Genomic DNA, 962607 nt, shown 5'->3' with positions numbered 1-962607 from the left:
CTCATGAATATGCAAATAAGCTCATGAATATGCAAATAAAGTGGCGCCGCCCCCTCGTGAGCGAATAGGGGAGAGCGTGCTGCTGCCTATTAATCAGCTCCGGAACAGCTGATATGCGGGAAACCTGGGGCTAGAGGCAGAAGCCCCCGCCCCCGGGGATTCCCCTGTTCTCGCGGGGGACGGCCGGGGCTCTCCAGCTAGGGCGCGCGGCTGGCTGGCTGGCTGGGGAGGGAGCAGGTGGGGAGGAGGCGGGGGACGGCGGCAAGGGCGCCCGAGATTATTGGGGGGGCTGAGCCCCCCCAAAATTTTTTTTGAGGGGGCTCAAGCCCCCTCAAGCCCCATGGAGTCGGCGCCTATGGAATTGCCACTTTATAACTAATTTTGCACTTGGGGTTGCAGTATCAAAATACCACCTATCTTAAATCAAAACAGAACAACAGTCTGGAACAACAGGTTCTTCAAGATTCTCACCAACCAAATGCACGCTTGAGATATTGGGGTGAGAATAGTATCTTTCCGCAGATTTCGAGATACACTCTCTCCATGTAGGATGTTCAACAGACACTTAGAAACTATAGTAACATATAGATGGCCTTGATCCATCCTTGCTGCCTTTGGGCCATATCTATATGTACTTAATATAAGATGAATTGGGGGAGAATCAGAGCTAAGTTTTATGAAATGTAGATCTCAAATCTCTTATCAAAAACTATTGTATGCACAAGCTAATTTAAGCTTCACACCAAAGTGATTTTCATCCTTGTCAGATTGTGAAAAAACTTCTCTCTTAAGTTTGAGTAGTGGCAATCTGACAAGTTTTCTCCTAGACTTATTTTATCCAAATATTCATCACCTGAACTACCTAACGTCAGCTGGAGGGCACAGGCTCTGGCCTCCCCCAATCTTTTTTGTGTGTAGACATTATGAGAGCCATAGGGCAGGCCAGATACAGAGTTACTAATACACTAAAAAGCAGACCATAAACAAGTATTGTGCTAGAGAGGATCAAACTAAGTGAGGGAACAATATATATACACCCCCCCAACTTTGTGTAGGAAAGCAGCTGCAGGGGAGAAGCCAAATTTGAGCACTTCATGTGGATAAAGATTTTAGCACCCCCCAGCTCTGCTCAAAGCAGGTGCGCCCCCCTCAGTTGTATGAATGTTTCAAAGTTAAACAACAAAACCACCACAGCTATTTAGAAAAAAGGTGCTTTCCCCTTTTTCCATTTGATGCATTACCACTGCCCTTTCTGAAACATTACTTTTATCATTGTTCTTGAACAGGTTTTATTTTTACTCTTATAAAATCCACAACAGCCAAAGAACAGATGAGGTTTTATTACAAATGTTGTCTTATAAAAGAAACTGGAATGTATTCATTAAAATTCAATGTCATTATCAATAACTAATCCAACTATCAGTTGCTACCCATTGTCTTCAAAGTCCTCACTTTTTATTATTATCCAGCCATACAGTTTAATAGGCCCCGAAGAAATTTATAATACATCAGAGGCTGACATTCATTGGACATATCACCAAATTGGCTACAAATCTTTTGTTGAATTCTAAAACAATTATTTCAGTATAAAGCCCATACTTGTTTGTGCTTACAAAAGTGTAGATGCTTATGACAAACCTTGTATCACAGAAATGAAACAATCTTCTGTACACTCCGCTTTTTAGTAAGTAGATTTAGTAGGCAGCAGTCACTGCTTATTCACTATTTTCAAAAGAGTTTTAACCTCAGAATTTGCAGTACAATTTCAAAAGATTCGGTTCCAGCTTTCCAAACAACTAATATTCCCACAGCCACATTCTACATCTGTTTACTTAGAAGGAAGTTCCACTGGACTTAATCCTAGGCAAGTATGTCTAGGATTGCCACCTTACATGTAATCCTAAGTACTATGGTGACATGCAGTTGAGTTGAATTGATCTGGGATGCAGAGGATCAAACTATGTTGGATATATCAGCCCAGCAGCCTAAAACGGCACACAGCTCACTTTTGCCTTCATGGCTTTTGAATGTTAAGAGACATGTATGCCTTTGCTAAGCGTATAGCAGGGGTGGTAGGAAGAGACTGAGATTTTCTTCTTCTTATGAGTGGTATCTGACTAAGTTAGAATAGTACCATTAAAATCAATGGATTTGTAGTCATAACTAACTAGCCCCCTTGATTACAGTGGGTTTACTCTTTGTGTGACTTAGCCATTTACTACTGTATATTTTTTAAAGCCGTATTACTGTATATTTTTAAAGCCTTTCTATATTTCTAAATTTAAAATAAATTTCTAAAACTGAATTATAGCAATCTGTATGACATTTAATTATCATTTTCAAAAGTAGGATCACTTCACACATCACCATTCTGCCCTCCCAAAAATACATATACAAACAATATGCCATAAGCATACACGGAAAAATGCCACATATGAATGTAACAACATACTATATTTGTCAAAGTTGGTTGCAGCTCCATGTCAAGTTTAGGCTTGGTTGTATAGCTAAAGTTGCCTCTGCATAATATGTGAAGTAGCCTTTAGGACACTATTCAAAATGTTTGCCTAGGCAATGTTTTATAGTTACATTCACATGACAGAGCTGACAGCTAGGAGACACATTAATTTCAAGTATTATTTATACCAACAAAAGTCTAGAAAATGCTGATCTACTTTACATATGCTTTCAAATCAGGAGATCCAAACATTTCCAGGCTGTTAACAAAAAAAGTAAATTTAAAGAAATGTTTCATGCTCTACATAAAATATTAACTCACTATGTTCATACCAAACAAATACTGCAGGCCAACAGGGATAAGTATCATATGTTAACTGCAGGCAATAGTAATGAATCAGACAATTAATTACATCAGACATCAACAATATTCAAACATAGAACTATTATTAAAATCTTATCCCATCTGAGAAAATGGTCTGTAAGCACTGCATGTTAGAGGAAATTGCTGAATCATTTAAAAACAAAACATAAAACAACCAGTGGAAATGATTTCTATTTATAGTTTGTACACTTTTTTCTTGTGTATGTATAAATACATCAACACTATGTTCTTATTGGGGTCATTCACATTATTTTATAATATTCCATATAGCAAGACTGTCAGCATCCTGTGTATTACAACAGTTAAAACTATTTTATTCAAGGGACTGAATAACATTTAGAACATACTGGGAGCAGTTGCAAATCCTAATCAATTCAGGATGTGCATGCTGTCCAGTGGTTGGATCTTTGTCTCCAGCTCTAAGGGCTAGATTGGGTCCATGTGCACCCGTGTTTTAAGGGTGGTACTGAATCCATAACAAGATAGCCGCCAAAGCCAAGTGAACGAACTGGTACGTATATTGTATGAAGAGTTTTCTTTTTTGAAACTCAATTCTGATCTTTCCATTCTGAGAAATAATGCTCTATATGGGAAGGATTCTAATGCAGCAATATCTCTCTTGCACAATATACATAGCAGGACAAAAAAGGTCAACATTTGATTTTGACTTTGCTCCTCAAAAATCCAATCTGCAGCAAGAATAAATTGAAGTATGGAAGAACAGATCTTTTTCTGATATGCTGTCATTGATTTTTAGGTAAACTGTACCTGTCTGTAAGTGGTCTTTAGGCAACCCCTAAAGCTGGAAAACAATAGTTTATCTGGGACTGTCAAGATTACACAGGTGGATATCTCAACATTGCATCTAGGGTGCAATGTTGACATAAATCCTTTCTTTGCCAATAAAGACGTCGCAACCACATTTCTTTATTATTTTAGGCTACAATGGCCCAGATCACACATTTCTTCCTGCACTTGGCTGCACCCTTAGGGATGTTCCATGTGAAGGATTTTAGAACGTGTTAACTGGGCTGTCACTTCTTTAAGGAACCATTAACCCTCAGAGAAAAATTAAGTCTGCTATCATCCCCAGAGAAGACTGAAGAACCCTTCATATGCCACTTGGATTTCAGCTACTGATACCCTAATGAAAGCTGCTACCAACAAGACAGCAGATTAAAACCTAATCAAACATCTAAAAATGTAATAACCACTGCCCAGCTGAAGCATTACAAGATTCTGGGCAAACTACCAAACATGAAAGGCTTTACAGTTTAAAGTACTCTTGACGGTTACTTTGGGATGCTTGACCATTCAAGTCACTACCTTTAAGCTGTACAACAGCAACTAAGGATAGATTCTGAATCTAAGAACAATTTGAATTAAACTTCAATCCTCAATTCACCATAAATTGTTGAAAATAGTTCATTCTATCCTGTTCTTATCAAGTATATTAGCAGTGTATTGCGCAAACACCCTCCCCCATGTTTCTGAAGCATGGCCTCTCCAGAGATTAATGAGGCAACATTTGTGCTCTCGGTAATTCACTGGGCCACGTTTCATACCAACGCTGCATCAGAATTCCTGCATCAGTAAGATGTATACACAGGCAAAACAAATTATATTTCTTTTCCACATAATTGTACAGTGGCACCTCAGATTACATACACTTCAGGTTACACACTCCGCTAACCCAGAAATAGTGCTTCAGGTTAAGAACTTTGCTTCAGGATAAGAACAGAAATTGGGCTCCGCTGGCGCGGCAGCATCAGGAGGCCCCATTAGCTAAAGTGGTGCTTCAGGTTAAGAACAGTTTCAGGTTAAGAATGGACCTCTGGAACGAATTAAGTACTTAACCCGAGGTAGCACTGTACTGTGGTACATTCGCACTCCACTGCTACATGCATTTTGAATATGCCCTTCTTTTTATTTGAATAAGTTGCCCCTACCAGCACAAGTGCTCCGAGTATAAGAATGTAAATATTCAACAGGTTTTGAAACTGGGTCAAAAAGCTGAAAGCATAAATACAAACCTTTCAGTTCTCCAAATGAAAATTTCAAAACCAGCGTTGCTTTTTATTTTTTATTTGTAAAGAAATTTACTTCTGCCACTAGACTTCATGAAACATTTTGAGTATTTGTTGCTGGTGCTATAATTATTGGGTTATTGTTGTGATTTTTTAAATGACAGTATGACTGAATGCTTCTCTCCCTGGTGATTAGTAGCCATGTTGCCAATAAATGGTATGCAGTACGCATTCAAAGCCTGAGAAGAAACCTCAGACATCGCCTTTTTTTTTCAGTTGGTCCAGTTTCCTTTTTAAAAGACTATAGTTTTCCCTGGTCCCAGCTGCTGTGGGGTCAAGCTTCAGAGAGATTTCATAGTGTTTCTTGGCTAAGTCAAGATTTCCCCAGCGATGGTACAGCACAGCTGAAACAGCAAAGAGGAGTTTTTGTTAGCAACATCGTTGAAGGACAGACAATCTTGCCAATTACTTAGAAAACATTAAAACATTTGGTTGGCTGCCGGCATGGTGGCAGCCTGCTCTGTTGCCAGCTGGAGGGGACACGTTTGGGAGCTGAGCAGGCCAGGGAATGACAAGAGTGGATTGTGCTAGAGCCATAAATTGCTGTTTTTATCAGGAGAGCTCATGGCGGTTTGCAAGCATGGCACAAAAGAGCCAATTTGCCACCACTGACATGCAGCCACCTCTGGGCTGTAGTGTGCTGCCTGGTTGGTCTATTATACAATGCATTGAGCTTTGCATTTTTGGAACTCTTTTCTCTAGCTGGCAATTTGTTTAGCAAGTAGGCAGAATAGAAATCTCGGCAGCAGAATAATGCCTTAAAAACAGTAGTTTTTAAGACAATTAACATGAAAAGAAGTACAAGCAGTGTGTCTGATTTTTTAAAAGTTTGCACTAGGGGAGCTGTAAAATGTCTTACCCAAATTACCATGGTAACTGGCTGCAGTTGGATTGGCTTTAATTGCCTTGTGGAACAAAGCTTCAGATTCCTGAATAATTCAGAAAAAGAGATCAACAGGACAAGCTATTTCTGTAGTGCATACAATGTCAAGTACAACCAAACACTACCAATTACCTCATGCTCTGTGGTCTATTAATGTGATTATGTCACCATATTTTTTTCATGTGCATTCACACTTCTACTTCTCTCTAATGGATATACATACAATATAATTCACAGCCTGATCCAGCTGTTGTCTGGTAGTTGCTGTCAATTAAACAGTAATTACTTCTGTGCTAGTAAGAACACAAAAACACTTGCAGACTGCATTATAACCGGATGCTCACACAAATCACCACTTAAAACCTGCATATTTGTGTTAAAATGAAGTTAATCCCAATAAAATCAATGAGATGAATCTACTTTTATTACAGCCAACAATTTTTAAAGGCTTATCTGCTTTGTTTTGCAGACAATACTTCTAGAAAGAAAAAATGCTCCACAAAAGACTTTTCACTTGTTTTTCTAACTGACTTGCTTCAAAGATTCTGACCACTGAATATTTTCATTATTCATTTTCAGTTTTGCTAGGCTCACACATCCCTCTTGCATGACATCATTAAACTCTGAACAACGCATACAAAATATATACAATTACTCAAGAAAAACAATTATTTAAACAGATAAGAGATTAAAAATACTTTTAAAGATGTTCCTATGCAGCGGATGCAGACTTAATTACAGGGCTACTTAACACAGCTTTATGTCTGTTTATAATCCAAGGATAAGTGCTGATTCTAATTTAAATGGTTTTTTTTCAGGAAAAGCCTTGGCTTATTTCTATATTTATCAATTTGAATGATGATTTTTAGATGTGCTGCATGTAAGATTAAAAAATATTTTTATGTGGTTTCTGAACTGTTCTGCAAAACACGCTTGCTTGCCTCCCTAAATCAAACTCATGAACTTGTTCACAGTAAGGAATCTAGTGTTTTCTGTTTAGGTAGGAATGAGTAAAAGTCAGCTGAATAATACCCAGAGTGTGTGTTCCAATATCATGTGATTGTGGGGACCCCTGAGAACCTCAGCTAGGGATGTATCAAGTAAATTAGTTTAGCACCCAGGAGTTGATCAGACCAGGGCCCTAAAGGCTATCTTACTTCCTAGAACATATCCGAAAAAGGAAGATTTGGCCTATAAAAACCTCAGATTACTCGGGAATCCATGTTCAACTGAACTTTTCTATAGCTACTTTGCTTTGATGTTTTCCCTATTTCCCTCTGAATTATCAATGAAATTATTCTCCTATGTTCATGAAATCTAGGGCTGGTAACTCTGCAGGTTCAGAAAACCCAGCCACATGCCCAGCTCTTTGACAACATTACTGTGTCTCTATAGATCAAGGCAGCATATTTTATTCAACACAGGTGACCTTGAATAAAAGGTGGTAAACCCCATACACGAGTAGTTTGCCATGACAACATGTACATGCCACCACATTACGAATGTGCACATCTATTTTGCCACATGTACCTACAGAACAACACTTCAATTTGTCTCTAATGTGAGTTGTAATTTTTTTGAGAACCTATTCAGTCTATGAACAATGGAGAAACAATTAAAATAATTATTTCATTCAAAAGTTATGATTGGAAATATTTTACTACCTTATATTTCTGTGACTTCCCCAATACATTTGCCAGTGAAAACATAAGAGAATGGTCATTGGGTATTAGCTCCAAAGCCTCTCTTCCAACAGCTTCAGCTTGTGCTAAGTTACCTAGGAACGTAAGAAAAGAGAGGAAAGGGTGCTGAATAGCACAATAGTTTTTATTCCACAAAACCGTAAGCAGGGCAAAAACTGCATAAATGCATCACTTATTTAAACGTTGCTGGGTAATTCTTATACTGTACCTGTATTATCAAGCAATATAATCATGTTGTTCCAAGCCAAACTGTGTTGTGGTTTCAGAACAGTGGCATTCCTCCATGCATTCAATGCATCTATGTGGCGATTGAGGTCAGCATACTGAAACACGGACGACAATATGAAAGCAAATACAGTAACGGTAGCCCTGAATAAATTAGATCAATGCTCAAATTCCTCTCCTGTCTAGTCCCACTCCTGCTTATATTACTTTATGCAAAAAAACAACAACCATGTATATATTAAAAAAACAATAGCAAATAGTGCTGTATTTTGGGGACAAGCTCTTGAAAACAATTTATAATGGTCAAAGCCACGAAAGGCAATCTGCATGAAAGTTCTCACCCACTGATACTGTAGGAACAACACACAGGAACATAGGAAACTGCCTTATACTGAGTTGGTCCATCTTGCTCAGTATTGCATACACTGACCGGCAGAGGCTTTCAGGATTGCAAGCAGGAGTCTCTTCCACCCCGACTTGGGGATTGAACCTGGGACCTTTTGCATGCAAAGCAGATGGTCTGCTATGGGCTGGAGTGCAGGGCTGAGGATGTGCCCTTCACCTACTGCACTCTGAATATTATTAGGAAGCTGCATGAAACGTGCCAAAGTACTGCTGTTTAACCACACTGTTAATGAAGTATGCTTAAGTTTGCCACCGAGGCGACATTTCATCTTAGTCTCTTGCTGTCATTAGCACACATGTAATGCAATTCACTTACCAAACGTCCTAAATTATAGTAACAATCTGGGTATTTTTTTCGGTGTCTAATTGCAGTCCAATAGCTTTGCTCGGCTTCTCCATACCTTCTTAAGCTATTCTGCACTATTCCCAGATTCATCCATGCCGCTGCAAAATCAGGCCTAGGCAGAATTGTTGGATACGTTTAGTATATAGGACAGGACACAGCACTCCTTCTATATGCTCTGCAGCAACAACTGGAATTGTGTATTTAAAAACATACTGTATTTGTACAGCTAGTGACAGCAGCTCTTCAGCTTCATGGAGTTCATTCCTTTCTTTCAAGATATTTCCCAGGTTGTTCATAGCGTGCACATATTTAGGATTCAATCTGGGCATGTAAAAGGGGGGAAAATAATTACTCATTGGAAAAAGGCAGCTTGACTCATTTTCTTTCATTTACACTACAGTAAATGAAATCTGCTGGATTGATTGCTTCTGTCGACAGGTGTCTTTTGTACAGGTACTGTAACGAGCTGGGATTACAGGTAAGACCTCTCCCTTACAGCAGGTGCTTCTAATCTCAGCTTGTTACATACAGTGAAGATACTAGGTAGCTTGACATCTGGCTGGTTGATAGGGGATCAAATACTTATTTCACTCATTATAATGCACATCAATCTCTGACTTTTGTCTTCTGGGTTTCTGGGGCTTTTCCTGTTGTTATTCTGTCTCTCACAGCTACAATAAAACTACCATTAAAATTATGGACTGGTCATTTCTTTGTCAGAGGGCAAACATGCAAATTTAGCAGGCGATCAAATACTTTCCCCCCTCACTGTATAGAGCCACCAACTTGTGAGACTCCACCTATTATTTGAATCTCAACCTGACCAAACATAGGAAATTTACACCTTAATCATATATTAAATCACCATCACCAATCTTCTCTAGACTACAGTGATTTACAGTGGTACCTCAGGTTAAGTACTTAATTCATTCCGGAGGTCCGTTCTTAACCTGAAACTGTTCTTAACCTGAAGCACCACTTAAGCTAACGGGGCCTCCTGCTGCTGCCGCGCCGCCAGAGCACGATTTCTGTCCTCATCCTGAAGCAAAGTTTTTAACCCGAGGTAATATTTCTGGGTTAGCGGAGTCTGTAACCCGAAGCGTATGTAACCTGAAGCGTATGTAACCCAAGGTACCACTGTATTTAAAAGGAGAGACAGGAAATGGTGACCTCTCTAGAACGTGATGCAGAAAGAAACGACTTTATTGTAGCTTCGTTGCTAGGATGGCTTTGCTATCAGTGGTGCTTGCCTGCAGAACATGTTGAGCCCATGCAGAGGATAGTGCTTTTACCCAGGCAGCATTATCTTGCTTTAAATTTAAAAACAACAGGAACACAGGTCTCCTTTATTCATTTTTCTACGAACACATGTCATCCCTTTTATTGCCTTCATCCATGTGCCCATACTTAATTTTGTTAGGTTTGTACTACCTAATTTTCTTTTGGCTTGATAATTCTGGAATTTCACACAACTTCCAATACACAGTAGTCATACTTGCCACTATGATCGGATTGCACCCCTTAATCTATGTATTTAGGATACAAGATATATGAGTGTGTGTGTGCACACGCTAGTATCTATCTCCTAACAACAAAAATATTGGATTGAAATTTAATAATCTATTGTATTTTCTACTTTTTCAGCAACTACCCAAATCTGGATTGGGATGAGACCACCTCACAATTTTTCCCTGTGTTACATTGCCAACATTTTTACTCACACTGTGCACATTTTCCTAACCATAGTGTTCTAAGCTACTTTCATTCCCTGCCCCCCATGGAATAAATTCTCTTTTGAATGATTCTAATAAAATTAATTTATTTTAAACAGTGCATTGAGATGTCATGTCTTCCAGGCTCTTTTTTATAAGCCAATAAATGCAATATTCTGAATATTTTTTCCTGTTCCTCTTTTAAATCAGTTTTTATTAAAGATTTTCTTGTGTAACAAACAAATGAAAAAAAAGGTAAAGTGCATATACTGTCTCCACTTTCAGTTCATAGAGCCTTTTTCACAGTTTGTTTGCATTCATTGTGGGGCACTTCCCTGTTCCTCTTTTAAACAGTAACTGGCACATACCTGACAGCTTCCCTGTAATAGTTAATTGCAGCTGTTTGGTTGCCTTTATCAGCCAGGTTTTTGCCAACGTTATAATGAACCTGAAAGTAAAAGCCAGAAATGTATTAATTGTTCCAGACATTTATTACTGTTAGATACTAATAATGCAGCATTTATCTCTGCAACTGCAATTTTGAAAATAGATTTATGGTTTAACAAAGCATCTTAATTTTGTTTATAAATATATATACCACAGGTCAAGGTAAGTGCAACCTTCTTTGAATAATATGCATAATTTACAGTGATGTGTCAAGCTTCAAGAAGGGGATGGCTTGAAATAAAAACAACATTGTGCTTTGACCCCTTTTTCCAAAGCTGATGCTGAGTCAAGCCTCTGAAGTTCAGAGCCAGACTCGACATTGTTTGTATGGGCCCACAATGTTATCTCTTTCCTTAAACAGTGATAGTAAAGGTAAAGGTACCCCTGCCCATACGGGCCAGTCTTGACAGACTCTAGGGTTGTGCGCTCATCTCACTCTAGAGGCCGGGAGCCAGCGCTGTTCGTGGACACTTCCGGGTCATGTGGCCAGCGTGACAAAGCTGCTCCGGCGAACCGGCACCAGAGCAGCACACGGAAACGCCGTTTACCTTCCCGCTATAAAGCGGTACCTATTTATCTACTTGCACTTAAGGGTGCTTTCGAACTGCTAGGTGGGCAGGAGCTGGGACCAAACGACGGGAGCTCACCCCGCCGCACGGATTTGAACCGCCGACCATGCGATCGGCAAGTCCTAGGCGCTGAGGTTTTACCCACAGCGCCACCCGCGTCCCTCACAGTGATAGTATGAGGTAGGATATATAGCAGGGGCTTCATTAGGCTTTTAACACAGTCATGTTATGTTCAAATAGCATCAACAGCTGCCAGGAAAAATAAAAAATGTAGCTGAAGGGAATATGACACAAGAATTAGAGAGAAGAAAATAATATTCAGAGAACAAACATCCCAGTGAAAATGCAAGTCTTCAGCAACTTTGAAGTTCACCGAACATTCATCCAACTGAAAATTCATGCCTATTGGTTCTGATTCGTTTTGGTTGAATGTGTTTTCTAAATTTCCACACAAATATTTACAGAAATTTGTAGGTCAGCAAAGAACATTATTTGAACTACTCGATCTTCTGCTGACTCTCCAAATTTCAGCCCTGCAGGTTTCTGGAAGAACTCTTTTAGATTGGGGGGGGGGCATGCAATTGAGTCCACAGCAGGCCCCAAATGGACATAGAAACCTGCCTCTCCTATGGGCCTATGCCTACTTCAGCATCATAGGTTAATGGTATTAACCAGTGTTGGTGCCTATACCCTCGCTTAGCATGCTGACATTGGCCACAGAAGAGGGAAGGAGTATACACTGTTGGTTGTGGCAGCAGCATCCCAAGCCAACTAGTCCAGGCATCCCAACATGTTTGTATACCAGCTAAGGCCAGATCAATCTACAGTGGTGCCTCGCAAGACGAAATTAATTCGTTCCGCAAGTTTTTTCTTCTTGCGAGTTTTTCGTCTTGCGAAGCACGGTTTTCCATAGGAATGCATTGAAAATCAATTAATGCATTCCTATGGAAACCGCTTGCCAGGCTGGCGGTGCGGAGAAGGGCTTTTCTCCCCACCGCAAGCCTTCAGGACAGGTACGGGAACAGAGGGGAAGGCGCGCAGCGCTTTCCCTCTGTTCCCGGGGCTTGCGTGGGAGGAGGGTTTTTCCTCCCCACCGCCAACATTCAGAACAGCATTCTGAATGTTGGCGGTGGGAAGGAAAACCCTCCTCCCACCCCAAGTCTTCAGGAAAGCCATCCGAAGCTGGGCGGCAGGAGAAGGTGTCCCCCCCCCCCGCCCGGCATCGGAGCTTCGTTCCGATGCCGGGCGGCGGGAGGAGGCGTTCCCCCCCCCGACCGGCATCGGAGCTTCGTTCCGATGCCGGGCGGCGGGAGGAGGTCCGAGGACAGTGGGGAAGACGCGCTGCGCTTCCCCGCTGTCCCGGAGATTTCCCTATGGGCTGTCGTCTTGCGAAGCAAGCCCATAGGGAAATTCGTTTTGCGAAGCGCCTCCAAAACCCTTTCGTCTAGCGGGTTTTCCGTCTTGCGAGGCGTTCGTCTTGCGGGGTACCACTGTATTTTTACTTACCAGCAAATACCATTCCCACTGCCAAACAAGTGTAACAAAGCAATTGGTTACACGATGGCAACTAATGAATCACTTTTCCCTGCTAAGAGCACCTAGAAACACAATGTGAAAGAAGGGTATACTTTTATTTTATTTGTATACCGCCCTCCATCTGTTTATTTCAGAGCAATCACAACATAAAAATATAAAACAAAACAAAATGCATAATAAAAGAATCCTACGTGCTTGGCACCATACAGTATATCCAACTCCAAATAGACCTTATGTTTTCAGAATTAAAACAAAAGGAAACTGCCATATTCACAATTGAGGAAACAGAAGCCAGAGGCCTAGCTACATCTTTTACAAGCAATCTACAATAAGGAAGTGTGAAACACTGTGTACCACAGAGTGTGGAAGAGGTATAGCTGAATTTTGTTGTGTGACAAAAAGGAACGGTTCAACCATGGGGTGGAGCTGCAGCAGTGCTGTTCTGTCTGCATGGGCAGTGACAGAGCCAATACAGTGCTCCTGTCTGCATGCCCTTATTCCTCCTGAATAAGTGGGCTAAACAGCTCCTGTCCACTCCCAAACCAATCAGGGACAATGTGTTCCCTAGATCCACAAAGATTACCGCTCCTGAAAAACAAATGCTATACACAACAGGCATATATTGAACTATTATAGTTCCTCTGTTCTGTCTCCCTAAGGAACCCTAGGGAAATCAGTTTATAAGAGAGATGGAAATCTGTAACATGCAATCCCAATTCTTTGTAAGTGCCCTACAGGTTTTTCAAAATTGGCTGCAAATACTGGTGATACTGAACATTTTGTTTGCTTTGGGTCTTAAACTTCAGATTTTGTGTACTTTTTTTGGCTTACCAAACACAGTAAACTGCCTTTTGCTAACTTTCAGTAGGAAATGTGGGACATAAATTCAATGAATCATCACCACCACCTTTTAGAATAAAGCATAGGCTAGAAAATTTCTAGTTCAGGTGTTTTAACTTTTCTGCATAAGCTAAGCCCTGAGAAACAGATTCGGACTGAGAAAAGGATATGGATTGCCAAGCTCATTCATGAACCAATTCAACTTTGATGCTAGGCAGATGTGATACACTGTTGCTTACTATTTTATATCCCACAACTGCTTTTAATAATGCATAAAAGCAGGGATTGACCTGATTTCCAGAGCAGCATTATGCATGCAAAGAACAATACAGATCTTGAATTGTCTGTGATCCTCTTATGCTCATTCCCGCCATTAAACGCCACAGTAAAAGAAATCCTCTGCGCGGGATAACTTTTAAGGTTGCATCTTTACTGGAACTGATAGTTTGTTTGGGAGTTAAAAAAAGCAGTGTGATTTCTTCAATTGCCATTCCTATAAGCCCAGCTTGGAAACCTGGGCTGCAAACCAGCATATGACCACTTAAATTAAGACCAGGTAACCTGGCACTCAACAATGAATCAGGGATATGAATCAGCGGCGGAGGAAGCCGCTCAGGCACCTGGGGCGGCGCGCACAGAAGGGTGGGGCAAGGGCAGGGCACACTGCGGGGCCTCCAGAGTCTGCCTGCCTCCTCCCACCCAGCCGCCCTACAGATGGGGGGGGAGGCAGCGGGCGAAACATTTGGGCAGCACAGAGCCTGTGCACGCTCAAGCCACCGTGTCTTTCCCAGAAGAGACGCATGGCTCGGACATGCTGCAGGAACCGTGGTGAGTGCCACCTGGCATTTTGTCACCTCCCTCAGTGGTGACACCCGGGTCGGCCCACACCCACCGCACCCTCTTCCTCCGCCCCTGATCTGAATTAGTATTCGCCATGAATTAGTATTTTTGGACCCAAGACCAATCTTTAACTAAAGATTGTTTGGGGACCTGTTTCTCTTTCTTTCTTTCTTTCTTTCTTTCTTTCTTTCTTTCTTTCTGTTTGTATGGCGGTAGTGTTGCGGCTGCAACCTACCTTCCATCAGGCTGCAACCTGGTAGTAGCTCCCGACACACCAGTTGAAGACCAATGCTCTAAATGATGGGAAAGGCACACAGGAATGTACCACAGGGATGTAGCTGCATTTTAGGTCCAAATGACAGAGGAACAAAAAATAGTTTTTGAACTTACTTGGTGGTGTGGGGAATGACTTAAAAGAAAACACTTTCAGATTTTTAATGTCCTTTACATTTGTTCAAATTTCTACTTCAAAATAGGGATTTGCCTTTACAGAGTGCAATGCATATGGCTAATGCATATTACTCCAAAACTTACTTTTGCATTCAGTGGACACACAGACAAAGCACTCCTAAAAAGTTGTTCTTCAGATCTCCACTGGTTACTGCGGATAACACAACGCCACACATTTACCAACAAGAGGCCCAGCAGAGCAGCAACAAGAAATTTCTTGGAGAGAAGAAACACATGTTAGGAACCACAGTTTAAAGCTTTTTGTGTGTGTGTGTGTATATATATACCTGTTGTCAGTTATATGGATCCTTTTGTTAGTACCTTTTTTTTAGCTTGTCTGCTCAATAGACTGAATCCGTATGTAATCAGCATGCAATAGCCAATACTTGGGAGATAGGTAACTCTTTCTGCAACAACAAATCCAACTCGAAAGAACAGATTACTTGCAGGAAGGAAAGGGATGATGAGAAATCCCAAACCCAATGTCAGGATTCTGGAAAGCAGAAAGTAAGTTACAGGATGAACAACTCAATCATTACTTCCTATGATATTTTTATGCTACAACTTAGTATCTGCATGTAAAAAGCTGGGGTTTCAAAGAATCTGTTTGAATTCTGTCTTTTTAGCATGGAATCTTTAGAATCCATGCTGAATTCCATTCAGTGACATCAGAAATACGGTATCATATGGGGAAAATTCATGCCATGGCTCTTTTCTATACAAATATCTTCCTACTTCCCAGAAACGGTAATGCTGTTGCATGAAGGAACTGCTGCATGGGCTCCTCTGTGGGGAAACCTGGAGATTTCTGATGCTACTAAGCAGGGTGGGAAGGAACTACTCAGTGGAAGATCTCGTATCACTAAAGGTCATGTTGGAAAAGACTCCAAGCAATTCAGGAGTTGTGTTAATGATGTCCACGTGCTTGCCATGTAATAGTTTGGTGATCCAAAGTTTAACATAATGTACTCAATCTAAACATTCTAAATATGCATGGGAAGCCCTGGTTTTGAAGCGTTTACCTAAATGGGAAGGGGAGTATTTAGTAGGGGTGTATAGCAGCTCTTTGCTGGGGCTCAATAATGAGGTGAACTGAGGTAATTTCACCACTTCCTGAGCTGGGCCACAGGGTCGCCAAAGCACCCAGTCACTCCCCCCACAAGACCTCACGTTGCTCTGCTGCTCTATAGTTTTTGTACTCTACTTTGTGTAAACTATATTTCTATATTTCCCCCCCCATGCCCATATGTTTCCCTAGGTCTATGGGCTTTGCAAAAAGCAAGATGTTCAGAATGCTACCTGTGAAGCACTAAAGTGCTCTGGGTGATTTTGTTGTTGTTGGAAGCAGAGCAGCTGAAGATTTTTATGTTTTTAAGTAAGATGCTTCATTTATCTTTTTTTTAATTAAGGCCACTGTTTTACTTGGGCAGGGGGTGGGAATCTCTCGAGTGCTTCAGCGCTCCACAGGCACTATTCTGAACACTTGCACCTTGTAATGTCTGTCTATAGGAGGACACAAGCACAAGAAAGTTAAGCCAGCTGGTATGAAGCTGCTAATAAAAGTTATTTTAAGGTAATCAAGAGAGGCAACCCCCCACTCCCTCCTCAAAATTATGAAGCCAATATGGATTTGCTGGTTTTAGTCCATTTCTGGAAAAAAATGAAAGTGTTATTGACCTTTTCTTTGTTTAAAATGTCACATTTTAAAAAGTTGTCTTGCACAAGACCCCCTGGAACTGCCTGCCTGTGATTTGGTAGGTTTAATTCATTCTGAAGCTCCCATGCCTGTAGATTTAATGCCCACTTCTGTCATAAGGGCAACAAGTTACAACTGTTTTTTAGATTCTCCTGATATTTAGTATGTATAATGAGAAACACTAACATCAGGGTCTAGTTTTTAGCAAAATGTCTCTACAGTATAATTACTGTTTTACCACTGGTATCACTGGGCACAAGAGTTCTTCCTACAGTGGTGCCCCGCAAGACAAATGCCTTGCAAGACGGAAAACTCGCTAGACGAAAGAGTTTTCCGTTTTGGAGGTGCTTCGCAAAACAAATTTCCTTTGGGCTTGCTTCGCAAGACGACAATGTCCTGAGAGTTCCTGCTGTTTTTCCTCCCCCCCTTTTTCTAAGCCGCTAAGTCACTTATCAGCTGATCCGATCAGCAGATAAGCCGCTAAAAGCTGCTAATAGCGCTAATCCGTCAATGGGCTTGCTTCGCAAGACGAAAAAACCGCTAGACGAAGAGAATCACAGAACGGATTCTTTTCGTCTTGCGAGGCACCACTGTACTTTATGGTTTACCACAGATCATGTGTATCTGCTTTGCTTTCCCCCCACTATACACAAGCACAAATGATTAACTGCAAAAATCCATGTTTATGTCAGGTCTCCTTTCTGTGATTCCAGGATACGGTTGTGTTTGTGCGTTCTGGATATCATCCAGGAACACATGTATGGAAGAAAATATTTTGATAGCTTATCATCCAAATATTAGCATACAAACAAAAAGAAACTTTTAAGGATCTGCCAAGGAAAATGAGGGGGCAGGGGATCCAAGGTATCTTAAGTGAAAAATTCCTGAAGCAAAAATGCAAAATGTAATCGCATCTATGTGTTGTACGCAAACCAAAAAGATGGCAGCCGGCCCAGGGGTTAAGAGTGCAAGCTGTGACATTGCTGGTTCAAAGCTTACACCTTAGGCAAGCCACTATTTCGCAGGAATGAATACTACCTTGCAGGACTGTTGTAAAAGTATGGAAATAATGCACATGAACTGCTATTAGGACTCAAAAGCACTATTATGTCATTTGTTTTTATTTGTTTTTAAACGGAAAAGCTGGATCAAGATTAGCATGCATCCTTGTGGAGGAATAAAAGGCCAATTTGAACAAAGTGCAGTTTTGCCAATTAAAAGGATTAAATGTTTGGTTCAAGAACACCAGAAGAACACCTGTAATATCTTCTCAAAAAATATTGTTTCATCCTCTTAAAGCAACTTTCATTTCTGTAAGACGACAGGGGTTCCCCTAGCCCACCCCACATTATTTTCTCTCTGACTGTTTACTGATGAAGAGTAATCGCTCTGGGACAGCATTTTATTTTTTTAATCAACAGCCAGAACCATTTTTTTCTAAAAGTTTTTTTTCCTTAAGGGTTTTTATTATTATTATTATTAACAAAAGAAACATTGTGGAAAGAGGTGAAGGAAAACAACATACTTCAATTACACTTTATTCTGACCACAAATTACTTTTTACCCCCTACAGAGTTAAGGATCTGAAAATGCCATTTCAGAAAGAACATAAAGCAGCCATCCGTACCTCCCTTTTACAAGTTTGCCTCCCCATAGTCAGTGTAAAAAAATGATGGAGCCAAATTGGGAAGAGAATGCAAGTTGGAGCTATAAATATTTATTTGAACTGGGTTTGCCAAGGTATATTGATTCCACTGATTTGTTGTTATTTTTTAAAAAAGGAAGAGGAGGAAGATGAAGAGTGCTGGAAATAAGAAAACCCAATTAGAAATTTAAAATTCAATAATGTCGTTTACCTTCTCTTCTGGCTGTCTTCGGAGCACAAGGCTTGGCACATCAGAGCAATTAGGCAGAACCAAAGAACTGCTAGTGCAATTATTCTCCAGTCACTGACTGATTTAATAAGGGGCACGCAGCCCATTGACCAATCAAAACACAGCCACCAGGGACACAGCAGCAACCATGCATTCAACGAATAGTAGTAATTATAGTTTATAGCCTGTCAGTCAAAGGAAAAACAAACATTTACTTCATACTGAACTTTAAGAGGCTGTTAGGAAGGGGGGAAGGGGGTAAAATCACTACTACTTTTTCAGATCGCCTAGTTTTTATTTAAGCCTCCTCTTTAACAAAACTGTTTATCAGATAAAACACGTATTGGCTCCAAGACTCTAGCCTAATCAAATGTAGGTTAATTAACGTTATCTCGGTGTAATTGCATGTTCTGCTGTCCCCTGCTCCCCACTATACAAATTTGGCTGCCCAAAAGAATATTCTTTTCTAGGAAGGCTTGTATGGTTACAATCCAGTGTGTGCCACTGGCAATATCCCACTTCTGGCTTTTGCTCAAAGTTCTTTGGCTTCTGCACCTAACAGTGGGCTCTGCCTTACACAGCTCCAGAGGTCAAAGCATAGAGAACATATGTGACTGAAAAACTACGGCTACTCAGATCAAGACAGTTCCGTATCATTAATCTAACCAGAGTGTGGTAGATCCAGCAGAGCCATTAGACATTTCCAAAACAAAACAAATCCCCTGATCCATAGGTGAGCATTAATTATTATTTTTAAAAAAGGAGTGGGGAGACCTTGGTAATATGCCCCCCTTGTGGTGCCGGCTTAAGCTGGGCTTTGGGCAAGAGGCACGAGGCTCTGACAGGGTCCCACAGCCCTCCTACCTTCTTTTTGAAGCCCAGTAGACACTTGTCTGGCTTGGGAAGGAGGCTGGAGGATTCTAGGACCAGTGGCGTGCAGCCAGTGGCCTCAGGGGACTAGGCTAGTCCCTTAAATGTTCCCCTGGCACCTCTGGCCCCAGGAAGCTTCTGCCTGGCTTAGGCAGGAAGGAACGATGCTCACACGCACAACGTCGCAACATACCACACACAATCACCTTCACAAGCTGGTCCTCTGGTCCTAACTTTTCCCCTATGAAAAATTTCACCGCACATCACTATCTAGGACCCTGTCAGAGACCTCACACCTCCTTCCCAAAGCCAGGTTAGCACTCACTGGGCTTTGAGAAGGTGCCCTCCTTGGCTGTGTGCCCAGTGTGACCACACTACTTGAACTACCCAAAATCTGCCTCTGACCCTGGAGAGAGGGTGACACCCTCCTTGGGTGCTTTTGCCTTGCTGGAATGAGAGCACCTTGAACTGGGGTAATGCCTCATGAGCTTGGAAGGGAGATGGACGTGTGTGTGTGTGTAAACCTCTGCCTTTTGCATGGCTGGAATGTAACCCACTGTACAAAGGTCAAGAGTCATGTTCGTTCCTCCACCCCTTTCTGCCCCCAGCCCTGTCCACAACTGGTGTGTAGCTGTCAGAAGTTGCCCATATGAAATATGGACATTGGACACACCCGATTTAAAACATTCACATTCTAAAAGCATCATTCATTCAGCACCCTCAAGGAATGACGCTTTTACCACTTTGATGGTTCAACTCTTGTAAGATATGTAAGAACACACAAAGCTGCCTGATGACAAATCAGACTGCTGGTTCATCTAGTCCACTACTGTCTACTCTGACTGGCAGCAGTCCACAAAAGCCTTTTTGCAAGCCTACCCTTGGGAGTTGCCAGGAACTGAATGGGAGAACTTGCTACGTACAAAGCAGTTGTTCTGGAAATGACACATGGCTCCTCTGCTTTATTTTTTAGTCCTTAATTTGTTAGCTCACTGAAAAGCAATGCCTTTGCCACTTACCCTCACAAATATACTGTCTGCGAATGAAGCTGGGTTATCCACTTCAGTAAACGCCGGTGGTCCTGTGCCCATAATCCTCCAGCGCACATACAGCATGGTGGCTCCTCCAGATAACAGAAGAGTCATCCTGAACAGAAGTCCTTTTCTAAACACCACTAGGCTCTAGAGAGGAAGAGCAGAAGAAAAAGAAAAGCTCAGGTCATCACAACTTTTTCCTTTTAAAAACTGCAAATTCAGACAGAACTGCAAAATTCAGACAGTACTCATGCTTCTCTAACTTTGCCATCTACTGACCCAATTAATGATAATGATGATAGTAATAATAAGGGCTCCTGCGCTTGTAACAGACACATGGTAGAAAACGTTTGGTTGCTGTATTGTACCACGGTGATTTAATGGTGAGCGAAGCCATCATCATTAAAGACATCAGATCCCCGTACAGGTGAGGCAGAATACAGACAATACAACGCTGCCAACGAAGACTCTGCCAAGCATGGAGCGAATTGTACAAGCAGCCCTGCGCTGCATTTATATTCCATTTTCCACAGAAGTGCAGAAAAGCCACAGCAGTCAGTGTGGTGCAGTGGTTAAGAGTGTTGGACACAAGTTCAAAGACCTATGCTGCCCTGAAGCTCACGGGGTCACCACCTCAGACCAGTCTCTTAGCCTAACTTACCTCATAAAGTGGTTTTGGGGTGTGTGGAGAAAACCACACACAGCTCCTTGGAAGAAAGGTGGGATATACAGTACATGGACTTAGGTGCTGCCTGGTGGCGCTTAATGGGGTAGAAGCAGGAGGAGGCAAATTGATGCAGTAGCCTGGAGCTGGTGTAATAATCAAGCCCAATTCCGCCACCCCACCCCTCTATTCTCTTTTATGAGGCTCCTGCTAACGGGGATCCCACCAGTTACATTTCTACCTACTGGCACATTCAGTGAGTAGAACATGGGAACTTTTGTGCAACCAGAAACGGCACTGGTGTCACTTGGCATGCAGAGGCTAGAGGGCTGGGTGAAGAGGTACCTCCATCCAATCCACGACCCCATCCCATCTGGCTCAAAGGGTTTTAGTAAGTGTCCTGGCTTTTAAAGATAAAGTAAATCTTGAGTCCCTCTTGCTGCGAAAGAAGGGTAAAACGAATGTGGACAATCTCAGAAGCCAGCTTTCCCCTACTGCCGTTCTGCCACCCTTACCCAGTGGACTAAGATTTAAGACTTTGATGTGCCTATCCAGGATCGTGAGAAGACAGACAGTTTATGCCAGCAGTGGAAATAGATGAACCAAGAAGAAAAACAACATTCTGTGCCCAAGTCATCCAGGATTTCTGAAGAAAATGGATAGGTCTCAAAGCCTCTCCTCAGCTTCATATTTATTTTTTTCATGTTTGGAAAACTGCAGGAAGAAGCCTGCATATGAGAATCAATGGTGGTCCCATTTGAATCCTGGCCCAAATTAAGTTCAACAACTGTGAGCCACATGATAGCGACATAAAAGTTTGTGAGGCAACTGTCGTTATAGCAACACTGCCAGTTACTAGTATAGGGTACAGATATGAAATTCTTCAGCATATCCTCATATTATTAGTATCCTACCTTGCAGTATTACAGACACAACAGGGAACTGCAAGAACATGAAAGTCTAATAAATAAACTTGCTGTTTGCTCTGGTTCATCTACACCATAAAGATTTACAATAAAACATAGGCACCAATCTTTAGCATACTGACTTGGAAATATGCCCCACTGAAATCAATGGGGTTTGCTTCCAAGTAGGCACGTTTGGAGTTGGTTGCAAAGGGAAAGAAGATGCATAGTATTATCAAAGCTTTTGATCAGGCATGTGAAACAGCAAGTTTCTAAAAAGAATCTGTATATATTTTATTTGTTACATCAGGCACAAGAGTACTCTCACAGCTTTAACCACCCTGACTTTATAAAATTTAGAATTTATCATGGTGGCAATAGTTATTTAAAGGATGGAACAGCCACCATGACATAGCATTTCTTACTCAACAACCACATGTAACTGTATTTAGCATTTCACTGTATTTGACAGATGACATGCAACACTTTAAAGCATTCGACTAACAAATAAATAACCGACACCCTGTTTTATTTTGTACAGTGAATACGCAATGTAATATGAGATTTGGCAGCAGCTTACAGCAGTTGACAATTGCTAAACACCAAAAACAATCAAAGGAGACTGCTAACACTAGAGTTTCAAATTCTGCGGTAAAATGTCAAATGAACGCTTTAATTTTCAGCAAAGTTTTTTTTAATAAAAAAAAACATTTAGCTTAATGAGCTACATTGCAGGGGGTTGGACTAGATGATCCTTGGGGTCCCTTTTGGCTGGGGAAAGCTCTCACAGAAGCCATTAGAGAGAAAGAGCTACATTAGGAGGCTGAGGTTTGGAAATCTGAATAGTCATTTGGCTAAAAAACTGAGCCCCCCCCAAAAAAAAAGGAGGGAGAAAAAAAGGAGAGAAGGCAGGAGAGATGCTAACAAGAATGGGCACCAGGAAGAAAAATCTAAGGGACTTAAAGAGATGCATGTTGTAGCCTGGAAGAGGTTTAGGAAGAGAGAAGCAAGTGTTGGTCGGTCAACTTGTGGCCAGTCAAAAGCAGGATAAAATGGAATGAAAAGTATGGACTTACAAGAACAGAAGACAGTAAAGATATGAAGCTAAACAAAGGAGACCATAGGAGCCAACTCAGCTTCCCCAATAAAATATTTGAGGGGCATTGCCATTCAAATGGTGTGCGTGCACTGTTTCTTATGCGGGGCAGGGCTTACCTTAACACCCCCCCGGCCAATATTTTATTCAAGTTTGGACCCCTGAAAGTAAGCCTGGAACAAAGGTTCCCATAAGGCAGGCATAGGCAAACTCGACCCTCCAGATGTTTTGGGACTACAACTCCCATCATCCCTGACCACTGGTCCTGTTAGCTAGGGATGATGGGAGTTGTAGTCCCAAAACATCTGGAGGGTCGAGTTTGCCTATGTAAGGCCTGAACTACATAGGGTGGGGACTGAGGAAATTCTGTACGCTACTGCTACAGGAAGGAAGTGAGCAAGCCAGGGGACTTTAAAAGTTCAGGAAGGCGATTTTAAAAAATATATATATTTGCATTATATTTTTTTAAAAAAACCCCACACAAAACAGGGACACAAATCTACACATCACCTACTCATCTTAAGGTGGCACAAAGCACAATGTATATTCATTGTTAAAAAAAAATCCAAAACAAAAAACAGAATTGTGATCGGAAGACAAGAGTTGCTAGGTCTGCCCTATTGGAAAATGAGATTTTAAAGGATGTAATTTTGTTATTCTAAGAAGAGTTAATCTGATCCACATGATTAACTAGTTTTAGTAGCATTCCCTCTGATATTCAGAGCAGTGCTCCACAGAACAGTTGCAGTAAGTCATGTTAAAGGATCTGCAATATTGAGGCTTATTGGGGCTGAAATCATGAACACTCACATTTTGAAGGCAATGTTCTGTCACAGTGTTTGACCTCCAAATAATCTCACTTACTAGATCAAAGAACAGCTTGATCTTTCATGCTGCTGTAGATGTATTGACGCTAACACTTAAATGCTAACTGTATGAAGTTAAAGCGGCAGCTCTTTTAAATATATAAATGGAATCACCTCCAGCGACTTGTCCTTGCGCAGTATCTTCAAAAGAACTTCCAAAATATTGAGCTTGTTAATCATCACAGCATCAAAAAGAGCGTTCAAACCCTAAGAAGACAGGGATGAAAACAAAACAGGGAGAAGGTGAAAGAAGGTTAAGAAAGAGAAAGGAGAGATTTGTCTCGTTTAAATTTTGGTATGTATTTACACTATCTCCACTGCCTTGCGGGATATTGTCAAGAAGGGAAAAGCTAAGGATTAAACACTATACATATCCAGAGTGGAATCCCTAAGATGGTTGGATGGTGCCTTGTATGCCTCCTTCTGGCAACTCCTGCAGCCAAACTGGTGCCAAATGTATTGCTCTGCTTTCCTTTGGGCTGTATCAGTGAGCTCGAAAGGAGGGACGTCATCCGGGCAGACCAGGACCTCCATACATACTGCCCAGGATTGTGCCCTGCGAAGGTCACTTCCTAATGCAGCAGTTTCCCTTCACCACCATCTTGAGACAGATGGATACCAACAAGAGTTACACCATGCAGTTCAATAATTACTCTGGATCTGTGTAGGTCTCTTAAGCTTCAGTTCAATTACTTAAAACAAGCCTTTCCCAGCCTGTTTTGGACTACATGCTGGCTGGGGTTGACGGAAGTTGTAGTCCAAAATGTGTGGAGAGCACCAGATTGGAGAAGACTGGCCTAATCCACTTCATTTAACTATTTATTTGTTTAAACAGAATTTCTATAACTGACATGAAAGTTTTTTTGTTTTAAAAATCCGTACAGTGGTGCCCCGCAAGACGAATGCCTCGCAAAACGGAAAACTCACTAGACGAAAGAGTTTTCCGTTTTGGAGGTGCTTCGCAAAACAAATCTCCTATGGGCTTGCTTCGCAAGACGAAAAGGTCTTGTGAGTTCCTGCGGGTTTATTTTCCTTCCACCCCCCCTTTTTCTAAGTCGCTAAGCTGCTTATCAGCTGATCCGATAAGCCGATAAGCCGCTAAAAGCCGCTAATAGCGCTAATCCTCTAATCCGTCAATGGGCTTGCTTCGCAAGACAAAAAAACCACTACACGAAGAGAATCACAGAACGGTTTCTTTTCGTCTTGCGAGGCACCACTGTATATACATTTTATGAAATAAATATATACATTTTTTTGAAACAAATAAATAAAAACAGCTGCTTAATTTCTGAAAACCTCTAAGCGGTTTACCATAGGTCATCCTGAATGAACTGTGACAAGCCCGGTGTGCTTCTCCTCCACGTGCAAGAGAAGCAGGGAAAACACTTTGGAACAAAGCTCAGATCAATGTTAATATACAAAAACACCTGAGAAACAAACCAGGAAGTTAATCTAGAGTTTTGACATCTCGGTTTGTTTAAACTAACTTTGGTTAAAATAAGCCAGTGTCCCCAAATTTTTAATGTGGCCCCCAAGTGAAACTGTGGTTTGTTCTACAATGAAAGGGGAAGATTTATCTCTCCTTATTTTGTCTGAAAAGGAGGAGGGAGCAGTGCCTCAGCCTACAGTTCACTGCAACTCATTCATGAGGGCCTTCTCGGTAGTGGCACCCGCCCTGTGGAACGCCCTCCCATCAGATGTCAAGGAAATAAGCAACTATCTGACTTTTAGAAGACATCTGAAGGCAGCCCTGTTTAAGGAAGTTTTTAATGTTTGATGTTTCATTGTGTTTTTAATGTTCTGTTGGGAGCCGCCCAGAGTGGCTGGGGAAACCCAGCTAGATGGGGGGGGGGTAATAAATAATAAATTATTAATTATTATTATATGTTCATCCACACCATTCTTTAGGAGTTGATGGAACTGGACTAAAGCTTGAGTGACTTCCATGTAATCAATAACTTCCTACTGTCATTACATGAATGGTTGTATAACGTTGCTATGAAAAGTCTTCCACACTATGCCTTCCTTGCATGTGGTGAAGAGTTGGGTCTCACACCAAGAGTCCTAAATTATCAATCTCATAGAAAGAAATGGGAACAACGAGGCAATAAGACGCTCTTGCAAGTCTTAACCAAGTATAATGCAGACAGACTTGGGAGATTATTCATGGAACCATTGGTGTACATTCTTCAGTAACACCAACAATAACTCATGTAGTGAAATCAGCACTCAGCACACCTTCAGACTTAGCGAACACTAAATCTGAAAGCATTTGCAATAAAAATCAGAAAACAAAAACAGGAAAAGAGGAAAGATTGTTACGATTATCGTTGCTGAATTTACCACGTTTTCTGTAAGACAGCCTAAGCGATGCACAAACCATAAGGGACACATATTTTGCCATATGAAGAGAGTTTATTTAACAGTGAGCTGCTTTTGGCTGATAAGAAACGTCAATGTTTAACTGTTAAGAGAAGACTTACCAGTATTGTGATTCCTTGTTCTTTACACAGCATAGCTAGAGCTCCTAGGAGGACGCTAAGTAAGACCCAGGCAGTAGAAAATTGGGCTCCTTCTTTACCTATCAGTTTAAAAACAGGGCATAAAGAAAAGAAACTGACAACATATAGAAGCATTGACATTGGCCCTAGGTGGAAAGCTGTTTTGGAATAAGTTCTGTCATTCAAGGATATGCTCTTTGTTAATTACTTTAAAAAATTTTAAGATAAGAGAAAATGTGGTCTGCTTTTCATGGTTGAAATTTTCAGTAAGACAGATAGAATGTAGACACACATGTTCATTCCATTAACAAGTTACTGCCTGACATTAATATACAATAAATTCTGTTAGCAAATTTTAGGCTTCTGCTACAGATTAAGAGTACAGCACAAGCTTTTTAAAAAGCAATAATTTGCACATAGATCTACCAAGCAAGTCAAAAATATCCCTCTGAACAAAAATACTGTGATTAAAATTGGCTGCTTTCCCAATACCAAATGGGAATTTTCTGAAGCCTTTCCACAAAATGTTATTTCGCACACCCTTCCCCCCACAACAGTGACTTCAGAAAACCCTTCCATTTGCCAACTCCATAATGCTACTGATTTCAAAGTCACAAACAGAGGACCTGTTCTCACTTTGCATTCTGTGCTCCAATATGGATACCCACCTAAAGTGCAAAATAAATGTCTCTTGGTTCGTCGGAAAGGAACATTAATAATTAATTAATTAACGTTACTTATAATTCAACAGTCAGGGTCAAACGAGACAAAATAATGGAGATCAATGAGTGGGCCTCCTTTCTTTTTTCATTTATTTTCAAAGCAGTCTTGGAGTTCTGAACGGGATGAGGATCACTGCATTGGATGATGGGATTTAAACCTTCCCCCTGCACCATTCACGCAGTCTGAACACATACTCCCCACAATCTGCTAGTTGTCCTGTTTACCTGTATGTTTGCGTACCTGTATGTTTTCCTGAATAAGGAAAATAATGCTTACATTATAGGTGCTGGTTTTGACCTTTAAAGCCCTTCACGGCCTAGGACCCTCATACATACAGGACCGCCTCTCCCTGTATGGCCCACGGACAGCCTCAAGGTCCATAAATAGCAACACCCTAGTGGTCCTGGGCCCTAAGGAATTTAGATTAGCTTCAGCCAGAGCCAGAGCCTTTTCAACACTGGCTCTGACCTGGTGCAACGCTGTGCCTCATGAGACCAGGGCCCGGCAGGATCTGATTTCTTTCTGCAATGAGGCTACATTTTAATATGTATTTTAATTTTGTTTTTAAGTTGTATTCATTCAACTTATTTTTATTATTGCTTGTTAGCCGCCCTGAGCCCGGCCTTGGCTGGGGAGGGCGGGGTATAAATAAAAATTATTATTATTATTATTATTATTATTATTATTATTATTATTATGCTCCCAAACAAGATTTGTGGTAAGGCTCAATACATGTATGAGAGTCAAAGTTCTGGACTAGGACAACTCAACTTCCAATCCCCATTCAGCTATGAAACTCACTGGATGACCTTGGTCTAGTCACGCTGTCCCAGCCTAACCTACTTCCCAGGGATGTTGAGAGGATAAGATGGGGAAGGGGGTAGCTGTGTGTATGTGCCACACTGACCTTCTTGGAGGAAAAGTGAGATATAAATGTAATCATAAAATAAATAATAATAAATGCATGCAGATCCCTATACTACATATGGCAAAAGCAACATCTAGACCAGTTCACTATGGGAATCTTTTCAACTCATCCTAAACCTTTAGAAAGTGATGAGCAAAAAGTAAATGCATTTCATTTCTAAGATTCTTGGGCCAGCATCAATCTTCGCTCTGAATGGAAATACAGAACTATGCCAAAAAAGCACACTGATGTTCAAGGTTTGAAAATTCTATATATTTGTATATTCATTTGTGTGTGCGCGCACGCATTTTTGCATGCACAATCTTCATTCTCATCCCTAAAATGGGCATCATACAAACTTATTTTTAAAAAAAACTTATAAAAAACCCCCAGAATATAAAGTCCAACAGATCCAAATAGTCAATTTAAGTTTTGATTCTCCCTCAATAGCACCGAAAATGTAAAGCAATGAACAAGTGCCAGCTATTACTCTGGCTGCACACATGCCAAGTGTGCTAATCAGCTTAACGAAGCACACTCCCTACAACAATGCTGCTTTCTCCCACCACGATCTCCTTTCAGAGAATGGAACTCATTCCTGGTTGGCACCTGAACCGAGTTTAAACTGGTGCACCATATTGTGAGAAGGCACTCTGCCACCCTCACCAGATGGCCACAAGTGTAATCTGTGCCAAAGATTTGCGGAAAGCATTTGATTCCTGTTCCAGAAAGCTAAATGCCCACAAGTGTTTCTGTCATTTTATATAAGAGAATCTAGTTTACAGAAATAGATTAAATTCATACTGCGAGGCCATGCAACTTGTACATTCATTTTATGCTCCAATGAAGTCATTGTGGGACTGAGGTCTATTTGGGTCGAAGGCTTGGCTGAACATTTACATCTAAAGCCTGGGTTCTCCCTCTAGCAATTAATAGGCAGCTTTGATTCCAAAGGTTAATGTGTAAGAGCAGAGACGGCTCTGGATTTGTACCACAGCACTACCCAGTATCTGACACAAATCATACGAATTGATGAAGCAGTGGCCATACATAAACAAAAATGGGACTTGACATAGAATGTTGCAGTGTATCCCTGGGAGGGGAAACTGAGGGCCACATTGCCTTATAGGAAAACATCTGGGGGCCACATGCCAGTGGTAGTTGCGAACCACGGGAGAAAGAAGGCAGAGCAATGGACTTTGTTACAGTAGGTTACATTCCAGCAATACAAAAGTTAAGAGGATTCTGGATATACACCACACAAATATCACCATCCTTTATTCGGGCAGGAAGCATTATCACAGTTCAATGACACATTCCAGGCAAGCTAAAGCACACAGGGGAGTTGCCTGGAGCAGGGCTGGAGGGAGGTTTGGCCTGGGGAGAGATCCATGGGCCTGAGATTCTCCTCACCTCACAAGTATTCACTGAGGAGAGGCATGTAGAAAGGAAAAGGCTTCATGGTGTTAGAGAGCTCAGGTTTGAGACTGTCTCCTAGTCTTCAACCAGGAAATTTTACAGAGCAGGTTTTTCCTTTCCCCCCTCCTTATTAAACATCCCCATATAGCACAGGGAGAATTATTTTTAAACCTTTCCTATAAGCTGTTGGGAGCCTGAGCAAGCCAGGGTCTTCTCGCCCTCTAACCTCCATTTTTATTTTTCTCGTCTCAAGTGCCACCCTAACATTCCATATCTCAAATCCTCTCAACCACCATCTAAATTCATAGATTGAAATGAGCCTCCTTGGGGTGTTTTCTGGTCCCATGCTGCTGAAGACGGCAGCAAGCAGTGGGGCTACGTAAAAAGTGGGTAAGGTTAAAAAAAAAAAAGGAAAACGTAAATGACCCCTGGACGGTTAGGTCCAGTCAAAGGCGACTATGGGGTGCAGTGCACATCTCGCTTCAGGCTGAGAGAGCTGGCGTTTGTCCAGACAGCTTTCCGGGTCATGACTAAACTGCTTCTGGCACAATGGAACACCGTGACAGAACCCAGAGTGCACGGAAACACCATTTACCTTCCCACCATAGCGGTTCCTATTTAACTACTTGCACTGGTATGTTTTTGAATTGCTAGGTTAGCAGAAGCTGGGACAGAGCAATGGCAGCTCACCCCATTGCACTGACTCGAACCACTGACCTTCCGATCAGCAAGCCCAAGAGGCTCAGTGGTTTAGACCACAGCACTACCCACATCCCCTGCTATGCCAGGTAACACCACCCTCAAATGTTGCACGCTCCGATCCAGCTCTTTCTGCTCCCCACCCCAAGATCCACACATACACAAAGTGTTCTAAGGAATTTGTAATGCTGAGGGAGCTAATAGTATCTACAGGGGGCCTACAGTCTGCCCTCTTTCTGGCTCCCTTAGACTGTTTCCCCCACCTCCATGATTTTAGGGGAGCTATGATTTGTCAGCAGCGTACACCCCCCTTCTTTCAAAGCAGGGAGAAGCAATGGTGGGAGGTCCTTTCTTTGGAATTCAATGTGAATCCAGAAGTTTTCTCTCTCTAGACAATGAGATGCATTAGCATTTTTTTATCTCTCTGCCACTAACTGTAAAAACTCACACAACCAGAAAACCCTACATGAAGCTTAAGTATTGTTGAGAAGTGTAGAGGTCATTAAAATACAGCATAGCAGAGGTATACATAAAATATATACCACAGATCAGACAAGCGCAAAGACAAATCCAAATGATGGCAAATAAATATTTAAAGAATTAAGGAGGTTTCCCTTAAAAAGCAGAAGCTAGCCCAAGTGAGTTAATATTTAAAAACAATGTAACTGTATAATGAAGCAAAAGAATAATATTGATGAGTAAATTGGCAAAGTCATAATAAATCATTGTTCTGATTAATGGCACAAATGTTAAGATGAAAAAAGCATGAAATAAGCACAAGGAAGGTACTGCAAGGAAAGTGAAGATTTTATAGCCATTGGGCTGCTCTTCAATATGGTGGTGGGGTACCTGGATCTGAAACATTTTGTTTGAACAGTGCATCTGAAGAAGTGAGCGAAACAGAGGTAACAAAGGAGACACAGTAAGCCTGCAACTTAATGTGCATTTAACTTGTGCACATTAAGCTTTACAAGCATGGCAAAAAATAAAAATAGACTGGAAAGGGGACAGAATGGGATCCTGGGAAAAACTGACTTTGTTTTGACTATATATGATTTTGGCTTTAGGCACGATGCCTGGAACGCAACCAGTGTTTTTTTCTAAAATTAGGGTGCTGGTACTCACAATTAAGTTACATTAAGTGCCACACTTTTAACATTTTGGAGGGAGGTGCCAGTACTGCATACCCTTGAGTGCCCCCAGAGAAAAAGCATGGACCATAATCCTGACACAATCATCTTTCCATCCTGGTACCAGCCTATGAATTACTAGCCTCCATGTGGTTTTTCAGTCAACTGTGTATCACCTGGAAAGGTTTCTTCTCATTCATAATTCTTCTAACCATATATTGTATCTCTTTTAGGCCTGCTTCATATATGTAGAAGTACTTTATGTGAAACAGGACTTGCATTGTGAGCTATACACACATGTATCTTACTTATAAGCTGACCAATTCATGAAGTATAAGGGTAACAGTGACCATTAATCATTATGGCTGCACGCTTCCTCTAGGATCAGCAGCAACATGACTCTGATTATCAGCTGTTGGAAAACAAAAATAGGAGGCTTCCCCTGAGGCATCTGGTTCATCCCTGTAGGAAAGAGTCTGCTGGACTAAATGGGTCTTTGATCTCATCTAGCAGGGCTCTTTTTAGGATGCTGGCCATCATGCACTTAGGCCATCAAAAATATTCATTAAAATTCTGTCCTGTGTTTCAACCCACACAGAGGTCCCTAAGGAGGCTGGCAACAAATGCAATTAAAAACACATGTGTATAGTCCATAAATTTCACATATATGTGCACTATACCCTTTCCCCCTCCAATTCCAATGATTCTTCCAGTTACAGAAAAGGTCATGGGCAGATATACGTGCAAGCACTTAATTCATACACTACTTCCTACATGCAACATTAGAGAGATGGGGGACTGGTGACACAAACTGCGAGCACTTTGATCTCTCAGCACCATATTATTAATTAGGTACTAATTTTCGTTGTTTTGGTGGTGCTCTAACGGACTGATCTGCTCAGAAACCGATGGTGTGTGTTCAAGTACTTACTTTCTCTAAACGCCTTGCAGTAGCCAAGGAAAGACAATAAAAAGAACAGGGCGCACAGCAGGTCTGCTCTGCCAACAATCCCAGCGATCTTGAAAAAGAAAAGAAAAGGGATTTAATTACCAAAATAGAAGTTTCCCCTCAAGTGAAGTAGTGTGGAAGGCTAATTGCTTTTTTAAAAACCGTTGCATCAGCGCCACCAGGGATTTGTGAACAGTGGCCACAATACAGCCCAAGTGAAGCATGCTGAAGTCCCCTTGATCTCAATATGAGAGAATTAACCAAAGGCTTCATCAGCTCTTGTTGGAATCAATGAGCCTTTAAGAGCAGTTAACTTTAGCTGGGTTGAACCCATTCTCATTAAGTGGGAGCCCTTTCCCATGCTGGAGTTCCTGCACGTACAAAGAGCCCTTGGATAAGACGTTTACACACCACGCAAATTCTAGATATGAGAGTTTGAATGGGGGTATGTAAGATAGGAGACGGCACTTACAGAACCCCCCAGGGAGGTCAAAACAACTCATCCTTGTTCAAATGTGTTCAAAACTGGCTTCATCAATCAATGGCACAGGTTCCTTATCACGGTTACTGTTTTCATGCTAGTCCCTGCAGTTACTGCTGGTGGAACCAAGAAGTCAACTGGGCTGGCTGGCTGTGCTCAGTCTAAACAAGAGTCTACAAAACTCTCCTTTCAACAGTCACCTTTGGATAAAAGGATAGCTATCATCCTTTTATCTCCAGGGAGCAGGTAGAACGAAGTGAGCTCAAAGAAGAAGTGGATTCTCCTTTGGGCTGTACGGCATTCCCTCTCTGATCATTCCTCTCTACCCTGACATTGGTCACCTGAGCCTTCTCCTCTCTCCTAAGTGACCTTTGAGGACCACCAAGATCCATATCCCAACACTCACCATAGGGACAAAGAGAGGCTTGACAAAGAGGGGCAGGGCAGGAGACAAGGACAAGGATGGAGGGGAATGTGCAAAATACTGGAAAGAAGGGGTCCTTGTGGAATTTTTTGTGCCCTCCAAAGCAACAGCTTTTGCAAGAAAAATAAAACCTCACAAAAATGGTTTCTACAGCTTCAACCCATTGTTTAGTGAATGGGTATTTTGGAGCGATATCTCCTTAGCCCGAGCCAAATATATTACCTATTGAACCAAACCCAAGACTCGCTGGGAAGTGAAACCACTATGAAGAGCAAGCGTTTCTACAACCATTTTATATATGAAAAGTCTTAAGATTCCTTCCATTTATATCCACCAGCACAAAAGAAACTAGACTACTCCCCTGGAAACAGATTCTAATAATAATTTGTCAAAATATGTCATTTATGTGGAAAATCAATACAGTTGCTATTTCAAAAACATCTGGCTTTTCATCATCTCCAGATTTTGCATGTTTTTACACTCTATATTATTGTACCACGATAGCTGCCATTAAATGCATCAGGTGTTTAAAAAAAACCCCAACCTATCAGCTTCTGCAAAATTAAGAATTCTCAACAGAAATTCACTTTCATTTAGCAAAGACCTACAATGTGAAAAGTGAGGTGCATGAACTTATGAAGTAGCAGCAAAGTTAACTATTAAAGAGCAGATATCTAGTGAGTAGTCTGAACACCAGATTCGAAAATCCAGGGGGAGTCAATGTGATGCAATTGAGACGTTGTTGGACTCCAATTCATTTTCACTCCAGCCAACATGACCAATGGTCATAGATGTAGGAAGATGTAGTCCAGCAAAATCTGGAGGACATCACATTGGCAATCGCGGCTATAACCTTACTGAAACTAAAAGGTAAAAAGGTAAAAGTACCCCTGCCCGTACGGGCCAGTCGTGACCGACTCTGGGGTTGTGCGCCCATCTCGCTTAAGAGGCCGGGGGCCAGCGATGTCCGGAGACCCTTCCGGGTCACGTGACCAGCCTGACGAAGCTGCTCTGGCAAGCCTGCACCAGAGCAGCACACGGAAACGCCATTTACCTTCCCGCTATAAAGCGGTACCTATTTATCTACTTGCACTTAAGGGTGCTTTCGAACTGCTAGGTGGGCAGGAGCTGGGATCGAACGACGGGAGCTCACCCCGCCGCAGGGATTCGAACCGCTGACCATACGATCGGCAAGTCCTAGGCGCTGAGGTTTTACGCACAGTGCCACCCGCGTCCCTACTGAAACTAAGCAGGTGCTTAAATGGGGGGAGAGGGGAGACTATTGGGAACTCCATGTAAGAGCAGGAGATATATAAATATAAATCTAAACAACAAAACTAAAAACCAGACCCACAAAACATAAGAGAGTTGCCAGATTGAACTATCTCCCCTCTCATTCCCCCATGTGCTGCTATGAGGGTTCTCCCAGCTCTCTGGAGCAGATCTAGGGAGGGTGCTCAGGGACATGTAGGGGGGGGGAGTTCCACTGCATTAGCAGAAATCCTAGCACTGGCTTCTCCTAGTGCAAGTTAGGATTAGTCATGTGCAACAAACAAACCAACCCCAAAAGAACAAAAAAGCACGGTTGCATCAATACAAAGCACATGCAAATGTACACAATGTATACATTCACACCCACCCCACACCTATGGATTGCATAATACATGTATTTGAAAGGATAAGGAAGATTAAATATTGTCAATGGACTCTGGGTTTTTGAGCTTTTAATACTTAAATCGTGAAGTACTTACACATTCAGTGTGCACTGGATGTACAGCAAACAGCAAAGCCGCGAGCAGGGATGATTTGGGGACAAAGTTTAACCGTCTTCCTTTACTGGTGTACTGCAGCCCACCCAATAATATTGAGAAGACATCAACAATTAAGACAGAGATAGCACAATGGAGTATTATATTGACGACATGAAAGCCCAATGGGTAGAAGCCTCCAGCTAAAAGGTAGTTAATCCTACACAAGGGGGGGGAAACATCAATGTTAGAAATTACAACAAATGAATGGATTAAAATGCACAAATATTTTTTAAAAAATAAATTCTGAATAAATCTGGATGTTTTCATCAAGACGGCAGTGTCAAACTACTTACTATCGATGCACAGTGGAAACAAGTTATGAAGAGCGCAGGAGCAGCTCTTCCGTTGGGGTGGAGCCACAAGGGAAGGGAGTCATCGTTGCTTACCGGGAGAGAGGGGAGAGAAGGCAAAGGTCGGCACACCAGTGAGAGCATTTGATTGGTTCTGCTGGTGCCCCTGCATTCTGCTGACTTTCCTGTTGCCTTGTCCACCTCTCCCAGTAAGCAGCTGTGGAGCACCTGCTGGAAAGGTATCATTTGGCTCTGCTTCTGGAAGAGGGGGACACACGGGTAGGCACCTTAACATTGGGCCTAGCAACAAGAACATGTTGCTGAAGAGGATAGGAAGCCAACTCTCTCCCCCTCCTAAATGTGCTCTTCTCCATTCAGTCACTCCTTTTCAGTTCATTTTATTTCCCTCTTGTTCAACTCCTCCTTTTTTATGCACTCATTTTTCCCTTCTCTGCAATATCTCAAAAGGAGCGCTGGTTTTGAGCCAGAGCTTTCAAGGTCACAGGGTGGTATTCAACTATGTTTTACTCCAGAGCAGACCCACTGAAATTAATGATCAAGTTAGGTATGTTAATTTCAATAGGTCTACTCCCAAGTAAAACTTAGTTGAATACCACCTGCAGTTCCAGAGCTTCTTCCAGTGCTAGAGCAAAGTGTGAATAGTAGGAAGATGGCTTTGCTATAAGGCAGCTTTCAATGTTCCCAGCAACTAAGTACTCCTTGATAAGAAGACTGTGGGCGAGAGGAGGAAAATATTGAATGCACTAGTGCAAACAGGGACTCTCCTTTCAATGGCACACAGATTTTCCTGGCTAAGGTGCCCCTTAGAAAATATGTTTATAAATCCAGTTATCCCCTCTTCTCCATCAGCAACCCCAGATGCTCAGTGCTGTGTTTCATATGCAAGATTGAGTCAGAGAGGGATAAAGTAAGGTGTCTGCATGATGCTTTTTAATTTTTTTAGGAGGTGGGGAAGAGAAGGAGAATTGGAGACATCTTTGCAACACACCTGCTCCCTGTCAGAGACACATGCTTTGGGGTTGTTCTGTGCTGGTCTTCCATCTGTTGACACAGGAGACTGGAATAATAGATGGGCCTGTGCAAAAAGTGTATGCAGTTCTGCTGGCCACAATCTCTGCTTTTTCTCTCCCCACCTCCAGGGCATTCTGCCATTCGTTCATAAAGAACGTTATACGCTAAAGGAAAGAAGAGTAGAAAATGTGTGCCAAAGCAGTAAGGGTGTTGTGTTTTGAAAACCACTCACTTGAGTTTGCTTCTTCAGCACAACGTATCATTTATTTATATTACGTGTGATGGCAAGAACCTTTCCTCAATCCCCCACTCTCATCATACGACTTCCCATTTCACTTAAGTGGTTATACATTTTCAGAGGACCTACAAAGTTATGTCAATTAAAAAAACCACTTCATTAAAAATATTGAAGAATATGCATGGTCATGTGTGGGTGTGTCGAGATGTGTGATGTTTGGTTGTTAAGAACTAGCTTGATGCATCTCCATGGTCCTCTGTAACCAAGAAGTGACCTTTGATGTCTATGTGATACTCCTCCTGTCCCTACCAGGAAGAAAAAGAATGGCAGGATATTTTCTTTGCGAGAGATTTGGGACTGCTACATATGTTGTGATCCTAAATAGTTATAAGAGTTTGGTTACAGAAAGCTGGCTTCAGGGGTAGAGTAGCAGCACATAAGAGCACTAATGAAACTTTCCTCCATGTTAAAGGTAGCATCTCAGTAAATTCTACTTCCTTTTAATGCCCCCCCTGCCCCATTTAAATGTCTTAAGTGGAGCCCGACAGCATCTCACCTGAAAGTTAATACAGTAAGCGGTCGATAAGATTTATGGCTGGTATTGCTACTGAGTTTGCTCCCCCAAAAGTCATGATGCCACAGTTCACCAAGTGGGGTTTCTGCCCTGAGGTCCTGAAACAACACAAGTTTATAACATTGTCAAAATCTTAATCTTTAACAGAGGTAAACCAAGAACAGTTCTGCATTAAGTAAACCCAGAGATTTGTCTGCTACATTGGCATGCCACATTTCCCCTCAAGGAACTCAAAGCAACTTACAATGTTCCCCGCCTACCCATTCATTTTGCCCTCAAACCAACCCAAAGAGGTAGGTAAGGCTAAGAAATGGCGACTGCCACAAGACCATCTACTGAGATTCATTGCTGTAGGGGTGGGGGTTGAACCTGGATTTCCTAGAACCACTCTATCAAGCCAGAGATATTATTTTTAAAGAAGTTATTGCCCTTTTGAAGAATGTTTACAGTTTAAAGCAGCATTTCCCAAACTTTGGTCTTCCCACTGTTTTTGGACTACAACTCCCATCATCCCTAGCTAGCAAGGCCAGTGATTAGAGATGATGGGAATTGTAGTCTGAAAACAGCTGGAGGGCCAAGTATGGGAAACACTGTTCTAAAGCATAGAGATAAATGGAAATCGTTCCATTTTATTGTTCTAACCATCATTCTGACTAGTAAACCACAGTAGCATTTAAGCTCTTATGCTCCATGCTTACCATGGAGAAAATGGGTGGGAGGAGTTATTTATTTAAATTTTTTTATAGCACACCATTTGCATCTCAAAAAAGTGGCCAATGTTTTGTATTAAGTTTCTTATAACCCAGCCAACCTATTAAACGGAATTCATAACATTAAGCCAACTTTAATGAGCGGATAGCTGTCTTGAGCATTACAATACATCATATACTGGAAGTTAGCCTACAGTTCTTGATTCAGTGCCATTTTTACTTTGTGCTCTGTCTTGAATATCAGGGCCGTGTGCTGCACAGCTCCATATCCTCCATTCTCGTCACCAGCAAACCACGACAGAAAGCACAATGCAAACACTACAGATGGCAAGTAGTGATCAACTGCTATTTGAATACCCTGCTGAGATGCTTTCTTAATTTTCACACAACACTACTAAACTATCATTCTTCATTTTATTTCTGACACATCAAAACTTATAGGTCAGCCCAATTGTGGCACACTCCTGAATAAGAAAAATTGATGGGGCACAAGGGAAAAAATCATTATGCACCATCATGATGGAAGGGAGGGCATTTGTTGCCAAGACTGAGGATGAAAATTAGAAACGGAGATGGCTGTTGAGAATGTGCACAATGTTTTCAGGAGTGCATCTGTGCATGGCTCTTTCTGAGTTCAGATGTGCTAACTCAGCAGATCACAACCCCCCAGCCCACATGCTTGGGGATCTTCCACCTGCACTGATATCCTGGCCATCTGTAGACCAGATGCAGACAAGAGCCAGTGCTGTCTGCTGACTATGGTGTCAGGCATATAGATCTCAGTATCCCAGATATTGTTTTGGATATGAATTTCATTGGGTGGCCTTGGGTAAATGCACCCAGTCACCGCAGCAACACAGTGGCCACTGAAAAACCGCTCCTGTGGTACACATTATACAGAGCCCGTGTGACCACTTTGTTTTTTTCCATGATAGAATGGCCCCTGTAGACACTGGTGGGAGAAGCATTACAGGCAACCCCGGGCAATCCAAGATTTCATCCACTACTGTGGTCACGTGAAGTCAGACTGCGAGAACAGCAATGCTTGCAGTTCCCTCTGCAGTAACATAAAAACTAGATTTCTATTGAACCTTCGGTCACAGGCTTGTGAGAATACAATGCCACTCTGTGCTGCTTGGAGGAAGAGTTATAGGGCTAACAATAAATCAACGTTGGGATTTGCTTGGGCTGCCTGAAATTCCACCACCACACTGGGAGACTGCGCATGAGGAAGGAGGCATCATGAACTGGGCAGATGGAAGCACCTGAAACGGCATCACAATTTCAGCTAAGATGCTTTCAGGGTTGGTGGAGCTGGAAAGGCCAGCTGGTAGACAGAGTCCTGCCACCCCTCCAAATTGCTCTCACCTGCAGGACTTGGGAAATGAGAGCAAAGTCCGAGCCTTGGCTCAGGCACCATCAGAACTGCCCCTTGCTGAAGGCAAAGAAGCCCAGCACAGGATTTTGCAATTAGCAACAAAATATTTTGCTAGCTGCCTTTGGGTTTCCCCACAAGTCAACAGCTCACAGCTCATTCTAGAGAAAGCATGAGATCCTGCCTGTCATCTACCACGCAGCCTGTGCTTTACTAGTCAGTAGCTAGGTAAAGGTAAAGGGACCTCTGACCATTAGGTCCAGTCGTGGCCAACTCTGGGGTTGCGGCGCTCACCTCGCTTTAATGGCTGAGGGAGCCGGCGTACAGCTTCCGGGTCATGTGGCCAGCATGACTAAGCTGCTTCTGGAGAACCAGAGCAGCGCTCGGAAACACCGTTTACCTTCCCGCCAGAGCGGTACCTATTTATCTACTTGCACTTTGACATGCTTTCGAACTGCTAGGTTGGCAGGAGCAGGGACCAGGCAATGGGAGCTCACCCTGTCGCGGGGATTCGAACTGCCGACCTTCTGCTCAGCAATTCCTAGGCTCTGTGGTTTAACCCACAGCGCCACCCGCGTCCCTAGTCAGTAGCTACCATGGTGTAATTAGGTATCCATCATTTGTTGTGCCCGAGAGTCACCCTCACAGTAGGAAGTGGACACACAAAAATTCCCCACCACAAATCCATTGAAAATCTTATACCTTAGATCAGAGGTGGGGAACCTATGGCCCTCCAGATGTTGTTGAGCTACAGTTCACATCATCCTTGGCCAGTGGCCATGCTGCCTAGGGCTGATGGGAATTGGAGTCCAACCACATCCATCTGGAAGGTCACAAGTTCCCCATCCCTGACTTAAATATTACAAAGAAAAACAGTGAAATAAATTTATTGGGGGCCACACTTCCTATATTTCACAAAGCCTGGGACTGAGTAGTTATACAGCTTGATCCTATGCATATTTGCTCAAAAGAACGTCCCACTCTGTTCAACAGGGTTTCTTGAGAGGTAAATGTACACAGCATTGTAGATTTAAGGGTTCTTTCTTTCTTCCCACCAAATTCCTCTGCAAGAGTAGGAGTAAATCAATATATTTGTTCTCCCTAATAGAAATTTTAGCCATGATGGAAAACTGCAGGCAGCCTCATTACATTCACAAAACAGAATGCAAATAATAAAAAAAAATTCATACACGGTGCCTCAAGTATTATAACAGAGAAATAATTTGCACAGCTTAGATCCACAGCCTTAAAAAAAAAACTTCAGCAAATAAAAAATAAAGCAAAGCAAACAGAAGGTTCAAAAACACTTGGAAATTAAATTCTAGCCTCTTGGCAGCTAGCACTGCATCTTTTATTTGTTTAAATAACTCAGCAATTCTATGATTCTATGAAATGGAGGAAGGATTTGCCCTGGACAAATGAGCCAATGACCACCTAGGCTAATAACACTCCACTGAGCTGAACAGATGTCAATGGAGCTAAGTCAGCAAATGCAGTCCCCAAATCAGCCTATTTGAATCCACCCTCTTTACACAGTACCTAAATAAGAGCCAACTCTCCCGATGTCCTGTATTACCTTAAAAGACTGACAACATTCATTGTAGTGTAAGCATTCATGGGCTGAAGCCCACTCCTGACAGCACAATACTATGTGTGTTTATTCCAAAGTAAGTCCCACTGTATACAAGGAGGCTTACACCCTAATAAGTGTGTTTAGGATGCAGTCTGAGGGGACAAAGCCTGCTCTGGTGGTAAGAGGAGGCCCCAGGGCAGCACATCTCAGAAACAGGCATTCTTAGGTGCAAAGATGGATGCAGGAGATGGCCATGAAAATGGGGTGTACTTCTCTGCAGCCTGTGCATGACCACAACAGCTGTATTGGGAGGCTGGGAGAGACGCTTTGCCGCTTAGCCCAAGCACTAGCAGAAGGAAGAGGAGGTAGGAAAGCAGGTTTTAAAAGTAGAACATTCTGCAGCACACGTGACAGCCCAGACCATTGTTCACCCTTGCAAGCCAACCCCACGACATGGAACTATATGCTGCTTGCTTGTTTGGCACGGGATAAAAGTGGGTGGGAGGCTGTGGGAAAGATGTCTAGGGCTTGCCTACATCTCTTAGTTGCTGTGTCTGTAATACATTTGCTGAATCCTTCTTCTTATTGTTGCAGTGGAGTTGGATTTTACATTGGGGGGGGGGACCGAAGAAAACAAGCCCAGCCACCATTTGTGGACTGTAGCTGCCACTGTACTTGCTTCTGAGTGGCTATGCCCCAGATCAGATTATTAGAAGCCTTTGCAGTGATGTAGTAAATTGGCATATGGTCCACTGTGAACCACCAAGATGACAGCTTCATCACCTCCTCATTCAATCTGGGCTGACAATTTTTTATATATAATCGCAACAGTTGGAACATATGCCCTGGGAACAGTTGTGTGAATCAGCCCTAACTAAAAGCAAACAAGTCACAACGGCCTTCGCAGGAGGCTAGGAATATAAGGGAAGCTTCTTTTGAAAAACAGACTTTTATTATAGGCCTGTAGTAAGGAAAGGGGGAGGCGGGGAGAAAATATTGATTCCGCTTCCCTCTCAACTCTAAGCAGCATACATTGATTTGAAAAGTCAGGTGCATTCTCCTCTGGCAGCCCTGAAAACATTTGATTTTAAATAGCCCTCTTTGCTTCGCTGGGTGTCACATTTTATGCAAGAACCATTGTTCTAATGAATGCTTGTAACGGAGATGGATTCCGCCTCAAATGCTTTACTTGTTCAAATGTTTACCTTCCTATACACACAGAAGGCAGATTGCTGCAGTACACAGGTTTTCTTTCATTTCTTTTTTCTTTTTGCAAAGCACAGAGCTGCTTACAATGGCAAGAAAGCATCTGGAGAAGATTCTTGAACACCAGTAAAATCCAATAACAGACTGCTCCATGCCAGGGTAGGCATGGGGCCAACTGGAAGAGGACCTTTCATTGGAACCAGAAAGGGGAGGAAAGAGCACAGGAAGTTCACAAAAGGATCACAGTGTGGTATCCAGTGCTGGCTTAGCCGTAATCGATAGATCTACAAAATGGTTTTAGCTGTTGGAGCTCCCAGCGAAAGCGAATCAAATACGTTACGATGTTGAATAAAGTGAACATTTGTTCTACACCAGCTCCTTCCCTTACAAGCTGGCAGCCAACCAATCCTACATTTTCCGCAAAAGAAGTTGCTCTAATATGGGTGAGAGAAAGGCTGTTTAGTTTAAAGAGGAATGTGAACACCCAGAGTCTTCTTCCGTGTAGAGCCACTGAAATTAGTCATGTCCATTAATTTCTATGGATGTGCTCTGAGTAAGACTAGCATTCGCTGAAGCCCATCTCTCTCTATGTGATAAAAATGTAAGAATGTCATCATGCAGCCCCCACTGCAGAACTTCTAGTGCCACATCACAATCCTGGGTTTGCATGATAGCTGTATGCAACCTTCAGGTTTAGAGGCCACTTGTACAGGTTGCTAAGGAGCAAAAACATATTGCCTTCCTCTTCTGCTTATAGTCTTCCCAGAAACACGATGATGGGACAGATCCTTGGTCTGATCCAGCAGGGCTTTTCTTATGTCCCTTATAATAGTTTAGCTTTCAATTTATTAACCATCAAGGTGTTTTGGAGGTGGTAGTAGTTAAGCAAAAAATATTATGAAATACTAAAACGAGTATCCTGTGCTGCTATGGAATGTTATTCAAATGGACTACATTTAACATTGAGGAAGGGGTGTGGCTCAGTGTTAGATAATAAACTTTGCTTTCAAAATGTTCTAGGCTCAATCCTGCACATCTCCAAACTGCTTTGTACCAGGTCAGCTGGTCTGACCTGGTACAAAGCAGCTTTCTGTCACCCTTCCTTTTGAAAAGGCAATGGTCGCTTGTTCTTTCCCCCCTCAAAAGCATTCCGGGTAATTAGAAGTGCATTAAGAAGACTGTTAGCTGATTTTCCCTCTCAGTCCCACCCCCAGCTTCGAAAATATAATTGAGTTACTCAGGTAACTGCTAAAAGAAGATTAAGTGAAGTGTCTGAGATCACAGTGCATGTCAACCTCAAGACTGCTCTATATCCAAACTGCACATTTACCATTGCATGTACATGAAGCAGGATGTCTAGCCAATAAGGTACATCTATGAAATATCTTTCTGGTGAGCTGAAACTCTGCAAGCAGAGACTCAAACCTCTATAAATTTGTTGGGTTCAACTCCAGCTCAGGGTTATCACTTTTTCTTTCTTTTCCCTTCTTTAGATAAGAACGTGATGAACAAAATTATTTCTCTCATTTCAAAGAGTTTTCTCTTTGTTCAGAAAGTTTGGTTTTTCTTTTTTGTTAAAAATCCCCCCCAACCCCCCCCCCCATCAGATCGATATGCTTTCCTTGTTAGTGGTCTGATTTTACTCATAATGTATAAATTGGGACTAAATACAGAGTTATATTTTCAGGGCTTGGTACTCTGTTACCATCATGGCTAGTATTTCAAAAAGAATGCTAATTTTGGGAATGAATTTTGTGAATATTCTAACACCTTTTCCTTGCCCTTTAGAGCGACAGTGTTCAGTTAATTAATGAGTTAAATTAACTGAATAAAAATGTTTTGATCAACTAAAGAGGTGACCCAGCATTGGCTTATTTATTCGTTTAGGGAAATCATTTTAATAGTTAGAATGTGGAAAAAATTGTGTATAGCTGTGCCATATTTGAAGAGGCAGCCCACTTCACCCTCACACAGAAGGGAATGCCTATATACATAAGCTGAGAACTAACAGCCTGGATTGCACATCACATTAAACTACAGATTAAAATAAACTATTGTTTAATGTGATCAAGCAGAATGTTGGTGGATGATGCTCAAAAGTTCCCACAGCGCTTTTCCTCCTCGCCCTCCTGCTGCTGTTGCATTGTGGATGAAGCAAGTCAGATTCTGGTTTGTCATGCTGTTGAAACTCAAGTGTGCGGTTTGTTTCCCCCCAACAAACCACAAGCAGGGACCAAGGTTTGCTCTTGGCTTACCACCTGTCACTTGTTTTTGGGGAAAGAAACCGCACCAGCTCAGATTCATACAACATGACAAGCCAGACTCTGGCTTGTATTGTCTGTGGCTCAGTAGCAGCAAGGACTCAGGCAAGAGTGCCAAGAGAACTTCTGAACAGTGTGAAGCAACATGCTCCTCCTTCCTATTAAAATCTAGTTTGTTTTATAATACAGTTTAATGTCATGTGCAAACTGGGCTAATATATGCTGTTTTTCTTCAGAAGTACTGTTTTATTCATATGCCTTCTGTTCCAATTGTAGCAATTCATTAATCAAGTGACTGGTTAAAATCCACATGATTAGTTAAATGTGACTAAGAGGTCTTTAGTGCAGTGACTGCCCTATAGAAGACCACTGCTCACAGAATGTCCTTTCCTTGCAAATATAAGGTGGAGAACAGCAATTAATCTTTTTTTCCTTCTTTACTAAATTATAGCTAATCAATTAAAGCTTTAAAACAGTGTACAACTTCCTAAGTCCACAAGTCTTAGAAACACACAAAGAGTTGTATTAATTTACCTCACTATGGGTTTTGTAGGAAATACACAAGCACACAATTGTCACACTTAAAAAGGTAAAGGGACCCCTGACCATTAGGTCCAGTCGTGACCGACTCTGGGGTTGCGGCACTCATCTCGCTTTATTGGCCAAGGGAGCCGGCGTACAGCTTCCGAGTCATGTGGCCAGTATGACTAAGCCGCTTCTGACAAACCAGAGCAGTGCACGGAAACGCCGTTTACCTTCCCACCAGAGCGGGGGGTATTTATCTACTTGCACTTTGACGTGCTTTCGAACTGCTAGGTGGGCAGGAGCAGGGACCAAACAACGGGAGCTCACACTGTCGCGGGGATTCGAACCGCTGACCTTCTGATTGGCAAGCCCAAGGCTCTGTGGTTTAACCCACAGCGCCACCCACGTCCCACTTACCTGGGTGTTAAGTCTCGTTTAACTCAATGGGCCTTATTTCTGAGTAGGCATGCACAGGGTAAAGCTTTAACATGGGTTGCGGACACATGGGAGTCTGAAGTGGATTTGATGTATCCCATATGTGCATGATTTATATATCGTTCATGCGATGTTGTCCTCATCCAATTAAATTTGAATTTCCCCACTCGGCAGATAATGCAGATGTACTGAAGTGCAATGTGTGGGTGAGGTTTTTTCACATGCATGGTGAGGTTTTTCTGGGCGCATCTATCCTATTGCCATTGGGGGAACGTATCTCAGTGGGTTGCTGGTGGGTCGAGGTGTCACAGATGGGATTTTTTTGGTTTTGAACTTGCTGTTTTGTGCAAGTCTGATAATTCAAGTGTGTTTTTTTTAAAGGATAATATGTGCACAAATAAACAAATACCTGTGCACATGCCCAAAATGGACCTCAGATTTCTGGGACATGGGGAAGGCTGGGAAGTGCAAATTGAACGAAAGGCACAAACAACACCCAGGGCTATCGCTTCCCATTAAGCTCCAACCACCTGTGTGTATGGGAAACTCTGAGATACTGTTCAATTGAAAATGCTTGCGTGCAAAATCTACAAAAGTGGATGGGGAGGAAAAATCAGATCTGTGTGACCTATGTGTGCCTCAACACTCTGCTGTGTACACAATCACAATATATATTATTTGGTCCACAGAGATTACTGTTCCACAATGAGTTTTACTAACCTACCTCCCCATGTGTTTTGTGGCCAAAACAACAACAAACTTTCCTGTAATCCCTAGAAGTTAGGGCTGCCAAGCATTTTTTAAAAAGATGATTAACTAAATCAGTTTTAATTGACCAAAAAGCATACTTCTTGGCTTTTTTGGACGGTGCATGTATACATATCACAGCAGGGGAGACAGCTTTTTGAGGCTGGTGCTTGCCACCAGCAGGTAGCAACCCTAGTAAAACTTTCCCTACCTCTTTGCTGCAGGAGATTCTTACTCAAGACAGATTGTTAGGCGAATGGCTATTTACAAGCCCTGATCTTGTAAGGCCCACAACTGGGAAAACACCAACCTTATTATTGATTATAGCTTCGGAGTCATCAAAGACAAAGTCCCCATTGTAGCTGTTTGCAAAGCAGATGAAGGAAAGGAGTCCCACAACACTTTTGGCCCAGTGTGCTGGAAGGGGCAGTAGTGGTATGTCATGGTCCAGGTTACTGTCTGCCTGTGCCATTCTGTACGATACTTGTCCAAAATTTGGAGTGCCAACATTATGCTGGTTGCAAATCTGAAAGAAATAGGATGTATATATTTATAAACAGCTAGCGAAGCCTTTTTACAAATAAAACCTGCACCGTTTGTAGCCTGCCTACACCTAGGGGTGGGTGTTATTTATGGTGAACTAGTAGTCTGAGGAGGAGAAGTAGCGAACTTTCTTTCAGCATTCAAAAGCTACTCCCAAGATGGTGCCCTACAGATGTTTGGAACTTTCAGCCAGGATTGTCAATGCTCAGGGTTAAGGGGAACTGGGACTCTCAAGCCCCATCCCCAGGAGGAACCAGGTGGGGAAAGTCTGACCCCAAGGCTTCCCTGCTGGCTACAGATGTGTGGTTTTTATATCATTGCTTGGTAGGACCATGCCATTACATGCATTCTGTGGTTATGTTACCACTTGGCAAATGACTGTTCATATCCACTCAAGTTATGGAATATCTGGATCCAAAAGACATGCTGCAAATTAGTCTATTTATTCTAGAGTGGATTTGGAAGTATGGGTCTACCCACCCCTAATTAAGACGATGAGCAAAGCAAGACTAAATATGTTCAGAGCACTTCCACATGGTTCTCTGGCAGCATCTTCCAATAGCAGCATCCAGAAACTGTTACCCACAAGATACCTGTGCATATCATGTCCAGTCTCCTGCAATGTCAAGTTCATTGAGAAATGGGTTTGCCAAAGCCGTTGAGAGTGCAAGAAGCTATTGTTATGTCAGGATTTCTACATCTTATAGTTATAACAGATACGGTAACAAGCGGAAAATCACTTGGACTTGTGCTTTCTCAACACGGGACAAGTGGAAGACTGGAAGAGCCTTTAGCCTGACTGCAGAATATTTTCTAAAGTTCACCTTCCTTCCTGTATCTCCATTACCCTCTGGCCTAGCATCTCCAAAACCAACAAGGTTAACCAGATATATCCCCCTCACAACTTTGACATTTTAGGGTGCAGAATTTAGACCCTCTATCCTCACCTCCCTGTTTACATAAGTGGTTTGCTTTCCTCTTCTTTTTTATCTTTGAAGTCATTATGCACCATAATATGGTGTTGTTTTTTCTATTTTGTTTTCCAGCTTGGAATTTTTTTTTGTGTTGCTCACTACTGGATTTGCAAAAGATGCCCACTAAAAACAAAGTGCTTGCTGGAAAGACCAACTGGACCTACTTGTTGTGCACAGCTATTAATGCAGCCCAGAACTGAGCCCTTGTTACTATAGCAATGTCCCCTACAGAAGTACCTATAAAAAATACATGAAGTGGTATACAATAGCTAACAGCAACCTTCCTCCCAGTATGCTAATATTCCAATTCCCTGGGCTTTTAAACCAACCTATTGGCCCCAAAAATAAATAGCTAGATGTGTTGTGGGAAAAGGGAGGCTGTTAAAACAGAATTATAGTTCTTTTAAAGGAAGAAAGAAAGCAGTTTCCAACATTGCTATAATGGACCTGGTTGCAGAAGTTGTTTTTGTGTCCCGTCCCCCCCACCATTGGCACTAAATGAGTATAATCTCTTCTGAAAACAAGGAGGAGAAACCTGTTTATACATAAGTATATAATGCATCGTGCCCTCTTTCCTTGCTGAGTTCTGAAGGTCTCCAGAGTGGAACACACACACCATCAGTGTGGTAAATTTGTTGGAACAAATTATGACACTGTGCCCAACACAGGTGTGCAATCCTATGGCTGCTGTTTCCTCAGAAGCAAGTCCTACCAAATTCTATGTGACTTATTCCCAAATAAGCATGCACAGGGTTGCATGCTTCAGCCTGTCTGCTGGTTTCTGTTGTCTTTGTTCTGTAGCTCTTGCAGGGCATGGGGTAATGTGTGCCACTTTCTGGCATGTCATCAAAAACTCTAAAACGATCATGTAAATGTTCTTTCCTCCCCTTTCCACAATTTGGGAAGAATGATGGAAGACCCACAGTAAAGACTCTGCCAGTCAGCAGTTTCCACTTAAATGGCAGAGTTTCAAAATAATAATAATCCACAACTAGGCTGAACAGCAGACCTTAATAAACACAGGCCATTCTTTAAAATAAAAACCCATGGAACTTGTGCTTTCCCCAAGCAAGAATCCAAACTCGTGTGTTTAGAAAGAGCCAAGCACTGTGACTGCAGACAAAAGACGAGGTGAAGATCCCAGTTCCCCATCTGGATCTGTTATCGAAAGTGGTTCAAGCACAGTGCTGCGAAGAATCATTGTCTAATAGCAATCTTGTGGAAAGGAAACGTGCAGCTGATCCGATACGCGCCTACTCAGAAGCCAGTCCCGCTAAGTTTAATAGGGCTGCTTTTCCTCGAAAGATGTTTTAAGGACTGCATTTCCCCAACCAAAGGCAGGTAACGCGCTCCTCGGAACGGAGATGGGGCTGGAACGACCCCAGAAGATCGGGGTCGTGGGGGGGAGGGAAGAGGTGCTGAAGGGGAGGCGATCCTAACAACTCTAGCAGAGAGAAAGAAAAGAGCGAGGGAGTTGTGGCTGTTATGAGGAAGTGCCTGAAAAAGTGACCTTGGTGGAATCCGTCCCTCGCCAGAGAGCCACCTTTTGTTTGCGTCTCGTGTGCTTCCTTTTGTCTTGGGAGTACGCTCTCGAGGTGGGTGCGGAACCGGGCGCTTCCCCTGCCGCATAGAGCGCCCAGGGGCGCTTCCCACGCAGACGGACCCCTTCCCATCTGCCGCCAGCCCTTGCGCCCTCCTCGGGGCCCCTCCAGCCCCAGACACGCGCGCATGCTCCCCGCCCCGCCCTGGCTTTACCTGCAGCTAGAAGGAGCCCGAGCGGCATCTCCCACCCGAGCGCGCAACTCCGATCCTCGCTCTCCTGCTGAAGCCGCGGGGCCGCGGGATGGGCCGGGCCGGGGGAGGAGCCGCCGTGCCTCTCCGCTCCCGAAAGATCCCTCCGAGCCCATTGGCTCTCCGGACTTCCTCCTCCTCCCAGCCCCGCTGTAGTAGCAGCACTCGCTCATTGGCTAGGCGAGGTTGACGTCTGCAAGGCGGAGCGCAGCGAGCACCGGGGTGGGGCGCAGGGGAGGCGAAGCGAAGGGGAGCGGAGCCTGAGCGTGGGAATTTTGCTTGCCCGAGGTCTGAACTGGAGGTGTGAAGGCGGCGGGTGGAGATGTCCACGCAGGCACTGAACATGGAACTGTCCGTCCCGCGCGCTGTACAAATCTGTGGTGCGTTTTTGGAGTGCTGCGTACAGAGTTCTGGGCGCCTCGCGTCAAAATGGATATTGAAGAGTTGGGAAAGCGATCAAGGTGGATGGAACGACTCCCCGATGAAGAAAGGTTGCAGCATTTGGGTCTTTTTAGTTTGGGGGGGGGGAGGCGAGGAAGTTTATAAAATTATGCACTGCATGGGGTAAGCAGCTTAAGAAAAGTGTTTCTTCCTCTCTCATTTGTTGTTTAGTCGTCTAGTCGTGTCCGACTCTTCGTGACGCCATGGACCAGAGCACGCCAGGCACTCCTGTCTTCCACTGCCTCCCACAGTTTGGTCAAACTCATGTTCGTAGCTTCGAGAACACTATCCAACCATCTCGTCCTCTGTCGTCCCCTTCTCCTTGTGCCCTCCATCTTTCCCAACATCAGGGTCTTTTCCAGGGAGTCTTCTCTTCTCATGAGGTGGCCAAAGTATTGGAGCCTCAGCTTCAGGACCTGTCCTTCCAGTGAGCACTCAGGGGTGATTTCCTTCAGAATGGATAGGTTTGATCTTCTTGCAGTCCATGGGACTCTCAAGAGTCTCCTCCAGCACCACAATTCAAAAGCATCAATTCTTCGGCGATCAACCTTCTTTATGGTCCAGCTCTCACTTCCATACATCACTGCTGGGGAAACCATAGCACTACAGAAATCATGGGAAATCGGACGAAGCTGGATGTTGGAGGGTTTAGGACACATTTAATGTGCAGCACATAGTCAAAACTACGGGAACTTGCTCCCTCAGGAGGGGGTGATAGCAACAAGCTTGGATGGCTTTAGAGGACGATAGGACTAAATCATGGAGGAGAGAGCTGACAGGGTCTACTGGACATGACGACTGTGCTCTGCCTCCACAGCTGGAAGCAGCAATGCTTCTGAACAGCAGATGCTTGAACCATAGGAGGGGAGAGAGTGTTCTTGGTGCTCATGTTTTGTACCCTGGCTTAGCCCCAGGCATGCGGTTGACTCCTGCGAGAACATGATGCTGGACTAAGCAGGCCATTGACCTGATCCAGCAGACTACTCTTAGGTTCTTACCTTCTTAGAAAATATTTCTGGGTTGCAGAAAGGCACAGTCTTTGCAATCCGATTTACAAGGGGCAGGGGCACATGCATTTATTTAATAAAATTTATATAGCGCTTGATTGTAGAAGAAAACCTCACCGTGGTTTCCAAACAGATAAAACAACAGAGTAATCGCTTAAAAACAAAACCTACAGCCATAATTTGTGGCCCACGTAGATCTTTTTCTGTAGCTTCAGATTCCAGGATCAGTAGGATTTCTGGTAGTATTTCTATCTATTTTCTTCTGGCAAGGGGCCCTGTGAGCCCCCTGAGAGAGTGCTGGTGACTGTATGCCAAGCCTAAGTCATAATCAGAACTTACAAAGAGTCCTGTAGCACCCTGAAGGTCAACCCATTTATTAGGGTATAAACTTTAGTGGACAATACCTCATTTTATCCAGTAACGTGAACTGTTACCCTAAGTCCGCAGATATATATATGGGGAAGGTGTGAGATGTAAAACCATGAGATGAGAAGGAAAGGAAATGCAAATATATATTCATACATCTAAAATCAGAATTCTCTTCTGACTTAACATGGCATGCCAATGCTGGGAAAGAGCTGCAGACACAGCCATGAAAAAAAGGTGACGACTGTTCCTACTACCTCTAGGTAAAGGTAAAGGGACCCCTGACCGCAAGGTCCAGTCACGGGCGACTCTGGGGTTGCGGCGCTCATCTCACTTTACTGGTCGAGGGAGCCGGCATACAGCTTCCGGGTCATGTGGCCAGCATGACTAAGCCACTTCTGGCGAACCAGAGCTGCACACGGAAACGTCGTTTACCTTCCCGCTGGAGCGGTACCTATTTATCTACTTTCGAACTGCTAGGTTGGCAGGAGCAGGGACCGAGCAATGGGAGCTCATCTCATTGTGGGGATTTGAACCGCCAACCTTCTGATCAGCAAGCCCTAGGCTCAGTGGTTTAGACCACAGCTATGGTTTAGACCACACTACCTCTATGTTACCACAATTTAGAAGCTGTGCATTCCCCATCACTTTAAATGTTGGAGAGAAAAGGAAGATTATTGCTATTGCTATTCTTTAACCCAGCTTTGAGACAAGAAAGTGGTTAAAGAGTCATTCAAATCCAGCTGACCTTAAAGATGGGCTGAGGCGTGGAGAGCCCAAATCACTTTTTAAAAAAGTAATAATAATAATATGAAAGAGCTGTGGTTACTTTCTGTTATGCTTCACTGATTTTTTTCCTCCAGAGAGCAGCAGTTTCTTATTTCCAGTTCCTAGTTCAATACAAGGGTGCAAACACAATCTGAATAACAGACAAGTGTTTGAAGAGCTCTGCACCACAAAATATGCTTTGGTCACCACCCCATATTGGAGGTCCATACCGCAAGGAGACTACAGCCTGAAGCTTTATTTGGCACAGAGTGCTCTCAACCATTTGCTTCCTTGGGTAACTCACCTGTGAGTTATTTATTTAGTATGCACACACATTATTTTCAGAGTATGGCATAACTGCTCAAAAGCAACATTGAATGGATTTACTTTTAACAAATAAATGAATGTAAAATTCAAGATCTATTCATTCATTCTGGCAAACTGGAAGAAGTCATTAAATTTTAGACGGTATGATCCTCTATTATTACATCCTAATCTGCATGGCGCTTTCCCTATGCTCTTTTAATCACAGGTCAAATATGTAAGAAAACACCCGCTTTTAAAAACCTAACCCAAACAGATTAAAGTAACTAGGGAACCAACCCAAAGCAGTAATGCTTTCTTCTTCTTCTAGAATACAATTATCTTCCTAACTTTGCAACATAGGGATCAATAACTGTGTTCTGATTTCAGTTAAAATATCCTTTCAGTGGCCATTCATTTTGCATTGCAGTCTCCATACTGCTGTCATTAAGACCAATGATCCAGATATAGCAGGGTATTCACGACATATTAACCAGTAGCCTTCATAGCTGTGTTAAAAATGAAATACGGTAAAGTGACTACAGTGCGGTATAATATCTTTATTTGAAGTGGAACTATTGCTTTCCCTAACTCTTCTGCCATTAGCTCTCTGGTCTATAGAACAGCAACCCTGAGAAGTTTATGGGAAATAGAGATAATGGGTTTGTAGGCTGATATTCAACAAAGCTTTACTCTTAAGTAGCTGCCCAGAGTGGCTGGGGCAACCTAGTCAGATGGGTGGAGTACAAATAATAAATTATTATTATTACTCAGAGTAGACTCATTGAAATAAATGTAGCCCCAATTTAGGCATATTCATTAACTGCAATGGGTCTACTCTGAGTAAAACCTAATTGAGTACCACTTGTTGTGTTCGGTTAATCTCTAGTCCTGCAAACTAAACAGTCTGAACTCTTCCCTTCCCCACAGTTAACCTCAATGCTCTTTCCAGAAAGAAAATTTATTCATGTATAACAATGGATCATTGTTGTAAATCACATATTTAAGCATAAATTAACTTACCTGAACTTGAGTAGCTGTAACCATCTATGTTTGCCATCAAAAAAACCTTTCTTCTGTGGGATTGTATTCTATCAGACAAAACGGGGGGGGGGGGGGACACTGATCAGAAGATTTAGTGAAATATGGAACACTGGAATCATTTTTCAAAAATGTAGGTTTTCTTCCGAACTTCCATCCAACAATAAATAAGATATTTATCAAAGATAAGAACTGGGGAATGGATTCAACTTGCATTAGCTACAGCTACAAGTCTCCTACCGTCTTCAGTGGGGGCTGGAGAAAAGTCCCAAGATGCCCAGTGTATAAAATATATTCCACCACATTCTACATCTCTCAAACATTATTTTGGAAATGTTTCATATGAAGACTAAAAGCATATTTAAGGGTAATAAAACTGCCATAATATGTTACTTTTATTCAATTAGTCTCTCTGAAGATGTGGTTTTAAGACTACTATGTTTTAATACATTAGATAGATGGAAATGTGAGCTCAGAGGAGCAGAGCAAATGATATTCCACCAAGTGTTTAGTGCATATGGAGCAAGAGATAGCAAGTTGACCCCCTGCTCAGGAGGCCATGGCTGTTGGGTGGATAGTCTGTATATTTTATGAAGGGCAGGGAAAGCAGTCTAGAAGCAAGTAGGAGATACTACTACAAGTTATTTACCCTTGCTTGGTCCTATAGGCGGACCATGGCTTTTGAGGCCTAAGATCCATTGTGGCTCCTCCACACCTGGGATTAGGGACCAGGCCTTGCAACAATTCTGCCATTTTCTTGAAAAAGGGAGACAACTGTGTGACTTAAGAGAAGCAAGAGGAAAACAGGGCCCATATAAAAGGATTCTGTTTAGTGATGACAATTACCTGAGGAAACTGTCCTCCGTGGCTTCCACACACATTTATTTATTTGTTTGCTTGTTCCTTATTTACTGAATAATTAGGCTCCGTAGTTATCGCTGTCTGGGCATTGCACAAAGAAGAAGAAGAAGAGTCCAAACCACAGCCAACAACCAATATGGAAACTGCATTAGACTGAAGGAGGTGAGGACAGGTGACCCCACCTAGGCCCGAAGTCACCCCCCCCCCAGGCCTCAAAACTGTCCAAAATTCCTTTTCTCTCTTCTAAAAATCCACAGCTAAAGTTTTCCTCTGTTTTCTCACAAGATGCATAGGCAAACCGTTACTTTTATCAGTACGAGAAGGCTTCAAAAAGCTAATGAATAGACTCTGTCAGAGCAAGCCTGAGAACTGACTCTTATCTCACTCTAGTTGCAGCATCTTGAACACGCTGAACGCAAGGCTCCTCGCTCATCCCCCTTTCCTGGGAAGGGCGCCAAGAGTCCACAAGAGTCCCAAGACTGGAGCTTTCTGTTCATGCTCAGGAAACTCATCGTGGGGCAGGACTCTTGAGGAGGAGGAGAAAGGGGAGGGAACTGGAGGGGAATATATGCTCTGTGCAAATGGCTGTGAACTCGTGCTTGTTTTGTGAATCTATCACACTTGCTCCTTCTACCAGCCGGATGGTAGAATAAAGCTTTTTCTCTGAAACTATTCCTTGAGTGTCTGTTGACTCCCATTTCCCTCTCCCGGGCGCAAAGCTCTTCTCACCTGAGGCTAAAAAGGCTACAAGACCACTACAAAAGGGTACTAAAAAAATAAATAAATTTCAAATCACAATGCCAACCATTAAATAAAAAGAAAGTAGAAAGACATTGGGTGCTATGCAACTAAAGCTTTGTACACACTACACCTTTAAAGCCCATCCAAAGTGCATTTGTTCCCTCAAATAATCCTTCTTCACTGCCTGTAGGGGGCAGTTATATTTGTTTCCTTCAGACTGTCTGTCCTTCCTACTGTCTCGCCACCAATTTATCTTGACTAGACGTCTCAGCACCACACACATGGCCTTGTGCACAGTTCCCCCCTGGAGTAATTTCTCTCAGCAACTTCAGAGGCCTCTGTAAACACCACACACACACACACACAAACACAAGATTCACTGCCATAGGGAGGAATATCCAGGAACTGGGCAGCAGCAAATATTACTTTTCTTCTCAAAGATCAGCTCTACTCCCATCTCTCTTGTCAGAATCAATTGTCATCCCCAAAGGCACTAAAATAAATCTGGTGCTTGTACAGGCATTCGCCGGAGGGGAGGAAGGAACACAGTGCTGTTTCCCTTTCCACTTCAGGAGTGTTATCCCTGAACCTGCATTGGCAGATGTGTAGGGGAAGGCAAGGGTGGGGGGGGAGCAGCCCCCATACATACATGCTAGCTTGCTGTTCTCCACACCTAGTATTTTTTAAAGTGTCTTTCAGAAATCTAACATGTGGAACAAAGCTTTTCCCTGAAATGCATTCTTGCCTATTGTGTGCACATCCGTGTGTTTTTTCTCTTTTTCCTGTAACCTGACAATAGTAGCATGGACATATACATGAGGGAAGGGCAACAAAGCTTTGCTGTAGCAAGAGTAGCCTTCGCAGCAAGCGAAAAATGTGTTCGCTTTAACCGAAACAAACAACATCTCCAGGCAGGTGCTAGCATGTATGTGTCGATTGTCTCAAGTTACAGGCAGGGCTGAGAATTCTTTGTTATTGGCCCTACTTTTATTTATATATTGCGTTTCTATCCTGCCTTTTTCTCCAAGGACCTCAAGGTGGCATACATGGTTCTCCCCTTTCTCATTTAATCCCCACAACAACTCTGTGAGGTAGATTAGGTGGAGAGGCAGTGACTGACCCAAGGTCACACAGCGAGCTTCATGGCTGAGTGGTGGTTCGAACCCTTGTCCCCCAGGTCCTAGTCCAACCCTTTAACCAACTGGTTCTCACTAGTATTCACACATGTTTACATACACTGTGCACAAGTAGATGACTCCTATGAGCAAGCAATGCTGAGCTGGTGAGATCTGCACTGGTAGCTACTGGTCTACTTCAAAAGCATGGGGACATAAAATTGTTTTTACTTGTTGGCAAGTTCCACTGCCCAGACGTCCTGGGGAAGGGAACTCCAGAATCAGGAGAAAAAGCCTTTCACATGGGCCAAATCCCCAGAAGGGACAACAAGAAGAGTCCCCACCTCCTCTGGGTTAACCACAAGATCGGGGGCAAATTATATTTGACAAGGTGTGTTGCAGAGGTGCCATCTCTGAATGTTGAGGGGCCCTGGATCCCTCAGAAAAAAACATTGAGGGCTGGTGCGAAAGTGCCTTGGCCCATAGGAGCTGGTGTGTATGGTATGTTGATAAATACCTGAGTCTCAGGCTATGAAGGGGTTTAGATACAGTGGTGCCTCGCAAGACGAAAAGAATCCGTTCCGCGAGTCTCTTCGTCTTGCGGTTTTTTTGTCTTGCGAAGCAAGCCCATTAGCGCTATTAGCGGCTTAGTGGGTTTAGCGGATCAGCTGATTAGCGGCTTAGCGGATCAGCTGATAAGCGGCTTAGCGGATCAGCTGTTAAGCGGCTTAGCGGATCAGCTGATAAGCGGCTTAGCGGATCAGCGGCTTAGCGGCTTGGGAAAAAGGGGAAAAGGAAAAAAAACCCCGCAGGAACTCACAAGACATTTTCGTCTTGCGAAGCAAGCCCATAGGAAATTCGTTTTGCGAAACACCTCCAAAACGGAAAACCCTTTCGTCTAGCGAGTTTTCTGTCTTGTGAGGCATTCGTCTTGCGGGGCACCACTGTACCAATACTAAAACCTTAAAGTGGGGGCAGTAGCTTATAGGCAGCCAGGACTAGGGTGGCATCACCCCCTTTTGTATGTATATCCATGTATAGCCGTCTCACCTGTAAGTGCAGAAACCCTCAGTTGTAGACACAGTCTGCAGGAGGCAAGAAGGCACACAAAGAGATGCCGCCTTTTCCTTACTTGTGAAGAAGAGAATGGCAGTAATTAGATGATACAAATCCTACACCGCTAAGTCTACTCCTGTAAAAATATACATTGTGCTGTGTCAGGGGGAGAGACGCATTAATTAAAGCCTGCGAGTGAAACCACCGTGACTACCTGAAGAATTTTCAAGTCTGTCCGCATAATGTATTTTCGTCCTCAATTTCTTTTCCCGGCTCTTGATTTCCTGTGGTATGCCATAATATGCTTTTGTTGTTTCTGCACCAACAATGCAACACAGCAACATTTCTGGAATTGAATATATAGTGTATTTTTGTCCAAGATTGCAAACCTTCTGATTCCTCATTGTTCTGCTTCACTGATATATTCTTCAGTAATGATAGAACAGAAACATCCCTCAGTTTTCCCCATTTCACTGAGAAAAACAGGTGTTCTGTTTTCTAAGAAGTGAGCTAGGAACACATTAGGGAACGAGGCAAATAAGTGAGCTTCTATGGGATTTGGACACAGGCCCTTGCAAAGAACTTTGGCGTTAATTTCAAAACAATGAATTTCCATGCAAACAGAACATACCTTTTTGCATTCCAATGTCACACAATACCCAACACACAGTATGGTATTCCCATCCCCCACCCAGTTACTAATATTTCCAGGGCCACCCCAATACCTTTTTCTGTCTGAGGCAAAGGACAAGGCACACACACTCAATTCAACGTACAGAACTTGATTGGGCTGTCAGTTGAATCTTATTACAACACCAAAAACAAGATAGCAACCTCTGATGCACCTGAGGGAAGAAGACTGGTTTACTGGGTGCATGAGATGCACATACAGTCCTGATGTGGCACACACAGTTCTGTTTCCCAGCAGATGGGAATGGCCAAGGGGCTCAGGCGGAATCGCCTCACTTTGCCTAATGGTAGGGCCGTCCCTGTCTACTTCCGGCTCTTCCAGTTTTGTCTTTTTACTATGCACCCCTATTCTCTGCTCAAGTGCTTACTGTAAAGACTGCTTAAGTCACTGCAAATCCTTTGTTTGCATTTAGTAGGCTCTGTGTTGTTTTTCTGTACAAGGAGTCAAACCCAGGAAGAAAATATTTTGCTAATTTACCATTATGTTTTAAACAATCTCTCTCCCTCTCTTTTTTCCTGTGGGGAGCAGATAAAAGGCTACTTCCGTGAGTAATAAAAACAATTTCAAAATATCTCATAAGCCAGGTTGTTGTTTGCAGCTGCAGCCTGCATTGATACATTATGCATGATTTGCGACGCTCGGAGGCAGAGAGGAGGGGAGAAAACCACCCTCTACAGGGTCTTCCATCAGTGAATTCCAGTGCTAGGCGAAGTTCCATCATTTCCTATAATTATGGTAACACGGAGCTGTTTACATATTCAAAATGTGTGTTGTTAATAACGGCACAATGTTCTCGTAATATACACAATTCAAAATTAATTTTAACGCAGCAAGAGAGATTGTTTCCTCCCGCATCTGTTGACAAATAGGTTGCGTGTTATTAAGCAGTAAAGTCACAAGGCATAAATTGCAGGCTGTTCGGCGGCCACATTTCTCTAAATAATTTTACAACCTTCTCTCCCCTTTCCATAGGTGATATGAACACTGTGTTTTACTCAGCCTACATGCACTTTTTATGTACAATATGTTTTCACTCCAATAGGCAGCTCAGATTTTCATATCAAGCTTGCAGAAATGATGCAAGGATGTTGGGGTTATAATGTGACATGTCTACCATTCTGACCTTTCCCTTTTCCCCATTGCATGGTGTGGATCTGACCTTACTTGCAAGTTCTGTTGAAGTGACTGGGCTTTGCATCCCAATAAATGTGCTTTGGTCCAACCTACCAATATGCAATGGTAGCTTTCTTCGCATTATAAAAGAGCAGATGTGGTGGAGGGATTCCAACTGGGACCATAGATGGAGAAAGGGAAGAAGCTTCCTCCCTTGCATGAGACAATCTTGACCCAGCTTGCCCCCAACACACTATTTTGTTAAAGAAAAATCAACCACGCAAGGGCAAAGTAACAAACATCATGTCTAGTTTGGGCCTTTGTTGGCAAATCGTGGACGGCCACATGGTGCTCCTCAGAGGCTGGTGGTAAATCTCTGGCCCATGGGCTGATTGTGGCCCCCTAGGAGAGCCAGTGTGGTGTAGTGGTTAAGAGCGGTGGACTCGTAATCTGGGGAACCGGGTTCGCGTCTCCGCTCCTCCACATGCAGCTGCTGGGTGACCTTGGGATAGTCACACTTCTTTGAAGTCTCTCAGCCCCACTCACCTCACAGAGTGTTTGTTGTCGGGGAGGAAGGGAAAGGAGAATGTTAGCCGCTTTGAGACTCCTTCGGGTAGTGATAAAGCGGGATATCAAATCCAAACTCCTCCTCTTCTTCTACCCGGCCCTCAGGGCTGTCCTGAGACCACAGGTTCTCTCTGGCCCAGCTCTATGCAACACAACCTTGAATTGTGATTCAGAGGGTTGCACATGTGTGCGTGTGTCCATGGAAACTTTGGGCTTTTGTGTGGCTTGAATGCAACCTGTTGTACAAAGCTAAAAGTCACTTCCATTGCTCCTTTCAGCTTTTGTCTCTGATTCAGCACCCCATGAAGGCAAATGAGATGATGCCCTCAAGCAGCTCCCACTTGCCTGCCTTCTAAATGGCAACCAGTCCAGTGGGTGCCCGCGGCCGTCAAATTTCTCCTCCTTAAACTCAGCTTTGCTCTTGTAGAACACAGCAGGGAGGAAGATAGGGGCAAAACTAGAATGAATGGCCTCCCCCTGTCATTGGCTCTGGCCCCACCAGCCATTGGACCTCCTGCTTTCTCCCCTTCCAGTCCCAATGTGCAGGCGCCACCACAGCCCTGATTCCACCTGTTACTGGCATGTGGCTCCTTGAAGGTTTCCCATGAGGGAATGTGGCCCTTAGGTGAAAAAAATACAAACCTCTCTACACTGTGTCTATGGTAGGTTTATATTTCTGATTGCCAGTAGACTAGTGGCTTTTATGAAATACTGAACTGCATTGGGATTCTTCTTCCCCTCTTATTCCTGCAGCTCTCTCAATTTGTTTCTGTCCTTTCTTTGCTGTACAGTGGTATCTCGGGTTACATACACTTCAGGTTACATACGCTTCAGGTTACAGACTCCGCTAACCCAGAAATAGTACCTCAGGTTAAGAACTTTGCTTCAGGATGAGAACAGAAATCGTGCTCCGGCGGCGCGGCGGCAGCAGGAAGCCCCATTAGCTAAAGTGTGCTTCAGGTTAAGAACAGTTTCAGGTTAAGAACGGACCTCCTGAATGAATTAAGTACTTAACCCAAGGTATTGTGAATTGCAGTCCTAGAAATGTGTTCTATCTCCTTTTCCATTGTTTCTCCCTTTCCTCTGCTAAATTACCCATCAAAAAGAGCTTAATATCGCTTTTACAACTCATGTCACATACTTCGCTGGGCTCATATGTCCTGTAACTGTTTTGCAGTCTTGGAAGCTTTCCAGAAAAATGGACGGAGGTTTGGAGGAGGTCAGGCCAACACAATTTTTCATTTTACTTTTGCTACACTGACTAGATTTGCTGTGCCCTTTACCTTCTCCTGCTCGGCCTCATGTCTGGACCTCAAGCTGTTGTAGAGAGCTGAACTTTTCCAGAAGGTGAAGACAAGAGCGATCTGATGCTGTTATCACATTGAGGCCCAGGTATGCGCTGTCTCTGGCCTTGCACAGCAGATGCTTGTGATGAGACTGCCAAAAGGATACAATAATACATATGTTGTGTGCATGTGCCACCGGGCATCAGAGAATGAAAGAAAACCAATAGGTTGTCCGCTTCCTCACTTAACAAAGTGACATACAGCAAAGTGAAATATGGGAATGTGCGTCCCAGACCCATACAGGGAATGCAGATATGAAAGTGTCCTCTGAGATATATCACTATGACAGACTTGGCTGAGACGCATGTAAACGCCTCCACAACAAAAACGTTCTTAAGAAGCAACACCGTGCACTTTATTCAAAACACAAGTAGCCAGTCTTCTTGTCATGTACCATTCAATAGTGAATGGTTGTGACATCCTGAGTCATTACATATCCTCCAACATTTCTCCAATGAAAATACGGATGCCCTATTTAATAATACAGTAGTAGTAGTAGTAGTAATAATAATAATAATAATAATAATAATAATAATAATAATAATATACTATTTATACCCTACCCATCTGAATAGGTTGCCCCAGTCACTCTGGGTGGCTTCCAACATATATAAAAACATAATAAAACGCTAAACGAAAACCTTCCCTATGGCCTTCAGATGGTTTGGGGGTCTTTAGCCTCCAGCAGTTCTCCAGTGAAAATAGGGACATCCTGGTGGTTTCCAAAAGAGCTCAGGCAGAGGGGCTAGTAAGTACAAGTTCTGCTACTCGGTGTCTCCAAGCAGCGGCTATCACTCCTGGTCTTGTTCCCCTCCAGTAGACTTACACCTGACACCTGGCAAATCTATACCCGGCTGAAACCAGAAATGACTGTGGAAACATACTTTTGGACATGGAGCAAATGTCTCAGGAAAGCAATGCCGCCACACACAAAGCCCCTCTCTAAACGGCTGCCGGTTGGTTGGAAGAAGCACTCAGGCCAGATGCTTTGCAGAGCAGCAAGGGACACCCTGCTATGCGTCTTGGCTGCACTCACCAAAAGTTGATCTAAATTTAAAATGGCTTAAAATGGTTTAATCTTTGTGTGCTGCTGTAATGAGCAACCATTTCATTGGCAGAGACAACGGGGAGAGGAAAATTGCTTTAGTTTTCCACCATTACGTTTTTAGTACCGCAAACGCTTTGTGTTCACCTTTTGATGTGCAATGTAGCAAGAGGGATCGTTCCCTCCCCATTATCCTACGCACTGAGGGCTGGCGGCAACACCTATGCATCCCGTTGCAACTATCACTCGGATTGCTTCCTTGTGATCAAATTCGGCCATTAAAACCACTTGCTTTGGAAGTGCCTGCTAGATAAATGCCTTCCACTGGGTTAGTTGGCAGTACTTAGGATTTATTTTCTCTCAGTCGTTATTGATCTCCTGCCAGTATAATCGTATTCATCTTCTAATGTGCTGGAAACAGGACCAGACCACAAAGCCTTTGTAGAAAAGAAGCATTGATTCTCATGACACACAGATGCCATCTTTTACTGGGTAGAGTGAGTCAGATTCTGGCGACTGATTTCCATAAGGCAAACTCACACCATCAACTTGATGAGAAACCTCAATGAGTTGCCATTTCCTAATGGGAACTCACATTGAGGCTGTGGTTGATCATCAGGATTCTGTGTATTGCAAGTGAAAAACTTCGATTCTAAACTGAATTATGCAAGATCATAAATTATGCAAATCAAACCTACTTTGCTTAAATTATTCTACTTCAGATGGGGGCAGGAGAAGGAACTAGGACACAGAAACCACACCCCTTAAGTGCTAGAACCCAGCTGCCCCTTTGCCTTGTGGCATTGCATTCTGACTCTCGTATTTATCCTGGCAGCCTTAAGGACTAGAAACCTGCTGATTATATTCAAACAGAAGAAACTCTGCTGAGAACCTAGCTGCCTTTGGCTGTTCATTTTCATCACCTCTCACCTAGCAGCAGCTATTCCATCCAGGGCTGAACTTATCATTTGGCAGAGTGAGGTGAGTTCTCCATATTTCCACATCAGCTTGTATTTTCTTTTCTTTAAAAAGTCCTCATGAAAATTCATCATAATTTTAGCATGAATTTCTCCTGATATACACATTTCTGTATGCAAATTTACCTATTATACACATTTTTGCAAAGCAATTTCACCCAGTAGAACACAATATATATGCATATATTGTGGATATATGCATTTTAATGCATGCTTTCCCCATGCATATGCATGTTTGCAAATATCGTTTGGCTGGCAAAATGAATTTCTAAATTTGGAGAGGTTTGAAATTTTGAAGAATGGCTGTGTTTTCACTTCGAAAAGTGAAAGTTGGGTAAGTCCGCCTTAAAACTGAATCAAATTTCTCCGTCACCCTTAGATTTACATACACATACATATGCCCCATTCTCCTCATTAGGAAGCTTTTAAAAATATTTAATAAAAATCTTTTTTTAAAAAATATCTCAATTTTCAGCAATTTTAAAGGCTACACATTCAACAGCAACAAACAATAAATAAACATACATCACTTCATTCCAGAACTCAAAAGATGAGGTTCAATAATACAGGCAAAGATGAGAACCTTACCATTCTATTAATGAGATTAATTTAAACAGAGGATCCACTAAGGAAATTTAGCATGTGGGAGGGTTGTTGGGGTAGGTTTTTGGTTCTTATTTCTTTGGTTACCCAACTGATGTCTTGGCAGGGCTTTGTGGGTCAAAATAAGGCTATATCAGAGACCTACCAATTATGCTCCTGACAATGTAGCCTAGTATCTTCACTAATCTATTCTCATATAGAAAGGATGTAATTATTTCAGGCAGCAAAGGATAAACAATATTTGGGGGCATGACACATATTGAGGCCAGTAGGGCACCTCGCACATTGTTTTCAGACCAGTAAGCAAGTCAAAACAGAGACATCATGTTAGCATGATCCCCCAACCCCACCCTGGGAAATTAAATAGGCATGAAGTAGTCAAGTACTATACAACCTTCTTCCAATAATCATAAGGAAAGAAACAGAGGGAGGGTAGTAAACGGAGGCCAGTTTGATCTTCCTGTCTACCTATTTGACAATATTCCATTTAGTTAATGCTGGGTGCACGCAAATACACTGTCCAGATAGATTCTATTTTTTGCTGTTTTTATTTTGTGCATGGGGGGTGGGTGAACTTTTGTGCATTCTGCAAGTTCTGCCAGTGTGGTGTAGTGGTTAAGAGCGGTAGTCACGTAATCTGGGAAACCGGGTTCGTGTCTCCGCTCCTCCACATGCAGCTGCTGGGTGACCTTGGGCCAGTCACACTTCTGTGAAGTCTCTCAGCCCCACTCACCTCACAGAGTGTTTGTTGTGGGGGAGGAAGGGAAAGGAGAATGTTAGCCGCTTTGAGACTCCTGAAGGGGAGTGAAAGGCGGGATATCAAATCCAAACTCCTCCTCCTCCTCCTCCTCCTCTTCTTCTTCTTCTTCTTCTTCTTCTTCTTCTTCTTCTTCTTCTTCTGCCATTTTAAAATTGTTCTCCTTTTATTAGCATTCTGTGGTCCATTAAAATCGGGTTTGCTGAAATACAGGATGTTGGGTGTCGCACAGAATCGTGCCCTGCAAATGTGTACCAAATGGCATCACAATATTTCCAAGAATTACAGCAATTATACAGCGTTATCAGTAAACTTGCAAACAGGATGTGAAAGCAATAATATTTACTGTGTATTATGTACTGACTTTGCTCAGTCAATAAATATTAATAGATTTGGACCCAGTTTTCATGGACTCCGTGTGTGGCTTTTGTCCAGCCATTCTCATGTGAATTCATGTGATCTCTTGCCACCCCCCAAAAAGTAACCTGTTATACTAGTGCTACATGTATGCAGCCTTATGCACAAGGAGATTGGTATCTGAGAAAGATAATTCTAAGTTTTTATGCCCTGCCCTTTTCAGGTTAAGGGGACCTACAGAGAGTGCTGTGCCCATGCAGCCTCCGAATCAGCATTTCCAACCCCTTGTTGTGTGTTGTGATACTAGTGTATAATCTCTTGGGGCTGGTTTTTGGGCTGCAGTGACCTGATGATGGCCTCACTTGCTAAATCTTTGGAGCTGGATACGTCAGCTGCCTGACTTGGCAGTTGCTTCCAGTCTATTTGATTGTACAGCAACTTACCTGGCAAACTGAAGACTAGAGTCTGAGCTTGGCTGTCTTGAACTGGTTTCATCTTTCCTCTCCTTTTGGCCTCTATCCATTTGGGCTACAAGTTAGCAGCAGAAAAGGATGACCTTAATAGCTTGTGAGGTGGTAAATCCCGGAGTCCTCTACAATATTTTCAACGCATCAGCTCCTGCTAATCTAGAACTGGTCTCCTGAGATTCTGGAAGAAATGCAATGCAACTTAATTCAAGGGATGCAGAACTCATTGTGCTATAGAGATCCCTGTTTGCCACAAACAAATAATTGTAGTTTGCTTCCTTAGTAATTTGACTGCAATGCTGAAGAGTTTGTCTCAGCCTCAGACACCTGTTTGGGTCTTTTAATCTTTTTGTCTCCTTTAATATCAATGCAGTATTGCTAGGGAAGAATGATTAACAGGCGGCAATGCATACCATCTTGTTCTTCTATGGCTCATATTTATCTGGTGATCTACATAAAGAGGTTGTTAGTGCTGCTCAAGTTATTAAATTTTCACAGAACAAAGCGTACGGCTCCTTTCACAGTTCTTGGCATTTCTTAAAATATGTGAGATGCGTATGATTGATTTTCCCATTAGAACACATCACAGAACTCAAGCGCCGAAACAACTTCTCTGCACCATTTTACTAAAAAAAGTGAAGCACGGTTTCTATGCAGATTATTTCTTTCTGCCCAGGAGAGGCATATTTTCTGTGCCTTTTGCTTATGCCGCTCTGATCCATGTTTTTCTGGATGTGTCATACGAGAACAGATGGTGGATTAAGGTCTGAGGTAGAGATAAAAAGGAAACTCACAGAGAATCATTAAAATCTGGAATCAGGGTGGTAGTGAGTTTTGGTGGCATCAAAGGAAATGACTTAAGCAGCCTGGCCTGCCCTACATCATAATGTGGATGTAGTGTTTTAGCAAGACATTGAATAAAGGCAGGGCCAGTCCTACTATGAGAGAGACTGAAGTAGCTGTTTCAGGTGGCAAGCATGGGGGCACTGTTTAAAAAACAAAAACAAATTGGCTGCTGTTTATTTATTTATTTTTATTGTAGGAGCACGAGGTCTCATTCATCTGGATTTTTTAAAATTCATGCCAAATTTTTTTTTGGGGGGGGGGTGTGAGGAGGGAGGAGCATACTGAACCAATCATCAACATCCCCTTATATAGCAAATAAAAGACAAAGTAATATCCTCCAACAAAATCCAGTTTTAGTAATGAAACTTCAATGATTTCGGAGTCAGAAGACTTGCAAGCAGCTCAGGCCTCACAACACCCTGTACTAATTTGATGAATGAGGAAACAAGCTGCACAGACAGCACTGCAGTTTTGTGACTTGCCAGTGTGCCACGGGACACCTCCTACGACAGCAACAAAGGAGGAACCTTCATTCGGATGGATGAAATTGCAGTGGAAGGATGAGTATGTCCCGTTCCAAATATGTTCTTGCTGGCAGAGCAAGAATTTGGAAAGAAAGGGAGGGAGGGAGGGGAGCCCACTGTAAGCAGCTCATGGCAGCACTTTCCCTTCCCATCCTGCTCCTCCCAAGGTGACCCATTCAGGCTCTGATGTGGATTCCTGCCAGGGCTGACTTCCACATCTTGGCTCAGTCACTGTGCCTCTTGTGCCCTCTAGTGGCTTAGACTGTCATCACAGCATGACGAAAGACCAGTGCATATATTGTATAGCAAGAAATATGTCTTTTTAAAATCCAGGTTCTACCCACACCAGCCAGGATCTAAATCCCCTGAATGTGAGGCAGATGCATCTCTCAGGGTGAAGAGTTTGTAGCCTTCCACATGTTGCTGGAATCTAATTCCCATCAGTCCAGTCAGAATGGCAAATGGCCAGGCATAGTGGGAACTATAGTTTAGCAACATCTTGAGAGCTGCAGTTTCCTCACTCCTCATCTATATGCATATGAATGATCTCTAAGGCACTATCATTTTGCATGGGTCACGTGGTGAGGCTACTTTGGAACACCAGTGGACTGCTTGTCCTTTACCTGCCCACCCCAATAACCACCTATTATATAAATCTGTAGCTATTTTATAAATCTGCATAAGTATACATTATCTCTATGTCATTTATGGGATTAAAGATTCTACTGCATTTTCCTTAAGTTTAAGAAAAGGAAATGGTCAATTTACTTATACAACCTGCTTCATCCTATTGTGGATTAAATGAATGGACCTTGTTTTAAGAATGTCCCCGTTTTCATCTCTGTATTGTTGGAAGGTATGCATTTTAATAAGAATCATATGAATATTTTAATCTAATAATATCCCCTGGGGGCAGGGACCTGTTCTTTTGTACTATATAAAGTACCGTAGCTATAGAGGGCAGCTGTTAATTAATATATTTTAACATGACTAAAGAAATAATTAGAAGCAGTGCAACCTCACTGAAATAAGTGCTTTTATGTGCATGATACCATGATATCATTGTAGCAATTTGGAGAGGAGTAGCTGTGCAGAATATGCAACAAAAAATCTTGTGGCACTCATATTATTCCGTGAACTTTTTTTTATGTCCTGGGGAATTATTCAGACCATTGAATTATAATGCATATTTCTCAAAAAGGAATGTAAGCTTTTTTTATATGCAACAACAGCAGCAAGAATATTATTGGCCCAAAAATGGAAGCAAGAAGAATTACTGACGATCAAAGAATGGAGGATGAAGTTAATGGACTATGCAGAATTAGATAAATTAACAGGAAGGATTCGAAACCTGCGGGACCAGAAATTCACGGAAGACTGGAGTAAATTTACGGACTATTTGAAAAGTATTTGTGAAGAGCAGACGGCGTTTGTAGGTTTGCAAGAAGTTTTGTGAGGAGTATTATTGGAATTATTACAAAAATGGATAAAGGGGAGGTTGATTTGTTAAGAGATTTAAAGGTAATATAAAATTGAGAAATGCAGAAGAAGTGATTACAACGGTGAATTTTCAGAGGTGCTGATGGAAGTCTAAAAAGATTGTATAAGTGATAAAGTTGTGTGGTACATTTTATAATTTATATGTTAAAATCAGTAATAATTATATTAAAAAAAGAATTATAATGCATATTTCTCATTTTGCAGTGTTACCAGGAGAAAGAGAATAAGCAAAACTCACCCCTGTTTTGCCATGGACCCAAGCTCATGATGCTGACCTCTGGTAGACCTCTGATGCTGCACACCTGGTAGAAAGATGCAGTGTAAACTTCCCACATCTTGATTCTGTTTTGCATGCACCAACTCCTGCCCCTCACTCATCTCACTATAGGATCCAAACCTTGCATCTTGGGCACTCCTAGCAAGCATAAAATAGATGGCACTTCACTGTCTCTGCTTTTTCTAGGAGCTTGTCACAAACGATCATTCAGCCCCAATAAGTTAAATATCCTTTTCTGTTATGTATAGAAGAGGTTTCTCGGCTTGAGCCCTTGAGGAGCACTGAAGTGTAATATGGAAACCATGTTTTTGATAGTCTTGTTTTGTGTTAGCATTTGGCATGGTGACTCCAAAGACAAGCCTTTGAAATGTAGATGTGATTTGTGTAACTGTACCCAGGACAGTGCTGTGCTCTTTGCTCCAGGCTCTCTGCCACAAAAAACATGAATGACTCCACTGTCCTATACTCTGGGCAAGAGTATGATCATCTGTAAATTTCTTGACAATGGTGGAATGAACAGCCAGCTGCAGTGCAGCTGCAGTTCTCTCACTACTGAAAACTTGCCCCAAACTTGGATCTTGGCATCCAGGAATTGTCCTTTTATAACTATTCCACTGCCCCTCCTTGACATCTGTGTCAGGAGCTGGTCTGGATTGGAAGATTGGGGAATGCAATCGCAGGAAGATCAGTTCCTAACAGAAGAGGAGGGGGAATATTCACCCTCCCTGTTTCCAACGTTTCCAGAAGCAGGGTGACAGGCAGACACAGAAGCTGCACAGCTGAGAGAGGAGCTACCCAGCTCTAAGATAGTAGCTAAGCAACCAGAAGGGAGGGAGCAGCTGAGTGATATATCAATCGAGAGCGGGAGGGAACCCCCTCCTTCCCCTGAACTCAGAGGTCCGAGTGCATCAGAGAACAATGGAAATGCAGGGGGGGGACGACTTTCCACTGGCACCCTTCTTGCTGCGGAAATGTGGTAGACTCAGAGTAGGCAACTGATGTCCTTGCGGAAGGTTGCCTGTTCGTGCTTGTAAGAGAATGCTGTAATAAAAGGACTGTAAATCTACGAAATGCTCGTTAATTCTTATTGGTGAGCCACTGGAAGGGAGAGGGGAACTCCTGTACTTGACAGCATGTGAATAATAATATATAGCGCAATATTTATATAATATAAGAAATGCTGCACCTGCATTAGCATATTATATTATATTATATTATATTATATTATATTATATTATATTATATTATATTATATTATATTATTATATTATATTATATTATATTATATTATAATTACAACAACCCGCATAGTAGATCTGTATAATTATTCCCATTTTGCAGGTGGAATAGGTAAAGGCTGAGGCTAAGAGAGAATGGCTTGCTTAAGGAAATTCATATGGCAGAAACAAGACTGGATGGAACTGGGAATTGGGCCATCTAGAAAATATGAATGGCCCATAGCAGATACAGTGGTACCTCAGTTTACGAACTTAATCCATTCCGGAAGTCTGTTCTTACATCAAAACAGTTCTTAAGCCAAGGCGGGCTTTCCCTAATGAGGCCTCCCACTGCCGGTGCCCTTCCACCGTTCGTATTCCGTTCTTAGACCAAGGTAAAGTTCTCAAACCAAGACACTATTTCCGGTTTTGCAGAGTTTGTAAACCAAATCGTTCTTAAACCGGACTGTTCTTAAACCGAGGTACCACTGTAATAATATATGCTTTAAATACTCAGGTTCAAGTGCAAAGGACTCTCCAAATCATACATGATGGTGTGCTCTGCTAAAATTTTTACTTGCAGACGTATTTTCATGCTCATTAGTTGTCTATCTCAAACCATGCTATAGTAGCAGCAGCAGCAGCAGCAGCAGCAGCAGCAGCAGCAGCAAACAATGTAAAATTTAAAATCACAATTCGAGGGAGTATTTAACAGGTTCCTTAGCTGAATCCAAGAAATTAACAAAGGGAAACCAATGTTGCATATAGGTCACAGAAGAAAAGATATAAGGACTTGCATAATGATACTATAAAATTTTATAAGGTACTAAATATTTGCATGACAATACTTGGATAGAAGACCATTTTGATTTCTACTGCATGGCAATTTGGGACTTTGCTGCAAAGAGAACAATACTAATGAGGTCCCTGCGCAATTTGAAGACACTGAAGCGTTAAAAATGATTTAATAACAAATGGATCATGTGGTGCTACAGAACCTGTAATGTTGAAAAGTCTTGATCAAAAGCCCTGGATATTATGACAGGGCCCTTATTAGTGGGGGGGGGGGAGGGAGGGAAGACTACATTTTTTTCTAGCAAAGGTGTGAACAAAACTTTGTCATCTGCTTGAGCTTTAAAGTCATAACAGTGCCAAATGCTCAGTAACTTAAATGTTTGTTCATGTATCATACAGGTGCATTTTGCTAGGGAACTGTGAGTGGCTGCTATTATGTTCCCCACTGAGTGATTGGCTGTTATTTGGTTCCCTATTGAGTGTACAGCCATTGGCATAATCCACTGAGTGTGTATCCACTGGCAAAGTTCTACATGGCTACTTTGCATGTTTTTGGGCCCGCCAGGTAGCATCCCAGATAACAAGCGTTTACCTTCGAATGCAACAATCATCAACCAGGAGACGAAGTAATTACAGCGACTTCCATCTGTTCCTCTTGCTGATGTAGGGAAAACACTCATTCCTGATGGTGCCAGATGAAGGGTCTAGACAACAGGCCAGAAAGGGGCGGATGAGGATTTGTCCCCCTGCTTGATGTGCATTTTAAAAGTCCTCTTCATAAATCCATATCATTGTGGAACCTCAGGGTGAAGGGTACATAATAAATTAAAATATTCATTATCAGCATAATGAAATCATGGAAGGACCAAAGTCACACCTAATTCACCTTGTTCATCATCTGCATAAAGGCATGCAATTGTGTGGAAGACCTGTGCATGTACAGGTGGTGGCTCCCAGTGCACACCTTTCACCTGTCAAGGGGTACCAAGTTTGGGAAGTTGCACAGAGGTTAGGAGATGATGACAGAGCTGGCAGGGACAGCAGTTTGGGGAAGTGGGAGGGGAAGTGGGCTGATCCTTGTGAGGTATTTACAATGCAGTCAAACCAACGATGCATATTTGCTAGATAGGCACACTATAAGAGCTGAAGCTCATGGAGTTTTCTTGTAAGTTTGCTAGAGAGAACACTGAGAGCGACTCCCACTATCTATCTATCCTCACCTGCATGGGCACTTCCTCTCTGAGCTCCACTGTTCAGACACTGTATTAAGCTAGACTTAAGCATGTCTTTGCCATTTTAAGCCCGCCTGAACAAAGCGGCTGTATCTGTTACTCTTCAGCTAGTATTCTGAGTCAACAAATGTTACCTTTACCTTTTACAAGACTGTGTGATTATTATTTTAAGGGGGAGAAAAGTCTGCCTTAAAGCATCCTGGATTACTTAGAACTAAAAAGCTAAAACTAGCCTGTCTAAGCTCCCCTTTTAAGCTTCAAAGGGATGCACTCTGCTGAACATACAGAAGGATATCTAACAAATATATCCTCTCCTAGCATCTACTGTATTTTTCCGTGCATAAGACGCCCCCATGTATAAGATGCCCCCAATTTTGGGGGACTTCAAATTAAGAAAACACCTCTCAGCACTCTCAGTATAAGATGAGCCCCAATTTTAAACCATTTTTTTTGGGGGGGGGTTTAAAAAAACCTAGTCTTATAAACGGAAAAATAGGGTATTCACATCCCTACAATCCTGACTATAGATTCCAAGATTCACATGTATCAGGATTTTTTCCCTTTGTAAACCTTCACAAAATGAGGCTGTTTAGGATATACTTGGCAGCAGTTTGAAGGGGCAGCGTATATCTAGCCATCAGATCAAATTTGTTTGTGGCTGTCTGAAATCTGTTTGGGAAAATTACACATGCTCAGTTCAGAAAAGGCACATCTGCACAGGGAACAAGAATTGCTTTCTCCCTTCTCACACTCCTTTGTGAAGGAGAGCTGCAGTGTGCCAAACCACAACACTGTTGAGGAAGTGAATCAATAGCATTAGTATTCCTTTTCCTAATGAGAAGATGTGGAGAAGGTCATGACTCTCTCCAGTACAGCTATTAAAGCTGGAAGTGTTGATATGTGCGTCTGCTGTCTATCCACTACAAAGCGTGGCATTTCCTTACAAAATTTTGTGTACTTTATAAATGGGCTTGCCAGTAACCTCACGAGCTGAACCTCAAACATAAGGGCCTCTTTGATTATTAAGTACTCCTTTCTAACCCTCAGGCCAATTATAACATCCCATAAACAGCAGCAAATGTTGTTCGTCTCTGTTCAGTAGCTTTTTTGCTAGAATGCTTTGAACCTGATGTGTCTTAATAAAAGGTAATTTGGAGTGTGCTATGACTTATCGGCAATATATACAGTATTACTTGAGCAAACGTTGCTCATAAACCTTGAGAATCCAATTAAAGTTGTCCTACTAGGGATGCAAGAAGGCAGCATTTTCCGTTCCAAGGTGTATTTGCCATATGTTTCCGTTCTGCTGCAGTTCATCTTCCACCAAAAACTACATTATTCATCTTGCTGTCCACCATGGCAAAATTATGTTGCCATTATGTTATTTCATCCCATTCATGTCAATGCACAGGTAACACAAGGCAAGGTGGGGGGCGGCGGACATAATCAACTGCATATTGCTTGCTGACTGAAAGCAGTAACAGCAGCGAATCGCAACTGGAGGAGGAGGTAAGGACAGAGAGTGAAGAGCTGTGAGTGATGGTGGTGGGACCGTTTCCCCATCCTCCGGACCCCCTGGGAAACTCAACAGCTAGGTATGGAGGGTGCAGTTGAATGGGACACAGCTGTGGACAGAATGAGCAAGTACCATCTCCCATGGGCCCGCCCCAAATAACCAAGTCTAGAGTGAGAGACTAGGGTGATGTCTGCTGTTTCCAGGAACTCTTCTCATTGTGAGATTTTTGTGCATGAGCCGAGTTTGTTGGACCCTGGGTCAGAACTCAAGAGACTGAGAGGGAGGGTGTGTCAGAAGGAAAACAATTTGTTATTGCTTTATATATATTAGTAACCTTGTATTAATGGAACATTTTTATCTGTAACACTGTATTTTTGTAATATTTTGTTGTTGCTTCAGGTTTTTTTCTGTCCTGGGCATGAATAAGCAGAGGCGGGCAATTTCCTCTCCCGTTTTAATTTCTATCAATTCTTGGACTTCTCTATTCCAAACGCTCCCTTAGCACTCAGCTGTCTAGCCCTGAGGGATGAGAGCAGGTAAACCAAGTACAAGGCTTATGTCTCCTGTTTGCAACCCCTCTGGGATTTAGGAGGGGATCAGATCACTTAACGGATGACATTAAAACCCCATGGGTTGATAATTGACTAGTTATAGGTATGATAAAGGTTATAATTTGTTTTATTAGTGAATAATGTCGAATTGTACAAAGTTGCCTTATCCAACTGAAGCTGAAAGGAGGGAGAAAGGAAGCTGTATGCAAGATCCTTCTAACCCTTGGATCCTGCAACTGTTAAAAGTATAAACCAAGTGTCCTGTGTTGAGCTGATAGCCTGGGTGATGGGCCATTAAGGGAAACAAAGGAAAGGGACTCTGTGTGAGATGGCAAATGGGAGGGGTCCTCTATCCCAGCTTGTGGTTAGTTAGAAGGACAAAGCCAGAGTTTGGTATGGAAAGTTACAGTGATGTAGCCCAGAAGAAAAAGCAGCAACTCTAGAGAAAGTTTGAGCAATATTTCTGCTTGAATCCAAGGCTGCGACTATAGGAGAAAAAAAGACCCTTTTGGAGTGTTAATGCTGCGAACCCCTCCATCGTAGGCTCAGGTTGTATATACAGTAAATGCAAATAAACCATATATCCTAAAGACACCACAGTCTCCACTGTGCCTCATTCCAAAAGGAAACACAAACTCTGGGCAAGCAGCTGGAACCCCTGGAATCTTGCACGGCAGTATGTTGTTGCAGTATATTGTTGCACTCTCCTCCTAGAAGGGAATATTGAGTTGCAACTGATTATTTGAGGGCTGCTAACATGGAAGCACATTCTACAGAGTGGTCAAGTTCACTGTGATGAGAGCCAAGCTAAGCTGTGTGTTTGAGAAAATTGGATATTGATTTATGCACTGGACTGACATTTTTAATTTTTTTTTAGTGTTGTTATTATATTCAACCCAGTGGTGCTAATTCTAGGTTTCACACATTCTTGGAAGATTACAGCACTTACCACCACATTACTGAAGTTCAGAACACCAGATGTGTGATCCTTGGGATTCTATCCTTCGGATAATGGTGTGAAAACTGTGATTAAGCAAAGCAAAATGGTTTCCCCCCCAAACTGTATTTTGTTCTCATCCCCCACCATGTCATTCCCTATTCCACTGGACCGTCTTACCTACTTTATACTGCATTTCATAGTACCAAATTAGAATACTGTTTTATAAAATCATGTGTTAAATTGTTATTTATGTAAGTACTTTAAATGCAATTATTTCCTCCTCCCTAGGTAAAAAGGTAAAGGACCCCTGGATGGTTAAGTCCAGTCAAAGGCGACTATGGGGCTGCGGCGCTCATCTCGCTTTCAGGCTGAGGGAGCCGGCGTTTGTCCACAGACAGCTTTCCGGGTCATGTGGCCAGCATGACTAAACCACTTCTGGCACAATAGAACCAGAGCACATGGAAATGCCATTTACCTTCCCGCCGCAGAGGTACCTATTTATCTACTTGTACTGGTGTGCTTTCAAACTGCTAGGTTGGCAAGAGCTGGGGCAGAGCAACGGGAGCTCACTCCGTCACGGGGATTCGAACTGCCAACCTTCCAATCGGCAAGCCCAAGAGGCTCAGTAGTTTAGACCACAGCGCCACCCTTGTCCCATACTCCCCCCAATCAACATTTCAGAAAGTACAGGATAACCTTATGAGCAAAACAAGGAAATTTTGTTTCATACCACATCATCTGTTTCTTTTACATATGACTAAAAAGAAAACGCTTCCATAACAATTATTGGATCCCCACCCCCTTTTATTCAAATAAACAGTCAACATGGGCATCTATTTACAAAATATTTGCAAACAGCTACACATGATGTGACTTTGCAGGCAGCAAAAGCATTTATCAAATAAGGGAGAAGAAAAATATCTCTCAGGATATTGGTGTGCACTACCCCAATCTCTGACTGGGGTCCCAGGCACTTACCCAGGGTTCGTTTTTGGTTTATTTAAAACAGAAGCTCAGACAAATATGGTTCAATGGATAACTTATTAAAGCTACAATCCTTTACACATTTACATAGAAGAAAGCTCAATGGGACACAGTGGGACATACTTCTGAATTGATATGCATATTATTACACTGTAAATGAATGGTATTAAAATTAATACTTATATATGACTGCTTATAAAAAAACAAATGATTATGGCTATAAAATCAACCGTGAGCTAACACTATTTTTTATAAGGACATAACCATGCCTTACGTTAATTTCATGGATTGCAGCCATGGCAGGGGATTTAAAAAAACTTACTCCTAGATCCAGGGCTCTCCAATTTCCAAGGTGTATGAAGAAGGGAGATTTAACCCAAGCTTTCCCTGACACGTAAGACTGGACCCTGTTATTACTGAATTCCTGTTTTAATCTGTTTATCTAATACAGTTTTAATGGTTTTAACATTGTGTTTTCATTTTTGTGATTTATGTTGCATTATTATGTTGCATTTCTGTACACTTAAGAGATTTTTAAATATTAAGTGGTTTTGGAATGCATATAACACTGGTCATGAAAGACCTTCACTGGCTCCCAGTACATTTCTGAGCACAATTCAAAGTGTTGGTGCTGACCTTTAAAGCCCTAAACGGCCTCGGCCCAGTATACCTGAAGGAGCGTCTCCACCCCCATCATTCAGCCCGGACACTGAGGTCCAGCTCTGAGGGCCTTCTTGCGGTTCCCTCACTGCGAGAAGTAAGGTTGCAGGGAACCAGGCAGAGGGCCTTCTTGGTAGTGGCGCCCGCCCTGTGGAACGCCCTCCCATCAGATTTCAAGGAAATAAACAACTATCTGACTTTTAGAAGACACTTGAAGGCAACCCTGTTTAGGAAGTTTTTAATGTTTGATGTTTCATTGTGTTTTTAATATTGTGTTGGGAGCCACCCAGAGTGGCTGGGGAAACCCAGCCAGATGGGCGGGGTAGAAATATTATTATTATTATTATTATTATTATTATTATTATTATTATTATTATTATAACAAATAAATCCTTCCCTCCCCATCCATAATCCTGATAGAAATCATACCCCGGTGACTGGGGGAGAACAAAAATATCCCATTGGCATCAATGGAAGTCTCCCCATTGGTATGCCAAGTTCAGAGGAATGGGATCTGTCAGAATCAAAGCTGGGGAGGGTTGAGTTAAACCTTCCTTCCCTATGTGCTGCAGTCCTGATGGGAGTCCACACACACACACATACACAAAATAAACACTTTTTAAGAAAAACCCACTGGCATAACTACAAGCCATGCAATTTTAACACAATGTGCAGATTAGCTTTTCAGAAAGAAATGGGTGATGTAACCCAATAGTTTGAAAACATCAGAAAACACACACACACACACACACACACACACACACACACACACTGTTGCTGAAAGAGTTTGCTTTAACAAAACACACAATGTATAGTTAGTTTCAAAGCCTGGGTTGTAATGGGATGTTACAGGTATCTGCCATACCATCTCACCTGCAAGTGTGTTAATAAGTGTTCAAGGAGATTTAGCAGGTTAGGAGTCCTCATCAGTTGTTTGCTGGCGGCACGGTGGAGGCAGAACCTGTCCCAGAAACCAAGGTTCATACTGTAATTACCTTGATTTTAAGGCAAGAGTAGTCTAGCTTCTACCTCTGTAACGTGCCAGCATCCGTTTGGTGTCATTTATTGACTGAAAACAGATGTTCCTGCCTGCGGACTCTGATGGGTTTTCCTCTTTTGCTGCTGTCACAAAGAGTGTAATGAAATATTCTTGATCAGGCCTACAAAGGCCTACCATTTTATTTTCATGTAGAAGTAACTTTTTTTTTTGGCTTAGTTTTTCACAAGGGCCACAAATAAGTTTACTTATGTGTTCTGGGGCACGCTTCAGTTCTAAATTTCCAAATTCCACTAATTTTAGTGGGTTTACTGTAAGCATGATTAAATTTGAATCCAGTTAGAAGGGGGCTTGTAAGACCATTGCTGCTCTAGACAGGAAATTGACAACAGGTGGGGGTATCTCTAACCAAGGCATCATGACAAGCCGTGTGCTGTTCACTCATCTGACTCCCATCACTATTCTTGGGCTTCCAAACCTGCCACACCTCTTGACCAAAGGCAACAAGACAAAATAAACAAGCGTTTATGCTGCGGGCAATGATGGGTTTATCAGGCTGTTATTAAGAAGTACTGTGTATCTCAAAATTATGTGCATGTTTTGGAACAGGGATAACTACGTCAGGACAAAGTAGTAGTAAGACTTAAAGTAGTAAGACTGTTCTGTGTGCTACTCCTTGCCCTGAAATTCAGCATAAAGGAGTGGGGTGATCTGTTCATTCACCCTGAAAATGGACTGATGGTTTATGTCATACCGACTTGTTAAGTTACAATGAAATTAGCTGTCTTGAATACAAGCCCTGCTAAATGCTGCAGAGTGTGCTCTGTCTGAATCGTGGTGGTAATATTTTATCTTTTTTAAAAAATAAGGGAGCAATATTCAAGGTGATTGGTTTTTTTGGGTTGTGTTTTTTTTTTAAAGGAATGCACTATGTATAAACAAAACACCACAAGGCATACTGGAAATCTTTTTTGCATTGGCAAAATTTCAGCATCAAGCCTCCCGGTATAATTGATTGTCCAACATCTCTCGAACACATCATTCAGCAGCTACAGAGGCATAGCCATACAAGATGCCTGTTAATTAATTCCCTTGCTACCTAGCACGCTCTCTCTCTCTCTCCCTCTCCCTAGCACACACTCTGCCTGAAGGCAATTACTAAAAGAGAGCAAGGGAGAAAATGGGGGGGGGGGAATGCTGAGGCTCAGAAGAGGAAAAGGAAGGAAAAAAGAAGAATACTTTAAAGCAGTTTCACCAACCTGTTGTCTTCCAGATGTTTTGGACTACGTATAACTTTCATCAGCTCCAGTCACTTTAAATTGCACGTGGGGAAAATGTGTGCGAGCATGTTTAAAGCACTGGTGGCAAAAGCAAATGTATTTATAACAAGAAACACAAGGCATGTTTACTTCCACTCATGTATGCTTACACGGAGAAATCTGATCCAGATTGCATTAAAGGAGAATTTACCAAATCTGCACCGTTCGAAACAATCCATGAATCGAAACGTAGCTATTCTTCAAAATTCACACTTCTCCAAATTCTGGTAATACAGTTCTCCAGCCAAGTAATATGTATAAAAATGCATCTACTAGAGCAGTGTGCCGAAAGATGCATATACTGTATTAGAGAAAATAAGACGCAGAAATGCATTATATTGGGGGGATGGCTTTGCAAAAATGTGCATACTGGCAGGAATTTACCCACAAAAATGTGAATTTCAGGAGAAATTTGTACTAAAATGCTAATGAATCTTCATGAGGAATTTAAAAATGACAATAGCAAGCTGACGTGGAAATGTGGAGAACTGGTGATTGGAAGAACGAGAAACCGAAACTTTTTGCACTAGTGCAAGTATTAGTGTTAGCACAAGAGAACTTCCCCTTCTCCTCCCACTGCACTTTTCCCAAAACTGTCTCAGAGGCATAACAGATTTGAAAATAAGGGACCAACAGCCTCAAAAATAAGGGATCAGCAGCCAAAATAAGGGATTTTCCGGGCACAGGTATGTTTAGCTTCTGAGCCCCTCCGAGCCAAAGGCAGAAAGCCCAGCCAGCAGCCAAGCGAAGCCTCATCAATAAGGGACAGCAGCGGGATATGGTGCTGGGATAAGGGACTGTCCCACCGAATAAGGGACGCTTGACAGCTATGCTCAGAGGGTTGGTGAAACCCATAGAATAGATTTTAGGGGCATGTGGAGAGGAGAGGGGGAAGAATGTTCCTTTGCTCAAGGAGAACGTTCAGCTTAGCTGCACAATGAATACAACCCCTGTATATTGTTTTCAGACACACCATGTTTCTCATTTGACAGTCAGTCTTTGCTACATTTTGAACATTGTCTGCAACAGGTAACCAGGTTAAATGTGCTCAATTATATACAGACTTCTGCTTTGATAAGGTCAACTGATGTCTCTCTGCACATTGTTTATGCTGTGCGGTTTGTTAGGATAGATTCCAAGCTGATTCTGCAGGCAAAGAAGCTCAAAGAGTTGCTGACATACACCCATTATTATGTTTGAGAAATGTAAGTGGATATCTGCCAGAGGGCAGAGAGGCTATAATTGACATTGCCGGTGGACATTGGAGACTAAGACTAAGTTAATTTTGTCAATGGTTAAAATAAATATTTGCAAAGCCTTAATGCAAAAAGACTGTGCTATTCAGATCACGTACATACTACAAATTGCCACCCTGGTTGCTAAAAATGTAATCTGTTTATTACTTTGCCATTTCATATCCATTAAGCATGCTTCTTGAATACTGCTTCACATATAACGTTTAAACAAACTGTTACTATGGTGATTTATCTATTTACTTTATTTATTTAAAAAACACACCATAAAATATGCATGTTTCCATGGAGCGTACTTTGGTTAAATCCTGACAATTCTTTTTTAAAAACAACCCAAGCTTTTTTAAAAAATAAATATCGAAAACAATCATTTTTAAAAACATGAACACAGCCCAAAAAGCAGACCTGTCTATTTCACAGCTTATGGTTTCTGTTGGCAGAGGCAATCCCAGTCCACTGCTATACAGTGGTACCTGGGGTTATAGACGCTTCAGGTTACAGACTCCTCTAACCCAGTACCTTGGGTTAAGAACTTTGCTTCAGGATGAGAACAGAAATCACGCGGCAGCGGCAGGCCCCATTAGCTAAAGTGGCACCTCAGGTTAAGAACAGTTTCAGGCTCAGAACGGCCCTCCAGAATGAACAAAGTTCTTAACCCGAGGTACCACTGTACTTGTATGTAGCAGAAAGCAAAAGTGTTTACTTGGAAACACTCTGGAGATGGGTGTCCCAGTTTCAGGATAGTAGAGTTTGCCCTTCCACTCATAAAGTGTTTATATTAGGAGAAAGTCATACTACGCTGATGAGTTTTTATGAGTTTTTTTTTTAACTGGCAAACTGATGTGGAAATGTGGAGAACTGAACTTAAGAATTGAACTGATCAACCAGTTAGTTCACTTTTTGTTGTTCATTCTTGGCCTACTACATGATGTACGCATTTCTATGAAGCCTTATTGTTTCACATTGTTGTACACCACCTTGACACATTTTTTTTGAAAAGCAGCATAGAAAAATTTAGATAAAACAAAAACAAGTAAGAGTGGAAAAAAGAAACAAGAAACAGAAGCTGAAATGGACACAGTCACCCATTCCCTCATTGGACTCTGTTGGTTGCTTTGCATATAGAAAAATAGGTTAAAGACAGATATTCAAGCAAACAAAATAAATACCATATTGTCACTCTTTTACCTGTGTCTTTTTTTCTCCCGCCATGCTGATTCTATCAAATAATGGAAAGTTCTGCAAAATATGCTTCAGAATAAGGCATGTAATATTTGCATGCAGAATGTGACATTTCTTGGAACAAAGTCAAGAAAAGTAAGTAACAGTCCATGCCATTGCCATCTCTGGCAAATGGTTGCCAGATTTCCCCCCCTGCATGTAGGTTGTAAATATATACTGCGATCAGTGGAGCATACTGGACCATTACTTTTGAAAATCATTCGGAGATTAAAGTACTGTGAATAATATTGCCTGCAAGATGACACACAGCAGCTTGACAACTTTGTATTTATGAGGCAAATGGAAAGCTTGTTAGGAAATGTTAGAAGCAGCAGTGCAAACTTTCTGTTCTGCCTTGTGCACTCTGGACAGCTAACAAATCAGTTAACAAGCAAAGTGAATACGATAGTAACTTCCTCTCTGAATAGATTGGGCTCCATAATTATTGCAAGACATCAGTCATTTGTGTTGCTCCAGAGAACACATGCCGGGTGAATTGTTCCAGCAATTGTTAATTTCCTTTCCACTTCACAGATAAATATACCACTCGACACATTGTCCTTGGTGATGTATAATGGCAAATCTGCCTCTGACCCTAAAGCCTCACTTCGTTTTCTTGTTTGTTCCCGAACAGATACTGCAAGCGGTTCATTCTGCTTATTAACAAGGTGCCAGGGCAGTCTAGAAATCTTTTTGATAGTTAACTGTTTCTTCTTCCGGAGAGCCAGTGCTTTCAAACGGAGTAAGGAGTGGCAAACTGCATATTACACTAAAATGTAATGATGTTCTTTTAATTAATTAATTAATTAATTAATTAATTAATTAATTAAAGCCCTGGAAAGCTGAGAGAGGAAGGGGTGCTCAGTTTGCTCCATCCTAATAGTTTTTACATGCAATCACTACCCCCCCTTCTTTGCAGGATTTCAGATGCATACTTTGTAAATAATGCATTTGGAAATCTGCAAGGTGAGGGAGAAAGAAGCTGATTGCAATTTTGATCAGAAAAATGATCACTGGAAATAAAGCTAAAGCATCTCAGTTCCACACCCACCCACCCACCCACACGCTGCAGTCCTAAGATATCCTACTGCCTGAGTTGAAGGCTAACATGGCGCTGCAGCCCTACAGATAAAGCCAACTGAACTGGCTGTTTGAGCTTACTTTCGGGACAGCTTCTTCCACATGACCAGAGGTCCGCCAGTTTGTTTAGGACAAAGGAGAGGAATTTTTTTTCAACATGAGGACTGCATTTTATTGTGGGAAACCTTCAGTGGTGGTGGTGGTGTGGGACACACACATGCCAGTGGTGAGTAGGACCAAAGGCAAAAGTAGATGGAGCGATGATGATAAATGTTACTTTTGTACACACAGTGGTGCACAGGTGCTGGGTTCCGCCCAACTTTGGAGGGGCCCAACACACGCGTGTGCCATTACACACATGGGGTGCATGTCTGACATCACGCATCGGGAGGAGGCCATGAGGCCTGCTGCAGGCCGCAGATTATTGAGAAGGCCTGGCTGCCTTCTTGAAACTTTGGGGGCCCTTGGCCCCTCCTAAATGGCACCCCTGCAATGGGGTGTATACACACACTGAAGCAGGGTATGGCTGGGAAGAGTGTGTGGTCTGGAAAATGTCCCAATGGCCTGAGAGAGAGACCTGGATGGCCACATCAAGCCGCCCTGGGCCTGAGGTTCCCCATTCCTGGTTTAAGGGGCACAGAACTCTCTGTATGCCACACACAATTCTGTCTGTGCACTTATAATATTAATAGTAGCAATAATTTTATAATTTGTACCCCACCCATCTGCCTGGATTGCCCCAGCCACTCTGGGTGGTTTCCAGCATATACAGAAACATAATAAAACATCAGACCCCAACTGCTGTTTCCTGCCCCTTCATCATCTGCCTAATGGTAGGGCTAGTTCTGGCAAGTTTGCACACCTACCCCTCTGTTCAAAATTAAAAGCTCCCAAGTCTGCTTCACATTTTAAAATGCTAAGGCTGCATAATGTTCATATGACATTTTCCCTTTGAATAGCAGATCTTTCCAGAGGTCCATGAACATTCAAAACTCAGTTGTGAGTTCCCTCTCCCTCTCCCTGCCACATTTTGTTAAGCCTATTATGTTGTCCCTTAAGCATTCCTAGTAATGGCTGCTTCATATTTTTGAACTGAATGAGCAGATACTTGAATCAATGGGAGTGCAGGCAGCTGTGGGCAGCAAGCAAGCTGCTGGAAGGAGGTTTCATACACTTCCATCTTAAGGAGGGTTTTGACTACTGCCTGGAAGACACTCTGCATTTACATTAAGATAATGCCAAAGGAAGGACATTGAATGATCCACCTCACCTTAAGAAAGCTACTTTCCTATCCAATTCTAGCAGCAAAAACTACCTAACCTCAGAGAGGAACGCCACAATAAGACTTCACCGTGAAATTTCATACAGTGCTCTTTATTCAGATGGATATTAACTTCAGATACAGGCGTCAAATACAAGATCTGTAAAGCAGAAAGGTCAGCAAGAAAAGGAATCATCATTAACATTTCAGTAGGTGATGCAGTACACACCTTTCGACCTCATAACTATTGGTCCAGGTGGGATTCTCTGAGATAGGCATGGCCAAACTTGGCCCTTCAGCTGATTTGGGACTACAACTCCCATCATCCCTAGCTAACAGGACCAGTGGTCAGGGATGATGGGAGTTGTAGTCCCAAAACAGCTGGAGGGCCAAGTTTGGCCATGCCTGCATGAGACCAAAGTGCATAATGACAAAACAAAATAAAACTACTAGTCTTGTGCCAAACCAGACACGGGGGCGGGGGAGGTTATATGTGTCTGCCCTATTTACATATAAAATGTGGGATGGGGGCTGACAGGAGTCTACCATGAGGCAGAGTGAGGAGTCTGTGCTGATTTGGGGTGTCATTAAATGGGAGTAGATATTTATCATCTCATATTTTTACTGCTGGGGGTGAGGAGAGACATTTGTGGATTTTTTTTTTTGCCACATATACCAAAATACTATGGATGGCTTTAGGTACAACATGATGGGATGAAGCATGAAGAGCCGTTCATATTCTGTCTTGGATCAGTCTTGCTTACTTCACCTAGATGGACCAGTCCTGCTTACCTTCCTACTAAAAGGGGCATAGAACTCTCCTCCTCCTATATGTTACAATACAATATGTTACAATACAATACCTCGGGTTGAAGTAGCTTCGGGATAAGTATTTTCGGGTTGTGCACTGTGGTGACCTGGAAGTAACGGAACGCGTTACTTCCGGGTTTCGCTGCTCGCGCATGCGTAGACAGTCAAAATGATGTCACATGCATGCGCAGAAGCGGCGAATCGTGACGCGTGCGGACGCGCGGACGCAAGTTGCGTTCGCTTCTGGATGCGAACAGGGCTCCGGAATGGATCCTGTTCGCATCCAGAGATACCACTGTAATTTGGTCTGCCAGTCACTTTTCCACGTTCCTGCTTCTCATATTGGGGGAAATAAGGTATGGGGTGGGGAGGTTTTTGGGATCAGTGTGCTTTTTTATGCATCACCCCTGCCTGCAGGACAGATTCTACCCCAGCTTTCGAGATAGCCAAGAAGAGTACTTCCTTATGCAGCACATAGTTAAATTGTGGAATCTGCTACCATAAGAGGTATCATTATTATTATTTATTAAATTTGTATACCCGCCTTTCAGCCGTAGATCTCAGGGCCGTTCACAACATAAAATTGCAATATAAAAGACACAAAAAACAAGAACAGGAACAAACCAAAATCCCACCATGATTCAAAGGCAAAGGTAGGGATGACCACACTTGATTGGCTTTGAAAGAGGATTAGATAAATTCACAGAGGCTGAGACTATTATGGGTTACTAGTTCCTTCCCTGCCAGACTGTAGGGTGCAGTTAAATTGTTTGTAGGGGAACAGTTAGGGCTAGAGTCGCCAGCTTGCAAAGAGGATGGCGGGACGGGACGGTGCACACTTGACACCACGATTTCCCGACATTGCGTATGTGAGCTGGGCAGAAGCTTCCCGGGCTTTGGGAAAGAGTCACCAAGCCTCTGAAAGGATGCCGGAGCCCTCCTGCCTCCTTCCCAGAAGAAGAGTTTGGATTTGAGGAGTCTCAAAGCGGCTAGCATTTTCCTTTCCCTTCCTCCTCCACAACAAACACTCTGTGAGGTGAGTCGAGCTGAGAGACTTCAGAGAAATGTGACTAGCCCAAGGTCACCCAGCAGCTGCATGTGGAGGAGCGGAGACGCGAACCCGGTTCACCAGATTACGAGACTACTGCTCTGAACCACTACACCACACTGGCACACCAGGCGGGCTTTAGGAAGGTGGTGGGAGGACTCCTGGACCTTGTTGAGAGCATCGTGCCTCCCTCCCCAAGCTAGGCAGAAACTTCCCAGGCTTTGGGAAGGAAGCGCCAGGGGGACTTTTAGGGAACTGTATGCCACTATGGCCAGAGGACGGTATGCCTCTGAATACCAGTTGGTGGAAATTGCAGGTGGGAAAGAGTGGCATTGCACCCAGGTCCTGCTTGTGGACTTCCTATAGGCATCTGTTTGACCACTGAGGTCACACCCACACCAAATATTTAGAGGAACGTCTAAAGCACAAGTCTCCCCTGAATTAATATTGGGAACTGTAGTTTACCCCTCACAAAGCTATGATTCCCAGCACCTTGAACAAATGACCATTCTCAGGATTCTTTGGGGGATGCCATGTTCATTAAATGTATGGTGTGGATGTGACTTTTGAGAATAGGATGCTGGGTGAGATGTTGGCCTAATTCAGGAGGGCTCTTCTTAAGGCATGTTATGCTCTTCTATACAAACAGGGTGGATGTGCGAAAAGACATCGCCACCATGTCTACTGTCATCCTTAGTAGCAAAAAATGCTTTCACTTAGCTGGAACGCCCTTCCAGCAGATGTCAAAGCGACAAACAACTACCTGACATTCAGAAGACATCTTAAGGCAGCCCTGTTCAGGGAAGTTTTTAACGTGTGATATTTTACTGTATTTTTGTTTTTATGGAAGCCGCCCAGAGTGGCTGGGGAGGCCCAGCCAGATGGGCGGGGTATAAATAATAAATTATTATTATTATTATTATTATTATTATTATTATTATTATTACCCCCACTGCTCAGGAATATTTAGCCCTCTTGTTTTCATTCTTGTCCTGTAACATGGTAGCTTTTAAAAAATCTATTAATGCTTAATTTTCACCGTACAACCTGAAAGAAAACGTACCTTGGGAAATAGCGGGAACATCTGAACAGGTCTGCGCAGTACCTGCGTACTTTTTCTGGTTCTGGAACAACCGGGACGGGGCGCTGTGCTTCTGATGGGAAAGACCTGAAAGCTGAGACAAAGAGGAAAGGGCAGATCAAGACCTGACATGGGAATGACCCAGTTCTCCTCCCTGTCAAATATACCAGCTGCTTTGGGCAAGGCTGGGTTAACAAAGAAGCATTCTATGCCTTAGCATACCATGGAGTAGAGAAAGAAGAGATACTGTAATGCTAAACAGTGTATGTCGTACACATGAGCGAGTGAGAGGGATTGTTTTGTTTGTGCATCTGTGAAAGCTTTTCATGACAAAGGTGGGAATGAAAAGCGGCGAAATTAATTTTGCAATGAATGAAGAGACACAAGAGAGCTGGTGGGTTGTAGTGATTAGAGGGTTAGAGGCTAGGAGCCAGGAGAAGCTTCCAGATTGTCACTGTTTTGTGGGTGGGATACAATTATATACCGGTCATTTCCGGTTGCACAACTGAAGTGGATTTTGCACTCTTGCACCCACCCCCACAACACCAAACTTTGTTCAGGAAAGGCAAGTGATAGGAAAATATGTGCTAGAAAGTGTATGATACCAAATCGCTTGATGTAGTGCACAACTTTTGTGCAAACAAATCAGAATGAATACTCAGTAAACAGCAGACATTGTATAACCTCTGTACATGCACTGTGAAAATGAATCAGGATGAATACTCACTAGACAAGCCTCCTGGAAGAGTCGCAGTGTTCAAATCTCCACTCAGCCATGAAGCCCCCTTGGTAGCTTTGGACTAATCACTATTTCTCAATCTAACCTGTCTCAAAGGGTTGTTTGGAGGATAAAACCTGGGAGAATGTATGTATGCCTAACTGATCTAAATGTACTAAACAAGTCCACAAACTCTCTGATTTGAAAGAGAGTGTATGACCTTGACCAGGAGGCAGGGGTGGGGAAGATATTCAGTTCAGTTTGCATTTATAGGCAGGTTTGCACCTATAAAGGCAAACCTACCTAATTTGCATGTTCCAAAACACTATGCAAACACAGCTTATCATTGGAAATCTGCACGTCTCTGAATTTTGCATTGCACCCATCTAGCCAGGTGTGCAAAAATGCATATTCCAAGGTGAAGTATGCACAAAATGCACATTTTAGTGGAAATTACGAATCTACATTCTACTGGAGATAATGCGCTTTGCAGAAATGTGCATATTAGGAGAAATTAATACTAAACTGCTGTTGGATTTTCATAAGAAAATGTTCTTTTAAAAGAAAATTTTCAAAGCAATGTGGAAATGTGAATTAAAGATTGGAAAAAAGGACAGATTCGCTAGTCCCTACAAGGAAATAGATGTGTGATATCTATCTATCTATCTATCTATCTATCTATCTATCTATCTATTCATGAATGACAATGAGTGCTGTGCTTAACAGCAAGAAAGATGTACAGAAACGGTACAGATACAGTTTCCTCTACAGGTATGCATATTTTATTTCTTTTATTAGTGCAGACAGCAATAAGCCGCTGAATCCAGTAGCAATACAAGAAAATGAGGACATCTTACTATTGGATGATATTAGGATATTTACCTTGCCTCAGGAAGTCCACTTCTGACTTTTGTAGAGGACTGGAATCTAAGTGCTCCAAGATAGAATCTAGAGATACGTCATACTCAGTGTAAATAAAAAGGGCTGTTTACTTTACTCTCAGTTATATTCTCTGAAGACGAAGGGTGGCATTTGCCACCAACTTCTTCAATAACACAGATTACTATCTGCAGATAGAGCCTGAACTATATTGCTTTCATTTCTTTTTAAAATATCTGCCACACAGGTCAGTTGATCCCTTAAGGTGGCTCTCTCTCAAAAAATAACATTAAAATCAACAGCAGAAATATAAACAAAATGAAACAGAAGAGTATATAAACATGCACATACACAAAAATCAATGTGGTTAAGAAAAGAACAGAATGATAAAAGCCATCCCTAGGTTAAACACCCACTTACAACACCCCAGAACAACTGCCATCACTGAATGCCTCGCAGAATATGAACATCTTTATAATCATTCAATGTAGAGACTAGACAGGCATATCTGTGGTGTATGGAGTTTCAGAGTTTGGGTCTCACCACTGAAAATCTGGGGCTTGGAACAGATTCCTAGGCATCACAGCAGTAAAAAGTAATATTTCCTTGTGGGAAAGTCTAGAGCAGAAGCTTTCAGAATTACCCTCAGGAAACCTTTTCTGCATAGATTTTTCTGTCAAAAAACATCTGTTTGTTTGCAGCGGTTTACACAGAACATCAGCCAGGCTGGTCTGGCTTGCTATTGGCCAACTGAAATGAGAGGACCTCCTGCATTCCTAACACTTTCCCTACAAGTGGACATTGGTCAGGCTCCATCCTGAGAGAAGGTTCTCTCCTCCTGATAAGCTTTCAATGAATTTCATGGCTTCTTGGAAACACCATTTGACAAGCCACTGACATAGAGGGAGAAAAATGAACACCAGGGAGAGACAGACCACATGCCTGTCATGTTTTATTAAGTTGTTTATGAATGCAGGCCCAGATAACAGTGAAATTACTTGGAAGTAAGCAAGTCCTATTAAATTGAGTGGGACTTCCTAGGTAAATGTGCACAGAACTGTAAATTGAGCCTGCAATCCTATATACATTTTCCTGGGAGTAAATCCCCACTGAACTGAGTGAGGATTTACTTATTAATAGATAAGTATTCAACTAAGTTTCTCCTCCACCTAAGCAGAATAGTCTTACGAGCTGTGATAGAACTGGGATGGCAAATAAAGATGAAAGCATTCTGTTTATATACCTATAAACATGGTGGCTGCATTTCTTGTATGCATTTGTGGGCTTTGAGTATAGTCTTGCGCCTGGTCCAGAAAGTTCCGTAGTTTTCCTGGATGTTCCTTAACCTAGAAAATGAACACTTTGATAAACACACTGTAATGGCTGCAATAGGCAGGGTATATTTGCGAGTTAAGAATGGATCCTTTTGAAACAAAAGTGAAACTTGTAGAGTCACGGGGCTGGAGTGGCCAATACTGCTCCCCCTCCAGGATCCAGCCTATCACATGGACTGCTGTCCCTGCCTCTAGCATCCCTGGCCATCCAAGTGGGAATGGCACATTCAAGTACACCCTGTGCAAGTAAAATCCAATGCATGGAGGCCAGAATTATGGAATCAACTTCCTTTGGGGGGGGGATCCAGTAATGGCTATGTGATTGTTGGACGACATGCATCAGGTTTTCTTGTCTTGGGGGTATTTTAATGCAGAGTTCCCCAAACTCGGGTCCCCAGCTGTCGTTGGACTACAGCTCCCATCATCCCTAGCTAGCAGGACCAGTGGTCAGGGATGATGGGAGTTGTAGTCCAAAAACAGCCGGAGACCAAAGTTTGGGAAACTGTTCTAATGCACCATTTCCGCAGGATCGGCCAGGGATTATCAAAATACATATGGTAGGGGCATATACATTCCTTCAGTGTGCCTGAAGGAAGCCTGTTTCTCTGCCACACACACTTTCGCTGGTTCATTTGAAATCAACAGATATGAAGTCTACGGATAATATTGAAAAGATCCCAGTGTGCACAAAGGGCCTCACAAGGTGCTTGTAAATCATGCTCCAAGAGTCCTGGTTGTCATTTGCAGTCCATCCCAAGAAGACTTTGCACTCTTTTAAGCTGTCTCTACGACTCTGTAAAACAAGAGAGACAAGAAGCCTTCCCCAGAATTAGTGAAAAAAAGAGATTATTCGAAAAAAGTCGAATAAAGGCAAATAAATTATAGAAGGGCCATATGCAATTGCCTCAATCATCTTAAAAAAAATTGTGTGCAATCTGCTTCCTGTTAAGCCCTTTTGTGTAGTTTGCTGGATCTTTTAAGAATTGCTATTAGGATCAGAACTTTTATTTAGAGAAGGAAGTTTCTAGCTCTCTTGAGCGCAGAGCTAAATGAAATAATGACGAAAGCCACCGAACCCCAATGTATAAAAAAACCTTAATATATCATTATGGCTTTCAAAGCTCTCGATTTCTTCTAAACCAGTGTTTCCCAAACTTGGGTCTCCTGCTGTTTTCAGACTACAATTCCTACCATCCCTGACCACTGGTCCTGCTAGCTAGGGATGATGGGAGTTGTAGTCCAAAAGCAGCTGGAAACCCAAGTTTGGGAAACACTGCTCTTCTAAACCCATCAACAAGCCCAAGTTTTCACCCATCCCCAGTTTGGTTCTAACAATTCCAGAATGTTCTGCTCCTTTTTCTTTAATGAATTCATATCTGTTGATTTCATACTGTTGTTCTTGAAAAATCAGCATCCAATTAATTTAAGCGCAGTATACTGAAAAAGAAGAATGAGGTGTATATCAGCAGCTATTCTGTCTGTGCTTCCAGTTTGGTCCTTGGAGGTCTACCAGTTAATAATTTCCTCATAGGAATTCTTCACACCACCTATTTCCCAAGCTTTTAGGAATTGCTTCCTCGGGGACTGAGCTATGTCTTCAAAGCATGGTTCACTCAGTAGAGGCCCGGCCGTTAGTGTGAATGGACCACTGTAACACCAACCTCAATCTGCTTTCAGTCGCCACCTGCCTACCTTCTTTCTTAAAACCAGTTGGCTTGGGGTTAGCTTGGGCTCCAACTATAGTTGGTCTCCCTGCCTTCTACCCCACTAGTTGAAATGGGCACCAGCCACCACTGCTTACACTTGTAATATCGTGAGTCCTGGAAGGTTGGTCAACATTATCGTTATCGCATTATATTCCAGACAGGGAGTAGGGGCTGAAATTAGGAGACTGTAGTTTGCTTAAGCGGCCCAAGAATGTCATGGCTAAGGTGAGATTTGAACTCAGGACTGGCAACTCCACATTCTTGGAGCCACTATACTAATCCAGCCCTCAACTGGCCTGTTCTCAGCTGTATCCCCAGCTGTGTTGTGTCACTGCAACAAAATATGCAGGTGCTGCCTTGACTTCTGATCCAAAGTAATCATATTTTTAGCACTGCATTTATTCGGAGTTTGTTATTTTATTGGTCAGCCTCAAAAACTGAACTGTCGGTATTTGTATTTTAAAGTTGCACACTATTCTGGATACTTCAGTTATAAAAGTGGTGAGCAAGTGCAATAAATCATTAAAACAAATCCATGCAAAGATAAATAGGTGTGCTCTGGTGCAAAACAGAAGATTGCTCTTCTGCTGTTCAAGCAACTTTCTGTTTTTGGAACCATGAGCAGTACATCTTGCCAGTAGAGGCCCTTCAAGCCTTGGACTATAGAGCTGCACTGTTCGGCTGTGGCCATTGTCACAGGTGGAAGGGTGCCCTGAGAAGCCCCATTGGCCTCACCAGAACTGGTGCCACCATGTGGCATCTTTGGGCAGCTTCTAGAGTTCTGGCACTGTAGCAGGGCACACTGCTGATGTTTCCTAGGCCTGTGAGCTTCCATTTAAATTTCCCACAATGTCCCTCAGCCTAGAAATTTAACTGGTTATTTCCAGCTGCCCAGCACTGATTGAAAGGTCTGTTATGTATGCCTCTTGTAGTTGCCAGGACTGCCAGGTAAATGCACAACATCCCATCGGTGTAGGAAGAGGCCAACCAGAGAGAACTTGGTTGACGTCTCCCTCAGGCATAGCTGTCAAGTTACAGATTTGAAAATAAGGGACCAGCAGCCTCGAAAATAAGGGATCAGCAGCCAAAATAAGGGATTTTCCAAGCACAGGTATGTTCAACTTCTGAGCCCCTCCGAGACAAAGGCAGAAAGCCCAGCCAGCAGCCACAAGAAACCTCAAGTGGTGGTTCCCACAGCGCAGCAACCCGGCAAAGGGGATGCAGCAAGGAAAACCACCGTCATCTCTCTGCTGGGAAGCGCTGAGCAAAGGTGAGTCCCCAGGCAACGCGACCGATTTGATCGGCACAAGGCATGCAAGCTCCACCCCCTAGTCATTCTTAGGCTCCTTACTGGGTGAGCAACACAGCCAAGCAACACAGTTGGAGCCTCCCTCCTCCCTGGCTGGCAGGGAGGGAGGGAGGGAGAGGAGCTGCTTCCTTTGAAACATGGGAAATTTAAGGGACATCATCAATAAGGGACAGCAGTGGGACACAGCACTGGGATAAGGGACTTTCCCGCCAAATAAGGGACAGTTGACAGCTATGCCCTTAGGGCGTCCTTATCAAGGCTTTGCAAAAAGGCACAATATCATTTACCTTAGCCGCAGTCAGATGTGGATCTTGGAGGTTCAGTAGCAACGTGACAATACTGTTGAGAACCTGGTCCTGCAAAGCGGCTTTTTCTTTCACGTCCAGGTTCTTAATCATGTCTTGAAACAGCCTGTTTGCCGCACAGGTTATTTTGGGTCTCCCCTGGGAATGAAAGAGAAAGGAAAAAGTTTGACTTGATAACCTTCCTGAGACACTTTGAGGCTCTGTAGATAGATACTCCTGTTTACACTGCATCCAGGGCACTCTCACCACTGGTTTGGGAAGAGGTGTTTGCACAATGTTAGCCACAATCCCTATTATCTATCCTGTATCTATCCTGTTGTTTCTCGTGAAATATTGCCTTTTGATGCATTTCCCTCAAATCAGCTTCAATCCGAGCTGTGAGAAAGAACAACCTGGCTTACATTTTAAGCCTTAGATACCATGGCCTGATTCCATGCCTGGAGAATGGACTGCAGGTAATTTTCTAAGATCTGTGCATCCCCCCCCAAATAAATGCTCCACGACCCAAATATGTTTAAGACTGCAATCCTAAGCATAATTGTTCACTGCCAGCTCCAGGGTTTTTTGGTTTTTTGGAGGGGGCACTTGGGCAAGACATCCTCAATGGTTGCAGTCACTGCCACTTGAAAAGAGCATACAGGAGACATATCCAGGGCTTTTTTTCAGCCTGAATTCGTCAAAACTCAGTTCTGGCACTTCTCAGGTGGGCGCCATTGCCATTATAAGAGAACAAGGGAGGCGTTCATGGTGAGTTCTGGCTCCTCTTTTTCTCCCCTTCCACTTGGAAAAGCCCGCCTCACATAGATGAACAATTCTTCTGAAACTTACGTCGGCCAAGAAAGGCTGAAGCTGTTTGACGATCTTCACAAATATGTTCATGTTTATATTGTTTTTGTGGAGTGTTACGATCTTGTTTGTGACCTCCATAGCTGTCAAAATCACCTTCTCATCAGTGTCGTTAAAACTTGGAAGTATGCCCAGGAGCAGGTTGGAGAGCTCTTTCTTCTGAAAGGACACCGAAATCCTTTTACTGTTAGACTACAGTAGCAAATTCACATTATGTGACTGGGATCCTTAGTTTAGTCTTGCTGTTGTCCTCTGACCAGAGCTGTGCACACATGGTACTCCCACCAGTGGAAAGGAGTGGGGGAACACTTCCCATACTCTTCCTCCCTGGAGAACTTTGTGCCCTCCTAAAAATCTGCTCTGGAGGGTTGGGGGACCTACCAGAACAATATGAGAGGTGATTTAAGTGGGAAGGAGGGAATCAGCAGAAATAGCTTCCCTTCCATTCCACTAGTGGGATCCTCCACTGGATCTCAGTCTCATCCGTGAAGGAAAGGAACCCAAATGTTCAGAGTTGCACAAAACTGTATCTGCTCCTGGTCAGCAATATCACTAGCTGCAGATATGCCTCACTCCATTCCTAAGATGGAAGATGTGAGGCTTAAGCCTCACCTGGCAGCCATACCTACTAGCCTAGAAACTGTTCCTCCAATGCAGGGCTTTCATATGTAAAACCTGAACACATTCTCTGGTGCTTTAGGAGCAGAGGAGTAGCAGGGGAACCTAACAGAGCAGGGGGTGATAACATCCTTTGCCAGGGTGAGCTCAAGCTCTCTGGGTGAGGCCCTATGAGGTAGGCTAGACCCTGTGAGGTAAGCTAGGCTCAGATGATTGGTTGGCCCAAGTTCACACACTGAACGCCATGACTAGCCCCTCCACTACAGCATTTACCACCAGGAATCTCCAGTGTGACAAACCATTTTCAGACTCAGGAAACTGATGGCATTTATGTACCACAGTTGTTTCATTCATTGATGCTATTGAAACATATCATGGCTGCAGACACAAGCCCAATTAAGAAGTAATAATCTCAGTCCAGCAAAACCAGATTTATTGCACTGAGAACAAGTACCGTGTTCACAACCCCCTCTCCTCCCATTTCTCATTTACTGTAATGCAAAGCATTGTTTTGGTGGTCACATGCTGCCACATGACCAGGAAACGTATCGCCCCATGACACAGATTTGCATAAAATGCACATATGCTAATTTATAACTATAGATGCACATTTAGAAATTATTACTATACACTTCCACCATTGTAAGTCTGTGCCCAGTGACCAGGGTATCTGTTGGTTTGCTGTCCTAGGTTAACTTTAAGGCCCCTACTTTCCCTTCATATTGTTATGAATAGGAAGTGGAGGAAAGACTCTCCATCATCCTAAGTGGGGCACATAGATGGGACACATTTGTTGAATACTGCCCAATAGTTCTTGCCCCTGAGCACTCACTCAGTTGAAAATAGAATCTATTTATCCCGCTTCTGTCATAGTCTCGCCACGTTCACATCTAGCTGTGATTATTAAGTGGTGAGAAAAGGTACATGTCCTTATTATTCACATATTCCCATGCCTAGGTCCTGGCATCTGACACAGGTTCTGGATCTCTGCCCCTGGATCAGTTCCTTAAAGATACTCCCCCCAACTTCTTGTTTCAGTACAGCATGTTTTGCTTCAGTACAGAGCACCAGTTCAACACCTCCACCTTGTCCTTACCTAGAGTTTCCTTTAAGAAACAGCAACAACAAAAATGAAATCACTCACGTTTTGCAGGTGACGCGCCACATTGCCCATTCCATGGAGACTGAGCCAGCGGTAGGTTGGACACGAATCAGCCTGCCAGTTCTTCAACAGGCCCAGGATGTAATGTTTTTGTAGCACCGTGTAGGTGGATTCAGACGAGAGAAGCTGAACAACACAAAGCAGTAAATATGTGGCAGGAAATTCAGAGAACTTTGCCCATACGTTGCCAGCTATCGAAAGGTAATGATAGAATACTGGAGTCACTCTCGGCTGTTGCTGGTGTTTCAGTTAATGGATAAAGATTTCCCCTCAAGCCCAAATACTGTTATTTTTTTATATGAAAAAGATATTGGTAAAGTGGTAGGATTTGATTGGAATAGTATTGTTTTGCTTTTTGTGTTGCAGTCACGGTCTGTTTCAGACATCTCTAACTTTTCTGCTGGCTACAAATTCTGTTGGCAGGATGTGTTATCTGCACTTTTTGAGTTGTTTTTCACCGCATACCTATACTTATGCAATGCGCCAGAAATTATTTACATTATACTATAATAATATATAATAAAAATTTATTATTTATACCTCGCCCATCTGGCTGGGTTTCCCCAGCCACTCTGGGCGACTTCCAACAGAACACCTAAAATACAACAACCTATTAAACATTAAAAGCTTCCCTAAACCAGACTGCCTTCAGATGTCTTCTAAAAGTTTGGTAGTTATTTTTCTCTTTGACATCTGGTGGGAGGGCGTTCCACAGGGGGGGTGCCACTACCGAGAAGGCCCTCTGCCTGGTTCCCTGTAACTTGGCTTCTCGTAGCGAGGGAACCGCCAGAAGGCCCTCGGCGCTGGACCTCAGTGTCCAGGCAGAACGATGGAGGTGGAGACACTCCTTTAAGTATACTGGACCGAGGCCATTTAGGGCTTTAAAGGTCAGCACCAACACTTTGAATTGTGCTCGGAAACATACTGGGAGCCAGTGTAGGTCTTTCAGGACTGGTGTTATATGGTCATGTGGAATATGGAATGCTGTCATATGGAATATGGAATGTTATATGGAATGCTGCCGCATTCTGGATTAGTTGTAGTTTCCGGGTTACCTTCAAAGGTAGAGCGCATTGCAGTAGTCCAAGTGAGAGATAACCAGAACATGTACCACTCTGGCAAGACAGCCTGCGGGCAGGTAGGGTCTCAGCCTGCATACCAGATGGAGCTGATAAACAGCTGCCCTGGACACAGAATTGACCTGTGCCTCCATGGACAGCTGTGAGTCCAGAATGACTCCCAGGCTGCACACCTGGTCCTTCAGGGGCACAATTACCCCATTCAGGACCAGGGAGTCCTCCACACCCGCCTGCCTTCTGTCTTCCAAAAACAGTACTTCTGTCTTGTCAGGATTCAACCTCAATCTGTTAGCCACCATCCATCCCCCAACCGCCTCCAGACACTCACACAGTGGCAGAGAGAGAGAGAGAGAGGGGAGAAGAATGTGTACAGAAACCCTGCCATAAAGACAGGCTGGAACTGAGTGACTATACAAGGGCCCAACCTAATATTTGTTTTCCATTCCTAAGTGACTGGGGAAGGGTTTCTAGCTCAGTGACTAGAAAGCATCTGCTTTCCATGCAAAACACCCCAGATTCAATCCTGGCATCTCCAGACAAGGCTGTGAGAGATCTCCTCAAGCCGCTGCCACTCAGTGTACGCCAGGGAGCCTTTTTTGTCCTGAGGGTCTCTCCAACCTCCCAAGGGCTGCATGCCAACAGTGGCCTTAGTCATATTCCTCACAACTAGGGAGACGTTTAATCTCAGGGTCGTGGGTTCAAACCCCACGTTGGACAAAAGATTCCTGCGTTGCAGGGGGTTGGACTAGATGACCCTCGGTGGTCCCTTCGAACTCTACAATTCTATTATTCTAAGTAGCTCGTAAGCATTTATGCAAAGATAAACACATGCATATATGCAAATACATTCACATATACTCTCCACAGCTTTTTCTGCTTGGCCCGCCGAAAGCTTCCAAGCAACATTGACATAGGCTGTGCAATGGAGGGGTGAAAAAATGTAAGAGCTAGGAGGTTTGTCAGTAGTTACAAAGTACTGTATCTGTTGGTACAGCAATGGAATGTTTCCTCTTAACCATTGCCTGTTCCTCATGGTGTCTGAAGGCAAAAAGGGATGCAAACACAAACACATTTACAGTTTTGTGTTCTGCTAGGACCACACTTATACTCAGTGGCTATGTAATGTCATATTTCTCAAGATGCTACTCAGACAAGAAAATAGACATACTGCAGTGAAAAAGGCCATTGCCGTCAGCTTCTGTTGCTCATCCCCATGATGGAGAAGAGGAATCACCTTGGTGAATACCGCATAGTCAAGCCCATGATGATGTTTGACAAGGGCTCTGTAAGGATATAAACAATGTTTTATTTTTGTATATGCAGAAGGCACACTGAAGAACACAATAATCAGCCTCAAATTCAGGTCCTCCACTACTTGCCTGGCCAGAAGGAGAACTCCTTCGAGGTAGTTCTCTGGTGAAGCCAAAAGGTCCCAGCTTCCTGTTAGACTCGTAAAACACGCCTGAGGAGCCTTCTGCCTTTTCACCAAGGCCTTTAAAGCATCCATGGCGCAGCTGAATTCAGGGAAAGAAAAAGCATATGACAGGGACAATTACCTTACTTAGAGCCCTATGGCACACACACCCCTTCATGAGTTTTGTTAGATGGCATTATTAAATCCTTTATAAATGATTGTGGTTTGGTTTACTAGGAGCTTGCATCTTGAAGGTTATGAAACCTGAAACAATAAGGAATGAAGTGGTGTAGACAGCTCAGTTCATTAGAAGAAGCCAAGTTTGGAAAGGAACACAGCATGCATGTTGTTTATTATTAATTATTATTTATATGATGATGATGATAATGAAATTTCTTTTTGAAATTTCTTTTTTAAATATTTGTGTACATTTTGGGAAGGTATGGTCCAGGGCATCATAATCCCGTGAATGCTCATGGAATCTTGCTCAATGCTCCCTTTCTTTGATGAGGGCATGGAATAGTGAACTGGTCAGAGGCAGAGACAACGCAGGTGGAGCGGAAACAAAACTGGGCAAAGCAACTGACTCCTACCTCTGCATAGGAGGCAATATCCTAACCACATAAAAGCCCAGTGGGACTTTACTGATAAAGCAAAATAAATTTCCCAGTAAAGCCATTTTGGAATGGACAATCTTTTTCAAATTAGAAAGCCTTTTTTCTGCTAAGACATTTTAATGAGAATAGCTCCCCTGCTGCAGTGCAGGGAAGAGTAAGACCTCCAGAGCCTTTCCTTACAAGCCAAAGAAGAGAGAATTATGTTCTTATCAGACACTGATATTTACATGGTTAGTAGTACTCCATTAGCTGCCTGTTACCTTATGTAGTTTGATGTTCTGATTATGTCCTCCTGTCCAGGTTCGGAATCTGTACAGTTCATCAAGTAGTGCAGCTGAATAACCAGGAAGATGATCACAGATACGTAATAGCTGTTCATAGGGATTTTGCACTTTTTATCCCTAAATATTATGCATAGGGCCTTTGTTGCCTGAAACAGAATAAGAAAAACCCCAGACTTAATTCTAGGAAGTTTGATTGTTCTCCCACAAGCAGATATCACTCGTCATGTTTGTTCTCGGATCACTGCAGTCTTACCCTAAGACTGTGAGTTAGGGTTACTTTATGGCAGAGGTAGCACCCTCTAGATGTTGTTGGACTACAACTCCCATCATCTCACACCATTGGCCCCATTGGCTGGGGCTGATGGGAGCTGGAGTCTAACAACCTCTGAGGACTCATTGGCCACTCCTGTTGTATGGCTACAATGAGAGATTCTAGCAAAAACTGGAGACAAGCAACGTAGAATATTTTTCATGTCCTTTTTGTTCCCTTCCCGGTTTTGTCCCCTCTCCCCATAAAGTCCAACATCTTCTGTAACTGGTCCATTTACGAATTAGCTAAGCAATATTGCCAGATTGCATATCCAAGCATAGAGATGGTCCAGTACAGGGGCATCAGAATAAAGGTAAAGGGACCCCTGACCATTAGGTCCAGTTGTGACCGACTCTGGGGTTGCGGTGCTTATCTCGCTTTATTGGCCGAGGGAGCCGGTGTACAGCTTCCGAGTCATGTGGCCAGCATTACTAAGCCACTTCTGGCGAACCAGAGCAGCACACGGAAACACCGTTTACCTTCCCGCCAGAGCAGTACCTACTTATCTACTTGCACTTTGACGTGCTTTCGAACTGCTAGGTTGGCAGGAGCTGGGAATGAGTAACGGGAGCTCACACCGTCGCGGGGATTCAAACCCCCAACCTTCTGATCGGCAAGTCCTAGGCTCTGTGGTTTAACCCACAGTGTCACCTGCGTCCCTAGGGCATCAGAATACTATTAATTAATTAAATTTGTATATCGCCCTTCATCTGTAGATCGCAGGGCAGTTCACAACATCAAAATACAAGTTTAAGAAAACAAAATACATAATAAAAACAAGAACCAAAACACACACACAAACCAATAGCAGCCCTCCCTCAAACACATTTAAGATGTTATAGGGTGTTAATCAGCCTGGTTGAAGAGAAACGTTTTCGCGTGATGCCTAAAGGTGTATAATGAAGGCGCCAGCTGAACCTCCGTGGGGAGAGCGTTCCACAAATGGGGAGCCACTACAGAAAATGTGAAAGCTTGAGTCTGGTCATATCTTGGCCTAGTTCCACAGGTTCCAGAACATTCTATTGCTTGAAATGAATGATAAGATGGCAGCCTTCGACTGAACGTTACTTAAAGACTGGGAATGGGAGAGGATCCGCCACAGCACAGAAGGGCAGCAGGTTAGCGTGGGAGGTGAAACTGGGCAGGCCTTGTGACATACAGAGCTCTGCCCTCCAACACTTTGTTTGCTTTTGTGCTTAGCACCTGCTTGCTGCAGGGCATGAGCTGTGCAACTTATGCACATGTCCAACTCCTTCCAGAGTACATGGCCTGGGCTGGTTGTCTCTCTGCTTGCTTGCTTGCTTGCTCACTCAGTCAGGGCAGAGGCCTCTCCCAATGGCACTGTTGGTGATGTGCTGGGGGGACGGCAACCAGGCAAAACAGCTAGTCAGCCAGTCCATGCCAAGAACAAGAAAGCATCCTCACCACCAGAGTGCGGGCCCCAGGAGGACTAAAAAGAAGAGAGGTGGGCTCAGAAGGTATAGCCAGGAGGGTCTGCTCCACCTGCACCCCCAGAATCAGCTGCTGAGGCAACCACCTCACTCTGCTCAATAACAGGGCCTGCCATGTTTTGTGCACCCTATATTTCAGGGTTTCCCAAACTTGGGTCTTCAGGGGTTTTTTGGACTACAACTCCCATCATCCCTAGCTAGCAGGACCAGTGGTCACGGATGATGGGAACTGTTGTCCAAAAACAGTTCCCAAACTTTGGTAACCCCTGTTCTATTGGGTGGTGGCCTCCAAGTTGTTGTGCATCTTTCTAGATCCCAGTCTATGCTCTAGCACAGCACAGCTTGTTACAATTGGAGGTAAAGGAATAGCATATTTCTCTCACGGCTAGAGGTAGAAGGGAGGAGTTGTCTGTGAACTTCCCATCTGATCCCAGGCGTTCGCCGCTAAGGCAAGGTTTCCTTTTCAGCACTTCGAGAAGCTTGGCAAGAACCTGGAGTCTTACAGGCTGTTTAGCTTGGCCCAAGGCTTCCCAGATTTGAGTGATATGCCTAAAATTAAAACAAACAAATCTATATCAGTGTCTACACACCCACCCACCCACCCACCCACCCACCCTACTGCTGATCTCAATCTCTCTCACATTTCTAGTGTTGTTTAAAGTGAAGTTATATGTATATACAGTGGTACCTTGGGTTACAAACTTAATTTGTTCCCGAGGTCCGTTCTTAACCTGAAACTATTCTTAACCTGAGGCGCGCTTTCGCTAATGGGGCCTCCCACTGCCACCAGTGCACCATTTCCGTTCTCATCCTGGGGCAAAGTTCTCAAACCGAGGTACTACTTCTGGGTTAGTGGAGTTTGTAACCTGACGTGTTTGTAACCCGAGGTGCCACTGTACATGAATTAAGATGGATAAAGGAGCCCAACAGAACTGAAAGCCTGTTTGCTGCAAATAATTATTGTTTGTTTACTACTAGAGGGCTAAAAGCATTTTATAGGATTTGATATTTTCATCGGTCTAGCCAGTGTTATGAAAAAGGGGTGCCGGAACTCAACATGGACACCTCCTTCTTTTAGAATGGCAATGGAGGCCACGTGAAAGGTGCCAGAATTGAGTTCTGGTGAGCTCCAGCTAAAATAAAAAGATCTGAGTCTAGCAATGACCCCCAGAACAGACAATGTAAGAAGAGAGAGCCCTGCTGGCTATCAGGCCAATGGCCCATCTAGTCCTGAATCCTGTTCTCACAGTGACCCACCAGATGCTTATGGGAAACCAGCAAGCATCTTTTCCTCACATTTTAAACGTTGGTTGTTGTTTTTTTGTATGATTAGGGTTTTTTTTGGAAAAGCATGTGCAGGTATAAACAATAAACAAATTCAGAAATGCATTTTTCATGTGGTGTGGTAAAATTTCTAAATAAGAGCTATGGAGTCAGTTTTGAATGAAAAGGATGCTTAGTCCCTGTTACATGGAATTTCTTATCTTGTCCATGGATATGCAGAGAATAATTGATATGTTGTTTTTTTAGACACACTTGCCTAAAAACTGCAAAATGTCACCAGCTGGAACTGCTCTGTCCCAACGCACCACTGGAATACAGCTCCCAAGATGGCTGCTCATGAGACAAAGGTTCCTTGCCCCCGGGGTACACAATATTGAGCTAGTTGGATAAATATTCTGACTTGCTATAAGGCAGCATTTTATGATATTCCTTGGTTTACCCATAGATTTTATCTCATTGTTCACAGGAATAAAATGAAGTGAATGCTGTCACCTTGGAATAATTGGTGGCTATCGTCACACACTTTAGGTGCTGTATCAGGACAGCTGCACAGACCTTTGGCTAGCTCAGTGTAATTGAATCACCAAGAATATTTACATTGGTTATATAAGTGACAAAGGTCACCTACAATATTCTGGTATAAGTTCTGAATATTTGAGTAGGTAGAGCGAGTGATATCATTGCCAGTTTAGCCCACAGATTTTTCGATCAGAGGCAACCAGAGGAACACACACAGGTTAATCAATGTTATTTCCCTGTGTGGCATGGCGGTTGGAGCGCAGAACCTGCGAGACCTGGGCTCAAATTCCGACTCAGCCCTGAAACTCACCTGGTGGCCTTGGGCAAGTCAAAGCCTAACTTACCTCACAGGGAATCATGGATTCCTCACTCAGTTCCTCACCTGTCACAAAGCAATGAGAGTTTCAGAAGGCTTGAAACAGTTTCTTCTGTGTGTTTTTCAGCCAGGAGGCACACAGCCCCTATGGCAACTTCTCTTGCACTAGGTTCCTGGATAGCTCGCAGGTGGAAATAAATAATATCAATAATTTCTGGCACCTGGGATAAAACAAAACAAGGGTTTACACTGATGATTCTTTCACGGTTTCTGTTGCTTTTGCATTTTATTTTGCATTTTTGGTCTTCAGATATGAATGCTGTAGCACTTCTTAGTGTCTAGGTGAGAATGGCTTGCAGTGCGACAGAAAAGATAGCAGTTTGGGTAAATGGCCGTGCTCTTGTCATAAAGAGGTTAGAATGAACTCAACAAATTGCATCACTGCACTACAATGGTTATATATGCAGCTCCTCCAACCAGTAGACCCTTGCTGTTTAGATAGTGCTCTGACCTGAGAATAATTTGGATGTTTAGAACATGTCTAAACATGATTGCTTCTAGGCTGACTTGCAGTGACTGAATCAGCTGAGAGTTTTTGAAACAGGCATTACAGATAGTGATTGGGTTGAATTCAGAATTGGGGGAGTGCGTACAGTAATATGAACTCTCATAGCTTAGAAAGCTTCACCGATATATATCTATATATATGCATGCATATATAGCAGAGAGGACTTGCTAGACAGAGATAAGAGAGGCCCACTATCCTTTACTAGGGATGGGCAAAATGTTCTTAATGTTCATGTTCCTTGCATATGAGTAGACCGACATGTTCATTCCATTCTGTGCGGGTTTGGCAAAATCCTTTAAATATTCTGCACGCTTTAAAAATGCATTTATCACCAATAAAGAACTTTCAAGGTAGCCTGAGGGCTTCCCTGAACGTCTCCTCCTCCTCTCTCTCTCTTTTCACTTCTTAAAAACATTTCTAGTTGCTCAGAGCAGTTAGAAAATGCAGTGCTTGCCACAGCCATGGAAAACTTTTGATTAAAAAATGCATGGAAGCAGTATGGTGTTCCATCCTTGTCAGGTGATTTTGGGGAGAAAAAGATGGTTTTGCTCCGGCATCTCCTTATCTAGAAAAATATCACAGTGTACACACATTACTATATTTGTATTCAGTCATTTTGTGCAAGTGTCAACCAACTAGATACCTGCTAGCACTTCAGAGTTTGATTTAATTTGCTGGAATCTGACCTACATATGGATGTTCGTAACAAGCAGACTGATCAGATACAGCAGCGCAGTTGCTTTGCTTCTAGAGAACGACAGATAGTTCATCCTGTCTTTGTTTTGGTATAGGAACAAAGGAAGCTGACTTATACTGAATCATACCATTGGCTCAACAGCTCAATTTTACCTACACTGACCACTGATGGCCGTTCCAGTCTCTGCCCACTGGACAGGTATAGGCAGGGCTGAAAATAGTGTTATGAAAGGTTAATCCCTGTCATGCTCCTCAGTGTGGCAATGTCAGGATATAGCAAGCGCAATACCGATGTCATTCATCACTTAGCATGGTCACCTTGCAGCGTGAATAACCTTTAAATGACCTTTAAAGCCCTAAACGGCCTCCTTGTATACCTCAAGGAGCGTCTCCACCCCCATCGTTCAGCCCGGACACTGAGGTCCAGCGCCAAGGGCCTTCTGGCCATTCCCTCATTGCGAGAAGTGAGGTTACAGGGAACCAGATAGAGGGCCTTCTTGGTAGTGGCGCCCGCCCTGTGGAACACCCTCCCTTCAGGTGTGAAGGAAATAAGCAGTTGTCCTATCTTTAAAAGACATCTGAAGGCAGCCCTGTTTAGGGAAGTTTTTAATATTTAATGCTGTACTGTTTTTAACATCTGATTGGGAGCCGCCCAGAGTGGCTGGGGAGACTCAGCCAGATGGGCGGGGTATAAATAATAAATTATTATTATATTATTATTATTTTCAATTCCCTCTCTATACCATCGCTCAGTACAGTATTGCAGACAATCTCAGATTCAAACCTTGCCTTCTCCAGGGAGCTCCCTGGTCTGAAACCCATCTGCAAGCCCTGACGAGGCGAGGAAGGAGTTTACTGAGCAAAACCCAAAGGGATTAATCAATTAGTAATAGTTATCCGGACTAGTTCATGGATGTGAGCGAGGGCAATCTGCCTGTGACATCTGTCACCCCACTGATTGCTAGAGATGATCCGGCAGATCACTACCTGGATTTTCTCTGCCTCTCATACCCAGCTGAAGTTCCCCTTGCCTCTCGCGTTTGCGTGTACGTCCTTCTAATTTTGCCACCGGTAACATTTCGCTGCCTGAGGCAGGTGTGCAGTTCGCCTAATGGTTAAACCATCTCTGGAGGTACTGCTGCTCTTGTGGAGCCCCTAAAGTTCCTGGCTGTGATGCAGTTCTAAGGTCAGGAAATGGGGATGAAAAAGAGCCAATGAACATCCAAGAAAATGGAGCTGAGTGGGTGAAGCTGTGGCTCTTGTTTGTCTGGAAAGACTGTGTGCACGTGTGGAGCAGAAAAACACCTAAAGGGCAGGTAGCAAGGGGGAGAGAACTGAGGTGGCTGTCACAACATTGCTCTTGGGAAGAAACTACTTGACAGGCTAAACCTATACCTGGGCTAGCAGATCCCTTTCCTGGATCAGAAGAATGCAAGCAGGCAACCAAATAAGCCGGCATACAAACAACTAGTTGCTTCAGTACTTTTGTCTCTCTCTCGAATTCATTGCTAGAACCCACAAGGCACAACCACCTCAATTTTCTGAAACCCATAAGCACCTCTCTCTTTTTTTACCTTTCCCCTCAGTTTGTTCCTCTCTTTTTTCAAGATTGAATTCAGCATAGCTGAAGCTGCCTGGATGCTATTTTTTTCTGTGTCCCTCAGGCTAGCAATGGCTAAAAGTATCTGACCCGTCACGGTGGACTCTGCATCAGCTCCTTCAGGTATCTGAAATAAAACAGAGAAGAGTCAGTTGTGGGGGGGATACATCGGCAAAGGCATCTATTATCCAAAAGATGAACACCCATAATAGACAAGCTAAAAGTATTGCTGAACTGGAGAAGTTCGATTTAATGGTTGGAGTGCTTGAGTCAGACTAGGGAGACCCAGACCCAACTCCCCACTCTGCCATGAAGTTCACTGGGTTGAGCTTGGGCCAGTCACTATCTCTCAGCCTAACTCAGTGATCTTTCAGAGGTTTTGTGAGGATAAAAAGGGGCACCAGTACATATGCTGCCTTGAGCTCCTTGAAGGAGAGGCAAGAAAATGAACAAAATGAGCTGATTTCTAACATACACTCACATACACCCCAACATCACAATTACAGTATTCAAATGTAACGCAGGGACAAAAATACTCTGAAAAGTTTCCAAGATTATATGAGTTGTCCAGGCAGAAAGAAGACCTAGGTCAGGGGTAGGGAACCTCTGGCCTTCCAGATGTTGCTCCCACCATCCCTGCCCATTGGCTGCCCTGGCTGAGGCTGGTGGTACTTGGTGCCCAGTAACATGTGGCGGGCCACAGGCCATCTGTCACCCAGACCAGTGTTTCCCAAACTTGGGTCTCCAGCCGCTTTTGGACTACAACGCCCATCATCCCTAGCTAGCAGGACCAGTGGTCAGGGATTATGGGAATTGTAGTCTGAAAACAGCTGGAGTTTGGGAAACACTGGCCTAGACCATCAAGGCAAGCGTGTGGAAACAGAGGTCTTCTCCCATAACAAGAGGGAGATGTAAAGATATAACTTCTAAATTTGCAGATGAGCGAGCCTTTTCACAAAAGTGGTGCAAAGTGGCTCTGGTTTGTAATACAAATGTGTATAAAACTCACACTGGCACAATGCTCATTCACTTTATAGATGTCTGCATTAGAGGGTGTGTCATCAATATCGTGTGAGGAAAGCACCTGGGTGTTTTAATCTCATGTGTAAAAAAGTTTATGGCATGGAAAGAGCGAGAGTTTGGGGGCTGCAGGAGGAAGTGTAAAGAAGGAAGCATTTTCACCCATGAGGAGGATGCAAAAATGTGAACGTAGATGGGATGGTCTGACAGAGTTAGGTGCACTGGAGATAAAATATGCCATAAAGGCTACAAACCTATAACTGCTTACCTGAGAGTAAGTCTCACTGAACTCCATTGGACCTACATCAGAGTAAACAGACATAGACTTGTGCTTTAAGGGGGTCTGTGTTGTATTGTTGTGGCCAAAGATGTGTGAAGACTTGGTGCAAAAGGAGAAGATGATAACTTGGAAAGAGAAATCCACCAATTTGTACAGAGTGATTGTACCTGATTAAGGTTTTCGTTTTCTGGCGGGGGCGAGATAACATGATGACCTTTCTTCTCTTTTTCCTTCACGAGAAAGTCCCCAGGCTCTGACACTGGCTTGGCAGCAGAGACTTTCTCTTGAATTTGTGTTTCTGTTTTCAGCACACAGTATTTTTTCTTGCTCGGCACAAACATCTGGGCTGTATATGGATCTGTTGCCTTTTCCTGGGTCATACCATCTCTCGGGCTCTCAAAGTTGGTTTGTGTAGCCTTATGTTCACAGGTAAAGTCTGGTTCGTTGGCATATGCCGTGCTCATCCCAACATGTGGGCCGTAGGTCTTTTTAATCTTTTCTTTTACAACCATGGTTGATCTAGAAGAAAACACACACACACAAACTTTTGTCACAGTATAACTTTATACATATCTCAAATTCCCCCAAGGAAGTGTGTATGAGATTGCAGCCTTATTCTTTTTTTTATTAAAGCTTTTCAACCGAATATACCATAAAATCCAAACTAATAAAAAGAATAATAAAAAACAATATATCAAACAGAAAATATACCAAAGAGAAAAAGAAAGATACATTGATAATAATCCTCATATGATCCTCATAAAATAAAAAATTATAAATATATCTGTGTAGCCCTTGGCCACCATTTTACCTTAATCTTCACACATAGAGTTTAATCCTCCCACCTCCCACCTGGGAGAGCTTCCCTTTCCTTGTCTCCCACCCTGAGAAAAACCACTCTGACCTGCCTCTCATAGAGGCCCCTTCCTCTTCTCTCTGTCAGCTCCCTTTATGTATCTTGATTTATCACAAATATAATTCTTTAGCTGTTAAGACATACATCTATTTAATATTACCAGAGAGCATCCAAAAATCAAAGATCACGCAAGAAACCCAGACCAAAAGAAAAAGAAAAACTTGGTTTATGGGCTTGTTGCTGTTTTCAGTATCAGAGACACACGTTTGCTAGAGTGTCTGGAGTTGCATGCATGCCATACACCTGAAGAACCATTCCTCCCCCTCCAAGAATCTTGGGAACTGTAGTTTGCTAAGGGTGTTGGGAATTGTAGCGCTCTCTCTGTGTAGGGTAAACTACAGTTCCCACAATTTGTGGGGAGGGGGACATGCTTTAAATGTATGGTGTGTATGCAGCCCTCTCAATATGCGATATAGGAGTGATGATTAAATAGTTAAAATATAAAGCAGATTTCATTTCTTCCTGGGTTTTATTTCATAGTGCTTTTGAAATCTCAAATTGAGACAAGGTGAAGTTTATTCTAACTGCACCCATGTATGTTTTAAAGAATCATTTCCCACCAGGGCATAATTGAAGGGTCACTTCCAATTGACATGAATTTTCAGTTACCTACAGAATCCATTGGGATTTATCCTGCGTACAAAGAAACAAATCCCAACACACACAAAATACAAGCGCTCTTATTACTTAGCCATCAAACTAAACACAATGAAAACCCATGCTGAGATTCACAACGGCAAAAGCCAAGAAAGACTACTGGAATGTTTTGACAGCCAAAATCTCTGGAAGGACTGAAGACCATTCAGAACATTTTTTTTTTTAAAGTGCTGGTTGCAGAAGACAAATACCAGTAGCTATGTCTGGCACCAGCAAGTCTCTGGTGAGTTAATGGAGGCACAGAGAAGCAACAGACCACGTGGAGCCATCTACTTACAACTTGCATGGTTGGAACCAGTCATATATTTCCCGTTCTGCTGCAGCAGTTTCTGCCTCACTGGAATGTAGCAATGAAAGGATCAGTGCTCACCAGGGCCTGGGTCACAATGGATCTTATCGCGTCAGAGCTTTTGTGGCTACCACGGTAACAACATCACCAAGGGCGCCCAGTGTTCCAGTGGTTGCCAAGGGTATCGCCAGGGCTACCAACTCAGGCAGTTTTGTTTTGTTTTCCTTTTTCAGATGCAGGAACTCAAGAGTCCAAGTATTATTATTATTGCTTTTATATCCCGCCTTTTCTCCAAAGAGCTCAAAGTGGCGTATACAGTTCTCTCCCTCATTTAGCCCCACAACAACCCTGTGAGGTAGTTTAGGCTGAGAGACTAATCTAAGGACACCCAGCGAGGTTCATGGCTGACTGGGAATTTGACTCCTGGTCTCCTAGGTCCTAATCCAACACTCTTAACTATTATGCCACACTAGTAGGGCTAGAATTCTTGTTCTGAATTCCTTTTTTCATTGCAGAGAAGAAACTAGAATGGTATTGGCAATGGTTCACCCAGTGATGGCTGGGGTCAAAAACACACATGTGTGCACATAGAGAGACACAACACAGAAACAGCGACCTTTGGTGTGGCCCTGGCCATCGCAATGCTCTTCTTCTTTCGACACTTGATCAGATTGCCATCACATCCCCAAAAGCATCCCATCTCTGCACAGAGGCCACAGAGGAAGGATATGCATCTCCTCCTTTTGATCTGCAGGTGGTTTCCAGGGCTGCTAAATGGGAAGGAGCCAGCTGACACCTGAACTTTGTGGCACCCCTTCTTTGAATGTATCTGATTATCAGTGCATGAGACAAGGCTGCTAACCACAGTCTTGAATTCCTGTCAACTTCCATCAGCAAAACAAAATAAACGAAATTGCACATTTATGCCAACACCGATCAAAGAGCTTCTGAGCAGCACTTCCCTGTCATCCTTCATAAATACTGAAAAGGACATTCCTACTGATTTCCTAACAAGAGACGAGGCAGCAACAAATTATTAACATGTCAATTGTGATATAAGCCCTGGTATGATTTCTGCCTCTCTTACAAAGCTCTGTATTAGGTACGAAACATTATATTGTTTCATTATTTACTGTGTCCTATCTACTTATACTTGGTACTGCAGAATTGGGAATGAGAAGAAACACTATTAAAACAGGTTCATTCTGATGATTATTAGTTTTATGCGGTCCTTCACTAGAACTGGTTCTAGCTAGTTTGCACAACTGTTGATTGCATTCATTTTTTAATTGTTTAAATTCCTGGTTCTGATTGTGCATGCTTTTGTGCTACTGCTTTACTGGTGTGGATCACTGAAAGGTCACAAGTTGTTGCCACCTCCTATTCCAATATTCATTTATATAAACATATATTGGTATAGCTGTTTATTCTAAACATCTTTCAGTACTCTTCATACTCAGTGGTTGATGTGCATATCTACAAATGTAAAGTATAAATGTGATAAACACACACAGTGGTACCTCGGGTTACATACTGTCAGGGCTGCTACCCAGTCCCAGCTCACATAGGACCACGTTAGCCAACGTTCACGTTAAAAGAGTCTTTATTGGGTTACAGGTTCCATTTCCGAACTGCAATGTGCAGCCCTACGTCTTCTATGTCAGACCAGCGAAGACCCGTCTGAGTCTCCGCCTCTAGCACACCAGCTTAATACCCTAGCCTTGCTCCACCTCCTGCGCCTTTCCCTCCGTCTCTGGGTCCTTCTGCCCCCCGGGGTCTCTTCCTTCCTACTCTCTTCTGACGCGGACCCCCCTGACCCTTCCGCCTCCTTGCGGCGGGCTTTGGGACCTGGCTCACTCTCCGGGCTGCTTACTGCGCCAGCTTCCGCTGCATTTGAACTTGGCGCGCGCGCCCAACTCTCTACCTTCCTCTTGACCGTTTCGTCGCTCCCTGAGGTGGGCGTGACTACTCCTGACTCATGCCCTCCCTCCTGCTGAAAGCCTCCGGAACCCGATGTCTGGTCCCCTTTCTCCCCGCTGCTCCCAGCTGGGCACGTTGGTCCCGATCTCCAGCTGCTGCTCTCTGATCCCTCTCTGGACCCTTCTTCCTGGGGTGTCCCCCTGCTTTCCCCCCTTGCTCTGACCGCTGGCGCTCCCTTCTGGGAATCCTCGGACTCACTGGACAGGCTCGGTGATCTCGGGTCGTCATCCCCACTCATCCTTCCTTCGTATTCCTCCCCCTCGCTCTCTGTCTCCTCCCTTCTCTGCGTCTCTGCTCCTGAACCCCTGACACATACGCTTCAGGTTACATACGCTTCAGGTTACAGACTCCGCTAACCCAGAAATAGTGCTTCAGGTTAAGAACTTTGTTTCAGGATGAGAACAGAAATTGTGCTCCAGGAGGCCCCATTAGCTAAAGTGGTGCTTCAGGTTAAGAACAGTTTCAGTTTAAGAACAGACCCCCGGAACGAATTAAGTACTTACCCCGAGGTACCGCTGAATCTACAAATGTAAAGTTTAAATGTGATAAACACGAACACGTAGTTTGTACAAGAACACCATCAGGGAGCGGTGAGTCATTGAACTTTCTTGCTACGTGTAGGTTTAGGGGCAAACCTCACTTGACTCTGTATAAAACGGGCACAATGGCCCCGTCTCACAATCTGATGAAAGATCAGTTGTAGGGAATGAACTTTTCATTTGCCTGTACTTAGACAACAGCATTCAAGAGCAGCCTTGGCATTTGTGGAGGTCAAGCCAAAGGAGAGGGAGTCTTCCTGGAAAACATTTTGATCTACCACATCCCCTGTTATCTGTGCTGGGATGATGGTGGAACCATCTGAAGTTCCATGTTGCTAGGCAAGAGACATAGACCAAAACTGGGGTGGAAACTGGGCTGTTGGAATCCATAAGCATGAACAGCTCTGACAGATAGTCATTGAGGTGTTTGGAACTTCTGTATCTTTGCAAAATTGCTTGAAATAATTACCTGAGCTGGAGCAGGGGTACAGAGAACACACATGGCATGACTGTCCTTAGTTGATCTCTAGTTAATCACAACTGGATCCCTTGAAGAAGACCTTTGGAGAACACAGTCTTGTATGTTGCATCCTTTGTGAGGATATCTACCTATGACAGTATGGCGTTGATGGATGGGCCAGACAGATGATCCAACTGGAACTTAGAACAACATAGCTTGTAGTTTTCAGGGTGTGAGGCAAAATCCCCATTCCCTGAAATCCCCCCCGACTATTCATTAGATTTACACTGTTTCTTTATACAATATTGTGTCCTCAATATTTCTGTCACCTGCCATAACTCTGGATACCTCTGCAATAATTAGCTGTCTTACAAGGCAAGTAACAAGACAAATACATGATCATCAAGCACTTTATGTTTTCTCTAGAGAAATCCCTGCTGCCACCTATCAGCGTTAGAAGTTGCATGTCAGCTACACATCTATAGTTGATTTTTGAGGACGATCCTTTAAGGCAGCTGGAGAAAAAAGTTTAGAACACTCTTTTTTGCCATTCATTGATCTTTTATTTCTTCTTGTGCTTCTGGTTGTTCTGTCTTTCTTCTTTACTTATTCTAGGGGGATTGTTCTGAATATAAATGAGCTCGTATTCGGTGCACTTGAGAGGTAATTAATACTAACAGCAAACGCCCAATTTACACTGCATCTGATGTGTCCCAGTCTTGAGATTCCAAAAGGAGATCTGTTTACCACGCTGTGGGACCCCAGAAACAACATGTCATTTTACGGCATAGTTTTAGCTTTGCTTTGTTCATTTCTGAAACATTTGTGGAACACAGCTCTGCATATTCACTCCCAGCAAATCAGAACAGCTGGATCAGGCCAGTGGCCCACTTAGCCCCACATCCTGTTCTTACACTGGCCAATCAGATGTCCATGGGAAGCCTTCAAGCAGGACCTGAGCACAGGAGCATGCTCGCCCTACCCAGCGGTTTTCAGCAGCTGGCACACAGAGGCATACCATCTCCATTGGTGAAGGCAGAACAGTAGCATCCGGGTTTCTGATTTGATCCTGGAGTGTCTCGCTTTTCCTTCGGACATCCCTATTTGCATCAGACAAATGTTGGAGGGCATGGAGTATAGTTAAAGCTATGGTTTTCCCAGTAGTGATGTATGGAGGTGAAAGCTGGACCATAAAGAAGGCTGATCGCCGAAGAATTGATGCTTTTGAATTATGGTGCTGGAGGAGACTCCTGAGAGTCCCATGGACTGCAAGAAGATCAAACCTATCCATTCTTAAGGAAATCAGCCCTCAGTGCTCACTGGAAGGACAGATCGTGAAGCTGAGGCTCCAATACTTTGGCCACCTCATGAGAAGAGAAGACTCCCTGGAAAAGACCCTGATGTTGGGAAAGACGGAGGGCACAAGGAGAAGGGGACGACAGAGGACGAGATGGTTGGATAGTGTTCTCGAAGCTACCAGCATGAGTTTGACCAAACTGCGGGAGGCAGTGGAAGACAGAAGTGCCTGCCGTGCTCTGGTCCATGGGGTCACGAAGAGTCGGACATGACTAAACGACTAAACAACAACAACATGGAGTTAAGTGACCCCCCAAGCCAAGCAGATAGCCACCTTTAGAAGACATCTGAAGGCAGCCCTGTACACAGAAGCTTTTCAATGTTTAATGTTTTATTATGTTTTTTATATATGTTGGAAGCCGTCCAGAGTGACTGGGGCAACGCAGTCAGATGGACGGGATATTATTATTATTATTAAATAGGATGTCTCTATTTTCATTGGAGAAATGTTGACGGGTATGAGGTCCTCTCTTAATTATGGTAGTTTTCAGGTAGGTTCATGCTGAAGGAGATGATCCCTCAGATTTCCAAGTGTCTGTGAATGTTAATTCATAACAACAGAGCTTGCGTTTGTGTGAAAGAGGGAGTATAATATGAGTAATGTTCTTCCAATAATAAAAAAAGACACCAACAGTGGCTTGGCAGAAACAGCAGGTGGATCAGGTACAAAAAATACGCAAAACAGTATAAGGGAGGTTCCCCCCCCTCACCAGTAGAACAGCAGTTTCACATTTAAAAACCCAAACATCATTTGGCATAGTAATGCCAGTCTTATGGAATAGACTATCTCTTCCTGCACCTCCTCTTTTCCTTAATTTAATCACTCTGAAGTGCAAATCCAGGCAAACGTTAATATTATCTGGCATATTATAAACTTGCATGTGCCTGGTTCCTCACCACTGAAAAGTAAAATGAGAGAAAACCGCCCTTGGAAGCGAGTGAAGAGTCCAAGCTGGCTGTGACAAGCTGTTACTCCAAAGGAATTTGTTTTCCTTCTTTTGGTGGGGTTTTCCCTCTTCTCAAAACTAATGTAAAAACCCTTTTTTTGCAGGCGCTATAATTGTGTGCCTGATCTTTGCTGCAGCACTTCGTCCTGCAATATAAATTCAACCTGGAGCAGTTTCTGCTCATGTACGAGGAAACAAATGCATCTTCTGGCAGCCATTAACAGGAACCTCTTCCACCAGGCAGTGCTGGGCAGTATTTATTCCTGGACGCAGACGGGCTTAAGCTGCATCTCTCTTTACAGTCACCTATTAACTGGGCCATATACTATATCAATAAACCACAATTACACTTAGGAAATTTGAAAAGTGAAGCTCAATAAAACCACACAGGCATATTAGAACTGTGTGGAACACTGACATCCATCTGGTATTTTTCAGCGATTTCTAGTCAATTACTACATTTCATCATCTGTAATCTTCTTTTATCTTTGATTCCTGCTGCTACGGTAATTCTCACTCTGCTACATCTATGGCTTTACTGTGAATTTTTATCACCTATGAGTAAGTGGATTCACATTTTTGTTTGCTAGCATCTTTTTTAAAAAAAACTTGTAGAAGCTAAAAAATAAAAAAGCTTAATTGCAGAGGGAAATGAAACATCTTCAAAGATGTTACGGTAAATACATAAATCACATTGATACCATTAAGAGAAGCAATAGAACATTGAAACAGCAATAAAATTAAATATCCAGTAAATTAGTATTAGCTAGGGAGGCAATCCCACCTTTTCTTTTTAAATAAAAAAGTCCTGTTCCCTTTTATAAGCATGTATGGAGCCAATTTAAATTTAGAAGATGCATGATAAAACTTGCATTATATAATTTTTCTGGGACAAAAAAACAACAACACATTCTGGCAGCCATCTTATAAACACTTAACTGAGAGTAAGTTTCATTGAACTCGGTAGGGCTTACTCCTGAGTATAGGATCATGTTGTAAGAAATGTAGGCCAGGATCCAAAAAGCTACGCAACTAGTTCCATATTCCTAAGGGACTTTGGGTATGTCTTTCTCCAGCAAGACATACCCATTTTACTGATTTTTTAAATTGTTAATCACAGGATGTTTCATAGGAAACAATTGATAAATGAAATGAGGTGTATATTGTAGGTGAAAGGTCAGAAGGAATATCTGCAATTTTGAAAAAGTGCCATGGCTGGGGAAACCCTGCCAGATGGGCAGGGTATCATCATCATCATCATCATCACCAACAACAACAACAAGAACATGGTTGCCAATGGAGTGTGCCATGTCACAAAAATGGCTGCCACATCTAACAGAGAAGAAAGAAATAGGACCACAAAATAGTGCAGTTGTGCCTCTCTATTGATAGGGGGAAATGCAACTACATCAGCTCATTCTCTCTGCCATGCTCATTCACAGAGAGAAGCTGTTCAAAACAGAAGGAGGGGTGCCATGCTCAATTTGGGGAGGCTGAGCCAGTGCAAACAGAGAAGGAAGAGCAAGCGGAGAATTTTGTGGGCACCGTAGGAGGTACTGGTGGTCACAGTAGCACATGTGACCACTGCAATGGAATAAACCAGTGTTTCCCAACCACTGTTCCGCGGCACACTAGTGTGCCGCGAGATGTTGCCTGGTGTGCCGCGGGAAAAATTAAAAAATTCGAAAGATTTTTTTTTTAAAGTCAAATTTTTGATTGGGGCGCCGTCACTAGATGACCCCTGGGGTTCCCTCCCTCCCTCCCGCTCTGCGCCTCCCTCCTCCTCCTCCGGGGAGGCCCTTCCTGGCTCTCGGCCAAGGCTTGGCGGCTGCCACTCACTCACTCGCTCGCCCACCCGTCCCTCCATCCCTGCACCCGGCCTCTCCCCCTCCGTCCCCGGTGCGGGGGCTGCCAGGATCCGTAGTCCCCTCGCCCTTGGGCTCCGCGCCCGCGCGGGGTGCACGAACTACGTTTCCCAGCATGGCCTGGCGGGCCAGCCGTTTTGTTTGAAGCGCTCTTCTCCCGGCCATGGAATGAGTGCAGCGGCGGCGGCGGCCGGGCGGGCAGGGGCTCTTCCGCGCAGACCCCGCGCAGCCTGCCTGCGCCCCCGCAGAGATCGGGCGGCAGGATGGAGCCCGGGGATCCCCGTGGAGGCGGAGCGGCGGAGGCTGCCCCCCAGGTAGGGCTGCGTCGGGGGTTTTTTATTTTTGCAATGCTGCATCCGCCGAAGGGGACGCATCGGACCGCGGGGAAACCCCTTGGCGGGTGTGCAAGGCAATGCATGCGTGCAGGCGTTGCATGGAGCGCAGTGCAATGCAATTGCAACGCGGTGCGCTGCATGCATGCATGCAACTTCCACCGGCGCTCCGGACTTGGCAGGTGAGGGGGGTCCCCAGTGGGCGGCAGAGAGAGCCGGGAGGGCGAAGGGGAGCCGGGGGGGAGCAGCGCTGCTCCCCGAGCCGAGCCCGGGGGGAAACTTCGGCGTCGATGCGCCGGGTGTTGGAAGCGGAGGCTGGCGGGGGTCCCTCGCCTGCAAAACCTGGTCGTCTCTCATATATTTTGTGCATTGCATTCATCGCCCGCTTTCTCCTCCAAGGAGCTCCCGGGGGCGCGCGTGGTTCTCCCCGTGTTATCCTCGCAACAACAGCCCTGCGAGGTGGGTCAGGCGAGTGGCCCAAGGGAGCACCCAGGGATTGTCCTGGCCAGGTGGGGTGATTTGAACCCTGCTCTCTGCCCGGTCTTCGTCCTCATTTAGCCCCCACATGTGCATGACTGTGCATGACTGAGGTTTTTCCCCCTCGTCTTGGCTATGGTGTGAGTCTGTGCTGTTAATTAATGGGGTTCTGCCTTCGGAGTAGATGCGCCAGCCCTCAAGGAGGTGATTATGTAATTTGCCAGCAATTCATGTCCCTCCCGGCGTGACGCTGCGCGCTGACGTCACGGGGCTGTAATGGTGGTGTGCCTCGAGATTTTTTTCATGAAACAAGTGTGCCTTTGCCGAAAAAAGGTTGGGAAACACTGGAATAAACATACGCATCACCCAAACTGTACTCCAGACGTTATTTTGCATTTATTTAATATTACGTAATAAAATGGTGGGAAAGGGGGAGATAATGTGCTTAGAACGTCTTCCACTGTAGCGAATGAGCAAGCTCCGCAGAAACGCTGCAGGGGTGAATTCACGAACACATCTCACCCCATAAAAATGTAGTGTAGACAAACCCTTGCATCTTGTTCCAGAGGCTCTCCTGACCAAATTCTCTTGTAATGCCATGTTTTGGAACACTGCATTGGCATGAATGATGACATACACCACTGTAAGCACCCACATGCTGGTAAGTAAAGCAATACTTTGACTGGACTTAACCATCCAGGGGTCCTTTACCTTTTACCTTACCTTGGCCTGGAGGCATCATTTCTGTTGAAGCAGCTCACTCCAACTCATTTGCCCTTTCCTCCCCCTTTTCCATCCAAATACAGGACTATTATTAATAAGTCCATGTAGAGCTATCATCTGCAAGGAAAGAAAGCACAGCAAATAACTTTAATGCTTCCTTTGAATCATTCCAGGATAATAAAACAAGAAAGAGAGGCAGCACAGGGATTTCTTAATGGGGGAATTATTTTAAAGCAGCAAAATGTCTGTCATTATGATGGGCAAGGTATGCATGGAGGGAAGGTCTGTAGATGAACCTCTGAGTACATGCAGTGCGACTCCCTGCATTTCTTTGTTATGTTCCAAAAGAGATTATAGAAACACCGTTTAGAGAATGCAAGCATTATCTTCTTTCTGTTTGCATTGTCACAGTTACAACAAATTGTTTCTTAAGGCTGAGCCTGTGCATGTTGACTAGAATGCCCAAGACCACCCTCTATTACGCGTAATATTCTCAGTTTGGGTTTTCATCACAGCAAGGAGACTATAGTGATGCTGTTTGCTTAGCATGTTTTCGCCTCATTTGTGTACAGTTTTAAGGCATCAGTTCCAATGTCTGTCAAGAGAATGTACCGAGTGGAACAGGAACATCGGAAGCTGCCAGACCAATGGTCCCTCAAAACTGTCTACATTTGCAAGGCCTGAGAGTGTTATGTAGGTCCACCCCTGGTCAGCGTTCTTCTTTCAGCAGTCTCAGCTAGCTGGAGAAAAGTCGTTTTGTTTTTCCTGTTGTTAAACAATTGGATCAGAAACCCTCAACAATCTGTACCAAGAAAGCACGATCTATTTTCTGATCAGTGGCCATTGGTGAACTGGTCCTGGTGGGGCTGATAGGAAAGAGGTCACAGAGACAAGTTGTTATGGTTTTCTCCCCATTCTCCCCGCTCTCAAAGATACTGTGGACACTTAATCATCACACCTAACTAAACTGAAAAATGTATTAACTTTGGTTCAGAAGGGATCCCTGCGGTCACAGCTGCTTCTCTGCTGGAAGAAATGTTGTGTGGCCTCCACCTATTCTAGTTCTCTCCCTATCCTCCTCTTTTGCAAAGAAACAGCGGACACTTAAACATTTTTACAGGGTTGCCATATTTCAAAAAGTGTAGATATGGACACAAAATCGCAAAAAAACCCAAATAAATTGAAGTTTTGGAGCTATTTTTAAGGATACTTGCCAAAATCTACACTTTCCTGGAAATTAAAGTGATTTCCACCCAGACACTGCCAAATCCCGGCTATGTCGGGGGGCCCACTAGGGGCGCATTGGAAGATGGCCGACAATACCATCTCTCCGGCTCACATGAGGTAATTAAGAGGCTGATATGGGAGTATGCAGCCTCCCTTGTTACCCCAAGGGAATGGGGAACACTGCCTTGCCTGTGGTTGCCATAAATCACCCCCAGATTCGAAAGAAGGGGGTGAGGGCACTAGGCACATAGCCCTCGTGGGAGACGGCTCTCCCTGAAGCTGTCTCTGATCGCGCGTACTGGCAGCAGGAGCTCAAAATATACAATTAGAGAGAAGCAAATGCACATATTTCGAGTGAAGATCGGGATATAAGACTGCTAATTAAAGTGATCTCTGTGAAGTGGAGCGACGGGCTGGACTCAACAATAAATCAAGAAGAAGATTCATCAAAGGATCAGTATGTCAGAGCGGGACAGAAAAGGGGGGGGGCTTTTCTTATTTTATCTTATGCAAGTACCTAATAACCCTCCCCCCAAGAAAGAATCGTTGCAATTACTGATTACAAGCAGGATAATTAAGAACTGTGTGGAAATAAATTACTCATCAAAGACATGGCTTGTGGGAACATCGGGAAAGGAATGAAAGCTCTTTGTGACGCAGTTAAAAAGAGATTTGTTACGGCAGGCCTGGACACAGGATGATCGATGGGGAAGGAGGACCATGGTTTGTTATTATACTGGACGGTGAGTTTGACCTGGCAGGGCCCCCTGAGAAAATCGAGGAGAGACAGACAGGCCTGTGGAAATTAACGGACAGACTTTGGGAATGTTTTGTACGGAGGTGCGGAAATGGCGTCTGTCTATCTTGATATGGCTCTTGGAGGAGTGCAAAATCCACACAGGATACAACAACATCTGTTTTCAACCTGCTTGTGGAGACTACCAGAGATCACAAAGAAAGGAATATATGATAACAACTATTTTGACAGAACTGTGTACATTAAAGCAGCAGCAAGAGAGATGTTTGGATCCCTTTCTGAGCTCGAAGCATGGGTACCCCCAACAAAAATTTAAAAATTTGGCTGTGTAATTTGGAATTTATGTGATTTGGAATTAATGTGATTTGATTGGCCTGTTAATAAAAATTATTTGAAAAAAATAAAAAATAAAAATGAGCTTCTAATTACAAATCCTGGCTATGTCTGGGAAATTCCGACTGTATGGCAGCCCTAATATATTTAGTGCTATTTCTCCAGAAAAAGAAGTACTGGAACTCACCATGAACTCACCTTGTTCTTTTATAATTGCAATGACGCCCACCTGAGAGGTGCCAGAACTGAGTTCTGGTGAGTTCTGGCTGAAAAAAAGCCCTGGGAGTATTGACCCCATGTGTATTACCTGTTTTGTTGTCCCACATCTGCAACCATCCCAACAACGACTTTCTCAAATGTACCCAACACTGCACAGTGAATGTGGTTTATGTTTTCAAACCGAATGGAAGCCAGTTTGAGGGTAAACACACCAAACAGCAGTATTTCTCAATGAACTACAGGATACAGATGGATTTGGGCTAATGTCATGTGTATGTGGCTTCAAATACCTTGCTGCTGGGGGTGGGGTGGGGGCACTGAAGCCAGAGTGAATGGTAATGTCTACACTAAGTGCTCATCTATCAGCACCCTGTTTTCGAAAGTAGTTAAAGAGGTGCCTTTGGGAAGCCATAAACAGCCCTCCTCCCACTGAATGCCCAGAGTTTCTTATTCACAAGTATTCCCCTCTGAACGTTTAGGTTCATTGCTATTAATGATGACGACTTTCTCAACACTTGATGATGACTTTTACTATTTTATAATTTATTTATTGTTAATGTAAAACCACCTTTAATCCTGACAGATCCTAGAGTTGTGTCAGGAGCTTGTCCTACACTTGAGTAGGACCCTAGCAGAGACACATGCCCGACTGCCATGTTCTCTCCCTCCTGGTAGATCATTCAGGAGCTTCATTAAGTTTCTTCAGCCCGAACATCACAGCGACCGATGCCGACAGACACTGGCACACTTAGGGATCCACAGAGTCTTTGCAGCTTGCGTAACAGACCTCAGCAACTCAGCATTTTGGCTAATCTACTTTATTTACATATAAACAGACACGGAACACTGCAACATGGCTCTCTCTCTCTCTAGCATCAGACAGCAAAGAGATAGAACAAAGGACAACAGTCCCACTTCATGGAACACAGTCTCTGTAACTTCCCACTCTGGAGTCAAAACATATACAGTGGTGCCTCGCAAGACGAAATTAATCCGTTGCGCGAGTCTCTTCGTCTAGCGGTTTTTTCGTCTTGCGAAGCAACCCTATTAGCGGCTTAGCGGCTTAGCGCTATTAGCGGTTTAGCGGCTATTAAAGGCTTAGCAGCTATTAAAGGCTTAGCGGATTAGCGGCTAAAAGGCTATTAGCGGCTTAGCGGCTTAGAAAAAGGGGGGGAAGCAAAAAAAAATCGGAACACTCGCAAGACGTTTTCGTCTTGCAAAGCAAGCCCATAGGGAAAATCGTCTTGCGAAGCAGCTCAAAAACGGAAAACCCTTTCGTCTAGCGGGTTTTCCGTCTTGTGAGGCATTCGTCTTGCGGGGCACCACTGTACCGTCATGTGACAGACAACAATCTCATGACTGCAATCATGGAGCAGGAATTCTAACAGGTTGCAGGCAAAGGCCATGATCACTGAGTCATTCTAAAATAAAATGCAAAATGAATAAGTAGGTTCCTAATCAAATCCCAGAATAACTAAAACAATAGGAAAGGTGGCAGGCCAACAATTAAAGTGCTCAGAATGCAACTGGCACATAAATAGGTTTTAAGTTTGCACCAAAAAGACTGCAGTAGTGGTGGCACCAGTCATACATCATACCTGAGAGGAAAGGTATAATCATAATCTCATAATCATAATCAGTGCTTTTTTCTGGGGGGATGCAGGGGTATGCATACCCCTAAACATTATGTGAATCTATGTTTGGCCTCAATGAGAGGAAGTATTTTAATATGAGTAGGAAAATGAAGTACAGTGGTGCCTCACAAGACGAAATTAATTCGTTCCGCAATTCTCTTCGTCTTGCGGTTTTTTTGTCTTGCGATGCACGGTTTCCCATAGGAATGCATTGAAAATCAATTAATGCGTTCCTAGGGAAACCGCCTTCAGACCAGGTCCGGGGACAGTCCGTCCCCGGACCTCTTCTGAAGGCTGGGGGGGGGGACAAGGGCTTTTCTTCCCACCCCCAGCATTTTAAAAAACCCCGGGACAGCGGAGGACTTCTCCGCTGTCCGGGGCAATCTTGAAATGCTGGCGGGCGGCATTTTAAAATCGCCCAGGGACAGCGGAGGACTTCTCCGCTGTCCGGGGCGATTTAAAAGCCCCTGGGAAGGCAGGCAGGGGGGACAAAGACTTTTGCCCCCCGCCAGCCTTCCTCTTCTGAAGGCTGGTGGGGGCGAAAGTCTTTGCTCCCCCCCGCCTGCCTTCAAAAGCTGTCCGGCCAAGGCTTCGCGGACCTCTCCGCCAGCAGCGGCAGCGCTGCCGCTGCTGGCGGAGGGTTGCCGGCATGCCAAAGCCTGCGCGCGCTGACATCAGCGCTCCCAGGCTTCGCGGCGCTGATGTCAGCGCGCGCAGGCTTCGGCATGCCGGCAACCCTCCGCCAGCAGCGGCAGCGCTGCCGCTGCTGGCGGAGAGGTCCGCGAAGCCTGGGAGCGCTGATGTCAGCGCGCACAGGCTTCGGCATGCCGGCAACCCTGCAAAAGACGTCCAGGGGAAGCAGGGAAGAAGCGCTTCTTCCCCGCTTCCCCCGGACGTCTTTTGCAGCAAGGGGCTGCAGGGAGATCGCTATCTCCCCGCAGCCCCTTGCTTCAAAAGAGAAGACCCGCTGTCCCCGGGGCAAGCTTCGTTTTGCAAAGCAAGCCCATAGGGGAATTCATCTTGCGAGGCAAATCGCGGACGAAAAAACCTTTCGTCTAGCGAGTTTTTTGTCTTGCGAGGCATTCGTCTTGCGGGGCACTACTGTACCCCTAAATGTTTTTTAAAGAAAAAAGCATAATAATAGGAATAATAATAGGAATTAAGATAACATACCAGCTGCATCTCTTGAAGGCACAGATGTGTTGGTGTAGAGAGAGGTGTTCCTTTAGGTATTTGGATCTCGAGACATTTAGGGCTTTACAGGCAAGCACTAGCACATTTAATTTTAAGGCAATCATATCAAGGATCTGCTGCCCAGTTTGAAATGAATCACTAGTTTTTCTCTAAAATTTCTCAATCCAACAGCGCCTATCATTGGGACTGTTGAGAAAACAAAAATATTTCATTCCTTTTGTAACCAGATCCGTGTTCGGAGAACTTGCTGGAAAATTCCACCCCTGCTCCCTGATTCATTTCAACAGTGCCATTTATCATATCTGAAGTTTTAAAAAGAACATCTGTGGCATAAAATTAGCTTTCAGGCATAGTTCTTCTCGATTAAGCACTGGGTTTTCTGGGCATTCCTAGTGTTTAGGAGTTCAGATGTTCACACTGTGATATGTTCCCAACTCTAATCTTTACCCTAGCTCAATGTTCTTTTTGCTGTGCTCTTTTTTTATTTATGATGTACAACATGTATTTAAAATAAAGGCTTGTCACTGCTGAAATAGTCTAAAGCATACCCCCTGCATTCCAACTGATCTCCAGATTACTAGCAAAATTGCTGCCTTTGTATACTTATGGGCTGATGTGATAACTGAAAATAACTTCCATTAGCACTACAGAAGCTCCAGCTGATACCAAATGAATTTCATTTGATACCAGCAGAGAAAAATATTGGCTACTGAGATATTTTCCCTTCATGGTCATTTACAGTTAGCTGGGATCCATGTACCATTCAGGAAGTCTCCAGATGTTTTCTTTTCCTTAAGATCCTGTTACCGAAAGCTTCCCCACTCTCAGGTTGACTGGCAGTAATCACAATGAGAACATTCTTATCTTCTATTCTAGAGGCTCCTTGGAGGTGGACCGTGAGAAGTGCTTGCGGATTGTTTGGAATCCTTGCTAAATTTTCACCTTTTGGAATTGTCTCTGTTTTGGATAAAAAGGTAAAGGGACCCCTGACCATTAGGTGCAGTCATGACCGACTCTGGGGTTGCGGTGCTCATCTTGCTTTATTGGCAGAGGGAGCTTCTGGGTCATGTGGCCAGCATGACTAAGCCGCTTCTGGCGAACCACAGCAGCGCACAGAAACGCCGTTTACCTTCCTGCCAGAGCGGTACCTATTTATCTACTTGCACTTTGACGTGCTTTCGAACTGCTAGGTTGGCAGGAGCAGGGACCGAGCAACGGGAGCTCACCCCGTCGCGGGGATTCAAACTGCCGACCTTCTGATTGGCAAGTCCTAAGCTCTGTGGTTTAACCCACAGCGCCACCGGCCCGTTATCGTTTTCTTGGCTATTCTGGAAAGAGGTAATGGTGACGACAGCACCATTTTCCTCCCACTATATAAAAGTCAAACAGGGTATTTCTTTGTGCACTAAAGCAGTGTTACCATCGTCAGCCTTAGCCCTGTCAGGCAGAATATAATGGCACTCTGGCCCTACGCTTTGCCAAAATAAAGTCCCAGAGCAATTGATTTTCATTCTGCTTCTCAGCATGGAAGTACCATCATGGCTACTCTCCTCATCCTCCACAAGGAGGGCCCTGGTGGACCAGTCCATCTAAGTCCATCGTCTTGTTCTCACAGTGATAAACAAGATTCCTATGGGAAACCTGCAAGCAGGATTTGAGCACAGGGGCCTTCTCCCCTTCCGGTGGTTTCCAGCAACTGGTATTCAGAAGCGTTGCTGTCTCCAGTTTGTGGAGGCAGACCATAGCCATCATGCTTAGCAGCCACTGAAAGCTTTATCCTCCATGAATTTGCCCACTGAGCTAGTGGTTATCACTAGCAGCAAGCATTCCTTTATCATTATCATTTGTATATTTGCAATGGCCTACAGCTTTGAGCAGAAGGGACGCGGGTGGTGCTGTGGGTTAAACCACAGAGCCTAGGACTTGCCGATCAGAAGGTTGGTGGTTTGAATCCCCGTGACAGGGTGAGCTCCCATTGCTCGGTCCCTGCTCCTGCCAACCTAGCAGTTTGAAAGCACCTCAAAGTGCAAGTAGATAAATAGGTACCGCTCTGGCGGGAAGGTAAACAGTGTTTCCGTGCACTGCTCTGGTTCGCCAGAAGCGGCTCAGTCATGCTGGCCACATGACCTGGAAACTGTACGCCGGCTCCCTCGGCCAATAAAGCGAGATGAGCGCCGCAATCCCAGAGTTGGTCACGACTGGACCTAATGGTCAGGGGGCCCTTTACCTTTACCTTACAGCTTTGAGCAACAAATATCTGTTGCATTTCAGAGGCAACAGAGGCAACTTAGATGTTGTATAAAGAAATCATTTATGACTATATTGCCAATCAACTCCACTCTAGTTTGATGAGACAGAGAAGAGCTCCTATCCATTCATACCATTAATAATTGTGCAAAACCTCTGTCATGTCCCACCACAGTCACTTCACCCACCTGGGAAAAAACAATAACCAACGAACCCAAACCCTTTGTGTGCATAGCATGTATTCTACTGCTGAGCTATGGCTGCTCTCAAACACTTTCCCTGTATATTCCAAACCCATTTTGTTTGCCCTACAACACTAATAATAGTATTTTGCAACTCGCCTGAATCACGACATGAAAGATTGTTTTCCCTGTTACATGTTTTGAAGTGATGGATCTAAATCAAAAATTTGATCCTTTCTCAATATTTATTGATCTCTTGCACGTCAAATGTAGCAGCTGAGCAATTAACCCTCAAATTCATTTAATGGGGAAGTGTCACAGGTATGTGGTATGTTGCAATGACCCTGACAGAAATTCTTCTTTTACATGGGTTAAGCTGTGACCTCCCATGGCTTTGTTCTATAGATGTCCAAACTGCTTTGTTATCCTCTTAGTAATTTCTGGCAATACGAGCCCTTGTTAAGTTCAAAAAGCTATTTTATTATATTTTTAAATTGTCAGATTTTGAGGAAGCTAAATGCACCGGGATTAGCCCTTGTCCTCCTTAGTACAATTTTTGTAAAGTCAGAGGTTTTCGGCTTAGGATTTTGCAATATTACAGGGCAAATTAATTAATGCAGGCTGAAAAAGTACGTGACTTTTCAAATACTGAATACGACTAATTAGCAAATGTTGATGTCAGAAGCAAAAATGATAATAGGACAGCAGGACGGTCTTCTTCCACTGCATTTTCCTGCATGCTGGTTCCTCGGATATGCTTGTTCAAAAAATGAAAAAGAACTAAATGTGTAGCAGATCCATCATTTTCAAAATCTTGTGCATACAAAACACCATCTTTGGCAACTGCACATTTGTTGTGATTCAAATTTACATTAAAACTATGCTTGGTCAGGGTTGGCGCACTCAGCAAACTGTCTGCTAATTCGGGCAAGTAAACGACATCTCTCACTTCATTACAGTTTTTCTACTTGCAACACACTTGAGCGAAGCAACTCCTTTTCCTTGCACAGATATTTTGTTGCCATTTGCAACGCTAACTGTCTCTGATGAGTTTTCACTTAACTCTGATGTCATCCGATTCACTCCAAAGAAGAAGAAGAAGAAGAGTTTGGATTTGATATCCCGCTTTATCACTACCCAAAGGAGTCTCAAAGTGGCTAACATTCTCCTTTCCCTTCCTCCCCCACAACAAACACTCTGTGAGGTGAGTGGGGCTGAGAGACTTCAGAGAAGCATGACTAGCCCAAGGTCACCCAGCAGCTGCATGTGGAGGAGCAGGGAATCGAACCCGGTTCTCAAGATTACGAGTCTACCGCTCTTAGCCACTACACCACACTGGCTCTCTGCCAACGTCAGCACGAGTCCCACTGCGACATTTGGCGATTAAAACAACACGTTTCACAGCGCCCTACAAAATGATCACCTCGTCGCCCTAATCCGTGTTGTGAAGATTTAACCAAATAATACATCATCCGATTCACACGAAAGCGGATCCAAACTCCAGCACAAGCCTCCTCCAAGGTTTGTTCGTCAAAACTCCACATTTCACAGCGCCCCGCAAAATGTCCCCTCGGCGCCCTAACTCGTGGGGTCAAGATTTAGCCGAAAACTCGACATTGCCAGATTCACTTCAAAGAGGCTCCAAACGCTGGGGCAAGACCTTCTTTGATATTTGGCGTTAAAATCCCTACGTTTCACAGAGTCCCACAAAACGAGCCTTTGGTGTCCTAACCTGCGGGGTCAAGATTTCGCTGAAAGCCCAACGTCGTCTGTCGTGTGGGTCAGGGCACTGAGACCTCATTTTTTTGGCATACCTGAAAACAGGGTGTTTACACTGCCCAACGATGGAGGGGGACTATGTAGGTGTTTGGTACCGTATTCGAGTGAATCGGACATCAGAATCTTGGTGAAAACTGGGGCGTAGGCCTGGCAAGGGCAGTCTTCCTGTTATATAGTGTGGGCTTTACAAGGCATCTCACCCTCACCTGAGCCTACTCCAGCTGAGGCATCACACACCTGCTTCCCAAGCTACCAAGTCCCACCTGGGCTGTTTCACTATTCAGGTCTACTTTACAAGGTTTCATTTCCTTTCCTCTCACCAAACCCCTTTTTTGGCAGGTCTGCTATAATCCTGATTCCGGAGCAAAGCACACAACCCGCCCCACAACAGAATGCAAGTCTATGTACTGTGATAGGCAAACCAGGGATTTGCATATTTGGATGCTGAATAGTTGTTGCCTAATCTCTTGAAGGATTATTGCAATCAACCAAAACCCAAGCAATACATTACTGTGGCTTTTGAGTGACTATCCTTTGTCTAGCTGATTGCTTCCTAAGAGTCAAAGCTGCTTAGCTGATATTTTGTCAGTGGGAGTTAATGCTTAGGCAATTGCCCCCCCCTCCAAATGAGCAATTTATCTGTAGGTTGAGGTCTGAGATCAGTGCAATGCAAGAGTTGGCAGTTTGCATTTAGAAACCGCTGAATCATAGAATCCTAGAGACTCTGGCAGGCATGAGCATTAATAACAGAAACACCTGTTGTTGCTGTGTCTTAATTGTACTTGGAGTAGCTCAGCCAATCTCATGACTCAGCTAAAGAGCTGCAAATAAGTGTGTTGTAAAATCTTGTCTGGCTCTTGCAGGTCAGAACATATAACTCTGATCTTAGGCCTGTCCCATTAGCTTCCTACTTGCTTCCGAGCTTGTTTTGATGCTTCCATCCATTAAAGGTCTGAATGAGTTGTGACTGGGTCACTCTACATAGTCTCCAACTGTCCACAAAATGCTGGGACTGTCACAAAAACCCTTAAGCCACCATGGCTTCTCACTTTCTCCTGCGGAGTCATGAAGTCATACCTCGGGTTGTGAAAGCTGCGGGTTACGCGTTTTTGGGTTGCCGACTACGCCGAACCCAGAAGTACTGGAATGGGTTACTTCCGGGTTTCGGCGCTCACACATGCCCAGAAGTGCAAAATGATGTCACACGCATGCGCAGAAGCGCGTCACGCTGGTGCGCAGACGCAGTGCTGCAGGTTGCGAATGTGCCTCCCACATGGATCACGTTCGCAACCCGAGGTATGACTGTACTTGCTAGTTTTAATGTATGATGCCTTTAACTGCAGATGCTAAGTTGGTGAGTTTCACTTTTGAGTGTTGGTTGCATTTTGTTATTGCTTTTAGAAATCGTTTGTTGTCGTTTCAGTTATATTGTTTCTATTGTGTGATTTCAGGATTATGTTGTATGCTGGGTACTTTCAGTATTACTTCGGCTGTTGCTGTCATATTTCATATGGGTGATATTCAATTAAGTTTTACTTAGAGCAGACCCGGTGAAATTAATGAACTTGACCTATGTTAGGTTCCTAATTTGAATAGATCTTTTCTGAGTAAAGCTTAGTTGAATACCACCCAGTATATACAACTCTTAAGTATTAGAATTTATTTGCTAGTTCCATGCTGTCAGCACCACTAATGGAAACTGAATTTGGTGCAACTTGGAAGATGGAAGTTAAGAGAGCTGCTTCTTCTAAAACCTTCACTGGAAAAACCAAAGGTCACTCAGAAATAATTATTGTAAAAAGCTCTTGGTCAGTCAAACAAGCCTGCCCTTTTGTTGACTTTCTGAATTCTATCCCTGTTGTGATTAGCACAATGAGCAGTTAACCTCTATTTCACTTCTTTGTGCACTTCTTTGATATGACTACACAAAGGCCCTAGTTTAACAATGTATAAAGGACAGCTTACACTTTCTTGTGCAGTGGTATGGGCAGAGTCCCAGTTTATGCATGACACTGGCAGCAGGTATATCGTATTAATGGCATGGTTATCACAACAAGCAGTTAACCTTTTATTTCAGTTCTTTGATGAACCTATAAAAAGGTCTTAGTTAAACGGGGTATAAAATTCAGCTTATGCTTTCCTCTGCTGCTGCGTAGACTGAGGCCCAGTTTATACATGAGATGGACCACAGGTAATAGGCAAGACCTTACCTGTGCTCCCATCCTGCAATATTCAGACATACGACTTGCAGGCATCCATACACTTGTAGCATTAGCGTAGCTGCAGAGTGTCTGTCTGAGCTGCCAACTGCTCACCAGAGCTGACTGTTGCACTGCACATATATGAGATAGATAGATAGATAATACTTTATTCGGCTATAAGCCCACAAGGTAAAACAAATCAATAGATAAAAATCAATAGATAAAATCAATAGCATTTTACAATCTAAAATATCAACTAAAATATTTCAACGCATAATCTCTAGATGTACCGTGTTATGGCCTTGAAGATAAAGATGGTGCATAGAGTTTACTGAATTTTTAATAGTCATGCAGAGGTAAGTGGGTGTGGGAAGCATGACCTCTCGGGCCATACTTGCTGAACCCAAAGGCGCTTAGGTGATGTGTGAACTGGGGTCTGAGAAATGCACATCTGGACTATGTGCATGATACCCTGCATGGATGCTTTAGAAATGCCTGTTTCTCCTATTACAGAAACTCCTTTTTTGTGTGTCAGTGCAGGTAACATATGGTGCTGCTTCATCAGCTTTACCAAATTATGCGTGGAGCGAAAGACTAAACAAATTGTAGCGTACAGATTTTCCAGACCAGTCACTCACAGGAAAAGGCACATTGTTGAGCGAGATTCATGCCATGGCAGAGCACATTCAACATCTGCTATTTCTCCTACAACTGAGTATGTTCATAAAACTGCCAGGCTGTTTGCGTTTGGCATTTATGTGATACGGCACAAGGAATCCAAGCCTGGAGCTTAGCTTTTAACAGGAGATTATATATATATATATATATATATATATATATATATATATGCATATGTATATATGACAGAACCCTGCCACCCCAATACAGTAAACAAATAAAGAAGCTGGGTGATAGCTGTAATAACATCAGCAGCAACTTGTATATATTGAAAAATCATTACTATACATACTGATGCTGATTTGAGTCTTCCTATGCTTGAGCATATGTATCCAAAACTGCACCACCCACAGAGAGAGAGAGAGAGAGAGAGAGAGAGAGAGAGAGAGAGAATGGGGGGGGGGCATTGGCAGACTTGTGGTAACCCTTGTGGTTCTGCACAAATACAAAAAAATGGAGGAGAAAAAGCTAAATAGGAAAACACCTCAAAAGAGACTCATAGGTGTGAGGGTGGAAAATAGATCTGATTCACTTGTGGGTAATTAACAAAAGGGGACGCGGGTGGCACTGTGGGTTAAACCACAGAGCCTACGACTTGCCGATCAGAAGGTTGGGGGTTCGAATCCCCGTGACGGGGTGAGCTCCCGTTGCTCTGTTGAGTAAGAATGAAAATTATTTTGATAGCCTTTTCAATTCAAAGCTCCTTATTTCTATCCCAGAGGTTCTTCTGGGACAATTTTCTTGAGGGAAAGTCATGGAGGATTGGTATATTGACAGCCTTGGATGAGGTTCACAGATTGAACACTACAAGTGAGGAACAATGATATTTCAGTGGATTCAATTTACACAGCTTCATCAAAGCTCTGTGCAGATATTATAAAAGGGCAAGTGTGTGCGCATGTGTGTGTGTCAGATCCCATTCCCTCAGTATATCTGGCCTTCATAGTTCTGAGATCCTGTATTGTCATGGTATTGCTAGGTGGGGAATGTCCAGAGTATAGAATTAACTCTTTATTGTCAAAAGTACACTTACAAGTTAGGAAAAGGCATCTTCACCAGTCCGACATCTCTCAGCTACCTCAAGGTGTGCACCCTCGCAGCAACAGATAGTCCACGTCCCCCACCTCAGCTTATGTATCTTTCCCACGCAAGCAGTCTAAGACTCCATCTGTGTATGGCTCCATCAGCAATCCCTTCTTCCAAGTGATTCAGAACTCCTGACAGGGGCTCGCAAATGGGATATTGTTATTGCACTCATGTCCTGCTTGTGGGCTTGCCATAGATATCTGATGGGACACTGTGAGTACAGGATGCTGGACTAGAAGGAGCTTTGGTCTGATCCAGCCTCCGCTCCTCCACATGCAGCTGCTGGGTGACCTTGGGCCAGTCACACTTCCTTGAAGTCTCTCAGCCCCACTCACCTCACAGAGTGTTTGTTGTGGGGGAGGAAGGGAAAGGAGAATGTTAGCCGCTTTGAGACTCCTTAGGGTAGTGATAAAGCAGGATATCAAATCCAAACTCTTCTTCAGCCTCTGAGGTGAGCATTATTATTATTTTTTGTAGTGACTGTCATTCGTCCCCCAGTACACCATAGAACGTGTCAATGTCTATGTCCAAAGCATTCTGGGGAAATAAAATGGCAGCCTCCCAAATCAGCACTCCTGCTGCTTGTGCCACAAGATGCAGGGGGGAAAAAAGGAGGAAAAATGGGAAATGAATGTAACAAAACCAACATGAATTTAACAAATGAAGAAAGAAGCAAATGTGATTTTAGCAAATGAAGAGCAAAACACACGAGGTCTTAAATAGCAAAAATGAACACAATTATGAAATGACTTTTTTTTCCTTGCACATCCCTACTGCCAATTCCAGTTACATAAGATGCTGTTCTAGTCGCTCAGCAGTGAAGAAAGGAGACAGTGTGCACTTTGTTCAGAAACACTGTCTTTGTTGTTATGCCACATATTCCAGGTATCAGCCCTAGTTCAAATGACATAAGTAACAGACTGAGGTGGTAGAATCACTGGCTATGTAACTTTCACCAGCAGGCGCATTTGAATGAAATAGGAAAAATAAAATCTCCACCATGTTAAAAATAGCATGTATGTAGTAAACCAGGTCAGCAGTTCGAATCCCCGCGACGGGGTGAGCTCCTGTTGCTCGGTCTCTGCTCCTGTCAACCTAGCAGTTCGAAAGCACGTCAAAGTGCAAGTAGATAAATAGGTGCCACTCTGGCGGGAAGGTGAACGGCGTTTATGTGTGCTGCTCTGGTTCGCCAGAAGCGGCTTAGTCATGCTGGCCACATGACCCGGAAGCTGTACGCCGGCTCCCTTGGCCAATAAAGCGAGATGAGCGCCGCAACCCCAGAGTCAGTCATGACTGGACCTAATGGTCAGGGGTCACTTTACCTTTACCTTAGTAAACCAGGAAAGAAGAGTACACTAAGCTCTCGTGCCACTGTCAACTGCCTCATACCACATAATGTGCGCAATATCTCTATTCCTTGAATTACTCTCATGTGTACCTAAAAACAAAAGGTGGGGTCCAGCAAAAAGCGATTCACTTTTAAATGTCCTTGATCTCAGTTGGAGAAACGTAAGCACTCGCCTCTCACTGGAATCACCTGAGTTTCAAAAATTTTTCTGGATAATACTTTAAAAGTTTTCATTAATATATAACCCACACGATTTATAGGAAGATGATCTCATGTGTCATGTCTATCCAGAATAAATTCTGAGGAGGGAAAATCTCGAGCATCAAGAGTCTACTTGAGTGATTGATTCATTGACTGATGGTTATGTCCTGCTTTTCCTCTGGGGAGTTCAAGGTCGCATACATAAGCTTCTGCATCTAAGGGATGGAGGCCATAAATAATAAATTTAATAAATAATAATAATAAGGCCTGCTTCTGCAGGACTTCAGTCCATTTTTCTTCTTCACCTTTTCATTTCTTAGCCTCACTTTCCCACATTGCCTCTTAATTCAATTGGCTGCGAAGATTCCATAACATCATTTCAGATGTAGGATTCTGACATCTTTAGCAGAATTACATGAAGTGCTACAGCCATAAGGATCAAATGGCCACATAGGGAAAATGAATCTAATGGTTGCAATGGCAAAGAACAGCAAGAACATCGAAACCATGCATCTGCAGCAAACGTAAGCGAAAACTACAGAAAGTTAGAAGTGACAGACAGTTGCAAAAAGGGCACAGAATGAGGTAGTCCTAACTACCAGCAGTGAGGTGGGAAAAATACCTTCATGGCCATTGGAGCTTTCTTTCCCCAAAGATGCCTTATCTTCCCTTTTTTGCTTTTAAGCCAAATGGTAATCTCGCAAAGTATCAACTGCAGGTGGCTGTGTTGTGTTTGATGATAGAAAGCACATAAACTCCAAGCTTCTAATTGTGCCAGACAGAGTTCATGATGGTAGATTATCCCAAGCAATGTGAGAGAAAAATCCCAGGAGTAATGGGGAGAAATGAGGTTCCAATAGCAAATTCTACTCCAAAACAATTTGGTGGTGTTGGTGGTGGGGGAGGCACATTTTTGAAAATAGTATATTGTTTAAACAAACAAATTTTGTTATCTTGCGATCTCTTTTCTAGAGACAGCTTATTTTAGTTTTGTTCTCCCCCACCTTCATTGGCATTAGGCACCCACAAAGGTGAAAGTCTATTGATGAGTTACTAATGTTGTTTACAGAGGTATATTCCTATATTGCCAAGGAGACCAGACACCCTGTTAAGAAACATCTTAGCAACAGCAAAGCACTTTCATTTATGACATTCCTGCCTGAACATTTTCTGAAGGCATTCTCTGAAGCCATTTACAGGAAATGAGTCAATACTAGACATGGGTATTAGGCAGGAAAGTGGAATAAACTGCTATTTTGCTGTACCCTGACCTCAGAAATGATATCAGATTGACTATCGCACTGCAAATCATCCACAGTGCAAACATGAGTGATTTATTCTGGCACACGTGTCCATTGGGTTCCTACTGATAACTGTGGAATTATTGCTGTTTCATTACAGGAAAGTGTGTGTCTCCCTAACCTCAAAGAAATTGAGACCAGATGGGAGAGAGAAATAATTGAAAGAGGAAGGTAAAAGGGGCTGGGGTGTATGTATTATGATCTTCAGTGCAGAACAGCCTGTTCTAATCTTCTTAAAGGCACTGTTTATTGCTCTCCAGACAATGCCCGTGCCAGGATTTGAGAGGCACCCAAGTAAGCCTTACAGTGGAATCCTGTGCATATTTACTCAGAAGTAAATACACTATATAAAGAGGGGCTTACACCACCCCCTTCTGCCTGGCTATGTGTGTTGGACTCAGTGGAACCCTGATCCAGGCTCGATTACTAGGTCACTTCTGCTGCCATGAGTGGTTGGGTGGTATTGTACATGTGGCAGTCGCTCCCCAGCTCTGCCAGACTCAGTGGCAACAGCATGTTGTTCAGATTGCTCAGTTAGTGTGTTTAGGATTGCAGCTGTACGGTGCAATCCAGGGGTGGTCCAAGACATTTTGCAGCCTGAGGCCAAGACAAGATGGCACCATCCCAGTCCATATATAGAACTAAAATGGCAGCTGAATCTTACTTCCACATTGGCGACTGGCTAGCATCTTCCACTATTACTACAGGCTAGTTTAGGAGGCACAGGGCCCCTCACCATTCAGAGGTTGGGTCGTCACCTACCAGTGATGCAGTATAGTGGGCTTCCTAAGTGGATGCACATGATATTTGGGGTAGACCCTTAAGCTAGCTTGCCCTGTGGGTTTGAGGCTATTTGAGTCTAAGGTTTCTGAGCATCATTCATATGATGTTGTCCTCAACCAGAACCCATCCCATAGCTTTTTTTTGAGTGAATTCAGATTTTCCAGAACCTGGGAAAATGAGAAAAGCTGTGGGCTGCTGCTGTTTGCATTCATTTATGCAATCTGAGGGAAATAGTGCTGTGGAGAATCTAGAGTTAGTTTGTTTACAGAGTGGAAGGAAAAGGAGGACTTTTTCATGTTTCTTCATCTCTGGCCACTCACTGAAGACTAAAGAAATATATTACAGGGGGTGGGGGGGGGGAGCAAAACGACAGAGCTGAGTGCCATCCACATGTTGGTGACACCTCAAACCACATCCCAGGACCACCTTTTATGCAGATGTTAGAACAGCATGGAAGATCATTGGTTGTCCAAGAAAGAACAGAGTTGCTGTAACACGCAGGGCTTTTTTTCCATCTGGAACTCACCAGAACTCAGTTCCAGCACCTCTCAGGTGGGCACCATTGAGGGAGGTGTTCATGGTGAGTTCCGACACTTCTTTTTCTAGAAAAATAGCACTGGTAACATGGGTACCTTCAGCACCCAACTCAGACAGCTTATCCAGAAGGATATCGCAGTCCAGTGGTACCTCGGGTTACAGACGCTTCAGGTTATAGACTCCACTAACCCAGAAATAGTACCTCTGGTTAAGAACTTTGCTTCAGAATGAGAACAGAAATCGCACAGTGGCGGCGTGGCGCCAGCAGCAGGCCCCATTAGCTAAAGTGGTACCTCAGGTTAAGAACAGTTTCAGGTTAAGAACGGACCTCCAGAACGAATTAAGTTCTTAATCTGAGGTACCACTGTAAACGGTTTTGAAATTTGCTGAGAAGTACCTGACTACTGACAGGATCACACTTTCTTTATCCCTCTCTTGGGAAAGGTCCCACAGGGTGAACATGAAAGTTTCCATTACTAAACCAGAACTGAAGTGTAATTGAAGTGGATCTAGAAAAAGAGTTCAATCCAAAACCACTTGCTTGCAGGAGGGCACTGCTGCAGTGTTTGAAACTTCCATTGTTCTAGGCGCATTTTGTGACAGGGAATTTCATCAGCATGAGCAGTTTCTGAGCTCTGGGCCCAGTACTGCACCTAAGATTTCAGATTAAAACTGCAGTGTGGTAGCAAAGGAGGACCTTTTTCTGCCTCCCCAACTTCCAGCCAGTCTGGAGACTGGAGAAGAGACCCTCTTAAGAGTACTAGGGGGTGGGGCAGGGGAAGGACTAGATCATGTGAAAAATGAACATAATATTTTAGCTGCAGTTCATTCATTTTCAGCTTTGTATCCTAGTTATAAAAAAAGTGTGCCTAGACATTCTGTTGCTGCGCCCATAACCTAGGTTTAAGGTGCCATTTAGCTCCTAGCTTTCATATCTCAGTTTGTAACACTGGGCTGCTGACAACCAATCTATAGTTGTTTACATCTTTCAGATCCAGGTTAAGTTTCTTCATGAGTGGCCTAATAACCACCCCCTTTTCTAAGGAGGAATTTACAACCACCTGGACTTCCTCTTCTTGTTGGATGTGGAGGCAAAGGGTCAAGCAGACAGGTGGTTGACTATACATGGCCAGACACCTTGTTTATATCCTCAGGCCTCAGCAACTTAAAGTCACTCAGTAAAACTAGACCAGTCTGATTCTCTGGGTACCTCTACTGTGTTTAATGGGACTGACTTCCACATGAGTACAGTGGTACCTCGGGTTACATACGCTTCGGTTACAGATGCTTCAGGTTACAGACTCCGCTAACCCAGAAATAGTACCTCGGGTTAAGAACTTTGCTTCAGGATGAGAACAGAAATTGTGCTCCGGCGGCGCGGTGGCAGCGGGAGGCCCCATTAGCTAAAGTGGTGCTTCAGGTTAAGAACAGTTTCAGGCAGTGGCGTAGCGTGGGGGGTGCCAGGGGTGCCGGCCGCACCGGGCGCAACATCTGGGGGGCGCGCTCGCTGCCTTCAGAGTCGCCGAAGAGCCTCGGGCGCAGGCTGTAGCGGAGCCGCATGTCTCGCGGAACCGCCGAGCTGTGCGCGCGTCCGGGCTGAAGGCGCCCGGCAGGCAGCGGCTCTCAGCGCTCGCCGCGGAGGACGCACCAGGCAGCCCCTCCTCACAGCCCCACCTCCGCCGCTGCTGCTGCAGCTGCTGGGCAGTTGCATTTTCCTCACCTCTCTGCCCCCCTCCTCCTCCGGGCAAGCGGCGTCGTTTGCCTTGCCCCGGGTTAGGGGGCGCAAATTACTTGCGTTGCCCCGGGTGCTGAGAACTCACGCTACGCCGCTGGTTTCAGGTTAAGAACGGACCTCCGGAACGAATTAAGTACTTAACCTGAGGTACCACTGTATAGGACTGTAGCCTTAGCTACTTGGTTATTTTCAAGTTTCTCTCTTCTACATGACCTCAGTTATGAAATGCATTAAGGCAAAATGATCATGAAATCTAAGACTTCCTGGGACCTAAAGTTCTTTACTTTTGTTTTTACAACACAGTTGCTTCTTGGAATGTTCTTAATAGACAAGAAAACCAAAGCAGAATTAGGAGGGAAGGCAATTTGTATGAAACACGCTCCTTAATTTAATGGGACAGAAACCCTGTATCCTCAAAGATGCAATACATGCTTTCTAGTGAGCATTAACAGCTAATCTGAGCCCCTCAATGCTGTAACGATGCAATCAAACAGCAGGTATCTTGTTTTATATTTTAAGAAGCAGTTTAAAGACTATTTGCAAATTCTAATGTGTAGAGCCCCAAGCTACAACAACCACCTACAAAGTATGGAATCAATGATTCATAATTTGGAAATAGGGATTAGTTAGATAAGTGTTACTTCTGTTTTTTGCTGCAGTAACATTGTGGGACAAGAGTTGCTAGCTTGTTTCTCATCAATCTATGGAAGTGCAAGAAGACTGACAAATGAGATAGCAGGCACTGCCATCCTGCCATTAAAACAAGGAGAGCAACAGAGCAAATGCTATCCACTGACTTAAACAGTACATATTCACAAGTAGGCATGGTTAGGACTGCAATGGTAAGGTGCTTCCAGGTGGCAGCCTTTTCCCCAGTCACCACACATGTGGCAGTGCTGCTGGCCATTGGGACTAAGGGGGCACAGAACAGAGTGGTGGTAAGGGCGGGTGAAGTACCATGCTTGCAGAGGTAAGCCTGAGTGGATGCACACCTGTACCTGTCCCCACTGCAAACCTGGTGCTTCCCCTGCCCTCATCTCTGCTCTGCCCCCTCCTAGTCCCAGCGCCCCATACGGCCACCTCAGTCCAGAGGGCAGGGCAGTGGCTGTATTCCGCCTGCAAATAGGTTTTTCAGAAAACATTTTTGGGGAGTCCGTCTTCCTTTTTACAAGCTAATGTTTCCCTTCATAACTGGGGAGTGTCATGGGTATGCAGAAAACCCTTCTTTGTCTTGTTCTCCTGTTTTGACTACTCTGCTGTTTGGCAAGGGGCCACCAAGTTCGATATTATAATGGATGATGTTGTAATTACATGTGCTCATTTAGGACTGGCTCGTTTAGGATTTAGTCCATTTGGTTCACTTAATACATTTAGGGCTAATTCACATACAATTTTATAACCATTTGGCAAAAGACAGCTAAACTATGTGAGCTATTCCTGCCTAGATGTTAATTCTATGGCTCCCTTTCTCTTAAATCATTTTAGTTTGGTGAAGAGACAATTGGTTATCTTTATGTAGATCAGGGGTAGGGGACCTTTTAAAGCTTGAGGGCCACATCCTCTTCTGGGAAACTTTCCAGGGGCCATATGCCAGTGCTGGGTAGGTCAGAGGCAAAAGTGCACTTTTGTGTAGTAGGCTAGTTTTTACACACAGTCACACTCCTTTCTTTATCAGGATACATTCCAGTCAGGCAAAAACCCTCAAGGAGGGTCTATAGGTGCAGTCTGAGGTATACAGCTATGACAGAGGAGGGTTTGTGACCTGGAGAGAGTCCTAAGACTCTATAGAAGTGATTCTAAATACAGAGAGAGATGTTAGGATATTTCCGTTCCACCTTAAAAGGGAGCAGGCTTTGTGAGTCACAGAGTCTGCGTATTTCCTGTTGACAGGAAGTTTATGTTTTCTGTTGCTTTCGTTTCTCTCTCTCGGTGCCTGAAACACTGAAGCAGGCAGTCATGTTTTTCTCTGTTCTGACTAACGCAGAATAAACTCTTAAATAATGTTCTCCTGCGTGCATCTTTCGCTGCGCATTATCTGCTGATAACAGCGTGCATCAGCCCTGGAATGTGGCATGCTATTTCTGGAGCTCGTGTCACTAATTGCTGATAATGCGTGTCTACAGGAGATCGATGGACGTCCGGAGGCGACGTGGGGCCATGATGGACTTTGTCTCCCTGGCAGTATCCCAACAAGAGAACCTATAGGAAGACAGTTTAACACAAATAAACTGGGGCACTTGTATTGGGGAATCCATCAAAAAGCCACCTTGATCTCTTCAGGAATGGGAACGCTAAAAAGGGAACTCCCAGCCATCGCACAATACAGGTAATAATTAGCAATGTGAGCGAGACAGGCAAGTGTGTTAATGGCAATGCTCATTTGCCAATGGTTTGAGTATTATAACAAAACATATGATTGCATGTGTCTCATGTATATGAGTGATATGGAAAAAAAGGAATAGCAAAACTGTCAGCCAGATTTTTATTTTTTTGCTGTGAGTAAACAACTGTATATGTGTTTGCTCTGTGTGTTTGCTCTCTCTCGTGTGTGTGAAGTCTTCTGCTTTCATGCCCCAGGGATGACAGGCAAAGTAATTCTGAGTCTGTGCATAGAGCTGAAATTCACAACAGGTTTGTTTTGCTGATATCATAGATTCAGGGTGGCGAAGGGGAAAGAATTAGAATCAGATTTTCTAGTTTGCAGTTTCCTTTCTTATTCTTCAGTAAACAAATTACATAATTAGCAGTTGTGCTATCTGGAAACTGGGAATGGGCTTCTAATGGAAGAAAGCAAGTAGCAGTATTATTGTCTTTTAGCTGGTTATAGTTTTTGCTTTTGTTTTTTAACAATCTGCTGTGAATTTGCAGGTGTTCCATACTGTTCTCAAATCAGAACAGGAAAACCACTACGAAGAACTGAGATATCATCACAAAGATTGGGATGGTCAACTCTGGTCACTACAGCTTTTACCCTGCACCTACATTTGTTCAAAAATCTGCAAGGAGCCAGCCAGAGCAAAGAACAGCACTGCGGAAAATCCCAATGTAACATGAATGCTTGCCCATTTGGATGGCGTGCTGATATAGCTTTTTAAAGAAGAACTTTTTGGGAAGAACTGTAGCTCAATGGTAGAGTATCTGCCTTGCATGCAAAGGGTTTGAGTCTCAATCCTTGGCACCTCCAGGTGGGGCTGTGAAGAGACTCCTGAAACCTTGAAACCATGTCTGAAACCCTGGAGAGCCATTGCCATCAGTGTAGATAATACTGAGCTAGATGGACCAATAGTCTGATAAGGCCACTGGCTATGTTCCTCTAGGTTTGGAGTCAGTATAAGGAGTTTTCAATGTCTGTGTGAAGGATGCTGAAGGGCACCAGCTCCTCACCACTAGCATGTCCAGGGTCCACAACCATTTGTATATATAGTTTGCATGCATGCATGAGAATGGGCTCCACACATGCATAGTGTTCCACCACACAAGAAGGATCCTGGCTGTATTGCCAACACTTAGAAAGGTGGAAACTACTGAGCCTAGAATCTGATGTCTATGGAATTCAAATATACCACAAGATATTCAAAAGAAGAAATATTAAATATGGGAGGATAGCCAATTGAGACAATAAACAAACCCCAAACAAACGTATCAGCTGTGTTGGAATGACAGAATTGTGCAGTATTTCCCCCACAGATGATAGAAATTTCGTAATGCCCTTTCCGCATACGTTCTCCTAAAATGGGTAAGTGACATATGCTATTTATCCCTGCGACAAGCAATCTCGCTTTACCAGTGCAGATTATCTGCTGGGGGAAAAGGTCACAAGAGTTCTGTTTTTGTGGATCTGCAGTAATTTACTATAAATGGCTATTGTGCAAAGATATAAAATGAAGTGCTTATGATTATTTTCTTTAAATTACACATATCTGGTAGATACCGTTTTCTTAAAAGCTGCCCAGGGTTGTGTATGGATCAGTGGATAACTTCAAGTCCATTCTCCAAACAAGAAATAAACACCTATACAATGAGGTTCCTTTCAGGATATAAATAAGTACTCAACAAAGTTTTTAAAACTAAGTTTGAAATAATCAAGTTGCTTTCTGTGGAATTACAATGGTGTTAAGTGCCCCTTGCTCTGGCTTCTCTTCATACTAGAGCTAAACTCAAACCATTCACTGAGTTTGGGTTTTTTTGGAAGTGTATTCCCCATTTCAATGATTTTCAGAACTTTCTTCAAACATACTTGTGTTGTTCTTACTTTGATTTTTATTGCACTCTTTCCCTTCTTATTCTTTGCTCTATGTTACATTTGTACTTGGTGCATCAGGGTGTCCCAAAGTGGTTGATATTGACCCCTTGAGGTCAAGGAATTGACCCTTCAGATGCTCCTGAACCTCTTGGTGGCTTTCAATATCACTGATCATAGTATTGTTGTAAGATTGGGTGTTTGGACAGCAGAAAGTTAACGAAACCAGGAGGAGTGCATAAACCTGGACAACACTGCTGACTATATCTTACAATTTTCTTTTGTTAAGAAGATCACTGGCAAAACAGTCAGCGGATGCTTTCTGAATGGCTAGGAATTATCTGGAAGGTTGCAGAAAGGTTGTTATGTGTACTGTATACCTTTTCCACCTTCCAGCTAAAGAGGATGTGATCTAGATTTGTGTATCTGTGAAAGGCAACAAAGGAGACAGGCTGCAGATTTTAGGAGCATAGGATGCTCCTTTATACCAAGCCAGACCACTGGTCCATCTAGATTTTTCTAGGCAGCAGTTCTTCAAAGTTTCAAATGAGTCTTTCCCACTCCTACCTGGGGATGGTAGGGATTGAACCAAAGACTAGATTAAATTACAGCCCTGCTGGTTAGGCTATGGCCCTCCTTGTTTTTGAGAGGCAGGGAGAATGAGCAAGGTGAGTTTACAGGGCTCTGTCAGCTACCAGCATCAGGGATGCAGGGTGTTTTCTGTGGAGGTATGATGTGGGGCAGTGAATTTAGATGGCTGTTGGGGTGTTTAAGACGTGTCTTCGCCTGTGCTCAACTGAAGGTGTTTCTGGTAGCTGGGTGGGGAATGATATGTGTGTCACCTGAGGCAAAAATCCTTGCTGCCACCCCCTATGGTGGGTGGACAAACTCCCCACCACATTGCTAAGTGAAAGATCTCCCCCTCTTGTCTAGTGGCAAAGCTGGGTGGTGGTACTTAGCAGGAGGGAGGCGTTCCGCAGAGCTTTGCTGCTGGTCCATCTCTGCCCCTAGAGGCTGGGAGCAAAGCTAGGCCGTTGAATGGGGGTCCTCCTCTGTCTGTCTCTCTACTATTGCAAATAGGATGCTGGACTAGTTGTGCCCTTGGCCTGATCCCACTATGTTCTTATGTTGTTTGGCCTCTTCATCCACAATAAACCCTTATTTGGAGTTTTCCTTTATGCCTGCCTCCATTAGATATCCTACTCCAGTGTTTCCGTGTGGCTGAAACTATTTAAAGTGTTAAACACTGCCAAGAGAAAGCTTGTACTTCTCTCAAGCGTGTTCTTGATATTCATTCTGCGCTCTTGCGATAGCAAAAAATCCCAAGCTAATTCTATTGGCAGTTAAACGGTTCGCTGATTCATAAAAAGCTTGTTTAAGAAAATGTTTGCTTGTGGCAATAATGGGGAAAAAAGGGCAAGTGTTCCTGTGAAACACAGCCCTGGGCACAGAGAGGGATGTTCTGTCTAGGGATAGAGATTGCCACTGATAATTGCCCATCTGCTTGAGTAGCCCTGGGTACTCGAGTGCAGAGCAACACAGCTTATTGTAGTAACACATTCATGAACTGCTAGACTAGCATGGACCAGGTAATGATCCAAGATGCACTGAGCATAAGAGACAAATGAGGGAATAAGATATTAGAAGAGAGAACTAAAGGCTTCTCTGTGGGCAATCCATTCAGTTCTTGCTTGGGCACCCTTATTAGAAGCTGGTCAGGGTTGGGGAGTGTTTTCCTTTTCACTGGCCAAGAACACTGTCTCTTTTTTTTCTATTTAGAAAGCTGCTCAATTCTCGAGTATGGAATAATGAAGGAACAAGCCACTGGAGACCTGGTGCATTTAGAATTCGCAATGCAGGCAGGGCACGGTGCCATTTCCCCTCCACACTGGGATTCATTTGGAGAGCTGTTTCCCACAGAACTGTCAGCCTGACACGTTGCGTGGCACCTACTTGCCCGGGTGTTTGCATAGGAAAGGAGGTAGGAGGCATATGAATCAGTGCCATGGCCTGCCAAGAACAACGAAGTAGGTACACAGCACTGGGCGGTGGGGGGAAGAAAAATGCGGCAGGACATCTAATGACCGCAGCGAGACAGCATCGCTGGGATTGTTAGAAGTGGGCACCCCGTGGCCACAAGTGACATCACCTCTGTGCCACGGTCTGCTTCAACAGAGAAAAGCTGCTTCTCACAGCAAGAGGGGAAGAGTGCGTTAACGCCAATTTGGCAAATGAAGATGGACGTGTGGGTGAGAAGTTTGGAAGATTTGAAATGCAGGCATCCAAAGCCTTGTTTGCAGCAGATGCGCACTAAAGCTTCTTAAAGAACACTATCCAAGAGAAGGCACTGGGGAAATAATGGTTGAGAGAATGCAGCTTAAATTTCCAAGCCATGTGCTGAAATCCTCCATGGACTCACTGGGGGGTAGATTACTAGACTGTAGGCTAGTGAATGCCAGGAGTCCTTTATTTAAGAAGTGACGACTCCTATGCAGTAGATCAGTTTTGAGATTTAGCTGATCCGGTGTGGAGCCTTGGGGAGGTGCACTAGAGTCGTCTGAGGCCTGGAGCTCATCACCGTTGAAATTAAAGGTAAAGGGACACCTGACTGTTAGGTCCAGTCGTGGACGACTCTGGGGTTGTGGCGCTCATCTTGCTTTACTGGCCAACAGAGCCAGCGTACAGCTTCCAGGTCATGTGGCCAGCATGACTAAGCTGCTTCTGGTGAACCAGAGCAGCGCATGGAAACGCTGTTTACCTTCCCGTCAGAGCAGTACCTATTTATCTACTTGCACTTCGTGCTTTCGAACTGCTAGGTTGGCAAGAGCAGGGACCGAGCAATGGGAGCTCACCCCGTCACGGGGATTCGAACTGCTGACCTTCTGATCGGCAAGCCCTAGGCTCTGTGGTTTAACCCACAACACCACCCGCGTCTTTGAAATTAAAATGAGCAAGCAAATAAATCCAGAAGCAGCTTGCAGCACACCATGAGTGGTCACTATTCAGGACACAAGACAAATTATCTTGATGAGGTGCACAAAATGGTTTGCATATCTGGAATGAGACAATGGCTTCCACAACATGATGGCATGTGAACAGTATGAACTCGATAGGAACCTTTATTTTGGATTGCAACATTCTCTTTGGTTTTCATGCGTGTTCTGTTCCACACCATACCCTAATGGTCTTTCTGATTTACGAAGACTATTAGTGGCATATATCCAGGCAGGTGACTGAATTTCAACCATTTCAGTTCCAATAGTCATCATGACTCAGAGGATGTGCTTCAGCTGATTTTGGTCCTCCAATGGTCACCAGAGTGAATTACAGGATCCAGCCAAGAAAAGTGTGATCCGATGCACTCTGCAAAGTGTGCACCAAACCAGAGTGCACCAATATTTAAAGACTATGGTCCCACCCACCCAATTTGCAACATACAATTTGCCCCAGCAACCCGGTTATCCAATCACAATGCCAGGCAACAACTATTAACCTGCCTGGCAACAAGAGGCCTGGCCCGGTGGCCCACACCGCAACACGTGCTCTCATTTATTGGAGAACACACTGTATCTAAAAATGCCCAGTGAGGATGTAGTTTTGTGACATTATGCAAATGTTTAGGAGTCAGACAAATTTTCTGGTAGCCAGCTGGGAAGGTGGAATAGATGGTACCATGCAGGTTGCTAATTCAGGTTATTCTTTCTGGTCTTATCTGATCCTCTCAGTTTCTTCTAGGCAGGCTTATTTGCCAGGCCTCAAATCTACTTGAAAAATATGTCCTATGACCTTGGAGCTCTGTCTCCAATGAGTAACAGCTAGCAGCAATTAAGGAAGAAGGAAGTAGTAAGAGGCAATAGGAAGATCATACACCCTGCAGAAGACACGGGAGGATAAACCTGCAACTTTGGTAACTGTTATAAGGACCAATTTTTAGAAGTCAGCGGCACCTTGATTTTTTTTTTTTACCCCCGTCTCTCAATAGTGGAGAATATGTTGTTGATTTTATAGCTTGACTTAACAACCTTCCATTTAAAAACAAGTGCTCTAATCATCATTTTAGGAGGTAGCAGTCTGCCGGAAGCTAGTTCTAAGCAGTTTGTGTGCACTGCACTTGTACAGTCCAAATGGCACGTCTAGTAACGGCACTATAGTTTCTGGCACATGCTGGCAAATGCACCATGTATATTTAGGACTCACCCTATTTTGTGCTTGTAAGTTGTTTAAAATTGTTTTCAGTGTTGTATTAAAAACAGGGGGGAAGGTGTGTAATAGATAAAAACAAAGCAAAACAATGTGTTTGAAGGCAGAAATGTAGTCTTCCAATTCAACCTTCATCCTGTCACTTGCCACCCCTCTCTGATGTGTGATACTAATGGTCATATTATGGGGCTGGTGGACACCCCCTAAACAATCTTCATTAGCTGTTTGAATATCAATCTTCCTGTGAATCTTGGCTGATTTTTTTTCTGGATTTGTGTTATAACAGGAAAAAATACAAGGAGAAGAATATGGTGTAGTGATTAGATTATTTTAGGTGGCAAACCCATGTTCAAATCTCTGCTGGGTAATGATTAAGTTGGAGCAATCATAGTCTCACAACCTGACACATCTGAGGCACTTGTTAGGATCCTGAGAAGAAGTGGAGGGGAAATAGAAAAGAAAAGATGTGCCAATGGGGAAAAAAAGTTCCCCATTTCCTGTCTGCCCCCTTTAAGATAGCAAGTAGGGAAACAAGATGTCCTGAAATCCAATAATCATATGAATGACAGCTTGTATTTGGCACTACATAAAAAGATAGTTATTTTTTTATATCCCACACTGCAAAAAATAATTGAACTGACGTCATTACAAAAACAGAGTCCTAATAGCTACATGCCTTTAAAGTTAACGTATGGTTAATGGCTGGGCCATCTTATCTCCTTGTCCTATTTTGTAGGTAATCTTTTCCATCAGTAATTGGTTCGACTAGCTAAGATGAGGGTGGCATTTCCAAAATGCCATCCCATTTATAGTTCAGAGCAGCAATGAAAGCACCGAAAATGTAGAGCTCTTTTCCTCTTATATCTGTCCTGTGGATAGAAGAAAATAAAGGGCTAACAGAAGAGCCGATCATTACATTATTTGGTATGCTTTTTTTTAAAAAAAAGTTATGTACAATGTGTCTAGAAACACTTTTACTCATTTTACATGCATGGCACTCAATGAATTGCCCGGGGATTTGCATGAAAAATGAACTTGAGAGCCTGAAGTCAAGAGCACAGGTTTCAGTGTCGGCTCAGTGCCGCAACTTCTGATATGGTGACAGTTCTGGACGCCATTGCCAAGAGTTTCTTCTTGTCCCTGGTGCGATATCGCTTATATTAGACATATCATGCAAAACCAGCTGGAGGAATCAAGTTTTTCAGCTCCATGCTCTGATCTTGAGCCGCAGACTTTTTGTGGGAAATACAGCTGCCAATTGCAGATTTCAGTTGGCGCTGCATCAGTCTGCTCAGAACTATCCATATCCCCAACTAAGTAAAGGACTCAGGTGTTTTGTACACAGAACTGTATTTGCAAATTTGTATATCCCTTAAAAAAACTGATTGAAATTGGGGGTGTGGTAAGCACATTCCCATAGAAATAGAAACCATCGGTCTCTGGAAACTCAGAATGAACTTGCAGATATTCATGGCAGAAGTTCTTTGAGAGATATTGTTGGCACCTGTCTGTCTCGGGAGACAATGGAGTGTGCCTTTGGAGTCTCTGGGAGGACATGGCACAAAACGGATGCTTCAGATGTCCTGTGATATATGCTTCTAAAATATCCTAAGTTGCTTTTAGAAATTTTGATATGTGAAAAATGCAAAAATTCACAGAACGGTTATGTATCACTTTCAGTGCTGCATGCTTTACAGAGCTGAGACTAAAACCATTTGAACACTCTGGACCCATCCAAATTGTTAGGCCAATGTAACGAGGCAAGTGCTGCAAGTGGCAAAAACTGGAGTGTGCAAGTCCTAGTTCAACAGAAATGCAACGCTACAGAAATATGTTTTAACAAAAACCCTAGTGAAAAAAGTGAGCCAAAGTGCACAAGTGGAAATAATATATTTTGAAGATATTGATACTGTATTTATTGAAATAAACAGGAGATTTTCTGAAAACGATGAAATAATCATTGCAGTGGCATCTGTTGATGACTTGGATTTTGAGGAAACAAACCCACTTAGTTCCCCAGGAATCCTACTCCTGACAAAATATGAGTTTTCTCTGGCCAAAAATGTCTTATGAAAACAAATGTTTCAAAAAATCTACAAGCAAAGAGTGGCATTTGCAGATACATATCAACTTCTGGCTACTGAAATGCCTTTTGCCTGCAGCACGACCATCTGTGACTCACCATTTTCTTTAACCCAGACCAGCTGCAGAGACTTTTAGTGTTTAGCAAATAATAATAATAATAATAATAATAATAATAATAATAATAATAATAATATAATTTATTATTTATACCCCGCCCATCTGGCTGGGCTTCCCCAGCCACTCTGGGCGGCTTCCAACAAAATATTAAAATACAGTAATGCATCGAACATTCAAAGCTTCCCTACATACGGTTTTTCTTCCATTTGAAAAAGGACAGCTAAACTGTTATTTTGACAAACTTACATTAATGTGTCCCCCCCCCTTTTGAAAAAGTGTATTGTGAGCCTATTATCTAGAAAGGGTTCATTTGCATTTCTCAAGCATTTTTATGTTACCGTCAATATTTTACAAACTTAAAGACATTAATTTCATGGACTTCAAGAAAGTTATGTATATTGTTCTCACAACCTCTCCCTTAAAGCTCACCTTTGGTTGCATCCTTTAATGTGTTTTTATTCTGTTTCTTTACCTGTTGTTGTTTTGCACTGGTGTTGTGCATTTTACAAGATTAAGACTGAATTTCTGAGAAAGCAGATCCCACTGTTCTATCACTTCCTAGTTATGCCATAAGCTATTTTGTTTTATTACACCTTTTGATATTCCCGTTCAGTGTACTTAACACCCTTGTTTCTGATGAAGCATAAAGCATACATCTCATTTAATTCCTGATGTTCACAATGAATGTTCTGTTAACTCAGGTTTTATATAACCCATTATGTAAGTTAATTCTCACTTTGCACAGAGTAATATTCTTCTTTGACAGTCTGGAGACAGGGGATCTGCTGGCACCCTGCACCATAAAAAGAGACCTCTGCTGCTGGGAAACGCTGCTTCCCAGCATGGCCACAGGGCTGCTTTCACAGTGAACACCAGCACCTTGAACTGAGCCTGGAAACAAACTGGCAGCTAGTTCAAATTGGGTAAAATTGGTATGATGGAATCAAAGTGTCTGGCACCTGGCTGCAGGATTATTAATATACTAGTTATAATTTATGGAAGCTTTCAAGTACTGGGTCACCAAACTCAAAGCTTCCTACTAGTTCTATTCCACTGTCTACTCTCCTAGGTAAAATCTATGCAGTTTGCATTTTATGGGATTAAAAAATAATAAAGCAGTATACTTTGGGAAAGAAAAGGCTGTGATGGCCTGGGACTTGGGCTCGGACTCAGAACCAGAGGAGACTTAGTCTGCACCAGATCCTTTGCCTCAGGCATCATCTGAACCAAGTCTGGGTCCGGATTCTGAAGAGTCCCAGTCTGCACAGGTTCCCCTGCAACAAACACCAGCTGGGCCGAGTCAGGGGCCTGAGCCTGCCCTGGCTCCAGATGCGGGGATTACCTCGTTGCCTTCAGCTGGGGCATCACTTACAGCTGCTCCACTACCAGTTTGGTCAGGGGAGGCTGAGGCGGCCCCTTGGTCTAGTAACCCACCGATGTCTCCCGAGCTGCAGAGACTAAGATCTGAGAGAAGGAGAGACCTGAGTACTCGCAGGAGGAGTGCTTGCCTTCGGGCGAAACAGGAAGGTGAGTCATCGGGGGATCAGGACCGGCTGCTACACCGACAAAGATAAAAGGCTGTTGGACCCCGCCCCAGGTTGCAGGAGCAACAATGCTGTATGCTAGATCCTGCCTGACATCCTGTACCTGTCCTTGCCTGATTTCCTGCCTCGTGTCCTGCCTTGGCCCTTTTGGACTGACTCCTAGTGGAACCTTCGGATTCTGGACCAGTCCTGGACCGCGTTTCACGGGTTACCCCCGGGCCCAGCACAAAGGCTTTAAGTCTTTTGTATCTCGTATATGTGATGTCCAGGATCATTGGGATGGCTAAAAAGACATCTCTTTTAAAGAATGAAATCATGGCTCTGGTTCAGCAAGGCTAATCTTAGCTCTTATTGCTTGAGTACTTTCAAATCATATCCTCCAGTAGTTCATGGGTGAAAACAAGGATAATCTTGTGTACTTACAGCAGTGCCATTTTCACATCAAGGGCCAATTGCATATGCCTCCACTTCTCTCATTCTTAGGTGGAGAGCAGCTGCCCGCTATTTCTTTACTAAGGTCTGTACTTGTTTCTCATTCAGAAGATGTTCATTAACTGATTGTAACTTTTTATTTAATTTTTAATTTTTAAAGTATGATCCAATTTAATGTCATGACAGGCCTGGTTATAGCTGGTTTCAGCACCACAGCCAACCATATTATTTCTTAAAGATGACAATGATTCAATTTATGACAGAAACAGAGGCTTTGTTTATCAACCCTGCATAATAAGATACAGGACCACTCTCTCTGTAACTGTTAATATTATTATTATTACTTAACTTATCTTAATTTAATTTAATTATATCATATTCCATTCTTCATCCAGAAGGAGCTCAGGACAACAAACACAGGTAAAACAATTAAAACATCTAAAACCAATTTCAATGCAGATGCAAACTTGGGAATGTATCTACCTAAAAGCTTTGTTGGCAGACGAAGGTCTTTTCACTAGACACTAAAAAGTCCTGTTATCATAGCACTTCAAGAGAAAAGCAAATTTGGAGGTGGGGCACATGTGTGTGACAATGGACGCAGTGGCCCTTTTTAAAAAAAGGGACTTGGAAAGGGTATGGGGGTTAGTGGAGGGGGATTACTGGGTTATGGTTCTCATTTTTGTTCTGTTTCTTGCTGCTGTGCTGTGGGAGACTTATAGATGCTTTGCACCGCTCGGTTCAGAGATGCTATTCAAAAAAATTTCCCCTTGAATCGATTAATCCACAGGAGATATTAAATTGCTTACATTAAATGTGAGGAGTCTGAGGGATGTTATGATAGTGGAGGATCTCCAACTAGTTAAAGACTTGGAGGACCTCTTTCTTCAAAAAAACCCCAAGGTGTTAAACAAGATCCACAAGGCAGGTTTATTTTTGTTTCAGGCCAATGTGATTATAAACAGTTAACTCTGGCATCTATTTATGGTCCCAAATCAAACCAATATTACTTTATGGCAAAGACCTTGAAAAAAACTTAATTCTTTCACTAAAGGGGAGATTATTGCTGCAGGATATTTTAATATGGGCTATGATAATATGCTAGATAGTAGTTCAGCTTCTGCATCTAATAGTAGGTGAAAAGAAAATTCAGTAGCACTACCCAGGTAAGGAATGCAAATAATGTACTAAGTCCAATTTCTGGGAATGATGACAAGGAGGTGACCCGTGGATGCCAGAAGTGGCAAAGTCAGTCTGTGTATAACCAAGGAATTTAATGGAACCATCCCAGCAGAAGAAACTTGGATACGCTGCATAACAGAGATGAAGGAGAATGAGAACCAGAGAGCGGTTGTTGAGGACAAGATAAGCAAAAGCTTTTCTTAGCTACAGACAGAGACACAGTGGTAGCACATGGACCACAGCCATGCCAAATCTGTACTATCCATTGGTCTCCTGAAAAATGGCAACAGCAAACAAGACATAAACAAGAGTAACAAATACATGTGCCCTTGATTCAGTCTTAGAAATATTCTGCATAGTGTACTGCAACAATCAAAAGTACAAGATTGTTGACAGCACAAATGGGTTTAATTTGGACAACATAGCATTAGCCATAGTGAGGAAGGGTGTGTCTGCTCATATATGTAAAAGAGCAGGTGCTTTGTATCTGGCGAATATATTCCAAAATCAACCATTGCCAGGTGGTATTGTTAAAATCAGTTGTGAAATATTGGCTTGGTGCCACTATTTCTGCAAGGTTTTCCAAGTGTGAAAGAAAACAGCAAATGTTCAGAAGCTGATTGTCCAAAACCAGAAAACAGCAGAGTACAACGGAACAGTACTCCCTGTGCACCTACCAAGACCTGAAGTGAAAGACTAGTGATGTTACTGAAGTGACAAAGGAGAAACAGTTGCTGCAATCATACGAAAAAGTCTATGGGAAGCGCTCCATGATATTGCAAAGGAGAATGAACTAGAAGTACACCTGTGAGAGGAACCCATCTGTGTGTAGGCAAGAATCTGCTTCAGTGTATTGTGCAATTTGGGAAGATACCAGTCCAGGTTAATACTGGTGACATGACTGATATACTTAGAGGTGATTTTGGTTTCTTGGGGAGCCAATCAATCAGCATGAATGCCAGGGGAGACATCAACACCACAAGATGGCAGAATAGCTTTTCTTTTCATATACAGTGGTACCTCGGGTTACATACGCTTCAGGTTACAGACTCCGCTAACCCAGAAATAGTGCTTCAGGTTAAGACCTTTGCTTCAGGATGAGAACAGAAATGGTGCTCCAGCGGCGCGGCAGCAGCAGGAGGCCCCATTAGCTAAAGTGGTGCTTCAGGTTAAGAACAGTTTCAGGTTAAGTACGGACCTCCAGAACAAATTAAATACTTAACCTGTGGTACCACTGTATAGATATAGATATGTATCAAAATCGACGAAACAAATCTATGAAGTCCAATCTATGAAACAAAGAAGTTATGTAATTATTTGACTTGACTATATACAGTATGTGTGTGTGTGTGTGTGTGTGTGTGTGTGTGTTTCACAAGTTAACTTCAAATCAAACAATTACATAACTTGTTTCATAGATTTGACTTCCCACCCACACTGCCACAGTGTTTTTATTCAAACTCTTATATATCAAGTTCCCATTACAAAAATCCCTCTAATACTGTACAATTATTTTATCATTTTTCTTTCGCTGCTTGTATCTTGAATCCTGCCAGCAATTTCCTTTGGTTATAATACTTTTTCAAATAGTCCACAAAAGGCCTCCGCTCTTCTATTTTAAAAGTTCATCATTTTGGTTTCTTAATTTTGCTGTCAGCTTTGCCATTTCCACATAATCCATTACTTTTAAAAGCCATTCCTCCTTCATTGGAACCTCCTTTTCTTTCCGTTTCTGTGCCAATAGTATTCTAGCTGCTGTTGTCTCACACATTTAAAATAGGTAACTCTAAATCTTAAAAAAAAAGACTTATCAAAACAGTGAATTTTGTCAAGGCATGTTAAAGCGCAAAAGATTAGAATGAAATTGGGGAGCGAGGGATGGGGCAGACTTCTTTTGTGAAGAGATTTACTGCAATTGTGAAGACTATTAGTTCTCTTCAGAGATTGCTTGCCATGAGGGAAAGCAATCTGCTTAGGCCACTTTTAATGCAGTCTCAACATAAAGAAAAGGGCTGCTCTGTAAATGGGAAGGGTTTCGAAGAGATGTGGGGAAAGAGGAGCAATAAAGACGACTTGCAGAGCTTTTTCAACTCAGATGGCTTCACAGAAACAGTCTGTGGTGGCAGTTTCAGGCCTCCACACTTGCCATTTCTACCAAGGACAGCTCCTTCTGAGGTGATTTGTGTGCGCAAGTGTCGAGAAAAGGCGGCAAAGCAACAGGTGTTGATTTTACGGTGGAGCTGGTGCAAAGCTTGGGTCAGTCATAACGGAAGACTGCTGTCTGTTTTTGATAATTCTCAAAATATTCTTTTTAAAGAGTTAATACTTTTCTTTGTCGTATGGCAGCTAGATTAATAAAAGCAAAATTCTACACATAGCTAAGTCTGAGGGCATTCTTCACCCTCAGAACATTATGGACTATAGTTGTCAAAGATATAGAACCGACTTGTCATTGATTTAAAATCTGGTTGTCCCACACTTGTTTCTTTTGTTATTATAATTGTCTTGTTTGTTTTACATCTATATACATTACACCTTGATGTTAAAAACTTAAAAGAAAACAATGAGTTCCATGGGGAATCAAATAGCACACTGTTGGGAGCCGTAACGGCACATGGGAGAAATACAAAGATATAAGGAAGAATAAGTCATTATGCAATAAAAACAAACAAATAATTTGCCACCTACTGATTTACAGTGTATAGAAACATACAAGTTTGGCATTAAACTTCCTGTATCCTTATGAACCTGGAATACAGAGATATTTTGGCAACTGAGCCAAGAAGTATATTCAACAGATGTTCCCAGTTAAAGCATGCTATCTTCATGGAGACTCAATCAAAAAGTGTGTTATGATTTCCCCAATGTATTCTGTTTTCATTCACACACAACTTTAGTTGCTGAAAATACTTTTTAAAATAACTGACCTGTGTATATGGATATATGCATTCATATGTTTACATGGATTCTTGTATTCCTTATCAATTTTTAGAAGACTTTATTTCACTTGTAGTAAAACTTCATAAACATTAGCATCTATGTTTGCATTTGCCAGTTGAATCCAACATCTTTTTTATATTCATGAGAGGCCCAAACTCAAGAAAATAACCCTGTAACCCTGAGTTGCCTGGTCCAGAAACTGCTGGTACAAAATGGTTTGAGGGAGAAGAACTGGGTCCATAAATCTAATCTTCCCTAGCCATCTTTAAAAGGTTTCTGTTCCACGCCATGCCATGAACTGAGCAATCTAAGGTTGCTTTGTGTAACAGCCTACCTTGTATTGAGATATGCACAAGCAGTAGGAACAAATTCCCTTCTAATAACATATTTCCCAGTGGAGGCTATGAAAAAGATAATGATGGCAAAGATAGCAACCAAGTTGAGATACATGGAACATTATTACCACCATCGAGTTACTGCTTTTACAAACCAGTTTCCTGAGGCAGTATTGTGCTGTATGATATAAGGCTTATTTCTGGTATATTGCTTCTCCTCCCCCCACGACAGAACATTCTGTTATATCTCTTATATCTTATATCTCTTATATATCTTATGGCAGCCACAAACAGGATTACACTTACTTACTTTTACACAACCAGCAGTACTTCCAGAAGTATTTGTTCAATGTATTAAAGCATGGCTTCTTAGAAAAGTAAGAAAGCAAGCCACAACAGACATTCAGAATGTTACTTGCAAAACAGTCCTAATTAACCAGTCAATGTTACAATATCTCCAAAGCTTGTGATTGATTTTTCAGGGTTTTTTTTATGCTAGTGGCAAGAAAATGAATTCCTTCAGGAATCACGAGGACACAGTTATTTTAGTATAGAAATTGATATTTTGCCTTATCACCTCCATAGTGGAAGCGTCCAAAGCGCCTTTGTGATGGAATCAATGGGCTTTGGCCTGCACTGAGGGAGGAAAATGAGGTTAAGCAAACCAACTAAACCTACCCTTCCGTCACCAGTGCCATCAGGGAGATATTTTCCACACTCCAAAATCTGGTTGCTCCTACTGTTTCATGACCTCTCGTAACAACAATAAAATATCAAGTTCTGCTCCTTCACAGCCTCTCACAATCATTTGCTTTTCTTTACCCTTCTTTATGGTTTTGTCTCCAAGTTCAGTGAGGGCAACTAAAAAACTAAAATAGACTAGAAGATTCTTTCAGGTAACTCTTGTACTTCTTATGAGCTGCGATATACCAAAAGAAAAGCAAAAAGCTGTGAGAAATAATTGTGGGTTTTTTGTTTATTAAAGCCTTATACCTTTTTGCTGAAGGTACTGTATTTGGGAAGATATACAAAAAGTTCATGCTAAGGGCAAAGAGGTACCCCCAGCACGTAAAGAGTAAGGAGATTCTGCAAGGAAACCATTCACTCACGAACAGGCCAGAAGTGTGAAAATATTTTCCTTCAAGCTGAACATAAATCAATAATCAGGTATGGTATGCAGGTTGGAATACGAATGAACTAGCCCAGACAAAATATAGGACATGACTGTATCTTAATGTTTGGCATATCAATATTGTGCATGTAGATGGGTAGCTACAAAAGACAAATTTGACAGAATCAGGGGACCTTTTATGTTTTCTGTAAATATAGACTTTGCCGCCATTGCCACAGATTGCTTTACGGAGAGGATATATGCACATTTTGGCTCCTTCTTGACCTTTTGTAAAGGGCACACAAGTGATATAAGAATATGCATGACATGTTAGTATCTGTTGTAGCTCTCTTTATTGTATATGGATTCTCTCCCCCGCCCCGTACTCTAATGTTTCTTGTTTTGGTATAGCGTTCTACCCGTGTTTAAACTATTTCAATCAAACTATTTCAAAAATAAGAATGAACTAGCCCATTCACAATGCTGGGGTGCACATTGAACAAAAATGACTAGACAAAAAATATAATTAAACCCCACCAGCCTAAAGTGGGGGGGGGGCATGCATGATTGCTGTTGCGCAACTTCCTCCTTGGTTCGTTTTAGCTTTAAAAACCATCTCTCAGTTCACATAATGACTAGTAGCAGAGTTGCTTTCTAACTAACTAATTAAGCAAGCAAGCAAGCTTCCCTGAGGATTACAGTAAGTGCAGCAGAATTTCTATACAAAATACTAAGAAGCATGGAAAACGTAGTCCATTTGATCTAGGTCTTTTCTTTTTTTGGTCACATTATGTTCTTTGTCATGGAGCCTTTACTTCCTAAAGCCCTCTGAGCAGCTGGCAGAATCACCAAGATCATTGAGATCAATTTCTGGCAAAATATCTTACTGGTTATCATTAGGGCTGAATTTACCTCCTTCTACACACAAAACAAGATTAGGCTTACCTTTTTTTTTTTAGGTGGCATAAAGTAAACCTGTTTCCAGCAGCAGCAATCTACCTTCAGCCCTGCGTTGCCAATGCAAATAGTAAATTTCCTGAATCAAAAGATAGCTATTTGTACCGAAGTGCTGCCAATTTTTCAACCAGCCCCTGTAGCGCTACATCTAACGGGAGCTTAATCGGCAGGCATTTTGCAGGCACTGATATTTATGTCCACCCCATGGAAAATTCACCTGCTGATTTCTTCAAATCACACTATTGGCTAGTATATTCTGGTCAGTTGGCAACATTCAGAGAAACAGCTCCCTGTTGGAACTTCCAACTATACATGTTGCTTTAGGGTTTGGCCTTAATCAGCACTATTATTACAAGAAGAGCCAGCTTGAGTTTCAGGCATGTCAAGGCAAACAGGAAGCAGTATGGATGGTGCCAAGGGAATTGCAGGCTGGGGCTGATGGGAGATGTAGTCCAAAACAGAAGGACACCAGACTGGGGATGGCTGAGCAAGACCCATAGGCTCAAGTCAATGTCCTTCTAATGCTGCTTACATTCAATCCAGGCTGAAAACGTGCTTTTGGCCTGGGTCCACTCCTTGTGTGGCGTGTGTGAAGCAAAAGCCTTCTTTTTCATGCTGTGACTCAATCCACAGCTGGGAGGTTTTCCAAGCACATTTTGAAGCCAGTCTTCTGTTGCAAGCCTCTACTGTGCCTTTCAGGCCTGTGTACTGCGCAGAAGTTTAACAAACAAACATTTCCCAAACACGGGGATGAAATCAAACTTTCGCCATGTAATAATTGAGTGGAACGGAGATGGTTGGCAAGATCAACTTGCCACGCTATTTAAAATTCTCCCAAACAAAGCAAATGTTAAAAGGTACAAAGCCACACATTCTATTATGTTCTCCCTAATCAAGATGAATTCTGGGAAGTGGCCAATCTTATTTATGATAAGAATATATATGCTGTTTTGATTTAAAAAGCAGCAACCAGTAATAAGGAAACAATAGGAAAATGATATACGCCACAGCTTCTAGGGTCTCACATGCTTCAGCATTTATGGCAGAAGAGCCTGGACTTGTTCAGGAACGCAGGCTGCCCCTTCTCCTCTGTCCTGTCATCATATGGGAAGGAAATAACCCAGCCGAGCCACATGATATCCTTTCTCAAATGGCTGCCTCTTCCTCCTTTTAACAGTTGGCTGTGCTGTCTGGGGCTGATGGGAGTTGGCATCCAGGAGGGTGCCATGCTAGCAAAGTCAGTTTTAATGACTTCCTTTGAGACTTAGGAGCCTGCAGGAGGAGTTTAGTATCTTGCAGCCTTTCATCATCTCCACCTTTGTCTAAGTGAAGCCCATTCCAGGCTGATGATTAGTTGGGCTACTCATAAATAGGGATGTGGGGTGGAGAGGTGGAGAGCTGAATTTTGTTGTGGAGTTTTCCAACCAAAGTTTACAAAAAAAATATGAATATTTTAGAGGGAAATGTGCATGGAAAACAAACAGGTTCATAAAAATAACAAACTTGCATTGTATCAGGAGAAAAATTGCCTGCATACAAAAGTGTGTCCATAAGAAGAAATTCACATGAAAACACTGACCCATTTTCACGAGGACTCCTTTTAAAAAATATAAATCCGCGAATTGCTTCAGAGAACTGAATTTAAGATTTAAAAACTGTAAAACTGAGAGGACCGAAACTGACAGCTCCTTCCATCCCTACTCATGAGCAAGCAGCTATTTTGCACGCTGTAAAAATATTAACCAGAGACAGAAAAACAGCAGCCAGCTCAAAAGCTTAAAACAGTGTAGAAATAAAATCATACCCTGGGTTAGGAGAGAGATCAACCTGTCAGAACAAAATCAAATTGGGTGTTTGAGCTGCTCCTGACAACTGGCTTTCTTATACTCCTCTAGCCAAAATATCCTAGAATTCCTTTGCAAATTCTGAAAGAACAATTGCAAGGTTAATTACATGTCATAAATGTCACCTCAATTTTCCTGTAGGAGGGGAACTTGAAACAAAAGAAAATGGGGATCCTCAAAGACAACCAATCAGAGAGGAGAGAGAAAATTTTCAGTTTGTGGTGATGACAGGTAAGAAGAAAGGACGGTTGGGGGAAATGGATAAATATTGAAAATGCCTTAACCCGTGCCCCAGAGAAGGATTGTGTTACATAAACATGGTTGAAATCTCCAGGTAAGAATGACTACAAAACCCTGTATGCAGATCACATATATGAAGCTCTAATCTTATTAGAACAAAGCTTTAAAAATGTTTTGCTATCATGAAGATAAAAGTTTTCTGCCTGTGTTTCTGCTTGCAGGAGTCCATTGTAAGGTAATGCTGGCCCTCTAGTGTTCAAAGGATGGCAATTTCCCATAGCAAAATTTAATTTTCACAAATCCAGAGCCACTCATACAGTGGTGCCCCGCAAGACGAAAGGGTTTTCCGTTTTTCGATGTGCTTCGCAAGACGAATTTCCCTATGGGCTTGCTTCGCAAAATGAAAAAGTCTTGCGAGTCTTGCGATTTTTTTCGCTTTCCCCCCTTTTTCTAATCCGCTAAGCCGCTAATAGCCTTTTAGCTGCTAAGCCTTTAATAGCCGCTAAACCACTAATAGCGCTAATCCGCTAAGCCGCTAATAGGGTTGCTTCGCAAGACGAAAAAACTGCTAGACGAAGAGACTCGCGGAACGGATTAATTTCGTCTTGCGAGGCACCACTGTACATGTACATCCTTCAGTGAATGACTCACAGCTGAACATGCAAACCTATATTGATCTGGGTGGTGTTGTAGAGGGCCTTTTTGGTAGCGGTACCCTTCCTGTGGAATGCCCTCCTGTCAGATGCCAAAGAGATAAACAATTAATGTATACGATCTTCTGTAAATATCTGAAGGCAGCCCTGTATTGGGAAGCTTTTAATGTCTTATGTATGTGTGTTCTTTATATTCTGTTGGAAGCTGCCCAGAGTGGCCGAGGCAACGCAATCAGATGGGTGGGGAAGAAATAATAAATTATTATTATTATATAAATGTACTGGTTGTAGTATTTGGCCTGTTCAGTGACATGCACATTCAAGCAATCACTTGACAATGCAGTTATGAAGCAATGAATGCATGTGTGCTAACTCAACCACATATCAGCAGCAACTTGATCCTCAGCAGATCTACTCAGTAGAGATGCTACTGAACTCCCTGTGGTTATTTTTTGGCTCAGAATGCGAAGAATGGTGCCTTATAATGCTTGCTTAATACACAAGGCAAGCATTGCCAATCCCTGAGTACCTGAGATTTAAGGAAGCTCAGCTGAATTCTAGGAAAAGTTCCCCTTTGCTTTGCAAGACTTGAATAACGCAAGAGACAGCTTTACACATGGATATCTGCGGCATGGAATTACACTAGGAAAAGGGTTACCCAAATGGCTTATTATTAACTCTAAATCCTAGAGATACAGACAACATCTGGCTGAATGTAAATGACAGGTCAGCATGATTTTCTGACATAGGAGCTTGAAGGATGTTTGGAGAAGAATTAAAAGGCTTAGTGCGTCGCCAGGCTGCCGACTCAGGAGCCAGCCAGGTGGGGGCCTCCAGCGCTTTGAATAGATGCTCAGCAGATGGCAGGTGCAGCTTTGTCCACAGAGGTGCAATCTCCTGTTTCCCCACCTCCAAACCTGCTGTAGCTTACAATATTCCAGCTCTGCACTGTAGCAGATGGGGCCGGATGGTTGCTGTATAGAGATGGAGATGGGCTGCAGTTTCAGCTGATGGACACATGGGAGAAAGTCAGCTATAGGCCAAGGAGCAAAGCACAAACCCAAAGAGTTGCCTAAGATGAGTTTGCTGGATTTAGGAATGATGCTGCATTGTGTTACTGTCAGGATCATAATCTGGTACTCTTCCTTTGCGACCATGCCAGCTGGTAGGTGCTGAGGCAGAACAATTAGGAGTACCCTGGGAACTAAAGTGCAGTTTGATATTCTTGATTTATGTTCTTATGGGGCAGGGAGCAATGTGCCTAACTTCAAAATGTAGCAAATCTACCCATCTGCGTTTGGAGCCCCCTCTACACATTTTGCTTCGTGGGGTTCAGAACATATTTCATTCATTCATTCATTTATCTAAATGTTTATATATATCATAAATAACATTAAAGCAGTTTACAATATCTACACATAATAAAAACCATGTAAAAATTGAAAATCGGAGGTCATCAACTAACCATTACAGAAAGATGATTTTTTTTAAAAAAAATTACCTGCAATACTCTTGGTGGCATAGAAAGGTTTTCAGTAGGTGTTTAAAGGTTTAAAGAGGAGGTGTCTGATGAATCTCTGTTGGCCTAACATTCTGTAGGACTGGGTGACTCTGTTGACTGAAAAAGGAAATCCCAAACGACTGGCAAACTGCACTAGCAAAATAAAATTGTGAAATACTGCCTTGAACCTGTGAATAATATGTAGCAAATGAATCAAGAATGAAAATATGAAGGAAGGTGTTACTGGAAGCAACTGCCTTTTCTTGACACCGTATGGCAAAGGGCTAATGTTTGCCAGAGGTTGAAAAAGAACATTTGCCATAGAAACGACTCAGAAAGGTTCTGCAATTCAGCACGTTATTGAAAGTTCAAGAAAACATATTTTATAAACCCAACAACCCTCCTGCTGTCAGCTTAGGTTTTTATTTTTATTTTTTTTGTACAGACCTTAAGTTCAAATAGACAAAAAAGTAAAAGACAAAATGTTGTCCTCAAAAATGACCGGAGTGACATTTTCTGTAGATCTTTGCTGCAATCTAGTTTAAACAACAGAATGCACAGACTTAAGAAACAACATCACAGGGACTTCGACTTCTTCTTAATCTAAACAGTGAAATACACACACAGATGAGTACATCATAATGCGCTAAAGACCATAGCGTTTAAAATAACATGTGGCCAAAGGGTAGACTGAGAATGGAAATCCTTCTATTGATTCAAATACATTTTGCATTAAAAGCAAAAGCCAGGAGTAAAACCCAAAACAACTCTTATCATTCATTGTTGCTGGGTTTTTGTCCATAAAGCTACTAAAGAACATGGACAATTTCCAAGTTGTTAAAGTTCCTGTTTTATTCATGAAATCTTATGTTTCTGGTGCGTCTTAGAAGATCCAGGCCAGGCCATGGTAGTGCAACATAATTTCCATAGGAAATAATGGTAGTGGCAAAGGTCCCATCCCAAGGTAGCTTTGGTTGGGAAGCAGATATAAAATCCTAAAAGCACTGTTGTTTGTATGAAGGTGTCAGAACCCTGCCATTCCCCCTGCCTCTCACAATACATTTAATTGTATTGTAGAAGTAATAAGATGGCTATTATTCATCACTGTTTGGTCGTGCTACCTGTATGACATGCAGCTATACTGAAGAAGTTCAGTGATTACTTTTCAGTGAAATCCAATGCTTGTGTGCTTGGAAGTATGACTCACTATATTGGGTGGGGCTTCTAGATAAGTTAGCATACAATCACAGCCTCAGTAATGCCAGAAAATGGCATTTTCTTCTTCTTTTATGACATTACAAAAATATGCTAAACGAATTAAGAACATGACTGAAGTTTGAAATGTTAAAGCAACTCTTATATGCTGCACACTTGTGCTCAGTATTTCTTGAGTAACATAGAAAGTGGTAAACAAAACATACAAGGGAGTATTCCACTCGCTGGTAGTATTAGCAAATTGATTTGATGTTCGTTCCAAAACATCTCACAAACTTTTATCTTGGAGTACCTATTATACTTATCTCAGTGCAAACGCAAGTCAATCCATTTTGTATTTACAAAACAGGCTATTTTAATTTTATATATGCAGTTGTATGGAGATTATATATGCAATTGTATGGAGGTTGGGTGAGTTGCCTTTCAGAAGTAGCCAAAATAGGTTCTTCATAAACTTGTTTGCAAATTAATTTTGCAAATACAGAATCAGAGCCACAAAAATGATTGATTTGTCTTTTTCTTCCTTTCCCCTGGACAGGTCATTTTCCCCTGTTGGTGGTTGGATCCTCATTACTGGGATTGCTCATTTTCTATTTAGCTGTTATAGGAGATCAGTGGCCAGTTTCCCTCTGACTTATTTTAAAGGTTTTTGGTACCTTTAATTCTCCCCTGGAGCTACTGTATCCTATGCATCTCTGTGTGGTATCTTGATGCATACTGAAATGTTATCTGCAGAAATTGTTTTATTGTTTTTTTAATTTAAAGGGATGGTTTTATTGTTTTTAGTTTTTAGGTTGTACACCACTTCAGTTGCTTCATGCTATGAAGCAATTTATAAATTTGTTTATTAAGTATTATTATTATTATTATTATTATTATTATTATTATTATTATTATTATTATTTGCTCCCGCATGTTCTCTTTGCTGCCACTCCACACACAGGGTATCTTTAATTCAACAGACTTCACATTTATCCAAGTAAACTGAATTTTAAAAACTGCCAAGTGTCTTGCTTCTCTAACATGTCATCTGCATCCAACCCCTTATCAAACACAGTTTGTATCATAGTTATAAAAATTTAAAATGACACTTCTAGTGTACATAAGGACAAGGAAATTGGTAAATGGCATAATTTATATGTCAGCATTGCATAACTAAGATACTTTAAAAATATAATAGTGATGTCCTTTACACAGTGAATTATCTAAACCAGGGGTTCCCAACTGTGGTCTGTGGACCACCAGTGGCCCACAAGCTTTATTCCGGTGGTCCATGGCATGTCCACATTAACTTTTTATATTGATGCTTAATGGCATTTCAATTTCTTCTTTTATTTCTTATATTTTATTGTATTACAATAATAAAACAATATAAGAAACAAAAGAAGCAACAAGTGGTGCATGGGGGGGAGTTTAGGAATCACTGATCTAAACCATAAGGTTTTTTAGTTTATTTAATAAAACTTATTTACTTAATAAGCAAGAGTAATCAAGCACAAAAGCAGACTTTTGTGAGTAGGCTGCTTTTCTGGATGTGCTTCGAGTGATGTATGGGTGCTGCATCCTACATCAAAACACGTAGGACTGCACATAGGAGAATCCCAGCTTCTTCCTTAAACAGCCAGAGTCCTTAGTTCAGACAGCTACAAACACTTGTTTAGAAGGACCTACAGAGAGGTGACAATGAACCAAACCCAGGCTTTGACTGTCCTTGTCCCAACCTTAAGAAGTGATGGATGTTGATAGAGATTACAGTGCTCGAAACCTATTCAGCAGGTGTAAGGGCAGAACAGCTGTGCATTCATGTTCAGTTCTTCACGGTAACAATTAAAAATGATTATAAAACCCAATTAGTCATTTTCTGATATGCTAAAAGAAACTATCCTACATCTTGCATATTTTAAAAAAGCTAGCTATCTGCAAGTCAAAATCTGTATATTGTAAAAATGCTTTCATTTAGAATGAATTCCCTGCTGATCTCTACAGGCTGTTCATCAATATTAATACAGGTTAGGCAGAAGGCTAGAAAAAAAGATCAAAAACAATGACATCGTACCCTATGTGATGGTCATTTCCGTGCTAGGTTAAGTGTTGACTAGGGCAGAAGCAACACTTATACAAGTCCTCTGAATGCATACAGTGAAACTTCTCAAATATGAAACACTGGCTGCAATCAGGTCTATTTCCTTAGTTATGTAGGATTGCAGATGCCCTGTGAGGACTTGATTTCCCCCCAATAGCATCCTCCTTACAAACTATTTTGTTTATAGACAAAAGCAACACTCAGTTAACAAAGAAAAATAAATCAACCAATTGGCATCCATAAACAAAAGCACATAACTATGAATAAATTATGTTTGCCTGTCTGTCTAAAACAAAAGCTCTAAAGTACTGAAACAATAAGACTCACAACATTTCCATACGAATATTTTCTTTGGGGTATTTTTTGTGTTTCAGAGCAAATTTCTCCCATAAAGTCCTCACATCATTGCCTATATTTTTGAATTGTAAAGAACTGTGGCAGAACTGCATGCCCATTTTTTCGACAACAGCTATTGGTTTATAATCCCTCCCAATTTGGACCAAGCAACATCAATCCAGTTTTAAAGACCCACCAAATCTAAAAACCAGCTTGGGATGTGGCGTAGAGGGGCTGTTGAACGACCGAAAGCCCTGCTGAGATCCGGGAGCTAAACTAATGATTCTTGTGTCTGAGGGAAAAATGAAACAAAACTGTCTTTGCTTTTTATGAACACAACCTTTTTTTTTTCTGTTTTCTCTTACATTAATAATCACATAAGGATTAAAAAATAAGTAAGTCGTATATCTTGTCAAGTTGAAGGCTTCTCTTGATATAAATGGTCAGTCAATAGGAACTGCAATTTAAAAACCAAGAAAACGATTTAATTCCCAAGGAATGTTGCATAAGTGTGATTTGAAATGGCATCTTTTTCCAATCAGATATCAAGCAGGTCTTCACCGCTCTCATCACTCTCCACAGTGAGCTGTCTTGTCCACCATTTCTTGACTTCTGATCCACAAGAAGCCACATCTGACATGGGATTCATCTTGCACACAACAGACTTCATGGTTGTACGGCCACCAAACCGTAAGTTGACTGAAGACACCGAATGGCTTAATGGCTTTGGAGCTAGGGAATTAAACAGAAGACAACTTACTAGTGCAAATATGTATCTCACTTTGTTATCTGGAGTAGTGGGGATGGTTCCATGCAAATCAAGAGCTTTTCACATTAAAAATGCATTTGATATGCTCGAACACTACATTGTGCTGTAAATGCATTTACCTTGCATTCTACCTTGTTAATATACAGTAGTACAGAAGAGGAAAGAGAGCAATTTCTAAACCTTCGATTTATTTCAACTAGTTTAGGTTTCATGTACAAAAGCATTACAAATGTGAAAAAAGCATCAACTAATACAAAGTGCAGGAAAATGTCCTAAGACTGAACCGATCTACTTAAAACAGCCCAGAATTGCAGCTTTGGCACACTTAAAACTCTTTATGTGTTCAGCACAGCAATGAAGCTCATGCTTAGCTTAAGTTACTGTTGGTCTTAGAGGCAGTAGCTATGTATATGGTTAAGCCTATGCAGGTCCATATTGCTCTGATGTTTAAAAGACCAAAAATTGCACACACTTATTACTTTCCCTATGGACTTCCATTGTTAGGGACGCCATTGGAAGAGGTACTCCATAACTACTTTTCTTAAAATATATTTTGTTGAATGATTTAGTCTAGCATATTTTGACCTAGGAGCTTCAGTTGGCTCCAATTAAGTTGTGGATTTTTTTTAACAAATAAAAAACCCTCTGTATGTGTAAATATATTAAAAAATTGTCCAGTTGCACCTTAGAGACAAACAAAGTTTGTTCTGGGCATAAGCTTTCGTGTGCATGCACATTTCTTCAGATACACTGAAACAGTGTGCACGCACACTTCTTCAGGTACACCTAAACAGTGTATCTGAAGAAGTGTGCATGCACATGAAAGCTTATACCGAGAACAAATTTAGTTGGTCTCTAAGGTGCTACTGGACAATTTTTTAATTTATTTCAACTACATCAGACCAACACGGCTACTTACCTGAATCTAGAACCTTTGTATGTGTGTGTTTCCTCAATGGCATCAGGATCCTATGCAGCACAGAATTATACTAACAATAAAAATTTTCTGGAATAATAATGGTGGTTGGCTTTGGATCACATTTGTTGTCTTACTGATCACTGAATTTGGAGTTATAAAATAATTACATCCTTTTCTCTACTCCTAGCCCACTCCGGTCTTAAAGACCATGATGATTTTCCTTTCTTCTCCTGTAGCAGCATGTGATTTGGCTAGCTTGTCTGAGAAATCTGGAATGACTTCTCTTCTGTTTCTAGTGTAGCTGTAGTCAGTCTGAAATCTACTGCTGCAGAATTCTCCAGTGAGGATGCATGCCCTCTTATGGCACTTTTCTGAGTTCTATCAGTAACTAGAGCTCTAGGTTCCATTTAGAATTCTTTTTGGTGTCATACATGACAATCTTCACCTACCTGATGGCAAACGCCATTGTCCAAACTTCCGCTGAGGTTTACCACCATCAGTAGAGTCTTGCCGATATCCACCTCTGTCAGAGAGCGTTGGACTAAGGAGCTGTTGTTGACTACTCATCTGAATAGAACAAAAGAGAACAGTGTTTAAGTGCATAGTATCTGAAGCTTCAAAGAACACAAGCAAGGCCTTTTGGTTTCTGATCTTTATTTTGTTGTTTCTGATTCACTAGAAAGAATTATGCTCATGGTAGCTGGGAATATTTTAGGATACTTTATTCCGGAGCACAATGAGTATCCACCTCACTCACTATGACACTGTTTACGGTAGGCTAATGAAGTAAAGGATGGCTGGATCTGATCCCAGTCATTTCATATTGTGAAGACTGTAGAACTGGGAAAATGCAAAACTGAAACCACAGGTGAGGAGGAGGAGGTGAAGAAGAAGAAGAAGAAGAAGAACAACAACAACAACAACAACAACAACAACAACAACAACTATAGGCCTAGTTTCCTTAGCTCAGGATATCAAGACAATGTTCTTCACAAAGTGACTCTTCTTTAAGCTTGCGTCAACAACAACTATAGGCCTAGTTTCCTTAGCTCAGGATATCAAGACAATGTTCTTCACAAAGTGACTCTTCTTTAAGCTTGTGTCTGTATCCAGCCACCCTAAAAGCTCTAGAATATTCCAAAGATGCTCTGCACAGGCACAGATTTCCCCATATTTGTGCCTGCACAGAGAACATGAGGAATCGTGATTTATCTTAACCCACTGGTTTAGGCCAATGCATTGAGGACCTGAGAATAACTGTACCTCAGGCTGTGTACTGTTATCCTGGTTATTAGCATTCATGTCTTCACTTGGTTGTGTTGTCTCAATGCTTGGTGGATTTAGGAAACGGCTAAGCTCCTGTTGTTGACTCTCTCGGAGACTATGGATAATGCTGCATGACTGCTGCTGTTTCTATAAAAAGATAATAAGTATAATTATCACTGGATCTTTTCAAACAAGTATTCTTCAAAAATTGAGATTTGCTCTTGTCTGTTCTACATTCCCTTTATATTATTCACAGTTACAGTGGACTTTTCCTTTGTAGTCATTTTCATAAAGCTGCTTACACCGTTTAATTTTATTTCAATCTGCTTTATGAGACTATCGAAAGAGACATTTAAAATAAAATGATCAGGGAGAAGAACTAAGCTTTTATAGAACTCATCTGGAGGCTATTGAAGTTAACTGGTTTCAGTGATTTTTAAATTAGACACTAGATAAAATTAACAAAGTGATAATAGAAACTCCCTTAGATAACTACAAAGTGTGACTTTCGTGTTGTACCATTTTATGTATCAATGACAATGTGTGCAAAAAGAGAGAGAAGCAGAATGGATCTATCCATTATTGTGCTAACTGGAAAGATAAAGCTTTCTATGCTTGTTTGTGAGTTGTAGGAAGAATTGGAACAAAATCCGAGAATTTTTTAGGATGGCACGTATTCCCCTTTTCCTTTACCAACTTGAAAGTGGAGTGCTTTCAGCGTCAATGAATACAAATTTGGAAAACAACTCTAATCCCTGCCCCCCAATGAAGGTATGTCCTTTTCCAGACATGGGAGAGAACATATTTTTAATGGTCCTCCACCAAATTTCAAATAAGAGAAAGCATTCTTTTTACAAGTATTTATTTGGGATCAGTGTTTTCAGCTATCGTCATTGTCAACAACAACAAAATACAGGAATTAAAAAACTTCACTTTCCGGACTTTCCGGACAAGGCATGTCAAGACACTGTCACTGTAGTCAGAAACAATCACCAGTTTTCCTTGCCTGAGTTGCAACTTGGTAAAGGGGCAGGGGAGGTAGGGGATTCTAGGACAGACGGAGGGCTGCTACCAAGTCATTATAAAACAAGTCAAAACTTGGAGCAGTGTTTGGCTTGGTTCATAATAGTGTGCAGATTTTTAAACTGAGGGAGCCCCCCATTTCCAAAATATGCTGCCATCACTAATTGCTATGGTGATGTTGCAGTGGTCCCTGACATGGGCCTGGGTGCATGGAAGTCATTAGGGTCAGTCACTCAGTTGTCCAAACTTTCCTTAATATTTCCCCAAGCTACCTGCTGCCTCCATTCACTGATTTATAGAGAGCAAGAGGATTCTTCATTTATCTACTTGACTGTGTAATTTACAAGATGCATGTGGGGGGCAAAATCTGATAAACTACCATTACTCCAGACCAGAAAACATTTGTAATTTACTAATCTAACCTGGTATTCCTGACCCTCCAAGCTTTGCACCAATGTACCAATGCCCCTCTCTGATCATACAGTCCTCATTTTTCACCTCACTCCTTTTAACTCTGACTTTCTCAACCAACTCCTGCCACCCATCATTCAAATCTCCACGCAACATTCTACTACACTCTCCTGCTGTCACTAATGACCCTTCTGTTATAGTTATCTGCCTTTCCTTTCTCTTTCTCCTCTGTTGTCCACATCTTAATTCTCGGCTCCTTGTGTCTTTTTTGATTACCGTATTTTTCGCTCTATAAGACGCACCAGACCATAAGCCGCACCTAGTTTTTGGAGGAGGAAAACAAGAAAAAAAAAATTCTGAATCTCAGAAGCCAGAACAGCAAAAGGGATCGCTGTGCAATGAAAGCAGCAATCCCTCTTGCTGTTCTGGCTTCTGGGATAGCTGCGCAGCCTGCATTCGCTCCATAAGACGCACACACATTTCCCCTTACTTTTTAGGAGGGAAAAAGTGAGTCTTATAGAGCAAAAAATACAGTATGTAAAGTACCAGTGACACTGGTATATAAATAAATAAATAAATAGGATCCCCGTATTATAAGCACTGCCTGACTGAGAAGGCTAAGAAGCTTGAATAATGTTTTCCAAATAACTGACAGCTCTCTAGTATGAAAATAAAATGTAGCATGTTCTACACAACGAGGAAGGGTATGCTACAGGCTTTCTGTTTTTTCCTCGTTAAACTTACTGCTCTAATGCGCTTCAAGCACTTTTTCAACCACATGCGGATAGTCTGTTTGGCTACTTCTTCTTCTATGGTGTATTCCAGTTGTTCCCTAGCAAGCAGTTCTTCCAGCTGAAGACTTTTCCTGATGTCAACAGATCTGTAGGAGAGCATGCTGGAAAAAAATTATAATAAACAAGAATAATAATCAGGGTTTTTTTTAAAAAAATGTTATTTATAAAAGGAAAGTAATAGCAGGTGTATCATATACTTGATTTGAAAATAGGGTGTTTATTTTGCTCTTAAAGGGTCATCCGATGACCTAGGGATATATGGATTTATGATACAGTGAAAAGTGGCGAAGACATTAAACAGCCAACCCCATTACAGAGAAGTGCATGTGCAATGAAAACAGGTTTCTGCACACAAGTATGTTCAATTGTGCAAGCTGCCCAAATCCTGCACTGGAGATATGCATCAACATTCTCTGCTCTGACAGTACCGGCTGGCTTTTTTGCGACCTCCTAAACTGGTGTCAGCTCTCATCATGATGCAGATGTTCCCTGGATTGGGGTGTTTTTAACAGGGAAAGTTCTTTCTTCCATGGAAGTGGTCACTGTTATATGCTAAATTTGCCTTCCTTGATAATAAAACACTCTTTATCCAATCAAGTTCACACAGCCAAAAAAAGACAGCTGAAAGCTGCAGTTATTATATGATGAATTGGACTTTATATAATAAAATTGGACTTTTATTATAGTTTGAATTGGACTTCTAGATACACATTAGAAAAATCGGCATTGAGTAAAATCTGATATGCTTCTCAGTTAATATTTTCTATAAACCCTATAAACATGATTGTATTCAGGGCTTTTTTTCAGCTGGAACTCAGTTCCGGCATCTCTCAGGTGGGCACCATTGCCATTATAAGAGAACACGGGAGGCATTCATGGCAAGTTCCAGCACCTCTTTTTCTAAAAAATAGCACTGATATTGGTACTCTGTTTTATAGTTTACAGAAAATATCTGCAACTAAACTACAATTGATTTTGTGTGCCATCTGACATACCTCAGTACATCGTGGAATGTTACATCTCCCCCATTATGCAGCCTCTCCATTTCATAGCACATGTGCTTGAACAAGAGTTTATCCTTGTCCAGATCCACCTCCAACCTTCCACGCAGCAACCTCAGCAAAAACTTGACTCGGAAGGTAGGAATCACTCCCTGAAAAGAAGGCAGAACTTCTCCATTATTGGTACTGGTCAAACCCTTCATGAGCTGTCACCCAAATAGCTAATGCTGCATGCATGGAATGCTGCTTGTGCAACAGAACTTCCCTTTCCTCTCCCCATGTGTCCTTCAGATCTGTTTCCAGGGGGTTCTCCAACCCTCTGGAGCAGATTTTTGAGGGCGCACAGGGAGATGTACGCGTAAGTGGGTGTCTGCTGTGCTATCGGGACACTAGTGTTGGATATGACCCATGAAGGAGCTCAGCCAAACTGTTCATTTTTGTAGATAGTGATCTATAGGTCAAGGGTGTAAGCCAGGGGTAGACAACCTTTGGCCTCCCAGAAGCTGCTCAATTCCAAGGCCCATTTGCCTCAACCAGCATGCCCTGTGATCAGGAATAATGCGAATGTAGGCCAGCAATATTTTGAAGGCCACATGTACCCTGACTCTGAAGTAAATCTGTTAAGTTGTGGGTGAACATATCAGACGACACAGCGATTCTTCAGACAGCTCTTGTTTATTCACAGGCCAGAACAGAACAGAACTGAAGGGTTCAGCCAACTTGCTTATAGACAGCTCAACTACAAAGCAACAGTAACAATTTCTGTAACTATCCAATCACTGAACGTCACTTTCAATTCCTTATTTGCATATGCGGACCTGAGTGAAAACTATTTACAGTATTCCCCTGCTGGCCCAGGGTGAGAACTTCAGTACATAACAAAATCCATTCACAGTTCTGAAGCTCCACTGTGCTTGAGCACAAAGACTGAAAGGAACTGATGTTGGAAAGGACTCCTCGACTACCCCGTATAAAGTGAAATGGGAGCAGCTATCGCATTCCCTTTTGGAAAACTGCATTTACTTCTCCTTCCTAGCAATTAATTAATAAGAGCAGCAACTAAATAAGACTCGTGGAATTATAGTGAATTAGGTTATTACCTCTCTTTTGTCATCAACCATGTTCCATATAATTTGGAAATGTCTAAGATCATTGTAACTTAAGAGCTGGTCTTCCTCCGTAGAATAAAACAGCGAGAAATTTTCCACAATTATAGCTACAGAAAACAGAAACATCTTTAAAATGACATGGGCATTAAACAAGGATATAATCTATTAAGGAATTCATTTGTATTCATGATGTTGGCAAAAATGTACAAAGTGCTATATTTATATTAATAGGCTTGCCTTTATTTAGACAAGTCAATCTAACAGTATTAGTTAGAATCTAATATGCTTCAACCTTAAATATGGAAATGTTCTACTGGCTTCTGGGAACACTGAACAAACTCAATAAAGGCAAACTGAAAGCCTTCTGCAGTGTTATTTTCATATGCACATACAAGGTAGGAATAATTTGTCTTCCAATAGACATCTTTTTACAAGTCAGCGTTCTTACTAAAACATATGTGCTCCTATATTGCTAAACCAATAACTTTATACAAAAAGAAATGGCAGCTAGGTTTTTCAAATGTTAAACAAGACTTCATTGTTTTATTGAAAGATTTCAAAAATTGGGTGTGTTGATCTTCTAAGTATTGGCCTGAATATAAGCATCACTTTCCCCCCAAATCCCGACCGTGAAAAGTTAAAGTGCAGCTTATATTCGCGACCTTACGGTATGCAGCCAGGAGCGTGGGGCAAACAGCGCCAGGAACGCAGCAAAGCGGTGCCTGCCCTGTGCGTAGTCCCGCGTCCTCCCCCAAGGCCGGAAAGAGAGAGAGCAAAGAAGGGGAAAGGCTGCCGGCAACGCAGTGCATCCCCCCCCCCCCAGTATGCAGCCAGGAGCAGTGAGGAATGGAGTGGCTTACATTCAGTTTTTTTCTTCTTTTTTTCTCTCCCCCCCCCAATTTTAAAGGTGCAGCTTATATTCAGGTGCGGCTTATATTCGGGCAAATACAGTACCAATACTTAAAAAAGCATACTCCATATGCTGAGGTGAGGTCTTCCAGTGATGGCGCCTTCTTTATCGAATTTCATTTCCTAGAGAGGTCCACCAGGACAGTTGTTTAAAACAGATTCACATTCAGAAAGCTTCTGAAATGCCTGTCAGGTCTTTGTGGGTTGTTTCATTGGTTTTGTTTTACAGTCCCAAACTGATGCTACTTTTGTGTCTGGAGGCGGTTGGAGGATGGATGGCGGCAAACAGATTGAGATTGAATCCTGACAAGACAGAAGTACTGTTTCTGGGGGACAGGAGGCGGGCAGGTGTGGAGGATTCCCTGGTCCTGAATGGGGTAACCGTGCCCCTGAAGGACCAGGTGCGCAGCCTGGGAGTCATTTTGGACTCACAGCTGTCCATGGAGGCACAGGTTAAATCCGTGTCCAGGGCAGCTGTGTACCAGCTCCATCTGGTACGTAGGCTGAGTGAGACCCTATCTGCCTGCGGACTGCCTCGCCAGAGTGGTGCATGCTCTGGTTATCTCCCGCTTGGACTACTGCAATGCACTCTACGTGGCGCTACCTTTGAAGGTGACCCGGAAACTACAACTAATCCAGAATGCAGCAGCCAGACTGGTGACTGGGAACCGCCGAGACCATTGGCTCCCAGTACGTTTCCGAGCACAATTCAAAGTGTTGGTGCTGACCTTTAAAGCCCTAAACGGCCTCGGTCCTGTAGACCTGAAGGAGCGTCTCCACCTCCATCGTTCTACCCGGACACTGAGGTCCAGCACCGAGGGCCTTCTGGCAGTTCCCTCACTGCGAGAAGCCAAGTTGCAGGGAACCAGGCGGAGGGCCTTCTCGGTAGTGGCGCCCTCCCTGTGGAACGCCCTCCCACCAGATGTCAAAGAGAACAACAACTACCAGACTTTTAGAAGACATCTGAAGGCAGCCCTGTTTAGGGAAGCTTTTAATGTTTGATGTATCACAGTATTTTAATATTCTTTTGGAAGCCGCCCAGAGTGGCTGGGGAAACCCAGCCAGATGGGCGGGGTATAAATAATAAATTATTATTATTATTATTATTATTATTACTTTTTAATTTTTCAGTTAGCTGATTGTTGCAGTCATGTTGCTAATTCAATTATTTTATTTATAGTTTTGTCCCCTCAGGGGGACCAAAGGGCAAATTACCGTATATATATTTATTACATATAATAAGTATGTTTGAAACATATACAGTAATGGCTATTTGTGACTTACCCACAAGTAAATTTAGCATTATGTATGCAATGATGATATAAAATGAACAGAAATACATAAGAGCACCAGCATAGTTTCCACAATCTGTCTTCCAGTATGTTCTGTTATCCGGAGTACAAAAAGGAGGTTGAACCTTCAAAGGAAAATAATTAATTAATTCAAAGGGATATACGATTGCTTCTTCTCTTCTTTGCCTTTTCTTTTGCGACTAACCGACATATGCACAAGCATACACTTAAAACGTATGTATCACAATTAGGGAACAACGATGGCATTAACACGACAGCAAGAGCAGCAATAGTAACAACATTCTGAGGCGTATGTCAGGACAAGAGCGAGGGCCAAACTGGATGCAACCGCGGCACATCCGTGTGTTGTTTTTCTAATTTTAAAAAAAGATCTGCCCCTGTAATGTGGAAAGAGTGATGAAGGTCTCCATTTTTAACTGCAAAAGGGGTGCCTTGATGCAGGATACATAACCCTCCCTCCCCGCCCCCGTCCATTGCATGCCTCCCTATCAAACCATAACCTATTTTTCTCGCAACCAACAGTGAAGAACCTATTTCATTTGTCTGACCTAAACTTCCTGCTATATCGCAATCTTTTCTATCTATATATTCACAGCTTTACTAAATAAACTGCCTCTGCCCATATAAACCGTCCCGGACGCTGCGTTCATCATCTGAGGCCCTTTTTTGTGTGCCTCCTCCAAGTGAGGTTCGGAGGGTGACAAGAGAATGGGGCCTTTTCTGTGGTGGCTTCCCAACTGTGGAATGCTCTCCCTAGGAAAGTTCGCCTGGCGCCTTCATTATATATTCTTAGGCGGTGGGCTAATACATTCCTCTTCAACCTGACCTTTGGCTGATTAATATTCTACGGCCTTTTAAATGTGTCTGTGGTAAAGGGAAGTGGTTTATTGTTTTGCTGTTTCGTTTTACTTATTTACTTGTTTTTATCCTCTATTTTATTCTGTGAACTGCCCAGAGATCTTATGAAGGGTGGTATATGAATCTAATAAATAATAAAAATATCTACCGTACTGTGAATTAGCATTATTATTTAATATAATTCTTTCCGCAGTCTTATCTGCCCCTGCATCTCAGATGTCTGAGATGCAGGGGCTGATAAGACTGCGGAAAGAATTATATTAAATAATGTTTTGGCATTTATTCCAGGAGATCCAGTACTGAATGTAAAGGATAACAAATGTTTATCAGTTAGCAATATAGTCAACATATTCAGAAAGTCCCCCACTTGCTAGCAATTAATACAAAGATGGTGATATTTAGAATGGCAAAATATATGCATACTTGTTGACATTATCCACGGACTTAAATGGTTATGCATTTATTCCTATAACTTGTCAAATAAATACACGAATGTTTGTGTGAATGATAGCTTAAAAAAAAAAAGCACAGCACTGTTAAGTCACAAAGCTAGGCTGTTAGATATGCGGTGGTTCCAGTATTTATGTCTTGTTTTATAATTGTGTTCAATTTACCATGCAGTCATGCATTATCTTGTTCCAGTCTTCCCCAGTGACTATTCTGAAGAGTACAGTAATGGCCTTACCAGCTGATGAAAAGTTGGCATGCCTGTTTTTAAACAAACAATAAATTTTGTTCAGTGTGCGACAAGTGAAATTCAGCATTAAAAACATTAGATGTTGCGATCTTTTCCTTCTTTCCTTTACTAAGCATTTTCCATGGTGACTATTAATTATAGTGAGAGGCTATATTGTGCCTGCTATATAGCAATCTACTTGATCTTCTCATTTCCAGAAGCCCAGCCTGCAAATTACTCCTACTACAGGAAATAACATGGGAACTTATACACAGAATGGGAGTAGCATAGTACAGCTGCTCATGCGTTTTGTGTGCCCCAAACTAGACTGCACAAGCATGGATTCTGAGACCTGACCCAGAATCAAAACTTCCTGAGAATCTCAACAATTCAACGAGCATTCATGCTCAAACACAGCAATGCCACGATATCATTTACTTTCTGGTGGAGTAAAAAGTGCCATACCTGTTGATGTTCTCTCCATATTTTACAGTGCCAAATAAAACTACTCCTGCGAAAGCATAGCAAAGTAACAGCAGGAACATCCCTACTATGATGAAAAAGCTCTTGTACATGCTGACAACCACTGTCAGAAGCAGCATCTTCAGGGTCACCTAAAAGATAGAAGGAAAGCAATGGAAAATAACGTTTAATAATAGAAATGGGGCATAACAGTGACACAGCTGAGTAGTATTAGAAACCTGTAGCCAATGAATTGGTTGGTTAGTTCCACTCATATGTGACATCCAGCCCCTGCCCTGTTTCCTGGCCCTCATTGTATCCCTAGGATTGCCTGGTCACAATGCTCCAGCAACAATACAATTATATTTCTGCTTTCATGCAGTGTTCAAAGCACAGCAGCACCATTAGGGTCTGGAACTGACACACAGCAGCCCTTTGCTCTCTGACCCATGGTGTTGAGCCCTCCAAAGGTACCTTCCTGCTTACCCTTCCTTTCCTCAACCTCAACATCATTTGCTCCTTTCTGCAAGACTCCTCCTCCTCCTTGGCCCACTGACTACTCTGCGTTCTTCCTTCATGTTCTTTACTCTTGGCTCCCTGCCCCTAGGGGATGCGGGTGGCGCTGTGGGTTAAACCACAGAGCCTAGGACTTGCCGATCAGAAGGTCGGCGGTTCGAATCCCCGCAGCGGGGTGAGCTCCCGGTGCTCGGTCCCTGCTCCTGCCAACCTAGCAGTTCGAAAGCACGTCAAAGTGCAAGTAGATAAATAGGTACCACTCTGGCGGGAAGGTAAACGGCGTTTTCGTGCGCTGCTCTGGTTCGCCAGAAGCGGCTTAGTCATGCTGGCCACGTGACCCGGAAGCTGTACGTCGGCTCCCTCGGCCAATAAAGCGAGATGAGTGCCGCAACCCCAGAGTCGTCTGCGACTGGACTTAATAGTCAGGGGTCCCTTTATCTTTTACCCTGCTCCTAGCTTCAGGGACCTCTTTCCAGCCATCAGCCCTCCCAACAAAGCTATTCCTGTCTCTAGGGCATAGACTACCCTAACTGAACTGCAAATTTCTGAACTGCGCTATTTGCCAGGACTGGGATTGGGCAGTGACGGAACCCAGGGCGGGGGCAGGAGAAAGGGCAGTGGGCATGGGTGGTGTGTACATCTGTCATCTCATTGTTTCCTCACCCTCAGTACTATACTGCTTTAATTTGTTCATTGCAACAATATATAACATACTGAAAAGAATAAAGCAGCCAAACACGTAAGCCACTTTTACTCACATGTTTCCCACAGATCGAGAAGAACCTGAAGACAATTACGCATGCCCCCATCATGTATGTGTAGGCATTCTGGAATTCAAACACAGAAGTTGTTTCTGCTTGGTACTACTTCTTAAATGGCAGCTTAAAATACTAAGGACTATTGGCAGAACCTGTTGGTGTTTCGCAACTTTCTGACTAGTTGCAGGACCTTAGCCAGACCTAGCAGAGTAAACGCAGAGTTCACGAAAGCAATTGGCAACTTGGCTGCAGACAGGATGGACAAAGCAGGAACCAGGAACTTGTAGTTAGGTGTTTATTATATACAGTGAACTATTTACAGGAAGAGAACAGAACACGGATCTTTGACTAGCTCTCTCATACACGACTCACAACTGTTACACTCAAACTCGGACTAACACACATTCCAGTTAGTAGGCCATTAATCATTATTCCCGGGAGAGAGCTTGACCAATCATGGAGCTGCCTCCATGCCTCTGTATCACCAGGCAGACTTACTCCTTCACATTGCCTTGGCTGTTGGCCAAACCCTAATTGACTCTGTGTGTGCAGCTGCATGTATGCAGATTCCCAACAAGGACTATTACTGTTTACATCTGATTGCACCTGATCTTTGGGTTGGGGAAAAGGGAGTGTTGATCAGTTTGTATCCCCCCCCTTTTGAATAAATAGAAAATAATAATAATAATAATACCGAAGCAGCTTATTAATTACATTTCAGGTATACAAACTATAATATGTGATCAGTTTTGACAAAAAAGAAAAAGAAAAAAAATCAGTTTTCTGTAACTTACAGTTAGGGCAAAGTGGAGTATCACCCAAATGACTCCTAAAGATGTCACCAAGAGATCATAGCGATTTCTTCTGCTCTGCCAAAATCCAGCAGGTGACATAGCAATAATTTTCATGGTAACCTTTAAGAGAGGAATGTATATGTTATCACTTTTCTGTGAGGCATCATTCATTATGCCACCACACCCCCAAAAATTCTGCCCTACAGGTAACTCAAAACTTATGCATGTGTAACGTGTGCATTTAGCTTTACATGTTTGGCAGAAATGTATTACCCGCACCCCCGCCAAAGGAGGCAGAAAGGGGGGAATCCTACCCTATATGTGATTTTGGTTTATGTGCTATGCACAGAATGTTTCCCCCCGCGTAAGTTGAGAGTCACCTGTACCCAAACTGGGGGGTTATTGGCAAATCAGTATGAATCTGAACAGAATGAAAAGTAAAGCTGTTGCATGATGTCCAAAAGCAAAACTGATAAAAGATGCAATATTGTAGACTGGAGAAATTGTGAAATATATCACCTTACCTCAAGAACAAAAATGAAGGTGAAGACGACGGACATTGCTGCTAAAGGACCGGTAACGGGGTCTTGATCATCCCACTTATATAAAAGAAGAAACAGGGCTTTATAAAATATTTCTAAATTATTAAAAATTATTAAAAGAACACTAGTGCCTGCTGGGTCAGGCCAGAGGCCTATCTAGTTCAACATCCCATTCTCACAATGGGCCAACTGAATACCTATGGAAAATCTGCAAGCAGGAAGTGAGCACAACAGCACTCTCCCTTGCTGCAGTTTTCCACAAGAACAGTCGCCAGGGTTAGTAGACTTATCCTCTTTTAAAGCCATCCAAGTTGGTCATCACTGCCTCAGGTGGGAGCAAATCCCACAGTCTAGCTATGCACTGTGTGAAGAACCGATTTATTTTGTTTGACTCGGACATTCCAATGTTCAGCTTCACTGGATATTCCTAGTGTTATGTGAGAAGGAGAAAAACTTTGCCCACTTTCTCATCCCATGCATAATTTTATATACTTCTATCATGTTATGGTGCTGGAGGAGACTCTTGAGAGTCCCATGGACTGCAAGAAGATCACACCTATCCATTCTGAAGGAAATCAGCCCTGAGTGCTCACTGGAAGGACAGATCCTGAAGCTGAGACTCCAATACTTTGGCCACCTCATGAGAAGAGAAGACTCCCTAGAAAAGACCCTGATGTTGGGAAAGATGGAGGGCACAAGGAGAAGGGGACGACAGAGGACGAGATGGTTGAACAGTGATCCCTAAGCTACCAGCATGAGTTTGACCAAACTGCGGGAGGCAGTGGAAGACAGGAGTGCCTGGCGTGCTCTGGTTCATGGGGTCACGAAGAGTCGGACACCACTAAAGGACTAAACAACAACATCACATTGCCTCTAGCCTTTTCTCTAACTCAGCAGCCCCAAATATTGTATGCTTTCCTCATAGGGGAGTTGCTTTATCCTCTTGATCATTTTGCTTCGCCGTTTTCTGAACCTTTTCCAACTCTACAGTATATAATCTACTGCTTTGCAAGATGTAAGGAACAGAGCAAATACCTTAACAGATAACAACACAGACTGGGCCAAGACAAGCACAGCAATGGTCCTTTTGAAAAATGGATGTTGAGTTATATCATACATCTTGGCTCGAAATCCATCATTATCTGGGAAAAAACAATTAAAAGTACACAGTTTAATAAAGTATATAATTCTTCTGTGTCACTCTCTATTTTCCTGAACTTTGTCTAGTTTGCATATGCACAATAATAAATCTCTTAGACCTTTAAATTTTGAACACTTTTTGAATTCAAATTCTGAACATCTGAAGCACATTTTGGGCTGAAGTTAATGCCCTTTCGCAAAATTTATAGACATAGAATATTTTCACTTTAATACACACAAACTCATAGGGGCCTCATGATTACAATTATAATGTGAAACCTAAATTCCTGGGGAATTATGAATACCTGGGCGAGGTGGGAGGTGAAGGGGCTGTGCTATCTTCAGTCTGCTCTTGAGATCCTCCCATCGCCTCTGATCAACTGTCAGCAAAGCTGTCCCCTAAATGAACAAGAATAACAAAATAACTTGACGTATTTGTTTATCAAAAAGCTGGTGTGTGTGTGTAACTGTACACCAAGTTTACTATCCTATCTTTGGCCACCAAGAAATGGTTTGAACAAAAGCTTCTCATATTGCTTCCAAAAGATACACCTGCCCTGGTACATATTTAAAAGTTAATGGGGTCATAGTCCTAGCCCCACTCCTGAGCTTGGGTGGATCCCTGGCCCCACTTCTCAACATCCAGGCATTGAATATGGATGTTGAAGAAAGGGAAGCCTACATGAGAACTGGATACCCCATCGTACATTAGGACTTCTTAGGGAAGGGAATTCCAAAGCTTGGATGCAATAGCTGAGAACATTTCCCCTGAAAATCCACTTGCCTATCCACAGGAGCAGGCCCTCAGTTAATAACAGGGGGAAGGTTCATATAGGAGAAGATGAGCCAGAAGATAACAAAGTCTCAACCAGGCAGAGGGCCTTCTCAGTGGTGGTGCCCGCCCTCTGGAACACCCTCCCATATGATGTCAAGGAAATAAAAAACTATCTGACTTTTAGAAGACATCTGAAGGCATCCCTGTTTAGGGGAGTGTCAGGGAACTGCCATCGGCTCAGGGGCGAGAGGGGAAAAGAGAGCCCCCAAAGATCGTGGGAAGCAGCACCTCCTCAGCGGAGGAAGGAAGCCACGCCTCCAGTGGAGCGGAGCTGCAGGGCTCAGGGGAGGTGAGGCGGTGCCAGGACACCTTGCCTGAGCAAAGTGGGGAGGAGAGAGGTCCTCTGTTACCCACGCCCTCCTTGCACAGTAGGCTTCCACGCAGAGAGGGGAGGCGCAGACTGGGCGTCAAGAAACTACTCTGCTGGGGAAGGTTTAAGGACCGCCCACTCTCAGATTCTGCCAGTGAATGAGCGAGCCACAGAATAGTGGCACTCTGCATGGTGAAGGCTTTTTTGGCACCAATAACAAGGCTTTACAGCCGACCAGGGAGGCATTTGCCTGATTGCTCTCGAGCAACCCCCTGATAGCCTTACAGGGAGTTTTTAATGTTTGATGTTTTATCATATTTTTAATATTCTGTTGGGAGCCGCCCAGGGTGGCTGGGGAAACATAGCCAGATGGATGGGGTATAAATAAATAAATGATGATGATGGTATCTATGACTTTATAGGATAACACCAGCATTCTCAATTGGGCACGGAAGTGAACAGGGAGCTAAAGCGATAGATATATACACTGTGCCACTTTTTGTTGCAGCTGAAACTTGAGGATTCTACAGAGGTGTACCCAAGAATAGTCCATTATAGTAGTCTCACCCTAGTGAATTAGAATGCACTATCGTAGTCTAACCCTGGAAGCTACTAACTTCCAGGGCATATCAGTCTATTTCTATTGCATGTCAATTTCCCAAGTGTTCCCATTTCATTTTGCCTTGCTTTGTGATTTTATTTATTTATTAAAAAACACTATTTACATGTGTTTTTAAACAAATATGTATTTAAATGTGTAATTCATTTCAATGCATTTCTAAACATCTTTTATCCCAAAATATATACTGCATTTCTTTTGAGACAAGAACTGAACTGTAACATTCTGAGAAGTGTGAAAAACGATATTCCACTGTGTACTCAGGAGGTACAAATCAGGTCAGTTCTCTTTAAAACATGGACTGAACGAAATTCTCCTCCACCTTTAGCAAGTGATATGATGACTGTGGCCAGTTAAACCACCCCAGGAATGGGGGCAGTTGGCAGATGAGCCCAAGTTGGTATCGTTTTATACCTGCAATGTTATCTGAGAACTGCATGGCAGCACATGGGAGATGCAAAGACAATATAAAAAAATTATTTCATGAGAAATAGAATGCCTGCCTTTTTACCTTATTTTCATTGAAATTAGCAATGACGACTCCAACGAAAAGAGTTAGCCCAATCATACAGCCAAGGAATACAAAGACATGGATGTAGATGCCATGGATCTGCATAAATATATATATATATTTAAAATGTTACTTATCTGTATAAATTAAAGGAGGAATTAAAAGGTCTGACAAGTGCTGAGGTATATATACTCACGGGCCCCACACGATGAATGATAACATCTCTGACTTCAACCCATCCCTTTAAGGAAAGGACTTCAAATAATGCCAGCATTGCATTCCCAACATTGTCAAAGTTAAAGTTCCGAGGGTTGGCCCTGTTAAAATATCACAGGGAAGGGTAGCAAAAATACATGCAGTCAAGCTCCCTAACTGTACTGAAAGAACTGACAAATCTCTTAGTAACACTAGTGAGGAGTTTACAGCCAAACACACACACACACACACACACACACACACACACAGTCATGGAGACAATCATATACATTCCTGGGATATATATTTACATTTCTGATTCACTTATTTCCCTGGATTAAGTAGCTAACAGGGACGCGGGTGGCGCTGTGGGTTAAACCACAGAGCCTAGGACTTGCCAATCAGAAGGTCAGCAGTTTGAGTCCCTGCGATGGGGTGAGCTCCCATTGCTCGGTCCCTGCTCCTGCCAACCTAGCAGTTGGAAAGCATGTCAAAGTGCAAGTAGATAGATAGGTACTCCGGCGGGAAGGTAAACAGTGTTTCCGTACGCTGCTCTGGTTCGCCAGAAGCGGCTTAGTCCTGCTGGCCGCATGACCTAGAAGCTGTACGCCGGCTCCCTCGGCCAATAAAGCGAGATGAGCGCCGCAACCCCAGAGTCGGTCACAACTGGACCTAATGGTCAGGGGTCCCTTTACCTTAAGTAGCTAACAATCAAGGGGACAGTCAGGGATAAGAGTGCCATTTGACATCTGAACATCTGGATAAATAGACTAACAGTACAATTTATGTACATCTGCTCCGAGGTAGACATGGTCAACGTGTATAGGATCCCAGAAGATTTAAGGATGTGGATCTCCAGTGTCATATTTTAACCTCACAGCACACCACTACTAAGTGCATCAATATGTGGTCCATGACCCTGGAATAAAACTGGAGGCCACCAATGTATCAATGCAATAATATTATTTATTAATTGTTGAATGCAATTTAAGTCTATTGATTACAGTGCATCCACTTTGAGTATGACTTAGTTGAATATCAACCTCTGCACTCAAGTCTCCTGTCTGTGCACTTTTCCTCATGGTAAATACATTTTCTTACACTGACAAAATTGGTTCCTCACATTATTAGTGCTATTGCTTAAAGTCTTTAAATTGCTTACACTTAGAGACTTGGATTCTGAAAGTATATGATTCTGCAAATACCACAGCATCACCAGCTGCTCCCATCACAGGGCATCGTTTCAATAGAATAGCATAGCACTTTCCCCTATCCACATATACCGGTAGCTTCCCATGTTAAAATATTTGCAAAAATGAAACCTGCTTTAGAAACCCTGATTTCTAATATTAATGGAACAGAATGAAAGAAAATCTCCACATACTAGTACTGGATGCTTCCTTGCAAGTCCCCTCACCAGAATAAATTTTACAATAGCATTTTGGAAAAGAATAGCAAAATGGCTACCTATGCTTACATTTGTAAAATAAGGAACAATTTTAAAGTCAGCATAATGGATGCCCACACTATATTGCTTTCCAAGCCCCTTCAGACACAGACTCTACTATTAAGAAGAATCCCCCCTCTTATATCTTATGCCTTCAATTCACTGTGTGGGAATGGGGTCAACAGCGGGACAGAAATTCAAGCAGAAGGATCCAAGTATGATATAATCATCTATAAATTACTCTCTCCTTTCAAAATCAAAGGATCGGGTACCTTAACTTCCCTTGGCACATCTAACTCTTCTGACATTTAGGGATTTTGTCATAATATGGTTCTAAATCTATGTGGCTGCAGCTTAAAATCCTACTCCCTCATTGACAAGGCAGAACTAATATATCCGGCATCTCTATTGCCGTTTTTATAGCCCTTGAAAATTGCATTGTCTGCTTCAAATCTTTTTATATGTGCCTAGGCTACATATACTCAGTTTCATCATTTTCTAAGCGTAGATAAACTGCTTAAAAACTTTGCTGCTCTTAAACAACCGGTACCATTATTCCCATTGTTTTTGCCATAATATTACTAAAATTATGTCCACATGCTCTCCTGGTTGTGTGATTTACCACTAAAATCGAAATGTAGGAAGGAGTACTTGACTTGCACAAGTTAACTATCATGTAACTGATTCTTACAGTATCCACTGCATAGCTTAGATTACTAACTGAATCTTCAGAATAAATGCACAGGCCATAATATACTACTTACCAGACCCGAGGCACCCAAAATCCAGGCTTCTTTTCGCCGGGTCTTAATTTTAGATTTAGATTTTTGGAAACACTTACATTTATTCGGAATATGCCATGGCAGTCTTCCTATAATAAACATAAAATAATGCTCATAAAAAGCTGCAGACAAACCAAAAATTAATCCCGTATGACAAACACCAGGAAATTATGTCATAAAGTGAGCATAAGTATTGCTTTTGATTTAACTCAAGGAGTCAAATCCCTCATTAACCAACATCCCACGCTAGGCCAGCAAAGATGATACATTCATAAAAATGGTATTCCTTATGATGAGAGAGAAAGAAAGAGAAACCTGTACATTTAGCAGAGTTGTACTTCATTGACTGAACACACATGCACATTGGCAACATCTGTTCAACAATAGCAATTACTTTCTTGGTGAGGTAGAGGGAAGGAATCCACACTCCTGCTTTCCATCTCCACTCACTAACAGCTAATCATGGGGTCATCTCATGTTTTATTCAGTATGCATTTTAAGCTGACTCTATCAAATTGCACTTTCTGAAACAATTATGAGAAACTTCAAAGTTGCACTATTATCTGAATTTTTTTGATGCAGTTCTTCAACCAGTGTTTAAAAAAATGCATATATTAGGGGGAAATGTGCATTAAAATGAATATATTTGTGAAGAATGCATTATATCAGGAAATATACTTGCAAAAAGGTGTATATTTTTCAAAATGACATACAAAAATGTTTTATTAGAAGAAACCTGCACCTGAAAAAGTGTGTGTGTGTGTGTGTCACACACACACTGCTGCAGAAATGTGTACAACTGAATTCAAGATTGGAAAAATGAGAAACTGAGAGAACCATTCCTACTAACAGCCTTCTTGGCAAAGCTGAGTGTGTCCTCTGCTCACCAACCACAAATGTACACATTGCATACACTACTGCTGTGTGTGAGGGTTTCTAAAATGGGACCACAGAGCTGTTTCACAGTGACAATGCAGGTCTGCCATCTCTCACACATAATGTCTTATGTTGATCGCATGTGATGTATAGTCATGTTATCGGTAAAACCTCTGAGTGAACCATAAATTTCTGACGCAATATAAAACAGCTTCAGATATACTTTTCTTTTTTTGTGCATTTCCTGTCATCATTATATGTCTCATAAACTTCCCCCACCCTACTCTAGAATGGGACCGCAGAATTTAGTGGAATTTTGCCCATGTGCAAAGGTAGGAGATGCTCTGTAAATGCTGAAGCAAGCAAAACTTGTTCTTACCCTTGCAATAATATGTGGATCATTGCACTTAGCCAGTTTCCCAGCAAAAAGCTGAACTCCAAAGCTTGCAAAAACAAGCATCAATGTCAGCAAAAGAATGGAAACCTGTAGGAATAAATGAAAAGCAGTCCAACTTTATTGAAAACAGTCTTATATTCAATGCTCAAATCCTCTGTGGGTATCTTCTCTTAAGCCACCAGCCCTGACAACAGACTGGCACCAGTTGAACCCTGGACTGCGTCTCCTCTTTAAGTCACACAAGGATAGTTTAGAGCAGGGGTAGGCAACCTAAGAGCCGGGGGCCGGATGCGGCCCAATCACCTTCTCAATCTGGCCCACGGACGGTCCGAGAATCAGCGTGTTTTTACATGAGTAGAATGTGTCCTTTTATTTAAAATGCATCTCTCGGTTATTTGTGGGGCATAGGAATTCGTTCATCCCCCCTCCCATATAGTCTGGCCCACCACATGGTCTGAGGGACGGTAGACCGGCCCATGGCTGAAAAAGCTTGCTGACCCCTGCTTTAGAGAGACATTATTCTGCAGTATGGCATGGGGTTCCTGCAAGATCAATGTGCTGCCATCTTTTCCCATGCAGCTGTCATTACTATTTCTTCCATAATAATATCTATGATGCAAACCCTTCATAAAATTGCAGGAAGGGAGGTTCTTGCCTGCAATACTGATGTGTCCTGAGGAAGGTGGCAGCAAGCTACTTCCTCCTATTCCTCATTCTTTTCGTTCACATATGTATTTTCACATCCTTTAACCCCAGTGACATGCCTCTTATTGCATTTAAATGCATGCCTCACTCCATTCAGGTAAATTTCATGACCTACATTTCATGCATGCAGGTAAACCTCTTTGCAATCAGAAACACAATCGTAAGAAGAATCCTGCTTCACACATTGATCAGCTTACATGTCTTTGGGAAACTCACAAGGAGGACATTCTTTTAAGTACACTTAGGTCGTCACAGCATGATAGAATACATGGTTTTTTTGAAAGTGTTATGTACACTGCTTAGAAATGCCATGGATAAAGCGATATATAAATAGCTTAAATAAAATAAAAGGGCAATTTTGATGCATTCTCCCCAGCCTTTAACCAGAACTTTGGAAGGGCCTAATTATAGTATTTTTTATTCCCCCTATTCTACGGAAGAGCTTATAACTAAATAGGTTTGGAGAGAGTTACCCAGTCTAAGAACAGATGGGATTTTAACCTGTTCTTATTAGGATGTAGTGAAATGCATTGACCATAAATCTATTGAACAGATACTGGTGAATGTAATACATTTGACTTTTAACAAAATAAACAGTGCTCACTAGAAAGATTTCCTTGAAGCCGCTGAATAGTTCTCGGACAACCTTTCTCATCTGAGGCACCAACTTAAATATCCGAAGTGGCCGGAGACACCGTAGCACCATTAAGAGCTGAGCTCCTGACTTCGCAGGGACGTTTTGCGGCATCCAGCAGAGAAATATCAAGCTTACCTTTTGAAAGGTGGAAGAGGACATAGCCCAGGTGTTAAAAAAAACATTTCACGTACTCATTTGCTAGCTTGGGCAGCTGAGGTTGAAAGTTAGTCTTAAAACCTTTTAAATAAAGTAAAATATCTCACACAGAACACCAGAATAAAATGCGATCCTAAGTATGCCGTGAGTATACCAAGTCTATAGTCCCACTGTGCTGGGGGCTGCCAAACCAGTGTTTGCACCAGCATAACACAGCTGCAAAGCTGGAATCCTAAGATTAACACTACAAACAATAGTCGGCATAGTAATAATGACAGCAAGTCCCACAAAGGGAATGTCTTCTCCATAAGATCTAACCTAGCATCAATTTTAATGTGATTTCAGCACCAAGGAAATATCTCAGTATTTGCTAGGACATGTCAGCATTTAAGTAAGTTGCATGATTATAGTCTGTCTGTTCTACATTTCATGATTCTGTTCTATTCGTTTCTTTTTTCAGGTTCTTTTTTTGTTATAGTTTATTTCCATTATTTTATTGTAAGCCACCCATGGAAATTTTACTGAAGGGCAACCCAGAAAACTTCAGTTTTTAAAAAAATCCTTGAATAATCACAATGATGCTCACAATGATGACACCCTCACATTAGGTACCAATTAACAAAGGGACGCAGGTGGTGCTGTGGTCTAAACCATTGAGCCTCTTGGGCTTGCCAATCAGAAGGTTGGCGGTTTGAATCCCCGTGACGGGGTAAGCTCCCATTTCTCTGTCCGTGCTCCTGCCAACCTAGCAGTTCGAAAGTATGCCTGTGCAAGTAGATAAACAGGTACCACTGTGACGGAAAGGCAAACGGCGTTTCCATGCGCTCTGGCACTTGTCATGGTGTTCCGTTGCGCCAGAAGCAGTTTAGTCATCCTGGTCACATGACCTGGAAAGCTGTCTGTGGACAAACACCAGTTCCCTTGGCCTGAAAGGCAAGATGAGCGCTGCACTCTATAGTCACCTTTGACTGGACTTATCCATCCAGGGGTCCTTTACCTTACCTTTACCTACCAACTAACACGTGGCCATGATAGAAATGCCATGATGTTACACCAGCATGTGTTCAACATAACAGTGTGCCCTGATGGCAAAAGGCGATTGAGCGGTAATCCTATCACACTGGAGTAAAGGTGCAAGAAAGTCTAAATGCCTATTTGTGTACATTTCCTGACTGGTTGGCCATCTTGACTGCCAGCTTGGGCCTCAACCATACCCCAAAGAATGGTCAAAGCCTGCAAACAGAGAAGGGAAGGGGCATTATTCCTCTATTCTGCTGTAATTATTATCTGGATTGTTGACCTAGCTTTTGTGAGAAGCCTTTCTTGTGAGTAATAACATTTCATCAACACTTTCCATATTAAAATGATATTTTGAGGGGTTGGAAGACATGTAAAGGTAAAGGTAAAGGTAAAGACTGACCGTTAGGTCCAGTCACGGATGACTTTGGGGTTGCGGCGCTCATCTCACAGGGAGTTTCAAAAAGACTTTAATCTCGCTTTCTTGCAAGTGTGACCCATTGATGTGAACAGAATTTAGTTCCAAGATGTTCAAGAATTGGATATGTGTGTAGTTTTCTTAAAATTATTATTTCATTTGGGATACATTGCTGTTACTTTCTGCGCTCCCAAATAATGGTGCAATGCGGAACAATACAAGCTGAACTGAACTTTTCTAAATGTTAGAATTATTTAGAAATGGAGATTGAATGCAGTTTTTCTTCTTCTTCAAGAGGCAGAGAAGGATTTCTGAGAAAAGGCCTCATTTTCTGACTGCAGACACGCAAGACTTGAATACAAATTGATTGTGACAAATTATATTCATTATATCCGTGACACAGTCTAATATCTACAAGATTTAATCAAGCTCACAATGTTTTCACTTAGAAGTTTTGTTCAGATATAGTGCTATGTTTTTTTTTAAAAAACAGTCTTTTTTGATAATATGAACATTAAGTATTTATCTAATGCAATCTATACATAGTTCAATGTTAAATATTTCTTTTATAAAAGAAATTACCGTACTTTTCCATCTATAAGACACCCCCATGTATAAGACGCCCCCTATTTTGGGGGACTGAAATTTCAGAAAACGGGAGGAGATGACAAAAGGTTGTTGAGCTTTTTTGGGGGGGTTGTTGAGCTTTTTTAGGCAGAAATGGCGGAAATCGCTCACCCCCACGCATCGCAATATTTGCCTCCCATCTGTCCCCTCGCCTGCAGAAGCTGCCAATTGCCCGCCCAATTGACGCAGCATTGGCCACCCATTGACGCAGCATTGGCCACCCATTGACGCAGCAACCAATAATACGCACAATAGCCGCTGACAGCTGTGGCAGCAACCAATCAAACGTCCACCCTAGGCACTACCCAAGTATGAGACAACTTCCACTTTTTAGCATGAATTTTAAGGAAAATAACCTAGTCTTATACATGGAAAAGTACGGTACTAAGTGACAAGGACTATGATGCCATGAGGTAAGATAAGATTCGTATTCTAAAAGCTATCCCCAAATGAACATCTTCCCCCACATCATGTACTCATGTGCTGGGATCTGCTTTGGAGGCTCTTTTTCATAATGCCCCTGCCAGCTGAGAAATATGAATGGCAACAAGGGAGATGAATTTCTCTGAGGCGACGTCCTATTTATGGAACTCAGTCCTCTGGGAGGCTTGTCTGACACCTACATTATCCTTTCAGGCCAAATGCATAAAGCTGAATGCACACAAGTTAAATGTGCATAAGTTGTGAGTCTATCATACTAACAGTGCAACTGAATCTTACATTTGCATATGCATTTCTTATACATTTCCAGGTAAACAGGTATTTATGTACCTATGTACAACTGAAAGTACTTTGGAGTTTAGATGTAAATTGCAGACAAACAATATATACAAATTGTTTTTAATTTCTAGTGTGGATTCTCATTCTTATCAGATGAAATTATTTCCCCAAAGTTTGCTTGTTTTTTAGTTAATCATGACTAGCGCAGAATATTAGGCACATTGGTGAAAAATGCCCGAAGAGCAAATACTTACAAGATATATAAATATATCCATGACACCCCCAAAGTCTCTTATGACTGCCGTTGGAGTAAAAAACAAGCCATCAGCCATAATCTTCAAATTAAGTTCAATGCTCATGAATATTACAAAAACATATTCAGCGATCTGAGAAGCAAAGGGAAAACCAAATATTATTTACCCTTGAACTTGAAAACAATGGGTTCTTTTGTACGACAAATTGCTTCTATATAATTACCTGAAGTGTTGGTGCATGCATCACTCTTCGAAAAGGAGATTCGAACATCATTGAAATGCAAGAGCATATAGTGACAATGATCATTACCCAGTCCAGATATGTAACCAATCCCAGCAAATCACTGCAGAATAAAATGAAGCATTCAAAAGGAGTTTCCAATATTAATGGCAAATATCTATTCAACATACGGCATGGATGAGAAAGGTAAATGAAGAACATCTACTACAATTTTAACATTTGACAAATCCATAACAAAATCATTATAGTGACATATTAACAAACAGGTATTTTCTAGAAAAAAATAAGTTTAGAAATCATGCACACAGATATAGCAAATGTAACTGGACAAGTAGTAACATTTGTTTTTGTTTTTGCTATGCTTACTAAAGTTGATGATATTTGGTATTTTTCACTGCTCCCGTAACAGGGTCTGTTTTAGAGCTGTAACAGAGGAAAGATGTCTTCAGAATTTGCAGTTCAAGCTCTAAGAAGCCAAGTAATTATGACACACACACGTCAGAGAACAGATTCCTGGATTTGTGTTTGAATTTAAAGCTTACTTAAGGTCATTTTGCATCAAGTTACTACTTAAGTTATTTCATCTATGGCATGCCAGGACTAAGAAAAAGTTCTTAGAAATTCTTAATTCAATTACAGAAAGCTAACAGAAATCAGCATTAGTTTAAATCTTGGTTTAGTTTTGAGACAAGATGACAAAGGGATTGATGGATGTGATAGATGTTTAAAAAATTAAGAAATGAAGGGATTCCCCGCTCCCCTGTAACACGGTCATCACACAATGAAGCTGATTGATAGTAAGTCCTTGTCTGATAAAAAGGATTACCTCTTTAAAAATGGCTGCATTCACACATATTAGCCACAGCTTATTGTGGACGTGCCAGTCAAACCTGTTTTGTTTCCCCCTGTTAGAGCTGGGGATAAATAAACCATGATCCCTGGGCTTAGCATTTCATCTGAGCTAGGAATAGGAGCTTCAATCAAACAAGCTGCACAATAAGTCAAACATGGTTTGTTTCCTTCACGTGCTAACAAGGCAGCACAAAGCACCCCAGGCAGTACCATGGTGCCCCAACAGTACCTCGGTGAGCTTCCATGCCCACACCATAGGTTTGCACTAACCATGTGCTGTGGTACCACAGTAAGGGCCTCTGTTGCCATGAAATGGCAGTGGAAGAATTTGCAGTGGTATGCTGCTGTGCTGTGTGGTGACTGCTTGCAGGTGTTATAGTATGGTTTTAAAGGTGTCCCCACGAGGAAGTGGCGGGAATGAGGATAAACAAATAAAAAGTTACTCAGCCAAACCCTATTACTTGATGTATGAGCTTGTGAAGTAAAACACAGAGCCAAAGCAAAAACACAAAGCTGCCACAAAACACTCAGATACGTACGCGTTGAAGCGAGCTCGCACAACCACTCTGCAGAAATTTCTGAATCTGTGTTCACGGCCAACGATGAAGAGCGGCTTGTCAAAATAGGGGTGATTCTCTCGTAACTCTTCTTCCTGGACTTTCCTTTCAAGAATGCGGGGAAAAGGGACTTGTAAGATATTCAAACACAGGCAGGAAGGCATATAAAGCATATATTTTGTTAGCTTATAGCAACAAGACCATTGTGGTGCAGTAGAGAGAGGGTTGACTATGAGCCTTAGGAACCTTCTGCTCATCTGTGGCAACCACAGGATGGCTTTGGGCAAGCCCCTATCTCTCAGCCCCAACTGGCTGTGATCAGGAAAGTATATACTCTCTACAAGTGTGTATCAAAACCGCAGATGGCAAGAATCTTCTTAAAAAAGGACATTCGTCCTTTTTTCACACATTAGAGGAATACATCTAATGCCAGCTGTTACTGTTGGGTGCGTCATCTAAAACCATTCTTCTTGCTTTTGAAATACTGTTTTTGGCCCTAAGCAAATTTGTTATCAACTGGCAGAATAATCCAAATATCCGATCTGTCATGCAAAAGTCTGAATGGGGTGGATATGTCCTTCCGCCCATCCCTGTTCAGCTCTGCCAAAAGCCACCATTGTGGGGGTGGGGGAAGGCCCACCAATGAGCAGCAACCTAATGCACCTGATTAAAAGGTAGGGGGGCAGATGTTATGGCTGAAATGGATGCTTTTCCAAATCTGCTGCCGCTATGAGCAGGAAACGGGCCCAAAACTGGCTTCTTCGCCTCACCAGCCTGGGAGCTGATGTAATGAAGGGGCATTTCACTTCTCCTTCTGCCTTCTGGCCTCGCTGGTGCAAGTGCCCCTGGCTGTACCCCTCTATCAGGCCTCACCACTACCAGCCAGGAGTTAGGATTATGACCTCAACAACTCAGATTATTAATTTATGAAGAAACTGGGGTACGGTCCTAGTAAATATATTCAATTTAAGAAAGTGGTAGAAATTTAAATTCCCTAAGTACCTTTTCATTTCTGCCTGTTCCTTCTTTTCTTGGATCATTTTTATCTCGCTGTCTTCTCTCTGTGCATTTCTGTACCTCACTGTATTAGAATGCTAGAAGAAGAAGCATTTAAAAAAACAAAACAGTTCTGTATTTTACCACACAAGAACAAAGCAAGGCAATGCAGGTAACTGCATGTAGCTTATATTTTATTTTCAAAAACTACGGTACTATGAGAAGAGTTTCTTACTCAGTTTTTGAGAAAATTCACAACTTGATTAGTAATTATGTAGATACTCCACTATTATACATATTAACCAGAGCTTGTCCAGCCAAAATTAAGCATCTTTACATCCCATTGATTTCAATGGAAGTGGTAGGCATAAACTTCTACCATAAATATCAATGGGACTTGCAAGTGCTAGGCTTTATCAGTTCACAAATTAATGCACTAAAAAGGAACACTAATATTACAGTGTTACAAAATCGTTATTGTAGAATTTGTGATTTGTTATGACAATTGTTTTTCTCCAAGATATTTTAATTTCCGCTCCATTCTTAATTTTATTTTGACTTACATCTTGCGTTAGAGTTTCAAGCGATTTCCCTCTGCTGATTCGCTGACTGTTGGAGCCATGTCTTAGTGACCTGAAAAAATAACACTCTTTTGGGTGACAGATAACTGAGATCAAGTGTCGATCCTTACATGATTACTATTATAGTGCACCAAGACAGTGTCCCTTGCAATCAATTTTTCTTTGGTTGCATCAAAAGCTTGTAAATTTTCAGCCTAGCCTAATCTACTATCAGCTACTTTTTTCTCTTGATTTTTAAAATGGATGATCTGAATGTCACAGAAGCTAACTACATTTGAAATAAAAAGCATTTTCTCCCCTTTGTAGGTCACACTGATTTATCATTGTTATTGTCAAAGAAATATGGAGATTAGTTATTTATGGAGCTTGGTTTTCATTTTCATCTGTCTGATATAATCCACCATATTGTAAAATGCAACAACTGTCTTTACCTGCGTTCTTGACGTATATGATGCTGGACACTAAGAATTGATCTCTCTTTCGCAGGCTGCCCCTCAAAGGATCCACTCAACATGCGCTGGCGTGTACAGGCCCTAGGGAAATGAGCAGCACTATGGTAGGTAAAAATAAAATTGTACGGCAACTAAACAACTCAGTAGTTGTTTTTTTTTTTAAGGACATAATTCACAGCCCTATAGGAGGGGATTGGCCAAAAGCAAAAAACAAAACCCCCTCAAAACATTCCTCTCCCACGCCTTTCTCTTTCTCAGCCATACATGCACAAGCCATTACTCAGAACAAGTCGTATAAAATAGTTGTCATCTGCCCTTATCCTCCTCACGCCTAGAAGTTTGGCCTAAAAGCTCTTCCTGTTTCGGCCAGGGCTACAGGACCAGAGGGACAGGGACATGTGTATTAGACAGGAGAACACCAGCTTCCCAGTTTGATGAATGGCTTCATGGAGAGGGAAGAAAGAAGTTGCCAGGTAATTTGGTCTCAGTCCCCTCCCATGTGTGTATGTGTTTCATGTCCGGAATTTGTTTTTCTTCATTTTCAATATGGATAAATGAAATATTTCAGGGATACCTCATGTTGGAACTCTTTGTCTAATCAACTCCTAAACGGTGTGCTTTCATCAGAGTGTTTAATACAGAACAATTACATGACCTCTGGTTCTCTCCTTGCCTTTCCATCCATCTCTCCTTGTTTCAACTTGCTCACTCCCGGATTCCTCTGGTGCTATTGCTTGTTTTACTTCTGAACATGCATATTGTTACAAGTGTTAGCTTTTGTTAAAATACTTAATTTTCAAAGAATTCTTTTCTATTAAGGAAATACTTTTAACTGAAGTTTCCCCCCTCCTAAATATTTTTGAAAGCAGAAAGGGGTTTAGTAAGATTGTATTGTTAGAATCACTAGAAGACTAGTAATACAGTGTAGTTTAAGGCAGCAATCCTACCCCTCTGAACTCAATGGCTCCTATTTCTGAGTAGGTGTATCTCTGATAAGTTTAGCTATCTGTGTTTTATCCATGCTTGTTTTAATTTATGTGAGCTGCCACGAGTCCCAGTTGTGGGGAAAAGTGGTATTTAAATAAATTAAAGAATAAAATAATAATCATTTTGGCATCCATCTGTTTTCGGAGACAATGGAGAAATGGACCTTTGGGGATGAAGTCAAATTGTTGGAAGGTTACAGAGCCTTCTGTGGTTGTAGAGACAGATATGGGAGAAACATGTTTAGTAATAGCTGGAGCAGATGAAGGTGTCTGGTTGTGCTGCTGCAGATGTACTATGGTGTTCCTTCTCTCTGCGCTCCTCCCGGCGGTCATTCCTCCTCTGGTCACTTGTACAGATGCACAACCTAACTGCCAATCTCCCTGCACTGGATTCCCACACCGTGGGGTTGATGTTGCCAGCCTTCATGTCACTTTTGCAGACATCTTTGTAATGCAGAGTTGGTCTGCCAACAGGCCTGGTGCCTGAAGCCAGCTCCCCTTGGGGATCTTGCCATCTTCCATTCTGTGGACATCACCAAGCCAGCGAAGGTGTCACTGAGATAGGATTGTGAACATGCTGGGAATGTGAGAGCTTGGGGGAGCACAACTTTGTTTGAGACTCCGTTTTGTCATGTGAAGCCCCAAATCTTCATGACATGTGAAAGGTGTTGCCCATGACTCACTTCCATAAAGCAGTGTGTTCAATACACAAGCCTGGTAGACCTTCATCTTGGCACTGAACGTTAGCATCACATTCTCTCATACCCTTTCAGAGAGGTGAGCTAGTGCTGTAGCTGCCTTGCCAATACACTGGTCCAGCTCAGCGTCGAAGGAGAAGTTGCTGGTTATGGTGGAACCCAGGTAGACAAAGTCATCTACCACCTCAAGAGTGTGGTCACCAATGCTGATGTGTGGAGTGCTGATGATGTCCTGAGCCAGGATGTTTGCCAGGCTGGTGGTAAGGCTGAACTCTCCACAGGCTTGGGCAAAATGGTTGATGAGTCTCTGTAGAGCTTCCTCAAGGCTGCATCAACTGCAAACAACATCTCTCAGATAAGGACCTGCCACACTTTTGTCTTGGTGTGGAGATGTGCCTGTTTGAGCAGACCCCCATCGCTCCTTGAATGGAAGTACACACTGTCTTCAGCTGAAGGCATATGAGAGCAACAGGGAGAAGAACACGCCAACTATAGTTGGGGCAAGAACACAGCCCTGTTTCACACTGTTCTTTATAGAGAAGGTGTCCAAGGATGAACCATCATACTAGATGGTGCCGCACATGTTGTCAAGGAAGGACACAATCATCCTGTGAAGCTCAAGTGGGCATAGAAGCATTGTAGTACATTGTTTTTCATTGTAATGCACTTAACAATGCATTGGATTTCTGAATAACATTCTCTTATCTTTGACACAGTGAAACTATCTGGCTATAAGCTTGTCTGTTAAATATTTTCAAAGATACATTATCCCTTGGCTGTTAACATCCCGGCGAGCAGAAAAGGTCATTCAATTTCGAAGAATATTTATAGGACCAGCTGAGCAGCTGTTTCAAATACCAACAGACTGCCAAAACTGAATATATAATTCCAGCAAGGCAATAATGTTGTTTCCCAAACGTCATTGCAGACAGAACATAGGTGCTTCTAATTTTTTTTTAAAAGCAGGTAATAACTGAAAACAGAACTTGTGTGTAAGATGTGCAGTTCATGTTGAGCACAGTAAAAATGTTAAGAGGAGCATTGTCTAGAACATATTGTGGCTTCTATCTATAGTGACAAATAAATGAACGGGCACTTTATCTTTTACCTCTCTAATAGCTAGAAACTGTTACAGAATTATGATGATGTTGGTTTGCTTCTGAGCACTATATTTTTCAGCAGACTTTGAAATTTGTAAGGGAAGGTATTAAAAATCTGGATCATTATCCCAATTTTTGTTTCTGGGCAAGCATGCCCTTTCCCAGGGGGAGTGGAGAGGGACAGTCCCTAGATGGAGAGATGTCTAAGGTCTTGGGTTGTTGTGCTGTGATCTAGTGATTTGGGCATGCCTTCCTCAAGGTCTCTATGGGTTAGATTTGGAGGAGGGGAAAGGCAGAGCAGGCTCATGAAAGGCGGAAAGGTCGCATCATACTCCTAATGATTGCTGGATGTCCAGAGATTAAATTCATCCAACTGACTGATTCCAAATCAGATGCCTGGGAGGGGTTTTTAATTGCATCAAAGCTTTTGGGAAATACCACACTTTTACTTGTTACATGCAGAAAGTTAGGGAAAAAAAGAGAGAGAAAAGAATTAGACTGGGAAAACTATTCAAGATGATTCAAATAAATCTGCTACTTGCAAATCAAATTAAGGGAAGCATCAAATCATCATTACCTAAGAATTTTGTTGATTGCAGTCTCCTTTTCCAGAAGGTTTCTTGCTCTAATGCTGAAAACAGATTTGCGGAGCTGTGAAATGAAAGGAAAAGCAGCTTTACCAATTGTGTATCTTGTCATGGGCCAGAATACTGATCTATTGAGCAGTTCATTTTGTGATGCCAAATGTCCTGCTATGGTGAACAAGGTACCTTTACTTATTTGGAATTTGCACCTCCTATGGAGTCCTACCTTATAATTTTGGACCAACAGTTTTAGGGATACAGTTATGTGAAAAATAAAGGTATATTGTGAATATCTATCACTCCTCACAGATTACCCAGATCATTTTAGCTGGCTTAACTGTTTTACATTTCAACACTTGCCTTGCAAAAAAGACTCTATCAGCTTCGTATGCATTATCTGAAAACACAGCAGGCTTTTTAATTGAGACTTTGAATGGCAAAATGCACCCGGATACATACATGCAAATATTTCTTAAGACTTGCATAAGAAAGTTTCATTCTACCTTAGATCAGAAGTTGCAAGGTCTGTTTCTATTTGGTGATATTAGAGCTTTCCTATTTTAAAAAACTGCAATGCACTAAATCCAATTCTACGGCCACAGAATCTAACTACTATTACTAAAAAAAAAAAAAAAATGATAATGAAAGAAGATCTGCAAAAAATTACCAGGATCATAAAACTGCTTAAAGCAACACAGATGGTTTTTAGTAAAAAGGAAAGGCAAAAACACATCTGCCATGTGGATGGCAAGCCAACTCATTTGACAACAACCCAGATGTTGCAGATGACAAAGACGTTTTCAGAAAATCTCTGTCTGAAAACATCACAATTGAAAGCTAGAATATAAGGATGAAGAATACAAGCTTACTTTAAAACAATGTGAAAAATGCAAACGCATCTGGAGAACATAGTAGTCCATTCAAATATCACTCGACATATTATGGTTTCTGTCCAGACTTGTGGTGTGCAAAGTTGCACGCATGTAATTCTCCACCAGAAGAAGAGGGGTGGCAATATTTGCAGATCCTTCCTCTCTCTAAAGCTGCTCCAAAGGATTGGGAGAACAGCATAGGATTGGTTGTGGGGGACTAGAAAGGGAAGGGTGAGATGGTGCTGTGCCCCCCATTTCCCAGTGGGAGCCCTTTTATTTGTATAGTGGCATGTCTGCATCCAGCCACACGCTTATGTGTCATTTCCATCTACCATTGCAGAGAGACATTTAAAATATAAATGTCAACGCTATCAATACCAGTCCGTTGTTTAGTCATCCATGTCAATATGAGACTGTAGTTTGGTCTGCACAGAGCTGTGGCTGATCACCAGTACACACAACCCAAGGATACAGCTGCTTATGTTGCATCCGGGTTGTTATCTTCCTTACCTCAAGCTGGTAATTTAGACGGAATACCCCCAACGGGATTGTGCAGAAAACCCAAACTGGGGCAGTATGACTCTGCCCCGACGAGGATTTCTCCCAAGTAGCACAGGAATTCACAATGGTGGCTGGCGTAGTGTTAAACTCATGCTTAGAACATGGTTAGCAGTTTGTGTGTTCGTACAGAGTAGCACAAGGGATGTGGGTGGCGCTGTGGGTTAAACCACAGAGCCTAGGACTTGCCAATCAGAAGGTCGGCGGTTCGAATCCCCGCGACGGGGTGAGCTCCCGTTGCTCGGTCCCTGCTCCTGCCAACCTAGCAGTTCAAACGCATGTCAAAGTGCAAGTAGATAAATAGGTATTGCTCCAGCGGGAAGGTAAACGGCGTTTCCGTGCGCTGCTTTGGTCCGCCAGAAGCGGCTTAGTCATGCTGGCCACATGACCCGGAAGCTGTACGCCGGCTTCCTCGGCCAATAAAGTGAGATGAGCGCCGCAACCCCAGAGTCGGCCACGACTGGACCTAATGGTCAGGGGTCCCTTTACCTTTACTGAGTAGCACATCACTGTATACAATTGGATGACATAAAACAGCTCTCACTGGTGTCAGATGCCTTTGACACCAGGTTACTGGTGGATTTGTGAAAACCTTAGCGGGGGCTTCTGCTTTTGTGTGGCATGGATCATCTCACCTAATTGTATTCATTCATGTTAGACTGGTTCCACTCGCGAGTGTGACAATGCCAACTATACATTTTATCTGGCCAACAGCATCAATGCGCAAGAATGGCAGCCACAAATGGTGCACTGTGGTGTTTTTTCTTAATGGCAACTACTTTTCTCAGGCTGCCCCGAAGAATGGAAAAATGTAATGTCCAGCACGTTTTCGATAAAACCAATGGAAGCTGCTGCAACCATAGATAGCAGCTAAAGTAATGGTTAAGAAAACAAAATGGAAATAAATGGAAATAATGAAATTGATAGGAGAGGAATGAATGAATTACCGAGTGAATGCAATTTTAGTGAATGAATAACGAAACAAAAGTAAGGATCATGAATGAAATCAAATGGAGTAATCAGCTGATTTTCCCCTGGCATGTACCATACTTATTCAGACATTATGTTGTACAGTAAGTCTTATATACCTATGTATTCATTGCACTTATGCTTCTATTATCCATATAATATTAGTATTTTTAATGTAATCAGTCACAAAGTGAATGGCTGAGTGAATGTTAGCTCTGCTTAACTGCTTAAAGCTATTGATGGCTATCTTAAATAAACAGGAGGTGAGCTACCTTCCAGCGGTCTTCCAGAAAGGACAACAGCATCCTGATAAGGCTGGAGATCCCTGTAATCATGATGTCAGCTTGCCTGTCATGCAACTTTGGACAGAGTAAAGAGAGAAAGAGGCTCGGCGGACTGAACTAGAGGGAAGAAAACTATGAGAACTTTGGATAAAGAGAAACTTTTGGGCAAAAACGTCTGCAGCACCTCTGTGCATTCATTTTGGAGAAAATGAAAACTCGTGAGATGTTGGAATAAAGAAAGGGGGCACGATTCTCCAAAAGACCCTAGGGCCACCATAGTTAGAAACCTGCTTTTGCTCAACTCCTAAACAGCTCTTCTTTATTATTTTCTAGGTTCTCTGATTCGCTTTAGAGGAAATATAGATAGCATGCACAAAGGAAGCTACAGCTGTCAGCATAATTTTTCTGGTTGATTTCAGTGTTGTGTGTTTAATTAACATCTCCCATAGCTCATGCTTGTTTGTTCTACTGTGCACACAGTCAGGTTTTTTTTTAAGTTATTATTTCAAATCTGTGTTAGAGGGGAGAGATTTTGGAGAATGTTGGTGCATTTACAAGGGAGGTTGCTATGGTAATGGTAAGTATAGAAAGCCAGAATCAGTAGCAAAATGCAACCTAATGTTCTACCCACATGGGCAAATTTCTCACTGAGTATACAAAACCATCTTACACTGAGTCAGCCCACGCACTGCCCAACTTTGTCTGGCAACAGTTTTCAAAGGCATTCAGCAAAAATCTCTCCCACATCTATCTGACTAGAGGCTCAACTTATGCATGGGGAATCTGTGCTCCATGGCATGGTACTGCAATCACCTAGACAGCATTTGGACAGATGTGCTATTATTTTCCCCCTGTTCTTCAGGTCCTGCAGTCCTGTATGAAATCAATGTATGGAATATAACTATTTGTTTAAAAAATGTGTTGATGGGAGACTGCTGCATGGGTTGGTTTGTGCATAGCTGTCAACTTACAGATTTGAAAATAAGGGACCAGCAGCCTCAAAAATAAGGGACCAGCAGCCAAAATAAGGGATTTTCCAAACACAGGTATGTTCAACTTCTGAGCCCCTCCGAGCCAAAGACAGAAAGCCCAGCCAGCAGCCAAGCGAAGCCTCAAGCGGTGGTTCCCACAGCGCAGCAACCCGGCAAAGGGGATGCAGCAAGGGAAACCACCGTCACCTCTCCGCTGGGAAGCGCTGAGCAAAGGCGAGTCCCCAGGCAACACAGCCAATTTGATCAGCACAAGGCATGCAAGCTCCAACCCCCAGTCATTCTTAGACTCCTTATTGGGTGAGCAGCGCAGCCAAGCAACACTGCTGGAGCCTCCCTCCTCCCTGGCCGGCAGGGAGGGAGAGAGAGAGAGGAGCTGCTTCCTTTGAAACCCGGGAAATTTAAGGAACATCATCAATAAGGGACAGCAGCGGGACACAACACTGGGATAAGGGTCTTTCCTGGCAAATAAGGGACGGTTGACAGCTATTTGTTTGTGTGGATACAACACCAGCTACCCATCTCTTCCCTACACTGTGATGTCATCATGGAGTTCAGAATCGTAACAGAACTTTAAAAGGAAACCCCAAATTAGCATCAATCAAAAGTCTAGGTTCATAATTACGAAATCGGTCTGTTATGTTGGACAATCAAGGTTCTATGTGCTTGTACAACTTTAGTTTATGATAGATATGGATATGCTGTTTACCTTCTGGTCAATGTATTTGTTGTCTTCAATTGCCAACCTTTTAGAATGGTCACATGAGGAGGAGGAAGCTGATGGAAGCCTTCTCAGTAAACAAGTTGTGTCTTGCTGCTGTCGATCAATAAATTGCTTCATAAAGCTTTCCCTTAAGAGTAAAAAAAAGGCGAGAGAAGGCTTTGAGGCAAAGCTCCTGGTTCACTTTATTTATAATTTGATAATATCTGAAAAAATCCTGAATAGTCTATATGCTAGTACAAAAGATAAAATGAAAACGATACAAGGCATATTATACATAATGGACTTTGATTTGATCACTGAAGTAACATTAAATTTGTATGTAACTACACGACTGTCTAAAAAAACCTTATGTTCTTCTTTAACCGTGCTTTCCTTTAAAAATTTATCATTTGTTTTGCACTTTACCTCTCTGTCTGATTCTGCTATGTGCTAAATTCCAAGTTTCAAAACCTCTGAAATAATCCATAGAAAACATCCTTTCTCAAGAAAAAAAAAAAAGATATTTCAGCAGGAATTCAAAGAACACATTTATAAAAAAGGGTTTTGTTAGACCATACTTTGCATCAGCCAGATTCTGGTTTTCAATTTGCTTGTTCTAATGGGACAGAATCATAGCTAACGCCCCCATTTATTTATTTATTTCATAAAATTTATATGCCGCTTGATTGTGAAAAACAAATCCCAAAGCGGTTTACAAAATATATTTCAATTATGTCTTTCCTAACATTCTACTCATATAAAGCAGAATGTTTAAGCCTGCCACAAAGCCATAGATTAATTGAGGGTAAGTATTAATGCAACTTCTAAGCATGAAATTTCAGATAAATGTGTTTATATTGTGCAGGGATTGCTATAGTATTCGGCACTGATTCTAAAAGACAATAGATGTGCTGTTCTAGCTTTCTTGTAAATTGGAAGACTCTTCACTCCTTTGGAAGCAAAACAGATACTCTTTCTAGGTTGGTTCACGGTACAGATAATGCACTGGTAGTGGGCAAACAAGCAAAAATGGGAAGAAAATGAGTATAGGCAAAATATATGTGTATATGGTTAGAAGAGAGAAACAAAGAAACAAGATGCATCAGTATGGTTAAAGGGACCAAAATGTGATGTCTGTGATTCAAGTATTAAGTGTTTTGCAGCCATTTTATACTCATTTTTGGTGAAGGGGGGGTCCTGTTTGGGGAATTGCATTGGCCCCAGACCACCTTAATTTGGCCTTGTGGAACAGGATCAATTTCACGTTCTTTTTTTTAAATAAAAAAGACACACATTGGAGAAGAGAATCTAAAGAAAACTTCAAACCTATCTTAAAATACTTTTCACATTGCCAAGCACTTAAAGAGAGCTGAAAAGCGAATCTACCTTATTTTGGGGACTGTAAAATCCGAAGGGAGCTTGGAGATTTTTACCATTTGAGGTCTGTTAGGGAATTTTTCAAAGATCCGTAGGCGCAGTGGGAGCTTTTCCTTGGTATCTGCATTTGCCTCACTTTGCTTCAGCTAAATAAAAACACACACACACATAAACAAGATTAAATAAACCAGGAACAAAGTCTTGCTCCCCCCCGCCCAAAGAGCAGCAAATGCAATCAACTGAAGAAACACAAGGTGGCAGTAAAGAACTACAGTTGAGACTTCTGTTTTGACATTAATTTCTTAGCATTTCAGAACTACACGCAGTTAAAACTGCAAAAAGTCCTTTTCTTGAAAGATTTAAAAAAGCAAAGAGTGTTGCAGTAAATATTTGTATTTCCTTTGTGTAGTTTTTCACAGTTCTCTCACACTCTACAAGGAAAACATACTTCCCTCCCTCTTATTAGACCTGTCAGTTGTAGATAAGTGAAATGTTGTATATATCAGTGGTTCCCAATTCTTTTGGCATGGTGACCCACAAGTCCAAACTGACCCATCATTACACTGTCAGGTGGATTTTGGACATTAGGTCTTTACCAGCTGTCAGTTTCTTGCATTTTAACTGCAAGTTTGCCTATTTTATAACCATTACTTGAGACGCCCAAGCAAAAATTTGCTTAAAGCTTTATTAATGTGGAATTTGTTTAAATATTTGAAGTACTTACAAGGTTATTCATAGTTTTATATATGGGAATGTAAGAACAGCTACCATCTGATGGCAGGATATTGCTTCCCAAGTTATAAAAACATGGTTATGCAAGCAGTGTATAATGAACTATGAATATTTTTAGATTGCTTTATTCACAATAAAGTCCGTTCTGGCAAGTATCAGTAGAATGGCCAGGCTTGCATATTGCCAACAAAGTAGATCAATGCAGGGCTTGATGGTTATCTGACATAATCTCAGATCATTATTAATACACAGGGGTAAATATATTATTTCTTATTTCACCCAAGTAAACTTCAACTCACCTTTGGCTTAACTATTCACTAATCCTGGTGGCAGATTTGGCGATGGTTTGCCACAAGGTGTCTTTGGCCACATCAGGAGTGAGCTATAATAGTCTTTCAATTTCTTATACAAGCACCCTGTGGAAAACTGTCCACAGCCCACTTCTGACCCACAGGTTGAAAAACACTGGTATGTATCACATACTTAGCCAATGAGAAAAGATATTGTCTGACAGCACAATATAGATGCTTAGCAAACCATATTTTCTTCTTTGTATGCCTCCTCTGCAAGAGGTCTGAAGGGTGGCAACATAAGAACAGGTATTCTCTGTGGTGATTCCCTGCTTGTGGAATGCTATCCCCAGGGAAGCTTGCCTAGGCGTCTTTGTTACATATCTTTAGGCACCAGGAAAAAACACCCCTCTTCTCCAAGTCCTTTAGCTAATTAAACAATCAATTTTAATTTTAAATTTTAAAAAACCAGACTTTTAAACTGGAGGGTATTTTGTTTGTTTGTTTTTATGGTATGTCTTGTTGTGTTTTTATATTGTAAACTGCCCTGTGATCTTTGGGTGTAGGGCAGTTTAATAATAATAATAATAATAATAATAATAATAATAATAGGACTAGGTTTGTCTCCAAAGACAGTCCTCATGTAGAGAGAAGTCACTAAATTCTTAGCAGACAAAGCAATCTAGCGTTGGAATTCCTTGCTGATCCTTAGGGAAATGCCACTCACTGCTAATAAACTTGAAGGCAATATAGGTGGCTCAGAAGTTCAACTTCTGCCACTCAAGGACAAAGTAATTGCTATACCAGCTAATCCTGAAGTATATTTGGGGAAGAAAATGTGGTTGGAAGGAGGTAAAAGACAAAACAGCACATGCAGAAAAAGACTAAAAAAGAATAGTGGGTCCTTTGCTATTAGGTTAGGTAAAGGTAAAGGGACCCCTGACCATTAGGTCCAGTCGTGACCGACTCTGGGGTTGCGGCGCTCATCTCGCTTTATTGGTTGAGGGAGCCGGCGTACAGCTTCTGGGTCATGTGGCCAGCATGACTAAGCCACTTCTGGCAAAAGCAGCGCACGGAAATGCCGTTTACCTTCCCGCCGAGCGGTACCTATTTATCTACTTGCACTTTGTGCTTTCAAACTGCTAGGTTGGCAGGAGCAGGGACCGAGCAACAGGAGCTCACCCCGTCACAGTGATTCGAACTGCCAACCTTCTGATTGGCAAGCCCTAGGCTCTGTGGTTTAACTCACAGCGGTTAGTAAACCACTAAGCAGGTTCCCGGGACAATCCTACGGAAATGCCTCTAAACAGGTCCCTAGACAGTCGTGCTCAGCAACCTAAAGAAAGGGTAACCCACCCAGAGGGTCTATTCACATAACAAAAACGACCATAGAAATATCTTTTTTCTTTTCTTTTCAAAAGTAGGGGCTCTATAGCTTGACTTTTGAAAAACCAAGAGTCCGTAGTACTTAGTAAGTGGGAACCATTGCTCTATGGGCATTGATGGGAAAACTCCTTCCTTAAACAAGCGCTGATGGCTGGTGGCAACTAGCTAGAGACACACCCCATGTGTTTGGACATTGGTTGGAAAGAAATGGTTTGTTTAGGAGAATGTAGCTAATAAAGGAGAAGGAAGTCTTAGCACACCCCCAGGCCAAATGCAGAAGCTATCTTCTTCGGGGACGACAACTTGTTATTTAAAAACATAGCCCTTTATGGTAATGATTGCTCACTTCCCCACACTCACCATGCATATTTGTAAATAAAAACAGGTATCCCAGTGTTATAAGAATTTTAAGGTCTTATATATAGAAAATAGATGTTCATAAGTGTACCAAGCAAACACATACAAATATGTAAACCACATGTCTGAAACCCACAGAAAAGTCCTGAAACCATTTTCTCTCTCCCAAAATGACCTCAAATATTTCTCTGCAAGGTTGAAGGAAATGAGAAATCTCCCCATTGTCTCTTTCACAAATCCTGTTTTAAGGGCACATTTAAGATATGAATAGAGTGTGTCCCTGTGACCTGGCTTCAGGAATTGAGTAGTTATCATAACAAAGGAGTGGCCAGGATGCCCAGGTAATCTAATCAGGTAACCTGGCAGACAGGAAGAAATAACACACCCAGATTCCCGCCCCTTCTCTGATGTATTAAGGGGGTGGTCTCCCATGGACTGCAAGAAGATCAAACCTCTCCATTCTTAAGGAAATCAGCCCTGAGTGCTCACTGGAAGGACAGATCCTGAAGCTGAGACTCCAATACTTTGGCCACCTCATGAGAAGAGAAGACTCCCTGGAAAAGACCCTGATGTTGGGAAAGATGGAGGGCACAAGGAGAAGGGGACGACAGAGGACGAGATGGTTGGACAATGTTCTTGAAGCTACCAGCATGAGTTTGACCAAACTGTGGGAGGCAGTGGAGGACAGAAGTGCCTGGCGTGCTCTGGTCCATGGGGTCACGAAGAGTCAGACACGACTAAACAACTAAACAACAACACTTGGGTCACAGCCCTTCTGTGATGTATGTATGATGATTCTGGGTGTGGTCTTGGACCTCAGGGCAGGCAATTTAAAATAAGGGGTTGCACGCATGGCTCAGGGCCCCACCTTCTGTGTGTGCGCGGGGGGGGGGGGGGAGCATCCTGTTGCTACAGCTTTAATAGAGATCAGGCTTACTAGCTGCTTTGCTTCTCAATATTCTCTGGTTGGTCTCTGTTATTTTCTCCTACCAATAGAGAACCTACAAAAGGACTCTAGATGGGCTCTTGGGTACCCCATAAGGGAAAAGGAGCAGTTTTTTCCTCATAACACCAGAAATGCCCCAAGGTTCCAGCAACCCCACCTCAGAAGGAAACCTAACCTAGCCAAAGGCTGCCCCCTAAAACTTTCAATCACTCGGGAAAGTGGGACAGCCACCAAACTATATACTGTAATTAGATTTCAGCACAATCACTAGGACATCTGATGGAGAACATCTAATCACAGATAAGGGCTTGAGGGTGTCTGAAGGGCAGGCACTTGCTCCCGCTCTCAGCCTCCCATGTGGAAGGATAATGACCTCCGAATAGCTATCGCTGCTGCAAACAAAGGGCCCCATGCACCGAAAACACTTTGGAGTTTGAGTATAAACAAAGGGTGCAGATTAATGATAGTGTAGCGCGCTGAGGGAAAGGAGTCCTTTAAGGGCATTGCAAGGGCCACAATTATGTTCAACCTTATCTTTGCTAATGAATTCCGAGGGCGGAAGCAGCATAGTAATGAGAACGGCTTGATAATAGATCGGGGGATGCTGCAAACACCTGCGAGAATCAAAACCAGAGCAGTGGTTTGAAGATCACAAAGCAGCAGCGGCAAAAAGGTTCTTTTAACCAAAAAAAAAAAACCTGCACAGTAGTATTTGGGTGGTGGGGGAAGGGAAGACATCTGGCATGCACTGAAGAAAGGAACATGACTTGAAAGGAGATGGGAAAACCCGTACAGCAAGCAGTTGAGGTGGAAGCATTGGGCAGGGAGACAGGCTTGGCAAAAAAGTTTTACGAAAAGGCAAATACAAGGTAAGTTTGCACCGTTTAACATTCATATTGTAGTAGCAGCCCAACAGCTCTGGGGCTCTTGGCAATGCGGGAGGACATAGAAACAATTTGCAATGGCTGCAGGGAACCAAAATGGCCTGGAGCTCCACGTGCCCAAGGGAGCTTTGGGCATTTTTCTGTCTTGAATAGGAGTCCAGCACATTACACGGCAAGGCTGAGAAAAATGTGAAAAGCAGGTATCTGTAGTATGGCTGTTGAGGGCTGCTGCTCAGAGAGTCAAAGATCTTAGTGTGCATATAGCTGAAGGAGCTGTTTGGACTGGGCCATCGATTTCTGAATGCCACTTTAAGGCACAGAAACATGGGATTAAGTGTACTGGGGAGTTAGGACTGTAAATCATGGACATACAATGAGTGAGCCTAAGGGAAAAACAGAATATTGAATTGTGCATCATTAGGGTAGTGCAGAACTATGCAGACTGGATAAATAGTTGAAGAGGAGCTTTTGAATGCTAATATAAAGATAGCTTCTGAAAGAAGGTGAGAGTGAGAGATAGCTGCACGCTAAAATTTAATAAGTCATGGCTAAACCTAGAATGGGGACGCGGGTGGCGCTGTGGGTTAAACCACAGAGCCTAGGACTTGCCAATCTGAAGGTTGGCGGTTCGAATCCCCGCGACGGGGTGAGCTCCCGTTGCTCGGTCCCTGCTCCTGCCAACCTAGCAGTTCGAAAGCACGTTAAAGTGCAAGTAGATAAATAGGTACCACTCTAGTGGGAAGGTAAATGGCGTTTCTGTGCGCTGCTCTGGTTTGCCAGAAGTGGCTTAGTCATGCTGGCCACATGACCCAGAAGCTGTCCAATAAAGCTGGGCAATAAAGCGAGATGAGTGCTGCAACCCCAGAGTCAGCTACGACTGGACCTAATGGTCAGGGGTCCCTTTACCTTTACCTTTAAACCTAGAATGAATGGCTCATTTTGTGGGGCGTTCTTCCCACTACTTGATGATGATGAATCACACAGTCACTGTGGCAGCCTAAGAGATGGGGCAATCTTGTCCTTCATAGAAATGTGATACCACAAAGTGTCTGAATGAGAGCCACTGTTAAGAAGACATCCCAAACGACAGCATAATAGAAAGGTGTTGACAGATTTTCATATGAGCAAAAAAGAGAGGGAGAAATTAACATTTATTTTGGAGCCTTGTAGCTAAAGAGAGGAGCACAGGCAAGGGGTTACATAAAGACATCTTGTGGAAAAGAACATAGTGATTAATAACATGTTAAAAAATATTCTAAACTCAAAGCCATTCTGCAGTACATCTCAACTTCCGCCGTGCTGAGATAATGCTACCTACTGGGCAAAGCAAGGCATTTAACTTCACTTAGTGACTCCAAACACGTTTTGGGGTAATATTTCCTCTGCATGACACACACCTTCTTCAACCTTCGCATTGTTCCATTTATAGAAAATGCTCAAACTGTTCTAGCCTCCCAGCCCACAATGGCACCTGAAGTCAAAACTGACCCCAATTCTCTATCTATCTATCTATCTATCTATCTATCTATCTATCATCTATCACTTCCCACCACCAATAATTTCTTCTTTTGCACTCCATGTATACTATAAATGAGTTGACGTCTACTGTTTCAATGCCCTTATGTATGTGTGTAATTTGAGGGAGTTCAGTTTGAAAACAACCCTGTATCTCAGGGTGTGTTTAACAAGGAAAACATAGCAACAGGTGCCTCAGGAACTTTGGCTAGTGGGAGAGGGATGTGAATACCCTGGATCAGGGTGGTCAGCAACATTTGACACCCTCCCCCTTTAGCCCTTGTGCTACCTTCCCAAATCCAGGTATGTGAGGTGCTGGACTTCTGACAGATTCCTCCCTCCTCCTTCCCAAAGCCTAGTTAGTGCTTTCCCAGTTTTGGGAAGGAGATGGGAGGGTTCTAGGACCATGCCAGAGCCTTGTGCCTCCTTCCTAAAGCCCAGTGCCTCAGTTACCCAGCTTTGGGAAGGCAGAGTGAGGGCTGGGGGAGCTCTTAAATTTGGCGTCGCTTCCCCACACGCTGGGTTCCAGGTTCAAGCACTCTTGCGGCCCCCTTGGTCTGAGAGATAATGGCACCACAATTGTCAGGATGCTGACAATTTGGGATGTGTGCAGAGGAGGGTGACCAAGATGATCAAGGGTCTGGAAACTAAGCCTTATGAGGAACGATTGAAGGAGTTGGGTTTGTTTAGCCTAGAAAAGAGGAGACTGAGAGGAGTTATGATAGCCATCTTCAGATATCTTAAGGGCTGTCACATGGAGGAGGGAGCAGGCTTGTTTTCTCCTGCTCTGGAGGGTAGAACTTCAAGTTGTAAGAAAGGAGATTCCGACTAAACTTTCGGAAAAAGTTTCTGATAGTCAGAGGTGTTTGGCAGTGGAACAGACTCCCACGAGAGGTGGTGGACACTCCTTACTTAGAGGTTTCTAAGCAGAGGTTGGCTGGCCATCTGAGATTCATGGTTTGCAAGGGGTTGGACTAGATGACCCTCGGGTCCCTTCCAACTCTAAGTTTCTAAGATTTTATGATTCTAAGTAACCCTCGCCTTCTTTTCAGAATGTCCAAGTGGCTGCGAGAGGAAAGTGGTGATGGATTTTTTTCTTCACCTAACTGGTCTTAGGATCCAAATCTCTATGGAGGTTGAACAAGGAGAAATATATGACTTAAGAACCAAATAACGACTTTAGATTGACATAGCAATTTAAGTCTAACTATTCAGAACAAGGACTCGAAGGGGGACGTGCACAAGTTAGGCAGGAATTAATGCTGGAGGGGGTCATTAAGAACCCCAGTGCTTGAGGCAATACTTCCTAATATGATTTCATATTTTTTTCTACATTAAATTTGAGTCACTGGCAAATAAATATCTTTGTTAAATGATGCTTTTACTGGAATTAAGGCTCTTTCTGTGCTGAGGGAGAGAGGGGGCAGAGGAGGGCTGGATAGCTGCAAGCTGAATTGAGCCAGGGACCTGATTGTGATATAGAAATTTAATCAATTAATTATTGAATGAATGAATAAATAATGTCTGAGTTATGTTTGTTGCTATTTGAACAGAGCTATGGGGGACGCGGGTGGTGCTGTGGTCTAAAACACTGAGCCTCTTGGGCTTGCTGATCAGAAGGTCAGCAGTTCGAATCCCTGTGACGGGATGAGAGCCAGTGTGGTGTAGTGGTTAAGAGTGGTAGACTCGTAATCTGGGGAACCGGGTTTGCATCCCCACTCCTCCATGTGCAGCTGCTGGGTGACCTTGGGCTAGTCACACTTCTTTGAAGTCTCTCAGCCCCACTCACCTCACAGAGTGTTTGTTGTGGGGGAGGAAGGGAAAGGAGAATGTTAGCTGCTTTGAGACTCCTTTGGGTAGTGATAAAGCAGGATATATCATAGTATTTTAATATTCTTTTGGAAGCCGCCCAGAGTGGCTGGGGAAACCCAGCCAGATGGGCGGGGTATAAATAATAAATTATTATTATTATTATTATTATTATTATTATTATTATTATTATTATTATTTATCAAATCCAAACTCTTCTTCTTCTTCTTCTCCTGTTGCTCTGTCCCAGCTCCTGCCAACCTAGCAGTTCAAAACCACGCCAAAAGTGCAAGTAGATAAATAGGTACTGCTCTGGCGGGAAGGTAAATGGCGTTTCCGTGAGCTGTTCTGGTTTCACCGGAAGTGGCTTAGTCCAGCTGGCCACATGACCCGGAAAAAAACTGTCTGCGGACAAATGTTGGCTCCCTTGGCCAGTAAAATGAGATGACCCCGGGTCGTTCGCGACTGAACTTAAACAGTCAGGGGTCCTTTACCTTTACCTTTATGCACCTATGCATGAAATACTCACTGCAATCCTAGATACTCACTAGGGATTAAGAGATTGTTTCAGTAAAGTTTTGCAATCCTAAAAATTGCTACACACCTCACCGTCTATTTAACTAGCCTAAGGACCGTTACAATGGAGTGAATTTTGTAATCTTCATACTACATAACCTGTATGAGAGAGGATTTTATGAGATTACTGCATTGTGTGTAGCTATATTTGAATTCACGGTGGCTTCCTTTTGCTAACTCAACTAAGCCTGATACCTATCAGTCTTGCCAGTTGTTAAAACACACACACACACACACTATTTGCAAGGATCAAATATATAATGGAAAGCTGTCGTCCCCCCTCCTTTGACACTTTCTTTTTTGGGTATTTCCTATTTGAAACTGCTTGAAGTATAGTCCTCCAGATAGCCATGCTTGGTAGCAGCTATGTGATTATGTTTAAAAATACACCCACGGAACATACTCAGTGCTACAGAAGAAATATTATATAAAAAGATGGGGTTATCCCAAAGTCATTCACCTCAGGATACATTACAATGAATGAATTGCAACCGAGAATGAGATCCGTATGCAGCTCAACCTCTGGACACTTCCTGCAAATGTACCTTGAAACTTCTGTGAAATCTCCAAGGATAAATAAACTTATTATTACCTAGTTTCGGGCATTTTAATGCTATATGCTGGTGAAAGAGAGCAATAGGAGAGGGGGAAAAAGATGAAAAAGCAAACACACATTCCAAATTGCAGCACTGCAAAACCATTCTACTTTCTCAGTGCATAATCAACTAACACACCCACTTTTGCTGTATCCTGTATAATGTGGCAAATGGGAATTTGAGCATCTCACCGTAGGGGCGATGCACAAGGACCAGATGTGTATAGAGCAAACTCCTACCACTTTGGGAGATATGAATACATTATCCCTCCCTTCCCACATTTCACAACTTGTATGAAAAGAAGAAACAGGAGTCACTAGCGCCTGCTTTGTTTACGCTTGTTTGTAACACCAGAAACCACCCATATGTAGATACTGTGGGAGGAAGCCAATTGTGTTGTAGTAACCAGAAGAAATTTGACGCCCTAATGTTTCAGTTCGGCCTCTCCTCAGCAATTCAACATGATTGGTGGCAACAGATGAAAGTCTCCAGCTGATGTGTTAATAGATTAGCAAGTCAGATATACCAAAATGAGAATTAATTGAACAGATCTCTTGGCAAATTGGGAGGGGGGCGGTTATAAAGTGCTGGTGTGCTGCCTGTTGATGGCAGACCCTGAAAAGTGCCTCTACCATGAAACAAAAGGGCATAAATCATTTCATACAAATATGTAGCCTTCACAGAAGCTCATCTCAGTGTGAGCAGAAGGAAGTGAGAATGGTCAGTAGTAGAGGAATCCTGCATGCAAAGAAATGCATGCGGTAAGAGGTAGGAAAAAGTAGTCTGAACTTTTCCTTTTTTTAAAAATGTTTTGTAAGTCCAAAAGCATAGCCAATAAAAGTCTGATCTGATTTAAAGCAAGACAGTTGTTCTAAACTGTGGTGGGCATGCATTTCCTGAATTCTGAGGCATTGCCTTTGAGGGAAGACAAGATGTGTTGATAACACTTTTGTCTCCCGTTAGATTCTCTCTTGGTTCATATATTGTCTGACAGTTGCCACTTGTGTTTGGACAGGGCTTTAAGGCTTAAGTCATGTGTTTGGGTTAAATAGAGTAAGCCTGTGGAATTATCAGATACATTACAGTATGCACATTTCTGGAGTTTGTTGTTGTTGTTGTTTCACTATAAGCTAGTAAAGGACACATATAAAACACATTACGCCACGCATGTCTGCCCACATAGAATCATAGAATTGTAGAGTTGGCATGTGGTAGTTGTTTCTCAGGCTCCCATAATGCATGAAATAATCCACCTTGCTGTCCTCCTTCAAGCTCCCCTTCAGTTCTTCAAAAACCTGGCAGGATGTGAACTACAGCTAAGCTACAATTTCTCAGAAGATGTTGCTCTGATAAAATTTCCGAGATGTTTCTTTTTCGTCATCCTTTTGAAAAGAAGTGACTGGTTGCATAGGCAATGGGGTGCGGTGCTGGTGTTTGCCCCCAGACAGATTTCCGGGTCATGTGGCCAGCATAACTAAACTGCTTCTAGCACAATGGGACACCATGACGAAAACCAGAGTGCACAGAAACGCCGTTTACCTTCCTGCAACAGCGGTACCTGTTTATCTATTTGCACTTGCGTGCATTTGAACTGCTAGGTTGGGAGAAGGTGGGACAAAGCAACAGGAGCTCATCCCATTCTGCAGATTCGAACTGCTGACCTAATGATCTTCAAGCCCAAAAGGCTTGGTGGTTTAGACCACAGTACCACCTGCATCCCAAAGCTCTAATATGGACACTCAACTGGTTTGGGGTGCTAAGTCCATTTGCTTATTTAGCTAGCCATAATGCAATAATACCAACTGGAGATACTATAAATCGGGTCCTCCCTTAAAGAGGGCACGTATTGCGTTGAGACCTGGAAAACCGACACCCTGTGTTGTGGGTGGGTACGATTGGTCAGCAACAACACCCAATTGGTAGGTCCCTCGAAGCTGGGTAGAATCTGGCCAATGGGACGCAGTCCAAACGGTTCAAGGGACCTATTTATGCCCATGCACGTGACCCAGAGCTTCCTCTTTTGGCATGTGCGTTCGGAACACCCGCCCACCTCTCCCTACTTTTAGGGTTTTGCGCTTGACCTTGCTATGCTGTCGTGTGTCGTCTGTCGTGGAACAGGGGAACGGCAGGATTTTCCCCCACTTGGCTGATTGGCTGTTGCCATTTGGGTTTCGCCTGCCGCGTAGCAAATTGTCACAACTTGTAAGGTTGCGGATAGGCTCTGGTTCAGGTGATAGGGAAGGGAGAATATTCTCGCCATCCCTATGTGAAGGGTATTCCGTTAAAGGAATCCAGGGACTCGATGGTTTGGTCAACCCCTGAGAGGGGGTTGTGCCCATGCCAGAGTCTAGGGGGACATTTGGGTGGCAGAGTTAGCCCGTTCCCGGCTTTCTGCTTATCCAGATGTTCGCCTTTGGCTGACCTATGCTGGAACCCTGGGTCAGCGCTACCTGCATAGCAGGGAGCTAGTCAAACCAGAGCCTATGCAACCAGTCACTTTCTGTAATCAATAAAGTTGTGGCCTAAATTCTGCCAAAAACCAAAACCAAAATTTTGAGTCAAGTGTGAATTTATTTAGGGGGGAGGTTTCTGGGTCTGAACACGCAATGTCTAGTCTCTGTGGAAGCTAGGTATTATTCATGTGGCACTATCAGCATACACCACACTTTACTAAAAAAAATTAAGTAAGCAACAGGCCCTTCCCTCAAGGAGTTTGCAGTCTCACACATTATTTAAAGGATTTTTTTTAAAAAAAAAGGGAAATAGAATAGAAGTAAGTCTGGGCTTAAAACCAGACAAAATATCAACATAACATTTAAGAATTAATAAATGGAAAGCGTACAGCTGAAAAACATACAAGTCTAGTGGCTTGCAAAATGTCTCTGTTGCCCGTTCCCTTCTTATCAAATAACATCAGAATCAAGTTAGGAAGGAAAGGGGAAAAGTGAAGAGCTGCTTGTGACATTTTGATTGGTGGTGTTTTGCCCTGAAATACACTGCTTATGCTACTAGCCTAGAGGGTATCTCGTTCTGCCAGGACTCACATGTTATTTTTAGAGCAAAATAGAATGTAGCACATTTTAGGAATTTTAAACTACCTTCAAGGCACTGGTTGAACTTTCACAGACATCTTGTTTGTATTAGTGAAGAGAAACAAACTGTAAAATTACTTCCCTACGAAATACCGGTAGGTATGCATTGCATATTTTAATTAGAAACAGCTTTTAGGACAACAATTTCCTCTTCGCTAAAGAGTCCAATGATTTTTTTAAAGGATACGTGTACTATCAAATGCTGAAAGCTAGATATGAAATCGGAATTTGCTTTTGGCTTCTTAGCTGTTCTACCTGGAATAATGGAGAGGAGGAGGTCAGTGTGTGTGTTGGTGGGGACGGGATAATGGAAGATAAATACTCCACCCATATATAATTATGAATGTGTTTATCATGTAGTTATGTAAGGAAGTTTTCCATTTTTATAATACTCAGTATATTCATTTTAGTACACAGTACTAGGACTAGCAGCATCTTAAAAAGCAGAGACATCACCTTGCCAACAAAGGTCCGTATAGTTAAAGCTATGGTTTTCCCAGTAGTGATGTATGGAAGTGAGAGCTGGACCATAAAGAAGGCTGATTGCTGAAGAATTGATGCTTTTGAATTATGGTGCTGGAGGAGACTCTTGAGAGTCCCATGGACTGCAAGAAGAACAAACCTATCCATTCTTAAGGAAATCAGCCCTGAGTGCTCACTGGAAGGACAGATCCTGAAGCTGAGGCTCCAATACTTTGGCCACCTCATGAGAAGAGAAGACTCCCTGGAAAAGACCCTGATGTTGGGAAAGATGGAGGACACAAGGAGAAGGCAGCCCACTAACCATATTCCCACCCACCTATATGTTCATCAGGCAAAAGGTAGAGGTCAGTGATGGAGTGATACCTGCATCACTCTGGCTTGGTTGGAGGCCAACTGGCTTAGCTGGGATAGTTGGGTGGAGGAGCCCCTCTGCCTAATCAAGTGCCCCCCGCCCCCCACCAGCCTGGCATAAGGGTGCTTTGGATTTCTCAGCCCTTATTGAATTTTTACCTTTAAGTGTGATTTGTTTCCAGTGCAAAAGCATCCTGGTGAATAAATTAAAACCCAGAAAATTTAAATTTGTGGCATATAGGATAGGTTTAGCAAGAAAACGCTTAAAGAACAAGAAAATAGGAAGCTGTGATCTCACATAGTGTCTTCATTTACTCTGTATACAATCACATAAAAAATCCAGTAGCAGCAGCAGCAGCAGCAGCAGCAGCAGCAGCAGCAGCAGCAGCAGGAATGTCTAGCAGCATTTATAAAAATAGCATGTTCTTTCACTAGCATATATATATATATATATATATATATATATATATATATATATGTAGTGTAAAAGAACATTTTTTATCTAACGCTATTATGGCTTTTTGCACTGCCATCAGAAACCACATACAACAACAATTGAAAGAGCAACAGCAAATCTCTTATACTGATCTCTGCACGTATTTTAACACCTGGAGAGTGTTTTAATGAAATGACAAAGTGCCAGGGTTGAGGCCAGGAAGGGAAGAGAATATCATTATTATAAATGTCGAAATACTTAAGAGTTCATGTTCCATACTGTCAGCCTGACTTTTTTGGACACCTATAGTAGCAAAAATAGGATATTTGGTACTTCCCAAGTATGTCATGAAAAGAAATTATTCTTTTAAAAAACATGTTGCAGTTCTTTCCACCCTAATAAATCTGTAGGTTTTGCTTTAATTTTGCAGCTTCTATCCAGAAGAGCATTACTCGTGTGCACAAATTGATAGTTTATAGAGAAGTGCTCTTTCAACACTCATTTACATTTTGAGTTGGGCATAAAAGTTTTGTTTTGGAAGATTCGGCCATATATGCCCTAAACTCAGCATTTCTTGGGCAGCTTTGCTTCCCATAAATTATCATGCTCTTAGAACAATGGATGCAACCTTGTATTATATGCCTTCTTTAAAGGGAGCGCTATTCAATGTTTGCCCACATTGTAGAAAAGCATCCTGGAAGAGGCACAACTGTAGCATTGCAACTTATATTGTGAGAGGGAAGACTATAATGTTTCCAAAGCCATTCAGACTGTGTTGAATGCCTTCAGGCTGCTTTCAAGGTTGAGCAAAGAATTGTGAGGGGCTCCATGTCCTGAAAAGTGCTTAATTATCATGAATAATTATTAGCAAAAGCTTACACCCAGGGGTAGCCAAGAAGTGTGTAACTCTACCAATAAGATAAGAGGTAGGCTTGCCATGCATAAAATTATTTTCCATATCATTGAGTTCCAAAGCAACTCATTTGCTTCACTGACTTCATACACTGAGAATGTAATATTATACATGATTGAGCGTGAGTAATTCCCACTAAATTCAGTTTGGGCTTATTTCCTAGGTAGCAGGATACAGTGGTACCTTGGGTTAGGTACTGAATTCGTTCCGGAGGTCTGTTCTTAAACTGTTCTTAACCTGAAGCACCATTTTAGCTAATGAGGCCTCCTGCTGCTGCCGTGCCGCCGGAGCACGATTTGCGTTCTCATCCTGAAGCAAAGTTCTTAACCTGAGGTACTATTTCTGGGTTAGCGGAGTCTGTAACCTGAAGCACATGTAACCTGAAGCGTATGTAACCTGAGGTACCACTGTATAGGATTACAGCCTGAAGAGAAAATAGCACACTTCTAACTCTTTGGATGGGTTGTGATACGGATGGAAGTGAGCTTGTCTAATAGTTGCTTTTGTCTATATGTCTCTTCATCCTCTTTACCTTGATTCTCATGGAGGAGGAAAGAGGAACGGAGGAAAAGGGCATCAGAGGAAGAAGCACAGATATACAAGCGGGGCTCTTTTCTTTTTCAACCGGAACTCAGTTCCGGAACCTCTCAGGTGGGCGCCATTGCCATTATAAGAGAACCAGGGAGGCGTTCATGGTGAGTTTCGGCACCTCTTTTTCTAGAAAAATAGCACTGGATATAAGTGCCTCCCTATTTTTACCCTTCCTCCTCTTTATTCCTCTCTTTCACTCTCAGCCAATTTCCTTTGTCTGCCTGTCTGCCACCTGAAAGCAGTGGGGCCTGTTTATTAAAGATTTTTGTAGTTCTGCAAACTTCAGGTCACCTCTGAGCATGTTTATATATTCCTTGTTTTCCCTCCGTGGCCCCCATTGGGCTGCCTGGTTGTTGGCATTCACGAAATGAGTTTCCTATTTAGAGGGAGTGAAATACCGAATGGGCATAGTTGGAAGGCACATTATTATTGATGGCTGTGGTGCGCTTTCACCTGCTGTGACATTGCACTGGTGAACAGAGCCTCATGCTCAATCCTACACAATGCTGGAGCACAGAATAATTACAAGCCAATTTTCAACTTGGTACAATAATCAGGAAAGCAAAGAAAGCAATCATTAGACTTTAAAAGATAACAGCAGTAGTGGGGAAAGGCAGGTTTGTAGCATCTTATCTTTGTTTGAGGGTGAAAAAACCCCCAAATTTATTAGCCAAATGGGGCAAACTGTTCCCCGACGCACATGAACACAGAGAAAAATGACAGGTACACGAGTTGGTGACAGGCAGGGCTTTTCATTCATTTCAAACAATACATTTGCAGCAGATATTCAAGCCCTCTGAGGAAACGTATGGTCATAGGTAGCATAGCACATCAGTTGCAAAATTGTTTTCAGTAATGAACATCTGCAGTCGAGTCATAAATATGCAGTGGGAAGAGAGAGATTGGCAGATGTGTGAAGTTGTGAGAGGGAACTGATCTCTCCCAAGAGAATATTCCTTTGAAAGCATAAACTGAACAGAATGTGAGATGCAGGAATCATAAAGGAACAGAAGAGCTAGATTATGACTCAGGAGGTCTGGGGAACCCTTCCCAGTTTTATTAAGGGTTTTCTATAGGACACAGGAATGATTTCATGATTTTCACCCATGCATTCCAAATGCTTAGTCTGCTCAGAAAACCCCCACCCCACCCCAGCATCTACAGGTTAGGCTAGAATGTTTATGTATGATGAGAGGTTTGGGGAAGGGTCAGTGTTTGTGAATTCTTTAGAGTAAATTGAGTAGGACAAAATGGTGTCAGTAAGTGTCCCACTTATATTGCGATCACTTTATAACTAATAGTGCAATCCTACGTATGTCTGGACATTTCTCTAGTTTGACCATGTTATGAAGACAGGCAGGCAAACTTTCTATGTGTGGTAGGAGTAAGTAAGATTTGCCATATATTTTCCGTCCAGAACACCATGTCCAGGAGCGGCCAGCATAATGGAGGAAAGTCACAGACCCACCATTCCAACAGCGGTGTTGCTGCCATTTATGGGGCAGTGCAGGGGCGAGGTTGAGGCTGTATAAAAACAATGGCAGAGCCAACCTGGCGATCCCGCAAGAGCGTTGCCTTCTCGCTGCCACACCTCACAGAAGCTGGCTCTGTAGCAGCACCACACCATGCCCCCCCCAAATCCTGCAAACGTTTTGGCATACAGCAAGTGTATGTAGAAACCATGTCCACCAGAGGTCAGCCTGAATATGGTTGGGCAGCGTCCTATTCTGCCTGATGGAGCAGCCTCCAGTGAGGTCTACCACCTTTTAGTATCTGTGTTTCTTTACCCGACTATACAGAGTTTTCTCAATATCCCCCAATATGAATAAAATAATCAGTCAAAAGACACACACATGCCATTTGAAGGGCAATGCCCATCAACTTGGGGAGGTGGGCTATCACCTTCAAATATTTTATTGAGGGGATGAAGGGACCTCAGCCCCTAGGAGTTGACTCCTATGTCCCCCAACCCCTGTCAGTTCTGCCTTCTGCATTTCAGAGCTCTCTAGGACAAACCCCATCATCGCTTTAGCTGCTCTCTGACGAACATTGGGTACAAGATGCAGTATCTTTTCAGCCAGCTCTATGGCCCTTTAAGAATACAGAATCTCTGCAAATGTTGACACTCATTATCATGCAATGTTTCCATTCCATTCCTATTACAGTCCTCTTGAGGCTTTCAGCCAAAATAAGGCCAGCTATAATATTAGCAACAGGCGTGTTTTCTCTTTCAACTGACGGAGACTTCAGCTGAACTCTTTTAATTTTAATGAAATATTTTGTGTGCTTTTCTCTAAAAGGAAATGAGGTCCTAAAAAGTGAGTTAAAAAACAATAAGACGCCGACAACAAACTCCTCTCCTGGGGATATAAACTCCAAAGTGTGCAATTCTGTTCCTATTAAGTCAATAGGTATTTCTCCACTGATTTCAACAAAATAAAATAAAATAATCACCATGAAACATCATTATTTGCTTTCCTGTTTGTAACAGATATTCACAAAGCTTCTGCAATATAAATTTTTGTAAGTCGAATAATATGGAGGTATATAAATGCGATAAATAAATAAGTAAATGGGAAAAAAAATCTTCCCACAGAGAATGAGATCAGATATATTGCTAATTTTGTCAGTAAAGTGAAAGACTACAGTCATGATTTTTGAATGAATTTCTTACATTTTTCATATCAGATTCATAAATACCACTATGCAATTGAAATCAACTTCCCAAGATTGTGAAATCAGCATTTGTGAAAGAAAAGTCTTCACCATTTATGGAGGATAAATGTCAGAAAACACAGTATATACATACATATATATATATATATAGAGAGAGAGAGAGATTAGAAAATGGCTTACTTAAAAAAGCAAAGCAAAGCTGGATGCTGCAGAAATGGACTATGACCACAGCCACATCTTGGTTTTGTGTACTGCTTGTGCTAAGCTGAGGCTGAACTCCTCTACTTATGTGAGAGTAAGGTAAAGGTAAAGGGACCCCTGACCATTAGGTCCAGTCGTGACCTTCCCGCTGTAGCGGTACCTATTTATCTACTTGCACTTTGACGTGCTTTCGAACTGCTAGGTTGGCAGGAGCTGGGACCGAACAACGGGAGCTCACTCCGTTGCGGGGATTCAAACCGCCGACCTTCTGATCAGCAAGTCCTAGGCTCTGTGGTTTAACCCACAGCGCCACCCGCGCCCCTATGTGAAAGTAAGCGGAGTTAAAATCAGTCAGACTTTCCAAATAACAATAGCTGGGATTGGGCTACAGAAGGAAGGGGAGTTCCTTCTGTGGCAGTTCATAAATAAATGTGCTAAACAAAGAGATAGGTAGGCACAAATCAACAAGGAAAACCTGGATGACACACTTGAACTTAAACTGCAGAAACATTTCTGCCAAAATCAATGAAATTAAAGAAGGAGAGGGAGAGGGAGAATGCTTCATATAGCCAGTTGGAAGCAAATACCTTTAAAAACAGGGAATTGGTCACTGGAATGACAATAGCAACTCTAAGACAGTATTGGGGTTACCTTCCCTCCTATTTCCTCTTAAATCACAGTTTTCCTGCTTCTTCCACCCTATAGGAAGAGTCTGACAACCCAAGTTCCATTAGATAAAGTAGTCATTTATCCCAAACCAGAAAGCTCCTGTCAGCATCTCCCCTCCCCCAGTTCTCTGTTTAGTAGTAGGAGCAACACACGGTGCTTCTAACTTACTATCACAATATGTAGGCCCCAGAGAACAGAACATATATTCAGAAGGTGTGTGTGCCAAGTAATTGTTAACACTTAATCTGAAGTATCTAACACAAGTCCTCACTTCCTGCTCGCTGCTAAACATTGTACTTGACCCTGGGCCACCACTTCATATTTTTTCAGTGACTGCTAAGCGCCCACAACGTTACTCAAACAGCAAGGGCTTTCGAGTAGGACTGCCATTTTTGTATGTTTTTCATTAGTGGGTAGTTGAACTTGGCTAATTCTGTGGTACTTCAGAGAACAACCACAGCACTGTAGTGCAGGTCATCTCCCTGGAAACAATGAATAGCAAAAAATATATATTGCTAATTAGAATGTATTCCTTCCCAGCAGTCATTAATTCATATAATTGTAGAGTTGGAAGGGACATCTAGTCCAACCGCCACAATGCTTTCGCCTAAATCTTCGTGGCCACAGCAGATAGAAATGAAAACAGACAAACTGCATTCTGTAGAAGGTGGTGCAGCTTGAATTGGTATGCACAAGGCACTTCTGAAGAATCAGCACACAGCAAATTAGCCGGCTATCTCCTGGAGTTCCATTTAGCTTTTTAATTACAGATGGGGAATAGTATTTTCCCCTACAATGATACAAAAGCCATTTCCATTAAGAAAATGGGCATGGAGGGAAAAGCAACAATAACACCACACTGTTTCTCTTGTTCTTGTGGCCAACTTATAATGGAGAAGTCAAAAAGTCACCGAATTAAAAAACAAAACGAAACCACATCCCCTTCTTTCTGCTTTATCTACCATGATAAGAAAACCAATATTTCAGTAGAACAGTTCACAACTGCAATCAGCACAAAGCCAGGAATTCCATCATATTTACCTCAAGGGAAAACCTTTTCTCACTGTGTCACTTAATCGTCTGGACAATCTTCCATTTCAAAGGAGCAATTTCTTAACTTCTTTCCTTCTAAGCATGCCTTTTAATCGAAATTTCCAGATATGATGTTAATTACATTATGGGTGGAATGTAGAAAAAATCCAGATCTGCAATACAACTGCTCCATTGGACAGAGACTAATAACTAAAAGGTTTGCACCAACTTGGGTCTCCAGCTGCTTTTGGACTACAGCTCCCATCATCCCTAGCTAGCAGGACCAGTGGTCAGGGTTGGTGGGAATTGTAGTCCAAAAAATAGAGACCCAAGTTTGGGAAACAGTGGTTTACAGCAGGAGTACGACAAGGCTGTATATTGTCTCCCTGCTTATTTCACTTATATGCAGAATTCATCATGCAAAAGGCTGGGCTGGATGAATCCCTAGCCGGAATTAAGATTGCTGGAAGAAATATCAACAGCCTCAGATATGCAGATGACACAACATTTGATGGCAGAAAGTGAGGAGGAATTAAAGAACCTTTTAATGAGGGTGAAAGAGGAGAGCACAAAATATGGTCTGAAGCTCAACATCAAAAAACCCAAGATCATGGCCACTGGGCCCATCACCTCCTGGCAAATAGAAGGGGAAGAAATGGAGGCAGTGAGAGATTTTACTCTTTTGGGCTCCATGATCACTGCAGATGGTGACAGCAGTGACGAAATTAAAAAACGCCTGCTTCTTGAGAGAAAAGCAATGACAAACCTAGACAGCATCTTAAAAAGCAGAGACGTCACCTTGCCAGCAAAGGTCCGTATAGTTAAAGCTATGGTTTTCCCAGTAGTGATGTATGGAAGTGAGAGCTGGACAATAAAGAAGGCTGATCGCTGAAGAATTGATGCTTTTGAATTATGGTGCTGGAGGAGACTCTTGAGAGTCCCATGGACTGCAAGAAGATCAAACCTCTCCATTCTTAAGGAAATCAGCCCTGAGTGCTCACTGGATGGACAGCTCCTGAAGCTGAGGCTCCAATACTTTGGCCACCTCGTGAGAAGAGAAGACTCCCTGGAAAAGACCCTGATGTTGGGAAAGATGGAGGGCACAAGGAGAAGGGGACGACAGAGGACAAGATGATGGGAAAGTGTTCTCGAAGCTACCAGTATGAGTTTGACTAAACTGCAGGAGGAAGTGGAAGACAGGAGTGCCTGGCGTGCTCTGTTCCATGGGGTCACGAAGAGTCGGTCACGACTAAACGACTAAACAACTAAACAACTAAACAACTAAACAACAACAACCTAAAACTGCTAGTCAGCAGCAGCAGCAGCATGCACAGGGACCAGTTCCTGCAACAAACCTAGGTGTCTGCTCTTTCTCCATATCCACTCAGGCAAACCTATTGCAGTTACTAACAATGTGAGTTGCAACATCAAGGGCTCATTCACTTGTTCACCTTTTAATGTGTTTTAGGCTATCAACCGCTAGCAACAACCTTCTGTGTTGTACATAGGACCAATAGGGCAGACCCTATACAAAAGAATGAATGTACACAATTCTGATACCATAAATGGCAACAAACAGAAATAAGAAAACTTTCTAACCTACCAGGCCACTCTATCACTGGCATTAAGACTGTCATTCTTGAACTGCAGGACTTCAAAGAGAAACTCCCGCATGAAATTGCAGCTTATCAGGAAGTTCATTTCTATTCATTTGGGCCTCAGTAAAGACAATGGGTGACACCCAACTCAGTCAGAGTAGACCCACTGAAATCAATTCATTTCATTGCTTTCAATAGGTCTAATCTGGTTATGACTAACACTGGATATCAGCCGTTTTCCCTGTCTTACTTGATGTTTTAATTTACTCAGCAATGCTAAGATGATTGTGTTATCATCAAATACTGCCCTTGAGAATTTTTTTTAAAAAAACTGTCCAGTAGCACCACCAACACGGCTACCTACCTGAATCTGCCATTGAGAAGTCACTGTGCTTATTCTGCATACATTTTAATTGAATTCTTACAGGCTGTACAATTTCCATTCATTGCCATTTAACCTCAAACACAAACATGTATCAATATATCTATTTCCTTTACATGGTTGCTAAGGAGTATAGCATCAGATGCATTATTATTATTAAGATTTTTTTTTATATAAAGAAGATTGCAAACCGTATTTTTCGCTCTATAGGACGCACTTTTTCCCCTTCAAAAATGAAGGGGAAATGTGTGTGCGTCCTATGGAGCGAAGACTCCATAGCCCCGTGACCCTCTCCCGGCTGGAGAGGTGACGCGCGGCTATGGCAGGATCCTCTATAGCCGAGCGTCACCTCTCCAGCTGGGAGAGCGCGCGCAGGGCTAAAGATGCCCCCCGCGACCCTCTCCCAGCTGGAGAGGTGATGCGCGACTATGGCAGCGCCTTTCCGCTGCTCCCTGACCCGCTCTTTGGGGCTGGTGGTGGGCTTCCCCCCGCCAGCCCCAAAGAGCAGGTCGAAAGGAACCTGAAGCCTGGGGAGCGAGAGGGGTCAGTGCACACCGACCCCTCTCGCTCTCCAGGCTTCCAAGGTAGCCGCCTGAACGCACCCCAAATGGCACCTTGTTTTAGAGCAGGAAAACAAGAAGGGGAAAATTCTCCCCCTCTCTGCGCAGTGCCTCCTGCCACTTCGCTGAAGGGGCGCTGGGCAGAGAGGGGGAAATTTTTTTTTCTTGTTCTCCCCCCTCTAAAACAAGGAGCGTCCTTTTGTCCGGTGCGTCCTATGGTGCGAAAAATACGGTAATTCAAATTACCCCAATACTATCAAGGTACTTTCACCTCATAGAATGGCTTAAATACCCTCAGACTTATGGATTTCCGTGGGACACAGAATCAACAACAGAATAATATCATGTGTAAAGTTGCATAAAATGGATAACAAAACATATTGAAAGAAACTTATTTTATATAGAGAAAGAGAGGGACAATTTAAGCCACAGCACAAGACAGCATTGAATAGACACTTCTGAGCTATTTGCATAGTACTACTGAATTTGCAAGGAGGTTCACAATATGCTCTTTTACACACCTTTTACACACCACTGCAAACTAAGTGTAGTGCCATGACTGCTTTCATTGCTGGTATGGCAACAGAAGCATATTGGTAAAAATATTAATGGTACGCAGCTTTGCATGTGCAACTTTCTGCGTGGTGATGGTGTTGAGTAAAGAGTGCATCTGCTAAGTTCAGAAACAAGTTTCTAGATTTTACTTACAGATGGTTAATAAAAATAAGGCATGAAACAGCCATGTTTTGTATCCTCCACACACGTTCCAGCATGTATTGGGATGTACATGCATGTACATTGCCTCTCCCAAATGTCCTCTTTTGCATCAAAATGGAGTGCATCAGGACCTAGGACCGGACTCAGCAAACCCAACACAAGGATTCCAGCTAGCGCAACAGGCCTCCCCCCCCCACATGGCCCCCACAGCTCCCCTAAATCTGCTCTGGGGAGTCAGGAAAACTCCCAAAACACTACACAGGGGAGGGAAGGGGAGAGCATTCTGTCAGGCAAGCAGAAAGTAAACTATATAGGCATTTTAATTAGTTCACATTCTCGAAAAGGTGGTTGACATCTGCATTTTCCTAGAAAAATGAGGACACAATATTGCTTTGTTGCAATTAATATCCAACATGAAAAAGCTTACTTGCTTAAGTTTCTTTAGATCTTCATCAAGTTCCAAGTTGTCCAAAATAACAGCAACAAACAAACTCAGCAGAATCTACAAAAGGATTTCAAAAACAGAGCCCAATATTAGAAGCGGATAATGAAAGCCTCCCTCTACCAAATAGAAAAAATAACTTTGTCAGTGACAACACGTAAAAGGGGCTTCCTTTTCTCTTGGATCCTGGGTGTGTCAATCACAGAAGTAAGATTTATTTTATGTACATTACATTTTGCAGTGTTTGGTTTCACACTTTACCTCTAAGGTCTGTTTTGGGTTATGTTTTGTAAGGAAAGGCAACCAGTAAGTGGAAATATAATGATGATGATAATAATGATAATGGCCGATTCCTTACAAGGGCAAAGTACCTGTTTGGAGAGAGATCTGCATGGAGTTCAATATGTACGACATGGATGGTTTGCATGGACTTGCCAGTCCCCAAATGGCTCTGCTGTGATGCCTGCATGTGCTGAGGAGAAACGAGCTCTATGGAGATACGCCCAAGATGGAGATGGATTGTACTAATTAGTTGGCTTATTAACCAGCACCATTTTCTGGAGTTGGCTCTTTACAAGGGACTAGAACCACCAAGTCACCATGCATCCAATTCACAGGGTCTGCTCTAAAGGATATCATAAAGGTAAAGGGTAAAGGGACCCCTGACCACTAGGTCCAGTCGTGGCCGACTCTGGGGTTGCGGCACTCATCTCGCTTTATTGGCCGAGGGAGCCGGCGTACAGCTTCCGGGTCATGTGGCCAGCATGACTAAGCCGCGTCTGGTAAACCAGAGCAGTGCACAGAAACGCCGTTTACCTTCCCACCGGAGTGGTACCTATTTATCTACTTGAACTTTGAGGTGCTTTCGAACTGCTAGGTGGGCAGGAGCAGGGACTGAGCAATGGGAGCTCACCCCATCGCGGGGATTCGAACCACCGACCTTCTGATCGACAAGTCCTAGGCTCTGTGGTTTAACCCACAGCACCACCTGCGTCCCTAAAGGATATCATGGGCAACTAAAAAAAAAAAAGTATGCTAAAAGATGTGCATTTATGAAAAATTTGTTCTTCCTTGCCACCAAATGGTGCTCAAATTTAATAATAATAACTATTATTATTATTATTATTATTATTATTATTATTATTATTATACTTCACCCACCTGACTGGGTTTAATAATAATATAAATGCTATTAAATACAATAAAATAGCAATTATGGAACATTTTGGACTGCATTTTTTTTACAAAAATGTAAATATTTAGCTCAACTCTGTTTCAGACTGTGGCCCTAGCTAGAATGATATTGAAAAGCTGTGCCTGATATTATCAAGGAATTGTGCAGTAGCTGTGAAATACGCTGCAGTTTAATCTGTGGTTATTTCCAGTCTCTATAGCTGAGAATGATAGACACACAATGGAGATTTTTTTACCGAATGTCAAAAACAAATCTAGAACATTATCACAAAAGAACAGTTAAACCTCAGCTTGTTATTTGTTTAACTTCTTCCATTCCCTTCTGGATTTTAATAATAGACTTTACTCTGAACACAGTTTTTGTTTTTCAGACCTAAACTCCATTCCAGCTTCTGCTGTGAAAGCTATTCATTTCTCTCCAGCTCTCTACAGATCCAGCTCCAAGTGCATACAATTAGCACTTTTGAGCTTTAACCCGCCTTCTCATTCTCATTTACTGCAAAATTTTCCTGATCTTTTATCCACTTGTCATTGTGTCACCATATATTCTTAGGGCTTCACTTCCCTTCTTCCCCTCTTTTTTAAGCAGTGGAAATAAACTGAACCCCCCTTAGTAATGTGGTGGGGCTGGTTCTGTTCCTCAAACAGTGGTGGTGTGACCACTTTACAAATGTAATAGAGAAGTGGCAAATCTCACTGCAATTGCATCATCTTGCAGTGTGTGTGTGTGTGTGTGTGTGTGTGTGTGTGGTTTTAGGAGGGGGTGGGGAAGGTGGACTGTACTATGAAAACTCAATATGCATTCCAGATGTAGGGTCTGCCCTATCTGAACCAAAGAGGGAAAGGAACTATCACTCCATCATGCAGCTGTGGTGAGTTTCATAAAAGCTCCATCTCCTTCATTGTGAAGTGAATTGCAGAAGACAACCAACTTCTTTAAACCACTCTAGAGTTCTGTTGGAGTGGAACCAACCAGTTATTCTTAGGAACTTGGGATAGGGGGTGGGGTATAGGATTTATTTAGGGACTTTGAGATCCCTGAAAAACTGCTCTGCTGGGCCCACATGGAGCGCATTGCAATAAGGCTTGAGGTCACCAGTGACCATAATCTGTGAATCATGACAGCTAGAGGGAAAGTACAGTGATGATCGGTGTAGGTTTCTGCTTCACTGTAGTCCTCGATTTCATTGGGAATTGTGACAGGTACCCTGTCTTCTCTTGCAGAGCAATGGGTCTGTTAACAAGAAGGTTGGTGGTTCGAGTCCACCCAGTGACAGCTGTGGGCAGCATTCCTGCATTGCAGAGCGTTGGACTAGATGACACTTGGGATCCCTTCCCAACTCCACAATTCTATGATTTCATGATTGTAGGTAGCATCTGCAATATTATATTATGAAAAGGAGTATGGTTGTGGTTTACGAATAACTTCCTGTGCTAGTGCAAAGACTGGCCACCATAAGCTGCAGGACTGAACTTCAGGTTCCATCAAATAATTAAAACAGGGGAAATCTAGACACAAAGGGGCAAGCTTCCACCTGCGAAACCATGCTGAACACTCATTTGCCATTCTGTGTGCCTAGTTTACTGTGCTACCTGTGAGTGCTTCCATACCAAAACCAGTATGGAGAGCCAGTGTGGTGTAGTGGTTAAGAGTGACAGACTCGTAATCTGGGGAACCGGGTTCGCGTCCCCGCTCCTCCACATGCAGCTGCTGGGTGACCTTGGGCTAGTCACACTTCTCTGACGTCTCTCAGCCTCACTCACCTCACAGAGTGTTTGTTGTGGGGGAGGAAGGGAAAGGAGAATGTTAGCTGCTTTGAGACTCCTTCGGGTAGTGATAAAGCGGGATATCAAATCCAAACTCTTCTTCTTCAATATGCTACAGGGAGGCAATGCAGGGCAAAAGTAGATGCTATACTGGCTATTGCTTGCCCCATGCTAGTTGAGTTAAAGGGAATGCGGGAGTAGAGAGAGAATCACCTGCGGGAGACAATACTGAGCTCGATCAACCAGTAGTCTGACTCAATACAAGGCAGCTTCCTCAGACAGTTGTAAAATCTGATTTCTCCTGTGCCTCGTTTCATCCACATATGAGCACGAGCAACATTTCAGAAAAGTAAATACAGGAAACAGCAAGGCATACAACATACCAGGGTAGCAAAAAGATGATAAAGTATGAAGTAGATAGCGACAACAGGTGCCCACATATGCCCGACAGCATTAAGAGTTTGATCCATGACATCTACCCATCCTTCCTGTGTAAGGATCTGGAACATGGACATAAAAGCCTAGAAGAGAACATAATCAAACACAAAGCTCAGTTGGGCGCGCTTTATCGAAACAAGCGAATAATATCCTGAACCCAATATCCGTGTCTGCAATTGCATGCAGCAATCATAACCTTGCTAGCTAAAATGTGGGTGGAGTTTGGTTTCCTGCTTGTAAAAATGCAATGGGTCACTATAAGACTGTTTTCAGTGCCTCAGAGTTCTGCTTGCTAAGATTCCCAACTACCTTAGTCTACTCCTATATGTTGTTGTGATATCGCAGGCAGGCATTTTTACCCAGAGCATATGATGATCCTGTATGCATGCTGGTTTTTCCTCATCATCAGAAGCAAACATGTGGTTGAAAGGAAAGGTGGGCTCAATCTCTCCATAAAACCTAAGGAACAACACTGCACATGAGTAGCTGAGCTGTAAGCTCTTTTTAAATGCCACCTTTAAGCACCTATCCGCTTTCTGTCTATGCCACTGCATTAGGTCTTCACTAGGACTCAAGGTCTGTATAGTTAAAGCTATGGTTTTCCCAGTAGTGATTTATGGAAGTGAGAGCTGGACCATAAAGAAGGCTGATCGCCGAAGAATTGATGCTTTTGAATTATGGTGCTGGAGGAGACTCTTGAGAGTCCCATGGACTGCAAGAAGATCAAACGCATCCATTCTTAAGGAAATCAGCCCTGAGTGCTCACTGGAAGGACAGATCGTGAAGCTGAGGCTCCAATATTTCTCCACCTCATGAGAAGAGAAGACTCCCTGGAAAAGACCCTGATGTTGGGAAAGATGGAGGGCACAAGGAGAAGGGGACGACAGAGGACGAGATGGTTGGATAGTGTTCTCGAAGCTACCAGCATGAGTTTGACCAAACTGTGGGAGGGAGGGGAAGACAGGAGTGCCTGGCGTGCTCTGGTCCATGGGGTCACGAAGAGTCGGACACGACTAAAGGACTAAAGGACTAAACAAGAACAACAACAGGACTCAAGCCTTTAGCCCAGCAGACCCTGCATTCTAGAACTCCGTACAAGTAGCAGTTCTGCAGAAGCTGTATCTATTGCTTTTTTATCAGTTTATCATTATGCTTCTATTGACACTTTTACTGATCTTGTTGTATTCTGTATGTTCTATACTGCCTTGATATATCTTATGAAGGAAGAGTTTATATGAATTTTTCAATAAACGCTAAAAAATAAATACGTCCAATATGGTGAAGTTTCATCACTCATAGATTTCCTCAGATATGTCTCCTTCAGCTTTCTTATATCCATTCATTTGCATAGAGGCTACGTTCAAATAATCTCTTAACTATCAGTGGCCCTGATCCAGCTCTCATCATGAGGTATGAACATGCAACTAGTTGTGTGGGAATATGAATGGGGGATGTACTTTCAGATACACACTGGAATGTGTTTCTTATTCTAAGCAAAATATCACTTGTCGGCTGCATCCTCCCCCTGATGAAGAGTATCCTATCTATTTCCAATTTATACCCACAATTTCCAATCCAGAGTGATATTCAGACATAAGCCTGCTTAACTGGGTCAGGGTGACAGTGTACATATCTTGTTCATGGTTTATTTGATCTTTTCGGCATCTCTATATCATTTATATCTCAATAGCTTAGAAAGTGTAGCAAGTTTCACTTAAAATGAAACTTTCCTCTCTTCTTTCTTAATGCCAAATAAATTCATTTTCTACAGCATCACATTTTAGAAAGGACAAATGTGATGCTAAAACAAAAAAACCAGACAACCAAACCTTCCATTTAAAACATGCTTCATTCTAATGTTACTCCACGTAAATCTTTCCTATTATTAAAGTTCTCTGTATCGGAAAACACCAGTTTAAAGAAAATGCTAAGGCAGTATACAGTGATTTTAAGTTCAGCAAGTAGCAATCTTTCTTTCAGAGCAAGATATTTTTAGTTGAAAGGTACACTTTTCACCATTTATGTTAAAATGAATCTGAAACGCAGCTACCTAGCTGACAGAACCAACAGCTGTGAAAATGAGACCTGGAGATTTATGCAAATGGAGGGATTTTGAATTAATTCATGTTGTGTGGCTGTGTGGTGGAGGCTTCAAGTTCCTTTTGATCCCCCCCCCTTTCTGAAGATTAGTTAGAGATTCTGATACTGGTAATCAACTAGAAATTATTTCCAAAATACAATATAAACCGACCAATGCTAAAATGCATTAGAGACCACTATTTTTGGTTCATCCATCAATCAGTGTTAACATCGTCCAGTATTAAGGTCTGAAATGGTAGCATTATACAGAGTTCTCCCATTCTACAACATTCAGTGCAATCTGTCTCACGCAATACAATCTTGCCTGATGTCGTTACACGTATCCCCCCATTTAGGCATGTTCAAGTGTGGGGACACACTTGAAGAGCCTCAGCAAAGCCTCACTGTGCTTCTAGCTCATGAGGAAACCCTCCCCAGAGCCCAAAGAAGACATTTTCTGGGCTCTGGGGAGGGTCTCCACAAGAGCTGGAGGGGCAGCGGGCCTTGCCCCATAAGTGCAGGTCTTCCCTCAAAAAGCATTGTGCTCAACTGTTGAAACTCTAGTTTCTCATCTGTACCAGCCAAGCCCTATGAAATAAATACAATTTCTCATGAGAGAGGGCAGCCAATTTAATTGCAAAAATTCAAGGTAATAAAATGTTCCATATTTTCTTTAGTGTGGACATGACTTTGCAAGTGACAAATCCAAGAAATGGAAGGAAACACACTTGAAGAAGTCCATTTCAGAGGCTCACACTGACCTGAAAACAAATCTATCAGACCACATAAGAAGACAAAAATGGTCCAGAGAATGCTGTGTTCGGTAACCATAGTGACCATAAGCTTCTACTTATTTACTGTTTGTCAGGTAACCATGTGAAAGCATGCAATTTAGAGGCATTAGGAAATGAAGGTTGTCTGCCTTTTCTTCCCCTTTTTTTCAAAAAACCCACAATGTTCCTATAGCGCTTTTGCTTCCCCCCTTTTTTTTTAGTTCTAGGCTTTTGATTCAGCGACATTAATGGACATAGTAATCAATAGTTCCCATTTGGCTCAGCACACTTGCTTTTCAGCATCTAGGGAAATGGCAGAAAGAAAGGTACCATGACAGCAAGCAACTGCCATTTTTTACTTTTGCTCTTGCTTAGTGGCAAGCAATACAGGACAGCAAGAGGGTATGCCAACAATTGGCTTGTGGATATTGGGACACTTCACGTATTCACTTTGTATGACATCTTAGCGCTGCACAGTATCAATCTATCATCACATCACACCACACAATATGTGCAGAAGCTTCTATTAGCTGAGACAACTCTTAAGGAAGTTTCCAGCTTCGATTATATTGGCATGTCTGATTTCAAAATTCCCCCTTTTTTCTGTTAGAAAAAGAAACCTCCACTTGAACTTATTTTAGTCAGAGTATCCAGAATTATAAAATAACATATTTTGCCTCTCTCTTTCCATTCCACATTTTCTAGATGGGGAGCTAATGGGTTGTTTATCAGTGACATTTATTTGGTTGAAAGGCCCTGATCAGAACATTTCCTGACATTACCTGCACCTCATTCTCTGTTCATTCCAGTACATTTTAACACTTTGGCTGGAAAATCCCATGTCACCACATTCAGTGGTTTTAAAAGAACCCAAACTAAATAGCAGCTGATTTTGCCATCTTATTTAACCTCATGATCAGGCCAGCCCTTCTCACCGTAACTGTTATGCATCGTTCACTTTAGCTATAGACTGGAGCATTACGTTATGGCAGCTTGTGAAAACATGGCCTGGATGTCTTGCAAAGAGTCTAGTCTACAGGTTCTGACATTTTCAACCCCCAGAGCCTACTTGGAAGGACTGAAAATGATTGAGGCCTAAGAGGCACAAAATGGCTGTTCAGGGCCAAAGATGGCGGCAGAGTTTGTTCTAAACAGGTGGCAGTTACTAAGATTGCTTTCTATGGATGTCGTATTTCTTATTCTGATCCAAGGACACATTTCTCACCCTGAGTTACAGCTCTCCTCGTTTATTCTTCTGTGTTTACACAAAAAATGAAGGAAAGCAGTCTGGATCTTGCTACTGCTGTCCCTGTCTCTGAAGCTAAGTGCCTGGATGATCAGTGCCTGAGGGGATATCATTGGGGAACTACTCTGAAAAATCTGGAGAAAGGGGCAGGAAAAAGGGGGAAGAGATCTTACGTTGAAATGAATATGTAAGGTTTTTTTCCAACACTGGCATTGCACTAGTTGAACTGGTATCAGCTCACACTATGAGACTTCCCCTTCCTTTTATCCTGCTTGATGCCACCCTTCAAAATCTGCTCTTGAGCTTTGGAGGACCCTCTGAAGCAAATCTGGGGTGTGTGCAAGGGGCTGTAGAGGGATAAGGGAAGGAGAAGTTCTATTAAGGGTGTAAAGCCTGCTTGTGTAGCACTGGACACAACCCAATGACTCACAGAGCAGTACCTGTAAAGCTATTTTTAGAGTTGTTTTGGGGTCCAGAAGGCAGCACAGGATTTAAAAACTAAATGAAGTAAATAAACAAAAGGCATTACACAGCTTTCCACAGTACATTCCACAAAGCAATAGAAACGCGCAAACCCCACCCCCCAACCAACACACAGGAACAACATGATCTTTGCCCACACCTTCCAAACAGCTGGCGTTAACAAAGCTAGAATTAAAAGAAAAAGGCATTTGTAAGAAAGACGACAGAATCATAGCTGATTGCTTGATTGGTTGGTTGTTGTTTTACACTTACCCTTGGAAATGTTGTAAATCTGTCTAGCTCTTCCACAAAACAGAACATCTGCAAACTGATTGCTGACATTACAATTAATAAGCTGGCAGTAAATACAACTAAACTCCCAAGTTTTTTCCCGGGTCCAAAAATCTTATACACAAAGTCTTCCAGAGCAGGAGAAATCTTTATAAGTCGAACTACCCTGAGCACCTGCAAGAGGAAAGGAAATATGTTATTGATCTGACTGTAGGGTGTCAAATGGGTATAACACTGAAGGTTCTATTTCAAGTAGGCTCCTAGCATTAAGTACCATGTGTTGAATGGGAAAGTGACAAATGTCCTGGTCCATTGATTTCCTTCAGGTTTTCTATTGCTTCTTACAGCATATTGTTACAGCGCGTTAATTTAAAAAGGGTTAGTGAGGCTCAAAAAGAGCGAAGCATTGAAAGACAGGACCACAGATCAACTAACCATTGCTTTGATCTTGAAAAACCATATGTCAGTTCTTAAGTTCTATATATCAGTGTAGTGCAGGCATAGGCAAACTTGGCTCTCCAGGTGTTTTTGGACTACAACTCCCATCATCCCTAGCTAACAGGACCAGTGGTCAGGGATGATGGGAGTTGTAGTCCCAAAACATCTGGAGGGCTGAGTTTGCCTATGCCAAAGGGAGTGTGTACAAGGTTTCATGGGGTTTTAGGCTCATATAATATTATCCTAAATGTCCCACCTTCACCCCAAAACACAATACTGGTTAATCATGGCTAGTGCAGTTACTTAAAAATATAAATATAAAGCTTTTTTTAAAACACACACACACAAAAAAGATGTATTTGAAAAACACTGCACCTTAAAACAAACAGAAGCATTGATGTGGTCAAAATGATCAATATTAGTCATTCCTTAAACTTTAAACTAAAACAAAACGGACAGTAAGCAACTTGCACAAAAGAGAATGATTATGTTACTGCACTGCGAGCACATCAGTTTTCTTTTTCTTTTTGCAAATGTATCTTCAGTTTAAATGCAAGTATTTATTTACAAAAATCAGCCTCGCCTCCTCTGAGAAGCGGACGGTGCCTCAGGGTTTAAACATTTTGGCAATATTTCAGAAATAACTATTTCCAAGACATAGAACTATTGTGTCGAAGTTCTAGAGTGTCCTTGTGTGTTTAGTTATATAACGTCCCCCGCCCACCAGCAGTTGTTTGGCTTGGGACGGAAGTTTCCATCGGAGCAGCTCACTGAGACAGTAGCACAAAGGGTCAATGCCAAGGTCTGATCCATGACAACTATTTAGAGTAAAGTGGGGCGGGGGGGGGAGAGGAGAGGAGAGAGGTACAGCTATCTTGGGGTCCCTTCCTTGGGGTTTCTTCCAACTCTATAATTCTATGAACTTTCAGGAACACATGCTTAGTTTTCCCTTTAGCAGGCCTTCTTCCTTCTTTCATGCTTCCTCTCTCGGTCCAGGATATAAAATTACACGTACTGGTTGCATCTTGCATGTTTACAAAGTGTTCTGGAAAACTAAAGAATCCTCTTGTTGCTGTTTTTGGGGGCCAGCAGAACAGAAGGAACACCATTGGAGTATCGCCCTACAAAGTTGAGATTCTAGGACAAATATGCAGAGTTGAGATTCTAGGACAAATACATAGGAAGGTGCCTTGTTCGGCAGACAAATTAATGAGATGTTTAAGGATGATATGAAGAAAAATGGATTTGGAAATACCAAATCAAAATTTGAAATTGAAATATTGAATAGCAAATATAAAACATTGGCAAAAATGTATTAAATATTGCTGGAATGGCATCTGAAAGATGAAGAAGTAAAGTCAGTAATGATTCATTGGGCTAAAGATTTTGGTTACAAGATAAAGTTAGAAGATTGGGAAAAATTATGGAAAGAAGGAATAAAATTTACAGCGTATAATGCCTTAAGAGAAAATGTGATGAAAATGATGTATAGATGGTATATTACACCGGTGAAGTTAGCCAAACTCTATAGGGTAGATAATAAATGCTGGAAATGTAAGGAAAAGGAAGGTACCTTTTATCGTATGTGGTGGGAATGTAAGAAAGTGAAATGCTTCTGGGATATGATATATAATGAAATTAAGAAAATGTTGAAATATACATATATTAAAAAACCAGAAGCTTTTCTACTGGGAATTGTAGGTACAGACATTAACAGAAAAGATACTAAGCTTTTCCTATATGCAACAACCGCAGCAAGAATTTTATTAGCACAGAAGTGGAAACAAGAGGAATTACCGACAAAGGAAGAATGGCAATTGAAGTTAATGGAGTATGCGGAACTGGCCAAAATGACGGGAATAATCTGAGAACAGCAGGACCAGAAGTTCCTCAAGGACTGGACTAAATTTGTAAATTGCTTGAAAGACAATTGTAGTCAATCAAACACGTTGGTAGGATTGCAAGAAACTTTGTAAGGAAAGGTATAAAAAGCACTGCCGAGAATAAGAAAATATGATGCTTTGAAGTAGTGAAAATGCAGAAATTTGAAATGAAAGATAGAAAATCATAAGGAAGGTTTGAATGAAGTCATGGCCAAACAGTATAATATAAGAGGAGAGATTGTAATGGAAATCATTACTGTAAAATTACTAAAAATGATATGGCAAAAAAAAGGAAGGTGCCTTGTTTGGAGCAAGAACATTGGTTGGTCTTGTCAACAGTGACTGCCAGCAACTCTCCAGCATTTCATACAAGACATTTCCAGCCCTACCTTGAGATACCCAGGATTGAACCAGGAGCTTCTGCGTGAAAAGCATTTGCTCTACCTATGGCCCTTCCTGGGACATATAAAATAACCACACAACAATAATTGCTTACAAATATTAAATGGAATAGGTGGAACATGGAGTGAAACTGCTCTTGCAGATCCTCCTTAGGTGTTAAAAAAGTTTTGTTTTCGTTTTAGATTTTGAGCAGTTTTAGCTGTTCTGGTACAGGTGCCCCTGCCCCCTCTTAAATTGCCTTAATTGACATTTAAGTAGTACATTAATCTTTCCAGGAACTATTCTGCTAGTCCATTTGTTTTCATTAAGAGAGAAAAGGGCAGGGCAATCTTCAAAGTTCTTTACTTCCACCAGTACCTACATTTACTCATGTGCATATGGCCCTGAACATCCGATGGAGGCATTTTGAGTCCTGTGCAGTTCAGTGAAGCTTGCATCATTAAGGTAGTGTGAGGATCGACTTACACTTTTTTCTTTTCATTTTTAATTGCTGCATTGGCTGTTGTGGCTTTAAATCTTGAACATTTGTACCTTGTTGGGGGGAAATGTACAACAACACTATTCATGATGCTAAAGATCATCCATGGAATGATCGTTTCATTGCAGGATATGACTTTGTGATATTCACTGCAATTTTTAACTTCGTATTGTTTTGCCCTACCAATTCTCCAATGAACTCAGGACAGCACCTATTTTCCCCGTTCTCAAATACATCAGCCAATAAGTCTTCGTTTTCCATAAATACTTGAGAGCTATTTGTTCTGGACAGGATAGTCCATAGTAACTGACTTACAAAAGAATCTATTTGGAAATGAATGAGCTGGTTGGGTGGAATGTCCTTTTAGCGCAATCTGGATCTTACTGTTATCCATCCAGAGCAATACTACTGTATTTTTCGCTCCATAAGACGCACCTGACCATAAGACGAACATAGTTTTTAGAGGAGGAAAACAAAGAAAAATATTCTGAACAAAACAGTGGATGTATGATTTTTTGGGTGCAGGCTGTAGCCATAGACATGCTATGTGATCTGATGGTGAATTTGGGGTGAACCAATGCAAAAATCCTGAGGATCCATGTGGATCTGTGCTTTGTAACCACATTTTTGCACCATTGCAGCCCCAGGAAACAGTGAATGTGTGATTTTTTTGGTGCAGGCTGTAGCCATGGACATGCTATGTGATCTGATTGATGGTGAATTTGGGGTGACCCAATGTAAAAATCCTGAGGATCCATGGGCTTTTACCTCTCCCCTCCCAGGCAGCCTCCGCTAGCGTCCCTTATCTCTCTCCCAATCCCACCGATCAGCTGCTTCCTTTCAACACTCCCTTCCCTCTTGTTTGCCTTACTGTCTTTTCCTTAGCCCGAGCAGTTTTTTGCTCCTCCTTTTCTTCTAATTTCTCTCCTCATTGATTTAATCTTTCTGTTTCCCCCCTTTGCAAGTTTGCTGTCTTTACCTCCCCCCTTCCAGGCAGCCTCCTTTATTGCTAGCATCCCTTATCTCCCTCCCCGATCGCTTCCTGATTAGCGGCTACGTTTCCACACCCACTTCCCTCTTTTCTTTTCTTTTTTAAAAAAAGCATGATATGCTTTTTGCCCCTGGGCAATTCGGCTCCAGGGACCACGCATTCACTCCATGACGCACAGACATTTCCCCTCACTTTTTAGGAAGGAAAAAAGTGTGTCTTATGGAGCGAAAAATACGGTACTTCTGCATTTTCAGCCTGCAGGATTCCCCACCCCCATTTCTAGCAGTGTTCCCCTGACCCCCCAAAATGGCTGGGTCCAAATGCCACAGAATGCACAGCTAACCCAAACCTAACTTTCATTGCTGGGATGATTCAGCACTAGCCCATGCCAACTTCCAACTTCAGATCACATTAATGCAGGATGCAATTCAAGCAAAGTTAAGCACCTTTAAATCCTTTTATTTCAGTGGGGAGAACTAAGCACATTTTGGCTGCGTCATGCCATGCAGGAATACATAAAAAAACCCCAGTGTGGAGTAGGAATACTAGATTTCCCCCCTGCTTTTCCATTTTGAACACAAGAGCACACAAACTGTGTTGTAAAAAAATATTACCTCTTTGCAGTTTGCAAGGTGAATGGCAGACCTAGTTGTAAGCAAGAGTGACTGATGCATTGAAAATAAAGGAAAAGCTAATAAATATTGCAGTCTCTGGTGCGCAGCGTGGAAGCATAGGAAGGTGAAAAGTAGGTCTGGCAGATAAATCAGGGTGTGTTTAACATGGGAATTCCTTTCCCAACTACCTCTTTGCTGCTTGGCTGGGGATATTGTAGACCTGTCACCATAAATATTAGAATGTTGGAAGATTTGCCTAGCCACCGGAAGTATCTAGGTGAACATAATCTTTTGAGCCAGTTGATTTAGAGATGTGTTACATCACTCCCTAGGAATTTGATTGCTCATGGATACGGTGGATTTCTAACTGTCACACTGGCACAAATGGTAATGCATTTTGCAACCTCCCCTGTCATTTGCCGGTAGGAGACTTGGATTGCAGAAGGTGACCTAAATCTTTCAGTGTGGCAGATGCTACTGCTTGAGAAACATATGCATCTTTATCTTTACACAGTAAATTTAATGAAGAAGCTGGCTGTAAGAACAGTTTTGATAACAGGAGCATTCTTTATTTAATGGTGTGCCAGGATCTCTGCGATGCTGACTGAAGAATCATTCCTAAAGCACTTTCAGACAGGTGTCCTTTTTTCTTCTTCTTCCAAATATCAAATAAAAAGGTCACAGTTGTCTTGAAGGACTCGGAGCATGTCCGTGGTTAAAGGAAAAGCCAACAGTGCCTGGCTTAGAATTTACTACGAGGATTTGCCTAACCACTGGAGCATCTGGGGAGATTAGCCACGCAGTACTAACTCCCTGATCTTTACTCCAAAACCTTATCTATCTATCTCTAATCCACAATGAAGTCCAGGAAAGAAGTCTCCTTAAATGATCACTTGCATTCACCATAGGCAAAATGTAAGCAAATGACAATAACCTGGGCTGAAGAAATAAATGGCAAAGTGATGCTAAGAATCCATCTTCGTTTCCAAGTTAAATGCATTTATAATTAAGATGTAAATATATATACTTAATAAATGAGTCTGAAAGCTCACTGGGGCAACCTAAATATTTCACAGGCAAGCATATACCTATTTATTTTTAATTTTTATCCATAGCTCAGTCGGTAGAGCATGAGACTCTTAGTCTCAGGTTCATGGGTTGGAGCCCCACGTTGGGCAAAAGATTCCAACTCTACAATTCTATGATTCTATAACAGTTTCCAGTAAAGGAACATTTGGGACACAATGCAAGGGGAAGCTGGGTTGATGTTTTATTTGCTCAGGCCCCATTGAAACAGGAGCTCTGCAACAAAGATTTATTCAGGATTGTCATTCTTTGTTTTATGCTTGAGAAATCTAGCTTGCCACACAAGTAGTCTAGCCTGATGCTTCTGACGGCAGTCAGCTCCAGAATAATAATAATAATAATAATAATAATAATAATAATAAATTTTATTTATATCCCGCCCTCCCCAGCCGAAGCCGGGCTCAGGGCGGCTAACAACAATAAAACAGTACAAAGGTACAACATAAACAACATTCTAAAATCATTCATTATAAAAATTAATTAATTCCCATTTGTTGAAATAAAGAATCCTTATATGTTCCAAGGATGTTTTGATGCTAGCACATATTTTCTGGATGGATTTTGCAGATCATCACCAAGTGAATAGGGGAAAGCTGTTCAGATTTCCATAATTTCAGAATACTTGACTCTTTTCAGTTGACTGGACCCCGTTCACAGTTTTAAAAAGATTTATCTGCACTATTCATTATTTACCCTCTATGTATTATTAATCACTTGCCATTCATTTCAATTTGTTTATCAATAATGCATGAGGGTGCGTTGAGTTTTTTTCATTTGTAAAAAGGGAAATTCGCCGCCTCATTGGCTATGGTTGAAAACTGCAATTTTCTATCTCCAGAAATCATTGTTTTGGCTTAGCTCATTGAAACCATATTCTCTGAACGTTTTTTTCTCATGCCAAGTTCCTGTTGAACCTGCAAAAGGGTTGCAGCTGCCTTAGTTGGCAAATGAACAAGCAAAAACAAAAAAAAAGGTAGCAAGAGTTGATTGTGCAGTACTTGAGGACTGGAAGCTCCTCACCAAAGAATTGCCGTGTTAATTCAAATAAACGAAGGGCTCCCTCCCTTGCTTGCCCATTTTCTGCCAATAGTGCCCAGTTCATTCTGTTTCCAAGCGCCAACTCAACCACAAATCGTTTCCTCAGTTTTCTGCTTCTCAGGCCATTGCCTATCTCATCCCACATCCTTTGGTCACCTTTCTGCTGACTGGAATCCCTAGTCCATTTTTAATTTAAGTGCCGTTAAGTTTCTTCAGAACCGCTTCTTTGCTAGCTCTCTCTTGCCTCAGTTTCCTGCCTTCCCAGCTCTTTTCCTCAAGTCTCATTATCTGCCTATACTTCCTTCAGGTTCATTATTCTCAGCCATGCCCCAGTCCACTGCCTACTACTACATTTTCCTCCCTCAGTCTCCATGCTTTCTAGTTTAGCACATAGCTGTGACATGGGGCAAAATGTTAGGTTCCCCTCCTCTTCCATCCCCAATCCAAATTAGGATCACCAACACTTGGTTTACGTAGAGCAAAAATGAGTCTGGTCATGCAACTCCCATGTTATGTGCAATGCAGCTTAAAATTCTAAGCCATTGTACCAGCTCAGCTAATCAGTGTAAGAGATTTCACCTTCACAAGCACAATTCAATATAGATTCTCCCTTGCTCTGAGAATATATTCCAGGAACAATGTAGGGATCACACAGGCTCATAGGTTATGCTAAATAAGCTTTCCCATTGCCAAAAGAAGTCAAATGTAGGGGCTTTCTGTGTCACATGCTGGCCTACTTTCTGCACAAAACCTTCAGTCCAAACCTGAAGAATATACATATACAAAAGAGTTTCAGTTAGATTTTTTTATCTTCATGGCCTTCAAATAACAAAGTACTGGATCACAATGCAGCCAAAATAGGTTTTTTATATTAAAAAAAAGGCCACTGACTGGAGTAGAAAATATTTTAACGCATGCTTAATGCTCCCATTTTAATCATTGGGACTTTAAAGTGACTGACTTTGTAGTGTTATGTTCAATGCGCACCAACAATCTGAAGATGTATTTGATTTTCAGGCAGACAGGAGAGCTAGAACCTCTCCAAACTAGTTTGTGGGTGTATTCTGCAACATGTCATCAGTGCAGTAGTGGTGGATTTATATTGGACTGTACAAACATCATTCCACTTTATGAGTTGTTCTGTGATGCGGCCCCAATTGCCATTTTGAGTAGTACACTTGCATTATAGTGCAACAGAAGTGGGGTTCCTTCCCTCCTCCACTCGAACATGAAAAGTTACAAGATTTCAGCAGAAAGCTCCAAGTCATGGGTAGGCAAACTAAGGCCCGGGGGCCGGATCCGGCCCAATTGCTTTCTAAATCCAACCCATGGATGGTCCGGGAATCAGCGTGTTATTACATGAGTAGAATGTGTCCTTTTATTTAAAATGCATCTCTGGGTTATTTATGGAGCATAGGAATTCATTCATTTATTCCCCCCCCCAAATATAGTCTGCCCCCCCAAGGTCTGAGGGACAGTGGACTGGCCCCCTGCTGAAAAAGTTTGCTGACCCCTGCTCCAAGTCATGGATCTACTGTGAACAAAGCAGTATGTCCACTCCAAAACCTTTGCAGTACAAACAGTATTCAAAGTGGAAACACATATAATGGTTCCGATACCATCATGAGCACAAATAATTTTGAATGCACAATAAAAATGACAGTTGGAGGGGCCCTTGTTTACAGGGCTTAGAACTGTGACATTGATATTCACTGGAGCTTTGGAAAGCTCTTGTGGCACCCAATTAGATGTGAGCAATGTATGGCAGGGTTGCCGTATTTCATAAAGCGAAAATCCAGACACAAAAGTTGTTGAGCTTCTTTTGCAAAATCTCCAAAATAAATGAAGTTTTTAAGCTTTTTTTTTTTTTTACAAAACTTGCAAAAAAAACCCTCCACCCCTCAACACTTCCGATATGCCCAGGTTTTCCCGTACATTTTAACCAATTTTCAAAAGTTGCACCCATACGCTGTTTTTGATTGACAAATCCAGGGTACGTCCGAGAAATTCCGGACGTATGGCAGCCCTAATGTATTTGCTACTGCTGAAAGCAAACAGATTTATATTTCCTCCACTTCTATCCTTCATAACATCTGGCCAGCTAAACTATCTGAGATGACAACATAGTGCTGCTGTGAGTTTCCCCAACCTCAACCCCATTCCCATTCCATGTCAGCCATTTGCAGTCCAAGGAAACTCAAAAAGCACTCGCATCCTGCCATACATTTAAGATCACTAGCACAGAGGGGCAGAAAGAGAGAGGAGACTCTGCTATCAACAGCAGCCACACACTACACATCCAATCAAATTTTACCTTTATAAAGTAGGTAAACTGGCTATTTTCCAATGAACCTGAAACATTAATGGAACTTACTCCTACCTAATCATATGTATGATTTCAAATCACATCTTTCCCTTATAAACTGTACCTGAAAATATGTAAATTGTGAATGGTAGAGGTCTGGATAAATATGAAGAGTAGTTCCAATAACCAGCAGTAGCTCAAATTTGTGCAGAGATGAACTGATGTAGCCAGTAAATCCCAGGCACCAGATCTTCAGAAGAGCTTCCAGATCAAACAGGACCGTAAATGCAACCTGGGGGAACATATAAGAAGGGGGTGAAGTCTTCGGATCAGGCATCCAGAGATCTCCCAGAAATGCTTCTTCTATTTCCCTGGGGCAAGTTCAGAGCGATCAGATGGGTAAATCGTGTCCTCATCACTGAGGCCACGTGTTGCAGTGAGATCACTAAGATTGACCTCACTTGTTTGTGTGGGTGGGATTGTTTGGATAGCCACAACAACCCAATTGGGTCCCTCGGTTACTGGGGCAATTCTGGCTAATGGGGTTGATAGAATTTGCAGCTGGGGGACCATGTTGCGTTGAGCTTCCTCTTAACGCCTCGTGCATCGGATTCCCCACCCACCCTCCCTATATTTAGGGTCTTGCTATGACCTTGCTATGCCGTCGTGGGTCGTCGGCAGGGGCAGGGGCCGGTAGGAATTTTCCCATTTGGCTGATTAGCTGGTGCCACTTGGGCTTCGCCTGCCGCGTAGCAAATCGTCACAACTTTGTAAGGAGTGGTGGTTAGGCATTGGTTCAAGGTGTGCTGGAGGTGAGGTTGTCACACCTGCCCCTCCCAATGTGCGAAAGGGTATTCCGTTAAAGGAATCCAGGTGCTCACCATGCTTTTGTCCGATCCCCTTCTAGGGATTAGAGCCACAGCAGAGCGGCTGGGAGCATTTTGGGGTGAAGTTGCGTCTGTGGTAAGACCAATGCTCTCCCAGTCTGTTTACCCTTCCTGACTTCTGCCGGTGTCCAGTTGTCAGTGCTGGCCTGCCAGAGGTGCAGCTAGTCGGTGCAGCTAGTTGAACCAATGCCTAAGCAAACCAACTCACATTCTGTAATCAATAAAGTTGTGGCAAAAAATATGCCAATAACCTTAAACTAATATTGGTGTCAACTGTGTCTTTCTTTGGGGGGTCTTGGGGTCTTCACATGCAAAGCATTTTAAAGAAAATTTAGCTCCTTAGAGAGCTTTTGAAATATGTTTTTGCTTATTACAGCTACCGCTGTTGTGGGGTTTTGTTTTGTGTTTCATTTATATGGCTTTTGCTCTCATATCAAATTTTGTTATCTTGTCAATATTTAAAATAAACAAAGATGTTTTTTTTACACAGACCTTTATCTCAAGTAATTTGATTCATATTTCTGCCCAGTATCTGTCACGCTTCACGCAAAAATACAGGTATACATGGGTGATTTCACACATCAAGGTTTACACAAACTACTGAGACACATCACCAAGGGAACATCTAGGTGATTTCCTCCAACTAGATATGAGAGCCTGTTTACAATCACCACTTCATTTTTGTCATGGTTTTACTGATCTCTCTCCTCTACCTCTTCCCTCTTTGTCTTTTTAGTTTGTAAGCTGCTTTTGGGTACAATATTTGTATTTGAAAAGCAGGATAAAAATATGACAACCAAAACAATTTCTGCAAAGCAGTCACTTGACACATGAACGCTATGCATCAAAAATATATCCATGTAAAACAAAACCCAAAGAGACGTGGACATTTTTGTCAACCCCCTCCTCCCACATAAGCTCTCCAAATGTTACCTATCATGGTGAAAGTGTGTTCTAGAACGATGACACTTTCCCCTGTTCCATTATGAGAATATTAACAATTACAGAGTTAAACCTATTTTAATGTGTTCCAAAATTGTGTGGGCTGGATGATTTGCATTTTATATGCTTGTCAAAGGAGCTCAAAACCACTAAAGGTTTGCATAACATTTTGTTAAATTTAAAAACACCTGACTTTTTTTTTTAAAAAAAGACTAGAGATAGGAGTATCATTATTTACAAGAGAAGACTCTGAATCCAAGTTGGCACCCCTGGTGAGTGTTTCAGTAGTTCTTGTTAGCCATGTAATAAAGGAGACCTTGACACAGCAGAGAGTGGTGAAGTGGTAACTCGAACAATTGCAGTTCAGCATGCTGTCACCTCTTTTTGTGCCAGAATAGCTATGCCTCTCAGGAACTACAAAAGGTGGGGAGGGGATTGTGGAAGCGGAGTGTGTGGGATGTCACCCAGAAGCACATTTTCCACCCAGCCTACAAGAACGCTCTAGGAGACAATCACCCTATGCACTCCAAATTGTTCATGTTTGAGCAGGGTAGTGTTTGATGTGCCATTTTCTTTTTCTGTTTGAAAAATGGCAGTGCGTAAGACTCTGTACTGTAACATATATATTATTATCGCTACCACTCTTTTTAATGCTGTGTCCCACAAAGCAAACTGGGAGTACCTGAAACAAAGCAGCGGCCTCTTTACTCTCTGGGAGCTTGCTAGGAATGCAGTTATGCAAAGTGCACTGAAATGGGCAATTTAAAAAGCAAAACGAAACATGGTCTGACGAAGACGTATAGTCAGGACCTATGGAATACCAAGGATGTCAATAGGTGGGTTTGTGTGAATGTGAGGGAAGGGTGGCAGTAGAATTGGTCTGCTAGCAACTAGCAAATTATCATATTCTGCAAATAGGCATTTTAATCAGGGCAATGTGCAACGATGAGGATTTTTCTGGTGTGTTACTTGCTGACGTTCCCTCTTACAATGAAAGTACTGTGTGTACTGACTGCAAAGATGCTCCAAGAACAGAACCTATTTCCATCCTTGACACCAGAGTCCACATACATACATCCTCACTGTCGTAATGAAGGGCATTTGACTAGTAATTAAATAACTACAAGTGGTCCATCTTCTTCTGGGAGAAGGGGAAAATTCCACATATGCAGAAAGTACCTAGGCTGTGCATTTACGTCGTGAGAACATGAAAGATCTGTTAAATATTGCTACTGACTTAGGCGATATTGGTGCAGGGGAATTACATAGGCCACAATTAAGAAATAAGTGAAGTGAATTTTGAAGCAATAAATATTTTCCCACACAAAAGTTGTTTCCTGAAATTAACTTAACTTTGTTTATGGTGTGACATTATAATTTTTTTTCCTTTTAAGAAAAGAACCAAGCTATGATTTTACCCAACCCCTACGTTTACTACCCTCCTGTTATGAAAAAATAAAATAAAACAAGGGTATGGCCTGCTGATAGTACCCTCCTGTCTGAGCTCATTATTACTGTGATTTTGTGTAAGGAAATGTTCTTTCAGAAAAGTGCGGGGCAAACTTGTCAGTTGTTCAAAGAAAAAAAAAAAAGAACAAATCGGTAAAGGATTCTAACTGCGCTTTAAGAGTAATAATAATAATACAAAATGGCACACTTTCAAAATTGGTTGACATTCGCCTGGGCTCACTTACCTTTTTTTATTACTGAAGAAAATCTGTGGCAATTTCAAGGCACTCACCTCTGCAAGGTAGAATTCATCGTATTGGCTCTTAAAAGTCTCTCCCTTGTAATAATTGCTAGCTGCAACAATGACATCTACTGCCACCATGCTCAGGATAAACATATGGAAAACTGAGGACCTCATCATTCTCTGTAGAAAAAAAACCAAAAAAAACACCATGTGGATTCTCTCCTTTAGGAAAACAAAAACTTTTAAATCACATGCAAAAATTATGATTATCTACACTAACAGATGCAGCAACTAGGAATAAGGAACCTAGAAATCACCTCCAGGGAAGGGTGCCACAGGTGCAAGGCACATCACATGCTCTACATGCTGAATGTCCTAGGTCCAATCTCTGGCATCTCCAGAATGATCAAGGGGATAGAGCAACTCCCATATTAGATTTGATTCTTGCAATGCATTAAACGTAGGGCTTCTTCTGAAGGTGGTTTGGGAACTTCAGCTAGCGCAGAATTCAATGGCCAGGTTGCTCCCCGGGGCAAGGTGGTTTGAGCATCTCCCCATTGTTGGGAAACTGTGTACGTGCAGCTACTCACACAGAGTCAATTAAGGTTTGGCAGACAGCCAGAAGGCAATCTGAAGGAGTAAGTCTGCCTGGAGATAACAGAGACATGGAGACCTGCTCCCTTGGTCAAGCTCTCTCAAGGGAGTGATAATTAATGGCCTACTAACTGGTAGTTCAGAGTTCGTGAGTTCAGTAGTTCTGTGTCAGTGCAGGAGTTGTGAGTCGTGTCAGAGAGAGCTAGCAAAAGATCCGTGTTCTGTTCCTGTAAATAGTCCACTGTATATAATTAAACACCCAACTACAAGTTCCTGGTTCCTGCTTCGTCTATCCTGTCTGCAGCCAAGTTGCCAATTGCTTCCGTGGGTTCTGCGTGTACTCTGCTAGGTCTGGCTAAGGTCCTGCAATTAGTCAGAAAGCTGCGAAACACCAAATGGGTTTTGCCAATATGAACCTTCCCACACCCCGAGTTCATCCTCTGAGGCCCTTCTTCGAATGCCTCCTCCACGAGAGGTCCAGAGGGTAGCAACACAAGAACTGGCCTTTTCTGCAGTGGCTTCCGGGACTGTGGAATGGTCTCCCTGATGAGGTTTGCCTGGAGCCTTCATTATACACCTTTATGCGTCAGGCAAAAGCATTCCTCTTTAACCAGACCTTTGGATGACTGACATCTGATGCCCTTTTAAAATGTGTTGGGGAGGGGGTGGGGTTATTGTGTTGTTCTTGTTTTTATTTTTATTATGCATTTTGTATCTTTATATTGTAATTCACTCCAAATTACAGAACAGATATTTTTAGGAGTAGCCATAAATCTCAGTCAAATACATGTTGGGTACACACTTTGATTACAGTCTAGTCTAGCGCTGTAGCCAAATTGGACTGGCTACATCGCACTGATAATGTTTTGCTCACTACATCATCCCTGGCTGGAATCATGCTGTAAGGAAAATGAAAACAACCCTGGAGAAGCAGCGGACAGGAAAACCTAGCTGGCTGTGAACAGACATTAAAAACATTGGAGAAATACATTTTGTTTCCACCTCTCCCCCTACACCCTGCTTCGCCACGAACAATTCCCATGGGGGAAAAGAAATCAGCATATTTATTTGAATTCTGGCCCAGCCACATGCAGTATTCTAAGGCCTACATTTGTTCCATTTTGAACTTTTTATACTATACAATTTTTAAATGCATTCATCGGTTGGGGAAAAAAGTCACTCATTTCGAAACCCCTGAGCCAATTTTGCTCTCACATCAGTACTATGCCACCCAAGTGGAATGTGTGAACAGAGTTTGTTCTTTGGACAGAATGGAATCAAACAATATTTTGAACAGTTGTCTGATCAGCTGTGTGCCACTTGGATTTCAGAGCTTATCAGAGCACACACTGTGGGAAGCTATTGTAAAAACTTGAGAAAAGAGGTGTTTTGCCAGGTGTTGTTCATTCTGAAATTACTGTATTTTTCTAGTGCTTCAAAGAGCCTTTTAAACAATATGGGGAGGAGATGAAAGCAATGCTCTGGTGTAAGTGCCAGGAATCTATACGATAGGGGAAAAACTGTACAGTATCAATACTGAACCACAGATTACCTTCCCTGAGCCCTCATCCACGTAAATAAGGTTATAATTAGAGGCGCACATATTTGTATAGTGTCAGTGCAATGGACGGAGACTTACTCTGAAAGAACAGCACAAACCATGTCTACTCAGAGGTAAGTCCTGTTGAATTCAATGGGGAGTGCTCTGAGATAAGCAGAGTTAGAATTGTAGCCTGAAGTATCAAATAACAAGTTTTCTGATACTATGGCACGTTATTTATTAATGCGAAAAGCAGGGTGACATTGTTCCCTGTCTGGAGGACATGCGGCAGATGATTAAATGTGCAATATCCCCAAAAGTATATGTCAACCTGTAATAAGCCACTTTTAATAATCTGACTGCTTTGAGAAATAAATAAGGGCATCTACAATGTGACCAAACTAGAAATTCATAGAAGGGAAGACAGTCTGCCAAAGGTTTGTTTAATTGAGGCAGGGACTGCAACTGAAATGGTGCATGAATATTTGGAGACCCATGACCTCAATTTTAAGCACAGCTAGAAGGTGGTGAGGAAGTTGGATCAAAACCCTGTCCCCGAGTGCTCCATCTTCTATGCAGTAAATGAAAACCGCCCCAGGGAAATAAAGCTTGAATCGGCTTAAAACAGCTGGAGTAAAACAGATCCACTATAATCCAGAATGTCATGTAGATTCTGGGAATAATAGGTGGATTTTATTTTATTTTGAGCATTTGTATCCCACTCTTCAGCCAGAAAGGCTCTTAGAGCAGCTTTCATAGAACCAAAACAAGACAGTCCCTACCCACAAGTTGCCAATCTAAAAGAACCCAATGAATCTAAAATACAACACAACGTTCTGTGAGTGGGTGAGTCTTCTTACTAAAATTAATTAGAAATCCTGAGAATTGACCGTTACCACATTTTAAATATGCTTGGAGTAATATGGGTGAGAACCAAATCCAAGCACAATGCTTCTAATCATGGAGTTCCATGCGGTTCGTCATCTACTACCTTCTAAGTTGCTCAATCTTCTTCCAGCTTTTGGAAGGGGTAGGACAATATTTTCACCAGTTCCTTCCAGGTCTGTATTAACAAGGCTTTTACATCACTGCCTTAGTCTACCTTGAAGAATGGTACCATCTACGTAGGCTTCCAAAATCTGCGTCATCATTATGTCTCTCTCTCCCCCCCCCAATTTTGTCTTGAAACAAAGACCAGCTCATTACACCCTCTGTGTGTGTTTTTAATCTATGCTCAGGACATCAAATTGTGTCTAAAAGTCTATAAACTCTTTATGCCTTACCCTCTGTGTTCTATTTCTTATATTGCATCGCATGTTTTCTTTTGACATTTGTTTTCAAACAGATTTTGATACACATTGATATTTCAAATACATATAGCAGGTCTGGGTGAGCAATTATTAGAAAGATGAAGATGAAGATTTGTCTCTTATTTAGTGTTAACAAGTCATAGTTTAGCAATGTGAATTCTTGTTTTCCTGCCTTCCATGATTTGATTACATCCATCAATAATTTGTTCACGGATATATGAATTTCTATATCTTTCCCACAATGCCATCATCTGTGGGTGACATCCAATAATTTCCACCCAACTGTGCAACACATTTGCCCAACAGGACTTCCCTTTCCTCTCCTCCCATTTGAAGGCTCAAAAAATCTGCTCCAAAAAGTCTCTCAACCCTTTAGAGCAGATCTGGGGGCAGAATAGGGGTGAGGAGAGGAAGGGTAAGTCTCCTTGTGCAAATGGAAGTACATTCATATGCCCCTGAATATTACTCTATACTTATTTCCTTGCCACTTTATTTCTGTATTTATCTGCAAACTTCTAAATCAGCCAAAGGAATCACAAAGGCATCTGCAAAAGGAAATGCAAAATACGAGTGTCGGCAGTGAGGCTGAGCTTCCTAGGAACTAGTGTAGTTGACACAAGATAGAAGGAATATCAGAAAAAAACCATCATGTCAGCAAAATAAGAAGAATCACAAAGGCCTTCTTGTAAGAAAATGGAACAAAAACAGCTCAATATTGTGCTGCTATTTATCATGACTCTAGTGATTTTGATGTCTACACCAAAGCGGGGAGTATTTTTCTAAGGCTTGCCACTCTGGCTTTGAGTACAATGCACACGTGGTGCTTGCTTGGCTAGTGTACTACTGGTGCTTTTAGCAAGAAAAGTGGAACTTTATCGTGACATTTCCTTAAAAATGAAAACACATTTTTCTCCTTCACAAGTTGCAATTTAAAATTGTGCAGAAAGTGGTTGTTTTTGTTTGTGTGTGTTTTGGTACAAGAACTGACACCCAACTAAGTCTTACTCTAAGCAGACACACTGAAACCAATCAGCAAATCACTTAGGCCAGGGCTGTCCAACTCCCAAGAGACTGCGATCTACTCACAGTATAAAAAAAACTGGCAGTGATCTACCCATTGTCGTTGGAGCCAAAGTTGTTCTTTTTGCTGGGGGGGGGTACAAAGATTGATCAGGATCGACCAGGTACAACCAGTAGGTCGCGATCAACCTGTTGGGCAGGCCTGACTTAGGCCAACTGATTTCAATTGGCCTCCTCTATGTTTGACTGCTGGATATGACTCTATAGCAGATGCATTCAACATGGTACCCTCCAGATCTTGTTGGACTACAACTCTCATCATCCTTTGATGCCAGCATCATCTGGAAAGCACCACATTGGCTATTGCTGCCCTGGCTCTCACTACTTCTTCCTTTAAGTCAGAAAGAATTAATTCTTTAAAGCAGAAGGTCTTGATGCAAAATACCAACATTGACTGTGCCTGAGCTGCAAAAAGGTAAGAAAGTGCTCTTTCATTGTCAGCTGCAAAAAGAGAGCGAGAGCACTAGAAACTAATACCTTTTCTTGGTAGGTATTTAGAGGTAAATACTCAAAATTGCCCAGATACCAAGATCGCATTTTAAACCAAATGTCAGCTTGTAAACAAGCAAGAAGATCGACGTCACATCATTGTCTCTAGGACAATAAAGTTCCCAGCCTTTCAACAACCATAATTTGGTTCCACGAAATCTAGAGAGTGACAGGTATATGATAAAGGAAACCTAAAAATACAACAGAGAGTTCACAACAGCGACACATTTAGATGATTATCCATTCAAGCCTTAAGATTGCTGACCAATCGTCACCTTCAAAATACAAACTTTTCTGTACTTTGTCGAAATTACAAAGTAAAACTTGAGTAAGTTAAATTATTGATTGACTGCTTTCCTCTTTTGCTTAGCAACCACATTTAGCACCTCAGAACGAAAATTATTCCTGCACAAAAGGAGTACAAATAATGCAGGTTAAGTACTCTCCTGGTGTGAATGTATGAAAGGTAAGCTTGTTTTCTGGCTTTGTCCAATTCATGGTAGCCATTGTCCCCTATACGGTTTTATCAAGAATGCTTAAATGGCTATCATCAAATAGCATTTGAATACACTGTAATTCTAGTGCACAACTAGGTTTTATCAGGGTCGCTGCGCTGAACTGAGCACAGGATGATGAAGAGTCTGAAACATGGGCTATTCTCTACCAGAAGAATTAGACGCCATTAGATTCCCATTCTTCTCAACGTGAACAGCAGCTGAGGCTTTGGCAGAATTCCCCACGCTGATGCTCCTTTGATTCCTATATTGTCTGAACCTTGGCATTCACACAAGGCGTGAGCAGACAGGGTGTGTAATATGGAAAGATCTCTGGAAGAACCTCTTTTGCCTCTCTGGGAGGTTCAGGACAGAGGTGGTTTTAGGGTGGTGTGCCCACTTGGTGCCAGACTGCAGGTGGCACCAAAACAATGCTGAAGAATGGGGTGTGAGAGGCAGCAGGTGCAGAACTTTAGCATCTATAACTTTTTTGCCTTTGTGTCTCAGAAAGCACAGCATACAGAAAGAAGAGCCCCACTCAATTCAGCAGCCTTGCTGGGGACCAGATTGAGCCTCTGGTTTGACAGCTCCCAATCATGTTGCCATTTTTATAATTATATGTCTGTTTTGGATATCTTCCCTGCTTTATTTTTATTTTTTACTTATTTCATAAAATTTGTACACCGCTTGATTGTAGAAACCCTCAAAAGAGGTTTACAAAAATATTAAAACAGTAAGATTATTGGTAAAAACGACCACAAAATTAAAACCAGCAAAAAAGTAAAAACACATATTCTAAATATTTGTATATATATCTCTTCCATTGTGCCAGTGAGACCAGAATGTCGGACTTGCGTTCTGTTACTGAGCTGATAAAGCTCATCCGACGATGATTAACGACCTGAGCCTTTGATAAGGCTCCAAGCACATTCCCCCATTACGCAGAGTATACAGCAGCATGCGGAAGGATGAGACAGTATGAGCTACATGGCTAAAGAGTTTTATTCCTAATTACGCAGACAGAAAAGAAACATCCTCTCTTTGTGAGAGCCGAGAGCAACTGAAACACAAAGGAACAGGAAACCAGTAAACATCACATCCGTCTCCCGTGAAAAGTCTGGTATGCAAAACAGAGTCTTGTGACTCCAAGCACTGCATCGTGTCACAAACATAAACTAACACAGAATAAGTCCTTCAACCTGAAGGTGCCTAGTTAGCATCCAAGCTAGAGAACACTGTATAGTTACATTGCTTTTGTACTTTTGCAGAATTTTGTTTTCTTTTGTCCTGGAAATAATGCAAAGGATTTGCAAAACCTGTTTGCCAGAGGCGAAGGTAGAGTAAGTAGACAAACAATGAGAAGCGGCTGATCTGTTTTCTTTTTCTTCCCCAAAATGGCTACAGTGCTCTGACAAAGCTATCTTCCGTCTCAATGGCCTTGCTGGTGAATCTGGACAAAATGCACACTCTGTCTTGAGAAATATTTCTCAGCTGGTACTTTCCTCAAGCAACTAATATTCCCTAATTTAAATTCCTTCTTAATACTCACACCTGCTCCCATCTCAGTATCAGGTGAATCACAATGTTCATAATATAGGAAACACATAATTTATTCACTGCTCCCCTTATTTGTATGTTATCGTAGTAGTCACCCAAGTGAAAAATCTAAATGGTCCCTTACCATCACTACCACTTGGACTGGACCTCATTTATTAAGGGGCATAGCGGTCCCTATTTTTTGCTGAAGTGGTAAGGCTGTGCCTGGGCTGTGTGGCAAATAAGAGTCAGGGAGGACATAGGAGGGAAGACTTCCCCAAACCACAGTTTGGAGGATGGTCATGAAAGCAGCCATAGTATCTGTGACGGAATGTTAACTTTAGAATGCATAAAGCAGCCTATAAGTGTCACTCCTAACACTCCTGTGGCAATGCATTATGGGAATTCAGAGTATCGAAGACTGTATCCCTACCCTACACTCAGCTCTCACCTGTAGTGAGAGAAGCTGTCAGCATGTGAAAGCAGCCCTGGGAACAGATATGACAAGTTGGCTAAACCAGGTGAAGGTAGCTGATGGTTCTCAAACCCTTGGTGAGTGGGGTGGGCCAATTACCCACCCATGGTGTAGACAGTGCTGAGCTAGGTGGACCAGGCTAGCTTCCTATGTTCCTGACTGAACCATCCTGGTTTGGAGGGCTCACTGGGTGGTATTCAACTAAGTTTCACTCAAGAGTGGACCCATCAAAATTAGTAGACCTAGCTTAGTCATGTTCATTAATTTCAACGTCGCTCCCTCTGAGTAAAAATTAGTTGAAAACCACCCACTCAAGCCAGTTTGCTGTTCAGGCATTTTGGAAACAATGATCTGAAATGCTTGGGCTCATTGCTGAGTCCAACCCTCTAAACCATGGTTGGGGGAAACCGTAAGAACGCGGCCAGCATCTTCCCCCATAAAAATGAATCTTACATCATTTAGGCACAGGTGCCAACATATGTCAACAGTTGGGGACACAAACGTTTGGATAAGCTTTGGGGCCTATGTATAATTAGGTTTTATGGAAGGCCTCTAGGCGAATTCATTCATATAGCAGCGCTCCTGAATGTCTTGTACACAAATGTCCTGAAGGTTAGAACTTGTACACATTCCTATGGAGGAGAAAGTAACAAGTCAATGTTACCATAAATACAGGCATACCTGTTTAAATATGATCGCTGTGATTCATTCAGGTGAATCTAAAATGCGAATCCAGGTATGTGGAACTACCTATATTATACCATTAATAGATATAACCACCTATTGGATTGACTTTTTAAATAGACTATTAATGTTGACTAAAAGATATGTAATATTAATATCCACCAAATTATTGAACAACGTGGGAGTATTTTGATTGTTTGAAAATCAATTGCGTGTGTGGAGTGAAAAGAATATTAATGAAGTTACCAAAATTTTTGTTACTGTTATCAACTGCAAAGGATTTGAATCAGAAATCCCTCACCTTTTCTTGCTTTGCTTAATTGCTATGCGCCTTTTTTTTTTTTTTGCAAAGCTTAGGACAAAATTTGCATATAAAAGTAGAGGGTGCTTTGAGATAATCAAATGCTCCAGTAGGAAGAAAATGATCAGATGATTAATTTGTATTAATGAAGATTCGGGGGGGGGGGTTAGATTCACAGCCTAATCTCTAGCAGAACAGCTGCTGTGGAAATAAATAGGCTGAAGATGACAAATGCCTGAATCTCCATGCAACTGCTAGAATCTGGTATGAACAGCAGTGGATAGATCTCTCCATAAATGCAAGAAGAATCTTCTAAAATATACAGAACTAACCATTGTTATAATACTAGGGTGGGTGTTTAAAAACTGAACACAGGGGAAAGGGTAATCCACACACAGGCAAGACTACACTGAACAAAATCTCATCCACCACTGAGATAAGAAGTGACTCCTTATAAATAAAAATGATAGAGCACATTGCAAAATCGATTGTACTAGACGGTAAATTGTACAATCAATGCAAAATGTCAGGATCCAAATTCACAATATTGCAGTTCTACCTCTCTGTCTCTTTTTAAGAACGTTACATGATTTTAATTTTTTTATAGATGTAATTCTTCCCAGAGAGCAAACTTATTTTATTTTAAATATAATCATAAATTTTCCAGAAAATACCTTTAGGCTACAATCCTATAACTACGTTCCTGGAAGAAGGGTTAACACAACTTACTTCTAAGCAAACACACCTAGTAAATTGTGCTCTTAATTTGGTATTTTTTCTATCACAGTAGCAGACATCCCTTTGCGTAATGTTGTCTTGGCTTAGCAGGTTGGGCTATCAATCTGACCCAAAATAAGGGTTGTCATTTTAAAGAGATTATGGAGCCTAAATACACAGTCAATGGACGCTGTGGTTGCGATGGTCCTTCTCCTAAGACATTGCTCACCTATTCTCAGATTTTATGATGTCAGTATTGCCACATCATGGGGCCCTGCATGACCATATACAGCTTGTGATTTGTGTTAGCATCATATGATGTTCCCTAGGCCAGAAAGTTAGGATATGTGCAAAACTGGAATACAATTGGTTTCATCTACAAACTTCTAAGGAGTTGGTATTTCAGCTCTCAGCAACATTCTGGTAGGAAAAACTACATAAAGTAAATAAGGAAACATTGTCAAACTACAGTGGTGCCTCGCAAGACGAAATTAATTTGTTCCGCAATTCTCTTCGTCTTGCGGTTTTTTCGTCTTGCGATGCACGGTTTCCCATAGGAATGCATTGAAAATCAATTAATGCGTTCCTAGGGAAACCACCTTCAGACCAGGTCCGGGGACAGTCTGTCCCCGGACCTCTTCTGAAGGCTGGGGGGGGGGACAAGGGCTTTTCTTCCCACCCCCAGCATTTTAAAAAACCCTGGGACAGCGGAGGACTTCTCCTCTGTGCGGGGCTATCTTAAAATGCTGGCGGGCGGCATTTTAAAATCGCTCCGGACAGCGGAGGACTTCTCCGCTGTCCGGGGCGATTTAAAAGCCCCTGGGAAGGCAGGCGGGGGGGACAAAGACTTTCGCCCCCTGCCCGCCTTCAGAAGGTGTCCCCGCCCCCCCTCCCCACTTCGGAACAGCTTTCCGAAGTGGGGCGGCGAGGCCAGGTGTTCCCGACCCCCCTCCCCACTTCGGAAGAGCTTTCCGAAGTGGGGCGGCGGGGCCAGGTGTCCCCGCCCCCCCTCCCCACTTCGGAACAGCTTTCCGAAGTGGGGCGGCGGGGCCAGGTGTTCCCGACCCCCCTCCCCACTTCGGAACAGCTTTCCGAAGTGGGGCGGCGGGGCCAGGTGTCCCCGCCCCCCTCCCCAATTCGGAAGAGCTTTCCGAAGTGGGGCGGCAGGGCCAGGTGTTCCCGACCCCCCTCCCCACTTCGGAAGAGCTTTCCGAAGTGGGGCGGCGGGGCCAGGTGTTCCCGACCCCCCTCCCCACTTCGGAACAGCTTTCCGAAGTGGGGCGGCGGGGCCAGGTGTTCCCGACCCCCCCCCGCCCCACTTCGGAACAGCGTTTTAAAATGCTGGGGGTGGGGAGCGAAGCGCTGCCGACCCCCAGCATTTTAAAATCTTCCCAGGACACGGGGAGATTTTAAAATGCTGGGGGTCTGCAGCGCTTCGCTCCCGACCCCCAGCATTTTAAAATCTTCCCAGGACACGGGGAGATTTTAAAATGCTGGGGGTCGGCAGCGAACGCTTCGCTCCCGCCCGCCAGCATTTTAAGATCGCCCGGGGCAGGCGGGGGGGAGGCAGGCGGGGGGGAGCAAAGACTTTTGCCCCCCGCCGGCCTTCAGAAGAGGTCCTCTTCTGAAGGCCGGCTGTGGGCGAAAGTCTTTGCTCCTGACCGCCAGCATTTCCCTATGGGCTTTCGTCTTGCGATGCAAGCCCATAGGGAAATTCGTCTTGCGAAGCGCCTCCAAAACAGAAAACCCTTTCGTCTTGCGGGTTTTCCGTCTTGCGAGGCATTCGTCTTGCGGGGTACCACTGTATATCTCTCTATGTTGAGAGTAACGATTCACATACATGTAAATGCGGGCTGAAAATTAAGCTGGTTGTGTGATGGTGTAATCAAATGAGTGCTTAGCTGAAAGATTAGCAACCTCGATGTTCTGATCTGGATGTATCTTGGTTTATTAACCTGAGATGTGCATCATAATTCCACTTGCGAGCTCTGCCAATCTGTGGCCCACATGGGTATATTTACCAAAACAGGAGTGCCAGCTTGGCACCACGACAGTGGGTACCCTGGCCCGTGGGTGCCATGCAGCGTGCATGGCCCTGGTGCTGAAGTTTGTGGGTGCCTGGCCCCTTCATGGGGAATTTTGTGGGTGCTCAGGCACCAAGCGAGCCCGGGAGCCCAGCACCTATGTACTAAAGTTGCCTGTTACATATAAACCGAGAAGGATGTACACAAGCTTCAGAACAAACCAGGAAGAAGGAAATGGGCAGTATACTACAGCATAATATCTGGCTCCCAGGCAATACTTGCACTTTGCTGAGACTCAGTTGCCTATACTAGTGGCACAGGGAAGTAGAATGGGCAGAACCCTAAAATGGGTTTGGGGCTGTACTTTTCCATGTCATATGACTGGAGATAAGTACCTTGCACAACTGCCTGCCTCATTATTGGCCTATAATACACATGCCTCATTTATTTATTTGCAAATAAACTTACATGCATTAAAAATCTCAATCAAGTTTATAATATTAAATATTAGTTATCCACCACTCTGTGTATATGCATTTCCTTTCTCTGACATAGACATATTATTATATAAAGTTTAGTTTGTCTTGTTTGGTCTAATTCAAGACAAATTTTAGTCTCCCCTCCTTTTTTTTTTTTTTTTAGTTCCAGGACCTCCGGTACATGAAGATAAGCAAAGGCTATTCCATCCATTTCCTGTGCAATAACAGGAACTTTATATAAATGCTGGAGTGCAGGTATAATTCAGGACGGTGGCAAAATTATTCCCTCTAATAAGGTTTATTGGGCTAATTTTGATCTGTAACCCAGCTCCAAGAGCACTGTTTGAAAAAGATGATGCTAGGTGAAGCATTCTAATCAGATCATATTATTTGTTTGTTGTTGTTCAGTCATTTAGTTGTGTCTGACTCTTCGTGACCCCATGGACCAGAGCACGCCAGGCACTCCTGTCTTCCACTGCCTCCCGCAGTTTGGTCAAACTCATGCTGGTAGCTTCGAGAACACTATTCAACCATCTCGTCCTCTTTCGTCCCCTTTTCCTTGTGTCCTCAATCTTTCCCAACATCAGGGTCTTTTCCTGGGAGTCTTCTCTTCTCATGAGGTGGCCAAAGTAATGGAGCCTCAGCTTCAGGACCTGTCCTTCCAGTGAGCACTCAGGGCTGATCATATTATGCCAAATATGATTATTGATTAAAAGCTTTGAGGTTTGTGGGGGTGGGGTTTAAAATAAAGCCCCATGAAGCCTACAACATAAACACATATGGCTGGTGTAGAAACAACACTCTCAATCTCTTAATACTGCTTGAAACTAGATTAGGAGTGAGCCACGAGACCACTCTCTTTCCCACCAAAACAGACCCTACTTGCCTGCGCACTGACACTAATAAATCCTGGTTCAGAGAGAAACTGTTTATGATTCAATATTGTCAACACCGCTACTAATATAACTTAAGTCATAGTCACAGAAAGACAGGGAGGGGGTAATTTGCTTGCAATCAGTGATTGGAATGGGAGAAGAGAGCACATGAACTGCCTTGGGACTAAAGTTCAAAGGTGAGATTTAAGTATTTTAAGCTAAATGTTGTTGGACTATAACTCTTGCTATCCCTGACCATTGATCATGCTGGCTGGAGCTGACGGGAGTTGGAGTTCAACAACATCTGGAAGGCCACAGGTTCCCCATGTTTGCTTTTTTTTTTTAAAGAGGATTCTAAAACCTGATCCAGACCTCTTAGCTATGGTTAAATGAATATGCCATACCATTTGCCTGTAATTACATTTTAAAGTTTAATTTGAACATTTACTATACAGAGCATTGAATGACCAGAGAGAAAAGTCTTATAATGAAATTTTAATTATACTTATTTTAATAAAAATGTGAAATTAGCAAACATAATCCACAGCCTAGTTAATGTCAAAGTTCTTTGATTTCAGTCATTTTAGTTCCACTAAGGTCAACGAGACTAAAATCAGCTACTTTATCAAAATAATTAAAATCACTGCACTGGGATCATACTTAAGATTTTTTCTCTCCCTTCTGGTAAATGTTTCTATTGAAGCTAACTTCAAAGGATTTTTGGGGTAAAATAATAATAATAATATCAGCATCAAACATACTTTTCAGGCCACAAAGTAAAGCCCTTCAGACAGCTCTGTTCTACATTTGCGATGTGAAAATTATTAATTGCAAATTCCCGAAAGAATCAGAAAGATCTCTTGGGAGAATTTTGGGGCATACTGCATCATGATACAGTGATATGAAACAGACTCAGAGAGGTTTTTCTTTTTTTTTGGGGGGGGGGGAGCTGCTTGCTGCTGCTACAAAACCCTGTTCCATGAGGGCACAAGGAGAAGGGGACAACAGAGGACGAGATGGTTGGACAGTGTTCTCGAAGCTACCAGCATGAGTTTGACCAAACTGCGGGAGGCAGTGGAAGACAGGAATGCCTGGCGTGCTCAGGTCCATGGGGTCACGAAGACTTGGACACGACTAAACGACTAAACAACAAATTGGTGGCTGAGGTATGTGTCTTTACAGTGTGCTATGAGACACATGTAAAAAAAAAAAAAAAGATACATTTCTGCATCAATGGGAAATGAAACAGAGAAAGACCTGTAAAAAACAACAACAGAAAAAACTCCCTACTCCAGTGGAACATAAAATAGCAGATGAAAGTGGGAATGAATGTCGGAAGAGTGAGGCACTGTTGATATATCCGTAGATGGGAGCTGTAGTCAAACGATAGTTGAACAACAACAGGTTGGGGAAGACAGGGTTTATAAGGACGACATTTCCCTTTCCCTTTACAGGCATCACTCATCTGAAACTGAGTGAGTTCTGACACTAAGGAGGGACAGATGTGGGATAGATACCCAGTTTTTATGTGACAATATGTCTGCCATAAAAAATGTCAGCCCACATTCAGTCCCCCTGCCCCACTTAATACAATTTACTCTGGTAGAATGAGAGCGTGTGTGCATTTTTCAAAGCCTTGGATTGTCTTGGGGAAATGATCTGAATTTCCCCCGATTAAAAAACTCAGCCCATCACCCCACAACCACCACTTTAATGTCAAAACGCAATTCTGGAATGTAATCTGAGCCTTGTTGCTATGGTATCATTTCAAATACTCACATCTCTTTTCTATAGAAAATTCTTAGTATTGTACTGAAATAAAAACAAGCCCACATTTAAAAGAATGTCATTTCAAAGAAATCAAGGCAATTTTGCTACCTCCTCTACTGGGAAAAAAAAAATAAAGCAGAAAGAAGATATGTAGATGGGGAAGGGGGGGAATGCTGAAGGAGGATGCATAATGATTCCCCAAATCTGGTAGTTTTACTTTATAATGCTGAACACAGTTTATATACACAAAGTAATCAAACGCAGTTTTATACAGCTGCAGAAAATTGAAGGATTTCCTACTTTGCTGGGGCAGTGGTGGTGGAACAACTATACTCCCAATTCTCAAAAAGCTTTGAAGACATAAATTACACATCTATTAGGAGAACTGTGCATTAAAGAATTTCAGAATGTATGATTATGTCTACAATGTGCATCTTACACTTAAACCTCTATTCTTGATTGCTGTACATTTGATGGGTGGCCTCAGGTAGACTGGGGGAATAGGGTGGTGGTGATCCACAGTGGTAGAATGGACTTCACGGGGCTTCAGTCTGCAGGTAGGGGAAACATAGTATTTTGGACCACATCCCTGCATCATCGTTGCTGTTATGTTTAAAAAACCCTGCAAGCAGAAAAGTAGCACACAAAGGAGTGGACTAGCCTGGAACTTCCATCTCAGTTGCAGCCAGCACCCTCCCTACAGAGACATCAGTGCTGCTTATTGGGGTGGTGTGGGGGGTGGTGATATCAGAGCTGTGAAGCACTGGTGGAACTGATCTTCTGCTCTCATTGGTGCACCTGCACAATGAGGCTCTTGCAAACCACGTTCAGCCTGCCATGGTCCTCCCCTGGCCTGCCAACTTGTGCTGGGCCATTGGAGGAACTGCTTTGGTAGAAACTGATTTGGGAAGGGTTGAAGTTCAAAGGAACAGCACCTGTTTCATTCCCCCTGTGGTGCAGCTTCAACTTCTTAAACTGTTTTCCATAATTGTGAGGACTGGAAACATGGGGCGAGATTAGCCCAACAGACCCCATCAGCAGAAGCCCTGGGCAAGGACCTCCACTTACACAATGGTACTTCCACCCTCACCCTCCCCTCCCGAAATTGGCTCTGCGGGGTCTGGAGAACTCCCGGAACAGCCCAGAGGGATAACGGGAGATTGCTCCATCTGACAAACTGCAATGCTTATGCTAACTCAAAGTTCATAACAGCACAAAACTGAATTCCACTCGTGGTTGACATCTGTCTGACCAGAGAGACAATGGAGAAGTGTGCCTCTGTGGGTGAAGTCAAACTGTTGGAAGGTTACAGCACCTGCTGTGCTGTAGAGACTGATATGAGAGAGACATGCTTTGCAACAGCTGGGGCAGATGAAGGTGTCCGGTTGCGCTGCTGCAGATGCACCATGGCGTTTCTTCTCTGCTCTTCCTGGCGGTCTTTCCTCCTCTGCTCACTGCTATGAATGCACAATGTGACTGTCTCCAGGCAATGCACTGATCTTCATGTCACGTTTGCAGACATCTTTGCAATGCATAGTTGGTCTGCCAATGGTCCTGGTGCCTGAAGCCAGCTCCCCGTACTGCATGTCCTCAGGGACCCTTCCACCCTCCATTCTGTGGACATGACCAAGCCACCATAGATGCTGCTGAGACAGGAGAAAGAATATGGGCTTGGGAGAGCACACCTTTGTTTGAGATTCTGTCCTGCCATGTGATGCCTAAAATCTCCCTGATGCAGCACATTTGGGAGGCTTTGAGGCATTGCTCCTGACAGTTGTAAGTTATCCACGACTCACTTCCATAAAGCAGTGTGCTCAGCACGCAAGCCTGGTAGACCTTCATCTTGGCCTTGGTGGTTAGCATCACATTTTCCCATACTCTTTTGGAGAAGTGAGCCATTGCTGTAGCTGCCTTGCCCATATGCTTGTCCAGCTCAGTGTTGATGGAGAGATTGCAGGCTATGGCGGATCCCAGGTAGACAAAAGCATCTACCACCTCGAGAGGGTGGTCACCAATGCTGATGTGTGGAGTGCTGATGGTGTCCTAACCCAGGATGTTGGTCTTTGTCAGGCTGATGTTAAGACTGAATTCCCTGCAGGCTTGGGCAAAATGGTTGATGAGACTCTGTAGAGCTTCCTCGGAGTGCACTGTAAAGGCTGCATCACCTGCAAACAACATCTCTCAGATAAGGACCCACACTTTGTTATTGGTGCGGAGATGCCAGGTTGAACAGACCTCCCGTCTCTCCTTGAATTAAAGTACACACCATCTTCAGTAGAGCTCAAGGTCTAGGAGAGCAACAAGGAGAACAATATGCCAAAGAGAAAGAATACAGCTCTGTTTCATACCACTCTTTGATTCCATACTCTTTAGAAAACTGAGTTTCTCAGGAACCTGAACACTGAGCATGATTGCAGTTCTGTAGGAAACCAAGATGAGGTGTACCAATGAGGTGTACCAATCGGAATGTGCATTCTTAGTTTTAGAATTCTTTTCACTGGTGGATTAATTCACTGGTTCTGCTGGCAGTCATTTGCAAGCTATCTTTGCAGCTAAACTGATGTCATGGGCCATAGGAGTATTCAATAGAACTATTAAAATTAATGTATAATTTTAATTTCTTCTACAAAGCTTGATCTTTAGGGTTAACTAGGTCCAGTATTTCAAACCCCATCAAACAGGCATTTAAATTGCCATGTAGGTTTCTCTCTCTCTCTCTCTGTAGCACAATTATAGCAATCAAAGCACACTGCTGACTAAAATGATCGCCTCAGTGAGACACAACTGATGACAGATTGGGATGAAATGGAAAGCCGAGGAGGCACAGAGTAAAATTCCAACTGGAAGCCGCGTCTTGGTTTCCAAACGTTTCGGAAGTCGAACAGACTTCTGTTCCAAGTATGACTATAGTTGTTTATTTCCTTGACATTGGAAGGGAGGGCTTTCCACAGGGTGGGCACCCCTACCAAGAAGGCCCTCTGTCTGGTTCCCTGTAACCTCACTTCTCACAGTGAGAGAACTGCCAGAAGGCCCTCAGAGCTGGACCTCAGTGTCTGGGCTGAATGATGGGCGTGGAGACGCTCCTTCAAGTATACTGGGCCGAGGCCGTTTAGGGCTTTAAAGGTCAGCACCAACAGTTTGAATTGTGCTTGGAAACGTACTGGTAGCTAATGTATGGCTTTCAGGGCTAGTGTTATGTGGTCTCAGTGGCCACTCCCAGTCACCAGTCTAGCTATTCCAAAACCACTACCAAAGGCAATCCCATATATAATTCTAGAGCCCAGCTGTGCCCCTTTCTTTTCATGTATGAATTTACATCATATTTTGAACTGTTTGAACTGTGGAATAACAGGATCTCTGACAGGCCTGAAGGCTATTCTTTCCCAACTATGCATGCCCTGTTTGGGCATTCCCTCACTTACATGATAAAGAATCAAGGGAAGCAGATAGGTCAACCACCATTCACATGTAGCGGAGGCATTTTGCAGAGCTGAGCCTATAAGTGGGGAACCTGCATGTTCAGGATACCATGCACCTCTCTACAGAGGTCTCTTGGTGCTGGGTGAGAGATGTTGGAAGGAAGTGAGGTCAAACCCTAGCTCTCTGGTGTTCATGCTGCCCATGGGAGAGCTAGAGAGATCCCTAGAACGCAGTCTGAAAAGCAATTATAGATGTTAAGTTGTACAACTAGAGTATTTAAGATCTGATTGTACTCTAGTTCAGGAAACATGAGAAACTGAGAGTTGCTTCGTCTTTGTATGGAGAAAACTGACCTTCCTTTCACATGATAGGAATTTTGTAGCCGTTCTCCCCCCCCCCCCAATAAATCATGGAACACTATTCTGATGTGTAAGAAATGGCAAACATAGTTTGAGCCAAACACAATAAATAAGCACAGTACGGAGATAATGTTAGTTGGCTAGTTAGCATTCCCTCTTCTCTATCATTAGGAGAAAGCTGTTGTTTTCAAAGGACTGCACAGGTGATTTGAAAGAAACTCCCTGTTTATTATTTTTAGGTTTGTGGTATATACTACTTTCATTTTATTCTGCACAGATTCATAGAATAGTCTGCAATCTTCGGGTGGAATGGGGTCTGTTGAACTTCAGACAGTGTGTATTTTTTTTATTTATCCAGACCCTGGGTGAAATAATTTTATATTAGTGGGCAGAGATTGCCAGGGGAACTGTTAAGGTATACTGGAAGTTTCTGGAACACAATAAAAATGAAGCAAGTTGGCCCCATGTTACTTCTCTGGAAAAATTCCATAAAAAAAACCAATAAACAAGTTGGTAGAGTCTGTCTTACAGAGCCCGTTACTACTGAACATCAGCTTAATCTAACTATAGTGGCACAGACATAGCACAGGTGAAAAAGATTGGAATCAGAGCAAGCCCAATGAATTTCAGAACTGTTATTTGTTGTGAAAGGGGAAGAGTAATTTCAGTCTCCCCTCTACTTCTGCTATAATAGAATTCTGAAGAAAATAGAATGTTATCTGGTCCTTACGCTCTCTCCTCAAACTGAGGACTCACTTCTCACTCCTTCAGTCTATCTATCACAACGTAGCTGAATCTTTTCCAGGTGTGCTGAGCATGTTGTGATGCCCAGCTTCTGGAATCCTATGCTAGCATACTGCAACTTTTTACCTCAACACAGTATTCCTTGTCATATATGCAAAGTGTACACACTGTAATTCAGTCAGACAAAATCACAACATCTTCTCTACTGCTATGTCACTTTCATTATGAAAAGCATGAGGTGTTTTTTTAATGAGTACCCTGCCAATTTTTTGTTGTTGTCAAACGACAAGTTTTGGTGCAAAAAGTGAAACTCGTGGAAATTTAGGCTCTGCCCAAATTTCACCTTTACCCTAAAATACTTGAGCTATAAATGAACCAAGTCATTTCAAAATGATTTAAGCACTTAGGTGCCACCACATTTCACAAATCAACACACAAAGAGCTGAAAACGATGAACATAACTCTCCTACAAACCCTTTAAACCCACAATTCAGTTCAAGACTATTCATTCCCATTGTAATTCTTATGGCATTTCTGGAGATAAATGGCTGGGCAAGGAAGCCATGCAGACACTGGCACTAATCCAGGTGATAAGTAAAATTACTAGCTGTTACAAGACTGATACAAAACTCCCTGGAAAGGCTGCTCGATGCCTTTCTCCATGTCTTTATCACGCCATGCATATTCTGCACATGTTATAAAAAAAGAATGTATATTCAGCAAAAGAAACAAAAAAAAAGGGGGGGGGGGAGAGAGAAAACTAATAATGACCACCCCCCTGTTATTTTGGACTCTTAACAAGAGTAGAAACAATGAAACAGAAAGCATGCCTTTCACACAGGATTAAAAGAATGTGCTATTTCCTGCAGAGTTGGGAAAGAAATCCTCTGAAACCTGGCACTTAGGCTCACTGTTTCCATGAGACAGAGAACTGCACACAATGTAACAGCAGGAGCAATTTATGGTACGCAGGAAGCAACCAGAAGTTAAAATACGCTATACCAGTGGCAATAGCAAGAGCAAATAACTTATCCAGGCAAGTTCCCTAATAGGAAGAAAGCACATAATTAATAAGAATTAGCTTGCACACTCGCAAACCTCCTGGATGCCATAGGCAACAAGAACATACAGTGGTACCTCGGGTTACATACGCTTCAGGTTACAGACTACCCTAACCCAGAAATAGTACCTTGGGTTAAGAACTTTGTTTCAGGATGAGAACAGAAATTGTGCTCCGACGGCACAGCAGCAACAGGAGGCCCCATTAGCTAAAGTGGTGCTTCAGGTTAAGAACAGTTTCAGGTTAAGCACGGACCTCCAGAACAAATTAAGTACTTAACCCGAGGTACCACTGTAGTCTTAGGAATATAGTCAGATTCAGCGACAGCTAGCGACCCGCCCTGAAAATATTAATTACCTGCAATCACATTTTCCATGATGCATTCTAAGGAAAAACGTGAAATATATTTGTGCAGCTGACTGAAGTTTTCAGGGAAAACAAATGATCGTTTTAATTAACTAAATAAAGCTGCCTCGTTATGATGGATAGATGCATGTGGATAGAGGGCCTGAGTTGTGCAAGGGCCCCTGGAGGGTGAGACATAAGAAAGGGAGTCCCAGCTCCTATGTGCAGGGTAGGTTTAACTCAATTGTTCTTCAGAAGTCTGTGTCAACCACTCATGTATACAGAAGAGAGCCAAGGGATGTGGGTGGGGGCAAAGTCTGCTTCCAGCCTCTGATGGCTCTCGCGACTAGTGAGGGGCAGGTTTTACTCAGCCTCAAAGCGACTCACAAGCAGCTTTCTCAGACATGCTGGGGTTATGCTGGGGACTGTTTTAACAGAGACATGACTCTGAGGGACAGAAAGAAAGTGTCCACCCTCACGAGCACACAGGATGCCCCCCTCCCTGAAGATATTTCCTCTCAATAGTTGCATGTGCAAAATTCCCAGTCTGCTCCACAAACTCCTCTAGATTTAAAACAGTTTGGGGGTGGGGGAGAAATGTGAAGATTTGGCCCGCGAGAAAGTCAAAGTTCATGAAACCACCCATTAGTATATATAGGGTCCTACCTCCAACAGAGCAGAGACACAAAAATTGGAATTATCTGCTATTGCCCTTGTATTATGGAATGCCTAGCCCACTGTCAAATGTGAAGCAGCAACCATCAGTTGCTTCGGATGTCCTGGAAAGGATAACCTTTTGCACAGGCTTTTTCTGACCCATAAGATCGGACCCTGCTTTATTTATTTGAACCCCCCCTAAATTCCTGTTTTATTTGCTTTTATTTGTCTGGTGTTTTATTGGTTTCTGGTTGTATTTTTGTTGTAATGGTACGGTTTGCTTTGATATTGTACATTGCTTAGAGAGTTTAAAAATATTATGTGGCTTACTGATGCTTTTAAACAAACACATAAATAACTTATTGAAGAGCTCTCAGGCCAAATCTCCAAGCTGCTTTTTCACTTTCGTGCAATTTCATTCCCCCTTCTTGCCCACCCACCCCCTCCCCACCGGTACTGTATTACCTTGGCTACCACCTGTAGAACAAAAGCTGAACCAATGATTATCAAGGCTATTTCCAAGAAAACACGTAGCAGGTTATTAGAATACTGTAATCCTGCTGGGTTTGTGCTTTGAGCTGCCCCTGCTTCATCAGTGACCACTATTCCCTACCATGCAAATAAAAGCAGAACCCGCTTCGTCAGACTGTGAATGCATTCGCTTCTGTAAGCAAAGTTTCCTGCACGTACACACTGTTTATCTCTGATTTGTGTTTGTATATGGCTTGAGCAAAGAAATCATGCAAAAGCAAACACTAGAAAAACATTGTCAGCGTGCATTAGTTAAGACTTCGGCCTTTTCTCTGACAGTTTTCTAGCACACATCTGAGGCAATTTGAGGCCCTTATAATGTGCATCTAACCTGCAGGTGCTCTAGAGACACCCAGAAATCTCGTAACCACACAGTCCTTGATAGAAAGGAAATTGCAGCTGACACAGGTGCAATGTTCCTTCCTTTCCCTGCTCGCTGTAACGCACCGCACAGGCCTGGTATCACCATGTCTTATCCACTGGCAACTACTGGGTCTACAACACAACAGGAATGCCCACTGCTATGTTGATGGTACATTTTCAGCTACTGCTCTGATCTTATGGATGCAAGTGGTAGTGTTAAGCAGCCACCATTTTAATTTACCGTGATACCTACTGCACAGAATCATGCCCTTGGGGATCCATCATTTTAATTCTAGTGGGGTCTACCCTTTTAAGTTATCACCATTTCCCAGAATGATGCTATATTAAGGGCATTAGGGAAAAATTAAAAATATGGTTGGTTGGAATTTGAAGCATTGTAGGCAGGAACAATCTGAAGAGGAGGACATATCTTACCCAGGAGGCAAAGAAGCTCTCTAGAATTCTTAATCTCCATGCCACAGATGCTCTCATGCTGTTTCCTACCCCTGCTTTAAGAATAAGGTTTTATTGAGTACAGTATTTCCAAAACTGGGCGGTATTCAGATAGGTTTTACTGAGAGCAGACCAACTGAAATGGATAAAGATGAAGTTAGCTCCATTAATTTCAGTGGGTCTACACTGAGTAATTTTCCCCCCTATATGCTCAGTAATACATTTACAGCTGCATGCTGGAACAATTCACAAGAATTATCAGGTATTTTATTATCCTGTATCAAATTTGAAATGGTACCTTAAGAAATGTCCTCATCACCACAAATGTCCGGAACACCCCCCCCCCCAAGTTTTGCAGTTGTTTGTTATAGTTTTGGTTACGTCTTTATGAAAATAAAGCTATACTATTTGGCCCATTTTTTTATTTTCCCATTTTGAAATGGAGGTTTGGGGTGTTTCAGATATGTACCTGCATTGATTGCAATATGAATTTGTATTTGCTGACATCACTTTGGAAATTTGTGTTCCTAGCTGGAAAGGTTCCTGACTGGCCTACATTCAGGCTTGAACCCACCCACGAAGGAACAACAGCCAAGGATGTGTTTCTTAGGAGATTAGGCATCTTGATCATAAGCAGAGACATATTTCTTGGATGCTACGCTTATTGATTGAAGAATGAGCCCGCTGCACAGTGTGCACAATTCTGCCAAGATAAACATATAATCTGGGAGACTATGCATATTATCTGGAGAATATACAAAGATACACTCCTTTCCTAAGACCTGTTAGAAATTATGCAAAGTGCACAGAGTGCGCACAAAACCCTTTAAAACGTGAACATTCCACAAGCCTCTTTTGACAAAAGGTATTCCCTCTTCACAAATGGATTGTGTTAAGTTGTGGGTGAACATATCAGACAACACAGCAATTCTTCAAACAGCTCTTATTTATTCACAGGCCAGAACAGACCTGAACTGAAGGGTTCAGCCAGCCTGCTTATATAGAGCTTCAGTGCAACGTAACTGTAACAACTTTCTGTAACTATCCAATCACCGAACGTCACTTTCGATCCCTTATTTGCATATGTGGACCTGAACTATCTACAGTATCCCCCTGCTGGCCCAGGGTGAGAACATAACAGATTGCGTGCACATTCTGCTTAGGCAAGGTGAACGTATAATTCGACTAACTGTTGTGCACATGAGCCATTCATTTCACATTACACCTAACACGCACAGACATATGAAAGGTACAACAAATCTGGCAAGTAAATACTAAATTTAGAGCTGTGTCTGAGTTTCCGTTGTGGTCATTTTCCCACTTGCTGTCTATATTTGAAAAGAAACATTCCCACTTGGTTTGTTGCACTGGTATCTTTGTTTTTTAAAAAAGAATCACCAGCAATGCCCTACCTGCAAACATGCTGGAGCTCTGCCCTGAGGCTTATTCACATCAACATCTACTAGCTGCCATCCTCCAGTAGCATCTTCATGAAACATCTGGAGGGGGGGAAACACTTGTCAGAAAGCACTTGTCAGAAGCGATTTACGTGCTCATATATACAAACAAAACTAGCGATATGTTTGGGCTTTAACTCTATTGTGCCTAGTCTTGCATTTCAACTAGCACTCCTTTGAAAGAAAGCTATTCCTATTGCAGGGAATGCAACTGAGATTCCATTGCTTTCATACTGTAATTATAGAATTTCCTTCCCAGGAAGGCATTCCTGACTGGTTAAAACCTCTCCTCCTAGCTTCTGAATTTTTGGCTTATTTGGTTTGCTGTAGTGTTTTGAGATACTGACTGATATTGTAAAGTTGACATTTTTATTTTACCCCTTTTAATTTATTTATTTTTAAAAAAGTAAGAAATTGCAATAGCAACAATGAAAGGAAATAATTAATAAGAAATCAATAATTAAAAGTTCCCACCATTGTAGGAATAGAAACTAACATCAGGGAAACTAAGAGCAGCTGCTCAGGGTACAATTAAAAGTTTATTTGCCAAAAGTCCTCCTGCTACAACCAACAGGAAGCAATTCTATTACCAGGAGCTGCGAACAGGAAACTCTTAATTAACACTGGAAAAGGACCTTTATTGAATGAGACTTTCTTGCGAGTAAATGTTATGGAAGAATCTTCGCCAAAGTGAAGATCATTTTTAGATAACACTGCACTATGTTACGTGTTCTGCTGTGTGGAAACTCTATTTTAATTTTACTTCCAGATAATTACAAAAAAGCAATGCCTCAAGGGATTCAGGAAGGAAAGCAACAGGATTTTGTCTGCCACCGACATCTATCTCCGGAGAGCTTTGGATTGCCAAATTGTAAACGCTGTTTTAGTGAACTAACAGGGATTGGCTTATAGAAGAGCTTGGATTTGCTATCCCGCTTTATCACTACCCGAAGGAGTCTCAAAGCTGCTAACATTCTCCTTTCCCTTCCTCCCCCACAACAAACACTCTGTGAGGTGAGTGGAGCTGAGAGACTTCAAAGAAGTGTGACTTGCCCAAGGTCACCCAGCAGCTGCATGTGGAGGAGCAGGGAATCGAACCCGGTTCACCAGATTACGAGTCTACCGCTCTTAACCACCACACCACACTGCCTCTCTCATTACAGGCAATGAACTGCACAGGCTTTGAATTCAAATGCTTCATTTGCATCCTACACCTAAGTGTTTCAATACATTGGTAAGCACACAGTAGGACAAAGCAAGAATTCACACATCTCAAAGCGAATTTTAAAAATTAGCAACGTCTACCTGTGTCGTAGCTGTTGAAGTAGTACTGCTCCTGGATCCCCACATCTGTTGGAACTGCACTCGGATTTCAGCAAATGTCTCAATGATGACAGCAATAAATACATTCTACAAAAAGAATAATATATATATATATTTAAATACAGAAGTTTACAGTGAAGCGCAGAGGTGGAAGCAATGGGTGGGTGGGGGAGTCCCACTCAAACATGCTTTATATTCTGATCAGGTGTGTGTCTGATCAGGTCTACAGTACCTTAACAAGCCAAGCAAGGAAGAAAATTAAGGTGATGAAATAGAAGTAAGAGCGCCATCGGGGGAAGCTGTCGATTGCTCGGTACATCAGGAAGACCCAGCCTTCTTGAGAAGCAGCTTCGTAAACAGTAAAGATGCTTGTACCTGTAAATGGAAAATAAAATACATATGCAGTGCAAATTAAAAGGAGCATTTTCAAATACCAGCAGTCAACACTCCTTTCCTTCATTTTCCTTTCTTGCCATTAAACAAGCCTCTACACAAAAAAAGAGAGCCAACAAGAGTTTTCTATTATTTTTATGATTAGCTTTCAACCGTTGCAATATTACAAAGCAAAACATTTGATCCCTGAAGACATATGCATGTATGTGTGGGTGGGTGGGTGTGGGTGTAGGTATATTCAAAGCGCATAAATAGCCATGACCAGAATATGCCCTTCTTCCTAAGTCAGTGGTATCTGTGTGTGTGTGTGTGTGTGTGTGTGTGTGTGTGTGTTTGAGCATAATATGCAATTAATGTAAGAGCAATCATTACACTTTGTGGCACATATGCAGTTGCTTGCCACTACCCCAAAATGGCAGCACAAACTTTCTTTTACAACTGCTTGAATTTTCTAGTAAAACTAAGGCACATATAATGAATTAGATAATGTACATGCATTAATTTATTTATTTGCTTGTCTAATGGTCCAACCTTATCAGCTAAGTTGCCAGAAAAGTCCTTGTTAAGAACCAGTTACATCATTGATGGATCAGTTATGGATATGCTTGTGCTAATATCATTGCTGTGTCAAAACCCAATTCAGGGCATTTCACCAATGGAGAAATGTGGATTTTTTTGCAGTTTACCAAGAGAACAGCTACTAACCCACCCAGATGCAAGAGAGTTGCATGACGCAATATTGAGAGAGAAGAGACAGCGTGAAAGAGCCAAAGATAATCCTACAAATACTACAAAGTTTATCCCATCTTCACAGAAACATCACAAATCTATATGGCTTAGATTTGTTTAGCAAAATTATACTCCACTCATACTTTAAGTCCATCATACTTTTTGGCCACATGGACACATTTGCAACTGGAGAAACTGTTTAGGACTCTGTAGAGACCAACCCAGGCCCTGCTTCCTGACCTGTGGCAGAACTGGTAGAGGATCTGGGCTTCTTCTACTACAAAGGAGACAACTTGCAAGATGCCCTTGCCTCCGACTGGTGGGAGAGGCAATCCCAAAGGGTCTCAAACACTCTCCTTACTCTATCAGATAATAGAGTTTAGTATTATGTCAGAACACTAACCTTCCTTTTCCTCAACTGCATCAATTAGATATTTAATCTAATTGCATTAATTTAATTTAATTAATTTAATTTAATTTAATGTTGCATCTTTCCCTTTACATTTCAGAATCAAAAAGAAAACAAAATTTTAGGCCCTGATGCATTTCCCCTGTGTATCATTGATCCAAAAAAAGAGGCATCTATTCAGTTTCTTTGTTAAATAAAGAGCAACATCTCTACTGGCTTATATTGCAGTGGCTAAAACATGGTCTGTGGGCTCCCCTATCTGGCCCCAAGGCAATTACTGATGACTCCCCAAGGCCTCCAACAATTTGGCAGTGGCTGATTTACACACACACACACACACACACACACACACACACACACACACTGTTTTCTTATGTTTCTCTTCTTTCCTCTCTCTGTCACCACCATGGAAAGCTAAGCACCTCTTTGGCAGCACTGAATGAAGCGCCTCTTGTCTCTCTGCCGCCGCCACTGAGGACAGATCAAGAGTGCTCCAGAAACTGGAAGAAACACTCTGATCTGCTATGATGTTTCCGAAGCCATTTCCAGCACTAGGAAAAGGTTGAGAGGAGTCCTTCCTCTTTTGGAAGTTCTCCCATTCTGCTGTCAATGGCTGAACCGGGGAAAGGAAAGGCGCTTTGGTGTGGTGGCAGTTGTATCGTTTTTTCTCTCTGCTTTCAGCCCAGTGGAGGTTCCCCACCAGAAACAAAACGTCTGGCATGCATTGGGGCCAACAGCATGTACCACCAAGCACTGACCACCACTGAACAGAGACCATCTGCATGTCTCTGTACATCTGTATGTACGTGTGATCTACATACATGTGTGTGTATATATCTGTGTGTGTGTCCGGTATGTTTTTCTTACTGGATGTGTATGTACACAGGAGTCTGAGCGAAAGCGGACCACTTTGATCACCCCAACTTTTTCTTTGGCTACACCCATCATTCCCTGCGGTCCTTGTTAATGTTGGCCAACAGGGAATTCAGCCATCAGCCCAACAAAGGTAATTTTCAAATTACATCTGGATTTTAAAACCTATAAATCATATTCCCCCCATTCTCTTCTCCCATTTTTCTTTTTAAATCACATCATTTTCACTTACATTCCCCTCCCCGCCCCCTGCCACACCCCCCCATGCAATCTTAAAGTTAATCTTTCCTCTTGTGGCAACAGCCTCTTAATGTTTCTGTCAAGAGCAATTAAAATAAATGGTCCCAAATTGACATTTGTGATATGAAGTATTACTTCAGGATGGAGGATGTGATTTGGGACTGGTGGAGCGTTAAAAGCATGCCATAAAGTGGCTGAATAGTTGTGCGTCAGAATGCCAAATCAAAAACCCTCTGCAAGTATTCCGACATTCTGGAAAATATTTTCTTTAATGATGACATTTGAAAAACAGTGCCTGCCATTTTAGAACAGGAGTTATTATGTTTTCAATATCTCCTACTCAGGCCTTGCTTCTTTTCATTCTCATGATGTCCTTGCATCTACTTAAGGAAGCTGTCTGACTAAAGGGGGAAAAAATATGACAAACATCTATTGTGAAGGTGAAGCATCCTTGTAATGGTACCCATCTATTACAACCTGTCCATCAGTTCTACTTCTGTATCCTGGGGAAGGGATGGAAATCTCTCACCCCCAAACTCATCATATTGTTTGAGCATAATTAAATATGGGAGGTTTTATTTCTGGATATGTAGGCAGACTTTGAAGCTTCAAGGTTTTAATTACTCTTAATTATGGTGTCAAAGAAATCACTAGGGATTTTTACTGAGCCCTGCAATCCTCCTCCTTCTCCTCTCAGATGAAGTTCAACAGCTGTTATAGAGTTACAGAAAAACAAATGCAAAATTGGAAAGCCTGGACATTCAAACACACGAGAGAGAGAGAGAGAGTGAGCAAGGGAGAGAGAACTCGAGGCTTGGGCTTTCCCACATTTTAATTAAAGCAACATACGATGACAAACTGCATAGATTTTAAATATTGGAATGAAAGTTGTGTTCAGGTACATAACAGGTGCGAGAGGGCTCATCACTGCTACTGCTTCTATCGCCAGATCCCTTAGCACCTTCGGATATTACAAAAATATTACTGAGAAACTTGCGAAGGCCACCATTAAATCCCTCTCTCCCCAAATCAATCATAAACATATAACTATTTCCAGAGCACTTTCAGCAGGTTTGTGAACTTCTGTGCTGACCTCTTCCTGGTTCCCTTAACAGCAGAAACTATATAATAGAGAGTTCTGAAAACTTCTTGTTTCAGGTTACCTCTGTGACATGGACAACTTTGCTTGTAAATTTTTAAGTGTACTGGCTGGTGTCAAAGGAACAGTAACAACTAATAAAAAGGTTAGCAATGGTTGCCTGTAGAGCACTTTTATATTTTCTGCAGCTACTGTACATTCAAGAACACTTATATGCACACACATCTAAGAGTCTTGATTAGGCAAGACCTCCCAATGTGCGCCTGAGTGTTTTAGATGCATGTCTGTCATTCATACTTTGGCCCACAATGATAAACCATTGTTTAATATAAACTATGGTTTAATGGGCGTGATCATTCTTCTCCTCCCCAGCTATTGACTGTGCCATATAGCAGAGGAAATAAGCCTCTGGGAGGTCTGAAACAGCTGTGTAAAAATGCATCTGCTGCAAACCTGACTGCGACATAAATTAGGGATCTGTTCTCAGTGTGCCAAGTTAAACCTTCAAAGAAGCAAAACAAAACATATTGGCCAAGATATCAAAATAAGTACCTAGCAGCTAAAAGCCTGCTTGCTTTTGCTTTTCTAACTGCCCATATAAATAAACTGACCCACCCAAACTTCCCAGCCTGATAACCCCATAACTGTCCTGCGAAAACCAGGACATCCCATTTTTTGTGTGTGATCTCGCCCTGAGAAAAGCACTTTTTCTGAAGTGGCAAACTCGCTTTGTTCCCCAGACATATGTTTTTGGGTGCCATGCTCTCATGCAAGACCACGGCCTTGAAAAAAAGCTCATTTGGGGACCATGACCTTGTGCAGGTCACGTGACTCGGCCAGGAGTCCAGCCTGGAATACACACATCCCAGTTTCGGGACTGCCCTGGAGATGATGGCAATCATTGCATACATGTTGGCAATGAGGACATGTTGGCAATGAGGACATGTTGGCAATGATTTCTAGATTTGATGTGGCAGCACTGATATAGCCCTCCCACCTGTAAAGGAGGAGGAGGAGGAGGAGGAGGAGGAAGAAGAAGAAGAAGAAGAAGAAGAGGAGGAGGAGGAGGAGTTTGGACTTGATATCCCGCTTTATCACTACCCGAAGGAGTCTCAAAGTGGCTAACCTTCTCCTTTCTCTTCCTCCCCCACAACAAACACTCTGTGAGGTGAGTGGGGCTGAAAGACTTCAGAGAAGTGTGACTAGCCCAAGGTCACCCAGCAGCTGCATGTGGAGAAGCGGGGAAGCGAACCCGGTTCCCCAGATTACGAGTCTATCGCTCTTAACCACTACAGCATGCTGGCTCTTTTGAAAATCTGATAAAGCCATTCTAATTAGCAATAAAGGTGGCACATTAAGAAAGACTCCATGCTGACTCCTCAATGTGTGTGGAGAAGCACTGGGAAATGGCAGCAAGTAACACAGGGGGACATAGTCTTTTCAATGTACTTTCATTTCTCATATGGTTCTTATTCTATGGGAGAAACTATTCTAAAGCAACTGCAAATTTGTGCTCGGTTCTGAGGAAAACAAAGCTACAAAGCCATTTTAATGAAAAGGACATTCAATAACTGCCCGGGGTAAACTAGGGGGACCCGATTCCCTCAATAAAACCCACATTAGCCTCAAAGGATATGAAGAAGCAAATGATTTAACATGGTTTCCTCCTATAAGAAAAATGAATATAATAAAAGCAGAAAATTTCACTTGGTTTTTGCTAGCTGCGGGGGGAAAGAGGGTCAGATTATTTTCTCTGCATCCTGACATAGATCAAGGGCACCACAGAAAAGTATAAAATGAAAACCAAATGTGCACACATGCTAGATTTCTTTAGAATACAAATATTCATACCCTTTGGATGTGTTCTTTCACACCCACTATTAAAGCAAGATTGCTATTTAACTCAGGAAGCGATATGAGTAGAAAAATAGTGGATAGATGGTTAGGGGGGAACAGGACACAATGGAATTATTCACGGTTTGTAATGTGTTATACAAAATAATTGGTTTTGAAACATGTACATCTTCAGGAGTGTTCGGTTTAATAATTCCTCACTCACATCTTGTGCTTTTACAACTTTTTTCTACTCACTAGGGTCCATCAGCGTTGATGGAAAATAGTGATCAGACATTTACCACACACCAATCCGCACGACACATTTTCCACAACAAACATTTAAGCCGTGATTCTGTATTATGAAAAGGAGCTCTGAGTTTCATCCCCTCTCCTTCCCTGGCAAACAAAGATTAGAAATTTCCAGGACCAGTTTGTGCCTAAAGTTTGTTGTTTCATCTAGAAGAAGAGGAGGAGTTTGGACTTGATATCCCGCCTTTCACTCCCCTTAAGGTGTCTCAAAGCGGCTAACAATCTCCTTTCCCTTCCTCCCCCACAACAAACACTCTGTGAGGTGAGTGGGGCTGAGAGACTTCAAAGAAGTGTGACTGGCCCAAGGTCACCCAGCAGCTGCATGTGGAGGAGCTGAGACGCAAACCCGGTTCCCCAGATCACGAGACTACCGCTCTTAACCACTACACCACACCTTGGTTTGTGATCACTTATAAACCAGGATCACAAACCAAGCTCTGTAATCATGGTTTGTAGGGAACTACAAAACATATTTTGCCTATTTAGATAAATGGCGAACTGTGGCTTGCCACAAAAAGGCAACAAAAGTTTATAATCTCGGTATACAAGGGGAAGAGGGAGAGGGAGGGCAAGGGGAGAAAGAATGAGTACTGGGCTCACATGCCTTCTCAGAGACCAAATCATGGCTTGGTGTTATGTCAAAATCCAACATTACTAAAGGCAGTATCATCATCATCATCATCATCAGTAGTAGTATTAGCAATCAAAAACAAAAGAACAATACAAAACGGACACTTAAGAAACATACTTTTTCATCTAGCTTGAATGACGACACCAATGAACAGAATAATTCTAAATAAATGGGAAGATTCCTGTCTGAGAATACTGAACCACCACAGCTTTCCCTCCCTCTCTTCCTGCCATCCCCACTATTTTCTTTCCAGTAAATTGTTATCGCTTTTCTTGTGCTCTTTCCTTCCTAGCGCACAGGATAACCTTGGGGATAATAACTGCTTTGAGGTTATATCCTGGGGAAGGTGACAGAGTTACATTTAATTTCCTTCCAAAGTGAGAATGCTGAGACTTCCTCTCTTGACAGAAATTTTAGGCCTTCCCTGCGTTGCACATGACAAAATGGAGGTTGAAATTTCACAAATGTATTTTCCATCAAAGGGGGTAGAGGTGGGAACTATCTCTGAAGTAGGAAACTTAATTTCAGAAGAAGAAAAACAAACAAACCAATGACCAGGACTAAGAGTCTCAAGTATACTGGCATCGTCTTAGATTTAAGTTCCTAAAGGGGAGTAGTGGGATCTCTTATTTATAGGATTCCTTTTCGGAGGTAAAAAAGAAAAGACTGGACTTATATAGCTGCCCATTTTGGCAATTATTTGGGAAAGGAGAAACCCAGGAATGAATGTGGCTTAATTAATTAGGAATGATGAAAAGAGAAAGCCAGTCACCTAGGATGCTACCCCTGCTCAAGTTGCTAGATATTTTGTTTTTTAATGTTTGATGTTTTGTTGTGTTTTTATATAACCTTGTAAGCCGCCCAGGGTGGCTGGGGAAACTCAGCCAGATGGGTGGGATATAATTTTTTAAAAATAAATAAATTACAGATTATTACAACTGAAACTGCTAGACCCAAATGCATTATTTGCTCTCCCTTAATAATCTAATTGAAAAGTAAAGGGGCCAAGCATTATCTACTAACTAGACTTGACATTGTAGACCCAGGGTGATATTTTCACTCGCAGTACACCAACTGAACATGACTAAGTTAGGTCCTTTAATTCCAATAAAGGTAAAGGTAAAAGGACCCCTGAGAATTAGGTCCAGTCGTGGCCGACTGGAGTTGCGGTGCTCATCTCGCTTTATTGGCCAAGGGAGCCAGCGTACAGCTTCCGAGTCATGTGGCCAGCAAGACTAAGCCGCTTCTGGTGAAGCAGAGCAGCGCAGCGCACAGAAACGCTGTTTACCTTCCCGCTGGAGCGGTACCTATTTATCTACTTGCACTTTGATGTGCTTTCCAACTGCTCGGTTGGCAGGAGCAGGGACCGAGCAACGGGAGCTCACCGTGTCGTGGGGATTCGAACCGCCGACCTTATGATCGGCAAGTCCTACCTAGACTCTGTGGCTTAACCCACAGCGCCACCCGCATCCCTTTAATTCCAATAGGTCTACTCACCACTCCTACTTTGGGGAATGCTAATCTGCCATACAGCTGTGAAACAGGACTTAAAGTGGAGGAGAAATAGCTAATGAACCTATCCCCTCCTACCATTTCCCCCTCTGCAAGCCATCCCTGAAGCTGGATTTCGTCTGGCTAAGAGTGAGTCCAGACAGGAAAACAGAAGTAGATTTAGGGGAACGTGACTGGTTCTGCTGCACTGGGTGAGGGGCTTCAGGGACACCACAGGGGACGCTGCAACTATGAGGCAGAATGAAAGGCAAGGGGGAGGCCACCAAATTTTGGTGTTGCACAGGACACCAAAGTATTACCTCGCCCCCCCATTCCATCACACTTCATTAGTTTGAAACCCTAAGGTCCCGCCACTGAAGAGAAACATGCAGTAACATGCAGTGGCGTAGGGGGGTGCAGGGGGGCCCGGCCGCACCGGGCGCAACATCTGGGGGTTAGGGTTAGGGGGCACAAATCCACAGGTTAGGGGGCGCAAATCCACAGGTTAGGGGGCGCAAATTACTTGCCTTGCCCTGGGTGCTGACAACCCATGCTATGCCACTGGTAACATGCAGTCATGCAGTTACAGCAGCAAACGCATCAGAGGACCAGAAGCCTCCAGCATCCCATTTTTGCCTGTCAAATTATCCCTCACCTCCCTGCTTTATAACTCTGCAACCAGAATTGTGTTTTTCAAGGCACCTCTAGTTGGTACTTAAGTTCCAGCTGGTTCTTTCTGTATTTCTCTTACACTAATTTCACAGTGCTGGGTTGCAGTAACGAGGCTAGATACAAATCCCACGCTATTTGAAAGCTGAGAAAATGCTTAATGCTTGGGTTCCGCTCCTCTTGAAACAGATAATAGCACCAGCTGAGGGAATATCTGCAAACTCCACTTACTGCCTGGTTGTCTAGCAAATATCACCAAACGCTTACAAAAATGGAATTGTACGGCGGTGAATAGACCCAATTGTTATTAAAATACATGCAGCACATTCTGACGTGCAGTGTGGTTGACAGCCTCAATCTTATTCATCATTAGATCAAGGAGTCACAGCCCAACAGTAGTGCACGTGACTTGCATGCAAGAGGCTATGGGTTCGGTCCTTGGCATTTCCCCTTAAAAAAAATACTAGCTAGCAGGTATGGCAAAGAACGCCCTCCCCCCCTGCCCTAAGGCCTAGAGAGCCTCAGCCTATCAGAGCAGGTGGTTCTGTTGAGAAAGGTGGTCCAACCTTCTCACTCGTTAAAGGTGCCATCAGATCAGTATTACCTCGCTCCCCCCACTCCACCACACCTCATTAGTAGCCTGTGTAAATGTAAAAGTTTTAGATCAATATGTTCTATACCTAAAGGTAAAGGTAAAGGGACCCCTGACCATTAGGTCAAGTGGTGACCGACTCTGGGATTGCGGCGCTCAACTCGCTTTACTGGCCAAGGGAGCCAGCGTACAGCTTCCGGGTCATGTGGCCAGCATGACTAAGCCACTTCTGGTGAACCAGAGTAGCCCACGGAAACGCCATTTAGATCAATATGTTCTATACCTAAAGGTAAAGGGACCCCTGACCATTAGGTCAAGTGGTGACCGACTCTGGGATTGCGGCGCTCAACTCGCTTTACTGGCCAAGGGAGCCAGCGTACAGCTTCCGGGTCATGTGGCCAGCATGACTAAGCCACTTCTGGTGAACCAGAGTAGCCCACGGAAACGCCGTTTACCTTCCCGCCGGAGCGGTACCTATTTATCTACTTGCACTTTGATGTGCTTTCGAACTGCTAGGTTGGCAGGAGCAGGGACCAAGCAATGGGAGCTCAACCCGTCGCGGGGATTCAAACTGCTGAACTTCTGATTGGCAAGCCCTAGGCTCTGTGGTTTAACCCACAGCGCCACCCGTGTCCTATACCTAGGCCCCTTCTAAAGAAATACTTGAAAGTTGCATCAACATGTGCCTGGGCCCAGGTGTTGCACATGCCAGCATGCCCTGCCTCCCTGGATAGCTCAGTTGCTGTCAGGGACCGTGCTGATGAGGGTTGCACTGAGGAAGAATTAGGGAGCCACCTCCTTCTCCCGATCCTGAATCTTCCCAGGAGCAGGAGGACAGTATAGGTTTGGAACAGTGGTTTGCAGAGGGACATAGTTCAGAAGGCAGTAGCTGGGAAATACTGGATGGGGCAACTCGCAGAAGAAACTCTAGAAGAGAGTTAACAGATTAACAGTCTCTGGATAGTATCCACCCCACTTCCCCAAAGTCACAGAGAGCTCAGAAGTGTCAGAACAGAAAGCACAATCTCAGATTACAAGACATAGGAGTGATAACAGGGATGGAAGGGAGAGTGACCTTAATTGGGAGCACCACCATTCTGGTTAGATACTTTCTTTTGTTCTTTGCTGTGTTTATTAAAGAAACTAACTGGTAAGAATTCCCTTTCATTTGATCTGCTCATTTATGGCCACGGGGGCAGAAGCTGATTCCCCGAAGCCTGACAGTTGCTTAGAACGTGGTCTGATAATGCCAAGGTTGCAAGTTTGATCCCTGTATGGAACAAGTGCATTGCAGAGAGGTGGACTAGAGGATTCTCAGGGTTGCTTCAAACTCTACAATTTTATAATTCTATGGGTACAGCAGTACATGTGAAGGCTTCCATGCAATCTGGGATGACAAAGCTGCAGGCATGGACACCAGGGAGTGGGGCAAGCTGCCATGTGCAACGTCGAGGGCAGGGCGAGACAGCCTGGTGTTACTCCCAAGTCACACGACAATACAATGTCTGGCCCATTCTAAAAAAGGGCTATTGAATTTTGAAATGCTGGAGTGAATTGATATATGGGCAGCAGCATTTATTCAAATCCAGTACAAATTAACTGGTGTTGCTTTTTTTCTGCGGAATCTGCAAAGCTTATGACGGATGCATTTATATTCAGAGCTATTTTTCTAGAAAAAAAGGTTCCAGAACTCAGCATGACCACCATACTTATTCTGATATAATGGCAACGGCGCCCACCTGAGAGGGGCCAGAACTGAGTTCCAGAGAGTTTCAGTTAAAGAAAAGCCCTGTTTATTTTTTGTTGTACACCATCCTAATATTTTGTATGAGGGGCAGGCGCTCTCTCTCTCTCTCTGTCTCTAATATTAAGTATATTCTGCTGAGCTGAATGTTATCTTTAATTACAACAGAAAATTATAACATAATAAAATATATTCCATAAGGTTTAATCTTAAGCCAGCACAGGACAGCTCAAACACTGCTGTCAAAGGACATATGGCTCTCTGGAGAAATAAAATAAAATAAAATGCTGCTCTCCTCAAAACATAGCTTTTAAAACTTCTTGAGTGCCACTAGGTGGCGATCACGTTCTTTATGCACAAAACAGAATCCATGCCAATGTTTTAAGATAAATAGAATGGGGTTAACCATTATTCTTTTGGTGTTTGGGACTGATGCCCGATCTCTCCTTATGAACTACAAAATTATTTAGAAAAGTTTTCCTATTTTTTTAAAAAAAACCTCAATGTGGGTTTTGTTTTTTTTTTGGAAATATTGAACTGCCCACAGCATGCTGAACCATATTCTACCATGGGCGTGGTGGGCGGTAAAGCACCATTGTGTGAAATCTCTTACAATCACTAAACATTTTTGCATAACAAATAATAAACAGCATTGCCTTGAGAACAACCACCACGTTCTACTACTATATATGGTAAAAAGGTCTCCTTTTAGAGATAGGCTGGCAATACACACAGCCACCATAGTTCTAATAAGACATTTATGTTGCTTGGGTGCTAGCAAGAGAAGATACGAAAATTGTTCAGGATGAGCAAAGTTTCTGCCAGGCCTAATACTGAGAGTAATCATCACTGCCTAAGGAAACAGGGCTGAGGGATGCTTGCAGAAGCCAGTTCTGCTATTGGCAGGACTCTTGCTGGTTCCCAATGCATCCCTAATGCGTACTGTTGCTTTGTGGGGTTTGGGGCCAAAAAGTAGTATATAAATAAACTGTCTCATAGTATGCAGTGATTCCCTGCACTGTCTGGGATGAGGGAAGAGAAGAAAATAGAGGTTTCTTCTCTAGATCACTTTTCAGAAGAGCACATTTCGTTATCACCACTGGGCACATTTTGTTTTCTTAAGCTTTCCATAACTTTTTTATTCCTACAAATTTCTTCAGTTCTCCATAGCTTTTCCATTCTTATAAAGCCATATGTTACTTTACAAAATGAGACCCCACAGCTAAAACAGCTCCCCCGCCTTCTCATAACATCAGGATGTTTTTCTCCCAGATGCCCTGTGGATGTCATGCCAGACCACAGTAGGGGATTAGCAGTGGTCCAAGATTTTGATGGGTGTGGGCAGGGGCACAGCCCTCTTCACTCAAGGCCCATATGTCTGGACAACTGCTTTATCTTATATAGATCTGCCTAAGTGTTAAGATGCGCAGAGAAGGCCCTGCTGGCAGTTCTTCCACCACGAGAACCTTGCAGGTGGGAGTGCAAGAGAGGGCTTTCTGGTGGTGGCCCCAAAATCGTGGAATGCTCTCCAAGCCAAAGTACATCTGGCCCCTTGCTTTACAACAGCAGGTTTCAACACATGCTTTTTGCCCAAGACTTTTGGTTCTTCTAAAACAAATTTATTTATTTGGTTTTTCAAATTAAATTTTTACAGATATATCAAACATAATTCATAAAAACAAGATTCCAAGGAATCTCCTGGACTTCCAGTCTCCCCTTTGTGGGTCACAAAAAGACTTTTGGGAGTAGAGGATGAGATCTGAAGTTCCCTTGCCATACTGCTCTTGCTGGCAGTGGTTGTTATTTATAATTGGTTTTGATTGTTGGCTTTACGATGCTAAACTCAACAGTGTTTTATTCGTTTTCCCAAGCTGTGTGTAATGTACCCTGGCTGGGACACCTTGGTGAAAGGCAGGCTATACAGGCTATAATATGTATATTATTTATTTTCTATAATAGTAGCTCCAAAGTGGACAATTTGTGTTGGAGAATCAGCACAAACGGAAACAGTTAAATTCTCCCACATACTGTGGCAGCAGTTTAAATTAGCCTCCCCACCAACTACTTTTGAAAAATCAATGAATAGATAGAGCAGGAGATGACTTCACCCTACACAAAACTTTCCTCATTTGAACATCCTAGCGCAGGGGTCACCAACATTTTTGGACTAGTGGGCACAGGGATGGTGCTGGGTACCACACAAAAAATGGCTGCCGCATAAGAGGCATGCCATAACACAAAATGGCTGCTATGAAGGAGTATGGCATAGCACTACATTAGAGAAACAACCACCCTTATGTCCCGTTGGCCCTTATTATCTCTCTCTCTCTCTTGCATACACATGCACAGTTATGCTATTAACTGACTAATAACAATAGGAATCATTCCTCAGTACCAGAAAAATATATACACAACTGTCATTTCACAGAAATCTCTTATAAGGCATCTCCATATTTTGCTCCACAGCTTTCTTTCCAGGAGGACTAGAGACTTGCTTTTTTAAATAAAAGGAATGAAAGCTTGGAGACTGAGGCATCTACCTAGGGACACCACTGGAAGCCTCCATCGGCAGGTTGGAGGAGCTCTGTGCTATGGTCTCCTATTTCACCTCCGAAACTTTCCAACATACCAACACCCCTTTTCTGAACTGTGGGGCAAGCACAACTGGCAATGTCTGTGACCTGAAACAGTTTTCGTTCCGTTACCAAGAATTACTTGCAAATGTTTTCCATGCTTCAACCTCTGTGTCCGCTTATATTTTACAGCAGCACCATCTCCAGGGCTTTTTTATTCGCAGCGATATTTTTGGCCAGTAATCCCAAAGTAAAAAAGGACTGGAAAGTATCATGGCAGTTGATGGGGGGAGGTTCTTGTGTGGGTAAATAGTCAATACTCTCTCCCCCCCCCTTCCCTGGTGCTAATATCCCCTCATGCATCCACTGGCAGTTTAGAAAAGAAAAGGATTCAGTGAACTGAAGAATTGTTCACACCTTTCAAGCTGCACCATCTGGATCTTTCGCACAGAATAGCAAGGAATGCAAAATATGAGGGCATTTTCCCTCTAAATACTGTGCAGAGCGCATATGCTAGGTAGATGGAGAGAAAAGGCTTCAGTCCATAAATTGATTATTTCGTACCACCTGCTACTTGGGAGGAAGGATTAAAAAAGGGAGGGGGGGACAGAGCAGGATAAGACGATACGCCAAAGTGCTTGCAATAAAGGGTTCTGTCAAGTGGGAGAAGGAGGGAGGAGATGAAGGCGAGGAGATGAAACCCAGAAAAGAAAGCAAACCTACTGTTGGTCTGCCACATCAGAAGAACATGAGGAAGCTCATCAGCTTCTAGCCATTTTTTTTTGGCTATAAACACAGCTAAAGGGCTGCCGAGGGGACGAGGAGGGACTTGCAACAGTCCATGCAGGGCGAAATCTTCCTAGGACAGATTATTTAAATCAGCCTTTGGGGAATTGGTGCACCCCAGATGTTTTGGACTCCCATCTGATTTTCTACTTTCCTTGGGGAGAGTAAAATATGTTTGTTATTTGTTGGCTGGTTGTTGTTGTTTCTTAAAGGCAAGCCGTGTCTATCACAGCACTCCACCTCCAAAAGACATACTATGGAAGTTTGAGGTTTCGTAATTTTCCTCCACTTTGCACAAAGGACCCAGGATAATTTACAATGCTAATGCATTCACCATTTCAACAGCAAAGTTAATTAAGAGCTCGAATATAAAAAGTGAACTTGTTTCACATTTCCATGTCACCGATATTATGGTTCCTCATGATTTCTGGCCCTCCCCCAACCAAGCTAATTATGCCTAGAACAATACAATGCTGGCTCTTTTTCACACATCTAAGAAGAAGCAGAGGACTCTGCTAGAAACTTCCTTTTTTCCCTGACAAGTATCCTTGCTTAACAATTCTTCGTAATTGCTATTGGCGATAGCTATGATCTCATGAACCTAATTACCCAGGAGAATATATATATATATATATATATATATATATATATATATATATATATATGCAGGTTTTGGTGTCTTCGGGTGTCTTCCCGTGTAAGAGTCGGGGTGTCTGTGCGACGTTTCGACGAGGTCTCACTCGTCATCTTCAGGCTGGTGCTTTCGGCTTCTTGTTCCAGTAACAAGCTCTGTTCCAGACACCAAAACCTGCATTCCTGTACCCGTGAAAATCTACGAAAGCATATATATATATATATATATATATATATATATATATATATATGCTTTGGTAGATTTTCACGGGTACAGGAATGCAGGTTTTGGTGTCTTCGGGTGTCTTCTCGTGTAAGAGTCGGGGTGTCTGTGCGACGTTTCGACGAGGTCTCACTCGTCATCTTCAGGCTGGTGCTTTCGGCTTCTTGTTACTGGAACAGAGCAGAATCTGGTGTTTGAGTTCCTATAAATACTGTTGAGGGGTGTGGTGTTTATTTATAGGAACTCAAACACCAGATTCTGCTCTGTTCCAGTAACAAGAAGCCGAAAGCACCAGCCTGAAGATGACGAGTGAGACCTCGTCGAAACGTCGCACAGACACCCCGACTCTTACACGGGAAGACACCCGAAGACACCAAAACCTGCATTCCTGTACCCGTGAAAATCTACGAAAGCATATATATATATATATATATATTCTTTTCAATTACCATTTATTCAACAGGTTTGCTTTGATTAACCCCCTGGGCCCCTGATGACATAACAGATTGTATTTCACAAGATCTGATATCGAAGAGTACACCAGTTTTTTTAAAAAAATCTCTAGCTTTGTAATCATCATCATATTATATAGATTTACTGGTGACCCTTACGCCGTGGAAGAAATTTGTCTGGTGTGTGTGTACATATATGCCATGATTAATGTACTAATTATCTAATCGTATTTGAATGTCTGCATTAGATATTGCAGTTATATTACTCATTGTATTCAAAATTAAAATATTATAGCACACTATATCCAATTCAGAATTGATGACAATGGAAGCATTTCTTTTCTGGGGTTATTATTATTATTATTATTAATCAGTTAAAGACCTTGTGAGAGACTGACTTATTTATTTAAATATAAGACATGGGAACCAAGTGATTAATAGAATAAGCGAATGGGGGGATGGTCCAATCAAAAGTAATTTAAGTCACTTTCAGTAGACTCCTAGGTGTTTTTACTCAAAAGGGAAGTCTGCTGTGTTCAATGGGGTTCACTCCCAGAAAATTGTTTTTAGGATTGTAGTCAAAAGGAACTTCTACTCTGTAAATCATATTGAAAAATGAGTGGTGACATTCCTATTGCCCAGTCCAGGGGGTGGGTGTCAAGGTTGAGAATGTTTACCAAGATCCCAAGGAAAGCTGACCACTTCAACAGTGAAATCACTTTGACATTCCAAGGAGTACCAAAAAATGTCAAGAACAATGACTGATTTCTCTTTCCATGTTGTGCAACAGATTAAGGAGTTGCAAGAGCCCCTCTAATCTGAAACTGGCACTGCTCTTGCACAAATCCCATTCATTACAATGAGATTGTTCAAGATCCAGTTCTTGGTGGAATTGCTCAAGTAAAAATGTCCTGCATAGTTTCTCTGGAAAAAAACTCAGGTGTAAGCTAAATTATACATATACCCACTTATTTTTAATTGAGCACACTGACATGGAGCCCGCCTGCACTGTAGGTTTAACCACATTGTCCTCACTATGTAATAGCTAAATAAATCATAGGTGCATTTTAACAGGTTACTGAAATGCTGGGCAGGGTTTATGTACACTGTACAAGTGAATTCATTCTACAAAACCACGACTCTGTAGAATGTCCTAGGTATAACTATTCCTTTAGAGTAATCGATATATTCATGCAAGTCACATCATTTTAGCATCGCCTGGGGGGAAAATTACATTATTCAGGCTTATGATCTGGTGAAATAGACATGCACTCATATGTGCACATTTCATGAGTGATCTTCAGGAACTGAGCCTGAACACGTAAGGAAAATATATATACAACATAAGGAAAAGATACATACCACAACATGGCAGCCCTGCTCACTGGGTACATCTGCTTCACCCACAATCATTCTGTGTTGACAGGAAATTTCTGAAGGAAGCTTCTACATGCCTAGAGGCCTCATTCAGACCTTTGCACAAAGGAATGTGACTCTTGGGGCAGGGAGAAGAGGTTTGTTACTCCTGCATTAGGTCATATATTTCCCCCCAACATGGGACCATCAGACCCTCAGGTCAGCTCATGACAACACAAATAAGAAACTAGCACACTATATCTTTTTTAACACACACACATACACACAAACACCCTTACCCTTAAAACAGCAATAGATAGCTCTCCATCTCAGACTCCTAACACTTACTGAAATAAAAATGTGCTTGCCAGTTTCCAGAACTGGCTTGGAAAGCCTCTCTGGGGAAGAAAAACCAAATATGGAGTGTTCCCTATCCCTTGTCGCCACCGATTTGACCTCAGATGCTGAAAGGGTTCTGAGCAGAGCTTCCTTTGAGAATCTTTGTGTGCAGCAGTCTGATAACAGGGGAGACATTTACAGAGGTAACTACAGTCAAGGCCATTTAGGACTTTAAAGGTTACGGAAAAGCAACATGCGATTACTGGCAATCATATGCATGGGAATGGTACTCGGGAGGGATGGAAAGAAGTGCCCTTTCCGTGGTGAGATGGGCAGAGGGAGGCCTGAGTTGCCTAGGCAACTAGCTCTCCAAAAACAAGGTCACAGGCGATAAACTATATCTGAAGATTCATCAGAATCCCATTTGTTTACGCTAACCAAGTCTCAGGAGCGCGTATTTCTCATTCGATTAGTTGATGACTAGTTTTAACAGAAGGGTCTGTGATAAATACATTTGGATTATATCTTTTAGAAGGTAGAGTCAAGAATGGCGTTTCGACAGGGACGAGAAGACATCTTTTCACTTTGTACCAACGAAAAGCCCTGCTTAACATTTTGAAAGTGTTGACGCATTTTATATTAACAACACACATCCGCCCATTGCGATGCAGAAGATTCCACATGTTGCTGAAATGTATGAAAATGTCTATGTAGATATGCAACCATCCTCATGAATTGGCTGAATGTATCTTCTAATGAGGATGGAGACGCACTGCTAGATGTTGTGTGTAAGCAGAGCTAGAATGAAACCATTAGCCAGTCCTAATAAATGAATGACAGTTTAGAAACAAAACAACAACAATAACAAAAGCCAGTAGGAATTCATTTCTTTCAAAAGAAAAGAAGAAGAAACCAACAGTGTGTTGTTTTAAGCAAGCAAATGTGAGAGGTGTTTAATCTGGAGACATTTCTGCTCTTAAATTAGAGCAATACTAAAATATTGGAAAAATATGTTGAGCTTCAAATCAATGGGTGTAGTGATGGATGTCACTGTCAAACAGAAAACCTGAATACCTATACAGAGCTTTGGGAAAACTCACGTAATTCACTGGTTTTTTTTATATATCTGTCAGTCAAGAGATTCAGTGTCTACAGCCTAACTTTTTTACATGTCTGACAGAGCTAAGGTGATGTCACCTATTGTAAATAAAAAAGGGCATTTATGCTAGATATGCAGATAGTTTGCAAAAAAGAAAAGAAAAAGAAGTTAGCCAACATATACCATTTCTGTCAAACTCTCTGACTGCAAGATAGACACACATACATAAATAAAACAGTGACAGCCTTCACTACAAATGGAATGGAGGGACAAATAATTGAAACTTATGCAGATAAACTTTTTGAAGTAGTTCATAGTCTCATATAAAGTACGAGCATTTTGCTTAAGGGACGTCAGTTAAAAAAAATACACACTGAGGTCCTGTAGGAAGCAACAAATATATTCAAGCATCTTCTCCAATAATCTGTCAAGTTGCTGACAAACAACCAAAACACACGACATTAATGTGAAAGTTTTAAAGTGTGACTCATTAGGTCCATTACTATTTTTAAATAGCAGTCATTTGGTGCAAACTATGCATTTTTCCATTAATTGTCACTTTCCCAAGAGAATTCTTACTTCTCCAATTTTAGAGAGAGGAAACTTTGCCAAAAAACCCCAACCATTAATAATACCAATACTAATAATGATAATAATAATTTATTATTTATATGCCACTCATCTGTGTTTGCCCTTCAAACACAGTAAAACATCTAAAAACTTCTCTATACAGGTCTTTTCAAGGCTTATATATTTTAAATGTGGGGATCTTGGGTCTCTAGCGTTTGGCTAAAATGAGCAGATTTGCTTCTTGTGAAAATAACTTTTTAGAGCTTTAGCTGCTAAATCATAGAACATCAGTTTCTTCCCACTCTTGTAAGAATGTTTCTCATGCTCAGTTATATATAGGTTATCAAAACAATTTTGTAAAGACCAGAACTGATAGATTTACCAGTTGGCTGTTTCTTAAAAGAGAAAAGCCAATGCCTTTGGCAAGTGGTTTCTTTAAATCTGCCAGATAAAATGGGAAGAGCATTCCAAGTCCCAACATTCCTGATTTAAACCTCGCATTTAAGCTTGTCTCCTTTCAGTAGGAACACTTTTGATCTTTCAGAAATGCAAAATATTTCAGCACACCCAGGAGAGGAATTTTCCCATATCTACTCCAGTCAAATCTGAACTATGACTGTTCTTGGATGCAATTTCTACATTTGAAAAGTTAGCATCAACTTCTGACCTTTTATGTTTCTTCATCTATGCCTTTAAAGAAAATTTTCTTGGGTAAGGAATCAAACAGTTCAATATGTCAGCACGGCTTAAGAAAAAGCTGTTGCATATAAATTTATCTGAATTACATTTTTAGTCAGTATGGAAAACAAGTTTCCTCAAACTACCATTCAGAATGTCTCAAAATAAATCCGCTCACTTAAGGAAAGACTCTAATATTGATTACTTGGCTTTTTATCTACAGGAAGATATCTGCTTGTTGATAAAAAGGAGTGTGAAAATGTGTCTCAAAATCAATGGAGGCTCCCCTAAAAGATCACAGCCCTGGTTCTTGAGAAAAAGCTGATGACTCTTAAGAGCAAAAGTAGTTATAATAAAAATCAAAGTGAACTCCTGAAGGACTATCAATAAGCAACCTGCATGTATAGGAGACATCAAACTGTGTTCATGCTTTCTTTTGGTCTCTCTCTCTTTCTCTCTTTAAATTACAGCTAATAGCTTTATGCACTTGCCCAGCTGGAGCCTTAATAGACTGAAAAACTTCAATTAATCAAGGTAAACCCACAATTTCCACGAAGAGTCTCATTCACTAGTACTGAAAATAGGAATTTGGAAGATAAACATAGGGCAGAGACATCAGAGGGGCTTGCTGTAACAAAGGTTGAGAGTCTGAGGGCATCCCTGCCAGAGTTCTGGGGCTTCTAGGGCTTAGCTGGAACCACAGCTAACCCATTTCGAACAGCAGGAATCAACTGCAGAACATATGAAACAGAACACCGGTCTGCATTGTAGCTCATGTTCTAAAGGGTAGATGTCCAGCCCCCTCCACGGATGGGGAACCTCTGGACCTCCAGATGTTGTTGGACAACAACATCCATCATCCCTAATCCTGGGAGCTGGAATCTAACAATATATGAAGTCCCCCAATCCTGTTTTCCATGCTGCTATCTTAAAAAGCAGAGACATCACCTTGCCAACAAAGGTCCGTATAGTTAAAGCTATGGTTTCCCCAGTAGTGATGTATGGAAGTGAGATCTGGACAATAAAGAAGGCTGATCGCCGAAGAATTGATGCTTTTGAATTATGGTGCTGGAGGAGACTCTTGAGAGTCCCATGGACTGCAAGAAGATCAAACCTATCCATTCTTAAGGAAATCAGCCCTGAATGCTCACTGGAAGGACAGATCCTGAAGCTGAGACTCCAATATTTTGGCCACCTCATGAGAAGAGAAGACTCCCTGGAAAAGACCCTGATGTTGGGAAAGATGGAGGGCACAAGGAGAAGGGGACGACAGAGGACAAGATGGTTGGATAGTGTTCTCGAAGCTACGAACATGAGTTTGACCAAACTGTGGGAGGCAGTGGAAGACAGGAGTGCCTGGCATGCTCTGGTCCATGGGGTCACGAAGAGTGAACCACCGACCTTCTGATCGGCAAGTCCTAGGCTCTGTGGTTTAACCCACAGCACCACCCGCGTCCCTCTGGTATAGGATAGTTACTAACAAAAGACATCCAAGAGTCAGTGAATTTAGATAAAACAGATGTGTCACAACTCAGCTTGTGGCTTTAATAAATGAATAAAAAAGCTGACAAACTATAAGTCTTTCCTTTTCATTGCCTGCCTACGATAACTATACATGTAACTGAAAGCATGCACTTTCCTACTAATTCTTCTCTGAGAAAGGCATTATAAAAGTTTACCACCCTTCTTGTGGAAATGTTTTTTTGGCTTGAATTGACTTTCATCCTGCTGTTTTCTTGTTTTATTTAATTTTTATTTATGATTACTATATCATGTCCGGGCTCAGGGCTTTTCCCCCCAGCCAGAACACACACCTCAGGTGGGTGCCATTGCCACTCTAAGAGAACGAGGGAGGCCCTTATGCAATGTTTCTTGAATCAACAGTATTCTTAAGGTTCATTAATTTATCATTCAGAGTTCTAAATTCCACTAGCATATTCGGACCTCTGTGAGATTTTTAGTACTAATGATCGTAAAATCTGTTTTGTCCAACCCCGATCTGGAAAACAGGAAGAGGGGATGTATGGAAAATTAAAATGGCAGTCTTAACCACACGACCTGCACATTTAGTCATTCATATCCCAGGAAGCACCCCTTTGTTCCAGAACCTATAATCCAGTCAAGGCACAGCAAATGCAGTGCTCAAAAACACATAACTCTTAATTAATTTCCTGATTATGGGGCAATTTTGTTTGTTTTGTTTTTTGTCCAGAGCAGCACTTTCCAGGCATTCTCTCTCTTCATCTTCATTAAGGTTGATGGCTCTAATGAGCTTCCATTTCTTCTCGTTTGTGTGCCTGCTTGTATGTTTTCCCCCTGATTGTGGTAATTTACCCTCTTTAAAAAGTTGTCTGCTCTCCTGATGAGCTTTCTGCAATACCAGGAAGCAGATATGGTCACTGCCAAGCACTGCCACTTGTCTCACCTTTCCAAAGAAATTAGACAAAAACTAGTTGCTGCTCTAACTATGGACTTCCCAGGGGTACATCATAAAAGAGACCCAGATGGGCTGTGCCCAACACAGGAAAAACAACAGACATTACAGTGTCAAAGAGTTAAATGTAGTTGAGAAAAGAATGTGTTTCAGAAAGAAGTCCTAAACCTGAGACAGACAGGGTTGGGCAGGGGGAGGTTGTTTCTCATTTTTCCAACCCTAAGTTCAGTTCTCCACATTAGTTTGTGATGTTTTTCAAAAGCTCTTACAAAAATTGACCAGCATTTTAGCACGAAGTTCTGTTAATGTACACATGTGTGTATGAAATTTCCCTTAATATAAACATTTTTGCAAAGCAACTTCCCCCAACAGAATGCATTTTTGTATGTCATTTTCACAAATATATGCGGCAACACTTTGCTTAAATGAATATACCGATCAAGATGGACCTATGAACTGACTTGGTACAAGACAGCTTCTTATGTTTCTACGAAATGTTGCAAAGGGCAGTGGAAATCCAGACTGCAAATTATCATTAGACTGGCTGAACAGCTTATATTTCTTCCTGGGAGAAGCTAATTATCTCTCACATTTAAGTACTGTTAACAACTAAGCCATCATATCACTGGCTAAAATACATTCTTTTGCAAGATAGTGATGACTGAATGCATTCCCTGTTCCTCTTTTCATCTGGGAAATTAGGGATGAGGCTGTCAGTCCTGGAAGATCTGCATTCTACCTTGCTGGCCTTTTTCCACCTGCCCTACGAGGGAGGGACCCTGACTGACTCCAGCTACAAAAGCTGAGGCTGCTGAACAGACTCTCAGGCTGCAGTATTGCTGGGCAAGGGGGAAACTGCTGTTATTGATATTACTTTTTTGCAACTTCATTCTTTGATCTTGTACTGATCAATGTGGAAATTGTTCCATTATTTATTGCTTTTGGATACTTTTGTTATATATGTAATTAGGTAAACATTTTAATGTTATAAGCCTTCTTGAGTACAGTGGTACCCCGCAAGACGAATGCCTCGCAAGACGGAAAACCCGCAAGACGAAAGGGTTTTCTGTTTCGGAGGCACTTCGCAAGACGAATTTCCCTATGGGCTTGCTTCGCAAGACGAAAGCCCATAGGGAAATCTCCGGGGACCTGTTTTAAATTGCTGGCGGTCGGGAGCAAAGACTTTCGCCCACAGCGGGCCTTCAGAAGAGGTCCTGGACCTCTTCTGAAGGCCGGCAGGGGGGGAAAAGTCTTTGCTCCCCCCGCCTGCCTTCCCGGGACAGCGGAGACTTCTCCGCTGCCCCGGGCGATCTTAAAATGCTGGCGGGCGGGAGCGAAGCGTTCGCTGCCGACCCCCAGCATTTTAAAATCTCCCCGGGACAGCAGAGAAGTCCCGCCCCGCTCGGGATGGCGGCGCAGAGCTGTCTGCCGTGCCGGGATCAGCGCGGGCTCTGCACGGCCATCGGGAGCCGGGGGAGAAGCCCGCCCCGCTCCAGATGGCCGCGCAAAGCTGTCTGCCCTCCGGGGACGGCAGGCACATCTGCGCCGCCATCCCAAGCGGGGCGCTAAGTCCCGCCCCGCTCTGGATGCCAGCGCAGAGCTGTCTGCCGTCCTGGGACTGCAGGCAGATCTGCGCCGCCATCCCGAGCGGGGCGCTAAGTCCCGCCCCGCTCTGGATGGCGGCGCAGAGCTGTCTGCCCTGCCGGGACTGCCATCCCGAGCGGGGCAGGAGCCTCCATAGGCGCGCGTCACCTCTCCAGCCGGGGGAGGGTCGCAAGGGGCTGGGGGGAGATAGCGATCTCCCTGCAGCCCCTTGCTGCAAAAGACGTCGGGGGAAGCGGGGAAGCGAAGCGCTTCGCTTCCCGCTTCCCCCGGACCTCTTCTGAAGCAAGGGGCTGGGGGGAGATAGCGATCTCCCTGCAGCCCCTTGCTGCAAAAGACGTCGGGGGAAGCGGGGAAGCGAAGCGCTTCACTTCCCGCTTCCCCCGGACCTCTTCTGAAGCAAGGGGCTGGGGGGAGATAGCGATCTCCCTGCAGCCCCTTGCTTCAGAAGAGGTCGGGGGAAGCGGGAAGCGAAGCGCTTCGCTTCCCCGCTTACCCCGGACGTCTTTTGCAGCTGTTCCGAAGTGGGGAGGGGGGGCGGGGACACCTGCCCCAGCCGCCCCACTTCGGAAAGCTGTTCCGAAGTGGGGCGGGGGGGGCGGGGACACCTGCCCCAGCCGCCCCACTTCGGAAAGCTGTTCCAAAGTGGGGAGGGGGGCGGGGACACCTGCCCCAGCCGCCCCACTTCGGAAAGCTGTTCCAAAGTGGGGAGGGGGGGCGGGGACACCTTCTGAAGGCGGGCAGGGGGCGAAAGTCTTTGTCCCCCCTGCCTGCCTTCCCAGGGGCTTTTAAATCGCCCTGGACAGCGGAGAAGTCCTCCTCTGTCCGGGGCGATTTTAAAATGCCGCCCGCCAGCATTTTAAGATCGCCCCGGACAGCGGAGAAGTCCTCCGCTGTCCCAGGGTTTTTTTTAAAATGCTGGGGGTGGGAAGAAAAGCCCTTGTCCCCCCCAGCCTTCAGAAGAGGTCCGGGGACAGACTGTCCCCGGACCTGGTCTGAAGGCGGTTTCCCTAGGAACGCATTAATTTATTTTCAATGCATTCCTATGGGAAACCGTGCATCGCAAGACGAAAAAACCGCAAGACGAAGAGACTTGCGGAACGAATTAATTTCGTCTTGCGAGGCACCACTGTATGGTTAACTATGGAAAAATGGCATACAAATTACATGATGATGATGATGATGTGATTTACAAAAAATCACCCAGACTAATTGTGATAGGTCCACCTCTGAGCAGATTAGGATGCACAGAGTCCTCACTTGCACCTGGGCACATAATAATAATAATAATAATAATAATAATAATAATAATAATAATAATTTATTTGTACCCCACCCATCTGGTTTCTGTGATGAGTATTCTTGATTTGTGCAATACCTAATTCCAGTTGTGAGACTGCTGGCTTAATAAATAGATAGCTGCAAATACCTTACCAAGGTGTTCTGACAAGGAGTCATTTATTTTATGAGCAGTGACAAAGGAAGGTAACTTCTTAAATTAAAAAAAAACCCCACAAAAAATCATGATATACAATCAGCATTTTTGTTTGTGCTCATCTGCAGAAGGGGCTGAGTTACACAGCTCAGACAATACAGCAAACAGAAATGGCTTGTCTCAGCATTCTTTGGATTAAATGTACTCAATCAAGCCTACAGACAAGTCTATTAGACGCAGCAGAGCTATTACAGTGCGTGTAAAACATTTATTTTATTGGTGTATGTTGGAATAGATGTTTCTAAATATGGCTTTGTACAATGTATGGTTGTGCATTACTCTGGATTAAGAATAGGTCTTTGGAACCATTAATCCAGAGTAATGCATTTTTCAAAATTTCATCTGTGTTGCAAAATTCATTCTCTGCACACGCCTATTATTTCCCAATCATTTACACTGAAATAAACATTCATGCAGAATTCTGCTGCTTGGCTGCAACCAGGAGATCCGCTCTCTATCTTTAAATCGATGGATGGATGGAAGGAAGCGGGAAAACAAAGTAGCCAGTTTCTCACCTGCACCCCATCCCTTTTGAAATCCAGGTGTAGGAAGAGGAAAACAGTTAGGTGGGTAGAAGGGCAAAAGAGGAACAGACAAAAGATGGTGGGGCTGCTTCATCTCCTTGTTCATTGGTCAATTTAAAACTAAGCAAACTAACCTCTAGTTTGCAACATGGCAACCTTAATTTTATGATCAAAGTCCTTTCATGACCAGACTTCCCCATATTAAAGGTCTGATTACAAACAAGGAGACAGGAAATGAGACAAACTTGGAAAGCAGCATATTCCAGCTGAGATTCTATTATTTATCCAGTGAGAGTCAATACCAAATGGTCTGGAATGCCAATGGAATTTCTGTTCCACTGAATCCTGTTTAACAGCTGTAGAGTTTTCTTTTGACTGTCACTACAAGGCAGCTGTACTAATCTATTCACATTAGTTTCACCTGACTGCCTTGTTTAATGTAGGCATCAGCTAATTTGGGATCAACATGGCAATCAATTAAAATTCTGGGGTATGCTCTGAAATTTCTCAACTTTCCCAACTCCCCAAATTTTCATATTTGCTGAAACATTTTACTTTATTTGGGGTAGTACCCCTTCATACAGTAAAATAAGCCTGTTTACAAAAATTACCTTTTAATAATAATTTTTTAAAACTTAAGTTTGCCCACTAAGTACTCAACTTAAAATAAAATAAAAGAATGGATAGCTGTTACAGCTGCTGTGCCAAAACTAAGGTGCTCTATAGAGTGAGAACATCTCTACTGAATTAAATTATGTACTTAGAAGCTTTAATGCTTGGTTATAATCATTTAAAATGGAAGGATGGGGAACGTGGATGCTGTTCTGGGTTAACTTTGCCTGTTATAAAAATGGGCCAGTGAACGGGGGTTTTTTTGAGGGTGGGGGGAGGAATGGAGAGATGCTTCTTGAAGTCATCAGTGTATGATTCTCCAGGGACCCAGGAAAATGCAGAGAAGACAAGTACAGTTTTACTAAAATAACTTTAGTATCAGGGAATTCCTACAAGGGAGGCCGACGAAAATCTTTTGTGGCTGCTTGATCAGCCATGTGTACGGAAAAAGAGTGTTAAGTAAAACCTGCACTGAAGTTGGTCCAGGTACGTTAGAAGTGATAGGGAAGAAATGGAATGGACTTCTAAACATTACCCTAGTCTTCTGATACATATCCAAGCAGCAGAGAATCAGAAACAAGCCCAATGTACCACATTATTTCGGCACTGCATTGTCTTCTTTCCCTCAAACAGTACATAGGAACATCTCATTTTACACTCAAACAATTCTGTGAAATTGTTGTGTCTTCTCCAAAGCCACTAAGCAGGTTCCATGGCTGCTCAGAACTTTGCCCACACCTCCAAGTTCTACCAACATTTCAATGGCTATGTATCAAATACTTATTTTTAATATAACGGTTTCTAGAAACCTCATGTTATGTTTCTAAAGTACACAGTACAGGTACCTGCTAAGAAAAATGAAGTAGCCTTCATGTATGCATAGATTTCTCTGTTTCCTACACAAGAGTTGTAAGAATTGACAAAAAATAATGATTCTTAAACATCTTTGCAACATCCCTCCCAAAGCAACACCAACTGAAATCAATGCTCAAATAATGACAGTTTGTCGCTGCGATGGCTTAGTACTTTTGATTTTGTTCTCATCACCTCTAATTTAATATGTGGTTAAGCTGTTGTTGTTGTTTGTCAATCTAACCCAGGATAGCATTTGCATTAGTCCTTCCCACCTCAGATAATAATATTTAAATCAACCATGTCAATGAAAATTTGATTATCAATCTCATTATGTATGTATCATCAGTGCAAAGAATTTCTGAGCAGGAAGACTGCTAAGAAGGAATCAAATTCTAGTTTTCATAGGTCAACGCCAACACACTGCCATCACACCTTACTGGCTCTATCACAGAATTAAAGAGCAGGAAGAGATATTGGAAGTCAGCTAGCCAACATCTTGCTCAATGCAGGGTGCAAGTATAGCATCCCTGGCAGAAGTCCAGCTTAGGCACCTCTAGCAAAGAAGAGCCCACAAGCTTTGTAAGCTGTCAGACAGCTCTTACTGTTAGGGAGCTTCTCTTTTCTGAAATCTGCTTGTGGTTCGAGGACCCGACCCCGCGAAGTGAAATGAAGACACAAGGACACGTGATATAAGGTTGATGGGCTAGAAAAGGCCACAACTTTATTGGTTACAGCAATGAAAAGGTATTGGCTTAGGCATTGGATCGAAACAAGTGGGTTATTCACCAGTAGGTGGAGCCTGTTGATGCTAATCCAACTATAGGCTCACCCCTGCTGTCACCGAGGGTCGTGCCATGGCCTCCCGCCAAGCAGGCATCGGACGGAATACACGACCCCCAGATTCCTTTAATGGAATACCCCTAAAAATTGAAGGCATAGGCGATGGCCACACCTAGCACTTCGACACACCACAACACATTATTCCAATGCCTAACCTACCCACCAATACCACAAAAGTTGTGGCGATTGCTACGAGGTAGGCGAAAAAACCAAAAAGCCTAATGCCAAATGGAAAAACTCCTACCAGGCCCCTCGGGCAACCAGGGCGACCAACCTAAGGTCCATAGCAAGGCCAATGACCTAAGCCCTAACTAAAAGGGAGTGGAGGGTGGGTGACTCGCGATGGGGCGACGACGAAGAATGAGGCCGGGGAAAGGCTGGCGCTGCAGCAAAAGGCTGCTGAACACGCCCCCTCCGTGGCACCTGGTTGGGTGGCCACCGAGGGGGCGTGAGCGCCAGCCAGGTGAGCTGGAGGCAGGGGGCCACGCCCCCTGCTAGGCGGTGCTCGGGCGCCCGACCACAACCCCTCTCTTTCAGGGAGGAGAGTCTTTCCCTGTCACTACCATTGGTTCTAGTCCTGCCTTCTAGAGCAACACAGAACCAGTCTACTCCATCCTCCATGCAACAAGCCTTCAAATTTTTGAAGATGGCAGTTCTTCTCAATCTTCTCTTGTCCAGGTGAAACATACTTTAGCTATTTCAACCCGTTCTGCATAGAAGTTGGTTCCCAAACCCTTCACTACCCTGGCTGCCTTCCTCTGGACACTATCTTGCGTTTTGTGTTTGCCTCTGTCCATTATACCGTATAGGCTCTCTATGAAAACACACATTTCAAAGCACCTGTTTCAAGTAACTTTGCCCACTACTCCCATCCTTCCTAACTCATCCGAAAGTTAGTGACAAAATTGGATGTTTCAATTGTTCCTCCGCAAAATTTGCAGCAATGACTTTAAGTTGTCATAGGTAGTGTTCTTCCAGAATGTCTGTGGAAGCTGATGAACAGTATTTCCATAATTAATTCAGTAATCCACAGGACATCCTGTAAAGAAGTCAGGGAAGGAAGGTACTTTGGTTCAACATCAGGAGAGAAAATATATGCCAGGCATTTAAACTTGTACTTATGGGGATTTCCCTCAAAATATCATACATGCAATTTAATATTCTCAATAATTTGGGAACCGGTGATGTTTTTAAAAAGGATGTTTGTAGTTTATGACTAGCTAAAAGGATTCTGGGGCTAAAATGCCAAAAATGTTGGGGACAGTCATGTTTTCAGGGTACTCCACAATCAGGGTGCCATCACAGATAAGGCTCTATCCCATGTGACCTCCTGATGAGTTTTCTCCTGTGATAGGGCACTGAGAAGAGACTCCCCTCTGGACCTGAGGATCTTAGAAAGCTGAAAAAGGGAGAGTCACACGTTCAGTTATTTGAGTCCCAGATTATTGCATTTCCATTGCTGTACCTGTGGCCCACATTATCTATGCAATTTCAGCTTAGTAATGTCCCAAATGCTGATTCAATGGGGCACTTTCTGCAGCACAAAGTATCACAAGGACCTCATGTGATGTTTAAATTCAGACATTATCTGTATGTGATATGAGGCGTGACCAAGGAGGAAAGACAACCGCACACAACAAAGTAATGCATGAGCAAGGCCTCTTCTGAACCACATTGAGGAAGAACATGTTTAAGAACAAGCAGCCACATAAAAGAATTTGTCACGTCATAATACAAGCAAGCAACCCTTAAGAGACTACTGGTGTCCTTGAAACTGACTCTATTTTAGATAGTCTATAAAATGAAGGGGGATGTAATAAATTAAGTATAATTAAGAGACTGTATCAATGTAATAAAATACACCACAGGGTAGAATATAGGAAAAGAAAAATTAAAGACAGATAGTTGAGGCAAAGCTGAGGTATTCACTTATAAAACAGGAGATATTAAAGCTGTGACAGGATTATATGAATAGTTGTTTATCTTATCCCCAGTGTAAATCAAAGTCCCAAACCTTCAGACATTTTCCAGTCACAAATGAAACAAAAAACAAAAAACAAAAAACAAGCCCATGCTGGATTCATCAATCTGAATGACACACTTTACAGGCCGCAAACAAGTGATTAAATAAATCAGCATGGGGTTGGCTGAGTTGAAGTGCAGTATAGACATGAAGACGTTTAGGCCTTAGAATAATGCTGAGGAATACGAAGAGAAAAAGCACAAAGTTGTGTGATGCTCCCACACCATCCCACCTCCTTCATCTTTACTGTGACAGACTCAAGAATATTTAAAGTTGGTGAACCTGATTCAGTGGTGAGGAAACAAGGGTTGTATCCCATGCTGCCATTCCACTTGCGCAACAGAGTTTCTTCCTCCTATCCTTGGAATCATAGAATTGTAGAGTTGGAAGGGATCCCAAGAGTACAACCCATGAAATGTAGGAATCTCAGCTAAGTGGTCATCCAACCTCTGTGTAAAAACCTTCAAGGAATGAAAGTCTACAACCTCCTGAGGGAGACTGTTTCAACCTTCGAACAGCTCTTAGCGTCAGAAAGCTTTTTCCAGGTGTTTAGTTGGAATCTCTTTTCTTTTAACTTGAAGGCGTTGGTTCGAGTCTATACCCTCCAGAGCAGGAGAAAACAAGCTGTTCCTTCTTCCTTCCCCTGCATCTTCCCCATGCATCCTCATAATCTGCTCCAGAAGGTTGGGGAGGCTCTCCGGAGCTGATTTGGAGGGGCATAGGGAGGGGACGGGAAAGTTTCCTTGCGCGAGTGGAACACAGTTTGTGCAGTGTTGGCCACAACACTCACATCCCAATCTCTTCTGCCCCATTAGACTCTCTAATAGTAATAATAATAATAATAATAATAATAATAATAATAATAATAAGTTACCATTTATACCCCGCCCATCTGGCTGGGTTTCCCCAGCAACTCTGGGCGGCTTCCAACAGAATATTAAAATACAATAACCTATTAAACATTAAAAGCTTCCCTAAACAGGGCTGCCTTCAGATGTCTTCTAAATGTCTGGTAGTTGTTGTTCTCTTTGACATCTGGTGGGAGGGCATTCCACAGGGAGGGTGCCACTACCGAGAAGGCCCTCTGCCTGGTTCCCTTTAACTTGGCTTCTCGCAGTGAGGGAACCGCCAGAAGGCCCTCGGTGCTGGACCTCAGTGTCCAGGCAGTACGATGGAGGTGGAGACACTCCTTCAGGTATACTGGACTGAGGCCGTTTGGGGCTTTAAAGGTCAACACCAACACTGAATTGTGCTCGGAAACGTACTATAATTATTTAGTTCTACCCTGCCTTCTCTAGGGGAATCCTCAGAAAGTGGCTTACAGTACAAATGTAAAAATATATAACAATTGAACATACTAATAAAAACAATAGTAGATTGATATATGGATATAGATATGGAACCAGTAATAAGTTTGGTGAAATAAAACAAATTCACCCTCTGATTGGGAGTTCTTGAGTGGAACTCATACAAACGGGGTTTGCATTTGGCACCGGATTTAAAAGATGCAAAAGACAAGTCCTGCCCAACAATGAACAATCCGGAGCACATTTTGGGTTTCCCAGTTGCTCCCTTGCAGCGGTGTCTTTATCTGCCCCACTGTGCGGTTTGGGGAAAAAGGTCTCGCAGGCCAAATTAGGACCTCTGTCTAGCCTAATAAGGCCCAAGGGCCAGAGGTTTCCCACTGCTAGTCTACTCTCAAGCCAGTGTTATGTGCCGACTACTTGCTCAAAGATGACCATGCCACCCACATTTACTTTTAATGCGATAAAGGAGGATGATTCTAGGCTAGGAATTCTGGACAGAGATTGCTACACCTTGCTATGCATTAAAGAAAGAAAAGCCACTATTCTTCCTTTCTTTGGCGTGTAATTTACGAGATGCAAATACAGAAAACCAAAACTGCTACCATGGAGACTTCTGGGTTCGTGGGAAGGAATTCTGGTAAAATTTCTGCCCCTTCCTGCTCCCAAGTGCTAACCACTGTCAGTTTCTTCTTCTTCTAATGCCCAGACTATTGGCACATTGGTGACATCCCAGAGGCAGGGAACACCCCCCCCTCCAAATCCCTCATCAAGTTTGCTCCAAACCTTCTTCAAAGTGTTTTGCCTGGTTAAAATGTGTCATTGAACTAGTACAATTTTCCTTGTTTTTCTGGATGCATAATGGATATGTGTTTTTGTGTGTCTGCGCACCCCTGCATGTGTAGAAACTGCTGGCTTTTTTTGTGGTGAGTTGCCAATAAGGGATACAGCCCTCTGACCAAGAAACATTCCCCACTCGGGTTAAAATTCCACCTGAAACCCAATAAATGTGTCACTGATTTCTCAAGTAGCGTCTGGCCGAGATATAGAGCTTCTGGGGCATCGCCTTCCTTCCCTCTCATTTGAGTTTGTATCATATGCATGCTTTGGAATCTTTACACAGCCGAAATGTTATGCCATACTTTGAGGTTCATACTGCCTAGTTGGACATCTTCCTATGAATGGCTGTAATCGGCCATCAGTTGTAACATTTTCTTTTTCATAGCATGAAGCATTATGAAAAGGTCTTAGTAAACATATCACACACAAGTTGCAAAGCGGGCAAGCTTGTCTTCCTCTTCAGTGCTGAAGAGGATCATCAGATCAGAATCTTTTGAAGGCCAGTGACACTATGCCCCAGAAGTGTCGAGGGCATAGCAGCACATTTTGCAAATATATTTCTATGAACAGAGGAAAATACAAAAGTCCTTTTTCACTTTGAAATCTGGCCACCGGCCAAGGTTGAGGGTGCAGGTTGCTTGCAAACAGAGTGACCCCAAAAGCTGAACTGCTACACTTTGCACAAAATGATAGCTATGAAGGGGCAGGGGTGGGAGAGGATAGTTCTGCTAGGTCACCAAAAATGTTCTGAAAATTCTGGTTTATAAAGGAATATTATAAACCTGTGGGGTGGTAATAATAATAATAATAATAATAATAATAATAATAATAATAATAGTTGTTGTTGTTGTCATTTATACCCCACTATCTGGCTGGGGTACTACTGATCCCTAGTACAATTTGATGTAAAGGAACATGAATAATTTGTCTCTCATGAAATTAGATAAAATACTTATTTTTCAACCCTTTCCCCCCTCTCTCACACAAAATGTTGTCAGAAAAGCATCGTCAGATATTATGAGCAAATAATAAGTTTAAATAGCACTTGGTGGGAAAACTGCAACCTCTAACACCTTAAGGCCTTGCGGTTAGAGAAGACACACTGCAACTCATCTGAATGTACAGATGCGTACATCTGTAAAGGGGGGGAAACACACGCCAGAAACGTTCTTCAGAATCTAACACCAAACACTCTGAGTGCCTTTGTCAGTAAACCTTTAGGGAGGAAAGCTACTTTAACAATCCCACAATTCTGCCAAATCTACATATGCTGAATTGTGTTCTGTGATATATCTGAGGAAAACAGGTTTTAAAAAGAAATCAGCAAAGAATACTGTATTAATGAATATAGTCCACTGGGTTGTGATTACTTGTATTAGCTAAACCCAGCTCTGCAGTTGTACAGACTTCATCTGCCCACAATGCCAAGCCAAACCATGGCTAAGTGTAACTGAGCACATGTCCTGGTGGACAGTTGTGGCCATTTCACTCCTCCCTGCTCCTGTTACTCTGCCAAAGCATGGCTTAGTGTGAGGTGCAAACCCAAGCTCAGGCTTTGTTTCTCCGAAAGAAACCATACATGGTAAACCGAGAATATTCTTGATCATAGCTTGGTCGTTTGGTTGGAGTGAGTAAAGCCATGAGCCTAAGTTCCCATGTGATGCCAAAACATGGCTCCTAGTAGTAAAGATAGAGCAGAGGAGGAGCAAAGCTGCCATGATTTTCTCAACATGCAGCAGCATGTTTCTCCATTCATGCAAAGATAGAAGAAGAAGAAGAGTTTGGATTTGATATCCCGCTTTATCACTACCCGAAGGAGTCTCAAAGCGGCTAACAATCTCCTTTCTCCTCCTCCCTCACAACAAACACTCTGTGAGGTGAGTGAGGCTGAGAGACTTCAGAGAAGTGTGACTGGCCCAAGGTCACCCAGCAGCTGCATGTGGAGGAGCGGAGATGCGAACCCGGTTCCCCAGATTACGAGACTACCGCTCTTAACCACTGCACCACACTGGCTCTCTCCAAAGCTAAAGTTTCACTTAGCGCTATATTCGAACCAGCATGTAGCTACATTGAAAATGTAATCACATTGTAATGCCCACCTGACCTATCCTTTTTATTTCCTGTCTGAGTTGCTTTTCATGTCCTCTGTAATCTACTGGTCTTTGAATCACCTGCTGAAAACTCTGAAATCTATGCAAATGCAGTCACATACTTAATGTACGAAGGCATCTTTCTGAGAAGTTAGCTCCATAATGCACGCAGTCATCAAAACTATTGAGCTAAACTAGACTCAATAATAATACACCAAAGGGCAGAGAAGGGAAGGGAGATGAAATGAAGTACGATCTGAAATATTAGGGCACCTGTCACATGTCAGTTATTCATTTATTAAAGAGACTCTGTAGAAAATGCAAGACTTTTCAAAGGGAAAAGGAGCTCCGATCAAAAATCAAAGCAAAAAAACTAAGAACTTTACATACCCCAAGTCTGATTATCCAAACCACACACCAAAAGGCTGCTTCTATATGAAGTGCATACTGAGCAATCATCTCGATTTGTTTTCTAAAAATTGCTGAGGTTATACAATGTCACTGTCAAATGGTTGTTATGCTGCATTTCCCACGGTAGTTTTCTGTCACTTTTTTTTTAGCGCAGTGTCTGATTTTTTAAAAAGATTCGCTGCATCCTGTTTTGCTATACAGTGGTAACCTCGGGTTACAAACGCTTCGGGTTACGCGTTTTCAGGTTGCGGACTGCGGGAAGCCCGGAAGGACCAGAAAGGGGAACTTCCAGGTTTCGCCGCTCACACTGTGCTTCACGCATGTGCAGAAGCGCTAAATCGCTCTTTGCACATGGGCAAATGCAGCGCTGCATGTTATGAACGCTGCGGGTTGTGGACGTGCCTCCATCACGGATTACGTCCACAACCCGAGGTTCCACTGTAGTCATATTATTATTGTTTTGCAGTGTACCTGCTTCCTTTGCCTTTGGTTATGAAGGTGCAACCCTACTGCACAAAAGGCACCTACCAGCATCTACCTGAATGTATGAAAAATTTGCACGAAAGAGTAACACTCCAGAAGTGCCACGAGAGGGGCAGGTGAGTCTTTTTAACACTGTGTGTTTCCCCATCAACCTACTGACATCTGCATGTGAATGTTCTAACCATATGGACTTTCGTTTATGCACATGAATTTGTGCTTACGTGCGCTTTAAGGGTAATTTCTCGTACCATCTTTTCATTGCTGAACATTCATGCTTCCGAAAGTAACACAAGCAAGTCAAATCTTTTTAATTAAAGGGCCAAACCATAACATGACATCCCCAAGCTACAGTGCTGTATCTTTCCTACCTTCAGGGCAAGGAAGCAGTTGGGAGGATAGGAGTGGCTTTGGTAGAAAGGGGCTAGAGGAGAAAATGTTAAGAAGCCAGCCCCCTTCCAGACTTGAACAAATTGCTGCACTTTGTCAGAGAAAACTGCATGTGACTGAGGTCACAGAGGGTGTCACCCTTAGCATATCAGGACATGAATAGCATTAGATGGATTGCAGAGACAATGCTCCTAAAGCAATCTCCAACTGGAGGAAGAGTGCAAAAGATCAAAGACAAGGACAGTCACCACATCAACAGCCCTTCGCCCTACACATTCACAAACTGTCTACTGCAAGTTCCTCCTGGATGATTTACAAGAATCTAAAAATAGGCTTTGATAATAGATTTTAATCAGATAAACAGACCTATCTCATTAAAGCCACTGTAGCCCAGCTCTTGCCTGCTTAACCCTAGTTCTTCAAGGTCCAAGCATTCAAATCCTGGGGGGCACTGGTAACCTTCTTCAGATGGTTTCGAACAGTGTGTATCCGGAATTGCTAGATTATTCCAGGTTATGTTTCTGTTGACATAAAAAGAGAATGAATTAGCGCAATCTGAGAAACATGAACAGTGAAAACAGCAGTGGTAACAGTTCCCCCCAAATAAATTTACATTTGTGGTAAAAAAAATATGCAACAGCACTGTCTTAGAATGGAGAGTTAATATCTGGTGGTGGGGGACATCTGTCTGCTAGTACAATGGGGGAAAGAGAATCTCTGAAAGGATTTGTCAAGATGGTCGCTGGAGTCACTGCAGTCAGAGGCTCTTGTGTTAAGATATTCTAAATCAGTGTTTCCAGGAACCCCTGTAACATGTTTCGGTATCTGGCAGAACCCCAACGCCCTCTGCCTCCCCCACAACCTCACAAAAGCAAAATCAGATACTAAGCAATTTATTTAACAAGTACAAAATTTTGCATAAGGATACTGACAAAACACGTTGCAAAACAATGTCTTAAATAAACACTAGAGAAGAAATTGGCACCTGTCCTTTATAACATCTTGTACAAGTCTAGTACAATACTTCATATGAACAAAGATAATTTCCCAGGTGCTGAAATTCTTTGTAAACCCTGAAATTCAGATTTTGAAAGTGCAGATATTTGCGTTTTGAAGCTAAAATATGCAGAAGTGACTCAAAGTCACACAACAAAATGGTCCCTGATACAAAGGAGTACAGAACGTATTCATCAGCTAAGATCATGACTACTCATCTCTAGCTGCCTATTTAATGGTAGCTCTGATACTGCGACAGGGATGAAACTTGCATACCTCAAATGCTCCTGGAGTTCTGATAACTTTATATTTTAGCTGCCTGGCAGAACTCTGTTGTTTCTAGTTGATGTGGGGTAGATCGCAGTGAGTTTCTTATGTTAATCTGATGCTGGATCTTCCCTCTTCAATACCATCCTTGTATACTGGCCTTCATTTTCTTAAATATGCACATCACTGGCCCACACAGAAATATCACAGCAAGCATAAAGATTAGCTGACAGGTTATAAACGAGAAGTAATGGTGAGCTGTACAGCTCCCAAGTGAGGAGCAGTCTGATCCCGTTCTCTGAGGAATTAGCTCTGGGAGCTAGGCTCTCTGTTTTCATTAAGAACCTGGGAACAATGTGCACTCTGCGTTATCAAATTCACACATCACCATCCTCTGAAAGGAGCAATGGCTCAAGAGAATAGAGAGAAGCTCTGGAATGATCAGAAGAAGTTATCCCTCAGCAAATTGAGATTTAATGTAGGGCAATACGCTGAAGGAGAATGGGAGGAAGTAAAGCTATTAACATGAGTCAGCTATTCAGGCAGTAGTACTACTGAAACAAGAAACAAGTAGAGATAAGTAATACCGGGCTGGGACGATCCTATTTCTTTTGCTGCTTTCATATGTTCTTCTCCATCCAAAGGAGGAGAAGGAACATTTTAGCACAGTGGTTCTCAAAAGGTGTGACATGCCACATTGGTGTGGCAAGAGAGGATGGCAAGTGTAGTGGGAAGATTTGAGGACAAGTTTAGTGTAGTATAGTACACAGTATCAATATATAAAATACATACAACCTGAAAAAGTATTTATGCCTTTCTTCAAAAGGATTAGTTGTTTTTTTAGTTCTCCACGACATATTGCTGTGAATAGGGATTTTCAACTCTGACAAATATGAAGGCTCAAAAAGAGAAAGGCTTCTAATATAAACGAGATTACCCGGCAAAACAAAGTTCACACCTCTCATTGAGTTTGCATACATACTTAAGGTGCATAGGTAAGAGGCTCGTTTATAATTATATTTTGGGAATGATTCATGTCCCTATGCATCTGCATTGTTTTATATTTTATGACTGTCCCGCAGGTGTGTGGTATGTTATAAGAAGAAGAGTTTGGATTTGATACCCCGCTTTATCACCACCCGAAGGAGTCTCAAAGCGGCTAACATTTTCCTTTCCCTTCCTCCCCCACAACAAACACTCTGTGAGGTGAGTGAGGCTGAGAGACTTCAAAGAAGTGTGACTAGCCCAAGGTCACCCAGCAGCTGCATGTGGACTAGCCCAAGGTCACCCAGCAGCTGCATGTGGAGGAGCGGAGACGCGAACCCGGTTCCCCAGATTACGAGTCTATCACTCTTAACCACTACACCACACCACACAGGGCTGTCCAACTTCCAAGAGACTGCGATCTACTACCACTATTAAAAAAACTGGCAGTGATCTACCCATTGACCAGAGTTGTTGAGCTTTTTTTGGGACTGCTTAATGCTTCATCAAGGTTGTTGAGCTTTCTTGGGGGGGGGGGTGAGAAATCCCATGATCGACCTGTTGGACAACCCTGTTATAAAGCACAGCTAGCAGTAGTTTCTTTTTGCTTTCCAGCGTACTTATCATTAAGAAACATTCAGCGTGGCCCAGAGGAAGAAGTTTGAGAACCACTGTTTTAGCATCACAGTAACCCTGTTTAAGGGCGCCTGAAAGCAATGATGACCCACCCAAGGCCACGTAGTACAGTGCCTACTGATACAGACGATGAGGCTTCAGCGCAAAAGAGGAAACTTGATGCTGTACCTGGTTACATTTCTTCTCATAAACTATTATAGGGGGGAGGGCAGTAGAAGAATCATAGAATTGTAGAGTTGAACCCCTAGTAATGCAAGAATGCACAGCTATCCCATATGGGGACTGAACCTGCAACCTTGGCGTTATCAGCACTATGCTCTATCCAACCAGCTCAGTGGCAAATGGTCTCTGGTTCAATCCTTGGCAGGGCCAGGTAGGGCTGGGAAAGACTGCTCCCTGGGCTAGATGGACCAATGGCCTGATTTGATTTCAGGCAGTTTCCTGGGTTCCTAACTGTTAAGGACACAGGAACATACCCTGCTTTCCATGTAAGAGAATCGGTGCAGTGCAGGGGATAGAGTGCTGGACTAATATTGAAGAGACCCAGTTTCAATTCCCACTTGGCAATGAACTTCTTATGGTGACCTTGAGCCATTCACTACCTTACAAATACAAATACAATGCAGTGCAAATGCATTGTATGTTTCCCTGAGCACCTTGGATAAATGTGGGAACGAATGTCCTAGTAATCAGCATCATGGATTTTTTGTTTTGTTTTAATCACTGTACTGTACCTATGGTTGTAGTCTTAGGTACACTAATCAGAAAGTAAACCCCAGGAAAATCATTTTTATTTATATATATATTGTCTGAATTTCACTTTAGGAAATTCTCCCCCTGGCAGTTTTGGATGTAGGGGGGCTACTTCCAAACAAGTTGGGATTTAGACCTCCCCCCCTAGATCCAAAACCACCAAGGGCAGAATCTACAAAATGGTTTCCCCCCCATTACATAAATATGAAGAAGAGACAGGGTTTTTTACTTTGCAGCAAGGAAGCCTACTAAACAACAAAATAGTTGTGGGGGATGGTGGAGGCCAGTATAACACAGGGTGAAATAGTATCTGCCTCAGAAGAAATGGAGTTAGATAAGTAATTATAACAACAGGATAATGAGTGCGAAGAATGCTTAGCAAGAAAGAGATTCAGAATCCTCTCAAGGGAAAGGGGAGGGGACCTGGCAGTGAAAATTAGGACAAGCAGAAACAACTAGAAAATGCAGCACTCATTGTTGGTTTGGTGTTGTTTTTTTAATAGAAAAAATAAATCTTGTTAGCAGCTGAACAGTTGGGTTCGACTCTTCTATCTTACTGACATAAAGATTCAGATTTTCACAGAGCCGATTTATGTTTGTTTTAAAATCAAAATGTTCTTGCTTTCAAGCTGGGGGAGGAACAGAGCACTTTCCCTTTTCCATATGTCCAGCAGTTGTTGCTGGTATGGCCTTATCTCAGCACAGTCACTTTTAGGTCACTGTGAATAGAGCCTGCACCCAAAAGGATACTTTGAACAAGAGAATATACTTGCCAAAAGCTGAAGTAAAGGCCGTTTGGCTATTGGCCAGGCCTCCACGCCCTTGTTTCTCAACAAACCTTACAGCAAGCTACAAGGGAAAGTGTTGATAAACTCCTACTCCAACCCACCCGGCTCCTCCTGCAAAACAAGGAGTCGCCAAACAAGTGTCATGGTGGGCAGGCTGTGTTTGGCTTCGCAGAGCAAGCTAATACTCTGTAACAAATACAACAAAATTTATAACTCAAAAAAATAAAAGAAAAGCAATACAGTGGGCTGCACAAATAAAACCACCAGCATTTCAAGCATGAAGATGTAATTACATTAACTGAACTGGGGAGAGGCTTGTATTGGTCTGTGTTCCCAGAGCAAAGATCACAGTGGTTGTGCTCTTCCCATGGTTTTGCTGCTGCTGCTGCACTACCCAGAGCTAAGCTATGGTTTGACTTAGTGTTATTGATTGATTGATTGATTGATTGATTGCCTTTCTATGATGCTTTTCATTCAAATGAATCCCAAAGCGGCTTACAAACAATAAATAGCAATAACATGTCTGGACCAGGGCTTGTGGTTTGTCTCACTGCTATCAAATCATGAGCTGTAACCAAGATTTAGTGAGCAAGGTTGTGTTCATTGTCCTGGGAACGAGGAGGTTGGCTCACTCATGCTAACTAAGCCATGGTTTGACTGAGTGTAGTGTGCAAATTGAGTCACAGGAACCCCAAATTCCAAGCCGGATCCTATTTTTAGCAGAATTTGTTTGCAGTTCAGTGTCTTGCTAGAGGAACTCTTTCCTTGCGATTTCTCTGTTTCTAGTTCAGCTTCAGACAGAAGGTCACTGATACGAAGTTTTTTAAAAAATAATCATTTAGACTTACCCTGGCTTTGTATCATTTGTTACACAATGATACGTGAAAGGTCCGAACATCTGAACACCCAAAATTCCATACAGAAGCAGAAAGAACAGAAGGAATATTGAAACACTCCAAATTTGTTCACCTGAGCGCCTAACAAAAAAGGAAAGTGATATGCATTACATGCAAGTAACCTGCACAAGTTCAATGCCAGTAGTGCAATATCCCATCCATATGTGGTAGATGAGTGGAGAATAGCTTTGTGGCACAGGGGATATCCATACTGTGGTTTAGCCCTTTCAAATGTATGGCTAGATTAAAGGAAGCAAGCAGTCTTAAAGGGAAGATAAACTGGGTTGGGAGGTGGTGGAATAATCTGAAAAATGGCAAGGAATGTCTTGGGAATTGCATAGAAAGGAGGGATGCATGTCCAATTTTTTAATAGCAAATAAGAGTGTCCGTGTAAGGAATTGCAGACCTCTTCCCTCACTGGTTTGTTACTTCTCTGTACCTTCTCTTTCTCCTCTCCATGCTTATCTAGGCTGAAAGCAGAACTCATCCAAGTCAAGGACAAGATGGCACACATACACACGTCCCAATAATATACAGTGGTGCCCCGCAAGACGAATGCCTCGCAAGACAAAAAACTCACTAGACGAAAGGGTTTTGCGGTTTTTGAGCTGCTTCGCAAGACGAATTTCCCTATGGGCTTGCTTTGCAAGATGAAAACGTCTTGCAAGTTTCTTTCCTTTTTCTTAACACCGTTAATACAGTTGCGACTTGACTTTGAGGAGCAACTCACAGAACGTGGTGTGGTAGCCTTTTTTGAGGTTTTTGAAGACTTTGGTGATTTTTGAAGCTTTTCCAAAACTTTTCCGACACCGTGCTTCACAAGACGAAAAATTCGCTAGACGAAAAAACTCGCGGAACGAATTAATTTCGTCTTGCGAGGCACCACTGTATATACCTGTAAGGACAACCCAATCTGTCTCCAATACTGATGACAGGGTATCATCAACCACAGCACCTAAGGATGCTAAAGGGGTGCAAGACAGGCCATAATGGCACTCATCACTTTATCGTCCAACACCTCATAACCACTACCCGCCCCTCAGCAGCTGCTCTGAGGTGGCTATCCCATTATCAAACGGTACAGCTGGCTCTGGCTGAAGAGAGGTTAGCAGTGAGTGCAGAGAGTGTTCAACATCCCTCCCCCAAGCACCTGTCTTTCAGGTAAAAACAGATCCCCTAACCCTCATCCAACATGTCTTGTGGAACTTCTACCTCATGTGTAGTTAGGCCTACAGCAACCCCAAATTTTCAGGGTTCTCTGATGAGTATACCCCATACAACGGTATGGTACAATTAAATCTTAAGTGGTGCCCCCCTCCGCTGTCTCCCGAGACAGATGGATGCCAAATTCAACCTCAAGCGTTCACCTGAAAATTGTGGTCTGTGAAGAGGTCAAAGGGAAAGAGCTTCAAATAGAAGCTTGGGCTAACTTCTAATACAGGCCATTCATTATCCCAACATTCATAGCAGCCCAGAACTGATGGGAGAAATTGGATTAAATAGTTATCAAACTTTATGAAATCTTTAAAAATGTTTAAAAAATTGGAAGACAGAAAGATGGGGCTGGAACTTCTGTTTTATATATGTAATTTTAATTGAATAGAGGGGCTGGAATTTCTTCAGCAATCCTGCGACATTTCCCCAAAAATTCTCAGTTTGTATTATATATCTTATAGAAATTAAGAAGCATATGATTGCATGTTTAAAATAATCCCAAACAACACAATGCCACTGCCTCCCCATCCATCCCAAGTATTAATATACCGTTGTGTCTAGATTTAGCAAACAACTTACTTTAAAATGTTGGTTATCCTGGTTCTTGGCAACTCAAAGCGGAAATAGATCCGGAATGCTCGAATCATAATAAGTGGCCGTGGGATCCTCAACATGCCCCAAGGTGACATTTGATCAACTATATCAGCTATTTCAAACACCTAGGAACAAAAGAACGTCTTTTTCCTTCTGATTTTTTTCCTGGGCATACTACTGTTTTTTGTGATGTTTTCTAAAGTTTGCATTGTTTTGCACAAATATTTCCAGGGCAATGTATTTTCAATGGCAATCTCCTTTCAGCACTTGTTCCCAGTTTAACACTGGTTTCTGAAACAAGACCCTTTCGGCAACTGATTTTATAATTCAAGTGACTCATCCCGGAACACCAAATGTCAATTATCTCATTCATTATCAAGGTGAAACTAAAAGGGAGGGAGGGTTGAAATAATCTACCAGGGGCAAAGAAAAAATGCATATTAAGCTGAAACACTCAAGCAGAGAACACAAGGCCTCTGGTGGGATTCCTATAGGACCTCTTCCAGACCAGGTCTGGGTTGGAGAGAGAGAATTGGGTGGAGAAAACAGGAAGTGTTCAGGCTTCCTATTCTAGCCATATCTAGTATGCAGCACTTCATACAAGCCAAGTAAGGGGAAGGATCTATTGAGCAGAAGCAGGAGAGATTGTGCCCTTAGAATATTTAATAATAATTTATAATTTATACCCTGCCCATCTGGCTGGGTTTCCCCCGCCAATTTAAAAATTGCAATCCATTGATTTATCAAAGTTTGTAATAAAGTATGTGACCACTCCTGATGTAAGCATTTGAGTACTGTATGAATTCTTTTCAATGATTTCCCCCCCTGTGGTGGCTCCCTGGTTGTGGAATGTTCTCCCCAGGGAGACTCACCAGGTGCCATCACTACATGTCTTTAGGCACCAGGCAAAAACATTCCTCTTTACCCAGGCCTATGGCTGTCGACAAGGCACCTCTGATATGCTGGAGAGGTTTTTTCAAGGGACATGGATAGCTGCAGTAGGTAAAAGGAAAGGAAGTCTCCCTTCTGTGAGTGTCTTTCTATTAACTTGCTTTAGGATGCAAGCTATTATTTTCATTTTGTACTCAGCTGATTATTATGGCGGTAACCATGGGGTCTGGCATGGAAAGCACTGCTTTGCTGCAGAAAGACCACTGCCCCAAACACTGGACCTGAAGATAATCTTCCTGTTTGGTCTAGGGGACCAACTCTACTGCAGAAGTCTTGGTTGTTACCAGAAGAAGTGTGGCCCTCAAGAGTGTTCTTATTTTTTCACTTAAGCTGAGGTGAGGGCTTGGCCAGAGATAAAGGCTGTATTTCTGCACTTATTGTAATGCAACATAATTTACCTGTAAAACTAATGACACCCAAAGACAAAATACCATGAATCCATCAAACACACACCAGCGGTCCTTCACATAGGAAGTATCCCCCTAAGAAGAAGAAAAATGTAAATGGAATTATACGAGTTGTGTTAGTTCATGTTTTTAAATTATTTCTGTTATTTCACGTTTTTTAAAACAGAATATTTCTAACACAGTGAAGCAAAAGCAACATCCTAGCATCTGAAATTCTATGTCAATAGTTGCTGATTCTATCCAATAGAGAAAGCTGCAAGATTAGCAGCCTTTGAAGGATCTCCTTTCGGTCTTCTCACAAAGAACAGCTTCACAAAGCGCACTCCATTTATAGCATAAATGGGGTTTTTTTGTCTGACAGGTGTTCAAAACAACCTGTAGTCATTTATCACAGGTGTCAATGGTCAGTATTTATAAGTTGCGCCTCCTGCTTCTTGTACCGAACAGAATTGGTTTGCAACCAGTGCATTTGGAATAAGAGGAATGCTTTGGGTAAAGCAAAATGAAGAGAAATAAGGCAGGCTTCATCTTGCTTTTCCCTGATGCTTTCTATAGCCACCTGCAGTTCACCTGACAAAATGTTTTTCAGGCACAGCTCTAGCTATGAGCATAACTGAATTTGCTCATTATAGTGCTCCGTTAACCACCCTGTCCCCCAATTCTCATCTCCTGGTAGCTTTTCTCCTTTGTTGGGCATAAAACTACATACACTTCAGAAAATGGGTGCAGTTGCATCCTCATCGAGTTGCCTTTTCTGTTGATCAAGAAAAGACTGATCATCTGCAAGTACTGGAAATAGTTGCTATGGGAGCCTTTTTCCTCAAGGGTATCTTTCTAAAGTCAACACCCAGGACATCAGATCTGGTTGCCTTGCCATACAACAGAGGCCAAAGCAACTTGCTTTATGGGCATTGTGAAAATTACAGGATTAAGCAGAGGTCTTTAAAGACATTTATAATACGGTGCAATAGCAAATCCCTTCAGCCAATAGGATAACGGGGGCAAAGAGGGAAGAGGAGAGAAAGTAAAACATTTTTAAACACACAAACCATGAGATAACATACCACGGCCCAGTTTGCACATAACACAAAGCCTAATTATGGCTTAGTGTAAACGTGCAAGTTTGCAGAGCCAGTGTGGTGTAGTGGTTAAGAGCGGTAGTCACGTAATCTGGGTAACCGGGTTCGCGTCTCCGCTCCTCCACATGCAGCTGCTGGGTGACCTTGGGCCAGTCACACTTCTTTGAAGTCTCTCAGCCCCACTCACCTCACAGAGTGTTTGTTGTGGGGGAGGAAGGGAAAGGAGATTGTTAGCCGCTTTGAGACTCCTGAAGGGGAGTGAAAGGCGGGATATCAAATCCAAACTCTTCTTCTTCTTCTTCAGAGGTATCACAGCTCTTTTGCTCCTACCCTGGTTCTGCTGTTGTTGCTTCGCTGCGTGTCATCCAAACCAGGGCTTGTGGTTTGCCTTGCTCCAGTCAGTAGAGCTCACAACGTGACCGGTGCAGGAGCAAAGCAGCCACAATCCCACCTCCCCAAACCTGCACATTTACACTAAGCTATGCTTTGGCTTAGCAAACAGAGTCTATGCCTGCTGGATACATAATGCTAGCAATGGCCTAACCATGGATAGGAAGTTGGGAGAATGCTCCAGGCTCATAGGTTCACTTCCTCTCATGTGTAGAAATTCCCTGGCTAGAATGGGTTTTCAAATAGATAGATAGATAGATAGATAGATAGATAGATAGATAGATACTATGGCAGAGGTTTAGGTCTGCACCAGTGCAGTGCCTAGACTTTAACCAGGGTGTGCAAACCAGCTTCATTCTATCCCTATCTTCAAATATTCAATTAACAGTTCAACATGATGAGAATTAGCCATAGCTAGCCCCATCACAAATGTAAGAGCACCATAGTTAACACTGAATGAGTAAGATTCAGGAATTCACAAAGATGAAGGGAGGGGAGGGGAGAACAGATCTATGGCATGTTATTGATCACTTAACCATGGTTTACATATGCTCTTGGGCTATTTCAATTTTTTAAAAGAAACAATATATTACTGCAACAATGGTGGTGGTAAGACACATAGCCCAGAGGTTTATGACTGAATTTGAGACTTCTTTTTTAAAAAAGAGTATGTTTCTAGTCATAATGACTGCAAGCAAAAATAAGAAAATGTGACAAACATGGCTCACTATTTTAAAATAATTCAGAAGTCAGTTAAACAAACAAACAAACAAACAAACAAAGCACAAAGAACATAATTATATATTCACATGTTACAGTCAATATTATTTCATTTTGGCACCATAACCTGGTCTTGAACCCTGGAAATCAACAGGAACTAGAATCTTGGGTCATCACAGCTGCATTGTAACTGCATTGGAAAGAGGTATGCCTTCATATTTGATTCTATCCTAAAAGTGAAATACTGTGCACCATAACCTTTTTTTTTTTTTTGGCAGTATGTGAATTTTTGAGCAAACATTCCCACTGTTCAACCATTTATAAGCTAAGGTCCCAATTAACAAAGGGTCTAACCCAACCCTAACTCCTGGGTCCCTGGAATGAAATTGCCTTCCTTTTCACATGGGTGCCTGGTTTCTGTACCTCCTTCACAGTCCTGGAAAGGACTAATCTATCCTCCTCCCATGCAGAATTTAGAAGCTACAATACTGTGTGTGCTTCTAAACCCAAGGACCAACCACACAGAAATGATTAACTTACCTACAAGCAGCAATTGAGCAGACTTAACATAAAATGCAGAGTGCTACTCATTTGCACAATGCACTTTCCTGCTTATGAAAACATTCAAATAATTCCTATGTCTACAAAAAGGTACGATCTGAATTGGTTTTCAGGTTCACACTGGAGACTGTGTAAGTGGCAGCACAGAAGTACAACTCATCTGTTCGATACGACCTGATGTCACAGTTTGTGGAAAATGTTAATGATGCATAAATAAGATACACAAATTAGCAATGCCCTTCTGGCTCATTATGAGTTGTCACAGCAGCCTTTAGTTATGAGCAAATGGCTATAGCAAATTGTGTGTGGGTTTGTACTAGTCTGAAAGGGAGGGGAATTATTCTGTACAAAGATAGGTCCACATAGTTTTGGAAAGTCACAAAATAAAATAAAACCACCTCTTATTTCACAAATATGTGGTTAACTTTTCAAGAAAGCTTCCTAAATTCAAGCATAGTATAAGTTCTCTGTGTTACACTGCCTGGCAAATTTAAGGTGCCTTTAGCAGATTCTTCATAGCGTTCAGCAACTAGCATCCTATTTTCTTACAATGCGCAGGGCCGCTGGGGGAGCAGAAGTCTTAACAGCTGAGCTAAATCATTTGATGGTACCAGTTTAATGAAGACTGATGGCTCCTTCTCTCTTGATTGCCTGAATTCTTTAGATATGTCATTTCTGCCCTGAAGCAACAAACTATATCCAAAATAAAAAAAGGTTCTGTCTGTGCAAGAGGACACCCCACTGTTTTTTACTGTGTGTGAAGCGTCCCATCTGATTTGTAAATGTTTTACACAAGAGCTCTGACCTTCACAGAATTGGAGCCCATGAATAATAATGGAACAGTGTTAGAAATTCACGCAAGGTGGAGCAGCACAATGCAGGAATCCTCATATAACATTTGCTGAGGGATTTTTCAAGTCTCCATCCTCTTCTGGCATTACTTATTATTATTTTCCTTCTAATTATGGAACTGGAACATGGAAGGATCATTAGCAGAGATAATGAAGGCCATGCAATGAAGGCAAAACCTGAACTGTGCACTGTTTGCTTATATGCAGTTCACTATGTAGACATGCAATCTAGTATCTGAGGCAAGATTCAGCTTTAGATGACTCTGCTGTCAACTTTATATTTTTTCTTAAAAGACTGCTTCTGGCTTGCATGACTTCAGTGTGTGAAGCTCAGAAAAGGGGTTAAGAACAGAGGGGCTGCAGTGAATTTTCTTTAACTTCCTTTAAATCTCCTCCATTGCCTTCTTCTGCTTGATGTTCCCTTGAATATATTGGTCAACAGCCCTCGGGTTCCATGCTCCTTTTCCTCCTCTTTGTGGACAGTGGCAGAGGGAGGGGGCAGGAAGGGCAGCAATCCCCCAAACAAGGAGCTTGTCCCTCACTTGTCCCACCATTGTTAGGCTCCTGTCTTTAGCATATATCGTTATTTTTCTTTCAGAGATCTTAACATGTGGGACACAACTTGCCCACCTAGAAATACTCTGTGTGCCCCGCAGAATATATTTTTCTGGTGTTGCCACTGCTCCCATTCAGTGCCTGCCTGCCTGCCCCACAGTTTCAATACTTCTCTTCTTTTTAATAAAGCATAATCTGTACTTCTTTCATGCAGTTGTGGCCCATTTGGTGCCAAGCACTCACTGCCATGGTCAGAACTACCTATGCATTGAACCACCCACATCAAATTGCAAAGCAGTCAAAAGCCTGAATCATGGAAGCAAAGTGAATTATGCCAAGCTCAGCAAATGGCCTCAACTTCCAAAATGGATCCTGATTTTGGTGGTCTGTGGATTTGTGTGCAGAACAGACACAGCCTCTATGGTTAATTTTTCAAAAATTAACCACAATTTCCGCACAATAAACTGGGATAGTAACTGCTGATATCTTTGTGAAACAGCTCCTTGCTCAATCTCTCATACTCACAGATAGAGCAATACTCACAAGCTTACATTCCTAAACAATTAAGAATTCAAATGCATTGGAATGCTTTTGAAAAATTATCATGGAATATGCATTTCATGTCCTTCATAGGAGGCCAGGTGCTGGATTTTAGTACCCATGAGAAAGAAATCAAAACTGTATATCCTCGATGAGGGGATGAGGTGAGGGGTTAAAAAGGACTAATGTTTATGGCATGGAACTGTGCAATAACATACAATCTGTTTTAGCCCCCGTAAGCTTTTGTTATAAAACTCCCCTTTGGCTTTGATAGACAAGCATATTCTAGTTTTAACTCTCATAAGGGAAAATATCCCCAAGTAAGGTGAACTTGTTCCATCTTACCTTGAACATCTGAAATGGCTGTGGTGTGGTTAACCTCCAACCTTTTCCCAACTCCATCTACAGAAAAAAGGAGATTACCTCCATTCATGAGCTTTGCACATTAGCAGCGTTATCTGTCAATGTACCAACGCAAGAGAGAGAGAGAGAGAGAGTCTCATGCCATGATATATGTGGTCTGCAGGTGCTAAACCTCACTTCAGCTTTATAAACACATTGCAAAGTGAAAGTGGGTGACATTTGCAAGCCAAGAAGAAACATCTCTCCCCCATTTTCTTATAGCACATTCAAGCTTTTTTCCTTCTGTTGCGTCCAAGTACCCTCATATATCCCAAACCGGGCCTGTGCCCTTTGATGTTATGTTGTGCTACCTCTGGCCCACGGTTATCTGAGTTAGCCGTCAGGGCCAAGCCCCCCAGTCCTTCTCCATTGTTGCTGTTTAGCTCTCCTCATCTGGTCCCTTGACCACAGGCTTATGGTGCCAGTGCTAGGAAGTTGCCGCCATTGTGATTATCCCACAGTGCCCCAGAGAACCCAATTTAGCAGGGTTCAAAGTCAAGGAGAGCCTAGGGGCACACAGCTGCTTTCCCTTTTGGATGGTGCTAGTAGTTGCCAGCCTTACTCTTGCCCTCCGTGCAATTCTAGCCATGTGGAGAGGAATGCGGAGAAATGGCTTCTGAGATCATGGGCCAGGGCACATTATGTCACTTCTGGAGAAGGTTCCATAGCTCAAAGGGTAGGCCCTGACCATGAATTGTCCAGACAAAAGGAGGTTACACCTAACATAAGCCTTAGGTGTAAGAAGCCTTCTAAACAACTTGGAACCAATCTACTTGAACGAATAGCTTTCTCTATACGCTCCTGGCAATGTTTTTAGCTCTGCTGGAGAAGCCCTGCTAACTGTCCCTTTGTAGCATCTGTCATAAGAAATGGGGCATTCAGTAAAGCAGCACATATTCTGGGGAACTCATTGCCTTTGGGTATTAGGGAGGTGCCCCCCAATCTAGTTTAAGATGCCTAATCATTTACATGAGCGTACCCTGCCATGTGACCCAGTTTTATGTTCATCTGATCAGGGTTTTTTATGTTTTCACTTTTGATTTTATATATACTGCTCTGAGATTATTTCCCCCCTTCATTTAGCGGCATAGATATTTATGGGTAAATAAAATTTTGAAAAATCAATAAAGCCACAATGAAATGGCAATATATAAAAATGTGTCCCACTCAGTACATGCTACTAAACAGCATTGGTATAAATGCAATTTTTCACTGGTCTTTAAAAAGTTAATTGCCTAATGGCATACATACAAGAATTCCCCATTCAAATCCTGCGTGATTTGCAGTTCTGAGTCATAGGCTCAGTTCAGAAGTAACAGCAAACTATGGTTTGCCACTGGAAGAACAATCAACAGCAAACGTTGGGCTCACACATTCCACCCATCGCTTTCATCCTCCTTCAAACACAAGGAAGGGAGAATTTGCATATGTTTATTAAGTTCAGATTTCATTTTAAAACTAGGTTTTTAAAAACAAAATCAAGAACAAGAACCCATTAATATAACTAAAACCTTTAAAATACCCAATTTTAATTTATTCACCTTGGTATAGATGCAACATATACAAATGCAATAATATACTAATGTGATGAAATGCAAGCAGAAAGTTCAGATTTTTAACTTTTGAGCCAGGCATTCTTTTTAATTCAGACACACTGATGACTGCTTCAAGCCAACTGCCAAAAGTACTCACATCTGTAACCTGGGTGCTGTGTAAGAGTTTGGAAATGTTTGGAGAATCACAGAAGGGACTGTGTGGCTGAATTCAGATCATCTCCCAAAGCATGGATCAGGCAGGTGCCTTTGCTGTAGTGTTTCTGGCATCTGTTAAAAAACTTTTGTGTGTAACCAAGACACATACAGTTCCAATTTTATTTTATAATGTGCAGTGGCGTAGCGTGGGGGGTGCAGGGGGGCCCGGCCGCACCGGGCGCAACATCTGGGGATTAGGGTTAGGGGGCGCAAATCCACGGATTAGGGGGTGCAAATCCACGGGTTAGGGGGCACAAATTACTTGCCTTGCCCCGGGTGCTGACAACCCACGCTACACCACTGATAATGTGTATTTTTAAACCACTGGTTTTATCTTGAGAAATTATAGGTTACCTTTTTTATCATCTGCTTTTACCTGTAATTTTAGTGTATATTTTATGTAAACCACCATGACTGTTTGATGATTAAGCAGTATGTAAATTCCGTTAAATATATAAATCAATTAGGAACAAACACCTTCTGTTCTTCCTTTTTGCATTTGAAGCTTCAATTTCAAGCTGGTGGGCAAACCAGTGTTTGCTATTTCATCCAAATGCAAACAACTGGTTCTCAAATCAAGAATGCCTGCCTAATATGTTAAAATCTCAATTTCCCATTTCTACTGCACAATGTGGCCAATTATCATTTCATCTAAAACTTCCATGTTCTGATATAAAAGGGGGAGGGGTACTATATGGCTTCTGAGATCAAACATTATAAAAATATGATATATTAGGCTGTGTATTTTTGCAGCAAATTAGGAATATTGAAATAGATGACCAACACAGACATCCCTCCCACCCAACATCTCATCTCATGTAGAAAGTTCTGGGCTTTCAGCTCAAAATATAACTCATTAAACTTTGTACTGGATTGTGTCCCTTGTCTTCAAATAAGAGATCTTGCTTAGTGTCCTTTCCTGTGCACAAAGTGTCTAACAAAAATGTGCAAGGCTAAGTGCTTTAGGGCTGCATAGCCAGAGATCATGTGTCACGTCTTCTAGATGGTCAGCCTGGCAGCAGAGGCCACCTTATTATTGATCTTTGTAAGCCACTCTCAGAGGCCCCCCCTCCAGCTGTGGAGTAGGAGAAAAGCACTTTAAAAAAAATCATATGAAGTTGCAGAAATAACACAATACTTCTGAAGGGGGGGGAACCCATTGTCTTTAAAGGATGTATCCATGAGTCCAAGCAAGCAAGCTTTCAGAAGAAGCACTGCCGCATACATGCCAGAGGATGATACCTCGTTTACTAATGTACCTCCCAATGATGAATTTTAAGTATCTGAATTCAAAATTATGGACTGAATCACAGGAGCCAACTCCTAGGGGCCGAGGTCCCTTTGGCTCCCTCAATAAAATATTTGAAGGAACTGCCCACCCCCCAAGTTGATGGGTACAGTGGTGCCTCGCAAGACGAAATTAATTCGTTCTGCAAGTTTTTTCTTCTTGCGAGTTTTTTGTCTTGCGAAGCACGGTTTCCCATAGGAATGCATTGAAAATCAATCAATGTGTTCCTATGGAGACCGTCCGGGGACAGAGGGGAAGCGCCGCGCGCCTTCCCCTCTGTCCCTGGACCTGTTTAAAGCAAGGGGTGGCGGGGAGAAGATTGCTTCTCCCCGTTGCCTGCCCCGCAATCTCCGGGGACAGAGGGGAAGGCGTGCGCGCCTTCCCCTCTGTCCCCGGACCTGTTTTAAAGCAAGGGAAGGGGCAGCGGGGAGAATCGCTTCTCCCCGTTGCCGCCCCTTGGTTCAAAAAGGGTCCGGGGAGAGAGGGGAAGGCACACACGCCTTCCCCTCTGTCCCCTCTTTTGAAGCAAGGGGCGGAGGGGAGAAGATCGCTTCTCCCCGTTGCAGCCCCTTGGTTCAAAAGGGGTCCGGGGAGAGAGGGGAAGGCGCGCGCGCCTTCCCCTCTGTCCCCGGAGATTGCGGGGCTGGCAACGGGGAGAAGCGATCTTCTCCCCGCCACCCCTTGCTTCAAAAGAGGTCCGGGGACAGTGGGGAAGACGCGCTGCGCTTCCCCGCTATCCCCGGAGCTTGTGGGGCAAGCTTCGTTTTGCGAAGCAAGCCCATAGGGAAATGCGTCTTGCGAAGCGGCTAAGAAAACGAAAAACTCCTTCGTCTAGCGAGTTTTTCGTCTTCCGAGGCGTTCGTCTTGCGGGGCACCACTGTACTGCCATTCAAATGGCGTGTGAGCACCATGTCATGTAGTGATCGATTATGTGGGGTGGGGTCTACCTGCCCCCACAGTATTTTATTCAAGTTGGCACCCCTGAACTGAACAGAAATCAACTGCCTACTGAACTGATAACACCTTTTAAAATACAAGCGGTAGCACACAAGCTTAATAGTCACTGAGTATAATAAGAATAATGGCTGCACAATGTTAATTGCAAGCGGGGGAAAAGAAATTAAATCAGATTGTTGTGCGATGCTAAGATCAAGGCTCCTGCCTCTGGAATGGCCAGCAACACTTGAATGCCACAACTGGATACCGGCCAAACACAGATAAGCAGTTAAAAAGTTTTACGGATGAGTGAATTAATGATCTATGCGCAATGTACTTTCCTAAGGACCCATATGTGATCAGTTATCATGTTGTTGGTGCAAAACTCATGCTAACTCATGATGAGATCTTTTAAACAGCCAAGGACCATCATGGTAATTAACGCCATTCGTAGCTATCATGGTGGATGGTATTTCCATGGCCCAAGATGCTTGCATGCCGCTTAGTATGAGAACAGCACAGTAAATGAAATCAGTCAGGTTTCAGGTGGAACTCCTGATTGTGAGCTCTATGAGAGTTCTGCTGGGTATGTTCTTCTCATTCCTTGTCAGTAAACATGCAGCAACACTCATCTTGCACCCTAACACTGTGATGTCCCATGCTTCCTTTAGGTAAAGACAGGAAGTCAAGGCAGGGAAATACAGATCACTGCAATATAAGAAAAGAATGGATGAGAGAATCTGACACAGGGGTACTAGCGGCGGAATCCTAACTCCTGCAGCTTATAATTCAGCTCACAATTATAACGGGAATTGTATCACAAGAGCTACAATAGTGGCCAAAATTGTGGAAACCTTGTGGAGAAAGTGTACTATATTTCCAAGGTTTGATGACTCATAACACCACTTCTTTTGGAGTAATACCACAAAATTATACATCAATGGAAAGATAATTTAATGAAGAATATAATGCAACAAGGTTTGTTCAGTTACCTGTATTCTATCAAATGTTATAGCCAAATAAACAGAAAAAGGAGTGTTTAGAGAGACAATCAAGTGTCATCTTGTTTTGGCAGTGATGGCTCACCACTTTTTTTTTTGGAGTAATACCATAAAATAGTATATCAATGGAACTTTTGACAGAATACAGATAATTGAACAAACCTTGTTGCATTACATTCTTCATTACCGTACTTTTCCATCTATAAGACGCCCCCATGTATAAGACACTCAAATGTAGGAAAATGGGGGAGTTGTTGAGCTTTTTTTGGGGGGAATGCCAAAATGAATATCACTCACCCAACTGGCAAATGCTAACAATCACAAGCGGGGCAAGCCAAACTGCTGAAGTAAAAAACCCTCATCCAATACACAGAAAAGTACAGTAAATTATCTTTCCCTTGATATATAATTTTATGTATTACTCCAAAAAAAGTGTTATGAGGCATCAAACCTTGGAAATAAACTTTCTCCAAAAGGTTTCCACAACTCTGACCACTAGTGTAGCATCTTCTATAACTGCAGTGTATAGTTTCTTATTTCCTCCCTCCCCTCGTATGTGCGAGTGTGTATATCTGTCTTTTGGCTCAAAAGCAGATTGCAAGGTCCTAAAAACAAAGGAAGAGAATCAAAACTAAAATAATGTCAAGTACCAAAACCCTAACTCAGTCCCTAAAAAAACTGGAAGAAGGCTCAATGTAGACGATATCATAGTTCAGTCGCAACATTTATGTTAAGTTCCCAGAAGAAGAAAATAATATAGATGATTACCCAACCAATGCCTGCCATCTGAAAACAGCTGGCCTTTGCTACAAAGCACTTGTCAGTCTTCTCTATTGACTTTTAGCCAAATTCACCTGGGAGTAATTTGTTCCCAGCTTGCCTTTGGCCCTAGCTGCTCACAAATCATGAAAGGTTTGTTGACAGGCTGGTCAACAGCTCATGCTGGGAGCTACTAAACTGAGATTCATCTCCACTATCAATACTCTTGTGTGTTCTTAATTTGCACCTGTATTTTTCTTTCCTCTGCCTTCCTTCTGCTAGTCTATAAACCTGTTTCTTTAAGCAAGGGATTGAGAACCTGTGCCCACCCAGACATTGTTGGACTACAACTCCCATCATCTGGCAGGGACTGGTGAAAGCCACAGAATTTCCATCACTTAATATGTAATTTGTCCTGAATTCCTTTCTGGTCCATTGCTTGCATGCCTGCTGTGGTTCCCCAGGCCTCCTCTTTACATCCTGGTCCCAGACCTTCATACTAATACCACTCAAAATATAGTAATTTGCCTGAAAAAACAATACCCTGACAGTAATTGGAAACACTCTTAAGCAGCTCCCAAGAAGGCATTTTCTAAAATGGGATGGTGAACTGCATAAAAACACAAAACTATATTTAACCATCTCCAGAGATGTGTTATTCCAACACAATATAATATGAAACATATGTCAGTGTATGCAATATAATACAAGACACACACACACTAAACCTGGCTACTATTTTTTTTAAAAAAAAACTAAAGTAAAATATATTAAAAGCACATTTTAAAGGCCTGTTGGTACAAAGGATTAGGAAGCAAAAGTATTTTATTCTCTAAATAAAATCAATTAGCAAATAAAATAATAATAATTCCCAAAGTTCATAAAAGGAACAATATGAGCCAAATAAGAGGCACACAGAATTCAATAATTCAAATGTATTTTATTTTTCTGTGGAGTACACCCAGAACTTGCAAATGGCCCCACTGTGCAAAATCCGGTAATTTTACACCTACGAGCGCAAAGTCTTGCCAATATAACTCCAGTAATCAGCAAGAACATTCTAGTGTATCAGGCACCACAGAGATGTAGGATTAGCAAAATGGGAGAAGACAAAAGGAAGGGAAGAAGGGGGTTAGCTGAAGCAATTAAGAAAGGGATACGGGGGCTGGAAGTTAAGAACCGAAGGGTAAGCATGTAATTTGGCTAAGGTTATCAATCATATTTGCTATGAAAGGCATCACAGTAAGAGACTGTCAATCACTTCCATGGTGAAAGACACGAGAGGCTCTGAAATTACCATTCAAGCATTTGACAGGAATAACAGAAAATCCCCCTGCAGCTGAATACAAAGGTCCAAAAATTCAAGTTAGAACATTAAGGGAGAAACCTCTGCTGAAAACTAATTAAAAAATTCTGCTTGGAATTTTGAACTGTTTTGTGGCCTTCTTTCCACTAGAGACTAAATGAAGTTTGCTTAGCACAAATACAGGAATAAATTTGGTGGAATATATATATGTATACCTTGCCCTGTGTTAAGCAGATGCTAAGAAAAGAGTATTCTATAATTTTACTGTGTGGAGAAGAATGAGTCACACCTGAGCTGCATCTACTGATACCAAGTTTGCCTGCACAGTAAATGAGTGAATCGATATACAAAGGTCAATTAGTTACTCTTGAAGGCTATTATTCTCCTCTCCCATTTTCGTGTCCCAATCAAACAAAAGATTAAAAAAAACCTTCTTCCCCACCCCTTGTTTGCATATTTTATTTTCATAGTAGGGATATCAGCAACACTGCGTGCACCCAAAGTTGGGTTATATAATTCTACATCATTCCTCTACTTGCCTCAAGCCTTCAGCAAACTGCAAACTAAACGGCCTTTACTCCCTGCCCAAGCTTCCTCTGTACACAAAATGCTTAACAATTGTGTTTTTCCCTGACCATGGTAAGCATTACTTACTTACTCCTAACTCATAGGGAAGGACTGGCTGAAAGAAAAACTATGGCTTTGCAGTGGATTCACAAACCATGGTTTGCATTAAACATGGTTACGTGTTACAACTATATTGAGCAAACCATGGTTACGTCTTATCCCTGCCTCTTCAGCCATTCTGCCTAAAGATGGCAATAGGGTCTCATTACATCTTCTTATTAGCAACTCCTGAGAACCAGGACTCAGTTGGCTAAGCCAAGACCCAAACAGAGAAGAAAGGGGATATTTTGCCCAGGCCCAGTGGTTCAACCTAAGCTGAAAGCTCATTAACATGGGAACAAAATGGAGGCTACACTGTAAACAGCAGGTCTTGCTTGGATATTTATGTAAATTGATTTCCCTGTGCCAACGTGGGATAATGTCCCTATCTCCTGGCTTTCTGGAGAAGCATGCTTGGTTTGCACATCACATGATAAACCAAACAGGTTGGTCACAAAGAATGGCAGGCTGATCCCCCAAACTAACCTGGAAACCTTTTCCAGATAGGAAGTCCTGAGGGTCTGGATGAAGAGTTCCTTACACCCCAGTAACTAGCACATATGAAGGGGCCACAAGCTCCCCACCCCTCTTTTGTAATGTATTTTCCAATGCTGCAAACAATCCTATATTTAATAGCACCTCCGGGACTGGCAAGCATGGTCTGAGTAATCTGCATTTTTGCTAAACTATACCTTCTCCCCCCCTTTTTTTAGTATTTATACCCTCCCCCAATCAGGAAGAAGCAACGGAATAATCTGAGCACGGCAGGTGAACCAACTTGTAAGGAAGTGGGCGGGAAGGTATGCTCTTATTTCTAAAGGAATTCACATTTAGCAGATGGTGAAGCTGCAAAGTCTCTTCTTGAGGAAATGGCAAATTGGAGAGAGGATATTTCCAGGTTGTGAAATTGTCTAGGACACTTTTTCCCCTGGTGCGTAACTATTCACCACAGTATCCAACGCTATTTTTAAGCTTTATTTATTTATTTTTGCTGGCTCTGCAGTTATTCCATCAGCTCTTTGGCTCAATCCTGCCACCGTACTTGTTTTGTTTTTTAAGCAGCAAAATTCTTCAGCAAATGTGGATGGCCTCCCTCGCCCCCAACCTCCTTCTTTAAGGGAGTTCAACAGAAATGTCTAGCTATCATAGACCTGGTGCAGGGTTCAGCAACTGGTGCCCTCCCCAGTTAGCAGCAGAGAGGCAGAAAGAGGGAGCAGGGATGAAGCAGCAGCCTATGGAACTGGGGTTTGTGAAGAGGTCACTTCTGAAGCTGGAACAAATGCACACAGATCAAGCAAGAGAAGAGAGAAAATGCATTCAGAAAACAGACTCAGCTGAGAGGGATGTCAGGCATCAGAGCCAAACAGAGCTGCCAGCAATTGCTTTGGGAACAGGAACTGGATGAGTGCATTAAGCTTAATCTATCCAATTCCCCACAAATCAATACTTGCCAAGTGATACCTGGGCATCCTTTGAGGGCCTGGGGTGTGTGCAGGCCGCACCCCAAATACATATGCTTCTGTTTCTGTAAGGGAGGGGTCTCCAGCCATGCTAGAGGCACACCTCTCTCTTGGCCAGATTCCCATTTTTGTCCTCAGCCAGCCTCATACAGATTGAATGAGTTTGGAAACACAACACAGATGTTTAAGCGATAAATGACCCAACCCATGCCCATATGCAGGGAGATCCCCATATGGTGTAACTAAACCCTTCTTCCTTGCTCACCCAGCCCTGCCGGCATGTGCCTTGGCACAATACCAAGCAATTATGGGGAAGAAGATATCATTCCCCCACCTTACTAAAACTCTCCCCATCCAGAAGCCACTTGATGCTGCGGACGGTATGAAAGACAAATTAAGGTTCTGGTCAATGCGTGTTTGCCAACAAACAAAACACCAGGCATTAGAGTAGGGATAGTGTCTCCCCAGAACTCTCCACAAGCCACACCCTTCACTGCTCCTAAATAAAAATACTAACAACAATAAAAATATTTTTTTTATTATATATATATCAAGCCCAGCTGGCTGGGGCTCTGGGCGGCTTCTAACACATATAAAACCATAACATTAAAAACTTCCCAATACAGTGCTGCTTTCAGGTGTCTTCTAAAAGTTGTGTAGTTTTTTATTTCCTTGACACCTGGTGGGAGGGCATTCCACAGGGTGGGCACCACCACCGAGAAGGCCCTCTGCCTGGTTCCCTGTAACCTCACTTCTCGCAGTGAGAGAACTGCCAGAAGGCCCTCAGAGCTGGACCTCAGTGTCCAGGCTGAAAGATATGGGTGGAGACGCTCCTTTGGGTATACAGGGCCAAGGTTGCTTAGGGCTTTAAAGATCAACACCAAGACCTTGAATTGTGCTCGGAAATGTGCTGGGAGCCAGTACAGGGCGGATGTTATATGGTCCCGGCAGCCACTCCCAGTCACCAGTCTAGCTGCTGCATTCTGGATTAGTTGTAGCTTCCAAGTCACATTGAAAGGTAGCCCCATGTAGAGCGCATTGGAGTCCAATTGGTTTTGCATGTCTAGGATGTGTCCTTGAACTATGAAAAAGCCTCTTCTGGACAGAGAGGGGTCTGTCAGTGTGTGTACAGAGTTGCCTTTCATACATAGGAAAGAAAACTGAATTTGTTGCTCTGTCCACTTTTACATCTTGCCCTTCCCATGACTGGCATATGGCACTCAAGCAACTTCCCAGAAGCGAATTTATCCCTCTGGTTGAAGAAACAAAACAAAACAAAGATTCCTCGCCCCTGATGTACAGTAGAAAAGACTGGAAATCTAAAACATGAGAAATGTTCATGTGAGGCATCCATGGAGGGAGTAGGGAATACAAAACTTCTTATTGCCTGTTTTCTCTCGAAACTAATCATCCATTTGCCACAGACACCATATTGGAAAGTATCTGCCAGCATGTGCTGGAGCAGAGTTTTGATGGGGAAGTAGAAGCCTGAAATTGTACAGAGATTATGGGAATACAATTCTCATATGCTCACTAAATGTATTTATTGTGGTACTCTGACTTAAGAGCTCTGGCCACAAACATACTAGCTGCTCTTAGACTAGAGACATGTTGCTGCAGCTCTCTGTTTCCCAGCTGTAAAATGGGACCAATGTCCTCTCTATAAATGCAGAACAGTATGCAGTGGTACCGTGGTTCCCAAATGCCAAAAACCCAGAAGTAAGTGTTCTGGTTTTTCAGAAGCCGAATGTACAATGCAGCTGTCAACTATTGTTTCTGGGGTACCTGCACCAATCAGAAGCTGCACCTTGGTTTTCGAACATTTCGGAAGTCAAATGGACTTTCGGAACAGATTTAAGTTTGCCGCTTTTGTTTTTGCTATTTATTTTGGGTTTTTGTTTCTGAGGCTTTTTTTGGTTACCGTATTTTTTTGCACCATAACACTCACTTTTTTCCTCCTAGAAAGTAAGGGGAGATGTCTGTGCGTGTTATGGAGGAAATGCCTACGGGTGGCATGCCTACGGATTTTCCTCCGCTAAAAACTACGTGCGTGCTATGGTGGGGTGCGTGTTATAGAGCGAAAAATACGGTAATTTGTTTTTGTGACTGTGTGGGGCCCAGTTCGGCTACTGCTTGCTTGCTTGCTTGCTTGCTTGATTGTGTGACTGCGGAAATGGATAAAAGCCCCCCTCCCTCCAAACAATGACTATCATCAGTGCAGGGAAGAAAAAATAATAATTTTAATTTTCATCATCTACAATACTGTCTTATTTATTGTATAGTACAGTACATTGATTATTGCTTTCATTTTATGGATCAATGGTCTTGTTAGATAGTAAAATTCATGTTAAATTGCTGTTTTAAGGGTTGTTTTTAAAAGTCTGGAGCAGATTAATCCATTTTGAATTACTTTCTATGGGAAAGCGGGCCTTGGTTTTGGAATGCTTTGGTTTTGGAATGACCTCCGGAACGGATTAAGTTTGAGAACCAAGGTACCACTGTATATGCATATACAGTGGTGCCTCACAAGACGAAATTAATTCGTTCCGCGAGTTTTGTCGTCTTGCGATTTTTTTCGTCTTGCGAAGCACGGTGTCGGGAAAGTTTTGGAAAAGCTTCAAAAATCACCAAAGTCTTTAAAAACCTCAAAAAAGGCTACCACACCGCGTTATATGAGTTGCTCCTCGAAGTCAAGTCGCAACTGTATTAACGGTGTTAAGAAAAAGGAAACAAACTTGCAAGACGTTTCTGTCTTGCGAAGCAATCCCATAGGGGAAATCGTCTTGCGAAGCAGCTCAAAAAACAAAAAACCCTTTCGTCTTGCGAGTTTTTTGTCTTGCCAGGCATTCGTCTTGCGAGGTACCACTGTACTGCTTTATGTATTTTACTTTCTGTGTAGCAGGTGGCTTGCTTCACTACTTTTGTCATCTAGAGCCATCCTGCTCGGCATGTTCTTTTGGGTCCTGCTGTCTAGTTTGGAGGGTGGATTGTGCTGGCCCACCATCGCCCATCAAGACAACAAAGCTTTGCCTCTAGTCCCACCCACTCATGCAAAAGAAAGTGCCCCTATTTTCATCTGTGAAAATATTGAGTGGTATTGCCAGTTTATCTAGGAAACTTGTTGATAGGTGAAGGTAAAGGCACCCCTGACCATTAGGTCCAGTCATGACCAACTCTGGGGTTGTGGTGCTCATCTCGCTTTATTGGCCGAGGGAGCCAGCGTACAGCTTCCGGGTCATGTGGCCAGCATGACTAAGCTGCTTCTGGCGAACCAGAGCAGTGCACGGAAATGCCGTTTACCTTCCCACCGGAGCGGTACCTATTTATCTACTTGCACTTTGACGTGCTTTTGAACTGCTAGGTTGGCAGGAGCAGGGACCGAGCAATGGGAGCTCACCCCGTTGCAGGGATTTGAACTGCCGACCTTCTGATCGGCAAAATCTAGGCTCTGTGGTTTAACCCACAGTGCCAACCTTTCTTAAAAACACACACAAGCACACTTATTGCCAGTTAACAAAACAGAGGAGTGCCTCCTCAGCAGGAAAGGCTATTCAACTGGCACGCCCACCACGACTTCTGGCTGCCCCTTTCTCTGCCCCAGATAGGTGGGGTGGGCCCTTGGGAAGGGCCCTATGGGAACCTGCAGTTGTTTCACATGCATTCACTTGGATGCAGAACACTGATCCCTTTTGAGCACGTGCAAAGGATCGACCCCTCCAGGAAAAGCAAAGCGATGCCCATGCACTTCAGACTTCTTGCGGAGTTTCTGGTGTGCCCCAGCAACTGCACTTAAGCAGTGCCGCAATATCACTTGATTGATTAGATGAGCGAGCACCTGCAAACCCATCTCACAAATCGTTCTTACAGAACATTCTGCTGTGGTGAAGTCATGCACATGAAACCCTGAATTCACGAGAAGTGAGATAGCAGAATGTGCAAAAGTCATTAAAATATTTGCCGCAAGGATAAAAGGTGAAAGTAAAACAACAAAGCAGCTGGAAGATTTTGGAGAACCAGTGTAAAGCTCTTTCTAATACGCTTCCATTATCCCACCCGGGATGGACCACCACATTTTATACCACATTTTATACGAAGCCTCTAGACAATCTCTTCTAGGCAGCCTTAGTCTAGTGCAGCGGTTTTTAACCTGTGGGTCCCCAGATGTTGCTGGACTACAACTCCCATCATCCCTAGCTAGCAAGGTCAGAGCTCAGGGATGATGGGAGTTGTAGTCCAACAACATTTGGGGACCCACAAGTTGAAAACCGCTGGTCTAGTGGATTACAAAAGGTACCAAAGAACTGAGGTGGTAGAGCATGAGACCCTTAATCTCAGGCTCATGGGCTCAAACCGCACATTGGGCGAAAGATTCCCGCATTGCAGGGGGCTGAACTAGATGACCCTTGTGGTTCCTTCCAACTCTACAATTCTATGACCCATTTCAGACTGCAGGGTTGAGTTGACAAAAAGGGCTTCAGGCTACTACTGCTATCTAGAAGTGCAACACAGGGGAAGGACCACAGCCCAGGGGCAGAACTTTGCAACCAGAAGGTTCCCTGGCACCTCCAGAAGACTCGTTTGAAACCTTGGAGAGCTGTTGCAAGTCAGAGCACACAGTTCTGAGCCACGTGGACCAATGACTTGATATAAGGTTAGCCTCCTGTGAATTCCAGGCACAGTGTTGGGATACAAGGCTTGCCAAGGGAAGCAGACACCCATTAACAAAAGATGCTCCTATTCTGAACAGATGGCAGGATAGACATATTGTGTTAGTTCAATAATATATTGATTTTGACACATTGGCCTAGCCTAATTCTATTCCTCACCCACAAGCAGACATGCAACTCACAAATGCATAGCTTGACCCTTAAGTGAGTCGTCGTCCCCCCAATTTAATTCTAAGCTGGTGGTGCTGGTTTTCATTTTGACCAAAGCACATGGGCAAGGGAGGTCCAACTCTTTCCTCCCAAGCCACGACCCCAATGAAGATTGCCTTCCGTGCTCAAATAGCCTTAGCGGGCAGAGGATGCTCCCACTGGCATTGTTCTAAAAATGCAACCTTCCCCCCCAAAATTCATATGCACACCAGGATCCAAAGCGTAACTAGCATCACAATACGTGCTTGCTTTTAAAACTTAAAATAACAACTACGTAATCACAACCAGGCTTGTGTCTGCAATGAGTGGAAATGAATCATTTTTACCCTTTCCCTCCACAAAATGATCCAGACAAAAATTACCCCCCCCCCAAAGCAGCTGTTTGGCATTGGAGAGTAGCAGCTGGGAGTAGATTTCATTTGGACCACTGCTGGGGGGGGGATTGCTGATCTAAATCCCCCTTCCTGTGTGCCACAGTCTCAGTCCTGATTTCCCCTCCATGACCCTCACTTAAAGTTTTTAAAAAGCACACATTTAATGCAAAATGTGGTTTGGCTAAGAGAGAGAGGACAGAATGGACTCCTTTTAAGAACAAGTAGAACTAGTCAAGAGCACTTTTATGAATGACTCATACCATTCTATTGGCTACTATTGTTAACCCTAACCCTCAACAGCTTGACACTATCTTATTTGAAGGATTGCCTTACCCCACAAATGCCCACTTTGATCCATGGAACTTGTACTTTTACAAGCTCCATGCAATATTTGGTCTATACTTGCAAGGAATTGATCTTTTAGTGTGGCAGCACCCACGCTCTGGAACTTCCCGGCTAGTAATATCAGGCAAGCGCCTTTGCTGTATTGTTTTTGATACCTGCTAAAAGCCTTTTGTTTCCTTTTGGAAAGCCTATCCTACCCGGATGAGGAATTTTATTATGCCCACTTGTGATCTCCCAAAGTTTGTTTAAGATATCCACTTTGGGAGGGTTAGTGTGGCCAATTCTTACTACCAGCGAAAAGTAGTTTTTTTCCTTTCTGCAGACACTTTGAAATGTAGATTCACATGGATTCCCCTCTTAGAAATGACTCAGAACCTGAATTTGGCAATACTCTGACTGCTAACCTGTCTGCTGTATCCAGTTTGAACCACCTGCAAACACATGTATGGAGCTCCACCACAAGAGCACTACAACATGCCATCTCGGTCCAGGTAAAGAAAAAAATACGAGCTAGAAATTTACTTAAATGTGCAGGATTTTATCAAGGCTGCAATATCAAACTCTCTTGAGGCATAATTTGGGTAATCGTGATACAGAACCTTTTGGGGGGGCAGGTACTAAGCTTAAGCAGCTCTGATAATTAAATATATATTCCTTTCTCTTATTAACTGAATTTTATTTTTAACACACCCTTCAAGTGATCCCAGTGTGGGATGCGTCAAATATAAAATCAAACTAACGAAACAATTATTCAAGTGCATTAGAACAATATGAACATAACAACATAACATAACATAAAACATAACATAACATAACATAACATAACATAACATAACATAACATAACATAACAACTACATCTCCTTACTATGAAAGTCAGAAGCCTAATACATTAAGAATCCACATAATTAAAAGCCTAGCTAAAGAGATAGGTTTTTAATAGGTAAAGGACCCTTGACAGTTAAGTCCAGTCACGAATGACTCTGGGGTTGCGGTGCTCATCTTGCCTTATTGGCCAAGGGAGCCAATGTTTGTCCGCAGACAGTTTTTCCGGGTCATGTGGCCAGCATGACTAAGCCGCTTCTGGCAAAACCAGAGCAGTGCACAGAAACGCCTTTTACCTTCTCGCCGGAGTGGTACCTATTTATCTACTTGCACTTTGACGTGCTTTCGAACTGCTAGGTTGGCAGGAGCTGGGACCGAGCAATGGGAGCTCAACCCGTCATGGGGATTCAAACCGCTGACCTTCCGATTGGCAAGCCCTAGGCTCAGTGGTTTAGACCACAGTGCTGGCTGCCACCCAAATCAATCAATGTTGGCACCAGATGGATTTCAAGAGAAGGCTTTCCAAAGAACTAAAAGACTACAGCCCAAACTGTGGGGTTTGTTGTCGTAGACTAAGGTACTACAAGGCCTTTTTGTTGATCTATATATTCAGTAACCTTTTAAACAGTGTCTCAAAAGATTAATGTACAATATTCTGACAGAAAGTTGGCATATTATCAAATCTTTTTATTTGACTTCTTATGCACACACACTCAGTCCCTCTTTTATAAACACCAACATGAAACACACACACACACACATAAAATGATGGGAGGGGGAATGGTAAAACACAGTAAAATAATAGAATGGCCTAATATCCTGATCCTAAACTTTTATTATTTAATCAATGGGGCTTTTGTCAAATAAACATGCTCAGGACTGGAGTTTACAGGACGACATCGAATCTTAGTCATTCTCAGAGGAGACCCATCGAAGTCAAAGAACTTAACTAATTGTTAATATAATTTTTCAGTTTTCTGTTTTAGAAATTTAACTGCTTGTTTTACGTTAATCCTACTAATGAATTTAACTGTATACAAAAGCTTTTCAAATATTCCACAAATTTTCCCCATTCCTTGATGAAATTTCTTTCTTCTGGTTCTCTTATTGCTCCAGGATGTTTTGCCATTTCGGCATAGTCCATTAATTTAGTCTGCCACTCCTCCTTGGTCTTCTTTCCATTGATTTTAATGGGTCTATTCCGGGTATTACTTAGCAAGATATTGCCCAACGTGATCCAACATAGGCTTCCCTCAGATCCGTGATGCTTTCTTCCAGCTAATTTGTTTAGGATCAGGACCTAATGTACTATTTCTCGTCTTTTTTAAAAAAATAAAAAACACACACGTTAAAAAGTGTTTGAAAAGCTCACCTTGACTATGCCACGGATGTGCATCTTTGCGATCATCTCTGCTGTGTAGAGAAACATCAGCAGTGTATCTAGAGCAAAGGTCACATATTGAAGAGGAGGATAATGTTCAAAGGTCTTTGGGGTGTTCATGCAGACCGAAATAACACTGATGATGGCACAGATGCGTAGTAAAGAGTGCACCCACTGAAAAACAAGAAGCAGTAACAAGGCTTTCATCACCTTCTTTAACAGTACAAATATATGACATTTAACTATTCTTTTTAATGAGATCTCATGACCTACAGCTTGGAGCAAACTTTTCCACTCAGAGAGGGAGAGAAGAATGCGGTTTATTTCTCTTTTGCAATTAAATCAGCTGTGCGAATCATTCAGATTCTCCTTGCTCTGTGCTGTAGCATTTCTTTCTGCCTGTCTTACCACCATCGTTGCTGGAGATTAGAAACTATTTTCAAACAAAGAAAACATGTGTAACTTTTAGAGTCTATACTTTATCTGTTATTGTCTTACATTCCTGCCAGTTTTTTTCAGGAAGGCTTAAGGTATCCAAACCTCAAACTTGGCCCTCCAGATGTTTTTGACCTACAACTCCCATGATCCCTAGCTAGCAGGACCAGTGGTCAGGGATTATGGGAATTGTAGTCTCAAAACATCTGGAGGGCTGACTTTGAGGAAACCTGCCTTAAGGCATCCAGCTAAGATATACTCAAGAATAGATTCACTGAAATGAATGTGCTTACATTAGTCATAGCCATTATTTTCATTGGGTCTAGAAGGATTGACAGTGAACACAGTCCAATGTATTCAGGAATAAATAATTATAAAAAGTGCTAGTTCCACACTCTCAGAACTTTAAAATATAGAAAATGTGGGGAAATATTATTCAGCGACATTCTGGACATTTCTAACTTCAGCATTTGATAACTGTTTTACCTCATATTTAATAAAATCTGTTTCTAACAGGGCAAGTCTGTACATATCTACTGAAATGTATGCCACCCCACGTAGCTGTCAACCTTTCCCTTTTTTAAAGGGAAATTCCCTTATTCCGAATAGGATTCCTCGCAAGAAAAGGGAAAAGTTGACAGCTATGGCCAGATTTCCTTATCAACGTTCTATGGAGAAGAAAAGCAGGGTTGAGTCTTTAGCTACTCTCTTTGAGATCAACCGGGACATGGCCTAATTCCCCGTCACACTCCTTTCCCACAATTTTTCATACGTTCACTCATTTATCCATTCAAGACTCTGGAATCCTTTAAGTCCAAAGGCAGTCAAATTTATGTCACAGAAAATTTTCAAGTATCCGTAAGACAGACACACACATTCTGGTGAAAGCAATTTAGCAACCCCTTGAATTCAATGAGCACATATTTTAATCTCTTGTGTTAAAGTCAATGGGAATTAACAGGACTATGGCTTAATCAGGCTCTTATATAAAGGGTTGAAACTTTAAAATGTTTTTTAAAAAACTTACTGGTTTGTTAATCCACAGAATATCAGCGTTGTCTGACAGGGATTCATCAGGACCAAAGTCTGTCACTGGCTGGGCCTCTACCCTTGAGCTCTGTTTCCTTTTAAGCATACTTAAATTAGCTTTGGTTATCTAAAACTGTGAAATTCCCTGCAAAAGAAAAGAACATTATCATGTCAAGAAACAAATAAAAGCTGCTTGACCATCTTAAAGAATAAATTAATGCTCTGCCCAAACTAGACAGGAAGTTCTGGTCAGTTTCACCTCACTTTCCTCCTGTTCCCTTAATCTAGCCTCCAAGAAATTAGGAATTGCTTAGTACATCTCAATTGCTGAAAAGTTCAAATGGGTTCTTGATATAATCAAAAGACCCAGACCACTTACAAATATGAGCAACAGTGTTAATTATTAAGACAAGTAACTTAAAATGCATTGAATAGTATATGTATTGGATGTATTGAATAGTTTGTGTGAAATATGCAGCATTCAAGGATGTATATAGAAACCATGGAAGGGGAGGATGAGAAGTCAATGGATAAAGTAATTTATGATCTATGTTAAAATTTGAATTGGAAAAAAAAATGTTTAAAATAAGCTTTTCTTAAAAAACCAGAAGCTTTTCTTTTAGGAATTGTAGGTGTCGAAATTCCAAGTGACCAGATGAGACTTTTCATGTATGCAACTACTGCTGCCCGGACACTACTAGCCCAGAGATGGAAAGAGGGTGTAGTCCCTACCAGAGAAGAATGGCAGATTAAACTGATGGACGTGCAGAAATGGCAAAACTGACCGGAAGAATTAGGAATCAGGAAGACCAAAATCTCAATGTGGAATGGGGAAAATATACAATTTCTCTCCAAAAAACACCATTGTAAATTAAAATTATTAGCAAATTAACATTATTAGTAGGGTTGGAATGACGCTTGTAGTTAAAAGTTGGACTATGGTTTTATTGGAGATTTAATAGAATTGGACTAACAGGGAAGATGCAGGAGAATAAGTTAACATAAGGACCCACAAAAGGGGAGGAGGGAAGTCAAAGGGAACTTATGGAAATTGTTTTGTTTGCTTGATGCTTGTTTGTAAATCTGAAAATTTAAATACATTTATATGTGTGTGTGTGTGTATATATATAGTATTTTTTGTGTGAAAAATCAATAAATAATATTTTTGTTTACAAAGGGCAATTAAAAACAAAAACCCTACATTTCTAGTTTCTGGGGGAGATAAGCAAATCTAGTTAAAGCCAATTCTCCATCTGTAGCTTACATTTAGAATGAATGCTGTCTATATCTTTTTTTTTAAAAAAAGCATAGCAGGTCAGCACACAGTCATGGATTTATTAATATAATGTGATGTCCTTTATTAAATTAGCAAGGATCATCTTTTCAACATGGTTGAATACTTTTTTCTCATATGTTTACTGAAGCAAAACCACAATACAATAGGTTTTTTTGTTTTTTTAAGAGACAAACCTAACAAATCAAAGGTGCTAATTTTAGATTTTTGCCCATTATTCTATTCTCCTACGTTCATTTTCCTTTTTCACACCCCTGAGACATAATCAGTCAAATGCTTACCCACGTTTCTATATGCACTCAGACATAAGATGAGAGCTACACCCTGCCAAGCATTTTGTAAGAGGAAAGATAGATACACTTGGTTTACATATTAATTTGAAGGTCAAGATACTTTTTTCTGCAACATTGCAGAAAGATACTTTTTCACATTCTGGCAGAATACGTTTGCTCTTTTGTATCACCATAAAACATAACACTCCCAACATGTTTTCTTTAAAAATTAAGGAAAAACTGGCAAAGCTGCAAGATTCTGGTTCTCAATCAGGAAAAGAGTGCTGAATAGATACTTGCACACAGTGAGAGGATATAGTTGTTCACCTATATGGGTGAAATCCTAACCATGGTTGCTGCCCACTGGGGCTTAATGGAACAACAGAAGCACATCCAAACCATTGCTGAGTGTGTCAGCTGGGGCAGAAGGTGAGGGGGCAGGCCCCAATTGGGCCCAATGGAATTGTGTGACAGTAGCGGGATCAACTTGTGATTCAATAGATCCTGGGCCGGCAGAGCCCCTCCCTGGAACCTCACATTTCTGCTCCTTGCTGCAAAAGAAGCACCCTCTGGCAGTGCTTTCTTGGTTATGATTGGTCAAAGCTTGTGATTAGAATGGAAAGGGCAAAACTACAACCTCAGGTTGAATTCAAGATGTCAGATGGCAAGGGTGGTTGCTCACGAGTAACCAGGCAGGACCAGTCTTTTACACGTTTTATTTTGGTGCAAACTATTTACAGTGCACAAGGGACGCGGGTGGCGCTGTGGATTAAACCACAGAACCTAGGGCTTGGTGATCAGAAGGTTGGCGGTTTGAATCCCCACGACGGGGTGAGCTCCCGTTGCTCGGTCCCAGCTTCTGCCAACCTAGCAGTTCAAAAGCACGTCAAAGTGCAAGTAGATAAATAGGTACCACTCCGCCGGGAAGGTAAACGGCATTTCCGTGCACTGCTCTGGTTCACCAGAAGTGGCTTAGTCACGCTGGCCACATGACCTGGAAGCTGTACGCCAGCTCCCTCGGCCAGTAAAGCGAGATGAGTGCCGCAACCCCAGAGTCGGTCACAACTGGACCTAACGGTCAGGGGTTCCTTTACCTTTATTTACAGTGCAGAACCCAAAAGTTCATGTCTGCCTCAATCACTAGCAGAAGGGTGCCTGTTTCCTAGACCTCCTCCAGCATAAAAGCCTCGTTACGCCCAGCCTCTTCCTTCCCTCTTTTGCACAGGGTGGGGGATGGAGGGGGCGTGTTTCCCTCCTGGCCGGCTTTGCCAGAAGTGGTGCTGATGCTCCCACCAGCATCCTCTGGTCCTTTCACGTCTTCCCCACTGGAGGTGGGGTTTTCCTCATCACGGGAAGCGGAACAGCTTTGCAATATTTTCGGAGGCTCCCTGTAACACAACTGCCCCTCTGTTTCCTGCCCCTGTTCTGATGGCAGTTCCCTGACACAAGACTTAAATCAGTTGTAACAATCTCAACTGAGTCGTGAGCTACTCTGAGCTCCTTTTAAGGAAGATGTGAGGTATAAATCTAATAAACAGTAACAACGAACTATCCCAAGTCAATTAGTTCCCATGAGTCTAAGACTCAGTTGGATGCAATCTTCTATACTTTATTTGTGAAACTTAAAGGGGCTTATTAATATCTCTGAGGAGTTCCATGAGCACCACAAAAACATAGGTGTTGTTCTTTCATTTGTTGCTGTATAGTTTTTTAAATAGATTTATGTTTTTGTATTATTGCATTTAATATCTTATTGCAAGCGGCTGTAGAATGTGTTTTGAAGAATGGCATAAAAATACTCTTAAGGGTCACTTTCTTATTTTTGGGCATAACAAATAAATGCTACAAATCACATTTAGGTGGTCAACAACCCCAGATTTCCCTACATTTTCTAACATTTGTAAAAGTTGTCTGGAACTGTCCACATTCACATTTTAGCACTTATGGTCTCCAAATTTCAAATAATCACTGCAACATTATACTATCTATGAAAGGTAAATAGAAAATGTATGTGTGGGCTATTTTGCAATATGCCTTTGGAGTCCCTTTTTCCAGAATCAACTTCTGTATTAAGAATGCATGAAGCTAGAACATGCATACTTAAAAAAAAAAAGTGGGGAGGGGGACTATAAAAAGGCCATGCCAATTTGCTTTCTCTGTCAGCAGAGGCATTTTCTCTGCACAGCAAGAATCAGAAATAAACATTAATTTGGGCACACTGCCATTGCTTAATATGTAGGAATGCAGCCTCATTTTTGTTAATGTGCAAATCAGAATATCACTCTTTCAGCTTATTTTTAGAAGCAAGAGAAGATGATGACAAAGAAAAATACCTGACCGCCCCCCCAATAAAAAATTCTTTTTTCCAAAGCTTTTAAAGGGGGAGAAATTCATTGGGAATTTAAATCAGAGCAATATAAGTCAGCACATTGAGAGGAAAGACACACTCTGAAGAAGGCCAAGGCAATGACTAGAAATAACACAAATAACTATGTCAGCCAGCCTTCCTTTCAAAAAATATTAGCTCCATCCGCTCAAGCGGGAGAGCCACCCCCTTTTCTTCATATTATTATCAGCCATACTGGGTTTTTTTCTCCTTCCAGATAAAGCTACCTCTTTTTTTATTTCTTTTTTGGCCACCAAAGATATACCTTAATTATAGGCCCTGTCACTGTGTGTGCAAACAGGCAACAGTGCCATTCTCACCATCTCTTCAGTCTTACTGAATTCAGTGGAGCTTACTTTGAAGTAAGTAGGGTTAGGATTGCAGCTTTGGTTCTCTGAGTGCCAGTCCTTATCAACAGGCTTGGGGGGGACGCCAGGCTTTGGAGAAGCACAAAAGAACCCTCAGGGACAAGGGAACCCTGATGTTATGTATTGAGTTGAATAGGATCCAAAATGCAGCAGTCTGATTGGTCCTAGAACAATAGGATCCAAAATGCAGCAGTCTGATTGGTCCCAGAACAATAGGATTCAGAATGCAGCAGTCTGATTGGTCCTAGAACAATGCAGCAGTATGATTGGTCTGCAGGAGCCACCCAGTCCAGCTCCAGATGGAAGTGAATTTACAGAAGCCGTCCTGGTTTCTCGTTTCATCCCAGAATTTCCCGCTTTTTCTTAAGACATCCCTATTTTCATCAGAGAAATGTTGAAGGGTATGGATGAAGAAATTCCCAATTCAACTCCCCACCCCACGGCTTGGTTTTCACAACCCAGATCTAGTGGCTTCAGTAAGGATTTCTGCATGGATAGCTCAGCTGGTGCTAATAATGCCAAGGTTGCAGGTTCAATCCCAGTATGGGACAGCTGCATATTCCTGCATTTCAGGGGGTTGGACTAGATCAGAGGTGGCCAACTCCCAAGAGACTGCAATCTACTTACAGAGTTAACAACTTGCAGTGATCTACCCCATTTTTGCGGGGTTCAGGTCAAAGTTGTTCAGCTTTTTTAGAGAGGAGGAAAGCCCCGTTTTCTTGCGGTTCAGATCAAAGTTGGTGAGCTTTTTGGGGGGAGGAGGAAAGTCCATTTTTTAGGGGTTCAGGTCAAACTTGTTGAGCTTCTTTGAGGCAAGCCAGCGATCTACCAGTGATCTACCAGAGACATCCAGTGATCTACCTGTTGGACGTGCCTGGACTAGATGATCCTCAGGGTCCCTTCCAACTCTACAATTCTATTCTTCTGCTTCTACCAAGATCCTATTAAGATTGTTTCTGCATCATGTGAAAATTGTGCTTTGCAACTTTTGACTCTGCAGGAAAGGATGTGACAATTTGCTGCTAGCAGTCAGTTCCCATGGCAGCTTAAAAAACAAACTGGGGAATGGGGGGCAGGAGAGAAAAGAAGGAAAGAAGGGGAAATATAATTGATAGGAAGATAGTAGGTACATATACAGAACTACCCCTAATCAGCAACCATGGTTGTTGTTTTTTGAATAAGAATATTTTATAACTGAACAATTCTGAAGATAGCAATAAGGTAATGAGCAAATAAAAGCTAATTATACCAAAAGGGCATGTGCTGCCTTTGGGTCCTTGTGCAAATCTCATTTTAACCCAGCGAGAATACTGCTGAGGAGTGGAGGACCATATGGCAACCTAACTCAATTCTCTCTACCAGAAAACCTGAAATAAGCACATACACAGTTACATGGCTTGGGTTTCTGACTCTGCATAGCTTGAATGTAGCATATAAAGGCTGAAGTGCAAAGGGAAGAGACAGTCCTGTATAAGGAAGTTTAAAGTTTTATTGTGTTTTTATATTTTGCTGGAAGCCGCCCAGAGTGGCTGGGGCAAAGCAATCAGATGGGTGGCATATAAATATAATAATAATAATAATAATAATAATAATAATAATAATAATAATGTGATTCTTTTTTTAAAAAAACAAAGAAACCCATGTATAATAATTTAGACACCCTGCTGAAATGCACTCCACTCAGTCAATGAACACTAAAAATAGTATAGCAGAACTAAGCAGTACTGTATTGTGAAAGGACAGACCATGGGGTCGTATGTAAACACTTTGGACTAGGTCTCCACAGAGAGAGCACAGTAAAGCTAACTGCAGTGTAGTGATTAGAATCATATCATTGTAGAGTCAGAAGGGACTTCAAGGGTAATCTAGTCCAACCCCCTGCAATGCAGGAATCTCAAATAAAACATCCATGACAGATAGCCATCAAACTTCTGCTTAAAAGACTCCAAAGAAGGAGAGAGTCCACCACCTCTTGTGGGAGTCTGTTCCACTGTCAAACAGCTTATTGCTGATGTTCTTTTAACTTGAATGCATTGGTTCAGATCCTAGCCTCAGGAGGAGGAAACAAGCTTGCTTCATCTTCCATGTGTCAGCCCTTTAGATATTTGAAGATAGCTATCAAATCTCCTCTTTACCAAGCCAAAGATACCCAATTCCATCAACAATTCCTCATAAGGCTAGTTGACACATAAGAACATAGTGATGGATATGCATGGGAACAGGGCCTACGTGAGTGTCAGACAAGGCTAGGGGAACCCTAGGAGTAAAAACCATTCCCTTTCTCTAGGGAACCATGGGAACTTCAGTTCTGCGGAAAGGTCTAGGAATCTCTGCTCTCAGCATTCTCCCCAAACCACAAATTTCCAGGGTTTTTTTTGTTTTGTTTTGGGGAAAAGTTCTGATACTAAAACTGGTATAAAATTAATATTAATTTGAAGTTGGACACATGTACTTACAGGGTGTTTTTAAACAGAAGGCTTAACACCATGTCTGAAATGCAAACCAAACGCACCACACGTTGATTAGAATATACATTTGGAACTGGGTTTTTCTGATCCCAACCCCCCCTCCAACTGGGTTAATATTGAACTTCGTGTAAAAATAATAGGGAAGAAGCTCACAGGTATTTAAGCCTTGCATGAAAATGCTCTTAGGGCACAGATTCTCCTCATGCTTAACTCAAGGAAGTTTGGAATTTTTAATTGGGGGCAGAGAACAGATACTGGGGATACTTCGTTCAACAGCTTTAGGTCCCTATGGCTCTCTCTCTTCTGGGGCTCCCTAACAAGGGTGGCATCTGGGGATATAACCTACAGAGCTTTTTTAAAAAATGGGGGACAGCCTATTCAGGTATTACCTTGGCATATCAGCCTTTAACCTTTGACTTGTGTTACCGTCTCAGTATTTAACCTGTTTACCTATGCTAGTTTAACTAACCCTGTCCCCCCAATATTTAGAAAACCTAACTTTCATTTTATTTTTTGCAATTTTATTTCCCCTCAAAAGATTATATACAGTGGTACCTCAGGTTAAGTACTTAATTCGTTCCGAAGGTCCGTTCTTAACCTGAAGCACCACTTTAGCTAATGGGGCCTCCTCCTGCTGCTGCGCCGCCGGAACACAATTTCTGTTCTTATCCTGAAGCAAAGTTCTTAACCTGAGGCACTATTTCTGGCTTAGTGGAGTGTGTAACCTGAAGCGTATGTAACCCAAGGTACCACTGTACTTGCGCACACCTACTTAATTTTTTTTTAATGGTCACATAATTGAGCTGGGGGCTGAGACCCAATGTGTTGAGTGCCTCATATCATGTATGGGGGGGGGGGCTACCTTCTTATTGAGTTAGAATACCGCATGGGCCCAACAACGGTTTGTAGTTTTACATGCTTGCCCCCCAGAGCGGTCAACTGCTTCCCCCAGATCTTTGGCTGACATCACCAATGATGCCAAAGGCCATCTTAGAAGACTGATGGAGAGGCAAGAAGGCCCAGGAAAGCCTGTGGCTCTCCCTACAGAAACAGACCAGGCCTATCTTTTGGGAGGAGGGCACCTGTGCAAAAAAGGGGGGGCAGTGGGATCTTTCTCCCCCCGCACCCTTTCCTTATGCTTCCAATGTGGCTTTGCAAGCCTTTCCTCCCACCCCCTTTGAAGGGCAAAGGTTTCCAGCCAGTTCTGGGCTCCTTTTCCTCTGAGGGCGACGAAGGCCTCTTCCTCACCTCCCCAGCCATCCCCTCCTCACCGGAAGGTGGAGAGCAGCTGCCTCCTTCCCGCGCCCAGGTGAAGCCCGGACCGAAAACAAGCCCAGGAGGCCTCCTCCTCCGGTGCAGCTGCGCCAGCCTTGCCTTCTCCTGCTTTCCCCGCACCCGCCAAGAACTGCAAAGCCCGTCAGCCGGAAAGAAGGAGCAGCCGCCGCCGCCGCCGCCGCCACACGGTACAATTATTATCGGTAGCATTATTGATAAAAGGGGGAGGGGAACGAAGCAGCATCATACCATACAGAGAAGCAACCCGAGCGCCGCTGGCAACCTACCGCCTGCCTCTCCCTTCATGGCGTGATTGGAGCGGGATGCTCCGGCCACCCTCCTCCCCCCGAGCTTATTTTGGTGAGGATTCTCGGGGGTTTGGAGTTGTCCGCCCCGCGTCGCCGGTGCGCAGAGAGGGCGTGACCCGGGAGGGGTCGGGGATGGTGGGAAGGAGGAGGAGGAGGAAGGAGGAGGAAGAATAGGCGGTGGTGGCGCCCGGCAGCGAGGAGATCAGGGCGAAACGGTGCGAGCAGGTTCCTTCTTGCTCGCTGGCGCTGCAGTCGCCCAGCAACAGCTGTTCCCCGCGAGCATCCACCGGCGCGCACCGAGCAGCCGGAGAGGAGGGCGACACGCGCGCACGGCGCCTCCCGCTACAGGCGGGGAGAGGGCCGGCGCCAGGTGGGAGGCGAGGCATCGGTGGCATGCCTTCCGCTGGGGGGTGGGGGTCCCGAATTTCCTTCGCCTTCCCCTCCCGTTGGGCCCAATCCTCCTCCTCCTCCTCCTCGCTGCGTCACGCCGCCCCCCGCGCGCTTTGGATGGCGCAGAGAATGGGGATGGCGCCCAGTGGCCCCAGATCCTCCTCTCCACCAGAGAAAGAAGGTCCAGCCACCACCACGCGAGGAGGAGGAATTGTAGAGTTGGAAAGGACCACGAGGGTCACTTGGTCCAACCCACTGTGGGACTCGAACCCACGACCATGGATGTTGGGGGTGGCAGGGCACCCACCTGTCCTGTTGCAGAACCAGCGGTGCCAACTTGAATAAAATAGTGGGGGGTCCCAGGTCAGCCTCACCCTGCTTAATCATCGCATGACTTTGGGACATGCACACCACTTGAATGGCAATGCCCCTAGAAGCTGGCTCCTATTTCCAGAACCAAGCTACAGTGGTACCTCGGGTTAAGTCCTTAATTCATTCCGGAGGTTCGTTCTTAACCTGAAACTGTTCTTAACCTGAAGCACCACTTTAGCTAATGGGGCCTCCTGCTGCTGCCGTGCCGCCAGAGCACAATTTCTGTTCTCACCCTGAAGCAAAGTTCTTAACCTGAAGCACTATTTCTGGGTTAGCGGAGTCTGTAACCTGAAGCGTATGTAACCTGAGGTAACACTGTACCTGCAAGCAATGGGTCAGTTTGCAGAAGCCATGCCTGACTCCGTCGGGTTGCCAGTTGTGTTGCCAGAATGCGCCACAACATCATCTAAGTGACCTTAGCGAGCATTTCAATTAAAATATTCTGATTATTTCTACCGTTTGTATTGATTTACTTGATTGGGGAGGAGAGCTACCCTCCTACCCCCCTGGCTACGCCCATTCCCAAGACCCTGAAGGCTCATGCTCTACCGAATGAACTTTGTCGCAGGCCAGGAGGAAGAAACTGAGCAGGTGCCACTTACGCTGGCTTTGCCCTCCCTTGGTGGCCCAATGTGTGGCTGGAGCCCGGTGGAAGTGGTTGGGTGGAAAGTCTGGAGGGGGTGCAGGCAGAGCCAACCCATTTCAGTTTGGTCCCCTGGTCAGAGGAAACTGATCAGAACCCTAGGATGATTGTAAGTGAGAAAGCAGATGGCAAGGTGCTGCAGGAAGACGGAGGTTCTTAGAATCACAGAATTGTAGAGATGCAAGGGACCTCCGGGATCACCTACTCCAGCCCCCTGCAATGCAGGAATCAATCATAGCTGTCAATGTTTTCCTTTTTTTAAAGGGAAATTCCCTTATTCCGAATAGGATTCCTCGCAAGAAAAGGGAAAAGTTGACAGCTATGGCAGGAATCTTTTGCCCAACGTGGGGCTCAATCCAAACCCACAACCCTGAGATTAAGAGTCTGACGCTCTACCAACTGAGCTATATCAGCACATAGTGGGGCAGAATTTTCTACTGTTCCGTTTCTCTGGATGACCTTGGTTTTTCATATTATGAGAAAGTGTGTGTGTGTGGGGGGATAGAACCTGTCTGTTATGTACTGAGTTTAATAGGATCCAAAAGGCAGCAGTCTGATTGGTCCTAGAACAATAGGATCCAGAATGCAACAGTCTGATTGGTCCACAGGAGCCACCCAATCCAGCTCCAGGTGGAAAGGAATCCGCAACCTGATTGGCCTACAGGAGAATCCCGGAATTAGCCAATCACATGGGGCCCATTGTGTAAATAATGTATATAAGGCAGACATTCTGGGGGAACTTCCATTCCTCCTTGCCACTATGAGCTGAATAAAGAGCATGAAATCCATTCTCGACTCAGAGTATATTTCACTTTCCAATTTGTTACCATGCATAATTTTATGTAGCCCCCCCCTTACTTGCCTCCTCACCCTCTAAACAAATGCTCCCAATATCATAAACAACTGTATGTAGCTAGTGGAGTCAAGCCTTCAGCAAGGTGTAATATTGTGTGGTGGAGGGGAGAATTACAATAAGTGTGTCACTGTTCTCACCTGCAAAGATCTGGGAGGTACATAAAGGTCATTTCATGCATGGCATTTCACTAACGTGGGTTTCATTGATTCTGAAGCTGGCCTTTCACTGTGGTCATAGAACATTCTTAGTTTATACAGTTGCATAAACCACAAAACAACCATACCGTGTACAAGTTATTAGTGTAGTGGATGTGTTCAACAGAACCTGATTTAGATGGTGAAAATGTACAAAGGCTTGTGTGAATTTTAGACACTTCTCTATTTTTGCCACATAGACATATGCTAGCAATGGCAATCCTTGCAATGAGTTCTGGAAGCATGTCTTCTTCACAGGGGATCATTATGGCACGTTTTTCGTCACACAGGTACACATGGCATGTTCACATAGCAAAACAGAAAATTTTCACATAAACACCCTGACAGCATACATGGGGTGTACATTCTTTATTAACTGCACCCATGTGTGCAGACACATGGTATGTAGGGTTTCTGTCGCTTCAACATTTGAGTAGAAGAAAGAATCTTTTGTAAACCTATGAACAGCAGTATTCATGCAAGGAAGTACGCAACATGCAGACCTAAATGTTCTCAGTAACAGTCATTTAAAAGGACACAAAACAGGCACGGATTCTTGCCTAAACTGAATTAAGCTTATTCCATTTTAACTCTACAGACTGGATGAATAGGCACTAAAATGGGAAATGTGATTCAGCATAGGTAAATATAAAGTTATGCACATGTGTGTGTGGTAATTTGCCATATGCATGTTCTTCGGTGATCACTTGTAGCCAAATAAGATTGTCTTCCATGAATATGCTCTTAACTGTGTGTCCCTAAGTGACTGTGGAGGCCAATTCTGGATCCACACATCCTTCCACAGTGGGGACATAGGTTTCCAGGTGGGAGTTGATCATGGTGAGGATTTGCCAAACACGCCTTCTTCTTAGCTTGTTTCTCCCTTTCGTTCTGAGTTCATGGTTCTTTAAAGTCCATGATGCCTTTGGTAGAGGCTGTTCTCCAGTTGGAGCACTCGCAGGCCGGTGTTTCCCAGTTGTCAGAGTTTATACATTTATGGGGTCTGAAACTGAGCTGTACCTTGGGGTCAAGGTGGGCAGCTCAATGAAGATGTCAACTCAGCTGTGAGAAAGACAAGATCATTGTTAAGGATAACTAGGAAAGGGGTTAAAAATAAAGAGCCCATTATAACTATGCTGTTATACAAATCCATGGTGGGACCCCCATGGTGGTCTTGGCTGCCACTCCCAGTCCCCAGTCTAGCTGCCTCATTCTGGATTAATTGTAGCTTCTGGGTCACCTTCAAAAGTAGCCCCACGTAGAGCGCGTTGCAGTAGTCCAAGCAGGAGGTAACTAGACCACTTAGAATACTCTGAGCAGTTATGGTAACCCCACCAGGGCATTGCAGAGCTGGAAAAACGTTCAGAAAATGGCGACCAAAACAAACAAAGGGCTGGGGAAACTCCACTCTTAGAAAAGGGCATGCACCACTTTAGAAGAATGGTGTAGACAAATTCATGGAGGATAAAGCCGTGAAAGGCTGCTAGCCATGATGTCTATGTACCACCTGCAGTGTTGGAAGCAATAAGTCTCTGAATATCCACTTTGCAGCTTCGCTATGTTTTTGTATATGTTGGAAGCCTCCCAGAGTGGCTGGGGCAACCCAGTCAGATGAGTGGAGTATAAATATTGTTGTTGTACTATTTTATTGTTGTTAGCCACCCTGAGCCCGGTTTCGGCTGGGGAGGGCGGGATATAAATAAAATTTGTTGTTGTTGTTGTTGTTGTTGTTGTTGTTGTTGTTGTTGTTGTGTTTCGTTGGCCATAGTGAGAACACGATGCCGGACAAGATTAACCTCTTGCCTGATGGCAGCAGGGCTTGTCTTTCCTTGGCTGCTAGATATTGTGCTCCTAACCAGTTTATCGATTAGGCTGAAGTTTGAAGGTCTTAGGAAGACCATGACATTAAGTAACCTATTAATGCCTCCAAAAATATTGGCAGAAAAAATATATTTACTGACAAGCAGCTGGATACATTTTTTTCTTGCAGTGCAGTTCATCCTTCTCCATTATATTTTATTCCTAGGAATATGTTGCTACTAGGCAGAATTATGCTGTGGGCAAGACCATCTCCTTATGAGAACTGACAGCTGGATAGTGAAACTCAACAGCAAAATCTTAATTCCATACCAGTCAATGCGAGTTTGTGCAATGCCACAGCTGAAGTGACACTGGCTTCAAGGAGGAGGAATAATAATAGTCATAGTGATGAAAAGTGTTAATTTACACAATATTACATCAGCTAATATAATTCATCATCGCAAAGAGGTATATTTGCACTTGCACTTGACAAGAACTGTATTTATTTTGCTATATATATATCTCCCCCTTACACTGGGAACTCAGTGACCATTACAATTCAAAGCAGGTGACAATATATTCATTTGCATCTGGTCTTGCTTTGGGATCAAAGTGCGCAAGCATCTGTCATTTACATCAGTGGGATTGAAGAGTGTTTTGCTTTGACTGGATCATGCCCTAGATCTGTAAAGTTTCTTTCAGATCATCAAACAAACCATGTAATGCAAAGAGACCCAGTAACAAAACTTCAAGTGTATTAAAATGGAAGGCTTTCTGAAACCTTGCCCTTCTGAAACTGCGAAATTGCTGTAAACAAAACATAGAGTTTAGGGCATCCTTTATTGCTTCTGGGACTAAATTCAGTATGCACAGCTCTTTTTTATTTTATTTTATTTTATTTTAAAGAAAGCCAGACAGCACCTGTGGGCTATCAAGCTGCCATTAGGCAATTGGTGAATCTGCAAAGATTATTCCAAAGTAACCGCTTGGCTAAGCTGGCTTAGCTCTTTTTCTTTTTTTTTCATCACATGAGTTGCTTAGCTCTGAAAGGTTTGTTGGGTTAGTGCATCCTAAGGGACAATTCCCAATGATTCTCTCCTATCTTGTGTCTGTCCACAATCTGAATGCCAGTTGAACCCTTCATAAGACAGGAACATAGGGAGCTGTCTTATACTGAGTCAGAACATTGATCCATTCTAGAGATCAGCCTTGTCTCCTTTGACTGGCAGTGTTTCAATCAAGAAAAAGAGTTTCAATCAAGGAATATTTCCAAGCTCCACCTAGACATCCTAGAGATTCAACCTGGGAGCTTCATGCTTGGCAGATGCTCTACCGCTGCAGTCCTTCCTCAAAGATATGAGTGCAATAAACTTTTTATGATAATAATAATTATCATTATTTATTTATACCCCACCCATCTGGCTGGGTTTCCCCAGCCACCCTGGGTGGCTCCCAACAGAATATTAAAAACACAGTAAAACATCAAGCATTAAAAACTTCCTTAAACAGGGCTGCCTTCAGATATAATAGTTGTTTATTTCCTTGACATCTGATGGGAGGGCGTTCCACAAGGTGGGCGCCACCACCAAGAAGGCCCTTTTCCTGGTTCCCTGTTACCTCACTTCTCACAGTGAGGGAACTGCCAGGAGGCCTTCGGAGCTGGACCTCAGTTTTCAGGCTGAACAATGGGGGTGGAGCCATTGTGTGGAAGAAAATGATGTTGCATGTACCCCTCTTTGTTTTTGCTATCTGGGGAGACTTGTAAATACCATATTTTTCACTCTATAAGACACACATTTCCCCCTCCAAAAATTAAGGGGAAATGTGTGTGTGTCTTATGGAGTGAATGCAGGCTTCTTGGCTTCAGCGATAGCAACGCGAAGCCTCTGAAGCGCAGTGGGAGCGCTCTCGCCGCGCTCCAGAGGCTTCAGGTTGCCTTCACTGAAGCCTGGAGAGTGAGAGGGGTCTGTGCGCACTGACCCCTCTCGCTCTCCAGGCTTCAAAGATAGCCGCCTGAAGCCTCCGGACTGCAGCCGGAGCTCCCGCTGTACTCCGGAGGCTTCAGGTTCCTTTCGCTGAAGGGTAGCTGCCCCTTCAGCTAAGGCGCAGCACCCCTTCAGCTAAGGGGGAAGAGAAATGGAAGGGGCTCCGTTTCTCCTGCTGCTTCGCTAAAGAGGCGCTGCGCAGAGAGGGGGAGAATTTTTTTCTTGTTCTCCCCCTCTAAAACAAAGTGCGTCCTATGGTCGGGTGCGTCCCATAGAGCTTAAAATACGGTAATCCCTTACCTCACTCTCTCATAACACCATGTTGACATGCAATGAAGCCAAATGTTCAGGAAAAGATAAAGTACCGTATTTTTCGTCCTATAGGGCGCACCGGCCCATAGGACGCACCTCGTTTTTTTGGGGGGGAAATGAATAAAAAAAAATTATTTCCCCCCCCCTCCGCCCTGGCTGCCACCCCAAGCCTTGCGCTCACCTACCCAAAGCACGGGGCACCCTCCGGAGGGCTCCCCGTGCTTCGGGCGACAGGCTGCTGCCCCAAGCCTCCCGCACCCGGCGGGACCTCCTGCCGGGCGTGCGAGGCTTGCAGACACTCGCCCAAAGCACGGGGAGCCCTCCGGAGGGCTCCCCGTGCTTTGGGCGACAGGCTGCTGCCCCAAGCCTCGCGCGCTCGGTGGGACCTCCTGCCGGGCGTGCAAGGCTTGTGGACACTTGCGGGGGCTGCAGGCTGCTGCCCGCAAGCCTTGTGAGCCCGTAGGAACTCCCACTGGGCTTGCAAGGCTTGCGGATAGCTTCTGGAGGCTGGAGAGCGAGAGGGGTCGGTGCGCACCGATGCCTCTTGCTCTCCAGGCTTCAGCGAAAGCCTGCATTCGCCCCATAGGACGCACTCAGATTTCCCCTTCATTTTTGGAGGGGAAAAAGTGCGTCCTATGGGGCGAAAAATACGGTACTTCTTCCTGCAGTACCAGTTTCACCAGTTTCTGGAAACCACCAGAGGGGAGAGTGCTCTAGTTCTTGAATTCTGCTTGTCAGTTTTCCATAGCATCTGGCTGGTCACTGTAAGAAGAGGATGCTGAACTACATGGTCTACTGGCCTGAACCTGCAAGCTCTTCTCATGATCTTATTAACAAGAGTTCTAAAATGGCCATTGGTAGTGATCAGGATTTTTTAAACAACAACAATAATCCTGGTTATAAAGGCTGTCCCTCTGAGTTCACCAAGTTTGCTATCCAGCATATAGTTTATTTTTAAACATACTGAAAGTGTTACAGTTCTCTGAGGAACAGATCCAAGACTAACATCTGTAATGTTTTCTCACCCGCCATATAATATTAGTAATGGACAGCTGTTGTTTAATGACTGGTACATTTTTAAAAGACTGCTTAATGCTTCAAGGCAATGCAGTTTTGGTGTCGCATTAATAGATTTTGATTATCTAATGCTGGCATCTGATTAATGAGGTATGATTAATGAGGAACTTTAATAATGTTTTGGTGTGGTGTCTAAATTGGTAGGCCATAGTTTGTGATCAGACGTTAAAAACAAAACTCTGAAGTAGGTTTGCAAACCATTGTTTATGTTAACCATAGTCTTGTTGTAAACCTTCTTCAATCAATGATGGTTTCAATGTGATATCTGACTTGACAGGCCAAAGCTGAAGCTATTTTTCTGCCTGGAGAGACTGCTGCCCTGTGGAAATTTAATTGAACTAATGAAAATGAATAGTGAGAGGATGGATAATTAGAGCAGATAGGCAACTCTAAAGCATGGTTTGCCTGCTCAAATGATAGTTTGGCAAGTCCTGTATTTGGCATATGATCTAGTTTGCTCCTCAGCTCTGACTTGCTGTTGGCCTTGCCTGATCTGACAGTGACCTCGGTGTTTCACAGTCATTCCCACACCAGCAAATGCACAGTCTGGATCACATTCTGCTTCAAATTTGTTTTGTTTTGTTTTACAGCTCAACCCCTTCCTTGGAAAAAATGTAAAACATGAACGCAACAAACACACGTTTGCAAATCAGCACACCATACCTAGAAACATCACTGCCTACTGTTCCCAGTCAAGTGGGTTTGTTGCTGCATAATGTGAAAAACCTACCTAACTCCCTTAACCTTGAGTGGATGGATGAATGTTTTGACAGTGGAGTTGCTGTCAGTTTGATGACCTTGACAGTCTTCCTGCTCTGCTTATAACATAGTTTTTGCACACTAATAAGGAAGGGGGGGGGGAACAGACCTGTTTCTTTCTAGCCAGCCTGAAGAATTTAAAGCATTCACCTGAACTCTAACATTACACTCTTGGATACAGTCGGAAAATAATGTGAGCGTTTTCTGCCAAGCCTGACAAACACACATTTCTCCCCAGTTTTTTTTGGTGTGATTATCTCAAAAACTTCCATTAATCAAAGCTCACTCAAGCTAACTTTTCCCCCAAATACTTAGGGTGCCTCTCTTTTGAGAACAAGACCGTTTGCTCGAAACTGTGAACAGGATACTTTATTATGTCAAAATAAACCATCTGGCCGTACAACTGTTTCTAATTACTTCCCTGCCTAGACTGTAAACTTTGGGGTTTGGCACTGGCCTTTCCTTCCAGAATGCTGCCCAAATCCAGCTTCCAGGCAGCTAATCAAAGGCACTTGGTGGAGCACAGGAGGAAGGAGCCAGTTCTGGCCAGCTCAGAACTCTGCAGACCTTCTGGGTCTGTCTGTGTTTCGGACTCCGCAGGAGAACTCTTCATTTACTGCTTTCCTGGGATCTAAGCATGCATACTCAGGGGCTTCTCAGCTTGGTGCCGTTTCTATTCATGTCTTCACTCTTCGTCCTGCTGCCTGTTATTTCGCAAAGTTTCTCCTTGTCCCTGCGGTAAGCTAGGATTTTAAGCTCTGTTGTTGTTGTTTTTCCAGCAATTAGCTTTTAGGGGCCAGGCAACAAGTTGCAAGGAAGAAGCCTTAAAGAGGTATTTCTCTCCCTCCCCCTCCCTTCCCCCCCTCCAACCTGCCGCTCGACTCTTTGTAAAATTTGAGCAAAAGAGCAACAGCATATCTGAGTGCAGAAGCAGAGCTGTAGCTGTAATTTGCATTTTGACATCCACATTTGAACTTCAGAAGATACATAAGATATCCCAGATCAGATGGGTTAGGCAAAAATGTGTTGTCTCTTTTGAGCATTATCCTGATGAGCACACGTTAGAGCTTCCTGCGATTTACTGACTTTGTTTTTTCTGGGCTTCATATATTTGCCAGTCAAACTCTGTTAATTTGTAGCACGCCAGCGTCACCCCTATTCATGGTCCTGGTAAAAACAGCTTTGCGGGAATCTAGCTATAGCACCCTGGACTAATTTTGGTCGTATCCTAGGAAAACTTATAAGGAGGAGAAAAGACACAATGGCTATAAATTCCCACAGTGGCTATAAATTCAGGTTAAGATGCATAGCAATAGGGGTATAAAGTGTTGCAAATTCCATTGCCTGGGATTTGCATCTTGTCAGCTTGTATTTGAGCCCTGCTGCATTCCACTTTGGACTTCATTCCAGATAGCTCAGTTGGTAGAGCATGAGACTCTTAATCTCAGGGTTGTGGGTTCAAGCCTTACCTTGGGCAAAGGATTCCTGCGTCGCAGAGGGTTGGACTAGATGACCCTTGGGGTCCCTTCCAACTCTACAATTCTATGCTTTGCCATAATAAATAAAATATTTAACTCCATACTTCTTTAAAAAATAATAATCCAGGAGTCTCATCTGGATGCTCTTCTTCTTGAATAAATAAAATACTGTTGAGCTATTGCTTTAAAATGGAACAAGATTTGGTATTAGGCTGGTCGCAAGGTGTTGGTCATTCCGTGCAGTTTGATATCCGGAGGTTTAAAAGGAAACTAACAAGGAAAGAAATGTGTGCCATGTTACATTACTGAAACAGTTTTATGCCTTTATGTAAACTGCCTGAAATGTGGCTTTAACATTTTTTCAAATGAATAAAGTAAATACTAACATTCTGATGGGGCATATATATATGGGTCATGTCACCCATTTGGTAGAATCCCAGCAGCAATAATTTTGGGGCATTCTGATTGGGAAGGTTGGCAAAGATGGGGAGGGAACGGATGAATTAAAATAATAAGCTCCCCAATATGATTCAGTACCTTTTTCTGGAAAAAAATAAACCATCTTCCCATCCAGAACATTAATGTACTGTCAAAAATAGAGATGACACAGGACACCTTGCTCGGCAACCTGCAGGAAAGTATTTGCTAGGTTCTCAGGTTTACTTCGGTATTCAGTTATATAGACCACATTCCTATGAGTCAGTGCAAGTACCAGCCTTTCCAACTCTTGTTTGCATCTTCACAGCACCCCCAAGAGGAAAGGTACTGTTATTCCTATTTGTGGTTGGAGTGGGAAAACAGAGTAATTCAAGTGTAAGTTGTGTGTGGCTGATAGTGATTTGCCCAAGGGACAGTTCATGCTGCTCAACCCTTCTGTGCAATTTTGCACACAAATGCCGGAGGAGAGAATAGGGGCATGAACAAAGCTGCTCTCACAGGAAGGCGGCACCCATTTCCTTGCTGTTGCTGTATTCCAGGATTACAGAGACAGCAGCCGACTCCCCACCCAAATTCACACGAGCTTTTCTTCATGTAGTCGGTGTTACCTTTGCATGGAGGGCTTTGGGAGTGTGAACCTGCCGGGCAACTATAAAATAAGATTGTGGCTGAATCCCCACTCGGTTACAATGCTCGCTGTGGGTAATCTTGGGGCAGTCTCAGTTTATGCTTCCTTAGAGGATTGTTGGGATGCGGGTGGCGCTGTGGGTTAAACCACAGAGCCTAGGACTTGACGATCAGAAGGTCGGCGGTTCGAATCCCCGCGATGGGGTGAGCTCCGTTGCTCGGTCCCTGCTCCTGTCAACCTAGCAGTTCGAAAGCACGTTGAAGTGCAAGCAGATAAATAGGTACCCCTCCCGCAGAAAGGTAAACGATGTTTCCGTGTGCTGCTCTGGTTTGCCAGAAGTGGCTTAGTCATGCTGGCCACATGACCCAGAAGCTGTACGTTGGCTCCCTTGGCCAAGAAAGCGAGATGAGCAACGCAACCCCAGAGTTGGCCACGACTGGACCTAATGGTCAGGGGTCCCTTTACCTTTACCTTTAGAGGATTATTACATGGTCAAATTAAGGGTAACCTTTCCCAAGTGCCTTTAGAGCAAGGCCAGCATGCACATGCAATAAATAAATAAATTATATCTAGCAAAGCGTTTTTCTTCTTCATTTGAAATGCAGAAACAAAGTTGTTCCTGAATGCAAGCATTACTGAAATAGCACTGGGTTCTCTTTCAAGAAAAAGCACACATCTACCGTACTGGTGTGAATTTTTGAGCCACAAGTCAATGTTAGTGTGTGGATTAACGGATTTTAATATCTAGCCACTTAGTCCCATTATTATTTAGAGCCCAAAATAAATGTTTTTCTTAAAACCCAGAAATTGGTTCCCCACCAAGTTTATTTCCAAAATAATCTGTGGGCTGATTGCCGAATGTGCACAACCCAGCAGCACAAGTTTCTACATCATTTGTGTGATTTTTTTGTTTGTTTTTACAACTGGTTGTCTTCTTAATTCCTTGCAGGAATGGTTGGGGAAGGACCTCGCCTTGCCGACTGTCCCTGACGGAGTCAGAGCGCAGGTGTCGAATCCCTGGTGGAAAACTCTGCAGTGGCAGAGGCCAGTGTGACTGTGGGGTCTGCATCTGCCAAGTGACCGAGCCGGGCAAATACTATGGGCCCCTCTGCGAATGTCATGAGTGGGTGTGCGAAACCTACGATGGAGAAACTTGTGCAGGTAAGCAAGTCTCAGCAGCTCACAGAGGTCCACAGTATGCTTCAAACGTAGTCATGACATCTCTGTGGCCATCTGTACTGTTGGTAGGTGCTGGCAAATGATGGGACTGGAAGCCTTTACTATTGGGTTCCTGTATGAGTAGAGAGTTGTGGGAATCTTGGAGGTTCTCCATGTGAAGGCAGAAAAACTGAGCTGGTTGTGGCCATTTGGCGATACAGTGGTGCCTCGCAAGATGAAATTAATCCGTTCCGCGAGTCTCTTCGTCTTGCGGATTTTTTCGTCTTGCGAAGCACGGCTATTAGCGGCTTAGCGGCTACAAGTATAAACTCGTTCCCGCAACTGCAAACCTCGACCCCTAGGGAGCATCTGGCCATTGCATAAGCCTCGTCCGGCCTCTTAAGCAGTCCCTCCTGATGCGCTTACATAACGCAAGCCCCGACCGCCGCCATCCCAGCGACCCCGGAAGATAAGATCTGCAGCAAGCACCCCGCACCTCCGATCCCGGGGCGTGCTCAGCCAAAGCGTCCCCAGACACCAGTCCCGCCGTGCCTTTGCGCAGCGTTCTGCAGAGCGGAGCGATGAGCCCGGCCGATCGCAGACAGGGCAAGTGGTGGCGAAGGCGGAGAGAGCGAGGCCCAGAGGGAGGAGTCTCCGGCAACGCCATCGACGGCCCCGCCGCAGCTCCGTGTCCTGGAGCCCTCTGGCTGCGGGCTGCCTTTATTTTGCTGCAGGAGCCTCCTCTGCACCGGGATCCTCGCACGCTTCCTCCGTCTCTCCATGCCTTTTAGGTGAGTGGCGCGCTTGGGCTGACTTTGTACAACCCACAGCAGGCCTTCCCTCAGCCGCGCGACCGGAGCCCGCCCTTGCGGTCACTTTGACAGGCGATAGCGCCAGCCTCGGTTCGGGGGCACCGGCTGCTGGCAAATGGGTGTCCCCCTTCTTCCCTTGACGGGGATCATCTTCCCCGCTTCCTCGGAGACGGGCAGGCAAAACTTTTCATGTCCCCCCCCGCCCAGTCTGCCCTCCTCGGGATATAGCGGTTGCCGCGCGCGCTAAGAGCGCAGACGGGGAAATCCCACCCCGAGCCGGGTGTCGCCACCAGGTCCCCTCCCAGTTCTAAGGCTGAAGCCTAGGAACTTTTCGAAGCGGCACAGGGCAGCATCACCACTGGCTGTGTTTCCGGCCGCTAATAATGTATCGATTGCTATTACTAATACATAGATTCCCCGCTGCCGCATAGATAGATTGGCGGTGAAAGCGGTTTGCGTGGCAATTCCCACCCCATCACCAAGATGAAGTAAATAAAGACACCGGACACCAAATTTAGGTTAATGGGCGAAAATGGCCACAACTTTATTGATTACAGGAAAGAGCGGTATTGGCTTTAGGCATTGGCCCTACCAGACTATCCGGTCTAACCAGGAAGGGTTAAACACCAACTGGGGGAGCCCCCGAGATGTACATCCCTGGGTGCCCCCCAGGGGGTCACCGCTCGGGGGCGCGCTTTAGGCCCTAGCCTCCGTAGGTTTCAGACGAGGCGACGCCCCCCGGAGTCCTTTAACGAACTACCCTTCAAGAATTGGGGGAGGTGATGGCAAACCTCCCCCCCAACCACATTTGCATAACAATACCCCGGCCAATGCCTAACCGCCAAAACCAGGAGTTGTGACGTTTTGCTACGAGGTAGGCGAAAAAACCAAGTGGCTAAAAAATACAGCCAATTGAGCCAAATGGAAAAACTCCTACCAGGCCCCTTGCGGCGACCAGCCGAAGCCCATAGCAAAGTCCAAATGCAAGCCTAGAGCCTAAAGGGTGGGTGGGTGGGAAACCGCTGCTGCTGGGGAATGAAAGGGGCGAGCCAGGGCTGCCCCGACCTTAAGTGAACCTGGGAGGGCCCGCCCCTCGCGGCAGCCGGTTGGCTGCCGCCGTGGGCGGTGAATATTGATGAGCTGAGGGAATCCCTGCTTCTCGCGGGCTGACGCTAGCCCCGCGAGATTGTTGATGGGGTCGTGAGCCCGCAACCCCACCCCCTCTCGAGATCGGTAGTGGCTTTGTGCACGGCGCGGATCAAGCCCTTCGTCTTGCGAAGCAAGCCCATAGGGAAGATCGTCTTGCAAAGCGACACAAAAAACCCTTTCGTCTTGCGCATTTTTCGTTTTGCGAGGCATTCGTCTTGCGGGGCACCACTATAATGACTTTGGTTGAGCATGGTTACATGGTTAGCACGGTCCATGATTGAACTTTGGTTGACCCACTATGTTTAGGGTTAAGGTAATAAAGACTGGTTGATTAGAAGAGTCCTGGTTCTTCTGAGTTTCTAAATAGCTAGAGACCATGTGAGACTCCTTCAGTCTGTGTCTAGCTGGTGAATTAGTGTGGTGTAGTGGTTAGAGCAGCCTTCTCTAACCTGGTGTTCCCCATTTGTTTTTGACTGTGACTCCCATCATCTGTGGCCATTGGCCACACTGGTTGAGGCTGATTAGATTTGTAGACCAAAAATATGAAAGGCAACAAGTTGCGGAAGGCTGGTTTAGAGTGAGACACTTGCACTGGTAAGACCCATGTTCAAATCCTGACTCCACCATGAATTTCACTGGATGAGAAAGTTGTTCTGAGGTTAAGGGCTGGTTGGAGAACCATGCAGATAACACTGAATTCCTTGGAGGGAGGTGGAATATAAATGCAAAAAATGAATAGGTTTTTGTTGGAGACTGATGTTTATTTATATGCCATGACGAAAAAGCTCACTTGCTCATTTCTGCACCTTTAAAAGCATGAGAAGAGGGTAGAATTTTTTCTTCTGGTCAATTGGCACTCTTTTTTATAAGATGGCAGCATAAGATCAAGCAGATTGGGGGAGTGCATGTGGGACCAAGAATGAAGGAGACTTTTCCTATTGGAAGGTGCCTTTTGTATAAGGGGTTCCCCCCAAAAAAGACTTACCATAGGCTGCCCCTAGTCAGGAAGCACACCTTAATACACCCGATACCAGAGGTGGGGGAACTTTTCAGCTTCATGGGCTAGATCCTTATAAGGCTCTATCACATAAGCCAAATTTGACAGGTGGGCAGGGCCACCCACCCTGTCAATCAATTGATGTCACAAGTGACATTAGGGGGGTTGGTACTTTGAAGGCCCAAAGTTGGGACGTCAAAACTTTTAGCACTGCTAAAGGGATGTTTCCCCTCCCTTCCTTTTGAAACTGAGCAGGTTCAGGGTGTGCAGGACAGCTCCTTGCAGACAACTTTCTCGTGCATCTCAGCCAATCAAGATCATCTTTCTGCTTGAAACAGGGTGCAATGAGTCCATGCCCAAAGCTAACATCACCAGCCAAATTGGACACCCTGGCAGACCTAAAAATAGCCAGTGAGCTGGAAGTTTTCCCTCCCTACATAGGCTATCCCACAGGAGATTCTCAGCTTTATTACAAGGACACCTCCCTTCAGCCCAGCTCTAGCAAAAAACCAAAGAGATGAGCTTTGAATTTATTTTCCAAAAATCAGTAGAAAGAGATTGTAACAAAATCTTGTGAAATAGGGGTAGCTCTAACAACTGTGCAGCCTTTTGTGACAGCTTCCCTTTTAAGGCAACGAAACCAAATGCCCAAGTATAAAGGAGATGCTTGTTTGGGGTATGGGGAGGGGAGAAGAAAAGGGAAGGTACAAAATCACACACGTAGGCTTGAAATCAAAAAGTCAATCTAGCTTAGCTAGTTATATGGGTTTCATAAGATGTGCAAAAGAGAGGTTCTGAGAGAGAGCAAAGATATATATAGTTTTATTTGAATGCTGCTTCTTCATAGCCAAAATCATGCTCAAGACTGCTTACAACATGAAAAAACACATAACTACAAACATAATGAAAGCAATCATGAACAATAAATTAAGCATCAAAAGTACACAACCAAACTGAACAATTTCCACATAAATCATAATAAGATATAAAATAAAATAAAAATACCAAAAAGTAGTATCAGTAACAGCAGCAACCCTCCCCCACCAGCAATACCCCAGCCCAAGAGTTTTTTCAGCCACCTCAGCTTTTATAGCTGGAGTCAAGTCAGGGCCCCGCCCTCCAGGACTAGTGGGGAAAGGCCTGCCAGGACTTACAGCCAAGATTGGCTCTGGCCTTTTCAGCAGCCTCAGCTTTTGTAGCTGGAGTCAGTCAGCATATTCCACACCCTCGTCTGGTTGCCAAGGGTCTTTCTGGTTTGTGGTCTGAACGGTTAAATACTGCATTTCCCTTTTTTGGAGTCTGTAGATAAGGCCATGGCAGTTTTGGGAGCAGAACCAACTACTCAGTGCCATGAAGTTTGTGCACTCCACATGCTATGTGTAGACTTCATCATTCATGCTGAATGCCTTGGGCACCACCCCCTGCGCACGCACGCGCACACCCACACACCGATTCCATGTATACACTGCATGAAACAGGCCCTAGTCATACTAATCTTTGATTTAATTCCATCCTCTCTGTGTAAATCTTCTTTAGTGTCCACTGTGCATTAACACTAGATTCTGGCACATGGTGTCTGCTTGGGCTGCAATCCTCCACTTGCTTACCAGGGAGTAAATTGGGTTGAATCCAGGGCACAGTATGAGCAAACATGCGTAAGTCTGAGCTGCACAAGAGCCTCAGACTTGATGTGAATTGAAGCAGTTGTAAGGCATGATCACAATGTTAGTATTTTCAGCTGTCTGTTTTAATTGCTCACATTCTGTTGTCGGGGTTAAGAGTTTTTAAATAGCTCAATAACATGGGAACAGAGGAAAAACTGCAGTCTTTTCATTTGTCAAAGGACTAGGGACTGTTCGCTGGTGCTTTTTCACATCACATCCTCTCTGAATATTTGTACCGGTTCCATGTAACGTGTCAACTTTTCGGGCCAGACACCACAATTAGGTCAAAGCAAATGTTACAGAGAGTGCCATTAGTAACAAATGCGTTCCAGCAATGTGCTTGGCAAATTTCATTGGAAAAGAAATAGCAACTTATTTTAACAGCAACGTTGTTAAGAATAATAAGTCCAATAATAACAAACCCCTATAACGTGAATGCTTTTTAAAAAGAGAAATTAGTACTTGGTCCCTGCTGCATCATACAGAAATGTTTAATGTGCTCACACAGAACACTGCTGCTTAGGATAGAATACATGGACCCAAAATGTCACGCAGAAGATTTTCGGTGCAAGAGTTCTGCTTTCAAGGAAGCTGCTTTTGACAGGTGCTAAACACAATGGAAACCAAGTGTAATTCTACATTTTCTTGTGGATGTTTGAAACTGTTTGCTGCCACTGAATTGACTTTTTTTGTTGTTGACACTGCTGTTATCTCACCGTGAATGACCCCAGCCAATCAGGGATCACATAATGGATATGATGACATCACAGGTTCACTTAAGGCTTGATGACAGTGAGAGCAAATAAAGTTGCATATCCCTTGCTCCGTTAGATATTGCTGAGGCGTGTATATGTGTGCAAAATATCAGACTGATGTTCACTGTTTTGCTTGGTGTGCTGCAATGCCTTCTACTTTCTGTATAAGCTGAAGCTGAAAGTATCAGTATTTTTTCTGAAGCCTAACTTCCCTAAAGTTTTAACGATACTGATTTTTCCACCATAATAATTACTGAGTTCAGTGAGAGAATTTGGATCAACTGCTTTTAAACTGCTTTCCCCAAATGGCAATGCTTCATCCTACCATAAAGGGATCAATTCACCCTCATAAGAATTAGCATGGAGGTGGGGTCATTAAGATGCAAAATACCATATCTGAATAGTGGCAGGTAAGATTATCCTATATAAAACCTGCTATTCTTACTAGGCAGCCTCACCAACTTGAGACCACCAGACATGCTTGGTGGTCCAACAATGTATTAATAAACTACCTTGTTTTATGACTTTGAGGACTGCAAAAACAATAGTGTGATCTGCATTCAGGCTGCTGGGTCACAAATTCTTCATGCTTACCATGAGACAAAAACAAAAATGGTTGATACAGGTGGGGATCAAGAATTATTATGGTGATATACACAGACAGTTAACGTCAGTTTTGAGTCATACTGTATATTAGTCCTTGCCTCTATCATGTTTGGAAATCTGCTATAGGTAGAGTTGTTTTGGGCATGATATTAATGTTGACTGAGGATAAACTGCCATCTTATTTTTCATTCTTATTACAGTACGTGGAAACAGTCTCATTTTGTTTCTTATTGTGCTGTTCAGTTTAATGTAGACTTTTTAGTTAATCTTTGCTTTGAGATTAATGCTGGTCCTGGGAAGGTTAAATGAAAATGAATCCAAAGGGTGGCTTATAGTTCAAACGCGGGGTATCTGTTGATAATAAAACAGATTGCAGCAGTCGTGTCTTGAGGAAAGCAAGGCAGAAATGTTTTTTTATTCTTGTAAGTACCATTTCCCAAGTGTGTGTGTGTGTGTGTGTGTGTGTGTGTGTGCGCGTGTGTGATATATATATGACATGACTCTGGCATGAGGCATCCAGCATGTGTGAAGAGGTCTGTGTGAATCTGAACTTATGATATGGTTTACCTTTGTAGATTGTGGCATGAGTGTAAGATTGACATAACTCCCAATATGACAGGAGGCCCTCCATGATGAACTTTGGTGACCCTGGAACTTCTAGTCTCCTGAAAGCCACTCAGGCATATCCTGAGTTCACCTGCTTGATGAAGCAGGTGACCCTCACCTGTTCCAAGCCTCCTTCAGCTGAGGAATCCCAGACCACTCACACCTGGCCAGCTAGTTTGCTGGGCTGTGAACCTTTGCCTGCATCAGCCTCTTGGAGCACCTCTCCCGGTACTCCCTATGCCTCAGAGCCTGGCGTGTTTGTGGCGACAGGGGCGCCTCTGGCTCTGGTGATGGGTCCTCATGCTCTGGCATGCTCTGGCTCCATCCCCTCACCATCCTCCATCACCCTGTGAGTACTTCCTTACCCATTCCTTGCTTGCTCCAGCCCTGGCTACACCCATCGTTCATGGCAGCAATTATGTGTTAAACATCATGCAGATACCTCTGTTTATGTGCTTGAAGGCCTTTGCAGTAGCTCCGTGGGATAAGTTGACAGAAAAGTGGCTTCGTTGTGCCCTATGTCAGTGATGTGGCACCAAGCTAGCAGGTAAACTGAGGATGTCTGTTCCCCGAAACTCTGTGTTACGTATTGGGTGGGAGGGAAGGGAGGGAGATGAGATCTGGTGCTTTAGATGTTTTGACAATGAAAAGGAGACATAAAGTGGGATGTGGTTTTCCATTCTGCTGTCACTTCAGGTTTGTCTATCCGGAGTAATGTGACTGACTCCTTCCGCCCATATGTCTTGCTAAATCACACCAACAGCTGAAATAAACTGTGACAGGTAGGGTCAGAGACCTTCTCCTCTCTAGCTCTCTCTATTCTGATGACTTCTGGATATTAGCAGTAGTAGCATCTGGTACATAATTAAGCAGGGCTTTCAGGAGTGGCTTTGGTTTATGTCACAGCTTCATAATGGAAGTTGGCAGTTGGATGTCAAAGTCAAAGTCTTCCCCCGGCTGTACATATCATTAGACTGGTGTAGTTAAGGCACTCCACTTCCTGGAGTCGATGGCACACCGTGATCCACATTGCATCAGACCAGTTTTGATGGCTCCACACTTAGGGGATGGAGATATAGCAATGTGGGAGGATGTCCGTCAGTGAGAGGAAGTTCTCAACTGGAGAAAGCAGATGGGGAGAAATTAACCCTCATTGCCTCATAATACTAGAGCTTTGGATCATCCAATGAAGTTGACTGTTGGGAGATCCAGGACAGACAAAAGGCAATGCTTCTTCATACTGTTGTCTAGTTGTACATAACCTTGCCTAGGCAGGAAAATGGAAGCATGAGGGTACTCATAGGAAAAAATTGCATCTTCTTCCTCATTACCCAGAACTGAGACGTGGTTTAGTTGAGAGTTCTGTTCAAATCAGGACTTGTGGTTTATTTTCCACAGACAAACCATCGCTGTCAACCAAGAACAGATCTTGGCTACAGCTTGTGGTTCTCTTATGGAATGAGTCAATCTATGAAATCAAATTTGGATGTTAGCAGTAAGGGAAATCGTGGCTTAGTCACCAGTAAGACTAGAGGAGGAGCAAAGCATATGTGATCTTTCCAGGGGGGTTCTGAACGCTTACACATTTACACTTAGCTATGCACAGCATTCCTGCCAACCTAGCAGTTCGGAAGCATGTCAAAGTGCAAGTAGATAAATAGGTACCGCTCTGGCAGGAAGGTAAATGGCATTTCCGTGCACTGCTCTGGTTCGCCAGAAGCGGGTTAGTCATGCTGGCCACATAACCCGGAAGCTGTACGCTGGCTCCCTCAGCCAATAAAGTGAGATGAGTGCCGCAACCCCAGAGTCGGCCACGACTGGACCTAATGGTCAGGGGTCCCTTTACCTTTTATGCACAGCATAGCTTACATAGCCCAGCATGCAATCTGGGCCTGTGCATAATTAAACTACAGTGGTACCTCGGGTTAAGTACTTAATTTGTTCCAGAGGTCCGTTTTTAACCTGAAACTGTTCTTAACCTGAAGCACCACTTTTGCTAATGGGGCCTCCTGCTGCTACCGTGCTGCCAGAGCATGATTTTTGTTCTCATCCTGAAGCAAAGTTCTTAACCCGAGGTACTCTTTCTGGGTTTGCGGAATCTATAACCTGAAGCGTATGTAACCTGAGGTACCACTGTATGGACTTTACTACCATGAGATGTATTGATGGCCACCAACTTTGGGTGGCTTTAAAGGGGATTAGGCAAAATCGTGGAGATTTAAGGCTATTGCTGGTGACTACTTCTTGCGGCTATGTACCGCCTCCAGTATGAAAGGCAGTATTCTTCTGAATACCAGTTGCTGGGGAACACAAACAGGAGAGTGCTGTTGTGCAGGTGTCTTCCTTGTGGGTTTCCCATAAGCATCTGCTTGGCCATTGTGGGAAACAGGACACTGTACTAGATAAGCTTTTGATCTGATCTTGCAGGATTCTTATGTTCTTTGTTGAAATGCCTGAACATATACCGTGCAGTACATAATGTTCCTTGGGAAAGGAAAATGTACAAGTGCCGTGAGAGTTTCTTTATTAAGCCTTTGGATGAAATCTAAATCTGGTTGTTGAGTTGGAATGAAATGGCTGAAATGTTTAAGCCTTTAAATAATATTAGCATTCTTTATGTGACCCTGGGGAAGGGGCTCTAGGGCAGGCAGCTCCCACCACTCTCCCTCACCCATCCAGTCCCTGACATCAGACCACTACCTGGAGAACAGAGTGGGGCCTCCCCCCCCCCAATAGAGAAGCTGGCCTCATCATTTCAGTTTACATCACAAACTCTTTCAAACACCCTTCCTTGCTGCTTCTCAAAGAACTGAAATATTTGCTAGCTGGCAAATGTGTGAAAACTACTCGGGCAGGTGTTAAGCAAACCTAGAGTACAGGTTGCCGAAGCAAATGCTGTTCTAAGTTTATGTTCGTTATGAATGAGATGGTTATGTAAAGAATTTTTCACTTTGCAGATACAGCCTGTGGCCTGGCTGTGGTGTGGTGTAACCATGGGTCTTCTGCAGTTGCAAATGTAGTAACTTTTTTAAAAAACACACACCACACATTTGTAAATACTTCTCATAGGCTTGATTCTTGGCTCTATTTTTAATTATATATCATTTTTGCCAACTTATACAGTGGTACCTCATGTTACATACACTTCAGGTTACATACGCTTCAGGTTACAGACTCCACTAACCCAGAAATAGTGCTTCAGGTTAAGAACTTTGCTTCTGGATGAGAACAAAAATCGTGCTCCGGCGGCGCGGCGGCAGCAAGAAGCCCCGTTATCTAAAGTGCTGCTTCAGGTTAAGAACAGTTTCAGATTAAGAACGGACCTCCGGAACGTATTAAGTACTGAGGTACCACTGTATTTGCATGTTGGCTTCACAACAGCTATGGGTAGAACACCACTGTGAAGGAGCATGCTGTCTGTAAAAAGGTATTTATATGAAACATTGATCTGATCAATTGAGGGGGGCTGATATTAATGTGTTCATTGATTCTAGGCACACAAAAAGTCATTCTTAAAACAAAACAAAAAGAAAAACGAGCTTAGCTTTCCCTTCTTTGGTCCTCCTTTAGTTGCTTGTGTTTCATGTCCCTGGGGAATATGATAACATTTGCTGTCCTACCATAAGTTGCTGTGCTTGCTTCGTTTTCTAAGTGGTTGGTAAACGAAATAGGATGCCAAATAGGGCGGTGTTAGAAATGTAATTTGGAGGCCTGTTTCTGGAATAAAAATAAATAAATCATAGTTGTTGCCATGGAATCCGACAAAACATTTTTAACCTTTTGAATAATGAATTGTGGTCCCCAGGGTCTCTGGAACAGTAATGCAAGGCTTCCAAGAAAGCCATTGACAATAATTGTTTGAATGCAATGTTGCTTTTGTGGCCCGTATTCCCAGATGTGCCTGAAGGCAGGCTTCTAGATGGAAGGAAAGAAGTACGAGATGAGGAAAGAGGAGAGAAACTGAGAACGAAAACTAGACAGCAGATATGTCTCTTACAAAAACCTGCAAATAGTAGCAGATGGCATGGTCAGGTGGAGGCGCTTACCTGGCCTTCCCACAGGTGAGTGAGTCTCTGTTGTGCGGTGAGTGGGGAGAGGGGATGGTGGTGCAGTGCAAACGTACCAGCAGGAGCAGCAGATTGGCTCTGTCGATGCATTTGCACTACACCAACCTAACTACCCCCTCCCGCTCCCGGTAGGCAGCAGCAGCCAGTGGCGTAGCGTGGGTTGTCAGCACCCGGGGCAAGGCAAGTAATTTGCGCCCCTAACCCGTGGATTTGCGCCCCCTAACCCATGGATTTGCGCCCCCTAACCCTAACCCCCAGATGTTGCGCCCGGCCCCCCCTGCACCCCCACGCTACGCCACTGGCAGCAGCCCACCCCATCAGACTGCCAACTGCTGCCTGTAAAGTTGATCTATATTGCATCTTTTACTACTTAAAGAAATACTGTGAAGAAAACATTACTGGTGGGGGAATCTGGTGGTTTTTTAATGGTATAATCTGCAACATTCCACTGACACAATAATAGTGCTTTAGTACTGGATTTTTGCTAGAAGGTCCACATATTATTCTGCTTTATTACTTTATTTATTTTTGAAATTACTATACCGCTTTATATTTTTAATAAAAATCTCAAAGCGGTTTACAGCATATTAAATCAATAAATTGTTCTGCAATACTTCCCCAACGTATAACGGTTATTGCTGCCTTCATTGTAGCAGAGGACACCTAAGGCAATAAACCAAAACCAGAACGTTTGTTGTGTGAAAAGGTACAAGATTTCCGCAGCAAGCTATGGGACTTGAACCAAATGGAAATGAAGCTATAAGTCTATCCCAAAACCTTTGCAGGAACAAGCCGTATTGAAAGCCGGATTGTGCATAACTGCCCTGATTCCATCACAAGCACAAATAATCACCAGTGCTCATCTGGAGTGGCCCTTGATTTTATCTGGACCTACTGAGGCTGCTTCTTCCAAAACAGGATTGCTGAAACTGAAGAGCCAGAGAGAGAGATAATTTACATTTTTTATGAATTAACTTTTGCAATATCTGTCATATCAATGCTCGAATGATGGACTGGTAGTAGCAGGTTGCCTCCCTTTGCTTACAGACTCCCCAGCTGCTGTTCTGAAGGTTATGGGGGTAAAATAATTCAAACACTGGTTCATACCCCAGTTAGTTGTCTGTTTTATAGACCAAAATATATGACACAGTCATGCCTGTGGTCAGATCCTCTGCATTTTTAAAGAAAATTGTAAATGCAGTCACAAACTCCCCAGTTCTGATTAGGGCTGTGGCCATGAAGGCAGGTATTTTTGCCTCTTTCCCCAACCCCATCACATTCTCTGTCCCAATTGTCCTTGGAACTGTTTGCTCCATGGTTGAGGAAAATGGATACTTGCCCTGCCGTTGCTTTTGTGCTATCCTTCATGGGGCAAGAAGAAAGTCCAGGGGGGCAGTTATAAACAGGATTGTGATGTTAACATATGAGAGTTCTGGAGGTGAAATAGTTAAACAGGTTACCCAATCAGAACCTAGGGGGTGGAGTCAGAGGGACTATAAAACCAGTTCTGGGCGGGGTGAAGGGAGGAGCTTGTTGGGTGGTTGGTTGGAGTGGGAGTGAATTGAGATAGAGTCTGTGGGTAGGTTGAGTTAGTGTAGCGAAATCAGCTGAGTCAGGAACAATTAGGAACTAGGAAGACAAGAAAATATCTGAGAGGTGGTTTAGTGAGTGAGAGCAGGTAGCGGAAGTTATAGGTCTGGATAGGCAACCCATGATTGTAAAGGACCGATACCGTCTATGAAACCACACGCTTGTTAAACTTCAATAAATAAATAGAAGTTTATGTTCCAATTTAACCCTGACTGGACTCAGTATTGTACCAGGTAGGGCCTGGGCGGTGGCAGAGAGAAATAAAGTGGTGGCACAGGGATCAATAGACGGTGAAACCTCCGGGGACCCTGTGTGATCGCCACAAGGAAGATAGCATGCGATGGGCAGAGCGAGTTCCATTGGATCTGCATTTATTGTGTGTGTGTGTGTCTGCAGTTTGTACATGTAACATGCCAAGTCCACTCGCCTGTAGTTGAGAGATAAGCTACTCAGGCAGCAGCTAGTTTTCTGGCATAATAATCTGCAGGGCCGCCAGTCAGTCAATTAAAGTTTTCAGTTACCTAAGGTTGGTATGTCCTTACCTTATGAGTGCTGTTGCCTGATAAACCAAATAATGGAGATGACATTAAAATGATCTCTTTCTTGATGGACAAGGGAAACTATGGCAATAACCCTGGACTCATTTCGCACTGGATATCAGCTATATACAGGCGTTCAACCTGATCATAGCCTAAAATGTGTGTGTGTGTTGGGGAGGGGGACTAGTGTCTGCATGCTGATTCCAACCCCAGTGCTGAGTGCGCCCCTCCTTCCTTGCTTTAGCTGAACCATGTTTAGAAGTCTCCTTCACACCTCTGTTCTACAAAGGTTGACAGAGGATGTTGCATGTTGTGGGGACATTGGGAAGGAGGCCAACACTTACCCAGCCCCCTGCACACACTTAACCACTTCATGATCAGGCTGGATAATAGGGCTCTTGTAAGGTGTGGAAAAGGATGCGGGTGGCGCTGTGGGTTAAACCCCAGAGCCTAGGACTTGCCGATCAAAAGGTCAGCAGTTCGAATCCCTGCGACGGGGTGGGTTCCCGTTGCTCGGTCCCTGCTCCTGCCAACCTAGCAGTTTGAAAGCACGTCAAAGTGCAAGTAGATAAATAGGTACTGCTCCGGCAGGAAGGTAAACGACGTTTCTGTGCGCTGCTGTGGTTCGCCAAAAGCGGCTTAGTCCTGCTGGCCACATGACCCAGAAGCTGTATGCCGGCTGCCTTGGCCAATAAAGCGAGATGAGCGCTGCAACCCCAGAGTCAGTCACGACTGGCCCTAATGGTTAGGGGTCCCTTTACCTTTACCTTTAAGGGGTGGAAAATCATACAGGGTGCACGATTATAGCCCTAGTTTTCATTGTTTGTCGAGAAATGGAGGAACAAGGAATGCGTAAGTGCATGTTGTCCCTGTTTCTGACCACTGTGTGCAAATGTTTGCATAGGTCTAAGCTCGTCCAAGTGTACCTGCTCAGGGCTCTGTCCAAGTGCTTGGAAACCCTTCTTTTCTAAGCCTCCCATTGCTCAGAAAGAGCCCTACATGCATAACTTTGCATGTGCATAGGATCTGTACAAGTATTAGGCTGAACAGATGGAAGCTGGGAGTTTGAAATCTTACCTGTGAACCTACTTCCCACACGCAAATTCAGTGCAGCTTGTGAAAAACGTTAGCGACATGTGCATATGTCCACGTGCATAGCAAACTGTAGGATACATGTCACCATATGTGCATAGGTTTGCGCCCAGCTTTTACAGCTGGTAAGCAAGAGAGTCCCATGGGCTGCAAGAAGATCAAACCTATCCATTCTTAAGGAAATCAGCCCTGAGTTCTCACTGGAAGGACAGATCTTGAAGCTGAGGCTCCAGTACTTTGGCCACCTCATGAGAAGAGAAGACTCCCAGGAAAAGACCCTGATGTTGGGAAAGAAGGGGACGAAAGAGGACGAGATGGTTGAATAGTGTTCTCGAAGCTGCCAGCATGAGTTTGACCAAACTGGGGGAGGCAGTGGAAGACAGGAGTGTCTGGCGTGCTATGGTCCATGGGGTCATGAAGAGTCGGACATGACTAAACAACAACAACAACAACAACAACAACAACAACAACAACAAAGCAAGAAGCAATGAATGATATCCAGCCTCAAGCAGCCAGACTTCTTTTTCCTTTCCTCCTCCTTGGTCACCTAATCTTCTGGGATAGATTATGTGGGGGGCTGCGGCCAGGGCAGGGGATCCATTCTGCCAATCGTACCCATTCCAACGAAGAAAGTCCTCAGCTATGGCAACTGTTCTTTATCTCAGTGTAGAAGTCATGATGAAGGCAAAAGCTGACAGCTATAGTATTGTCAGGATTTTAGATGAATTGAGAAAACATGCAGTGTTGGCAAGTATAGCTCCAGTGCCTGGATCTGGGGCAATGAGCCAGATACTGTTTGTACAAGGAGGTCAGTAGGACAAAAGGTTAAAGAAATACAGTGCCCTTTGCAGAGGGAAAAAAATAACATTCACTCTCGGCACATTTTTGTATGAAATGCCTGAAACTGGTGGTTTGTGAAAGTGAACTCTGAGTTTCTGAAGCAGCAAGACTTTTATGCAATAGTAAGCTTCATTCTACACCCATTGCAAACTCAGCCATGAAGATTTTTCTAGACCCATTTTCCCTTTCACTGTCCTACTTGCAACTTTTTTGACATATTTAATAGTGCATAAGACAAGCCCCTGCTTGGGATATATTAATGGATTCTTGCCTAGATTTAGAGCTCAGCCAATCAGAAAAAAGGGAACAAACCATCATTTTAATGCAGAATTACAGACACACATCATGAGCCATTATGATAGGTTGTCCTCTAAACATATTGCAACCCTTATACTTTTCATCACAACCACCTTTTATCTTATAGTGCCCTGTGCAAAATAGTTTTTGAATAAATTATCCTGCGGAGTGCTATTAAAATGGCAGGTTGCTCTTTGGAAATTATGCATGTAACGTCTAAAAATAATATGCAAAAGGTTAGTAGCAAAAAAATAAGAGAATGTCATCATCAGGCTTAAAACGCTTGCTTTTGTTTAGCTGAGAGGTGATGTGGGACCAATTCCACCAGTTCAGTTGTGAAATTTGTGACAAAAAGTAGTGGAGTTCTATTTAATAATATCTACTATATATTTTGGAAAGTTGTGTCTCTTTTTCCTATGCATTTGAGCACCTCTTAAGATACTGTAACCAAATTTTGCATGATGATTCCTCGTATCACGGAGCAGGTTTTCATCTGTGTTTGGATACAGTTAGATGCCATTTTGGACTAGAAGGTGGAAGGAAATTTCAAAACTGCACTGATTTTAACAACACATTGTTTTTCTGTTTGTTAGAATTCACGAGCAACACTGGATATAATCCTGCTAGTAGTAATTATTTTTAAAGTTTTGCCCCATGCATATAAATTAGCATGCATTCTTTTTGCTGATGCACACTACTTATTACAGTGGTACCTTGGTTCCGAAATTTAATCCATTCCGGAAGTCTGTTTCAAAACCAAAGTGTTCTAAAACCAAGGCGTGCTTTCCCATAGAAAGTAATGCAAAATGGATTAATCTGTTCCAGACTTTAAAAAACAACCCCTAAAACAGCAATTTAACATGAATTTTATTATCTAACGAGACCATTGATCCATGAAATGAAAGCAATAAATGTACTGTACTATACAATAAAAAAGACAGTATTGTAGATGATAGAAATTAAAATTATTATTTTTTCTTATGTACACTGATGATAGTCATTGTTTGGATGGGGGCTATTATTCATTTCTGCAGGCACACAATCAGTCAGTAGCTGAACTGGGTTCTACACAGTCACAAAAACAAGTCACAAAAAATGAATCGTAAGCCTCAGTCACAAAAATGGAGTCGCAAGCCTCAGTCACAAGTCAGTCCCATAAAACGAAGAACAAGTCAGTCAAAAAAATGAAAAAGCCACACAAACAAAAATGAAAAAAAAATAGCAATAACAAAAGCTCCAATTATCACCTCTGTGACTCAACAGCCAACAGACTCAACAGGAAGCCTCTGATTAGCAGCGGGGGACTCAGTTTACAAATGGAACACACTCAACAGGAAGCAGAGCATGTTCAGCTTCCAAGGCAAAGTTCACAAACCGGAACACCTACTTCCTGGTTTGTAGCATTTTATTTCCAAGTTGTTCATAAACTAAGCTGTTCTAAAACCAAGGTACCACTGTACTAGTACTCCAGCAGATTCATGCCAGGCTTAAACAGTCAACAAGTGGAATGGCACATAGATCCAGATTTCCACTCCATGTGTTAGTTTGTCGTCCCAAGCACATTGTAAGGGGAGCACATTATGCATCCTACTGCAATTGCTTTAGTGATTTTTCAGACTCTGACATGTAATTTCCTGCTGCTTGCTGCTGCAGCCTCCATTTATGCAGCATACTGATATTGTCCAAAATGCTTGGTTCTTGATCTGTTAGTGGCTTTTGATGCTGTTGACCACAGTATCCTCCTGGACTGGCTCTGTGGGTTGGGTATTGAGGGCATTGTTTTACAGTGGCTCCATTCCTACCTGCAGGCCAAGTCCAGAGAACAGATGTGGAAGATTGCGTCACTGCCACCCTGTGGTCCTTTCGCCAACTGTTCATGCGACAGCTATTGTCCATTCTTGCACAAAAGGTAGCTTGGCTGTGGCGATTCATGCAGTGGTAATCTCAAGCTTCAATTCTTGCAATGTGCTCTATGTGGGGCTTACCCTTGATCTGAAAGCTGCAGCTGGTACACAGCACTGCAGCTAGACTGTTGATGGGGACAGACTACTGCTAGCCCACAACTCCAGTGCTTAAAAAGCTTGCACAGCCTGCCCATACACTCCCATGTCAGGTTCAAGGTTCTTGTATTAATTTACAAGGCCTTTAACAACGTGGGTCCAGGATATCTTAAGGACTACCTGATCCCCTATATCCTGGGTCAGCCACTGAGATCTTGGGAAGAGTCTCTGTTGGTGGTCCCCCAAGGTTCAGATGCTAGAAGTGTAAGGGACTGAAGCTTATGGAACTCCCAATTGAAATTAGACAGGCATTCTCCTTACTGAACTTCAGGCGCATGACTTAAGACTTTCATGTTCCGTTTTCAGGTAGTCTTTGGTTTTATGATAAATTCTTATTATTGTCCCATTTTCTGTGTATTGTTTTTATATGGGTAGCTCAGCTGGTGCTGATAATGTCAAGGTTGCAGCGTCGATCCTTGTATGGAACAACTGCATATTTCTGTATTGTAGGGAGTTGGAGTAGATCAAGCTTCCTCAGCCTCAGCCCTCCAGATGTTTTTGACCTACAACTCCCATGATCCCTAGCTAGCAGGACCAGTGATCAGGGATGATGGGAATTGTAGTCTCAAAACATCTGGAGGGCCGAGGTTGAGGAAACCTGGACTATATGATCCTTGGGTTCCCTTCCAACTCTATGATTCTATGATACACCTCTTAGAGATGCAAATATATAAGCAGTATATAAAAGTCTTAAATAAATAAAATGTCTGTGACTCCATAACGCACATCAAATTCGGAAATCATGCATACTCTTTGGTTGTTTACATCTTAACTGAAGTAAATTAGAACTAATCAGCTTAACTATGAGCAGGGTCTATTTATGCTGATTTCTGAGATGTTAGGGAAATGTTGTTAGTTGTTATGTTGTAAGTTATTCTCAGAATGCAAGAATGCATTTCACTGGAGTTTCACTGGAGTTTTGCAGAGTTTTGCTATAGGACAAATGAGTTATCCAGCAGAGGGAAGGTTTGATTTATGGCATTCAATATCTGTTACGATTCAGAAAGAAAAAAAACTGGTCTTCAATAAACTCCCAATCTGAAAGATGATGTATGATTCATGCAAAACACAGTAGAAATTGCTGCTTACTTCTTGACTTTTTGTGCTATACTTTAATTATATTGACAAAGGAAATGAACAAACCCCTTTCTTAAAAACACACCAAGGAAATTTTTATTGGATTAGTCCCGACAGCAAATAAAGAAGCGCAATATATTGTGATAGGCTGCAGGGAGATTTAGATAAATTAAATAGATGGGTTAATAGATGGCAAGTGCTATTCAAGGCAGATTAACATGAACTGGTGTTTAGGTATGATAAGGAACATTAAAAAAACACACCAACCCACAGCATTCGTTTGAATTATTCTTTGGAATATTGGCAAAAGACAAAATGAAATTACGAAAACAAGCTATCGAGTGGTACACTCAGCAGCCAGTGTGCACATTAAGGTGGGATGTGTGGTTTCTCTTGCTAATGCTGGTATCAATAAAGAAATATACACATTCTTTTTCCCCTAAAGGAAACTGCCTTCATGCTTAAGCTCCTTCTAGCCATTGCCTCAACTATTCCATTTCAAACTTACTGTAGTAAATCAACATTTTTCAACAATGAAGAACAGGGTTGGGCCTATTCAAAATCAGCATAACCACGTCACACAAGCATGCATTTTTATATTTGTCACAAAGTCTAGCACTGTGAGAGCCCTAACTTTATTTTTTCCCCTAAAAGAAAATATCCCCCCCTCCCCGCTCATACTTAGGAGCCTAGGAGAATATAGCTCACTGGTTGAAAAACCTCACGGTTTGCATTTGTCTTCAGAATTGTCCACGTGGGCACAGGTTTAGAATCCTGCCATGCCGAAAGGGTTCCAGGCAACATGCCTCCATGTAATTTTAAAGAGGCCTGCAGTGCTGGGGTAACTAATGTTGTGCCTTCCAGATATTATGTTTATTTATTTGTATTGACATTGCAAGAGGTTAAAGGGGTCCAGAGCTTGGTTGCTTGTGTTCAACTGATTGAAGTGTGGCTTGTTTGTTTGTGGGTGGGTTGGGTCAGGTTAACCATACTGGTTCGTATGCTGTTGGGGGAGATAGGTCATTGTCCTGTTGTGTTGCGTTGTGTATGTGATAAAGGGGAGCCACTTCAGGGTGAAGGAATCCTCCTTTGCTTGTCCCTGTACTAATTTAAGCTTCTAGTAGGGCTGCTTCCCAGACATTTTGGTATCAGTGGCTTATGCTCACTCCTGATAGGCCCTTGAAGTACTTTTATCCTGGTTAGCTACTCTATTGAAAGTGAGGGGCTGGGGAGACAAAGCCTGAAGCACCAGAGTACTGCAAGATGAGATAGAGGAGGCAGGGTTTTAGCTCTCTCACACGTAAGTTCCTTTTCATATAGAAGAAGTAGAATGCCTACCTCTTACTTTCTCTGTGAATGTGGCAGATAAGTACATAAAATACCTGTGATGGCCTCATCACATCTATTTCGGCCCTATGATCAGTTATTATTATTTACCATTATTTATTAAATTTGTATAGCACCCTAAATTATGAGCTACGTTCGTAACTCTTTACTGTTCCTTTGCCTTGGAAAGCCTTTCTGTCACCTAATCCTTATTCGCTGCACCACCAAATAAATGTTTAATATTGGGATGCACCAACTATTTCATCAGCACAATACCACTAACTGTAGTGTTAGCTAGAGGTGGCACTGGATTTCTCCAAAAGCAAGATCTGAAGTCAAGACGCTGTTTATCTTCAGGAGTTTTGAGGGAAGTTAAAAACATTTTGGTAAGACTGAGGGTGTTTCGCTGTTCCACATCTAGGGTTGCCATTTTTTTCTGGATAGGAGTTGCACGAGGGGCAGCTTTCTTCCATTGTTGCATCCCTATGCAGTTTAATGCTCTGCCTTCTGCTTTGTATAGGCCAAAGCCTCCACCCATAAGAAGGTGACAACCAATCACATATTGCAAGGCAAATTTGGACTGTCCTGGGCAAATGTTTAGCATCAGCTCTTTAATGATGTCAGCCATATTGATGAATAGAATGAATGCCATATTTTCATTTGGGGCAAGCTAAGGAAAAGTGGCGCGTGACGCTGTGGGTTAAACCACAGAGCCTAGAACTTGCCGATCAGAAGGTCAGTGGTTCGAATCCCCGCAATGGAGTGAGCTCCCGTTGCTTGGTCCCTGCTCCTGCCAAACTAGCAGTTCGAAAGCACGTCAAAGTGCAAGTACCTCCAGCGGGAAGGTAAACGGCGTCTCCATGTGCTGCTCTGGTTCGCCAGACGCGGCTTAGTCATGTTGGCCACATGACCCAGAAGCTGTACGCCGGCTCCCTCGGCCAATAAAGCGAGATGAACGCCGCAACCAGTCGGTCATGACTGGACCTAATGGTCAGGGGTCCCTTTACCTTTAAGAAAAAGTGGGTTATGTATTATTACCATAAACATTTTATTTTTTACATTTATATCTATCAATACTGTGGAGCAGAAGACAGCATACATAGCAGTCTTTCCCAGGCAATCTCCCATCCAACCACTGGCTAGATGCAGACCAACTTAGCTTCATCAAGGTTTCTTTCTCACATGCCTTCACACCATAGACCTATTTTCCACTTTTTCTTGAAAACTTGTGTGTTATACAGGCTGCTTATGTATTCATGCAATTATATCTATTGTTATTCAGAGTGAAGAGAATAGCAATTTTCAAATCTGCTTCTGCTGCTAGTAAATTTTAAATGTTTAAATGTTTATTGCTTGTTTTTTATTTATAGTACTCCATGTTGCTCTATGGAAAAATAATGTTAGGTTCTACTAAAGTGAGGGATTTTATGGTAGCAATGCTAAACAGGGAAATAAAAGTTCATAGGTTGTAAATGGCCTCTCTATTGGTTTATATTTCAATATATATAGCTGCAATTTCATTTCATTTCATTTTTAGAAAGCTTTTTCTTAATAATATGTTATAGTATGTTTTATGGTCTTGTTGTGCCACCATGGGTGGACATTGCCCAGAAAGCCAGCTTTATAAATATTTTAAATAAAAAGGAAACATTTGATGCAAACAGAATTCATTAGCGCAGCACAATATTCAGGTGCAATATTGAACATGGTTATTATAGAAACTGAAATGCTAAATTGAGCAAACACACATGCACACATACACATATATATCAAGATATTTTATTGGGGGGGTGCGTCTCTGGCAGTGCTTGATAAATTGGTGCTATTATAATGATTCGAATGAGAACCAAAGTCAGTATCAGCAATAGAAGCTGAATATTCAAAGATGCATTTTGCAGTCAGTAGAAGGTTGCTTAGTTTGGGGGGGGTGTCGGGTGAATGTGTTTGAGAAGTAGGAATAGAGAGGTCTTGGAATCACTGGAAAATGAAGGCCAGGTTTACGTTCTAAATACACCCATTAATCTTGCTCGGAATCCTCAGTGAACTAGAAGAACACGGGTGGCTATTGCAAAGACACAAACAGATGAAGACAGTAAGAAAGGGATAGGGAAAGGGGCATAGAATAGAATCACAGAATTGTAGAGTTGTAAGGGACCCTGAGGATCATCTGTACCCCCAAGTGTGTTTTATAAGCTGGTCTCCGACCGTAATAAATTATCTATCTAGTCTAACTCCCTGCAATGTGAGAATATGTGGTTGCCCCATACAGGGATTGAACCTGCAACCTCAGTGTTATCAGCACCATGCTCTAACCATCTGAGGTATCTAGGCTGATCCAGGGATATTTGACCAATTATTTTATTTAATCTACTTATTGGAATATTCATTGACTATCAGTCTTGAACTAGGAAAGGAAGGATCTGCCAGTTTTGGTTCTCCCCATTTCTCCTTTCTTCAATCTTAAATTCACTTATCCACATTTCTTCAGTGTTTTGCTAAAAATGTTTTTAAAAACCCTAATGAAAATTATTTTGCATTTTAGGGCAAATGTTTCCATAACAAACACATGTACAGTATATGCATGTTTTTTTCTTTTTGTTTGTTTTTGTTTTTTACTAATGTACACATTGTTGCAAGCAATTTATCCTAATATAATGGTTTCTCTCTGTGTTATTTTCAATAATCTATTCCCTTCCATGCACATTCCCTGCTAGCATGTGTGATTTTGTAAACATTGGTCGCTTGAACAACTGCGTTACAAAATTCAGATTAAGTGCAAATTTTCAAAGGTGGTTGTGTTTTGGTTCTCATGTTGTTTTGGGAAATGCAAATGTAATAAATTCAGTTCTATTTTTTTATAGATATATTTATTAAGTTTCATAAACAAATTTTAAACAAGTTTTAAACATAAAATACATAGCACAAAAAAAATTCAGGAATAAGAAGAAATACAAAGCAAAACACATATTCAACAGAAAGACAGTTACCAAAAAAAGAAAAAAAAGTCATAACAAACGCCAACCCACCCCGAAAAAGAAAAAAAAAGAAAAATTATACCTCCAGATATTATATCTTATTCACTAGTTTCTTGACCTCCTCACACCTCCCTTTTTGTATTCCAGTTCAAATATTTGGTTCAGCAAGTTCTTACCCTCTGTCATTTAACCTTATTCAACATCTTAAACTATGATAAAAATATAATTTCCGTCATTATCAATCCAGATTTACATATTCTTATTAATCTTATTACTAACACCACTTAATTTCAATCCAACGTCCTAATAAATTCAGTTCTAAATGCATACTGAATTGAATCGCTGCCCCATCTCTTGCTTGAACTAAGGGCTATTTCACACATGACATTTGACTCACACAGATGTAATGTGAAATGTCCACATGTGAAAATCATGCAAAAGTCTCCTTTACATGGCAGATATGACAAGCTTTTTCCAGCTAATTGAGAAGGTCCCTGCCTTTGGTGTTTGTTTTGTTTTGAAACCTGCAGTTGGTCCTTCCTGTATAGTCTTTAAAATGTTTTTACCTGCTTTTATGGATATGTTTGCTCATTGCCTTGGAACATTACATGTGGAAGGTGATTCACATATAAATAAATCATAACTATGTATACACAGGAGTCATATCACTTCCTAACAGCCGATGATGGGGTGGGGGAAAGAGTACTGGGAGAGACAAATAGTCTGATTTGGAATAAGGAAGCTTCCTGCGTTTCTCTTTTCAGGAAAAATATACCATGTTAGGAAATCCTCATTGCCAAATGTTCCTCTTTCAAATGTTTGCATTCAATGTAGAATAATCAAATTTGATCCAGGTTATGTTGACTTTTTAAAAAAGTGTATCAGTATAGAGAAGGCTTAAAGTCTCATGGTTAAAGCAATGCTTCACTGACATTACAGATGTTTATTTCATCAATTAAGAAATCCCAGACATTAGTGGGGAGATTACTTGCTGCCGTGGTCTGTGCAGAGATTAAAACTACCACCATTTCATATCAACACTAGAGGTTTTGATTGTGGACTAGATTGCATGGTTATCGCCTGTGAAATGCAAATCAGTTAGGCAGCAATCCAGAACACAGATAAATTCTGATGGGATTTAAGCAATCTAGCTGTGCGCTGGATTACAGCCTTAACCAATTTTACCTTTGTATTTCCTAAGAGATAAACTTTATCGTGTTTAGCAGAGGTGGACAAATATTTCCAATTTCTTACATTTAAGCATATCTTTGGACCTGGAGTGGGGGAAATGGTTAGATTTTTAGTATGCCAATAAAATTCTCTGAGACCGTTCCCTGCTCTTAAGTTTTCCCCGAAAATTCATTGGTTGCTTTGCCAAACCGGGAGTTTCTAAATTCACCTGAAATTTCCTGGGTGGAAATCTGAAACACAATTGCAACTCCTTTGATGCATTCTCAGAACACCCCTTCTAAGCATTTGCTGAATGTGGGAGTTTGGAGCGTGCCTGGTAGAAACATCCTCTGCATGCTAACACATGTTCCATCCAAAAACACATTCTGCAGCTGCACCTTGGGCACCAGGCAAATAAGTCTTACACATTAGTTCCTGTGCACACTCAGGACCCCTTCACAATGACATTGAACACACAGCCATTGGGTGGATGGGATTGGTTTGTGCAACACTGAAGACTGGGCTGGAAGGAACAGTCCAGTTGTCCCCTCCAAACATAAATGCAACATATGCAGTGTGCTCAAGTGACCACCCCTTCCTCATGATGAGATGTACCAGTTCGCATGGAACCCTGCTTTAGATCAAACTGTTAGAATTCCTGCTCCATGACTGCAGTCATGGGATTTTTGTCTATCACATGACAGTGTATGTTTTGACTCCACAGTGTGGGAAGTGACGGAGACAGGATGTTTGTGTTACTGTGTTCCGTGAAGTGGGAATATTGTCCTTTGTTCTTTTTCTGTTTGCTGTCTGATGCTAGAAAGAGAAGGAGCCATGTTGCTGTGCTCCGTGTGTGTTTATATGTAAATAAGGTAGATTAGCCAAAATGCTGAGTTGCTGAGGTCTGTTGTGCAAAATGTGAACACTCTGCAGATCCCTAAGTGTGCCGGTGTCTGTTGGCATCGGTTGCTGTGATGTTCGGACTGAAGAAAGCTTTTGAAGCTCCCGAACGAACGGCCAGAAGGGAGAGAACATGCCAGTTGGGCATGTCTTTCTACCAGGGTCCTACTCGAGTGTAGGACGAGCTCCTGACACAAACTTGGTGGCTGCTTCAGAGTTGCATTACCACCCCATTGAAAATGTTTGCAAATATCTAAGTGGAGATTCATTTAACTTCCTTCAAAAATCCCTTCATGCCTTACCAGAAAAGAAATTTAGAAAACCCCATCCAGTTTTTCACAATATGGCATCAATTCTGTTTTTCCTTGAACTTTGAAACATGAGATGTGTAAAGATTAGCAGAACTGTACTGTGTGTCCTAAACAGAATGCGGTTACTGAATACTGAGATGGAGACAAAAAAAGATGCCATGCAAACACAGCCTGGAGGTTAGCAGTGCATCCTAGGAATACAAGATGCTGCCTTTTACCATGTTGGACCATTGACCCGTGTAGCTCAATACTGTCCACATAGTTGCAAGTGCTCTCCAGGGTTTCAGACAGGAGTTTTTACTATCCATACCTGTAGATGTTTGCCAGATTCCAACTCCCATTATCCCTGACTATGGCCCAAGCTGGGTAGAGGCTGGTGGAAATTAGAATCCAACAGTGTCTGGATGCCAGAGGTTTCCCACCCCCAGGGCCGACCCAAGACATTTTGGCGCCCGAGGCAGACCACAAAATTATGCTCTCCTCCCCACCAGGGAAGAAGGGGGTGAGTGAAGACATACACCAGGAAGAAGTGGGGAATAAAGACCTGCATCAGGGTTTGCCGCCTCGGCACATCCTGCCAGTCACTTCACCTTGCCAAATGGGTGGGTCGGCCCCTGCCCACCCCTGTCGGTGTCTCTCCCCTGAGCTATGTGTTTGAGATGCATTATGCTGTGCTAGTTTCCCTAATAAGTAGAGAGATCTCCAGAAGCTGCTACTTGTTTTCAAAGGGTGATATAGTTTCTGAAACAAATATTTGTGGGTTATCAGGGCACTTGCACATCACCTGTGTATCTTGGACACATGGTTCTCTCTCTCTCTCTCTCTCTCTCTCTCTCTCTCTCTCTCACACACACACACACACACACACACACACAGTGCTACCTCTGGATATGCACACCTCTGGTTGTGTTTCCTCGGGTTATGCACATGGCAAACCCAGAAGAATTTTTTGGGTTTTGCCACATGCACATGCGCAGAAGCGCTCTACGCACCGTGCGCATGCGCAGAACAGGCACCTCCGGTTGTGAATTCCTCGGGATCCTACCAGAGCTCCGGAATGGATCCCGTGTGCAACCGGAGGTATCTCTCTCTCTCTCTATATATATATATATATTTACAGTGCAGTACAGCTTAATTCTCTGGCTAGCTCTTCCTCAGAATGCTGATCCTTTCTTGCAAACATAGGTATAATTCAGCAATTGATTTTCAGTCAAAGCCCAGGGTATATTCACATACGCACCATCATCACAGTGTTTTCTAGCACATTCAATGCCAAACCCATTCACAAGCTCAGCTTGGGAAATAGGCAACAGAAGACTTCAGCTCCGTTTTTAACTTCCACATTACAGCTGGTTGTCTTTTATTTTATTTTGTGTGTGTGTCCGAGAAAGACATCAAACAGCTCTGACTTACTGTGCAAGCATTTTCTGGACATCACTGTGGTAGATTTGGTTGAATCTTCTGCTGGGTGAAATGAGATTGGTATGTGAAGAGGTAGGCCTGACTCAGACCACACAGATCTCGACTTCAGGGGGGTCAGTGATAAGCAGGCTGTGGCTTTGCAGATGGAGATGGCAGAACATTTAACGGGAATACACTCAAAACTTCCCGAGGCTTGTGAAACTGAAGCCGATCGAAGTAGTAACTCTTGCAAACCTGAAAATAACAGTTAGCGTCACTGCTTTAAACTCAGACAATTCACAATTAGGATAACAAGATGAGGGCAACTGCTAAGTTGTGTGTGAACATATCAGACGACACAGCGATTCTTCAAACAGCTCTTGTTTATTCACAGGCTGGAACAGAACTGAACTGAAGGGTTCAGCCAGCCTGCTTATATAGAGCTCCACTAGAATGCAACAGTAACCATTTTCTGTAGCTATCCAATCACTGAACGTCACTTTCGGTCCCTTATTTGCATATGTGGACCTGAACTATCTACAGTATCCCCCTGCTGGCCCAGGGTGAGAACTTCAGTACATAACAGCAACAAAGGTCGTAAGACATGATGGTCCTTATTGCCAAACAGTTAATCAGGATTGGTTCAAATCCTGCCCCTTTTCTAGGTGCAGTTGCTCGGGCTGACTTTGATGATCAAGTGCAAGGAAGGAGAATTCTTGCACCCCCAGCTCCCATCAGCCCCGGCCAGTAATGCCAGTGGTCAGGAATTATGAGAAGTGTTGTCACTTTATCATAGAATCTTAGAGTTGGAAGGGACCCAATGGTCATCTAGTCCAACCCCCTGCAATGCAGGAATCTTTCTTATTTATTTCATAAAAGTTATATGCTGCTTGATTGTAGAAACCTACCTATCCGGATGATCACAGGTTCCCCACCTCTGGTTTATGGAATCATCCCCTTTCCTGCTCTTAAGGAGGAGGAGTTGTTTCAATTTATTGCTCACGCTTCACCCCAAGGTCCAAGGGAGAGTTATAGCAGTTTTAAAACACAGCATTAAAAGCCGCTTTGAAAACTTAACATGGATTAAAAAAATGCAATCTCAGAAAACCAGGGTGAGTTCCATCCAACTTACCTTTGCATGTCCCTCATCTTAAGGATAATGGTTTAATTGCCTGAAATGGGAATGTTTACTTACGTTAAATTACTGTGTATTTTTAACATGGCGTTTTTTCCCCTTTGACAGTAGCTCTCCTGTGATTGGCATTCCATTCTCTTGTGACTGTTATTCTAGTAACTATCGTTTTTAACTACTTTCTGTTCTCTCTCTCTCTCTCTCTCTCTCTGTGTGTGTGTGTGTGTCTGAGGGAGAATGGCTGCTGAGAGAGGATGTCATTGTGTTCTGTCTGAAGTGAAACAGACAGCGGGAAGATCCCTAAAAGTTAATAGGGAGAAACCTGTGCAAAAGTTAGATTGTAAATATATTCTTCTCAGTTATATGTTTATGAAAGGCAAGTTATTTTTGAATATAAAGAGTCTGGACACTGTATAGTCTTTACAAAAAAGTTATCAATCATGTAGAAGAGTTATTTAGCTTCCTAGCTGTAAGCTGCTTTGCATATCATTAATAATTATATATATATATAAACACGACACCCAACTTTTGGGTGAGAGAGAAGCGTAATCCAAAGATGTCCCTGGAAGCTGCGTGAAGTCTAAAAGGTGCAGACTGTGGCATGGCTTGCTTCTAAAATCAAGTTACATGCCCCGTTGAGCTATATTTTTTTCACATCACCAAACATTACATAGAACTTACACAAATCCCCTCTGCGATTCCATTTTTGCAAACCGTCAAGCACAGGGTAGGCATTTTACAAACTCTCTTCTCCAAACTGATCCAAGCAATGTGGGTTTGAGATGACTTTTCCTAAATTAGAATTTAGCCACCTAATTTTCTACTGTAAATAGCAACTGCAAAATTTGCATGCCAGGTTCTGGGTGCATTTGTGTAACTGGAGCATCTGGCTTTTTGGCAGAGACTGCAGACAAATAGATTGCCAACTATGGATTGCCCTCCTGGTCTCTCACATAATATGGCAATGCTGGCAGCCAGCTTTGTCTTCCTTAGTGCCATCTTCTTGTTAATGTGCTTTGACTTCAGTGAATTATGCATTGATCTATTTTGAACTGTGTTCAGAAGAATGCTTGTCCCAGGCCTCGTTTATGCTTCATTATGGTTTTGTTATAATGACGAGTTGACCTTGGGAATGAAAACCCCTCTATTATATTGTTCTTTTCTTCCGTCTCGTCTTTTCCCATTCTCTCTCTCCACCTGCTTTCCACACTCCAAGCTCTAAAATCATTTGTTAACAACAGCGTGCCCTAAGTAAACTGAAGGGAATGGATCTTGTTCTGCTCCAGTGAGTGTTCTTTGCGGTCTCGTAGGTAGCTTTTCTCTGGGGGGAGAAGGGAAGTAATAAAATATCCTTATTGTCTAGCCCCAAGATCTGGGCTGTGCATTGATGGTTTGGTTATATGACTCTTAGATATGTCTGCAGCTTTCCCTTGGGTGTAATGAGTCTTGATCAGCAACCTCATGATGGTTTTTAAGCGGATAGGCCCCCTTCCTTAATTGTGGCTGAGCCAGTCTTGGAACTTCAGTATATGCTTAAGCAAGCTTGGGGAGATCGGATGCAAGTTAAACCCAGATTCTAAGTATTTTACACCTTGCTGTCAAAGCTGCAACAAGTATAATGTTCATTCATTTTGTGGGAAGCCTATATTATATATCTTCTCATCTCACATGTCTTGCCATTGTAAAGTATTTGAAGAAGTGTTCATGCACATGAAAGCTCATACCAATAATAACCTTAGTTGGTCTCTAAGGTGCTTCTGGACAATTGTTTAATTTTTTTAATATATTTCTACTGCGTCTGACCAACACGGCTACCTACCTGAATCTAGAGCCATTGTAAAGAAGAAAGTCTGTATGAAAAGATGATCAAAAATATCCTCTGGCCAACTCAAACCTCATTTAGTTGCTGTGTCAAGAATAGTCTATTGCTTTCCACCCTGTGCTGAGGTATATCTTTCCTTCTTAGCAACATGGACAGCAATGTTTTCTTTGTAAGGCACCTAGAATTTTGAGAATCTGTTTTCCCAAGGCTACTCTGTACAAGCGCCATATTTTGCTAGATGAGCCCATGACACTTAACAGAGTCTTAGAGAAGAATCTTAATGTTATGTACTGAAGTTCTCACCCTGGGCCAGCAGGGGGATACTGTAGATAGTTTTCACTCTGGTCCACATATGCAAATAAGGGATTGAAAGTGACGTTCAGTGATTGGATAGTTACAGAAAATGGTTACTGTTGCATTCTAGTGGAGCTCTATATAAGCAGGCTGGCTGAACCCTTCAGTTCTGTTCTGTTCTGGCCTGCAAATAAACAAGAGCTGTTTGAAGAAGTGCTGTGTTGTCTGATATGTTCACCCACAACTTAACACTTAACATTCTTTGCATGTGTACTCAAACTGAGTTTAGTGGGGTATTACATGTTTAGGATTGCAGCCATAGACTGATTTCACATCGAATCATAGAGTTACCCCAAGGGTGCAGGAATCACAACTCAGTGTGGGAAATGTACACACAGCTCCTGTGATTTCTGAAATGGCCACCAGAATGGATGTACTAACATTTAGCCATGCATGTAACTTTGATTTGAGTTCTGCAGTATTAAACCTGAAGAGTTCTGCTGAGAACAGTTTGTGCCCTGTGCTCTGGAAGCACTTGTGAGAACTAGGCAATAGCGTCTGCATTGCTCAAAAGACCTTAGTGCTCTAGTTGTATTTGTTCAGCCCATTTTCTCCAGACACTGTAAAATTTGAAATTGAGGACACCATCACTCACCAGGGAGCTTCACTACCTGCTGTAATATTTCAAGATGCTGTCTTAGAGGAGGGGGGAGATGACAAAGAGGGAAAAGCAGGAAAGATCCAAGAACAGACTCCTGTAGAAGCTTGCTGCAAAATGGGCCTAGGTTACAGAGCTAAGGGTAAAAAATGAACAAGGTACCAAATTCTTACTGGAGTTCTCCTCCTACGCATTTGGATCATCGCACAAACCCCAGAGTCTGTCAAGACTGGCCCGTTCGGGCAGGGGTACCTTTACCTTTACCTTTACCAACAAAAAAGAGGGATGCAGGTGGTGCTGTGGGTTAAACCACTGAGCCTAGGACTTGCCGATCAGGAGGTTGGCGGTTCGCATCCCTGCAATGGGGTGAGCTCCTGTTGCTCGGTCCCTGCTCCTGCCCACCTAGCAGTTCGAAAGCACGTCAAAGTGCAAGTAGATAAATAGGTACCGTTCCGGCGGGAAGGTAAACAACGTTTTTGTGTGCTGCTCTGGTTCGCCAGAATGACCCAGAAGCTGTATGCCTGCTCCCTCGGCCAATAAAGCGAGATGAGTGCCGCAACCCCAGAGTCGGTCACAACTAGACCTAATGGTCAGGGGTCCCTTTACCAACAAAAAAGTGATTCCTAGCTAGAGTAGCTGATCATAACCCTGTTTCCTATGGTGTTGTGAAGTACGGAATGCTGCGGCTGCACTAGGAACAGCCACCATGGCAAAATGCAACACAGTAGTATCATGCAAATAAATTTCAAAGCACTGAATTTGGGGTGGAAGAAATAAGCCATGATGGATGCATGACTCAGGATGACCAGCTTGTGAGCCTTGCTAAGGATTTGCAAGTTACCAGATCACTACACATCGAAACACCAAAATATTTGGTGGTATTTCAACAGTGGGACAGAATTGTTTCACGTTGCTCATAAATAATGCCCCACTGCAGATATGTGACTCTTCAGAATCAGGGCCATTTTAGGTCCCAACTAGAAGACAAGCATTAAGACCTCAGGTGTCAGCTCATTTGATCTCAGTTCTGTGGCTGAGGATGTAGCCTACTTCTCATTGAAATTTGTAAAGCTGCTGCATGAAACCCTTTGCTCTCAAGAACGCCTGTTGACATAAGAGAAGCTGTTCTAAATAACAACTACTGAGAAGGAACATTAGCATGGACTGTCCAGAAATGGCAAAATTAACGGCAAAGCTCAGAGACTACGATAATGAGAAATTTTAAAAAAGAGTGGGAATCGTTTATTGTTTATGTCCAAAAATACTGTAAACAAGTTGATACATTGGCAGGCTTTTAAGTAAATGCTTGCAACTAGTAGAAAATTAGATAAAATTAAGGGAATTATTAAATAATAATGGAAAAAGTTTCAGAATGGATATGCAGAAGAAATTAGTTAATATAAGGAACCAGAAGAGGGTATGGAGGGAAGTCCAGAGATTTAAAGAATCTCAAAGAAAAGGTATTTGTTTTTATTTGTAAAAATGTAACTGTGAAAAACTAATAAAAAATTATATACATAAAAAAAGAGAGAAGGAACATTAGCAGCAACAAAAAAGACGCTGTTTTTTTTTCCTTCCCAAGGAAAATGGCTGCCATCAACAGGAGTCTCATAAATGTCAATTGTAATTGTATGCCCGACATGGACCATTCTTCCCCTTACCTTTTAAAACTAGTAATTTGCTGAGCTGAGTGATAGAAAATGTATGTAATTAACTTTTAAAAAAGCAAAATGGTCCCTCTCTTTCTGTATGCCTCTATGTCTCTGTCAAATGATTTTTTGCCCCTGCTCTCCTCTGTCCACATTGTTATTTTAGGCTGGATGAATCACCATCCAGTGTCTATTTTCAAATAGATGCTGCCAGAATCCATATTTACTGGCTATTAAAATTTATATTATTAACAGGTGCTTCAGTTGAATTCTGGACCAGTGTGAGCGCTGCATGTAACTCCTCTGACCCTTTTGTTATTATTCCAAATTGGACACAATCATATCACTTCAACACCCACCTATTAAGTACTGGAGCATTTGCCTTACTTTTTTGGTCCTCTACCTTTTAAGATGCCCCTCAAGATCAAATAGTGAATGGAACTGAAATACAATTTCATCAGACACCATTGGCATGGATGTACACGAATGCTTGCATTCTGGGTGTGTTTTTTTTAAACCACATAACCACTTTACTTTTTGCACAATGCAACTTCAGTGTCTGTCAAAAGCATTTCCCTTAGGTTCGAACCATGAGACTCATTGCTGTTACATAAATGCTTGAAAAGGAGCTCATAGCATTTTGGGGTAATAAGATTGCATGGCATGTGAAGCAGCACTATCAGAACATTGTGGATTTGCTTGTAAACATCGTAGTCTGTGAGGTTGCGTTGGCACGGAGCAATGTAAACTGGGGAGACTGGATGCAAAGCAGAGGGGGCAGTGGCAGGACATGGACTGCCTCGTGTATGTTAAACCTATTACAGTGGTACCTTGCAAGACGAAATTAATCCGTTCCGCGAGTCTCTTCGTCTAGCGGTTTTTTCGTCTTGCGAAGCAACCCTATTAGCGGCTTAGCGGATTAGCGCTATTAGCGGTTTAGCGGCTATTAAAGGCTTAGCGGCTATTAAAGGCTTAGCGGATTAGCGGCTAAAAGGCTATTAGCGGCTTAGCGGCTTAGAAAAAGGGGGGAAAGCGAAAAAAAATCGGAACACTCGCAAGACATTTTCGTCTTGCAAAGCAAGCCCATAGGGAAAATCGTCTTGCGAAGCAGCTCAAAAACGGAAAAGCCTTTCGTCTAGCGGGTTTTCCGTCTTGCGAGGCATTCGTCTTGCGGGGCACCACTGTATAATATGGTTGCAAGCATGAGACAGCGCCAGTGAATACTAATGGTGTGGTTGAATACCCCTTAACTCATTTCAGGATTGGCTTGGTAATGAACAGCTCTCTCAGTGATCACTTCATAGTGATGGGGAACCAGTCATGGCAGAGAGCTGCTTGGAAATTTGACCACTGCTCACAATACAAGGAACTAGAGAGTTTTAGATAGGAACCAACAACCATGTATAACATTGAAGGTGAGGAACAATCCAGAGAGTTGACCCAAAGAGAGGATAATAGCTCTTGGTCAGGTTGCCTGGTCTCATACTTCAAAGCTGTAATGTTTAGTTGGATTTCAGGTTTGGCATGTGGAGGTGAGGAAGCATCATGGGTCTAGTGATGTGAAAGGGTACCTAGAAAATAAGGGCAAGGGTAAGAACTGATGGAATAGACATGCTTTATGGGTCAAGATGGCAATCTAAGTTTACAAGTCAGGTTCACCTTACACCTGAAAACCACACATTAAACTATGTTGTTACTGTTTAGTCATTTCCAATTCTTTGCTATGTAAAGGTAAAGGTAAAGGGACCCCTGACCATTAGGTCCAGTCGTGGCCAACTCTGGGGTTGTGGCGCTCATCTCGCTTTATTGGCTGAGGGAGCCGATGTACAGCTTCCGGATCATGTGACCAGCATGACTAAGCCGCTTCTGGCGAACCAGAGCAGTGCACGGAAACACCGTTTACCTTCCCATCGGAGCAGTACCTATTTATCTACTTGCACTTTGACGTGCTTTCGAACTGCTAGGTTGGCAGAAGAAGGGACCGAACAACGGGAGCTCACCCCGTTGCGGGGATGTGAACCGACGACCTTCTGATCTTCAAGTCCTAGGCTCTGTGGTTTCACCCACAGCGCCATCCGTGTCCCTCTTTGCTATGTATGTCAGCATAAATATAGATCAGGTGTACTGTATGTTTGTCTCCTTTACAGTAGTGCCTGTTCTTCTGTCTACCTACTTGGTGGTGCTTCTGTGTTTTTTCTGAGGCAGACCGCAGCTGTCTCTGATTTCTAGTCTCAGGGGGCACATTGATCTGATTGGACGCCGACCTCAAAGGTTGTTGGTGATTTTCTTCTTTCCAGTAGTTTTCCAAATTAAGCTTTGCAATATTAGTGAAATGTCAATATAAAGACCATCTGAGAGTAGAGGCTGACATTTTCAGATGTAGGGAAAGATCAAAGTAATCCTGCCTACCTCTTGTTGAATCAAAACCTATTTTGTGCCTAATGCATTAGGAGCAATTATTGAAGAACATTTTAACCATGTGAAAATATGTCATTTATAGGATGTCAGTAAGAAAGCTGCATCCCAAAGTCCTAGCCAAACAAAACAACCACAGGTTTCATTTCCCCCCATTTTGCCTCTAAGTGTCATATGAAATTCGGTTCCTAAGCTAATTCATTCTCTTATCTTAATGCATCTTCCCCCATTTTGCACTTTGATATGAATGAATGTTCTTGGCAAATTATTGATAAATCAACAGAAAAGCGAAGCTTAATGAAAAGAACAGAATGGTACGGGATCACGAGTGTTTTTCTCTCCCCTTTCCTTTGCTAAAATTAAATGATAATTTGAGGCTATTTCTAAAAGGATTATGGTGTTCAGTATGCCTCCTCCACGTGAAATCCTTGGCACTTAAAGTGCAGTTCTTGAAAAAGTTTGTACAAAAAAAAGTCTTTGTAGAACTTTGTGTTACTCTGTTAACTATTTCAACACATCAAATGTGGATGCTGGAGTCTTTGGCCATTTCGTGCGGTCCAGCAGGGCTCCTCTAATGTATGGTTAGGATTGAGAGCCATGCAGCCTGATCCTCTGTTCAGCTACTTGAGAGCAAGCCCCTGGAACACGGTCTGGTTTGCGTCAAAGTAAACATCTGTAGGGCAGTGTGAAACATAGGCAGCTTTGTGCCTCCGCACCTGTGCTGCTGGCAGCATTCCTAGAGGTGCATTTATAGTAACTAGAAAAGGGACGTTTCCCCCCTCTTGAAAGTGCATTGCATTTTGTTTTTCAAATGAGAGATCAGCATTTTAATGTGGATCTTTAATAACATGCCAGCAAAAACAAAAAACAAATATCTGAGAGAGACAGATAATCTATATCCATGTATATGTGCGTATAGATATTCTCTCTCTCTCTCTCTCTCTCTCTCTCTCTCTCTCTCTCTCTCTCCCTCTCTCCACAGATCCTTAAAAGGACACTGCTGAATTTTGCTGAAAAGGATAACTACCACCAGGGGGATGCGGGTGGCGCTGTGGGTTAAACCACAGAGCCTAGGACTTGCCGATCAGAAGGTTGGCAGACTGGGATGATAATAGGGCTCACTTGGGATCCAACAGATCCTGGGGCCAGCCCAGCCATTCCCCTGGAAAAACCCATTTTGGGGTTTTCCACCCACTTCATTTTCAGACCCTCCAAATGTCCCCATTTTCCAGGGACAGTTCCAAATTTACAGAAGCCGTCCCGGTTTCTGATTTGATCCCAGAATGCCTTGCTTTTCCTTAGGATGGCCTTATTTTCATCGGGAAATGTTGGAGGGTATGTAGTTATGTGACCGCCCCCCCAAGCCAAGGAGACAAGTAACTATACAATCTTTAGAAGACATCTGAAGGCAGCCCTGTACAGGAAAGGTTGTTTTTTTTAAAAAAAAATGTTCATTTTTTTATTATGTTTTTATAAAAGCTGGAAGCAGCCCAGAGTGGCTGGGGCAAACCAGTTAGATCAGCGGGGTAGAAATATTATCATTGAACAGGACATCCTATTTTCATGGGAGAAATGTTGGAGGATATGTATTTTCAAGAAGCAGAACAGAGAGCTCCACACCAGCAGAATAATGCTAGCATCGCTTCATAGGCAGAGTCTGTACTGAGATGGGCAGATGGAGACCGTCACCACCCCATCCAAACCTCTTGATGGATCAGGAGTTTGGATTGCAGCTTAAACCAGTGGCCATCATCACATGTTAAGGATGAATATGTGTGTGCCTTATGTAGGCTTACAGACTCTAGCTACTTTTATTTCAGGTTAGCTTTTATTGCGCATTAAGAAAGTTTTCCAGTCGCTCAGAAGCTACATTATTACAGCTTAAAGATAATACTAATATACATTGAATTTCAGTTTTAGAATGGTACCTCTCTTTGCTGTTGCAAAAGTATTAACTGTGAAGAATATTGCACAAACCAGATTTATTTGAATTGTGAAAACTTTTAATCTCGAAACCAATAGGACACAATTTATTAACAAAAAGGAAATGCTGAGATAGCTTTGCTTGAGACGTCCAAAGCGACAAGAGTGATCTGAACATTCAACACCTTGTGTTTTTTTTTAAAGTGTGCAGTATGTGTTCTTTCCCATCAGGCACCCATGGAGATGATTAAAAGAAAGTAATTATATTAATTGGAGTTCAAAGTGGGAGCTTTTAAGAGCTGCATTCTCCATCATCTATTTATTGCGCTGCATATGAATTGTTAAACCAAACCGCTAAAGAGAATTATATTCCCCACTCCATGAGTCCTTTGTTAAAATATACACCAGAACTTATTCCAGAACTGAAGTGCACTAGCTTTAGCACTATTTAAATTAACTTGAATATTTTCAACAGAAATTGATCAAGTAAGAAAACCATGTTTTAAACTATTTAGTTCCAGAAAGACATCTACTTCTGTTTCATTGACTATGCAAAAGCCTTTGACTGTGTCGACCACAGCAAACTATGGCAAGTTCTTAAAGAAATGGGAGTGCCTGATCACCTCATCTGTCTCCTGAGAAATCTCTATGTGTGACAAGAAGCTACAGTTAGAACTGGATATGGAACAACTGATTGGTTCAAAATTGGGAAAGGAGTATGACAAGGCTGTATATTGTCTCCCTGCTGATTTAATTTATATGCAGAATTCATCATGCGTAAGGCTGGGCTGGATGAATCCCTAGCCGGAATTAAGATTGCCGGAAGAAATATCAACAACCTCAGATATGCAGATGACACAACCTTGATGGCAGAAAGTGAGGAAGAATTAAAGAACCTTTTAATGAGGGTGAAAGAGGAGAGCGCAAAATATGGTTTGAAGCTCAACATCAAAAAAACGAAGATCATGGCCACTGGTCCCATCACCTCCTGGCAAACAGAAGGGGAAGAAATGGAGGCAGTGAGAGATTTTACTTTCTTGGGCTCCATGATCACTGCAGATGGTGACAGCAGCCACGAAATTAAAAGACTCCTGCTTCTTGGGAGAAAAGCAATGACAAACCTAGACAGCATCTTAAAAAGCAGAGACATCACCTTGCCAACAAAGCTCTGGTTTCCCCAGTAGTGATGTATGGAAGTGAGGTGCTCGCTTCGGCAGCACATATACTAAAAAAAAAAGTGATGTATGGAAGTGAGATCTGGACCATAAGGAAGGCTGATCGCCGAAGAATTTATGCTTTTGAATTATTGTGCTGGAGAAGACTCTTGAGATTCCCATGGACTGCAAGAAGATCAAACCTCTCCATTCTGAAGGAAATCAGGCCTGAGTGCTCACTGGAAGGACAGATCCTGAAGCTGAGGCTCCAATACTTTGGCCACCTCATGAGAAGAGAAGACTCCCAGGAAAAGACCCTGATGTTGGGAAAGATGGAGGGCACAAGGAGAGGGGGACAACAGAAGACGAGATGGTGGGATAGTGTTCTCGAAGCTACCAGCATGAGTTTGACCAAACTGTGGGAGGCAGTGGAAGACAGGAGTGCCTGGCATGCTCTGGCCCGTGGGGTCACGAAGAGTCGGACACAACTAAACGACTAAACAACAAATGTATTGGTGTTAACGAATGGAGGCATTATCACCTAGCCATTTAATGCAATCACATTTCCATATACTGTTTGAATAAATGCATATGAACACGTGGAGAGCCAGTGTGGTGTAGTGGTTAAGAGCGGTAGTCTCGTAATCTGGGGAACCGGGTTTGCGTATCCGCTCCTCCACATGCAGCTGCTGGGTGACCTTGGGCCAGTCACACTTATTTGAAGTCTCTCAGCCCCACTCACCTCACAGAGTGTTTGTTGTGGGGGAGGAAGGGAAAGGAGAATGTTAGCCGCTTTGAGACTCCTGAAGGGGAGTGAAAGGCGGGATATCAAATCCAAACTACTACTACTACTACTACTACTACTCTTCTTCTTCTTCTTCTTCTTCTTCTTCTTCTTCTTCTTCTTCTTCTTCTACTACTGAAACAAACTGTTGATCACTGGTCTATGGCCCCTTGCAATAGAAAACTGATTTTGTTATATGGCGCAAGTAGACAGGATAAGATTGGAACCAGTTCTCATGCTTGCTAGCCAAGGATCTCATTCCAGGGTAGAGGAACGTGATATGCATATGAAGAACATGTGAATTTAAGAAGTTCCTGGTGAATCAGGCTGATGGTCCATCTAGTCCAGCTTCCTAGTGGCTAACCAGATATCTGCTTGTCAGTGTCGACATGAGATATATGGGTGTGAGGGTGGGGCTGCAGTGGAGTGTACGGAATCCGAGTAAACATTTCATTCAGAATTCTATGCTCTTCTATATTTTTAAAGTGTATTTTTAAATGACCATGTTTGCACAGCAGTTAAATATGCTTGTACAGTGATTCATATATTTGCAGGGCAAAGCCTTGCGTGGTGAATTTGCAATCATCCATATGTATAAGGTTTCTAATGTTTGGTTAACCTCAGTTAACCCTGCGAGTGAAATCCAGTCCTGCCTTCCCAGTTGCACAATGCCTTCTGATCCAGCAGAGATGTCCACTAACATAAGAGAAGGAGAGGTGATTCTTGTCAAGTCCCCCTCCTGTTTCAGCTCCCTGTATCTTCTGCAAAACTGGAGGGACCTGTCAGAACCACGTGGAAGGTGGTGTGCAGAAGAAGGGGAAATTTGAGATAATTGTTTCCCTTTCCCTTATGTTAGCTGAGTCTTCAATTAGATCAATTCCATGAGCAGAATGGTGACATTGGATTTCACCCTGTGCAACTTATTTCCAGCCCTGGCTTTCCTATCCTATCAAGGTGCATTGAATTGCAGCCTCTTCTAAACTTTATGGTGAGTTGGCAGTGGGTTGAGAGGGAAGAGGGCAATTTTGAAAAAAATTATTAGCAAGATTTGTTGTTTTTTAAACATCAGCTTTTGCATTTCCTGAATACTCTGATACATTTATTTGCTTTAAAAACATATCAATATTTTTTAAAGTGTTATTTGAGAGAAAATTTGTTTAAAAATAAATATAAATATCTTAAATGCAAATTTCCAGGCAGATTTTCTTTTCCTTCTTTTTAAAGTGCAGATTAATGTGGAAATGCAACAGAATGGACCGATGAGTGGATATATAAATACTGCATGTCCTAGAAACAGGTTGGTTTGTCTGTTGCCTCTTCTCTCTCATTTCCACGAGGATAAGTTTTTAGCTTCTGTTTGTGGTTTTGAACAAACCACAGCTTCTCATATCTGAATGTGGGAAACTGTGGTTTGTTTGCAGCTGGTTCACAAAACAAGATCCGAAATAGCAGTTTGAGCGTAGTTTGATTAAAGTATGGTTTGTACAAACCACAGTTTCCAGTGTCTGGACATGAAAAAGGAAGGGGAGGGGAGCAGAGTTGCACCTGCTCATTTGTGTAATGCTGCTAATGTTTTAGCATTATTCTGAGCTAAGCCAATATCAGGGTCACTTTTTGCTGCATAGAATGGGCACAATCTAGCGCAAACTACTCACTTTTCAGCCCCATTGATTTCAGGAGGAAAGTTAAGAAGTATGCTTAGCTCTTTCCCGCTAAATCAATGGTGCTTTAAAGTGTTTAACTTCAGGCTGAATTGTGCTGGAAGCTTCCTCAGCTTTCCCTAATTAATTTCCATTCAGGAAATATGTATTATCTGTGTGCTAAAATGTACATAAGGGAGAACAACATGAAGGAACCGATTACCTCGACTATGCCACCCACACCTGTATAACGTTCTATAGACTTTGAGTATAAAGTACACTGTTTCTTGCAGAGAAAATAAAACAATCTGTTCTTTTTCATCCACCACACTCTCCTCATTTGACTTCTTCCTGGTGTCTTTTCCCACCACCAGCCCTGGAGAAGTAAAAATAAACTTAATTTCAGTTTGTATTGCAATGTAACCTCTGATATTTCAAAAGCATATAATCCATGTGCTGATTGCTCTTTGTTTCACTGCACGCCAATCTGCAAATTCCCTCGGTGTAAGACCTGCCCCTACCTGCTAGCTGCTATTATTATTTATATGGACTGGGGCTCTTTTTTTTCCTCCTTCCTTTGTCTTAAAGCTGGCAGTGTTTATTCTGCGACCACAATATCAGCACCTGCTCTGCCATGGTGACAATTTTCTACCACCCCCACCTTGTCTGTCTTCCTATACAGCTGGTTCTAATTTCATTTGAGGCTTTCTCCCTCCTCTTCTCTCTCCCCCTCAACCCGCAAACGATTCCTTTTCCAGATGAACACTGTGTACAGCCTGACAGCATCAGGTCTGTGAGCGTTGCCAGCAGAGAATTCTTCCCATCACACACACACAACTGCACTTGCCATCATAGGCTCAGTGTGAAAGTATGTAGAATCATGCATTCGCCCAAGTCCAGCCATTAACAGATGGCTGTACTGTTTTTGTAGTTGCAGCCTCGCATTGTGGCAGTTTGCCACAATGAGTGCAGGCCATCCTTTGCACAAACACACTTCCCTGTTTCTTTCCTTCCTCCCGTGCATGCACACAAGCTACACTTCCCATGTCCTCAACCAGCTCTGCTCCACTGCTAAGCTGGTGTAACTTCACCAAGTGATGGCAAAGGGCTGGATGGGGATATGGCACAAGTCTTCTATGTGAGCATCCTGATGAAGGAGAAGAGAAACAAAACTCAGTACATACCTATGAAGCTTTTTCTACACACACACACACACACACACACACACACACACACAAAACCTGTGATGCATCTCATGATGTGAGAGTGCATAATTTTACCTGGAACACAGAGCAAGAATGGGATTCTCTGTCTACTTCAGGCTTTCACTCCCGGTGACCAACCTAGCTGAAGGCATCTCACAAGTCATATATAGAGCTCAAATTCCTGGTTTTCTTGCTTGCCTGGAACTGCAAAAGCAGGGTTTTCTGGCACCTAATGGTTCCGGATAATGGTTGTTGGGACTGCATTTGGTTTGGTGGCAGGACAATTTGAACAGACCTGTGTAACCCTGAAGAAGAGTAACAAGATCCTGTTTGACAAGATCCAGTTGCCCTTTTCCACTTGTGGCTTATTCTTCTCCCCATGCGCTCTCCTGCGTTGCTTCCGCACTTGCTGTTTTTGTCTGGCATTCCCAACCTTGCCAACTTCTTTCATTCCAGATTCCTCCCCCATCCATGTTTTGATAATTTCTTTGCCCCCGGGCCTGATTTCTGACACCCCCACCCCTGCTTTAAACTGCACTGCAAACTCATCCACTGGGAACTGGCAAAGAAATACCAGATATTTTTGGGTCTGCTATGACTTATTAGAAGCTTCCTTCTTTCAGCTCCTGTCTCTAATTACTTTCTGATTGCCTGGCCCTGGCGTTACTGATCAGTTGCCACTTAATTAGTCAATTCCTGTTCCTTACAGGGACTTGACTATTAATTTCCTTGTTTCCTGTTGTTGTTGTTGTTATTGTTGTTGTTTTGTTTATTTGAAAAAAGTTCCATTTTGCCCACACCCACATAAATTAATGAAAGAAACTCAGTAAGTAAGCACGCACTCTGTGGAAATAAGGAATTTACTCCTGAAGATGTCATACTGAATATTGATAGCATTTGCCGGTAATGTTGTGACTATGTTGAACAGGAAGCAATTAAAGGCAGAAGCCACAAGATGAGATCTTCCCATTAAAGTTGTAGGAAAGCAATGCCTTAGGAGAGCTAACAAGTTGTATTGTGGAAATCATCTTCCTCTCAAGCCCTGCACTCCCTGCTTTTATGTATTGTGGAAATCATCTTCCTCTCAAGCCCTGCACTCCCTGCTTTTATTAAACTTGTGCCCTTGGGATGGGGAAAACCTTCTCAGATGCTCAGAGTCTACAGCTTCCACCATCTCTGATCATTGATCATGCTGGCTCAGGCTGATGGGAGCTGGAGTCCAGCAAACATCTGGAGGGTCATAGGTAATACTTCATCCCTGTTGTACACCATGATAAGAAGCAAAGGAGGATAGGGCCCATCTGCCTTTAATACGTGTGCAAAGCAGAGTTTCATCAGGGTCCAGTTTTCTCACTTCAGCTTCGCATGCTGCACTGCCAGCGTCCAGATATATTTCCTCTATGCAATTATGAAAGGTGTCAGAGCCCTGCCCTCCATTGTGTACGTGATCGCCCTTCATGAGGAAAATGTGAGGACGTGAGAAGTGTGTGTGTTTTCTCACTGAGCAATGGCAATGGAACATCTCTTTTTCCTACGTTCTATTCAAGTATTCAGAAACGTGTACTGTTTCTCATAGATGGAATTATTCAGCTAAGAAGCGAGCAGAATGAGGTCTGCTTGTGCAATGGCACTTCCCACCTGCTTTGCTTCCCCTTAGTCTCCCCAAATCTGCTCTGGAGGTTTGAGAGAACCCAGAATGGGGTGAGAGGAAGGAGGAGGGGAGAGATCGTTCCATTGGGCAAGCATAAATGCTTCGCTGACAGAACAGCCTCCTTAGCTTTACTTTGAATAGATACGTTTTCAGGCTCTTGTCCTTGACTTGGTTTTTTATACTCTCTTTTTAATGCTTGCATTATCTATTAAGTCATGTTGGGTCTGTTATAGGAAAATCCTTGGGCTCACTTGGATTAGCAAACAATGACACCAGCCAGGAATAGACGGCCCAAACAGCAGCCAGTAGGTCTGGTCTTTATTTTAAAAAACTGTTGCAACAGGACTGCCACCCACCGCATGGGAGAAGCAGGAAGAAGCCCAGAACACAGGATGGCTCCCACTTTTATCAGTTTTACAAAGATACCCACAGCACCCCTAAAATTACATCATGGATACATCACACACAGATCACAAATTGGGAGGGTCTGGTGAAAGAAACCTGAGCATCAGGTTTGTCCCCATCCTTCCCTTGAGCTCCACCTCACACCCATCAAGGGAGACAAAAGAAATATTTACAAGTTCCTGGTTTCCCAGGCCAAGTTAATCACACCTCTTCGCCCCAACCCAGTTCCTAATCCATTCCGGGATGGTTTGCCATTGTCCATGGGGTGACTGCTTGTCTGGCACCCATTTGCCAGGATGCCAGTGATTATCTCTTGTGCAGGAGGCTGCTGTGTACATGAGCCCAGTTTCAGGGATTATGGCTGTCCACATCCCAGACTCCCCCATTGATAGCCATTCCTTTCCTGAACAGAACAAAGTTGGAACGGAAAGAGTCTCCTCCAGCACCATAATTCAAAAGCATCAATTCCTTGGCGATCAGCCTTCTTTATGGCCCAGCTCTCACTTCCATACATCACTACTGGGAAAACCATAGTGAAGAAATAAGAGAGACGACATGGGAGTTGAATACAAGTGAGCTGTGCTTGAGCAAGCTAACTTTGAGCTACGCAGAGCCTCTTTTTATTAGCAAGATATGCAAAACCAGAAAGATACATTCAGGGCTTTGCCCTTTACACTTATCCAATCCTGAGCCCCCTGGATGTTGCCTAGTTATCTACACAACATGCTCTACCACATCATGTTTCCATTGCAGGGGGAAATACCTTTGCAAAGGAGGTAAAGGTCTGGGCACGAAACACCGCTGAGGAGACAAAAGGTCAAAGAGTGGACATGGCGGCTAGACAAGCTGTGGCTTGTCTTATGCTGTGGGGGAGGGTGTGTCCCTACACATAGCTTTAACTATTCGGACCTTTGTCGGCAAGGTGATGTCTCTGCTTTTCAAGATCTGTCTGGGTTTGTCATCGCTTTTCTCCCAAGAAGCAGGCGTCTTTTAATCAGCGAATTGTTACATTTTGTAATGTGCAGCAGAGGCCCTTCGAATAGGGATAGGGAAAACTGTGATGAAGTGTTTTGTGGGGACATTTGCCGAAGTGATTGTGTTGATTTTGGTAGTCGGGGTGCGTGTGTGTATGATATCTGCTGGAGGAGCAACCCCCCAATCGTTACATAAATTCCTGCAACAGGTCACTTTGTGTGAGAAACACAACTAAAGGCTTATGCTAATAAAGATGGGGATGGGCGAGAGGGGAGAGGAGCCATGTACTTGCACATCCATCCCTGCACATGGTGTGTTTTCCCAATGCAGTCCATAAATGGAGGTCATCTGTCATGGTTCAGCCTGCTGAAGGCACGTAGGCTATCCCTCCTGGTGTCTGCTCACAGTTACAGCCTGCAAATGTTCAACAGGCTGCCCAATGAAGACTTACCCTCATTGTGTGGACAGGCTTAGGGAGGGACTAGTGGACAATGCAGAGGTGGGCAAATGTCTAACCCCAACCTTCACCCCCACATGGATCTGAACTCCTGAATAAGACTGGTGATTGTTCCCAAACATGGATCCTGCCAATGTTTATGTTTAATAAGGGTGAGCGAAGAGAATTTTTATCCTCTTTATATCAATCACCCCTTATTTCTTTACTGCTTAAATTTTGTTTTTGTTGTTTGTTTTTGTTATGAGAAGTGTTATGATCTGTCTGGAAAGCAATGAAATCTAGAATCATTCTCATATTGTCTGGAAGAGAGTAAATTGCCAATAAAGACAACTCTCTTGTTCTTCCTCTTATTAATTTGGCTCCAGGGAGCTGACTGACATTTTCTAGTTTCTGGCAAACAGTCCTGAGAAATGGTTGTTTTTGGGAAAATATTTTACAGTGGTACCTCGGGTTAAGTGCTTAATTCATTCCGAAGGTCCGCTCTTAACCTGAAACTGTTCTTAACCTGAAGCACCACTTTAGCTAATGGGGCCTCCCGCTGTCGCCGCGCCGCCAGAGCACGATTTCTGTTCTCATCTTGAAGCAAAGTTCTTAACCAGAGGTAGTATTTCTGGGTTAGCGGAGTCTGTAACCTGAAGCATATGTAACCCGAGGTACCACTGTATTGTGAAAGAATGTGGATAATAATTTTACCACACATCTGGCTCCAATGTATGGTTAATGTCTTCTTAACCCTTGATCAGGGGTATGGAACCACAGCCCCTCCAGATATTGTTGACCTGCAACACCCATAAAAGGAAAAAACCATGGCTGGTAAAATTAGGTGGTTAAAAAACAAACAAACCCAGTAAAGAGTAGCATGCCTACCTCTAAAGAGGGGCTAGTGGTGATTCACTAGTTGCTGTTTAATCGTTTAGTCGTGTCCGACTCTTCATGACCCCATAGACCAGAGCGTGTCAGGCACTCCTGTACTCTACTGCCTCCTGGAGTTTCCTCCTATTCATGTTGGTAGCTACTAGAACACTGTCCAGCCATCTCATCCTCTGTCGTCCCCGTCTCCTTGTGCCCTCAATCTTTCCCAACTTCAGGGTCTTTTCCAAGGAGTCTTCTCTTCTCATGAGGTGGCCAAAGTATTGGAGCCTCAGCTTCAGCTTCACTAGTAGCAAACATCTATTAAGGAAAGATTAACTTATCCTGATGACACACTCCTGTGGATGTAGTTTTAAGAAAGACAGAAGCAATCACCTCATATTTCAGACTCCACTTTCTGCAGGAATTAAATTACACAGATCTACGTCACAAATGACCCTAGGATGTGAATGATAATATTTGTCATTAATCATTCCTTCCTCAAAGTGACAAAAAACGTATCTTACTTGTAATCTTCTTTGTTTAAAAATACATTTTCTGGTAGAAGGGTAAATAGCTAATTCGTTTTGCATTTATGCTCCTTTCGTATGCAGGCAAATCCAGAATGGCTTTAATATTAATTCAAGGACCCTTGGTGTGAGGAGCACTAGATTTTGTCAAGACATACTTTTCTTTCTAGATTATATGACAAAAGTCTTAAAGAGTGCTGCCTGTCATCAGAATGCTGTCGTTCCCAGAGTTTTCAGTTTTGACTCTGACTATTATTATAATTATTTGAGGCAATGGTGGGGAAACTGAGGCCTGTGGACTTCATGCAGTCCTCTAGGCCTGGTCCTCAGAACAAGCCCCATAACCTCTCCCCAGAACACTCAACTCACTGACTCTCCAAGTGGTCTTGCCTGGGTGGAATGCAAGAAGATCTTGTATCACGTTTCATAAACTGAATTTCAAGCAACACAGCTTTAAACTCCATATAGACAAGACCCACTTGTGTTTAATTGAAAGGGAGATGGTCAGAAACATAGGTCTGAGCTCCAAATAAAAACCAGATGTTGCAGGAGGGTGTGTCTTCATAGGTAATTGTCGGAGAAATTGTTTAGTTAGTTTCTCTTTCATTGTGCTCATTTAAGCCTTTACAGCTTGTAATCCACTTTCATGAGACTTTGAACAGATTGTTCAGCCAAGAAATAGGTGGATGAGTGGAGAGGGCAGTGTTGTTTTAAGTGTGATTCCATTACCCTTCAGGAATTCCTGGAAAACTGGCAGCATATCTTTTCTGGACAGCTACCGCATTGGTGGACTGCCAGTTCCTGCAAATGAACTTCATCGTACTCCTCATATTGTGCACCCGTGCTTTCAAATGTACTTAAAAAGCCATATAGTACCGTTGTGCACTCCACTCCATCCACTCCATGAGGATAGCTATTATTTAGTATTGTTGTTTATAAATTATTTGATAGCATTGATATGCATGGCAATTCACAGGGACATGGCAGTGAAACCTCCTAGCATTCTGCAGTCCATCCATATAGTTTGACTATGAATTTCACAACTCCAAGCCAATGATTTGTCGAAGGCACTTGCTTCCATCCTGCCAGCCTCTAAGCTATTTCTTTATACCTTTTTTTTTAGGGGGGGGGATCACCATTTTAGGATCTGCATAACATATATGTTACTCTGCGGCAGACAGCTGAGAACAACACATTAGGAGCTGTTGAGATAAACTGAAATGCTAGCCAGGTGTTGACCCCCGAATGATGAGCCATGATTCATTCCTTGCAGTTTAAGTAACACTGTTTTAATGGCACCTGTTTTGGGTATCTGTTGCAGTGCCCACCCCACCAATAAATGGCACTCTGGCATTCACAATTCCAAGTGCAGCTACATTTTTCTTTTCTTGCTGTGTTGATTCCATGACTAATCAAAAGAGGGTGGAAAGAGATATCAGTTTCAAATGTTTCGTTTCTTTTTGAAGGAAACAAAATGATTTTACTAATACAAAACCCTAGATTTTATATATAGATTTATGCATGAATAGCCCATCTGAAACGATGGTTTCCTTTATTAGTCATAAGCTCTTTCTTAAAGAAAATGTTTTTATTAACGATTTTCTTGGGTTACAAAAGTACATGCATTGCCTCTGCTTTCAGATCATAAATCCCTTTCTACAGCTCGGTTATATTTGATGTGAGACGTTAATGTTGTAGACAGTATAAGGCTGAGGCGGAGAGAGTGGGGTAGTAAACTTTCAGTCTTTTACATAGCACAGGTTTTTGTGTCAGGATCACGTGGGTAGGTTCTCCTTCTATTCATTTATTAGTTTTCATTGGCGGTGAGAGAGATTGGGGGGCCTTCAGCTGACTGCAGTGAGTTTTGTTTGTGTGTGAGAGGGGATGGTGGTGGTTGGGTCAAATTAGCCATATTGATTCAAACGCTATCAGTGGGTTCCTGTTGTCATCTTGTTGGGCTGTGTGTGTAATAAAGGGGAGCCACACTGGGGTGAAGGTGTCCTCTTTTGTTTGACCCTGTCCTAGTTTCAAATTGGAGATTAACTTTTCTAGTACGGCTGTTTCCCATACAGTGTGTGTGTGTGTGTGTGTGTGTGTAATTTGTTAAGTTTACTGAGTAATAACCCCCTAAACCCTGATCTGCCATGTGGGGATGAGGAAGTACCGTATTTTTCACTCTTTAAGACAAACTGTTTCCCCCTTAAAATCTAAGGGGAAATGTCTGTGCATCTTATGGAGCGAATGTGTGGTCCCTGGGGCTGGCGAGGGGGAACCCGGGCTTCCCCCGCCAGCCCCACAAGCTCAGGGAGCAGCAGGAAAGCTGCGCACACCTGCTCTTTGGTGGGGGAAACCCGGGCTCTGTAAGTGGTGGTGGGGAGGTTCACTGCCAAGCAACCCACATACTGAAAGCACAGTACCTCACATGCTAATACCAGTGGTGTTTGAAAACCATCCTGTTTGGGGTGAGAGGTCTGATCCAAGAGCCCCTGCTCTGCTCTGCCAGTCTAGAGCCTGGTGCAGGGAGTGGGGGGAAGGTGAATTATCACTGACACCATCTTCTGCCCTCGCAGTTGCTGATTGCAGAGGTGGATTTAGGGCAGTGCGGGCGGTTCCCTCACAAAGGGCACCGAGTCGAGTGTGTACCTTCCAGACATCTTCCCAGAGCCTAGGTAGTTGGCACTTGCTTTGGGAAGGATGAGGGCAAGCTCTAGGACCCTGCCCGAACCCTCGCGTCTCCTTCCCAAAGCCCATTGCGTTACCTGGCTTTGGGAAGGCAGTGTGAGAGCTGGGCGTGTGCGTGCGTGCCAAATGTTGGCATTGCACAGGGTGCCGAATCACCAAGGTGTTGCTGATACCGTTATGAATCCACTGCTCTGTGCTACTACAGCCTCAGTTTGTGTTGCTCTGCTGGTTATTGTTATTTTTACATTCACAAAAAGCAATCAATAAACTCAAAACAGACAGAAAGAACGAGAGAAGGAGCACATGTTCCAAAGTGCAAACCAGGGAACACATGCACATAGAAATAAAAGAGAGTGGCTTTTGTTCTACAGCAGGGCTGGGGAAGGTGATGTCTTTGTTGTAAAGTGTTAACTCCATCTTTGAACTTTGTGATTTACTGACGGCACACTCCTGTGACAGCCCTCCAGATGCTGTTGAACTACTACTCCCATCAGGCCTAGCAAAGCACAACCAATAGCCAGGGATGATGGGAGTAGTAGTTCAGCAACACTGGGAGACTAAAAGTGTCCCCACAACTATTTTACAGGAAGGAACAGAATATAAAATCTGAGGAATAATAGCCATTCAGGGGGAAAAAGCACACCTGTGCAAGGAATGCTACAAAACCATTTCAGACCTCGGAGTATGAATTTTTCTAATACATATAGAATTTGTCCTTTAGAGTGAATAATATTCAAGATCATCCATGCAAATTCTTTATGACAAGCCTATGATGAGAATTCCTCCCCCTCTGTGTTTCTATGCCAGCATTATCCGCCAGAGGGCAACATTTTAATTTTTTTAAATCCACAGCACCTCTCTTTTCTTTCTTCTGAATAAAGGATTGATAATTTTATTCATTGTATGCAACAAGGTTTGCTAACAACAACAACAACAACCACAACCACCACCTGAAGCTTTCCCTTACATCAGCATTACAAATCAATGTAGTTAGTTTTGTATGTTGTTTTGTGCTCAGAAGTAAGCACCATATAAGAGTATCGGCACCTCGTTTTTAAAAGATTATTTTTTCTACTTGATATAAGCATAAGTAATATGTTGCCAATGTTAATCAGAATATTTTTTATATAAAAGAACCTTCTAATAATATACAAAACCAAAACAAATTGTAGGGTTAACCTTTATCCAGGAAGGTTAATCTGAGCATTCAGAATCTTGTTAGATTTGTCCTCACATTTGCTGGTTTGTTTATTAATTTATTTATTATGCAGCCTTCCTTTCCACCAAATGATGCTCAAGGCAGCTAGCAACAAAAATATAAATAGTATAAAACTGCAATAAAATAAAATAAGGCAGATAAAACGTCAATAAAAGTCAGCTTATGGTTGCAAATTGTCAACACTGGTTCGGAGGAAAGAGAATTTTCCAACAGTGTGGTGGCGATTTGCTAATCCCTGTGTGATGATCCTAATATTAATATCATGTGTGTACCCACCCCCAGAAAGACATTCTTTTTGTGCAGGCAGAGTATGGCTCAGTGGATTATTTTGAAATTCTCTGAGTCAGGTGAAGATGCTTTATTCCCTCTTTCTCAAAGCTGGACAATAATTACAGAACTCTCCCATTTTCTCATTCTCTTTTCTGACTTCTAAATCCTCTGTGATTCAAGAGAGGATCAATCAAAAATGATTTCTTAAGCTATTCCATGAAGCACTTTTCAGATTCTGATAAGCTCTTTTTTGAATCATTCTCTGGTTCATAAAAAAAAAGATACTAATGAGACCAATTTAATTACCATACCAGCTGCTACTCCTTTTTTATTCTTCCTGTATAGTGCAGAAAAGAATTCAATGTTTTAAGTCCTTTCACCTGCATGCTGAAAACGCCACATATTTTAATATGTGTATAAATTATAAAAGGTGACTAGTCCCCCACACGTTTTGTTCTTGTCGTCTGGAGATGTAAAGAGATTAACTGCGTGAGTGAAAAATCATGGTGCTTTATAAACCTATTAGAGCAGCGGTTTGGAACTTCTGCTCCATGGGCCTAAACAGGCCTGCCTAGATTTCCCAATTTTGCCCATGAGGTAATCTTGGCACCAACAATGCTCAGAGTTGGTGGCCAATTTCAAGACCACTGTTGTTCCTTCTGAGGAGCTTTTATTTTTATTTTTTTATAAATTTTTTATTGGTTTTTCACAGTTTTTATAACACAAACAATACAAAATACAAACAAACAAACACACAAACAAACATGTATAATTTCATATCCCTCTTTCTTAAACCTTACTTCGCCGACTTCCCCATACCTCCCCTTTCTACATCCCAATTTCCAAAATTATTTCAGCAAATCCTAACCTTCTGAGAAGCTTTTAATCTTTAAACTAGACTTGGACTGGATAGCCCAAGAGAACAAAGAAAAGGCTGGCCATGCATTGGAAAGTAATGAAAATGGTGATGGAGGAAGGATGGAGCCAATGTGTTCATCCACATTCTCCCCAAATATATTTACAGTCACCTAATTGTGATGCCCACATAGGGCTTCAGTTACTCTTTTGAATAAAATCAATCAACTATTCCAAGTTCACAGCTATGTTTTTATAGGTTCCTTTATTTCAAAACAATCCTTTCTTTCCCCGTTTTTGGCCGTTGTGTAATAATGTTTTTGATTAATGCTTATCTCCATTGACTGTGAGGGATTAAGGCTGCCTGACCAGCAGCTAAAGGAGATTACGAAGGCTAGGCTGCTAAATTGATGTTTAAGGAACAAGGTAGCTGGGAGGGAGAACGTCTTTCACACTTTTGTTTGGCGCTTCTTTTATTCCATGAAGATCAAGGGAGATTGAGCTCTTAATTCACCAGGGGGACTGGAATAGAAGGCAGCTAAATTGTGATATTTTTATTGTATTAAAAAGAGATTGATGGAAGGGTGGTGGTGTTTTTTTTTATAAAAAAAATAAAAACTAATAATAGTGGATACTTATATTTATGGACCAATTCAAGCCACAATTGACCACCAGTGAAAGGATGTGTGTGTGGAGGGGGCGGCGGTAGAGATACCTCTATGATTTTTTTAGAAAAAATGTCACTCTTTTTCTGCAATCTTTTCACTTTGCTAGGTGGAAGGGAGGGCATAAAACTGTCAAAGGCTTTGAGGCGAGTATGGTACTTGAGAATTACGGTAAACATTTCTTTTTTTTTAATTATTTTTTTTATTGGTTTTTCACAATTTATATAAACACAAACAATACACAATACAAACAAACAAAAACATAAACAAACATGTATAATTTCAAATCCTTTTTTCTTAAACCTTACTTCACCGACTTCCCCGTACCTCCCCTTTCTGCATCCCAATTTCCAAATTTATTTCAGCAAATCCTCCCCCTTGAATTTATCTAATTTTCCCTTGTTCTTTTCTTTTACTTAATCTTTTACAGCTGTAGTCCCCTTTTTTCTATAACCTCAACATTTTAGCGCTCATTAATTTTACAATATTTCTTAAGATAAATTTTGAATTTCTTCCAGTCTTCTTCCGCCGTCTCTATCCCCTGGTCTCGGATTCTGCCAGTCATTTCAGCCAGTCCCATATAGTCTATCACCTTCATCTGCCATTCTTCCAGAGTGGGTAGATCCTGTGTCTTCCAATACTTTGCAATGAGAATCCTTGCTGCTGTAGTAGCATACATAAAAAAGTCCCGTCTTTCTTTGGCACCAAATGGCCGACAATGCCCAAGAGAAAGGCTTCTGGTTTCTTGGGAAAAGTACATTTAAGTACCTTTTTCATTTCATTATATATCATTTCCCAGAAAGCCTTAATCTTCGGGCACGTCCACCAAAGGTGATAAAAAGTACCTTCAGTTTCTTTACATTTCCAACACTTATTATCAGGCAAATGGTAGATTTTTGCTAGCTTGACTGGGGTCATGTACCACCTGTAAATCATTTTCATAATATTCTCTCTTAAGGCATTACATGCCGTAAATTTTATACCGGTGGTCCACAACTGTTCCCAGTCAGCAAACATAATATTATGACCAATGTCTTGTGCCCACTTAATCATGGCTGATTTAACTATTTCATCTTGTGTATTCCATTCCAGCACTAAGTTATACATTCTTGACAAATTCTTAGTATTGGGTTCTAACAGTTCTGTTTCTAGTTTTGATTTCTCCACCTGGAAGCCAATTTTCCTGTCCTGTTTACACACCTCCATTATTTGATAATAATGGAGCCAATCTCGTACTTTAGGCTTCAATTTCTCATAACTCTGTAATTTCAGTTTATCACCCTCTTGTTCCAAAATTTCCCAATATTTTGGCCATTTGGCCTCCATGTTAAGCTTTTTCATGGCTTTAGCCTCCATTGGCGACAACCACCTTGGGGTTTTATTTTCCAACAAATCTTTATATCTAATCCAAACATTATATAATGCTTTCCTAACAATGTGATTTTTAAAAGCTTTATGAGCTTTCACCTTGTCATACCATATATATGCATGCCATCCGAAAACATTGTTAAACCCTTCCAAATCTAAGATATCTGTGTTCTCAAGAAGTAGCCAGTCTTTCAACCAGAAGAAAGCTGCTGACTCATAGTACAGTTTTAAGTCCGGCAGGGCAAATCCCCCTCTTTCCTTTACATCAGTTAAAATCTTAAATTTTATTCTGGGTTTTTTGCCCTGCCAAACAAACTTTGAAATATCTTTCTGCCACCTCTTGAAACAATCCATCTTGTCCACAATTTGCAATGTTTGGAATAAAAACAACATTCTAGGCAAAACATTCATCTTAATAACAGCAATTCGGCCTAACAAGGAAAGCTTCAAATTTGACCATATTTCTAGATCTTTTTTTACTTCTGTCCAGCATTTCTCATAATTATCTTTAAATAGATTCACATTCTTAGATGTCATATTAATCCCCAAGTATTTCACCTTCTTTGCCACAGTTAATCCTGTTTCATTCTGGAACCGCTCCCTTTCAGTAACTGTTAAGTTTTTCTCCAATACCTTAGTTTTTTGTTTGTTCAACTTAAATCCTGCAACTTGACCAAATGCTTGAATTAGTTCTAAAACCCTTTTCGTACTAGTGTCTGGCTCTTGTAAAGTAAGTACCAAGTCATCTGCAAAGGCCCTCAATTTGTACTGTTTAGCTCCGACCTGTACCCCTTTAACCAGCTGGTCCCTTCTAATCATATTTAGCAAAACCTCCAGGACTGATTTAAAAAGTAATGGGGAAATTGGGCACCCCTGTAGTGTCCCTTTTTCTACCTTAAATTCTTCCGTAACCACATTATTTACAATTAACTTAGCCTTTTGTTCAGAATATATTGCACCCATACCATTCTCAAATCCTTGGCCTACCCCCATCCCATGTAGATTCTTCTTCATAAAACTCCAATAAATGTTGTCAGAAGCTTTCTCTGCATCCACAAATATCAATACTGCTTTAGTGTTTATGTTCACTTCTAATAATTCCATAATGTCTATTATATTCCTCACATTGTCTGACAAATGTCTTCCTGGGAGAAAGCCTGCTTGGTCCTTATGAATCTCTTCCACCAATACTTTTTTCAGTCTTTTTGCCAAAATGTCTGCAAAAATTTTATAATCCACATTGAGTAATGATATAGGGCGGTAGTTCTTGAGCTGAGTCTTTTCAGTCTCTGTTTTCAGTATGAGTGTAATATAAGCTTCTTTCCACGATTCTGGCACCTTTCCCCCCCTCTAAAATTTCATTACAGACTTCCTTCAAAGGTTGTAACAACCACTCCTTCAAAGCTTTATAGTATCTGGAAGTCAACCCATCTGGTCCTGGAGATTTGCCCAGTTGCATGTTTTGAATGGCACCTTCTATCTCTTGTTCAGTTATTTTCTGATTCAGATCTATTTTACTTTGCTGAGAGATTTTTTGTAATCCATATTTCTTAAGAAACTCATCTATGTCCCCTTCATTCTCCGGCCCTTGTGAGTATAGTTTTTTGAAATAACTCTGGAAGCAGTTTCTAATCTCATTTGGCTTATAAATGTTCTTTCCTTCAACCTCTAGGCTTGTGACCGTATTTAATTTTTGTCTTTTCTTCAATTGCCAACCCAGAAGTTTACCACATTTATCTGCAGATTCAAATGTCCTTTGTCTCATTTGTTTAATCTTCCATTCTATTTCTTGATTCATCAATTCCATAGATTGCGTCTGATATAACTTAATTTCTCTCAAAATCTCCTGGGACTTTGGTTTGGATCTCAATTTCTTTTCTCCTTCTTTTATCTTTTCCAAAATCTTATCCTTCTTCTCATTTTGGTTTCTCTTCTTTATTGAGTTTTGTTGTATTAAAAATCTTCGCATCACAGCTTTACTTGCGTCCCAGATTACTCTTTTTTCCACATCCGTTTTTAAATTTATTTCGAAATAGTCTCTCAAAGTTTTTTGGGCCTTTTTGTAGACCTCTTCATCTCTAAATAAGGTGTCATTCATCCTCCATCTGAAGGAGCCAGCTGTTGTTAACTTCATCTCCATCTTTACGGCATTGTTGTCGGAGCAAGTCTTTGGGCAGATTTCCACTTTCTTTATCTTTGGAGCCATCCCACTAGTAACCCATATTTGGTCAATTCTCGTCCAATTGTAACTTTCCCAAAGTCAAATTAAGTATCCAACCAAAGGAGTTTCTTTTAACAAAGTGACAGCTCTGTTTCCACTATCCAGGCAGTCCGTTCCCAGGGTTTTAAGACAGCTGACAAAATTTCTCAATAGTTCCTTTCATACAGGTACTCAAAAGTCCACCTTCTTCCCCCTCTGCTCCTACCTGCAAGAGAGAGATTTCAACTTCAATGTCAAGTTTGCTCGTTCCCAAATAATCTTCTCAAATTACAGCTTTACACTTCCTTTGCTTTAAACTTTCTGCAGTCCGGAAAGGCAGACTTCCTTATTTTATGCCTTTCCCGTTTCCGGCCAAATTGTCTTTAAATAATTTGTAAATCCCAATAGATGTTTAGGTCCTACTCACGGGTAGTTATTTTCAATCCGAATTTCAGGAAGGAATCAGCGCTCTCCGACAATGGCGACGTGGCTTCGCTCCACGGGCTTGAATGACGACTCTCAGCACCGCGCCACACACCCGCTACCGTTTCAGAGCCTTTAAAAAGGCTCCTTCGTGGTTTTTTGGGGGGGCGCAAAGGTGCCCGCCAAGTCTTCTTGTTCACAGGCTTCCGCGCCTGTGATTTTTAGGGGTCCCCGCTTCGCCGTAGCGGCAGGACCCGAACTCGTGAAGCAGACTCCCTCCGGAGCTCGGAGGGAATCCGCCATTAATCGCTGGCACTTACCGGAAGTCTGGTAAACATTTCTTAAATGTGAAGTTAACATGGAATCTTTGGACAATCTGGAGAAATAAAAAATAGTACATTTTTTTTAATGTTACTCATTATTGACATAAGCATTACTCAGGAAGAGGGGCTATACTCCCCCAGTACCCAATTGTCATGGATATGCCTAACTTGGTACATGTGAGTATGCTTATGTTTAGGGAAGATGATATTAGTTTTATAGCCATAATGATATACTCATGTTAAAAGTTACACCCTTAAAAAAAAAATACCTTGACATCTTTTCCCTTGGAATATGAATGGTGAACTCCTAGATCTCTGTAAGTCAAGCAACACATAGACCTTTCAAGCACCATGGAGCACCATGTGATCTGGGGATCATGTGATTTTTCTGTTGGTGCATAAGCATTCTTCCATCTCCTGATCCATGGATGCATGGAGAATTAGAACTTAAGAGAGGCATGAGTACTTCCTCTGAGATACCCATCCCACTCTTACTTGTTAGCCAGGTTGCCTGAAGGTGGTGAGAGAGTCATGCATTTCTGCTTGGGTGACAAATAAATGCATCTGCCAAGTAACTAGCTGTGCTAACTCCCAGGGTGGATGCTTACCCTATTAAAATGGAGCTCAGTAGTGTTAAGTTGTCTGGACCTGACAAATCATTTTTAAACAGAAGCCAGGTTAATCAGAAGATGAAAGAGAGAAATGTGGGGTGTTGGTAGGAGTACAGTGGTACCTCGGGTTACATACGCTTCAGGTTACAGACTCCACTAAGCCAAAAATAGTGCTTCAGGTTAAGAACTTTGCTTCAGGATGAGAACATAAATTGTGCTCCGGCAGCACAGCAGCAGCAAGAGGCCCGATTAGCTAAAGTGGTGCTTCAGGTTAAGAACAGTTTCAGGTTAAGAACGGACCTCCGGAACGAATTAAGTACTTAACCCGAGGTACTACTGTAACTGATTGAGAAGCTCAATAATAGAGTGGCTAGGGAAACCCAGCCAGATGGGCGGGGTATAAATAATAAAATTATTGTTATGATGATTATAAGCAGATGGAGGCACTGACAGTATGGTAGGAAAGCATCCACACATTTATTTATTTATTAGCTTTACCGGTAACTGCACATTTTCTCTCATGGTCCTTCTTAATCAAGAATCTATTTTTGAAAATGAAAGTCCACATTCATTTAAAGAGAAGGTGCCAGACTCTCTGTTCTGTAACTGGATTTTGATTTGTGTTTGATGGTTCACGCTCAAACCATTTGATGGGTTAGGCTTAGGGTTAGAGCAAATTAATGGCATTTCAAAATAAAACATTGAGATTTGCTGCGTGCATATGCTGATCAGCGATTCTTTGACTATTCATCCAGGCCATGGAAAGTGTGACTGTGGAAAGTGCAAATGTGAGGACGGTTGGTATGGTGATGCCTGCCAATACCCAACGACCTGCAACCTTACGCGGAAGAAAAGTAACGAAATGTGCAAGAATTCGCAAGATAACATCTGCTCAAATGCAGGTGAGGTTTAATTTTGCTTTGTTTTGATGGATGGACGCAGGGGTAAACAGGAGACGCTTGGGTGATCTGTTATGTGAGTTTGAATTATGCGGATTAACTCAAAGAGGGGTTTAAAGGAAATGTGCAAGAACTGGAATATTTTGAGAATCCAGCATAAATGAATAGCACGAAGAATTAATTCCCAGTGAACATGCACAGTGGGTTGGATGCAGCTGAAGATTGCACTCATACTTTGCTTTGTTGCAATTAAATTTGGGCTGACTGGAATTTCTGTGTTGCATCAGAGCTATATCCTTTGTAGAGAAAGTGCTGGTCCAGATCTGATTATTAGACTGTAGAAAAAGTGATGTCTGGTGGGGGGTACTAAACCTATTGTGGAGGTTTGGAATGAAATGTCCAGTTCTAGAGCCACAAAGTTCTATAAACAATGACCCAGGCTTACCTTGAGATCACTAGGCCCTTGTCCACCTGTGACAGTGTCATTGGGGGCATGGTGGCCTTCAGTCTTGCAATGCTCCTTTTGACATGTATGTGGCTCTTGATTCCACAACCACCCCTCACATGTCTTAGAGTGGAGCATCCAACTCCATTTAGAGGGCTCTACTCTAGCACATCCCATTGTTATAAATGAAGTAAATAATAATTTAATACCTTACAGACATGGATAAGGCCATGAAATCATGTTGCATTCTAAGGGGTTAGAATAGATTGCCTTTGACATTCCTTCTTGCACTCTGACTTTTCCATGTTGTCTTTGTTTCCGGTTTTAACAGGAACTTGTCATTGTGGCCGATGTAAATGTGACAATTTAGAAGGAAATGGATTGATCCACGGTAAATATTGTGAGTGTGATGACCGAGAATGCATAGATGAAGAAACAGGAGAGATGTGTACAGGTAAGTGTATTTACGGAGATGGAGAATTATTGCAAGTGTTAATCAAATAATATTGATGTGGCATTTGGGGGGGGGGGGAATTTTTGCATGAAAGGGCTGCACTCCAACACTATCTATGATGATTGCATTCTATCAAAGCCACTGTTTTCGATGGGGTTTAATCACAAGTACTTTTAGACAGATTGGAGCCCAGGTAGTGAATCCTGAAGCTAAGCTCTACCATTTCTCTGTTGCCAAAGGAGGCATAAGCTTCAATTTTTATTTTGTTTGCAGAGTTTCTGCCACATGGAGAAACTTTTTGATAGGAGCAGTGGTTGTGAATAATGAGAGGGCTGCATTTTAGGAAGCAGGAGCCTTGTAAGACATCTTGTGTTAGCCAGGTGTAAGGTTAGCAGTTACAGAGAATAGAGGGAGTATGATGTTGCTTTAGGCCAATAGGTAGTAAGAATATTACTCCGCTGAGGCAATTTGAGGGTTACAACAGTGAAAATTAGTATCTTGGTAGGCTCCAGTCCACATAGCATGACAGTATGAACACTTACTCCATTCCCTGTGGTCATTATTTCGAAGAGGTTTATAGCTGCAGAGGACTCAGCAGAAAGCAGCAACAGTCCAGTACATTCCTTCACTAGCAGGAGTAATTCATCTCAATATAATAAATGGGATTTTGCACAGTCTTAAACCATGGGTGTGCATGATCTTGGGCTCCATGATCACTGCAGATGGTGACAGCAGTCACAAAATTAAAAGACGCCTGCTTCTTGGGAGAAAAGCAATGACAAACCTAGACAGCATCTGAAAAAGCAGAGACATCACCTTGCCAACAAAGGTCCATATAGTTAAAGCTATGGTTTTCCCAGTAGTGATGTATGGAAGTGAGAGCTGGACCATAAAGAAGGCTGATCGCCAAAGAATTGATGCTTTTGAATTATGGTGCTGGAGGAGACTCTTGAGAGTCCCATTGACTGCAAGAAGATTAAACCTATCCATTCTTAAGGAAATCAGGCCTGTTCACTGGAAGAACAGATCCCGAAGCTGAGGCTCCAATACTGTGGTCACCTCATGAGAAGAGAAGAGTCCCTGGAAAAGACCCTGATGTTGGGAAAGATTGAGGGCACAAGGAGAAGGGGACAACAGAGGACGAGATGGATGGACAGTGTTCTCAAAGCTACAGACATGAGTTTGACCAAACTGTGGGAGGCAGTGGAAGACAGGAGTGCCTGGCCTGCTCTGGTCCATGGGGTCACGAAGAGTCGGACACGACTAAACAACAATAACAAATGCACGATAGTGTAGGATAGGGCTTTTTTCTGCTGCTACTTTGGTATATTTGTCTCAAGAACAAAATTTGAGGAGATAAATTCATTGCCAATAAATAGATAGTTACCAGAAAAGAGTAAAAAAGGAAAACCAACCAAGTTATTGAGAGAGTAATTCTCTACTTGAATTATGCTGGAGGGAAAGAACTGTGTCCTCTGCACACCCAGTCCAATAGTAAAGGTGGAAACACACAGCTTGAAAACTGTCCAAATAGCAGAAAAATACTCAACATGCTCCCAATATGCCTCTCAAGTTGAGTTGGTGAGACACCCACATGGTGGTGAGCCAGTCTATGCAGACTGAACTGGGTGTGTGTCTATCACTGATTCACCCAGTTGTTGTTTTTTAAAAAATGATTGGCATAAAGTAAAATTTACATAATTTCATCTCTTAATATCTGTTGCATGCTTGGGGAGTCTGAAGATACCCAGTGATAGTAAGGAAGTCCTTAATAGCTTTGCAAAGAAGACAGAACTTCTCCCTTCTTTGCACTCTGCTAGGCTTGGCTGTATCTTAATAACAATAATAAAAATTCTGAACAAATATACTCTTACGCATGCTCAGCCATCTACATTTCATGATTTTCTGTGAAAATGTTCTTAAGTGTCCATGTGGTAAGTCAGACTCTCCCTTTCCCCCAGCATTAGCCAGTGCTTAGATGTAGGCCGGCATTTATTGCAAGTTTCAGAAGAATATTAGGCGATTGTCCTAATGACTTTATTGTATATAGACTCATTCATCAGAAAATAAAGCAGCCCCTCCAGAATGCTAGAAAACAATGAAATGATGCTGAGATTTCTGCAGCGGTTATTACGAGACCAATAATAAAATTGCTCCCGTCCGTGGTGGCTATTAGTTTTAAGAATCCTCATTCAAAATCTTCTTAAAAATGAACTGAACAATATATATATATTTATAAAGACTATCTTTCTTCACTGTCAACATTTTGTCTTGGGTTAAGGCCATGGAAAGTGTTACTGTGGAAACTGTTACTGCGAGGCTGGTTGGCATGGCGATAAATGTGAACTTCAGTGTGACATTACCCCATGGCAGATCAAGAGGAGGTGCACATCTCCAGATGGCAAAATCTGCAGCAACAGAGGTGCGCCATTCATGTACTGTTCAACATATGTAGATCTCTTGGAGCTAGACTTTAGTTTGTTGTTGTTTCAATTAACATTTTGCACTGATCTAAGATTGCATGGTATGGTGAAAGCTCACCTGTTGTTAGAAAAGTGTGGGCTATGTTGAACCCCTGAAGCCAAGTCTGTTTATTTTATATCATACTTCTATACCATCCTTCACCTATTCCAGCAACACAGAGTATTAAAATAAAATATAGGGAATAATGCCAAGAAATATCAATGGCACGAGTGGAGTACAGCACACTGTCTTTACGTGCACATGCAAACAAACAAACAAACAAACAAACAAACAAACTATTGTCCTTTATTGTAATTATTTATTTTAACCTATAATCTAGGGAACATGTGGCTCCCAAGATGTGGTTAAACTACAAATTCCATCATCCCTGACCATTGAGCATGCTGACTGGGCCTGAATCTACACTCACCTGTTTAATGTTATTTCCCCCTATTAGAATATTAGATGTGTCATTCTAAAATGTCACAGGGCACATTTGTAAATTAAAACTTTTTTCACCTTGCCCCCCTCCATTTTTGAAAGCGCTGTTTCTCTCCTTGCTGCTGGTTCCTTTGTTTCTCTGCTTCGCCCATTTTAAATCTTTCTCCCTCACTCTGGGTCCTTTGTTATCTACCCCTCGAATGCCATTGGAGGGGGTTTAGAGTTCGAATGCAGTAAAAAAGAAAAAAGGAAAAGGAAAAACACTTAGAACATATGAGCAGTGTTTCAGTGATAGAGCAGCATAAAATGATTAAAAATGAAACGACAAGGTAATAACACATTACAAATGTAAAAAGTAGAACGGCATGTGTCCATCTATGTTATGAAAACCATTCCTTAACTCTTCCTTAATGTTAAAAGCCATGAGTGTAGATTCTGTTGGATAAATCCATCAACCTCTGATGGATGATTTTGAAGGATTGGGTCCGGCATCACTTTCGCTGTGTGTGTGTGTGTGTGTGTGTGTGTGTGTGTGTGTGTGACAGTATCCATACCATAGCTGTCAACATTTTCCTTTTTTTAAGGGGAATTCCTTTATTCCGAATAGGATTCCTCGCAATAAAAGGGAAAAGTTGACAGCTATGATCCATACTCAGCAGAATTACATCTCAACGCAGCTCCTTCATTGGAAGTGTCTTCAGGGTTGAAGGTACACACAGTAGGCAATAAACACTCATGGGCACCATAAAGATTCAGTCAAGTGTGGAAGTTTACGTGACAGGCATAAAAGCATAGTGGTAGCAAATATATACAGACTTTCACCACTGCCATGGTCAAGACATGCTTCGAGTCCAACAAGAGTCCAAGACTCTCTCTGCTTCTCTCACTGCAAGGCGCAAGCAAGAGACTCACAACAAGTTACAAGTTACTCAGAACCGTTGTTATCAGTACTTCCTGTCACACTGCGCATGTCCAAAGAACAGTTCCCACAGAAAACGTCCTTGCATAGACAAAACAATCTCAGCCTTCTGCTGCTTTTTGAAACTTCTTCTCTGTTCTTCTCTGTTTCTGGAACAAAGGAGAACAGTGAAATGGTTGGCTAGCTCACTGCTTGAGGGTGGGGCAAGGATGTTTGAATGGTTGTCTGGGTGTGCCTGTCATTCTCTACCAGTAATTTCAGTGCTCAGTTTTCAGCAATGAAACAATAATTTCAGTACTGTTTAGGATGAGCAGTGTTTCATGAATGTGTCTGTATTCATTAACAATGATGCCTGCTTTCACTCAGCAAATATTTAAAAGATCAGCTGTTGTTCCTCTGGCTGTGGTCCAGAGCTATTACAGTAAAGCAAAAGTGCAGATCTCAAAATCCATCTCTTTAGTACATCTCCACTGACAAAGCTCTGCCAAATTAGGAGCATCTAATTATCCTGAGAGCATTTAGAAAACTCTCTCATCTTAATTACAGAGCAATTGAAAGTCTGGTTGAAATATAGAAATAATAGAAGCTCATTTCATTTTAGTTTAACAGTGAGGGTTTAAAAAAAAAATAAAAAATGATAAAAAGCCATTGCAGCCCAGGAAACAATGAACCAATAAATGTTATCTGTCAGATTAGATGTTTTACTCATGTGGTAGCAAATGATGTCAATAAGAAATTTAGATTTAAATCACAACATATTTTTTTTGGCAATGTTCATCAGTTTACATGAAGCATTGCAAATGACAATTGATTCTGTCAAGTAACTTATTTCTGGTAGGGAGTCTGTGAAATCTGATCTTCGGATAATTATTGCAAGAGCAAAAAGCTTCTTTTGTACTAACTTTTGCCAGCCTGGTGCTTTTGACCTAAATCACTTCATCACCTACACAGAATGTTTCACAGGTTGCATTTTTTATGGTAGCGCCCATGCTGGCCCCTGCAAGATTTCTTCAGGTGGGAGGGGTTTGGGGTGAGCGGGGATCATAGCTGTCAACGTCTCCCTTTTTAAAAGGGAAATTCCCTTATTCCGAATAGGATTTTCCCTTAAAAAACGGGGAAAGTTGACAGCTATGGCGGGGATGAGGTGCAGCACCATTTACTTGGAGGAGAGAGGTATCAGCAGAGATGGGGGGACACCAGGACTTTCAGAAATAGCAAAAACAAATCTTTAGTAGGGGAAACGCCTTAGGTGGGGGAAATCGTTAAACAGCCAGGTAGGGACCCAGCATGCTTACTGGGGATGGAATGCTGATTCACTGGTGGGGGGAGGGAAGAGAAAATCCCTGGGGGGTGGGGGTGGAATACTGAGCAAGGTCACTCTATAGTTCAGCTTTCTGTTGCAGGTCCCACTTTCTCCATATCATTTGAATGGCATGACATAAAGACCCTACCTGCCCGCAGACTGTCTCGCCAGAGTAGTGCATGCTCTAGTTATCTCCCACTTGGACTACTGCAATGCACTCTATGTGGGGCTACCTTTGAAGGTGACCAGGAAACTGCAATTAATCCAGAATGCGGCAGCTAGATTGGTGACTGGGAGTGGCCGCCGGGACCATATAACACCAGTCCTGAGAGATCTGCATTTGCTTCCAGTACGTTTCCGAGCACAATTCAAAGTGTTGGTGCTGACCTTTAAAGCCTTAAACGGCCTCAGTTCTGAAGGAGTGTCTCCACCCCCATTGTTCAGCCCGGACACTGAGATCCAGCGCCAAGGGCCTTCTGGCGGTTCCCTCATTGCGAGAAGTGAGGTTACAGGGAACCAGACAGAGGGCCTTCTTGGTAGTGGCGCCCGCCCTGTCGAACGCCCTCCCTTCCGATGTGAAGGAAATAAGCAGCTATCCTATCTTTAAAAGACATCTGAAGGCAGCCGTGTTTAGGGAAGTTTTTAATATTTAATGCTGTATTGTTTTTAACATTCAATTGGGAGCCTCCCAGAGTGGTTGGGGAAACTCAGCCAAATGGGCGGGGTATAGATAATTTATTATTATTATTATTATTATTATTAATAATAATAATAAAGTTAATCAATTGATCAAAATAAATTGGTTACCTGACGTTCATCCATTTGAAACTGGCCCTATGATGAAAGATCATAGGGGAGCAGGAAAGAGGTGGTACCTATCACCTCCCAACAGAAGCCAAAATAGCTGAAAAGTCTAGACATATACAAGCGCATTTACACACTCACAACCCTATAACAACTGACACATTGCTTTCTAGGCACCATTTCCCATGGTGCCACATGGTGACGAGCAAGTTCTCATCTCATCTGCTTTGAAGAAGGCAGACTTTCAAAATGAGTTGACCATACTACAAGGTAGCTTTGAAAAATGCAGCTAAATGTTCAACAGCTAGAGAACATCAAAACCTTCTGTTCCTTTAATTTATCTTAACCGTTTCTGTTCTAAGCTATTGCTTTTGTTGTTCAGCTAATCTCTTTTCTCCTTAGGTACCTGCATATGCGGTGAATGCACATGTCATGATGTTGACCCAACTGGAGACTGGGGAGATATTCATGGAGACACCTGCGAGTGCGATGAACGAAATTGCAAGGGAGTCTATGACAGATACTCAGATGATTTCTGTTCAGGTAAAAGCAATATTTGAAACAAATGTGAATAATTCAATATGGCTGTATTGGATCCAGTTGTATCCAAACAAAGACAAAATGCTGCTTCATGATCTTGGAAACTATCATTGTGAGATCTTTAGATGTGTCCAAAATATATAGTGTGTGCTCTGCATTCACACTTTGAAAATGTTCTGTATGAATATTATATCTTTTTTCCTTCTGCCACATATACAAATCACCCATGTGGGTGGTTCCTTTCCCCTTGACCACATAAATGTGCTGATGTTTCTGTTCCGGGCTTGAATCCTCACTCCCACTGAATCAGCCTGCAGTGCTGGTTGTGTAGACGTTGTGATAAAACAATCCCAAATGCAATCTTTTCACATAGCTTACCCCTTTGAGAAATGTATTTCATCTGTTTATTTGATGGGATGAGACTGCAGATAAGTAAACCCCATATGTCTAGATGAAGCATTTGGGGATCGTAAAAAGCCAATTTGCAGATAAGTACCTCCCTGTAACTAAACAGAAATACCTGTGGTTATTTTAAAGACTTCATTCACCAAGAGCAGGGAGTAGCTTGCTGCTACTACTTTACCTTACAGAGAAGGCAGCATTCTCTCGAGATTTCCATTTCTCTAGAATTTCATTTCAGAGCCCTTCATCTCGCTGAGTAGCATCTTTAAAACAGCTTTATCAGCTAGTGCATAACAGGATGACTGTCTCCTAAAAAATTCTCCAGTAGGAAAGAGTACTCCACCCACCCCCACAGGCCAGGGTACCACAGGAGTTGAGAAACTGAAACACGTCTTTTATGGACAAGCTTTGCTGTGATGCCACCTTGTGATTTCATGCATGGTTGTCTTTATGTGGCTTGATTCCCTCTGAAGCAGAACCACACGGTTTATATATATGCAGAGGAGCGAGGCAGGGAGCTATTTGTGTTGTAGTAAGTACCGTATTTTGTGCCCCATAGGACGCTCTGGCCCATAGGACGCACCTAGTTTTTTTGGGGGGAAATAAAGAAATTCCCCCCCCCAGGTGCGGGGCTGGAAGAACCAGGTCGGGGAACAGTGGGAAGGCACGCTCTGCCTCCCCGCTGTCCCCCGAGCTTGTGGGGCTGGCGATGGGGAGAAGTGCGCTGATCCCGGGACTGCAGGCAGCTCTGCGCAGCCCTCGGAGCCGGTCTCCCGAGGGTTGCGCAGAGCTTCCTGAAGCCTGGAGAGCGAGAGGGGTTGGTGCGCACCGACCCCTCTCACTCTCCAGGCTTCAGCGAAAGCCTGTATTCGCCCCATAGGACGCACACACATTTCCCCTTCATTTTTGGAGGGGGAAAAGTGCGTCCTATAGGGCGAAAAATATGGTTGTAAAAGCAGATTAGACAAATGCATGGAGGATATAAGACTATCAGTGCCCACTAGCAACAATAGCAATGTTCTACCTCCGCTGTCTGAGGCAGCATACCTTTGTGCACCAGTTGCTTGGAATTACAAGTGGGAGGCAGGTTGTTGCACTAATGTTCTGCTTTCTCATAGCCATCTTGTTGGCCACTGTGAGAACAGAACGCTGGACTAGATGAGCCTTTGTCTTGATCCAGGAGGGCTGTTCTTAATGTTCCTCATGGAAGTCAAAGCAGTGTTACTTAGGGTTCCCAGGCTGTCTCCCACCCAGGCAGTGGCTGGAGTCAGACCTGCCAAATTAGATTCGGCAAGGTGAGCTTAGATCAGTGGTTCTCAAAGGGTGTGGTCCGCCACGCTGGTGTGGCAGGAGAGGATGAGAAGTGTGGCAAGAAGCTTCAAGGACAACCAAAGAAACATTTAAACATCTCAGTGTAGTATAATATACAGTGGTACCTCAGATTACATACGCTTCAGGTTACATACACTTCAGGTTACAGACTCCGCTAACCCAGAAATAGTGCTTCAGGTTAAGAACTTTGCTTCAGGATGAGAACAGAAATCGGGCTCTGGTGGCGCGGTGGCAGCAGGAGGCCCCATTAGCTAAAGTGGTGCTTCAGGTTAAGAACAGTTTCAGGTTAAGTACGGACCTCCAGAACAAATTAAATACTTAACCCGAGGTACCACTGTAAATATATTATTATTATTATTATTTGGCTACACAACCAGAAACAGTATTCCTACTCAGTCTGATGAACTTCTAGGTGCTAACCACTGATGGGCAAGTTCAGGGTCCCTGGTCTCGCTCTTCTTTTTCTTTACCTCTACTCCTTTCAACTAAAATAGGATACATGGCTACCCTAAACTGAAATTATGTATTTTCCTTTTGCTCTTAAGGACATGGACAGTGTAACTGTGGAAGATGCGACTGTAAGCAAGGATGGACAGGGAAGAAATGTGAGCATCCACTTTCTTGTCTCATGTCGGCAGAAGAGAGTGCTAGAAAATGTCAAGGGAGCTCACATTTGCCTTGCTCTGGAAGAGGTAGGTGGCTTGGTTTGATTTGTCTGGTTTGTTTTTTTTTGAGATTTTGATTTTTCAATTTAGTTGAGCTGCTACTTGGAATGGCGAGATGTTAAGTTCCGGCAAGCGTTCACATTTCACATATCTGTCTTAGGTTATGTTCAAAAGAGCAGCTTCCAGCACTGCTAGATGTTCAGTTGGCACTAAATGGGACCAAAAGAAGCAGAAAAACCAGATACAAATTTGAACTACCCATCATTTAGACTTTGCCCTTTTCTGGTTCTTGCTAACCTACCGTTAGTAGGAATCAGCATAGGCCTGATGTGACTTGTGGATGTTATAGGTACTGAATCAGCCAACCTAATGCCTAAAAGTTCCCCCATCTGAAAATGCTGATAATTGTTCCATAATTCAGTAGCTTTCTTCATGTTGCCATACTATTTTTTAATACATGAATTACTCTATCAGTTCTAAGTAAGAAATATGTATGAAATTGATAAATAGCTTTCCCCCCCTCTGACTTGTTATGCTCAGATAGTGTTGGTGCCTTGTTATTTTTCTGCCACATATAATAAGCAGCTCCACCTTCCCCACTCAGGTGTTACAGAACGCTGTCTCTTAATTAACAGCAAAATGAGCCCTGAGGACTCAAGAGCAAGTTTTCTGCTAAAGTACACCGTCTAGTTGGCAGTTCCATCTTCTTCATATGGGTTGCCCAGCATCAGCACTTGGTACCCTTGGGCAGTGGGCAGAGCCGAAAGGCCTGAACAGAGGCCCCCAGCTCTGACACTCGCCCTGAACTCTTCAAATCAGCCAGCTGGGTCTGTGAGTGTCCATTTCAATTTCCCATTGGCCCCAGAGTGGCATTACATTAGGTGCTCCAGTGCATTGTGGGAAATTAAAATGGCAGGTCTTAGACATCTTTGAACCTACTGCTCAGGTAAACCTGAGAAGGTCCAGCCGTGTGAAGAGGATCCCTCCACAGCTCAGTTTGCTCAGGGCCTCCTCAAACTTGGAGCCCATCCCTGATTACCATACATGGATTATTAAGTCATTGAAAGGCTGTTTATGGGTGCAACCTAGCATGCATTGCTTATGACCCTTCCCTCCAGGGAAGGGAAGCAGAGGGAATACCAGACCCACTCCTGACCTTTCTGTATCGGAACAGGAAGGACAGAAGCGGGGTTGTGTTGTAAGTGTGCTTGGCTGAAATTTTGGTTAAATTTCACTGCAACTGGGAATCCCGATCGTTCCTGATTGCAGGAAGGAATTTAAGCATGTTCAGCTGAGAACACTTACAATTTCCTTCACTGTGGGAAGGTCAAGAGTGTTGGGGGGATGGGGGTGTTGCACTTATTCCGTGACCTCTCCACGGAGATAACATTAGAACACCTGAAGAGGGCTTCTATATATTATAGAGCATCTCCACCTATATTTTAAAGCCATGGTGCACAATTCAGTACAGGGTTGAATATGCTTAACACCCCTGCTGCCCTGATTTCCATGTAGACCTAACCATGCTTGACTCTGGACTGGACTGCAGCCATGCATTGACATTATCCTGTCATACTCATGAAGACGGCACCGGGGGGAAAGTATTCTTTGAGAACAATAATTTTGTTGTCATTGTCCACTCAAATAATATCTCCACATGATGCACCACTTTGTTATTGGCATTTTGTAGGAAATCATCTTAACTAAGAATCCATATTTCACTCTATTATGGAAAATGAAGGGTAATAGATCAGTGTTTTCAACCTTAGGTGTTTCAGGGTGGATCATTTTCTCAGTGTTCTCTTTTTGTAACAAAACATGATGGAGGTTCTTTGCTATTCATTGCCAGGGTGTGTTGTCTGCTTCGCATGAGAAGATTTCTGATCTTGCAAAACTCTTATGTATGCAAATATCTCTCCCAGGAGTTTTTCCTGAGGTTGAGGGCTTTTTTTAAATACCTTCTTTGACATAATTTTCTTTAAACTGAGGAGGCCATAACCTAAATTGGTGTAAATGACTATAAATCATGATTAGAGAGATATTGTTAGATGACCACTATTTGTTACAGTGAAAGGATAATTAGCTTCAGTTTGTTTGATCAACCTTTCTCAAAATAAGAGGCATTGCAAAGCTGTTGATATTAGTTATGTGGAGTTCTTAGAAGCTGTAGCCCTGAAGGGAAGTAATTAATTTCTACAGAATGGCAATCATGTCCAAGGTAATCCTGAAATGCCCTTTGAAATAATGGATATCTTACTAAACAAGGCATATTGATCCTCTTCTTGTTGTTAGCGTCTCTGTTCCATACTTACCTGCTGGTTGTTTTTTTTAAGACTTGCCTTTTCAAATTGAAAAAGCAGTTGAGAATGAAATGGATTCTTTTCATTTTGATTTATGGAATTATAAGGGGAGTTTTTAAAAGATTATCAGATGGGAATGGAGAGATAAATGAACGAAGTTCTTTTTTTTTAGTTTTGGTTATTAACACAGGTTTTTGACTTTATAACCATTGACATCTAATAGTGTCCATCTGTCAGTGGGATCAAGCAATGGGATTTCCCTACCTTTCCACCCCCTTTTCCCCACCCCCAAAAAAATCTGATCTTGAGAACTGTGAGACCCTCTGGAGCAGATTGTGTCGGTGCAGGGAGCTGCAGAAGGGAGAGAGGAAGAATAGTCTGCTTGTGTAACATTCGATGTCACACAACAATCCTCATTTCTTCTTCCATCCTCCCACACTTGTGTCCTTTACCTCTCCTCTTTCCAGTCTAGTTTTAAATATACCAGTAAGGATAATAGATAGATTTTGCAGGAGAAGGAGAACAGGAGGTGTAAGATTAAAACAATGGTTTGGTGTGTGTGTGTGTGTGTGTGTGTAAGACAGAGAGATACTCCAGATTTATTGCTGAAATTAACACAATTCACTCCATCCTCTAGCATAGTCCAAGTGGCTTCTAAATCATACATAGTTCCAAGAACCTGCTTTGAAGGTACTGGTAATTGAAGTAATGAATGTTTTTCTTACTCAAGCATTTGCACAGGGGAAAGCTAGCATAGCTCTTGAACTATTGCATCTGACCTTACATGTCATTTAATTTGTGATGGGCTCTTTCACTATTATCATCCACAATAACCAGGAGTCAAGCAAAGGTTACGGTCTATTTGCCAAATTTAGCTCTGCCGCTTTTGACATTTGCTTGTATATCCTTTGCCTCCAGCTACCTGTCTCCTGCAGGAACTTTAAATTAGCAGCTGGTTTTTTTTATCAAGTTTTCTTATTATTATTGCTGAACAGATTGCTTGAATCTCAGTCAAAACCCTCAGATGTTATCTGTTTTATGGCTACTACTGAATCCCTCCACCTCTACCTGCGATAGTATCTCGACTGATTGAATCCTGTCTTCCACAAAGTTGGCTAGCCTCTAAAACAGGGGTCGGGAACTTGTGGCATTACACCTATTGCCAGAATACAGCTCCCATTATCTCTACCACTTGCCCCAGAGTGGCTGGGGTAACTCAGTCAAGTGAGCAAGGTAAAAGTAATAAATTATGATGATGCTTATGCTAACTGGGGCTGATGGAGGTTGGAGTCCATCCATATCTGGAGCAGTGGCGGAACTTGGGGTTTCAAATTTTGGCGGCGTCCCTGCCCGAAGCTCCATGACCAATGCAACCAAACAAGTTTTGCTCCCCTAAATCAGCCTCTCTTTGGCGGGCCACAGGTTCTCCACCTCTACTCTAAAATGTATTCCTTTTCAATATAAAACATCACATTGAGAATTAATTTAAAGCTTCCATTTTTTTATTTGTGAAAACAATACTAGAACATTATTCTTGCCTTGCTAGGAGGTGAAGGTTTTGTATGGAACTTTATAGTGCAGTCTGGGGTCCAGTTTCTACATGGTGTGGGAGTGACATGGCTGTCCTTCTCCCATGACTCCATCCCATGCTAAGTGGCATGATTACGCAAATCATAATATGTATTGATTGAGTCATTAATTTAGTTTATTAATTAACCGTGCTGCTTGCCTCTTGCTTTGCAGGGAGAAATGTGAGCACATTAGATACATCCCATGGTACTAATAATAAAAAAAAGCATTTGGGGATGTGGGGAAAAACATGCTAATAACGTGAGGAACTAGATCAGGGGTGACGTTAGCATAGCTTATCCTTCATGGTGTTTCTCAAAGCTTCTATGAAGCAATCATATGCTACTACAGTGGGCACTCGGGTTGCGAATGTAATCCGTGTGGAACGCACGTTCGCAACCCGCAGCGTTCGCAACCCACAGCGGTGCATCTGCACACGTGTGGGTTGCAATTTGGTGCTTCTGCGCATGCACGACTGCCAAAACCCGGAAGTAACCCGTTCTGGTACTTCTGGGTTTCAGCAGTCCGTAACCCAAAAAAATGCAACCTGAAGCGTCTGTAACCTGAGGTATGACTGTATCCTTCTTGGGAAACATGGAGGCAGGATGGAAGAGGAAAGGTTCTGGTTTTCTCTTATCTCCCTTCTCTCTGCACACCCAGAAAATCTGCTGTATTGGATTGATCAATGCTCCAGAACAGTGCAGAAGTTGGCAGAGGAGACTGCAGCAGGAAGAGGGAACTGGATTAGCAGACACATTTACTGGATTAAAAGGCATCCCTGTGGGAGGGATGGAATCGCTGGATTTCCCCCTATATTCTTACAGGAGGAAGCTGTAAGGAAGCAGGAAACCCGCTGGTCCCATGACTGTAAATAACAACCCATTGAGGCTGAGGGTGCGTGGGGGGAGAGAATGACCAGCACACCCTATTCAATTGAAGTCAGTTTTAATTTAATTAATTAGCCTTTCTGGAAAGGAAACTAGAGCTGTACTTGTAGGGCAAAGGCAGTCAGTGACTTAAAAACAACAATTCCTGAGTATTATGAATAAGTTTCCATTGGGTAAATAAGTGTAAAATCAAAATGGAGCATTTCCTGCCTTCAGCAGCTTCACAGTGGATTACTGGTTTTCCCACAAATGCTTCATCACAGTGAGTAAGATCAGCGAGGGGAATGGGAGTTGCCCTGCCTACTGCATCAAAGTTTCCTAATGCCATGTAAAATATATTGTTTGGCACAGGATCTGTACCCGATGAGAGCACGGCATTATAGTTGTTGCAGCATTAAATTAATGTTGTCATACATCAGTCTTCTTCATTGTCACAGCACAGTGAGCAAAGGAAACTGTTCAATTATAGTATATATATATCTACAAGGAGGAAGGGCTGACTGTCATCCAGCTCTGTACAAATTTGATTGCTGTCTTTTCCGTTGTTTCCCCCCCAAAACCTTTCCTGAGATTTTGTTCCTTCATAACTATATGTGTATAACGGAAAGCCAAGGGGTGGTGGGGGTGGTGAATGGAGCTATCATACCAGGCAGCAAGAATGGCATAAGAATCTATATTGGAGCCCACAGAAAAGTCCCAAAGCAATGAACAAGGATTTGTGCTCATTAGGACTCTTCCACATGAACTGATTAGTGCTGGCGAAACTGATCCCTAGAACTGCTGGTTTTAACATTTTACAAGGGAGAGTAGTAGCTAGTGGTCCTTTCCACTAGCATGCTTTGCTGCAGGCTGAGGGCAAAAGTAAACATGCAGTTAAATGTATGAATGAAATTAAGATACTTCCCCTTTCCCTTATGTGAATTGCAGATTTAAAGGAGCCTGCACAAAACTCAGCGGGGAGATGGAGTTTAACCCTTCCTTCCTTCCTTCCTTCCTTCCTTCCTTCCTTCCTTCCTTCCTTCCTTCCTTCCTTCCTTTCCTTGCCATGGTTCTAATGAAAATGATGATGATGATAATAATAATTTATTTATACCCCGCCCATCTGGCTGAGTTTCCCCAGCCGCTCTGGGAGGCTCCCAATCAAGTGTTAAAAACAATACAGCATTAAATATTAAAAACTTCCCTAAACAGGGCTGCCTTCAGATGTCTTTTAAAGATAGGGTAACTGCTTATTTCCTTCACATCTGAAGGGAGGGCATTCTACAGGGCGGGCGCCACTACCAAGAAGGCCCTCTGTCTGGTTCCCTGTAACCTCACTTCTCACAGTCAGGGAACCGCCAGAAGGCCCTTGGCGCTGGATCTCAGTGTCCGGGCTGAGTGATGGGGGTGGTATTTGCCTCAGGAAGGAAACATCATCATCACCTTCACCATTGTCATTGTCATTATTATTATTATCCCACCCATCTGGCTGGGTTTCCCGCATGTCCTGTTTCCTGCGTCTAGGACCAAGTGTTGCCTTCACAGGGATTCACAGGTCACCCCACTTGAAGGCAGAGCCCTCAGCACCCTATTCTATACCATCTTGGCCTGAGCACATGGCTCTCCCATCACCCTCAAACTCTGGAGGAGACTCCATTGTAGTTTCTCCTGCTGAAGCATCTGACTGCAGAATCCACTGTGGCCTCTTTAAGGAGTATAGGAAACTCAGGGAGAACAAGCCACTGGAAGGAAAGCCCCTGACAGGTTTCTTAAGCCTCCAGGTGAATCTGATCCTTTGTTCAGACAACATCTTCCATAGCTAAGCTAGCAAATCTCACTGGGAGCTGCTCAGGTACCTTATTGGCCTGGCCTGACTGGAAGGCCGTTTGGTAATTCATTGCTTCCACTTTCCCAATCCCCAGCAGAACAAGATGTCATATTGGGGGGAAGAAGCCATGGCCTCCAAGCAGGAGCACTGACCCCTAAGGAACCCACTCTCCCAGCCTCTGCACCTGAGGAGTTCATCTTGTCACCATCTCAATCCTCAGACTGAGGAAATTGTGCAACAACTGTCCTCAGAGTAAGAGGACTGTTACCCCAAAAGCCACCACCATTGGAATCAACTCTTGCCATTATCAGGCAGTCTTACAAATTACTGAATTACAAAAGGCTTTGCCCCACCCCACTCCCCAGCAGAGCAAGCACCCCAAACTAAGTTGCAACCGTGTTTAATCCAGAGTTCTTTGCTGCTGAATCAACATCTGAGCCTGCTTGTATATGAGCTATCAGACTGGGCTCTACTTGGAGCTGTCCGTGGTCTTGTCTAGAGTTACCTAACACTTACAGGTATCTAAGCCTGTTGGAACCACTATAGGTTGGAACCACTATAGCCTGTTGGAACCACTATAGACTGGGCTCTACTTGGAGCTGTCCGTGGTCTTGTCTAGAGTTACCTAACACTTACAGGTATCTAAGCCTGTTGGAACCACTATAGGTTAGGGAAAGGTTATACAGTGGTACCTTGGGTTAAGTACTTAATTCGTTCCGGAGGTCTGTTCTTAACCTGAAACTGTTCTTAACCTGAAGCACCACTTTAGCTAATGGGGCCTCCTGCTGCCGCCGCGCCGCCGGAGCATGATTGCTGTTCTCATCCTGAAGCAAAGTTCTTAACCTGAAGCACTATTTCTGGGTTAGCGGAGTCTGTAACCTGAAGCGCATGTAACCTGAAGCGTATGTAACCTGAGGTACCACTGTACTCTCCTCCACCCTGAGGCTCTGACACTGGTCAGGCCCTGCAGCACTGCTATTTACATTTTTTTTTTAAAGTACACATTAATTGCACTCATGAAACGAACATCACATCTGTTTTGGCTCTCAGATCTCTTCGTACCAGGAACAGCATCTAATCGAATTGTCCGCAAAGTGCACTCTCCTTTCCATCTTAAGAGCTCTTCCTTGTGCTTTCATCATGCCTATCTTTTCTCTCTCTTTCCATTTTCTTCATTTTTGCTTGTAATTCAGCTTGGGGAAAACTAAAGCTAAAGCCAACTCAATATTTTGTGATTTTTAAAAGTGATTATGTGCCACTGTTGCTAGTTGAATTCCAACCCTTCCCCCCGTGACCCAAGATGGCTCCCTAAATCTGTTAAAGGAGCATTAGCATAGTCTTCTTGGGTAATCAATCTGAATTTCTTTAAGTTGAATCACATTTGTTTAACTTGGTGGTTTTTTGGGTTGCTGTTTTTATTTACGCAGAAATGACAAACAATTTAAAGCATGCATTAAGCTGAGGAATTATTTGAGCAAATCACAAAAAGTTAAGAGCAGGTCACATTCATTTTCCTTTCCAACTAGACACTGGGCATTATTTGGTACTGTACTCAGTATTTCAAGTGTGCCACTTCCTTCTTTAAGATGAATGGAAGAATCAATGCTTCATGGACCACCATAGGCCTGTTTCCAACATGGCGGCTTAATTTTTTCAACCTCTTTTATTAATGTTTCTGGCCTCCAGCATACAGGTCAGTAATACTGTATCTGTGTCGTTATTAAAAAGAGTTGCAGGAAAAGTCAGCATCAAGGGAGAAAGTCTGTATCTCACAATACTGGGAAAATGGGAGTTTTGTGAAGGGTGGGGGGATAAGATGATGCATACCTACAGTAATGTGGAATACATTATATTTTTGTGCAGTGCCTCTGGAATGGCACAGAAAGCAATTTAGTGTTACAGATTCTATACTGAGCACAAGATTATATCTTGAGTTAATGTTCCTTTAATGTACTGTGGTGGTCTCTTTGAAAAATTGTGGGGGGTTTGTTTTTTTTCGTTTTGCTAAAGACTACCTACACTTTGCAACAGGCTCCCCTCTTTGGGAATATTTCCCATTGTGAAATTGCTGTAATTGCTGTAATTGCCATTCCCTAATCAAAGAACAGGGTGACACTAATGTGTTGTGAAGACTCCCTTTGAATCCTTTGTGTAGATTGTCTTTCCTGTTTGATTGGGTAGAAGAGAGCCCAAGAGAGCATTGACAGATGGCAGGTACTTCCAGAATCTTGTTGAAAACGCTACTTTAAACCCTTTATACAAGTATATTTGAGGCAGCCTGTAGATTTTATTTTATTTTACTTATTTATTTTACAAAATCTTGTACTCTGGAAGTTTGCACTATGAAATGTGAGTCTGCATTACGTGCAGTAAGTAGTATGTGGGTGCCTGTGTGACTGTCTGCTCCCCTGATACTAATAGGAATATGTGAAATTTCAGCTTTCATAAGTGCCTGACTAGCTTGTACCTCTCGAGGTCAAAATGCACTTTGGCCACCTCATCTGTTCAGATTACAAAACTACTTTAGAACATTGACTTTCCTCTGGCAATTTTTCACTATGAGGGCACTCCAGTTTTTCCTCCTCAGTTTTCTATTGTTCTTTTCCAACCATGGCTGCTGAGCATGCTCAGTCCTCATTGGGCATTTATTTTTGGAGGCTTTCATCCAGTTTTCTTCTTTTTATGGGGGGCGGGTTGATAGTCCAGCTCTTCCCAATTTCTTCTTTCTTGGTGGCTCCATTTGGCTCCATTTGTGTCAGCACTCCTCACTCGAGTTCAATATTAGAAAGAGTACAGTGGTACCTCGGGTTACATACGCTTCAGGTTATATACGCTTCAGGTTACATATGCTTCAGGTTACAGACTCCGCTAACCCAAAAATAGTACCTCGGGTTAAGAACTTTGCTTCAGGATGAGAACAGAAATTGTGCTCCGGTGGCGCAGCAGCAGCAGGAGGCCCCATTAGCTAAAGTGGTGCTTCAGGTTAAGAACAGTTTCAGGTTAAGAACAGACCTCCAGAACGAATTAGGTACCACTGATATGAACGCCAGTCTTTTCACTTGGCCCTGAGTATGCACTTCTGATTCACATATATTTGTTATTAAATTTAGCATTGGCTTGATGTTATTTTTGCACATGATAGATGCTGAGAAATTTGCTTCTGTCTTTCTGTGACCTCTGCTGTTGATTCATTACCAATTCCAACATGAAATGTCATTGATTATCAGGTGGTTGATATTTGCAGTGAATAATAATGTGGGTCATCCTGTTCTCTAGGCCATGATAGATTGCATCCCCACGCTGGCTTACTTTCATTAGTGACAGGTGACTAATCTGCAGTGGTGATCTTAAAGGTAATGTTGCTGCCAAAAATAGACATCCTTTATTCCACTTCCTGAATATTTAGTGAACCTTGTGTGGCCACTAGCAGAGCCCATGACGTTCCATGCAATGCTATACATTCCTCCAAAAGGAAGGTTTGCATAAAGTAGCCAAAGACAAAAGAACAATGCCACACAAATTATTTCATTAAAACTTGCTTAATTTTCTTTTAAAATTTAAAATGTAGTTCTTAATCAAAAATGTCGCATCTTTCTATCCTTCACATATGCCCATCTCTGCCTTGTGTAAAACCTGAAAACACTGTGTTTCAGGAGCTAATGTTGGTTGCGCTTTATAATGCTGATTAATATAAAGAAATGAGGGATGGGGAGGAGAGAAATGATGAGTCTATCACTCTATGTTACATTGTATTGTCAATTTACCAGCATCCTATTTAGAGATGTAATCGGATTTCATTTGTAAATGTTATTCAGGTATCTATATAAAATTATTAGTTCATAATAAATCACAACCTGAGCTACAAGGAGAACATTTTATTTAGTATATTATTATATGTTAATTATTATTTTAAAGTTAAGGAGTTCACTTTTTCAGTTTAATTGCTGACTTTTTAAAGTATTACAGTCAGAAATAGTGTGTCCTTATTGAAGAAAACTGATCATTTTCATTTTACCATTTGTTATATATGTAATAATTGGAAAAAAGAATTTGAATTTTAAAAGTGAACACCCCACACCAAATGCAGTTCTTAATGACATTGGGGTTGGTTTTTTTGGGTTGTTGTTTAAACACACAGTAAGATTTCCTAGAGAAGGCACATTTCTCAAGATAAGGGAAGAAGATGAACAGCTTATCCCTTGCCAAGGTCTAAAACTGTTGGTATCTAAAATGTGGAAGTCAATCTATAACGTTTTATAGTAAGCAGCAATAATTAATAGGCAATAATAGTCACATAACACCAATGATAACCATAAGCATAACATCATCTGGTTTTGAACAAGAGCCAAGTTTGCTTTTATTCATCCACTTACTTGTTCTATTCTTAATGGTGGCTTTATTTATTGATCAATTAAATGTATATCTCATGCCTTCCTCCAAAGCTGCCCAGGGTGGCTAACATGTCAATAGGAAAACACTACAATTGAGCACTGTTAAAGAGTGCTCAAAACAAAAAGAATCATAGAATAGAATAGAATAGAATCTAGAATAGAATCATAGAGTTGGAAGAGACCACAAGGGCCATCGAGTCCAACCCCCTGCCAAGCAGGAAACACCATCAGAGCACTCCTGACATATGGTTGTCAAGCCTCTGCTTAAAGACCTCCCAAGAAGGAGACTCCACCACACTCCTTGGCAGCAAATTCCACTGTCGAACAGCTCTTACTGTCAGGAAGTTCTTCCTAATGTTTAGGTGGAATCTTCTTTCTTCTTCTTTCTTGTAGTTTGGATCAGGGAAGAGCAGGGAAACCCTGAAGGGACTTAATTTGCAGCCCTATACACAGTTACAGTGGACGCTCGGGTTGCAAACGTGATCTGCGCGGGAGGCATGTTCACAACCCGCAGCATTCGCAACCCACAGCGCTACGTCTGCGCATGTGTGGGTTGCGATTTGGTGCTTCTGCGCATGCGCAAGTGCCGAAACACGGAAGTAACCCATTCCAGTACTTCCGGGTTCAGCGCAGTGCGCAATCCAAAAACATCCAAAATCCTGAAGCATCTGTAACCCGAGGTATGACTGTACCTTGGATTGGCAGGGTTTATTTCTGAGTAAGCATTGTACATTTACACTGTAAATGTGTTTTACTAGGAAACTTAAGGCCCATGCAAGTGTTTAAAATACCTCCTGAGTAGCCAGTCAACGAATGACTCCTCTGTATTGTTTCTTAGTGTCTTTATGTTGCTTTCTGCCACCCAGTTATTTTGCGAGAGGGCAGTGCCTATGCATTTTAAAATAAATGATAAAATTATAAACGAGATTGGTTTGGTTGCGCTCATAGCACAAGCCAATGCACTTAACACCAAAGCATAGTGATGAGTGAGCTGGGAATTCTGGGTATATTTCAGAGGTTTCCCTTGATGAAATATTTGACGCCCAAGCCCCCTTTCTTGAAACAGTCCACATCTGTAGATTGCACATTGTTAGGGAACTGCCATCGGCTCAGGGGCGAGAGGGGAAAAGCCGGATGGATTACAGAGAGCCCGCAAAGATCGTGGGAAGCAGCACCTCCTCAGTGGAGGAGAGTAGCCACGCCTCCAGGGGAGAGAAGCTGCAGGGCTCGGGGGAGGTGAGGCGGTGCCAGGACACCTTGCCTGGGCAAAGCTTGGAGGAGAGAGGTCTCCGTTACCCACGCCCACCTTGCGCAGTAGGCTTCCGCGCAGAGAGGGGAAGTGCAGACTGGGCGTCAAGAAACTACTCTGCTGGGGAAGGTTTAAGGACCGCCCACTCTCAGATTCTGCCAGTGAATGAGCGAGCCACGGAAGAGTGACACTCTGCATGGTGAAGGTTTTTTTGGCACCAATAACAAGGCTTTACAGCCGACCAGGGAGGCATTTGCCTGATTGCTCTCGAGCAACCCCCTGATACCATTACACACATCATGTAAGAAAGTGACCTAGAGCACATATTCGAAGGCATATCCATCTTATAAGTTTCCTTTTAGAGCAAGGTTGGAGAGATAGCATAATCGTCCTTAAGCGGCAAGCTGCTGTCATCCATCATAATTCTTCAGTCAAGTTCACTAAGGCTCTCAGCAGTGGGTGGTGTGATAGGGCACCACCATTTACCAGTTGGCTGTATTGTTGCTGCTTACCAGGAGCTAGATGGAGAGAGATGAGGCAGCGCTGTGGTCGATACAGTGCAAACTCACTGGCAGGGCACCAGATTGGCTTCACTGGTGCATTTACAGCACAGCGATCCCACTACCACAGGGGTGTCAAACTCAAATTCATCGGGGGCCGCATCAGCAGTTTGGTCACCCTCAAAGGGCCGGTTGTAACAAGTGGAGGTTTCCTGAATGCATGTAAAGTGGAGGTTTCCTGTGTAGAATGGCCGGCGCCGCTAGAGGGCAGACGTTCTCTGGCTTGTAGGCTGCCGCGGATTCGGCCCACGGGCCTTGTGTTTGACACCCGTGCACTACCACCACCTGGTAAGCAGCAGCAACATGACCATCTGGAAGTTCGGTGAGTGAAGGTGCCCCATTACTACAGGATCTCAAAAATCGCTATGATTTCCATTTTGACCTGGTTTAGGAGTTTTGCATTTTAAGGACTGGCCCCCGGGCCCATAATTTTTCAACCCCACACCAAGAAGCAGAATTTAGCACGCTGAATGCAAATGCATTCCTCCTTTTCCATGTAACCCACTTCATGTGATGTTGTTGGACAGTATCCAACAAAGTAGTTCCATTAGTGCAAGGACTTACGGCTGTGTAATGGGACTCCCCTCCTTCTCCTCTCCTCCTGTGCACCCTATTTCCCCAACCCTCCAGAGCAGATCTGGGGAGATGAGAGGGAGGGAAATTGGTTTGTGCAAATAGAAATCCTTGTGTCCTTCAAGGTGCAGCTGAACTACACCTCCCATCATCCTTGGCCACTGGCCATTCTTTCTAGGGCTGATGGGAGTCGTAGTTCAGCAACATCTGGAGTCAAAACTTCTCCACTTCTGCTTTATACCAAGGTCAGGATCTTTTGTCTGTGGAGCCTAGTATTGCCTACTCTGACTGGCAGAGACTACCCTGGGTATTTTCTATCAGCTTCTACTTGTGACCTTTTGCCTGCAAGTAATGTGCTCTCCACAGAGCAGTGCCCTCTCTCAAGTCCATTTCTTTTATGTTATTGATTTTTAAAGCATACTAGATGATCTCATGGGACGCGGGTGGCGCTGTGGGTTAAACCACAGAGCCTAGGACTTGCCGATCAGAAGGTCGGCGGTTCGAATCCCTGCGATAGGATGAGCTCCCATTGCTCGGTCCCTGCTCCTGCCAACCTAGCAGTTCGAAAGCACCTCAAAGTGCAAGTACATAAATAGGTACCACTCTGGCGGGAAGGTAAACTGCATTTATGTGCTGCTCTGGTTCACCAGAAGTGGCTTAGTCATGCTGGCCACATGACCCGGAAGCTGTACACCGGCTCCCTTGGCCAATAAAGCGAGATGAGCACCGCAACCCCAGAGTCGGTCCCCACACCAAGAAGCAGAATTTAGCACGCTGAATGCAAATGCATTCCTCCTTTTCCATGTAACCCACTTCATGTGATGTTGTTGGACAGTATCCAACAAAGTCTCTGTGAATGTTGGCGCTGAAGGAGGACGTATTAAAATGCTGCCTATCAGGAATGTGTGGATTAGAAGCGCTGAAACTACAGTCCCAATTTGAGAAATTAATGTCAAGTAGATGCTTTCTGACAGCCTGATCCATAATGCAGCTGTGTTGAACTACAGCAGTTAAGAATGATTTAGTAGCATTGAAATCAATGAGATGAAAAGTTTAGTGCTCCATTTTGGTGCTGTAACACAGATGAATGCTGGCGGGCAGTTCCCTTGACCCAGATGGGAAGACCAGTGCTGTTAAAGGCAGCAGACCCAACGATTAATTCCCCAGTGTTTTTGACAATCAATTTCTTCACCAAGTTGTTGGCTGACCCACAAGGGGAAAAGAAATTGTTTAATTGGATTTGGTAGTGGCAAGCCCTGAGGAAATGTTACAGAACAGATAGCGGCTGTTGGGAAAAGCCTTGGATCAGGCGATCATGAGTTAATGCACTGTAATTTAAGGAGAAGAGCAGATGGAACTAGAATTATAGCTAAGGTGTTTGGATATGAAAATGGATTAACTAGTACAGGAAAACAGGCTGTGCAACTGTTGAATGTAGAAGAGCATTGGATTTAAAAATGGTCAACCAAGTTGTGCCAAGTGTTACGGAAAATCTGGGTGCGTATTTACCCTGCCACCCAGCCAATCGGACCAAGTCCGTGGATTCTAGCGGAAGAAAAGGAAGCTCAGCCAGATGCAGGAGCAAAATGCGAAGATCCAAGTTTATTGCGCAACAGGTTCAAGGCGAGATTGAACCCCGAGAATGGGGCGACATAAACTTTTAAAAGTTCCCTCCAAGTCCCATAACACAGTGCGCGGAACGTCATGAATACATTATGGGAAGGTTGGGTTTCATGGATTACATCATGAATATATTACACCCGTCATGAATATCTCAGAGAAAGGTGGGGTTACACTAATTTACATTTGAGGGAAGGGAGGGGGGAATATGCAGAGCGAGGGTCATACACAAATACACATTTCATGAGTACCGGTGGCGGTGGGACAATGGGTTACTGATATGCACTGTCTGCCACCTGGTATTGCCCGGGGGACGGGCTGGGCAGAGCGATCTGACAGGATTAAGGAGTTCCTGTGTACGTGACTTGCCGTCTCGAGGATTATGGAGTCGGCCAACATCATGGAGTCCTGGGGAAACTGAGTCGAATGACACCAAGAGCAAGAAAATTGGAGCTGTGGTTGATTTTATATGAATTTTGAAAGGTTCTGATGACTTTCAGTCCGTTCCGTAGCCTAGATCAAAAGCGGAAGCAGAATGTATCCATTCTTGCAGAAATGGATACATTGTAACAAGGGTTTGACAGTTTTACGAGGTCGGGAGTTTCGGTTCTATTGTTCTCGCCGTGGGGGGCCGTCAGCAGCTCGTCAGGAGGTTAAATGAGGCGTGCAAGAGCTCCCTGAGCTAGCTCCTGCAGGACGAATGCATGGCTGTGATTGGCCAAAGCGCGGCCATAGGAATAAGCGGAGAAGGGAAACACTCGGTCTACTCATTCTAAGTATGGAGCGCAGATAGGCATAGGAAAGGATAGGGAATATATATATATTCGAGCTTATTTCGCTCGGGAAAAGGTCTGGGAAACGTGTGGTGCTTGTGCAACGGTGAAGGGGGTTCGAGGGTGGGTGTGCGGTGGTACCCTTGAGGTCATCGCCTCGGACAGCCAAGAAGAAGGGGGAAATAGGTACCCCCCCCCCTCGGTCCGTATCACAAGCAAGAGACATTGGGGAGGGAATGGTAGGCAAAGGCTCCAGGCCTAATTCAAAATTAGCTGTTTTAGACAAATATGGCAGACCCTCCAAGAGTCCCTATTTTCCAGGGACAGTCCCAGATTTACAAAAGCTGTCCCGGTTTCTGAATTGATCCCAGAATGTCTCCCTTTTCCTTAAGACACCCCTATTTTCATCAGAGAAAGGTTGGAGGGTATGGTAGGACATCCCTATCTTCACTGGAGAAATGTTGGAGGATGTGGAGTTATGTGACGTCAAAGCCAATGAGATTAGTAACTATACGACCTTTAGAAGACATCTGAAGGCAGCCCTGGGAAGGGTATAGGGTATAGGGAAGGGTATTTTTTAATGTTTAATGGTTTATTAGGTTTTTATACATGTTGGAAGCCGCCCAGAGTGGCTGGGGTAATCCAGTCAGATGGGCAGGGTATAAATAATAAAATAATGATAATAATGATAATAAATTATTATTATTATTATTAAGGACATCCTTATTTTCATTGGAGAAATGTTGGGAGAGTACATTTGGGGAGGGAATAAAATGGAAAAGATGTTATTAAAGGGTCCCTACATTACAAGAAACAAGAGAATATGAAAAACAACATAAGGATTGCAAGCCACAATACGGCTATACCTTCAGTAAGATTGACTGTTGTTGTTTAGTTGTTTAGTCGTGTCCGACTCTTCATGACCCCATGGACCAGAGCACACCAGGCACTCCTGTCTTCCACTGCCTCCCGCAGTTTGGTCACTCATTTTAGAAGCTTCGAGAACACTGTCCAACCATCTCGTCCTCTGTCGTCCCCTTCTCCTTGTGCCCTCCATCTTTCCCAACATCAGGGATTGACTAAAAGGTCACAAAATAGTGAGCTTTCAAATTCTTCAGAACTTTTCCTTAGGCTGGATCGTAAGAAAAACAACAACAAAAGTGGGAGGGAGGGAGTGAAAAGAATGTCAGGATGGAAAAACCCACATGTTTGCAGTTTGCAAAAAAGGAAAAAATAGGGAGACAGTGTTTAAGAAGGTGTGCAGCGGTGGAGGAATCTGCTTGGGCGCCTGGGATGACGCGCCCCAAACACAAGGGCCGGGCTCACCGTGGGGCCTCCGGAGTCTGCCTGCCTCCTCCCACTCAGCTGCCCTAGAGCTGGGGGGGGGGGAGGCAGTGGGCGGACTGTTTCAGCAGCGTGGAGCCTGTGTGTGCCCAAGCCACCACGTCTCTCCCAGGAGAGATGCATGGCTCCGGCATGCTGCAGGCCCTGCGGTGAGTGCCGCCCGGCATTTTGTCACCCCCCTCAGTGGTGATATCCGGGACGGCCCGCAGCCACCACACACCCCTTCCTCTGTCCCTGATGGTATGCAAGATATGTAATTGTTCAAGGTGCAAAGCAGAGCTCAGGATGGTCTCCTGGGATTATCAGAAAAGAAAGAAACAATGATTAACCCTATCTATTGGCATGATTCCTTTCTCAGGCAGGGAGCATAAGTAAAGAGAAGCTAGGGGAAAAATAGGTGTCTTACATGGTGAAGTGTCAACAGAAGCCAAATTGGGTAATATTATCCAGCACGCAGGGGATAGCTTTAGCACCCATTGTTCTTGTTGGCTAGGCTGGTTGGGGCAACATCTGGAGTGCTACCAATAAGCCACCTCTGTTCTAGTGGTTATGTAGAGAATAACATAAGGCTCCCATTAGATTACACCAACAGCCTATCTTGTTCAGCATCCCATTCTCACAGTGGCCAACTGGATGCCTGTGGGAGACCCGCAAGCACGACCTGAGTGCAAGAGCCCTCTCTACTTCCAGGAACTGGTACTCGGAGACAGTATACCTCCTCTCTTTTCCTTTCTCTTTGACCTGAGACACCTTGGTTTATCTCTTAAAATAAAGAGGCATAATTATTCAAGCAACTCGAGGGACTTGAAGGCATCTCACAAAGAGAGAGCCCAGTGAATGTCACCTGGAAGGAAAGTTGTCTTGGTGCCACCACTAATGAGGCCCTGTCTCCTGTGCTTCCTCACCTAAATCCATGAGTGGATAGGAACTCCAGGGCTGTTTGCAAAGGACCAGCAGGTTCATATGGAAGCATGCAGTTCTTAAAGTGATCCCCTCTAAAAGTCAGCACCAGCACTTTAAATCGTGCCTGGAAATAAATGGTCAGCCCATGCAGATGGGATCATCTCTTTTTTGTCATATTCAGTCTTATAGCACCAGATAACCTGGCAGCAGCATTTTACACCAATTGAAATTTCCGGATTGTTTTTAAATGCTGCCCCCTCCACCCCAAAAAGCACTACAGTAATCTAGTCTGGAAGTAACCATGGATCCATCTGTTGAAGGAAGGCTGTGGCTGGCAAACTAGCTGAAGCTGCTAAATAGCAGTCTTTACCATAGCAACTGTGGCATTTATTTTGCTAGTCCCACAACGTGATGCAGATCATTTTGGATAAGTGTGAGAGTACAAAGGCACAAAATAACTGCTCTGCCATGCAGATGATGAGACTTCAGGAAAGTTTCCTCTTGTCATTTCAATTTTTAATCTTAAAGAAAACGCTATGGTCTTATTCATGCAATATATCTGGAATATCAGGACTTGGAGTGTGTGAGTGTTTGTGTGTATATAAAAGAGAGAGAAAATATATGAGAGAGGGAGAGTGTTATCACCCCTGTTGGTGTTTCACCTTCCCCAAATATGTTCATCTGAAGCTCTGAACAAAGCCAACATTTGTCAAAAGCTGTACAATCCATTTCTTGTGTACAAAGCCTACATGCAGACAGTTTATATGCATGTAGGTTCTGCTCAGAGCTTCAGATCGATGCCTGGAAGGTGGGGTCAGCTGGTGCAATCTCTCTTTTTCTCTCTCTTCTCTCTCTCTCTCTCTCTCACGCCACACATGGATACCCTCCAGATATGTCACACAAAGAGGGCCCAAGAAATTTGTCAGGACATGTCAGATTTTACATTTGCTGTTCTCAAGAAAGGAGCTTTATTTGCTTGTGAAATGCATCACTGGAAAATTTTTGCAGATAATAGCGCCAGTCATTTCCCTCATCTTGCACCACACTGTAATAAATGAATACTTTCATGAATTAATCAGATCACTCTCATTTCCCATCTTTAGAGACATCAGGTGCTGGGGCTAAATGATCTGGAAATTTATGACAACAGGATGGCAAAACACTTAAAATTCCTTTCGTGCTTTTTTTTGAGTATTGAAGAGGAGCTGGGGAACAGGAGGAAGGTTCTAGATGTTTAAGTATGAATGAAACGAGGAATTTTTGATTGCCATGCAACACTTTGACATTCAGACACTCCATTTCCGCCGCCACTCACACAACTAATTCAGACACCTGTTTGTAACAGAGAAAAGGCTGTATTCAACTACCCCAGTCTGCTGGTGGAAGCCAATGCAAGGACTCCCACTATGACAACAGGACAACTCTAGTTCCTAGAGTGGTGGAGTGGTGCTAATTCAAATAAATATTATTTCAGCACTTTCCAGTATTTTACTGCTATTTCCCCAAGTATTTTCTGCTACACATCCAGCTGCAATTGAACCACAGAGTGGATTCTCTGGTTGCTTCAAGCAAGTTTGTGGTTGTTTCTTAGAAGTTCTTGCTTTGTTCGCTTAATTTCTATTGTGTGTTTGGGCTGTTCATTTTAGCCTTTGATCGTCTAATATTTGGGGATGTCAGTATACACAACACACACATGCACACACCCCCACCCCAAAATCCTAGTCTTTTGTTCCTTTGGCTGATTGAAGGATTCAATAAATTACTGTAGCTCGTAATGACTGTAAACGTTAAACACTATTTATATCTAGTCAGCTGTGTTTAAAACGCAACAAAGGAGAAATCTATCATTCTCTCTTGGGCAAAAGCTTGGGAAATGCTTGACAGTTTATCATCTTTCCTCCTTCACATATTTTGCGAGGAGGAAAGATTATGCATGTGGGCATTAAACACACAATAATTACTGAATCAAATAGACAAATGAACACTATTTCTAAGAAAAGGTGTGCCCATAAAAGAAGAAGAAGAAGAAGAAGAAGAAGAAGAAGAAGAAGAGGAAGAGGAAGAGGAAGAGGAAGAAGAATAATTTATTTCTACCCAGCCCATCTGGCTGGGTTTCCCCAGCCACTCTGGGCGACTTTCAACAGAACATTAAAAACAGCATAAAACTTCAGACATTAAAAACTTCCCTAAACAGGGCTGCCTTCAGATGTCTTCTAAAAGTCTGACAATTGTTTGTTCCCTTGACATCTGATGGGAGGGCGTTCCACAGGGCAGGCACCACTACCAAGAAGGCCCTCTGCCAAGTTCCCTGTTACCCCACTTCTCTCAGTGAGGGAACAGCCAAAAGGCCCTCAGAACTGGACCTCAGAACGATGAGGGTGGAGACGCTCCTTCAGGTATACTGGGACAAGGCTGTTTAGGGTTTTAAAGGTCAGCACCAACACTTTGAAGACAGAAGTGTAACTGCCTGGCGTGCTCTGGTCCATGGGGTCATGAAGAGTTGGACACGACTAAACGACTAAACAACAACACTTTGAATTGTGCTCGGAAACGTACTGGGAGCCAATGTAGGTCTTTCAGGACTGGTGTTATATGGTCTCAGCGGCCACTTCCAGTCACCAGCCTAGCTGCCGCATTCTGGATTAGTTGCTGTCCAAGCGGGAGATAACTAGAGCATGCACCACTCTGGCAAGACTGTGGGCAGATAGGGTCTCAGCCTGCGTACCAGATGGAGCTGGTAGACAGCTGCCCTGGACACAAAATTAACCTGCGCCTCCATGTACAGCTATGAGTCCAAAGGTACACATTTGCCTCATTCAGGCCCAGGGAGTCCCCCACACCTGCCCGCCCCCTGTCTCCCCAAAACAGTACTTCTGTCTTATCAGAATTCAACCTCAATCTGTTATCCGCCATCCATCCTCCAACCAAGAAAAGGAAAGAAAAGGCAAAGTCTCATATGAGGTGGTTCATAAAAATGGATTATTTCATTGACTTTTTTACTTTCCTCCACTTTTATAAATAAATGCAGGTTTCACATTCTGTTGTTCACAGCTAACTAAGCATGGGCCAGTGAAGGGATGGAAAATCTCAGGCTTGGGGGCCAGATGTGGCCCTCTAGGCATCTCTGGCTGGCCCTAGGCCCACACCCCCTCTGCCCAGGCCACAGTTTTTGCCTGACTCTGATTTTGTTGACATCCATCTGTCTCGAGACTTCCGCCTCTGGGGGTGAACACAAACTGCTGTGTTATGGCAGTCCTGGACTGCCCAGGAGTTGCAGCCCAGTAACACCAGGAGAGCCACAGGTTCCTCACCCCTGCTGCAGATTGTAGTAATTCACAGTTGATTGCTTCGCCCGCTGGGAGACAGATAGTTTAGCTAGAAGATTTATACTCCACTTTTCTCATAGAAGCAAAGTAGCTTACAATTAATGACCCAGACAGGGCATTCCTGATGCAAATTAACACTTAAACTCTCCCAGCTGCTTCTGCTAATGCTCTGAATCCTTTTAAGGCATTTCAGTTGTCCACAAACATTGCTGCCGGCTTTATTTGCCTTTGTTGAGCTGCCTCCAGAGATTTTGAGTCCACTTTGGCAATTTCATCTGAATGTCTGGCGCTTTATAGAAAATCACCAAGGCTGTGAGACACTCCCATCCCTATCGCTAATCGCTTCTGTAGGACAATTTCGGTAGACGGATGAAAACCTATCTCCCTCCCCGCAAATAAAACACTCTCTAAATGGCAGGGGCTGGAGACAGCAGTCCACAGGGTATCCAGAATGCGGCAGCTAGATTGGTGACTGGGAGTGGCCGCCGGGACCACATAAGTCCTGAGAGATCTGCACTGGCTCCCAGTACATTTCCAAGCACAATTCAAAGTGTTGGTGCTGACCTTTAAAGCCCTAAACGGCCTCGGTCCTGTATACCTGAAGGAGCGTCTCCACCCCCATCGTTCAGCCCGGACACTGAGATCCAGCTCCAAGGGGCTTCTGGCAGTTCCCCCATTGCGAGAAGTAAGGTTACAGGGAACCAGACAGAGGGCCTTCTCAGCAGTGGCGCCCACCCTGTGGAACGCCCTCCCTTCAGATGTGAAGGAAATAAGCAGCTATCCTATCTTTAAAAGACATCTGAAGGCAACCCTGTTTAGGGAAGTTTTTAATATTTAATGCTGTATTGTTTTTAACATTTGATTGGGAGCCGCCCAGAGTGGCTGGGGAGACTCAGCCAGATGGGCGGGGTATAAATTATTATTATTAATAATATTATTATTATTATTATTATTATTATTATTATTATTATTATTATTATCATCATCTATCTCTGACTCTTTGGGAGACTCTGTTGAGTCAGGACAGTCGTCAACACCACTAAACAAGGCAGGATGGGCTGATCTGATGTTCTCACTTTCCCCCACCACTAGGATTTTGTAGTTGAAGAGAAATGACTGTGAAATATTTTTTTATTAAAATACATTGGGGCCTACATTTGTGTCTGGTGTCTATTTCTCACTCTGCAATGGATGGTGTATGCTGAATTAGGGCAACAACAGTAGCTTGGTTCTCAGTGACACACCATGCCAATCCTTTTTTAAAAAAGATATTTATTAAAATCTTCAAAATATTACAAAATGAAAAAAGAAAAAAGCAAAATACAAAATAAAAATAGTTAAAAACAACTCAATCTTTCCATTACTTATTTTTCATTAGCTTGTTTCCCTGACCTCCTCGCGCCTCCCTTTTTTGTATTCCAGTTCAGTTTGTTAGTTCAGCAAGTCCTTCCCCTCTTTGTTTATCCTAGTCTTTAATCTTAAAATATTGTGACATTAAATTTTTACCTATTAGTAATCCATTTTTCATATTCCCTTATAGTATTACAGCTAAAAACCACTTAATTTCTATCCAACATCATTCTAACACTCATGAATTTTACAATATTTCTGTAAATAGTCTTTAAACTTTTTCCAATCTTCTTCCACCGACTCTTCTCCCTGGTCTCGGATTCTGCCAGTCATTCCCGCCAATTCCATATAGTCCATCACCTTCATCTGCCATTCTTCCAGTGTGGGTACACCAAGCCAATCCTTGACTTAGTAAGACCACAAGAGCGAGTGCTGGTTCTAAGAAAGGAGATTATAGACACTTTGTGAATCCCGTATTTTTGTTTTGGGGGGATGGAGGAGGAATTCACAGAAAATAGATTCTAGAGCAGACTCATAGGTGGATCATGGAGTCCACTTCAGAATCTGCAGTCCTGTGGATCCCTTTACCAGTTTGAGGGCTCCAGCTCAGTCTCTCCACCCACATTAATCCTAGAAGAGGTTTTTCAGCCACTCACAGACGGGAGTAGCTAGCATGGCATGGCATGCTTCAAATGGAAAGAGCAAGTCTCTCTAGGCGCAACAAGTCTTGATGACATTCCATCACTCTCAGAGGGCACTGCAAGGGCGGGGGGAAACATGGTTTCCCCCAGGTAAAAATTGGGTTGTTGTTTTCCTGCACAACTCCCTCTGAAACTGTTTGAATTTGTCCTTTAAAATCCATGCAGGAACATGACAGACCTCATTCCATTCCATCTCAGTAACAAGTTAAACTTTGGCTCAGCATGTCATATGGGGAACATAGTTAAGCTCTCTCCTCACTAACCACAAGCTGTAACCAGTACAGTGGTACCTCGGGTTAAGTACTTAATTTGTTCCGGAGGTCCGTTCTTAACCTCAAACTGTTCTTAACCTGAAACACCACTTTAGCTAATGGGGTCTCCCGCTGCTGCCGCTGCGCCACTGGAGGACGATTTCTGTTCTCATCCTGAAGCAAAGTTCTTAACCTGAAGCACTATTTCTGGGTTAGTGGAGTCTGTAACCTGAAGCGTATGTAACCTGAGGTACCACTGTTTAGCAAAAGGGATCAGTGAGGACCAAAGCAGCTGTGACCTCCTCTCCAGGAGCCTGCACAGTTGCATGGGCTCGATAAGTCAAGGTCATGCAAACCAGTATGTACACCTAACCATCTATTTCAGGGGTGGAGAATTTGTGGCTCTCCAGGTGTTGAACATCAGCCCAAGCCAGCATGGCCAGGGGTCAGAGATGATGGGAGTTGTAGTCCAACAATGTTTGCCTTTGGTTGAGGTAACACAGAGGCAGACTTTTTTAGTGGTAGCATCAGTGTTGTGGAATGCACTCGATGGTGAAATATCACCATCGGTATTGGCGTTTTCTGGTTCTTGAAGATGCCCTTGTTTTGATGAGTGTTCCCCTGTTATCCTAACTTGAAGCTGTTGCTTTATTTGGTCTAATTGCTGTTTTAAGTCCCTTAATTGTTGTACTGTTTTAACAGGCTTGTTTGATTGTACATTTTAATTGTGAATGCCTATTTTAATGTTTTGAAGAAATTGATTTATTCTGTATTTTAATTATGTGATGGGTTTTAAAATAGTAGACCACTTAGAAGCCGTATTGGCAATTAAGTGTGTGTGTGTAACTTTTAAAAAACCACCCCTCACCTCTACTTTAGAGTGAATGTAGAGAACATGGGAACCCTTGTACTTTAGCCCAGCGCAGTCTTCTTTGACTGGCATTGGCCTTTAAGGTTTCAGCCAGAAGTCTCATTACCTGATCCCTGATCTATGGAGTTGCAGATGCCTGGGATTGAACTTGTGACCTTTTGCTTGCAAATCATGCACAAGTGTGTTTATCCCTTCCCCGATGCAAACGCCATTGCTATGTAAATGCAAAAGCATTATCATTATTAGATCTGTACAGATCTGCAACCACTTAATACAGCTGCAGCTGAAATAAGTTAATACGCTGTGGCTGATTTTGCATACATTTGCATTTCTCATTTGCCTCGCTGAATGTTGTTTGTTGTGCTGCAGAAATCACTGCCTGCCAATCCTCAGCTCCCCCCCCCTGTTCTTAACACCTGGAGTTTGGCCTAAGTTGTGTTTTCTAAGAAGTGAATTGCGCTGTGTGAAATGAATTTTCTGGATACGTTCAGGTGTGTCATTTATCTACGAGACGAAAGTGCATAGTTTCTTTTTGGCTATAAACAAGACATTGAAAATAACAGTTATAATTGGTGATGGATTTATCTTGCGAGGCAAGGTAGATGAAAAAGGGTCATTTGTTTCAGTAGCAGTGTCAGTAATGAAGGTTTCAAGCAAAATATATATATTAAATTCTGTCAGTGTGATCTGTCTGGTCTCAAATTACTCACTCCCATGGGGAGGATGCTCAATCTCTCTATTTTTGCTGCTCTGCCAGCCACCCCATTGCTCATGTGGTTGTTGACCCTTTTTCTTCTTCATAACATCTGCAGCTCAAAGTGGTTCTTGTCTGCAGGATGAAGAGAATTGATCTCCCCAGTCCTGGCAGCGAGATGAATGCCTGGCAGTTGCTTAAGTGGCTTGGTCTATTTCATCCTGGAGCTCAATTCCTATCCCTTTTGTCTTTTTAAGATGCTTTGGGCTTCCCTTCTGTACACCAGGGGTGGGGAACTGCCATCCCAAGGCTAGAATGTGGCCCCTGATCCTTCCAATCTGGCCCTAGGATCGCCACCTTTCCCCCACTGCAATCAGTGTATGCTATTTAATGTCCTGAGGTAATATTCCGCAAACTACTATTGAAGTGCTTGCTGATCATCTTCAGCTGCAGCTCAGGGTAGCCAGCTCCTTTGTTTGGGAGTTCTCATTTATTTTTATTTTTATTTTTAAGTTGTTGTTATTTTTTTTTAAGAGCCAGTGTGGTGTAGTAGTTAAGAGCGGTAGACTCGTAATCTGGTAAACCGGGTTCGCGTCTCCGCTCCTCCACATGCAGCTGCTGGGTGACCTTGGGCCAGTCACACTTCTCTGACGTCTCTCAGCCCCACTCACCTCACAGAGTGTTTGTTGTGGGAGAGGAAGGGAAAGGAAAATGTTAGACACTTTGAGACTCCTTCGGGTAGTGTTAAAGCGGGATATCAAATCCAAACTCTTCTAAGTTATAGACTACTCACATTATGATGTATCAGAACAGCGTACAGAAAACAAAATAAAAATAAAAATAAAACATGCACCTAAACTATCACAGTTCTTAAACGACAACTCAACACCACAAGATGATCAGTGGAAAATAAATAAAATTTACATGCTAGAATCTTAAGTGCGCTTCTGAAAGACTGGGTTGTTGGCGCATGCCTTATCTCTAATGTTCTCCTGACAAGAGGCGGCTTCCAGAATGTTGCTGAGAGGACTTTTCATTCCTTTCACCTAAATTTATAATCGGTTAGGTGAATTATAACTGCTTCATAGATTAATTCTAACGGTTGTGCTGTATACTACATCCAAATTTCACACAGAGCCCAGCCTTTTTGTTTTCTTTTGTTCTCCCCAAGTCAGCTTGGTACACAGAATGTTCCAGAATATTCAGCTGCAAACAAGCCATGGTGCTTGCAGAGCCACTGCCAAGATCAATGTGTTCTTTTTGGTGAGTAGCCATGGGATTATTTTTTTTCTTATTTACCAAGCCAACAGCTTCATGGAAGGAGGCCGAGGTGAAATTGTGATGCCCTGATAAAATATAGATAAGTGAAGAATGAATAATAATTTTTGGTGCTACAATATGCTCCATTTAAACTGGTGGCACTGCCTTCAGGTACATGTCAGAAATGGGCCCATAGTAATTTTGTGCTTAGTGATGGGCAAACCACCTTAGGCTGATTTTGTGATGTCTGAAATTACCTGAAGTACAGTGTTAGACTGTGTATTCGTGTATGTCTGTGGTATACTTTTAATCACTGAGGATGATACACGCTTCCAATTTCATTACTCGAATTTACGTTTCCTTAAATGTAAAGCCTGCATGCACTCTCTCTCTATTCTAAGCAGGAGTACTGATTCTCTATTTTAAAGGAGAATTGTATATATTGATATTAGCATAATAGTTTTGGGTTGTTCCTATTACTACCAGCACTACTATAATTGCCAATCCATAAATGTTATACATATGTATTTATCTTTCAAGGAAAACCCCTGGAGAGAGAGAGACAGCCTGAAATGTGTTGGGCTGATAGTCAATATTTACTAGCAACTCAGGAAATGGTCTTTCTTTTGGGCGGTTCATTTGATACTTCCTGCAAATTTATTTACGTGGCTCTCCATTGTTAACAGGCTGATTTCCCAGCAACCACTGATGCCCAGGGCTGATTCATTAATCGCCCCATATTTGGAGCCAAGAGCTTTAGGAACAACAGAGCTTCAACACAGCTTCATATTAATGCTGCTTTCATATCACCTAGGGACACGGGTGGCGCTGTGGGTTAAACTACAGAGCCTAGGACTTGCCGATCAGAAGGTCGGCGGTTCGAATCCCCGCGACGGGGTGAGCTCCCGTTGCTCGGTCCCTGCTCCTGCCAACCTAGCAGTACGAAAGCACGTCAAGTGCAAGTAGATAAATAGGTACCACTCCAGCGGGAAGGTAAACGGTGTTTCTGTGCACTGCTCTGGTTCACCAAAAGCGGCTTAGTCATGCTGGCCACATGACCCGGAAGCTGTCTGCGGACAAACGCCGGCTCGCTCGACCAATACAGCAAGATGAGCGCCGCAACCCCAGAGTCGGTCACGACTGGACCTAATGGTCAGGGGTCCATTTACCTTTACATATCACCTAGATTGGCTTTAAATGGCCTAAGTAGATTGGCAGACCCACAAATAAAGAGTTTGTAAATATCTTCTTCCCCCTGCCTGTGGTGGGTGCTGTTTTCCCATTACCTGTTAGCCTGGGCAGATAGGCAAGAGTCCTGGACTTGCTTCCTTTCCTGCTAATTGCCCATCCAGTCCGTGCACTTCTGTAACCCCACAATGAGAAATCAGTTTCCCCACAGAGGAAATAAATATGCAAAGGCTTTTCATAAAGTATGCCATACTTCTTAATGACTTTTAAAAAACCCTGTTCTCCCTTGTCATATATCAAATCTAAATCTTTCACCTTAAATTGTGACATCTTTAATGGGTGGTCTACATGTGAGTACCTGCATGTGTGCAGGCAATGGGTCGGCCATGTGTGTAAATGGGCTTAAGGAGCTGTGGTTGTGAAGGGGGACTGAGTAAAGAGTGTGCAAAGAGTAAATAAGCCTGATATACCTTACCTACATGGACCTTTTTTCATTTATTTGTAGCACCTGTCAGCTGTCCTTTAGTTTAAATATAAGCAAAAGCTCCCAGACTATCAATCTAGAAAATTAAATGGCAAAATAAAACAAGGGAAAAAATTAATGTTTTTTTAAAAGCCACAAAAAACAGAAACCAGCTGTAGCAGTTTTAGACCCAGACAATGTTTTCCCAGGGTGGGTATTCTGTATTCTGGACTGGACCTGCTCAAGCTCTGGATGCATTTGCATCAGTTTCCCTTCCACAACTGTGGAATGATCCTGATTCCCAAAATTGGAAAGGCTGCTTCCCTATATCTGAGGTAACCAAATTGTGACACATCTAATTCAAAGTTACCAGATATCCCCGTATCCTGGGGACAGTCCCCGGATTTACAAATCAGTCCCCCGACAAAATCCTATCATTCCTACTGAAGTTGAAAAATGTCCCCAGATTCATTGAAAAATATCTGGTAACCTTAATCTAATCACCTTCTGCCAGCTCTGGTGGTGGGCCTGATGGCACCCGGAAGAACTCTAACCTTTGCCCAATTACCTGAGTGAACCAATTGGTTCCATAGTGTCGCAGGGGCTTGATCATGAAAAGCAAATTTACGTAGAAAACAATATATGCTGCTTAGTGGGCTTAAAAGTCATATTATACTAAATCGATTGGTGGCAGGTGTGTGTGTGTGTGTGTGTGTGTGTGTGAACACCACAGCATCCCATAAAGGTATAATGGTTGTTTAGAAAAGTAGGTTAAAAGGAAAATATATTTGTCATTGAAAAACAGCTAAACATCATGGTATTCAGTCGAGCTTTAGATCCTTAGCAGGATGCCGTCAAACACAGAAACAATAATGAATAACAAAACAGATATCAAAATTATTCAGTTAACCTTTTTGGCATCGGTGGGTTTTTTTGTTTTGTTTTGTTTTTAGAAAGAAAAACTATTCTAACCAAAAGTATTTTTAAAATAATCCTTCAAGTTAGGGAACCAAGGTGTTAATATTTAATCTGCACACCCAAAATTACTTCAGTTTTCCATAATTGGAAGGTTTATCCACTGGAAACCTTTCCAGATTTAAAAAGGCTCTGCTCATCTAAATTGAACTGACTGACGGTGGATCGCTCAACCTTTTAAAATGGTTATTATGGAACTTGACTTGTGGCCTCTGAAATGGGTGTTTTCTCAAGGTATTTCATATGCATGTCCAATCCCATGGTATTATAGGCTCCCATAAGTATTTTCTGAACTCCTCTAACACCTCCCCCCCCCCATTTGCTCACCTGGTACAAGTACAATCTAATATGCAGTCTGTGAAAAATGTACTTAGAAACATTTCACCCTGAGTAGTAAGGCAATGCATTTATTCCTAGACAAAAAAATCATGGGGCTGGTATCATTAATCAACAAGTCAGATCCACAGTGTGACATCATCTGTTGCCATGGAGTCTGTCCTCAACAGTCTATAATTGCCAAGTAATATTCATGGTTGCTGTGCAGGCAAATCACTTCATATTGTTGTCTGACAATTATACAGTTTATGTTGTTGGCCTTTGCTTGAAAGAAGAGAGTGTTTAAAGCTTTCAGTGGGCATGTTTGTGGTGCAAGCCATGAAAGGTGAGCTGCTGCTGCTGGTGTTAGAAATCTTTTCGAAATGTACTGCTAATGAACAACAGGTTAAAATGGGAAATGAATAAGGTTAACATTTTGGTGATTAAACTTCCATAAAGCATTTGACATTTTCTGGTAAATTAATCTGCAAATTGCATTTCTCTCTGTGGAATTAATGCTATGACTCATTACATGGAAACTCATGTGTGTGTTTTTAAAACCAAACCAAACAAGGAAGCAGTCAATCCTATATACGGTGCAGCAATCAAGTGAATTAAACTGCAGATGATTCAGGAGCCAAAGACCTTCCCAACATTGCTTTTGTCTGCCCCATGCAACACCCTGCCATTTTAAACCACTGCCCCAGTGTCAAGTGACTTTGCTGCAAGGGTCCCCACACCGTGGCTAGAATGACATGGGTTTGGATAGTGACAGGATAAACATACATGTGGAAGGGAAGAGGGGAGGAAATAGAACAGGGAGCTTTAGGATGGAGGTCAAGGCTAATAGTACCAGGAAGCATCTAAGACTGAACTCCTACACACACTTAATTGGGAGTAATAGGTGTTCATCTTTGTGAGACTTAGGGAGCAATCCAAACCCAAAATCTGCCAGAATGAGGGGTTTTCTTTTAATACATGGATTTCTGGCTGTAGTTCCCCCATTCCAGCTCAACCAGGGTTCAGCCAGCTCAGCCAAGGCCAGGGTAAGTCCTGGAAAGGGGGCATTCTGGGAGGAGGGGCAGGGCAGGGAAGGGAGAGTTACTCCTGCTACAAACCCTGTTCAGCTCAGTCACATAACCCAGCAACACAGTGAAAGGGACACTGGCCCAAAGGGGTGATAGACACCAAACTCTGTTTTCCATACCTTTCTTCCCTCTGCCAGGCTCAGTACAGTGGTACCTCGTGTTTCATACACTTCAGGTTACATATGCTTCAGGTTACAGACTCTGCTAACCCAGAAATAGTTTCTCGGGTTAAGAACTTTGCTTCAGCATGAGAACAGGAATTGCGCAGTGGTGGCATGGCGGCAGCGGGAGACCCCATTAGCTAAAGTGATGCTTCAGGTTAAGAACAGTTTCAAGTTAAGAACGGACCTCCGGAACGAATTAAGTTCTTAACCTGAGGTACCACTGTACCTTCAAAATGGGAGTGCCTGCAGCTGGCCCATACATGTAGACCTGCTTGTGGGGGGGGGGAGGGGAAGGTTGGTGCGGTGTTGGCACAGCAGTGGGTGCGTCAGATTGGATCCTGCCCTCCACCCACACTACATTTCCCTTCACTGACCTCCATGTACGGAAGCCTGGTGAGCAACAGCACCCCATCCCACTCGGATATAACCAATGAATGTGGATATGGAAGAAAAGACATCAGTTCAAGGAAGTACATTGTTTCTTTCAACGTATAATGGCCTGCGGACTCTTGAGTTGTTTTTGCTGCAACAGTTTTGCAGGTCTAAAGGTAAAGGTAAAGGGACCCCTGACCATTAGGTCAAGTCATGACCGACTCTGGGGTTGAGGCGCTCATCTCGCTTTATTGGCCGAGGGAGCCAGTGTACAGCTTCCGGGTCATGTGGCCAACATGACAAAGCCGCTTCTGGCGAACCAGAACAGCGCACGGAAACACCATTTACCTTCCCGCTGGAGTGGTACCTATTTATCTACTTGCACTTTGATGTCCTTTCGAACTGCTAGGTTGGCAGGAGCAGGGACCGAGCAACGGGAGCTCACCCCGTCGCGGGGGTTCAAACCGCCGACCTTCTGATCAGCAAGTCCTAGGCTCTGTGGTTTAACCCGCAGCGCCACCCGCGTCCCTTATTAACAGGGCTACTCCTTTGGAAATAGTTATAATGGTAAAAACCTTGTAATTCTGAGTTCATCCGCAAGGATATTACCTCAAGCCGCACTCTCATGTAGGGTGTATGTGTGTTAATAAACAGGGTTGAAATGCATTCACATTGAGCTATAACCTTGTGATTACCTAATGCAGCAAGGTTGTTTTTATAGATACCTACGAAAACTCCCCTTGTCCGAGGCAGATCAGCATAATAATCGCAGGCTACAAGGACTGTCACCTTCCAAACTGGTGCTGTTGAGAGCAGCCAGATGGAGCAGGAATGACATCTTGATGGCGGCGATAGCAGATGTCAACAAGTTGAAAAGCAAACGGCAGCTGTGGCTTTTTGCCAGTTATTTGCTTAAGAGCATGGGGGAGACATGGGGAAGATAATTCAGATCAGTGCTAATGTTTGTTAAAAGCTGCAGAATCAGATGCTGGCTTGGTGGAGTAGTTCTTCATCGACTCTCGAGTAGAGGAAGGTTCCTCTTTCCTACCAGTGTGTCACATTTGCCATATGTCATTGACGCAATTAGGCAGCAGGGTGCTAGTCACAACCCACTATAATTAAGACCGCATAACATTTTATTATTTTTATTTCATTCATAACCTCCTTACTTTATCACAATTCCTAAAATGCTTACTATCACAGAGTATAAAAACTTCCTTTTTAGCTTCCACTTCTCAACTCATGCATAATCCTAAGTACAGTCACTTAGAAATCCTATTGATTTCACAGGAGTGGCTTAGGTCAGCTGCTTAAGAAGAAGCTATTTGTCCAACAAATAGCTCTCAGATTTAAACAGGAAAATGGTGCCAGCTTAACAGACCATCAGTGTGATGGAGGGAGGGAGTGTGCACAGCTTCAATCACCCACCTGGTCTCCATCCCCACCTCCATGACCGCCCCAACCATGGACACGCAGAAACTGAATGGCTCAGTCCTATCTATGCAAATGCATAGGTGTGCATAGGTGACAATGACATGGTTGGTTTCCCTAACTTAAATGAGGGAATCAAACATATGGTGTTCACCTGTACACATGGAATTACGTGAACATTCCCATATTTCATGCCATGCATGGTGGAGATGGAGACAGTGCCCTGGTGGGCAGGGAGGAACTGTCAAAAAAATGCTCCCCTTTCATGTGCTGGGCTTGATCAGGGAAAATGCATCATTTGATGTTGCCCCAAGGTTCCAACATGTTCTGGCATCACACAAGAAATGCAGCCTAGGGAGAAGGTAGTCACATATGCAGCTTCTTAGCTGAAGCCAAGCTGATCTTGAACCCTACCATCAGCAGGTGAGGCCTTGTTGGTGGTGCCACTACCGATGCCTGACCACTTGGCACTGACCCGTGACAAGGCCGTTTCAGTGGTGGTTCCCCAATTGTGGAATGCCCTCCTTAGTGAGTTGCACCTGTCTCCGTTATTATTAACTTTCAGGAGGGAGTAAAAAATATTCCTGCTCTTTGGTGGCTCAAGAATGTTGTTCCTTGTAATCCTGAGATTAATGGATGGAATAATGTTTTTAAATGATTAAAAAAGAAGATGAATGTTTTTACGTGTAACTGCTTTTAGATTTTTTTTTTAAAAAAACCAAACACACCTGTAATTTGTTTTAGAATGTGTTTACTGTTTTGGAATGCCTTTGTTTTAAATCGTGGGTCTGTTTTTGGAGGAAGGACAGGATATAAATAAATGTGGGACAAAGCAAGTGGGTTTCCATGTGAGATGAGGTTGGGGGGGAGGGGCGAAAATTTGCTTCCTATGTCAGACCGTGAGATCACTGCCGCAAGTTGCAGGTTTAGCTGCAACTCTGAAGGTGTCCCTACCTGCGTGCCTTTGCTTTCTCCTAGAACTAAACAGCTGCCATTCATTCTGAGGGGCTGGGCTGGGAACAAAGCATGGCATTTGGGGTGCTATTGCCATGGATGCAATTGTGTGGGGTTACCAGTTACCTAACCGGTTTGCTCAGCAGTCTTCTCACCCTGAAGACGTCTGTGGCACTGAAGAGCGGGAAGAACTTTTCTTGGTTAACTTTAGAAAAATGCATAGATTGCAAGCTGGTTGCATAAATTAATATATTCCCCCCCCCAAAAAATACCAATAATAGCATTAATCATGAATGCATTTGTATCATATCAGGTGTAGCTATGCATCAGTGAATACTGGGTATCTTGTTTTCATATGGAAGCCTTTTCAGATTCTAGCATTTTGTGACTGTGGCGAAACCTGATTTGATGCCCTGAGGTTCTTCATTGATGACAGATAACTGTACAGAAGAATGGCCCTGCACAAGCCCAAGAGAGAAATAACATTTTCCATGCAGCTGCAAACTTGCTTCTGTGAGCAGCTGGTGTTGGCTACCCGATCCATCTTTGCTTAGTGACATAATAGGGAAAAGCAGTGTTATCCATCTCAAGTGTGCAGGGCAAAAGCTATTTAGAGGCTTAAATGTTCAGTGCCACCAAAGCACTGGAGACGGAGCTCAAACGAAAGGGAGAGTTCTTGTTAAAGAGGCATTTGCCAAAGTGGGGAAAACCTCCCATTTTTGCAAGCTGACAAGAGGTTTCTTAGGGAAACTTGTAGCAAATGGTGGTGGGTGTGCAAAGTACTTTTCTACTTTCTTTGTGCTTTATGAGAGAACAGCCATCTTTTTGCATATATATTTTTCAGATCAGCAGTCCAAATTTTATTTATCCACTGCATATTAGTTTAGTTGTTAGTACTGTACATATCTTGTTGTTTTGATTACTGCTGTATAGTGCTTGTATTTCATACTTGTTGCTAGCCATCCTTGGCTCTGGTGGGAGGGGGGTGGGATATAAGCCTGGAAACTAATGAAAAATAATACAGTCATACCTCGGGTCAAAGTTGCTTCAGGTTGAGCGTTTTCGGGTTGCGCTCCGCGGCAACCCAGAAGTAACGGAACGTGTTACTTCTGGGTTTTGCTGCTCATGCATGCGCAGATGCTCAAAATGACGTCACACACATGTGCAGAAGCGGTGAATCATGACCCGCACATGCGCAGACACGGGTTGCGTTTGCTTCAGGATGAGAACGGGGATCCGGAACGGATCCCATTCACATCCAGAGGTACCGCTGTATATCCCAGGCTGACTTACCTCCTCCTGGCCACTTTGGGGTTTCTGTTGTTGGCATCTGTCCATCTCAGGAGACAGTGTAGGACTGAGCCTTTTGGAGGGGGGTGAAGTCAAATCATTGGAGAGTTACAGGCCCTGCTGTGGCTTTGGAGACCAAAAGGGGAGAAGCAGGTTTTGTAGTAGCAGGGGCAAATGAAGGCGTCCAGTTTTCCTGCTGCAGATGCACCATGGCTTTTCTTCTCTCTGCACTCCTCCCAGCAGTCATTCCTCCTCTGGTCACTGCTATGGATGCTGGACCTGACTGCCTGTCTCCAGGCACTGCAGTTGTCTGTAAGGAATTCCCACATGGGTTGATGTTGCCATCCTTCGTGACATGTTTGCAGGCATCTTTGGTTTGGATTGCGGCCTCATTGTAGTTCCTGGTGGGAGGAGTTGGTGGTTATCAGAAGGATCTCTCCCACCATCACAGGTAGTGGGGGCGGGGCGGGTGGCAGAAGGAGAAATCACAGCCATGGTCTCATTACCAATAACAAGCTCTTCCCCAGCTTGGCACAAATGTTTCTCCCACTCCCAATTTTGGGTGTCATTTTCGCCAAATTGAACTGAAAGTTCAAACCATTCAACTTTTGACTTGGCTCTACTCTTAACCTGTTTCCCAAACAATAGCAGTGTTGGTGCCCGCTGAGACTACCTGGGGAAGGCATAAAACAAAGTATCACCAGTGAGAAGGCCTTCTCCTCAGTCACCACCCAAGTAACCTTCTTTTCAAAGAACACCCCAAGAAGTGGCTCCAAATGTAAATCCTGGCCAGGTTTGTGTGGGAAACGTGCTGAAGCTTGAGGGCTTTAAAGGGCGAAAGCAGAAACACGCTGGGCCCTAATGAAACTATTTCAGTATAGATATGAATTCTACGATTCCATGATACAATCAAGCCAGCGTGATCCAGTTAGCTATAAGCCATCATGTTCTGAACTAGCTAATCTTTCTGAACAATTTTCAAGGACAGACTGCATTGTGGTAAATCAAATTCACTCGTCTTTTACCAGTAACCTCCAAATTCCTGTCGTATTTGGCAGCAATTTTCTTTTGGGAAGAGACTCACATGGCCCTATGTAAAAGGTCCAACGCATGCTATCTGTTGTATTTATGAGAGTACTTAAAAACCACCACTCCTAAGGTGTTGGCACAACAGGAATCTCAAGATTCTCAGGAATCCCATTTGGTCTGTGTTTGTCTTTCAGAGCCATGAGTTGAACGAACTCTGTTTACATGTGTTCTCTACTTCTAGGGTGTAGTGTGTTGGTGTACCTCCACTTTTACCAACACTTTACCAGCACATTCTGAGCAATAAAGATCTGAATGTTTTCCTTATTATTTAGACAGAGTCTTCTAGATGGGGGGAGGTGACTTCCAGGTAGCTCCTAAGAACACTTTGACTTCCTCTGCCCCTTCTATTCTGCATAGTAAGCTATTATTTTATTTCTCCCTTATCCCCCCCCCCCCATTTTGTTTCATGATTTCTTCCTCCCAGTGACTTATACAGGCTGAACTCCCACTCTCACACAGTGGGAATACGTAAGAATAAATGCTCATAAATGATTTGGGGACTTGTCTCCATGGAAGCAAATTTTACTCCTGCCGTGCGCAATGACATGAGGATAAGATTGTAAACTAGGCTGCCAAGTCCACGTGGTGTGAATTAGAAAAGGAGCGAGAGGGGGCGGGGAAGGCATCTAGCTTAAAAAGCTGGGTACAAGGCAGGACCACCCACTTCCTAGTTCATCATATATTAGTCTTTACAAGTCCCTCTAGGATGCAAGTAGTTCAGATAAACGTATGAATAATGCTAGGATGTGTGTCAGTTTTCTTCTGATTAATATTGTAGATGTCATTAGAACATCCTTATCCACATATGGTAGCACTGTATGTATACAGGGGGAAACAATTAGTAAAAACATAGTACAGTTATAGGAATATCACTGGAGGCCAATTACAAAGGCTCCAGTAGGTATATTTAGGAATATTTAAACTATGCTTAATTTGTTCATAATTTATTGGTTGGAACTAAGATTATTTAAGTGGGCAACTGGGGGGGGGAAATGCAGATCTTTGTCTATTTCAGCTTGGTTAGACACAATGTAATCACCCCTTTGCATCCTCTCTACAATTCAATCCCACTGGCTTGCACTGCTTTGCAAGAGTTTGCTGCTCCCAGCACCCTCTCCCTGTTGGCAGTGCATGAGCTTTCACTTGACGGTTCTCACTTGCTTCCTGGAGCAAATAGCTGCTTGGGAAGGGGGTAGGATGTTCACCTGGAAAATACCACAAGGGAAGGTGGGAGTTAGACCTTTTATCTCTTCCACGCTATGGTTGCAATCTGGCTTAAGGCACCCAACCGCAGCTATTTTAAAAAGTTCCAATGACAAAAGCACCATTACACATTTCTCACCATGTTGAATTTGACCCCAAAGTTGAAGCGTTTATTGTAGTCACTCAAAGGCCTGCTTCTTACTCTTAGCTCTGTGGGGGAGAAGCTGTAGAGTTTCACGATGATGATAAAGATATGCACTCTGCGCATAGTCAGATGATCCCTTCTTTGCCATAGAGTTTCACATATCCCAGGTTTGGTACTTGTTTTTGGAAGGGATGGCGATTGGGATGAACTTAACTTGTTTGAAAACAGTGTCCGATTATTCACAAACAGTCCGATGTCCAGGAAAACATTTGTTGGCACACCACAACTTTTCAGATTTCAGTTTTGTGTGCACTTGCCGGGGAACAGGGCTGCCCCTGGAGGTTTTGCTGGCAGAGGCAAAATGTGAAGTGCTGCGTCCTAGCGCCTTGGCCACAGCCACCACCACCACTGTGCTCAGGTGTACCAGCACTATGGTTGATTCTCTAATTATTTGGTTGCAAAGCAGATAATGAATCATCTCGACAACCTTTAAAAGCCGAAATTGGTTACAGGTATTAAATGCAAGGCAAAACACCACAATGCTCTGATCTGGAAAATGGCACCCTCTGAACATTTAGATGTGTGTTCATTTTGTGTAACCATTTATTTGATATTAAAATGGCACCCTCTGAACATTTAGATGTGTGTTCATTTTGTGTAACCATTTATTTGATATTGCCATCCAGACTTGTAATGGAAATTGAATATGTGCCCATATAAACTGCACTGAAGACCCAAATACGGAGACAATATTCTCTAGAACAATGGGTAGCCTTTGTCTTAGTTCCCAATCTGTAAAATTGGGGTAATACAAGGATACGTTCAAAATTGCAAAGCACTCTGTTACTGTGGCAACAGGCTTTGGATCTGTTGTATAGATCAATAGACCAATGTTGTAATTTGACCCCAAATGCTTTATGTAAAACTGAAATTTCCCCTTCGTCCCTTGTTGCAGCTGAGAAAGTATGAACTCAGAATGAAAAGAGTAGGGAAAAATCTGCCCATTATAGGAATGTAAAGGAAATTATGGTGTTTCTGTAGGAACACTTATTATTATTCACTTTTTCTTTGACATTTTGCAGGCTGTAGAAAGGGGCAGAAATTCCAATAAATTATATACTGTAGTTCAACTTCTAGCACACGGTATTTAAATCAAAACTCACAGTTTACAAAGAAGCTTTTATTATCCTCTGTAGGCATCTGCAAATTGGTTCAAATACATGTAATTAATGGTCCCAGCATTATGGGTAAGTGTTATATTCAGTGTAACTCTTTGCACCAGTCATTTCAGCAGCTTTCCTCATTTGTTAAATTAAAAAAAAACCTGGACAATAGTGAATGGCAACATAATAGCATCATGTGGTGCGTACAATAATGGGCCAAAATGCCAATGTCCTTACAATGTGTCCTTAAGCAACTTGAACATCTGTGGGTGGAAATAATAACTTTGGCCTATCTAAAGAGTGTAGCATTTTCTTTCTTTTGCAGAAATAAAACTCTTAGATTAGTATTTTGAGCCTTTATATTTGTCTAGCATATTTTGGATCCAGAATCAACATACTTCAGAATGACAAATGTATTATGTGCATTATATTCTGTGAAAAATGAAACTTTTGCTAGCGGTAACCACTAAGAGCATCTGACTGGGGGATTACTGCCAGAGAGAGTCTTCGGGGATGGAAAAGGTTCTCCATCCCTGGTCTCTTTATCATACAAAATGCAACGAAAAGCTTAGAGAAGAAAAAGTGTGATACTTTTAGACCTTCACTGCTGTTTTGTTTTAGTGATCCTCCTCTAAAAAAATGGTACCAGGGCCCTGGGTTTGTCGGTGGAAATTTCTGGTGTGGAATCCATTTCTCGTGCCTGGGGTATGTGAATTCTGTCCCTTAACCTAATGGACTTTTCTCACTTTGATATCTATGGCAAGTCTGCAGAGTGCCTAGGATATTCATCCTTTTCTGAACAACATACGAGCATCTGAGGCACAGACCTCCAAGTATGCTTAATTACAACTTTTCTAAATAACACCTTTGCCTTTTTGCCAATAGGTGGCAACTGCAGAAACATACCCAGTGTTTCCCAAACTTGGGTCTCCAGCTGTTATTGGACTACAACTCCCATCATCCCTAGCTAGCAGGCCCAGTGGTCAGGGATGGTGGGAATTGTAGTCCAAAAACAGCTGGAGACCCAAGTTTGGGAAACCCTGTGGTACACAATCTACCGGGAGGGGCTGGAGAGACTCTTGATTGATAGCCTGCAAGGCCACTGCCAGTCAGCATAGACATTACTGATGAACTGATGGTCTGACTCAATAAAACACTGTAAATACTGAGTCAGTTCCAAACTGAGCTGAGAGGAGTTTACTCACCTTCTTTTAGTTGCCAAAAGTCCAGCTCTCACCCTCAAACGTTTTATTGTTTCTGTATGTGCTGTACTTTTAAAAAGAGCTGAGGATATTTCTGGTCTTCATTTCCCCCCTCTTGCATCCGGGTTGCTATGGTAAACGTATTATTCCAGGGAAGGGAAAAACGCGTTGGTGAAAGTGTTGATCCCTTTTTCATTTTTTCCCCTGTGATTTCCTCTAATTACTCAAATGATCAAGTTTGCGTTGAAGGTATGGTTATCGCAAGGCAAAGCAAAGGGCCAGGCCGTGGGGGCCTGCTGTTATTTCCACAGCAGACGCATTCAATAAAATAGGACAGCTGCTGAAATTATCTCCCTCTGCGTCCTGAAAATGGGCTCTCCTGTTTTGTTGTTGCTGGGTTCTTTTCTTTGGCCCAATAGGCCAGCCTCTTTAATAGAGCGACCTGGAATTTAGTCCTGTGCTACGCGACTAAGCTTTTTTTCTGCCCATCTGTCAAGCAAATTGGCTACTTTTGAGGGGGTGAAGGATGGGGGAGGAGGTGAATTTTTCTTTTAAAAAAAGATGGTGACAAATGTTATAGGGAATGGTAGAATATACTCCACACTTCAGAAGAAAAAAGAAACAATTGAGTGGATTGGCTTCAAGTCTTTGTTATTTGATGTAAACTAGGAATTAGGGACGCGGGTGGCGCTGTGGGTAAAACCTCAGTGCCTAGGGCTTGCCAGTCGCATGGTCGGTGGTTCGAATCCCCGCGGCGGGGTGGGCTCCCGTCTTTCGGTCCCAGCTCCTGCCCACCTCGCAGTTCGAAAGCACCCCTAAGTGCAAGTAGATAAATAGGTACTGCTTTATAGCGGGAAGGTAAACGGCGTTTCCGTGTGCTGCGCTGGTGCAGGCTCGTCCGAGCAGCTTCATCACGCTGGCCATGTGACCCGGAAGTGTCTCCGGACAGCGCTGGCTCCCGGCCTCTTAAGTAAGATGGGCGCACAACCCTAGAGTCGGACACGACTGGTCCGTACGGGCAGGGGTACCTTTACCTAAACTAGGAATTATTATTAATAATAATTTTAGCCACTGCATTGTGTTGCACATAAGTCCAACTCTCAAAATTGTGATCACAAGACACACTTGTGTGTGGGGTGGTGGGGTGGTGGAAGGTATTTTGAAGAAAGCACTGGTTTCTGACACAATATGTGAGGGAGAAAAGACTAGTGTGTGTATATGGACCTGTAATTGATCCATGGTTTTTATTTATTGCTTTCCCCCCGAATCTTTTGGAATTGTCCAGACTAACGTGTATTAGATGCAATGTTGGAATAGGTGCATGGTAGAATATACATTCTACAGTTGATGTCATCCATAGAATGTGGGAATGTATTGGCTGGTTGACTTGTAAGCTCTTTGAAAGAATTTCTGTCACCTTTCTGTGGGGTGCGTTCTCTCTGATGCAGTACAGTCTGAACTGCATCATCTCCTCTCCTTCCTCTCCTCTCCTTCCTTGGAGGCTTCTAAGCAGAGGTTGGGTGGCCATGGATGCTTTAGCTGAGATTCCTGCATTGCAGGAGCTTGGGGGGCAACAGAGAAGCAGTGTGGGGAAACAGGGCTGGTAGATGATAAACACAAGAAGCACCTTGCTGGATCAGACCAGAGGCCCATTGAGTCTGGTATCCTGTGGCCAACCAGATGTTTCTTCTGGGTAGCCCACGAGCAGGGCACGAATATGACAGCACTGTCCCCGCTTGCAATTCCAAGCAACTTGCGTTCAGGATGCATACTGATTCCCTTGCCTTCAGTCTAAAGTGGCACAGCCAATTCTAAGGACACCTTGCTGAAGCTAATTTCGCAGGTCTGAGTCCAGACACTGCCTGCTTGGGAGACAATATGGGAACCCTATCTAACCCTTGACCTTGACTTCCATGAAAAACAAAACAAAAGCCATCCCGGATCAGAAAGAACATAAGAAAAGCCAGAGGCCCATTTAGCCCAGCTCTCTGTTCTCACTGATGCCTGTGGGAAGCTGGCAAGCAGGACCTTTGTGCAACGGCACTCTCCCCAGCTTCAGCTCCTAGCAACTGGTACCCAAGGGCATCCTGCTTCTGAGGGGAGAGACTCCATCAGGCAAGGCCTCCTTCCACCTGCCTTGCTCTACCCTCTGCTTCTCAATGTGTATTGTATTGTTTTATGTACTGTGGCTTGCTGTTGTTTTATTGATTATAGTTTAGATATTATTGCAACTGTTGAGTGGGTTTCTGTTTAACTTTTATATGTTGATATTATTATTTTATACTATACTAATGATTGTTGAATGTTACTTTTTTGATGGAGGTTGCCTATTTTAAAGTTATGTTTTATTATCACATTTTTGTATTGCATTAGAATGTTATAAGATGTACAATTTTGTTTCTTCAGCTTGTAAACCGCCTTGAGTATTGTAAGATAGAAAGGCAGTATACAAATTAAAAATGATGATGATGATGACAGTAAACATAGACCATTTCATTTCATTTCACTTTTAATTTGTATACCACCTTTCTATATTACTATACACAAGGCGGTTGACAAGCAGAAGAAACAACGAAAGTCAGCAAAGCTCACACACCTAATAACAGTATGATCCAATAGAAAAAATAGCTTTGAAATAAACAACTCATGTCAAACAAAAAATGTATTCACTAATCCATTTGAATATAATAGTAAACAATAAAATTAAATATCAGCAAATAATAATGAAACTTATCAGTTACAATAAAGAATTACTAAACTCAAGAAAAGATAATGGCTAATTGCAATGCCTAAAATATCACAAAACATACAAACCCATGTAAAAGGATCAAATTGATAAACAAGGACACACTATCTATATCTATATCTATATCTATATCTATATCTATATCTATATCTATATCTATATCTATATCTATATCTATATCTATATCTATATCTATATCTATATCTATATCTATCCTGAACTCCTCTGTTTTCTCCCCAGCTGCTTCTGCTATTTTCAAGGTCATGGTCTGGGAAAGGCTCCTAGGGGCTGGAGGGTGGGGCAAGGCAGGTGGAAAAAGCCATTGCCTGATTGATGGATAGCTCAAGGTCTTTCTCCCGTCCACAGCCACTGATGCTAGTGGCCATTGATTGCCTTATACGCCATGCATTTGTCAAATCTGCTTTTGCCTCCTGTGGGAGTGAATTCCATAGTTTAACTATGTTCTGCATGAAGAAGTACTTTCTTCTTCACTGCTGACTACACATTTATGAAGACATGGCAGTGTGGGCTGAGCTCACTAGACTCTAGGCTCCCAGGTGTCCTCCAGTGGTGTAGAAAGAAGCCATGAGATGGTGGTACCATGACACCTTCCTAACACGGAAGGCCTATACCTCAGTGGTTGAGCACCTCCTTTGGATGTGGGAGGTTCTGTGTCTAATCCTGGGCATCTTCTAATCCAGGTAGCTCATGATAGGGAAGACCCTGGAGTCCACTGCCAGTGGGTGATATTGGCCAAATGGGCAGCCAGCCAAACCTTTTCAAGGTAGCTCCCTTTATTCCTAATAGAGGTAGGAGCCTTGATGTAGCAGTCTTTCTAGAATTTCTCCTTTTGAATATATTGCATTTGTATTTCAATACGATCTTTATATTTATTTGCCACTTCCTTAATGACCCAATGCAGCTCTGATTGTTGCATGCGACTGATGGAGTGCTTATTCTTACAGGGAAATGCGAATGTGGCCAGTGCACTTGTTTCCCTCCAGGAGAGTCCAAAATATATGGCAAAATCTGCGAGTGTGACGATCGGCAATGTGAAGACATAGATGGCGTCGTCTGCAGTGGTATGTTGTTAAATTAAAGCAAGGTGCCCAGCATAATGCACACCCTTCATCCTCTTTATCAGATCAGACTCCTGATGAAACGATTTCCTGCAAGTCTGCTGTCCAGCAGCCCCAAAGTACATGTTATGTAAGGAGAATACTGGGAACAAATATACGGCTCTGGAGCAGATCAAAGAGCAACCCACCACAGTCCGGAATTGCCATATAATTGGTTTAAAGGATCCTGATGGTTTCTTAAATTGACATGTGGAAGAAAATGAGGAGTGACTCAAGGAACCGTAGGCTGAATAAGGTTGCTTCAGTTGACCTGTGCATTTGAGCATTTATACTGGTTTGTTTGCGGGGAAGTTAGACAACACTGAACCATCAAAGCAAGCATTACCCCACACTTTCCACTGCCTTTCTCTGTCACTTTCATCACTGCAAAAAGTCTCTCTCTTTTTGGCAAAGCAAGTTTGTGTGTAAGAGTTCCAAATCAACTCGCACAACCTAAATTTGCTATTGGTAGTGTTATCATCAAAACAGAAATGCATATATTGCATAACTCTATATCAGGGCAGTGTTTCAGATTTGCAGTATGGATTTTTGCAGATGGAGATAGGCACAGAAATGAAGGTAGGAGTCAAGTGCCAAAACCCTTTTCACTGGTGTACACTGGGTTCATGTTGCTCTTGGAAAATATTTACCACCAATTTACCATCTGCCAGGTTTGCTTTGTCAAAATGCCTGCTTGACACTATGCCTTGGAAAAGCCATTTGCATAGAAAGTTGTGCTGCTTGCCAAGGAAGTTTCTGCTGTGCAAGGCTGAAGTTGTCTCCTGGTTCCCATGGAGATGCACGAGATAAGGTATTGCACAGCTTATTTTAAGGCACAGGGCAGAGAAACTTCATTTTCTTATTCAGTGTGTGCATGCCACTCTGCATCGCTACATTGGGAACCAACTTCAGTCTCATTTTTGCTGCAAAGGACAGAAGCCTTAGGCTCCCCTGAGAAAGCAGAAAGTGTTACAGCTGAAGGGACCTCGGAGAAAGGCAGGGGTTTTGTCTTGAGATTAGATGCCTACTGAAATGAGAGAGGAAAAAGTGAATGGCAATGCAGGTGATCTGAATAAGAATGGTCACCTGCCCTCTCTGACTAGCAGAGATTGATGAATAGCTTTCTTTTCTGACTCTAGGCCCAGGTACGTATAAGGAGAAGAATGTGATAGATGAGGGAGTAAGCAGCCGTGATCTTACATGTTTATTATAGTGACTTGAAAATGCAGCTGCCTGTCATCTGAAGAAGAAAGGAACGAGCTTTCTCAGCAAGACCTGTGGCCCAATGCTTTAGCCTTCTGCTCAGAGAAGTCAAAAGGGGAGATGCCCTAAATAGTCTGTTCCATTCCCTTAAAATAATGCCATTGATTACAATGGAACTTATTTCCAAGTAAATGTGCTTAGGATTGCAGACTTCAGTGCACAGGTCATCCTTCTCCTTGGAGTATTAAACATGTTTAGAATATTATAACGCTTTCAAATGTGAGCTGTTTCAAAAGGAAATCTGTGCAACATCCAAATCCCAAAGAATAAAAATGTTCTGGGCGGGGAGTTTGCCATGATGAAAAATAAAACAGAACTACTAAATAATTTTATTCATCATTTAAATTTCACTTTCAGTGCTTAATGCATTTAACAATTATTTTTGTTGTGATGCTCACAAGAGCCCAGTGAGGGTGGCTCTGTTATCCCCATTCTATACCCTTGGATAACTGAAGCTGAGAGAGAGTAAAAACTGTGTGTAGCCAGCTCACAAATCAATGAGACAAAATCTGAATCACATTTCATAGGTTTAAGGGTAGTGAAACAATTATCACTAAATAGGGCTTTGAATTTTCACTAAATTTGGCATGGTCATGGAGAGAGGGCGAAACAGTGAAGCATAAGGGTAAGAATCATAAGAGGGAAAGGAGTTTGCACACACTTTCCACAGTAAATGATACCTTCTGATAAAATAGGTTGTATGATTAGTGATAATAATAATAGTAATAATAATTTGTTTATTTGTTTATACATACCCCGCCCTTCTGGCCGGGTTTCCCCAGCAACTCTGGGCAGCTCCCAACAGAATTAAAAGCACAATAAAACATAAAGCATTAAAAACCTCCCTAAACAGGGCTGCCTTCAGATGTCTTCTAAAAGTCAGATAGTTGCTTTTTTCCTTGACATCTGGCGGGAGGGCGTTCCACAGAGAAGGCGCCACTACCAAGAAGGCCCTCTGCCTGGTTCTCTGTAGCTTCACTTCTTGCAGTGAGTGAACCATCAGAAGGCCCTCAGAGCTAGACCTGGGCAGAACAATGGGGGTGGAGATGCTCCTTCAGGTATACTGGGCTGAGGCCATTTTTGCTGTAGTCCCTCTCTTCCACATTGAACCCTGTTAACATTGCTAAATGAGACACTTTTGCTGACTAAGGGTCATCTTTCCAATCTGTACAATATTTGTCCATGAAATATATGATGGATCAGATTGTGTGTGGGGACCTGATTTATGGATTGATTGTCATGGTTACCCCTGGAGCAATTACATATTGGAGACTGCAACCAATTATAAATCACTGCCCACTTTAAATACTCATGTAGGCTTACATACACGTTTGCAAACAGGTTCCTGTTTATGTATGCAGATGCATGTTTGCGAAGGTGAGTGTAGAAGGAGATCCAGTTTGCCCACCGTAAAGTACGCAGCATGCCATAGTTATTGAGTGCTTAACTTTGTATGAAGAACAATCAATAAGTGGACTGGAAAGGGTAACGTGACTCGACTCCACAAGTTGTTCTTCAGGCCGCTGTGTACACAAATAAGAACAGCTCAAAGACTTCTAGACATATAAACATGGAAATTAGCAAAGTCCCTTTCCTGCTGTTCACAAAGGGCTAAAGGACTGATTCACATTGCACGCAGCAAGCCCTCTTCTTTGTGCACAGCAGTGCTCAAAGTACGGAACAGTGCGTTTCCAAATACTCAGGGATACCGTGTGTGCACATGTGAGGGAGCAGCAGGCCAATCCAGTTCCCTGGGGCATGCCCACCATAAGAGGTCTGGTGTCGGCAGATGTCCAACAGGGGCATCTTCTTCAGTCACAAAGTCGCACTGATTGATGTGATTGCACATGCTGAATTTTGCCCTGCCTGAGAGCTCTGAAAAGTACAGAAGGCCTTTCCCAAAGTGTGGCAAAGTGAGCTTTTTGCACAGCATTCCAATGTATTTTTTTTCAGTCTGGCTTAAGCCCTGCCTTGGGAAACTCTGGCTGTTGCACTCTGTTCCATTGGCATGGCATTGTCTGACAAGCAGGGATGTTGTTTGGACTCAGGGCCGTGCTTGCCACAAAACTTTTTTGCGTGGCTCATTTCCCTGTGCCCCAACCAGGCTTTGGTCATAGAGATTTAGCAGGTGAAGCTTCTCCTTTGTTGACAAAGTGAACGAGAATCCATCTCAGCCTGTTTTGACCCCATACCGGTGCTGTTACTGCCATAAGACAGAGTGAGGTGGCTGCCTCAGAAAGCAATTGCTGGGTGTGTGAGAGAGAGGCAGTGGTGGCAGTTCCTGTTAGCTATCTGTGAATTTTTTTAATGTGCCTTTCACAAATAGTTGAAAATAAATCCTTTCACTTGTCAGGCTGGCAACATTTGAACAAGTATCATTTGCAAACTCCTCCAGACAATGTCCGCATGAAGTCCTCTCACCTTCACAGTCAAGATGGAACTAACATAAGCAAGCAATTCCCAAATGCCAACTGCCAACTGCCAACAGCCTATTGCCACCTCCTTCCCCTAATACCATCTATTCTTTGTGAAATACATTCCCAATGAAATACTGTTTCCACAGCCATTCTTTTTGAGCTTTCCTCAGCCATTCCCCCTTTGTTGGAAGCTACAAGTCCTATGTGACCTGCCCTGTGCCCCATAATGTAGCCTGCCACCCTCAGGTGTGGTGGAGAGTGGTGCCTCAGGGCCATTGCTGAAGTAAAGTCCAAGTACCTGGCTGGTCAGCTGCAGGAGGGAGTTGCAATCTTGCTCACCCTGGGCAGCATAATGTCCTGTGCAGGACCCGTCCCTCATAATAAACTTAAAATGCAAACTTCTCCCCGCCTCGCCATCTCTCCTTCTAGGTCACGGCATGTGTTCCTGCGGTCGATGCATTTGCAAGGATGGATGGTTTGGGAAGTTGTGTCAGCACCCAAGGAAGTGCAACATGACGGAAAGCGAGAGCAGAAGTTTCTGCGAATCGGCGGACGGCATATTGTGCTCAGGGAAGGGTAAGTGCGGGGGAACAGAGTGCCACGGTGTATGGACATGCTCTGGGAGATTAAAAAAAGCACAGCCTGCAGGTTATAAATTGTAGCACTCAACTTTCATAGCCCCCTCGCTGTTTGACAGCTTTTCAAAATGATTTTACAATACAGAGAACTCTTGTCATGAAGTTCTCCGTTTTGTATTTAGAAGCTTTCCTTTCAGGCATTGTTTACCAACAGTGTGGTCCCATTTGCAGGTATAGTTGTGGGTGTGCGTATCTATATGAGGCCATTGTGTGTGAGGGATTATACCTTGGCATGATGTTCCAAGTGGTGCCAGCAGGTGTGTGAGCACGTTTGCTAAACTTGTCTGGAGTGGGAAGAGAGTCTTTCTCTTTTCTTTTGGACTGCCAATTCCTTTCATATCCATCAAAGTCTGAGGGGGTTCCTTCATTTCAGAGGTTTTATACCTTGTTAGATTGCCATTCGTTTTCGGTTGCAAACTGTATTATGGCTGCTTCTTCGAAGCTATGGAATTTGTACCAAATGCAGACATTTTAAGAAAAGACTGGCTCAGTGGTGATTGAAGCCCTCTGGGTTGGAAAGAGAGTTAAATAATCTTCTAAAATTGTGTAGGATGTGATTCTTTGGTCCCTGTTTTATTTAATTTTTTTTTAAAAAAACAAACCCAAACCTCACCTCTGTCTCTCAGGATTCATCGGCATGTATTTAGGATCTCGCTTTTCTAATACTGCAAATGGCCTTTTCAAATGCCATGTGCACTGCCCATGACAGCGCTTTCTTAATTTCCCATGTGCCAATGTGGGACACTTTCAAGTTCACAATCAAGTCATTGCCTGCCTTTCTCACAGTGGGCAGAATGTCTGTGTCCCACTACTCTGGTTTTCAGCAATAGGCAAAAAATCAGGTTCTGCACATGGGCTAGGATGCAGATTGCTACTGAGAGGCTCATATAAAGGGCTGACACTAGTCCTGTGGGATGTTTGCCACCACTGTGAGCAGCTGGGCCCCATTGTGCTGTGTTGAAAACTTCAAAAACCTAGCACAGTGGCCTCCTGTTTTGAGTTCCTTGCTTCTAGCCATGGTGAACAGAGGACCCATATGGCTGCTACCATCAACACAAGGCGGGGGTGAGAGGACATGGCTCTGACAGGGATACTGGTTCTGAGCATTGACCAATGTAGAACATAGTTGAGAGAGATATTGCTGCACTGCAGGGTTTGCCTGATGTTGTCTGAAGCCAGGAATGTGGAAACCTTTGGTCCTTTGGATGTTTCTGGACCCCAGCCTTATCATCCCTGACCATTGGCCATGCTGGCTGGAAAATGATGGAGACTGGAGTCCCACAGCACCTGAAGATCCATAGGTCCCCCATCCCTGGTGTACAAATGTGTGACTGGTTCTTCTGACAAGGTGGAACAGTAATTGTAAATGAAACTTCCACAGAGCCAAGACTGAGCCACCATCTTTGAATCCAAGTTCTGCTTAGCTACTGGGTATTCAGCTGAGCAACTGAAAATAGAAAGTAAGGAAATTCCCCTCTTAGGCAAAATGCTGGATGAGGAAAAACTGCACAAGTTCTTCATTATAATAGTAACATAGTAATTTATTATTTATACCCCGCCCATCTGTGCGGCTTCCAACAAAATATTAAAATACAATAGTCTGTTAAACATTGAAAGCTTCCCTAAACAGAGCTGCCTTCAGATGTCTTCTAAAAGTCTGGTAGTTGTTTTTCTCTTTGATATCTGGTGGGAGGCCGTTCCACAGGGCAGGTGCCACTACCGACAGGGCCCTCTGCCTGGTTCCCTGTAACTTGGCTTCTTGCAGTGAGGGAACTGCCAGAAGGCCCTCAGAGCTGGACCTCAGTGTCTGGGCTGAACGATGGGGGTGGAGAAGCTCCATCAGGTATACTGGAATGAGGCCATTTAGGTCTTTAAAGGTCAGCACCAACACTTTGAATTGTGCTCGGAAACGTACTGGGAGCCAATGTAGATCTTTCAAGACTGGTGTTATGTGGTCTCGGCAGCTGCTCCTGGTCACCAATCTAGCTTTTGCATTCTGGATTAGTTGTAGTTTCTGGGTCACCTTCAAAGGTAGCCCCATATAGAGCGCATTGCAGTAGTTCAAGCAAGAGATAACTAGAGCATGCATGTCTCTGGCGAGACCATCTCAGTCTGTGTACCAGACGGAGCTAATAAACAGCTACCCTGGACACAGAATTGACCTGCGCCTCCACGGACAGCTGTGAGTCCAAAATGACTCCCAGGCTGCACACCTTTTTTCACACTGCGCATTGTTTTCACATTCCACTCCAGCAGTGGAATGGTTTGTGTGTGTATGTGTTTTGTGGTGGAGAATTAGGCAGTTTTAGGTATACGTTAAATTATTTTTCCTCTCCGGGTTTAATTGCAAACTATTTGTCATTGCAGAATATATACTGGTATACTTAACTACTTGCTTGTAGAACTTGGCATGAAAGAGAAAGGGGGAAGAAAGAATAGAATTTTGGTGGGTTTGCCTTTCATTCGCTTTGGCTTCTTGAATTCCTTCTTACCTGTCTCAATAGGCAACAGGCATCATGGAATATGGGGTAGTAAACATACTACAGAGGTTGTGGGGTTCATCTCTCATCAGCCCCAACCAGGATGGCCAACAATCAAGGATGATGGGAGCTGTAGAAAAAACCACTTTAGCTGCAGTATCCCGCACCTTATATGCACTGCAATTAAACAAAGGAAGTTTGATGGTTAGCTGCCTGGGGAAACAATATTATGCCTTTTTTCAGAGTATGAAAGCCTGATGCTAGGCTGCTGTTCTTAACCCAACTAATCCTTCACTGGCTCGCTCTTAGCGCAGAAGAGGACACACACCTTATTCTAAGAAATGATTAGCCTTTAAGGCCATTTTATTACATTTGTTCTAGGGCGGTTGTTATGGTACCATATCGAGCAATTATACGCTGGTGAGCATGTCTGAAGATCAAGCTGTTAATGGAGCTTTGCATTTTGTGCAAAACACTTTTCTTAAAAAATAATAATGAAATCTTAAAACATCTGGCAGCTACAGGCTCAGCTTAATTTCTGGCTGCGTTTCCAGGTTTCTGCCTGAAAGATTTATTTTTGAAGAATTTATTTCAACAGCTGATTCTTCACATTAGCGTTGCCGGCACCTCCAGCTGCGATTCCTGGTGGTGGAGCATTGTGGTTGAAAAGACGCATTGTCCACACACAAAAACACAACTCGGTATGCCAGTGAAGTTGATGGCGGAACAGGGACACCAGCCCAGCTGGGCTGAGCCTAAACTCATCAGAGACAGAAAGTGCCAGGAGCCCCTGAGATTCCTGCATTGCAGGGGGTTGGGACCAGATGACCTTCAGGATTCCTTCCAGCTCTGTGATTCTAAGATCCAACCCCTGGATGCAAGGACAGATCTTCTGGATAAATAATAATCCAGTAACCATCATCTTGGGACGTGGGTGGTGTTGTGGGTTAAACCCCAGAGCCTAGGACTTGCCGATCAGAAGGTCAGCGGTTTGAATCCCCACGACGGGGTGAGCTCCCGTTGCTCGGTCCCAGCTCCTGCCAACCTAGTAGTTTGAAAGCACGTCAAAGTGCAAGTGGATAAATAGGTACCGCTCCGGCGGGAAGGTAAACGGCATTTCCATGCACTGCTCTGGTTCGCCAGAAGCGGCTTAGTCATGCTGGCCACATGACCTGGAAGCTGTACGCTGGCTCCCTTGGCCAATAAAGCGAGATGAGCACCGCAACCCCAGAGTCAGCCACGACTGGCCCTAATGGTCAGGGGTTCCTTTACCTTTACCTTTTAACCATCACCTTATGAAACAGGGAAGACTTGAAAGGCCAAAAGAGGGTTGCAACTGCTCCTACTTAAGCCAGAACACACAATCTAGCCGAAATTAAACTCCCCCACAACTCCCATTCATTCCAGAGAGAGAGAGAATTGATTCATTTCCCCCACTGAAATCAGTAGGTCTTGAAAGTGTTTCTTTTTGTAGTGGGATTGTGCCTCAATTTTATACGTTGTGAGGTTAGTTAGACATCCCTCATGGACACAAGTGCTTGAGTTCTTCTGTCCCCCGCTGTTTGAGTGGGGCACCCAATATGACCCGTGGGCTGGAGAAACAAAAGCCTTTTCGTGTTTGTGGCATGCTCTGCTTCCCCCACAGCCAGCAGGTAATAAACGGCTGTGTAGCTTATTCTTCTACTTCATTGTTGTTGTTGTTGTTGTTGTTTTAAAAAATCCCTGATTGGATTTAGTGGCTTCAGTGCCCTCAAGGAATATCTCTCCTGTCCCTTCTTGCCTTGTTACCTTAGCCAAATTAATTAATTAATAAATCACACACTGCTTTGTCCCACTGGGAAACAGTAGCCTTGATTTTAGAGCTCTGGCAGAAAGCGAAAGCATCTCCCTCTTCACAGTAACTCCTGATTAAAACAAAATGGAAGGAGGTGGAGGAGGTATGGAGAGAAATCACTACAGGGCCTTATAGAAAACTCTTCAAGTCAAAGCACACCTCTATAGCATTCTTCTCTTCAATGGCTTTTATCTTGATTATCTCCTTGTAGACAATTGCTTATTAATAGGCACTGATTGTGCGCCCAAGATGTTTCAGGCCCGACGGGTAAAGCTCCACTGTTCTGTAAGTGCTAGTAATGATTTTTTGTGTGCTTTCAGGTTCTTGTCACTGCGGAAAGTGCATCTGTTCACCCCAGGAATGGTACATCACAGGGGAATTCTGCGAATGCGACGACAGAGACTGTGACAAACACGATGGCCTTGTTTGCACAGGTGTGGCACATTCGCCCTGCCAACTCCTCTCTTTAAGCACGTAGGATAGCAGAGACTGAAAGAGTTTATCTGGTCTGCCAGCCTCTGCCACCCAAAATGGTGCAACTGTCCACCCAACGGCCTCCCACCCACCAACATGTGCACTTTTGACCACACTGTGCTTATAAGCTGGGAGACAAAGCAACCCAGTAGGGTTGCCTACAAAGCTCATAGTTCCAAATGAACAGGAGGAAACCTCTCTCCTGGTTTGGGAAGGTCAACAAGACAGCTAGATAGCTCAGTTGGTTAGAGCGTGGCACTGATAACGCCAAGGTTACAGGTTCAATCCCCATATGGGACAGATGCGTATTCTGCATTGTAGGCAGTTGGATTAGATGACCCTCAGGGTCCCTTCTAAGTCTTAAGATTATATGAGAAATCTGCCAAAAAAAATTTCTGTGTTTCTCTCTGTTTTTGAATCTTAAGTTCAGTTTGCTGCATTTCAGCATCAGTTCATAATATATATGGATATCTATATCTATAATGAAAACTGGTTGTCAATTTAGTGTACATTTTTTCTAATATTACATATCATTTTGCCTAACATACACATTTTCGCAAGCTATTTCCCCTGCCATCTCCCCCGCCTTATTTTCAGCGATATGTGCACTTATATGCACACTCCCCTAGGACTTGTTGTTAGAAAACTGTCACTGACAGCAAGGGAGGGGAGTTTGTTTGATGACAGGCACACCTCTTAAAGGCCACACACACTATAGCTACATCCTGTTTCCCATGCTCTCAAAACACAGTATTTTGTCACTTAATAAAATATGACCTTTTGGGGGACGGGGGGCGGGAAGCATTCCGTGGTGACAGTGAGAAGCAAATCTGTACAAAAGTTTGTCGAAAGCTCTATGTAGGCCCTTTCCAGTGCTGGAGGGCACATTTCCCATAATGCTCCTTTTAATAGCTGCCACTGACTTATCCTGATGGATAGCAGAGCTCCTGCACTGCTGCTGAAGATGTGATATTGCACTGAAACTGCTATATTGGGATTAACCTTAGTTTAGTGCTTTGAAAGAAAGCTACATTTTTCATCTTGGGAAAAGGCTGGGGGAAACACCCTTTAATTTCTCTGAATGACTTGCCCAGTTATTGGAGAATATATAACGCAATATGAAATGTACTTCTTTAGTTGAGTTTCCTGCATTTCAGGGGGTCCCTCCCAGCTCCGCAATTCCATGATTCTAGAACATCAGGGAAGCACGTGTGTGTTTACTGGACAGCGGCAGAACAGCACATTTTAGCCAACAGCCATGCATCTTGCAGTCTGGCCTGATGTCTGGACGCTTTCCATGAGGATGTCAAGGAGCCTGACAACTTTTCTCCTGACATGATGGCTGGCAATTAAAGGTCTGCCCATCTGTCTTCTGCCCAAGAAGCGCAGACAGCGAATGCCAAATAGGCAACCGTAGCTATCAAGAGACAAGGTAGGAGGGGGATGTCTAGTGACATTAGACCTCTCCTTTTTTTGCCAGGAACATACATACTTTGGAGGACAAATGCTCCATTGCTGCAACAGGTTTTGACCTTGAAACGGCAGGCGAATGTAGGGAACAAACAGCTAAACAAAGACTTACAGTACTTGCTTTTGATAATCTAACCCAGGGATATGGAAAGGTGATTGGACTCCAATTCCTATCAGCCCCAGCCAGCAATTAGGGGTGATAGGATCTGTGACTCAACAACATCTGAAAGGCCACAGGTTCCCCATCCCTGATTTACCTTGACATATGCAATCTCTTCATGGAATACCTTTCCCAGGGAGGCTCATATGGCATTTTGAGATGCCCTTGTGGTGCCAAAGACTTCCAGGTATTATTTTTTAAAAACATATAGCAGGGAACTGTGCAACCAGATGACCTGCTCCAGGTGCTAACAGTTCTGCTCCCCTTTCTTACGGTTCTTTGCTGGACTGACCTCTAAATAGAGGATGTCTTCAAATGTCAAGTAGGACCAGTTCATTTTTTGGTAAAGAAAAGAATGAGGTGTTGATAAAAGCACTGCAGGCATCAGCACAAAATGGCTGCCACAGGCAGCAAAGAGACACACACACACACACACACAGAGAGAGAGAGAGAGAGAGAGAGAGAGAGAGAGAGAGAGAGAGAAGCCCTGAGTTGGACACATAGCCACCCTAGGTAGTTGGTAGCAAATTGGACACAAAGGTTTCTGTAAAATGGCAGCTAAAGCATAGTTCACAGATTGTTCACTGGTGCAGAGGAAGGAGACAGTCTTCAGGAGCATGAATTAGGTCTGTGAATGGCAGGCATGAGTTTGGGGGCAAGCACGCCATCCCAAAGGGATACGGGTGGCGGTGTGGGTTAAACTGATCAGAAGGTCGGCGGTTCCAATCCCCAGGACGGGGTGAGCTCCCGTTGCTCAGTCCCTGCTCCTGCCAAACTAGCAGTTCGAAAGCATTGTCAAAGTGCAAGTAGATAAATAGGTACCGCTCCGGTGGGAAGGTAAATGGCATTTCCGTGTGCTGCTCTGGTTCACCAGAAGCGGCTTAGTCATGCTGGCCACGTGACCTGGAAGCTGTACGCCGGCTCCCTTGGCCAATAAAGCGAGATGAGTGCCGCAACCCCAGAGTCGGTCACGACTGGACCTATTTGTCAGGTTTACCTTTACCTTTACTCCATCCCAAACCTGACTTTTGAGTCCTGAATTCTGCCAATGCCCTAGTATTATACACACTTGGTTGCCTTGAAAGAAGCATGCAAGGAAAGGGATCTGGATTTGGATATAGCATAGCTAAAGCGTCTCTAGAGGATCAAAAGATGAAGATGCCCATTTTCTTTTGTACCTTGAACTGCAGCACAAAGATTGGAGCTAAGCAGCTCAGAGGCAGCTGGCTGTAAACTCTGATGGTTTAATTGTAACCTTCAGTGTCTTCTTGATGGCAAACTGTTTAGCAGGCTTTTTTTTTTGGTGACGACTTAATCAAATTGCAAAGCGAGTTCTGTCCAGCAAGAGAAAATATGTACAGGGCGAAATAAAGCTGTTTGATGGTTTGCGACGTTTGCAGAGCAACACATGTTTAATGAAGTACATTTCAATTATGGATAATTATAGCCTGTGTTGTTTTGTTCCAGGAAATGGTATATGTAGCTGTGGAAACTGTGAGTGCTGGGAAGGTTGGACTGGAAATGCTTGCGAAATCTGGCTTGGGACGGAATACTCCTAATGCTGCCACGGAACACTGAAGACTGAAGGATTTTTGGGTCTGGTGCTTGTTTATTTTAACTTAGGCTGCTAGAATACTTAAATGCAAGACAAACTTTAAGACAAGCAAATCCACCACTAGATACAAGTGGGCACAGCAGCATATTTCCAGGTGTGTGTGCATGGGGGCGGGGGGAATCCAATAAACAACACCAGGTTTTGATCCTGCTCTCGGTGCAGTCAGTGGGAACAGGATAGGGCCCCTCCAATATCACAAAAGAAGACAGTATATCCTGTTAGAGTGCCACAAATAATCTTTGCTGGAAATTGCACAGACAAGACACATTATATAACGTAGTTGGGCTACTGAATTTCAGCTTCATTGTGTAATAAGAACTATCTGTATGAAAATGCTGGTTCAGAAATATGTAAAAATTCCAAATTAGAGGGAGAGGTCCCTTTAATCCTGGCCTTTTCTCTCTTGCACTCACAGACACACACTCATTCAGCTACACACACCCTCTCTGCTTTGTGTTGCCCTACTCACCACCCCTTTCCACAGGTCTCTTGTAAGTGTAGGGAAGAGATGGAATGGAAAGGAGGCACGTGGGGAAATTTCTCCCTCCATGAAGGTTTTGCTTTTTTTCTTAAAGGGTGAGCTGAAACTACTTACCTTGATTTTAAAAAGTGCCAGAAAATGACTTCCTACATCAGTGATTTTAGGTCCACGTTGAAAGCACGTTTGCATTGTTTCAGTTCTGTTACCCAGTGCTATTTTACCTTCCCCTTTCCCTCCTTTCTTTCCATCATTTGCCCCCACTGCTCACAATCTTACTGGCTGCTATGAGCCGCATCACGCAGCTAAGGATGTCACTGAACATCCTTTGGGGACACCCGTGACTCTGGGGACAAATCAGAGGTGTTGCTGCAGCCAGCTGGAGTTGATGGTAGTGTGGTTAAATTAGGCCAAAGTCTGTGAGAGTGAAGGAGGAGGAAGAGGAGAAGGAAAAGAGAGACTACCAGGAGCACCAAGCAGGGCTGGAACAATGCAGATGTTTGCCAAAATGCGTGTTTTTAAGTAATCTTTTTATTGGCAATCAGATGTGCCGCTGTTGTGTAGAACACCCCAAGTGTCTAGGACTGTGTGAATGAATCGTAAAGCCTCCCTGAGCAAGCAGAAATTAATTAGTAAAAGTAATTCAGCAGTACATATAAGTGGTACCTCGGGTTAAGTACTTAATTCGTCCCGGACATCTGTTCTTAACCTGAAACTGTTCTTAACCTGAAGCACCACTTTAGCTAATGGGGCCTCCCGCCGCCGTGCCGCCGGAGCACAATTTCTGTTCGCATCCTGAAGCAAAGTTCTTAACCCGAGGTAATATTTCTGGGGTAGCGGAGTCTGTAACCAGAAGCGTATGTAACCTGAAGCATATGTAACCCGAGGTACCATTGTAAAGGCCTTGATTTGGTTCTTCTCACTCACCAATGCCATCAGGGACCTGGAAAGAAAAAAGGCAGTAGTGTGCCAGGGATATGGTAAGCCAGAGCACAAAAAGCACTTCCTTCACATAGAGAAACTTACTAGTAGGGGTGACCTCAAGGTTGGTTGCTGTTTCGTGGTTGCTGATCCACAGGACTAACTGAATAGCTGAAATAGGGTGAAAGGCGATTCAGCCCTGTCTCCCACTGGGTGCTGGAACTGCCCCCTGCACCTTCCTCCATCCCCCCTGCATGCCCTGTGAACCCTTCTCTCGCTTATGTCTCCCATCCACAGGCTGGCAGCCATGCTGCCCCCACTGTCCCTGGGTGCCAGGGCAATGGGGAGGCCCCTCCATCTCCTCCATGTGCTTCACCACCACCCCCTGCTAGAGCAGCTGGAATGAGGAGAAAGAAGGGGCAGCCTGTGGGTAGGCCTCGTGTCTCTGGGAAACTGGGAGGAGCAATGGCACGGCCATGTCAGGGTTGGGTTCGTGTGTGAGGGAGAAGGAGAAGGGTCATTGGTTTGGGAGTTGGTTCATGCCAGGGCCTAGTGCCAGGAGTTGTTGTTTGAGGGATCTGGAAAAAGGTGGAGGAACTGTGCTCTGGCACACTGCGGCTGAAAAAAAAAAAACCTGAGTTTGAGAGTGTTGTGGTGGAGGTTGGGAGTGATTGAAGCAGCAATAATTTATGGGCAAAACTGATTTGACAACTGCCTTAGTGCCAGCCCTTGTCACTTGTCTATGTCCTAGCAGTCTATAATGGGGAATCTGTCCCTCTAATTTCAGCAGGTGGAGCAAGCCTGAGAGCACAGTGCCATGCGCCTGCACATTTGATTTCTTCATTGAGATGCTGTGGGAAGCCTTGGGGGGGGGGCTGTGCAAGTTTGCCAAGCCACAGCTTAGATTTTGGCAAAGAGCCAGTTGTATGTACAGATTTGTGCCTCCCAAGCGATCTGTCTTGTGGACTCAAATGTATAAAGAAGGACTGGGAATTTTCTTTTCTTTTAGGGACTGCATGGCTAAAGGTTGGCAGGTCCAGAGCCAAAAGTGGGAGGGCTTTTTCTCTCTCTTTTTTGCCACCCCCTTTCCCTCTCACACACCTCGCCTCTCTCAGGTCCTTCTCACTCCCTGGGCTACTGGGGGTCAGATCACTCTTGCCCATGGTCTGATCACTTGCAAGGGGATTCCCCCTTTCCATCCTGTCATCTGCTTTGGCTCTCGCCCCCTCCAGTTGTTTCCCTCCCATGCTCATTATCTTCCCTCCAAGCTCTCCCCACCCGTGTAAAATCAGGCTGCAGACTCCCCATCCCAGCTGAGAGAACCTCTCAACAGCCCTGGAACATTGTGTGCCCATCAGATCTCTTGCAGGCTGAATAAATCAATATACTGTGATGAGTGTCTTGCCATCTAGAGGATAATGGCCAAGGCAGGCTTCTTGGGGATTTCCTCTTGCTCTTAGAACTTGCCGAAAGGTAACTAAGTGGATTTTAATTGCAAGAATGCAATACTTGCTAGTAAGCTTAACTGCAATCCTGAAGGGGAGATTTGAAGCCCAGCGTGTTTGTGCTGCAGAGCTACTATAGCGAAGCCTCCTGACCCTCTTTGTCCCCTAGGTGGCTTGGTGCATGACTGTGTGGATTATGGTCAGAGGGGATCAAGTCTTGTGTAGTAGCAGACTGATCACTTTATGTCTCATGGCTCTGTTGATCACATGAATATAGCCTGAACTGCACAGCAAGCCTTAAGCGTTTATCACCCATCAGCTATATATTGTGGCTGCTCCCTTGTCTTAGCAGTCCCAGGCAGGCAGCAGGAATAGCTTTGACTAATACCCAGTCCTGACTGCTCTGCTGGTGTTGTTTGGCTTAACAGTCACAAGTTCTGCATAACTGCTTTCCAACGGCATATGGAAGGCATCTTGTTGGCTATCCTGGCTTAGCTATTCATTACAGATAACCCTGTCGTGTTACATTAGCAGTACTTGCTGCCTGGTCCTTGATGCAAAGCAAAAGAAAACTGATACCACTTTTGGAATGTGTGTTACATGCACCTGGCATTAACTACTATAATCAGACCTGGTATTCACCCAACCTTGCCATTTTAAAAATAGAAAGAATGAAACCGAAGGTTTGCCAGAGGAAGGACAGTTCATCCAGGTTTGCCAGAGGAAGGACAGTTCATCCAGGTTTGGCAGAGCCCTGAGCAAAGTTGTCTTCTAGTGGTAGAGCAGTAGGCCAGAAAAAAGAAAAGGGGAATGCAGGGCATATAGGGCAGATATATCATTGGGGAGCCCAGCCTCAGCCTCTCCAGGTACCCAAACCTGATGCCAGCCCTGAGTTCATCTGTTCAGTGTGATTGTGTAGAGAGTCAAAGACATTTAGAACAGGACAGCACAGAAAATTGAAATTGTGGTTTTAGAACAATAAATACAAATAGGTCAGTCTTAGGAACAATTTTTAAATTTTATTTTTAGTGGTGAAATGCTGCTCAGTGTGGAGTTCACATTGAATTATGGAAAAAGAAATGCACAGCTCTTGGGGAGTTCCCTGCTTTATTTACATAGAATCACTTTTTGTACATGGAGAAATTGGCAGCCCTTTAGTTTCTCAGAGAGAGAAAATTACATACATTTTCTTTTCTTTTCTTTTTAAAAAAAGAATGCTTACATTTTGTGTTAAAGGATGGCAAAGCAAATTTGCTAACATGTTTGGGGAGACCTTTGTATCCAGATATAAAAGTTTAATATATTATTTTGTTGCAACAACTTGGATGTCTATATTCAGCTTTTGGATTGACCCATAATGCAGAAATAAGGAAAGACCATTGCAAAATATATATTCTTAATTACTGTAAAAACGTGAGTTTAATTTTGTAGAAAGAGCAGGTACTGTTTAAAGAGAAAGCTGCTACCTTAATGAAATGGCTGAAGTGTGAGATGTTTATAGGAAGCTTGCATTACCTGGGTATGAACAATTCCCTCCCCCCACAACACACACACAGAGCAAACCCTTCATGCGATTCCATTTCTTGTTTCCTCTAAAAGCAAAAGACGTACTTCTTATCAGAGCGTGTATTCAGTGACCTCTAAATGTCTGTGCATAATTTATTAAACAGGAGTTATGTGCATGCATAATCAGGCAGATACTCCTCAGAGCTGTTCTATGTCATCTTTAAACTCCAAATAGTGCACTTCCAAAAATATATTGATACAGTATTAGCTGAAGATTCCAGTGATGCAATAATTCATAATTATGGTTTGCTGCTTTGACAAGAGACGTCTATAAAACTATGTTTATATTTTAGACATGTGGTTTTTGTGACCCTAGAGCATCTGCAATGGCCATCTAATACTGGGCTTTATTTATGTAGAAAGGTACTGGATGGCGCATCCACAGTCCAATTAATATGGGGCACAGTTGAGGCTTCCCTGTGCCTGGATCTAAGCCACATTGGTTATAGTTGAATGATAGCATTGCACAGTCAATGCTGATCAGCATAACAAATTGCTAAATGGGCACTTAGCTTAAAAGGGGCTCAAAATAAACGTTATTCCTAACTGACAACTTTGATACGTTTGCCCCAGATCAAAATTCTGCCATATGCATTGGATTTTGACTCTTGCTCAAAAGGAAATGCTCTCTGTGTGTAAGTTGGGCCCCATTGTGCATACAGATTTCCATACAAGGGTTGGAGCCATCCGATTGCAGCCACATTTACTTGTATGTGTGTGCAAACTGTAAATGGCCTTGAGCTAGGAAACATGCCACCAAACTGGACACCGTACTGTGCTTTTTCTCTCTCTTGCTTTTAATGTATTAGCGCCAAGGTCTAAAATACTTACAGAGGCAGAACAGTAACGGGGGGAGTCTGAACTTTGAGCATAAGAAGTACGGAAACTGAAACCCAGTGTATTGTCTCCTTTTCAATGGCAGCTCCATTAAATTCAAAGAGGAGAACCTCCATTCTGATGACCTGTATAAATGGGCAGATAGGAATATTGTGGGATACATTTCTTCTTCTTCTTGCTGTTTATGTAAACTGTGCCTGCCACCAGTTTATATTGCACAAACTGATTTCATCAGATGACTGGTGTGAACTAGGGGGCTGGTAAATAATTGCATACATAAAGAGGCCATTTGCTCCCTTCACACCTTCAACTCACATATTAACCACCTTCTCAGTGTAATGCATGCATTGTGCATGTAGGTGCACATAGGAACAACCCAATTAGTTCCTAATGTGCTCCAGCAGCAGTCTTCTGTTTTTGCTTCTTTAACATCCTGACACTATGGTTAGTCAACTGTAGCTAAGAGCAGAAATTGTGTTTCCACTGGTAGAAATAAGTTCTAGAAAGGCAGGAGAGAAGTCAAGGCTGGCTGTATAAATTCTTCTGATGTGTTGGGTTCCTGACTTGCAATGGTATTTAGACATCTATGTAGCTGCCTTTAGGCTGTCCTTTGCACTACTATAGTTCTTACCATTGCTAGCAACGATTGTGAGGCTTGATTATGTAAATTGGGGGTTGCCAACCTTTTTGGATGGGTGGGCACATTTCAAATTTTTCGGGAGTGCTGGGCACACCAGTTCCAAAATAGCTGCTATAACACAAAATGTCGCGTTGAGTATGGAATAACACAAAATTAGAGACACAGATAGGTAGCCGTGTTGGTCTGCCATAGTCAAAATAAAAAAATTCCTTCCAGTAGCACCTTAAAGACCAACTAAGTTAGTTCTTGGTATGAGCTTTCGTGTGCATGCATGTATCTGAAGAAGTGTGCATGCACACGAAAGCTCATACCAAGAACTAACTTAGTTGGTCTTTAAGGTGCTACTGGAAGGAATTTTTTTATTTTGACAAAATTAGAGACAGCGAGTGGCTGGAAAGTCAGCTATGGCCTGCTGGTCCTGATTGTGGAAATCATACAGTGTGGATTTTGCACGTGCGCGCAATGTAAACACTCTGATATTACTAACCAAATAACTGATAATACTAACCAAAAATGGCACTCTTAACCTTTTGGTTTCAGTGGGCTTTGGCATGCCTTCCTATAGAACTATACTGCATGTGTATCATGGCTACTAATGCTATCCATTATGTCATTACAGAGACTTCTTAGCCATTTACAGGGTAACATGAAAAGCAGGAGCATTCCCATCCCACACAAGTATGAGAGTGATCTTTTCTTAACCACTAGCAGTTATTGTTACCCCACCCTGCTTAAGAAAGAACCTGGGCTGTAGCTGTGCAATGTGCGATGCATTAAATAAAAGAAGGAGCGACCTTAAGCAGTTGGGAGCAAACAAACCAAAGTGGCCAGCCATCAAAATGAGTTCCCTACAATGGAGAATTTTGTAAACATTTGAGGAATTAGCGAGTCCACCCACCAAAATTGCTCTAAAAGAAGAACAATTATGACTTGGAAAAACCTCAGGATAGACTAGTGGCAATATCTTATTAAAACATTGTGCACCTTTGTGGTTTGCCCCTTCGGTTGCTGCTCTTCACCAACTGATTTAAGAGGAAGCATAGTGAAATGAGATAAGAATGCCTCTGATAACTATATACCATCTCAGCCTCATATCGTGGAGCCCTTTGTCCAGTGGGGACAAAACAGTCGTAATTTTTGATCACTTTTCTGAGAATGTACTTTACTACAGTTAATTAAGCTATAAGATTTCACCTTGGATGTCATTCACTTGCCTGCATAGCCAGTTCACCTAAGAGAAGGGAAGGTGCTGCTGGCTTTTATGCCTCACTGGCTGCTCGGGCAGCTGGGCAGCCAGTGCTCTTTCAGCCAGTGAGGTACACCCCCCAGAGCAGGCCTCTCATTGGCCAATTTAAAGTGCAGGAGCTGGCGGGAACCCCCAGGCGGCCAGGGCAATCCCCCAATGGCCACCTGGCCATGTGTGTTTTGGCTATCCCAGGGATTGCAACTGAGCACCAGGATCCGCAACAGCCACCTACCTGGAGGAAGGGGTAAGCGTCCATTTTCATTCACTTTTCCGAGAATGTACTTTACTGCAGTTAATTAGGCTGTAAGATTTCATCTTGGGTGCATAGCCTGTTCACTGTGTGTGCCATAATGAGGATTGTTGTTGGCTATATGATTGAGTGGCATACATACAGAAATGTAAACAAAGCTGGCTTGTTGCCCACTTCAATCTAAGATTCAACGTATAGTTTTGTAACCCAACATATAATTTTGAACCCAACGAAAATGTTCAGGGAAAATTAGCGGTACAGTCTTTCCGAGATGGTACCACTTGAAAGTGCAGGTGGAACATTGCAAGTGCAAATGCTTTTCTCATGAGAATTCCCCCAGGAAAGATCGAGTATGTACTCAAGAAACGTGTCTCAACCCAGTGCAAACAGGTCTTATAAATTCACACCCCCAAAGTTTCAGGGTGTGTGTGCTCCTGTGGGGATCCTCTTCACGTGGCCCAGAAAGAATGTGACTTATAATTTGTGGACAACCACGGTCCACTTCAGGTAAGGAATGTGCCCAAGCAGGCTGTTTTCAAGTTGCTAGCACAGTCAAGGAGGGTGCCAGTATGAAAATAATGATCACTTGCTGAATTTCTGGATATGCAGCAGAAAGATAGCCAAATAATCCGATAGGGTCAAGTGATAATCAGGGCCAAAGTGATGGTATTGTTCCATATCCTACCTGTCTGTTTAAAGACTAGGAGCCAAACGCCATGCAGAGCAGGGGACTTTTCCTGCTGTCTCTTTCATAACTTAAAAAGTAGCTGGAGGTGGGTGGGGCCTAGAGGGACAGCATGGGAAGAAAGGGTTTAGCATGCACTGCTGCTCTGGTCAAATTAGCAGCCTCTCTCCCCAAACCTGCTTTGAAGCAAATAAAAAGGTATCAGGAGATGAGACTCTTTAACATTTGGGAATAATATACCTCCGTTTGAAAAGTATCACAAGATTTTGATTTTTAAACTAAATAGCTAAAAATAAATTGTATTTAAGTATCCAAAGATGGTTGGTGTCTTGTCAGGACATAGTTGAAAAGCATTTCAGTGCAATATAAGAGAAGGTATGTAAGCCAACTCACCTAATGCCATAGCAAAGTGGCACTAAGGCAGTGAAAACCTTCCCCCATATGGTAAGAAGAAGAGCCTGCCCCCCCCATATATACACACACACCCCAGGCAAAATCTTTATAGCAAGTAGTCATTTATTTTTTTAATGCCTTGATAGTTTGCTATAGGGCAATATAATTCTAAAGAAGTTAAATCAAATTGATGCAGGGAAAAATAATTTCATACAAATACTTTATGTCAGTTTTAAAGTAACTTCAAGGACAGAAAATCCTAAAGTGTGTTGCAAACTTTTATATATTACCTCCCTATTAGATCCCTATAAGAGTGTATGAGTGTTGGTGGGCTAGTGAGAACTCCTGTGTGTTGTGGATGCTTCCTAGACAGAACAAAAGGTGGTACTTAATTCAGTATTTTAGCAGGGAATGGGTTTTTTCATGGACTTAGATGAGATTTTGCAGAATAAAGTAAAAGTGTTCGGTTTTTTTAAACTGCTAAAAGGATGAAAGGTGCAATCTTATCCTGCTGCAGCCCATCACCCGGATATCCAGAACCAATGATAAGTTTGGGGTAGGCAAGTTCTAATACATGCTTAGAGCTCCTTCATCTAGGTTGCCTTTCTCATGTATCTCAGCGTAAGAAGCTGCTGGCATGAATGGCAAAACCCAATATGCCCAAGAAATCCACCAGGGCAAGCAGGTCTCGGGATCAGAGGAATGTCTGATTTCCCTCTGCAATTAGAACTGCATGACATGGCTGGGGTCTGTCATTACCATATTTGTTCATTGCTGATAATGCTGCCTCCTTTGCGGGGATTGAAGCTAAAGCCAACACAACAAAACATGCAAACTGAGAGAATGTGGGAACACAAACATGGTGTTTACATGGCAGTATACGCATTTGACCTGTAAATACAAATTGATTCCATCACGTTTACTGGTACAGTTCTTTAGCAAGTAACAGACAGTTGAAAAGCAAGTGTTGCTTGACACAAATTAATTTGAGAGGGAACAAAATGGCAACATGTTGTCCTGGAAAACAGCAAGAGAGGTAACAGATTAAGGAGTTAAAATTTTCTTTGGCATGGTCAAAGGAGAGAGAATTGAGTTTCGCCAAACTATATACATGATGTTTTGTTTATACTGCTGCCAATGCAATGTTACTTTGCACAACTTTTTTTGAGGGTAAAATATCAAATGTTGGGTTGTTGTTTTTAATATGCCTTCATACAAATATTTTATTCAATATGTTGCATCTGTGTATACAACAAAATGGTAATAAACACAAACTGTACAATGCAGACAAACTCATTGCTTATATGTATGTCAGTTTAGCAGTACATACCAACAGGTCTGATACATATAGCCTACAACATGCAGTTCATCGTTACCATTCTCTTCCCATGCAGCAGATGAGACAAGAGACAAACCTAAAGGAGTAACTGAAGCACAAGAAAAATGAATCCTCTCCTTTGTGCTGAAACAGGTTCTCCACTGGTTTAAGACCCTTCCAGACACAGAAGAGAATGCCAAAGGTGACATTGTGTGTTCTACTTACAGTACAGCGCCAACCATTCACATTACAAAAATAAACTCAGCCTTAATATTAGCCACTCTCAACCGGCTGGCTTGGCAACATGAGTTTGCATGTTTGAAATTAAATTGTTGTGTTTCAAAGGATATTGATCCCACTTTGCAGAACTTTGATTATGTCTCATGAGCTTCTCCATAGATGAAAAGATGAAGAATTGCCAGTGCAGGGTAGACCCAACAGACCATACTGTCATGAGTGCAGTCTGGATTAAGATGCAGTAGGGGCGGAATTTTTTTTTCTATGCTGGCCTTATAAAATCAGTTGCATGAGCTGACCAGATAGGATACTATCTTCATACTTCCCAGTGCTAAAGTCCACTGTATACCCAACACCTGCCTCTCCCATTCTTCATCCACCAATACAAAACTGATTCCAAAATTTTGCAAAAACAATGCATTTTACATCTTTTTTTTATTTTGCTTTCCTGTTTTATAACTTTGTTTTGTTTTAATTCCAGTTGCACAGTATAGAAACTTAATTGTCTATTTAGAATGAAAGTCAGCAGGTTGCTGGAACTGAGTCTTTAGAGAATAACACAAAACATTTCACATTTGAGAGCAAAGTATGGATAGTTTAGAGACCTTCAGTTTCAGTATTTACTACACAGCCCTTGCGCATAAGTGTACCTGCATGAGAAGGCCACACCACCTGCTGATCACCCTGAACATCCAATTAATGGAGGGGAAGTTGGTCCTTTTGTCCCTATGTGGTAGAGAACACAAGAGAGTGTTTTGAGAAAGCCACAGGGTAAAAGGATGCTCAGGGTTTATTTTTGTGCACATACCGTTTTCATAGCTTTTAAACACCTCTTTAGTTTCTTCTTCTTTTGTCTTTTTAAGCGCTTGGAAAATTGAGCATCATTTTATGTGCTTCACTCTTCTGGTTAAAAAGAACCAACCTTAAACAGTCTCTTGTCTTAAATGGAAATAAAACAAAAAAAATAATTGGCCTGAATGCTTACATTGTATATTTCTACTTAAGCAACATCACATAACCTACTTGGATGTATATCAAGTGTTTGCTTATTAAAATAGAAGCTGTTATGAAAATCTTGTAAGCGTCAAGAGTTAACCAATGTTCAATCTAGTTGACTACCTAAGCAGGCTGAACATTTCAACAGATCATAATTTATGTAAATGTGAAACAATTTTTAAAAGCCATTCTGAAAACACAGTCTCAAAAAAACGAAATGAGGGGGGGAAACATGAAAATGAACACCGAATAGTCTAATACATGGTTTTCCAGAACTGAGGTACATTTTGGTCCATAGCATGCCTTCTGCTTTTATCAAGTTTTCTAATCAGCACTTTCGAATTCTTCACCAATTTACTTAATGTCTTAGCAGCATTTTTCTCATGTCTCCTAAGACTTCTGGCCATTTGTCATTTCACTTCTCAATTGGCTTCAACCCACTCTTAAACTGATATCCAGGAAATATCAACAGTATTTGTTTTATTAAGCAATCCAATGGTAAAAGTTCTTAGCCTTGTAATTGTGTTAGAATTTTCCTAGGTTCATGTAAGTACAATGGAAAGAATACTGAGATCAAGGCAAGGCACCGTAAACCTAGCAATTTGGTGGGCATATATTATCTTAAAAAGCTGGACTGGAAACGTGGTACTGGTGAAATTATATAGAGAGCATTAAACTCTGCATGCTGAGCTTTTTAAGAAAGAAACACAAAGGAACTCTTTAAATATGTCCCATTGAAAAACTTCCCTCTTTTTTTAAAACACTGAAAGTATTAAAGTATATTCTACCCCTTGCATTGGTGCTGCAAAAAAGAACACAGTAACTTCCTTGCCCATGCTTTGCTGAGTAAGAGAGTGGACTACAGCCAAAAAAAAATAAGGATGGGATTACGTTCCATTCATTAAAAACAGGAAGGATTCTATTGTTTCGAAATGGACTTAGGTAGCGCAATTTTCATTCATCTTAATTTTTTTCCTTTAACTTTCAAATAATGAGGACTAGTAGATGAAAAATGAGCCTTAGTTCAGGCCTACAAGGCCTACAGAGTTCTTTGGACCCACTTTCCCAAAAATGTGTGGGTCTTGCTCGCTGGGCAAGGCAAATGTTACCATTACCAGTAAGCCTGTGATATGTATAAAACACACACACAAAAAGAAACTGGCAGGGGATGTCAAACACTGGCCTCGAGAGATTGTTGACCGGCCATGTTTGATGCTTTTCCCTTCTCAGTAATGCCAACCTCAAGAACACACTAGAGAGTATTCACGCCGAATCCCCATTTGTACCTCTGTGACAATGATCCTATTCCTTGACGGGTATAATTCCGAATAGGGTTTCGAAGGCTCCCCTGATTCCCTGATTGCTTTTCAGAACTAAGCCACCAGCAACGTTTAACTCTGAGAGAAACACAATCCCTGCAAAGGAGTCACACAAACAGCAGAGCGAGCAGCCTTGTAAAAAAGGGGGAAGAAGAGAAAATTCATAATAGCACAGGTTTACAGCATCTATCTAGAAATTACTTATTTTGTGTGCTACAAAATTGAACTTAAAACACATGGGTTTCCTGGACTCAAAAGGGGGGTTATGGGTAACTGTCAGCAGGCAGGATATCAAGTGTACTTGTGAAGTATGTCATTCACATGAGGTGTCACAGTCACAGAAAAGATATTAAAAAGGCATTCCATATCTGGTAGGGCATTCCATGGTCTGAGTTCAGCTGGTTAACCAGGTGTCTTCTTTGCTGTAGGAGGAGTTACGGGTTGAGATTTATCCGCTTGCAATAACCTAGTTTGGGACGAGTGAAGAGCAAGCATTTGCTTGCCTCCAGCTGATCCGCAGACACCAGAGTGAGACAGTCTTGCAAGGATAAAATGCTCAGCCGTACTTAAGAGAGCTCAATAAGTCACAATACCCATGAGGATCTGGCTATGTTGTCTTACTCTTGTTAACTGGTTTGCCTCCATTCATTATTGCCGATGCACTTGTGCTTTTACTTGGAGTCACCCCAGCCTTTGGCACTGTTTCTCCAACATCATGCAAAGATGGTTCTCGATACATGGCAACTACAAATGGGAGAAGAGAAAGAGACAAGATGCGTAAGTAAAATGTGAGAGATCCCAATACAGTGGTGCCTCGCAAGACGAAATTAATTCGTTCCGCGAGTTTTTTCGTCTAGAGAATTTTTCGTCTTGCGAAGCACAGTGTCGGAAAAGTTTTGGACAAGCTTCAAAAATCGCCAAAAACCTCAAAAAAGGCTACCACACCGCGTTCTATGAGTTGCTCCTCGAAGTCAAGTCGCAACTGTATTAACGGTGTTAAGAAAAAGGAAACAAACTTGCAAAAAACGCAAGATGTTTTCGTCTTGCGAAGCAAGCCCATAGGGAAATTTGTCTTGCGAAGCAGCTCAAAAACTGCAAAACCCTTTCGTCTAGCGAGTTTTTCGTCTTGCGAGGCATTCGTCCTGTGGGGCACCACTGTACTTAAACTCCATTTTACTGAGTTGCTGCTTTATAAAATAAAATAAAATAAAGGAGTTTAAACACACACACACTTGTATAACACTGGTTCTGAAAGACCTACACTAGCTTCCAGTACATTTCCGAGCGCAATTCCAAGTGTTGGTGTTGACCTTTAAAGCCCTAAACAACCCTGACCCTGTATACCTGAAGGAGCATCTCCACCCCTATCGTTCAGCCTCAACACAGATCCAGCACCGAGAGCCTTCTGGCAATTCCCTCACTGCAAGAAGTGAAGCTAAAGAGAACCAGCCAGAGAGTCTTTTCTGTAGTCGTGCCCACCCTGTGAATGCCCTCCCATCAAATGTCAAGGAGATGTGTAACTATACAACGTTTAGAAGACATCTGAAGGCAGTCCTGTTTAGGGAAGATTTTCAATGTGTAATGTTTATTATGCTTTTATATATGTTGGAAACTGCCCAGAGTGGCTGAGGTAACCGAGTCAGATGAGCAGTGTACAAACATGGTGGTTGTTGTCTTATGTTCCATCTGAACATATAAAAATTATGGGGAACTGGAAGCTGGATGAGTTTAAAATTTACAACGTTAAGATATGTAAAGCAAGTATTTATGTAGATGGGGTTAAGACAATTTTAAACAGAGAATGGCAATTGTTTCAAGATGCAGTCTGAATGAGGGACAACTACGCTACTTATAATATGATGACATTTTGATTAGACTCCTGTGATGGAGAAATCCCTTTTGGGTTTTGATATATATTAGCTTTCTACAACACTCCAAATTGCCTGGAGACCAGGCATGCTATTCCCAGATCTGAACCATCCAAGTTGTCCCAGGAAGCTGTCACACCCCTATAGTGATTCCACAAGGCTAATGCACGTTCTATCAGCTAGCAGACTAATTAAATATCCACGTGTAAGGGCGACCATCACGACCCTGATAGTTTTCTTGGCCCATTCACCTTTAGCAATTAACAAACACACTGGGGGGCAGCTTTAAAACTAGCTTCCTAATAACTGGTTCTAAATTGGCAAGGCCAGCACCTCCAACCATAATTGGTTAAGGGTCCCAGTTGAAAGATCTGCCCACTGATGGTGCTACTTTGAAAACACAGACTATAACAATATCAGACTTCCCAATCCTAGGGAAATTGCTGCCCATTGCATTTCCTATAGAGGTGTAGGCATACTGGCTGTTAGTGTTAAGTCAAGCACTGGCTCTGCCAATGCCAAAGTAGGATGGAGAAGTTATGTATGCATACTAAGCAGGGAGGTGGGAAACCACCACACTCCTTAGTTCTGTTTACCTGTGCTGTGACATATGAGGAAGGATCAATCATACCCAATACTCCTTTTCTCCCCTCCCCTCTCGATACAAATACCGTATTTTTCGCCCCATAGGGTGCACCGGCCCATAGGGCGCACCTAGTTTTTTTAGGGGGGGGGGATAAAGAAAATTTTTTTATTCCCCCCCCCCGGCACAGGGCTGGGGCGGGGGAAGCCTGAGCTTCCCCCGACCCCAGCTCCCAGAACAGGCTGCTATCCGCAAGCTTAGGGAGCCCGGCGGGAAGTCGCGCCGGTCTCCCCAGGCTTGCAGATATCTTCAGAAAGCCCGGGGCGAGTGGCTTAGCGCACCCCAGGCTTTGGGATGCAGGCAGCTCCCACCAGCAGCCTCCAAACCATGTCGGGGAACAGCGGGAAGGCACGCTCTGCCTCCCCGCTGTCCCCCGAGCTTGTGGGGCTGGCGGTGGGGAGAAGCGCTGCTTTCCCCACCGCCAGCCTCCAAACCAGGTCAGGTTTGGAGACTGCCATCCACAAGCCTTGGGAGCCCGGCGGGAACTCGTGCGGATCTCCCAAGGCTTGCGGATAGCTTCCTGATGCCTGGAGAGCGAGAGGGGTTGGTGCGCACCGACCCCTCTTGCTCTCCAGGCTTCAGTGAAAGCCTGCATTCGCCCCATAGGACACACACACATTTCGCCTTTATTTTTGGAGGGGGGAAAGTGCGTTCTATAGGGCGAAAAATACGGTACATGGCTTTGAAAGGCACAGATCAGTGCATGCCGCTCTCTTTCCATTCAGCATTCTGTCCTGCAAGTAACTTGAGCTCTTGCAAGTTTATGTACTTGAGAGAGGATATGGGAAGAGATAGGGTTTGCAGAAAGAATAGGCATTTAACGAATAACAAAAATAATGTGCAGATTCCCATTTCTTGGGTATGATAGTACTATGGTTCATCTCCACTAAGATTTATGCAGAAGAATGTGCATACAATACAGATCATGCTTTCCTAATGCCTCATACTCTTAGGAATTACGTCCATACAACCTGTCATTTTGAAAGTATAACTTATATTTTCATATTTTCCAAATCATCACTCGCTCTCTATTTGTGAAAATAAAATCCAGAATAGTTGCCACATTGTTCTGTTGGGGCAAAAATTGATTTTATTGTGGGCATAACCTATTCTGGACTAGACCTACAGGGAAAAATAAAATCTAAACAATCGGAGCGAGAAGGTCATTAAATGAAAGGGGTAGCAGTAGATCTGTGACATTTCTATGCAGAGCCCAAATGTCTACCCACTAAGAAAAGAGTGAGCCATTTGCAACAGCACTCACTGGTGGCAATGCCATATTTGTGGCCCTCTCGCTTTCAAAGCGAAGGAGAAATGAAAAGATCAGCTGCATGTAGTGCAGACAAGCCTGCTGGTGTTGCCACCTCCTTTTGCATACATCTTTCCCAAAGGCACAAGAACCAGTTCAGGATGATATTTGATTGTGGTTGTTTTCATGCTGCTATTTAGTTATTTTTGACTACAGTGGTACCTTGGGTTACAGATGCTTCAGGTTACAGACACTTCAGGTTACAGACTCCACTAACCTGGAAGTAGTACCTCGGGTTAAGAACTTTGCTTCAGGATGAGAACAGAAATCGTGTGGCGCCAGCGCACCGGCAGCGGTAGGCCCCATTAGCTAAAGTGGTACCTCAGTTTAAGAACAGTTTCAGGTTAAGAGCGGACCTCCAGAAGGAATTAAGTTCTTAACCCGAGGTACCACTGTATTGCAAACTGTATTAGGAGGGATATAGAGTTATCAAAAATAAATACTAAATTATAACTCAGAAAAATTTAAGGAGCGTAATCAATTATCTTAAACAAATGGCCAAGCCATAACATAAAATGTGCAGCATTTTGTTTAATTTCATTAACTGTCAATGCACATTTTTAAGCATCTTCTGGAAAGCGTGTCCTCCCTAAAAGAGGGCACGTGTTGCGGTGAGACCTGAAGACTGACCCTCTTGTTGTGGGTGGGTATATTGGACAGCCACAACAGCCGGCTGGTAGGTCCCTCATTGCTGGGTTTAATCTGGCCAATGGGGTGCTGTCTCAATGGATCGAGAGACCTATAAATACCTATGCACGTGACCCAGAGCTTCCTCTTTTGGCTCGTGCATCGGAACACCTGCCCACCTCTCCCTATATTTAGGGCATTTTGTGATTGACCTTGCTATGCCGTTGTGTGTCGTCTGTCATTGGGGCAGGGGCATGGCAGGAATTTTCCCCACTTGGCTGATTGGCTGTTGCCATTTGGGTTTTGCCTGCCGCATAGCAAATTGTCACAACTTGTAAGGTTGGGGATAGGCACTGGTTCAGGTGATAGGGATGGGAGAACGCTCTCACCATCCCTATGTGAAGGGTATTCCGTTAAAGGAATCCAGGGACTCGATGGATTGGTCAACCCCTGAGAGGGGGTTGTACCTGTGCCTGAGTCCAGGGGGGCATTTGGGTGGCGGAGATAGCCTGTTCCTGGCTTTCCGCTTATCCAGGTGTTCACCCTTGGCTGACCTATGATAGACTCTGGATCAGCGCTACCTGCAAGGGTGTAGGGAGCTAGTCGGACCAGAGCCTATGCAACCACTCACTTTCTGTAATCAATAAAGTTGTGGCCTAAATTCTGCCAAAAACCAAACTAAAATTTGAGTCAAATGTGTTTTTATTTAGGGGGGAGGTCTCTGGGTCTGAACACGCAAATCTGAGGAACAATGGCAATAATGAGATGGTATAGTGAAATAGATGAGCACATTTGAAAACTCATTGAAAGTCACCACTCCTAAGAAATGACCTCTAAACTGTAGTTCTGTGGACTGGAATCTCTATCAGATAACATTTGCCCACACAAAACTTTCAAGGTCCTTTGAAGGCGGTTGTGATAGCTGAATAGATTTCAACATGGTTTAACTATGTTGTGTGGATTAAGATCAACATAAAAGGGATTTAAATGAGTTGCAAAAAGGGACAATGAAAACCTGAAGTACGGTGGCGATAGGACTTAGGTTGGCAAGATGTGATGGAGGAAGAAGAAACGCAGGTGTATGTGTGTTTGAGTTGGGGCACTGAATTGTGGGAACCTGGGATGGAGGAAAGGGCTTCTCCCCTTTCCAACCTGTCAGTCACTTTGGAAGAGGGACCAGGGATGCCAGAATTCCCCTCCACCGTTCATACGGAATGGGGAACTTTCATGGAGGCTAGGGAAAGCATGATCAGCTGAGGTGAAGAAACTGAACAGTGACTGAGAGGGAGACCAAACAGGAGGGTGCAGCCTTGCCACCTAAAACCAGGACTTCCTTTGCAGATGGGAGCAGACCCACTTGTCCCGACAAGTGTGCACTTGCAATCTCAATATTCCCACAAGGAGAGCGAGGCTCATCAGCCTATGTACCGTGCCTCATCTTTAAAAGCTTGGTGAGAGGGTAGGAAAATTTGTTGGGACATCTTCCATCATATCTGTTCAGTCTTGGATATATAAATGGACTGAGCTGGACATTTGACTTAGCTTTTATAAGCACTTACCATTGAAATTTTCATTTTTAAAAAAATCATCAGAAAGAAAAGCATATGCTGAGATTCAGATTTCCCTAGTTGGTTAAACAAAAACTTATCACAAAGCACGAACCCAGAATTTTTATTCTGAATTATATTTCACAATGCACTTTCAAGCAAAGTGCTGTACATATATTGTCTCAACAATCCTTTCAACAGCCTTGTGATATTTTTATCACCCCCATATTGCAGGTGGGAACTGAGGCTGGTGGGAGAGGAATGGCTCTCTCAAAGGCCACCTATTGAGCCTACGACAAAGACAAAATTTCATTCTTCACAGCCCCGTCTTTTAGCAGCCATGCTAGATCCGCAGTCCATTTTGAGATGCTGGAAAAGTGCTTTCGAAAGTGGCTTTCCACACTCAAGCCCTGATCAAGTATCACCACACGCACAAAAAGCCTTTCATGTGTGCCCTTTTCAAACAGAATGAAGCAATATACAAAATACTCCTTGGAGCTAGGGAGGTGTCATCCAGCAATCTTTAGAAACCCTTGGGAATGATAGAAATGTACCCCTGAAGTCACCCATTCTGTGTGCTGCAGAAAAAGTGAAGATCTGCTACTAATGCCAATGCAATGCTTACCTTCCAATGGCTTCGGTAGAAAATGCGCTGCTGGTTTTGTTTTCTTCACTCTATTTCCTTTCATGACTTGGCCTTCTTTATTGAGCCCCAAGAACCAGGCCCTTCCTGACTCTTGCTGTCTGTAGAGCATGGATGAGTAGATTACATAATAATTTTCGAAAACAGACTCCTTAAACTTGCATTCTGGTGTAAAAAGTTCCTGCAGGGGAAAGAAAAGACGTTAAGAGGACAATCGCAGCAAGTGTTCTCTCTCTCCCCCCCCCCATTCTGTTTTGGGTTTCCTACATTTAAATACAAAAACCCATGTGGCATCTGGGGCTTTTTAAAAAAGATCAAAGTTCAGTTCCAAGTTTTGTTATTGGGGAACCTTCGGCAATTCAATTCATGCTTATTTAACACATCTGTAGGATGAGGAAGCACAGTTTTAAAATGCCTAGCACAAAAAGCTAAGACTCTTTTGATGAAACAATGCATGCCGTTCAGGCTCTTTGGTTGAATGCACAGAAGACAAATATTTGAACCACATCAACAAAAAGAAAACACGGGAGCAGTAAAGGCACCACTTTCTTTTATGTTGTGTCTATTTCTTCTTCTTGGAGACATCCAAAGAAAATACCTCCTATGTAACTGATTTTTTTTTAAAGTCAGCTGAAAGTAAGAGGCGAAAAGGCCTGTGTGGAAAGAGTGTATAGTGATGCCTTGGAATATAGGAAACTACTTTATACTAAGTCAGATCATTGGTCCATGTCAGATGCTGTTGCAGTTGCTTGAGAGTAACCAGGCAGGACTCCAACCTGTCTTTTACACGCTTTATTTTGGTGCAAACTATTTACAGTGAAGAGCCTCATAAGGTCATGTCTGGCTCAATCACTAGCAGAATCCAGGAGTGGTCTGTTTTTGTACCTCCCCCAACATAAAAAGTTTTGTCACCCGAAGCCTTTTCCACTCCTCCCTGCGCCTTAAACTACAGTGGTACCTCTAGATACGAATGGGATCTGTTCCGGAGCCCCGTTCGCATCTAGAGGTAAACGTATCTAGCGACGGTACATCTGTGCACGCATGCGTCGCTTTTGGCTGCTTCTGCACATACGTGTGATGTCATTTTGAGCATCTGTGCATGCACAAGCGGCGAAACCCGGAAGTAACACGCTCCGTTACTTCTAGGTTGCCGTGGAGCGCAACTCAAACGCGCTCAACTCGAAGCATATTTAACCCGAGGTATGACTGTACTGCTCATGACCAGGGATGGCACGGGTGTGCTTCCCTCCTCTCCGGCTTGCTCAGGAGCGGTGTTAAGGCTCTCTCTAGCATCCTCTGCTACTTGTACCTCTTCTCCACTGGAGGTTGGGCTTTCCTCCTCACCAGAAGAGAAACTGCTTCACAAGATTTTCGGAGGCTCCCTGTAACACAACTCCCCCTCTATCTCTCGCCTCTGAGCCGATGGCAGTTCCCTGACAGTCCATCTAGCTCAATACTGCCTACAATGACAGCTTTCCAGGGTTTCAGCAGGGAGCAGTTCCAGCTCTACAGGGAGATGCTGGGGATTGAACCTGGAACATTCTGCATGCAAAGCAGATCCTTTACCACTGAGCTATGGCCTGCGGGTGGCGCTGTGGGTTAAACCACAGAGCCTAGGACTTGCCGATCAGAAGGTCGGCAGTTCGAATCCCTGCGACGGGGTGAGCTCCCATTGCTCGGTCCCTGCTCCTGCCAACCTAGCAGTTCAAAAGCACGTCAAAGTGCAAGTAGATAAATAGCTACTACTCCGGCGGGAAGGTAAACGGCGTTTCCGTGCTCTGCTCTGGTTCGCCAGAAGCGGCTCAGTCATGCTGGCCACATGAGCCGGAAGCTGTACGCCAGCTCCCTCGGCCAGTAAAGCGAGATGAGCGCCGCAACCCCAAAGTCGGTCACGACGACCTAATGGTCAGGGGTCCCTTTACCTTTATGGCCCTTCCCTTCCCCAGTAGGCTACTTAACAGCTCCACAGGCCAAATCTGATAGGTGGGCAAGCCACCCACTTGTCAATCAACTGACATCACAAATGACATCATTTTCAGTCTAGATGTCAAAGCAGGCGACATGACACTGTTCTGAAGGATCACCCTCCCTTTGCATCAGCAGTTGCAGGGAAGATCCTGCTCAAACTTGCTATACTCCGATTCTTTTTTACAAGGAGAGGCCATTATGTTCCATCAGCCATAAGGGTTTTTTAATGCAAAATCTGTTTCCCAACTTCTCTATGCTTCAAACGTCTGGTACAACGGATCATTTCCTAAGTTACATGGGTTCCAGGCAAAGTTTCTTCGGTCCCTATTACAGGTCCCAAACTGTCCCAAATTCAATTCTATTTCTGGAAACAGGTGAATGCCCACTCTCCACCAAAGCATGGTGGGCTGCCTTGAGATACTGGCTCAAGATCTCAGTTTTCAGCCTGGGGAGGGATTATTAGTACATTTAACCAACGAGTAGTTTGTCAGCCCATGGCTGAAAACTATGGCCAGAAAAGCCACCTCGATTGGACTGCCATCATCCCTCTTATATCGTTTGGGTTACGACATTGCACTTGAATCCCCGAGGCAAAGGCTTTGGGACAACTCACACAGCGACCTGCGATCCCAATCTTATGTAATTAGTAGCCCGGTCGCAGCTGGAATCCAATATGGGCATGACTTTCAGATAGCCTCATACCTTAAGAATTTGTCTGTACCTACCTATCGGCGTTTGTTCACCAAAGCCAGACTAAATGTATTTCCCTCGGAAGTTCTAAATGGCAGACTGAGAGGCATCCCCTATCAGAATAGGCTTTGTTTATGTTCCCAGGACGTCGATTGTATGAAGCATATTGTGGACAATATGAGCAAGCAAGGGACCAACTGATCAAACCCTTACTGGCAAATTTGCTGGGAAAATCTGAAGCCTCCCATATTAAATATCTTTTGGAAGCCAGGTCAAATGATATTACACTGGCTGTTACAAAGTATCTTTCGGAGGTTATAAGAAACAAAGGTCGTTATAACCTAGATAAAACAAAACGACTGCCTTGGTTTCTTCCATCTGTCTGTCTGGTTGTTTTCAACTGTATCTAGTTTTGAAATTGTCTTTTTGAGTGTTTGGACCGCAATAAAGTTTTTGATCTGATCCTGCTCAGTGCTGCATTAAAGTGCTTTGCAAAAGCACTGTTTGAAACAGCCTGCATTTCTGGTTTAAGTGGGTGGGCAGCCAGAAGCAATGGGGTAGATTTCGCTGGCTTAAAGGAGAAGCATGAGTCTCATCCAACAGCACTTTTGCTAAGGGCTTTAGGCACCACTTATATCTTGCTGCCTTGACTGCATGATCCCATTCCCTGCTGGAAACAATGTGGTATTAAACCCCATCCTCCCACCCACCAGCAGCGATGTCAGCTGATGGTTGGGTGGATGTGGTATACAGAAAATGGGCTCACGTTTCTCATCCCTATAATATATAAAGCATGGCTAACAAAGGACTTTTGAAATGTTAAAGAAACCTTGGGTAAACAATTTCTGTTGCTAAAAGGGACCACTCGCAATCATGATTCATTGCCATTCAGTTATATTTGGCTGCTCAGCAACCAAGGTAGCAATAATTATTTCTAGTGCAAAAGCAGAAGCTTCTGTAAACCCATTCGTAAAAGCAGCAAAATCTAAAGCTAAAATCCTCCTATTATGCTCAATAGATATTATATGTAATTTTAGACTTTTAAAATCAAATCCACTTGCTTGGTAACTTTTATTACGAATTGGCTCTTCTTTGACTAGAAAAATATATGTGAAAGAGCTCAATATAACCAAAAACTTAAGTTAAAATTCTTCAAAACTGTAGATATTGAAAAAGAGTGGATAAACTTTCACTAATTCAGACTGTAAGTACAATCTCCTGTATCCACCAGAGTTCTTAAATAAGCAGTTAAACTTGGAAAATGGCCAAGCATCTAGGAGTTGCCAATTTTATTTTAAAATGACAAAGTTTACCATTAGAGTTTTGAAGATATTTCTCTGAATCCTTATTTTGGGTAATAAAGGATCAGGCTAACTACGGTATGTTGGTAACCTTAACCCTGTGGTAAGAAACTATATTCATTTCCACCTTTTGAATACTTGCCCTCTGTGGAAAAATACATATGTAGATTTGGGCCATTTAGGATTAAACTTTTCTCCAGAAAAATAATGCCACATGATACTACCCACAACTATGTCTGGATCCAAACTTTTAAGTACAGTATTGTGCAAATAAAGACAGCTGCCATATTGTGTAGTATGACCACTAAACCAAATGGTACGCAGTCCCTAGCTCATATAAAAGCAACAAATTTCTCTATACTGTGTGTGTGTGTATATATATATATATATATATATATATATATATGCTTTCGTAGATTTTCACGGGTACAGGAATGCAGGTTTTGGTGTCTTCGGGTGTCTTCCCGTGTAAGAGTCGGGGTGTCTGTGCGACGTTTCGACGAGGTCTCACTCGTCATCTTCAGGCTGGTGCTTTCGGCTTCTTGTTCCAGTAACAAGAAGCCGAAAGCACCAGCCTGAAGATGACGAGTGAGACCTCGTCGAAACGTCGCACAGACACCCCGACTCTTACACGGGAAGACACCCGAAGACACCAAAACCTGCATATATATATATATATATATATATATATATATATATATATATATAGTGAACGTAATCTCCTTAATTTTTGATGCTCACATATAGTTGCCAATGCTTATATAGCTGAAGGAGCAGCACACATTCACAAGAGGAAGATTATCAGCAGGCTTGACAGAACCCTAAACCTTGCAGAAGTATAACAACCCTAAGGGGCCCCAATTAAAAAAACAAAGTCCTAATGAGGACTGAGCATGCTCAGTGGTCATGGAATGCTGGTTGACTCATGGAAAAATGGGTGGGAGGTGGAATGGAATGGAGTAATCTGAATGGCTGCCTATCTGAAACAGTAAATACTCCACACTGCAACATTTTAACAGCACTTTGTTGTTTGTGTGTATCTATCTATGCAATCAGGTGAAGTGGAAGGGGAGAAAATAACATCGATTTACTTTTCAATTTACACACAAAAACAAAAGCCAGCATTTAAGTTCAAAGCTTGCATGATTATGAAAATAAGTGAATTCAAAGAATTAATGAACCATGGGTAAGGCACTTGAAAAGCAACCACCTTATTATTATAATTGGTCATTTCTCCCATGCTACTGGAATAAGGGGGGGGGGGACAACCAGGAGGTCCCGGCACTTGTGATACTAATTTGCAATACTTCATTCAATATACAGCAATATGGGTAAGATCCAACCAAAGCTAAGAACCTTTAAGTTTTGTTGATTTAAATACCACAGTGTTGCATTTGGCAATGCATTCCTCTTTTTTGAAAATGTGCTAAGTAGCCACCCTAGCGTGTACATTCATACATAATTAAAAGTAAGAATTTTAATGCAAGGTTTCTCATCCGCTAATACCTTGGGGTTGGGGGACGCCTTTTGCTCTTGGTGCTGCTGAAACTACAACACAATTGTTCATTTTGTTTTCTTTTTGTACTGCTATCACCCATCCCTTCTTTGTGCAAAAGACAGAACAAAGAGGTTCTATGAGTGGAGGATGGGAATCAGATCTGAGCATCCACCCTCGAACCCACATGCACCAGGGGTGGAAGTTTCCCATGATTAAGTCTATAAACTCAACCAGCCATTCCCTTTCTGGCAGGATCTAGCAGCCCTGCTCCTCCCAGGGCCTTCATGTACATGATAGTCTCACTCAGAGCAAATGATTATACCTTACAGGTAAAGGGACCCCTGACCATTAGGTCCAGTCGTGGCCGACTCTGGGGTTGCGGCACTCATCTCGCTTTACTGGCCAAGGGATCCGGCGTACAGCTTCCAGGTCATGTGGCCAGCATGACTAACCCGCTTCTGGTGAACTAGAGCAGCGCATGGAAACACTGTTTACCATCCCGCAGGAGCAGTACCTATTTATCTACTTGCACTTTGACATGCTTTCAAACTGCTAGGTTGGCAGGAGCAGGGACCGAGCAACGGGAGCTCACCCCGCCGCGGGGATTCAAACTGCCGACCTTCTGATCGGCAAGTCCTAGGCTCTGTGGTTTAACCCACAGCTCCACTCATGTCCTGATTATACCTTACAGAGCCCCAATAAACTACAAAGATCTTCTCTTGAGCATGCTGTTCCAATTTAAGTAAATGTGTACAGCAGGAGGTGCGGTCCACGGCTTGCAGATAATAATGGAATGGGATGGAAACTAGAACCATGAATTCCATGTGCCCTGGATACCACCCGAGCCCTCATTTAACCTAACCAAGCCTCTGAGGTGCATCAATCATATATCCTTCTCCTGCTTTCACTGTCCTTGGGATTCCCTTGCGAAGTGGCATAGGGAATCCATGACATTTCAGGTGACGTGCACTTTTATTATAAAAGTGAGAAATTTTGAAGCTAGTTAGATGACAGGTGTAAAATCCAGAGAGTTCTGCAGTTTTGCAAAAGTCAGCTGGGAAAAAAGAAAGTGATGGGCTGACAAAATATTGAATGCTGTGTCATGTACTATAGGCTGCATTTACGGTAACTCTTCTGGAACTGCTACTAGTACAGCTCACTTTGACTTAAACCTCAATATAACTGAATCAGCGGAGAGTTGTCTTGTCCTAGCATGTTCAGAGGAACTCATAACCCTTGTAGATGACATGATTACTGGGTTGAATTTTCAAATTATGGCGTTTCCCAAGTGACATTCTGTTTATGTTATCTGTTTTTACTGCAAATCTTTTAAGAGATGTATGCATTTACATTCAACTAGTTTCAAGAAAATTGATTTTAGACTAGCATTCTTGCTGCAGAGAAATTGCATTTATTCAGCAATAAGGAACACCATATTTTCTTGGTGGGGAAATGTGATTCTTTTCCTAGGTAGTGCATCCAGAACCCTTGAAACTGCACATTGCATGTGGGGCCAAAGCTCAGGAACTTAGTGGCTAGTGACCATGCCATCATATGATAAGAAGTGACAGTCCAACTCCTCCCCACCCCATACCCATACAAATTTGACAGTGTTTTTAAATGGACTCTTCTACTATTTCCATTTCAGAGATGAACACTTCCCACTCTCTGGTCTCTGACCGTAATAAATTATCTATCTATCCCACTTCCCACTCTATTTGTTCACTAGTAATGCTGATTATAGCCTTTTAAAGTATAAAGGGGAGAAATAAGTCCCTCGCCAATGTTGTCCTGTCATTTAATGAACTTTTAATGGGTTCCTGCTTGCTACTGCCTAAAAATGTAGTTATAGCCCATGTACTAACCCATCCCTCTGGCACTAGAGTGCAGAAGTGTGCTGTTTTTTAAAAAAAGAAATCCAGAAAGAGCTCTCCCTAGTCACATACTAGAAAAGGCCAATTGTATTTCTACTCAAGTCTGTCATTCTTTCCATGGGGAAAAGATTTGGGGTTCAATCCAGTGTCCATGTAACATGGTACAGTTGTGGAGCTGCACCAAACTCTGCCCCCTCCTTCTCCTCCTTGCCACATACACAAGCAAGCAGGCATTGCATCACTACAAAAGAAAGAAAGAAAACAAACACTTTTCTCATAACTTGCCAATTGTGTGTGTGTGTGTACCACACTACTATGGGGAACGAGAGGTCATAGAATTGTAGAATTGGAAGGGACCACAAGGGGCACCCCCTACAATACAGGAATCTTTTGTCCAATGTGTCTCATGCTCTACTGCCTAAGCTATCTCTAATATTCTATATAAATAGGGTTTTCTGGTGCTTCCCTCACTGCAAGAAGTGAAGCTACAGGGAACCAGGCAGAGGGCCTTCTTGGTAGTGGTGTCCTCCCTGTGGAATGCCCTCCCTTCAGTTTTAGAAGACATCAGAAGGCAGCCTTGTGTCGGGAAGTTTTTAATGTTTTATTATGTTTTTATATGTGGTGCAAGCCGCCGAGAGTGGCTGGGGAAACCCAGCCAGATGGGTAGGGATTTGCTCAGATGGGGTTTGTTCAGGGTACGTGTGCACAGGATTGCAGCCTTAATCATTTGTTAATTTCAGCTGTTTCTTTTCCAGGTAAATGGGTTGTTGTGCAACGAATGTGCACGCCGTACATCAACACACACTCTTCCTCCAACCATGCACTGCATTTATATTTTCTGTTTCTGTTTTACAGAACAAACCCTTCTCAGCATGCCTCTATAACAGAAGTGGTTGTATTGACTTTTTATTATTATTTTATTTTTGTTCTGCTCCAACGTTTTGTGTTCCACCTTCATACATAATAGCCAATGTGGCTTCAGAAGTAACAAAAGAATCACAATTGACAGTAAAGGTAAAGGTAAAGGGACCCCTGACCATTAGGTCCAGTCGTGGCCGACTCTGGGGTTGCGGCGCTCATCTCACTTTATTGGCCGAGGGAGCTGGCGTACAGCTTCTGGGTCATGTGGCCAGCATGACTAAACTGCTTCTGGTGAACCAGAGCAGTGCACGGAAAAGCCGTTTATCTTCCCACTGGAGCGGTACCTATTTATCTACTTGCACTTCATGCTTTCGAACTGCTAGGTTGGCAGGAACAGGGACTGAGCAATGGGAGCTCACCCCATCGCAGGGATTCGAACCACCGACCTTCTGTGGTTTAACCCACAGCGCCACCCGTGTCCCCAATTGACAGTACAATCCTATATATTCCTCCCCTCTCTCGGGTGGCGCTGTGGGTAAAACCTCAGTGCCTAGGACTTGCTGATCATAAGGTCGGCGGTTTGAATCCCCGCAGCGGGGTGAGCTCCCGTCTTTTGGTCCCAGCTCCTGCCCACCTAGCAGTTCGAAATCACCTTAAGTGCAAGTAGATAAATAGGTACCGCTTTATAGCGGGAAAGAAACGGCGTTTCCGTGTGCGGTGCTGGCTCGCCAGCTGCAGCTTCGTCACGCTGGCCACGTAACTCGGAAGTGTCCTCGGATGGCACCAGCTCCCGGCCTCTTAAGCGAGATGAGCACGCAACCCTAGAGTCGGACACGACTGGCCCGTACGGACAGGGGTACCTTTACCTCTCTATATGTGTGTTTACTCAGAAGTAGGTCCCAATTAGTTCTATGGGGGCTTACTCCCAAGTAAGTGAGTACAGGATTGCAGCCTTAAATCTAAAATCACAGTAATTAAAAAATAAAGCCAAATGTTGGAAAAAACAATTTGGTGAACACAAACATGGCCTTCTTAGTGCGGTCACAATTCAGAATATGGTAAGGACAATGGAGTTCTCCCCTCCTCTCAGCTTACCTGAGGCATGCAGTGTGTGCCTGGATGTACATACACTGCAGCCCTCAATTACAGTAAGAGGTTGGTGTGCATCTCCCATAGAAGGATCCATCTGTCTCCAGAGCCCCAGCCTGCAAATTGTTCCTGCTCCCAAGGACCTTGCAGGCTAGGGCACTGGGGAGGAGAAAGACAGGGAATATGGAAAGTAGACACAAGCATCCCATGAAAAATAGCTCATTGAATTTTGGTTCATGAACTCCGTTCTACGCTGTGCACTCCACTACTGGCAAACGTATTCCTTGTTTTATTTACAAAGGAAAAAAGGGGAAAGCATTCCTCACTGAGCAAAGTTAGAGAGCTTCCCATCCATTCTGTGTCGATGACACATGGTACTATTAGCTCAAACGGAGCTCGCAATAGGTTCGTGCTCTCTTTGGTGCTAGCAATTGTTTCCCCATACCTCCCTCCCCCTCCCGAAGGCCGCCTTTCATCCAGAAATAAACTGAACACCACAAATCCTGAACCAGGGATTTCATTTTCTGCTCCTGTCAACAATTACAAAGAAGCACAAATGTTAAGGAAGCCTCCTCTACCCACACGTTGTCTGCCTCTTGCTTAGCACTTTGCAGACTCACAGCTTTTTCAAAACACCCACGGTCTGCTTACCTCTCTCACATAAGTCATCAGCATAGACCTCCACTGAACACAAGCTGCTTCAACCATTAGATAACTGGTCCAAAAGAGTATCATAATATGGATTTCTTGTGGTTCTGATATGGTGATGATGATGATGATAACAACCACTATGTTAATAATTCAGTTTCTTAACTGCCCTTCACCATGAGGTCCCAGGGAAAGTTACAACAATTTCAGAGTACATTATTCAACAGTTTCAAACTAATTAGTGTCACAAGAATAGGGTGGGTCCCAAAATCATACAAAACTGGCAGGAAGTCCCGCTTGCAAAGGATAAGTAGGAAGCTCGTTTTATGCTCCTATTTATTTATATCCTATCTTTCCTCCGGACGCGGGTGGCACTGTGGGTTAAACCACAGAGCCTTGGACTTGCCGATCAGAAGGTTGGCGGTTCAAATCCCCGCGACGGGGTGAGCTCCTGTTGCTCGGTCCCTGCTCCTGCCCACCTAGCAGTTCGAAAGCACCTCAAAGTGCAAGTAGATAAATAGTTACCGCTCCGTCAGGAAGGTAAATGCCGTTTCCGTGCGCTGCTTTGGTTCGCCAGAAGTGGCTTAGTCATGCTGGCCACATGACCCGGAAGCTGTATGCCGGCTCCTTTGGCCAGTAAAGCGAGATGAGCACCGCAACCCCAGAGTCGGCCACGACTGGACCTAATGGTCAGCAGTCTAGCCCCTACTCCACACTGCATCTTATTCCTTTGCGGCAGTGTCTCTGCCTGCTCCTACACCTGATGTGACATATGATGGAGAAGGTGGGCATAGTTCGTGAGGAATGGCTTTGTGGGTCAAATTGGGATCTGTGCTTGGCCTAATTAAGTCCACAGACTGGAGCATCCACTGGATTTAGGTCAGTGTTTCCCAAACGTGGGTCTCCAGCTGTTTTTGAACTACAACTCCCACCATTCCTAACTAGCAAGTCTGGGAAACCCTGATGAGCCTATTAAATTCTAGACACTTATTTAAGCAAGATGCTATAATCATAGTACAGTGAATCTCAAAATAACGATCAGTATTGCACTTACAGCAGTGCATAGTTTATTAAGATACCTTTTCATGAAATTATTTAACAAAATATAAATTTCAGTTTATAATTTGTTTTATTAAAATGAAACCAAAGTGTATCCATGAATAAATTAGTTTGCATTGATCACTGCTGGGCAGGTTTCCACTTTGGTTATGGCACAGAGGGAGGGAAGGTTATGACTTTATTAGTCAGAACTCGCAGTGAATTAAACGGAACATATGTAGCTTGGGAAATTGTCTTATTTTCCTTTTCTATAAGGTTCAGCGTGTTCAATAAAGGTACCAAGGAAACTGATACAGCATCCATATTTTGCTGGATATAGGTACAAGGCAAATCTCTTGATACAAATATGGTTTACACACACTAAAAACACTGATCTTAATAAGCTGGCTACAGATTAGTTAAATAAGAGTGCTTTGGTCTAATCCGATTTGCAGCTGGATTCGCAATTTGGTTAAGCTGAAGCATTTTAATTTAAGCTGATTTAATCTCATTCAAATCTACAGAGCTAAACCAGCTTAAACCTTAGCAATTTAGCTTAACTGGGTTAAGGATGGAGCTGTTATTCACATTACTGCCAATGGAACAAAACAAGTTAAATTCTAACTACTTGTGTGTGGGTTGGGCTGCCCTTGACCTTAATATCCTACAGATTGGCTTAGGCTGCAATCCAGGCCACACTGATTGGGATGCGAACTGCACTGAAATCAATGTGTTCAAGAGCCACTCTGGGCATTGCAGCAGGCTAGAAGAGAGGACAGGCACATGACAAACTTGTGAGCCTTGTGTAATGCCCACATATCTCCCCGGTGAAAAGAGGCAACATCTCCTGCTGCATATATGAGTTGTCACTTGACCTGTTACAAAGCGTCCCTCACCCAGAATGCTTCTCTTTCATCCTCCACAATCGGGATGGAGTCAGGCTTCTCTTCATGCACCATGCTATTCCATGTCTGGTCTTACATAGCCAATAGATTTGTTTTCCAAACATATGCTATTAAGATAAGAGAGTGGAAACCTTGTTGATGGCTGGGCAGGCAGTCAATAAGGTCTGGTCACCTGGGAACTTGCAACTCATTTGGAGAGTTCCTCAATCCACATTTGTGAACGGATCCTTTAGTCAAGGAGCAAGGAGGATGGTGGAGAGGCAAGCTACCGACTATGATAATGCTTCCCAGAGACCCAAGAGAGTAAGGAGCACACAGGACCGATCAAGCTCTGCCTTTACTGGGACTGATTTAGCAAGCTCCAACACGAACAAGGAGAATGCTGGAAGCTCATAAAGGCAATAGGAAACGTGTCAGGCTCCTGCTTAAAATTCGTTAAATCTTACAAGAAAACCACTTAAAAAGTAGATGATGGGATTTGCAGGGGCAATCAATAAGGAGGACAGTGCTTTCTTAATCCCACTACAATACCATTGCTTCCCATTTACAAAGCCTCCCCTGTCGCATCCCACCCACCTCCTGCCACTTCATTTCCACAAACGCCCATGGAAGCCCTATGTTTGCTGCCAAATGTGTAGTTCCATCCTGATGTCTCCTTTGAAAATGCACATCGGATCATGCTGTTGGCAGCAGTTGCAATGTTACCCCCAGCCAATGCTTGTCTTAGGAAAACCCACACCGATTCTTTTGATATGCTAAATATATTATGGCAAACAAGAGGGAGTGGGGAACTGAAGGAAAAGGAAACATTAACAATGACCCCACTTGATTTATAAAGGCAGAGATTTTAAATGCTACCAAGCCGGCCCATCATGCTATATAGCACGGGTGTCAAACACAAGGCACATGGGCCGAATCCGGCCCGCCAGACCTCATCATGTGGCCCGTGTAGTCTGGTCTATTTATATCTGTGAGGGAAGCTTGGGCTATGGCGCGCGCACAGGGCGCCTCGGGTCCCTTCTGCGCAGGCGCAGGCCTCCCCCTCCTCCAGCTACCTAGCCGAGACTTATTTGACACAGCGAGGGTGGGGTCGGATACGGGAGGCCGCCGCTGCTGCTCTCAACTTCTTTTCGGGCTTGCCGGGGTGAAATAAGTCCCGGCGGGAGCCCAGCGCGCCTGCGTGAGGTGGAACGCAGAGAAGGACAGAGCCGGCTTCGCGCGCGTTGGAGAGAGGGAGACCGAGAGCGCGTTTGTGTTTCGGGAGCGCGCCCTGTGAATACTCGGGGTGGCGTGCTTTTGCTTTGCTTTTCTTTATTTATTTCTTTAGGCGCGTTTCCGCGCTGCCCAATGACCAGCACCCTCTGCCTCTGGGGATTCGCGATTCAAAAGCAAATTCGATACGCAAGTGCATGTTTTGTAAATAACGTCAGGCGCGGCTTCCGCAGGGTGCGCATTGCAAAAATTTATATATGGGAAAAAAGCTGATAAGGAATTGGTTTATTTTTTAGGGTATTTACACATCATGCAATTTTTTCCTCAATGTTATTACAGGGTCCGGCCATCAGTTGCCACCCTCCTCAAAGGTTTAGGGTAGGTAGCAAAGGGGGGAAAATCCAAACAAATGCTCGATTAAAATTTGGGGAATGAGAAAAATTAAAACCTGCACATCTTGTGTAACTTAAACATCAAGCCAAACAGAAAACAATTTTTATATTCATATATGTATTCAAATGAAATCAAGGTGTAGTGTTCCATGAGCCAGAAGCTCTGCATTACTTAATCCAGCTGTTAAAGGTGTCATGGGCTTTGAAGACACTCAAACTCAAACCGGCCCTTTGAGGGTGACCAAACTGCTGATGCGGCCCCCGATGAATTTGAGTTTGACACCCCTGCTATATAGCTTAGAATGCCCACTCAGGGTGGACATTGTCTGGTTTTTACAATTTTTGTTTAATAAAATTACAAAACTTTTTCCTTCTTTGAAGATGATTTTGAGTATAACATTTCATTCACAGAACATCTACTCGCCAGGAACACATTACTAGCCACTAATGATATGTGTTGCAGACAGTAGCTAGTTCAATGAACGAAACATTACAAACGGATTTCAACTTTTATAGCTTGGTGAAAAGCCACAGGTATGTGCAATTGACAATGCGTTTCTCTACACAGCAATATTTGCTCGATAGTCATGCATCTTCAGAAAGATAAGTATAGTTGACCCTATTCCCACTTCATTCCACTGAGGAAAGATCTACGTGACTTCTATTTAACACTGAAGTGTTCTTCGCCCATTTCAAAATGTATGCAAGCAATTTCTCTTTGATGAAGTTACTTGATCTCCTAAGCTACAAAGAAGTTAATGACGCATGGCTTGCACTGTATGCCCAGAGTGCAAAGCATTATGTAGGTTTTATCTCAGAGACAATGCAATGGGGCTTATCAGTAGTCCCATTACAGAAATTAGAAATTAAGGGCAAAGCCAGCTGAGGGCAGTTCCAGACATGGGCTTTCTCAAGTGATTAGTCTGCTTTCGCAGGTGACCAACTTTTCGCCAATCACTGCTGGTTCAAATGACAGGGCCACCGTGAACGAAACACCATGAAGGATGATGTGCAAGGGGTGAAACTGTGAGAAGTTTGGACAGATTCCAAAAGCAAGGAAGGTTTGCAGCATTTCCAACAAGCGACATGAAGCAAAGCCAGAGATTCAGAGCTTCAGCGCAGAGTTGGTGACCAGCTGTTCCCGGACAAGGTGCAAGAATCTTTTGTGCGAGATTCTGAGGTGGAGGCACACCTGGCTTCCATCCCCTTGCACCACCACCTCTGCCAGTACAAAGGGCTACAGGAAGGCACACCCCATTCTCATGCACATTGCTAACAATGGGTCCTTTTGCACCAACTACAGAAGCGTCTGTAACCTGAAGCGTCTGTAACCCGAGGTACCACTGTACTTGGGAGGAATGGGCTGTGGAAGTGGTTACACACCATGTTTAAATCCTATGCTGTCAGGAAAAAAACACCTCACTGCAACTGAGTGTTTCGCCATTGCAAAGGCTTAAACAGGTCGGCTTCGTGCAGTGCCTCTGTGAGCATGGGGCATCATAAACACACCAAAGAAAAGCTCCCTAAAGAAATCACCATGGATGTTTGTGAATCTAAAGCAGAACAGAGCCGATGCCGTATTGCTTGCATACAGATTTGGTTCTGAAGTATTTTTTTCTCTCCTTCCTGATTGATTAGCAGGTATCATTAGACACATGAATTGCTCCATCTAATCAGATGATAAAAGATTATTCATGTGATGGGCTTATAATTTGAATACATTCTGAGTGGCATCATCAAATGCTAATTAAATTCTAGACTTTCCTTTTTTATAATTGGTACCAGGGGAGTATTCTACACATAATTTTGAGTCAAGGGGAAAAAAAGTCCTAACATCTTCTTTTAATACACGTTTAATTGCATGGTGCCAATTAAGGCACAGTCATCCCAGTCCACATATGGTGCTTGTACCAGGAGACCCACATTCTTATGAAAAATATGCAGTGGGGAGACATCTACCTGATTGCCTATTGCAATGCCATTTTCCTGCTAGACTAAGAGCTCAGGTAGGTTAAGATGGCCAAATATATACAGATATAGGGACGGTATACAAATTTAATAAATAATAAAAATACATAAAAACAAACAAACAGGTATCCTGGTTTCTGAGACTACTCATAGCTTGAATCAGCTGTGGGGAACCTGAAGCCCACAGGAATAATTAAGTACACCATACCTCCCAGTTGGCTGCAAAGTTGATGCCAGATATGGTTATCAAGTGTGGTACAGGTAAACTTGGCCTACAGGAATTGAGGGAGAGATAGATCCAGCCCATCAGGTCTCTTCATTTGTCCCACAAGGCTGTTTACCAAGCCACATCCACCAGCATTATATGTCATTGTCAATGCATTATATGCATTGTATGTCAGAGGATTCAAATGAACAGTCTGTCTGTCTGTCTGTCTGTCTGTCTGTCTGTCTGTCTGTCTCCCTCTCTCTCTGTGTGTAAAAATACTCTGTGACTTCATTAGCTCAGTTACCCGCTTGCCTCTTCATCTGAATACATGCCACAGTTAATATATTGAAAAGAACATAGTCTTCATACGGGGTGGGGGAGATATGTCTTCAAAGGTCAAAGATGATTCAAATATACATTGCTGTGGCATTGGGGAAGTTTCACCATGATCAATATTTGCATGCAGTTCATATAAGAAGTTTCCTAACTCCCACATACCATATTGCTCCTCCATTTCAACACAAATGTAAGAAACAGAATTAAGTGTTGTGTTCTATTTTCTAACCATTTTCAAATTTTGAAGCCAGCATGTGGGCAAAGCCCACATCCAGTTTCTAAAAAGGTCTTCCCCTAGTTGAAAGGATGATTTCTAAATTGAATATGTTAATGACGGTGGTGATGGTGGTGTTTGATTACTGTGGTGGATAAGAGAATACTTATTTCCATAAAAAAATACTTAGTATATATAGAGCACATTTACAGCACTAAAACCGTTTTGAATAACATCACCACAGCAATCCTACAACAGGTAGGCCTGTATTACCATCCTTGTATATTAAATGGGGTGGTGGCTTAGCTAGGGCTGCCAAATAGATTTGTGACTGAATTGAGATTTGAATTACGTTTTCTATCTAACAGCTCACAATTTTGTTACATGAGTTCTTCATCCTACTTTACATACATGTCTTCATTGAGCCATCCAGTAATGAACCCAAGATCTCATTCCTAATCAGTCACTTCAAGTTCAGACCTAATGAGCATATATATGTGGAACTTGTATATCCCCCCACCCCCATTTTGCATCACTTTATACTGGCTTACATTGAAGCATTATTTACATAAATAAATGGGAGTAAAATATGCTGTTCTTCAGTCTCCTTCCACCCTCAAGCTAATGGATTCCCACGGAATGATGAATTCATAACTACAAGACTAATAAATGGTTTCAGCCGTCTCGGGAGTGTGGGCTCAAACTCACAAATGTGTCTTATGATGGGTGAGTACTTAGTCTGCACAATGAAGTTCAAAGGCATGAATAGCCTCTTTCAGTTGTTAAGACCTTGTTTCAAAATTAGTATTACACACCAGTTGGATGTTTCTGAATGGGGCCCGTTTTATTCAAGCACAGTTAATTGCAAATGTCAGATTTCCTCAAAGCACATCTGCAGCAACCAGGTCCCCCCTCTCCTCCCTGTCATTTTTTGCTCAGATGCCCTGAGGAACAGTTTCTTTCGAGAGTGACCTACATTATGGCAGGCTGGCTGCTACAGCTGCAGGGAGTTATCTTTTAAGGTGGTGTCAACTGTCAGACTAATACTGAAACACCAGTCCCTGGCTGTTAACTTCTCCAGGGATGGTTTCTGGGAACCCTCCAGTCTTGCATAAAAAGAGCCAAGTCCAGGAGACAACTCCTTTTGTCCATTTAAGAAAGGGGGGAAAAGCTGCATCACATATATTGTGCTTCCTTTTCTGCAATGCCAGTGTTATGTTCTACTAGCAGCTACTTGGCTGCCAAGTAGCAAATGCCAGATATGTTCTTAAGCAACGAACAGAGTAGAAACTAGTGACAACAGAATGTCTATATTTCAGAAGTAGCCATTCTCTCTCTCTCTCTCTCTCTCTCTCTCTCTCTCTCTCTCTCTCTCCATATATACGCCACAAAGATACAGCTTTTACATTCATATTCCACCTTTTCGCCAAGGAGCTCAAGGTGGCATACATCAGTGGTGTGTGGTCAGACGACTAGGGGGACTAGGCTAGTCCCCTAAATGTTCCCTTGGCACCAGCTTCTGGCTGGCTGAGGGAGGCATGATTCTCTGATGGCTCCAAGAGCCCTTCCACCACCTTCCCAAAGTCCGCCTGGCTTTGGGAAGGAGGCAGGAGGGCTCCAGCATCCTGTCAGAGACCTGGCTCCTCTTTCCCAAAGCCTGGGAAGCTTTTGCTCAGCTTATGGAGGTGGGCAAGATGCTCACATACGCGACATTGGGACATGGCAATATCGCCCCCCCCCCCACCGCCCTTGCAAGCTGGTGCCTGTGGCCCTAACCGTTCTCCTACAAAAAAAATTCACCGCATGTCACTGGCATATATGGTTGTTGCCCTCCTTGTTTTGTTAGTTTCTGTTTGCCACTGTGCAGTGCTTTGGAGTCACAAGACTCTGGTTACATTCCAGAGACATTCCAGGCTGTTGGAAGCCTCATGGAAGACAGGAGACAGATGTGACGTTACTGGTTTCCTGTTCCTTTGTTTTCCAGTTGCTCTCTGAGAGAGAGGATGTATTCCTTTTCTGCCTGCGTAGCTTAGTAATGCGTAGCTTGGGCTACCTAGTAATGTAGCCCAAACTTCTCATCTCTTCCCTGTGCTGGAAACTCTGCTGAATGGGGGATGTGCCTGGAGCCTTATCAGAGGCTCAGGTCGTTAATCACGCTGGAGGGTGATTCCGGAAGAGTTGCTCAGTCGAACACAGATTCCAACAGTTTTATCCTCGTAATAACCCTGTAACACCTTACTTAGACTGTTAGACTGAGGGGTGTTGACTGGGCAGAGGTTACCCACTGACCTCCATGGTTAAGTAGGAATTTGTACACTTGTTTCAAAGGTCCTAGTCTGTGTAGAAACACCCTCAAGCAGTGAACCTGCTCCATTCTCATAGGGCAAGTGCAACGCCAAGCAGAACAAATTGATCACCCACTCTCTTGGCACAGGAACCAACTACTAGCTGCACCTCCAACTTTCAGTTTATCGTTTAGTGGCCCCCATTCAGCTCATTACCACACCCAAGAACCGGTTCAACACCTTAAACACGTCACCTGTTTGGCAATTCAGCAGTGTGGCCTGGAAGACAAGGTACCCCCCCCCAATCATTGGGTTTACCCGGTTCCAGTTTCAAGGGTGGAATGCCATAGCTGAACTGGTGACCTGTTTCTAAATACAAATACCTTACCCTCAAAACGTTTAGATGGCAGACATAGTAAAGATATTGTAAGCAGCAGACACTGCCCTTGTAATAACGAAGAGGTGGAGTCAGTGCCACATGTTCTTTCTAAATGTAGTTGTTTTCAGTGGGCTAGAGAAACTGATATTTTCCACTCTACATAGTCCTTTCCAGGTTAATCATCTGAGTCATTTTAGTAGAGACCTTTTAAAAAGTTGCAAAATTTCTAAATATTCCAATTTCCCTCAGACAATGTACAATTGCTTTCCGATTTGTCTCTTTTAACTACATTCATGGGTTTTTTCCCCATTCTGTAGCTTTTGTTTGTGATGGTTGGGCTATAAATAAATTACATTTGCATTAGGAACAAGTGTATACTTATTTTCAAACCACCTGTTAGATTCTGACTTAAAATTCAGGTGTACATTGAAAAAAAAAAGTCTTAGGTAAACACCCCCAAAACGTAATGTGTGAAAGGGCTCATTGACAACACAGTGTAAAATAAATAGGACTGAAATTGGAGGGGGGGGAATAAATGATTATATGATCATTTCAGAACTTCATTTTGCTCAGCAACAAGCTGTATACACATGTAATAAGAGTGCAGATGTCTGATTTCTAGACTGATAGGAGAAGAACAGGAATGAAAATGATCTGAAAAACTCAAGCAGAAGTAAAGTATTGTTCAAACATTCAGTAAAGTAAAACCATAAATAATGCACAAGTATTAAATGGATGATAATTGGCTGGAAAGCTTTACTGCAAAAAGAAACCTGGCATTTATGGATAATCTGCTTGAGAACGAGGAAGCAGTATTATGCTACAATCAAAAATGGTAAAATAGCCACTGGGCTATTTCTTCAGAGGTATCATACTGAAAATGTTGGGTATAATAGTTTCACTTTGTTCAGGGATGTTTGAGAAAGATTGTACTGGTGGTTGTTAACGGCTGCCCTGCCTGCATGCATATGCGGGTTGTACAGACAGTATCACTCTGTGCAGCAAATTGCCATAACAACTCACATTTGCCTGCTGTGATGTGACTGCAGTATTCCCTAGGATCCTCAGACACAGCACTTATCTCCAACGTTTTCATAAATCCTTACAACAATTATAAGTCAGGAGAAATGCAGTGAACGTGAGCAACATCAAAGCAGGAGGAAATGAACAAAGCAGCTTGGGTAAGGGGCACATGGAACAGGCAGTTAGTGACCGTGCCGTGTGCCAGCCCCTCCTCCAACCTGGGGAATTGCGGTTGTCCTATCTGCCAGCCCTCAGGTCTGCAGCTGCTGTTGCTGAATGCCAGGTTGGCTCTGAATAAATACCTCCCTCATCCATGATCTGATTAAGGATGAAGAGGCTGATCTGGTCTGTATGGATGAGGAGGCTGAGACCTGGGTGGGTGAGCAGGGTGGAATTGGTCTCACCTAAGTACTCAGTACTCAATGTTTTGAATTATGGTGCTGGAGAAGACTCTTGAGAGTCCCATGGACTGCAAGAAGATCAAACCTATCCATTCTTAAGGAAACCAGTGAGTGCTCACTGGAAGGACAGATCACGAAGCTGAGGCTCCAATACTTTGGCCACCTCATGAGAAGAGAAGACTCCCTGGAAAAGACCCTGATGTTGGGAAAGATGGAGGGCACAAGGAGAAGGGGACGACAGAGGATGAGATGATTGGACAGTGTTCACAAAGCTACCAGCATGAGTTTGACCAAACTGCGGGAGGCAGTGGAAGACAGGAGTGCCTGGCGTGCTCTGGTCCATGGGGTCACGAAGAGTTGGACACGACTAAACAAAGTACTCAGTGCAGCAGACTTGCTAAGATTCTTCTCAGCTGAGATTCTTTTTTTTTTGGGGGGGGGGGTCCTAGAGTGTGTGTTCCGGGCAATTTGGACAGATTAGGGATTCTGCTGGTTTACCACTCACAAGTGGCATAGACTGGGTTGCCACTGCCCGGGGCAAGGCAACTACTGAGACCCCTAACCCATGGACTGTTAGCACTCCCTCAGTTCCTTCCACCAGTCCAGTATTGAATAACATCAATTAAAGACTCTACAACACTGACTTCTGTATCTTCAATGTACTCATATCAAATCACTTGAGAAATTTGCCCCACCAGCTCCCTGGTCACCCTTGCAGCACCCCAGAGCATCATTTACAGAGCTAGGATCAGCTTCCATTTCCAGAGATACTGGGGTGGGCTGGGGACTCCCATGTCCATATTACATCTTTAGATGCTTTGTTGCACAAACTCTTCAAGTAGCACTTGTGGAACAGCTGTGGAATAGCACTAATGAACAAACTCATTCAACCCATACTCCTTTGAATTCAACTGATGAAATCAAAAATACATCAATATTATTATTTTTTAAAATAAGAAACTAGTATTGGAATGAAATTGGTTTTTTGTGTTTTTTGAAATTGGCAACACTTCAGTTGATATCTGGAAAACTACTTTACACTAGCTGAAGGCTTGGGTACACTCACTGATTTTTTTTTTTAATTTTTAGAATTGGAACAGAAGACAGCCACAAAATGCCATGGCACAAATTGCTAATGAAAGCCTCTCCAAATCCAAAATGAGCTTTCTAAGCTGAATGGGGCACTGCTCTTCAAGACACAGAAGCCCAAGTCCCCTCTCCAAGCCTAGAGCTAGTCATGCAGTTTCTTGGATCCCAGTTCATATATTTTTGTGTTAAGGAAACTTCCACAATGGAACAATTTCATTTCCATTTTCCAGCTCTACAGCAATGAAGCTTATATTCTCAATTTTACACTTGAAATGCATTTTCAGTTTGCTCACTTTTCTCCCTTCAGTGATCAATGGCTTCTATATGTGGCATTTATCAATTAAGGTGTGGAATAAAAGTTGCAACCCTACAGGCTACGTGTTAAACACCTTTTCATGAAATCATGAAAGTGATCTGTAGCGTCTGGTTTGCAATTAAGCAGCAGCAGCAACAAAAACAACAACATGTTTGACATTCACATTTAACTGACACTCATGTAAAAGGCTCAAGGCTGGTCTGCTCTGTCATTCTGGTTTGAATACAGCTAATTGAAATGATCCCCTCAAAGGAAAACTTTCTGACAGACAAGTGAGTAAACAGCTTGAATTCCGATCCCCCTTCCGTTACTCTAATTATCTGGCATGGCAGATAGTGTTCAAAATCAGAACTGCCACCAAAGATCAAACCTCAAGGTTAAAAGTAAGAGATATTTGATGCTCCTTCCCAGGACAAAAGAAAAAGAAAATCCCCAAACAATGAATTCATATTTTTAATATTAATGAAACAGAGTTGCTCTACAGAAAATCCTCTCATTGCAGACCAGAAAGCTGGCCTTTTTTACTCTGTTGTAGCAAATGAGTCCAGTGGTCCCTTCTTTTAATATGCACTAAGGTTGCCATATTTTGAAGAGCAAAAAACAGGACACAACGGCCAACTTCTATTTCTAACTATGGATCACTGTGATGACTCTACCCATGAAAAAGAGGATGTGTCCTAGAAAAAGAGGACATATGGCAACCCTAGTACTCCTCATATTGGTTTCAACTATGAATCACCCTTATGCCCTCCCATCCACCCTCTATCTTAATACTAACGTTGAGAAACATTAAGTAGCGAAGTAAAGGTAAAGGTAAAGGGACCCCTGACCGTTAGGTCCAGTTGTGACCGACTCTGGGGTTGCGGTGCTCATCTCGCTTTATTGGCCGAGGGAACCAGCATACGGCTTCTGGGTCATGTGGCCAGCATGACTAAACCACTTCTGGCGAACCAGAGCAGCGCACGGAAACGCCGTTTACCTTCCCACCAGAGCAGTAACTATTTATCTACTTGCACTGGTGTGCTTTTGAACTGCTAGGTTGGCGGGAGCTGGGACCGAGCAATGGGAGCTCACCCCGTTGCAGGGATTCGAACCGCCAACCTTCTGATCGGCAAGCCCTAGGCTCTGTGGTTTAGACCACAGTGTCACCCACGTCCCAAAGTAGGATAGCTTAATTTGGGCATCTTAAAGAAGGATCAGTTGAAAACTTGTGCACAACTTACATCTCACTTGTTTGTTACTGCAGCCATATCTCCTGGCACTGGACGGGGGGGTGGGAGTTGTGTATGAAACAACTGCCAACCTTTAAAAGTGTAATGAATTAACTGATGATAGGGATGAGCTGAATTTTCCACTGGAAAAAACCCTGAAAACCGTTTAGAAAACCCCTTAAAAAGAAGCTGTGCCATTGTCGCTGCTAATGGTGAGCCCTACGCTGAGAAACTGTCAAAGTAATTTCTCTTCTCTCCTTGGAGAAATCCGATGACATGGTCCCCCCAATTTCTCTGCCCACAAGCAGGGTGGAGAATTTCCACATGGTTCTAGATAATACAAACTTGCCCGATTCCTAAGATCAGAACCCCTGCTCTGGATGCTTCCAGTTTAGGAGCTTTTTGCAGTTGTTACCGGGTTGTCGTATTTATTTATATTTGTGAGAATTTCCAGGTTATGTTCTACTGAGTATTGATGCTGACTTTTATTAATGATTATGTTGTTTTAAACCATCTTGAGGGCTATGATCGCAATGCAGAGTTGAAATATTTGGAATAAAACCAATAGAGCTGTGAAAGAAAAGGTTATCTAGCTTAACTATCAACATTATCCAACCCAGACCAAGAAAGATGTCCAATGTCCTGGAGAAGGCAAACAAATCCTAAAGAGTTGACATTTACTAACCCATCTGACTTCAAGGAAGTTCCTTCTTAATCCAGATAAATCTCTTCTGGTGAAATGAGCAGCTCTCTTGCATACAGTTGCTAAATTTCATAGACCATGAGTAACTTTTCAAAGAAACCTCCACGCAGTCTTTATGCTAAGGCAATTTCATCAAGAAGATGTCTCCATCTATGGTTAAAGCACCAGGGCAACTGAGCTGCTGTCTGTTTTCTACTTTGGAAAATAAATTGGCACATATGCTTTCAGCTGTGTCTCCACAGAAGTTCACCTACCGCAGTGACTTTTAATTATCTGTGCTAAAGCTGAAGAAAGAAACAAATATCCATAAGACAGAGATGCAGACATATAGTTGGGCCTCGCTGACTGACTCATTCACTCACTCAAGTTCTCAAAATTCTAAGGCACTAACATGATGTAGGTATATGGGGAGTCAAAAATGCCTTATTACTACAAAAAGTCTGTTAATCGGACAGTTTTGCTCTACTTGGCTGCAGGTTGCAACAAAATCATCCCTTTCAAAAAAAAAAAAATTGTGTGTGTGTAGAAAAAACACCAGGTGAAAGACCCACAATATCCATCAGCATAATAAATATGTGTAGGTCAGGAAGAGCAGGGGCTGCCACTTCAATGCCCCATTCACTACATATATTCACTGTGCATGCATATATAACCTAGAAAGGGCTAATGCTCCCTATGGATGAATCAAATTGCTTTAGCCTTTTTGTGTTGCGTGGGTTGTGTGTGTGTGTGTTGAAAACAGTTGCTTTCAGCTTCTGCCAACCTTGGGGCACCTGGATCATATTTCTCAACCTCGCTGGCCATAAAGCAGGCAGATAAAGTTATTTAGTTAGACTTGGGAGTTAGACCACAGGGCTGCAGTGGATCCAGACTCCAGGAAGCAAAGTTAGTGAACTGTGTAGAATGGAAACTGCCTCATGGCTAAGTATTGGTTTGGATAGAGAAATAAACTAGGCTATGTTTAGTGAGAGCTCTCACTATGGAAGGGAGAGCTGGACTATAAAGAAGGCTGATCGCCGAAGAATTGATGCTTTTGAATTATGGTGCTGGAGGAGACTCTTGAGAGTCCCATGGACTGCAAGAAGATCAAACCTATCCATTCTTAAGGAAATCAGCCCTGAGTGCTCACTGGATGGACAGATCATGAAGCTGAGACTCCAGTACTTTGGCCACCTCATGAGAAGAGAAGACTCCCTGGAAAAGACCCTGATGTTGGGAAAGATGGAGGGTACAAGGAGAAGGGGACGACAGAGGACGAGATGGTTGGATAGTGTTCTCGAAGCTACCAGCATGAGTTTGACCAAACTGCGGGAGGCAGTGGAAGACAGGAGTGCCTGGTGTGCTCTGGTCCATGGGGTCACGAAAAGCTGGACACGACTAAACAACAGCAACAACATGTTTAGCTGAATATGGTTTCCTACATGATTTCATTTGCTCTTATGGTTCCCCCCATTCACACATTTGAGCAAGTCCCACTTGGAGGGGAGGAATTTCCAGAACAGCCAGAAACATATCTATGTTTGCAGGATGCTCGTTCCATGTCCAGCCCAGCATGAAGTTAATATTCCTCACAACCATTGTGTGGCATGAATACATGCCTCTCATATCACCACAAGGAATCACCTATCAAGTCATCAAAAGTGAAGTGGATTGGAATGCTACAGGGGTTGGAATCACTGAGATAAATGAAGTAGTTTTGTTTATAAGTGACCCCTGTTGGAATACCAACTATGTCTCCCTAACACTAGGGTGTAACACTGTACCAGCAACATTATTTCAACTGGGTGACACAGTATTTTATATTTTCAGTGTTGTCTAACATTTTTGTGATGTTTTAATATGTATTCTTCCCTGTATATGAAATCAAACGATCAAGAGCTGCATCACTCTTCACAATCTATCAGAAGGTCAGCAGGGAGTGTGCAATGTCAGACTTTTCTCCTGGATCCCTATTAGCTTGCAAAACAGTAGTATGGAAATCATTCATGAAGCAGATTCCAGACCCTATGAGATAATTGCTCAAGATAGAAAGCTGCATCATATTTTAGCTAATGGTTTTTAAAACTGCTTATATTTGGAATTTAATTTAAGTTTTAGAAGACTGAATAAAAATGTGATGTGCATTTATATGGCCCTCTGGATTATTATTATTATTATAGCTTTTGCCAATCAACTTCTAAGGCCGCAATCCTGTACCCACTTACTTGGCAGTAAATCCAATTGAACTCAGTGGGACTTACTTCTGAGTAGGGATTGATAGGATTGCACTGCACATTCCTCATGTGTATTGTTTACTTCTACCATATGTGAAAATCTCTGCTCTTAAAGCAATTAAAATGAATGAAGCTTTCCTTTTGTAATATTACTAACTCGGACTCCTGATATTAAGCAGCAGGGAGCAGGCAGCAGGGGGGAACCAAGTTGTTTTTACTTGGTATACTTTACTTTCTATCTTTCTTAACCATTGCTTTAAAATATACTATATTGTCCTCTGAGCTTTTCTTTCCATGATCAAGGAATGGAATTCAGCCAGATGATCTACCAAAAAATAAAATAGGGTACTAAGCATACAGTAATTAGGTATGTGAGTTTGAAATGAGTGTCAAATCCATGGGAAAAAGAAATATTAAAGGGAAATCACTTTGTGTATTTCTCCATTGTGATAATTACTTTAGACAAAACGGCAAGCCAGCACCAATTTTTATTTTATCCAATCAATTGGCAGAACCCTTTTTAACACACACACACACACACACACACACCACCACCAACAACAACAACACCCTGAATCTTGAGATATATCCAGGATTTCACTGAAATATTCAGTGGAGAAGCTGTGCATTTTTTAAAGTAGCCAGCCAGTGGATGTCACTGTTGCTCTATACCGAAAGCCCCCAAAAGGGGAAAAAAGGCACCACTGTGAGAAAACATGCATGCATATGGGGAACTACCTTGTCACATATTTTGGGGGCAACAGGAAGTTCCAGTAGGGATAGAATGAGTGCCCTGCTGGATCAAACCATGTAGGTCACTATCCTGGTTCCAGTAGCAGCCACCCAAACACTCCCAGGAATTCAATGAGAAGGGCAGGAAGTCAACAGCTCTCTCCGCATGGTGTACTCCCAGCAACAACTGGTATTCAGAGGTACATTGCTTTTCAACATGGAAGTTCTGTTTGGCTGCCCCGTGCAATAGTCACCGCCAGACATATCCTATGTGGATTGGTCTAATCCCCCTCCCTCCATTAACAAAGAATTGGGTCAAAAAGAAACGTGTCTTTAGTAGTATGGGGCTTTGCAGATTGTCAAAAAACTATGCACTATATCAGGGGTCAGCAAACTTTTTTCAGCAGGGGGCCGGTCTACTGTCCCTCAGACCTTGTGGTCTAATCCCCCTCCCTCCATTAACAAAGAATTGGGTCAAAAAGAAACGTGTCTTTAGTAGTATGGGGCTTTGCAGATTGTCAAAAAACTATGCACTATATCAGGGGTCAGCAAACTTTTTTCAGCAGGGGGCCGGTCTACTGTCCCTCAGACCTTGTGGGGGGGGGAGACTATATTTTTTGGGGGAAATTAACGAATTCCTATGCCCCACAAATAACCCAAAGATGCATTTTAAATAAAAGGACACATTCTACTCATGTAAAAACACGCTGATTCCTGGACTGTCCATGGGCCAAATTTAAAAGGCGATTGGGCCAGATTTGGCCCCCGGGCCTTAGTTTGCCTACCCATGCATTATATCTATGCTGATAAACAACAGACATGCTTCCTTCTTAATGTCTTAACCCCACTGCAGAAAGGCAGACGAATCAAATGCTCAACTCTTTTCATTTCATCAACAGGAATGTTGGTATCATGAAGCTCAGGGCCGGCCCAACTATTAGGCAGCTGGTTTGGGGTGCCATGAGAAGGCAGCAAATTTAAATGTTTACTGTTGCATTTTTCTGCTTGTGGGATTTTCTATCTCAGATGCCAAAATAACTATGATGGTGCTGTGCACCTTCACCAAGGAAGTGGGGACCATTTGCTCCTCTACCTCAGGCAGCAAAATTGGTCCAGTCCTGACCAAGCAGCACATTTACTCTTAGCAGCATTAGTCCAAATCTTTCTGTGGTTTAAGGTAAAGGTAAAGGGACCCCTGACCATTAGGTCCAGTTATGACCGACTCTGGGGTTGCGGGGCTAATCTCGCTTTATTGGCCGAGGGAGCCGGTGTACAGCTTCTGGGTCATGTGGCCAGCATGACTAAGGTGCTTCTGGCGAACCAGAGCAGTGCACGGAAACGCCGTTTACCTTCCCGGCTGGAGCGGTACCTATTTATCTACTTGCACTTTGAGGTGCTTTCGAACTGCTAGGTTTGCAGGAGCAGGAACTGAGCAACAGGAGCTCACCCTGTCACGGGGATTCGAACTGCCGACCTTCTGATCGGCAAGTCCTAGGCTCTGTGGTTTAACCCACAGCGCCACCCGCATCTGTGGTTTATGGAGGACTAAAAAATAGTCCTCTTTTTGCAGCCAGAACTCACCAGAACTACCTCTCAGGTGGGCACCATTGCCATTATAAGAGAACAAGGGAGGCATTTGTGGTGAGTTCTGACACCTCTTTTTATAGAAAAATAGTACAGAAAACAACAACAACAACCACCAGAGGGCACTCTTTGAAAGTGGCCAAAATATCATCTTATCCAATCTCACACTGTAAGGCTAAGCCATCTACACACCTAGCTCCCCTCCCACTCTCTGCAACAGAAGTACATGTGGAAATGCAGCTCAACCTGAACATGTTTCTGAATACCTGTTGTGGACACCACAACATAAAATTATTATTACAGGAAGGGACAGTGCTGTTGCACCCAGGTCCTGCTTTTGGGCTTCATACAGGCAGCTGGCTGGCCACTGTAAGAACACTGTAAGAACCCTTACCTTACCTGTAGGGAACAGGATGTTGGACTGGTCAGAACTAAAACAGGGCTGGGTGAATTTTGGGGAGAGAGCAGTGGCGTAGCGTGGGTTGTCAGCACCCGGGGCAAGGCAAGTAATTTGCGCCCCCTAACCCGTGGATTTGCGCCCCCTAACCCAAACCCCCAGATGTTGCGCCCGGTGCGGCCAGCCCCCCTACACCCCCCACGCTACGCCACTGGGACAGAGGGAAGGCATAGACTGAAAGGAACGGGTAACAGGAGTATAGACACAATTTCACAATGACCAGGAAGATTCTGAATGGGACATTTCAGCCTGTCAGTTTAATCTGAAAACAATGGATTAAAAAGATTGGCTTGGAGCAGAAATACACAACATACTATTTCAGTAGTGGAGCTCATTCCTCAAGGATAGAACAGGAAAAAATAGTTTCTACTGCAGACTGCAGACAACTCTGTATGATATTATAATTCAGAGAGTAGCTTTCCCAGGACCTTATAGAAGGCCTAGTTTGAAATCTCTAACCTTTAATCTGCTTTCACAATTCCCTACTGCATAAGTGACTGTTAAGGAACCTCTGGCACTGCCTGCCTCGCAGGAATGTTGACAGTGAAAAGGCTCCTTTTCCCTGATAAACTGTAACAAAGCAAATCGTGAGCATCAGGCCCCTGTTGTCTTCAGAGTATGAAAGGGATGTTCATTGAATGGAAAATACACACGCATCAAGGGTGTCACTTTTAATTCAATCAGTTAACTTGAAAGGACCGATGTTATTCACCAGTAAAGTCAAAAGGAGATCAAAACTATCAACTATCCATTCTTCCCACAAAAGGAAATTATTTGCATCTTTAAGGAAACTTACCAAAACAATTTTACAAGCACAAATCCACTACTTGATTTACATGTCTGTAGACTGAAACTACAGAAAACTGGATTTCACCCTTCCATTTGATGTCTCCATTTAAAAATGTTCATTCATAATTCTTATTGTTCCCTCTAATCCCTCTTTGTGTCTCTCAAAATTTAGTTTACATGGAGCCTGAAAGACGAAAGGATAGAAAATTCACATCAATGTCTCTATGTGACACTGATATGATGCTTCCAAGGAATACTATTTTCCCCTGCAGGGTTCACATGAAGCTCACTCAAAAGGGTGAGAAGGGCTGCTTTGCCTTAGTGTTAAGAGACTGAAAAAACAGACTGCTCAACAGGCACACAGAAGTAAGATTATCTGAGTCTGCTGCTCTTCAAGTTAATATCTGGGCAAGAATGCAGGTGAAGATAATACACAAAAGACATTTGAGAAGAACAAAACAATCAGTTACACAGTCCTTCCATAATTATTTTTTTGCAATGCTTTGCTCAAATAAATTAATTTGTCCATAGCAAACGTTGGCCAAACCTTATGAAAGTCTTCCAGGTGTATCATCATCGTCATCATCATCATCATCATCACCATAACCATAACCATATTGAATTCATATACCGTACTATACCCACAGGTCTCAGGGCAGTTCACAGGATAAAATCAGAATAGAAAACCAGAAAATACATAATCAAAATAACAACAACAACAACCCAATAACCCTACCCCAAAAAAAACACACATTTTAAAAGGACATTGGATGTCCTTTAATCACCCAATTGTCTGAGTAAAGAAGAATGTTTTTTCCTGGTACCTAAAGGTGTATATCTGGGGACACGGGTGGCGCTGTGGTCTAAACCACTGAGCCTTGGGCTTGCCGATCAGAAAGTCGGTGGTTCGAATCCCCGCGACGGGGTGAGCTCCCATTGCTCGGTCCCAGCTCCTGCCCACTTAGCAGTTCGAAAGCAGGTCAAAGTGCAAGTAGATAAATAGGTACCCTCCAGTGGGAAGGTAAATGGCGTTTCCGTGGGCTGCTCTGGTTTCGCTAGAAGCGGCTTAGTCATGCTGTCCACATGACCTGGAAGCTGTCTGTGGACAAACAACGGCTCCCTATAGAGCGAGATAAGCACCGCAACCCCAGAGTCGTCCATGACTGGACCTGACGGTCAGGGGTACCTTTACCTTTTAAAGGTGTATAATGAAGGCAAACATCTCTGGGGAAAGCATTCCACAGATGGGGAGCCACTGCAGAAAAGCCCATTCTTGTGTTGCCACCCTCTGTACCTCTTGTGGAGGTGGCACATGAAGAAGGGCCTATTAGACTCCAACTCCCATCATCCTCAGCTAGCATGGCCAATGGCCAATAATGATGGAAGCTGGAGTCCAACAATGTTTGGAGGAACACACGTTCCCCATTCTTGACATAAATAACAAGTACATAAGAAGCTGCCTGCGGGATCCAGACCAGATGTCTATTGTAAGCCCACAAGGGTGGAGATTTCTCATTCTCTCTTCTATCTGTTTGTTAGACTGTAAAGTTCCAAGTACATTGATAGCGCTCTATAAATTATAATAAAGTAATAACAAAATTGAGAAATCAGTTCAACTGCTGACATACCATGCAATCAAAATCAAAACAAGCACAAAACTGTTGTGCTGGTACAGCAGTGTCCATGCCCTATAATAAACAACTACATGTTGGAGTGATGACTCATAGGATCAAGCTTGAGGTACACATTTAATCAAAAGAGCTGTGGTATACAGTGGTACCTCGGGTTAAGAACTTAATTCATTCTGGAGCTCTGTTCTTAACCTGAAACTGTTCTTAACCTGAGGTACCACTTTAGCTAATGGGGCCTCCCACTGCCGTCACACGATTTCTGTTCTCATCCTGAAGCAAAGTTCTTAACCCGAGGTACTATTTCTGGGTTAGCGGAGTCTGTAACCTGAAGCGTCTGTAACATGAAGCGTCTGTAACCCGAGGTACCACTGTATTACTATCGGATGTGGGATTATAACAGAATGGGAAAATTAGCAATGCAAACCACTTTTGTGTTTTTAACACTCAAATTACTTGTCTACTGTGTCAACTCCACAACACCATTTCCCTGTCTTGAAAACCTCATTTCTACTGATAGGCAATCGCCCTTCACTTCACTTCTATTCATTTCACCCTTGTCTTTTAAAAGGAAAAACAAAAGCAGGCACACTTTCCATTCAGCAATATAGTAAACAACAACTCTGGTCTCCAAGTTAACGTAACAGGCTCCAGAGAACAATTATCCCAGTGCTGAGGCTAATGTAAATTTCCTAGATGGAAAGGAAGTCTTCCTCACGTGCTTATGAATACATACCAGGATGCTAAGTACATACTAGGATGCAGCAAGTGATGGGCTCTGCTGCAGTTTTCTTTGAAACTTGTGGCACGATGCATATAACGCCAGACATGAAGAAAGAGGCTGGCTTTCCTTAAGGAGTAAAGGTGGCCATTTTGGCCATAAGAAAAAATAGAAAACTATAGAGATGGGATTCAGCCCATCTAGGAGGCCACAGTACAACATGAAAACTGCAAGTGCTGCAAAGTGCCTCATTTGAACTTATCCGACACAGACATGGATGACTCAACTAACAGTAACAGTCTCCATACCACCACTCCATTTTTTTAAAAAAAATCTAGCTTCAGTCTCAGTGCTAGCACCTAGCCAGGTCAGGCACTTCCCAGGGGCTCAAAAAGGGCTCCAACTGGCATGATCTGCTACCCACACACCACGAGGCAGAGTGGAGGTGGGCAGGCACAACCTGGGATGGACATTTGGCTCACATCTGTGATAGCTGGCTGCCTCCCTCTCCCTGCCTGTGGCTTCTCCTGGGCTCTGAGAAAGGGGTGGTAAGGGAGCCAGTTGTGTTTTTGGATTCCCTGTATACGGTAAACTGTTTATCTGATTGCCTTCACAAGAAATGCCACTTGTGTGCATGCCTTAGTTAACCTGCAGTGCTCTTCTGTTTGAGGAGGAGTCATGGATGCAGCAAAAGTTCCCACTTATGGAACGAGAGAGGTTACTTTTACCACAGCCCCTTGCACTCCCAAAAATTCTGCTCTAGAGATGTAAGGAGGTGTGTCAGATTGGCGAAAGTTGTCTCCCTTCCCTTCCATAAACAGGATCACTACAGAAACCAAGCCCTTTCTGCCTATGGAACGGCACTGTTGGCTCAAGCCCAATGTAATTAGCGTTTAAGTTACTATAAAAATTAGCAGAATTATGCCAAACAAGTAAGCTCTATGGCAAAAACAGGAAAATACCCACAAACACCTCACATGGAATCTCTTATGAATACTATTCTGTTATCACAGACCCTTTTCTATTTCTCCAGTGCATCTTTTGGGGATATCAAGGGTTTTTTTTTTCTTTTTTTGGGGGGGGGGGCAACCTTGAAAAAGTGATGTGTGTGTCTGTTTTTAGCATGATGCTGAAAATTTTCCCCATGGTTATTTCAACCACTCTTTATCAGTTAATGGGGGTGGGGAATGAAAGGGGAGAAAAAGTTGACGTAAAAAATCTGATTGGTGGGGTGTGGGCTTTTGTCACACTTAGTCTGCTTTTGAAGTTACTGAGTGACATTTGTGTGTGTTCTTGCTTGCATTCTGCAAATCATCTCACCGGTGTCCTGCACTCTGCAGCCTCCCTGGGTGTCCACCATTCAGTTAAAACCCAGTGAAGATATTAGGTAACTGAAGAATGCTGGAGAACTGTTTATGGAAATAAAAACACACACACACACCACCCTTAGCCACCTCACAACTATAATGTAAATTCAAAAAACATACACCCACCAAAATGCCCAAGACGTTCTGAAGTGCAATGAGAATTAGATAGCAAAAACAGAAGCGTATTTTGCAGGGGAATGAAACCTTTGAAAACTGAAGGGATAATTTCAGCACAGCGCCACTTTTTGTTTTATCTCTAAATAGTGGTATGTTGCATGGTATCTTGGTACAGAGAGAGATGTTTATGGTTTATTATGCTTGAAAGAGAAATACTGATTTTACCTGAACATAATGATGACTGAAAAACGTTATCTAAGCTCTCTCTAACTCATTGCCATGTCTGGATTCCTTCCCCCTTGCTATTTCTATGTTGACAGTATGTGAAAGGATTTAAGATGAGAATTAATTGCACTGAAATAAAAAAAGAACTACCAGGGGACAGGCCTCTGTGAGTTGCTCATTTGCCCCATGGGATAATATGTCAGAAAAACAGCAGGAACAATATATCAGTGAACTAGTACTTCTGAAGTTTGGCATAGCACATTATACCAATAAAATATTGCATCCAGTAGTGCAGTGGCAAAACAGTTTGCTTATAAAGCAGGGTTATAAATGCTATACATGCCTTGGTTTGTTTTCAGTAAATTACCTCCTACAAATATAGTAGGGTTGCAGATTTCAAGCAATTTCCATAAAAGTGGGACAATTACAAATCAGCCAATGGGGTCAGGAATAATAGTTCTGACACATATCTCTCTAATAAATAAAATTGTGAGGAATTGCCATGCCAGCACGTGCAGCCAGCTGTGACTGACAGTGCTCCCTTCCTATTGCTCTCTTGACTCCTGTGTTAAGCGTGAGGGGAGGGAACAGCTTGGGTGGGCATGTGTGCAAATGAGAGAGGGAAGTGAGTGACCCGAGGCAGCCTGCCTGCCATCGCCACTGATGCACTGGGAGCTGAGTTGAGGGGTAGTCCGAGGGGAGGTGGTGCCACTGCTGCACGCAGAAGCAGACTAGGCATGCAGAAATTTGGCTTTGAGGGCAAGGAAGAGTTCTGGTTTGAGTGAGACTGGGGAGAGAAAAAGCTAAGGCAGTCTGAGGGTGGCTGGACATCGCAGCAGCTGAGCTGGGAGCTGAGGGGAGGGGAAAGTTGGAAAGGATGGAGTGCCCTCGCTGCAAGCGAAAATGGGCTAGGCAGGCAGCAATTCTCCTGGGGAGGGGAGAGTTGAAAAGGGTGGTTACTAGTTGCAATATGTGTGAGAGGAGTGAAAATTCAGGAGATTCCCATAGGGGTGACCTGTGTGCGGCTGGAATAGGCTGCAGAAAAGGAGGAGGAGGCATGAAGGTGGAGTTGAAAAAGCATGTGCAAACTCCTCAGCCATCTATTGCTTTGCCTTTTGCTGATCATTCTGGATTCTGTAGTGCCCATAAATACAGAAGAAGAAGAAGAAGAAGAAGAGGAGGTGGTGGAGGAGGAGGAGTTTGGATTTGATATCCCGCTTTATCACTACCCGAAGGAGTCTCAAAGTGGCTAACATTTTCCTTTCCCTTCCTCCCCCACAACAAACACTCTGTGAGGTGAGTGGGGCTGAGAGACTTCAGAGAAGTGTGACTAGCCAAAGGTCACCCAGCAGCTGCATGTGGAGGACAGGAGACGCGAACCCGGTTCACCAGATTACAAGCTCTTAACCACTACACCATACTGGTGTACTGAGGTACCATATTGTAAATTGGGGTCTGTGCACATCATACAACACACTGCAGTGGTACCTCAGGTTACATATGCTTCAGGGTACATATGCTTCAGGTTACAGACTCCGCTAACCCAGAAATAGTTCTTCAGGTTAAGAACTTTGCTTCAGGAAGAGAACAGAAATCGTGCTCTGGCAGCGTGGCAGCAGCAGGAGGCCCCATTAGCTAAAGTGGTGCTTCAGGTTAAGAACAGTTTCAGGTTAAGAACGGACCTCCAGAACGAATTAAGTACTTAACCAGAGGTACCACTGTATAGAAAAGCAAAGGTATATAACAACACTTTATGAAAGAGAATATGTGTTTCTGTTTGGTATGACTGAATAGAGCAATCAGTTCTAAACCACAGCCGTTGAGGCAAATTATCAACCACACCACTACAAGTCTAATGGAAAGGCATCCCATTAAAAAAAAAAAAAGTCATACACTTGTCCTTACATAGGATTGCTTGAAATGGTTTCTGCAAATAAATGCTATTAAAGGCTCTGTCACAGGCTGTACCATTCACGTACAGCTTTATTGGAGAGAGAAGCCAACGAAAGAAAGGAAAGATCAAATAATTTATCTTACACTGTTTAGAGTATAAATTTTAAAGGTAAAGGGACCTTTGACCATTAGGTCCAGTCGTGACCGACTCTGGGGTTGCGGCGCTCATCTTGCTTTATTGGCCAAGGGAGCCGGCGTACAGCTTCCGGCCGCTTCTGGCGAACCAGAGCAGCTCACGGAAATGCCATTTACCTTCCCACTGGAGCGGTACCTATTTATCTACTTGCACTTTGACGTGCTTTCAAACTGCTAGGTTGGCAGGAGCAGGGACCAAGCAACGGGAGCTCACCCCATTGTGGGGATTTGAACCGCCGACCTTCTGATCGGCAAGTCCTAGGCTCTGTGGTTTAACCCACAGCGCCACCCGTGTCCCTTGTATAAACTTTAGATGCCTCTAAAATGCTAGAAACTTTACTAGGGCGCATTGAGGCCATAGAGCTACAAAACGAGCATTTTGTAAAAAGAGATCATTCAGTCTTCTTGCTTTTCTTTGACTTGCTTCCTCCTCAAAAAACCTGACACGTGTTTCACCCTCGCAGCACACTTCCCCTAATAATTGTGGGTCAATTTGATCAGCTGTACAGGCGTTCAGTTCTACCAATGACGGGCCTTTTTATTTTGTACAACTTTGCTACATTATACCTGTGTGTAACAAGCACACACAGACTCAATGGCAATGCACTCAGCCAAGCTGAACTTCTATTGCCAAAAGCACAAAGAGCTCTGTGCAGAGGGACAACTAGTTATCAAAACTGTTTGCAATTTGGAACATCATCCAAAATTTTTGAAAGAGGCTTGAATGACCAGGGCCTAGGAGGATGAGTGGTTCGGAAGATCCTTAACAACTGCAAGCCACTTTGCTCGACTTGAGCTGCAATCCAAACACATTTTCCAGGGAATAAACCTGTGGGCTAAAGCCTCAACGCCTAGGGCTTGCCGATCGAAAGGTCGGCGGTTCGAATCCCCGCGGCGGGGTGCGCTCCCGCTGCTCGGTCCCAGCGCCTGCCCACCTAGCAGTTCGAAAGCACCCCCGGGGGGCAAGTAGATAAATAGGTACCGCTTACCAGCGGGAAGGTAAACGGCGTTCCGTGTGCGGCTCTGGCTCGCCAGAGCAGCGATGTCACGCTGGCCACGTGACCCGGAAGTGTCTCCGGACAGCGCTGGCCCCCGGCCAATAGATGTGAGATGGGCGCACAAACCCCACAGTCTGTCAAGACTGGCCCGTTCGGGCAGGGGTACCTTTACCTTTACCTTTAATTCTAAAGTGACATGGATAGAATTGTACTGTTGTAATGTGGAAATAAAAATAAAAAGCATATTGAAAAACAGAGGGGTGAGACATTTTTTTTCTTGTCCAGAATGTATATATATATTTAAATACCACCTCTTCGAGCAAAACTGCCGAGTCAATTAATGACAACACAACATATTAAATGCAATGTAAGTGAAAGAACACTAGTTTTATGAGTCCAAGAAGACTTCGGACCTTCATTTCTCATACCGCTTTTGAAATGGCGAGGGGTTTCAAAAGCAGCTGAAGATAAAGAATGGGTAGGGATTTCAGAGGAATCCATCGGAAACAGACCACCAAGCAGATTTCCTTCCATCTGCCCACTTGATCCCCACTGTGGCACTGATTCTTGCTGTGACAACTGTTCATTTTAGTTCTCTACAACAAATGTTGTGGGGCTGTTATTACAGAATCCTTCTCTAAATGGCTTGACTGAAGGGAGGAACTGCAATGGGTAAAGGGAAGACAGACAAAATTGCCCTATATAGTTAAAAACAGATCTACCATGGTGAGAATGTTTCCAAACCTAAAACTGCAGAACAAAGCTTCAAGGCTCATTTCAATGGACTATGCTATTTAAATGAGTCTGAGTGCCTTGGAAAGGAGATAACATCTTGCACATACAATAGTTCCTTTGCGAGGGAAAGGTAAGTGAGTACTTACAGTATTTTAGAATAATGTCATTTGTGTGAGGTAGGGCGTGGAAACTTTTCTATAAAGAAAAGTTTTGAAACTAATCCTTGTCTGGTTATCACAGTGACTGACTCCCCTTCCTTCCCAAAAGCTGGGAGATCATTCCCCTAATGTCAGACTCAATGGAGGCTGATTGTGATTGCTCACTAGTGTGATGTACTCTGCACAAAAGGCAAGATTACTTAACATTGTCAGGACTGAGCCATGTATTGCTTCCTTAGGACAGATGAATCTGTCAACTTCAGTTCCTCATTTTTCCAATCTTAAGTTTGGTTCACCCAGTTTGAATATGTGTATGTGTGTTTTAAGTGCATGAAATATACATGCATTACAGTATTGTGCACAGTTTTCCTAATATGTTATTTTTGTATGTAATTTGGACTAATATATATATATATATATATATGCTTTCGTAGATTTTCACGGGTACAGGAATGCAGGTTTTGGTGTCTTCGGGTGTATTCCCGTGTAAGAGTTGGGGTGTCTGGGCGACGTTTCGACGAGGTCTCACTCGTCATCTTCAGGCTGCTAATTTTATCTGTAGTGCCCTTGATATAAGGAAGGAGGGCCATGCCATTGTTTTCTTCTGTGTCTTGGTTTTTGGGGGGTGTTTCTTTTTGGATTAGCTTGGTAACCCTGTTTTGCTGGTATCAACCAACTCCCCTTCCTTGACGTCCTAATCTACAAAAAACCTGATGGCTCCCTAGGACACACTATCTACCGGAAAAAAACACACACCAACCGCTACTTACATGCACAATCACACCACCACCCTGCACAAATAAACTCCGTAGCCAAGACTCTCATCTCCAGAACCAAACGCCTGGCTGACAAAGACCACTTGACAACTGAGTTACAGAATCTCTCTAATGTGTTAATCGCCAATGGATACCAGCAAAACAGGGTTACCAAGCTAATCCAAAAAGAAACACCCCCCAAAAACCAAGACACAGAAGAAAACAATGGCATGGCCCTCCTTCCTTATATCAAGGGCACTACAGATAAAATTAGCAAAATCCTCCATAAACACAATATCAAAACAGCCTTCTGCACCAACCAAAAAATAGCCAATATCCTCAGAAACCCCAAAGACAAAATCCAGTTGGAAAACCAAGGGGTCTATGAAATACCCTGCAAAGTCTGCCCAGCCACGTACATTGGACAAACAAACAGACGAATAAATGCACGTATCGCAGAACACAAGAATGCCGTCAAAAAAGAAGAAAAAACTTCCTCTCTTTTCCAACACATGAAAGAAACAGGACACGAAATTAATTTTGCAGATTCCAAATTGCTCTTTAACATGGAACATCACCACAAGAGAATAATCATGGAAGCCATCGAGATAGAGAAACACCCTCACAACATGAACAAGCGTGACGACACGTCCCGCCTGCCAGACATCTGGAAATTAGCCCTCCCCACAAAAACCGACACCAGAACCAGAGGCACACAGAACGCCGTCACCAATCAACCACACCAGACCCAAACCCAGACCCTCTCCACAGATAAATTACAAACTCCATCCAGTAGCCAAACTATAGTGGCACCTCCGGATGCTGCACCCCCCTGCAATCCCTACACAGATCTGGCTGGCACAGGGCACAAAACCACAGCTCGCCCCTATACACGAAGCCAAGCCAGAGCACAACTAAATGCAGCACAGCCATCTTCGAAAAACTCTTCACAAGCTCAAGAGGTCAAGACACGAAAGCTTTAGCAACTAATCCACACTTAATGACCCACCTAAGTGGTATTCAGAATATCACTCATGAAATCACTCAAGATATCCCTCAAGTAATTAAGGAACAAAAGAAGAAAAGGCACACTAATCTAGGAACTTCCTCTCTGCCCAGAACGTTGGAGGCTATACACCACACCCCCTCAACAGTATTTATAGGAACTCAAACACTAAGATCCTGCTCTGTTCCAGTAACAAGAAGCCGAAAGCACCAGCCTGAAGATGACGAGTGAGACCTCGTCGAAACGTCGCCCAGACACCCCAACTCTTACACGGGAATACACCCGAAGACACCAAAACCTGCATATATATATATATATATATATATATATATATATATATATATATATATGCAGGTTTTGGTGTCTTCGGGTGTCTTCCCGTGTAAGAGTCGGGGTGTCTGTGCGACGTTTCGACGAGGTCTCACTCGTCATCTTCAGGCTGGTGCTTTCGGCTTCTTGTTACTGGAACAGAGCAGAGTCTGGTGTTTGAGTTCCTATAAACACCAGACTCTGCTCTGTTCCAGTAACAAGAAGCCGAAAGCACCAGCCTGAAGATGACGAGTGAGACCTCGTCGAAACGTCGCACAGACACCCCGACTCTTACACGGGAAGACACCCGAAGACACCAAAACCTGCATTCCTGTACCCGTGAAAATCTACGAAAGCATATATATATATATATATATATATACACACACACACACACACACACACACATTTTAGAAGCAATTTCCCCCTAATGAAATGCATTCTAATACATTTGTTTCACTGCTATAGATTTTTTTGTGCTTTCATCACCAAGATGCACATTTTTGTACACGTTCTTTGCTTGGAGAATTGTATTGCAATATTTGGAGAAGTGCAAATTTCCAAGAAGACCCGTGTTTCAATTCACAGACTTGTTCGAGAAATGTGAATTCACTGAATGAATTTCTTTCCTATCCCTAGTGTGTTCTCTTTCCATACTTATTTAGAACGTCCAAAGAAGCTATGAAGTTAAATTCTGGGACAAAGCCAGCTAAAAGCTATGTTTAAACAATGTAGTTGGGCTGGACTGATTGTATCTTATCAAAAGTAATTATCATTCTAAAATATTGTATTATGTCCTCACTTCTTCTGTCTACACCCATTTTGTTGATTTAGTATGCTGGCTCCAGGCTAGCTGGGGACACGATGTTTCGGTCCACTGTTACTTATTGGCACTATGAGGATTAGTGATGAAAATAATGCACCATTACAGTTCATCATTAACATGTTGGCAGAAGGTCTGGATAGGGGACATTCTAATTTAAAACAGTCTTGAATACATTAATGCACATTATGGCAGAACATAAGAATCCTTTCATGAAAGTCTGAATAAGAAAGATACTCTGGAGCGAGAGATACTGGCTAGGACTATATCTCATTCCTTTCAGCACTAATGTAATGGGGTCATATCATCGGCACATTTGTATAGCTGTAAATTTTAATGTAGATTGCTGTTCAGGAAGAGAAATGTTACAAGTTAAAAGAGGTTTAATGAACAATGGCGGCCAGCCATTGATATGAACGATGTATGGACGTAAGCCTGCATTAGAAACAATTATCTGTGGTAATTAGTTGGAAACATAGCGTAGCATGGTTAGGCAGGTTAGGCAGGGATAGGGGGTAAAAAGGTAAAGGGATTCCTGACCATTAGGTCCAGTCGTGACCGACTCTGGGGTTGCGGCGCTCATCTCGCTTTATTGGGCGAGGGAGCCAGCATACAGCTTCCGGGTCATGTGGCCAGCATGACTAAGCCGCTTCTGGTGAACCAGAGCAGCGCACAGAAACGCTATTTACCTTCCCACCAGAGCGGTACCTATTTATCTACTTGCACTTTTATGTGCTTTTGAACTGCTAGGTTGGCAGGAGAAGGGACCGAGCAACGGGAGCTCACCCCATCATGGGGATTCGAACCACCGACCTTCTGATCGGCAAGTCCTAGGCCCTGTGGTTTAACCCACAGCGCCACCCGCATCCCTAGGGATAGGGGGTAGAGAATGATAAAGGATATGCACATTGACCCTTTGGATTGAGTAGAATGGAACTTATTCTCAACTATGTTGCCAGAGAGCACTCCTATATTTCTTTGAAATCAGAGGCACTTACAGTAGTTCTCAGTAAATATGAAGGGATAATTGTGAATTTCTTAAGTCTCAATCCTCTGTGTGCTTGCTTCAGAGTTAAGTACTATTCAGCTCCGAGAGACCACTTCTAAGTAAACATTCAGAGGGTTGGACTGTTAGATTCTTTGATTTTTAATGTTATACACAATGGGATTTGTCACCATACAATCATTAATCATATTTAACTGTATCTTTTTTTTAATCTAGAAAAGCCACCGTGAATTTAGATAAAATTGTCAAAAATAAAGATAAAACTTACAAAGACAGATAGCTGAATTTTTTGGTAGATTAATTCTGCTAGATCAAACACATCTGCGCTCTCTCGGTAAATAAATAAATCTTCCAAACTGGCATGTCTCCAAATTCAAACTAGAATTTGTCAGTTAAGCATGGTAAATTCACCTTTACACTATAAGGAACGCTTTGCAGCCTTGATCTCATTCATCCTTGTAGCTACCCTGTGACATAAATCCCCATGGTTCCTTTTTTTAAGTGAGATGTGGTGCCATGCCCAAAGCCACAACAGAGTCCTTTGAAGTATGAACTTAGCTCTCAGGTTCAACCCAATCACCAAAGCCTTGGCAATACTGTCTTTCTGAGAAGGAACAAGGCCTTGGAGTTATAGTTGCTAGCTCAACAAAGATGTCATTCCAGCATTCAGAAGCTGTGGGAAACATGAATGCCAAACTATTTTTCAAAATGACCAATCACAACCACAGTACTTTGTCTTTTAATGAAGACATTAATGGTAATGTATATTCTGTCTGTGAGGCAAAGAGAGCATGTGAGTGCTTGTCTACATATATTTCTTCATCTACACTGATGAAGGGAATTATTTTTTTTTACAGGAAGCATATTCTATTTACTGGTTATATAAAAAAAACCAACCATACACACAGCATTTTACAACAGGTGCTTGTAGATTTTGACCGCTGAGTTTCACAGCAGATTCTGTCATCAGGTCCACACACAGCGCATGTAGTATTTGAGTTTCACACTTGGCCACACCTCATTGTACATTAAACAATGAGGAATTCTAGCAACCATTTCAAACAAGTTACATTCACCTCTAGTTAAAACGAGGGTGGGGGTGGGGTAGAGGAGGCGAACCAACATTCCTAAGCACAATCAATGTTTCCTAAGCTTGCTTAATAATGAAGGTCCCAAACAGAGAATCTAAATGACTTTTTCCTTACACAGACTGCACTTTACAGCATATTGATTTCCATATGTACACAGCACTAGCATTGATTTTCAGATTAGCTCTATAATAACTCTTCTGCTACTACTTCTTTGAGCTGATGGCTTAAGCCAGTTTCTTCCATATCCTTTTTTTCTTCCTATTGTGTCTGCAATTTAGAGATAACATATTGCATGTTACAAGAAAGAGAAGCCATCAAATGAATTTATTTTACTTAGCTGCATTAGTTTGTTTCTTTGTTTATTGGAGACTAGAAGATATGCTGACCAGTATTCTACCTTGCTTTTTAGTATTAATCCAGTTTTATACCTTTAGCAGAAATATATGTGTCAGAATGAGTGATATGAATTACTGCCAGAAAACTAAATTGAACTCTTCATAATTCTGTTCATTTGTGGCTCACACACTTTGAAGGGATTAAAAAATTGGATAAGATTCATAAAAGATGCCCCTTCTTTACACTTTTTAAAAATCAAGGTCACTTGGATTACATGCAAACCAAATATATGTATAAAGATACCCTAATAATTCTTATATCCCTTGAATTAGGTGATGTATACTGCATGAACTGTCTCTGTGTTTTAATTATTCCACTCAATTTTTTTTTAAAAAAAATTATAGGTGCATGTAGGTGTTTTTGATATGTGTCTAAGGGTGATCTAACCATTGTATTTATATGTTTACCTCCAAGACACAAATGAAACACTGCTCCTGTTCCAATTAATTTGCAAGAGGGAGCCTGGCTGGCACTGGCAGGAAAGAAATGAATTTTTTAAAGCAGAGAAACACAGATTAACAGAGGCACAAGGACAGCACAATGTGATAGAAGAACTGGATGTTATGTCCAATAAAAGGACATGAGAACATCAATAGCCTTCCTCTTCCCTTCCCTTACAGCTGCTGCCTTGTGTAGGGTCCCAGCCCTAATCACAAGACAAATTGTATACGTTGACCATGTATATATAGTTCTAATGAACTGGGGTATGTTAAAACAGGCATAATATATCTACACCCACAACTAATAGCGACTGATAGACTAATACAATGCAGCAAGACATGCTGTTGTTGGAAGCATTAGCAATGCTGAATTAATTTCAGTAACTACAGTAAGCCTTCTCAGTGAAAACAAACAGCACTTGGAACATTCAGTTTTGGATTAGAACTTTTTTCCAAGCTGATGAGCAAATGGTTATGGCTATGGACATGTTCCTTTTGAGTCTGAAATGTTTTCGCATATTGTTTGTCAGATATGGGAACAGAATGGGATGGCTGAGTCCATAATTTGAACTGCCTGCAGACAGATTGAGCCTCTATGCAATTTGTCACTTCTGCGACAGCTCTATTTACAATACTGATTTCTGCCACAATCTATTCTTGTGTTATATTGTTTTATCATACAGCTGTGTTATTTTGCTAGCAGATCCAAACACATTTCCAGTGTGCACAGCAAATGCATGCCTCCCGTTTTGCTTAATGCATTTAATTTGATATTTACTGATATTATTAGAATTTGTCAGGGTATATATTTTAAAACAGAACTGAACTTTGAGAATGCTGTACTAGATGGGTCACTGGCCTGATCCAGCAGGGTTCATCAAGAGTTGCAGATTTCAGTACCTTTTTCTCAGCTTTTTAACCAAATGAATTATTGGAGTATGAGATACATTCTCCCTATTCACCACCAGTAGAAGCACAATACTATACATGGTTAACACGCACAAATGTGCACACATTAAGAAGGGGCATGATTCAGTTTTACATCTATATCAAATATAGCTATACTTTCCCCAAAACTAGAAATATTCTGATTTCTCTCAAATTAGCACCATGTACCTGGTACAATATGGCGCCCTCTGTACAGTTAATATAGTAGTCTGATATTTGGTCAAATGTTTCTATGCGATTTATGAGGGCAGGGGTGACCGTAGAATCAAGGCATCATACACTCATATTCTGGTCTTGTATATTACAACCCCAATTTTTAATCCTCCAATACATTCGGCCTGTGAAGAATATAAATTTGGTGTCTTCAAGGCTAAGTCAAAAGGAGAAGCAGTAACTGGCTTCTTTGTCATTCACCCCTCTATCGTTTTCAACAGGTCAACATGCCGCAATCCAATAAACAAATAATTTAAAAAAATACCCCAGCAACAAAATATAAATATGTATATTTAAATATATGGAAGAGGAGAATCTCCTGTGCCTCAGTCATGTGGTGTTTAGAAATTGCCTTCAGCATATGAATTTTGTTTGTTAATTGTTCTTGCATTTGCTTGTAAACTCTTTTATTGCAGTATACTGGGAAGCAGTGGAAAAACATCTTTTACTCACGTCTGACCTTGCCTTTAAACATTTGCCATCTCTTGCTGCCGTTTAATCAGCTGCAAGAGAGTGTATTCCTCAACTTCCTTTTTACCCAAAAGCTCTGAAATACATCATGAGCAACACCAACCGAGTTGTTATGCTGCTACTGAACTGTCATTTAGGCTTCAAGGCTTTCCCACTGCCAGTCCTGTTTGCTTTCCTCATAATTGGAAATGACTCTTAAGACAAGCGCCCAGGGCACAGTCTAGAAAACTGTAAAGATTCTGGGAAAGAGGAAAGAGAGGGTAAAGAAAGGAGAGGGAAAGAGATAAAACTATCCTATACAAAGGTGGATTAAATTTTGATTCATTTATTTTTTTGTAAAAAAAAATGAGTTTCAAAAGTTAGGTGTCACCAATACCTAGCTAAACCATTTCCACATGACTGACATACCCATGACTCTCACTCATCTAAAAAATTCAGATCTAAATAGAGCTAATGTTTTGGAAGTTTTAAATAAGTGTAATAGCTTAGTTGTGTGCTCTACTCTGCAATGAAAAAAGGGGTGGGGGTCTTTTCTCTGGTTGCAGACGCATCATTGTGAGCCATGATGCTTCACCGGGGGGGGGGGATATACCAAGAATATTGTGTTCATGGAACCTATGAGAATGATCAGGAATATACCAGAGAGTGAATCCTATTGAACTCAGTGGGATTTAGTTCTAAGTAAAAATGCTTAAGGTTGCAGTGTAAGGCTGTACAGACTTTACTCAGTCAACTGGGAGTAAGCTCAATTGAATTCAATTGCTTTTTCATTATTATTATTATTATTTTATAAATATCACCATCTTTACTTGGATGCCTGTATAGGAACTAGAGAATAAAAGGTGTTACTAATATTATCTAATCATGAGCAAGTTTGGCTTTGTATAACTTAATGTTGGTATACTTTCTTTTCATAATTCAAAGAATCTATCTTTTTATCTCCTGTGCAGGATTTAAACATTTTGCCTTCGGACAAGCTTTATATTCACTCCAGTACATCTATACTGAAGCCTATGAAAGGTTGTATAACATATTATTTTTAAGGAGAGTTTCTCCCCAACCGAGGTACTTACCGCTATTATTTCTATGTATTTCTATGTTACATTTCAAATGCTTGGCCACTAAAGACGACTTTATGTTGAAACACACCTGGCCAATTCATCTAAGGGACGCTCACTTTTCATTGGCATTTGGCCTTTAAGGAGTGCATTCTTAATATTTGTCTGTAGTGTATATTTTAGCTTATGGAATATTAAAAATTTATTATGCAAGCCAGCAAACCTACTTCATCATCAAAACCACTACAGGTCTCTGATTGAAATGATAATGACCTTTCTGGAAATCCCGCAGAAGTGATAGCCTCCTTGAAACAAAACCGCAGGATGATTCTATGAAAATCAAAGGCAACGAGTACTGCTATGAAACTTATTTAATAAATTAACACCAGGGAATGAAATGAGTTTCATCCAAGCAATAATAGCATGCTATTTTTGCCACTGAGATGGGATGGGCATGTCATGGTGCTCAAACACACAGTATTCTAAAATCAAGGAAACAGCAGAACTCAGCCTCTTCAGTGCAAGGAGAGCTCCACTGTTGTGTGTGACAAATCAAGACTGTCCCTCACATCTTACTCTGTTTTCTTTGAAGGTCACATGAAGCTTTCGGTTATACAAGACATAGCCTGCTTTACTTACATCACCACCGAGAAGACACCTTGAGCATTTTAGCACTACAAGAAATGTTCACTGCGTTCCTTTCCTATATAAATTATAATCTGAGCAAGTGTGAAATACTGAGTTTCATCCTTCCCACTGCTAAATGAGAAATTTAAGTGGGTCAAGGGTATGAAGGATTAGGGGAGACTGCTAAATAATGTGATGAGTTGTTTTTAAAAAGACCATCATTTCAAACAGAACTCCCCGCAGATACCTAACATCTCAATCTGCAAAATCAATTGCTCATTCCTGCCGTTTTCATTGTACGTACAACACAGTCCATTGCCATTCTCTGCAGCATGGAATTATAAACACTTAACATTTCCTAAACCAAAGCCATCCTAAGAAACACATCAACATCTTACTAGCATGAACTTTTAACGACTTGTCCCTTTTTACGTTTAGTCGCCTCCCACTGGCAAAGGAGCATGGAGTAATGAGCAGTGTTTGTATATGGCCACTGGGGTAGAATAAAAACAAAAAGCAGCAGCCCTGGGGCTTGAAGAAGCTGTTAAAATACACATAGAAGGTGTGACTTGTCAAAAGCCATCACGAAAAACACCTTGCCACGTTCTCTTTGGCATTGCTTTGCAGGTGTCAAAACTGCCTTTCATTTCAGGAAATGAAAAATGGCACACATAAACCAAGTATTTTTAAAATGCAAGTAACTGTAAAGTTTTTTTTTGAGAAAAACAATATTTTTACTTTTAAAATATATTATCCTTTCCAACAACAAATTGTGTGCATTCCAAAGTAAACGTGTTTTAACGTCAGGTCGGCAGAAGAAGACAATATTTTGCTCCTGGTGGTGCAATGATTTTCACAAGTTTAAGATACAAAACTGTGCATGCTTGAAGTGTTCTTTTTTCTTCTTCTTCTCAAGATTGGCAAACTGCTTTTTTGTTGTTTTGCTCCAACATATCAAGAATGTAAAAGCAATTTCAAAGCATGGAAAAATGGTGTGGAAGGGGGAAGAGCAATGTTCTGAAGAGGGGACATGACTATTGACTCAAGGTCTAAAGCTACACAGCTGTACCACTGGGGTGTCTAATGATAGACTCTTGGGGTCTCAAAGCATCCATCACCGGCATGTTTCCCACTGTTTCGTTCTTTGGGGTCAAGCCCTGGAGGAGATAATTTGCAGTCAGGACAAACTGTCAGGCACTCGGGTCTGAGAGTGGACAGGTATGCTGGAGGTGGACAGACCAGAGACAAGCAGTCTCAAGTGGTATGATACATAAGGCAACGAAATGGTGAGCAACCTTGACAGCCTTTATACTTCCCAGTGACACCAACTTAGTCCTCAAGTCCTCTGCTGCAAGATTATGTGAGTAATGTGAGTCTCTACCTGCTGTCGCCCCCTGCCCCCACCTGCCCTCCAACCTAAGGGGGCAGGTGGCACAGAGATCAGGAAGTGACTGCCTGGATCTCCCCAGGGCTACCACAGTGGGCTAAATCCTCATTAACTCCATTTTGGATTGTGTCCATTGTCAACAATACACTGCAGAAAATGAAAGGTTTGACGTTTCTCTTTCACTCTGTTGAAATCTCTTGATTTCAAGTGTCTGGAACTTATGATTTTGGAAGCCTTTGTCTCTGAGTTTCAAGGTTCAGGGGTTGAAGAAGCCTGGTCATCCTTGTTAAAGAATAATTTCAATTCAATGCCTCGCCTTTCAAAATGCCTTATTATTTCAATGTAAAGAGACGTGGGTCGTTAATGTAGAACTTTTTGGATTCAGCCTACAATGTGACATTATTATAGTATGCCTTAGGCAAAAGAAGACAAAATAGAACTGTTAATACCAATTCATCAAGGGAAAGAAAAAGACAGAGAAATGGTGTACACTTTTATTAATAGGGACCCTTTCAACCATGAAAACTAATCCTTTTTGATTGTTTAAAAGTTTTTCCACTGCCCTGAACTCAGATACTTAATTCTAAAGAAAAGGGCATTGCTTTTTAACTGTTTGTTTAATATTCTCACATTGTCCCTACCAAACAAAATAGGTAATTGGAAAACTGGAAGTATATGGAGATTGTATTTTTTTAAAAAGGAAAGCAACTGTGATGGAAGGATGGTGAAGTCATCATGAGAAAAGCAGACAAAACAGATAACAACTGATACTAATGATATTCCATTTACTATTCAAAAGCATTTCTTTACTATATTTTGCTACAGCCTCTCCTTACAGTGCAGGGCTCATGTTCACATTATATGACGAAATACAAAGGACATACCAACACAGGAGATGTAGGAGGCAGAATGGGGATAGAATTCAATTCAAATTCAGGTATTTTTCTTGGGGAAGGGTCATAGTTCAGAGCATCTGCTTTGCATGCAGAAAGTCCCTGGTACAATCTCTGGCAAATACACCACTCCCTTAAGATGATCTCTGTTGATGGATCTCAACCAAAACTCTTGCTACCAGCTGCCAAATCGTACAATTCCAGGACAACGAACTGGAACAGAACTTGCTTGACTAGTAATTTGATTTTTAGTTAGTTTTATTATATACAGCAGAGTAAAGCACAGCTTTGTACAAGTTACTATATACACAGACTAGATTCAAACTTCTTTCCAAACTTCAACACTCCAATACTCCAACAAGAAAACTACTTTGTCATTCTGCTTAAGGAAGAACTTAGCCAATCGCCACCTGTTGCTAGGCTTCCTTATTTCCAAGCAGACTTACTCACGTACACGGTTTAACTTGGCTTGTTGCCAGCCCACTAATTGTTTACTCCAAAAGCTGCTAGAAAACCAAAGTCTCAACAGATCTCCACCTCTTGCTGTTCCCTCTTTGTCTCTTATGGAGCTCCACCTCTTACTGCTATAACAGTGAGAGGCATTAATGCAGTTGCATCACATAAACGCAGTCATCCCACTCTAGCAGGGAAGGCAGAGCAAAGATGGGGGTGTCTCCCAAAAACCCCTCTTAAGAAATGACTGTTGGGAGGAGCACAGAGAGAAGACACACCATGGTGCACCTGCAACAGCACAACTGGATGCCCTCATCTGTCCCAGGTGCACATCAGTCTCTACAGCCACATCAGGCTCTGCAACCTTCCAACAGCCTGACCTCACCCACAAAGGCCCATTCCTCCACTGCCTCCCGAGACAGATGGATGCCAGCAGTGTGGAATATTGCTCTATAAATGGGTCCTTATTTAATGCAAATCCTTTCAGAAGTTGATCTTCCTCTCTTAGCTCTCTTTGCACACACACACACTTCAGCTATCAATATGGCTGATGGCCTGGATCTTGATGTAACAGTGCATAACTATCTCAGATACTGGCCAAAAGGGACAAAGGAAAACAAACCAAATGACCCCAGAGTGGATTGTGCTCCCTGCATGGTGATTATGTTTGTTTGGCAGAATAAATGATATCCAACCCTTTCTCTCCCTTTTATTAATATAGCAAAATTCAGCTAATAAACACGTTTGCAAAAAGTGTATTTTTCTTCGTGGAAAGTAGGAACCACAGAATGCAACTTGGGGAATCCTCTGGAGGCCCTTTATTCTAGGAATACAACCTTATTTATAAGACTGGATTATGGGGCTTATTTAGTTAGAGGTGAGGCAAAGCCTCTTTTTTATCTGTTATATTTAGCTCCTCTAGAGTGGATTCTGATGGCAATAAAAATAAGCATTTGACTTTCTTTGCAATGTGATGGACACTTTCAGGGGTGAATGCAATTTAAATATTCACATTCATAGACTTGAATCTGAGCACTAGGACTTGTAATAGGTTTTTTTCCTGATCTAGATTTTTCATTATAAGTTTGCTTTTTTTTTTATAATAATTTTTATTACATTTTTTTGCTTAAAGGAATATATGGTAAGTCACCAGATACTGCACAGGTTAGACACTCTCTTTAGGTTTAAACATTTCTGGCAATTAGAATTGTTACTGTGCATACTGATGTCACTCTTTGACATGCAGTAAGGATATCATGTTGTAAATAATTGGTTTAATTTTTTGGGCTATCTAAAACAGTATACTGTAGCTTTGTTCTCAACTGTTTGATTACGTACAAGTGACAGCAAACTGAGTAAAAATCTGTTAATACATTGTTTCTGGCCTTTACACTGTTTCCTGTTGCCCACCCTACGTTCCTATCTACTAGATAAAGCATACATGTTTGCTGCTAGGAGTAGAGTCAGTGAGAGGATCCAATCAAACTCAGTGTGGCTTACGGCAGATATATAAATCACAGCAAAACTAAAAACAAATCTAACAATAAAGCAGTAAAATATATCCACTATTAAAAATATCAAAGGTTTTTCTTTAAAAATGTTGTTATAATATTGATGTTGTGCGCAAATAATATAATACATGAGGTTTTTGTATTGTATTTGGTTTGCTATGTTTTTGTTAACTACTCTGAACTGCTTGTGGAAAGGAATTTTTTAAGATTGCATTCATAACAGGTATTTCCCCAATTAAATGGTCTATTGATTCCCCTATTATCATTAATATTGTCCTGTTTGGACAGCACTCGTCCAGTGCACCACTGATTCTAGATAATTGTGCAGGAAAGAGATCACAATATGGATCTGATAAAAAAGAGAAGGAGTGCTGAATGTTATTGGTATATTTATGATTCCTAATTCCATACCCGCAAGATAAGCTTACCTAGCTGTCTCAGGTAGCTGTTAAAAAAAAGAACTTTGTGGAACTCATTCAATAAGTTCAACCAGAAGAAAAAAATAGTCCTCCAACACTACCTTTTAGAACCTGCTTTCTGGAAAGAGGCAGAACAAGAAAGTCCCAAACAGGAAAGGCAGTCCAGAATGGTACTACTGTCATCTCAGAATTATGTTGTCAAAAGGTGCCAAGATCTTCAATGTAATTAACAGAGCCATCCTCTCCCAGTGTAGGCTAGGCTAGTCAATGAAGTTTCTATCCTAAAGGCCTGGAAACAGACTGCAAAGCATCTATAATACATAAGAAATCATATTTATCCAGACACCTACAGTGGTCTACCCCCTACCCCCTTTAGCAACTTGCCCCTATATGGTACCTGAGACTAGTTTGCCATCATTAAGGTCAGCAGAATCTAAAGCTTGCTTAGTGAGTAGGAATGATACCACCATCTTCAACATGGCAGGCAATAACCTCACCAAAAAGAACTATTAACGATCCTACACATCAAGCAGACAAAGCTTCTCATGGCTGGCTATCACAAGCCAGAAAAGGCAGAGGTCAAGTGCACAAGTCATGGCTTAGTTTTCTCCAAGCACTTTGTCTCCATTTCCAGGAGAAATCAAACGCAGCTGATCCAGCTGAACTGCAAAAAGAAGAAACCAAGGAGATCTTCAGTAGTGATTCCATTATCAACATGGCATCCATGTCAGAGAGAATGCCAAGTGACCTTTATCTGCAAAGTGCCTTGCAAACAAGTCACAGTGGGCTACAGAAGCCCCCTAACTACAAAAGCCTCCTAACTAGCTCAGTTGCATAACACTTTGAAACTCAATGCTAACGCAGAAGCAATATTTCTACTGTAAATATTGTTTTGTAACTCAGTGACTGTGTTACTCAGAAAAAAAACATATTTTCTTTTCTTCTTCATGGTGCCTTTTTGTCCTTGACTATTTGTGGATGTCTAATTATATATTTTAAAAAATGTTATGCAAAGCTTGTTCGTCACTGCACCCACATATTTTTCTCATTTGTTGTACAGTATCCATTCATCTAGTGTTACTAGTAGATCACAAGGAAATTTTAAATACTTTGAGAAGCACTTCCTTTAGAAAACTTTAGGACAGGTTTACTTATCTTTGTTAAAGTGGCTCTTGTTATATATAGTTGTTGAAGATAATGATTCACTTTATACTTCCTAAAAACATAGCTAGTATGATATAAAAGATACAAAGATGATAGCGGATGCTGGTTTTTACAATAAAGTTTTATAAATGTAGTTATTTATAGGAAGCTCTGAAATGCCAGGCAAGGATAATATTACGTCAGAACAAATACCCTGCTAACATGGTACATTCATTACAAGCCAGTTCCTTAGTTGGTCCCGTTGTCCGCCCTGACTAATTCTAAGGATTAGATTAGTTACTGCTCCAGATTCCACAGCACCACCCCAGAACCGAATTAAAAAAATAAAAGAAGATAAAATTACGTAAGAGCTATATGAGAGGAATTGGAATATGGCCAATCCAGTGCCAGCCCACCTATAAGGCAAGGTGAGGTGATTGCCTCAGGTGGCAGGATTCACCGGGGCAGCAGATCCCAATGTTGATCTTTCTTCCTGCCTTGTCCTGATGTTGATCTTCCCTCACCCCTTCTTCCCTGGCAGGGATGGGGATGCCATTTTGGGGTCTCAGGTGCCTACATGTCTTGGGCTGGCCCTGGGCCAGTCTGCCTATGGATGTCAGGAGCTGGAGTGTGGGCAGGTCAGCAATAAAACACCCAGTTTCTGTGAAGTTAACTCTTTATTCAAAGAACCCAAAACAGCACAGGCCTAGTGATCACAGCAACTCTTTTCAGTAGGTCCTTCCCCAAGTTGCAAGGACTGAAGCTCCCCACCTTTCCTACCGGTCTCTAAGGCTCGTCCCCTGGTTCCTTCCCCAGCATCCTAAGGCTCCTTCATCTTGTCTCTTTTTGCTCTGTCCTTTTCATTTCTCTCGGTGTTCTGGGAGACCAGGGGGGAGAGGAGCTGGTCACAGCTGGAGCGGGAGACTGCCTGACTTATTCAGCAGCTTGCCTCCACTCTGCCTGCTGACCCCTCTCCTGCTTCTGGACTGCTCTCTGTCGCAGCCTCTTCCTGCTCACTAAACCCTGTTGCCCTTTCAGCTTCCGATTCTGGACTGCTCTCTGTCACAGCCTCTTCCTGCTCACTAAACCCTGTTGCCCTTTCAGCTTCCGACACCTCCTCCTCCCAGTCTGCCCCCTTTTCTCCCTCTGACCGCTCATTGTCACCCCACCATGAATCCCCTGACTCTGGGCCTTCTTTCCCAGGGTTCCTCTTTGGGGTTCCCCAGGTGGTACCTTCCACCACTCCTCTGCATCCAGTCATTGCATGACAAAGGATGAGTGTATGTAAGATAAGGTCCCATGCTACATATGCATGGTCCAACCTGTGAGCTCAGCTACTCAGCAGCCCCTCTGCCTGAGCGATAATCCCTGGCCTCCTGATACAGTGGTGCCTCGCAAGACGAAATTAATTCGTTAAGGTCCAACCTTAAACAAAATATATTCTTAAGTTTTCTACTCCAAACTGAAGCCTAAAATTAAATAAATACGAGTATTGTCTTTTTCCACAGGCTCACCAAAATTTTCCCCCTTCCCCGCCAAAGGAATGCTGCATAACAAGGAATAAAAATGTTAGTAGCATATTCAACTGGAATTGCGGTTGAATAAATTGCATTACAAATTGTGTGGGTGTGCTTATATAACTGGTCCAATAAAGGGCCAGAAGTTCAGTACAGGTTACAAGAAATACCAAAGAAGAAGAGTCAGGAATCAAAAAATTTGCCAGTCCAGATCAGGCTATGGATCCATCAATGTACGTTCAGAGCCCTTGCTTAGGGCTTCAGAAGAGGGAGGGGGAAATAAAATCTATAATGTACCTTCTGAAATATGAAATGCCGCTTAGCAAGAGCAGTACTGCTTCCTAACCCCCTTTGGCAATCACCTTACTTCTGAAGCATGAGATTAGATTACCATTATTTTAGCATGTATAACCAGAGTGCTCCTTCATGTACTTCTAACAAAATTTCTTTGTCCTTTTCTAAGTTGACTATAATCATGCAAGGCCCTGTACCCTTCCGAAACCAACTATATGGTGTAAGAAGAGGGAAAAAGAAAATAATGGACACCTCCACAGCTGCATTTACTGCTTGTTTGTTTGAAACCATTGATATCTGATCACAAATCTCCCACTGTCCCATTTAGTTTGGCCCTGAGAGGAGCTCTCCAAGGTCTCAGACAGAAGCCTATTCTAACCTTGCTAGGGGAGATCTTTCGGACTGCAGAGATGCTATGGGACTGAACCTCAACCCTGCTTCTAGGGATGCTTGAGGATTTTGTTAGGTCTTAACTGAACTGACCTCATCCATACTTTCCAAAAAGACAACACAGATCAGAACGCAGCTATTCTTCAGTTTTTGCCAAATTTTGTGATACAGCTCCACTCAAAGAATGCAACAAAATGACTGCAAAAACGAGGGTGGTTGTTGTTTTTTTTTTAAGGATAAAATGCTTCTAAAGTACATATTTTGTAGAAATATGCGTTAGATAATGTGAATTCTCTTGCAAAAAGCAAACAATCAATCTGATGTGAAAATTGGATGGAACAGACTCACATGCAAAACTAAGATGGACCAAAAATAGGCTGATCCATCTACCTCCACATTCTGCATGCAAAGCAGTGTACCACTGCCAAGCTATGGACCTGGTTGCAATGATTGCTCATCACTAAATGTAAATCATGTGAAAATTTCTCACGGTGCACTTACCAGTGGTACCACCCTATTAAAAATGAAAATGAATTATTCTGAGCTGACAAGTGGCTCTGTAGTAACTTTAGCAAAAGTAACATTTTAGGTTTCAGCTAAAGAGGAGATTGCATGGCTGGTGTACCAAAACCATTATCTTTCTCCTTCCTAGGTTAAGTCTTAAATATACAAGTTAACTACACTGAGGAAATGCACTTCGCAATCCTGGGAGTCTCTTTAGACACATCCAAGGGTGTGTTTATAGCTAATGAAACTTGTTGACATTTTGTTGGGCTACGGATACTTAAAGCTTCATGAAGTTTCAAAAGTGGTTTGCTGCATAAAAAAGGTGATAGAGCTAATTGACCACCATTTGATAATATAATATAAGCCTGGAATCATGCTGGGCTCATAGAGTTCACTGCACAGCTTTCTGGATTGTGGCCTTCAAGGTTTTTTTTTTGTTTTTGCTTAAATAAAGGATGAGCACTCTGAAGCCTACATAAAAGATCCACCCTGAGCTAAACTTCTTTCTTCTTTGACTTTGATTTAAATATAATAGAATGTCACCTGTAAAATATTGATTACCTTTAGACACATTCCCTTTCATTTTGTATTGTATCTAGTCCTATACATTTCCCTAAGGCAGAAAGCTATTTTCTCACGGATGAGTTGAGAAGCAAGCTCTAAGATGGAATAAGGTGACAATATGGAGAAGTCAGGGGGACAGAAACCTCTGACACCTAAAATGCACTCCCGACTTAATGCACATAAGAGGAGTGCTAGAATATCCTCATTTCCTCATAGCTCATTACTGGCAAGTGCTGGATGAATTTTCTTTAGTGAATGCTTTTGGTTGGAAAAAAGTTTGAGGGGGCTCAAAATATTTTCTGGAAGACTGTGCTCCCACAAACCATTTAATTTCCCATCCCCCCCCCATTTTGGATTTCTACAGAGGGTTATTCTTCATAATAGCTGTGTGAACCAGCCAATCAGGGATAATAAGAGTGAGTGTGATAACACTACAGCACGACATGATCAATCGGATTTAGGTTTGTGACAGCAAGAAACCAAATCAGAGGAGAGGCAATGCTTCCTGCTTCTACTTACCAGGTGAACATTCCCTGCTCTCTAAATATCACTGAAATGGGTGGATATGTTTTGAAGGGTGTAAATGTGGCTGAATTCTAATACTGGTGTCAACCATCAGTCTTCTCATTGATTCTGCTTTGAGAAAGCATTCTAAATTCAGCTTCTGTTCAATACAACTTCAAAACAAAGCCTGTGTAAATAGCCATTAGCTATTGCTGGGAGACACTGTGCAGCTCGTTGCTCCATCCCACTTGCTACAACTGGAAAGAAGTGTGATGTGATTCTTCCATCCTCACTGCCCATTGACTGCCAAGTGGACCTTGCAAAAGCAGCCAAGATGAGGCTGTTTGCAGCTGGTGGATATCAGCTGTGGCAAAGACAGGGATGGCCTGAAACTCCCTGCTTGGCCTTAGCCACTCGCATCTGTGCACTGATGTGTGGTGACCAGGAAATGAAAGTTCCCCTGTTTTTCTGAGCCCATTCGGACTATCAAACCATCACAGAATAACCTGGAACTATATGGAGAGGATGGGCTGTCAACACAGGTTGCATACACACCATGCCTTTAAAGAGTGACATTTTTCTAGAAAAACAGGTGAAAGAACTCACCATGAACACCTCCCTCGTTCTCTTAGAATGGCAATGGTGCCTACCTGAGAGGTGCCCCCACATCCCTGCTGAAAAAAAGCCCTGCCTTTAAAGCACATGACTTCCCCTAAAGAATCTTGGGAAGTGTAGTTTTTTAAGGGAGCTTAGAATTGAGAGTAGTAAAGCACAGTCCCCAGGATACTCTGGGGGAAGCCACATGCTTAAACGTAGGGTGAGTCCGCAGACACAGTATCTCCTCACACTTGAATAAGGCCATCTACATAGCAGAATAGGGACCTGCTAGTTCATAGCTCCACCAGGATCCTGCTCCCAAAAATAAATAAATCAAGAGATGCTGCAGGTCACTACTTGCGTGGCTAAAGTCAAGTTTTGTGAATTATTGGTTGGTTATGCATGTAGCACAGGCAATGCGTGAAGTGCTGGGATCCATAAAGTGGTGCAAAGAGGACAGGTTTCCCCACAGGATTTCAAGCCTTTTCACCTCTGATCCTAGTTGAAAATAATATGGAAACGGCTTCTCTCAGAGTATGTCAACACTTCTAGTTCTGATTCCATATCTGTCACTTATCTGCTACAAGTGAAGTATCCCAGACAGTGTGCAGAATCCAAATTACATCTGAAACTTGTAGGCTGCATAACAAAAGCATTCCTTACTAGCGGTTTGTACAGCTGAATGTAAGGGTAATTAATTCCATCATATGTTGTGCACTGTAAAGAGATAAAGAGAAGTGGAAACCTAGTTCATCCGCATAATAATTCTGCAATATATTACTTTAGCAATCTATTTTTTAAAGTGACCAATGCAGTTTATTAACTGCTTTTTCTGAAATTAACTCCACACCAGTTTGTGGCATTGCTATCTTTTACTATCAAATTTAGTTCTTCAATGCAGGTGTGTTTCAGTTCCAATCTATTTCAATTTTCCCAAAAGAACACCTCTTCAAATAAGCTATAGCCAATGCCATGCAAAGGAGAGAGAGTCCATTTTTGTAAAGGAACTTTCCTGCCTTCACAGCCCCCTCAAAAATGCCATGAGGATCAGGAGACTCTCAGGAGCGGTCTGGGATGTGGCAGGGAACCTGCAGCGGCAGAGTGCCGAAATTGCCAGAAATCAAGTGGAGAGGTCTCCTACAGTCAGGAAATCACTTGTGTAAGGTGTCTCCACAGCGGGGAGAAGAAGGTGAACTTTGCCTGAGCGACTTCTTCATGCACACCATTAGGTAGCACTCACTGAATTTATTTGATTAACTTTCATTTAATATATTTATATAGCACTTAATGTTTAAGGCAGTCTCTAAGTCAGGGGTCGGCAACTTGCGGCCCACATGGGTCGTTTAAACGGCCCACGAGTGGCCCCTGAACCAGCTGCCTGCTTGGCAAGTCCCGGCTCGCTGCGCTAAACCGGTGGAGTGCGGAGCGGAGACTCACTTCTGTGGTGCCGGAAATCGCATCTGCGCAGATGAAGGAAATCATGTCTGCACGTGCGCAGATGCGATCCAGCCCATGGAGCGATCTCCGCAGGAGTGAACCAGCCCAGGAGAGGTAAACCTTGTCGACCCCTGCTCTAAGTTAAGACGGGCAAATCTTAAATTTCATCATGTTTGCTATTAAGTCTTATGTTTCATAGCACAAGAATACAAAATCTTGAAATCATGGAGCTGCAAATTACCATAAGGTAAAGGGACCCCTGACCATTAGGTCCAGTCGTGGCCGACTCTGGGGTTGCGGCGCTCATCTTGCTTTACTGGCTGAGGGAGCCGGCGTACAGCTTTCGGGTCTTGTGGCCAGCATAACTAAGCTGCTTCTGGCAAACCAGAGCAGCGCACAGAAACACCGTTTACCTTCCTGCTGGAGCGGTACCTATTTATCTACTTGCACTATGACGTGCTTTCAAACTGCTAGGTTGGCAGGAGCTGGGACCAAGCAATGGGAGCTCACCCCGTCATGGGGATTTGAACCACCAACCTTCTGATCAGTGAGTCCTAGAGGCTATCTAATCTAAACTCCTTGCTGACTATACAAGATGTGACTATAGCATCCCTGCTTAAATGCCTCCAGTGAAGGACTCATAGACCCATAGAATGTAATAGTTGGCAGGGACCCTGAAAATCCTCGACTCCAACCCCCTGCAATAGAGGAATATGCAGCTGCCCCATACAGGAATCAAAACTGCAACCTTGGCATTATCAGCGCCCACCTTCTTCTTCTTTGGCGATCTCTCATAGCCAAGTAAGATTGGGGCCAGGAAGCCTGCTTCATTTTGAACAGCTCCTAGTTTTATGAAGTTTCTCCTAATTTTTAGCCAAAATTAGCTAACTTGCATTTTTCACACATTGAGTCTAGTCCTTCTGGGGCAACAGAATACAATAAATGCTTAGGTTCAGATAGGGCTTTTTTCCAGCTGGAACTCACTGGAACTCAGTTCCGGCAGCTCTCAGGTGGGTGCCATTGCCATTATAAGAGAACAATAGAGGAGTTCATGGTGAGTTCTGGCACTTCTTTTTCTAGAAAAGTAGCACTCGGTTCAGACAAGAGGCAGTGAAATTTTTGAATCCCCCCCCTTTGAATAGCTGACCTTCACGAGATATCATAACATGGTGAAGGCCGGAGTCTAAAGCATTGGAGCTTTTTCTTTTTTCTTTTTTCTTCCTTCAGCCACTCCTGTACAGTACAACCTTATGCATATTTATTAGGAAGTAATTCACACTGTGCTCTGTGGAGCTTACTCCAAGCAAAGTGTGCATAAAAATATAGCCTTACTCTGTTGGTAAGTTGCCTCTCTGCCAAAAGGCATCCATGGTGACAAACAATGCTAAAATCAGTGGTACCTCAGGTTAAGTACTTAATTCGTTCCGGAAGTCCGTACTTAACCTGAAACTGTTCTTAACCTGAAGCACCACTTTAGCCAATTGGGCCTCCTGCTGCTGCTGCGCCGCCGGAGCACGGTTTCTGTTCTCATCCTGAAGCAAAGTTCTTAACCAGAAGCACTATTTCTGGGTTAGCAGAGTCTGTAACCTGAAGCATATGTAACCCGAGGTACCACTGTACAACTAAGTGACCAATAAAAAAGATCACTAAAGCAGCAGCACAATCCTATACATGCCTAATATGATGTAAATTCCACAAAGTTTAATGGGGCTTCCTCTTAGGGTATAGGATTGCAGCCTAAGATCAACTTGGACATTACACTTGAACTGTGCACCCTCTTTTTTTAAAAAAAAACAACAACAACAACCACATTTTGCTAAGGTTGGTTCTGACCTCTGTTTTTACCCTGCTATGAGTTCTTATATTTCTAAATATTTCACACTCTTGAAAACAAAGAAATAATTCTTTTCTCCAACAACATGCATTGCCCTTTAACTTACTGATGCACATTATGATAGATTGAGCCAGTCCCTTTAAGAAACACCAGCCAGTGCTACAGCAACTTCTGAAATATACAGTTTACATTTCTTTGCGTATATGTGGGGCTTTTTTCATCCAGAACTCACCAGAACGCAGTTCTGGCACCTCTCAGGTGGGCGCCATTGCCATTACAAGAGAACAAGGGAGGCATTCATGGTAAGTTCCGGCACTTCTTTTTCTAGAAAAATAGTACAGTGGTACCTCGGGTTAAGTACTTAATTCGTTCCGGAGGTTCGTTCTTAACCTGAAACTGTTCTTAACCTGAAGCACCACTTTAGCTAATGGGGCCTCCTGCTGCTGCCGCACTTGAAGCAAAGTTCTTAACCTGAATCACTATTTCTGGGTTAGCGTATGTAATCCGAGGTACCACTGTACTGCATATATGTTTGCATGCACAAAAACACAAAGGTACAGGTACACAAACACACACACACCATTAAAATATAGCCTTTCTATGTCACTAGTTATGGTGACTTTAACTGCAATGGAATAGTCTTTAAAAAGCCACATGGAAGGGTGTTAAGTCTCTCTTCCTAGGAATTTTCATTCTACAGATTTACAGACTACCTGCAAAACTATTTTTAGAAACATATTTAACATTTCAGAATGTCTTTCTTACCCCTACAAATGATGGAAAACAATGTAATAACCATGAGTTGGGGGAAATGTGTTAATTGCACCCAATCCTACCACATAGGGGAAAAATTGCTACAACTGCTGAAGTGAGTTGTTTTATAGATGCTTGTCTGTAAAGCCATACACATAAATAAAACAGGGACAGGGAACATGTGATCATGGAGATGTTGTTGGACTACAGCTATCCCTGACCATGATGTAGTGACGTCCTGCAACCTTCTCATGGTCACACGTTCTTCATACAAAGGAACAGAAAAGCAACCCATCACAGCAGTGGTTCAGATTCTCTCCAGCCTATTTGCACACTTTTATTTTGCAGTTCTTCAACGGCACACTTTTAGTACAGTACTCAAAAACACAGATCTTCCATATGCCCATGTTTCGATGTATGACAGAGAGGTGCTGTGCAATACTCATTTTTATTTCGATGACATTTCAGCTACTAGAACATTTCCTCCTAATTAACTTTAAAAAGCACTGTCATCCATTCAAAACAAACAGAATATTTTTCTTCAGGGTATCAGGAGCTTGATAATATGTCTAGCATTCCTTCAAATGGGAACCCCCCTCCCCCCCCCGCAAACCATTACATTGGTAACTCAAGGCAGTTCTTGAGATAAGGCTTGTAAAAAGCATAATGAAATTCTAAGCAACTCCCCTAACAGAGAACGTTATTTAAAACCAATGTTACGATCAAGCTAGAGGAATGCACACCTGGGAAAAGGGTTCTGTGTATTTATCACCAGCTAGATAAGGAGCTGCATCCATAAACATGTGCTAGGTGCGCTGGGTGGGAGCCCAAGTCAGCAGCCTGCATGCACACGGCATTAATGAGACTATCAGTGACATGCTGCTGCAGCCATACACTTGGATCAGGGCCACACAGTACCATTCTGCCAAAAGTAAGCATTTTCAGTTCAATGGGAGAGTTAACCACACCCTTGAAACTCTCCCCCTCAACTCACTGGAAATTACACGTGTTCAGTTTTGACTAGTTCATGTGCCTGAATAATATCTACCAGAAGCACTTTTTTCTATTAAGTGACTCCTTTTATTTTAAGGAATTAAAAACTTTAATTCTACCTCAATGACAATAAAACATAAGCTTGCAAAAATGCTGACATGATTCATTTTTGTATGCATGAAAAAAAAATTCCTGCTCAAAATGTTTGAACAATCAGGCCAAAATGATGTACACGGGAGGCAGATAAACTCTCTCCCACTGAAATTGTAGGGGCTCCCATGTGCTTTGGTTTATGGAGGAGAAGGTTTTATTGCCTTCAATCATGACAATGACATCCTTGATGGGAAACCCACCAGCTTCAATTATCATGTTAGAATGTAGGATAATGTACACACAGCATCGCCCAAGTTAATCAAAACACATTGTTATCTGAATTTACTGTGACTCTTCTTTTGAATCTCATATCAGCTCTAACTCTGAAGAATCTTCCTATTTATCTTTACCTCCCAAGGCTTTGAACTTCATGCAAATTATCTTAGTAGGTGAGGCTGTAATACTGTATAGCAAATATCAATGTATTAGAAGAGTTTGGACTTCACACCTTGAAGTCAAAGCACTGTACAGTCATATTAAACAAAGTCCTCCAGCTACTGCTTAGAATGCATCTTCTAATCATTATCAAATTATTGCATGGGCATAACTAACTGCTGCTTCTCATGTTTCATGGATAACATGGGAGTGGCTGCAGCACTGCTGCTTCTTGCAACTCTGAGATAGTAACAAAAGCTGCAGGCCTCTTGCTGTGATTCCTCCCTGTGCCAGTGTGTGGGCTCCTCCTATGGGGCTCAGAACTTCTGATGCTACTTTCATAGTTCAGGAAGATGCCTTACTGCAGTCGCTTCCACAGGACAAAAAATGTTGTGAGAAAGGGTTGTGTCAGTGATTTGCAGTCTGAAAATCCCACATGAAGGTTCTATCTCCTTATTAAACCCACAGGTATTAAGAATCAATATGTAGAATCATCTCACCATTCTTCTTTACAAATCCTGCAAGATTTTCTATTAATTGGATCTACCTTTTTATAGAAAAGTAGATTAGAACCAATAGCCATGGCATATTACTTACTGACGTATAAAGGAACCCTTCTCCATTTAGGGCTATATACAAGCCTGTTTTTACACCCTGGATAGCGACAACTCGAAGTCCCACTGGTATAAGGTTGAACAATGCTGTAAAAATAAAGAAGATCTGTCACAGATAAGCAAATGATGTCATGTAGAAATCCTATGCACAGTTAATTCTCAAATTCTATCTGTGACTATATCGTAAGACTGAAGCCAGAACGCAACAAAGTTCATTTCAGCCACAGTATTAGAAATCAAGCTAGGAGTAGTGGCAGTAGCAGATTTAAATTGGTTCAAAAACACTTCTCGCTGTACCAGAATTGTTTCAGATTGGTTCCCATGAAAAAATAAATATGTACCTTCTTCAATCAGGTTCACTTTTGTCATGTGTCAAAATATTCAAAGTTACAACAACAATATATTATTATTTGTACCCCACCCATCTGACTGGGTTGCCCCAGCCACTCAGGGTGGCTTCCAACATATATAAAAACATAATAAAACCTTAAAAAGTTTCCCTATACAGGGCTGCATTCAGATGTCTTCTAAATGTTATATAGTTACTCATCTCCTTACATCTGATGGGAGGGTGTTACTGTACATAAGGTGGGCACCACTACCAAGAAGGCCCTCTGCCTGGTTCCCTGTAACTTCACTTCTCGCACCAAGACAGAAGAATTAAACCAGGGGCCGGCAACGTGCGGCCCATGGGCCAAATGTGGCCCACTAAGACTGTTTTACCAGTCCATGAGCCGCCCCCAAACCGAGCCGCCCACTCGGTGAGTCCCCCACGCACTGCACTAAACCAGCGCAGCGTGGCACGGGGACTCGCCGAGTGGCACTGGAAATCGCATCTGTGCACGCGCAGATACCAAAAATTGCTTCTGCGCAGGTGTGATTTTCAGCACCTGGGCATGCGCAGACGCGATTTCCGGCATCATGCTGCGCCAGTCTGGCCCACGGACAATCTCCGTGGGAGTGATCCGGCCCATTGCCAGTAAACCTTGCCGACCCCTGAATTAAACCCTTCCCTGCTATCTAAACCTTCTGACAACAGGGCTTCAGAGAAGCTGAATTGCAGCATCCATCTTTGAAAGTATCAGTGTGCACAAATAGCTGCTTTAAATTGCTTCCCATAGCAACGGTCTCCATGTGGTAAGCCATTTGTGTGTTGTAGCGGCTCACCACACAGATGGGGTTTTTTCATGCAACTTCAGCCTCTCACTCTTCCCTCCCCGCCCCAGGTCTGTGTTGATGTGTGGGAAATCTCCTGATCTGCCTGGCAAACCATTGCACACAAACAGCTGGCTGCATGGAGGCAACAACAATGGACGACAATTGAAGCATCCTCCATACAGTGGAGTCAAAATCCATCTTGGGCACATTTTCTGGCTCAGCACTTGCAAAGGATCAAGCAATCACGCAACAGTTTCTCAAAGGGTTGCTTATTGATTTAAGCTGGGAGGGGAAGCATCCACAGAAAGTGAGACCTTGAAATCATGACAACAACAGGTACAAATGTTTTGACCAAAGTGAAAATGTATGAAAAAGAACAACTTGCTCATTATTGCTCATCACAGGAGAGGGACATGACTCAAGCAATATGCCCAGGAGGGAGAAAAATAACAGACCGCTCACAGGAAATACATAGAGAAAATTAGGCTCTATTATTAATTCTTTGTCATATTAGAAGATTGTGAGCACCATCAGAATTGGACTTTTGAAGCTGCTGTAAAATGAAGCAGATGCTTGCATCTCTGCAAGTAAACGACATTCATCTTGTATAGGGCCCCACACCACCAAGGTGGCCCCACACAGCCCGGGGAAGGGGCATGAGTGACTGTGGGCTACTGCTTCCCTTAATTGTACAAGGCGGCTGTGCATTGTTTTGCTTATTTAAAAACCTTTAGAGGACAGTGCTCATGTTGCACACAGCGCTATGAGCCACTCTTATGTTTTCTCTCTCCTCCTATACTTCAGAGTGAGGCAAAACAATTTCCTGCCATTCTGGAGCCACTCTAGTTCTTACCACACTCCTTGACCACTTCAAACATTTAACTAAAGCAACAGCTCTCTCCAAACCATAACTTTTTAATGGAGTTTTCAGGTGTGCTGAATGTAGCACATCGAAACTCTCTATAAGTGGTTTTCAAGAAAAGTTAGAAAAATGGAAAGTGAGGGTTTAGGAGAAAGTGGAATGTTGTTGGTAGGATGACCTCCAGCAGTGGCCCTGTCTCTAATACATTCCAAAACAGCTTGTTCAGGAACTGTTAGTGAATCATCTGTGTATGCACAGCAGAACAATGCTGTGGTGAGAGGACATCCACCTACTAGCCTGTCTTTCCCTCCTTTCCTCCATTCAGATTTCCAGGCAATGCGGCCATGTTGGATACTTTGCTGAGGCAGCAGAGAAGAAGAAACACATAATCCTAGAAAGTCCTGCCCTGTGTACATCCTATCCGATTGCTCTGCTGGTAATGTCACCCTCCTTCATGTGGATTCATATTTCAAGCTCTTGAGCAGCGCATGAAGATATGTGGTGGAACTCACACCAACAGACCAAAGGGAAAGCATTACTCACAGTATTTACAACATTGGACTCCCTCCAAAGGATTAACACAGAAAAGAGGGTTTTTAATGGAACACAGAAGAGCGAGCGGGACCACCACCCATCCTAGGGTAACCTGACCAACCTCAATTTTAAAACTGGCTTAACTTTCACTGAGCTGGAGACACAGTTAAGTGACATTTATAATGAATAATGGGAAATTGTGGAATGCCATCACAATTCATTGTTGCATTCTGGCGGCTGCTGAATTCAGCTGCCACCATAATGATCATGAAATATTAAAGTAGTCCTTTGCTTAGTAGGGTTGCCATATTTTGAAAAGCCAAAGAGCGGCCATTCAAAGCAAATAAATGCAATTTGTCCCAAATTTTAGCTCTGAAAAAGAGGGCACATGGCAACCCTACTTACAGCAATGCTATCTATGTAATTTAGACTTCTTTAGTGTTGTTATAACACACCTTAAGAGACTATTATGCCTAGCAATACTTCAAGAAGCCTGCACACTTAAGCTATAACTAGGAAGCAGGTATGGAGATTCTTCTCAAACTAGCACATAATTTTAGACATTTTTGAAAAGGAAGCCGGGCTATCATCCTGCAGCGAGCAGCTTCAGCACTTTCCTGAAATCGCATGCTTCGTCCCATTCACATATATCAAGGCACTGGTGGTTAAAAAAATATGTATTTCTATTTCAATTTGTAAATATCAAAAAAGCAAAAACAACTTTTACCAAAAGCAAAATCAGAAAACAAGAGGCATAAAACAACCCACACCCAGTGATGTTTGCATGTAAATCTTGAAATGGTTAACTTTACAATATGTGTGGAAGAGATGAATAGTTTCCTAGAACAATCACTTACTAGAATTACTGCTGTCATCCTTGGTTCCATCGAGACTTCCATCAGGGTGCATTTGCAAGTAGTAGCCTTGCCTGCAATATAACCTGGTCACTATACCCTTGAGCTGGGGATCTGAAAGACAAACATATTTCGTCACTAGCCTCCAAGCCATGTAAATAGATATCCCAATGTCTCTATTTGCGAACAAGATACTCTATAACTGCACAGCTCCCCTTAATGGCTTCCTTCAAGGAGTGGGGATGTAAGCATTGGTGAATTTTGATTCACCCAGTTTCTCATTTTTCCATTCTTAAATTCTGTTTTCTACACTTCTGCAGCAATTTGTGATTTATTTATTTATTTTTAAAATCCCATGGAAATTATTCAGCATCTTAGTGCGAATTAATGCTAATAAACACATTTTTGACCTGGGTACACGTTTTTGCAAGCAATTTATCCTAATATAATGATTTCCCCCCTGATTTCTTTTGAAAATAAAAATAATATATTCACCTTTATGCACACTTTTATTCAATATATGCATTTTAAAAAATAAAACTTGGTTGGAGAACTGGACCACAAAATTCAAATTAATGCAAATTTTGAAGGATGGCTGTGTTTCAGTTCTCGTATTGTTTCGGAATGTGTGAATTTGATAGATTTGCCTTTAAATGCAAACTGAATTGAATTTCTACTTCGTCCCTAACAGGGAGTAAACCAATTCCTATCAGGTTATCAAAATTTTAGCAGCCATTCTGCTCCTGAAAAATAAGCAGAAGCCAAAAAGGACAAAGCTTTTATCAACAGAGTAACTGATGGACCACCTTTTGTTTCCCACTACAAATGGATGAGCCCCATTTTATCCCTGAAAAGTGTCTTTGATAGCTTCTTTTTCTGTCAGCTGAAACCAACATTCCAGCAAGCTGGTAATTCATAAGAACAGATAAGTTAATTGAAAAGATCAGTTGATAATGTTTATCACATTATGCATTTTTTTCTCTTAGTTACAGCTCAAAATGGTTGTTCGTGTTGTTCATTCCCATATTGAGAAACATCAGTAATTTAAGATATGGTCCATGTTGCCCACATAAAACAAGGGTAGGTGAGCTACATTTTATTGGACATATGCTTACTGATTAGACTACGGAAGCTCACATACTTAATTGGTTGAAATTCGGGCCTATTAGACATTATGATGACTAACACCAGGGAACACACTGACTGTGAACAACCACTTAGCAATAAATAAAAATGGGACTCTTAAGAAACAGAAGTGCTGAAATAACTTGGAAAATTCCCAGCAGCACCAGAATAGAATTGTTATTTCTTCATAAAAAAATAAGCCTCTTGCTCTTAAAATGTGTACAATATAGCTCCATTATAATTAGTCATCTAAATTGCTCAATACAAAGTCTATCCATACTCTTTCTTTCTCTTTCTTCCAACAAGAGCTGCAGCAACCCACCTTTCTTCTAATCCTGTTCCTATTTGCACAGGAAATCTGTACAGGTTCCAAGTTCTACTTTTTAAAGCTCTCTTCGCAAGCTTAATTCTTTTGAAATGCACACAGGAGTGTAATTCGGCTGGTACACTTTCATAGGAACATACTTTCAGTACTTTCAAAAATTTCTAAACTTAGCAGAGATAAATGTAGTGTACCATAGTAATTAACATAACCTGGGAGGTCCAGGCTAACCAGTCACTCAGGAAATGAAAAATTGTACCTTTCAAGTTCACATTATTCGTAACTAAAAATCATGTTTGCTAAGCACGGTTGTTAATAATGAACAATGTCACATGCATACAGGAACAAGAGGGTTTATAACACGGAGAGAACAGTAAGATGCATGTCTTTCAGTAAAAGGATTCCAAGTAATGACTGATAAAAGAGCTTTCTCCAGGCAACTGAAACCTCCTGTCCTATTTCAGACGTGAATTGTGTGTCATTTCTGATAAAAGTGGGGCATCATGTTGACATGTATTCCTCAGGTAATGCTGGCAGATCACATCAGGTATGAAAATGTCTTACATTGGTAGAGTGATATGGAAGGTTATAATTTTTACGTACTGGCAGATTTAATCCTTTTTGTCTTTTTCAAAGGTCATATTATTATTATTGTGTGCATGCAAAAAATCTAATAATGCGGATTACCTTTAAGAATGCAAAATCAATAAGAACCTTGAAAAGTTATGTCTTTTTCAGAGTTGAACCTAAGTAACAGGCATGACTATGCAACAGACATTATGCCTAGTTTAAAAATGAAAACATATTGTATATGGTAAGTTGCATGTTCTCAAGCTATGTGTTCAGAATGGAAGGGCAACTGCCGCCCTTTCTTTCTTGTTAAAACTTAAATCTATGTGTGTAAAAACTTTATGCTACCAACCTCAAAGGAACTGTATGGGTAATTCCCATCCCTCTTTCCTGCTCACTGGAGAATAGAATATTCTGCAGTTTTCTGCCAAGGGCATAATCAACAAGTAGCTCAAGCCCTCCATCCGTCATGGAAGTCTGTGATTCCAAAACTGTCATGCATGAGCAAACCCTCCATGAAAATCAAATCATGTAATCCATTTTAATTTAGTCACATCCGGAAAGTACAGAGACATAGCAGAATGACAGAGCCATTTGTCACTTTGCTTCTAATTTGTACAGAAACTAGCCAGTCCACATTAGTATGACTACCAAGTCAGAAGCATCTATAAATCAGTAGGTTGCATTTCTATAGGAATAGAAAATAGAAGGGCAGTGGGATAATAATACAAGATTTCCATATATAGGAGCACTAATACCTGGCTAAGAAAAATAAATTCAGATGGTTCGGTTTTTTTATACAAGACAGGGATTGCCATCATTTTTGTGTATGTCATTCATCTGTGTGCCAGTTTCATATAAGCTTCCCATAAATCAAGGTTTTATCCCAAAGCTTCAGCTGAGGGCTGAAGTGACAAAGAAAATCTGCAGGCTAGAGAACCCTGGCACAGTTTTGCACCTGGCAATTCTACCTATATCAAGGACTAATGTAATTCATTTGGCTACAGCCCTTTCAGAACTCCCTCTAGAATTTTAATTTCTAAAGCACCTGGGAAAATTCCATAGAAAATAAGGTATTCCAGATCATCAGTGAGCAGCTCAGTAGGGAAAGGACAGGAGCCTAATTTGCAATGCTAAGTACGAAAATTCTGAACCACAGCCAATTTTATATTGTTATGTACAGGAAGCTTCCTCTATAATACAGAGTGGCAGGGTTCCTTAACTTGTGATTAACTTCATTTACTCCTTGCCAGAATGCATAAAAGCACATGAAATGAAGTGGTATATTCTTTCTGGTTAGATACGCAAAAGCATCACTCCAAAATGCTGCTAGCATATTCACGGAATGTCGTACGGCACACTGTATGTGGTCCTATTTCTTGTTAATATGCCAATTGCACAAAATATGGAAAGAAACCACTCGTATTACTTGTATAGAATTTCACATTTGCTTGTATTGAGAGGCAAGAGCTGAGCGCCTGCATACAGAACAGGAGGAGAGAAAAAACTGCATGGTCAACAATCTGGCAAACAAAAGAAAAGAGAAAGAAATTCTACTTGCCTCCAAACCGATTAAACTGAAATTTTCAATATTATATATGTCACACACAGTAAATGTAGGGCAACCAGGGTCAACGCTTGTTTTTAATTTGAGGATTGTGCCAAGATGCAAGGCTTTCCCAGTCTGTCTTACAGAGTATTTTGGCAATGAACACCTACCTTTCTCCATCTCCTGCTGCTAGCACTAGGCATGAAGCAATCAATTAAAAATACGTTTTATAAGCCTTGCCAAAAGCAGGCAAAAGTATTGTTCTATGTTTTCGCATATACAGAAAGAGGAATGAGTGGTCTGAGCTCATCAGGAAGCATTTTTGCCCATGCAAAATTGAATTGAACCCATGCAAAATCCCTCTCACCATCACCACTGTATTGCCAATAGAAAGGGATTTCACTTAAATAACACCTCCCCATCCCAGTTGGTTCATTTCTATAAAACTGTGAGATGCTAGATTTGGTTTTGCTAAACTGATGCTATGGCTAACCACCACCTCAAGCAAGATTCACTGTTCTCGCTGCTATTCCCTGCATGTGGAACATAGGATAATACAAGACACAAGACTTCAGGCCCCAGTGGGGGGAAACTGAGCTCTGCCTGCCATTTGCCTTCCCTCCATGAAGGGTGAAAAGGGAGAGGGCCCCATTCCTGTACAGAATGGCAGATGTTGCCATCTCAGGGGACATGGTGATGTGTACACCACACAGCAAGGCTTAGGGCTGAGCTGCATGCAGCCCTGAGCCTAATTTCATGTGGGTGGGTGGGAAGCCCAGTGGAAAAGAAGGGCTGGAGGAAGGAAACACTATGGACAAAATCCAACATGGATGGGGCAATGTAAGAGGAAATAGCGGAAACCCTCTGGCAAGTGATCAGACCTCTGGAAAGTGATCTGTCTGTCCTCTGATAGTTGACGGGGTAAGAGGAGAAAGAGAGGGAGAGAAGAAGAGGTTGGATTTGATATCCCGCTTTATCACTACCCAAAGGAGTCTCAAAGCGGCTAACATTCTCCTTTCCCTTCCTCCCCCACGACAAACACTCTGTTAGGTGACTGGGGCTGGGAGATTTCAAAGAAGTGTGACTGGCCCAAGGTCACCAGCAGCTGCATGTGGAGGAGTGGGGACGCTGCATGTGGAGGAGTGGGGACTGGTGTAGTGAGAGAGAGAAGGAAGTGGCAGGGGAGGCAGAAAGGGGACCCTGACCACTGTCCATCTGGCTCCAGCTACCACTGGCTTGGGCCATGCCCTCCACTAGCATTCATTCATTGAAAGATCCACCTAAGGGTATGTGTATCTCAAAAGGAGGAGATGGTGGTGGTTGTTGCACACTCCTGTCAAAAGGCCTCAATCTAGATCTCCAAAAGATGTCTGGGAAGTTGATTCAATTACTCTCAATGAGTTCTGGGCTTCATTTTTATAGATTCAAGCATCATTATTTTATCTTCACTTCACCAAACTGTATTAAACTAAATGGCCTTTTTTCAGATCTCCTGGGCACATTGGTGGTTAGCTTTTTGGCTCCCCGCATAATTGGATTCCTATCCGAACTAACTAGGGCAAATACTGATTTTGTTAAGGTGAGTGAGAGAGGTGAATCAAGTGGAATTCACAATTGCAGAAAGATATTGAAGAGAAACTAAGATTTATTGCACTGTTCTGTTACAAATTAATGGCTGAGGAATCAATCTTTCATAGTGCATCTCTTTCCAACGTATTTAAAGCTATTGCTGGAACATCAGGACCCTTGCATATTTCTACCAAAATATCATCTCCTTTTAGGAGATTTCCAAAGGCATAATGCAATGTAGATTATTGACTATCTAAGATTCAATTTAGGATGATTGCCAGAAAAGTTAAAGCAATGAGAATGTTGCGTAGGACAAAGTGTACAAATTATTACTGAAAAATGAAATGATTTCAGAAACAGTTAGGAAATGTTCTAAAATTAGCCACTGAAAGGGGATTCTCCCTTTTCTGGAAGCCAGTCAATTGTGGATTGAAAAAGTTGCTTTTAACGGCAGTAATATATAGGCTAATCCTTTAGGGATTTGGAGATGCAGTGTAGAAGATCCTGCTTTAGAGTAAAGAGCTGAATTAGATAGCTGCCAACTCCTTACAAATCCTACAGTTCTATGATTTTATAAATATCTGCCAGTAATACACCCTTCACTGTTCTTTTAAAAAGAAATAGGCACAATAAAGTAAGAATAGATTGCCCCTTTCAAAAGAAAAAAGGCTGAACATAAAGAGAGTATCAGATCTGCACTGACTAAATATATTATAAACAGAGACATTTCAATAATATTCCTGTGTACCTCAACACTGAAGAACCAAGAAAAGGATGGTGGAAGAAAGGGAGCACAAATGTGTAGCTAAGAGAGGGAGAGAAATAGTTGAGTCGCAGCTCAAAATAGGAAGGGGGCAAAACTCCATAGCTCTCAAAGGACAGTACAAAATCCACTTTAATAGAAGAGCTGGGGCAGTAGAGGGACCCCCCTCCTGCCCCATGTCCCAGCTGCATGCTTCAAAATCTACATAAATAAAGCAATAAACAATCCTGCAGGATCCCTGGCCTCTGGTCAAAATCCCTTCCAAAACTTCTCTTTACCATGGCACAATTTTATCTGCAGGCAACAAGCTATGCAGCAGGCCCAGATTATGATACTTAGTAAGAGCATTCCAAGAGAATCACCATCAAATAGTACTTCAGTGGGATCTCTCATTAAGTATGTCACATTTCATGGAAGGTCAAAAAGTTATTTGTGCCTGTTTCATAGGGATTTAGGAAATTATACTTTACTAAATAAAGTGCCAGGTCATGTTCTGATGTTCTCCTGCTTCTCCAGCGCTATCTGTTAATTTGATGTAACAGTGCAGACAGCAACAAATCTTTTGCTTTTCCTTGAGCGCTTCTCTGGCTCCCCATTTGACTTCTGTGGCTACTCATTTCCAGTGAACCTTTGATGCCGATCAATAAAAAAAGAAGCATCCCTTACACTGAAAGCAATCATTACCACTAAAAATACTTGTGTGCCGTGAGAGGCATGACAATTTAATCTGTATGGAAATGATGAATTGTGGAAAAGGGGAAAGAATTAAAATTGTTTTCAAAGCTTGGCATACTTTACAAACAGTTCCTGTAGCTCTGTTATGACTACCTCTATTATATACTAGGACAGAGAGCGAGAGACAGTTCTGAATCTCTAACTAGAAAGGCCCTGCAGGAGAGAATCATGGCTCCTACCTGAAACACAGTGTTGGCAGAGAAAGACGGATACATTTGCCTCAGTAGCCTAAACTTACTATTGCATGATAATAGGTATTTGTAGTTGTCACTGAACCACAACTAGGTTGGGCATGAGACTTCACAAATAAAGACTTCACAAGTAAGTGGAGGATGAAATGCTTTTAGACGAAACATGTCACAGCTCAAAGGGCCAATGGGTTTATTTACGTGGAAATAACCAGTTCCACTCTAATAAAGCTGGGTTAATTACTGCTCCTGATACTCCCTTCTGCCACAGTGGATCATTATTATATTACTTCTGCATCAAACCTGGTTTTCAGCCTATCTGCCAAACCCACAGGATTCTTCATTTCAGTCTGTGTTAAAGATCAGCTAGCATTTTGTAAATTTGAACACTTCTGAGTGCTCAAGTTACATGCAACCCGCTTCAGCTTAAATACAAGGACCACAAAATTTTCCTCTCCTGTTCAGTGCTCATGAAGACACCAATAAAGGGGCAATAAAGGGAAAGCCGATGGGATTTAAACAGCCTGGCTATCCTCAGGAATGCAGTCAAAGTAGTAGGGGTCAGTGATGAATAAAGAGTAGTGATGATCTTTCACATAAAGGCTTAACACATATTTATTGAGTGTTTTTATTGAGTGACGCTTACCTAACAACTGATTCATATGACCCTTTGGCACAGAGTGGCTCAGTGGGCTCATGGAAGATTCCTACATTTTGGCAAATAGCCAGCTGATTGCTGCTCAACAAACCACTTGCAAAACTTATGAAACTGGGCTGTGTGGGCATGAGGCTAGGCATGATCTTAATGCATTGCAAAGCAATCAGCTGACTGTTCCAAGGGACATTCAGGTCAAACCATGAGTACAGACATCTACCCCTCTGAGATGCAAGAGTTATCAGGTCTGGGTTGGGACCAGTACCATCACCTGACAAGAGTGAGACCAGCTCAGGATCCAGATGTCTGGGAGGGAGAAGGGGGATGTTGGTGTCAGCCTATGGGAGGCCTACTCAGCCAGTGCCTCTACTCAATCCAAACCCTCCACAGGCTGGCATAAGGAGTGGGTGGGTTGATTGTTCTATTCTCTATCTAGTGTACTAGACACTATCATAATTGATTTTTGAAAAGTTGATTTAAATTCTCACCCAAATGGTGGTCCCAGGATTTTGGCCATTCAATAACCATGGTCCAATGGGAAAATTTATGGAAGATCAATTGGAAATTCACAAACTGTTACACGATTAGAGAGAACTTTCAAAAAATGCAACATTGATGGTATCTAACACCATGGAAACTTTCAAAAATGTATAAAAATGTGTCAAGTAATTGTTGGAGATGCGGAGACTCAGGAACATTTTCTACCATATGTGGTGGATATGTAGGAAAATACAGGTATTCTGGGAGAGTATCCATGTAGAACTGCAAAAAATGCTAAAGATCTCTTTCAATAAAAAACCAGAGGCCTACCTCCTGGGAATAACAGATTTGGATATTCCACAAAAGAGGAAGGGTATCTTTTTATATGCGATGGCGGCAGCAAGAGTTTTGATTGCAGCAAAATGGAAGAGTAATGAAATCCCCTCTATACAAGATTGGATCCAAAAGCTGACAGAATATGCCGAATTAGATGGTTTATCAGAAAAGATAAAGAATAAATCAAAACAGGAATTTGTTTCTAAATGGGAGGTTTTTAAAGAATATCTGAAAAATAAATATAGTAGTTTAGATTCTGTTGCAGCATTCGAGGAACTTCAGCAATAGTTGCTAGGTAGATAGAAGAAATTAGATTTATTGAGAATAAGTTTAATTATGAAAATGTGTATTGGCAATAAGTAATATGAATTTGAAATATGGAATAGACGGGAAGTTGGGTCTTTAGTGTTAAGACCAATAGATGTTTTATTGTTTGCCAAGAAAATTATGTGTCTATGGTTATTTTTGTAATTTGTGTGTAATTTTGTATTTGTGTTTCTTTGTGTGTGTTTTTGTTGTTGTATAAATAAAGATTTTAAAAAAATAAAAAATAAATAAATTCTCACCCAAATATTTTCACTCCACTGCCTAATGCTACCACCTCATTCAGACTATTGGGAGAGCCAACCCTAGTATGCCCTTTATATGGCAATTAGGGTAATATGGGTAATTAGGGCTCAGGAATAGCATCTTGCACAAACCAATCCAATGATCCCCATCACAAAGATTATTCCCCTGCCCCTGTGTTAATTATTAGCAATTTATTTCACGCAGAGACCTAACACAGCAATGCAGTCCAGGAGTTTGAAACCAGGTAGTTCTAACTTCCAAGGCAATTTGCTAACTTAACAATATCTGAATTTTCCAAATCATTTTTTTCAGCATAACACACTTTCCTCCTTTAACTCATATGTGTGGAACTATGAGGAAAAATAAATGTTGAGCTGAGTGCTAGATTTGTAGTTGGGAATTCAGAGTGCAACTGAACCCAAAATGGAAGATACTCGGCTGCAATCTGTTCCACTGATACAATAACACATTGACACATGTACTTGGAAGCACAATGCTGACTACATATAGGTAAAAAATCACTGCCTGCCCTTGATTTCATTTTCCAGCATTCACATTGTCCTTCCTTTCAATGCTCCCAATACAAGTCCACATTAACTGTGCAGAATTTAATTTTTATATATTATGGACATTCTAGTTCAGTGGTTCCCAAACATTTTCCCCCTCCTTGGACCACATGACAAGTGCTGAGAGTCACATTTTATTCACTGACAGAAATCTCAATAGTGAGAAACTTTTAATAATGCAAAAGTTTCCTTCATTAGAAAAGTTACAGACCCCTGAAGGTGGAAAAGAAGGGGAAAGATTGAAATCCATTTCATTCCATCATAGGATTGCAAGGTATGGTTTTCTTAGTGCATCAGATGAACATTTCCAAAGTTAATCTAAAATTGCATACTAGGGGGAAACAGATGCTGGCTCCTGGGGGCTAAGGCGCTTTGACCCCCCCCAATATTTTTTGAGGGGGCCAGCCCTTACTGTATTCAGAGGGCTGTGTGTGTGACATTGGTACATGACATTGGGGGCCCTCAATTGTCTGGAGAAGCTGGTGCCTCTAGGGGAGAACAATTGTTCTCCACCAGAGGCACCAGCTTCTCCAGTCGATTGAGGGCACCCTGTATAGGTCAGGGGCCCTCCAGATGCTGCTGGACTACATCTCCCATCATCCCTGCCCATTGCTGGCATCACTGGGGCTGATGGGAGTTGTAGTTGGAGGTCAAAGGTTTCCTACACTGGTGTAGTTGGTCAATCTACAATTTTGTAGTGTTTAAAAATGAAGACAAACCTAAGCCCATTCTGACTACTAATTTCAAACCTCAGCAGCCCCCAAAGCATTTTTGTGGTTGATGATGCTAAGGAAGTTCAAAAGGAATAATCCAAGGGTTATCAAGGCAGTGCCTGAGGGCATGTATGTGCCCATAGGGTTCCCTCAACTCTGCCCCCACTGAAATTATGCTTGTAAAAAGGCTGTGTGTGTGTGTGTGTGTGTGTGTGTGTATTGTAGCCAGTGGAATGGGTTGTGGTGTGTGCTTGGTTACCATGTGTGTGAGCGTGCGTGTCCACAATGTTTGTAAATGTGGCCACGGGCCCAAAAAATGTTGGCAACCGCTGGAGTAAGTGATAATGTTGGCGCTGTCATGCTCATACAATAACCAAGAGGGGGAAGAAAAATAGGACTTCTGAATTCATGGCATCAGCTAAAGAGCCTAACACCCTCTAGGGAACGATCTATATTATACTTTAATCAAGCCTGTACTGGTGTCCCGTGAGAGGAAGCAATATGTAATTAGATCACTAATAGATGACAACAGAAGTCTGGATCCCCATCAGCATTCATCTTCAGTGTGCTTCAACAATTCAATAAATTAGCATACCCTCTCAGGTAGATTCAGAGCCAATATTGATGTATAGAGATATATTTGAAATAGCAGTATAAACTTCAAAGACTAGCCAGGCAGGACAATGAGCAAAAATGGCAGTGTTCTAAAGTGTTTTTGCTACTATAGATAGCATTCATCTACATTGGTATATACTTATACAAATGGAGAAGCAGAAGCTGTGGTGTTATCATGTCAGGACTCAGCAGAATGAGGAGGACAACCCCTAAATGCTACAGGGCTGTTTGCCACATTTTGAAGTACATGACTATCTAAAGATCACCACCCATCCTGGTAAGACCATTAGGACTGCAGTCTTTATAATATTCTGTATTATTATTATTAGAATTTCTTACCTGCCGTTCACCATGGGACTCAGGGTGGATTAAAACAATATAAAAATACAACACTAAACCATTTAAAACAATCTACAATCTAAAGAATAGGGTAGCCCCTAAAATACCTCTCTACCAGGTGTCAAAGGGCTAAGGAAGTGCATCTTCAGCCTATGGTGGGCGTTATGCAATGATAATTCTAGGCACACACTTACCTGGGAGTGAACACAATGGGTCTATAGTCTGAGTAGACATGCACAGGGTTGTGCTGTAAGGCAAGAGTTCAAAGGTGCCAAACTGCACCACTGTATGTAAATAAATTTTTTTTTAACTTATCATGAGTAACTCTACTGACTTGATCTTTAAGGGGTTCTCTTGCAGTGGAATGCGAGAAGGAAGAGGCTAGAATGCAGAGAATATTACATCAGTCCTGTGTGTTGCACTCCTAACTGAGACAAAACACCAAATTATATGGGAATTCATAAGTATATCATGGCCCACTAGGGTAACACCATGTTTCTGGTACAGAATTTTAATTTTAGACAAACCAGTAACTCTATCTTGTGCAGAAACCACCAACTAGACCAGTGTTTCCCAAATTTGGGTCTTCAGCTCCTTTTGGAGTACAATTCCCATCACCCCAGACCTCTGGTCTTGCTAGCTAGGGATAATGGGAGTTGAAAAACAGCTGGAGACCTAAGTTTGGAAACACTGGACTAGACAGATGGATCAATTAACACCAAAGTTCAACCTCCTCTACTTTATAAATGTATAGACAGGGCTAAGGGTTTTTGGTCTGATTCTTTCTAAAACTTGGATGCCTGTGTTTGGTGTGTTTCACAAGAGATCCTAATTAAAGAAGTAACACACTAAGGGAGTTCCTTTTATCTCCCAGGATATCTTAGACATCCTATTGTTGTGATGTCTAAAATACAGAAGGAAATAAGAGATTGGTGGTAAAAACAGGGACAGAAATCTGTGCAGCAGATGAATGTTACATTAACCAGCTGTTGACAGACACATAAGGCAACAGCAATCACAGTTTGGTTGCTATTCCTCAGAACTGCTCGCCTAGTCCATAGAGAATTCTAAGATGTCTCAATCAAAGCCTCTTATTGCCTAACTTGGGACACTCACAGATAGAGATTGAGAATAATTTCAAATCAGTTTACATTTAAAGGCAAATTTACCTAATGCTTACTTTCCAAAAGAATCTGAAAAATGCAATACAGACTCCTTTCAAAAATTGAATTTTGCAGTGATGTTCTCCAGCCAAGTAATGCCACATAGGTGGTGAAAAGGGTGGATACGAATGCATATTGGTGAAAATAACATGCAAAAATGCATTATTTTAGGCAAAAAATGCTTTGAAGAAATGTGTATATTAGACAAGAATCCAGATGAACATGTGCATATTAGGAGAAATTTGCACTAAAATGCTGATGAATTTTCATGAGGGCTTAAAAAAAATAGCAAACTGATACAGAAATGTGGAGAACTGAATTTTAGATTGCAAAAGTGAGAAACTCAGAAACTGAAACTGACAGACTCACCTGTCACTATTCACAAATCACAATCTCAATGGAACTGTAAACTCCATTAGAGACAATTTTGCTACTGATTATGTGAGCCATAAATCACATTCTCACATGCTTTCCCTGACGTCTTGAACTCTCTCAGAGAACATCTCTATAATCCCTTCCAACTTTATAATTATATGGGTCTATGCTTTCTCTTTTTCTTCAAATCTTGCCTAAAGCCCCACCTTACAGAGGCAGCCTTTGTTTAACACCCCTGTTGCCACCCCCAAAAAAGTATGCATTGCATTTCTTCACATTCTTCCATTCTCTCTCCCAGTCATTAAACTTTAGATTGTAAGCTCCTAGAAGCCGGAGCTTTTTCTTAAACAAAATCATCTTTTTACTTATAGTATCCTGTGAAGCGCCTTATAGTATGCTGTGAAGAGGGAATACAATACAAATAATGATGAAAGAGACAGATGCTAACAGTTTATGAATGATTTTGTCAAGGCTGTTGACTCTCTTTCAGTCCCCTTGAATAATAAGCAATCAAAGGCTGAAGTGATTTTAGGGGTTGTTGTGCCAGGACAAGTGATTGTATAAATTAGTCTTAAAAAAATAATGAAAGAACCAAATTATAATAAAAAACTGTAGCCCTTTTCTTACAATTTAAATGCAAGAGTCATGAATTTACTCTATTTCAACACATCCCTAAAGGAGCTAAGAGTTTGACAATAAAATACAGCATTTCCTACACTGTGATGAGAAAACGCCCTTGCTAAGAAAAAGGTGGATAGGAATGAGGACTACCCACAGGAGAAAATTACACATTAAAATAAAATATGTGTGTCAGAGCTGCTTCCAGATCCTAGCTCACAGAGGATCACGCTAGCCAGCAATCACTTTGTAAAAGTCTTTATTGAGTTACAGTTTCCATTCTCCAGCTGCTGCGTGCAACTCTACGTCTTATGGGTTAGACCGGCGAAGCTCCATCTGAGTCTCCGCCCCTTGTACACCAACTTAATATCCTAGCCTTACTCCACCTTTTCCGCCTGACTGTTCTTCTCTGGGTCCCTCTGCCCCCCTGGGTCTCTTCCTTCCTGGATTCTTCTGACGCCGACCCCCCGGACCCTCCTGCCTCCTTGCGCCGGGCTTTAGGACCTGGCTCCCTTTCCGGGCTGCTTACTGTGCCACCTTCCTGTGCATTTGAACTTGGCGCGCGCGCCCAACCTTCCACTTTCCATCTGACCGTTTCTTCGCTCCCCGATGGAGGTGTGGCCACTCCTGACTCGTGCCCTCCCTCCTGTTGTGAGCTGCCAGCGCTTGATACCTGACGCCCTTCCTCTCCCCTGCTCTCTGTTGGTGATGCTGGTCCCGATTTCCAACTGCTCCCCTCTGAGCCCCCTCTGGCCCTTTCCTCCTGGGGTGTCCCCCTAGGCTCCCCCCTTGCCCTGGCCACTGGTGCTCCTTTCTGTGAATCTTCTGATTCACTGGAAAGACTCGGAGATCTCGGGTCGTCGTCATCACTCATCCTTTCTTCTGCCTCCTCCCCCTCGCTCTCTGTTTCCTCCCTTGCCCTTGCCTCTGCTCCTGAACCCCTGACAATGTGTAAAAAGAAAAATGTTTATATTAAATCATTAGTCATTCACTTTGTGGCTGCAGTTTCAAACTGTTAAAAAAAATGGATTAAATTGTAAACTCAGCTTCCCCTGCATTGCTCCCCACAAGCATCAACCATTTGGGGAAGAATGCACTAATTGTCAGCCTCGCCTTAGAAGATATATCTTCCATTGGTACCCCTTTCTACTCTCCACTGCTTTCTTAGAGTACATTGACCTGGGGCAGAAATGTGATATGCCAGACATGAGGCTACCATTGGAAATGGCATTCCTAGGATGATGATGATGATGATGATGATGATAATAATAATAATAATAATAATAATAATAATAATAATAATAATTTATTATTTATACCCCTCCCATCTGGCTGAGTTTCCCCAGTCACTCTGGGTGGCTCCCAATCGAGTGTTAAAAACAATACAGCATTAAATATTAAAAACTTCCCTGAACAGGGCTGCCTTCAGATGTCTTTTAAAGATAGGATAGCTGCATATTTCCTTCACATCTAAAGGGAGGGTGTTCCACAGGGTGGGCGCCACTACCAAGAAGGCCCTCTGTCTGGTTCCCTATAACCTCACTTCTCGCAATGAGGGAACCGCCAGACGGCCCTCGGCGCTGGATCTCAGTGTCCAGGCTGAAAAACGGGGGTGGAGACGCTCCTTCAGGTATACAGGACCGAGGCTGTTTAGGGCTTTAAAGGTCAGCACCAACACTTTGAATTGTGCTCCGAAACGTACTAGGAGCCAATGCAGATCTCTCAGGACTGGTGTTATGTGGTCCCGGCGGCCACTCCCAGTCACAAGTCTAGCTGCTGCATTCTGAATTAGTTGCAGTTTCCGGGTCACCTTCAAAGGTAGTCCAGTAGTTGCAGTAGTCCAGAGGTCGGTACACCAAAAGGAATCCTGTACTGCCCCTATTGCTCAGCTTCCAGAACATGCACTCAGAAAACTGGGTCTTCCCAATAGGATGCCTGGTGCAGACTATTGACTTCCTAATAATCACTGCAACCCCCCCTCCCTGCCCACATGACCTGGCTTGCTGTGCGTAAGAGAAACCTGGTGGACAAGCAGCAGCAAGGACAGGCCCATCTGCTTCATCCAACCAGGTCTCTGTCACACATGCCAGGTCAAATCCTCCATCCACAATCAGGTCGTGGATGGCAGTGGTTTTATTCATCATTGACCTGGCATTGCACAGCAACACTTTCAGGTCATGTGGGTTTCCCTTGCTGATTCCAGTAAGTCTCCCATCACTCCTTTCCTGGAACATGTGGGATTATTGAGCATGAAGTCATTGTGTTTTGCGTTACTCTGTGCTCACAGTCGACAGCCGATCCTGTGTGGGCAACAAAATATATAATGCAAGGATACTATCCCATAGGGCAAGTGATCCAACACAATTTGGGGAAGAGTGGAAAATACACACTATCAGAATGTTGTTTTAAGTGGCAATGGCCTTTTCCTGTCTAACGTGCCATTGCACCCTTACAGCACAAGCCTATGAATGTTTACTTAGAAGTAAGCTTCCCAGGGTTCAGTGGGGCTTATGTACAGGGTGTAAGACAGCAGCTGTAGTTACCCATTTTGTATGTTTTAATAACTAGGCAAATATTTCAATGAACGCTTATGGATAGGAGATCATTTTAAGTAATATGTGTGGTTGTTGATACAGGACAAGGGTAGCAATTAATCCAGATAGGTGGGTTGCATGGGGAAAGCTATCTCATCACCAGTGCTGAAGTAAAATTTACTTGCCAGTCTGGTTAGCCTCTATATGTGAAATGTTCTTTACCTTAGGTACCAAAGTGCCTCATATCAGCCCTGGAAGGATTCACCAGCTCTTCAAATTACTGAACCCCAGAAACATACAGCAAAATCCTATACATGTCTACTAATTCCCAAGGAAGGATTGCAGCCTCAGTATCTTACCAGAAAGCCCCAAGTCTGCAATATGATGACCAATATTATGCCATTTAATCTCTTCTTCATCTCTCAGTGTTGCAGTTTTAACCCTCATGCATGATTCTGCATCCCCAAACTGCAGCATGGTTTTGCTGCCCCCTCCCTGAATATCAAATTTGTGCAATTGCATCAGTACGCCCAAATATCAACAGATGCGCCAATAAATTTGATACAATTAGACTGGGAAAGTGTGGCAGTCAAAATGTGAGACAAGACTGAGAAGTAGTCAGGCACAACATCTGCCAGATGAAATTAGCAGACAAAATTTGCTATGTATCTAGGTGAAAAGGGCTCAGGGATGAAATGCCACTAATTTACTGTTAAGCAACCCTTCATGTTACTGCTTTGATTCCTATCCCTGCTCTTCTCACAGAGTACATAGGCCCTGATCTAGCTAAATTTAGTAGCCTTTCATTCTCATAGAAAATAAGTTAGTCATGCCAAACAAGCCCCATTGATTTTGAGTATGACTAACTTTAGCTGGAGTGGATCCATTCTTCTGCTTATAGTTGTCATGGCAGGGAGATTAAAACTGCACAGTGAAATGTTGCCATAGCAGATTATGTAATGTGCAGCTTGCATTTTTGCTACTGGTTACATTTTTAAAAAAGAAGACACAGGGTTAAATGTAGAGTCTAAAAAATGATTAAGAGATTTATAGGCGAATTAAAGACAAGGGAGCAACATTTACCCCCTGAATTTACAATGTATGTTACCCCTCTTCCATTTGGTAGTGTATGTTACCCCTCTTCCATGATAAATGCGTGATAAAGCATTTAATACCTATATAACTGTTCTTGCTACCTCAAGGATATCTGTGAGAAAGACAGGGCAAATTTGAAAATACAACTTGTATGATTATAGGTATTGCTAGTTGAATACCATAATGCTATTTTAATAAGGGTTTTTTATTTGATTATTAAAATACGGCATTTTATATGATGTCATTTGTTGCACAATGCTTAAAGGTTCTTTTGCCATCAGTTAGTCAAGAAATCATTTAAATAAAATCAATGAACTTTATTTATTTAGCCTTTCCCCCCTCCCAAGCTCAGAGGGGGAAATGTCTTTGGAACTTGAATATGTAGATGCGCTGTAACCTTTTATTTGTGGGAACTAGGGCACATCAGAAGTTTGCTTCCTTTTCCAGCTAACCATAAACGCAAAATGAAGGGAGAGAGAAAGAAAAATTTAGTGGACACCTGGAGTGGGGAAGGCAGGGGGAGGTGTCAAAAACCACAGAAGGTGAAAATTCAGGAACAGCCTCATCACGGACTCTCTGGCAATCATGCCAGAAGCAAATTACTTTCCATGGGCTTCTGCCTAGCCATTCTTTCTCAGCTTCTGATTGCTTTCTCATTTATTCTTGTACTGCAATCTTTTTTAGTTCATACTCAAGAGTCATTCCAAATACATCTCCCTCTTTCCTCCTTTCTTCTCTTCCTTCCTCACCATGTTAAAATCTAAGCTACAGTGATTGGGACACACGAACACATAATGGCATTACAATTGTGTATCTGGGCTCGCATGTACGCAGCCAGCACTCATTTATGTTCATATACACATTGCTGAGAGGTTTAGGATCTTTTGCTGGAGTTTTTACATGCACTTGCTATGTACTTCTTTGGGAAGCTTCAAGAAGATGGTCAGGTGGATCCAACAGAGATCTATACTGTCATCAAACCCCTAATAGCCACTTAAAAATCAGGTATGGCAATTCTGTTCTAGCATTTGATCTTTTTAAAGTTATATTATCAATACCAATTATAAATGCAATTATAACATCTCCTGAGCACCAAGTACTACACTAGAAGTGGACTGTGGGAAAAATAAACTGGCAAGTCATCAAGAGGGTGTGTGGTTTTTTTTGGGGGGGGGGGAATCCAGAGTATTTCTGAAAACTGTACAAGGTATCCCAAGATATCTTTACATTACAATAACCCTCAAGATGTTATTACATTTTTTCAGAAGAAATAAGTATAGTCTGTGCCGGCTTCCCCTAGCCTGGTCCCCTCTAGAATTTTTGGACCAATGGCCAGTGGCCAGGCACAATGTTTACTCTAGTCCAGCAACAGTTGGAAGGCACCAGGTTAGCTTAAATGACCGCTTCACACAAGACTATTTATCCTATATATGAGCAGCAGAACTTGTAATTCTTGGCCAGATTTGTGCCCACTATCATATGGAAAAGCATGAGTGTGGACTAGGTTATAGGTACTTATAGTCCACCATTTACCATGTGGCCCCATGTGTTTGTATGAATACAGTCAGAAGATATGGCCGGGTGCATTTGAGGGCATAGCTTTGGGTTGCCACTGGCAGTAATATTAGTTTGCAGTGATATTTTCCCATATAACCATGACCTTAAAATTGGCTCATGTTGTTCCTCTGTAGGAGGGAAGGGAAGATTGCATGTGGATTTTCAACAATTTGGGTCAGTTATGCCCCCCCAAAAAAGAGGTGTGGGACTTGCTAGGTGCATAATGATGCTTACCTCTGACACTAGCTGTGGTTAGCCCCATCTGTACTTAAAAGTGAGTGGTGAATGCATCTTCCCAACCATAATACCAAGTTGATGGCAAAGGACATCCCCATCCACTTTCTCATGACACAAGTCATGTGTGACAAACTACAGTAGAATCAGTCAGAAAGTCATTCTGCTCTCACAGCCACACATATTATGCATGCATATTATTTAAGATCTAAATATTAGCCGTACACATTTATATGTCTCTAGGCTCTGTTAGCTATAATGGGGCTTAATCACATGGTCTACATAAAGGCCCCAGGTGGTAAAAAAAATACTAAGGTTGGAACCCTATATTCACTCACCTGGGAGTAAGCCCCATTGAAATAAATGGGACTTGATTTTGAATAGACATGCATAGGATTGCACCATAAGGCATGCTATTTAAAAACCAAATAAGTCCTTTTCATTTCCAAAGGTCTAATTTTAGAACTGTTATTCCACCAGACTGATGACACTGCTATTATTCAAAAGTATTGCAAATACCGCCCCTGCTCTTTGAGAACCAAATTCCCTTCGTATCTCTCTTGTGACCTGAGATGCCCATATGCATGAATTCATTGTCAACTCTGCCTGAATAACAGAATCCAGTCAAAGAGTTGTCTTGGCATTGCATAAATTTTATGGATCAATCACAAAATTAACCTCCTTTGGAAAAAATGGAATTTGCTTGGAGGGGATTGATTATAAAGTGGGTGGGTGTGCACATAAACCTATGTGTAAATGTTTATGTGTGTAAACACACACACACACACACACACACACACACACAAAACGGATACATTAGTTTCAAAGCAAAACATTTCAGCTGCTGTTATACGAAGAGAAATCTTGTAAGTGCTATTTGATGCTTGGCCAATTGCAGCAGGAATTAGAGGGTGTACCCCTGGGCACAGGACCAATTGACCAACCGTGGTGCTGGGCCCCGCCTCTACACTAGTATGTCTACTGAGATAACCTTTCACATGGAATCACAGCCTGTTAGAGGGTCCTGAGGAATGTTCTAAGAGTCACAGTTCATGTGGGGTGGCTTACGGGCAAAATATATTGAACCTTGTGGTTGATCTGAGAATGTAACTTCTTAGAACAGTCTCTCACATCCCAGTGTCCTCCAGATAATTGGACTATACTCCCATTACCCAACCACTGGGCCATGCTGGCTGAGGCTGATGGCAGTTGTAGTCCAAGGCATATGGGGGGCACTAGATTGGGGAAGTACAAGTGGACAGACTTCAGACTTCTCAGATCTGCTTTACATTTACCATAACCCTAAGATCTACCAATGAGACCCAGGTACAAAGGACATAAAGTTAGCCCATGGATTTGTTTTCAGTATCAGAACTGAACTGAGCAGACAGCCTTTTCACACAAAAGTCCACTCCCAGTTAGCTTTCCTTATTCCAGCAAGTCTAATTTGGGTGTTGTTGCTATTGTTAAGCATTTGAGAGTCAACTCCCTCTTGCCAATCGGATGCAAATCACCCAGAAATCTAAGAGGAGAATCCTGATCTATATCTGCCACCCTTGTCTTATCACTGTTGTGGTGGTAATGATGATTAAACTGTTTTTTTTAATAGGGATGATTGTCCACTATTAGTGATCTTCACACTGAGTTACCTTTGATTAACCTCTGAGGAAACCCAGGGTCCCCTGAAACACAGTTTGACGAAACCCCCTGAAACATTTTGAATCTATCATGTTCTAACAGTGGCCAACCAGATGTCTATGAGAAGCCTGAAGCCTTGAGCACACCAACATTCTTTCCACTTCTAATTTCCAGCAACTGGCAATCAGAGGCATCTTCCATAATTTTTCCTAATCTTTTAATCCTAGTTAGTGATCATCCCTACGTCTCATGGGGGTAAATTCCATACCTCAACTATGTACTGTGTGAAGAAGAACTTTATTTTATGTTTTCTGCATCTTTCAACACTCATTCTGTTGAATGGCCCCAGCTTCTAGCATCATGGGAGAATGAGCAGGGGCTGGGGTGGCGGGGAATCTTCTTATCTACGTTCTTCATGCCATGCCCCATCTTAGCCAGCTCTATCATTTATTTTTCTAAATTAAAAAGCCTCAGATTTTGCGACCTTCCCTCACAGATACTTCCCTGATACTTTTGGTTACATTTCTTTAAAAAGCTCTACAATATCCTTTTTGAGGTGATATGACCAGAATTGTACAGATTATTCCAAGTGTGGTATTTAGGATTAGAGTCCTTAGGCAATCTAGTAAATAGTTCAGAGGGATTTTTGTATAAATTTGGTAAAAATGCAAAATAATAATAATAAAAAATGGGTGAGCTCTCTTTATAAAATAAAAAGCGTTTCTAGCAAAATAAAACTTTGCAGCAAACAGCAGGAAGCTGGGAAAATAAAATTGCAATGGATGAAATATATAGTATATGCTACGGAAAGCAATTATTGAGGAACACATGCTTCATTACATGACATTTTTACAGCAAGCCCACTTTGCATCACTAAAATTATACATGAATACAAAATAGAAAATTGCATATAATGAAGGACACTAACTTAGCATCAAAGACAAACTGACACGAAAAGGTAGATGTACAATTTACATGGATAATTACAGGCTTGTAAATAACCACTTGCCTAGTTGCTGGTGGTGAGTAAGTACTGCCTCTAGGAGACTAGGTAGGAAAAGGTTACAAAAATTACTTCTTTCCTTTTTTTAAGGGCACTACTGACTCATGTAAGTATGTGTGGGCAACTGGGTCATTTTAAAAATTGCAACAGAGGATGCATGCATGTGATAATGTGTTATTTGCCACACTGCCAAACAAAATGATTGGGGCATATTGTACCAAATAGATTGGGGGGGGGCTCTGATTTCCTGGCTGCTGCTGGTGCAGCAAATTATCAGCTGTATCCAAGTAACAGCCATCTTTTCCTCACATGTAGCAGTCTGTGTGAAACCTACAGTGTGCATGTATGGTTTGACAGATCAGTGCCAAAGTATTTTACTCAGTACATAAAATCCATTGGGAGTGCAGTCAGTGATTCCTTTGCCACATTTTTACTGGATCACTGCACTATGGATATAATGCAAATCAGATTTATCCTGCCTTCATGCCCCTACCAGCAAAAATTAAAATAAAAAGCTCACATTACAAGCTTCAAGCCACAGGTATCTTAATTTTATTCGGCAAAAGAATTCTCTTTTCAGTACTCCTAACCAATGAATCAACCAATTATCACTTGCTCGGTTTGAGAAAGGAGCAAAAGTGCCGCCACCCCCCACAAAACCTATCGAAACATTCTTAGTTCAATTGATAACTTGTTTAATATAGTAATAGAATTAGGGCACAATTCTGTACTTGAGATCTGCTGCTCTAAGACCTTGGGGAAGCCCAGCTATGCTGGCATAACTGGGTGAGGAGGATGCTTATACCAAATCCTACATTGCTTCAACTCACATTCACATCTCTGTCAATGACTAAACTTTGCATCAAACTAGTATAAGGAATTTCCATCTCACTGGTGTCAATGGGCGGGCAAAATTACAATCGCTTTCCCCATTATCTGCCCTGCCCTTGTCACCATGACAGAACATAGGAAATGCTGTAACTCAATACCCACTCATAACACAACCAGTAATACAAACTACACATAAACCACACATCAAATGATAGGTAGTGAGGCACAGGGCTGTATCGATGATGTTACACAGACTTTGAGCTCCCAACAGGGAACCCCGTTGAAAGGAAATAACAGGAAAAGGACACTTTGCATAAAAAGAGATCAGTTCGCAAAAGATTTATGTCCTAAGCACCACCAGACGTTTCTGCACATTGTGAACACTTCCTACCCCTAGAACCCTGGAAGCTACCTGCTTCAAGGATCCAGGCAGCACCAGCCAACAGCAATCTCTACTCCCGTATAACAGCTGGGAATGCAAGGATAGAATACCCTACACAGATAAACAAGAGAAGTGTGAAACACGTGCTGTAACGGGGAGCTGCTCCAAGCGTATTCCTTGTCTATGCATGCAAATGCTGAGCCTTATCTGAACTGTATTGCTCTAACGATGCAATATGGTGTCCACCTACACAGGCGAGCTGCTATAAGCAGGTAAGCTCTCTGTTGGCAATCTCTTACCTCCTCACACAAACACTTACTGTTTCAAAGACTATGCACTCCAGCTGCTATCTATTGTTTGCTGTCCTCTCTCTATCTCTCTCTTTCTGTCTCTTCTTGTTCTCCACAAGCAGCTCTTCCACAAGCACAGCACCAATCTCACAGCTCTCACAACACCGGCCAGTCCCACCTCATGACCTGCAGCAGTAACAAGGATGCTCTCAGCTGTTCCTCTGTGGGCTTCTTTGCTCCAGGCAGGCTGCCACACCCTTGCAAGGTTAACTGCAGACAATTGTACCACGGATGATGCTCCCAGTACAGAGCTAGTACCTGACAGATCACCAAGCCTGCTACCCTTCTGTCTGTCAAACTACTGACCAAGATACAGAAGCCTTGAGATGAGTGTTTGGCAACCCTATAGATATTTCTTTTTCCTTCAGAATCTCATACATTCTGAGTAAGAACTTTGATTGTTTCACAAATGTAGTTTCTTTGTTTCTATGGATGGGCAGATAGGTACTCCTTTGCTCCTCTCTAGTTTAATCTTGTCTCAGCTGGCCTCAGGATAGGATGGTAGGGAGAAGAGTAGCCTCTCCCCTCTCTGCTTACTATGGTTCTCTTGACTATGAGGGGGCCAGGCATCTCAGAGTGCACAGATAGGATAAATGCTGCTGCCAGGTTATATGAGGCAGTCAGTTTGCGGGGGGGGGGGGTGAGGAGGGAGGCAATTAGTCTTGCTCTGATATTACCTGGCAGAACCCAACCTATCATGTAAAACAGCAGACAGTAGCAGATGGTGTCATGGGGCTTTGCCACTTGCCTGGTTTACCTGCTGCTGCATGCTGGGACAGAGAGGGGGGAGCAGGGCAGCAGCAGGGTGGGCATGGTACAAATGGAGCCAATGCAGTTTTCTTGCCAGAACATTCGCACCATGCTGACCTCATTGCCACCACATGCCTATCCATCCCAGTATAAAGCAGACTCAGCCAGAGGGAGGTCAGGTAAGTGGCACACCATTTGCTACTGATAGCAGGAGGGCGTCTTGATCACATGGATTGCCAGTCGGAAGGGTGTGTTAAAAGGGCTGGCTGCAGCACTCCTGATGATTGGCTTATGTGCGCCTCCCGTTTCCTAACATGGTATGTACGGGGACTTCCAATGTATCAAACACGAACTGTTCCACCAGACCAGGAATCTTCCTGCAGTCCTCATGCTCCTGAGACTGGGGTTGGGGTTGGGGTGAGTGAGCCACTGTAGGCTGCTTTTGCCACCAGTGTGTGTCTAGGGCAGTGTTTCCCAACCGGTGTTCCGCGGCACACTAGTGTGCCGCGAGACGTTGCCTGGTGTGCCGTGGGAGGGAGGCGGTCGGCGAGAGGCGGGGCGGCGGCGGCGGCGAGGAGAGGCCGCCCAGCACGGGGCTCTCGCCGTCTGCCTGCCTGGCTGCCTGCGCGGCGCTGACGTCACGGGGCTGTAACATGCCCCTCATAGGCACACGCGGGGCGGCAAGCGAGCTCCCTCCCACATCCCATCGCCGCTTGCTTCGGCCGGCCTACTGGGGTGTCGCAGGCGGAAGGCCTGCGCATGCACGAGGTTTTCGCGCCTTCGGAATTGCCTTCACGCCTTCCTCCTCCCGGGTCCTTGAGAGCGCGGGAAGCGGCAGCGCGAGACTGGCGTTGAGCCTGGTAGGTATTGCGCTTGCCAAGGCAGTAATTTGGGAAATGAAAACTTGCAAAGCAAGCAACCAGTTCAATCTGAAGTACGTGTATGCTTAATATCCTGTATCTGAAACCTGTTCTGCCCCCTCCCCCACACTTGGTGCCATTTTCATCTACACATGCAGCAGAGTAAGTTGACCCAGAATAGTACCAATTCAGATGGCAGATGGGAGAATGACAGTGCTGAATGCTTTCCCATGTAGAACAGTCCCTGCAAATAAAAACCTAGCATATTTGGAAGAGGGATGCTAGCCTAACCATTACCTTCTATGCTGTTACTATTTTTTAATTTTTTTTTACATAAGTAAAAAGTGACCTTTCCCCATCTGGCATGGTGGTGTGCCTCAAGATTTTTTTCATGAAACAAGTGTGCCTTTGCCCAAAAAAGGTTGGGAAACACTGGTCTAGGGCTGCCCCCTTTGCCCCTCTCAACCCTGCCCTTCGGTTATTTGGCCATGGAGCCATTCCCTCCCTTGATGGTCTTGAACCCGTGTCTCAGGAGAACTCTCTCTCTCTGTGTATAGACACTCTGCCCAGGGAGCTATATTGATGCCGTATTGTGTCTTTTCTATATTTCCCCCATGTGCTGTGTTCCTAAAATACTGCTTGTAGGTGGCATGAGTGAATTTGAACTCCTGCCCATAGGGATGCCTTGGGACTTGAAGTACTGGGGTTGTTGCTAGCTGTGCCAATGGGGCTACTGGAGTGGGAGCACTTATGTGCCACCTTGCACGATGTGTGTATGTTGATGCAAGGTGGATGCTGGGAGCACATCCCCTTCATTCAAAGGGGGCCTTCATGTGTGGGTGGCATGTCAGTATCATTGCTGGCACAGTCCCTGGTGAATATATAGTGAATTCTGTATTTGCTGTGTTGTCTATAAAGTTCTGTGGCACTTTCACCAGTGTAACAGTGCAGCAGAGCTCTGGATTGTTCAGCCCACCCCACCACTTGCCATGCTACAGAAATTACATTTTCCATCGTTATGTATTAAACTACAATACAGATTTGCAAAGCGAGTGTACAAATTCCCACATGTAAATTAACCAACAAATGTATGGGTGGGTGTAAACTTGTTTGAAAGTAATTATTTCACACCCCAATCATAAGCATGTTTACTTGGAAGTAAGGGAGGGCAAATCTGTCAATTTTTGTTTCCTGCAGTTCCTCATCACCCACGCCCACCCCCTATTTTATAGTTCTCTACATTTCCAGATAGTTTGCAATTTTTTAAAAAATCTTCATGCAACTTAAACAGCAAAATTATCTCAATATACACATTTCTGCAAAGCAATTTCTTCTAATGCTTTCTCCTTTTTTGTGTGCTATTTTCACTAATATACGCATTTGTATGCACACCATATACTAGTCTATGCATTTCTGTACACATCACTTGTCTGGAGAACTAGATTGCAAAATTTGGGGAAGTGTGAATTTTGAACTATCATTATGTTTCCGTTTGTATATTGTTTCAGAATGTGTGAATTAGGTAAGTTCACCTTTAAATGCAAACTGAATGCAATCTCTCCCCCATCCCTACTTCAAAGTAAACCAGATTGGTAATAATAGGATTATAACTTACAAAATACATGTGTTTACAATTGCAAAGCAAGTATCAGTAAACACACAAAAGGTTGAAGCAGAGCTTTACAGTGATAAAGTTTCATGCACAAATAATAATTCTCATTTGATTAAAAGATGCGATAAAACAATAAAATGGCAAGCAACTCCTTCCCAGAACACACACCATACGTGAAATATTCCAGTTGCTATCAGCGAAATGTACTGCACACAAAATTTGGACAGTCAAGCATTTCAACCTAATACCATCAAAGCAGGTTTTAGGAACATCCCTAGATACAATATGAAAAAGCTCAGTATGTGCACCGTTAACATCAGTACAAAAATTACGACTGATTCTAATTCCATACGGTTTTCCCCCTTCATCTATAACTTTCTGGAATCAACTAGAAGGCAAATACTAAATCAACACCTGATCCTAGAAGGCAAATACTAATTTTCCCAGAATCTACAAACATGGAAAACTGGTTCATAATTATTATTTAGCAACCTAATACAATCATAGGAAACCATAGCATTTTTTTCCACACAAGTGACAAGTATTAATCATTAGCCAAATTTAATTAAACAATCTTTTATGCAACCCCACACTACACCTTTCTTAAAAAGAAGTTTAGGGAATCAGTAGGTTGTTGCTGTTTTTAAAGACAGGCAAAACACATGTCACCTGTAAGGGCAACAATGTGGTTTATAAGCAATAATAAATAGTGGGTCTGATGTTCTTCATTTTCCCTAAAACAAGAGAGATGTGATTAACAAATAGTACATTTTCTAGGAGAATATACTAGAAACTCTCCAAGTGCATTCTATAAATATGTTCTATAAACATTTTGAATATGAAACAGAAGGTACAAAAATGGAAATGGTTTAAGTGAATGTAATATTTTCATTATGTTAAGCTAATATGGATTGGATGTGTGCATCTTTCCCACATACTGAAATCATAACATATAACTAAAGGAACATTTCCTAATAGAGAATCAACCTGAATTGTTGCTTCTGCTTTTTTGATCTGCCTTCTTAAAGGAGTCGCCTTAATTTCCAAATGGCTCTTATTTTACACTATTGTTGTTCACGTAACAACCCTTATGATCTAATAATGTTTTAAGCAGATCACTAGCTTTAGTGATTTGCTCATTTTAAATTTAATGCACTTATTATTAAATACAACCCCTCTCCCATGTTTGACCCATAAGTCAAACAAATATGTGTGGATGTCAAGCATGCTTGAGTTGCTAAGGCCATAAATTGGCATCACTGTGTGTAAAACTAAGCACAGGACAACAAATAGAGCCATTAATGTTGCTTCGCTTAGGCTGCTCTTGGGCACACACAGCGACTACCAGCTATAAGCATTGCACTACCTTCACTAAAAAAACACAAGATGAATAGATTGTGGAAATCAGTGTCACTGTTATTTTATTGTCACTAGTTGCTGTTGTCAGGTAATTCACTTGGCTATGCCACTGCTTTCCAAAAAGCAAAAGCCAATTCATCCTTTCAGCATTAATTTAACAGAGTCTAAAACATTCTTATTAAATTTTATCAGTAACGTATGTGTGTTGGCTTAGTTTACATTTCCATAAGTGAAACTTCTTATTAAGTATAAGTTACATCCTAGAGAGCAGTGCATGGCTTTCTTAGCCAGGAAAAGCATTTCAGTACTGAAACACCTTGTGATAGGAAGGACCTCGTTTCCCAGAAGTGCAAACCTTACATGCTAGTGCAAGTAGAAAAGTATAGGTGTTTGTTGTTGTTCTGAGGTCCTCCTAGTTTTAGTTATGGCAGAGATGATGCTAGCTTTGTCACAGAATCTGCAGTTTTCAAAACTCGGGAGTATTACCAGAATACAAAAACTACCTGATCTAAGGGAAAGAGAGAGAGTGCAGGTTTCCCATCACACTGATTTTATGGTCTGTTTGCATTTTGATCAAATCCATTTGAAGCAGGAATATATACGTGTGTGAGTGTGTGTGTGTGTGTGTGTGTGAGAGAGAGAGAGAGAGAGAGAGAGAGAGAGAAACAGCTCCCTGCCATCACCAAGAGGGCACCACACTTTGCATACAGAAAAAAAAAACCAGAAATCTAAATCCATAATTGCATGATGCACCTGGTGTATCAATATAGGTAAGACTCCTCAAATATAGTTCCAATATAGTTAAGACTCTTCCAGTTACTGTTACTTGAACTGCCTTCCCTTGGGAGGCTCACACACCTAGTGATAACCATGGTTAAAAGCAGCCCAAAGAGACAAAATGAAGGAACGGTGGGGAGACCACAGCGCTAGATTGTTCAAAGAAAGGGAAATAAATTCAGCAAAACCAGCGTTAAGGTTCAGAAATGTAGTGTTAAGACAACTGTCCATGGTTTTCCAACCAGTGACAGAACATTCCCAGTGTGTTAAGAAATGTAATGATTAAAAGTCAGCCATGACTGGAGTGAGCCAGCTACAAAGGCTGCAAAAATAGGGTGTAGTGGGAATTGGGGTTCCCCCACATTCAACACTCTGAGGATTCTCCACTTCAGCAACTGTAGATTCTTAAAGTGACAGTGCCCCAGAATGCCTGCCTTGCCTTCTCATGCTATCAGTTTTCTAATACTGAAACAATGGGCTGTATTATAAAATACAGAACACACTACATACTAGTTATTACTTCACTCAAAACACAGTATTTTTATATGGATCTTCATACAATTTATTCACGGAAAATCTTTTTCTCTGTGTGTCTTCATTAAACCTTGCTTTCTTACCAAAAAAAAAAAAATGTCCTCAATGCATTTAGATTATTGACACTGGAAATAATAATTTTTTTTACTTGATTCAATTCACAAATTACAATTATAAAATGCATTTCTCTTTGCTAACATTGTGCTTCAGATTGGAACAATGGGTGATCATTGCAAATATGAATCATCTCTTAGAGCTGCTTCATGCTGGGATTTCTTTGTATTTATAAATTATAAAAATCTACAAAATCTAAATGCAAAGAAACAGGGCACAACAAAGGGAATAATAAAGGTTTAGCAGATTTACTGTTGCATCATGTTATCCTTCCAAGGTTGCCTTCAAACATTAGTATACACAACCCTTTGCTCCACGCAGTGGGTATGAAATATACTTAAATCTGTATAGAGCTCCCAGGTTTCTTATCCTCAGCTTCAGAGGGTGGGATGGGACACAAGTTAGAATCTAGTTAGCAGATACTAAAGAGCAATGTATTTTGTTGTGAATGCACAAGCCACCTAGTTCAGTTGAAATAGTTGGAAGAACACTGATTTAGACACTTTGGTATGAATGAAGATAAAGTAGCATAAAATAATCCCACATATTCGGTATCACTCCCTTTATCTGGCATTAACTAATATGAAACAATTATCTCTCCAATTCTATACCAATAATTACCAGTCTAGACTAGAATTACCACTTCAGCCCCGAGCTTTAACTAGAAGGGTGGTTAGGAATCCATTCATTCACTTCTCTTTGGCACCCCTGACTGGGAGTGTGACAAGAATATTTAAACAGCTGTGGGTAAGTCCTTGCCCATTCATTACCTTAACCAAATGCCATGATTTGGTTGCAGACCAAGCACTTTAAATGCCTGTGATCCCACTTCTGTACAATGGGCACAATTACTTATCTCCCAGACTTGTGATGTCATTTTTACCATAGCTTAGCTGCCTCTTAACGCCCTGGAACCATCCAGTTTTGCTCATCAGTCTAGGCGGTTAAATAAGGCACGGGATTTCTTTGCCAGCCCCAAAGCATGCTTATGTACTGAAAGCGAGGGTTCCCGTTCACATTACTAAGAGAGAGGAAGCGAGTTTCTTCAGAACAATGAACCCAGAGACAGCCTCAGTCCCCCTCCTGTAAAATGGGCACAACCCTAAGAAGTGGCAGTTTCCCCCCTTCTTTGCCCTTTACCAGCGTGTTGGGGCCCAAGTTTGGAAACCACAGGCCATTCTTTCCAAGGCACACACAGGCGCATAGGACACTCACACACACACACACACACATGTACACACATACACAAAACACACACACCTTGGCGCCGCAACCTCCTCTTCTTGAGGCCAAAGATGCGGACCTTGGAAAAGATATCCACCAGGTTCCCATTGCAAAGCCCGCGGTTCTTGCTGGGGCTGTTGCGCCTCCTGCTGGCCGAGGGCCGGTCCCAGTGCTGCAAGTCGCGCGCCTGGCGCTTCTGCCGGATCAAGCCGCTGGCGATGGCCGCAGCCATGGCCTCGGTCCGTGGCCGGGCGCTCCGCGTCCGCGAGAGCCCTGCCCAAAGGCAGCGGAGAAGGGCACGGGGCTTGGCTCAGCCGAGGCGCCGACCCATCTCCGGAAGGCCAAACTGGAAAGAAAGGCGCGGCGAGGAAAAGTCCTCCGGTCACCACATGGAGTCGCCTGGCTTCAGGCCGAGCGGGAACAGCAACAAGCAGCGCCCGCGGCGGATGCCGGGTCTTCGGCCCCGGCTTATTCTGCCCGCTGGTCCATGGCTGCTGCTGTCGCCGCCGCCGCTCCGGCCGCCGGCGCCGTGTCCTCCTCGTCGTCGGGGCTGCCTCCGAGTGCCTGAGAAAGCAGCATCTGGAGAGCGCCCGCTTCGGCTCCGGAGAGAGAGCGCGAGCCTTAATCGCGGCGCTTCAGTCCCACCCTAGCCGCCACCCCGCCACACACTCGCTCGCTCACACGCGCACACACACGCGCTCACCCTCCTCTTCTCCCTTCCCGAGACGACTGAGGGAGGGGATTTGTCCTTGGGGTGGGGAGCGGGGGGAAAGGAGGGAGGGGTAAGTCGCACCACACAAAAACCCAGCAGCGAGGAGAATGCTAATCAAAGGGAAGCAGGCGAGGGAAAGAGAGAGAGGTGGGCTCAAAAAGCCTCGCCGCGATTGAAGGGAGGAAATTGCTTGTCGCCGAGAGAAGCCCACGCTGCCGCCCCTCGGCTTCCAGTCAGGCTTTTGTGACTGCCGGGAGCTTGTCTGTGTATGTGTGAGAGTGTGCGTTGCGCGGGCGCGCGCGTAGGGCAGAGCGCGCGCGCGTGGTTCATCTCTGTGTGTGTGTGTGTGAGAGAGAGAGAGAGAGAGGGGGGGGGTGGGGAGAGGTTATGGGCTTGACTGAGGGAAATTATGCGCGGGGAAGTGTGAGACGGCGCGCGCACGGATGTGAGAAAGAGAGACGGAGAAGTTGTAATTTGGCGTCTCTCTCCCTCGCTCCCAGAAAGTCTCAGCTCTCTGAGTGAAAGTGCCGCCGGAGCCAGGAAAGCGACAGACTGCTTCCCCTCGCGTTCCCGCCACAACAGTCTTGCCTGCCCTGCTGCCCCACCCCGAATGAGCCGGCGCCCCGCGAGACCCCCGAGTTAACCGGGGTTAGAATTACGAATGAACGGCCAGCACCGTAACGCATTAAAGATTCGCGCGTGTGGTGCGAGAGCAGAGAGGCTCTTCCCTACGTAACCACGACAGGCTGGCGTCGCGCGCGGGTCTCTTTGTTGTCCCCGCCGAGGCGGCTCTCTCTGAGGGACGTTTGTGGCTGCTTTGCCTACGGCGGGGCTGACGGGGTTACTCTGGCGGAAGGACGCGACGGGGATGCGCGCCGCCTTAGGGCTGGCGGCGGGGGCGCGAGGGTCACAAGTCGGCGGCGCCCAAACCCAGCCTTTCCGCCTCAGCAGCGGCGGCGCCCTATTCTCTCGGGACTCGGAACCGGACACGCTGCTGCTTGAGGGGAAGACTAATTCCCAGGCAGGGGAGGGTGAGCTGGGAAGGGAAAGAGAGAGAGACAGGCGCGCTTTCTGCTCCAGAGCATCAGCGCCTGCTGTGGCTTCTCGGACGCAGCCAGCTGACCACAAAGGCAGCCTTGGCTCGCGATCTCTCTCGGGCTTGTCTTGTTTCCAGGAGGAAAACAGGGAAGGGAGATCGCCCAGGCGTCCCAGACATCGTGGCATTCAAAGGAAAGGCGAAGCGGTTCCTCTTAAGATCATCTTTCAAAACAGGACGGACTCCGTAGCTTCTATTGCCAAGCAAACACATTTAGTGGTACAAGTGGGCACCGCTAGATTGATTGAGTTCTGAAAACTCAACTCCACCCTGTAGTCTGTAAGGCTGGAATTTGACACTCGTTTTTTAAGTTTTTTTGGGGGGGGAGAGAGCCCCGAGATTCTGTGATTAATTTATTTGTCTGCCAAGAGCTCAGGCATGTAATTATAATAACGCTCCAGTCAAACTCTACATGTCTGCTACAGATGGAGGCTCAGATGAAGGGGGGAAAACTCATATTTGTTGCTGGGCACGTGCGGTGCATTTTCTTTCAATGGCACCTTAGCACAACAACGCCAGCTAAGGCAAGCAGCCCCATCGTTTGGACGTCCAAACTGGATTGATTCCGAGCTTTACAGGTGTGGCACCAGAATGAGTGCCATGTGGTGCAGTGGTTAGAGTGCTAGATGATGACCTGGGAGACCAGGGTTAAAATCCCCACTCAGCTGCTAAGCTTGCTGGGTGACCTTGGGCGAGTCACTAACTCTTAGCTGAACCTACTTCACAGGCTTGTTGTGAGGATAAAATGGGGATGAGAACTGTGTATGCCACCATGAGCTCCTTCAAGGGTGCCAACTTGAATAAAATATTGGGGGGGGGCAGGTAAGTCCCGCCCCACACAATCAATCACAAAACATGGTCACACACACCGTTTAAATGGCAATGCCTAACAACGGGGGGGGGGGCTTGTTGCGGCAACAAATTTTTTTTGGGGGGGGGAATGGGACCTCAGCGCCTAGGAGTTGACTCCTATGATACAAATGCTAATAATAATAATAATAATAATAATAATAATAATAATATGGTTTGTGCGAATTCCAGACATAAAAATTCTTCTGCAGACACACCCATAATTGGTACCAGATTAATCAGTCGGTGCCAAGATAGTTATACTGAACAAAATAGATTTTCAGTTATGTATTAACTGTAACAACATTCACTTGTGAAACTTCAATAACTTTAGAACCTCACTCGCTATGTGAACTTTTAACTTAGATAAAACCCACTACAAGCCTATGTAAGGAGATACTCTTTAAGAGATACATATAGATCTACAGCTTCCTATACCAGCCAAAGCATCTGATAACTGGAAGACTGGACGAGAAAGAGAATTATTTACAACCTTACTCATTCTTCCCCTTCAGAGGGATCTTTTCAACTTTAGCTGAACTTGTCGGCTTCAGATGAACTTTAGGTGAAAAAGTAGTGCTTACAAATTTTTTTTAATGCTTAGGCACAACCTTTAAAGCAAAATCTCCCAAATATAAACACCAGAGCAGTCCATTGTTTAGCTGATTATTTCGTGTCTCTAAAGACAACTGCCAGCATCCTCTTAAATTATTTTATTAACAAAGCATAGTATTTACATTGAGTAGATGATGTTATGGTTTTAATTCTATCCTCCAGCTTCAGTTTTTGTTCTTTTACATTAGACCAACATGCAGAAGCACATTTTCAGATATCTGGAGAATGTATTTTTGTGCTTCTGTGTTGTTGTTGTTTTGAAGTGGTTATGAATAAATGGAAATGCAAGCATTTATATTTTGTGCCAATACAAGGAATTCTCCTGCTAGAATTTGCCCAATACAATTTACTGGTATTAAGCACTAATCGTTTCATCTGCATTTTGCTTTGGAATATATTCTTCAACACACAACATATTGTATCATTTTTCAAAGCCCAATGTTTTCTGCACAAATATGCTGTTTGCAAGGAACAGCTTTGACAAACTGCAGTGTTCTGTGGGAGCTTTCTCTTGATCTCCTTTAACTGCCTGCTCACTTCAATCAGGACCTTGGACAGTGCAAAACAAAGGGCTCTCATGGGTCCTGGTAATATATGCTAGTAAATAGGAGAGGGTTTTTAGTATAAACATCCCAATTAAGGGCATGGGAAATGAGATACAACTATATTTAGCCTTATACCTAAGATGCCCCACATCAAAAACACACCTCAGATAAAGGCTTCCTGAGTAGTTTTCATAGAATCATAGAACTGTAGAGTTGGGACACCAGGGTCATTAAGTGCAGCCCCCTGCAATGCAGGAATCTCGACAGAAAGCCCCCCATCCAATTTGAAACCATGTTGAACCCTGCTTAGCTTTGCAATGTGCTAGCGATTTTGATTGCTGCACCACATTTTGAACATGTCATGCTAAGTTCTTCACTTTGAACAAAAATGTGAACAGCAACCATTTGATTCACAGAACAGTGGTAATAATGGCAAGACTGAGAATAGCTTGTCCTCTAAAAGCTTTATATACATTAACACTAATAACAGTAATACTAAGTATGTTGCATTCAACATTAAGCACATATTTAAGTCTCATTGCTTTTATTGGGATAATATTATGAGTGTTTATGGCTCCAGTCTTACACACACTTATTTAGCAGTAAGGTAAAGGGACCCCTGACCATTAGGTCCAGTTGTGGCCGACTCTGGGGTTGTGGCGCTCATCTTGCTTTATTGGCCGAGGGAGCCGGCGTACAGCTTCCGGGTCATGTGGCCAGCATGGCTAAGCCGCTTCTGGCGAACCAGAGCAGTGCACAGAAATGCCGTTTACCTTCCCGCCGGAGTGGTACCTATTTTTCTACTTGCACTTTGACGTGCTTTCGAACTGCTAGGTTGGCAGGAGCAGGGACCAAGCAACGGGAGCTCACTCTGTCATGGGGATTTGAACCGCTGACCTTCCGATTGGCAAGTCCTAGGCTCTGTGGTTTAACCCACAGCTCCTAAGTCCTTTTAAATTCAGCAAGACAAACTTCTGAACAGGTATTATAGGATTGCACTGTGATGCTGATTGGTCCATAACTAATCCTTTCTCCTCTAAAATATTACATATATTTATAACACATGGTTATGATTTCTGAATGAGCACTTCGTTTGCCAACAAGATCAAATGTTTTAAAAACAGCTTTAAAATGTTAGAAAATCGAAGAAAAAATGCACACACAATTGTCTACCAGTGCTGTACTCCCTCATTATGGATTTTTGCTACATAGGAAAGAAAACAAGTGCAAACCTCAAGCATTTTAAAAACAGCTTGAAAAAGAAGCCACTATGTTTGTTTGATGGATATATATTTGTTTTTTATTTGCACTAAACACTGTAAATAAAAGACCATCCAAGAGGATACCTATTCTATCCAGTGAAGTACTCTAATAGCCACTGTGATACATTGATAGGCATCTTCCTACATCATGTTCATTTCATTTATTCTAAATTCTATAGTCTCACCCAAACTGAATCAGGTCATACATTTGCCAGTCTCAGTCTATGATGGCGGGTGCACAGAAAAGGGGGGGGGGGGTTATAGTATAGACAAGAATGCAAATAAATAGTGGAATAATGTGGAAGGTGTGATTTCCACACACACACATACACACACACACACACACACACACACATAAACAAAAGTAAATTCAATTCTTCCCACTTCTAATCTGAAAATGCAGGATAGTTCTTTACAGCAATAGGTGCTCCAAGGGAAACTCAAGAGAGCCATCTGCTGTCTTAAATCTGTGATAAAATATTTGCACTTCAAACTAGAAAAAAGGGATTTGATAGCAGAAAGATTTTCAGAACATGAACATACTGTTTGCTTATGTGGCCACCAACTAACAAGGTATGGTTTTAGATTGAAGACAAGTGTCACACTCTCTATTAAAACATTCACCAGTTTCTGATTAAAGACAAATATAACAAGTAACAGTAAGGGGGGGGGATCTTTTAGATTCATTTTAACTCTCCTCCTACCAGTTCATTCCCAGGTCAATATCTAAAGTGCATTGTTACATTTTAATCTTGTGTATGATTGGATATATTAATATTAGCATTATAGAGCCATTTCCACCATTGTGATTTGACAACAATACACTCTAGTGACTAAAAAAAATCACACAGGAAGAATCAAAATACATGGCTGCTACTAGGAAAGATTTGTGTATGAAGAGATCTGTAAGTGACTTGAAAGGACTTAGTTTTTCAAAAATGCCTGTGTACATTAATCCTTTTTCTATCCTTCCAGTAGCTAGGCTGTCTCAAGGCAATTACCGTACTTCCTTAGATGACATGTTAACAGTCTTAATCCAGAGTCTGCGGTAAGCATATTTTGCCAACTCATTATCTTCTTAAAGTCAATGAATAAAGGCAAAGGTATTAGAAAAAAGAAGGAAAAAACAGAAAAGGAAGAAGGAAGGAAGAACAGCACTTTTGATTGCTGGGATTACTGGAAAACAGGACTTTCCCCCTTAATAACTTGTTCTAATGAAGAATAGTAATGCTTTGGTAAATGGGATAAATACTGTCCAGACTTGTTATCAAACAATCTGTAATACGTTTTGCTGAAGCCTTTAAACCAACTTCCCAACAGATCTGTTATTTTCTTGTGCAGTAACTGTAATATACAAACGATTGAATTTGTCCTTGTTAATTTCATATCATGATTTTTGAGGGACAGTGTAATTCTGAGCTCAGTGGAGCTTACTGCTAAATGAGTACAGAATTCCAGCCTCTCTCATGGCCTAGCCTATCTCCCTTCTTTTCTGCAGCTCTGGCCTAGTTGTCACTGAGATAATGAAGCTTGTGTCTGGCCTGCACCACTTCAGTCTGCAGCAGTGGCGTAGCGTGGGGGGTGCAGGGGGGGCTGGCCGCACCGGGCGCAACATCTGGGGGTTAGGGGGCGCAAATTACTTGCCTTGCCCCGGGTGCTGACAACCCACGCTACGCCACTGGTCTGCAGGGGCAGGCTCAAACGTCCACAGAAAACAATTAACTAAAAGCCAGTATGTTTGCAAGAACATTTATCCTAAAAAGTGGGATATACATATTTCAATAAACAAATAGTTTTCTTTGGATGTGAGAAACAGTGTTGGGAAGTAATGCAGGGTGTTCACACATGTTCAGTGAATGTGTGATGGAGTAGTTGAATCAGACTTGCCAGACACACATCTCAGTGGCTGCAGGTTATTTTATTTATGACACTTATAAACCCAACTTTTCCTCCAATGAGCTCAAGGCACTGTGCATGGTTCTTCCCCTCCTCATTTAATCCCCACAACAAAGCTGTGATGTAGGTTAGGCTGAGAGGCAGTGGCTGACCCAAGCCTAAGTGAGCTTCATAGCCCAGTGGGGATTTGAACCCTAGACTCCCAGGTCCTGGTCTGACACTCTAACCACTACAATGCACTGACATTAGTAAGAAAGGCAACTGCATTAACATAGGGCTCTTTCCCACTGACACTGAAATACACAGCTGGTAAGCAGCATCAGGGTCAGCAGGTGTAATCTCTTTCAGTGAATGCATGCGTAAGTTGTAGGAAGATCCTTATGACGTATTTGTAACCAGTTTATTTACAAATGTACAAACAGGATCGGAAGCAACCAAACTCTTAAACCCAGGCAGCACAACCACTTATCCTGACTCAGGTTCCCAGAAGAAGGAAGTATGCCCAAAACCTGCCTCAGTTTTAGCCACCCGTGTCCAAATTCAAGTTTGCTACAATTCATTTCACCCAGGGATGCGGGTGGCACTGTGAGTTAAACCACAGAGCCTAAGACTTGCTGATCAGAAGGTCGGCGGTTCGAATCCCCATGACGGGGTGAGCTCCCATTCCCCAGTCCCTGCTCCTGCAAACCTATCTACTTCGAAAGCACCTCAAAGTGCAAGTAGATAAATAGGTACCGCTCTGGCAGGAAGGTAAACAGCGTTTCCGTGTGCTGCTCTGGTTCGCCAGAAGCGGCTTAGTCATGCTGGCCACTTGACCCGGAAGCTGTACGTTGGCTCCCTCGGCCAATAAAGCGAGATGAGCGCCACAACCCCAGAGTGGGTCACAACTGGACCTAATGGTCAGGGGTCCCTTTACCTTTACCTTTTTACAATTCATTTCACTGGTAAAAGTGTGTGTGTTGCTAGTTTATCAGTGCATGAGTACTGAGCGAGGAGTCTAATGTCTGATGATAATAGTTGATAGAGAACTAGGCGATAGCAGTCATCCTAGTTTAATTAACCTAGAATGCACAGTGTGACCTCGCCTAAGTGGGCTAAATTGTAGTTCTGTATTGAACAACATTCTAAATTAATTCTACCCATAGAATTTTAAGACATGGGGGTGAGAGGTTCTTTAGCAGTTGTTGGACTCCATAATCCCCTGACCATTGGTCATGCTTGCTGGGGCGATGGGAACTTGGAATCCAACAATATCTAGAGGGCCACATATTTTCCATCCCAAATTAATGCAAAGACACTGTGGCAGATGTGTTTAGGGGGGGGAATTCATAGGAATGAACCAGCCAGCAAACATGAAACAGCACATCCATAATTCCTGTTCATGTCCCTTTGAGAAATCTGTCGCTAAAATGATAGTGAAACCTGACTTGTGCGTGTGGGTTTCAAACATTTGAAATAACTTCAGCTGATGGTATTCATAGCCATGAACCTGAGGGAAGCCGCGTGCTAAACTTTTTGATAAACTATCAAATGTTGTCATCTTAGATTGAACAGTGTAATTATGTATTTTGATTTTGTACCATGACAAAGGACAAAATATGCTGGAGATAAAAAATAAATTATTTTATTTATTCAAGTGTTACCAGATCAAATGAACAAAGGAAGCTACAGCAGTAAAACATGATGCAACAATTTCAAAATCCTTATTTATGGACACTAGAATTAAATGGTTTTTGAACATGGAGAAATACTATGTATCATAAATCACAGTAGATGAGAATAAAAATAGATTGATGTATACTACATTGCAAACCCCTGCATTATTTGTTGGTTAGTGGTACTAAAATAATCAAAGCCAGACAGACAATGGGTAGAAATTATACTTTCTAAAATGAACTCCATCTGTTCAAATAGAATTCTTGTAAATAATGTTACAGGAGCTAAACCTGGGTTGCTACAGTCCTCGCTCAAGACTCTAACCACTACAGCACATTTGCTCTCAGCACTCTATAGCCACTCTGACACCTCAAACCACCAAAACACAATGAGGAAAAACCACACATGAATGAGAGTTTAACCAAAACTGTTGGAAGGTATGTTGCAACCTATCATTGCATGTCTTGAGTTGTAAGGTGCCTAGATTGGAACTTAATGTGGTTGTGAAATCCACATGTCTGGCTTAATGTTAATGTATAATGCTAATACTTTCTGGACATCCATGTCACATAGCAATCCACAGGCCACGAACATAGCTGACTGGGCCATCAAAGGGCTGTATGATGCATTCCAGCTGGTGCCTCAACAGACAGGAGTGTAGCAGACTACCTTAAAACCAAGTCATCTAGCCATTGGACCACTAAGTCTCACCAGGGTTTTGAAACACAAGCCTTTTCAGCCCTACCTAGAGATGTCCAGGATTAAACCTGGGACATTCTGCATGAAAAGCGTGCTCCACACTGAGCTACAGTTCCTATCATATCACTGTCTCATGGTCATGTCTGTCGCAAGAAGGCAAAGAAGGAAAAACAAAAGGAAATTTCTCAAGGGATGGTAGATTCTGGCACAGGATAGCAATTGTTTGAGAGGATCACCTATCGGCTGGAAAGATCCATCCAGATGCTTCACTAGTAGTTTTTGATACTTCAGGAACCCTGAACAATAACAAAGCTCTTCACCTGATGAACATAGGCATAAGATTAGGAAAATATAATGGTCGAAACCAAAGTAAACACAGGCAACTGGCCTTTAGCAGCCAATACTGTAGCATTAACTTTGCAGCAACCCTTCACTGAAATTAACACAGAAAACAAAACATTTGAGGAAGAAGTAACATCTAATGAGAAGAGAAGACTCCCTAGAAAAGACCCTGATGTTGGGAAAGATTGAGGGCACAAGGAGAAGGGGACGACAGAGGACGAGATGGTTGGACAGTGTTCTTGAAGCTACCAGCAGGAGTTTGACCAAACTGCGGGAGGCAGTGGAAGACAGGAGTGCCTGGCGTGCTCTGGTCCATAGGGTCACGAAGAGTCGGACATGACTAAACGACTGAACAACAACAACAGCAACACCTGCATAATGAGCTAAACAGTATTTTTAGTCTGTGTTCAAAGAAATTATATATTGATAAAGTATATTTTAATATATATAGAGAGAGAGAAAGAGAGATTTATCAGTAGTGTCTGGTTAAAGAAATGGTTATGGGGCTGCCCATAGAGGTCTCTTTTCTACAACTTCATGCTGCACTTCCAACTACATTTCTGGGCATTCAGAGCAGGTATGGATTATTGTTGACTTTCATTTAAATTGTCCCCATCTTATGCCTGCTGCACAAAATGGATATTGGTTTTTCCCACTGAATTGTTATTAACTGTGAAAGTTATTCCTTGCAGCAGAATTTATTTATTTTTAAAAGGACTCTACAGAAGTAGAACTATCCATGCTTGCATTCAAAGTGTTGTGCTTTAATACATTGCTGTACATCACACTACAGCCCTCAAATCACTCAAGCTGTACCATTAATCCAGGTGACACACAGAACTGAAAGTGTGTCTTTTCAACAGCAAAGAAGCATATGCATGTTAATTACCCTAACTGTCCAGAAAAGTGTTAGCTAGTCAATTTCATCCTCCCTCACCACTGCAAAGGGAAACATTCTGTTTCCTACCTAGAGCAGGATGGAAATAAGCATCTATAATATGCAGACAAAATACACTTCTAAGGAAACAGAAAGGCAGTATTTGAAATTGACTTTAAATTAGTTTTCCTGAATGCATGCCACCTCCCTCCACCCCCACGAAGGTAAATATGCACCAAGAAGCTGAAATGGTTTCAGATTTCCATTCCTGAGCTAAAATTTGGCTGTCACTCAGGGATGTAAAGCTTATGCAGAGATGTGCAATGGGTAACAAGTAATGGTGAGACACCACTTGCTGTGGTCTGAAAATGATGCAACCAGTGCTAATAAACTTAAAGCCTATTTAATTATTGACTTAAATCTCTTCCACTGAAATCGATGGGTCTAAACTTAAATGTAGTTGAAGTTGCCTGGGTCCTGCCCACAATACATTTGCAGGCATGAACCATTATAGGAACGTAAGGGGCGCTGTATGTTAAACCACAGAGCCTAGGACTTGCTGATCAGAAGGTCAGCGGTTCAAATCTCCATGACGGGGTGAGCTCCCATTGCTCGGTCCCTGCTCCTGCCAACGTAGCAGTTCAAAAGAACATCATAGTGCAAGTAGATAAAAAGGTACCGCTCTGGCAGGAAGGTAAATGGTGTTTCCGTGCACTGCTCTGGTTCGCCAGAAGCGGCTTAGTCATGCTAGCCACATGACCCAGAAGCTGTACGCCGGCTCCCTCGGCCAATAAAGCGAGATGAGCGCCGCAACCCCAGAGTTGGTCACGACTGGACCTAATGGTCAGAGGTCCCTTTACCTTTAAGAAGTTGCCTTACACTTTGGCATTATCTCTGCTTTCTGGCAGTGGCTCTGTGGTGTTCTTAGGATGAGCCAGATTGTAAATATGCAAGGTCCCTGCCATTTGTAAACAAGAACCATCTGATAAGAGTGCTATATTTTTACACACCCATGGGAGAGTCATTATAATGGTTCATAATGCCTTTTCTCCACTGAATTCCCATAATTCATCCCTGAAAATATTAAGTCATGGAGAGTTGGAATTTACACTAATCTTTTAGATGCTAGAATGATGGAAGACATTGAATGAAAAATGGGGGCAGTCTGCCAAAGCTCACATCTTTGTGCTGCTGCTATGATGCCACTCAGCCGATGGGTTTGCAAGAAAAGCCAGAGGGAGAGCTTTTCTAAGGGAAAACATTTAGAAAGATGGAAAAATCCCAAGGCCTTGTTTTGGTTATCAGAGGGGGAGTAATCTTCAGGATATTCTGATTTACACCAGACAATGACTTAACTGGAGAAGGTGATTGTGATCTCTAGACTACATAGGGTTGATTTGAGACGGGTGGGGGGTTCTTAGTTGGTGGGAAATGTCTGGACTAACTAGAAAACCTAAGCCTGAACTCCAACTCCTCTTCCCAATGAAGCAGACTGTTGGAAGATTCAGGACAGAACATAGCACAACTACAATATTTGCTCCCACAAGATGTGGTGATGACCACTAATTTGGAGGGGGATTAGACAAATTCATAGAGAATAAGAGCTCAAAGTCATTCAGCAAAATTAGACTCAGGGGAGACAAGGATGGATTTGAAACAACACATAATAAGCTTACTATGGAATTCACTACCAGCGTTTGAACAGCATTAGACTTTCCTATGATTGATGTATGTCAGTGCTTATTAGCTAGAGCTGCAATCCTATACACAATTGGACCATGTCTGAGTAGGCATGCAAAGGACTACATTGGATGACACATAAGTGAAAACTATGTGTTTCGGTGGTGGCGCGGCAAGAGGAATTGCCATCGTGCCCAACCGATAAGTCTCCCAGAGGCTGCTAGCTGAAGCAAGACAGAATGTTGGATCACACTGACCTTTGGTTTGATCCAACAAGACATTTCTTATTTCTGTATTGATAGATGTGATGTTCAAGTGGCACCAACAATTAAAATCTCATCAAAAAGCTGAATGTCAAATTTTACTTGCCTTGCGCTTCTGACAAATAATATCTAGTAACTGTGCAGGGCCTTTCACACTTCACTGAAAGGAACATCAATAATCTTGGCCGATACTAAATTATTTTGTGCTCTACAAAAATCTCTGGGGATCTTAAACCAGATTGGGCAAAGCTGAAGTTATTGCATTGCTGCAGGTCACTAATTCAGTCTTCCACTTGTATTATTATTAGCAGAAGAAGTAATTGTAAAGTTCCTAGAAAAATTAGGTGGGTCTCTCCCCCCCCCCCGAAAAAAACCAACAACCCTCCAGACCTAATTTAGAATGCACCTGTTTAATTGTTACTTGTAACAATAGACTGATTTATTCTATAAAGTGAAGTGCAGTTGCCTGGTTTGCCAGCAGTGGACACTGTTACACTAGTTATCTGCTCAAAAATGAGAGGAGAGTCTGCAAATGGGCACATAATCTCTTGCATTTGCTGATCACAGAGTTTAAGAAATCTGTGCTGAAAGGATGCATCTATCCTAAAACCATGCAAGGATATTGCTTTTCATATATGCATCGAGGATAGAGACTTTGCTTTAAAATACCGAGTAAATTTAAACATTAACAGCAAACAACTCCTTTATCAGGACCAACCAAGATGCACAAATGCAGTGCTAAGAGCTTTTGAGATTCACAGATGTTTCCATCAGATTTGGCATTACACACACATATGAAAAATGTATTTCTGGTGCACGACATAATGTTGGGCTCAGCGTGCAAATTTGTTTCATTCTTTAAAAGACAGGGGCTCTCTGAATGCCTGTCAGGTTTTACCTAGTGCAAAATATCTCAGATAACAAGAAACTGAAACTGAAGCAGCAAAGAATGTTTCTTTTGATACAATGGTTCCCTTTGTAAACAGATAACAGTAATGGAAAAAAGAATAGTTTATATTATACAGTTTTTAGTTTTTCTTGTGTCAATAAAAGCCAAATTGGATAGAATTATCTACTGTCTGAGACTTCAGTCCTGAAGCCACTCACCAGGTAGTAAGCCCACTGAACTCAACACGACTTACTTCTGAGTAAATACAAAGGATTACACCAGAGGTAGTCAATGTGCTGCCCTATGGCTGTTTCTGGACTGCAGCTCCCATCATCCCTGAGCACCGGCCATGTTGGCTGGAGGTGATGGGAGTTGGAGTCCCAAAAAATCTGGAGGCTGCCATACTGACTATCCCTGAATTGCACTGTAAAGGACTAGAGGAAGGTTAGGCAAAGTCCCATCTGCATAGGTAGAAGGCACCAATGACATATTTTCAGCTTTTTCTTTCTTTCTCCAGTTACAGAATTCCTTACATATCTAGATTCTGAGCTCTATTTTGTTTTGTTTGTGTTTTGTTCTTATGGAAATATTCCTCCAGCACAGTCCGTTTGAGGCTTAGCACAAAAGGTGGAATATTGACTTGAAAGCCTTGGGATATTATGTGATGCAAATCAACCAACATTTCAATATTTATTGCAAGAAGCACAGAGTTCCTGGCACAACTTGAAAGCTTATCAATATTTGTTGCAGGGTAGTCACATTTTTTTAAAAAGCGACTTGACAAACTTTGACCTGTAGTTTTACATCAAAATCCCACTCCAAACATGTCAAAACGGAAGCTGTACCACTGACAAGATAATAAAGTGCAAAACCAAGCTAAGTAAATACATTTCATAGAAGCAACATCCAGAAAAGAAGCTGAAAACCATTTGCTAGGAAAGTATTTATCTGAGGCTATCAGAAGCTAGCAAAAATGTACAAAGAGATACAGGGGTGGAGAGTGCTGATTTAAAACAAACCTTGGCCTCAACACCCTCCTCACACACTTGCTTTCACAGAATATAATTTCTGGATTCAGTTTAAACATTGCAAAAAAATAAACAATAATGTAAATGCTTTTCTGACAAAGCACAGTGGAATTCCTGTTCTAGCATTAAAAACTGTTTACCCTGATTATTGTGGCCAAAGCATTCTGTCACTCCTGATGCATCCCTTATCCTTTGGGTAGCACCATGTGAGTGACAAAATTGATGCTAATCCTACCCCACCCCCTGGTTCTGGCTTTCTAAAAAACGGAACTGACAGAAATCATTCATAGTAAAGAAATCAACTTCATAGCTGATGTGAGCATAACCTTCAAATCTAAGGTTTCTCACTGTTCTTCCCCAGTCCAATTCATTTCTGGTACGGAAGACATAGCACCAGCGACATTGGGGGTTGAGCTCACATTTTGTTGTAAAAATTAGGTTTCTCAACCACATTCTGGAATGTGAACAGACCAGTAGGGTGGTCATGTGTCCAACAGGGAAGGGTCTCCTATATGAGTCAACAATGCAGTGCAGCCTGGGGGGTGGGGAGCTAATGCAATTCTAGGCTGTATCATGTCCAAATCAAGGGAAGTAATAGTACTACCCTTTTCTGCCTTGGTCAGAACATACCTGAAGTACTGTGTCCAGTTGTGGACACCACAGTTTAAGAAAGATATTGACAAGATGGAATGTGTCCAAGGAAGTTGACCAAGATGATAAAAGGTCTGGAAACCAAGTCTTATGAGGAACACTTCAGGTGTTGGGTATCCTTTGCATGGAAAAGAGGTGATATGATATCTGAAGTATCTGAAGGGCTGTCACATGGAAGATGGAGCAAGCTTATTTTCTGCTGGTCCCAAGTGCAAGACCCAAACCAATGGATTCAAATTACAAGAAAAGAGATTCTGACTAAACATTAGGAAGAACTTTCTGACGGAAAGAGCTGCTCAACAGCGGAACAGATTGCCTTGAAAAGTGGTGCACTTTCTTGGAGGTTTGCAAACAGAGGTTGGGTGGCTATCTGTAAGAAATTCTTTAGCTGTGATCCCTGCATTGCAAGTGGTTGAGCTAAAATTCTATGATTCCATGGTTCTATTTTGGAGGGCTGTCAGAGGACAGTCTTCTATTTTGAAGGTCTCCTCTATCTGAAGGGCAGTCTGATCCAAGTCCAGTTTAAATATAAGTTACTGTAAGAATGGAGAGCAACAGCCTTGAAGTTCCCCATCATCATCTAGAACACCTGGCCTGCAGACTAAGCAAGCATGCAGCTCACTATCTCTGTCTTCTTTATTTGGGTGATGATTTCCCCCCTCCCTTTTTTTGGCAATGGTTAAGTGCCCACACTAGACAACAGAAGCACCAACAATGCAGCTGTCCTTTCTCTCATGTTGTTTAGCTCACAGGTAATTGTGTTTAAAGATGATGCCGTAAGTAACTCTTTCTCCAATGCCCTTTCCAAAACTGTCATCCAGGCTAAGAGCTTATCTGCTTTCCTGAGTGGCCAGTCTTGACAACATGTTATGAAAGGATTAGCCTTCCTGTTTAATGTCAACTCTTTTTATAAAACCAGACCAAAGAACAGTAGGTTGACATTCATATTATTGTTATTTGGAGAGAAAAACAAAGAAAAACTGTACTGCAAAACAAAAGCAATGTGCTAAAGAAGAAAAAGCAAAATAATAATAATAAATTCCTTAATCAGTTGCTTAAAATCTTTTACATATATATATATAATAATGGAGAGAGGTTGGCTGAGCAATTTGCTGCACAAGTTACCCTTAACTCATCTATTTTTTATAATCTAATTATGCAAATCAAGCAATGCCCCAAACAGTCTGGAAGGCAGAAGTGAACAAATGCTCTTTATAGCCATCCTTGAAAAATATTGTTGTGTACAAAAGACTCACTTCTCCAGTCTTTAGGGATTAGATACCAGATAAAGAATGTGTCCTCCACTACTGAAACCCCTTGGGGGAGGAGAAGCCAGGCAATTTGAAATCATAAAAATCAAAGCATTTTATCTTCTCGCTTTGCTGCTACTGCAGTTATTTTCTAATAACTAATTCCAAGTGTTTTTCAAATGCCAGAATAAGTCACACCATTCTAAAATAGCCCCCTCATCTCTGTATGGAGTTTCTGCATCAAATGAAATTTGAAACATTTTAAAATTCTTTTTCAAGTAGACGCTGCCAGGCCATTAGAAAAAATCAGGCTGCACTTCTATATTGATTTAGGATTGAGTTGCATTGAGACCAATGCAACTTACTTCTGAGTATGCAGGTAGACAAGTATACACTATTAGGCCACAATCTTAGAACCTCAGTGTTGATGACTGGAGAGCAGGGTTAAGAGGCAAGAGTAATTTCTTCCTTGCAGACCTCTGGTAGTGAGCCAAAACTCCTGGGTGCTGGGTCCCATGGAGCCCCTGAGGGGCCTGTTCCAGTTGTGCTAGGATAGAGCTGGCATAGCAAAATAATAAAACTCCCTGCCCCCCTTCCACCCTGTCCGGCAGGATCCACCAGGGCTGCGGATACAGCAGAGGAGCTGTTTCTTCATGTCTTCCCAGCCCACCTTAAGGTTGCTATGCTACTCAGATATATATGTTGTAGTAGTTAGTCGGAGATAACATGAAATAATGCTGAAGAATGGGGTGGGGGGAGAAAATAAGTAAGTTAACATTTGCTGCTGCCTACTGAACACAGCAGGGGACACGATCAGAAGGTCGGTGGTTCGAATCCCCGCGACGGGGTCAGCTCCCGTTGCTCAGTCCCAGCTCCTGCAAACCCAGCAGTTCGAAAGCATGTCAAAGTTGCAAGTAGATAAATAGGTACCGCTCTGGCGGGAAGGTAAATGGTGTTTCCATGAGCTCCTCTGGTTTGCCAGAAGCGGCTTAGTAATGCTGGCCACACGACCACATTAGCTGTACGCCGGCTCCCTTGGCCAGTAAAGCGAGATGAGTGCCACAACCCCAGAGTCGTCCGTGACTGGACCTAATGGTCAGGGGTCCCTTTACCTTTACCGAAAACCAATACTACTAATAAGTGAAAGCTCTGTGTATGCAGAAGAGAAGCAGAAATTGATGTAACAAAGCTCAAGGCCACCATTGTTGACTGTTTATGGACAACCTTCCTGAAAGAGACAGAGCAGTAATATGTAGCCAAGGCTGGCCATACCATTCCTGCTCACCTTGTCTGTGTCCCCCAGCAGCACTGAAAGGAGGCTGAAGGGAGGCAAAACCAAGCTTGGAGCATCATGGACTCTCCCCTCTTGCTCTGCAGCAAGACATAATGCCCTGCAAAAAAGAACCTGACTGGAGCGCTAAATAGAAGTTCATTCAAATTAATGCCATCCTTCACTGCCCATTGGGCCTCATGAGCTTCCTTTGGATTTCTCTCTGTAGCAGAGATCTAATATGGGAGAGATTGCACTCAACGCAACTTGAACTAAATCTTGTTTGTGAGGACAAGCTGGAATTGATCTTGATACTTGAGGGACACTATATACCTCAGGGTTGGGGAAGCATTTTTCTGTTGAGGGTCTTGCTGCAGTTGTAAATAAATGAATAAAATGATAATGATAATGATAATTTATACCCCAGCCACTCTGGGCAGCTCCCAACAGAATATTAAAAACATGATAAAACATCTAACATTAAAAACTTCCCTAAACAGGGCTGCCTTCAGATGTCTTCTAGAAGTTGGCTAGTTGTTTATTTCCTTGACATCTGATGGGAGGGTGTTCCACAAAGCGGGCACCACTACCGAGAAGGCCCTCTGCCTGGTTCCCTGTAACCTCACTTACGGTAGTGAGGGAACCGCCAGAAGGCCCTCGGCGCTGGACCTCAGTGTCCGGGCAGAACAATGGGGGTAGAGACACTCCTTCGGGTATACTGGGCCGTGGCCACTTAGGGCCTGAAAGGTCAGTACCAACACTTTGAATTGTGCTCGTAAACCTAATGACATCAGATATTGATTTTAGTGTAGTGTCTAAATTTTTTAATCTTAATCTTAAATTTTTCTTTTGAATTGCCAATATTTGTCCTTGTGAGCTGTGATTTGTGTTATATTACTTGTGGCTTGTACGAGACCGCTGTTTTATTTGACTTGTCTTGTGTGTTGTGCTTTATGATGGGCGTAAAGCCGAATAAACATTTTGATTGATTTGATTGATTGCTCGTAAACATGCTGGGAACCAATGTAGGTAGTTCAGGACCAGTGTTATATGGTCTTGGTGGCCACCCCCGGTCACCAGTCTAGCAGAATGGGGCAGAAGTCAGTGGTGGGCAGAGCCAGAACTCCCTTTGCCTCCCTCCACCTCATGTTTTCTCCTCTTTGCCACCTATGCAAAGTTAGACTGATGGCTGCAGGTTCCCCAATCATGATATACAGTGGTACCTTGGGTTACAGATGCTTCAGGTTACAGACACTTCAGGTTACAGACTCCACTAACCCAGAAATAGTACCTCGGGTTAAGAACTTTGCTTCAGGATGAGAACAGAAATTGTGCTCCATCGGCTCAGCAGCAGCAGGAGGCCCCATTAGCTAAAGTGGTGCTTCAGGTTAAGAACAGTTTCAGGTTAAGAACGGACCTCCAGAATGAATTAAGTTCTTAACCTGAGGTACCACTGTAAAGCAGGAGTGAACTACCATTTTTAACCTGAGACACATTCCCTTCTAGGCAACACTCCGGTGGCAATATGCCTCTGGCAGGACAAAGTAGGCTAGTTTCTACATGCACACACGTACACATGCCTGAGGTTCCCCATTTCTGATATAGAGAGTCCTGATATGGCAGGTAGTATCAGAAGGTTTAAAAATGGCAGATTTAACAAGGTAGTGATGCATCTAACATAGACAGCAACTAACATCTTTTCAACTCTGTTAGTTGCAGTCTATGTTAATTGCGTTCCTCTTGCCAATTCAGTTCAATAATACCCTAATGCAGTGAGCCAAGTCATGATATGTTAGCTGTGCCATAAGTTGCTTTTAAACATTGTATCTAAGCCAGTCTCGCCATGTAATCACCATCTTCTTCCTGGAGGGTTGACAGTTCACAGTGGAATGCATTGATTAATGGAAGCAATAAAAGTTAATTAAGAGGGCAAGCAAAACCAAAATGTAGGGCCTTAGTAGAAAAGATGACAGCTTTGGACAAGCTGTTTGTTGGGATCAGAAGTAGTAGTCATATTGTGCTGAGCTTGAATTCCACTGTGAAAGCAAAGGTCAAAGGAGAAGCCTGCTTAACTCTAGAGAATTACCATGATTTTGCTTGTGGGGCTTCCATCTCTACTTCACTTTGATTTCCTTTACTTGTACATGCACTTTCCCACAAAGTCATTGCTTTTCATTTCTACAGCACCTTTGAACGTGCAGAGCAATTTACAATTCTAATTTTGTGAATCACCTGCTCTCAGAAGACCTTGTGAGGGAGGTTGAGTCGTTAGTCAGTAAATGTAATAGCCGAACAGAGACCTGCACCCACCAAGCCTATCAAAATCAACCTCAGCATACTATCCACTGCACCACACTGGTCTCGAGTCACCATGTTACCTGATGTCTTTGCAAGAAACTGCTCCTATTTGAACAAACCCTAAAAACTCTGGAATGCCTACTTCCAAAGGGACAGACTCAAAACAATAACAAAAACAATATTCTTCATAACTATTACTGAGTATTTCACATACTGAAAATGACTGTGCATTAATATCATAAATTTGTAAGGCTGCAGGAAATTGGCTTGGTTCTATGAATGTTTCCAACAAAAGTTGTGTTGAGCAGGGGTGTGGAACCCATAGTTCTCCAGAGCTGGTTGGACTACATCTCCCATCTTCCCTAACTACTGCTGATGCTGGCTGAGGGGCTGATGAGGGTGAGAGTCCATTTGGAAGGGCCACAAGGTTCCTATCTCTATTTTGGAGAGTACAAAATAAATAATCAGTTAGGAGGCTATGTGGGAATGGCATCAAAGTTTGTCATGTTTAGGAACTTGCCAAGGTCCAGAACCTGTCAGATGACCCGCCTCTGACCAAAGACACTAGACCCATCTCCTATTTCTTAACAGAAGTGCCTCCTAACATTAAAAAAGTAGGAATGCATGAATCACACTCTGTTGCCTGTGCAATGAGGAAGACAACAGCTTGAAGAAAACTCACAGACCTGATAAATCCTATTGACCTCAATGCCCATGCAGTGATTCAGATCAGGGCCAGTGCAATGCATTTTGCTGCCTGAGGTGAAGGGTGTTACTTTCTCCTGCGTCCATATACAGAAAATGACTGGAATACCAGCAGCTGAAACACCTCAGCCCTGGCACCGGGACAGTGTCTTCCACTACACCTGAGGATGGCAGGTTAGCTCAGAAGGCACAGGGCAAGCTGTGTGCAGCAAACCACTCTTGTCTTGTAGCATTCCCCACACCCCTCAGCATCTGCCACATGAGGTGACTGTCTTGCTCTGTCTAATGTTAGGGCCGGTTCTGAATCAGACTGCAAGCTTTCACTTCCACTGGGTGGTTCTATCCCTGTTTAATGCTTTTTTTGCATACATTGCTATAGATAAAATGAGTGCTATTATGCACAGCAGCTGTAATCTGCTGGTCCTAAATGCTATGCATATTCAAACATGACTGGTGTTGACATGCTTCTAAGTTTTCAGTGGATATAATTGAATTTCATGTGCTGAAGTGGCAGTCATTCCTCTTGTGTGAGCGATAAGGTCCTTGGAGTGTCCCTGCCTATATTTTTTATCTATTTTCCTGTCACCTTAGTTCACAATTCTGACATGTAAAAAAGAAAAAAAAAGGAAGGAAGGAAGGAGTACAAAAGTCTAGGAGCCTGATCACTGGTAAACAACATACGTGAGTTGGCAATTCATAGCGGGAAGATAAAACCCTTCATAAAAATTCATATATGTCAGAGCTGCTACCAGGTCCCAGCTCACATAGGACCACGCCACACAGCGTCCACTTTAAAAGAGTCTTTATTGAGTTACAGGTTTCATTTCCGAACTGCAGCGTGCAGCTCTACACCTTCTGCCCTAGGTCGGCGAAGACCCATCTGAGTCCCCGCCTCTTGCACACCAGCTTAATACCCTAGCCTTGCTCCACCTCCTTCGCCTCTCCCTACGTCTCTGGGTCCTTCTGCCCCCCTGGGACTCCTCCCTTCTACTCTCCTCTGACGCTGACCCCCCTGATCCTTCCGCTTCCTTTCGGCGGGCTTTGGGACCTGGCTCACTCTCCGGGCTGCTTACTGCTCCAGCTTCCGCTGCATTTGAACTTGGCGCGCGCGCCCAACTCTCTACTTTCCTCTTGACCGTTGCCTCGCTCTCTGAGGAGGGCGTGACCACCCCTGACTCGTGCCCTCCCTCCTGCTGACGGCCTCCGGAACCCGATGCCTGGCTGCCTTCCTCCCTGCTGCTCTCAGTCTTGAGCGTGGGTCCCGACTTCCAGCTGCTGCTCTCTGAATCTCCTCTGTTCCCTTCCTCCTGGGGTGTCCCCCCGGATCCCCCCCTTGCTCTGCTCACTGGGGCTCCCTTTTGGGAGTCCTCTGACTCACTGCTTAGGCTTGGAGATCTCGGGTCGTCATCATCACTCATTCTCCCTTCGGCTTCCTCCCCCTCGCTCTCTGTTTCCACCCTTCTCTGCGTCTCTGCTTCTGAACCCCTGACATCCATCCCCCCCTCGAAGCCCCCCCTTCCCCCCTCCCCGCTGTCAGGTGTGGGTGCTGGGTGCTCCATCATCATGGGAGGGAATGCTGGATACAGGTCGCTCCCCGTGGGTGGCCGCCAACTGAAGACCTCCGAGTCTTCCCCCTCGCGGTCGTCGACGTTGACTTGTTGCTCTTCCATCTCTGTACCGCCGTGCTCGAACCCGAGGTCCTCCCCGAACACGTCCATGTCAGTCTCTGCGTCGGTCGCTCGACCTGGCATCTCCAGCCACTTCCTGCGCCATTGCTCCTCTGGTCGATCGTCCCACCAATACGAGTTGCCTGATGCCGAACCTGCCGGTGAACCTTCTGGGGAACGGGTGCTCCGTGCGGGTTCCCCTTCTGAGTCGAATCCATGGAACGTGCTGGAAGAAAGTGTGGGTGTGAACAACCAGTCGTCGAAGAAGCTCGCTGGCATGGGTTTGTGTGGGAAGAGGGCATGAAACTCGTCCTTGAGCAGGGGTTCCTCCAAAGCGTAGTCTGGTACCCAGCTATTGGCGCTGGCCCGGGTGCCCTCTCTGGCTAAGAGGTATTCGACTCCCTCCTCCCCCCATCTGGAGTCCAAAATCTCCGTGACCTCGTTGATGTGGTCCTGGTGCTTCACCCCCCGCGTCTCCGTCCGTTCCCGGAGCGGACTTGGCGCCGTCCCTGGCTCCTGGAACCTGTGAGGTGCCTTGTAGGGAGTGAGCACCGACCTGTGGAACACCGGATGCATTCTGGAACCCTCCGGCAGCGCCAGTCGGAAGGCTACCGGGTTGATCTGCGCTTCGACTTGGTACGGACCGATCTGCTTGTGCCCCAACTTCTTCTTGGCAAGTGACCTGGTCGGCACTGCGTGGGCTGCCAACCAGACCCAGTCTCCCACTTGGATCACTTCGCCAACCCGCCTGTGCTTGTCAGCTTGCACCTTGTAGGCGTGCTTAGCTAGCTCCAGCTGCCGTCTGAGTTGATCGCGGACCGCCTGCAGCTCTGACGCGAACGCGTCCGCCGTCTGTGGTTCTCCTTCCCCCACTCTCTCCAGTCCCGGGAAGGTTCTGGGATGCCTCCCATTGTTGGCAAAGAACGGCGTCACTCCTGTGGACACGTGCTTCGTGTTGTTGTAAGCGAACTCGGCTAGCGGCAGGTAATCCACCCACGTCGCAGGCTGTTGATTGGCATAGCATCTCAGGTACTGCTGCATGATGGCATTGACCCTCTCTGCTTGCCCGTTGGTCTGCGGGTGTCTTGCTGATGCCAGATTGACCTTGACATTTAGAAAACCCATCAGCTTCTGCCAGAAAGACGAGATGAACTGGCGTCCGCGGTCGGACAGGATAGACCGTGGCAGGCCATGCACTTTGAACACGTGATCTATGAACAGTTTGGCGGTTTGTTCCGCCGTGGCCACCTTCGCACACGGAATGAAATGTGCCATCTTGGTGAACAAGTCCACCACCACTAGCACAGCTGTCTTGCCTCTCGAGCTGGGTAAATCCGTCACAAAGTCCAGGGCCACCCTCTCCCACGGTTCAAACGGCGTTTGCAGCGGTTCTAACAGTCCCGCCGGTGGTCTGTGTACCGGCTTGGCCCTCTGGCAGGTGTCGCACCTCGCGACGTAGTCCGCGACCTCCCCTCTCAGCCTGGGCCACCAGAAGTCTCTCGCGACTAATTCCATCGTTTTCTCTGTGCCAAAGTGACCGGCCGTGGGTGCGTCGTGCAACTGTTGCAGTACCTTGGCGCGAAGGTCGTCTCCTGGTACATAGACAGCCCCTTTGCGTAGGAGCAAGCCGTCCCGCACCTGGAACTCGTCCGTGGTAGCCGTGCCTCTGAGCAGTTCCGCCATCTTGTCTTGTGCGAATGAGTCGTCCCGCAATGCACGTCGCACCGCATCCAGGTCTACTGTAGCTGAGGCACACGCCCACGCCGTCGGTGCGAAGATGTGCATGGCCGCCGCTGGCGTCACCTCTTCTAGGTATTGCGGTTTTCGGGACAGTGCATCCGCCATGATGTTGGTGTCGCCTGGGACGTACTCTATTCGGAAATTGAAGTCAGCAAAGAACTCCGCCCAACGTATCTGCCTCTGGTTCAGGAACTGAGCCGTGCGCCAGTGCTCCAGATTCTTGTGGTCCGTGCAGACCTGCACCGTGTGCTTGGCGCCGATTAGGAAGTGCCTCCACGCCTTGAAAGCTGCATGAATGGCTAGCAACTCCCTGTCCCAGATGGTGTAGTTCTGCTCCGATTTGCTGAGCTTTCTGGAGTAGAACGCTCCCGGCCGCCACACCCCCTGCGGGTCTCGCTGCAGCAGAACAGCTCCCACGGCTCTGTCTGACGCGTCTGTCTCTACCCTCAACGGTTTACTGGGGTCGATATGCAGCAGTTGCTTCTCCGATGCGAAGAGATGCTTGAGCGCTTGAAAGGACTGCTCCGCCTGCTCCGTCCAGATGAATTTCTTTTTTTTGGAGCTGAGCGTGTCCGTAATTGCTGCCGTCTGCATCGCGAACCCCTTGATAAACTTGCGATAGAAGTTGGCGAAGCCGACAAACCGCTGGACCTCCTTCCGGTTGCGCGGGCTCTTCCAATCCAATACCGCACGAACCTTGGTGCTGTCCATGGCTATCCCCTTGTCCGACAACTTGTATCCCAGGAAATCCACCTCCGTCGTGTCGAACTGGCACTTCTCCAGCTTGGCGTACAGTCTATGTTGTTGCAACCTGCTGAGCACCTCCCTCACGTCTCGGTCGCGAGCTTGCTGCGAGTCCGAGAAAATCAGGATGTCATCCAGGAAGCAGACGCATGTCTTGTAGAGGAGTCCCTCCAACACGTGATGCATAAAAGCTTGAAAACAGTGAGAACCATTTTGTAATCCAAAGGGCATAACCCTGTACTCGTAGGTGCCCAGCGGTGTGAACATGGCCGTCTTCCACTCATCGCCCTCCCGCATGCGGATGAGATTGTACGCCCCTCGTAGGTCCAACTTGGTGAACACGCGTCCCTTGCGCACCGTCGCGAGGAGGTCGTCAATCCTGGGCATGGGGTAATCAGACGGTTTGGTCATCTGGTTCAAAAGGCGGTAGTCCACAACGAGTCTTTTTTGGGGCGTGTCTTTCTTTTTCACGAAGAAAACGGGACTGCCCCCCACTGCCTTGGACTCTCTGATGAAGCCACGCTCCAGGTTATGCTTGATGAACTGTTTGAGTTCCTGCATTTCATCTTCAGACATGGAGTATAGCCGCCCCTTCGGCAGCTTCGCCCCCGGTAGGAGGTCAATCTTGCAGTCATATGGCCGGTGAGGGGGTAGCTTGTCCGCCTCCTTCTCGCAGAAGACCTCCAAAAAGTTCGCGTATTTGTGGGGGACCGCTTGCAACGTTCCCAACTGCAGTTGTGATTCCTCCTCCTCTCCCTCCCGTCGGGGCAGGATGCAGTGTTCTGCGCAATAAGAGGAGCCGAAGATCAGTTGTCTCTGGTACCAAGCCAGTGTCGGACTGTGCCTGTCCAGCCAACTCATGCCCAACACAATGGGCGTGTCCGACAGTTGGGTGACATTAAAACTGATGACTTCCCTGTGGTTGCCAAGGCGCATCACCATTGGTGGCGTCTGCTTCACCACCTGCCCCCCTAGCAACTCTCTGCCATCCACTGTGACGACTTGCAGGGGCAGAGTGGCAGGCAATAGCTGTATAGCGTGCTGCTCCACAAAGCTCTGCGCTATAAAGTCTGCGTTGCTTCCAGAATCCACAGAAAGCGGCACTTCGATAGTGACGCCGTTGGGTAGCTGGAGAGACGCTGTGAGCTGCACTACTGGTTTGGGTGGGAGGGGATCCGTGGGTTGCAATATCGCTGGGGACTGCTTCACAGATGCGTCTGGCTGGGCCCCAGTGCCTCCGTCTCCAGCCAGACATCGTCGTTTCCCTGCTGTGGTTCTCCTTGCTGCGTTGCTGCAGTCACCATTGCTGAGGCTGCAGTGTGCTTGTGGAGCCTCCGGGGACACTCCTTCGCCAAATGGCCTGGATCCTCGCAGATGTAACACTTCCTGTTCCCTCTAGGAGGCTTCGCTTTCACTGCTGCCGGTGCTAGGGCTCTGGCTGCTGACTGAGCCCTTGCACCTCCAACCTCCATCGGTTCCCCTCCCCCTCCTGGCGGAGGTGTGGATTGCGCACGCGCTGCTGCCCTCGGAACGAAAGAGAAACTTCTCGCTGCTTCGCGCCCTCCACGTCCTTCATCTCTGCACCATGGACGTTCTTCCAGCCTCACCCCCACAGTCAGCGCCCTTTGGACCACCTCCTGCGTGCTTCGGGGCCTCTCCCCCCTTGCAATTTCATCCTTAACCGCAGAACTTAGACCCTCCCAGAAGAGGTCTCTGACAGGGGGCGAATCCCGATCCCATTCTAAAGCACTGACCAGCGCAAAAAATCGGGCGTGATACTGCCGGACGCTCGCCCTCCCTTGTTTTAGTCCATGAATCTCCCGTCTGGCAAGATCCACATCAATAGTAGACAAAAAACACGCATCCATCGCTTTGATAAAGGCATCTGCATTCTGAAGCGCCGGATCTTTATCCCTCCACAAATTGCGCAGCCAGGCTTTGGCATCCCCATGCAAATGGGACAATATGAACCCCACCTTCTCTTCCTCATCTCTAAAGTCTTTTGCCAGCAGTTGCAGTGCGCACATTACGTCTGCTCTAAAATTAGGGTACTGTTGCAAAGTCCCATCGAAGTGAGCCACAAGCCCTCCTGCTCTCCGTGCCAAACCCACGCCCTCCGGTCTGGGTCCCGGTTGCCCTTGCTTAACAAGCATTTCAAACCTGGCGTGTAGGTCTCTGTAGGCGGCTGTAGTCTCCTCCTCCCGTTTCTTGGAAGCCAATACCTCTGAGGACAACTGGGTCACTGCCTCTTGCAGCGCGGAGATCCTCTGTTCTTCCGTCATCTTGCTAACCTTTGTGAGCTTGCTTACAGACACCCCTCTTCCTCCCCTAGCGGCTTCTGCTCCCACTGCGAGGTTTCAGGTTTCTGAAGCTTTGACGAGATGGGTCTTACTGTCAGAGCTGCTACCAGGTCCCAGCTCACATAGGACCACGCCACACAGCGTCCACTTTAAAAGAGTCTTTATTGAGTTACAGGTTTCATTTCCGAACTGCAGCGTGCAGCTCTACACCTTCTGCCCTAGGTCGGCGAAGACCCATCTGAGTCCCCGCCTCTTGCACACCAGCTTAATACCCTAGCCTTGCTCCACCTCCTTCGCCTCTCCCTACGTCTCTGGGTCCTTCTGCCCCCCTGGGACTCCTCCCTTCTACTCTCCTCTGACGCTGACCCCCCTGATCCTTCCGCTTCCTTTCGGCGGGCTTTGGGACCTGGCTCACTCTCCGGGCTGCTTACTGCTCCAGCTTCCGCTGCATTTGAACTTGGCGCGCGCGCCCAACTCTCTACTTTCCTCTTGACCGTTGCCTCGCTCTCTGAGGAGGGCGTGACCACCCCTGACTCGTGCCCTCCCTCCTGCTGACGGCCTCCGGAACCCGATGCCTGGCTGCCTTCCTCCCTGCTGCTCTCAGTCTTGAGCGTGGGTCCCGACTTCCAGCTGCTGCTCTCTGAATCTCCTCTGTTCCCTTCCTCCTGGGGTGTCCCCCCGGATCCCCCCCTTGCTCTGCTCACTGGGGCTCCCTTTTGGGAGTCCTCTGACTCACTGCTTAGGCTTGGAGATCTCGGGTCGTCATCATCACTCATTCTCCCTTCGGCTTCCTCCCCCTCGCTCTCTGTTTCCACCCTTCTCTGCGTCTCTGCTTCTGAACCCCTGACAATATATTAAATATGCCTGTATTAATGAGCCATTGACAAAATGGTTTGCTGTACGCCTCAGCAGCCAATTATCTGCTGCATTAGATAATTGAGGTCTACAGGTTAATTCAAGCAGACAACACTTATCAAGACTCCATCTATCTCCAGACTGTCACTTTAGCCATACAAATGAATTGAGCATTTCTCAAAACTGGAGATGGAATGCTGGATCAGATCAGGGCAGGCTTATGACATGGAAGGTGGAACAGGAAAGAGGTGGAATAGGCATTCCTCTGCCCTGTAAAGTTTTCTGCCTCTGGCCCATATAGCAATACAATCAAGACCTTCCACCTAAGTTTACGAATGTATGAAGCTGCCTTTTACCGAGTCAGACATTTGGTCCATCTACCCCCTGTAGTGTTGTCTACAGTGTGGTGTAGTGGTTAAGAGCGGTAGTCTCGTAATCTGGTGAACCAGGTTCGCATCTCCGCTCCTCCACATGCAGCTGCTGGGTGACCTTGGGCCAGTCACACTTCTCTGAAGTCTCTCAGCCCCACTCACCTCACAGAGTGTTTGTTGTGGGGAGGAAGGGAAAGGAGAATGTTAGCCGCTTTGAGACTCCTTAAAGGGAGTGAAAGGCAGGATATCAAATCCAAACTCTCCTTCTTCTTCTTTGACTGGCAACAGCTCTCTAAGATCCTGGGAAGTATGTTAGCACTGCTAAGCATAGCAAAAGCTATAGGCCCTGAGGACTGAATCTAGGAAATCAGTACAAAATACGAACTTTAACACTCAATTATAGCCCCAATCAACTTGGCAGCAGAGGGTACCTGTAAGTCAGGCATGTCCAAAGTCTGTTTCGGGGGCTAATCCGGCCCACCGGTCGATCTAATCCGGCCCCTGTGGCAGTATATGTCCTGGGGTTAAATCCTTTAAAAAGCTCAATATCTTCCATCCTAAAAATGTTCACTTCATCAAATCTGACCCTCTTTGAAAAAAGTTTGGGCACCCCTGCTGTAAGTTGACTTGGAGTGGTTTGTGCACTGTGCAGACAGAGGGCTACCCCCAATCCTGTTGCCCTCAATATGTTTTGGACTAAAATTCCCATCAGTTCCAACTGGGATACACAGTCCAAAATATCTGAAGGGCAACAGGTTGGGAAAGTTTGGTCTAGAAGCTAACATCCCTTAAGGATGCTGCTCAGAACGACAATCTAGGAGCACTTCCTTCTTCAGTAATAACTGTTGCTGCTGATGTTTTGGGTTCGGATGCTCGCATGATGCCACTACTTGCAGCTCAGGTCTGATAAGCTTCCATTAGTGTTTTGGGGATGGTCTTTACCACATGAACAGAGCACACTCCTTACAAACTTTGTTTACGGAAAGTTCAATCCCAGGTAAAGGTAAAGGGACCCCTGACCATGAGGTCCAGTCGTGACCGACTCTGGGGTTGCAGCGCTCATCTCGCTTTATTGGCCGAGGGAGCCAGCGTACAGCTTCCGGGTCATGTGGCCAGCATGACTAAGCCACTTCTGGTGAACCAGAGCAGCGCACTGAAACGCCGTTTACCTTCCCGCTGGAGCGGTACCTATTTATCTACCTGCACTTTGATGTACTTTCAAACTGCTAGGTTGGCAGGAGCAGGGACCGAGCAACAGGAGCTCACCCCGTTGCGGGGATTCGAACCCTGACCTTCTGATCAACAAGTCCTAGGCTCTGTGGTTTAACCCACAGTGCCACCCACGTCCATTATATACAACCCCAGGTATCCCCTGTTAAAAGTCTGGGGAAAGACCTCTGTCTGAGACCTTGGAAAGCTACTGCCAATCAGGGCAGATCAACACAGGATGAGATGGAGTAGTGGCCTGACCCTTTACAAATCTGTTTCATATGTTCAATATAAATTACACAACATTAATAAAGAGGGCTAAATGAAAACATGTCTAATTTGCAACATCTAAACTATTGAGGCTAAACAATCTTTTCTGAAATGAAAACAAGAGAGTCATTCGGCACCTAATGAATTTATTGTGGCATGAACCTTGGTGAATTTAGGTCTACTTCATCAGATGCAACTGAAAGAACTCCAATTATTTTAAGATGATTCATTCTTTAATGAAACATTCAAAATTATTTCAGGCAAGGTAATAACCCTGTGTATAGTCAAAGGCAATAAGCACTGATTGAACCAAGTTTCCTAAGCATGAAGCTCAAATAATTCATGATTTCCTAGGGTCTGAAAATTCCTATAATTTCATTAGACAATTCCTTATCAATTTATTGAGTGAACAGTTGACTGGACATCCTAATCCTATCAACAAAGGAGAGTTTTTGATGGGAACAGGGCCTCTGTTTTACGCGGGGGAGGGAGGGGGAGAATGCAGATGGAAAACAAAAGAAATGGTCTGTCAAGCAGAGTTAGAGTTAATCTAATTCTCTCCCCTCTAACTTGATTTTCATTTATTTTCTTCCAGAATTAATAAGGAAAGGCTATTTGGCTCAAAATGTGAACAGCTCACATCGTTTGTGTTGTCAGACTCCCCGCAAGGGTGACACGCATTGAGGGTTGACATCAAAATGTGCTACACAAAGCGTACACTCAGAAGCTAACTATGGGATCTGGCAAAACAGCACAACAACATGTCAGTTGGAGCGTGCTTAGCTATTCCCCAACTGCAAGAATGATACCCGCAGAGACACAGCATCTCAGCCCACTAGGATCCAAACAAGAGAAAAAATACATAGAAGAAGAAGAAGAAGAAGAAGAGTTTGGATTTGATATCCCGCCTTTCACTCCCCTTCAGGAGTCTCAAAGCGGCTAACATTCTCCTTTCCCTTCCTCCCCCACAACAAACACTCTGTGAGGTGAGTGGGGCTGAGAGACTTCAGAGAAGTGTGACTGGCCCAAGGTCACCCAGCAGCTGCATGTGGAGGAGCGGGGACACGAACCCGGTTTCCCAGATTACATGACTACCGCTCTTAACCACTACACCACACTAGTAATTCATTTTAGTGTCTGCTGGAGAAAGGTAGTTCAACCTCCATGGGAAAATTGCCAGGTAGTTTGTTCCCAACAATAACAACAATCTACACCTTTTCTGTAATGCATTCCTCAGTTTCATTAGGACTGGGGGCAATGGGGGCAATTTTTCCAATCACTTTTATCAGCAATTAAGCATTGCCCTCTTTTCAACAATTTTTCCAGGACTGGTGTGACCTGCAAATTGCCCTCGTTCTATATCAGGTTTACTTGGCCCCAGTGATACAAGCACGTAGCAAAATCTGACTGTATCTGCTGTTGCGGTGTCACTATACGCGATATATGATTCTATTCCAACAGGAGGACCATCAAATCCAAAACAAACCTGCCTGTACATTAAGGTCATCCTCCGAGGCCCTCCTTCATGTGTCCCAATAATTTCAAGTGAGGCAGGTGGTGAATCGAGAGCAAGTCTCCTCAGTTGCACTGCCAGCTTATTTATTTATTTCCCCAGGCTTTTAAGCTGCAACGGGAACAGTTTTAATTGCCGCTGTTTTAGCTGCTCCTTTTGTTATTTATTGTAATTCTGTAACTGGGTTGTCATTTCTGTTTTGCGTTCATTTTTTAGTAAACCACCCTGGAAATGTTTACTTCAGATTCATATTTTGAGGACAAGCCTAGTAGCAATAAGTTGCAAGAAATTTCATGCAGGGAAGAGAGTGGACTGATGGACTAGTGACAGAAGACTCCAGTCCTCCTCTGCACTCAACACTGAAAACAAGCAGAGTGTCAGAAATATTGGGTATCTGAAGAAGTGTGCATGCACACAAAATCTCATACCAATAACAAACTTAGTTGCTCTCTAAGGTGCTACTGGAAGGATTTTTTTTTTCCAACTACGGCAGACCAACACGGCTACCTACCTGTAACTAGAAATGGTGGGTTAATTTCCTGACTTCATTTGATTTAGAGGTAATCCCCACCCCACCACGGAATGAATATTCAATGTTTTAATACTCAAAACTCAGCTTAGGGAGGAAAACCTATCTACAATTGGCTCACATACAAATTGAATTGCTTCCTTCAGAAATTTTTACAAAACATGCTGGATAAAAACCAAAACTTCATATTAGAATGAAATATGATTCACTATGTATATATTCATGAAATATGCATAGGTTGAAATGCTGTCATTGGAAATGCTTGTGTTTATTCAAATCATGTAGCTATTTCCTACACACTATTAATTTCAACTAAAATAGTAAGAAGTGAAACCTCTGCTTCCACAAGAAAACATATTCTGCCTCTCGCTTTCCTCCCCACTCAGTAGATGGAAAGCAAGTATTTAATAGCATTAGAGAGAGAAAGACGTAAAACCCTGAACATCATTAAACAAAAAACAAAACATTTCACCATTTTAAAAATGACAGCTGATAGAACTGGTAATACAAAGGCAGACAGTCCTTTGAGACAGTCTCTGTGAAAAGGTGTGGAGAGGTGTTGCAGCATAAATTGCTTCATCCCCACTACCAAAGAGTGTCACCCAAATCCTTTCTCACAGTAACTGCAATCTCACTATGACACATACCAGTCTAGATGCTGCGAGATGAATTGCAGCAAAGTAGGTCAGGTTCCAAAAATGAGGATTAAAATGTGGCTTAAGCCAGTGACCTGAAGTGCATAATGTTTCATTTTAGACAAGAAAAAAGAAAAACACAAACACATTATTAAAAAATAATAATAAAAGAGAGGGAAAAAATAGACCAAGCATTGCCCATGGTCATCAAGAATATTAAACATTGGTTGGGGGGAAAAAGCAGAAAGTTGGAGGTATAGGAGTGTGAATTGGTCTGCTTGAACCTCAAACATCATCATGCCCTTTTAAAGTTGTGTACTACTTTTCTTCATTCTTGCACTCAAGGTACTTAACAATCCATGGAAATGACGAAACAGAAATCGTGGTCCCTGGTGACCCAGGTTTGCAGTGAAACAAAGTCTCCCCTCCACCTATTTTAGCAGAGTCCCAACTTCAGGACTCCAAAGCACTAAATCACTTAATGCCCTTGTAAAGTCAGGTGAGGGATGTGGGTGGCACTGTGGGTTAAACCACAGAGCCTAGGGCTTGCCCATCAGAAGGTCAGCAGTTTGAATCCCTGCGACGGGGTGAGCTCCTGTTGCTCAGTCCCTGCTCCTGCCAACTTAGCAGTTTGAAAACATGTCAAAGTGCAAGTAGATAAATAGGTATCACTCCGGCGGGAAGGTAAACGGCGTTTCCGTGCGCTGCTCTGGTTCATCAGAAGCGGCTTAGTCATCCTGGCCACATGACCCGGAAGCTGTACGGTGGCTCTCTCGGCCAATAAAGCGAGATGAGCACCGCAACCCCAGAGTTGGCCACGACTGGACCTAATGGTCAGGGGCCCCTTTACCCTTTACCTTTAATGTCAGGTGATTGACAGGTGGGCAGACTTGCCCACAGGCCAGATTTGGCCTGTGAGGCAAATCCTAATAAGGATCTAGAATATGGAGCAAAAAAGCTTCTTTTTCCTTTCTGTAAACAATTCAAAATATCACTCAAGAAAAACTAAATTCTGGAATCGATTTCACATGTAGTATTACAAGATAGGTGGGTGGAATTCTTCTATGCTCCTGGGAGGATACGCTGTGACATTTTGTGCAGCTTATACTTGTCCTGTCTATCATTCTATTATCCATATTTTGGCCTGAACTTGTAATAATGTTACTGTAGGATTGTGTAACCATATGTTCCATCTACACTGCTTTACTCTTGGGGGTTCTTCCGCTTTACTCTTGGGAAGTGTGGATACTTTGAGATGGTCCAGTTCTCTACACCATTTATACATTCACAGATCCCAAAATAATCTCTGTTCACAATGGAGAAGCTGAGAGTATCGCTGACTCTTCAGATAACCCTCAAATATTGTTTTGAACAAGAACAAAAATCCACCCCCGCAAACCTCACAGACAGCATGGGTCCTCAGTCCTCCAGAAAAACAATCCTTCAGTCATCTTCAACCTCATATAAATTAGCATTATAGTTCCTTCCAAAGCCTGGAACCTTCCAATGTCTTACACTTAGGTCAGAAACAAGCCTGTAGATAGTATGGCCTACCATGCAGAGGGCAGACCACCGCTCATACACTGCCAAGTGCTTGAGAATGCCCCCCCCCGCAGTTCCAGGCAAGCAGCATAGCATGCTTGCTGAGCTCTCAATTAGCCCTACTGCACATGGCTGGTAGGCTGCATTCTCATGGTGGGACACAAGTTGTGGTGTTGTGATCTTGGCTGAAAAAGTAGCACCTTAAAAATGAGGAACGCCAAGGCAGTATTTTCAAAAAGATACATACACTGGTAAACTGATGATGGATCTGACGTGCAGTATCAATGCTATGTAATACACCAGTACTTTTTATTATATATAAGTTTAAAGATCAAAAATATGGAAAAACCAAAATTGTTACAGAAGGTAGGATCGTGCTTAACCAAGATGTTAAATGAAGCAAAGCCAAAGCCAACTATTCCCCCTCTCCCTTCCCCATCAAACCCCTGGAAGCTATGCAGGTTTGTTAATATCCTTGAACCATCACAGATCAACCACCACAGACAGAGCTTTCAAATTACTGCAAACTCATGCTTTTTGACTGGGTTCACACAATCCCAAACATGTTGAGTACTCAAGTGATGAGTACTCAAATCTTATATATGGTTGTGTGAATTCACTAATTCAGTATACATGCAAGAACAGTCTAGAAGGGGCAGGATGGGACGGGACATTTCTCCTCTAACCCAGCCCAGTTCATTAATGGCAGCAAGTGAGTTCAGCTTCTTCCTGCCTATATGGTGGGCTGTCCCCATCAGTCAACATGGTTTGTTCCAGTGTTACAAGCTGAGATATGAAAGTCAGGAGTTAAATGGCACCTTAATCCTAGGTTATGGGCACAACAACAGAATGTCTAGGCGATATGTATATATATAAAGAATACAAAGCTAAAAATGAATGAACAGCAGCTAAAATATTATGTTCATTTTTCACATGGTTTAGTCCTTCCCCTGCCCACCCCGCTAATATTCTTAAGAGGGTCTCTTCCCCAGTCTTCAGAGAATACCTGGAAGTGGGGAGGCAGAAAAAGGTCCTCCTTTTCTTCTAGTCTGAAGTTTTGATCTGAAATCTTAGGCGCAGTACTGCACCAAGACCTCAGAAACTGCTCACACTAATGAAATTCCCCGTCGCAAAATGCGCCTAGAACAGTGGGAGTTTCGAACGCTGGATTGTCCAGCAACACACATAGGTGAAATCAACTGTAGTTGATTTCATAATTAAATGATGAAATCAGCGCTTATGTGTGTTGAATCCTACATTCCTAGAAGGTATTCAGGCACTCAGTCCCTCATGTACAGACAGGACAGTATAGAGGCATGTGTGCCTTTGCTCCCATCCAAGAGCTAGGCTGGATTGGGGAAAATCTGGCCCAAGCAGAGGACAAAATTGCATTAAATTGTGAAGTTGTGCAACATCTTTGTATGTGAACAGCACGCCTATAGACCCCCAGTTATTTCTGCTTTTTAGGGGCATTTATTTCATCTTGTAATGATAGGAATGACTAAAATCCACCCTTTTATTTTCTTGGATACCTCTGCCCTCCCACACACTGGTAATGCATGTTCAGGACCCCTATCTGCAGGAGCAGATACAGAGTTCATTCCATGCAGAACCGTCACACATTGAATGCATGTTACCCATGGCTGCTTTTATTCCATATTGTATTCTTCATTCAAAAGCAAAGATAGCAATATAAGGCAGATTCGAATCCTGCATAAGCCTCCACTCTCTGCTTTCCCCCTGAAGTTGTGTAGTGTCAAAGCTGCTGCCTGACTGGAATTCATCTGCAACCAGGCATATGTGTGTTTTGCATCAGAAACAGAAGATAATGCATATTTGCACAACACATCCTTAGTAGAGCATAGTCAGCTTCTGCCAGTGGCAGTGGTGAGTAGCTGCCTTTCCCTGCTGAAAGACAGCTCTCCGAGCACCAGAATGTCCACTGCATTGCCATCTAGTTCATTCTTAGAAGTTAATTGTCAGAGGCCAACACAGCCAGTATTGCTACACACCACGAACGCATACAAGGAAAAACAGAGCTTCTCTTTCGACATGGATAGAGGGCAGAAGGCATACATCGTGAGATTATAGATCCAGTTTTAATAAATGCAGCATGTATTTATAGGAAATTTGAACATAATACACATTGAGATGTTGAGCCTCCCATTACCATAGAAACACTGTTCGTATCCTTGAATACGTATTCAGTGTGTGCAAGGTTGAAACCACCATCTGCCACTGGAACTTTGGTTGCTTGAGCAGAAATTCTGCTGAGAAATAAAAATAACTGCAATAGCCTTATTTTCGAAGAGGGGTAAACATCTGCAGCTCCGCTTAGAGTCAGTAGGCACTAAACATGGTCAGCTCCCGTGAAACCGACAGATTTTAAAGGTCAGCCTTTTAAGCACTGATAAACCCTTTGGGTTAAATCATTCCTGTGCACTGATTATCAAAAGTATAAAATTGTTGATAGTTTCAGAAAGCGCTTGGCTTCAAGTTGCTTTTCATTAAGAGACTCATACATGTGACATTTTAAAATAGAATTTTCATTTCTGTTCAACTTCCAAGGTTTTTTTTTAAATCAGTCCAAAAGAACCTTAAAGGCGATAATAAAATTGTTGTTGTTTTTAATTTGCAGAAATGACCACCAGCAAGGACTGCTGGTCTATGGTTTCACTCTTAGCAAATATGTCAAAATTAGTGGGATTCACCTTGATATAATTCCGCTAAGACTATTATTTTAAAAAAGCAATGTGTTGTTTTTTGCCTCGACTCCTTAGCAAGCATAGCTATATGCATTTTTCAAGACTATACTTCTCTACATTGTAAAATGATCGGGGTGTGTGTGTGTATTGTAATGCTGTAAATGGAGAACAAAAGTAATTAACTCATTCCTTAATTCTACTGGAAAGAAATATGGTTGTAAAAGTATTACGCCTTAATTAGCCAAGGATAATCAAATGCATTACTTATCCTGCAGAATGATTATGTTATTAAAATAAATTTGGGGCAAAGGTTGCCAGGCCTCATGGCAGGAATACTTTGGAATACTCAAGGAATGTCTCCAAGGGAGCCAGAAAAACGTTCTGTGGAATGATGATTGCAACTAATGAAGTGGCAAATGTTTTAGTACTGGAAAAAAATGAACCCACTTAAATTAATAGAAAAGTAAGCCTTCACACAGTACCTTTAATACATTGTTTTCGGTACGTGGAGCTTTCAATGCAGTATGTCAAAGGGAGGAGGGCGGGGAACCAAAAATTCACCACAGCAGAGGAAACACCAGATATAAAATACATTAACACTACTAGCAAGACCTGATTGAATTTGCTGTGTCCTAAACAGTTATAAAAGGACAGGGGTGGCACTGTGGGTTAAACCACAGAGCCTAGGACTTGCTGATCAGAAGGTCGGCGGTTCAAATCCCTGCGACGGGGTGAGCTCCCGTTGCTCGGTCTCAGCCTAGCAGTTCGAAACACATCAAAGGCAAGTAGATAAATAGGTACTGCTCTGGCGGGAAGGTGAACGGCGTTTCCGTGCGCTGCTCTGGTTTGCCAGAAGCGGCTTAGTCATGCTGGCCACATGACCTGCTCCCTTGCTGTACACCGGCTCCCTTGGCCAATAAAGCGAGATGAGCGCCACAACCCCAGAGTCGGTCATGACTAGACCTAATGGTCAGGGGTTCCTTTACCTTTAAACAGTTAGAAACAATGCCCTTTTATACCCAACAGCCAGATATCAGAAAAACCTGCTACTTCTTCATATTTTATTTTATTTATGAATTTATATACTACCATTATCTTCCAAGGAGCTCAAGATAGGGGAGATGGTTCTCCTCCTCCCCATTTCATCCTCACAACAACCTTGTGAAGTATGGTTAGGCTAAAGGATGGCGACTGGCCCAAGGTCACCCACTGAGCTTATTGGCTGAGTGTATATTCAAACCCCAGTTTCCCTGGTCACAGTTCAACACTATCCACTATTTATTTTATATCTGTTTTCATAAAGCAGAGCCTCAACAAAGCATGCGATTATGACAGCGGTACTCTTAGATTTCAGAAACTGAGATTTGAACTTAAGCCTCTGTGTCCCTGCCTGACGTTTTCATGTTTTTTTCATGAATTGGGCTGCCTGTTCAGAACGACATGTCGAAAGCAAGTAGCAGCGTGCGCTTGGATGGATGGCATTTCCCACAAATGCTTCAGTGCTTTACAGTTACCAGACGATAGGTGGTATCAACGAAGGAAAACAGAAGGCGCATGCCCCCCACCCCCGGCAATAGGAGAGTGAGGTTTTTGCAAATATTCTGTAAACTTATTTAAAGAAATTACAATGTAATATTGCCACCGAAACCAGAAACCCTATCGCTAGGGTTATGTGCACAAATTGGGGGGGGGGAATGCTACTCAGTACTTTATGAATAACTTGCTACTTACAGTACAAATTTCAGTGAAAATGTTTCGGAAAAGAGTCACAGTGGATTATCGGTTAAGAACCTATTAAGATTCTGCATTTTAAAAGTCTATGGGAAATGTTTTTGTATTTATTTATAATATTTACTGTTGGATTGCTGGAGGTCACACACACACACACACACACACACACACACACACATATGTACACACACACATATCTGGAACAACATAAAATCCACATGGAGCAGTGTCAAATATTGTACAGAAAAATGAAAGTGTATATGGATTTTTCCTTCCCGTTTTGTTTTGGAATTTAGCCCCATTTCAGATGTTATTTGTGATAACATTTCTGTGTATTTAGTTTTATGGAAGTAAAATCGCGAATAATGACCGTATTCAACACACTGTTATGATGCTAAAGAAAAAAATAAGAGGGATGAAAGAAGAAAAAAAATCAATAAAATAAAGAATTACATACCACTATTTGTGTTTGCTGTAGTCCTTCTCCTTCTTCCATCCTACAAAACAAGATTCCATATAGCAAGCGTTATAGCTCTACTTACTAGGAAGTGAGCGGCAAAAAAGACTAGCTTATAGGAGGAACAAATATATTTGTAGCAATGCTTCATCCTTCCTTTCCACTCTTGATCACTGAAAAACAAAGCACCTGATTTCTGGTTGCAACCATTGCCAGTATATAATTCTAATTATATGTATAAATAATTATAATTATATGTTGAAAAGTCATGATTAAGAGGAAAAGAGCCAAGTAAGGAGAGGAAAGAGAAAGAACTACAGCAAATAATTATGACTTTTGGTATTGCATTAGAAGCTAGGAAGTTGCCTTATACCAAGTCAGATCAATGGTCCATGTTCCTCAGTACGGCCTACACTGACTTTCAGGTGCCCTCCAAGCCCAGGCCAACCTAGAGATACCAGGGACTGAACCTGGGATCTGTCCTACATGAAGTGCAGATGCCCTACCACAGAGGCACCAGCTTCTGGGGCCCAAGAACTTTCACCCCCCCCCCTGAATATTTTTGGAGTGATGGCCAGCTGCCCAATGTCCAAAAAGCACAGTAGAGGGGAAGGAAGGCTGCAACAGCCTTCCGCCAATGGCGGTGCCAAGAGGTAGTGAAGGGGACACTGCTGGCGACATGTGACCGCGGTGTATGGCTCAGCCCCGTATGCGCATGCCAGGACAGCAATTTCATGTGCACGCCATTGCCCCTCACATCATCCTCACAAACTGGCACCTCTGCCCTGAGCTAAGGCCCTTTCTCACTTGGGCCCATTTCTCACATACCACATGGTCCACGGTGGGACAAACAGAAACAAGAAGACTGGCTGCCTTCAAGAAACATCAATATAAAGCTATGACAGTGATATACCTGGTCAGGGTTAGGGAATCTCAGGCTTGGGGGGTCACTTATGGCCCTCCAGGCCTTTCTCTCTGGCCATTTTGACTCTCCACAGGCTACACTCCCTCCCTTGTCCCACAGCCTCTCTCCTCAGGCCATAACCATCAGCAGCCCTACTTCACAGCTTATCTGAGTGTTTTGGCCCGGCTGGAATTTGTCCTTGAACTCTGATGATGCCTTTTGCATGTCTCTATGGAGGAAAGGGAGGGATAGGTGAGTGAGTGTGCATAGAAACCAGCCTACTGTACCAGGTAAGATTTTCTTTTATGCAAGCAGAGAGGCAGGAAGAAAACTTCAATGGGAGCTGTTTCGTTTCTTCAAAAAAATCAAATATCTTTAATACGGTCAGTGACCAGTGACTTGTGCTTTGCACAAGTGGGCCCCATCCGGATAGGGACAAAAGCTGAAGACTCATCCTAATCCCACATTAGGGTCCCAATCCTGACAGGGAGGCACGTACAGTGGTACCTCAGATTAAGTACTTAATTCGTTCCGGAGGTCCATACTTAACCTGAAACTGTTCTTAACCTGAAGCACCACTTTAGCTAATGGGGCCTCCTGCTGCTGCCGCGCCGCTGGAGCACGATTTCTGTTCTCAACCTGAAGCAAAGCAACCTGAAGCACTATTTCTGTTCTCAACCTGAAGCACTCAACCTGAAGCAAAGCAACCTGAAGCACTATTTCTGGGTTAGTGGAGTATGTAACCTGAAGCACATGTAACCTGAAGTGTATGTAACCTGAGGTACCACTGTACTGGTAATTTGTGGGTGGGTGAGTGAAGTCCTGCATTTAAAGCAGGCTTCCTCAGACTCGGCCCTCCAGATGTTTTGAGACTACAGTTCTCATCATCCCTGACCACTGGTCCTGCTAGCTAAGGGTCATGGGAGTTGTAGGCCAAAAACATCTGGAGGGCAGTGGTTGAGGAAGCCTGATTTAGAGACACAGCTATGTAGCCAATATTAGCATGCAGAAAGGGCACTGAGGGGCTGTTGGCTCTTGTGGACTCCATCTCTGAGGTTAGAGAATGAGGTTCACCGCTAAAGGCCCCCTCATGGTGGTGACAAAAAGCTCCATGACCAACACTCTCCGACTGTTGAAAACGAATGGGAGGGAGAAAGTTTTACGTCTGCTGGAGAGGAAAGGGGCAACTGCCACTCTCTGTGTAGGACAGGGGTGCCGACTTGTCCCCCACATTGAGGGGGTGTGGTCATGTAATGCTGCCCAGTGGGGGCGGGACATGCAGAGGATGATCTCCATGCTTGCTTGTCCCAGCCCCAGCTCCCGTATGGCTCCTGGGCTGCCAGGTAGAGGCCAGGGCGCATGGAGGGCCCCCGGAGGTGGGGGAATGGCCCCCCTCAGTATTGGGGGAGCTGAAGCCCCCTCTATCTGGCACCACGGGTGTGGGATGTGAGTCTAGTAGGAAGTAGTAGTTCCTCTGCCACAGGTTCTTCCTCCCACCCGCCTCCCTAGGACTGTTCTGACAATGACCTTACTAAGAGCTTAAAATGTTGTCTTCTTGAGTTTAATGTCTACCGCATAGATGAAGTCTTTAGAAACCATTGTGAAGTTAAGTGCTGACAGTATTGCCTGTGGGATCAAATGAAATCACTCTTACTTTTGGGTTGGTAGCTTCCCTCAAGCCCCAGCCTGGTAGACAGATAAGTGGGAAGGCAAAGGCGCAAATTCGAAGCGACAGAATTGGCAGTAGAGCAAAGAACCCTGAGAGTGAGAAGAAATTGGTTCTTAGGAGCAATATCTTTTGTCTCCTCCTTTGCAATTAGGGTTAAAAGGCTTGCTGAGTGGAATGCTGCTTTGTGACAAAGGGAAAGATACAGGATTTACAGCACAATCCTGTAAAGGTTTACTCAAAAGTGGGGCTGAGCACAGTGGGGCTTCTTCCCTAGTAGGTGTGTTTAGGACGGCAGTCTTAGTAGAGTGAAGGGGAAGCAGTGCTCCCTGCCCCCTTCATATGCTGCTGGGCTCTACCTATTGACCAAGCTATGGTTTTCCCAGTAGTGGTGTATGGAAGTGAGAGCTGGACCATAAAGAAGGCTGGTCGCCAAAGAATTGATGCTTTTGAATTATGGTGCTGGAGGAGACTCTTGAGAGTCCCATGGACTGCAAGAAGATCAAACCTATCCATTCTTAAGGAAATCAGCCCTGAGTGCTCACTGGAAGGACAGATCCTGAAGCTGAGGCTCCAATACTTTGGCCACCTCATGAGAAGAGAAGACTCCCTGGAAAAGAACCTGATGTTGGGAAAGATGGAGGGCACAAGGAGAAGGGGACGACAGAGGGCGAGAAGATTGGACAGTGTTCTTGAAGCTACCAGCATGAGTCTGACCAAACTGTGGGAGGCAGTGGAAGACAGGAGTGCCTAGTGTGCTCTGGTCCATGGGGTCACGAAGAGTCAGACACGACTAGACGACTAAACAACAACAGTTGAGTGTAATGGAAGTTGCAGATTTAGACATGTCCGGAGGAGCACAAGTTCCTTACTCCTGGCCTGGCACTAATGAAATTAGGAAAATAAATTAATATAATATAATATAATATAATATAATATAATATAATATAATATAATATAATATAATATACCACAAACAGTTACAGCAGCCTTTCTCAACCTGTGGGTCCCCAGATGTTGTTGAACTACAACTCCCATCACCCCTAGCTAGCAAGGCCAGAGCTCAGGGATGATGGGAGTTGTAGTCCAACAACATCTGGGGACCCACAGGTTGAGAACCGCTGAGTTACAGGGTCAAGGAAGCAGAATTTGATCCAAACCACCGGTGGGGAGAAGCGAGTGTCATAGTTCTGAAACCACCTAAAATATTGCATATGGAGCACTTCAGGCCGGCTGGAAACCAGAGAGATGCAAACCCTCTTGCTCTCACAATGAGAGCTTCCTCCTTTCTCAGAAATGATGAGCCTACCCTGGCACTTCCTGAGCTGCTCATTTCTGGCCTCTTCCTCCCTCCTTTCTTTCCACCCCTTCCCAGCATCAGCCATTACTGAGCATGCAAACCTTGGCCTCCTCTTCGCTTCCCAGAACTTCTCAGCACTAGTTCTGAGCTGCTGCTGCCCTCCACCTGTTCATCCCTTCCTAGTCCCCATTTCAGATGCCGTTCACACCTGGGCTTATGGTAAAGCACTCATCAAGAACAAACCATCACTACAACTCATGGATAGTGAGGATAAAGAGCTTAAGCCCAAGTTCATATGATATGATAAGTCAAACTTTGACTTAGTCCAGCACAGCATGGGAGTCAACAAGATGAAGGAGGAACTCCAAGCTCCTCTCTAGAAGCTCAAAAGTTTCCACGGTCCTGGACAGCCGTAATATGGCTTATTGTATCATGAGCACCAAACCATTGCCTCAGTTTAAGGAATCTGTCTTTTATTCGTTGCATTTTTGTGCTGATGTTCTATTTGGTTTTTAAAAATTCTGCCCCACAACTTTGTAAATGATTGTATTAAACACTTTTTCCTTCTTTTGCTTACTTCCCCAGCTAGTTTGCTGTTTTCCCCTTTTCCCTCTAACCGTCCTTACTTTTGTCTTGCTTTATAATTGTGAACCTAGGGACAAGGACTTTTGTTATTTTGTTTTGGTACAGGACCCACTACATATTGTTTTTTCTAAATGAAAGTTGATGAGGAGGATGAGGATTCAAAAAACGATTCTGTATTGTATTATCAGCCTTCTGAGCATCGCATTCTGCACTCTTGTCTTCTCTTCAAAAGCACTACAGTGGCCTGGATACAGGTGAATTCTGCAGCATCCCAAGTAATAAAGCATCAGTTGCAGACAAATAGGAAGGCAAAGATACTGTTGCCTCTATTGCCATTTCACAATTTCAGCTATTTCTATGTAGCTCTCCCAATATATAGTGATGGAATGGAAACGCATTGGACATTGCAGCACAGATAACAATGAATGAAAGGCTGTTAAGATTTAAAAGTTTTTCAACACAATCTACTGAGAAGCAAGTTCAATTGACTTATGATTTACTCTCAGGTAAGTCCGTAGAGGATTGCTGTGTTAGGACGTAATATCATAATGGAATGGAGCCTATGTGCAATCCCAAATCAATTTATCTGGTATGCAACTATTAAAACTACTGGGTGGTGTAAGTTCTGGGTTTTCCCGGGCAATAAGGAGTGCACAGTCAACCAGAAATTCCTTGAATCTGTAGGTGTTAGATCAACTGAAGCAGAGTCCATTACACAAGTAGCAAGTAGATAGTAACACTAACAGAGACATTTTATTGATTAGCATGAAAATGGAAAGTATTTCCCACACCTTGTTTGACACGGCAATAGTGTACACTGACAAGGTTAAAGCAAAGTTGAAGAGGATGTGTTCCACAGCTGGAAGACCAGCTTCACGGCTTGGACAGTTCAAATATAGCAGGGTGCACCAGTCCTTTGTTAGATCCTCAACATCACACCAAATATTATTATTCATTGATGCTAAACACGCTAACTTGATTGACCGAACAGTTTCTCCTCCCCTAATAAATTCAACACATTCCCGGCATTGACATCACAGTTCTTTATCATGCACCTTTGCCCCAATTCTTAGCCAGACATTCGGAATTTTTGTCATATTAGCTGACCCAAAGTCCCTAGCAAAATCATTGAGGTTCTCTCTTTTTAACATAGGTGTGGCCTTTGGTCATCTCTGGTAACTTCAGTCACAGGGAATGTTTACTGCTCTCTGCCTTTTACTGTAAGATGTCAAGGCCAAACTCATGTCAAGAAGCCTTGACCTCTTGTCCCACTATTGGACAATGCTCAGCAACTAAACAATTATGGGAAACAGACCCAGGTACCAAAATCGAAGAGGCTGACTGGAACAACTTAATGGGGAAAAAAACTTTTAAGATCAGTGTCAACCTACATAAGAGAGAATTATTTTAAGTTAATTTATAGCTGGCATTTAACACCTTTAAGATTTAGCTACACGGGCAAAAAATATTCACCAATGTGTTGGAGAGGATTAAGGCAGCTCACATGCTATTCCATATGTGGTACTCATGTGAACTTGTGCAGCCATTCTGGGAAAGAGCATTTTTGGAAATAAGCAATATTACAAATCAGCATGTACAATATAGTCCAAGTCTGGGTTTATTAATATTACTTGAAGATCCACTCGATTTAGTTTATAAGGAACTCGTCACTTTTCTCCTGGTGGTGGCACAACTATTCATAGCACAGAACTGCAAAGGACTTGACACCTACACATCACATGATGGCGACAGAACAAATGGGCTACTGCCTTATCTGAAAAACTGACAAAAATGGTACTTGACTTGAACAACACATCTGATGTGGATGCTTTTATCGAAATATGGTAACCCTTTATAAAATATTTGAATGAATATATTGACACCCACCAACTACACCCACCAGCTAACAGCAAAACTTGGCATATTGGTAGTTTGTTCTGAGTGGAACTGGGAGAACTTAAAGTTCTGTTCATAGTTTGTTGAAAAATCAATAAAAATATTTATACAAATAAAGCCGCCCGGAACTATATGTTATATCTATCTGCCGACATATACTGCATGGTACTTCAAAAGTCATTTTTTAGTGCTATAACAGTATAATTTTATACATAAGAATTACAGAAAAATGAGTAGTTGAACTATAGAAGCCACACTGAAAGCAACCTCTGTTGTGCTATAAATGAATCAAGCATGCCTCAATTAACCTTAATGTTAATACATGCTCACTTATATGTTAACGCCTTGTTTTGACTTTTATTGACAATAAAATCGCCACAAAATTTCAAGCAGCTTGCTGAGTAAATAGCGAGATGTTTAAAAAAAATTACAGAACTCTCATTAACTGCTATTTGCACATTGTGCCATCTGTGTGTCTCAGAGGAAGAAGAGGAGAAAGCTACCATCTTTGCTTCAACTTAATTTTCCTTGGCACCTGAGAAACAGCAGATAGATGATGCCAAGCAGGCTCCAAGGATAAGGTTAGGCATTATGTCACAGGTGTTAAATATGATAAATCTGTTAACTACATTGAACTAACTGTAGGAGTGCTAGTGCACTGAGTAGCATATCCTGGCATCCCATATGAGGTGTATGGGAGACAGGCTCATCCATGGCACCAAGATGGGCTTGCTAGCTATGCTACACTCATTGGCGTGCACCATGTTATGCATTTGCCGCTACCATATAAACATATCTGCCCATTAACTTCATTAACTGCAATCAGTGCTTGAATTATAGGGGGACCAGAGGGAGCCTGGACCCTTTAAATACTGTGGTTAGTCTTGGTGCAAAGAAAAGAATAGGTATATAGAAAGGAGAATTCCCTGGAAGCCAAGATTCAAGTTTTGGGCAAGTATTCTTTGGTGAGAGAAGGCCAGCAGAGATTAAAAAATAAAACAAATTATGCAGCAAAGTAAAGCATGGAAGTACATATAGGCTATTAGATCTCTAAAATATGCCCACGTGAGTTCTAAAACTTCCCGCTTCCCCACAGCAAAGGAAAAGACTGCATGTTTAAGTAAGTTAAAAATTGATTTACTTACAAATGCTTCAAAGGTCAAGTTAATGAGTTATTCCATGAATCAGTCAAAAAAGTTGCACACTCAATAAACTTAGTTGTTACAAAGTGGTGAAAGTTCCTATAGGAACTAAAGAGCAGCTTGTGAGAGCCATGTGGCTGGAAGGAGAAGCTCAGAGATACTCACACACCAAAGTCTACATGTAGACTTGAGGAACAAAGGCTTGATTACTTATTCCCTCCCAATGTGAGCTAAGCCTGGCAGGACAGCTTTCTCTATGGTTTTAACCCCTTCATGCATTTAGTCCAGCATGTTGAATATATGAGGCTGGTTTCCCATAGTTAGAAGGTTCCAGAAGGGCCATAATTTAACAAATATGATGGTCATGTCATGTGCAAAAGAGGACATGGCTTCTGCAGCTTTAATAGTTGTGTAGAAGAGAAAATTCAGCAGGTGTAGCCTCATCCTCCTTTTCAATTGGCCATCATATTTCCCCTACAGTTCATGCACTGACTGTAATCCTGAAGAAACCATTGACTTTTCATTGACAAGTTGTTACAGCCACAGTTGCTAACACCCACACATTTGCAACTCATGTTATAAGGAGCAACAATAGCATGAGGCATAAAATAAAGACATGCCAAATTGCTGAGGTTGCTATAGTAAACAGCAAGCTTACAATGAATATTCATGTGCACATTTATCGCTGTTAATTCCCTCCTACCTCAAACTTCTAAAATCAGCACATTTTGATAAACTGTATTTGAGTACCACAGTGTGCGCTCACCAAACATCTGCCAGAGGACCTGATAAAGAAAACAGGATTTCACACCTTAAAGGTTGCTAATAAATCAGGGATATATTATGGCTTCGCTTTCACCATGGAGTGTCCTTTGTTTCCTGCTTCACTGGCAATCAGACAGCCCTCTAAAATGGGCAACTTGAGTTGAGTCAAAGGACTGCTGACCCCGCTAGGTAAATAACAGTGTGAAATAATACCACTTTGCAAGCTCCTTTTAATTCATTGTGGACAGTCTGTGCCAAGTACACACCAGTTGGCATCTATACCTTTAATATAGGTGTCAATAGCTTTATGACTCCACTCCCATGGCCTTGGCCTTGATCCCAAGGTCCAAAAGAGTTTCTTACACTCTGTGGAGCATAGAGAGAACATGGGCCTGCCATGGTTGCAGATTCACATGTACTTGGACATCATATGATTACTCACACCTGGTTCTTTGCAGCAGACTCATATGATTACTCAAGCCAGGTAATTTGCAACAAACTCTGTTTGAAAACACTGTAATCAGAACAATGAGAGATGATGTTTGAGTTCCTTGACCTGTGATGGCTCCTTCACGCATTTAAGCCACCACCTGCCAACCCACATTTATTTTGCAAACAAGAAGCAAAGAAGAGCAGCAATCTTTTGCCTGGGCCACTTCCTAGATACAGTGGTACCTCGGGTTACATACGCTTCAGGTTACAGACTCCGCTAACCCAGAAATAGTACCTCGGGTTAAGAACTTTGCTTCAAGATGAGAACAGAAATTGTGCTCCGGCAGCACAGCAGCAGCAGGAGGCCCCATTAGCTAAAGTGGTGCTTCAGGTTAAGAACAGTTTCAGGTTAAGAACAGACCTCTGGAACGAATTAAGTACGTAACCAGAGGTACCACTGTATTTGCTTATTTATTCTGTTTTTAAAACTGCGTGTCATGCCATTGGGATTCCAAGGTAGTTTACAAAAAAGATGATGATGACGACACATATAATATAGACAATAAATGAAAACTTTAAAAGACCTAGCTGCACAACAAAACGTTACAATACAATCTCAGCAGCACACTAGTCCCTGGACTACTTCCAAAAAGTCCTGAAAAAGGGGGTGGGGGAGCTGTATTGTCAGTGTGTTTTTTTAAATATAAATTCCTAAGCAGAATTTCTTTGTTCTGCTACAAACATGGAACACACAAACTACCCACTGTTCCCGATCCCTCGCCTACAGCAGGGAAAATGCAATGTGAATTTTCTGGATATCATTCATGGAAGCATGTGTGCTTATAACGACTCTCCACCCTTTGCATACTCTTCATGAGGCCTTATCTGATGAAGAAACTGTCGTCATCTTATTACAAACAGAGTGAGAAATGATATTCCCGGAGACATTTTGTGAGCTAAATTCATCTCATTAGTTGAGCAAAATTAAGAATTAAGCTGCAGGCTTTCTGGCATGTGGCCGTAAAGCCAATCAAAACAGGAGCTGAAAATCTTTGCCGTTTTCATCGCATTATAATTTTCTGTCTGGTAATGCAGGGCATTAACATTTTACAGTGCTTGGACAATTTAATATTCATGGCTGGGTACCATTTTCAATTAAATATGCTGTATTGTTTTGCCTTTTTACAGCTCTTTAATTTTTGCAAGCATTAGAACTTTTTGGGGAGTTGATAGAATTTACATTTCCTCTTTACAGCTATTTTAATTGCTACTGCTATTTTTCTCTCTCTCCCTCCCTCCCTCCCTCCTCTCTCCCAGGTTCTTTGAAACAATATAAAATAAAACTTATAAAAACAGTTAAATGCAAATACTAAAAAAATTACAAGATTATGGAAATCAACAGTATCTAAAAAATAATAATACATGGAACTTCCGTATGTCTGAATAGGCTTGTTTAACCTGAAACATTTTAAGCTATTTTAAATGCTACTGCTATTTCTCTCTCGCTCTCCCCCCTCCCCCCAGGTTCTTTGAAACAATATAAAATAAAACTTATAAAAACAGTTAAATGCAAATATTAATATTTTTTTTACAAGATTATGAAAATCAACAGTATCTAAAAATAATACATGGAACTTCTGTTTGTCTGGATAGGTTTGTTTAACCAGAAACATTTTAAGCAGGTGCCAAAAACGGTGTAGCAAAGGCACCTGCCATTAAGAGAGAGTTCCAAAGGGAAGCTGCTGCCACACTAAAAGATGGATTCCTTACAAGTGTGCAACAAGTATTATGTGGTACCTTGAACAGTGGCAGTTCTGCAGGATGAAGTTGTTGAGTGAACATCTATGGAGCGAGGTAAGTCAATATACAATGCACGCAGTATTAATGCAGGTTATGTACCAATGTCCTATACGTTCTATATATTCAAAGTATGTGCTACGGTAAACAGTAGCAAACACAGGCTGATTTCCATGTCACAGCAAACTGCAGATTTCTTGGAGAATATAATGTGCTCTGACCACAGTAGCAAGATATGCCATGATGAGTGAGTTGGGATCCAGTGTATCTATAGCCAAGCCAGGCTATTCTGCCTTAACTCTCTCACCCTCAGCTGGGTGAGCTGAGTCTGGCAGATGTTAGGTTCGTGTAAGCCCTGAAAAGGGGCTGTTCTGGGGTGTGTGGCATGGTAGGACCAGAGACGGGAGATTGATGCTAGATCCTAAACCCATTCAACTTGGTCATGTGACCTGGCAACCCTGGATAAATTAAGCCAGCAAAAAAGGGGTAGTGTAACTCATACCCTATTTTAAAGGCTTGTTTCTCATTTGTCAGACTTAGGCCTGCTTAGCCAATAGTAGCTCCACTGCAGTCCATGTCTGCAGTGCCATTTTTGCCATTATTCGATAAAAATAGGTCCAAAAAGGCATTTTTTTTAGCTCAACAAGTTTGCCAAAAAAAAGCTCAACAACCTTTCTGTCGGGATTTTCACTGTTTGAAATATGGCAACCCTACTAAACTCACAATTCCCGGGAAGTATACAAAGACAGAGCCATTTTAGTGTTGCTGATCCAAAGCTCTAAAATGTAGGATGTACAAGTCAGAATTAACAAGTATTAAACCCAATTTCCATAAAAGCAGTATAGCTTTGAAACCAGTTTCATACTCGTTTTTGATCCTTTGAGGGTTGACAGTATTACTGCCTTCCCAAGTATGGTAAACCAAAGGATGATATTGAAGCGAAAATAATGACGACAACAACAACAACTATAATGTAAGGGAAGATGGAAATGTGGGAGAGCCCAAAAGCTGAAAGGGATAAAAGAAAGTTATCTGGGCCCAACATATTGGAGCTCTTTTGCTCCTCAAGGCATTTCTATGAATTCCCTGTAACCATGGCAACCCAACTTTAACACAGGCTTCTGTCACTTAAAATGCATGCAGAAGAGACAGATCCACAGCACTGATGGATGTGACTAGTTTCTGCCAGGCCATTCAGATGCCTCTGTGTGCCATGGTGGTGGCGATATCTCCCTTAAATGCAAAAATCAACTAAATTCCACCAAACCGCTTTAATCAGAAATATGAACTGCATGTACCTACCTCTATACAATTCCTCCTAAAACCTGCTTTGATGCAGCAAAGACTCCACACCACTGCCAGGCATGCATAAATCTTTTACCATCTCGCTCTGCACTGTCTCATGGAATGTTCCCACACCAGCGCCAGCAGTCCCCAGGGAGGTGTGACATTGGTGTGGTACATTGCACATAATGGGGCAGAGTGTTCTGACCTGAATAGATCAGGTAGCTGTGAGGTCAAGGCAGGAAGACAGGCGGCTGCTGCACCACAGATAGCTCAGAGCAAGTAGCTTGCTCTGACGGGTGAAAGGTGAAGGGTGAATGGAAGCCTTGAGTCTCTTTCTTCAGTTCACTCCAGTTCCACCACCTTGGACTCAAGACTGTAGGTCTTTCAGGCCCAACCTAAGACGATTGCTTCTTCACATTTCTGTAGCCTCCTGATACAATGTGTTACCTGACCCACTGGGCAGGTATAATACTGCAGGAGACACTAGATTCCTCTGTCAAGTCAGGTTTCAGAGCAGCAACTGTGAAGGTCCAAGCCTAGACTCTGTAGGCTCTGGACAACTGGTCTCAAGAGCCTGGTTGAAAGCAGTAGCTCCTTCTCCAACTCAAGGCCAGGGCCATGATGAAGAGCAATGTAGCAAAGAATTCATATGCTATCTAACTTGGCAATGCCACAGAGACCTGCTGTATAAAATCTGCTTCTCATGGAAAGCACATCACTGAGGGGATATATAAATTGGATCTATTCCCCTAAGATTAGATGCACTTTCAAGGTTTACTTGATTTTGAGCTAATTCAGACATGGTCTTTATGAGGAAATATTATATTAGTATGCTACTCAGTGGCGCAGTTAGGTAATTTTAGACTCTGTGTTTTATGCCTCTTGAAATAGCAGTCTGCAATCACTTTAAAATATGGTAAGCAGACCCTACTGAGCTCTCATAGAATCATGGGATTGTAGAGTTGGATGACCCTGAGTCATCTAGTCCAATGCCCAACTAGTACATGACAGACAACCATCTAACCTCTGCTTAAAAACCTGCAAGGAAGGGTGAGTCTACCGCCTCTCCTGCTCATTCTGCTGAATGGAGACACCCCCCTCAAATCCTGCACTGATGGCACCATGGACATTCCTGCAAGGGTGAAGCATCTGAGACATGCAGAGAGAAGGTGAAGAGGTTGAGTAAGGGCAGCAAAGATTCTCAGGGGATTGTGCACCCACCCCACCCCCCACACTGACAATGAGTGTGTAAAATAAAATGGTCATGCATATTTGCTGGGCAAAATATGGCATTTCTTTGGGAAAATATGGGATTACTTTGGGATTTCAAAGTAAGACTAGGACAATTTCACACCACGGTTCCATGAATCGCTAATGCACAAAATCATACTCACGGCCGATGGTACTGACAGTAATAAGGAGGAAGCAAATTTGGTGTGCGGAGATCACTACATGCTATGTTTACCCTGCCATGGGTGGAAGCACATGACAGAAATGATTCTCATCCGTTATATCCTCCAATTCTCTTGGCTCTCAAAATGAAGAGGAAATTGAGGCAAATGACAGTCAAGGATACCAAACCCTAATTTAGAGAACCTCTCAGTGCTGTCAAAACCAATTTGTGAGTCCAAGCAGACAGAGGGAAGGCTAAAACAAAAAGGAAGACTAGGACAGACAGACAAAGAGTCCCAAGATAAACCGCTAGGTGAGACAAAAAGTTCAAGGCAAGTATAATATGCCAGATTGGGTCCTGGGTGTTGAAAGGCTGAAATATACTGATTTGCATGATATGTTCACATGAAAGAAAAGCAAGACCCTTCAGTCTCTCAAGCAGCTAGTGACTCTCTTCCTACTCAATCTACTGCTTCCCCTCTTAAATCTTTAACAATAGAACCACCCAGATAAATTCATGCAAACAGTCTGGGGGTTTGTGAACAAGATGTGTTGATGGTTGGATTTCTTTGTGCAACTGAAGGGTACAATGACCATTCGTACCTTAAAAAAATATTAAAGTGACATTTAGTATAAATATGCAAAATTACCAGGGAATGCAATAATACATTAGTGTGTGCCCTTCCAAACTGCTCTAATAAAACTCAATTTAAAAACCAAGAAGTATGATGTTCCTCCTCTCTCCACTTTAATAAAATAGTATCTGTCAAAAAATTATTTGAGGAGGAACAAGCAGTTGAGTATAAATAGCAAAGCAAAAATGCTTTTGTGAAAATTAACACAGGTGTAAGCACCCCTACTGAGAAATGTTGCAACACACACACAGCACCATAAAATAGAAAGCATGAGCCATTGCACACTGTTAAGCTACCCTTCCTTGTGCTCAGCCAAGCAAGATATTGTACAGAGAAGCCCGAGGCTGGTCAATTATCCATTCACAGGAATTGCAACACTGTTCTTGGTGCAACGTCTGTCTCATGTTTAGAGTAATTATTGTTTCCTCCGGAGGGCAATGATCCCCAAATGTATCACACAGTATCATTTGGCAAGTCCTTCCTGAGACACACAGCATGTAGAAAGGCTAAGGGGAGGCAGGGGTGAAACCATATATTCTTAGTTGTAGGCAAGAACTCCGTGGCATAGCTTGGCACGCTTTCCTCAATTCCATTATCGTCTTTCTACTTCAGATCCCATTTCTCTGGCATGAGAAATTGATGATTAATCACCTTTTTTCAGGAACATTGGAGTCCTTGGACACCACAGATCAGAACAGCAATTATTTCCACCAGTGGTGGGGTGGTAAATTTGGAAGTGCGGGAACTCATGACGGCCCCCATGACCTTTGTCCCAAGGAGAGTCCAAAAATGAAGGCAGTTGCATTAATATATTATGTTTGTATGTGTATCTGTATATGTTTGTGTATACAGTGGTACCTCAGGTTACATATGCTTCAGGTTACATACGCTTCAGGTTACAGACTCCACTAACCCAGAAATAGTGCTTCAGGTTAAGAACTTTGCTTCAGGATGAGAACAGAAATTGTGCTCCAGCGGTATGGCGGCAGTGGGAGGCCCCATTAGCTAAAGTGGTGCTTCAGGTTAATAACAGTTTCAGGTTAAGGGGGGACCTCCGGAACGAATTAAGTACTTAACCCGAGGTACCACTGTATGTATATACAGAGCAATAATAATGTATAGCACATGGACAAGGAACCTCCTCTTCTGTTTGGTCCTTGAGACTTGTCCCAGGCTGCACACACTAGGCTGCACCTCTAACTAGCCCTGCTTTGCATCCTCAAGTGTTTTTGCCAGGCTAGACTGAGTCTTTAAGCTGACAGTGCTTCTTACTTGCTTGGATGGATAGAGGAGTCTGCGAATGAGTGGAGAAACCAGCATACTGTTCAAAATTTACATTCCCTGGCTCCGCACCCCCATTGACATGTGGCACCTAGAAGGTTGCCCAGACAGGAATGTGGCCATTGGGCTGAACCTAGCATAGCATAATGCCCAATTTATTAGGATATGCTTAGGAGTAAATGTCCAAGAGCTCAGTCCCATTTACTCTACTCTCTATAGGTTAAAACCTGCAGAACATACTGAGCTTTAAGAAAAGACACTTAGCCAGATGAAATGCCGCCTTTAGATTTCACTTAGATATGCAAAATATCTTGTTTAATATTTTACTAGTCAAACTGCCAACCTGAGGTAGGAGCACCATCTAAAAAAAGGAAAGAAGTATCTAGCCTCTGCCTGGTTATTTTCCTCATGCTCTGGCTTCCTTTAGGCTAATTATCACAAACAAGCTTTAAAATCTCGTTATCATCCCCTACACTTGCCAAAGCAAGGAGGCTCCATCTTTGTATTCTAGCAATGATGTCATTGCTCCTGCTGTGTTTGGGGGGGGGGGATTCCTAGACCTGCGCTCTCTTGCACATCTCTTCTATTGTTCTTCAGATTTTTGTCACAGCAGGAGGGAAAAAATACCGTATTTTTCCTCTATAAGACGCACCAGACCACAAGACCCACCTAGTTTTGGGAGGAGGAAAACAAGGAAAAAAATATTCTGAATCTCAGAAGCCAGAACAGCAAGAGGGATCGCTGCGCAGTGAAAGCAGCGATCCCTCTTGCTGTTCTGGCTTCTGGGATAGCTGCGCAGCCTGCATTCTCTCCATAAGATGCACACGCATTTCCCCTTACTTTTTAGGAGGGAAAAAGTGAGTCTTATAGAGCAAAAAATGTATCTGAATTTTATACTGAAAATACATGCTAATTTTCTGTATAATTGGCGTTTATGACATTAGCAACACTGAGCTAGAACAGCCTCCTCTCATTCAAATAATGAATGAAAATGTCAGCAATAGATTTCAAGGTATAGAAAAAGCTCTGCTATGTATTGCATTGTAAGTTTGTATTCATATCAATAAACAAGTATTATACCCCCCCTCCCATCTCAGTATTTTTATTTTGGTTTTTCATTGTTTTTAACCAATATCCCCTCACCAAACAGCCTGTGCTTGATAGCTTGTATTCAACTACTTGTATACCCACTTACTGAATTTCTGCCATTGCTTGGGGGTAACACAAATCTCTTCCACAAGCAGATCTCTAGATGTGATTATTCTAATGGGGCAAAATATGCAACATCAAGCAGGCATCTGAAATAGGCACAGAGTAGGTGGTGGCTTCTAAAGATAGCAACCGTGAAGCATACATTTGCAGAATAAGCAGTTCATTCACTGCATTTCTCATTCAAATATTTAGACAAATACACGGCTTGCCACAATTTGTCTGATTAAGCTGTTGAGGAATAGACATGTATAAGAAATGTGATGTTGGTGTTTCTACCTTGGGTGCCCATCTTCTGTGCACCACAGGAATGAGCTTTGCTTGCCTTAGCCCCCACTCACATGAGCAGCAGCCGAAGAAGAAGAAGAAGAAGGCTTGGGAGAGCATGATCCACTACCCAGTACAGCAAAATTGCAGGTTTAGGCCCCAGGTCACACTGAAGGTGGATGTAAGTCAAGTGAGGGAGGGTGCACACCCCCCTCTAAAGAGGGCAGAAATGTGGGGCAGAACATAGCCCTGGGAAACTCAGCCCCGCTACTGAGATGTGGGGTGGCACCAATGACTATGTACAGAACTTTTTTTAAATAAACACCAGGTTGTTTTACAAAAAGATGACACGAAAATTAAGAACTATGACAAGCATGTCTGCCCCCACTGGCAAAGCACCAATAATCTACTAGCTGAAGCTGATTGCGCTCTGTTGTTTGTTTTGCTGGTATTTAAGTGTGGTTACATAGCTATGTGATATTTGGACGATTGAGTGTGCTGGGATTTTTTCTCTGCTCTGAAAGCATAGCTGACACAAGACATAAGGGTGCCCAAGGCAGAAAATCCAAATGTAGAATATCAAACAGCCATAATAATAATAATCACAATAATAGAAATAATGATGTATTTGCTACCTTTTCTAGTACTCAAATTCTGCTTTCTAATACTTTGCAGCATGCTTACAAATAAATGGAATTGTTTAAAGGCACCATCAAACTTTTTTCCTTTTCTTTTGCAATTTTTAACAATATCTGGTATCATGTTAAAAACAAACAAACATGTATGAACAATGTGAGGGTGGGCTCCTGTGGGTTTAATCATGTTTAACCATGATAAAAATGTTTATTTCCTTTCCCTCCCTTGCACACTAGGCAGGGATAAGTTTCAGAGTTACTGGAGAGCTATTCTACCAACAATTTTGCACTAACAACTATGAAATGAAAATGATCATGTTCTGGCAAGCTACCAAATGGCACCCTATATATTGTTTGATGCGTTTACTTTGTCACCATTATCTATTGCTCACACACTGTAATAGCCTTGCCCAAACAATATTTTGCTTGATGTAAGCAAACTAAAAACACCTGCCATAGCCGGCCAAATGAAAAGCATGGGGAATCGATAAGAATGGAATCTCGCTTCTGGAACAGCATTTTAAACAGCAGCAGAAGCAACACATAGGCTGCAATCCTAGACAAATTTGCAAGGATGTAAGTCCCACTGAGACTTATTTCTGCTTAAACATGCTTAGAATTTCATGCTGTGGATCACATTCCCCATCATCTCTAACCATTCACCAGTTCTGACTTGGGCTGATGGAAGCTGGAAGCCAACAATGCCTGGAGAGTCACAGGTTCTCCGTGTAACTGCAACTACCTCCCACAGCTTCTTTAGCTGTTCCTTTTATTAATTCAAATATTGATACATTGGGAAATAGCTTTTCCGTATCAGTATTTAGCAAACACTGTGTTTGGTTTTTAAAGTGTGAGTGAGGTGACTAACTACAGCTATTCTTATACCACCTTTCAGGGCAAACCAAGAAGCAGATGGTACGGTGCGGCTGACCTCTTCTTGCCAACCCACTGCCACACACTGGGATGGAGAAGGCAGAGGGGAGGGACAAGGTGGTGGTGAGGTCAGCATGGTGCAAACACACCAGCAGAGTAAATCCAGTGCTCTTGCTGGCATGTGTCCCAGCCCCATCTGAGTCCTGTTGCTGAGCAAGCAGGGGCTAGGAGTCTCCAATGAACACTTGCCTGAAAGCAGAAATCCACAGTCCAGAGGTCAAGGGATGCAGATGATCACAAAGCCAAGGGTCAAGATGGAGAACAGAAAACAGCAAGGCAGGCCTGGGAACCACAGGTGTTGTTTCCAGCATCCGTCTGCTGCTGAGAGCTCTGTTTAAGAAGGCCAGAGACAGCTGGTTCTCATCAGTACCAGCTGGCTCTCATCAGTGCATTCTCCTCTGACAGCTGATCAGCTACAGGTGGAGTCACTCTGCCTTTTCCCTTTTCAGGCTGCTATTCAGCAGGCAAAGCTGACTCCTGATCCATGAAAGCATGTCTGCACTGCACTGGCCTTGCCGCTGCCTTTACTCCTCTCAACCATGGTACGCAGCAGAGATTTGGCAAGAGGGAAGCCAGGTGAACGACACAGCTCCACTGTGCAATCTGCTACTGGGCAAATCCCTCCTAAGGCACTTTTCATACATGTGTAAAGCGAAAACATCTCATTCCAATAAAATTAAAACACCGTGAAACACTTCACAGCCCAGTACACTCATAGGAAACTAATCCAAGCAATTAAGAAGAAAACAATTTTAAACCAGCAGCAATACAAACCATTAAACAATCAAAAACTCATTAAATACACAAATTTAAAATGCAATAATAATTATACAATGCAATTTACTGAAACAATTTCCAGATATGTGTGTGTGCGTACAGATATTATACCACAATTCATATTCATGTATACATTATCATCTCAAATTAAGCATATTCAAGGTTGCCTGTACACTTAGTCCAGCGCTGGGGGTGGGGGGAAATATCTAAATCTAATAATGTATTATAGTGCTATTTGTGTTTACTCTGAAGTTGATCCTTCTTTTCAGTAAAAGTTCAGTAAAAGTTTTTAGGGGGCATGCAGCGTGACACCACAGATGATGCCCTAGCACTGATGATCTCAAAGCTGACATAGGTTTCTGTCTCCAGTATTTGCTGCCATTAATAAGCATGATGCCAATTCGGGTTCCTGTTCTCAGTGAGGTTCACTCATGGGTCCAAATCCAGATGATCATCCAAAGTTGAGATGATTGTCTGGATCATAGCCACTGTCTAGGTCATGAAGAGCAGAAACCAAACAAGAATAACCAGGTACTTCATATTCATAACATTAATCTTTTTGTTTTTAAAAAAAGAAATTTGTAAATGCAATCAGCTGAAGGCAAAACTAAATCACTCTTATTACACAAACTTCAGAAGGAGAGAGCTTATATGGAGCCAAGCTACTGTTTCTATTCCTAGTGTTGAAAAGGGAATGCAGACATTCCCAACACGATTCTGCAAAGCTCCTCTCCCCTTCCCCCAGTTGTCCTTTCTACCTGTTTCCTGAAGGGATGAAAACTCATCACCTTGCACGCTGCACTCTGCAGCTGAGCCAGGATCAAGTCAGGTCTCCTCCTTTCCTTTTATGTGTTGTGACTGCCTGTCCAACCTGTTTATTTTAAGCAATGTTTATGACACTACAGGCTAGGCAGCTACAGTTTGTTCTCAGTATGCCCCCATTCTTTTGAGTCTTACCCACCACGGCTCACTTGAGAGTCATGCACTCTCTGTTTAAGGGAACAGTATGCAACTCAATCAATAGCAGAATTTTGGCCATGCAGAGGCATACGGATGTACACAGCACAGTCTCAGCATCATCAGGCCTGCTGCTTCCATTTGGAAGTTTGGATTTGATATCCCGCTTTATCACTACCCTAAGGAGTCTCAAAGTGGCTAACATTCACCTTTCCCTTCGTCCCCCACAACAAGCACTCTGTGAGGTGAGTGGGGCTGAGAGACTTCCGAGAAGTGTGAGTAGCCCAAGGTCACCCAGCAGCTGCATGTGGAGGAGCGGAGACGCGAACCCGGTTCACCAGATTACGAGTCTACCGCTCTTAACCACTGTCACCAGTGTTGGCTGCCAAATAAGCACATATTGTGGACTCCTCCACCAGTCTCCCCGCAGCTGCAACTGCCTGGGTTAAGCCATGGTTTGGCATAGCATTCCATCTGAGCCTGACATTGCGGTTTATCTCACTCTAGTCGAATCACGAGCTCTGGTTGAACCAAGGTTTCTTCCTGGTTTATCTGGGGGATTGTCTGGGGTAGACAAACCACACAGCCATGTTTGGATGTAATCCTAAACCAAACCATGGCTTAGCTCCGAGCAGTGCAGCTGTAGGAGGACTGGAGGAGGAATGTAACAGCTGTTGTCGTCTTTGCTCTGGGAACCTATGTGCTTGCTCTTCACTCTGGGAACATGCATGTTTGGCTTAACCTACATGTTTGGCTACATAACCTTTAGAGGACATCTGAAGGCAGCCCTGTAAAGGGAAGCTTTTTTATGTTAAATGTCTTAATATGTTTTTATATATGTTGGAAGCCCACCCAGAGTGGCTGGGGCAACCCAGTCAGATAATAATAATAATAATAATAATAATAATAATAATAATAATAATAATAATAATAATTTATACCCCACCCATCTGGCTGGGTTTCCCCAGCCACACTGTGCAGCTTCCAACAAAATATTAAAATACAGTGGTCTGTTAAAGATGGGTGGGGTACAAACAAACAAATGAACAAATATTAATAACTTTACATGCAAAATGGGTGGAACACTGCAGCTGCCATCGGCCCTGCAGAGAAATCCAGATCCTGTTATCAGAGACTCGGTGTAACAAAATACTGGTATTGCTCCCACACCTCTCAGCTTCCCGCACAGTTCTTTTTCATGCTACAATTGGACTTAAGGGTTAGGGAGCAATGGCTAGGGCGATCAGGATGCCCAAATAATTGGGTACTTTAAAAAGAGAGGCAGTTTGAGTCAATAGGAAAAAAACAGGCTTGGATCTAATTTTTTTTTTGGGGGGGGGTTAGAGCACAGAAACATAAAGAATTACTTCTCAACATTAATTCTGGCACTTTCATAAATACCAGATTTTAAGCAGTGCATAGCAGTAAAGTCAGGCACCTTGCATAAAAAGACTGAGCATGTGATGACAACCAAGTACCTCATAATATGAAATAGCTAATTTTTAAAAAGTGGATTTTGTAAATATAACAGGCCACAGGCAAAACTGAATTACCCTTGTTTTGCAGAGGATGTAGGAAAATTGTAAGCTCCAGATGGCGAGCATGCTAACCTTCTGAATCATTTAGACGAAAGGACTCTATAGCCACTGCTGCTAAGATGCGCCTAGTTCATATGACTAAGGTTTCCCTAGGTTTATTCTTCCACTTTCTGGTGCTGCTCTCCAATTTTAACTTTTTTAAGTGTGGTTTTCATTGCATTAAAAGAGCTGCCATACATAAATAAGGAAGCCCCTGTGAAGTGCCTTAGGAAGTAAACATGGAAAGAGCAAGTTCAATTTGTTCCAGTTTGGTTCTGTTCAGCATGGATGGATTCTCTATTAAGCATAACAACATACAAGCACAAAATCTCTACAGTGAAATTTATGATGGGATGATGAGCAAATTCAGCATGAGATTTTGCTAAAGACAGAACAAACAGAGCCACTTTGCAAGCTATCTTGATGTCACTGTCAGATTTGTTTTGGGGTTTTTAAAATACTTTTTTGAAAAGCATTAAAAGATGCATAAGAACTGCCAGCTATATCAGGCCAGTGGACTACTTGGCCCAGCAGCCATTTCTCACAGTTCTCGGTTCTTTAATACACCCAAAACTGATTTTTCTTTCACAGTCTCTGATGGTAGGTAGCTCATGAAGGAAAGCACCACAATCCCAGGAATGGAAGCGCAGCTTTCATTTTTATTCTTATCATCAGTTTGCAGAATATTAAGAGGACATGTTCCTGCCCCGAAAACTTACAATTTGACATATGGGCTGCAAGACAAGAAAAGGAGTGAAGTGGAGTCAGAAGCAAACCAGGGGGAGAATATGCAATCATTCCAGTTAGATATACTGAAGTTTTTGTGGCAGTTCTATGCACACTTAGGGAAGTACCATCCCGGGCACCACATTGAAGCATTCAGGACCACCTGATAATGCTGTCTCCTTGGCAGTGCTACAGCAGCCTCATGGAGAACAGGAGGCGCTGCTGGTATCCTCTCACCCCTAGGGAGGAAAAAACAGGTGCTGCCCTCTGGGCTCTATACTTGCTCACCATGATTCAGAGCTGGCCCCTTCCCCCACCTCCAGCCCTGTGACAGCCTTAGATTCCCACTTCAACCATCAGGGAAGATTTGATTTCCCTCCTTCCCCCCCCCCAATATAGATCTTAATTCCCTCCCTTGTTCCTCATGTAGATCTTCACTCACCCCTTCATTCCTGGCAGGGGGAGGCCCACAATTTTGTGGTTTACCTCAGGTGCCAAAATGTATCAGGTCGGCCCTGTCTCCATACCAAATAATAGCTGCGGCTATACTTTGACCTTCAAATTATTTGGAACAGGTCATTAATTCCTGCATTGATCCAGTTCTCCAGAATTTCAGAATGGCCTCAGGTTTCTCCGCTGTGTGGGGACAAGTAAAAGGGCAATATGATGGAGTTGTCTGTGATTTATATATACATGTCTGAATACCTGAGCGCTTGATACAGATATCAACCCCTCTGTCCAGCGACTAATTTTTAGACACACTTGGGAGATCCATGAACAGTTACCATGACATCAATGCCATTTCCTCAGGATTCTGCTAGGAAACTTGGAGCATGACTGAGCATGAAAAATTGTTTAATTTCTAACCCTGGTCTGTGACACTGACATTAACCCAATACGCAGTGGCAATATATCCCATAGCTAATGCAATGAGACACGGTGCTGGAAATTAAATGGAATCAAATATGTATTTCGAGGGAAAAACCATTCCACTGAGCTCAATTTGTTCTAATGGTTCTGGGCACCAATTTTTTTAAAAAAATGGTTTGGGGAGAAAACAAAATCAGACTGGTCGCTCTGTAAACATTTTCATTATAACAGCGGGGTTTACATAATTGTACTGTTGTACCATTATATCATAATCAGATCAGCCACAAATTAATGTTCTAGAAGATTATATTTCTAAACCTCTTACTACAGATGAAAGCAGCATCGTTTTCATTATCACATACTGGAAAAAAGGTAGTACTATGTGTTCTTTTCCTCCATGGCTAACTTAAGGGTTTTCCTTGGAGTACTGTTTTTCCAGATAAATCCTGCAAGTCACTCACATGTGTATGCATGCACAAACTTTTGGGCCAGAACAAGGGCCAAAGACAAAGCAATGAAATTCCACACATCCAAAAGACTTCTGGAACTGTTGCTTTTTTATTAAAAAAACAAAACAAAAAACAAGGTTCCCCATGCCAACTGACAGCATGTTTTTGGTACTGGGCAGCATAAGAGTGTTGTCAAAATTTGCATCTCCATGTCAATTATCCCAACTATCATTTAAACACACACATTGCAATGTTGTCACATTTGGGTTTCTCCCCTGTGCCTCCACATCATGGGCTGTCACAGGGAAATACAAAATGTGATGTCTCCTACAGTTTGTAACAGAGAGTACAGAGTTTATATGCAAGAGAGAACACTCAGTGGGTCACCCTTTTCAGCAGATACCCCAAGTCAAAACCCACCAGGTGCGAGCAAGTCCTTAGATTCACTTCTCTGGTTGCCAACCACTGTCTAAAGAAATAACGCACAATTCTATCTCCCAGAACGGGTTTGCAAACTGCAACAGCTTCTATCTAGCATATTTCTGTTCACAATGCTCTGTGGAAACCAACCAGCCATGTGTGCCGCTCTAGCAGTTACTGGGCCAGTCATAGGCAAACTTGGCCCTCCAGAGGTTTTGGGACTACAACTCCCATCATCCCTGACCACTGGCCCTACTACTAGGCCACTATTGGGATTTGATGATGTTAAGCTGGCTATTAAGATAGTCAAGCCTTTTGTTTTTAATGCTGCTCTGTTAACTTAAAAAATAAATCAATCTCTAATTCATGTGCGAGTTTAATGGTGACATTTATATGACGCTGGTTGACTATATGTTTTGTTTATAGCCCCTTGATTGCAAGTAATTTTTGGAGGAACTTTGGTTTTCAAAAGTGGAATAAAAGCTGCAATATAGTTGTGGTTGCTAGTGATGATGATGATGTGCAAGCATAAACATGAGCCTTAATGTGAGGGTCAGTAACTAGATTGGCTGGCATACCAAACTTATCTGTCTGTTCAGAGGCATACTGGCTTCACGGCTGGAGGCAGTATGGATCTGAATGCCAGTTGCTGGAAATAATAATAATAATAATAATAATAATAATAATAATAATAATAATAATAATAATAATGTATTATTTATACACCGCCCATCTGGCTGGGCTTCCCCAGCCACTCTGGGCAGCTTCCAAAAATATATATTAAAATACTGTAATACATCAAACATTAAAAGCTTCCCTAAGCAGGGCTGCCTTCAGATGTCTTCTAAAAGTCTGGTAGTTGTTGTTCTCTTTGACATCTGGTGGGAGGGCATTCCACAGGGAGGGTGCCACTACCGAAAAGGCCCTCTGCCTGGTTCCCTGTAACTTGGCTTCTCACAGTGAGGAAACTGCCAGAAGGCCCTCGGTGCTGGACCTCAGTGTCCGGGTAGAACGAGGGGGGTGGAGACGCTCCTTCAGATATACTGGAAAGCATTTCCTACATGGAAATTACATGGCGAGAGTACTGTTGCATTCAGGTCTTGCATGCACAGGTATCTGATTGGCCACTGTGATCAACTCCCATCTGGAAACCAATGTCCCCACTGTGGAAGGACGTGTGGATCCAGAATTGGCCTCCACAGTCACTTACGGACTCATTGTTAAAACTGTGTTTATGGAAGACAATCTCACTTGGCTACGAGAGTTTGCCATAGAAGAAGAAGATGATAAGATGATAAGATGATAAGATAAGGCATTGACCTGATCCAGCAGGGGATTTTTTATGCTCTTACAAACTCCAATCCTTCTCCCGCCACTTCCAAACACACCCTGGTAATTGCCACCAACAACACCCCCTCCATCACTTTTGTTGGACCAGAGAGGCATTCAAATGAAGGACTCCTTCAAAACTCGCAGGACCATCCTAGGTCCCTCTGAGTATTTGCACAGCTCCCTCTCCATCACCACGGTGATGTTCTCCTCTGTCTGGCACGGCACAGAGAAGCTTCAACTTCATTCTCATCACAAAGGGTGAATGCTAAAAATAGCCTTTGAACAGTTTGCTGCCCTCTCTTTCAGAACATCATTTGTTTCCCCAGCAAAAAAATTCCCAGTACGAAAATGTAATTCCCAAACCCAGTCTCTGACATCATACTTTCGGTGATATATAAAATGCCTCTGCTTTAGCAGGGACTCCAAAATGCAGCCAGGCTCATGCTAAAGGTGCTTCATGGTAGTCTCATTCTAAGCTATATCAATTAATAATAATAATAGTAATAATAATTCACAAGAGTTTCACAACTAGCAGCTGTTTGTATCCCAAGCAGACCTCAAGTGCAGAACACAAGTTGTTGTTTTTTTAAGGGTTGTTTTGATTTTGAGCTATGGTGCTGTCTGTACCAAAAAGAGAACATTGCATTACTCTCAAAGGGTTATTATAAGTGTTTTTGTACATTTTTATCTGCTGTAGCAGGATGAGCCCCTTACACTTGTACAGCCAGCAAAGTTAGGGACACAAAAGAGCCAGCAGCAAGGAACCTGGAGAAAAATCTGCAGTGTAGCCAAAGGAGGCTGCTTGAATGGGCTTGTGAGGAACTCTAGAGGGCAGTATAGCAGCTCTAATTTTCTGCAAAGAGGATCTCTTCCGAGGGAGCCTGCTGTTGTGCATGTGTGTGTGTGAGAGAGATTTCTTTGTGCAAATCAATTCATGCTCCCCACCACCCATTAAAAGCATTCTGAGGCACTGCGTGATTCACCGCATCAGTCCATTTGCAGAAGGTAGCTAAATATATGTTAAAAGACGCTAACAGAGTCAAGCCCGGCAGATAAATCTAACCGTATTCAATCCAGCTAGGAAATCTCACCACTGCAACGTAACCATTTTTCCTGAAAGGCCTGCAAACCATTTTATGTATTCGCATTGTTATTATAGGTTTGTATTTTTTAAAAAAAGAAAGAAAGAAATATGCCACCTAAGGCCAGAATGAGTCAAAGCAAACCGAACCAGCAATCAGTAAAAACTCATATAGAAACATACGCTATAGGCAGCTGCTTTATGAGAAGTCATACCATTGTTCCATTTGCACCAGGGAACGTTTAGCCCTGTAGATGTTCCTGAACTACAGCTATCATCATTCTTGGCCATTGGTCATACTTGCAACAACTGGTACAGGTTATAGTTCAGCGACACCTGCAGGGCAAAGGTTCCCCACACCTGACTGGCAGTAGCTGTCCACTGCACAGCTAGTTTAACTGAGAGACACTTGTAACCTTCACATTCATAAATAATAATAATAATAATTTATTATTTATACCCCGCCCATCTGGCTGGGCTTCCCTAGCCACTCTGGGCGGCTTCCAACCATTGTGATGGCCTGGGATTCGGACTTGGAGGCTGAACTTGAGGAATCCCAGCCTGCACAGCAGTCCCCGCCTCCAGAACCAGCTGGGGCATGAGCCTGAAGGGTCCTCACCTGTGCTGGATCCTCAGGTGCAGGCACCAGCTGAGTCTGCTCTGGCTCCTGAGGTGATGGAGGACCCATTGCCTGCAGGTGCTCCACTCTCAGCCCCGTCAGGGGAAGAGGAGGTTGCCTCTGGGTTCAGTAACCCTCCAGCCTCTCCTGAGCTGCAGAGGCTCAGGGCAGAGAGGCGGAGGGAACTAAGTTCCCGCAGGAGGAGTGCTCACCTCCAGGCCAGGAGAGGCGAGTCACCTGTGGACCGGGGCCACCCTATGTCTCGGGGCAGATAAAAGCCAGCCAGCCCCAGTCCCAGGTTGCAGAAGCAACATTGTTGGTAGCCTGTTCCTGCCTGCACCCTGTCCTGCTCTTCTGCCAGAGTTCCTGACCTCACCCGACTCCGTGCCTTGGACCCAGCTTCAGCTTTGACGGACAGCCTCCATACCGCACCCTCGACCTCAGACTGGACTCAGACCTCACCGCACGGTTAACCCTCGGGACCAGCACACAAATATTAAAATGCAGTAATACATCAAACATTAAAATACTTCTGGTAAAATACTTCTACCAATAGCCAACAACCCCATTATATGTCCAGAACCTCTGGCCTACCTGGTAGCAAGTCAGTATGTCAAGTCCCAAAGTCCAAAGGCCTGCTTCCTTTTTCCACTTTGCATGCTACAGCATCTGGGCTTGACGAGGCAGGAGACCGTCACCGGTTCCAAGCCTCCTCCAGCTGAGCAATCACAACCTCCTCCCAGAGCTAATGAGCCCCTCCTGGCCAGCTAGAGAGCTGGGCTGTGGGCCCTTGCTTGCTTCAACCTCCTGGAGTGCCACTCCCACTGCTGCCTATGCCTTGAAGCCCACCATTGTTCTTGGAGACAGGGCTCTCTCTGGTTCTGGGTCCTGCTGCTCTGGTTCCTGTGCACTGACTCCCATCCCCTCGCCATCCTCCATCACCATGTGAGTACTTCCTTCCCAATCCTCTGCCTGTCCCAGTGTGCCCCAATTCTGGCTACACCCCTCACCAGCATCCTCTTCCTCCTCCCTATCGTCCTGCCAGTTCATGGCATTATTCATCAGCCCTAAGGTCTCAGCGATTCTACGATCCGTTTCAGTATCCACCTCAATTACCAGGCATTAAACTCAAGAACCAAGGAAATCACAAGCTGTCTTTTCTGGTATTTTAGCTTCTGCCAGTTGATCTGCAACACACATTCCTTTGCAAGGCTATAGCTCCACTCTAGCAAAAGTCAGTTGTTTTATTAAACACAATGGGACACAGGTCAGTTGCTCCACTGCTTTCAGTGTGGCTAAGTTGCAATTAATTCTAATGGAATCAGATGCTATGTTCATAAACAAGGAGTCTTTTAAAAATCAACTTAAATGGGAACCCTCATGAACATAATATGCAAAAGTTATAATTCAGTATGGAGGTGAAGAAGAAGAAGAAGAAGAAGAAGAAGAAGAAGAAGAAGAAGAAGAAGAGGAGGAGGAGTAGTAGTAGTTTGGATTTGATATCCCGCCTTTCACTCTCAAAGCAGCTAACATTCTCCTTTCCCTTCCTCCCCCACAACAAACACTCTGTGAGGTGAGTGGAGCTGAGAGACTTCAAAGAAGTGTGACTGGCCCAAGGTCACCCAGCAGCTGCATGTGGAGGAGCGGAGACGCGAACCTGGTTCCACAGATTACGAGACAACTGCTCTTAACCACTAAACCACACTGGTGTAGGGGAGCAGGTAGAAATGGATAAGTATTTGGGGGGCATGATGTCCCACACACAGCAGCATCTAATTACTCAGGTATAGGCTTGGCTTTAGTGTATTCATTAATCCACATAACTGAAGTCTTCACAGAATTATAGTAACCATGTGCTTGCAATAGTAACAACCCATTTAAATTTAGAGCGACTCTGCCTTATGAAGCTTTAATGCAAAGAAATACACAGGATGAAATACATGCTCAGAAAATGGCAGCCATAGACAATAGAAATGGTCTGTAACATCTACTGAAAACAGAAATCTAGTCAAGCATTTAAATTGGATTGGGTTTTTTTAAGTCTTCCGGGAAACTTTGGCAGCTTAATATCCCAAAATGCGTTTGAGACTCTGAAAAACCCAAATCCATTTTGGAAAGGGCCAGCTCCTTGCAGAGAAAACAATCTTATAAGCCCCAGACACATTTTCCAAGAGCAGATTGCCTTTATATGTTGAGAACTCCAAGATTACTTCCAAATCCCAAAGAGTGTTACAACTCCAAACTACTTTTAAAGGAGTTGTTAGGCAGATTATATTGGAACCTTAATCATCTTGAATTAAGGTTGCTCAATGGGGTAAAAGCAAAACCTTGTCTTTAAATGAGAAGGGGGGAAACACCCTTCCTTGCAAGAAACTCATGTAGCACATGTCCTGTGTGTACAAAATAAAAGGCAAGAGCCTCAGTGCTTATTGCCTTTCTCTCTAAGAACCTGCAGACTGGATCTGACTTGCCAAACCACTGCCAATGGCCTACTGGTACAATCTGGTGCCTATTCTCCTCTGACATGGCAGGATTTCTGAGAGGACTTGGTGCAGGACCAGAAAGAGAAGAGGTACCTTTGATGGGGATCATTGTAGTGCTGGGGTGAGAGAAGAGGTTTAAACCTCTCCTCTCAGCCCAGTACCATGATGGGAAAGGAGTAGCGTGTGCTTATGCTTGCATGTGCATGAGAGTTTTGTGTGTTAACAGTGAGGGACATGGAGAGAGCAGTGTACCTGCACATATCCTAGGGGGATCATCTGAGACCCAAAACTTTCAGACCCAAATCTATGATTCTAAGGTTCACTTTGTTTTAAAATTCTATCTAATGGCTCTCTTATTAAGGCTGAAACTATATATATATATATATTCCAAACTAAAATGAACTAGGGCAGCTTTAAACCACACTGCTGATGGTCTCTCAGTATAGCTGGACCAGCAAAATCTTCTGACTTGAAAGGGAGCGGGTGGCACTGTGGTCTAAACCACTGAGCCTCCTGGGCTTGCCAATTGGAAGGCCGGTGGTTCAAATCCACGTGATGGAGTGAGCTCCCATTGCTTCTGCCAACCTAGCAGTTCTAAAGCACACCAGTGCAAGTAGATACAGTGGTACCTTGGGTTAAGAACTTAATTTGCTCCGGAAGTCCGTTCTTAACTCGAAACTGTTCTTAACCTGAGGTTAAGAGCCTCCTGCTGCCTCAGCCATGCAATTTCAGTTCTCATCCTGAAGCAAAGTTCTTAACCCTAGGTACTATTTCTGGGTTAGCGGAGTCTGTAACCTGAAGCGTCTGTAACCTGAGGTACCACTGTAAATAGGTACCCTGCAGCGGGAAGGTAAACAGCATTTCCGTGCGCTCTGGCTTCCGTCACAGTGTCCCGTTGCACCAGAAGCAGTTTAGTCATGCTGGCAACGTGACCCAGAAAGCTGTCTGCAGACAAACGCCGGCTCCCTCGGCCCGAAAGTGGAGATGAGCGCCACAACCCCATAGTCACCTTTGACTGGACTTAACCGTCCAGGGGTCCCTTTACCTTTATCTAATCTTCTGTCTACTATTCCTGCCAGTTAGTACTAACATGTTCAATGCAGATCACTCTGTAACTAAAGCGAGGCTGGGGAGAGAGGCTGGAACCAGTCAAATAGATGGAAGGCCAACAGTGCAATGTCTTCATCCCCTTAACAGAGATCCTTGCTGCATTTAAAGTTCAGTCTCCTATACTACGTTCACCTCTCTGTGAAGTGCAACTCTCTATCCAGATGCTTTCTTTTCTTCCTGAGAAATAATTGTTCCCAGCTGTATCTCCTTTCATCCCCTCTTTGCTCATTCTCACTATAATGAGTGCACCTGTGGCCCCTCCTCACCTAACACCGCGCAAATAGCTGCACATCTAATGATGGGTGTACACAAAGGTCACAATTCTTTTCTTTCTTGCGCAAAAGTCAACTTATCCCTGGGGTTTCTAAATAATTATCGAAAAGCAGTTTTGTGCCCCCCCTTTTTTACTGATGTGGAGAGGCAGGCCAAATATGGACTTTTGTAGGGGAAATGTGTTAAGAGAGAGTTTGTTTTTCAAAGGTGGTATAAAAAGCTTTCAAACTTCTCTGCAATTATCTCAGAATAGCAGGTACAGGTACAGCTGCTGTACTCCTACGTACACTATCTTGGAATTAAATCCTGTTTATCTTATTAGGACTTACTACTAAGCAAATATGCACAGGATCAGGTTGTCAGGCAGCAATCCTGGACCACTAAAATCAGTGGCTCTTGTTTCCAAGCAAACATGTTTAAAATTAGGCTGCCACTCTATATATTATTCCCAGTATTTAATAGTAAGTATGCAAGGATGTATCAATTTCTTTTCTCTCCACTTCTCAATTCTCCAATTCAGTTCTCCATATTTTGCAGCAATTTGTGGATTTTTTTTTAAAGAAATCACCATGAAAATTTGTCAGCATTTTAGTGTGAACCTCTAATAAACACATCTTTAAATGCAGTTTTGACTAATGCACCATTTCCACCAATACAATGTGTGTTTGTATGTGATTTTCACAAATTTCTTCATGTTTATGCACACGTCTCCCAAATATATACATTTTTTATGAACACTGGCTGGTTTGAGAACTGATTTGCAAAATTCAGATAAGTGCAAAATTCAGATAAATGTGCTTTGGTTCGCATATTTTTTTTGAAAAGTGCACTTTTTATAGAATTAGCTTTAAATGCATGCCGATTTGGAATATCTCCTCCATCCCTATTTTGGGAGTAAGCACCATTTACACTTGAAATTATTTCCAAGTGAACAGGCAGAGGTTGGGGCTGCAAAACTAGTGATTTCGGTATATTTTGCAACCAAGTCAGATGGGGTTCAGAGATGCTGACCAGAAGCTGAAGCCTGTAAGTTGAAAGATCTGAACATACTAGAAGAGATGCAAACACTTTACTTCCCATCCCCATCAGTCCACTGATCCCTTGTCTTAACCTAACTGCCTCTTCTACCTGCTTATACCATGAAAGGCTTTAGTCTTGGCCTACCAAGAGGCAACTGATATAAACAATTCCCTTTGATTGTCTAACTCCACTCCCTAAAATTCTGGAGAGAGCTGCCTCACTGTTTTACAATTTTCTCATTGGGGCTCCCTATCATATATGTAACTCACAAAGATGTCATATATTTATGATAGCAATCATTTAAATATTGTTCGCTAAGGACGCAATCTCAGTTCACTTCAGCAAACACATGTCCCCAAACTCATCTAGATGCCCCGTGTTTGCTTCATGATGCAGAGTTTCACCCTAACCCATGATTCTTACATTATGGCACCATCTTACACTGTTTCCCCTCTGTACACACACATCTCACTAACGTCTGACACTGGAGGGGTTCACACATTACATTCAATGATTATGTAGTCTGTGTACCTGTGTACAGTAGAGCTGTATATTGATTAATATGTAATGTTCAATAACTGCAGTTTGTGTACACAATATCAGAGCCGTACAGATGAACAAGGGCACACTTTTTCACACGAACACTTTTACACATGTACAGGTGCCTTGCCAGGATGTCCAGTGTAACATGTGGACAGTTCTACTGGTGCATTTAATTGATACCTCAGGAGGAAAGGGAGGAGGCACCAAAAAAGAAGTAGGAGAGAGAAACTCTAAGGTGTACTGAAAATATGCAATTTATTCACCAGGCCTAAAGTGCTTCAAGAAAACTCTTCCCTCAGGTGCATAGTGCTCTATATTCTAAATAACAGAGAGTAAACTCCTATTACACTGATGCTTAGAATATAGAACACAGTGTCTCAGAGGGAAGATTTTTCTCAAAATGCATTGGGCCTAATTAATATAGAATATATTTTCAGCGCACCTTAGAAACTATCTCTTCTATTGTTACCCTATGTAACTCCTTCCAACCACGTGATTTATATATTCCCACACTCCTGGCATGCAATGAACCACAGGGCAGCAGCTGGCAGCTATGCCATGCCTGTAAACTCTGACCTCCGATAGGGTCCGTTAAGTTCTGTTGGCCTAGTCCTCACTCATTTTCCTGGCTTAGCTACAAACCAAGGTGCTCGCTGAAGGTGCTTGCATCAGGCCAGGAGTTAGGAGAAGTAGTTCGGGGTCCCATACAAAGGAATGAGCAGGGTAGGCTTACTACATTTTGAGGTATGTGAAGTAATACGATCTAACAGGCCCTCTTCCAAGACTAGTAAGTCCCCAAATGACTAAACCTCACCACTGGCTGTCTGAATGGAAACACTGACTCTCACTGAGATGCAGATGTTTCAAATGGAGCTTCACTTTAGATCAGGCTTCCTCAACCTTGGCCCTCCAGATGTTTTGAGACTACAATTCCTAGCATCCCTGATCACTGGTCCTGTTAGCTAGGGATCATGGGAGTTGTAGGCCAAAAACATCTGGAGGGCCGAGGTTGAGGAAGCCTGCTTTAGACCTTTGATGTTAAGTGACCAGAGGCTCATGGGGCACATTTTGTCCCATTCTTGTATGATCACAATGTCCAGTATCTGTGTAGTGTAGAGCAATCCTCAGCAGTCCCTTTGAGGCATCCTTTACTATCAATTTTCACTCACCATCTCTGGTTTTTCTCCCTCCTTAACTACTGCAAGAGCAATAACCACCTTTTTTTCCGCTGCAAGAAATGCTTTTACATTTGCTGGAGATAGTTATTTCAAAATCCACAGCTATGCTTTAAGAGAGAGAGAGAGGGAGTTAGCTTCAAGGGAATCTTCTGGCCTAGCTGAACAAATTATGGCATCAGTTTAATAGTTGTAACTTCAGAATGGTTCCTTCCCAATGATTAGGAGATTGATTCTTAAAGCTGAGGATGTTTCAGCTCCAAGCTTAGATGTACCTCTGTAATGATACCACCAAACCTAGCATCTAAATCAAACTCTTTGGAAGTGGTGAAGCACCAAGTGCCCCACAAACAAGAAAACGTTAACTGGGGAATCATAGTTTAGAAATCCTTTGAATGAACTAGCATTCATTCGTCACACTAAGTCACTTAAAATATATATTGCTGTACAAGCACAAAGTTGTGCATCTTGTAATTAGAAATTAAGGTGCCTCACCCATGACATTTGGAATGTCTCTGTGTCGTTGGTGCAGAAGAATGGTTTCAGGCAAATCTGATACCTTCCCCCTGTAAATCTGCCTCCCCCCCTGAACCCTCAAATCTGATTAAATTCTGTTATTCATCACCATCTCTCGAACAAACGTTCTATCCCCAAAGGTATAGGGTAAATTTTTGTTAGTGCTATGTTACACAGATTACTACGCATCACTAACTGGATATCATTGCTTACATTATAAAGTTTGCATACCCATGACATCTGAAATACATCCACTTATTCACTGTTATATGAAAGAAATATGCTGGAATGTGGTTTTCCTCCCTTCTCTCTGACAAATAGTTTCGCTTGTAACTGTCATAAAAGTTAATATAACGTGACTGACATCACCATATGACATATTCACAGCAGGAGTCATCAGCTTGGGACTTGATAAACAACATGGCTTTCCGGGGGGTGGGGGGAGGCAAGAAAAAACTTACTTCTGGTAGTATGCTTAATAAATCCAGTGTGATTTATTACTAAGTCAGGTATAATAAATAATAAAGAAGTAAGTGCCACCAGCAAGCACACTTGCTTACTCTTGGTCCTGTGGACTTCTATCTTCATGTCAGTTTAATTCAAAATCTCACAACCACCTCCACTATGAAGTTCAGAGCCAAAAGAGGAAACGATTAATTAGCACTAACAAATCCAGACTAAACTAACATTTGCAGTCCTTGTCCCACTGAAGTCAAGGGCAGAAATCCTATTGCCATCCTATCGGCATCGTTCTAGCTCTTTCATGATTTAATACATAACGTCTATACAAGGGAGTAGCGGCAAGTTAGACTTATCTCACACCAAATGTTAATATGGTTGCTCGTTTGGCGATTGATAGCCAGATAACTTTTCTGTGGGCAGTACTTCTGTATCTGGGGTGCAGCATTTTCCAATAATAAAAGCTGCAATCTCTCATTTCTGGGGAAATGCAATTCTTCCCCAACCTACCAGGAGCATTAGAGTTTGGGGAGCTGAATGGCACTTGCTTGAACAAATTCCTCATGTAGAGAGCTACTTTATACCAACGTGTGTCCATCTAGCCCCATATTGTCCATTTTGCCAGTGCTGGAGAGTGCTGGAGAGCTCAGATCCTGCACACGGGCACCTGGCTGCTCATTGTGAGAAAATCCTGGATTAAATGGGCCATTGGCAAGATCCAGCAAGGTCTTATTAGGTTCTTATATTTTGAAGGGGTGCGTGTGTGGTAAAGGCACTAGTACCTAACCCAAGTGCAGAAAGTCCATTATAAATGGATTAGATACATTGCCCTTCTGAATAAAAATAGAAGACCACCATAAAAACACTTCAATGTGACAACATTCTGAACCAATCACCCAACTGACAGCAAAATTTTATTCCTGTTTACTCATAAGAAGTAAATTTTACTGCATTCAATGATGCTTTGCTTCCTAGATAGTGTATTTAGGATGACAAATTTAGATTGAAATCCTATGCACCTTTACCTGGGAGTAAACCTCACTGAAACAGAACATAATTCCTAGTGAACACACACACACACACACACACACACACACACACACCCCTTCATTATTTTAATGAAGATACTCTGGATTATATACTCCCATAAATTAGTTCTTCTCCTTGAAAATCCCTTATTAAGTGAAATACTGGGAGTAAACGAGTAAAGCAAAATGATGCAAGAACATAGCTAATTAATAGCCTGGGAACCTGCAGGCAGGGACCCATTTCGTTTAATTGGTGTAAAACACTCAGTAAAGGTATACATATTGAATTATTATTAATTTCTCCAAGCTATCAATATGGTATGGAAATGTAGCAATAAGAAACAAGAAGCTCATGGGTCACTGCTAATAAATGCATCCTAAGGCAACACTTAAAAAAAAAAAATCTTATTCATAATGGAGATGACTCTTTAAGAAAGTATGTTATTCCATTCTGTTCTCTTAAGTGTAAGTAACACACCTTAACATTTATTCCTCATCCATAGGAACATTGTTCACACCACAGTTTAAAAATACCACCCAATGAACTCATGAAGCTTCCACAGAAACTCTGACATTTCCATGTTTTAATCAGATGTAACTCTGCTTAAATGCAAAGTATTTTAACAACGTGTCAGAACAGTATTATCTAGGCGCAGATAACTTGTACTCCCGTCGAAAGGGTTTGGGTAATAAGCTGGTTCATTAACAAACTAAAGCTTTATTCAATTAATGAGCAAAGGCCAATTTTAGCCTGTGGAAATGAGACGAAGGGGGGATTTTTAAAAAGCTGTCTCAATTCTGTTATGGAAGGCAGGAGAAGAATGTGTGGCCCACCAGATGTTGCTGGACTCTTAACTCCCATGAGCCCCAAGCACCATGGCCAATGGTCAGGGATGATGGGAATTGTAGTTCAACAATACATGGAGGGCCACAGATTCCCCATCACTAATGTAACGGGAAAGAAAATGTTACATGATGGACTTGTCTTTGAGCAATGCCAGATCATCCAGCCATATGATTTCCCACCCAAACAAGGATTCTGAGGCAGTACAGTGCAAGGAAGGCTGTGTCAGAACCAGCAACTTTTTCATCTGCAGGTTGTGATGTTCAGCCCAAGACTTTTAGGCATATTTCTTAAATTAACTGACAGTGCAGACAGTGGTGGATCTTCATGCTCCGGCAATGGGGGGTGGAGAGCAGGCGGAGGCGGGGCTGGTGCACGTCCGGGGGTGTAGTGCACCACCCATAGGGGCGTGGCGCAACGCCTGCGGGGGCGTGACACCCAGCATGGGCATGGGGGGGGGCAGCCACGATGTTTGGAAAATGCCTATATTGTGAGAAAGTATGCATAAAAATGAAAATAGCATATAAGAATGCATTGCATTAAGGGAAATTTCTTGCAAAAATGCGTAAAGGAGTCAAAACTGCATTTAAAAATGAGTTCATTGGAAGAAATCTACACTAAAATGCTGGTGAGGATTGACAAATTGCTGCAAAATGTGAAGAACTGAATTTAAGATTGGAAAAATGAAAAATAAAGAGAACTGAAATTGACAGATTCTTCTATCCCTAGTCATGCTGGCTGAGGCTGATGGGAACTAGAGCTGAACAACTTCTGGGGGACCACCAGTTCTCATGGAAAGCGTTTGAGACTCCTTAGGGTAGTGATAAAGTGAGATATCAAATCCAAACTCTTGCTTCTCCTCCTCCTCCTCCTCTGATTCTTTGATCTGTGGATCCATAAGTAGCAAATCAGTTCAAACACCATGTCAGAGATAGTTCTGACACAGGATGTTCTCAACTTCAGCCTTGATTTAAGTGCCAGAGCAAAATATTTTCTGCTATAAGCTTCCTTCCCAGCACAAGACTCCATCTCCCTTTACTAGCTTTAAGACACTAGAAAAAAAAGATATTATAAACCCCAGGCCCCATGGGGCACTGCTGGCTGCTCTGCAGAAGCTGTGTTGTAGCACCTCTATTGACTAGCTTGGCCTGCCCTTTGCTTCCATAGCCAAGAAAGATGCTTGGCTTCTTCTCCTATTCCTTTTCAGCCAATCACCCTTATTCCCCACACTATAGCCATTGTTTAGATCACCAAGTGAAATGTTCCTTCCCTGCAGGGGATGAAAAGCACCTTTAAGGAAGGCTTAAACCAAAAGCTTTTTATCAAAAGGCAAAGTTGTTTTCATTGGCTTGCCTTCATCAAGGAGCAAAGCAATGGGAAAGGACATAGAGACTCCATAGGCTAAGGATTTATCCCCCCCCCACACACACACACACAATATACGAAGAATAAAATAAAGCACAAGCTGGCAGCAAGTCTGCAAACATTTCTCAGAGAAAGATCTTGACGGCTCTCCTGCTTTGATGCTTAATACGCACCACACTGATGGTATTCAATTAGAGCTACTGCCATTGGTAATTGTATTGCTGTTGTTAATGGGAAAGGCTTCAGAATGGAAAGTTTCTCCCTTCTAAAGGACTCACCGCACGGAAAGGGTTTGGCGTGTAATAGGTTTCTCAAAAAGTAGGTACTTTTTAAAATTTAATTTTAATTTTTTTAATTCAATAGAAATTATGAACAGCAGCAACGATTACCCCTTGGCCTTTAAAAGGAATGTAGATACTGAAGAAAGTTAAAGATGCTACAGTAGATACATCATTTTTCAAGGCATGCCAGCTCATGTTTCGTTCCACTGTCATCTTTGATCAAACAGTTTTGACAGATTTTGGAAGCTTTACCAAAAAACAAAACGAAAAAACCCCCTACAAAACTGCAAATGGAGACACTAGTGTGATGTAGTGGCTACCACTGGGAGGACCCAGGTTCACATTCTCACTTGGGCTAGGCAACCCCAGGGCCAGGAGGCTGAATGTTCCCAGGTCACATTTTCTGTCCCAAGATCACAGCCACCAGCAGCCCAAATTTGTGCCCTCTTTGAGTGTGTTTTAACAGGTTAGAATGTAAGCTCAAACTGTGATAATGGCTTTTGCTGAACAAGGTGGACAGGGGTGTTTGTCAGAGCCACTACCTTCTCGGGAGGATTGATGGGGTCCGATGTGATGTCCTTATGTTGCATAAGTTAGGGTTACCAGACGTCCCTGGTTCCCGGGGACAGCCCCCGGATTTGCAAATCTGTCCCCGGACAAATTCCGTCCCCGGAATGTCCTCAGATTTGCAAATCAGTCCCCGGCAAACGTGGCAGTGGCAGCCTCAACAGCCCAGAGCCAGCCTGGTACCACAGCTGGCTCTGGCTGGCTTCAGGAGATGCTTGCTGCCGTGGCGCCCGCCATTCTTCCTCACCGGAAGTCCCCATATGATGTGTTTTGCACAAGACACATCATATGGGGACTTCCGGGACACAAACTGGTGGGCGCCACAGCAGCAAGAAGCTCCTGAAGCCAGCCAGAGCCAACTGCGCTACCAGGCTGGCTCTGGACTGCTGACTGCCGCTGTTGCCGCCACTGCTGAAGGGGAACTGGGGACGACTGGTGGTAAAGATCTCCTGGCCCTTCCCCCCTTTGTTTTGACTTATCGGGGGAGGCTCGGGAGTTGTGAGCGGGCGGCCGTTGCTCAGTTTTTTTAAAAACTGTGCATTTATGTTTCACACGGGGTGAAAGAAGGGCTTTGCACCTTTATACAAGATGCATATGTGCTTGGGTCCAGGGTCTTTCACCTCACCATCCCCACTACTGACTCCCTGTTGCTACTCAACTTCAAAAAAAAAAGGGGGGGGGGAAAGAGGGGGTCCCCAGATTCATTGAAAAAAATCTGGTAACCATAGCATAAGTGCAGGTACCTCTGAACATGGAGGAGGCCCAGCACCCCCCAAAAAACGATTGGGGCCCACAGTTCCTCAGTCCCCAGGAGCCAGTGCCCTTGGTGTGTATGAGTGATGTAGAAAGGGAGGCATTCATGGTGAGGTCTGACACCTCTTTTTCTAGAAAAATAGCACTGAGTACAATCATAATCAGAACTCCTCCCACCTCCAGCGAAGCTACCAGAAGTGAACATGTCACGTCTTGGGAGATGCAACCAAAATTAGAACCCCTTCTTTCAAGTTTTTTTTTAAAAAGAACCAAACTCCTATCTGTTTTGCCCCACAAATCTCAGCCTGGTGCCAGCCAACCCTCACTTATTAACTTACAACCAGTCCATAGGATGGTCCTTGCTGTTAGCTTCCTCCTGCTTAGTCTCAGCTGGACAAATCAACTGAAAGGAGGAGGCTATGGACAAAGCTTTAGTTGTCTCGGTCTGTCACTGGCCCTGGCATTGCCTGACTTCCACCCTACCAGTCCCAACGGGCACCATTCACCATTGGCTCTCAGAGTGCATTTTTGAGATGTTGCAGAAAGGTTATGGCACCTGGTCTTTTTTCAATTAGGGGTGCCATTAAAATAAACCTTGAGTCAGCCAGCCTAACTTGAAAGAATAAAAACAAAGCAGGGGGGTTATGAATTAGCACAAAAAGATTATTCCTTCATAGGACTTGCAACACCTATCAAAGTGCCTAATGTACTTTTCGATTCATAGCTCTTGGATGAATCAACAAGTAACAGGGATAATTGGTCTGTGGATTAAAAGGAATGATATTAATTCAGTACCGCAACAGGGCTTCATAGCTAAAATGACAGTTCTGACAAATGAACAGCAAACACTAGATATAATGTGATATTACTACATGATTAAAAGGGTAAAGGGAAAGCCATTATTTCTCCAATGGCCATGCTAACTTTAAATGGCCATACTTATTTGAAGATCTTAAAGGAGTACTATGCCCAACAAGGCTGCCTACATACTCTACATTTAACACACATTTGAAGCACATTCTTGCCCTCAAAGAATTCTGGGCACTGTAGTTTACCTTCACAGAGTTAGAATTCCCTGCTACCCTTAACAAACTACAGTACCCAGAATTCCTTGAGGTCAGAAATGCGCTTTGAATGTTCAAGGCTATAGGGTGTGTACAGCAGCAGTGTAGGAAGTTCACATTTTCATGCACATCACTTGATTCTTCCATGACAACTAAACAAGCAAACTCAAGTGAAAAACAGACGTGAACTAGCCCTTCACTGTTCAGAAATAACCCACAATATTTGAAAGGAGAAAGACTGTTATGGATTGATTTTGATTAGACTCACACGTGACCAATTATACATAGCCTTAGCTTATTTTTGAGTCAAATTGTATCAAATGTATGTTTCCCAAAATACCCTGTAAAACAATACTTAAGCTTCCCAAAAAGAATTATTTATGTAGTAAGTAAAGCATAAGTAAGTAAAACAGTTTTCAGTGTTCAGCAAGAACATGAGAGTAGCTCATGGCTGTTGAGAAGGTGTGGCACTACTACTGTCCCAGCATAATGGCTATAGTCCTCTCACTGTCTTCCAGGAAAATACAATGAAAGGTGTTTATCATGTACTAATAATAATTTTGATTCTTCAAGCACCAGCACTTATATAGCCAAAGTGTGGCACTTGCATGCAGGAGGAATACTTGGTGATTTGCATAAGTACAAAAAAAGAGGGAAAAGCCCCGATCCTTTAGTAAGGGGATTTTTTCCATTAAAGTTGCAAAAAGAATATGCCCAGTGGGCTTGGAATTATGTCTGACTGTTGGGCAGTGAGGGCAAAATGGAAAACTGGGATGAGGATGGAATGGAAATATCTGGAATTCTGAACAGGAGCAATCCACACTATAGCATTTTCTTTCTTTCTTTCTTTCTTTCTTTCTTTCTTTCTTTCTTTCTTTCTTTCTTTAAAAAAAACAACAATTAGAATGCATGCAATCTAGGTTAAGAAGAGGCAAAAAAAAAATAAAGTCATACAATGATGGATTTATTTTGTGACAGCAGTATAAAAAAAGAAGAAGGGGGAAAGCCCATTGCACTGCACTGCAGAGCCTGTAATTTAACCTTTTGGATTCTATACACAGCCCTGTTTGAATTTTATTCTTCCAGTTTATGAAGTAATAACAACCCTTTTGGTAAAAATTACAGGCTAGAAGAATTCTTCAATACATACAGCCCCTTTCTCTGTTGTTCAGGAAATTTAAGGCGAAGTACACAAATAGCATTATTTTCCAGCCAGCTCCCCTAATTCATAGAGCAGTGGTAAAGTGCATTTATATCTATCTATCTATCATGGGTGGCACTGTGGGTTAAACCGCAGAGCCTAGGACCTGTCGATCAGAAGGCCGGCGGTTCGAATTCCCGCGACGGGGTGAGCTCACGTTGCTCAGTCCCTGCACCTGCCAACCTAGCGTTTCCGTGCGCTGCTGTGGTTCGCCAGAAGCGGCTTAGTCATGCTGGCCACATGACCCGGAAGCTGTACGCCGACTCCCTCGGCCAATAAAGCGAAATGAGCGCTGCAACCCCAGAGTCGGTCATGACTGAGCCTAATGGTCAGGGGTCCCTTTACCTCTATCTATCTATCTATCTATCTATCTATCTATCTATCTATCTATCTATCTATCATCTATCTATCTATCCTCTAACTGTGACATGCCACTCAGGGCCGGATTTAGGTTTGATGAGGCCCTAAGCTACTGAAGGTAATGGGGCCCTTTATATGTCCAGCTGTCCTTTGTCAACAACAAATTGTCACTGTTTTTGTGTTGAATATATGCCATATGGTAATTTATGGACCTAATAGGTAACTAAAGCCATTTGCACATGTTGCCATGCAACCAGTCCCTGCAGAATGTAGGCACCCTATATATAGAAAAGAGCAAACCAGTGATATTTTAGGGAGCAGGCTAACAGGTGGGGCCCATTACTTACTTTATAGGAACCTACACAACACAAACCACTGTTGCTGTATGTAGGTTTTATTTTATTTGTTTTTTATCTTATATTTTGGAAATGCATCGTATTTTTTGGGCCTCCCAAGGGAGTGGGGTCCTAAGCTATAGCTTGTTTAGCTTATACATAAATCCGGCAATGATGCCTCTTATTAAGGTTTGGAAGCAAGCATCAACAGACTCAATACATTAAGTCCCATTGGATGCTACATAATGCAAGATTATAACCTTAAACGCTGCGTGAATGAAGTCACTTTGGTAACTGCGCTTTACTTCTGTGCTCACTATCACTAACACAGATTAAAATTTCTACCATTTCTGGAATGTGCATCTTTAGCGACCTGGACTACGATACCTTACAGCTGTCAAGCTTCTGATTCTCGCTATGTTGCTGCCTTTGCTCACAAGGGATTGGGAAACAAGGCATACACTATTTTCTGCATGGCCAACAGCAGGATTTGGCAGAGTTGAACAAATCCTCAAAGGTGTGTGGGCCCCCTCTTATCAGATGATATCAGCATTCTCACTTTACACTGGACTCCCTTAAAAGATGGGTGAAAGCAACACTCTCATCTGCTCCAGCCTCCCAAGAAAAACAAAACTGGGGGAGAGCTGGAAGAGGTGGGGGGAGATGAAGACAATCCCTTGGTCCATGCACTCTGCTTCCCTTTGTAAAGGGAGTGAATCTCAAGGCTGCCACAAACTTAGCATGGTTGTTCACCTAATTCAAATGTGTGGCATTCTCAGACCCAAAATTAAATGGAGCTGTGAGAAACTGGATGGTTTAAGATACCCCAACTGTTTAGTATTGGGTATCTGCTGATTTATTATGGGTTTCACAATTGAAAAAGGAGACAAGCTGTTTCACATTCGTGTCTTTTGGTAGTTTTCAACCTTTACACTCTGGAGTCCCCACTTCCGACCCCCATACTTCAGGATGTTGGGTTTCCCCCCCCTCAAAAAACAAAACAAAAATAAACTTCAAACAACAGCAGTAGTAAATGTTGGTGCCATTCATGTGACCCACATTAGATCACTTTGGGGTCACACCCCACCCGCTAAAAACCAATTAAGTACATGTTTCTTCCTTGAACAGATGAGCACAGCAGAAATGATAAACTCAGCTCTGTCCTCTCTGCTTCTTAGTCCTTATCTTGTCATTGTCATGCCCCCCTTTCATAATCATCTCCAAAGCAGCCTGCGTAAAATCAAAATAATACAAAATACAATAAAATGCAGCCTGAAAGATCAAATATGTGACAAAAATGCAGTAGTTGAAACATAAGCCAGGACCTTTCAAAAGCTTAGCTAAAGAAAATGCACATCTAAAAATAGGCAGTGAAGAGGCCTGACACCAAGCATGCCAACTCTAGTGAACTGGATGCACTTCGGCCCCCTCAATATTTTTTTTAAGGGGCCGAGCCCTCTCAATATTCAGGCAACCCTGTGTGCATCATGCACATGTGACATCATGTGTGTTGCGCTTTGCACTCAGCACACTGCAGGTCTCTCCTCCAGAGGGCTCAGCCTCCTGCACACACACATGGTAGTTCCCCCAAGCCTGGGGGCAACCCGGTGCCTATGCTTGACACACTTCTCTTGGGATGTTTTTCCAGTCCCTGGGTGCCATAACTGAAAAGGCACCCACCAGCCTTATATCAATCAGCTACGACTACTTCTCTGTAGTGGGGCAGGGGGAGGTTCCAAGGCAGGTTTATTTGAAGGGATGCAGTTCCTGAGATGTTGTGGCCCCAAATCATTTAAGTGTCTTGAATTGAGCCCTGGAAGAAAATTGGTAACCAAATGAAGTCAGTAGAGGATTGGTCTAATGTGATCATGACAGCCAGCTCCTGTTAGAAGACATGGAGCGACATTCTTGATGGTGTTTTCAGTTCATCGTCAATACTCCTCTCTCTCTCTCTCTCTCTCTCTCTCTCTCTCTCTCTTAGCATCAACTGGTAGTGGGCAAGGCAGAGCTTTCTCTATGCTTTACTGACAAATGCCTCTAATGGGTACTTTGCCCAATAAGGAGAATCTCTTTCCTTTTCATATTTATCCTGCTATTTGTTCTCTGTGGTCCTACCCACATGCCACATTCCTATTAACAAATGTAGCCTAAGAATGGAGAAACAACTGACCCGTATTGTGTTTCTGTTTCTCCCCTCCTCTGGTGAATGCTTTGTATCGCCCCCACCCAACCTTCTGTGCAAGATCGTAATGTCGTCTTGGGAAATTCAGAGCACTTAAAACCAGGCTTCAGAGAGCCGAGCGGCAGTAGGGAAATAAAAGGATTTATGAAAGGAGAGGTTCCTTAGCATTCATTATCTCCTCACCACCACCACCCTGCTTGCCCTGCACCATCCATCCGACACAAAGCTAGGAAGCTTCAAAACTGTGAATGAACATTTACAACCAACTGCGAGAGTTCTGCTGCAGTGCTGAAACAGGAGGCAGGGAAGAAAAGGGGGGGGAGAGGATTTTGTTTTCAAAGCAAACAGCTGCCTCCTCTAGCAGAAGAAGCACCCAAAAGGAAAAACAGTAGACTGAGGAAGCCAAAAGTTGCATCACTTCACAGTATTTTTAGATGCCACAAGCACAATTTTGATAATCTGTGCAGTTGTTGGGGGGAAGAGAGAGAGAGGACTTGTCAGGACAATTAAGCAATCTCCTGGGTGCACCATCATCAATGTGTGAGCTTTCAGAATGCATATCCTGGGCCGGACAGAGTAGTTACCCTTTGATTAATGATTCAGGCCAATCAGCAGGCACCTGGAGGGTGCCAGTGTAAGTGGTGCAGCATCCTTATTTAATTCCTTCTCTTGACCTACATAAAAGACCGAAGGCACATTAAATATTAAGAGCCAAATCCATGCATTGGTTAGGCGCAAGCAATTTCCACTTTAGAAGGGTGCACGTAAAAGCAGATAGGAGATGCAGCTAATCCCCCCAAAGACTACTTAAATATTATTTTAAGGCATGTGAAGCCGGATATTAGAGTTAACATTGATATATAATGCTCAGCGTGAAGTGTCCCTCATTCCTGTCTAATGAGAGCTTCTCTAGTGCACATTCTATACAACAGTAAAAAGGCAGGAGAAGAATAAGAAATTAATGAAGAATCCAAAATGCAACCAAAGAAAGTAATGATTTCTTCTGGACAAGGGATGTCCATAACTATTTAGCAAAGCCATCTCATATGCAAGGACATGAATATAAACAGAGCCCTGCTAGTTCTGACCCCATCTCATAGTAGCCAACTCCTAGCGACCGTGGGAGCTTGGCCCCCACAATAAAATATTTGAGGGGGCTGGGCCCCCACAAGGTTGATGGGCATTCCCATTCAAATGGGGTGTGTGCATTGTGTCATGTGATTGATTATGGAGGGCAGGGCTTCCCTGGGCCCACACAATATTTTATTCAAGTTGGCACCATTTAGATACTTTGGTTTACAAAGATGTAACATTCCTGGTCCAACAAACCATGATGTGGGAATGAGCAATTAATGGGAATGGAGGAGAAGCAGACTGGTTTGTTAACTCACATTTTCACCATGGTAGATGAACCAGCTAACTGTGGTTCAAATGCTCCTTACAAGCCACAACTGGCAAACTAGTCGGATCCTGGTATGCAATCCTGGTTTGTAAGGAGTGATTAATCACAGCTTCTCAGTTCGTGTTATAAGAAGTCCTGTTTTAACAAACCATGAAGACTCCTCCCAAGCAAGGGTGTGTCCACGAGGAGGGGAGAGCGCCCCATTCTAACAAACTATGTTAGGCGAGGAATGTCATGTTCAAAGTGTGATGCATGCATTTGAATTTGGACCCTTGGCACAGGCCTGGTTCACAATATTTCTGGCAAAACATGCACTGTACTCAGTTAGCAGAGCAAAGAGATGGTTTTTGAAGCGTGTGGATACTGCAGAATGGAAGCGTGTCAATGCACCTCAGCTGCACAATTCTTTTCATTAAAAGCTCATCTGTCAAATAGCTGCACATTTGTTTAACAGCACAATGATTTTAGCTATTTTTCTTCATTTGCCAAGTTTCAAAAGAATAAATTGGCTAATGCTGTTCAAACTAATTTATGAACACACCTTATCTCACACTTGCCATTTTATCAAAGACACTTATTTCAGAGGTTGTTGGGGGTTTTTTAAATGCACACTAGGTTAACAGGAGAAAAGGTGAAATAGATGATCATGTGTGTATTCAGAATAGAAACCAGAGCAAGCATACCCTCCGGGTAACAAACAAGAAAGAAGAACTACTTCAGTCTAGTGAGCTAATCCAAACATCAATGTAAGCTGACCTCTCTTGATGCCAGGTTTTCAAAGCTAAAGCAAATTGTAGAAACAGCTAATTGGCTAGAACAGAACCATATTAGCAACAATAATGCAATAGCCCAAAGAATAGAACTCTGGAATTTCTTCTGGTTAACTTCACCTGCCATAGATGCTAAAGGAAAGCAAGGATAATTCAGAGCCTGCACAATGTTTAAATTATATTTTTTAAGCAGATCTGCTTCCCCCATCCCAACTCATAATGGTTTTTTTTAAAGTTTTCCAAGCTTTGCTCCTTGCTTACACCTTGTATCAGTGGCCGTATGAGGAGTTCATCGCTCGTCTACAGCAATGATTCATTTATGAATCTGACTTAGCTCAGTAACTAACAGCCACAAAAAAACCTTTAAGAGCATTTGCAAGGATGCGACAAAGGATGCCATGCCCAAAGTTGAAGATGCAGGAGAAGAGCACAATTTCTAGCAGCACAATTTTTCCATAACCCACTTTTTATGTCTAACTGCACACATAAACAAAACCAACAACTAAACAGCAACAACCTTGTTTTTTTAATAAGTACCTGACAAGCAGGGCTTTTTTTCAGCCGGAACTCACTGGAACTCAGTTCCAACACCTCTCAGGTAGGTGTCATTGCCATTCTATGAGAACAAGGGAAGCATTCATGGTAAGTTCCAGCATCTTTTTTTTAGGGGGGGGGGGAGCACTGCTGACAAATTTTATTTCACCAAATGATGGCAGTAACACACTTTGACACACACGAGCCTTATATAGGTATTTTTTTCTGTGAGGAGGAGGGGGTCTGGGAGAGACTTACCAAGCCTTTGAGATTCTGTCCTTGGTTAGTGGACCTTTAACCCTTCTAAGCTGATAAACAAAGTTACTTATTTTGCTTTCTTAACCCCTTTTGTTATTTATAACTCATGTACCACATTTTTTCCTTCTGGAAACTGAGGGTGGTGTATTTGGGGTTATCCACATTTATAAGGAAGTACAGCTAATTATAGATGCCAGGAACGCAAAAGCAGATTTAATTAATTAAGGTATGTGAACACAACCTGAGAAGGGTAAGAAATTCTGAAAGATGAATTGGGGAGGGGTATTTATTGAGGTAGTCACAGGTGGTTTAGATTTTGGAATGTTACGTCAATACTGCTCTGAGTACTTGCTTCTGCACAAATAATGGAAGTTGTTCAACAATTTATTACAAAGACATTACACACTTTTTTGGCATTAAGCTGAATACTAGTAGTAATAGTAATGAGTGGCGGCTCTGGAAAAAGGCTACTTTTACATTCACAGGCATATTGACTTCGACTCCACCAGAATAGATGCAATGTAATCATCTCACACACTTGCATAAATCACAGCAACTTAACTTTTCACAATGAATTATTTTCCTTACTTTGGGCAAACATTATACCTCTAAGCAGGGCCTGAGAAATACTTATTCTCCAGTTTTTCTCTTACATGGACAACCAAAGAGACAGATAAGCAGTCAGTTATGTCAACATCATCAACATAGCTTGTGGCAGAAGTCAACTTGAGTCACTCACATGGTTGTTGTTTTTTTAAAAGGAAATATTGGAGATGTGCCCAGCTGTTATGCCTTGAACACTACGTGCATCATTCAGTCATTCATCCCAGGGGGGAACTATCCACTTTCACCATGCCCACACAACATGTGACCCCCTAAGCTAAATGCAGCTCCCTAGGCCATTAGGGACTCGATAAAGTTTTCGATTTTGATGATGGCATCACGCACCTGAAAGTGCACAATATATGGCTGGTGAGCAACATATGACTCAATGACTCACAAGCTATACAGGCCTAATTTAAAAGGCATTTGGGATAGTAATCTCAAATCTTGGGAAGATGTGATCATAGCTGAGCTCTCCTCTCTTGTGAAGGATTAAGATTTTTTTTAGAGTTTTGAGTTTGAAGCCTACACACAGAGGATTCCTTATATGCCCCTGAGAGTCATATACCTTCCTTGAGGATTCCCTGAATAGCACCACCACCTGACCACATAAGCGATAAACAAGTCAGATGTCACTTTGATGTGATTTTGGTGCAATGCCTCCTGGAATGAGCAAACAAGAATCCACCATTGGCTACTTTCAAACACAATGGTTAGTGTTCTTTTTCATTGCTGAATAAAATTTTGCGTCCTGGAAGAAGCTGGCTTCCGCCTGATGGCGTGGACAAACTACTGGATGCACAGGAAGCAACTGAAAATTAATGTGAGGCCCTTGAAAAGTTAGTTAGCAGAGTTGTGCAAAACTACACAATAAAACAAAATGGATGCTTCATTAATTAAAACTTAAGTGGCATCTAATGAAATAGTCTTGATTGTAAAACTCCATTAAAAAACAACAACGATGGTACCACAGCAGCCCCAGCTGACATTTGCTGAGGGAGGATAGCATCCCTTGCTCTCCTGAAAATCACCTTCCCTAATTCCACTCCAGTTCCTCAAAAATTGCATGGCACCCACTCCAAGCAGTAATTTTTAATGAACTGCATTTCTCTTGCTGTAACATTAGCTGTGGCATAATTGATTGCCAATGAACATATGGAGTAAGAGCCCTTCATCTGATCACAAACACCATCAAGGTGTGGGAGGAGGGGAAAACTGCTTTTGGTATGTCATTTTGTATAATGAGGAAGATATAAGACATATCCTTCATTGTATAAGGAGGAAGGTGAAACAGACACAGTGCTAGCTTTACACAAATAGCATGGAGAGAGATGATGCTCACAGGTCCCAACCCAAACCTGCATGTGCTGATGGGCTTTTCTGCATGCAACTCACCTCAAGGTATGCATGTGGATTCCCTCTACGGCAGGCATGGCCAAACTTGGCCCTCCAGCTGTTTTGGGACTACAACTCCCATCATCCCTAGCTGGTCAGGGATGATGGGAATTGTAGTCCCAAAAACAGCTGGAGGGCCAAGTTTGGCCATGCCTGCTCGATGGGATCCGTAACCTGCACAGTTTTGCAGGATTATCACAGAGAAAGAGCATTAACAAGAATGCTACAGGCAGAGGACAGAAAGCAGAAAATTGCCCAGTAGGGTGGCATCATAGCAGTGTTAGAAACTGAGATATGAAAGCTAGGAGCTAAATGGCACCTTAAACCTAGGTTATGGGCGCAACAATGGAACATCTAGGCACGCTCTTTTATAACAAGAATGCAAAGCTGAAAATGAATGAACTGCGGCTAAAATCTTATGTCCACTTGGTCTAGTCCCCACCTTAAGACTGCAAAAAACAAAGCCATGCTTCCCCTGCCCACCCCACTAATATTCTTAAGAGGGTTTCTTCTCCAGTCTTCAGAGAGTGGCTGGAAATGGCGAGGCAGAAAAAGGTGCTCCTTTCCTTCCACTGCTCAGTTTTAATCTGAAATCTTAGGTGCAGAGCTCAGAAACTGCTCGTGCTAATGAAATTCCCTGTTGCAAAACACACCTAGAACAACGGGAGCTTCGAACGTTGCATCATAGTGTTAGCTTTGTTGCTGCTGCTTACCTTACTAAGGGGTGATGAGGTTGGCATGGAAGCACCAGCGGAGCCAAGTCAGTGCTTCTTCTGGTATGTCCACATTATGCTGATCTCCTCACTGCCTCATCCCTCTCCCTTTTGGGAAGTGGCACTGACACCTCTGCCAGGAAGCTTGCCTTGTGGTGAAGCCCTACTGGGCGAGTCCCTTTCAGTAAAGAGATTACTGGGACACAGGAGTGCCCCTTTAGTTAAAGGAGATTTAGAAAACGGTTTCACAATCATAAGCCTCCAAATTCCATAGTTTATAAAACATGAAGTTCTGCACAACACTTCAAAAGTTCTTAAAAGTTTTCCTGCTCCGTTAATGTCTAGGGCAGCTAGGAAAATAACATGACACATGCACATCTTAAAACTCCAAATCAGTACTTGCACTAACTCCCCCCACCCCCCCTCTGGAACCCCAGCACCACCACAAACATATCACAAGTCCACATACAAGCACTCCTTTAATTTCCCCCTTCCCCAGGCATTACAGAACCAGGACAACGCAGAGCATCCTCCTCTTCTGGACTTGGTCCTTAAAGACCAAGAAAAAGTGTGGGTTGCATGGACATCAGGTTATACTCAACCACATTTTGTGACATTGCACATAGAGGGTTGTCACAGGGTGCGCCTGTAAAGGCATTAGCCTTACCTCCCATTTCTCCAGCTTTGTGAAATTACAGCCAACCCGAGAGAGCCTTAACACTGGTCTTATATCCGCAGGTCTTTTTGGATAACGGAATAGAGAACATTTCTCTCTCTTATTCTTACATATGGGAAATAACGAGAAACTGGACTATGGCTGGTGTGTGTCTCCTCATCAAAAGGAGTGTCACTTGTCTGCGATTGCCCAAATCAATATACACAGGAATCGTTACTCAGTTATAATATGCATTATTCATTATGAAACTTCCCAGTGGATTAAAAAAACAACAACCATGCACATGTCCCTGTTCTGGAGATCTCAAGGATGAGACCAGTTTAACTGAATTGGTTCATCAGTAAAAGATGCCATTCAAATGAGAAGTACAGCAGTGTGGCAACTGAATCTCTTAAGCTGATCCATCGCTCTATTCTTCCATCCCTCTTGCCCTAGAATATACAAAACCGGAACACCCACGCCGATTGCTGAATATCAGGGCTACACAGGGGTAGAGCATGCAACTTGAGAGCTCACGAACCCTTGTGCAGGCGTAGCCCCAAATGGATGAACAAGCTGCTATGAGTCATTTGCTCCCATTAAGTGTAAGGCAACTGAACCTACACCCATCTGTCAAATGGTAGGGGCCTTGTTCACTTGACAATGAGTACATTTAAACTCTTCTCTCTTGCCTGCTAAGAGGATTTTTTATCCTTGTGTGCTTATGTAAGGCTTCTAGAGAGCCTGAGTGGCTTTTAATTGACTCACCTGTTTAAATTACTAATATCTCTAGGCTTCATTGAACTATCAATTTTAGCACGGTAAGGAAGAGAGGCACGTGGCAAACGGGGAATTGTTTGAGTTTGACATGAGCCTTTCAAGCCTTACCTATAGAAACAACAGCAGCAACAAACCCATGGATTTCATGTTTTGGATAACCCCTGGGCAAGGCACCCTTTCTGGACCCTATTCCCTCAGACCATCAGCCTCAGGACCAGCCAGTGTGTTGCTGGACTTCAGCTCACATCAGTCCCAGCCAATTGTCAGATGATGAGATCTGGGACTCCAGCAGCACCTGAAGGTTGCTACCACTGGCTTACCTTCTCACCTACTGTTCCTCTTCTTTTGCCAAGCAGAGAGCCAATGAGCAAGAAGGCAGTGGCATCTACTGTTCCTCCTCCTCACCTCAATTGTCTGGGCAAGAATAAGAGGTGGGTGAACAAGCAGATTGCAATGGCGAAGAGGAGGAACAGGTCTAGTAGCTTATCTAGGTATGATGTGGTCCTTCAGCGGGTGCCCGATGATGCTAAACGTGACATAAATTGCTCGCCCTGGCCAAAAATGGAGAAAAAAATTGCCTGCAAAGTCAAGTCAGTATGGGACGTTCAAGGAATAGTTCTGGTAACTACATCTGAGGGGCAAACCACAGGCTCCAGTTGAGATTTTAACTGACTTGGCTTCATTAATGAACCAGTGTGATGAATTAGCACCTTAATCCAATATGTTTTTGGGGACCCATCAAACCATCCTAATATCCCCCTTGCAGAGGGAAAAGTAGCTGTCAGCCAGAATCTCAACAGGGCATGATGAACAAACACTCAGATCACATGGACTTCTTTTTCCCAAGCCATACAACCAGGAAACTTAAAATATAATAATTAAAAAAATCAATTTATTTTTAGCAAACAATTGTTGTAGGACTACAAAGAAAGAGGGGGAAACTTTTTTTAAAAAAGCAAGGAAAGATACAGAGAAAGCAAACCCGAAGGAGGGAACCCTGTTGGGATGGAAGAATGCAGCAGCTTCAGGATGAATTTGTGGTCACATAATAGGATGCTGTGGACCACAGGTCATCCACCTGTACTTTAGCGCAATGTTCATCCAGGCTCCGTAGAATTGGATGAATGTGTTTTTTGGTGCAATTGGGGACAGCGTTCCTAGTTGCTGATCCTCATAAGAGCTGGATTGAGGCCAATTCATATGCTGAAATACTGTACTATAAATTCAATTACATTTGATTTCTCCCCAAAAAACAAAAATGCAGAGCCACTTTGCTTGTTTTGCTGCATCCTGTTTTTGAAGTGTACCAAGCCATTAATTGGAGCTAAACGTTCTAAGAAAACGTGCCAACTGGCACACAGAATCAGGTGCCAAAGGTACAGTATGATGCAGTGCTCAGCTAGCCTGTGAAAGAATAGAAACAGGATATGCTTTAGCAAAGGATGCAAACGCCAGTCTGCATGTAACATTTGGTTTTTAAAATTATCTCTTGCTTTCTTTTTGCTCTTTGTTAAACAGGTGAAGCACATACAATCCTGCTTAAGACTCCCCTCCTTTTTTTTTTTAGTTTGCTGGGTCAACTAAATTCCAATTTCCCCACTTATAGAGCAGCTCGTAGCTTGTGTCAACTACTGGGCAAGGACATTTACTTTCCACCATGCTGGCCTCTAATCACATCTATCTGGAAAGTAATTTTTCACTGAGTTTTACAGACTGTTTGTTCCCAAGCCAAACAAGTGCTTAGGATCAGCTTGCTTGTTTTCATTCCAAAAAACAATACTGGCTGTAGCTCAGTTAAAGCCCTACCTGGCTAGGGGGTAAGTACAAGGTGTAGCATTTTCTGGAGAAGAAGACCTTCCTGTGTGGTGGGGAGTTGCAGGTGGAGTGCCCTCAAATTGACCTCTTGGAATGCATTTCCTTATTTGCCTTCATTTATAGCAGAGTAGAGTTGCCTGTGGCTAGAGAGGGAAATACCTTCATTACCAAAGCAAAATTTATTACTGTAGGTGGTAAATGTCCGGTTTTATTACCACCCACCGTCCTGCGTCTTCACTGAATATTTTGTTGGCCTCTCCTGCCTCATCCACTGCTGGGAACATTTATCGAGTCACAGCTTTTATGCCTGCTTCGGCTCTTCTCCTTCCTCCTCCCACCCCCCACAACCATCCTGGCCTTCGAATTATTATCCATGGTGAATCACTCCCCTTTCAACCCCCTTATAGAGATTCCAAACAAAGGGAAACACACAGCCCACAGCCTGGCTCTTCTTTTCATTCAGTCTCTCCCCCACTCCAAATGCCGAATCAGCTCAGATAGGGTTGCTCTACCACAAAAATGATTCTGTAGGTTTGTGGGATATCATTGCTTGTGTGCCTAGTTTATCATCTTCCCTTCTAGACTTGGGGCATTTGCAACCATGGGCACAGTGCCCACATTCAGATGGATTCCCATTGGCCCCACAGAGCCCTGTGACAGGGAAGAACATCTGTTTTGCATGCAGAAGGTTGTGAATATTGGAGGTGATATTTAATGAGACCTTTCTAAGACATCTTAGGGGGTACTGGTGAACACAGTAGTGCCCATGGGTGCCATGTTGGTTGACCCGATCTGTTAAGTTGTGGGTGAACATATCAGACGACGCAGCGATTCTTCAGACAGCTCTTGTTTATTCACAGGCCAGAACAGAACTGAACTGAAGGGTCCAGCCAACCTGCTTATATAGAGCTCAACTACAAAGCAACAGTAACAACTTTCTGTAACTATCCAATCACTGAACGTCACTTTCAATTCCTTATTTGCATATGCGGACCTGAGTGAAAACTATCTACAGTCTCCCCCTGCTGGCCCAGGGTGAGAACTTCAATAATAACACCATCACTCAGTTCTTTCTGGATGAAACGTATGTTAAATACTTGAAAGACTAACATATCTGAAAATCTAAAATGAAATAATTTGCATTTCTTTGATCTGTGTGGTACATCCTAATTTTCAAAAATTCCCTGCATATTTGAAAATCAGCAAGTTGGGAGAAAATCAGGATAGAACTGTTCTCCCCGACATCTAATCTTAGGAACACAGGAAGCAGCCTTAAACCAAGTTACACCATTTGTCCATCAAGCCCAGTATTGTCTACAATGAATGGTAGCAGTTCTCCAGACAGGGGACATTCCCTACCTAGAGATTCACTGTTCTGTCCAGTTTTGCCTTTGACCCCATGCACCACTAGCATGTGGAGCCCAGAAACCCCTCCCCTGTCCTCCACTCCCAATTTGTTGAAGTGGTAGTATCTCAGGAACCTGGCCGCAGGGGTAGACCACACAGCTGAGAATGACCAAATGACAAAGACTGGAAGGAGCTAGCTGAGATAAAAGTACAGATGAGGCAGCAGATAGAAGTGAGGGCTCAAAAGGAACAAGAGAAAGAAGAAGCAGGGGAGAAAGGAAAGAAACAGCAGAGAAGAGAAACTGGAGCTAGCACTCACCCCCATATAGTCCACCTCTGCCATTTTCCCACACACATTGCAGACCCTCCAAGTGTCTCTGTTTTCCAGGGACAGTCCCAGATTTATAGTAGCCATTCTGGTTTCTGATTTCAACTTGGAATGTCCCACTTTTCCTTAGTACACCCCTATTTTCATCGGAGAAACGTTGGAACGCATGGAGTTATGCAGCCCCCGAGAGAAGGCGATTCCTTCCCATCACTACCCCTACTCCATTCAGAATAGCTTGCAAGTACATAGTCTAATACCGCAGCCTTTTCCTTGATATCTAATCTATCATGCCTGTAACAAATTTTCCACTTCAGCACTACTGGAGCACCTTCTATCTCGAGCCATTTCTTTGGCTTCTTCTTCTTTTTTTTTTTAAAGTGTTTGAGAGTGTGACTGTTCTGAACCATCGTTCTCCCCCTACGCTCTGGGATCTATTTATAAAATACAGTAATGCATCAAACATTAAAAGCTTCCCTAAACAGGGCTCCCTTCAGATGTCGTCTAAAAGTCTGCTAGTTATTGTTCTCTTTGACATCTGGTGGGAGGGCGTTCCACAGGGAGGGTGCCACTACCGAGAAGGCCCTATGCCTGGTTCCCTGTAACTTGGCTTCTCGCAGTGAGGGAACCGCCAGAAGGCCCTCGGCACTGGACCTCAGTGTCCAGGTAGAATGATGGGGGTGGAGACATCTGAAGGCAGCTCTGCATAGGGAACCTTTTTAATGTTTTATGTTTTTATAGAAGTATGTTGGAAGCCATCCAGAGTGGCTGGGGCAACCCTGTTAGATAGACGGGGTACAAATAATAAAATTATTATTATGGAATAGGACGTCCCTATTTTCATCACAGAAGAATCATAGAGTTGGAAGGGACCCTAAGGGCCACCTAGTCCAACCCCCTGCAATTCAAGAAATGCAGCTAAAGCATCCGTTACACATGGCCATCCAACCTCTGCTTAAAAACCTCCAAGGAAGGAGAGTCCGCAACCTCCTGAGGGAGACTGTTCCACTGTCAAGCAGCTCTAATTGTCAGAAAGTTTTTCCTGGTGTTTGGTTGGAATCTCCTTGCTTGTAACCTGCAGCCATTGGTTTGAGTTCTACCCTCCAGAGCAGGAGAAAACAGGAAAAATGTCAGAGAGCATGACATTGCTGCCATTGGGGCTTGGAGGGGGGGGCCTTCTTGCTAGTAATGTAGCAAACCACTGTAGAAGAAGCTCCAAGCTCAATCCAAACGTGGGAAACTTGACGTTATAGACTGTTTTGCCCTGATACAAGCACATTCTCCCTTCCAAAACCCTGCACAAAACTGTGGGTAGAGTGCATTCCTTCCCATCACCACCCCTACTCCCTTCAGAATAGCTTGCAAGTACGTAGTCTAATACCGCAGCCTTTTCCTTGATATCTAATCTATCATGCCTGTAACAAATTTTCCACTTCAGCACTACTGGAGCACCTTCTATCTCGAGCCATTTCTTTGGCTTCTTTTTTTTTCTTTTTTAAAAAGTGTTTGAGAGTGTGACTGTTCTGAACCATCGTTCTCCCCCTACGCTCTGGGATCTATTTATAACTTTGAATCGGAATGCATAAGTGGCTATTATTAGATTACAATAGCACAGTGATGAATCTATGGAGCTGCGCATGAAGACAAGTGGTTGATCAGTATTAATGTCACAATTATTTTGTTATCGCAGATTGAAGCTTCCCAAGCATCGTTAAATATCTGTGTGTTTGCTAATGGGAGAGATTTCTTGAGCTCCTGTTAATAGTTTGGTGTAGGTGCTATTAGAGCGGCCGTGTATCTCTCACTTTCCAAGAGATGAGATGAGATCTGGCTCAAGTGTTTGCATATTTAGATGCACATCAGAGTCTGAAGCCAGGCTGGAGTATCTATTTTGTGTTGTTCAAAATGGAGCATCTATACAGTAACAGGAACTCTTTAGATGGCTACCTGCATTTGCGTGTCGAGGTCCCCAAGACACCCCCCCCCCAAATAGCACACACATCACACAGAACTTTTGTTTAAGGTTTTTGGCATAATTTTGGCCACAACTTTATTAACATACATGGATGTGAGTGGTTGCTTAGGCATTGGTTACGATTATCTGTCTCCCCGCCTGTGGACAGAACTGACTTCCGGATTCCAGCGAAAGTCAGTAAGGGGAAACAATATTGGGGAGAAACTGGAGCTGCGCCACAGGCCCTCTCCCCACATGCTCCCAGGGGCTTATGCGGCCCAAACCCAATTCCAGGGACTGGGACGAAAGCATGAATTCCTTTAACGGAATTCCCTTGCAGCAGCAGCATTGGAGGGGCAGGCCCATCCTTACCCCTCCTCCAACCAATTTTTAACCAATGCCTAACCGCAACCTTAAAGGGACGCGGGTGGCGCTGTGGGTAAAAGCCTCAGCGCCTAGGGCTTGCCGATCGAAAGGTCGGCGGTTCGAATCCCCGCGGCGGGGTGCGCTCCCGCTGCTCGGTCCCAGCGCCTGCCAACCTAGCAGTTCGAAAGCACCCCCGGGTGCAAGTAGATAAATAGGTACCGCTTACCAGCGGGAAGGTAAACGGCGTTCCGTGTGCTGCGCTGGCTCGCCAGATGCAGCTTTGTCACGCTGGCCACGTGACCCGGAAGTGTCTCCGGACAGCGCTGGCCCCCGGCCTCTTGAGTGAGATGGGCGCACAAACCCCAGAGTCTGTCAAGACTGGCCCGTTCGGGCAGGGGTACCTTTACCTTTACCTTTAACCGCAACCTTACAAGTTGTGACGATTTGCTACGCAGTAGGCAAAAACCAAATGGCACCAGCCAATCAGCCAGATGGACAAAATTCCTACCAGGCCCCTGCCCCAACAGCAGACGACCCCATGACAGGCATAGCAAGGTCAACGCACAAGACCTAAAATAAGGGAGGGTGGGCGGGTGATCCGGTGCACGCAGTGAAAGAGAAAGCGAAAAGCCTCGTGCACTGCTTAAAAAACCTCTGTTCCCTCCCCCAAATTAGCAACATCAAAATTACCCCAGCAACTCAAACTACCAATCCCTGCCAAAGACCAACCATCCCAAGCCACCTGGCAACAGAGGGGTGGCTTGGCTGGCCCCCACCACAACACATGCTCTCTTTTAATGAGAACACGCTTTCCAGACATACCCCATTTCACTTGAGAACAAATACTCCAACATCACTCCTAGCTAGCCGCACATGCCTATGGTGGTTATCTGTGGCTTACAGAAACTAAGGCTATACAAACTTCAGTTTACGTGGAAGTAAAATCCCATTGAGCAAAATGGAATGTATGCAGAGGGCTGCGATGAAAATGATTTTATAGAGAGTTTACATACCTTCTTGGTGAGAGGTGATCCTCATTCACCTCAGGCAACCAAGCAGGTAGGCATTTGCAGACATAACCTGTCTTCTGTATGCTTGACCCTTCTAGCAGAAGAGTGCATGAAACATATTATAAAGGCTGCTGTGGTATATCTGAAAACATAGTTCCACTGAAGATGATAGAATAGAAATTAGATCCCTGCAGCAGACCAGGCTTTTATCTGGTCACATTGGTGCATATGGCTCACACACATAACCTTTAATTAAATAGTACAGTACTGCAGTGATAGGACAAATCTCTCCCTACTTTCTTGAATCTCCAGGAGTCAAGGGACCATTGAAAGCCTGGCAGCAGCAACTCTTTGCAGTGCAAGGTGTCATTATATTAAGCTTTTTCTTGGGATTTTTCTTCCCTATGTCAACTAATTAAGAATCATTGTGGCAATTAATAAGCTTTTAACCAATATATCAACTAGACTTTTTTTTTAAAGTACAAAACTGCAGTATAGGCTTGTCTTTGAGATACTGAAAGACATGTAAAATGACAGACAATGACTAAAGGTACCACTCAGTGCTAATGGAAATTCCCCTGTGCCCTATTAAAATAATAAACCAGAGCTGCAAAAGACAAACAACCATGCCCTTAATTCACAGCTTCACCCATTCTAATTTGACCTTGCTGATTAAAATTGCCCAGGGCTGATCAATGGGTGAAAGCCTCTGTTGATTAATCTACAGGCTTCAATTTATTAAAGCATTGAGCCCAGTTTTAACACCAACATAACAACCAGTCAAAACTGTTCTTAAGATTTTTTTTTAGATCATACTGAAGTGGGATAATCTAGTTTCTCACTATACATAAATGAAGCTTTTATGGCCTGAATTGCCCTTTCCATTTGTCTAGAAAACAGTAATTTACAGTGACCGCCTGCAACTTTTGCAGATACAGGAACACCATAGCCCACACTTCAAAGGCTTTGAATGTTGGGATTACTTGAGGACACAGATCATTGCTAACTTCTCCTTTAGCTCAGCAGTTCCCTGTGTTCACTCCTGAAACTGATAGCCCTTGCCTCCCCCTTTCTGACATCAAGATGCAAAGTCACTATTTATCTAAACTGTACCTATTCCTGTAAGATGTTTCAACCTCTAATTAATGACTCCATATGACACACCTCTGTGTTTCTGGCTTGCTTCCTTATTTAGTAAAAGTGCCTTCTTCCCTAGCTAACACCTTTCTGGATTCACATCATAGTGAGCTCAAGACTGGACTACTGTAACATGTTCTATATGGGGCTGCCCTAAAATAGCATTCAAACATTAACTAGTGCAAAATGTTGTTGAGGGGTGCTGATGAGCAGTTTAGTTTCATCTTACCAGTTTTGCATGATCTGTGGTAGCTGTCAATTAATTTCCAGGCTCAATTCAATGTGCCAGTGTTAACATTTAACAGGTTGGGACCTGGGTATCTTAAGAACATTTAAAGAACCTGCTGGATCCGGCCAATGACCCATCTAGTCCAGCATTCTGTTCTCACAGTGACTAACCATAAAAAAATAAACATATAAGGAACATCTGTTTCCGTTCATTTCTCCTTGCATGTTCTGATCATCACAGATCACCGTTACACTAGAGGTGTCAACAAGAGTTTCTGGGGCCAAAATATTTATGGGGACTAACAGATCCCTCTTCCACTCACAATCACAGAGAAAACCCATGGAAATCAGTGAAGACGACCAGGGCTTTTCTTCAGCTGGGACTCAGTTTTGCCACCTCTCAGGTGGGTGTCACTGCAATTATAAGAGAACAAGGGAGGTGTTCATGGTGAGTTCTGGCACCTCTTTTTCTAGAAAAAATAGCACTGAAACGACCAATTCAAATCCATTGATTTTAATGGATTTACTCTGAGTGTGCCTGAGTCAGTGGCCCCAAAAACACTTTGGTCCCAGCTTTCTGCTTGAAAATGGACATACATTTCACAGAAAGCAAGAAAAATATTTTTGCCAAATCATCTCTAAAATAAATTAATTTAACATCAATATATTACCCAAACTTAATAGGAAGATCACTTCCAAATCAATTTGGCCCAAATGCTCTAACCAAGCCCCAGTCCATATTTGCACGTGGGAAAAGCACAAGATTTACTGGTATAAAACTCCTGCTATTAGTCCACATGGCTGGTGGTCTCTGGTCAGCTTGGCTGGTCCCATCTTCTGGCCTATTCTAATAGTAAGCAAAAAAAGTGGGGAAACAACCCTCTAGATGAGCAAAAAGTGTGTTGAGTCCAACACTGCAGTTACACAGCAGACTAGATTTTCGGCTCTTAATAGCCCTACGGAGATAAGATATTCTAAGATGCTCACACATTCTGAAACCCAAAGATTATTGAATTCAATTGTCCTTCTCCACAGATTGCCAGTATCCCTGTGCTTGCTGAGGAAAAAAGAAAGTATTTTTCATATTATTACTGCAAGCTGTCAGCTTTGGCTTAAATTATTAAAGACCGAAAGAAATATTGACAAAGCCAGTGATTTTGTGGGGGAAAGCACTATAGCAATCCCGCTAAGCAAGCAATTTTGCACTCTGTGTTCACCCAGCCTGCCTTGCAATTTAAATATCAGTATACATTTAATGAAGAGAACTACCTGGGGAAATATAGCATTGCCCTTCACAAATAGCATAAATATTAAGTAGTGAAATGAGTTAATAATGCCAGAAAGGGCCAAGTTAAATTCAGATCAAATTTTTTTTAGACTTAATTTTGTTTCATTGTGTTTATTTTCTGTGCCATATCCCAGAGTAATTTGGGTGTCTAAAGATATTTATTAAGCCCTTGGCAGATCCCAGAAAGGTAGGTTTCGTTTTAATTCTGGATAAATTGCAGTGATCCCCCCCCCCCGGTGTAAAATTGCCTAGTATAGAAGTGCTCACTGCAAAATCACTGTCCCATGATGGAGAGTGGGGCCCTGACTGACTCCAGCTACAAAAGCTAAGGCAGCTGAACAGACTCTTGGACTGGAGTTTTGGAGAGTTTAGCTTGGAGGGGGGTGCTGCTTTTGCTGCTGTTTTTATTTTGTATATTTATTTTCAATCTTGTAATTCAAATGGAAATTGTTCAGTTAGGTTGTATATTTTTAATGTTTTATTTAAGCCACATTGAGCATGGTTTAAATGCTCAAGCGGAGCATTGAGCTCTGGCCCAATGGTTGCCAGTGGCTTGATTTGAATTAATTTTATAATGAATGATTTTAGAGTGTTGTTTGTGATGTACTTTTGTACTGTTTTATTGTTGTTAGCCGCCCTGAGCCTGGCTTCGGCTGGGAAGGGCGGGATATAAATTTTATTATTATTATTATTATTATTATTATTATTATTATTATTATTATTAAACTGCAGAATGGTGGCAAACAAATAAAATTATGTATGTATGTATGTATGTATGCATTAAAATTGAATAATATTTTTCTTCCATCCAAGTTTCCCCAGTTAGAGCTGCTCCACCCTGAAGAGTCAAGTTAAAGGTCCCAAGTTTCTGTATGTTTCTATTTCACTCTACCAAAATTCAGAATGGCTGTTTCACACATGCACATCTTTCAGATGTGCCAGATACCAAGTCAGGGTGAATTGCAAATCAGAGTCCCGTTCATGGTTATTAACACCATTTTATCAAGTTCCTGACCATTCAGTCACAGAGATCCAACCCGCAAAACGCTCCATGTCAACAATGTATTGTTTCTTTCCCCCAGATTTTGTCCATTGTAAGAAAGCCAAAAAGCAGAGCACCATCTCCTGGTACCTTGCTCCTTAAAGGTAGACCTCCTGCCATGGGAGATGACTAGAAGGGAGACAAAAGGTGACACAGCTAGGACTCCACTGTTTCATGCATTTCAGCAGCTTAACCTGATTCCAGAGTGGTTTTTAAAATGGGCTCCTTCCAGACATTTTCTGTTCCCATATTTAGATCAGATGCATGATACTAGCAATCAAATTTCAGACCACTTGTTTTCAGTAAAATGATCTGTGGAAAGCTTCTTGTGCCCCAGCCTAATAACCCACTGATGTGTACTTGATTCCTGGATTTTATTCACGACAACTGAACCTTCATAATGTTTTCAAACAACCAAGCTAAACCATGACAATTGTAATAATCACATGAGAGAAGGAGTCTGCCTGAATCCTTCTAGAGACTGGCAAATGTACATTTACAGTATTGAAGCATGAAGTATAAGGAATTGAGCTTTGCAGTAGTCTTAGATGCCTTTGAGCAGTTGATACAGAAGTTCCTACACATCCTGTTGTAACAGATTTCATTTCTGTAAGAGCCACTATGACCTCTGCCCCTTCAAGTCCTATATATTTATTTCATTTAAATATCTGCGTGTGTCCATGCATGTGTGTGTTCTGTCAGGGAAGCTCTCAAAAGGAGAGAGCGAAACAATAAAAGAGCAATTGAAAAGTATACAGTAACAAACAACATACACAGTATCAAATATAGTTTAAAAACATATTGGCAGAAATCTAATCTAAAAGCCACCAGGAATGATAAAACCAGTTGCTAAAGGTATGACATAATAAAAAGATTTTCAAAGACTGTCTTAAAAAGAAAAGGAATGTATTGGATTTTCACAGGAAGGGAGTTCTGTCCTTTGTATCTTCTAGTGGGATCAGAGTACAACCTTTGATCCTGATCTTAGCACTCATGTTCACATGGGATCAAGCAGTCTTTCAAATAACCTGGTCTCAGGCTGTTCAGTGTCAACACCAGCACTTTTAAGTTGAGCCTGAAAACAAATTGGGAACCAATGCAATTGATGTAGAATTAGTGCAACACTAATTGTCTTCCTCCTACATTATGGACCAACTGCAGTTTCCATTCTTTTCTTTCTAAGGCAATTCTGTATGCAGCAAATGGCAGCAGTCAAGTCTGGACGCAACTGGTGTATGTATACCTGAGATTGCCAGTACAACCTCATGGCATTTTATTGAACAGTATGTCCCACTGAGTACAATGGCACTTACTCCCAAGTAAGTGTGCACAGGATTTCAATCTCACTCAGTTCTTTCTGCAGGTAGGGTAGCAGTCAGCAAACCAACCTAAGGTGGTTAAAAAACCCAAAAACAAATCTCCTAGTCACTCATATATTCTCATTTGCAGCCTAGACTGAAAAATAGTACCTGCTCCACTGGGGATGGCAGTCAATACCATCCAGATAGAATGTGGCAAAATGACCTCAGTGGTCATTTTGCATCCAGATAATTGCCCCAAGCCGGGAACAGCAAACAATGTGCCTTGCAGATATTGTTGGACTACAACTCCCATCATCATTGGCCACCAATCATGCTAGCTACAGCTGATAGGAGTTGGAATCCAACAGCATGGAGTAGGGCACCACATTGGATAATGATGATGACGATAATAATAATAATAATAATAATAATAATAATAATAATAATAATAATAATAATAATAATAATATACCTTTATTGTCATTGTACAAGCTGTGTACAATGAAATTAAATGAGCCTCTGTGCCCTAAGCTAACAGGGCAAAACTCTAAGCAGAAGAAACAGGCAACATTTTTGTTTGTAATATTACACGCCCTTTTACAAATGGGCTCTTGCAGAAATGGACCTGGAACAGAAAGCAAGGTGGGCTTTGTGGAACACTGACACTCCCTTTCCTGATTTTAATGTTCTTTAGGTTTGAGTGGCAAAGCCTAACATACAGTTGAGAGTGTGTGTAGTTCCTCTTCATGGCATTATACCCTTTTAAGTATAGAATATAAGGAATCTGGTAAGGAATATGAGGAATCTGGTGAACAACCACCATTTGGCTCCACCCCTAATGCAGTAGCCAATATCCTTGGATTTCCTTTCCCCTCTCCATCACTTTCCCCTTTTTGTATTGAGTCTATTAAATTGCAAACCATTACTGCAAGGGATGGGAGCTGCATTGAGTGCCTTGCCAAAAAAAAGGGCAGTGAATAAATGGAAAATAAATAAAGGGCATCTACTGGCAGCAGCCTTCTAAGCTGGCCTCCTTTCTTGCCCTGGTGCACCCTAAAGCAGATTGAATGTGGAACTTAAATACATGTGCCCTACCAACCAGGTATACAGTCCCTTTAAATTAACTGTTTGTTTTGAGCTGTTTATTGGCTGTTGGGTAGAGGTAGGGCTTTCCTGGTTATTACTTAGGACCTTATCCACCCAAACCGTGCTGAGGCCCTTTCCTTTAATTTTCGCTGCATTTTCACTGATATTCATCAGTAGAGAGGGATCACAATTATATTGTGGTGAGCTCCAAAATATTCTCACATCAAACTAGGAATTACACAAATGGTGTCAAAACAACAGTGGCAGAGCCTGGAGTCTGCCACCTAAATGCAAAGTGTATGCAAAACTCTTAATCATAATATTTTATCTAGTAAATTACAATGTGGGAATGGGTGTCAGTGCTCCAAACTGAATAGTTGTCCTACAAGCCATGTCTACAAAGTTAACAAGAAAAGACCAAGTTCAGCTTAATTATTTCTATTAAGAAGATGGAATCATTATATTATATTAATGTTTTTTCAAGTTCTTCAAAGGTTACATGTCGTGACCTTATTGCCGGTGGCAATTGTCAGGCTACAAGAAGGGCAATTTTTTTCTTATTTACTTGCAAGTTTCATTAAATGTGTCCTTTGTGGTTTAGGCATCTTGAGGCTGGGAAGCACTAAAGTTTTCTGAGAAAGGGTTGGATGGGGTGGGGTTAAACTTAATATAGTCTAAATGTTTGGTTTTTTAAAAAAAATCTAGTAATTGTACTGCTATATTTCAAATTTAAAACTGTGAGATAAATCTGCTCAAAGATATTAGTGTTCAATGACATTTTGCAAAAAGCAATGTAGCTCTTGAAAAAGCACTCATCAGCTCTCTAATGGAAATGTCTTCTTCTGGTGTGGAAGTGAAACAGCTTAATGGTACTCTTGATGCCTGTGTACAGCTTTATTCCTTTGTATACTAATGATATTTATCTGTTAACTTCAGCAATTGTTGTTTTTTATTATCCCATTACTTAGCATTGGGTTTATTTTTGTTACGTAGGATGGCGTTGTGGTTAACAGCAGCTAAATGAAAATCTTTCTGCTTGTTGTATCGCTGGTTGCGTGTTGAGTTCCGCAGTGCCACCCCCCAAAAATTCACACAGCACACGTTAATTTTTGTTTAAGGTTTTTGGCATAAATTTTGGCCACAACTTTATTCAAATACAGAAAATGTGAGTGGTTGCTTAGGCATTGGTTATGACTTTCTGTCCTTGCCCCCGAGGACAGAGCTGAAACTTCCGGGCACCACCGGAAGCCAGCGTGGGAAACAAGTATTGGGGAGAAATGAGGCTGGGAATTCAGTCCAACACCTCTCACCCTCATGTTCCGGTGGGGCTTGCACGGCCCAAGCCCGGCACCACGGACAAGGACGAAAGAATGGCAAGCCCCTGGATTCCTTTAACGGAATTCCCATTCGCATCATTTGGAGGGATAGGCACCTTACCCCTCCAAGCACCAATTTAACCAATGCCTAACCGCCAACCTTACAAGTTGTGACGATTTGCTACGCAGTAGGCAAAAACCAAATGGCAACAGCCAATCAGCCAAATGGCAAAATTCCTACCAGGCCCCCGCTCAAAGGCGAACAACCCCATGACAGGCATAGCAAGGTCAAATGAACCCAAGAACCACCCTATAAAAAGGGAGGGGGGCGGGTGATCCGATGCAAAACGGCCAAGAGGACGTCCCCTAGTCTAACTCCTCAATTTATAGACTCTGACCCCTCCTCCAAATTAGCAACATACAAAAATCCCCAGCAACCCAATTAACCCTTTACCAGCTTGGGTTCCCCAAATTTGCCTAGTCATGATGGTGGCCTGCTCCCCAACCGCAACACGTGCTCTCTGCTAGTGAGAACACGCTTTAGTGACTGATGGTGAAAAAAAGAAGGAAAAAGCCCACTGCCACCTATTTCTAAAGTGCTGTGTATTCATGAAAAGGCAGAAGTTGAAACAAAAACTGGTTTTAAATGTCAGAATTAAACACTAATTAGGCATTATTCCTCCTCATCTCAGCACTGTTTTCTTTTGGTTCCAACAGAGTTAATCAAAGGAAGCCAAAGGAAGAGATAGCTGGCCAGTCGGCCAGAGGCCCTTAAATTGTGTACAATCCTCTCAGCCTCTGTGTCTCATAATGGGGATGATAACACCAGCCTACCTTTATAAGACTATTGCGAGGAGTCTTGAATTTATCACTGTGGAGCACTTTGAACATAAATGCAAAATAAATTCTGTGTTCTGAAGTAGTACAACTGAAGGTTAGGGTAGAAGTGAACGCATGGTCCTTGGTTCTAGAAGAAACTTTAGGGTCTTTTGTTAGACAAAGAATAGGCAGCAAAACTCAAGAGTAAAAAAACAAAACCCAAGCTGAATATATTTCCCTAGCCTTGACCATAACTACATTTCCTGAACACATAACCTTATTTGTGCCTTAGAGAACAGATGTCGGTCTTTCAGTGCTGTGTTCTCACTGATGGAAGCTTTTGGCTAACAAAATAAAATTAAATAATTACTGCCCTCATCCAGATGCACATATTCCAGTTATGACTAATAATGGAACCCATCCAGCCAAAGTTAAGCACTTTGTAATGCCCCATTAATTTCAACTGGAGAACATTAAGCATGTGCTTTAAAAAAAACCCTCTCTCACTGAAGGTCTTATAATGTTTTGTTTACTTTGGCTAGATTGTGCCCAATGATTTCAAAGAATTTCAGAACAATCCTATGTATGCTTACTCAGAAGGACATCCTACTTGATTCAATGGGTCTTAGTGCTTAGTAGGTGCATATTGGACTGCAGCCTTAACAAATAAAGTTTAACTTAACTAATAATATTAAGCTATAGTTACTAATGTTCCCAAATGTATTACTGGTGGCACGAAAACCGAAAGGTTGTGTGTCATTGCAATAATTCTACTAAAGGAGAGCTGTGCAATATATAATTTCATTACCACCGCTGTGGTCTAAACCACTGAACCTCTTGGGCTTGCCAATTGGAAAGTCAGCAGTTTGAATCCCTGCGACGGGGTGAGCTCCTGTTGCTCTGTCCCAGCTCCTGCCAACCTAGCAGTTCAAAAGCACGTCAAAGTGCAAGTAGATAAATAGGTACCGCTCTGGTGGGAAGGTAAACAGTGTTTCCGTGTGCTGCTCTGGTTTTGCCAGAAGCGGCTTAGTCATGCTGGCCACATGACCTGGAAAAACTGTCTACAGACAAACATTGGCTCCCTCAGCCAGTAAAGTGAGATGAGCGCCGCAACCCCAGAGTCGTTTGCAACTGCACTTAACTGTCAGGGATCCTTTACCATAATACCTTTTATGACTCCTTTCCACCTAAGCGGAGTCGTGTTCTTTTTTAAAATCAATTTTATTAATGGTTTTTAACATATTCTACAATAAAAACCAAACAAAGCTAATATCTAAAAAGTGAAAAAATAATAAAAAGAAAAGAAAGAAAAAAGAAACACCCACACAAAAACAAAATTTTATATTCTATCAACCTTCTATCTTCAATTCACAGAGATCCACATCTACCCATCCCTCACTTGGGACAGCTCCCATCTTTCTCAGCTTCACACCCTGAGAAAGACCACTCTGTTCTCTCTCACACACAGATATTTTCATTTTCCAGGCCAAGTTCAAAGTATTAATATTTTAAATTACAGGGAAGATATGAGAATGAAAACACAGCTATCCTTCAAACTTCACTCCAGATTTTGCAATACAGTTCCCCAGCCACGTAAAGTGTCCAGAATAATGCATATTCTTGAAAACATACAAAAATGCACTATATTAAGGGATGTTGCTCTGTAAAGATGCATATATTAGGCAATATCACATATAAACAATTGCATATTGGGCAATTTTTGCACCAGAAATGAATAATAATCACAAACGAAGAGAAGCTGAAATTGATAGATTTGCATACCGCTGGTACTCACCCCACATGGAAAAGGCTCACCAAAGAGGCTCTCAAGGTCTTTCTACTGGTCACACTCTGCAGCCTTCCTGGGTGCCTGCACTTCCTGAAAATCCCTTGGTTCTCTCAGCTTCACCTTCCAGTTAAGAACAGCACAGTGGAAAGACTAACTATTGGGTACCAGACAACCATTATTTGTCTTTTTAAAAAACTTTTAAAGACCTTAGTGTGGAAAGATTATTTGTTTGTTTTTAAGGTTAAGGGAAATACTTTTTTTAAAAAAACAACAACAACCCAGGCCTTCTGGCTCCCGCGCTTCAATTAGAGGTCAGAGGAAGACATCCTGCGGTACCTTCTCCCATGGGGCTTTTTCAAACAGGAAGTGTGGGCAGCAGGGGAGGCTACAGGGTGCTGGAATAATGATTAATGGAAAGAAAATGACAACAGACCAGCCATCTCACTATGATAAGGTTAACTTCACTGAAATTCCAAAGGAATTTTCAATTGCCTGGAGAATGCGGCATTAAAATCGAAGCTTCTTTCAGCGGATGAAAACGTCTGAAAAACCGGAGGACAGATTCTGGCATATCACTAGTTCACACCTTGACAAAAGCCCGTATTTTCAAAACTCCGGAAGTTCCATTGCATATACGGCCTTACAAAAGTTGTGACTATATCTTTTGGGGCAACAATAGCAACAGTATCTTAAAGTGACAACAAAACTCCTCGGAAGACAGTTACGCCTGGCTTTCTTAAGCCAAATACCCAGATGGTCATTGACTGATTTAACCTGACTGCTTCACTCGTCCTTCGAGATAAGAATTGTCATTCTGAGGAAGTGTCACCTATAGGAAGGTTTAGAGCCGGTTTTTGACAACATGCCTATGTGCTCTCCTGAATACGAATTGTGTTGGCTCTTAGCCCTCAGAGGTGTTTAAAATAGCAAGCATTTCGCCTTATTCTAGGCATGTTTACGAAGAAGTAAGTCCACTAGGGTTCCATGGGGCTCACTCTTGACTAAGTAGATGTACAGCCCAAATTGTAGCCTATATTTCGGGTTGGCAAGGGATGAAGGGCCAGTCACATGGGATTTGCTCATCAACTCATCGAAGGGTCCTTTTAATCACAGCAGTGTAAGCAGCAATGGGGGCTTATAATGAGCTTCCACCTCATTTCACAATTACAGTGGTACCTCGGGTTAAGTACTTAATTCGTTCCGGAGGTCCGTACTTAACCTGAAAATGTTCTTAACCTGAAGCACCACTTTAGCTAATGGGGCCTCCTGCGGCTGCTGCGCCGCTGGAGCACAATTTCTGTTCTCATCCTGAAGCAAAGTTCTTAACCTGAAGCACTATTTCTGGGTTAGCCGAGTCTGTAACCTGAAGCGTATGTAACCTGAAGCGTATGTAACCCAAGGTACCAGTGTATTCATTATTTGAAAGAGAATTTTGTCCCCTTGCTCCGATTATGGAAAAATGGATTCCCATAATAATCTGCATGAATAGTTATCTTGGATTGTTTGATAGTAATATTTTTGTATAACAAAATATAACAAGATGTATTAACAGGTACAACCAAAAATTGAATTATGCTTTGTAAAAGGAATAAATGTATAGCCTAACAAATGAATGAAGGATAGCTTGCTTGAGTGAGCTTCCGAAGAGGGAGAAGATCCAGTGCCGTTGCAATACTGCTTCCCTTCCAGCATGCTTTCGTTTTAGCCCCCTTTGAACATCTAGAAAGGGGATGTGAAACAGGCACTGCTAAACCTTTGGCTTATGCATTGCTCCTAGTAATTCCACAGTCATCATAATGGCAGACACCCCCTGTGGGCATGAACTGCATGCTTTTCTGAATGAGGTTAATATTCCAATAAAGGGACCAGGGAAGCAGAACAAAAGATGTCTGCTCCTATTGAGCACTCATGTCAGCTCGCAGAACAAATCCAGCAGCCAATGGCCCTGCAAGCTACTTTGGGGCATTATATCTGAACTCAAAACAGCTGGATTCGGTCATTCCTCAAAGCAGCATGCACAACCCTAGTGTTTGCTACAGCTTGATCACAAACCTGCCATTATGGCAACTTAAGATAATGGCTAATCCAGCTTTAAGGTTTGTCTTTGCCATGACCTTTGTGTCCAAGCACACTTGATACCATTACAAAATATATACTCTCGTCAGTTCTGATGGGTGATGCGTGTAAAATGTGGTATCCCTTTTAAAATCCATGGAAGCAGGAATCTTCCCTGGTTGCTGCTTCTGGGTATTTCAAAGGAGCACGGGCCACATTTATGTGTGGGCACGTATCACAGCTGATTGCTTTGCGCTTGCACATCTGCACTTGTGTACAGAATGTAAGGTAAGGGTTGGCCTGTTCAAGAAAACTTCCTGTGGCCTGATTGGCACTGGCAGTTTATTCAGGCCCGGAACAAATGTGTGCTGATCTATACCCTTTGTACCATGAAAACACCTGGGTAAGCGTGTTTGCAAATAAATCATGAGGATATAAAATGAAAACCTCTCTTCACTTATAGAGTCTCTGTTTCAGAAAATTATTTCTAAAATGGGGAGAATGAGTTGGGATATCTCAAGGGGCAAAAAATGTTTAGTGGTACCTTGGTTTACGAACTTAATCCATTCCGGAAGTCCGTTCTTAAACCAAAGAAGTTCTTAAACTGAAGCACGCTTTCCCTAATGAGGCCTCCAGCCGCTGGTGCCCTTCCACCATTCAGATTCCATTCATAGACTGAGATAAAGTTTGCTAACTGGAACACTATTTCCGGTTTTGCGGAGTTCTTATACCGAATAGTTCATAAACAGGGCTGTTCTTAAACTGAGGTACCACTGTACTTTGGAACTCTGTGCCACAAAGAAGTGCAGCAATGAATTTAGCAACTTCCAACGGGAGTGCCAGTGATTTCCTTCTGATCCTGCCACTGTCCACTTCCATTTGCCACCATCTTGTTACCATGTCCAATGTTGGGCCTCAGATATTTTTAGCTGTCTAAAGAAGAGCATGAGAGTGCAAAATTTGAGGATCTGTGCCTCTAGCAAATTCTTCTAAACCTTCTACAGCAGAAGCAGCCATGCTAAAACTTGGCTTCAGCTAGGCAAATGGAGAAATGTGGAAGTTCTTTCTTAGTGGGTTTCTCTTAATGTGCACCCAGCTGATAAAAAGACCCTGCTCCACCCTGCAGTAGGATGGAAGGGGAGGATGAGTATTTCAGGACCAACCTACGAGAGGGTGCTTCAGAGCAACAGACAGAAGAAATTATTGGGATGCAATTACAGCTGTTAGTAGGATCTGTGCACAATTTATGACAAGGAAATGCCCCTACCTTTGATTGTGGCTACACACTTTCCCCATCAACCTTCAAACCAAAGCAAATGCCAGCATCACATCTTTTCCTAACCTTATTGAAGGACGCTCTTGAAAGAATCCCTGAGACAAACTGAGACTGACCTAGCCAAGAGGGCCCCAGAGAGCTTTGTGGAATGGGGAGAAATGTATGAGGAGATGTGCTAGACTGACGGGTACAAAAATAAACTATAAACTGTCTTTTCTTAGAGCACAATTCATGTGAGAATGCATTTTCTGACAGGTGTCTATCTGCTAGATAGATATTGGCATCTCTGCACTGCATTTCCCTCTTAATCATCCAGGCAGCTGGCATCAGAACTACCAGGTTTCAATTGACTGAGGTAGGCCAAGTGTATCAAAACATTGCCTACCAAGTATTTTAGGAATGTGATAGTGTTAAGTGGCCACATGCCAAACACTTTCACCACAACTGTGTGTTATCTATGAATGTTAACTGTCCGCAGGGAGTATCAGCTATCCATTTCTAAGTATGTTTTGACTGTCTTTTCAGATTCAGTTGGTGCCAATAGTGAAGCAAGCAAAACAAAAAAGATTCCCTGGCATAGCTTTGCCATCTACATCATTTTCTGCAGGACAAGGAAAAGGAAAAGGAAATATAACAGTGAATGAAATCTCAATCCTGGAACTCTCTACGTACTTTAACATTCTTTGCCACACCTGTGTGAGTGAGAGAATGTGTTTGTTTGCACATGCAAACCATAATTTGATCCAATTACAAATACAAACATCATTTGGTAGATGAAAATGTAACTGAATATAATTAGAATTGCAATAACCTCTCTTCTACTGTCTAGGCTATAATGAAAATATTTGTAAAATAATGTTTAAAAAAAGGCAGATTACTACTATGGCTCCACCTTGTCGTGTCAAAAATTAACATTTAAATTGACTCATCAACCATCACTGGACAAGAAGAGGACATTCATCTACATATTCTGTGGTAACCATTCATGGACTGTAGCTTCTTCAGAAAATGCTGTTTTGGCTGAATGTTTCTATCATCAGAATAGTTCATTAGTACATCAATAGTTCCTTGTGTAAATCAATGGCCTATTTATTTCCTGATGACACCTTGAGAGTGTTCTACAAGCTGACTCACAGAATGATATAATTGTAGAGTTGGAAAGTACCCCTGGGGCTAATCTAGTCCAACTCCCTGCAATGCAGGAATCTCAACTAAAGCATCCATGACAGATGGTCAACCAAACTCTGCTACAAATTGGTCCTTACCTGAAAATTTATCCTGGTATTTAAATAGAGTAGTGGATTACGTAATGCCTTATCATCATCATCATCAATATTTTTATATCACCCTTCAATCATATGCCTAGCCAATATAGCCTAGTGGAAGTAATCCCCCCCCCAATGATCGTTCAACAAAATTCTAAGCATTTTAATAGTAAATTGGCCAAGTAGAAAATTGCTCAAATTCCTGACAAATCCTTTCATTCTAATTAGGGTTATGTCTTTAAATGAATTATAGTTCAGAGGTGTTTCAAAATATTTTTTTTGAAATGTTTTATGTATCATCTCTTAGAATGAGTATAGGGTTAAAGGATAAATGCAAACAACGTTTATTAAAAGCAATACAGTGGTACCTCGGCTTAAGTACTTAAATTGTTCCGGAGGTCTGTTCTTAACCTGAAACTGTTCGTAACCTGAAGCACCACTTTAGCTAATGGGGCCTCCTGCTGCCATCGCGCCACCAGAGCATGATTTCTGTTCTCATCCTGAACAAAGTTCTTAACCTGAGGTACTATTTCTGGGTTAGCGGAGTCTGTAACCTGAAGTGTATGTAACCTGAAGCATATGTAACCCGAGGTACCACTGTATTTAGTGGGGGAAATCTCTGAAAATGTCACTTTGCCTGCTGCTATCTTACAGGGAAGCTATTGGTTTAAATAAGTTGGGTTTGTTCGTTCTTTAAAAACAAAAAACACATACACTGTTTGATGGGGTTTCATTAATATGTGACATCCTGGAGATGACAGCAAATGATGCAAAGAATGCAAGCATTTGTAACCTCAGGAATGCCATTCATAACAGAACAGTCAGCAAGTACAGTAATTTGAGACTGAGGAATACATATGCAGGGCTGTTTTTGCATGCAGTTCCAAGGTCTCTCTCATTCCTTGATTCCTCAAGACTAGCTAAATGTGTGAAATGTTTCCACTGAGGAAACACTGGTCACAATCAATATGTACACAACTACATCCTCAGCAGGGCCAGACTTACCATGAGGGAGAATAGGGCAGCAAACTCACGTAAATTGGCTGGGACAACTCCTTCTGAGTTCTGAGCAATAATCCAACCATTCCAATTCTCCCAAGTCCCTGGTAGCAAAGCTTGCTTGATTCTGGTTTTAATGCCTGCCCTGTGGCCCCCTAGCTAGTCCCTTGCCTCTAGATACAGTGGAGGAGAATGCGTCTGTACTGGACTGAGGTGGCGTAAGGATAAGTTTCCTTTAGGAATTGGGCTGGAAGGAACAAAGAATGGAGGGTGTGGCCAGCTGCAGAGTGGGAGAGAGAACAAGTTGGAAGGTTGACTGCTTCAAGTATGCTCAGAAGTATTTTTCTGTATTTTGCAACCCCATTAATTTTCGACCTGTGTTCTTCTTGCTGCTGCATGGAATAACACATGAATCTGACCTTTGAAATTTGTAAGTACAACATTCACACTTACTACCAGTGTGTTCTGTACAGTGTGAGAGGGGTAGAAAACGGGAAGCACTGTTGGCAACTTAAACTATTTTAAGGTTTAACAGCCTAAATCCCCACACTACACTGCTGCTTGTTTTTGTGATTCTCTCTTGCTGCTGAGGTGCTCTCTCTCATTGAAGTTTGTGTTTCTAGATATATGCATCCAGCACATTTTTTTTATTAATTATCCCACATGGGTGATCTATCTATTAATCTAATCTATCTATCATCTATCTATCTATCTATCTATCTATCTATCTATCTATCTATCATCTATCTATCTATATCTATCTAATCCCACTTTTCACACCCCATTCTAAGCATTTATTTGCTGCCATAGTGAGCACCTACATGTCAAACTTAAATGGCCTAGCAGTAGTTCCCTCTCTTTGGGGAATCCTATCCTAAGAAGGGGTCAGAAAACTATAACAGAGAATTCTTAGCATCCTCATCATCCTACAATCTCCAGGATTCATTGGAAAAAGGCATGGTATTTCAAACTGTGTGAAACTTACATAGTTTAAAATAAAAAAAATTCCTTCCAGTAGCACCTTAAAGACCAACTAAGTTAGTTCTTGGTATGAGCTTTCGTGTGCATGCACACTTCTTCAGATGGAAGGAATTTTTTTATTTTGACCATGGCAGACCAACACGGCTACCTATCTGTAACTTACATAGTTTAGCAATGTACGCTCCTAAAACATATAGGAAAAGGCTGTGTATGGAGGGGTTGCTTGTAAATGGTCTCAAATGGCATTTTGACTTTTACTGTTTTCAAAAATGATTTTATGCTGGCTCTTGTGTACATTATTAAACTGTTTTATGTGTTTCCTCCTGCAGGGAAATTGTTTTATTGTTTACATTGTATAAAGGTAAAGGTAAAGGGACCCCTGACCATTGGGTCCAGTCATGACCGACTCTGGGGTTGCAGCGCTGATCTCGCTTTATTGGACGAGGGAGCTTCTATTCAGGTTTTCCCCTTCTGCTATTCATGAAGGGCTTTGAACATTTAACAATTACTGCCGATATCCAATTAAGTTCGAGTAAACCCACTGAAATCAATGCGCTTGGCTCTGAGTATAAATAACACTGGATATCATTGTTATTAATAATAATAAGCAATAAATGAAAAGTTGTAACATTTCAACTTATAATTCTTGAATCAGTCTATAAATATTTTCAATAATTTGAGAATAAAAATCCTGTCCTTGGATTGTGTTCTCAAAAGATAAGTCAACTGCAATTTGCATGAATACTGTACAGTATTTATATTTCTTATTGAAAACCTGCTTTGGACCAAAATATACACACTCTCAAGTGAACTGCAAGCTAGTGAGAAAACAAACAATTCTTTCATAATGCCAGAGCAAAATTAAGCTCAGTCTTCTATCGAAACCTGAAATTCATTTTGTACAGGATGACGAAGCTGAGCTAAAGAAAAAGTCAAGGCAATGCAATAGTTAATCACAAAAGGACAAGCTATGCTGCCTAATGCCGGCAGAGAGCTCATTCCAAACAACACGCAAGAAACATGACTTTGCATAATGAAAAATCGTACCAAGGATTGGCATAGTTGATTGTGCACCTAATAGATCTGCTGCAAAAGCTGACATTATGTGATCTTAATACAGAGTCGGTGCGAAATTTAATTTCAGAAGTTGCTATTTTAACTGTTTGTAGTGCACAGGGAGACTGTATGCTTGCATGAGGCTTTAAAAAGACTGCACGGGAAAGATGGATAAAGGTGCTTTAGATACAAGGTTTAGCTTAGGGTAACAGAGCCTGCTCTATCACTCAGGATACAATTTGCTCCCCCAGGTGGTCACTCTCTTGCTTTTAATAAAATTCAGAGCAACTGCTGTTGGTGTTGATTTATATACAGCTTAATGCCAAAAAACACCAGTTACACAAGGATTAAAATATAAAATGCACAATAAAACAATCCCATTAAAATATAAACACCCATAATTAAAATTCCAATAAAACAATTGTAATAAAACATCTGCCCACACTGTCCAGCCTACACTTTCAAGTGCTGATTTTCTAGTTTCTGTTTGTGGTTAGCTATTGCATTTGCAGAAGACTTGCCTATAAACATATCCAGAGACAAAAGATTCTGAATGATGCTAAATATCTACACGTTTTGTGGAGCAAATATTTTCTTCTCCCTTGGTTCATAATACTCAAGCTTCAGGCTACTTAATGTCAGTAGGTTCAATATAATAGAAAGTACTTATTTCACAGAATTACAGAACTGTGGAGCTGAAAGGTACCCCAAGGGTCATCTAGTCCAACCCCCTGCAATACAGGAATCTCCACTAAAGCATCCATGACAGATGGCCATCCAACCTCTGTTCCAATGAAGGAGATCCCACCACCTTCCGAGTGAATCCATTCCACGGACGAACAGCTCTCACTGTCAGAATGGTCTTCCTGATGTTTGGTCAAAATCTCTTTCTTATAACTTGAAACCATTAGTTCGAGTCCTACCCTCCAGAGCAGGAGAAAACAACCTTGCGCCATCTTCCATGTGACAGCCCTTTAGATATTTGAAGATGGCTATCATGTCTTTTCTTAGTGTCCTCTTTTCCAGGCTAAACATATCCAACTCTCTCAACCAGAGTTTCCAGATTTGGTTTCCAGACCTTTGATCATTTTGGACACCGCCCTCTGCACATGTTCCAGCTTGTCAATATCCTTCTTAAATCATGGCGCCATAGGCTTGTCATGTACCCCTGAACTAACCTGCTGCCCTCAAGTGCAATGCAAGATGCAATCTCACTGCCAGTGTTGAAATAAGTTTCAACTTCCAGACCAATTGGTTTCTGAATATTGAATTGTTGGAGGTGAAATAGTCCTGTTCAGGAGGCACCACAAATGAGAGATATATGAAGGCAGAGATTGTCGCAGCTGGTCTTTAAAAGGTTGAGTTGGATGAGGCATAATTTGGCATCTTCAGAAAGCAGCACATCTTTAGCCAGCAATGCCCAAAGCCTGCACCTTGAACTGCTCGCTTAGTAGTTCACCTGTTAAATGCCAAATTTAGAACCCCAATCTCTTAAGCAGGTAGATTCCTAACATAGCTAAATATCTAGGCAGGTTTCTACTACCGCAGATGAAGCCTTTTAAGACTATTTATATAGTGCCTGAAAAATACAGTCATACCTCATGTTACGTCCATTTCATGTTACGTTCTTTCAGGTTATGTCCCAGAAAGGGTTACTTCCAGGTTTCGCTGCTCGCACATGTGCAGACGCGCAAAATGAAGTTTCGCTGCTCGCACATGTGCAGACGCGCAAAATGAAGTCACGTGCATGCACAGAAGCGGCAAATCGCAACCTACGCATGCGCAGATGCACCGCTGCGGGTTGCGTTCTTTTCATGTTGCAAACGGGCCTCTGGAACGGATCCCGTTCACAACCAGAGGTACCACTGTATTCACCAGTACTCTGAAGGAAGTGTGGGGTGAATAACATATCGGCTGCATTCAAGTTTTTAGAATAATGCAATATAGTTTGGTCTAACACATCTCCGTGCAGATAATCACTTAAAAGGTGTCCTTCGTTCTACCACTCTACATTATCTACAGAATAAGGGAACCTGCTGTGATTTGTGATCATTTAACGAGTAACAGGGCTTAATAATAATAATAATAATAATAATAATAATAATAATAATATGCCAAGGCAGGGAAGCTATGCAGCATTCTCTGGTTACTACCTTTTGCTTTTGCAGTGCTCTCCTTTGGGAAGAGACACACACTACACTGTGCATAAACAAAATTCACTGCCTTTCTTTAAACACAAAAAGGATACCCAAAAGAACCATGACTGAAAGGATAACCTTTACACATTATTAGCTGCAATGCAGTAATTCGTTTTATCTCTGCCACACACATATGAAATGAACAGCAGTGTTTGGCCAACCTGCCCCCATCCCCGGGAGCAGGAAACCACCACCATTTTCCAAAACATGCTCCTTTTGTTTCACCAGCTGGAGTTGTCCAGGGAGAAACAGTGTAATGTTTGAGGAAGATGGAACAATAGCTAAAAAGCTTCTGTTTCTGCTTTGAAGTGCCCACTTGCGTGCTTTGAAGTATTAAATGGGTTGGGTTTTTTCTGCATCAGATGTTATTAACAGCTTGATACTCACAGCCCTTGATTCAACATGCCATGTGATATGATACCCAAACTGAGCAAAAACAAGAGGAGAAAGCTGTCAGAACTGTTACATTTTTAGACAAACATGAGAATATAAAAAACCAAATTCTTAAGTGTAAAATAGGCAAGATGACTATTTGACCCAATTCTGCAATTTTTAGTACGTCTCTCCCAAAGAAGAACACAATGGTTTTAAATCCCTAGTACCTGGCTAATTTTTAATGCGGGGTCATATTCTGAGTTGAGTTAAGGAGCCAATGAAGTTAGTTCTGCCCTCTGTTCAATTATTTCTCCATGAACATGAGAGGCAAATGACCCCTTATTCTATTTACTTCAAAACATAAAAGTCCACTAATAACGGCCATGTGTCCTACCTTAAAGAGGATAATCCTCTGCTAGAAGGGCTGTCAAGAATTCAGTCTTTTATTTGAAAGTGCCTTCTATTTGAAGAGGTGCCTCATTGTCCAGATTCTGCTGGACCCAGGCCCCTGGAAGACCAGTTCTGAGGAAGAAGCTTAGGATCCCACAGAGAACCCCAATGTAGGCGAGGACCTGTGTGAATCCACCATAGTCCCAAAATAGCTTGAAGTCTCCCATCTCACCTGCATGTCTCACCTGGGCTGCCCAGTAACCTTTCCAGAGCTTTGATCCCTGATTCTCCCAACTTCCCCCCCAACCATCAAGAAGAAAGTTGGCAGAAAGTCAGCATAAAAACATCCATTTGTCTGCCAGGAGGGTCTACTGGCCGGGTCTCCTCAGGATGAAGGGCAAGATCCAGCTGTAGACAATGACCCAGCAGATGACCAGGCAGAAGAGGAGCTAACAGTGAGGATATGTGTCTCTTAATCTCTTTGAATCCATGCTGGGTTAGTGACTCCAAATTGAGCTACTTAAATTTCAAGTTCACGTTCAGCTCCAGCTTTAGAACTCCAGAACCAAATTTCACATAAGGCCCTGGTCATGGATATCAACCAAAGTCCAGTTTACAGAAAAAGAACCATAATGTGTAAGAGAAGGGGACCTTGAAGTTGCCAATCGACAGTCACCATCTGAGAGCAGACTGGTCCCAGTCTTTCCCCCTATAAGTGAGATGCATTGCATTCCTACGTAAATATCGTAATTATTTTCTTTTCCTTTTTTTAAAAAAAAAGTTCTGTGAAAAAACTTTCATCCTTATCGTATATAAAATATCCAAATCATTCAGTTTAAGTTGTATTTAAAAAACAACAACCGAAAACTAATGCAATTGCATAAATAACTAAACCTAAAATATGCTTCTCTATATATCTCCTTCAGTCTTTGGTTGCAGTAGGAAATGAACAGACACCACTTTTCTATGCATTTATTGTCTTGCTGATGACTTTCTCTAACCCTTATGAGGCTTGTCAGCTTGATCATCTGAGCCACATCCCATACCTTAGATAGGCTCCCACCCCCCCACCTCCAATTGTGGAGGATGAGATGATGAGTAATTAAATAGCAATAACTATTTTTCAAATGTGCATCTATACAGGCAAATTAGCATATGCAAAATTGTATCCTCTTCTTGTAATGAATAAGTGGCCACCCTATAGGCACCAGAAGCCTTCAAGCCCTTCCCTTATTACACAAAAATATTTTTAAAGAAAAGTTGTTGTTGTTGTTGTTGTTGTTGTTGTTGTTGTTGTTGTTTAGTCGTTTAGTCGTGTCCGACTCTTCGTGACCCCATGGACCAGAGCACGCCAGGCACTTCTGTCCTCCACTGCCTCCCGCAGTTTGATCAAACTCATGCTGGTAGCTTCAAGAACACCATCCAACCATCTCATTCTCTGTCGTCCCCTTCTCCTTGTGCCCTCCATCTTTCCCAACATCAGGGTCTTTTCCAGTGAGTCTTCTCTTCTCATGAGGTGGCCAAAGTACTGGAGCCTCAGTTTCACGATCTGTCCTTCCAGTGAGCGCTCAGGGCTGATTTCCTTCAGAATGGAGAGGTTTGATCTTCTTGCAGTCCATGGGACTCTCAAGAGTCTCCTCCAGCACCATAATTCAAAAGCATCAATTCTTCGGCGATCAGCCTTCTTTATGGTCCAGCTCTCACTTCCATACATCACTACTGGGAAAACCATGGCTTTTACTATACGGACCTTTGTTGGCAAGGTGATGTCTCTGCTTGTTAAGATGTTGTCTAAGTTTGCCATCGCCTTTCTCCCAAGGAGCAGGCGTCTTTTAATTTCGTGACTGCTGTCACCATCTGCAGTGATCATGGAGCCCAAGAAAGTAAAATCTCTCACTGCCTCCATTTCTTCCCCTTCTATTTGCCAGGAGGTGATGGGCCCAGTGGCCATGATCTTCGTTTTTTTGATGTTGAGCTTCAGACCATATTTTGCGCTCTCCTCTTTCACCCTCATTAAAAGGTTCTTTAACTCCTCTTCACTTTCTGCCATCAAGGTTGTGTCATCTGCATATCTGAGGTTGTTGATATTTCTTCCGGCAATCTTAATTCCGGCTTGGGATTCATCCAGCCCAGCCTTTCGCATGATGAATTCTGCATATAAGTTAAATAAGCAGGGAGACAATATACAGCCTTGCCGTACTCCTTTCCCAATTTGGAACCAATCAGTTGTTCCATATCCAGTTCTAACTGTAGCTTCTTGTCCCACATAGAGATTTCTCAGGAGACAGATGAGGTGATCAGGCACTCCCATTTCTTTAAGAACTTGCCATAGTTTGCTGTGGTCAACACAGTCAAAGGCTTTTGCATAGTCAATGAAGCAGAAGTACATGTCTTTCTGGAACTCTCTAGCTTTCTCCATAATCCAGCGCATGTTTGCAATTTGGTCTCTGGTTCCTCTGCCTCTTCTAAATCCAGCTTGCACTTCTGGGAGTTCTCGGTCCACATACTGCTTGAGCCTTCCTTGTAGAATTTTAAGCATAACCTTGCTAGCATGTGAAATGAGTGAAATTGTGCGGTAGTTGGAGCATTCTTTGGCACTGCCTTTCTTTGGGATTGGGATGTAGACTGATCTTCTCCAATCCTCTGGCCACTGCTGAGTTTTCCAAACTTGCTCGCATATTGAGTGTAGCACCTTAACAGCATCATCTTTTAAAATTTTAAACAGTTCAGCTGGAATACCATCACTTCCACTGGCCTTGTTATTTGCAGTGCTTTCTAAGGCCCATTTGACTTCACTCTCCAGGATGTCTGGCTCAAGGTCAGCAACCACACTACCTGGGGTGTACGAGACATCCATATCTTTCTGGTATAATTCCTCTGTGTATTCTTGCCACCTCTTCTTGATGTCTTCTGCTTCAGTTAGGTCTTTACCACTTTTGTCCTTTATTATGGTAATCTTTGTACGAAATGTTCCTTTCATACTCCCGATTTTCTTGAACAGATCTCTGGTTCTTCCCATTCTGTTGCTTTCCTCTATTTCTTTGCATTGCTCGTTTAAGAAGGCCTTCTTGTCTCTCCTTGCTATTCTTTGGAAATCTGCATTCAATTTCCTGTATCTTTCACTATCTCCCTCGCATTTTGCTTGCCTTCTCTCCCCCGCTATTTGTAAGGCCTCGTTGGACAGCCACTTTGCTTTATTGCATTTCTTTTTCATTGGGATGGTTTTAGTTGCTGCCTCCTGTATAATGTTGCGAGCATCCACCCATAGTTCTTCAGGCACTCTGTCCAGCAAATCTAAATCCTTAAACCTGTTCCTCACTTCCACTGTGTATTCATAAGGGATTTGGTTTAGATTGTATCTTACCTGTCCGGTGGTTTTACCTACTTTCTTCAGTTTAAGCTTGAATTTTGCTATAAGAAGCTGATGATCTGAGCCACAGTCAGCTCCAGGTCTTGTTTTTGCTGACTGTATAGAGCTTCTCCATCTTTGGCTGCAGAGAATATAATCAATCTGATTTCGATGTTGCCCATCTGGGGATGTCCATGTGTAGAGTCGTCTCTTGTGTTGTTGGAAAAGCGTGTTTGTGATGACCAGCTTGTTCTCTTGACAGAACTCTATTAGCCTTTGCCCTGCTTCGTTTTGATCTCCAAGGCCAAACTTTCCAGTTGTTCCTTTTATCTCTTGATTCCCCACTTTAGCATTCCAATCCCCTATAATGAGTAGAACATCCTTCTTTGGTGTCACTTCTATAAGGTCTTGTAAGTCTTCATAGAATTGATCAATTTCAGTTTCTTCAGCACCAGTAGTTGGTGCATAAACTTGGATTACTGTGATGTTAAAAGGTCTGCCTTGGATTCGTATCGAGATCATTCTATCATTTTTGAGACTGCATCCCAGTACAGCTTTCGCCACTCTTTTGTTGACTATGAGGGCCACTCCATTTCTTTTACGGGTTTCTTGCCCACAGTAGTAGATATGATAGTCATCCGACCTGAATTCGCCCATTCCCGTCCATTTTAGCTCACTGATGCCCAGGATGTCAATATTTATTCTTGCCATCTCATTTTTGATCACATCCAACTTACCCAGGTTCATGGTTCTTACATTCCAGGTTCCTAGGCAATATTTTTCTTTACAGCATTGGACTTTCCTTTCGCTTCCATGCATATCCACAACTGAGCGTCCTTTCGGCTTTGGCCCAGCCGCTTCATCAGCTCTGGATCTACTTGTACTTGTCCTCCGCTCTTCCCCAGTAGCATGTTGGACACCTTCCGACCTGAGGGGCTCATCTTCCAGTGTCATAACTTTTATATGCCTGTTGTCTTTGTCCATGGAGTTTTCTTGGCAGGGATACTGGAGTGGCTTGCCGGTTCCTACTCCAGGTGGATCACGTTTGGTCAAAACTCTCCACTATGACCTGTTCATCTTGGGTGCCCTGCTCGGCATAGTTCATAGCTTCTCTGAGTTCTTCAAGCCCCTTCGCCACGGCAAGGCAGTGATCCATGAAGGGGAAAGAAAAGTTACTAAGGTAAATAAGAGGTGAGATGCCTTGGGGATCAGGGATTTTGATAGCAGCCGCATGGGATGTCCTTGAGAGCCAGACTAGATTTCTAAGCCATCCGTTGCCTAGTCTATCTCAAATTCTTCCTCCAACAACTTTTCTATTAAAACCTGGCACCAGAACCATACGCAATTGCAACAAAGTCTACTAGGTATATCTGCATTTACCCACATCTGTTCTTTGAAAGATGGGCTTCTCTCATTCCTCACCTTCAGGGACACCCCAAAACATTTTGCCGCCCGAGTCACAACAGCAAATAACAACCTCTTTAACCTAAGTCAAGCTGCATAGTATGCAAAGCTGGTCAAGTTATTGGCACTTGAGGCAGAGAATCCCACAAGAACCTTTCTTACTCCCTGGCCATAAAAGTACTGTAATAATCAGCGTTAATTTTCATGACAGCCAAAATCAGCTGAGGTCCCTTCTTGCCAAAGCTATGCCAGGGTTGTAGAGTCCCTGTCTTTTGACCTTTGCCCAAACTTCAGATTTATTTATGATTTAAATATTTCTAAACCACACATGCATTTAAAAACAAAAAACAAAAACTGAGTCTCTTAATCTCAAGATCCCGAGTTCAAGCCCCATCTTGAGCCAAAGATTCCTGCATTGCAGAGGGTGGACTAGATGATGCCCATGTTCCCTTCCAACTCTACACTTCCATTCTATAAGCCATGGAAGGAGAAAGGGCTGCCATTGCACTTAGATCTTGCTTGCAGGTTTCCCAGCAGAGGCACCTGCTTGGCCACTGTGAAAAAACCAAGAGTACCCACCACACTATACAGAACTACAATAAGAGCTCCTTATAAGAATTAGCTTAAGCTTTAAAGCACATTGTACGAGAACAGCACCTAAAAAATAGGTTTAGACGGCATCACCTCTAGAATGGAACCTGACAGGTTGCAGGATAAGGCAACATGTCGGCTTTATGAAACCTTTGCAATGAAATGATTCCCCCCCTATTAAGACATCACTGATTAAGAGAGCACCCGCCATATCAGAATACATGGTATGACTCTGGTCACATTCTGTCTTGTTCTCTGGTGCCTCCCACACCCCTCTGCTTTGAACTCCTTTCCTGCCACATGCATTTTCTAATATTCTTTCCCACTCTAGTTCTTGTGGGAGTTCATTATTGTTCAGACCAGTCAGCAGTTCATTCCCTTGTGCAGTATAGGAACAGAGTGAAACAATTGCCTTACCTATATCCTGCAAGCTGTCACTTTGGGGGATAATTGCACAGTAATTATTAAATAAAGTTGCTCAGGGCGGTCAGATGCGGAAACAAGTTGGAACTAAGGTCCAAACAGGGTTTATTCCAGTGGCATGCTCAGTGGAGTGCTGAAAATGCAATGCAGAGTCCTTGCAATCAATAGCTATTTTGCTGCTCGCGTCAATAAGAACGGATTCGAACATTTCAGGGTTTTGCAGTGGTGGTGGGTGCTACCACTGGCTAAAGTGTTCAGCATTAGCTCCAGGATTCATTTCTGGTGCTCAGCCTGTCTTATCTCAGATTGCAAAAAATAAATAAGTAAAAATCCATTTTTATAATTATTATTAAAGAATAGGCCAGAAGTGGAATCTGCACCAAATTAGATCACCTTAGCACTAATTTTGACTGTTTTAATAGGTGCGACTTGGATGTGTGCAGCAATGCATCAGGTTGGAAAGCCTGTCAACACACACACACACACACTTCAGCACCGAGCACAATGTTAAGTAGGATAGGATGGTCTCTTGCCACTTCTAAGGCCTAGGTGTTGAAGAGGGTGATAACCTTTCCTACAGGGACTACTGACAGAGTGACACACCACTGCGGCATACGAGGAGGGGAAGAGGCAGGTTGACATGGTACAAATGCGCTGGAGGAGCCAATCCAGCCCTCCAGCTGGTGTGTTTGCATTGTGCCGACTTTGTTGCCTCACCCCTCTTGGTACATTACAATAACAGTGGTGGCAGGTCAGGTAAGCAGTGCCGCCACCCCGCCCCTGGGTATTTCCCCTGTTGTTCCTTGGAGGGTTCTTATTTCTCCAAGTTCCCCCTCCCAAGCAATGGGGGTCAGCTACTTGGAATCGTAGAGAACTGTAGAGTTATGATTCCACAAAGGTCCAACCCCCTGCAGTGCAGGAATATTTTGCCCAACGTGGGGCTAGAACCCACAGCTCTGAAATTAAGAGTCTCATGCTTATTTACACCACCTCCAGGCTGGCATAGGGGACGTGACACTGGAGTCTCTCTGGAGGGGCTTTGGAGCACATGGATCCAAGGCTACCTTTGTTCCATCCCTCTCTGGCTTCCAAGTGCCCTATTTCAGGGCCTTAGACTAGCTATTGCTAGCAGAAAGAATGCCAGTGGTAGATTTCCATAGGCATTGCAGCGGCCTCTGCAGCAGAAGTGGCTTCTGTGTCAATAGAGCTGCTCTCTGCAGGTGGACAGCTACCTCTGCCAATTGTCACTAGCTAGGAGATTGAGTGCTCTGCCCATTATCTTTTTGGATTATATCAATTATATCAGTGTGCTTAATTTTTTTAAAAAAAAAGTTCTAAAATTTGTTCAAAAGTGCCTTTTCACCTTTGGTTTTGTTTATTTTTAAGATGCTAAACTATTTGCAGAATATCACTTTAAAAAGAAAGAAAGAACTGCCTTTATAGCCAGTACCATTTTAGCTCTGTATTTATTTCCCAGCAATCTGTTTATTGCTTTACCCAGCACAGCAGACTTATAGATGGACAGGCAAAGAGGGACCATTTTTAAAGTCACGTGGTCTTTGTTTATTGATCACATTAGCAAGTCAGCACAGCTATTACAACCCCCAGTGTCGGATGTATCTTTATGGAGAGGACTAATTAAGCCGGTGAAACTATTAAGTATGTACCTTAATTTTACTCTGTGCAACTGGCAATCCAATAATCTGTACTCCTTGCTTGGTTTTGGTTTTTATGTTATGTTTATGGTGTAACTGTTGAAAACCAATAAAATACATTTTTTAAAAAAACTACTGAACTTAAATATGCTGTAGCACTTTAATATAAAAGCGCTTTAGTGGATTAAAAAAAGAATTATTTTAAAAAGAGTGTGCTTAAACGTCTGCCCACATGGCTATGCCACACTCACTGGTGTGGACAGAACAGAGCAAGATGCATTTACACAAAAATCAGTACAGGTTATCAGTGTGGAAGGAAGACAATACCAACCATGGATTATATAAAAAAGAACACACCAGTATGCATATTCAGTGAGTGGAAACAATGAGGAAGGGTGGTGTGTGAAATTAAGCAATGGCCTTCCAGAAAACACAATTTTAATAATGTGTGTGTTAACTAGATATTTCCCTATTACTTCTGGCCTCTGAAATTTTCATCTGTAGTTTTCTCCCCCTCCCTCCTCCTCCTCATTTAATTTGTTAGTTAAAGAGTATCTTTTGCAGAGTTTTAAATGAACACATTGTGTAATTTCTGTCGCTTTTTTTCCTACCAGCATGTAGACACACGGGTGATTGCCTAATTAAACAGTGCTGCTACAGGAAGAAAATTAGCAGCAAGCCTCTTTAGATGAAAATTGCATAAAGAAATAATTAATCCATTGACACAGTAATAGAAAGTAAAGAAAACAACCTATAAACAGTAAAGAAATATGTAAAGAAAACAACCTATGCATCTCTTCGTCAAAATGTCATCTTAGGGTGGGTTTGGATGTGGCAGAGACGCAGCCGGGAGGCAGGAAGCGCAATTGCCTCATGCTTCCTGTTCACGCCTCTACGATGGGAGAGAGGGTTAAATAAAACTTATTTGGATTCAGAAACTGATCTGTGATGCCTGTGGCAGAGAAATCGCTGTGAAGCCAACATTCTGGAAGAGTTACAAGCAAATTGAAATATATTTTTTCCAAGATAAATATATTTCCTATTATCATGAATGAGCAGATAGATGAGTTTAGTATCTCTATTAAAATCCTCAGTCCCATGAAGGAAAGAGTGAATGTCTGCCTCCCTCAGGGACACTGCTATTTATCAGAGTTTGTCCCAGGGCTCCCTCATGTTATACTCACACACATACAGACCATATACATGGTGATTTTGAGGCGCAGCAGCTACCAGAGCTCACCTGGATGTAGAATGATTGTCTAACTCCAACACTTGAGCCACCATAACACAGTGGCTTTCAATGAAGTGTTTAATAAGTGTGCCTTAAATATCACTTAGGATGATCACTTACTGGCTCCAGAGCATGAGACACTGATGGGTATAAGGCTTCCCTGTTAAATTAAACATGACCCTTTGTGTAAATGGAGTAAATTGTCTTACACTGATGCTAATGGGGTGCTCTGAGGTATGGTGAGGTCACATGCAGGCACCGGAGGGCTTTGAACAGTCAAGGAATTGTGGGACTGAGATGTGCAAGACCAATTTACACATACATTGACCATATTAAAATACAAAAATGATTGCAATGCTACATTGTTCTCCCATGACATATTATGACAGAGCAGAAGGGAATTAAGTAGGGTTGCCATATTTCAAAAAGTAAAAACCAGGGCACCCTGAAGGTTGTTCAGCTTTTTTAGTAGGAAGACCCCAGCATTCAGCTTTTTAAAACAAGAACGCCAAAATAAAAGCAATTTTTTTACTGACTTGCCTAAGATCCAGGACAAAGCACCACCTTTTGGAAGTCCCCCCCCCCCACTAAATGTCAGTTACTGCCTTTGAAATCCCGGTAATGTCCAAGAAAATCTGGACATATGACAGTCCTAAATTAAGATACATTTGTGCTAGTATGTTCAGACAGAATGTGAGATAAAGGGAACCTTTGGAACTTTCCAGATCAAGCTAACTAATAGTAGACTGATAGACAACTATGCACCATCATATTATTTAATGATAGAATTATTTTGATCAATTCACTTGTATGATCCCTTGTACGTGATTTCTTTACCAAACACACCAATTCAGGCTGATTTATACAATCAAGGTTAAGCCAGTGTCTAATGTTGCATTTACATGCATATGCACTTGTCACATTATGCTGTTAATACTTTAATTATTAAATAGAGGAATTGCTTGGAGCAAGAGAATAGTTGGAATTTTCTCTGTTACTCTCCATTTTCAAGCATCTGAACTGGAAAGTGTCTGTAATTAAAGTCTGGTGTATAATTCCCCGAAGAGCTGTTTGTGCAGTAATTCATGCTGTTATTAAAATTATACAATTTTATACAGTATTATTACAGGGTGAGCTTAAACATAAATAATAATAATAGCGAGGGCAGGAAGATTTCGTGGAAACTTCAAGCGCTGGTACATTTGGGCTGCAGTCCTGTACTCATCTGGGAGTAAAACACATTGAAGTCAATGGACCTTACTTCTGACTAGACACGTAAAGGATTGCTCTTAAGAACTGAATAAACTATTTAATCATGCAAGAGTAAATCAATGTATAAAATGGGGGCAAGACTGACATACCACCAACATTTATCCAATAAAAATAGGGACATCCTACCATACCCTTCAACACTTCTCTGATGAAAATAGGGGTGTCCTAAGGGAAAGCAGGATATTCCATGATCAAATCAGAAACCCAGACGGCTTCTGTAAATCCTGCGCTGTCCCTGAAAAACAGGGACGCTTGAAAGGTCTTGATTCGGCCATTTTATGGGGAATATATAACACAACATAGGAGTGAATTGAATCCAATGAAAGAAAACAAGATTTCCTTAAAATCTGGTCACCTTCTATTCATTATTGTGCAGTAAATCCATGCAATGCAGCAAAACCAGTTAAATACAGTAGTACTCATTTAACAATGATCGAATCAGGAATCTTTTTAAGGCTTAGTTCATCTATTTTGTATCGGGCAGCAGAGATGAATGAGATCAATAACAGGACACTTAGAAATTCCTCTCACTCTGTCTATGTTGTATTTTATTCTGACGTTCTACATTTTGCTTCATATTCTGCCACTGAAAATATCTGCTGGTATCTAGGTCCACTTCAATCTGGTTTCATGTGGAGTTTAACACTGAATCCTTAAACTGCAGCTGTGCCCAAAGATCCTTGTGTACAGTAGTGGAATGTGCATGCTCTGCCCTGATCCACAGTCAGTTCTGCAGCCGATCCTCCTTCACCCCAGCCACTCCTCCTACTGCAATCTTATTTTTTTTCCTTTCTGCTTAGCAGAATTTTTTAAATTTTTTAAACATGCAGAATCATTTATAGAAGAGCAATACGAGTTTATATTTCCCTTGTGCTGGATTGAAGTGTTTATTCTTAGTATGAAATTTTGTAATTTTTATGTTGAATAGCAAGATACAAATGCCACCAAATAACAACGTACCACCAGATAACAATAGCAAATGACACTTGAAACAAACAGGACTAGTGTTGCCTTTCCAGACACACCCTTGTTTAAGTTGGGATTTGCCTTTTATATCACCATACCAATAATGATGCAGCCATTCATAATTAGTTGGCCTCTAAACATCAAACGCAGGTGGCACTGTGGTCTAAACCACAGAGCCTAGGGCTTGCCGATCAGAAGGTCAGCGGTTCGAATCCCCATGATGCGGTGAGCTCCCGTTGCTCCATCCCAGCTCCTGCCAACCTAGCAGTTCGAAAGCACTTCAAAGTCCAAGTAGATAAAAAGGTACCGCTTCGGCGGGAAGGTAAACGGCGTTTCCATGCGCTGCTCTGGTTCGCCAGAAGTGGCTTAGTCATGCTGGCCACATGACCCGGAAGCTGTATGCCGGTGAGATGAGCACCGCAACCCAAGAGTCGTTTGTCCCTTTACCCTTTAAACATCAAATAACATAGAAACACAGGAAGTCCCTAACTCACTGAGGGTTTGAGACCCATCATCTACCTTCATCTCATTTAGCCAGGTATGCTCCCAAGGGGGGTGGAGCATGTTCCTGAGGGGGGCGGGGTGCAGAGGGTGCCCTCCCAGGTGTGGGATAGCTGCTCGGGTGCACGGAGTGGTACGTGTGCCCTGCAGCCAGGGGTGGAGTGAGCCGCCGATGGCGGACATTCAGCGCACCCCCACCCGCTACTCCCAATCCTCCCACAAGCTGTCAAAATGAAGGGGGAAGGGGGGAGTGCTGCCAGCAAAGCAGCACAGCTTCCCTCCTTACCCCAATGGCTCGGGGTAGGCTTGGGAGTTGCGGGTGGGTGGCGCGCCAAATGTCACCCCCTCAGCGAAGACATCCGGGGTGGTTCACCCCCACCACACACCCCTCCTCCGCCCTGCCCAGGGTGTGTGGTTTTTGTTGCCTGCTGAGAAGCTTCTAGGAGCTAATCTGGATACAACCCCATTATCTTCATTAGTTTCTGAAAACTCATAGAGAAAGTTACAAATGCTTTTCATTTTTACCTGGCAGATATGCACATATCCCGCTGTGCTTTTGTAAAGCAGTAAGAATATTACAAGGCACTGTAAATCTCCTGTGCTTTCTTCTTCAAAATAAATTTACCCATCAATGGCCCCGCTTAATGTCACATTGCTCAGGGAAAGGAAGAGCACAATGCAATATCTTGCCAATACACGGGCGAAGACTGTAAAAGATATTGCTTATCATTTTTTATGCCTTTCTCTTCTGTGAGGAAAAGAAATGGCCTGGTTCTTAAAATAAGGCTAAAATTGGCAAAGGAAGAAATTGATGCAGGGTGAAGGGTCCTTGCAAATTAGATTGGTTGCATCATGTGTAAACAGAAAAATGTTTGGAGGCAAAGCAGGTATAGGATAAAGGTCTCCTGGAAAACTGTTAACACAGCAACATGGAAGGAAAGAAGCCTTCTACGTAGCCAGAACACCAGTCCACCCAGCTCTGAATTATATTGACTGGTAGTGGCTTTCCAGGATTACAGGATGACATGGTATGTTTTGTCATGAGTTGGTTAGAAAATACCATCAGTGGTGAATAAACTTTATGTCTGGTTTACATGTGCAAGGCATCAGTGGTTAGTCAGCATACAAAAAGTATGCACCTGTAAGTAAATACATTGAGAGTCAATATGTCTACTTTTCCTTAATAATCCTATGACTAAAGGCTTCCTGCAGTACTTGCTTATAATATGGAGACAGTCCTATTCTCAATGCAACATATCTTAGTTATAATTTTGTAAGCAGCTAGTTAAAACTGCTTCCCGGTGAAAGAAACAGTGGACTTTTCAAGAACAAATACGTTCCAGAAACTCAGTAGTCGGTGCAGTTTTTAACATCACAGCAAAATCCTGGATGTTTTCCATCTCTCCAAGTAGTGCTAAGATCCAAAGCTTGCTTGAAGAAAGCACTAATATTATACAAGCCTGCTGCACTGCACCAAACTCATGGAGCACGTTGCACTACTTAAAACACTGGCCCCATGATCCCTTTACAAACAGCCTAACATTAAAAAGGAACCTTAAGGAAATATTTCAAGGTTTAAGCTTCTTATCAGCCAGACAAATGTTACTCCACCATTATTTGTAACAGGTGTAATCTATTACTGTATTAGTGAATAGCTGACAAGTGAAGCACACTTTTTGTGGGTTTAAAACACACACACCTACTAATTACACATATAAATGGAAGCAGAGGAAAAAGTCCTGCAGTCAGCAAAATTAAGGGAAGGGGTGAAATTTTTAATAAGGCAGGCTAAATTTAATAGAGTCAACTGGGCGTCTTTTAAAATCCCGTTGGCTATAAAGAGATGTAAGGCAGCTGTTCTGAGCAAAACTGCCAATGGACAACTGTCGAGTAGTATGATTTGTGCTAAGGCCAGATGTGGAGTGACCAAATGTAACTTAGACCATACATTCAAACCACCTTTAATTGACATGACTTCTCCACAAGAATCTTGGGAACTGTAGCTTTAAAGTGAGCTGGGAATTGTAGCCCTATGAGGGGTAAACTGGAGCTGCCAGGGTTCCTTGGGGGAAGCTGTGCACTTTAAATGGATGCCTGTGTATGCAGCCTGATTCATGGCAAAATCAGAAGCTACCCCTTTTTCTTTGGAACATGTCAAGCATAGGTCCAACTTACCCTGTAACTGACAATGGACCTCCAGGGTCTGAGACAGAGGTCTTTCCCTATCTGGCAATGCCAAGGGTTGAACCTTGAATATTTGGCAAGCGAAGTGTGTGCTCCGCCACTGAGCTACAGTCCTTCAGTGTCATCTCAGAACAGTAACCAGACACAAAGGTTCTTATACGGTTGCAGAAAGGGAATTTTGGAAAATGCCACTTTGTCATTCCTGCATGGAAGCTTTTCCTGCCGAAACTGCTTCGTCTACACAACTGAGAGTCCTCTTTTGCAGTAGCTTGTCTGCAAAATGTCCTGTTTTCACATATAGCTTAAGAAGAAAATCACTGAAAGATATGTGTCTTTAAAATAAATAAAAAAAGCATCGTCCTCTTTACCATTACTGTAGATGTAGCAGAAACTGTAACCTGCCTAAAGTGAAAAATGTGGATCATTCAAGGCTGCTGGAAGACAGATTTCTTCTATAAACTAAGAAGCCTTTCATTTTAAAGCTTTAGGGCTACAGCAGATGCCTTACCAGATCGCCTCCCTTTAGGGGGACCAATGTTTGTGCCAGGGTCAGATAACTGTACACAGGAAATAGGATGGGGAGCATGACCTAATTCTAGCACATTGATATTTTTGTGCCAAAAGGACCTCTGGTTATATTCCTAGCTGTGTCCCATATGTCCTTTTTTATCTCTCTCTCTTTCTCTCTCTCTCTCTCTCTCTCTCACACACACACACACACACACACAGAGAGAGAGAGAGAGAGAGAGAGAGAGAGAGAGAGAGAGAGAGAGAAGCAGTGCTCAGTACCCATATATTCAGAAACCAAGAGTAGCCACGTGAGTCAGCAGCAGCAAAAACAGAATCCTGTGACACCTTATATTGTGGCATGAGCTAGCATCATCAATACCCTTCTACATCAGATGCATGAACCCTGGCAAATGCTTTCACAACATGCCTTCACTGAAGGAAGGTCTTGCCTATGAAAAAGCCCACAATACTTTCATTGACACTCAGATAGCATCTCTAAAGAATCCTGCGATCCACCATGCCAAATCCAAATGCCCCCCCCCGACCCAGGGCCACATTTCCCAAACGATCATGGGGGATATCTGGCGCAACGGAATAAGAGGTGGGGTGAGCTGGCCTTTACAAATATTAACTCAGATCTAAATTATGCACAGCAAATGAGGATCTCTTATTGACCTTTTAACTTCAGGAGCTTTCTACCGCTGCCTTTACGCACAACTTGCTCTACTCAAGGCAAAGTAGGGCCACATAAACAATAGGAGAAGCTGAGGCGGTATAGAGAGCTTAAAGGAGGACAACACAACAGAAAGGGAATTCCAGAAGCAGTAGAAGGAAAGACCCGTGAGGACTTTGTAAAACTGACACCACTGATAGCGTTTTTCCTAGGCCATGTCCCAAGATAGTTGACCGCACTTGGCCCTAGGTCAGGGATGAAGAGAATTTTTCAGCCAGATGGCTACTGTAAATCTGAGCCATCTTCCATGGGCCACATGCGTATGGTGGGTAATGTCAGATAGGCCCACCAGGCCTATCTGTGTAAATGTTTACCTTTCCACAGTAGGCTGTACACACTCACACACCCCTCTCTATCTTCCATCTGGACAAGCAAGAGGCATCATCAGAGTTCAAATGAACATACTAGCCAGGAAAAAACACATGGGGTTGAATGCAGGACCATTGAGGAGTGTGGTTTGGGGAGAATGTAGAGTTGCCTGGGGAGGCTTGAGATTCCTAGGTGGAGCCCCTAGTTGTGTATTTTTCAGTGGCGTAACGTGGGGGGTGCAGGGGGGGCCGGCTGCACCAGGCGCAACATCTGGGGGTTAGGGTTAGGGGGCGGAAATCCATGGGTTAGGGGATGCAAATCCACGGGTTAGGGGGTGCAAATTACTTGCCTTGCCCCGGGTGCTGACAACCCACGCTACGCCACTGGTATTTTTAAGTGGAAATGTCAGTGTTTCATTGAAGAGGCACTAAAGGTGCATCTAGACAAGGGCTTTCTTCAGCATAAGTGTCTGGGACAGCAACAAGGCCACATGGGAAATACTTAAATATTTTTGCTGTTGCTGGGAGCACTGGATCCACTGTGGAACAAGCTGTCTCAGCACAACCCAAACTTGCATAAAGCATTATAGCACTACAGCATAACTCCCTTTTGGTACCTCTACTTCTGAGCAGGTATCTTAGCTGGCTAGTAGCTCTGCTCAACAGAAATTAAGCCTATCAGTCATTTGTTCCTTACCATGCTTCTTGCCCTTATTATTCCCACATTGCCCTCTGAATTTGCATTCTACAAAAAAAGCAGCGCAACAATAAAGGGGTACAAATGGCAGACAAGATAGAATGAAAAAATAAAGGGAGCAAAAGGGAATAGGGTGAACACAGCCTTAGAGATATGCACATCATCTCCCCAATTACCCACCTGAAAATTAAAATGGTGGCATGTGTATCTGAGGTGGGATGGGTAGGGAGGAAACTAAAACTATCCAGTTTTACCAGTGGTTTTTAACTGGGCTTTAGGAAGCTATAAGCCCAATAGAATTGGCCTCTTTCTGATAAAATGCAGTTCTGAGACAGCGTGAAATTGACAGCAATTCTTGGGCATTTTTTTCCTTTCACAGCAATGATCTTGCACTGCTAAGACCCCTTTTAGCTGCTGGAGGAAAGCAAGAAAATTATGGATTGCAGTACAGACTGCCACCAAATAAAAGGAAGGAAATCGTGGTAAAGAAATACACAAATAAAAAATGAAAGGGAGAATATTGAAGCTGAAATGGGGGGGGAGCTGAAATCCCCAATAAAATAAATATGCATGGACTGTAAGAGTAGAGATTAATGTGATCAATTATATGCCAATAATAACTGCCCTCAGGGATGTGCATCCCCCTTCCTGTTGTTCACGGGGGTGGGGTGGGGGTGGTAGCTTTAGCAAAGCCATGATTTCCTCTTACATCTCTGGTCAATAAAGTTGTGACCTGATTCGACCCAAATGTAACTTGTCACCCCTATCTCTAGCCATAATCACACGTTTCCATGCATGACACACTTTTCTACATTTAGCAATAGAAAGCTATCCAAAAACAAAGAATTCCATCCCATTCTTTTTCCATCCTTTTGCAACCAATAAAACCTTTCAAAGCCTTTTATTTAGATGAATCAAGCATACTTTCCTTCTGTGGTTTTCCTAAGGAGAACAGCTTTATTGTAAACACTGTTACAAATTCCATTATTAGCCATTCTTATTGGGAAGCCATGCTGTCAATTCAACAGGATCACATGAAACTTTTACAGTAGCTTTAGCTTTCTTCTAGCTTCCTAATTAGAAAGAGATGGCTGAGGTCAGTGAGATTAATCAGCCTTCTAAGAAGGAAAAAGGCTTTAATTGGACAGTTGCAGATAATCATGCAGTTTAAGATCTGCCCAAATATGTTTCTCTTGAAAAGGCCATTATCCAGGCAGCATGATAACCGATGTCCACACAAACACACACACATTCAGTATTCTGAAGCAACCTTAGATCTTGAAGGTATAGAGATGTGAAGGGCTGGTGGACGAAGTAAAAAGATTACGGGGGGGGGGGATTTTTTCCTGAAACTTCCCTCCCGGACAATGTTCTCATCCTAACCCCCTTCAGCCTGCAAATCTGGGGTCAAGACTGTTCTGTAAAACAAACTACAGTTTTATGAAATCACCATCCCTGTAAACTATAGGTACGTATGTACAACTCAAATCCAAGGACAGGGCAGGGGTTTACTTCTTTACAGAATACAGAACAGCTTGAAAGAGGAATATTTGCTTGTTCAGTCATTCCACTGTGACATTACAAAATTATAATTGCATTGTTTCTTCTCCCTGCAGATAATGTCAGCCGTGGTGGCAGTTTCAAAGGACAAATAATTATTTACTATATTGTTGATGGTTTCTGTTTTAAACCTTTTTCCTCCTGTTTTCTTCATCCAGTAAGCTTCATGGCTGAGTGGGAATTTGAACCTTGGTTTCCCAGGTTCTAATTCAATGCTCTATTGCACCATAAAGGTAAAGGTAAAGGGACCCCTGACCATTAGGTCCAGTCGTGGCCGACTCTGGGGTTGCGGCGCTCATCTCGCTTTATTGGCCGAGGTAGCCAGCGTACAGCTTCTGGGTCATGTGGCCAGCATGACTAAGCCACTTCTGGAAAACCAGAGCAGCACACGGAAATGCCGTTTACCTTCCCTCCAGAGCGGTACCTATTTATCTACTTGCACTTTGACGTGCTTTCAAACTGCTAGGTTGGCAGGAGCAGAGACGGAGCAACGGGAGCTCACCCCATTGCGGGGATTCGAACCGCCGACCTTCTGATCGGCAAGCCCAAGGCTCTGTGGTTTAACCCACAGCGCCACCCACGTCCCACTCTATTGCACCATACTTGCTCTCAATTTAGAACTGATCAGAAAATAAGTACTGCATAAACTTTATGTTTATTTGTCTCCCTATGGTTTATTTTATTTTTATTTTTTTACATATACTGCATCTCCAGCAGATACAAACTGGTCAGAAAGATTCCCAACAGTGCTTCCTGGACTACATGAGACCGATCTTCTGTACATATGAATTGGCGTATGTGTGGTTCAAATCTTATCTCAGGTATTCACTGGGCAAGTTGCCTAAGGCAAACTGCCACCTCCCAACCTCACTCTTTCCTCTCCACAGTATGGGGTTAATAATAAGGTAACTATACAAAGCACTCAGAAGGTGCTGTATTTGTTGTTATTAAACTGACATCATAAAGCTTAAACTTCCAGGGTGCAAAACAAGCCAGGTACGATGTCAACATTTTCTTCTCCCTTCGGGTTACGCGAAACCCATTAGAAACAAAGGAGCCAACACTGTCATACTCTTAAGAGGTCGCAATATATTAAGTAGTACAGTGGTACCTCAGGTTACAAATACCTCGGGTTACAAACACTTCAGGTTACAGACTCCTCTAACCTGGAAGTAGTACCTCAAGACTTTACCTCAGGATGAGAACAGAAATCGCACGACGGCAGCATGGCGGCAGCAGGAGGCCCCATTAGCTAAAGTGGTATCTCAGGTTAAGAATGGTTTCAGGTTAAGAATGGACCTTCGGAACGAATTAAGTTCATAACCAGAGGTACCACTGTATTTGTTGTGTACTGAAGTTCTCACCCTGGGCCAGCAGGGGGATACTGTAGATAGTTTTCACTCAGGTCCACATATGCAAATAAGGAATTGAAAGTAACGTTCAGTGATTGGATAGTTACAGAATCTTGTTACTGCTGCTTTGTAGTAGAGCTCTATATAAGCAGGTTGGCTGAACCCTTCAGTCAGTTCTGTTCTGGCCTGAGAATAAACAATAGCTGTTTGAAGAATCGCTGTGTCGTCTGATATGTTCACCCACAACCTAACAGTATTGAATAACATATAGTACACAGTTTAGCTCTGAATGTATGGTACCATCTCCACATTTCTAAAATACATTTTCCTGTTGCCAATACTCCCTTATCCCAAGTGTGATCAATATGATGGTTATGGAAGGTCCTACCCTGGTACCCATGAAGCCTCAGAGCTAGTCCCATTCACTGTCCATCTCATGAGGTGGCAAGGGCTGTTCTTTTTTTTTCTCCCTTGAAAAGTACATGTATCTGAAGTAGGAGGGTGGAAGTGGGATGCTCTGTCCCAGTTACTCTTTCTGCTTCATGTGCTTTCTCCCCCCCCCCCTTTTGTTTTTAATTTATGGATTTGAAACAAGGCAGACAGGTTGTAGCAGTTTATAAAGTTATAGGAATTGTACACAGTGATATTTTTCTAGAAAAAGAGGTGCCAGAACTCACCATGAACGCCTCCCTCATTCTCTTAGAATGGCAATGGCACCCACCCGAGAGTGCCGGAACTGAGTTCTGGTGAGTTCCAGCTGGAAAAGAGCCCTGTTTGTACATGTTTTACAGTTGTTTTATTATTGTACGATGCCTGGTGGGCCTATCAGGTTGAAAGGTGGGCTATAAATGATTGGAGGAATGAAGGAATTACGACTTCTGACCCGTAGTAATTTGCTGACCTATCCAGAAGTTAGTTTTGAACCTGAAGGGCAGTCGCCTGTGTGGACATTTTGATGTTTTCTTAGACAGTAAAAACAGGAAGTTAATAAGCCATTAGTAAATGAAGAAGAGAGCAAAATCTGCATTTAGCAACGTTCAAAAATTCACTGAACCAAATCTGGCAATAACCACAGAGCCGCAGTGTTGATTCTGATATTCAGAACTAGAGCTGCATAGCTGTAGCTGGGAGCGGGGGGGGGGGGAGCGGGGAGAAATCATTACATTGGCACATCAGCAACTACAGCTCCACCGCATTCTAATTGGCAGCTGCAGTTCTACTTTAGTTTCATACACATAATTCATGCAGGAGAAATACTTAAGAGAAGTATTTAAATATTTACAAACCTTTCTCATGCAGCAAGTAGGTCAAGAGAGAAAAACACCAACGGCGAGGAGAGAATACAGCAGGATATCTTTGTTATATTTGTTCTACTCTCTTGCCTGCTCTTTGCAGGCAAAAGAATTGAATAAATATAATCCTTTACAATTTGGCCAGTTTCACTTCCCCATTTAAAAAAAATAAAAACTGTACATTTCCAGAAGATCCCTTGGAAATGTAACCTCTACATAAATTGCTAAGATAATTTATTTAGCAGCGTAGACACAAAGTGAGAGCTTGCCCCCTTGAGTACGGAATTTGAACTCGGGTCACCATGCTATCCTCTGACAAAAAGAAAGGGGGCAGAGGAGAAATACTGTTTCTCCTTATTTTTATTGTATCTGATATTATTCCACAGTACGTAAATAATCTTGTGAATGCCTGAAGGTTTACATTCATAAGAAGTAGCTATCAAGGTTTCCTTGTCAACATACAAAATCAATTAAAACAGCAAGCCTACCCAAACACACATGAAAGTAAGTCCTATTAACCTCAATGTGATTTCCATCCCAAGAAACATAATTGGGACTGGACAGCATGGCACATCACAAGACCCTCAAAGCCCTAATGATATCCACAGCAAGATTGCAGGGAGTTCCAGGTGCTTACCCAGGACCACGTTTAAAGAAATATGGTTAATTTTACACATATTTACACCAGAGGTTTTCAAGGGAGGGAGACCAGAATTTACAGCATTTGCATCTCAAGAGGGGTTTGAGTAGTGCAGAACTGGATTTCCAAAGCATTCTGAACTTCTCTATGCTTCTGTCCCAACCTGCCAAGATGGTTCTGACCTCCAGCCACCGCATGGAGTTCAACCTATTTCCTGCTTCTCCTTCCCAGAAAACCTTTTGCCAAGCAACTCCTCCCTTTCTCCCCCCCCCCTTTGAAAAGTGACAGTTTTCCTTTGCGACAGCACACCAACATTGCCCTGGCAACCTCCCCCTTGGTTACCTGTAGGGTCTTTTGTCTTGTAGATGGATTAATGGCAGGCTCATCATCTCTCCACCTGCCCCTCTAAGCAAGCTCAGCCCATCAGCTCTGATTAAGCCCCAGCATCCAAAAATCTGGAGGGGAAGATCTGGTGCCCAGGTATCTAGAGGATCCCTGTTTCCCTATTAACCTACAGATAGGTAGCCGTGTTGGTCTGCCATAGTCAAAATAAAAAAATTCCTTCCAGTAGCACCTTAAAGACCAACTAAGTTAGTTCTTGGTATGAGCTTTCGTGTGCATGCACACTTCTTCAGATATAGACTGGAAAGAGAAGCTGCTGAATTGCAACTCATTACCAAACGTAAAACCATGGAGAGACCTGGTTTGAACAAAGACATTGGATTCTTATCCCATTATACATGACTAAGCCATTTCTCACCTTCTCACCCCTTGCCTTTTCCTGTAAGACCTATTACAGTCGTTAAGAGTGGCCAACAGGCTCATCTCAGCTATCTGCCAATCTCCCATTCCCACCACCCTTCTGAGTAATACCCCTCCCCACCTTCTCACTATATAGAAGGATCTGGCAACTTCTGTTTCAGTGTATCTGAAGAAGTGTGCATGCACACGAAAGCTCATACCAAGAACTAACTTAGTTGGTCTTTAAGGTGCTACTGGAAGAATTTTTTTAATTTTCCCTACTAACCTGTAACAGTAACCAAAGACATAAGTGGGTGGATTTTCAGGTTCAGTTTCTATTAGTCACCTACAAGTCGCAGCAAAAGGCTGCCAATTATTTACTTAATATTTTTTAGTATTCTATGTTCAGAGTATGTTATCTTATTTTAATTTTTGATTATTTTATCTGCTGGTTATTTATAGCATCTGCATATCTGTAGTTTTTGTTGTATGTTTTAGAGAATTTCCTTCTCTTTTAGAATCTTTTGAATCCTTATTGCAAACTGCTTCAAGATTTTATATACAGGTGACACCTGTGGGGGTTACGTTCAGGGCCCCAGTTTGCATAAGCAAATTTGTGCAAGTGGGGAGGCTCATCAGAATGGAGAACTAGGGCAAAAGGGCATGAAAAATACAGTACTGTACTCTTCCCCCCCCCTTTATACTGTACCTTTACCTCCAGATCACCAGAAAGGGCAGGGAACAGTGTAATTGAGCCCACTGCAATACAGCTGTTGAGCAAGGTAGTGCAGCAGCAGAAAGAGCTCTCAGGTGCCATTTTAGAGCCTAAAAGTTCCTTTTTCAAGCTCTTTAAACCTTCTATTTCCAGACTGACATCCTCTTTTGGCTCAAGGGAGGGGGATGTGTGTGGCTCACGAGCCACTAGGACTTTCCACCTCTCTCCCAGCATATCCAGGTTTGAACAGATGTAATTGTTTATTTCCCAGTGATGCATGTATACGCAGTGATAAATAAATATATATAAAAATATATTTATTTATATATAGATAGATAGTATATATAGATAGAGAAGATTGTAAGTGGTCTATAAGTTGACTAAAAATAAATGAAATGAAATTTGGCCCTACATAATATTGCCAACACTTGTTAACTTCTCTATAATTCTTTATTCACGCCAGAAAGAGCTTAGCATACTTAATTTTCCCACATCTTGAAATTGAAGAACTGGACTTCTTTAGGATAGGGGTTTGGGGTGGGTTTTGGTTAAAAAATAATATTTCCAGCTAATAATGGAGCCTTTCCCAGCAACTGTAAATCACACACACACACACACACACACACACACACACACACACACACAGAACAAGTTGGCAGTTCTTATTTTATATCATAAATCTCATTGACATTGAGGAGGCAAGTAGTGCCTATTTCTTTGCCAGAGAGATCTTTTTTTTTTTTAGATGGAATGAGAAGTTATTGCAACGTCACATTTTAAAAAAATATTGCTGATAAGTTATCAGCACTTAGCCTGTTTCCCAAGGGGCAAAGAAATATTGTGGGAGTTGCCACATGTCAGCTGGCACCTTTTAAAGAAGCATTAGTCAGTAAACCCAAAGGACTACCTGAAAGCAAGAGGCGCCTTTCAAAAACCTCACTAACTATCCATTACAACAGCACCTCCCATTTCATAACACATTCAGTACTCCCTAAAACTTAGTTCATTAGTATGGGCACCCTATTTGCTTGTAAAGTCCGAAAACCAAATATATGATGTGCTAATCAAGATGGCAACATTGTTCAGCAGACGTTGAAATTAAGGCTTGCTTTGATATTGAACAGCAATATTTCAGATGGATAATGTAATGAAAGAAGGAAGGAAGGAAAGAAAGAAAGAATTTAGTCTTAGAAAAGTTTAAAGACCACAAGAATTATCTTCTATTAGTGCAATATTGCTTTAACTGGCAATGTAATGATTTGAGAATGTCACCTTGACAGCATGAAAAATATCTTCTAACAACTGAACCAATAAAGCATGGTGGATAATTGTTTGCCTTTTCCCTTGGGTATGGATCTTTATTCAGCTTTCAAATGTACTCAGTGCCTTTGGGCAAGTCAACCCAAGCCTTTAAGCCCTCAGTGTGGGCTTCCTAAGGACATCCAACTTGCCACTGGGAGAAAAAGATTAAGGCAATGGTCCTCAAAAGGTGTGGCAGGAGATCACAGCCAAGATTCAAGGACAATCAAGGAAACATATAAACCTTTCAGTGGAATATAGTATAGTATAAAAATAATGGTGTTTTTTATTTGTAGAATATGGATTGATAACTTTTCAAAAGGAGAGCAAGAACATCATGTGATACTGCAAGGTCACACCTTTCATTGAGTTTGTAGACATAATGAATGTACCTATGAGAGGCTCGTTTAAATTTTATTCTGGGAATGGTTCATCTTCCTATGTAGCTGCATTGTTTTGTACTTCCTGGATGACTCGTGATCATATTATAAAGTATTTGGGTTCTATGTTATAAATCCAGCACTTTTTGTTTTCCAATATATTTCTTATCCATAAAAAAATTGGTGTGGTGCAAGCAAATTTTGATTCTGAAAGTGTGGCCCAGAGTAAAAAAGTTTGAGAACCACCGGACTGAGTGAAATCTCAGTCTGATCCAGCAAATCTCTCACGGTGTTCTTCAATCTCTCCCCTTCCACCCCAAAAGCTTTCCCAAAAGCTCTTTGAAAGACCTATTATGAGGACAGTACTCCACCTCAGAATCACAGAGTTGGGAGGGACCTCAAAAGGTCATTAGTCAAAGGCCCTGCTAATGCAGGAAGCCCTCCAGCCCTGATCAATGACCAGCTTCTACTTAAACGCCAGCTTAAATTAGCAATTGCTTCAATGGCTTGACGCACAGGGAAACTGAGACAAATTGAGAATAGAGCAGGAGGAGGCAAAGAGTTAAAGCATCCCACCCACACCGGGGTCCTAAACTGGAACAGGGCCCTTATGCTTGTCATTTGCCTTTTTAAAAGCCGTTTGAAAACTGTACAGAATGGCTTTGTGTCTAGTGTGACCCTTAAGAGTCCAAATCAGTGAAACTAATGCTCTCCTACAAAGCTTCACAGCACAGGAGTTAAAGTATTTTCCATTCTCCCAAGGGGGGCAGAAGATCAATATCCTACTGGATTCCAGTTATAATATCATCTGGATTATGATTATGATTACAATCACACCTAGGGCTTGACTATCTAGCACTTGAAAATCCGTTGGAGATTATTATTATTTTTACAGTGTTTTTCATTATAAACCTTGGATATTGTACATTTAAAGAAGCCTCTCAAGTTTATTGACACTACTAACATTAGTCTCTTTTATGTCACAACACTTTTAGAAAGTTGCTCCAACTAGATTTCATTTTCAGAAATACTGAACTTTCAAAATTAGCTTCCAAGTGCAGAAATCGATCCAGCTGCTGTTTTCAGATTTTTCCTCAGAGTCAGAAAGAAATCAAATTATGTACAGGCAAGATCTGATTACTGGAGCACTGCTTTTCTTCAAGGAACAGATCTGGTTTTGCCCCTTCCTTTTAAACAATACTATCACCAAAAACAGGTGCACCCACGAATTTTACTGTTATAATAACTACAAACCCACACATTTCACAGTAGTTATCAATGTAGAGTCCAACTGCACTCAGCACAAATTTCAGCAACAGCTTGTTTAGTTTTGCCATCTACCTTATACATGTGAAGTAGAAGTAATTAGTGCAATGGATACAAATAAAGGATTCTGTGGCCCCTGAAACTAAGCCAAGAGAGCTGTCATTGCAATTATCCGAACTTAAGCTGTAAGCCAGGGAGGAGGAATCTGTTGCCTTCCAAATGTTGCTGGACTATAAATCCTATCATCCTTGACCACTAGGAGATTGGTAATGATGACAGTGATAACTCTCAGCAATCTGTACCCAACTCTAATCACCCATTGGAGACACACACACAATTTGTGACCCACAAAGCAGAACATGGCTTCCTAGCATAATTTTCCAAGAACTAAAACAAAATAAATCATCCCCTATTTTTGCTGCCTGACTGGGGCTGGAAAAGTTGTGGGTGTTGTCAGTCACCTACAAGGATCCACCAAATGGCTGGCTTCATGGGACACACATACCGTATTGTACATATTTAATCTACGCAGTGGATTAAGTACTAGGGAACTCAGAAGGAATAAATCAGCAACCAATTTATCCTCTTTTGTGTATTACACAGCAGGCCCTTTCAGAGCAAACTTAGGCTGTTTCAAGAAAGACAACTTTTCCTTTTCTTTTCCCCCTTAATGAGTTCCCAGTTGGATTCGTAGAATATTGACCCTGTAGCCTATCTACAAAAGCTGGCCTGTGAAAACTGCACATTCCTCTATTTATATGTTTGGTCCTGAGAGATGTTTGTTGCTTTTGTTTTAACAAAATCTGTTTGCAGGAGATAGCCAATGTAGATTTAGATTTGGCAAATCGAGGTTCAAATCTTGAGCTTGGGGGATAACCTTGTTTTCTTCCAGTCAGCAGCTTAATATTGTAACAGGTCATTGGCAAAAGTTGTTTTTTTTTTTTTAACTTATCAGATTTCACCTGAAAATGGTCAATATATATTAAATGGTGGCAAGGTGGGGTATGGGCTGGCATTTAGATGATAACAATATTTTATGGATGCTCCAAAAACATTTCATGGGTGAATACCACTCATTCCACAATAAACATCTGCCTGGAAGTTGCCCATATGAAATGAAAACAACAACTTGCTTTGTTTGGAGAGTGAGCTAACTGAAGACTGGAAAGAACTATATTAAAATTATATTATAAAGAGTTAATCAAAATGCAGTGCTAGAATTAAAATATCCTGGGTTATTGCTTCCTTGGTAATTTATGACTCTTCTACAATGATATTAATCATAAATTAATTTTTGGGGGGAGAACTCAAAATAGAATGCAGAGTTTTTAAAAGCGAGGTAAGTAACTACACGCTGTGTAGTGGGTAAAACCTCAGTGCCTAGGACTTGCCGATCGTATGGTTGGCGGTTCGAATCCCTGCAGCGGGGTGAGCTCCCGTCGTTCGGTCCCAGCTCCTGCCCACCTAGCAGTTCGAAAGCACCCTTAAAAGTGCAAGTAGATAAATAGGGACTGCTTTATAGCGGGAAGATAAACGGCGTTTCCGTGTGCTGTGCTGGTGCTGGCTCGCGGGCTGCAGCTTCGTCACGCTGGCCACGTGACCTGGAAGAGTCTTTGGATGGCGCCGGCTCACGGCCTCTAGAGCGAGATGAGCATGCAACCCTAGAGTCGGACACGACTGGCCCGTACAGGCAGGGGTACCTTTACCTTTACCTTCAAGTAACTACACAACTTTTAGAGGACAACTGAAGGCAGCCCTGTATAGGGAAGTTTTATTATGCGTTTGTATTTGTTGGAAGCTACCTAGAGTGTGGCTGAGGAACCTAGTCAGATGGGCAGAGTACAAATGATCTTGTTGCTGCTGCTGCTGCTATAGCCATGGAGAGCCTTGTGGAACAGGCGTCTATGACATTCTAGTCCCCCCTCCCCATGTTTAGCTTTCATTTTTTAAGCAAAATATCTCCAGTATCTTTTATTCAGGGACGTATAAGAAAAAGCATGATGTGGATGGTATTCTACTCAAGTTCTCTGTAAGAAACCAACCTGGTTCCTACATCCAATGTTCTGGCCAATGAATGCAAGCCACAGGTATGACCAACAAGCACTAGGGCCTTATTTATAATTTTTTATACAATTACATTTCGATAGCAAGCAATAGAATTAAATATTCTACACTGTTGCATTCGGATCTAGGCTGTTTTGCACTAATTTATCATCCTCCCATGATAAACGCCAAAGCCATGGAAATTCTGACTACAGGCCTACAAGGACTCTGTTCTTCCACCTAGATAGAAGCTTGTGGATGTTTCTATAGCATTTATAACTTATGGTATGTGACTCTCTCCTCAATCTACAAGTCTAGTATGATTATCAGCCCTTCCACATACAGACAATGCATTTCGGCTCCACTCCCTGTGTAAGAAATTTATCAGTTATCAAATGCAATGTCTACTCAGAATGAATAAATTATCCTGTGGTTATAACTTACAAAATGTATCTCTCTCTATTCACACCAAATGCATCAAGTCATTAAGATGACAATATGCTGCAAAATGATCTGAACTGTCAGGCGGAAGCTGCAAGAAAAGATAAAAGAAATGAAGATTCTTCTACCAGACTTTTTCAGCTGCTGAAGCTGTGTGTGGCAAAGAAACAGAATGGCTCAGCAGCATTAAGTTGATATTGTGCAATGAATCCAGGCTTGCTCTTCATAGGAAATCAATACATTCATATGTATCAAGCTGAACAACGGCCGTCAAAGGGAAATCTTGGGTTTTATTTCTTAAATAAAAACTAGTCTTCAATATATAAAACCTATCTTAAATTGTCTTGTTCATAAAAAAAATACATGATCTTATTGGATGAGTTGAGTATACTGTATCGTTTCAATAAAAAACTAAGTGAAGAAGAAGAAGAAGAGTTTGGATTTGATACCCCGCTTTATCACTACCTGAAGGAGTCTCAAAGCGGCTAACAATCTCCTTTTCCCTTCCTCCCCCACAACAAACACTCTGTGAGGTGAGTGGGGCTGAGAGACTTCAGAGAAGTGTGACTGGCCCAAGGTCACCCAGCAGCTGCATGTGGAGGAGCGGGGACGCGAACCCAGATTTGAAATTAAAAAATCAGCTTCGGTATGCTATTTCTGAGCTTGCTGCGTTGTGTACTGAAACAGATACCATCAGTAAGAAGGACTTACATTAGCCCAGTTTGATATTTTTGCTATCAGTCTCATACCTGGCATAGCTTGGGAATTCAAATAAACTATTTTAAAAAAATCAGTGCAGTTTTGCAATCACCAATTAAAATCAATGCAGTTTTGAAAGCTAGAGTCCACCGTATTGATGCAAAATGGCAACCAATTGTGTCCAAACATAGATGCAAACCTGCTTCTTCTTAAGAACAATCATGCAAATTTTGGTTCAGTCCCCCATCTTGATCTCAGGATCCTAGCAAACAGACACACAAATTGTACAGAATACACATATGAACACACACACACACCTTTGCATGTGTTAGGCAAGTGTATGTTTCTCGCGACATGTGTCATCATAAATGTACCCCTATCATAAAGCTGGAAATGGTTGCATCCCTGCAGCGTTAACCTGTTCAGCAACCCATAAACTACACATTGTCGATATGCCAGGGAGGGCAAACAAAGTGCTAGTTCAGAAATGCTCTTTCTTAAAAGCATCTACCTGCCACAATTCAAAGACCTCCTTGGAGATGTTCTATTTCCACTTTAGCCCCTCTCCCAGTTTGAAGGCTGATTCGCCCATTAGTTTTTTCAGGTGTTTGCCTAAAAATGTTTAGTGTGAATGAAATGCAAACACGTATATCATACAGGAACATACATCAAGTATTCAGGATTTGCCATGGCTCCCTATCAAATGTACACTAGCAGGCTTGCTGCTAAGTAATGTGTGAGAAACATATTAAGTGTGCAGTCAATGCTCTCTTTTCTCATTCTTTCTAACTATCCAGCTTCATCTCAGCCTCCATTTTATCATGGCTACACAGCAGTGACCAGTTCACAGCCTTAAATACAGCTAAATATTAGTTTAAAATATACCAGTAACTTACACTGTGGTTCTGTAGTGATATAAGACTTTTAAAGTGCAACAGAAAGTCCTGCTACACTTTTTGCCACTCGAATAAATATTTTTTATTCATCAAAAGCAATGCACAATGAATAATCCGGAAAGTTGTAGCTATTTCCTCAGCTGCAAATAATATCAAAGCATTTTGCCTGTACTGATTCAGCACTCTTTAAGCTGAAGCACAGGGGAGCTTTAGTGAGGCTGGAATAATTAAAATCCCATCAAATAAACAACCCCTGGGTTTGATGGTTAGTGTGCTTTCTTGCCAATACTGTATGTTGAACCTGGGTTGTAAAATGCTGCCGGAGAAATGATCACACTGAATGAGATGTAGATTCTTAGTCCAATAATCGTTTAAGTCCAGTTTAACTGGTATTATCAGACACTTTAAAGGACAAGGCATGGATGGCTATAAACATAAACTTGCAGTTTGCTATGCCAATATGGAAGAAATCAGTCATAACTAGGCCAAATTGCAGCCCTAATCATGGTGTCACTATTCTATGCCATATTTGAACATGTTTATTATTTTCTAGATGCTTTGTGAATAGGTCTTCCATTGATTCAGTGGCCACATTCAAATCACAGCACCTCTGCTTAAAGTAGAAGATGAATTTACATTTCATGTAGCCCACACAACTGCTTCACTCCTCTCTTGAAGCAAGCGGGGAAACAAGGCACAAAGTTTCAGTTAACCACAGGTTCCTGTTGCATCCTAAACAGGAAATGATATTTTGGCTTGTTTGGAAGCTGTTAACCATCAAGACATGCTTTAAAGTGGATTTAACATCCTGCTTGTTGGGTAGCCATTAATCATAGTTTCCTGGTTTGGGAGGTAACAGGAAACTATGGTTAATTGCACCTTCTTAGCTTGCTTCCCTGCTCATGCAAAGAGAAGAGCAAAGCAGCTGCTTGCATGTGTAGAAGGCTCATTCATATAAGGGTGAGATGTGATAATCTGAACACAACCAGCGTATTCTATCCACCACTCTTACTTGCTATCATATTTGTTTTGTTTCATCTGGATACTGTTCTCCTTTGGTTCTTTGTTTCTGAGGGATAGCCCTTCACATTCTTCATTTTTTTGTCATTTCAGATATCATAAAATTGTAGACTTGGAAATGCCAAAGAGTATCACCCAGTCCAACCTCCTACAATGCAGATGTATCTAAAACCCCTTCTCTGTTTATTATTGCCTTCCATGTCACATGGAACCCTAAGTTGCAAAAACAGGCACAGTATATGTTGTGCAATCAGATAAATGTAAATAGACACAAATGTTACGGGACAGCACCTCAACTTATAGTTCAGGAGGTCAGTGGCTGGAGCTAGAGTTTAAAGTGCTACAGCTGAAATATAATGCTTCCATTGATCAGGCAGGCAGAAACTTTTCCAGTCTGGGGGCTTCATACAACCTGCTAGTCACAGGAGCCCAAGTGGCACGCCTTTCTCTTCCCACAAAAGGCTCTGGAAGCTCACTAGGCAAAGACACAGCAACCCACACCGTAAATAATAAACAATATAAATAAATATGGCATATGGTGTTTCAGAAGAGTCAGATGATTAAGCAACACAACCGCCCTTGATTCTCCAGAATCACAGCTCGTGAGGCTCCAAGGAGGAAGATGTGTTTTTAAGACTCATGTGAACAAAGCCAACTTCTTGGTCATAGCTTGCTTACCCTGTTTATTTATACACCTCCAGGTTGAACAATTTATTAACCCACCCACTTTCCTTTAAATGTGTATGTACTTTCACACAGACACACAACCAAGTGCGAACTGATTTAAAGGTACTTGCAAATATATACACACCTGTGACAGGCTCACAATATCATATTTATGTCAACAAAATAAAACCCACATCCCATAAATTCCAATATTCCAATCTAAGATGATCCCAGTTTAAGCAAGCATATGGTACTTATCATTCACTCCAATTTCTCACAAATACTGCTGCTTAATATTCACTTTTGTGGGTGAATTTCCATAAGAAGTGGGTCAATATAAAGTGCATATGAGGTTCCTTGATTCTGGCCTGGAGGTGTGTATGTACATGATTTACTCATAGTCAGTGCATCAGCTGATTTTTTCATATTGTGTATGATTCTGTTTTTCAATGACCATTGAAATTGATTGTTGTCATTTATCAGACCCATAAAGAAGGCTAATCGCCAAAGAATTGATGCTTTTGAATTATGGTGCTGGAGGAGACTCTTGAGAGTCCCATGGACTGCAAGAAGATCAAACGTATCCATTCTTAAGGAAATCAGCCCTGAGTGCTCACTGGAAGGACAGATTGTGAAGCTGAGGCTCCAATACTTTGGCCACCTCATGAGAAGAGAAGACTCCCTGGAAAAGACCCTGATGTTGGGAAAGATGGAGGGCACAAGAAGAAGGGGACGACAGAGGACGAGATGGTTGGACAGCGTTCTTGAAGCTACAAACATGAGTCTGACCAAACTGCGGGAGGCAGTGGAACACAGGAGTGCCTGGCGTGCTCTGGTCCATGGGGTCACGAAGAGTCGGACACGACTAAACAACAACAACAACAACATTTATCAGACAAATACAATTTTTCACTCACTTAGACTATTTCCTTGTACATATTCCAGGCTGATTCCCCCCCCCATGCAATCAAAACTTCAGAGTGATCAGATTGAACTTATTATAAACTATCAAAGTTCATATTCAGGCTCAATAATGAAATGCCAAGATAAATGGCAGCTGTGCCAAACACCACTGTCTAGAATGCTTTTGATGGAGCTGAAGTGGCCACTAATCTAAAAAATAGAGATGCAAAAATGTCATAAATAAGGCTGCAATCTGTTTACTTGGGAGTAAGCCCCACTGAACTAAATAGACCTTACTTCTGAGTAAATATGGTTAAGATATTAATAACTACAGATAGTTTTTGACATTAGTCTAATTTTAAAAATGGAATTGTATGCACTAATCACTCATATGCAAAAGCAAATACCATCAATAGCAAGATAGTAGTGCCTCTTCCATTTCTCTCACTTGTTAGTTCCTCCCACTGTTTAAATGTAAATGTATGCTGTACCTTCTTCAGTACAGTCCTGTGGTTTATTAATTTTAATTATTACATTGTGGACTTTAGCGCTGCTTTGTAAATAAAAATTGCCATTGTTGCTACATGCACATTCTTTCTAAGAGGAGTTAATACTCTCAAAATTATATCGTGCAGTACATTCGATCACAGAACTCTTCTCTTACTCTTAGTGGTTATAACAAACAACACGGGTATTTTAACTGTAGTAAAAAAAAACCAAAACCTGCTGCATTAGATGGTTAAAAAGTACCATCAAGATGATTTGAGACAGCTTTCTGTAAATGTGAGGAATGCATTCTTGTGAGCACAAACAACTCAGGTGCTTAAATCAAATGTACAGTGGTACCTCGGGTTAAGAACTTAATTTGTTCCGGAGGTCCGTTCTTAACCTGAAAGTGTTCTTAACCTGAAGCACCACTTTAGCTAATGGGGCCTCCTGCTGCCGCCGCGCCGCTGGAGCACGACTTCTGTTCTCATCCTGAAGCAAAGTTCCTAACCTGAGGTACTATTTCTGGATTAGCAGAGTCTGTAACCTGAAGCATATGTAACCCGAGGTACCACTGTATATAAATTGTAGAAAGCAAAAATGTTGGGATCTGTTGACTGGGAATCACTAATGTATAACATTCTTGTATATTTGCATTCCAGAAAAATGTATTTTAATGTTTGTACTTAAAATGTCAATAAGGCAACATCAAGTTGGTGAAAATCTACCAGATATTCTAGACTAATAATGGAAATGTAACTGGGTTATGTGCATATAGTATAGCAGTTTCCCAAAGCATTTACATTTGGAGGCTTCCGGTTCAGCTATGCCTTAATGGAGGCAGCCCCCTTGGCAGCGGGAGATTGTTAGCAAAGGAAAAACAAAGATGATTCAGGGTAAATCATCCCTGCAAATTCCCCCCAGGGACGGGGGTGAACAGGCTTCACTCGCAGTTTGTCTTGGAACCCGACTCAGTCCGGCAAGGAATGCAGGGAGCAAGGAGGTGCTGAGTACAAAAGCACTTTACCTGCTGAAAATCCTCCAATGCCACCATGAAGAAGCAGCGGTTATCCTGTTAATTAGAGTTTAATTTCACTAAACTACAGGCCCGTGCTAGAAGAGATGAGATCACAAACTGTGGAACAAACCAATTGCAAGGACTTTAAGGTTTGAATTTCAGATAAGACTTCATTCAGTGCAAAAGATGGTGGGGGAGGAGCCTATGGAATTTCTTTATTTAAAATTTGCTTCTCTGCATTAATGATTTGGCAACCCTCCTCTGAATGTTAGTTCGAATTATATTTGTACAAGTGAGGATGAAAGAAATTGGATTATAAATATGGAATATAACATCAAACGGAACAGTGTATGTAAAAAAGGGGGTGAAAGGGAGGGAAGCTCTATTTTGCAAAAGGTTTACAGTGGAAACTTAGAGCTGACTCTTCCCCATCCTTTATTATCTACATATATCTTCAGCTGTGAGCTGCCAAAGAACTGATAAGGTTCTTTCTTGAGTCATCTGCAGTTTGACAGACCGCTCTTCTTCCCAGGTTGAGAGGGAAAGTGGTGAAAACAGCTTATTTACTGGGACAGAGTGACTTCTGCAGCTGTAGTTAAATTTCTTGGTACAAAACAACAAAGCAGGGGATAGAGCGATGGAGAAATTTCTGCAACTACAGTGGGATATAAGCTCCGCCCAAGGCATGACAGATAATAGCAACAACCGGGGGAAAGAAAGACATAACATCTTACAGTGACAGGAAGAAACACAATGGACAGAATAATTGCCATACACAGAAAGAACAAGGATATAATTTGAGTTCCTCACTTGCAGTTTTATAAATCATTTCATGTGTCAACAATAATATAAGTTATTAATATTGCCGTTGTTGAATAAGGGATTATTATTGTGACCATAATGTAATTGAAACTAATAAGATTTTGGTACGCAGAAAAAAAGAAAATCATCAAATCAAAATCTAGCACGCCGGGGGGCGACGACACTCTAAATTATATAATTCACTATTTGAATTGGTATTAATAATTGTATTATAAATTGGTATTGTTATAATGAGGTTATTACTGGACTGTAATTGAAAACTAATAAAATGTATTACAAAAAAAGCATTTACATTTGGAAGCGGAACAAGTAAATTATAGCTCAGTCTTTATGCTACACATACATTCATAGATATAGTACACACAGCACAGGCTGCTTCCTTGGGGATCATGGGGTTGCTTGTTTTAATCTTTTTTAATTAAAATAACAACACCATTAATTTACTTAAGGGATACAGCTTAAAACAACAACAAGAAAACACAGTCATGAAACACAACAGGATGCTCTGGTCTACTATGAAAATAAATCAATAAATGACTTCTTAAGGTGGAGTGGCCAAACTTCTAGGCAAAGAAAGTGATAAGAATATAAAGCACAGAGCATGCATGCACTGTAAGGCTACAACAAAATCTTGCTGCCAGTAAGCTAGTTATTGCCAAAGAAAAAAAGAAATGGAGGATAAAGGTCCCCTTCAAGTGTTCAACGATCTTTCAACCCAGACACAGGTCCAGCGCTGAGGCCCTTCTGTCAGTTCCCTCACTGTGAAAACCCAAGTTACAGGGAACTAGGCGGAGGGCCTTCTTGGTAGTGGCACCCGCCCTGTGGAATGCCCTCCCATCAGATGTCAAAGAAATAAACAACTTCAGTCATACCTCATGTTATGTCTGCTTCATGTTACGTTCTTTCAAGTTACGTCCCGCGGCGACCTGGAAGTACCGGAAAGGGTTACTTCTGGGTTTCACCGCTCGTGCATGTGCAGAAGCGCAAAATGACGTCATGCACATGCACAGAAACAGCAAATTGCAACCCGCATGTGCGCAGATGTGCCCCTGCAGGTTGCGCTCTTTTCATGTTGTGAACGGACCTCCGGAACGGATCTCGTTTGCAACCAGCGGTATCACTGTATTTGACATTTAGAAGACATCTGAAGGCAGCACTGTTTAGGGAAGTTTTTAATGACTGATGTTTTAATGTATTTTTAATCTTTTGTTGGAAGCCGCCCAGAGTGGCTGGAGAAACTCACCCAGAAGGGCAGGGTAGAAATAAATTATTATTAATTATTATTATTGTCAGGGGTTCAGAAGCAGAGACGCAGAGAAGGGTGGAAACAGAGAGCGAGGGGGAGGAAGCCGAAGGGAGAATGAGTGATGATGACGAACCGAGATCTCCAAGCCTAAGCAGTGAGTCAGAGGACTCCCAAAAGGGAGCCCCAGTGAGCAGAGCAAGGGGGGGATCCGGGGGGACACCCCAGGAGGAAGGGAACAGAGGAGATTCAGAGAGCAGCAGCTGGAAGTCGGGACCCACGCTCAAGACTGAGAGCAGCAGGGAGGAAGGCAGCCAGGCATCGGATTCCGGAGGCCGTCAGCAGGAGGGAGGGCACGAGTCAGGGGTAGTCACGCCCTCCTCAGAGAGCGAGGCAACGGTCAAGAGGAAAGTAGAGAGTTGGGCGCGCGCGCCAAGTTCAAATGCAGCGGAAGCTGGAGCAGTAAGCAGCCCGGAGAGTGAGCCAGGTCCCAAAGCCCGCCGAAAGGAAGCGGAAGGATCAGGGGGGTCAGCGTCAGAGGAGAGTAGAAGGGAGGAGTCCCAGGGGGGCAGAAGGACCCAGAGACGTAGGGAGAGGCGAAGGAGGTGGAGCAAGGCTAGGGTATTAAGCTGGTGTGCAAGAGGCGGGGACTCAGATGGGTCTTCGCCGACCTAGGGCAGAAGGTGTAGAGCTGCACGCTGCAGTTCGGAAATGAAACCTGTAACTCAATAAAGACTCTTTTAAAGTGGACGCTGTGTGGCGTGGTCCTATGTGAGCTGGGACCTGGTAGCAGCTCTGACAGTAAGACCCATCTCCTCAAAGCTTCAGAAACCTGAAACCTCGCAGCGGGAGCAGAAGCCGCTAGGGGAGGAAGAGGGGTGTCTGTAAGCAAGCTCACAAAGGTTAGCAAGATGACGGAAGAACAGAGGATCTCCGCGCTGCAAGAGGCAGTGACCCAGTTGTCCTCAGAGGTATTGGCTTCCAAGAAACGGGAGGAGGAGACTACAGCCGCCTACAGAGACCTACACGCCAGGTTTGAAATGCTTGTTAAGCAAGGGCAACCGGGACCCAGACCGGAGGGCGTGGGATTGGCACGGAGAGCAGGAGGGCTTGTGGCTCACTTCGATGGGACTTTGCAACAGTACCCTAATTTTAGAGCAGACGTAATGTGCGCACTGCAACTGCTGGCAAAAGACTTTAGAGATGAGGAAGAGAAGGTGGGGTTCATATTGTCCCATTTGCATGGGGATGCCAAAGCCTGGCTGCGCAATTTGTGGAGGGATAAAGATCCGGCGCTTCAGAATGCAGATGCCTTTATCAAAGCGATGGATGCGTGTTTTTTGTCTACTATTGATGTGGATCTTGCCAGACGGGAGATTCATGGACTAAAACAAGGGAGGGCGAGCGTCCGGCAGTATCACGCCCGATTTTTTGCGCTGGTCAGTGCTTTAGAATGGGATCGGGATTCGACCCCTGTCAGAGACCTCTTCTGGGAGGGTCTAAGTTCTGCGGTTAAGGATGAAATTGCAAGGGGGGAGAGGCCCCGAAGCACGCAGGAGGTGGTCCAAAGGGCGCTGACTGTGGGGGTGAGGCTGGAAGAACGTCCATGGTGCAGAGATGAAGGACGTGGAGGGCGCGAAGCAGCGAGAAGTTTCTCTTTCGTTCCGAGGGAAGCAGCGCGTGCGCAATCCACACCTCCGCCAGGAGGGGGAGGGGAACCGATGGAGGTTGGAGGTGCAAGGGCTCAGTCAGCAGCCAGAGCCCTAGCACCGGCAGCAGTGAAAGCGAAGCCTCCTAGAGGGAACAGGAAGTGTTACATCTGCGAGGATCCAGGCCATTTGGCGAAGGAGTGTCCCCGGAGGCTCCACAAGCACACTGCAGCCTCAGCAATGGTGACTGCAGCAACGCAGCAAGGAGAACCACAGCAGGGAAACGACGATGTCTGGCTGGAGACGGAGGCACTGGGGCCCAGCCAGACGCATCTGTGAAGCAGTCCCCAGCGATATTGCAACCCACGGATCCCCTCCCACCCAAACCAGTAGTGCAGCTCACAGCATCTCTCCAGCTACCCGACGGCGTCACTATCGAAGTGCCGCTTTCTGTGGATTCTGGAAGCAACGCAGACTTTATAGCGCAGAGCTTTGTGGAGCAGCACGCTATACAGCTATTGCCTGCCACTCTGCCCCTGCAAGTCGTCACAGTGGATGGCAGAGAGTTGCTAGGGGGGCAGGTGGTGAAGCAGACGCCACCGATGGTGATGCGCCTTGGCAACCACAGGGAAGTCATCAGTTTTAATGTCACCCAACTGTCGGACACGCCCATTGTGTTGGGCATGAGTTGGCTGGACAGGCACAGTCCGACACTGGCTTGGTACCAGAGACAACTGATCTTCGGCTCCTCTTATTGCGCAGAACACTGCATCCTGCCCCGACGGGAGGGAGAGGAGGAGGAATCACAACTGCAGTTGGGAACGTTGCAAGCGGTCCCCCGCAAATACGCGAGCTTTTTGGAGGTCTTCTGCGAGAAGGAGGCGGACAAGCTACCCCCTCACCGACCATATGACTGCAAGATTGACCTCCTACCGGGGGCGACGCTGCCGAAGGGGCGGCTATACTCCATGTCTGAAGATGAAATGCAGGAACTCAAACAGTTCATCGAGCATAATCTGGAGCGTGGCTTCATCAGAGAGTCCAAGGCAGTGGGGGGCAGTCCCGTTTTCTTCGTGAAAAAGAAAGACACGCCCCAAAAAAGACTAGTTGTGGACTACCGCCTTTTGAACCAGATGACCAAACCGTCTGATTACCCCATGCCCAGGATTGACGACCTCCTCGCGACGGTGCGCAAGGGACGCGTGTTCACCAAGTTGGACCTGCGAGGGGCGTACAATCTCATCCGCATGCGGGAGGGCGATGAGTGGAAGACGGCCATGTTCACACCGCTGGGCACCTACGAATACAGAGTTATGCCCTTTGGATTACAAAATGGCTCTCACTGTTTTCAAGCTTTTATGCATCACGTGTTGGAGGGACTCCTCTACAAGACATGCGTCTGCTTCCTGGATGACATCCTGATTTTCTCTGACTCGCAGCAAGCTCACGACCGAGACGTGAGGGAGGTGCTCAGCAGGTTGCAACAACATAGACTGTACGCCAAGCTGGAGAAGTGCCAGTTCGACACGACGGAGGTGGATTTCCTGGGATACAAGTTGTCGGACAAGGGGATAGCCATGGACAGCACCAAGGTTCGTGCGGTATTGGATTGGAAGAGCCCGCGCAACCGGAAGGAGGTCCAGCGGTTTGTCGGCTTCGCCAACTTCTATCGCAAGTTTATCAAGGGGTTCGCGATGCAGACGGCAGCAATTACGGACACGCTCAGCTCCAAAAAAAAGAAATTCATCTGGACGGAGCAGGCGGAACAGTCCTTTCAAGCGCTCAAGCATCTCTTCGCATCGGAGAAGCAACTGCTGCATATCGACCCCAGTAAACCGTTGAGGGTAGAGACAGACGCGTCAGACAGGGCCGTGGGAGCTGTCCTGCTGCAGCGAGACCCGCAGGGGGTGTGGCGGCCGGGAGCGTTCTACTCCAGAAAGCTCAGCAAGTCGGAGCAGAACTACACCATCTGGGACAGGGAGTTGCTGGCCATTCATGCAGCTTTCAAGGCGTGGAGGCACTTCCTAATCGGCGCCAAGCACACGGTGCAGGTCTGCACGGACCACAAGAATCTGGAGCACTGGCGCACGGCTCAGTTCCTGAACCAGAGGCAGATACGTTGGGCGGAGTTCTTTGCTGACTTCAATTTCCGAATAGAGTACGTCCCAGGCGACACCAACATCATGGCGGATGCACTGTCCCGAAAACCGCAATACCTAGAAGAGGTGACGCCAGCGGCGGCCATGCACATCTTCGCACCGACGGCGTGGGCGTGTGCCTCAGCTACAGTAGACCTGGATGCGGTGCGACGTGCATTGCGGGACGACTCATTCGCGCAAGACAAGATGGCGGAACTGCTCAGAGGCACGGCTACCACGGACGAGTTCCAGGTGCGGGACGGCTTGCTCCTACGCAAAGGGGCTGTCTATGTACCAGGAGACGACCTTCGCGCCAAGGTACTGCAACAGTTGCACGACGCACCCACGGCCGGTCACTTTGGCACAGAGAAAACGATGGAATTAGTCGCGAGAGACTTCTGGTGGCCCAGGCTGAGAGGAGAGGTCGCGGACTACGTCGCGAGGTGCGACACCTGCCAGAGGGCCAAGCCGGTACACAGACCACCGGCGGGACTGTTAGAACCGCTGCAAACACCGTTTAAACCGTGGGAGAGGGTGGCCCTGGACTTTGTGACGGATTTACCCAGCTCGAGAGGCAAGACAGCTGTGCTAGTGGTGGTGGACTTGTTCACCAAGATGGCACATTTCATTCCGTGTGCGAAGGTGGCCACGGCGGAACAAACCGCCAAACTGTTCATAGATCACGTGTTCAAAGTGCATGGCCTGCCACGGTCTATCCTGTCCGACCGCGGACGCCAGTTCATCTCGTCTTTCTGGCAGAAGCTGATGGGTTTTCTAAATGTCAAGGTCAATCTGGCATCAGCAAGACACCCGCAGACCAACGGGCAAGCAGAGAGGGTCAATGCCATCATGCAGCAGTACCTGAGATGCTATGCCAATCAACAGCCTGCGACGTGGGTGGATTACCTGCCGCTAGCCGAGTTCGCTTACAACAACACGAAGCACGTGTCCACAGGAGTGACGCCGTTCTTTGCCAACAATGGGAGGAATCCCAGAACCTTCCCGGGACTGGAGAGAGTGGGGGAAGGAGAACCACAGACGGCGGACGCGTTCGCGTCAGAGCTGCAGGCGGTCCACGATCAACTCAGACGGCAGCTGGAGCTAGCTAAGCACGCCTACAAGGTGCAAGCTGACAAGCACAGGCGGGTTGGCGAAGTGATCCAAGTGGGAGACTGGGTCTGGTTGGCAGCCCACGCAGTGCCGACCAGGTCACTTGCCAAGAAGAAGTTGGGGCACAAGCAGATCGGTCCGTACCAAGTCGAAGCGCAGATCAACCCGGTAGCCTTCCGACTGGCGCTGCCGGAGGGTTCCAGAATGCATCCGGTGTTCCACAGGTCGGTGCTCACTCCCTACAAGGCACCTCACAGGTTCCAGGAGCCAGGGACGGCGCCAAGTCCGCTCCGGGAACGGACGGAGACGCGGGAGGTGAAGCACCAGGACCACATCAACGAGGTCACGGAGATTTTGGACTCCAGATGGGGGGAAGAGGGAGTCGAATACCTCTTAGCCAGAGAGGGCACCCGGGCCAGCGCCAATAGCTGGGTACCAGACTACGCTTTGGAGGAACCCCTGCTCAAGGACGAGTTTCATGCCCTCTTCCCACACAAACCCATGCCAGCGAGCTTCTTCGACGACTGGTTGTTCACACCCACACTTTCTTCCAGCACGTTCCATGGATTCGACTCAGAAGGGGAACCCGCACGGAGCACCCGTTCCCCAGAAGGTTCACCGGCAGGTTCGGCATCAGGCAACTCGTATTGGTGGGACGATCGACCAGAGGAGCAATGGCGCAGGAAGTGGCTGGAGATGCCAGGTCGAGCGACCGACGCAGAGACTGACATGGACGTGTTCGGGGAGGACCTCGGGTTCGAGCACGGCGGTACAGAGATGGAAGAGCAACAAGTCAACGTCGACGACCGCGAGGGGGAAGACTCGGAGGTCTTCAGTTGGCGGCCACCCACGGGGAGCGACCTGTATCCAGCATTCCCTCCCATGATGATGGAGCGCCCAGCACCCACACCTGACAGCGGGGAGGGGGGAAGGGGGGGCTTCGAGGGGGGGATGGATGTCAGGGGTTCAGAAGCAGAGACGCAGAGAAGGGTGGAAACAGAGAGCGAGGGGGAGGAAGCCGAAGGGAGAATGAGTGATGATGACGAACCGAGATCTCCAAGCCTAAGCAGTGAGTCAGAGGACTCCCAAAAGGGAGCCCCAGTGAGCAGAGCAAGGGGGGGATCCGGGGGGACACCCCAGGAGGAAGGGAACAGAGGAGATTCAGAGAGCAGCAGCTGGAAGTCGGGACCCACGCTCAAGACTGAGAGCAGCAGGGAGGAAGGCAGCCAGGCATCGGATTCCGGAGGCCGTCAGCAGGAGGGAGGGCACGAGTCAGGGGTGGTCACGCCCTCCTCAGAGAGCGAGGCAACGGTCAAGAGGAAAGTAGAGAGTTGGGCGCGCGCGCCAAGTTCAAATGCAGCGGAAGCTGGAGCAGTAAGCAGCCCGGAGAGTGAGCCAGGTCCCAAAGCCCGCCGAAAGGAAGCGGAAGGATCAGGGGGGTCAGCGTCAGAGGAGAGTAGAAGGGAGGAGTCCCAGGGGGGCAGAAGGACCCAGAGACGTAGGGAGAGGCGAAGGAGGTGGAGCAAGGCTAGGGTATTAAGCTGGTGTGCAAGAGGCGGGGACTCAGATGGGTCTTCGCCGACCTAGGGCAGAAGGTGTAGAGCTGCACGCTGCAGTTCGGAAATGAAACCTGTAACTCAATAAAGACTCTTTTAAAGTGGACGCTGTGTGGCGTGGTCCTATGTGAGCTGGGACCTGGTAGCAGCTCTGACAATTATTATTATTATTATTATTATTATTATTATTATTATATCATCATCATCATCATCATCATCATTCATCCCACAGGGAAAGTATATTCCCTCTGTTGCGCCCCCATTGTCATTGCCCTCCAGAAGTTGCAGGGATCCACTCACCCTCATGGAGGGAAACTGAAGACATGATGGAGCACACTTGTGCCCCTTCACCTCATGTGTCAACATCACACTGAAGAACGACGCCTAAAGAGGGCACACTGCGTGGCATGTGCTAATTGCAATAATTCAAGGTGCAGGCTGTTGTTGTTGTTGTTGTTATACTAGGCCTGGGTGAGATAGAAAATGAATATGGTTCTGTATGAATCTAGGAAAGGAGAAAGTAGTAAACAGGAGACCAAACTTTGAAGGATAGCAGTGAGAATCATGTGTTGTGTGGTGCTCAACCATTTGAAGACTATTGTCTCCAGGTCTTAAGCCCACCTCCCCTACAGATCATTAAGAACTAACACAGTATGTGCAGAAATGGTCTTGTGCTGGTTTTACACTTATCTTCGTGCATTTGCTTTTTATTTACTTACTGTTTTTAGCTTTGGTTGTATTTATGTCCCATTGGTTTTTAAATCTGCTAACCACCCAGAGGGCATGGTTAATTAGACAATATGTAAAAGCCAAAAATAAATAATGACTATGTAATAACAGAAAGTGTCGTGTTCCATGTGCATTAAAACCTCATTGATGGTAAGTTAGCCTGGCAGATTTTCACGGTGCCGCACGCAAATGGAAATAGTTCAATAAGTTAGTACCCATTCGGCCTCGATTCCTTCAAGAGGATCTCTTGAGAAAGTTATCTCAGCTAATGAGGCCTGGTGCAATGGCCTACTTAATAATTATAGAACACCTTCCTATGAAGCACTGTCACTTAGACGGCATGAATGACTGCAGAACCTTTGCTTTGCCCTTATATCCTTGACTATCATCATTGTGAAGGTCAAGCAGTGGGAGGACTTGAGCAACCTATCACATAAACTATTTATGTTAAAGCTCTGCTCTGGGTTCCTACAATCCTCTCGCTGTATACTAATTGTACTGCTATTATATGGAAAGAGCTATGGATTACTCTCAATTTGCTGTTGAGAGTAGTTTCTGATGTCTACAGTTCCTGATTTGTATACATTAGAATAGTCACATTTAAGTTTCCAGATGTAAAGTAAATAGGAGCACATCTTCCATTTAGACACCATTAGGGATGCATCTTTTGAAAGCCAATTCGTGCAGCCAATACACATCAGTTGATAATTCGTCACTCAGTTACTTCCAGCCAAGTGTGTGAATTGACCTGTGAATTAGAATTAATCTGTTTTGGCTCATTTGCATATTTATTTATTTAATGAGATGTATATACTGCTTTATTGTAATAAAAACTTACTAAGTGATTAGGCTCCTTCAGATCTCTTTGTGAGCTAAAAGGCAGGACAGAAATAAGAAAATAAAAACCCCAGAATAATCTATATATGCATTGCCTTAGTGTTCAGCTCTTTTGTGCGGTGAAGTCATTATATCATTTTAGACTTCCTGCAAACTATTTACAAGTTCCCAAAATGGCTGAAAGATTATGCCTCTCTGAAATGTCTGTTCCACACCAAAGAACACCCTCTGCTGTTGACACACCATTCTATTTCATGCCACCAGTTCAGTTAGCAGAATGTCCCTTCATTTCACTGATATGAATTACATTTCTACTTACGCAGCATTTAGTGGAGATTATTTTTAGAACTTTCTGCAAAAGTGCTTTTACTAGTAGGCACTTAAGTCAGATGGGAAGATGGAAAAAGAGGAGAAATCAGAACATTTTAGGAAATGCTGAGAAAGAAGAACCAACTTCCATTCAATCATTACAGTTCACTCAGCTCAAGGGTAGATTTGCTTCCGGACAACCGTCACCTTCGCTACTCCTCAGAGACTGTAGCCCTCTTTAGGCATTCAGATAGGATACGTGAAGTTCAAACTGGGGAGAGGGTGTACACAATGGATTCACCTGCAACAAGCAGGAAGGTCAAAAGAGGGCTTAAGCATGTTTGGCTGGGTGTGCTTAGAGCCCCCCTTGCAATTAAGAAGCCTGATAGTACTGGGGTCCAAGTGCACTCTGCCAAACACACCTAGAAACTCATCCCAGATCTTCCTGCTCAACACAGGAAGTTTGGGGCTAGAGTGTGTCTGACACACCCAGGAATATTGGGGCCATGGGCTGGTGCATGCACCCAACGGTGGAGCAAGTCAATCGGGCACCTGGGGAGGTGCGCAGGGCCGTGGGGCGGGGACAGCTAGGGGAGCACGCTCCATGGGGCCTCTGAGGAGTCTGCCTGCCTCCTCCCTCTCAGCCGCCCTACAGCTGAGGGGGAGGCGTCGGGCGGACCGTTTGGGGCAGCAGAGAGCCTGCGGGTGCCCAAGCCACCGCGTCACTCCCAGGAGAGACGCGTGGCTTGGGTGTGCTTCAAGCCCCATAGTGGGTGCCACCCACCATTTTGTCACCCCCCCCTCACTGGTGACACCCGGGGCGACTCTTCCCCTTCCTCTACCCTTACATGCACGCCATCCCTAGCCTGAGCCTTTACACATTCTAATTGAATGCCTGCAGAGGGCTATTACATTTTAAACTCTGGGTGAAGTTGGAGATTGTTTTTCGAAATCCACACAAGCAGTGTTCTATCATTCTGCACTTCAACCAACCCCACAACTTCCTCACAATAATTTAGGGGAGGGGTCTAATGCAGCATTTTTTAATTAGCTGTGATGAGAAGGAGGGGATGCACAAGTGTTTCTGTGCAGCAGGAGAGAAAATAATGGAGGCCATGGAGACGCAGCAGAAATTGTAAAGGTTGCACCACTGGAAGAGAGCCGATGTGGTGCAGTGGTTAGAGTGTCAGAACACGACCTGGAAGACCAGGCTCAGCCAGGCACCATCTCTCAACAGGGTGGATGTGAGGATAAAATTAGGATAGGGTGATCCATGTGCCCCCATTTGAAGGAGAAGAATGAAAATGTAGTAAGAAGCAAAGAAAGAAATTCCATTCAGTAGTATTCACAATAATAAGGGGTACAAATAAAAAAAGAAAAGGATACCTGAATCATATGGTGGAGCAGAGAATTGATTTTTGTGGGTGCATGTGATGGCAACTTTCAGACACAAGAACATCATTATATGATTAGCCATCTGCCCAAGGGGCAGCTTCCTTTCAGCTTGTAGAGGCCTGGATTTTCAATAAGACCCAGTCATTAGATCTGTTGCAAGCATTGAAAAGGAGGTGCTCATAAAGGAAGCAGTCCTTGAATGCCCATGAGCAGGATCAGGGTGAACACTACCCTGTTCACAGCCTGTTTCGAGCAGATTGAACAGAGCTGTGTTGAGCCTGATCCTGCATGTAACCTCCTGTCCCCCCATATCTTCCCCTTCCCTGCAGTACCTTCCAGGTAGTGAGGATGTCACTGGGACTTCCACTTCCCCAAAGGCAAAGAAGCTGTGTTTGGAGCAAGTGGAGAGGTCGCTGCTGCAGGTGCTTCCAGGTGTTTCCAGCATCTTTTCCCATTGGGGAGGCTGGTACTTACAGTCCCAAGCTCAGGCTACCAGGTGAGGAAAGAATGCTGTGCATGGCTCCTGCTGCTGTAAAACACCCGCCAGAGGCGGTCCTGCCTCAGTGGGAATGGGGTTCTTCAGCATCCCGTTCCCAGGTGGGAGGATGCAGTCAGCTGGAATGATACACAGAGAATCCTTTGTGCTCCTGAGGCTTTGAGCACATTAACTTGGAACATGAACAAAGTCCTGCCCCCTTTCAGGGGTGAACAAAGGGATGCCCGTTCATTCCTACTGATCCCTGGAATTAATATTTCAGGCTTGTTCAAGCTGTGACCCAGCAGGCTGAGAGCGACTTTGCAGACCTGTGATATATTTCGGCCTGCCAACTGCTTAGTAAGTCCCAGTTTGTTTCCATTTCAGGCAAGATAAAACCCAAGAGATTTATTAATCCCCCAGTGGACCACCATACATAGAAGGTGGACGGTGGTTTCCTTGGTGGGTTATGAGTTGTGCTGGCCTGTTTAAAGACTCCATTAATCTTATTCTGCCCACAAACGGGGGAAACACTGTTCTTCCAATTTTAGCACAGCTTCTTCCAAACAAAAGAAAACATTTTAAGCAGAGGTTGGATAGGATTCTTCAGGTACGATCCCTGCATTACAGGGGATTGGACTACGGTAGATGACCCTTTGGATCCTTGCACCACTACGATTCTATCATTGCTTCATTCTTCATTTCTTCTGGCCAATTAAAAGCAACCAGAACGCCTAATGAAAAGGACCAGGGATTGTTTTGGGTTTAACTGTTGTTGTTTATACACTATGTTCATGTGTTAATCAACCACAACTGCTCTGACCACTAACCTTGACACAGTACCTGCCTTAAGCTGGTCACAATGTCTCTGGGCTGCCGATTAAATTGGTGGGCTGCCAATTAATGGTTAATTTGTGGGAATGTTCAGGGATGCAGGAGAGGATATATTGTTTGATTATATCCTTTCCAACTTGTGTTAACAAGTTCTACAATTTAGCAGAGTAACATTCCCCTTTTTAAACTTGCACTGCAGATGTGTTTGCTCAGGTTCGCTAAAGCCTTTAAAACACATTTTAAAGGTAATTCCCCATTTAGTCCCGCATAAAAAGATAAGACACGACACAGTCTTCTATAAAAAGAGTTTACTCACACATTCTGTTCACAATTGGATCCCAGAAGGCAGACTTAACTTAGAAAAGTAAAGTACCTGGAAACTATCCCATAAGGAGACAGCTCCTTTGTCCTCTCTTGGCTTCTTCAATGAATGTGGTCAGAGAGAGAGAGATGGCTGACCAGTTCTGCTCTTTTGTTACCTGGGCAGGTGAGGTTACGCCCACCTCTAGTCACATGCAGAGGAAGTCTTTCCCAGCTTAGGAGAAACAGGAAGTTCTGACTGGCTGGTCCAGACATCCCCTTTTATGTCCACTCTAGGGATATTGTACTTGACTGCTCTTGTGTTTCATATCCCACATAATTAACATGGCCAAAGCAGCATGTAAAGGAAGTGGCTTGAATGTATATGTGCAAAGTGAGGCATGCGCTAGTAGAATAGCTGAGGGAGAGCAAAATCCAATCAACGTATACTGATGCTGGTTGATTACTCTGTGAAAAATGTGCATCCATTCAGCCCACAATCACAACCTATCAATTTAATCATGCCAGCTGACTTTTTCATAAAAGATCTGCAGGTGTGTTGGGTTTAGTCAGCCGCCATTCCACCTTCCACTAGCCAAGAGCACCACCTGCTGCAAGACGCTCAGCTAAAGCTGCTGGGTCTGTTTCCTATAATGTGTTCTTCTTTACACCTGTTTGCACTCTTATGATAATAATAAAAAAGTGGTATGGTGCAGTAAACAGACAGGAAGAGCCAGAACGGGATAGCAAACATGACCACGTTGGGCCATTTAACTACTGAAACCTCAACCCCATGCTTTTCTGTTGATAAAACTGCCACTAGGCAGAGCAGAGGGAGTTTGCATGCCTGGTTTTTCCAAGGTAGGCTTGTCTTGTATCTTGAAGCATGACATTTTGAAAGCCTTTCCAGCAGCCAAAGGCGGGGGAGGTCATTAAAATATTTATTTTAGATGAATAAAATATTGCATTGGGCAACTGTGACAAGAATAACTTGCATCCATCCTAGTTTCTTTGTAGATTGCCATCAGTGTTGCCTAGCGTCGAGAGCCTGCGCCCTTTGGGTCTAAGAAACAAGCAGCCATTACCAAACCAGAGCAGGTCGCAACAATATCTTGCATTAGATAAGAGAGGCAATGAAAATGCAAAAGAAAGGAGAGTGTCCTACAAAAGAGATTCCTACTAAACATACGAAAAACTTTGACAGTAAGAGCTGTTCGACAGTGGAACAGTCTCCCTCAGGAGGTTGTGGACTCTCCTTCCTTGGAGGTTTTTAAGCAGAGGTTGGGTAGCCATTTGTCATGGATGCTTTAGCTGAGATTGCTGCATTGCAGGGGGTTGGACTAGATGACAATTGGGTCCCTTCCAACTCTATGATTCTATGAATTAAACATACTCCGTAATCACAGGCTGACTGCAGGGAAGGATGATGGAAAATCAGAAGAGGAGGAAACAGAATAGGTCTGGAAGTCCAGCATCTTGAGCAGAAGTACTCCACACTGTAACATTTTAGTGCAAGCCCCATTTATACTGTGTTATTTTTACAGAGTAGTCTGTGTGTAACTGTAAAGCAATACATGGAGTTCTTCTCAGGTTAGACAGGGATGCATAACCTGTTGCCCTCCAGGTGTGGATGGACTACAGTTCCCATCATCCCTGCCCTTTGGTCATGCTGACTGTGGCTGATGGGAGTTGGAGTCCAACAACATTTGATGGGCCACAGAATCCCTATACCCAAGGAAACGAAATTCAAATGCTGCATAATCAGAGAGAATTATCACAGTAAAATTAACATTAACTATAAAAAATGTAACAATACTTAAATAATAGCCCAGGGACATACAGAAAGCCCAAACAACCCTTTGTTATAGGGACCAAACAAAGTAATAACATTCCAATGTTCACCAGTACAAAGAGCAGGATGTAGCTCATTCCCATATTTCTGACAGCCAGATTCTGTTATGTACAGATGACTAATTAGGATTTAGTAACCAATGCCCTGCTCTAGGTCGAAAGACTTACTGATCCTCTAAAACTATTTGCTCTTTTCTTAAAGATACCAAAGCATTCTCTATAAGGTTAAAAAAAGCATACAGTTGAAACAGGAAGAAGGGGACATATCATCTAGCAAGCCAAGAAACATTTGCCCTTAATATCTTCCATTCATCTTAAATGCACCTTTGGGGTGTGTTATGGGATTTTCCCTTTGTTTGAAGCCTTGCCACTAGTTTGTGCAATCAAGGGCCTTTGCACTAACTAATTTGCTCTTGGAACCAACAACTTCCACCTTACAGGTATGTATAGCCCTTAATCTCTTTTTACCTGAAAATGGCTCTGTGGTTGACTATAGGCAGGCCATAATAACTCACTAGGCTAGATTGAAGCCAGAGGTTCCTAACTGATGTCTGTGAGCTTGAATAGTCCTATAAAGCGAAAAAACAGACACCTAGATGGAACCTGTTCTGTAATCTCTTGTTCTCACTTTCACAACAACTTTCTTGCAAAGCTGCAATCTCTTGCCTGCAGAAATCTGCCCCATGAACAGAATCGACCAATTTTTCTCACCAGAGCAGCTTTGACATATTTAAAATAGCATGTTGTAATTCCTACCTCCCATCAATCCTATTCTCTGAGAAGTTTCTACACCTTTGGTGCCATTTAGAATTAGTGACTACAGCGTGGTAAGCAACACTCCATTGATTTTTTGCCAATTTTATTTACCTTAACACTAAAACTGCCTCTGTGCTTCAGCAACGGAATTTGGCTTGTTTCCAAACAAAACTCCAGTTACTTGACAGGAGTTCCTCTGGTAAGCATTTATTGCAATACCTCTTAGGGTGCTTCCAGATGTGGACAATTTAGCAGCATACTATCACTGCTGTTCCCTTTAAACTGAAACTGGAATACCAACTTGGCTTCCAGACAACTAACATTCTAGACAAGACGGCAGTTCTTTTTTCTCCAGGGATAGTGATTTTCACTGTAAGGAGGGAAATTGTTAAGGACTCCCTCACTCACTCATTGCACTCCTGTTCTGGACATGATTTCCCTGGCTACATTTGAGGGTGGGGGGATTGATATAAAGGTGTTGTTGTTAGGGAAGGGTTAAAGTGATAGAGTTGATTTCTAGAGAGAGGAGACAGACCACTGACAAATAAATCAATAAGGCCAGCATAGCAGTGCAATAGGTCATCTACACCTGGGGAAACAACAAAGCAGGAGTCACCTATTTTGAAGATAACATAAGAAGGCACCAGTTTGGGAACATTACACACAAGTTATTATAGGAAACATCTCAACAGGCAAATCTGGTAACTTGACTAAGTAACTAATTTTCCTCCTTTAAGTATTAGTGGATTCAAAAACAGAAATTTCCCCTAAAAAGGGGGAAATAAGTTAACACCTTAATGCACAGTTAAAATGCTGACACTCTCCAGACTGTCATGAGATCAGGCCATCCTTAGTTGTGGCCCCATTCTGCAAGTTTGAAAGGTATGGCTGTCACCCTCTTGGACAGAATGCCTTACCCACCATGGCAATATATTTTTTCTGATCTGCTGACTCAACCTAATCTGGGTGGAATTAGGTGAAATGTTGCTGGTGAAATGTTTCAGCATTGATGTGGCATAGATTCAGATGTTGGTTTCTGCCTAAGAGGTCAGTTCCAAACTAAAGAAAGCTCTTGATAACTTCTCCCCAACAGATCAATGTGTCAAATAGCTTATTTTTATAGACTTAAATGTTTCAAAGTCTCTCCGGTTGCATGGAAATTACATTGTTTTCAGTTGTATAATAGGAAAAATCAGTTCATTTCAGACTAACTATTCAAATGGTATTCTGATCTGACTTCATTAAGAAATTATACACAAACCACAACTTGCACATCTTGTGACCTACCAAGCTCACCAGCCATGCATGGTATCCCGCATGTTAGTCCTGTGGGTTGTGCAGCCCACCTAGGATGGCAAAAATGGTAGAGTTGCTCAGGCACTGTGCTGCCCATAAAAGCTGACTGGTGGGTCACAGATTTTCCAGGCTTGCTTTACGGTATATTCCAGATTCACATTCAGCACCCTTATTTGGATGTAAACGTAAGTCAGGACATTGAAAAGATGAAAAGCCATGTCAGTGATTCAAAGTGGAAGCCATTACATAATCTAACTGCTTTGCCACTCCATCTTTTCCGCACAAACTGGTTGGCAGTGCCCGCACAACATTGGCATCATCCCCAAAACGAAGCCAGCCAGTTGTGTGAAATGTCACGTTAGCCTATTGTTGCATGCTGAATGTGTGGACACTTGGAAGGTTACTCACAGATACTGATCAACTCTATCTGCTACAACCTATTAGGAGCAACTGCTCCTCTCGGTTACAACCCATAACATCCCCCACTGAAAGCACTGTTTGTGCAACTGGTTAATTGTTGGTCATTTTGTCCACAGCAAGCACTGACTGACTCCCAGCAACACAGCTGATCTGTATCTTCTGGTTGGAACATGAACCACAGTAAGTCCATCCCAGGGGAAACACAAAGACTGAAAGACTGGCACAAAAGCTTGGACATGGATAATGAAAACAAGGTAGTAATCTGCATAAATACGAAATATTGGCAACAGAGGCTATTTATAGGGTACAGGTGTGAGCAGAAATCAGAACAGCCGATGGCAAACTTTTGATTAAATAATAAAAAACCCCATACAAACAGCAGCAGCAGGCTTAGAAGGTGCAAGACATTTCCCCCCCACTCTCATCCTAGCATGAGTTCAATTTAGAAGTCAAAATGAATGCAATTTCTTTCCAAAACATGCCAAAAACTTTGTATGCTGTTCAAGGTTCACATTATTACTTCAAGCAATCCTGGCACATCATAGACCACCCCCTTACAATTTCTTCTGAACAACAATAACAAAAAGAGCTATTCCGGGGAAAGAAGAGTTTTAAAGCTACAAGCCCCTATATTGGAATAATTTTTAAGACTCGAAGAAAGAAAGGATGATAAAACGTCCGTATGGGTGCAAGGGAAGGATGTTGTAATGGATTAATTTTTAAAATAATTTGAAATATTACATTTAGCAAAAGAGAAAACAATTTATATTGGACACAGATAGTTAAGTCTATCCTTAACTGGGTGCGGTAGCAAATCCACACTTCAAACAATATGATTTCCAAAAATTAATAAACAAAATCCATTTTGTCTGTGAGGTACAATCATGACATAACATTGATAATACAAATGCTCATTGAGAACTGACTGTTTTATCTAGTTTCAACTTTGCTGTGGTGGAGATCACTTGTTCTGCTTTGCTACTTCTTAGACAACAACTGAGTGTTCCTAGTTATGGTACTTCACTTGAAGGATATAGACATACTGGATTAAGTTCTAAAAGGAGCAACAGATATAGTTATTGGAAGAAAGCTTGAAGGAACCAGCCTGGAGAAGAGAGGGACGTGATAGAGGTGGCACGGCATACATTTTAAGCACATGGCTTCCCCAAAGAACCCTGGGAACTGTATAGTTCTGTGGAGTAAAACTACAGTTCCCATGAGTCTTTCAGGAAGTCATATGCTTTAAATGTGTGATGTGGATCTGCCCTTGGAGGGCTGTCACACAGAAGAGGCCCAAGATTTGTGCTCTATTGCTTCAGAGAGCTGGACTAGATTTAATGGGCTTATTTTACAGGAGGGTATATTTGTGACTGAACATTTGTTGAAGCTGCTTGATGGTAAGAACAGTTTAACAATGCAGCCAATTTCCTAGAGGGGAGATGGGCTCTCCCTCACTAGAAGTTTTCAGGGAGAAGCCCTTTGTTGGGAATGCTCTTGCCCTTTATTTCCTGCTTCAACCAGAGGATTGAACTACATGACCTATAAGGCTCCACCTCCAACTCTATTAAATAAAAGCTTTACTTCTGCTCTCTGAAGAAGGTGTTGCTGCACCACAATACATGAATAGTGGTCTTCCAGTTTGGTGGGTCATGAGTTGTGTAGTCAGTGGGGACAGCACACTGCAAGTTTTGTGTTTTCTCTGTGCTGCTAAAATGCTTTTAAGCCAAGCCATTACTATTCAAAGCCGCACCAGAGTTGAGTTTTAAAAATTATGTTTGTCACTGTCTGCTGCTCAGCATTTTCCTGTAATCTTTTCTATTACATACTCACAGACTACAATACCACTAATCACAGCCACTAATCTGGTTATTTAATTATTCTGTCTTGTCTGCACACAGCTATCTCTTAACAAACACTCAGACGAACCAGAGACAATGAGCTTCCTTTTCCAAGAATAAATAACTTTCAGATCTTAGGCACCAAACCTTATCAAAGTTTGGATAAAAGCCACATAGAGATCTTATAAAACTTAGACTCATCTTATTCTAGCGAATCAGGAGGATAATAGAAAACTAAAATAGTACGCGGTATTATCCATACATTTAGTAAGGTAAAACTGATACGATATCTTCACACAACTGTCTTATGTTATTCAGTTACACTTGTCACAATTTCATGATGTTTCATAATAATGCCGTTGCAACTGTGAGCATTGCACCTTAATGAAACAACTGAAGTGAACAGTCTAAGCAAGACCAGACAAGATCTGCTGCTATCTAGCTCCCATGACACCCTAATTGTGCCCCAGGGGCAAGTATATTTGGTTCTGTCTTCTCCCAGGAAAACAAAGATATCACACCATGCAGCGTTTGACAGTAATATGCATCAATATACTGCAGCTATATATAGAATATAATTAGTGTATGGAATACAGCTGACACTCTAAAAATAGTATTGGTATTTTGGGTAAATAAATTAGTCCTCAGCTTTACATCTTTTTAGGGCATTTAAAGAAGGGGCCATATAATAATGAATTCTTCAGCAAGTCACCATCCCTCAGCCTATCTTACCTCAAAGGGGATTATAAAACGGGAAGGGGGAAAGCAGTGTATGTTGCCTTGAACTCATTGGAGGAAAGATAGGATAGAAATGCAATTAGCAAATAAAGAACTAAAAAGGCAGATTTGGCCACTAGTACTTTGGCCTTGGGCACATTCAGATTAGATTAGTGCTATGTGCTCTCTGCAATGTTGCCTTAGAAACTTCACTCAATGCAGAATCTGGCAGAATCTGGCTCCCTTTTTACACCACGCCAAGCTACATGCTTTCAACATGTATAAAAAATAATTACAGCTCAGAACCTAAGGTAAGCTAATGGAAGAAAATTCATGGAAGAAACATTTCCCAGCTATTTGCCTGAAGAACCACCTGGAGAGTCATTCTAGACTGGAAAAATTCAGCAGGACGGGACAAAGGAAGCTGATGGGGCAAGGAAGGGAAATTGCCCAGAATAGGAGTTGGATCCTAAAATAGATTAACTTAAGTAAGTTCACAGAAGGGAAGTTTCCTATCCCCTCTGCTCCTTCCCCTAGCAGTCCCTGGACACACACACACACCCCGCCGCCGCCCATATGGCTCAGAAAAGCCCCCCACCCCCCACAAATCTCATTTTGGTGACTGCACTTGGCTGCATGGTGTGGATGGAGGAGAAAGGAAACTTCCCTTCTATGACCTTCCTTAAATTATCTTAGTATCCAAACCTTTTTGTCTGATCCTCTTATATGGGCCTCATTTTGGTTTCTTACTCCTACTTCTGAATCACCCTGATTTTGCTTCCTCTGGGATGATCACGATACATAGAAGCCTGACAGAGCTGCTGTAGGTGTCAGTTACCGGAAAAGACAGCAAAATGTCAGGGCTGGAATAGAGCTTGGCTTGTGTGCTTGAGCCACCTGCAGGGACCTTTCACTGGTTTCTGTGCACTCTAGTTGACCCTCAAGGTCCCTTCCAACTGTACCATACTATGATATTATGCTTTGATCTGGATTGTGGCAGCTGATTAGTGGGTGAACGTGCAGGTCGTCCTGGATTAGATCGCCTTGTACATTTTTCAGCTTAATGATCTACAAAGCAGTGTTCAGATCATGTGGTTTCTAAGAACCAGTTGAGCACAAGGCAAAGCTGGGACATTTCCCAATACACACAAATCAATACCACTGCACCAGTTTCTCGCCTTGCGTTCTAATTATTTTATAAAGTCCAGGGTACTTTAGGGTGTGGCACAGTGGAAGACATGGCACTACTAAGTGATAATGTGTACAGTTCTCCAGCTTCAGTTTTTCTCCTCTGTAAACAAAGCTTAGAGAAGGCAATTTCATTCTTTCAGAGACCATGACATTTATAAATTACTCCCATAAAAAATGAGATTAGGGTCACTAAAAGGGCCATGAGGGCACATTTTATTTCAAAATGAGAGCCATAATTCACTATCTTGATTTGGCATGCGGATGCCAGTGTAGGGTGGCTTATTCCTTAAATGGCAGCAGGCTTCCAATATCACCTCCATCATCTGTCATGTTTCCTCTTGTACATTAAGTCACAGAAATATATCTTATCAGTATTTGCAGAAGTAGATTTCACAGAACACAGAAGCAGTGCTTGGAAATCTCAGTGGAATTGTTCTTCCCTCTCCAGCAACAAACATGGCTTCTGGCCACATCTTATTCTACAGCTGTTGTGGGAGAGGGGGTATGTTCACTGTAGTGTGAAAGAAAGGGAAGGAAAATTTGTTTTATTTCATCCATCCATCAAAAAAAACAAAAACTGGTAGTATCTCAGACTTTTCTTTTGAAGCATGCCAACTCATTGCACTGGAGTGGCACAAAGAGACCCAAACTAAGAATGATCTATATTAATAATGCACCTAATATTGCAGCAGAATCCATCCTCACTGCCTCCTGCTTCCAATGTCACACAATAGTGCAGTTGCTGCGGGAAACCTAAAATATATAAGCACCTTTCTGTACAATTAGCCACTTGTGTTAAGTGGCTAGGTCAATTTTATCCATGCCCTGCACTGCCCACATTCAGGTTGCTAAATTTTAATTTCAAAATATCCACCACCATAACCTTTGGGGACCTGCCAGTTCCCAAAGTTGTAATTTGAGGAGACTTTGCCATCAGAATGGGGCAAGGAAGAGACGCGGGACACAGAGAGCATTCTAAGGTCAAACTTTGCAGAGTTGGGAAACCTAATTTGCCCCAACTTCAAGCTGAGTACTAAACCCCCAAGCTTCTGTCTGGAAACTGGTGTTGCAATAGGCTCCAACAGAACTGCTTTCAGCTGAATTATTTTGTAGACAGCTGCTCAAACTGAGGTCTTCCAAGTGCTGACGGGGACAGCTCCCTTCTCTATCTGGAAAAACTGGAATGGGTCACAGCCCCATACAAGGCTAGTACAGGCAGAATTCAAGGCAATAATTTAATCACAGGCAGAAAAAGGGCAAAGTGGGCAGTCAGTAACAGAGCCAGGACATAATCTGGAGTTTATTAGCTACCTTCCAGAATACAGTTTTAACTGGTTGCAAATATTGTTTCATTGCTAGCACAGGGACCCAGAGAATTGGACCGTGTTATATACAATGGGGTGGTGTTGGTTTAATTAATATATCTGGAAACAGCTGTCTCTGCCAGTTAAAACTTCATTCATGAATACAAAACCAGCAGGTGTCTGTGGTTGCTATATGTTTATTTGATACAAAGTTCATGCACTTCTTTTCCAGAAACAGCAGCCATGAATAGGAAATCTGAAAACCTGCCTATTCACCACAAATAGCTAATACAATCAAGTACACTCTGAGGGTAATAGCTTCCTTTAAAACTGTATAATATACATTAAGCTATTAGGCGCTTTCTTCCCAATTTATAAACACATTGTTCAAAGTGTTTTCCCCCACCCCACCCCTATTTCTTCCACAAACTGTTTCTTGTTGCTTACTGGCACTGCTACAAAACGCCTTGTGTTTTCTGAGCTGGCACAAGCCCAGTGTATAATGGTAAAATCTCTTAGGTTCATTACACATGTTACATGGCAGCAATCCTGGATTTACGACTGAGTGTACTTTAAACAGGGGGCTGCAGCCAATCCTGGCTCAGTAGTGAATGCAGATGTATGGCATGCTTATTAGTTCCATTTGCACTTGGTGGAAAATTCCAAAGTCCATGGTCAAGCAAGCACTGTTGTTGCTCTTTTTTGGTGGGGCAACCAAAATATTGCAAAACAATAAGCAAGTTTTCAAGTTCTCTGGGCAGTTAGCTTCAAGAGTAAGATAAAGTCTAGTCTTGTGGCATAAAAACCCCCCACAAAACTCAAGTCTATATCCACTATCAACAAAATCACAGTGAACCAATTCAACCATGTAAGAAAAAGGAAAGATAAATTATTTTGATGAAATAGTTGCCACCTAAGCAATCATCTATCATGTACAGAACTTTCTGAACATATGGATGCAGCACCATTTAATGTTGACCAGAACAGCAGATCTGAGGGATTTCCCTGTTTCTCAGGCAGGAATGGAACTCTGCTGTGTTGGGTTGTGGGGTGGGAAGATTGTAAGATTTAATTTGTCAGTGCCAAATATAAGGGAATTTCTTACTGGTGAAAGGGGTGAAGGAGAACTCAATGGTGGGAGAAAGAATGCCCAGTATGAGAAGCGCAGGATTGATCCTCCATGGCTGTAGAGCAATTAGGGCTCCAATCCTATCCATGCTATCCATCTAACTATACAGTGGTACCTCAGGTTAAGTACTTAATTCGTTCTGGAGGTCCATTCTTAACCTGAAATTGTTCTTAACCTGAAGCACCACTTTAGCTAATGGGGCCTCCTGCTGCTGCTGCCGCCGCACCACCGGAGCACAATTTCTGTTCTCATCCTGAAGCAAAGTTCTTAACCTGAAGCATAAGTAACCTGAAGTGTATGTAACCCGAGGTACCACTGTATAGGTCTTTGGGATAAGGCTGCATTTAGTATGTTGAGAGAAGCATCTGGTTAATCTTCTGGAGAGCAGAAAGCAGGAGCTGCTGCTTCACAGACACCCATGCAGCTCACTGGAACAATCAATCCAGCAGCTGCCCAAGTTAATTATCTGCCACGTCTAGAGTAAGCCCTACTATCCCATGCCCCAGACTTGTAAACCTAAAAGCATTTTTTTTAAAAAAAAATAAATGCTGTGCATTGCCTGATTTATTAAAACACAGAGGCTGCAATCGTACACATGCTCACTTGGGAATAAAACCTAGTAGGACCAAATCTGCATAGAATGGCACTTAGACTTCAATCTTATGTATTTACCTAGGGATAGAGGCCAGTGACCACACTGTGGCTTATTGCAGAGTAAAACATGCCTACACTACTGCTGCAAATCAATATTCTGTTTCTCACCTGCCAACGTATTTCACCCCAGATATAACTCATGATACAATCACTCCCAAGAGTGATTTTCACATTCAATATTCACAAGTCACGTTTTCAGCTAATTTGATGGGAGCCATGAATCATGATTTTCTGTTGCTTGACTGAATCAATGTAACTAACTCATCAGGTTTCTGATGCAAATAGGCTGGTTCAAATAACTCATAAAAATCCAAACACGAAAATTTCGACTGAGCTTGATGAATATATTTCTCCCCTGTAGTGTAACCAAACTCTCCCTTCCCCCATCCATAAATAGAGCAAAAAGAATTTACATTCTTCTAGGATTCTGAAGGCACACCAGGTAAACAAAACACTATTTATGCCTCATAGCAGGTTGTTCTTTTGCTTTCTTCTCTGTGTAAGAGAGCCATGACATTATCAGCTGCCTCATACTGGGTCAAACTATTTGTCCTTTCAGCTGGAGATATCAGGGATTAAATTAAGGCTGTTTGCAACCAAAGCAATTGCTATATCACTGACCTAAGATCCCTACCCAAATCCCATCTTTTCTTGGATAGGTTTGTTTGGGAGACTCCCACAAAAGCTGTTTAGTGCAAGCAATGGCACTGAAGCAAGATTTATGAAGTTCAGGATCTAGAAAGATTAACAATGCAATCCTACACATGTCTGTTCAGATGTAATTCTGACTGAGTTCACTGGAACTTATGTGCACAGAAATCCAGCCTAAACCATATAAGAGGCACCAGCAGCACAAGATAACTGAGAACCCCTAAGGGACTAAGGCATCCTTCGTCAATGAGGTGCCTTCCAGATACCCATCTGGAGAAGGAGCAGAGTGTGGCATTCGCAATCATTTGCCTGTGCAAAAGAAAGAATGGGAAAACCTGGAAGATATTTAAAAAAAAATCAGAGAAGAATAAGGGGGATGAGCATAGTGGATACCTGTCATGGACTGGTTGGATGCAGAGGAATAGTAGGAGGACCACCAAAGGAAGAAGGCTCAGAGTGCAAGGAGTGATGGTGGGACAACTAGGAAGAGGAGGTGTCAGAAGCTGAAGAGGGGACAGGACTTGGTGAGCTATGGGAGTCTGTGTCAGAGAGAAGTCCAGAATCAGAGGCAGAAGCTGAAGCAGGGGAGGAAGGAGATCAAGAGGCGGAGAGAAGTCAGGCTGGTGAAGAGTTGCAGGTGTCTCCCCCTCCTGCTGCGACAAGCTTGTCTTCTAATATCAGATTTACAAACAACCTGTAATATTGTGCATAGTTTCTTTGCAATATCCCATGACTGGTTTTTATTATTATTTTAAAAACACCTTTCATGGTAACTGCAATTTCTTTGGTAATAATGAGTTTCTATATTCTGGCCAAAAAGAGGCTAATGAAAACTCAAGGAAATAGCTTAAAAAGGGGTACAGTGTATTTTCTGGGATTACTATGATTTCAAACCTATATTCATAACTAATAGTCAGCTATCATTACACCTTTTCAAACAAGCAAGATGAAACAGTGCATTGGTCAAAATATTTTTAAAGCTGCAGCAGAGTTGAGCATGCTATATATTCATCACAACACCTCATGATTATAGCCAACATGTTTTGTTTTGTTTTAAAAAAGAATACAACAGCACATGAGCATGCACACACACCAAGTGTGAAGTGAAACGCTGCTGCTAAAATCAGTATGTAAAAGCTTTCACACCCAGGGAATAATATACCAAGAAACAAATCTCACGATTTCAGTTACAGCATGTGGAATGCATTTGCTCATAGAATTAAGTAAGCTAAGGAACTGTGACAAGATCAGCAGTATTGTCAGGGCTCCTCCAGATGTCCCTTTTATTGTGCGTTCATGACAATTTGTGCTCATGATGGTATCAGGGTAGTTATAAGTGACTCTACTTTAAATACTCTTTGAACCTGTGAACGTTTTGAGGTAGATAACACTGTTTTGCTTCCAATCGGTCAACGTCCCATAAAAGGTAAAGGGACCCCTGACCATTAGGTCCAGTCACGGACGACTCTAGGGTTGCGGCCCTCATCTCGCTTTATTGGCCGAGGGAACCAGCGTACAGCTTCCGGGTCATGTGGCCAGCATGACTAAGCCGCTTCTGACGAACCAGAGCAGTGCACAGAAACACCATTTACCTTCCTGCCGGAGCAGTACCTATTTATCTACTTGAACTTTGATGTGTTTTTGAACGGCTAGGTTGGCTGGAGCAGGGGCCGAGCAATGGCAGCTCACCCCGTCGCAGGGATTCGAGCCACCAGCCTTCTGATCGACAAGCCCCAGGCTCTGTGGTTTAACCCACAGTGCCACCCACGTCCCTCAACGTCCCATAGCTTCCTGCTAAAATCCTTCTTATTGCACAAATGTCCCAAGGTCTGTGTTTCTCACTTTTGTTGCAGAAGTGCCCCTCCAAACAGCAATAATGTGCTAACACTGGGAAAACATGGCAGAACAACTAATGGAACGGAATAATGGAGCGGTTCAGCATTAATCCATTACTATTTGCACTATTTGTGCTCCTTGCAGGATACACCTGCAGGAAGAAAAAAAATGAAATGAAATGGAACTCGTGTGGAGTAGCCCCCAAATTTTGCAACAGTGCAGCTGATGAAGGAGTAAATGTGGTGCTCTGCTGTACCAGAAACCTCTTCCTGGTTGTGGAATATATGATTATGGGCCCTGTAACGGAACAGTCTGCATTACCCCTCTGTTACTAGCCTGGCGTGGTTTAGTCCATGGTGGAGCTTCATGTTCCGGGACTGGGGGGCAGAGAGCAGGCGAGGGTGGGGCAGCCACAATGGCACCCCACCGGAATTGTGCTGCCAGGGGCAGTGTGCTCCCCCCGCACTCCTCTTCCTCCACCAGTGGTTTAATCTTCCAGGTGTTGCTTTGGACAGTCCTCTCCCTGTATCAGTGTGTGAATTGCTTTTGCCTGGCTTCTGTGTTTTACTCCTGCTGTTTCCTGTTTCTGCTGAGTGCCACCCAAACACAGGACCTATTGGGGCATGGAAGCCCTTGGGAGGCCCAAGCAGAATGGAAATATTGAAATGGCAAAGTAGTAAATGCAGAAAATGTCCACTGAAATAAGAAAATGGAGAGCAGATATTCAGCTGCTTCCAGTTCACTCAGGTGTAAACAAAAACACAATGGCTTGCCAACTTACAGGAGGTTCCTGAGGTGATTAGAATGGGCTGTACCATTTCAGACTGCAATGCTCCCCCATATAAAATATCTCACTGCCAGGGGGAAAACCAACAACCTAAGACATCAAGAAGAGATATCTTAGGGGACTTGCTCTTTCTCCGTTAGTTACCCTTCCCCCCCAGTTGCAGGACTTTTGTTTTAATTCAAATTGTATTCAAGAATGTTATCCCCCCACTTACAATCTAAAGAAGCATCGTCCATTCCACCACTTCAGTTCTGTTGCAAGCCTACAGATCTTCCCGCAGGTTTAAATTTGTATTCATTTTCACTGAAATATTTTCTTCCCATTTTGGGCTCTATCTTAAAAGATAAAGTTTTCCCTCATGAGAGGAAAAAACAAATATGGATATCTATCAAGTTTGACTTCCAAATTAGCTAAAGTATAAGTTTCCCCAATTTTCCATAGAGAGCTGCAGTCAATTATCACTTCCATCCACCCCCAGGCTTCCTACAATTAATCCTACGGAACGTTATTCCTACATTGTCATTGGCATTCATTTTGTTGTTTTAGATTTTATTATAATCGTTTTTATCTCCATATGTTTCATGGTTGTAACGTGCTCCAGGGGCCAGTATTTTGTTCAGGAAATGGGCTAAAATATTAAATGCTATTTTAAAATCCACATTATTGTTGCTTTTGCAAATGTTACTCAACAAAAGGAAAGTAGCACACACACTCTCTCTCTACATACACATAATGTTGGCACTCCAAAATTTGTGTGTAAACGAAATGGTCGTAAGGTTAAACTTCTGAGAGGAAAGACAAATACAGTAATAATAAATAGTTACACAAATAAGAATCATTTAGTGTGTCTGTATCTTGACTCACAAGAAGAAATACAAGTCATTCCCTATGAGGAGGGCACAGTCAAGGAAACTGTAGGATGACAACCAAGAGCCAGTGCATATGCTGATTTGCCTGGCACTGTAGTTCATTTAACAGCTCACTTGGGTGTAAGTGGCATAATGTCAGAGGTGGTGTTTCAAAATTAGCTTCTATACAGAACTGGACGCGGGTGGAGCTGTGGTCTAAACCACAGAGCCTAGGGCTTGCTGATCAGAAGGTTGGTGGTTTGAATCCCCACAACGGGATGAGCTCCCATTGCTCGGTCCCAGGTCCTGCCAACCTAGCAGTTCAAAAGCATGTCAAAGTGCAAGTAGATAAATAGGTACCGCTCCAGCGGGAAGGTAAATGGTGTTTCCGTGCACTGCTCTGGTTCGCCAGAAGCGGCTTAGTCATGCTGGCCACATGACCCGGAAGCTGAACGCCTGCTCCCTCGGCCAATAAAGCGAGATGAGCGCCGCAACCCCAGAGTCGTCTGCAACTGGATGTAGCGGTCAGGGGTCCCTTTACCTTTACAGCACTGGCATCAGCATCAGGCATCCTTGGGCACCTGCCAGGAGTCCAGTCCTCAAGCAGGGCCCACTACTGGCGTTTGTCACAGCCCCCCTATTTGCATACTCTCCAACATATCTCCGATGAAAATAGGGATGACCTATTCAATGATGATGATGATGATAATCTTACTATTTATGCTTCCTTATGCAGGGCTGCCTTCAGATGGCTTGGGGGCTGGATTTACTCCCTACCCTCCAACATTTCTCCAATGAAAATAGGGACGTCCTAAGGAAAAGTGGGACATTCCAGGATCAAATCAGAAACCAGTATGGCTTCTGTAAATCCAGGACTGTCCCTGGAAAATTGGGACACTCGGAGGGTCTGTATTTGAAGAATACAGCCCAGTTTATGAGCAGTATTGGGCAGCTTGCTCTAGCTGTTGTATTAAACCAGGGGAGCACTGTTGGAAATAGTGGCTACACTAATCAATGCAATATCATGTTACTGTGTGCTGATGTTTGGTAAAGCCAAAGGGGATGCACCCAGAAAGAGAACTTTGGCAGGCCTCTTCAAACTTTTACCCATTCTTGCATCCATGAGAACAACATTCATGAGGTCTTAGAAATCTGTAACTTTTGCTGCCGTAGGATTAAGCAACACACATCCCTGGCACTGCTGGGGTCTCCACCAATACAGACAATTGAGGGTTCCACCACATGGGTACACGCATGTGCCCTCCCAATACATTGTAGGAACTGTGACTTGACCCTTAATTTGCAACAAAAAGCCCAGATTAAAAAATAAATTAGATATCTGCCACTTAGGTTAAATGGTGTGGAAATCGCACCTTCCGTTTCCTTCCATTTCTGCCTGGAGAGCTCGGCAATGAAATTCAAAGGAAATCCAGCCAGTGATTAATTAAAAGAATGCACTGCTCTAGCTTTCTTGATGGGTTTCAGGGTTTAAATTTAAATCCATATTAAACATGAGTCCTTCTCAGCCATTCAGTCCAAGAATAATGAACAGTGAAGAAGGGGAGAGAGAGCACTTCTGGTTGGCAGGCCTCACACCTTACCTAATGGAGTTCATTACGAGTAAGGTTGGAGCCCATTCCTGTAAAGGGTCCCAGAGTCCAAGCTTTCTTTAACTATGTCTTTCCCCTCCCCCTTGCCTCCTGTTCCACCTAAGTTTATTATACATACTGGCTACGTTTGTGCATTTTGAAGAACTGTTACTGTAATTAAACACACACACACAAAATCTTCCCTCATTTTCCTCACTGATCCCCCTACAAACCATATTTTCAAATTGTCATTTTTACAGTGCAATTCTAACTACGTCTCCTCAGAAGTCTCACTAAATTCAGTGGCTTATGCCATTATAAACGTGTTAGCCTTTAAGATACCACAAGACTTAATTGTGGTGCCTTATATTATGCACTCATTTGGGAGAAGGGGTTCCTATTTTGGGAACTGCCACAGGACCCCCAGCCACCTTACTCTGGCCTTGCTTATAAGCCTGATGAGAAGCCTTGCATATATATAACAATATAAGCTGATGGCTCTATCTATGCAATCAGGAACCTTCTTCACATGGACGGAGCCCTCCCTCTTGTAACCTGTTTTTAGTGGTTATAATGAATATGCCTAGACTGCAATGAGTCGGGGCCTTCTGCCCTCCAGTGTGCAGTTCCTTATCACCACAATGAACAACTGAATAGGGCTGTGGTTGGGTTTAAATGCATCTGTTGGGACACAAAGTGCATTTGTTTCAATTAGATGGTGAAGATTGGGTCACAGTTGCCTACTGAAAAGTTGAATTTGCTCTGGTGCTATTCAGATGAATCACATGTAGCGCCAACAAAGTATTCCGCACATACTTTTAAAAACATGTTATTCTTTATTAGTTTTTTGCAAGTCCCGGAGTTGGTCATAGTTTTTTCTTTCAATAAACAATGAAACTTCCATCATCTGTACATGAGCCTCGACCCTGATTAGGAACCTGAGGCCCCTACACAGATCTGTTTTCCAGAAGAAATGAAAGCCAGCATAATGCCTTTTCTACCCAGCATATAATTTCCATAATTAATAAAAAGCCCATCCACAGAAGTGTCAAACAAAATGCGTCAGCTCCTGAAGTATTAATAGCTGTTTTATTCACACCCATTGGATTCTGCTAATAAGAGGTTTGCAGTTTTGCTTTTTCTCTTCCAGTTAAAAATGATGCGGTCACTCGCTCTCATAAAACATACAGTGCATGATTCACAGAACCTCTCTCGCTCTCTCACGTAGTATTCCTACTGTCACATTGAAAGAAATGTACGTTATCAGGGTGATGAAAAAAATCCTGTTTTCATTATTGCAGTAAACAGAACAGTTACTATTCAAAATATTTGCTATCAGAGCAGAGGTCAGCCTCTGCCTTTCAATACACTTCCAATATACTTATTGGCTTTGCAAATATATCTCAATTATCCTTAACAACAACCCAGAAAAGTGGGTCAGTACTGTTATAAGTTTGTGGGTGCCAGACCCCTCTAATTAATCCCTGTATCCAGAAAGTGTTAGAATTTATTCAAGGCCTGGAGTGTTAAATTGGGTGCCAGACCCCTTTAATCCCTGGATCCAACAAGCGTTAAAATCTAATCAAACCAAGCTAGATTCCTATGAGGTGATGGCCTGGGTAATAAACCATAAAAGGGGATTACAATGCTTGATGGCAAATGGGTGAGGCCATTTACAGTAGCTGCTCTGCACTGTAGCACACTTGTCCGAATGGCTAATTCAAACAACTTATACCAAAAAAGTTCTTTAATGCATCAACTCAGCTCAGATTATTGGTACAGGCCTCCTTATATTCAGGATGCCTCTCCTGATACTGCAGTTATTAGCACACCAAGAAGTACATTGTTTGCTCTTACAACAGAAGGCAGAGTGTTATCTGTCTCCCTCAATGCAGCAAGTGAGCAGTCTGGTTAAAAAAATTAGTGCACACCTGATAATTGAGATAATCTTCACCAAAAGCCGCTGGGTATTCTGTACACATTTTTTGTGCTACATTTTAATATGAATGGTGAAATAATGCAAACATTTCAAAAGAAGTGGAGAGGAAAATCCTACAGCTGTTGATTTTTTGCTGCTGGGTTATGGGAATAAGAAGCAATGGCCACTTGAAATTCTAGTGTCACTCTTCTATTGAGTAACAATAAATTGCATAAATTCCAACATTTATTCTGTAATTAAAAAATAATAATAATAATAATAGAGAGAGGCAGATTTCCAGGGAGACCGTGTTTCACTCTTGGTTACAAAACTGAAATTGTGTTTGATGAAAAATTTAGTGCCACTGTTTCTGTAGCTTCTGCAGCATTTTTATGACCTCTTTATTTAATGAAAAGGAACATTCTGTGCATATCAAACACAAAGAAGATCTTAGTATGCTTCTCTGGAACATTATGTCAAATGCATAACTATTGAACAATACAGAAAATTCAGGTCCAAGGCTACCAACAGTAAACAATGAGTCAGGATTATTCTAAAAAAAGTCACAGTATAGAAGACACTCCTGCTTGACTTTGGTCTTCTAAGCAATTTAATTCAGAATTTAGCCTTCACTAATGTTGAATCAATAATCTCCAATTCAGTATTCCTGTGCTGCTTTGTCTTGAAACCATTTTTTATATATTTCTCTTAAAACTCCTTTGAACACTGGAATGTTCTGCCGCACACAAACTATAAAATGAATAGGAGATGTGCACAATACTACAATGGTCTCTTGCATCCACCAATCAAGTCAATGGTCCTTTCATTTATTCATCTCTTACATCATTGTTGAGCAGACATGTTGAAACAAAGCAAAACCCAGAGCAAGGCTATGTCACCTACTAGACCAGGTAGTGTTTGAAAAGTTGGAAGCAAATTAAACTTGGCATTCTATAGATTATTCTGCAGCTGCAAATGTTCCAGCCAAGAGAAACCCAACCAGATAATTTAAAACACCTAGCATGAGACTTTTCCCCTCCCTCAGTTTGACTGGGTTATCAGTATTTGCACCACAAACCACCCATTGCCACTGGAAGGATGGGGTTATACAAGGGATCCAGTATTTCTGGGCAGATTGGGGAATATAATCCTACCACCAAAGACAACAAAAAATTCCAGCTGATAAATATAAGAAAATTGGACACATTTTTACACCTCTAGGATCAGTGACTTACCATGACGGAGTTGATCTTGTTATTAAATAACTGCAAGAGGAAACAACTATTGATGTCTGCCACTGTATATTTTAAGGTTTGTCTTCTGACTGCTTGGCATTACTATGTTTGATAGTTTTAAATGTGCACTATTTCTTGCTATTGGATTTTTTTCATGATTTGCTGTGCAATGCCTTGAGTTGTTCACATAATGGGCAGTTACATGTAAAAAAAAAAATTCCCAATAAATAATAGGCTTCGGAAGAGAAAGCTCAAGAGAATGCCTAAAAGTAAGTAAGCCACAAAGAGCAGTGCCTTGCAGCAGTGGACTTTGGCAATAGGTTGCCCTGAGTGAGGACAATATTTGGCAAACACGCCCGCACAAATAGTTCTTATTTTCACCATAATTCATTTTGGTACGGTTGCTTTTTTATGGATCTTCTCACTGAACTTCACATTATTACAAAAACAAGTTATTATTTTTCCTCCCTTTGCGGAGGAAACGCCTGCAACATCCTAAATCCAGGGCTGTGTCTCACCACAACCAGAAGCCAGTACAGCAAATGTATACACTGTGGGGGTTTTTTTGTTAAGGGGCTTAGAGCTTGTGTTCTGATATAGCCAGTGGCGTAGCGTGGGGGGTACAGGGGGGGCCAGCCGCACTGGGCGCAAATGGGGGGGCGCTTGTACTTGCAGCTCTCTGCCCCCTGCTAAAATCCATGGGTTAGGGGGCGCAAATTACTTGTCTTGCCCCGGGTGCTGACAACCCACGCTACGCCACTGGATATAGCACGAAGATCTACAGTGCTAGATGTTTTACAATATTATTGCACTCTGCTATGTCCTCATTCGTGGCGCCTAGGTTAATGGGGCCTTTTCCTGTGATTGACACTCATAGAAACTATTAAAATATCAGAAATAGTGTCCGCAGTGTTAGTATCTGTAGGATGTTTACATGCTCCCCACTACTGAAAGTAGAGTGACATATCACTTTACTGTATTACTACAACTTAACTTTGGAGAAACCACAGTCTCTGCACGCACAAGGTTCCAGGTTTAATTCCAGCTTCTCCAGTTAAAAGACTAGTAGCTTCAATGGAATGCTGCTGGCAGGGAAATGGTAAGGTCCCACTCCCCGCCTTCTGCAGACCTGATAATTAGCAGGCTTCCCCTCCTTCGGTCGCTGCTAATTTGCATTTTTGAAACATGCATGTTGAGAGCAAAGATGCATTTGACATCACATCTGGTTTGATCCCAAGAAGCATGATTAAACTTAAGCATTAAGCATAGCGCCTCCCAGGGTGCCATGTGATGGGAGGACGAATACATCAGCTCTAGGTCCATGAAGGAATTGGAAAGGTATCCTGGTGCTTTCTTACCCCACACAGAGAAACCCCATGTGTGCTTCAGAGCTAGTGGATCAAGACACAGACCTTCAAAAGCCACAAAATAATTGGCTCAAGAAACAAAGAAACAAGCTACAGAAACATTTTTTAAAAGCACTCAGCATGAACCTTCTGTACTGAGAATCGGTTAAACATTGTAAAAATAGCCTGTTATCTAAAACTCCTGAGATTCAGTAAAATGGAGGTATAGTTGAAACGTGCAGGTTTCAAGAAATAAACACAGTACATGTCTCCCAACTGCTAGGAGAGGGGTGCTCTCATTATTTTCATACATGGCATGCCCCAAAGCTTAATTCCTTTTCTTCATTATGTGCCAAGGCCATTATGGCAGTGTTTCCCAACCTTTTTTTGGGCAAAGGCACACTTGTTTCATGAAAAAAATCTCGAGGCACACCACCATTAGAAAATGTTTAAAAAATTAACTCTGTGCCTATATTGACTATATATAAAGTAACTCTCTTTAATAGGAATCAAATAAACACAAAGAAAGTATTTTATAATTACTTTATTATGAAATAGTAAGTTGCAGAATTTATTCAGCACGCAGAAAATGGCCTTTTGGGGGGTGAATGTGGATGAAGCAGGAAGAGAACTTAAAAAAAAGGCATCCATGAAATCTAGCCCCAAACACACACACGCACACTCTCCCCAAAGTGGTTGATGATGCAGGATATTTCCACATGCTTCTAAAATGCACATTAAATAAAACGAGAGAGAGAAGTGCACGCATTCACCTGCCAGCCTCGGAGCTGTGGAATGCAGTGACATGAAGCAATCTGTGTCCTTCCAGGCGCCAGCTCAGACCTGCCGTGCTGTTTCGTTCCCCCGGCGTCGCTGCCTTCATCCAGCCGGATGCCTCTCCTGCCCAAGGGACGTGTCAGCAGCCACCCGGCGTGGGGTAGAGGCAGGATGGCCCCACTTCCTGCTGCCCACAAGGCTTTGGGGTGAGAAACGTGGAGGGGCAGGAGAATGGAGGTTGCCTTAATTGGAAAAGGCAGGGAGGTAGGCTGGTGTGCCATGGGAGGGAGGTGGGCGAGTCGGGCGGCGAGCACACGCGGGGCGGCGAGCAAGCTCCCTCCCACATCCCATCGTCGCTCGCTTCGGCCGGCCTACTGGGCTGTCGCAGGCGGAAGGCCTGCGCATGCGCGAGGTTTTCGCGCCTTCCTCCGGTAGGCCGGCCGAAGCGAGCGGCGATGGGATGTGGGAGGGAGGGAGCTTGCCGCCCCGCGTGTGCTCGCTGCCGCCGCCCCACCTCTCGTCGCCCGCCTCCCTCCCACGGCACACCAGTCAACGTCTCGCGGCACACTAGTGTGCCGCGGAACACCGGTTGGGAAACACTGCATTATGGAATAGTGTAAAGTACCTTACCTACATGAAAACAGAGACTTAATACAAGTGACAGAAGTAAACACTGCTGGTTGAGAAGGCCACTGATCTCAGTGGAGATTTGCAACCAGGTTTGGACAGAGCAAGACTCCCCCATGAAAATGGGGTGTGTTGTTAGGATGCTCCTGGACCAGTGTTATCTACAGAAGCTGAGATGGCCCCAGTAGCTAGGAGTATGTTTTACCATCTCAGGTTGATTTACCAACTATATGGAGATATATAGCCTCAATAACACAAATTCTAGTTATGTGTCTTATAGCCAGAATAGACTACTGCAATGCTTTCTAGGTAGGGCTGCCTTGAAAGAAAGCCCTCAGGCAAACACACTGATAACCTATATTAAAAAGGCAAGGGGATGAACAGAGAAACATAGTGGTGACTGGAAAGGAAAACAAAAACTTGGGAGATTGTAGCAAGAGGCTGTGGACTTTTGCAAGCGTGCTTGATACTTGATACATAAGCTACAAGTCACTTCTGTCTCAAACCAAACCACTGAACCATAGATCCTTTCGAGAAATTGGCTTCTTCAGTTCTGAATCAAAATCCAGTAACGGGGGAGGGGGGTTGAAATGTGTTCTTCAAACAAACAGTAAACAATTTAGCAAATGTTAAAAAAATAATCAATCTAATCCTTTCAGTGTTTAGATATAATGGATAATTTAATATAATATATTTCCTGTTCAGAAGCAGAGATGTTTCATTAAGTTCTCAACCTGATTTAGCATGGCTGTGAATGATTACTGACATAGAGCTCCACTCAAGACTGCTGACTCTCTCTTGCTAATAAGATCCAATAAGGTGTTTTTGAAAGCACTGCACTGATGATTTGTCCATTAGGCTCTCTCTTCATGAAAGGTCTCAATACCAACACGTCTTTAAAGAGCACAAAAGAATTAGGTGTCTAATATAAACTAGACTCTCATTTGAATTTCCTTAGTCCTTTCAACTCAAAAGCAAAGGATATGCTTGCCAGGATTTTTATGTTCTAGCAGGTGCTAAATTCAAATGTAAAAGCAATTCTAAGAGAGAGAAGGTTTCATCTTAGTGCATTTCCACCCACTCCAAAAAAGAAAAGAAAAGAGAGTCATATATCAGGCCTGTCATATTGTAGGCCTGTTTGCTGAAAGCTAGCTTGGTCGTGTGGCCTGCCATGTGCTTAAGAAACCACCTGGAGGGTTCTGCAGCATGGCATGGCCATGAAAACACAAGGTGAGGTGCAATAACATAAAAAGGAAGTTGGGAACAGCTTGGGGCTCATGATTAGGACACGTGAGCATTACAGGGCTGGCATCAGCACCCAGCAACCTCAACAACTGTCCTGCACCCACAGGTGCTGACATCAACTCAATATGTCCCACTCCCCTGTGTTTCCAGGGTCAATTTTAACCTGTCAACAAGCAGGTGCAAGCATCCACTATTTAAAATTCCACCCCTTTCTTTTTTAAGGTTGAATATTACACATCCAGTTCTCACCAAACAGAAGACAGAAATTCATTAGTTTCATAAGAAAGCACAAACCACAACTACATCATTGTATAAGGATGCAGTTTAACTATATAAGGAAACAATTATTTTCTAAATTTCATTAGCATGAAAGCAGGATCAGAAAGGCTCCCCTGTGGCATTTGTAACCTAGACACTGGGGGAATTGTGATATTGGGGGGTGGGTGTCTGAATTTCCAGGAGAACAATGAAACTGATTAGTTTATTTGTACAAGACAAGAGTCACTGTAATCAGACAGTATAAGTCACTGAAGAGGATCCACAAAGGTAAACACAAATACAAAAGGGGATTTGGAGCATAATTGCATCTGGTAATGTTATTACAATCCATTAAATTGGGGGGCTTGAGAGCTCAAGACCATATCCTTAAAGAACTCTTTCCCTGTTCTGATTACCAAGCTTGTTGACCGACCAGCATTATCTCAATTTCACACCTACTGCATACAGTAAATTAAGTCCTATACTTAAAATAGTTTCATCAGCAGAAGTATGCAAAAAAAAAAAAAACACTCCTGAATTTTACCAGCGTTGCATATCTATCTGCCTTTTCAGACCCAGAAATCTCCCCCCTAAATAAATTCACACATGACTAAATTTTTTGGTTTTGGTTTTTGGCAGAATTTAGGCCACAACTTTATTGATTACAGAAAGTGACTGGTTGCATAGGCTCTGGTTCAACTATCTCCCTGCCATGCAGGTAGCACTGACCCAGGGCACCATCATAGGTCAGCCAAGAGTGAACACCTGGATAAGAGGAAAGCCGGGAACAGGCTAATTCCGCCACCCGAATGTCCCCCTGGACTCAGGCAAGGGCACAACCCCTTCTCAGGGGTTGACCAATCCATCGAGTCCCTGGATTTCTTTAACGGAATACCCTTCACATAGGGATGGTGAGAGCGTTCTCCCATCCCTATCACCTGAATCAGAGCCTATCCGCAACCTTACAAGTTGTGACGATTTGCTACGCAGCAGGCGAAACCCAAATGGCAACAGTCAATCAGCCAAGTGGGGAAAATTCCTGCTGTGCCCCTGTCCCAATGACAGATAACACATGACAGCATAGCAAGGTCAAACACAAAGCCCTAAAAGTAGGGAGAGGTGGGCGGGTGTTCCAAATGCACATGCCAAAAGAGGAAGCTCTGGGTCACGTGCATGGGCATAAATAGGTCCCTTGAACCATTTGGACTGCGTCCCATTGGCCAGATTGCACCCAGCTACGAGGGACCTACCAATCGGGTGTTGTGGCTGTCCAAATGTACCCACCCACAACACAGGGTGTCGGTTGTCCAAGTCTCACTGCAATATGTGCCCTCTTTAAGGGAGGACCCGATTTTTCTGCAGTGGCAAAATACGCAGGAGGGTTTTGCATACTGAAACCTACTCTTTGGTCACTTCATTAAAAAGCAGAATGTACTGCCAAACCACTGGCTACAGCCCCAGTCCCGCCCTTCTCTCAGCAACAGGTTGGCATGAGAGATGCAAATGTCCTACCATGGGATAAGTTGCCACACTGATTCCAAGCTCATCTAAAGAACATTTACTTGGAGGACTGGGAATTCTGTTTATGCAATTCAGTTCACTTAAGACCAGATTTTTAGGATTTTCTGGATCCACATCAGGCTTGCCACATTTGCCAGAACAGTACCCTGAGAGAAAAGACATCTGTGGAGTGCAAGGCTCAGGAAAAATGCCTTCAGGGGGCCCCTCGGTTCCTTCCCACAGTTCTCCTCCAGATTGCTTCTGGCATTCACTTGAGCTTTCCTTCCCCAGAGTGGTTTGACCACTGGTCCTCCTCCTCCTCCTCCTTACCATTCTTCTTCCATTGTTGCCAAGTAAATCAGCAAGTGGTGGGAGAGAGGGGTAGCAGCAAATCAGGGTCATGAGTTTGTGCTCCACATTGAGAGGAAAATTCCTGCAATGCAGGGGGTTGGATTAGATGACACTTGTGGGCCCTTCCAACTCTACAATTCTATGATTCTAAGTGGAACGCTGCTCATTCAGCAATGGGTACAACCCACTAGTCTTGGTTTTACTGATTTTACTGATCAATTTATTAAAGGTATATCTTGCCCTTTCCAAAGGAGCCTGGGGCAGCATGACCTGAAGGTATATGATGCAGGACCTTGCTGAAGCTAAGCAGGTATGAGTTCTGGTCATTTTCTGGATGGGAGACTGTTTGGAAATCTTAGGCATGCTTCCATCACTGAATGAATACAGCTTATCAATAATGAAATATACCTCTGTATTGAAACACAAAAATCTCCAACTCTAACCTGGAATCTCTTTAAAAGAAAAGCTACCTTATAACCGAGCCTCCCACCTGTGTTGTCGTCAAATAATAAAGGCAATTCCAACAAGGTTGACGTGTTTAACCATGGAACTACTTTGATGTTGAGTGGGACCTATTTAATTTTAACTTCACAAAGCGATTAAGCCAAATAATTTCCAGGAGACTACATTTCATATGCAAATGTTAAAACAGTGTGATGCTAATCCATCATACCTCCCCCCCCCCCCAATTAAAGCATTTGGGAGAGGGAGTAATTCAAACAAGCATACAGGTCAGTAACATCATTTTTGTTTCCATTGTTGACATTTCTTTTTTTGTCCCAATTTTTTATAACCCCATTTAAACAACAACAACCAAAAAAACTATGGTATGCTACAATCCATCTTTGACATTTTGTAATAGTGCCCTATAAGAATAAACTTGTGTTTTTATGCCAAAATACAGCATATTTGACGAATTTTAAAAATGGTGCTTTACCACAAGATTCTGACAAAAGGTGGCAAAAGTAATCCACTCTTCAGTCCCAATATTCCAGAGCAGCTTACCAGTGATATATAGACAAACCCTGCCTTCAACCTTACTTTTGTGCACATGATATGGTACAAAAGGAAAAGGGATCCGAAGATAGAATAAAAAAAAAAGCAAACTAAGGCACCAGTTCTTAGATAGAGTGCTTCTAATGAACAACTGGGATGAAAGTATTTAAAAGTGATGAGCCAAACACTGTCGGGCTATTTAAGTCCTATTGATTGTAGCTGTAGAGCAAAGCATCACCTTCAGTCACTTCAAGTGTTTAACTCTGGCTGGGGCATGCCCATTATTTTGAGGTTTTATAGATATACAGCACTTTAAATAATTAATAGAAACCAATTTTTTCACAGAGAGTGCACCCATTCAAAGCAATAGTTGCGTCTTCTGTCACAGATTTTAATTTCCTGCTTTGATAGTATTTCTTAAAGAAGAGTGGTGGTGAGCAGAATGTATAACGGCTTCTCACAGATGGGCTGCTCAGAGAATGAAGTTGTCTGAACTCTGGTGAAATTTAAATCACTCATCCTCACCACATGCTGCTTGATGCTTTACACAATCCCACCCAGCAACATAATCAGTAGAAGCAGGCTGGTCGTAGAATCAGAGTTGGAAGAGACTCCAGGGTCATCTAGTCAAACCCCCTGCAATGCAGGGATCTCAACTAGATTGGACATGGCAGGTGGCCATCCCATTGGTGCTTAAAAACTCTCCAAGGAAGGAGAGTTCACCACCTCTTGTGGGAGTCTGTTCCACTGCCGAACAAGCTCTTAGTGTCAGAAAGTTGTTTCTGATGCTTAGTCAGAATCTCCTTTCTTGTAACTTGAATCCACTGGTTCGCTTCCTAGCCTCCATGGAGAGCAGGAGAAAACAAGCTTGCTCCACCCTCCATGTGACAGCTCTTTAGAAGCCATCACAGAGTTAGATGCACCTAAACCCACTTCCTTCCATTGGTTTAAGCATGCTGGCCTCTGTGTTGTACTGCAGCCTGTACAAAGACGCTTCCCTTTGACATGGCATCACACGTTCTATATTCGCCTCCGACACTCAGGCTATCTCATCTCTCACACCTGTGTGTGTATGCGTGATCTAACAATCAGATTGCAACCTTTGTGACAGCAGATTCTCTCTGCGCTAAATAGCAAGGGTTCACTCTTGCTACTTGCGTTGGTAGAACAATAATTCCAGGGAAACAGAAAAGCATATGGTGCATGATATATACCAAGACTAGCTATGCAGAGCTGAATAGCTGCACTAAATCAGGCTTGTTAATCTCTCAAAAATAAGGAACTCTGCCTCCCCGCCACCAAAATAATGTTACTACTATCAAGGCAAAGAGATGCTCTGAAATGAGGGAACACCTGTTGTGCTTCTTGACCATATAAGAAACACCTAATAATCCTGAGAAAGATGGACTTTTCAAACATGTGGTTATGTGTTTCAACATCTGCTTAAAAGTCTCAAGGACAATCACTGATATTTCCCATTATCTGGGCCTAAACATCAGTAACAGCAGCTGGAAGAAGCTTCATTGAGAGAATTTCTTTCTCTTTTTCTTCTTCCAAAGAATGGGAGGAATTACCTTGGGCATTTCCCAAAGTTCTACAAATATTGTTATCAGCTATTAAATTACAGGCAGCAAATGTTTTATGTGTGTCTGATATGTGTGCATTTTCACATGTGTGCATTGTGTCAAACCAACCCAAAAGTGCCCCGAAAATGACACAAAAAGGGATGCGGCAGGGCAGAACAGGATGCTTGCAGGCTTTTTCAATGGTGTTCCAAACATGCAATTCCATTTAAACACACGGTGCCTTGGAAAGCAACCCCCCATAAATTGGGAGTTGCCTGTACAGGACACTCCATTTTTTGCAAAAAAAAATTAAAAAAATTCCCACTTTAACATAATGAACACAAGTCAGCCAAAGTTGAGTTCCCATAGAGGAGATACAAAGCCATTGACATTAAAGGAGTTTTAAAGTGCACAACATTTACAAGATGCTGCACCATGCTGGACCATAGCTGTAATCTTGACGAAGATGTGATTATTAATCCATCATTAATATATGCCTTTTTGTTTACAAACATATCATGCCAACTATTTCCTTAAGGTCTTAACTCTCCTCTATAAATAGCAACAGTTCCACTACTTCTGATACATCTCATAACACATCTGTTAAATTTCACTCACCAGTCTCAATGTTAGCAATCAACAGTGGCGTAGCATGGGGGGTACAGGGGGGCCCGGCCGCACCGGGCGCAACATCTGGGGGTTAGGGTTAGGGGGCGCAAATCCACGGGTTAGGGGGCGCAAATTACTTGCCTTGCCCTGGGTGCTGACAACCCACGCTACGCCACTGGCAATCAAACCATTTTGGCTACCTTGCTTGCTGCAATCTGAAATTACCAGGCTGATTTACAGATTTTTAAACCCAAGGTACCATACGCACAAGGGAGAAGCAGGACACACCACATCACACTTACAATGACATCCATGACAGACTGTGCACATGGAATCATAGAGTTGGAAGGGACCCTAAGGATCATCTGGTCCAATCCCCTGCAATGCAGGAATATGCAACTGTTCCGTGCAGGGATCAAACCTGCAACCTTGGCTTTATCAGCACCATGCTGTAACCAACTGAGCTATCCAGGCATGCAATGGCAAAAGTTAGCTAGATGCTACACCACACACACACAAAAATCCAAACGTAGACCTAGCCAAACACTACAATGGTGCTATCTTTCAAATGCCAAAATGCCCAATCCCATAAACACACAGAGGACCACAGAAAAGGTCAATGCAACCATCTCTGCAGGGCAGAGTGTTGAGGCAGAAGTCCAGGGCCACATTCAGCAGAATGATCTGGAGCACCTCCGAAACCAGCAAGGCTGACTTACCATATTTTGAAGCGAAGTAATGCAACCGTTAGGTCCAGTGCTTTTTTTCCTAGAAAAATAGGTGCCGGTACTCCCCGTGAAGTTGTTACAGTAAGTGCCACACTTTAGAACAACAACAACAAAAAGAGGTGCCGATACTGCGTACCCTTGAAGTACCCCCTGGGGAAAAAGCACTGGTTAGGTCTGTAGTTTAAAATGATCTAATTGCCTGACAGAAACTTGTCAGGCAATTCCCTGCCCCAAAGCAGGGTAGGGAAGTGAGGTGCTCCACACAGACACCCCAGTAATACAGCAGGGTTGGATGAGAACAGGTCATGTACCTTTTAGATTTGTTTTTAAGTAGCTGCAACATCACTGTTGTTCATTTCAGCACAGCACCCCATAAAATCCAACAATATGGTGGTTTTGTGCATCGTGCAGCAAGTTGGTTAACTAAAATACAGTGGTACCTCGGGTTACATGCACTTCAGGTTACATACGCTTCAGGTTACAGACTCCGCTAACCCAGAAATGCTTCAGGTTAAGAACTTTGCTTCAGGATGAGAACAGAAATCGTGCTCCGGCGGCGCAGCTAAAGTGGTGCTTCAGGTTAAGAACAGTTTCAGGTTAAGAACGGACCTCCGGAATGAATTAAGTACTTAACCTGAGGTACCACTGTACTGAAGAAACTGTGGCCGCATTTACGTTAGGATGTTTTCATGTTTCAGTTCTGTTTCACATATTGGTGTGCTCCAATATACCGAACTGCACATGAAAGCTGCCATGCTAAGCCCACTAAACTGAGAGTAAGTCCCACCGAAGTTAGCACGACTTACTTTTGAGTAGAGGACTGCACTCTTTCAGAGATGCAATACCTAGCCTACAACTGTCTGCATTGCACCCAGAAACTGTTATTTGCTTGAGAAAGCAAAGATCCATCAGAAGTGGGTTTGTGGCACAGGGCTGTTGTGTGCTTCATCATAAGTGTGTGTGTGTGTGTGTGTGTGTGTGTGTGTGTGTGTGTGTGTGTGTTTAAAAAAAAATCCAGGTTGGCTCATACATGGATGACTTCTATGGGTGAGTAAGCCTTCACAAAAATAATAATGTCATAGGTGGCACTTTTTTATCTCTTTGCATCACCTTGTACACAATGCTTTTCAATGGAGTCACTTGGCATCCCACATTCACCTATCATTCATCAAGTGAACAGCAGTGAAGTGTACAGAAATCAAGTGTGAATCAGGCCTTTGTTGTGAAGAAATGGGGCCATGACAGTGCTGCACTGCAGATGTTATCAACGTGAGTTTGCAAGGCTTTCACTACTTTTTAAAAAACAATCAAACTGCTTTTGAGAAGAAACATTTGGAGAAGGGCTGCGGCTCATTTGTACAATGCAAGCAGAAGGTCCCAGCTTCCATTCCCAATATATCCAGGAAGGGCTCAGAGAGGCACTTGCCTGAAACTCTGCAGAGTTGCTGCCTGCCAGAGTTGACAATATGAACTAGATTCCTGGAGCAGTGTTCTGAGTCATAGAATCATAGAATTGTAGAGTTGGAAGGGAGCTTGAGGATCTTCTAGTCCGGCCCCCTGCAGTGCAGGAATATGCAGCCATCCCATACAGGGATTGAACCTGCAAGCTTGGCATTATCAGCATCATGCTCTAACCAACTGAGCTATCCAGGCATAAGGCAGTTCCTTGTGTCCCTTTATAGTGGCTTCTGCCTCCCCCTGTTGGATCAGGCCAGAGGCCCATCCAGTCCAACATTCTGTTCTCACAGTGGCCAACCAGATGCACACTTGCCTGGGAGCAAACCCCAGTGAACAAGACTGTGTTGTGAGAACCACTTACTCATGAGTCAGCACTGCTAAACTTATTTGGCTTCCTTCTGTGTAAAAATGCATAAATGTGCTAATGTCCATATTCTCTTCTCCTAACATAATTTGACATCTAGAGAAAGATGATTTTTTAAAATAAAAACAAATTAAAAACAGAGACCTAAGTTTTAATTTTGTACTGTCATATTTATTCTTATGGTCTATAGTTGTTGTTCTGAGCTGACCTGAGAAGGTTGGCAAATAAATCTATTAAATAAACATAACAGGCAAATATGTGTATTACGTTTGTCCCTCAGGAAACAATCATTCTCTTATAGAGCAATCCCTATTCACAGCTACTCAGAGTGAGCCCCACTACGCTGAGTGGGGCTTAAAACCAGGGAAATATGTATAGGATTGCCACTGTAAGTACTAAAACCAACTAGCACCGAGATGGATGCAGATCTATGGCTCAAACAGAAAGAATCATGAGCATGAAATAATTTCACCCATTAAGAAGGGCAACGCAAGCTTTAATTAGATCAGGGGAGGAAATTTAATTTGTGTAAATTCAGAAAATATATTCCATGGTGGGCAAGTGTTTTAGTAGGTGAGATCCAAGTAAACAGGTCGTTGTTCATTTGAGTGCCGTGAAGAGCATGCCAACACCAGGCATCTATTAACTTCATTATAGATAGGCATGCAATGCATATGTATTAACATCTTACCATACATAATTCTGTGGCCTTTACGGACGCTGCTTCAAAAATAGTATTTATTTATTATCCACTCTTCCCCCTGAAGGAATTCAGGGGCGTAGTCTAGAATCATTAATATTTAATTAAAACATTACAAAATTTAAAACAATGGTAAAAATGCCTGGTGACCAACAATATATTTGACTTACTTGCGTATGACCCCTTTTGGCTTTGATGGAGATTCATTTTGCCTTATTCACCAGACCCAGACCCTGGAGGTTAAATTCCTGTACCTTTAAGGACTGAACAGAAGTCAGAATTATCCCAGGAGAAGCTTTTTGCAACATAGTGATGCGTTGGCCATACCTGCAGCAACATTCTCTTCTCTGCTAATTTTAAAGGTAAGATTCAGAAGGTACACAGGGCATCTCCTTAAAATAGATAAGGCTGTTTTAAATCTTGTCTATTTTATCTTATCTATTTTATTTTATCTATAAGAATCATCTATTTCAGTCAGTGTAGATAATATTGGACTAAATGGACAAACAGTTCTCATCTGCACTGTACATTTGAAGCAGTATTATTGCACTTTAAACAGTTACAGACCCTCCAAGTTTCCCTATTTTCCAGGGACAGTCCCAGTTTTACAGAAGCCATCTCAGTTTCTGATTTGATCCTGCAATGTCCCACTTTTCCTTAGGACATCCCTATTTTCACTGGAGAAATGTTGGAGACTATGGAGTTATGAGACACACACACACACACACACAAGCCAATGAGATAAGTAACTATACAACCTTTAGAAGACGTCTGAAGGCAGCCCTGTATAGGGAAGGTTTTTAATGTTTAATGTTTTATTATGTTTTTATATATATTGGAAGTCGCCCAAAGTGGCTGGGGCAACCCAGTCAGATGGGATGGGTGTTGTTGTTGTTGACTAGGACATCCCTATTTTCATCAGAGAAATGTTGGAGGGCTTCCCTCCAAGAATATTGGGAACTGTAGTTTGTTATGGGTGCTGAGATTTGTTACGAGACCCCTATTCCCCCTGCACAGAGCTGCAGTTCTCAACATGGTTTAACTGTCAATCCATCTTCACAAGGAACTCTGAGAGTTGTAATTCTGTGTGCGAGTCTCCATCACAGGTCTTCCCCATCAATGACAGGCTTGATCCTGGGACCTTCTACACGCATTGAGCTATGGTCTCTCCAATCATACACTGCCAGGGCTAAGCAATACTAGTAAGGATTTGAAAAAACCTGACTTAACCTCCACAGTAGAGAAAGACAACGCAGAGCCTGAAGGGTTGTATTCTCCCACATGAACTTGCCCTCCAATTAAGATCTCTCTCAGAGTCCCTTCTCCAAGTGAAGGGCTGGGGCCCGTGGGTGGAAGCTGCCAAAAAGGGATGAAAAAATAGTAATTTTCCACTTCAGAACATTGTCTTCTTTATGCCTGGGAGCACTGTAGCATTTTGTGTATTTTTTCCCCCTCGGTTGTTCATACATTTGGTGGTTTGTAACTGATTTATTGTAAGTTGAGTGGGTATGATTGCTTTTGATGTATTGCTGATATTTTGTTGATTTTTGGGTCGCAACAAATATTAATCCTACTCAGAGTAGACCCACTGAAGTTAACAAACATGACTAACTTAAGTCTATTAATTTCTACAGTACTGTAGAAAGGCAGAATACAAATACAAATTTGAATTGAGTTTAATTCAATGCATCTTCCCCCAATTGCCTGCCTTCAGAGGTCAGCCAGCTGCCCCCCAACTGCAGAGAGGGCCTTTCCTGCGATGGCACCCAAATTATGGTTTTCTCTCCCTAAAACTGTATGCCTAGTACTTTCTTTTACTATTATTTAGGTACCAGATAAAGTTTGTCTTGGTGTCTAGATCCTTTAATGGTGTCTTACAATATTTGCCCCTTATAAATGGAGTGACTACTATTTTATCCTGGTTGTGTTTTTTTAATAAAACAAAACACTAATGTGCTTGTGGTTGTTTTTACCTGCTGTTTAATCATGTTTCTTTTATGCTGTACTGTTCATGTTTTATCAAACCGCCTTGAGGCTATTGTGAAAGGTAGGCTATAAATACCTCAAATTAAAGTGAAATGCTTTTAGACCAAGATCTATATGCATGCATTCTTTCCAATGCCATGTAGAGTCCGGCAACAGCAGCATGTGTTTGTGAGTTAAGAGGTGGATTCAGTCCTCCATTCTCCTACGATTCCTGTCAGTTTCAATCCCATTCTAAAAGCTTACTGCAATACATCTGGCACCAAGTTTTATGTCAATGCAGCTGGCCTCAAATCCCTGTAGGATGATACACAAGGATAGTCATCCCTAGACTTTCTTCCTGCCATTTCTGCATTCCACCCTTTAGTCAGCTCAAGAGCAGCAGCTGTTCGTGGCACTGTGTGCCACATCTGATAATTATGGCTACTGCCAGCATGGCAGCTCGGCCCCCAACTACTGTCCTACATTGGCTTCCCTACACTCTTTCATTCTTATCACCCATGCACCGTTTAATATCATGACACTGCCATGTCCATGACCATGACATTGCCTTGGCACAGAGTGGAGTCTCATAATAATATGACCCTTAGCAAAAAAGGAGCTAAAGCAATTGGGAATTCCCAATTACAGGAAAAAATATGTTACAGATCTTTCTTTCTTTTCTCTGCCAAAATTAATCTCAGGGTTCTGGGTTCTAGCCCCCCACCTTGGGCAAAAGATTCCTGCATTGAAGGGAGTTGGACTAGATTGCCCTCTACAATTCCATGATTCTATTGCCAGATGGGGACGTGGGTGGCGCTGTGGGTTAAACCACAGAGCCTAGGGCTTGCTGATCAGAAGGTCGGCGGTTCAAATCCCCGCGATGGGGTGAGCTCCCGTTGCTCGGTCCCTGCTCCTGCCAACCTAGCAGTTCGAAAGCACGTCAAAGTGCAAGTAGATAAATAGGTACTGCTCTGGCGGGAAGGTAAACGGTGTTTCCGTGCGCTGCTCTGGTTCGCCAGAAGTGGCTTAGTCATGCTGGCCACATGACCCGGAAGTTGTACGCCGGCTCCCTCGGCCAATAAAGCGAGATGAGCGCCGCAATCCCAGAGTCGGTCATGACTCGACCTAATGGTCAGGGGTCCCTTTACCTTTACCTTTATTGCCAGATGAGAGAGTACTTTAGAAGCAAGTTTACTCTTTGCATTTGGGGGTGGGGAGCTGAATCTGACTAGCACGCCAAACCCTTCCTCCTGCCCCTGTTGGCCAACTTTAACAAATGGGCAGCTCTGCCCCAATGTCAATTACGTGACGTCATGACAACTTGGAAGGCGTCTTTGAAGTCCATGAGTTATTTCAAAACAAACTGCTTGTAAATAGACTTCAAAGTGATGGTAGCCATACCTTTACCTGCCTTTCACCTGAGGTCTCTTTAATCTTGGAGTAGCAGGAGGCTAGTTGAAGTCACCTTTCTTATCAAGATGCAAAAACAGGGCTAGCACAAGAGGACAGTGATGATGAATGTTTTGAAACGGAGGTGCCTGATCATTTGGAAAGACAATCAAATCAACTCCACATTTCTGTTCCTGACAGTGTCCCACTTTATAAGCATACACACAGTTGTTCCTCCTTAACTGGCTGGAGTAACCATTTATGGATGCCAATACTCTTGAACTAGAACTGAACTAAGAATCAGGGAACGGAACATTGTCTCATTGCCAGTTGGCCAAACTAACTCATAACCCTTCCATTATTTACCCTATGCCATATTATTGCTTAAACCAGCATAAAATGCTATGTATCAGTAATTCCCAACCAGTTGGCTAGAACCCAAAATTGAGTACAGAAGTGAATTCCAAACTCCATGATACATTGAATGCATCTTCATAGTTTAAAAATACAATACAAAATTACTGTATGGGACCTAACCCAGATTTGGAACGTGGTGCAGGTGCAATGGGGTCAATCCTTTCCCCACACAAACCTAGCACGTCCATGCACAATATTTGTCCCAGGAGGAAAGCAACTCTTAAGAGGTTTCCCAAGAAAGGAAGCTCAAGCACAGGGAAGAAAGAGTTAATCTCCCTCCACCCATGACACAGGCCCAGGTCAGTACCCCCTACAGCAGTTATTTTAAATGCACACAAAATGGACATACCTGCAAATATTCTTTTAATGTATTGGGTCCTTTGAGCCTAAGCTTCCAGGATGTTAAATGTGTTTATAGTCAGTGCAGCAAAATCCACATTGATCATATGTGAATGAATAGTGTTGAATTTGGACCTGGATCCAAATCTGTGCTATACTGTGAATCCACTCAGTGGCCTTTGCAAAGCCCCCCCACCCCCAATTTTGTATATTATTTGAGGTCTAAATGAATGCCCGGGGTGGGAGGCAGCAGCATGCTCCTGGCCTCCCCTCCTCTATGCATTTGTACAGAGCCCTTGCCTGTACAATTTTATATGTGAGCCTTCCTATACACGTCCTAATGAACACACATAGGTCAAGGAACCTGCCACTGCAATGCCACACACACACCTCAAAAAAACAACACCAACCAACCACATGCACACACGCTCATTTAGTCCTCAAGTAACATCTAAAAATTCCCTTGTCTGTCAGCTTCACTTCCCATTTGCAAAGTGGTGACGATGAGACAAGGATTTCAAAATGTCTCAAATGCTAATCATGCTCCTAATAATATTGGGGGTGGGACAAAAGGATGGACAAGAAGGCCCAGTGAGTGCTGCCTCCAGGTCATCAGCTGAACATTCTTGAGTTTGGTAATGGCAGGTATGCAATTCCTGCTTTCCCACTCACTTAGAACTTCATGCAGTACATATAGATTCTAAGATATACTCAGAGTCGAGAGAGGATTTCATGCTCTTTATTCAGCTCATAGTGGTGAGGAGGAATGGAAGTTTCCCCAGAATGTCTGCTTTATATACATTATTTACACAATGGGCCCCGCATGATTGGCTATTTCCGGAATTCACCTGTAGGCCAATCAGGTTGCAGAATGACTTCCACCTGGAGCTGGATTGGGTGGCTCCTGTGGACCAATCAGACTGCTGCATTCTGAATCCTATTGTTCTAGGACCAATCAGACTGCTGCCTTTTGGATCCTATTCAACTCAGTACATAACAGATTCACTTATATATTAGAGTAAAAACAGCATCACATGGAGCAAGTCACTTGGGATGGCAAAATGTTCAGAGATCCCAATGCAACAGTGAACCAATCTTAGAGGTGCACATTGCATTGCCACTGAGGATACTGAGGTGCTTCACTTGATTTGTTCACAGCTACCCACATGTGATCAGAAAGTTGTGTTTCAACAAGCACTGTGGTACTGGGAGAGGCCTTCTGAATGGGGCAGTACTGCCCCTTGAAAAGGCAAGGTGTCTAGGGTCTACTCTGATCTGCCCTCTCTTCCCAGAACTTGTAAAAGCTGAGGATGACTAAACAAGGCACTAGAGTGGTGGTGCAAGGCAAAACAAGCTTAATAATAACAAAATATACAGACTTTGAAACTTTGACTTATTTTGCTCACTTTAAATATTAAAGAAAACCAAGCAAGTCACAAAATATTTCCCCTTGAAAACAAATAAGTAAAAGTTAAGGACCAATATGCCTCCTTTCCCAGGACCCACATATGAAAGTCAAAATATATTTAACCACCACATTTCTAAAAGTATATTCTCTTGACTTCTTAAATTAAATTGCTTCATTATGTCAGTCATTCTGAAATGTTTCTCATGCCATTCAGTGATAGGAATCCCAAGAAGCAAGCAAGGCAGATGAAGGAAAAATAGAGGGAAGGAAAAGAAGACATTGTTATTTGGAAAAAGTTGGCTAAATGTTCACATACAAATGGCTTTTGAACAACTCAGACACATCAGTGTTAAGAGAAACTCCAAGCACAGACATTCTGTTTGCTTTTCAAACTCATTTTCATCATATGTGAAACTGAATATTAAGAATTTTATTCAGAAGGTGATGAAAATTCCAGCTGATACCACAGACTATTCATTTTCCTAGGCAATCAAACACAAGTTGATACATTTTGCATGATCCACCACAGGCTTAGAAGCTATGAAACTGCTTGACTCTAATCATGAAATTAAACGTTTCATGTAACAAAAGAACACTTGCACTATGTGAATGAAGTATGTTGAATACCCAAAACTAGGACAATGCAACAATAGTAAAGTATGAATTAAGTTTATTTGTAGGTTCTTACTCCTGGATGCAACAATAACTCTCTATCCCAATTTTCTTTCAGTTTACCCATTAACAAACCCAATCATGATGACTAGTGGTTAACATCCTAATGTCTCTAAAAATTAAAGCATCTTGCAATGTTTAAATGGCAGGTCCTTTTGTTTTGGCTTCACGCTGTGGTGAGGTTTGCACAGCAAGTTACTCAGACGTAAGCCCCACTGAGTTCAGTGAAACTTTTTATCTAGTAAATCTTCTTAGGATTTGCACAGTCTTATTTTTGCTAAAGCAGGAAAGCATTTTAGTCATTCATCACTCATCATTACAACTAATATGCCATAATGCAACAAAGGAAAAACTGAGCGAAATATGTTACTTGGTACTTAATTCAAAGCATGATTTAGCCATCACCAACACAGTTTCTTTCATGGCTGTGTAAACACTCCAATATTTGTTCTTAAAGGTCAGGCGCTATATTTTGTGCATAGCTTGTTTTTTCCTCAAGAATCGTAGCATCATATGCAAATGCTGCCTCAGACAAACTTTAGAACATGGACCAGTCATTGACCTGCTACAGTACATCAACCACTGTCAAAGAAATCTATTCATGCAGCCACCACACGCATTGCCAAGTCTTTCCCACCTTAAAATCATAACCTATTTATCCTCCTCTGAGTCATAACAAACAGAAGACGATCGATCATATTCAAGACTATTCCTCAGGGCTGTTTTACAGTTTAGAGGGGTTTGCCTATATTTCACATTAATTGATCAATTAATTTCACAGCAGACGCATACCTCAGGACCACAGACTACTTGCGGCATATATTAAAGGCTTTAGCTAAGGCAGAAACAGGGAGCGGAAACCAGGAGAGGGGAACCATTATTACCACAACAGAAAGCTGTAGGAGTATGTGCACTGGTGTGTATGAGAGAGAGAGAAAGAAGCTCAACAACTTTCAGAAAGAAAAGTATACATATAACAAAATCCACATCCAGTTGCTGCATTGCTAACAGAGTGATGCTGAAACTAAAAGATAACACGAAGCATCTGAGCTTTTTATTCACACTTAACTAGGCAGCCTCCATCCTAATCAAAACTGCTGTACTGTACATGTCTTGCTATAGAATATTTGCATTTTGCACTAATTTGTGCGTCACCGCACCAGGACCAGAATTTCATTTCTCTCCGATTTAGGAAAAACAGCAACAGCATGTTATAAATCACTTTTTTAAAAAGAAAGAAAAAGACTAAGGATAATGTGGAGTGGGGTGGTGAGTAAGAACAGAGATCACCTAGGAGAGTTATGCTTATCCTGTACATTTCCAAAGGCCTCTAATAATGTTTCTTATCTATTCTTATTCATTCCGGCTGGACCCCGTGAAAGGGAATCTGCAACATTGGGGTACCTAGGCATCTCAAAAAGCTCCACCATCTCTGAAACATCTAGAAAGAAGCTCAGCATAGCATCCTCCTTGGAAGAAGTCATCATAAAGTAAACTGGACAACTATCCTGAGAAGCAACCTCTCTCTCGCTTGTGCCTGAAGGGATCTAAAGGGGTCTAAAACATTCCTGTGTTCACTTCTGGTTATCCTAGGCTGTTCATTTCTCTTGCTTGCAAGGGGTTGGGGAAGGGGACCTTCTATTCCTTACCCCTCTTTTGTTGTTGCAGAGATGCAACATCTTTGTTATTTAAAAGGAAATCAGGGGGCAAAAAGGGGCTTTATTATTTAGGTCAGTTTCTCCGACTGTCTTGAGTCCAGCCTCACGGCATCCTCCTCACCCTATCTGCGTTCAGCTGGTCAAGGAGGCAAGTGCTTTATGCGGGAGTGCTTTGATGTGTTGTTTGCTTATACATAAACTGGAGAAGAATGCACCGTCTTCCTTCGTCCGTTTGCACAAAGTTGCCATGGCCCAAGCGTGCTGTCCCCCCACACCGCAGTGCCTGCAAGTGGGGAGCAAAAGGTTGCCTTCCAGGAGGAAGGATCAGCGCCAAGCTAAACCCACCACCACCCAGCCCACTACCAACCCTCGCCTCGTCCTGTGCAGAAGGGAAGACCGAGCTCGATCGCTCGCTCTTTCCCATCCCCACCCCCCACCCCGGAGAGCTGAAGGGGCTGCTGGGGCATCCAGCCTTCTTTGGTATTCTGGGAAGGAGCTGCTTCTGTTTGCTGCAGCGGGGAAGCGGACGGAGCCAACACACACACACGAAGGGAGCAAAACGTCTCCCTCTCTCGGGATGCATTGGAAGTCTGAAGCCAGGGAGGAAGGAAAAGGCTGCCCCCCAAGCACCAGCTGCCAACCCTGCTGCAGCTTGTTGGTGTGTCAGCGGATGCTTATGATCTACTACACTGCAGTACCAGCGTCAAGAGCCTCCTGCTTAGAAACTGCCACTGCAGGGCAGGCAACACCAAAAACACATACACACACTACACGAGTCTTTCCACCCCACACCCCTGGCTCCTTTCTAGGCTCCCCACAAACCTCCACAGGCACTGCTAGGGACGGCAGATCCCCGCCCAAGACCACACAGGTGATCCCAACTATCCAACTCGACAGGCTTGAGCCTGCGTGTGTGTGTGTGGACGGTGAGGAGGAGGGGGTCTGTCTGGCTGTGGCGCCGCTTCCTTGGGAAGACTCTCCTTCTCCCAGCCTCCCTCCCTCTCTCCCCAAACTCTCTCCATTTGCCAGCGCTGTCCTTCCCCGTTGACACGAGGGAAAGGGAATTAAGGGGGGGTGGAGAGGCTTGGAGGAGGCGGTGGGGTTGTGGGGCTGCCCTAAGCACCTGCAATTTGCATTTTCTTATGTAACGTCCTGCAAGTTTCCCGGTTGGAGCTTGCTGGGGTTGGAAGCTGACAAGCAGACAGGCTGGGCTGATCAACAAGGCGCAAAAAAGTGAACCTAGACAGGCGCGCAAAAAGCTAGGTCATGTTTCTTTTTTAGATCCTGGGCTTCATGGGTTAAGGAGGCAATGTGCATTGCATGACTTCCTTCCACATGTGGCAAGTCAGCCTTGCTGCTGCGTATGGAGACAGAGGGGGGGCTCCTTCTCCTCCTTCTGAGTGGGGCCTTTGGCTTCTGCTTCCAAAGTCCTGCTCAGAGACTCTCCACTGCACACACACACACACACACACACACACACACCTCTCTGCCTAGGCTACTGTTGGACAGGTGGACTTTCTCTTAGTTCCCTTCCAGGCACAAACTCCCTGAAAGTGTTCCTCTCTTTTCTCTCTGCCACCAGGTTGCAGGCTAGGGGGAATGCGGGGATGGGGAAGGGCAGCTGACGAAGATCTGGCGAATAAACACAAAGAGCTGGGTTTTGCAAGGGTTTCTCTTCTCCCCCCCCCCCCCTGTCCACTTTAGAAGCACGAGCCACGCTTGCAAGTTGAACCGAAAGTCTCAGGAACGGCGCCCTCAGGTACACCCACCAGTCGCGCAAGGCCCTGAGACCTCTGCTGGAAACTGTTGCGGGGAGCGAGGAGACCAGGAAAGAAATGGGGGTTATGAGACACTGCTACAATTCCATCTTCCGGTTAAAAAATGTCAACAAAGATCTAAGTTTTCTCTCCCCACACCCACCCACCCACCCTCCCACCCTCTCTCTTCCCCGTTGGAAACAATTCATCCAAAGCAGATTTTGGCGAATTTCCTGCAAACAGAGCCTGGCTTATTTGTACACCGCGCTGCACGCAAGTCTGCACCGGCCTGCTTTCCTATTTCCCCCTTTCTCCCCTCGACAGGACTGCAGACCTGGCGCTATGGGGAGCAACAGACGAGAGTAACACAAAGGTGGGGGGGGGACTGACTGACACACACACACACACACACACACACACACACACACTGTGATGCAGTGTCTTGCTTACCAGTTGGGTTCTTGTTCTTCTTAAGACTCTTGCCACAAAGACACTGCAGCATATGCGATCCTTTGCTGAAAATGTTCCAAAGAAACCACATTGATTTGGGCGAAAAGCAATCCTGCGCTTATACACCCTGAGAAAGAGGAGATCCTTGTGGTTGTTGCATAATAATAAAAATTGAGATCAGGGTCTCCTCCAGAGGGGCACCAGTTTTTATCATTGGCCACCACAACAAAAAAACAAAAACAAAACAAAAACAAAAAAGAGGAAAAAAGATTAAATCCTGATCTCCCAGGGTGTTGGGTTTTTTTAATCCCCTTCTTTTCCTTTCTTTCTCCCCCCCTTTCCCCCTCACGTGGTTAATTTCTTTCAGACTTCTCAATGGATGCGTTTTTCAGCCAGGGTGAACGGTTATCTCCCTCCTCCAGAACGACGCTGGATTATCACCCAAAACTGTGGAAGAAGAAAAAAGACATAGATCCTTCTCTTGCTTGCCTTCTTGTTCCTGTTCCTTCTCCTCCTCTCTTTCAGATGGAAGCCAACCAAGACATGAGGCGATGAAATTCCAGCCAAGGCCAAAAACTAACCCGAGACAACAGTAAAGCGCGAGAGATCCCCACAGAGGAAACCATAGCCTGTGACTTGATGGCTGGGAGGCTGGGTGGATCTGCAGAACAAAGCCAAAGCATCCTACTAAAAGACTGCCATAGTGCAGCCCCTGGAAGGGAGAACGCACAGCGCCCGGATCTCCACCACCACCACCCAGCTCAAGTCTGATGGATGAAGGCAGGTGCTCCCCTCGGAAAGTGCTGGTTTCTACCATCAAATCATCTCAGGGTTGTATGTAATTGTGTGGCACCTGCGGTTCCCAGTTGCACAGCAGATGCAAATCTTTAGCCCTTAGCATGCAGGCGAACCACACACGCGACAGAGGCAGGTCTCTTCTCTCTTTCTTTCTCTCTCTCTCTCTCCCTGCTCCGTCCAGCACTGGCGTGCATTAGGGGGAAACGGAGACGGATCCTCCCCCCTCACACGCGCACACACACACATAGACAGAGAGAGAGAGAAGGAGAGAGAGAGAGAGAAAGACGCAGGCACACACTGGATTCTGCTCCTGAGCCTGGGCTATGAGTTACAGGCTTTCAACGGGAGTAGGAGGAGTTGAGATTTGCATGGGGAGCCTGGCTTTCCATGACGTAGCCACGTGCTCCCGAGCCTGTCACCAGTGAGATGCTTCAGCCAGCCCAGGGAAGGCAGTGTCACTGCAGTCTCTGCCTTGTCCCCCCACCCAGCCACCCAACCCCCCCTCTCCTCCGTTTCTCTCACCTAGCGTGCTGCAGCTTAAAATGCTGGACCCAGCTTGCCACTTGTACACTCCAGGGAGAAGTGCATCCCTGCATGCTAACCAAAAAGGCAAGGAAAACCCACACACACAGCGTGACACATTCAGAGTTGGAGGGAAAGGGGGTGGGTGGGAATGAGAGATTCCTTGGAAGACCCTGATCACCAAACGGAGAACCACAGAAACGTAGAGTTGGAGGGGGCCACGAGGATCATCTAGTCCAACCCCCTGCAATGCAAGAATCTTTTGCCCAACATGGGTCTCGAACCCACAGCCCTGAGATTAAGAGTCTCATGCCTCATTCTCTACCGACTGAGTTATTCTAACAGCAGGAGAGAGAGTTAATTTTACTTGTCTAGACCTGGGGCTTAGAGGGACGCGGGTGGTGCTGTGGGTCAAACAACAGAGCCTAGGACTTGCCGATCAGAAGGTCAGCAGTTCAAATCCCCACAATGGGGTGAGCTCCCGTTGCTCAGTCCCTGCTCCTGCCAACCTAGCAGTTCAAAAGTACGCCAGTGCAAGTAGATAAATAGGTACCGCTGCAGCAGGAAAGTAAATGGCGTTTCTGTGCGCTGCTCTGGTTCGCCAGAAGTGGCTTAGTCATGCTGGCCACATGACCCGGAAGCTATACGCCCGCTCCCTCAGCCAATAAAGCGAGATGAGCACCGCAACCCCAGAGTTGGTCACAACTGGACCTAATGGTCAGGGGTCCCTTTACCTTTAGACCTGGGGCTGCCAAAACGAATCTAAATATTATCTCAAAGACACCAGAAGAATGAGAGATCATATGCCTACCCCATCCAGGCTTCCTCCTGATGCAAAAGATCCTAAAGGAATTCCTGCATTGCAGGGGGTTGGACTAGATGACCCTTGGGGTACCTTCCAATGCTACAATTCTAGGGAAATGCCAGGAGATGAGTAGCACATCAATAGCTGCTGCAATCAAGCCCAAGAGAACAGCTGCACATTGGCAACTTCCTTCCACCTTGGAAATGTGCACTTCTTGTTGAAAATGTTGTTTATATCCTGCACTTTTCTTCCATCATGAAACTTGTGGTGATGTGTAAGGGGGTCCCCATGTGGTCTCTCATCCAGGCATTTGCCAGACTCGGGTCTGCTGAGTTTCAGCTAAATGGCTGTGCTACATGCCCTCAGACAATACCCTGGGACCAAACTTTAGTGTCTGAAAGTCCACTGTTTAACACTGATTGGGAGCCGCCCAGAGTGGCTGGGGAAACTCAGCCAGATGGGCGGGGTATAAATAAAAAATTATTATTATTATTATTATTATTATTATTATTATTATTATTATTATTATTATTATTATATTGCTCTGCAAAAAAAGTGTTTCGGATTTAGACCTGGGATCAAACATCTATGCTGTCATGAGCTCATGAGACTGAGGCAAATCCTGGTTCCCTACCAGTAAAATGAGGGTAGAAGTGTCCTCTTTCACTTGGATGTTGGGCTAATGAAGAAGGTTAATATTGCCCCAAACCATGCACATCTTTATAATGCTATAAACAATAGAATTTATGGCATGAATTGCAAATATATACAACACTGTTTTTGTTATTAATACAATTCTAGATAATGCTTGCACTTATACAGCTGAGGTTCTTTAGACCCCACTTCCTCATTAAAACAGGAATGGCCCTAATCCTTGCTATCCTAATAGTGAAAACTGCTTTTCTGGGAATCATTATTCCAAGGTGTCTGCTGCTGCTTAAAAGTAAAGGTAAAGGGACCCCTGAACATTAGGTCCAGTCGTGACCAACTCTGGGGTTGCGGCACTCATCTCGCTTTATTGGCCAAGGGAGCCAGCATACAGTTTCTGGGTCATGACTAAGCCGCTTCTGGCGAACCAGAGCAGCGCACAGAAACGCTGTTTTACCTTCCCGCCAGAGCGGTACCTATTTATCTACTTGCACTTTGATGTGCTTTCAAACTGCTAGGTTGGCAGGAGCAGGGACCGAGCAATGGGAGCTCACCCCGTGGCGGGGATTCAAACCGCTGACCTTCTGATCAGCAAGTCCTAGGCTCTGTGGTTTAACCCACAGCACTTCCCAGTCTAGCCTCTCTAGAAGGCCCTGTCCTATGTCCCCACCAGATGTGCCTGTGAGTGTGGCAGAATGAGAATCATAGAGTTGGAAGGGGACCACAAGGATCTTCTAGTTCAACCCCCTTGCAGGGCAGGTATCTTTCACCCAATGTGGGGCTCGAACCCACAGCCCTGAGCATAGGAGCACCACAATAAAATATTTGAGGGGGCTGGGCCCCCACAAAGTTAATGGGCATTCCCATTCAAATGGGGTGTGTGCACTGTGTCATGAAATCAATTAATGCGGGGCAGGGCTTACCTGGGCCCCCACAATTCAAGGCCCTGGCCCTGAAATAAAGGGTCTCATGCTTTGCAAACTGAGTTATCCCCAGAGAGAGATTTCCAAGAGATCGTCTACAAGCCCATTGATATCAAAACTTCCAGAGCTGAACAATTAATTACAGTGGCATCCTAAGCCTGTTTACTCAGAAGTAATTCCCATTGAGCTCAATGGCCTTACTCCCTAACAAATGTTCTTTGAATGACACTGTGAATCTGAGGAATGGCACTGGAATATGGCAATGTAAAGTACAATGTTACCTTTTTAACAAATTATTTTGGAATGAGACCTGAATGAATCCTCGGTTCTGTATACCTGAAGGAGCGTCTCCACCCCCATTGTTCAGCCTGGACACTAAGATCCAGCTCTGAGGGCCGTCTGGCGGTTCCCTCACTGCGAGAAGCCAAGTTACAGGGAACCAGACAGAGGGCCTTCTCGGTAGTGGCGCCCACCCTGTGGAACACCCTCCCTTCCGATGTGAAGGAAATAGGCAGCTATCCTATCTTTAAAAGACATCTGAAGGCAGCCCTGTTTAGGGAAGTTTTTAATATTTAATGCTGTATTATTTTTGACACTTGATTGGAAGCCGCCCAGAGTGGCTGGGGAAACTCAGCCAGATGGGCGGGGTATAAATAATAAATTATTATTATTATTATTATTATTATTATTATTATTATTATCCAAATATCATAATATGTTGTGCTACTTTTCTAGAAAAAGAGGTGCTGGGTTCTCTTAGAATGGCAATGGCGCCCACCTGAGAGGGGCAGGAACTAAGTTCCGGAGAGTTCCGGCTGAAAAAAACGCCCTGATAATATGGGACTTCAATTCATTGGTTTTCCTGAGACCTTGAGAATTCAAGTGCACCATGACTACTGTATCACCCATATCCATATTCGCATTGACACAAATTCTAAAAGTTTAGTTAGACACAGCTTACCTTTGCAGAAGTTATGCTGGTTCTCTTTCAGCAAGACTTGGTAACGGTATCTTTAGCATTGCTTTCCACCAGTGTCCCTGGAGCAGATATTAAGCTAACAAGTCTGTAATTTCCCAGATCCTTCCTGGATCACTTTTTAAAAATTAGAGTTTATATTGGCTGCATTCCAGTTCTCAGGTATCAAAGTTGCTCTCAGACAAGCTACAATGATTTGTGTTAGGAGAGAAGCCATTTTATACTTGAGTTCCTTCAAAACTCGTGGGTGGACACCATCCAGACTAGTGATTTCTCAGTTTTTGTCATGGAGGCATATCACTTTGTATCTTGCCACCAACATTTGCCTCAGACTCCCTATCCTGTGAATGTCCGCTCAGGCACAGGGAATCTTCCACAGCAGAAGCAGTTGCAAAGAAGTGGACTCGACTTCCCTTCAATCTCCTTAGCCTTCGTTGACTCAAGCAGTCACTTAAAGCAGAACTGAAAGAAGCCTGTCAGGTAAGAAGGCATCCATCATGAAGGCTAAGGTCTGCAAATGTGAAAGTGTGGCGCGGGGAGGGCAACAAGCAACTCTGCTTGACTGGACTCCTGAGGTAAACTCAAGAGGTTCCCACGTCGACCTGAACTTTGATATCACTATTCAGGGTCATAGACAAGAGTACCTTGTGCTATTTTTCTAGAAAAAGAGGTGCCAGAAATCACCATAAACCTCTCCCTTGTTCTCTTAGAATGGCAATGGCGCCCACCTGAGAGGGGCAGGAACTAAGTTCCGGAGAGTTCCGGCTGAAGAAAAGCCCTGCTTGTCAATGATTTTATCTTTAAGTTTTGCCCAAAGCAAACTTCTACTGTATACATTTACACACACACACACACACACACACACACACACACACAGAGCTACAGCATATTATATTGAATTGCTCATGGGTGTTGTGGTGTTAAAAGTACCCTAATTTACCTCAGAATTTCTTAACTGTTGAGGAAGTGCAACAGTTTTTCAGTGTTGATTAGCTGGGGATCGGTTTCATGGTGGCCTTTCTTGTGTTGTGTTTTGTTTTGTTTTGTTTGTTTTCTTTTCTTTACTTGATCTGGTGCTATTTTCTTGCTCTTTTAATTGTTCTTATTTTACTTGTATTTTATCATTATAAACATTATTTATAGGATTAAATATTTTTTTACTATTATTATTATTTTTCCGACATCATTGTGAGGGGGGAAATCAAAGGAGACTTGCAAATTTATTCCTAAAAAGGTGTTTTTTAAAAAAAAAATACAGGCAAAATATCTCAAGTCAATTTAATGGAAGAGTGAAGCAGCACAAGCTTAATAGCATTGATCTAAATGGGAGATTTTATATTATTTTTATATTATTTACTAATTTGTATACCACCTTGTACCCACATCTTTTTTAAAACAAACACACCTTAAGGGTCATCCAGTATATACTGAGGATCAAACCAATGTCATTTCATTCCAAAATGACACAAACAAGAGGTCATATTCAACTAAGTCATACTCAGAGCAAACTGTATGAAATAAATGAATTTAAGTTACAGGAATCCGTTTATTTTAACAGACCTGTTCTGAACACAAGTAATGTTGGATACCACTCACCAACTATAAATTAAACTATGCCCATTCTTATTAGTATTATGCTGATTCCAGTGTACTGTAAATGGATGCTAATATTTCAATAAATATTTGTTAAATTTACAGTGCAATCCTATGCACATCTACTCAGGATGAGCAAATCCTACTGAGTCCACTGAGACTCACGTGAATGTGTGTGTGTGTGTCTAGGACTGCAACATTAATTCCTTTTCAAATCTCCTAAAATAAGTTATTTTACACATAAGGAGTTATTTACTAAATATTCCTTCTTTGCCACACATCCATCCATTGACAGCACTTCTTGTTGCTTCCAATATTTTGCCATCAGTATTTTAAAAGTGCCTAATTATGTACTTTTCAAATTGGGATGTATTCAGATATATAACTGAGGCTAACCCAAGTTTGTGACAGAAACAGGAGGGTGTATTCTCCTTCTCTGGGGAAGTATTTATACAGTGCAAACAATTTATTATACTCCTTTCCTACCCTACATGCTCCCAAAATGGTTTCCAATATACCTGTAAGAGAAATAGAGTCGATCTCAGGGTGTTGATACATGATGTGTATCATTACAAAATAATCCTCATTTTTTCTGACACTGTATGTGGCATACACTCCGCAAGCTCAGGATTAGTACCATACTATTCAGATTTATAAGTACTTATACAGTAAAATGAGGCATAATTTTCAATTTGTAATACAGCTACATTTAGTGGGCGTAATGCTGAGAACTTTGCCATGGTTTCACAAAGTGTTTAAATTATGTGCTTTGTTAGAAGCCATTAAATCCAGTCCTCCTTTGCTATTAGGCAATACTTCCCAATTTGATTTCTAATGACTTAGTACCTAGCTTTTTTATGTCTGAGTTTTTTAAAAAAACAAAAAACAAAAACAAATGGATCTCTAGCTTTGCTAAAACAAGCATAACTATGTTCTGTTCTCTGTCTTATGAGGATGTTCCAATTAGTGCTAGGGATAAAGTTCGGCTATGTGTCATTTTTATATTTCCAAAGGGAAAGACTAACTAGGTTACAACTCAGCCTTGTGTAAAACATCTCAGGTTATATAGGATAGTGCTTTTGTTTCTCTCTGTTGCCTGAGATACAGAAAGCAAAGTTGTAACCTTCTTAGCATGCAACAGCTTTCTGTTATAGGACTGAAACTAACCACAGCAATCGCTTACTGCCAATAATTTTTTTCAGATATATTATTTAATTACAATACTACTACTACTACTACTACTACTAATAATAATATCTTACAATATAAAGTGTGTAATTCAAATGTATGCATATTGCACTGTGTGACTCCATAGTTTGTCCAAATGCAGCACTACTGTACTTTTTCTGATTTTCCCCTCCTTATGTGCCTGTGTTAATAAAAATTAGTAATAAACTTGCAGACTAGTCAAGTGTTTAACAGTCTGGCTTGATCAGAATAGCAGTGTTTAGGATGCCACAGAAGTCATTTTGATTTCTAGCCAGCAAGAATGTAGCTGAAGAAAGGAGTGCCACCGTGCAATCGAAATTGTTAATGGCTTCTAATGTCCTGCTTCAGGGTACCTTCAACTAATTATTGCATAAGCCTATCTTAATCATCTGGGTTAATCAACATATTCATTGATTTGTCAGAGGCTGAAAAAGCATTCTGCGATACAAACCTGGCAAGTGTAAGACACAACTGCTGCTCAGCTAGGGTGTTGGTTGTCCACAGCTAGCAAAAGAAGTATCTCTTCATTACACAGACCCATGAAGACATTTGACCTAGAAGCTTGTTTCTGGGTCAGGAAGGACCACCTAGCTTGCTTCAGCCTACTTGGTGTCAAGTAGGTGTGGGGAACCTCAGAACAGTCCTCACCCTTGATGCCTTAGGGCAAGCCCTTCTCCCCAAACCACACTACTCACTAGCCCTGCTTGAAGTCATCTCCACCCTTGCAATACTTTGATTGTACAAAAGGTTCCCTATATAATCCTGGTGGCACATGCCCTTACTCTGAATATTCTACCACACTCGTTCATTCAACAATGTGTATTTGTATTGGACCTGAAAATGTTTTTATAATAATAATATACCGGTAATAATAATGTTATTATTTATACCCCACCCATCTGGTTGGGTTTCCCCAGCCACTTTGGGCAGCTTACAGCCTATATAGAAACATAGTAAAGCATCAAACATAAAAAAACTAAATAAAGATTGAAGTACTTACAACCTGCTATTTAAGGCTCACATCATAAGAGTTGATCTCCTACCACACTTGTTTCTAATTCAGAGTTTTATGTTTGATATATGTTGTTGAATCGCTTTGGAACGTTTTATGACAAGCAATTAATAAATGGAATGAATAAATATTATTTGATAATTTTATAGTTACTGTTTTTAAATCCTGTTTTAACCACTGCCTTATGTAAACTGATAAGTGGTTTTTGATTAAGTGGTATATAAATAATCATAAAATCATCATCGTGCCAAATAAAATAAATAAATAAATAAATAAATAAACAGACTGAATATTGCTATTGACATTTGACATGGAGAGGGATCATCTTGTAGCAAAATTACAAATACCTACCATATTTTTCGCTCTATAACACGCACCCGACCATAACACGCACATAGTTTTTAGAGGAGGAAAATCCATAGGCATGCCACCCGTAGGCATTCCCTCCATAACACGCACAGACATTTCCCCTTACTTTCTAGGAGGAAAAAAGTGAGTGTTATGGTGCAAAAAATACGGTAAATACAGACCGTCATTTACCCTCACTAGATTCAATGTACTGCCATCTGCCTTATTGCAAGGCAGATTCAAGGGTAAACCATACGCGGAACGAGTCTGCCCCTTCGGCTTGATGGAGGTTGAAACTGTCTCTCATGCCTTGTTACACTGCCGTTTCTACGGGTATAAACACTTGTTACTTATTACCCCTGCTATGCAAAAATCTCCAAATGAATCCAAACTTCAGTGTCTAAAATCCCTGGTAGAGGACAAGACTCCTGAGATCATGTTAAGGGTAACCAAATTCTGTGTGATTGCCATAAAACTTGGAGAACAAGCTGTGCTATCATAATGATTAAGGCCTTAAATGATAATTTTAGGTTATATGTTACTGACTAAGTTTTGATTTATATATATTTTTAAGCTGTTGCTATATCTGTATTGTCCCTGTTATACCTAATTGCAAATTCAAATGTATCCCTATTGTGTTTTATGACTTCCTTGATATTGTATGTGGGCTGGAACTGGTCTGTGACCAAAATAATAAAATTCATTCACTCCTGTAGCATAGGGCTGGCTTACACATCTGCACAGATTACTTGAAGACTGACAGCTGAAAGTGTGAACTGGCTCCACTGAAAAACATTGTGTTTGAATGCATGCGAAAATTCAATCTCGGCTTGCCCATTCACCCATGCAAATCTTCATCACTTGCTATCCTTGACTAACATCCATATGTGAACCAGGTCTGAGTCTTGTCTCCTTTCTTGATTGGTTAAAATGGGATCCCAGAAGCCATTCTGTCATCTCCTCCCAAACTTTGTAATGGCAGTCAGGCTGAGACATATTTCCTAGGTGATTTTCTTCTTTTCGTGTTCTTTACTCATTTTTGTTCCCTTACCTCATGGAAAGTCTGCCCGCATAACACTTCTGAAGATCAGCTGACTGCCTGGCTCCTGTAAGTCAGTTGGCCACCCAAATAGCATATAAGGAATGTCCTTCCCCTAAGATATCCCTATTTGACAAAGAGGACACAGCCAGACACAGGATTAGATGCTAAGCATGAAGCATCCCCTGCCAGTGGAATGGAATAGACCTAGATCTGTTGCTAAAAATAAAATAATGATATTGAAAATATCCCACACAACCCAAAGCCACATTCTGTCATCTTGGAAGAACATAGAAAAATATGTCTTTCCCTGTGTGCAAAAGAATTTTTCCTCAGAACCTGGATACCATGGCAATAAGTGCCACATTTTTTAAAAAAAAAAAAAAAAACTTAGATCAATAACTATGCTGTCACCATGTTAAGTAAGAGGCAAGAAGGACATATAACTTGCAGATAACTAATCAATATTTTAATAAGCTTCCAGATGAGGAGCAATATTTAAGCTGCTGGTAACCTGCAGAGTACTCTGCCTTCCCGAAAAAGATGAATGCTTGCATAAAAACCTATAATTATTTTTATTTAGGAACGTGCTTAACTCTGCCACACTGTAAAGCAGAGTTGTCTGCACAGCAGTTTAAGGGGACCAATTAACATTTATGCTCCCTCTTCGTTCTCTAGTGACAAAGGCTGCAATCCTGTGCACTCTTACATGGGAGTAAGCACCACTGAATAGAGCGGGACTTGCTTCAGCGTAAAAATGTATCAGAGCATGGTGCACAGTTGAAGCTAGACATTGCAGAGGATGCAAGCCTGACATTCTGCTCTCACACAGTAATGGCCAATACAGTAATGAGAAACGTGTGAAGTTAGGTTATCGGGTTATCCCCATTCTGCCTCATTGGCTCTTGCTGCTTATAGGTATGGGGAAACTTGGAGGGCAATAATGTTAAATTATGTACTTTCTGTTACTAAGGAACAAAAAGGAGGAGTAGACACTCGGTTGCTGCGTTCAAGGGGAGCCATCGTATCTACTTCTAGTCTAAGACCTGCTACACATAGTACGTTTTTAGAAGACATGTTATTGAACCATGGCATAAAAAGGTAAAGGTACCCCTGCCCGTACGGGCCAGTCGTGATCGACTCTAGGGTTGTGCGCACATCTCGCTCAAGAGGCCGGGAGCCAGCGCCGTCCGAAGACACTTCCGGGTCACATGGCCAGCGTGACGAAGCTGCAACTGGCGAGCCAACACCAGTGCCGCACACGGAAACACCGTTTACCTTCCTGCTATAAAGCGGTACCTATTTATCTACTTGCACTTTTTACGGGTGCTTTCGAACTGCTAGGTGGGCAGGAGCTGGGACCGAATGACGGGAGCTCACCCCGCCGCGGGGATTTGAACCACCGACCTTACGATCAGCAAGTCCTAGGCACTGAGGTTTTACCCACAGCGCCACCCGCGTCCCGAACCATGGCATATATGTATGTAAAACTACTAGTGTTTGTAGCTGTGCACCGTTCTATTGTGCCTTCCTCAGAAACCATGCATTGGGATCCTCCATAATGATCCCATAATAATTGGCAAGGCAGCTATGGCAATGGCTCACCTCACCAAAAGGGTATGGGAGAATGTGATGCTAACGTCCAATACCAAGATGAAGGTCTACCCGGCTTGCATGTTGAACATGCTGCTTTATGGAATTGAGTTGTGGGCAACTTACAACTGCCAGGGATGGAGAACCGTTTCAATTCAAGGGCCGCATTCTCCCTGGAAGTCAGCCTTCCAGGGGCCACAAGCCAGAGGTGTTTGGGCCCAAAGACAAAAGGGAACAGAATAATAAACATGGATCTTAGCTTTGCAAGGTAGGCTAGTTTCTACACCACCCCCTGTACTGAGGCAAGCAAGAAGCATTATCAGAGTTCAAGGACACATTCCAGGTAGGCAGGAACACCCAAGGAGGGTGCAAAGAAAGGCTGGTGAAGGCTGTGTTGATAGGGAGGGCATGTGACCTCAGGGAAGTCTTAAAGAGAAGCCTGGAGAGCTGGATTTGGGCTCGATGTCTGAGGATCCATATCCCTGCTCTTGATTTCAGGAGGGAGATGATGTATCTTGCCATCATTTGAAACATGGCTGAGAAGATTCCAGGCTAGGAGGTACATACCAGTTCTCAATAGCTTCAAGTTAGTATCAAGACAATCTGAGTCTCTGTTTCACAAGGTCTGGGTTTTTTAAGGGGGAAATGACCTGGTTCATGAACGGAATATTTCCTTATATGTTTTTCATACAAGATGCACGTTGATCTGCTATTCTTCAGAGCTTGTGGATAAACCGAAAGGAAAAAAGAACATTCAGCTCAAAGCTCTTGCAGAAGATCGCTGACTTGGGGAAAATCCATAGGACTGCCTCTTCATGACAAGGCCTGTTGGAACATCATTTAGGGCCGTCTTCACCACACAGGTTTCCTGATCTGTGTTCCAGTGGAAGTATATTTTTTTCCCTCTCTCTTTCCATGATCACACAGATGAGCAATGAGGGAAATGTTGCCATGCCAGCCTTTGCTCTAGCCACGGAAGGAGCACCATCTGTTATCAAACCAGAAAGTTTGGCAAAGTCCAAAGAGATTATTCATGCTCTGCTAGGCTCTGGAAGTGGGCTATAGCTTTGGAAAGGGCAATATCTGTAGCAGAGCAGATATGGTTTGTATGCATTTGATTTGTTTCTTGTTTATTATTTATTAAATTTGTACACCGCCCTTAGTCCAAAGATCGCAGGGTGGTTCGCAACGTAAAAATACAAAATGAAAACACAAAATATGCAGTAAAACAAGACAAAACAATACCTACCCCCAGATGCATTTAAAAGTTATAGAATGGGCACCAGGCACCATAGGCTGCTTGTTTGTTTTATGCATGCCATGCGTGTGGGGATCTTCAATGGCACATCGAGTTGCAATGGGGATCAAAAGAAACATCTTGAGTCACTAGGGGCCATAAGTAGGGCTATTAAATACCTTTTCTGCAATGGGACCAGTGTTGCCTAATCTACAGAGATGAATTCCAGTTGACATAGGGTAGAGAAATGGGTGCAGCTTTTTGCATCCAAGCCTTAAGTTCAAACGAGCTCTCAGTTTATTAGATTGCTTTCAATGTAGATGGGGGAGCGGTGATAATGCTGAATTTAGAACTGGTTAGGGCTCTGAGGCCAGGTAATGTGGTGGTTTTAACAGGCTCCTTGTCATAATTGTTGATTGTTCCAAATGGAGGCATGGGACGTAAATGAGATTTGGTGGATGAATTATGGTTCTTGAATTTGGAGTCATCATTAATGACTCTTTGGGTCCAGTCTCACTGGATTCCAGCCCATGTGGGGATTGACAGTAACATGCTGATAGATTGGCCTGACAAGGATGTTTGGAACATTAAGCAATTGACATTATTTGCCTTATATCGAAGTTCAGTGCCGGACTAAACAGCAACTTAAGAGTGACTAGCAAGAGCCCAGAGAAACGGGTGCCACTGGCAGGAGTTTATTATTCATTCTGCCCAAATATGGGGGATTTCCTGATTTTTAGTCAGCATGAGTGAATGAGACAAGGTGATCTGTTTGGGGTTTTCACTGGGCATTGGCCACTTCAGGGTGATTAGTTTAACGCTGGGAGTCTATTAAGTAAATGAAGTCAAGTAGATGGCCGATCACGACTGAGATGCAGAGATGAGAGAGAAAGGCTTAGTTATTTTAAAAAAATATTATTACAAAAGTGCCTAAAATGTATGAGAAACTGGACTGAAATAAAATTAGCAGGTCCCTTCCCACAGTTTTGCAGTCTAAAAACAACAAGATGATACAACCGGGGCGGGGGGGGGGGGAGAGAAGGAAACTGCATTAGCCAAGTGAGACTTTTAAAAAAATATGTGAGCAGAAAATTGTTGAAGTAAAACCTGTATAATAATCAACCTATATGCAGGATGAGAATAAAGGAGTCAAATAGGACATAAAGGAGGAAATGAAAAAGAGAACAGATGCATTTTAATAATTTAAATGCTAATGAATTTAAATGCAGTTAATTATGCAGATGGCTGATCTACTAAAATCCTTTAATTGGTTGATAGCTCTGGTTTTACCCTAATACCCCACAGAATGCCAGGACACCAGGACTGAGTTCTCACAAAAAGCAGATGCATTAGGAAACTTATGTCCAGACTGTTAGCAAATCAGACTTTCAGGTGAGGGAGGCAGTCTTACAAAACTAAAGCATATTTCTACATTTACAAAACTAAAGCATATTTCTACATTTAGAAATCTAGCATGTTGGAAAGAGGGGCAGGCCAGAACCTTTTCAGATGTTTTCCTCCCAGACATTTTGCATGCATAAAACGGAATGTGGGTGGTGGTAGGGGACAGTGTAAGGTCCTGCCCTCATACTGTTTGAAGGAACCCCTCGTTTCCCACCCTCTGCCAAGGATGACTGTATGTATGGAGACCACTTCTGTGTGCATTCAAGAACTCAACCTCACTTGGGATCCCAAATGCATGCAACCTCCAACTCTAAATTTGTCCATGCAAACAAATGGAAATGGATATTTGGTTGAAAATAAGGCCCTTATCAAGTTTTCTTCTTCTTTAATCCAACAGGTTGTGCCATAGTGTACCATATTGGGGGAGAGGGGTATGTGACAATTCCATTTGACCTCTTCACCCATTGGAATAAAGCCATCCCAGTTACCCACAAAAATCCATCCTTATCATCTAGCCATCTCAGTGCTTGAGCTTATTTGGCCAGCGTCGGAGCCTGTGCATTATTCTGGACACAGTCATGCCATTCTTGTAATGTACTGTACGTCCACCCTCATCCTTCCGTATTGACTCATATTGAACTCTACTCTCTGCTTAAGCAGTATATGTTAGTACACAACCATTACAACCAGCACAAAACAAATAAAATTAGATGATTAATGGTGCTTCCCTTCACATTATACTGGGCCTGAGAAAATATTTTTGGTTTTGAGATTGCTGGATTGCCGCAGTTTGGGGCTGGGTGGTATGACTAATTCTACTTACAAGCCTCTGCAAAAATTCGCTTAAACTGAACTAAATCTGCTCTCTTGCTTTAGCCATGCATTTGGTTCTTGAGTGGAGAACTTGTGGCCCAGTGTGTCTTGCTTCCATAGACTGAATCATTTCTGCTTGCCAGACAGAACAATCTCCCTTCTCCTCCCCCCCCCCCCCACTGTTCTGGGGTTTCTTTTAACCCTCCAGAGACAGGAGGATTAAAAGAGGAGAGTGGGGAAAGCCCCATTGTACTAGAGGAAGACCTTCTGCTAGTATACCAGCTGAATTCAATCTAGTTCCTGAGTCCAACATTGTGCAAAATAGACCTCACATGAAGAACCCAATGATTGACTGGGAATATAAAGAGGAAGATGATTTTTCAGATAGCCTGGTCTCAAGCTACATAGGGATTTATACACAAAAGACAACCCCTTGAACTTAGTCTGGTAGCCAGTTGGCAACCAGCACAATTATTTCAACAGTAGAGTGATATCCTGCACCATCTTCAGGTTCCAGACCATCATCAAGGGCAGCCCCACATAGAGCATATTCCATTAATCCAGCCTGATGGTTACCAATGCCTAGACAACAGTGGCCATATGACCTCGGTCCAGAAATAGCTTACTCTTACAGGAAATGAGTACTCTCTCAGCACTGGTTTCTTTGTGTCTGCATCTGCGTAAAAGACAAGGGTGTCAACTTCATTAGTTTTTCATTGGCCTTGGATATTGCTTTTCACAGAGAAAATAGATCTGCAGTTTCCACAGGTGTCAAGGTTGACAGTCGGAGTGCTTTAACACTTCCACGATGTAAGAATTACTTCAAATGCTTCTCCTTGAATCTCATTCTGGCAAATAGTTCCACGTTCTTTTGTGAAGAGAGCACTTTAGTAACAGTTGAGAACAATTTTGCTATTACTCAAACGTGCTCTTCACCTAATGTAGTGTTGGCCTTTTGGTGACAATGTTTGACACCATTGTTTTCCAAACCATGCCCAATTAACTTGGGATGGCTTTGAAACACCCTTATATTCTGTAATCTGATGTGTCATCAGATGTGGTTGGCTTATACCAGAGATGGGGAACCTCCAGCCCACAAGCCTAACTAGGCATGGCATGGTCTCAGCCTGTGAGGCCATTTCCTCCAAACCATACCACTTGCTCCTCTCCTGATGTCATATGATCAGCTGACCAGTTCTGATAGCAAGGCCCATTGGGATCCACTGCAGTAATAAATTCGCTACCAGCAATCCAGGTCAGCAATCTGACTGCTGAATTCTTCACCTGCTGCAGTTTCCAAACTATCTTCAAAGGTAGCCCCATATGTAACACACTTCAGTAATCTAACCTAGAGGGTACCTGGGCACAACAATGAAAGTTGAGACTATCCCTGTTCAGATAGGGGAGCAGCTGAGCTATCAACTCTCATTCCTGGGCCTCAGGTGACAGTGGTGGAGTGGATTCAGAAGTACCTGTATACTATGCACTATTTCCTCCAGGGGGAATGTAACCCATCCAGAGCAATCCACACCTCACCCATCTGCTCTAGGGAACCATCCACTAAGAGTGAGTCTTACCTGGGTGAAGCTTCAGTTGTTTGGCTCTCATCTGGTCCACCACCAAGGCCAGACACACCTGACACACCTGCAGGTGTAAAGGAGAGGACTCCCAGTTAGGCATTTAGCTATGTGATATTGAATGTCGTCTCTTAACTCCATCCTGTTTTCCCTTTGTTTTTGTTTAAACCAATTTGTGAGCCAATAGCTTGCACGTTGACCACTAACAAGCAAACATACATTGTAGATATTACTGCAAATTTCCTATGCTGTTTTTGTGATATATACAAATGACATGAGAAGGTTTGGTCTGTTCATTTGTATCATTTATTATTGCTATGATCCTTGTTTATTAAACCCAATAAAAAGTCATTTAAAAAAGAAAAAAGAAGGGAACATTCTTCTTCTTCTCCAGACTTTTTCATATGAGCAGTCATTTGGATTCTTGCACCAAATTATTCCCATTCTGGTTTTTGTTCTAATTATTATTAGCTGCTACACCATTGCTAGATGGTTTTTGCTGCTTGTATTTTTAAGATTTGTATTGGTTTAATTCTGGCCTGGTTTATAAAGTTATAGATGTGGATAAAATTAATAAATTTTAGGATTTTGATCAATTGGGACAGGGATTAATGTGTGGGTTTATAAACCACCCAGAGGGCTAATGCCGTATGGGTGGTTTTGTAAATCTAAAAAACAAACAAGCAAATAATACTCTGAGCACTCTAAAGCATTTTACAATTACATGTATTATCTCAGTGACTTCCAGTAGAAATTCAGTATATTTATCATCTTCATAGTACACATGCAGGCAGCATATTGAGTTCATGTCAAAATTTGAACAGCAGACTTATCAGATCACAATTTAGTCTTTTGGTTCAATGCAAAAATTGAAATTTTAAATACAATATTCTTATGCCTTCTCTGGTGGAATGTTCACACTCTCAATTTTTTTCTTTCCTTTTCTCTATGCCTGTGGCTCTCCCTTCTGGTTTTATATTGATGTTGGGTCAGCAAGAGAGAGAAAAAATGATATTTCATCATTTGTTTAGTGAATTGGAACTTTCTGAAAAGACAGTTAATAAATCATTTTGTCAGCTGGAAAAAAATACAGCAAAGCAAACAGTGTTCACGTGCACCAGCTAGAGGCGATTGGACTCTCCAACTCCACCTGTCTCTGGGTTTTGGATTTTTTGTCAGAACGTTCCCAGAGGGTTAGAGTAGGGTCACACATGTCCACAGCCCTTAGCCTTAACACCGGCTCACCACAGGGTTGTGTGTTGAGTCCCCTGCTCTACACTATCTATACGTATGACTGTACAGCCATCTATTCCAGCAACAAAATCATCAAGTTTGCTGATGACACTACGGTGGTAGGGCTCATTTCAGGAGGGGATGAGTCCGCCTATCGGGACGAGGTGGAGCGGCTCTGTGTTTGGTGTGGAGAGAACAATCTGGCCCTTAATACGGCTAAGACCAAGGAATTGGTGGTGGATTACAGGAAAAAAAAGGCGGACATTCAGCCCTTGTATATCAACGGGGAACGGGTGGAGAGGGTGGCGGAATTCAGGTTTTTGGGAGTAGCTATCGATCAGGGCATGACTTGGAGCGCACATACCACTGCTCTGGTGAAGAAGGCCCAGCAGAGAATTTATTTCCTCAGACTTTTAAAGAAGAACAATCTGAGTGAGAGACTGCTGGTGTCCTTCTACCGAGGCTCCATAGAGAGCATTCTTACATACTGTATTTGTGCTTGGTTCTCCAGTTGTACAGCTAGGGAGAGGAAGGTGCTCCAGAAGGTCATAACCACAGCCCAAAGGATTATTGGTCATCCTCTCCCATCTTTGGAAGAACTGTACGGTTCCCGTTGTCTTAGGAAAGCAAATAACATCCTGCAGGATTCATCTCACCCGGGACACTGTCTGTTTGCACTACTGCCTTCTGGCAGAAGATATAGAAACATCAAGTCAAAGACAAATAGACTGAAAAACAGTTTCTATCCAAGAGCTGTGGCCCTTTTGAATGCTGTAACTCGTTAGTGTGACCTGGGAGTTTGATGGGTGTGGTGTGGGTGTGGCTGGAATGTGGTTTGTTTGGTTGTTGTTGTTGTCTTGCTTTTGTTGTTTTAAGGGATGGCATCTAATTTCGTTGCACTTTGTGCAATGTTGCACTTGTGTAATGACAATAAAGAATAAAGATAAAGATAAACTTAACACACACCAAAATATCCCATGCACATTCTCTTGTCATGATGAGACATTTTCATGGCGAAAATGTTTAATCACACTATTCACTCTAGCACTTGTCACAACACTTGAGTGAATAATTGGCAAACGTAGGAAGGTGCAAGAAGCGTTTGTTTACTTCTTACAGGACCATGAAAGCATCATAATGGGATTTCTGTAAGGCCAGAGGGTTGATTCAGAAAGCCCCATCGAGAGGAGGCACATGTAGAGAATATTCTGCCTGTATGTGGAAATGTCCAAAAATCTCATCACATAGGGATGGTAAGCAAGGAAGACCCAATATGTTTTGCTTCTTGAGGACAAGATGCCCTGCTCCCATTTCTTGTATAAAAGCAAACCAGATGGGCAGCTGAATGTTGCTTCAGCACTGGCAACAGAGCAGCTTTCTCCCTACCACAGCCGAGGGCAGCACTTGCCTCCCTTGCCTAAGTTTCTGCAGAGCTTGCTTTCTCATTGGCTTCTATGTCCTTTGAGTGCCAAGTAGGAGATCCAAGAGCCACCCAAGAACCCAATGGCTCCTTAGGGTTGCTGGTGGCACGGTGATCTATTGAAGGGCAGGTGCTCCCCTTCTCTGAGGAGAACCCAGGTTCCAGGTCGTCCAGACATGGCTTAATGTTGACACCTAGTAAGCACCAGATGGTGGAGATTGTTTGCGCCTCTCCTGTCAGACACTAATGAAAAAATGCCTGGAAACGTGGAGTGAGACTATAACAATCATTTTGATGCTCAGACCAAGGTCCACCTAGCTCAGCCTTCTGTTTTCCACGGAAGCCAGACAGGTGCCTTGTAAAAACTCACAAGCAAATCGGAAGGTGACCATCTCCTTTTATTGGTCTTCAGCATCCTGGAGAGTAACATGGTATGTGGGAAAGAGACGTTTTAATATTACATAGGGATACTTCTTTTAAGATAAACACATATTGCAGTCTGGAGGACTACAAAAAGACTTTGGATGGGTTGAGTAGCTAGGGAATATTTTATTCTTTAATCAAACTGTGCATGTATTGTAGAATTTGCTACCTGTTTAGATTGTAACTTTGCTGTCTGAAACAGCATATACAGTGGTACCTCGGGTTAAGAACTTAATTCTTTCTGGAGGTCCGTTCTTAAGCTGAAACTGTTCTTAAACTGAGGTACCACTTTAGCTAATGGGGCCTCCCTCTGCCGCCGCTGCTGCACAATTTCTGTTCTCATCCTGAAGCAAAGTTCTTAACCCGAGGTACTATTTCTGGGTTAGCGGAGTCTGTAACCCGAAGCATCTGTAACCTGAAGTGTCTGTAACCCCAGGTACCACTCTATATATTCTGTCACTCCTGCTTCATATTATAAAGCAAGCTTTATTTCTCGGTGTGAGAGCTTCTTGTGGGCATAAGGTTAAGGGTTAACACATTATCAATAACAAGCACACACCACAACTCCAGCAAAAGATCCTAAACCTCTCAGCAGTGTGTATATAAACATACATGAGTGCTGGCTGCACACATGTGAACCCACGTGCACACTTGTAACAGGGTGTTTCTGTGTGGGTCGGGGGGGTACAACAGGGAGGGGCAGACAGCTTTCCTACATATTAAAAAGATTCATGAGGAAGGTCAAGCTGTACAGCATGAACTGTGACAAACGCCCTGCCCCTTGGTCAGTCAGTGGGTGACTGGTCCAATTACAATGGCTGAACACAAGGGGTGTAGCCACTGCACATGGTGAGGAAATGGCTAGCTTGTACAACAGCACAGCCCTGCTCACACATTGTTTCAATGTGTGGGTAGATCATCCTATTCAATAGGTGAACCCAGTACTATTTTTCCAGAAGAAGAGGTGCCGTAGCTCACCATGAACCAACTCCCTTGCTTGCTTAGAATGGCAATGGTACCCACCTGAGAGGTGCTGGAGCTGAGCTCCAGTGAGCTCTGGCTGAAAACAAGCCCTGAGTGAACCCCCTACTGAAACCCCACAATCATAACATTGTAGTCATGGTCATAAAACAGTTGAACCAACAGTGCATTTCTTTCAATATCAGAAGAAATCCTCAATAGGATGTAATGCCATTTTATGTGCTTTCATGTATCTTTTATCACACCAGCCACTTGAAGAGGGCATTGGGATGACACTGTTGTTAAACTATGAAGATGATACAGTATTTTGTTGACGTGTTCATGGCTTGGAAACAAGGAAGAAACCCAATGCTTTTTCACTGGGTGCCTTATTTGTAACAAGAATATGGTGCTACAAATATCAATCAGGTTCAGATTGCTATGGCTGTGCACCACAGCCTAAATATAGCTGGTTTCTGCTTCAATGGAAATTAAGAGTTCCACTGAAGCTGAAAATGGAAGCAAATTTTATAACACTTTGCTATATTTTAAAGCCATTGCATGAATTATTGAACCTTTCCATATAAAATAGAGCAGGTTCTAATGGATTTGCTTGCTCCTTAACACCAGTTAAAAGAAGATGCATAAAGAGTTCTTTTGAGACAGAAATGGGGAAAGGCATGTTTTTGCCAATGTCTGCAAAGAATGAGGCAGAAGGCCACCTTCATTTCATATTTAATATGGGTAAAATGGAACGTCAAATGTCAAGGCCAGTTTGCGCTGGGCAACTGCAGTGAAGTTTCCCCAAATCCAGCCATGAAACATTCTCAATACTTGCCCCCCAAAATGACGAGCTGGGTTGCTCTCAGGGCACAATCTGAGGGCACGTGATGCAATTCTTCTGCTGCAGCTAAATAGGTCTGGTCAGTACCTAGATAGGAAAATGCCTGGGGGTCTCATGTATGCTGCTTTTGAAACCATGCCAACCATATTTCTCTGGACAGTGTAGGGAGAAATGCTTATTAATATGAAATTAAACTTGGATTCACAAGAGATATTCCTCCAAATAGCACATTACAATTCAGTTCTGTGTTGAATGAAGAACTATTGGTCATGGCATTTCAGATTTTTTTTTTTAAAGAAACCTACCAAACATGAGAAATTCCATGGAGGTATACTTCTAGAACTCTTTCTGTATTTGCTAACCTACTTGCAATCAACACAACATGAAATATTCAGAATGCATCAACGCATATTTTTAAGTGTGCTGATTTCCCCACACTTCCAGCGTTGTAGAAACAAGCTTACACTCAGAAGCAATTTAGATCTTTTCTAAAGACCACTCTGCAGAAGATGATTATCTTACACAAATATAAGCACGTAAGGCAGCTGCACATGGGCCATGCCATTTCACAAATTCAGGTGGGGGGAGGCAGTCACACGAACATTCCCATGCATTGAATGCAGGAGGTAAAGGGGATGTGCAACTTAGCCACACCCACTTCTGCAGCATGGGCTCACCCGGTGCACCAATACTGTTGTGTGCCACTGTCATTGGATTTCTCCACTTTTTACTGGCAGGGACTGGCTGGACACTGAGGAGTTATGGCTGGATACTAAGGAGTGGGGACTACAAGAAGGGAGGTTGGAGGCAAGCTTGGAAGAAGATGTCATGGATCTGTAACAGCCAGGAGACGAGAGGCAGAGGCCGGAGAAGGTGAAGGATTGGACGGTGAAGAACAGGTACAGGAGGAGAGAGGTAGAGGTCAGGTTGCTGTAGAATCAAGCGCTTATGGTACACAACTCCTCCTCTTCCTGCCCCCACCTCTCCTGCTCCACTGTCTCCCAGGACCAGGAGAGGAGAGTGAGGGTGTAAACCAAGCTCTCCAGGTAAACAGCCTAAGGCAGGCTAAAGGGGCTGGAATGCAAGCAGTCGAGATTGTGAGAGAGAACTCTCTTTATTAGCTCTCATTATAATATTTCTAAGGTGCTGAGCCTGTGATGGACAGCACAAGAAATTGCAAGGATATTTTGCATGTATCTTTGATGTTTCTGTTCTGTTTTTGAGGAAAGTTCTGCAAGTAAAGATTTGAATTAAACGTACGGGCCTTGGCAATATTTTTATTCCAAAAAGACTCAGTTTTCATGCATCCAATCACTTCAAACTGCACAGTATTCATGCCTGAAATATAAATGACCACAGTGAACATGCAGGTAGGGTGAGGATTCAGATATGCTGGTCCTGAGGTTTTAAATGGGGCAAGTTAGCCATGCACTAAGGGAGCAAAGTGCAACTTATTTCAGATCTGGTCCCCTATACTTAGAAAAATACCATGCAAGGGAGAAGGCCAAACTGAGTAATACTTCATATTATGCTTGCTTTGTGTTTGCAGGGTTTATTCTCTCTGTGTGTCTCTGGGGAAACATTTAAACATGCAACTTGCAGTGTGAAATGAAATCATCAAGGAATCGCTTTACTGGCTGATTTTGCTGAGTGTACATTCTAGCACAGCACTCCTATGCATGTTTCCTTTGAAGTAAGTAAACTCCACTGCTTTTAATGGTGCTTATTCCCAGGAATGTTTTGCAGCCTAAAAGACCTCAAGGCCCAATTTATTAATCAATGTAATTTTGGGGAAAATATTACATCATTAGTAGGCACTGCAGAAATTGATGCAGTGATATAAGAATGAGTCAGATGCACAATATGATCTCCGTTGCCTGGTAGTAAAGTCTCAGAGGAAGAACCATTTTAGCAACATCTTATGGAAGATTATACATGTAGGAACAATGAATAGTTGGGCATAAATGATCACACATGATTAACTATTTACAATCCAAAGTATATGTTTTATTGCCCTAGAAGGTATTTGGGTCCTTAAACAAGTAATTCAGAATTCACGTTGAACTGTGATGGAAGGAAGTTTTACTTAAGTAGTAAAATTCTTGGATCTAAAACACACTACCACTGTGATTTATACTAGTAATTCAATTTCTGCTTACATCTAGAGCTTATTTGTCAATCTTGGTTTTCATAGAATGAAACAAATTTGTGTTTATGGTTTTCTTTGGCTATAATTTTCCTTGAGTGAGACTCTGTGAAAATCACTATGCAAGCCTGAGCTGGATCACAAGTTATTATTACCTATTTTCTGTTCGGAAGTAAGAAAGCTGGAGCAGCATAATTCAGTTTGAGGCTGCTTCCAAAAACAAATGCTTTTTGGTGTTTGTGTGTTTTTAAAACTGATTTGTCATAGCTATTTAAGAAGGCATGCAGCATTTGTCGATTTTTAAGCCTAAGAAAAATGCATAGAGTGGATAATGTTGTGTTTTTTTCACACAGTTCCTACAATTCCAAACTTCTTTGCATCAACCCAATCCTATAACTTGATTTATTGCTCTTAAACTGTATAATAATCAGAATTCAATAACAATTATTGGTGTTTTTTAAAATGCAACTATATTGACACTTGCTATATAATATGCCACACTCGTGTTCTTGTACTGAGAAGTTATTTTTAAAAGAGCCAGCTTAGTTTTGTTTTCCATCATGTATACAAAGTTATATTGATATATTGCAAAAGCAAGCGAAAAGACAGAGCCACTCAGTCCATTTTGGTGAAGGATGTCAGTAGCCAGGAATTTGTACAGTGAGCAATCCATTTTTGAAGTGGGAGAAAAATGTTCTGCTGCAGTTTTAAAGACCCATGTGTTATAGACATCAAATGTCAGTGAACTGAAAGAAGCAAAGATAATCAGTGTCGAAGCAATGATTATTCAACATCAACTTTGTTGGACTGGCCATGTTGTTCGAATGCCTGACTATTGTCTTCCAAAGCAACTACTCTATTCCCAGTTTAAGAATGGAAAATGAAATACCGGTGGACAACAAAAGAGGTTTAAAGACGCTCTCAAGGCAAATCTTTAAAAATGTGGTATAAGCACTGATAACTGGGAAACACAGGCCTGTGAGGGTTCCAATTGGAGAACAGCCTTTACCAAAGGTTTCATAGACTTTAAAGAACCATGAACTCAGGGTGGAAAAAAAGAAACAAGCTAAGAGTAAGGCACATTTGGCAAACCCTCACTGTGATTAACTCCCACCCAGAAACCTATGTCCCCATGGTGGAAGGACATGTGGATCCAGAATTGGCCTCCACGGTCACTTAAGGACTCACTGTTAAGACCCTGTTCATGGAAGACAAACTTACTCAGCTATGAGTGATCACCAGAGAATTCCTGTTTTGTTATTTTGTAGATTTCTTGTAGGACGGATGTCCAAAAAGGCTGGATTTGGGGGCATTCCCACCACATGTGTAAGTATGTGTATGTAGAGCTACAACTTCTCCAGCATTTCCTGGGTGTATCACTCTCAGCTTCCATGGTGTTAGATACCATCTAAGTTTCAAAGTGAGTCCTCTTTGGGCTGAGATAGATTTAAAGGGTGGTTTTAGACCACAATTTAGACCATTGGGTAGAGTTTATTTCATAGCCTATGCCATGCTCCCATTGGGCTTTGATTGCGGTGAGGGATTTGTAGGGTCTTGGAGTAGTATTTTGCATATTGTGGGTACCATCCCCTACATATATTGAGGTCAATAGACCCCAGTACGACTTTTTGTGGCCCTGTCAAGTGGCAGCAGACCCTCACCTACATCATGGAAGGAAGCAAAGCCCTGCTTTCTCCTTCTCCACATGCTTCCCTTCAACATGCTTAGCCCAGGCCTAGGGGACTAAAAAGCATTTTTAGGGAACATTCACAAAATATATTGTTTTAGGAAGATTATCATTTGGATATATATATATATATATTAAATCAAATTCTGTCCCCTATATCATATCTGTGGAAGTGGACACTATCTTCCTCCAATAGATTGTGCCATTCTGGATTTCAAACCTCCCTCCCCAGCCCAATAATATGGATATGGTGGCCCTTTCATTATTCTTGATGGTCATAAATGATAGCAAAAATATGATACTTTAAAATCTCTGGGATCACATCTATAAGCCCTTCCTCATCTCCATGGTAAGAGTCCTCTGCACTTTATCTTGTCTGGAGAGATGGATTCCTCAAAGGCTGGCATTTTTTTAAAGAAAAAACCACTAATCGCATGTCACTCTGATATGGAATTTGATGCAGAGATGGATGTTTGAAGTCCGCTGTGCTCAGATCCATGCCATGCAAAGTCCCAAATTCAAATTTATCTCTTTCACAAATTATCCTGAGCATAGAAGCAAGCCTGTATTGTGGGTAGATAAGGAGACAAGACAGAGAGAACAGGAAAGTTTGGACAAAGGGGTAGTGGGTAGACTGTCTATATTCTATCCTTAAAAAATTAAAATTATTCACTAAGAAAAACTGGGCTGTGTAATCTCCAGAAATTGTGCAGCCCCATCCAACTCACGGGGAATTCTCTCTGGCTTTGGATTGTTGAGCAGACATTGATCATAGCAGCCCTATGGACTAGAGGCATGAGGAGTGTTGTAGAAAAAGACAGCTCACCTTCTCGGAAAATTCATCTTTGAGCCCAGTTCCACATTCCCTTGGTGTTTTGTTTTGTTTTGTTTTTGCATGTCTGAAGAATCGTGGCAGACACATAATCCTACAGGAAAGCAAAACCTGACCTCATAACAGAATAGGAAATCATGCCTAATTTTTAAAACATAGGACTTAAATATAGGTTGGCCGGAGGTGGAAGATGATGGACTCCTTCACTTTTAACAGCTGTGTAAATGAAAGAAATTCAGCAGGAGTTGCTTGCCATGCAAACTGTACTTGCTGAGCTTCTCTCTTTAATAGCAGGGTAGGAGCCGCCTCCTTTGGATCTATCAGGGCCAGCCCTGCCATTGGGCAGAGTGAGATGGCCGCCTTGGGCAGCAAGGTACTGAAGGACAGAGCTGTGGGCGCCATCCAGCCTGCCCCACTAAGCACACTAGTTAAGGTGGGACTAGAGCTTGTTTTCGCAATGGGTGGATTGCCCTACTCCATTGTGGAATGCTCTCCCCAAAGAGGCTTGCCTGGCCCCATCATTACATGTCTGCGGGCGCCAGGCAAAAACATTCCTCTATACTCAGGCCTGTGAAAGTGTGTACAGTGGTACCTCGGGTTACATACGCTTCAGGTTACACACTCTACTAAGCCAGAAATAGTGCTTCAGGTTAAGAACTTTGCTTCAGGATAAGAACAGAAATCGGGCTCCGGCAGCAGCGCAGCAGCAGGAGGCCCCATTAGCTAAAGTGGTACTTCAGGTTAAGAACAGTTTCAGGTTAAGTACGGACCTCCGGAACCAATTAAGTACTTAACCCGAGGTACTACTGTACTGTAATTTTATTTCCTGGTCAAGACCCCAACTGTTCTTTAATTGGTACAGCTGTTGAAGGGTTTCTATCTACACAATATAAACAGTTGTTTGGTTTTTTTAAAAAAGCCAATGATGCTAAAATTGCATACAGATTGGACAGGCTTCCTCATTTTGCTTCACTATGTAACAGACACACACATCTGGATCTATATTGAATGCAAATTCTGGCCTCTCCTCATTTGAAATAAGTTTTCTTTTGTGTTTCAAGCACCTGCACAGTCATGTGCTCAAATATTTATTCAGTTCTTTCTCTACCTTGTCTTACAATGGGGTTTGTGCCCTTTTTTTTTTTTTAAGCTACTCTGAAAAACAGGAAAGTGACTTCATGTTGGCCTCTTAGCAGCTTAGAAAGCTGAGAAAGATGGAACAAGTTTCAAAGCAGGCTCTAACCTTGTTAGGGAAGTTGAAAAGGAAGGCATGCTGGTTTGTCTTTGGGGAAAAGTCTTAGGTGGAAAGGTATTCCTTTACTATTTCATATAATGGCTTTTCACAAATTCAGACTCAGAATCTGAAGTGGTGGCAAACCCCTTCATAGCTTTAAGACGGGGTTTCCAGACAATTGTGTGAAAAGTTAAGCTGCCAGTCATACTTTAGCAACACATGACACATGTCAGAATCAGTTATAGTCAAATTGAGAATGACAAAATACTTGGTTTTGTTTTAATCTGTTGGCATGTTTGTGTAAATTGGCTTGAGAGATCTTGTTTCTGATCCTGCATTATCATAGTATCATAGAGCTGTAGAATTGGAAGGGACCACGAAGATCATCCAGTACAACCCCCTTTTGCCCAATATGGGACTCGAACCCTCAACCCAGATATTAAGTGTCTCGTGCTGTACTGAATATATGAATTTTTACCAGATAATTTAGGGTGAAAGCACTGCACTGCAGGCCACTGCAGGGGGATGTTTTTTTGCATTTGGGAGAACTAGGCATCACAAATTGAGCCCTGAGTTTGAGACTCTCATGAAGGCCAGTTATTGCACAGTTATTGTAAGGACTGTGGCCAAAGGAACACCCCACCCAGAATATGTCAGCTTAGTGAATATACATGTTCCTGGAACTGAAGTTTCAGCTCAGTTAAAAGATGGAGCACCCATTTCCTCGGAAGTGTTCAGGTCCGTAGAAATTTCTAAACTCCTATCTTCATGGCCAAGGCAACCATTTGTTCAACTGACATTTGGCTCTAAGGCAAAAGAAGCTAAACAGGTCTATTTTTTAAGTCAGCTTGGCCTAGAATTAAAAATTTTGCTATACACAAGTCTATGTAAAAGTCAGTTCCCCTGGCTATTGGGTCCTTTTGGGGGGCTCACAAATTATAAAGGATGCCACCAGGCAATTGATCTCATTTGAACAATGACTTGTGTCATGGGATTAATCTCCTTGCTGTACAAAATGTTCATAAATGTCTCTTTTAGTTCCAGTGAAGACCAAAGGTTCTGTTGGGAGTTTAACCAGAATGCCCTGTTGCAGCGCCGTAGCTACGGGGCAGCTAGCCAGTAGTTAAATTCTTCAATCGCAGCAGGCTTTCTTTCTTCGTGTGCTTTCCCTACACACTTCCCCATCTCACTAACGATGAACAACGATATGGATGAAATGCACACAAAAATAACAAAACACCGAGGCAGCAGTATATATACTGCCAGTATATCACAGAAACTTTTGCACTTTTTCCCCGCCCTGTATAAGAAATTTGCTGAGGCTTAGAACCCATGAGTGCGCAGACATAAATTCAGGCGTTTGGAGAGGCGATTAAAGCACTGAAGCATATGAAGGTTGCAATCCTCAACTGCTTTCTCTGGGATGGTCTTCGTTTCAAATGAATGCGTTTTCTGAGGGTGTGTTATGGCTCGCTACTTCAGGCTGGAGGCTCAGGTGAGTTATGTAGCCAGCTTGACCCGATGTAGTTGTGTGGGGACTTCGTGGTTTTTTGTTTTGTTTCTTGGGTAAGCTTGGTAATAAAAGTTTACTAAGAAGCAGATTGGGGCATCTATTTAAAGGATGCACATTTGAGGCCTGATGTGGCATTTTCCCATCATTTCAATTATTCTGAAGGGAAAGAAGGGTATGGCTTTTACACAGAATTACATTCTTGCTGGGGACCAACTACACGGGATTAGCAAAAGGTTTAACCAACTGTTTGAAATCCTTATGAATTTTTCAGCCCACCAAAAAAAGTCCGACTAGTTTCATTACATCCAAACAAGGCTTGCATAACCTTAGCGAGGCGATGAATATTTCATCTCGGATGAAGCATTCCGGTGTCGTGTTAGTGATGCACTGAACACAGCGCCAAGATGGAGGTTGCTTGGCTTCCCAGGGTACAGCTTCTTGACGTCAGCGGCTGAAACCCGGGCCATAAATGTCAGCTTAGTATTTATTAGGCAGAAATGAAATTCCTGGGGAAGTTGGTAGATTCACCCCTGCTGGAGCCAAAGCACAATGGACAAGCACATCTTTCTCTCTAGGCATTTCCCATCAAAATTTCCATGTTTCTGGGAAGCTGCCAGGATCTGGTCTACAGTTAATCAGAGTCTGTTTGTAAAGCACTTTCCAAGATTAAAGGGCTGAACAAGTACTGGCTTATTAAGTATTATTTAAAGCAGTAAAGAAATGCACTTCCATAACACAATAAGAGGGGTGGGGGTGGGAGACAGTGAAGCTTAGAAGAAAGTGTTCTGGGAGTGAGCAATGTGGCTTTTAAATTTGTAACTATTGATCTGCTGCTACATTGGGGTTTCTAATTTTTATTTTACTTTCTGCTTCACCAAAGGAAACAGGGAGAGCTATGACCACTGTGTGCCATCATTTCTTTGCATATGCATAGTCCAAAGGCAGAATATCCACTAGGTAAAACCAAAGGAGATATTCCTTCTTGGCTAATTCCTTATTTACTTGGGAGATTTAAGCCATTGCAACTGCCTAAAAAGATTTGCAACGAAGTGGACGAAAGCTGGGTGTGTGCGCCCATTCCTTATTTGCTGATATAGTAAGCCCTGGGATCCATCAGGCTATAAAATAACCAAAACCATCTAGGCCACAATCCTGCCTCAGGGAAGTACTGTGGAACATTTGGTGCACTCTCATTTCTGTTTATGGAACACAGTGCTGAGAGCTTTTGGGGGGGGGATGTTTGCATTCACCAGGGGACAATTAATGGTAAGCTTTATTCCAAATAGGTCTTTTCAGCGTTCAGTATGTCATTCATCCCTTTCTGTCAGGGACCATGCTGAGGAGGGCTGCACTGAGGAAGAATGGTGGGAGCCCCTCCCCCCCATCCTGAATCTTCCCAGAAACAGGAAAACAGTATAGACTTGGAGCAGTGGTTTGCAAAGGGGCATCGTTCAGAAGGCAGAAGCTGGGAAATACTGGATGGGGAACAGCTAGGAGAAGAAACACTGGAAGAGAGAGGGTTAACAGATTCACAGTCGTTGGACAGCATTCCTCCCCCAAGGTCAAGAAGAGCTCAGAAAGTCTCAGAACATGAAGCGCAGAGGATACAAGCTCCGATTACAAGGCATGGGAGTGACATAGATTAATAGGGACTGAGAGGGGAGTGAGCCTTATTTGGGAGCACCGCCATTTCTCAGGTGATGTGTTCTTGTGTCTCTCACTGTGATTATTAAAGAATCTAACTGGAATGACGTTCCTTTTGTGTTCAATCTTCTTATTTACTGCCACAAGGGAGGAAGTCGATTCCCCGAAGCCTGACACTTTTGCTCTGTTGCATGGCGTAGAATGTAGATCACCTACCAGGTGCCATGCTGCCCACGAACACCAAGCTGGTGGAGCTTGTGTGGTTTTTGGGATTTAGTTTTTAACAGGCTTCTCTCTTACCTTAGTGGTGTTTCGCATTGAGACTGGTGTTAGGACTTGTCTTTCGCAGTAAAACACAATAGGCAGGGGCTTATCTTCATTCTTAACACTATGGTCCCACAGAGCTATGATTAGAGATAAGAGAATCCATAGATAAGAGAATCCCGATTTCAAGCCAGGGCTGCGAAGCCAATCGGACTGAACTTTGAAGCACCTGGTGGCAGGTGAGTAGCCCCACCCACTTGTCAAAATGGCCTTTGGAGGGTGGACCAATTTTGGATATGGTCCTCCAGCTGGATCCAGTTCTTAGTCCATAATACAGTGGTACCTCGGGTTACATACGCTTCAGGTTACATACACTTCAGGTTACAGACTCCGCTAACCCAGAAATAGTGCTTCAGGTTAAGAACTTTGCTTCAGGATGAGAACAGAAATCGTGCTCTGGTGGCGCGGCAGCAGCAGGAGGCCCCATTAGCTAAAGTGGTGCTTCAGGTTAAGAACAGTTTCAGGTTAAGTACAAACCTCCGGAACGAATTAAGTACTTAACCCGAGGTACCGCTGTATCTGGCAGTGCTTTTCCAGGGTTTCAGATTCTTCCATCTCCTTCCTGCAGATGCCAGGGACTGAATTTGGACAACAGCTCTTTTCTGGCGCTGAGGTTGCATGAGTGACCCTACTACTGGTGGGAAGAGTAAGGAGGACTGTACTCTAGATTTTTAGTGCTGTCTTGGCATTCTGCTGCAGTGCATGAGGCCATCAGAGGGAAAGGAAGCAGTATCCTTTCAATTGTGCTTAATTCTAGCTCCATAACCAGTTGAAGGACAACCTGCTCAACTCTGTAACTAATAACTATTGAAGAGTTTGCTTTCTTTTCTTTTTTTAATATTTTTATTGGGTTTTCACATTTTATATAGACAAAAACAAAACACAGAACACCAAAACAAACATAAAAGACGACAAACATGTACAATTTCCTAACATCTTATTTTCTAACCCTAGTCCTTGACTTCCCCCCACCCCCACCCTTGCCTCCCTATTCCCAAATTTACGTCAGCAAGTTGGCATTTCCTTTTCCATCTTAATATTAATCCTTTTATAAAGAAAAACAAAAATAAATTTTCCCTAAGTTGGACCCCAATTCTCTTCCCTCGATTTCTCATTTTTTCTTGAGTAATTTTCTTATTAACTAAACCCCCTGGTCTTGAGTGTTGTTTGAATTTAAATGCTTCCCTCCCTCCCATCCCCGGTTTGCGTCCTTTCCCAAGACATGTCCAAAATAACAGTTTTTAGCCTGGGTTCCGCACGTCCGAGGCTCTCAAATCTCTTTCAGTCCCTCTCCGCCGGTTTTGTTGGTAGTCCTTTTTGTCGGTCATCGAGTCTCGAAAGAGTTCCTTCCCAATCAATCCAATCAGTCCATAGTCTCTTCCCATATTTAGAAACAACCGCTGAAGAATTTCCACAAGGCCTGAGTCTTGATGATAATCAAAATCAAAGTCTATGTGGAGGCCCCAATTGTACTTCTTTATTTCAAGTTCCTGAATTCCATAAACTCCCGGGGCCTCCACTTTCGTCTTCTGTATCTTTCGTAGGCTTAAAATGGATTTAATCCAATAGTCTCCTTGCTTGTGTTCTCCAGATGTCGGCTTCTGGTTAGTATTTTCCCACTTAACTTGTTCTCTTTCTTGTTTTGTCTTCTCCTCTTCTTTGTTTATTATTTCGAATTCAGCTGTGGGTTCTTTCTCACTCAAGTCCTCATTACATTCAGCAGAACTACTTGTTTCAGAATTCAAGGTCATCAGTTGTTTACTCATAGCTGTAGTCTGCTCCTGTAAGGTTCCCACCAGTGAAAACATCCTTTCGATTTCTTTCAGTATCTTTCCACCCACAGCCATTGTAATTCCACAGAATTCCCCCTAGAGGGAATCTGGTTACTTAATGTTCTTTTCTCCAACAATCCTCTGTCCTGTTATTGTTTCTTTGTTTCCAACAATTTTGATTCAATTGTAACTCCTTTTAATCCGGAGAGATCTTAAATAGCAATTTTTCCACTGTTAACAGTCCATTTGACAGCTTTGACAGCTGTCAAATTCTGCTCCTCTATACAGGCTCCAAAGCAGGTCGCTCCCGGGCCCGGGAGGGAGGGTTGTTTACAACATAACAAAGTCTCTTCCAACACTCCACTCTCCTGCTCAAATTTGCCTTTCCAAATCTTGGAAGTTACTGTCTTTTTGAAACTCACCCTTTACAGGGTAGGCACTCCAGCTTAGCTCTTATATCGTTGCTCTGGATCGTCTGCAAGGGGGGGGTGGGGACTTCCTTTTAGCACACACCCCGGTCGTCTCAAATTCAGAAGGTAAAATTTTTAAAGTTCAGTTCCAGATTACTCACGGGTTCTTTTTTTCAGTCCAAATTTCAAGGAAGGAAGTCAGCGCTCTCCAGTTATGGCTCGCGGCTTCGCTCAGCGGCGGTAGCGATCGACTCTCAGTGCCGCGCCATCCCCCGTATCCCCTCCGTAGCCTTTAAAAAGGCTCTTCGCGAATCAGGGGGGCGCTTAAGGCACCCGCCGAGTCTTCAGTCCGCAGGCTTCCGCGCCTGCGGTTTTTAAGGGTCCCCGTGTCGCCGGCACGGCAAAGACCCATCCACCGCTGAGCCGATTCCCTCCGGAGCTCGGAGGGAATCCGCCATTTCCAGATCGCGCCAACCCGGAAGTCCTGAAGAGTTTGCTTTCTTTTCCTCTCCTGCCTCCTCGCCCATCTTCCTTTTGTGTTGTGTCCTTGTTAGATTGTCTCATTTCTGATCTTTGTAAGCTGCTCTGGGATTTATTTTTCAGCTAAGGAGTAGGGGAAACCCCACACCTTCATTTTCATTATATTATTTCAAACATTTCTTTCCCGCTATTTGGTAAAAACCTCTAGGGCAGCTTTAAATAATTAACACAACCATTCAAAGCAGACTTCCTCCAACAGATACAGAGATATTAGATCTCCCAAAATAATATTATTTTGAAATATTAATCAGGAAGCGTGACTCTTCCCAGATTTCTAAACTGAATAATGATCAAAATGGTGTAGAATAGTTGATGCTAAAGTCTTTTTGAATGCAGTTTCAAGCACTACTGCCACTTTTACATATTAGCCACACCATACACTTTCACACACGGGTGGTGCTCTGGGTTAAACCACAGAGCCTAGGACTTGCCGATCAGAAGGTCGGCAGTTCGAACCCTCCCGCTGTTCAGTCCCAGCTCCTGCCAACCTAGCAGTTTGAAAGCACGTCAAAGTGCAAGTAGATAAATAGGTACCGCTCCAGTGGGAAGGTAAACGGCGTTTCCGTGTGCTGCTCTGGTTCACCAGAAGCGGCTTAGTCATGCTGGCCACATGACCCGGAAGCTGTACGCCGGCTCCCTTGGCCAATAAAGCGAGATGAGTGCCGCAACCCCAGAGTCGGCCACAACTGGACCTAATGGTCAGGGGTACCTTTACCTTTACCCTTTCACAAGTTGAACACACTTCAACCAAGACAACTGCAATGAATCAGAAAAGGTTAGCTACTCCTCAGCTTGTGTCTCAGTGTAAAACTATTGAAGAGAAACCACACTGAACATATGATCTGGTTCATGATCTCGGCTCATTCGACTAAACATTGCCCATGTCTTGTGTTTCCCACATTCTAGCAGGGTCTGGGCAAGCAGGCAGAGACATTTCTGCCCTTAAGGCAGACATTCAGGCCTGTTTGAACCCATCAGGCCGCCTCTTTTTGTGCAGCCCACTGTTCCCATTGATCCCTTCACCATTTACGCAGATTTGCCCTCCAAACTGAGTCAGTAACCTCTGGGCTTTGACTCTGCATATATATGACTCGCCCATGTCTTCTGAACGTAGATCGTTCTGACCAATTTTAATATTGCATTTTTCTATTGTTGTAACCCGCCCTGGGACCTTACGGTCAAGGTCAGCGCATAAACCCAATAAATAATAATAAAGTTGCAGCATCTGGAGCTTCAGGGTAATAAGCGCCTCCTTTCAGTGCTTAAAAGGTTTCCAGACGTACCTGAATAATTGATAAGGAATTTATTGCTTTCGCCACTCATAACAGAAGTTGTCCCTGGAGGGATGCAGGAAACCATCATTTTGGTATTATTAATTAAATGCAGAGGCACCAGGGACCAGTCTAAGCACTCTCCGTCCTTCTAACAGAATCATTGGGAACTTTTATTCCTGTGCCAAAACCACCTTGTGGAGGATAAATGGATGCACCTTCACAGTCCAGTTTGCAGAGTGCTCTGCTAGCACAAGTTCTAGCAAGAGTGAAGGAAGGCTGTATAAGCCATGCTGCTCTAAATAATAATAATAAATAATAATAATAATAATAATAATAATTTATTATTTGTACCCCGCCCATCTGGCTGGGTTTCCCCAGCCACTCTGGGCGGCTTCCACAAAAACAAAAAATACACTAAAATGTCACACATTAAAAACTTCCCTGAACAGGGCTGCCTTAAGATGTCTTCTGAATGTCAGGTAGTTGTTTATCTCTTTGACATCTGATGGGAGGGCATTCCACAGGGCGGGTGCCACTACCGAGAAGGCCCTCTGCCTGGATCCCTGTAGCTTTGCTTCTCGCAATGAGGGAACCACCAGAAGGCCCTCAGCGCTGGACCTCAGCGTCTGGGCAGAACGATGGGGGTGGAGACGCTCCTTCAGGTATACAGGACCGAGGCCGTTTAGGGCTTTAAAGGTCAGCACCAACACTTTGAATTGTGCTTGGAAACGTACTGGGAGCCAATGTAGGTCTTTCAAGACCGGTGTTATGTGGTCTTGGCGGCTGCCCCCAGTCACCAGTCTAGCTGCCGCATTCTGAATTAGTTGTAGTTTCCGGGGTCACCTTTAAAGGTAGCCCCATGTAGAGCGCATTGCAGTAGTCCAAGCGGGAGATAACTAGAGCATGCACGTCTCTGGCGAGACAGTCCGCAGGCAGGTAGGGTCTCAGCCTGCGTACCAGGTGGAGCTGGTAGACAGCTGCCCTGGATACAGAATTGACCTGCGCCTCCATGGACAGCTGTGAGTCCAAAATGACTCCCAGGCTGCGCACTTGGTCCCTCAGGGGCACAGTTACACCATTCAGGACCAGGGAGTCCTCCACACCAGCCCGCCCCCTGGTATGAATATGATTCTAAGGTCATTTTCAGGGATCTGATTTTCTTGCTCAGAGAAGTTTGCAGTACTTGACAGATAGGGCTGTGAAAACTAGTAGACACATGTGGGTGGGTGATCATCAAACGAAGATTTTAAAATGTGTGTTGGCAGAGGGGGGGCAGAGATTGTCCTGACAATCTTTGTCTAGAAGCATTTACATAATACATTGATTGACTAGGTTCGTACAAACCCCCTCATCCTCAGACTGATGATGCGAAAGTGCTCGTGGCAATGTGTGGGAACAAAATAAATAAGATAAATTGTTCAGTTGCAGGGTGCCTTTTGGTTTTATTCTCGGTATGGTTTATTTTTCATGTCTACCACTTAGAAAGGTTGGTGATTAAGTGGTATGTAAATGCCACTTAAATAATAGAGAAAATTTAAATAATCCGTAATGGTTAACTAGCTGATGGAAAACAACAACAAAGAACTGAATAAACCCTTGCAAGCACCTACCTGGAGCATACTGGATAACTTTGCAAATGTATTATAGCTTACTTGGCCACCAAAACATGTAGCATTATCTAAATCATAATTTAATAGATGCCATTAAAATGTCAAAGCAACAATCCAGGCTATGCTAGCCAGATGAAAAACATCTATGAAAGGTTTGAAAGACAGAATAATACAACTCTTTCAAAAAAATGAATATTATCCTCTTGATCCAAAGCTCTATAGTTCTTGCCTGGAAATGGAAAAAAAATACCCTACTATGAAACTCTCTACAACACAGAGAACATGAAAGTTCCTCAGTCTTCACATGGAAACAAATGTTGAGAAAATGAAGACAATTCATACCTTGAATTTGAGGGTGGGGTTTGTTAGGAAAACAGAGGAAGCTGGTTGAGCTGAGTTTGGAATGGAAATAGAAAAGGAATTGAATGCTGATGAGAAGCAAACAATGCAACTTATGGGCAATGCTATTGTTATCTATGAACACAAGAGGGAGCCATTGCTTTAGAGTTTAGGTATTGCAGAGAAAGGAGTTTGGAGGGAGAACTTCTGAAAGGAGTGTTAGCAATTTGAAGCATAGTTACTAGAGAGTATGCACTATTGGGTGAAATGGGCCTTAAAGGTAAAGGTAAAGGTCCAGCCGTGGCCAACTGGGGTTGCGGTGCTCATCTCGCTTTATTGGCCAAGGGAGCCGGTATACAGCTTCCAGGTCATGTGGCCAGCATGACTAAGCCGCTTCTGGTGAACCGGAGCAGCGCACAGAAATGCCGTTTACCTTCCCGCCAGAGCAGTACCTATTTATCTACTTGCACTTTGATGTGTTTTCGAACTGCTAGGTTGGCAGGAGCAGGGACCGAGCAATGGGAGCTCACCCCGTCGCGGGGATTCGAACCGCCGACCTTCTGATCAGCAAGCCCTAGGCTCTGTGGTTTAGACCACAGCGCCACCCACATCCCTGAAATGGGCCTTACATCTGAGTAAATATGCACTGGCAGTACAGGAACAAAAAGGCTAGGGAGGACTGCAGCTGCTTCCTCACCTCAACTTTGGCCCTTGAAGGAACACATATCCAAAAGTGAACTTGGAGATAGAGGATCAAAGTGGGAGAAATGTTTGAAAAAGAGGTGGAGGAGGAAGTTTGTTGACATTCATGTGAATATGCTTCCTGCTGCGCTTTTAAAGGAATTGTACAAGTAGTTATCATTTATCTAGGCAACTCCCTAAGACGCAGACTTGCAAGATAGGGGTTATTTTAAACTTTGCATATTTGTGCTAACTTACAGAACGAAAAATATTTAAAAACCTACATACCAAAATATTAGGAGACCTTTCCCCCTACTCCAAATTCTGCTAAAACCAAGATATAGTTCTTACTGGAAGACAATGTCCAATAATCAAATACGTTTAGGATTCAGACTGCTTCTCCTTTCTTTTATAAAGGGAAATTCAACAGTTTTTGGTTAGGCAGTACAACAATTCATTTACAAAATGGTACAAGGGTTGGCTAGATCATAAAATACCACTCAAGAGCCTATTAGCCTAATGGCTCAGTATTTCATTCCCAAATAAACAAAAAATTCTAGTTTTGTTCCAGCACAGGCTTGAATGAGTCACAGAGATACACTTTCTCCATTGTTTTATTTGGAAAGATTGGAGGGAGACCTTATCTAAGGATCTGTTTTGTGCCACTATTAGAGCTCCCCAGCAACTTTTTGCTCTCCCAGCCTTCGGCCTAGGCACAGAGAGTCAGAATGGCTCCCTGAAACTAAACTCTGGTTCAGACAGTAAGTGGATCTACTCCAGGCATAGGCAAACTCCGGCCCTCCAGATGTTTCAAGACTACAATTCCCATCATCCCTGACTACTGGTCCTGTTAACTAGGGATGATGGGAATTGTAGTTCCAAAACATCTGGAGGGCCGGAGTTTGCCTATCCCTGATCTACTCCTTCTGTACAGAACATCCCAGAAACAAAACCGGAGAAGTCCAAAAAGGACCTAACTAACAGCTGTCATGTGGGTAGGTGGGGATAGCTCAGCTGGTTAGAGCAGGGGTAGGTAACCTAAGGCTGGGGGCTGGATCTGGCCCAATCTCCTTCTCAATCTGGCCCGTGGATGGTCCGGGAATCAGTATGTTTTTACATGAGTGTGTCCTTTTATTTAAAATATCTCTGGGTTATTTGTGGGACCTGCCTGGTGTTTTTACATGAGTAGAATGTGTGGCTTTTATTTAAAATGCATCTCTGGGTTATCTGTGGGGCATAGGAATTTGTTCACCCCCCCCAAAAAAAAATGGGCCCACCACATGGTCTGAGGGATGGTGGACCGGCCCACAGCTGAAAAAGGTTGCTGGGTTAGAGCATGGTGCTGATAATGCCAAGGTTGCAGGTTCAATCCCTGTATGAGACAGCTGTATATTCTTGCATTGCAGGGTGTTGGACTATATCAGGCAAAGGCAAACTCAACCCTACAGATGTTTTGGGAGTACAATTCCCATCATCCCTGACCACTGGTCCTGTTAGCTAGGGATAATGGGAGTTGTAGTCCCTAAGCATCTGGAGGGCCGAGTTTGCCTATGCCTGGGCTAGATGATTCTCAAGGTCCCTTCCAGCTCTATGATTCTAAAGCAAAAGTGCTTCCGCTGTTTCTTGCAACAATCATGGGGGGGGGACCTCCTAGATGGTGTAGAATTATGGGTGGAGCCAGGGAACAAGGGGTCAGCTGCTCCCCCTAAATCAGGAATAGGCAAATTTGGCCCTACAGATGTTTTAGGACTACAACTCCCACCATCCCTAGCTTAACAGGACCAGTGGTCAGGTATGATGGGAATTGTAGTCTCAAAACATCTGGAGGACCGGGTTTGCCTATGCCTGCCCTAAATCATGAATGAAAATACTTAACTACAAGTAGAAATTGTAGAAACTTCAAAAAAGATTTCTGAGCACTTGGGGTCAAAAGAAAGTACGGCCATACCTTGGTTTTTGAACAGAATCCGTTCCAGAAGTCTGTTCAACTTCCAAAAAGATTTGAAAACCAAGGCGTGGCTTCCAATTGGCTGCTGGAGCTTTCTGCACTCAATCGGAAGCCGCAGAAGCCATGCTGAACGTTTGGCTTCCGAAGAACGTTCGCAAACTGGAACACTCACTTCCGGGTTTGCAGCATTCGGGAGCCAAAGCGTTCAAGTTCCAAGGTGTTAATGAACCAAGGTACGACTGTAATTCAAAAGAACAGCTATCAGGACATTTCATTCTGAATCTGCTGGACAGAGCCAGACAGACAATGATGACAGGCGGGTGTCCTCCCCCCACCCCCATAACTCCTGCCTACGCCCATGTGTACAATCCCCCCCAAAAAACCATCAGGAATAACTTTCTGACAGCAAGAGCTGTTTGACTGTGGAGCGAACTCCCACAAGAGGTGGTGGGCTCTCCTTCCTTGGAGGTTTCAAAGCAGAGGTTGGAAAGCCATCTGTCATGGATGCTTTAGTTTTAAGTGGCAAGTTCAATCCCCATATAGGACAGCTGCATATTTCTGCACTGCAGGAGGTTGGACTAGATGATCCTCAGGGTCCTTTCCAATGCTACACTTCTATTATTCCATGTTGAGTGTTTGGAAGTACAGCACAAAGCGCTTTAGAACCCCTGAGCTTGGTGCTTCCCAAGGACCAAGTTTAGGGCTGGAAAAACTACCTACTTTCTGTGCACTAGTTCTGCACAAATAATGCTGTCTCTGTCTGCCCTGCACCTGATAAGGGATGGGTGTGGTTTGGGGAAAATGCAGAGCCAAATGTGGTCTGTGGGCCAGAGGTTCCCCACCCCTGAACTAGAAGAAGAAGAGTTTGGAATTGATATCCCGCTTTATCACTACCCGAAAGAGTCTCAAAGCGGCTAACATTCTCCTTTCCCTTCCTCCCCCACAACAAACACTCTGTGAGGTGAGTGGGGCTGAGAGACTTCACAGAAGTGTGACTCAGTGGCGTAGCGTGGGTTGTCAGCACCCGGGGCAAGGCAAGTAATTTGCGCCCCCTAACCCGTGGATTTGCGCCCCCTAACCCTAAGCCCCAGATGTTGCACCCGGTGCGGCCGGCCCCCCTGCACCCCCCACGCTACGCCACTGGTGTGACTAGCCCAAGGTCACCCAGCAGCTGCATGTGGAGGGGCGGAGACGTGAACCCGGTTCCCCAGATTACGAGACTACCGCTCTTAACCACTACACCACACTGGCTCTCTGTAAACATCTTTGCTCCTCTGTGCCTCTCAAATCACAAGTCACGTTGATCAGCAGCCTGAGTGAGGAACTCTTATCCTGATTATTGTATGCTGCTTCAGATATATTGTAAGCAGACAGGATTTCTGTTAGTAGGCAAGGTAAATATGTAAACAAATGCATGCATTCAAATTTTAAAAATGCACCAAGCATTTAACTGGCTTAGCCATTCTTACGAAGACCTGTAAAACTACTGGCTCATATGGATCCAAAGGTTTTGATGCACAAGCAGAAAGCATTTCACTCAAGTAACACAGGCTCACTTTACACTAATGCTCACTGCACCTCAAAAAGCCGCTTCTGAGGATTTTGGGTGCTTCCATAACAACACAGGATGCAGTGCAGGCTATGTAGCAAATACAGGGATTTGTGAAAATAGGGAATTCACCTTGTAGGTGTAGAAGTGCTTTCTGCTCATGCAAGACTGCTTTAGATAAAAGCCCATGTGTTTAATTTTATACAATCTACTTTAAAATTAACATGACTTCCAAAATGCTTTAACTAGCAAACCAGCTTGAGCTTGCTTTCCGCCCAGGCATACTGCATTAAAAAGTGTTTAAGTTTGCATGCTGTTTAATAAACGCAAATAGATTATGCCAACAGGTATTTATGCTTGCAGTCATTAGCACAATGATACGTTGTAACATTCTCTGTTATACTACTACTGTAATTGTGGTTGCTTCCTCAAGAACTCCAGAATAAATAGAAAGCTTAGTATGAAGCCTGTTCTTTTCTTGTTTGTAAACTCAACAAAGGGTGTGAGATTGCATTTGCCAGGTTTCTCATCCATATTTGGTCTAATTTGAGACAAACATACTCTCATTTCATCAACACAAAGAAGCCTTTCTCTTTTCTGATCCTTTGTTGTGGAGAACTGTAGAATAGCCAACACTCTTGAAGAGAGGCGTAGATACTGTTTCTGGATGTCACCATCCTTGTCTGCCCCCCCCAATATTTTCTTCAAGATGGCACCCCCTGGGAGCTAATATACAGTGGTACCTCAGGTTACATACGCTTCAGGTTACAGACGCTTCAGGTTACAGACTCCGCTAACCCAGAAATAGTGTTTCAGGTTAAGAACTTTGCTTCAGGATGAGAACAGAAATCGTGCTCCGGCGGCGCGGCAGCAGCAGGAGGCCCCATTAGCTTAAGTGGTGCTTCAGGTTAAGAACAGTTTCAGGTTAAGAACAGACCTCCAGAACGAATTAAGTTCTTAACCCGAGGTGCCACTGTATGTGTATAGGTTTGTATGTATATATGTCAATTTAATATAAAGTAATAATAATAATAATAATAATAATAATTTATTAATTAAACCCCGGCCATCTGGCTGGGCTTCCCCGTGTGTGTGTGTGTGTATTCTATATATAATAATTTCTATACTATACTATGCTATACTATACTTAGTACTACTATATACTGAAATGTTTAAATGTTTCTTTGATTGTCCTTGAATCTTCCTGCCACACCAGTGTGGCTCATTTTGAGATTCTTTGGAGCATCTGCAGATAACCAGGTAGTGGCAAACAAAAAGTTTGGACGGGTAGCTCTTTCAGGTGGATAAAAAAGGTCTAAAAAGGTCAAAAGCTTTAGCTGGAAAAAATAAAGAAAGAAAAAGAAATGCCGACGCCTTCAAAGAGGTAGCTGTAATATTCCCTTTATTGCATTGTCTCACTGGACGCAGCGCTACAACTTCGGCGCAACGTTTCCCTGCGATGTTTATGCTTTTCCGGGAAGGGTGGGGCTTTAGGGCTGCATGTTTCCTGCGTTTAAAAACCAATTTCAACATAAAACGCCAGAGCCAATAAAAGGGCTAAAGGCGGCAAGGGCGGGCGCTGTTCGCCGCCTTTATCAAGAGCCGGGTTCTCCCTCCCCTATTGGCGCGGCGCGAGGACCAATCGGCTCCGCGGGTTCTCCTCGCGCTGCAACTTGAGTGGCTGCGCGCCGGCTCGCAGCTACCGCCCCGCCCCGGCTCGGAAATCTACATAAGCCTCTGCGGGGCGCATGTAGCACCTGATAGCTGCGCTTTCATTGGCCTGAGTGGGGGGGGGCATTGCGCATGCGCCTGACGCGAACAGAAGCCTCACGCCCGGCTCGCGTCGAGTCAGTGACGTCACCCGGTCCGGCGCCGGCGTCGCGTGCGTGCCCGGTCACTCTCCTCTCGCCTTCTCTGTCTCTCGCTTTCTCTCTTTGCTCATCCAACATGGCGGCTGCGGCCGGTGAGGAGCAGTACCCTTTCCAAGGGCTTCTTCCCAAGAAAGAGACCGGCGCTGCCTCCTTCCTGTCCCGGTACCCGGAGTATGACGGGCGGGGAGTGCTCCTGGCCGTCCTAGACACGGGCGTGGACCCCGGAGCGCCAGGCATGCAGGTAAGGCAGCACGGGCGGGGTGGGCAGTGTTGCCTAGCGGGGAGAGAAGGGACCCCCCATCTCTCCCTTATGGGATGGGGGGGGGGAGAGATTTGGGAAGAGGAGATTGAGCCACTCCTGTTGTGGGGATTTGGATAGCAGTGGAGGGAAAACAGAAAATATTGGGAAATAGGTATTATTATTTTTTAATCACCCATAATAATAATAATGAAATTTTATTTATATCCCGCCCCCCTCTCCAGCAGAAGCCGGGCTCAGAGCGGCTAACAACAGTAAAATAATAAAATCATTTCATTATAAAATTAATGAGACTTAAGTGACAGAATGGTAGGTGTATTCATCTCTAGAAAGCCTTAAAGGGTATGAGAGGAGTCCTGCTGGGGCAAATGCTTTTTCCCACCCTGGCCAGCCACATGCTTATGGGAAGCAGGTTGGCGGTGGGAAAATAGAGCCTTATCTTGCTGTATTCAGAGGCACGCTGTCTCCGCGAAGTACACGTATAACCACTACGGCTTGCAGCTGCTCATAAGCTCGTGGCAATTATTTTTAAAGCTTGGCAGACTTGTTGTGTTCGAGTAGCTTGCAGATGTTCGCAGGGAATCCTTTTAAAGGGCTAAGATAAAGGGAGAGCAGTTCTTGTGCATAGAAAGCATTAGTTGAAGCGGGCGAGTGTGTTAAAAAAACGATGGCAAGGCGGTTATGGACCAGGCTTGACAAGACAGCCTATGTGTGTGGTCTTATATTGTAGGAGAGCATCCTTGTTTTTGCGTTGTACAGAAGATGACAGTGAAACTTGTGGTGCATTGAAAATGTCCAAGCTGAAAGATGTTAGTTCTTCTTTCCAATGCTTTTGTCTCTGCTTACTTACAGGCTTTGTTGTTTTTGGTTAAATAATACTACTAATCTTCAGAACACACTGCAACTTATTCATACAGAATTGTGGTAGTTCATTATAGAAAGGAGAGCTTTTATTAAGATATAGTTGTACATCTATATCTAGATCAAGGGAAGTAATAGTGCCACTGTATTCTGCTCTGGTCAGACCACACCTGGAGTACTGTGTCCAGTTCTGGGCACCACAATTCAAGAAGGACACTGACAAACTGGAACGTGTCCAGAGGAGGGCAACCAAAATGGTCAAAGGCCTGGAAACGATGCCTTATGAGGAACGGCTAAGGGAGCTGGGCATGTTTAGCCTGGAGAAGAGGAGGTTAAGGGGTGATATGATAGCCATGTTCAAATATATAAAAGGATGTCACATAGAGGAGGGAGAAAGGTTGTTTTCTGCTGCTCCGGAGAAGCGGACACGGAGCAATGGATCCAAACTACAAGAAAGAAGATTCCACCTAAACATTAGGAAGAACTTCCTGACAGTAAGAGCTGTTCGACAGTGGAATTTGCTGCCAAGGAGTGTGGTGGAGTCTCCTACTTTGGAGGTCTTTAAGCAGAGGCTTGACAACCATATGTCAGGAGTGCTCTGATGGTGTTTCCTGCTTGGCAGGGGGTTGGACTCGATGGCCCTTGTGGTCTCTTCCAACTCTATGATTCTATGATTCTATGTAATGAAGGAATAGCCCTCTTCAAGTTCTGACTGCGATTGGTCAAGGAAAGCCACCTAAGTATAGTTAAATTCAAGGTAGAACAGATTTACGAAAGGTCAGAGGAGTTACATTTCAGAAGCACTTGCCTCATGTGCAGTGTTTAAACTAGAGATGGTTTAAGCAGCTTACGGTATGTGGTCCTTCAAACTCACATCATTACTGACGGTTGGTCACACTGACTAGGACTGATGGGAATTGAGTCCAACAAGAACTGGAGAGCCACAGGTTTCTGATTTATGGTTTAAAGCAATTACTGGTACATGTTGGAATAATAAAAGTAACACTTATTATTTGTCCATACGTGTTAATGATAGGTTGCTGGTAGGTTAATAGTAGGTTGCTGTGATAAATTGTTCGTGGTGGAAAAAAGCAAACCAGTTATGCCATACTAGGCATTTGGCTTAGGCTTATTGACTTTGATTATATTTACCTAACAAGTTTTTTAATAACCAGATTCGAACCACAAGGGAGTACCTTGATTTTTAATGGACAGGAGGAGGAAGGAGGCCATTAATTTTGTTTGAAGTGTGGGTGCATCACATGCTAAATGTTTATTACCCTTCTCAAATCAAATTAAAGCTAGTGGCACACTGCTGCCCCATTTTAAGCACAATTAAATCTTATTGATTTAAGTGTGGCTAACTGTGTGCGTAATTATGGCTATTGTCTCTTACAGTAGTACTGCAAGTAGAAATGTAGCCAGTCTGCTTAAAAGTAAGCCTTCTAGCAAGCATATAAATTTACATCAAGTTCTTTGGTTGGACTTTCCCCCCCAAGATCCAGGTATAATTTTCTTTGAAGCAAATAGCACTGATAGGCATGTTTTTTGTCCAGCATATATTGAATGCATAACAGTCAACATTCTCCCTAAGGCTTTTGTTCTATAAGTAAGTGTAGGTACTTCACTTCACTAGAGATAATATCCCTTTCTCTAGTAAGTAGCAATTCTATCCTCCTTAAATGGTAAAACATTTTGACACTGTTTGTAAGGATGCACATTTTTGACAAGGGTTGGACCTGTCATAAAGTTAATGGAACTAAAATGGCTTCTGATTAAATTGACTGGGTTGGCTTTTCTCACAAGACTGGAGAGATGAAAACAGGCTCTGGTAATCTTCTGGAGATGCTATGAAGCATGACGTGAATGACTAGGGAGGTTGGGAGGGAATTAAGCTTAATGTAATTGTATTGTTAAATTTTGCCTCTGGGAGAACTTGTTCTTCATCAGTTAACTAGTTATTCAAAGTATAGTTGCTGTGTTTGGGGTGTTATAATTGCTCACAGTTCATGAAGAAGATCAAGCATCTGAGTTAATTGGGAAAGGTAGTCTTGCATGTTTGCATTCCTTAGTCTAGAAACACTCAGTAGAAACTTTGTTGAAAAACAGTTTCCTGGCGGATTGAAACATGAAGTAAAAGCACAACAGTTGCCATCCTCAGAACTAAAACTTATGGGATTCCAGCTGCTTTCCGTTATTTATTTATTTGTCTATTTATTTAATTTGTATACTGCCCTTCATTGATCTCAGAGCAGTTTACAAGATTAAAATGCAAGATAAAAGCACAAAACACATAATAAAAATGAACTAACACACACACCAATGGCCCCCACTCTGCCCACCCTTTCCCACAAACACATTTAAAAGGGTGTAGGATGTTAATCATCCAAAAGGCCTGATTGAAAAGAAACATTTTTGCCTGGCGTTTAAAGGTGTATAATGAAGGTGCCAGCCGAACTTCCCTGGGGAAATGATTACAGGGTCCAGGTAGTATTATATGGAGAGATGTGGCCTGTCTTCCATCCAGGCTAGAATTTTGATAGCTGGGTTCTTGATGTTTGGCTTCTTCTATATATTACGGGGGGGGGGGGGAGATAGCTGCTGGCTGTTGCGTGAATTGTTGGCGCTGCTCCTGACTCTCCATTGTGAATGTAAGCATAGCCAGTCTCACCCTTGCTTCATGTGTACTTATTTCAGTATAGGTGCTGGAGGGTCTTCACATTGGGCTGATCAGTTGCAGACTCCGAGAGGTTTGGCACGAAGGCTGAATTATTTCCTGTCCTCCTGAAATAGGGCAATTATATGTTTGCTCCTGCAATGTATTTTGCCTTGTGATCTTATCATTTCCTGTTAAGATCTGCCCCTCTCTTGTCACATCCACCCACATGTCCTTCCATACAGCTGTTGTTTGTGACAGTATCCTGTTTGTCTGCTTCTCCCTGTGTTGTATCACTTCCTCTTGCATCCCACACTCCTTATCCTTATCTCTAACCATCTCTCTCTCTCTCTCTCTCTCTCTCTCTCTCTCTGTTTTTTAAAAAAGAAACATTTTTGAGATGGATGTGCGACTGGACAATCTTAGTGTTCCTAATTGGTATTCCAGGGATAAATACTTTATGGGTGTCATCTCTGAATATTTTTTGGCCATACATTTATACTATTTTAATCTATTATATGACCTTGTCTCCTTCCTGAGGTCATCACCGAAGGCCCTCTTAAGAGTTCCATCTGTGACAATCATCCATTCATGTTACCTTCATTCGAATGGCCTCCTTTTTATATAAAAAGGAGCAGGCTTTCTGTTAGCCCACAGAGCAGTTTCTGTGGCAGAGAAACAACCTCTTCCAAAGCCCTAGCTGACATAAGGTTGGTTGCGCAGGAGAGATTTTCCTTCTCTCTGCCCCTCATTGAAAACCTTCCCTCCCGTTGACAACAGTGGGAGGGAAAATAGCTGCACCATCTCCAGGGATGACGTATTTTTTGTTTGGTTTTATGGGGATACGTTGGGGAAACAGCAGGGTAGACACCGTGATCAGCATCCCCTCAGTTGCCCTCTTGGGATTGTTCCCTTTGCCTGTTTTTAATCTTCACGCTAATTAAGTTGAAGCTATTACTCTTATTTTGCTGCAGTTATCTGGAAAAACACATTATTGAATATGTGTTTATCATACTGTGTTCGTGCTCTTTTAAATCAAATTTGTACTGTTTGAACGTCGTTATTCTATCCTGCCACAGCTCACAATATAATATATTTTTTTAAAAATTAATGCAGATAACTTTGCTTTAGGAAACAGTTTGTTCCACACCAAGCAGAAAATGTCCTGCACTGCGTAGGACATACATTTTTTTCCAAGAGTTCCTGTGTCTATGGAGCATTTATAGTGCAATTATTTGTATCTCCTAATTTTTTATTATTATTATTTTCAGACTACAACTGATGGGAAACCTAAGATAATTGACATAATAGATACAACAGGCAGTGGTGATGTAAACACTTCAACTGTTGTAGAACCAAAAGATGGAGAAATCATTGGTCTTTCAGGAAGAACTCTGAAGGTAAAGGTTATTTTGAATTAAAGTTGGTGGCCTCTTCTGGGTCATCCTTCAGTTGAAAATTCCAAGATACTCTGTTTAAATATGACAGGAGGTTACAGATTTGAACCACAGGCAAAGTACTCTCCAGCTATATATACAGCAGGACGATCAGTAATCTCAAAACACTTTGAAAGTCCTAGTTGCGCTCCTAACATTTAATTGTACTTAAGTATCGTATTTATAAAAATTGCATTGGGGGAATACAAGGCCTAGTTCTTGTCTGTCTGAAGGAATGCCTTCTGTAGTGTACACTGAAATCATCCAGAGAATTTGCTTTACAGCTGCCCCTCTTAGTAGGTGGTCATAGGTCATCACGGTGACAGTCCACCAGTTGGGAAACAAGCCCCTGCCTAGAGTGCTTGTTTGTCTCCTTACTGGCTTTCAACTAGCAGCTGAAAGCTTTTCTTTTCAAATCGTTTCTTAATTGAATCTAGACTCAAGCCGGACTGTTTGCATTTTAAATTCTGTTGTTTTTGTATGCTGCATATGTTTTTGTATTCTGTTGTAAACTGCCCATGGAACTTTTCTGTTTATAATAATTCCCGAAAATTAACAGCATACGTAGAGATTGGCTCACTCAGAATGTGGCACACGCAAGTTGATACTTGATATTTATACTGAGGCTTGTGAAAAGATTTCAGAGTCTACATGGGAGCCAGATTCTCAAGACATTGTAGCTGTTCTAAATCCCCACTTCAAGATTTTACAAGCCCTGATAGCTTGGCCCTGGTGATTTACTTGTTTATTCAGTGCAGTCCTGTGGTTGCAGTCCAGAGAATGGACTGGCAGGAGTGAACCCTTGTACATTGAGATATTGCTTGCTGTTTTCACTGAACTGTTCCCACTGCCAGAGAAACAAGCTACTTTTTAAAAGAGCAGCTTCCCCCTTTGACACAAGAAACTGCAGTTCATCAAGAAAAGCTAAGGCTTTGTGGATTGTTCTCTTTCTCATATTTATTTATTTATTCATTCATTGCATCCCATCTTTGCTGTCTTCCATAGTAAAAGGTCAGCCCATTGGGTAATTTGCTGTTATGTTGAGGCCTAGAGTCTTCAAAGGCCTTGTTTGACTGACACCAGAGTAGTAAACTCTTAAGATGAAAAGAATATCCTCATGTTTGCCAGTAACACTCAAGGGTGCTCTGTAGTCATGCGCTTTAGATTTCTCTGGTGGCATTGTCAAGTTTTGCAACCTGATGCTATGCATGTTTACTTGGAAGGTCAATGGGTTGAAGCCAGTGGTGTCACTCAGCTGATGACAAGGCTTCCAACAGGAGAATAGGGTGGGGTTAATTTTAAGTGATTTCCCTTGCCTCCCAGTCTGCTGGGGAAGGCTACTCATCCTGCAGCAGATTGGGAAGACTACAGGGGGGAAGGGGAAATAGTTGAAAATTGCTTCTCTCCCCATTTTGTGATGGAACCCTTGCTGTCGGCTGGGTGACACAATTAGATATCACCGTATGAATTAACAACCCATATCAGTCCTACCCAGAGTAGACCCATTGAAGGTAGAGGACATGACTAACTTAGGTCCATTAATTTCAGTGGGTTTGAGTATAACTTAGTTTGATGCAGCCCAAAATCTACAGCTTCAGTCATATACTTAATGCATTTTTATAACATCATTATTTTTATTATTTATTAAAATTCTATACCACCCCTCATCTGAGGATCACCGAGTGGTTTACGATATAAAAACGGGGCAAATACCATGGTAACAAACAAAAACTACCACCACCACCCCCAGTTTAAAAGGCCATAGGTTGTTTAATTAGCCAATGGCCTGCAAGAAAAGGAATGTTTTTGCCTGGTGCCTAAAGCTACATAACGAAGATGCCAGGCAGGCCTCACTGGGGAGAGCATTCCACAAATAGGGAGCCACTGCAGAAAAGGCCCATTCTCATGTTGCCCTCGTCCCAACCTCATCTGGAGGAGGCACCCAAATAAGGGCCTCAGATGATGATCACAGAGTCCAGGTAGGTTCATATTGAGAGAGGTCATCCTTAAGGTATTGAGCCATTTCAGGCTTTATAGAGCAAAACCATCACTTTGAACTGGACCCAGAAACTGATTGGCAGCCAGTGCACTGGGGGCAGGATTGGCATTATATGCTCAAACCGTCTTTCACTGGTGAGCAGCCTGATCTCCTAATTCCGCACCAGTTGAAGTTTCCAAACTATCATCTGAGGCAGCCCCACGTATAACATGTTGTAGTAATCTGGCAGCGGTCATACAGGGCGACCAAAGCAATGTACCTATAAAAGAGACAAGCATTCCTGTAGCTATATAACAGAGAATATAAATTTGATTGTGAAAGAACTGAGAATAGGCTGGGCGTTAATTAATATTCTTTGAATTTTGTTGCACAATACTAATCTTATTTCTTAAGTCCTTTGCATGCATCCCAGGGGTAAGACCAATTGAACGCATTAGACTTAGTGGGATGTACAGTATATAGGCATATAGGATTTGGCTGTGAACAGGTTTCAGCAGTTCACCATTCTTATTGTATATATTTTGTGCATGATCACTGAGGTGGATAGAATGGACAAAATATGTAGATTCCTAAATTCTACCTTTTTCAGATCCCAACAGACTGGGTAAATCCTTCAGGAACATATCACATTGGCTTAAAAAATGGTTATGACTTCTACCCTAAAGCTCTCAAGGAAAGAATACAGGTAATTCTTTGCATCTTCATTTTTAAAGTCTTTAATTTGTACACAGGCTCTCTTTTTACACCAAATTAGGCTGCAAAAGTAGCAACAGTGCATTAGATTTGTTTGTTTGTATCTACACACCCAAACATTGTAGAACAAAAGTTTCATAGTACGAAAGTAGCGCATGATAGAAATTATGTTTGGCCTGAAACTTAAACATAAAATGCTGAATTTCTCTGGCAGATCACAACATTCCCATTTTAAAAGGGGGGGAATTGTTACTCTTTTAGCAAATATTCAAATAAAATGAAGTAGGATGGAATAAAACAAATTTATTAAAGTTATGTAAAATTTAAAAATAGCATTAAAACAAATTTAAAACCCTGAAAACAGTGGAATAAGCCTTAGGTTACAATCCAAAGCCCCAGTTTGCTGGGTGATGGTTTCATAGGGCAACAGACTCCCTCTAATTCTCCCAAAACAACTCTCCTGGTCTCTACCTTTTGATAGATTCCCACCGGAGGTAGCCTGCAGAAAGTCCCAAAACAGATCATTCTGGGGAAGTAGCTGAGCTGGCCTGGGTTTTAATGGATCTTTAGTTGACCTTATTGCCATCACTTTGCCCTGCTAGCCCAAACTAGGGAAGAGTGGTTTTGCCTCTCCCCCTTTTTCTCCAATAGGCATGAGTAGTGGGCATGTACTGCTGTGGTCATTCCCTGATATTTCCTACCCAGAGTTAGGATTGCTCTGTTAGACTCTCAAGCTCCCTCCTGCCCTTCTGTGCTGTGATTTCCCCTATTCCTTCCTGGTTGGCCAGTGTTTCAACCCGCAAGGTGTGTTTTGTACTTTCCCTATGTGATTTAACATGGCATGCAAGCCAGCCATTTTGGCACAAACCCTTTCTTTCATTTGAGTGTAAAAAGATGTCAGTGTTAAAATTCAGTATATCATCTCTTGCAGAAAGAACGCAAGGAAAAGCTTTGGGATCCTGTTCACAGATTGGTGCTCGCAGAAGCTTGCAGGAAACAAGATGAGTTTGAAGCTGCTCAGAGCTCTCCATCACAGGTTACTATTTTAGAACGAACACCCCTAAGAAACATTGTTCTGTGTGACATCCGTTGTTGCTCAAGCAGATTTCCACTCACACAACAGAACGTCACACAAAGGGAGGGTCCCCCTCAAGCTTCTAGAACATATTTTGGAATTTGAAGAGGGAGGAAGAAGAAAGGGTGTCTTGTTTCATGGGTGGAAGTCCATTCTGTTTGTGTCCAGCCACCCTTGCATAAGACCCTGTGATCCATTTTGTAATAATATACACGCAGGTACACGCAGGGATGTGGGTGGCGCTGTGGGTTAAACCACAGAGCCTAGGACTTGCCAATCAGAAGGTCAGCGGTTCGAATCCCCGTGGCGGGGTGAGCTCCCATTGCTCGGTCCCTGCTCCTGCCAACCTAGCAGTTTGAAAGCACGTCGAAGTGCAAGTAGATAAATAGGCACTGCTCCGGCGGGAAGGTAAACAGCGTTTCCGTGTGCTGCTCTGGTTCGCCAGAAGCGGCTTAGTCATGCTGGCCACATGATCCGGAAGCTGTACGCCGGCTCCCTCGGCCAATAAAGCGAGATGAGCGCCGCAATCCCAGAGTCGGTCACGACTGGACCTAATGGTCAGGGGTCCCTTTACCCTTTACCTAACTTCCACCTTTCTCTGCAGGCTTCATCTGCACTGCGTTGTGCGGATGAGGTTTCTGTCTTGGGCTATGATGCTCCGTTGCACATGGCATATGCTTATGTAGCTGTGATTTGGGTCTAACTGTATGTAAGCAATCTGTTCAGATATATCTGGTTTCAGAAAATGGGGGGGGGCACACTGGAGTGAAGATATCATTCGGTATGAACAGGCTGCATCTTCATTTGTAATTTATGCCCTCAGCTCCCACTGAAGCGAGTGATACGCACATGGCACAGCTGAATCTGGGCATCATTGCGTTAGCATACTTTATGACAAATTCTCATCTTTCAGGAAAGCAAACTGATGAAGGAAGAGCTTCAGAGTCAAGTGGAGTTGCTGAATTCTTTTGAGAAAAAATACAGTGATCCTGGCCCTGTATATGACTGCTTGGTGTGGCATGATGGTGAAACTTGGAGGTAATTTTTTTTTTATGCCCTTAAAAAACATATTGTCCCTAGCTATGCTCACCTTATCTGATATTTTGAAGCCGACGGCAACCAAAATGATTAATGGGATAGAGACACCCTCCAATAAGGAAAGTTTACGGCGTTTGGACAGAGAGAAGTGTTTTCTTCCTTTCTCATTACACCAGAACTCAAAGCCGTCCAGTGAAACTGAATGCTAGAAGATTTAGGGCAAACAAATGAAAGTAGCTTTGAAGCAGGGGTGAAGAACCTGTAGCCCTCGAGGTGTTATTGGACTCAGTTACCAACAGCTCAGTCAGTGGTGGGGGGTGGTATAGTCTTAATGACATCAGGAGGGCCACAGGTCAGTCACCCCTTCTTTGAAGCCTGACCACTAACTGGGCCAAATGCCACCCTGCCCAGGACTGCTACCACTTACTTGGGTGCCAGTTTTTAAGGTTAATCAGCTGGAGTGAAAATAGTTCCACGTAGGAGGTGCCTGATGTTGCTGATCTTTTAGCAGAGGGGATGAAGTGAGCCACCCTCATTTCTTCCATTGAGGTACACAGCTGGAACGGCGGCTACCAAGTGACAGGGGGTACGTTGGATGTTTACTAGGGGCCTGTGCGTTACCAATGCTTATTTTCACAAATAAAGCAGTTTGGGAACTTGCTCTTCAGTCCTGCCTAGAGCTGCTGTACAACCGGTGAGGCACAAAAAAACTAAATACCTTATTTTCCGGCATATAAGACGACTGGGCGTATAAGACGACCCCCAACTTTTCCAGTTAAAATTTAGAGTTTGGGATATACTTGCCGTATAAGACTACCCCTTTCCAATGCACACCAAATACAAATTAAAAAACCAGTCTCTAGTCCGGCTTGGAAATCCACTCCACTTCCCAGTGGCCGGCGGCTTCTGGAGCCAATTTTCAAGCATATTTCTGCTTCATCTAGAGAGCTTGGTGTCCTCTGATTTAATTTGCTGTTGTTTTATCCTTTGGTGGGGAGTTGCTGCAGGAGCTGCTGCTGTAGCCGGCGTATAAGACGACCCCCGATTTGAGAAGATTTTCCTGGGTTAAAAAGTAGTCTTATATGCCAGAAAATACAGTAGTGTGTTTTGGAGCAGGCAGTGTGGCTGATCAGGAAGCCCTAAACTGATGAACTCTTTCATTTGTGGAATCAGGTTCATAAACTTGGGAACCATTGCATGTATTGGAATGGCAGGATATTAATTACCCTTTTTGGATAGTTCAATACAAGGAAAGAAAACTGTTAACTTGCAAGGTGTGTATATGTTCTTTTCTCTAGAGCTTGTATAGATTCAAGTGAAACTGGTGACTTTTCTAACTGCACAGTTTTACGCAACTACAAGGAAGGTCAAGAATTTGGATCGTTTGGCACGTCGGAGATGTTGAATTACTCTGTCAATATCTATGATGAAGGGAACTTGCTCTCGATTGTTACCAGTGGAGGTAAGCTTAATCATCCAGAAACAATTCTTCAGTGTCCTTCATTTTCTTCCTTTTCTAAATGTATAGTTTGCTCTGTTTGGAAGGCTAATGTTTCAGATAAATTAGATAAGATAAAAGGGAGGAGCCATTGTGTTAACACTCAGTTTCAAAGGTCAATCCATAAGTGGTAAGACGTGCTCACAGGCAGATCTACAAAAAGTCTGAGCATATTTTAATCACTCCAATGCAATACCTGAGTGAAGAGCTCCACCGATGTGGTTGCAGTTTGCCACATTGCATGAACAACCTTCACAACCATCCCTTAACACATGGAACTACATATTCATGATTTTCTGTGAACCGCCCTGAGACCTCTGGGTATAGGGCAGTATATAAATTCAAAATAAATGAATGCATGAATGAATAATCATGAGCATTTATATAGCTGCACACATGGACTAAAGTAGTCTATGAAAGATGAACATTCCTTTATTGCCACGTTTGGAGCCCGTTTGCAGAACAGCTATCGGGAATGCTTTTCCCAGTGCAGCTGTTATGCTAAATGTTATATCAAAGATCATATTGAAAGGGCTTTGTCAGGATTGCTTTGTAAGTGGTGGTAAGGAAAGCTGTATACCCAAACTTGTATGAAAAAAGTGGTTCCGCTCTTTTGATGTGCATTGTCTTTATTCTTTCAGGAGCACATGGGACGCATGTTGCTAGCATAGCTGCTGGGTATTTTCCAGATGAACCAGATCGTAACGGGGTGGCCCCTGGTGCACAAATTCTCGCAATTAAGATTGGTGATACGAGATTAAGCACCATGGAAACTGGCACTGGCCTTATCAGAGCTGTAAGTATTGGCAGAGTTGCTACATGGAAGACTATAGAATCATAGGATTGACAAGGATCATCTAGGCCAATTCCCTGCCATGCAGGAATCTTGCCCAGCGTGGGACTCAAACCTCAGCTATCTCAGACAACGCTAGTACATGTCATGTGTCAATGTGTTTTTGGAGGGGAGGTAGAATTTTGTTCATTAAATTTTGTTCCAGTTGTCCATGAAATTCCCCTTTACTTCAATGGAACAGTAGTTCTTTGGAAATGAAGAAGTGCACACTTGCTTTCAGAGTACCACTGCCAAGCGATTAGCATGAGTGTACATAGCAATCGGCTAAAAATAATTCTGAGCGGTCACTAGTGGCAAAGAGTGAAAGGTCACACACATTTTAATTTAAACAAGAGATAGCCAGCTGCTTCAATTAAATCCTCCTCAGACAAGCTGCCTGAGGATCACAGGCACACACTATTTATATTAAGCATTTTCGCCCCATTCTTCGGTCGAAAGGCTGCTGGAGTAGCTTAGTGGAAAAATATGACCCTGCACATTGACCGAGGAGGAGTCATTCATCTAATCAGGTCTCCTCTTCCTGCCATCTGCTGAAAGAGCTGTGTCATAACCACCTACCAAAAACTTTAAAGATGCTGTGTCAGACACACCTTTGTAAGAAGGCAGACCCGCCACCAAAAAGACCCTTGTTTTGGTCCCCAAGTGGGTAATACCAGCTGATGATGATGATGATGATGATGATAACAACAACAACAACAACAACAACAACAACAACAACAACAACAATATTTATACCCTGCCCATCTGGCTGAGTTTCCCCAGCCACTCTGGGCAGCTCCCAATCGAGTGTTAAAACAATTCAGCATTAAATATTAAAAACTTCCCTAAACAGGGAGCTGTTTCTTAAAAGTTGTATGTGATCCTAGTAAAAATGCCAGTTAGCAATATCATGCAAGCAGACAGTATGCATTGTAGTTTAAGCGTTGCAATTCTCTTAACTTCAACAGATGATAGAAATAATAAAATATAAGTGTGACCTTGTCAACTACAGCTACGGAGAAGCAACTCACTGGCCAAATGCTGGGTGAGTAGACTACGTTTTTATGACCCTTACTTTGTTCCGTTGTGGGTAGCCAGCTCCAGTATCCTAGTTTTCAGCTTTCATCTACCGGAGTGTCTCTTGATTTGCACGTGGTTCAAGGGAGTCTTGTTGTGCCCCAGATCACTGGCCGATTCCACTTTCAAAGCCTAGGACACGGGTAGGCAAACTAAGGCCTGGGGGCCGGATCCGGCCCAATTGCCTTCTAAATCCGGCCTGCGGACAGTCCGGGAATCAGCATGTTTTTACATGAGTAGAATGTGCCCTTTTATTTAAAATGCATCTCTGGGTTATTTGTGGGGCATAGGAATTCGTTCATTTCCTCCCCCCAAAATATAGTCCGGCCCCCCACAAGGTCTGAGGGACAGTAGACTGGCCCCCTGCTGAAAAAGTTTGCTGAGCCCTGGCCTAGGAGCTGGGAAGAGGTGGAGGCTCATTGAAGATGCAGCCACTGCAAAACGGTGTGTGTAACATGAAGGAAACAGAGTAATGGGGGCAGCCAGCAGGACCCAGGAGTCATTCATTTAATGTGGCAGCACTTCTGCCTTGGAAGACTGTGTCCTCTTTTAAATACTTGCTGAGAGCTATTCTGTTTCAGTGGGCCTATTCAGACATGTGATTTGGACGCTATCTATTTCCCCCGTCTGTTTTACATGTTATATTGAATTGTTTTTAGGTATTTTTAACAGTTAATATAGGGACGCGGGTGGCACTGTGGGTTAAACCACAGAGCCCTAAGGCTTGCCAATCAGAAAGTCGGCGGTTCGAATCCCCGTGACGGGGTGAGCTCCCATTGCTCGGTCCCTGCTGCTGCCAACCTAGCAGTTCGAAAGCATGTCAAAGTGCAAGTAGATAAATAGGTACCGCTCCGGCGGGAAGGTAAACAGTGTTTCTGTGCGCTGCTCTGGTTTCATCAGAAGCGGCTTAGACATGCTGGCCACATGACCCGGAAGCTGTATGCTGGCTCCCTCAGCCAATAAAGCAAGATGAGCGCCTCAACCCCAGAGTCGGCCACGACTGGACCTAATGGTCAGGGATCCCTTTACCTTTACCTTTTAACAGTTAATGTATACGTTAATCTTTTATTTTGTATTTTTTTAATCATAGAGGTGTTTGCTGCCTTAGACTCCTTAGGAGGAATATAAATTCAATAAATAAAAAATAAATAAATCTAAGTTGCCAGCTTAGTGCTTCTCCAACTTGGGTTCCCATGTTACAGACTGGTTGGATGCAGAGGAATGGGGGGAAGAACCAGCTGGGGAAGCCCCAAGGGAAGAAGGCTGAGGGCCTGGGGAGTAGCCGTGGGACAATGATGAGTGGTCAAAGGGGGGGGACCAGGAAAAGACTGGGAGGAGGTGTCGGAAGCTGGAGAAGTAACAGGGTTTGGTGAGTGGGGGGAGTCTGTGGCAGAGAGAAGTCCAGAATCAGGCAGAAGCTGAAGTAGGAGAGGAGGGAGGCCAAGAGGCAGAGAGGAGTCTGGCTAGTGAAGAAACAGAAATGTCTCTCCCTCCTTCAACAAGCTCCTTTCCCCACTGGTCTCCCAGAACCAGGAGAGGCATGAAAAGGGCAGAGGAAAAGTTGGCTTCGCACAGGCACAGTCTCACATGGCTTGGGGAAAGCCCTGGAGGGGAGGGGACTTAGGCAGCTGTGGGTAGGTGGGGACCTTCAGTCCTGGCAACTGCTTCATGGGGGCAAGACTTGCTAGAGATGAATTGCTGTGCTCATTAGGCCTGACACTCCTGTGCAGATCCTCTTTTGGCTAATAAAGAGTTAACTCCAACTTGCTAAGAGTGATTTACTGCTGGCTCACTCCTCTCATGGGACTACAACTCCCATCATCCCTAGCTAGCAGGACCAGTGGTCAAGGATGATGGCGGTTGTAGTCCAACAACAGCTGGAGACTCAAGTTTGAGAAACAGTGTGCTAGCTCATAATTTTAAAGGGAGGCACTACAGGAAGTTATCAGGTGAAGTCAGTGTACTAGATTTTCCAGTCAAATATGTTGGCCACCTACAGATACCTCGGGGACGGGGAACTGAGGGCCTTGGGTTATTGCGGTCATGCAGGGCAGTATGTGGAAGGGTTGTTGCTTGCAGCAGGGATGGGCAGAACGTAGATTGGGAATTACTGGTTGATTGCTCTCTGGCTGACGTGCAGTAAATTGGCAAATGCTTCTGGTTCCTCTTTTCTTTTTTAAGAATAGCAACCACCAGGCAATTTTTCCACCTAAATTAGAAATTGCTAGGCTCAACAATTGCTCAGAAGCACCCTGTTCTTTAATTCGAAGTGCATGTATTTCAAGCTCTGGTTGGTAGATCTTGGGGGTTCTAGTAGAAAAACAAAAGTAGGTCTGAAGAGTCTGCCCATGGGGCTGTTGAAGGAGGACACAGTTGCCCTGTGACTTGGAGGGTTTAAAAATATTTTTTGCTTTTGCTTTTTTGCGCAGAAGTGACACCCAGTGAAAAGCGCACACTAATACAGAATTTGACATTATAACATTTTCTTGCCAAGTGATCCACAGCTTTAGTTTTGGATCAACTCCCACACTCTAATCAAGGCTTTTGGGATGGGAGGCACCTTTGGGTGTTTTTTTCCGGACAACCTGAGGAGCAGTCTGTTTGACTACATTCCCAAATGCTTTAGATTAATAAGGGCAGGGTGCTCATCCGTTACCGCTTTTCTTGAAACGGCCCTCTTTCTGTTGGATGCCCTGGCCTTTCTGCATCCATACAGTGATGCCACAGAGCTGCGTAAGTGGCATCCACTGCCAAGAAGTGGGCAGTATGTTGCAAATAGTAAAAGGCTTTAGGCTGCAGCATGCAGAGATCTTTCGTTGACATTTTAAATGGTTTTACTGAAGGAGTTTCATAGATAACAAGGGCACATACAACATCTCTGTTCTCAGTTGATAGAGATCGTTCTAGAGGTCATTTACATTCATTCAGCGTGAGACACTGCTGTCATAGACATGGGATGGAATGAATCGGGGAGAGATGGGGGGAAGAAAAATGATTTTTCCATTCTTTGCTTCACATATGTGCAGAATTTTTGTGTCAGCATCATGAGGATAGGTTCTTTGTTACTTTCTTTTGGCGCTGTGAGAAGTTGGAGAGTAAATCGCTTGGCGGTTCCATTTATCATAAAGCAGTATAGGAATGTTTTTAAATAAGTAGGAATCTGTTCAATGAAAACTGTCCAGCTCTGCCTATGAGCATTTTTCACAGGAGAAGAAGACAAGCAAAAAGGCCACCTGCTCAAGCTTTTTCCTTTCTTTCTTGCAACTCTTCTAGGAGAATATGTGAAATTATAAATGAAGCTGTATGGAAACACAATGTAATCTATGTTTCAAGCGCTGGCAACAATGGTCCTTGCCTTTCAACAGTTGGTTGCCCAGGTGGAACTACATCTAGTGTGATTGGCAAGTATTTTTATTACTATATTTCTAATGACATAACAATTCTGAGAATGGAAAGAAACCAATATTTTATTGAGGCTGGGAATAGGTTTGGTGATAAGACCTTGTATTCTCAACCCCTTCATCTTCCAAATAACATTCCAGGTGTTGGTGCTTACGTATCACCTGATATGATGGTTGCTGAGTATTCCTTGCGAGAGAAACTTCCTGCAAATCAGTACACTTGGTCATCTCGAGGTCCTAGGTAAGTGATATATAGATTCGTGAGCTCATATGAGGCGTCGCATTATTTGACAAAATCTGCCTGAAAGTAAGAGTTTGGATTGAATTTGATATCCCGCCTTTCACTCCCTTTAAGGAGTCTCAAAGCGGCTAACATTCTCCTTTCCCTTCCTCCCCCACAACAAACACTCTGTGAGGTGAGTGGGGCTGAGAGACTTCAGAGAAGTGTGACTGGCCCAAGGTCACCCAGCAGCTGCAGGTGGAGGAGCGGAGACGCGAACCCGGTTCCCCAGATTACGAGACTACCGCTCTTAACCACTACACCACACTGAAAGTAAAGGGAAAATGTGGTTTTTAAAAACCTCGCTGATCTCTGGGCCCTGTACTGATGTAATAGGAATGACTCCTGAGATAGTTTTGCAGCTTCCTGCTTATCGTAGTGAAAAATAGATGCTGAGCTTTGAAATATCAAATGCTGCAAAGGTGGTCATGATCAGAATAAGCAACACAGCCCAAGAAACCTTGTGTAATTTATCTATCAGTTACAAGATCAGGCCTTTTTCTTTTTTTCAAATTTCCGATACTTTGCCAAGAGCCTAGTAAGTAAGAAAGAATCAAATCCTAATTGATTTTATTCAGAGAAGTGTTTGAGAAAAGACATTATTCCAGAAGAGAGAGGAGTGGGATGAGGAGATAAAGGGTTTCAGGTAGTGGGTAGATACAGGCAACCATTTACCAAGTGGTAACTTAGTATAATAAATAATAATAATAAAATATTTCTTGTATGCCACTCATCAGACTGGGTTGGCCCAGCCACTCTGGGCAGCTTCCAACAAAATACAAAGGGACAAAACAAAACGTCAAACATTAAAAGCTTACAACTTGGCAAAGTAGTTGTTTCATCCTGTCAAGTAGTGAGTGTCTGTAGCTGAGTAGCAGGGCCAATGCATAAGGTTCTGGCTTCAATCTCCAGTTAAAGGTTCCCAATAAACAGTGGCTAGGAAAAATCTCACCCTTGTATGCTAGAGAGCCTCTTGCCAGTCAGTGGACATTTGGACTATGTATGTAAACCAAAAGTAGCTCCATATGCTCAGATGAAGTGTGTGTTGCCAGGTGTACATATCCTTCTGTAAGTGGATTAAAAAACTGAATAAAAAAAATCAAGAGAGAGGAGATAGGTGACCATTTCCCCCCCCCCCCATTGCTGGACAATATAGATGGTCAGTATCAAGTGATTGTATGCACACCACGGTAAGTCACTGCTTGGTAGGCTGTCATCTATATTAATGCAGCATGTTGATGGATTAGCATTCATGTATTTAGGATTCTCTTACGGGAGTCAGAAGGGGATTTTGCATGGTTTCGTCTGTGTATGACTCTAAAAGAGGAATAATTGAACAGCTTATGACAGGCTTCCTCAACCTCGGCCCTCCAGATGTTTTGAGACTACAGTTCCCATCATCCCTGACCACTGGTCCTGCTAGCTGGGTATCATGGGAGTTGTAGGCCAAAAACATCTGGAGGGCCAAGGCTGAGGAAGCCTGGCTTATGAAGTAACAGGTGGGTTGTTGGTGTATTAACTATATTTTTGCTCTATTTTCTATTAATTTCAGTACTGATGGAGCACTGGGAGTAAGCATCAGCGCACCTGGAGGCGCTATTGCCTCTGTCCCAAACTGGACATTACGAGGGACACAGCTCATGAATGGCACATCGATGTCTTCACCGAACGCATGTGGTGGTATTGCCTTGGTACTATCAGGTAATGTGGAACACCACTGTTTAAAGCAAGGTTCATTTTGGTTAAAGCAAAAGAGTGTTTCATAACGTGCAAGAAATTCATATGATAATGAAGATTCATTTTGTGAGGAGCATTTCTCTTATTGCTGTCAATGAATTCCCCACCCCTTTTCTCTGTTACAGGACTTAAAGCTAATGATGTGCGCTACACTGTTCATTCGGTCAGGAGAGCGCTGGAAAATACTGCGGTGAAGGTGGAAAACATACAGGTGTTTGCGCAAGGACATGGTGTTATTCAGGTAATTACAAGCTGGAGCGCAAATAAACATATCCTGTTGTAGTCATCAATACTGTCTCATCAGTCTTTTAGGTCAGCTGAAGAACAAATCTATTTGTTGATCAACAAATGTATCCCTGGTCTTCCACTCCAGTATTTGAGGTTTAGCATAAAAATTTTCCTGTACTACTTCCTATATTTCTTCCTTGTTTTCAGTTGGCTCTCATTCAAACCTAATGGCTTACCATGTATCCCTGGTCTTCCACTCCAGTATTTGAGGCTTAGCATAAAATTTTTCCTGTACTACTTCCTATATTTCTTCCTTGTTTTTAGTTGGCTCTCATTCAAACCTAATGGCTTACCAGACAATACTGAAGCTGCAAACTAAGTGCTAAAACAAATGCTTGAAAACAATGCTTGAGGCAAGAGGCGATGCCTGATACACATTTTTTATTTTATTTATTGAATTTATACCCCCAGGTCTAAGAGCAGTTCACGGAATAAAATGAAGATCTAAAACCACAAAATATATAATAAAATGAAAACAACAACCCAATACCCCCACACACAAAAAAACCATATTTTAAAACCGCATAGGATGTAAATTGGATCAACCGAAGGCCTGGTTAAAAAGGAACGTTTTTGCCTGGCGCCTAAAGGTGTATAATGAAGACGCCATGTGAACTTACCTGGGGAAAGCATTCCACACACAGGGAGCCACTGCAGAGAAGGCCCATTCGGTGTTGCAACCCTCTGAACCTCTTGAGGAGGATCTCAGGGGCCGGATAGGTTCATATGGGAAGAGACAGTCCTTGAGGTATTGCGGTCCTGAGCTGTTTAAGTGGCTTCTTTTATTTCCTCATAACCCGTTTTATTCATTGCTCTTTTCATTGTTCTTTTGCTACCAGTTAGTTGATTGCAATCCTATGCACATTTAGTGGGAGTAAATCCCATTGAACACAGGCTTAGCAAAGACCCTGTGTTGTGGAAGTTTTTCTGTCTACTGTGTTTCTCACACAGTTTGGCATATGGTGTTACTGCTTATCCTTATATCCTGCTTTTGAAAGAGCATGCTGCTGAATACCCACAGAAACACTATTTAAAATATGATAATTTGAAATCCAACCAGATTTGAAAGAGATAGAAAGTGATCACACAATAAAGTATAAACAATCCTCTACAGTGCCAGCTTAGCTGAGAAGGTCCTCCTAAAAGGGAATATAGTGGTACCTCAGGTTACATACGCTTCAGGTTACATACACTTCAGGTTACAGACTCCACTAACCCAGAAATAGTGCTTCAGGTTAAGAACTTTGCTTCAGGATGAGAACAGAAATTGTGCTCTGGCAGTGCGGCAACAGCAGGAGGCCCCATTAGCTAAAGTGGTGCTTCAGGTTAAGAATGGACCTCCGGAACGAATTAAGTACTTAACCCGAGGTACCACTGTATCTTCATCCCTTTTCTAATAGGGTGAAATGAGCTGTCCAGGTGTTCTCGCTGCTGGGTCTCTCTTGGCAAGGGCCTCTCCCAGGGAAGTTGACTTACTGAAAACATTTCCCCTTGCCTTTGAACTGTTGGGGCTCTTTTTCTTCTTTAGAAAGGCTGTGGGGCACATTTTGAAGACGTTTCGTGCTTTCCTGCCAAGCTGGAAAGAGCCTTGCCCCGTGGAAACACTACGAAGGGCGCTGAATTACCACTTTTAAGCCGACATGGGCATGAAAGTCATAGGTTTTTTTTAAAAATGATGATTTCCATGGGCTTCCACATTTTCAGTAAATTCCCTTTTGATTTCCCTCCCCGCCCCTCTCTCAATAGGTTGATAAAGCCTATGACTACCTCATCCAGAACTCAACATTTGCTGACAACATAGGCTTCACCATTACTGTTGGCAACAACCGTGGAATCTACCTCAGAGATCCTGCCCAGGTAGCTGTGCCTTCTGACCATGGTGTTGGCATAGAGCCCTTCTTCCCTGAAAACACAGGTAGGAAAGGTGCAGCGATATTAAATATTTTCACGGCTGAACAAAGGGGAAAGTACGGGCTTATGTTTAAGTTTGCCATAAAATCACAAGAAAACTTTTAAATTTAAAATCCCGTGTCTTTATAATTTCTTCCTAAACTTTGCACATTCTTCTTCCAGACAACGCTGACAGGATATCTCTCCAGCTTCATTTAGCTTTAACTTCAAACGCATCCTGGGTTCAGTGCCCTACTCATCTGGAGCTCATGAACCAATGTAGACATATTAACATTCGCGTGGATCCGCGTGGCCTGCGAGAAGGAGTTCACTATACAGAGGTATTGTCTCTCTTTTTTTTGCAAATTATATCTTATTAGTTTTCAAAAAAAATAATGAATTTACATCCAATGAATACAATTTAATACAAATGTAAAGTTAACTTCCTGCTCTGTTGGTTGGTTTTGGGGGGTTTTTTGGCTGTGTTTCCCTCCCTCCCCCCCCCTTCTTGCAGCAATTTAAGTAAATTCCTTTACTTAAAATTGTTTAACATTTTATCTTTTATTATTTTCATTTATCCTTTTCCATGGGCCGTTCATATTTCAGTTAGTGCTCGTAACTATAACATGTTTCTGATAAATCCCATATAATTACTCTTCACTGGCCTTTTTAGTCTTGGGATGTAAACTTTCCACCAGTTTGGGTTGGGCTCTTGACAATCATTTGACAGAGCAGGCGTCCTCCACAAATCACCCCCTGTAGCACTGGCAAGAGGACAGTAACAAAGTTCAGCTTGAATTGCTCCAAGGGGCTGTTTGCAGAGGTAGGGTTTCAGAGAGGTGATTCCTTCAGTCTTCTGCAGATAAGATTTGGGGCAGAGGGAAACATTTTAGGAACACGTGTTCAAGAAGCATTGTGAATAAGTTTGAACTAACAGGCCCTAGGCCAGGGGTGATGTCACGGGACTGCCAGGGAATGCCTTTGAGGAGCAGGAACAGTCGAAGAGGAAGTGACGGGAGGGGAAGAGGGAGAGAGCCAGGAGGCGGAAAGGCTCTCTGATGCTGAAGCAGAGCTCCAGCACCGCACAGGAAGTTCAGGAACAGATGGTGAGCCTGTGCCGTCTGCACAGGAGAGGAGAGGGTTAAAACGGAGGGAGGAGAGACGTCCCATGAAACTTCCCCGCCTTTTCTGTTGGAGGAGAAGCTGGAGAAGGCCACTCCCCGAATCTGAACCAGACGATTCGGACGCATGATTGTAATGTGCTGCTTGTACATAAGTAAATAAAGAACTGTAAATATCTCTGAGTGAGCAGAGGTGCTTATTGCGAAGAGCATACACAAGCCATCACAGGCAGGCAACCTAGGGCCCGGGGACTGGATGCGGCCCAATCGCCTTCTCAATCTGGCCCGTGGACGGTCCGGGAATCAGCATGTTTTTACATGAGTAGAATGTGTGCTTTTATTTAAAATGCACCTCTGGGTTATTTGTGGGGCACAGGAATTCCTTCTCCCCCCCCCCAAAAAAAATATAGTCCAGCCCTCCACATGGTCTGAGGAACGGTGGACCGGCCCAAGGCTGCAAAAGGTTGCTGACCCCTGCCCTAGGCTGTCAAAAATTATGTGCATTTGTTCACAAGGTGAAAGGGAAACAGATTGGCGTGTGTTCATTAGAGGACTATATTTCATGTGTTAGGGCAAAGGTGGCCAACACAATGTCTTCTAGAAGTTTGTGCAGCTCCCATTGACTCGTCTAGCTGGGGCTGAATGGAGTTGTAGTCCTACAGAATGTGGAGGGCACCCTATTGGCTATGCCTGCGGTAGAGTTCTAGAGTTCCAGGAAATATAATTGTAAAAGATTAATACATGGCAGCTTATCAGTATCTTCAAAGGACAGAGACTTGTTTTTAAATGCAATACCTAATTTTATTGCATTTTCAACTTTTTTAGGTGTGTGGTTATGAAATATCTATGCCTAACGCAGGCCCCCTCTTTAGAATTCCAGTGACTGTTGTTATACCAGCAAGGTAAGCGACTATGTTGTTTTTTTACGCCTTCAATGTTTTATTGAAAACAGACTTGCATCTAATCTTCGTGAGAAGATCTGGCTTCTATCTCTACCTTTGTATCTTTCACCACTACCAGTAGGCAGAATGCAAACCTTCCCTTGTATAATGCAACAGTTAAAATGGCAAGAGTGAGCATAGATCATAGGCTAGAAAGTGGGACAACAAATTTACAGGCTCTGACGTGGACTCATTGTTAGAATTTTGAGAAGTAGCTTACCATCCCATCTATGCAATAGGAATCATTTACAACACAGTAAGGAACTTTCTATAAATTGGTAGTAGTGACAGTACATAAGAACTCTGCTAAATCAAACTCTCTAGCCCAGCATCTAATTTTCAAAGTAGCCTTCCCTTAGTGTATGTCTGCAGTATCTGATATTCAATAGTAGCAACAGCAGTGATGTCTCCTGTTTGTGTTATACACATCTAATGCTCAGGAAATATTTATTCTATGTAAACCATGACTTGACATAAGTATAATGATTTTCCACTTTAAAGGAGCCTGAATTAGTTATCGTTGAGGGTCCAGTTTCCTGTCAGTGTGGATCTTGATTATTAGTCAAGGGTATATATGGAAGCATTAACAGGTATCTTAAACAGTTGCTCTGATCAGAGCCTCATTTTTCTAAGAGAGAGAGCGAGAGATGCTTTTCCTCCATTTGTGAGCTGCGTGAATTGTTGACTCTAGACATCTTTAAAATACCATGAATATTCCGACCTGTAACCCTCCCCATAAGGATTTTTGCACTTTCTAAACTTTTCCTCTCTTCACAGAACAGATGAAGCTTCACACTATGATCTCAAGTTCACTGACGTGCATTTTAAACCTGGTCAAATCCAAAGACACTTTGTTGAAGTCCCTTCTGGAGCAACGTGGGCTGGTAAGGCAAATTAGGTAGCGAATTGTCCCCCTGAATTCTTAGGGAACTTAACCTGAATGTATGCTGCTGAAAAGCTATTGTACGGTTTAAGAGCCGAGTGACACTTTCTGTATTTGCGTGTCACTTTAAGAGTCCAGATTTTAAGTCGTCGCAGCTTAATTCTGCACCTGTTTGGAATTTGTGTTATACAGTACCTTAAAAGATAATGTGTATCCTTTATCAAGGAATTAAGCACACACTTGGCCTGCTAGCTTCAGAGGGGAGTGAGTCAGAGGCCCATAGAGCTCTAGGCCTAAAGCTGTGCCTTTTCTCTTACTTAGAAGTAACAGTATGTTCCTCATCACCTGATGTAACTGCCAAGTTCGTTCTCCATGCGGTTCAACTAGTAAAGCAAAAGGCGTACCGAAGCCATGAGTTCTACAAGTTCTCTTCAATACCAGAAAAGGGATCAGTCACGGAAGCTTTTCCTGTCCTAGTAAGTGGCCTTGAATTCAAAACAGAGTTAAGTGCTGCCTTATAGAGTGCAGTAATAGGCAATGATGACCTGCTGAATATTGTGGTGGTGGGTTTTTTTCCATTAAAAAATAAATTCTGGCTACTCCTGTGGGCCCTCTGCTCCGATGTCAAAGGGGGTTTGTGACCTCCTGACCCCTCCAGTTTTGTCATAAGAAAATAAGAGAATGGAACTTAATGAATAGTGAATGGTTAAATAAAAGATATAAAAAGATCGGAAATTGTAAACTGCAATTTTGGCCATGTCCATTTTCATTAGCGGCCCCCGAATGGTTGAAGATGAGTCAGTGCTGCTCTCGGCCCAGAAAATGTTTGCCTTTCTGCCCTAGATTAACATTACGGGTTCATTTCATGAATAAAGTGGCTAGCCCTTTATAGTTTTCCGAATAGAATCTGTGTGGGCTAAATCTGAAGCCGTCTGCCTATGCCTGCCTGTTGTTGCGTGACTAAAGCATGCGCATAGTAATTAGAGTTGGATGAGAATGGATCCTTTAAGGTAGTTTTGCAGCCAAGGTATTGTGGTTGTTGGTTTTTTTTTAAGTATTCTGAGCTGCACTGGAATTCTAGTTTGGGGGGGCTTCATAAAGAATGAAAGTCAGGTATACATCTAAATCTTCTTTTTTTCCCCCCCACGAAGGGTGGAAGAACAATTGAATTTTGCATTGCCCGTTGGTGGGCAAGCCTCAGTGATGTCAGCATTGATTACACCCTCTCCTTCCATGGCATCGTTTGCACTGCTTCTCAATTAAACGTTGTGAGTATCATTCCGTGTTGTCTTTATTTTGCTTTATGGTTCATTTAAAGGGTGGGAGAAAATGCTTGGAGAGCTGTGACTTCTTGGTGTGAAATTCTGTAGTCGAGGTTTTTTTAAAAAATAATAATCATGGAGTGTTATTTCAAAATATGTATAGGTTGCCTTTCTGACTCATCCTGGTTGACTCATCGTGGTTGACTTAATTATTTATATGCTCATTCTTTTATCTGAAATGTGTTCAGCATTTTATTGTATCATAAATTATTTGAAAGGCTCATATTCCGAGGCTTTTCCGCCTCTCCTGCTTCATTTGGGGGTTTGGGGTTTTTTTGGGTGCTGCTCCCTTTTCTCCCCTTCCTTCCTCTCCTAATACCCCAACTTTCCTGCTGTCTCACTGGCTTCTGGCTTCCTGACTTCAGAATAACTGAATGTGTTTTTCATAAATGTGGTGTGCTTGCATGCCCGTCTCCTTGTAGAATTTTCAAGCTTACTAACCCTTTATTTTTGGGAAGAGTTGTAGGTCAGTGGTAGAGCAACTGCTTTGTTCAATCCCAGGCAATCTTGATGCAGGGCTAGGAATGTCTCCAGTCTGAAATGCTGGAGGGTCACTGTAGAATATGCTGAGCTAGATAGATCAATGGTCTGAGTTAGCTTCCTATGTTCCAGTTCATCAAATGCTTCTTCATGTAGACGTTCGCATGCACACCACCTAATTCATAATAACGTCCAGAAGAAAATAAGTCCTAACAAGCACCCTCTTTTTTTTTAGCATGCTTCGGAAGGCATCGTGCGCTTTGATGTTCAGACAACATTGAGATATGAAGACATTGCACCTTCCATAAATCTGAAAAGCTGGGTTCAGACACTAAGGTACAGTAGTTTAAATCGAAAACCAGGGAGCTGTGTTGATCCGCAATATGTTTTGGTCCACGTGAAATGAAGGCCAAACAAGGTTCACGCTAAACAACTCTTCCAGAGGCTGAATAGGAAAGTACAGGCATACCTCGGATCCCAAACGCCTTGGTACTCGGACGTTTTGGCTCCCAAATGCCGCAGACCTGGAAGTGAGTGTTCCGGTTTGCAAACTATTTTTGGAACCTGAACATCCGATGGGGCTTCTGGGGCTTCCAATTGGCTGCAGGAGCTTCCTGCAGCCAATCAGAAGTTGCACTTTGGTTTCCGAACATTTTTGAAGTCGAACAGACTTCTGAAACGGATTCCATTTGACTTCCAAGGTACGATTCTGCAGGGTTTTTTCAGGAGGGTATGATGTTAATTCCTATCTGATTTTTGTTTCTGTCTTAAAAGTGGCAATGGTAAAAGCTTCCTGCAGGTGTTGGTAATGATTCTGCCTCAGGATACACAGCAGCAAAGTAGTTAAATTGGAAGTTCATGTGTCTAAAACAATGGGATTTTTTCCATTAGTGATATAATGGAAGACCTAAAGCTAGAATCATGAATATTTAGCATGACTTGGGCTAATGAGAGTCGCAGTCCTGAGAGCCACTAGCAGAACAGACTATACTGAGCTCCATTGCTCTGCCCTCTTTAAAAGGCGAGGTTGGATATCACCTGGGTTTTTATATGATGATATTTTTAGGTTGTTGGAACTTTAATTTTATTTAAATTTTGTACACCACTTTGCCTTAGAATTCTTTCAGAAAAGTGGCATATGAAATTTGTGAAATGTCTTTTTAAAAATGCATCCTGCACCTAGCTCCTAATGCTTATCATTGTATTGCTGAATTACAGGCCACTGAGTGCTAAAATAAAGCCATTAGGATCACGGGATGTTTTGCCAAATAATCGGCAATTGTATGAGATGGTTTTGACGTACAACTTTCATCAAGTAAGTTCGCTTTTTAAACAAAAAAAATACTGTTCTCATATGTAGGTTGCATTTAATGCATTTAACTGTACGTTAAATATAAGCTATGTCCTAAGCTATGTGTATAAAGATGTGGTTTTTATTATTGAATATCCTCAACATTCTCTGACTTTTTTCAGCCTAAGAGTGGAGAAGTTACTCCGAGTTGTCCTTTGCTCTGTGAGCTCTTGTATGAGTCAGAATATGACAGCCAGTTGTGGATCATCTTTGACCAGAATAAAAAACAGATGGGGTCAGGAGATGCTTATCCTCACCAGGTATGTTTTGCTTTGTTTTGTTGTTGTAATGTATTTTGTGTCTTTATCTTTGCTTGTATGTTTTTGCTGTGGACCGCTCTGATTGAGGGCGGTATATAAATTCAATTCAATACATATTATTTTTTAGTTGTATTTATCAAAGAAGGGAAATTGATCAAAGGGACAAATGACAGATTGAACTGAAGTGTTAAGCTCTACTGTTTTGTTTTTTTAACGCAGGGCTTATTGTTCACTTTGCGAAGTATCGATTGTTCTTTGAGCTAAAGAAAAGCTTTATTTCTCTCTTCCTTAGTATTCCATGAAATTGGAGAAAGGCGATTACACCGTTCGGCTACAGATCCGCCACGAGCAGAACAGCGAACTGGATCGTCTCAAAGACCTTCCGTTTATTATCTCTCATAGACTGTCTAGTGCCCTGAATTTAGATATTTACGAAAGCCACGCCCAGGCTCTCTTGGGGAAGAAGAAGGCAAACAGTATGTCTCTGCCACCAAAACATAGCCAGCCCTTCTTTGTTTCCACTTTGCCAGATGACAAGTAAGTAGCTTGCATCCTCTTACTGTGTTCACTTTATGAAGGTTGAGAACTGTTCTGAGTCTTCAGACTCGGGTAACGAAAGCAGGCGGTTGGTGTAATCTACGTATTGACCTCCAGCGGTCCAGGAACCTCTGTCTCGCCCTGTCCCTAGGAAGCAATTCCTTCAGTGAAAGGCTTGACCAGAGACTGGACTAGGGGAATACCCTCAGCTCCTCTTTCTCCAATCTCCACCAAGAATATATGTGGATGTTTAGATCTCTCTTGCTACCCTCCCCACCTAACACAGCAAAGCAAAGAGAGCACATTAGGCTTGGATTCACAGCTTTTGTCTGTGTGTCTTGCCCCAGTCCTTCACAGCTTGGGGGTGCGCTTTGCTATATTTCCCAGTCCCCTGTTACACCAAATCTCTTCTGTGACCATTTTATGCGTTGGGCGTTTTATACTATGTACCGTTCATTTTGTGCTATGGTTCCCTTTTCGTTAGAGTACCTAAAGGAGCAAGTCCAGGCTGTTACCTTGCAGGATCATTAACTCTTTCAAAGACTGATCTTGGAAAGAAAGCGGTGAGTTGTTTTTGTTTTTTTATAAAAACACCCAAGTTTATAAACTTGCATTTTTCAAAAAGAAAACTGCCGTTTACTGCCATTTTAAATGGCTGATAATTTTCCATGCGGCTCCAATGCCCAAATACTAGGATTCTTCTGTTTAAAAATCAAACAGTTTTTAATACTTTCAGCTTGCATTTTGAGTGTGTATATTTGCAATAACTTCCAGTACTTCATATTATCCAACACTTTATATTATGAGAGACACTGTCAAGACATACTTAACATAATGCTTTTTATCCAGCTATTTTTCCCTTTGATAATGTACTTCTTTGCACCATAGAGCACAAAGTCCTATCTCACTTCCTCTAGACGTTGGAGGTTGTTAGTCTCCAATGCTCCCTCATTTGATGCTCTATTGGTGTGAGGTTTCACCTGCCTTATATAATACAAAGCTGTAAAAAGTGATCTGGCATCCTTTGTATTGTATTGTATTCTCTGTATGCAGAGAACTAGGAAAATAATATTCTCCCTCAAACGGATTTTCATTAAGGATACAAATCAGTAAGCATTGCCACTGAGCGAGTATGTGCTCATTTCAGTGATTGCGGTAACAACAGTGTTTGCTGGATTGTGCCCGAGTCTGGTTGCAAAAGTTAAGTCATTTTCTTATTTGCTCACTTCACATTTTTAAGGATTACTTTTTAAAAAATCTACTCTGTGTTGAGCAGGCTAGAGGTCACTTTCTAATAGACATAAATTCCTTCATTCTAAAAGGTTAGGTAAGTGAGCTAAATGTAATAGGATTGTGAGAAGGTACGACAATATTTAAGACATTTCTAGAGGTCAGCATCAATATAATTGTGATCCAGGAACTCTCTCAGCAGCCTTATACTTCATTTTTAAAATTAAATCGCCTTCCAAATAAGCTTCTTGGTCAGAGCTGGCCAATTATGGAAAAGGGTCATTCGTCAGTTTCATCTCGGACTTGTAGTTTTGTTATGCATCGCTACGCCATGTTGGAGTGGGATCAGGGAGGAAGAATTAGATAACCACTTGCCAATTGTACCTTCTGGCCACACCGTGGCAGAGAAGAGCAGAGCCATTAGCAACAGTGGCCAAAAATAGTGGTGGTATTTTCCCTATACTTAGGGGTTTTTTGAGCTGGTTCTACCCATACAGAATATTTTTCTGCCATCCTGGATCGCTTTTTTGCCTGCTTGCATCAGTACAGATGGAAGGTGATATTGGCAATTAATAGTGCTTACAGAAGAACAGTGCCTCCAGCTGTTTTTGGACTACAACTCCCATCATCCTTAGCTAGCAGGACGAGTGGTCAGGGATGATGAGGAACACTGCAGTAGAGTAACAGTCGATTACTCTACTGCAGTAGATTAACAGTCGATTCTACCCCAGCTCATTTTCTTCTGGGCTGTAAATATTTTATCTACCAATGCTAAAGGATTGCCATTGTAGCACGTTTTGGTGAAGTACAGCCAGAAGAAAAATGGGTCAGAACCTGACATATTTTTGAAGATGCTTTCAAGACCAGTTGTCACGATCCGCTTGCCAAAGAGCAGTCACTGAAAAGACATGTTGGTCTCAAGGGAGCACCTTAGGCTAGGTCATATTGATATTTAAAGAAATTTAACACGGTGGCCATAGGCTTGCTTACACCAGCCTAAGTGCTTTGCCCTACATCTTCCTGACCTTATTTTTTGTGTGTTTTGATGCTAAAGAAATAATTTCGTTAACAGCGGCAGTGTTGTGTGCGGGTAAAGCTGTTGACCGAGGAAGACAGGGTATAATGTATGAGCATGTCAGTGTGTGCATAATGATTTCAAGAGAACCAAAGTCTCAAGCTGGCTTGAACATTTGGTCAGAATTTCTCCACACAGTCCTGTTGCGGAGTGTTAAAAACAATAGCATCCATCATGTTGCGTTCCTGCTACAACCAGCGGCATATTCAGTGGCAGACAGAAATTGAGGTGTTCAGTTAGTTAGGTGTTTTCTTTAACTTGGGACGGGGAGCAGCTCCCGTTAACTTGTTGCTAAATAATTGAGATTGCCACATTCACTTTATGGTGGCCATGTCAAAAGCTCAATTTGATTAGCTCTCTTTAACATTTGCTTGCTTTTTTAAAAAACAAGAACCTAAAGTGCAACAGGATACACAAGTTTTATTCTAATATGCTCAAATATTATCTTATAAGCAGTATTTAAAGGGAACAAGACACTGGCTTTTAGGTCCTGAGTAGAGAACAAAAACGTAACGGGAGGAGGTCGCTCCATTCCACAGAGTTTTGTGCATGTGTTCTTACAGTGTGTTATTCTAACTCCCAGGGGCAGTCTGCAGCAAAGCGACAAGGAAAGTTTAAAAAGGTACTGATTGTCAGTTTTTGAAAGTTGTGCTTAAGTCTTTTTGCATATGACTTAAAGTATTATACTGAGTTGACTTCTCTGTATTCGAGTTGCCTTTAATACAAAATGAACCATGCTTGAGCATCACCTCTTTTTTAAAAAATAGTGACGCATTATAATATAGCAGTGGTGTGGGCGTACACGTAAAAATTGGACTTTGCCCTGCAGAATCCATTTGTTTCGAAGGGAATTTTCTCCTACCTAGCTACTCCAACCCTGCGAGACTATCCACCAGCCACAAAACAAAGACAAGATGAACTATACATACAATGTTCATACAGTGTTGCCATTTGAAAGCCACCATTTGCAGGTTAGGACTATAAGGCCCACCATGGGTTTCTGATAAGGCCCACCATGGGTTCCAGTTGAGCCTGCAAGGGCATTTTTCCCAAACAACACCCAGCTGCCCACATATGACATTCGGGCCCAGGACAGGTGGAGATGCAGCTGCCAGTGCCTTAAAGTGCTTTCCCAGTTGTGCATTGGCAAGGGAGGCTTGTGGTTGAGGGAGTATAGTCAGTTGCTGCAGAAAGTTAAGCCCAAAGTTGGTGCCTGTCATTGACATCAATGCTCTCCGTTCTTTAAGCTCTATGGAATCAGCTGCGCTGAGTTTCTCTTATTGGAGGAGACTCTGCAGTCAGCTATTCCTTGAAGGGAGTTGCAAAATGCTGATGGTCAACTCTTTGCAAGCTCTGCATGATGTCTCCATGATTGCAAGCACTTTAAAGCACCCAGCACCTGATTAGCCCACCTGTCTAATTTGGCCTGCAAAGGGTATGAGAAATTCAGATTTGGCTCACCATTCATATCTGATTTGCCACCCCAGTCTGGCCCAGTATTGCCAGCTTTTAGAGACGACCTGCTTAGTGGGTCATGGAAGGAGATCTTTCCCATCACCTGCTACGTGGGGTTGTCAGAGATTGAAGGTGCAACCTTCTCTGCGCAGAGAATTTACTCTGATCATGGAGCTGTGATGGCGCAGTGCATTTTCTTAACACAGCTCTCCCCTTTACATTATCATTGTCTGGGTTAAATGATTGCAACGACCAGTGCAAGTACTATGATAGAGCCATCGTGATCTAGGCAGAGGGAATGTTACTGCTGGTACACCTTGCTGAACAGAAGCTTCCTGTTCTACTAGCAACATTTTGTGGAATAGAATTTAAATCTGATTGCATCTGATCTAGTTTATTATACCAGTGTGAGACTGTAAAAGTAGAAGGGCCCTGCGCATTCGTGGTCTCAGAATCTCTGTATATGCTTGGCAAATGAAAATGAGCGAACCCTGTGATTCCTATGCAGAGGTTTGAGGTTGCTGTGGAGTCTGAGAAATATTTCCAGAAGGTGCTTTCAGTCTTCTCTGGGAATGAACAATATTAGTAGCCTGCTCTGTTTTGTATTCTTGTAGTGAGGGGGGATGTAGCAAACTATGCAAGAGCAGTCTACCAGCAGATGGAGAGAGCAGGTGAAGATTACAGGGTCATTACCAATGGTGTTTTAAGCATTTCTTCTCACTTGTTGTGGATTAGCACTGTCCTGCTTGATTTGTGCTACTTTTTAATGCCAGGAGATCATTGCTGTTTTTCAAGCTGTGTGTGGTCAGTTCATTTATTGTTCAGGAGACCTCAGTGACCTTTTAGCATTGATCCCATAAACCAGGAGCAGGAAACCTATCCCTTCAGTGAGGAGACACTTACCAGAAAACGCTAACATGTTTTCAACTCTACATACTAATTTATTTTGATCATACTGTGGCTTCTGAATTTGTACTGTGATGGTGGTGGTGCTGCTGCCGCTGCTGAGTTTATAGCCTTTAGAAGACATTGTTCATCTGTTGCTTGATAGCGTAATTCCTAAAAGTGATTTCCATTTGCCTGGGTCTGTTGTACCTTGGGGAGACTTCTCATGGATTCTTGCATTTTGAGGGCATTCGTGTTATATAATGCTGCTGGAATTAATATTTTGAAAGAAGAATCACATGTACATAACTATGCATTCACATAATTTCCTCTGAAGCCGTGCATGCAACATAGCTTCGTGACTTTCTCTTTGAGCACCGCTAATCTCAGCTGATAAGTTTCCTCCTAGTTGCTGTTCCCATTCTTTTTGTTTGTTTTTTGTTTTTGTTTTTTTGTTTATTTTAAGCAGCTGCATGGACCTCCTGGAACAGTTCTAGAGAACTGGTCAGAAAAGCAGTGCTCTGGCTCTGATCCTTGTCTTTTAGGAAAGGGAGAGCAGTTTCCCTTTTACATGAGTCTACTTCACACATTTCACTGATTCACACCGGAGGCTGTGTGTTGGTTGGGGAGAGCTCAGGGATGAAACCTACTCTCTGGGGAGTCAATAGACCCCAACTGAGATGTTCTAAAAAGAGATGGATTTGGCAGGGACTCTGATTTAGTGAAAGCAAGCTGCTGTACAAGAGTTCAACAAACCAAGGATGGTATTCTGTAGTCATACTTTGTGTGTTTTTCCTTCAGCGGAACATGGTGGTGTGAATAGTTGCCTTTTTTTCAGAAGCCTAACATGTATCAAGATAAAAGGTTGTATTCTGTGTAGCATCAAGCAGTTTGCTGTGTCGGCATAAGAATTTATTGTTGTGCAGTGGAACAGTCTTCCCCCCCATGTTGACCCTTAACCTGCTCTAGGGTTTCCCCCCAAGCCTCTAGTGTAAATTTGGAGAAGATGCAGGGCATATGCAGGGTGGGAAAATCCTGTTGCGCTATTGCTAATCCCTGCACTAGTGCAACTACTTAGTTAAATACTGTGCACAGGTAGTTATTGTTAAATTTGAGATTTCACCATGTTGGGGTTTGACGCCAATGCCATTGTAATTATCTTTTTTAAAACAAAAAACAAAAAATTAAATACCTACTTGAACTATGTGATCATGAGAATTATGACAGTGCATAACAGGATGGGAAGATTATGATAAATTATTTTTTCCCACAGCTGGACTTTTCTGGTCAGGTTTTTCATCTGAACAAAATTCCACCGTGTTACTGCATCAGACAGATAATTTGTTTGCTCTGTTGGACAGCTGCATCTGATGCATTTTCCTTTATTGGGGGGAAAAAGTTAGAAAGGGAGTGTGAGATTTTGGAATCAAATAAGGCACAACACATTTTAAGTCCGTCTGTTGGGGTCTCTGTGATGGAATGAATGTGTAAGTCTGCTGGCTGAAATGACTTTGGATCACAATTTTAAAGGCTTAGGTGAATATACTAAATCATTTGAGCTACTCCTTGATCATTGCATAAGCTTACCTTCTTGTGCGGCTTCAGACATAAGCAACAGCTCCCTTTTACTACTGCATTGCTCTTTCAGACGTATAGTGTCAGTAGATGTGTGCAACAGTCCCTGGATAGGGTTGTACTTCTCTTAGACCAAGTGAGCAGCATACAGGTGCATTCGGACATTGGGGCTGCCTCTGAAGACGGCTGGCCAGTTGCAACGTCTGTCTGGATGCTAGTAGGGGCCAGGAAGTCACAAAACAGAACTCCAGTTTTGTGCCTGTCACACCGGCTTACCAGTCTGTGCCCAGTTCAGAGTGCTTGTCTTTAACCTTTAAAGCCCTAAGGGCCTTGTGAGCAGCTTAACTGAAGGACCATCTTTGCCCATATAATCCTGCCCATATGCTAAGGTCTGCTTCAGGAGTGTTTCTGGGGTGCCTGCCATCATGTTCCATTAGGCTGGGGTGTGCGAGAAATGGGGCCAATTACTTACAGTCCTAGAACTGTGGAACTCCATGTTTTTGACTTGCGTATCTGTAACAGCGTGCAGGCAAACACTGGTGACCTTTCTCTTTAACTGAGATTACAATTCACTTGTGTGTTTACAGAGCAATTTTTTACAAGTACTCTGTATTCTTGCTGATGTGATTATCATGCTTGTATCTTGCTTTGCTCTTGTTTGTGTAGCGTAGCCCTAAGAAAAAATACTTGGAAATAAATGCGAGAGAATATGGCTGCGCTTTGAGTACTATGCTTCCTCCCCACTTCTGCAGGATATAATTCCAGTTCACTATCATCTGATCCCATCACCAATAAAAAGTAAGAATGGCAACAAGGAGAAGGAGAAAGAGCCTGAAAAGGAAAAAGACGCAAAGGATGAATTTGCTGAAGCTTTAAGAGACCTGAAGATACAATGGATGACTAAGTAAGTTTCTGTTATTCTCCTAGTGTCAAATTGCATCCTTCAAAGAACGGATTTATTAATGGAGTTTATGTCCCTTTTCCATGGTCTGCTACCCAGGGACTGCTCCTTCAGCAGCTTCATTCATACTTTTTTCTCTTTAGGCTCGAGACCAGTGACATGTATAATGAATTGAAAGAGGCCTTCCCTAATCATCTGCCCTTGTATGTTGCAAGACTTCATCAGCTGGATTCTGAAAAGGTGAGAAGCATTTAAAAGAAACACCAAAATTGCACTTGGCAGTTTTAAGTCTGCTCTCGGCCACTTATTTGTACTTCACGTATCTTAAGCTTTGAATTCAGTGCTCTGGGCAGCCTGGAATAGCAAACCCTCGTACCAACAGGACAGCCTCTCCTGGTATGCCCCGTGTAGGACCTTAAGGTCCATAAATAACAACACTTTGGAGGTCCTGAGCCTCAAGGAGGTTAGATTGGTCTCAACTAGGGTCAGGGCCTTTTCAGCACTGGCCTCAACTTGATGGAACGCTCTGTCACGAGAGACCAGGGCCCTGTGGGATTTGACATCTTTCTGCAGAGCCTGCAAGATGGAGCTGTTCCACCTGGCCTTTGGCTTAGACTCACTTTGACCCCTTATATGGGATTTGGCATATAAATTTTCCCTTGGCTTTTTTGCTGGCCCATGTAGGACCAGCATGGATAACTGGCCCGGGTGAATATCTGATGTTTCCTCCCTTTATGGTCTTGATTTATGAGCTACACTAAAATGAGGCTGCATTTTAAGCTGTATTTTAAGCTGTAGTTTAATTAACTGTTTTTGGTTTTTTTCTATTACATTTTATTTTAATTTATATTTGGTGTTAGCCGCCCTGAGCCCGGCCCTGGCCAGAGAAGGCGGGCTATAAATAAAAATTTATTATTATTATAACTTAAATTTTGTTCAGGGGATTAGTACTTATACAGATCAGTGCTTTGGTGAGTTTGACGCATAAGAGCAGGAGTTGGAGATCAGAAATTGGCAGTACTGAGAAACAAGCAACAGAACGTTTTAGTTTTCCGGAATATTCTGTGACTGGTTTTAAGGTGGTCACCCTTGAATAAAGGTACTCCAAATGAAAATTCCAGTGTGAAGCAACTAAAGCAAAATAGATTGGGCATTTCAGTTCTGCCACATGTAGCTCAAGCCACAATCATACAATTTTATCATGCTCATGTGTTAAATTAGCTTCGCAATACCTGGATGTTTATAATCGCTAACAATGCCCTGTTTGCTTCTTGGTAATTATCTGCTTGGTAACCCTCTTGCATTTTCCTCCCCTCAGACTTAGTTCCCCCTAAATTCACCACCATATATATGTACATAACATGGGGCGTAATGGTTGGGCAAGGACCTGGGAGAGTAGGGTTTGAATCCCCACTCAGCTGCTAAGCTTGCTGGGTGACCTTGGGCCAGTCACCATCTCTTGGCCTAACGTACCTCACAGGATTGTTTTAAGGACTAAATGAGGAGGGGGAGAATCCTGTACATCACCTTGAGATCCTTGGAAGATAAAGGTTGTATATAAATGTAATAAACAAAATAATAGGTTTCCCAATTTAGGATTGCCTTTCCTTCATTTGATGAAGTTGTCCACAAAAGCCTACGCCATAGTAAGCCTGTTAGTCTTTAAAGTGCCACAAGATTCTTAAAGAGTGTTGATCTTTAATACAGTGTTACATAAACCTCTTTGGCCTTTCCCTCCAATACTGCTGAAAACTAGTAACCACCAGCAATATTTTATTATCCCGGTATTGCAGCAAGAGGGGGACGCGGGTGTGGTCTAAACCACAGAGCCAAGGGCTTGCCAATCAGAAGGTTGGCGGTTCGAAACCCCGCGATGGGGTGAGCTCTCATTGTTCGGTCCCTGCTCCTGCCAACCTAGCAGTTTGAAAGCACGTCAGAGTGCAAGTAGATAAATAGGTGGCGGGAAGGTAAGTGGAGTTTCCGTGCACTGCTCTGGTTCACCAGAAGCGGCTTAGACATGCTGGCCGCATGACCCAGAAGCTGTACGCTGGCTCCCTCGGCCAATAAAGCGAGATGAGCGCCGCAAACCCAGAATTGGTCATGACTGGTCCTAATGGTCAGGGTTCCCTTCACCTATTGCAGCAAGAACTTAAACTGGTAAATGATAGAAACATATTCAAGTTGCTTCTTTTAGGGCTTTATGTTGAATATGTTTTCCCCCAATATTGTGCAGCATGATTCCTGATCTTGTGTTATTGGGTCCATGACAAAGGTATTGAATAACTGTACATGTTAGCCTATTATTGCATTAATGTCTCTTCATGCATGAGTAATAATGCAATGTGCTTTGTTTGTTTCCACTAGGAAAGAATGAAAAGGTTGAACGACATTATTGAGGCAGCTAATACGGTTATCTCACATATTGATCAAACAGCCCTCGCCATTTATCTCGCTATGAAGACAGATCCCAGACCTGATGCTGCTACTATAAAAAAGTATCTAACCAGTAAATACTTTTTCCTTGCATCTTATTTCTGCAACTTGGCCTAAGGCTGTCCCCACTTTGTAGCTTCAAAGATTAAGTCACTCTAAAGCTGAAATTATTTTAAAGATCAATTCCGTGATCCTGATAGGACAACTGTGACCACCAACCAACATAATGTCCATTTGTTGCAGTGAACCTTAATGTGTTGAACTTTTTGTGTTGGATTGTGGCCAGTGACAATTAGAAGCAGCTTTGAATTGAAGCTTCTTCTGTCCTAAATTTTAGGATGAAATAGATGGTAGTGGCTGGGATTTTTATTATGGGTGTTGTAAGTGGTTAGAGACCATGATCTGCATGAGCAATCAGGCAAGAGTCTTAAGTTCAGAATTGAAATCCACAGGTTTTCTAAGCAGCAGCTTGTGAACTATTATTCAATACAGAACACTGAAATATTCAGAATAATTACTGGACTGAGTTAAGACCAGAAATCTTGCATTGGGAATACATTATAACTCAGCCTCCCCCTCCCCTCCAGATGTTTTAGATCACAACATTTGTTTTGCTAGTAAGAATATTGCATAATGCAACGCATCCTTTTATTTAAAGCTTGTGATAGTCCTATATGATATTAATTGAAAACCTTTGACATCAGTTATATTTCACCATCTTTTTAAAACATGTCTTAAGTACAGTGGTGCCTCACAAGACGAAATTAATTCGTTCCGCAAGTTTTTTGTCTTGCAGTTTTTTTCGTCTTGCGAAGCACGGTGTCGGTAAAGTTTTGGAAAAGCTTCAAAAATCACCAAAGTCTTCAAAAACCTCAAAAAAGGCTACCACATCGCGTGCTATGAGTTGCTCCTCGAAGTCAAGTTGCAACTGTATTAACGGTTTTAAGAAAAAGGAAACAAACTTGCAAGACGTTTCCGTCTTGCGAAGCAAGCCCATAGGGAAAATTGTCTTGTGAAGCAACTCAAAAAACCAAAAACCCTTTCGTTTTGCAAGTTTTCCGTCTTGCGAGGCATTCGTCTTGTGAGGTACCACTGTATCAATTTCTTAAATAACTATATGAATTACCTTTAAAGATTTCAACACCAAACATTTAAATGAATTATATAAATGGGTAGAAAATCAGTTCCCTTAGAGCAGCAAGCAATCTGACCTTAAATCTGTTGTTCCATATATGAACGAGATTGTCAGGTTCCATTTATTCATTTACTCCCTTATTATTTTATATGTACAAGTCATCCCTGTCAACTGCCAAATTTCCAGCTGTTCCCATATCTTTCTATTTTTTTCCATTCTCAGAACTTGGCTAATTTTTGAAAAGCATGTGTACTTGAAAGCAAACTGCAAGCATTTTTACATGAGCTGTGTACCAAGCAGGCCTTGACCCTCCCCGCAAGCAAGGCAGAGAGATTACCAGACTCTGGGATGCTCTCAAGGGACCTTGCGTGGCCATTTGAGTTTCCATGAGATCTCACGAAAGCGTCCCAGAGCCCAGTAAGCCAGTTGGAAAGCTTAAAAGTTCTTCCATGCATTTCATTTGCTCAATTTCAGCTTTGTAAAGCTGAACTCACGCATGCTAGATGCCAACCGGATAAGTAACAATACAACCTTTAGAAGTCATCCGAAGGCAGCCCTGTATAGTGAAGTTTTTTTAAATGTTTGAAGTTTTATTATGGTTTTCGTATATGCTGGAAGCCTCCCAAAGTTGCTGGGGCAACCCAGTCAGATGGGCAAGTACAAATAATAAAATTATTATTATTAAGCTAAATTTGCATAAGTTATGATTGTATTGTAGTAGATTAATTCTGTGCTCATCATGTATGCCCAAATTGGAACACTGTGTATTTTAAATAACTGAATTATTATTTCGACTGCGTCAGACCAACACGGCTACCTACCTGAATCTTTAATAATAATAATAATAATAATAATAATAATAATAATAATAATAATTTAACTATACAGCCTTTAGAAGCCATGTGAAGGCAGCCCTGTATAGGGCAGTTTTTTTTAATGTTTTATTTTGTTTTCATATATATTGGAAGTGGCTGGGGCAACAGACGGGTGGGGCACACAAAATAATAATAATAATAATAATAATAATAATAATAATAATAATAATAATAATAAATAATTGAATTTATATACTGCCCTATACCTGCAGGTCTCAGGAAATAAAATCAAAATATAAAATCACAAAACGCATAATCAAAATAAAATCAACTATTACTATTATTTATTTATTTATTTAGGATACTTGTGTCTTCCTTGCAACTTAGCAGTTTGTGTTCTTGTTGTCTAAATATAATAGATAGTTAAGTTTTGGCATGTATATAAAATAACCAGTTGTTGAAGTATTTGGGAGTAATGGGGATGGGACCCTGCATATACACCTATGATGTAAATTATAAATGATTTATTATTCAGTTTGTGCACCTCAGGACTCTCTTTTTATATAAAAAAGGGCATGCTTCACTGCAAATGCTGTCATCCTCTTGTGTGCTTCCCATTTAGTGAGATGGACAAGCAGAAATCTACGTTAGTGGATGCTCTCTGTCGGAAAGGAAGTGCGTTGTCCGACCAAATCCTGCAGGTTCAGGCCCAAGAAGGAGCTGTGTCAGGTGATGCAGAATCTAAAGATGACCAGCAGGAGGGTAGCTTGGATGCTCTGGCAGAAACTTTCTGGGAAATAACCAAATGGACTGACCTGTTCGACACCAAGGTATATGGAATTGGGGGAGCAAAATTAGATTCCTATAACTGGAGGAGGGAATCCTTCATATGCTGCTTATACAGACTGGTTTTCTATGTAGTCTCATCTTTAGCCTTTGGTAAAGCATTGGGGTTTTTATTATTATTTTGGCCACCTAAACTGTGTATTCATACACAGCAGAGAATGCCAACAAAATAACTGAAATCTTTCATTATTGGTTTTTAATACAAATTTGTAGGATTGCAGCCATTCGCCACAGCCAACTTCCTGGGGTTTGGTTTTTTTTTTTTTTTTTTTTTTTTGACAAAAGCCTTACAATTTTTCATACTGTAGATACCAAAAGCATACAATCAAATCTGCAGGAAAATAGTCCAGTTTTTAAAATCGTGAATGTTTTCATAAGTGTAAGCATCGTCTTGCTACATCAGGCCAGAAATGGTTTTGTGCAGCCTTCCACTTTCAAGCCTCGCCATCCAGGCAATGATGATTCCCCTCTTGGCTCTTCCACCTCTGTGTTTGGATTTGATATCCCGCTTTATCATGCCCGAAGGAGTCTCAAAGGGGCTAACATTCTCCTTTCCCTTCCTCCCCCACAACAAACACTCTGTGAGGTGAGTGGGGCTGAGAGACTTCAGAGAAGTGTGACTAGCCCAAGGTCACCCAGCAACTGCATGCAGAGGAGTGGGGAATCGAACCCAGTTCACCAGATTACAGTATACCACGCTTAACCACTACACCACACTGGCTGGTCCCCTAGTTCTTTGGGGCTGTTGCAGCCTTCACCAACCCAGTGAATCATGCAGCTGCTGGGAGTTGTAGCCCAAAGTGTGGGGAGAACAAAGTGTTGGAAATGGCTGCTTTCCTGTAACTAAGCTTAAGTTAAGCACATGTAGCTGAAATAGTGTTGCCTTGTTTCCCTGGTGTTGAATTTGAAATGACAAGCTCTTCAAGGCCTGGGACCTGTCCTCTTGCAAACTCTGCAAAGTGCCTGATGGTACAATGTAAAATAACTTCTGTTCTTACAAATATTTAATTTTGGAGGGATCCTACAGCCTCACAGCTTTTGCTTTAGCAGCATTAAGAAATGGTTAACGTTAGGGCAGCTTCAGCCACCTAGGTGCGAAATGGTCTTGTGCTTCCCCAAACCTCTTGCACTGCTGGTGTCAAGTCTGAAATAGAACAGGGGCTGGTAAATTTTGGAGACCGAGATGTTTGCCTGGCTTACAAATCTCACCTTTTATTTTGCACCCCGTGTAGGTTTTACCATTTGCCTATAAGCACGCCCTGGTAAATAAAATGTACGGCCGAGGTCTCAAATTTGCAACAAAGCTTGCGGAAGAGAAACCTACCAAAGAAAACTTGAAGAATTGCATACTGGTAAGTAATCTCCATTATTACCTGGGCTAACTCAAGGCTGCATGCAAGTTTCGTTGGCATTTTTGGAAGTTTATGAAAAGGTTACAGCTCCCCCCAAAAAGGTAGAGAATCAGGTGTGTGCATATGTAACCCCCCTTTTGGTACTTCATAGAATGCAGTTTTTTTAAAAGTCAACATTTTTTAGTGGACTTTGTTTAATCGTGGAAGGTGTAAAAGTGTACTTTCATTTTTTTCTTCTTTAGCTAATGAAGTTACTTGGATGGACACACTGTGCATCTTTCACTGAAAACTGGCTTCCCGTGATGTATCCACCCGATTATTGTGTGTTTTGAAATTGCTGCCATTGTAAATCTGAGGTGTTCTTACGTTGTTTGGATATAAAGATACATTATATTACTGGAATGCATGTTTTCATCCATTATTGAATGCTTATATCGTGTGTTATTAATCAGAGGACAAGGGGGTTGTGTGAGGGTTCGGCTCCTGGCATCAAGGAGCCTATTTAGGCTTAGATATTTAATTTCTGGGTGTAACTCTTAGTTGCCCTAGAAATAAAAACGTACGAACAAAATGTTTTGCATACATCGCATTGCTGGCAATGGGTGTTCCGAAATAGCCAGCTCCAAGGATTAGGAAATGAAGATGGGAAGGTTTCTTGCATGTGTATGTGGTTCTTAACTGTTTGTAATTTTAACCACAAGCCTGTACAAGCGGTTCTTTTTACAATGAGCAGGGTTTTAACATTGAAGTTTTCAATTGTATGAAGGCCTTAAAAAAGAAAAGCTCCTTCGGAGTAGCTAAAACCTTATTTATTAGACTTAACAGTAATGGAACTTAATTACCAGTATCACTTGCAAGAGTTTACATTTTGAATTTTTTTAAAATTAAAAACTTTCACACTCACTGCAAATGTATTTTGAATTGCTGGTGCAAAAGGTGCTCTTGAATATCTTCAACTCAGAGATGCTCTCAAATATCCATGTGTTGCAGAGTATTGGATAAACTGATACATGTATAAACAGTCAGTTAACACTTAAATCAGGTATTGTAAAACTTATACATACAGATATGTTAATAATGTTTTGGGGGAGGGAAATGTAAAACTGCTAAATAAATGTGCAAATTTCAAGATCAAAAACGTGCGCACTCTCATACTTTTAATTTTGTTAATAATAAAAACAATTAAACAAAGCTGAGATCTGTCCTAATTTTTTCAAGAGTACCTAAAGGGAGGCGTTAGGAAATCAATGCTATTTGCGGAGCTGTTGGAGGGAGGACACACAATCTAGTCTATATGACTTCACGGAGGCCGAGTAAAAAGTTACATTTCAGCATTGTAGCAAATATTGGTCACAGCGTATATGATATATGCCTGTTATTGAGACAACAATTTGGCACTGCTTATAGAACCAGAGGACTTTTAAAAGGACTCTATAAAGCTATAGCAGAGTAGCCCCATTACCTGGAATTGGTTTATCCTTGTAGAAGCACAACCCTACATTTTAATCTGAAATGCTGTGGCTTCATTACACTACAGCTTAGTCATGTTACTGGAGTTGCTTTCTGTAGTCACATGGGACTTGTGGAGTAAAATGGTCCTCTCTCCTTTCTGTTTCTAGCAACAGGATGTGGGGTTAAGCTTTCAAGTCCAATTAAATCAGTTTTATGGGAAAGCCTAGGGCATAACATCGTGGGTAGCTCCAAAAGGATGCAGTTTGGTGGTGGTTGAACATGTTCTGTTAATCATATGGGGCAACAGCTACATAAGGAGTAGGAGAGCATTTACTAAAATCCACTTATTTGACCCCCGTTGCATACGGTCCTGCTTTTTAGGATTACCCATTGTTGGGAAATAGAACCCCAAAGCCAACTTGAACGCACCAGGCTGTTGTGAAGAAGAGGCTAATTAACATCTTTTAAAAACTACTGCTTTGTAAACTTTTAGGCTGCATCTGTTCTAGATTCTGGCACTCTTTCAGATCTTAATTTTCCCTTACTGTGCCTTTGAACAACTTGACATTTGACTCTGGAAATTCTGCTAGCTGCGTGATATTGAGCATGTTGCCAACTCTGTCCAAAAAATCGTAATCTGTGCTGAATCTGAATTTGTTTGCCCATAACAAGATTGTCCCAGGCTGACAAAAGTAGCCTATGGTGACTAACAGAGCTTCAAGAGCTGTGTGGTGGTACACCAGATCAGTAGCCACAATAAAATCATAGTGATGGGTTGATATGGGGAAGTCTGCGTGGAGATTCTCTCCCCAAACCAGCTTTCTTACTTCGGGCTTGTGAACGTTCAGGTTGCGTGTGTTTCTTGAAATATTGAACTCCATATTTTCAAGGACCTCGGGCAAGTCAGTAGCTGTCACAAAAGCACCTGAAAGGGAACAAAAATAATTAGTCTTCCTTGATAACCTGAAGAGAGGCAAGACAGTTCTCTGTTTACATTTTTGCTGTTCAGTGATGTCGTCATTACTGACTCACTAGGCTTTCTGTCCTCTGCAGGAACAAGCAGCCATTGCAGTCTCTGGATAAAACTGCAGGACACTCTCTGGCTAGAACGAATCATAGAAATCCCAAGACTAGCACTGTAATCCATTTACTGCACTGACACATTTTCAAGGAGAATTTACTATAGATGAGGCGAGCTGGAAGTTTTGTGTCTGAAGAACATTTTTGAAAGGTTCTATTTCAGACTAGCAAAGTTCTTTGAGCAACACCTACAGGTTAATAAATGGAGCAATTCTCTCTTTTGGGAAATCAAAGCCTGTTTTGGACAGTCTCCTACTGCACTTGGTTATATCCCTTGCCAGATAAATGAAGTTAAGGCACAAAGAAATAGATTTCAGGATGCTTTTTTGTAATTAGCTACTCACAAGATAAGCTGCCCATTTTAGGCTTCGTATGGCATCCTGTGTCTATAAGGAGATTGTGGGTAGACAGCATTGTCAAAATGCTATTCAAATGTTTGGGACTCAAGAGAGTACTGGGTAATGTGAATAGGTAGGAACTGTGTGTAAGATGTGCAAAAAGAAGCAACACACAAACACACACATAAATACTCTTTAGCAAATTACCAACCTAGTATACTTGCCACAATGGACACCAGGCCTGTACCAGCTCCCAGTTCAAGTAACTTCTTGTCTCGGAGACTGATTTCTTGTTGATTTGATTCCAAGTACTGACACAGAGCAAGTGCCTAAAAAAATTAAATTTGTCTTCAGAATTTGGGAGCTGCTAATGTTTAGAACCTAATCTAGCTGCAATAGTGTATGTACATGTGCATCCCATGATTTCAGCATGTGAAATCACCGACGATGCCCTCAATGCAAGCTCAGTCCAAAAGCAAATGATGAAAGGGGGGAGGCTGGGCTGTGATGGATTAATCCCTTCAGCCTCCCCAGTGCTTTTTCCTCCATACTGCGCCCAGTACTAAGGTTTCAGGCAATGTATCGATACATCACCCGGGCTATTTGAATTTAAAGTCACAAGAGCAGTTTTGGAATTTCTGATCACCCACCCTGGTTTCAGTGATACATGCCAGATCAGCCTCCTCATCCATAATCAGATCATGGATGAGGGACATTGCAGGTGAGGCAGTGGAAGTGCTGGACTGGTGTCTTGCCTTGGTAATAGACTGTATGAAAGCCAACAAACTGAAACTCAATCCAGATAAGACGAAGGCGCTGTTGGTGGTTCCCTAGACCAGGTGGATGGGAGATCTCCTGCCCTTGATGGGGTTACACATTTACCTGTCGGGGAGATACAAACAGTGGGGGGAAGGAAGTGGCACTCCCGGGAGCTGCATGGCGAGAGATCATCGGGGCAAGCCGTGGCTGGCAGTTCCAGGGAGGCTCTGTGGTGCCCTGCTATGTGGCAACAAGGCTAATGCACGCTGCCCTTCCAGGCCCAACAGAAAGGCAGAAGCTGTGCATGGTGAGACTCTGGGGTTGCGGCGCTCATCTTGCTTTACTGGCTGAGAGAGCCGACGTTTGTCCACAGACAGTTTTTCCGGGTCATGTAGCCAGCGTGACTAAGCCGCTTCTGGCGAAACCAGAGCAGCGCACAGAAACGCTGTTTACCTTCCCGCCGGAGCGATACCTATTTATCTACTTGCACTTTGACATGCTTCCGAACTGCTAGGTTGGCAGGGTTTAGCTGGTGGTATGTTACGATTTTGGAAAGCAGATATTGCCCAGCCTTATTCAGTACTAATGTAGCATTGATTAACCATGCAGCGGTATCACAGCTGCGGACATGTAAAGCCATAGATTCAATGAATCCATTTAATCTATTCTGGACTTTAGGGAGGTTCAGAACGCAGTCTTATCTTGCTCAGTGGGTTAACTACATATCCAGTATCAGGTGCGCAATGAACTCTCTGCTTTTTATGGGCACAGGGTTGACTTTTACCCCCATAAATGTGCTGAAACTTTAGGCCATAAGCAACCCTAGCAAAGGAAAAGCAGTGGCTTGGCTAACATAGCCTTCTGATGACCCTTTCCAGCTCTTAAGATCCTAAAACAAGGTGTCAAGGAAAGCAAAACGCTTCATTATCTTACAGAAGCTTACTCGCAAGGTGTTATTTCCCTGTGTGAAACTTACGCCAGGCCATACTACGGCTCCGAAGTTTTCGATGGACTCTTGAATGGTGATCTGGTGGCCAGCGTAGCAGTAATGTTCTTTGTCAAAATAGGGAGAGGCCTTAGGAACCCATTTCTGTAATATTTTGAACACGCGGGGCAGCCCTGCGGGGAGAGAAGTTAGCAATAGTCATATGTGAACGTAAGAGGGTTCAGGAATTTAAACAAAATGGGCTGTGCTTTGTTGCGAGTGCTTAGAAAGCCAATCTTGGTAAAAAGTCTCACAAAGAGCTGCAAATCTTGGCGTGCCTATACAGTTCCCTGCAATACACTGACACAAAAATATGTCTATGTAGACTTATCTCAAAGCTGGCATCTTACGGTAGCCACTTCTGCATTGCCAAATATAATGGCATTCAGCCTTCCCAAAAGAGGGCATGGATTTGCATATGCTAATCTCTGTGTGTGTGTGCGCGCACACACAAAATCAGAAAGATTTGCTGTAAATGCAACCTTCTATAGACACCTGAAGACAGCCCTATATCGGGACCTTTTTAATAATAATGATAATAATTTATTATTTATACCCCGTCCATCTGGCTGGGTTTCCCCAGCCACTCTGGGCGGCTTCCAACAAAGTATTAAAATACAGTGGTCTGTTAAACATTAAAAGCATCCCTAAACAGGGCTGCCTTAAGATGTCTTCTACAAGTCTGGTAGTTGTTTTTCTCTTTGACATCTGGTGGGAGCGTGTTCCACAGGGCGGGTGCCACTACCGAGAAGGCCCTCTGCCTGGTTCCCTGTAACTTGGCTTCTCCCAGCGAGGGAACCACCAGAAGGCCCTCGGCGCTGGACCTCAGTGTTCGGGCAGAACAATGGGGGTGGAGACGCTCCTTCAGGTATACTGGACCGAGGCCATTTAGGGCTTTAAAGGTCAGCACTAACACTTTGAATTGTGCTTGGTTCCGTTATGTTGTTGTGTTATTGTATATCATGTTGGAAGCTGCCCAGAGTGGCTGCGGCAACCCAGTCAGGTGGGCAGGGTACAAAAAATTAACAACAACAACAACAAGTAATTTAAATACATCTCATCACAATTGGAAAGGTTCTGGCTGTAGACCCATCTGTCTATTCATTCTGCAACATAGGAGCTAACAGTTGGCAAAGCCCTGTTCTTCCTTCTTGCCTTTTATTTATTTTTAAACTTGGTGTGGACAGTCCTTCAAAGAAAGAACTCCTTCTAGTAGACCACTGTCTGAGATAAACACAGTCATCCTGGCATCACTTGGCAAATTCAGCCCAAAATTTGAGTACAGTGGTACCTCGGGTTAAGTACTTAATTTGTTCCGGAGGTCTGTTCTTAACCTGAAACTCTTCTTAACCTGAAGCACCACTTTAGCTAATTGGGCATCCTGCTGCCGCTGCACCGCCAGAGCACGATTTCTGTTCTCATCCTGAAGCAAAGTTCTTAACCTGAAGCACTATTTCTGGGTTAGCAGAGTCTGTAACCTGAAGCGTATGTAACGTGAGGTACCACTGTATCGGCATGCCTGGAAACTCTAAGGGTTCAAGGCAGGCTGCCCTCAAGCCCCCCTGATTTCCCTGAAAACCATTTAAATGATCTTAAATAAATTTGATTCAGCTGTTCCTTACTTTCTAGCAGCATAAAACACTTAATCAGCAATCCTACGCAGAATAACCACTGAATAAATGTGCGGAGGCTGGTGTCATGAATTGCATTGTGCGTTACCACGTACTCGTTGAAAACATAAAGGACAAGTGTTCCCAAAGACTCATAAATGACAACAGCATTGCTTATTTAATACTTGGGAGCTAATGAGAGCAACTGATTTAGGGGGGGGGGAAACTTGCGTAGGGTTGAGTGGGCGAAAGCGATACTGTCTTTAAAGGAAAACCTGAGTCAGATGCAAGGGAGCAGCCATTGTCTCCTTCCTCCAGGTGTTCCTCGTCCTCCATTATTCCTTGGTCTGCTTTAAGGAAGAACTGGTGCTGTGTAGAAATCATAGCAGGAATGCTGCAGAAAGAACCACCAAACAAACCAACCATGAGGTTTCTGATGGGGGAGGATAGTTCCCAACTTTTTTTCATTTTACCCTCTGAGGAAAAGAAGAAGTTGAGTACCAAAAACATGGCACATGCTGCATTAAAACCAGAAACCAGAGTTAAGACCTTTCCGTCAGTGAAAATCTTCAGACACTCACCATATTTTCTGCTCTATAAGACTCACTTTTTCCCCCCTAAAAAGTAAGGGGAAATGTGTGTGTGTGTCTTATGGAGCGAATGCAGACTGCGCAGCTATCCCAGAAGCCAGGAACAGCAAGAGGGATTGCTGCTTTCATTGCTGCTTCTGAGATTCAGAATTTTCTTCTTCTTGTTTTCCTCCTCCAAAAACTAGGTGCGTCTTGTGGTCTGGTGCGTCTTATAGAGCGAAAAATATGGTAGTTAGTTTTTGTTTCTGACATTCGTATTTTGCTCCACCACCAAAGAGCTCAAAGAAGTTTGGGACTGCCTCTTACAGTGGAAGCCGTATAGGCAACAGGTGCTGTCCAAAATATTTCACCCGCTCCCTAATAATGGTCCTTGCCACCACTTCTCTTCCCAAAACTACCGCATTTTTCGCCCTATAAGACGCACTTTTCCCCCTCCAAAAATGAAGGGGAAATGTGTGTGCGTCTTATGGGGCGAATGCAGGCTTTCGCTGAAGCCTAGAGAGCGAGGGGGGTCGGTACGCACCGACCCCTCTCGCTCTCCAGGCTTCAGGAAGCTATCCGCTAGCCGTGGGAGACCCAGCTCCCCCAGGGCTAGCGGAGAGCTTGCCTGCACCCAGAAGCTTGGGGCGCGCTGAGCTCCGCACGCCCCAAGCTACAGGATTAGCGCAGCGCTCCGCTAGCCATGGGAGAGCCGCGCAAAGTCACGCGGCTCTCCCACGGCTAGCGGAGGCCTTGCCGGCACCCAGAAGCTTGGGGCGCGCTGAGCTCCGCACGCCCCAAGCTTCTGGCTTAGCACAGCGCACCTGGGGGGGGGGAATAATTTTTTTTCCCTTTATTTCCCCCCCAAAAAACTAGGTGCGTCCTATGGGCCGGTGCGTCCTATGGGGCGAAAAATACGGTAGCTCTGGAGTTTCCAAGGCACATAATTCAGGCAAATATTTGGAATGCCAGGTTTGGGCGTCACCTCTCACAGGCTGTCTACTCAAACCAGCCACTTAACAGCTGAAAGAAACTTAGCATGTAGTTCACCTGTAAAGCTGACAGAACACAGCCTTCTCTCTGCTCTTATTTATGACACCCAGTCCCCTGAACCTTAGTTTTTTATAGCGACCACTAGGTGTCCTCAAAAGCTTATGTGACAATAGAAACAGATTACGTTTGAATCCTAACAAGGTCTACAGAAAAGTCAGTCCTAGTGAAGCCAATGGAGCTTACTCCCAGGTAAGTGAGGCTAGATTACTGCCATTATTTTTAAGGTGCCACAGAAAACTGTGTGTGTGTGTGTGTGTGTGTGTGTGTGTGTGTGTGTGTGAGAGAGAGAGAGAGAGAGAGAGAGAGAGAGAGAGAGAGAGAGAGAGTGTTTTGCTAGAAAAGACTGTAACAAGGCTACCCCTCTGGAATAATCATTCAAAGTTGTTTCCATGCCGTCTTATGTTCCATAATTGTTTAATCTCTATCCAGACTCGAACAGGTTTTTTAATTTCATGTGGGAGATGTATTGCCATTTGCAAGTGCAGTTTGTGATCTGTGAGTGAGTGTGGCATTCTGCTCGAGAGAGAACCTCGTGAAGTCAAGTCACTATGTCAGTTAAGGTAGTAAGTGAAAAACACTTTGTTAAGGGGGGCAAAAAACCTCCCTAAAGGATAAATGTGCCACTTGAGAAACCATCCTCTCAGGTTCCTGGGTTAGTAGCATGTCTGACAGAAAAGTGATGCTGAGCAAAGTTCACAGGGAGGATATTCTGCAGAAGCCCCGTTGAAATGAATGGGAAATTTCAATGAGATTTACACAGACCGGCTCCTGTTCCATGAACTGTGCCCATAACTCACAGGCTCATCACATAACCCGGTCCTGACTTCACCTCCTCCTTTTTACCTCTCACTTTCTCTCTTGCATGCCTCATGTGTTCATGCGAGCTCTGCTTGCTTTGGAAGCTGTGCTTTCATAGCCCTGGGCCTGCCACAGAGTCCTCCATTCACCATAAATCTCCTGGTCCGTTCATTAGTCTTTCAGATTCTAAAATCTCCCTCTGAATTTAAGCTTGCCGCTATCGAGCGATATGTTCCTGGTCTCCCGCTACGTATCTTGCTTGATCTAACCACCACCTGTTGTGCCCCTTGTCGAAGATACATCGCACATATTAAAAATAAACATGAAGTTCAAAATGCCCATCCCTTTAAGTCTCAGCTCATTCACTGACCATCCCCACGAAAAGGCTAAGGTTACCATTTTACCTGGAAAGTTGTAATTAATCTGGACTCCGAGGATCCAATTCCTAAGCTGAGAGATTTTTCAACCAGCTCGGTGCCTTTTATAGTGAAGGTGTGCCAAGTGGGGGGTGGGTACTGGGGAAGGGGGCAGGCCCTAGACCATTTAGGGATAAAAACCTTTGAATGAAGAGAGTCCCTGTCATGGTTTCCATTCTGCATACAGGCAAGTGGAAGTAAACTGAGCCATCTTCATTGTGTTCTCTATGCTGAAGTAGTAAGTGACGATTATGATATGAACTTAGCTGATATGATATGACTTGCTATGTGCATGTTATGGGTATATTAAAATTGGTAGCACGTCTCCCAATAAACATTCCGGCGGAGAAACTACACCTTAATATCTTATCGCAGAGCTGTATATTCCAACATGCTAGCGGCCGCTGATAGATACACCAGCTCCAATTCATAATTTTCAATGTATGGAGAGAAAACAGTTTCTCTCTTCCAAATAACATAAAAAATATCCAAGGACAAGGAAGCAGCTTTAAGTAGATTTGACATTCGTTCATTCTAATAATGCAAGGTCAAATTAAACAGGGCTCTATGTATCATAGATTTTTAGAGTCTGGAGGAACCTCAAATGTTATCTACTCCAATCCCCAGTGGCCTGTGCAGGGATTGGCATGGGATCAATCATTCTCACGTTTCCACTCATCACTTCCCAGCTAGAATATGTTAACTGCAGAATTAAGTTTTTGATACAATTTGGAATTTTGTTGGGGAGAAACCACGTGCTTTTAACCTACTCCCTTTCTCCTCATGTCCTGGCACCAGTTGTTGTGCATTTCTTTCCCCAGCCAAGTCAGAGATTTCAGGTGTCTTGTTGACTGTATCTTTAAACTGAGCTAGTGTGCCATGAATTTCTAGCAATCTCTATTCTGGGCCAAAGAGACCGGTTCTTCACCAAATTATTTACCAAATTGGGAATATTTTTTAAAGTGTTATCTGCATTATGATTCATTTTCTGGTTTAACCATTTGTTTCTTGTTGTAATCAGCCTTTTTGTTGTTGTTGTTGTTGTTGTTGTTGTTGAATTGTTTGTTCAGATTTTACTATTTTGGGTATTTGTTGCCAGCGCTTTAAAGAAAGAACATGGCACCTAACAACGGGAGTACGGTATGTAACGTACTCATTATGTATTATGTTCGCAGTGTACCATTCTTTTGCAGAAATCAAGGCATGCTGCAGATTGTTCTGAACAGCCTCCTACCTAGGCACAGAGTGGAACTGGACTTAGACCTCACGCACAGTTCCAACAATAGGGGCCTACACATTATCCCCTGATGCCACTGGAACAAGAAATATTTGTACACAGAGAGTGTGCCCTGTGTTCTAGTACAGAGAGTAGCATTCCTAACGGGCTCTGTGTAATTCATTTACCATATCTTTTGAACACACAGATTTCAGGGTAACTCCACGGGTCTGTCTGCCCGTGATGGATCTAGTCAAATTCTCCCAGAGGCAGCTGCCCACCACCAAGCAGTGCAAAGGCACACAGAGGACATGGCACCACAGCCCAAAGCAGCTGTCCTGGGCACCCCCACAGACATGGACTAACACACAAAGGCAAAAGCAAAATTGTTTTGGAACTATGGGGAGGTGGCCGGACAGCCCAGGCTCATTGCGAATTGGCTGGTGGGCTGAGACCATCCATGGTGCCCTCTGCAGGCTTCGCCCCGGGCAAAATTCATCGCTAAACGTCTTTAGTTTTGGCACTGTCCCCCGGCAACTGACCTAACCAAGTGAGCAAGTGGAGCAAGAGCTCCACCAACATTTTTGTTCCTTCTATGGTAGCCCAAATCATCTATCTTCATTTTGGACAGTGATGGAGAACTGCACTAAAAAATGTGACATGAACAAATTGTTGATGTGAAGACATACAAACATTTTGCAATGAATACTCGTGGCCATGTGACCACCCCGCGAACAATCAGAGCAAACACTCAGCAAATGCGAGATATGGGTGTTGCCATTTTGAGGTGGGATTCAACTTCAGCCATGCAACAGCAACTCTGGTGTTGTACCGTAATTGTGGTTAACTTAGAGGTCCTGTGCAACAAACCTGCTTTCCTAAAAGACTGGGCTTTTCGCGATATGAAAAGTGATGAGAAAATGCACTGGAATGTGTGGGATAACATTTCTTTGCGCAATGTCATACAAACTTCCCACAAACAGATTGGCACAGATGCTCGTTAAATACTCCACATTACCTAATCTCCCTGCAAACAAATCGGGATGAATGCTCAATAAACAGGATGTCTGAAATTGCCCACAATTTAACATCTGAGAAGGCTTTGTGTGAAAAATAAGAACATCATCAGTTTAACAAGCAACACTTTTGCTGCTGCTGCTGCTGCTGCTGCTGCCGCTTCAGCTAAGTGACTCCTTCCTCGGCCCAGCAAGCAGAGACTACTGAACCCCACTTCCCTGCCACAGTGATTGCTCTTGGTTGTTTTTTGCTATCTCATTGGCCAGGTAGGAAACGTCTGCCTACCATTTGAGTCTTGACTTGTCAATCTTCCTTCCTCTTAATCTCTGCCTTCTGGTGCTAGTTTCATGATTTTTCATGGCAGACAGATTCCAAATAATATATCCTGTACATTTAAGAAGTAATTTCTGTAATAAATTTAAGCACTGGTTGGGGAAGGGGCAAGCAGGAAGATTTAGCGGGGCAGGTCTCCCAGCTCCTCTCTGCCCAACCTGTCTCTCATGTCCAAACTTGTTGAGTAGACATTGCTCTTGAATTCATCCAAAAAGTGAAATTCTGAGGAGGCCTCTTCCTTCTGCTCTGAAGAATAGATTGTGTTTGTACCTGCAGCTAGGCAACAGCTCGCAGATCCCTTTTTCATTCCATGCAATCAACGTGTATCCGTGAGCAACTCTGTAAGAGCGGTGTTAGTTTTTGGACTCTGCACCAAACTCACAGCGGGAATAATATAAGTCCATGCAAAATTCTGCGTTGTCTAGTAGTCTAATTCCATTGATCTTCCAAAGATCAACACATATAAACCAGATCTCAATGTGCCAAGAGACTAGATGTACCACTAAAAGGTAAATGAGTAGTTCCAGAAATTCATCTAAGGCAGGCATGGCCAAACTTGGCCCTCTAGCTGTTTTGGGACTACAATTCCCATCATACCTGACCACTGGTCCTGTTAGCTAGGATGATGGGAGTTGTAGTCCCAAAACAGCTGGGGGGGCAAGTTTGGCCATGCCTGATCTCAGGGGTGCAGGGCTTGCTTCCTCTGCAACCTAGAAAGGAAGCAAGGCTCCTTTCCCACTACTAGCCTGGGGTAATCCATCCATCCCTTACCTAAAGGTAAAGGTAAAGGGACCCCTGACCATTAGGTCCAGTCGTGACTGACTCTGGGGTTGTGGCGCTCATCTCGCTTTACTGGCCGAGGGAGCCGGTGTACAGCTTCCGGGTCATGTGGCCAGCATGACTAAGCTGCTTCTGGCGAACCAGAGCAGTGCACGGAAATGCCATTTACCTTCCTGCCGGAGCGGTACCTATTTATCTATTTGCACTTTGACATGCTTTCGAATTTCTAGGTTGGCAGGAGCAGGGACTGAGCAACAGGAGCTCACCATGTCACGGGGATTCAAACTGCCGACCTTCTGATCGGCAAGTCCTAGGCTCTGTGGTTTAACCCGCAGCGCCACCCACGTCCCATCCCTTACCTAGGGATGGGCAAATATGCTAATTTTGCTTTCAGGTTTTCTCTCTCTTTTTTATAATCTGAGTTATCTTCTCCAGAGAGCCAGTGTGGTGTAGTGGTTAGGAGCAGTAGTCTCATAATCTGGGGAACCGGGTTCGATTCCCTGCTCCTCCACATGCAGCTGTTGGGTGACCTTGGGCCAGTCACACTTCTTTGAAGTCTCTCAGCCCCACTCACCTCACAGAGTGTTTGTTGTGGGGGAGGAAGGGAAAGGAGAATGTTAGCCGCTTTGAGACTCCTGAAGGGGAGTGGAAGGCGGGATATCAAATCCAAACTCTTCTTCTTCTTCTCCACATTTTCACTTCAGTTTGCAATTTTTAGAAAAGCTGTGCAACTTCATCAGTATTTTTGGGAGAATTTCTCCTCCTGTACACATTTTGTATGCTATTTTTGTAATTGCAACACAATTCCCTGAAACCTGGCAGGTTCTTTGTATGTTCTTTTCATTAATATATGCACTCATTTGAACCTTTTAGAATATGCATTTTTGTACTACGTTACTTCGTTAGGGAACTGCATTGCTGGATTCCAGGCCTTCCAAGTGTTCCTATTTTCCAGGGACAGTTCCAGATTTACAGAAGCCATCCTGGTTTTCTGATCCGATCCCAGAACGTCCCACCTTTTCTTAGGACGTCCCTATTTTCATCAGAGAAGTGTTGGAGGGTATGGAGTTATGTGACCGCTGAGCCAAAGAGATGAGTAACTAAACAACCTTTAGATGATTTCTGAAGGCAGCCCTTTATAGGGAAGCTTTTTAATTTTTAATGCTTTTATATATGTTGGAAGCCACCCAGAGTGACTCGGGCAACCCAGTCAGATGGATTGGGTATTACTATCATTATGTAATTCTTATTAAGATGTCCCTATTTTCCATTGGAGAAATGTTGGAGGATATGAAATTCTGGTAAGTGCAAATTCTGAAGAATGGCTGTGTTTGCTCTGCATGTTGTTTGGGAAAGTACAAATTAAGTTTGTTTTTAAATGCAAATAGAAGGAGCGTCTCCACCCCCATCGTTCTACCTGGACACAGGTCCAGTGCCGAGGGCCTTCTGGCAGTTCCCTCACTGCGAGAAGCCAAGTTACAGGGCAGAGGGCCTTCTCGGTAGTGGCACCCGCCCTGTGGAATGCCCTCCCACCAGATGTCAAAGAAATAAACAACTACCAGACTTTTAGAAGACATCTGAAGGCAGCCCTGTTTAGGGAAGCTTTTAATGTTTGATGCATTACTGTATTTTAATATTTTGTTGGAAGCCTCCCAGAGTGGCTGGGGGAACCCAGCCAGATGGGCGGGGTATAAATAAATTATTATTATTATTATTATTATTATTATTATTATTATTATTATTCTCACTCATTCACACCTGGATCTAATCAAGGGAGTCACTCAAGCTACAGTGAACCCCACCCACCAAGCCTACCTAGGGAAAGCACTGGATACAATGCCGTATTTTCCTCCGAGAGCATCTAAACCTAAACAATATGCTTCATTTAATTTCATTGCTGCCTATAAAAACATTTGCTTTCTGTGAAACGTATTTTTCCAGAGGTGATGAAAGAGAGGGCCCAGCAGAGATGCTCTAGGGATTTAGCTCAGAATTTTGGCAAACCTCACGTCGTCAAGCTATTTGTGCATGATGGGAGTAACACAGCATGAGGATAATATGCTAGGAATGAAACGGGCAACAGTTACATGTTCTGGAAAACACGAGTAATCTTTATGGAGATTGAGGCTGCAACCCAATACTCACCTGGGAACTCGGTGGGACTTAGGAATATAAGGAGAGGCAGCGGGGGGGGGTGACGTTCCTAATATTAAATTGATGCTTTTGAATTATGGTGCTGGAGGAGACTCTTGAGAGTCCCATGGACTGCAAGAAGATCAAACCTCTCCATTCTGAAGGAAATCAGCCCTGAGTGCTCACTGGAAGGACAGATCCTGAAGCTGAGGCTCCAATACCTCATGAGAAGAGAAGACTCCCTGGAAAAGACACTGATGCTGGGAAAGACTGAGGGCACAAGGAGGAGGGGACGACAAAGGACGAGATGGTTGGACAGTGTTCTCGAAGATGCCAGCATGAGTTTGACCAAACTGAGGGAGGCAGTGGAAGACAGGAGTGCCTGGCATGCTCTGGTCCATGGGGTCACAAAGAGTCGGACACGGCTAAACGACAACAACAACAATATTAAAGAAGAATGCTAGATATGATTTCATTGTTGGTTATTCTGAAGGTGGCCACTTTAACTGTAATGTTGCATGATCTCTGGAAAGTGAGAAAATTTGGGTACCAAAGATGACTCTTCCTCCCAGCTGAGGGCAGGGGGTTGACGAAGCTGGGTGTGCATGTTAAGGAATCACAGAAAGGGACCAGGAAAGAGCTGGGACTTAATTCTGGAAGCCCCCAGTTAGATCTGCTTCTCTGAATTTGTGTGAATTACAAATATCCCTGGTGAAAGGGTTCCTTTAAATCACTACCTTCATCAGTTCTTAATCGCTAAGCTGTTTGGCATCTACTCTTAAGGGTGCCGATTTCTACAAGGCCAGACTCTCATTAAAGCAGCGAAACAATAAAATGAATGAATAGCACTTCCGTTAGCTGATCTAATACAACATCTACTGGAAAAGTGGTTTGCAAGCTTGGTTGGGAGAAGCCCTTTCCCTGGGGTTCCCAAGAAGCTGGTTAGGGATTTCTCAGCGAGGTTAGTCACTGGAGACAAGCTTCCCTGAAAGGCAGCTTCCCTGCCACTGCTGATAATTGCCTTGCAAGGCCAGCCCTATCAGTAAGCAAACTGAGGAAACCGTATCAGCCATAGATGATGGGAGGTGTTGAAAGAGCAGCAAGATCAACCCTCTGGTGTATCCTGCACCTCTTAAACAAATCTGCTGGTTGCAGGGGTGGTAGAGGACACTATCCCATTGTCGCTGGAAGTAAGAGTCAACTTCAAAATATATTGGGCGGGCTCTACAATAGGAAGCCACAGGAGAATCACAGAATCATGGAATGCAAGAAGAAGAAGAGTTTGGATTTGATATCCCGCTTTATCACTACCCGAAGGAGTCTCAAAGCGGCTAACATTCTCCTTTCCCTTCCTCCCCCACAACAAACACTCTGTAAGGTGAGTGGGGCTGAGAGACTTCAGAGAAGTGTGACTGGCCCAAGGTCACCCAGCAGCTGCATGTGGAGGAGCAGGGAATCGAACCTGTTTCACCAGATTACGAGTCTACCGCTCTTAACCACTACACCACACTGGCGCTCAGGATCCTCTAGTCCACCCCTACCCCCCAGCAATGCAGGAATATGCAGCTCTCCCACACAGGGATCAAACCTGCAACCTTGTTGTTACTGGCACTGCACTCTAACCAACTGAGCCATCCACTTGGAATGTTTAGTATGTTCAAGAGAATATTGTCAATTCCCATAGGATGGCAATGAAGCATGAGACTCTCAATTCACTGTGTGCCACGGAAGAGAAGCCCAGATTTCTCTGCTGCACGCAAGGGTTTGATAACAGACCATCTAACATGGAGAAGAGTTCCCCAAATGTGGAAAGTTTGAGAAGTACCGTAAAATAAAATGAGAAAGTACTGCAGCATGAAATCATAGTGGATGGAGAACGGGTTAAATGTTACATTCCCTAAATTATAATGTTGTGGGTTGATGAGATCCTGACCTATCGGTTGTGCTAAGAAGCTTGCATCTGAATGGGCATTGTGAGAAAATGTGGCTAATTTGTAGGAATGGCATTTAAAACCGCGGGTGGGGTTACTTACGAATATGTTTCAGCGGGAGGCCATTTCTGTAGATGGAAATTGCACTGCATATATTTATCCAACTCCTATAACATTACACACAGTAGTTTTTAGATCTTTAGTCACCCGGATACCACAATGTCAAATTTATGCTGGGGATAAATCAATAAACAAGTCACACTACCAGAGCATTGCTCAAACTCCTATGACCAAAGCCTACATTTTTCCTGAACCAATGCCAGGGTTATGAACTGAGAGATGTGAATAGCCATCTCTTGCCCCTCAAGTGCAATTCCTTATTTAGGCATGTGGCTAGGAATCCAAGTGGATGGCCGAATCCCACATAATTGGCTGTTTGCAGACATCTCTCTCCGACAGGAAAATATAAAGCCAGTGCAGACTTTGGGTTAATGGCGCTGATACCCCTTTGGGAAACGTGCTCTCCAAAACTCAGGTCCTTGTATGCCAAATAAGCTGTACGAGTCTAACTGTAATGCAAGGATTTATGCGAGTTCAGCTGCTGAACAGACAGCAGGTGATATGTGTCGGTGTGTTTAGAAAGGTGCGCCATCTTAGGAGTTCCTATTGAGACAGTGCTAATTGAAAGCATGGAGATCACCGTTGGACAGCTCTTTAACTCTGTGATATATTGGGTGCTTTGACTCACTCTTGTCTTCACTGGTTCACAGAGATGGATGAGGGCTTTTCAGAAAACGTCCTGTGCATCTTGTTACATGCTATGATGCTAAATTAGGTTCTTACCAGAAGCCAACATCTGGGGGGAAATGCAAATTAAACTTTGCAGAGCTGCCTTGGGAAGAGGAGGATTCATGTTTTCCGACTAGCACTTCCCAATCCTCTGTCTTTGTTTCTTTCAAGATAACTATGCATTAGCAAATAAATGGGTTGGATTCTAAAATAGACCCTTCCTATTTTTGACTTTTGGAAACATTTACATGTCACAGCAACTTTATTCCGAACAAAAAAATTCCTTCCTGTAGCACCTTAAAGACCAACTTTGTTAGTTCTTGGTATAAGCTTTCGTGTGCATGCACACTTCTTCAGATACACACACGTTTCCCACACGTTTTTATTCCGAACGTGTGGGGACATGTGGGAAATTGGGATGGCCAATTTCTGGATTAAAATGGTTCTGAAAAATGTTCGGGGTTGCCAACTTTTGTTCTGGAAGAGCTCCAACGCCTTTAATGGATGTATGACATACCATAATTCACTAGCTTTCACTTTTCCTGGCACATGGAGGGAGGGGGAAGAGCCCTGTGATGCCTGCAGCATGCTTTGGGGACATGGAGGGGGAGGAGGGTTCCCCACATCGAGAAAAGCAGTGCCTGCTGAATTGTTCCTTGTTTTACAAGTATGCAAGGCTTGGGAGCCCCAAAAGGAAAAAAAGTTGGCAGTCTTACTCTTGATTTGGATGCCGAGTAAAAACGTATTCTACAAAGTCACCCGTTTTGTTGAAAATGCACAGAAAAAGCATCTGAAATGTTTATATCTGGCAGACCTTGAGAGCTGTTGTTTAAATTGTCTATTAATAGCACTGAAGCGGCAGGTAGAAAGAATGGCTGGCTTTAGCAGAGAACTCTCCCCCTCTCCGATTCTCATGCGATGTCACTGGCCCCACGGGTGAAATATTACCAGCAGAGCTAACAATGAAAACCAACATGCATTTCAGATATGTTGTTCCTTTGATCTCATTATTTCCAATCTGGCAAAGAAGGGTAATATGGTATTTAAGGCTTATGGAAAGTGAGCCGGTTATCCTAACAGCTGTTTAGGCAGATAAAGTGGGGGAAAGCAGAAGTAATTTCATTACAGCATTAGCAGAGAAATCCATAAAGAGAAAGTGAAGAGCCCACCAAGTAACTTTCAAGGTGAAAGCTTTCTGAAGCAGGATGCCAAATATTTTCAGTATTTTTTGTAATTCATGCAGTGCAGATGCAAATTTAGCTGTTTGTGCACTGTGAACAACTGGAGGGATGCTCCTAGGCAGGGTTTTGGTTTTTTAAGTTTCATGTGTGCATGTTTAACCTACCTGAACTGTATGGCAGGTCTCTCTCCAAGCCTCTACTTATCTGCCAAAAGATTGGTGGGCAAACCAGCAATATAAATCATTACTTCTCCAGTTAAATGAAAGGTCTGGTATAATAAAAATACAGGAGTCTACAAAAACAACAGAAAGGCTTAATGTGGTATGCAAGGAGGATTCAAATGCATTGCTTTCAGTGGTCCAAGACATATTAATAGAGATCTCATAGGGCAGTTTTGGCAAAAACATGACAGAATTATTTCAGAAATGCATTTGTTTATTCTATGTAAAGTAAGTTAAGTCCAGGCATAGGCCCTCCAGATGTTTTGGGACTACAGTTCCCATCATCCCTGACCACTGGTCCTGTTAGCTAGGGATGATGGGAGTTGTAGCCCCAAAACATCTGGAGGGCCGAGTTTGTCTATGCCTGGTTAAGTCTATCAAACAGTAAGTTTGCTGGGGTGTGTATGGAGGGAATGAAACACATTTCCACATGGAGTGGGATTGCAGGGTAGCAAGTACATATTGTGATGACGTAATGGAAGAAGGTAAAAAGAAAAGAATCAAAACTATTATCAATATTGGGTGGAGAAAATAAAGATTGTAGGGCAAAGATAATGCCTTTTTTATTGGCAGCTGCTCATCTGGTGGTGGCAGAGACAGAGGAGCAGGTACCAATAGCACTGTGGAAAGAGCAGATCTGAGACACTGCTTAACTAGAAATAATAACCATGCAGATACAGAAGGCTAAAGGAGATACAGACCTTGAGAATACTTGGCATGATCTTACAGTCTTTGTGAACAGGGGAAACATCAGCTGAAGACCAGCAATGAATGACTTCCAGACATCCTCTTTACTGAGTATTCATCTTGATTTCTTGGGGGGGGGGGAGAATTAGATGGTGCTGAGGAATTATGGAGCACTCGTTCCGATTTGCTGGACAGGAAGTTCACGCCAATAAATTCTATCCCACTCTTTCCAGTTCATTTAGCTAACACGTTCAAAACAAACTCAAAGAATCCTGAGAACTGTAGTTTAGCCCAGACAGACGTATAATCCCCAGTGCCCACAACAAATTACAGTTCCCAGGATTCCTTGGGGGAAGTCATGTGCTTCAGATGTATGGCATATATGCAGCCTGCCACTCTTCTTACCGCAATATGGGAGGGAAGTAGGTTTGTTAAAATAGTGACACTCTGGAAGTGCTGTGGGTAACTATGGAACAACCTTAGAGGATGAGATTTTACTAGTTCTATTTATTTCACGTGGCAAAAAGACAAATGGATACTGAACTTTGGGGAATGCTCTAATGCCATTAAAATCCCTTCTGTAAATCAATCAATTGAAGTAGCAGAAAAGAAAAAGAACTGGTCTGCCTAGTTCAGTATTGTGTAAACCGGAAAGCAATGGTTTTCCAAGGTTTCCAGTATTTCCCTGCCCTACCTGAAGATGCTTCAGACTAAAACTGGGACCTTTTGCATACAATGACCACTCCCCACATAAAACGGGGGGCGACCTTTGTGTGATGCACGCAGCCCCTGGATCTCGAGCGGCTCCATCAGCATAGGCTTGGCTTCGCCTTCTCCCAGGTGGGATACCTGGAGGTCTCCGACTACCTCAGTCAGTTGTCCAATCCCACCTGGGGGAAGCGTTGCCAAGGAGGCCAGGCCAGGTAGGGGAGGGATTACCTGCCCACACAATAGAGGGAGGGTCTTACCTAGGAATCCTCACTTGGCTCCAGAGCTTCTCCCACCCTATCCACCCTCAGTTAAGTCTTATTTTGCATGATAACTTTTCTTCACAGGTATGCAGGCGCTGCTACGTCAAGGTCGCTGTTAAAGGGCCGGAAAGGAATTCCCCTGCATTGGCAGGTTTTGCCTTTCCTGTAGCAAAACGTCACAACTTTGGCGGTATCAGGCCTTGGGCGGAATCCTTGGGCACCTCTTTGCAGCGGCAATACCAGGGTTCCCAGTTAAAGGGGTTTCTGAGGGGAGGCTTTGACCGTACGCTGAGAGGTCATCATTGCTCTCCCAGATATCTCTGCTTGAACATATGTTCTCCAGAGCCGGCCCATCCCCTCCGCACTTGGATAACCCTGATGTTCCCTAGGTCCCTGGCTGGGGACTGGGGAGGGATAACGTCCAGTGCCTGAGCCAAGGTCTACCCACATCTGAAATATAATAAAGTTGTGGCCAATTTAATCCCATAGCACGTTGTCTTGAGTCGTTATTCCACATGACGGGGGGGGGCACCCGGGATCTGGGAGACTTTGCCTGTCCACGCAATGCATGTTCTCTGCCACTGAGCTACAGCCTGCAAGTACCTCCCACATCACACTGCAGAAAGCTTAATTTAAACCGTATGGTAAACATATGTGAACAGGTGCAGCATTTCTTCCTGTTTCTTTTCTGCCCAACTTGCATTCCAGCAGGTTTCTAAACCTATTTCTAAACCAGAAATAGGGTATGTATGTATCATATCATCGTATTATATCCACTGTAATAAAAATCTGACCTTCGAGTAGGCTGCATATTCTAGGCCAAAACCTCTCCAGTCACTTACCGGCAACTTGTTGGCTCAACGGCAACAAATTTAAAGACCAGTCCCAAATTGCATTCCCCCCCCCCCTTGCACTTGGAACTTTACATGAATAATATCGAGCCACAAGTTTCCCAGGGCTGCGATCGTTTCCAGAGTATGAACCAGAAACACGAGACGGGTCGTTCTTGGAATGCAGCGTAAAATTTATGATGCTAATAAGGTGTTAGGTTGCCTCACCCTCGTGTTTGTCAGCTCCCTAGCTCCGGTGGAACAGTACTCCATCGTTTCGGCACATCGGCGCGTAGCACCCCTGAGCTGCGTTTTGCCAGGGAACCGCTTTTAAAAAATAAGATACTGCTTTGTGGCACGTTGCATATGCAGCAAAATTCTGCAAGGCCCATCCCCTCCGCACTTGGATAACCCTGATGTTCCCTAGGTCCCTGGCTGGGGACTGGGGAGGGATAAGAGTGCAAAGCCCTTCTCAAGGGAGCCGTAAAGATCTCTCAGGTTAGATCTGCTTCCTCACATTCCCATAAAGCAGGAGGGTTAGCGTATGAAAGTCCTGTGGATGCCACTGCAGCCACTATGGCAATGTATCAGGTTTGTCTCATAGTATATTACAAGGCTGCTGAAGTTTGCCTTCCTCCAGAGTTACAAATCCTAGAACGGAGCTAACAGTTAGGTTCTTGCACATATAAAGCTCTGACATTTTATAAACATAGTGGAGTGAACAAAAGCAATCAGTAGTTAATATGGTGGGAAATACTAACCTCCAACATTTCTCCGATAAAAATAGGGAGTTATTAGTTATAGTTATAGTTATATTATTTATATTTATATTTATATTTATATTTATATTTATATTTATATTTATATTTATATTTATATTTATATTTATATTTATATTTATATTTATATTTATATTTATATTTATATTTATATTTATATTTATATTTATATTTATATTGTTGTTGTTGTTTTACTACCCCACCCACCAGACTGGGTTGCCCTAAATAAAATAAAATCAAATAAATTTAGCCATAAATCCATTTTTAAACTGGACTTTGCAGTTGTTCATTTAAATGCTCACCAATTTGATTAGCCTGTACAGTTTAAGACTGACATATATAATAAACCCAAACTCAGGAATGCAAGCTCGTTCACAGCATCTCTCGCAATTCCATGGGGCTGCCATATTTCAAAAAGTAAAAAACCAGGACATCCTGAGCTTTTTTTTTTTTTAGAAAACCTCCAAAATGGTGCCTGAGGTGATGTTGGTACCATTCCTGCCCCCCGCAGTGCTTATACTGTATATGATAGCAACCTCCATTTCAAGTTGAATTGGCAGATTTCACAATCCTAACAGGATATGTTACTATTCTTATGAAAGCTACAAGAGTTAACCAGCAGATAAAAAATATTAAAATCACAGGCAGATGGTGGCTGTACATCTAAACAAGTATAAATATACTTTTCCTAGTCCACTTATAAGATGCATCGTTTTCTTAGAAAGAAGTTGGTTGCCAGAGTTTATCAACGATTCTTCCTATTTGTCCTAAATATCCTTGACCACATAACAGACTGTAAATTAATCTTCAGGTTCAGTGCAAGTGAATACCAGGAAAGAAGAACGGCTTAGACAGTTTATGATCAGCAACTCAAATTACAGTCTTGGGAGTCCTCTGCAGCACTGCACCATTTCAAATAAACAGTGTGATAGCATATTTACAAAGTGAGGATTGGTTTTTCATTTCACCGTAGAGGCCAACTCAGAAATTGCAAGGAAAACTTTGTGGCATCAAATGAGAGACAGCAGACTGAAGTCTGCCTTGCCCAGTAAGGTTTATAATTTCCCATTCTCTTCTACCTGACCAAAATGGAAAATAATTATGTACGGTATCTTCATGTGTTCCTACTTCTCATCTGGAGATTGCTTTGGAATACAAGTTCAACCAAATGTCACTTTTGTGCTGGTTGCCAAGTTTTGTTTTATGGGCACCCGTTCTTGTGCTCAAACCAGGAGCCTAATACAGTGGTACCTTGGGTTAAGTACTTAATTCGTTCCGGAGGTCCGTACTTAACCTGAAATTGTTCTTAACCTGAAGCACCACTTTAGCTAATGGGGCCTCCTGCTGCTGCCGTGCTGCCGGAGCACAATTTCTGTTCTCATCCAGGAGCAAAGTTCTTAACCTGAAGAACTATTTCTGGCTTAGCGGAGTCTGTAACCTGAAGCGTACGTAACCTGAGGTACCACTGTACATTCTACCAGTGTTGAGGTGACTCAAACTACAATTAATCCAGAACACAGCTGCCAGACTGATGACTGGGAGTGTCCACCAGCACCATATAACACCAATCCTAAAAGCTCTACATTGGCTCCCGATACATTTCCAAGGACAATTCAAAGTGTTGGTGCAGATCTTTATAAAGCCCTAAACGGCCTTGGCTCTGTATACCTGAAGGACTGTCTCCACTCCCGTTGTTTAGCTGGGACACTGAGATCTAGCTCCAAGGGCCTTCTGGTGGTTCCCTCACTGCCAGCAGTGAAGTCAGGTTACAGGGAACCAGACAGAGGGTCTTCTTCGTAGTGGGGCCCACACTTTAAAGGTCAGAACCAACACTTTGAATAATGCTCAGAAATTTACTGGGCGCCAATGCAGATCCAGGTGGAATCTACACACATATGGAAAAACATTCTGAAAATGGTTTTTTAAAAGCATTTTTTAAAAACACGTTGAATTTTCCATAAGGCTCATCATTGATATCTAGTGTCACATTGTAATGTTTCATTTGCAACTGTATAGCTGAGTCCCCAGTATTACATGGTCCCAGCAGCCACTCCCAGTCACCGCATTCTAGATTAGTTGTAGTTTCCAGGTCACCTTCAAACGTTGCCCCATGTAGAGCGCAGTGCAGTAGTCCAAACAGGAGATAACTAGAGCATGCACCACTCTTGCAAGACAGTCTGTGGGCTGGGTCTCAGCCTGCGTACCAGGTGGAGCTGGTAGACAGCCACCCTGGATACAGAATTGACCTGCGTCTCCAAGGACAGCTGTGAGTCCAAAATGACCCCCAGGCTGCATAGCTGGTCCTTCACAGTTCAGGAGCAAGGAGTCCCCCACACCTGCCTGCAAGCTGGTGTGGAGTTCAGCAACATCTGTGGCTTATTCCTGTTGAGCCAGTCTACAAAGCTGCAAAATGGAAAGTTTTAGTGAGCAAGTAAAAAGGTACGTCTGAAATGAATTCAGTGAGGATAGTTATCAATGGTGCTCTTCAGACCTGCTGATGCAGCAGTGGTTTTGGTAGAAAAGTTTAGTATAAACATTTTTTTTCTCTTGGAGCCATGCTTTCCCCATCTGTTGCAGTGATGGGAAGAGCAGTTTATTTATTTACCACATTTCTTTCTCACCCTTCCTGCAATGAGCTCATGATGGCAAACCCTGTGAGGCTGGTTAGTCTGAGAGAGAACAGTTTACCCAAGGCCACCCAGCAAAACTCAAGTCTGAAAGTTCAAGAAGCAAGAGTGAATTGCCCGAATTAGTTATAGAGATCTTCCCCTTCCACGCCTCAGTCCTGGCATGCCTAGAGGGTCCATCTGCTGGACACAACACTACAAGGAATTATGGGGCAGTGACTAGGAAAGACAGTAGGAGAAACTCCAAATGTTCTGTTCTGCAAGTGCACACAGGCAGGAACTATCTTGTGTAGAAGTCAATAAGACCATCAGTTCAGGGTCAACCATATGTCTGCTATTAGCAGCCTCTCTAGCTCAGTCAACTTCCCATGCTTATTAGCATTTCTCAAAAGCATGTGTTTGAGTAGCAACAGGTCTGACACACTGCAAATCTGTACTATACAAGCAAAATATCACTACCAGAGAAGAAGCCAGGCCTACTCGTGGATATCCTCTCCTTTTCCCTGGCAAGGCCTTCATGCACTTCTTGGGGTTAGCAGAGATGACTAGCAGCTGCCTGGAAAATGAAACATCCACCCCTGCTCCTTCTAGGACTAAACAGCTTCTGCAAAAGAACCTGGCTGATCTCTCTCCCCCACTCTATGGCACCAGGCAAAGAAATCTGGAGTGTTGTCTACCTGTTCTGCACCCCCAACATCATAAGGCTGACTACTCTTCCCCTCTCCCCAGTCCATTGACCATTGGGGGAGGATTAGCAAGGTGGAGCCCATTTACAGTACAATATGTAAACCTTGTACTGTAAATGGGCTCCACCTTGCTAATCCTCCCGGTGGCACTGTGGGTTAAACCACAGAGTCTAGGACTTGCCAATCAGAATGTCGGCAGTTCGAATCCCCGCGACGGCGTGAGCTCCCGTTGCTCGGTCCCTGCTCCTGCCAACCTAGCAGTTCGAAAGCACGTCAAAGTGCAAGTAGATAAATATGGACCGCTCCGGCGGGAAGATAAACAGCGTTTCTGAGTGCTGCTCTGGTTCGCCAGAAGCGGCTTAGTCATGCTGGCCCCATGACCCGGAATCTGTACGGCAGCTCCCTCAGCCAATAAAGCGAGATGAGCGCCGCAGCCCCAGAGTCGGTCACGACTGGACATAATGGTCAGGGGTCCCTTTACCTTTACCTTTATGTAAACCTTGCCCTGGTTCCAATGGAGTTATACTCTCAAGGATAGCAACCCAATGCAAGACGTTAAAGCAGTCAGCATCCAGAATGGCTCAAACAATCACTTTTGTTGGTCCAATCAATTGGCTGTTGAATTTGAAACCTGAAAATGCTCATATTTGCAGAAGGATAGCCATGTAACAGCAAAACCCACAAAGGATCTTGTGCAACCGTGTGTGTGTGTGTGTGTGAAAATCTACGAAAGCATATATATATATATATATATATATATATATATATATATATATCGGCATAAGCTTTAGTTGACCACATGAGTATATATGTGTGTTTGTCTTGGGATAACACTTCAAACATCTGATACAGCGAATGCTAGTTGATGAAAGCTTATAATAAATTTGTTAGTATTTAAGGTCCCCACAAGATTCTTTGTGGTTTTTGCATAAGAGGAAAAGTTTAACAAAATGCAGTACTTTCCATAACTGCAACACATTGTGATAGGATTCAATTAACAAAGACGTTTCAGCCTACAACTTATAGAAAATTGTTCAACGGATTGATTTGAAACTGGGCAGTGTAAAAGTTTGAGGATAGTCCCCGTCGAATTTGGGGTAGAAAGAAGAGACCCTCCAAATGTCCCTATTTTCCTGGGCCGTCCCTGATTTAGAGAAGCCGTCCCGGTTTCTGATTTGATTCCAGAATGCCCAGTTTTTCCTTAGGATGTCTCATTTTCATTGGATAAATGTTGGAAGGTAGGGAGTTATCAGACCCCTGAGCTGTCTGAAAGCAATCCTGTATAGGGAAGTTTTATTAATGTTTTATTGTGTTTTTATATATGTTGGAAGTTGCCCAGAGTGGCTGTGGCAACCCAGTCAGATGTGTGGGGTATAAATTATTGTTATGGAATGGGATGTCCCTTTTCTCATGGGAGAAACGTTGGAGGGTAGGAAAGAAATGATTTTGAACAAGTTACATTTGATGAGTAACACAATGAAGTTAGCAGGTAGTGTACATAGTCTTGCATAGACTTTGTTGGGGTGGGTTGTGTTTTTTTTAAAGAAATATTTTGCCATTTCTAATAAGGGTTTTGGGAAAGGTCTTGTTGAGCTGGGCCTGACAAGTCTTAGCTTTAGCAAGGATTTTGAGGTCAGCACCATTGGACCAGGGAACCAAGTCACAAAGGACTGATCAACGCACATGACTGATTCTCCACACTGTCAGAAACAGGAAAACTCTTTGGCTTGCTGCTTCTGATGGAAACTGAAACCAGGAGGAGAGGTCTGGTTGCGACGCTGCTATGATCCACAATAAGAAATCAGGAGTGACGGTGCCAAAACTTGCATGTATCATAGCATCTATCGCAGCCTCTCAGTAGTTGTTAAAATAAATACTGCAGTCTAAGGAGCAAGTGATCTGGTGGTTGAGTATAATATTTCCCTGTAGTATCTTCTGGTAGCCCTGAGTATTTCAGTAAGGAAGTGGCGAAGTGCAGTTCTTTTCAGTAGTAACATATTTACAACACAGGAAAGCATTTACCATTTGTCTGGGGTCTACGGCCGTCTTTTAAACAGTATATATGTTGGTCAATAGGTGGGTCATGGTGCTGGAGGAGACTCTTGAGAGTCCCACGGACTGCAAGAAGATCAAACCTATCCATTCTTAAGGAAACCAGCCCTGAGTGCTCACTGGAAGGACAGATCCTGAAGCTGAGGCTCCAATACTTCGGCCACCTCATGAGAAGAGAAGTCTCTCTGGAAAAGACCCTGGTGTTGGGAAAGATGGAGGGCACAAAGAAAAGGGGACGACAGAGGACGAGATGGTTGGACAGTGTTCTCGAAGCGACCAGCATGAGTTTGACCCAGTGGCGTAGCATGGGGGTGCAGGGGGGGCCGGCCGCACCGGGCGCAGCATCTGGGGGTTAGGGTTAGGAGGCGCAAATCCACGGGTTAGGGGGCACATATTACTGACAACCCACGCTACGCCACTGGTTTGACCAAACTGCAGGAGGCAGTGGAAGACAGGAGTGCCTGGCGTGCTCTGGTCCATGGGTTCACAAAGAGTCTGATATGGCTAAATGACTAAACAACAACAATGGCTGGTCAAAATACAGTGCATGTTACCTGGTGCAAGATTCATCACTGGATTTATTTATTTTTTACTTGAAAGCAGTTTTTGGAGGGCCTGGATTAGTTTGAATCAGCAGCACTGCAGGAAACACAGAAACTAACACAGGCCATTCTCCTGATCTTGATCCCAAAAGACTCCGCCCTTATGCTTGTTACACTGGGGGCTGGGAAACCTATAGTTTCCCTTAGTACGTTGAACAACAGTTGGGAAAATGGCACAGGCAAAAAAAACCCCAGCAACAACCCAAAAACCATCCTTCTCAACTTCTGATGTTCTAATCCAATTTGGAGCAGCTCTGCAATTGTTTTTTTTTTTATTGAACATAAATGCTCTGTGAGATCTTACCTTCCTGCTGGTGTGGTACCTATTTATCTACTTGCACTTTGACGTGCTTTCGAACTGGTAGGTTGGCAGGAGTAGGGACCAAGCAATGGGAGCTCACCCCGTCGTGGGGATTCAAACTGCCGACCTTCTGATCAGCAAGTCCGAGGCTCTGTGGTTTAACCCACAGCGCCACCCGCGTCCCTAAGCGTTGGTACGCTTAGGCAGTGCTATTTTTCTAGGGGGGAAAGGTGCCAGAACTTACCATGAACACCTCCCTTGTTCTCTTAGAATGGCGTTTAGAGTTCCTGTGAGTTCTCCCTGGAAAAAAAATCCCTATGCTTAGGGTTTCTAACTGTATTTTCTATTTCCCTCTTCTCCTCATGAGAGGAGTCACCTGTTTTGAATCTCTCTCCATCCGAGTTCTGCTTGCCTCACCTCAAAAAGCATATTGTAGAGTTGCAAAAGTTTTCAGAATAGGGCAACTTAAAAGACCACGGGGGATAAAGCGAATGCCCTACAAAGAAAGGTTGCAGTGTTTGGGACCGTGTAGTTTAGTTAAAAGGTAGGTAGGAGACAACATGACAGTCGTTTATAAAAGGAAAAGGCTTATCCGAGGGAGAGAAAGGACTGCTTAGCGGGGGGTGGGGGTCAGGGAGACAGGTAATGGCTCTTGCAATTTTAAAACCAGGTTAAGCCTGCCAAGCTTCTCAGCAGTAGCCTCAAGGAACGATAAACCGCTCTGTATCTTGGTGGCATTCTGTGCTTCTCCCCTGCTGTGCCAGTAAACTGATCTAGTCTTTGGAAACTTTGCTATGTCCTGCCAGAATTAAGGCAGACCCTCCAAATGTCCCTATTTTCCAGGGATGGTCCCAGATTTACAGAAGCCGTCCCGGTTTCTGATTTGCTCCTGGAATGTCCTACTTTTCTTCAGGATGTCCCTATTTTCATTGGGGAAATGTTGGAAGGTAGGGAATTATGCGACCCCCCTGAGCCGAAGAGATACAACCTCCAGAAGATATCTGAAGGCAGCCTTGTATTGGGAAGTTTTCAAGAAAAATGTTTAATGTTTTATTATGTTTTTACGTACGTTGGAAGCCACCCAGAGTGGCTGGGGAAACCCAGCCAAATGGGTGGGGTAATAATAATAATAATAATAATAATAATGGAATAAGACATTTCTCTTTTCATTTGTTGGAGGGTATGTTAAAGAGGTTTCCTCATTCCAGGATGTGTACAGCATAGGCATCAATCTCTTGGAAGGAAAGCAGACAATCAGCAACCATAGGTAACACTTGACATGTGGTAATACAAAGTTGCTTTCCATTTTAAACGGAGAGAGGTCAAAACATGACATCGGGGTAGGAAATCTGTTGCTCTCCAGATTCTGTACTACAGCTCCTATCATCCTTGAACTTTGGCCATGCTGCCCAAGGCTGATGGGAGTTGTAGTCCAAAAACACCTGAAGGGCCACTGGCTCAACAGTAAAGCATAGATGTAAAGCCCACGTGTCCCTGTGTCATTAAACTTCCTTGCACATGGGTCTGGGAAACCCAGCCCAATCGGAGTATTCCTGCGGCAATCATAATGTATGGAGCTGTTCCGGAAATTATCCATGCACCAGCACTAAGCCTATAAAAGCCAGTGCTGTGCAAGAGGATATGTTCACTGTTGAGAGCATTGCTGGAGGATAGAAATGTGCTAAGTGAATTTAAATCCAGTGTTAGGCTTGGATTAAAGAGATCCAGGTTCAAACTCTCCTACTCAACCAGGAATTTTAGTAGGTGAGCATAACCTCTAAGGCCAATCTACCTTTCACATCTTCTTGAGGATAGCACAGATTAATGCAAACATATCCAACTACACTGTCCTGAAGCGTCTGGAGGAAGAATAAGTTTAAAAGAAATAGAGAGAGATGCCTGTTCAACACAGTAATTTGCAAACAAATAAAAAGATGCAAAAAATATTGTGTGATATTTGAAAATATGGTACAGTGGTACCTGTATAGATTGTAACTTTGCTGTCTGAAACAGCATATACAGTGGTACCTTGGGTTAAGAACTTAATTCGTTCCGGAGGTCCATTCTTAACCTGAAACTGTTCTCAACTTGAAGCACCACTTTAGCTAATGGGGCCTCCTCCTGCTGGAGGAGGCCCCATTTCTGGGTTAGCAGAGTCTGTAACCTGAAGCGTATGTAACCTGAAGCGTATGTAACCTGAAGCGTATGTAACCCGAGGCACCACTGTACTAAGAGTTAATCAATGAAAATGCCAAATTTTTGGAAATATTATAGAGGTTCCCAAACTTGCACCATTTTGAGCCATCCACCAAGATAAAGATAAAAAAATCACTGTGAAAGATACTCCCTTTGAGCTTCATTAAAATAAAAAACCTTGTGCAGCAAACGAGAGAACACAGTAATGCTGAAATCATCCCTTTGCAAAGAACAGCTTTTCCAGAAGGCACCAGGGACCTCCCCAATACCGTTCCTGTTCATCATACATAAAGTACCAGCCAAAACCTTATTGCTTAAAGCCAAAGAAAGCCTGGGGGATGAGAAAGTTAGCCAAATATCTTTCTCGCTGACATTGAAACCAAGCTGAGGTCAGCTTTGCTGACACGTTTCTTGGTCAGAATTGCAGCTTTGAAGGTTGAGAGGGTGGACTTCCCCTGTTTTGTGGGTGAGAGTTAAGATGGAGATGGCTCAGCAAAGCAAAGTGTAGTTCTTGAGGCTTCGAGCCGAATTACTTCAGAGGTCAACGAAAGACATGTGAGCTCCTTTCCGAAATCCCAAGAATGCCCCAGTGCTTTGCGCATAAGATCAACCAGGTGATTTGGGAAAGACCACGGCTATTCAAGATAAGTCAGAGGTTAAAAATGGACATGTTTTATCCCCCATAAATAAAATGTGGTTTGATCGGGTGCCCTGTGGAGTTGTGCACCACTTTGGAGAAGGACCTGCTTCAACTTTCTTATGAACTTGTGCTTGTCATGAACTTCTGATTTATAATGACTAGAAATGGCGTGCCAAACACGTCGTGTGCTCCAGCGTGTCATGTGGATTCCAGAAATCTGCTGTGCACGCAGCATCTCGTAGCAAGCGGGTTGTCGACTTGGCACAAAACAAACCCTTGTAAATAGGGGAGAGATTTTGTGACACGCAGGCCCTAATTTAAGATGGAGGCCTTAGCCACCCGACACGGTTTGCCTCACATAGCAACCACGCTCGGTAACGAAACTTAACAGGCAGCGTTCAGAACGAGTCAGAGTTATAGGAACAAGGGAGGCACAGGCAAATGAGCTTAACCTGAAATGGTGTAAACCAAAGTTGGTGCTACTAAAGGAGAGCAATGAAATTGTAACCATACATTTAAAGCGCATAACTTGCCCCCAAAGAAGGGGGTTTGTTGAAGGTGCTTGGGATTATAGCTCTGTGAGGGGCAAATTACAGCTCCCAGGGTTGTATAAATGTGCTTTAAATGTATGGTTTGTTTTAAGAAAGAAGTTAAGACAAATTGGGGGAGGGGGACTTCCACTTATTCAGATATTGTGTAAGTTAAGTACCGTATTTTTTGCACCATAACACTCACTTTTTTCCTCCTAGAAAGTAAGGGGAAATGTCTGTGCATGTTATGGAGGAAATGCCTACGGGTGGCATGCCTACGGATTTTCCTCCTCTAAAAACTATGTGCGTGTTATGGTCGGGTGCGTGTTATAGAGCAAAAAATACGGTAGATATAAGGTCTGGGCTACCCCAAGACATTTTGCCCCCCAGGCATCTGATGCCTGAGGCAACTGCCTCATTCTGCCACAAAAAGCTACCAATATGGGCTGTTGCTGTTGGAAGTGTTGGGATGCAACACAGCTTGCACTGAAGGCTGATGTGTCTGCATTGAGTAGATCAAGAACCGCCTTGTTTCTTTGCCTGGCCTGCCTGGCTTAACCTTTGACCTTTCATCAGGTGCTAGACTGATACCTTTAGGGTTGCTGACCTAATTTCCCGCTTCCATCTTCTCCACACCTCCCTCGTGAGAGGAGACATCTATTTTGAACCTCATACCTTCCAACATTTCTCCAATTAAAATAGGGACATCCTATTCCATAACAACAACAACAACAACAACAACAACAACAACAACAATTTTATTATTCATACCCCGCCTTTCTGATTGGGTTGTCCAAGCCACTCTGGGCAGCTTCCAACATATATAAAAGCAAGGAAAATAGGGGGGAAACTTCCCTATACAGGGCTGCCTTCAGAGATGTCTTCTAAAGTTGTATAGTTACTTATCTCCTTGGCTTGGGAGTCACATACCCTCCAACATTTCTCTGATGAAAATAGGGGCGTCCTAAGGAAAAGCAGGATATTCTAGGATCAAATCTAAAACCGGGATGGCATCTGTAAATATGGGACTGTCCCTGGAAAATAGGAACACTTGGAGGGTCTGGAATCTCCCTCCATTCCAAACATAGCTTGTTACATGTCTTCTTTAATTAGTTAGAACTAGAATTTTCCCTAGCAGATTTGTATTTCCTGCAACAAAACGCAGTGATTACATTCAGGGTAATGTGCGCTCTTGCAGCAGGAATTTGGTGTTCAGCTGAGCTTTTGTCAGCCAAAGGCCAACAGTGGCTGGGAGAAATTTTCAATAAAAGAGAGGGGAAGAGACAGAGCTACCAGGAATCAGTTGTTAGGTTGCAGGTGTGAAGAAGACTTGTGCCAACAGGGAGTGTGCATTATACCTGTGTTGGGTGCAAATAATGTAAATGACAGTGTGAGACACAGACAAGATATTACACACATATATTCAACAATATGAAGAGTGAATAGAACAAAAACTAATGCCATAGAGGCTCATGTGCCTGCAATTTTATGCTCTATCTCTGGAAGGAAGATTCACTGACCTGAATGGGACTTACTTTTGGGTAGAGATGTGTAGAATCGCATTGCAAATATGTCTTTGTGTGTCTGTTTGTGTCCGAGGTGGGGTGTATCTTACTAAGTCCAAGGTGAAACTGACAGTGCTTTAAGTGAAGGATTTAGGCTTCCGAATTCATTACACAGAAAAGGCAAATCCATGGGAACTATGAGTAAAACTTCTCTGAGTAAAACTTAGTTGAATACCATCCCCTGCCTTCTGCTGCATTATAGCCTGAAGACACAGTTAATTTGAACAAAGGCTAACCAAGGAATCACTACCCCTACGCATAACACACTCTTGAATTCTTAGCCTGGAAACTCTCTATTTCCTATTATAAATAGCAATAATCTCTTGCACCTACTATGAGTAACTGCATAGCTATGGGGGACATCATGCTTCTAGGTCCAACAGTTAAATGTTAAAGGTTTTGTATTTTGGGATCATGAGGTATTGAATTCAAGTAAGAATAATAATGGTAGCATCTCTGCACCAGGCCAGCTTAGCATGCAGAGAGGAACAAATTTCCACAGTACATGGAGTGAGGCAACAAGGGGAAATGCTTATGGGATAGGCATTCTGTGTTGCAAGTGTGTGGAAGTGCCCAGGGCTTTGCTGCTTGCCTCGCAGAGGCAAAGACTCAGAGAGGTTTGTTTACTGGCATTCACTCTGATTAGCTCAATGAGAGGACAAGAGGGAACAGCCATAAAATGTCACACGCTGCCAACCACTCCTGCGTCTCCCCACTTCAAGGTATCAGCAAATTGTAGCAGCTGCTGCAGCATACACACCAGTGACTGCATCATGTCACCTAATACCGTTGCAGGAATGAAGTGCCCTTAAATAGGGGGCTGACAAATTTATAGCCAAAGAAGAATCTCTCTCGCAGCACACAGCATAAAGGTACATCTATCATCCGGCCTAATGAAACAAAAATGCAATTCTGGCTCCCTTCTGCAGTGTAAAGGCAGTGAATAAGATCAAGTTTGCACTGCTCATTTTCCTTGGCGTGCCTCCTTATAACATGCTCACTGAGAAATTGTATCCTGTCTTCTTCTCCTTCCCATGTTTGTGTTTCACAAGTACCTGCTCTTTTCCTCTTTTTTTAGCCAGAACCACCTCCACCTTTAGGCAGGTAATGCTTTATTTTATCCTTGCAAATATGTAGGTGAGGATCATGAATGCTGATCTGTTGAAAGAACATCTTGCTGAGAGTTACCAAATTCTGGAACGCAGAACAAAGATCTCCCTGGCCTAAATAAGAACAAAACAGCATGCATGTAAGTATGTATGTATGAAGCAGAGGAAATCATTTGGGACAATAGAATAAGGCATCCTAGCTACAGCTCTAGATGTAGATCTAGATGCAGAACACTTTAGATATGAAATAGACCAGTTGGTTATTTTGTTCCAGGCAGCATCCTCAGTAGTGTGAGAGTTCCAGTCCAAACAGTGGGGTCGAGACAACAGTCTGGGTTCCAGCAGAGCAAGGGGAGTAAAGAATTGATATTTCAGAGAGCACCCTGGACAGCTCCATGCGGAGTTCACAAGTTGCCCTCCATATATATGTTGCTTCAGCATCAAACAATCTCAGATTGAAACTTGCTTTAAAAGATTTATAAACCACTCACATTGTGATATATCAAAGGGGTATACAGAAAACCCCAAAAGCAACACAGTTAAAATAGCAGTACAATGCTGTGAGATGAGGAGTGGGCAATAGTTTTAAAATTCATTCAGAAATTGAGCTCAAATGGTAATGAATCCTATGCCACTTTGCCACTAATGGTGGACATAAGGCCAATAGCAGGAAGTCCTCAGACTTGGAATGTAATGGCCACGCAGGGGTGTAAGGAGCCGTCTCGCAAGTGTCCTGGTCCTAATTTATGCAGAGCTTTGAAACAAGTAACAACACCTTGAACCTGTCCTGGTAACATACAGAAAGTCATTGCAACTGCTTCAACAGAGGTTTAATGTATTGACACTGAAACACTTCTGTTTCAGTGTATCTGAAGAAGTGTGCATGCACACGAAAGCTCATACCAAGAACTAACTTAGTTGGTCTTTAAGGTGCTACTGGAAGGAATTTTTTTATTTTGACTATGGCAGACCAACACGGCTACCTATCTGCAACTGTGTTGACAACAGTTAGCTACAGAACAACAGCCTTGCAGCAGCATGCTGCACAAGCTGCAGTTTCTGGATCACACTCAAGGGCAGCCCCACATAGTGGTTACCAACGTACGGATCACTGGGGCCAGATTATCCAGGAATGGCTATAGCGAGCATATCAGCCGAAGGTCATTGAAGGCACTCATAGCCACTGAAGTGAGAAGGATGAATCAATTAAGGTCCCCAGATTACAAACCTGCTTCTTCAAAGGGAGTCCGACTCTGCCCGGAATAAGCAAATGGCCAGTTTCCCGGACTCAGAAACCACCCACCCACAGGGGCACTGTCTTACCAGGCTCAGTTTCAGATCACTGGCCCTCATCCAGCCCACCACTGCATCCAGTTACCGTCTCATGACTTACACGTCCAGTCCTGATTCGGATGAGAAATAGAGCCGAGTTTCAACAGCATACTGAAGACCTCGTGCTCTAAATCTCTTAGGACTACTATCGGTGACTTCGTGAAATGTTAAGTAGTACAGGGGGGAAATAGTACCCTTTGACACCCCCACGGCGTAAGTGCCAGGGGCTGGCACATAACTACGAAGTGGTTCTCTCTGGAATCGACCCTGCAGGTAAGAGCAGAAGCACTGAGGAACCCCAATCCCAACAGAGAAGGTCTAGGAAGGTGCCATAGTCAATGGTATCAAATGTCATTGGTAGATCAAGCTAGAGTAAGAGATCCATGGGAAACTTCAGAAGCCAAGTTACGGACTGGTTACAATATCATCAGGTATATGACATGTTCAAATTAGACCAATTTTTTTTTTGGGGGGGGTTGACCAAAGCTCACAATTTGAAAATGAACTATTACAAAATAAGGATAAACTTTTGTCTAGAATGTATAACTTTTCATTAGAATGGGAAACAAAAGACGAGCTAGATAAAGCTTCAATGACACACAGGGCAATGGATATAGGACACAATATAGACCTAAACCTCTGGGAGAAACTTTGAGAAAGTGATTTGAAATTTACTTCATGTTACGCGCTGAAAGAGAACTATTTGAAAATGATTCACAGATGGTATCTAACTCTGAGTAAGTTGGCTAAGGTGTATAAAGTACAATCTGATATATGTTGGAAATGCAAAGAAAGGGAGGGGACCTTTTTCCATATGTGGTGGACATGTAAAAAGGTAAAAGAATATTGGGAAATGATGTATAATGAGTTGAAAAAAAGGTTTAAAGACCAGAGTCCTTTTTGTTGGGAATAATCCAGACAGAAATTCCTAGGTGAGAACAACTTGTTGAATGCATTTCTTCAAGGACCCTGTTCATGTTATTAGGCTGCAGTAACTGAAATACATCATCCAGTAACTGAAATTCCATACATCCAGTAGTGATGTATGGAAGTGAGAGCTGGACCATAAAGAAGGCTGCTTGCCGAAGAATTGATGCTTTTAAATTATGGTGCTGGAGGAGACTCTTGAGAGTCCCATGGACTGAAAGAAGACCAAACCTATCCATTCTTAAGGAAATCAGCCCTGAGTGCTCACTGGAAGGACAGATCCTGAAGCTGAGGCTCCAATTCCTTGGCCACCTCATGAGAAGAGAAGACTCCCTGGAAAAGACCCTGATGTTGGGAAAGATGGAGGGCACAAGGAGAAGGGGACGACAGAGGACGAGATGGTTGGATAGTGTTCGCGAAGCTACCAGCATGAGTTTGACCAAACTGCGGGAGGCAATGGAAGACAGAAGTGCCTGGCGTGCTCTGGTCCATGGGGTCACAAAATGTCGGACACGACTAAACAACAACAACAACAACAAACTGAAAATGATCCCCTAATCTTTATTCGGACAGTGCCTTGACAGATTCTGCAGCAACAACAGAATGGATATCAGTACAGAGTCAAACAACTAGACCCCCGAAGTTTCTCATAAACAATTCACGATGGAATCCAGAAAGTTGTATAGCTCCACACACAGGTGCAGATGCCAAAAGCCCTTTGGCCACTCTGAGAAGCTCTGCAGGACTTCTGCTTGAGGAAGCAAGAGACCTTTTGGTTTCCCTCATTGCCACTCAGTAGGCCCAACGATGCACCCCAACTTGTGTTTGGTTGGCTTTGGAAGGTACATTGTGTCTTGAATTCAGTTGGCATCTGGATCATTTTATCATTCAGAGCTCTCAGAATACCATGTTCCCGCTTTTAATAGGTTTAATAGGTTATTGTATTTTAGTGTTTTGTTGGAAGCCGCCCAGAGTGGCTGGGAAAACCCAGCCAGATGGGCGGGGTATAAATAAATAAAAAATTATTATTATTATTATTATTATTATTATTATACCAGAGAAGGGAGGGACGCGGGTGGCGCTGTGGGTTAAACCACAGAGCCTAGGACTTGCCGATCAGAAGGTTGGTGGTTCGAATCCCCGTGACGGGGTGAGCTCCCGTTGCTTGGTCCCTGCTCCTGCCAACCTAGCAGTTCAAAAGCACACCAGTGCAAGTAGATAAATAGGTACTGCTCCGGTAGGAAGGTAAACGGCATTTCTGTGCGCTGCTCTGGTTCGCCAGAAGCGGCTTAGTCATGCTGGCCACATGACCCGGAAGCTGTACGCTGGCTCCCTCGGCCAATAAAGCGAGATGAGCATTGCAACCCCAGAGTCGGTCACAACTGGACCTAATGGTCAGGGGTCCCTTTACCTTTACCTTTACCAGAGAGGGGAACTCAGGAAGGATGGCATCATATATTGTATACAACACTAAAGTCTCACTTCGAATGTAACTGATCTGTAGAAAAGACTCTATGACCCGGGAAAAAGAGACAATGCATGTACTTTTGTAATCAAAGGAAATCTATAATCTAAAATCTTTTTTTAAATGTGTGAGTGCATCAATGGCCAAAGATTCTTCCTTTTTTCTTTTTAAATTGGCAGCAGTGCGTTTCCCAAAGATAACAGAAAATATTACCAGGAGCTGTGCAATAGCTACCAGAAAGTTAATGTAGATCGCAGTGAATAATGTAATTATTTCCAAAAGAGGCACATGTTTTTCATGCAGAGCTGTCTTTGGCACATCAAGCCTATCAGAGAAATCTATATCTTTAAGCAGGCTATCATGATACTTGCCATACCACATTAGAAACCAGTCAAATACACCTTGCTATTTATTGATTTATTTCAGGTGGTAAATATCTACACCTCTCCGCACACCTTGCTAAGAGACGCACAATGTGCTTGGTAAATGAGGGCTCTTTCCCTTGGTGTTTTGTGATGGTTATAAAAATCATACTATAATATCTTTCCCAGAGAGCAGAGGGCGGGGGAATGAAGACTTGGACACAACTCCTTCAGATCTCACCTTTAGTGTGTATGACTTTGGGTGTGATTCTTTTTTCTCAACAAGACTAACTTTAGTCTTTATTTCACTTTACTCTTTAGAAAGAACCAGAAGAAGAAGAAGAAGAAGAAGTGTTGGCCGGATGATTCTACTGCCTTCATCTCTGTTTCCCCCCTCTATTTGTATTCCTTAAGACGAGAATGCGTATTATTCTATGACTACATCCTGGAACCTCTTCGGGAATTTTATAATGATCTGAACTAAATATAACTGGAGGCAGTCTACACACATCTGTGATCAAAATAGATGGTGTGCATTCTGCTTAAGGTTTCTAGGGGCTGCGCTGAAAGGTGATGCAATACAAGGAGGAGAAAGAGATTTGCTAACGTTCCTATTCCATCCCTCTACAAGAGGTCTAAAACTTAGGACTGTCAGGTTGCTGATGGGCAGATGCTCAACAATAACTAAAGCTAAAGAAGATGCAAGATCACTGTTCCTTGCTTTTCCCCTCAGAGCTTTATATGTATAGTGCCATGCCGAGGCAAACGCAATATAGGACGTTTGTATACAAAGCTTGCACTGGATTGTACAGCGAATGTAAATTTCAGGCTACATGTGCCATAGTTCCTGATGGCGGAAACTGATGGGAACTGTAGGCCACATCATCTGGAATCTATCAGTTTGGGTACCCAATGCAGGCTTTGAAAAATGCAAGGGCGCTCCCCTTCAGCATAGACGCTCACACATCCTAAAATGTGAAAAAGAAACAAACAGGGTATTCTTGCAGCAAGACTGCTCCCGCTGTTTCAAGGTTCCTAGTTCCATCTATTAGACCAAGGTGTGTGTATGTGTGTGTCTTTCAGTGTGCATGTGAGGGTTTCAGTATGGATCAAGGTGTGTTGCTGCAGTGTGGGGAAGGGTTGCAGGGCAGGATGGGGTTGGTAGTGGAGGTTTAATGGAGTGTGCATGGGGTTTCAGTGTGGGTCAGTGTCTGCGCGTTTGGATCAGTAGAAGATGCAGTGTTGTGAAAGAGCTGTTTGTGTGGGGCAGGTTGTGTGGGTGTTTCACTTTGGGGTGTGGTTTCAGTTTTGGGCAGGGTGTGTGTGGAGGTTCGGGTGGAGCAAGGTGTGGGTGGGTGTGTTTGTCACTGTGGGGTTAGTTGTGAGTGGGCTCCCGTAGACTTCAGTGGGGCAAGAGAACCTTAATAACTTTTGAACCACTGCTCAGAGCTTTGGATAGGGTTAAGAATTCAATACACTTTGCATTTAAAGGAAAAAATATCAAATGTGCATTTTCTGAAACAATACAGCCATCCTTCCCTATTTGAACTTATTCAATTTTTGCAAAGCAATCCTCCAAGCAATTTTTTTAAAATGTCTACGTTAGAGGGAGATGCATATAAAAATGAATAAGGTTAGTGAAAATAACGTACATAAATGCATTATATTAGGATAAATTGCTTGTAAAAATGTGTACGATAACCCAAACTGCATACAAAAGTGTGTTCATTGGGATAAATTTGTGCTAAAATGCTCAATAATTTTCAATTTAAAGATAGCAAATTGCAGTAGAAACGTGGAGAGCTGAATTCAAGGTTGACAAGAAGAGGAGAAACTGAGATAATTGAGAAGTCCTTCTATCCCTTACTCAAAACTTCATCAGAGCAATGAAAGATTGCCTTATAACAGCAGTAATTTTATTGGCTACTCATCTTAACTAGATAGAGGCATTCCTCTGCCCTTTTGATTCCAAAACAACTTCTTTGTTGAATCTGAAGAAAGCAGTTCCTGACTAGTTCAGACCTTTTACCCTGTGTTATGTTTTCCTAATAATTATTTTTAACTTGGCAAGCGGTCTCTCTTTGATACTTCTCTGCCCTGGCTAATTTAGAAAGGAATGTCTAGAAGATACACATAGCAGCCAAGTCGATCTCTTGGATGAGCTTATCACAGGGCTTGTGGATTTTGACTTTTGGTCTTAACAAATTCCACTAGTATGAAGTCAGTTGACACGAAGATCTTTGGCACATTTATTTCCCAGCAGGCATTAAACCATGATGCAAGCAGATTTCCAACTGGTGAACACAGCCCAAAATAGCAGCCAGGTCAGCAGGCCTATTGACTTTTAAATGTTGACAAAGGAAACTTCCTGAAGTGTCTGCTCAGAAACTGTGCATTCAGTAGTACCTGCACTGACTCCTTTGCATGTGCAGTTTGCAGGTCTTAGATCTATAAATAGCAAACACAGAAATCTTTGCTATCACTGCAAATAATTGTTTATCTCCTAAACCCATAAAATTATAAAGGTTGCTGGTGTGGAATTAGTTTTTTTAAAAAAACCTAGATATTTTTTGGCACACCATCAGAAAGCAGTTCTTAGATGGCAATAAAATCCACCCTTCACTTTGTGAGTAATAAAGGTAAAGGGACCCCTGACCATTAGGTTCAGTCGTGACCAACTCTGGGGTTGCGGCGCTCATCTCGCTTTATTGGCCGAGGGAGCCGGCGTACAGCTTCCGGGTCATGTGGCATGACTAAGCCGCTTCTGGCGAACCAGAGCAGTGCACGGAAATGCCGTTTACCTTCCCGCCGGAGTGGTACCTATTTATCTACTTGCACTTTGACATGCTTTCAAACTGCTAGGTTGGCAGGAGCAGGGACCGAGCAACGGGAGCTCACCGCCGGATTCGAACCACTGACCTTCTGATCGGCAAGTCCTAGGCTCTGTGGTTTAACCCACAGCACCACCCGCGTCCGTTTGAGAGTAATATGCTCCCTTATAAGCACAGGATGGCGAATAGGAAGCAAATTTAGGGATTATCCACACTTTTGTCTTGTCCTGGTTTCCTGCCCTCTCAAACCCCCAATTTCCCCAGTTTCCCCAATTCCCATTTGCTCTGATCTATCGCTAAATAGAACTACAGTTCTGGGTCTACTCTATGGAAGGGCAATGTGTTCTAAATGTCCAGCATGCACGCAGCCTTAAATATTATTCCTGGTGGGGAGGGGAGAGGAGATAATCTGAATTTACACTCTCACAATCTGTACCCGATTTCTCAGCCCTTGGTAGTTGCTTTCAAAGCTTTCATTTATTAAAAGGCTCTGGTGGTTTGCAATCCCAACAGAGTGCATTCACAGATGTCTTCTTGCAAACAGTGCACTTTATTCCACTCTTTCCCATAAAGTCCCTCTCCCAACAGTTTTCTATTCTGAAAACAGAAAGCGGAGCTAGTTACAAAGACAGCACACACAACGGTATGTTCAAAGCCCTTCTCTGCCCAAGAATCCTGGGAACTGTGATGTTTGACTATGTTTTTATACAGTGGTACCTCGGTTTACGAACTCAATCCTTTCAGGATGTCCGTTCTTAAACCGAAACCATTCTTAAACCAAAGCACGCTTTCCCTAAGGAGGCCTCCCGCTGCCGGTGCCCTTCCACTGTTTGGTTTCCATTCGTAAACTGAGGCAAAGTTTGCAAACCAGGACACTACTTCTGGTTTTTCGGCGTTCGTAAACTGAATAGTTCATTAACAGGGTTGTTCTTAAAACAAGGTACCACTGTATATGCTGTAAGTGGCTGGGGAAACCCAGCCAGATGGACAGGAACAACAACAACAACAACAACAACAACAACAACAACAACAACGGGGCTTTTATTGGGGGTTTGTTGCTTTTATTGATAGTAATTCTTTGTGTCTTTGTTTTGGCTCTTGTTATGATTAGAAAGCACTGCTAACAACAAGGCCAGTGGAAGTGATGATATTCCAGCTGAACTATTTAAAATTTTAAAAGATGGTGCTGTTAAGGTGCTACACTCAATATGCCAGCAAGTTTGGAAAAATCAGCAGTGGCCAGAGGATTGGAGAAGATCAGTCTACATCCCAATCCCCAAAAAGGGCAGTACTAAAGAATGCTCCAACTACCGCACAATTGCACTCATTTCACACGCTAGCAGTATGTGGACCGAGAACTCACAGAAGTGCAAGCTGGATTTAGAAGGGGCAGAGGAACCAGAGACCAAATTGCAAACATGCGCTGGATTATGGAGAAAGCTAGAGAGTTCCAGAAAGACATCTACTTCTGCTTCATTGACTATGCAAAAGCCTTTGACTGTGTCGACCACAGCAAACTATGGCAAGTTCTAAAAGAAATCTGAGTGCCTGATCGCCTCATCTGTCTCCTGAGAAATCTCTGTGTGGGACAAGAAGCTACAGTTAGAACTGGATATGGAACAACTGATTGGTTCAAAATTGGGAAAGGAGTACGACAAGGCTGTATATTGTCTCCCTGCTTATTTAACTTATATGCAGAATTCATCATGCAAAAGGCTGGGCTGGATGAATCCCAAGCCGGAATTAAGATTGCCGGAAGAAATATCAACAACCTCAGATATGCAGATGACACAACCTTGATGGCAGAAAGTGAGGAGGAATTAAAGAACCTTTTAATGAGGGTGAAAGAGGAGAGTGCAAAATATGGTCTGAAGCTCAACATCAAAAAAACCAAGATCATGGCCACTGGGCCCATCACCTCCTGGCAAATAGAAGGGGAAGAAATGGAGGCAGTGAGAGATTTTACTCTTTTGGGCTCCATGATCACTGCAGATGGTAACAGCAGTCACGAAATTAAAAGACGCCTGCTTCTTGGGAGAAAAGCGACGACCAACCTAGATAGCATCTTAAAAAGCAGAGACATCACCTTGCCAACAAAGGTCCGTATAGTTAAAGCAATGGTTGTCCCAGTAGTGATGTATGGAAGTGAGAGCTGGACCATAAAGAAGGCTGATTGCTGAAGAATTGATGCTTTTGAATTATGGTGCTGGAGGAGACTCTTGAGAGTCCCATGGACTGCAAGAAGAACAAACCTATCCATTCTTAAGGAAATCAGCCCCGAGTGCTCACTGGAAGGACAGATCCTGAAGCTGAGGCTCCAATACTTTGGCCACCTCATGAGAAGAAAAGACTCCCTGGAAAAGACCCTGATGTTGGGAAAGATGGAGGGCACAAGGAGAGGGGGACAACAGAAGACGAGATGGTGGGATAGTGTTCTCGAAGCTACCAGCATGAGTTTGACCAAACTGCGGGAGGCAGTGGAAGACAGGAGTGCCTGGCGTGCTCTGGTCCTTGGGGTCATGAAGAGCTGGACACGACTAAACGACTAAACAACATAATTCACGCGGCCATTGTTCCATTTGACTGCGTGTGCGCGCGACTTAAAGGCACCGGGTGTACGTCGGGGGCTTGGGGGAGGCAAGGCGTTATGTAGGCGTGTCCCTCTTTTTCTTCGACTTTCTCCCTCGGCATTAGGAGCCGCTGGCTGGGCTTTCACTTCGCCGCGCGTACTACAACTCCCAGCATGCAATTGCATAGCGCGCACTTGCTGGCACTCTTGCGGGAAGGGGAAAGAAGGAGCTGTGATCCCGGGCGCGCATGACTCCGGGAGCAAGTTTCTCCTCCTGCCGGATCCAGCGGGACTTACTCCCGAGTAAACGAGCCATAAGGGATGCTGCAGCCTCAGGAACGCTGGGTGGGAGTTTCCTTAGAAGGAGGGGAAAGAAAGAATCGGGGTTTTCTTTTTCGGAAAGGGAAATCTCTCTTAGAATCCTAGAGTTGGGAGGGACCCCGAGGGCAATCTATTCCAACCCCGTGCAATGCAAAACACGCAGCCCCGCCCATCCGCCGGGTCGTGCTTAGCTTTTGTGCTTGTTCCGGCAGTTTTATTGCTGCGTCTTAGCCCCCGTTACGAATCTGCCAGCTGCGTTTCTGGTTTTGTGAATGCGTAGCTCGCAGGTGGGGTCCTTTGCAGCCGCCCCCCCCCCGAAAAAGAAATGTCTCCCTGCACCTTCAGAACTTACCATTTTATTGCAGCTTGCAATTTTTGCCAGTTTGGACAAAATGCCTTATCCTCAGCAGAGAGATTCCTGTATTGCAGGGGGTCCGACTGGATGACCCTCGGGGTCCCTTCCAACCCCCAAATCCTATGATTCTGTACATTAATACCAAAGGGAACGTCTCGAAACGGGGAGCACCGAAAGGCAGGCAAAGAACTGTGTGTGTATAGGGGCTACAATATGTACAGCCAGAAGGCTGCTCTCCTTGTCTTTCACAGTCCCTGATGCTTGAAGCAGAAAACCCAAATAGTGCCAAGTTCCTTCACCCTTCTTGTGGACCAAGGGATAGCTTGGTCACTAAAGCATGATACTCTTAACCTCAGATTTGTGGGTTCAAGCCCCAGTTTGGGCAAAAGATTTCTGCATCACGGGGGGTTGTGTGACCCAAGTGGTCCCTTCCAGTTCTATGATTCTGTTGTGGGATAGCTATAGCAACAAGCTAAGTAAGTGTCAAGTTTGTTGCCCTTTAAAACTAACCCACCCCCCAATTCGTTCCTCATGCCCCTTACTTATTATTATGTATTTTATTATTTTCAAAATTTATCTACCATCTGTCATCCAACGATCACAAGTAAGTGTGCTTCCTCTTTGCTACTTACTGAGATATTTTTTCTACTGAGAAGGGTGAGCAGGTGTGCTTAGTTGCCCACGTCTGGTTGCACTAGTAATTTGGGTTGCCTGCTTTGAATTTTTTGGGCCTAGAAACTGATATATCTTGATAAACGTCTGGACAGGGTTTTTTTGTTCCACAAAGAGAAAGCCCCGGGGTGGGCGGGTGTGTCTATTAACATGGAGCAGTAGGAAGCCATTACAGTGGTGCCCCGCAAGACGAATGCCTCGCAAGACGGAAAACCCACTAAACGAAAGGGTTTTCCGTTTTTCAATGCGCTTCGTAGGACGAATTTCCCTATGGGCTTGCTTTGCAAGACGAAAATGTCTTGCGAGTCTTGAGATTTTTTTTCGCTCCCCCCCTTTTTTCTAAGCCGTTAAGGCTTTAATAGCCTTTTAGCAGCTAAGCCGCTAAGCCTTTAATAGCCGCTAAACCGCTAATAGCGCTAATCTGCTAAGCTGCTAATAGGGTTGCTTCGCAAGACGAAAAAACCGCTAGACGAAGATACTCGCGGAACGGATTAATTTCGTCTTGTGAGGCACCACTGTAGTTTAAACTCCATGGACCCTGAGTAGTTTGTGCAGCTGTTTACAAAGCTGGAAGGAAGTTCTGTAGGAGTCAAATATGTCTGGCAGTATATCCTTGAATAACAAAGGTTGTGGGATGTCCAGTAAGGGGTTTTTTTACCTGCCCATAGCAAGCAATAGACCATACTCCTTTGGTTGTGCATGCTGAGTTGCTGGGTGGCAGCCATTCACGTTTGTTTAATTTTATTACAGTGACTTGCAGTCAAGCGTTCTGAGACACGAACTTGCGAGATTGCAACAGGAAAATGGGTGACTGTTCAGAGGTATGACAAGTTTATCTTTGCTCTGTATGCAGTTTTGGTTTTAAAGCTCCTATTCTAATCCTAAACAAGCTTAATAAATTCACAGAAGCCACTAGCACACACACACACACAAACACACACAAACAACCCCCCACTTTTCATGTGTGCCCATGTTAGTCTATACCTTTTACCAAAGAGGGAAAAAAAAGTTTTGTAAAAACATTTTACTTGGTGTTTACAAGTCCAGCTCTACATTGTTAATTATATGGATAGTTTAAACATTGTTGGAACACTTCCAAACAAACCAGCATTTTATTTTTCACACACAGGAAAATTAAAGCAACCAAATGATTAATGTAACTTGGCTTTGGAGATGTTGCATTAGGTCGTTGACAAGAACAGAGAAAACTGTATCTTATGTCTCTTAGGATGCCTCCAGATGACTTGTTTATTGACAATTTATCCTGATTTGTTTTACAGGGAGATTAGGTGACATTGGCTATGTAATGAGCATTCATTTTGATTTGTTTAAATAGATGGTAGTGCCTCACAGCAAGTGTCATTCCACACTTTCCAGTGTGGTTCCCCACCACTTTCCTTACAGCAAAAAGTCTGAAATTTTTAGGAAGCGGGGTTATTGAGCAATCAGCTATAATTGTGCAACTCAAATTTGCCAGTATGTGACCGGATGCTACTTGAAAATTGTGAGAATCTGGAAATGCCCTTCGTCACAAGAACAATTTCCATTTCCTTTTGGAGTGTCCTGTGTCAAAGCGCAGGACCAACATGGCAGCTAGTCTGATACACTGTGTTTTATGCATGTGTGCTGAAAACATATTCGCTGATTTCAGTGTTTTTATTTCTAGACCAGTGTGAAAATACCATTTGGAAGCAAATATCTAGATGCAGTTTTCTCCATCCCCGAGAAGAAGCTGCCTTATGCTGTGATTCTCACGCACGGAGCATCTGGTGATATGAATTTCTCTCACCTTGTATCTTTGGCAAACTACCTGGCCTCTCATGGATTTCTGTGTCTGCGATTTACCTGCAAAAGCCTCAATATCATCTATAGAACTAAAGCATATAAAGCTGTTGTGGTATGAAAGACCAAGTTTGCTTTTTAGTTCAAGGGGAATGAAACATTGTGCTAATTCTTGTACCCTAAAGTGTTATAATCCTTTACTTCTTTATCTGGGATTAAGCCCCATTTAGCTCATTTGGGTTTCTGAATAAATGTGTATCGGATTGCAGTCTAAACCAGATCGCCCATATGTAGCTTCCTCCAATCAACATGTAGACTTCATAATATAAAATTTATATGTTTGGGTCTTTTTCATGTGGTTTCTTTATTTTCCACTATGTAAGAAATTGAGTGTATTGAAAGCAATTCCTGTTCTGTGTGCATCTTTTAGCAAGTTACTTTCTAGATGTTCGTATTGAATTATCAAAAAAATATTAATCTCTAACCTTTTTTTAAAAGGAGTATTTAAGATCATCAGGCAACTACACACTTTCTGGCATTTTTCTTGGAGGTAAGAAAATTTGGTGGTGTATATATGTAACACAGCTTCTTATTTCCTTCCTGCAACACATGGTGCTGACAAATATTTTTGAATGAGACAGGCATTTCACATATCAGGTTTTTGTTGCTGTTGACTGCATATGTATATTTTAAAGATATGGATTTAAGCTACAGTGGTACCTCGGGTTACAGACGCTTCAGGTTACAGACATTTCAGGTTACAGACTCCGCTAACCCAGAAATAGTACCTCGAGTTAAGAACTTTACCTCAGGATGAAATCAGAAATTGTGCGGTGGAAGACCCCATTAGCTAAAGTGGTACCTCAGGTTAAGAACGGTTTCAGGTTAAGAACGGACCTCCGGAACGAATTAAGTTCTTAACCCAAGGTACTACTGTATTTCTGCTTAGCATTTCCGAACAACACAGACCTTTGTCCTCACCTAAAGAGTCAAAGGCCAACATAAACAGTTCATTTTGCCTCCAAATGAGGCTAGGACCCAAACCAATGGATTCAAATGGCGGCCTCTCCTTCCTTGGAGGCTTTGAAGCAGAGGTTGGAAGGCCATCTGTCCTGTATAATCTAATTGAGATTCCTGCTTTGCAGGGGGTTGGACTAGATGACCCTCGGGGTCCCTTCCAACTCTACTTCTATGACCCAAACCTTTAATTATGGAACTCCATGCATCGATTCACTAACTACCTATTTGAGAAGGAATTCAGGGTTGCACTCTGATCTTTTCACCTGCACAAGTATTTCAGCTTGCCAGACAGAATGGTCTGTCCTCTCCCCCCCCCCCGCCCCCCGCTTAAAGGCATCCAGTTAGTCAGAGCTGGAATTGACCTGATCCAACAGAACTTTTCCTAAAACTGTTACGGACCCCTTGACAGCTTCTTGGCTGTGATTTAAGCCTCTTTCCTCCAGCAGCACTGAGGTAGCTGCAAAAGTTCATGTTGCCTCCATGTAAATTAATCCCTAGATAATGTGCACCAACTGTAGCAGGTTCCCGAGTTTTGAGTGCTTTCAGCAGAGAAATACGGAGGATTAGAAGTCCTAGAAAATGGTTGTTATACAGAATGCGTAGCTTAAATCACAAAAAAAATGTATTCCCCCCCCTTGATTCTTAATGGGATGTAGGCCGTTCAATGGGCTCGCGCGCTGCCGCTTCTGTGATACGACAAGCGGACCAAGATAATGACAGCTTCATTCAAGGTCTGATATGCTTGTCTTACCCGCTGCATCGACCAAAGCTTCACTCTAAACTTCGGGATGAAGATTTATTGTCCATTAAGTCCCCTGTGCTATTTGTGTCTGGAGATACAGATGAGATGTGTGATAAAGTGAGTACCTAGATGCGCTGGAAAGTGGAGCAAATAACACTCTTTCTTAAAATGTGCAATACCGATGAGATAAGCCCATGTTTTCTAACAGGGTAATGAAAGGAGCTTTTGGAGGTTTGTCTTGCTGGGTTGCCACGTTCAAATTAATGGCGGGTGAGAAGCTTTGTTTCGTGAACAGAAACTTCACCTCCTCTCCCTTTCTCCACACTTAAGTTATTTATTTCTTAGTCAGTACTAACAAATAAGTCAAACCCATAAAAAAACACATTTCCCCCTTTGGAATTGCCCAGTTTGTATCAAAAGCAAACCATACTTCATTTTAGAACTTTTGTTTACATAGTATATGATTTTACATCTTTTCTACTGCCGCTTCTGTTAGCAATGAGCTTTGTATATTTTCCCAGAGCAAGGCAGATCTTCTGGAAAAAAAATTCATCTATTTTACCCACTAAAGTGTGTGCGCATGAAGTTAAGGGCAGCACTCGTTAATAATCTTGCTAATACAATTAAACACCACCATTTTTTTCTTGCATCCCACATGATGCTCTGCTTAGAGAACCATGCAAAGTCAACACAGACAAAATATATTCCTGTGCCATGCTGACAGTTATTGACTGCCGCACCCAAGTAATGCTGGCTTCTGTGGGAAATGAACTCTTTAAGGGTTAGATACCTCTTTCTGATCTATTTTGTCCCTTCATTTGTTTCAATAGCAACTGCTGGATGGCGTTGCAGTCAAAATGCAAGCGCCCAAGAAAATCCATTGGATTGAAAAAGCAAACCACAGCATGGCAGCTAGAGGACGAAATGCAGATGACATCTCGATGGAAATAAACAGGCAGGTTTTGTCTTGGATCAAAGAAATCATTGAGTAGCGACAGTAAACAACTGCGTGTTTTTGTAACTTCATCATAGTGTAAAATATGTTCTATTTGGTTTTGTGTATATATAGTTAATGTTCAGAGATAATGGAAATAAATAAATCTGTTTTTTACTTTCTAAAAAAAGCATTGTATCTCACACATCTACTTTTATACATGGTATTTTTTCCAAAGCAAATATGTTACCAGACAATTCTTTATTGGATTGCATGAAATGGGTAACCTAGCCATACCATGCCAAGTGGAGCAGTTTGGAGACCAGTTTCCTCCAACGTACCAGATTATATCTGCATTGGGTAAACCTGAATTTACAGGGGGGAAACATTTGATTGGTATTGTTTGGTGTCACATTATCTGGACTATGCAGACTAAAAGGGAATGCAAAAGGTAAAGGTAAAGGGACCCCTGACCATTAGGTCCTGTCGCAGACAACTCTGGGGTTGCGGTGCTCATCTCGCTTTATTGGCCGAGGGAGCCGGCGTCCAGCTTCCGGGTCATGTGGCCAGCATGACTAAGCCACTTCTGGCGAACCAGAGCAGTGCACAGAAACGCCGTTTACCTTCCTGCTGGAGCGGTACCTATTTATCTACTTGCACTTTGATGTGCTTTTGAACTGGTAGGTTAGCAAGAGCAGGGACCGAGAACGGGAGCTCACCCCATCGCGGAGATTCGAACCGCCGACCTGATCGGCAAGCCCTAGGCTCTGTGGTTTAGACCACAGCACCACCCACAAACAGTAGTAAACAGTAAACTTTGCATCATAGAGTCTGCACCATCATATAGGCTCTTCAAGAAAATTCCAGAACACAAGGGAGGGTGTCTGGGTGGTTATATGGGGGACAAGTGAGGGATTAGACCCAATGAGCCATATTTTGAGAAGGAAGTTTGTTCAGTTCTTTGTGACTACAACATGCCTGTGGAAACCTGGTAGACAAGGGCAAAGGCTTTCCCCCAATGTGCTAACTTTCTGCATATTGGGAGGAAGCACCCAAACATGCGATTCTGCATCTTCAAAATGATTTTGTAGATAAGTTGGCATCCTGAGAGCCAATACGCTATCCCTAGAGGGGCAGCTTCGTACAGGGTAAACATGAATGATACACTATTAGTTTCAAAACAAGTCTGTGAAACAGCATGCTTTTGCCACAGGTCCCTTAAATGGCTTGGGATAATTTTTATTCAACCATCCTTCCTAGTCAGGGCTTCAGTGTAGTTTGGCAATGAGAAGCTCAACTCCTTGTCTGAAATCTATATGATAGGGGGTCTCTTTGGACAGCTGTTACAAACAAAAGTTTTTAAAAAGACTACTGAATTAAACAAGCTTATTATAAACCCTGCTAACGAAGCTTGAACACACCCTAGCCAGTTATTTTAACAATTACTTGAAAGGTTCCCAATTGTATTTTTTTCCCTGTTAGGTTCAGCTATGTAGATTTCTAGTACACACTTTCATCTCCTTCTCACGCATATTATTTTAGTGTGTTGCGTGTAATCTGCTTAAGCGAGTGGCAGTAATCCACAGGCTGCAGCAAAAGCCCTCTGTAGAAGGGGTATATAATATAGTCCCAAAATCAAAGCTATTTTTTAAAACAAAAAAATGCTCTCAACTTTATGGAAATAGTATTTATTTTTAAGAACAATTTTAAAAATCATAAAAGCAAAGGTGTAGTAATACTGCATGCACAACAGAAGGCATTCGGACTCGTCTTTTTTTTGTTCTCATCTGAAGACACTGAAATCCAAATACTGTAAACACCAGTTTTCTTGTTAAAGTTCCTCTTTGACCTGTAAGTAAGAAGAAAATATTTCACAGTTGAAATAAGTCCTGAACAACTTTGCTTTACGTTATAGTATTTTGAGCAGACTCTTATGTTCCAGAAAAAGTTCCTTCTCTCTCTAGATTATTTTTGCAGAGATGTCCATAATAGTGAAAAATAAGCTCCTGGTTAATGGGCTATGATGGTCTGTTCTTAATTATAAGTTCCTGGGCTGTATCATACCCACTTGCCTAGATGGGTGTAGAGAGGATTTATTTGCACATTATAATTTCATTGGAAAAAGCAAGTGAGAGCAATGTTCTAGATTTCAGGGGTCTCTGAAAGGAACCCTAGGGTTTGTGTTGGTGCGCAAGACTGGTGGTATTTCAGAATTACAACTGCCTGCCTGCTACCTGCTCAGCTTTATACTTGTAAATTTAAATAATAACAACAATCAGATTCACAAGAAACCCATAAGCACTCTATGCTGCATCTTGACTTCTGTTTTCTGGTCATGTTAGAGTGGGATGGAATGTTTGGAATACAACTCCCATTTTGAAAGATTTTTTTCCACGAGTTCCAAAATACTCATCTTCCTACTACAACATGGATTCAGAGGAAGTCACAGCAAACCCCTTTTTCTTCATTGATTTGACCCATGATGACTTGCAATATTGTTTCATTTTTAAAAAATTTGCAACTCTTTCTGGCTCACGTCGGCAACACAACTTCATTGACAGGACGGTAAGATGGCCTTCTGCAAGGAAGACGTTTTCTCTGCGATAGAGGCCCTGCGTTTTTTGTGTGTGAACGAGAACTGCATCGTGCATGTTTTATAGCATATAGAAAAAGCACAATGTCCTGGGTGCATTGTTAATTCAGCTTCCTTAAAATATCATTTTTTTTTACTTTTTATCTTTTCCGAAAGCAAATTGCTAGTTCTTATGGTTGCGAACATATGCTAGAAAGCGTGTGGGTAATTCCTGCTGAAGTCTCAAGAACCAAGAGAGGTGGCCGACTTAAGATTTCTACGTGTTTAGGGCAAGGCTTTTGCGATCTGAATTTCTCCTTACCACGACTGCCAAAACTTGAGTATGTTCTGTGAAACAGGAAAAGGCAAACTGGAGAACTGCACATCGTAAGATAAATCTGCTGCATGATTTTCGCATCCAGAAAAATCCAAACTTCCTTGGCTAAACACATAATTTCCTTCGGAACAAAAAAATAGGTGAAATGCTCACAGCTGGTTTTTGTGAACTTGCAACTCCTGCTCTCCTGCCTCACGCTACCTCCATGACTTAGCAGGATTTAACCCACTCCAAAACATCCTCAGTGGTTTTCTGTTAAACCACTGGCATTGGTTGTGAAAATCTCTGCCTCCCTCAATATATGGAAAAGTAGCAAGGGATTCTGTTGGCACCCATAACGAAATCTGTTCCCCCCAACTTAGAATCCGAACATGTGAGGCATAAGATGTTCCCAGTTAAATAAGTGGTAGGTCAGGCCCCTGAACAAACAGTTCCTAAAATGTTAACTTCTACATACTGTACCTTTTTCCGGTGGCAACTACAGGGGAAAAGGTCGTCATCTGGCTGTTCCACTTTCTCCATGCCATCTCTCACTTTTGGTTCAGTCACTTGTAGTTTGGCATATTCCTAATTGAAAAATTTAAAAAAAAAGGGGGAGGGAAACACCTCTTATACTTGCGCACTCAGTGTTGGAAAAGCTGCAACCAATGAATTGCCCATTGCTCCAGCAAACCTCGCGGGGAAGAACCTGACATTCGGTATCACAGAAACTGTAAGCTGACACGGGCTGCACCTGGTGACTTGCTGAAATATCAGTACCTCCGTGTTAATGCACAGACATTTTCAGCTGTGTTTCGGGAGGGGCTTTCTAAAGCTGGGCTCTTTGATCTTTGCTGATTGCTGCTTTGAGGAACAGATCCCTCCACATTAGAATGGGATTTGTGGAAGTCGGGATGCTTCTTTAACAAAATGCCAGCTTAATTTTCAGGGCATACCTTTCACACGGTGCTTACTTGCAGATCTTGGTTATTAAACACCACGGGTAATGTTTTAAAAGGATGCCCATCAATTTGAATGGACGGCATGAAGGGATGTTAAATCAGAGAACTATCATGTTAGAAGGGACTACAAGGGTCTTCTTTTGGGCAGGAATCTTGCCCGACGTGATTAGGGACGCGGGTGGCGCTGTGGGTAAAAGCCTCAGCGCCTAGGGCTTGCCGATCGAAAGGTCGGCGGTTCGAGTTCCTGCGGCGGGGTGCGCTCCCGTTGTTCGGTCCCAGCGCCTGCCAACCTAGCAGTTCGAAAGCACTCCCGGGTGCGAGTAGATAAATAGGGATCGCTTACTAGCGGGAAGGTAAACGGCATTTTCGTGTGCGGCTCTGGCTCGCCAGAGCAGCTTCGTCACGCTGGCCACGTGACCCGGAAGTGTCTGCGGACAGCGCTGGCTGCCGGCCTCTAGAGTGAGATGAGCGCACAACCCTAGAGTCTGTCAAGACTGGCCCGTACGGGCAGGGGTACCTTTACCTTTACCAGTGTGATTATATGTAACAAAGGCAGAATTAGGGATTGTGGAGGCGCTTCTATACAGTCATACCTTGGGTTACAGATGCTTCAGGTTGCGCGTTTTCAGGTTGCGCACCATGCCGAACCCAGAAGTACCGGAAGAGGTTACTTCCGGGTTTCGGCGCTCGCGCATGCACAAAAACACTAAATAGCACTTTCCACATGTGCAGAAGTGCCAAATCGCAACCCAGGCATGCGCAGAGGCGGCGCTGCGGGTTGTGAACATGCTTCCCGCACAGATCACGTTCGCAACCCGAGCATCCACTGTACTTTGGGACTGGGGTGGTGGTGAATTCACCCAGCTGCTTGCTACCTGATCAGCGAGTTTTGTTTCTGGATATATATGTAATACAGGCGTACCTTGGTTTTAGAACAGCTTGGTTCTCGAACGTTTTGGCTCCCGAACGCCACAAATCCAGAAGTGACTGTTCCAGTTTGCAACCTATTTTTGGAAGCCAAACGTCCGACAAGGCTTCAGATGCTTCCTGCAGCCAATCAGAAGCCACGCTTTGGTTTGGGAAGTCGAACCAACTTCTGGACCGTATTCCGTTCAACTTCCAAGGTACGACTGTATGTTTATTGTTCTTGGAAATGTAACTATTATATTAATGTATCTGATAAAGAAATTAATAAAGCATTTGTTTGTTTAAACAAACCTTAACATTTAACTCATGCTGCCAACCTAGCAGTTCAAAAGCACACCAGTGCAAGTAGATAAATAGGTACCACTGCGGTGGGAAGGTAAACAGCGTTTCCATGCACTCTGGCTTCCGTCACAGTGTCCCATTTTGAAGTGGTTTATTCATGCTGGCCACATGACCCAGAAAGCTGTCTGTGGACAAATGCTGGCTCCCTCGGCCTGAAAGCGGAGATGAGCGTTGCACCCCATAGTCAAATTTGACTGGGCTTAACCATGCACCTCATGTATGGCAATAAATATAGGAACAGCCATGTTTTTGTCCCTCCACAGAACTGGAAAGTCACTTTAGTTCATTATATTTAAGGCATTCTTACATTTACATTTCCGTAATCAAAGAGAGAACTGACCTGAAAAAGTTTGAAGTAATAGCAAAATATATGGTCTCCCATGAGGTTGTTTCTTGCAAATTCTTGTCCCGCTTTTGCAATATTCTTTGCCTGCCAGGGATAACAGGTGAGGGAGAGGTAAGGTATCTTCATGTTAAAACTTTCATTTTCTTATAATGCCCATTTCCCTTCTTCTTGCTCAGTCCCACCCAACCCAAATCAATTAAATTCCAGTTTTCACATGCGTCAAACTTTTATCAAATTGAATGAGTCCATTATAGGCAAACCGCCCCACCCACCAAAGTCTCAAACAGACTAACATTCAATTACCTGGGAGAAGTGATTCTTAAGGGCATAAATCCATCAGGGATTTTGTGCAATGAATCCAGACAGGGGCTGTGAATCTATACTTTTTATTAGGATCAAAAGTCCCAAGGTGGTGCCCGAACATTTGAGTTTAACAGGACTGATTCCAAAAAGGGGGGAATTGGAGAGGGAGAAGGAAAAACAACTGTGTTCCTAGTCGTGCACCAGCTTTTTCCTCACCCCCCACTTTTTACCTGCAAAGCTACCTTCTTGTAGATTTACTGCAAGCGCTGTGGGTTAAACCCCAGAGCCTAGGACTTGCCAATCAGAAGGTCGGCGGTTCGAATCCCCGCGATGGGGTGAGCTCCCGTTGCTCGGTCCCTGCTCCTGCCAACCTAGCAGTTCGAAAGCACGTCAAAGTGCAAGTAGATAAATAGGTACTGCTCCGGCGGGAAGGTAAACAGCGTTTCCATGCGCTGCTCTGGTTCGCCAGAAGCGGCTTAGTCATGCTGGCCACATGACCCGGAAGCTGTACGCCGGCTCCCTCGGCCAATAAAGTGAGATGAGCGCCACAACCCCAGAGTCCGCCACGACTGGACCTAATGGCCAGGGGTCCCTTTACCTTTACCTTCTTGCCAGTTTACTGCAAGGCAAAACTCCACACCCAGCCTTCCACTGCATGCTTAGATTCAGGAATCCCCCCCACCCCGCAATTCTGTGCGGCACAAGAAACTCCTAAGAGCTGTGGGAACATAATTTTGCAACATCTGTGCGGGCCCCATTGTATTTTCACCTCTTCGTCGTGGTCTTTGGCCCACTGCAGCTTCTCCAGGAGATCGCTTAGGTCGCTTTTGAAAGGAAGGTAATGTTTCCACGGTTGTAGCTCGTTGTAAAAATGTTCGTAGTAGATGGAGTCCTGCTTTAGCACTACGCTACTTCCTGCTAGCAGATAAGGCAGTCGGTACGCGGCCACTGTGCCGTCGATATTAATTTGGTATTTATACTGCAAACACACAACACAAAATTCATAAGCAGGCAGCCTGTAGATTTGTTGTGGGGTTCTCTCCACTACAGCATCAACATCTGAAGGTTGAGGACCCGCAAGAAGATCTGAATGCAGGATTTCAGAGAACCTTTAGGATATTTTTACACATTTACTTAGCAGCCAACCTGGGTTTGCCGCCAGATGTACCCTTAATAGTGAGCTCCAGCCAATACTGGATTTCTCACGAGTCTGTTGCTTTCACAACTATGCTATGCTTTTAACCCATAAACGTAATGTGTGAGCTCTTAATCAGGCGAAGCTGGGTTCGTTTTCGTATTCTCCTGTACCTTTGAAGTTCTATAATAATTTTTATTGTTATTAAATTTTCTGTTTCACAATGTCAAATAAAACATTTTGCAAACTTTAAAATATCCAATGTCTTCCCTTCATCTCTTTCCATCGTTCATTTTACATATCACACATTGCTGTATATTTTACTAACCATTCACAAAACTAATAAAAACTTAAGTGTTACTAAGGCAGTCTCATCCACTTAAGCTTTCCAAAAGATGTAAAGCAATCTGAGGTCTTTATTTTGAATATATATATATATATATATATATATATATATATATTTGCTTTCGTAGATTTTCACGGGTACAGGAATGCAGGTTTTGGTGTCTTCGGGTGTCTTCCCGTGTAAGAGTCGGGGTGTCTGTGCGACGTTTCGACGAGGTCTCACTCGTCATCTTCAGGCTGGTGCTTTCGGCTTCTTGTTACTGGAACAGAGCAGAGTCTGGTGTTTGAGTTCCTATAAATACTGTTGAGGGGTGTGGTGTATAGCCTCCAACGTTCTGGGCAGAGAGGAAGTTCCTAGATTAGTGTGCCTTTTCTTCTTTTGTTCCTTAATTACTTGAGGGATATCTTGGGTGATTTCATGAGTGATATTCTGAATACCACTGGGTGGGTCATTAAGTGTAGATTAGTTGCTAAAGCTTTCGTGTCTTGACCTCTTGAGCTTGTGAAGAGTTTTTCTGAGAAGATGGCTGTGCTGCATTTAGTTGTGCTATACACCACACCCCTCAACAGTATTTATAGGAACTCAAACACCAGACTCTGCTCTGTTCCAGTAACAAGAAGCCGAAAGCACCAGCCTGAAGATGACGAGTGAGACCTCGTCGAAACGTCGCCCAGACACCCCGACTCTTACACGGGAAGACACCCGAAGACACCAAAACCTGCATTCCTGTACCCGTGAAAATCTACGAAAGCAAATATATATATATATATATATACAGTGCTTTTTTTCCTAAAAAAAATGTTTAGGGGTACTCTCATTTTGACTCAAGAAAATCACCATTTTATAGTTCAAATCGGGAAAAATAAACACAGTAAATGGACAAAAGTACAAAGATTCACAAAATGTTATGGGGTGTACGTACCCCTGTGTACCCCCAGAAAAAGCACTGTGTATGTGTGTCTACTGATGATTATGGCCTGTGCAGGCAGAGAAACATGTCTGCTTGAGACATTTAAGCCCCACTGGAGACCATGAAAACTACTTTCGCGTTGCAATACTTCATGTTATAACATTACTGAGCTTACAACATGAGCCAAGTGATTAGCATGAAATATTCACCGTGCACCGGCAACCACTAGGAACTGGCAGAACTGGCATAGAAATACATTTACTTGGGCAAACTAAAACTGTAAGCTCAGGACCAATGTTACCTCTCATCTCAGAGGACCAACAAGTGGAAGTTGCTTGTTATATGATCTCCACATTAGAGGGATAATTTTAATAACGTTAAAAGCAGCCCAAGCCTTTGAAAAATTCAGTTGTAAAAGGCTCGGGGCGGTTTTGGATCATACCTCTGGTCACAGAAAAACCATCTTCCATTTACTGGCTTAAATTAGAATTTAAGGTCTCGTTTTGCCTCACCAAAACATGCAGGGAAATAATGTGGAAAAATAAAACCACCTGCACAGATTGTCTTAAGAGGCATCTAGAACCGCAGCAATTTGGACAAAGTGAACTTGTTTATCCCAAGCAACAATGGCTATAGTAACACTTTAAGGTTTCTGAAAAATTATAATCTAGATACAGCCTCCATAGAACTGGGTGATAGCGCTACAAAAACTTGTAAGATACGCTTTTTAATATCTGGGAGTTGGGCAGCTGCCAACATCTCAATATAATTTAAAAAGGGGGGGGAACCTCTCTAAAGGCTTATCTAAGCACAATCACCTTTGTATCGTACCTTGAAGAAATCGAAAAAGGAAATATGCTTCACAATGGGGCCATAGAGACTTTCATCATGCTTGAAAAAGAAGAAGTTTGTAAACGCCGCATCGATTATTTCTGGGTACTTTCTACTCATTTTCACAAGTTCAAGCCTTTCTTTGCGGCTGTCTCGGCCCCGCCATATCGCCGTGGCGTTCTTCTCTTCCCAAGGCGGCCCGGTGTTTGCTTGGACAGACATCATGTCCAGGCTGACTCTGTTGAGAGGAAACAGGATATTTGCCCACAGTTGTTGGAGCTTCCAGGCAGGAGCGGGTGGCACCTCCATATTAATATGTCCCTGAGGAACCGCCACCAATTCTGGCTGAAAGGCAGGTGACATGGCCCAGCGAGAGACTCCAGAGAGCCAAGTCTTCTCTTGTAAGAGTTTGGGGTTTGTACCTTTTGCCAATTCACCAGAAGTGAGAAGATCGCATGAAAACCAGTATGCCCAGAGAGAGCTGTGAGGAAACTTTTGTGTTTCTATTCCTGACTGGGATGAGTGGAGGCAAAGGCACCCATAACCAGGCGCTCTCACTTTCCTGACTTTTCAATCATGCCCTGCAAGATTTCTCTGATGAAACTAGGGACGCCTTATTCAATAATAATAATAATAAATAATAGTAATACCCCGCCTATCTGACTGGGTTGCCTATCTCCTTCTTTCCCCCTCTTGTCTGTATCCCATAGCTGTCAACTTACAGATTTGAAAATAAGGGACCGGCAGCCTTGAAAATAAGGGATCAGCAGCCCAAATAAGGGATTTTGCTTAGCTTATGCACGTTGGGGCTGCCGTCGTCCTGGCACGAGGAGTTCCATCGGCTCTTCCCCGCCCGAGAGAGAGGGAGGGAGGAAGAGAGACTCTCGCCCGCGAGCCCGGCCTGAGGCGGTTGCGACACCGCAGTGGCCGCTGAAGCGCCGCCCTTCTGCGTACCTCCCCATCCCCTCCTCTTCCTCCTCCCTCAGGCCACCTCCTCAGCCGCCTCCGGCTTCCTCTGGCTGCGCGGTGGAAGTCTTGTAAGAGAGAAGCTGCCTGCCCACCCGCTGCCGCCCATCTCTTCACGACGCACCCCTGAGGGGGAAAAGGGAGAGACGGAGACAAGGCAGCTCATGCGCACGCTCTCTCTTGTGGCGGAGGACCCCAAGCAGCTGCTTTCCTCCCAAGCTGGGCGAGCATGAAACCCGGGAAATTTAAGGGACATCATCAATCTGGGACAGCAGCGGGACACGGCGCTGGGATAAGGGAGTTTCCCACCAAATAAGGGACGGTTGACAGCTATGCTGTAACCCCCTTGCATCTGGCTTCCCATTTTCCATGCATAAAGGTAATGGCATGTACCCATTGCTAACTGCAGCACCAATGAACACCGTCAACAAGAAACATTGTAAGATGAACCTTGGTAGGAACTCTTACCGGCCCATTGTTTCTAAAACGGAGTCTGTCAGGTCATAGGTTGGCATCACAATGTCTTTTGAATCGTTGGATCCGCACCAGGAAAATATGGGGTGGATGTCCTGAGAGGATTTCTTTTTCTCCAGAGGCCAGTCTCCCAAATTAACAAAAAACTCGACATCTGGCATTTTCACCTGAGAGACAGTAAAGCAAAACATTCACTATCTACGACTGCATCAGGCCACTCTTTGACCACCCCAAAATTGACCTGTGTTTCTTATTTATAATTTTGTTATCACTACAGTTCACATGTAACACACACAAAGCAAACATTCCTCCAGACTTGTAAACTTGATTATTGAAATAGGCCCTAGGCCTTTATGGAGAGTAGTTACTGGAGAGTAACTGGAACGGCAAGTCCTAAAAGTATATATTACATCAATACTCCAGGGTTTTCACTGACTTTCTATAGTCTTCTGGGTACAATTTAAGGTTGTTTTGTCCTCGAAAACCGCCACAACACAAAACTATGAATTATGTTTTGTATTTAGATGACATTTGCTTTAGTGCTGCACATATAATACACTTATCGTAACCGTGCAAGGTAGACCAGTATCATTGTTATCTCCTCACATTTAAAAAGGGAGCCTGAAATGGAGTGGTTTGCTCATAGCTCATTTTCTTTACCTACTACACCCAAGATAAGTGAGTTTCTCTGAGAAGCAACTCTGGACAGGCTTTTGGAAGGCAGGGATAAGCCAACATGTTGCATTTGTCTTCTCCCTTCTTAGGGTAAAAGGAAACATGTACAAATCTTTAGGAGCGCAATGCCACCTGCTGGTTTATAATCCCAATGTGAATTGCAAGCCATTCTATTTCTCTGAACCTAAGTTCAGGCTACATTTATTCACATATTTTCCAGCAGACTTCTTGAAGCACATTTTTCCTTAATGTTCGTGGCGACGTCTTTCGAATGAAGGTGCAATCCATACTGAGTTCTAGGGAATCCTGTGTTTCCTTGCAAGTTTTGAAGGGGGACTTCAGTTAGAATATCAGTAATGGCAGATAGCTCAGAGAGCTTGCCCTCTGCTATCAATCTCCCCCTGCAATGCGCAGACAGATCTGGGTGCTGAGTTGTTGTTTACAGTCATGGTTTCAATTCACATGGTGAGGGCCAAAGTCCCTAACCGGCACCCAGTGCGAATTGAGTGGGCACCCTTACAGTCCTCTTGAATACTCAGGAGTCCTGTGGCAGCCATGAGGCAGTTCAGGGTCACAGCTCCCTCAAGGCAGAAAACGAGAAAACAGCTGATCTACGAAGTACAAAATAATGTACATTTAAGCATGGGATACAGAACAGAGTGGACCAAGGTTTTGTTCCTTTTTTCCTAATGGAAAGGTTAAGCAGATTGCTCTTTAATTTTTGCCATTTTAATTTTAATTTTTTTAAAAAAGAAAAGCAGCTGTGCGGGGGGAGGAAGAGAAAACTAAGTCTCGTTTTGATCAGAAGCATGGTGCAGGGAGAGGGCAGGTTAACATGTTCAGAATTATACCCTCCCCTTTTCATCAACAATTGTAAATATTACCAACGGTGTAAATTGTTACGGAAAAGGAGCAATGCGGCTGCCAGCTGCTAGCTTGGAAGCACAACATAATGGGAATGTTGGTTACTGTTCCGTGGGAAACAAAGGGGCAGTCTTTTCACAGTGCGAAGCACTGGAATTAGCTCAGAGTGTAATATGAGCTGTACAGGGGCTGTACAGGATGTACAGTAGGTGGAGTCTAAGTCTCTCTGCTGGAGGAGTTTGAAGAGAGCAGACGTGTTTCTCTGTAATGCTGCAAAGACAGAAATAAAGGCATGTAAATACGTTTCTGTCTATCTCTTTCCCCTGCTCCTGGGAGGGCAGGAAAGAGTGGTGTGTTCTCCTCGCGCATGAGGAGGATCGCCGATCGTGACCTTGCCTGGACCTTGCCGGGAGTGCAGACAGGGAGGTCAACTGGTGATTTAAGCCGGGTGCCTGGAGTGTGGCCGGTTTCTCCTAAAGGCAGGCTTAAAAATAAACAACATAAATAGCAACTTGCAGGTGGTGGTAGTCAAGTGTTCGAAACTCCCGTTGTTCTAGGCACATTTTGCGACCGGGAATTTCAATAGTGCGGACAGTTTCTGAGCTCTTGGCGCCATACTGCACCTAAGATTTCAGATTAAAACTGCAGAGTGGAAGGAAAGGAGCACCTTTTTCTGCCTTCCCTACTTCCAGCTACTCTCTGAAGACTGGAGAAGAGATATTAGGAGGGTGGGCAGGGGAAGGACTAGACCATGTGAAAAATGAACATAATATTTTAGCTGCCATTATATTTCAGCTTTGTATAAAAAAGCGTGCCTAAACATTCTGTTGTTGCGCCCATAACCTAGGTTCAAGGTGCTGTTTAGCTCCTAGCTTTCATAACTCAGTTTCTAACACTGGTGGTAGTGGGCGGTTCTCAGCAGAGGAAACAACACGGGGCGGGGAGGGGAAGAGTCAATCCCCCCACTCAGTTCTGACCCAGATTAGGCTCAGTGCAGCTAACTTTTGTTTATAGGATTTGATTGACATCCTATGCCCTTTTAAAATGTGTTTTTTGGGGGGGTTTATTGGGTTGTTGTTTTTGGTTTGATTATATATTTTGTGGTTTTATATTTTGATTTTGTTCTGTGAACCGCCCCGAGGCCTCCGAGTATAGGGCAGGATATAAATTCAATAAAGAAGGAGGGGAGGAGGAGGAGGAGGAGGAGGGGAGTTAATTTCATTCATTCATTCCACTGTTTCCTGCCTTTCTCCCAAGGAATTTGAGGTGAAGTAGCAAGGGGATACACAGCGAATGGGAATTTGAACACTGGCCTCTGTAGCAGTACAGTGGTCCCTCAGGTTACATATGCTTCAGGTTACAGACTCCGCTAACCCAGAAATAGTACCTCGAGATAAGTACTTTGCTTCAGGATGAGAACAGAAATTGTGTGGCGGTGGCGTGGTGGCAGCGGGAGGCCCCATTAGCTAAAGTGGTACCTCAGGTTAAGAACAGTTTCAGGTTAAGAAGGGACCTCCAGAACAAATTAAGTTCTTAACCCGAGGTACTACTGTAGTCCAAAACCCTAACCATTACACAATACTGTCTCCAACCACAGAGTTCTCATGTCACGTCTCGTTCGGCACCGACTGTATGCCAGAAGAGCTGACTGTAAATTTTCTCATCAGTGCAGCGCTGTGTCAGAGAAGCTTTCCCTGCAGCGACAGAAACTTCTCTCTTTTTTTGTTCTGGAGTAAGGAAAACTCATTAGGGACCCTGAAATATTTGCTCTGCCTAATAGCACGAACGGAACTAACTTGCCTAAGTCATCTGGTTTTGGTTTTTGCAATTCTTGCGGCACACCCTTCAGGCATCTACTACTTTAAAATAGGCTGCAATTCCAGTGATGAGACGACTCCAGGGACTCTTTGACAATAGATTTTCCAGAGCAAGATTTAGGACAGCATGGTTTTCAGCAAAAACGATAGTGACATAGGAAGAAAAAGCTTAATCCCAGCACCCAGTTCTGATCCAATTTAAGGCTTCCCTTCTAGGACTCTTAGAAAGGACCCTGTCTAGGACCAGACAGGAACACCAGCATTTGAAACTGTATATTAAGAAAACTTTCCAGGGCTGCTGCAGGCTGATGGGAATTGGGAAGGCTGCTTGACAATAATGTTACTCCTAGTTGACAGCATCACTTGGGAATGGCTAGTTTGCCGCACGGGACACAAGCTACAGGGGACCGCAGGCTCCCATCTTGCCCCCAGTTGTCTGTCTGCTCAAATTCAGACAGCCACATCTTCGTTGGGCTTTCAGTATTTAGTTAAAATTATGCTTTTCTAAATAACCATTACAGCTGGCTAGTGGTGGGTGACTCTGTTTCTTTTGCTCACAGCACCATTTTCCACCTGTGTCTTATGGAGGCTGTCATTTGTTTTCAGGGATGCGGGTGGCGCTGTGGTCTAAACCACTGAGCTTCTTGGGCTTGCTGATCAGAAGATTGGCGGTTCAAATCCCCGTTGCTCTGTCCCAGCTCCTGCCACCCTAGCAGTTTGAAAGCATACCAGAGTGAGCAAATAAATAGGTGCCACTGCAGTGGGAAGGTAAATGGCGTTTCTGTGCACTTTGGTTTCCATCACGGTCCTCTGTGTGCCGGTAGCAGTTTATTTATGCTGGCCACGTGACCCAGAAAGCTGTCTGTGGACAAACACTGGCTCCCTTGGCCTGAAAGCAAGATGAGCGCCACAGCCCCATAGTCGCCTTTGACTGGACTTAACTGTCCAGGGTCCTTTACATTTTATTTTAATGTTTATTTCAAGGTTGCCATTTTTTTTATTGTTAACTCGTTTTTACCTTTTATTGTGTTTAATTTTTTTTACCGTTTATTACGGCACTTCAGGTGCCATATTCATGGCAGAGGACACAGCACATAGACTTAAAGACAAAATGGAATTAAAATCTGTAACGAACATGTTTTTTAAGACGTTTACTCACTTTCCGAGTCAAAGAAAGAAGGATGGCATCCATGAATATCCTGAAGCCTACATGTTCACCGTGGGTCTTTATGTAAACCTAAAAACAAACAAACAAGACTGAGCATATTTGAATTAGGTTCCCCTCTCAAAAGAATAGAAAAGATAGGAAAGGAAAGGAAAGGAAAGGAAAGGAAAGGAAAGGAAAGGAAAGGAAAGGAAAGGAAAGGAAAGGAAAGGAAAGGAAAGGAAAGGAAAAGCTTAAACTTTTCAGTTCATCCCCATTTTCTAATGTAACTTTAGTCCTTGCTCTTACAGCTGCTATTGCTAATGTCCAACAAATTTGCCAGGCCAACAGTAGCGGTTTTAGCAAGTCCTAATTAGGAGCACCCTGTAAGGATTTGCAACACCGCATTAGATGGAAATCATGGAAAGATCAACCCTTCCTAACAAGAGTGCCAGCCGTTTCATCGGAAAGGGACCCAGTCCTCAGGGAATAAATCCAGCCCCGAGATGCCTGCCTGCCATTGCCATCTACTTTGAAATATTACCACCGCCCTCCTCTGGAGAGAAATCTCTTGTTCATGGCAAAAGGTGGGTATTTTCTGCACAATGCATAATCAACGTTTACTGCCACAAGGTGTTGCAATAGCTGCTCTGTTAAGAATTTTTAAAAAACATTATATAAATTCGTGGTCCACCAACAGCTAGTAACCACGCTCAGAGGCAGTTTCTCTCCGAATACCAGATGCTGCGGGACAATATAAGCAAGGATGGGAATTGCCCCCGTATAAGCTACTACACACTTGCAACTGGTTTTCTCATGCCAGATTAGGTGGAACTTGGTCTGATTTAGCAGAATAATTCTTTTGGTTTTACCTTGGCTCTTCCCGAGTTCTTGTGTTCTCTTTAGCCACGGGTAACCTATTAGTAAAAGGGACGTGGGTGGCGCTGTGGGTTAAACCACAGAGCCTAGGACTTGCCGATCATAGAATCATAGAGTTGGAAGAGACCACAAGGGCCATCGAGTCCAACCCCCTGCCAAGCAGGAAACACTATCAGAGCACTCCTGACATATGGTTGTCAAGCCTCTGCTTAAAGACCTCCAAAGAAGGAGACTCCACCACACTCCTTGGCAGCAAATTCCACTGTCGAACAGCTCTTACTGTCAGGAAGTTCTTCCTAATGTTTAGGTGGAATCTTCTTTCTTGTAGTTTGGATATTAGCAGGTCGGCAGTTCGAATCCCCGCGACGGGGTGAGCTCCCGTTGCTCGGTCCCTGCTCCTGCCCACCTAGCAGTTCGAAAGCACATCAAAGTGCAAGTAGATCAATAGGTACCGCTCTGGCGGGAAGGTAAACGGCATTTCCGTGCACTGCTCTGCTTTGCCAGAAGCAGCTTAGTCATGCTGGCTCCCTCGGCCAATAAAGCAAGATGAGTACCTCAACCCCAGAGTCGGACACGACTGGACCTAATGGTCAGGGGTCCCTTTACCTTTACCTATTAGTAGTATGGCCAGAAGAATGGATTTATTTATTTTATTTATTTATTGAATTAACATGCTGCCCTGTACCCAGAGGATGGTTTCACTGATGTATGCTCTAAGTGCAGGAATTTAGGAAGCTTGCCTTACAACAAGGCAGGCCCTTGCTCCATGTACCTCAGTAGTGTTTACTGTGACTGGCAGGTACATGCATATGCCAGGCACTTGCATAAGGACATCAGCCAATTTCTGTCAGCTGAACAGCAGGCTCCAGAGGAACAATGACTACCCTCCATTATTATCCAGGGATTTTATCATACGTTTATTTGCAAAAACAGCCACTTCCGTGGGTGGAGTGTGTACCTTGTTGTCTTTTATGGTGTAATGGCACAAGCTCTGCCTCTGCCCAAACCGCTGTGGGATTTCTTTGGCAATTTTGTCAGGGTCGACGGTGGGGAAATGCGCCAGATCTCTCTGAATCTGCAGAATGGATGGAGGGCAGCTCATTTCTTCTAGCCACGCATTTCCATCTTCCTGGGGGCAATCGCAGTTCTCATGATAGACGGGTCCTGCATGCAATAAATTTGTTTTAAGGTGTGTGTTTGCAGTCGCATATCATACATATTCGATAATGAGTTACAATTAATTTGAAGCACCTCTTGTTATATCTAGTAAGACACCTGGTTTTTTAGAGCACTGTCCAAAACACATATTTTCAAGACTTTTGATGATGGAGAGCACAGGATTAAAATTTGACAGTGTCTTTATTCTTAACCCTCAAAAAGATACGTCTATATTTTCTCCACCAATTCCCAGAACAGTGGACAGGCATTCTTCTTGCAGCTGTGGGACAGTCTAGCTGATATCGCCTCCCAGACTCTCACCAGGGCCTGTGCTCATTCTGTAAAACAGGGCTGAGGGAACTATGGCTTTTACAGGTGTCATATCCCTGCAGGGACGCGGGTGGCGCTGTGGGTAAAACCTCAGCGCCTAGGACTTGCCGATTGTATGGTCGGCGGTTCGAATCCCCGCGGCGGGGTGAACTCCCGTCTTTCGGTCCCAGCTCCTGCCCACCTAGCAGTTCTAAAGCACTCTTAAGTGCAAGCAGATAAATAGGTATCGCTTTATAGCGGGAAGGTAAACGGCGTTTCCGTGTGCTGCGCTGGTGCAGGTTCGCCAGAGCAGCTTCGTCACGCTGGCCACGTGACCCAGAAGTGTCTCTGGACAGCGCTGGCCCCCGGCCTCTTAAGCGAGATGGGCGCGCAACCCCAGAGTCGGTCACGACTGGCCCGCACGGGCAGGGGTACCTTTACCTTTATCCCTGCAGTAAATGCTCAGAGACGAGTCCATGCATCTCTGACTCTAGTTATCTCCCGCTTGGACTACTGCAATGCGCTCTACGTGGGGCTAACTTTGAAGGTGACCCAGAAACTGCAATTAATCCAGAATGCGGAAGCTAGATTGGTGACTGGGAGTGGCCACCAGGACCACATAACACCAGTCCTGAGAGATCTGCATTGGCTCCCAGTACGTTTCCGAGCACAATTCAAAGTGTTGGTGCTGACCTTTAAAGCCCTAAACGGCCTCAGTCCTGTATACCTGAAGGAGCATCTCCACCCCCATTGTTCAGCCCAGACGCTGAGATCCAGCGCCGAGGACCTTCTGGCAGTTCCCTCATTGCGAGAAGTGAAGTTAGAGGGAACCAGACAGAGGGCCTTCTCGGTAGTGGCGCCTGCCCTGTGGAACGCCCTCCCTTCAGATGTGAAGGAAATAAGCAGCTATCCTATCTTTAAAAGACATCTGAAGGCAGCCCTGTTCAGGGAAGTTTTTAATATTTAATGCTGTATTGTTTTTAACACTGGGAGCCACCCAGAGTGGCTGGGGAAACTCAGCCAGATGGGCGGGGTATAAATAATAAATTATTATTATTATTATTATTATTATTATTATTCGTCACACAATTCAGGTAGATCTTTTCTCCTTCCTTGCATTGAGATCATTGCCCATATTGTGGAAGACAGAAAGGGGGATTAATGGTCCACTGGGAGGAGTGGGTACATCCAATAAGTTGGTTTCACTTTTGCAAGGGAACCTTCAGTCCCAATGACAACGCATAAGAGTCTCCCAACAGTGTGGATTAATGCTACTACATGAGACGCCATTTTTGTACCTTTCAGGCTATATGGAGATTTGGCAACGTGCACGCCTTGGGCATGAACCTCGATTCTCAGGTTTTTGTAGCTTGCATACATCCTGTACCTGACGATGAAGGAGCCATCTTTCCTGTCTAATATTTGCACTCCTACCCGCGTAAATTGCTCCTCAGGAGCCGTGATCTTTACTTGAAATGCATTTTCACCTGGAGAGACGGTAAACCTATGCAGGGAAACAAAGATGGTGACGATGAAATAAAACTTTTTTTCCCCCCTTCGGCTTAGAATTCTAGACCCGAGTTGAAAAGTTTAAGGGTAAACTTTGGGGATTGTAAAGTTAAAGCAACAAGGGAATGGGTCTCACCGACAGCTGAAATATTTCATATTATCTGATACTCTGCTTTTCAATTTATTTACAGTGGTACCTCGGGTTAAGTCCTTAATTCGTTCCAGAGGTCCGTTCTTAACTTGAAACTGTTCTTAACCTGAAGCACCACTTTAGCTAATGGGGCCTCCGGCTGCTGCCGCGCCGCTGGAGCACGACTTCTGTTCTCATCCTGAAGCAAAGTTCTTAACCCGAGGTACTATTTCTGGGTTAGCGGAGTCTGTAACCTGAAGCATATGTAACCTGAAGCGTATGTAACCAAGGTCCCACTGTACTTTTTATTTCTAGGGAAGTCTTTCCACAGCAGCTCATCTGCCAAGAAACCCCCTGTATACTGCAACGTATTCTGGGGTCGGTTGTGTCTATTCAGTTAATCTGAAGTGCTGACCTGCTGAGCATCACTGTCACCCCACATTAGGTACATATTGCATGCATCAGTAATAGCGGATGAGCTGTCTCTCAGGAATTAAACTTCTCCTGAACACCAAGGTTTTCCAGAACTTTTCTACCAATACCCAGAGCTGGATAAGCTAACTTGCAAATATGCCTACTGAGCTAAATGTTTTCAGTAACCTCCCCCCCCCCCAGATGTGAATGCAAGAAAAGGTAGTGTTTTAACACCCCTCCCTATCTAAAATACCTGCATGGTTCCTCCCCACACTAGCATAGCTCATGAAGATACTATAATGTCATGTATTATACTGAAACATGTGTTTAAGTGCTTTGTAGGTTCCTTGGCAGAAGGGACGTTGGTGGTGCTGTGGTCTAAACCACTGAGCCTCTTGGGCTTGCTGATCAGAAGGTCGGCGGTTCAAATCTGTGTGACAGGGTGAGCTCCAGTTGCTCTGTCCCAACTCCTGCCAACCTAGCTATTTGAAAGCATGGCAGCGCAAGCAGATAAACGGGTACTGCTGCAACGGGAAGGTAAATGGTGTTTCCATGCACTCTGGCACTCGTCACGGTGTCCTGTTGCACCAGAAGCAGTTTAGTCTGTGGACAAATGCCGGCTCCCTTGACCCAAAAGCGAGATGAGCGTCGCAAGCCCATAGTTGCCTTTGACTGGACTTAACCGTCCAGGGATCCTTTACCTTTAGGTTCCTTGGTTTCAGTTTCAGGCTGAATTTTTTCAGGCTCAGTTTCAGGCTGAATTTTTTCCCGTTTATAAAGAAGGGAAAAAAGTAAGTTGTGTCTTCATGGATCAGCCGAAAGGTCAAATCTAGAATCCTTTTTCTCATAGGAGCAAACAAGAATGCCTCAGTTAAGTCCACAGTCGCCCTGTCCTCCGGTTGTTCCCCAGCTTACTGCCTCTGAAACTTGGAGGCTGCTTGTAGCCATTGTGACTAGTAGCCACTGATCCGATCTTTGACTAATCCTCTGACTAAGCCATCTAACCAACTGCCCATCCCCACATCTAGTGGCAGTGAATTCCACAAGTTCATTTTGCGCCATGTGAAAAAACACACTTCCTTTTGAAGGTCTGGAAGCTTCGAAAAGACCAGTGGAGTTAAACTCAACCACTGATGAACTGCTCAGTTTCTTTGCTTCCATTATAACACGTTTTCCCACCCAAACTCATGTAAATTCATGCCTCATTCTCTTTCTATTTCCAATCATTTCTATATAGTGGGAAAACATCAGGGATTCAAATTCAAGAACAAAGTTGGAATGAACTTGAAGTGCAGTAGACTTTGCAAGGTTTTTTGTTTTTTTTAATGCTACATTGGTTAAATTACAACCTTATTTAAATTATAGCAGGTCCAGCGCTGCAAACCATTAAGCAGCTGAAGTCAATTTAATCAGTCTGACTGTGTTTAGGACCATAGCCAAAAAGGGCAGGAATTTCCTCAAAAAAGGACCTCGGTTGTCCAAGACAATATGAAATCCAACACAGACCTATATGTAGGAACCAAAGGCATTTTTTAAAGTCACAAAAATAAGTTGTATTTTTAAGAGAACAAAAAAGACACTGGAAGAAATTCTGTATTCCTGAAATTCTATGTAGAAATTTGCATTAAATGCATTAGCTTCGCATTACATGCCTGCAGATGTGGCCTAACTATGGCTCAAGGCAGCTGTGCAGGCTCCCAGGGACAAGATTGCACCATTGAAAGGGGACTTGATATTAAGCTCACTCCTCCGTAACCATCTATTGTCAGAGATTTTTCCTGGCTACAGCTCATGATTAAGGAGGAAAGAGCTTAACCACAAGCCTGAGTACAGATAACACTCTTGGCTTGCTATAGTATGCAAACCAATGCACACACATGCAAAATTATGCCCATCCAAATTACACGTCTAGATGCATGTGTATTAAGCCCCAGGGACAGCAGCTACAGGGCAGTGGTTCTCTAAATGTTTTCTCTGTGCCCCACTTTCCAATTAAAAATTTGCTTGCACTACATCAGGTTTTTTTTATTGATAAGAAATGCATTGGAGAACACAACTAGGATTATCCTCAGTCTCAATTGATGCTCTCATTTTGAAAAGATATCCGCATTCTGCAAAAAAAAATATTTCGATACTATACTACACTGAAACGTTTAAATGTTTCTTTGATTGTCCTTGTCGCTTCCTGCCACACTTGCCATCCTCTGTTGCCACACCCTTTGAGAACCACTGATCTGGGGCATTCACAATTTGCCCCTTTCCTCCCAGCAGCATTGCGGAGTTTGCTGGTGCCCGGGGCGTGGAGGGTGAACAGAACCCAGCCGCTGGGGACATGGAGGCAAGGCCAGGCCAGGCTCTGGGGCCCAGAGACCCCTGACGGCAGGCAGGGTGGGAAAGGCATCTCTGCTTGGGGGCGCCCTTGAAAACTGTGCACCTGGGGCCCCCTGACCCCCCACCACACTACGCCCGTGTTTGCTCCCAAATGAGCGCACCTTTCTGGGCCAAACATCACACACTGCACTTTTAAGCAGCGTTCAAAACTCCCATTGTTCTAGGTGCATTTTGTGACCGGGAATTTCAATAGCACAAGCAGTTTCTGAGCTCTGGGTGCAGTACTGCACCTAAAATTTCAGGTTAAACTGCAGTGTGGTAGCAAAGGAGGACCTTTTTCTGCCTCCCCACTTCCAGTTACTCTCTGAAGACTGGAGAAGAGATATTCGGAGGGTGGGCAGGGGAAGGACTTGACCATGTGAAAAATGAACACAAGGCTTTAGCTGTTGTTCCTTCATTTTCAGCTTTGTATTCTTGTTATTAAAAAGAAGACATTCCGTTGTTGTGCCCATAACCTCGGTTTAAGGAGCCCTTGAGTTCCTAGCTTTCATATCTCAGTTTCTAACACTGTTTTGAAACATACACATAAAGCGGATAAGTGTGAGTTTCCTAAGGACGTTTCCAAAAGCACAGATTTACTCGCAGCTCCTTACTGAAGAGTGCCCTGGGGGAACCAATCGAAGTTTGCTAAATCGCCTCTCTCTCTCCACAGAGCTGTATACCGAGGGCAGAGCGGATCGCGCACACACATAAACACGCGCAAAAGTTGCTTTTCTTCCCAAAACGCAGCGCCTCTTCCGGATTCCTGCGACGGGCATGCAAATCCGTTTCCAGATCCGCCAAGCCAGGCTCTCGCATCGCTTCGCATCCACCTTAACTCCTCCACGGCCCCATTCCCACCCGCTTAAAAACAAAGCAAAAAAAGCGTTACACCGAATTACCTTTTCCCTTCCGTGTCCACAGCCTGGATGTAAAAATACCGGGCGGGGAGGACCACCTCTGCTCTCAGGCCGGGTCCCCATACCCCACTCTTCTCGGGGCTCAGCTGGCTCCCCGCAGCCGACTCGCAAAGGGCCAGGATCACCGTCCCCAAAGGCCAGTAGCAAGTCAGCCCCAGGCGGAACATTTACAGAGCTTCCCGTCGAAGGAGCAAAGGGCAAAGCGGGGGAGGGAGGCGAGCGTCTCTCTCGCGCTTAGAGACGGCACTTTTGCAGGACGGAAGGCAGCGCGGTGCGAGCGGGTGTCTCCTCCGCTTCCTGCCCTCGTCCGAAAGCTGCAAGGGAGAGGCGGCCTTTGTCTGGGCGATGCATGAGCGGGGAGAGGCTCCGGGACGGCAGCCGCATGCCAGTTCCTTTGTCTTGCGACGGCAGCCCCTGCAAACAACGCCCGGAGCCTTTGCGCTCCTCCGGCGCTGGGAAAAGAGAGGGGCGGAGTGGGGGGGGGGGAGAGAGAAGGGGAGCGGGCGGGCTCGTCGGTCCCACGAAAACTTCTTCTTCCGAAGGGGAAAACCACACGGGAGCCGCTTCCCACGCTCAACAGTCATGCCGGGAAATGTAGTCCAGCAAGGAGATGTTGTAGGGCGACGAGGTGGCGAAACAGCGGTGGGCAGCCGGGGGTTGGCGGAGCGCGGGGAGATCAAGGCGCGGGTAGAGTTGGGAAGGGACCCCGAGGGTCATCCAGCCCACCCCCCACCCCACCCCGCGATGCAGGAATCGTAGCATCTTGAAGATTTCACAGATTTATTGCGGCGTAATCTTTCGCCTGGATAGCTCAGTTGGTTACACCTCGGTGCCGAGGTCCCTGTACGGGACAGCTGCGTGTTTCTGCATTGCAGGGGGTTGGACTAGACCTCAGGGTCCCTTCCAACTCGACGATTTTATGGGGCTTGAACCCACGACCCTGAGATTAAGAGTCTCACGCTCAACCAGCTGAGCTGTCCCTCAAACATGCGCTGCTCTGGTTCGCCAGAAGCGGCTTAGTCATGCTGGCCACGTGACCCGGAAGCTGTACGCCGGCTCCCTCGGCCAATAAAGCGAGATGAGCGCCACAACCCCAGAGTTGGACACGACTGGACCTAATGGTCAGGGGTCCCTTTACCTTTATGCAAAAGGAGAATTTTCCACTAGAGTCCCGCTAGTCCCACTTTATTATACCTTGGTCAGACCACACCTGGAGTTCTGTGTCCAGTTTTAAAAGGTTACAGTGGTACCTTGGGTTAAGTACTTAATTCGTTCCAGAGGTCCGTACTTAACCTCAAACTGTTCTTAACCTGAAGCACCACTTTAGGTAATGTGCTGCCGCGCCGCTAGAGCACGATTTCTGTTCTCAACCTGAAGCAAAGTTCTTAACCTGAAGCACTATTTCTGGGTTAGTGGAGTCTGTAACCTGAAGCGTATGTAAACCGAAGTACCACTGTATTGTCAAGCGGGAAGGTGTGCAGAGCAGGGAGACCAAGACGGCCAAGGGTCTAGAAACCAAGCCCGATGAGGAATGGTTGAAGGAGCTGGGGAGGTTTAGCCTGGAAAAGAGGAGATTGGGAGCAGGTATGGT

At 43.0% G+C, this 962607-nt stretch overlaps 9 protein-coding genes and 3 long non-coding RNA genes across 40 annotated transcripts; 4 read left to right on the top strand and 8 right to left on the bottom strand.

Annotated features, from left to right (window-relative positions):
* Nucleotides 1-1320: 1320 nt before the first annotated feature.
* On the bottom strand, nt 1321-49321 carry TMTC4 (transmembrane O-mannosyltransferase targeting cadherins 4). Of its 4 annotated transcripts, XR_014218606.1 has the most exons (19): nt 49173-49321; nt 46211-46426; nt 37051-37166; nt 34875-35091; nt 32201-32288; nt 26374-26471; nt 24005-24097; nt 20345-20506; nt 18438-18640; nt 15207-15378; nt 14970-15101; nt 10572-10651; nt 8705-8812; nt 8462-8603; nt 7724-7838; nt 7477-7589; nt 5789-5858; nt 4725-5273; nt 1321-4496 (listed from the first exon to the last, which is right to left on the bottom strand). XR_014218606.1 is itself a non-coding variant. In XM_082218628.1 (18 exons), the coding sequence occupies exons 2-18, from the start codon at nt 46370-46372 to the stop codon at nt 5122-5124; spliced, it is 2223 nt and encodes a 740-aa protein (XP_082074754.1). In that variant the 5' UTR covers nt 46373-46426; nt 49173-49321; the 3' UTR covers nt 1321-5121. The 4 variants fall into 4 exon arrangements, 3 of the variants coding, with proteins under 3 accessions (XP_082074754.1, XP_082074756.1, XP_082074755.1); XM_082218628.1 differs by having other exon boundaries at nt 1321-5273; XM_082218630.1 differs by lacking the exons at nt 46211-46426; nt 49173-49321 and adding an exon at nt 36234-36420 and having other exon boundaries at nt 1321-5273; nt 34875-34967; nt 37051-37159.
* A 2180-nt stretch (nt 49322-51501) lies between these two features.
* LOC309530209 lies at nt 51502-68000 on the bottom strand. The gene is made up of 7 exons (XR_014218680.1): nt 67939-68000; nt 64807-65011; nt 60562-60715; nt 57122-57333; nt 56902-56982; nt 53784-53890; nt 51502-53184 (listed from the first exon to the last, which is right to left on the bottom strand). It is a non-coding gene; the product is annotated as an uncharacterized lncRNA (long non-coding RNA).
* LOC309530238 lies at nt 60568-67987 on the top strand. Its single transcript, XR_014218714.1, has 3 exons — nt 60568-60670; nt 62505-62650; nt 67905-67987. It is a non-coding gene; the product is annotated as an uncharacterized lncRNA (long non-coding RNA).
* A 15095-nt stretch (nt 68001-83095) lies between the features above and the next one.
* Nucleotides 83096-108226, bottom strand: LOC309530086 (maestro heat-like repeat-containing protein family member 6). 4 transcript variants are annotated; one of them, XM_082218640.1, is made up of 16 exons: nt 108108-108226; nt 106425-106776; nt 104932-105084; nt 102160-102314; nt 100358-100523; nt 98190-98359; nt 97278-97412; nt 97067-97181; nt 94802-94945; nt 93022-93195; nt 92176-92331; nt 89574-89666; nt 88783-88885; nt 87543-87608; nt 85925-86036; nt 83096-83163 (listed from the first exon to the last, which is right to left on the bottom strand). In XM_082218640.1, the coding sequence occupies exons 2-16, from the start codon at nt 106767-106769 to the stop codon at nt 83151-83153; spliced, it is 2100 nt and encodes a 699-aa protein (XP_082074766.1). In that variant the 5' UTR covers nt 106770-106776; nt 108108-108226; the 3' UTR covers nt 83096-83150. The 4 variants fall into 4 exon arrangements, with proteins under 4 accessions (XP_082074766.1, XP_082074764.1, XP_082074765.1 ...); XM_082218638.1 differs by having other exon boundaries at nt 93022-93198; nt 108108-108225; XM_082218639.1 differs by having other exon boundaries at nt 93022-93198; nt 108022-108154.
* Nucleotides 108227-160025: 51799 nt separating this feature from the next.
* On the bottom strand, nt 160026-347539 carry NALCN (sodium leak channel, non-selective). 8 transcript variants are annotated; one of them, XM_082218531.1, is made up of 46 exons: nt 347133-347539; nt 338781-338927; nt 337310-337492; nt 320294-320350; nt 315244-315327; nt 313880-314019; nt 312038-312166; nt 307132-307286; nt 271374-271516; nt 271124-271228; nt 269774-269860; nt 246110-246241; nt 242664-242831; nt 233287-233478; nt 228399-228536; nt 225040-225114; nt 201830-201966; nt 200450-200591; nt 198740-198826; nt 196062-196135; nt 192680-192781; nt 192231-192300; nt 191674-191765; nt 190654-190776; nt 189629-189685; nt 189245-189365; nt 189022-189153; nt 185797-185964; nt 184470-184574; nt 183197-183303; nt 180987-181107; nt 180791-180889; nt 178821-178914; nt 178411-178517; nt 177358-177432; nt 176834-176953; nt 176040-176108; nt 174769-174917; nt 174242-174335; nt 172741-172873; nt 170539-170654; nt 169433-169590; nt 168388-168538; nt 166207-166356; nt 165393-165510; nt 160026-163987 (listed from the first exon to the last, which is right to left on the bottom strand). In XM_082218531.1, exons 2-46 carry the CDS (start codon nt 338886-338888, stop codon nt 163794-163796), a joined length of 5361 nt encoding a protein of 1786 aa, XP_082074657.1. In that variant the 5' UTR covers nt 338889-338927; nt 347133-347539; the 3' UTR covers nt 160026-163793. The 8 variants fall into 8 exon arrangements, with proteins under 8 accessions (XP_082074657.1, XP_082074659.1, XP_082074658.1 ...); XM_082218533.1 differs by lacking the exon at nt 198740-198826 and having other exon boundaries at nt 347133-347538; XM_082218532.1 differs by lacking the exon at nt 320294-320350 and having other exon boundaries at nt 347133-347538.
* An 8467-nt stretch (nt 347540-356006) lies between these two features.
* Nucleotides 356007-483608, top strand: ITGBL1 (integrin subunit beta like 1). The gene is made up of 11 exons (XM_082218741.1): nt 356007-356279; nt 359035-359246; nt 416392-416538; nt 417312-417434; nt 419716-419856; nt 423767-423907; nt 426184-426330; nt 469486-469602; nt 473748-473894; nt 478591-478704; nt 481842-483608. The coding sequence occupies exons 1-11, from the start codon at nt 356179-356181 to the stop codon at nt 481931-481933; spliced, it is 1482 nt and encodes a 493-aa protein (XP_082074867.1). The 5' UTR covers nt 356007-356178; the 3' UTR covers nt 481934-483608.
* A 5184-nt stretch (nt 483609-488792) lies between these two features.
* FGF14 (fibroblast growth factor 14) lies at nt 488793-804546 on the bottom strand. 2 transcript variants are annotated; one of them, XM_082218866.1, is made up of 5 exons: nt 804482-804546; nt 567271-567381; nt 563843-563946; nt 500940-501138; nt 488793-495064 (listed from the first exon to the last, which is right to left on the bottom strand). In XM_082218866.1, the coding sequence occupies exons 1-5, from the start codon at nt 804531-804533 to the stop codon at nt 494928-494930; spliced, it is 603 nt and encodes a 200-aa protein (XP_082074992.1). In that variant the 5' UTR covers nt 804534-804546; the 3' UTR covers nt 488793-494927. The 2 variants fall into 2 exon arrangements, with proteins under 2 accessions (XP_082074992.1, XP_082074991.1); XM_082218865.1 differs by lacking the exon at nt 804482-804546 and adding an exon at nt 597409-598377.
* Nucleotides 804547-847170: 42624 nt separating this feature from the next.
* Nucleotides 847171-890040, top strand: TPP2 (tripeptidyl peptidase 2). 3 transcript variants are annotated; one of them, XM_082218549.1, is made up of 30 exons: nt 847175-847473; nt 852280-852408; nt 855033-855128; nt 856068-856172; nt 857125-857249; nt 858548-858711; nt 859389-859543; nt 860548-860624; nt 863930-864057; nt 864199-864298; nt 865890-866038; nt 866200-866315; nt 868109-868277; nt 868436-868593; nt 870199-870275; nt 871092-871198; nt 871519-871673; nt 872349-872465; nt 873235-873335; nt 874218-874314; nt 874473-874610; nt 874903-875147; nt 875632-875710; nt 878036-878074; nt 882120-882271; nt 882412-882508; nt 884633-884763; nt 887274-887481; nt 888730-888849; nt 889092-890040. In XM_082218549.1, exons 1-30 carry the CDS (start codon nt 847309-847311, stop codon nt 889179-889181), a joined length of 3789 nt encoding a protein of 1262 aa, XP_082074675.1. In that variant the 5' UTR covers nt 847175-847308; the 3' UTR covers nt 889182-890040. The 3 variants fall into 3 exon arrangements, with proteins under 3 accessions (XP_082074677.1, XP_082074675.1, XP_082074676.1); XM_082218550.1 differs by lacking the exon at nt 878036-878074 and having other exon boundaries at nt 847176-847473; XM_082218551.1 differs by lacking the exons at nt 888730-888849; nt 889092-890040 and having other exon boundaries at nt 847171-847473; nt 884633-884774; nt 887274-887453.
* Nucleotides 889637-897988, bottom strand: METTL21C (methyltransferase 21C, AARS1 lysine). 5 transcript variants are annotated; one of them, XM_082218846.1, is made up of 7 exons: nt 897898-897988; nt 895349-895467; nt 893455-893597; nt 891931-892048; nt 891330-891404; nt 891129-891226; nt 889637-889852 (listed from the first exon to the last, which is right to left on the bottom strand). In XM_082218846.1, exons 2-7 carry the CDS (start codon nt 895455-895457, stop codon nt 889802-889804), a joined length of 594 nt encoding a protein of 197 aa, XP_082074972.1. In that variant the 5' UTR covers nt 895458-895467; nt 897898-897988; the 3' UTR covers nt 889637-889801. The 5 variants fall into 5 exon arrangements, with proteins under 5 accessions (XP_082074972.1, XP_082074969.1, XP_082074973.1 ...); XM_082218843.1 differs by having other exon boundaries at nt 889637-891226; XM_082218847.1 differs by lacking the exon at nt 891330-891404.
* A 98-nt stretch (nt 897989-898086) lies between these two features.
* Nucleotides 898087-938469, top strand: TEX30 (testis expressed 30). 8 transcript variants are annotated; one of them, XM_082218882.1, is made up of 8 exons: nt 922732-922848; nt 923114-923225; nt 927493-927741; nt 934670-934740; nt 935586-935816; nt 936200-936251; nt 937378-937580; nt 938294-938469. In XM_082218882.1, the coding sequence occupies exons 4-8, from the start codon at nt 934723-934725 to the stop codon at nt 938453-938455; spliced, it is 666 nt and encodes a 221-aa protein (XP_082075008.1). In that variant the 5' UTR covers nt 922732-922848; nt 923114-923225; nt 927493-927741; nt 934670-934722; the 3' UTR covers nt 938456-938469. The 8 variants fall into 8 exon arrangements, with proteins under 8 accessions (XP_082075013.1, XP_082075014.1, XP_082075008.1 ...); XM_082218884.1 differs by having other exon boundaries at nt 923114-923229; nt 927506-927741; XM_082218888.1 differs by lacking the exons at nt 922732-922848; nt 923114-923225 and adding an exon at nt 898110-898151 and having other exon boundaries at nt 927509-927741.
* Nucleotides 906830-909474, bottom strand: LOC309531135. Of its 2 annotated transcripts, none has more exons than XR_014219099.1 (3): nt 909166-909474; nt 907454-907581; nt 906830-907126 (listed from the first exon to the last, which is right to left on the bottom strand). It is a non-coding gene; the product is annotated as an uncharacterized lncRNA (long non-coding RNA). The 2 variants fall into 2 exon arrangements; XR_014219100.1 differs by having other exon boundaries at nt 906830-907064.
* A 1600-nt stretch (nt 938470-940069) lies between the features above and the next one.
* POGLUT2 (protein O-glucosyltransferase 2) lies at nt 940070-961623 on the bottom strand. The gene is made up of 10 exons (XM_082218732.1): nt 960999-961623; nt 956972-957177; nt 955165-955370; nt 953343-953420; nt 948822-948994; nt 947388-947625; nt 944935-945144; nt 943857-943946; nt 941769-941873; nt 940070-940246 (listed from the first exon to the last, which is right to left on the bottom strand). Exons 1-10 carry the CDS (start codon nt 961181-961183, stop codon nt 940229-940231), a joined length of 1509 nt encoding a protein of 502 aa, XP_082074858.1. The 5' UTR covers nt 961184-961623; the 3' UTR covers nt 940070-940228.
* Nucleotides 961624-962607: the final 984 nt, after the last annotated feature.

This window comes from Podarcis vaucheri (assembly GCF_965113315.1).
Source record: "Podarcis vaucheri genome assembly, chromosome: 4".
NCBI lineage: Eukaryota > Metazoa > Chordata > Lepidosauria > Squamata > Lacertidae > Podarcis > Podarcis vaucheri.
The sequence above is the reverse complement of the archived record's forward strand: the minus strand, read 5'-3'. Positions and strand labels throughout refer to the sequence as shown.

Coding starts and splice junctions, on each gene's coding strand:
- TMTC4 (XM_082218628.1), bottom strand. CDS start 46,372: ATGGCACAGGCAGACAGTAACCTGGACCATGACATACCACTACTGCCC. Junction 24,098..26,373: donor AACAAGGAATCACAATACTG/GTAAGTCTTCTC, acceptor CTGTCTTCTTAG/GGTTTGAACGCTCTTTTTGA. Junction 7,590..7,723: donor TATATTGCTTGATAATACAG/GTACAGTATAAG, acceptor TTACGTTCCTAG/GTAACTTAGCACAAGCTGAA.
- LOC309530086 (XM_082218638.1), bottom strand. CDS start 106,769: ATGGTTGTAAAAGAAAAGATTAAAAAGACCTACGGCCCACATGTTGGG. Junction 105,085..106,424: donor AAAACGAAAACCTTAATCAG/GTACAATCACTC, acceptor GTTTTATTTCAG/ATACCTGAAGGAGCTGATGC. Junction 94,946..97,066: donor CAATGGCCTTTTTCACTGCA/GTATGTCTATTT, acceptor TGTGTTGTTCAG/CTTCTCTCGTCTGAATCCAC.
- NALCN (XM_082218531.1), bottom strand. CDS start 338,888: ATGCTTAAAAGGAAACAGAGCTCAAGGGTAGAGGCCCAGCCAGTGACA. Junction 181,108..183,196: donor TTTTGGGTGCCTCGGGTCTG/GTAAGTAGTATA, acceptor ATATTTTAACAG/GGCCAACCCTCGGAACTTTA. Junction 178,915..180,790: donor CTAATTTCAATGAAAATAAG/GTAAAAAGGCAG, acceptor TTGTTCATTTAG/GGGACAGCTTTGCTGACAGT.
- ITGBL1 (XM_082218741.1), top strand. CDS start 356,179: ATGCATACTCAGGGGCTTCTCAGCTTGGTGCCGTTTCTATTCATGTCT. Junction 359,247..416,391: donor CGATGGAGAAACTTGTGCAG/GTAAGCAAGTCT, acceptor CTATTCATCCAG/GCCATGGAAAGTGTGACTGT. Junction 416,539..417,311: donor TAACATCTGCTCAAATGCAG/GTGAGGTTTAAT, acceptor CGGTTTTAACAG/GAACTTGTCATTGTGGCCGA.
- FGF14 (XM_082218865.1), bottom strand. CDS start 597,604: ATGGCTGCGGCCATCGCCAGCGGCTTGATCCGGCAGAAGCGCCAGGCG. Junction 567,382..597,408: donor GAGGAGGTTGCGGCGCCAAG/GTGTGTGTGTTT, acceptor TTTGTCTTTCAG/ATCCCCAGCTCAAGGGTATA. Junction 495,065..500,939: donor TCTACCGAAGCCATTGGAAG/GTAAGCATTGCA, acceptor TCCCATTTGTAG/TTGCCATGTATCGAGAACCA.
- TPP2 (XM_082218549.1), top strand. CDS start 847,309: ATGGCGGCTGCGGCCGGTGAGGAGCAGTACCCTTTCCAAGGGCTTCTT. Junction 856,173..857,124: donor CTCAGAGCTCTCCATCACAG/GTTACTATTTTA, acceptor CTCATCTTTCAG/GAAAGCAAACTGATGAAGGA. Junction 874,611..874,902: donor GAGATGCTTATCCTCACCAG/GTATGTTTTGCT, acceptor TCTCTTCCTTAG/TATTCCATGAAATTGGAGAA.
- METTL21C (XM_082218843.1), bottom strand. CDS start 895,457: ATGATTTCTACACAGCACCAGTTCTTCCTTAAAGCAGACCAAGGAATA. Junction 892,049..893,454: donor GAGCCGTAGTATGGCCTGGC/GTAAGTTTCACA, acceptor TAATTTTTTTAG/GCACTTGCTCTGTGTCAGTA. Junction 891,227..891,329: donor GAGGACAGAAAGCCTAGTGA/GTCAGTAATGAC, acceptor GTTCCCTTTCAG/GTGCTTTTGTGACAGCTACT.
- TEX30 (XM_082218887.1), top strand. Junction 935,817..936,199: donor AAGCATATAAAGCTGTTGTG/GTATGAAAGACC, acceptor TTTTTTTAAAAG/GAGTATTTAAGATCATCAGG. Junction 937,581..938,293: donor CAGATGAGATGTGTGATAAA/GTGAGTACCTAG, acceptor TTGTTTCAATAG/CAACTGCTGGATGGCGTTGC.
- POGLUT2 (XM_082218732.1), bottom strand. CDS start 961,183: ATGTTCCGCCTGGGGCTGACTTGCTACTGGCCTTTGGGGACGGTGATC. Junction 955,371..956,971: donor ATCTCCATATAGCCTGAAAG/GTACAAAAATGG, acceptor TATTGCATGCAG/GACCCGTCTATCATGAGAAC. Junction 947,626..948,821: donor GTTTTAGAAACAATGGGCCG/GTAAGAGTTCCT, acceptor TCCTCTCAACAG/AGTCAGCCTGGACATGATGT.